This window comes from Pongo pygmaeus, chromosome 10, assembly GCF_028885625.2.
Source record: "Pongo pygmaeus isolate AG05252 chromosome 10, NHGRI_mPonPyg2-v2.0_pri, whole genome shotgun sequence".
Classification (NCBI taxonomy): Eukaryota; Metazoa; Chordata; class Mammalia; order Primates; family Hominidae; genus Pongo; species Pongo pygmaeus.
In genome coordinates this window covers 117,708,581-118,715,591 of record NC_072383.2, presented here as the reverse complement: position 1 = coordinate 118,715,591, position 1,007,011 = coordinate 117,708,581, and the positions used below count along the sequence as shown (strand labels likewise).

Below are 1,007,011 nucleotides of genomic sequence, written 5' to 3'. Positions count from 1 at the left end.
TCCAGCTGTGAGGAGCACCCTTTCTGCAGAAACTAAAATTGCCTTGCTGAGAAAACTTTCTGTCTAAATGCTGATTTTTCCTTGTGGTACCGAGGAACAAGCATTCTGTTTCTAAATAAACTTTTTACTTATAACGGGCAACATGGCAAGATCCTGTCTCTCCACCGGCTGGGTGGCTCATGCCTATAACCCCAGCACTTTGGGAGGCCAAAGTGGGAGGATCTTATAAGTCCAGGAGTTTGAGACTAGCCTGGACAACATGGCCAAAACCCCATCTCTACAAAAAATACAAAAAAATTAGCCAGACATGGTGGTGCATGCCTATAGCCCCAGCTACTCGGGAGGCTGAGATGGGAGGATCGGTTGAGCCTGGAAGATCAAGGCTGCAGTGAGCCCCGATCATACTATTGCACTCCAGCCTGGGTAACAGAGCAAGAACTTGTCAAAAAAAAAAAAAAAAGTTTCAGCTCTTTTTCCTTAATGCAGACATGCAGCCTATCTTTCAAAAAATGACTTTGTTTACCTTCCTTGAGCTCAATGGTCCTAATCTGTTCCACTTATCTGTTACTGTGAAAATGAACTGTTACAATACTAACTCCAGCCTCTGAATTTCCTTCCTAACAATGTTCCACTGCTGAACCTTACTAAGAAATGTTCACTTCTTACAGTAGGTTTAGCTCTAAGCACTGTCTTCCTGGGAGAACCAGCCCAACTTTGCAGAACTATTCAAAATAGTGGTTCTTAAACATTTTGGTCTCAAAATCTCATTACACTCTTGGGCCGGGTACGGTGGCTCATGCTTGTAATCCCAGCACTTTGGGAGGCCGAAGCAGGCAGATCACTTGAGGTCAGGAGTTGAAGACCAGCCTGGCCAACATAGCAAAACCCTGTCTCTACTAAAAATACAAAAATTAGCTGTGCATGGTGGCATGTGCCTGTAGTCCCGGCTACTCAGGAGGCTGAGGTGGGAGGATCGTTTGAACCTGGGAGGCGGAGGTTGCAGTGAGCCAAGGTCACGCCACTGCACTCCAGCCTGGGTGACAGAGTGAGACTCCATCTCCAAAAAAAAAGTTTTAAAATAATTAATTCATTTTAAATATTTATGATAAACTTATTATATGTAACTATAATGAATTTTTATGAACAGTAACTATATGGTCCTAAATGTAAAAAAAAACTAGTGAGAAGAATGGCATTATTCTTCATTTTTGTAAACCTCTGTAATGTATGGCTTAACAGTAGAAAAGTAAATTCTTGTATTTGGATATATCTGTAATGTATGATATTTTGAAATATATGAAGAAAATTTGGACTCACAAAGATATGTGGTTGGGAAAAGGAGGAATATTTTAGTAGCCTTTTCATTCTGGATATTTTTCTTTGATATTACACCCAAACTTGACAAGTTATAGTTTCTTTCTTTCTCTCTCTCTCTCTTTCTTTCTTGAGGCGGAGTCTCACTCTGTTGCCCAGGCTGGAGTGAGTGCAGTGGCGCAATCTTGGCTCACTGCAACCTCCACCTCCCAGGTTCAAGTGATTCTCCTGCCTCAGCCTCCCAAGTAGCTGGGACTACAGGCATGTGCCCCCACACTTGGCTAATTTTTGTATTTTTAGTAGAGACGGGGTTTCACTATGTTGGCCAGGCTGGTCTTGAACTCCTGACCTCAGGTGATCCGCCCACCTCAGCCTCCCAAAGTGCTGGGATTACAGGCATGAGCCACTGCACCCAGATGACAAGTTGTAATTTCTTAAAGTTTAGTTGCAATGTGAAATCTAAAACCATGTCAAGGAAATCCCATTGATCTATTTTTCACTTTGAATGGATTTTTTACATATGTATGATTGATTTATAACAGCATGTATTTTCATTTGGAAAATGTCTGAGTTATGCAGATCTTACAAATATTGTCACTTGTCATTACACAATATCAGCCTAATCACATTCATTAATATCACCACCATTGATCTCATCATAAAAGTCTTTAAGTATTGAGAAGCTATTAAGCTTGAGTTTTATCATTAGTAACAAATATTTTCAGTTGTTTTCCTTGAAGTAACAGACTTACTTCATTAATTCTTGAGAAAATGTCTGCCAAATACCCAAATCTGAATACCACAGTTTGTGTCATTCATTCAAGTAAAAACAGTGTTCCATGAAAAATGTGGCTAGTTAGTTCCCAACTCAAACGGAGGTATAAGTGCTTCACCTCAAGATAACCATCATACTTCAGTACACAGCAGAAGTGCTTTGTGGGTACTTCCCATTTCATCACATGAAATATTAAAAAGATGTGCATTCAAGGGTCTGGACTTAATAGAAGTACTGCTTCGTCAGGGACATTGGTTAATGAAACTAGCTTCTGTTTTTTCTATGAGCACATGAAAGTGAAGACTACCATGTGTACCAGCACAGCTGGGTAACACTGCCTTGACTCATGCTAAGGTATCAGTGGTGTTACCTATCATTGCCTTTGCACTGTCAGTGCAAATGTCAGCATAATTACAAACAAAAATAGTATTAGACAATTAGCATTATTGTGAAATTAGTTTGCTATTGTTAATAACATTAGAATGATAATCCTTACACTTACTATGAAAACAGTTCTTTTGTTGGTAGCCCTCTGAAAGACTCTAGGACCTTTAAGAGCTGTTGCACCACACTCTGGGAACTGCTGATTCAAGTCCATTAGGTCAGCCTTGAGGTAACAGAATGAATATATACCTGCCTACATGGAAATTAGTGCCAGGATTTAAAACTCATTAAAGACAAGTTGTGAAAACCGTCAGACTTCTGAGAAGCTTATTAAATTTATTCTTCATGCTAGAACAACAGCAGCTAAAATACATTTAGCACTGTGCTCCTTACATCCTTTATGTAACACTATCTCTTTTAATCTTCACAATAGCCCTATAATGGTAGTGTGTTACACCAATATATACTAGTACATGATACTATGATGCTAGTGTTTTAGACCTGTCTGTCTCTAATGGACTTGCTCTTAGTTTCTCTGCCGCACTTCACTTTTTATCACTTATGTATTCCTTTAAAATATATTTGCATTAGTGTTAGCTTTAGTGCCTGGATAGTCTGGTAAACTTGAGTATGACCACAGTTTACATACTTACATACTATGGGTGAATTTCCACATAAATGCTATTACATCACTAACCACAGTTTACATACTTAACATACTATGGGTGAATTTCCACATAAGTGCTATTACATCACTAAGGGCAAAACATGACATTTTTCCTTCTTAGAGATCCTAATATCTACAAATATGACAACACTCATCTGATTTCCCCAAGTTGTTTACTTTTATTAACATCTTGGTCCGTGAAAACTGGAAAGTGTAAAAGACAAAACATGTCCCGAAAATTTGTTTTTGAAAAGCCAAGTGCTGAAGAAACACGAGGAACTGGCAAAATGTGTGATAAAGCAGTTCTATGCTTGATATTTTCATTTAGCTATGATGTGTGTGTGTGTGTGTGTGTGTGCACGAGCAGATCACGTGTGTTTTAAGTTGTATATTTTGTCTATGAAACAGTCGTGGAAACATACAAGTCTTGGAAATTCATCAAATGTTACCCAAAGCACGTTATATTTTTTAGAGAGGAGTGATCTCAACATTTTGCAAAATGTGGCGTGTATACCCTTGGTGGTTCTCAAGTTGGTTTTTAGGGGAAAAATATTAACATCAGTGGCTGGTGCTCACGAGTGTCAGTCTTCAGCAGAGACCCTGCCCTGCCTGATGTCGGGAAGTTCCTTCTCTGCTACTCAGAAGGTAAATAGAAGCCTCATCTTGTCCCTACATGGATACACAGTGTGAGTTCCCAACTTCCTCTCCTCCAGCTTCTATCCTTTCCTACCAACATCCCTGCCCAACTTTTCCCTTCCAGGTGAGAACTCCCCTCTCCCAAGGATTTGCCTAATACCCCAGGTCTAGCTGCCCTGTTACCTCTGCCAGTTATTTTCTGACCACTGTCATTTCCAGCCTCTGACCCATTTTTCCTCCCATCTGGTTAGGCATCTTCAGTCTTTCCCCTTAATGATCATGAACCAGACTTCCTGGGCTGCATCTAGTTCTGCCACTTAGGAGTTGGATGACTTTGGATCTCTATGACTCAGTTTCTTCATTTATAAAATGGAGATAATGGTAGTACTTACCTGATAAGGTTGGTCTTAAGACAGAAAGATTTCAGATACGTACAGCTCTTAAAAATGAAGCCTGACAGGCCAGGTGTGGTGGCTCACTCCTGTAATCCCAACACTTTGAGAGGCCGAGGTGAGCGAATTGCTTGAGCCCAGGAGTTCAAGACCAGCCTGGGTAATGTGACAAAACCCTATCGCTACAAAAAAATAAAAAATAAATTAGCCAGGCATGGTGATGTGTGCCTTTCGTCTCAGCTACTGGAGAGGCTGAAGTGGGAGGATCACCTGAGCCCAGGAGGTTGAGGCTTTAGTGAGCTGTGCGCCACTGCACTCCAGCCTGGGTGACAGAGCAAGACCCTGTCTCCAATAATAATAATAATAATAATAATAATAATAAGAATAAGAAGAATAAGAAGAATAAGAAGAATAAGAAGAAGAAGAAGAAGAAGGAAGAAGAAGAAGAAGGAAGAAGAAGAAAGAAGAAGAAGAAGAAGAAGAAGAAGCAGAGAAGAAGAAGAAGAAGAAGAAGAAGAAGAAGAAGAAGAAGAAGAAGAAGAAGAAGAAGAAGAAGAAGAAGAAGAAGAAGAAGAAGAAGAAGAAGAAGAAGAAGAAGAAGAAGAAGAAGAAGAAGAAGAAGAAGAAAGAAGAAGAAGAAGAAGAAGAAGAAGAAGAAGAAGAAGAAGAAGAAGAAGAAGTAATGCTTACCTAATAAGGTCAGTCTTAAGACAAAAATATTTCAGATATGTAAAGCTTTTAAAATGGAGCCTGGCAGGCCAGGTGCAGTGGCTCACTCCTGTAATTTCAGCACTTTGGGAGGCTGAGGCTGGAAGATCGCTTGAGGCCAGGAGTTTGAGACCATCCTGAGCAACACAGAGAGATCCTCTGCCTCCCACCTATAGTCTTAGCTACTCCTGAGGCTGAGGCATGGAGTTTGAGGATGCAGCGAGGCGGTGAGCTACGATTATGCCACTGCACTCCAGCCTGGGTCTCAGAGCAAGACCCTGTCTCTAAAAACCAACCAACAAACAAACAATCTGGGCTTTCTGAATTAGATCTGTCATTAACCAGCTGTGCAGCTATGTACAATTGAACAAGGCATTTAATGTGCCTAGGCTTTGGCTTCCTTATCTGTATGGTATGAAGTTGGCCTGGTAATCACCCCTTTATGCTCCAAACCAGTAGTTCTCAACTGGGGGTGATTTTTTTTTTTTTAGACAGTGTCTCACTCTGTCACCCAGGCTGGAGTGCAGTGGCATGACCTTGGCTCACTGCAACCTCCAGCTCCTAGGTTCAAGCGATTCTCCTGCCTCAGCCTCTCTAGTAGCTGGGATTACAGGTACGTGCCACCATGCCCAGCTCATTTTTGTATTTTTAGTAGAGACAGGGTTTCACCATGTTGGCTAGGCTGGTCTCAAACTGCTGACCTCACATGATCCGCCTGCCTTGACTTCCCAAAGTGCTGGGATTACAAACATGAGCCACCGTGCTTGGTCTGGGGGTGATTTTGACCTCCTCCTAGGACCCTAGAGATATTGGGCAATGTCTGGAGACATTTTGGGTTGTCATAACTGGGAGGAAGGAGGTGTTATTGGCATCTAATGGATGGAGACTAGAGATGCTGCCAAACATATTTTAATGTCCAGGGCAGCCTATCTGGCCCCAAATGTCAATAGTGCTGAGTTGAGAAACCTAGTTTGAAATGACAGGCTTCAGGACAGGCGCAGTGGCTTATGCTTGTAATCCCAGCACTTTGGGAGGCTGAGGTGGGCAGATCACTTAAGGTCAGGAGTTTGAGACCAGCCTGGCCAACATGAAGAAACCCCATATCTACTAAAAATACAGAAATTAGCTGGCATGGTGGTATGCACCTGCAGTCTTAGCTACTTGGGAGGCTGAGGCAGGAGAATCATCTGAACCCGGTAGGTGGAAGTTGGCAGTGAGCCGAGGTTGGGCCACTGCACTCCAGCTTCGGTGACAAAGACTCTGTCTCAAAAAAAAAAAAAAAAAAAAGACAGAATGACAGACTTTGGCCGGGCGCGGTGGCTCACACCTATAATCCTAGCACTTTGGGAGGTTGAGGTGGGTGGATCACTTAAGCCCAGGAGTTCAAGACCAGCCTGGGCAACATGGTGAAACCCCATTTCTACAGAAAATCCAAAAATTAGTCAAGCACAGTGGCTCATGCCTATAGTCTCAGCTACTAGGGAGGCTGAGGTGGGAGGATCACATGAGTATGGGGAGGTCGACGCTGAAGTGAGCTGTGATCACACTACTGCACTTTAGCCTGGATGACAGAGCAAGACCCTGTCTCAAATAAATAAATAAAATAAAATAAAATGACAGGCTTCTACAACTTAACCATGACGTTTGTTGCCTGAAAAAGATATAAATGGGTTACACGCATGATGGGCTATGATGCGAGCCCAGGGGTGCTTTGGCTGCTTTTAGGGATTCTCTTCTGGAAAACCAGCCCATAACACAGCCATACATACCACTTAGGCAAATAAATAACCAAAAAGTTCTTCTGCTTTGAGGCAATTGCTCCCAACATTGACTAAATTGCTTTCTACTCTCCCCTACCCTCTTGTAATGATTTGGCTGTCACTGTTGCCCAAACTCATCAGAAAATGACTGCTTTATGCTCAGGTTGGCTATTTTTGGTTCTTCCAATGCCCACATCTAGAAAGATTTGTGGTTTCATTTTCTATGTGCTCATATTTTCCTGCTTCTTTTCAATGATCTTGGCTCTAAACACATTGTTGATGTGTTTTGCTACATATATCATTCATCTTGAGCTATTTTAAAATGTTTCCTAGTTTTATTTCATCTCAAGAATTTGCCAAACATTTGTTATATCTTGTTCCTTCCGCATTACAGTCTGGTTTAATCTGTTGGCAGGCAAGTTATTTATACCTATTGATACTGCTCATACTAACACTGTTTCTTAAGTGAATTTCCTCCCATTAGTGTTCTTTGTCAATTTCAGAGTATACTGATTATGGAAATTGTATATCATCCAGTTTCCAGGATAACTAAAAACTTTTGCTGGTGGGTAGGTAAAATGTCCCGTGAATCTATTTTCCATGGTTTGTGTTAGCATTGCTACTGCTACACTTCTCACTTTATGTAAAAAGCCTTTATGGGTTTCTTGGTGCCTTCCTATGATCAGAGGAATTGTCATCTTCTAAAGGGTCAAAATTTAATCACATCCTAGAAAATGTAGCTATGTTTGTGTGGGGGGCACATGTGTAGGTGTGGGATATATATGCATATTAAGTGTTCTGGGAAGATAGTTGGTGTAATGCAACTATCTTAATAGTTAATTTTCCCATTAAGTAATGTGTATATATATATATACATTTTATATACTTATATAAATATATATATTTTTTTTCTTTTCTTTTCTTTTTTCTTTTTTTTGAGATGGAGTCTTGTTCTTATTGTCCAGGCTGGAGGGCAGTGGCATGTTCTCAGCTCACTGCAACCTCCGCCTCCTGGGTTCAAGCGATTCTCCTGTCTCAGCCTCCCCAGTAGCTGGGATTACAGGTGCCCACCACCACACCTGGCTAATTTTTGTATTTTTAGTAGAGACGGGGTTTCGCCATGTTGGCCAGGCTGGTCTCGAACTCCTGACCTCAGGTAATCCACCTGCCTCGGCCTCCCAAAGTGTTGGGATTACAGGTGTGAGCCACCGTGCCTGGCCTTTTTTTTTTTTTTTTTTAGACGGAGTCTTGCTCTGTCACCCAGGCTGGAGTTCAGTGGCATGATCTCAGCTCACTGCAGCCTCTGCCTCCTGGGTTCAAGTAATTCTCCTGCCTCAGCCTCCCGAGTAGCTGGGACTACAGGTGTGTGCCACCACACCTGGCTAATTTTTTGTATTTTTAGTAGAGATGGGGTTTCACCATGTTGGCCAGAATGGTCTTGATCTCCTGACCTCGTGATCTGCCTGCCTCGGCCTCCCAAAGTGCTGGGATTACACGTGTGAGCCACCGCACCTGGCCTATACTTGTATTTTTTAGAGACAGGGTCTTGCTCTGTTGCCCAGGCTGGAGTGTAGTAGCATAATCGTAGTTCTCTGCAGCTGCGAACTCATTGGCTCAACCAATCCTCCTGCCTTAGCCTCCCAAGAAGCTGAACCTGCAGGCATGTGCCACCATGCCCAGTCAATTTTAAAATATTTTTTGTAGAGATAGGGTCTCACTATGTTGACCAGGCAGGTCCCAAACGACTGGCTTCAAGCAATCTTCCCACTTTGGCCTCCCAAAGTGCTGGGATTACAGGCATGAGTCACCATACCCAGCCAGCAAAATAATTTTTTAAAGTTTCTAAACTATAAGGAAATCTATTGAATTATATAGTTACCAAGGCTGTTGGCCAGTATTTATTGAGACACCATTGAAGGTTGGTGTGCATTTGGTATTATTATCTCATTATATGAGAATTTCAGGATTTTAGAAAATTTTAGAAAACATGCCGGGCATGGTGGCTCATGCCTGTAATCTCAGCACTTTGGGAGGCCAAGGCAGGCAGTTCACCTGAGGTCAGGAGTTCGAGACCAGCCTGGTCAACATGGTAAAACCTGTCTTTACAAAAAATACAAAAATTAGCCAAGCGTGGTGGCTCATGACTGTAGTCCCAGCTATTCGGGAGGCTGAGGCAGGAGAATCACTTGAGCCTGGGAGGCGGAGGTTGCAGTGAGCCGAGATCGTGCCACTGCATTCCTGCCTGGGTGACAAAGTGAGCCTCCATCTCAAAAAAAAAAAAAAAAAAAAAAAAAAAAAATTAGAAAACACGATTCTCATCTTCAAGGAGTATTCCATCAGTGTTTGTGTAAGAGTGTGGGCCGAGCGCGGTGGCTCACTTTGGGAGGCTGAGGCAGGCGGATCACGAAGTCAGGAGATTGAGACCATCCTGGCTAACATGGTGAAACCCTGTCTGTACTAAAAATACAAAACATTAGCCGGGCATAGTGGCACGCGCCTGTAGTCCCAGCTACTCAGGAGGCTGAGGCAGGAGAATTGCTTGAATCTGGGAGGCGGAGGTTGCAGTGAGCCAAGAATATGCCACTGCACTCCAGCCTGGGTGACAGAGCGAGACTCGGTCTCAAAAAAAAAAGAGTGTGGGCAAGATGGACATGGCCTCACCAAGGCATGTCCATAATTCACACCACAGGAAATTTAATATAGTGGTTAAGAACATGGTTTCTAGAGTAAGCTCTGGTTTCAAGTCAAGGCTCCCTCAGTCACTAGCCAAAGTAACCCTAGGAAAGTTAGTTAACCTTTCTATGCACTATGTAAGTAAATAATTTTGTCACTAGTGGGTCTTAAGGCCCAGCACAGTTCCTAACATATAATAAGAACTTGATACTTTTTTTTTGAGATAGAGTCTTACTCTTTCATCTAGGCTGGAGTGCAGTGGTGCAATCATTGTTCACTGCAACCTCTGCCTACCAGGCTCAAGCAATGCTCCCACCTCAGCCTCCTGAGTAGCTGGTACTAGAGACAGGTGCCATCACACCCAGCTAATTTTTGTATTTTTAGTAGAGATGGGGTTCACCATGTTGTCCAGGCTTGTAGGAACTTGATACATTTTTATAATGAATGAATAATGTGTCTAAAGCACTTAGTACATTGCTAAGACACAGTCAGAGTTTACTCAATAAGATGTTAAAGACAGAAAACCAACAAAAACTCTTGATCTCAGAATGCCAGATTTGTTACATATTAATATGGTCCACATGGTTTGTGTTAACCTCTATACTCATACAAAACATTTATCGCATAGAGGCTATTATGTGATAAGTTGGAGATTATGTGGGGAAACAAATATGTATACGCTGTGATCCTTACCCTCAAAATGTTTATAATTTAATAAACAATAGAAAACATAAACCAGAATTAGCTGGTCATGGTGGTGCACACCTGTAGTCCCTGCTACTTGGAGGCTGAGGCAGGAGGATTGCTTGAGCACTGGAGGCAAAGGCTGCAGTGAGCCGAGATCACACCACTGCACTCCAGAATGAGACCCTGTCTCAAAAAGAAAAAAGAAGAAGAAGAAGAAGAAAAAAACATAAACAGGAATGGGTGCAATGGTTCATGCTTGTAATCCCAGCACTTTGGGAGGCTGAGGCAGGAGGATTGCTTGAGCCCAGGAGTTCAAGACCAGTGTGGGCAAGAGGGCGAAACCCCGTGTATTATTTATTTATTTATCTGTTTATTTATTTTTTGAGAGAGTCTCACTCTGTCACCCAGGCTGGAGTGCAGTGGTGCAATCTTGGCTCACTTCAAACTCTACTTCCCAAGTTCAAGCCATTCTCTTGCCTCAACCTCCTTAGTAGCTGGGATTACAGGTGCATGCCACTACGCCCGACTAATTTTTATATTTTTAGGAGAGACAGAGTTTCACCATGCTGGTCTTGAACTCCCGACCTCAAGTGATCCACCTGCGTTGGCCTTCCGAAGTGCTGGGATTACAGGCATGAGCTGCCACGCCTGGCCTGTGAAACCCTGTCTCTACAAAAAATACAAAAATTAGTTGGGCATGGTGGCATGTGCCTGTAAGCTCAGCTATACAGGAGGCTGAGATGGGAGGAATGCTTGAGCCTGGGAGGTGGAGGTTGCTGTGAGCTGAGATCGTGCCACTGCAATCCAGCCTGGAAGACAGAGTGAGACCCTTTCTCAAAATAAATAAATAAATAAATAATAAAAAATTCAGAGAAGGGAGATAGTGCTAGATACAATGGGGAGCAACTGGACATGTTGAAACTGTGAGGAAATCTGAATAAATCTGTACTTCAGGAAGACTAACCTGGCACTGGTGTGAAAGATAGATTCAAGGTGAGAGTCAGGAGTCGGGGAGAACAATTACAACACTGCTGGAAGAATCTATATGGAAGTTCTGATGGAAATGGAAAACAGAGGTCAGAGATGTTATAAACAAGAGAAACAATTGCTAAATTTGGAGTCTGATCAGCTATTAGAGAGTGAGACTGAAGAAAAAGGAGGATTCAGAGATGCCTCTGAGGTTACCAGTGTGGACAACAAACAGAATGATGGTGTCTTGCCAGAAACAGGAAAACCGGAAAAATAGCAAGAATCAGATAATTAGGCCTGTTGATTTGGCTATGGCCAAGGACCTCTCACCTATATAGGGAAAAAAGGCAAGCGTGAAATGAATATACACAGCAATGATAAGAGTGAGTTTTTCGGACAGACACGGTGGCTCATGCCTGTAATCCCAGTACTTTGAGAAGCTGAGGTGGGAAGATCATTTGAGCCCAGGAGGTTGAGGCTGCAGTGAGCAGAGATTGCACCACTGCACTCCTGCCTGGGTGACAGAATGAGACCCTGTCTCTACAAAACAAACCAAACCAAACAAAAAAAGAGTGAGTTGATGACAAACGTATCAGTGGGATTGAAAATGCAAAGTTCTTCCTCATCCAGCAGAAAGCATCCTAGAGAAAACTACAATTGATGCAGGGGAAGAAATGAGAATACTTGACAGGAGGAGGAAGATCGTCCCCTGTGTTTGGAAAAGCATTGGGGTAGATATGGCAGTGGGACAGGGAACTAAACAGGGTTCCGTGCCTGTGGGTCAAGTGACCATTTCCCCATTTTCCCCAACTCCCATCTACAGCAAAGTGCATGACAGCCAACTTCCTCTTCCTGACAGCCAACTTCTCCCACCCACTCCCTATCTCATAAAGGAAGGGATTATGGAAAGAAGCAGGCCTTCCTGATGGGTTTAGAAAATAATTGCATAGAACAAAGCTATATGCATGTTTTAGTATGCATTTGCATTTACAGAAAATCAAAACTTTGAAAAGGCTTATATTCAAGAAGACATATGAAATCACCCAATTAAAAGAAAGATGGCAAAGACTCAAAAACTGATTATAGAATTTAATTTAAGAAAAATCAAGAAATACATCAAAGGTATAAATCTGCATTTCCCTGGGGTCTCGATTCAGTGATTCAGCTTCTTTTTAGTAAGTGGGTCAGAAAACTGCTAATCCTGTAATGATTTTGTTCAACTGCACCCAGCTGGTAGATGTATTTCTTGAAGATCTAAAAAAACAAGTATGTTAAAATTGTCAAAGTTAATGTCAACCCAATATCCAATTGCTTTGTTTATCAACCATGAAACTTGATTGAAAGTCTGTTCTTTTAATTGGCAAGTAGTAACAATGTTGTTTGTAGAGTATTTTTGAGATGCCATGTTCTGTGTTGCACATTTCTATGGTATAGCTGATACAATGACACCATAAATAGGGAGTCTCAGGCAGGGCATGGTGGCTGATGCCCATAATCCCAGCACTTTGGGAGGCTGAGGCGGGTGGATCACGAGGTCAGGAGTTGGACACCGACCTGGCCAATATGGTGAAACCCCGTCTCTAAAATACAAAAATTAGTTGAGTGTGGTGGCGCACGCCTGTAGTCCCTAGTCCCAGGTGCTTGGGAGACTGAGGAAGGAGAATCGCTTGAACCCGGGAGGCAGAGGTTGCAGTGAGCTGAGATCGCGCCACTGCACTCCAGCCTGGGTGACAGAATAAACTCCACCTCAAAAAAAAAAAAAAAAAAATACGGAGTCTCAGGCTGGATGAAATTCAACAGGACAAACCGGTTGCACTACAATATGAGGGCAAATATAGGAGCTGCTGTATTGGCCTTGTGAAAACAGCTCAGGTTTAAAAACAAAAAACAAAAGGCATAAGTCAACATAGAGAAGCTTTTTTTTTTTTTCCAAGACAGAGTCTTGCTCTGTCACCCAGGCTGGAGTGCAGTGGCCTGATCTCGGCTCACTGCAGCCTCTGCCTCCCAGGTTCAGTGATTCTCCTGCCTCAGCCTCCCGAGTAGCTGGGATTACAGGCGCGCACCACTATGTCCAGCTAATTTTTTTGTATTTTTGGTAGAGATGGGGTTTCACCATGTTGGCCAGGCTGGTTTCAAACTCCTGACCTCATGATCTGCCTGCCTCGAACTCCCAAAGTGCTGGAATTACAGGTGTGAGCCACTGCGCCTGGCCTTTTTTTTTCCCCCTTCTTTCCTTCCCTTACTTCCTTCTGGCCTTTTTTCCCCTTCCCTTCCCTCCCTCCCTCCCTCCCTCCCTCCCTCCCTTCCTCCCTTCCTCCCTTCCTTCATTCCTTTTTTTTTTGAGACGGAGTCTCACTCTGTTGCCCAGGCTGGAGTGCAATGGCGTGATCTTGGCTCACTACAACCTACGCCTCCTGGGTTCAAGCCGTTCTCCTGCCTCAGCCTCCTGAGTAGCTGGGATTACAGGTGTGTGCCACCATGCCCAGCTAATGTTTTTGTATTTTTAGTATAGACAGGGTTTCACCATGTTGATCAGGCTGGTCTTGAACTCCTGACCTCGTGATCCGCCCGCCTTGGCCTCCCAAAGTGCTGGGATTACAGGCACAAGCCACCGTGCCCAGCCCCTGTTTTTGTTTTTGAGATGAAGTCTCATTCTGTCACCCAGGCTGGAGTGCAGTAGCACAATCTCGACTCACTGAAGCCTCTGCCTCCCAGGTTCAAGCAATTCTCCTGCCTCAGTCTTCCCAGTAGCTGGGACTATAGGCATGTGCCACCATGCCCAGCTAATTTTTGTATTTTTGGCAGTGATGGGGTTTCACCATGTTGGCCAGGCTTGGTCTTGAACTCCTGAACTCAAGTGATCCACCTGCTCAGCCTCCCAAAGTGTTGGGATTACAGGCATGAGCCACCACACCTGGCCCCACCTTAACCATTTTTAAGTATAGTTCATTAGTTAGGGATATTCACATTGTTGTGCTACTGTCACCAAAATTCATACGCAGAACTCTTTTCATATTGCAAAACTGAAATTCTGACCGGGCACGGTGACTCACCCCTGTAATCCCAGCACTTTGGGAAGCTGAGGCGGTCGGATCATCTGAGGTCAGGAGTTCGTGACCAGCCTGGCCAACGTGGTGAAACCCTGTTTCTACTAAAAATACAAAAATTAGCCGGGCATGGTGGTGTGTGCCTGTAGTCTCAGCTGCTCGGGAGTCTGAGGCAGGAGAATCACCTGAACCCGGGAGGCGGAGGTTACAATGAGCTGAGATCGCTCCATTGCACTTCAGCCTGGGCAACAAGAGTGAAAGTCCATCTCAAAAAAAAAAAAAAACAAGCAAAAAACCTGAAATTCTGTCCCCATTAAACAATAACTCCCCTTTTCCTTTTCCCTCCAGCCCGGACAACCACCATTCTACTTTCTGTCTCTAGGAATTTGACTCTAGGTACTTCATATATAAATGGAATTATACAGTATTTGCCCTTTTGTGACTGGCTTATTTCAATTAGCAGAATGTCCTAGAAGTTCAACCATATTGCAGCATATGTCAGAATTTCCTTCCTTTTTAAGACTGAATAGTATTCCAGTGTATGTATATATCATAGTTTATCAGTTTGTCTGTCGATGAACACTTGGGTTGCTTCTTCTTTTTTTTGAGACAGAGTCTCACTCTGTCGCCCAGGCTGGAGTGCAGTGGCACAATATTGGCTCACTGCAAGCTCCACCTCACGGGTTCACGCCATTCTCCTGCCTCAGCCTCCCAAGTAGCTGGGACTACAGGCACCCACCACCACGCCTGGCTAATTTTTTTGTATTTTTAGTAGAGAGGGGGTTTCACAGTGTTAGCCAGGATGGTCTCGATCTCCTGACCTCGTGATCCGCCCACCTTGGGCTCCCAAAGTGCTGGAATTACAGGCATGAGCCACCCCGCCCGGCCACTTCTGCCTTTTGACTAGTGTGAATAATACAAATATGAACATGGGTGTTCAAATATCTCTTGAGTCCTGCTTTCTATTGGTTTCATACTCAGAAGTAGAATAGCCAGATCATATGGTCATTCTACTTTTTCTTTCTTTCTCTTTTGAGACAGGGTCTCACTCTGTCCCTCAGGCTGGACTGCAGTGATGAGATCATATCTCACTACAGCTTCTGCCTCCTAGACTTAAGTGATCCTCCCACCTCAGCCTCTTGAGTGGCTGGGACCACAGGCATGTGCTAGCAAATCAGATTTCTATTTTTTTTTTTTTGAGATGGAGTCTCACTCTGTTGCCCAGGCTGGAGTGCAGTGGCACAATCTTGGCTCACTGCAACCTCCACCTCCCGGGTTCAAGCAATTCTCCTGCCTCAGCCTCCCGAGTAGCTGGGATTACAGGTGCCACCAAACCCGGCTAATTTTTTTGGATTTTTATAGAGATGGGGTTTCACTATGTTGGCTAGGCGGGTCTCGAACTCCTGACCTCGTGATCCGCCTTCCTCAGCCTCCCAAAGTGCTGGGATTACAAGCGTGAACCACCATGCCTGGCCCCAAAATCAGATTTCTAAGACTTTCAGACCATGGCCAGGCACATAACAAGTACTATATAAATGTTGAATCTTGTTATTGATGACAAATTCTCCAAGGTATTATTACCTTATGAAATCTCTTAATAGGCAAAGTCTGACCTCATAGAGCACATAGGCAAGCTTCTTTTCTGTTGAAATCTTCATAATTCTTGTGTGTGTGTGTGTGTGTGTGTGTGTGTGTGTGTGTGTGTGGTGGGGGAATGACAGGGTCTCATCATGTAGCCCAGGGTGGCCTCAAACTCCTGGGCTCAAGCAGTCCTCCCACCTCAGGCTCCCAAGTAGCTGAGACTACGGGCACACCACCATGCCCAGCTTGCACAACTTTTTTTTTTCTTCTTCAACTTTTTTTTCTCTTCTTCTTTTAGACAGGGTCTCACTCTGTTGTCCAGGCTGAAGTGCAGTGGCACAAACATGGCTCACTGCAGCCTCAACCTCCTGGACTCAAGCAGTTCTCCTGCCTTGGCCTCCCAAATTGCTGGGATTTATAGGCATAAGCCACTGCACCTGGCCCCAGCTTGCATAACTCTTATTCTCAAAGTATAAATAAAATTGTGAAGGATTCATCTGGGCATGGTGGCTCATGCCTGTAATCCCAACACTTTGGGAGGCTGAGGCAGGTGGATCACCTGAGGTTAGGAGTTCGAGACCAGCCTGGCCAACATAGCAAAACCCCATCTCTACTAAAAATACAAAAATTAGCTGGGTGTGGTGGTGGGCACTTGTAGTCCCAGCTACTTGGGAGGCTGAGGCAGGAGAATCGCTTGAACCTGGGAGGCGGAGGTTGCCGTGAACTGAGATCATGTCACTGCACTCCAGCCTGGGTGACAGAGTGAGACTCCATCTCAAAAAAAAAAAAAAAATTATGAAAGATTTATTTTGGTTGTCTTCTCACCTCTTCTTTTGGTGCCTCTTCCCCTGCTTCCAAGCACCCCACACCCTCCAGATTTTCTACTATGGTGAGACAAATCACCCCCAACCCCAGGTAGTACCCTAAGATCCGGGCTTCCCACAATCCAGTAGAGTTACTGTTTGAGAAATTTATGATGTCAATAAAGACATTTATGATGTCAATATGAGAAATTTATTGATGTCAGTGCAGTCATTACTGATAACGGCTGTGGATTACATATGCATATGTTTTAACCTTCCTAGAAATTTATTGTCAACATCCAAAGCAAAGCTCTTAACTTGTAGAATTTAATTGACTGAGAGAGGCCAAAAGGGACAAAATTTTAGGTCATACGAGGCCTGTTTGTTGTCACTTTGTCTATTGTTTTCTCTACTGTCCCTTTTAAGAATTCTGGGCCAAGGCTGAGCATGGTGGCTCACACCTGTAATCCCAGCACTTTGGGAGGCCAAGGAGGGCGGATCACCTGAGGTCAGGAGTTCAAGACCAGCCTGGCCAACATGGTGAAATCCCGTCTCTACTAAAAATACAAAAATTAGCTGGGCGTGGTGGTGCATGCCTTTAATCCCAACTACTCGGGAGGCTGAGGCAGGAGAATCACTTGAACCCACCAGGCAGATGTTGCAGTGAGCTGGGATCTCGCCACTGCACTCCAGCCTGGGAGACAGAGGGAGACTCCGTCTCAAAAAAAAAAAAAAAATTATAGGCCAATGACAGAAAGAGAATTTTATGCCATTTTCAGGAGTTTGGGTGAGACTGGGGAAATTCTGGGGCTAAATTCGGGGATCAGGCATGGGTGATAACCACTATATAAGATATTTCAGGGCTTGGGGGGCAGAGAAATAATAACATGAAATGAAGCTGATCAAAGCCTGGGACAGGCACTGACTGTTTCTACTGGAGCAAAATTAGGCTTGGCCCAGGGGAACCGAAGCAGGGAGCTGGACTAGTCGCCATTTATTTTGTTACTTTCTAATTACGTGTTAATACATGACACCAAAACCAGCCAATTGTTCAGAGACTCACAAAATATGGCTAAAAATTGCTAAATGGAACTTACAAAGAAAATGTGAGTGAATAGGATTATCTAACCTGAGAGAAGTAATAACATACTCTGTTATTTTACAGAAGGTGGTGATCAATTACTCTTTTTTTTTTTTTTTTTTTTTGAGATGAAGTCTTGCTCTGTCGCCCAAACTGGAATGCAGTGGCCCAAGCTTGGCTCACTGCAACCTCCACCTCCTGGGTTCAAGCAATTTCCAGCTAATTTTTTGTATTTTTAGTAGAGACAGGGTTTCACCATATTGGCCAGGCAGGTCTCGAGCTCCTGACCTCAAGTGATCCACCCGCTTCAGCCTCCCAAAGTGCTAGGATTACAGGTGTGAGCCACCGTGCCCAGCCTCAATTACTCTTTAATTGCACTGAAGGATTTTATTAAATATCAAACAACACTCTCCGAAATGCTGGTTGCCAGACACTAGAATTATTATTTATTTTATTTTATTTATTTTTGAGACAGGGTCTCACTCTGTCATTCAGGCTGGAGTGCAGTGGCACAATCATGGTTCACCACAGCCTTGACCTCCCAGGCTCAGGTGATCCTCCCACCTCAGCCTCCTAAGAAGCTAGGACTACAGGTGCCCACCACCACGCCTGGCTAATTTTTGTATTTTTTGTAGAGACCAAGTTTCACCATGTTGCCCAGGCTGGTCTTGAACTACTGGGTTCAAGCGATCCACCTACCTTGGCATCCCAGAGTGCTGGGATTATAGGCATGAGCCACTGAGCCCAGTCCAGACACTAGAATTATTTACCGACTTTACAGGCTCTGGGCTGCTTTTAAAAATTGGGGAGGTAGGCTAGAATGCGGTTTAAATAGGATGGTTTGGGTGTGGTTCTGATGAACATCCAGATTTGAATAAGTGATACAGAAATGAGCTTATCATTCTATTATAATTAACCATAAAAGCAGAATTTAATCTGTGATGACTTAAGCTCGTCTGCTATATATTGGTAATTTATGTCAACCTGTAGTAACAATATTTACAGAAAGTTCTTGCCTTTAATTTAACACAGGTTATTACGGTAACTGGGCTTCTTTGAGATGTCTAAAAATAAATCTGGATAGTTTGTTTCACTGAGAGGAAGTTTTGAAAGTGAAAAGTGAAGGATACAATTTTATATCAAAGACAGCTGCAACTTCCATGATAAAAATTACTTTTCTTTTTATAGGAACGGAATTTGACTTAAAGGCTAAGTCTTCAGGACTCAAGGTGGGTTGTGGAATCTCATTAGACTCTTGTGTAATACAGGTTCCAAATTTGGTGTGACCACAAACTGTTACTATAGGAAACCAACCTTTGACAATTTCCTAAGGAAGAAAGGAGCTTTTTTGTTTGTTTGTTTGTTTTTGAGACAGGGTCTCACACTGTCGCCCAGCCTGTAGTACAGTGGTGAGATCACAGCTCACTGCAGCCTCAACCTCCCGGGCTCAAGCGCTCCTCCCACCTCGGCTTCCGAGTAGCTGGAGCTACAGGTGCGAGGGGAAGCTTTTCTATTTTGAAGCTACCTGGAGAAGAGTGAAGAGTACATTACTTGTATGGGCCCAGGCTGCCAAGCTCACTTGCTTTTTGTTCACTTTTCTCCTGAAGTTCTCCATGACTGGTACCCACTTTTGGGTGGTTGCAAATACAGGAATCAAAGGAGAAAGAGCAGAAAAATTCAGTGAGGAAATTGTTTGAGTAGGATGTCAAATCAGCAGCAACTGTCTCAGTAAGCTAGGAAGCTTTTACAAGATCAGAAACTCAGAAACCTAAATTTTTCAACCTGGCTTTTTTTTTTTCTTGCTTTTGCTATTTCATTTGTTTACTGGAATAGCTTCTTTTGAAAATGACAGATGATCTCACTTTTGCTAAAGGGAATGTTTTAAGTTTGTCCATGGTTAGGCCAATGTTGAAAGGGAGAACTGTGGAGAAAGTCAGAGATGTACTGGGTTTTCTTGTTTGTGTTCTATTATTATTTGCCAATTTCTTTTTCTTATTGAAATGAGCCTCAAGCAAATCATCTAAGGTATAGAACCATAATACAAAACTGAGAACAGGTACAGCGGCACATACACTTGCTCTCACAAAAGTGGATATCCCAAGAAGATAATTTTACCAAAGTTGGTATCCTACAGCTCACTAAAAATTGAAACCTAACAATGTAAACTTTAGGGTTGACTGATCTTTTCAGAACACATTCTTGAGAGGTCCAGCATAATCATCTAGTATCATTACAAACGCTGGTTAAAAATTAGTCTTTTACCAGCCTCAGCAACATGGCAAAACTCTGTCTCTACAAAAAATAGAAAAAATTAGCCAGGCATGCTGGTATGTGCCTGTAGTTCCAGCTACTTTGGGGACTGAGGTGGGAGGAGTGCTTGAGCTCAGGAGGTTGAGGCTGCAATGAGCTGTGTTCGTGCCACTGCACTCCAGCCTGGGCGGTAAAGTGAGACCCTGTCTCACAAAATAAATTTGTTTTTTAGCTGACTGGCTAAAAAAGCTGGTGGTTCACTGCTGTAATCCCAGCTACTTGGGAGGCTGAGGCAGGAGGATCACTTGAGGCCAGGAGTTTGAGACCATCCTGGGCAACATAATTAGACTCCTCATCTCAAAAAAAAAAAAAAAAAAAAAAAGGTAAAAAATAATTATCCGGGAGAACTGCCGTGCGCCTGTAGACCCAGCTACTCAGGAGGCTGAGGCAGGAGGATTACATTACCGCACCCTAGCCTGGATGACAGAGTGAGACCCTGTCTCTGAAAAAAATGAGTCTTTTGCGGTATGAAGATCTTTCTGTTATTTATTTTTTAGCCTTCTTCCCAACTACCCATGGTACAATTCTGCTATTTTAGGAATCATGAATACGATTTTGCCATTAATGTATTCAGTATCAATGATCCACTCGCACATAGCTCTGTGTGGGTGAATTTCCGAGTTAAGAATTTCCTTAAGAAAATGAATTCTAAGGTTTTAAGTTTACTTTAATCACTTTCCCATTCCAGCTGGCTACCTGCAGTGAAGTAAAGCTCAAAAGACCTGATGCCTCTTTCAACTTTTGGCTTGAGTCATGCCGATTAGGTTTAACCTTAACAAAAACAGAAGAAATAAACCCTGAAGTGTATGTGTTCTTCCAAATTTATAGATCCTAGACCAGAAGGCTGAGTTGTTTTTTAAAAATTCATAAGGAGCACACTTTTCATTTTTTTGCTGTTTGAAATCTGAGGCTGGCTGGGTGCAGTGGCTCATGCCTGTAATCCCAACACTTTGGGAGGCCAAGGCGAGTGGATCACTTGAGGTCAGGAGTTCGAAACCAGCCTGGCCAACATGGTAAAACCCCATCCCTACTAAAAATACAAAACTTAGCCAGGTGTGGTGGCGTGGGCCTGTAGTCCTGGCTACTTGGGGGATTGAGGCAGGAGAATCGCTTGAACCCGGGAGGCGGAGCTTGCAGTGACCGGAGATCATGCCACTGCATTCCAGCCTGGGTGACAGAGCAAAACTCTGTCTCAAAAAAAAAAAAAAAAAAAAAGAAAAGAAAAAATCTAAGGCATTGCTTAGCCTACATCTACAACTGGGCAACAAAATGATGTACCATTAGATTCTTGTCAAAATGTTCTTAACTCTGCCCAACCTCCCCACCCAGCGTTTTTCTCTCCCTTGCCAGCTCCTGCTTTTCCCTCATCACTCCAAAGATACCCTCATTGGCTTCAGTATGATTTAGTGAGCTGATATGTCTCTTTTAATGTCTTTGTTTTTTTTGAGATGGAGTCTTGCTCTGTCACCAGGCTGGAGTGCAGTGGTGCGATCTCAGCTCATTGCAACCTCCGACTCCCAGGTTCAAGCGATTCTCTTGCCTCAGCCTCCCGAGTAGCTGGGATTACAGGCATGTGCCACCACGCCCGGCTAATTTTTGTATTTTTAGGAGAGATGGAGTTTCACCACGTTGGCCATGATGGTCTCGATCTCCTGACCTTGTGATCTGCCTGCTTCGGCCTCCCACAGTGCTGGGATTACAGGCATGAGCCACCGAGCTTGGCCTTTATTTATTTATTTATTTATTTATTTATTTTGAGACAGGGTCTTGCTCTGTTGCCCAGGCTAGAGTGCAGTGGTGCAATCTCAGCTCACTGCAGCCTGAACCTCCCGGGCTCAAGCAATCCTCCCACTTCAGCCTTTCAAGTAGCTGAGACTACAGGCTCATGCCAACACGCCCAGCTAAGTTTTGTATTTTTTTGTAGAGATGGGGTTTCACTGTGTTGCCCAGACTCATCTTGAACTTCTGGGCTGAAGCGATCCACCAATCTTGGCCTCCCAAAGTGCTGGGATTACAGGTGCAAGCCACTGTGCTCGGCCTAATGTCTCATTTAATGAGCCTGTCTCTTAGCCTTATTTTCTTTCATCATAAAGGCTGTTTCTCAAAGTCCTGTTTGTGATTAACTAACCTTGGGAGTTGGGATAACAAAAGGTGAAGCAGTTTCCTGCAGCATGTGGGAAATTTCCTTTACGGATGGTTTCTTTTTCTTTGGTGGAAAAAACAGAAATTATTGGATGGCATATGATGGCTCAAAATTAATCATGAACCAGGTTTTATATTCATCAACCTCAGCCAACCAGAGTGTTCACTTTTTTTGTAGAGACACAGTCTTGTTATGTTGTCCAGGCTGGTTTTGAACTCCTGGCCTTAAGTGATCCTTTGGCCTCAGCCTCCCAAATTGCTGGGATTACAGGCATGAGCCATTGTGCCCGGCCCAGAGTGTTCTGATTTATCAGACTTGCCTCTCTATGGAGACAATAGACAGTTCATCCTCACCTCTATCTGGGCCTAAAAGAAATTAAGCCAATGGGAAATAAGCCCATCTTGGATAAAAACATTGTTGATACAGGCATATCCAAAAGAGTTGAAAGCAGGACCTGGAAGAGATATATACTCATGTTCATAGCAGCATTATTCACAGTAGCCAAAAGATGGAAGTGATCCAAGTGTCCCTCGATGGATAAGTGGATATACAAAATGGGGATATATATATATATATATATGTATATAAAATATTCCATCGTAAATATAAGGCAAATTTTAACAAGCTACAATATGCATGAAACTTCACATCATTATGCTGAGGAAATAAGCCATTCTCAGAAATATTACTATAGTAGGATTCCACTTACACGAGGTATGGAGAGTGGTCAAAATCATAGAAACAGAAAGTAGAATGGCGGTTGCAGGAGTCTGGGGGAAGGGAGAATGGGGAATTCTTGTTAATGGGTGTGGAGTTTCAGATTTGCAAGATGAAAGCACTCTGAAGACCTGCTTCATAGCAATGTGAATTCACATAACACCACTGAGCCGTACACTTACAGATGGTTAAGATGGGCTGGGCATGGTGGCTCACACCTGTAATCCTAGCACTTTGGGAGGTCGAGGTGGAAGGATTGCTTGAGCCCAGGAGTTCAAGACCAGCCTGAGCAACATAGTGAGACCCTGTCTCTACAAAAAATCCAAAAATTACCTGGGCGTGGTGGCTTGTGCCTGTAGTCCCAGCTACTTGGGAGGCTGAAGTGGGAGAATTGCTTGAGCCCGGGTGATTGAGGCTGCGATGAGCTGTGATCGTACCACTTCACTCCAGCCTGGGCAATAGGGGGAGACCCTGTCTCAAAAAAGTAAATAAGGCCGGGCACTGTGGCTCATGCCTGTAATTCCAGCACTTTGGGAGGCCAAGGCGGTTGGATCACTTGAGGTCAGGAGTTCAAGACCAGCCTGGCCAACATGGTGAAACCCCGTTTGGTGAAATCCCAGCTACTCAGGAGGCTGAGGTGGGAGAATCGCTTGAACTTGGGAGGCAGAGGTTGTAGTGAGCCAAGATCATGCCACTGCACCCCAGCCTGGGTGACAGAGCAAGACCCTATCTCAGAAAAAAAGTAAATACATTTTTAAAAATGATTAAGATGGTACATTTTATGTTATGTGTATTTTACCACAATAAAAAAGAAGTCTGGAAAGAGGAGTTGGTGAGGGACAACTCCGATGAGGAGCTGGAGAGGCAGAGAGACAAGAATTGAGTCGTGGACACAGATGGGGTTTATTGTGGTTGGCACCACTCCAATCTCCCCTTTAGGACTGAAGGACTTGTGCCCTAGCCTCTGGGAATGCTGCTGGCAGATGCCACAGTTGCCAGTCTCAGCTGTCAGTCCTTTCTGGAAATTGCCCTTGGCTGAAGAAAGGCATCACACCCAGCATCACATTCAATCTCCCATGGCAGCCTGTATTCAAGGAAAGGCTGATGAAGAGATAATCAAAGCTTGGTCCTCTTGTCCCAGCAGAGACAGCTCTGATAGATGAGCACAGCTTCAAAGCTCCCTGTGGCATCAGCTGAAATCTAGCTGTGATATATCCCAACTTCTCTTTCTGTCCAATCCTGCTTCCTTCACTTCCCCCACAGATGTTGATGCCGAGAATGCTCCCTAAAAAATGTCCTGTGTGTTAAGCTCTAGAGATGAGAGTCTGAATCATATCACCAGCTAAGACACTAAAGCCAGCAAAGGTAGTAGCTGAGGCTTGGGGAGGTATCTAGAATGGGTAGTGGAGGAAAGAGGATGAGTGTGAATTGCAACCTTGAGACCGATCGCAGTGGCAAAGGCTGTGCTTCATCCCAGTAATCGTCTTTCTCTGAGTTCTTCCTTAGGAAGAGGGGCCCATAGCCGGGCGTGGTGGCTCACGCCTGTAATCCCAGCACTTAGGGAGGCCAAGGCAGGTGGATCACTTGAGATCAGGAGTTCAAGACCAGCCTGGCCAACATGGTGAAACCTCACCTCTACTAAAAACACAAAAATTAGCCGGGCATGGTGGTGTACACCTATAGTCTCAGCTACTCAGGAGGCTGAGGCAGGAGAATCGCTTGAACCCGGGAAGCAGAGGTTGCAGTGAGCTGAGATTGTGCTACTGTACTCCAGCCCAGGTGACTGAGCGAGACTCTGTCTCAAAAAAAAAAAAAAAAAAGGAAGAAGGGCCCACTGGACCCATGGAAGGGAGGGGCTAGTCCCTGAAAGTATATGGAGACCTGGATCTGTGCACAGCAAGAGGTGGACTCTGGTAGACACAGACGTGGGCTACTCAAATCCTTTAAGGAGGAACTTGCCACCCAGCTGTGGGGATTGTGGTCAGGAGATGGCCTCCAGCTGGCAGCTCCTTTAGGGTCAGCCTCACTTAAGGTCAGGCCCTTCCTAGGACAGCCTGCATCTGGGCTGAAGGATGAGGGCATATAAAGAGATGGCTAGGCTGTGCGCAGTGGCTCATGCCTGTAATCCCAGCACTTTGGGAGGCCGAGGTGGGAAGATTGCTTGAGCCCAGGAGTTCAAAACCAGCTTGGGCAACATAATATCCTGTCACTACAAAAAATTTTAAAAATTAGCCGAGTGTAGAGGTGCATGCCTTAGTCCTAGCTACTCAAGAGGCTGAGGTGGGAGGATTGCTTGAACCCCAGAGTTCAAGGCTGCAGTGATCTGTGATCGTGCCACTGCATGCCAGCTTGGGCAACAGAGTGAACCCTGTTTCAGAAAAACAAAAAAGTTAAAAAAAAAAAAAAAAGAGAGAGAGAGAGATGGCTATCTTGGCCCAGGAGCTTCCTGCTGGGTTGACCAATACTCTGCTAGGCTTGCATTGCAGACTGACTTCTGCCTTTTTCCATTCTTTAAACAACTTGCCCCCCAAACTCCTTGTGAGTGTCTGTGTCCTGAGACGCCAACCTGCAACACAGGACAGATACTTTAGTTGTTTTTTTTTTTTGGTTTCGTTTTATTTTGTTTTGCATTACTATCTGAGCAAGCCAAGTTGGTATTCTTTTTTTTTTGAGACGGAGTCTCACTCTGTCACCCAGGCTGGAGTACAGTGGTATGATCTTGGCTCACTGCCACCTCTGCCTCCCGGGTTCTAGCAATTGTCCTGCCTCAGCCTCCCGAGTAGCTGGGATTACAGGCACACGCCGCCACACCTGGCTAATTTTTTGTATTTTACTAGAGACGGGGTTTCACCATGTTGCCCAGGCTGGTCTCGAACTCCTGAGCTCAGGTGATCCACCCACCTCGGCCTCCAAAGCAAGTTGGTATTCTTAACCTATCTCATTGTCTATCACACTGTAGGAGTTCAATAAATGTTGAATAAATAAATCAAATTCAAAAATATTTATTGAGTAACCACTATGTAAAAGGCCATATACTGGTTAAACAAAAAGAATAAGACATTCTATCTTCAATGGGTCTGGCTGTCTGATGCCCTCACAGCTTGCAATGTGGGGCCGTGAACATAGTGACAATGATGGGAGGGATGGAGACCATGTGTGGATCCAACAACATGGGTCCACCAAGGATGCTCTAGGTTTGCCATTGCTAAGTATCCAGCTGCTGGCAGGAGGGATCAATATGGTACCAGTCTTCAGAGAGATCAGCATGGCCACCAGGTGGTAGGTCCAGAACATCTGTCTGACCCCTCTCCCTTTGGAGAATTAGAAATTTATCCTTTTAAGCTTTAAATGTATCCTTTAAGCAGGTTTGCCTCCCCTTTCCAAGTGTCTCTACTAGCACCAGCATCTGGTGGTCTGCAGATGTCATATAGTGGCATACTATCTGTATTAGTCTGTTCTCATGCTACTAATAAAAACATACCCAACATTGGGTAATTTATAAACGAAAGAGGTTTAATGGACTCACAGTTCCACATGGCTGGGGAGGCCTCACAATCATGATGGAAGGCAAAGGAGGAGCAAAGTCACGTCTTACATGGTGGCAGGCAACAGAGAAAATGTGCAGGGGAACTCCCATTTATAAAACCATCAGATCAGCCAGGCGCGGTGGCTCATGCCTGTAATCACAGCACTTTGGGAAGCCGAGGTGGATGGATCACCTGAGGTCAGGAGTTCCAGATTAGCCTGGCCAACATGGAGAAACCCTGTCTCTACTAAAAATACACAATTAGCCGGGTGTGGTGGCACGTGCCTGTAATCCCAGCTACTCAGGAGGCTGAGGCAGGAGAATTACTTGAACCTGGGAGGTGGAAGTTGCAGTGAGCTGAGATCTCGCCACTGCACTCCAGACTGGACGACAGAGCAAGACGCTGTCTCAAAAAAAAAAAAAAAAAAAAAAAAAAACCAGGTGCAGTGGCTCATGCCTGGAATCCCAGCACTTTGGGAGGCTGAAGCAGGTGGATCACCTGAAGTCGGGAGTTCGAGACCGGCCTGACCAATATGGAGAAACCCCATCTCTACAAAAAATACAAAAAAAATTAGCCGGCTGGGAGTGGTGGCACATGCCTCTAATCCCAGCTATATGGGAGGCTGAGGCGGGAGAATCACTTGAACCCAGGAGGCGGAGGTTGCGGTGAGCCGAGATCGTGCCATTGCACTCCAGCCTGGGCAACAAGAGCGAAACTCCGTCTCAAAAAATAAAAATAAAAATGAAAAACAAACAAAAAAACAAAACCATCATATCTCATGAGACTTACTACCATGAGAACAGTGTGGGGGAAACTGCCCTCATGATTCAATTATTTCCACCTGCCCCCACCCTTGACACTTGGGGATTATTACAATTCAAGGTAAGATTTGGGTGGGAACACAGCCAAACCATATCACTATCACACACAATCTTGGAAACCAAGAGACCCCTTTTACAGCAAAGAAAGTGTGATGTGATGTGATAATGGGCCTATGGCCATGGGCTTCACTGGCCTTAACCATGTACCTATCACTCAGAAATAACTGGTCTGATAGAATAATGAGATGGCCTATTGTATTAACTGTATGTTTCCGATTTTTTTTTTTACAAGAGCACAAATCCACTTTTATTTATTTAGTTTTCATTAGTTTAAATATTTGAAGGGTACAGCATCACATGGATTCCATGTCCAGTGGCCTTAGCAGGAAGTTTGCTTTGGAATTTGGCACAAACCACGCCACTGTTTCCATAGGTCTGAGTTACCTTTCCCCAGATTACTCTGGTTTGGTTCGGTTTGCCACGAGGAGTCACTGTGTTATTCTTTGCTTTGTATAAATAAGCAGACCTCTTGCCCAAACAGAATTCAGTTTCATCTTGGGCATAAACATCTTCAATTTTAAGGACAGCTGTGTGCTCCCTTTGGTTCCAGAGACCCTGCTTATAGCCAGCAAAAATGGCCTTAGGACCACAGCCTTCCAGACATATTTGCCTTTTAGAAGTCCTGTTCCCAGGTGGGGCACGGTGGCTCATGCCTGTAACCCCAGCACTTTGGGAGGCCGAGGCGGGCAGATCACCTGAGGTCAGGAGTTCGAGACCAGCCTGACCAACATGGAGAAACCCTGTGTCTACTAAAAATACAAAAATTAGCTGAGCGTGGTGGTGCGCGCCTGTAGTCCCAGCTACTTGGGAGCCTGAGGCAGGAGAATCGCTTGAACCTGGAGAGGCGGAGGTTGCAGTGAGCTGAGATTGTGCCACTGCACTCCAGCCTGGGTGACAGAGTGAGACTGTCTCAAAAAAAAAAAAGATTGAGTCACTCTGGTTCAAATGCCTCTGACACTGGTGCTTCCCCTATATGGCCATGTCGCCACGTATGGCTGGTGTGCCCCCTCCTCTTGGGCATAGTGAGACACTATCTTTTCAATGTCAAATGCCTCCTATATTGGCCTCACCGTATCTGCATAATAATAAAATCTACATTTAATAGCATCTGTTGAAGGCCCAATTAATGTGCTGGAAAAGTATATCTTGAAGGATAGGTGCTATCTTTTTTTTTGACACAGAGTCTCACTCTGTCACCTAGGCTAGAGTACAGTGGTGGATCTTGGCTTACTGCAACCTCTGCCTCCTGGCCTCAAACGATTCTCATGCCTCAGCCTCCCGAGTAGCTGGGATTGCAGGCGTGCGCCACCATGCCCAGCTGATTTTTGTATTTTTAGTAAAGATGGGGTTTCACCATGTTGGCCAACCTGGTCTCAAACTCCTGGCCTCAAGTGATCTCCCTGCCTTGGCCTCCCAACGTGTTGGGATTACAGGTGTGAGCCAATGCACCCAGCTATGGGCTATCTTGAAGGATGTGGCTTATTCCTTGAGCTAACAAGTAATATACTGTACTGTGCCTCTCTAGTTAGTATATTGGGGTTGGGAAACAGGGGCTGACCTTTCTCACAATTGCACCCAGTGACCCACTTGCAGATTTTGTGCTTCTCATCCCTGTAACCTTGGGCTCTGTAGGGTAAGAGTTTCTAATTTCTGGAAGAACTCTCAGGCCTGAGGACACAGTAAGCATTCCACTGAATTGGATGCTGCGACTATATAGTACTTAGTTTGAATTCCTCGTATTATTGAAGTGACAAGCAGAGAAGGGAGTTACTGCACTGCCTGGGGTAATCATTTCTGATTGTTCTGGGGAATTAAGGTAGCTGCTTCACAACAGGGGCAGGAGACAAAATGTCTGGAACCCAGAAGATTCACTAGTGTATCATTTGATACTTTCATGCTTGGGATGACTGTTAGTGGGCAGTTATAACAACTGTGACCTCGCAAGTGTTCCTAAACACCTATACTCCTTGGGGATGAATGTCTGGGTAACCCCAATTGGGTCATGGAAGACAGAAATGATAAATTTCCATTATAAAACACTTTTGCAAAAATTATAGCAGTGAGAAAATTATGACAGTGAAAGAGATCTGATCTTACCAACCCCCATTTTGCCTTTAACCTCCGAACTGCCCTTAATCATTCCTGGGATTGGGTCAAGCTAACTTTGGGAGATATTTAGTTTATTGTTTACATGGCAATTGCTCTTCTCTCAAACTAAACCACTTTGTAAAGCTAATGAAAGACCACTGGAATAGGAGGATGAGGGGAGCCTGAATTCTGCCAAGATCTAGGTGTAAATGATTGCTGGCCGTTATTCCAGAAGTCACAAGATTTGCCACTTCCCCAATGATTCTTGCAGATAGCCTCACTATTGTGGAAACAGAGATCGGCCTTTTGAGATGTCTTTTCAGGTTTTTGCGTTTCTGGCAATGAATGGTTCACCCAGACCTGCCAACGGGTCATGCGGCCCCACCCAGAAGTGGACTCAGCATGCACGAGGACCATTTTCCACACCCCTATGATTGCATCCCCAACTAATCAGTAGCATCCATTCCCTGGCCAACCAAACTATCATTGAAAAACCTTAACCTCCAAATCTTTGGAGGGATTGATTTGAGTAATAAAACTCTAGTCTCTCATTCAGCTGGCTCTGTGCGAATTAAACCCTTTCTCTATTGCAATTCCCCTGTATTGATAAATTGGCTCTATTTGGGCAGAGGGTAAAATGAACCCATTGAGTGGTTACAATTGTGGCCCTAGAACTAGCTATAGCAGTAGAGACTGTGTATCAATTTCCTCTTGGTGCTATAACAAATGACCATAACTTAATGGCTTAAAACAATGCACATTAATTTTCTTCTAGTTCTATAGTCCAGAAGTTCAACATGGATTTCACTGGACTAAAATCAAGGTGCCATCAGGGCTGTATTTCTTTTTGGAGGCTCTAGTGGAGAATCTGTTTCCTTGCCTTTTCCAGCTTCTAAAGGCTGCCCCCATCCCTTGGCTAGTGGCCCCTTCTCCATCTGCAAAGCCAGCAATGTAGCATCACTCTGGCCCTTCTTCTGTTGTCATGTCTGTCTCTGAACACAGCTGGGAAAGGTTCTCTGATTTTAGGGACTAATGTGATTAGATTGGGCCCACCTGGATAATTCAGAATATTCTTCCCTGGGTGCAGTGGCTTATGCCTGTAATCTCAGCACTTTGGGAGGCCAAGGTGGGCAAATCGCCTGAGATCAGGAGTTCGAGACCAGCCTGACCAACATGGAGAAACCCTGTCTCTACTAAAAATACAAAATTAGCCAGGCGTGGTGGCACATGCCTGTAATCCCAGCAACTCAGGAGGCTGAGGCAGGAGAATCACTTGAACCCGGGAGGCAGAGGTTGCAGTGAGCTGAGATCGCACCAGTGCACTCCAGCCTGGCCAACAAGAGCGAGACTCTGTCAAAAAAAAAAAAAAAAAAAAGAAAAGAAAAAAAAGAAATCTTTCCAGATTCCTTTGATTATCTTCTTTCTTCTCTACTAGTCAGCACCCTACCCACACTGAATTACCTCTCTACTTCTGGATTTGTAATGCCACACCATTAGAATTTGCCAGCCTGGATGGCTGCAAGGTGCTAGGTTACACAACCAAAGAGTATAGGGGAGTTAGTTTCCCCAGGGATGAATCTTGGCCACTGAGAAATGGAAGATAGGAGAGAGCTAAGCAAATACATTCCTTCTCCTTTCTCACTTTTGAGGATCTGTTCCTAGATGTGGCTCCTCCTCGTGGTCTCTCTGGAAAAGACTATGCACCAAGCAAACAAGGCTGGTGAGTAATCTGCTGTGCAGGATTGGGATTGGTGGCCAGTACGGCAATATTATACAACCAACAGGCTCATGTGCCTGATGTACAGTAACATACCAATTACGCAGAGACAGTAGGGCTTGCAGCAGGGAAAGAGTGTAATGGTTGCAGGGCAGCCAACGAAGGAGATGAAAGGAGACACTCAGATCCATCTCTTCAAGGAGCTCTGGGCTGGGGTTTTTAAGGGGATCATGGAATTTGGGGTCATTGATCAGGGTAAGGGGGATAAAATCATCAGGACATGGAAACTGAATTCTTTTATGACTCAGTTCCACTGGGGTCCTTCAGTACAGCTGATGTCAGTAATTTCACTGGTATGCAGGACCTGAAAGAATATCTCAAAGGGAAAACTTAACATTTCACCGTGTTCAAGTTGTTACCTGTAGAGCAGTTAAGGGGAACTATAATTTTTTTTGTTTGTTTTGAGACAGAGTCTTGCCCTGTTGGCCAGGCTGGAGTGCAGTGGCATGATTTTGGCTCATTGCAACCTCTGCCTTCCGAGCTCAAGCAATTCTCCTGCTTCAGCCTCCCGAGTAGCTGGGATTACAGGTGTGCACCACCACTCCTGGCTAATTTTTTTATTTTTAGTAGAGACGGGATTTCACCATGTTGGCCAGGCTGGTCTCAAGATCCTGACCTCAGGTAATCCACTCACTTCGGCCTCCTAAAGTGCTAGGATTACAGGCATGAGTCACCATGCCCAGCCGGGAACTATATAATCTTTTAACTGGGTATATATGATTCTAGGACAATAGGAGACAAACAGCTATGAGGAAGCAGGTCAGAGACCAAGCTACCTAATGATTAGTGCTGAGTGTGCTGCAAGCTTGGTTTATTTTCATCTCTCCTTCTCTCTCCCTGATTAAATCTTTTTTTTTTTTTTTTTTTTTTTATTGAGACAGAGTCTCACTCTGTCGCCCAGGCTGGAGTGCAGTGGAGCAATCTCAGCTCACCGCAAGCTCCACCTCCCAGGTTCACGCCATTCTCCTGCCTCAGCCTCCCGCGTAGCTGGGACTACAGGCGCCCATCAGCACGCCCAGCTAATTTTTTTTCGTATTTTTAGTAGAGACAGGGCTATGTTAGCCAGGATGGTCTCGAACTCCTGAACTCGTGATCCGCCCGCCTCAGCCTCCGAAAGTTTTGGGATTACAGGTGGAGCCCCCGTGCCCGGCCTGATTAAATATTTTTTTTTGGAACAGGGTCCCCCTCCGTTACCCAGGCTGTAGTGCACCATCATGGCTTACTGCAGCCTTGACCTCCCAGGCTCAAGTGATCCTCCCACCTCAGCTTCCCAAGCAGCTGGGACTACAGGTGTGAGACACCATGCTCAACTAATTTTTTTATTTGTTGTAGAGATGGAGTCTCCCTATGTTGTCCAGGCTGGTTTTGAACTCTTGGGCTCAAGCAATTCTATGTTGACCTCCCAAAGTGCTGGGATTATAGGTGTGAGCCACTCCATCTGGTCCCTTGATTAATTTTATTACGTTCACAGGGAAAGTTTTGGAAACACATCTTTTTTTTTTTTTTTTTTTTTTTTGAGACAGAGTCTACCTCTGTCTCCCAGGCTGGAGTGCAGTGGCGCAATCTTGGCTCACTGCAACCTCTGCCTCCCGGGTTCAAGCAATTTTCCTGCCTCAGACTCCTGAGTAGCTGGGATTACAGGCATATGCCACCACACCCCGCTAATTTTTGTGTTATTAGTAGAGACAGGGTTTCACCATGTTGGTCAGGCTGGTTTCAAACTCCTGACCTGAAGTGATCCCTCTGCCTTGGCCTCCCAAAGTCCTGGGACTATAGGCATGAGCCACTGTGCCTGGCCAACACATCACATTGATTTGTATTTCACCTCACCTCTTTCCTCTTTTCTTCCTCATTCTCACCTCTGTAGGCTTTCAACTCCTAAATAAAGTGTTAGCACTTTAATCTTGTCTCAGGCTCTGTTTTCTAATCAGGCTAGCAAAATAGGTCCGAGAAAAATAATTATTTGAGTATGATAAAGGAAAGGTCTATAGTATTAGGCCTCTAGATGCTTAGAAAGAGGGTTGTAAGATTGTAGAGACCACTAAAAAGAAAGGTCCTAAAGACATACCTCTGTGACCTAACACTTCTGTTGAAGTATGCCTCCAGAGTGGAGGTGAAAATGGGGATGTGGCTCAGTCATATGTGACAGTGACACAGAGAAAAGTCAGGACAGTAGGAATTCAGAGCCTGGAGAGATAAGTTCCATGAAGCCTTCCCTCCTATAAGCTACAACTAGTTTTATTATTTTCTTTTTTTCCATCTATTCATCCATCCACTCATCCTTCCCTCCCTCCCTCCATCCCCTATTTGTTGGGATACCTTCTATGTGCTGGGCACCACACTAGGTTCTAAAGACACAGCATGGAAGGATAAATGATGATCCTTTTCTTCCTGGAGCTCACTGTTTAGCAGAGAAGACAGAAAGGATGCATCTAAATGAGAAGTGCAGGATGTAAGGGGAGAGTTTGTTTTAGAAGTTTTTGGTGCCAAGAAACAGATGGTCTCCTATTACTGTAAGGATATTAATGGAAATAAGGAAGGCAGGGATTTCAAAAGGCTGCCAGTCCTCATGGGAACTCAGGTAAAAGTGTGCAATTCAGCCTCCCTCAGTGTATCAAACCTGAATCCTGCTGGGTTTCTGAATGACTACATCCTGGGCAGGAACCATAAGGCCCTTCAGATCCAACACAGCTATCCCAGCTCTATTATTTCATAGATAAGCTACTGTAACAAACAGACTCCAAAATACAGGGGCTTAAACAAGTTAGAAATTTCTTTCTTTTTTATGTGCTAGTCCATAGATATGGTTCAAGGAGATTAGGCTGCTTTTATGGTTTGAATATTTGTTCTCTTCAAAACTCATGTTGAAATTGAATCCCCAAAGTGGCAGTATTGAGAGTCTTTAAGAGATTCTTATGTCAGATTAATCCTTTCACGGATTAATAAATTAATGGGTTAATGGGTTATCATGGGAGTGGAACTGATGACTTTATTTTTTATTATTATTATTATTATTATTATTATTATTGAGATGGAGTCTCACTCTGTCACCCAGGCTAGAGTGCAGTGGCACCATCTCGGCTCATTGCAACCTCTGCCTCTCGGGTTTAAGTGATTCTCCTGCCTCAGTCTCCTGAGTAGCTGGGATGACAGGCATGCGCCAACATGCCTGGCTAATTTTTTTTTCAGATGGAGTCTCGCTCTGTCGCCCAGGCTGGAGTGCAGTGTCGCTATCTCAGCTCACTGCAAGCTCCGCCTCCCGGGTTCACGCCATTCTCCCGCCTCAGCCTCTTGAGTAGCTGGGACTACAGGTGCCCACCACCATGCCCAGCTAATGTTTTTTGTATTTTTAGTAGAGACGGGGTTTTGCTGTGTTAGCCAGAATGGTCTTGATCTCCTGACCTTGTGATCCACCTGCCTCAGCCTCCCAAAGTGCTGGGATTACAGGCATGAGCCACCACGCCCAGCCTAATTTTTGTATTTTTACAAAATACAAAATTTCACCATGTTGGTCAGGCTGGTCTCGAACTCCTGACCTCGTGATCCGCCCACCTCGGCCTCCTAAAGTGCTGGGATTATAGGTGTGAGCCACCGCACCCGGCCTATTTATTTTATTATTATTATTTTTTGAGGTGGAGTTTCACTCTGGATTCATCCAGGCTGGAGTGCAGTGGGATGACTCTGCTCACCGCAACCTCTGCCTCCCAGGTTCAAGAGATTCTCCTACCTCAGCCTTCCAAGTAGCCGGGATTACAGGCACCCATCACCACGCCTTGCTGATTTTTTTTTGAGACGGAGTCTCGCTCTGTCGTCCAGGCTGGAGTGCAGTGGCGCGATCTCGGCTTACTGCAACCTCTGCCTCCCGGGTTCAAGTGATTCTCCTGCCTCAGGCTCCTTAGTAGCTGGGATTACAGGTGCGTGCCACCATGCCTGGCTAATTTTGTATTTTTAGTAGACACGGGGTTTCACCACGTTGGCCAGGCTGGTCTCGAACTCCTGACATCAGGTGATCTGCCTGCCTCGGCCTCCCAAAATGCTAGGATTACAGGTATGAGCCACTGCGCCTGGCCTGGTTTCTTCCTTTTCTAGGAAGGTTTAGTTGTCCACCTCTTCCTTTGCTTCCATAAAATGCCTCCAACATCCTTTCATTAACTTCCTCCTTCCCTTCCCTCCCTTCTTCCCTCCCCTTCTTATTCCTCTCCCCTCCCCTCCCCTTCCCTTCCTTCCTCCTCCCTTTCTTTCCTTATGCTAGCCATAGGACATTCCCATGACTTGCGATCAAAAACTTGCAAACAAAACATCGCACACAGCCAAGTTTAACCTTGAAAGAGGCACAAATGACAGCAACTCTTTTGGGAATATGTGTCATTTCTTCTGAGGCATCTATAAAAGCCATCACTTTCATCAGCAACAGGATTGAATGTGCTACCATGGTTTGTATTTTATTGTTGTTCTTGTTTTTAAAGAAACTATCCAAGGTCTATATTATGAATAAGCAAGAGAGGTATAGATTTATGCTGATAGCTCTCACCTCAATATTAGAAAGGCAGATTTTTTTTTTTTTTTTTGAGATACTGTCTCACTCTATCACTCAGGCTGGAGTGCAGTGGCGCTTTCTCGACTCACTGCAACCTCGGCCTCCCAGGTTCAAGTGATTACAGGTATGTGCCACCACATCCGCCTAATTTTTATATTTTTTAGTAAAGATGGGGTTTTGCCATGTTGCCCAGGCTGATCTTGAACTCCGAGCTCATGCAATCCACCCGCCTTGTCCTCCCAAAATGCTAGGATTACAGTTGTGAGCCACTGCTCATGACCAGAAAGGCATAATTTGAATACATTTGTACTATTGGGCTGGCCAAGAAAAAAGTGGCCAATGGAAATTTTATTTTACTCTTCTTTCCAATCTGATAAAGGAGAGAGCCTGGCGCAGTAGCTCATGCCTGTAATCCCAGCACTTTGGGAAGCCGAGGTGGGCGGATCTCTTGAGGTCAGGAGTTTGAGACCAGCCTGGCCAACATGGTGAAACCCTGTTTCTACTAAAAATACAAAAATTAGCCGGGTGTGGTGGCACATGCCTGTAATCCCAGCTACTCGGGAGGCTGAGGCAGGAGAATCACTTGAACCCTGGCGATGGAGGTTGCAGTGAGCCGAGATTGCACCACTGCACTCCAGCCTGGGCGACAGAGTGAGACTCCATCTCGAAAATAAAAATAAAAATGATAAAGTAGAGAGAGAGGGGAGAAAATGTAAAGGGCAAGCAAGAAAGACAAACGAGGAGAAACAGTCAGGCAATTTACAAATTGGATAATTCTTTTTTTTTTTCCTTTTTTTTTCAGATGGAGTTTCACTTTTGTTGCCCAGGCTGGAGTGCAATGGCGTGATCTCAGTTCATTGCAACCTCTGCCTCCCGAGTTCAAGCAATTCACCTGCCTCAGCCTCCTGAGTAGCTGGGATTATAGGTGCCTGCTACCATGCCCAGCTAATTTTTGTAGTTTTAGTAGAGACAGGGTTTCTCCATGTTGGTCAGGCTGGTCTCAGGTAATCCACCCGCCTCCTTGGCCTCCCAAAGTGCTGAGATTGCAGGCGTGAGCCACGGTGCCCGGCCAAAAATTGGATAATTATATTGAGATGTAGAAGCATCAAAAATGAGAAAATACTAAAGAGTTATTTCCAGGTAAACGGTCCTGACATTCAGGGAGCAGCCATCATTAAATGATATCCGAGTTAGCAGAGAGGTTTGAAAGATCAGCTAATAGGAGAGGTTTTGATAAGACTTAGAGAAACACTTCTTGACACCTGAGAGGTACGATTCAGTGCAATGAGAATACAGGGGCTGGTGTGGATCTTTCTCTGTTGGGAGTTGAGAGAAAAGGGCAAATTGCTCTTATTCATCCGGGATGGACCAGGTGAGCTCATCAGATACTTCAGAGTCTAATGAATTATCCTTGGGGTTCTTAAGATTTGACATCCCTAATCATTTTAACAGCTCTTTTTATATGTCTTACTACTAGCACGGTCCCTGTGTGTGAGCTCATTCCTCTTCTCTTATTCTGCAACTCTCTAGAGGCGAGGGCTGCAGGGAAACATGATATGTCACTTCTTGAGACACAGACCACTGGCTCCTTTTTTTTTTTTTTTTTTTGTAGAGACGGGGTCTCACCATGTTGCCCACGCTGGTCTCAACCTCTTGGGCTCAAATGATTCTCCTGCCTCAGCCTCCTGAGTAGCTGGGACTACAGGCGTGTACCACCACGCCTGGCTAATTTTTTTGGTAAGATGGAGTCTCCCTGTGTTGCCCAGCCTGGTCTTGAACCCCTGGGCTCCAGTGATCCTTCCACCTTGGCCTCCCAAAGTGCTGGGATTATAGGCGTGAGCCACTGCACCCGGTCCAGACCAGTAGCTTCTTGATGCTTCATGCCCTTCAAAAAAATGATTACAGAATCACAACCTGCTCAGAAGTGTGGCAAACCCAACAATCTGTCACCACAAACGTGCTAATCATGTGGAACAGTAGCAATCAGATTCATGGCTAGCTCCTATGAAATAGAAACGTGACACTTCAGTGGCTGCCAGGTGGTGCTTAAATAAACTGGGACACTTCACCTTGAAAGCTTTTGGCAAGTGCTGGGAAGTCAAAACAGAAATAAATGATTTAAAAAGCTATACACGTTGCATAGGAATAGTCAAGTCACATGTCCTGTAATGCCATAGCCTAGTGCTATTGAGCACGTGGATTGTGGCTACACTGTGACTGAGAAACTGAGGTTGGGATTTTATTTAAATTTTATTAATTTTAATTTTTATTTTTTTTTTATATATATATTTTGAGAAGGAGTCTCACTTTGTTGCCCCCAGGCTGGAGTGCAGTGGTGTGATCTCTGCTCACTGCAACCTCTGCCTCCTGGGTTCAAGCAATCCTCCCACCTCAGCCTCCTGAGTAGCTGGGATTACAGGCGCCTGCCACCATGCCCAGCTCATTTCTGTATGTTTAGTAGAGACGGGGTTTCAACATGTTGGCCAGGCTGGCCTTGAACTCCTGGCCTCAGGTGACTCGCCCACCTCGGCCTCCCAAAGTGCTGGGATTATAGGCGTGAACCACCAAGCCACCACACCCGGCCTATTTTTTATATTTTTTTAGAGATGGGGTCTCGCTCTGTCTCCCAGGCTGGACTGCAGTGGCGGATCAAGGCTCACTACAGCCTTGACGTCCCAGGCTCAAGTGATCCTCTGGCCTCAGCCTCCTGAGTAGCTGGGACTACAGGTATGCACCATCATGGCCAAGCTAATTTTGGAATTTTTTTTTGTAGAGAGAGGGTCTTACTAAGTTTCACAGGCTGGTCTTGAACTCCTGGGCTCCAGAGATCTTCCCACCTCAGGCTCCCAAAGTGCCGGGATTACAGGCCTGAGGCACATGCCTGGCCCAAAACAAACCATTATTTTATTTTATTTTAATTTTATTTTATATTTTATTTATTTTATTTTATTTTATTTAACTTTCTGAGACAGTCTCACTCTGTCACCCAGGCTGGAGTGCAGTAGTGCAATCATGGCTCACTGCAACCTCTGTCTCCTGGGTTCAAGCAATGCTGGTGCCTCAGCCTCTCAAGTAGCTGGGATTACAGGCACATGCCACCATACCTGGCTAATTTTTGTATTTTTAGTAGAGAAGGGGTTTTGCCATGTTGGCCAGGCTGGTCTCAAACCCCTGACCTCAAGTGATCTGCCCTCCTTGGCCTCCCACAATGTTGGGATTACAGGCGTGAGCCAGTACACCTGGCCACAAAATGAACCATTTTAAAATTAACAACTTTATGACATTTAGTACGTTCACAATGTCATGCAACCACCGCCTTTGTCTAGTTCCAAAACATTTTTATCACCCCAAAAGAAAACCCCATGCTCATTAAACAGTTGCTCCCCATTCTCCTCTCCTCCCAGCCCCTGGCAACCACCAATCTATATTTTGTCTCTATGGATTTACCTATTCTGGATATTTCATATAAATGAAATCATACAATATGTGGCATTTTGTGTCTGGCATCTTAGGCTTAGCATATTGTAATTGATTTCCATTTTAAATGACAAAACCTAGGCTGGGCGCAGTGGCTCACGCCTGAGGTCAGGAGTTTGAGACCAGCCTGCCAACATGATGAAACCCCGTCTCTACTAAAAATACAAAAATTAGCTGGGTGTGGTGGCATGTGCCTATAGTGCCAGCTACTTGGGAGGCTGAGACAAGAGAATGGCTTGAACCTAGGAGGCAGAGGTTGCAGTGAGCTGAGATCATGCCATTTCACTCCAGCCTGGGCAACAGAGTGAGAGTCTGTCTCAAACAAACAAACAACAAACAAACCAAAAAAACCACCAAGACTTATTTGGCTAAGTTTGAATGAGTGATTTTTGAGGACAGTGGGGTAGCTATCACTCAGATTAATTATCAGAACCATTCCTTATTGCCTAACCCATGCTTGAGTTTTATGTGATTATGGCTGTAAGTAAAAACTAAAGGAACTTTAGGGGTTATTTAATGAAAAGAGGATTGCTTAATGAAAACCACATTTTGGCCCCCAAGCAATGTTGTTCTGGCATCTTGTCCACATGGCAGAACACAGTATGGGTACCCTCTACTGAACATCACCATTGAATGTCATATAGCTTTGGCATCTTGGGCCAGTTAGTACCCAATAAAAGCCAACAGTGCCTGATAGCAAAGACGGTACCCAATGGTACGAGGTGCAGATGTTCTTTGGATAAAGTGGAAGTCAACTGAGATAGTCAAAACCAGCAGAAATAGGCCGGGCATGGTGGCTCACACCTGTAATCCCAGCACCATGGGAGGCTGAGGTGGGCAGATCACTTGAGATCAGGAGCTCGAGACCAGCCTGGTGAAACACTATCTCTACTAAAAATACAAAAATTAGCAGTGCATGGTGGCGGATTCCAGGAATCCCAGCTACTCTGGAAGCTGAGGCAGGAGAATCACTTGAACCTGGGAAGTGGAGGTTGCAGTGAGCCGAGATTGCACCACAGTACTCCAGCCTGGGTGACAAGAGTGAGACTCTGTCTCAAACAAAACAAAACAAAACAACCAAACAAAAAAACACCCAGCAAAAATAGCAGCATGCCTGGTTAATGTCGGTGTATCCAGAACAGGAGGAAAGGAGGAAAAACCCACAAACCTGCCGCTGACAAGACTCGTTTCTATGTGTGACCCTCTCCTGTGCATTCCTGGAAATTCTGACACGGAACAAACTTTGCAGGAGCTTGGAGTTCTACATTAAACAGCAGATGAAGGCATAGTGCATTGTCTTGGGTTGGGTTCCCCAAGAATCCTTGCCAAGACAATAATTCAATTACAGGTTGTTTATTTGGGAGGTGATCCCAGGCAACAACAGTGTGGGGACGGAGAAATGGAGACAGAGAAAGGAAGTCAGCCAATAAAAGGTGTGTTACCAAGCAGGTTACCACTGTGGGCAGCAGGAGCTCGGTCTCACTGGGGAGCCCTGGAAGACTGTATAGAACATGCCTCAGGGTTATCTCAATGGAGGATAAATACAGAACTGGGTTTTTTTTTTGTTTTTTTTGTTTTTTTTTTTTAGATATTTGAGACAGTGTCTGGCTCTGTCGCCCAGGCTGGAGTGCAATGGCACGATCTCAGCTCACTGCAACAATCTCAGCTCACTGCAACCTCCGCCTCCTGGGTTCAAGCAATTCTCCTGCCTCAGCCTCCTGAGTAGCTGGGATTAAAGGCGCACACCACCATGCCCAGCTAATTTTTGTAATTTTAGTAGAGACGGAGTTTCACCATGTTGTTCAGGCTGGTCTCAAACTCCTGACCTCAAGTGATCCACCCACCTTGGCCTCCCAAAGTGCTGGGATTACAGGCGTGAGCCACCGCGCCTGGCCAGGAGCTGGGGTATTTATCTAACAACTCCCATACCTCGCTGGGTGAGGGCTATTTCTAGGGACTTGAACGTTCTGGGACTTCTAGGCTATCCTGCTTGCAGACCAGGTGCGCATCCACAACCAGAACAAAGCTTTCATTCAGAGAGTCACGAGGAACATTCTTTGGCATTTAGAAATGAGTGTTGAGGGTCTCTGGGCAGGGCCCCAACAGCATCCACCACACCTGTGATTGCACCAGGCTATGAGCACAGAGGAATTGATCATATGTTTCCCTGTGTTAGTCTCATATCTGGCCCCATTTCAATCCTCAATCTTGTTTTGTTTTTCTTCTTCCTTCTCTCTTATGTATAATTTATGCTGTCTAGCTATGTTTTATGTATCCTTGTAAGCTGCCTTAAATCTTTTCTGGAACACAGCAGGGTATAAATAAATAAATACTAGTGAGGAGTAATATTTTACCTTTATTTTTGACCATTTCCCCCCATTCTGTGTCTTCTTGGAACAGACCCTTATTCATCTATGCCTAGCATTGTGTTGAGCAGATCAAAAGCGTCTGACTATTGTTCTGTAAAATAACAGGCAGCACAAAGATACACATAATCGTTTATAAACTGACTCTGTGACCAGACACAGATGCAGAGGCACAGTCCTCTCTGGCCTCTGACTTCTTAAACCCAGTGCCTAGAACAGTGTTTGCCACATAGTATAGGTGTCCAGAAAATATGTGTTGAATGAATTAATGAGACTTATAGGACCTACATTGTATTAGTCCATTTTCATACTGCTGTGAAGAAATGCCCAAGACTGGGTAATTTGTAAACAAAAAGAGGTTTAAATGGACTCACAGTTCCACATGGCTGGGGAGGCCTCGCAATCATGGCAGAAAGCGAAGGAGGAGCAAAGGCATGTCTTACATGACGGTCAGCAAGAGAGTGTGTGCAGGGCAACTGCCCTTTATAAATCCATCAGATTGGCTGGGTGCAGTGGCTCACACCTGTAATCCTAGCACTTTGAGAAGCCAAGGTGGGCAGATTGCCTGTGCTCAGGAGTTCGAGACCAGCCTGGGCAACATGGCAAAACCCCATCTCTACTAAAAATACAAAAAATTTGCGGGGTATGGTGGCACATGCCTGTAATCCCAGCTACTCGGGAGGTTGAGGCATGAGAATTGCTTGAGCCTGGGAGGTGGAGGTTGCAGCGAGCTAAGATTGCGCTACTGCACTCCAGCCTGGGTGATAAAATGAGACCGTGTATCAATCAATCAATAAATACATAAATAAAAATAATAAAACTATCAGATCTCATGAGACTTATTTACTATCATGAGAACAGCATGGGAAAAACCCGGCCCCATTATTCAATTACTTCTCACTGGGTCCCTCCCACGTCACATGGGGATTATGGGAGCTACAATTCAAGATGAGATGTGGGTGGGGACACAGCCAGACCATATCATACATACAGTAAGGCCTCCCTTAGACCACCAATTAGAAATCCATCAACATACTGGAATTGTGTTGCGTTTTTGTTTGTTTGTTTGATACAGGGTTTCACTCTATCACCCAGGCTGAAGGGTAGTGGCATGATCACAGCTCACTGCAGCCTTAACCTCCTGGGCTCAAGTGATCCTCCCACCTCAGCCTCCTGAGTAGCTGGGACAACAGGCACGTGCCACCACACTGAATTTTCTTTTTTTTTTTTTTGGTCAAGACAAGGTCTCACTACGTTGCCCAGGCTGGTCTCAAACTCCTTAGCTCAGATGATTCACCTGCCTTGGCCTCCCAAAGTGCTGGGACTATAAGCATGAGCCACCGTGCCTGGCCGGAATTGCATTTTTTGCAAGGTCAAGGTTGCCCTTGAAATTACTACCATGTGGATGTACTTAATTTCATGAGCACAAGCTGAAGGGTAGGGACTAAAGATAGATCTAGAGATGGTGCTTTAAAATGTATACCCAGCAGGCTACGTGCATCTAAGAACACCCAATGGCAATTCAGAGGCAGTCTGTTTATGAGCCTAATCTTTGCTTATAGATGTCCTGGCAAATTGTTCTTAATAACACCCCTATTGAGCAAAGAGTTACCAGCAATGCTGGAAAGTGAGCTCCCCAGGAATCTCATATGCTAGAAATTGAGGGATTGCTTTACATCCCATGAATCTCTGAGGAACATGTTCTATTTAACTCCCTGTTTCCCCATAGGCATGGTTTGGGGCTAGGTTCTCTAGAAGCACATGCTTACATGGAGTTTGGGGTACAAAATGCTCACTAGGAACCAATCAGGCCAGGTGCGGTGGCTCATGCCTGTAATCCCAGCACTTTTGGAGCCCAAAGGGGGCGGATCTTTTTTTTTTTTTTGAGACGGAGTTTCGCTCTTGTTGCCCAGGCTGGAGTGCAATGGTGCAATCTCTGCTCACCGCACCCTCTGCCTCCCGGGTTCAAGCAATTATCCTGCCTCAGCCTCCCGAGTAGCTGGGATTACAGGCATGCACCACCCTGCCTGGCTAATTTTGTATTTTTAATAGAGACGGGGTTTCTCCATGTTGGGGATGGATCTCTTGAGTCCAGGAGTTCAAGAGCAGTCTGGGCAACATGGTGAGACCCTGTCTCTGCAAAAAATACAAAAATTAGCCAGGCTTGGTGGTGTGCACCTGTAGTCCCAACTACTTGGGAGGCAGAAGTGGGAGGATCACCTGAGCCTGGCAGATCAAGGCTGCAGTGAGTTGAGATCCCACCACTGCACTCCCGATCTCAAAAATAAATAAGTAAATAAAGGAATCAGTCCCTGTGAAAAAAATGAGAAGCAGGATTGGGCAGAGAGAAATACCCAGCCACAGTGCAGGCTTGACCAAGCTTTGGCTAACCCAGAGGGGAGCTCCAGAGCAACACTTTGACACTGCCTGTCAAAGTGTTCCAAGTCAGGTGGAATGGGCGACCTTTATAAATGACTTTCCTGGCCAGGTGTGGTGGCTCACATCTGTAATCCCAGCACTTTGGAAGGTCAAGGTGGTTGGATCACTTGAGGTGAGGAGTTCGAGACCAGCCTGGCCAACATGGGCGAAACCCCGTCTCTACTAAAAATACAAAATTAGCCGCACGTCCCCTCCCCCTCCCCCTCCCCCTCCCCCTCCCCCTCCCCCTCCCCCCCCTTCGGTCTCCCTCTCCTTCTTTTTTCGGTCTCCCTCTGTTGCCGAAGCTGGACTGTACTGCGGTGATCTCGGTGATCTTGGCTCGCTGCAACCTCACTGCCTCGGGCTCCTGTGATTCTCCTGCCTTGGCCTGCCGAGTGCCTGGGATTGCAGGCGCGCGCCGCCACGCCTGAATGGTTTTTGTGTTTTTGGTGGAGACGGGGTTTCGCCCTGTTGACCGGGCTGGTCTCCAGCTCCTGGCCTCCAGTGATCTGCCCGCCTCGGCCTCCCGAGGTGCTGGGATTGCAGACGGAGTCTCGCTCACTCAGTGCTCAATGTTGCTCAGGCTGGAGTGCAGTGGCGTGATCTCAGCTCGCTACAACCTCCACCTCCCAACCGCCTGCCTTGGCCTCCTAAAGTGCTAAGATTACAGCCTCTGCCCCGCCGCAACCCCGCCTAGGAAGTGAGGAGCGTCTCTGCCTGGCCGCCCATCGTCTGGGATGTGAGGAGCCCCTCTGCCCGGCCGCCGCATCTGGGAGGTGAGGAGCGCCTCTGCCCCGCCGCCATCCCGTATAGGAAGTGAGGAGCGTCTCTGCCCGGCCGCCCCGTCTGGGAGGTGAGGAGCGTCTCTGCCCGGCCGCCCCGTCTGGGAGGTGAGGAGCGTCTCTGCCCGGCCGCCCCGTCTGGGAGGTGAGGAGCGTCTCTGCCCGGCCGCCCCGTCTGGGAGGTGAGGAGCGCCTCTGCCCGGCCGCCCCGTCTGGGAGGTGAGGAGCGTCTCTGCCCGGCCGCCCTGTCTGGGAGGTGAGGAGCCTCTACCTGGACGCCCATCGTCTGGGAGGTGAGGACCGCCTCTGCCCGGCCGCCCCCGTCTGGGAGGTGAGGAGCGCCTCTGCCCGGCCGCCCCGTCTGGGAGGAAGTGAGGAGCGCCTCTGCCCGGGCGGCCCCGTCTGGGAAGTGAGGAGCGCCTCTGCCCGGCCGCCCCGTCTGGGAGGTGAGGACCGCCTCTGCCCGGCCGCCCCGTCTGGGATGTGAGGACCGCCTCTGCCCGGCCGCCCCGTCTGGGAAGTGAGAAGCGCCTCTGCCCGGCCACCCCGTCTGGGAAGTGAGGAGCGCCTCTGCCTGGCCGCCCCGTCTGGGAAGTGAGGAGCGCCTCTGCCCGGCCGCCCCGTCTGGGAGGTGAGGAGCGCCTCTGCCCGGCTGCCCTGTCTGGGAGGTGAGGAGCGCCTCTGCCCGGCTGCCCTGTCTGGGAGGTGTACCCAACAGCTCCGAAGAGACAGCGACCATCGGGAGCGGGCCATGAGGACGATGGCGGTTTTGTTGAAAAGAAGGGAGGGAAGTGTGGGGAAAGGAAGGAGAGATCAGATTGTTGCTGTGTCTGTGTAGAAAGAGGTGGGCATAGGAGACTCCATTTTGTTCTGACTAGGAGAAATTCTTCTGCCTTGGGATGCTGTTGATCTATGGCCTTTCCCCCAGCCCCGTGCTCTCTGAAACATGTGCTGTGTCAACTCAGGGTTAAATGGATTGAGGGCGGTACAAGATGTGCTTTGTTAAACAGATGCTTGAAGGCAGCATGCTCTTTAAGAGTCATCACCACTCCCTAATCTCAAGTACCCAGGGGCACAAACACTGCAGAAGGCCGCAGGGTCCTCTGCCTAGGAAAACCAGAGACCTTTGTTCATGTGTTTATCTGCTGACCTCTCCACTATTATCCTATGACCCTCCCATATCCCCCTCTCCGAGAAACACCCAAGAATGATCAATAAATACTTAATTAAAAAAAAAAGAAAACTAAAAAAAAAATAAAATAAACTCCTTGTAAAGGTTATTAGTATGCAAAAAAAAAAAAAAAAAAAAAAAATTAGCCGCACGTGGTGGCGAGTGCCTGTAATCCCAGCTACTTGGGAGGCTGAGATAGGAGAATTGCTTGAATCTGGGACGCAGAGGTTGCAGTGAGCCGAGATTGCGCCACTGCATTCTAGCCTGGGTGACAGAGTGAGACTCCATCTCAAAAAACAAAAAACAAAACAAAACAAAACAAAACAAAACAGACTTTCCTTGCCCAGTCAACAGATGCAGGCTACCCCGGGAAGGGCATGGCCTTGGGCTGGGCAGGGCTGTACAGCTGAGGCTGACCTTGAAGGAGGTGACAGCTGCAGTCTGTCTGCTGACTGCACTCCTTGTAGTCCCTGGACAGCAAGTCCTCCCTTGAGGGGGCATGTGGGTGGCCCAGCTCTGTGGCCAACACAGGGATCACGTGGCAGTTGCCCACACTAACAGCTAGCTTGATAACACATTTTGTTTTTGTTTTTGAGACAGAGTTTCGCTCTTGTTGCCTAGGTTGGAGTGCAATGGTGCGATCTCAGCTCACCGCAACCTCCGCCTCCTGGGTTCAAGTGATTCTCCTGCCTTAGCCTCCTGAGTAGCTGGGATTACAGGCATGTGCCACCACACCCGGTTAATTTTTTTTGTTTTTAGTAGAGACGGTGTTTCTCCATGTTGGTCAGGCTGGTCTCAAACTCCCAACCTCAGGTGATCTGCCCGCCTCGGCCTACCAAAGTGCTGGGATTACAGGCGTGAGCTGGGATTACACTCTTACTGGCTGCCTTTCTTTCCTTATCTTATTTTCCTACTCCCCTACAAGGTGCTTCCTTCACTTCCCAAATAAACTAACCCAAATCCTTGTCTCAGGATCTGCTTCTGGGGGAGCTAAAACCAAGACATATCCAACTTGCCTTCAGAATCATGTTCCTAGGGGCAGGGCTGTTGGTTTCTGGTTTTGTAAATTTACTTTTCCTGAGTTGCATAGACTTAGGGTAACTTAAGTCCTGTTTTGCTCAACACAATTCCTGTTTAATATGTGGCCTTGGTATTCCATTCCCTAGATGTTCCCTTTTGTCTTAAGAGTATCCTGGTTTGGCTGGGCATGGTGGCTCATGCCTGTCATCCTATCACTTTGGGAGGCTGAGGCGGGCGGATCGCTTGAGCTCAGGAGTTCAAGACTAGCACGGGCAACATGGTAAAATCCTGTCTCTACAAAAAATACAAAAAAATTAGCCAGGCATGGTGGTGCATGCCTATGGTCCCAGCTACTTGGGAGGCTGAGGCAGGAGGATTGCTTGAGCCCAGGAGATTGAGGCTGCAGTAAGCCAAGATCATACCACTGCACTCCAGCCTGGGCAACATAGCAAGATGCTGTCTCAAAAAAAAAAAAAAAAAAAAGTATCCTGGTCTGGATGACACATTTTTTTTCCCCTTTCTTTCCACAGGTGTCGGTGGATGACACTTTTTTTTTTTTTAGACAGAGTTTTGCTCTTGTTGCCCAGGCTGGAGTGCAGTGGGGCAATCTCGGCTCACAGCAACCTCTGCCTCCCGGGTTCAAGCAATTCTCCTGCCTCAGCCTCCCAAGTAGTTGGGATTACAGGGGCCTGCCACCACTCCCGGCTAATTTTTGTATTTTTAGTAGAGACAGGGTTTCACCATGTTGGCCAGGCTGGTCTTGAACTCCTGACCTCAGGTGATCCATCTGCCTCAGCCTCCCAAAGTGGTGGGATTACAGGCATGAGCCACTGAGCCCGGCCCCGATAACACATTTTATAATCATCCTACAACTGTTTGAAGTGAGTGATCCTTGGTCAGATACATGGACAAGGAAAAGTGGTTAGTTTTGATTTGAATGCCATCAACTCACTGTTTACTTTGGGTGAATCATCCCATTTTAGAGCTGGAAGCAGCTTTCGGAACTGGCTATTCCATGGACTCTCCACCTTTTTTTCTGTTACGCTGCACATGGTCAGGCATTCATATGCATAACACTCCCAGGGGGAAGTCTCAATATGCCAGCTGTAACTCTGCTCCTTTTCCTCCCAGTAGGGAAAGCATATTAAATGCTGGCAAGAATTAGGTTGGTATAGGGATAATGTATTATTTAAAAATATATGAATCATCCTCCAGCTAATGGTACTTTAACCATTAGCATCAGATCACTCTTGGCACAGGTCATGACTGATTGAATTTGAGAACAGTTGATCTCTTCTCAAATCCTTGAATTACATAAAAAAAATCATCTAGCCTCGTGGTGTCTTCATTTTCTCACCTGGAAATGGGGATGGTAAAATATCCTCTGTCTGGTTGGGATGTGGTGGAAGGCAAATGAGATAATGATTGTAAAAGTCTGGGGAAGTATAAAACCTTAAAGGAATGGAGGCGGTGTGGTGGCTGTCTGGATATGCCATGAGGCAGCCGTATCTACTGAGTTTGCAAGTGTCATACCAGGATTTACACAGTAGGCTCGCAGGGGAATTGGATCCGTCTAGTTTGCACAGGGATTCTTTCCTCAAGATATTTACAAGTCAAAATTTTACCAGTATTCCTGGTCATTACATAAATTCTCTACATCTTTGTCAAGATGTGTTAGTCAATGGCCGAGTGCAGTGGCTCACGCCTGTAATCCCAGCACTTTGGGAGGCCGAGGCAGGTGGATCACGAGGTCAAGAGATCGAGACCATCCTGGCCAACATGGTGAAACCCAGTCTCTACTAAAAATACAAAAATTAGCTGGGCGTGGTGGCGCGTGCCTGTAGTCCCAGCTACTCTGGAGGCTGAGGCAGGAGAATTGCTTGAACCCGGGAGGCAGAGATTGCAGTGAGCCAAGATCGCACCACTGTACTCCAGCCTAGTGACAGAGCGAGACTCCGTCTCAAAAAAAAAAAAAAAGATGTGTTAGTCAGAACCCTACAGTTGCAAGATACAGAAATCCAATATAAATTAGCTTGAATAAAAAGTGAGAATTGGGGCCAGGTGCAGTGGCTCACGCCTGTGATCCCAGCACTTTGGGAGGCCGAGGGGGAGGACTGCTGGAGGAGTTTGAGACCAACCTGGGCAACGTAGCAAGACCCCATCTCTACAAAAATTTTTTTTAATTAGCTAGGCATGGTGGCATGCACTTGCAATCCTAGCCACTAAGGAAGCTAAGGTGGGAGGATCGCTTGAGCCCATGAGTTTGAGGCTGCAGTGAGCCATGATCGTGCCACTTCACTCCATCCTGGGTGACAGAGTGAGACCCTGTCTATTGACAAAAAAAGGAGGGGGGGTATTTATTGGCTCACATGAGGAAACTATGGGAATGTCCCGGTTGGAGCTAGCCACAGATGGCCAAACTCCAAACTTGAACATCACAAGGATTTTCTGTGCTGCTTACCCATCCTGCTGTCTGTATACTGGTTTCATTTTTCTTAGAACAACTTCTTTCTTAGGTGGGGGCACGGCTCTTGGATGCTGGGCTTCCATACTTACAGCCTTGTGACCAGGGAGAAAAGATACCCTTTTCTCCAACCCTGACCCCTCAGGTTAAACTAGAAGAACTCTAGAGAAGCACTCTGATTGGCTCATCTTTGAACCAATTACTGCAGTCTGAGCCAGGTGAGACTGATGCCCACACCTCAAATGAATTATCCAGTTCCTCATGTACGAAGCTACTTCGAGGACTGTTGGGAGCTGGCAGCCATCACATCTGTGTCTATCACTTGGGGAAACTACAGTCTTATACATCGTCAAACCTTTATTCCTAATGAATCTATTACACTTCCAGGGCTATAAATAATAAATTCTCTCCCATTCCTCCAATGCAAATATTTTGAATATTTTAATGATTGCTTTCCAAAGCCTACTTTCAAAATCATCCGTCTAAGATTTGTGCCAATATATACTCCCACAAACAGATGGTGGTGGGCATCCTTGAATTATAAGCTGTCATTGATCTATACTGGTGGTTCTCAACTGAGGATTTTGCCTCCCCAGGGGACAATGGCAATGACTGCACTTTTTTTTTTTTTTTGGCAGAGTCTCTCTCTGTCGCCCAGGCTGGAGTGCAATGGCGCAATCTCGGCTCACTGCAACCTCCACCTCCTGGGTTCAAGAGATTCTCATGCCTCAGTCTCCCAAGTAGCTGGGATTACAGGTGTGCACCACCACACCCAGCTCTTTTTTTTTCAGACAGAGTCTCACTCTGTCACCCAGGCTGGAGTGCAGTGGTGCGATCTCGCCTCACTGCAACCTCTGCCTCCCAGGTTCAAGTGATTCTTCTGCCTCAGCCTCCTGAGTAACTGGGATTGCATGCATGCACCATCATGCCCATCTAACTTTTGTATTTTTAGTAGAAGCGGGATTTTGCCATGTTAGCCAGGCTTGTCTTGAACTCCTGGCCTCAAGTGATCCACCCGCGTCAGCCTCCCAAAGTGTTGGGATTACAGGTGTAATCCCAGTTACTTGGGAGGCTGCGACAGGGGAATTGCTTGAATCCAGGAGGTGAAGTTTGCAGTGAGCCAGGATCGGGCTACTGCATTCCAGCCTGGGTGACAGAGCGAGACTCCGTCTCAAAAAAAGAAAATGCCTCATTATTGGTAAAGGAATATAAAAATGTAAGAAATTATTTATAGGTTGCCTGGTACAGAACTTTGAACACAGTAGGTGCCACATAATTGTTGGATAGAAGTTTTTCCTGTGAGAACTGCTCTAGTAACAGCCACCAGATGGCAGCAAAGAGTAAGTTTCCCCTCAGAAGTTCCCTCTGGTTAGCCCATGGGGTTTGAAAGGCGGAAGAAAATGGTTGATTTCTTTTCTTTGCATTTTTGTTGTTGTTGTTGTTATTGTTTGTTTGTTTTTGAGATAGAGTCTCGCTCTGTCGCCCAGGCTGGAGTACAATGGCACGATCTGGGCTCACTGCAACCTCCGCCTCCTGGGCTCAAGCAATTCTCCTGCCTCAGCCTCCCGAGTAGCTGGGATTATAGGTGCATGCCACCACGCCCAGCTATTTTGTATTTTTAGTAGAGATGGGTTTTCACCATGTTGACCAGGCTGGCCTCGAACTCCTGACCTCAAGAGATCCACCCGCCTTGGCCTCCCAAAGTACTGGGATTACAGGCGTAAGCCACTGTGCCCGGCCATAAATTTTTTGTAGAGAGGTGGTCTCCCTGTGTTGCTCAGGCTGGTCACAAACTCCTGGGCTCAAGTGATTTTCTTGCCTCGGCCTCCCAAAGGGCTGGAATTACAGGCGTGAGCCACCATGCCTGGCCCCTCCCTGATTGCTATCAAACTGATTCCCCATCGCTCATTCCTCCCCTCCTCCTGAACACTTCCCTACCTCAAACCCACTCATGTGTGTTTTTTTTTTCTTTCTCCCAATTTCTACCATGGGAATGATTTCTTTAAAATGCACTGAGGGGCAAATTGAAAGTGACAACAATCTTTGTGTTCAGAGCCTGAAGTTAATGTGTTCTGGCAATGGGGATTAAACCTGAGGAATTCACAAAACATGTTTCAGGCAAAATGAGTGAAAATGGATGAGGTGATGGGAAAGAACGAAAATATTTAAACAGATTACTTATGCTGTAAGTGCCTGTCCCAAGTGGGCCTTCCATCCACCCATCATCCATTCTGCAAATATTTATTCCTGACTTGGGAATACAGACACAGTCTTAATCCTCATGGAAAAAGGGAAGATAAATATTAGAGAAGTAATTAATTACACATGTGATGTAGGCTAGGATGGGGAGGGGACCAGGACCATGGTGACGTGTAATGCGGTGACCTAATTTTTGGAAAGAGTCAAGACAGGCCTCCCTGGGAAAGTGATGTTTAAGGTGAGACTCAAGTATGAGTAAGCGTTGGCAAAGAAGGAAGGGGAGGGAGTGGGCTAAGCCCTCTAGGCTGAGGGAACAGGGTACTTGAAGGTCCAATGATTTCCATGTAATTTTAGAGCACTCTGGTTGAGAAAATACATGACTAAAAGCTACCATGATTTAAGGACTCTTCAGATTCCTGTTTTATTATAACATCATCTACACACTTTGAAAAATACTTGGCTGGGTGCAGTGGCTCATGCATGTAATCACACTTCGGGAGGCCAAGGCTAGAGGACTGCTTCAGCCTAGGAGTTGGAGACCAGCCTGGGCAACATAGCAAGACCTTGTCTCTACTAAAAATAAAAAATTAGGCCGGGCGCGGTAGCTCATGCTTGTAATCCCAGCACTTTGGGAGGCTGAGGCGGGTGGATCACGAGGTCAGGAGATCGAGACCATCCTGGCTAACACGGTGAAACCCCATCTCTACTAAAAATACAAAAAATTAGCCGGGCATAGTGGCAGGCACCTGTAGTCCCAGCTACTTGGGAGGCTGAGGCAGGAGAATGGCGTGAACCGGGGAGGTGGAGCTTGCAGTGAGCCGAGATCCCGCCACTGCACTCTGGCCTGGGCGACACAGCAAGACTTCATCTCAATAAATAAATAAATAAATAAATAAATAAATAAAAAATTAGCCAGGTGTGATGACGTACTCTTGCAGTCCCAACTACTTGGGAGGCTGAGGTGGGAAGATCATTCATGCCCAGGAATTTGAGTTTGCAGTGAGCTGTGATCATGCTGCTGTACTCCAGCGTGGTCAACAGAGTGAGATCCTTTCTCAAAAAAAAAAAAAAAAGAAAGAAAGAAAAAAGAAAAACGTCTTATGTGGGTGTGCAGGAGGCAACATTTATTCAGTCCATAAATAAATGTGGTGATGGGTTGCATTGATTTCATAGAGTCTTTATGACTCTACAACCCCAGTCCATGGAATACATAGGACACAATCCCTGTCCTTAAGGGGCTGATAGTTTAGTTGGGACAATGGTTGCCCTTCCGTGCACTCCCTTTGTCTTAACACTTCAGGGCATCTCTTATGAAACATATGCATGTTTGGTCACGTTTTTCTTGGATCTGTCCCTATTCCTCTGATCACTCTCCATCACCTCATCTCCAACACTCATTAAACTAGAAGTTCCTAATTCAGATCCATGAACCCCCAAAAGGGGACAGTGGATAGAATTCAGACATCCAGGGCTGGACGCGGTGGCTCAAGCCTGTAATCCCAGCACTTTTGGAGGCCAAGGCGGGCGGATCACGAGGTCAGGAGATCAAGACCATCCGGAGCTTGCAGTGAGCCGAGATCGCGCCACTGCAATCCAGCCTGGGTGACGGAGTGAGACTCCATCTCAAAAAAAAAAAAAAATTCAGACATCCAAGAACGTGGATGGGGGGAAAATCACTTCTCTATTTCACCAAGTTCTCACTGAAAGACAGCATTTCTCCTTCCATTGTGAATGCAGACAACAAACCACGCCTGTGATTTTTTTTTTTTTTTGACACAGGGTCTTTCTCTGTTGCCCAGGCTGAAGTGCAGTGGTGTGATCATAGGTCACTGCAGCCTCCACCTCCCGGACTCAAGTGATCCTCCCACCTCAGCCTCCCGAGTAGCTCGGATCACAAGCACACACTACCACACCCAGCTAATGTTTTAACTTTTTGTAGAGACAGGGGTCTCACTATGTTGCCAGGGCTGGTCTGGAACTCCTGGCAGTGCCTGTGATTTTGTCACCAGTAGAAGTCACACATATTTGTACACTACATGTACAGCTGCTGCTGATGTCTCAGAATTAATGCTCATAGCTACTTTAAAATCAGCTGGGCGTCATGGCGGGTACCTGTAATCCCACCTACTCGGAGGCTGAGGCAGCAGAATCCATTGAACCCGGAGGTGGAGTGTATTAGACTGTTTTTATGCTGCTGATAAAGACATACCTGAAACTGGGAAGAAAAAGAGGTTTAATTGGGCTTACAGTTCCCCATGGCTGGGGAGGCCTCAGAATCATGGCGGGAGGCAAAAGGCACTTCTTACATGGCAGTGACAAGTGAAAAATAAGGAAGAAGCAAAAGCGGAAACCCCTGATAAACTCATTGGATCTCGTCAGACTTAGTCAGTATCACGAGAATAGCAGGGGAAAGACCAGCCCCCACGATTCAATTACCTCCTGGGTCTCTCCCACAGTTATATTCTGGGAGATATAATTCATGTTGAGATTTGGTTGGGGACACAGCCAAACCATGTCACGGAGGTTGCAGTGAGCTGAGATCGCACCACTGCACTCCAGCCTGGGTGGCAGAGTGAGACTGCGTCTCAAAAAAACAAAAACAAAAAACACACACAAAAAACCCATTATTCTGAGAAGAGTCCTTCAGCTTCACAGGGTTGCCAAAGGGAATTCACACATAGAAAATGCGAAAAAAAACCCTGCAAAACTGAAGAGTTCTTTGAGCTACACTTTAATTCGTCTCTCTTTGAGTGGACTCAAGGTCACATTATGACTTTTGTGGGCCTGAAGCACTTTTGTTGCCTGTACGAACCCATCTTCTGTAAAAGATACCAAAAATTATATTTTGGCCAGAAGAGGTGACTCACGCCTGTAATCCCAGCACTTTGAGAGGCCAAGGCAGGAGGATTGCTTGACCCCAGGAGTTCAAGACCAGCCTGGGCAGCATAGTGAGACCCTGTCTCTATTGTTTTAAATAAAAAATAAAAATAAATAAGCCAGGTGGGGTGGCTCATCCCTATAATCCCAGCACTTTGGGAAGTCGAGGTGGGCAGATCACTTGAGACCAGGAGTTGGAGACCAGCCTAGCCAACATGTTGAAACCCCGTCTCTGCTAAAAATATAAAAATTAGCCAGGTATGGTGGCGGGTGCCTGTAATCCCAGCTACTCAGGAGGCTAAGGCAGGAGAATCCCTTGAACCCAGAAGGCAGAGGCTTCAGTGAGCCAAGATTGCACCACTGCACTCTAGCCTGGGCAACAGAGCAAGACTCAATATCAAAAAAATTTTTTTTACATAATATTTTATGACTGCGTTGTAATCCAGACTGGATTCATTCTTCTTCTGTTTATTTGTTTTTTTTTCTGCTTTCAAAAGCAAAACATTTTTGTGCCAGGCACGGTGGCTCATGCCTGTAATCCCAGCACTCAAGGTGGGTAGGTCACTTCAGCCTAGGAATTTGAGACTAGCCTGGGCAACATAATGAGATCCTGTCTCTACAAAAAAATACAAAAATTAGCCAGGCATTGTGGGGCGCGCCTGTAATCCCAGCTCCTTGGGAGGCTGAGGTGGGAGGATTTCTTGAGCCCGGGAGGTTGAGGCTGCAGTGAGCCGTGATCTTGCCACTGTACTCCAGCCTGAGCAAGAGAGTGAGACCTTGTCTCAAAAAAAAAAAAAAAAAAAAAAGGACAGATTTCTGGGTCCCACTGCAGAGATGGGCTTTCCTCATTTACTATCAGATGGAGAGATCTGCAATCCAGGCTGCAGTGCCGTGGTGCAATCATGGCTTAATGTAACCTTGAACTCCTGCCTCAGCCTCCTGAGTAGCTGGAATCACAGGCAAGCACCACCACTCCTGGCTAATTTTTTATTTTTAGTAGAGATGAGGTCTCACTATGTTGCCCAGGCTGGTCTCGAACTTCTGGGCTCAAGTGATTCTCCCACCTTGGCCTCCCAAAGTGCTGGAGTTACAGATGTGAGCCACCAGGCCCAGCCTGGAATCTGCCTTTTAAGCCAGCATCAGGTAATTCTTTGTTAGGTCATTCTTGGACCATACGTTGAGAAACAGTGTAATACTGGCTAAATATAACGTGACATTCAATTTTCTTGCAGACCTGGCTGCAATGCACCTTTTAGACCTTTTTCTTGTCCCACACTATAATGACATCATACTACCCACTACCTCGTCCCTACTGTTTACCCCCCTCTATCTTTGCTCATTCTTCATGTCTAAAATGCCTTTGTTTTCCCTACCTAGTCAGAGCCCCTTATCTTTTGGGGATTTACTTTAAGGCTACTTACTTTTCAAATCCTTCTTTGACCCCTCCAGGTAGAATTAATCATTCTCTTCTCTATATTTTCATACTGCTGTGTACAAACATCCAGCATGAAAAATTTGTTACAGAGAGCAGTGGGTTGGATATGTTTTCTTTCTTTTTTTTTTTTTGAGATGAAATCTCACTCTGTCACCCAGGCTGGAGTGCAGTGGCATGATCATGACTCACTGAAGCCTCAAACTCCTGGGTTCAAGAGATCCTCCTGCTTCAGCCTCCTGAGTAGCTGGGACTACAGGTGTGTGCCACCACTCCCAGCAAATTAAAAACAATATTTTTTGTAGAGACAGGGTCTCACTATGTTGCCCAGGCTGGTCTTCAAATCCTGGGATCAAGCTATCCTCCCACCTCAGCCTCCCTAAGTACTAGAATTGCAGGCAGGAGCCACCACACCTGGCCAAGGGATATTTATTTATTTATTTATTTATTTATTCATTTGGAGATGGAGTCTCGCTCTGTCACCCAGGCTGGAATGCAATGATCTTGGGTCACTGCAACCTCAGCTTCCCAAATAGCTGGAACTATAGGCATGAGCCACCACACCCAGCTAATTTTTGTATTTTTAGTAGAGACAGGGTTTCTCCTTGTTGGTCAGGCTGGTCTCGAACTCCTGGCCTCAAGTGACCCGCCTGCTTTACCCTCCCCAAGCGCTGGGATTACAGGCATGAGCCACCGTGCCCAGCCTCAAGGGCTATTTAAAATATTTAACAACAGTTAGGCTCATTGACCAGACCCATGAGAACTTAGAAGATTAAGATACTCTTGTGCCTGGTTTGTGGGGAGAGTCCTTCCACGGGGGGACTGAGTAGTCCTGGCATGGAAGTGGATAGGGAAGAATAAGGTCTTGAAAGTAGCAGCTATTGGCCGGGTGCGGTGGCTCACGCCTGTAATCCCAGCACTTTGGGAGGCCGAGGCGGCCAGATCAGAGGTTGGGAGTTTGAATCCAGCCTGACCAACATGGAGAAACCCCGTTTCTACTAAAAATACAAAATTAGCTGGGCGTGGTGGCGCATGCCTGTAATCTCAGCTACTCGGGAGGCTGAGGCAGGATAATCACTTGAATCCGGGAGGAGGAGGTTGTGGTGAGCTGGGATCGCGCCATTGCACTCCAGCCTGGGAAACAAGAGCGAAACTCCGTCTCAAAAAAAAAAAAAAAAAAAGTAGCAGCTATTTATTAGTTGGTATGGAAGTATTCCTGCATTTTAACAATCATCAGTACAAACATACTGGGTGAATGTAGCCATTCATGTAGAAGCGTGTGTGTGTCCATTTGTGTGTGTGTCCTGCTAGGTTGAGAGCACGGGTAAGTGCAATCGTCCCATCCTCTTCATAGTCAATAGCTTCACCTAGCTCCCTCAATGTGTTTTGGCATGTCTGCAAAACTAATGGATTCAGATGCCAACTCCTTTTCCTCTCTGTTGCAACTATGACTCGGTACGTTAGAAAAACAAAAAACAAAAAACAAAACCTTAAAGTAACAGAAGAAGAGGGCAGGAGAATTATTTGGACTGGTCGTTTAAATGCGTATTCCAGAGCTTCTACCCCAAACCTACCAAATTCGACTCTCTGGGTGGGAACCAGAGCCTCGCATTAAAATTCCTCCAAAGGATTTGAATGCCTATTAAAGTTTTCACATTACAACTACCTAGAGAGTTTTAAAAAATACAGATTACTAGACCCCATTCAAACCACTTAAAGTAGAATCCTGTGAGTGTGGCTTAGGCATTTACAATTTTTTTTTTTTGAGACATGGTCTCAGTCTGTCACCCAGGTTGGAGTGCAGTGGCAATGATCTTGGCTCGCTGCAACCTCTCCCTCCAAGCCTCAAGTGATTCTCCCACCTCAGCCTCCCTAGTAGCTGGGACCACAGGTGCACACCTGTGTTGTATTTTTGGTAGAGATGGGGTTTCGCCATGTTGCCCAGGCTGGTCTCAAACTCCTGAGCTCAGGCGGTACACCCCCCTCGGCCTCCCAAAGTGCTGGGATCACAGGTGGGAGCCACCGCACCCAGCTGGCATGTATGTATTTGTTTGTTTGTTTGTTTGAGATGGAGATTTGCTCTCGTTGCTCAGGCTGGAGTGCAATGGCGTGATCTTGGCTCACTGCAACCTCCGCCTCCCAGGTTCAAGCGATTCTCATGCCTCAACCTCCTAAGTAGCTAGGATCACAGGTGTGTGCCACCAAGTCTGGCCAATTTTTGTGTTTTTAGTAGAGATGGGGTTTCACCATGTTGGTCAGGCTAGTCTCGAACTCCTGAGCTTAGGCGATACACCCGCCTTGACCTCCCAAAGTGCTGGGATCATAGGCAGGAGCCACCGCACCCAGCCGGCATCTACATTTTTAAAAACTTCCCTAGGTGATTCTAGTTTGCAGTCACATTTGAGAACTACTGGTTTAGGAAATTCTTAAACTGGTTAAACAGTCCCTTAACAATGGAGTAGAATGTTTACTGGAGTTAATAGGCAGTTTTCTCTCTGGAACCTGATCTCATATGTTGCTTTTTTATTGGGAAGGAGGAGAACTCATTCTTATTTTTACTGCTATCAGTAGGAAACTGCATAGCCAGTCAAGTCACGCATTTCTATTCTGTGCTAGGCACGATGATTATTAAGGTCTTGAGATTGTCTCGAGTGTTGGCAGAGCTGGAGTCTGCGACTTAACATTCAGTGACTTCATGTTAATCAGAAGGGCAGATGGCTCTGAGCCTTTCTGCAGGGCCTGATGTGCATGGACTGCTTTGCACAGTCCCCTTGTGAAATAATATACCTCTTCTCCTGCCCAGTTCATGAAAGAAAAACAAGGCACAGAAATTTAAGGGAGTTGCTCAAGGCTGCAAGTGCCATAGTGAAGGATAGTGTCTGATGTTAGGTTATACAACATGAAGTGGTGTGCTGATAAAATTCTAGGCAGCTGGGCATTCAGGATGGTATTTTGGATGACATAGTCTCTTGCTTTCACCTGTTATCTTTGCTCCCTTTCAACATTTTTATTATACAAGTTGAACTCATAGGCAAATTCATTACTTGTTTGTTGCCCACTTTGTTAACATAGACCCAATTTAAGGAGAATAGGTTAAGTTCTCACCATCAGAAGTAGAACTTGGAGGCTGGATGCGGTGGCTCATGCCTGTAATCCCAGCACTCTGGGAGGCCAAGGCGAGAGGATCACTTGAGGTCAGGAGTTCGAAACCAGCCTGACCAACATGGTGAAATCCCGTCTCTACTAGAAATACAAAAATTAACTGGTATGGTGGCAGCCACCTGTAATCCCAGCTACTCAGGAGGCTGAGGCAGGAGAATCGCTTGAACCCAGGAGGCGGAGCTTGCAGTGAGCCGAGAACATGCCATTGCACTGCAGGCTGGGTGACAGAGTGAGACTCCATCTCCAAAAAATAAAAATAAAATAAAAACATAATCAAGCTCACTGACAACTAGAGACATGAAGGCTAGGGGCAGTGGCTCAAAAAAAAAAATGAGGGCGATACCATAGAATATAACTTTTCACCTTTTAGATTAATGAATATTTAAAAAAATATATACTACCCAGTGTTGACAAAACAGTAGAGAAATAGGCACTGTCATACTCTTGGTGAAAGCGAAAGCTGGCACCTGCTTTGGGAGGACAATTTGGCAGTATCTAACAAAATTAAAAATATATTATTAAATGTGCATTTTATCAACTTATTAATTTTGTACCTAAAAATTTATAGATTTGCAAAGTATTCATAATTAAGTCAAAGGAGATATGCAATTTAAATTTTGATAGATATTGCCAGTTTTTTTTTTTTTGAGATGAAGTCTCACTCTGTTATTGAGGCTGGAGTGCAGTGGTGTGATCTCGGCTCACTGCAACCTCCATCTCCCAGGTTCAAGCAATTCTCCTGCCTCAGCCTCCCGAGTAGCTGGCACTACAGGTGTGTAGTGCCACCACCAGGCCTGGCTAATTTTTGTATTTTTAGTAGAGATGGAGTTTCACCATGTTGGCCAGGCTGGTCTTGAACTCCTGACCTCAGCTGATCTGCCTGCCTCGGTCTCCCAAAGTGCTGGGATTACAGGTGCGAGCCACCACGCCCAGCCAATATTGCCCAATTGATCATCTCCATATATATATTACCTACAAATATATATGAAGAAACACACACACACACACAGCACGTTACTATATGTGGGCACTGCTGTAAGCATTTTACAAGTTATATATATATGTTTAATATATGTGTGTATATATAGAGACTGAGAGCGCAAACATTTCGTCACTGTATGTAATATCAAAGAATTAGGAAATATGAATTTTTCATCAAGTTTCCAGTCATGGTGGTTCATATCCTGTAATTCCAGCACTTTGCAAGGCTGAGGCAGGAGGATCACTTGAGCTCAGGAGTTCGGGTCCAGATTGGCAACAAAGCAAGAGCCTGTCTCTATTTATAAAAAAAAAATAATAATAATAAAATATATTGCATACTTACATAACAGAACACCATACAGCCATAGAAAGATATTTACGATGTGTTGTTACATTAAATAATAAGTTGAACAATGTATTGTGTGATTTCCTTTGTGTATATAAAAGCCTAGAATATTCTGGAAAGATATACAATGCAAGAAACTTTTAGTGGTAGAAGTGTTATGAAGTTTTTTTTTCCTTTCTGCTCTTCTGTTATGTAATAATTTTTACCATGATATTTTTATATAATTTAAAAGTATTTAACTAGATTATAATATATAAACATTTTATAGAACAATATTAAATAAATAATAATATCCATGATATGCCACTAAGTGAAAAATTCTACTCTGAAACATTTTATATAATACAAATTCATTTTTAAGGCATTCATAGAAATAGACTGGACAGTACATGCATCAAAATATTTCACTGTTTGCAAGATTGGTGTTTCCTTTTGTGCTTGTCTCCATTTTCCAAATTTTCTGCAATGAGCTTGTGATTCTTCTGAAATTAGAAATTCTAAAAACTTACAATAAATGCTATTTTCTTCCTGAAATCACATCTACACATGACTACGAGGACATTGTGCATAGTTCCAATGTAGTATTGTGCAAAAATAATTTGGCCATTTGTACAATATTTTGCTAGGCATCTGCAGCGAGGTTGCAAAGCATATCAGCTGAAACAGTGACCCTGTGAGTCCTTTGTTAAAAATGGCACTTCCTCGCCACATGGCTGCCAGATGCACTTCATTTCTGGATCTATTGATTTCATGTGGAAAAAATTTCTGCTGCTGCAGAAATTGTTATCTTTAGTTTATAAAGAAGGTATTTTCCTCCCACAGAGCACAGTGTCAATACCTCAAAAGAGAAGCAGAGCCCCGAGCCCTTCATTCAACATACATTTATAGGGTGCAGATGTATGCTTCAGGCATTGTTCTAGGGGATTAGGTTCCAGGGATAAAGGAGACATATAAGGTCCCTCCTCTTAGGAAGATGACATTCTATAGGCGGTGAACAAGACTTCCTGGTTCATAGACAGCCGTCCTCTCACTGCATCTTTACATGGTGGAAGGGGCAAGGGAGCTCTGTGGGTTTGTTCCCCTCCCCTCCCCTCCCCTCCCCTCCACTCCCCTCTCTTCTTTTCTTTTCTTTTCTTTTTTTTGACGAAGTCTCGCTCTTGTCCCCAGGCGTCCCCAGGCTGGAGTGCAATGGTGCGATCTTGGCTCATTGCAACCTCCGCCTCCCAGATTCAAGTGATTCTTCTGCCTCAGCCTCCCAAGTAGCTGGGATTACAGGCTCATGCCACCCCTCCCCACCCCCACACCTGGCTAATTTTTGTATTTTTAGTAGAGACGGGGTTTCACCAAGTTGGCCAGGCTGGTCTGCAACTCCTGACCTCAAGTGATCCTCCTGCCTGGGCCTCCCAAAGTGCTGGGATTACAGGCATGAGCCACTGCACCCGGCCAGGGAGTCTCTTTTCTAAGGGCACTAATCCTAGGCTGGGCACAGTGGCTCACGCCTGTAATCCCAGCACTTTGGTAGGCTGAGATGGGTAGATCACTTGAGGTCAGGAATTGGAGACCAGCGTGGTCAACATGGTGAAACCCTGTCTCTACTAAAAATACAAAAAAAAAAAAAAAAAAAAAAAAAAAAAAAAATAGCCGGGCGTTGTCACGGGTGCCTGTAGTTCCAGCTACTTGGGAGGCTGAGGAGGAAGAATCGCCTGAACCGGGTAGGCAGAGGCTGCAGGGAGCCAAGATTGTGCCACAGCACTCCAGCCCGGGGCGACAGAGGTAGACTTGGTCTCAAAAAAAAAAAAAAAAGAAAAACCTCTTCGTGAGAGCTCCATCCTCTGACCTAGTCACCTCCAGAGACCCCACCTCCAAATACCATCCCATTGGGAATTAGGTTTCAACATATGGATTGAGGGGGATGCAGACCTTCAGCCTATAGCACAGAGAATGCTGAATCCCTTCTCTACAGTTCCTGATTCAGCAGGTTTGGGGTGGAGTCCAGTAAATTGCATTTCTAGCAAGTTCCTGGGTGCTGCTGCTGCTGCTAGTGCCAGTATAACACTTTGGGAATCACGACCTAGTCTACCCTTACCAATTCGGTATCACTCCAAGGGAATCAAAGCTTAGGCAAAGCTTGTTCCTTCCTTCATGCGCTCAGGTAATATTTATTTATTTATTATTTTTTAGACGGAGTCTTGCCCTGTCACCCAGGCTGGAGTGCAGTGGTGTGATCTCGGCTCACTGCAACCTCTACCTCCTGGGCTGAATTGATTCTCGTGCCTCAGCTTCCCAAGTAGCTGGAACTACAGGCACGTGCCACCACGCCGGCTAATTTTTGTAATTTTAGTAGAGACAGGGTTTTGCCATGTTGGCCAGGCTGATCTCGAACTCTTGAGCTCAAGCGATCCACCCGCCTTGGCCTCCCAAAGTGCTAGGATTACAGATGTGAGCCACTGTGCCCAGCCAAGGAAATCTTTATTTAAAGCCTGCTTTGTGCAAGGAACTATCCTAGGTGCTCCATAATCAGTGATAAAACAAAGTTCTTGCCCCCAGTCTTAGAGACTAGTGATTTGCTCGAGGTAGCACTAGCACTTGAATTTGCGGCTTCTTGCTCAAAATCCAGTACTCATTCCATTATGCAACAAGCAGCATTAACAAACACCTTGGTTGCTATTAATTACTCCCTTTGGAATCGCTTGAACTTGGGAGGTGGAGGTTGCTGTGAGCTGAGATTGCGCCGCTGCACTCCAGCCTGAGCAAGAGAGCGAGACTCTGTCTCAAAATAAATAAATAAATAAATACTCCCTTTGTTATCTTCTAAGTAGATGTCCTTGAAGGTGACCTCAGAGGTGGCGTGCAGGCATTTTCTTTGTAGATAGGTTTGCATTTGTAAGTTTGGAGAATAAAAGCTTCAGTGGGAGCAAGGAATGTGAGGGTCCCTCAGCACTGTGAAGAGGCAAGAGCAAAATGGAACTCTCCCTTCTGACAGCTGTGGGAGAGAAATGACTAAGAACAGAAGGAATGACTAAGGAGATGCTGAAGACACCATGATGCCCTACCCAGATCCCCCTTCAAGGATACAGGATTATTCTCCCAGATGCTGGGAATGTTGCAGGCTGGCAGCCTCCTCTGGGGACTGCCTTTGCTAAACAGAGTGGCTTCACTCAAGTTCACACCCCCTTCCTGGGAGGCCCACAACCAGTAATCAATGGGGGACATAAATCTCTCAGGTTCAAGCAATCCCCCTGCATCAGCCCCCCAAGTAGCTAGAACTACAGGCGTGTGCCACCAAGTCCAGCTAATTTTTGTACTTTTTTTTTGTAAAGATGTGGGTCTTTCCATCTTGTCCAGGCTGGTGTTGAACTCCTGAACTCAAGTGATCCACCCCCCGCAGCCTCCCAAAGTGCTGGGATTACAGGCGTGGGCCACCATGCCCAGCCTTCCAGAGCTTTTTGAGGGGTCATCTAAAGCCTTTGGCGCGGCTGCATCACAGCTCAACTTCCCCCTGTAAGTCCTGCTTCCTTCCTCAACCTTCCCAAGGACTGGGATTCCAGAGTACTCCCTAATAAACATCCTGCATGCTAATCTCCAACTCACGGTCAGCTTCGCAGGAGCCCAACCTGCAACAGGGATTTCAAGGTGTCTACGGTGGGTTGAGTAACCTCAACCTTCTCTTCCTTCCTTTCAAAAACTTCAGTGAAATTAACATCGCTCACTCACATTTTGTGACACAGTATTTGTAGTGGATTAAATAGTGTCCACCTGGAACTCCGAAATATGGCCTTATTTGGAAATAGGGTCTTGGTAGATGAAACTACCAAGGATCTCAAGGTGAAATTATGACAGAGTCTCACTCTTTCACCCAGGCTGGAAGGCAGGGGCACAATCATGGCTCACTGTAGCCTCAAACTCCCATGCTCAAGCAATCCTCCTGCCTCAGCCTCCTAAGCAGCTGGGACTACAGGCATGCACCACCATGCCTGGCTATTTTTTTTCCCTTTGTAGAGACAGGGTCTCAATATGTTGCCCAGACTGGTTTTGAACTCCTGGCCTCAAGTGGTCCTCCTGCCTCGGTCTCCCAAAATGCTGGGATTACAGATATGAGCCACCATGCCCGGCCCAGTATCTTATAAGGAGTGGAGAGACACACACAGATGATGAGCATGTGAAGACGTAAGGAGAGATTGAAATGATGCAGACACAAGTTAAGGAACAGCTAGCACCACCAGAAGCTGGAAAAGCCAAGTAACGATCCTCCCTTAGAGCCTTCAGAGGAAGCCTCCCCTGCTGATACCTTGATTTGGGACTTCCAGCCTCCAGAACTGTGAGAGAATAAAATTCCATTATTTCAGCTACCCAGCTTGTGCTACTTTGTTATGGCAGCCTCAGGAAATGAATACAGTATTTTATTTGGAAGCGCTTAAAGGGGAAAATGAGGTGACAGCTGACCATCATGCAAATGGAAATGCAATGCCCGTTGCACGTCATGTAGCAAGCATTCAAAAAGTGCTTGTTGAACTCAACTGAACTGAATGCTAATAAAGGGAAAAGCAAAGTTTATTGGAAGTTATCTTAGGATAGCTGCTTGATTTATTTTCTTTAGACCCTGGGCCTGTGGGCACCTGCTAATTTGCATACTTACTCATGGTATTTGATTCTATGCGTGGAACTGTGGAGGGAACAGTCTTCATTTTTGGACAATTTTAGTACTGCTTTAGAAGTCAGTCACTAATGAGGTCCCTGCACTGTATCACTATAATCCAAGTCCTGATCATTTAAACTAGATGTATAATTTAAAAATGCTCCTGGCCTTTTTTCCTCTGTTTTGGGCTGCTCCTCTTGGCTTCTGAGGAGCCCCCAGTTCTGTTTTTAGGTGTCTAGGTAGGTAAATAATACATGATTTACAAAGGCGATTTAAGAGCTCAGCAGAGCATCAAATGTGAGTGCCCTTGCTAGTTATTTGCTTTTTCTTTCTTATAATTAAAATTTTTAAATTTTCTTTTTTTTTTTTTTCTTGAGACAGAGTCTTGCTCTGTCGCCCAGGCTGGAGTACAGTGGTGCGATTATAGCTCACTGCAGCCTCGAACTCCTGGGTTTAGCTGATCCTCCCACTTCAGTCTCCCAAGTAACTGGAACTACAGGCATGCACCACCATTCCTGGCTGGTATTTTTATTTTTTGTAGAGACAAGGGTCTCACCATATTGCCCAGGCTGGTCTCGAACTCCTGGCCTCGAGTGATCCTCCTGCCTCACCCCCCCAAAGTGCTGGGATTACAGGTGTGAGCCACTGCCTTTGCTAGTTCTTATCTTGTCACTGTAGCTGATAAATCACCACCATAAGCCTCAAGTTGTCTTATCTATAAGATGGAGCTCTCATTGCTTTTTTTAAGTTACCAACAGCAGTAGAATAAAGTGAGTTATCTGATCAACTCCCACAAGCTGAGGTGTTCCTCAGGTCACATTTGGAGGTCCGAAATCACTTTTGAATCCTGCAGGTTGAGCCTCTGGATCAATATTGTGCAGAGGAGAGTTGCAGCTATCTTTTTTTTTTTTTTTTTTTTTGAGATGGAGTCTTGCTCTGTCGCCAGGCTGGAGTACAGGGGTGCGATCTCAGCTCACTGCAACCTCTGCCTCCCGGGTTCAAGCAATTCTCCTGCCTCAGACTCCTGAGTAGCTGGGATTACAGGTGCCTGCCACCACTCCTGGCTAATCTTTGTATTTTTACTAGAGATGAGGTTTCACTAAGTTGGCCAGGATGGACTCGATCTCCTGACCTCATGATCCACCTGCCTCGGCCTCCCAAAGTGCTGAGATTATAGGCGTGAGCCACCGCACCCGGCCGCAAGTTGTGTCTATCAATGGCCAGGGGTACAAAAAAAATGAGTTCTGAGCTTTATGTTCTTTTTTCTTTTCTTTTCTTTTTTTTTTTTTTTTGAGACAGGGTCTCAGTCTGTCACCTAGGCTGGAGTGCAGTGGCGTGATCACGGTTCACTGCAACCTCTGCCTCCTGGTCTCAAGTGATTCTCATGCCTCAGCCTTCCCAAGTAGCTGGGACTACCACGTCCAGCTAATTTTTTGTATTTTTATTAGAGATGGGGTTTTGATATGTTGGCCAGGCTAGTCTTGAACTCCTGGCCTCACGTGATCCGCCCACCTTAGCCTCCCCAGATGGGGAGATTACAGGTGTGAGCCACCAAGCTCAGCTCTGGCCTCTCCATTCTAACTTCCATAGTATTTGCGTCATCTTCACAGTCCACCCAGTGGTCTTATGGCTGCTCCAGATTTTACTTTCTTTTTCTTTTTTTTTTTTTTTTTTTTGAGATGGAGTCTCACTCTGTCACCCAGGCTGGAGTGCAGTGACCCAATCTCGGCTCACGTCAACCTCCGCCTCCCGGGTTCAAGCCATTCTGGTGTCTCAGTCTCCCGAGTAGCTGGGACTACATGCATGCACCACCACACCCAGCTAAGTTTTTGTATTTTTAGTGGAGACGGGGTTTCACCATGTTGGCCAGGCTGGTCTCGAACTCCTGACCTCAGGTGATCCGCCCACCTCTACCAGACTATCCAGCGGAAGAAATAATATATTTTCTGATATGTCTTATGTTAGTCCTAGGATTCACTCTCTCTTGTTGACCTGAATGCAGTCATTTGCTGATTCCTGAACCAATTGCTGTGGCCAGGAGACAAGAACTAGGGATCAGAAAGCTCTCAGAAGTAAACATCTCTCAGGCTTCCCTTTTTATTTTTATTTTATTTTATTATTATTATTATTTTGAGACAGAGTCTTGCTCTGTCACCCAGGCTGGAGTGCACTAATGCCATCTCGGCTCACCGCAACCTCTGCCCCCAAGGTTCAAGTGATTCTCCTGCCTCAGCCTCCCGAGTAGCTGGGATTACAGGCGTGTACCACCACACTCGGCTAATTTTTTGTATTTTAGTAGAGATGGGTTTTTACCATGTTGACCAGCCTGGTCTCAAACTCCTGACCTCAAATGATCTGCCCACCTTAGCCTCCCAAAATGCTGGGATTACAGAGGTGAGCCACTGCGCCTGGCCAGGTTCTTTTCTTAGATGCCACATCATCTCTCATCTCTATTCTCTCAGTATCTCTGCTCCTTCTTTCTGCATATCAACCATCTCTATTTTTCTCTGCATAGGGTGGAAGGTGACCATCCTCAGTCTTTGAGTTTCTGTGGCCTCATTCAAGGGATAGTATAGTCTGACAGATTCTCATGTTCTGATTTTAAATCCTGGGGGAAATAATCTGATTGGGATCAGTAGGATTAGTTTCTTTCTGTTTTCGAGACAGAGTCTTGCTCTGTCATCCAGGCTGGAGTGCAGTGGCATGATATCAGCCCACTGCAACTTCTGCCTTCCGGGTTCAAGCAATTCTCCTGCCTCAGCCTCCCTAGTAGCTGGGGTTACAGGAGTGCACCACCACGCCTGGATAATTTTTTGTATTTTTAGTGGAGGCATGGTTTCACCATGTTGGCCAGGCTGGTCTCAAACTCCTGACTCTGGTGATCTGACCGCTTCAGCCTCCCAAAGTTCTGGGATTACAGGCGTTTGTAATCCCACCGGTCAGTAGGATTAGTTTCAACTCTGGTCCCAACAAGTAGGGTCAAGGAGTTGGGATTACATTGTCCAGACATGGCCAAAAGGAGTCACCACGGGAGTTGGGAATGGGGACAAGACAGGTCTCAGGGACTTGGTGTTGTTCCCTTATCTCCAATGAGAAGAAGTAAATGTATACTCTGATATGACAAAATCTGAGAAAGGCCTTCCACTCAATAGCCCTGATACATGTATCAGTTAGGATATTTTGGTTGCAAGTAACACAGAAATCAACTCTGGCCAACTCAAACCAAACATTTCTACATATATGTATATGTATAAATATACACATGAACACTCTTACACACATATATGTATCTGGAATCCCAAGAGACAGTGTCTGATTGGAGTGGCCTGGGTCACACGATGTGCTAGATCATTATAATAATGGCTCTCTGCAGTGGCTCACGCACATAATCTCAGTACTTTGGGAGGCCGAGGCAGGAGGACTGCTTGAGCCCAAGAGTTCAAGACCAGCCTGGACAACATGGTGTAACCCGTTTCTACAAAAAATGCAAAAGTTGGCCAAGTGTGGTGGTGTGCACCTTTTAGTGCTGGATACCTGGGAGGCCAAGGTGGGAGGATCACCTGAGCCTGGGAGGTTGAGGCTGCAGTGAGCTTATGATTGCGTCAATGCACTGTAGTCTGGGAGACAGAGTGAGACCTTGCTCAAAAAGAAAAGTAAATAAATAATGGCCCTTGACCCACCCCTCTTTGCAATGTGATGTTGCTGTTCCTCCCTTCAAGAGGTAGACTCTATTTTTCTGCTCCCTTGAACTGAAATTGGCCTCATGGCTCACACTGACCAACAGAATGTGGCAGACTTGATGCTGTGTGAGCTTCAGAGCTCAGGTTTTAAGAAACTTTGCAGCTTCTGCCTGGCCTCCTGGGGGACGAGTGGTCAGAGGAAAACTGAGGCTCCTCAGGGAACACTAAGCACCCACTGCCAGATACTGAGGGAGGCTGTCTCGGATCTTCTAGCTCAGCCAAACTTCCGGTTGAATGTAGCCATGTGGATGAGCCCAGGCAAGATCAGCAGATTTGTCCAAATGGCCAACCCTAGAACCATAAGAAATTAATAATGATCATTTTAAGCCTCTGAGTTTGGTGTTGTTTGTTACACAGCATCAATAATTGGAACACACGCCCTTCCCCCTGGGCCTGGAGAGAAAGGATCTGCTAGGAGAAGCCTCTAGAAACCTCTTTTGGCTTCCACAGTGTGAGGGCTGCATACTTAGACTCTCTGCCCTGTGAATTTCCCACCGCCAGGGAGAAGCAGTTCTTCAAAATGCAAGCAGGGTGCTGTTTCGAAGAGAAAAATATATATACCTGGCAGCTCAAAAACAACAAATATCCACTCTATTTTGCTTTGAGCTTTTGTAAGCACAGCTGCATAAACACTCCAAATACCTATTACATGTTGTCTTAAACTCATACTTTCGAAAATAAATACCACCAGGATGGGCTGATTTGAATTAAATAGACAGAGACTACAGTTTGTACCATCTGCAGTCCCCCACTTCTCTTGGCCCAATTTGAGAACAAACACATACACACCGAACCACAAGAGAACGACTGATTTAGAACAAATTAAATAAAGTAACATGTAGGATGTCAACACCACGCGCTCCAAGACAGGGCCCAGCACACCTACTCTGAGTGTGGAAGACAGGCCAAACCATGTGCTAAACCACCAAGTACCCTCAGGTCAGAAGCAGGATTGGCAGCACTGCCACTTACCGAGTGAATTCAAACTCTGTGATTCTCATCCAGGGGTGATTTTGTTCCTGAGGGGACATTTGACAGTGTCTGAAGACATTTTTTTTTTTAAATTTTTTTGGAGACGGAGTCTTGTTCTGTCGCCCAGGCTGGAGTGCAATGGCATGATCTTGGCTCACTGCAACCTCTGCCTCCCGGGTTCAAGTGATTCTCCTGCCTCAGCCTCCCGAGTAGCTGGGGCTATGGGTGCCCGCCACCACACCCAACTAATTTTTGTATTTTTAGTAGAGGTGGAGTTTCACTGTGTTGGCCAGGCTGGTCTTGAACTCTTGACTTCAGGTGATCCGCCCACCTCAGCCTCCCAAAGTGCTGGGATTGCCGGCGTGAGCCACGGCGCCCAGCCTTAAGACAGTTTTGGTTGTCACAACTAGGCAGTGGGTGGGAGTGTTACTGGCATCTAGTGGGCTGAGGCCGGGAGGTTCCTCAATGTCCAGGGCATCCCCCCACAACAAGGAATTATCTGGCTTAAAATAGCAATGGTACTGAGGTTGAGAAACCCTGATTTAATAGAAATAGAATTTCCAGAGGGAACAAGAGTCATAACCACATCCCTGGATGTCAGAATAATCATGGATGAATACAAAGCCCTGTGATTCAACACAGCATTGTATATAACACCCTACCAGGCCCTAGAATCTTTCTGCCCACCAGCGATCCCACTCTTAGGTATTTACCCAAGAGAAGTAAAAACATACCTCCATACAAAGCTTTGTGCGTGAATGTTCATAGCAACATTATTCATAATAGCCCATATGTGGAAGCAACTCAAAATGTTTACTGTGTAAACAAAATGTGGTCTAGCCTTACTACTCAGCTATAAAAAGAAATGATGTACTGATATACGCTACAACGTGCCTGGGCCTCGAAAACGTTATGCTCAGTGAAAGGAGCCAGATGCAAAAGACCACATATTACATGATTGTTTTTATATGACATACCCAGGAAAAGCAAATTATAAAGACAGAAAGTAGAGTCGTGGTTGCCTGGAGCTGGCGGTGGAAATGGGGATTAATTGTAAATGGGCATAAGAGACCTTATTGGGGTGATAAAAATATTCTGGCCGGGTGTGGTGGTTCACGCCTGTAATCCCAGCACTTGGGAGGCTGAGGTGAGCAGATCACTTGAGGTCAGGAGCTCGAGATCAGCCTGGCCAATATGGTGAAACTTCGTCTGTACTAAAAATAGAAAAAATTAGCCAGGCATGGTGGCATGCACCTGTAGTCCCAGCTACTCGGGAGGCTGAGGCGTGAGAATCACTTGAACCTGGGAGGCGGAGGCTGCAGTGAGTGGAGATTGCACCGCTACACTCCAGCCTGGGAGACAGAGCAAGGTTCCGTCTCAAAAAAAAAAAAAAAAAAAAAAAAAAAATCTAAACCTGGTGATGATATGGTGATGATTGCATAACTCAGCAAACTTTCCAAAATGTATTAAACTGTACACTCAGGATGGCCAGTTAATCTCTTGGTGTTCTTAGCTGCATCATCTATAAAATGGAATATATAGTACTTACCTCACAAGACTGTTTTAAGAAATAAATAAAATTTATTTTCCAAATATAAACATAATGGTCAACCTTTTTCTTCTTCTTCTTCTTTTTTTTTTCCTAGAGACGGGGTCTTGCTATATTGCCCAGGCTGGTCTTGAACTCCTGAGCTCAAGTAATCTGCCTGCCTTGGCCTCCCAAAATGCTGAGATTACAGATGTGAGCTACTGTACCTGGCCTGGCCAATCCTTCTTGAATCTAAGTTTAAGTTGCATCAGAGATGCTCTCTTTCTACAATTTGCTGGGATCAGCAGGCAATACTCCTGGGTCCTATTATCATATGGATAGGAGTCATTTTTGCCCAAAGTTATGATTGGAATGGATTTGCTTCTATATACTTCAGCCAAAACAGAATTGAAAAAAAAAAAATAAAAAGGAGTTTTTGGGAGGTTATATTCTGTAACAAAAACCCTCTCTCTAAACAGACCCAACTGGTTTAGGTGACATTCTAGGAGTTGATTACTTCCTATAAGTGCCCCCTTGCATTTAAAGAATCTCTGCCATGTTCTACTGAGTATGGTAAGAAAGTTCTCTCAACTCTGTGTTGACAGAATTATTTGAGTAATTAGACACAGTTCTCAACACAGAAAGAATTGTGTCTAATTACTCAAATAATACATGCTCATTATTAAATAAATCAGGTGGGGCATGGAGGCTCATTCCTGTAATCCCAGCACTTTGGGAAGCCGAGGTGGGAGGACTGCTTGAGTCAAGAAGTTTGAGACAAGGCTGGGCAACATAGTGAGCCCTTTTTTTTTTTTTTTTTTTTGTTGGGGGTGGAGTCTTGCTCTGTCACCCAGGCTGGAGTGCACTGGTGCTATCTTGGCTCACTGCAAGCTCCACCTCCCGGGTTAGTGCCATTCTCCTGCCTCAGCCTCCCAAGTAGCTGGGACTACAGGCACCCGCCACCACACCCAGCTAATTTTTTGTATTTTTTAGTAGAGACAGGGTTTCACTGTGTTAGCCAGGATGGTCTCGATCTCCTGACCTCGTGATCCACCGGCCTCAGCCTCCCAAAGTGCTGGGATTACAGGCGTGAGCCACCGTGCCCGGCCTGAGTTACTTCTTAAACAATTACCAGCATACAACTGACTCACTCTGCAAGATGCACACCAAAGTCTTTTTTTCATTTCTGTAGAGAATGGGGTCTTGCTGTGTTGTCCAGGCTGGACTCAAACTCTGGGCTCAAGCTATCCTTTTGCCTCTGTGTCTCTAAGTGTTGGGATTACAAGTGTGAGCCAATGCACCCCGCCCAAAGTTTTTACCTAACAAATAGGTCCTGTTCTGCAGAAGTCAGTGCCAGGGTCTTGGGTTGGGAATAATTTTTGATGCCAAACTGAAATAATTGGAAGCATCAGAATGTAGTCTTAAAGAGTTTATTCAAGCAAAGAGCTGGGAATAGCCAATCTGGGAGACACAGACTCCAGAGAAATGAGATGAGAGTTCGGAAGTTGAAAGTTAAGTTCTTGGTTATAAGCAGAAAACAGAGTCTAGTAGAATGGTAACATTTTCTACATAAGCCTGGTTTATGAGTTACAACAATTTAATTAGTTACAGTTTGTTTTCTTTTCCTTAAGGCTTGTTTTCTTTTCTTTACAGCTGGCTTGAAATTCCTTTCCAATTTAAAAGAGTATATTTAGCATTCCATCTTAAGACAATGTGATAGCTATGAAATCTTTGTGTAAGAAAGGTAAGCAGGAAGTTAATCTATAATGAAAATCAACAGTAAAGAGGCAAAGGGTCTTCTCTGGTGCCCTTTAGTCATTTACAACATTTCACAAACAACATAGTTTAGGTAGATGGCTAATCTGGCTAGGCACCGGGGCGGGGTGCAGTGGTTCACACCTGTAATCCCAGCACTTTGGGAGGCCGAGGTGGGCAGATCACAAGGTCAAGAGATCAAGACCATCCTGGCCAACACGGTAAAACCCCATCTCTACAAAAGTTAGCTGGATGTGGTGGTGCGCACCTGTAGTCCCAGCTACTTGGGAGGCTGAGGCAGGAGAATCACTTGAATCCATGAAGCAGAGGTTGCAGTGAGCTGAGATTGCATCACTGCACTCCAGCCTGGTGACAGAGTGAGATTCTGTCTCAAAAACAAAACAAAAAGGCCGGGCCCGGTGGCTCATGCCTGTAATCCCAGCACTTTGGGAGGCCAAGGTGGGCAGATCATGAGGTTAGGCGATCTAGACCATCCTGGCTAACACGGTGAAACCCTGTCTCTACTAAAAATACAAAAAATTAGTTGGGCATGGTGGCAGGCGCCTGCAGTCCCAGCTACTCAGGAGGCTGAGGCAGGAGAATGGCATGAACCCGGGAGGCGGAGCTTGCAGTGAGCCGAGATCGTGCTACTGCACTCCAGCCTGGGTGACAAAGCGAGACTGTCTCAAAAAAAAAAAAAAAAAAAAAAAAAGAAAAAAAAAAACAAAACAAAAAAAACAACAACAAAAAAGGAAGATGGCTAATTTATAATCAGAGAAACAAAGGTTACAGCTGTCTAGGTTACAGCTGCCTATCACATGACTCAGTCCCCATAATCACATTCCTTTAAGGCTCAAAATAGAGTTTCAATGGCTTAGATTTTGAATTACTTATTTTTACATTTTGTATATAATGGATAGAGTGTAATCCTCATTTCTTTCCCATACCACAGTATGCATTTCACCCAAGATAACCACTGATACATTTTATATATATTTCCCTAATTTTTCCCAAGCATATGTCAATAGATCTTTATCTTATTTGTATGGGATGGCACTGTACATCCCATAAGATACCTTGGCATATGTATCTTAGATATTTTTCTTTGTACACACAGAGTCATTATTTATTTACTTATTGAGATAGAGTCTCGCTCTGTTGCCCAGGCTGGAGTACAGTGGCATGATCTTGGCCCAGTTATTATTATGATATTAGGAAAAGTTTTTTACTGTAAGGCAAATTTCTAGAGGAAGAATTGTTGGGACAAAAGGTTAAAACATTTCTTATTTTCATAGATGTTGCCAAATTCCTCTCCAAAAAGGTTTGTGCCGATTTCGGTTTCTACCAACAGTGTATGATAAGAATTAAAAAATATATATATTTTTTAGGCCAGGGGTAGTGGCTTAGCCTGTGATCCCAGCCTTTCGGGAAGCTAAAACAGAAGGATTGAGGCCAGGAGTTTGTGACAAGCCTGGACAACAAAGTGAGACCCCATCTCTGAAAAAATATTTTAAAAATGATTTTCTAGATAAGATTTAATGTTCTAATTGCTGTTGGCAACCATAGCTGAGACTTAGTAGTGATGATGATTGATTTCCTCATGAGCCTTTTCTTCTCTTTCCCTGGTACCTTTATTCACGTCATTATCTCTAAGTATATCCCACCAAGTCTTCCAGATTTATTACAAATACCACCTCTAGCCCAGTGGCTTTCAACTGGGGACAAATGGAAATATTTGAAGACCCCTTTGGTTGTCAGAACCAGAGGTAAAGGGTATTGCTGGCATCTAGTGGGTGGAGGCCAGGGATGTTGCTAAGCATTCCACAATGTGCAGGACAGCCCCACAAGAAAGAATTATGCAGCTCAAAATGTCAAAAGTGCTGAGGTTGAGAAACCCTGCTACAATTTTTTTTAAAAATAGAGATAGGACCTCGCTATGTTGCCCAGGCTAGTCTCAAGTTGATTTATCCTTTCTCTGCACACTTGATGCTTACTGTCCATTCTTCAGTTTTGGCACATAATAAATTGCTTTACATTATCGATCACTCTCTGTGTCAGTTGAGATTCTTTTGTTGGAAGTGATAGGAATTTCAACTTGAATACATTTAAACAGTAAATTGAGCTTATTGGCTCACATAACTGAGTTTCTGAGGTCATGCTGATTTCAAGTGAAGCTTGAGCCAATGACTCCAACGATGTCAGTGAGGACCCAGTTCTTTTTTTTTCCCATTAGTTGTGGTCAGTTTCATCCTAAAGTCCTCCTTTTCCACCTACTTGTGCTATGAGTCAAGCAGATCAAGTTTCATATCCTTATATTTTACTGTCCAGAGCTTCATAGTAGCCACTAGTCACACGTGGCTCTTGAGAAATCTGTTTAGGTCTGATTTGAGATGTGCTGTAGGTATAAAATACACATGTCAGATTTGAAAGACTCACTATGAAAAAAAAGAATGTAAAATATTGATTTTTTTCTACTATTGACACGCTGAAATGATACTATTTTGGTTATATTGGATTAAATAAAATATATTATTAAAATTAATTTCACCTTTTCCTTTTTAAAATGCAGTCAATAGAAAATTGAAATCTGAATATGAAGCTCACATTATATTTCTATTGGATAGCACTGGTGTAAGAGAAGAACCTCTTCTGAAATCTTCCTCAAGAGAGAGGAGACTTTTCTTTCCCAAAGACTACAGCAACCATCTCCTTACCTATCGTTGACTTTGGTTGGGTTTCTGCTTCAATTGTGAACCAGTCACCATAGGGAAAATGTATGGGATAAATTGATTGGCTGATGCTGGATACAGGCCCACCCCTGGAGGAGGAGTTGGATCAATATCACCTAGAGTTTATGACTGAGAAGATGAGGGCTGAGAAGATGAGGGAGGGACGGAGCGGGGTTTCACACAGGATTGTGCGGTGGCACAATCTCGGCTCACTGCAACCTCCACCTCCCGGGTTCAAGTGATTCTCCTGCCTCAGCCTCCTGAGTAGCTGGGATTACAAATGCGAGCCACCATGCCCGGCTAAGTTTTGTATTTTTAGTAGAGATGGGGTTTCACCATGTTGGCCAGGCTGGTCTTGAACTCCCGACCTCAGGCAATCTGCCCAACTCCGCCTCCCAAAGTGCTAGGATTACAGGCGTGAGCCACTGCACTGGGCCCACACAGGATATTTTGGATTCTGTTTCAGAAGCTAGGATAAGGGACGTCGACTCTGAGCTCTTAGCTTATGCTCTCAGTTGCAAGTAATTTATAAAAAAAAATTTGTTATTACACAAATGACATATGTGGATTATTTATAACTTTAAGAGCTGTCCACTGTGCCCTTTAGGTTGACAGTTCTCCCTTGGGTAAGACTTAAAGCAGTTTTCATCTGTATTGTATACATCTTGAGTACCATGCCTCATTATTCTTTGTGTCACAGTCCATGTCTGACACTGTGCTTTGACCCGTGGAGCCAATGAGCAGTAATGGTAATGACAGTGGCAATGGTGGGGACCTCCATGTACACAGTTACATTTCTAGAGATGGACGCACCTCCACTGGGAAGCATCCAAGCAATGCTCAGGGAGCTGGGCCCACCAGAGCAGCAGTGTGGATTCCTGGTATTTGGAGGGGAGGTAGACAAGGGAAGGAGAAAGAGGGAGCAGATAACAAAATACAATCATCCAAGATCGTCCTCAATTTGGGGTAAATGCCATACTGGAATTAAAGGATTCACGGCAGAGGATGGTCAGCCATGGGATGGAGATCTTGGTGTTTAAGCTAAAGTGATGTTAGCAACCAGTTTGGACAGTGTAGAGGACAGGCTGTAAGGTGGCCAAGGTGGTCCCCATAATCTTCATCTCCTGGTGTTCATATCCTGTGTGATCCCTTTGCCTTGAGTGTGGGCAGGACCTGTGATTTGCTTCTAACCAGGTGACTATGGCAAAGATGATGGGTTATCACGTTACATAAGATTGTCGTGTGTGTCTTGCTGAGAGACTCTCTCCCTTGCAAGCTGCCATCTTGTGAGCTGCTCTGTGGACAGGGCCACGGGGCAAGGGGAACTGGGAGTGGCCTCCACTGACAGTGAGTAGGAAGCTACAGCTATAGCTTTCAAGGAACTGAATGTTGCTGGCAATCATGTGGGCTTAAAAGCAGATTCTTCCCCAGTCAGACCTTGGTATGAGACCCCACTGCCCTGGCTGGGACTTTGATTGCAGCTTTGCAGAGCACCTACCTAGGCTGTGCCTGGACTCTAGACTCACAGAAGCTATGAGATAATAAATGCAGGTAGTTTTATGCTGCTAAGTTTTGGCAATATTGTTACATTGCAATAGGTAATGAATATAGATAGATCTGGCTGGGAGTGGCAGCTCATGCCTGTAATCCCAACACTTTGGGAGGCTGAGGTAAGAGGAGTGCTTGATCTCAGGAGTTCAAGACCAGCCGGGGCAACATAGCAAGACCCATCTCTTAAAAAAATTAAAAATTAGCCAGGCATGGTGGTATGCACCTGTAGTCCCAGCTACTCAAGAGGCTGAGGTGGGAGGATAACTTGAGCCTAGAAGCTCGAGGTTACAGTTAGCTATGATGATGCCACTGCACTCCAGGCTGGGAAACAGGATGAGGCCCTGTCTAAAAACAACAACAAACAGACAGACCTGAGTGATATGTTCATTTAATTTTCAGCAGGCATTCAGAGCAGCTTATAGGGTTGTTCTCATTTTATTGACTAGTATCAGTGAATAGAGAGACACTTTAGTAGCTTAGAAAACACAAGACTCTCTCCATACATTATTTTATGATGGATAGACCCCAATTTCTGTCATTGATTTGCTGCCATAAATATTTCCAAAAAATGTTCAATCTTAATGATTTCTTGTTCCTTGAAGAATCTTAGTTACACAGAGTGAAAAACTGGTGGAGAATCTTAGGTGAATTACCCTTTTGTTAGTGCTAGAATTAGTTTTTACTTGGCAAAGGAAAGGGAGCTCGAAATTGTGCTCTTGAAGGCACAAAACGTGGCTTTTCAAAGGCTGTTTTTTTAGACCCTGCTAATGGGGAACAGAGAGAAAACTGCCTTGGAAGGGCAATCATCTTCAAACCACACCACCCCGAAGGAGAAATTTCAGTTCTAAAAATACACTACCAAGCACTCCAATTGAAAGAGAAATGCCTAATGGTTGTGGAAAATCTTTATGCCCAGAGAAATTGGTCACATTAAGGTCCTGTCTTGCTTTTATCTGCTGTGAACACAATGTATGTTGATGCATCAACCCATTGTTTTCCCTTTTCAGGAGTTTCATCTTAGATAACAGCAAACTGTGGGAGTTCGCAAAATCAATTCATTGCTGTTCTCTTATTTCCTGTTTAGCATGTGCTAGAATCTGCCCTATCATCTAAGGTTCGCACATTCCTGTTTTTAAATTTTTAGAATTTATTTTGCCTTTTTGTTTTTGAGACAGGATCTCACCCTGTTGTCCAGGTTGGAGTGCAATGGTGCGATCTCGGCTCACTGCAACCTCCCCCTCCAAGGTTCAAGCGATTCTCCTGCCTCAGCTCCCCGAGTAGCCGGGATTACAGACACCCACCGGCATGCCCGGCAAATTTTTGTATTTTTGGTAGAGATGGGGTTTCACCACGTTGGCTAGGCTGTTCTCGAACTCCTGACCTCAGGTGATCGACCTGCCTTGTGCTCCCAAAGTGCTGGGATCACAGGCATGAACCACCACGCCTGGCCTATTTAACTTTGTTTTTGTTTTACAGGGAAGGTCTCGCTGTGTCACCCAGGCTGGGGTGCAGTGGCACGATCATAGCTCACTGCAGCCTTAAACTCCTGGGTTCATGCGCATATGATCCTCCCGCCTCAGCCTCATGAGTACCTGAGACTACAGGTGTGTACGACTATAGCTAGCTAATTAAAAATAATTTTTCTTTTTTTTGTAGAGATAGGGTCTTGCTATGTTGCTCAAGCTGGTCTCAAACTCCCTGGCTCAAGTGATCCTCCCGCCTGGGCTCCCCAAAGCACTGGGATTACAGGTGTGAGCCACTGCAGCCGGTCCATGTTTTTATGCCATGCAATAATGAATTCTTGAAGACCTCCATGATATAAGGTGCATGCCAAAGGAGTTTGATCCTTTTTCTTGCCTTTTGTGACAGAACAACTCTGGAGGAGGTAGCCAGGGCTCAAAAGCTGATAAAAAAGCTTCATGGACTCCATGTTCCAAAGAAAGAAGAAAATAACTGGAGTCCCCTCTTCTATTAAGAAGTAACCAAAAAGGCCGGGCACGGTGGCTCACGCCTATAATCCTAGCACTTTGGGAGGCCGAGGCGGGCAGACCACTTGAGGTCAGGAGTTCAAGACCAGCCTGGCCAACATGGCGAAACCCCGTCTCTACTAAAAATACAAAAAAATTAGCTGGGTGTGGTGGCATGCACCTGTAATCCCAGCTACTCGAGATGCTAGGCAGGAGAATCGCTTGAACCTAGGAGGTGGAGGTTACAGTGAGCCAAGATTGAGCCATTGCACACCAGCCTGGGCTACAGAGTGAGACTCGGTCTCAAAAAAAAAAAAAAAAAAATGTAACCAAACTACTTCGCTATCCACAGCCTCACTCTATCCCATCCTGCATCCCAGCCTGTGTATTGGGGGAGGGAAGGTATTAAACCGAACTGAGTTCTGCTCACCTGGCACGGTAAGGCCAGATATCCACATGGAGGTTTGCAGCAGGAGAAGGGAAGGTATTTATATGCAGGGTGCCAAGCAAGGAGAATCGGGCAGCTAATGCTTACATCCTGACCTGCCTGATGGCTTGCAAGTAAGGGTTTTTAAAAGCAGGGGTAAATTTTAAGAAAGCAGAGTTATAGGCAAAATTGTAAATCAATACATGGAGGGTACACCTTGGTTTTTGGCCTAAAAAGGCAGGATACCTTGAAGTGGGGCCCACAGGTTATAGGTGGATTCCAAGATTTTCTGATTTGCAGTTGGTTAAGGAAGAGAAGCTTTGTTTAAAAATTTGGGGTCAGCAGAAAAGAACGTTAGCTCCTGGCTTCCTCCAGACCCTTCAGGAAGAAATTTAGAACAGAGTTGTGGTCAGAGGTCGGTCATCAGTCTCCCCTCATCTGAGATCTGTGTGCCCCTGGATTCCATTTGGTAGGGGTCTGGGTTTTTGAAAAACAACTTAGGGATGTATTTATTTTTATTTTTATTTTTTTCTGTTTTTGTTTTTGTTTTTTTGAGACAGGGTCTCACTCTATGGGCCAGGCTAGAGTGCAGTGGCGTGATCTTGGTTCACTGCAACCTCTGCCACCGGGGTTCAAGTGATTCTCCTACCTCAGCCTCCTGAGTAGCTGGGATTACAAGAGTGAGCCACCATGCCCGGCTAATTTTGTATTTTTAGTAGAGACGAGTTTTCGCCATATTGGCCAGGCTGGTCTCGAACTCCTGACCTCAGGTGATCCACTCTCCTCAGCCTCCCAAAGTGCTGGGATTACAAGGGTGATCTAGAAACTTTTCTTTGAGATGGAGGGCGCCTGGCAGAAGTGAGAACCAAAGGCATCTCATTCCTAGGGCGGCCAGAGTGGCTGCCTACTTGGGCTGCAGAATTGTCGATGGACTCTCTGGGCTCACGGTGTTTTTCTTGTCTGTTCTCATGCATTTATTCTTCCTGAAGAATTTTATTTTCAGTTCTCATGTCTCTGCCATACCTCTCCCTGAAACCTTGAAGTTGGAATTCTTTTTATCTTTGTTTTTGAGACAGAATCTTGCTCTATCGCCCAGGTTGGAGTGCAATGGTGCTATCTCCGTTCATTCTCTCTGCCTCCCAGACTCAAGTGATTCTCCCACCTCAGCCACCCAAGTAGCTTGGACTATAGGTGTGGACCACCACACCTGGCTAATTTTTGTATTTTTTAGCAGAGATAGGGTTTCATCATGTTGGCCAGGCTGGCCATGAACTCCTGACCTCAAGTGATTCACCCACCTTGGCCTCCCAAAGTGCTGGGATTACAGACATGAGCCACCACGTCCAGCCTGGAATTTTTTTTGAATTGCATTTCAATTTTTTTTCTTTTTTTCTTTTTGAGATGGAATCTCGCTCTGTCACCCAGGCTGGAGTGCAGTGGCATGATCTCAGCTCATTGCAACCTCTGCCTCCCGGGTTCAAGCGATTCTCCTGCCTCAGCCTCCTGCATAGCTGGGATTATAGGCACACACCACCACTCCTGGCTAATTTTGTATTTTTATTAGAGACGGGGTTTCATCATGTTGGTCAGGCTGGTCTTGAACTCCTGACCCCAGGTGATCTGCCGACCTTGGCATCCCAAAGTGCTGGGATTACAGGCATGAGCGACTATGCCTGGCCACATTTCAATTTGAATTACATTTTATTTTTTCCCACTTTATTGAGCCATAATTAACATACAATAAAATGCACCATTTTAGGGCTATATTTAGATGAGTTTTGACAAATGTATACACCATGTCACCGCCAATGTAATTAAGCTATAGAACATTCTTGTTAGACCCCCAGAGATCCTTTTGCAATTAATCCTTACCTTCATCCCCAACTCTAGCTGCCGTCAGTTTTTCCCCTCTCTAGAATTTTATATAAATGCAATCATACAGCATGTATTCTTTTGTTGTTTGTTGTTTTTTTGAGACAGAGTCTCGCTTTGGTACCCAGGCTGGAGTGCAGTGGTGTGATCATAGCTTACTGCAACCTCAACTTCCCAGGCCCAAGTGATCCTCCTACCTCAGCCTCCCGACTAGCTAGGACTACAAGTGCATGCCACCATGCCCAGCTAATTTTTATTTTATTTTTTGTAGATACGGGGTTTCACAATATTGCCCATGCTAGTCTCAAACTCCCAGGCTCAAGCAATCCTCCTGCCTTGGCCTCCCAAAGTGGTGGGATTACAAGCATGAGCCACTGCCTTCAGTTTTGTGCTCTCTTCTGAATCTGGCTTCTTTCACTCTGCCTAATGGTTTTGAGATTCATTTATTTTCATTTATTGTATTGTTTGTATCAATAGTACATACCTTCTTTTTTTTTTTTTTTTTTTTTTTTTTAGACAGAGTCTCACTCTGTCACCCAGGCTGCAGTGCAGTGGCACCATCTCAGCTCACTGCAATCTGCACCTCCAGGGTTTATGTGATTCTTCTGCCTCAGCCTCCTGAGTAGCTGGGATTACAGGCATGCACCACCACGCCCAGCTAATTTTTGTATTTTTAGTAGAGATGGGGCTTCTCCATGTTGGCCAGACTGGTCTTGAACTCCTAATCTCGGGTGATCCGCCTGCCTTGGCCTCCCAAAGTGCTAGGATTACAGGCATGAGCCACCATGCCTGGTCGCACATACCTTCTTAATGTTGGGTAGAATTGCACTGTGTGGATAGACCACCATTTATTTATTCTGCTTTTCCTTTTTATGTTAAATTGGGAAGAAAATAATTCTTACAACATTGGCACTTCTTATTTAGGAACAGATCATCCCTGTCTTTTCTTACTCAGGCCTTGTTTTTAAGTCTGTGGTCAAGCTTTACAGTTTTCTTTATGAGCCCCCTTGCCCTTTTCTTATTGTGTTGATTTCTAGGAACTTGATAGTTTGTTGTTACCGGAAGAGAATAATTTCTCTTTAACATTAGCTCAATGGTTGTTGCTAGTATAATGGAAAGCTATTGATTTTGTGTGTATGTGCATTCATCTTATATTGGGCTATCATTTGGAATGCTTGGTCTACAAGTGCACGCCACCCCACCTGGCTAATTCTTAATTTTTTTGTAGAGAAGGTGGCAGGTGGGGAGATGGTCTCACTTTGTTGCACAGGCTGGTCTCCAACTCCTGGACTCAAGCTATCCTCCTGCCTCAGCCTCCCCGGGCTGTGATCTCCTTTTCTAAAAGTGATACTTACTCCTTTTTCTTATACGTGTAATATCTGAGGAAAGGGAGAAAAATGGGAGGGAGATGGTTGGGGTACAGGGGTAGAGAGACAGGGAGAGGAGGCGAAATGAGGCAGCTAGAACTCCTGATGTTGGGTGGGACAAGAATGAATTAAGTGGACTCCCTGGAGCTTAGCTGAGAGAAGGGTAATTGGAAAAGTCCAAGCAAGAGTCCATTTCCTATGTCAGAAAATTGTACAAGGTGTGGCCCTTTTCCTTTATTTCTAGTCTCTGCTCCAAGCATCAGAGGAGCTTTGAACGAAGGAGGGTGGGGCAGCATGTAAGAGCAGACCACTCCCCACAGATCATTCTTTCCCCCGACTCCAAAGCTGAGCTTATCGGGGAGGGGAGTAGGAGATGATGCATCAGACACACTATCAGAGCCTTTGGGGCTGGGGCAGTGACTCATGCCTGTAATCTCAGCACTTTGGGAGGTCAAGGCAGGAGGATCGCTTGAGCCCAGGAGTTCTAGATCAGCCTGGATAACAAAGTGAGATCCCATCTCTACAAAAAATATTTAAAAATTAGCTGGGAGTGGTGGCGTGTGCCTATAGTCCCAGCTACTCGGGAGGCTGAGAGGAGAGAATTGTTTGAACTTTGGGAGGTCGAGGCTGCAGTGAGCTGTGATCACACCACTGTATTCCAACTTGGGCAACAGAGCAAGATCATATCTCAAATAAAGGGGGTGGGGTGGGGGGACTTTGGGAAAACTGAGGACATGAAAGCCATGGGGTTTGCTAGGGATGTCTCTTAAGGGTGGAAAAGGAAGTTTCAATAGAGAGTGGTTGAAGGAAGAGACTGGAAAAATAATAAATCGAGGTTTTTTTGGGACATAATGTTTAACCAGTTGCTTTTACAATGTCAACTGTATTTCTATCATCCCTGTTTTAGGAAGGGTGCAATTAAGACCAGAGAAGACATTGTCATTTGGGGCAAAAGCCCATCTATCTCATCTTTGTAGAGACATCCCTCTCTGAGTCAGACTTGGATCTTGACTTTCATGGCACTACCAGATCAGCAGCACCAGATAAAGCATATCAAGGACCTTGTTACTAAGACAGGCACTAGTGAAAATGGGGGCTGCCCCTGCAGCTACTCTATTGGGCCACTAGATAGCGCTTCAGCTTCGAGGAGGTAAAATGCTAAACCAAGCAATGGTGCTTTAGATGGTTTAAAGATAAGGAAGCAACTAACGGAAGTAATTTCCAGGGCAGGACTCTAAAAAGCCTATTTGGAAGAGAAGTACAGGTGCTCATTAGGCAGTGTGGAATGAGTGTGATCTAGAAAATTGCTTGCATTCCATAGGAAAAATTTACATTGTTAAACAAGGAAATTAAAAAGACACAATGAAATGCCACTTCATCCCTATTAGGATGGCTATTATATATAATATAATATAGATATTAAATGGAAAAATGTATATTATTTATTTATAATATATAAGATATATAATTTATAATATTATATAATGTAATTATATTATATATTATTTATATTTATTGTTATATATATATTAAATGGAAAATAATTTAAATGTTGGTTAGAATGTGGAGAATTTGAAGCCCTGATTCATTGCTGGTGGGAATTTCAAATGGTGCAGCCACTTTGAGAAAGAGTTTGGTGGTTCTTCAAAAAGTGAAACAGAAGTGATGTATGATCCACTCCTACGTATGTAAATACACCCAAAAGACTGGAAAGCAGGGACTCAGACAGATATTTGTACACCAACATTCTTTCAAAAAACAGAAGCAACCCACGTGTTTATGAACAGATGAATGGATAAACAACATGTGGCATATACATGCAATGGAATATTATTCAGTCACACATGGAATGAAGTTCTAATATATGTTACAACATGGATGAACCTTGAAAACATGCTAAGTGAAATAAGCCAGGCACGAAAGGCTGCTGTATGATATCATTCCACTTATATGAGGTGCCTAAAATGGGCAAATTCATAGATACAGAAAGTAGAATAGAGGTTAAGAAAGCAGAGGCTGGGTGCGGTGGCTCACGACTGTAATCTCAGCACTTTGGGAGGCCGAGGCAGGCAGATCACTTGAGGTCAGGAGTTCGAGACCAGCCTGGCCAACATGGTGAAACCCCGTCTCTACTAAAAATACAAAAATTAGCCGGGGGTGCTGGTGCACGCCTATAATCCCAGCTACTTGGGAGGCTGAGGCAGGAGAATCACTTGAACCCAGGAGGCAGAGGTTGCAGTGAGCCAAGATTGTGACATTGCACTCCATCCTGGGTGACAGAGCAAGAGGGAGACTCAGTTTAAAAAACATACAACAATAACAACAACAACAACAACAAAACAACAGAAAGCAGAATGGATGTTGCCAAGGGAAAATGAAAAGATGTAGTTTAATAGGTACAAAGTTTGTCTGTGATGATGACGAAGTTCTGAAAATGGGCAGTGGTCACGATTCATTGCACAACATTATGAATGTAGTTAATGCTACTGAATTGTATGCTAAAGAATAGTTAAATAGGCCAGGCGCAGTGGCTCACGCCTGTAATCCCAGCACTTTGAGAGGCCCAGGCGGGCAGATCATCTGAAGTCAGAGTTCCAGACCAGCCTGGAGAAACTATGTCTATACAAAAAATACAAAAATTAGCCGGGCGTGGTGGCGTGCGCCTGTAATCCCAGCCACTCGGGAAGCTGAGGCAGGAGAATCGCTTGAACCCGGGAGGCGGAGGTTGCAGTGAGCCGAGATCGCGCTGCTGCACTCTAGCCTGGGCGATAGAGCAAGACTCTGTCTCAAAAATAAAAATAAAAAAATAAAGAACAGTTAAATGAAAAAATTATGCTGTGTATATTTTACCACAATAAAAATAAATAAATAGCAGGCCAACATGGTGAAACCCCGTCTCTACTGAAAAAAAAAAAAAAAAATACAGGTTGGGCACGGTGGCTCACGCCTGTAACCCCAGCACTTTGGGAAGCTGAGGCGGGCAGATCATGAGGTCAGGAGATCGAGACCATTCTGGCTAACATGGTGAAACCCTGTCTCTACTAAAAATACAAAAAATTAGCCGGGCGTGGTGGCGGGCACCTGCGTGCAGTCCCAGCTACTCGGGAGGCTGAGGCACGAGAATGGCGTGAACCCGGGAGGTGGAGCTTGCAGTGAGCCGAGATGGTGCCACTGCCCTCCAGCCTGGGCGATAGAGCGAGACTCCATCTCAAAACAACAACAACAACAACAACAAACAAACAAAAGACAAAAATTAGCCAGGTGTGGTGCCACATGCCTGCAATCCCAGCTACTTGGGAGGCTGAGGCAGGAGAATCACTTGAACCTGGGTGGTGGAGGTTGCAGTGAGCTGAGATTGCGCCGCTGCTCTCTCCAGCCTGGGCAACAAGTGAGACTCCATCTCTAAAAAAAAAAAAAGAAAAAATATTAATAAAGCTAAGCCCTCTGATATTTGTTCTTGGCTAAGAAAGCTGCTCCTGACATTTTATTAGCTAACTTGCAGTTGGATGTAAAAGCCTATAATCAAAATACACCAAGGTGGGCAGATTCCTTGAGCCAGGAGTTTGAGACCAGCCTGGGCAATATGGTGAAACTCCATCTCTACAAAAAGTACAAAATTTAGCCGGCCATGGTGGTGCATGCCTGTAGTTCAAGCTACTCGGGAGGCTGAGGCATGAGGATCACCTGAGCGTGGGAAGTCGAGGCTGCAGTAAACTGAGACTGTGCCACTGCATTCCTGCCTGGGTGACAGACTGAGACCCTGTCTTGAAAAACAAACGATCAAAACAATCAAAAACAAAGAGAAAAGAAATACAAATGGCTTTTAAATACATGAAAAGATGCTCAACTAAAACTATACTGAGATAGCATTTTTTTCATCTATCACATAGCATAGACAACACATTTAAATAACATGCTGCATCAGTAAAGATGAATAAAAGGCATCTTTGTACAACTCTAGTAGGGCAATAAACTAGTACTGCCCCTCTGGAGGGCATTTTCATCTACCAAACTATGCTGAAGAGAACATTTGACCCGGTGAAATTGCACTTAAAAATTTATCATACAGGGTCGAATGGTATTTCTAGTTCTAGATCCCTGAGGAATCACCACACTGACTTCCACAATGGTTGAACTAGTTTACAGTCCCACCAACAATGTAAAAGTGTTCCTATTTCTCCACATCCTCTCCAGCACCTGTTGTTTCCTGACTTTTTAAATACCATTCGACCCAGCCATCCCATTACTGGGTATATACCCAAAGGATTATAAATCATGTTGCTATAAAGACACATGCACACGTATGTTTATTGCGGCACTATTCACAATAGCAAAGACTTGGAACCAACCCAAATGTCCAACAATGATAGACTGGATTAAGAAAACGTGGCACATATACACCATGGAATACTATGCAGCCACAAAAAATTATGAGTTCATGTCCTTTGTAGGGACATGGATGAAGCTGGAAACCATTATTCTCAGCAAACTATCTCAAGGACAGAAAACCAAACACCGCGTGTTCTCACTCATAGGTGGGAATTGAACAATGAGAACACATGGACACAGGAAGGGGAACATCACACACCGGGGCCTGTTGTGGGGTGGGGGGAGGGGGGAGGGATAGCATTAGGAGATATACCTAATGCTAAATGACGAGTTAATGGGTGCAGCACACCAACATGGCACACGTATACATATGTAACAAACCTGCAAGTTGTGCACATGTACCCTAAAACTTAAAGTATAATAAAAAAAATTTATCATACAGATAAACTTGCACATATGAAACATATACATAAAAGTCACTCTTTGCAGCATTGTTTGATGTAGTGATACATTAGAGACAACCTAAATGTCCATCATTTGTAGGCTGATTAAATAAAGTTTGATACAACCATTCCATGGAATACTATGCAGCTATAAAAGATAAATAAATTGTAGCACTATCAGAGGCTGAGACAGGAGGATCGCTTGAGCCCGGGAGTTCAAGACTAGCCTGGGTAACATAGCAAGACCATGCCTCTACAAAAAAACACAAAAATTATTTGGTTGTGGTGGCAGGTGCCTGAAGTCCCAGCTACTCAGGAGGCTGAGGTGGGTGGATTGCCTGAGCCCAGGAGGTCGCAGTGAGCCATGATCATGCCTCTGCACTCCAGCCTGGGTGACAGAGAGAGACTCTGACCCCCCTGCCCCCACAAAAAAAGAAGGAAATAAAGCAGGAAGAAAGCTAGAAGCTCTTTATGTAGTAATAGAGTTGCTATATATATATATATATATATATTTTTTTTTTTTTTTTTTTTTGAGTCAGGGTCTCACTCTGTCGCCCAGATTGAAGTGCAATGGCATGATCATAGCTCACTGCAGACTCCAACTTTTGGCTCAAGTGATCCTCCTCCACCTCAGCCTCCTGAGTAGCTGGGTCTACAGGCGCACGCCACCATGCCTGGCTAATTTTTGCATTTTTAGTAGAGACAGGGTTTCACCATGTTGGCCAGACTGGTCTCAAACTCCTTGCCTCAAGTGATCCTCCTTGACCTCCCAAAGTACTTACAGATGTGAGTCATCATGCCCGGCCCAGATTGCCATATATATATATATATATTTTTTTTTTTTTTTTTTTTTGAGATAGAGTTTCTCTCTTGTCACTCAGGCTGGGGTGCAGTGGTGCAATCTCGGCTCACTGAAACTTCTGCCTCCTAGGTTCAAGTGATTCTCCTGCCTCAGCTTCCTGAGTAGCTGCGATTACAGGCGAAAACCAACATGCCTGGCTAATTTTTTGTATTTTTAGTAGAGACGGGCTTTCACCATGTTGGCCAGGCTGGTCTTGATCTCCTGACCTCAGGTGATCCACCCGCCTCGGCCTCCCAAAGTACTGGGATTATAGGCATGATCCACCGCAACCAGCCAAGGCTGCCATATTTTTAACTGCAAAAAGCAAATTGCAGAGGGGTACACATTATACTGTGTACTATAATTTGTAGTAAAAATGTATTGAAAACAGGAGGGGGGTGGTGGCTCACGACTATAATCCCAGCACTTTGGGAGGCCAACGCAGGAAGATCAATTGAGCCCAGGAGTTCGAGACCAGCCTGGGCAACATACTGAGACCTTATCTCTACAAAAATAAAAATAAAAAAATTAGCCTGGCATGGTGGTATGCACCTGTTAGTCCCAGCTACTTAGGAGGCTGAGGATCACTTGAGCCCAACAGGTTGAGGCTGCAGTGAGCCATGATTGCACCACTGCACTCCAGCTTGGGTGACAGAGTAAGACCCTGTCTCTTAAAAAATGTATTAAAAACACAATATATAAATATGTGCTTTTTACTTTTATTTTATTTATTTACTTAGAGACAGCATCTCACTCCGTTGCCTGAGCTGGAGTGCAGTGGCATGATCTGGGCTCACTGCAATCTCTGCTTCCCAGGTTCAAGCAATTCCCCTGCCTTAGCCTTCCAAGTAGCTGGGATTACAGGTGCCTGCCACTATGCCTGGCTAATTTTTGGGGGGAGATTTTTAGTAGAAACGGAGTCTCACCATGTTGGCCAGCTGGTCTCAAACTCCTGACCTTAAGTGATTCACCCACCTTGGCCTCCCAAAGTGCTGGGATTACAGGGGTGAGCCACTGCGCCTGGCTATAAACTTCTGGTTTAATGAGTGTTAGGGATGAGGTGATGGGGAGTGATCAGAGCAATAGAGACTGATCAAAGAAAGGCGTGACCAAACGTGCAAATGTTTCATAAGAGATGCCCTGAAGTGTTAAGACAAAGGGAGTGCATGGAGGGGCAACCATTGTCTTGACTAAACTATCAGCCCCTTGAGGACAGGGATTGTGTCCTATGTAATCCAGGGATTGGGGCTGTAGAGTCATAAGAACTCTATGAAATCGAGGCAAGTCATCACCAGCTATAGACTGAATAAGTGTTGCCTCCTGCATACACACATGAGAATTTTTCTTTCTTTTTTCCTTTTTTTTGAGAAAGGGTCTCATTCTGTTGCCTAGGCTGGAGTACAGTGGCACAATCACAGCTCATTGCAACCTCGAACTCCTGGGCTCAAGAGATCCTCCCATCTCAGCCTCCCAAGTAGCTGGTATTATAGGAGCACATCACCATGCCTGGCTAATTTTTTTTATTTTTAGTAGAGATGAGGTCTTGGTATGTTGCCCAGGCTGGTCTCAAACTCCTAGACTCAAGCAGTCCTCCCTCCTTGGCCTCTCAAATTGCTGGGATTACAGGTGTGAGACACTGCGCCTGGTCAAATATGTGATTTTTCTATGGAACATAATTCTGGGAGGAATCACATAAAAGTCACTCATGGATACCTCCATGAAGAGGAAATGGTAGTCTGGAGGGAGATATTCTCTTTGGATGTGCCTTTTGAGTTTGAACTATGTAAATGTACATTTTGCCCAAAAATAAGTAAATAAATGAAAAAGAAGATGACTAATCCCTAAACTTTTGCTGAAGTCTAGTTGCATGGAGTTAAGGTGAAAAGGCAAACAAGATATCTTAGATAGTAATGATTTTGACATTGGTAATGATACTAGTAGCCAATATTTATTCAATGCTTTCTGTATGCCAGGCCTTGATTATAAAATGCATTTTTACGTGATAGGCTGCAGAATAGTCCCTCAAAGGATGGCCATGTTCTAATCCCTGTAAATGTTACCTTATTTAGAAAAAGGCTCTTTGAATGGCCGGGCGTGGTGGCTTACGCCCATAATCCTAACTCTCTGAGAGGCCGAGCCGGGTGGATTGCCTGAGCTCAGGAGTCCAAGACCAATCTGGGCAACACGGTGAAACCCCGTCTCTACTAAAAAATACAAAAAATTAGCTGGGTGTGGTGGTGCGCGCCTGTAGTCCCACCTATTCAGGAGGCCGAGGCAGGAGAATGTCTTGAACCCAGGAAGTGGAAGTTGCAGTGAACCTTGATCGTGCCACTGCACTCCAGACTGGGTGACAGAGCCAGACTCCATCTCCAAAAAAAAAAAAAAGAAAGAAAAAAAAGAAAAAGGGTCTTTGAAGATGTGATTAAGGATCTTGAGATGGCCAAGTGCTGTGGCTCATGCCTGTAATCCCCGCACTGTGGGAGGCCAAGGCGGGTGGATCACCTAAGGTAAGGAGTTCGAGACAAGCCTAGCCAACATGGTGAAACCCTGTCTCTTTTAAAAATACAAAAATTAGCTGGGCATGGTGGCACGTGCCTGTAATCCCAGCTATTCAGGAGGCTGAGGCAGGAGAATGGCTTGAACCTGGGAGGCAGAGGTTACAATGAGCCGAGATCTTGCCACTGCATTCCAGCCTGGGCAATGAGCGAGACTCTGTCTCAAAAAAAAAAAAGGGTCTTGAGATGGAGAGATTGCTCTGGATTCTATCACGTATATATATATATATATATTTTTTTTTTTTTTTTTTTTTTTTGAGACAGAGCCTTACTCAGCCATCCAGGCAGGAGTGCAGTGGTTCAATCATGGCTCACTGCAGCCTCCACCTTCTGGGCTCAAGCAATCCTCCCACCTCGGCCTACTAAGTAGCTGGGACCACAGGCGTGCACCACCAAGCCCAGCTAATTTTTTGATTTTTTTGTAGACAAGGTCTCACTGTGTTGCCCAGGCTGGTCTCAAACTCCTGGGCTCAAGTGATCCTTCCAAAGTGCAGGATTAGAGGCGTGAACCACCGCGCCCAGTCACATATATTCTTTTAAGAGGGAGGCAGAGGGAGATTGGACAACATACAGAGAAGGTGACATGAAGACAGAGCAGAGGGAGACTTAAAGATGCTAGGCTTGAAGACTGGAGTGAAACGGCCACAAGCCAAGGAATGCTGGCAGCTACCAGGAGCTAAGTGAGGAAAGGCAAAGATTCTCCCGCTAGAGGCTCCCGAGGGAGTGTATCCCCTGCTGACACACTGATTTCAGCCCAGCAACAGTGATTTCATATTCCTAGCCTCTAGAACTGTGAGGGAATAAATTTCGTTTGCTTTTAGCCACGATGTTGCTGAAGATTTGTTATAGCAGCCATTAGAAGTGGACATGCATTTCAAAACCAAAGTATTCAACTAAGCCCTCATCTTCATCCCTCACTGTGTTCAGCACTTTAGGGACACTGCTTTCTTTCAATTTGATACTCAGGGCTCTCTTGCCTCTCCTCCTCCAGCTTTATTAAGGTATAATCAACAAATACACATTGTGTACATTTACAGTGTGCAACATGAGGTTTTGATATACATATACATGTGAAATGATTAAATCAAACAAATTAACATATTCATCACGTCGCCTTTATTTGTGGTGAGAACATTTAACATCTACTCTTTTTTTTTTTTTTGAGGCAGAGTCTTGCTCTGTCACCCAGGCTGGAGTGCGGTGGCATGATCTCAGCTCACTGCAACCTCCAACTCCCGGGTTCAAGCGATTCTCATGCCTCAGCCTCCCAAGTAGCTGGGATTACAGGTGCCCACCACCATGCCTGGCTCATTTTTGTATTTTTCGTAGAGATGGGGTTTCACCAGAATGGACCAGGCTGGTCTCAAACTCCTGCCCTCGGCCTCCCAAAGCGCTGGGATTACAGGCATGAGCCACCACACCTAGCCAATATCTACTTTTTTTAGCCAATTTCAAGCATACAGTACATTGTTATTAACTAGAGTCACCTAAAGTCACCATGCAGTACAATAGCTCTCCTGAATTGATTCATCCTATCAACTGAAACTTTGTACCTTTTGACCAACATCTTCCTGTCAGGGCTCCTTTTCACTGCTGGGTCTTTGAATGTGCTGTTCCCTCTGCCTGGAATATTTTCTCCCACTCTTTCGCTGGTTAACTCCCACCTTTCCTTCTGATATCAGCTCAGAGAGCACTTCCCCAGAAAAACTTTTACAGCTTCATTGCCTAGCTTCAGGTTTGTATACTTCCAGATGGACATTCTCTAAGATAAAGACCCCTGAAGAAACTCAGGTCGGAGGCAAATTATGTAACATATTTCTTACAACAGCCCGGGGAGGTAGGTGTTATGATCTTATTTTACAGATGACGAAATGGAGACAAAAAAGAGGTTACATAATTTGCCTACACATAGGTAATAAGGGGCATAGCTAGAAGTTAAACCCAGGTCTGCCAACTTCAGAGATGTGTGTGTGTGTGTATATAGGTGTGTATGTATATTGTGTGTCTGTGTGTATATATGTGTGTGTATGTATATATGTGTGTATATGTGTATATGTATATATGTACAGATATGTTTGTATGTATATATGTGTATATATGTATGTATATATTGTGTATGCATATGTATGTGTGTGTATATTTGTGTATATATGTGTGTATAAATATGTATGTGTGTATACACGTGTGTATGTATATACATATGTATATATGTATTTATGTGTATACATGTGTGTATATGTGTTTCTGTATGTGTATATGTGTTTCTGTATATGTATGTGTGTCTATGTGTGTATTATATATGGACATATATGTGTGCATATATGTGTGTATGTGTATGCATGTGTGCATGTGTGTATACATATGTGTATGTATATATGTGTGTATGTGTGTATATATGTGTGCAAGTATATGGCTATGTATGTATGTATGTGTGCATATGTATGTGTGTATATATGGGTGTGTATGTATAATAGGTGTGTATGTATGCACGTATATATCTTTGATTAGTTCTGCATCTCTGCATCTCTGGAGAATCCTGAATAATATAGTCTCAGTTTTTTTGTCATTTTAATTTCATTGCCTTTATGAAGTCATGATAATAGATGCTCTTTTAAAATTATTTGAACATTTAGAAATATTAAAATACATATTATTTTTAAATAAAATAAAATAATAGAACCAGGTGCTGTGACATGCATCTGTAGTCCCAGCTATTAGGGAGGCTGAGGCAGGAGGATTGCCCAGGGGTTCAAGGCTGCAGTGAGCTATGATCATTCCTGTGGATAGCCACCATACTCCAGCCTGGACAATATAGTGAGGCTCTGTCTTTAAATAAAACAGAATAAAATATTATACAACAAAAATATTATAAAATAACATTAAACATTTTAAAAAATATTCTTATTTTGCAACCTAAGTTGTTGAAATCCTGTGTCAGTCACACACACACACACACACACACACACACACACACACATACATTTGGAAATTTGATCATCTGTAAAGTCTCCTAGCCTAGCTTGGGAATCAGCTGGCTTAAACCTATTTCCTTGTGCTTCATTTTGGAGAACATCACGACTCCTTCAGTTTCTGTCCAGTTCTCCCGGGGTAGACCAGGGAATGGAAGTCAGGAGTTCAGAATTAAGGCTATGGAGGGCATATGCTGGCACTCTCCCTTTATGTAATACGTGGGAAGTAAAGGGCTGATGTGACAGCTTCGAAGAACTATGCAAGGAGATGCCACTTCCCACCCATTAGGACGCCTACTGCCAAACAGAAAACAACAAGTGTTGACGAGGATGTAGATAAATTGGAGCCCTGGTGCATTGCTGGGAATGTAAGATGATGCAGCTACTGTGGGAAACAGAATGGTGGTTCCTTAAATAACTCAAAATAGAATTTCCTTATGATCCAGCAATTCCACTTCTGGAGATATATCCAAAATAATTGAAATCAGAGATTCAAAAAGATATTTGTACATATTATTCACAATAGCCAAAAGGTAGAAGTAAACCCAAGTGCTCATCAACAGATGAATGGGGGCCAGGTACAGTGGCTCTTGCCTGTAATCCCAGCACTTTGGGAGGCCGAGGCAGATGGAGGACCTGAGGTCAGGAGTTCGAGATCAGCCTGGCCAACATGGCCAAACCCCATCTCTACTGAAAATACAAAAATTAGCCGGGCATGGTGGTGTGTGCCTGTAATCCCAGCTACTAGGGGGGCTGAGGCAGGAAGATTGCTTGGACCTGGGAGGCGGAGGTTGCCGTGAGCCGAGATTGTGCCATTGCACTCCAGCCTGGGCAATAGAGCAAGACTCCATCTCAAAAAAAAAAAAAAAAAAAAAAGAAAAAAAGATTAAGATGGGATGAGCGGGGTGGCTCACACTTGTAATCCCAGAACTTTGAGAGGCTGATGCCAGCAGATCACCTGAAGTTAGGAGTTCAAGGCCAGCCTGGCCAACATGGCAAAACCCCATCTCTACTAAAAATACAAAAATTAGCCAGATGTGGTGGCAGGCGCCTGTAATCCCAGCTACTTGGGAGGCTGAGGCAGGAGAATCACTTGAACCCAGGGTTAGAGGTTGCAGTGAGCCGAGATCTCACCATTGCACTCCAGCCTGGGCAACAAGAGTGAAACTCTGTCTCAAAAAAAAAAAAAAAAAAAAAAAAGAAAAGGGTTAAGATGGGCCAGGGCCAGGTACAGTGGCTCACACTTCTAATCCCAGAACTTTGGGAGGCCCAGGTCAGCAGATCACCTGAGGTCAGAAGTGCGAGACCAGCCTGGCCAACATGGTGAAACCCCCTCTCTACTGAAAATGCAAAAATTAGCCGGGCATGGTGGTGCAAGCCTGTAGTCCCAGCTACTCAGAAGGCTGAGGCAGGAGAATCGCTTGAACCTGGGAGTTGGAGGTTGCAGTGAGCTGCACCACTGCACTCCAGCCTGGGCAACAGAGTGAGACCCTGTCTCAAAAAAAAAAAAAAAATTAATTTAAGCAAAGGGCTATGCAAGCCCAGACAGTGTTTTTGCCGATATATACATGCCCCAAATAGAAATCTTTGGGTTCTATAGATCTTTCTCACACAGAAAGCTGAACTAATGCATCTTGGAGTCAACCTCTCCAAGTGTTTCACTTTATTAGAAATTGAAAAATAGAGAAAACATTACAAAAGCAGTCTAAAAGCAAAAGGAGTAGAAAAGTGCAACGCAATATTGTTTATCATGGAAAAGGCCAATCCAGTTAGTCTTAAAGAATGAGACTGCAAAGATAACTCTTTGTAATGGATAAGTGTTTAGTCATTAAAAAGAAATGTCTTTAAGGCTGGGCACGGTGGCTCACGCCTGTAATCCCAGCACTTTGGGAGGCTGAGGTGGGTGGATCACGAGGTCAGGAGATTGAGACCATCCTGGCTAACACGGTGAAACCTCATCTCTATTAAAAAATACAAAAAATTAGCCAGTTGTGGTGGCGGGCGCCTGTAGCCCCAGCTACTTGGGTGGCTGAGGCAGGAGAATGGTGTGAACCCGGGAGGCAGAGCTTGCAGTGAGCCGAGATCGTGCTACTGCACTCCAGCCTGGGCGACAGAGCGAGACTCCGTCTCAAAAAAAAAAAAAAAGGAAAGTCTTTGACCTCACCTACCTATTCTTGCCTGCACTAACTTTTCTTCAACCTTTCCGGTAGGCCCAATATTAGTGCTTCAAAGATGTCCACATTCCATTCCCTAGAACCCATGGGTGTGTTACCTTATAACAAAAGAGATTTTGCAAATGTGATTAAATTTAAAATCTTGAGATGGGGGAGTTATTCGGATTATCCAGATGAGATATAAGAGTCTTCATAAGAGGGAAGGAGGGACTGGGCACAGTGGCTCACGCCTTTAATCCCAGCACTTTGGGAAGCTGAGGCCGGTGGATTACTTGAGGTCAGGAGTTCCAGAGCAGCCTGGTCAATCATCTCTACTAAAAATACAAAAAATTAGCTGGGTGTGGTGACGCACACCTGTAATCACAGCTACTTGGGAGGCTGAGGCATAAGAATTGCTTGAACCCAGTAGCCAGAGGTTGCAGTGAGCTGACATAGTGTCACTGCACTCCAGCCTGGGTGACAGAGCGAGATTCTCAGAAAAAAATAAAAAAAATAAAAAATATTTTTAAGAAAGAAGAAAAGAGGAAGGCCAGAAAGATAAGGAAATAAGAATGTGACAAATAAAGGGGTCAGAAAGAGAGAGGGAATGGGAGAGAAGGAGAGAATCAAGATGCTCTATTTGCTACATTATTCGATTTGAAGATGGCAAACGAAGCCATGAATCAAAGAACGTAGGTGGCTTCTAAAAGCTGAAAAAGGCAAGGATAAGGATTTTCTCTCAGAGACTCCAATACTTTGATCTTAGTATGTGATACCTGTGTTGGTCTTTTGACCTCTAGCACCATAAGAGAAGAAATTTGTATTCTTATAGGCTGGGCATGGTGGCTCATGCCTGTAATCCCAGCACATTGGGAGGCCGAGGCAGGAGGATTAAATGAAGCCAGGAGTTCAAGATCAGCCTGGGAAACATAGCAAGACCCTGTCTCTAAGGGAGGAGACCACCCCTCATATTGTCTTATGCCCAATTTCTGCCTCCAAAGAAAGAAGAAGTAAAAACTAAAAGGCAGAAATGAAATCCACAGGCAGATAGCCCCGCATGCCCTGGGCCTAGTAGTTAAAAATCAACCCCTGATCTAACTGCTTGTGTTATCTATAGATTCCAGACATTGTATGGAAAAGCATCGTGAAAGTCCCTGTCCTGTTCTGTTCTGTTCTAATTACCAGTGCATGCAGCCACCAGCCACATATCTGCTTGTTCAATCGATCACAACCTTCTCACACAGACTCCCTTAGAGTTGGGAGCTCGGGAAGCTGGGCTTTTGAGACGCAAGTCTGCTGAAGCTCCTGGCAGAATAAAGCTCCTTCCTTCTTTAACCTGGTGTCTGAGGAGTTTTATCTATGCTCGTCCTGCTACATCTCTACAGGAAAAAAAATTAGCTAGGCATGGTGGCATGCACTATGATTTTGTCACTGCACTCCAGCCTCGGTGTCAATATGAGACCTTGTCTCAAAAAAAAAAAAAAAAAAACCAACAAGGCCATGTGCCATGGCTCATGCCTATAATCCCAGCACTTTGGGAGGCCGAGGCAGGCAGATCACCTGAGGTCAGGAGTTTGAGACCAGCTTGACCAATATGGAGAAACCCTGTCTCTACTAAAAATGCAAAATTGGCTGGGTGTGGTGACGCATGCCTGTAATCCCAGCTACTCGGGAGGATGGTGCAGGAGAATCGCTTGAACCCCGGAGGCAGAGGTGAGCCGACATTGTGCCATTCGTTGCACTCCAGCCTGGGTGACAAAAGTGAAACTCTGTCTCAAAAACAAAACAAACAAACAAACAAAAAACAGCAACAAAAAAACTGTGTTGTTTTAAGCCACTAAATGTGTGGTCATTTGTTACAGCAGCTATAGGAAGCAAATACACCCATCTCCTTACTGTTTCTTGAGTACATCAGCCTCCTTCCCACCTGTGACCTTTGTCCTTGCTGATCCCGCTCTACCCCAGTTACCTGCGTGGCTTTTTCCCACATTTGGGGTCTTTACTCCATCAAGCTGCTGCTGACCACTTTGTTTAAGATTGCAACCCTCCCCTGTACTCCAGGAGCCTTTCTCCTGGTTCATTTTTTCCCCTCATAACATATTTTACTTCTATTTAGTTTTTATTTTTGTTTTGCAACAGAGTCTCAGTCTGCCCCACATGCTGGAGTGCAGTGGTGCAACCTCAGCTCACTGCAACCTTCACCTCCCAGGCTCAAGCAATCCTCCCATCTCAGCCTCTCGAGTAGCTGGGACCACAGGTGCATGCCACCATGCCCAGGTAATTTTTTGTATATTTGGAAGAGATGGGGTTTCACCATGTTGCCCAGGCTGGTCTCGAACTCCTGACCTCAAGTGATCCACCCGCCTCAACCTCCCAAAATACTGAAATCACAGGCTGTCTTACTTCTTAATCTTGCTTGCTGTCTGTCTCCACCCACTGGAACATGAGCTCCACAGGCCAGGGATGTTTGTACAGTTTATCTCCTGCTGTCTTTCCAACACCAAAAAACAGTGTCAGCAAATAGTAGGTATCCAATAAATGTTTGTCGAGTGAGTGAATGGAGAAATGAATGATTGAAGTCTGACAAAGTCTTCCTATTCTTCCTACTAAATAAATAGTCCAGTTACTTTAATCCCTGTGTTTTCTATTCATCTCTCTCTCTTTTTTTTTTGTTTTTCTTTTTTTTGGGGGACGGAATCTCACTCTGTTGCCCAGGCTAGAGTGTAGTGGGGTGATCTTGGCTCAGGGCAACCTCTGCCTCCCAGATTCAAGCGGTTCTCCTGCCTCAGCCTCCTGAGTAGCTCGGATTACAAGTGCCCACCAACATGCCCAGCTAATTTTTGTATTTTTAGTGGAGACAGGGTTTCACCATGTTGGCCAGGCTGGTCTCAAGTGATCCGCCCCCCTTGGCTTCCCAAAGTGCTGGGATTACAGGTGTGAGCCACTGAGCCTGGCTTCTATTCATCTCTTGAAGGGCTTTTACTGATGTCTTCCCGTGTTTTTTTGTTCTTCCCCAGGATGACTGCTTCTAGATATTTATTCCATGTTCCGATTCAAACCTGTCAATAGTCACAAAATTCTTACATGAAAACTTAAAGCAGGGTGGCTTTTACACCTGACCTTTATATCTAGCACTTTATTGAATTATAGGTGCATTGATTCATTTATTCACACATTAATTCAGAGAATACAAATTTATTGAGAGACTACCAAAGGCCAGGCACTGTGTAAGATATTGAGGATTGTTGCCTGTACCAAGACAGGCATGATTCTTGCTCTTGGCGGGCGAGGTGGCTCATGGCTGTAATCCTAGCACTTCGGGAGAATGAGGTGGGAAGATCACTTGAGCTCAGGAGTTTGACACCAGCTTGGGCAACATAGTGAGATCCTGTCTCTTAAAAAAAAAAGAAAAGAAAAGAAAAAAGGATTCTCTCATGTAGCTTGAGTGTGTGGGCATAGGAGAGAGACTTAAAAAATAAATATTAGGTTGACAGGAAAGGTTAGGAGTCAATTATATTAATTAATTAATTAATGTATTTATTTTTGAGATGAAGTCTCACTCTGTCACCCAGGCTGGAGTGCAGTGGTACAATCTTGGCTTCCTGCAACCTCTGCCTCCTGGGTTCAAGTGATTCTCCTGCCTCAGCCTCCTGAGTAGCTGGGATTATAGGCGCCTGCTTCCACACACAGCTAATTTTTTTTTGGTATTTTAGTAAAGAGGGGGTTTCCCCATGTTGGCCAGGCTGGCCTTGAACTCCTCACCTCAAGCGATCCACTCGCCCTGGCCTCCTAAAGTGCTGGGATTACAAGCATGAGCCACCATGCCTGACTGAGAGTCAATTTTATTAAAAAGTTATTATTATATGCAGGCCTAAGATAAGCCCAGATGAAAGATATAGGGCATATATATATATATATATAAAATAAAAAACTTTTTTTTTTTTTTTAGACAGAATCTTGCTTTGTCACCCAGGCTGGAGTACAGCTCACTGCAGCCTCCACCTCTGGGTCTCAAGCAATAGTCTCACCTTAGCCCCACAAGCAGCTGGGACTACAGGCACACACCACCACATCTGGCTAAATTTTGTGTTTTTTTGTAGAGATGGGGTTTCACCATGTTGCCCAGGCTTATCTGAAGCTCCTTGCCTCAAGTGATCTGCCCACCTTGCCTTCCAAAGTGCTGAGATTACAGGTGTGAGGCACCGTGCCCACCCGATGTAGGGCATGTTTAATCATATTCGTAGGACAAGATATTTGGCTTATTGGAGCTTAGCCAAGGTATGAGACACAGTTTCCAATAAGTATATGCTTTGCATCAATTTTTGAGAGATTGACATTAATCTAGTCTCTTTCTAGTAGATTAGACATCAGTAACAATTATGTTAAGTATACAGAGCGGGGACCCGGATCACTGTATGAATTTGATGACTTTTTTTTAAACTATCCTTAGAGAATAGTTGGTGTGAATCAGGTGCCTGAGTTTCTTGCATTATAAATGGATTGGGAATTATAAAACACTCCTGAAGTCAGTGGGCTGAAGGATTAGAGGTGTGTTTTTATACCTTATAACATTTTGAAGAAACACAATTAACGAACATACTCAAGCACTGTAGAAAAATTGCCTAAATCAAATGGCAGGGAGGCTAATTACCATTTAATTGAGTTTTGAAAATTTAGCTTTTCTCATTAAAAGCTTTGTCTCAGGTCAAAGAGGGAAAAAACCATGGGAAATCATTTGTTCAAACTTGGAGAAAACACTGGGTAAGTGATGGGATCAGAATGAAAGTTCTAATAATCAGTTAAAATTGTCATAATATTTAAAAACTGGGCAATGTATTTTGGTTGTTTTGTGAGCTCTGCTGGCTTAATTAAAGTATATTTAATGAATTCATTGAGAATGTTCACATCATAGTTATAGCAGGTGCTTTTCAATCTAGGGTGATTTTGTTCTCCAGGGGATATTTGACAATGTCTACAGACATCTTCGGTTGCCATGGCTGGGGTGTGTGTGCTAGTGGCGGAGGCCAGGGATATTATAACGCACAGGACAGAGCCTCGACAACAAAGAATTATCTAGCCCCAAATATCAACAATCCCGGGACTGAGAAACCCTGAGTTAAAATGATGTTTCACATTTATATACTGGCTTTAGAAATTTTTTTACATTAAAAAAAATTGAGGCCAGGCACAGTGGTTCATGCCTGTAATCCCAATGTTCTGGGAGGCTGAGCTGGGAGGATTGCTTGAGGCCAGGAGTTCAAGACCAGCCTGGGCAACAAAGCAAGATCTTATCTCTACAAAAACAAACAAAGAAACTGGGTATAGTGGCATGCACCTGTAGTCTTAGCTATTTTGGAGGCCGAGGCGGGAAGATCACTTGAGCCCAGGAGTTCAAGGTCACAGTGAGCTATGATTGTGCCACTGCACTCCAGCCTGGGTGACAGAGTAAGGCCCCATTCCTAAAAATATGTTCAAAATTGAGATATAATTCACATACCACAAATTTTACTCTCGAAAAGTGTACAATTCAGTGAGTTTTAGTATATTTACAAAGTTGTGTAATCGTCACTACTATCTAATTCCAGAACATTTTTGTCACCCCAAAAAGAAACTCTGTACACACCTATTAGAATGGTCAAAATTCAGAACACTGACGATATCAAGTGCTGGCAAGGATGTGGAGCAACAGGAACTTTCATTCATTGATGGTAGGAATGCAAAATGGTACAGCCACTTTGGAAGACAGTTACATGTTTTCTTATAAAAAAAAAAAAAGTGCTGGGCACGGTGGCTCATGCCTGTAATCCCAGCACTTTGGGAGGCTGAGGCGGGCGGATCACGAGGTCAGGAGATTGAGACCATCCTGGCTAACACGGTGAAACCCCATCTCTACTAAAAATACAAAAAAATTAGCCAGGCGTGGTGGCGGGCGCCTGTAGTCCCAGATACTCCGGAGGCTGAGGCAAGAGAATGGCATGACCCTGGGAGGTGGAGCTTGCAGTGAGCTGAGATCGCGCCACTGCATTCCAGCCTGGGTGACAGAGCGAGACTCAGTCTCAAAAAAACAGAAAAAAAAAAGTAAACTATTCTTAAAATATAATCTAGCAATCACACTCCTTGGTATTTACCCAGAGGAAATGAAAACATGTCCACACAAAAACCTGCACACGGCTGTCTATAACCGCTTTATTCACAGCTGCCAAAACTTGTAAGAAACCAAGAGGTCCTTCAGCAGGTCATGAATAAATAAATTGTGGTATATCCAGACAAAGGAATGTTATTCAGTGTTAAAAAGAAACGAGGTATCAAGTCATGTAAAAAACACAGAGGAAACTTAAATGCGTATTCCTAAGTGAAAGACACCAATCTGAAAAGACTACATACTGATTCCAACTATATGACATTCTGGAAAAGGGAAAACTATGGAGACAGTAAAAATATCAGTGGTTGCCAGGGATTGGAGAAATGAAAGAATGAATAAATAGACAAAGCACAGAGGATTTTTAGGGCAGTGAAAAGACTTTGTATGATACTATATTGGTGGATACATGTCATTATACAACTGTTCAAACCCACAGAATGTATAATACCAAGAATGTAAACCATGGATTTTGAGTGATAATAATGTTTCTTCCTCTTTCTCTCCCTTCTTTCCCTTTCTCTCTTTTTTCTCTCTGTCTTCCTCTTTCTCCTTCTCTCTTTCTCCTTCTCTCTTTTCCTTCCTTCCTTCCTTCATTCCTTCCTTCCTCTTTCCTTTCTCCTTCCTTCCTTCCTTCCTTCCTTCCTTCCTTCCTTCTCTTTCCTTTCTTTTTTGATAGGCTCCTGCTCTGTTGCCCAGGTTGGAGTGCAGTGATGCAATCTTAGCTCACTGCAGTGTTGACCTCCCAGGCTCAAGTGGTCCTCCCATCTCAGCCACCAGAGAAGCTGGGACTACAGGTGTGTACCACCATGCCTCAGTTAATTAAAAAAATTTTTTTTGTAGAGACAGGGCCTTGCTATGTTGCCCAGGCTGGTTTTGAACTCCTGGGCTAAAGCAATCCTCCCACCTCAGCCTCCCAAATTGCTGGAAGATAATAATGTTTCATTCAATTAATCAATTGTAACAAATGTACCACCCTGGTAGAGGATAGTGATGATGGGGCAGGGTATGTATGTGTGGGGACAGGGGATGTAAGGGACATCTTTGTACCTTCCTCTCAATTTTGCTGTGAACCTAAAACTTCTCTAAAAAAATAAAATCTGAAAACAAAAACCACAGTGGATCCACTACATACCTATTGAAGTCGCTAAAATAAAATAAGCTGACAATACAAAAAAAAAGAAAGAAGGAAACTCTGTACCCAGTACCCATTAGTAAATCACTTCGTATTTGCCTATCTCCACAGCCCACTAATCTACCTTTCATCTCTATGGATTTACATACTCTTAGATATTTCATGTAAATGGAATCTTACAATATGTGGCCTTTTGCACCTGCATTCTTTCACTGAGCATAATGTTTTTGAGGCTCATCCACATCTTAGCATGTTTAAGTGGTTCATTCCTTTTTATGGTCAAATAATATTCCATTGCATGGTGATACCATCTTTTGTTTATCCATTCATCAGTTGACAGATATTTGGGTAGTTTCCACTTTGTGGCTATTGTGAATAGTGCTGTCAGGACCATTTGTATACAAGTTTTTGTGTGGATATATGTTTTTATTTCTTTTTTTTTTTTTGAGATGGAGTCTCGCTCTGTCGCCCAGGCTGGAGTGCAGTGGCGCGATCTCGTCTCACTGCAAGCTCCACCCCCCGGGTTCACGCCATTCTCCTGCCTCAGCCTCCGGAGTAGCTGGGACTACAGGCGCCCGCCATCACCTCCGGCTAATTTTTTGTATTTTTAGTAGAGACGGGGTTTCACCGTGTTAGCCAGGATGGTCTCCATCTCCTGACCTCGTGATCTGCCCGCCTCGGCCTCCCAAAGTGCTGGGATTACAGGCGTGAGCCACCGTGCCCGGCCATATTTTTTATTTCTTTTGGTTATATGCCTAGGGAGGAAATTGTTGGGTCATACTGTTGCTCTATGTTTAACTTTTTGAGGAACTGCCAAACTGTTTTCCAAAGTGGCTGCATCATTTTACATTCTCTCCAGCAGTTTAGGAGGGATCGATTTTCTTACACCCTCACCAATACTTGTTATTGTCTTTCTGTTTATTTATAACTATCCTAGGGGACATGAAGTGTTATTGTGATTTTGATTTGCATTTCCCTAATGACTAATGTTGTTGGGCATCTTTTCACGTGCTTTTTGGCTATTGGCATATGTTTTTTGGAGAATTGTCTCTTCAAATCTTTTGCTCGTTTTTAAATTGGGCTATTTGTTTTTTATTGTCAGACTGTAGGAATTCTTTATACATAATGGATGCTAGTTTCTCATTAGATATTTGATTTCCACATTTTTCTCCCAGTTTGTGAGTTGCTGGCTTTAGATTTTACAAAGCGTTTCACATCTCTTAGCTTTTAAATCTCCCTATAGCTAGGCATAAATTTAGGCTCAGAGGTTAAATGATGTGTGTAGAATCAGAAGTTTGTTCATATGTGATTTCGATAAACTTTTATTGACAGCCTGCAAAGTTGACTGTTGCTAGGCTAGAAAGATCAAGTGTCTAGAATTTGATTTCCATTTCAGTTAATTTTTTAATTTTTTAATTTTATTTTTTGAGACAGAGTCTCACTGTGTCACCCAGGCTGGAGTGCAATGGTGAGACCTTGGCTCACTGCAACCTCCACCTCCTGGGTTCAAATGATTCTCCTGCCTTAGCCTCCTGAGTAGCTGGGATTACAGGCATGTGCCACTCCGCCTGGCCGATTTTTTTGTATTTTTAGTAGAGACGGGGTTTCACCATGTTGGCCAGGTTGACCTTGAACTCCTGACCAACTTCAGGTGATCCTTATGCCTTGGCCTCCCAAAATGCCAGGATTACAGGTGTGAGCCACCATGCCCAGCCTCCATTTCTGTTCAAAACCTCAAATGGAACACCATTGGAATGAGAGAAAGTGAGGGGAAAGAAGAGAAAAGGACAGAAGAAAGAGGAGAGGAAATCAAGTTGTATGTCCTTTGCTTGTGTATAGTGCTTGGGAATCTCTTCCTTTTGTATACCCATCTTCACTTAAGGCTCCAAATATGAAAACACGAAACACTTATTTTAGAGTTCAGTCCTTACTTAAGCTGAGTATAACCCATACTCCCCAGTCTCCTTCTGTTAAATTACTTAGCCATCACCCTCTTTGGTTTCACCATGGTGGATCACAGAGCAAGGACTGGAAGGCCCATTCTGAGGTCTCCAGTTTGCATCTGAGCCAGTGTGAGAGTGGGTCCTCTCCATAGAGGCAGACTCTTATTAACAAAGACTGATAATAAAGCCACATTTTCAGTTTATTAAATTACAATGAAAAATACACTTTGACATTTGGTTAGTAGTATATTTGCCCTTTCTAGGCAAGTGGTTCATGACATTGGCTGCACATTGGGGTCACTTGGTGTATTAGTCTGTTTTCACACTGCTGATAAGGACATACCTGAGACTGGGCATTTACAAAAGAAAGAGGTTTAATGGACTTGCAGTTCCACATGGCTGGGGAAGCCTCACAATCATGGCAGAAGGCAAGGAGGAGCAACTCACATCTTATGTGGATGGCGGCAGACAAGAGAAGACGGCTTGTGCAGGGAATCTCCCCCTTATAAAACCATCAGATCTCATAAGACTTATTCTCTATCACGAGAACAGCACAGGAAAGACCTGCCACAATGATTCAATTACCTCCCACCAGGTCCCTCCCACAACACGTGGGAATTCAAGATGAGATTTGCATGGGACCACAGCCAAACCATATCACTTGGGGAGCTTGATCAACTCCCAATTCCTAGGCTTGATTCTGGAACAATGAAATGAGGATCCCCAAGGATGGGGCCCAGGTATCAATGTTATTTTAAAGCTTCACATTGATCTCTCAATGTGAATGCAAGGTTGTGAACCACTGCTTCAGGAATACTTGCACCATGAGAAGGTATAATAAGTGGTGTGTGTAGAATCAGAAGGCAATTCATATGTAAATTCAATACACTTCTATCGAGAGCCTACAAAGTTGATTGTTGGTAGGCTGGAAAGAACTAATTAAATTGTAATCAAATGGACATGGAGTTAGATTTCATCATTTAGTCCACAAATATTTATAAATATTATGTGCTAGGTCCTGGGATAAACATAAGTCAATACAATTTGGTGGTTGTCAAAATGGGCTTTAGAATGAAAGAACAAATTCAGGTCCTGGCGCCACTGTTTACTAGTGTGTGACTTAATTTCTCTAAGCCTGAATTTCTCTGCTGGTAAAATGGGGTTGCTAACAATAGTGCCTACTTCAGAGGCTTGCTTGAGAATTATGTCAAATGATGCAGTGTTTCCCAAATTTCAAGATTTGTTCTAAAGCTATACCCATGTGCAACCCGTACTATTGTTTACTTAATATTTCCTTTACTGGCTCATTTTTTCTTCTTAAATATTTCCTTTGGTCTCACTCCAAGTGGTATCATCTATAAAATACTTGGTTTGATGGGCTAGCTATAGTTTTTCTAACACATAGCAAAATATATAATTTAACAAATAAGTGACTTTTTTTGCCACTTGAAAGTGTTGCTCATACCAGTTGTGGGGACACATCTTTGGGAAACAGGGAATATCTGGGATATTTGCATCTGAGCCAGCGTGAGAGTGGCTCCTTTCCATAGGGGTGGATGCTAATAATAGTGCCTACTTCAGGGGCTATTGAAGGCTTGCACCTAGAAAGCACTCAGCTAATGATAATTATTCTTTTTTTTTTGACCGAGTCTCATTCTCTCACCCAGGCTGGAGTGCAGTGGCAAGTGAGATCTCGGCTCACTGCAACCTCCGCCTCCCACGTTCCAGTGATTCTCCTGCTTTACCCTCCTGAGTAGCTGGGATTACAGGCACTTGCCACCACGCCAGGCTAATTTGTGTTTTTAGTAGAGATGGGGTTTCACCACATTGGCCAGGCTGGTCTCAAATTTCTGACCTCAAGTGATCTGCCAATCTTGGCCTCCCAAAGTGTTGGGATTACAGGCATGAGCCATTGGGTCCGGCCAGTTATTTTCTTTATATAGAAGTTTCTGGGCTGGGTACAGTAGCTCACACCTGTAATCCCAACACTTTGGGAGGTCGGGGCAGCATAATTGCTTGAGTACAGGAATTTGAGATCAGCTTGGATAGCATAGGGAGATTCCCATCTCTACAAAACAAAACAAAACAAAACAAAAAAAACAGCCAGGCATGGTGGTATATGCTTGTGGTCCCAGCTACTGGAAGGGCTGAGGTGGGATGATCACTTGAGCCTGGAGAGGTGGAAGCTGCAGTAAGCCATGATTGTGCCACTGAACTCCAGCTTGGGTGACAGAGTGAGATTCTGTCTAAGAAAAAAAAAAAAAAAAAAAAGAGGTGCTTGATAAATAGTAGCTATCCATTATTGGCCCTGGGAACAAGAAGTAAGTTATACTTGGGGAAGGAAAAAAGAACAAATGTGTATTAAGCAAGCCTGTAGCTCTAATTATGTGGTGGTGTGCGTGTGTGTGTGTGTGTGTGTGTGAGTGAGAGAGAACACATCTCCAGTTCTGTCTACTGTAGAATTAGGAGAGTATAAAAAGGACTTTACATATATAAATAGAACATACACACATGCATGCACACATATACACACAATTTAATCATTATAAAACCACATCCATATTGTTGCTACCTAGGTTAAGAAATAGATCATAGCAGCACCCCAACACCCTGAAAGGCCTCCATCCCAACCCCAGGTAACTACTATTCTGACTGTTGCTTTCTTTATGGTTTTGTCATTACTTTAAACAATGGCAAAAACTGCAATGATTTGCATCAACCTAATACATCCCTCCTTAAACAATGTTTCTTTGTTTTGTCCTGTTTTGGAACTTATATGAATGGAATCATAATGGAATCATATGTTATTGTCTTGCTTCCTTCATTAGGCCTTGTTTTGAGACTCATTATGTCATTGTGGTTAGTTGCAGTTTATTCTTTTTCATTGCTTGTGAAAACACTGCAATATACAATTTTGTCTTTTCTACTGCTGATGGACATTTATATTGCTTCCAGTTTTTTGCCAACACTATTTTGTATTCTTATACACATCTCTTGGTGTACATAAGTAGGAGTTTCTCGCCGGTGCGGTGGCTCAGGCCTGTAATCTCAGCACTTTGGGAGGCTGAGGTGGGCAGATCATTGGAGGTCAGGAGTTCAAGACCAGCCTGGCCAACATGGTGAAACCCCATCTCTACTAAAAATACAAACAATTGGGCATGGTGGCATGTGCCTGTAATCCCAGTTACTTGGGAGGCTGAGACAAGAGAATAGCTTGAACCTGGGAGGTGGAGGTTGCAGTGAGGCGAGATCGTGCCATTGCACTCCAGCCAGGGAGACAGAGCAAGACTCCATCTCAAAATAAATAAGTAAATAGGAGTTTTTCTTAGGTAGAGAAACTACTCCTAGCAATAGTCATAGAATGCACAAATCTTCAATGTTAGCAAATAATGCCAAACTTTTTTTTCAAATTTCAAAGGGATTGTATCCATTTACACGCCTACGGGTACTGTACAAGTGTGTGTACCTCCACATCTTCGCAAACACTGTCACATCCTTTTTTTGTTGTTGTTCTCGAATTTGAGTGTTATTCTTTCTCATTGTGACTTTATTTTTCATATTTTCTGATTATGAACGAGGTTGACAACTTTCACACATTTGTTGGTCATCTGGATTTCCTTTTTGGTGAAGTGCCTGTTTAAGTATCTCGTCTATAATTTATTTTAAAGTGTCCTTTCAGACAGTCTCAATGACTTTCACCAACTCCTTGCAGGACAGTCAGCCCGGAGATAGAGTAATCAAGGTAGGTTGAAGTCAAGCTCAAAACATTCGCTGCCTCAGCTGTAGCAGAGGACCACTGGGCTGCCCCAGGTAACAAGTACTTCTACCTTAGCCACATGAGAGAGAAAGAAGACCAGACAGAGCAGCCTGGTTGCCTTCCTCCTCGCAGGTGGCCGAGAGCAGGGGACAGCGCCCTGGCGACCTCCTCAGGGATCCTAGATTAACAGTCGCTTCCTCAAACGCAGCATCCTGCGTAACCGCCAATTTCAAACTTCCAAGACCTGCCCTGCTGATTTTGCCCTTCCCTTTTTCCCATTGGTCGCGAGTCAAAGGGAGATGCAATTTGATTGGCTCTCCCCTTCACTTTCTTCCATGCCTTTAAGGACATGGGCGGGGCCTGGCTGAGGCGCCCATGTCTATCATAGGAGCGGACACGCTGATTGGTCCAGACACGGCTGAGACCCGCCCGCGCCGTTCCTCGGGTTCAAACGCGGCGGCGGGAGGCGCGGGGCGGAGCAGATCGGAGACCCGGGGCTCCGCAGAGCGTGAGTCTGATCCCCCAGACCCAATTCTACTGCACCCGGCTCTGCAAGGCCAGGGGAGGGCCGCCTCCACCCATACAAGTCCCGGGTTTCCCTCCCGCCGCGGGGAGGGCGGCGTTTCCACTCCCAGGGCTGCGGGAGGCCTGGAGGGTCTTCCCGGGCTGGCTGTGCGAGCGCCCACCTTCCTTGGGAGCCGAGGGGTCAGCCGAGTGGTGCTGGGGCAGGAGGCTTGCTCCTCCCCTAAACCAGGCGGAGTCCTGTGTCTCTTCAGCTCTGCCTCCTGTCAGCACTAACTGCATTATTCTGCCCAGTGTAGTCGGCCGGTTCCTTATTATCTGCATGAACTTAGCAATTTACTTAACCTCTCTGTTTCAGTGTCTTCATACCCCGTGCCCATCCCATCACCTCCTGATGCCCCCGCCTCTTTCTGCTCCAATCCCTCTGGCCTCGCTGTTGTTGGAGAGGCCAGGTCCTGCCTCAGTGCTTTTGGCTTGGCTGTTTCGTTTGCCACGGATATCTTTCTTTCCCCATTTATCAACATGGCTTGCTGGTCACTCGCTTCAGGTCTTCAAGTCTTGGGTCAAATGGTGGCTTCTCAGTGAAGTCTTATTTGACCACACTAAAAATTGCACCATCTCACCCCTATTGTCCTTTTCTTGCTCGATTTTGTTTTTACCCCATAGCACTTAACACCTTCCAACAAGCTATATAGTTTGCTTATTTCAGTCATTCATTTAATAACTATTCTCACCTATTTATGTGCCAGGCTATGTGTGCCCCCACTGCATGGGGGCAAACATCTCTGCCCTTGTGAAGCTTCCGTTCTAAGGGGGGAGATAATAAACACATTTATAAGTAAGAGAGTATGTCAGATAAGTGTATCATCTCCTGTTACAGTGAGTTAAAATCTGGTGTTTAATCTCCATGATTAGACTGAGCTTCCTAAAACTGGAGTGGTAGCTGATTTTCACCTCTTTGTCCCTGATATCTTGAGGGAGATCGGGATCTCTCAAGCCCTTCCTGCTCAAAACATAGGACACACTTGACTTTTCTGATATCCTTTCAGCACCAGTGGGGAGATGTTGAAGTTCAAATATGGAGCGCGGAATCCTTTGGATGCTGGTGCTGTTGAACCCATTGCCAGCCGGGCCTCCAGGCTGAATCTGTTCTTCCAGGTAACAGCCTACCCTGCCAACTTTGCTCACCTGTGTGTGTCCTTGGAATCTCCTTGTCACCCACCTTTGCTTTTATTTGTTTATTTATTTAGAGTCTCAGTCTCTCAGGCTGGAGTACAGTGGTGCAATCTCGGCTCACTGCAACCTCCGCCTCCTGGGTTCAAGCGATTCTCCTGCCTCAGCCTCCAGAGTAGCTGGGACTACAGGTGCCTGCCACCACACCCAGCTAAATTTTGTATTTTTTTTAGTAGAGACGGGGTTTCACCATGTTGGCCAGGCTAGGGTCAAACTCCTGACCTCAAGTGATCCACCTGCCTTGGCCTCCTAAGGTGCTGGGATTACAGGCATGAACCGTGCCCGGCTTGCTTTTGTTATAGGACCAAGGATAATATTTTAGGAGAAATTCTGTTTTGTTTTGTTTGAAACAAGGTCTTCTGTCAACTCTAGGCCTCTGCCACCATGCCCAGATAATTTTTAATTTTTTGTAGGGATGGGGTCTCACTGTGTTGCCCAGGCTGATATTGAACACCTGACTTCAAGTGAGCCTCCTGCCTTGGCCTCCCAAAGCACTGGGGTTATAGGTGTGAGCCACTGTACCTGGCCCTCTATTTGGAGTTTTATATGCACTGATTCTTTTGGAAAAAAGACACTGTGCAGAAGTGGATAGCTGAACTTGCCTTAGAAAGGAGATCTTTTCATATTTCTCACACTTTACACTTCTGTACTAAAGTTTGTTCATTGATTGATTGATTGACAGGGTCTTGCTCTGTGGCTCAGGCTGGAGTGCATTGGCACAATCATGGCTCATTGCAGCCTTGACCTCCTGGGCTCAAGCGATCCTCCCACTTCAGCTTCCCGAGTAGCTGGTACCACAGGTGTGTGCCACCACACCTGGCTAATTTTTGTATTTTTTGTAGAGATGAGGTTTCACCATGTTGCCCAGGCAGGTCTCGAATTCCTGGGCTCAAGTGAGCTACCTGTCACAGCCTCTGAAAGTGTTGGGCTTATAGGCGTAAGCCACCGTATCAGGGCAAGTTTGTCCTTTTATTGAAGAAAGAAAAATAAATGAACAAAGATGCTTTTTAAAACTACAATTTCTGTGGGTATAATCCTATTCATTTTCATTGCAGCTATGTTTATTTTTTAAGATTTTAAAAAAAGTTTTGATGAATACCACACCTGTTTAACCCTCATTCCTCTCAAGATACACATTTCCGTCACCCCAGATGTGTTAAAACTTAATGTCGTAAGATTACTTCCAAATAGATTTTTAATTCTTTTGTTTCTGATGTATATGGAACACTGGTGAAGTAGAAATCCTTGTTTGATTTATGTATTCGTAAGTCAGGGGGACAGTAGGGACCATAAAGATTTAGAATTGAATCCCAGACCCAGCACTAGTTAGCTGCGTTACTTTGGGTGAGTCAGTTACCTTTTCTGAGTCCATTTGCTATTCTTTAAAAGTTGTAGCCTGTAATCCCAGTGTTTTCGGAGGCTGACGCGGGTGGATTACTTGAGGTCACGAGTTCGAGACCAGCCTGGCCAACGTGGTGAAACCCCGTCTCTACTAAAAATATAGAAAATTAGCTGGGCGTGGTGGTGACATGCACCTGTAATCCCAGCTACTTGAAAGGCTGAAGCAGGAGAATCATTCGAACCTGGGAGGCGGAGGTTGCAGTGAGCCAAGATCATGCACTGCACTCCAGCCTGGGCGACAGAGTGGGTGAGACTCCATCTCAAAACAAAAGAAAACAAAAAAATAACATAGAGGTTGTAGTACCTAATCCACAGGGTTGTTGTGAGGATTAGATGAGATATTCCATATAAAGCACTTAGCACCTTGCCTGGCTCTTAGTAAACCGTTTATAAAAAAATGGTAATTATTGTTAATACTCAGCATAGAATATTATTAGTTATAATATTAATACTAAATTTCTGTTTCCTTAATAGTAATTATATTTAGGAAGGTAGTTATGTAGGATACCTGTAAGATGATGAACGATGACGTATTCTGATAACTTTTTTTTTTTTTCCAAAATATCAGTATTGGGTGTTTAAACAGATGAGAGTGGAAACAAATTGAAAGCTTAGGTTTTTCTGTGGGACCATCCCCATCAGCATTTTAAGTCTTGACATATTTTTCACAAATGAATAGTCTGTCTTTAACCTTAGATGGCTGGAGTGCTGCCACTTTTCAGCCCCTTTATCATGCTACTTCAAAATATCTCCAACTTGCTGGGTGTGGTGGCTCACGCCTGTAATCCTAGCACTTTGGGAGGCTGAGGTGGGCGGATTGCTTGAGGTCAGGAGTTCGAGACCAGCCCGGGCAACATGGTGAGACCCCCGTCTCTACTAAAAACATAAAAAATAGCTGGCTGTGATGGCGTGTGCCTGTAGTCCCAGCTACTCGGGAGGTTGAGGTGGGAGGATTGCTTGAGCCCCGGAGGCAGAGGTTGCAGTGAGCTAAGATCATGCCATTGCACTTCAGCACATCAGCCTGGGCGACAGAGCAAGACCCTGTATCTTAAAAAAAAAAAAAAAAAAAAAAAAAAAAAGGAAAAAAATTTTCCAACTTACTTATTAAGGGCTTATAATGTGCTGATTATGTAATAGTTACGGCTTCCAATGTGTCTGGCATAGAACTGGCATGTTTCTGAGTATCTCACTTCAGCCTCATGACAGAGGTAAGGACTGTTTTTTATTTAAATTTTAAATAGGAGGCAACAGGCCAGGTGTGGTGGCCCACACCTGTAATCCCAGTACTTTGGGAGACTGAGGCAGGTGGATTGTTTTGAGTCCAAGAGTTCAAGACTAGCTTGGGCAAAATGGTGAAACCCCGTCTCTACAAAAAATATAAATAATTAGTCAGGCATGGCGGTGTGTGCCTGTAGTCCCAGCTACCCAGGGGGCTGAGGTGGGGGCATCTCTGAGGCCTTGGAGGCAGAGGTTGCAGTGAGCTGAGATTGCAACACTGCACTCCAGCCTGGGCGACAGAACGAGGCCCTGTTTGTAAATAAATACATAAATAGGAGGCAACAGATATAGACAGATATGGAGGGAGGTAAGGCCTTGCCCAAGATCATACACGTTGGGTTTTGCAGATGAGGCCAAGATCAGACTCCATCTTTGGTTGGTCTGACTCCAAAGGCTCACCACATAGCCATTGGGCCACACCACCTGTGCACGTCAGAATTTATTAAGTATATCTTGTATTTAGTCATTATAACAGGAAGACTTATGGGTAAACCCTCAGTTCATCTCTTTTTAATGCTGAGTTCCCCCCTCCCAGTAAAGCTGTTATTGCAAGTGTAGTATATACCTATCATTTGCCTTGAGTGATCAGGTAAGGATGCTGTTTGTTCTTTTCCCATATAGTGCTGTTTGAATGAGGTTGAGATAACAGTAGCAATTTTGTTTTCCATTCAGGTGAGTATCTTAGACTGAGTGTCATTTTGTCTTTTTTACTTCTGCTCAACAGGATTTCCTGACATGTTCGAGGTCAGTGGTTGTCAGACATTCAGAGCTAGCAAAATTTCCCAAATTGCTGGGTAGACACAGGTTTTCCAACTTTTTATTTTGCCAAGTAAGGATATATTAAAAAAAACAAATAAAAAGAAAAACCTATTATTTTCTGGCCCTTTTATTTCATAAAGGGCATTTTAAGAAACAACAAGACAGGAAGAACATCATCTCAGAATAAAGGACCATTTTTAAATTTGAATATATTTAGTTTTATAAAAAAGATATCATGTGGTGATCATTTTTTCTCATTTCACTCCAGGCTGTTGAAAACTTTGTTAAGAACCAGTACTATATTTGGGAACTCCTGCTTTAGTTGATCTAAACTCTTGAAGAATAGAAGAAAAAGCGTTTTATTTTTCTGAGTTACTGGCAACTATTACTAAAGTGACAGATATGGTGTCCTTGAATGCAGTGCTTCCCAAACCTGATTGAGGTCTGACTCTCTTGGGGACCAGGGTCTCATTCTGTTGCCCAGGCTGGAGTGTGGCAGCACAATCTTGGCTCACTGCAGCCTTGACTTCTTGGGCTCAAGTGATCCTTCTACGTCAGTCTCACAAGTGGCTAGGACTACAGGACCATGCCACTACACCTGGCTAATTTTTTTTTTTGTTTGTTTGTAGAGATGAGATCTCGCTGTGTTGCCCTGGCTGGTCTTGAACTCCTGGGCTCAAGTGATCCTCCCACCTTGGTCTCCCAAAGTGCTAGTATTCCAGGTGTGAGCCACCTCGCCCTGCTGGGGAACTTGTTAATAAAACAGATTCTAGGCTACAATCTGGAAAATTCTAATTCATTTGGTTGTGGGGGAGGAGGGTATAGGACCAGAGAATGTGTTTGTTTGTTTGTTTTTTTTTCTTAAATTCTCTAGTGCTTTTGTGATTCAAATGCAGCCGGGTCTGTTTCTGTTATCAAGTGCTGTGTAACAAAGCACTCACAAAGTTTAAAGCAACAATGATTTATTTTTTCTTAGGATTCTGTGGGTTGGCTGGACTCAGCTAGGTGGTTCTGCTTCATCCTGTGATGTCAGCTGGGGTCACTCTTGGGGCTACATTCAGCTGGGATTCTGTCTGGGACTGGAACATGTGGGTGCTGACTGCTGGCTGGGGCACCTTAGTGTTTCTCACGTGGCCTCTCTTCTCCATGAGGTCTTTCAGTAGTGTAGCCCCGGACTCGTAACTTTTTTTTTTTTTAAGACAGAGTCTCGCCCTGTTGCCCAGGCTGGAGTGCAGTGGCACAATCTTTGCTCACTGCAACCTCCGCCTCCCGGGTTCAAGCAATTCTCCTGTCCCAGCCTCCCGAGTAGCTGGGATTACAGGCACGTGCTTCCACGCCTGGCTAATTTTTGCATTTTTAGTAGAGATGGGGTTTCACCGCATTGGTCAGGCTGGTCTCGAACTTCTAACCTCGTGATCCACCTGCCTCGGCCTCCCAAAGTGCTGGAATTACAGGCGTGAGCCACTGCACCTGGCCAACTCGTAACTTTTTTGTAAGTAATAAATATTTTAGACTTTGTGGGTCCTGTAGTCTCTGTTGCAACCACTCAACTTGGCCATGGTAGCACAAAAGCAGCTAAAGACAATGTGTAAATGATGGGTGTAGCTGTGTTCCTGTAAAACTTATAAAAAGTCTGTGGGCTGGATTTGGTCCAAGGGCTACAGATTGCACACCCCTGGTCTAGCCCAAGCATCTGTGCATGGTGGCTGGCTTCCCAAAAGTGGAAGCTGATAAGCTGCCAAGCAGCCTTTTTTTTTTTAATTTTTATTTTTTTTGAGAGGGAGTCTCGCTGTGTTGCCTAGGCTGGAGTGCAGTGGTGTGATCTCGGCTCACTGCAACCTCCACCTCCCGGGTTCAAGCAATTCTCATGCCTCAGCCTCCCAAGTAGCTGGGATTACAGGTGCCCACCACCACGCCTGGCTAATTTTTGTATTTTGGTAGAGACAGGGTTTCACCATGTTGGCCAGGCTGGTCTCAAACTCCTGACCTCGAGTGATCCACCCGTCTTGGCCTCCCAAAGTGCTGGGATTACAGACGTGAGCCACTGTGCCTGGCCGCTTGACAAGCTTCTTAAAGGCACTGTCCTGAACTGGCACAGTGTCACTTGTGTCACATTCTTTTGGTTGAAGAGAGTCTCAGAGATGGCACAGATTCAAAGGCAGGAGAAATAGACTCCAGCGCTTAAAGGAAGGAGTAGCATGTGCCTACAGAATTGGAGGAACTGTTGGAGGCCATCTTTGAAGAGAGACCACCACTATCCATGGCTTGGCACGTGGGAATCACTGCTCTATACCAGGGTTGCAGACTCATGTCCTTGGGGGCCGGGCAGTGAGTATAAATGAGTCAAGTGGGCCAGTTGGAAGATGGAGTCAGACCTGCAGTGAACTCCCGAACACATCTGCTACTGGGAGGGGCAGCATTACTCAGCTCCAGCTCAGCGTCATCAGGCAGGAAGGCGAGGCAGTGTTGCCGGATGTGCCAGTGTTTCAAAAGAAGCCAGAGACTCCATTTTAATTTTTTTGTATGGAATCTCCTGATTTTGAAATATTGGCAGATAATTCAAATTATCTTAAACACTACAGGCCAAACAAAACATATCTGTGGGCTAGAGACAGTCTGCCAGTTTGTAACTATTTCTCCAGATCATGAGTAAATTTGGCTTTATGATAGTCACTCTGTTCTCATTACTCTAGGTTGTTCAAATGAATTAAAAAAGCTGAAATTATATGAATAAACCCTTGGGCACACATGAAAGAAGTGGAAAAAGCATTGTTTCCTATTGTAGAAACATAGAAGCATGTCAGAGTCAGAGGATCCAGAGGAAATATTCTCACTAGCCTCAGACCCTCAGGAGTGAGGGAGCTTTTCTTGTTAGTGGCCACACTTGTGCAGTTTTCCTTCCCAGGTGCTGGTGAAAGAAACCCACAGTCTTGGAATCATGGAAGTGACACCATAATGACTGTCAGTTGACGTTGCTTTAAAGAATGAAGACACAGAATTGTGATGTTAGCGTGTCGTGAGCAGTTAGTTGAGTTGGTGGCTTGTAATTTACTGTGTGGATGTTATTGATCAAAGCTTTTCATTATTGACAGTGTCTCCATCTGCTGTTTGCTGTTTTTAGGGGAAACCACCCTTTATGACTCAACAGCAGATGTCTCCTCTTTCCCGAGAAGGGATATTAGATGCCCTCTTTGTTCTCTTTGAAGAATGCAGTCAGCCTGCTCTGATGAAGATTAAGCATGTGAGCAACTTTGTCCGGAAGTGTAAGTTTGGGGAACTTTTTCTTGAAAACCGTCCTAAGAGAGAAAACTAGAAAGATGCTTGAGGCAGAGTGAGTTATTGGTTGATAGTAGTCGGGAAGAACTCTGGTTCTATATAAGACAGATCCAGGTTCAAGTTCAGGCTGCACCTCTTATAGCTGGGAGACCAGGTGAGTTGGGCTTCTTGGTTGCAGGCGACAAACTCAATTCAAAGACTGAATTTAGGCCAGGTGCAATGGCTCATACCTATAATCTCAGCCCTTTGGGAAGCTGAGGTGGGTGAATCGCTTGAGCCCAGGAGTTCAAGACCAGCTTGGGCAACGTGGTGAAACCCCATCTCTACAAAAAATACAAAAATTAGCTGGGTAATGGTGGCTTGCACCTGTGGTCCCAGCCGCTCAGGAGGCTGAGGTGGGAGGATCACTGGAGCCTGGGAGGTTGAGGCTCAATGAGCCGTGATTGTGCCATTGCACTCCAATCTGGGTGACAGAGTGAGACCCTGTGTGAATAAAAGAGTGAATTTATTGGCTCATGAAACTGAGAAATCCAGGAATGAGTTAAGTGTTAGCTTTAGTCGTAGCTGGTTCCAGAGACCTCAATAATATCCCGTGGCCCTATCCTTATACTCACTCAGGACTGACTTTCTGTTAGGCAGAGTAGGCACGGTGCTTAGGATCTGTGATATTTAATTTTAATGAATTTAATTAGTTTTAATTAACTGAATTAAATTTTAATTTGTTTTAAAATTATAGGAAAAATGAATGTAATAATGTATAATGATTCTGGATTACATTCATCTTCATACCAATGTAGTCATAAAATATGATTTTTGTTTTTTTTGGAGACAGGGTCTTGTCCTATTACCCAGGCTGGAATGCAGTGGTATATCATGGCTCACTGCAGTTTCAACCTTCTCGGCTCAAGCAATCCTTACACCTCAGTGGCTGGGACTCCAGGCTCACACCACCATGCCCAGCTAATTTTTGCTTTTTTTTTCCTGTAGAGATAGGGTCTTACTGTGTTACCCAGGCTGGTCTCAAACTCCAGGCTTCAAGCAGTCTTCCTGCCTCAGCCTCCCAAAGCTTTGGGATTACAGGTGTGAGCCACCATGCCTGGCCCCATAAAATATAATGTTTGAATTCTTTTTTGTTTTTAATGGAGGAAGGGGCTGAGGATGAGGCTGTGTTGGGATTGAATGAGTTAATGCACAGACCAGACTTGTCATGTTGCCTGGCCCATAGGAGACAAGAACTGGTACCCGGTATTCATAACTGTGAACCTCAGCAACATTTAATATATTGTATATCTTCAAAATGTACTTGAGGTATTTGTTCATCATTCTGTTTTTGTTTGCATAAGCTCCCGCCTTCTTTTTGTGAATATTTAAATTTATAAGTAGGGAGTGAGAGGGGAAGGAAATTATGTGACGAGGCTAGCTTACTGAGCCATCTGCAGGCACCTTCATTAGTCTTGAGACTGTCCTCTGGTTACTTAACAGCAGTGAATTATCTAGAACCATTTAGTGATCAGAAGACTTGGTTTAGTGGAATGTAGATTTTTTTCTAATAGAACCCTCTTCCAGGGAAATGTTTCATATTTTTGAAGAGGTTTCCTGGGGAGTGGTTAAGAGGCCATGATTGAAAATGGGTGATTACATTAATATGTTTTCTTTTCCTCCCCTTTTTGAGTGTCTGTTTTGCAATGTAAGCTTTGTTTTTCCATGTGGAGAAGGGTCCATCAGCTGCTTCTGCCCAGGTTTTTTGAATCTTCCTATAGGGATGGAGATTTTCTTTGGGGACTGTTAGAGAAAATGGAATAGAGTGTAGCTCTGAAGGAGAAGGATGTCTCCAGCAGAAGTACCCCTAGCCTTGGGCCAAGGGAGGGAAGGGAAGGGAACGAGCATCTGGGAACCAGGGAAGGGATTTTTGTCTTTCTTAGTTACTCTTACATCCCCAGTGCCTAAAATAGTGTCTGGCATATGTTAAGTGCTTAATAAATACTTGTTGAATGAGTGTATTGCTCAGTGAACAAAATAAATGGCAAACATTAAGCACAGTATCAGATAATTTGTGTAAAAAATATACAGCAGTGTTATACTGAAACTTGCACAGAGGCCAGGTGCAGTGGTTCACGCCTGTAATCCAGCACTTTGGGAGGCCGAGGTGGGCTGATCTTTGAGCTCAGGAGTTCGAGACCAACCTGGGCAACAATGCTGAAACCCTGTCTATACAAAAAATACAAAAATTAGCCGGGGCATGGGGGCGCACGTCTGTGGTCCCAGCTGCTTGGGAGGCTGAGGCTGGAGAATTGCTTGAAGCTGGGAGGTGGAGGTTGCAGTGAGCCAAGATTGTGCCACTGCACCCCAGCCTGGGTGACAGTAAGACCCTGTCTCAAAACACAAAACAACACCCCCTTCAAAAAAAATCCAAAACCGCCACCACAACAAAAAAACTTATACAGAAAAGTGTTGATAATTGTCAAAATTGGGCTGTTATTGGCAATTTGACAGTAGCTGAATTTGAGCTATATTCACTGTAGATAAGATCTTCAATATATTTACAACTTTAGTACTAATGGGCAAATGATAACTTTTGAAAAGTTTTTTTTCTTTCTTATTGCAAACATAATACACAATACAATGTTAAATATAGAAGGTTAAACATGTATCTGAGTCTGTTCGGGCTGCAATAATAGATACCTTAGACTTGGCAATTTATAAACAATAGAAATTCATTGCTGACAGTTGTGAAGACTGGGAAGTCCAAGATCAAGGCGCCAGCGAATCTGGTATCTGGTGATGGCTCCCTGCTTCAAAGATGGCGCCTTCTTGCTGCATCTTCACCTGGCAGAAGGGGCAAACATGATTCCTTCAGCTTTTTTTTTTTTTAATGTTTAAAACTTTTGGTCTGGTGTGGTGGTGGCTCATGCCTGTAATCCCAGCACTTTGGGAGGCCGAGGCGGGCGGATCATGAGGTCAAGAGATCGAGACCATCCCGGCCAACATGGTGAAGCCCCGTCTCTTTACTAAAAATATAAAAATTAGCCAGGCATGGTGGCGTGCGCTTGTAGTCCCAGGTACTCAGGAGGCTGAGGCAGGAGAATTGCTTGAACCTGGGAGGCAGAGGTTGCAGTGAGCCAAGATTGCGCCACTACACTCCAGCCTGGCAACAGAGCAAGACTCCGTCTCAAAACAAACAAACAAACAAAAAAACAAAAAAAACTTTTATTTTAGGTTCATGGGTAAATGTACATGTTTGTTATGTAGGTAAACTTGGCTTGGGGTTTGTTATAGATTATTTCATCACCCAGGTACTAAGCCTAGTAACCAATAGTTAATTTTTCAGATTGTCTCCCTCCTCCCACCCTCTGTCCTCTAGTAGGCTCCAGTGTCTGTTGTTCCCTTCTTTGTGTCCTTGTGTTCTCATCCTTTAGCTCCCATTTATATGTGAGAACATGTGGTATTTGGTTTTCTGTTCCTGCATTAGTTTGCTAAGGATAATGTCAGCCTCCTTTTTTTTTTTTTTTTTTTTTTGATACAGAGTCTCGCTCTGTCACCCAGGCTGGAGTGCAGTGGTGCGATCTTGGCTCACTGCAACATCTGTCTCCCGGGTTCGAGTGATTCTCTTGCCTTAGCCTCCTCAGTAGCAGGGACTACGGGTGCGCACCACCACGCCAGGCTAATTTTTGTATTTTGGTAGAGATAGAGTTTCACCGTGCTGGCCATGCTGGTCTCCAACTCTTGACTTCATGATCCTCTGGTCTCATCTTCCCAAAGTGCTGGGATTACAGGTGTGAGTCACTGTGCCCGGCCCAATGTCAGCCTCTTTCTTAGGGAAGTAATTTTGATTTAATCACTTCCCTAAAAGTCCTACCTCGTTTTTGTGTTTGTTTGTTTGTTTTGTTTTGTTTTGTTTTGAGGCAGAGTCTTGCTCTGTTACCCAGGCTGGAATGCAGTAGTGCGATCTTGGCTCACTGCAACCTCTACCTCCTGAGTTCAAGCAATTCTCCTGCCTCAGCCTCCTGAGTAGCTGGGATTATAGGTGCCTGCCACCATGCCCGGCTAATTTTTTTGTATTTTTAGTAGAGTTGGGGTTTCACCATGTTGGCCAGGCTGGTCTTGAACTTCTGACCTCAAGTGATCTGCCCAAAATGCTGGGATTACAGGCGTGAGCCACTGTGGCCAGCCCCTGAAAGTCCTACCTCTTAATAGTATTACACTGGGGATTACATTTCAACATGAATTTTGTGGGGGCGAGGGGCACAAACATTTAGAATATAGCACATCACATACACAGTAAGAGAAAAATCCCTCAGAATCTTACCTGAGACAATCACTGCCAACAGATTGCTGTATAGTGTTCCAATTTTGTTTGTGTGTGTGTGTATGCCTTAAAAATATTTATTATGGAAATTTAAAAGCATACCTCAAGGTGGCCAGTTGTAGTGGCTCACGCCTGTAATCCTGGCATTTTGGGAGCCCGAGGCGGGTGTATTACTTGAAGTCAGGAGTTTGAGACCAGCCTGGCCAAAATAGTGAAACCAGTCTCCTAAAAATACAAAAATCAGCCGGGTATGGTGGGCACCTGTAGTTCCAGCTACTAGGGAGACCAAGGCATAAGAATTGCTTGAACCCTGGAGGCAGAGGTTGCAGTGAGCCAAGACCATGCCACTGCCCTCCAGCCAGGGTGACAGAGTGAGACTCCATCCCAGAAACAAACAAACCAACCAACAAACCAACCAACCAGAGAAAACTCCCTGCCTGTAAGGAATATGTGTTCTAATGGAGACTGAGCCATCTTGTTCTGTTTAACATGTACCTAATGTTCTTTTATATGGGCAGACTTGTAGGTTGTTTCAACTTTCCTGTTGATGAACCTTTAGGTGGTTTCTGATTATTTTTCTGTTACAACAGTTTTCATCATGCACATCTTTGTATGCATCTTTTTTGAGCACATGCGCAAGTATTTCTGTGGACAATGGATGATTCCTAGAAATTGAAAGGTTGGATTACTGTGTTCCGAAAAAGGAAGCAATACCCCCAGCTACGCTGGCTTTTGCTCTTGGGTCCAGATGATTATCTGACAAAGTTATTCTCTGATTGCATTTTGTTTTCTATTTTTTTTTTTTTTTTTGAGACGGAGTTTTGCTCTTGTTGCCCAGGTTGGAGTGCAATGGCGTGATCTCGGCTCACCGCAACCTCTGCCTCCCAGGTTCAAGCGATTCTCCTGCCTCAGCCTCCTAAGTAGCTGGCATTACAGACATGCGCCACCACACCTGGCTAATTTTTTGTATTTTTAGTAGAGACGGGATTTCTCCATGTTGGTCAGGCTGGACTTGAACCCTTGACCTCAGGTGATCCACCTGCTTCAGCCTCCCAAAGTGCTGGGATTACAGGCGTGAGCCACCGCGCCTGGCCCTCTGACTGCATTTTCACAGTGCTTTGGGTCCTTATCTCTACCTCAGTACCTCAATATTCAGTGCCCACTGGGCCCTTAGATACTGTAGCAAAAAGTGCACAGGGGTGAAGAGTGATGTGACGGATTTGGGGTCACAGAAGCAGCTGGTATAGGGAGAAGTTGTGAAGTTTTTTTTTGTTTTTTGTTTTTTTTTTTTGAGACAGAGTCTCACTGTTTCCCCCAGGCTGGAGTGCAGTGGCTCAATCTCGGCTCACCGCAACCTCTGTCTCCCTGGTTCAAGTGATTCTTATGCCTCAGCCTCCCGAGTAGCTGGGATTATAGGCATGTGTCACCATACCCAGCTAATTTTTGTGTTTTTAGTAGAGATGGGGTTTCACCATGTTGGCCAGGCTGGTCTTGAACTCCTGACCTCAGATGATCCGCCCACCTGGGCCTCCCAAAGTGCTGGGATTACAGGCCTGAGCCATTGTGCCCGGTCTTTTTTTTTTCTTTTAAACAATCATAGGCTTGAATGTAGCCTCTCTTCTGTTCACCTTAATAATCCAAAAGCCTTTAGGTAAAGAAATGGAGATTTGGAATGGCTTCTCAGAATTCCAAGATAGTATTGTCATGGTTTTGCCTGCAAAGCACCGTGGTCTGTCTCCTTGTGCAGTTGAGAAAGCTGGTGGTCGCCCGTGACAGACCCAGAGTTATTAAGTTGGACACTGCTTTAAGCAGCTTTGTAAACAATCCAAGGCATAATAGAGAATTAGGAGAGACTGGCTTTGTGTATGGGCAATAAAAAAATCAAGTTCAATCCGGCAAGTTTTTGGGGAATTATAATTCAAAACTCAAATACTTGATCTAGAAGAAACTTGGAAAGAGGGAAGACGGGCTTGTTACAGCATTGTCAGGACAAAAGGAAAATACCGTGCAGCTTTTAATTTTGCTTCTTCATGGTATTCCCCATGTAGGTGCCCTAGATTTGTTTTTTTACAGTGGTCATGACTTCATGCGGATCCACCCACCACTCTTGGCCTGGTTCCCCAAGGGACCAAGGGAAGGTGTATTCAGGATGATTGCTGAGGGGTGGGGTCTGTGGCTGAGAAGACTCTCAATACCGCAGCACTCATTATAAGCCTTTGACACAGCAGATTTCAACTCCACCCGCGCAACAAAGAAACAGGGTGGGCAAGAGCAGTTACAGTTGCAGGCTGAGTGCGATGGTTCATGCCTGTAATCCCAGTGCTTTGGGAAGCCAAGATGGGAGGATTGCTTGAGTCTAGGAGTTTGAGACCAGCCTGGGTGACATAATGAGACCCTACCTGTACAAAAAAATTTAAAAAATTAGCCAGATTGGTGGTGTGCACCTATAGTCCCAGCTACTCGGGAGAATGAGGTGGGTGAGGGTCCCTTGAGTCCAGGAGTTCGAGGCTGCAGTGAGTTATGATTCTATGATTTCACCACTGCATTCCAGCCTGGGTGACAGAGCAAGATCATGTTCTTTTTTTTTTTTGAGACGGAGTCTAACTCTGTCACCCAGGCTGAAGTGCAATGGTGCGATCTCCGCTCACTACAACCTGCACCTCCCAGGTTCAAGTGATTCTCTCCCTCAGCCTCCCGAGCAGCTGAGATTAAAAGCGGCCGCTCTTGTGCAGCTAATTTTTGTATTGTTAGTAGAGAAGGGGTTTCACCATGTTGGTCAGGCTGGTCTTGAACTCCTGACCTCAGGTGATCCACCCGCCTCGGCCTCCCAAAATGCTGGGATTACAGGCGTGAGCTACTGTGCCCAGCCATTTGTGTCTCTTAAAAAAAAAATAAGAAAATGAAAAAAATGACATTGGCCAATTCATTAAAATGCCACTCACTGACTGTGGTATGAAATGGCGTTCCCTTTGATGGACCGAGTCTGCCTCATTGTGTGAGCCACTTGCAGGGCTGAGTATGACTCTAGAATGTGGCTCCTAACCTTATCTGCTGCCCAGCCATTGAAATGGCCATCCCTTCCAGTTCCCAGAAGATTCCAGTGTGTGTTTGGGATTTTAAGACAGTCTCTTGGTCTTCAGTGTGGCATCTTTCTGCCGGATTCTCCAGGATAATTTTGATTATAAGCATTGCATTGCCCTTGGTGTGTAATGCCTGTGTATGATGCTGTTCCCATGTAACGTGCAAGATTAAATTTTTGGGTCAGCCACTGCTGCTCCCCTTCATTCCTGCAGGTCATTAGAGTCATCGCACATCTAGCGATGTCTCAGATCAGTGTATGTAGAGTGTTAATAAACATGTTAGATTCCAAATCTACTGTCCATTTAGTCCATACTTCATATGTTGAGGATCTCTGACTGAAAGATTAAACTTGGAAAAAGAATAAGACTGTATGGTAAGAAAACGATAGTTGCAAATCCATTTGGACAGGTAGTATGTCAGCCCTGCAGAGCAGATGTCAGAGCCCCATTTGGTTCTCTGAGTTCTAAGCCCTTCTGCCCACCACGCCATTTTTTTCTTTGAGATGGAGTCTCACTCTGTCACCCAGGCTGGAGTGCAGTGGCGCGATCTCAGCTCACTGCAAGCTCCGTCTCCCACGTTCACGCCATTCTCCTGCCTCAGCCTCCCAAGTAGCTGGGACTATAGGCCACCATGCCCAGCTAATTTTTTGTATTTTTTTAGTAGAGACGGGGTTTCACTGTGTTAGTCAGGATGGTCTGGATCTCCTGACCTCGTGATCCACCTGCCTCGGCCTCCCGAAGTGCTGGGATTACAGGCGTAAACTACTGCTCCCGGCCCCCACGCTTTTTTTTTTGGAGACAGAGTTTCACTCTGTCACCCAGATTGGAGTGCTGTGGCACAATCTCAGCTCATTGTGTCCTCTGCCTCCCAGGTTCAAGTGATTCTTGTGCCTCAGCCTCCCGAATAGGTGGAATTACAGGTGCCCACCACCACACCTGGCTAATTTTTGTATTTTTAGTAGAGATGGGGTTTCGCCATGTTGGCCAGGCTGGTCTCGATCTCCTGACCTCCAGTGATCCACTTGCCTAGGCCTCCCAAAGTGTTGGGATTACAGGCGTCAGCCACCATGCCTGGACCCCTCTGCCCCTTTAAGCACTGCCGCATATTAGATCTACGAAGCCTGTACTGATACAATCCAAGGGAGATGAACCTTGGGCTAGTGGGAAAAAACTAAGCACATGTAGTTAGAATGGAATGATCTGGAAACCAGGTCCCAAGTTGGTCTAAATTAGACTTATGTTGACTATGTCACACTGTAAACCAGTCTAAATGCTAATAAGCATGCTTGACCAAACACTGCCCTGCAGCCTTCAGAGAGGAAGAAGGAAAACATAATTTGTATCCTCTCTCCCTATTTTCTGAGTCTATGGGATTCAAATTGTAGCTGCCATGGAAACTGTACTTGGGAATTTCTGGAGCCCTTAATTTTAACTTAACATATAAAAACACTTTTGTACTGATTTTATAATTATTCATGATGGATGAGAAAGTGAATGTCTTTGACAGTGAGGGAAGCTATCCGAATGCTATTTTCTTTTTTTTTTCTTTCATAAAGATGCATATATTTGCATGCTTTATTTACCTGGGGCTAACTCTTGCATCTTTTGCAGATTCCGACACCATAGCTGAGTTACAGGAGCTCCAGCCTTCGGCAAAGGACTTCGAAGTCAGAAGTCTTGTAGGTTGTGGTCACTTTGCTGAAGTGCAGGTGGTAAGAGAGAAAGCAACCGGGGACATCTATGCTATGAAAGTGATGAAGAAGAAGGCTTTATTGGCCCAGGAGCAGGTAGGAGGATTTTAACATCATGCTTTTCCTCTTTCTGTACCGGAGCGTTCATTGCAAAGACGAAAATCTGCTGCACTGGCGTCTAGGATTGAGCACGTTTTCCTCTGTGACTCTATATTTAATTATGGTTGGGGCAAAAAGGTCTCTCATGTTCTTAGCTCATCTTCTTGAACTGATGTTGGCTAATTTTGACGGCTCACAAATTCCTCTTGATGTATCATGTTTCTATCGTTGTAATTTATTTCAGAACCAAGTTGGCCTTTTAACTAATAAATTTAGGAAGATCTTTTATGACCATTAGCTGGGGACTCAGGATATACATATGGTGGGGTGAATCAGATTGCTTTTGTACACGCTTTAGGTATTTGTGTTGTGGGCATACGGATTTGGTTTTAAAACAGGCCTTTGAAGAAATCAAATAAAATTCTTTGTTATGTGGCTAGGGAGTTGCTTGTTTGAGAGCAGGTAGAACGTTATCTTTTTCATTGTGGTATTTTTCTTTCTTTTAAACAAGGCTACTGTCTCTAGACATATTGATTCATTTGCTGTGTTTTAGAGAGATGGCCATCAGCCTTGGAATTCAGAGAGTAATTTATTACTTACAGACATTTTAGTGCACATGATATGTCTGATAATGTACCCAGCTCTGCAGGAAGCTTGCAAAAGGAATAGAAGTCCCATGGTTGCTATTTTCAGGGTTTAAAAACAACCTTGGAAAGTGGAGGAAAAATGCAAATGTATAAAGCAGGTGCTTACCAGCTAAAGTATCACAGAAGCGGGAGAGCAATTAGCAAATTAATTAACGATGATGTGAGGGGAGATGTTGTGGGTGAGCAAGGGACAGTTAGGGACAGTTCTCACTGATGGGGGGAAATGTAGGTTCTCGGCAGAGAGAAGTGATGAGAACATGTTGGGTAGAAGTGTGACATTCTGGAGTACTAGAATGCTATGCAAGTGTGTGTGTGTGGGTGTGTGTGTGTGTTCAGTGGTTCAGAACAGACTGGGAAATGGCGAAATGAGGACATTTGGGTGGGGAGGGGGAAATGGGTGGGAAACTCAAGAACCTTTTTTTAAAAAATTGTGGTAAAATATATATAACATAAAGTGTACCATTTTAACCATTTTTAAATGTGCAACTGAGTGGTATTCAGTGCATTCATGATGTTGTACAACCATGACTGCTATCCATTTCTAGAACTTTTCTATCATCCCAAACAGAAACTCTCTATCCATTATACAATACCTCCCCATTCCCCCAAGAACCAGTTTTTGAATTGCAGTTTACTTTGTGAGGCTGTTGGGGATTATTTAGGCCTCTGGAAGGAGGAGGTTGGGATCAGAGTCTGGCCCTGTGGACTTCAATGAGTTTGTGTGGCCTCCAACAGAGAAGCAGCGGAGGGCAGGAAGCTGCTTGTCAGAATCTGAGAGTGATGTGGCTTCTGTGTTTAGCAATAAAATGTGAGCAACATAATAGAAAAGAAAAGTGACAGGACATGGCAGATAATTTGGAAGAGAGGAGTGGAAGATGCTCACTCAGCCTCACAGCTCCTGAGAAAGAACTGTGTCTCATCAGTTCACACTACCTGAGCGTCTGTTGTATCTGGGGTGTTTCTAGGTCCTGGGGAAGAGGCATTACATGTAGTCCTGACCTTGTGATGCTTATGTTTTTGATGGGAAATAGTGCATGTAAAAAGAAAATAATCCAACAGACCACATGGCAGGCAAACAATAGAGATATTCAAATAGGTATGCCTTCCTCCAGGCGAATGGCCTGAAATGACCGTGTGGAAGTGTGGGCTGGGGGCTTATAAAATTATACACATACAGGCGCTAACTAAAGCCGCCTATTCATTCCTTAAGAGGATGCATAGAAAAGGAAAGTAGGGTCCTTAACTGAGCCATTTGGAATTTAAGGGCATGAGAGAAGCCAGCACAAGGAGTGAAGGAAAAGAAGTGCCCGAGAGGAGGGAGGGATGCTGTTCTGCAGACAAGGCCTGCCGCCTGGGAGAGGCCCGCACGCCCACCCAGGGTTCTCTGACAGCTGGAAGGGGTCCTCAGAGACTGTTTCTATTTTATTTATTTATTTATTTATTTTGAGACAGAGTCTCTGTCGCCCAGGCTGGAGTGCAGTGGCGCGATCTCGGCTCACTGCAAGCTCTGCCTCCCGGGTTCACACCATTCTCCTACCTCAGCCTCCCGAGTAGCTGGGACTACAGGCACCTGTGACCACGCCCGGCTAATTATTTTGTATTTTTAGGAGAGATAGGGTTTCACCTCATTAGCCAGGATGGTCTTGATCTCCTGACCTCTTGATTCGCCCACCTCAGCCTCCCAAAGTACTGAGATTACAGGCGTGAGCCACTGTGCCTGGCCAACTGTTTCTATTATTTTAGGGAGAGGGTCTCACTGTCATCTGTGCTGGAATGCAGTGATGCAGTCATAGCTCACTGCATCCTCAAACTCCTGGGCTTAAGCGACCCTCCCGCCTCAGCCTCTCATGTAGCTGGGACCATAGGCATGTGCTGCCACACCCAGTTCACTTTATTATTTATTTATTTATTTAGAGAATGAGTCTCATTCTGTTGCCCAGGCTAGAGTGCAGTGGCACGATCTCGGCTCACTGCAACCCCCGCCTCCCAGGTTCAAGCGATTCTCCTTGCTCAGCCTCCTGAGTAGCTGGGATTACAGGCACCTGCCACCACACCTGGCTAATTTTTGTATTTTTAGTGGAGAGGGGGTTTCACCATGTTGGTCAGGCTGGTCTCGAACTCCTGACCTTGTGATCTGCCTGCCTCAGCCTCCCAAAGTGCTGGGATTACAGGCGTGAGCTACCGTGCCCAGCCCACTTTATTATTTTAAAAACTTTTTTTATTTTTATTTTTTTGAGACAGAGTCCGCTGGAGTTCAGTGGCCAGATCTCACTCACTGGAACCTCTGCCTCCTGGGTTCAAGTGATTCTTGTGCTTCAGCCTCTCTAGTAGCTGGGACTACAGGCGGGTGCCACCATGCCTGGCTAATGTTTTTTGTATTTTTTTAGTAGAGACAGGGTTTTGCCATGTTGGCCAGGCTGGTCTTGAACTCCTGACCGCAAGTGATCTGCCCACTTCAGCCTCTCAAAGTACTGGGATTACAGGCGTGAGCCACTGTGCCTAGCCCCCAGCTAACTTTAAAAAAATATTTTGTGGGCCAGGCGCGGTGGCTCACGCCTGTAATCCCAGCACTTTGGGAGGCCAAGGGGGGCGGATCACTTGAGGTCGGGAGTTTGAGACCAGCCTGACCAACATGGAGAAACCCTGTCTCTACTAAAAATACAAAAAAGTAGCCGGGTGTGGTGGTACATGCCTGTAATCCCAGCTACTTGGGAGCTGAGGCAGGAGAATTGCTTGAATCTGGGAGGCAGAGGTTGCAGTGAGCTTAGATCACGCCACTGCACTCCAGCCTGGGCAACAAGAGCGAACCCTCCGTCTCAAAAAAAAAAAAAAATTATGTAGAGGTGGGAGCTCCCTATGTTGCCCAGGCTGGTCTTGAACTCCTGGCATCAAGTGATCCTTCCATCTCCCCCTCCCAAAGTGTTGGGATTACAGGCATGAGGCACCCCTCCTGGCTGAGACTGCTTATTTTATTTAATTTTTTTTGTTTTGAGACTGCTTATTTTAATGGAAGCTTCAGGGGTCAGACAGAGTCAGTGGTGAGCAAGCAAAGGTGTAGACTGTTCAGTTCAGCCTTCCTTGGACATCTTTTATGTGCCAGACAAAAGAAGGATCAGCATATCAGGTGCAGTAAATTATTGGGGTTAGGTTGGTGTTTCCCAAATGTGTTAGATTTATCCCTGGTAGTGTTAAATCTCATGATTTTAGGTAGTACATGGACAACCTATGTAAAAACATTTAATAGTTTAATGTTAACTAGCATATCAAAACCTGTGACTTTGCTCACGCCTGTAATCCTAGCACTTTGGGAGGCCAAGGCGGGAGGATGGTTTGGGCCCAGGAGTTTGAGGCCAGCCTAGGAAACATGGCGAAACCCTGTCTCTAAAACAAAACAAAACAAACAAACAAATAAACAAATCCCCTGTAACTTGTTCTAACAATAACCTAAACAATTTTTTTATTTAAAATTAAATAAAAAAAATTGAAACAGTAACCTTTTTTTTTTTTTTTTTTTTGAGATAGAGTCTTGCTTTGTCACCTAGTCTAGAGTGCAGTGGCACAATCTCTGCTCACTGCAACCTCTGCCTTCAAACAATTCTCCTGCCTCAGCCTTCTGAATAGGTGGGATTACAGGTGCACTCCACCATGCCCGGCTAATTTTTGTATTTTTAGTAGAGACGGGGTTTCACCATGTTGGCTAGGCTAGTCTTGAACTCCTGACCTCCAGTAATCCATGTGCCTCGGCCTCCCAAAGTGCTGGGATTACAGGCATGAGCCACCGTGCCTGGCCAACAATCACAAATTTATAGAAAAGTTGCAAGTACCATATAGTCAGGGTTCTTAAGAGAAATGGAACCAGTAGGAGGTAGATATATAACCATTTCCTAGGATTATAAGTTGACACATAAGACTAACCGTCACATACAGTATAAACAACTTTTTTTCTTGAACCATTTGATAGATACACACACAGTGAATATATACATAGAATATATATATACACACACACAGAATGTATATACACATAGAATATATATTGCATACAGAATATATATACACAGAAATATATATGTACACATGCATAGAATATATTTACATATATATGCATATATATAATTTATTTATTTTAAGCAGTTGATTTACACAGTTTTTGTTTTTGTTTTTTTTTTGAGACAGAGTCTTGCTCTGTCACCCAGGCTAGAGTACAGTGGTGAGATCTCAGCTCACTGCAACCTCCGCCTCCCGGGTTCCAGTGATTCTCCTGCCTCAGCCCCACAAGTAGCACGCCACCACGCCCAGCTAATTTTTGTATTTTTTTAGTAGAGACGAGGTTTCATCATGTTGGCCAGGCTGATCTTGAACTCCTGACCTCAAGTGATCCGCCTGCCTTGGCCTCCCAAAGTGCTGGGATTTCAGGCGTAAGCCACCACGCCTGGCTCCCATAATGTCTTTTAGAATAAAACGATCGAGTTGAGGATCACACGTGACACTTAATTGTCCTGTCTCTTTAGTCTCTTTCAGTCTGGAGCAGTTCTTTGATTTTTCCTGGACTCTCATGACCTCGACAATTCTGATGATTATAGGCCAGTTATTTTGTAAAATTTGAATTTGTCTGATGTTGCTCATGTTTAGATTCAGGGTCTTGATCTTTGGCCGGAATATCTCAGACAAGATGCTCTGTTCTTATTGCATCAGAGCAAGAGACTCTCCGTTTCAGTTGATCACATTTATGTTGATGCTCACTTTGATCACTTGATTAAGGTGGTGCCACTTACGCTTTTCTACTTGTGAGGTTACTCCTTCTTCCTTCGTAATTTTATTTTTCTTAGAGACAGGGTCTTGCTTGGTTGCCCAAGCTGGAGTGCAGTGGTGGGATCTTGGCTCACTGTAGCCTTGAACTCCTGGGCTCAAGTAATCCACCTGCCACAGCCTCCTGAGTAACTGGGACTGTAAGCGAACACCACCACACCCAGCTACTTTTTGTATTGTAGAGATGGGGTCTCACTATGTTGTCCAGGCTGGTCTGTAACTCCCGGCCTCAAGCAGTCTTCCTGCCTTGGCCTCCCAAAGTGCTGGGATTACAGGCATGAGCCACTGCACCCAGCCTCCTTTGTAATTAAAAAAGTATTTTATGGGGAGTTACTTTCAAATGATGGAAATATTTTATATCTATGTGGACTTGCATTTTCCTGTTTCAGTCAGTGAGTTATAATCCATTTCTGTCACTAGTTTTATACTTAAATTGTTCCCAACTGGCCACTGAGAACCTTTTTAGGTTAGCTTTTGTGTCCTTTTCACATGTCTCCAAGATTCATTGAATGCTTTCCTGCTTTCTGGTATAGCAAGATGTTCAGGTTCTTTTGGTACTTTTACTTTCTCTGCCCTGGCTCTGGCATCAGTCATTTCTCAGAGGAGCCCTGTTCCTTTCAGTGGACAATGGTGTTTAGAAGCCAAGATCTGGACATTGGGTGTTTTCATTGCTACCGGGGTGTCACTACTCCCAGACCCCTTTCAGTGGACAGCACTAAGCAGTACACATATGTATGTACAACATATCCACCTACACATGTGCGTGCACTCACACACACACATATACATTTACATCTATATTTGTGTATCCATGTCTATATATTGAAAACTGTGGCTGGGCACAGTGGCTCATGCCTTTAATCTCAGCATTTTGGGAGGCTGAGGCAAGAGAATCACCTGAAGCCAGGAGTTCAAGACCAGCTTGGGAAACATAGAGAGACACTGTCTCTACAAAAATAAAAAGGGAAAACCATGAGTTCACACCAGTGCCCCCAGTTCCAATCCAACTTCACAGGGTTCATTTTAGTTTTCACCCTTTCCATGTTTGTAATTCTCTTCTCTGACATTATACCCTTAATATGTTTACTTATTTTATGCATCTGTGTGCATCCAATCTACTGTCTTTGTTGGTATCCCACCTCCCCTTGGTGGGTCCAGATAATCTGATCTGGGTTGCCCTTTCACATGGATGTCTTCCTCACCCTGTGTGGGCCTGTGATACTGGGCTGCCCCCACACATGGGTGCTGCCCTCCTCACGTTGCTTGGGACTGGCACCGTGTCCTGGGCCACCATGACTCTTCTCAGAACCAGTGTGGATGCTTACCTTGTTCCACACCAGCAAATGGCTTTAGGACTGAATTGTTCAGGAAGAGAAGAGGAAGAGAAAAATATTTACATTTAAAGAAAGGGAGTTTAAAGAAATATATTAGGTAAAGAATTGAGCAGGTAATATACGGAGCTGGCAAAAATTGTGACCAAAGTAGGTGAATGATTGAGATTTATGCAATTCTGGGCTAAGTGACAGTCCCTTCCCTTTCCCTTCCCTTTCCCTTCCCTTTCCCTTCCCTTTCCCTTCCCTTTCCCTTCCCTTCCCCTTCCCTTCCCCTTCCCTTCCCTTCCCCTTCCCTTCCCCTTCCCTTCCCCTTCCCTTCCATTTCCTTCCCTTTCCCTTCCCTTTCCCTTCCCTTTCCCTTCCCTTTCCTTCCCTTTCCTTCCCTTTCCCTTCCCTTTCCCTTCCCTTTCCCGTCCCTTTCCCTTCCCCTTCCCTTCTCTTCCCTTTCCTTCCCTTTCCCTCTCCTTCCTTCCTTCCTTCCTTCCTTTTTCTTTTCCCTTCTTTCCTTTGCTTTTTTTTTTTTTTAAAGCTAAAAACATCAGTTTAGGCATAAAGGCAGAGGAAAAGGCTTCTTTTTCCTCTCACAGTTCTTTATAATTGTCTAAGCAGTTTCTTTTTTCCCTAGGTTTCATTTTTTGAGGAAGAGCGGAACATATTATCTCGAAGCACAAGCCCGTGGATCCCCCAATTACAGTATGCCTTTCAGGACAAAAATCACCTTTATCTGGTGAGTCTTTACATCTGTCTCTCTGGAATTAGCCTAGCACTCTGACACTCAGATACCTGTGGTAGAACTGAATGTGGTTCTTGCCCATGTGGTCTCATTCATTCAAAGACTTTCTTGCCTTACAGGTGTCTCCCTGGTTTCCTCATTATAAAGATCAAGGGCTAACCCATTTAGAAACAGCCTCATTGGGCTGGATGTGGTGGCTCACGACTGTAATCCCAGCACTTTGGGAGGCCGAGGCGGGCGGATCACGAGGTCGGGAGATCGAGACCATCCTGGCTAACATGGTGAAACCCCGTCTCTGCTAAAAATACAAAAAAATTAGCTGGGTGTGGTGTCGGGTGCCTGTAGTCCCAGCTACTCGGGAGGCTGAGGCAGGAGAATCGCTTGAACCTGGGAAGTGGATCTTGCAGTGAGCCGAGATTGCGCCACTGCACTCCAGCCTGGGCGACAGATCGAGACTCTGTCTCAAAAACAAAAACAAAAAAAGAAACAGCCTCATTGACTGTTGGATATAGTAGCTGTGGCTTTAAGGCAATAGTAGGAAATCATTTAGTGGGGAATAGTCTGTCATTATGTATAAGAGAATCTTGCTTTAATTTTTAAAAACTTCCTATATTAGCTTGCTTAGGATGAAAAAAATGATAATAATGCATGGTTGTTATAAGAAAATGCAAACACTGCAGACATGCATGAAGTTGAAGGTAAAGCCCTCCATTTTCTTTTCCTTTTCTTTTTTTTTTGAGACAGAGTCTCGCTTTGTCACCCAGGCTGGAGTGCGGTGGCACCATCTCGGCTCACTGCAATCTCTGCCTCCCAGGTTCAAGAGATTCTTCTGCTTCAGCTTCCCAAGTAGCTGGGATTACAGGCACATGTCACCACGCCCAACTAATTTTTGTATTTTTAGTAGACATGGGGTATTACCACGTTGGCCGGGCTGGCCTCAAACTCCTGACCTCAAATGATCCCCCTGCCTCGGCCTCCCAAATTGTTGGGATTACAGGAGTGAGCCACTGTGCCTGGCCCCTCCGTTCTATTTTCTAATCCTCCTCCATAGGGGAAGAAATGTTAAATGGTTACATAAGCTTTTCCTTTCTGACCCTTAACTGTGCTCTGTGTGAGCATGGTGGGGGATATTTCTTTCCTTTTCTTCTTTTTTTGAGACCAGGTCTCGCTTTGCCACCCAGGCTGGAGTTCAGTGGCATGAACATGGCTCACTGCGGCCTCGACTTCCTGGCCTCCGGCAGTCCTCCCACCTCAGCCTCCCGGGCGTACACCACTGCGCCTGGCTAATTTTTGTATTTTTAGTAGAGATGGGGTTTTGCCATGTTGCCCACTCTGGTTTCGAAGTCCTGAGCTCAAGTGATCTTCCTGCCTTGGCCTTCTAAAGTGCTGGGATTACAGGTGTGAGCCACTATGCCCAGCCCCAGTGGGGGATATTTCTATATCCTCATGTGTATAGTTTGCTTTATAAAAATGGTATGTTACTCTGTGCTTGGCTCTCCAGTTTGCTGTTGCCTTTCACCAGTGTATCCCAGACATCCTTTCTTCCTTGTCAGTAACGCAGGTCTACTTTATTCTTTGAGCAGTGGCGTAATTTTCCCTGATGTGTATATATCATAAATTAGAGAATGCTAAAATTCATTTTGGGGCCTTGTTTAGGTTCTTGAGGGATTAAATTCCTAAATTTAAAAAGTGTATCCTAGAAACAATTTTTGTTCCTGATTCAGCCCTTAAAAGAAGACTATCATGTTACCCTGAATGGAGATAAACAGGCTCACGTAAGAGAAAAGGGTAAGAGAGATGAACTCCCACTTATCTTAAACTTCTACTGGCCAGTTTTTGGGGAATTTGCTGCTTTTATTTCTGACCTAAAATAAATAAGTTTATTTGTCTTGGTTTCATATTAGTTGAGAACCCAGTGCCTGGAGAGAAGTTTTCCTTAGGACATTCACATACGAATCTATTGGCAGACTGGCTTTGACTGACCACACGTGTCTTCAGAACCAATGCCACAGCTCTTAGGTTTATGGCCTGAAACACCCTTTCCTTAAATATTGCCTTAGAAGCTTTCCTTCCTTGAGACATGGGGCATGGAACCCTCATCTTCACAGATGACCTTGGTGTGTTTCTAGGGTTGCTGGTGTTCCAGGACATTTGTTGCAGATGCAGTACTTACTTTGTGCTCTCTGCATCTTAAGCAGCTTCTCATGTTTAAATGTATTAACAGACTTTCAATTTTATTTTTTTTTTATTTTTGAGACGAAGTCTCAGTCTGTCACCCAGGCTGGTGTCACCCAGGCTGGAGTGCAATGGCTCAATCTCAGCTAACTGCAACCTCCACCTCCTGGGTTCAAGCGATTCTCTTGCCTCAGCCTCCCAAGTAGCTGGGATTACAGGTGCATGACACCACGCCCTGCTAATTTTTGTATTTTTAGTAGAGATGGGGTTTCGCCATGTTGGTGGGGCTGATCTCAAACTCCTGACCTCAGATGATCCGCCGGCCTCAGCCTCCCAAAGTGCTCGGATTACAGGCGTGAGCCACTGCCCCTTTTCTTTTCATTTTTTTTCTGAGATGGAGTCTCTCTGTCACCCAGGCTGGAGTACAGTCATGCAATCTCGGCTCACTGCAACCTCTGCCTCCTGGGTTCAAGTGATTCTCCTGTCTTAGCCTCCTGTGTAGCTGGGACTACAGGCGCATGCCACCATGCCCAGCTAATTTTTGTATTTTTAGTAGAGACGGGGTCTTGTCATGTGAGTTAGGCTGGTCTTGAACTCCTGACCTCAGGTGATCCACCCGTCTTGGCCTCCCAAAGTGCTGGGGTTATAGGCATGAGCCACCATGCCCAACCTCAGGCTTCTTTATTAAGAAGTTCGGGCTGGGCGCGGTGGCTCACGCCTGTAATCCCAGCACTTTGGGAGGCTGAGGTGGGGCAGATCACGAGGTCAGGAGATCGAGACCATCCTGGCTAACATGGTGAAACCTCGTCTCTACTAAAAATATAAAAAATTAGCTGGGCATGGTGGCAGGCGCCTGTAGTCCCAGCTACTCGGGAGGCTCAGGGAGGAGAATGGTGTGAACCCGGGAGGCGGAGCTTGCAGTGAGCCGAGATTGCGCCACTGCACTCCAGCCTGGGTGACAGAGCGAGGCTCCATCTCAAGAAAAAAAAAAAAGAAAAGAAGTTCCCTTGAAACAACAGGGCTTTTGTTTGTTTTGGTTCGTGTTTGTTTGTTATTGTTGTTTTAGATACGTATGTTTTTCTTTTTTTTTTTTTTAAGTGATGATGTCTCTGTTGCAGTGGCATGATCATAGCTCACTGTAACCTCAAATTGCAGGGCTCGAGTGATTCTCCTGCTTCACCTTCCTGATTAGCTGGGTCAACAGGTACAAACCACCATGCCTAGCTAATTTTTAAATTTTTTGGGGAGACTGGGGTCTCACTATGTTGCCTAGGCTGGTTTTGAACTCCTGGCCCCAAGTCATCCTCCTGCCTTGGCTTCCCAAATTGTTGGGATCACAGGCGTGAACCACCACACCCAGCCTGTTTTAGATATTTTAATTTGAGCTCTATGAGAGGTTTAGAACACTAGCTTGTGAAGATAAACTTCATTTTCAAGGCCACACATAATCTAAGCGGTCCTGGAATTAGGAAGGGCTTTGATTTTTTGGACCAAAGTTGAGAGTCCACAGTTTTCTGGTCTACCTTGCACTGCTCCGTAAACTCATATTTCTTTTCTCTGAGCTGAAGAGCTCCCCTTCTTGGTGTCTAGTCTCAGGCAGCTTATTCTTAAAAGTAAGCATTATTGAAATGCTTTGGGATTTTCACATCATCAAGGTCCATTTTAATAGAGGCATTGACAAATTTTGACTGTTCTGTGTAAAGGAACTTAGTTGAGGTTTTAGTGGTCCATGTGGCAGGCTACTGCTCAGTAGCTTCAGGGAAACCACTGCTTGCCTCCCCTGTGGCCAGTGAGGATGATCAGAGGAGTCCCAGCAGGAATGCCCAAATGTAGTTTTCTTACATGTTGTTGGGAGTGCTTTGTTTCATGTCTAAACGGTTCTCAAATCACATCTTCAGGAGGGTACTATCTGGGCACTTCGCTAATTTCTCACTTTGATGTCACCGTTCTTATTACCACCACCTAGTTTTGTCATAGTACAAATAACTTTCCTTTTTCTCTCTGTGTTTGTGTGTGTGTGTGTGTGTGTGTGTGTGTGTGTGTGTGTGTGTTTTGAGATGGAGTCTTGCCCTGTTGCCCAGGCTGTAGTGCAGTGGTTTGTTCTCGGCTCACTGCAACCTCCGCCTCCTGGGTTCTCCTGCCTCAGCCTCCCGAGTAGTTGGGATTACAGGCGCATGCCACCACGCCTGGCTCATTTTTGTATTTTTAGTAGAGCTGGGGTTTCACCGTGTTGGCCAGGCTGGTCTTGAACTCCTGATCTCAGGTGATCTGCCCGCCTTGACCTCCCAAAGTGCTGGGATTGCAGGCGTGAGCCACCGCGCCTGGCCTTTTTTCTCTTTTCTTTGAGACAGAGTCTTGCTCTGTTGCCCAGGCTGGAGTGCAGTGGCGGGATCTTGGCTCACTGCAGCCTCCACCTCCTAGGTTCAAGCAATTCTTCTGCCTCAGCCTCCTGAGTAGCTGGGATTACAGGTGCCCACCACCATGTCCGGCAAATTTTTGTATTTTTAGTAGAGACAGGGTTTCACCATGTTGGCCAGGCTGGTTTCTAACTCCTGACCCCAGGTGATCCGCCTGCCTCAGCCTCCCAGAGTGCTGGGATTACAGGCATGAGCCACCGCGCCTGGCCACCTTTGTCTTCTTAATTGTGGATTTAACTGCTGTGGACATCTGGTTAGGCATAGCCTTCCTGGAGTACCTTTTGGATTGGGACTGTCTGTGGGTTTCTGTGCTAGGACAGGCTCCCAGATGTAGGAGGCTTCCCCAGTGATCTCATCACTGGCATCGGCATCCTTAGCTTCTACTCAGCTTTCCCATCTGCCATCTTGCAAGATGGAAGGTTGTTTTGTTTTCGTTTTTGTTTTTTGTATTTTTTTTTTGAGATGGAGTCTCGCTCTGTTGCCAAGGCTGGAGTTCAGTGGCGCAGTCTTGGCTCAATGCAACCTCCACCTCCTGGGTTCAAGTGATTCTCCTGCCTCAGCCTCTGGAGTAGCTGGGATTACAGGCGCGTGCCACCACGTTCGTTTAATTTTTTATATTTTTAGTACAGACAGGGTTTCACCGTGTCAGCCAGGATGGTCTCGATCTTCTGACCTCATGATCCGCCTGCTTCGGCCTCCCAAAGTCCTGGGATTACAGGCATGAGCCACCTTGCCCAGTCTAGGAGGGTTCTTAATGCAGCTGTTTTTTGGAGTTCCGGTTGCCTCAGCATATTCCTACTTGGGTCGATGACATTTTTACTCCCTTGTTTTGTAGCTCAATTGGGTATTACTGATGGGATTTTGTAATTATTGATATTTTCTTGTCTCCATTTTCTTCTCAAGTTCTTTGTTGCTTTAGAGTAAAATGCTTGCTAAGGGTATAGTTTTCACATAAAAGCTCAAACTTAGCATGGAAATTAAGATATGATCATATGTCTGCCATCCCTTACCTGTAATTCTGAAATACCTAGAGTTCTGAATAACCTCAAATTCTTTTGTTACTTGTTTATCAGCAAAACCTGATTTGAACTCAGTTTTTGGCAAAACTTGATCCAAGCTCACTTAAGGCTCTTTTTAGTCTTTATTCATTTCCTTTAGTGTGACTTCCCATTTTGCTATAAAATTATGAGTGTGTTTGATTACAAGGTGATGTCCCAGACCCTACTGAGGGTGTTACATAATATAAGGCCGGGCATGGTGGCTCACACTTGTAATCCCAGCACTTTGGGAGGCTGAGGTGAGTGGATAACCTGAGTTCAGGAGTTCAAGCCCAGCCTGGCCAACATGGTGAAACCCCGTCTCTACTAAGAATACAAAAATTAGCCAGGCGTGATGGTGGGTGCCTGTAATCCCAGCTACTCCTTAGGCTGAGGCAGGAGAATCACCTGAACCCAGGAGGTAGAGGTTGCAGTGAGCCAAGGTCATGCCACTGCACTCCAGCCTGGGCGACAAAGCAAGAATCTGTCTCAAAAAAAAAAAAAAAAAAAAAGTGTATGTAGTATGTACCACTTTACCTTTACCTTTCTAAAATCTGAAAAATTCTGAATCTGGAAGCCCATTCTGCTTCAAGATAAAGGGATCCTAGATTTATATCGGTACCGTACAGTCCTGAAATTCCATCCTATCTATTGGCCACTTTTATATCAACAAACCTTTGAAGTTTGGGGAAACTTACATATCACGCTCCCTTGGCAGTTGAACATTAATTTTTTTTTTTTTTGAGATGGAGTCTCACTTTGCCCAGGCTGGAGTGTAGTGGCGCGTTCTCGGCTCACTGCAACCTCTGCCTCCCGGGTTCAAGCAATTCTCCTGCCTCAGCCTCCTGAGTAGCTGGGATTACAGGCATGCACCACCATGCCCGGCTAATTTTTGTCTTTTTAGTAGAGACAGGGTTTCACTATGTTGACCAGGCTGTTCTCGAACTCCTGACCTTGTGATCTGCCCTCCTCGGCCTCCCAAAGTGCTGGAATTACAGGCGTGAGCCACCACGCCTGGCCCTGAAGATACATTTTAAATCAATGAAAAAAACAACAGGATTCTACCTCCTATGGTATATGCCTCCTGGCTGTCTCTTCTCTCCAGTCTTGCCTCTGCTGTGTGGGTTTCAGGCATCCATCTTCTCTACCCTGAATTACTGTGATAACCTCTGAAGTATTCTCCCTGCCATCTGTCTGGCCCTTCTCCCAGGTCTTCCACATACTGCAGCCAAGTCAGCCCGCTGTTGAAACCCTTCAAGACTCCCTGCTGTCCTCTGGATGAAGTCCAGACTCTTCCACGTGACTTACCAGGCCTTTCTTGCACTTGCCCCCAGCCACTTACTATTTCTCTCTTTCTACCTTACATCCGTCCTGAACTTCCTTTGGTTCTTTGACCTTGCCTCTGACCTTTTTCCATGCTGTTCACTCTTTCCCTGTTCACCTTGCTAACTCCTCTTTCTCTTTCTGGGTTGGATCAGATTAAACTTCTTCCAGAAGCCCTTCCTAGACACTATACTTCTGGAATGGCGCCTTTCGACTGTACGCTCATTGCACCCTGTACTTCTCCTTCATGAGTGGCTGCTGGTCTGTCCCACTAGGTTACTTCATCCATAAAGGGAGAGTAGAGCTTTACCAAGTCAATGCTTAAGCAATATTTATTGGATGAATGTGTGATTAATTTCATAGAAATCTGATGTACATTCAAATTTACTTATTGTATTACAGAACTTGCATTATATTCTCAGCGGAGTTATTTTCTTTAACGTGTGTAATTCAAGATAGACTCAGTGGGATTTTCAAAATTTGGAATGCAATGCAAGGAAATTGAACTTGAGTTCTTTGTGTTTTGATGGTTAAAAATTTCCCATTTGTGGTGACATACCAGTGAATGTGGCTTATTGTTTTCTGGTGTATAGAAAATTGTCGCAAACTCTGTCATAATGTCTGGTTCTATATAACAAAGCTAGTCCTGTATTCTGCATGTGGCTCATGGAAACAGTGCTCTGTTGATCTGGTTCATGAAGAAATCTGTTGAATTCTGCATAACAGATGGCTTCATCAGTGTCCTTCCATGAAGGAGCTGATCTTCACAAAGAACACATAGTTTTGTATCCTACCACTTGCAGTATTTTTTTTTTTTTTTTTTTTGAGATGGAATCTCACTCTGTCACCCAGGCTGGAGTGCAGTGGCATGATCTCAGCTCAGTGCAACCTCTACCTCCTGGGTTCAATTGATTCTCCTGCCTCAGCCTCTTAAGTAGCTGGGATTACAGGTGCACGCCACCACGCCTGGCTAATTTTTGTACTTTTAGTAGAGACGGAGTTTCACCATATTGGTCAGGCTGGTCTCAAACTCTTGACCTCATGATCCGCCCGCCTTCGCGTCCCAAAGTGTTGGGATTACAGGCGTGAGTCACTGCGCCCTGCCAATATTGTTTTGTTTAAATTATTTGTGCTCATGTTTTTCCTACTGTGGTTTTCTTCAGATCACCCTTGCTCTGAGCCTGCAATTGACTCATGAACTTCTTTTCCATGTTCTAACCTTACAATGACTTCCTTGTGTTCACTCCAAATGTTTTTCCCTGGTTGCATGTAGAGATGTATTAGCTAAGGTACATGCTTAGCTGCTGTATCAAAGAGACCCTAATGTACAACCCAGGCTGCTAGAGCAGCTCTGCTGTATGTGTTAATTCAGGGACCCAGGTTCCTTCCATGTTGTGACTCCTCCCTTCCTTAGGATGTTGTCTTCTTTTACGTGGCTGAAGTTGGGCCATTTCATGTCTCTGTTCCAGCTGGCTGGTAGGAAAAAAGAACAGAAATTCAGAGTAAGCAAATTCTTTTTCTATAGATGGATGTGGAAGTTGCACACATCATTTCCTCTCACATTTTCTCGGCCAGAACGTAGTCATGTGACTGCACATCTAGCTGCTAAGGAGACTGGGAATTTACTGTCGGCTGTGTGGCCTCTGTCAAGCTAAAATTCTTATTACTGTGGAATAACGGAAGGATGGATTTGGGGGCACAATTAATAGTCTGTCACAGAGGCTAAAACAGCTGCTTTTGGCTGGGCACAGTGGCTCACACATGTAATTTCAGCACTTTGGGAGGCGAGGCAAGTGGATTACTTGAGATCAGGAGTTCGAGACCAGCCTGGCCAGCATGGTGAAACCCTGTCTCTACTAAAAATACAGAAATTAGCCGGGCATGGTGGTGGGCACCTGTAATCCAAGCTACTCCAGAGGTTGAAGCAGGAGAATTGCTTGAACCTAGAAGGCAGAGGTTGCAGTGAGCCAAGATGGAGCCACTGCACTCCAGCCTGGGCGACAGAGCAAGACTCCATCTCAAAAAAAATAAAGCTAAATAAACAGTTGCTTTTGTAGGTGATACAAGGTATGGCTAAGCTTTGAAGCCAGGCCTGTAATTTCACCTTCCATATTCTTACTCAAGGCATTATACTTCTGGATCTGAAACCACTGCTACTAGGATGCCCTGCTTGGGATGAGTTCTTTATATTTCTTATCTTGCTTTCAACCCACACCTGTGCAATTTTATGGGCAGTGTTTGTTTCCTATATAGGAACAATTTGAAAGTGGGCTGTTTCTAGGCTTTCATGAATAGCAGCCTATGCTGTCATTGGGAATCTGAAGGGAGTTAATGAACACAACTTTATTGTTTACTTCAGCGAAATGTGGCAGCTTATGATAGTTTTGACAGTGAGACATGTGCTGTTTTGATCTCTCAGCTAAGATTATCTGATTTTTCAGGCATGTCTCAAAACTCACCAGGCCTGTTCACATGCTGCTGCTTCTGAAGCCAGGGTTTGGAAACCAGGGGCCCATCAGAATGAGGCTGTGACTTAGAATATTGGTTCTTGTTTTATTACCATTCCTTGTTTGGTCTCTCCAGAGTCACTGGCCTTTTCGGCTTCAATTTTCTTATTGGTGAAATGAGATATTAATTCCTCTTATTGACTTCAATTCAATTGCTGAGTGTATTGTTGCCTTTGGGAGGTTCTTTGAGTTTTCTGTGCCTTTGAAATAGGTTTTTTTTTTTTTTTATTCTGGTGTTTTGAGGCATATTTCAAGTGAGTGCATTTACACTTTTACCATTTTAGGAGCCACAATTTAATTATGTTGTCCCAGCTTGCTTGGCCCCATCCCCAGAGTTTCTGATTCAGTAGGTCTGGGGTGGGGCCCAATAATTTGCATTTCTTCTTCTTTTTTCGAGACAGAGTCTTACTGTGTCATCCAAGCTGGAGTGCAGTGGCACGATCGTAGCTCACTGTAGCCTCAAACTCCCAGGCTCAAGCCATCCTCCCACCTCACCCTCCTGAGTAGCTGGGACTACAGGCATACACTACCATGCCCTGCCACCTTTTTAATTTTTTGTAAGGATGGGGGTCTCACTGTGTTGCTCAGGCTGGTCTTGAATTCCTGGGCTGAAGCGATCCTCCTGCTTCAGCCTCCCCAAATGCCGGCATTCCTGGCATGAGCCACTGCACTTGGCCAAGACTTTGCATTTCTAACTAGTTTCCAGGTAATGCTGCTGCTGGTGTAGGGACCTCATTTTGAGAACCATTGTCCTATAGCTGTAGCTATAGTTAGTTTCTGGTTATAGCTTCTTCCTTTTGTCCCTTCAGTAATAGTGTACACATCCGAAATCCCTGTCCTTGCTTTTTCAGGCCCAGGCATGGTATCTGGTCCCCTTCTGTTGCTAGCCCTGGGGTGCTTCATCATTCCAAGTTTATTTTTCTTCTCCTAACCTGAACCTTTGTAAATAGCCCCTTCCCTAATGAATGTCCTCAATTCCCTGGTTTGCGTGTCCTGTCTGTTTCTTGGCAAGACTCTGGATGATTCTGTACTCAATGAGGATTTTTCGCATAGATGGATGAAACAGGCTGGGTTTCATGTTTTCTAAGATAAAGGGGCTTCTCTCTTTTTCTCTTGGTCACTTTGACCAAGAAGAAAATAACAGAGTTTTTATTCTCAAGAAGAATAATATCGGGGCCACACTGCTCAGAGGCCACTCTGCTTTGAGGACCCCATCTCTCCTCCCTCATGCCAAAGATCAGGAACATTGGGCAGAGTGGATAATGATGCTGCCAGCGTCATTACATTTTCATGGCACTTTCAGTTGTGCTGAGCCTGCAAACATTTCAAGGAGACATTTCTAAGAGATGGCTAGCACAGCATGCCTCTAATGCCCTATGTGAATTGGAATAGAGTACTAAAGAACTGTTCAATATTCACCCCATCCCCGCATATGCAAGCATGCACGTGGGTTCATTGTATATGTGTGTGAGCACGTGTGCACACACACATTTGTCCTTCGTTTCAAATGCAACACAATGGATGGAAATTGCCTTCCTAGTACTGGGGTATGGATGCAAACACCAACAGAGAAGCAGCCGCTAATTCCAAACTGAACACATGTGAGATTTGCCCTTTAATTAGCATCTGCAGCTGCTGCCATCAGAAGGGTCTGTCTCTGTTGGCCTGAAAGTCTTTGCTTTAAAAGAGCAAGTCCATTATAGCTCCAAGCCAGGCTCGTCTGTCAGCTGCTGTGCTTTCTCTGCCATCAGCGGGGTTGCCACATTGTTTTGGGCTGTTTCACTCTAGGACTCTTTCCTCCTTCTGTGCCCCCAGCCTTTGATTACTATGCCTTGGTGATCCTCATTTGGGTGACCTGCAGCTGCTCATTGTGTGTGCAGGAGACATCTCCAGTCCTTGCAATGAGGGAAGATCATTGGCTTCAGTGCTGATGGACTGGTTATTTTCCAGCCCTTTGTTGTCAGTGATCTTGTCTTGATATGCAGAAAGGCTCCAGGTAGTCACTGAAAAAAATATAAGCAGCAGAGGTGATGGCTATATGAAAGCCATGTTTCATCAAGGGCATTACTGCTATGGAAACTTTTAATTCACTTGGAGTAGGGAGCCATATTGGTTCCACAGCCTCCTCAGCAGTGGGTCCCAACACAGTGCTAGGCTAGCTGCATCTGAATCACCCCAGTAGCTCCTTAAAACTGTAGATTCCTGGGTCCCACCCATGGAATGTGATCCATGAAGTCTGGGGTTATTCCCTGGAATCCTTTAAGCTCCCTAAGTGGTTGGGATGGGAAAGAGATATGCTTTACCTTACTATACTGCTTATTATTATTATTTTAAAATTCTTGCCGGGTGCAGTGGCTCACACCTGTAATCCCAGCACATTGGGAGACCGAGGCGGGTGGATCACTTGAGGTCAGGAGTTCGAGACCAGCCTGGCCAACATGATGAAATCCCGTCTCTACTAAAAATACAAAAATTAGCTGGGCATGGTGGCACGTGCCTGTAGTCCCAGCTACTCGGGAAGCTGAGGCAGGAGAATCGCTTGAACCCGGGAGGCAGAGGTTGCAGTGAGCCGAGATCATGGCACTGCACTCCAGTCTGAGCGACAGAGTGAGACTTCGTCTCAAAAAAAACCCAAAAAAACAAAACTATTTTTCATTATACCAGAACGTCAGCTGTATGGAGGCGGGGATTTTTTCTGTTTTATTCACTGCTGTTTCCCTAATATCTAGAATAGTGGCTGGCACGTGATAGGCACTCAAATATTGATTAAGATGAGTCTATTTTATTTTCTTTTAAATTTTTAATTTTTATTACAGGTGGGGTCTCACTTTGTTGCCCAAGCTGGCTCAAAACTCCTGGCCTCAAGCGATTGTACTGCCTCAGCCTCCCAAAGGGCTAGGATAGGCATGAGCCATCACGCCTGGCTTGTCTTATTTTTAACAAGCACTTCTCCTGGTGATTCTGATGGACAATCAGGCTTGGGAAGTTCTAACCTAGAGGACCTACAGTTGTCTTGGGGTAGAAGCCAAGGCTATCCTGGTTTTTAGAATCAGTGCCTTACTGGGCATCTCTGAAGAGTAAAAGTCAGGGACAGAGTTACATTTTTGGACAAAACCAGATGCTGTGAATGGACTCTCGGTCACAACCTGGGTGGCAACTTGGTCCTTAACTTCTTCATCATTTTCTGCTGACCCTGTTCTTTGGTTCACAGCAAGTCACCTGATAAGAAGACTCGAAGACTCCTAGTTTGTTATTTTAGATGATGCTTTTGGAACCTCTTGGTGCCATTTTAACAATCCAAACGTATTTTCTGAAAGCACTCAAGTCCTGGGTCTTTATTGTATCTTTAAGCTCTAACAGCATGATGATTGAATAAGCCTTGGTTGGCCACACACAAGCCATCTTCCCCATGGGCTCCATTCATACTAGAATGAGCAGCTATACCCTAGTAGTACAGTTTTGGGATATGGGTAACATCTTGGGATAGCCACATTTACTCAGTAAATGTCTGGATTATATTCTCCTAATGGTGCACTGTTGGAATTTTTGGTGTGGTAACCTGGAATAGTGTTGGTGGGTCAAGTTTGATTAGCATCTTTGATAAGGACCCGGTCTATTTAGAGGTTTGTCATGAGTGTGTCTGTTTTGGCCTCATGTTGTGAAGCATGCTGTGTAGCAGCTGTTGTAATTTTTGTTGCTTGTTTTCTCAATCAACCCTGGTTATGAAGAAATGGGAAGTTGTTGCACTCTTAGACTGATCTGATTTGGGAGGGGATTTTCAGTTCAGGAAGTTGGATCTTCTGAATGGAAGCAAAGAATACATGTCTTTTTGCCACTTTACAAGCTGGCTCTTGTTTTCTGAACTATTTTACTGGTCATTGCAAATAGAATGTCAGGAGTAGCTGCCAAATACTAAGTTGTGTTCAGTTTGTCAGTTCTTAAGAGTTGCCAGTGGCTGCTCTGCTATGCATATGACTTTCTCAGCCTTAAACTTACAAGCCATACTGTTTTTTTTCACATCTTTAATACAGCCATAGGAAATTTATAACTGTGGCGTGTCGTCATAAATATGCATTGTTCTTATTTTAAGACATTTCAGTACTAAAAGTATAAATACTTCTGTTATTATCTGTGACTTCTTTCCTTTTTCTTTTTTTGGATATTTAAGACCTTTTTAATGTCAATATATATTTAAAACAGACATATAAATTAGCATTCACCCACATACCCAGGGCTTATGGAGAACCAGGTTGGGATGAGTGGGTGAGCTACAGGCAGCCAGGTGGCTCCTGTGAGCTCCTCGAGGACTGGGGTGAGTAACTAATGTCTGCTAGGAACTTGGGGGAAAGAAAGTGTGTATGTTAGGTGCTGCCCCCTTCTAAGTGTTCCTCTTGTTCATAAATCTTTTTTTTTTTTTTTTTTATATGGAGTCTCGCTCTGTTGCCAGGCTGGAGTGCAGTGGCGTGATCTCAGCTCACTGCAACCTCTGCCTCCCAGGTTCAAGCGATTCTCCCGCGTCAGGCTGCAGAGTAGCTGGGACTACAGGCATGCACCACCATGCCCAGCTAATTTTTGTATTTTTAGTAAAGACGGGGTTTCACCATGTTGGCCAGGGTGGTCTCGATTTCTTGACCTCGTGATCCGCCCACCTCGGCCTCCCAAAGTGCTGGGATTACAGGCCTGAGCCACTGTGCCCAGCCCATGAATCAAATTTTTTTCAGCAATTGTTGTACAAATGGAACCTTACTCTTCAAATGCAATTGTCCAGTGTCTGGCTTAATGTCTGCTGTTGTCAGAAACTGTGCGAATGGAGTAGATTCCCAGGTTATAAGGAGCCCCCGGGGAGGATGCGCGAGTCACTGGCTTCTCCAGGGGTCTCTGGTTTGGGGTTGCCTTGGTGCCGGGCACACTTCCTGGAGATTTTACTGGACCAGCCTGAGGCCTTTGGGGCTCTGTGCAGATGCTCTACTTCTGACTTGTCTAGAGCTTTCTTCTAATTCTGGACTAAAAGCAAGCAGGAGTTTGGAGGATGATGGTGAGAATTCACATCCCCGAGTTGGCTTTTGGAATGCAGTAGTTTGTGAGATTTAGTGTTTTTTTAAAGAAGTATATTCAGATCTTGCCTTTTTCCCAGAAAGCATATGAGACAACTTCCAAGACATTTATAGCATGGCTAATAAAATGGGAAATCAGGGCGAAGGGCAGGAGAACTCAATAAGGGTTAACATGGCTACAGCGATTGTCTAAATGGGTTCTTTTTGCTGGCCAGAGCAGAAAGGATCATGCAGTAAATTGGAGGGGGGAAGGATGGGAATTGAATGGTAGGTGAAGACTTCATGTTGGTGCCAGGCACTGTGCCAGGCCCTCCGAGGACCTTGTCTTACTCAATCCTCACACAGTGCTGCAAGGGGATTAGTCTTATCCCTGTTTTAGAGAGGATGAAACTGAAAGGCAGAGAGGTGAAGTCACCAGCAGGAGGCTGAAGCCACCCAGGCTAACTGGCCTTATAGCCACCTAGGGACTCAGGAATATCACACCTGTTTATCATCAAAAGGAGAAAGGATTTCAGTTCCTTAGGGTAGAAGAGTTTCTTTTTGCTAATCAAACATTTTACTTGAGGCTTCATATTCTTCTTCAAGATTTTTTTCCTGTGTATGTACCAACACACGTAATAATTCCTTATTTATTACAAAAAAGGGGTTGTACTTTATTCTTTACAAGATTTCATTTTACATTGTTGTGGACAATTTTCCATGGCAGTATGAATAAATGGAATCTGTTTGTTTTTAATATCTTTGTCTTATCCCATTGTTTACATATGTCATATTTTAGCCAGTCTCTAACTGATGGATAGCTGAATGATTTCCATGTTTTTTTCCCCTGTTACAAACAATACTGCAAGGAATCTATTTATCTTTCTATTTATCTGCAAACTATTGTAAGTACCTGTAAAGTAAATTGTTAGAAGTGGAATTACTAGGTCAAAGGGGATATTTTCACATTTAAATTTTGAATAGAGGCTGTCAGTTGCCTTCCACACTGACTATAAAAGGAAAAGATTGTATCACATTTATTGCAAGCCTTCTGTATTCTGCTGGGTGCTGAGGGGAATACAGAAAGGATATAAGAGAGTGGTTGCCCTCTAGGAATATCCGTCTACACTGTACCTAATCCTAGGGAATGTCTGGGGTGTCAACTTGTGGGTGGGGAAGTGGGTGGATTTAATTCAACTTTTCAAGCTTGCCTTGCAAACACTGTGCATGGTGTCTGGGACTAGTCTTTCATTATATTGATTCCCCTGGGTAACAGATGTAATTTCCTTAGGGCAGGGACTTCATCCTACATGACTTACAGTGTGCCTTACACATCTTCTTTGCTTTGTGGAGACCTTGTTATTATAACACTTCAGGTGATATTTGAGGATCTAATTGAGGCATTCCCTATTTTTGGGTGTGTGAAGAATTAATAACTTTGGCATTCTATACAGGTCATGGAATATCAGCCTGGAGGGGACTTGCTGTCACTTTTGAATAGATATGAGGACCAGTTAGATGAAAACCTGATACAGTTTTACCTAGCTGAGCTGATTTTGGCTGTTCACAGCGTTCATCTGATGGGATACGTGCATCGGTAAGTGAGACTCTGGTAGCATTTTTATGCTGAGGATTTTCCTGTGTCGCATAAGAGTTCCTGCATGGAAATGAGCGGATGAATGATTTCAGGATCAAGATAACGCCCCATCCAATTTTTAGCCATTCTACCAATAACTGGCTGAAAGCAAACTTTCCAAAACGGAGGACATTTCAGCTCGCCTATCCAGCAGGGCAATAGATCTAGAATTGTAATGTGCTCAAGTTTGCTAGTAAGATCTATTAACGTAGCTAAATAAGACTGGGAACTCTTGCATGGGTTCTTTGGGTTATAAGATAGAAGAACTGAATTTGGAGAAGAACTGAATTTGGTTTGCAGAAGGAAATGTCATATCACATAGTAGTGTAAGACCATGGAGCTGTACTTCTCTAACTCTGCCCGTTAGAATTTACAATTTTTTTTTTTTTTTGAGACAGAGTCTAACTGTGTTGCCAGGCTGGAGTGCAGTGGCGCCATCTTGGCTCATGGCAACCTCCGCCTCCTGGGTTCAGGTGATTCTCCTGCCTCAGCCACCCAAGTAGCTGGGATTACAGGCACGCACCGCCATGCCCAGCTAATTTTTGTATTTTTAGTAGAGATGAGGTTTCACCAGGTTGGCCAGGATGGTCTCGATCTCCTGACCTCATGATCCACTCACCTTGGCCTCCCAAATTGCTGGGATTACAGGCATGAGCCACCATGCCTGGCCTACAAAATCCTCAGTTGATAAGTGGTTCTTCATGTCTTCATTCATCTGATGTTTTGTGTACATCTGAGAATGTTGTGGGAATACAATGATTGTTAGGCCAGGAATCACAAAATTTGAGATAGAGTCTCAGCTTTTCCATTGCCTAGCTACATGACCTTGGGAAAATTTCATAGCTCCATTTGGCCTTAGTTTTCCTCATGTGAAATGTGTGTCTCTAGGAGAAATAATCCATTGAATAATATGTGTTTCATTTCTCTTCCTTTTCTTTCTCTCCTATCCTTCTTTGCTCCCTCTCTCCCTCTTTCTCTTTCCCCCTCTCTCCCTCCCTCTCTCTCTTCCTTCCTTTCAGTTAAATTCGTTTTGCAAAATGTATGCTAATCATTTATATCTACCAATAGAGGAGGTCTATATAACAGAATACATAAACAAAGATTTTTGGCTCAATTGAGATTCTAGGTTAGCAGTTGCTTGCTGATTGGGATGGAGGAGGCAATTCATGGTCCTGATTTTCTTACAGAGACATCAAGCCTGAGAACATTCTCATTGACCGCACAGGACACATCAAGCTGGTGGATTTTGGATCCGCCGCGAAAATGAATTCAAACAAGATGGTAAAAAATGGAATAAGATAGCTTAATAGAGTTTATACTAAAAAGTATTCTTGGTCCTCCTAAGTTTGGGAAGTGTTGGGATAAAATGGTGAACAATGTTTTGGAGACTTTGGCAGTGTATGGAGGTGGGGACAGGGACACAGAACTATTTCCCAGACCGTGGCACCTTTTTATGTATAGTGCCTGTTAATACCCTCCAAGACATTTTTAGGAGCATTCTTATAGTTTGGTTAGAAATAAAGGAAAATGCTTATTTTGTTTCTCTCTTCATTTTCCTTGCCTGTTATAGACTGTCTTTTGTTATATTATGTTTTTTACTTTAAAATATTTCGATGAAATGGAAACTCCTGTATGTCAAATCCTCTATTTCCTATGCAGCAAAATTGAAATTAATCACTGGAGCATTTGAACCAAATATCCTTAAGTGTTAAGAACCAAGTGCTCAAAATATCATTTTTAAGTCTTGGATCTTTGGTAGAAATTAAACTGTATTCCACATGCTAAGTAGGACGGCAGGAGGGTAGCTACTGAGATCAAGAATGAGACTACTTTAGGAAAAAGATGACAAAGTAAAAAAAAGATTAGAGTTTAAAAATCTTCTAATAAAGTTGATATGTACTAAAATATGAATTTGGAAGTCAACTCCACAAAAAAGGATAGGTCTAAGAGAAAATCGACTTAGGTTTTAAGACTGATTTTACAACTGAGCCACTTGGTGACCTAGACAAATCCTTGGGAACTTGATCTTTTATACTTTCTCTAGAAAAAACTGATGCTAGTTAAAATGCATAATTTAAGAGGTTAGAGAAGCTTTTCTTCAAAGTGCCCCCCAAGTCTGAGAGTTAAATCCTTTATATAAAGGACAATATGTAAAATTTTCTTTTTTTTTTTTTGAGACGGAGTCTCGCTCTGTCCCCCAGGCTGGAGTGCAATGGCGCGATCTCGGCTCACTGCAAGCTCCGTCCCCCTGGGTGCACGCCATTCTCCTGCCTCAGCCTCCTGAGTAGCTGGGACTACAAGCGCCCGCCACCACACCCAGCTAATTTTTTGTATTTTTAGTAGAGACGGGGTTTCACCGTGTTAGCCAGGATGGTCTCCATCTCCTGACCTCGTGATCCGCCCGCCTTGGCCTCCCAAAGTGCTGGGATTACAGGCGTAAGCCACCGCGCCCGGCTCTTTTTTTCTTAAACTGCTTCCATAAAAGTGGATATTATTAGGTTGATGTTAAGAAAAGGCTTGGAGTTGCATTAAGTTTTTGCCCTCTAGCATCTGGCCTGTTTGTTCTGCAGACCTGAGACCTACTTGAGATAATTTTCTTGGTGTTCAGGCCCTTGGAAAAATAAGTTCCCTATGTTGTCCAGTGTCAAAGTTTCTCAGCCTCAGCACTATTCTTTTTTTCAGGTTATTTTCTTATAATCTGTTCACTTGATCATTACATTAAGAATTAGATTATATTGCTATAACTACAAAGCATTTTATGTTTTAAAAATTATGTACAGTTTAGAAACAGGCATGAAAACTTAGGTATTAAATATAGTGGAATAAAGCACAGAAAAAAAGTTAAAATAATGCAGTTTTATCACTTAGGATTAAACATTTATATGGGCCGGGTGCAGTGCCTCACACCTGTAATCCCAGCACGTTGGGAAGTCGAGGCGGGAGGATTGCTTGAGTTTGAGACCAGCCTGGGCAACAAAATGAGACCTAGTCTCTACAAAAAATCAAAAAATTAGCCAGACATGGTAGTACATGCTTGTAGCCCCAGCCACGTGGGAGGCCAAGACAGGAGGATTGCTGAAGCCGAGGAGGTTGAGGCTGCGATGAGCCCATGTTTGCACCATTGCATTCCAGCCTGGGTGACAGAACAAGACCCTGTCTTAAAACAAATTTATATGCTGCATTCGTGAAATTAAAAAAAAAATCATGGATTTAGAAATAAATTGAAGCATAGGTACATTGACAACGTAACCTCAGCACTACTGACATTTTGATCTGAATTAATTCTTTGTTGTGGGTGATGCGCTGTATAAGATGTTTAGCTGCATCCCTGACTCCTACCTCCTAGATGCCATTAGCACCCTCCCCTCCAGCTGCGATAACCAAAAATGTGTCTAGACATTGCCAGATGTGCCTGGGGTGGGAGGGTTGGGGGAAATGGGGTTTGAGAACCCTTAGTTGATCATGCCTGCAGTAGGTTGAGAAGCATCAGAAAGCTAATTAATTAGACAGGAATTTGTGTTTGCAGTAAGAAAACCTACTCAGCAAACTAATCAAGTTCCAAAGTTACTGCTTGGTAAATAAATAGGAATTAAGAATAAGACCCTATCTCTGTGTCTGGGGTCATTCTCTTCGGAGCTCTTGGTGGAGAGACAGGGTTCCCAGTTTCTATTTTTTAGTGCTTCAAACTGCCCTTTTCAGTTATAATTGTAACAACCTTCACTCCGGGTGGGGAGCCTCCCAGGTTTATTTACAACAAGGCTCAGTCTCTGATTATTTTGATCAAGGAGATATGACACTCAATACCACACACTTGAGAATATTTCCTCTCTTTTTCTCTTAAGCTTTTAGGGTTGGAACGTGACAAGCAGATAAGAAGGAATTTTTTGCATTAAGTGCAAAGTCCTTTTTGTTATAGAAGAGCAATAATCTGTACACTAGATCAAGTGTAGATATAAAATTATAATTTTTGGGGGTATATTTTTAATAGTGGTGTTGGGTTAAACATATTTCCTTTAAATGAAATGTCTGTAGGCCTAAAGTAGGTTCTAAATGTTGCCTGTACTCATAGTATACCATATAAAATATAATCCACATTTACTGGAACTACCGTATATTACTTACCCCAAATCAGTCAATCCCTTCCCTATCACCCCCACATAATATCTTTGTAGTTTGGATACCTGTGAATCTTAGATCTGTTCAGTTTTCCATTATCCATTGTCTTATTTCAAGTTTCTCATTCAGAATGTTGCTTTGGAGTATTTTCTGTTAGTAAACACAGGGCCTAGTGACTCTAAGACCTGCTGTGTGACTTAGGTCACCCACTTCACTTCATTAGAATCTCAAAGAATGGTGAACAGCTGAGTTCCAATGTGTCTCATTCGGCTCTCATGAAAACAGTTGTAAGGAGATTGTAGATAAACCACATTATATAGCATAGTAAGTGATAATCAACCCCATTTGGCAGTTGCAACCCCACAAGAGATAGCCCTTTTTAGATTTATGTAGGAGTGAAAAGCTTTATTTTCCACAAGAGGAACAACGTAGTAAGAACTCCTTTTCCCCCTGCTTCTGCAGGTATATACTTATGCCCTAGGCAACTTGATGGGTAAAGTTAGGTTTAAATAGTTTTATGTGTAAGCTCTTCTCTTCTCTTCTTTTCTTTCAAGACAGAGTCTTGCTCTGTCACCCAGGCTGGAGTGCAGTGGGTGACCTTGGCTCACTGCAACCTCTGCCTCCTGGGTTCAAGAGATTCTCCTGCCTCAGCTCCCCGAGTAGCTGGGATTACAGGTGCCCGCCACCATGCCTGGCTAATTTTTGTATTTTTAGTAGAGATGGGTTTCACCATGTTGAAGCGTTTTATGGAAAGGGGTTAGGAGGAGGAAGACATTGGTTTTCTTTCTTCCTCATCTGCTTTTTGTTAGTAAAAGAATCTGCTAAGCTAACTCTTCTTTCTCCCTCCCTCTCTCCCTCTTTCAGTTCTTCCCCCCTTTCCTTCCTTTCTTCCTTTCTTTTCCTTCTCCCCCTTTCTCCCAAAATATGGCAGACTCTTCTGTCCCCTAGTCATTCTCATATAGTCTTCTGAACTTGTTTTTTTTCTTCCCTGTTAATACAGTAAAAATTAACTAAGTTGGCCAGGAGTGGTGGCACATGCCTGTAATCCCAGCACTTTGGGAGGCTGAGGCGAGCAGATCACCTGAGGTCAGGAGTTTGAGACCAGCCTGGCCAACATGGTGAAACCCTGTCTCTACTAAAAAAAAATTTTAAAAATTAGCTGGGTATGGTGGTACGCATCTGTAGTCCCAGCTATTTGGGAGGCTGAGGCAGGAGAATTGCTTGAACCCAGGGGGTGGAGGTTGCAGTGAGCCACGATTGTGCCACTGCACTCTAGCCTGGGCGACAGAGCAACAGTCTTTTAAAAAAAAAAAAAAAAAAAAATTAACTAAGTTAAGTAGTACTTGGGCCCAATCAGATAGTGTTCTCCTGCAGGCAGGCTGGGCCCCTACTACAGGTTCGCTTTTAATATCTCACCCAGATTAGCTGGCTGAATTGCCACCAGAGGAGAGTGAAAGCATATTGCAAAATCATAATCAGGACATGTGAGATTACGTGTTGAACAGGTTTAATGTGCTTGGGGGTCAGTGACTAATGGGAACTTAGCAGTCATTAACTGTCATTAAAAACGTTTGTTAATTACTATTACACACTTAGAGATTTGTTAATTAACAAAGAGTAATGCCTTTGCTAATCACTATTATGCACTTAAGAGGAAGCCAGTGGGTATTTTTCCCTTCATAGCTTTCTACTACAAATTAATAAAATTTAGAAAATTAGAAAATGACTGTGCATAAATGTGTATAACCATGTATCTGTTAGAGGGCAAAAATTAGTTGGGGAATTATCTTTCTTTGATAAGTCTTATCATTAGTTTGCAAATGAGGCATTGGCAATTCATACTGTTTAGCTGGGTCATCCTGAGAAACACGTCCCAGTCAATTCTGTTTTTGCAACTCTTTGGTTGTGAACAAGTGACTGTGCCCTGTGAGCTGCAAATAAGGAGAACTGAATATTCCTCAACAGTCTGTGGCAATAAAACAAAATCCAGTAAATGCAAATGGTATGTATTCAACAATTGCGTAGTTAGGTCCTGCAAGGTAATTAGACATAAAGGATAAGTATTTAATCAACAATATAGTAGCATTTTCATTACCTAGTCAAATCAAGATGTTACAGTTTTCTTTCTCTTGTTTTGTTATTTAAAAAATACCTATTGCGGCCAGGCTCTGTGGCTCATCCTTGTAATCCCAGCACTTTGGAAGGCCGAGATGGGTGGATCACGAGGTCAAGAGATTGAGATCATCCTGGCCAAACATAGTGAAACCCCGTCTCTACTAAAAATACGAAAATTATCTGGGTGTGGTGGCACGCACCTGTAGTCCCAGCTACTTGAGAGGCTGAGGCAAGAGAATTGCTTGAACCTGGGAGGCGGAGGTTGCAGTGAGCTGAGATTGCACCACTGCACTCCAGCCTGGCGACAGAGCGAGACTCCATCTCGAAAAAAAAAAAAAAATCTATTGGTTATTGTCAGTGCATTTTAACAAAAACCCTTTAGTTTAATCCTAACCTGTGCTGAGCTCTTTAACATTTACATACATGTTAAAAAACAGACTCAGCCCAGATTTCCCAACATATTAAGGCTTCTCCTTGACTTAAGCTACTTTCAGTTCTTCAAGCTTAAGTCACCCTGTGGTTTTGTCTTAGGCCAAATATTTTCCCCTTTGTCTCCCCTTCTGTCCATCAAGCCAAGCTTGCCTGTGGGTTTTGGATGGTGTGACCATCTGACTTTCTTGAAGGGGCACTTACAGGGGAAGTTTTATTGCCCAAACCAGTGGACAATCCATGTCAGGAATGATTGTATCACACTGCTTTCTGGGTTTAGGGCTTGGAAAAACCTGTATCAGAGTGCAGGCCCGAGGGGTGAAAAGAGAGGAGAGGGAAGAATAGGTCTGTTTCATATAATGAGAAAGTCTCATGGCAGAGGAATGGATGAGATTCAAGTTACAGGCTGGAAGAGCTTCATCCAGAATCAGCCCTGGGGAGAGGAGACCTCATCATGTCCTCACTAAACATTCACTTTCCTCTCCACACTCAGTTAAAGCAAAGCAAATTTACTTTCTTGGTGTAAAGCCCAGCCTTCAAGGTATGTGGACTTACCCACAAAATCTCTTGGCTCACTCAGGGGCACTTACCATCGTTTAATGAGGAAAAAGTTCTTTTGTACCATGTAACTGCTGACCTGAGAGAAGCCCATTATGATATAGAGTTATAGGACAGCTGGTCAACAACACTATATAACTAAAATCAGAGCCTCTCTGTTTTGATGAGGAGAAAAGTTAGAGAAGGAATCTTTAGACTTCAAATTTCATGGCTCAGTAAAACATCAAAATAATTTTGAAGACCAAAAGGGTTGCCAGCTTACTAGGCTGCCTAGACAGGGGTGGGTATGAGGGGAAGAAAGCCTACTTCTTTTATCAACAGCATATCAAGAAACAAAGGACATTTAAACACTAAAAAAGTCAGAAAGACAAATTCTCAGAAAAAAAGGACAGTCCTTTAAATGGGTTACATTTAGCTTTATAAAATGCCCTTCTGTATTGTCCTAATCTTTGCCAAGGTCAGGTGCTTGGGTGCCATTGGATAATAAGCCCCTGGGTTTCTGAACAGTGGGGGAGGGAATCACAGGAACAAGGGTTAGGGGTGAGGAAAAGGAACTCATTAACCTTGGGCCCTGGGTGGAAGTTAATTATCATGTCTTGCCCTGTGGGTAGGTTGAAGTAGGAACGTTAATTCCAAAGGCAGTTTTCCAAATTTTTGAACTTGAGATTTGTAATATTATATTGTCAGTTAGCCACCAGTTTTCTTCTCTTCCCTTCTCTTCTCTTCTCTTTTCTTTTTTCTTTTATTTTCTTACAGTCTCGCTGTCACCCAGGCTGGAGTGTAATGGCACAATCTTGGCTCACTGCAACCTCCGCCTCCCAGGTTCAAGCGATTCTTGTGCCTCAGCCTCCCGAGTAGCTGGGACCACGGGTGTGCACCACCACGCCTGACTAATTTTTGTATTTTTAGTAGAGATGGGGCTTCACCATGTTGGCCATGCTGGTCTCAAACTCCTGGCCTCAAATGATCCACCCACTTTGGCCTCCCAAAGTGTTGGGATTACAGGCATGGGCCACTGCACCTGGCCAATTGCCAGTTTTCTAGTAATGGTTAGGTTGATCTTTTAGATTCATTTTTAGAGTTTATTATCATTTTGCTGTTATCATAAGAGAAGTTCTATCATATCAATAACTTGCATTAGGAAAGACATCTTCCATTCCCGGTATATCCAACTCTCATTCGTATAACTGAAGGGTGTGTGTATATCATCAACAACTCTTGCCCTTTTGCCCTTGGATTGCATTATATGCTGTGTGCTTTTTTTTTTTTAAATTAGTAAAGCGTTTTCATTTCCTGACAGTGTGCCACTTGACAGCTGGTTTAAGTGCCTGGGAGAATAGTAATCAGTGGCAAATCAGCTTGTGTCTGAAATGTGGCTGTTGGCAGTCTACTTGAGGATAATTGAAAGTTTGCTGTATTCGTTTTATTGATGGGATTCTAGGTGAATGCCAAACTCCCTATTGGGACCCCAGATTACATGGCTCCTGAAGTGCTGACTGTGATGAACGGGGACGGAAAAGGCACCTACGGCCTGGACTGTGACTGGTGGTCAGTGGGCGTGATTGCCTATGAGATGATTTATGGGAGATCCCCCTTCACAGAGGGAACCTCTGCCAGAACCTTCAATAACATCATGAATTTCCAGGTAAAGAGTCCTTAGAAGATTTTGATGTCATATTGAGAAATGTTATTTAAAAATTGTGTGAATGAGGCTGGGCGTGGTGGCTCATGCCTGTAATCCCAGCACTTTGGGAGGCCGAGGTGGGTGGATCACGAGGTCAGGAGATTGAGACCATCCTGGCTAAAACGGTGAAACCCCATCTCTACTAAAAAATACAAAAAAATTAGCCAATTGTGGTGGTGGGCGTCTGTAGTCCCAGCTACTCTGGAGGCTGAGGCAGGAGAATGGCATGAACCCGGGAGGCGGAGCTTGCAGTGAGCTAAGATTGCGCCACTGTACTCCAGCAGCCTGGGCAACAGAGTGAGACTCTGTCTAAAAAACAAAACAAAACAAAACAAAAAATTGTGTGAATGAATGTTTATAGAATGTTGTTTAAAAATTGTGTGCATGAATATTTTGTACGTATTGTGTGAATGAATATTTATAGAATGTTAGATGTTATTTAAAAATTGTGTGAATGAGTGTTTCAGCAGTGCTGGAAAATAATAATAGCAAATACTTATATGGCACTTAACTCTGTGCCAAAGGCTATTCTAAACATTTTATTAATTGTATTTCATGGAATCTCAGCTGCCAGTAATGATAAGACTACACCATTATTTTATGTACTGCTAAGAAAGAAAAACTGCTGCCAGTGAGTCTATGATATTTTTATTGATTATAAAATGCATCTTGATTTCAGTGCTGTTAACTGTGAATAACTGTGAGTCTTAGAATTGAGGAGATATAGTTTAGTCAGTTAGTTAATCTTCAAACAACCCTGTGAGGTAAGTATTATTATTTTCATTTATAGATGAGGAAACCAAAGCACTGATGGTGAAGTAACTGGCCCAAAATAACACAGGCAGTCTGGCCCTGAAGTCCATGCTCTTAATTTTTCGATATACTCCTTCTTAGTACTAACTGTTGAATATGGTATTAAAATTGAATGAGGAAATGAATTAGAAATACAATTACATATAGATATGTGTTTTACTATATATATATATACAGTAAAACTATTTTCTGATAACTGTACTTTCTACTACATTAAGCCTATTTTTTTTTTTTTTTGAGATGGAGTCTTGCTCTGTTACCCAGGCTGGAGTGCAGTGGCACAATATCGGCTCACTGCAACCCCTGCCTCCTGGGTTCAAGCGATTTTCCTGCCTCAGCCTCCTGAGTAGCTGGGATCACGGGTACCCACCACCATGCCTGGCTAATTTTTGTGTTTTTAGTAGAGATGGGGTTTCACCATGTTGGCTAGGCTGGTCTTGAACTCTTGATCTCAGGTGATCCACCTGCCTTGGCCTCCCAAAGTATTGGGATTACAGGCATGAGCCACTGTGCCTGGCCTGTGAAGCTCATTTCTTAAGGCTCTGATAAATGTATATTTTTTAGTTTCAACCAAAAGGAAAAGGAACGTATTTCCTAGGTTTTTGTATCTCACCTAATTTTCATCTTTCTGGAATGCTTAATACATATTTTTATGTACATACATTATTTGTTATTCTTGAGCCTCCTCTTGAGTGAAAATTTCCCCTTAGGTGACTCTTGGAGCTAATTTATTTCCTTCCCTTTAGCTCACTCACTCATTCAATCATTCAATAACGAGTGCATTATCATACCAGGCACTGTTAGGTACCAGGTTTACAGGGATGAGCAGAAGAAGCAGGCCCTCTCTGCCTTCTTCCTTTTTCATCACACTGAAATCACAGCGCATTGTGTATGTGCAAAAGTAGAGTGCAGAGGGAACATGCAGAAAGGAGTTATAGGATAGAAAAGGTAGCCAAGGAAAGCAGCGAGAACAGCGTGATTTGTTCAGGGAGCTTTAAATAGCTCATCATTGTTGGACAGCAAAGGGAGAGGTGGGGAGCGTGGCAAGATGAGATGGGAAGGGGAGCCGGGGTCAAGCCATGGAGGACGCTGAACCCCTGCAAAGGAACTAAGCCTATTGATGTGAACAGGCCACTTATTTTGGGAACATGCCTTTGGTCCAAAGGGAAGAGGGCATGAAACTTCCTTCTCTAAAAAACAACAAAAAAAGAAACTTGCATATATGAGAAATACTTTCTTCACTTTGGGGCATGAGAAACGGAATCCCTGCTAAGGAAATAATTCTCTTATTTTTTTTGGAACAGCGGTTTTTGAGGTTTCCAGATGACCCCAAAGTGAGCAGTGACTTTCTTGATCTGATTCAAAGCTTGTTGTGTGGCCAGAAAGAGAGACTGAAGTTTGAAGGTCTTTGCTGCCATCCTTTCTTCTCTAAAATCGACTGGAATAACATTCGTAACTGTAAGTAGGGCTGTTTTCCTTAATTTGGGATGTTGGGATTATGAAACACTCAAGAGAGATCTGAGATTATTCTGGCCCAAAGAAGCTTCTGTAAATTATATAAATAAAGGCTTTAATTATCTACAGGAGTAGTAAAGGCTAATGATATAGCTGTCTTTGAGTAATAATTCTGCTTTAAAATTGTTTGTGTAGAACTGGGTCATTTATCAAACTCCGTGTTTATGTGGCCTTTAGAATATTATCCCTCAGTAAGTTAGAGGCACAGATTCATGGAATTTGAAGGTTGTCACTTGGTTTGACACAGTTTCTTCCAAAAAAGTGGATCTAGGTATTTCATTCACATATCAGGAAAAAGACTCAGATTAGGCAACATGCCCAGGTTGTTCTGCTAATGGCTGAGTTTAAACAAAAACCATAAACACCTCCCTGTGTTTATTCATTTGTTTCTCTCGATAATATTTGTCTTTGCTCACAAGCATGTAAAACCTACAATGTATATGCACAGTAGATTCATTCATACATCACTTTTTATAATCAGTGCAAACTGAATGAATTCATTAAAAACAAAGACCTGGTTTATTATCAACAGAAACCACACAAAGCTCTTTTTTCTTTTACCAGTTGGTGGTCTTTTAAAAATCTTTTTAATTCTTGGATGTGTTGTTGATTGAATGTGTTCTACTGAATGATCAGCACGGATTAGAGCCAGTAGGAAAGCAGTTGTCCTGTTTGAGTATGTGTTTTGTTTTTGGTGATGGAGGGAGGTTGGGAAATGGAATCTGTTTCTAGGTGTCAAAACCAGGCTTCTGATTGGAGATGTGTTATAATTATAATTGCTTGCACCTTCAGCTAGGACATAGTATGGTAAAAAATCAGTATTGTCCAGTTGTAAACCATTTTGATGGTTTCTCTAACCTTCTGCTGAAATATTTAAGTAGGTCGCATTTCCATAAATCTTTCTTGGCAAATGTTTTTATTATTCAGGTGGCCACATTGCTTTATTTTTCTAAATAAATAGACATCTCCCCCCAAATCTCCAAGGTTCAGACATTTTAATCAGTAATATATTTTCAGGGCATTCTTCCTTTTATGCTTTTAGAAAGATGTAATAGACTTTCTTTTAGATGCTGTTCAAGTACTTAATCTTTTCTTGTCTTGCCCTTTTATCTCTGTAATCTTCTTGAATAAGCAGTTAATTTTTTTTATTCATGAACCTGCTGATCATGCCTAAGAATGTGTCTCCACTTAAGTAAGTCAGTGAATGGTGATTACCTGAGTAAAGTTAAAGTAGTCCCCCACTCTCCTATCTGTGGCGCATAGGTTCCAAGTCTCCCCGTGGATGTGTGAAACTGATGATAGTACTGAAACCCATCTACCTTTTTTCCTGTGCATACATACCTATGTTATATAAAGCTTAACTTATAAATTAGGTATAATATATTTGACTCCCAGCTCCCAGTGTAGTGGCTCTGAAGACTCACAAAATGTATTTGCTTTAAAAAATTCTTTTTTTTTTTTTGAGACGGAGTTTTGCTCTTGTTGCCCAGGCTGGAGTGCAGTGGTGCGATCTCTGCTCACTGCAACCTCCACCTCTTGGGTTCAAGCGATTCTCCTGCCTCAGCCTCCCAAGCAGCTGGGATTATAGGCATGCACCACCACGCCTGGCTAATTTTCTGTTTTTAGTAGAGACAGGGTTTCTCCATGTTGGTCAGGCTGGTCTTGAACTCCTGACCTCAGGTGATCTGCCTGCCTCGGCCTTCCAAAGTGCTGGGATTACAGGTGTGAGCCACCAGGCCTGGCCAAAAAATTCTTTTAATTTAAATATATCTTTATTTATTTACTTTTGAGACAGAGTCTCACTCTGTGGACCAGGCAGGAGTGCAGTGGCGTGATCACGGCTCACTGCATGCAGCCTTGACCTCCCACGCTCAAGCAGTCCTCCCATCTCAGCCTCCTAAGTAGCTAGGACCACAGGTGTGTGCCATCACACTGTGCTAATTTTTTTGTATTTGTAGAGATGCGGTTTCACCAGGTTGCCGAGGCTGGTCTTGAACTCCTGAGCTCAAGTGATCCTCCTGCTTTGGCCTCCCAAAATACTGGGATTACAGGCATGAGCCATTGCACCCAGCCCTAATTTTAATAAATCTTTTATTTTGGAATAATATTAGATTTATAGAAAAGTTGCAAAGGTAGTATGGAAGAGTTCCCACATACCTTTCACCCAGTTTTCCCCAACGTTAACTCTTTTTTATATTTATTTATTTATTTTTTGAGACACAGTCTCCCCGTCACCCAGGCTGGAGTGTGGTGGCACGATCTTGGCTCACTGCAACCTCCGCCTCCTGGGTTCAAGCGATTCTTCTGCCTTAGCCTCCGAGTAGCTGGGACCACAGGCGTGCACCACCATGCCCGGCTACTTTTTGTATTTTCAGTAGAGACAGGGTTTCACCATGTTGGTCAGGCTGATCTCAAGCTCCTGACCTCAGGTGATCCGCCTACCTCGGCCTCCCAAAGTGCTGGGATTACAGACGTGAGCCACCGCACCCAGCCCCCAGTGTTAACTCTTACATAACAGTGTCACTGTCAAACTAAGTGTTTGAAAAACTATTTGTCGAAACTAATATTGGTACATTACTGTTAACTACACTTCAGACTTTTTTTGGATTTTACCAATTCTCCCGCTCATGTCCCGTTTCTGTTCCAGGAATCAATCCATGGTACCATATTCCAGTTAGGGTATTTGTATTTGATGGGACTAGTCCTAGTTTAGATACTTAGTGTAGCTCAGCCAGCAGGTGGGATCTTCATGCCCACCGAGGATTGGTAGTGCGTTTTCCTGGTGGTTTTATGGCATTTCTGACTATGCAGAGAGGTGTGGTATTAACTTCAGTGTCTCCTAGCAAATTTTCCTATTTTTCACCAACCTCTGATCCCTGCTTTATTTGCAATCAACTCAGAGATTTGTGATTGAAAACATTGCTTGACTCCATGCTCTTTAAGCTATTTTCTAACTAGGTAACTGTAACATAAATTATGCTTTTATCTAGTCCTATTTTCCATAAACACATGTTGAGTGATTTTCATCAACCAAAATACTTCGAATCATTAAGTTTCCCAAGTTCATGGTTGCTGCTTAAATGCCTGGTGGTTCCAGGCTGTCGAATATTTCTGCCTTCTGCAATAAGAGATTGTCCCTTGTTAAAAGCAACATTAGCCTTTGTGCAGTTTCACCCCCAATTCTTCTTTTTCTTGTTGTAACCAATGAAAGGGAGTACTGCTTAACACAGCAGGTAATAATCTTCTAAAACTCATTATCTCAAGAGGTGGTCCTGGCAGGATATATAAATGCGATTTAAGAAAGGTCTTGGCAAATTTATGAATGACAGAACTGGGAGTGGCTACTGAGAAAAACTAGGATGCGCCTTTGCTTTGACACTTAGGTCGGGCGTAGCTTCTGTACGCTCCTGGGTCCTGCCTCTTGGGGTTGCTGCAGGCAGCACCCCATGAACCAGGCATCTGACCCAGTTCCAGGATACTTATTCTTCCAGCAAGTCGAACACTCTGTGATGAGTGACTGCCATGCTCATGGGTCACCAGGCTCTCATTATTCTGTTTCATTTCCAGCCTCCCACAAGATTGGTTTTTCAGCTGCTTATTTATTATTATCATTATTTCAAGGCTGCTTTCCAAGTTTCAGTGGGGGGTTTCCTAAGCGTACCAGCTGCGCTGGCTGTGCAGTTCCGGCGATGTTTCAGATGCTGGGCTGGATTCTGGCTGTACCCAGCCTGATCTTTCTGGGCTTCAGGAAAGCTGAAGCCAATCAGAGCTCCTCTTTCATGCCTTTGGGATTATGCTTACCTTGCCTGGCATCATGTACGTGCTCCCATCCATGGGAAAGTTTTGCTGTCTGGTACTGTCTTCTATCAACATCTTTTAAGATATCTTCCCCCAAGGCATCATGACGTCAACGGAACCAGCACACTTGTACCTTTTATCCAAGACTGCCATGTCTCAACAGTGAGAAATGCATAATGGAAGTGGTGATCACTTCCTAGGATTATTTCCTAAGATATTTATGGCTAATGCGCTAGAGAACTCGGATGGTCTGTTGTGTCTGACATGGGCTTTTTCTCTTGAGTTGTCTTTCTTTTGCTGTTCTCAGAAAGAAACAATTCTTGCCAAATGATCCTGATTTTTCAGGTCCTCAGCATTTGTTAGCAGAAAGTACATTTTGTTTCCATCCGGCAGTGACTCAGTGGTGGTCCCATGCTGATGAAACGCTGAGACAGTCTTCTTCCAAATAGGTATCATTTTGATTGTTGCTGCTTATTTGCTAACTGGCCCTCAGTAGTGACAGTGAAACCTCAAGTGTATAATATGGTTGCTCAATAATCCTGAGGGAAGACAGTCTTTGGTTTGGGGGCTAGGGATTCTGTGCCTACTTAGCTTCAGGTGAAAGTCTTACAGATTTTTGTGTGTAGAAATAAGCACCATGTACCTCCTTGGGTTTTTTTTTTTTTTTTTTTTCTCTAGTCCTTTAGTATGGTCAGCAATATTGTTTAGGGAGTACCTATTCTGTGCTAACCACTAGGCATTCAAGTATATTACACTATGCTCCTTCAAAACACTTCTGTCAAATGTAAGGATTATTATACCCATTTTACAGATGTGGATACCGTGGTAACTTGGCCAAGGTCATATGGCAAGTGAATAAGGGATTCTGGATTTGGGTGGAGGTCTATGTGATTCCAAAGCCCATGCTCTTTCTACAATACTATATATGCCTTTGCATAAGTTATTGTTATTAGTAATAATATTTGTGATGATGGCAAATAATAAACCATGTCACACTAGAGAGTGATTTAATCTCTAGATCTATTTAAGAACATTTGGAATTATTGGATTTTTTTTAAGTGATGGAGTCTTGCCATCTTTGCCCAGGCTGGTCTCAAACTTGTGGGCTCAAGGGATCATCCTCCCTCTGCCTCCCAAAGTGATGGGATTACAGGCATGAGCCACCATGCCCAGCCTAGAACTGCAGGAATTTTTGAATTGATGATTCATTCTGATATTTGAATTTCTACAGTATGTTAAGTGCAATGTCAGGTGCTGTGGCTCCATTGATGAACACATTTGGGTATGGCCCTACCTTCAATGAATTTAGAGTCTAACAGCCTAACTGGTCTTTTGCTTGAATAGAGCTGTAGTCCTGTTAAATTGCTGTACCTCCAAATGGTGCGAAGTTTAATGCTTCGTAGGCCTCACCTCACTAGTTTGCTGAACCACATGTGCTTGATTTTTTTTTTTTTGAGACGGGGTCTCACTCTTGTTACCCAGGCTGGAGTGCAGTGGCGTGATCTCGGCTTACTGCAAGCTCTGCCTCCCAGGTTCACGCCATTCTCCTGCCTCAGCCTCCCGAGTAGCTGGGACTACAGGTGCCCGCCACCACACCCGGCTAATTTTTTTGTATTTTTAGTAGAGACGGGGTTTTACCATGTTAGCCAGGATGGTCTCGATCTCCTGATCTCGTGATCCACCTGCCTCAGCCTCCCAAAGTGCTGGGATTACAGGCGTGAGCCACCGTGCCCAGCCTCACATGTGCTTGATTTTAAGCAAAATACAGACCAAAGGCTGTGACCTGGTGATCCCTTCCCCACGTGCAGCGTCCTGCTAACCTATAACTCTCCCCATGTCTCAGATCTAGCCTGGGAAAGGACAATGTTGGATCCATGGCCCACTTCTAATCTTGGGATTTCTAGTCTCAAGATGAATTGAGAAGACTCAGGATGTGTCCTGTTTTCTGTTTATTTAGAACAGGGTTTCTCAGCCTTGGCATTGTTGACATTTGGGGCCAGATAATTCTTTGCTGTGGGGGCTGTTGTGTGAATTGCAGGATGTTGAACAGCATCGCTGTCCTTTCTCCATGGATACCAGTAGCACCCTCCCCCTGCAGTTGCAACAACCAAAAATGACTCTAGACATTGCCCAGTCTCCCCTTGGGGGCTACAGTCACCTTCAGTTGAGAACCATTGATTTAGAAGAATTGGCCAGGTTATTATCAGGAGAGGGAACATCACAGTAATCTGAATCTCTCAATACTGCCACTGTAACTGTTAACGAACAGCAAAACTATTACGTGGAGGCAGTAGGACCTTGCTACTCAGAGTGTGGTCCCTGGACTGGCAGCATCGGCATCACCTAGGAGCTTGTTAGAGCTTCAGAGACTCAGGCCTTCTTAGTCAGAAGCTACATTTTAATAAGGATCCCCAGGGGATTTCTGTGCATATTAGAGTTGTGAAGCCCAGCAAGAGGAAGAAATTAGATGCTAGCCTCAGAGTTTCTTGCTCATCTTTGTGGGTCTTCCTCCTTTTGTCTTCGGGCTTGAGGTATGGGGAGGCCACTTTTTGGCTCAGGACTCCTATGGGTGAATGAGACTGCTTAGAACTGCTGGGTTTTTGGCCTTGCTTTGAGGAATTTAAAGCTTTTCTCTTAGACAGACATTACATCCTTCATATACTTCAAAATGGTGGTTTGACCTAATCTCTGCCTTCTGATAGCAAAAAGACATTTCCTTGACTCCCCGAACCCCACTTTACTGTTGTCCCATATTGGATTTTAATTAAGGATGGAATAAGTGTTCTTCACTAACGTGTTTATACATGTATGATATTACCATGCCATTTATTGAGTGCCTACTATGTGCCAGGAGCTCTGCAAAGTGCTTTATGCTTATTATTGTTCCATTTATTCTTCCCCAAACCTCTGTGAGGCAGGTCCTATCACTAGTCCACAATACAAATGAGGTCATGGAGCCCGAAGTTGGCAGTGGTAGGAATCAAACTCAGGTCTCCCTTACTCTAAATTCTCTTTGCCTTTGTTTTTTTGAAAAAGTGGTATAGCCCATAGCAGAAAATTCATATTATACAGAAGGTTATATGGTGAAAAATGCCTCCTTCCCACCCCACGCCCAACCCCTCTCCCTCAAGCAAACCACTATTGTCAGTTTCTCATAGAACTTTCCAGAATATTCTATGCTCCTATAACACTAGCACAGTCTATCCTCTTAACAACATCTTTATGCTGCCTCCCAAGAATTCAGTAATTTTTTTTTTTTTTTTGAGATGGAGTTTTGCTCTTGTTGCCCAGGCTGGAGTGCAATGGCGTGATCTCGGCTCATCGCAACCTCTGCCTCCCGCGTTCAAGTGATTCTCCTGCCTCAGCTTCCCGAGTAGCTGGGATTACAGACATGCGCCACTACGCTTGGCTGATTTTGTATTTTTAGTAGAGATGGGGTTTCTCCATGTTGGTCAGGCTGGTCTTGAACTCCCAACCTCAGGTAATCCGCCCACCTCAGCCTCCCAAAGTGTTGAGATTACAAGCATGAGCCACCGCACCTGGCCAAATTCAGTAATTTTTATTGGCAGATTATTTTCCTGCATCATTGAAATGAATGAAGCAATCTTTATACTTCATTCATTTAAGCATGGCCCTACCATGCTTATCCTTCGAATCTGCCACTCAGCCATTGGTTTCTGATAAGCAGTGTTCTTCTCAAATGAAAACCCCTTATGGCTTTTTTTTTTTTTTTTAACAAGGCCACAGCTAATATCATGGTTTTGACATTATTTTTTCATTTATTTTATTTAGTATCCTGCCTTTAGAATTGCATTACCTCAATGGCTTATGCATTTTGTGTGTGTGTGTGTGTGTGTGTGTGTATGTATGTGTATGTATGTGGTATGTGAGCACGCACGTACGTATTTGTTTTGGGCCTTTTTTTTTTTTTTTTTGAGACAGTCTTCCTCTGTCAGCCAGGCTGGAGTGCAGTGGCACGATCTCGGCTCACTGCAACCTCCACCTCCTGGGTTCAAGCAATTCTCCTGCCTCAGCCTCCTGAGTAGCTGGGATTACAGGCATGCGCCACCACGCCTGGCTAATTTTTTTGTATTTTTAGTAGAGACAGGGTTTCACCGTGTTGGCCAGGCTGGTCTTGAACTCCTGACCTCAGGTAATCCGCCCGCCTTGGCCTCCCAAAGTGCTGGGATTACAGGCGTGATGTTTTGGGCCTTTTAAAGTTCATCTTGTTTGTGTATTCATTTGTTTGGGGCCTTTTAAAGTTCTTCTTGTTTGGGGCTTCCTGTCATTTGAAGGGTTATCTGGTCATGTTTTGTTTTCTAAGCTAGTTCCATGAAGATGGTAGACATGCTTCTCTGTTAGGCTTGGTTGGCCCTTAAATGTGTCTTCCTTTTGGACACTCACTTACTTCAGGGGCAGGAGGAAGTGGGGAAGAGGAGTTGGGTCTGTTTGAAGTATCAGCGTGGATGGGAAGGGGAGCAAGAAGGATGGGATGGTAAAGTAGTGATGGTAGAAATTCAACTTACTAGACCAGGAGTGTGTGGGCGCCACCTACTAAAACGAAAAAGGAGTAATGAAGAGCTATAGTCAGTAGCTCTTATAATCTCTTATGGGATATGTAGGCAAATACTTATGTGTCTCTTGGGGGCTGTTCTGTTTTTAGAAGATAAATTATTGGTAAGAAAAAATAGGCCAAAAAGAGCTAAATGCTTATGAATTAGGATTATAGGATTTTCCCCTGTTAGTCTGAATTTAGAAGGTACTTCCAGAGATGTCAAAAATATGTAATATTCTACTTTATTCCAAGATAAATTGAGGGCAACTGACTCTAGAAATAATTGCAATATTAAAAATATAACAATGAATAAATAGAGAAATCTAGATGAAAGGAGTATGAGGATAGGGAAATAATGTCAGGGTTAAAAGTAAAAACAAGGAAGTTCCTGTTAAATTGCCAAAGGAAGAGTGATTTGGGACTCTCAGTCTCCCAGTGACCAAAGCAGAAAGGAGAATATGAACAGCTACAAGAGCCCCATTCCATTGAAAAAAAAGTCCAGAATGCTCTGCTCAGAGGAGACCCAATTTTCTGAATACTGAGCCCTGAGGAATTTCATCACTGGGTTTCCCATAAATGAGACCCCCCGTGACCTGGTGGGCCCCATCCCTTGGAAACATACCCTGGCATTTCCATAGGACTGCTTCCTTCCGGGCCTCTTAGTGCAAGCCAGCAGTGCAATGCCAAATCCAAGTTTGGTAAATCAATTCTAAGTGAGATAAATTAATGCCTTTTTTGGGGGAAGATGGGAAACAGAGTGGGTTTGTTGGAGAGCCCGTAAATTGGAGTCTTCAACCCTTAAATTCTCACTTGCAGGAAAACCTTTCACAACCAAGCAAACGTGGAAATGATTTGGCCAAAGATTCAAAATTATATTAAACATCTGGGACTATATTCAGCAGCCAACTTTCTAATCAATTCTATGAGAGTGGTGATTGCAGTTATGCTCATTTTATGAGGGTGAAGTTTGGATAGAACTAAAAAGGGCGGTTGGCAGGAATCAAAAGAGATGAAAGCCTCAGGACAAAGAGTTAGAGGCCCAGGTGGTTCATGACTGAGAGTTTGGAAATGATTTCTGGTGTCTCACTTCAGAGAAAATAAATATAGCCAACTCTGTTCATCCGTGGTGATGGAACATTCAACTACAGCATTGGCAGTTTGGGATCTAAGACCGCCCTTCCAGCACTTCAAAATTCTGACTTATAAAGGACACACACAAAGAACAGATAGCCAGATAGAGACCAAAATACCCACTTTATTCTTGGCAGGGCAAGCACCCAGTAAGCTCTGATGCAGGGCTCTGGTAAATTTGCCCATCCTACCAACAGAGAGGAATGGTGGCCTTCCCTCATGAACAGGGTGGGGGGCCTTGCCACAACAGGGGGCCTGATGGAAATAAGGAGGACAAGAGTGTTCGTTTGGTTGAGTGCCTGCTACGCCTATGCCTAGGCAGTAAAAGAGGAAGTTTTAAGTTTGGCCCTTACTTTCAAGACATAGTAATTCTGCCTTCTAGTAAAACATGGCCAAATAAATGTCTACTTTTCATGAGCCAGATAACCTCCTTCTTCCTTATCGGAGGAGTGAGTAGAAGGGTGAGACTAGCCGGGTGCGATGGCTCCAGCCTGGGTGAAAGAGCGAGACTGCATCTCAAAAAAAAAAAAAAAAAAAAAAATTAAGAATAAATCTTTTCACTGTTGGAGAAAAGTTTTGAGAGGCCGAGGTGAGAGGATCACTTGAGGCCAGGAGTTCAAGACTAGCCTGGGCAACATAGCAAGACCCCTGTCTCTACCAAAAAATAATAATAAAAAAAGCTAGCTGGGTATGGTGGTGTGCACCTGTAATCCCAGCTACTTGGGAGGCTGAGGTGGGAGGATTGCTTGAGCCCAGGAGTTCAAGCTTATAGTGAGCTATGATTGCACCCCTGCACTCCCTCCTGGGTATCAGAGTGAGACCCTATCTCTAAAAAAAAAAAAGTTGGAGAAAAGGATACTAAAGAGGTAAAAGGAAACTAAAGAGATCGGGAAGGCAGCAAAGAATGAATCTAGTCTGATGTGTTATTGGGTGTAGGTAATTCTTGGCGGAAGGTGCTGAAAGGGAAGGTTGCCTGGGCCTACAGCAAGCAGGTGATGAACTAGCTCCTTTGCTATTATTTAAATGTGTCCTGGTTGGGCCAGATGTGGTGGCTCACACCTGTAATCCCAGCACTTTGGGAGGCCAAGGCAGACAGATCACTTGAGGTCAGGAGTTCGAGACCAGCCTCGCCAACATGGTAAAACCCTGTCTCTACTAAAAATACAAAAAAAGTATCCAGGCATGGTGGCAGGTGCTTGTAATCCTAGCTACTTGGGAAGCTGAAGCATTAGAATTCCTCGAACCCGGGAGGCGGAGGTTGCAGTGAGCTGAGATCACGCCACTGCACCAACCTGGGCAAAAGAGCGAGACTGAGTCTCAAAAAAAAAAAAAAAAAAAATTCCTGGGGAATATCCACCAGAGTGAAAAACTGGGTATATCCAAATTCAGCTTTGCAAAGAAATGCACTCATGACTAGTTGCAATTTGAAACGTTCCTCTTCTGAGTATTTCTAGTCTATGTAGGTGTTTCACAGATTGCTGAGTACCTAGACTGAGAGGGAGAGAAAAAAACAAAGTAAAGCTAAAATGTTAAGAAGTCTGGTTAAAGTGCAATCCAGAAGTGAGGGAAAGCATCTCTAAAAGTATGAATCTTTGGGGAAACATAAGTTGATTACCAAAAACTTAATATTAAGCAGCCTCATAGGAACATGGCTTTTGGGTATGGCGAGAGCCAGCCTAGAGCTCACATCTCCATTGAAATCCACCACCAGAGAGGTTATCTGCTTAGTTGTTGGCAGCCAGACCCTGGCATTGTTTAGATTGATTGATGGAAGACTACTTTGGGAATGCTGGCTTCCTTATTCATTGACTTTAAAGACAGCATTGTAAAAATTGATCACCAGCCCAAATCAATGTTACTCTGAAGTATTTTTATGACTTTTTGGGGAGGCAAAGAGATGGGATAATTTTTAGTTTATTTAAGTCTGTTGCAAACTGGATCTCCTTTGTTTTCTTTCTGAACTACCTTTTTTGTTTTTTTGAGAGAGAATCTTGCTTTGTTACCCAGACTAGAATGAAGTGATGCAGTCACAGCTGACTGCAGCCTTGACCTCCCAGGCTCCGATGATCCTCCCATCTCAGTCTCCCCGGTAGCTGGGACTGCAGATGTGCATCACCACACGCGGCTAATTTTTTGTATTTTTTGTAGAGACAGGGTTTTGCCATGTTGCCCAGGCTGGTCTTGAACTCCTAGACTCAAGTGATCCACCTGCTTTGGCCTCCTAAAATGCTGGGATTACAAGTGTTAGCCACCAGGCCCGGTCTTGAACTTCGTATATACAGTGTGTTGTGTGGGCAAGTCATGCCTGACCACTTCCTAGTGGGAGGGGAGAAACTAGGGGGCTTGTCTGAGGCTTTAGGCAATGTAATCTGTTCTCTTGGGATCAATTACTTATGTATATTTAGTAGCCAGCTCTATTTGCTGATCCCCTAATCTGTTCTCTTCGTTCATTCCCATGAGACTTCGATATGGGATATCTTCCTCTTCTTCCCATTGCAGCCTTTTCTCTCAGAGTTGTTCCCATAAGAGCTCCTATCAAAATCTCTGCTCTAACATCTGTTGTCAGATTTTGCCACTTTTTTTTTTTTTTTTTTGAGATGATGGAATCTCACTCTGTTGCCCAGGCTGGAGGCAGTGCCACCATCTCGGCTCATTGCAACCTCTGTCTCCCAGGTTCAAGGGATTCTCCTGCCTCAGCCTCCCGAGTAGCTGAGATTACAGGAGCACCCCACCACTCCAGGCTAATTTTTGTATTTTCTTTTTAGTAGAGATGGGCTTTCACCATGTTGGCCAGGTTGGTCTCGAACTCCTGACCTTAAATGATCTGCCTGTCTCTGCCTCCCAAAGTGCTGGGATTACAGGTGTGAGCCACTATGCTCAGCCACATTTTGCCACTTCTTTCTATAACCTGAATGTGGAAAAACTTAAACTGTCTTTCCTCCACTCTCACACCGCAACTGTCAACACCATAGAAAACTTCTGTGACCAAATATGTGGTCACCACCAAGCAAGCAGTCAGTTCTTCAGTGGACACCACTAGGTGTCCTCCAGTTCAGTTCTGGCACTATCCGCCTGGAGATAGGGCTCAATCCCACAGGCGGAGGGCTCAGTCCCCAAGAACGTCCCCTCTTCAGGCACCAGTTGCAAGTCCAGGCCTCTGGAACTTCTCACTGACTGGCTTCAAATTGGGGTTCCTACAGCCCCCTCTTTGAGTTCAATTAATTGGCTAGAGCTGCTCACAGAACTTGGGAAAACCCATTTACTGGTTTATTCTGAAGGACATTGCAACGGATAAAGATGAAGAAATGCATAAGGCGAGGTGTGGGGGAAGGGTTGCGAGCTTCCACGCCCTCCCTGGTCGCCCTCCAGGAACCTCCATGTGTTCAGCTATCCGGAAGCTCTCCAAACCCTGTCCTCTTGGGGCCTTTCATGGAGACGCCATTGGATAGGCATGATCAACAACCATGTAGAAATGGGATTGCACGAAAAGGCTATGATCTAATCCTCATAGGCTGAGTGAGGAATCCCAGCAAGGCCTGTTTGTTCAGATCCTTCTTGGCCTCTCTGTAGCATTAATTCCTCCAGGTTATGGGGCAGGACCCCTTCTGAAATGGGGTCTTCTGACCTACAATCAGACAAGGCAGAGGAAATTTCTTTATGGCCAGCTCCAAGTCAGAAAGGTGGGGGAAGATTAGAGTCCTGCCTTGAGTAGATGAAAGGAGGGCAGGAGGAGGTCAGAGAGAGAGAGATTCTGTTTTTCAAGGCCTGCTTCTAAAGCCTAAAGCACCCCTAAATAACAAAAGATTGTAACAAGGACTATGGGAGTCATGAGCCAGGAACCGTGGACGAAAACCTATATATATATATATATATATATATCTCATAATATTTCAAACCTGTCTCCTGTTAATCCCATCCTCTGTTTCTGTTATCATTTGCTTAGTGTAGAATTTGCCATGTTGACTATTGTAGACTTGTCTTTTAGAGTTTCTAGCACTAGCCTCTTCCACCCATCACTATTGAAATGATTGTATCCGTCTCAGTACTGACACTAACCCAGCACTCTGGTTTTACATCTGTCAATCCACCAAGACTTCACTTTCACTTTCTTCCCGGCCTCATTATTCACTACGCTCTTGGGCCATTGCTCTGGCTTCTGGGGCTTTTCTAAAGTAGCACTTTTCCCCACTCCAGCCCATGAAGGTACCTTTTAACCAGCTCTTGAGATTAAATCCCCTCCGTGACACTTTCCTGCAGGAACTTGCAAAAAAGTACTGCATTCCCCACTGGCAAAACTTGCCATCAGCCAGTTTATGTATTCTCTGCTTTTCACACCCATATCTTGACCTCTAAGCAACACACATATTCTCCTCTTCATTTATTTCACAGTTCTGTCTTCATAACATTGATAAGTATGATCACATTAGTGCTCTACATTTTAAGCAACTGGAAGATAGCTATTTTTTTGGTACTCTTCCTTTAAATTTGAACATAGTGTCTAATTAGTCAATTAACATTTTTTTAAAAGGGTGAGAGACATCATGGTAGAGAGAAGGAAGTTGAACGTGTTTTTGGTTGAATATTAGCGTGTGCCCACTGTATTCTAGGCACAGTCCTGATGCATTATAGCATCACACAATAATTATTTATGTGCCTTCATCCTTTATGACACAGTGCTGGCTCTTATTCATCTCCCATTTCTGCAATCCATGGTGATGATTAAAAGTCTTAGGAGTTTTACTAGGCTCAGTATTTTTTTTTTTTTTTTAATATGCTAGTTCTTCATGAATACATTGGGTACTCTGAAGCATATCATTTCCTGGGTTTCCTGAAGTGGTATGTTGCGTGGAATGGCACGTTAGGTCTAAATAATTATCCCCCAGGTAAGGTTCTTGTTCTCTTAAAAAATAGATATTAAACATTAAATAAGGACAGCCAGGTATTGTTTGAGGTGTTAGTGGGCTATGCTAAAAAATTAAAGGTGGGAATGAGGCAGCTGGAGTTCAAAGGAGCATGTTAGAAGGAGTCCCAAGAGGACAAATCCATTTGGTTCTTCTTTCCTTGTTTTTTTCCGAATATTTTTGAGGATGATAATTTTTTCCCCCCAAAAGCTTTTAATGAATGTTAGGATTAAAAAAGAGAGAGAGAGAATTTATAGAAGAGAAATTAACTATAGCTCCTAAAATAGCTCTTTGTTTCTGAAAGCCTTGATTCTGCTATCTTATAACTGAAAAAAAAAAAAAAAAAAAAACAACCTCAAGAAGTTACTTGTATAGCCTCTGCCACTAAGGAGACTGTGTTCTGATGTTACCTCAAACAGGCTGATTTATTAAAATATTTAAAAATATATATGGAAATATGTTTTTCTATTTTTTTTTAGTGGCTTTTCCCAGTGAACAATAGGTCTTACTATATGATTTCTTATTTGTCATTAGTGAATGTGGTGGGTATGTGGCAGCGGGGGGAGCTGATGGTTTCATAATACTGTATCAGAAATGATTAGTGTAGGTACTTATTAACATATTTCTCAGACAGAACAATCTCGACTTTTAAAACCTCTTCATTTAATTCAAACATCAAGTACCCTGTTTGTGGCCTGTGTTATGTTAGGTGCTCTCTTTACAAGACCTATTTTCTTGCTATTTAATTATATGTTTGCTTAGCAAATATTTACTGTGCACCTACTAGGTACCTGGCACTGTGCTGTGTACTGAGGTGCCATGTGTACCTCCATCAACATAGACTCAAGATCAATATGATTTCAGTGAGCTAAAAATACCTTTATTGAAGCAAAAAAAAATCACATTTTGTAAGGATCAAAAAAGAGACGTTTTATATAAGGTACAAGAAATAGAAGAATTATATCCCCAAGATATATGTGATCACATACTTGTTAGTTTTTGGACGTGACCAGATTTTACACAATCCTTAAAAAATGCAGCATCCAGATTTTAAAGTAGTTCTCTAATCTCTCTTTCTGTGCCCCATTAGATGTATATTGGATCTTCTCATTCTGTCTTTGTCTTCTGACCGCTCATGTTTTCCATCTCTTTGTCTCTGTGTGTTGCATTGTACACAAATGCTTCTTGAACTGTGGTGTGCCCATGAATCACCTGGGGACCTTGTTACAACGTAGGTGCTGATTCCATGGGTATGGGGCAGGGCCTGAGATTCTTAGAGAATTAAATTCTAACCAGCTCCTGAGTGATGGTGATAATGCCTGTGTATAGACCATAGCTTAAGTATCAAGGTTCTATGTGATTCTCTCAGATCTAACTGCTAGTTCACTAAGTTTCTCTTCAGCTGTATCTAGTCTGCTATTTAACATATTCAGTGAATTTTTAACCTTAAATTCAAGAACAAGATTTTTTATTTCTGGAAGTTCGATTTGGTTCCTTTCAAATGTATCTGGTTCTTTTTCAGTGTCTTGTTCTTTGATAAGAATTTCTACTAATTTACCTTGATAATAAAAATTTATTTTATGGCTCATTTTAGATTGTTCTTTTATCTGCAGTTTTTGGAGGGCGAATTCTCCCATTTCCTGTGTCTGTTGTTGTACCCGTAAAGTGTAGTTGTTGATTTTTACTTTTTAATTGTGAATTTATTTCTGGTAGGGATTGGAAGGAGAGTGTTGGGGTGGGGAGAAAATCCTGTGTGCCCTGGGTTGCAAAAACGCCCCCACAAGTTGTTCTCCACTTGTATCTGCCAGTCTCCAAGGGCTCAGTGATCCTGGACCGGTATTCATGTTAATTTCTTGAATTGTAACAGGATACTGTAAATGTGGACACTCTACCTGAGGTTACTGCTTCTTCCTATCTGCTTTACTTCTTTCCCACTCAAGGGCCCTGGACAAGGGTAAACATCTCATCACTTTCTGGAGGGCAGAATATTTCCAGTTCCCCCACTTCTTTTTGGCTTAAGGCTGTGGCTTTTTCCTCTGCCTGAATGTGGCCCTAAGAAGCCCTTCTTTTCAAACTTTCCTGTTGTACTTGACCGACTAGCTGTCTAGAGGTTTATATCCCTAGCTTTTAATCTTTGCTGTGAATATCTTACCTGTTACCAGCTAGTATATTTCACATTGACTTCTCTTTCCTTTTTTATTGAGATGGAGTTTCGCTCTTGTTCCCCAGGCTGCAGTGCAATGGCACGATCTCGGCTTACTGCAACCTCCACCTCCCAGGTTCAAGCGATTCTCTTGCCTCAGCCTCCCAAGTAGCTGGGACTACAGGCATGCGCCACCACATCTGGCTAATTTTTTTGTATTTTTAGTAGAGATGGGGTTTTACCATGTTGGCCAGGCTGGCCTTGAACTCCTGACCTCAGGTGATCCACCTGCCTCATCCTCCCAAGGTGCTGGGATTACAGGCATGAGCCACTGTGCCTGGCCTACTTCTTCTTCCTTTTAACTTGAAGATTATCTGCCCCTTTTTCTAATCTCAACCACATTAAGCTGGTTTTGAGCATGGCAAGAGTTTTATAGATGAATCTTATTTTATAGTACGGGATTTCAAAATCATAATTATTTCACTGAGGATGGCTTTTACCCTCCATTAATTATACTTCTCACTCAGAAATGGAATTCTATTTTGGTCTCCTAAAGATAAATTAGTACATAGTGGAAAGGAATTAAAGTTCTACTAGGAATTAAATGATATGATTAACACAAACATCCACATGGATGTGTCTCTGCCCTGCGCAGGAAAGAAGAACATTCAGTACAGATTCTGCTTATGTCACTAGCCTTCAAGACCTGCAGGTTCTCTCCTAATCATGTGAGCAGTAGCAATAATAGCAGGTCATCTTTGTGGAGTGATTACTGTATGCTAAGAACTGTGCTAAACACTTTTATATGGATTATTTTATCTAAACCTTCTAATAGTCCATTGAAATAGATATTGCCATGTTGAAAACTGAGGTTCAGAGAGGTTAAGTGACTTACCCAGTGTCACAGAACTAGTAAGTGGTGGAGCTGGGATTTGAACTGAGATTCCAGAACAATTGCCATTAACCACTTTGCTTCCATATTAGTATCATCTGCAAATCTCTCTCCATAAATTTCCTCAGTCTTTATCTGAGTTTCCTTATTTCAGGAAGGAAAACTTCTCTTTTTGATCCTTATGAAATACAATTTCCATTAAAACTTTTTTTTTGGCTATTAAAAAATGTACTGGATAATTGAAATCAGATTGGATTTGAGCCTGTGTTGATGGAAGTACACATGGGATGTGGGCTGAAGCGTTCAATCTAATTTTTCTTTCCATCAGCTAATTTTTAAAGTATTAAGCAAGTAGATTCTGACACTAACAGGGAAGATTTAAATTCTCTTGAGAGGCTGGAGGTGTTAAATAATTTTCTGGTAGTGCACATTTTACATCTTAAATCTTCCTCACTCTCTCACCTCATCTCAATGTACCTGAAGCTCTGAGAATGTTCTTTTGTACTTCTCAGGAACAGCCAGACCTCTGGCTTCATCTCCTCTCCCCTCCACATCCCTTTCCTGTTCCAATTACTTCCCAGCGCCACTTGGATGTTGTTGTCATCGGGGAACTTTGGAAACAGCCAGATTTTTTTGGAGTCTGTAAGCAGAAAACAGACTGCTTGCTGCTCATATCTGGCACCCAGCTTTGTCCAGAAAACGAGGAGTTAAAAAGAAGTCTGGGCTGTGAAGGGCTGTGACAACTGTCCTAGGGGGAGCTCTAGCGAGCCCTGGCGGGCAGTGACTCATGCTGCTCTGTCACTGGGATCAGCACTGGCCCCTGGCACGCAGGCGGCAGCCAGGTGGGGTTACAGCCAGAGCACGCACGCATGCACGGAGCCGGGAGCATGCAGCCTGCACTGCGGGGGATGTGATGCTCTGCTCTCCAACTCGCCTGGCTGGCCCGCCACAGACGCCTCAGCTTGCAACCATGGTAACGCTTCTGGCTGGGGACACCCCTGGGAGCCCACCGCGATGGGCAGCCTCCTGGTGACTGATGGACGAGTGTCCACCTCCCTGACCGAGAGCGCTTAGTAGGTCGGCAGGAAGTGGAGAGGATGTAACACGCCCCCAGCCGGGAGTGAAGCCCTAAGGAGGTAGGAGCCGCATATGTCCATCCATGCATTCCCACCGTCAGCGCGCAGGGGTGCTGTAGATCACCGGTAGGAACTTTATTTGGCTGGTGCTTCATTATGCTGATTAAACTGCAGTGGATTTGATGGGCATGATTGCGCTGGGGAAGATGCATAATGAACTAAAAAAAAAAAAAAAAAAAAAGTGGTTAATAAGATCTCGGAGTCGACTTGTCCGGGTATGAATGAAGTAGACTGCAGTGGTATCCTAACAGGAGTTCCAGAACCTCACACATCCCTTTTCCTGGTCCTTCCTCTCATCCCGATTAATCCACGAAATATGGAAGTTCCATCTTATTTCAACGATTAGTGCTAATCATTAATAATTTAGACCTGTCTGGAGGAGGGAATCCGTAGGTTTAGGTCTCCTAGCATCCTGGCACTAGCCAGCAGCTGCTCTGTAGGAGCCTTCTGGAAACAGCAGGAAGGAGCGGCTTCCCCACGAGTTTCCCAAGTGCTTTCGTTGGCCCAAGTGCTTTCGTTGGCCCAGGTGACCTGTTTGAGTTTGCTCTTCAGTTTACCCCAGGCGGGAAGGCAGCCTGTCTGCGGGTTGGTGGCCATGTTGGCAGAGAAGGGGTTAATCTCTTGTTGCTGTAGGAGCTGAGGTTGCCAGCTAGATTGAAAGCAGGCGCTGCAGTGCCATCGCCAGCGCCGAAGGAGTAAGACGATCTTCTCCGCAACAGTGTTGAATCCGGCTGAAATTTTTTTCCTCCCCCCCTCCTTTCTTGTTTTTCTTTAACCAGCTCCTCCCCCCTTCGTTCCCACCCTCAAGTCTGACGATGACACCTCCAATTTTGATGAACCAGAGAAGAATTCGTGGGTTTCATCCTCTCCGTGCCAGCTGAGCCCCTCAGGTTTCTCGGGTGAAGAACTGCCGTTTGTGGGGTTTTCGTACAGCAAGGCACTGGGGATTCTTGGTAGATCTGAGTAAGTGAAAATTTGACTTTCTAAAGGGATCTGCATTGATGCAAGGCTTTTGGAGCCAAAGGTGGTGGTGGGGGGTGGGGGAATAGGTGGGGGAGTGCAGTGGAGGGAAGCTGCTAGTCGCCTGCGTTGGGAAAGCAGTCTACCTGTTAGGGCTTTGCGGGGGTAGCCAGTTAATATTCTCATTTTGCAGTGTGTAAGGTACCTGTTCCTGTTTGTGGTATGATAATTGTCAATTGGGTACTTTGGGTTAGTTTTCCAATCTTTGGTCTTCTTTAAAGGGGAGAGAGTGGGAGATTTCCAGCAGTGCAGATCCCCGGTCAAAGGAGAAATGTGCAGGAGTTAAGATGAGCTGCCCATCTATCTAACCATCTATGTATCTGTCTCTCAAGTGGGTGGATGGGGGTTGCTATCTTGGCGTATAAAGAATCCTAAAAACCTTGTCTCATAAGCTAGAGGTTTCCTGATGGGTTTAACTGAGCTGCAAGTGGCTGAACCAGAGCTCTAGCAGAGAGATGGTGCTCGGCTCCTCTCCAAGTATGCTGCAAGATCAGGGATCTGGCAGCTGAGCCTCTCTGAGCTGGTGGAGCGCTGGCGGCCAGAGAAAGCCCCGTTACTGTGAGCCACTAGGAGGGAGTGTGATGTAGCCGAGTCATTGATTCACAGAAACTGGGCTTCATAGGGGGAAAAAAACCAGGAGACTAGAAAATGGAAATATAAATATCACTGTAAACCTCTTGACCTGGTAGGTCTTTCTCCATTCTCATAAAAGCTATTGAAAAATGCATTAACATAGCACTTGGAATTAGAGGGTCCAGGCTTCCAGGAGCCTCCTGGAATTTCTGTAAAATACAGTAGCTTCTGTGGATGTGGGAGGTCAGTATCTTGCCTCATTCTCTCATGATACAATGACATTCTGTTTTCAGAGGAGTGAGTTCCCCAGAAGATCTTGGACTGATGGTGTTATTTGCTAGCCACCCTGGTCCCTGCACTTTCAGGTTCTCAGAGGGTAATGTTGGGTTAGTTGCTGCCCACTTAGGAGACGAGCAGAATTTGATATTCTTCTTGGCAGCATCTCTCCCTCTTTGTGGTATTTGTAGCTTAGATATCGATTTATAGGGATGTCATGTTAGTTCCTGGATGGTGTCTCCCCATGGGTGCTATTTTGACAGTAACGTTCCTGAAAAGATTTCAGAGTATTGTGGGGAATTGGGCATTTGATACGAAATAAGGTTGTGGGCTGTGATTGAATGTGAGAGAGGTTTTTATGTTGCAAGATGTTGAAGTGGTCTTTCTTGATCCCCTCTCTGGGGGCTGGGTTTCAAATTCGGGTTGGATTTTGGTAGTGTTAGATGTGCCTCTCTGTCTGATTTGCTCCACAACCCCAAAGCAATCTGGATGGTGGTGGGAGAGGCAGAGAGCTAACTAGCTGTTGAATGTGCCATCAGATGGGTTTGAAATGGCTCAGCAGGATTGGGAGGTTTTGCCATTGGCATCAAAGAGCAGGGCAGAAGAGGAGGCCTGATGTTGAAGGATGCATGGTTAGTGGGCAGCATAACCTTGACACACGCAGCACACTGAAGGTCACACATTGGACTGGAAGGACATGTGTGGAGAGTTCTAGTTCTGGTTAGCAGTGGGCTCGCTGGGTCAGAATGCAATCTTGCTTAGGGTGTTAGTCAGTGATCTGAAAGACCAGGGAGGATTCGAGGGAGTTAGATTTCAGGGGAAAAGGCAGAATGATATGGGAGATCTTAGGCATTGCAATTCATCTGAAGCAGTGTGTGATTAATTGCTTATTTTTCAGGAAGACTCGAATGACATCTTTCTGTTTCTCACAGAAAGCTCAGTTTAGGGAGCTCTCTGACAAGGACATCTCAGTATTAAGGCTGAGGCACTTGATAAATATTTGTTGATTTAATTTACTCATGATCCCTTCCTCCAGAAGTGTTTATATTGCTTATTGTATTTGAAGATGTGCTATCTCACCTCTGGTAGTTTAAACTATATCCTTAGAGCACAAAATGAGCTGCTGTTCCTGACCCAACAGAATGTTTAATAAGATTCTTATTTCAAAAAAGGTCCATGCAAATAAAACTGTGTATTTCTTATTTGGACGATGGCATCAGAGTATTCCTATCGTTGGGGAACTTTAACGTTTTTTCAAAGCTTGGCAACGGGGTTGGAATCAGAAAGATTTTCTTTCATCTTGTGTCTTGTTATGTGATGTTGCTATTGGACTTGGCTACTCTGCTGTAGGCAGCCCTGTGGGTGATACCTACAAGTATCATTTTAGAAATTCATCCACCTGTTGGATGTAGATGACCCTGGACATATCAGATTGTGATTAATTAGAAATCTAATTAAAGAGAGGCAGTGATGAAATTACTTAGCAGCTCCTGCAGTTTTATTGACAAAATTTACTTGGAGAGAGGGGGAGACATTTTCTGGGGGTACCACCTTTGCCGCCAGTGACCCTGTGTTTCTCCCTGAGTTTCTTTTTCTTTTCTCACCGTTTTCAGCATCACAGGTTTTTATTTACACACATTGCTTACCTGTGCTGTTACTCGTTCTTCACACCACTGAGGAAATTGCAGATGCTGCTGTACTGTGCTAGGTAAATTGACCTCAGATTTGTTACCAGTGAATTGAATAAAATGTTCGGAGGTGGAGCTGAATGAACGAGGAGTTTTTGTGGAGAAATTGGCAGTGAGAATGATTTAAATTCTGTGATAGCTCCTCGTTTTTTGGGATCCTTATTTTGGGACCCCAGACTATTTTTAAGCCATTGAGTGCATCATTATTTTAGGCTGAGCAAGAATCTTGATGACAGCGTTTCAATGGCTGAGGCGTAGTGGGAGTTCCTTGCAGCTTGAGTTGGTGGGAGCTGGAGAGTTTCTAGAGAACTAGGTTTGGTTGTCTTTGGGGTGGGGTTATGGTGAAGTTAGTCTTGGAGAGTGAGTAGCTGTCTGATGCTTCTTTTCCTTTTTAACCAGCAAGAACCCAAACCGAATCCCCAAGCTCTGAATGCCTGGCTGTTCCTCTGAGCCTTTCTTTGCTTGAACTTGACAATAGTAGGGTAGTAACAGAAAACAGCATGTTAAAGTTTTAAAAATAAAATAGATCTCAGCTCTTTTCCTTCCCGTTAGCAAGGGGTACATTTATTTAGGTTTTTCCTTCTAGATTGAGGCACTGTCTCATTTAAGTTCTTGGTGAAGCCGTGCATTTCTGCAAACCATAAGTATAAACTCTAGAACAGGGGTGTCCAATCTTTTGGCTTCCTTGGGCCACATTGGAAGAAGAAGAATTGTCTTGAGCCACACATAAAATACACTAACGATAGCCGATGGGCTAAAAAAAAAAAAAAAAAAAATCTCATAAAGTTTTAAGAAAGCTTACAAACTTGTAAGTTTTCAGCCACATTAAAAGCCATCCTGGGCTGCATGCAGCCCCTGGGGCCGTGGGTTGGACAAGCTTGCTGTGGAAGGTAAAAATCAGTTGGTTTTATGTTTTTGTTTTAAACATGCTGGTTGTATGCTTTTGGAAGAGTTGGAGAACACTGAGGGTAATGGGATCTTGATGGGGCTGGAATCTGTGGGAAGATGGTGTCTGGGTAGGCTGTTTTTAGGAAGGGGCGCTCTCTTCCTTTTGATTCAGGGATTTTTCCTTTCTTTTCGGGTGGTTCTGAAAACACAGCGATGGATCCAGCCATTCAGACACCATGGAGGAAGGAAGAGTGGCTGTTGCCATTGCTTCCCAAATTTTCGGGGAACCAGTTTTTGGTGCCTCTTGCTTGCTCTACTGGGGCTTCTCTGCATGTCAGTTTCTTCAACTGCGAAGTGGAAGGACAGCGATACTTTTCTTACAGGACTTTTGCGGGGTTGGATGAAATACGTAAAACACTTGGTCTAGTACCTGGCACATGGAAAAGCCTTGATAAATGTTCACTGTTGTTATTTTTGTTATTACTAATACACTAGTCCATGTATGTATAGTGTCCTCCTATACACACCAAGAGAATATGGAAAGGACTCAGCAATGATTAGGTAGTCCAAAGTCATACCAGATTGGAAACCAAGCTTCCCAGGCCCTGGGACTTTTCTGCTAGAGACACTTCATGGTTCTGACCAACTACAAAGGGTTAATATGCAGTTGCCAAATACCTGTTGGTAAAAGGTGGATGTTGGGGAGGAGTGGATTGGGGAACAGAATTAGAAGGTCCAGTCCCAGAATGGGTACCTTCCCATCAAGTTGAACAAGTCAAAGCAGGTTATGTTGAAACAACTGAGAGAAAGTAAAGCAAACACCGTTGCTGCAGAATATCATGGTACAAATTGGACATCTTTGGGAGTAAGCAGAGTAAGGCAAAATCCAGTGAGGGACACTTCATGGGTAATGCCATTTCACAGTTCTTGTTAAATTGCATTGCTGATCTTCCTTGGAATGTCTGTCCATTCCCCCAAGTAGACTGTGATCTCAAGGCAAGGCTGGGTCTTATTCATCCTGGTTTTCCTGGAGCAGTAAATACTTGTGCTGGGACTGGGCTTATAAGCATACTAATGGAAAGTAAAATATTTGGGTTGGCTTTTTAAAAAGACAGTGGATTTGGATCAGTGGAGAGGAAGGTAGAGGGAATTTCAGGTGGGCAGGGTGCTAACAACAGCCCATCCTTACAGGGCACCAACTACGTTCTAGGCTCTGTTCCAACCACTTTACACAGATTAATTCATTTAAATTCCACAACCAGCCCAAGAGGAAGGTGCCATTATTATTCTCATACATGTGAGGAAACTGAGGCGTGGGGAGATCAAACAACTTGCCTAAAGTTATGTAGCTTTGAGTGGCTTAGCTGAGATTTGAACCCTGTGGGTATAAACACCACAGACGGGAAATTTGTGTGGTGTACCCAGGTTCATGTGCTTGTCAGAAACGGAAGCCATTTGTAGAGAATCACGAATGATGAGGTTGGGGCAGGGTGTGATGGGAGCTGACAGGCAGGTCTAAATGCTGGGATTCATTTTCAGTCTCTGTGTTTATTGAGTAGGTAGACTGTATAGCTCTTGGATTTCTCAGATTTTTTCCTCTTTTCATTTAGAGACTCTTATCTGGTGTGTGTGTGCCCGCACACATACATAAACCCACGCGTATATACTCTTTCCCTGAATGTTCTTATTTGCTAAAGCTTAAGCTTGGCAAAGAGAGGAAACTGCACTGACCTTACTCTCCACCATATCTTCAGGCTGATCATACACAAGTTGCTTAATAAGCATTTGGTTAATCCATCTAAATCATTCTTATGGCCGCAACTCTCATTTTGTTGATGACTCTACTATCTATGTCTATTCACATCTACATTTTGTACTTTTGTTTGTCTCCCATCTGTCCTGGGATGGCTGATACCAGTGGAAGACAGCCTGAACTCTCCAATCAGTCCTGTTTCCTTTTTATGAAATACTTGGAGGTTGGAGGATCTTCCCTTAAAAAGTATTTTCCTTTCTACATCCAGCCAAAGGCTCTTGGTCCTTGTGCTTGCTACCTAGATCCCTATTGGAAAGAGTCTTGCCTGCAATTTGATTTTTTAAATAGCAGCAATAACAGAGTCTTCTCTGCTACATGAAGGCATGCATCTGCTGTATTTCCCAGACAAGTTCAAAAACCTTAACTAGCTTCTGCCCATGGTTATTGCTCTCAAGTGCCTTGTGTTGTTCCCATCCCTTCATTATCTGGATTAGATGTTTAACATTCGCCTCTGTATGTTGTGTTGGATTTTCTCCTCTCCTCTTGCTCATTCAATTTCTTCCTTCTCTTAGCCAAGCACAGCTTGTTCTCCTACTTGCCTTATTCTGTTCTCTATTTAGACTGTGCGTGCCTGCCTTGCAGCCCTGGCAGGACCATTCCACCGCCTTCTCATTTGTCTTAAAGATACCTTTAGGAAATCTAATCCAGACAATCCTAGCCCAGTCCTGAAGATTAGGCTCCAGAAGATCTGTCAAGTGTGTTTTTTGCTGGCCTACACATGCTAATTTGCATGGTTGCCTGGGATCCCTTAAGAAGACAGTCATTGACTAAATGGCGTTACATGTTCCCAAGCTCTGCGCCAGTCTGGCAACTCTTCCTTTGCCTACGTGAATTTCTCCCAGTTCTTTTTGCTTTGCTTGCTGTTCATCTCCTGACCTCTCTCCGACAAACTTCCTGAAAGAAGAGCCTGCACTCAACACCTCTTTTTTCCACCTCTTCAATAATACTGAAATGACTGTCTCAGAAGCCGTTGATTATACCTAACCACCAAATCTGGTGATTTCCGTCTCACCACTTGATACCATTAATACTACATTTCTTCAGGACAACCTTCTACTTTCTTCTCTTCTGTATTATGGACACTTGGTTTCCCTCCTACCTCTCTGAGTGTCATTCTCTCTCTTTTGTGGCTGCTATCAGGCTCTTGCAATGTACGTACCATCTCCTGAAGTTCCATCCTCAGTTATCTTTCTAGTTGGTTCTTGGTGATCTCATTCAGTTCCTTGACTTTAGTTCTCACCTCCCCATGGCCTGCTCCCATCGTACACTGTGTTCCTCATCACCAGGATGTTTTACCAGTTTCTCACCATCCCATCCTCTGTTCCCTTCCTACATAGACAGACCCACTCGCTCGCTCAGTAAGCCACTAGGTGCTAGTTTTGGCTTCCTCATTTTATGCAAGAAACTACCACCTTCCCTACCCTTCTAGGCAAGAAAGCTGAGTCATCGTAAATTCTTTTCTGCCTCCCCCGCCATCCCATCAGTTGCCAATTTCTCCAAGTGGTGCCTCTAGGATGACACTTGCATCCATGCCCATCTTTCTGTCCTCACTGACACCCATCATGGACTCTTGCTTGGACTATTGCAGTAGCCTCCTCACTGATTCCCTTGCCTCTGGTTTTCCTGGCTGTAATCCATTCTCCACAAAGGGTGGAATTCTTCCAAAGCATAGGTTGGATGATGTCATTCACCGGCTTACACCTTCACAGCATCCCAGTGTGCTCAGAATTAATGGCTGCTCCTGAACTTGGTATTCAGTCTTGGTATGCCAAGACCCCAGCCTGCCCGCTCATTTGTGTCTCCTTCTTGTCCCCTACTGAATCACTTCAATAGTGTTGTCTGGCCAAGCTGTTCAAGGCTCATTAAGGACAGGACCAGGTCTTCCTTCTTTTGCCTGAAACAGTGCCTTGCCCCTGGCAGGTCTTCAGTGAACATTTGTTGAATTGAATTAGACTAAAATGGCCAGGGATTATACCAATTCCTTCTGCACAGTGTAGACAACTGCTAATGGAACCTGTTTTCTGTAGAGCACTTCTTGTGTTCCCAGAACTATGTGAGTACTTTATGTGCATTATCTCATTAAATCCTCACGATCTCACTGTAACTCTACGAGGTAGCTGGTATTATCCCCATTTTACAAATGAAGACACGGATTCAGGAAGATTAGATTATTTTCCTGAGGTTCTGAAGGTAGAAACACATCTAAGACTTGGAGCAATATCTGGTTGCCTCTAGACCACTGTACTATCTACCCTGCCTCTAAGAGTCATGACTTTGCTAGGTTATGCAGGAGTTATGGACTTGTCTAATAATAAAGGTAAAATAATTGGTTTTACTGAGAATCTACTCTTCCAGGTACTATTCTGAGTGCCTGACAAGCATTCTCATGTAGCCCCAGCAATAACTCATTATTTTACAGGTAAAGAAAATGATGATCATGATGCTTGGGTTACTTCTTAGGTTCACTCAGCTCACACCTGGCAGAGGGTGGTCAACTTTTCCAAGTTTTAACTTATTTATTTATTTATTTTGAGACAGAATCTCTTTCTGTTGCCCACGCTGAAGTACGGTGACACAATCTCAGCTTATTGCAACCTCTGCCTCCCAGGTTCAAGCGATTCTTGTGCCTCAGCCTCCTGTGTAGCTGGGATTACAGGTACCTGCCACCACGCCCAGCTAATTTTGTTTTTGTATTTTTAGTAGAGGCTGGGTTTCACCAAGTTGGCCAGGCCTGTCTTGAACTCCTGACCTCAAGTGATCCGCCAGCCTCGGCCTCCCAAAGTGTTGTGATTACAGATGTGAGCCACCACGCCTGGCTCAACTTTTAACTTTAGAACTGATATAAATATGCCTATTTTTTTGGGACTGACTGTAGCATACCCATTCAAAGTCCAGGCTTTGGAATCAGACAGACGTGGGCTGAACTCTGGGTTTCATCCCTTGCTTGTTGTGTGAATGAGACATTTCACTGCTTTCAGCCTCAATTCCCTCATCTATGAAGTGGAAGGTGTAAGGTCGCCTATCTGATAGGTTTGCCATGGGGACATGAAGCGTACTTAGTGTTGGTGCCATGAGCAGAGTGAGTGTTCATTTCATATTCGTTAATGTTATTTAGGTCCGAGGACGGGTATGGGGTGCTTTTGACTCTCTTTTTCTCCCTGCTTCCACCTTATAAAGACATCTTGCTGGTTTCTGCCCATTGAGAGAATCCAGCTCCATGTGGGGGGCCTGACAGATGTCCTAATATCTCCATCCAATTTTGCACTCTGAATGGAGTCTGTGATGTATCACTTCAACCTGCACTTTCTATAAAATGCTCTCCAGGCTTCTGGTAGGATCCAGTGCCAGTGGGAAGTGTGCATGTTCCCAGCCTAGATGTCACATGCTCCCACCCACCCTGGAAGCACTTGGGTATCCCCTGGATGGGTAAGTCTGTGTGTCATTGTGACATTCCTGTCTCAGAACCAATGCTGGGCATCTCTACTGCAGGTGCTGGAAAGCTTTTTCATGCCAGCATACATGCAGCACACTTCTCATTTTGGATTCCTTTATCCCACGGTGACCTTTAAACTGGCTGCCTGGGGGCACAGAAGTACTGATACACCATTCATTTATTTATTCATTTATTCATTCATTCATTCATTCACTCAACAAATATATTGTTCTAGTCCTTAAGGCACAACTCTGAGCAAGACAGGTAAGGTCTTTACTCTCAAGAAGCTAGCATTTTGTGGGGAGAAACAAAGGAGAAATAACTACTGTGCACATGTGAGGCAATTGCAGATGGTGGTCTGCAGAATCGGGATTGAGACTGCCTGGGGGTGGCCACTTTAAACTGGGTCCCCAAGGAAAGGTTCTCTGAGCTGAGCATGATTATTTGTTCAAGAAGGTTGAGTTGCATCCCAAGGTGACACAGCTTTTAAGCCCACACTGAGCAGCTCTGAGGTCCTAGGGGCTGTTCGAGAACCTGGGATATAGCACTGACTATGAGACAAAAATCCCTGTCTTCATGGAGCTTACATGATGGGGGCAGATTCACATTCATTCATTGGTTCATTCATTAATTAATTCATTCAGCTATTTGAGAGCTTACTATGTGCCAAGCACTTTCTAGGCACTGGAGAAGTAACAGTGAATGCAAAGGAGCAAGCATCCCTGCCCACACAGAGTGCATTCTTCCAGAATGTCAATAAGGAGTCGGTTAGCAAAAATAAGTGGGAAGAGTATTCCAGAGAGAGGAAAAAAGGGCAAAGGCCCTGAGGCTGCCACTAACCTATGAGTGCTCAGTGAACAGAAGGCATGTTTGGGTAGGGGGAACTTAAGGATACACAAGGAACGTGGTCTGAGTTGAGGCCATCAGGGCCTTTAGGTGTGGACTTTGCTCTAAATTGCACTGAGTAGGAAGCTTTTGCAGGATTTTGAATAGGGACGTGGAATATCTGGGTCTTATTTCACAAAGTGTGCCTCTGACCATTGTGTGGAGGGTGGATAGTGAGGGACAAGAGTTGGATCCAGGGAGGTAAGTGTGGTTATTGCAGTCATCCAGGTGAGAGGCAATGAAATTAACCTGCAAAGTGAGGCACTGGCTTAGAGGTGGGAACTGAATTAAAAATCATGGGAGTAGCTATTCTTTTATTAATAGCATGATATTTGATAAATGATTCTGGAGCTACATATTAATCATTTCAAAGCAAGTGCTCTAATTTAACTAGAGACCACTGCTGGTTGTGTGTGTGAGTGCGTATGTGTGTATGTATATGAGTATGTGTGGTGTGTGTCAGTATGTGTGTGTGTGGTATATATATAAATATATATATTGTGTGTGGGGGGGTAGGGGGGTGCCCCAAAGCTGGACAGACTGACTGTCTTTAGGGGAATAGTGTTTTTGATATTTCCAGGTGTTCCTGATGGGCACCATTGTGTATTTTATTTTATTTTTATTTTATTTTTGAGACGGAATTTCACTTTGTTGCCAGGCTGGAGTGCAGTGGTGCAATCTTGGCTCACGACAACCTCCGCCTCCCAGGTTCAAGCAATTCTCCTGCCTCAGCCTCCCGAGTAGCTAGGACTACAGGCGTGTGCCACCACACCCGGCCACCATTGTGTATTTTAAAGTGTGCTTATAAAATTAGTTCAGAGGCCAGATGCGGTGGCCCACGCCTGTAATCCCAGCACTTTGGGAGGCCGAGGCGGGTGAATCACAAGGTCAGGAGACCGAGACCATCCTTGCCAACATGGTGAAACCCCGTCTCTACTAAATATACAAAAAAAATTACCTGGGTGTGGTGGCGCGTGCCTGTAGTCCCAACTACTCCGGAGGACGAGGCAGGAGAATTGCTTGAACCTGGGAGGTGGAGGTTGCAGTGAGCTGAGATAGCACCGTTGCACTCCAGCCTGGTGACAGAGCAAGACTCCATCTCTAAATAAATAAATAAATAAATAAAATAAGTTCACAAATTTCAGAATGCTCAATCTTAAAAGCCAGTATATTTTTGGAAACGGTATGCTGATGAGTTTTTTATTTTTTGCAGCATATTACATCTTGCAGTTGCATGTATTTTTAGTGCTGTTGGCCAGCACTAAAGGTGGTGCCCTCAGCTGAGCTAATTTTGAGTCCCCTCATTTTGGCATCAAGTATACCCATTCTTGGTTATCCCAAGAATATCTGGGATTTGTGATCTGTGTTATCTGTGGTTTGGTGGCGTATTTTGCAGGCATAGGGTCCTATTCCTAAGGGAATAAATGGATGGCTTGATGCTTAAGCATGAACTTAATCATCACAGTAGTGATTAGAGAGTATTCAACACATACACTTGCTTGTAGGAAGGAGTACACATTGTATTCTCTTTTGATATGCAATATTCTATTCATAGCCCTATTAAGTGATTTTTTTTTAACAAACTTATATGGATTATTTACAGGCACATCATCGGGAAAACTGCATTTTATAATTTTCACTTAAATGTTGAGGTTACATGTAAAGCAATTTTTAGGTCACATCTAATACATTTTAAGAAAACATGTTTTCCTGTTAATAGTGGTAATGACCAACCCTGCTCTTTCTTCTGTGTCATATACCATTATCCCTATTAATACACTTGGGCTTCTATAATTATAAAGCAGATGTGTATATCAGGGAGAGAGATGTTGATTTCAGAGTAAGTTTTTCTAGAAAATAGAAGCTGGAAAAAAAGGAAAACCCAAACTTGGCTTCGTGCTCGAAGAGACAGCACTGCTGTGTGTGGGCGGGTGGCTGCGTGCACCCGCTGCTCAGAAGTGCCTTTTCTCTCCATGGGGATAACTGGCTGTGTATCCGAGATGTGGCCAGGAGTAGGCAAGCAACGTGTGGGCAGGCTGCATGTTCTTTTATTAGCATCTTCATTGTACTGCATCTTGTCGAGCCCAGAGCATGAACTGGCCTGGGTTTCTGATATCTACCCTGCTTCCCACCTGATTACTCCCTGAACCCTAAAGTGAAGGAGGGAGAGTTGCTCTTGTGGGGTGAGCTTTCCCTAGGGTGGCTGTGAACCAACCTGGCATGTGGATGTCCTTGGGTATCCAGAGCTGTCCTGGACTCAGGCTTGGAGTCAGCTTCTTAGCACTGAATGCAGCCAGTCATGGATGGAGGTCACCATATCTCACACGTTCTGTTCTCCCTTTCCTCCATGACCTTGCAGCTCTGAGCCTCTGTAGCACTTTTCTTGAGTGTGTCCAAGGCCATCTAGCCAAGAAGTAGCAGAATTGGGATTTGAAGCCATGACTCTTCGGTGACAGAGCCTCAGCTTTGAACTGGGGTTCTACTGCCCGGCACCCCTGCACAAATCATGGTAACGTGGTAGGAGAACATAGAGGTATAGGGCAAGCCCCTCCTTAGTGCCATTAATAATACCCATCTTATAGGATTGCGGGGAGGACTCAGTGAAGTAACCCGTGAAGCACTAAACACGTGCCTGACACAGAGTATGTGCTCAATAAATGAGCTCTTGTACTGATGACAAAGGTCGTGGCATTAATTCTGTCTCCTAGATTGTTACTTCCTTGAGGACAGGAATTGTGGCTTCCTTAATAGCCTCTACAGCAGAGTTTCTCAAGTTGGCATTATTGACATTTTGGGCTGGATAATTCTTGTTGTGGGAGCTGTCCTGTGGATTGTAGGATGTTGAGCAGCATCTTTGGCCTCTACCCACTGCATATTAATAGCACCCCTAGTCATGAAAATAAAATGTCTAGACATTGCCAAATTGCCCCAGTTGAGAACCACTGGTCTGCAGGTATCTCTCATGGGGATCATAGGGCTTTTATATTCTCTTCTCTGTCTCTCTCTCTCTCCCTCTCTGGGTGTCTCTCTCTCTCTCTCACACACGCTCAGAGAAGGTCGTTAAAAAAAAATTTGTTGAAGTTTGAGAATTTTGAGAACAAAGGAAAAATTTTGGAAGGCATTTTAATGAACAGATAGACTCTGTCCCATTCCATGGTCAACAGAACTTCATAATTAGATAGTTTGTTTACTGCAACTCTGCACCCCATTGCCCATCATTTTGGAGTTCCAACCAGTTAGAGGATTTTTCTTGCAAACTTTCCTTAAAGCAGTGATAGTATCAGCTCTTTAAATAATACTATGCTTGATGAAGTGATACTTTTCGGGATAATTTGAGACCAGCAGACTTGTTGCTTGAAGAGGACAGGGCTATATTTGGTAATAATATATATGTGATAATATGTATGTAATATTATTATAATGTAATATACAATAATATTTGGTGTAACTGGTGGCTCTGAGGCCAGTCTTTGATCGAACCTCTCAAGCTATGATTTACATTATGGTCAATGTTAGCATAATGCAATTATCAGCAATCACTTGCTGTTGCTTTGAAAGTCAGAAGGATGGCTAATAAAAATCTTAGAAAAAGAAAACAGGCTGGGTGCTGTGGCTCATGCCTGTAATCCCAGCACTTTGGGAGGCTGAGGTGGGCGGATCACGAGGTCAGGAGATCGAGACCATCCTGGCCAACATGGTGAAACCCCATCTGTACTAGAATACCAAAAAAAAAAAAAAAAAAAAAAAAAATTAGCTGGGCGTGGTGGCGTGGGCCTGTAGTCCCAGCTACTCGGGAGCTGAGGCAGGGGAATTGCTTGAACCCAGGAAGTGGAGGTTGCAGTGAGCTGAGACTGTGCCACTGCACTCCAGCCTGGTGATGGAGTGAGACTCTGTCTCAAACAAAACAAAACGAAACAAAACAAAAAACAAAAAAAGAAAATCTTAGAAAAAGAAAATAAATTGTAATATTTCAGAATATTTGTTGGGGAGGATATATGTGCTCAAGAAATACATACTGAGAACTTAGCATTGATGCTAGAGATTGAATTGCCCCATGTCTACATGAAAAATGAATAGAATATAAACATTTTAAATTGAGCCATGTCTATCTGTATTATATTTCTTTTATAGAAATTCCTGGAAATGATATATTTTAACTGAATTATTAACACTGGGGACAATAGGCTTTAATCATTCAATCATTTAATCATTTAATACCTGTATGTTGTTTTGAAATTCATAGCCCACCACCATTAATTTCAAAATTGGGTTCTTACTCAAAGAGTGACGAAAAGGCACCAGTACCAAATGGTCTGGCCAAAATGCCACATGGAACTAAATGCTGGGGATGGTCATACAATGAGTTTTAAGTGGCTAGACCCTAAATCAGAAGCACTTTCTTCTAATTAGCACCATGGTTCTTAATCCTGTCTGTACATTACAATCACTCAGTGGCTTAATACAAATGTTGCTTCCCGGGGCCACACTCCACATCTTTCTGACTCTCTGAGTTAATTGGTCTGAATGGGGCCTATACATCAGGTGTTTTTTAAAAGGTCTCCAAGTGATTCTAATGTGTACCTGCATTGAGGACCAGGGAAGGTGTAGGAAGCCTGATAATCTTTTTTTTTTTTTTTCTTTTTTATTATTATTATTATTATTATTATTATTATTATACTTTAGGTTTTATGGTACATGTGCGCAATGTGCAGGTAAGTTACATAAGTATACATGTGCCATGCTGGTGCGCTGCACCCACTAACTCGTCATCTGGCATTAGGTATATCTCCCAGTGCTATCCCTCCCCCCTCCCCCCACCCCACAACAGTTCCCGAAGTGTGATGTTCCCCTTCCTCTGTCCATGTGTTCTCATTGTTCAATTCCCACCTATGAGTGAGAATATGCGGTGTTTGGTTTTTTGTTCTTGCGATAGTTTACTGAGAATGATGATTATGAGTTCATGTCCTTTGTAGGGACATGGATGAAATTGGAAGCCTGATAATCTTTACTCTCCAGCCTCATCCTCCAATCCCATGATTGTTTATGGGATTGTTGCTACACACCCAGCTTAGTCATAGCATTCTTACTCTAGCTTTTTTTTTTAGATGCAATTTTTATTTATTCTTGAAGAAAAAGATTTCTTTAGCACCTTTAGTCTGAAGAGCTCTTAATTGCTGTACTTAGAACTTCTAAACAGTGAGCATTTGTCAAACATAGACTAGCAGAATGAAGGGGTTGGACCTCGGGTGAGGAGGGCTGTCGCATGGTCTCCTTTGAGTGCCGGCAGGGTGGGGGCTGCACATCTCCTCGCTTCTGGGCCCATTGATAAGTGACCTAAAAGTGCCTTTCGTTTTTTTTTTTGGTGGGGGGTGAAAAAGCAATCTGTTTTGTACCCACAGCAGTGCACTTCAAACAGGAAGCTCCACTGGGGCCAGCCTTCTATGTGTCATTAAGTTTTTCACGCCACATCCTACCTATCATCATGCACCCATGTCATCGTTCTTTTAAAGGGTGCCAGTTTTTTGCTTAAGCACAAGGAGCTGTGACCTGTGTTGTCATCCCTGATGCATGTCACGCATGTGACTTCGTGACATGTGGGTGACTTTTGATCTCTGAAGGACCAGGGACCCAGTCTGTGGATCATCACTCTCTCCGTGGGTGGTTTGGGTCTTGTTCTCTATCCCACCCAGCCAGGTGCAATTAAGACTAAAGGAAATAGCAAAGGAATTTTGCTCAAGGCCATGCCAAGCATTTCATCTTATATGAAAAGGAAAAGAGAGAGCGTGAGTGTGTGTGTGTTGGCTAGATGTAGGTAGAAAACAGGCTGGTGAGAAGCGTAGAACTTGGTTAAAATTTCTAGCCAAAAGTAAGATTTTTAAAAAGAGTTATTTCTGGATCCAATCCCTGTTGCCCATTTCTATGAATAATCACCATTTGTTTTAATGTGAATAATAGCGCAGAGCAAATTCAGCCCCCTGAGTTTTACCATTTTAAGCAATTGCTTTAGGCCCGTGAGGCATGTACTATTTATGAAGTTGCATGGGTAGTAATGGAAAAAACAACAATGACAGTAGTAACAGGTGACATTTATCGAACAACTTGCATTGTGCCAGGCACTGTGCTGAGGGCATTACATGCATTATTTCATTTAATCCTTCCAAGAACTCTTTGAAGTAGGTTGGTAATTATGCCCATTTTACAATTGAGGAAACTGAGGTTCGGAGATGTCAAATAACTAGTCAGTGGTGGGGTCAGATTTTTCTTTTTTTAAAATTTATTTGCTTTTTTTTTTGAGACGGAGCCTCGCTCTGTTGCCCAGGCTGGAGTGCTGTGGTGCCATCTTGGCTCACTGCAAGCTCCACCTCCCGGGTTCACGCCATTCTCCTGCCTCAGCCTCCCGAGTAGCTGGGACTACAGGCGCCCGCCACCACGCCCGGCTAATTTTTTGTATTTTTAGTAGATACGGGGTTTCACCGTGTTAGCCAGGATGGTCTGGATCTCCTGACCTCGTGATCCGCTCGCCTCGGCCTCCCAAAGTGCTGGGATTACAGGCGTGAGCCACCGCGCCCGGCCTATTTGTTTTTTTTTTTTTTTAAGAGACAAGGTCTTGCTATGTTACCCAGACTGGAGTGCAGTGGTACAATCATAGCTCACCGTAGCCTTGAACTCCTGGGCTCAAGCGATCCTCCCACCCCAGCCTCCCACGTAGCTGGGACTAGAGGCATGAGCCACTATGCCCGACTCATTTTTAAACATTTTTTATAGAGATGGCTGGGTGTGGTACCTGTAATCCCAGCACTTTGGGAGGCTGAGGTGGGCGGATTGCTTGAGCCCAGGAGTTCGAGACCAGCCTGGGTAACATGGAGAAACCCCGTGTCTACAAAAAATAAAAAAATCAGCTGGGTGTGGTGGTGCGTGCCTATAGTTCCAGTTACTGGGGAGGCTGAGGTAGGAGAATCACTTGAGTCTGGGAAGTCGAGGCTGCAGTGACCTGGGACCACCGCACTCCAGCCTGGGCATCGGAGTGAGAATGTCTTTCAAAAAATAATTTATTTATTTATTTATTTTTAAAATAGAGACAGGGTATTGCTGTGTTGCCCAGGCCCGTCTTGAACTTCTGGCCTCAAGTGATCCTTCTGCCTCAGCCTCCCAAAGTGTTGAGATTATAGGCATGTGCCACTGTGCCCAGCCTGAGATTTTGAACAGAGGAGCATGACTCTGGGCGTTGACTCATTTGGCTATGAGTGTGGAAAGCTGTCACTGGAGTACAGCAAGTCAGCACTAGCAAGCCAGCCCTTGTCATTGCCAGGAGCTGCGGGGAGAGAGGTGTTTTGCATGGCTGCAGGGAACTGACCTCTTTTAGTCGGGGAAGTAGTTTGGGGCAGCAGAAAGCAGAACTTGCACCTGCTGGTAAGATCTGAGTGGTCACTGACAACCAGCTCCACAACCCCGTTACCAGGGCAACAAAGATGGGCCCGGGGGTAGTGGTGGGCTCTGCCACATCTCTCTGTGCATAAGAACCTTTGGCCACTGTTGCTCTGGCCTTGTCTTTCACCAATCCCAGTGTTCATATCCAGGGTACCAACCACTGAGGGCAGCTGTCCTGGAATCTCTCTCTCATCTCTGCCCATAATTAACTGCTTCTGGGCACAGTGCATGAGTTACATAGATGAGTGTGGGTAAGTTTGCCCTTTCTGTGGGGGGGAGCATCCTTTTGGTCCACTCTCAGGAGGGCATCCTATGTTATTTTTGTGATATTTTCCTAAGAGTTGTATAGCAAGTGCATCAAGCCAACTTGTCTACCCCAGCTCCCTCTTGAGACCAGCAGAAATCATTTATCAACTGGCAGTTTATGTAACCTGTCTGGGCCTCAATTTCCTCATACAAAATCAGGATAATAAATCGTATCTGCCTCATAGAGTTGCTGTGGGGAGTAAAGGGTTCAAATGTATCCGTCAGTGAAGGAAAAAAGAAAAAAAAACAAAAACAAAGAGTTCAAATATACCTAGCATTCAAACAGAACCAGGTATGTAGCCAGTGCCCAATAGGTGTATGAGTTTCCTATGGCCACTGTAACAAATGACCACAAACTTAGTGGCTTAAAACAACACACATTTATTATTTTACAGTTCTGGAGGTCAGAAGTCTAAGATGATGCCAGGCGTGGTGGCTCAAGCCTGTAATCCCAGCACTTTGGGAGGCTGAGATGGCAGGGTCACTTGAGGTCAGGAGTTCCAGACCAGCCTAGCCAACGTGGTGAAACCCCATCTCTACTAAAAATATAAAAAATTAGTCAGACACGGTCAAGAGCACCTGTAATCCCAACTACTCAGAAGGCTGAGGCAGGAGAATTGCTTGAACCCAGGAGGTGGAGGTTGCAGTCAGACGAGGTTGCACCACTGCACTCCAGCCTGGGCAGCAGAACGCGACCCTGTTTCCAAGAAAAAAAAAAAAAAGTCCGGGATGAGTTTTACTGGGCTGAGATCAGTGTAGACAAGGCTGCACTCTCTCTGGAGGCTCTAGGGCAGAATCTGTTTCCTTGCCTTTTCCAGCTTCTAGAGGTTGCCTGCATTCCTTGGCTTGTGGCCCCTTCCTCCGTGTTCAAAGCCATTGGTGTAACATCTTCAGGTCTCTGTGACTCCGATCCTTGCTTCCATCTTATAAGGATCCTTGTGATTTCATTGTACCCATCCAGATATCCCAGGAGAATCTTTCCATCCCAAGATCCATAACTTAAATCCCATCTGCAAAGTCCCTTTTGCCATGTGTGGTAATATATTCACAGCTTCCAGAGATTAGGACATGGGCATCTTTGGGAAATGGAAGGGGGCATTATTTGACCTAACATCAAGAGCATGAGATGTTTTTGTAAAATGAAACAAATGTTGCAGCTTCCTAATGCAGCTTCTTAGGCCCACCTGCAGGCCCCCTTGACGTTGGTTTTTCTCTACCTAGGTCTGTTGTGTCGGGTCTGGACTCCCCTGCCAAGACTAGCTCCATGGAAAAGAAACTTCTCATCAAAAGCAAAGAGCTACAAGACTCTCAGGACAAGTGTCACAAGGTATTTATTTCCGCAGCCGGCCTCCTTCCTTGCTCCAGGATCCTCCCGTCCGTATATGCCAAGGGATCTGCCCAGGGCCACTGCTGGCTCTGAGCCGCCTGATCCGTAGAGAGCGAGGCGCTCCTGTCCTCGCTGAAGTCGCGCCTCCAGCAGCTCAGAGGGAGATGAATTCGGGCCTTGCCGTTGCTGTAAATCCTTTAAATCTAAACCAGAGGAGGCCCTGGATTTAAACAGTCCGTTTCTCAGCATGACCCAGCCAGATGTCTGCTTCTTCCGGCAGGTGGCCTGGGTCCTCACCTGTGGCTGAGATACATCCCATCTGCTTTGAGTGATGCGAAGTCTCTCTTCGTAGTCTTTTAAAACTCCTGCTTATGTCACTGCGGCCACTGTGTTGATTACGCTCAACGTCTCTTAACATTCACTGTTCCTGCCCAGAGGCAACGCTCTGGAAACTAATAAGTCACTGCTTGCCTGGGACTCCTAAGAGTGCAGACGAATAAATATCTCCTTGCCCTGTCCTGGATTTGTCCTCTAGATCTTTGCAAGGAGATGGGGGGGGATCAAGATGGATTTGGGATAAAATTAAAGTGACGTCTGCAAAAACAAAACAAAAAAGCAAACAGGTGAAAAATGATGATTGTGGCTTCCTTGCTAACTGGGTTAGAGAAGTGATCAAGTGTGAACCGGGACTTGAATGAGAGGAGTGACTTAGCATTTGGTGACTGTCCTTAACGAAGAACTGTGCGCTCCTGGGCGAAGAAACAATGGTATTTCCATCGCAACTTAACTTTTGGCGAATTAGCCTTAGCCCAGACCACCACGTGGTTTCGGAGGCTACTTGAGATGTGATTGCTCCTAATGAACCTCCACGGGCCTTTTTAACCTGTCGATGTGTTTATTTCAGATGGAGCAGGAAATGACCCGGTTACATCGGAGAGTGTCAGAGGTGGAGGCTGTGCTTAGTCAGAAGGAGGTGGAGCTGAAGGCCTCTGAGACTCAGAGATCCCTCCTGGAGCAGGACCTTGCTACCTACATCACAGAATGCAGTGTGAGCCTTCCCTGAAGCCCCCTTCCCTTGGAGGTGGCACTTCCTGTTGTGTGTGTCTCGTCGTGTTTCGTGATGGCTCCATGAGGCACATCACAGCCAATGGCAGAGAGTGGAGAGAGGGAGAGCACAAAAGCAAGATCTGTGTTTTGCAGAGTAGTGAGAGCCAGGCGTAAGGTCCCCAAGAAATGATATTGGACTCATTTCCAGCAGAAAGTGCAGGTAGACAGTTGGTACCACGGAGTCTGGAGATGGGAGTAATGCATCTTTGCCGCAAGTTGCAAAAGATCTTAACATCTCCCATCCCAGCCTCTCTGGTCTGCGTTGTGTCTGACATGAGCAGCCTTGAGAACCAGACTCCCAGCTATGTACAAGAAAACTTACTTTCAATCTTCCTGACATCAAATTTTCCATTGGCCACACCAGTGTAGTGACAAGAAAATAGCCTTGAAAACCCAGACCCTCTGTCATTATTTACCATGTGACTTTCGTTTTTTCTTTCCTTCACAAGAGTAGACTGTCTTCTTCTCCATTGTCTTGTTAAATTTTTCATTCAGGTGTTTTTTTAATGTGCCCAATTAAACAGTCTTAAGAAGTTGAATCACACATTTCTAAAGTTTTTTTCACAAGGGAGAGGAAATCTATAGAACGTGGCTGATTAAGAATAACTGCTATGTTTCCATTCCAGACTTGGCTGCCTTTCAGTGGTGGGTGAAGTTATTCAGCTATGTATTTCAGATATAGATTTCAGTGCCATTGAAGCATTAAGGGATTCTTATGGATGAAAGGTGTCCAGGAAAAATAAGCCAGGAGGTAGAAATAGACCACTTGGAGTCTTAAATGACAACTGGGCAGAGGATATGAAGTCATTGCTACTTTGAAAGAGGCATATGTACTTTAGGGCCCACAGATAACTGTAGAAAACACTTTGTAGCCATCCACATGGTAGCTGTAATAGCTACTGGGTCTTAATAGGTTTTAGTCCTGAACATGCAAGTAAGTATCTCCTAGGACAGGTAGATGGTGGCAGGAGACAGGCTGATGCAGTTTCTGGCTGGATCCCTAAGGTCACCAGGTTGAGATGATGTTTCTTGAACCAAGAGGTTTTACAGGATGGAAACCGGAATCGGCAACCAACTGGAAGTTGTGAACTGTGGTCCGTCACTCGAAACCGTCCTGGTGTCTGCGAAGCAGCTTGCAGCTCTCTTAATGAGTCTTTTCAAACAAAGCAGGATCCACAGGGCATCCCTATTAAAATTTTTGCTTTCTGCAGAGCTTAAAGCGAAGTTTGGAGCAAGCACGGATGGAGGTGTCCCAGGAGGATGACAAAGCACTGCAGCTTCTCCATGATATCAGAGAGCAGAGCCGGAAGCTCCAAGAAATCAAAGAGCAGGTAGGCCTGCTTGCCTGGGAGCACAGCAGCATCTCGGCTCGCTTGGACCTCTAATTTCAGGAGAGGCATGTTTGAGAGAGAAGTAGGAAGAAAGGGAGAGAGAGAAAGGGTGGGGGCAGAGTGGAAGAGAGACAGGTATGTAGGTCATTCAGAAACTTTAGATTTCTCATAATTTATATACATCATAGAATGCTTGTTCCAGCTCCTTTTGAAGCTGATACCCCATAATGTCTGCTTTTAAAAATAAAGATGTAGATTTAGAGCAAGAGTGGGCAAACTTCAGCCTGTAGGGCAAAGCTGGTCCAACACCTATTTTCTATGGCCCACAAGCTAAGAATGGGGTTATGTTTTTAAACAGTTGGAAAAAAAAATCAAAAGAAAAACAATATTTCATGACATTTGAAATTTATATGAAATTCAAATTTCAGTCTCCGTAAATAAAGTTTTTTTTTGGAACACAGCCATGCTTGGTAATTTGCATATCGGCCCTGGCTGCTTTCGGGCTACAAAGTCAGAGGTGAGTGGTTGTTACAGAGACCATGTGGCCTGCAAAGCTGAAACTACTTACTATCTGGCTTTTTACAGCAAAAGTTTGCCAATCCCTGCTTTAGATGGTTAAAAACTATGAAATGTTTTAATAGCTTCTCAGATGCACTTTAAGTTTTTGAGTGAAGCCAGGCTAATTCATAGTTTTACTTACATAAAGAAATATTCTAGAAGAGAAGTTTGAACCATTCTGGTCAAGGTCAAGTCAGGATTAACACTGCCTATCTGAGTGCAGAAAGCTGTCCCCTGTGTTTTCAGAAAGGAGAATCGAGACCTTTAAAAAGCCCACTCTTTTTTTTTTTTCTTTCTAAATGGGTTTTCTTTCTAAATGGCTCATTTTTGTGTTGCCTCATTGTTTCCTTTTTAGCATGGATTTTTGTGTCTTTTGAAAAACTGTAAATAGAGACTTTAATGAAGAGATGGCAATGAGCAATTGGAGAGCTGAACTATCAGCTGCCAGGCAACTCTCATTCACTTCAGAAAATCTAATGGAAACATTGATAGAAATGAACATTTCTGTCTCTGGGTAGCACAAACTTAGCCATCTGGCTGGAGCTAATGCAAGAAACTTCTGCAAATAACTCTATCCATTAATTACTCTTTAAAAAAAGAATTACTGTCTTTGGAGTTTTGTTGGCATAATATATTTATCATCTGAATATTTTAAAGTTGTGATCGGTTAATATTCTGTTGCTTGATAAAGACATTATAAATAGATGTGTATAGGAAGGAAACCCTGTAAAGGATTATCAGATCTCTGAATAATGCAGTCTTAGAGGTTTTGAAGGCTGCACATCGGCTTTGAGGAATCTGCTTTGACAGTTGACTCATGCTCCTTTTATCAACATAGTTTTTCATCCTAAAAGTTTCAAGAGGTAGGAATCATTTTCTCCCATTCGTTTAACATACCTGGAAATTTACTTTTGGTGACATCCTGGGGAAATGAAAGCTGTGTTTGGCCACCAGAGGGAGCAGCTGGTGTCCATAGATTCCTTAGAAACCGAATTATCAGGACGTTTTGAAAAGGTGTATGTTGGTGGCCGAGTTCAAAGACATGTCTTTTATGATTCATACCACAGTTGGCATGCATGTGGAGTCTTAGATTTAATGACTGCTAAAAGTTCCATTGTGGGGAAGAAACGTGGTTTCAGATTTGATTTTTCATCGGAACAAGGATTTATTTTATGACTTTTGGTAAGTTTTGTGAGAGCAGGATGTTTGCAGACCGGGAGAAAGCTTTTAATGCTTGCAGCAAACTTTCAGTATTTGGTTTGTGGCATATTGATTTTTTCTAGACTTGGGATTTATTCCCTGATCTTTCTCTTAAAAATCTAACTTTCTATATGGCTCTTTTATTTTTTTGAGATGGAGTCTCGCTCTGTCACCCAGGCTGGAGTGCAGTGGTGCAGTTTCGGCTCACTGCAGCCTCCACCTCCTGGGTTCAAGTGATTCTCCTGCCTCAGCCTCCTGAGTAGCTGGGACTACAGGTGCAGGTCACCACGCCCGGCTAATTTTTGTATTTTTAGTAGAGACAGTGTTTCACCATGTTTGTCAGACTGGTCGCGAACTCCTGACCTCGTGATCTGCCCGCCTCAGCCTTCCAAAGTGCTGAGATTATAGGTGTGAGCCACTGCACCTGGCTGGCTCTTCATTTTTTTTTAAAAATATTTTACTTCCACCTAGCTACCCCCTCTAGAATATTTAGATTTGGTTTAAAAGAAAAACACCTCAAAGACTCATGTGAAATTTGATTCCTAGATCATTACTAGCAATTGCAGCTTCTTCCTTGCTCCCCTACTCAGGAAGGGAGACAAAAGTGTGGGTAACACAGAAGTCACTTGTGTTCCATGGTTTTTGAGTGAATTGGATCATACCTGATCCTTCCTCCCCACAAAATTCTGAAGCTCCATTCAGAAGACTTGCGTTAGGTGGGCCTTGAAACCTGTCTGCAGTTTCCCGTCCTGACCTGACTCACACCTACCAGTCTTTCATTCCATCCTGAGATACCACAGCTCTCTCTCAGCTGATCTTGCAAACAGACCCGAAGATCACCTCTCAGGTTTTTCCTGAAGCAGGGATTTGGTTAGCTGCTAGATTTATAGGATTTCCTTGAAGTATCCAGCACAATATCAAAGGATCCACAAATTAGTTAGAATTTTCTTTTGATGCTTATAGCAGACTGGGTGCCCTGAGAGCTTGGAGAGCTGACAGAGTGGTTGCCTGGTTCCTGCCTTCCTCCCTCTTATGTGCTGACAGCTCAGGGAAGAGAGATGTTGGGGGGAAGGAACAGACACTCTGTCCTCGCTCTTGACAAAACACAAATATTACATTCCCTTCTCGCCGACATAAATTCAAGAAAGAAAAGTGAGCTTGAGGACAAAAGATGCTCAAGATTTGGTGTCGATGCCTGTAGCCAGGACTGGCTTTCCCATTGGCTCTAGCAGGCATGGTATCTAGGGACCACTTTACTTTTTGGGTCTCACAAATGTTTTAATTTTTTCATCAGAAGAAAAAAGTTGGGCTTAGGTCAAAGACACTGTTTTCATAGATGATGTTAATATTTTTGTATTTATAGGAGCACAACTGTAAAATGTAATTTTTAATTTTAATTTTTATGGAGGAAGGCAAGACAGGCTCAGTGCTCACAGCTATGAAAGCCATAATATGGCTCTGGTTGAGGGGGTCCAGAAAAACCGATGTTCCATTTCACATACAGCTCATGTTCTGGCCTGTGAGTTAATTAATTAATTAATTTGAGATAGAGTCTTGCTCTGTCACCCAGACTGGAGGGCAGTGGCGTAATCTCAGCTCACTGCAACCTCTTCCTCCCAGGTTCAAGCAATTCTCCTGTCTCAGCCTTCCAAGTAGCTGGGATTACAGGTGCCCGCTACCACGCCTGGCTAATTTTTGTATATTTTGTAGAGATGGGGTTTCACTATGTTGGCCAGGCTGGTCTCGAACTCCTAACCTCAAGTGATCCGCCGCCTCGGGCTCCCAAAGTGCTGGGATTACAGGCGTGAACCACCGTGCCCGGCCTGCCCTGTGAGTTTAGATAATTGGGAGCAGGTTATAAAGACCTTTGGTTATATAATCCAGCATCGCCTGCTTAGTATGCATGACCCAGGAAACCTGTGTGCCCCATGATTCTGAGGATTGACCTTCAATAACAGTATGCTTTTGGGTAGGAGAGAGTGAAATGAGACCCGTGTTCCATTTTGGGCTGTTTTTTCCTTTCTCCTTTACAGATAATAGAGGGAGAGGTGTGCTTGCATGGAAACCATCCAATTTTCATAAGAGTAGCACATCCCCTTTAATATGCTCCGGGGGGGGGTCACCTGCTACAATGGGATAAAAGGTTTCCTTCATACCCTGTTATTCAAAAATTGCAATTTATCAGTTAAAAGAATATCCTTGCTCAATCGATTATTTCTTGGGAGAAATATTCAAATATTCCTCACCAATTATTTCTTGGGAGAATAGATCTCAGAGATGTTACTGAATATTGCGATTTTCAAAGACATTCTTGATTCAATTCCTTGTTCATTTCATTTTGTATCTCTCTTGTCCTCACCCCACAAGTCACCTTGGATTACATAAATGCTCATTCATAATCCTTATACTTAGCCTTGATTTTTGCTAACACAGAATATTTTTATACTTCATCCAAAAGTTTTCAAAATCACCGGCCATTTCTTCTGGTGAGCCCAGTTCTGAGAAACTTCAATGTAAATGCTTTGATTTTAGAAATGCATTTTGGAAAAGGTTGGGCTGTTTGGATCACTTAAAGGGTTTGCTCAAGGGAACAGGAGGGTTCTTTCCTTGGAATTTTTCTCACAAGTTATTTTGACCGAAGCCAGTGTTTTGTGACTCTTCCAGATTTCAGGGTGACTTGCATTGCAGGAGCGATGTTACGGTCATCATTCAGTTTTGGGCCCAGAAAAATTAATGGTGAGAAACTGACATGATGAGTTTCACCTTCCAGAATTCTTTCCACTGAGATTTTCAATTACCCTCTTGTGCTGTCTGAAAGGTTAATTTTAAAACTAGTACCATATCTAATTTGTGTTAGGAGCACATGATTTCTAAAGGACAAATCTATATAAATGATTACCCTTGGAGGAAAACTACACATAAGCAGTTTATCCTTGTTGTTTAAAGAACATCCCTTATGGCTCTCCTGTGTTAGGCCTTAAGGTTCTGTGTATATTGTATGGTGTGATTTGCATGTGTGTTCCCGGTGGTTTTGCTAATGACATATGCTCTACATTAAAACAGTGTTTTTTTTTTTTTTTTTTGAGACAGAGTCTTGCTCTGTCACCCAGGCTGGAGTGCAGTGGCGCGATCTCGGCTCACTGCAACCTCCACCTCTGGGGTCCAAGCGATTCTTCTGCCTCAGCCTCCTGAGTAGCTGGGATTACAGGTGTCCACCACCAAGCCTGGCTAATTTTTGTATTTTTAGTAGAGATGTGATTTCACCGTGTTGGCCATGCTGGTCTCGAATTCCTGACCTCGTGATCCGCCTGCCTCAGCCTCCCAAAGTTCTGGGATTACAGGCATGAGCCACCACACCCGGCCAAAACAGTTTTAAGGTTTAATATTTTTTTCTCCCTTATCTTCACCCCACACTTCTCACCTTTGCCTACTTGGTGCCTCATTCTGGGTCCATCTTTCTACTCCCCTCGTCTCTAGGTCTGTAGGTCTTTTTTTTTTTTTTTTTTTGAGACCGTGTCTTGCCCTGTCACCCAGGGTGGAGTGCAGTGGCATGATCTCGGCTCACTGCAACTTCTGCCTCCTGGGTTCAAGCGATTCTCCTGCCTCAGCCTCCCAAGTAGCTGGGACTATAGGCCCGCAACACCACACCCAGCTAATTTTTGTATTTTTAGTAGAGACAGTGTTTCACCATGTTGGCCAGGCTGGTCTTGAACTCCTGACCTCAGGTGATCCACCTGCCTTGGCCTCCCAAAGTGCTGGGATTACAGGCGTGAGCCACTGCACCCGGCCAGGTCTTTTCTTTGCCAATCTCTCTTCACTGTGCATCTTCCCTGTGTGGTTAACTCTTCCATCCTCACTACCTGTCTATTCTTTTCGGAGTTCTAAAGTTCTCTTTTATTCCATTGCCTGCTCTTTAGGAGTACCAGGCTCAAGTGGAAGAAATGAGGTTGATGATGAATCAGTTGGAAGAGGACCTTGTCTCAGCAAGAAGACGGAGTGATCTCTATGAATCTGAGCTGAGAGAGTCTCGGCTTGCTGCTGAAGAATTCAAGCGGAAAGCGACAGAATGTCAGCATAAACTGTTGAAGGTAGTCAGCCACCCTCCAAGAGGGTGCTTTTTGGGTAAAATCGTACATGATCTTAGCAAGAAAAAGGAGAACCTAGTTTAATGAGAAACAACCTAGTTTGAGAAATAGTAGGATACCTTGGAAAACTCTTGGTCTTTATTTACAGAAGATAACATTATTCTTATTTACTATTATTATCTTGGTCACAGAGACCAAGAAAGTAGTCTACACGACTTTTAGGTTGTTGAGATTTCCCAATATGTTGTATCTTTTTAATTACAGGCTAAGGATCAAGGGAAGCCTGAAGTGGGAGAATATGTGAAACTGGAGAAGGTATACTTTCCATGATTGGTTTTGCTATTAATATTTTGGGTAGATAACTTTTTTCATGTTATTATCAGTGGCCCATCATTGATGAAGAGTGTTCTTCATCAATGAATAGAGACCTCTCTTTGAGGCTTATTTTGATAGTCCACCTTTGGATGACCACATTTGACTTTATGGCTCTAAAAGAGGTAAAAGACAGCTCATTTTTGTCATGCCTGCCCACAGCAACAAACCCAGACACTTAGTAAAACATACATGAAAATTGTTATTGTCTTAAAGGACTGAGCGACTTTCTCTTTTTGCCATTTGTATGTTGCTGGTCCTACATCCATCATCAACATGGAGCTTTGCACTGGGACAAAGTCTTCCCTGAGAGGCCACTGTTCTTCTTCTCCCTTAGTAGGTTCTGGAAACCCAAAGAAAAAGACCCCATAGAAACCTCAAGAGAATAGGACTGCAATAAATGTAGCAAGATGTTAATGCCGATTTGCCTTTTGCTTTATTTCCTGGGATTTTAATTATAGATCAATGCTGAGCAGCAGCTCAAAATTCAGGAGCTCCAAGAGAAACTGGAGAAGGTAAGCCCAAGGTGATTTTTCAGGAACTTACCCCCCCCACCTCCTTTCCAAACATCTTTCTTTGCCTTGTCCCAGAGCACGAAAGATGAAAGAAACAGAATTAGTCACCCAGCGCTGAGGAAAATGAAGGGGGAGTGAGCGATTACCTGAAAATATCAGAGTTCTGAATATAGTTTTTCCTTTTGAGACATGTCAGCAGTGTTTATTTTTAAAAACCAAGCTGTGTGAGACTCTCAAGTAAAAGTTCTAATTATACTACGACAGAACCCAAGAGGCCTGCATCTCTTGCCTCAGGGGGCCTGGCACCTCATTTATGCACATTTGTAAGAGAAGCAGTTCCCCACCCAGACTGCTTTCCGCCAGCAGGAGGCCTGCCCTGCAGAATGGGGGAGGAGCCATGGGGTTGTCACGTGATTGGGAAGGGGCATGGGTTTGGTTTATAGCATCCTGCAAAGTTTGTGCTAATGGCCCTTTTATTTCATTGTTTAATTATTTAATTTTTTAAAAAAAATTTTTTGAGATGGAGTCTTGCTCTGTTGTCCAGGTTGGAGTGCAGTGGTGCGATCTTGGCTCACTGCAACCTCTGCCTCCTGGGTTCAAGCAATTCTGCCTCAACCCCTGGAATAGCTGGGATTATAGGCATGGGCCACCACGCCTGGCTAATTTTTGTATTTTTAATAGACACGGGGTTTCACCATGTTGGTCAGGCTGGTCTTGAACTCCTGACCTCAGGTGATCTGCATGCCTCGGCCTCCCAAAGTGCTGGGATTATAGGCGTGAGCCTCTGCACCTGGCCAACTTATTTAACTTTTTTGAGACAGAGTCTCACTCTGTCACCCAGGCTGGAGTGCAGGGCATGATCATGGCTCACTGCAGCCTTGACTTCACAGGCTCAGGTGATCCTCCCACCTCCGCCTCCTGAGTAGCTGGGACTACAGGTGTGCACTACTACACCCAGCTGATTTTCCGTATTTTCTGTAGAGATAGGATTTTGCCATGTTGCCCAGGCTGGTCTCAAATACCTGGACTCAAGAGAATCACCTGCCATTGCTTCCCAAGAAGCTGGGATTACAGGCATGAACCACTGTACCTGACCATTTTATCTTGTTTTTAAAATTTTTATTAATTGTTTCCCTAGCTTCATTAAGGTATAATTGGCAAATAATAATTGCATATACTTATAGTATGCAATGTGATGTACACACACACACACACACACACACACACACACACACACACACATCGTGAAATGATTAAGTCAAGCCAGCTAACAGATCTATCACCTCACATTCTTCTTATATTTTTTATGGTGAGAACATTTAAGAGCAATTTTCAAGCCCTTTCTTTAGTTGAACACTGAAAGTGCTTAATGGAAGGGCCAGAATGAATGTGGTTGTGGGACGTACCTTTGGCACTGAGAATGTTTTTGAATGTGTTTGCTGGCTTGGTTTAATAGAGCTCCTCCTCCTCCTCCTTCTTCTTTTTTAAAATTGTGGTAAAAAACCCACATAACATTAAATTACCATCTTCACCATTTTTAAGTGTACAGTTCAGTTGTGCTAAGTTTATTCCCATTACTGGGCAATGGATCTCTGGAACGTTTTCGTCTTGTTACACTGAAACTCTATAACCACCAAATACGAATTCCTCTCATCCCCCTACCTTTCTACTTTCCGTTTCTATGATTTTGACTACTTTGTGTACCTCATATAACTGGAATCATACAGTGTTTGTCCTTTTGTGACTGGCTTCTTTCATTTAGCGTAATGTCCTAAAGTTGCATTCATGTTGTCACATGTATCAGAATTTCCTTCCTTGTTAAGGTGGAATCATATTCCATTTTATAGATATACTGCATTTTACTTATCTACTATTTGCTCCCTGCTTCCTTATTCTTGAGCTCTGTAATGAAAGCCCTCATGGCCCTCTTTAGCTAAAAGCTCGTGAGAGGAAGCATGTCTCCATCTAGAACTCTGCTCTCCAATCAAAGTGTGAGGGAGCCACAAATATTACTCACAGATGTAATTTAAAATTTTCTAGTAGCCTCATTTAAAAACAGCAAACACAGGCCAGGCATGGTGGCTCACACCTGTAATCCCAGCAGTTTGGGAGGCTGAGGCGAACTCCTGAGGTCAGGAGTTCGAGACCAGCCTGACCAACATGGTGAAACCCTGTCTTTACTAAAAATACAAAATTAGCTGGACGTGGTGGCGCATGCCTGTAATCCTAGCTACTCGGGAGGCTGAGGCAGGAGAATCACTTGAACCTCGGGAGGTGGAGGTTGCAGTGAGCCGAGATTGCGCCATTGCACTCCAGCCTGGGCAACAAGAGCAAAACTCCGTCTCAAAAAAAAAAAGCGAAATAGGTGAAGTCATTTGAATGATATATTTGTTTTAACCCAGTATATCTCAATATTTCCCATAGGAAAATTAACAAATGAGATAATTAAAATAAGGAGAAAATTAATGCTTAGAGGCAAATACATTGATACCTGGGTAGATCAATCCATTTAGTTCTATTTCCATTCACTACGTTGCATTGAATCAAAGATGCTAATGATTGTCAGATACACCATTATCTTATATACCCCAAGAAAGAAAAATACATCAATTTTAATTGTAGGATGGATTTCAAATTCAGTGATGTTAAAAAAATTGCACCTTAGAATAATGAAATATAGAATTAAATGATTGTGTATTTGTTTTGACAAATGGTAAATTCAGTATTACCTGCTTTTTTTATTTAGGACACTGTCACTATCTTTTTTTTTTTTTTTTTTTTAGATTATACTTTAAGTTCTGGGATACATGTGCAGAACATACTGTCACCATCTTTTTATATGAATAAATTTGGCCACCTATCTCCTTTTCCTTCTCTCTTCTAGGCTGTAAAAGCCAGCACGGAGGCCACTGAGCTGCTGCAGAATATCCGCCAGGCAAAGGAGCGAGCCGAGCGGGAGCTGGAGAAGCTGCAGAACCGAGAGGATTCTTCTGAAGGCATCAGAAAGAAGCTGGTGGAAGCTGAGGTGAGCCGGGAACCTCCAGCCCAGGCCCCAGCGGCCTCGGCCTTTGGCTGTGCCCAGGGAAAGAAACTGCCAGACCATTACTTGCTTATGTTTGACCAACGCTGCTTTCCCTTCTGAAGATCCTTTGAAACCTGAGAGGCTGGGAATCATTTCCCCCCAGGGGAAAGAAAGATTTGTCATAGCAGCTTCAAGTAGAAAGATGTCTTCATAGAAGCTTTTTCTTTCTGTTTATTTTCCTCTGACCTACTCACTAATCTGGGAGAATTTTGATTTTTATAGGTTAACCGAAGCTCTATCACTGGGTTTTTCTTTCTCTTCCCTCTGTTTTTTCCTTGCCTTTCCCCTCCACGATATTAATAGCATATTAATTTTCAAGGCTTCACCTATTACCTGCGTGTCAATGACTCTCAGATCTATATTTTTGGGCCTCTTCTCTACTTCAAATTCTTTGTTGTTGTTGTTGTTGAAATCATTTGTATAATTTTACCAGAACCACATGAATGCCTTTTCATTGTAAAAAACTTAAAACAGTACAGAAGAATATAGGATAAAAAGCGATTCTTCTCCTTTACTCGTATCTGCCTCCTCTGCCCCTTGGTGTTTGTCCCACAGAAGGGGCGTGCCGTAGTCGATTTCGCCCTCCTCCTATTGCTGGGTCTTTTGCTTTTTCCTGTCACATTCTTGGTGTGAACCTCCTGGTACATGTCTCTTTCGGGCCATCCTCACCCACATTCATCTGCATTTCCCTCAGCTCCCCTAAATTCTAACTGAGTGTCTGAATGGTGCATCAGATTTAGAATGAGCTCAGTCTCTTCCCCGGCAAGCTGGTTTCCCTTGTCACTTTCCTCATGCCAGGCAGGGCCAACATCATTCATCTGGTCATTCCAGGCTTGAAACCTTGGTGTCATTTCGTTTTCTCTGGACCGCGCTATTCAGTGAGTCCCTCCATCCTGTAAATGCAGCCATACGTCTCCTGTTCATCTCCTGCTTCCCATTTCTGTAGCCCTCCTTGTAGTCCAAGCCCTCTCCTCTTGCTGAGCAAATCTAATAATTTCTTGGCCATCTGCCTCCAGCTTCTCCATCCTTCCAGCTAGTTCACACAGTGCAAGATTCATGGACCTCAAGGACCCGATTTCTCAGAATTCCCTGCCCCATCCCAAACCTTTCAGGGGTTCCATAATGCTCAGGTGCACCCCTGAGCCTGGTACCTGAAAGCCTCAACCTTTGACCTTTCTGCTTTTCACCTGCCCTTCCCCTTAACATGTGCTGTGCTGTAGCCATTCCAGGCTTCTCTTGGGGCCCATACTGGCTCTTGACTACTGCTGTGTTTCTGCTAGTGTGTCTCCTTTTGTCTGAAACATCTTCCCCCTCCTCTCCTGTCCTTCCTCCTGCAAAACACCATATACCACCCCCCTCCAGAGCTCACACCTCTTTGATGTCTCTGTTCAACTGTCCAATTAAAAGTCCTCTTTCCTGCCTGCAACCTCCTGCAGCACTTTGTCCCTCTTTGCTTTATGGTTCTTCCTCCTCTTAACCTATTTTATGATTATTTGTGTTTATCTTATCTCCTCCAAGGGCAGGAATGATGCCATCTTCCTCTGTATTTTCCGTGATGCCTAGGTGGCACTTTGCAGATAGTAGGTGCTTGGTAAATATTTGAATGAATGAATGCACTCTTGTAACCTACACAACTGAGTACCTGGATCATAGAGTCTTATTTTCTCAGCTGTTGCTTCGGGTGCCTGAGACTTTTCTTCCTGACTCGAGTGTATGCTTCTTGAGGGCTCTTTCCCTCGGTGCAGGTGTTATGCCCATAGCGGTTACTCCATTAAAACTTTCTGATTGATTCATGATCTACAGGAACGCCGCCATTCTCTGGAGAACAAGGTAAAGAGACTAGAGACCATGGAGCGTAGAGAAAACAGACTGAAGGATGACATCCAGACAAAATCCCAACAGATCCAGCAGATGGCTGATAAAATTCTGGTGAGCAGGAATGAAAGTCGCAAAGTTAAAAGATAACAGGTTAGAGTTTGCAAAGGGAAGGGGGTAAGAAGAAGAATTAACCGCCACAATAAGGGAGGTATGTCCAAGTAGATGAATTAAGTGAGGTGGTTTCAGCATATGCCACATCGTAGAGTAGTATGAATAACCAAATAACGGACATTTCAGCACTGGTAACAGATCCGTAAATATCATTTTTTACTCTGTTTGCTACAGCCTGGCTTTTTTTTTTTTTTAAGTAGAATGTGCATCTATCATTTTCAATACATTTTTTAAAGGCATGTTGACATACTTCTATCAGCAGAGCTTTGGATAGCTGTCAACTTTGCAATGCCAATTTAAAAAGCTGTAGGGGTTTAGACCTTTAAGACCGAAATTCAGATTCTTGCTTTTAGAGAAGAAAGCAATTAGTCATACAGAATTGTTTTGCTAGGAGTAGTATTTGTCATAGATCCATGTTCACCCACTCACTTTCTCTGCTACGGTTTGTTATTATTATTATTATTTTTTCAATTTCCTTAGATATAGCAGGTCTTTTTTTAGGGTCTGTAGTCATCCTGATTCTGTCTCAGGCTCTGATCACCAAATTAACTTGATCAAGGAAGGTTCGGGTGGTATTTGCAGATGTGTTGACGTTTTGCCCCTGCCAGGGTGGAAGACAGCACCTTTGAAGGGCTCTCCTTGGACCTCAGTCCCACAGCCAGAAATTTGACATCATATTTGAGACTCAAGGATGACTTGGAGTGCATTCCTATCCCACCTGGGGAGAGTCTCTGAAGTCATTGGTCATTCCTCTCCACCCTAAGGAGGCAAGGTGGTGAGCAGGGCACTTCATCTCTCTCTCTTCACATCACTTCTGGGAAATGAGTCACCAGCAACTATTGGAATTCCAGAGTGGCCAACTTATAGGTCTATACTTAATACCAGATCAAACTGTTTACAACTTTACATTTCTGTTTGTGTGTATTTATAAATATATGGATGTTCTCGAATCAACAGGTAAAAGAAAAATGGGTTAAATTGTTTTGCTAAGACACCCAGTCTTTGTATATATGTCTGCACACAAAGACAAATGTGACTGTTAGTCTGCCCTTTCTGTTCTCTTGTTCCGTCATCAAAGTTTCTCTTGGCTATTGTCAAGTGTTTGAATTTTATCATGAGTATAAAATTAGATCCCACTGCTGCTGTCCCTTGCTTGGTATAAACGAAGTGGTTAACTCTCTTGTGGTTGCAAAGTGTTTCTCTGTTTAATGGTGATGTGTTCATTCATTCATTCAACAAATATTTAATGAGCTTCTACTATGTGCCAGGCACTGTTCTAGGAGCTAGAAATTTAGCAGCAAACAACAGTATTTGCATAACAGGACTGAAGAGTTGATCCAATACATCTAGAAAATACCTGTTTAAAAAATGACAACAACAACAAAAAATGCCAAACCACCAAGGAGTCAGATGTTTAGAATATCTGCTCTTCCTAAGGTTCACTTACAATTAAAATGGAGGAGTAGAGAGTTCTGCATTCTTGGATTATGTGTTATAAACTCCCATTCACAAATAGACCAGAAATTTGGTCTTAAAGTTGTCAGTCTCAGATACCTGAGTTTTTTGATCTAATTTTAGATTCTGATTTCCATTCCTGTGCTATCTTATGAAGACCGAAACGGGGGGAAAAAAAAGGATGATTATCAAATGATTTCTAACATAAAGGAAAAATAAGCGGATTTCTTTGTCTGAGTGTATCTTGCCACCCGCCGGAGTACCTTTGTGGTTGTGACTTCATTTATTAGAAGGTGCCTTTTGCTCAAGAACCCTGTGCTTAGGCTGCAAAGTATCTAGTATGTGGGCAAAGAGTGGTCCTTAGTACCATTATGTAATGATGATGCCTGAACATAGATCGCCAAATGTCATTGGCTTTAAAATATTTGCTATTCTGATAAGAACTTTCAAAACAGATAATGGTACACTCAGTACAGTAGAGTCCCTGGCCTTAATAAAAGAAGTTACTGCAAGAGATCCTTTAGCCAAGTACATATAGAACCTTTTAAAATATGTTTTTATTAATCCTGTTTATTTTCAACTCTTCAGGATCACATCTGTTGAATTGCGGTAGATCTTGTGCATCTGGTCTTAAGATTGAACTTTAATTGCCCTCAAAGCAAAGCCAATGCTTGTAGACTTTAGAATTTCAAAAGCTTAATCACTAACATTTTAAATGTGTGTGAATCTCAAAGTACTTTTTCACTCCCATTTTATGAACATATCCTATATAATTTCCTCATTCTTCAAAACACTCATAATTGCTTCCACTTCAAAGAAAAATTTCATAATAGTATAAAGAGTTGAAAACTTGGAGTAATGACATGATATTAGTAATTAACTGATGGGTCCAGATTCATAAGAATTAATACAGATGCAGCTATCTGTGCATTTACAGAATGTTTTAGTGAATTGAATGCTGCCTTTTATAAGGTCACTTTATAAAACATTGGCAAATGAACTGCTGTAATTTTCAAGTGAATTACACTTTTGTTTAAAAGCTAGAAACTTGGCCAGGCATAGTGGCTCATGCATGTAATCCTAGCACTTTGGGAGGCTGAGGTGGGTGGATCACCTGAGGTCAGGAGTTTGAAACCAGCCTGACCGACATGGTGAAACCCCGCCTCTACTAAAAATACAAAAATTAGCTGGGCATGGTGGCGCATGCCTATAATTCCAGCTACTCGGGAGACTGAGACATGAGAATTGCTTGAACCCAGGAGGCGAAGGTTGCAGTGAGCCAAGATCGTGCCAGTGCACTCCAGCCTGGGCAACAAGAGCAAAACTACGTCTAAAAAAAAAAAAAAAAAAGCTGGAAACTTAACAATAAAAGAATTAAGAGGACATTAAATGTAGGGTATTTATATTACTCCAGATTCTCTTCTAATCTTTAATATGTCTGTACATTTTTATGTCATTATTATCAGTGTATTATATGTTTGTCTTTGTCCCCATTTGCATTGTATCATATGAACATTGTATCACATGCACATCTACAGATAGTCACATATGCCACTTACCAGTCAGTTAAAATCATCATTCAAAACTTGAAGTGCTTGGATCATAACATTAGTTTTCCTTTTTAGCTAGGGTTCTTGAGCAATAATTCTGTTAATGAGGAAAATACAAAGTATTTTTAAAAATCATAATCATATATTAAAATGACTTTTCTCATTTAAGGCTCAAGATAGTGGTCAGGGCTTTGTCATGTACTGAACTTTCCAATGTTGCCTTGTTACTCTTATTTCTCTATGCAAAGATGAAGAGCTGCCTTTGTTTGACCTGTCACACTGATGTATTTGTGGTCCCAGGCCTTACAGCCCACCAGCTATGTGTGTATGTGTGTGTGAATACTTGGACTTGGAAAACCCAGGGCCAAGGCACGGTGGTGGTTTCCTTCCCAAGAGCCTTAGGCTAGTAATGGAGGACCAGATGCCTGTTACCTGTGGTACCTGTACCAAAGTCATGTTTCCTGTGAATGTCTAACGTGCATTGGTGGTGTCCTGCCCTCTGCACACCTGACTGTCTTTTCTTTTGTGTCTAGGAGCTCGAAGAGAAACATCGGGAGGCCCAAGTCTCAGCCCAGCACCTAGAAGTGCACCTGAAACAGAAAGAGCAGCACTATGAGGAAAAGATTAAAGTAAAGACATTTTCTGATCTTCCCTGGCCTTGCTCCTATAGTACCATGTAGCTCCCATCTCTTCCTGGGCCCTTGTGGCCACTTCTTGCTGGACCAAAGTACTGTTTGGGGTGAATAATGTCCTTATTCCATGGTGAGAGATTTCAGGGTGTTACTTATGTGAGGGATTGGAAATCTGAAGTTCCAAAAAACTTTTTTTTTTTAAAATGTGGTCATCATTTATCTCAATTTCATCTTTAAATTGATTTTTTAAACTCATTGTCATTGAATCCGTGATCATTTCTATAATCCTTTTTCTTTTTTAATTTTTAATTTTTGTGGGTACATAGTAGGTGTATATATTTATGGGGTACATGAGATGTTTTGATACAGGCATGCAATGTGAAATAAGCACATCATAGAGAATTGGGTGTCCATCCCCTCAAGCATTTATCCTTTGAGTTACAAATAATCCAATTACATTCTTTAAGTTATTTTAAAATACACAATTAAGTTACTATTGACTATAGTCACCCTACTGTACTCTAAAATACTAGGTCTTGTTCATTCTATTTTTTTGCAGCCATTAGCCATCCCTACCTTCCCTACAACCCCTTCTACGCTTCCCAACCTCTGTTAACCATCCTTCTGTACTCTATGTCCATGAGTTTAATTAAGTTGATTTTTAGATCCCACAAATAAGTGAGAATATGTGATGTTTGTCCTTCTGTGCCTGGCTGATTTCAGTTAATATAATGATCGCCAGTGTCATCCATGTTGTTGCAAATGACTGGATCTCATTCCATTTTATGGTTGAATAGTACTCCATTGTTGTATCTGTACCACATTTTCTTTCTTTTTTTTTCCCTTCAACTTTTAAGTTCTGGGGTACATGTGCAGGATGTGCAGGTTTGTTACATAGGTAAACAACGTGTGCCATGGTGATTGGCTGCACAGATCAACCCATCACCTAGGTCTTAAGCCCAGCATGCATTAGCTATTCTTCCTGTCTTCCCCACCCCACCCCCGCTGACAGGGTTTGTGTTGTTCCCTGCCATGTGTCCATATACCACATTTTCTTTATCCCTTCATCCGCTGATGGACACTTGGGTCATTTCCAAATCTTAGCTATTGTAAATAGTACTGCAGCAAACATGGGAGTGCAGATATCTCTTTGATATACTGATTTCCTTTTCTTTCCTTTCCAGCAGTGGGATTGCTGGATCATGTGATAGCTCGATTTTTCTTTGGCTTTTTCTTTACAATTTTACTTTACCTTTAATTTTTCTGAGGGTTACTGTATTGTGTCTAAATGTGGATTTCTTGGCTAGGTGTGGTGGCTCATGCGTATAATCCTAGCACTTTGGGAGGCTGAGATGGGTGAATCACTTGAGTCTAGGAATTCAAGACTAGCCTAGGCAACTTGACGAGACCCCCACCTCTACAAAAAATACAAAAATTAGCTGGGTGTGGTGGCACACACCTGTTGTCTCAGCTACTCAGGAGGCTGGGATGGGAGAATTGCTTGAACCTGGGAGGTGGAGGTTGCAGTGAGCCGAGACTGCACCACTTCACTCCAGCCTGGGTGACAGAGAGAGACCCTGTCTCAAAAAAAAAAAAAAAAAAAAAAATTCCATTTCTTTTTACTTATCTTATCCTGCTTGAGATTTACTAGGCTAAATATATATATATTTATATATCTATTTATATATATTATATATATTTATATATTTTATATATTTATATATATATATTTTATATATTTTTATATATTATATATATTTTATATATTTTTATATATTATATATATTTTATATATATATATAAATATATATATATTTAGAGACATGGTCTTGCTCAGCGCAGTAGGCTCAAGTGATCTTCCCTCCTTAGCCACCCAAGTAGCTGGGACTGTAGGCACATGACACCATACCTGGCTATTTAAAAAATGTTTTTTGTAGAGATGGGGTCTCCCAGGCTTTAGAATAGATTCATATCTTTTTATTTATTCTAGAAAGTTAGTGGTCATTATATCTCAAATATTGTCTCTTCCCCCTTCTCTCTTTTCCTTTTAAGAATTTGACTGGGGCTGGGCGCGGTGGTTCACACCTGTAATCCCAGCACTTGGGTGGCAGAGGCGAGTGGATCACCTGAGGTCAGGAGTTCAAGACTAGCCTGGCCAACATGGTGAAACCCCGCCTCTACTAAAAATACAAAAAAATTAGCCAGGCGTGGTAGCGTGCACCTGTAGTCCCAGCTACTTGGGAGGCTGAGACACGAGAATCTCTTGAACCCAGTGAGCAGAGGTTGCAGTGAGCCAAGATTTCACCACTGCACTCCAGCCTAGGTGACAGAGTGAGACTCTGTCTCAAAAAAGAAAAAAATAAAAAAGAATTTGATTGGGCATCAGTTAGATCAGCTCCAATTTAGCCTTTTTAAATATTTTCTATTTCTTTGTTTCTTTGTGCTACATTTTGGGTAGGTTCTTCTGACATATTTTCCGATTTGCAAATTCTTTCTTAGCTGTGTCTAATCTGCTATCCCATTGAGTTTTTTTCTTTTCTTTCTTTTTTTTTTTCTTGAGACAGGACCTCACTCTGTCACCCAGGCTGGAGTGCAGTGGTGCAGTCATAGCTCACTGCAACCTGGGCTTAAGCAATTCTCCTACCTCAGCCTCCTGAGTAGCTGGGACTATAGGTGCATGCCACCACGCCTGGGTAATTTTTAAATTTTCTGTTGAGTTTTAATTTCGGTTGTTATATTTTTTACTTCTAGACATTCTATTTGGGTCATTCCCAAGTTTGCTAGATTATTTAAGACAATCATCTTCTGTTCTGTGCATTCATTTTCAAGCCTAACTTTTCTTTCTTTAAATGTATTGAGCATAGTTATTTTATCATCTGTACCTGACAACTCCACTATGTGAAGTATTTGAAGGTCTGTTTCTGCTCTGTTGTTTCTCTTGGTTCTTTGTCATGGTGACTGTTTTATTTTCCTTGGAGAATTATTAATGGAAATTCTTTGAGGCCTTGGATGAAATGTGTGCCCACCTTGGTGGGTGATCGGGGGCTTCATTTCTGCCTTTTCTTGACCACTGAGGCTATAAAAACTGAAACTCAGGTTAATTTGTTTCAGTAAAATATCTCAGGTTAAACCCTTCTTACCTCTCCCTTCTTCTGTTTTACTTAGTTTTTGGCAATTTCTTACTCTCTTGCCAACTTGTAGGTGCTTTTGGGAAAATGTTTTTTATATTTTATCTAGCATTTTACATCGTTTTCAAGAGAAGGGCTGGCCCGACATGTAGCCCACTATGCTATTAGAAATGGCTGCCGCTCTGTCAATTTCCTTTTAAAATCACATCACATTTTCATTATGATTTGGATCAAGCCTTTAATTCATTCTTATGTTCTTGAGAATCAGATGCTGTTTATTATATCTTGAATATTGTCGCTTCCCCTTTCCAACCAGACATTGAAGGGGGATTTCAATTTTTGTGATGATCTTGTTATTGATTTGGTTGGTATTCTCAAAGAGTTGAGTGGTCCTTTCTTGGAGAATCTAACATATGCATGCTCACACAGCATCATCACCATCACCACCCTGGCATCTTTTACTGCTGTTGTTATTTTTGGGTTGTTTTTCAGTAAAAGAAATATAGGAGGCCGGGCACGGTGGTTCACGTCTATGATTTCAGCACTTTGGGGGGGCCAAGGTGGGCAGATCGTTTGAGTCCAGGAATTCGAGACCAGTCTGTGTAACAAAGTGAGACACGCTTCTCATCTTGTCTACAAAAAATACAAAAATTAGCCAGGCAGGTGGCACACACCTGTAGTCCCAGCTACTTGGGAGGCTGAGGTGGGAGGATCGTTTGTGATCAGGAGGTTGAGGCTGCAGTGAGCCGTGGAAAGATATATGGGAAAACAACCCAGAAATGACCCAAAGTGTTTTCCTGTGACCCCTGGTACTTCAATTTTTAGAAAATTATGAGAATGTATACAGTAGTCCACTGGCACCTTTGCATGATGAAAGTAACCCTTTGTAAAACATATTCTATGATTTGGTGATTATATTGATGTTCCTATCAGAAGCCATATTCTATCTTAAATTGATTTAGATGTCTTTAGTGGAATTTCTTATTTAAAATAAACATTTTGTTCCCCTTCTCTCCCATACATCTTGTTCATCCTTCTGCCAGTTGAACCCTATGAAAGCTAAGAGAGATCCATATGTTCTTTTATTTATCTGTTTATTGTTTTGAGACAGGTTGTTGCTCCATCACCCAGGGTGGAATGTGGTAGGGTGATCATAGCTCAGTGAAGCTTCGAACTCCTGGGCTCAAGCAATCCTCCCATCTTATCCTCCTGAGTAGCTGGGATTACAGGTGCACAACACCGTGCCCAGCTAATTACTATTTTTTATACTTTTTGTGGAAATGGGGTCTTGCTATGTTGCCCAGGCTGGTCTCAAACTTCTGTCCCCAAGCGATCTCCACCCGTGTCAGCCTCCCAAAGTGCTGGAGTTACAGGCATGAGCCACCATGCCTGGCCTAATGCATACGTTCTTGATAGAGGCTTATCCCTTCTAGCTCATGCTTACCTCTTATCGGTATCCTTCTTGACCAAAGTTGAGGTCTTATTTTGAGCAGAGGCATCCTGAAAATGTATTTCATTGCTTTAGCACCTCATAAAAAATAAAGAGCATATGTGGTCTAGATATTATGTGGTCTCTGCTAACTTCTAGATGGAAAGAAATTTGTTTTATAGATCCCGAGGAATGTCAGGGAAAGATCTTTCTTCTCTACTGGAATCTTTATGAAACCATTTCTTTTTAGCCTGTTCTGCTTTGTGTTTCCTGTTCCAGCCTCTATCAGGCCATTTTAGTAATAATTATGATCATACCCTCGATTCTACCCTATTCTTGCTCGTAATTTTAGAATCATGCTCAGACATCCAAGAGAGTGGGCCATTTCTCATCCTTTTGAGCTGCTTCCGTTCTCTCATGACCCTGTTCCCACCTTTTGGTCCTTCTCTTCCAACTTCCATTCTATTTTTTTCATCAGTCTGTTCTAGTTTAAAGACCTCTTTGAAATCTGTTCTTTCCTTTCTTTCTCCTGTGGACTCCCTCCCCGCTGACTGGCTCTTTTTAGGGACGTTGTCCCCATGAGCTGTGACAGTCCTTTCACAATAGACATTGTGGGAAAGGCAGATTTTAGCCCTATCTGTGACCCCAGCTCTTTCAGCTTTATTCCCAGGATCCTGTTGTCCTCCTTGATGTCGTTGGTGTTCTTTGGAAAAGTAGAATGGAGCCTCTGTGGTGAGAAACGTAGGGTTGTGGTCAAAGGCTCGGGCATGTTATGATGTTGTCTTCTTTTTTCCTTCCTTTTTGCTTGTTGTTTTGGCAACTCATAGGGCTGTGTGTGCCCCAAAGAACATTAGATCAAGTTGGCGATTGGTGATACCATTACTGTTTTATGTTTCCTCTTGGGAACAGTAGGTGCTTACAGTGGCATTCTGAGCACTGAGAACACACGATCTCTCTTCCCCTGGGAAAGGTTTCTTTTCCCAGTGACTTTTTTTTTTTCTCCCCCTAGTTGTATCAGAGGAAAGAACCAGGGAAAGAGGCATTTTTTTCTTTCTTTTATGTTGTCTTTTTCATCTGTTGACCATCCACCTACGTTATCGGTGGCCAAAAGCCTCTTGTCCCTGGTTGTTTCTGAGTATCATCCTTGGTCACATAGACTTCCTCTGTCTTCGGCTTCTCTCCCTCTTGCACACAGCCCAGGAGTATCTAGAATTAATTTGTATAAATTAGGAGTGAGGAATATTCTGAAAACTACGGGTGCACTGGCGAAGAAAAAGTTGTCCCCAGGTAAAATTTGCAGATTATAAGAAATTTATTCTCTAGGTCCGGATCTAGAGCAATGTTGTTTCCTCGTCCCTTCTCATTCTGGAGTCTGCCTCATTTTGAATATATCTCTCTGGTCTTTGGGCTGCTGATTTTAAAATAAGTTCTTGGTTCAAGTCAACCTGTTACTTGCCATTGGATGGTAATATTTGACTTTTTAATCTTATCCTGATTGATAAGCGGACTCCCAGTTTTTGCCTTCTCTTTGCCCCAGAATTTGAAGACCTCGGGCCTCTCCCCTGCTTTTCTCCTCTTTCCTAGATTTTCTCAAGTGTCCCCGTTTAGTCTTGCCTCCTCAGGTTGGCTCCTGAGAACATTTGCTGCTGCTTTTGTTTTTGTAGGTGTTGGACAATCAGATAAAGAAAGACCTGGCCGACAAGGAGACGCTGGAGAACATGATGCAGAGACACGAAGAGGAGGCCCATGAGAAGGGCAAAATTCTCAGCGAACAGAAGGCGGTAGGTAGAAGGAGTTGCCAAGCCAGTGTTCAAAGGAGGGTTTTTGAAATATGCCAAGAATCACACCCCTGATAAGACTCTATTTCACCTGGTGAAATTCCTTCTGTCGAATCCTGTGGAGTTGTTGGTAATAGGATGCTTTCTCTGAAGCTGTTTCCTTTCCTAAAAGCAACTGAGGTGGTGGCTCTGGATGGCCATTTTTGTGTTTTTCAAGAACTCATGCTGTTCTGCTATCTGCTAAAATACTGTCCTTCTAAATGCCCCTGACAAATGGCCAGTGGCTCTTGGTCTTCCTGCTCCTTTTTTTTTTTTTGAGGTGGGGTTTTACTCTGAAGCCCAGGCTGCAATGTGGTAGTGCAGTCATGGCTCACTGCAGCCTCCAACTCCTGGGCTCAAGTGATCCTTCCACCTCAGCCTCCCAAGTAGCTGAGACTACAGATGCGTGCCCCCATGCTCACCTAATTTTTAAGTTTTCTGTAGAGACGAGATCTTGCTATGTTGCCCAGGCTGGTCTCAAACTTCTGGCCTCAAGCAATCCTCCCATCTTGGTCTCTCAAAGTGCTGGGATTACAGGCCACCACTCCTGGCCCTACACTTCTCTTCTTTTTACTTGCCTGTTTGTCTCTTTTCTAATCCACGTAGGCAGTTGTTTCAGAAACTTGTTGCCCCTAAGGTTTACCTGTGGTGCTTATTTATCTGCACCCCACCAAGACTTACCATATCAGAATCTCTTTTTTTTTTTTTTTTTTTTTTTGAGATGGAGTCTCACTCTGTCACCCAGGCTGGAGTTTAGTGGCATGATTTCAGCTCACTGCAACCCTCTGCCTCCCAGGTTCAAGTGATTTTCCTGCCTCAGCCTCCCGAGTAGCTGGGACTACAGGCATGTGCCACCGTGCCCGGCTAATTTTTGTATTTTTAGTAGAGACAGGGTTTCACTATGTTGGCCAGGCCAGTCTCAAACTCTTGACCTCAAGTGATCTGCCCACCTTGGCCTCCCAAAGTGCTGGGATTACAGGTACAAGCCACCACGCCCGACCCCACATCAGTATCTCTGAAGGGAGATCCTGGGAAATTAAATTTTTAGTACCCCCACACCCCAATTCTTATGATTTATTAAGTTGGGGAAACTTTGCTCTAGAGAAGCTGTCCCCAACCTTTTTAGCACCAGGGACCGGTTTTGTGGAAGACAATTTTTCCACAGGGGTGGGGGGATGGTTTTGAGATAAAACTGTACCACCTCAGACTATCAGGCATTAAGGCATTAGATTGTTTTTTTTTGTTTTGTTTTGTTTTTGAGATGGAGTCTTGCTCTGTCACACAGGCAGGAGTGCAGTGGTGCAATATCGGCTCACTGCAACCTCCACCTCCCGAGTTCAAGCGACTCTCCTGCCTCAGCCTCCTGAGTAGCTGGGATTACAGTCATGTGCCACTGCACCCGGCTAATTTTTGTATTTTTAGTAAAGACAGCATTTCTCCATGTTGGCCAGGCTGGTCTGGAATTCCTGACCTCAGGTGACCCACCTGCCTTGTCCTCCCAAATTGTTGGGATTACAGGCTAAGCCGCCGCGCCCGGCCCGCGGCATTCGATTCTCATTAGGAGCACGCAACCTCGATCCCTCGCTTGCGTCATGATGGGGTTCACACTCTGAGGAGAATCTAATGCCACTGATCCCACAGGAGGTAGAGCTCAGGCAGTAATGCTCGCTCGCTGGCCGCTTACCTCCTGCTGTGCGGCCTGGTTCATAACAGGTGGCAGACTGGTAATGGGGTACTGCTCTGTGGCCCCGGGGTTGGAGACCCCTGCTGTGGAGTCTAGAGCAATAGTGGCTGGGTGAGAAGGAATCACTCAGAAAATGACAGCCCTCGGGGTGGTGATAAATGCGAATGTGCAGATTTGAGTTAAGAGACTCTTGCAGGCCCAGGTCACATTGCAGATGAGATGGGGTTTAACAAGGCCTGATTACTCCCAGGATGTTAGGTTCTTGAATAGGTCCTTATGTCTGTTTTAAATGCAAGCCACTTAGCCAGTGTGGGGAGATTTCATCACTGAAAAAACAACCAAGTACCATCCATTTGAGTGGTACCATCTGTGATCCTCAGAGTACAGACTAGTTGAGTGCCTTGTTACCTCTAGCCAAATTGCCGTCATGTCAGATGAAACTTTTACCCTGGTCCGCACTGCCCCTATTACTCCTGTTCTGGTGTGTGAAGTTTCATAGGTGCCCTGTGTTTCAGATGATCAATGCTATGGATTCCAAGATCAGATCCCTGGAACAGAGGATTGTGGAACTGTCTGAAGCCAATAAACTTGCAGCAAATAGCAGTCTTTTTACCCAAAGGAACATGTAAGTATTCAAATTCTAACTGCCCTACATTATTACACTTTGGTCTCCTCTCCTGTGGCATAAACTCCCTTCTTCTGTCTGATGGAGCTGGAGTGGATTGAATGATTTCTGTAGCTCAGCCCAGCCCTCAGATACTTACGTCATTTTGCCCTGTCTTAAGTGGTCTCACTCTGCCACTTTTGAGTCGGATTTTCTTAAATGCCTTCAATTACCATCACATTACAGAGTGTTTTGCTCTCTCTAATGAGGCTATTTATAATTTGCTTGTGGAAAGCTGCAGTTCTTGTTCCCTAGACTTGCATCCTGTAATTAGTAAGAGGTGAAATTGTGTGTGCCCAGTTGGGCCATCCATTTAGTTGTCACTAGGTTAGACCCTAGGGAAGGAAGTTTGGGGTTCAGCAAGGGCTGTGTTCCAGGAGCACTTTGATCTGAATCTTTTCCCCCAGAGAATTACAATCTCCAGGATTTTTTTCCCCCTTAGGCTTCTCTCTTCGGAGATCTCCCAAAACAGTCCCATCTTCATCTAAACCAGCTTAGTAGGCTGTGTTTTGGGTCTTTGAGTCGTTCTAGGTTTTGATACTTCTAAGCAGTTTGCTGGAGAGGTGAGGGAGATCTACAGAGAACTAGAAGGAATACCATTCTTTCTCCTTGTTGTTCCTTTTTCTCCAGGGCCTGCCTTCATGAGTTACTGGGGTGCCCTTGTACAGTAATCTAAGGAGGCCCCCTTCTGTCCCTACACAGACTCAAAGAAGAAATAAACAGGCCTGTCAAAGGAGTGAAATGTTAGTATCTCTTGCATCCCCCTGGACCTTGCTTAATCCCATATGTGAGGGACTGACACTGAGTGGTGATGAGTAAATGGTCCCCATGTTCATCATGCTGGGATCATGCTTATGAGGCCAGATCAGGAGACAGCTAACCCAGGAATGGCCCTAGTCCACTTAGTGAGGAAACATGTCTAACTCTGTGTCCGTCTACCTTCTGTGGAAACGGGCTCAACCCTAATGAGACTGTGATTTTGTTTGGATCCTCCCACCACCCCCACCAGGAAGGCCCAAGAAGAGATGATTTCTGAACTCAGGCAACAGAAATTTTACCTGGAGACACAGGCTGGGAAGTTGGAGGCCCAGAACCGAAAGCTGGAGGAGCAGCTGGAGAAGATCAGCCACCAAGACCACAGTGACAAGAATCGGCTGCTGGAACTGGAAACAAGATTGCGGGAGGTGAGAGCGAGGAGTGATCTCCTGGGAGGATTTGCTGGGTGATTCGGGCTCTGAACAAGCCAGCTTTCGAGCACAAATCAATATCTATACAAGAGACATTGTGCTTGGTGGTTAAGGGGGCAGACTTGAGGCAGGAGAAAAGGGTCTGGAAGCAAGGAACCTAAGGCCAATTCATGCTGAATCAAGGAAAAACACCAAGGTTTAGGGGCAGGGAATCTGAGGCCCTTGTGCTAACCTCTTTTTTTTTTTTAGAGAGAGAGTCTTGCTCTGTCGTCCAGGCTGGAGTGCAGTGGTGCGATCTTGGTTCACTGCAGCCTCCGCCTCCCGGGTTCGAGTGATTCTCGTGCCTCAGCTTCTTGAGTAGCTGGGACTACAGGCTCTTGGCACCACACCCGGCCAATTTTTGTAGAGACAGGGTTTTGCCATGTTGGCCAGACTGGTCTTGAACTCCTGACCTCAAGTGATCCACCCGCCTCAGCTTCCCAAAGTGCTGGAGTTACAGGCATGAGCCACCATGCCCGGCCAATTTGTGCTAGCTTTCTAAAAGAGAAAACACCAGGGTCTGTGGGCAGGGAACCTAAGGCCCATTCCTGCTGACTTCCCAGAGCTGGATCGAAAGGAAAACACCTGGGGCTGGGGGCAGGGAACCTGAGGCCAATTAAGGTAAACTTCCTAAAGCTGAACCAAAAGGAAAATCCTCATCTTCCCACGTCCCAGTAGCGAAAGATGGAAGAGGCTACTCACTCTGCAATGCTCCAAAAGATGGAAGACTACTCTCCCTGCAACCCCCTCCCCCCACCTTCCACCATTGCTCAGATGGAAAGGGAGAGCACCTTGGATGGGCCGCGGGCCAAGGAGGGACTGTCCTTCATCTGCATAGGGCACCAGTTCACCTCAGCCTTTAATTAGCCACGGACCGAATCCTTTATTCAGATAAGGAGTAACCAATAGGAACCCCAAAAGGAGTACTTAAAACCCAGAAAACTTTGTAACTGGGCCCTTGAGCCACTTGCTGGGGCCACTCCCACTCTGCGGAGTGCTTTCTTGCTTTAATAGATCCCTGCTTTCGCTGCTTCATTCCTGTGTTTCGTTCCTTTGTTACTGTGTGCGTTTTGCCCAATTCTTTGTTTAAAATAGACAACTTAGACCCCAGGCCCTCCTTCTGGTAACAGACTGGGCCATTGGGATCTGGGTTAGAATTCCACCTCCACTCCTTACTGGTTTTATGACCTCTTACTAGTTTTGCAAGCCGCCTCATCTCTCTGCTGGGCTTCAGTTTCTTCATCTGTAAAATGTCAGTGATAATGTATCTCCTTTATAGGGTCCTGTGGGGTGTGTGTCAATTTGTACATCTGTCAAATGGGAGCAGAGCAATTCCTCCTTTATCAAGATGTAATGACAGCCCCGTGACCTAGTCAGAGCTTAGCCGTGGTGGCCCAGTGCCGGTGGCAGAGGTCTGTCTCATAATGACTGTGGGAGATTAAAAGACAAAACCAAATTTAGGTGTGATTGATGAAAGGTAGCTCTCTTCAAAAACACAAGGAAGCTGGGAAGAGTGGCCAGGTTTTGGGGAGGAAAATACAACAAATTGGGTTGTAGACATGTTGAGGTTGATTGAAGCCATAAGGTTACATTTATGTAGTCACTGTATATTTGTTAAATGCCTGCTGTGTGCCGATTTGTAGCCTGGGTCTACAGTGGTGACAAGACAGACCTGTTCCTGACATGAGGGCTTTTAGCCTAGCAGCAGGGTTCGCTGGCACCAGCAGAGGCACAACTGGAGTTCAGGATAGTGGTTGTTGGAAGCTGGACACTCAGGCTGGGAGGGAAGATACGGTGTCTCATGTAAAATAGTTGCTCCAATATTTGTGATGGAATTCTTCAAAAAGCAGATGATCTTTCTTAAGGAAGGTCTTGTTAAGCAGACAGCGGTCTGAGGTCTAAGCCTTGGGTAATACTCATGTTTATGCATGTCTTTATTTGTCCTGGAGTATTAAAATGAAGTCATTTCTCCAAGGGACAGTAACAATGTGTTATCTCATGTTTTTTAGGGGTTGTCAAGGTGTGGACTCCTCCATTAGGGTCACCTGGAGTGTCTGGTTTTATTTTTCATTTTTTCTAGCAATGGGGTCTTGCTGTGTTCCCCAGGCTGGTCTTGAGCTCCTGGCTTTATTTATTTATTTATTTTTCTTTTATTATTTCTTAGGTCAGGATTTCTCAGAAGGAGGACGTCTGGCTTTAAGCAGTCCTCCCTCCTTGGCCTCCAAAGTGCTAGGATTACAGGCATGAGCCTTAAGCCTTAGGCAATGGTTTAACTTTTATTATCCAGGCTATACTTTCACTCTTCTGTAAGTTTAACAGCAAGGTCACGGGAGACTCGCCCTTAAGTTTAAGTCTAAACAATCCAGATGGACTTCTCTAGCTTGGGGGCCTTGACTGGTTGTCTCTTGCCTTCCCTTTGCACAAATATTCCTCTTAGGAGCCTGCCCTGCTGCTGTAGCTCATCTGGGCTATTAAAGTGTCCCAGGGAAGCTGTTGTTTTTCACTTGAATCAGTAGAGCCAGCCCCTCAAGGATGGTAAGAGAAACTTCAAATGTTTCATGAGAGGTTCAGGCTCTATATTCTCCCTGGGAGTTTTGCAGTTTAGCTCTAAATATAACCAGATCAGTCCCTCTTCTTTTGGCCACATGCTGCTACTGAGATTGAGGGCAGAGGCCTCCACCTGGAGTTTGATCCGCCTTAAAGGACCTGGGCCTTCCCCCAACTTTGTGTGTGCAGCGTTAGCTCTTCTCTAGCCAGGTGTGTGGAGTCACAAAGATGGAGGCTCCTGGGTTCTTCCTTCATTGTATAGCATCCGGCTCCCGCTCCTCCCCTTGAGTCACTGTCACCTGCCTCTCTTGGTTTTGCCAAATGGCGTCAGAAGCATTTTCAGGCTTGCTAGTACAGGCCCACTCTGCTGTGACTGCTGGTGTTTTAGTAAGACAGAAGGGTACAGTGTTTACCCTGTACATGGTCAAGTGCAATGGTCAGGACACGTAGGGATGTTGCAGGAATACAGCAACATGTTACATGGACTCTTCAGCCAGACCTTCTGGGTTTGAATGCCAGTCCTGCCTTTTAAAAAGATTTTTATAGCTGTGTGACATTTGCTCAGTTACCTAATCTCTCAGTGCCACAGTTTGCTTATCTGTAAAATGGAGGTAATAGTAGTACCTCCCTCAGTGAGTTGTTCTGAAAATGAAATGAGTTAATTCAGGGCCCAGTGTGTTGTGAGGACCGTATTTGCTGCTGTGACATCGTCGTCATCACCATCATCACTAGAGAGAGATAATAGCCATGGCTTCAGCTGTCACTGATTTGTTAAGGTCTCCTGGATCCAGGTTGCCAATCCAGACCTTTCTTTTGAGTTTCTGACTCATTGTCTTACTAGTAGACTACTTATTAGTAGACATTAGACATCTCCACTTGGATGTCTCCCACAGGGCTCAAGTTCAACATGTTAAGACTGAATTTCTTATCTTTTGCCTCAGACTGGCCCTTTCTCTCCTATTCTGTCATAGCAATGGTCTATTTGTGTAATTCACCTGTCCAGAAATGTGGGAGTCATCTTTTTTTTTTTTTTTTTTTTTTGAGGCAGAGTCTCGCTCTGTCACCCAGGCTGGAGTACAATGGTGCAATCTTGGCCCACTGCAACCTCTGCCTGCCAGGTTCAAGTGATTCTCCTGCCTCAGCCTCCCGAGTAGCTGGGACTACAGGTGTGCGCCACCACACCCAGCTAATTTTTTGTTATTTTTAGTAGAGACGAGGTTTCACCATGCTGGCCAGACTGGTCTCGAGCTCCTGGCCTCGTGATCTGCCCACCTCGGCCTCCCAAAGTGCTGGGATTACAGGTGTGAGCCATTGCACCCGGCTGGGAGTCATCTTTGACTCCCTTATGTCCTTTGTTCTCTGCCCCACATCAAATTAACCACTAAATCCTGTTGGTTTTCCAGGTTACATGTTTTGCAAGTGTTTCTTCTCTTCACCCTATGGGCTTCGGGATGTGGGTGCCACCTTTCCTAGGGAGCCTTCTCTGACCCTCTGAAGCTGGGTTGGAGGTCTCCTTTTTATCCCATGGCTTTCAGGGCACAGCTCATCACAGTGTGTTCTTCTCGGCAGTCCCCTTAGACAGCGGGCTCTCTGAGGGCAGCAAGCATCTCTGAGTTGCTTGACATTGATCTTTAGGACCACACTATCCATGTTTGTCAGGTTGATAGATGTGTTGCGGTCTCCCTCGCCCCCATACCTTTGGATGTCTTGCTTCCCCTGCCTGGAATTTTCTTTCACCTCTTAACTGCTTGTTTGACTCCTGCATATTCTTCAACAGAATTTAACAGATCCAGAGTTAGCTCCTCTGCCCCCGTGCTGTATTCCTGCAACATCCCTACATGTCCTGACCGTCGCACTTGACCATGATATATGGTCATGGTTGGTTTTCATTTTTCTCCCCACTTGAAGGCAGAGACTGTCTTTCATCTCCATATTCCATTTTCCACAGAAATTGCTGAGTAAATTTTTGTTAAACGAATGATGAAAGATTGAATAGATAGGTGGATGGATGAGCAGATGGGGGCAAGAATGATTAACTTCTAATGTGACATTAAAGCGGATTACCTAATGAGGACACATCAGAGAAAGCGTGTTGAATATAAATAGAATTCAGTCTGTTGTTTTATTTACAATCAAATTGAAAAGATGTCCTTGTTACTAATATGATGTTATTTATATCTGCTTAGCTTTAAATGTTTTTCTAATAAGAGTAATGGTCATCATTTTCATTCGTGATTCTTGCTGTGTGGCTTTTCCTTTTAAAGTCTTCCCAGGCATTTGAATATATATAAGTAAGGGGTGGTTAGGAGATATAGCCCTTACCTGTTCTTACTCCTGTTGAATTCGGAGATGCATGGAAGTCAGGCCCATTTTGTTGCATTTTCCTCTCCTCTATCGAGTGCCGAGAAGGTGGTTCCAAGACCAGGTTTCAGCTGCAGGTTGAGTAGCAGGTCATGTCTTCACTTTCTCTTTTGTTCAGACCAAGCAAGGGTTTATCTCTCTCTCTCTCTCTCTCAGGTCAGTCTAGAGCACGAGGAGCAGAAACTGGAGCTCAAGCGCCAGCTCACAGAGCTACAGCTCTCCCTGCAGGAGCGCGAGTCACAGTTGACAGCCCTGCAGGCTGCACGGGCGGCCCTGGAGAGCCAGCTTCGCCAGGCGAAGACAGAGCTGGAAGAGACCACAGCAGAAGCCGAAGAGGAGATCCAGGCGCTCACGGTAGGTCTGGGGAGCAACATCTTCAGGTTGCTAAAGGCCTCAGCTAGGATGAGTGTGGAAATGGCACTGAGGATACTGGCTCACCCTTAGAAATTCCAGGAGGGAAAACATGATCCACAAAGATATTCAGTGGCCAGGAAATTGGCTTACATAGGCTGCTTCTTCATTGGAACTAGTAGATGAGCTTGGTTGGTTATATTCAAACTTTTCTTAGTATCTTGAAAAATTCCTCCTTTACTTATATATTTTCCTTCTTTTAAAAAAATCATCATTATATTTTAAAGTTTGGTTTCAGTTTGTTTAAAAGTTTGTTTACCTTGGCCTTCTATTTTAGTTTTCATTAATCATTTAAAATAATAATCTTATATCTTATAGTAGTTTTTCTACCATATTTTTACTTTTTGTTTTAGTTAACCTTACTCATGTTACTTCTTTTTTTTTTTTTTTCAAGCTGTTGATTCTGCTTCCTGTCTTTTGTATGCATCTGGTATGATCTGGATGGGAAAAATTCTACTGAATGAAAGATGCTTTCTCTAAAAGGGACCTGGCTTCCTTGTTCTTTCTGAGAGACTAGTTTACTTAGCTGGAGAGTATTGTCAGGAGGTAGAACTTGGAGCGGGGGTGTTACTGGATTTAAACCTTAGTTCTTTTTAGAAGTCTGAAATGGATTTTTTGTGGGGCCATTTTCCCCACATTTGATCATTCCCACAGAGACTGACCCAGAATAACAAAACTCACAAAAATCTGATATGTGAAATGCCAACTTAACTTGAAGGGGGAAATGCAACTGCCAAGTTGACTAGGGTACTCTGGGTGGCCAATCTTCACATTTTCTTTTTCCCATTCAGGGAAGTATACTTAGAAAGTCCCGTTAATCTTGGAAGGCTCCCTGGAGGACCTAGACTGTGAGCATAGAAGGCCAAATGAATTTCAGTGGCTGGTGTCAACCAAGCTCATACATTTCTCATAGTATCATACTGTACCTGCCAAGCAGACAGGCACACACCTGCCTGCTGGTCAGGGTGCCCTCTCCTGTGGGCCAGACACAATACAGCTTGATTGGGTTTAGTGTTTTTTTAATAAGCCACCTAAATAGGTACCTTATTCATTCTGACTCAACTTGGATGCTGTCCCCATTTCCGTCAGTGAACATCTCTAAACCTCTCTTTGATTGGGGTTACTTCCGTGGAATGAATGGCCGTGTACATTCATTGTTTACAATTTACCTAGATGTAATGCACATGTACATCTCTATATCTATATCTATCTATCTATCTATCTATCTATCTATCTATATCTATATATATTTAACGTAGTTGCATTCTTAGAAGTTATTGCCCATTGTTGAGTTTGGGGATCCCAGTATCTGAACCAAACTGGGAATGTGATCTGACAGTGCCAGGGTCTGTATAGGACCAGTCCAAGGTTTAGTGGCTTCCAGTATGTTTGTGCATCCTAGATTTTCTAGGACTTATACCAAGTTCAGATATTGACTGCACATTTAGGTTCCGTAGTCTCTATGAGAACACTCATTAAATGATGCCACATCATGCCCCAAAATTTGCTTTGGCAAAAAATAACCACAGTATGTCTTTGTGTATACTGTCTTGTTTCACAGTGGACTGAAAACTGCTTGGAAAGATGCAACACAGTAAAACAGAACAAAATAAGAAACAAAAGGCAAAGAGAAAATAAGTCTGTAGAAGAAAAAATGGAGCTAGGAATGAAGTTGATATATAAGAGTTCATGCCAAGAAGGCTTATAGACTTGCTGGAGTTGGGAGTTGGATGGGTGGAGAGAGAGAGAGAGAGACAGATAACATTTCTTAGCTTTTAAAGGGAGGCACCTAAATTTCAACCACTATTATATTTAACGCAATGTATATTAATATTTTCCTCCTGTACCTATACCCAACCTCTGAAAGAAAAAGAGACATCAGCAATTTAATCCATATTTAATAAGCCCTTGCTATGGGCCCAATGCTGTGTCTTTAGCTTTTTCTGCCCAGGGGATTGGTCTGTAATTCCTCAAATCTGTTTATTTCAGAGCAGCCGAGAAGGACACATTTATCTTGCTGCTCTGTTGGAACTGGGAAGGAGGGGTGACTGTGTATCTTATCCTGGCTCTGTTTGGAAGGAAGAGGGCATAAAATAGAGCACGTGTCACTGCTCTTTATCTATGGGGAAATTAGTCCTTTAAATCCTTTCTTGCTGCTGGTTGGAATGTGCTGTGTCTGATGGCTGCTGGAAGCTGAGCACAGCAGCAAGTCACGACTTAATTTAGTTAGATGAGATCACTGCCTCAAAGCATCTTCTTAAAAAAAAAAAAAATAAGGAAACAAACCTCCCTTGGTTTAGAAACTAGGGCTCTGTTGCTCTTGCAGATGAAGATGCTGTGGAAAAAACAGGGCTTCTTCAAATGATGGCAGAAGTGCCTTCCTCCAACAGCTGTTTGCAAACCCATCATACGGAAATCCAAACTCCATTTCCATTTGCTTCCGTTCAGTTTCAAGGCTGTGGGCTTTTCCTTCCCCCTTCTCTTGATTATGTTCCATAAACCTGGTTATGGACAGCATGTGTTTGTTGCCTGAATGGGTTAGTTGAATTTGTTCTGAAAAACATCTTTTCCAAGAAAAAGAGAAGATGGTCTCAAAATGCCATACTTTCCAACTTTCTCATTGTTTGAGACCCAAGTTGAGACCCTGCACAAGCATCAGTCAAATTAAATCAGCTGGATCTAAAATGATCACCTAGGAGATTTGTGAGTTTCACAGCAGGCTGTTTTACCAATAAAAGGGAATAGTCAAATGTGCTATTATTGTTTAATTGTAAGAGGCAGCCATCTCCTAGCCTGTGAAAGGGAGCAGTTACCTTGTTTGGCCTCCATCCCTGGGCCAAATTAGATGGAGCACAGTTAAATTAAAGCTCTCAATTGAAGGGTCTTGGCAGTGCAGCTGGGAGCCTTTGTTGCCATTTCTAATGCTTGCCTTTTCTCCACTTTCACTTCACCCATCCTATCAAATTTAAACAGAAACATGCTTTTAAGATACTTCCGTACTTATGCTGGAGAAGAGACATTTCAGCCTGAATTTGATATTTAAGACTCCATCTCAAGGGAGAGAATTTGAGTCTGCACACCTTATAGCACACGATGTGTGATGTGGTATAAGCATCACTCTGAAGAGGACCACCAGGCAAGAGGCGTGCTGTGTGCTCTGTGTACACCGGCCAGGCCTCACGAACACATTTTGTGTTTTTGCTCCTCTGTTCTTTTACTGATTCTGTCAAGTGACTAATGTTGAATAATCAAGAGTTGAAAGCTAGAGACACTAATGAAAGGAATCCTTCTCCCTGCATAACGTGATGGGATCCCAAAGTCATCCTCTTTGATTTGTTAAAATCATGAGTCAGTGCACGTTCTCATTCTTGTACATAAATATCAAGCTCTCTGTTTAATTAATTAGTAAGCCATCGGCATGATAGCCAAGTTGTGAAATCGGGGCACGTAAGGTGACATTCTTGCCTGGTGCCTGCCTTCACCCGGAAAGGGGGTGGGTGCACAGAAGCCTAAGCATTCTAGAATCCTGACCATGGATCCCAGAAGGTGGTCAGACATCTACATCTATACGCTTCTTTCCTTTCTTCAGTTCTGCAGATATTTTGCTCCCTCAAGGCTACATTGTAGTTTACGTTTCTTTCTTCTTCTTGTAACTTCCCTGAAAATTAAGGCATAAATACTTCCAAAAGAAAGTATCTCTCTGGTCTTAGGGGCAGACTGGCTACAGCCTGTCCGTCCACATTTTTGCCACCCAACTCCTAGGTTAGTGATTCCCAAAGTGGATCTGTGGACTCCTGGGTTTCCCAAGATCAGATGGTTTTTTTTCCTTGAGACAGGGTCTCACTCTGTCACCCTTCTCTTGATTATGTTCCAAGGCTGGTGCAATGTCAGCACACTGCAGCCTTGACTCCCAGACTCAAGAGTGATACTCCCACCTCAGCCTCCCAAGTAGCTGGGACTATAGGTGCACGCCACACACCCCGTTAACTTTTGTATTTTTTTGTGAAGAAGAGGTTTCACCGTGTTTCCCAGGCTGGTCTTGAGCTCTTGGCCTCAAGCAATTCGCCTGCCTTGGTCTCTCAAAGTGCTGGGATTACAGACATGAGCCATTATGCCTGGGTGTCAGACTGTTTTCATAACAATACTAAGATGTCATTTGACACTTTTCACTGTGTTAATATTTGCACTGATGGTGCAAAAGCAATGTTAGTGTTATTTTAAAAGAAATAAAAAATATAAAAAATAAATATTTGAAAAATATCTGTCTTAATTTTGTTTTTTTTTTTTTTTGAGACGGAGTCTCACTCTCTTGCCAGGCTGGAGTGCAGTGGCGTGATCTCAGCTCACTGCAACTTCCGCCTCCTGGGTTCAGGCGATTCTCCTGCCTCAGCCTCCCGAGTAGCTGGGACTACAGGTGCTCACCCACCACGCCCAGTTAATTTTTGTATTTTTAGTAGAGTCGGGGGTTTCACTATGTTGGCCAGGATGGTCTCGATCTCTTGACCTTGTGATCCACCCGCCTCTGCCTCCCAAAGTGCTAGGATTACAGGCTTGAGCCACTGCGCCCGGCCAAATATATATATATATTTTTTGAGATGGAGTCTCCCTCTGTTGTCCAGGAGGCTGGAGTGCAATGGCACGATCTCGGCTCACTGCAACCTCCACCTCCTGGGTTCAAGCGATTTTCCTGCCTCAGCCTCCTGAGTAGCTGGGATTACAGGCGTGCGCCACCACTCCCAGCTAATTTTTAAATTTTTAGTGGAGAAGGGGTTTCACCGTGTTGGTCAGGCTGGTCTCGAACTCCTGACCTTTTGATCCACCTGCTTCAGCCTCCCAAAGTGCTGGAATTACAGGCGTGAGCCACTGCGCCTGGCCATCTCAGTCTTAATTTCTAATGTTGCAAGTGTAGGTGGATACTACATAAACAAGAGCTCTTTGGGGTCCTCAGTAATTTTTAAGAATGTAGATATTTATTCTCTGTAGCACCTAATATCTAATTAACACTCACACATTTCGTTGAGCGCATCCAAAGCTTGTCTTATGTGTTTTGCTGTCTTTATGTGTATATTCTATTGCATGAGCTTTTGCCTTTTTGTGTATTTGTTTTATAACTTATTTCAAAAAAACATAAAACATATGACTTACCATTTTCTTACTGTGACTAGTTCAGTAGTTAAGTGCTTACAGTATGTCTAGCAACCACAACAGGGTCAGTTCTACATTTTGTGTTTATATTTCATAAACAGTAATAAATCAGAAGCCATAATGACTGTGGTTCATTATATTAACCTTCAGAGAGGATTGCTTGACATGATCCAAAGGCCCCATAATGGTTAATTTTAATGGAAATGGATCAGTATTAATTACTGAAATTTCGGACTCCAATGGGAGAGTTAAATGAGTTTTTAATGGTGCTGTGTTATTTGAAACTTTGCTGTTAATGAGAAAGTGGAATAGGGCTTCTGTCCCTGTGGATAAGCCAGTGAGCTTTTTTATGGTCACCACTTAACGCTTTGAAGGAGCTAACTCCACTCTCAGCTTCCTGTTTCTGTTTTTGAGAGATTTCACACCAAATGGTCATTTAGAGCAGAGACTGGCAAATTACAGGCCAAATTTTAGTCTGTCACTGTTTTCTGTAGATAAAGTTTTATTAGAACACATTGGAAACAAACATGTCCATTTGTTTACATATCGTTTGTGGCTGCTTTTCTCTAGAAGGGTAGAGTTAAGTAGTTCTAACCAAGACTGGATGCTCTGGAAATTTTAAGGAAATTTCCTTATCTGGCATTTTAAGGAAAAAATTTGCTGATTCCTGACCAAGAGTCTGTTAACATAAGGGCCTTATTCTTTCTCTAGGAAGAATCCTTGCCTTTGGTTTTTGGTGATCATGGAAGACACCAAAGGGGGTTGTGTGGTCCTTGGGTCTAGGCTGCTGCTTGGTCACAGATGAGATTTTGACATAGTGCTGATAGCCACAGTCTTACTTTGGATAAGCAGTATTCTTATCTTAACAAAGGAATAAATCTCTCATTATTGCTGGGCAAAAAGCAGGTAGATTTTTAGAAAAAAAATTAAGATCTGTTAAATTAGTCCATAGAATATAGGCTAGTTATTTAGGAAGTCAATTCTAAACAATAACTTTTTATTTATAAATCTGTGATTCTGTCTATGCAACTTTCTATTTTTTGGTATTTTATATATTTTTAAATTGATATATCACAGTCGTACATATTTTTGAGATACATGTGACATTTTGATACATGCCTACAATGCGTAATGATCAAATCAGGGTAATTGGGATATCCATCACCTCAAACATTTATCTTTTCTTTGTATCGGGAACATTATAATTCTCTTCTGGCTATTTTCAGCAACTAATCTATTTTTGGTTTGTTTTGTTTTACCATCTCTCCAGGGCTCTTCATTCATTTGTGTAGATCCAAATTTCTGGTTGCCATTTTCCATCTGTCGGAAGGACTTTCTGTAACATTTCTTATAGCACAGGTCTGCTGGTGTCAAATTCCTTCAACTTTTGTATGTTTGAAAAAGTTTTTATATTACCTTCATTTTTTAAGAGGTATTTTTGCTGGGTATAGAATTCTATGTGGACAGGTTGTTTTTTTTTTTTTTTTTTTTTTTTTTTTTGCTTGTTTCTTTTGTTTTTTATTTCAGCACTTTGAAGATATTGCTTTACTGTGTTGTAGCTTTTCATGCCCACTCCTTCTCCCCATCTTGGTGAGAAATCTGTCTTTCTTATTTTTGTTTCTCTTAATGAAACATGTATTTTTCTCCGGCTGTTTTTTTTTTTTTTTTTAAGATTTTCTTTTTATTATTGGATTTAAACAGTTTCATTATAGTGTGCTTTAGGGTAATTTTCTTCACATTTCTTATGCTTTGGACTTGTTGAATGTTTTGTATCTGTGGGTTTATGGCTTTCATCAACTTTGGAAAATTTGTGGCCATTATTTCTTGAAATATTTTTTCTGTCTCCTATACTCCTTCTGGGACTCTAATTGCATGTATGTTAGGCTACTTGAAGTTGTCCACAACTCCCTGATGCTCTGCATTTTTTGAAAATGCCTTTTTCTTTTCTCATTGTGTTTCATTTTGGTTTCTACTTCTTGTCTTCTACTTCTTTGTTTCTACTTGTCTTCAAGTTCACTAATCTTTTCTTCTAAAGTATCTAATCTGCCGTTATAAACTTACAATAGTATTTATGGAAAAATAGACATATTAGAAAAAACATCACAGCTCTAAAATTTTTGACTCAGTTATCTTATAGACTTTTTTTTTTTTTTTTTGTTTGAGACGGAGTCTCGCCCTGTCACCCAGGCTGGAGTGTGGCGATGTGATCTCGGCTCACTGCAAGCTCTGCCTCCCGGGTTCACACCATTCTCCTGCCTCAGCCTCCAGAGTAGCTGGGACTACAGGCACCTGCCACCACACCCGGCTAATTTTTTGTATTTTTTAGTAGAGACCATCCTGTTAACCAGGATGGTCTTAATCTCCTCACCTCGTGCTCTGCCCACCTCGGCTTCCCAAAGTGCTGGGATTACAGGCATGAGCCACTGCGCCTGGCCTCTTATGGACCTTCTTATGGAGACTTTTTTTTTTTAAAATAATTAAATAGAAGGATCACTCTTACATCTGCCCTAAACTGGGTTCTGGGTTCTTATTTGGGTTTTCACACATAAGCAAAGGGGACCATATCCACTTTGTCTATCAAGTGAAAAGTCCGTTAGGGCATCTTTGACTCCTCTTTCCTCTTGGCCACACATCTATCAGTAAGTCCTTTTCCTTATGTTTTCAAAGGAGATCTCAGTTTCATCCACTTTCTCTGTTTGGTTTGTTTGTTTGTTTGTTTTTGCCACCATCCTTCTCCAAGCCACCATCATCTCTCACTTGAATGACAGTAACAATACCTTCAGTGGTTTCCCTGCTACATTCTACCTTTGTTCTATTTTGATCCTCTTCTCCCTATAACATCTACAGTGATCTTAAAACAACAGTAAAATCCGTCACTTTCTTTCTTAAAATTTTCCATTGGTTTTCAATTAATTGAATTTTGAATGAAACCTAAATTCTTTACTGGACCTTCAAGATTCTTGGTCTCTGCCTTGGTCCCTATCATCATCTTGGGCTACTTTTTTTTCTTCCTTGCTGTGCTTTTTCAAAAGTTGACCACAACCCACAGAATACATTTTACTTGCAATCCAATAGAAGGGAGTATATATACTGTATTTCACTGTTTCTAAGCTATCTGAAATCAAGGTGCATATTACAGTCATATACAGACATAAACATGTCATAGTTTAACAGCACTTTTTCTTTCTTAATGTTACATAAAATAGTCATAGGTTTTACAATGGAAAGTACCTTAAATTTGATGAGTTATAGTATCTAAAGCAGAAGTTTCCTATAACAGACCTCATGTTTACTACTCAAGGCACATTCCAATGTTTTCAATTCTATCTTTTTTATTCTACTTCATTGGATACAACAAACCAAAAAACCCCACTTGTCATGCTTGCTATTGGGTCACAGCTTGCAGTTTGAAAAACTCTGCTCTAGCCACTCAGTTTTTTTGGTTGTTGTTGTTCATCAAATGCACCAGACCCTTTCCTGCCTCAGGGTCTTTGCAAATGCTGCTCCCTCTGACGTCTCCTGTCCATTGCATGGCTGGCTCCTCATCATCCTATAGGTTTCAACTTACATGCCACCTCCTCAGAGAAGCCCTCCTTGACCATCCCATCTAAGTAAGTTTCTACCTACCTTTCTTATTCTTTTTTTTTTTTTAAACTGGTCCCGATTTGTTTTCTTTATAACATTTGTCCCAATCTGTAATCACGCACTTATTCACTTCCAATCTTCCCTCACCAGAATGAAGGCGTGGGTCATGGATGCCTATATCCTTCCACGGTGTCAAGCATATAGTATGCACTAAAAAAGTCCTTGTCAACTGAAAAAATGCTGCTGGTTTAAGGCAGCTTTGTCCTGGAGAAAGCCTATATATATTTATTTCAAGGCCGATGTAGAGTTTTCTGAATGTCCGCAGCTTTTAATGAAAAAACAACACACACACAAAGTCCCTTTGTCTTGGCTATTGTCCTGTGTGTGTGTTTCTGTGTGTATGTGTGTGTCAGGGAGTAGGCTGGGGAGGAGTCAGTTGGAGGGAAGAGGGAAAATACTCATCTTTTCAGAATGGAAATAGGACAAATGAAGGAGAGTAAAAGTTCATCCTTTATTGCTTTTTTTCCCTTTTCTCCTAATAGTCTCTAGGTGTTAATATAAATGTTAAAAATATTTGTACAGGGTGTGCATGTGTGGTCTAAAGAGTTAATTGTTATTAACACAGCATTGTATATTCCTGTAACTTATTTCTGGTGTTGGGGATGATTTGATTAATTAGTTCTTTGAAAAACAGATGCTGGTGCCGCATTCTCGGCTTTCCAGGCAAATTGCTATTCTCTATATTTGACCCGTAGCATGTAGAATTGTATTCTACCCTATGAAAAATTTATAATCAACTTCTTACCTTTTAGGCACATAGAGATGAAATCCAGCGCAAATTTGATGCTCTTCGTAACAGCTGTACTGTGAGTATTAATTAACCAAAGACGATTAAAATAACATGAAACTAAAACAGAGAAGGAAAAGGGGACATCTCTTTAAAATATTGGTGACTGAGTTTTGATAAGAACTTGCAGCTTGAAGAAGATAATGCAATCAACCTTATTTGGAGTTTTTGAGCCCTAGATAACCTGTTTTTGGGGGTTCTTCCAGTTTTCAAAAACTGAAACCATTCTTCATGTTTGGGGGAAGAGGATAGTTGGAAGGGTCAAAATAATTCTCACTATTAGTGGAACAACTAATAGGTTTCAGCAGCCACAACAAAAATCCCAAGGCAGCTCCACCTCCTGCCCCAATGTAGAAGGTTCCATGGCTAGCCCAGGTCAGAGAGTCCCCTGTCACCAGGGCAGTTGTATCTGTGAGACTTCTCCAGATTGCTGCCCCTGCTGAGGAAAGACCAATGAGCTCTTCTCCTGGAGACCTAGAAATTGTAACTTTCTACCAGGCAAAATTTGGCTTTCTAACATGCAAATTCAAAATCTAGGACTCTTTGGGAGATGTTATTTATATTGAGAGAAGTAAATTCTATGAGTGGATAAGCATCTTCCATAGGTTATGTAATAGAGTAGGGTCAGTGGGAATTCAGTCTATTTTTGATCAGAGTGAAGCACTGAAATAGGCCCCTTTCAGAAGATGGGGATGTTCTCCTTATTCATGTGCCCTCTCTTTTCTTTGGCCTTTTTGTCACTTTATTACCTTCTTAGTCTTCAGTGATCTTGTCCTTGTTTGTATTATTTGCATTTGTGGATTTCCAGAGACACCTCCCAGCCTCCACACACGTACATATTTTATTTTCTTGTTATGAGCTCTTTCTTTCCTCTTTAGCTACTGTAAATGAAATATTAAGTCCTAATGGTATTTTTTTCTTAATTTAGGTATAAAATGTATCTAGTAAAGCACATAAAAATGTAGTAATTTTAAGTATACAGCTCAATAAAATTTTTACACAGATAGACAACTGGGTAACCCCAGTGTAGATCAAGACACAGAACTTTCTCAGTCCCCAAAGGCTCCCTCATGTCCCCTTCCCATCATCATCCTTCACCCAAAGGGTAACCACTATGCTGACCTCTGATAACCATAGTTTAGTCTTGCCTGTTCTTGAATGTCATATAAATGGAATCACAGAGGATGTCCTCTCTGGGGCTTAGCTTTTTTTTTTTTGCTTAAATGGTTTGTGAGGTTCCTCCATGTTGCTGTACCTATCAATAATTTTTTTTTTTTTATTACTGTGTGGTGTTTCTGGTGTATGAATAGAGCTATAGTTTGTTTATCCATTCTCCTTGTTGGTAGACGTTTGGATTGTTTCCATATCAAGCTGTTAGGAAACCCTGTTACACAAGGCCTTTGGCTGTGAGCACTTACGTCTGGTGAACATATCCCCAAGAATTACTATACTAGGTCATGAGATTTGCCTCTGTTTGACTTTAGTAGGGAACTGACAGACCAGTTTTTTGGTCTGTATTTCCTGATGTGATGGTAGATCGGGATGGGCCTGCCTTAAAATGTCTGTGGATTTCCTCCATCCCTCCTCCCTTCCTTGAGGAGTTGGGGGGTGACATTCTGGTAGTTTTCTGCCCTAGGATTTTAGTTTCTTGTTGTCTTCATTTCTTATTTTACACAAGAGTTATTTGCTTATATTACATACATGCGCGTGAATGATCACTGAATAAAATGTAGAGATCATTTTATGACTATGGAATTTTTTATATTACTATTTTTTCCTTATATAAGCTTGGATTTTAAAAAATGTGTGCATTAGTAATCCTGTTCCATTCATCTGGAGTTCTTTTTTCCTTTTTTAGTCTTTTGGCTTAAGAACTTTCTAAAAAACATTTTTTTTTACAGTTTTATTGAGGTATAATTGGTGTACTATAATCTGATGCATTTTAAAATGTGTATATAACTGTGAAACAGCAAAACAATCAAAATAATGAATTTTATTATTATTTTGGATAATAAGATTATCCAAATTTTATTCTTGAGCGATAAAAACAAAATATTTATTGTATTCATCACCCTCAAAAGTTTCCTTGTACCCCTTTGTAATTCATCTTGTCCCCCATTTTAAAAATTGGAAGTTTAGTTTTAGTGGAATACACTAGTATGTAGAATGCATTTGGTTACTTTCTCATGTAACTCTAATGCTCTCTAAATTTGCATTTTCTGGAATGGTGACTTCTAATCTTTGCTTCATTTACCTCTGTGTTCTGTGGCGAAGCCTATGGGGGCCTTCCCAAGTGTGTGTGTTTGAACCTGAGAGAGATGCCCTTCACCCACATTTCAGCCAGAGGAGCTGGGTAACTTAGTAGTCTAAGCCATGGGCTCTGGAATCAGATAGAGTTCAGATTATAAACTGGCCTCTTAGTAACCTATGTGTATTATCCTACTAAGCCTCTGTTTCTTTGTCTGTAAAATGGAGATAACATTGTATACCCTCAGTTCCAATCAATAAGCTCATTGATTGTAGGATGCATAATTTATTTAATAACTGCTCTTTGGGGGCTGGGTGAGGGAAGAGAGAGAGCTGCTGGTTCCAGTATACCACGTATCCACATTTCAGAAATAATACAACTTATGGAACACTGAGTCATGGGATTTGGTAGTAGTACCTCCCTCATAAGGTTGCTGCGAGAATTAAATGATATAACATGCAAACTGCTTGCACAGGGCCTGATCCATAGAAAGTACTAAACAACATTGGTTACTATTATTATTTTATTCTCCTGAGCTTATAATATACTCTTTTGTTTGGAAAATGGCTCTGCTGCTATTTTAAAAAGTTTGAAAACCACTACTTTAGAACAACATTTGGCCACAATAGTAGGTCTCAATTATACTTTTGCAAGTTCAAGACCGCTTTAAAGACACTTCAGAGGAGTGTGTTGGAGGTTCCTTTCTTTTTGGCATTGCCCAAGATTGTCTCCGCTAGGAAATGTCATCTTTGTCATTTAAAAATGAGTTATTATGGGAGTTCCCACAACTCCCATAATAACTCAATTGATAGGAGCTCTCTTCAGCTTTCAAAACGCTCATGCACAGTAAGATTTTCAAGCTCAGACCATTTCTATATTTTGAAGACATTTAAAAAGGATTTGATTCAATCTGGCACCTAAAACCCTACCTAAGTCTGTTTTAGAGGGGAGTTGGTGGGCAAACATATGACACAGTTTTAATTATGAATCAATCTGTCAGCTATAAGATTAAAAATAAATAATATGCAAATAGCTGCCTTCAGAAGAGAACCAGGCATTAAAATAGGATTTCAGTCCTGTGTCTGTTTAGCCTGATGCTCATTATCTGACTGGTTTCTTCGCCCCTAACATGCCATTGGACACTTACCTGGTATTTTTCGTCTCCTGGTCTCTCCTGGTCTTCCAGTTGGGTGTGAGGGGCTCACATCTTCTTCTCAGAACCATGATAGCATTGAAAAACAACAGATAAGCCCAAACAGAGTTCTTTTTTTTTTCTTTTTGACACTGAGAGTAGATCTTTTTTTTTTTCTGGAGATGGAGTTTCGCTCTTGTTGCCCAGGCTGGGGTGCAATGGCGTGATCTTGGCTCACCACAACCTCCACCTCCCGGGTTCAAGTGATTCTCCTGCCTCAGCCTCCTGGGTAGCTGGGATTATAGGCATGCGCCACCATGCCCAGCTAATTTTGTATTTTTAGTAGAGATGGGATTTCTCCATGTTGGTCAGGCTGGTCTTGAACTCTCAACCTCAGGTGATCTACCCGTCTCAGCCTCCCGAAGTGCTGGGATTACAGGTGTGAGCCACCACGTCCAGCTTAGATCTTTTTTTTATATCTTCTGTCTCTCATCTGTAAAAACAGCATATAAGAAAGCTCTGCTGGCCCCTGCGTTGTGAAGATATCTTGCTCATCTTTTTTTCACTGCTAAGATGGAATCAGCCTTTCAGTTTCTCTTTTTTACCCTCTATCTTTGGGGTTAACAGACTCATAGTAAACAAATCATTTGCCCTTGGTGGGTAGAGAATATACCCAGGACCGGAAAGTAGACCTAACAATTTTCCTTGCACATTCCCTGGATCAAAATCAAGAAGGATTGTCCTGAATGGTCAATATATCTTACCTCCATCATTTCAGTTTTCAAAGATCTGAATAAAAAAGTGAATAAACACTTCTATCCGTATTTTAGACAGGCAGTATAGTTCAGGGGGCAAGAATGTAGATTCTTGAGTTTTAGTGTTGAGTTCAAATTCTGGCTTTGTTATTTACTAACAGTGACCTTGGGCAAGTTACCTAGCATCTCTGTTGCTCCAATTTCCCCATCTATAAAATAGAAATAAAATAATACCTACTTCAAAGGACAGTAGTGAACATTGCCTGTTGTTATGCCTTTTTTTAAAAAAACCACAAAGACCATTAATGTACTGCCTATGTCATAAGTCAGTTTAATATCTGTAAACTCAGTAACGTATGTGTGTGTGTGTGGGTGTGTCCAACATTTAATATCATGACTCCAGCAACTTGAAACAAGGTCACAAGCTAAATGTGTTATGGCTTGGGTAGATAGAATATGTGTATAAAAAGTCCAAATCAATTAAAATGCCTTAAATCTCGGCATGGGTACTTTACAAAAACATGTGACACTTCTCTTGTCAAATGGGCAAAATAGAGATGATGACCAAATATAGAACCAGCAATCACAAACCAGAAATATAATCAGAGGCATGAGAACCCTTGAAAACTGGATGACAACAGGGAAATAGAAAGACCCTTCTTATTCCAATGGGCCCATCTCAATTGAGTGATACCAAATTGCCCTTTTTCAAGTGTTTCTTCTTTAGCATTTTATAATATAACTTTGGGAGAAAAAGAAGAGGTGGCAGAAATGGGCTACCATCACAAATGATAAATTGCATTTTTTTTTTGTGAATCAAAGAAAGCAGGTACCCAAAGTCTTAAGTACATCCTTGAATGGCAAGTAAATTATTTTGGCAATGATGTATTTTCATGTGAGCAGACTTTCTATAATCTAGTCTGTTTATTCCCCAAGAGGCTTTTTTTTTTTTTTTTTTGAGATGGAGTCTCTCTCTGTCACCCAGGCTGGAGTGCAGTGTATCAGTTGTGGCTCACTGCAAGCTCCGCCTCCCGGGTTCTCGCCATTCTCCTGCCTCAGCCTCCCGAGTAGCTGGGACTACAGGTGCCCGCCACCATGCTGGTTAATTTTTTGTATTTTTAGTAGAGACGGGGTTTCACCGTGTTAGCCAGGATGGTCTTGATCTCCTGACCTCGTGTTTACATGATACATTAAGGTCAAATAACATTCAAGAAAATTTAAAAAATTAAAAAGGTAAAAGCAGATGAGTAAATATAGTGTTCACTCCCATGTCACAGATGGAGAAACCAACCCAGCAAAGGTCAGATGGCTTATTTGGGATTCCAGAATCCATTTTATATCTTCCAAGCCAGCTCGCTTGTCTCATTTTTCTTTGGGAAAGAGGTAGGGGGAGGCATTAGTAGTTAAATGGAGACATTATGAAAAACATCTTAAGGAATGGGTTTACTATTTACAGGAAGGAGACTAGTTGAACTAGTGGGCATTGTTTATTCATTGTTTCTGGTTTTAGGAGATTTAACATGCCACAGAAAGGGAAAGGCAGGGACCCTGCAAGTCATAAATGTCTGTTAGGAATGACAAACGTACAGATTTTCCTTATTTGTCTTCCTTGATAAAGAAGGTATCTGAGCTAAGAACCTGACCAGATAACTTTTATTCCCCCTCTTGCAGCTGACAGTGTACCTCAAAATCGTACATTAGGAATTAATGTGGCTTTTGACATTAAAAAGAAAATTACTAGACCATTAGACCATACACTAAAAGGTTATCAGCTCAGTTAACAAAATGAAAAGTTGTATCTCCTCTGAGTACATTTGTGGACAAGTGTACTTAATTGATGTTCTTTAATTTCATGTGCCTGGCAAGATTTTTTTAAAAATTGATAATCAAAGAGGGTTAAAATAGGGAATTAGTCATGAAAGCAATGGCAACATTTCATAAATGAAATCGACTCTAGGTTTGAAAATTGGAAACAACTAATAACTGTAGGCTTAATGGCATTTCCTTTTAATTTCCTTCTTTTTGTTACATAAAATTTAATTTACTGCCTGTGTGCCTCAGTCCAACTATTATTAGAAAATTGCCCTTAAACTTCCAAAGTATTATACATAAAAGCTCTCTGCAAGCCGTAATACTAAATCTCAGCAAAGAGAATAGGAAAGCTAAATGTTCTGAAATTGAAGTCATTCTGCTACTGAGCAGGAGAGTAATTTAGCAAACCCTGATTAAATCTCTCTCAATAAAATAACAATTTCATATACATGGCTTCCCATTGTCTGATAGCTAACTGTATAGTAAAATCCATTAAAGTCATGCTATAGTACAGTGTATTGTATTTTCAGGGTTTTTCTGAGTTTCCCTGAAGTTTTTTTCCTTTGTTGTATGAAATTAAATTTATTGATTGTGATATTATTGAAATAACTCCTGGTGTCTTTCCCCGTCAGTCTTCCTTGATAAGAACTTCATTTTGCTTTCTAAGACTATGGCCATCTCCAATAATAAGGTCCTAGAGATAGTGTCATGGGCATTTTTAGCTTAATTAGTGGATGGTGATACCCGTCTGTTCTTAATTTGCATTTTCTTTCCACATTATATTATTTCCGTCAACTTGATCTCATTCGAAGTCGTCCGTTTCATGCAGTGATTACTTTTGATTGCTTTTGCCATATTTTTTAGATGTGTCCTGAGTTAGAGAGAAACTGAGTCTTTTTCTTCCACTGCTCATGTTTAGAGTTAAGTGGGTGGGCATAGGAGCTTGGACATGGCTCTCAAGGTCAGGTGGGCAAACTCATGAGTGGCACGTTGATTGCCAGTGTCATGTGGGTTCAGAAATCCATAGCCCTAGAAGCAATTTCTTATTTGAAATGAATGTGCTTGGCGTGTTACTGGATTCCTTTCCTCTTTTAGGTAATCACAGACCTGGAGGAGCAGCTAAACCAGCTGACCGAGGACAATGCTGAACTCAACAACCAAAACTTCTACTTGTCCAAACAACTCGATGAGGCTTCTGGCGCCAACGATGAGATTGTACAACTGCGAAGTGAAGTGGACCATCTCCGCCGGGAGATCACAGAACGAGAGATGCAGCTTACCAGCCAGAAGCAAGTAAGGAGGATTAACAAGGTCGTGAGATCCCTGGAGGACTTTTAGAAGGATTTTAGGAGGAGTGCTTGGTGCATTCTCCCAAGGGTTGCAACACTGAACCTCATACAGTAATTGGGCTCTTTTTAAAATCATGTCTTGTTTCCAAGTCTTTAGGGTTTTAAAAATGGCTTTTAAAAGTGTGTAGTTCTTATTAATTTTGATTTTAAAAAATAGGGCCAGTGTGGCAGCTCTTCCCTGTCATCCCAGTACTTTGGGAGGCCGAGGCAGAAGGATCACTTGAGCCCAGGAGTTCAGGATCAGTCTGGGCAATACAGTGAGACCCCATCTCTAAAAAAAAAATGAAAAAGATAAAAAATTAGCTGGGTTTGGTGGTGCATGCCAGTAGTTCCAGCTTTTCAGGAAGCTGAGGTGGGAGGAATGCTTGAACCCAGGAGCTCGAGGCTACAGTGAACTGTGATCATGCCACTGTACTCCAGCCTGGGTGACAGAGCTGGACCCTGTCTCGAAAAAATAAAGATAGATAAAAACAAAGTCAAATGCTTTGGGGGATCAATGTAAATGGCTTGATTTTAAGCTTGGTCACTTCCCCTGGCTTTGCTTTGGGTTCTGCCTCTAAGGAGGCTGCAGAACTGGCCCTTCATCCGTTCTTGCCTGGTCCCCTTGGGCTGCAGAAGAAAAAGACAAACTGCATTTCAAACTGTAGTTAGAAACCTGTGCTTTTCTGAAACTGACCCGACCAAAGTAATCTCCAGGAAATCCTTGTTTAAAGACAAGGCACAAATTAGTGCTACTGATTTGCAGACGATGGAGGCTCTGAAGACCACGTGCACCATGCTGGAGGAACAGGTCATGGATTTGGAGGCCCTAAACGATGAGCTGCTAGAAAAAGAGCGGCAGTGGGAGGCCTGGAGGAGTGTCCTGGGTGATGAGAAATCCCAGTTTGAGTGTCGGGTTCGAGAGCTGCAGAGGATGCTGGACACCGAGAAACAGAGCAGGTGGGGCTTTGTGTTTATGGAAAGCTCATGACAGGTGACTGCAGGAGGATTGGCCTGAGAGTTGTGGACAGGGTGATCAGCTCTCCCAGCTGAGACTGAGAAGTTTCCTGGGTCACAAGCCTCCTGGTGCTAAAAACCAGGAGACTCTTGGGCAAACCAGGTTAGGGTGGTCACCCTAGTTGTAAACGTAGATGGTGTGAGTTGGATTCTGTGGCTATGACTGGTATCTGTTTTCCCCATGCAGAGGCCTGGGCATCAGGGCAAATACCTCTGTTTTCTGTGCAGAAACACTCTCATGAGGTTTCTTGTCAGAGTGACCATAGCAAGACATAGCAAGACCGATTACCATTTTAATCCTGGTCTTCCCTCCACCCCGGGGTTCCTCAACCTTGGCACTATTGACATGTCAGGCTGGGTCATTCTTTGTTATGGGGGCTGTCTGTGCATTGTAGGGTGGGACAGCATCCCTAGTCTCTACTCACTAGATGCCACCAACAACCCCCTTCCCACGTTGTGACAACAAATATATCTCTAGACATTGCCCCCAATATCCCCTGTGTCTCCATTGTCCCCAGTTGAGAACCACTGCTGTACAAGAATAGTTTAGTGTTTTTTCTGTTTTTTTTTTTGTTTTTGGTGACAGAGTCTCTGTCACCCAGGCTGGAGTGCAGTGGCACCATCGCAGTTCACTGCAACCTCCACCTCCAGGGTGGGAGGGATTCTCCTTCTTCAGCCTCCCAAGTAGCTGGGAATACAGGTGCACGCCACTATGCTCGACTAATTTTTTTTTTGTATTTTTAGTAGAGACGGGGTTTCACCATGTTGGCCAGGCTGGTCTCAAACTCCTGACCTCAAGTGATCCACCTGCCTTGGTCTCCCAGAGTGCTGGGATTACAGGCGTGAGCCACCACGCCTGGCTGGTTTTTTTTTTTTTTCCTTTCTTAGTAGGAAATGATAATAATCAGTTCAGGCAGTATCGTTCTTCTGCTTTCTCACTTTTGTTTCCACAGTTCCCCTAGTATAGATTTCCCCTCCTGCGGGGCCACAGTGGCACAATGGCGTACTCCATAGCTCTAAGTGTTGCTGGTCACATTAAAGATGTCATAGACTGGAAGAGTTGTTATGACAGTTTTACACAGCTCATGGCAGAAAAGTGTTTTCTCTCTGACAAAATTGGTACGTGGTGACATTTCACAGATGGAAAGAAATGGTCTAGAAGGACGGGTGCCGCTTTCCAGTTTGTACAAAGGCACGATATGGGCTAGTGTGTGCCCCGTGACTTCCTGTCTGCACAGCTGAATTGGATCAATTTTTCATAAACTTGCTCATGTCACCTTCCTCTGAAACTTGCCTTCCTGTGATTCTCTGAACTCCTTAAGCAAGATTAGCTATCCATAGAAATATCGATCAATTCGAATTAGTCTGTATTACACTCACTTGGGTATCTCTCACATTTGCTTGGCCATAGTAGGCTCAACTAAATATGTCAGATGGATTATGCAAAATTCAGTTGAGCTCCAAAAGTTAGGAGGTAAAAGATGAAAACCCTTACATTTCAAAAGAAATGGTAGAAATAGTTCCTTTTTGTAGATCCTCCCAGCTTCCCCACTCAGGGTATTTGCTGATGTGAGGGACTGCTGTTTAAGTCTCCTATTCCAGCTTCCTTCTGAATCCTTAGACTCCCCCATCCTCATTGTAATTTCTGGTTGTTTTCCCGCAGACCCCTTCCCTCCCACCCTCAAGTCCAGCTCCTATCCTAGCTGTTTCTAGGGACCTATGGAGATCATTTTTGGGGTAGGATCTGGCTTCAGCATCAAGAAATACACGACCATACATGGAAGGTATAATTATGAACTGTTCTCAGGAAGACTAGCATTAGTCTGCTTTCATTTCATGTCTGCTTTCAGGGCAATTGTGGAAGATCGTGCCTTTCTTTTCCTTTTTTTTCTTTTTTCTGTTTTGGTATTATATGGGATACTGAGATGAGTAACATATAATTGTTAATCTTTGTCCTCAAGAGCCTAAGAGTCTACTGGAGGAGATATGGATTCAGATATTTAGGAGAGATGGGGAGGCCGAAGTGGGTGGATCACTTGAGGTCAGGAGTTTGAGACCAGCCTGACCAACATGGCGAAATCCTGTCTTTACAAAAAATACAAAAATTAGCCGGGTTTGGTGGCACGTGCCTGTAGTCTAAGCTACTTGGGAGGCTGAGGCAGGAGAATCGCTTGAATCTTGGAGGTGGAGGTTGCAGTGAGCTGAGATCGCGCCACTGAACTCCAGCCTGGGCGACAGAGTGGGACTCCATCTCAAAAAAAAAAAAAAAAAAAAAAAAAAAAAAAAAATATATATATATATATATATATATATATATAGGAGAGAAATACAGTTATGCTTTGGTTACAGAACAAGGTGAGGTTGCTCCTGAGAAGAGAAAGTGGAAATAGTTTTATGGAGATCATAGCATTTGAATTTATCCTTGAAGGCTGAGTAAGATTTGAGTTTGCAGAGTAGCAAAGGAGGGGATGGCCAGTGGAGGAGATTGTATAAGCCAAAGTGTGGAAGTAGGAAGCATGATACCTAAATGGGGAAAGGGAAGTGATTTTTTTTCCCATTTTGCTTCTGGTTTTTCTATTCTTTAGCATTATTTATGGAGACACTCATCAGATTCAAGTTTCACTTTTGTTTTTTCTTTCTTTTTTTTTTTGAGAATGGAGTCTTGCTTTGTTGCCCAGGCTGGAGTGCAGTGGTGCCATCTCGGCTCACTGCAACCTCCGCCTCCTGAGTTCAAGCGATTCTCCTGCCTCAGCCTCCTGAGTAGCTAGGATTACAGGCATGTGCCACTATGCCTGACTGATTTTTTGTATCTTTTTTAGAGACGGGGTTTCACCATTGTTGGCCAGGCTGGTCTCGAACTCTTGGCCTCAGGTGATCCGCCCACGTCAGCCTCCCAAAGTGTTGGGATTACAGGCGTGAGCCACCGCACCCAACCTCGTTTCAGTTTCTTGATGAGTACCCACAAACATTTAACTTTGTTTTTGTTTTGTTTTGAGATGGAGTCTTGCTCTATCGCCCAGGCTGGAGTGCGGTGGTGTGATCTCGGCTCACTGCAACTTCCACCTCCTGGGTTCAAGTGATTCTCCTGCCTCAGCCTCCTGAGTAGCTGGGATTAGGGGCGCACGCCACCACACCCAGCTAATTTTGTATTTTTAGTAAAGACGGGATTTCACCACGTTGGCCAGGCTGGTCTTGAACTCCTGACCTCAGGTAATCCACCCACCTTGGCCTCCCAAACTGCTGGGATTACAGGCGTGAGCCACCGCGCCTGGCCTGTTTTGTTTTTCCTTACCCAAGCCTAACATGGGTCAAATCTTTGCTTGGCAAGCTGTTGGAAAGGAAGACAGTTTGGAACTAAGAGTCAAGGTTGGGCATCTCTCTGGCCTGCAGCCTGTTTAGTTGCTCGTCAGGATTAGAGACGGACCAGCCTTCTTTCCGCAGGTCAGCTGTTGGGGGGCTACCAAAAGCTGACCTGTGTTTTTCTGGCAGGGCGAGAGCCGATCAGCGGATCACCGAGTCTCGCCAGGTGGTGGAGCTGGCAGTGAAGGAGCACAAGGCCGAGATTCTCGCTCTGCAGCAGGCTCTCAAAGAGCAGAAGCTGAAGGCCGAGAGCCTCTCTGACAAGGTCAGCGCCCACCCCTTCTGCTTTTTAGGAAAACATTTTCGTTTCCTTCTTTTAAAGGCACACTTGATAAAAATTCAAATGCAATCCATGGCAAACATATTTCATAAACATATGTTCATGCACTCCAAAAATGTCCCATGGTTTTGCCTTACCATGGGACATTTTTGGTTGGCAGTAGCGTGGGTGGGTGAGGTGGGTACCCAGTGATCACAGTCGGCCAGTGACTTTTTAAAATCTGTGTGTCTAGGCCCTTGAAGTTTGAATTTTGATCTGGGTGTTCTACTCTTTGGTTGTCTGGCATCTTATTTCCAGAAGGCTTGATGGATTGAATGCTGTGCATCTTTGGGAAGTTCTTGGTGGCAGTGACTAATGCTCATCCCATTGCTGCAGTAATAGGCGGCTCAGCTTCTCCGTGTTCCCAGTTCAGGGTCGTGATAGGGTCTGATGACGCATGCTGGTTCTCAGTATTTCACATCGGAAATACACGTGTTCCATCCATGTGCCTCTCCATATTACATTTATAGTCATAAACGATGTTTTGGAGATTTTAGCTAATAATCTTGAGAGAGATACAGAACAGGCACTTCAGTGTTACAGATCACCAAAGTGAGGATCAGAGGAATTTTATGTATGAACACACAGATGCATACATAGACACTCTTTTTCATGCACACACACACACACAAAATAAAATAACAATCTGATTTTATATTTTCTATAACTTTGTTATTTCATGATAGAAAAATAATTATTTGGGTCATTGTGGAAAATATAGAAACCACAGAAAAGTAAAGGAAATAATGGCTGGTCACCCATTCGCTGTTGTTTTATTGGTGTATTTATTTGCAGTGTCTGTGCTTATGTTTATGCATACACACATAGACATATGTATGTATTTTTATAAATTAGATTTTCATTATATATACAGCTTTACATGTTTTTATTAAAAATCATTTAACTGCAGGTTTTTTCTGAGTTGAATATTTTTTGAATATGTGATTCTAAAAAAAAATAAAGTGCATGGAAGTACCTGCTTTAATCATTATACTTGTATTGGAAATTTGAGCTTCCAGTATTTTGCCATATAAAGAACAATATGATAAACATGAATCTTTATGGACATCCGTGATTATTTTCTTACCAGATACTTATATTAATAGAAGTAGAATTATTAGATTTAAGGCCAGAGCTCTGTAGTCAGGAACACTCCTGAGTTCCCTGAAACTGGGTTACCATTTTTTTTAAGCCTGAGGAAACTAGATTTATTAGAGCTATGTGAGGCCTTTTATGTTTAATGTGAAAAATATTTTTTTCTAGTTGACTGTTCTTAAAATGTTAAGCAGCAAAGTCCTTCGTATCTTTTAAAGCTCCAGACTTTGCAATACCTTATTGTCTTGATCTTCTAATTGGGTTGAATTTCTTTCCCAAGCCTTTCTTATCAAACTTATAATCTGACAAAGCAGTCATTATTTGTGTACATGTCTAGTTATGGGCCTTTCTGACTTGATGTAAGATCCTTGAGAGCTTGGTTATCCTTTCATCCTAAAAGCTATAATGCAGGTAGTAAGCATTCAGCATATGATTATTTAATTAAATTCAGCCAAAGCATGTCAGATAAATAAGTCCTTGAGCAGTCATCCTCCTAGAACTTGTCACAGCCATCTTTAAGAGCCATCCCTTAGAAATAATTTCCATCCTCATATAATAACCTATGGAAGACTCACCAGTGACAGGGACTTCTGTATTTAGAAAAAAGCAACCTTTACGTTCTGACCTTTAGAACTCAATATTCTTTCTTCGTGAAGGTCCGTGGACATTCATAAACGTCAGCATCTAACATTCCTAAATGTGGCATTATGCCAATCTTTCCAAATGTCTAGCTCAATGACCTGGAGAAGAAGCACGCTATGCTTGAAATGAATGCCCGAAGCTTACAGCAGAAGCTGGAGACTGAACGAGAGCTCAAACAGAGGCTTCTGGAAGAGGTGAGTGTGAAACACCTGGGAGAAGGGCCAAGTGGATTTTTTTTTTTCTTTTAATAGGCTTTATTTTTTTGGAACAGCTTTAGGTTCACAGCAAAATTGAGCAGAAAGCACAGAGAGTTCCCACATACTCCCTGTCTCCTCCTCCCACAGTGTCCCCAACTATCAACACCCTGTACCAGAGTGTCCATTTGTTACAATCAATGGGCCTGCACTGACACATCGTCATCGCCCCAAATGCATAGTTTAAATTAGGTTTGCTCTTGGTGTTGTAGGTTCTGTGGGTTTTGACAAATGTGTAATGACAGTTGTCCACCTTTACCATATCATACAGGATAGTTTCACTGCCCTAAAAACCCTCTGTACTCTGCCTGTTCATCCCTCCCCACCCTCAACTCCTGGCAGCCACTGATCTTTTTGCTGTCTCCATAGTTTTCCCTTTTCCAGAATGTTGCATATCTGGAATCACACAGGATGTAGCCTTTCAGATCAGCTGCTTTCACTTAGTCATATGCATCCAGGTTTCCTCCATGTCTTTTCATGGCTGGTAGCTCATTTCTCTCTGGAGTCTTTTTTTTTTTTGGTGTTGCTCTGTTGCCCAGGCTAGAATGCAGTGGTGCAATTACTACTCACTGCAGCCTTGACTTCCTGGGTTCAGGTCATCCTCCCACCTCAGCCTCCTGAGTAGCCGGGACTACAGGTATATGCCACCATGCTCGACTAATTTTTGTATTGTTTTGTAGAGATGGGGTTTCCCCATGTTGCTCAGGCTGGCTGGTTTCAAACCCTTGGGCTCAAGTGATCTACCTGTCTTGGCCTCCCAAAGTGTTGGGGTTACAGGCATGAGTCCCCGTGCCCTGCCTGGACTTGTAAACAAATTTCTTTAAAAGATTTTTTTATTTCAATAGCTTTAGGGGTACAAGTGTTTTTTTGGTGACATGGGTGAATTGTGTGGTGGTGAAGTCTGGGCTTTTCGTGTACCTGTCACGCAAATAGTGTATATTGTACCCGATAGGTAATTTTTCATCCCTCACTCCCCTCCTCGCCTTCCCCCTTCTGAATCCGCAGTGTCTATTATACCACTTGTATGCCTTCATACTCATAGCTTAGCTCCCACTTGTAAGTGAGAACATGCAGTAGTTAGCTTTCCATTCCAGGTGGAATTTTGAAAGTGACAATTTGTCAGATCCACATTAGACATTTTGAAATTAGAATTTTAAAGTAAGAGTATGGGGGTCATATAATACTTGTCTTAAGGTATTTAACACATTAAAAGACTGTGTCATGAAGGCCAGAGGGTCTCTGTCATTTTTATCCTTCTATGTGATGCTTAATAGAGTGTCAAGCACATAGTAAGTGTGTGCCAAATAGAAGTTTATTAAATACATGGGTGAATGAATATTGAGTTAAATTGTTCTTTAGAGCTAATATCCAAAGTATATTAAGTTTCATGCCGATAGGACATCCATGCAAATTAGCTTCCTGCACAGGGCAGAATTTTATCAGATTATTCTGAGTACCAAATTTCATGAAGGTTTTTGAACATTGGGTAATTTAGTTAAAAATAATGTGTGCCCTGCTTTTGAAGCATAATAGACAAGCTCAGACTGATCTTCTAAACCCATCCCTTACGTGATGGCTGGTACCTTTTCACAGAACTCTGAGAATGGCTATTTAAATTTATGACTACCTCCCACTCCCCAACCAGAGCCCTCTGTGTTGAATCACTGATGATTCTGCTTTGTTCTTTAGGATTGACCTACAAGGACAAATGCACTTTATAATGAAAAATTGGACTCCAAAGAGTATTCTGTTTAACCCTTAGTGAGCCTGACCGTTTAATTAACCAGAATGCCCTGTTCTGGCTGATGAGTTTTTGTCACATGATACCCATAGCTCCTGAGGCACTTTGCTGATAGAAATAATATTGTTTTGCTGTTAAGTTTGAAAAGTATAGTGAAATTTTTGCGAGTGAGTATAAAATATTTTATTGAATGATACTTTAAAAAACATGGGTGGCTGAGGCGTGAGGATTGCTTGAGGCCGAGAGTTTGAGACCAATCTAGGCAACATAGTGAGACCCCATCTCTACAAAAAAAAAAAAAAAAAAAAAAAAAAAATTAGCCAAGTATGGTGGTGTGCACTTCTAGTCCCATCTACTCAGGAGGCTGAGGTGGGAGGATCACTTGAGCCCAGGTGTTTGAGGCTGCATTGAGCTCTGGTGGTACCACTGCACTATAGCCTGGGTGACAGAGTAAGAGCCTGTCTCAAAATAAAAATGAAAAATTAAAACGAAAAATATGGGTGGGAGTTTGGGAAAGTTCTAGAAATGGATGGTGGTGGTGGTGGTTACACAATAATATGAGTGTACTTAACGCCACTGAACTATACACTTAAAAATGGTTAAAATGGTAAATTTTATGTCATGTGTATTTTGCCTCTGTAAACAATTTAAAAAATAAAATTAATACTAAACACACACACATGTATATTTGGTGAACACACATAGAAATTCACCCTATGGCCTTAAGAACAACACTACAATGGAAATGTTAAATGTACCTCGTGGTCAAATAGAGAATTAGGGTCTTTTATCTGGAATGAATAGACAGTGTTCCCACTTTAGGCACATCCTGGAAACAGAAAGAACAGAAATAATCAATGCTCTTGCCTGTCCTATTTTCCTTCTGAGAGGGCGAGTTGGCCCTGACAGCCTAGTACTTTGGTCCAAGGTTATGTGGTGAGTCAGTGACGACTCTAGGAATAGAGTGCCGGGATCCCAATTCAGTTCCCTCCTTCTCACTTCTAACCTACATGAGAACATTTCCAGTTTCCCAGGATGTTCCTCACAGATTTTTGAGCACAGACATCTGGCTGACATTGAGCCGGAGGCAGATTTCAGCGACAGCTGAAACCATTCTGGGACAAAGAATGCTCTATTGTCCACATTGTGATAGGGCCTCCTGGTTGGTGTGTGCTGCATAAGCATATGTGCCCAAGGCTTCCACCTAAGTATCCTCTTCGTAGGTGCGGAGACTTTTATTTTTTATTTTTATTTTTATTTTTTGAGACAGAGTCTTGCTCTGTCGCCCAGGCTGGAGTGCAGTGGTGTGATCTTGGCTCACTGCAACCTCCACCTCTGAGGGTCAAGCAATTCTCCTGCCTCAGCCTCCCGAGTAGCTGAGATTACAGGTATACACCACCACTCCCGGCTAAATTTTTTTGTATTTTTAGTAGAGACGAGGTTTCACCATGTTGGCCCAGCTTGTCTCCAACTCCTGGCCTCAAATGATCCACCCACCTCAGCCTCCCAATGTGCTAGGATTATAGCATAAGCCACCATGCCTGGCCTATAAGGAGACTTTTAAATGGAGCCAGAATCAAAGTCTCAGAATTGAAAGAATTTTTATGTCATCCAGTCTGAATTTCCAGCACTATTCCCTTTATCCTTGCTCCTGACAAACTTTACTAATGGATCTTTCACATTTTTCCTCCCGGGCCCAAAATGGCTTCAGAAGCTTTCTCAACATGACACTTTTTTTTTTTTTTTTTTTTGAGACGTAGTCTCACTCTGTCGCTCAGGCTGGAGTGCAGTGATCTCGGCTCACTGCAAGCTCCGCCTCCTGGGTTCACGCCATTCTGCCTCAGCCTCCCGAGTAGCTGGGACTACAGGCGCCCGCTACCACGCCCGGCTAATTTTTTGTATTTTTAGTAGAGACAGGGTTTCACCATGTTGGCCAGGATGGTCTCGATCTCTTGACCTCGTGATCCACTCACCTCGACCTCCCAAAGTACTGGGATTACAGGCGTGAGCCACTGCACCTGGCCAACATGACACTTTATAGCCACTATCTGTTCATTGGAAGTAATATCAGTGATCAAAGTCCATTTGCTAGTCCTGGTCAAATTCATCTCTCATCCAAGGTAGAAGATCCCTTCCCCAACACTTCTCATAGGTAGGCCCTGTTGAACCTTGGCCTAAATACTTACAATGACTTTGGACATCTCAACCCATTTTTCAGCAACTCTCATTCTTAGAACATTCTTATTTTGAACGAAAAACCTTCCACTTTTACCCATTGGTTCTATTACGTTGAAACACATGAAATTAGAAAGTAGTCTGATATCTCCAACCAAAATGGGAGATTAATATTGATTAATAGTCAGATTACTTGATTAATAATTAAAATAACTAATGTTGAATTAGCACTTACCATGTGACTGACTCTCTGAGTACATGAATTAACTCTTACGGTCCTTGCAACGTTCCTGGGAGATAACTAGTTTTATTATCTCGATGACAGTCAACTAGATATCCAAATAGCTCTCCCACTCCAAATTGCCTTCTCTTTTATTTTTTCAAGTATTTTTGTAGAGACGGCGTCTCCCTATGTTGCCCTCAAACTCCTGGGCTCAAGAGATCCTCCTGCCTTGGCCTCCCAAAGTGCTGGGATTACAAGAGTGAGCCGCTGCACCCGGCCACCTTCTCTTTTTTAAGTGAAACATTTTAGATCCCCTCAAGCTTTGGATGTTCTTTTCTGGTAGATTTGTCTTTCCACAGAGAGTTTCTACAAGTCCATGTGGTCTGAATAGCACTGAATACATTGGGATCTTTCCATCTCCATACTGGGCTCTAAACCTCTGCCAATTACCTGTGCTCTTTGGGTAGTTTTGATCACATCATTGACACCATTGGTCTGTTAAATCGCTACCTACCCTTCCACAAGTTTGCTTTTTCTTAAAAACATCTTTATGTTCTAGATTTATTCCATTGACAGTTTAAAAAATACCACCCTACTGAAGTTTTTCTTGTTGGTCTTGATCCATTCTTCCAGCCCACTGGGGTTGTTTCATGCTCTTGTTCTATCATCCAGGCCCTTTCTTTTTCCTCCCAGTTTCCTGTCTTTTTCCTTACAGTTTCCTTGTGAAATTGTTGGATAGGTCTAAACACACAGCTAAGACCCCTCTTTCAGTCTAACACTGGCCCATGAATATACCTCTGTTTGCTTCTTTCTGGGAAGCAGGTAAATGCTTCTGAAAAACATTTCATAGAGTAGAAATGCCCCGCTTACTTTTTTTTTTTTTTTTTTTTTTATATAGGGAATAACCAGCCTATTTCTTGGAAAGCTAATGGACAGTTGATGCGTTTATTCTAGAAAAATATTTTGGGCTCGGCTGTCACCAAACAGATTCTCGTCCCCAGCACTTGTTTCTCTGGTTTCTGCCTAGTAATTAATGTTGTCCTAAAATAGTGGGAAGAAACTAAAGAGGGTAATTTGCAGAAGAAATCACTCATGCTGCGGAGGAGGGTATCTTAGCTGTTTCTTTCCTTTTTTCCTGTATTTTAGGGGGCTCTGTGGTTTGATTGAGAAATTCCAGATTATGTACACGGGCCAAATGATTTTTTTTTTAATTTTCGTTTTTATTTTTTTAGAGACAGGGTCTTGCTCTGTCACCCAGGCTGGAATGCAGTGGCATAATCATAGCTCATTGCCACTTCGAACTCATGGGCTCAAGCAATCCTCCCACCTCAGCCTCCCAGAGTCCTGGGATTTCAGGTGTGAGCCACTGTGCCCAGCCCCAAGTGATCTTTGGTTGGTAGCTCTTCCTTTGTGGCAGTACTGTTAGGGAAAGGCAGACAGGAGGATGAGAGGGAGCACCTTAACTGAATGGAGGGAAGAAAGAAGGACAAAGGAGATGGAGAGGACAAACATTCAATAAGCACCTACTGTATACTGGGCACTTTGTTCAATATGTCATCCAATGAGGCAAGCTAGTATGCCCACTTTCAGATGAAGAAACTGAGGCTCTGAGAGGTGATAAATACAGACTTTAACAGGTATCAGTGATATGATAAGTGTAAAAGTCAGGATTTAAACCAGGGTCTGTAAGAATCCAGCATCCGGGTCTTTCTACTGCAACACGATGCCTTAGGGAATCAGCTACCTGTTAAGAGGAAGGGTAGGTGAGGAATATAAATGGAAAGAAAAACAGAGGTAGAGAGAAGCAAAGAGACAGAGAGGCCAGGAAATGCTGAGATTATCAGTGGCTCTGGGCCTGCTGGGATGGAGGAGTTTGGGGGCTGCCATAGGCCTTTTGAAATTTCCAGTGATAATGTTTTATTGCTTTGAGTAGCTCTCTGTCCCTAAGTCTGCAGAGGACCCAGGCTACCAGGGAAGAGATTATTTGGGCCACAGTAAGTGTAGTTAAGCTATAATCCAGGGTTTGGATAAAATCAAGCACTATCTCATCAGGATGCCTGCTCTCTCCTGCTTTTTTAGAAATGGATGCGTTTTAGGAAAAAGAACCACAAAACCAGCGTCTTTATAGCCTGTCCTATTTTCTGGTTAACTTCCATTATAAAAATTGGAGCGAGATTTGCAGCACAAAACTATTTTCAATATACTTAATTGAATTTCTTTTCTGGGTTTTACCAACACTCTGTACTGTAACTGGGATCTTCTTCTTTTCCCCCGATGTTGTAGAAATATGTCTCATGATTGTGGTTATTCATGTACTTGTTGGGGTCTCTCACCCTGATGGGACCCTTATTAAGTAAGGGATGATGTGATTTCTCTTTGTGTATCCCACACTGCCTGCATGGAGTAATTTCTCATAGCAACAATTAAGATCTTGAAAACAGAAAATAAAGACACATTGGAACTTAGTTGTCATGGCACTGAGTCGAACTGCCTTAGATGTCGACTCGGATGGCTCATGCCATCCAAAATATCCTCACCTTAATGTACCAGAATATCCTCAATTGGAACTCTGTCTGGGAAGGCCATCCCTGCAGCCTGGACTTCCTGTGACGGTAGGGATCCTGGGACTTGTTGGCTGGCAGAGGTTTCTGTGCAAATTCATTTTAACTGTGCTTGCATCCTTTTGGAATAGATGACAATTGGTAATTCTGAATTGAGATGATTTCAAAAGCTGTACTTCTGGTGCCATGCCTGAAATTAGTTTGAAATAGGAACAGCAGGGGAACAAATTGTATTGTGTGCAGTATCAAGCATTTCCCTGGCCCTTCTCCCCACTAGCAAGCCAAATTACAGCAGCAGATGGACCTGCAGAAAAATCACATTTTCCGTCTGACTCAAGGACTGCAAGAAGCTCTAGATCGGGCTGATCTACTGAAGACAGAAAGAAGTGACCTGGAATATCAGCTGGAAAACATTCAGGTGAGGACTGGCAGAGGGAATCTGCTTAAAAATCGTCTGCACGGCTGGGCGCAGTGACTCATGCCTGTAATCCCAGCACTTTGTCAGCCTGGCCAACATGGTGAAACCCCATCTCTACTAAAAATACAAAAATTAGCCTGGTGTGGTGGTGGGTGCCTGTAGTCCCAGCTACTCGGGAGACTGAGGAAGGAGAATGGCTTGAACCCGGGAGGTGGAGGTTGCAGTGGGCCGAGATCATGCCACTGCACTCCAGCCCGGGCAACAGAGCAAGACTCTGTCTCAAGAAAATAAATAAATAAATAAATAAATAAATAAATAAAATGGTCTGCAGAGGCAAAGCATGATTGTATAGTCATCTGGTAAAATGGTCAGTATCTTTGTGCTGCATATTGTGTGTATTTTCCCCAAGATTTTATTTTCAAAGATTTCAAACATTCAGAGAAGTTGGAAGATTTCTATAGTGACTGTGACCTACAAGGAACCTGTTGCTATTTTTACTTTTTCACATATTTATCTATAAATACATCTTTTTTCTCTTTTGCAGTAAAATTGGGACTAAATAAATACTGACTCAGTACTGTTTGTGTTAGATTTTCATATGTTAGTATCCTAACAACTTCACTTTTTAGTTTCTTAAAGTACCAACTTTAAAAAAGTATGCTTCTGTCTGGGTTTGAGGTTAGTTTGTTTTCTTGAATTTTAGGTTCTCTATTCTCATGAAAAGGTGAAAATGGAAGGCACTATTTCTCAACAAACCAAACTCATTGATTTTCTGCAAGCCAAAATGGACCAACCTGCTAAAAAGAAAAAGGTGAGTCAAAGTGTTTGAAAATTGGGAATTGTCAGCTTCACTCATCATTCATGGCTCGGTGGACACCACTGTGATATATAATCATAGGAACATAGAAGAAAACAAAGTACACTTTTTTTTTTTGGTTTTATTTTGGGTTGAAAAACAGATTTTGAGATAATTATAATAGGTCTTACTGAAAGATATCAGTGATCAAGTCTAACAAACTACATTTTGTTTATGACCATTCAAATCATAGTATCTTTCTCTGTTAAAGAAGTAATCCCTCCCCAGCCCACACACATAGCAGCTGGGGCAGAGGGGGTGTATGCAGAGAGAAAGATTTATACCTAAGTCATGCATACATGACTCTAGAGGGAGTTAGCAAGTCACAAGTATGGGGCTTCAGCAGTTCAGGTCTCTCGTACCACACTCCAGAAAGGACTTTAACAGTGATCTAGTCCAGTCCTTTTGATTGGCTCACAAAGAGACTAGAACTCAGGGAGCTGGGGTGACCTGCCTAAAAGTGTCTGACTGGACACTTCTCCCCTCTGCCAAGTACTGAACATCTCTTTTAGATTGCAGGAGACAAATTACAAACTAGGGGCAGGGTTATACATAGTGCACATGAGAAGATTGTTTTTCATAAGCCTGATCTATACATGCTTTCCCAAACCACTAAAGCCTTCATACTAGGTTTGGCCAGGTGTTCTCAGTTCCAGAAAAGTCTTGAAGAAGCTTGCAGTTTCCTTCCAAATGCAGAAGCATACCATAGCGGCAGTGGCAGTGGTTTTGCAGGAGAGGCCTTGATAACTTAGAATACCTAGGAGGAAGGAGTGGAGGGCTGAAGTCGACAGTTGTCTCAATATTTCCGGTGCCATCTTTGCTGGCACCGGATGCCAGTAAGGGGATGAGCACAACATTCAGAAGCCGCCTCCCACTAGACGTTGGCTGCACGGGAAGGATTTTCTTGCATGCTGCGTGACTGTATATGGTTGTTATGCTTATGATATTTAATCTTTTTTATTTTAGCAGTGAACTGTTATCTGGTTATGTCACTTGATTTAGTTAGGGTGTTTCCATTGTTATTTTTTTTTAGTTACCTTTTTTTTTTAAGTTGCATTATTCTGTTTTCCTTTTTTTTCCATGTATAGTAAATATTTTCATTTGCATTTTTTTTTGAGTAAGCCCCTTGTTTTGACCTCATTTTAGCATTCCTTTTAAAATTTTGCTTCCTTTTACAAAACACTCATCTCTGTGTCTTGTAACTGAGCATCATGAGACATATTCCAAGGCAAGAGTGACCTCTGAACCATCTCTCCTGACTCCATACTCCATACTCTCCTGATTCCATTTTTTGAATGGGAAAGACTCAGGACATGACTCTCCTGTCTTGGCAATGCTAGAGGAAGAGGTGGTGGCCATTCAAGCATCTTTAATCCTCTTGGTGAAAACTTCCGCACCCCTATTTTTTTCAGCCGACTGGAACGGGCTGTGGCTCAGCCTACCCTTCCCCCCTTCACATGCCATTTTTACTAAATACACTTACAGTGAGTATGCTCCTGGCTTTTGTGGTTTGCTCCTCCTGAGTCAGATTTCCTTTAGCTAGTTTCAAGTGCCAGTTTCCAGGAGTTAGGAGATATCTCTGTTTCCATTGCTAGGGTTTATTTAGTCGACGGAAAGAGGACCCTGCTTTGCCCACACAGGTTCCTCTGCAGTACAATGAGCTGAAACTGGCCCTGGAGAAGGAGAAAGCTCGCTGTGCAGAGCTAGAGGAAGCCCTTCAGAAGACCCGCATCGAGCTCCGGTCCGCCCGGGAGGAAGGTAGGGGCTCACTCTCTCCAAAGTGCTCAAGGATGTGGAAAAGGCAGAGGATTGATCTCAGTGAGATCAGCCAAGACTAACTAGCTCAGTGTGTTTGTTGATGGCCCGTAGGCTTTCAGACCAGACATCTCATGTCTGAAAAACGTATGGCCCCTGTGTGTTGCCAAGTTGATGTGACGCATATTCTTTTGGTCTTGGGTCCTTGAAAGACAGCCCAGGGACAGTCCGCTTAGTTTGGTCCTCTAGGCGACCCAGCTAACCAAAAGGCATTGTCCTGGTCTCTCTGCAGCTGCCCACCGCAAAGCGACGGACCACCCACACCCATCCACGCCAGCCACCGCGAGGCAGCAGATCGCCATGTCCGCCATTGTGCGGTCACCAGAGCACCAGCCCAGTGCCATGAGCCTGCTGGCCCCGCCATCCAGCCGCAGAAAGGAGTCTTCAACTCCAGAGGGTACGTTGGAGTTGTATGGAAATTTCTTTTTAGTCGACTAAGACATGCAGGCATATGGTAAAAATTACAAGTAATATTAGGGGATAAAGATTAAGAAGTCAGTCTTGGCCGGGCGTGGTGGCTCACACCTGTAATCCCAGCACTTTGGGGGGCCGAGGTGGGCGGATTACATGAGGTTGGGTGTTCAAGACCAGCCCGACCAACATGGAGAAACCCTGTCTCTACTAAAAATGCAAAATTAGCTGGGCGTGGTGGTGGATGCCTGTAATCCCAGCTACTCGGGAGGCTGAGTTAGGAGAATCGCTTGAACCTGGGAGGCAGATGTTGCGGTAGCCGAGATTGCGCCATTGCACTCCAGCCTGGGCAATGAGTGAAACTCCGTCTCAAAAAAAAAAAAAAAGAAGTCAGTCTTCTGGCTCCCCATCCTCAGATCCCTTACCCAGAGTCAACCATTGCTTTCAGCCGCTGTATCCTTCCAGTGTTGGTTCATGTATGTGACCATTGTGTGATTATATTTAAAGAATATGAGAAAATAGGCTGGGCGTGGTGGCTCACGCCAGTAATCCCAGCACTTTCGGATGCTGAGGCAGGCGGATCACCTGAGGTCAGGAGTTTGAGACCAGCCTGGCCAACATGGTGAAACCTGGTTTCTATTAAAAATACAAAAATTAGCTGGGTGTGGTAGCACGCGCCTGAAGTCCCAGCTACTTGGGAGGCTAAGGCAGTAGAATCGTTTGAACCCAGGAGGTGGAGGTTGCAGTGAGCCGAGATCACCCCACTGCACTCCAGCCTGGGTGATAAAGCAAGACTCCATCTCAAAAAAAAAAAAAAAAAAGAAAAAGAAAAGAAAAAAGAATATGAAAAAATAAGCACGTTTCTCTCTCTCAGGCATTTTTTCTTTTATAAATATCATAGTGGTGGCTCATGCCTGTAATCCCAGCACTTTCGGAGGCTGAGGTGGGCAGATCACCTGAGGTCGGGAGTTCGAGACCAGCCTGACCAACATGGAGAAACCCTGTCTCTACTAAAAATACACAATTAGCCGGGCATGGTGGCGCATGCCTGTAATCCCAGTTACCTGGGAGGCTGAGGCAGGAGAACTGTTTGAACCTGGGAGGCAGAGGTTGCAGTGAGCCAAGATCAAGCCTTTGCACTCCAGTCTAGGCAACAAGACTGAAACTCTGTCTCAAAAACAAAAACAAGAAAAAATAAGCACATCTCTCAGGCGTTTTTTCTCTTATAAATATCATAGCACACTACAGTATATACTGCAAGACACCTTCATTTCATTAAAGTGCTATCTTAGAGGTTTCACATTAGTACATAAGGACCTACCCCATTCTTTCAGAGAACCACATAGTAGTCTGTGGTGTGAACATGCAATTCACCTGTTAAGCCAGGCTCCTGTCGATGGCCATTTAGGTTGTTTCCAATCCCCTGTTACTGTAAACACCTTGCAGAGGACATCCTGTGCCTCTGTGGGTGTTGTGCCTGGAGAAATTCCTGGGAAATGAATCATTGGGTTAAAGGTCATGTACATTTTGAGTGTTGGTAGTTTGTGCCAATGTATATTTCTACCAACAGTGTGAGGAGTTTTCTTGCTGGTCTCAAATGTACTCCGTTTACCTAGAGATTAAAAGGACTTAAGAAAAGGCCAAGGAAGCTGTTTGGAATGTCTTAGGAACACTAGGGTGGAGCTGTGGTTTAGCATCATGGCATTGCAATCAAACCTGTTTTGGTTGTAAACCAGATGGTGTTTTCTTGTTGCTGTTTTTCTTTAGCCTGAAGTCATTTTCTTCCTCCTGTGTTTATATAACTCCTTGAATCAAAGAGCTTTACTTTTTTTTTTTTGAGACAGAGTCTTACTCTGTTGCCCAGGCTTGGAGAGCAGTGGCATGATCTCAGCACACTGCAGCCTCTGCCTCCCAGGCTCAAGCGATTCTCATGCCTCAGCCTCCTGAGTAGCTGGGATTATAGTCATATGCCACCACACCCGGCTAATATTTTTGTGTTTTTAGTAGAGTCAGGGTTTCACCATGTCGGCCAGGCTGGTCTTGAACTCCTGACCTCAATTGATCTACCTGCCTTGGCCTCCCAAAGTGCTGGCATTACAGGTTTGAGCCACTGTGCCCAGCCAAAGAGCTGTACTCTTAAAGTCATTAAAATGGTGATGACAAGATAGAGGAAAGCATTGCCTCTGGCTGTGGTGTCCACTGAAACTTCCCTGAATAGTGATAATACTACAGTATATTGCTCCTTCGTGTATACTGCACCACACAGTTTCAAAGTGCATTCCTGTTATTTATTCCTTGCACCTTCCCAAGAAAGGAAGGGCGTGATGTTGTAAGGAGAGCCTACCATCATGTAGTCAGTCAATCTCCTACCAGTAACATGTTCTTAAACAAAGCCTGATTCCTAATCACTGGATAATGGAGATTTTAAGTTGAGTCTTATAAATCTAGATGCATCTGTTAGTGTTAATAGTTTCAAAATCTGTAACTAACCTGTTCTAATGGTTTTAACAGTTTTATTGAGATGTAATTTGCATACCGTACAGTTCACTCACTAAAAATGTACAATTCAATCTTTTTCAGTAAGTTTACAGGGTCATGTAACCCTTATCACATTCTAATTTATGAACAATTTTGGCACACCCCCCCCACCCAAAAAATACTCCATACACATTATCAGTCCCCTGCCATTCTCCTTCCACTCATGTTCCTCTTGGCAACCACCAATCTACTTTCTGTCTCTGTCGATCTCCTCTCTTAGACGTTTCATATAGATGAATCATACTGCGTGTGGCCTTTTGTGTCTGGCTTCTTTCATGGAATGTAATGTTTTCAAGGTTCACCCATGTTGTAGCATGTATCAGAACTTCATTCCTTTCATGGCTGAATAATACTCCATTTACACTGCTGATAAAGACATACCCAAGACTGAGTAATTTATAAAGAAAAGAGGTGTAATAGACTCACAGTTCCATGTGGCTGGGGAGGCCTCACAATCATGGTGGAAGGCAAAAGGCATGTCTCATATGGCAGCGGCAAAAGAGAATAAGAACCAAACGAGAGGGGTTTCCCTTTATAAAACTATCAGATCTTATTCACTACCACAAGGACAGTATGGGGGAAACCACCCGCATGATTCAGTTATCTCCTACCAGGTCCCTCCCAACACATGGGAATTATGGCAGCTGCAATTCAAGATGAGATTTGGGTGGGGACGCAGGCAAACCATATCACCATTGATGGACATTTGTGTTGTTTCCACTTTTTAGCTGTCATAAATTATGCTGCTGTGAACATTTATGTACAGATTTTTGTGGGTACATGTTTTCAGTCCCCTTGGATATATAAACAGGAGTGGAATTGCTGGGTCCTGGGGTAACTATGTTTAACCTTTTACGGAACTACCAGACTGAGTTCCAAAGTGGCTGCACCATTTTTACATTCTCATCAGGAATGTGTGAGGGTTCCAGTTTCTCCACATCCTCATCCACACTTATCTTCCTTTTTTTAGACTGTAGACATCCTAGTGGTTGTGAAGTGGTGTCTGCTTGGGGTTTTGATTCGCATCTCTCTAATGACTAATAATGTTGAGCATCTTTTCATGTGCTCGTTGGCCATTTATCCTCTTCGGGGAGGTGTCTATTTAAATTCTTGGCCCATTTTAAAATTGGGTTGTCTTTTTATTATTGAGTTGTAAGAGTTCTTTCTATATTCTAGATATGAGTCCCTTATCAGAGATTTGATTTGCAAGTATTTTTTCCCTTTCTGTGGGTTGTCTTTTCACTTTCCTGATGGGATCGTTTGCAGTACTCTAATGATTTTTTAAAACATTTTCCTCCAGAATTTAGTCGGCGTCTTAAGGAACGCATGCATCACAATATTCCTCACCGATTCAACGTAGGACTGAACATGCGAGCCACAAAGTGTGCTGTGTGTCTGGATACCGTGCACTTTGGACGCCAGGCATCCAAATGTCTCGGTAAGATCAGTAGTTGTGCATCTGTGCTGGGCACCTGTGCATCTCCAGCTAAAAAAGTCTATCAGGTGGAGGTGATTTTTTTCTAACTCATCATATAGTGCATTCATTTTTGAGCTTCTTATTTCAGTAGGAGGATGCTATTTTTCCCCTGTTGAAGCTGTGAGTTTATATATGTCTGCAGCTCATGACTCCAGCCTGCTGCTCAAAGTGCCTTAGGCTTTGCTAATTTCCAGCCCCTTTTTGTCAGGCTGGTCTCTCCCTACCTTTCCGCTGACTCCAACTGAAACATGCAAACGTGTTCTTTACACACCTGTTTGTGGGTGGCCTGGATTGAAGCCTGGAAAACTGGGTCAAGAGCACTTGGCACTTTTGTTTTCCGTTTCTGCAGGGGCCTGGCACCAGGGGAAGCTCAGGAGACTACCTGCAAGTCAGGGCCAGACTCTGGGCCTGGCTAGGGTAGAGAAGCCCAGGGGGGTTGGCTGGCAGAGGAAGGGAAGGGTCCGGGGTCGGCTGAGCATGCCCTCAGGTTGCTCACTGTTCTTCCCTAGAATGTCAGGTGATGTGTCACCCCAAGTGCTCCACGTGCTTGCCAGCCACCTGCGGCTTGCCTGCTGAATACGCCACACACTTCACCGAGGCCTTCTGCCGCGACAAAATGAACTCCCCAGGTCTCCAGACCAAGGAGCCCAGCAGCAGCTTGCACCTGGAAGGGTGGATGAAGGTGCCCAGGTAGCGTGGCAGGGTGGCTTGGGCTGGAGCAGGTGCTGGCACAAGCCACTTCTGTCCCTGATGTTTTCTAGGGAAGTGTCTTTTCTAGGAACTCTGCCACCCCCTCATCCTATCCTCCACCTGATGTTTCTTCTGAGTTCAGACATTTTTCTTTTCCATCTTTCTTTCCCCAGGAATAACAAACGAGGACAGCAAGGCTGGGACAGGAAGTACATTGTCCTGGAGGGATCAAAAGTCCTCATTTACGACAATGAAGCCAGAGAAGGTAAATTAATAATTCAGGGGGAAGGTCGTTGCACGTGGCTAACCCAGGTCTCCCCAGTGCTGGCGCGAAGGCTTTGTGTTTTGGACTGCCTTGCAAGCCTTCTACGCTTTTCCATTTTTGAAACTTACAAACCAAATGACTTCTCTAAAGGTTATTGGTGCGATACTCACATCTATAGGTCTCCCCCCTGAAGAACCCGCAGGGCGCTGCCCTGAAGATTCCACCTGCTAATACACCTTCCGAGAACTTCTGCCTCAGTCAACTAACCCATAAATCCGCATCGTCATCAGAAATTTGACTGTGCTACTCATCTGACACACTTTATTTTTTTTTTATCTTCCCTCTCTGCCTTCTCTGCACACCTCTGTCCCTTCCTTGTTCTCGTGCGCCTCTCTTTACACACGTACCCTGTCTCTTTCTCCCTTGCTGTCTCTCTCGCTCTCTCTTCTCCTCTCTTCTCCCCTTGTTCTTGTTCCTGTTCTTTTGTTTTTCTTTCTGCCCTTCCTCTTTGCACCAAGCTGGACAGAGGCCGGTGGAAGAATTTGAGCTGTGCCTTCCCGACGGGGATGTATCTATTCATGGTGCCGTTGGTGCTTCCGAACTCGCAAATACAGCCAAAGCAGGTGAGGAGGAGCCGGAGGAGCCCCGCCCTGGAGGTGGGCCGGGCTTGGCCAATCAGCAGGGACAGAAGGGGTGGTACAGGGAAGATTGGCTCTGCAAAGGAGGCCCATCTTCCTCCGCTCCCCGCCTTGGCGGTAACTGGGATTTGCGTGGTTTGGTGGGCATCTTTGATCTCTCAGGCCCGTCTCTCCCAGTGGGAATGGGGGAAATCCACACCCAATCCTGTGCTCTCTGTGAAATCTCCTAGATGTCCCATACATACTGAAGATGGAATCTCACCCGCACACCACCTGCTGGCCCGGGAGAACCCTCTACTTGCTAGCTCCCAGCTTCCCTGACAAACAGCGCTGGGTCACCGCCTTAGAATCAGTTGTCGCAGGTGGGAGAGTTTCTAGGGAAAAAGCAGAAGCCGATGCTGTGAGTATGAAAACGGGCCCTGGAGGTTGTCTTTGTAAAGGGGGCTGACTTGGTAACTGGTGTTAACGACGAGAATCCCATTGGCCATTTTGATTCCCCTCGGGCTCTCTTTCCGAGGGCTGATGGCTCTAGACTGTGTCACGGCCAGGAGTCTGGTGGTGATGAAGGCACAAGCACCAAGGTAGCTTGTGTGGCATCATGATCCATTTAGAATGTGGGAATCAGGGATGCTGTGGCTCATGCCTGTGGTCCCAGTGACCCAGGAGGCCAAGGCAGGAGGATCACTTGAGCCCAGGAGTTTGAAACCAGACTGGGCAAGATAGCAAGATCCCATCTCTTAAAAAAAGAAAAAGAAAGAAAGAAAGTTAGCCAGGTGTGGTGACATGCACCTGTAGTTCCAGCTAGTAGGGAGGCTGAGGCCGGCGGATCGCCCAGAAGTTTGAGGCTGCAGTGAACTACGATTGTGCCACTGTACTCCAGCCTGGGCAACAGAGCGAGGCATGGACTGTAAAAACAAAACAAAGGAAAAAGAATGGGGGAATCGGCATCAGTAGCCTACTCTGGTGGCATTGTAGACCTTGGTTGTGGCGATGCAACAGCAAATGTACTTATAAGGAAATCCTCTCTCCTGTTTACTCAAATGAGTTTGTCTGGTTTGAAGGCTTGAGTTAGAAGCACTTTGGCCACGAAGCAGCACAATAGGCTGCCGGCAGCTGCGTCCCCTCCAGGAAGGCTTTTCATAAGCATCTCAGTTGTTTTTGCAGTATTTGCTCTTTCGTAGGCAGGTTTGGAGTCCTACTTATCCTTAAGCTGTTAGAAACGTAGGTGTGCTGTGATTGGCATCACCCCACCTAAAATGTTCCAGGATACAAACAGTGCTCATTGCTCATTGACGTTTGCTCCAGCGAAGACCAAACAGCTCTTTTCAGACTCTTCACTCCTAATAAACACTTTATGTGTTAGCAGTTGGCAGTTTCTTAACCACAAGCCTCCTGAAAAGGGCTTTACTCAGTGGTTAGACCTGTTTAGATGACTTGTTGGTCATTACACATGTGAGCCTTTTACTGAAATCCTTGTTAATATGTGTACAATAGGCCCGCGACTGTGTTTCTTACGAGCTTCTGCCTGCCTGGGTTCAGGTAAAGAGATGCAGAGGCGTGCTGGCTCGCTGCTAACACGGCGCCTTTGCACTTCTGCTGCAGCCTTATGGGGGAAGGAGTCTTTCATGTGTCTTATTAACCCTGTGCAGGTGAAATCTCCTTAGCTTCAGCTTATTTCTTGTCACAGAATAGCTTTCCATGTCTACTATGCTCCCTTATTTCTGCATCCCAGCCAAGTTATAACTCAGATGCTAATTAACAGCTGCCCCAGAGATACCAATAGCACTCGCATTTTGCATTTGGAGCTCAGATCAAAATACCAGCTGAGCTAAGAGCATATGTGCGTTTCTGAGCATTTCCAGGAATAACTTGGCCTTAACCTTCTCTTGGTTTCTCTGGATGGTTTGGTCATAAACAGATCAGCCTCACGATGTCTTCTGTTTTTCTTTTCTTTCACCTATGAAAAGAAACTGCTTGGAAACTCCCTGCTGAAACTGGAAGGTGATGACCGTCTAGACATGAACTGCACATTGCCCTTCAGTGACCAGGTAATGCTTGCATGGGCATGGCCAGCTGGTGTCTAGTTACAGCCACACCCCATCAAGAAAGAAAGGGCTGTGGAGGCCTTGTTGCTCTTACTAGAGATTGTTCTGGTGACGTGACCGTGCTTATGTTCTGCCTTCGGACTTCTGCCCTTGCAGGTGGTGTTGGTGGGCACCGAGGAAGGTCTCTACGCCCTGAATGTCTTGAAAAACTCCCTAACCCATGTCCCAGGAATTGGAGCAGTCTTCCAAATTTATATTATCAAGGACCTGGAGAAGCTACTCATGATAGCAGGTGTGAGGCCAAGGACACGGTGTTTTTTCTTTACTTTCAAGGGAGCCAATATGTTGAAGCCACGTTTCATGCTCGTAAAACACAAAATAGTAGAGGGGAGCCATTGTAGCTCTTATCTCTGTGTCCCCATAGATGCCCAAGCCTCAGCTAATGGACCCCCTCTGTCCAGATTCAGTTCCCTTCCAGTATCCAGTTTAGCACAGTCTGACATTCCCAAAGAACATCCCACTGTTAGGCCAAGTGAAGAGTGCTAAGCCTCAAAGACTCTCTAAAGCCAAACCCTTTGTCCTGATTGCAACGAAACCACTGTGGGCCCTGACCTTCTGAGAGCTTGCTTGCTCTGTTAACTGTGTGATCTCTCTCAAGTCACCATTTGCTAATATTTTGTCATAATTTTTTTCTCTCTCTTCTTAACACACACACACACACACACACACACACACACACACACACACACACACACACACACTCTCTCTCTCTCTTTCCTGAACCATTTGAGAGTTAGTTGCAGGTATGACGCCAGGTTCTTCAGTATATCAACCTAAGGATTGAAGACATTCTGTTACATAACCAGGGCACAATTTATTTCTCTCTGTCTGTGTTAGTGACATTATTTTTAAAGGGGGAAAACAGTAATATATCGATTCAGTGTTTAAAACATCAACAGTTAGGTCTTGTTTCAGGCATGGCTGGATCCAGGGACTGACATACTATGGACAAGAACTGGCCTTTCTTAATCTCAGCTCTTTTTCCTCCGTATCTTCCTCTCTTCCTTATTTTATTCTTTAGAGCAGTTTTAGATTCACAGCAAAATTGAAAGGTACAGAGAGTTCCCGTATACCCCCGTTCTCATATATGCATAGCCTCCCCCACTAACAACATCCCCCACCAGAGTGATACGTTTGTTAGAGTCAGTGAACCTACATTGACACATTGACAGTGACACATCATTGTCACCCCATGTCTACAGTTTACATTATAGAGGTCTTTCTTGGTGGTATACATTCTATGGGTTTTGAAAAACATATAATGACATATATCCACACGTAGAGTATCATATAGAATAGTTTCACATACTATAATTTTTGCATTTAGGAAATTTACCCTTACTATAATACAAGTATCCACTATGCTGCCCATAGTTGGATTTTACCTGTGGCTTCTATAATGTCCCAGAATTTGCATTGCATTTAATCATGCCTCTCTAGTCTCCTTTAATCTGAACGGTTCCTCAGCCTTTTGTCTCTCCTGACATCCACATATTTGGATAGTCTAAGGCTGTTTTTTCATAGAATGCCCCCTCATTCCTCCCTCACACATTCGTTCTTTACTTTGCTGGGGAGCATGTTTGAAAGTACAGTTCACATTCTCCAATTTTATGTCTGCAGAATTCCACCCTCCTCAGAATCTTGACTAAAAGGCCAAATGTTATTGTCTTAGATTTAAATCATGGACCTGGGCCGGGCATGGTGGCTCACGCCTGTAATCCCAGCACTTTGGGAGGCTGAGGCGGGCAGATCACAAGGTCAGGAGTTCGAGACCAGCCTGACCAACATGGTGAAACCCCGTCTCTACTAAAAATACAAAAAAAAAAATTAGCCAGGCATGGTGGCATGCACCTGTAATCCCAGCTACTCAGGAGGCTGAGGCAGGAGAATCGCTTGAACCCAGGAGGCAGAGGTTTTAGTGAGCCGAGATTGCACCGTTGCACTCCAGTGTGGGCAACAGAGCAAGACTCTGTCTCAAAAATTAAAAAATAATAATAATAAATAAATCATGGACCTAAAATATGTTTATATGGATTTGTGGAAAACTCAGATCATCTGTGTGGCCTCTTGTGACTTTTACTTGTGACTAGAACTAGAACCACCGTCCCGTACCTTTACTTAACAGCTTCATGCTGACGAGAGGTTGTTCCTTTTCCTGTTCAGGAGAAGAGCGGGCACTGTGTCTTGTGGACGTGAAGAAAGTGAAACAGTCCCTGGCGCAGTCCCACCTGCCCGCCCAGCCCGACATCTCACCCAACATTTTTGAAGCTGTCAAGGGCTGCCACTTGTTTGGGGCAGGCAAGGTAAGCTCCCCTCAGAGTCCTAGCTGGTGGAATGTTCTGGAAATTGACACTACCTCTCTTCCCACAGAGCTCGTTGATTTCACCTTCAAGATAGTGTCAACTTAAATAACAAACAGAGAGGGGCTCTCTGAAAGAAAAGAGATTGATTTGGGAACAGGGCTTTGCAATGGGAATACACGTGCCATTGTAAACTATGTGGGTATCTAGGGAGATAAAGGAAGACAGAGGTTTGTAAGTGAGGATTCCATAATCTTTTTGAAATAATTATCCTTGGCTTCAAAGATTAATAACAAGACTGATGCTTGTCTAAGGTTGGACAGGTAGTCACTGGGCGGATGTCCTTGCAGAAGTATTTTTTGTGTAAGATTGCAGTGGCCTGGCTGGGCGCAGTGGCTCATGCCTGTAATCCCAGCACTTTGGGAGGCTGAGGCGGGTGGATCATGAGGTCAAGAGATCAAGACCATCCTGGCCAACATGGTGAAACCCCGCCTCTACTAAAAATACAAAAATTAGCTGGGCACGGTGGCGGGCGCCTGTAATCCCAGCTACTCGGGAGGCTGAGGGAGGAGAATGACTTGAACCCAGGAGGCGGAGGTTGCAGTGAGCTGAGATTGCGCCACCGCACTCCAGCCTGGTGACAGGGAAAAAAAAAAACAGGTTGCAATGGCCTTTGTGGTTTTTGTCGAGTCTCTTTTTTATCAGGCACACAAGTGTGAGAACCCTCTCTTCATGGCCTCCTCCTGCTCTAATGTCAGGGTTTTGTTAACATTGGCGACTCCATTTTGATTCTAACAACTTTCACAATTGTACATCCTCAAACTAGGTTAAATTTCTGTTGCCTCCTTTAGGCACGTGAAATAATTTGTGTAGCCATGAAATTTGTACAGGTTTTGAATCTAAAATAAATGTCTGAGAGCAAAACAGGAATAAAATTAACAAAACTAGAAGGATGATCCATAATTTAAAAATAAGTGTGTGTGCATGTGCATGTGTGTATCTGCTGTGTCTGTGAGAGAGAGACGAACCTTCAAAAAAATCTAATGTGGATCTCCACGTCTGAACTAGATGAAAGTATGTTTCATTACTAGAAATTTAAAAATTCAAATTTATGACATTTACATAACAAAGTCAGTTCATGAGAACTCAAGTTAATTCATTTGTAGCTTCTGGCATATTGAAAAGTGGCACATAAAATACCTTTGTTTGCTTCTTTAATCAAAAAGTCAAAAAATAACAGATGCTGGTGAGGTTGTGGAGAAAAAGGAACACTTATACACTGTTGGTGGGAGTATAAATTAGTTCAACCATTGTGGAAGACAGTGTGGGGATCTTCAAAGACCTAAAAGTGGAAATACCATTCAACCCAGCAATCCCATTACTGGGTATATACCCAAAGGAATATAAATCATTCTATTATAAAGTCACATGCGTGTGTTTGTTCATTGCAGCCTACTCCTAATAGCAAAGACATGGAATCAACCTAAATGCCCATCAATGGTAGACTGGATAAAGAAAATGTGGTACATATACACCATGGAATATTAATGCAGCTCTAAAAAAAGAATGAGATCATGTCCTCTGCAGGAACATGGATGGAGCTGTAGGCCATTATCTTAAGCAAACTAACGCAGGAACAGAAAAACAAATACCACATGTTTTCACTTATAAGTGGGAGCTGAATGATGAGAACACATGGACACATAGAGGGGAACAACACACACTGGGGCCCATCAGAGGGTGGAGGGTGGGAGGAGGGAGGGGATTGGGAAAAATAACTAATGGATACTAGGCTTAATACACAGGTGATGAAATAACCTGTACAACAAAACCCCCATGACATGAGTTTATTGATACAACAAACCTGCACATGTGCCTGTGAACTTAAAAGTTAAAGTAGAAAATAGTAAAAAAGAGTGTTTGTGGGTATATATACATGTACATGTATAACTTTAATTAAGTCTGAATCAGGTGTTTATAGACCCCCTGAGGCTACTGGCGTTCTGCTGTTGAAAACCATCGCATTTTGCCCCTCAGAAGAGAGCACACTGCACGTTTGTTCATTCAGCTGCTCAATCAACATTTTTTTTTTTTTTGACACAGAGTCTTGCTCTGTCACTCAGGCTGGAGCACAGCGGCACGATCTTGGCTCACTGTAGCCTCCGCCTCCCGGCTTTAAGCGATTTGCCCGCTTCAGCCTCCCAAGTAGCTGGGACTACAGGCATGCACCATCATGGCAGGCCAATTTTTGTATTTTTAGTAGAGACAGGGTTTGACCATGTTGGCCAGGCTAGTCTCGAACTCCTGGCCTCAAGTGATCCACCCACCTCGGCCTCCCAAAGTGCTGGGATTACATGGGATTACAGGCATGAGCCACTGCACCTGGCCAAATTTTTTTTTTTTTTTTTTGAGACAGAGTCTCACTCTGTCACCCAGGCTGGAATGCAGTGGTGTGATCTTGGCTCACTGCAGCCTCTGCCTCCCGGGTTCAAGTGATTCTCCTGCCTCAGCCTCCCGAGTAACTGGGATTACAGGCATGCACCACCATGCCCAGCTAACAAAAATTAGTTTTTTAAATTAGAAATTATTTTCATTCTAATATCTGAACTGTTCAAAAAATGTATGGAACATATACGTAAATCCTAAAGCCTAATAATGTCGTAAGCATCCACACACTCACTACTCAGTCCAAGAAATAGAACATTGCTAACAATTTCCCTTTTCTTGTGTGTTCCTCCCTCATCCTGGCCCATCTTCATTCACCCACTGTACCAGCTGCTGACCTTCATGCCAGGACTGATTTGAGCAGTAAGCCTCATTTGGTGAATGATAAACATCTGGTTGTAGCAGGAGATGTAAAAGGGTTTCAGCTGTTCTGGAAAAAAAGAGTTTTGATGTAGAACTCTGCACGTGTATGAGTTCTTAGCTAAGAACTTTTCCTTTTGGATTGAAATTTTCTCTAAATGTGGGCCGGGTGTGGTGGTTCACACTTGTAATCCCAGCACTTTGGGAGGCGGAGGCAGGTGGATCACTTGAGGCCAGGAGTTCGAGACCAGCCTGGCCAACATGGCAAAACCCCATCTGTACTTAAAATACAAAAATCGGCCAGGCATGGTGGTGCACGCCTGTAGTCCCAGCTACTTGGGAGGCTGAGGTGGGAGAATCGCTTGAAGCCAGGATGTGGAGGCTGCAGTGAGCCGAGATCATGCCACTGCACTCCAGCCTGGGCAACAGAGTGAGACTCTGTCTCAAAAAAAAAGAAATTTTCTCTAAATTCGTTTAGCAGTCTCTACCACCTTTCCTCTCCTCTCCCTCATTCTGTCTTCTCCCTCCTCACAAGGTAAGCTTGTCAAAAGATTCTGTCTCCAGCAGAAGGCACATGTGTGGGAAAGGTGTGTGGTGTCAGGTGCCTCCCTGAGGCCTTCTCCGGATCCCAGGTAAAGCCTTGGTTCTCGACCAGGGGTAATTCTGCCTTACCAGGGGACATTTGGTAATGGCTCGAGACATTTTTGATTGTCACAGATTGAAGTGCTGCAGGCATCTAGTGGGTCAAGGCCAGGGATACTGCTCATATCCTGCGATGCCCAGGACAGCCCTCCCCCCACCAAACAGAATGATCTGGTCTGAATCATCAATAGCGCTGAGCTTGAGAGCTTTTCCTAGTTTTGCCCCACAGCCGGTATCACACTGGTGACAGTCTTTTTCTTTTCTTGGTTGCTTTTCAGATTGAGAACGGGCTCTGCATCTGTGCAGCCATGCCCAGCAAAGTCGTCATTCTCCGCTACAACGAAAACCTCAGCAAATACTGCATCCGGAAAGTAAGTCCTGGGCCTTGCCTTGGTTGAATGTGGGAAAGCCGGTCCTGCTCTCTCAGCGAGCCAGTGTGGAAAGTGCACTGTCCTGGGATGCAGTCTGTACTGGGTTCCTTCCACCCCACCCGCCTTTAGCCTGGGGTGACCTCTGTCACGAGCGAGATCCTTCCTTTGTGGAGGATCTTCCAGGGCCACTAGTAGCTGCGGTTTCCCTCCTGCTTTTCTTCTCACATTTGCAAACTGCCTCCCCATTCAGCCCAGTGAATTCAGCCTTTTGTTAGAACAGAAAGTTGACTGATAGGAAAAACCAGTGGAAAAAAAAGGAGGGGCTCTTTCTAAGACGCTAGCAGTTCCAGGTAGCACTTATCAGAATCTTTCTCGAATTCTAGGAGTCTATTAATATAACCTTCTGGAATAACCAGTGCTAGCACTATTTTGGTATGTAATTAGGGAGCTGCTGCTTCTCGGAGCAGTGAGCTGTGATGATGACTGCAGTGTGGACGAGATGTGTGTTAGATCCTTAAATCTGCCTGGCTTCTGGAGAATGCTGTCTGATGTCCCTACCTAAGAGTGTCTCACTCCTCCTAAGCCTGATATATTTCTGGTGCTTTCATGATTAGTTTCAAAAATGAAATGAGGCCGGGCACGTTGGCTCACGCCTATAATCCCAGCACTTTGGGAGGCCGAGGAGGGTGGATCACTTGAGGTCAGGAGTTTGAGACCAGCCTGGCCAACATGGTGAAACCCTGTCTCTACTAAAAATACAAAAATTAGCCGGGCATGGTGGTGGGTGCTTGTTATCTCAGCTACTTGGGAGGCAGAGGCAGGAGAATTGCATAAACCTGGGAGGCGGAAGTTGCAGTGAACCGAGATTGCACTATTGCACTCCAGCCTGGGCAACAGAGGAAGACTCCATCTCAAAAAAAAAAAAAAAAAATGTGGAACGGGTACGGTGGCTCATGCCTGTAATCCTAGCACTTTGGGAGGCTGAGGTGGGCGGATCACAAGATCAGGAGATCGAGACCATCCTGGCTAACATGGTGAAACCTCGTCTCTACTAAAAATACAAAAAATTAGCCAGGCGTGGTGGCGGGTGCCTGTGGTCCCAGCTACTCGGGAGGCTGAGGCAGGAAAATGGCGTGAACCCGGGAGGCGGAACTTTCAGTGAGCCGAGGTCGTGGCACTGCACTCCAGCCTGGGCGACAGAGTGAGACTCTGTCTCAAAAAAAAAAAAAAAAGTGAAATGAAGGGTGAATAATATATAAGGGTCATTACATGTTAGAGAAACTGTTCCATTCTGGGCAGGGTGGTGTTAGTTTAGTTGGTGTATTCATTGAGTGCCCACCCTATCGGGGACTGAACTGGCTGTTTTACAAGCACGTTTCACCGCAGTTCTGAAAAGCAGAGACAGTTATTCCCAATTTTCAGGTAAGACAACTGAAGCTGGCAGAAAATCCTCAGCTACAAAGTTGAGACCAAAACTGAAGTTTGATTTTTTTTTCTACCATTTCACTATATCATACTTCCTCAAAGTTTTCCCATACTTAGTAGGTGACCAAGAAATATTCAGTGATGATGATAATGCTCACTAGAATTTGAACTGTTAGCTTCAGGAAAATTCTCAGAAATCACCGCTTCTTTATGATTCCCGGCCACACATTTTGAATAGGTGTGCCTGGTTTTTTGATGACATTAGGATTGGCCTAAAAACAACTAAAAATAATCAGGAAGCAGGTAATTAAGATGACAATAATGATGATCATGATGATGACTGCATAGGTAGTATAGGTTCAAACTAGAAACTTAGAAGCTAGCAAAAAGAAGGAAACCAAAACCATTGCTGCTGACCACCACTGTGAATAGTTGGTGTATTTTTCCTGTCTTTTTTTTCCCTTCTGATAAGAATGTTGTATTGTTCAAGTTCTGTCTCTTCATTGGAATGCTGTTTCTTTCTTTTCTTTCTTTTTTTTTTGAGATGGAGTTTTGTTCTTGTCGCCCAGGCTGTAATACAATGGCACGATCTCAGCCCACTGCAACCTCTGCCTCCCAGGTTTGAGCGATTCTCTTGCCTCAGCCTCCTGAGTAGCTGGGATCACAGGTGCACACCACCACACCTGGCTAATTTTTTGTATTTTTAGTAGAGACGAGGTTTCACCATGTTGGCCAGGCTGGTCTCGAACTCCTGACCTCAGGTGATCCACCCGCCTCAGCCCCCCAAAGTACTGGGATTACAGGTGTGAGCTACTGCGCCCAGCCTGGAATGGTGTTTCTGACCCTGCCTTTTTTTAGCTGCAGTTTGACCTTGTCTTCTTAGTTTTGGGTTGCATGGAACAATAGGAAGAGATAACAAATGGATCACTGTTCATCCTGAGAGGCATGAAAGGTGAATGGGGCGTGTGCAGTGACTCAAGCTTGTAATTCTGATGCTTTGGGAGGCTGAGGTGGGAGGATTGCTTGAGCTCAGGAGTTTGAGGCTGCAGTGAGCTATGATCGCACCACTGCACTGTAACCTAGGTGACAGAGTGAGACCTTGTCTCCAAAAAAAAAAAGATGAATGGCTTTCTATGACAACCTGAACAAGCTTGGTGACAGTGTTCTCCAGGGCTTGGCTAGATGCTGTAGGCAGAAGCAGAACAGCTGTGGACCTTGGCTGCCCTGTGTTACCTCTCTTGTCCTTCTCTTCTGCTCTCATGTCTCAGGAGATAGAGACCTCAGAGCCCTGCAGCTGTATCCACTTCACCAATTACAGTATCCTCATTGGAACCAATAAATTCTACGAAATCGACATGAAGCAGTACACGCTCGAGGGTAGGACCCGCCTCCTCTTACCCACCCACCCACCCACGGCTCAGGCCGCGCTGAGACTCAGAACTCACTCCTGAAGCCCCGCTTCTCGCCTGCCTTTACAGAATTCCTGGATAAGAATGACCATTCCTTGGCACCTGCTGTGTTTGCCGCCTCTTCCAACAGCTTCCCTGTCTCGATCGTGCAGGTGAACAGCGCAGGGCAGCGAGAGGAGTACTTGCTGTGTTTCCACGGTGAGTTGTGGCTGCGCCCACTGCCCTTTTGGGTCCTCATGGACACTAGGGACCCATGAGGGGTTAGAGGAAGGTACGTGGAGCTCTGGGGCAGGATAGGTTTGACTGTGGGGACAGAGAATGTCCTTCCAGCACCACCAAGTCCCCTTGGGGATGCTTCTCTCCATCACCAGATACTAGCGTGGTCTAACTCTATCACATTCTCTCCAAAGAGCAGGCAGTTTTTTCCTCATCCATCCCTTGCTCTTTCTTTCTCTCCCTTTCATTTCTCTTACTCTGTCCTCATTTCGTCCTCTGCTCTCCTCCCCTCCCCTCCCCTCCCTTCCCCTCCCATCCCATCCTTCTATCTGTCTTTTTCTTTGTTTCATTCTTTCTTTTCTTTCTTTCTTGGGTCCTCCCCTCCCCCTCCCCATCCCCTCCCCTCCCCTTCCCTTCTTTCCTGAGTCTTTCCGTCTTTCGCTGTCTATCCTCCTTCCTCCGGATCGCTTCATTCCCCTCTCTCTCTGTCTCTTTCTCTTTCCCTCTCCTCCTCTTATTCCTTTCCTTCTTTTCGCTTGAGTTCTCTTTCTTTAATAAAATTTAATAAATTAAAATAAATTAAATTTAAAAAGTCCCTCATTTTTAATAAAGCTGAGAGCTGGCTCAGCAGAGGGCCTCTTGGTTTTCACAGTCAGTCCCATCTGGCCAGGGGTCCCTGGGCTCTGCTCCTTATTCTTCCATCACCATGTGTGTCGCTGATGCCCCTGCTCTTGGCTGTGCTAATGCCTGTGTGCTCTTGACACCTTGCAGAATTTGGAGTGTTCGTGGATTCTTACGGAAGACGCAGCCGCACAGACGATCTCAAGTGGAGTCGCTTACCTTTGGCCTTTGGTACGTGAGGCTCAATGTGGGGGCTTCTCTTTTGCCAGCAGCTGATGTCCTGGAAAAGAATTGCAGCTGGGTGTGGTGGCTCACGCCTGTAATCCCGACACTTTGGGAGGCCGAGGCGGGTGGATCATGAGGTCAGGAGTTTGAGACCAGCCTGACCAACATGGTGAAACCCCGTGTCTACTAAAAATACAAAAATTAGCCGGGCGTGGTGGCGTGTGCCTGTAGTCCCAGCTACTCAGGAAGCTGAGGCAGGAGAATTGCTTGAACCCAGGAGGTGGAGGTTGCAGTGAGCCGAGATCACGCCACTGCACTCCAGCCTGGGTGACAAAGCAAGACTCTGTCCCAAAAAAAAACAAAAAAAAACCGCAATGCAAGTGGAAATTTTTTTTTTTGGCCTAAGCACTGTGCATGTGAATTCCATTAGATACCAAGTGCCATGTGTAACAGTCACCCGGAGAACTGTTCATGGAAAGATTCTGAGGCTTGATGAAGAGCTGCCTACGCCAGATTCACCAGCCCACAGTCCCAGCCCTGGGAAATATTTGCTAGGCTGTCATGATAGAAAGGAGCCCCATTCCCTGTGGATTTATTTCAGTCATTTCCAAAGGCTGCAGAGTGTCCCATGGCATAACTGAGCACCTGTTCACTTAACCAGTTCTAATTAGGCAAAGCATTAAGGCCATGCCTGTTTTGTTTGTAAGTGTAAACAACACTGCGATGAACATCCTTGTACTAATCTTTTTGTACTTGTTAGATAGCACCCCCTGATTATAAGCTCCTAAAAGTGGAACTGTTGGATCAAAGACTAAACACACACATACATACAAGTGTGTACATACGTATCTGTGTGAATGTTCTGAAATGCCGTCATGGCCCAGATACCCTTCGAGGCTATTTTGTTTCTCTCTTGCTGCATAACAAGCCATCTGAAAGCTTAGTGACTTCAAACAACAGCTTATCATTGGCCCCAACTCCGTGGCTTGACTGGACAGTTCTGCTTCATGTCGTATCAGCAGGGCCACTGGGACAACTAGAAAGCCCAAGACAGGCTCACAAACATGGCACGCAATGAGTGCTGGCCATAATGTGGGCGCTCAGCTGCAACTGGTGGCTGGAGGCCTTGTTGCTTTCCACGCTGGCTTCTTCCAAGAATATAGAAGCAGAAGCTGGCAAGCCTGCTCACTTCCACCACGATCTACTGGTTAGAGCAGACCGCAGAGTCAGCCCAGATTCAAGGCCAGGGAACTGCACCAGGGCACGCATACCAGAACCCATGACTTTAAAAGTCTAATACCAAGTCTTGCCACAAGGAATAATAGTGCTTTTTCCCTTTAAGGCAGAAAACATTTCCAGTCCTGTCTGCTCTAGTTTCAGTGACACTGTCATGCAGAGATAGAGTATTAAGAAGACCAGCAATGTCTAAATATCTGTGAACCCAGTCTTTTTTTTTAAATAGAACCCAGACTTTTTTTTTTTTTTTTTGAGTTGGATTTTCACTCTTGTTGCCCAGGCTGTAGTGCAATGGCGCAATCTCAGCTCACTGCAACCTCTACCTCCCAGGTTCAAGTGATTCTCCTGCCTCAGCCTCCCAAGTAGCTGGGATTACAGGCGCCTGTCACCACACCCGGGTAATTTTTTGTATTTTTAGTAGAGACAGGGTTTCACCATGTTGGCCAGGCTGGTCTCGAAATCCTGATCTCAGGTGATCCACCCGCCTTGGCCTCCCGAAGTGCTGGGATTACAGGCATGAGCCACCGCGCCCAGCCCGAACCCAGTCTTTTTTAAAATGGAATTCTTTGAAGATGTTTACAATCAGTTTTAAAAGGTATACAATGAAAAGTCTCACCCAGAGAGTCCATCTCCCAAATTCTCCATCCCTATTCCTCCAAAGAAAAAAAAGCTCCTATGAGTTTCTTGTCCTTCCAGTACTTTATGCAAATACTAGCACATAAAATATATATATTCTTTTTCCCAGCTTTTTAAAAATCAGTAAGGCAGAATACTTCCCACATGATTCTGAACCTTGCTTTTTGCACTGAGCAGTGTACCTTGGGCATTGTTTCATATCTGTACAAAGAGAGCCTTTTCATGCATGTTTACAGCTGCACAGAATTCCATAGATGTATTATAATTTTATTTATTTATTTTTTTGAGATGGAGTCTCCCTCTGTTGCCCAGGTCGGAGTGCAGTGGTGCCATCTCAGCTTACTGCAACCTCTGCCTCTTGGGTTCAAGTGATTCTCCCGCCTCAGCCTCCTGAGTAGCTGGGATTACAGGTGTACACCACCATGCCTGGCTAATTTTTGTATTTTTAGTAGAGATGGGGTTTCACCATGTTGGCCAGGCTGGTCTCGAACTCCTGACTTCAGGTGATCCACCCACCTTGGCCTCCCAAAGTGCTTGGTATTACAGGCGTGAACCACCACGCCCAGCCAGATGTATTATAATTTATTTAGCCAATCCCTACACTGTACACTTGAGTTGTTTTCCATCTTCTGCTGTAACAAACCACATGGCAGTGAATATCCTCGAACATGCATGACTATTCTGGTGCATAGATATGTATTTGTTGGGTGAGTTGCTTTACACAGGATTGCTGGGTCAAAGAATGCATTGCGGCCGGATTTTGATTTTCCCTCTTTTCACCATTCTTTGGCCCACACTGTGCCTGCATGGTGATCACACAGCCTACAGAGAACCCTATCTGTTTGTGACCCACTTCAACTCACTCGAAGTAATTGAGATCCAGGCACGCTCCTCGGCAGGGTAAGCATTGTCCTCTCATGCGTGGAAAACCTCAGCTGTTGGGGTAGGTGTTGGGGCCAGCCGCATGTTCCTTCCTAACCTGCCTAGCAATGGAGGTAGCCTGCAATGTAGGTAACTGGAACTCTGGGACTCTGCAGGACCCCTGCCCGAGCGTACCTGGACATCCCGAACCCGCGCTACCTGGGCCCTGCCATTTCCTCAGGAGCGATTTACTTGGCGTCCTCATACCAGGATAAATTAAGGGTCATTTGCTGCAAGGGAAACCTCGTGAAGGAGTCTGGCACTGAACACCACCGAGGCCCGTCCACCTCCCGCAGGTAACCAGCTTCTCCTCTTCCTCAGTACCAGGGGCAACGTGCTTTTCTGCAAGGCAAAAGGAAATGATACTAAACCAGTAGAATGTTTCCCAATCTTCATTTTGTTCTTGAGCTCAAACCACTCATTTGTTTGTGACCTGCGGCACTGAAATGACACAGACCTTTGTGAGCATCAGGAGAATTAGAAAATACCATATTGTAAAAGTCAGAGGGGAGAGGTCTGATCTTTCTCTCCTGGGTATTTTCATTGGCTTGGTGAGAAATGGAGCACAAATTAGGCATTTATTGCTTTAGCAGGTATTCTGCGGTCCTAGTTGTTGGGCTTGTGGGGGAGGGAGAATGGTGAATAAAGCAGATGTAGCCCCTCCCTGATGGCACTCACAGCCCAGTGCGAGAGATGCCGGCAATCAGAGATCAGGGCATGGAAGGATGAGGCCCTGATGGGGTGGTTTAAAGCCTGGACGTGGAGGTGAGGGAGGATTTCCCATCAGATATGAGGTGGGGGCAGGGGGACCAGTGAGGGGTGCTCAGGCAGGAGGGAAGGCAAGCCATGCCTGGAGGTCCAGAGGTGTGAGGTCGTGAGAGCAGGTCAGGGACTCCCGGCCAGCCTGGTGCCTTCCCTGGAATGCGAGACCTCCTGAACAGGATTGGACTCAAACAGCCATTGATAAAGAAGCAGTTAAATAAAGTACAGCCCTGGGAAGGAATGTCGTGCAGGCATCTGGGGAAAAATGAATGAAGAACTCACACTGACATGGAGCAATCGCCAAGACACATCAAGGTACAGGAGAGTATGCAGAATATGCTGCCACTTGTATTAAAAAGGAGGGAGGTGGTGCGGTGGCTCACGCCTGTAATCCCAGCACTTTGGGAGGCCAGGGCCGGCAGATCACTTGAGCCCAGGAGTTCAAGACCAGCCTGGGCAACGTGGTAAAACCCCGTCTCTACAAAAAATACAAAAATTAGCCAGGTGTGGTGGTGTGTGTCTATAGTCCCAGCTACTCTGGAGGCTGAGGTGGCGGGCACTGCTTGAGCCCGGGAGGCGGAGGTTGCCGTGAGCTGAGATCACGCCACTGTACTCCAGCCTGGGCACAGAGTGAGACCCTATCTCAAAACCAAAAAAGGATGGGAAGGGCACTTCCAGAATTTCAGAGTAAGGACCTCTGATAACCTGTTTCTCCATAAAAGCAACGGGACCACTGGCAATTATCAAAATCAACTTTTCAGAGCTCTGGAAATTAACCCTAGCCCTTTGAGTGGTCACTCTCGAGGCAGGGTCAAACCAAAAGAGTCAGGAAAACATGAGTATTTGGCACCTCTGCTTTTCCAGCAAGTTCCTGGGATCAAAAGCACATTGAACAAGCATGTTACAAAAAAAGGCCTCTTCTTAAAAGGCATTCTTTTTAAATTTTATTTTTTAAATTTTACTTCTTTTTGAATTGATAATCTAATCACAGGGCACAGAATTCAAAGGATAAGAAAGGTGTACAGTACAAAGCCTCTCTTCTGGGTCTCTCTTACCTCCTAACCCTCCTCATTCCCTCTCCCCAGGTCCCCACCTGGGAGGGAACCAATTTTTTGAAGTTTTTGTGTTTCTGTTTAGGGATCCTTTATGCCGATACAGCCAGCCCTCTCTATCTATAGGTTAATAACGCCTCTGTAGATTCAATAAACCATGGATTGAAAATATTTGAAAAAATAATTGTGTTTGTACTGCACATGTTCAGGCTTTTACAAATTGTCATTATTCCCTAAACAATACAGTATAACAGCTATTTACAGAGCATTTCCATCGTATTAGGTGTTATAAGTAATCTAGAGATGATTTAAAGTATACAACAGGATGTGTATAGGTTATATGCAAATACAGTCCCCCTACTTTTTTTTTTGGGACAGGGTCTCTGTCTTCTAAGCTGGAATGCAGTGGTACCAGCTCACTGCAGCCTCGACCTCCCTGGGCTCAGGTGATCCTCCCACCTCAGCCTGCTGAGTAGCTGGGATTACAGGTGTGCGCCACCACACCCGGCTAATTTTTGTATTTTTTTCCGAGATGGAGTTTTACTGTGTTGCCCAGGCTGGTCTCAAACTCCTGGGCTCAAGTGATCCGCCCGCCTTTGCCTCCCAAAGTGCTAGGTTTATAGGCATGAAGCACTGCATCTGGCCCTACACCATTTAATATAAGAGATGTGAGCATCCATAGATTTTGGTATCCACAGGAAGTCCTGGAAGCAGTCCCCCAGGCCACCAAGGGACAACTGTACAACCAAATGTACAGAGTCAGATCCACTACCCTGAGAATAGATCTTTTCCATGGAGTGTAGCTAGGCAGGTCAGATAGTGACAGTTTTCTGGGGATGGGGCTTTTTGGGGAGCTTCAATCCTGATCTGCTTCCTCCAGTGGCTACTAGACTGCTGGTTTTCACAGCTACTGTGGTTCCAAGGACATTGGTTTCAACTCTTCCGCAGATCTGGGGAGAGGGGAGTGGGTATGGGGCAAGTTAAAACGTCACAAACCATTCGGTTCTTGCTGAGATTCCTTTGTTTTTCTTGCATAAACACTCTTTGAATTGTTGCAGCCTTTTTTGCAACATGCTTGTTCAGTGTGGTTTTGATCCCAGGAACTTGCTGGAAAAGCAGAGGTGCCAAATACCCACGTGCTCCTGACTCTTTTGGTTTGACCCTGCCTCGAGAGTGGCCGCGCAAAGGGCTAGGGTTAATTTCCAGAGCTCTGAAAAGTTGATTTTGACAATTGCCAGTGATCTTGTTGCTTTTATGGAGAAACAGGTTGTCAGAAGTCCTTAGTCTGGCATTCTGGAAGTGCCCTTCCCCTCCTTGTTTTTTGTTTTTGTTTTTTTTTTTTGAGGTAGGGTCTTACTCTGTTGTCCAGGCTGGAGTACAGTGGTGTGATCTCGGCTCACTGCAACCTCCGCCTCCTGGGCTCAAGAGAGCCCCCGACTTCAGTCTCCCCATGAGTAGCTGGGACTACAGGCGCCCGCCACCACACCTGCCTAATTTTTCTATTTTTTGTAGAGACAGGGTTTTACCACATTGCCCAGGCTGGTCTTGAACTCCTGGGCTCAAGCAATTTGCCCGCCCTGGCCTCCCAAAGTGCTGGGATTACAGGTGTGGGCCACTGCACGCAACCACCCCTCCTTTTTTTTAATACAAGTGGCAGCATATTCTGCATACTCTCCTGTACCTTGATGTGTCTTGGCGATTGCTCCGTGTCAGTGTGAGAAGTAGTTCTTCATTCATTTCTCCCCAGATGCCTGCACAACCTTCCTTATCAGGGCTGTACCTTAATTCCTTTAACTGCTTCCTCATTCATGGCTGTTCGAGTTGTCTCCAGTCTGTTGCTGCAATAAATGACTTTCTCCTTACGTCATTTTACATGCTGAGGAATCTATCTGTAGGATAAATTCCTAGAAAAGGAATGAATGGGTGACGGCTGCTGTGCATTTGTAAATCTGAGGGACAGTGTGGAGTTTTCTGCCCTGGAGGCTCCTCCCATTTGCCATCCCACCAGCTGCATGTGGAAGTGGGACTGGCCTCGTCTTGACACAGTGCTAGGAGCTAGATCCAGCTCGAGGTGTAGGAAGTTTGAAACCTTGGCCTGCAAAGAAGGTCTGAGATTATTTAACCCAGGGAATAAATGACCTAAGATAATCTTCTGGATTATTATAAGGTGTGTCTACCTTATAAATAGTTATGTGGATTCCATACCATGTGCCTGACATAACATCTGTGGCTGGGGGTACAGAGATGTAGAAAGCATTGTTCTTATATTCCAGGGGCCCATAATTTGGTGGAAGAACCACAGCTAATATTACAAACTACCAAGATCTTCGGCAAGACTGTCCTAATGAATAGTCTCTCTTTTGTTGATGTATAGGAGTTAATTAATCTGAAATGTTTGGTTAGTGTGGTTTTAACCTGAGGAACTTGCTGAAAAACCAGAAGTGCCAATAATTAAATGCTCCTAACTCTTGGCTTGGCCCTGCTTCAAGAGTGACTGCTTAGGGCGCCACAGTCCTCCCCTGAAAATGTCTAGATCTTTTTTAAGTAGTTCCCAAGTCATGCCAGAAACACATTGAAATATTGTAATTAGATTTTTTTCCTCCGTTGCCTCACTAGATAGGTGGCCAGGCACCTTGCTTTTGAGATTATATAGTCTCTCAAAGGAGTTGCTTACTGTGCGATCAAAACAGTTCCAGTTCCTGAGAATGAGGGGCAGAAAAGTGTTTGCTTTCCTGTGGCATGTCTGGAAAATCAGTAGTTGGTTATCTCTTGGCTTACAGAACGATCTTTTGGTCGCTGACTTCTTTGGGCAGTTGAGAATGTAGAAGGTTGGCTTTCTGGGTCTGATTCACTGCAGGCTTCGTTGCCCTGCTCTGTTTAGCAGAGCAGGAAACGTAACTCCTTGCCAAAAAACCATAAAATTGATGTGGTAGATTATGGGTCATTAATGGATAAGGAGATGGAAGACTGCCACTTGGCTTGGAATGACGGGTGTGTTCCTTCCTCCCGTTAATCTCAGCTGACGTCCTGAATGGCCTTCCCTTGAGCAATCCTTCTTCCCCTGGGCAGTGAGCACCTTCTCATTTGTTTTATGATAGTTCCTTGTGGACACATCTTATCATTTCTTTTCCATTACAAGTAGGCTTAATGTAGTTCTCCTACTCGGAATTTAGTTTTTTATTTGTCTTCCAGATTTCAAAGCCATATGGCTACAGATGAATATAAACCTTGATTTCAAGATGTTGAAATCTGAGTTATCTTAAATCTTACTGCTGCAGAGACAGGGGTTCTGGCCTTCTGAGCATTTGTTGTCTGAATCTCCAAACGTTACAGTTGCATGGGAAAGCAAGAGCATGGCATGAAACTATTCACTATGAACTGAGCCCTTATGAAATTATCTCTGCACACCAACTTCTCTGTTATATTGTAGAGGAGGAATTGGCAAACTTTTTCTGCACAGGTTTAGATGGTAAATATTTTCGGCTTTGTGAGCCATATGGTCTCTGTCTCAGCTGCTCAACCCTGTTGTGGTCATGCGGAAGCAGCTGTAAGACAATGCATAACCAGACGGGCATGGCTTCATTCCAATAAAACTTTATTTATAAAAACAAGCATCTTCCAGATTTGGCCCTCAAGCCTGTTCTAGATTCTCTCCTTCCACAATAAGCACTGTCTTTGCTGTCGCTTCTCAGTTATGGACGTTGACAGAAGAGGTTCTGATACAGTTAGACCAATAACTGAAGAAAGAAATGAACAAGTTGATAAAATGATAGCCTCTTCCAATGAGAAGGATTTAAATAACAAGGATTAATATAGTCCTTTGGGAAAACAGTTTTCTTTTTTTAATTTTTAGTTTTAGTTTTTTAGAAGCGAGGTCTTGCCATATTGCCCGGGCTGGTCTCGAACTCCTGGGCTCAAGCAATTCTCCTTCCTTAGCCTTCCTAATAGCTAGGACTACAGGCATGCATCACTGTGCCCGGCTTTTTCAAATATTTTTGAAGAGCCTTCTTTAGGATCTCACTGCAAAAGTCCAATGTGTCCAACGTTGATGTCAGAGCATGTTAGCAACAATTTTGTGGAGACAATTAGCACAAAACAAATCATTCTGTGATTCGTACTTGGTTCATTTTTGGAATCAGCATGTAATTGCATTGTAATTTAAATACTAAAAATATCTAGCATAAAATAAGTTTATACTCCAAGATAAAGCCTCAATCAAACAAAATATGTTTTCAAGTAATATATTCACTATAATTTTTTTTCCCCCATTTTAAGTAAGGCCTTTTCCAAGCACAAATTATGCTGAGATAACAGGGACCCTAGTACTTTTAGAGCTGATCAAGGGTGGGAAAGAATTGACTCAGAAGGCCACATTTCAGTTCTCTCTGTGTTTCTAGGTCTTACTACATCTTCAGAAAGGGAGTTTGGCCCCTGGGTCTGCTGAAATCTTCATTTGAAATATCCAGGCTAGGAGTGGGTGGAGGATTGGGTTGGGGTGTACAAAAAGGCCCCAGTGTTGTCAACTGTTTGGTTACTAATTATCAACCTTTGAGGCCTGGGACGTTTTCTGAGCCCGCTCTACTGTTTTTGTCTGCCCTGCTTAGTTTCCTGACTCTATCAGGCCTGATCCCTACACCTCTCGGTCGTCTTATTGTCATGACTGAGAACCATCAACCTTCTGAGCATCTGCATTTGCATCAGGTGTCAGAGACTCTTGGAAAGCCACATGGGGGCAGAGGTGACCAAACACCAGGCCCAGGAGTGGGACAGACATGGCAGTTAACAGTGATCAGTACAGGGGTTCTCCAAACTGCTTCCTTGCACTGAGGGCCTTTGTGGGTCCCTGACTTCTGGGTCTTAGCAGGCTGACCTCCTAGTTGAAGAATTCCTTCTGTGCCTTCTAGGCTCTGGGAAATAGTAGGTCAGTAGGATATTATATGGGGCTTATGACATCAAACTGGTCTTTTTTTTTTTTTTTTTTTTTTTTTTTGAGACGGAGTCTCGCTCTTAGGCTGGAGTGCAGTGGTGCGATCTCTGCTCACTGCAACCTCCGCCTCCCTGGTTCAAGCAATTCTCCTGCCTCAGCCTCCTGAGTAGCTGGGACTACAGGCGCACACCAACACGCCCGACTAATTTTTGTATTTTTAGTAGAGACGGGGTTTCACCACGTTGGCCAGGCTGGCCTCGATCTCCTGACCTCGTGATCCACCTGCCTCGGCCTCCCAAAGTGCTGGGATTACAGGTGTGTGCCACTGCACCCGGCCTATCAAACTGGTCTTTATTGGAATCCCAGCTCTACCACTCATTAGCTCAGGCAAGTCACCTAACTCCTGTCTGTCCCCATTTTCTTGCCTGTACAGTGAGGGTCATGCTTGTGCATAGCTCAAGAGCTGCTGTGATGATTTAGTGAGATAATGAGAGATGGCAGGTGAAGAGCTTAGCACAGGCCTGGCACACAGTAGGTGCTCAGTAAATGAAAGCCTGTACTTAGGAAGGTGGATGGTCTTTTGTTGCCATCTTTGCTCTCTTCCCTGTCTTTGCTACCAAAATCAAATGCAGGCAAAGTCCAAAGAACTCCAGGTCTAATCTCTTGAAAAGCAGTGGTGAGGCTGGGTCAAGGAGGGGGGTTGCTCAGGTAAGAAGGAAAATACCCCTCTGGGGTTGTGGCCTCGCAGCTCCCTACGTTCCTCTTATGTCGCCAGCAGCCCCAACAAGCGAGGCCCGCCCACGTACAATGAGCACATCACCAAGCGCGTGGCCTCCAGCCCAGCGCCGCCCGAAGGCCCCAGCCACCCGCGAGAGCCAAGCACACCCCACCGCTACCGCGAGGGGCGGACCGAGCTGCGCAGGGACAAGTCTCCTGGCCGCCCCCTGGAGCGAGAGAAGTCCCCGGGCCGGATGCTCAGCACGCGGAGAGAGCGGTCCCCCGGAAGGCTGTTTGAAGACAGCAGCAGGGGCCGGCTGCCTGCGGGAGCCGTGAGGACCCCGCTGTCCCAGGTGAACAAGGTGAGGCAGCACTCCCAGGCCTGTGTGTCTGTTGCGGAGGCCAGGAGTGACTTGGGGAACTGGGGCCCCCACGGGGCCACTGTTGTATAAAAAAGGAACTCCATGACTGTAATTCGGACTTTGTGAGACACAGGAATTTAGGAAGAAAATGTACGTTAAGAAATAGCTTCCTGGCCGGGCGCGGTGGCTCACGCCTGCAATCCCAGCACTTTGGGAGGCTGAGACGGGTGGATCACGAGGTCAGGAGATCGAGACCATCCTGGCTAATGCGGTGAAACCCCGTCTCTACTAAAAAAATACAAAAAATTAGCTGGGCGTGGTGGCGGGCGCCTGTAGTCCCAGCTACTCGGGAGGCTGAGGCAGGAGAATGGCGTGAACCCGGGAGGTGGAGCTTGCAGTGAGCTGAGATCCCGCCAATGCTCTCCAGCCTGGGCGACAGAGCGAGACTCCGTCTCAAAAAAAAAAAAAAAAAAAAAAAGAGCTTCCTAAGCAAATGGATAACGTGTGTGTAATTAAAAAGGAAAATATGTATGTGTATAACTCATAATAGCCACCAAAAAATGTTTTCCCTTCTCGAGGCAAGTGGTAGCAGTTTCTAGAGATATTCTGTGCATACCAGCAAATATATATATGTGCTGTCCTTTTAAAACCCAAATGATAGCATCCTATCTGAAATGTTCCATGCTTTTTTCAAACATACATATAGATTCACACACATACACACATATGCTTTTTTTTTTTTTTTTTTGAGAGAGCTCTGTTACCCAGGCTGGAGTGCACTGGCGTGAGTATAGCTCAAGGCAGCCTCAAACTCCTGGGCTCAAGCGATCCTCTCACTTCAGCCTCCTGAGTAGCTGGGAATATGGGCTGTAGCTACCATGTCTGGCTAACTTTTTCCCCCACTTTTTGTTTGTTTGTTTGTTTTGTTTTGTTTTGTTTTAGAGACAGGGTCTTACTATGTTGCCCAGGCTGGAGTGCAGCGGTGTGATCATAGCTCACCACGGCCTTGAACTCCTGGGCACAAGTGATCCTCCAGCCTCAGCCTCCTGAATAGCTGCGACTACAGGCTCAAGCCACCATCTGTCTGATTCCCACCCCCCACCCCCGCCCTTTTTATTTTTTTTAGAGACAGAATGTCGCTGTGTTGCCCCGGCTGGTCTTGAACTCCTGGGCTCAAGCAGTCCTCCCACCTTGGCCTCCCAAAATGCTGGGATTACAGGCGTGAGTCACCACGCTCAGCCCACACATGTGTATATATAAATTGTTTTTCTGGAAGGCTACACAGAAAGTGTTCACAGTGGTTGCCTTCCAGAAGAACTTTGAACTTTTGGAAATGTTTAAATCATGTGCATGAATGATCTGTGTAATTTTTAGGTTTGCGATCGAGGAAAGGGATGGGTGTTGAAGACCAGGGGCTCCCCCAGGCAGAGCATGGCTCAAGTGCTTGGTGCCTCCTTAGCAGACTAAGCAGGTCAAGGAGCCACCTTTCTGCCATTTGGGGCTGATTTTCTGGCTGGCATTCTCCTTCTGATGCCACCTGCAGTTCACCTGCTGGTAAAGAAAGAAGGAAACACCATCCATATGGCTTCTTATCCCTCCCAATTGACCGATGAAACTGTGTATGTGCATGTGTGTGTGTAACATGCTTACAGCATCGCAGGTACACACACGGCTTTGGGATTTTCCAGTGAGTTTCACTCCCTGGCTTCCCCAGGCTCTGGAGCGGGTGCTGCCCTGCCGAGCACTCACTGCTAGCTGCTGAAGGGGATAGCCCAGGGGCTGCAGATTCCCATTTGCATCATGCAAGGTGAGCACAGCAACTTCTGGCCTCAGATGGCTAACACTCCTCCTCATTTCACTCCTAGGTCTGGGACCAGTCTTCAGTATAAATCTCAGCCAGAAAAACCAACTCCTCATCTTGATCTGCAGGAAAACACCAAACACACTATGGAACTCTGCTGATGGGGACCCAAGCGCCCACGTGCTCAGCCACCCTCTGGCTCAGCGGGGCCCAGACCCACCTCGGCACGGACACCCCTGTCTCCAGGAGGGGCAGGTGGCTGAGGCTCTTCGGAGCTGTCAGCGCCCGGTGCCTGCCCTGGGCACCTCCCTGCAGTCAGCTCTTTGCACTTTGTTACTCTTTCAAAGCATTCACAAACTTTTGTACCTAGCTCTAGCCTGTACCAGTTAGTTCATCAAAGGAAACCAACCGGGATGCTAACTACAACATGGTTAGAATCCTAATTAGCTACTTTAAGATCCTAGGATTGGTTGGTTTTTCTTTTTCTTCTTTGTTTCTTTCTTTCTTTTTTTTTAAGACAACAGAATTCTTAATAGATTTGAATAGCAACGTATTTCCTGTTGTAGTCATTTTTAGCTAGATCACATCATCAGGTCTTTGCTACCGAGGCGTAGTGTAGAAGAGTCCCGGTCAGTTGGCCAACCTCCCGCAGCCAAGTAGGTTCATCCTTGTTCCTGTTCATTCTCATAGATGGCCCTGCTTTCCCCAGGGTGACATCGTAGCCAAATGTTTACTGTTTTCATTGCCTTTTATGGCCTTGACGACTTCCCCTCCCACCAGCTGAGAATGTATGGAGGTCATCGGGGCCTCAGCTCGGAGGCAGTGACTTGGGGCCAAGGGACCTCGAGATGCTTTCCTTCCCCACCCCCCAGCGTCATCTCCCCAGCCTGCTGTTCCCGCTTTCCATATAGCTTTGGCCAGGAAAGCATGCAATAGACTTGCTCGGAGCCCAGCACTCCTGGGTCTCGGGGTTGGGGAGGGGACGGGGGCACCCACCTCCTTGTCTGTGACGGCGTGTTGTTCCCCACTCTGGGATGGGGAAGAGGCCCGTCGGGAGTTCTGCATGGCGGTTCACTGCATGTGCTGCCCCCTTGGGTTGCTCTGCCAATGTATTAATACCATCCCATAGCTCCTGCCAAATCGAGACCCTCTGACGACTTGCCGACTAACTGGCCACCACAAGCTGCAGTCTGTAGCACTGAACAAACAAAAAACAAAACGCTCAAGCCTTACGACCAGAGAAGGATTTCAGCAAACCACCACCTCCCACTCAGTGTCCCCTCCAAACTTCACACTTCCCTGCCTGCAGAGGATGACTCTGTTCACACCCAATCCGGCGCGGCTCTACCCCACGAAACTGTGACTTTCCAAATGAGCCTTTCCCTAGGGCTAGACCTAAGACCAGGAAGTTTGAGAAAGCAGCCGCAGCTCAACTCTTCCAGCTCCGCCAGGGTTGGGAAGTCCTTAGGTGCAGTGCGGCTCCCACTGGGTCTGCGGACCCTCCTATTAGAGTACGAAATTCCTGGCAACTGGTATAGAACCAACCTAGAGGCTTTGCAGTTGGCAAGCTAACTCGCGGCCTTATTTCTGCCTTTAATCTCCCACAAGGCATCTGTTGCTTTGGGTCCTCCACGACTCTTAGGCCCGCCTCAACAACCCAGGCACCTCCTAGGTAGGCTCAAAGGTAGACCCGTTTCCACCGCAGCAGGTGAACATGACCGTGTTTTCAACTGTGTCCACAGTTCAGATCCCTTTCCAGATTGCAACCTGGCCTGCATCCCAGCTCCTTCCTGCTCGTGTCTTAACCTAAGTGCTTTCTTGTTTGAAACGCCTACAAACCTCCATGTGGTAGCTCCTTTGGCACATGTCCTGCTGTGGCGTTTTATGTGTTGCTTGGAGTCTGTGGGGTCGTACTCCCTCCCCTCCCGTCCCCAGGGCAGATTTGATTGAATGTTTGCTGAAGTTTTTGTCTCTTGGTCCACAGTATTTGAAAAGGTCACTGAAAATTGGTCTTTCAGTCTTGGCATTTCATTTAGGATCTCCATGAGAAATGGGCTTGTTGAGCCCTGAAAATGTATATTGTGTGTCTCATCTGTGAACTGCTTTCTGCTATATAGAACTAGCTCAAAAGACTGTACATATTTACAAGAAACTTTATATTCGTAAAAAAAAAAAGAGGAAATTGAATTGGTTTCTACTTTTTTATTGTAAAAGGTGCATTTTTCAACACTTACTTTTGGTTTCAATGGTGGTAGTTGTGGACAGCCATCTTCACTGGAGGGTGGGGAGCCCCGTGTGACCACCAAGATGCCAGCAGGAAATACCGTAACACGAAATTGCTGTCAAAAGCTTATTAGCATCAATCAAGATTCTAGGTCTCCAAAAGTACAGGCTTTTTCTTCATTACCTTTTTTATTCAGAACGAGGAAGAGAACACAAGGAATGATTCAAGATCCACCTTGAGAGGAATGAACTTTGTTGTTGAACAATTAGTGAAATAAAGCAATGATCTAAACATGTGTGCTTTAGTGCAATGACCTCTTCTTTTTTTGAGAGACTGTGAAAGAAAAACTATCACCAGCGTGTCAGTGTAGGTGTATTATCATGGATGGGACCTTCTTTACGTTGTGGGGAGGGTTTTCCTCTGGAGTGGGATAGAGGAAGCCACGTGGTGGTTAGGGCACACTGCTATCCTGGAATTAAGCGATTGGTGACATTCTCTGCCAAGAGTGTGACTGTGGAAATTTGGTCAATACTTCCAGTGAACCATGAACTGGCTATTAAGGTCATTTTATAGGACTGCAGAGCTGGAAAGCTCTTCAAGCAGTCACACAGGCCATTTGGAAAGGATTACTCAAGAATGGATTACCCAGTTCTATAGTCGGCTAACCAGGAACAGGTCAGCTCAAGATTTCTTTCATCTATTAAAAGGCCAACTACAATTTAATAATGTAGATTTCTTTGTAGGGAAGAATTCAAATCAAAGGTAATTAAAAATGAAAATACTTCCATTTTTAACTAGATGAACTTTTACAGTCTGCAAGATAAATTTTTTCTCATTCTTTAGTTTGTTAGTATAAACTTGCTCGATCCAGACAAACAAGGGGTTTTGGCAAATGGTGATGTTTTTGTTTTCATGGTTCCTGTGGGTTGTAGTCTTTGAATTTTTATTTTCTAATGAAGTCGTCTGACCACAGTCAAAATTGGACTCGCAGAGTCGTATCTGTCATTCGTTGCTTGTGATGGGAACCACAGATGCAATTCTCTTCTTTTCGATGTTACTGTTGGGCGTGAAAATATGCCACAAGGTCATAGTTGTAAGAATGAAAATAATTCAGAAGATGAAGAAGTGCAATGTGGAAACTTTCTTTCCTCTGAGCATTAGAAAAACGTCTGTTAAATATCAACCAAGCATTTCAGTGATTGTCCAAGGATTGTGGGAGGTCACAGAAAACTTCCAAAGTTAAGTCAACATAGTTTGGTTTCAAAAGGAAGTGCCAAGGAAGAGTGTTTGAACCGTAAGGAATAGCCTGAAAGAAACAACCAATTCCACAGCCACACTGTAAAATGAGGTCTAACCCTTCGTGCTGGCCACTCCTGTTTCATAAGCACAAAATTAGATGTCATGTTTTCTGCACTTACAACTTAATTGTCACCAGACTAAAGAGGTTGATTGCATAGCAAATTCCATAACCATGGAACTTTAGGATTTGGAGGGTTAGGCCAAAAGAGAATTTGCTTAATAGGACTGTCTTCAGAATTGGACCTCTTGAATGTGATTTGCTATAGAAAGCATTCGTGGGGGCCAGCTCAGATTCCATTCTCAGAATACAGCGGTTACACTGGCTTGTTCCACTGGTTCTAAGCCATGGGGAGATTTTGCTTCCCTCCTCCCAGAGGACATTTGACAATGTCTGGAGACATTTTTGGTTGTCACAACTCGGGAGTACCACTGGTATCCAATGGGTGGAGGTCAGAGATGGTGCTCAACATCCTACAATGCAAAGGACAGCCCCCCACTGTAAAGCATTATCTGGCCCAAAGCTTCAATAGTGCCAAGGTTAAGAAATCTTGGTCTGTTCTAGTTTTAGTCCCATGTCTTCCTTGGCAATTTAAATACTGCTAATGATGTCTAAAGCATGTAGACTGTGGCTCTAGGCCTACAGTGTTATATGAGAAAAATAGTTTCTTATTTGCCCACTCAAATGCTGAAGCTGTTTCCCGAAGATGGGGAGGGTGGGGGTAGTGCAAATAGAGTCCAGTGTTGATCACTTTGTTTTCCCTTGAGTCTATTAATGATGAACGGAACTCTTTGCTCTAGAGAGATTGTTAGAGGTAGGTGAAGGAACCTTGAAAATGACTTTATTACTCTGCATAACTGAGGCTGTCTTTCAGAGAGCCACAAAAAAGGAAACAAAATCGACCAAGGGTATACACATCTTGGCCTGTTCTCACTGGCCATTGAGTATTTCAGATGGGATGGGTGAATTCACTCTAGGGGGAGGTAGCAGTAAGAGCTGGCATCCTCATCTGGGGAAAGGCCCTTTAGTTGTATGAAAGACAAGACAACAATGTAGTTGTGGGAGCCAACCCTGAGGGCAGAGCCCAGTGGCTCGTCCTAGAGTCGGTGGCTGGGGCCCCAGAGACGGGGCTCCGGCTGCTGCTCCAGCTTTTGGGATCTTCTCCAAATGTCTGACTCACTATAGTGACGATGACTCTTAGGAGGACCCTGTGGATGTTTTTACAATTAATAGGGATGACTGGGGTTTTAGAAGAAATGTATACGTATCTACAACTTCTGTGTTTTCTCCTGAAGAAAATTATAGTTGGCATACCAGGGCAAAAGGCTCTAGTTTGTTTCTCCACTAATTTGCTGGTCAAGAGAAGTGCTGAAGCTTTTATTCCTCAGAAACTTTATGATTTGATCAGTAGTCCATGTCTTGGGTCTTCATCAGTTCATTCAAACCATTTGTAAACATTGGTGGATGTCTTAGCCCATTTAGTGCTGCTTTAACAAAATACCTGAGAATGGGTAATTTATAAAGAACAAAAATTCATTTTCTCACAGTTCTGGAGGCTGGGAAGTCCAAGATTAAGGCATGGGCAGGTTTGCTTGTCTAGTGAGGGCTACTCTCTGCTTCCAAGATGGCGCCTTGTGCTTGGGTCCTCTGCAAGGGAGAAAAGCTGTATGTCCTCACGTGGCAGAAGGTGCCAGGGCACATGAGCTGAATGCTGCCTGAAGCCTCTTTGGTAAGAACCTCAATTTCATTCATGAGAGGAGGGGCTCTCATGACCTAATCTCTTCTTAAAGGCCCTATCTCTTAATACTATCACATTGGGGACTTTTGAATTTTGAAGGTGACACAATAGCAGAGGAGGATCAGATATGGGAAGTAAATGCTTAAAAGTGAAATAGTGCTCATACAAAAGGAACTGAATTAAAATGAAATTTTGTTCTTTCCTAGACTGGCTCGTTCAGTCTCTGACCTCAGCCATAGATCGTATCATGATGTTCCAGGTTTTTTCTCTCAGCCTTAGGAGCCTTGGAGATTTCCTAATTGAGCTAGTTGAGGTGCAGGCACAATTTTCTTGTCTGGCCTTAGCCCTGCAATACTGATTTACATTTTAGTAATTTTTAGACTTTAATTTGGCTCTATAAATTCATCTGTATAGCAGCTTCTAGAGGGAAAAAATATATCTTCACTGAAAAGCAATTTGAGTTAAGCTTTAACTAAGTCCTTACCCATAAAGGAAATGCTAATGAAGAAAGGATTACTTGGTCATAGGACACGATTTGACATATGGCTTTGCCCCTGCGATTTCGGCAAAACAAGGTCTTCTTTTCCACCTTTGTAAAATCACCATTAACCTTTAGCTTCTTGGTTATGGAGGCTTTCACTTGGTGGGCAGGCTTTCTGACTATAATGTGCTTTTTAAAGAAAATGAAATCCTTTGAATATGCACAGAGGTGTTGTCTCTGACCATGTCCTCTTGTTTTGTGTCTCCTCCATCTCAGCAGTGACCTCACCTGGAAGTCCCCTGTGGCTCCAGGGCTTGGAGGACTCATGGGGTGACTGGCTCCAGTAAACTAGTCTTATTTTACATAGCATTTTCAGCTTGGGTTTTCTGCACCAGTGGGTAGAGCTCATTAGCATGCTTTTCTGCTAAATTTAAAATGTTTCCTGATACCTGAGAAGAAAAGGCTTAAAGGGACACCCATAACCTTCCACCTTTTTGGAGGAGGGACATAGCCTCTTTTAGTGGATGAAAACAGCTCTGACTCCACAAATGTCCTATCTCACACGCCAGGGTCACGATTCCAGGCTGTCCCACGGGGCTTGTTTAGGCGCAAAAGGAAACAAACCCTCTGGCCTGGGGACACCACCAACTTGCCGAAGCCAGGAGCCTCTGCCATTACCCCTCTTCAGCTTTCCCTTGTGACTTGAGCTGTTCAGAGGGGCTGTTTTAGGGGTCCCTTAACAGGCTTCCAAACTGTGTGAATGGGTGAGTCACAGGAATGGTACTCAGGCCTGGGCAGCTGGAGTAGCCCTGTCTGCTCAGAGCTACAAGAATGGTACTGAAACGCAACTCTCGAAGAGTTCCAGTCTCTTCTCCAAGGGACTGAATAAAATCAGAGCTCCTCCAGGCAAATGTCCAATTATTTTTACAAAGTTTTATTGAAACTTGTACATCAAGGTGACAGTGATTCACTGTTTTGAAGACAGTAACAAAAAAGGGTACCCCCGAACTCAGGTATACCAAGTAAATACTGGAACCCAGGGAGCTCACTCCTCCCTCTCCCACCAGGAGCAAAGGGCTTAACAGGAGCTTCTGCTGACTCACAGGAACCTGGGCTAGTGGGCACATCTGTGGCGACTCCCGGGAAACTGAGCTGCGTTTAAAGAAGTCTGCTTTGGTCCAAAGGACATCTTCCTGACCCAAACTCAGAAGGCTGCTGTCAAGTTCTACATTCCTTTCAGAATAAGCAACAGCAACTGCTGTAGTCTTGCTAACTAGGGGCAGAGGTCCTGAGCAAGGTGCCACGGGACCTTGTAAAATCACAGTGTGATTTTATAGGGAGGAGGGTGGAGTGCCTCTCAAGTTTTCACGGTTAACACTGTCACCTATTATGACTGGAATAAAAAGCTGGACGACCTGCCAGCTAACTGGTCAGTCCTCAGGATCATCCAGCTGAATGGAGAAATCCAGCAGCAGGTTGAAAAGTCTGTTTTGAGAACAGATTATTGCTGAGCAGAGTTCATGTGACTTCTAGTCGTGGTGACTTAAAAAATGGCCTTAAGGCTGCAGAGCCAGCCACCTCTGCTTACAAAAAGAGTACTTAGTGCACGTTAACTGTAAGAAACAATTGTAAAACTTCATCTAGAAATCAGAAAGCTTCTAATTTCTATAGAAATGACACCTCCCTGGAGACGAGAGACAATCTATTGCTGATTTTGAAGGAGAGGTAAGACCAATGCTGTATTTAGTTCCACAGCCAGGCCTCAACAGGGACAAGGGGCTGGCCTTAAAAACACACAGATGACTGGAAATGATGTGTGGCCTCAGTCCCTGTTTCCCAGAATTTTACTGGCAAAGGAGTTAGCATTCATTTTTGGCTTAAGAATCGAGAATGTGGGTTTAGAACTGCACCCGGCCTCATGCACCGCGGGGCCAGGGCTGCAGATCCTCTGCCACCCCTCCCTCTTTTCTTGGACTTGATGAGTCCCCGAGGCTCAAAGCTATGGGGGTGCTAGGAGGACTGTCACAGACCGAGGCGCTACAGGAGCTGCTCTGCCTGGACAAACCTTCAAGCAGGACCAGGGCAGGTATGAAATGTCTTCTGAAGAGTGTGAAATGAGCAATGTACAGTCCATTCCCTCCTGGGGAAAGCATGCATGCGTGAAGCCTGGTGGTGCGCTGTCTCCTGGGCCACCGTCGGCCCCCAGCTCTTCATATGGGCTTGTATAACAAGGTGGTGACGTACTTCTTCTTGTACCGGTGGGTTGCGCTGAGCACCATCACTCCATCCTAAGGAACAAGGTGGAAATGATCAAAGGCTGGACTAAGGGGCTCAAGCCTCAGAGTATATGAGGATCATTAAGGGCTTCATAAAACCACAAATTCCCGGGCCATCTTCAGAACCTGAGCCTGATGGCCTGTGTCAGACCCTGGAAGCTGCCCTTTAAGTCAGTCCCGCCAGGTCATTCCACTGCTGGGGGTCCTCAGAGCACACACTGGGCAACACAGCTCTCACGGGGACAGACATGTCATTACCTTGATAGACAGCGCATATAGGTGGTTCAGCATGACGTGATTGGGCTCAGGAAGCAAAGCTGGATCACACTGTGAGGGAATGAAGGCAGCGGTGAGCATTTGGGATTTGGAAACCAAGATTCTCTCCTTTACTTCACAGCGCCAGATATCAAAGGACAGGAGGCAGCGCTCAGGCCGACCTCTCTTCCCAAATCAGGCAGCACAAGGGCTTGTCCAAGACCACAGGTGAGATTAAAGTCATGCCTTCTGACCAGAAGGGAGCTCCCTGCATGCCTGCTGGAGGCATCGGTGTGTGTCTCTGGCCAGGCATTTACCCCGGCCTCTTTCAAGTGTGGGCCACGGCCCTGTCCTCTTATGGAGGGAGGTGCAGGAAGAAAGCGGCTATTAAAAGCACTTTCAGAGAACACAGGAAGAGAACGTCTGCATAAACGCTCCTGAGCAATGGATTCGAAACTTGTATCTGTAAGACTCAATGAACCTGAAGAATGAAACAGATACCTGGGCAAGACACCACTACTCTGGAAAAGCTCCCACCGGGCTGGCACTCAGAGTTGCCCACCGCGCCTTCCTATGTTTTAAGAGAAGCCAGAAATCGGGATTTATTTTTTCATTGTATACCCCCAACTTTTATAAATGCAATTCAAATGGAAAAAGTGTAGAACAACTGCTGTAGGCTTAGATCCCAGAGGCTGGGCCAATCATTTTGTCAACAAATACTCAGCAAGCTCCCGCTGGGAGGCTATTCAGGGTGGCTGCTAAGAGCACCAACTACCAAGGATCTGGCACCAGCCAAGCCTGATGTGACTGCTGGCTCAGCCAGTTACTGTGTGAGCCTAAGAGGTGTTTTTAAAAAATTAATCAATTTCAAAGACAGATAAAATTATGTATATTTACCATGTACAATATGTTGTTTTGAAATATGGATACATTGTGGAATGGCTAAATCAAGCTCATTAACACACGCATAACATGCTTACCATTTTTTTTGTGGTGAGAACACTTAAAAGCTACTTCTAGTGCACTGCTGATGGGCATGTAAATTAGTACAACCATTATGGAAAATGGCATGAAGGTTCCTAAAAAATTACAACTAAAATTACCACATGATCTAGCAATCCCACTACAGGGTAGATACTCCAAGGAAATGAAATCAGCATGTCGAGATATCTGTACTCCCACGTTCACTGCAGCTCTATTCATAATAGCCAAGACATGGAATCAACGTAGGTGTCCACCAATGGATGAATGGATAAAGAAATGAGGTACCGATACACAATGGAGTACTACTGAGCCTTACAAAAGGAATCCTGTCATCTGTGACAGCATGGATAAACCTGGAGGACATTAAGTGAAATGAGCCAGGCACAGAAAGACAAATCCCATGTGATATCACTTATGTGGAATCCAAGAAAGTCGAACTCACAGAAGTAGAGAGTAGAGTGGTGGTTGCCAGCGGCTAGGAGTGGTGGGGGTAGGGAGATGCTGGTCAAAGAATACAACATTTCAGTTAGACAGGAGGAGTAAGTTCAAGAGATCGACTGTACAACACGGTGACTATTAATAACAATGTATTCTTGAAAATCTCTAAGAGAGTAGATTTTAAGTGTTCTCCCTACTTCTCTGTGCCTCAGTTTCCCCATCCCTAAAATGGGGGTAATAATAGCACCTACTTCACATGGTGGTTGTGAGGCTTGAATAAGAATACATGAAAAGCACCTAAGATTAGTGTGGGGCAAAATAAATGTTAACCCTTTAGTAGTGACAACTGTAACCACAGTTTACGTTAGAGCTTGGTGCTACTTTGGACAGAGGGGTCCTGACATTCTCATATTCCCAGCCCCCTGGGCCACTCTCAGCTGGTCTATTCCCAGCAGCAGTCTCCATCAGAGAAGATGGCTAGTGATGCCTCCCTTTTCTAGAAAAAACAAAACCTGGCCGGGCGCGGTGGCTCACGCCTGTAATCCCAGCACTTCAGGAGGCTGAGGCGGGTGGATCACGAGGTCAGGAGATCGAGACCATATTGGCTAACGTGATGAAACCCCATCTCTACTAAAAATACAAAAAATTAGCTGGGCGTGGTGGCGGGCACCTGCAGTCCCAGCTACTTGGGAGGCTGAGGCAGGAGAATGGTGTGAACCTGGGAGGCGGAGCTTGCAGTGAGCCGAGATCACACCACTGCACTCCAGCCTGGGTGACAGAGCGAGACTCCGTCTCCAAAAAAAAAAAAAAACCTTACTAGCTTAGGAGGGCACTGAAAGTCATCTTACCCACCAACCTTTGTAAAGTTAGAGCTAAGGGAAGCAGTGTCGACTAAGTTGCTTCTAAGGCAGAAACTATATGTCCTTGAAACTCTTTACCTGTGACCTATTTGAGACTGTTGCCAACTCAGTGCTGGAAAGATGGTGGGCCCTGCCAGCTGAGGCGTGCTGTCCTTACCACTGGCCTCTTCTGGACCTATACCAGGATGGCTACCCAGCTGCAGGGGCACTCCCAGCACAGGAGGTGACCTGAGAAAGGCGAGCCCTGTTGGAGTAGGGTAACAAGCACCGAGACCCTGTCCTGGCAGCCTGGCAGGGACCGCTGTAGGGACACCTGCATGTGTACACGTTCATTCCTCATCTCAGCACACATGCCCTCCACTTCAGGGTGGGGTGTTCAGTAGCAGCATGGTCACTTTAAGCACCTCATAAACAACGCCTCTTAAGAGGTGGCTTGGACCAAGCTGAATTCCTGGACTCCCAAGAATTATGGCTGTGCCACGCATCCCAGAGCTAGGTGGACTGGGCAGGCAATCCAGGTTAGATGGAACAGAAAACAGAATCACAACAGAACTGGCTGTTCTTCAGGATCCAGGAGGACACACACTTCTTTTCTGCATGTAATAATTTCCCGGAGGAGAAATGTGTGTTACCTAGATATCCCAAATTTTGATCCAGGAGTACTGATATTTCTAAAAGCAATTGAATGATTAAAACTAGATTCTAAAATGTGGGGACCAGAGCATGAGTTCTAATATGTAGCTTACTAAGAAGGGATGGTGATACAGTTTGTCATGAAACTTAAATTGAACAGGGCTCAGGCTGAGGCAGGCGTGAAGGACAAGGCAGAGAAGTGCAGAAAGGCTTTGCAAGACGAGGTGGCGGTGTCCACAATGGGAACCTCTTGCTATCAGCCCATCCCCACGGCACAGTTCACACTAGGGAGCGACACTGAGCTTGCTCATCAGCTGCTTTGCAAGAGGTGGACACAGGAAAGAAAGCAACTGAACATGACCCACGGAGGATGGTCCGGGCAGATGCCCACATACTTACGGAAATCCCCGTGTCCTTGTTCAGGATGACCTGGAGGAGATGTGGGGGGAGAATGGGGGGTGCGCGAAAGCGCTCTTCGGGTTTGCAGACGTAGGGCTCCTGATGGTAGGGTCCTGGGGGAGAACTGGACAGCTCTGTTGGGAGATGGTAACAGGACATTTACTTTGAAAATCAGGCATTCTAGGAGCAGCCTTACTTATGTTGTCATCATCTCATTTTCCTTGTCTCTTGTTCCCCCAATACAGATTTACATTCTCTTGAAGGATGCACTGGTTCCAAGAGTGCAGAACAGAGGAGAGGAGAAAACCCTTTTGGAATCTGGGTGACTAGCATACAACTCAGTAGTCAACTCAGATGCCCTGGTGGAAGACACGGCCCAGCCAGTGAGTCTGGGTCAGATCACAAGGAGGCTGTTCTTGATAACTTAATCCCACACGAACGGCAGAATAAGACTTCCTTCTCCCTTCAGGCTGGGCTGGCAAAACCACAAAGAAGCTGGAGGCTAAGTGAGGATTAAGTAGCTAAGTCCAAGTTATGGGCACCCCCAGCCGCAATACAAAAGAAGATAAGGCAGTCTGTTTACACAGAGGCAGTGGAGAAAACAGGCTAAACGAGGCACATTTCAAAATGGGGGGAAAACTGAAAGCCCAATATCTAAAGGCTCTTTAACTCCATTATACTCAAGTTTCTTCCAAACTCTTGCTTGAGTATCTGGATTATTCAGATACACTGAGAAGCTGCTACAAGAGCAGGATTTCATAATGCTAAAACACTGGATAGTGACGCTTGGCCAGCTAGAAGGTACCAAGCCATCATCCAAAGAACACGTGGGATGGTTCTGGTCGCCAGATCCCGGGGCTGGTCCAGCGAAAATCTGCTATGCCCCAGCTCTGCCAATTCCCTCAATGTCATTTTTTAGGGGACAAGCCCCGTTTATGTGACCCAACCATATCACAGCAAGAAACTGAGAAAAGCATGAAGTGCAGAAAACTGAGGCATAAGGAGTAAATAACATTTTAAGGAAGTAAGTGTCAAAACAAGTCTGTAGAGAACGTGGAATTAGCTTCTTATCAGTGAGGGGTCCGTTTTGTTTCCCTAGGTGGAAACTTGACTAAAAAGCTTGTAAGTGGCTTAAAATTACATCTATCAGTAAGTTATATATTTTGGAGGATATTTGGGCACACTTCCTCCATTCCCTGATTCTCAACTATCTGCAAAAATACTAGATGATATCTCTAAAAGACTAATTACCCAGATAAAAGCACACTGATTTTGGATTTCCAAGTCCTGCTCAACAAACTGTCAGCCACAGTGAGCCCATTTACCACTGTGATTTCTGAACTGGTAACAAGAAATCCTGGTGGCAGAACTTCCAGGCCCAACTAGACAATGATGAAGAACTGTCCTGTCAACGAACGGAATCTGTTTTCTTAGTGCACCAGATATTCTCCTGGGGCATCTTTCCACTGCCTCCCTCAGAGTCCAGGAATTGTTAAGCCCCCGCCTCCAAGAAGGGGAACACTTCAGATCGTAACCCTCTTCCCCCTGAACTGTACGAATCATGTTCCAGGTAGTTTCTTCCTGTGGGGCTTGGATAGAAAGCAATTTATTGAAACCTCGATGCCTGAAAGGCTCTTACAAGATGGAGAAGTTTTACTGGGTCTGTATTTCTGTACCAAATAGCTTCCCATCAAGGAGAGTTGCGCTGTGCAGGCTGTTTCCCGTGGGGAGCCACATCCTCCCCAAAGGGATTCTGACAAGGTGCTAATGTACCACACAAGTGACCGCTAAGGTCACTGAGGTGTCCATTTACACCTGTCAGGCTGAAATTCTTCAGGCACCACAAGTGGGATGAGACACAGGCTTCCCCAGTGCTGGGCTGTCACTGACTCAGTGCGACCCTCCAGGGCCTCTTCAGCCTTGCCCTTGGCACGAGATCAAGCTATGGTTCCATTTCTGCTGTCTGCATTCTGTGGCCAAGCAGACTTACTGAATACCTGAGATGACCAGAGAAATGACTTGTAGCTCCCCTGGGGCTACATTTCAACAACGTGACAGTTAGGAATTAAGTTCTGTGGCCCTTAAGCGGGGGCTATAAATGCCTATCTGACTGGGCAGCTTCAGCTCAAGAGAGGCAAGAGAAACAAGAGTATTGCTAGACTGTACAGCCCCCACCTGCACGCATGTGGTATAAAATAACTGTGTTCATACCAGACACATCGGAGCACTTTTGGGAATCCACCATTAAAGCATCAAATACTTCAAAGTCAGTTTTCTTCACTTGAATGATGTTGTTAACTGTGCCAAGCTGGCTGGTTACTATGGGCTGGGAAGAGACAGACAGGCAGAAATCATAACGTGGAAGGTCTGCGGAGTTATTCTTCAGAGGACTTGGAATTCCTGGCTGGAAGGCCTCATCTCCTGGCTAGCCACCCTGCTCATCTTGGTCAAGTATGCCAACTGTCTGACAGTTAGTGCTGCTATCCAGCTCTGCCACACACAGGGACTTTTACTAGCTGGGCAAAGGGACCTGGCGGCAATTTCTTGGGAAGGTGATTTGTTTGGAATGCGCGGGCACCCAGAGGACCAGAGGTGGGAGGAAGAGTACCTCGGAAGGGTCGTGGGTCCACTGACCATCCACAAAGAACTTGTACTGATGCTCTCCTTCCGGCAGATCCAGGATGGCTACAAAGTTATTGTGGCTGCGAGGAAAAAGGAAGCAGAGGATTTCAGTGGGGTAGGCTGCCCCCCGAGCTTACTTGCCAAACCAGCTACAGAACAAAACGTTTCCACATAAAACCATGAGTTCAGCTACAGGAGAACAAACATTTTTAGCCCATTCAGCATAATGATCTCAATCTGGAAAGGCTATAAGGAAGCAGCAGTGCGACATAGTTTCCTGAAAACTCACCTTGCTCAAATACCAGGAAACCACATCCCTAATGTTAAAAGGTCAACAGGCATTTGTGCTTCTCAAGCTCGCAAGGCTCCCGGATGCCAAGGAGGATGACAACACAAGATAAACAGCAAGCTGCCTCGTTTTACCCTTTGTCACTTTGCCTTGGGCAGGAGAAGGGATCAATTGAATAGGAAGCTCAAATGTTCTCTAAAGAAACTTGCCTAATGACTGAAAAACCAAACTCTGGAAGAGCCCTTTCATTGAGTTGTTTTGTCCCCTGACTTGAACTGACCTGTGACTGCTGTGCTGAGTGGCTCCTTCCTTCTCCAATGGAACCGCTGGAAAGCAGGCAGCCCCTGACACTTTCTCCCTCATTTTATCAAGAATACTCACTAAAGGTGTTCTCTCACTGACAACTTAAGACAGAAGTCCACGCTGGGGTTCCTGATAAAATGTCTTACTATAATCCTTGCTAATGACACCTACATAGTATGTATTTTTCTTTTCTTTTTGGAGACAAAGTCTTGCTCTGTTGCCCAAGCTAGAGTGCAGTGGTGCAACCACTGCTCACCACAGCATTGACCTCTCAGGCTCAAACAATCCTCCCATCTCAGCCTCCCAAGTAGCTGGGGCTACAGGTGTGCACCACCATGCCCAGCTAATTTTTAATTTTTTTGTAGAGATGGGGGTCTCACTATGTTGCCCAGGCTGGTCTTGAACTCCTAGCCTCAAGCAATCCTCCTGCCTCAGCCCCCAAAAGTGCTGAGATCATAGGCATGAGCCCCCATGCCCAGTCAACATGTACTTTTCAAACAAAGTATTACACAGAGTCAAAGTCAGATGAAACCTCAGAGATCATCTGGTCCAATATTCCATCTTTACAGAAAGGAACGCTGAGGCTCAGGTGTTAGGTGACTGACAGCATGGCCAATGTGGGCTCAAATGTGGGTTTCTAAGATTCAGCCCAGTGCCCCCTTACTGCATTAAGAATAGATTTTTGTGTTTCTGTGGAAAAGTCCTGACTGAACAGATAGCTGAGATCTGAAGTGAAAGATGTCTGTGACACAGAAATATTCTTTCTTCTGTACTCTAAACCTAGAGACCACTAAGGCTTAACATTTGAACCCTAAGACTTATTAAGCAAAATTATTTTTCCACTAGGCATCCATTTTATAGAAACATCCATTTTCTGTTCTCTCAGAGATGTTTTAGAAAGAAGAGAATTTATGTTAAGACAAATATGTGAACACTCCCCAGGCAATTACCTTCTGGTGAGGGGAAGTTTACTCCAGTTGTTGAAGGACCCAGATAAGTAAACTTCCTTTCCGCCCCCCGTCCATCGAAACACCGTTGGCCGAGCCTGGGCAGGAGCTTTATCATTCACTTCCAGATCACGCTGCCAGGCCAGGAATTCCTCCTTCTCTGGTGCCTGGAAGCAGAGCAGTTTACTCAGAAAGCCATAAGCGAGCTCCCTACAACAGACGATATTGACAATGCATTCTAAAGAGGCAGCTGTTACTATCTTGGTTCATGGTTAGGATCGGAAACTTACTAGTGGTGCCTCAGTTTCCCTGCCTGCAAAATAGAAATATATTTTTTAAGGTTGTGAAGACTGAGACAGTCCATGTAAGTGCTCTGCATAGTGTCTGACACAGTGAGTGCTAATTATTAGCTATTGTTGTCATTAAAGAAGTTGACATCAAAATTCTAGAAGAAGCTATAAAACACACTTGGAAGGGGCTACTACGAATCCAAGACTAGCTTAATGTCATGTTCCTCCCTTAAGCAAGATTTGAAGTACAGTCATGTGCATGATGTCTTAGTCAACGATGGACTGTGTATATGGTAGTCCCATAAGATTATACCATATTTTTATTGTATCTTTTCTATGTTTAGATATATTTAAATACACAAATCCTTAAATACACTTGTGGAATAAGTGTCTACAGTATTCACTAGAATAACATGCTGTACAGGTTTATAGCCCATGAGCAACAGGTTACACCACATAGACCAGGTGATACGGTTTGGCTCTGCGTCCCCACCCAAATCTCACCTTGAATTGTAATCCCCATAATCCCCACGTGTCAAGGGCAGGACCAGGTGGAGGTAATCGATCATGGGGGCGGTTCCCCCATGCTGTTCTCTGACAGTGAGTGAGTCTCATGAGATCTGATGGTTTTATAAGCGTCTGGCATTTCCCCTGCTTGCTCTCATTCTCTTCTGCTGCCCTGTGAAGAGGTGCCTTTTACCATGATTGTAAGTTTCCTAAGGCCTCCCCAGCCATGCGGAACTGAGTCAATTAAACCTCTTTTCTTTATAAATTACCCAGTCTCGGGTATTTCTACATAGTAGCATGAGAACAGACTAGCAGACTAGGTTTGTGTAAGTACACTCTATGATGTTCACACAATGATAAAATCACCTATGATGTATTTCTCAGAACATGTCCCTGTCATTAAGTGATGTATGACTGTACATGAAAATTTAAGAGGAACAATTCTAGAGCTGTCAACTTGAAAATGGGCAAATCCAGATTTTGAGGAAAGGAAAAACTACTCACAAAGTTCTGTCTAGGGACTGGGGAATAAAGCAAGTCAAAGACTGAACCCTCATTAGGTTAAATGATAACCTCCAGTGTGGTAAGCTCCGTATAACTGAGGTATTCCAGAATAAGAAATAAACTCATCCAACTCTATCTGGATGACATATGTAGTCATGCACCTTTTAGATTTTTTTCCCAGTCAGAAGCCAAAGACTTAAAAAGAGCAGGAGGTTCAGGCTGGAAAAGACTCTTCAGGGAGTTAAGCAGGCTTCTAGCACCTTCATTTCAAATACCGACCTCAGCTTATCCAAATGATGCCTGCATTCTTTGAATTCTAACAAGATCTACATATTAAATAACAGACTGGAATCACTTCACACTAAGGATAACTAATTATACCCAAAATAGCACCCTAGTGTAGCTAAAAGAATTCACGACTTTTTTGGTATCTGGGGATTTCAGTAACTTCTAATGAAGTGAGAATGGATGCTGCTTGAAATCATTCCCCATAGATTATGTGTGTGCTCAACATTTCCTGGAGGAGTTTTGGAATAGTAACAGAACAAGTACTTCTGAAGAAAGTAGTTTTGATTCTTTTGGTGTCTTAAATAGCCTTCTTGGGACCAGGGACCAAAATTACCTCCTGGGGAAAGGACATCAAGTCATTAGAGAAACATGATTCTAAAGTTCACTTTGCACACAGCTCTTCAAGAATGCAACAAATTCAGAAAGCAAGTTCAAACCACAGGTTGTAGGGGCACATAAAAGCAGGCTCTTTGTAGTTAGGCTCAAAACTAAGATCCAAAAGAAGGTGTGAGATGTGATCACCTCGCTCAACATGAGGACAAACACAGATGGAATGAGTTGCCAGGCAATTAAATGGATGATGATTAACATGAAATTGGATACTAACAGGGTATGTTGGGCAGAGGGCAGCTTTATCTTTCCTAAACCTACTTCGTTCCTTGAAACAATTAGTTCCTTTCGGACATAATACATAAATACTGGCTGCCAGAATCACTAAGTGTCCTTGGACTGAGCCCTGCGGCTGGAAATATCCACCATATGAAGGTGGTTAACAGGAGTGTGGTTGAAGCAGGAGTTAAGTCACCTGAGTTTTTGAATTTAAACAGGCTGCAGCAGGAAGAAAAACGTTTGCACTGGCCTGCTTAAGCGCGATTAGGTCATATTTAAACAACACTAGAAAGAAGTTCCGTAGCTGCTGGCTGCCTCCTTCAGACAGACCCTCACTGCCCACTGACCTCTAGAAGCCGAAAGACTTTTCTATGTACGCTTTAAAAAAAAAAAGCAGGGTGAGGCTGGGAGTGGTGGCTCATGCCTGTAATCGCAGCACTTTGGGCGGCCCAGGCGGGCGGATCGCTTGAGGTCAGGAGTTCAAGACCAACCTGGGCAGCATGGTGAAACCCCACCTCTCCCAAAAATACACAAAATTAGCTGGGCATGGTGGCGCACGCCTGTAGTCCCAGCTACTCGCGAGGCTGAGGCAGGATGGTTTGAGCCCGGGAGAGGAAGGTTGCAGTGCCCCGAGATTGTGCTACTGCCCTCTAGCCTGGGCAACAGAGCGAGACTCCATCTCAAAGAAGGAAAAAAAAAAAGTAGGGCGGGCGCGGTGGCTCACACCTGTAATCCCAGCACTTTGGGAGGCCGAGGTGGGTGGATCACGAGGTCAGGAGATCGAGACCGTCCTGGCTAACACGGTGAAACCCTGTCTCTACTAAAAATACAAAAAATTAACCGGGCGTGGTGGCGGGCGCCTGTAGTCCCAGCTACTCGGGAGGCTGAGGCAGGAGAATGGCGTGAACCCGGGAGGCGGAGCTTGCAGTGAGCCGAGATCGCGCCACTGCACTCCAGCCTGGGCGACAGAGCAAGACGCGGTCTCAAAAAAAAAAAAAAAAGTAGGCTGAACCGGCCAGCACCGTAGCTCACGCCTGCGATCCCAGCACTTTGGGAGGCCAAGGCATAAGGATTGCTTGAACCCGGGAGTTCGAGACCAGCCTGGAGAACATAGTGAGACCACCGTCTTTTTTATTTTTATTTATTTATTTTTTTGAGACCTAGTCTAGCTCTGTCGCCCAGGCTGGAGTGCAGTGGCGCGATCTCGGCTCACTGCAAGCTCCGTCTCCCGGGTTCACGCCATTCTCCTGCCTCAGCCTCCCGAGTAGCTGGGACTACAGGCGCCCGCCACGACGCCCGGCTAATCAGTGAGACCACCGTCTTTTAAAAAATAAGTAGGGTGAATCAAAAGTGTTGGGCAGAACTAAACACCTCTGGCAACTGCCGTCAGCTGTTCCGCTCTACTTTCAGCTTGTATATGTACCTGGTTTGCCTCCAAAATGGATAAATTCCCAAACTAACTTTTACAAAAGCTCCAGTTTGTGTAAAGGTGAGGGAATTTGTCTCAAAGCAGTGCAATTAATTACACCTAAGAGAAAAGCATAAGTTGGGGCTCAATTACTGTTAGCTCGACTCTGAATTAATTAAAAATTTGAAACTCTGTCCCAGAGCTGCTTTCTCCTTAATGATGTTAAACGAAGTGAGCGCCTCCTCCCTCAGGGTGACTTTCTCATATTGGTAATTAGACACAGGTCCTTGGACCGCTAAGAGGACTCTTACAGGACCATCTGGCTTTTAAGTGCACCGGGTAATGTGCCACCTCCCTCCCCGTTCTGATGTTTTTCGAAAGGATGTGACGGGAATCTAGTGGAGGATTCCTCTCCTCAACGTTAGTCAAGGGGAATCGTACTCCTCCACACCGCTCGCACCTTGATTTCCTCGGAGTGGAAGAGGTCGGCGTCTTCGGGGCTGTCCATCAGGATCTTGGGCCTGTCCCCGTCCTTGGTGCCCCCCGAGCTGTCCCTCCGGGGCGTCTTATGGCCACCATGCCGCTCCAGCGCGGCGCGCTCACTGCTGGTATTGCCCATGATGGGGGTCTGCGGGGACACAGGGAAGGCGGACGGAGCCTCACTGCAGGAAAGGGACCCTGGGCAAGGGACTCCCGGAACCGCGGGTCCCAAGGAGCCTGCGGAAGGAGTCGGAGCACCAGGATACCACGCCCCTCGGGCGAAGGTTCGGGCCAGGAGCCGGTTCTGGCCGAGTCGGCAGGGTTGCCGAGCTCTCGCAATCGCGCTTTACCTGCCCAGGCAAGCCGCGGCAAGAACGCAAGGGGCGCGAAGATAAACCGACACCTTCCCAACCGCTCCACCACCCCTCAGCGACTTCCGCTTCCGGCGACTCGGTAAGTCGGCCCGGCCTAGGGCGTGAAGGTGGCGGCGGCCGGCTAAACGCGCGAGGCTATCTCGATTCCATTTCCGCTTCCGGTCTTGAGCGGTGCGATAACAGGTGCCCGGGGGCTGTCTCTGCAGGCCTCAGAGCGCGCAGTCGCAGTCGGCAGCCGGCCCAGGTCCCGGCCCAGGACGAGGCGCTGCCGAGGGCCGGCAGGGGGCACCCCAGCGCGCGGGCAATCTGAGCCGTTCACGCGCTGGGCTGAATAATGCCATTTAGCTATCTTTGCCCACTTCTAGTTGATTCTACACTCTGCAGCCACAGTGATCTTTCTAAAATGCAAATCTGATTCAGAAACGCCTCTTCTTAAAGCCCTTTTAATGCACGTGTTCTCACGCTTTACAGTGCATTAGATTAACCTGGAGCGCTTGTTAAATGCATCCCCCACTGCAGACCTGCAGAATCATGATTTCTGAAGATTAGGGTCGGGGGTGCAGGCAGTCTTGCAGGTATTTGAGAAAACGGCAGACCATAAGATCTCTGGAAATTTCTTATGTCTAGTAGGTTGGGGGTTGTAAAATGCTGGAGTTATTCGTGTATTTTTATTGAGTGTGCAATCTTTTGATAGGTAATTTTGCGAGATATCTTGTAATCACTTCGGAAACATCCTTCTGCATAAGATGCATTAGCGTTTGTCATTTACTCTGGTCAGCGCTTCAACAAGAAGTGCATACAAATATGGTAGTAAAATATTCTCATCTTCTAACTGTCAGTCATTGTCATATTTTGTGGGTTTTTTGGTGTGTGAATATCTCAAAATACTTTGCATTTGCCGGGTCAGGTCATGCATTTCACCCACTGAACATTTATTTAGTACCTAAAAAAGTACCAGACATTGTGCTAAGGAAATGAGGAACACAAGATGACTAAGATAAGGTTTCCTGGGGGGAATTCGGCAGTATGCATCAAAATTTAAAAATGTACCTTCATTTTGACACACAATTTTACTCCTAGGAAACTTGTGCAGAAATATACACATGAAAATTATTTACAAGCATTATTTACAAAATGTTTACATGCAAAAATATATTCTAAGATGCACTTGTCAGCCCCCATACCCCCATATATTTTAATTTCTGAAATTGGATGCTTTTTACAATAATGGAACCTTATACTTGGTGAAATAAGGAAATGAAAAACTAAAAAATCCTAAAAGTTGTTCAGTAGGAGAATGGCAAAATGAACGGAGTACATTCATTTTGTAGAATACCAAGCAACTTTTAAAAAAGGGAGAAACAATTTTTAGGTCACTATGGGGAAGTGTCTATGATATTGCAAGGTCCGGAAGCAAGTGAGAGAACAAGTTCAAGGGCAGGAGCTCTGAATTCAGCCTGGCCGGGTTCAGATTCTGGCTTTACCATTTAGTAACTGTTACCTTAGTCTCTTCATTTGTGAAATGGGAATAAAAATAACACCTACTTTATAGGCTTGTTTTGTGAATTAATTGGAAATGCACATAAAAATGCTTAGCATAGGACTTGACTCGTAGTAAACAATAACTGTTAGCACTTTTATTAGCACTATTAGGCTTGCAAATGGAAAGTTCTGGAAGGGTATACAACACATTGTTAATAGTGGTCTTCCCTGGGGAGAGGAGGGAGATTGCAAATAGGAGCAGACAGAAAAGGGACTTTCACTTTTCATTTATATAGGTCTGTATTTGAAATTTTTTCTATTGCGAGGATGTACTACTTTTTAATTAAAAAAATAAGGTGTGGTTCCAGCCCCAAAGGAATTAATATAGTACAGACTGGCACAGACCCACAGAAAAGCAATAATATAGATAGGTAAGGGATTCTGTGGGAGCCCAGAAGGGACTTAAGCCAGGCCAGGAAAAGGGATGGGAGCCAGGAGGGTCTTCCTGGAGCTGATGACTGAGAATTTGAATGTATTCAATATAATCAGAAATGTTGAATGTGCTTGCTGAATTAAATAAGCTAAGATACTGTGAATGACCCAGGATATCTTCTTTGAGCTGCTTTTCTAATAGTGGCCCTGACTTGGTTACATAAGACAGTGGGGTGTTGAGTTTTGAAATCTCTCCCAAACAGCCGGAGAGATAAGAAAGAACACATGAGCTGTGGATTCTTTATCTGAGCTATGCAGATGCTTTGATGCCTGAAGAAAGTTTTAAGACATCTGCTCTAGCTTGAATAAGATAACAGTAAAAGCATGGGTGGCCCTTGATGACTAATACAATCAACAATATCCTGAGGATGCCGCCAACTGCTGACTGGAAAGTCTTACCACATTGTATCAAGATTTCATGACAAAGAAACTAACATTGGTATCTATCAGCTATTGACCCCATATTGAAAATCATGGATAGGGTAGACTCTCCAATTACAAGTGTCTACTCGGGTCCCAGCTGTGTCTCTCTCATGGGTCATTTTGTGTTACTTATCTATGTAACAATGGTCTGTGACTTTCCCAAGCATCAGAGCGTCTCATCTTTCTCTGATTCTCTGCTGATATGGATGTCAGACCATTCCATCTTGGGGGCTGGAGGTGTGCCAGAAAGTACAACTGTTAGCACATTGCTGTGTAAGAGGCATCATCTACTCACTCCTGTCTGTCTGGCACCAGGGCAAAGACAAATGACAAATACCCTAGATTCTCCCCCAAACAAACCAGGGCAATTTTAACACAGACACAGCCAGGAGCACCCCTCCCCCACCCCTGCAACCCTGCCTTCAAATTCACTCCAGCTCCAAGCACAAAAAGAAATAGGTTTTCAAGTCCTTAAAAGTCACCCAGAGTGAGATAAAATCTCATTTGTCCTTAAATTTATGATTAAAAGGGTTAAGGATAATGTTTTGGGGCCTCCTCCATAGGATGTATTAGAATCAGTGTAGCACTTCTGAACTGACCAACCCATTTGTTTTATATAAGGAAGAGTCTAAGGCCCAGAGATCAAACAGTTTTGCCTGAGGTCACTCAGATGGTCATAGGTCATACTGAGACTGAACTCTGGATCACCTGGCCACTCCCCACCACATCGTGGCCATGGCACCTCATCAAAAAGATCTTTGGTTCCCCAGCTGGCCTGTCTACAAACATTTGTACTGTTCTGAAGAACCCTCCCCATCAAAGAACAGCCAGGGCTCTGATCACAAATAACTCAATGGCAATATTGAGTGCCAATTATGAGCCAGGCACTGTTGTACACTCTTGGTTACAATAGTGAACAAAACCAAGTTCTTGCCCTCCAGTGGAAAGAGTCCACACACATATGCACATGTTGTGAGAACATGCAGTGTTCTCACTAAACATTGGTAGCTGGAGGAAGAAATTTCACATTTGGACTATGCTGTAGACTAAATTGTATCCCCCCAAAATTCATACATTGGCACTCCCACTCCCAATTTGATAATGTTTGGAGGTGTGGCCTTCAAGGGGTAATTAGGGTTAGATGAGCTCATGAGGGTGGGGCCCCCATGATGAGATCAGGGTGCTTACGGGAGGAAGAGATGCCGGAGAGCTTGCTCGCATGCTGTCTATCATGCCCATGCTCAATGGAAAGGCCATGTGATGACAAAGCAAGAAGGCGGCCATCTGCAACTCAGGGAAAGAGCCCTCACCACACATCAACCATCCTGGCACCCTGATTGTATCAGGCCATTCTTGTATTGCTATAAAGAAATATTTGAGGTTGAGAAAGTTATAAAGAAAAGAGGTTTACTTGGCTTATGGTTCTGCAGGCTGTACAGGAAGCATGGCTCTGGGTATCTGCTTGGTTTCTGGTGAGGCCTCAGGAAGCCAAGGGGGAGCCGACGTATTGATGTATCACATGGCAAGAGTGGGAGCAAGAAAAAAGTGGGAGGAGGTGCCGCACACTTTTAAACAACCAGATCTTGTGAGGGCAGCACCAAGACGATGGTGCTACACTATTCATGAGAAGTCCACCTCCATGATGCAGTCACTTCCCACCATGTTGGAGGCCTCACCTCCAATATGAGATTACATTTCAATGTAAGATTTAGGGGGAAAAGTATCCAAATTATATCACTGATATTAGACTTCCAGCTTTCAGACCTGGGAGAAATAAATCTCTGTTGTTTAAGCCAGTTGATGATTTGTTATAGCAGTCTGAGCTGACTAAGACAGACTCAAATGTGTGTGGGCTACTAGGATAGAATTACAAGCTTACTTTTAGGGCTTAACCAGATTTCCACCAGGCCTTCTGAATTTTGCCTAGCCAATGTAAGTAACACCGCCAATGTTTGAGAGACTTGTCCATCTTTTCTTGCTAGACATTCTTGTGTTCTCTTCTCACTGAGACGCGAATATTGTGACAGAGAGTCGTCAACATAGAAGTAAAAGAAGTTCATTCTACAGCATTTGGTCCACAACCTTAATTGGCAAATAGCCTCATTTTGTGACTTTTAGGTTGTCTGAGAAAATTGTGTTTCTTGACCTGGGTTGGTAGTTATTAACATGTTTGCCTTGTAGTAACTTACTAAGCCATACATTTCTTTTGTGTAGTTTCCTGTATCTTTATTTTATTTTCAATAAAGATTTTTTTAAATAAATAGCTTCACTTACAGGGTAAGCTGAGGCCTAGAAGGGAGAAGTGCCCAGTTCAAGGTAACACAATGTTCTTAATAAAGTTCACCTCAAGTCTATCCTCTTTTTTTTTTTTTTTTTTTTTTTTTTGCGATGGAGTTTCACTCTTTTCACTCAGGCTGGAGTGCAGTGGTGCGATCTCGGCTCACTGCAACCTCTGCCTCCTGGCTTCAAGCGATTCTTCTGCCTCAGCCTCCCAAGTAGCTGGGACCACAGGCGCACCCCACTACACCTGGCTACTTTTTGTATTTTTAGTAGAGACGGGTTTTCACCACGTTGGCCAGGCTGGTCTCAAACTCCTGACCTCAGGTGATCCACCCTCCTCGGCCTCCCAAAGTGCTGGGATTACAGGTGTGAGCCACTGCACCTGGCCTCTCTATCCTCTTTTAAGAGCTTTGAAGGAATGGAGGAGAAAAGGATGTACACTTTCTACCCCTTTTCTAGAGGACAACTGACAAACCAAAGCAGTATCCGGGCAAAGATCCAACGGAGGTGAAAACAATGAGAGGAAGTCTGTCTCTGTCTCATCTCTTTAAAATGTAAGCTCCCAGGGATTTGAAGATCAAAGTTTCATAATCACTTTAACATATGCTGTTGGGACCATCATACCCCATCTGCACGTGCCCTTCTGCGCATGCCCCAAACTTCCTAACTGTGAGCAGGGGCAACTCTGAGGGCCTTCTAGAGAAAGCTTGGTCGACACAAGTGGGAACCCAAGGGGACCAGAGCAGACACCCTGAGAGAAGCCCTCAGCCAACGACAGAGGAGCCAGTTCCCTTGCCCCTTGCATGTGCTAACTCTAATGAAGCAGCGTCGTTTTTCTGGGGTAATACCCGAGGTTCGATGTCTCATGCTAAGGAAATTGAAGACACGGACATGCAAGGAGTGGGTTTAAGAGTGGAAAGTTAAATAGACGAAAGAAAGAAGAGAGCTTCCTCATACAGAAGAAGGGGTCCTGAGTGGGTTTCCCTGGTTTGGGGCAAGGCGTGGTTGGTTTTATGGATGAGTGTGAGGAGACAGTGTATGATTTACATGGGGTGTAGTGGATTGGTTGGACCAGATGTGCCATTTACATAGCCCGTGAAGAGGCTGGCCATCCCAGTCTAATCTTTTATTATGCAAATGGGATTTTTAAAAACCTGGCTGGTGCCATGTTATCTGCATGCGTGGCAACAAAGAAAAGGGAAGAGGGAACCTCCATGTTGAATATACCTGGTTTCCAGCTATCTGTTTTCTATTGGCACAGCTGCTGGTATTTACCTATGCAAGCCTCTAGCTTGCTTATCTATGCTTGCAGCTTGATTTTTCAGGCTGCTTTTTGTTAAAAAAGAAATGATTTGGAGGCTGCTGTTTTATTAAAAGAAAAACCTTACTGAGGACTCTTTTACCCTCACTAACTGTCTAAATAATTTCTTTTTAGCTCTCGTATAACTAAGATATATTCCCTACAGTGTCTCAGAGGTCCCCAGTGGAAATGCACCCTAGATGTCCACGCAGTAACTGGATCAAGGAATTCATTGATTATCTTCCTTTCCTTTTCTTTATCTCTTTTTAGGAGTATCTTCCAAATAAATACTCAGAAACACCTCCGAAGATAAACTACTTGCATGAAAATCCTAGTTCAACCACATAGGTTACAGATGAGGAGGGACAATAGCTTGCTGAATTATATAAAAAGTTAGTGGTCATAGATCATAATTTGGATCTTGTGTCTTGGTTTCTGGTCCAGGGTACTGTGAGATTATCATTCTTCCTGATATGATGAACCATGGAGACTTCTAAAAAACAGAGATCAGCAGCATTATCATAATAGACAGAAGGTGGAAAGAATCCAAATGTCCACCAAGAGATGAGTTTGTAGGCTGGCACAGTGGCTCATACCTGTAATCCCAGCACTTCGGGAGGCCGACGTGGGTAGATCAACTTGGGGCCAGGAGTTCGAGACCGGCCTGGCTAAGATGGTGAAACTCTGTCGGTACTAAAAATACAAAAAATTAGCTGGTTGTAGTGGTGCACACCTGTAATCCCAGTTTATTGGGAGGCTGAGGTATGAGACTTGCTTCAGCCTGGGAGGCGAAGGTTGCAGTGAGCTGAGATTGTGCCACTTCACCCCAGCCTGGGCGACAGAGAAAGGCTCTGTAACAACAGCAACAATAACAAAATGAATGTATAAACAAATTGTGGTATGTTCATACAGTGGAATATTCTTCTATCACAAAAAGGAATAAAGTACCGTTACATGTTACAATGTGGATGACCTAAAAAATATTAACATTATGCTAAGTGAAATAAGCCAGACACAAAAGGTCATATATTGTATGATTCCATTTATATGAAATATACAGAATAGGTATATCCATGTCAATAGAAAGCAGATTGGTGGTGACCACGGGCTTGATGGAAGAGGGAATGAGGGCTTTCTTTTGGAATGATGACAATGTTTTAAGACTTGGCGTAGATGGTGGTTGCACAACATTGTGAATGTACTAAACGCCTATGAATTGTTCATTTAAAAATGTCTACTTTAAAATTAACATTTATGTTGTATGAATTTTACCTCAAAGAAAATAGGGTTGGTCCCAGAACAAATGGTAGAGGTGTACAGTTTATCATTTTTCCAATTTATTTTCTGCAACTGTCTTACAAAATAAACCTCTCTGCACCCTGTCCTTCCCTGTAAGTGTCTCATGACTCGTGTCATCTAGCCCATTAGAGCCTAACTAGTTCATGGCACTTGTTCTAGTTAACATTTATTTTTTTTCAGAGGTCTTCAGTTTTCTAACTGCGTTAATTCATTTATTTATCAATAATTTTTTTATGGCAAAAACTCCTATCCACCAGGCACTGTGGTAGACACTGGGGAGAGAATTGTGGGCAAAATCAAACCCAGGCTATGTCCTGAGAGTTTACGATCTAGTAGGGAAGAGAGACATTAGTCGAACAATCATCCAACAGTCTTCTGTGACAAACGCTAAGAAGGAGAAGCGTGACCTAGTGAGAAGGAGGTGACCAAGTCTTGAGGTCAGAGGAGGCTTGCTGAAGGAAATGACAATGAAGTTGAGATTTGAAGATTGTAGGTGTTAAAGTGAAAGTTGTTTATCAATCCTTATTATGCACCTGGCATTGTGTTTGATGTATGAACTCATGTAATGCCAACAACAGTCTTTTGAGGGATCTACTATTATTACCACTTGCATTTTTCAGGAGAAAATGAGGCTCAGAGAGATGAAGTGACTTGCTCGAGGTCACACAACTAGAAAGTCACGAAACCAGCATTCAAATGCAGGCAACCAGACAGATGTCAACATTTTAGGCACCACGGACAGATCATTGAGTGAGGGATGAAATCATTCTGGGTGGGCCAATGGATCGGGCTGATCTAGATTATAAGTATAAAGCTGGAATGGTCATTCAGAGAGGGAGATCAAACTAGGTGTTCAATTGTTTTAATATCTATTAAATTTTCTAGGCTAGATGCAGTGGCTCTCAGCAGCTTGGGAGGCAGAGGTGGGAGGATAGCTTGAGTCCAGGAATTTAAGACCAGCCTGAGCAACCTGGCGAGACCCCATCTTTATTATATTTAAAAAAATAAAAATTAAAAAAATAAAAAATTTTCTAACTACGAATCCATGTTTGTTTGTTTTTTTCTTTTCTTTTTTTTCAAAAGAGCATCAATTTCTCAACCATATTTCTTATTGTTACAAAACTCAATAAAAACCTGAAAGTTGGAAGCCATGACTTGCTTGGTGTAACGTACTAATCAAGAAGGTGGAATCAATTATTAAATAGTCAATAGGGTTAACAGCAATGACAGTGATCATGGCAGGCAATGCACCTAGCATCCCCTAGCTGGAAATAAAGAGCAACAAAGATTATTCCTATGGCCTTTCAAAAAATTAAATGTATGTATTTTAAAGTATGGATGATGAACATGGTTAAAAACTTCAAGCAGTATGGGAGGGGGTACAGAATCAAAAACAAAAGTCTCCCTCACACCTTCTCCTACATCATTAATTCCTTTCCCCTCAAATAACCTGTTGAGAGTTTCTTGTATACTTTTTGGGGGTATATTTTGTTATAATTATTATAATTATAATTTCCTATAATTATAACTATAGAAAAAGTACTTACATCGCTCTTCTTTAAAAATGGAAGCAATTAGTACTTTTTTCCTTAGCATATCTTTCCATATCAGCATATACAGCTCCACCTCATTTAAAAATTTTAATTAAAAAAATTTTTAAGTAAAAAAAAAATTTCTTAAAAGAGACAGGGTCTTGCTGTGCTGCCCAGGCTGGAGTGCAGTGGCTAGTCACCGGTGCAATCATGGCTCACTGTAGCCTCAAAGTCCTGGGCTCAAGTGATCCTCCTGCCTCAGCCTCCTGTGTAGCTGGGACTACAGGTGTGTGCCACCATGTCCTGCCACCTCAGTTTTGTAATGGCTGCAGATTTCATAACAAGAAGAGTTCCATGTATAGAGTGCTTACTGTACACCTGCCACTGTCCTAAGCACTTTCCTTGCTTTAAGCCATTTACTTCTTATAAAGCTTTAAGAGGTGCATTTTATCATTATCCCCACTTTACATAAGAAAAAACTAAGGCACAAGTGGAGAAGTAACTTGTCCAATGGCACAAAGCTAGTAAGTGGTGAAGCCAGGATTTAGATACAGGAAATTTAATTCTTGAGTCTATGCTGTTAGCCACCGTGCAAAACTACTGCTGCATAGATCTACTATATTGCAGTGGTCCCCAGTGTTTTTGGCACCAGGGACAGGTTTCGTGAAAGACAATTTTTCCAGGGACTAGGGTTGGGGGGATGGTTTTGAGATGATTCAAGCACATTATATTTATTGTGTACTTTCCTATTATTATTGCATTGTAATATATAATGAAATAATTATACAGCTCACCATTATGTAGAAACAGTGGGAGCCCTGAGCTTGTTTTCTGCAGCGAGATGGTTCCATCTAGGGGAGATGGGAGACAGTGACAGATCATCAGGCATTAGATTCTCATAAGCGCAGGCAACCTAGATCCCTCACATGTGCAGTTCACAGTACGGTTCGGGCTCCTGTGAGAATCTAATGCCGCCACTGATCTGACAGGAGGCAGAGCTCAGGCGGTAATGTGAGCGATGGGGAGCAGCTGTAAATACAGATGAAGCCTTACTTGCTCACCTACTGCTCACCTCCTGCTGTGCGGCCTGGTTCCTAATGGGCCATGGTACTGGTCCGTGGCCTGGAGGTTGGGGACTGCTGCCTTAATGTACTGAATCTATCATTTCCTTAATGTATTTTTTAAAATATCGTAGGATATACTGTTCTAGAATGTACCTGGGACTTTGGGTTTATTCATGTATGGTAAGGCCAATGGATCGGAAGACCATTGCCATTAAAAATATAGTTTTATTGCTCACAGTTCCTGATATGCTTTGGCTGTGTCCCCACCAAAATCTCATCTTGAACTGTAGGTCCCATAATTCCCATGTGTCGTGGGAGGAGTTTGGCGGGTGGGGGTGGGGGTCATTGAATCATGGAGCCGATTACCTCTAAGCTCTTCTCCTGATAGTGAGTGAGTTCTTATGAGATCTGATGGTTTTATAAGGGGCTTTTCCCCCTTTGCTTGGCACTTCTCTCTCCTGCCTCCTTGTGAAGAAGGATTTGTTTGCTTCTGCCGTGATTGTGTTTCCTGGGGCTTCCCAGCAATGGGGAACTGTGAGTCAATTAAACCCCTTTTCTTTATAAATTACCCAGTCTCAGGTATTTCTTCATAGCAGTGTGAGAACAGGCTAATACAGTTCCCAAGGGGCAGGAGCACACCATGCCATGCAGAACCACAGGAAAGAACTTTGAGGTTGGTCACAGCCAGAGAGGATGAGAAGAAAGCCTAGGAAAAAGCCTTTATTGTGGTTTTTGCCAGGAGGAATGGGCGAGGCAAAGTAAGCAGCTGAACAGGCTTAGGATTGGATAGTCTGAATAATTCAGGCCAGCTGTGGTCTATAGGGGTAGTCTCTAACTGTCTGACACCTTACCCTGGGATGATTAGGGCTTAGGATTGGATAGTCTGAATAATTCAGGCCAGCTGTGGGCTATAGGGGTAGTCCCTAACTGTCTGACCCCTGACTCTGGGATGATTAGGGCTTAGGATTGGCTAGTTTGAATAATTCAGGCCAGCTGTGGGCTATAGGGGTAGTCTAACTGTCTGATACCTGACCCTGGGATGATTAGGGCTTAGGATTGGCTAGTTTGAATAATTCAGGCCAGCTGTGGGCTATAGGGGTAGTCCCTAACTGTCTGACACCTGACCCTGGGATGATTAGGGCAGAGGAAACTTGCCTCTTGGAGTGGACAAGCCAGAGAGAGGAGGTGGTTCAGAGTATGGGCTCTGAATTGGTTGGACTGCATATTGCAGGAAGGTCATCTGCTATCTCTCGGAATGAGCTAACCCTGGGACAAACAGTCTCTTTCAGGTTGGTGAGTCCCCAAGATGTCAAGCCTCATAAGATATAGAAAATGAAAAATGTGATTAATACATATCCATAGCATAAACTTTATTATTTTATCCATTTTAAAGTGTACAGTTCAGTGACATTAAGTACATTTACATTGTTTTGTAGCCATCATCACCATCCATCCACAGAAGTTTTTTCATTTTGCAAAACTGATAGTTTATGCCCATTAAGCAGTAGCTCCTCATTCCATCTTACCCTTGACCCCAGCAACCACCATTTTACTTTCTGTCTGTATAAATTTTGCTACTGCAAGTATCTCAGATGTATGGAATCAAACAGTATTTGTCCTTCTGTAGCTGGCTTATTTCACTTAGCATAATGTCTTTGAGTTTCATCTATGTTGTAGCACGTATCAGAATTTCCTTTCTTTTTAAGGCTGAATCATATTTTATTGTATGTACACACTACAGCTTGTTTATCCATTCATCTATTGATGGACAGTTGGGTTGCTTCTACCTTTTGGCTATTGTGAATAATGCTTTTAAGAAAACAGGTGTACAAATATTTCTTCATGTCCCTTTGAATTCTTTTGGGTATACAGAAATGGAATTGCCAGATCCTATGGTAATTCTATTTTTAATTTTTGGGGAATTGCCATACTATTTTTCATAGCCACTGTACCATTTCCCATTAACAGTACACAAGAGTTCCAGTTTCTCCACATCCTCCTATATTTTCTTCAGAAATTGTATGATTTTAGGTTTTACATTTAGCTCTATGATCTATTTTGAATCAATTTTTATGTATGGTGTGAGCTATGGGTTGAAGTTCATCTGTGGGCATACGGATGTCCAATTATTCCAGCATCATTTGTTGAAAACACTATTCTTTCTCCATTGGATGACCTTTGCACCTTTGCCAAAAATCAATTTACAGCCAGGTGCTGTGGCTTATGCCTGTAATCCCAGCACTTTGGGAGGTCGAGGTGGGAGGATTGCTTGAGCCCAGGAGTTTGAGACCAGCCCTGAGCAACATAGTGAGACCCCATCTCTACAAAAAATAAAAAAATTAGCTGGACATGGTGGCATGCACCTATGACCCCAGCTACTTGGGAGGCTGAGGCAGGAGGATCATGTGAGCCCAGGTGGTTGAGGCTTCAGTGAGCCATGATTGCACTGCACTCCAGCTGGGAAGAGAGATGCCCTGTCTCAAAAAAAAAAAAAAAACAAAAAAAAAATCAATTGACTTAGTCTAGTGGTGGCTCATACTTGTTGTCCCAGCTACCTGAGAGGCTGAGGTGGGAGGATCACTTGAGGCCAGGAGTTCAGACCAGCCTGGGCAACATAGGGAGACTCTGTCTCAAAAACAAAACAAAACAAAACAAAACAAAAACAATTAACCATATATGTGTAGGTCTATTTGTGAAGTCTCTATTTTGTTCCATTGATCTATGTGTCTGTCTTATCAATACCACACTGTCTTTTTTTTTTTGAGACAGGGTCTCGCTCTGTCACCCATGCTGGAGTGCAGTGCATGATCATAGTTCACTGTAACCTTGAACTCCTAGGCTCTAGCCTCCTAAGTGGCTAAGGCTATATTCATGTACCACTATGTCTGGCTAATTAAAGAAAATTGTAGAGATGGAGTCTTGCTATGTTGCCTAGGCTGGTCTTAAACTCCTGGCCTCATATGATCCTCCCACCTCAGCCTCCCAAAGCTTATAGGTGTGAGCCACTGTGCCCAGCCTCACACTGTCTCAATTACTGTAATTTTATGGCAAGTCTTGAAATCAGGCAGTGTGACTTCTCCAACTTTGCTTTTCTTTGTCAATATTGTTTCAGCAATTCCAGTTCTTTTGCCTTTCTATATACATTTTAGACCCCACTTGTCAGTTTCTGCAAAAAGTCTTGCTGAGATTTTGATTAGACCATAGAATTATGGTCTTTAATATTAATTCACAAATTTAATATTCCTACTACTTTACATTTTTTTTCCTTTAAATACTAATTCCTATCTGGTTTCATTTCCCTTTAGGACAAAGGACTTCCTTTAGCATTTCTTGTAATGCAGATCTGCTGGCAACAAAGTCTCTAAGTTTTTAACTAAAAATATCTTTATTTTGCTTTCGTTGTTGAAGAATATTTTCACTAGAGCTTGACACCTTTTTTCTTTCAGCATTTTAAAGTTGTCATTCTACTCTATTCCATATTTGTTTCTGATGAGAAGCCAATTATCTTGATTCCAAGACTTGAAAAAAAAGAGAAGTCAATTATCATTTTTACCTTTGTTTCCATGTATGTGATGTATCATTTTTCCTTCTGGCTGCCTTTTAGATTTTTTTCTTTTTCCAGTAATTTGCCTAGGTGTGTTTTTCTTTGCATTTATCCTGAATGGGTTTTTTTTTCTAGCATCTTGGATATGTAGGTTGATATTTTTAATACCATTTGGAAACATTTAAATCAATTTTTCTTAAACAAACTTTTTAAATGCTCCATTCTTTCTCTCCTTTTATTTTTAGGACTCTAATTACATATATGGTAGAATGCTTGATACTTTTCTGCAAATCACTGAAGCTCTGCTTATTTTTTTCTTTAAATCTTTTTTCTTGCTGCTTCTTCAGTTTGGATAATTTTTATTTACCTGTCTTCAAGATCATTGTTCCTTTCTTCTGTATGTTTAATCCCATACAAATAATTTATTTCAGGATTTGTTTTCTTAGTTCTAGGATTTCCAGGGGTTTTTAAAAATTAAATTTTTTTTTTTTACATTCCATAGCTTCATGAAACTCACCACCTCTTCACCTATTATATTAATCTATTCCTTTAGATTCTTTAATATTTGCATTGGAGTTATTGTAAAATATTTGCCTACTTATTTCAACATCTGCATTGTCTTTGGGTCTGTTTCTATTAACTATTTTTTCTCTTGACTATCACAGTTTCCTGCTCATTCACATGTTTAGTGATTAAAATTTTTTTTTTTTTTTTTTTTTTTTTGAGATGGAGTCTTGCTCTGTCACCCAGGCTGGCGTGCAATGGTGTGATCTCGGCTCACTGCAACCTCTGCCTCCCGGGTTCACACCATTCTCCTGCCTCAGCCTCCCAAGCGGCTGGGACTACAGACACCCACCACCTTGCCTGGCTAATTTTTTGTACTTTTAATAGAGATGGGGTTTTTCTGTGTTAGCCAGATGGTCTCCATCTCCTGACCTCATGATCCGTCCACCTTGGCCTCCCAAAGTGCTGGGATTACAGGTGTGAGCCACCGCACCCAGCCAAGTGATTTTAAAACTTTATACTGTACATTGTGGATAACATAGCAGAGGCTCTGGATTCTATTATCTTTCTCAGAAAAGTGTTGAGTTTTGTTTTAACTGGTGAAATTACTAGTGACTCGTTCTTATGTTACGAAGGCATGGTTTGGGGCTTCTTTTGGGTGGGTCCATTTTGGTTTTGTGCCTTCTACATACTAGTTCTTGGATGTGGTCTTTCTGACTAATTTGTGACCCCTCTGGGTTTCAACAGAAAGATTGAGGAGTTTAAGCTCCTCTAATTTGGTAGAACTTGAGCTCCAAACTCTTCTTCCCCAGCACTGATCAGTGCAGGTCTTTGCATTCTCCTCCAGCCTTTTTGTTTTGTTTTGTTTTCTGTTGGGTTTCACAAATACAGTTTAAGAGTCAGCCAAGGATTTGAAGGGAGTTTATATTCAGATTTTTTAGGTCCCTTTTTTGTGGCTCTGTCATTTCTCGGATTTCTCTCAAATTCCAGCCACCATGGGGGCCCCAAACTCTAACCTGTGATTCTGCAGCCTAATAAGACTATTGCTTTCGACTTGAGCTCTGTTCTCTGTGTGCTATGCAGACTGGGTGACCCTTCAGAGGAAAAGCCGGGTAAATGTGGATGATTCCCATTTTATGAGGATTCTTACTGACCCTCCAGTTTTTAGTTGTTCTCAAGTGTCTTCAATTTGTAAAAATGTTTTGTTCAGAGTTTGTAGCTGTACTAGGCAGTGGAATTCGCCCAATATAAGTTACTCCTCCACTACTAAAATCCAGAAATCTAATTAGTTTCTATTGATGGACATTTTTGCTTCTCATTTTGAACTTTCACAAATAACACTGCTTTGGTATATCCATACAATGTGACTGATTCACATATCCTAGCTCACATATAGTTTTCTGAGTAAAATAGTGGGAATAACTTCTAATATGGAATCACTAGGTCCAAGGGTACATACCTTTACACTTTTGCTAGAAATTGTCAAATTTCTCTCCAAAAGTGTTGTGGCAATGATGTTTGTGATATCTGTTTCTCACATCCTCCTCAACACTAAGCATTATTAATTTTTAAGTTTTTTTGGTAGTCTGATTAATAAAAATTGTATGCCATTGGTTTCCTATGCTTTTGTTGATATATGAGCGAGGTGTACTAACTTTTCATTATTAGTCATTCTACTTATACTTTACTTGGGTACAGAAATTTTCACTTATTAGAATAAAAATTTCTAAGAGCTACTGTTTACTGAGCAATTCTTTTTTTTTTTTTTTTTTGAGACGGAGTCTCACTGTCGCCAGGCTGGAGTGCAGTGGCATGATCTCGGCTCACTGCAACCTCCGACCCCCTGGTTCAGGTGATTTTCCTGCCTCAGCCTCCCGAGTAGCTGGGATTACAGGCACGTGCCACCACATCCAGATAATTTTTTTTTTTTTTTTTTTTTATATTTAGTAGAGACGGGGTTTCACCATGTTGGCCAGGATGGTCTTGACCGCCTGACCTCATGATCCACCCACCTTGGCCTCCCAAAGTGCTGGGATTATAGGTGTGAGCCACCGCACCTGGCCTACTGAGCAATTCTTAAGGCAGGTCCTGACTGGACAATCCTACCCTTCTTGCTGCAGTATTTTTCGGAATGGGCACGTAACCCAGACTGGAGCACTGGGTTCAGGAATGGTTGTATGACCTAACTGTTATAGTGGGAATACAGTGGGGCTTTTGTCTGAAGGTTTAGGGTAGAGAGGCCTTCCTTCTCTCAGGACTTTGATGAGGAAGTTTGTAGCCTGAAGAGCTACTCCCATGAGAGAAGCCAGTTTGAGGTCAAAGAATACACAAAGGAGGACAAAGCTGAGAAAATCAAAGGGAAACAGAACCATAGCCTATTGAATTGGTGATATGCTGAATCAAACCAACCTTGAAGTTTGTCTTCTATCTGAAATTTTCCATTGTGAGAACTGGTAACTGCCCTTATTAAAGCCAGTTGGATTTTCTTTTGTTTACAACCCAAAGCATCCTAAATCATATACTCGGATGGACTCATATTCTTCAACAATAGAAATGTAGCTGGTTTTTCTTTCCTGTGTATATTAATTATTGTGCATAGAAAAGATATCTTAGACATTGAAGTGAGACCTCAGAGCTTCTTAAATATCGAATAAGCAGGCTGGGAGCAGTGGCTTGGGCCTGTAATCCCAGCACTTTAGGAGGTTAAAGTGGGGAGATCACTTGAGGTCAGGAGTTCAAGACCAGCCTGGCCAACATGGCAAAACCTGGTGGCTACTAAAAATACAAAAATTAGCCGGGCATGGTGGCTCATGCCTGTAATCCCAGCTACTGGGGAGGCTGAGGCAGGAGAATCACTTGAATCTGGGGGGTGAAGGTTGCAGTGAGCTGAGATTGTGCCACTGCACTCCAGCCTGAGCAACAGAGTGAGACTCCGTCTCAAAAACAACAACAACAACAACAAAATAAAATAAGCAATCCCAAAAGGAATGTGTCATAATTAATGCAAGTCTGCCGTAAAAGTCCATCTCACAGAAATTTATGTCAAGCTTGCAATGAATTAGGGACAATGGGTAATAGGCTATTAGGTCATTGCACGCTGTTGTGCATAGAAAGTAGTTCTGTTATTTTTGCTTAGTTATGAACTAAACTCAGAGTTAATCATTTATGGGAGTTAATTGAGTGTAATTATTAAGATCATGGATTTTAGAATCAAATGGCCCAACATTCAGCAGTTGTGTGACCTCGGACAAATTATTTAACTCTTCCATGACTCAGTTTCCTCAGATGCAAAGAGAAGTTAATGGTATTTATATCTAGGGTTGTTAATAATGATCAAATGAGAGATCATGTCAAGGGTTTAGCAGAATGCCTGGCAAATAGCAAGCCATAATGTTTGTTATTACAGATATCCACTCTTTTTTTTTTTTTTTTTTGAGACGGAGTCTTGCTCTATTGCCCAGGCTGGAGTGCAGTGGCGCGATCTCTGCTCACTGCAAACTCCGCCTCCCGGGTTCACGCCATTCTCCTGCCTCAGCCTCCTGAGTAGCTGGGAGTACAGGCGCCCGCCACCATGCCTGGCTAATTTTTTGTATTTTTAGTAGAGACGGGGTTTCACCATGTTAGCCAAGATGGTCTTGATCTCCTGACCTCGTGATCCGCCCGCCTTGGCCTCCCAAAGTGCTGGGATTACAGGCGTGAGCCACCGTGCCCGGCCCTTTTTTTTTTTTTTTTTTTAATAGTCAAACAACTACTTTGGGGCAGAAGAGCTAAGTTTAGAATTGTAGAATATAGAGACTGAAGAACAAGCCCCACTGAGCCAGTGTTGGCATTTGATGATCTTATCCACCTTGAATTTCTAAGGAACAGAGGTGTGACTAATTGAATCTACATCATTTTTGAAAAGTTCCAGATCAGAAATAAGTCTTAGAGTGAGATAGCCCAAAAATTACCATCAGAGATCAGCCAAAAATCTGGTTCCAAAGCAACAGTTGCTCAGTTTTTGTTTTACTGAAAGTTTATTACCCTAGACCATCTTGCTTCTTTGCTTCATCAAAGCTGTGCGATTTTCTTCCAGTTTGTTTCTGGATCCTACACTAACTCAGAGAGTATAAAAGGCAAAGAAATATGATATTTGTCAATTTGTTAGGGAACACTCTAAATTGTCTTTCTCCATTTTTCCCACTAGGGGGCATCCCAGGCACAAAGGAGGCTGGGGTTCCTTTGGGTCTCTATCTTTTCTTTTTCTCTTCTCCTTTTCTTTTTCTTTTTCGTTTCTTTTGCTTTTTGAGACAGAGTTTTGCTCTTGTGGCCCAGGCTGGAGTGCAGTGGCACGACCTCGGCTCACTGCAACCTCCGCCTCCTGGGTTCAGGCAATTCTCCTGCCGCAGCTTCTCGAGTAGCTGAGATTACAAGCATGCACCACCACGCTCGGCTAATTTTTGTATTTTTAGTAGACATGGGGTTTCGCCATGTTGGCCAGGCTGTTCTCGAAGTTCTGACCTCAGGTGATCCTCCTACCTCGGCCTCCCAAAGTGCTGGGATTACAGGCATGAGCCACCGCGCCCAGCCGGGTCTCTATCTTCTTGAAATTATTTTTTGGTGTAAGTCGATTTTCATTTCTTCCTTTTTCTAAACCATCACGATAAGGAATATGTGAGAAAGTTTTGAGACAGGATTTACAGCCAATACCTTGTTTAGCTTCATCTTGCTTTAAAATTCAAGTTTAAATCTTGTCAGATAACAATGTAAAAATAAAGCTATGATGATGGAGGAAGATTTGACTCAGTTTTCTTCTTCCATTTCTCTCTACCTTTACACCCTCATTCATTCATTCATTCATTCATTAAATAACTATTGGAAACTTATGTGCCAGCTACCAAGCTAGGGACCAGGAAGACAGAGGTGAACAAGATGAACATACTCCCTGCCCTCATGGGGGCTCATGATCTGCTGGGAAAGACAGATATTAAATGGTAATTGTGCAAACTGTATCTAACTACCATTGTGATATGACCTTGAGTGAAACCACGGGGAAGTGTGAGCGTGCAAGAGGGAGACCCTCATGTTCTTGAAACGTTGGCATATCAGAGAAGGCACCTCTGAACAAGAGGCACTTAATCTGAGACAAAGGAGTGGACATTAAGGAGGAAGGGCACATGGGGAAAAGAACCTTTCACTCATTCAACAGATAGCTATAGAGTATCTGCCATGGGCCAAGCCCTAGTCTAGATGCTGGGGACACATCAGTGAACAGAACGGACAAGGTCTCTGCCCTCACAAGGTCAACATCCTAGGGGGAGGAGATAGATAATAAAGAAGATAATAAATAAGTAAACAGTTAAATAAACAAAAATGTTGTTAGTGGTGGCAAACCCCATGGTGGAAGTAAAACAGGATGGTGTGATAGCAAGTGATGAGGGGTGGGGTGGCTGCCTTAGAGATGGGGGTTAGGTTGGTCCTCTCTGAGAAGCTGTGACCTGGGGCATGGGGAAGAAAGGACCAGCTATGTGAAAATCTGGAGAATGGTGTTGTGAATGGAGGAAACAGCACACATAAGGCCTTGAGACCAGAATGATCTTGTCATGTTTGGGGCCAGTGTGTGGCTGCAGCTGAGTAGAGTGGGGGTGAGGTAGAAGATGATATCTGAGAGGCAGCCAAAGGTCTGATCATGTAGGGCTTTGCGGGGCATCATTAAAAGTTTGGATTTTAAAACACCACATGTTCTCACTCATAAGTGGGAGTTGAACAATGAGAACACATGGACACAGGGAGGGGAACATCACACACTGGGGCCTGTCGGGGCGGTGGGGGGCAAAGGGAGGGAGAGCATTAGGATAAATACTTAATGCATGCAGGGCTTAAAACCTAGATGATAGGTTGATAGGTGAAGCAAACCACCATGGCACACATATACCTATGTAACAAACCTCCACGTTCTGCACATGTATCCCAGAACTTGAAGTTAAAAAATAAAAAAAGTTTGGATTTTAGTCCAGAAGAGTAGATGCTCCAGAATGAGCAGTCCTTTTGACACTGAAGAAGAGAACAGACTCGCTGGCACTAGAGCCCATATCTAGGGGACCATCAACTTGTTAATGTCCCTTGGTCTATTATTCTGAAGACAAAAAAAATGAAGAATAAACAAAGTTGTGGAAAATGTACTGATTTCACCTATCAAGCATGAAAGGGCAAAATTACAAGAACGGGTTCCTGATCACTGGTCAACGAGGGCAAATGCTTGTCTTAACTGCAAAAGAAACACCAACTCAACTAAAAAGCCTGCTTGTCGAGGCAAAGTAGCATTTTGTGATTGGGGGTTAAAGACTGACCTTCCAGCTTTTAATAATAAAGACCTTTTTAAGGACAGACAAAAAAAGTTTGGATTTTAAGGCTGGGTATAGTGGCTTACACCTACAATCCCAGCACTTTTGGAGGCAGAGGTGGGAGGATTGCTTGAGGCCAGAAGTTTGAGACTAGCCTGGGCCACATAGCAAGACTCCCATCTCTTCCAAAAAAAAAAAAAAGAAAGTTTGAATTTTAATTCTGTGGGTGGTCACTGGGTGTGTGGGTTGGGTTTCAGCAGAGGAATGATGTGATTAAGTCTAGGTTTTGAGATAACCCTGGCTGCTGTGTGTGTTTTTTAAGCGAATGGATGTGAAAGCAAGATGTAGTAGACAGAATAATGCTCGCCAAAAGATATCCCCATACAAACACCTGGAACTTGTGAATATGTTGGGTTACATGGTAAAGAGGAATTAAAGGAGCAGATGGAATTAAGGTTGCTAATCAGCTGACCTTAAAATAAGCAGATTATCCTGGATCATCCAGGTGGACCCAAAGTAATGACAAGAGTCCCTAAATGGGGAAGAGAGAGGAAAAGGAGTCAGAACAAAAGAGATGCAGTGTGAAAAAGGCATCTTAAGGGGAGGAGATAGATAATGAAGAAGATAATAAATAAGTAAATGGTGACTTTGCTGCCTTTGAAGATGGAAGGAGGCCCTGAGTCAAGGCATGTGGATAGCTTCTAGAAGGTGGAAAAGGCAAGAAAAGGGATTCTCTCTACGAGCTTCCAGAAAGGAATCCAACCCTGCCGCCATCTTGATTTTGGTCCAGCAAGACCCATTTTAGACTTCTGACCTCCAGAAATGCAAGATAATAAATTTGGGTTGTTTTAAGTCACTAAGTTTGTAATAGTTGTCATACCAGAGAGCCCTGTAAGAAAGCTACTGTAGGACTGGTGCAGTGGCTCATGCCTTTAATCTCAGCACTTTGGGAAGCCGAGGTGGGCAGATCACTTGAGGCCAGGAGTTCGAGACCAGCCCGGCCAACATGGCGAAACTCTGTATCTACTAAAAATACAAAAAATTAGCCGGGCATGGTGGTGCACGCCTGTAGTCCCAGCTACTTGGGAGGCTGAGGCAGAAGAATTGCTAGAACCTGGGAGGCGGAGATTGCAGTGAGCCAAGATCATGCCACTGTACTCCAGCCTGGGCAACAGAGCAAGACTCCATCTCAAGGAAAAAAAAAAGCTACTCTAATTGTTTAGATGAGCTTTGGTAATGGCTCAAGAAATATTTATTTATCTTCCCTTCTAGGCGTGCATTAGGTCCTCTTTCTTGGGGGTGATCAGGCCATTTCTATTTAGGCAGAATTTGACCTTTTATGAGTTCCTTCCAATACTTTCACTCCAACTAGTACAACTAGTACAACTAGTCCCCATGCATGGGATTCCACGTGACCTGGGGGAGTAAACACTTGGTCGCAGTGCCAGGAGCAGACAGCTTGGTGAACCAGTGTGGGTGCAAACTGGGAAAGTCTACACTGGGACAGGAAGGGAGATGAACACCATGACCGGGTCATTGCAGGTTTGACTGGGTGCTCACCCGAGGTTTGGAACAGGTACTTGAGATGAAACTCTCCGATGCCTCATGCAGGCAACGCACAGAGGCAAGTTTGTACTTCCCTCTCCTGACCCCTGATAAATAGATGTCTACTGGAATGAATGAATGAATGTATTGGAAAGGGAATTCCTTCTTTCTGTGGCTTCTCCAGCAAGTGTAAGTGATGCCTGAGTCGTCTTTATGCCTGCCTCTCTTTGTGCTTGTCCAAACCAGAATTCGAAGTGTCTTGGTGCAGGGACCTATTTTTATAGGGCAATTCCCCAGACTTAAATATTCAATATTCATGAGTATTTTTTAAGAATTGGTTGTAACACATGAGTATGAACGTTATCTTACAAGATTTTTTTCTTTTTTTCTTTTTTTTTTTTTTTGGTAATTGGTGGCCCAGAACTGTCTCTTATATTTAGAAGCCTGAATCTAGGGTTACGTATCAAGATACGTGCATCATGCTGTTTTGCTGAATGCAGCTGTCCTGCTGTAGGCCAAAGGTAATTTGCTGATCCAGGAGCTGAGGCCAGCGATTTTATGTCTGCATCTGTTTCTGCCTATAACTTGCGGGCAGAGACAGGGCAACTTCAAGAGCTGTAGCCCTATCAGCCTCAGCAATGCGAAGAATGGTAGGACAGGGACTGAGTCTTCCTTCCCTTCAGTACAGTCAGTGTGTTCTCCTGCAAAGTGACAGCATAATACTTTGTTCATGCCTCTGTCTGGGCACTCTCATGTTTCCTTCTCATTGTTTGTGTGTGTCTGTTCCCCCCACCTAGACTACTGCCACCTTCTCAGGGGTCTCTCTTAAACATACTGGAATTTCCAAAGACCAGTCCAGTTTCTGTGGTTGAGCAGGTGCCCTATAAATATTGGTCAGAGGCAGAGCTGGATGAGAGTGACAACACCATGGGGAAATTGTTTGAAAAGCTATGAGGAGGCTAGGCGCGGTGGCTCACGCTTGTAATCCCAGCACTTTGGGAGGCCGAGGTGTGTGGATCACCTGAGGTCAGGAGTTCGAGACCAGCCTGGCCAACATGGTGAAACCCCGTCTCTACTAAAAATACAAAAAAATTAGCCAGGCATGGTGGTGCACACCTGTAATCCCAACTACTTGGGAAGCTGAAGCAGGAGAATCGCTTGGATCCAGGAGGTGGAGGTTGCAGTGAGCAGAGATTGTGCCACTGCACTCCAGCCTGGGCAATAAGAGTGAAACTCCATCTCAAAAAAAAAAAAAAAAGGAAAAGCTATTACATTACTTTGCCCTGCATATGGAAGGTATAGTAAGAAGCAGCATGCTTAATGTGGACACTGTTTTTTTTTTGTTTTGTTTTGTTTTTTGCCTAGCAAATCTCTCTCCTTCTTCTGGTAAAAGCACTTTGGTTTTCCTTTGGGGAACCACCCTTCCCGCACCTTCAATCTATAAGGTTTGAGTGGAACTGACGTCACATTCAGTTCCAGTGATTGAATCCTGACTATCAAGCCTGGCCAATGAGGGCACCACACGCCCCTGGCCACAGCATCCATTTGTGTTTGTACAGTGGCCACACCTGCTTGTTAATGACTGGTATCCATCTTGATATGTTGGTTTCTGTTTTGCATCAATTGTTCATTATATTGAATTGAACCATTCCCCCCTGCCCCACCCAGTGGAGCTATTGGGGAGAAACGCTGTCTTTCCACAGGCATTGCTAAGCTGGTAGGAAAAGGTCCAAAGCTGTTGGCAGTCATCTTGTCTCTATTAAACTAAAATGAACTCAGCAAGTTGGGGCTGAGACATGGAAAGGGACATGTTCCCAAAAACCCTGCACACCAGGATCCAGCTGCTTCTGAAGCTGTCCCTGGAATTTTCTGTCTTGTGAGGGTAAACTCTACTTTTTTCTTCTCTATTTAGCCAGTTTTTGTAACTGGCTGATGAAGGAGTCTCTTGGTTGATAATACACCAATTCTTTTTTTTTGATACGGAATCTCACTCTGTTGCCCAGGCTGGAGTGCAGTGGCATGATCTCGGCTCACTGCAACCTCCGCCTCCCAGATTCAAGCGATTCTCCTGCCTCAGCCTCCCGAGTAGCTGGGACTACAGGCGCCTGCCACAACGCCCAGCTAATTTTTTGTATTTTTAGTAGAGACTGGATTTCACTGTGTTAGCCAGGATGGTCTCACTAGCCTGACCTTGTGATCCACCTGCCTCGGCCTCCCGAAGTGTTGGGAGTACAGGCGTGAGCCACCGTGCCTGGCCACCAATCCCTTTTTAAACTGTGTTTTTGCGAGTGGAGCAGGGGCAATCTTAGCTTTGGAGGAAGCTCTGGACAAGCCTATCATCCCAACAAAGACCATTTTGTCGTTCTTAGAGCTTAGGACCTGGGGGACGCCCAACAAAAATCAGTGGTCTCTTGACCCCAAGGAGCACACTTAATGAAAAGATTTTTCTTATTTTATTTTTTTACTTTAATGGGACCAACATTTTCAGTGCCTCATAGAGGCACATTTCTGGCCATAAATTAGTTCAGAGTGATGCCTCTCTAGCGCCACCTCTGGCCTCTCTGGGGTCTTCCCTGGGGACTGAGGCTGGACTAGATGAGCTTATTTTGGTTACGGAAATCTCTGGAAGGTGGGGAACCCCAAGAAAACACAATTCACACACTGTGGTACACAGGCTTACTTAAAACCATTTTTATTCTGCCTCTCAGCAACACTTTTCATCTGATATGGGTAAAAGACCAGGGATCCAAACACGCACAAACAAAAAACAGGGTGTCAGAAACAGAAATCAGGATCCAATCTATTGGAATGATGCTAGAATCTCTGTGTGCTGAGATTTCGTGTCCCTGATTCAACGTCCTCCTGGGACAAGTGCTGGCTCATCACAACATCCGGGTAAAATGACAGGTAGAATCTGATGTTCATCAGCATTTTTTTTTTTTTTTTTGCTAGGGTTCAGTATATGAAAAAATGCTGAAATTTGTATTGGTATAGTACTTAGAATTCTCCCTGCCAATGGTTAGTCACAACTACTACAACAATTAATTCTCATAACAGCACTGTGAGGTAAGTAGGCAGACATTCTTATCCCCATTTTGCAGGTGAAGGAATTTTAGGCACAGAGAGGCTAAGAAACTTGCCTAAAATCAGCTTTCATAGCTAGTTAGTGGCCAATAAAAACCCTGCAAAAACAAAAGGGCATTGGAACTCAGGTATTGACTCTCAGCCTCTTATTCATTCAATTAGAATAATCTGCCTTTCTTTTTTCTTTTTCTTTTGTTTTCTTTTCTTTTTTTTTTGAGATGGAATCTTGCTCTGTCACCCGGGCTGGAGTGTAGTGGCACAGTCTCAGCTCGCAGCAACCTCTGCCTTCCAGATTCAAGTAATTCTCCTGCCTCAGCCTCCCTAGTAGCTGGGATTATGGGCATGCACCACCATGCCCGGCTAATTTTTGTATTTTTAGTAGAGATGGAGTTTCACCATGTTGGTCAGGATGGTCTCCAACTCCTGACCTTAAGTGATCCGCCCACCTCAGCCTCTCAAATTGCTGGGATTACAGGCGTGAGCCACCACGCCCGGCCAGCATAATCTGCCTTTCTTTTGCTTCATTATCACCATGTTTCTGACATTAATTCTTTGAAGTGGCTTTTGCCACATATACATATCTGGTGTGTTAATTACTTGATATTTTCTTGAGTTCTCTTATTTTTCTTAATTTATTTGAACAGAAACAATATATCACATCCCCCACTGTGGGAAGCTGTAAATGGAAGGTAATAAATAAAATAAATACCATGACACAAAACAATATCATTAAATTCTATCTAGACAGAAGACTCTGAACCTGAGGCCTGCTCTTTCTTTGTTAAAAAGGGAAAAGAGCCATAGTGTCTGAAAGGTGTAAAGGACTTGCTAGCACTAAACAGAGACTTTTTCCTTGCTGTAATCAGGATGAAAAAAGAATAGAAAAGGGGAAACATTTTTTGTGATTTGGTATTACTTAATGTTGTTCCTAGAAACTACTTAAAAATTATCTTGTGTACCACCAGTGGCACACCCCTTGTGCTCTGTGAGACACTGGGTTCCTGTGTTCTGGCAGGCAGAGTAATGGCATCATTAAACCTGTACATTCACATCTAAAGGGTTTACATTTGACAGAAAAGAAATACAATGTGTGGCATTTCCAGGTGGCATCCAGGAGAATCAAAGATCTTGCCTGAGACTTGCTAGAGAAAGAGAGGAGAGAGAGTGAGAAATTGGAAAAAAAAAAAAAAAAGCACATTCTATAAATACAGCCAGTTTATTCCCAAAACTGGGATACAGGAAGTGCTCATGTACCTAGAATTGGCCACTAAGTCCATTCTCAGAGCCTGTTTGAGTGAAGAGTGAGGTTTTGGTCAAGTTGACCAACGTGGATGCAAGCAAGGGAGGGGGCCTATTTGGAAACCTAAGGATCAAGACAAAAGGCCATAAAAGCCCCTTCTTTGAGTGTTTGATGACCAGGTGGGTGAACTCTGGGCATGGGAGTGCTGACTCCCAGAGGAGGAATTACTGAAGGTTGTAAGAATAAAAGGAAAAGCAAATCCACAACTTGAACTCTACTAGACAATTTTAAACATGCTGCAAATGTTTGTGCTCAGCATCGTAAATACCAGCACCCGCTGCTCTTCCTAGAAACCTCCATCTCCCCCATATGGAGACCCCCTGGATCCCCTCAGTGAAAAGTTATGTGATTTCCTGAGGCTCGCCTCTGGAGGAGAGGAGTGGACACAACGGGATTCGCTAAACTGAGACAGTGAGACTTCATTTTTCTTTTTTCTGTTTTCTTTTCATTTTTACAAGTCAATGACTTTGGCTGATCCAGCTGTGCAGCTTGGATTGCCTAAATTTTGGACTTTTTTTTTTTCTCGTTCATTTGCCAGGGACCTGCCTCTGGAGAGTCCTGGAGGAAAAGATCTCACAGTCTGAAGTCAAGGATCCATTCCTTAGAAACTCCTTTGGGGTGTGTGTGGATGAGGTCCATCCTCCACGCTCACAGCCCGCTGACCGCTGGTTCCTCAGGCACTGTGTGGTACAGACAGAGAGAGAAAGAGAGAAAGACCATGGGCTGAGCTTCTGTGGTTGGCTTTCCCAGCTCGATGCCTTCCTTATTTGATGACGATGAATCTGGTTAAACACATGCTGAAACGTACCAGCCTGCGTGCACACTTTTGACTCTAAGCAGGGGCTTCCTTTTGAGAAACATATTCTATTTGTAAAACTTATTTTATCTTACATGTGGTACATGCAAAAAAACAAAAACAAAAACAGGCCGGGCATGGTGGCTCACGCCTATAATCCCAGCACTTTGGGAGGCCGAGGCGAGTGGATCACGAGGTCAGGAGATGGAGACCATCCTGGCTAACACGGTGAAACCCCATCTCTACTAAAAATACAAAAAAAATTAGCCGGGCGTGGTGGCGGGTGCCTGTAGTCCCAGCTACTCAGGAGGCTGAGGCAGGAGAATGGCGTGAACCCGGGAGGTGGAGCTTGCAGTGAGCCGAGATTGTGCCACTGCACTCCAGCCTGGGCGACTGAGCAAGACTCCATCTCAAAAAAACAAACAAACAAACAACAACAACAACAAACAAAATGCAGATATGGAAAAATGCCTCTTGAGCATTTCTGAACCTCACTCTCCTCCCTAAGGGTTAGTATAGTAGCACTGTTTTTAACCCTCACAGCCCTATGAGATAGGCACTGTTATTATCCCCATTTTATGCATGAGAAAACAGAGGCACAGACTGCTTAAAAGATATACCCAAGGGCACACAGCTACTTAGAGGAAGCACCTGGACTGGAACTCCAGCAGTTTAGCTTGTAAATAGGTCCTCTTTTTCTTTTTTTTTGAGATGGAGTCTCGCTCTGTTGCCCAGGCTGGAGTGCAGTGGCATGATCTCGGCTCACTGCGACCTCCGCCTCCTGGGTTCATGCCATTCTCCTGCCTCAGCTTCCCGAGTAGCTGGGACTACAGGCGCCTGCCACCACGCCTGGCTAATTTTTTTTTTTTTTTTTTGTATTTTTAGTAGAGACGGGGTTTCACCATATTAGCCCGGATGGTCTCGATCTCCTGACCTTGTGATCCACCCGCCTCAGCCTCCCAAAGTGCTGGGATTACAGGTGTGAGCCACCACACCTGGCCATAAATAGGCACTCTTAAGGGCCATGCTCTATTATTATGGGCAATAACAGAAACAAAAATGTCCCTGGAGTTCTCATGCCAGTAGGGGGGAAACAGACATAGATATATAATTTGTCAGGGAGTGGTAAGGAAGAGAAGTAAAACTGGATAAAGGGATAGTTTCTTTGCTAATGTAATATATGAACAAGTGCCAGAAGGAGAGATGGGAACCAGCTGTGTGGCTTTTAGAAGGAAGAGAGTTCCAGGCAGAGGGAACGGCAAGTGCAAAGGCCCTGAGGCAGGAATATGCTTGCATTGCTCAGAGAGAAGACTCTGATGTGGCTGAAGTGGAGGGAGTGAAAGGGAGAGAGAGGGGAGATGAGGATGTGGGATGGGAGATGAGGATGGGGAGGCGGCAGCCAGATCATGCAGGGCTTGTAAAGTCATAGTAAGAAGGATGTCTCCACCTGTATACCTTAAAAAAAAATAGAGACGGGATCTCAGTATATTGCCCAGGCTGGTCTTGAACTCCTGGGCTCAAGTGATCCTCCCACCTCGGCCTCCCAAAGTGCTGGGATTACAGGTATGAACCAGGGCACCTGGCCCTGTCTCCATGTTTAAACTGCAATGTGGCATCCCATCATATGAATACATCACTCCTAATTTAACCTGCCTACTGATGGACATTTAGGTTGTTTCAAGGTTTCTCCTATTGCAAACAAAGCTGCAATGAATATCGTTGCACGTCGGTGGTTCCCAACCCTGGCTGCACATTAGAGTTACCTAGAGAGCCCTACAGTCTACCAATTCCTGGCCCTATTACTGGAGATTCTAATTTAATTGGTCCAGGGTGGGCCCTGGGCATTGTTTTTAAAAATTTTTTATTTTAATTTTTTGAGACAGGGTCTTACTCTGTCACCCAGGCTGGAGTACAGTGGCACAATTATAGCGGACTGCAGCCTCGACCTCTTGGGCTCAAGCTGGCCTCACACCTGAGCCTCCCAAGTAGCTGGGACTACAGGTGCATGCCACCAAGCCCAGATATATATTTTTTTAATTTTTAGTAGAGATGAGATCTTGCTATGTTGCCCAGGCTGGCCTCCAACTCCTGAGCTCTAGTGATCCTCCTGTTTCTGCCTCCCAAAGTGCTGGGATTTCAGGCATGAACCACAGTGCCCAGTGGCATTGGCATATGTTTAAAGCTCCCCAGGTGATTCTAACACATAGCTAGGGTGAAGCATTACTGTGTTATGTGCATTTTTGTGCACCTGTCTCTAAGGTGGATACTGAGCAGTGGAATTGCTGGGTTGGTGGGTGCCTGGATTTTATATTAGATACATCCAAATTGACTTTCCAAAAGACTGTCCCGATTTTCTCTTTCACCACCAGTATAGTGTCCAATTTTTCACATCCTGGCCAACCTTGATATTACCCATCTTTTTAATTGTTGCAATCTGCCAGACAAAAATATGTAGGATTTTTGTTGTTGTTGCTTTAATTTGTGCTTTTTTGATTACCAGTGAGGTTGAACGTCTTTTTAATGTTCATTCTGATTTCTTCATCAATGTACTGCTAGCTTATATCCTTTTCAAAGCAAAAATCCTTGCATTGTTGCTGGCAACTTAGGTCTGATTTGTCTCTACTTGAACTTATCTGAACCAACAGAGAAAGACCCTTCTAACCTTCTAGAAACAGGTAATGATTCCCATTTTTCATTATGGAATCACAAAAATTCTCTGATCAAAACAATTCCCAGAAAGCCTTTCCCCAGCCAACAATATAGAAAAGAAGAGGGATTTGCTTTTAAGCTTTTGCAAAAAGGTCAAGTTCCTGCTTCATGTCCACCTTGATATGTATGTCTCCTTCCAATTCTGATGCAATTGAAGGATATTTTGAGACCAGGAAAGGATTCATTTCAATTTGCTTATGAGAGAGATGCTTTCCCAGTACAGAATGGGTCAAGATCTTCTAACTCTGTGCCTGCTAATGAGACACAGTCATGGGACCCTTACCCCTGTCTAGAGGTAAGTTTTTCCTTGATGAAAACCTTGGAGCACAAAGGCTGTTGTTGTTAAGAATGGCAAACAAGCATTTTTAACACACAGGTGTGTACCTGGCTGTTTATACCTCAACAAGACCACTCAGAGATGTACATTCAGGGGAGTTACATTGTATGTGCATTTACCATATGGCAGATCAACTATTTATGTTCCTCAAAAAGAAAAAAAGCAACAGTTTAAATAGATCTGGAGTTTCTGACTGCTGCCCTGCTCAATGATTATGAGCACGGATGGGGATGTCACATCTATTCGTTCTATGTGAGCCCAGAGTGTGGTTCCAGTGTTGAAACAGATGCCATGAACCCTAAACCCAGCCACATACTTCAGTGGGCTCTCAACCCAGGGAACATGAACCTCTTCCAACGCTGGAAACATTCACTGGGTATGCTGGGCTGATGAAGATACCATGTGTGAGTCTCAAATAGGGTGCCCTCCTTGGATACTTCCAAGATTAAGTTTGATTGTACTCAAAGCTCACCTTGTGCCCTGACATGAGAACCTTACTCCTGAGTAACGTGAAGCTCCACTGTATTAGCAGGGTCATCCGAGAATGTCATATTTGTCACAGAGGACATTTTTCTCATATCCAAACGTCATGGCCAACTGTTTCTGCTGCTAAGGACGTTCTGCCGAATTCCACAGAGCATCAGATAAGTGACCACGAGCCTAATCTCAAGGAGAGACGAAAAGAGCTGGGTGTGGTGGCTCAACCCTGTAATCCCAGCTAACTCAGGAGGCTGAGGTGGGAGGATCACTTGAGGCTGGGAGTTCAAGACCAGCCTGGGCAACATAATGAGACCCCTGTCTCAAAAACAAAAAACAAAAAATGAAAGGGAGGGAGGAAGAGAAAATTTGGGAGGTGTGTAAACTTTCCAGGGACGCAGCAATAACTGAAGCTTCTACCAGGTACCTTAGGTGTGATATTGTGATATAGTAAGAATAAGAAATATTTGATCCCTGCATCTGGTTGCTGAGACAGAGCTCCTAACACCCTTGTAGACTGGGTACTAGGAGAATTTTTTGTTTTGATGTTTTGTCTTTGACTCCAGTTTCTGACACAGAGCTCCCCAATTCCTTGGAATTTCCTGGGTGGTAGGACTATATTTGTTCTAATGAGGCAAAGCTTGGTGGTCTCCTGGATAGCCACAGGTTGGGGGTGGGTTGCCAGGGGAACCAGCCATGTAATTAGAAGGTTGGAACTTCCAGTCCCACCCCCTGGACTCCAGGGAGGAGAAATGGCCTGAAGGTTGAGTTTGAGTTGGGCACCAATGGCCAGTGCTGTAATTGATCATGCCTATGTAATGAAGCCCCCATGCAAACCCAAAAGGACAGGGTTGGGAGAGCTTCTAGATTGCTGAATGTGCGGTGGGACCTGGAAGGTGGCACACATGGAAACACCACGCCCCTTCCTATATACCTTGCCCTGTGCATCTCTTCCATCTGACTGTTCATCTGTATCCTTTGTAATATCCTTTGTAATAAATAGATAAACATAAGTAAGTGTTGCCTTGAGTTCTGTGAGCCACTTTAGCACGTTAATAGAAACTGAGAAGAGGGTCATGAAAACCTCCAACTAAAAGCCAGCCAGTCAGAAGCGCAGGTCACAACCTGGGGCTTGCAATTAGCATCTGAAATGGGAGGTAGTCTTGGGGGACCAAACCATTAACCTGTGGGATCTGACTCTAACTCCCAGTAGATGGTGTCATAATTGAGCTAAATTATAGAATACCCAGTTGGTAGTCACTGGACAATTGCTTGGTGTGCGGGGGAAACAAAACACACCTGGTCACAGCTGTGTGTCGTGTTGAGTGTGTAAGAGAAGAGAAACTGTTTATCTTTTATCTTAGGGATGCAAAAATGTCTTGTTTGTTGGCACATGTCCACACAAGCAAGAATGTTCTTCATTAAATGCAAGGCCCTAGGATAGTAGTTCTGCAACTTTAGAATATTTAGAATTATTTTTGGGGGAAGGTGACTTGTCATATTTCCAGGCTACTCAGGAAATGGGGTCCAGGAACTTGCATTTTTATAAACATCCCAGATGAATCTGTCATAGGTGGCTCTGAGATTTGTGCTTTGAGAAGCATCACTACAACAACCTAACCTTGCTTGAGTCCTCAAGGTATTAGCAGGAAGCAAAAGCCTGCAAATAGGTTGGTTTTGACTAGGGGTTTGAAATACTAGGATTGATAAATGGACAGCTACTATATTTAAACATTTCACCTGTGTGATTCATTTCTTCACTTTCCCTAGCAACTTGAGGGCAGAGAGTTTTCTGACTTTGAAAGACTGCAAGTTCATTATTCTGTCTGGACAAGAACAATTCCCTGCTGTCAATGCAGGATTCTATTCAAAATGGTTTAATATTTCAGTTGAATAATTCCCAGCTCTTAGGAATTTGATGTCATGAAACCTCATGTTTCATTGCCCCAGCCACCATGTGGCTTACGTAGATATCCTGTAAAATAGGATGAATGAGAGCTTTTTATGAGTTTGGGTAAAGACTATCATGATCTGAGACTATGCCTAGGAAGTAAACTACCCGGGATTTCAACCATTTGAGATTTCAATCTGTTCTCTAACACATTGGTTACAGCTTTCTTGATAAGGATAAAGAATGATAAAGACAGAGAATTTACAATTTTTAAAAGGCAGTAGTTTACTTCAGACGGGGTTTTTTTTTTTTTTTTTTTTTTTTGAGACAGGGTCTCACTCTGTTGCTCAGGCTAGAGTGCAGTGGTGTGATCACAGCTCACTGCAGCCTCAATCTCCTGGGCTCAAAAGATCCTCCTGCTTCCGCCTCCCAAATAGCTAGGATGACAGGTGTACACCACCAAACCCAGCTAATTTAAAATAAATATTTTTTGGAGCGACAGGGTCTTGCTATGTTACCCAGGCTGGTCCTAAACTCCTGGCCTCAAGAGATCCTCCCACCTCAGCCCAAGGTATTGGATTACAGGGGTGAGCCACCACACCCAGGCCCCAGACAGCATTTTGGAATGAATACATTCAGAAAACTCACAGATTCATGGGTTTTGGGCTCATCTTCAGGCTTCGACTCCTCTAATGTCAGATTTTTCCAGCCCCTCTATGGAAATAGATTGTTACAAAGGAGGCTCCCTGTGGGTAGACCTGCTAGGTGGCAACTTCATTCCCCTCCCTAGCATTGGGTTAGACATAGCAGATTAGGATGATGAGTTTGCTGTAAATGAAAACTGACCAGTCCATGAATGGCCACCATCCGCACGTTCTTCCTTGTGGACTTTGGTGGCAGGATATTTGCCAAGGTTTGGCAAAGACCGTTCTGCCCGCCACCTGCATCTGAATCCTCAGGTTGGGAGCAGGGGCAGCTGAAAGATGCAGATGTTCTTGAACCTCACTTCTGATTTAGCAGGTTGGAATTTTTTGAGGTGAGGCTCAGATGCTAACTTTTTTAAAACCTCTCCAGGTAACTGTTATGGAGTCTAAAGCTTGGGCACTTTTGCCTTAGAAGTTTCACATTGCCATTTAGTTACTCCCATAAATGAGGGCTGGGAGGTTTAATTTCAAAGGATTACTGAGAAATTGGCCATGTTACTTGGAAGAGAGAATTGATTTCATTCTCTAATGGCTAGTTCTTTTCTGCCTTGTTCCTTCTTTCTCTCTGTCTCTCTCTCTTTCTCTCTCTTGCCCATACATGCATATGACAAAGCCTTTAAATTTGAGTCTCTTTTAAAATTTATTTATTTATTTATTTTTTGAGACAGGATCTCACTCTGTCACGTAGGCTAGAGTGCGATGGTGTGACCATAGCTCACTGCAGCCTTGAATTCCTGGACTCAAGTGATCCTCTCATCTCAGCCTTCCAAATAGCTGGGAATACAGGTGTGTGCCACCATGCCCAGCTAATTAAAAAAATTTTTTTTTTTTTTTTTTAGAGTTGGGGTCTAGCTATGTTGCCCAGGCTGGTCAAGGAACTCCTGGCCTCAAGAGATCCTCCCATCTCTGCCTCCCAAAGTGCTAGGATTATAGTCATGAACCACTATGCCTGGCCTGTTTTCTTAAATAACAGAGGGAAAGGCATCTAGAAGGAATCTGACCTTACAGATGGGGAAATAATTCAATTATCATTTTATAGTTAGGGAAACTGAGGCACAGAGAGTTTAATAATTTGCCCAGATAGCCTGTGTGGTAGAAGTAGGATCTGAATCCTGATAAAGCTGGTATTAAATCATAGGCTCTAACCATTGTGAACAGTGCCTTTTAGGAAGAAGGAACAGAGAGGCAACTCCTTCTCATACCTTTTATTCCTAAGAAAGCTTCAATCACAAGCAGAGACATCAACACTTCATCCCCAGATAAAAACACTTATATTAAGGCTGGAGACAGTCTACATACGAATGCTTCTAGATCCTTTCCAACACTTCTTGGATGGAGTTGCCATGAGCAAACTGATCTTTCAAAGCAAACTGTCCACTAGAGACTGCAAAGTAGATAGTGTCTAGGCTGCAAATATTGTTTTTGTGTTTTAGTAATGTGCATTGCTCACCATGTGTTTTAGTAATGTGAATTGGTTGTCAACATCTAAAAATCAGGAGATTTTACATAAAATCCCAGATTTCCAACATCTCTTGAAAAATGAGCCCCATGAGGCCTGCATGCTAAGTGGTTACAATTGGAGCAGAGTGGTGGCTGCTTCCTTTAGACTGTGCTTTTGAAATTACCATGGTCCCCACCACTTCCTATTGTCCTATAACCAGGCTACCTCATGTATGTCCTTCCCCTGACTCCTGTACTCCTTTGATTTTGTGAACCTTGGCCCTGACTCATCACACATTTCTGTAGGATGAAACCTCACCATACCATTCCCCTGTAAATCAATCCTGGAGTTAGCCACAAAGCAAGTACCACTTACTGGCCTTTGTTACTGGGTGTACTAGCAGGAACATACTGACTTAGTGGCAGTGCGGAGTTTGGCTAAGAACACAGCCTGAAGAGCGACACTATCCTGGTTTTAAATCCTACCTTTTCCACTAACTAGCTTTGAGGCTTTGGGCAAGTCACTTTACCTCTCTGAGTCTCGGTTTCCTCATCTGCAAAATAGGGATAATAATACCTATCTACCTCTTTGGGTTGCTGTGAAGACTCAATGAGGATTAATTAATGTTAAGAGCTTAGAACAGTACCTGGCATATGTCAAGGTCTATGTTAGTGTCAGCTGCTATTATTATAACCCACTTAGCTCAAACACTAATCTAGGCAGTATGCATTTTCCCAAGTTCCCAGGAGTCAAGCCAAGGCTTGGTCTCATTCCCTTAGAACATTGTCCTTTGTTTGGCTTGTAAATATAAAGCCTTGAATTCTATTTAATGGCATCTTGAATTCTGAGGTCCTTTCCCAGTAACACTGATAATAATAGTAATAATGGGATTAATAAATGATTTACATTTTTGTGCACCCACTAAAGAACAGAGACACCAACCTACACATTCTGTGGGTCATCTAATTAACCTTTACGATAGCTTTATGAAATGGGTACTACTATTATTCTCATTTTACAGGTGAGGAAACTGAGGTTCAGGAATGTTAAACAATTGGCTGAAGGTCTCACAGTGAATAAGTGGTGACTGGGACCTGGGTCCAGGCAGTCTGGTGCCAAAACTGCACCATTAAACCCACACTCTGTGGCTCCCCTGCTCACAGGTTCATAAGCACCTTACATCTTCTCTTAAGAATATAGTCAGGTTCATTCACATGTATTATCCAACCATCTTCCTCTTCACAGGTCAACAAGCACCTTACACCTTCTCTTAAGAATATAGTCAGGTTCATTCACATGTATTATCCAACCATCTTCCTCTTCACAGGCCAACAAGCACCTTACACCTTCTCTTAAGAATATACTCAGGTTCATTCACATGTATTATCCAACCATCTTCCTCTTCACAGGCCAACGAGCACCTTACACATTCTCTTAAGAGTATAGTCAGGTTCATTCACATGTATTATCCAACCATCTTCCTCTTCACAGGCCAACATCAAATTTGCCATCCTGCAGGCAAGAAACCTTGAGTTTCCTTTCATATTTGGGTGTCCTTTTCTCTTTTCTTTGGCCAAAGCCGTTTAATTTTCTTTTGTGACACTTCCTGTTTTAACATCTTCCCCTCTACCCAGCTGCCACCGACTGTTCCTGGGTCTGCTTTGTCTGATAGGAAGTGGATCTACCATGACATCTGCTATCGTCTTGGTTGCCAAGGTTGGACTGGCTGAGCTGGAATGTCAAAAGAGATCTCCTTCGTTCCTCACCCATCTGGGTGAGCCTCCTTTGTCAACCAAGAGAAAGAGGTTGACCTCAGCTCAATGGGTGTAGGACTTTGGTCAAGGGTATAGGAGTAGCCATGCTGCTCTGGCAGAAAAGTGAAAGAATTTCTCAGCATTCTTATCTGTCTTACCAGAAATTACACAGCAAGACAGAGATGGATCTGGACTTGTCATTTCTGGGTCTGGGTTGCCTATCACGTGACCTTGGTGTCTGCCAAACCTCTGACGGAAAGTGTTATTGAGTCTAGCAGATGGAGCCCATCTGAGCTGGTTAGAGAAATTAGAATAAATTTGTCCCAGTCCAAAGGGACAACACATCAACAGCATTCATCTCTTTATGAGATGAGAGCTCCTTGTCAATACCAAAAATATGTGGTGACCCTTCTGCCCTTAAACTAAAACAGTTATGCTAGTTTGATGCAAGTAGGAGTTTATTTAGCAGATGATGTGCTAGGGCAGAGCAAATAGCAATCCTAAATATCCCATACTCTTCCACATTTCCTACCCTCTTACAGTTAGGTGGGATTACGTGACTGATTTCAGTCAATGTGAGCCTAAGCGACATTTGTCGCTAGGCAGTAAAAAGCCCATGTGGGATTCTCCAGTCTTCCTCTCCCCCGCCTTTGCCTGAGGACACCTCATGTTCTAGATCTGAAGTTGGCAAACTACAGCCCACAGACAGATGCCTGTTTTTGTAAATAAAGTTTTATTGGAACACAGCCACGCCTGTTCATTTCTATATTGTCTATGGCTGCTTTTGTGCTAAAATGGCAGTGCTAAGTAGCTGTGCCAGAGACCATGATCGGGACCATATGGCCTGCAAGGCTTAAAAGATTTACTATCTGGCCCTTTTCAGACAAAGTTTGTTGACTTCTGTTCTAGATAGAGCAGCTACAAGATGGTGGAGCTTTGTATAGTGTGGGACCCTGCATGACTGTGTGGAGGAGAGACCTTCCACTGACCTATATGATCCATATAATGGATCCATATTGTTGATCTGATCCAAAGAAGGATCCAAACCTTCTTTCTTTATAAATCACTCAATCGGAGGTATTTCTTTATAGCAATGCAGAATGGACTAACACACTACTTTTGTGCTACAAAGACTGAGTTGAGTAGTTGGGACTATGTCCCTCTGTCCAGAGGATGTAGGGTTTGTAAGGCCAAAAATATTAACTATTTGGTCATTTACCAAAGAAGTTCACCCACTCCTGCACTAGAAGATCCACACTGTTGATGTGTCCCTCTGGACTGGGACAAATTTATTCTGAGAAGAAAACATGAAAACCATTTGACTTGGGGTTGTTACTGGAGCATAACCTAATCTACCCTAACAGGTTCCAACGGGCATTCGAGAAAGGGCATTTGACATGAGGAGGGATTCAAAAAGCCTACTTACTTCCTTGTGAAGTGAACTGCACAAGAAATGCCGATGATGAGAAGGCCAATGATGATGGAGGCGATGGCTACCCACTTAGCATTCCGCCCAAGCCGCCTGGCTCCTTCGTAGTCTCCATCGTTGTAGCTGTTCAGAGACTGGGGGACACAAGGGAAGAGCTGGTGATGACAGATAACCCACAGGGAAAGGGATGGAGGTCCTCAGGCTGTCCTGATGAAAAGTCTCCAGGGCTCTCTGGAGACTCTGCTTACTTCACTGGCAGGCTGCTAAGCAAACAACATGGTCATCCCCTCTTTCAGGAATCCTTCCCTAAACTCTAAGGATGAGTTAACTGCCCCCTCTGTATTTCCCAATGACTTTTGTCTTAGCATTTACATAACAAGATTTTGTCTCTCCCACTAGCATGTAAGTGCAATGTGGGCAGGGGTCATCATCTGTCTGTTTTCTTTTCTTTTTTTTTTTTTGAGACAGAGTCTTGCTCTGTCACCCAGGCTGGAGTGCAGTGGCACAATCTTGACTCATGGCAACCTCCGCCTCCTGGGTTCAAACAATTCTCCTGCCTCAGCCTCCCAAGTAGCTGGGATTACAGGTACCTGCCACCAAGCCTGGCGAATTTTTGTATTTTTAGTAAAGACAGGGTTTTACCACATTAGCCAGGCTGGTCTGGAACTCCTGACCTCAAGTGATCCACCCACCTTAGTGTCCCAGAGTGCCGGGATTACAGGCATGAGCCACCACGCCTGGCCATCTGTCTTGTTTGGCATACCAGTGTCCAGTGCAATACTTGCCATGTAGAAGATGCTGGATAAGTATTTGTAGCATAAAAGGACAAATGAGTATGTCTATCTTGTTCACTAGAACAGGGGTTTCCAAATCATGGCTCATGGGCCAAATCCAGTCTGCTGCCTGTTTTTGTAAATAAAGCTTATTTGGAACATAGTCACACTCATTTGTTTACTATTGTCTGTGGCTATTTGATATAGTTTTGTTGTAGGGCAGGTAAGCCCCAGAATTGGGGCCTAGCCTGGGAAGTTTTTTGACCTCTCTCAGGAAAGAGTTTAAGAGTGAGCTGGTAGGCTGGGTGTGGTGGCTCACGCCTGTAATCCCAACACTTTGGGAGGATGAGACGGGCGGATCACGAGGTCAGGAGATCGAGACCAACCTGGCTAACACGGTGAAACCCCGTCTCTACTAAAAATACAAAAAAATTAGCTGGGCGTGGTGGCGGGCGCCTATAGTCCCAGCTACTCTGGAGGCTGAGGCAGGAGAATGGCGTGAACCTGGGAGGCGGAGGTTGCAGTAAGCCGAGATCGTGCCACTGCACTCCAGCCTGGGCGACTGAGCAAGACTCCATCTCAACAAAAAAAAAAAAAAAAAAAAAAAGTGAGCTGGTGGTAGAAGAAAGCAGCTTTAGGCCGGGTGTGGTGGCTCATGCCTCTAATCTCAGCACTTTGGGAGGTCAAGGCAGGTGGATCACCTGAGGTCAGGAGTTCGAGACCATCCTGCCCAACATGGTGAAACTGTCTCTACTAAAAATACAAAAAATTAGCTGGGCGTGATGGCAGGCACCTGTAATCCCAGCTACTCGGGAAGCTGAGGCAGGAGAATTGCTTGAACCTGGGAGGCAGAGGTTGCAGTGAGCCAAGATTTTTGCCATTGTACTCCAGCCTGGGCAACAAGAGTGAAACTCCGTCTCAAAAAAAAAAAAAAAAAAGAAAGCAGCTTGATTGAGGCAGCAGTGTTAGAGCCCTGGCTGAGTTACAGCTCCATGACTGCTCCTGCAGAGCAAGGCTACCGTGTAGGCAGCGTGTTGACAGCAGCAGCTCAGGGCAGTGCTGCAGTCAGATTTATACTCACTTTTAACTATATGTAAATTAAGGGGCAGGTTGTTAAGAAATTTTTAGATAAGGGGTGGTAACTTCTGGGTCATGGCCCTGAAAAGGGGTGACAACTTCCAGGTCATTGCCCTGGAAAGGGGTGGTAACTTCTGGGTGTTGCCATAGCAATGGTAAACTGTCATGGCACTGGTGAGCATGTCTTATGGAGAGGAGCTTTGAGTGCCTTTTCCCTGTTTCAGCCAGTCTTCAATCTGGTCTGGAGTCAAGTCCCGCCTCCTACCTCAGTTTGGATGTTTGTTCCCTCCAAATCTCATGTGGAAATGTGATCCCCAATGTTGGAGGTGGGGCCTGCTGGGAGATGTTGTGGTCAGGGGGCAGACCCTCATTAATGGCTTGGTGTCCTCCCTGCAGTAATGAATTCTCACTCTGTTAGTTCATGTGAGAGCTGGTTGTTTAAAAGAGCCTGGCATTGTTCTCTTGCTCTCTCTCTCTCTGTCTCGCCACATGACACAATTGTTTCCCCCTTGCTTTCCACGATGAGTAAAGGCTTCCTGAGTCCTCACCGGAAGAAGATACTGGTACCATGTTTGTTTAGCCTGCAGAACCATGCACCAAACAAACCTCCTTTCTTTATAAATCATTCAGTGTTAGGTATTTCTTTATAGCAGTGCAAAACGGACTGACACACTACTTTTGTGCTACAAAGACAGAGTTGAGTAGTTGGGACTTTGTCTCTCTGTCCAGAGAATGTAGGGCCTGTAAGGCCAACAATATTTACTATTTGGTCATTTACTAAAGAAGTTCGTCCACTCCTGCACTAGAAGATCAATCCATGAGGTCGGGGACCTTGGCTGAATTTTTTGTCTCCATGCCCAAGTCACGGCTGTCATTCCCAGCTGTTAAAATGTTGAAATACTCTGCACTCATTGATAAATAGCAGCTACTCTGAAGCTTGTCCACCTTCCCCAATATCCCAGCCATCCCACTTGCTCCTCTGCATTTTCCCCGGTTTCCCCATGATCCAGCAACTTAAGGGTTATTGGGCTCAGCAGAGCATCTTCTCTGATTCTGTGCTCATGCCCAACTTGTTAAATATTTAAATATCATCCTTGTTTCTAGTACTTAGAGTGGTGTCTGGCACATTGTTGGAGCTCAAGAAATATGTTATTGACTGAATGAAGTGCATGAATATTTCTGTTTCCCCACAGAATGTGAAGTTTTTGAGGGCATCTTTGAGGTCTGCAGGACATAGCACACTGCCAGGCGAAGAAGAGGTATTCAGAGACTGCTTGCTGCTGAAATGAAGGCCAGATACTGTTCTTCTCCCTTTAATAATAAGAGAATCTTGACCAAATGACATCATGTGCCTTCTGATAAAATACCCTAGCAAGGACATTTTACCCGTGTAATTTTCTTTTCTTTTCTTTTTTCTCTTCTCTTCTCTTCTCCCTTCTCCTTCTCCTCCTCCTCCTTCTATTTTTCTTTTTCCGGAGACAGAGTCTTGCTTTGCTGCCTAGGCTGGAGTGCAGTGACGTGATCTCAGCTCACTGCAACCTCTGCCTCCTGGGTTCAAGCCATTCTCCTGCCTCAGCTTCCTGAGTAGCTGAGACTAAAGGTGCCGGCCACCACGTGTGGCAAATTTTTGTATTTTTAGCAGAGAGAGTTTCACCATGTTGGCCAGGCTAGTCTCGAACTTCCAGCCTCAAGCAATCCACTTGCCTTGGCCTCTCAGAGTGTTGGGATTACAGGCATGAGCCACTGCACCTGGCCCTATGTAGTTTTCTCAATATACCTAGCTTTCTTTAATTAAGAGGGAATAATAGGGTAAATTCTATTTGAGCAACTTTCTGCAAGACAAATGGCTTGAAATTATTTTTAAAAAGTCAATGTCATGAAAGACATGCACACCCACCCACCCACACACATCAGGAGACTCTCCTAGATTAAAGAAAATGAGATGAACCTACAATTATATGCAATGTATGATCCTTAATCATGTCTAGGATTAATAAATAAGTAGCAATTACAGATGTTTTCGGGATAACTGGGGAAATTCGAGTGTAGAGTAAATGTTAGATAATAATAATGTTAAATTTCTTGAGTGTGATATTTGTATTTTAGTTACACAAGAGAATTTTTTTTTCTACAGAAGATACAGGCTGCATTATCTAGAACTGATATTATTGCAACCTGTACCTAAATTTTCAGCAAAATAAGAATAAAAATGGCAAAAAATGTTAACTATTGATGCATTTTGGTGATTATATAGGTCGTTGTGTTATTTGCTCACTTATATTTGAGGCCTGCAATTTTTCAAAATAAAAAGAACACACAGTTTTGAAAAATAAGCTCTCTTTATCATCCCATGGCTAAGAGTCACCCAACAGTTGTGCTGTAGTCCAAAGAAGACTGGAAATATGTGTTTAAAAGTTATGTATGTGCACACCTGTAGTCTAAGTTACTCGGGAGGCTGAGGTGGCAGGATCACCTGAGCCCACGAGTTTGAGGCTGCAGTGAGCTACGATCGTGCCACTGCACTCCAGCCTGGATGACAGAGTGAGACCTTGTATCAAAGAAAAAAAAAAAAAAAAAGAAGAAGAAGTTATGTACAGAAGGACTCCATCAGTGCTGTGAATTACAGATTTCACTGAGAACCTCTTCCTTGATTCTGAAATCACAGCACTTCAGTAATAATTGCTCCTTTTCCTGGACTATTAAGGGGGATTAGACATATGCAGACAATTACAAGCCAGAGAAATACCCAGTATACCACAGAGCTTTCTGCTTCCGGAACCTTCCATTAATTCTTGGATCTGGGCCACCTTAGTCAGCAACAGGTGGGAAGACTCAACAATGAAGAGGAATTGCTTTCAGGCCTCTTGTGTGAATGAGACAGCGAGAACTAAAAACAATGTTAGGGACTTCCAGCAAGGTGAATTCCCGAATTCTAAGTCATGAATTCTGGAGTTCTCCATCTTGGGTGTTCATTAGAACCACCTGGGTAGTAAAAAAAAAAAATACAGAGAACCAGGCTCTATCATGGAGAGATTCTGATTTAACTGATGTGGGGACCAGGTGGCACGTTTTTTGTGTGATTTTTTTGTTGTGGTAAAATATGCCTACAATTTAATCTTTTAACCATTTTTAAGTATACTGTTCAGTGGCATTACGTACATTTGCATTGCTGTGCAACCATGACCCACCATCTATCTCTGGAATTTTCATCTTCCCCAATGGAAACTCCATACCTGTAAAATACTCCCATTCATCCTCTCCCCAGCCCCTGACAACCACAATTCCTTCTGACTCTATAAATTTGACTATTCTGGGTACCTCATGCAAGTGAAATTATGCAGTATTTGTTTTTTGGGGGGACTGGATTCTTTTACTTACACATAATGATGTCTTTAAAGTTCATCCATGTTATAGCATGTGTCAGAATTTTTTCCCCTTTTAAGGATGAACAATACTCCATTGTAGGGATATATACAATATTCCATTGTAAGGATACATTGCATTTTGTTTATCCCTTCAGCTGTTGATAGATGCTTGAGTTGCTCTTGCATTATTATTATCATTAAATTTTTTTTTTTTTTGAGACGAGGTCTCATTCTGTCACCCAGGTTGGAGTGGAGTGGCACAATCTTGGCTCACTGTAGCCTCGACCTCCTGGGCTCAAGTAATCCTTCCACTGCAGCCTCCTGAGTAGCTGGGGCTACAGGTGCATACCACCACACCCAGCTAATTTTTGTTTTTTTGATTTTTGGTAGAGATGGGGTTTTGCCATGTTGCCCAGGCTGGTTTCAAACTCCTGACCTCAAGCAATCCACCTGCCAGAGCCTCCCAAAGTGCTGGGATTACAGGCATAAACCACCTTACCCAGCCTATTATTATAATTTTTAAGCTTCACAGGATTGAAAACTTCTGGTCTATGTAACTATCCTTAATGTCCTTCAAGGTCAAGATGCCCACCGTCTTTAAATTTATTCCAAGGAAGTATGTAATAGACCATGGGCTTGAAATTCAGAGATCTGAGTTCAAATTCCATGTCTTATCATCTGCAAGAGCTAAGGCAAGTTTTCAACTTTCCTGAGCCTTAGTGCCCTCATCTGTAAATCGGGGCAATAGTAATAGCGCCCACTTCACATTGAATTAATGTGTGTCAAGTGGTTGGTATTGGCTCAGCACGTAGTGTATGCTCAATAAATGTTAGCTTTTGCTGTGAATTGCCACTTCCTGCCTTGCTCTTATTCTAAATCTGCAATCTTTGGGGTGTACCAGAATCTTCTCTACCCTTGCTGGATCTTTGGGGAGAGTAATCTTTCCACCTCAGCCTCCTGAGTAGCTGGGACTACAGGTGCATACCACCACAACCAGCTAATTATTATTATTTTTTTTTGTATTTTTGGTGGAGATGGGGTTTTGCCATGTTGTCCAGGCTGGTTTCAAACTCCTGACCTCAAGCAATCCACCTGCCTCAGCCTCCCAAACTGCTGAGAAGCTGTTTTAGAGGCTTTACGATCAAAATCACTGCATAGAATATTAGAACCCTAAATTCTGAGCTCATAATCCAGTTTAGAATTATATAAGTTCATACCTTCCCAAACCGACCTATTGCGCTGCCTTGGAAAACACAGTTCTGAGATGATAGCTATGATGATGCATTCATGTTGCTGTAACCATAGGAAAAATAATGAAGTCCCCTCTCTTTTCTAAATGGCAACTCCTGGATGTTTGGATGAAAAAACAGTTTCATGTTCTCAGTAGCAGTGACCAAAAAAGTGGGAAGAACAGCCAGTCTGTCATGTAGAAGGGTACATCTATCACCTGTGCATTGCCCACGATCACAGGTGAAATGAGGGTCCCTGGCCATTTGAGTTGTTTGATACAAGGCAGAGAGGCTGTGCTTGGTGACATGGCTGAAGGGGATTTGGGTGCAAGCCACAGGTGAATCCTGCTCTGACTTCATCACCTGCTGCCACTCTGGCATCTTGTATGTGACCCTCCTCTCTTTGCAAACCACCATCTTTCCAGGGACATGTAAGGGAGACCTTGAGTGAATCTAGGAATGGGGCTGCTGTTGGCTTGAAAAACAGATGAAAAGCCTCTTTCAGTATTAAGTGTGGACTCTCCTCTCCCCACAGATCCTTTTCTGAATCCATTTTCTCCCCTGGTACTTGGGAAAAGAGCTGCCCACGGGTAGATCTGCTGGGTAGAAGTAAGAAGATGCGGGGAGGGACGAGAGTGGGAGACTTCAACTCTGAGATTTCATTGTGAAGGATTTCCATGGCTGGGGGGTCTCGTGCTTAAGGGTAGAGAACTAACAGTGAAGCAGAAAGAATTCTTTCCCTGCCTCCCCAACATGTCAGCTGTAATTCTTTTCCTCTTTTAATTGGAATTTTATACTGAGGTTCTCCTGGCAGATGTGACAGACTGAAGCGGTGGAAATGGATTTTAGAGAAAATGCATGGTTTATAAATCTTTTTCTGAAGAGCTTAGAATGTAAACTATTCCATCTGGTGTGGAAGAACTAGGAAGAAACGGGGCAGCTTTAGATACTCAAAATTTATATGATCTTATTTGTTCTTTTAAAAATTACTAATGCAATTTGTGAACATGTAAAACATTTGGATGCCACAGAAGCACATACAGTCAATAGTAAAGCTCTTTCCCTAATCTTATTTCTCAGAGATAACCCTTATTAGCAGTTTGGTGCATCTGATTCTAGATTTTTTCCCGCATGAATGATATGAAAAGAAAACTGACACTTTCTCCTGCTTCCATTATGACTAAGCACATCATGTATCATAGTCAGGAGAGAGAAACAGCAATTTTCACCCTGAGATAAACCAAGAATAATAGAGTCAGTCTGTCTAGTCCTGATCCCTCAAATATTAAAACCTTGAGTACTTCCCATAAATCTTGGCAAAGACAACTTCATCACTACCTTTTGCAATTATGATGTCTAAACACAGGTTACTTCCTTTGTGGATATTGTAATATCTTCAGAAAGATACTGTTTTGTTTTCCAGGAACAGATTAATATAAAACAACTCGGTCACCTTGGTAACTTTGCATCTGTTTTCTTTTAAATACTTGTGTTTTGCTTTGGCTAGCTGGTCTTTTTGAAGGTGGATTCTCTTGCATTTCTTTTGAAGTAAAATCTTTTCTTCTCTAAATGTTTTGGCCTTAAGTCTTTCTTTGACAAAACAACAATGATAACAGATAATATTTATGAGGCATTTAGTATATGCCAGACACTGTGTTAAATGTTTTTCAAAGATTATTGTATTGGTCCTCACAACACTATGAGCTAGGTGCTTTGTGGTTTCCATTTTACAGATGGGAAAACTGAGGCCCAAAGAAGTCAAAGCAGTTTGTCCATAGTCACATGGCTAGTTTGGTACAGTGATTGTACACACACACACACAGGCACAGACACACAGAAGTTTGTGTTTTTTTTTCTCTTTGTTCTAAGCATATGAATAGGCCAGGTGCAGTGGCTCATACCTGTAATCCCAGCACTATGGGAGGCTGAGGCAGGAGGATCACTTGAGTCCAGGAGTTCAAGACCAGCCTGGGCAACATAGCAAGACCCTTGTCTCTACAAAAAATTTTAAAAATTAGCTGGATGCCAGTTGCAGTGATACATGCCTGTAATCCTAACACTTTGGGAGGCCAAGGCAGGAGGATCACTTGAGTCCAGGAGTTCAAGACCAACCTGGGCAAGATAGGGAGACCCTCTATCTACAAAAAATTAGCTGGTGTGGTGGCACATGCTTGTAGTCCCAGCTACTTGGGGATGCTGAGGTGGGAGGATTGCTTGAGTTCCAGTGTTCAAGGCTGCAGTGAGCTATGATTGTGCCACTGCACTCCAGCCTGAGTCACAGAGCAAGACCCTGTTTCAGAAAAAAAAAAAAAAAGCCAGGTATGGTGGCATGTACCTGTAGTCCCAGCTACTCAGGAGGCTGAGGCGAGAGGATTGCTTGAGCGCAGGAGTTTGAGGTTACAGTGAGCTATGGTTGAGCCACTGCACTGTAGCCTGGGTGACAGAGCAAGACCCTGTATCTGAAAAAATAAAAAATATAAAAATACAAACAGTATCATACTACATGTGTTCTGCAATTTGCTTTTTTTCCACTTAATATGGGGTGGGCAACTTCCCAAGCTAGTGTGTCCAAGTCTATCTTATTCTTGTTTTCTTTCCCCCTTCGTGATTAAAATAATGAGTTATATTGATAGACTTCCTGATGTTACATCATCCTTGTATTCTTGGGGAAAGTCTTGATTTGTTATGGTGCAATCTTTTCTTTGTAACTTTTTATTTTCAAATAGCTTCAAACTTACAGAAACATTGCGAGTTCTATAAACATTGTGAGTATGGTTGTCTTATTCTTTTTAAGGGCTTCCTAGTAGTTCATTTAAATGGTCATGCCTCACTTATAACTATAACTATAGACATTTAGTTATTTAAAATTTGTTGAGATTGCATAATATGCTGCAGTGGACATTCTAATTCATACATTTTTGCATACGTTTAAGCCTCTGCTTTTGGTGAATTTCTAGGAATGGAATTGTTGTGTCAAAGGGTATATGGATTTACATTTGGAGAGATAGAGCCAAATTGCCCTGCAAAAATGTTATCCAAATCTATGCTTCCACTAATTGTATTTAAGTGCTCTTTCCCCGACATCATTGCCAATACTGTATATTATCAATCTATTGTTTCCCCATTCTGATGGGTGAAGAAGAATCTCAAGATAAGATTCCATTAATTAATGGTGAGGTTGAGCCATCTTTTCACACTTCAGATCTTAGCTCCAGTGTTATCTCCTCACAGAGGACTTTTCAGACCAGCTTATCTAAAACTGGCCAGCTCTCCCTAGTGACCCACACAGTGCCTGGAACATAGAAGGAGAGCAATAAGTGTGTGTTGAATTAACAAATGTGTGTATAAATGAATAGTTATTGATCCTATGTATTTCTTCTTGATGAGTTTTGTACCCATACCCTTTGTCTAGTTTTCTGTCAGTTTGTGTTTTCTTACTGAGCTGTGGGAAACTTTTACATATTATGGACCAGCACTGTGCAACAGAAATATAAGGGGAGACACACAGGTGATTTTAAATTTTCTAGTAACCATATCAAAAAAGTAAAAATAAGTAGGTGAAATTAACTTCAATAATATATATTTTATTCAATCCAACATGTCCAAAATATTATTCAAAGCTCTGGTACTAGCCATTTTTCAAGTGCTCCATAGTCAAATGTGGCTAGTGGCAATGTACTGAATAAGTGAATAATATTCCTTGATCTGTTACATATTTTGCAAGATTTTCTCCCACTTTCTCCTGGTCTGTCTTTAAAAAATATTTTAAAATATTATTATTATAGTGATATTATATTAATATAACTCCTGAGTGAATAGATTTGTACCAATGCCAGTGTTTCTTTTTTTTTTTTTCTTGAGACAGGATCTCGCTCTGTCACCCAGGCTGGAGTGTAATGGCATGATCTTGACTAACTGCAACCTCAACTTCCCTGGCTGAAGTGATCTTCCCACCTCAGCCTCCCAAGTATCTGGGACTACAGGTGAGTGCTACCACTACCAGGTAATTTTTGTATTTTTTGTAGAGATGAGGTTTTGCCATGTTGCCCAGGCTGGTCTTGAACTTCAGAGCTCAAATTATCTGCCTGCCTCGGCCTCCGAAACTGTTGGTATTACAGACATGAGCCACCATGCCTAGCCTACTCTTTTTTCGTATGTGTATGCTTCTATGGAATTTTGTCGCATTGTATTCATCCATTCTCATGCTGCTAATAAAGACATACTTGAGACCGGGCAATTTATAAAGGAAAGAGGTTTAATTGACTCACAGTTCAGCATGGCTGCGGAGGCCTCAGGAAACTTACAATTGTGGTGGAAAGGGAAGCAAATATGTCCTTCTTCACATGGCAGCAGGAGAGGGAAGAATGAGTGCTGAGTGAAGGAGGAATCCCCTTATAAAACCATCAGATCTTGTGAGAACTTACTCACTATCACATGAATAGCATGGGGGAAACTGGCCACATGATTCAGTTACTTCCTACCAGGTCCCTCCCATGATATGTGGGGATTATGAGAACTACAATTAAAGATGAGATTTGGGTGAGGACACTGACAAACCATATCATTGCACTCCTGGCCCCTCTCAAATCTCATGTCCTCACATTTCAAGACAAAATCATGCCTTTCCAACAGTCCCCCTAAGTCTCAGCTCATTCCAGCATTAACCCAAAAGTCCAAGTCCAAGGTCTCATCTGAGACAAGACAAGTCCCTTCTGCCTATGGTCTTGCAAAACCAAAAGCAAGTTAGTCACTTCCTAGATACAATGGGGGTACAGGCATTGGGCAAATACATCTGCTCCACAAGGAAGAAATTGGCCAAAACCAAGTGGCTACAGGCCCCGTGCAAGTCCAAAATCCAATAGGGCAGTCATTAAACCTTAAATTTCCAAAATGATCCCCTTTGACTCCATGTCTCACATCCAGGTCACACTGATGCAAGAGGTGGGTTCCCATGGCCTTGGACAACTCCACCACTGTGGCTTTGCAGGGTACAGCCCCCTTCCCTAGCTGCTTTCACAGGCTGGCATTGAGTGCCTGCGGCTTTTCCAGGTGCATGGTGCAAGCTGTTGATGGATCTACCATTCTGGGTTCTGGAGGACGGTGGCCCTCTTCTCACAGCTCCACTAGGCAGTGCCCCAGTGGGGACCTTGTGTGGAGGCTACTACTGCATATTTCCCTTCCATACTTCCCTAGCAGAGGTTTTCCATGAGGGCTCTGCCCCTGCAGCAAATTTCTGCCTGGACATCCAGGCATTTCCATACATCCTCTGAAATCTAGGTGGAGGTTCCCAAACCTCAGTTATTATCTTCTGCACACCCTCAGGACTAACACCACATGGAAGCTGGTAAGACTTGGGACTTGCACCCTCTGAGGCAATGGTCCAAGCTGTATCTTGGCTCCTTTTAGCCACGGTTGGGGCTGAAACAGCTGGGATGCAGGGCACCATGTCCAGAGGCTGCACACAGCAGGGGGGCCCTGGGCCTGACCCATGAAACAATTTTCCCTGCTAGGCCTCCAGGCCTGTGATGGGAGGGGCTGCCTTGAAGGTCTCTAACATGTCATGGAGACATTTTTCCCATTGTCTTGGTGATTAACATTTGATTTCTGCAGCTGGCTTGAATTTCTCCCCAGAAAATGGGGTTTCTTTCTTTCTTTCTTTTTTTTTTTTTTTGAGATGGAGTTTCGCTCTTGTTGCCCAGGTTGGAGTGCAATGGCATGATCTTGGTTCACTGCAACCTCCACCTCCCAGATTCAAGCAATTCTTCTGCCTCAGCCTCCTGAATAGCTGGGATTACAGGCATGCACCACCATGCCTAGCTAATTTTGTACTTTTAGTAGAGACAGGGTTTCTCTATTTTGGTCAGGCTGGTCTCGAACTCCTGACCTCAGGTAATCCGCCCGCCTTGGCCTCTCAGAGTGCTGGGATTACAGGCTTGAGCCACCACGCCTGGCCGGGGTTTTCTTTTCTATCACATCAACAGGCTGCAAATTTTTCAAACTTTTATGATCTGCTTCCTCTTGAGTGCTTTGCCATGTAGAAATTTCTTCTGCCAGATACCCTAAATCATCTGTCTCAAGTTCAATGTTCCATAGATCTCTGGGGCAGGGGCAAAATGTCACCAGTCTGTTTGCATAGCGAGAGTGACCTTTCCTCTAGTTCCCAACAAGTCCCTCATCTCCATCTGAGACCACCTTAGCCTGGACCTCATTGTCCATATTACTATCAGCTTTTTGGTCAAAGCCATTCAACAAGTCTCTAAGAAGTTCTAAACTTTCCCACATCTTCCTGTCTTCTGAGGCCTCCAAGTCTCTAGGAAGTTCCAAACTTTCCCACATTTTCTTGTCTTCTTCTGAGCCCTCCAAACTGTTCCAACCTCTGTCTGTTACCCAGTTCCAAAGTTGCTTCCACATTTTCTGGTATCTTTATAGCAGCTCCCGACTCTCCGCGGTACCAATTTACTGTAATTGTCTGTTCTCACACTGCTAATAAAGACATACCTGAGACCGGGTAATTTATAAAGGAAAGAGGTTTAATTGACTCACAGTTCCACAGGGCTGGGGAGGCCTCAGGAAACTTATAATCATGGCAGAAGGAGAAGTAAACATGTCCTTCTTCACGTGGTGGCAAGAGAGAAAAGGATGAGTGCCGAGCGAAGGGGGAAGCCCCTTACAGAACCATCAGATCTTATGAGAACTCACTCACTATCACAAGAACAGCATAGGGGAAACTGGCCCCATGATTCAATTACCTCCCACTGGGTTCCTCCCATGACACATGGGGATTATGGGAGCTACAATTCAAGATTGAGATTTGGGTGGGGAGACAGCCAAACAATATCACCCATGTAGATTTTAATAACCATGACTACAATCAGGAAACAGAAATGCTCCATCACCACAGAGAAATTCTCCCTGTGACTCCTTGTAAGTCGCACCTTTCCTCCAGGTCCATTGTCTGTTCACTTATATTTGTGGTGTTTGGACATTGCTGAGTTCTTTTCTAAGCTATAGAGCTCATAATTTCATAAACCAACCACCCGTATTTGAGGGTGCTAAGCAGCCAGTTGCTGTCTCTCTTCATCCTGCAAAGTATTTTAAAAAGAAGGGACTTTAGTTTCTTTCTGGTTTTAATTTTCCTCTGTTATCCAAATGGATCTTAGAGTATAGAACAAGAGCATAGTCTAATGTTCTAAGAATTCACGACACTTCACTCTTAGAATATAGAACACATGGGTTCTCATCACACATTTCATAAGGCATGCAGGAGTCTCTTCTCTTTGATCGGGGCCTAGGCTCATGTTGGCAAAACGGAATAACAGTGTTCAGGTCTTACCAGATGCCTTGAACCAGTGAAGTCCACAATTTGACAGAAGAGTGAGCAAGTTCCTCTCTCCTGTAGTAAACGCTAATGATCTCATGGTCACTGAAGCTGGTTATTTCAAACTTATTTATATACCCCTTCCCTGGATGGACACATGATACCTAAATACCCACAGAAGGAAAGTTGGGCAGAAGTCAGAAGTGACGGTGACCGTTTCTATGCTGAACCTCAAAAAGGTTGCTGTGGGGGACAGCAACAGTCATGAGGCTGTGCAGTGGAGACTCCCAGGCACCTGTCAGAAGGCACAGGCAACTCCTGGCATCCACACCTCAAAGAAAAAGAGTCCAGAGTAACCCTATAAATTTTGATAACTAGCACTGAATACCGGTAGGTCTAATGTTCTAAGAATTCATGACACTTCACACCAAACAGCAAAGCTACTCCACTGCCCTAAGCCAGGAAAATGTGGAAAGTACTTTGTCCTTTCCTTCTGGTCTTCAGATCAGAACTCTTGCTACATCCCACAGGATACCCTGGATGAGACAGCAGTACCTATGGGATTGCTGCCAGTGAAGACTGGAGATGAAATTCTCCAAAGTTATATTTTTATATCTCCCTGTATTCATGGTTCCCAGTTCTAGCTGCAACTTAGAATTACCTGGGGTGGGAAGCTGAAAAAATTCCTATACCCAGGTTCCTTCCCAAACCAACTGAATCAGGCTCTCTGGGGGTGGGACCCCAGCATCAGAATTTTTTTGAAAGCTTTTCAGGTTATTCTGAGTGCAGCTAGAATTGAGAACCACTGTCCTAGATAGACAGCCATTCATTAATTCATTCATTTAAAAACTACTTCTTGAGTATCACCTGTGTGCCTGGCACTGCTCCCTGCCCTCATGAGGCTTACTTTCTGGTGGAGATAAAAAATAAATAAACATGCAAATAAATAAGATGAATACAGAATATTATTAAGGCAAAGAAAGTGGGGTGGAGAGGGGAGTTTTTTTTTTTTAGCAGAAAGCAGGTAGACTGAGACCTGAAGGCTTGAGAAGAAGCCAGGCCTGCAGAGAGCAGTGGGGAGAGGATGCCTGCCAGGGAGGATGGCAAGTGTAAAGGTCTGGAGGGGGGAAAGAAGTTTTTTGTTGAAGGTTCCCCCAAAAATGCAGTGTGGCTGAGCTGTAGGAGTGAAAGAGAGAGGAGAGGGTACAAGAAAGGGAAGAAAAGAGAGGAGAGAGGAGAGAGAGATGCGATAAGGCCATAGGGGAAGCCAGGAGCTATATTAGTCATAATAATGAATCATCATATTAAAATAATAGCTAATATTTATTGAATATTTATTCTGTGCCAGGCCCTGGACTAACCACTATATGTGCATCATATAATCGATTCCTTACAATAACCCCCATGGGGATAGAAGTAATCTTATCCCCCATTTTACAGATGAGAAAACTGAGACTCAGAGAGAGGGACACCAATAGTCAAACTGTTTCTGTGTTCAAAAGCAACTTTCTAAGGGGACTACAAACGTAACCAAAAGTTAGTGCATCCATCCACAAAGCCCTTAGGATAACTATAGTGCATCCATCCACAAAGCCCTTAGGATAACTATTTTATTACGCCCAAAAGAAATTAAGAGCAAGATTTGATGCACTGTTTGATGCACAGCACCAGGTAGATGACTTGACTTAAATTTAATAAAAATTTGGTTACTGATAGAGAACATAGGGCAAGTATATCTAAGCTGTGCTACTAATTTCACTATCAAAAATTCATTTTCTTTGTTCTTGCCTCTCTCTCTCTCTCTCTCTGTTTCTCTTTGAGATGGAGTCTTCACTCTCTCACCCAGGCTGGAGTGCAGCGGTGCAATCTCGGCTCACTGAAGCCTCCGTCTCCCACGTTCAAGCGATTCTCCCACCTCAGCCTGCTGAGTAGCTGGGATTACAGATGCACGCTACCATAACCAGCTAATTTTTGTATTGTTATTAGAGATGGGCTTTCACATGTTGGCCAGGCTGGTCTTGAACTCCTGACCTCAGGTGATCCGCCTGCCTCAGCCTCCCAAAGTAATCCCTGCTGGGATTACTGGTGGGTAGATGGGATTGGAACATTGTGCTTCCTCAGCTCTAAAGCCTTCCATGGCTCCCTGTTTTCCTGGGAGAAGCTCACATTCTTCATTCTGCCCTTCCCAACCTGCAGGAGTGGCCCCTGCAGCCTCTCCTATCACGTTTGGAGCCTTTTCCCTTGCTTACTGTCTCCCCGTTGCCTGCCCCCATCTGTGTCCAGGTCATCTCCTCTCTACTTGTGGCCCTCCTCTCTCTCTGTCTCATGTGGCCAGCATCTGCTCATTCTGGTCTTGGCTGACCTGTTGGCACATTCAGGGCAGCCTTCTCAGGCCTCATCTCTTCATTTTTTATTTTTTGAGACAAGGTTTTACTCTGTTGTCCAGTGGTGCAATCATAGCTCACTGCAGCCTCAAACTCTTGGGCTCAAGCAATTCTCCAGCCTCAGCCTCCAGAGAAGCTGGAACCACAGGTGCATGCCACCACGCCCGACTAATTTTTTCATTTTCTGGTAGAGACAGGGTCTTGCTATGTTGCCCAGGCTGGTCTCACACTCTTGTGCTCAAGTGATCATCCTGCCTCAGCTTCCAAAAGTGCTGGGATTACAGGCATGAGCCACTGTACTCAGCCAGGTCCCTACATCTTAAGTAGGTCCTATGACCATAGTCAGTGGGTTCTGACTCAGCTCCTGATTTATTTCCTTGTGCTCTTGACGCGAGTCACAGTCATTTGATTCAGCGGCCTGTTGACTTTGGAGTGTTTGTTCTGCCACCTGACTGAGCTCCGTGAAGCCACAGACCATATCTCATTGTATTCATTGCTCCAGTGCCTAATGGAGAGTCTGACACCTAGCATTCCCTTAATATATATTCCTAATAAAAAAGAAAAAATTCATACAGCCAGGTTTTCATTTTCCAACCTGTAGCCCTGCTTTTTTTTTTTTTTTTTTTTTTTTTGAAACAGGCTTCTTAGGAATTTGCCCAAATATCTAGCCATTTGGACAGTTGATGATTACTGGTATGTAAAAAGAATGCTTGGTTGACCAAACAACTGAGGGGCTAGGGGAGGCATAGCATTAGGAGAAATACCTAATATAAATGACGAGTTGATGGGTGCAGCAAACCAACATGGCACATGTATACCTATATAACAAGCCTGCACGTTGTGCACATGTACCCTAGAACTTAAAGTATAATTAAAAAAAAAAACAAAAAAAAACCTTAGTTTTCCTTTTTTTTTTTTTTTTGAGACAGGGTCTCATTACATCACCTGGAATGCAGTGGTGCGATCACGGCTCACTGCAGCCTTGACCTCCTGTGCTCTAGTGATCCTCCCACCTTAGTCTCCTAAGTAGCTGGGACTACAGGCACATACCACTATGCCTGGCTAATTTTTTTTTTTTTTTTTTGAGATGGAGTCTCGCTCTGTCGCCCAGGCTGGAGTGCAGTGGCGCGATCTTGGCTCACTGCAACCTCCGTCCGCCTCCTGGTTCACGCCATTCTCCCGCCTCAGCCTCCCGTGTAGCTGGGACTACAGGTGCCCGCCACCACGGCCGGCTAATTTTGTTTCTGTATTTTTGGTAGAGACGGGTTTTCACCGTGTCAGCCAGGATGGTCTTGATCTCCTGACCGCGTGATCCGCCTGTCTCGGCCTCCCAAAGTGCTGGGATTATAGGCGTGAGCCACAGCGCCCGGCCAATTTTTTGTATTTTTTTGAAGATGGGGTTTCACCATGTTGCCCAGGCTGGTCTGGAACTCCTGAGCTCAAACAATCCACCTGCCTTGGCCTCCCAAATTGCTGGGATTACAGGTGTGAGCCACTGTACCTGGCCTCCTCATTTGTAAAATGGGGATAAGAATATCTATGCACACGGCTGGGCGCGGTGGCTCATGCCTGTAATCCCAGCACTTTGGGAGTCCGAGGTGGTGGAATCACAGGGTCAGGAGATTGAGACTATCCTGGCTAACAAGGTGAAACTTCATCTCTACTAAAAATGCAAAAAATTAGCTGGGCATGGTGGCACGTGCCTGTAGTCCCAGCTACTCAGGAGGATGATGCAGGAGAGTCACTTGAACCCGGGAGGCGGAGGTTGCAGTGAGCCAAGACCACACCACTGCACTCCAGCCTGGGTGACAGAGTGAGACTCTGTCTCAAACAAACAAACAAACAAACAAACAAAAAACAAAAAGAATATCTATGCACAGGTTGGTTGTGAGGCTTAAATGAGATGATGGCAGTAAAGGGGCCCGGCATTATCTCACTTAATTTTGAAAACTGAAAGAGAGGTTGGCATTAATATTCCCATTGTATAGGTGGGAAAACCTAGTCTCAGAGAAGCTAGGATAAGAGCAGAGCTGGGATTCAGACTTAGGAGTTGAGTTTAAAGCCTGGCCCAACATGATGTTTGCCTTTGAATCTGTACCCCCTCCCAGTGTTCATGTTGGGAGCCAAAGGAGAAGATACAAGCAAAAATGGAAAGCAGTCTTGTGAAAAACTCTGGGATATATAAACAGACCTCTCAAAAGAGGTTCACAAAGCAATGAAAGAAGCAAGGGCCAGAAAACCCACAAAAAGGAAAGAAAATATTTGCAATTCACATATCTGATGAAGTATTTGTATCTAGAATATATATATATATCTTAAACTCAACAATAAAAAGACAAACAACCCAGTTAAAGAGGGGCAAGGTCTCTGAACGGACATTTCTTTGAAGAAGATATACAAATTGCCAGTAAGCACAGGAAATGCTCAACATCATTAGTCACTAGGGAAATGCAAATCAAAACCTCAAAAAGATACCACTTTGCACCTACTGGGATAGCCACAGTAAAAAAGATAATAACATATGTTGTTGAGGAGATAGAGAAACTGGAACCCTTGTACAGGGCTGGTGGGATTGCAAAATTGTGTGGGTGCTTTGGAAATGGTCTAGCAGTTCCTCAACAAGTTAAACATATCATTATTGTACCACCCAACAATTCCACTCCTAGCTCTACACCAAAGAAAACTGAAAACATAAGTTCATACAAAAAAATTGTGCATGAATATTCATAGCGGCATATTTTTCAGAGCCAAAAAATGGAATCAATCCAATGTCCATCAATGAATGAATAGAAAAACACAATATAGAATATCCATATAACAGAATATTATTCAGCCTTAAAAAGAAGGAAGTACTGATTAATGCTACAACATGGATGAACCCTGAAAACAGGATGCTAAGTGAAAGAGGACATATATGAAAGATCACATATTGTATGATTCCATTTATAAGAAATATCCAGAATAGGTAAATCCATAGAGATAGACAGTAGATTGAGATTGCCAGAGGTTGCGGGGATGAGTAGTGACTGCTAGTGGGTTGTATTAGTCCATTCTCAAGCTCCTATAAAGAAATACCTGAGACTGATTAATTTATGAGAAAAGAGGTTTAATTGACTCACAGCTCCACATGGCTGGGGAAGCCTCAGGAAACTTACAATCATGGTGGAAAGCACCTCTTCACAGGACAGCAGGAGAGAGAATGAGTGCCGACTGAATTGGGGAAAAGCCCCTTATAAAACCGTCATATGTCGTGAGAACTCCCTCACTATCATGAGAACAGCATGGGGGAAACCACCCCCATGATTCAATTACCTCCCACCAGGTCCCTCCCATGACAGGTGGGGCTTATGGAAACTGCAATTCCAGATGAGATTTGGGTGAGGACACAGCTAAACCACAACATTCCATCCATGGCCCCTCCCAAATCTCATGTCCTCAGATTTCAAGACACAAAAATCATGCCCTTCCAACAGTCACCCAAAGTCTTAACTCATCCAGCATTAACCCCAAAGTCCAGATCCAAGTCTCATCGAAGACAAGGCCAGTCCCTTCTGCCTATGAGCCTGTAAAATCAAAAGCAAGTTAGTCACTTCCTAGATACAATGGGAGTACAGGCATTGGGTAAATACACCCATTCTAAATGGGAGAAATTGACCAAAACAAAGGATGCAAGTCCAAAATCCAATAGGGCAGTCATTAAACCTTAACGTTTCAAAATAATCTTCTTTGACTCCATGTCTCACATCCAGGTCACGCTGATGCAAGAGATGGGCTCCCATAGCCTTGGGCAGCTCTGCCTCTGTGGCTTTGCAGGGTATAGTCCCTGCCCTGGCTGCTTCCATGGCTGGTGTTGAGCGTCTGTGGGTTGCACCAAGTGCATGGTGCAAGCTATTGGTGGATCTACCATTCTGGGGTCTAGAGGATGGTGGACCTCTTCTCATATCTCCACTAGGCAGTGCCCCCATGGGGACTCTGACCCCAGATTTCCCTTCCACACTGCCCTAGCAGAGGTTCTTCATGAGGGCTCCACACCTGCAACAAACTTCTGCCTGGACATCCAGGCATTTCCATACATCCTCTGAAATCTAGGCAGAGGTTCCAAAACCTCAATTCTTGACTTCTGTGCACCCTCAGGCCCAACATGATGTGGGAGTCCCGAAGGCTTGAGGCTTGCATCCTCTTAAGCAATGGCCCAAGCTATACTTTGGCCCATTTTGGTCATGGCTGGAGCTGAAGCAGCTGGGATGCAGGGCATCATGTCTGAGGCTACACACAGCAGGGGGCCCTGGGCCCATAAAACCATTTTTCGCTCCTAGGCCTCCAAGCCTGTGATAAAAGGGGCTGCCTTGAAGGTCTCTGATAAGCCCTGGAGACATTTTGCCCATTGTCTTGGTGATTAACATTTGGCTCCTGGTTACTTATGCAAATTTTTGTAGCTGGCTTGAATCTCTCTCCAGAAAATAGCTTTCTCTTTTCTATTGCATTGCCGGGCTGCAAATTTTCCAAACTTTTATGCTCTACTTCCTTCTGAATGCTTTACTGCTTAGAAATTTCTTCTGCCAGATACCCTAAATCATTTGTTTCAAGTTCAATTTTCCACAGATCTCTAGGGCAGAGGTAAAATGCATCCAGTCTCTTTGCATAGCAAGAGTGATCTTTACTCCAGTTCCCAAAAAGTTCCTCATCTCCATCTGAGACCACCTCAGCCTGGACCTTATTGTTCATGTCACTATCAGCATTTTGGTCATTCAGCAAGTCTCTAGGAAGTTCCAAACTTCCCCACATTTTCCTGTCTTCTTCTGAGACCTCCAAACTGTTCCAACCTCTGCCTGTTACCCAGTTCCAAAGTCGCTTCCACATTTTCGCGTATCCTTATAGCAGCGCCCCACTCCCTCAGTACCAATTTTACTCTATTAATTCATTCTCATGCTGCTATGAAGGAATACCCAAGAAAGGCTGGCATTTATCTCCAGGGCTGCCATAGTGCTTGGCATATAGCAGGTATTCAAACATTTTTGAATGAATAAATGAATAAATGAATGTGGGAAAATGTCCCTCCCTGATTTCCACCCTTGAAGGATGGCAGTAGAAAGTTTCCCAGATGCTGTGGAACCTTCTCTGGGGACCAAGCACCCTACTGCACACTCAAGTGATGCTTCTTCATGTTGACTTTAAGCTCTTCTCCTTCATCTGAATTCCCTCTCCCAACTTTGCTCTTTAAATATAAGAGTCAACTGCCATCCCAACCAGCTTCTTAACCATGGTGGCAGGGGCTAGAGATGGCCATCATTGGAAGAGAAGGCTGGAGGCCCAGGCTTTCTCCATCTTTGCTCTTGCAGATTTCTATTTGCCACTCCCTCAGCCTCCTTCATTTTCCTTCTCATTGAAAATGAGCCTTGGACTTTGCTATAATCAAACATGAATGTGGGCAAGAAATTTGGGGGGATGTTTGAAGTGATGGAGACATTCTCACTGCTGTCTGCCATTTCCTCCTTTTGGTAGATACTTTCTACAGAATAGTGAGTAAAGGGAATCTTTTCAAGGGAAAAGATCATGGGCCACATATCTTTCAAAAACATAAAGAATTTATCTCAGGAGCATCAGGTGCCCTCTCTCTGGCTGGGAGATAGATCCAAAAAGTGGGCTTATATTAGAGTGAGCTTCTACTTGGGTAGAGAAAGAGCTACTTCTTACCATTTCAGGCTAAAAAACCCCACTGGAATTGGAACAAAACAAAAACAACAGCAAAACTTCTGTTAACTCTCCAAGCATTAACTTTGGGGCAGGAGTTGTGATAAGCTGTAGTTTCTCTGTCCTCAATGATCTTCAAGACTAGAATAAAATATCAGAATAAAAGCGTTTTTCTTAAGTTAACTAGAGAGCTGACCATTTCAGCTCTGGAATGATACATGATTTAGAGCAAGAATCACCTTTTGGGGTGGATAAGAATGCATCTAATTACCAGTTGGGCATGGTGGCTCACGCCTGTAATCCCCGCACTTTCAGAGGCCGAGTTGGGAGAATCTCCTGAGCTCAGGAGTTTGGAGACCAGCAAGAAATACAAAGATTAGTTGGGTGTGGTGATGCATGCCTGTAGTCCCAGCTACTTGGGGGCCTGAGGATGGGGCAGGAGGGTCGCTTGGGCCCGGGAGGTGGGGGCTGCAGTGAACCATGTTTGCACCACTGCACTTGAGCCTGGAAGCCAGGGTGACAAAGAGAGACTCTGTCTCAAAAAAAAAAAAAAAAAATTGCATCTAATTACTAACCTTGTTCTCCTTGTTGAATTCCTTTTTATCTTTAGAAAAATGCTCATTTCAGACTAGAAATGATGTCTACATACTTTTTACGGAAACTTTGGAAAATATTAAAACTTTTGATAGGAGTATTTGAAATGATAATAGGCAAGATTTGTCAAGAAGTTTGCATATATTATCCCATTTAATTCAGACCACAATCCCTTGCAGGTAGGTGATATTGTTTCCAATTTACAGATGAGGAAATAGAGACTCAGAGAGGTTAAATAATTCAATGAACGTCACCTAACAATAAACAGTAGTGCCAAGATTCAAACCCTGGTGGGTCTGATGATAGAGTTTGTGCTCTACATATTATAACTCTTTATACTGTAACTGTCCAGAATCCTGCTACTTAGAGGAAATCATTGTACAGTTTGAAATACTTTCCAGCCTTTTCTTCCCCCATGCACGTTCATGCTTTTGAGGGTAAATGTATGGGTATATGGCTACTTTTAATTGATAAAGAATGAAGGATCTCATTGCACAGACAATTTTGTATTTTGTCCTGTTTTTCCACTTGGCCCTTCACCCAAGCATTTCCCTGTATCATAAAAATTCTTCAAAAGCACTATCCTAACTGTGCTGTAACACTGTATGTTATAAATAGATGGATTATTATTTGGTTTGCCAATCTCCTATTTTGCAATCAATATTTATGTCTCTTTTACATTTATAGCAACAATAATGAATATTAAGCAGTTACTCTGTGCTAGGCACCATGCGTCATGTTTAGGAACTCATTTATAATTTATTTCATAACTAATGCTGGATGAACATCTAATATGTAAATACTATGCTCCATTTAGCTCATGGTTTTTCATTTTAATCTCTTGGTGAGGCTTTCTTTGTATAAACCTTGTGTGTTTCCTAAATTTTTTCGGGAACTTTAAATTTTGTTTGCTATTGCTAATGCCAATATTCTGATCTGTTGAGTTCAGTCGATACTGAAATCCTAATTTTAGAACATATTTTTTTAGAACACGTTTTTTTTCTTCAAACCATGTCTTCTAATTCTTCAAATTGTAGAACTTTTTTTTTTAGATCATGTTTTTTATTCTTCAAACCACATCTTCTCTCTTTCAAAACCATCCTCATTGTCTTCATTCCTTTATCTCTAGCACATATTTGGTTAGTGAGAAGTGAGTTTTCTCCCTTTCTCTGTCTCTGTCTCTGTTTCTTTCTTTCTCAGTGTCTCCTCCTTATACTCCCCTCCATCTGTAGACTTACATAAATTTCTGAACATAGTCTGATACTTTTTTCCAAGTGCAAGAAACTCTTTTTAAGTAGATCAATATTGTTTTAAATTCCAAACTCCTAGATAGCAGGCTCTTATCAAAATAGCTTGATGTATGTGGGCACTTAGTAAATATTTTTAGGAATAACATCTGAGTTTTTGGATGACTTTGGGATTTCTAGTTTAGATTTTGCTTGCTCCTGTTTCTACACCTAAAAGTCGTGCTGGGCATTCTGAGACTGGGCTTCCAGACTACAAGGTGCATTTCCTCTTCAGCATCGTTAATTCATTCATGCTTGTCTCTCTTCTTCTTGGGCTTTTGGGCTTTTTCTCTCCATAAATATTTTCAGGACAAGTGAGAATTGTCATTTTGGCTGCCTATCATTAGAGCCAAAAGCTAGGGAGGAATTCTGCCAGGCTTGATTGAGAGTATTGTATGATGCTTCTTATATGGATGGGGGTAAATCTGTTAAAAGAGAAAGCTTCCAGAACAACCAAAGCTGTTTCCTATCAAACAGGCAGGGCCAGACGTGGTGACTCACGCCTCTAATCCTAGCACTTCGGGAGGCTGAGTGGGGTAGATCCCTTGAGCACAGGGGATCAAGACCAGCCTGGGCAACATGGTGAACCATCTAGACAATAAATACAAAAAAGTTTAGCTGGGCATGGTGGTGTGCGCCTATAGTTCCAGCTGCCTGGGAGGCTGAACTGGGAGGATCGACTGAGCCTGGGGAGGTCAAGGCTGCAGTGACCTGTGGTTGTACCACTGCACTCCAGCCTGTGCAACAGAGTGAGACCCTGTCTCAAAAAAAAAAAAAAAAAAAAAAAAAGGAAAGGCATAGCTGTCTGATTATAATGCTTCATGGGGGTAAGGACTGTCATGGTTCATTTTGTTGGAGAGGCTTACCACATTTCTGAGCCTCAGTTTTCTTAAGGATAAATAAGGAGGAGAACTTTCTTATGTCCCTTGCTGGGATTTTTGCAAGGAACAAGTGAAATTGTGTCAATATGAAATGCTTTAAAAAGTAAAGACAAATGTATAAATGTTATAATAGTAATAGAAATACTAAACTACTATAAAAATTACCCACAGTAAAGAACAAATAAAGTTATCAAAAGAAGGAGTAAAATAGAGAAAGTCTCCTTTAGTTTGGGGAATAGAAGATATGATACAAAGGGTAAAGAAAACAGAAAGACAAGTTTCTGAATTTCACCCGTGGCAAAAAAAAGAGAGTGAGGGAAGAAGGAAATTAGCAAAAGTTTGGCTAGGAAGACACATTAAAAACACCTAACTTAGCCAGGCATGGTGGCTCATGCCTGTAATCCCAGCACTTTGGAGGCTGAGGTGGGAAGATCACTTGAGGCCAGGAGTTTGAGACCAGCTTGGGCAACACAGGGAGACCCTGTTTCTACAAAAAAATTAAAAAATTAGCCAGGTGTACTGGCTCATGTCTGTAATTCCAGCATTTTGGAGACTGAAGTGTGAGGATCGCTTGAGCCAGAGATTGAGGCTGCAGTGAGCCATGATTGCACTATTGCACTCCAGTCTGGGTGACAGAATAAGACCCTGTCTCAAAAACAAAAACAAAACAAAAAACAACAAAAACCAACCAAACCAAAAAACATGCAAGTTGGAAGAAAGGGGGAGAGGTGGGTCTACAATGCAAGAATGTTAAGGATGGAGTACCATGCGATCTTCCCATATTAATAGCAGCTGTACTCATTAAAGTGAGAATCAAGGTATTATTAACAACAGTATTTCCCAAAATGTGTGCTGTGGCATATTAGCCTTACGATCCAAGAATCTGGGAAAATGCTTAGTAAATGCCCCATACTATATTATTCCATTAAAGAGCCATAATGCACAGTGGTTTGCTAAAGGCTCCAAAAAGCTCCAAAGGAAAGAAAAGACTTAACTTTTGCTCAACTCAGCATTTGGTTTCTCAATTTAATCCTCTCCTGCACCTGTACCTTTTTTGGTAAAATTTGTTATCACCACACGCAACCAGTTTTCTGAGAAGCACCATTTTGGAAAGTCTGGCTTAATTCTTGAACTTGAAGACCTGGACATTCTCAAGTATGTTCAGGCTCATATTTTTGGATGAGGGGCTTTGAGCTGAAGAGTGTCCTGCCCTGAACTAACAAGCTGAGAATAAAGACAAATTTCCAAACGTGGACCCACTGGTCTGCAGTGTGAGCATACTGGTGAGCTCCGGACCACCTAGGAAAATTATCCTTGTGAACCAAGCCTTGGCCAACCTCTCAGTGACCCTTGGCATTTGCCTGAGTCTCCTGGATATTTTCCAAAAAAGGTTTTGGCAGGAATGCAGAACACAGTTGAGGAAGAGAAGCAAACCCTCAGAGATAAAGGTAGGAGCAGACTTTGGCCTATATAGTCATTCATTCATTAATTCATTTATTCATTCATCAAATGTTTGTTACATGTGGACTTTATGCTTGACATTGTGCTAGGTGCTGGGGCTAACAGTGTAATCTTAAGGGGCTCACATACACAAATCAGTGCAAGGAAGTAAAGATGATCCAAGAGGAAATCTGTTCAGAGTAAAGAGGGCACAACCTTGAGTGAAAGAGAGGAGGCAATCAAAAAAGGCTTCATGGAGGAGGTGATTTTCTAGCTGAGCCTTGAAAAAAGAGTCTGCATTTTAACAAGATCCTTAGGTGATTAAAGTTCTAGGATGTGAGTCCTACCTGGGCTCCCCTTGATGATTATTTGAAGGTATTCTTCAAAGTCATCATTGACATTCACACATAAGCCAGAAATAGTTTTCTTACTATTTAATGACAAGCTCTACCTCAACCACGGCCTTTTTGGCCAACTCATTTAATAGCTGCTGTCTCGTTATCTTATCTGCCACTCATCTGGGCAGATAATGACTTAGGAGGGGAGGTTCTATCTGAATTTCTTTCTTTTTACTTTTTTTGTTTGTTTGTTTTGAGACAGGGTCTCGTTCTGTTGCCCAGGCTAGAGTGTAGTGGCATGATCTCGGCTCCCTGCAACCTCTGCCTCCTGGGCTCAAGTGATTTTCCTGCCTCTGCCTTTTGGGTAGCTTGGATTACAGGCACTCACTACTGTGCCCAGCTAATTATTTGATTTTATTTTTATTTTTGTAGAGACGGGGTTTTATCATGTTGCCCAGGTTTGTCTCGAGCTTCTGCGCTCAGGTGGTCCACCCGCCTCAGCCTCCTAAAGTGCTGGGATTACAGGCGTGAGCTACCATGCCTGGCCCTCTTTTTACTTTTTATTATGGAAAGTTTTAAATGTATACACAGTTTGACAGGGTAATATAATAAATCCCCATGTTCCCATAAGCCAGCTTCCACTGTCATGCATTAGTGGCCAATCTTGTTTTATCTCTATCCCCACATATTATGTTATAACAAACCTAGCCATTACAGCATTTCATCAGTCAATTTAAATGGCTCTTAAAATGTATTTTTTAAAATTAGGAGCACACAGATTTACATCTTGAAATAGACATAGTCTGTACTGCTAATGTTCTGAAAGGACTCTAAAAACAGTTTAAATTCTAGGTTCCTAAATACCAAATGTCAGTGGCCACCAAGTGGCAAAACTTATGAAAGTAACTGATGAGGCAGGGCTGCTGGGGAAATGTGCATATTTGCAAAATCTATGGGTATCTGGAATGCGGCCTTCCCATGATGACACACTTCAGACAGGGTCTTCATCATCTGGAACCATCTGAATGCTCTTCAGAGCTTCAAGCAAGAAATTCACAAGAAATAATTCACAGGGGTCTGTTATTTTAATACCCCATTTCTCAGGTGACAATCTCAGCTGTGGAAAGAGCCAGAGAACACTGGGAGAAGTGACAGGGAGAGATCCAATGAATCAGCATTTGGTGCTCCAACTAGTGGGCAGCATCAAGCCCTCTGGATCAGTCGCCTGCACCAAGACCTGTTATTTCCAAGTTCACAGACACACGTGATCTTCCCCCTACACCTAGCTGAAGTCCACTTGAAGCAGTTTTGACGGGTGAGCAGTCAAAACTATGTTTCAAGCTCTGGTGGAGCTTGGGTCAGATGGAAAAAACACGTGGTTTGTTTTGTTTTTCATCCTGTGAGTATTTACTGACCACTGACCTTATCATCCACAGCAGGTATGGTCAGACTTGGGGCATGGCTGTGGCTTACAGTGCCAGCCCACAACCAGATAATGGGTTGTGACAAAGCCTTCAGGCCAACCATCCATTATCAACTGCATCTTCTGTGGGGGTGAGAGACTGGTTGCCTTGTTTTCAGGAGCATTCCTCTGTCTCTTTTCTATGTTGAATCCCTTTTCGGGATTCTGTGTCCTTTTCTTGACTTACTCCCTTCTTTTTGGGAGGCACATTCGCCCATGACTTTCTGAGAAAAGATGTATGCCAGGCAATTTATTTGAGATCTTAAATGTCTGGAAATGTCTTTATTCTTCTCTCTCCCTTGAATGATTATTTAGATGGGTCTAGAATTGAAGTTGCAAATAATTTTCTTTCAGGATTTTTGAAGTCATCTTTTCACTATTTTTTTTTTTTTTTGAGACGGAGTCTCACTCTGTCACCCAGGCTGGAGTGCAGTGGCGCTATCTTGGCTCACTGCAAGCTCTGCCTCTCGGGTTCACGCCATTCTCCTGCCTCAGCCTCCTGAGTAGCTGGGACTACAGGCGCCTGCCACCACACCTGGCTAATTTTCTTTTGCATTTTTAATAGAGACAGGGTTTCACTGTGTTAGCCAGGATGGTCTCAATCTCCTGACCTTGTGATCCGCCCGCCTCGGCCTCCCAAAGTGCTGGGATTACAGGCTTGAGCCACCGCGCCTGGCCTTCACTATTGTTTAGCCTCCAGCATTCCTGATCAGAATTCTGAAGCCATTGTTAATCCATATGTGGATTAATAATGTTTCCTTTCTTTCAAAGTTTACAGAATTGGAGAGAAATTTTACCCTTGAACCTCTGAAATTTCACCAAGATGTGCCTTGGTATGTCTTGCTTCATTCACTTTATTGAGTACTGGGGGATTCTTTTAATCTGGAAATTCATGCGTTCAGTTCTGGGAATTTTTTCTATATTACTTATTTGATAATTTCCTCTCTTTAATTCTCTTTGTTCTTTCCTTTTTGTGGAACTTTCCTTTTAGATGTTAGATTTCTAGGTATGAGTATCAAATTTTATTATGTATATTCTTGACTATTTTTATCTTTTTTGGAGAATATTTCCCTCCTTTATTTTTTATTGTGGTAAAATATGCATAACATAAAGTTTACCATTTTAACTATTTTTAAGTATACAGTTCAATGGCATTAAATACATTCACATTGTTGTACAACCATCACCACCATCCATTCCCAGAACTTTTCTATCTTCAGAATTGAAACTCCGTACCCATTAAACAGTAACTCCCCATTTCCCTCTCCCCATAGTCTCTGGCAACCACCATTCTACTTTCTGTCTTAAGAATTAGACCACTCTAGGTATTTCATATAAGTGGAATCATGTAATATTTGTCCTTTTGTGACTGGCTTCTTGTATTTAGCCTAGTATTTTCAAGGTTCATCCAGGTTGTAGCCCATGTCAGAATTTCCTTCCTTTTAAAGACTGAATAATATTCAATTTTATGTATATAACACATTTTGTTTACCTATTCATCCATTGATGGACACTTGGGTGACTTCCATATTTTCCATGTTTTTGATTTTTGCATTATTTCTTCAGCCTCCCTCAACATTAACGTGCAATCTTTCTCTATTTTTATTTCATTTTTTCAGCTTCAGCTCAAAGGAGCTTCTACTGTTTTTTTTTTTAAATCTATCCACATATTTTTTAATTCCCAAGAGCTCTGTTTTGCTTCTCTGGCTGTTTTTTTCAGCCTGTTCTTGTCTTGTGGACACAATATAGTTTCTTATTCTCTGGGGATGCTACTCACCTATTCTTGAAGTTTTCTTCTACATCTTGTATTATTTGTTACCTTATACTTCATTTTTTTTTTTTTGTAAACCGTAGGTCTTTTATTTCAGAAGAGTTTTTCATATGTCTGATAATCTTTAGTTGACTCATCATATTTGAAAGTGAGACACTGAAAAGCTGCTTGGAAGTTTTTTGCATGAGGATGGAGCTTGTTAATTGGGGGGTGGATTGCATCCTCTCTCTGGAGGACTCCTAAAGATTTTTACTTTTGGACTGGTCACATCCTTGGAGAGAAATTCTCCAATTTCTGTCCAGGAAACCAAGTTGGGGAAGGAGCTTCCTTGTTCAACATTGCAGCTTTCCATTAATCTCGTTTTCAGCTTGGCACCTAAACCCTTCTCTCAGCTATGCCTGGTGTCTAGAGTCATTCTGTTTAATCTTACCAGAGAGAAAATCTCTAATCTTCTGTCTGAGTTGGTGAGGAAGTGGGGGCCTGGCTGTGTGGGGTGGTAGGTGATCTCTGGCAGTTCCATGACTTCATAAACAGACTTTCAAAGATTTTCCCTACCCTTTATTCCTGACATCAAAGGCAGTATCTTCAGCTAGTACCTCCAATTTCTGAGCTTTCCTAGAGTTTTGCAGAGAAAATTGACTTTCTTCTTGTTGGCTACTATTTGTACAGGATTTAGATTTCAGTGTCATCTACTATGTAAAATTAGTTGATGCCCAACCAGCTATTTTCCATCGTCTAAGATTTTGTCACCATCTCATTTCTTCTTCTGTTTTCCTAATTTGTCCTTGAGTGTTTATATCCTTTTAAATTCATTTACTACGATTCTTTTTTAAATTCTGGGCACATAGTAGGTGTATACATTTACAGGGTACATGAGATGTTTTGATACAGGCATGCAATGTGAAATAAGCACATCATGGAGAATGGGGTATCCATCCTCTCAAGCATTTATCTTTTAGTTACAGACAATGCAATTACACTCTTTAAGTTATTTAAAAATTACAATTAAGTTATTATTGACTATAGTCACCCTGTTGTGCTACCAAATAGCACTTACTATTATTTTAAGTGGTCTTAGAAGGGGTGGGAGCAAAACAGATATGTTCAATATTTCACGATTAATCAGAAGTCCTCTTTGCTTATTTGTCTGTGTTTCAGTTTGGCATTAATATTTACCTTTATGCTGCAACAAATTTTTATTCCAGTGACATGTCTACTACTGGTCATTGTTTTTATTCTTATCAAATTTGCAAGTCTCAGTAAAAACAGAAAAACTGGGAAAGATAATGGCTTGTATCTCTAGAACAGACACATCTTCCATCATCTACATCACCATCATCAACATCAATACTTATTGAATTCTAGCTGTGTTCCAAGCAGTGACCTGAAAACTTTTAACTTTTATTATCTAATCTCCACAATTGCACTTGGGTAAATACTATCACAATCCCTATTTTACAAGGTGGAAAAACCAAGCTTCAGAAAGATCGAGGCACTTGCATAAAATCATAAGCACATCAAAGAAAAGGATTTGAACCTTAATGGTTGGTCTCTAGACAGGTTCTCTAGACAGGGATGTATGTAAGACATCTCAGGCAATGGTGTGCTTGAGAATCTCGACTAGGGGTTGCACCATTCCCCATGAAGGCATTTAGAAATGTGGGAGCATCTGTGGTGGTCTCAATGATTTTGGGGTGCTACTGGCATTTGGTGGAAAGACTCAAAGTACTACTGTCCTGCCATGCTATGAATTGTCCCCCAATGAAGAAAGGGCAAATCCCCACACACCTATTGGTAGGTGTGAGACAGACGTGCTAATGAAAAGCTTATAAGCCACCTAGTCAAAAGTCATTGGGTATTTTGTATCCATGATTAGAGTGACCAGTTGGTTCAGTTTTGCAAATGATTATATCATGATGTCATCAAGAACTGAGGGTTGGCACAAACTCGTCTTCTGAGTCAGGTAGCAAATTCCAGCTACAAAACCAATAGACAGTGAACTAACCCTAAATTTGCCAACACTCTTGCAACTTGCCTAGAGCCCCACTTCTTTGAGATCCAGGAGGGCAGAGACCTTGCTGATCTTATTTGCCACTTGATAGAGATAAAGGAATAGCTGGAATAGAGCCTGGCACATAATAGATGCTCAATAAGTACATGTTGAATAACAAATAAATATTCTTTCTCCAGGGTCGAGGGCCACATTAGGAAATTATACGGTTCTTTCACATGGAATAAACAGATAACCAGGGATGGGTGGGATCATGATGAATGAGGCCTGAAAGCCAACTTATGCTCCTCACCAAGCTATGTGCCCTGGTGGAGGGCTGTGTCTGCATGGAGAAAATGTGCCATATTCAAATTCACACAAAGATGCAATATGAGCTACCAGGAACCCAGTCTAGGGGGAAATTCTTGAGACATGCGTCCCTCAAATTGAGGTTAAGTATGCTTTCAATAAATAGACTTTCAATACGTAGAGGAAGAAACACTTCTGTGTCCCTGACAATGCTTGACCCATCAACATCCAATACCACACGACATGTTGGACTAGAGTTCGTTTGTAGTGTGCCACCTCCTAACCCCCAGGACCCCAGGACTCCCCTGGATCTACATGGGGTGGTAGAAAGAACACAGAAATCCACAACTCGACGAACACTCTTCTTGAATGTGTATTTTTCCGAAGTAGTTTTCTTTGCCAGCACCTACTCTAATTTGGTGATTTTATAGAAAGCTTCTCAGGCTTGGTGCAATAAATATTTAAGTAAGTATTGATTGTTTTGAGATTGTTGGCTCTTTTTTTTTTTTTTTTTTTTTTTTTTTTTTTTTACCATTCTGGAAACTAATTATTTTGAGCCTTGTCAATATGTTCCACACATCCATGTTTATATCAGTTTGCATCATCCTACAGTGCTTCTTCATTGGGATGGTCTTAGTATTGGGAATGTGTCCATTCTTCACTGGGGGACAGCCCCTAGCATGACAGACATTAGTACTTTGGCTCTTTCCACCAAATGCCAGTAACACCCCAAATCATTGAGAGCACCACAAATCATAAATTACAGAGAAGTGAGAGTTGAAAATAGCCACGACTGAACATCACAAGAGACCCTAGGGGAAGCAAACGCCTGGCAGAATTGGTCTCCCACCTTCCTACTGCACATCCTTCCTCTTCCTCTTTGTCCTTTGTCCTTTGGAGTCCTTGTGATGACACTGATCAAGCCCAGAGCTGCACTATATCAATGGGAAAAGACTTCCAGTGCAACAGGAAGGTTGTAGGACACACTGTTTAGAATTTGTTTTCATATGTAGCATGATATCTCCAGGTTCCAAATCTATACATCTGTCTGACAATTATTGCATGTACCTAGCATAGTGCTAAGAGCTAGAATGCTTTGTTTTGTTTCATCCTTACAACAGTTTTGCTCAACTTAAAACAGCTTTCACATTCCCATTTTATAGATGAAGAAACCAAGGGTTTAGAAAGGTACAAAACTTGGCCAGGCGCAGTGGCTCACCTATGTAATCCCAGCACTCTGGGAGGCTGAGGCGGGCAGATCACTTGAGGTCAGGAGTTTGAGATCAGCCTGGGCAATATGGTGAAACCCTGTCTCTACTAAAAATACAAAAATTAGTCGGGTGTGGTGGCCCGCGTCTGTAGTCCCAGCTGGTTGGGGTGGCTGGGGTGGAAGGATTGCTTGAACCCCGGAGGTGGAGGTTGCAGTGAGCCGAGATTGTGCCACTGCACTCCAGCCTGGGTGACAGAGCAAGATTCTGTCTCAAAAAAAAAAAAAAAAAAAGATACAAACTTGTCCACAGCAAACTGTCTCCAGTGGGGGAGGGAATGGGGAAAAGGGGATTAGAAAAGGAAGTCTCAATTCAAAGCATGTGCAGACCTCATCTCCCAGGGCATACCAAGCAGCATCATTAATATCTGACCTGTCACTACCAGCTGGAGTGCCAGCTCATTTCAGACCAACGAGGGGAAAAGCCTTTGCAGGCAGTTTTCTAAGTGGCACTGGGAAAGGAGTGAATTGGCTGCTTCATTAATAAACCAGGATAGAATGTGGGCACCAGTGCCAGCCAGACAGTCTGCTGCTGCCTGGAGAATTTGGCTGCAGCATCGTTTCCAGACTCTCGGCAAAAAAAGTCAAGACCGGATATATGGGGAGAGGAAGGAAGGGAGGAAATTGGCTGGTTGGTCGGAAGGAACCGGATGCGATGGCTTCCGGGCCTCCAGGATGGGAAAAAAAGGTTAATGATTCATCCACACCATTCATTCATGGATGCATTCATTTCATAATACTTATTAAGCATCTACGACGTGCCAGATTTTCTTCTAGATGCTGAAGATACAGGAACCAACAAATATTCCTGCCCTCATGGAGCTTATATTCTAATGAGAGGGACATAGACTGTAAACATACAAATAATTAAAATACTATATCAGATGGAGAGAAGTAATTTGGTCAAAAGGTAGCAGGGAAGGAAGAACAGAGCTTGCGCGGGGTGGGTGGGTGGGGGGTCCTGATTTTAAACAGTAATCACAGAAGGCCTCATGAAGTGACATTTGAGTAAAGATTTTGTAAAGATACCATGCTGGTCACTGTTCTAAGCACTTTACAATTATTATGTCATGAATGTTCCCAACAACCCCAAGAAACATGGCTATGATTATTCCGGTTTTACAAAGAGACTGAAGTTCAGAGATGCAGTGACTTCAGAGATCACACTGCTAGGAAGTGGGAGAATTGGGATTTGAATACAGACTTGTCTGAACTTCTGTGGCTGCGCGTTTTCATGTCGGTGCAGACGCCGTCCACAAACAGGGTTTGGGAAAGGGCAAGTTACGGGTGCAGATGGAGCCTTGCAGGTGCCCACGAATCGAATATGTTGCCACCACCCGTGGGCAAGTGTGGGCGGACTTGACGGGGGACGGGTGGCTCGCGATTTTCACCGCGCTGAATCAGGGCTCTGCGTCTGTGGCCGGGGAGTTCCGTGGCCCAGCTGCAGGTGAGGTGAGCCGGTGGGGGAGGGAGCGCAACTGCAAGGGTTGTCCCAGGACAGTGCCAGTACCAACCTCACCCCGCCGCCACCCCCGGGCCAGCTGCTGCAGTCAATAAGGCGAGGGCCTAGCAGGAGCTCGTCGCCCTCCTGGTGGGGTTCGCTCGGGTGTTCCTACCAGGGTTGAAGAGGGCTAGGGAGCTGAGCTCCGGAAGGGCGGACTAGAGGCCCCAGCGGCCACTCCTAGAGAGGCGGGCAGCTAGGGAGGCCTGAGCGCAGAGGGCGGGCGGAGCCGCACGTTGCGTGGAATCCCCTAGTTCATTCCTTGGAGAGCCCCGGGCGCAGGACAGAGCGGTGGAGGGGCGCCTGGGAGCCCTGGGGGACACCAAGAGAGGCGAGGTTAGGGCCAGTGCGCAGCAAACAGGGAGGAACTACGACGCGCCGGGTAGAAAGAGTAAGAGAGGCGCACCCACTTCGCCGGTGAGGGGGGCACACGGGGAGCCCAAGAAAGGCCTAAAGAGGTAGTGGGTGTGAGCCAGCCTCGGGCGCGTTAAAAAGGGGGCGCAGGAGGGAGGCAAGGAGAGGAAGTTGGGTGTAGGAAGAAGCGAGAGGAAACTGTTGCCTGGACAGAGCGTGCCGTGCCAAAACGAGGAAACGGGGTCAAGGAGGGGGCATCAGGAATCTCCTGGGGACCCCCTGGAGAGTGGCGGAAGCGGTGCCCTTGGGCGCAGCAAAGAGAGAAGGGAGCACAGGCTGAGATAGAGACAGTCCCGGGTGCTGGAGAGCAGGAGCCCCCGGTGCGGCAGGGAAAGGAACGTAGAGCCTGCGCGCTCGGGGAATGAGCTTACTGCCGCTCGCTAGGGTGGCGCGCATTGGAGCTCTAGAAAAGAGGGTTGAGAAGCCCCGGGCAAGCGCCTAGGAAGGTCAGAGAAGTCAGCGAAGTCCACGGAAGAACTTCCCCGGGTTGGAGAGGAAACGCACCCTGGGAGCTGGAAAGAAGAGGAAAGCTAGCCTAGGGGAAGCTTGATCAGGGCTCTGAGTACCACGAGGAGTGCAGAGGAGGTGCTGATGATTGCGGGGAGAGCTATGAGAGCCCGAGAAAGGTGAGGAGGAGGTGCGAGGACAAAGAACACCTAGCGCGGGCGGGGCCGTGAGGAAGGGAGCCGCAGAGAGCGCGCGGACTCCCCTGCAGGGGCTCAAAGCCGCCCGGGTCTCTCCTCCCAGGCTGCCTCTGGCCGTGATTCACTCACCATGATGGAAAAGACCAAAGCCACGATGTTGATGGGGTACGCAGGGCAAAAACACGAGACAATGGTGAGCCACAGGTAGTTCTTGGGCATGGGCACGTCCTCTTCGGTCTTGTCATCTTCAGTGTTGGCCTCGGGACTGCTGTCCAAAGCCCTCTTGAAGTCCGGGCTGGGGGCGTACTGAGACATGGGCGAGGCCGGCGGCGCGGGGAGGGTGGAGGAGCGCACGGTCTGTGTGGTCTGGGGCTCTGGCCGCCGGCTTGTGGCGAGGCTCTGAAAAGCCAGCGGCTCAGGGCTCAAGGGAGACGTGACCTCACCCCTTCTGCGTCCTCTGCCAGCACCCGCCCGGGCTCAGGGACCCGGGCCAAGAGCCTCCCCACAAGGAGGAAGGGAGGGAGAAAAGGAGTGAGGGGAGGCGGGGAGGACAGCGGGAGCGTCAGCCTGAGAAACAGGGAACAGGCAGATGAAGGCACCCCATTCCCTGAGATCGTCGGAGGGACGCACAGACTCACACTGAAAAGTCTGGAATAAAAGGAGGCTCAGGGAAGGAGGACGCAAAGGCCCATTAAGTTCCAAATTGGCCAGCCCATGGGCTGAAGATGACCAGCTCATTTTTAAAAGCCACTTAATTCTAATACATTTAGATGGGACAAGACCAACCCTATCCAGTTGGCAACAGATTCACTACTTCCTCTTGACTTCAACGTTTTACCTTAACTGTCTGGTGCCTGGGCATTTGATTTGTCTCCTATGCCTCAGACCTTGAACACTGAGCCCCAGGAATTTCTCCTCCCCCCGACCCCCTCCCCCAGGTGGGGTGGGAACCAGGTGCCCAGCTTTGGCCTCAAAGCTTTCCACATTCTGCTTGGGGCTCAAGAGACTGGAGTCCAGTATAGTCAGTCAGTGGGCACTGCCCGGTCCATGCCCGTCCAGGTGCCCTCCCCAGTGTGGAAACAAGGAACTCTTCTTTCCGCTTTTCCACTTGCAGGACCCCTGGGGAGAAATGCAGGTAGATCAGGCTGGCCTAGGCAACCTAGATGGATGAGTAGGTTGGGGAGAAGAACAAGGTATCCACTTTGGGGACTAGAGTGAGAAAGGCAATTGTATCAGTGTCTACGCTATTCATGAGAGGGCGTATGGACCAGAACTGAGGCTTGAATCCAGACAGAACTCAGAAATTGTCACTTCAGGAAAGCCCTGTCATCTTGCTAAGCCCCTATTTCTCCATCTGAAAAAGGAGAAATAATAATAGTCCCTGCTTCATAAAGTCATAGTGACTCTTCTATGAAATGGTACATTATCCAGGTCAATCCATGTGCTCAATAAATATTAGCTATTATTAGCATACTATTTCTCCTTATATTCTGAAACATATAGTGCATTATACAGTATCCTAAACCTGATATCCCTTGCAAATATTTCACCAAAAATCCAGGTATTCTGAGCTGCAGGACCACAAAGAAATGAAAATAATTTTATCATGCAGTGTCAAAAGCAATTGCTCACATCATCATACTCGAGACTATTAATCATCTTCTTGGCTTTCTCAGAATATAAGCTGATTGCCTGGAAGATTCTCACTTATCTCATGAGCCATACTTATTTTGCTATCTGCCTCCCTCATTGGACTGCGCACTCCCCGAGAGAAGGGGTCATCTGGCTCATCTTTGTGTCAGCATCTGGCACAGTTCCTGGTACAAGGGATATGCTTAGTATAGCTTGCTAGGTGAACACACAAAGATGAAATAGTACATTCTCCGCCATGCCTTCTTTCTCATTTCGATGGATTAATGAAATGGGAATAACTAAAAGATTAGATTTGTCTACTGAATTCTCAACGAAGTCTTTGCATTGGCTGTTCCCTCTGCCTTGGCTGCTTTTCCCTGGCTGTCACATGGCTCCTCCTTCTTTTTTTTTTACTTTGAGATGGAGTCTCACTCTGTCACCCAGGCTGGAGTGCAGTGGTGTGATCTCGGCTCACTGCAACCTCCACCTCCCGGGTTCAAGCAATTCTCTGCCTCAGCCTCCTGAGTAGCTGGGATTACAGGTGTCCGCCACCAAGCCCAGCTAATTTTTGTATTTTTAGTAGAGACGGGGTTTCACCATCTTGGCCAGGCTGCTCTTGAACTCCTGACCTCATGATCCACCTGCTTTGGCCTCCCAAAGTGCTGGGAGGCTCCTCCTTCTTATTCCTCAGGTGACAGGTCAAGTCACTTCCTCAAAGAGAGGTCTTCCTTGTAGATTATCTAGCATAGGTCTCCATCCTTATTTTATACTTGCCAGTTTATTATATTTTTTTGTGTGTAGTGTGTGTCACAATTGTAATTTATTTCTTGTTCACTATCTGTTCTTTCTCTAGACTATAACCTGTCCAACCTGTTCAGAACTATATTTCCAGCACTTAAGAATTGTGCTGGTGCATAGTAGGAATGCAAGAAATTTTTCTTGAATGAATTGACCAAAATTACCTGGATGTATTGAAAAAAATGATTTTCAGGTCTTGATCAAGACCTACTTGGATTAGAATTTCTCAGGTAGCACCCCAGAAATCTGTACCTTTTTTTTTTTTTTTTTGAGATGGAGTCTCGCTCTGTCACCCAGGCTGGAGTGCAGTGGCGTGATCTTGGCTCACTGCAAACTCTGCCTCCCAGGTTCACGCCATTCTCCTGCCTCAGCCTCCCGAGTAGCTGGGACTACAGGCACCCACCACCACGCCTGGCTAATTTTTTTGTATTTTTAGTGGAGATGGGGTTTCACTGTGTTAGCCAGGATGGTCTCCATCTCCTGACCTCGTGATCTGCCCGCCTCGGCCTCCCAAAGTGCTGGGATTATAAGCATGAGCCACCACGCCCGGCCAGAAATCTGTACGTTTAATGCCTGAGAAAACTGTATTTTTAGAATATTCCCTGATGATTATGATGCAACTGAGCAATTTCTCAGATCCCAGTTCTGCCTCTAATTCTTAGGGTACAGTCCAGGATCTTTAGCTTGGAGATCCTCTCAGGTGTCCCAAACTCAATGTGTCAAAGAGGAACTCATCTTCCCTAAGAACTTGCTTCTCAAGGCTTGGTCCTTGGTCAATGAACCCTGCTCACTTTTCCAATCTCTTCTGCCAAGTATCTCCTTTCTTATTTATTTATTTATTTATTTACTATTTATTTTTTAGAGACAGTCTTGCTCTGTCACTCAGGCTGGAGTGCAGTTGTGCAATCATAGCTCACTGCAGCCTCGAGCTCCTGGCCTCAAGCAATCCTCCTGCCTTGGCCTCCCAAAGTGCTGGGATTACAGGCATGCACCACCATGCCCAGAATTCTCTCCTTTCTTACTGCACTTCAGTTACATAGACATTTTCCCCCGTTTCTCCAACATACCTAACCTTTTCCCACCCAAAAGTCTCTGTACCTACTGTTCCTTACTCCTGGAATGCTTCCTCTCCTCTCTAATTATTGGTTCCTTCTCATCTTCCAGGACCCACTAACTCACATGTTACCGCCCGACAGAGGCCTTCCCTGACCATCATATCTAAAGTGGACCCCATCCTCTTATTCTCCATCCCATTATCTTGTTTATTTTCTATGTCAGACATGGTCTTTTTTATTTATTTGTCTTCTTATTTACTGTCTTTCCCACTAGAAAGGAAGCTCCACAAGGGGAGTTTTTTTTCCATTTTGCTTGCTATGTTATCCCAAACACCCAGAACTGTGCCTGCCCTTAGTAGGTGCTCAAAAGATAATTCATTCAATGAATAAATTGTGAATTTAGTTCTCCAAGTTAGGCACTTGGCAGCATTCTTCTTCTCTTTCCTTCAGCCTCTCCATGAACTATTCATCAAACTGTTGATCCATTCTCAAATGTGACTCTTCATTCCATGTCTTCTTTTTCCCATCCTCCTGGCCTTCCAATTCTGGCTCTTATTCACAATGAAAAAGTGCTCTCTGAACCATATTTGTGATCTGAGCCTAATTTATTTTAAAAATATTTTTATTTTTATTTTTCCCCCTTATTTTCACAGGTGTTGATGAGGCTAGTTAATTTCGTTGGTGCCAGTAGCTCAAGGTTTGGGTACCAAATGAAATTTTGCTTTTCAAAGTTTTGAATTATATTGTTCAATGTAACCCACTAGTGTCATCTAGGGAAAGCCAAAAGAAGGGATTGTTGACTCATTATAGACTGTTTCTTCTGCCAGGAAAACAACTGTTTAACATGAGCCGAGCACTCTAGAATTGACAAACATTGACCTAGCACCACTGTTGCACTAAGTCCATTCCCTGTGTGTATCATCTCATTTAATTCCTACAGCAAATTTTCTGAGGGAGGTGATGAGGTTTTCTTTTTCCCAAATAAGGAAACCTAGGAACAGATAGGTAAAGGGACTTGTGTAAAGTCTTCTGGCTAAGGGGAGGTGCCAGAATTTGAACTTGGTCTGAGATATTTGTTCAGCTGGCAGGTCCAGGCCAGAAAGTTAAATGGATATCTCTGAAGTTCATTGGAGTTATTATGCTCTGCTCAGGGAAGATGGATTAATAGCTTGTTGACTGGTCTAAGATGTAGCAGTGAAATTGCCATCACTTGAAACTTTTCAAATTAAATTGAAAAGAAAGTGCCTACACCAGAAAGTGTAATGTATATGGCGCTGATTCTTGAGGGATGCATTAGATCACTCAGTGGGGGTTTCCAGCTCTAATTTCCTGAGCTTCACTAATTTTCTCTTGAGAGGTCAGTTTATTGTTCTTGGATGAGCCCTACTGGCTGATGGCTTAATAATGTGGCAATACCTACCCTCTTTAAAATGAGGCAGAGGAGAAATCAACTTTCTAATAGCCAGCCTAGGAGAGGGGAAAAGCTTACTGTAGCTTTCTGGATTCTAGTGTAGCAACTTGCCTTTTTGATCTTTGAAACAAGTTTATTTCCAAATGTAAAAGTAATACGTATTTATTTAAGAAAATTGAGAAAATGAAGAAAAACATAAACAGAAAGAGGTATCATCCAAGTAACCACCACAAACAGAAGGAACTATTTCCTTCTGGTCTTCTTTCTATATGTATATATCATTTTCCACTAAAATGGAATTATATAGAGTTTTGTTTCCTCTTTTTCTCACTCAACATTATATGACAGTTAACATCCTTTGCAGATATTTTCATGGTCTGAGTAATTTCCCATTGATTAAATGAACTATTATTTATGTCACCATGACCTGATCACTAAGTATTGAAGTTATTTTTAGTGTTTCTACACTGTTATTTTAAAAATTGCTGTGATGAATCTCTTTTGTATCTGAGTGTCTGCATTCATGATCTTTTCTTTGTGAGTTGTGATCTTACAGGGTAGATATCAGTCTTTGAAAGAGCAGAGAAAAAATTCAGATTGGCTGGTTGAGAAGTTGTATTATAAGATATGCACGAAAGGTAAAATTAAAATTTAGGCCAAGGAAACAACCATAGATTCAATAGACTACAGACATGAGATGCTTCCTAAGAGATGAAATGAGATGGATTCAAAGAAGAACTTCCCAATGCCAAATGGATCCCTGAATTTATAACATTCAATGGCAATGGATTGGTGTTGAATCTATGAATGCGTGCTGGAAATCTATGCATTTGATCTTAGCTATGTCTAGGATTCCAAAATAAAAGTGGGCTGGGGTGGAGGGGTGGGGAGTGGGGGAAGGAGGGGGAGAGATAGATAGATAGAGATAGAGAGAGAGAGAGAGAGAGAGAGAGAGAGAAAGAGATTCTGCTGATCTGTGAGAATGTAAGAGAAAGAGTCCAGATCTTTAGGAAATGGTAAGAGGTCGAAAGCATTTGCTGCCAAATTTCGCATTAGTCTCAAGTGCCAGCCGTTAGTAGTCATAAAGTCATAAAGTAACTGCTGTGGTCTCAGGGGTTTGCTACAAAATAACAGTGTCTTTTTGGCTAATATTATTAGAAAACCATTTACCTTTCAACTTTCCAACAACTTTGGTCCTCTCTCTCTCTCACACACACACACACACACACACACAAACACACACAAAGGAAAAACAGAGGAGAGGAAGTATAGGGGGAAACAGATTCGGTTTCCTTCCTTCCTTCCTTCCTGCCTTCCTTTCTTTTTTTTTTGAGTCAGTGTTGCCCAGGCTGGAGTGCAGTGGTGTGATCTCGGCTCACCGCAGCCTCCTCCTCCCGGGTTCAAGTGATTCTCCTGCCTCAGCCTCCTGAGTATCTGGGATTACAGGCGCCTGCCACCATGCTCGGCTAATTTTTGTATTTTCAGTAGAGATGGGGTTCTACCATGTTGGCCAGGCTGGTCTTGAACTCCTGACTTCAGGTGATCCACCTGCCTTGGCCTACCAAAGTGTTGTGATTACAGGCATGAGCCACCATACCTGTTCTCGTTAATTTCTTAAGCTGTACCTTTTAATGAAACTACTTCTGGACAGAGGACCATATTAAATAAAACTCAGCCTTTCAGGCTTAAAATGCAATTCTTTCCCTATTTGTCCTTCATTGTACCAGATACTAAGAAAGCATCCACCTGTCACTCTTCTTGCTGAATTGATGATACAAAATGCTGCGTATTGGACCATACTCTGTAGCTCATGGATGAGCTGCTCATAATAATTAGCAAATATAGCAGTGGTAATGGAAATCAGAGGGAAACCACCCATACTTTAATATACTATCATTGACATTCCTTATACTCTCTTCTAGTCCTTGGATCCAGGTGCAATTTTCGTACACTTGTAATAAAAGTACACACACAATTTGGTATCTCAATTTTTTTAAAACTTAATGCTCTATACTAAACCCTTTGCAAATTGTGATTCTCTTTTTGATTGCTTTAAAAATTGATGATAATCATTTTTGATCGCTTTAAAAATTGTGTGATAATATGATTGTTTTCCTTTTGTTGGATACTTTTGGGGAATGTGTCATCTTTTGTATTAAAAATAAGAAAGCATGGCTGGGCACGGTTTTTCACGCCTGTAATCCCAGCACTTTGGGAGTCTGAGGTGGGAGGATTGCTTGAGCCCAGGAGTTTGCAACCAGCCTGAGCAACATGGCAAAACCCCATTTCTACAGAAAATACCAACAAAATTAACTGGGCTTGGTGGTGTGTGCCTATAGTCCTAGCCAGTCAGGAGGCTAAGGTGAGAGAATTGATTGTGTCCAGGAGGTTGAGGCTGCAGTGAGCCATGTTTGTGCCACTGCATTCTAGGCTGGGTGACAGAGTGAGACCTTGATACATACACACACACACACACACACACACACACACACACAGAGCAGGAATTTTAGAGAGGCTTCTAAGCCCTATTTCCTTTCTCTCTTCCCTCACCACCTACCCAGGAAAGTACTGTGGCCTCATCAGATGAAATGGAGACACTCAAAGCAAGTCTGTCTATGCTGGGAGGATGGGGGAGAGGTCTCAGGAAGCAGAATTAGTTCCAAAGACTCTGAACTCCAAACCACTTAGGGCTTGAAGGACTGAAAGTTGGGCAGGGAATCGCAACCAGAGTGATGGATGGTGGAGGCACTGGGAGTGGTGGATGAGCAGAGTTGGTCTGGAGAGGGTGCTCGGAAGACTGGGAGGGAGTAGACGAGAACTGCACTTTGGTGTGGCCTAGAGAGGGAGAACAGAGTTCCTGTTTGGAGCACGCTATTAGGTGCACCTAACTTAAGGAGAATAGATACTCTGGATTTTTTGTCAGCCTTTATCATACTTTATTAGTTACATGTTATTATTCATTAAAAAAATATTTATTTGGGGCCAGGCGCAGTGGCTCACGCCTGTAATCTCAGCACTTTGGGAGGCCGAGGCGGGTGGATCACGATGTCAGGAGTTCAAGACCAGCCTGGCCAATATGGTCTCTACTAAAAACTACAAAAATTATCCAGGCGTGGTGGCATGCGCCTGTAGTCCCAGCTACTCGGGAGGCTGAGGCAGGAGAATCGCTGGAACCCGGGAGGCAGAGGTTGCAGTAAGCTGAGATCGTGCCACTGCACTCCAGCCTGGGCAACAGAGCGAGACTCCATCTCAAAAAAACAAAAAACAAAAAACAAAAAACAACAAATGTATTTGGCTACCCTGTGTCAGGCAGTATTTGGGTTGGGTGCCAGAGATAGCGTGATAAGCAAGAAAGCCATGATTCCTACCCTTATGGACAAACAAATAAGATAATTTGTGATGAAGGAAATAAAATAGGATAATGGCCGGGTGTGGTGGTTCACGCCTGTAATCCCAGCACTTTGGGAGGCTGAGGCAGGCGGATCACGAGGTCAGGAGTTCGAGACCAGCCTGACCAACATGGTGAAACCCTGTCTCTACTAAAAATACAAAAATTATCCAGGCATGGTGGCATGTGCCTATAGTCCCAGCTACTCGGGAGGCTGAGGCAGAAGAATTGCTGGAACCTGGGAGGCAGAGGTTGCAGTGAGCCAAGATCATGCCATTGCACTGCAGCCTGGGTGACAGAGCAAAACTCTGTCTCAAAAAAAAAAAAAAAAAAAAGGACAATGTGATAGTGACTTGGGATGCCCAGGCAAGGGATGCTAGACAAATTCTGTTTAACCTGAGGGCTATGCTCCACCTTTCTCTACCTTGTCCTCTGCCCCAGAAGACCATCATGAATGTTCTACATCAAGGACCAGCAAATGATGGCCTGCTGCCTGTTTTTGTAAATAAAGTTTTATTGGAACACAGCCACACTCATTTATTTATGTGTGGTTTACACTATGATGGCAGAATTGAGTAGTTATGACAGACTGCATGACTTGAAAAGCTGAAAATACTTACTAGAAAACATTTGTCAACCCCTATTCTACATCAACAAGCTTTCTTGTCTTCTAGTGTCGGATGGGTTTGGCCAACACAGAGTCCTCGAGAATGGAGAAGAATGGAGGGAGGGTGGAGAGTGATGTCAGGGTGCTTTCCTCCTTGGCCCCCTCGTTTCTGAGTTGCCTTGAGCTGGGTGAATCACTGCGTTGAAGGCCACATGTCCTCTAAGGGCAGCTGTCTTCATAGAGCTCTCCTTTTGTGTTCCGGAATGCTCCTGCCCTCTTTGCTTCAGGCCTAACAGGGGTAACAGCCCCTTTCTTGCTCCTGGGGTGCTTCACTATCCCTTATGGTTCCTCACGTAGTCCTTCCTCTAACGTTCCTATTGTGAATGTGCTGACTGAATCCTGCTGGGTGCAGGACTGATTGAGAATGCCTCCTTGGGGATGTAATGTTTGAGCAGAGATCTGGTGACTAAGGAGAAGCCAGACATTTGAAGAGCTGAGGAAATAGCATTCCAGGCAATGGGAATGGGATGTGCAAAGGCTCTGGGGTGGAAAAGAACTCAGAGTGCTTAAGAAACAGAAAGAAAGCCATTGAGGGTAGGAGATAAGATAGAAGAGGTAAGTACAACCAGGCCATGTCAGGCCTTTCCAGCACCAGTAAAGAGTCTGGATTTTATTCTAAGAACAGGAAACATGGGAATATTTTCTTTTAATTTGTTTATTGAGAAAAATTTTTTTAGAGTCTCACTGTGTTGCTCAGGCTGGTCTTGAACTCTTGGCTTCAAGCAATCCTCCCAAATCAGCCTCCCAAGTAGCTGCGATTACAGGCATGTGCCATTGCACCTGCCCTTGAAGCATTTTAAACCAGATTTGGATGTGAGCTGATTAATGTTCTTTTTTGCTAATCAGTTGCATTAATCAATTGCCAGATATAGAGAGTAATTAAAACTGACCTCGGGAAATTTATGGGAAGGAAGCTTTATTTCATCAGCTCCTAGAAGAGTTAGACTACGAGGCACTGGGACAGGCAGGAATGAGACAGGACAGATGTGGGGACCTCACCATGAAAGTTCATCTCTTCTCATCTGGCTCCCAATCACTAACCTGTGTCTATGGATCAAACTCCAAACTCAAGTCTAGTGTCCCTTGGATTCCAATCAATTGGTAGTCAGCATGTGAAGTGAAGGGATCATCTATTCCTTGATTTGTTCACAAATGCTGTGTGAATGCATGCCTTGTACTAGGTGCTGGGGATGCATATGATGATGAACTAAACAAACCTTGCTCATGCTCTTTGTGGAGCTTATATTCTAGGGGTAAGTGAGTCCCTCCCTCAAAAAAAAAAAAAGCAAACAAAAATTAAGTTATTTCAAGATATACAAACAAGTAATTTCAAAATGCTTCTCAAGGGCGTGGCTTTTATCTGGTCACAGTTGTGTGTCCTAAGACTGAACAGTGCCTGGCACATAGTAGGTGTTCAACTAAGATTAGTGGACTGACAGCCTGAGACAGATGATAGTAGCAAGGTACTTAGATAGAATGGTAAGGGAAGACCTCACTAGGATGTTAACATTTAAGCAGAGATCTGTAGCATGAAAAGAAGAAGGCATGTGGAAAGTAGGGATTTAAGCCCATTAGGCAGGAGGAATAGAATGACCAGAGGCTTTGAAGTGAGAAAGTGCTTAATGACACATAAGACATGCACATATATCTTAGGCAAAGCAGAATTGATGTGAACTAGACATATCCCCTCCAATAAGGTGTAATTCCACAGGCATTTCTGGAAGTGGCTGTGGCATCCTTTACTTCAGAACCTCAAGTGGACTAACTGTAAAGTGAGTTGCCTTGTGAATGACTAAATTGCAGTAACCCTAAAAATGGGGCTTTCACAACGGATTTTAGTGCTTCAGAGTTGAAGAAGGTGAACGTTTTTTCTTCCCACACTCACTCTTATGGTTTCTGAAATATTTCAGAGCAAAAGCACCTAATCTTGGGGTCATATGAAGTCGAGGAACCCTTTTGGGCTGGATCTCTGCTATTCTGTAACCACAGGGAAGAGCGCAGTCTTTCATCCTTTCCGGCTGGCTTTGCTCTTTGGTTCCCTGAAGCCACTCCTTTCTGCCCTCTCTCTTTGCTTCTAATTTCTTACACCATCTTCCACTGGTCAAAATGATGATGGGCACTTTCCATAAAGCATCAACTTTCCTCTCAGAGCTTGTGCCTTATACACCTGTCATCTGCTCCTCTAAATACGACACCCAAATCTCTTTACCCCCTAATTGTTCTCTGACATTATTTGTGCATTGTCAAGGTTCACAACATGTAAATTTTGTTTTCTATGATATAGATAATGTAATTCTTTTGGGCTTTGTCCAAAGGTGGTATCACCAATGGATAGTTTCAACAGTGTTACCTAAGTATGATTTACTGCAGAATCAAGTAGCATGATTCAATTTATAGAGAAGGACCTAATCCTATTTCATTACAGTTGAGTCCTTTAGAGGAGAATATAATTAATAAAAATTGGGAGGAAGGATCATTGGGAGGGCAGAAGTGTATTAGTTCATTTTCATGCTGCTGATAAAGACATACCTGAGACTGGCTGATTTATAAAGAAAAATGGGTTTAATGGACTCACAGTTCCATGTGGCTGGAGAGGCCTCACAATCATGGCGGAAGGCAAAAGCCACATCTTACGTGGTGACACGCAAGACAGAATGAGAGCCAAGTAAGAGGGGAAACCCCTTATAAAGCCATCAGATCTTGTGAGACTTATTCACTACCACGAGAACATTATGGAGGAAACTGTCCCCATGATTCAGTTAACTCCCACCAGGTCCCTCCCACACACATGGGAATTATGGGAGCTACAATTCAAGATGAGATTTGAGTGGGGGCACAGCCAAACCATATCGAGAGGATACAGCGTATTGTAACCATATAGCTATTGTTATTTCTATTATATGCCATTCAATTTCATCAAGTTAATCTAGATTATTTGTAAATATATAATTTATCTATTTTGTTTTTAGAGTTCTCTAACATTGTGATCTAATTTAGACCATTTTTTCATGCCCACTGCATACGTGTCATCCTGAGACTTGATTTTATTGCACTCCTGTCCTAATTTCTATAGCTTTATTAAAAGCCTTGACATTTGATAGGACAAATCCAACCACGTGCTTTCTTTCTTCGTATCCTTTTGGCTATTCTTGGCCCTTTGTTCTTCTTTGTGACCTGCATTTTTTTTTTTTTTTTATCTCACGTGCAAAGGGCTAGTTAATGGTATTCCTCACTTCATTTTACATACTGTCATTGGTCCATTCAAGGCTCTGGCCTTGTTTTGCTTGATTCTTTTTATCCCCTCCATACCCCAATCTCAGGCACCCACTTAAATGTCTTTAGTGTATGTATCCAGATACATGTGTATCACAATACATTATTTTATGTGTATATGTGCTTAAATGATACAAACAATATTTTATAACAGAGACCATTGTTTCTTACCTTTTAAAAGCAATCTGATTTTCAGATGTATTTTTGCTGCTATATGTACATCTAGTTAATTCCTTTTAACAGTTGCATAGTATTTCAAAGCATGCATCTATTACAACTTACTGTTACATTTCTCCAGTAATGGACATCTAGTGGTCTTTAGCTCCCTACAGCACAAACATTGTTGCAATTCATTCTTATAAATGCCACGTTAGAGTTCTGTGTGAGAGTTTCTATAGAGTACATAAGTTCAGGGGCAGGGTTGCTAAGTCCTAGGGTATACACAGATTTTCTTTCACTAACTATTGCTGGATTGTTTTCTAGAATGACTGTACTTGTTTACATGCCCATCAGAATGCATGGAGATTCCTGTTATTAGCTTACTTTACAGCTTTTGCCAGTCTTATGGGAATAAATCGGTACCTAATTGTTTTAATTTGCATTTCTTTGATTACTAGTGAGATTGAACATTTATTCATTTACTTTTCAGCCATTCGGATTTCCGTATATGTAAATTCTCTGTCAATATATTCTTCTGAATTTTTCTATTTCTATTGGGGCTTTCTTCTTTTCTTGTTGATTTTGTTTCTTTTATTTTCTAGATGTTAATTTCTTGTTTTTTTAAATTTTTTTGTTATACTTTAAGTTCTGGGTTACATGTGCAGAATGTGCAGTTTTTTATATGTTGCAAATACCTTCTTTCAGGCTATCATTTATCTGTTAACTATGTGATATTTCTTTAAACAGGGAACCTTAATTTTGATGTACCACCGGTTTTCCACCTATGGTATAGGTTTTAAATTTTATTTAATAAGTCATTCTTCATTTAGAAGTCACAAAAATATTCTCTGACAATTGCTTCTATTAGATTTCTGGTTTCACATTTTACATTTACATCCTCAAGGAATTTGGAGCTCATCTTTGTAAAGATGTGAGTCAGGGATCCACTTTCAGTTTTGTTCAAACAATGAGTTATTAGGTTGGAACAAAAGTAATTGCAGTTTCGCATTACTTTCAATGGCAAAAACCACAATTACTTTTGAACCAACCTAATAGTTTCCTCCAAACCATCCATGATTATACATGGCTCTAGTAGCCACTTCCCACACCACTACTGCATGTTTTTTTTATTGCTATGCATTTGTATGATGTATTAATATCTGATAGGGTGAACCCTACTTTTCTTCTTCAACTTTTAAGTTTAGGGGTACATGTGCAGGATGTGCAGGTTTGTTACATAGGTAAACATGTGTCACGGTGGTTTGCTGTACAGATCAACCCATGGCCTAGGTATTAAGCCCAGTGTGTATTAGCTATTCTTCCTGATGCTCTCCCTCCCCCCACCCCAAAACCCCCACCCTCCCACCCCCACCTCTAGGCCCCAGTGTGTGTTGTTCCCCATTGCTTTTATTTAAAAAAACTAGCATAGACAATTCATATTGTCTTTAAATAAGTTTTGTGAAGCACAAACGTGTATTCCATGGATGGAAAAAAAATGGAAAAGTTATTAAGTCTTCCCAAATTTGTCTGTATTTATTCAAGGCTTCATCTATGTATTTCAATAATGTTTTATAATTTTCTTCATAATTATAGTCATTATAGTTTTTCTTGCTGTTTAAGTGGGATTTTTTTTTCTGTTACATTTTCTAACTGGTAGTTCTTAGAATGTAGAAATTATACTGATATTTGTATGTTGTTATTCTGGATACTCTTATTGGTTCTAACAGTTTGTCTATAGATTCTCTTACATTTTCTGTATAGCTAATCATATTGGTTGAAGAAGCTTCTTTTCCTATTCTTAAACATCGTTTATTCTTCTTAATTATAATTTTTATAATGTTAAGCAAATATTATTTTCTTGTTACTGACTTTAATGGGGATGCTTCTAGAGTTTCACCAGTAAATCTATTTGTGATAGATTTTTAAAGAAAATGTTAATTTACTTTTTAATTGAAGTTTTGTTATAATTTTAAAATATAGCTTTACATGAATATCATTCACATTTGGCCAGAATAGACATAAGTAAACCTAGGTGATTCAGAGTGAGGTCTTATAATCAGTTGTTGTAGTTGTTTTGGCTTTTTTAAAAATCATATTAAGAAAGTTTCCATTAGCTTATTAATGTAAAAATTATTTATAACTGTTGGATTTTGTTATCTTTTCTGCATGAGTTGAGAATTATTCTATTATTTGGTAATTATTTTTATCAGTTCTATTTTCTGTTCCTCTTTTTCTGGGTCTCTTATTAAATAAATTTTGAATCTGCTGGATTGTCTTTTGTGTCTCTTAGTGTTTATATTTTGCATGTCTTTTCCCCTTAGGTTCTTGACAATTTTCCAGGCTGTGTACCAAATTAAGAATGTAGGTAGTATAACTTTTAATTTTTTAGGGCTCCTTCCTATTTTCTGATAATGTCTTTTCAGTAGAGCTAATAATTGTCAACACTAATTATTATTTTAAAATGAATATCTTGGCCAGGCGCGGTGGCTCACGCCTGTAATCCCAGCACTTTGGGAGGCTGAGGCAGGCCGATCACGAGGTCAGGAGATCGAGACAATTCTGGCTAACATGGTGAAACCCCGTCTCTACTACAAATACAAAAAAATTAGCCAGGCATGGTGGCGGGCGCCTGTAGTCCCAGCTACTCGGGAGGCTGAGGCAGGAGAATGGCGTGAACCTGGGAGGTGGAGCTTGCAGTGAGCTGAGATCACACCACTGCACTCCAGCCTGGGCAACAGAATGACAGAATGAGACTCTGTCTCAAAAACAAAAACAAAAAGAATATCTTCTTGGATCTCTCTGAAGATACTACTAACTATAATTAAAAAAAATTTTCTTGGCTGGGTGTGGTGGCTCATGCCTGTAATCCCAGCACTTTGGGAGGGTGAGGTGAGATGATCACTTGATCCCAGGAGTTTAAGACCAGCTTGGGCAACATAGTGAGACCCCATCTCTACAAAAAAATTAAAAATTAGCTGGGCATGGTGGTGCAGCTGTAGTCCCAGCTACTTGGGAGGCTGAGATGGGAGGATCAGTTGAGCCCAGGAGGTCGAGGCTATCATGAGCCATGATTGAGCCACTGTACTCCAGCCTGGGCAGCAGGGTGAGACCCTGTCTCAAGGAAGAACATTATTTTTTTTCTTTTATATCTTCTCTTTTTTTGGTTGAAGTTCAGTTGTGTTATTTGTTCATCTTAGTTCACAAATGTCTGAGGATCCTTGGTTGTCCATTCATATTCATAGTGGAATTCATTGATTAATACTAGCAGCTATTGTGGATTTTCTCCATATTGTATAATAGTGTTTCCAGTATGACTTCTTCTTTGAATGGGGGGCCATTATCTTGTATAACCTTCACAGTAGCTACATTAGTTATCTATTGCTGCATAACCAATTATCCCCAAACTTAGCAGCTTGAAACATCAAATATGTATCATCTCACATGTAGGTAATATCTCATAGTTTCTGTGAGTCAGAAATCTGGGCACAGCTTAGATCGATATCTCTGACTCAGGATCTCTCACAAGGCTGGAGCTGCAGCCATTGCAAAGCTTGATTGGGTGGTGTGGGTGGCAGATCCATGTCCAAGCTTACTCACATAGCTATGGTTGGCCTCATGTTCTTGGTGACTTTTGGCTGGAGACTTTAATTCCTTGCTATGTGGGCCTCTATAAGGGTACTCACAGCATGGCAGCTTGTTTTTGCAGAACCAGAGCAGAGAGAAAGAGAGAGAGGGAGTGAAAGAGAGAGAGAGAGAGAGAGTCTTTTGCAACCTAATTTCAGAAGTGACATCCCATCATTATTGCTGTATTCTATTGGTTACAAGCAAATCAGTAAGTGCTAAGTCCAGCACACCCTCAAGGGGACTCAAGGGGAGGGGATTATGCAAGGGCATGAATGTCTGAAGGTGGGGATCACTGGGGCCATCTCAGTGGCTGTCCTATTACTAACTCCCAATGAGAAACTGGGGCTTACCAAGGTTAAATCACTTGCCTAATATCCAACAGCTAATGAATGGTGGAGCTGAGTCTCGGACCCAGGTGGATCTGTTCCAAAGTTTGCCCACTCAATCTCCATACCATGATTTTCCAAAGGGTAGATGCATCCCACTGATGGAATGTAAGACCACTTAAGGTGGTACAGAAAGTCTCAAGTTGGTGCAAATATACCTTTAGCCTTCCAACCTTCATTCATCTCCTTTTGATCAAGAGGGGGCTGGCGTGAGTCTCAAAGTCTTGGGAGACAATGTTACCTAGCTAGAATTTAATAACATGGATGTCTATTAATTGTGTTTACTTCCAGTTTTGTGAAGTAGAAGTGGCTTTAAACTAATGGCAGTGACATAAAATTTTCTCTTAAAATACAGTTTAAAAACACAAAATAGTTAAAGTAAAACCTTAACTAACAGAGATGGCACTCAGATGTGGAAAACACAGTGAAGGTGATCTATAGATTACTCAAGTTTGCAAAAGACTACCTAAATTATAACGCATCTATCCCGAAAAGAACCTTGTAGATAGTAATTCTTTTTGGTTCAATTTTATTTTTCCCCTTCATTTTATAAATGTGTAAAATGAAATCAAGAAAGGGTAAGTGACTTCCTTATGGGTACACAACCTCCATGATCACAGCCCAATTCCATGACTCGCTATTACTTCTATTATTTAACAAGTTGAAGCAATTTCTTTTTACTCTCCCTAGTCCCAACCCACTATTTCCCATTCACTTTCCCTCACACCCCATGATTTCCCATTCACTTTCCTCTAAATCAGGGTTTCTCCACCTCAAGACTGTTGACATTTGGGGGCAGGAGAATTATTTGTTGTGGGGGCCTGTCTTGTGCCTTGTAGAAGGCTGAGCGGCATTCCCGGCCTCTACCCACTTCATGCCAGTAGCACCCCCATCCTCAGTTGAGACAACCGAATATGTCTCCAGACATTGCCCAATATCCCCTAAGCGGGCAAAATCCCCCTTGTTGGGCATCACTGCTCTAAAGCAGCATTTTGTATTTCTGCAAGCTCTCAGGCGCCACTGGTCTGTGGACCACACTTTGAATAACTACTTTAAACTATACAACCTAAAAAGGTAACTGTTCCTGCCTTCCCTCCCCATTCCCCCATTTTTTGGAGACGGTGTATATCACAGTTGTAATGCAAAATAACACTCCAGTGCAATATTTGCTATGAATTAAATTCGGTTTCCTACGTGGAAGATGGGGATTCTAGCATTAAACTCTCAGAAGCAAATTGTTCCCGAAGGGTAGGGACCACACATAATCTAGTTTTATTTCCTATACCTGGTAAATTAGAAACCAACTGGACAAATTAAGAGGAAATGCTTATCAAAAACAATCATTTTGTTATTTGTGTTATTTGGAAAAAAAGATGACCCTAACCTACATATTTAGCAAGTGTGGTTTGGGAACAGTTTGAAGAATGAGCATGCTTGAAGTGAATGATTCCTAAATGTGTTGTGACGATCACACAGAGGCTGGGATGAGCTCAGACTCTTGCTCGGCAGCAGAATTAACCATTTTTAATTGCTTAAGAGAGCTTCCTGGGAGCGCTGCACATTAGCCAGGGATGGGAGGCAGATCCGTGTATAAGCAGGAAGGGTTGTAATGTCATCCTAAATGTCTTCAATTATACATGAAGGAGTGGGCTTTCTATCACAATCCAGCAAGAGAGCTCTTCTTGGGCTCCTAGGGAATTTTTGTGCATTAAGAATTAAAACTTTCCTGCATCTTTTTGGCCAAGGAAGGTTTGACATGATTTTGCTAAGGCATGATTCTTTCTCTTGTTCTTTTGTGAAAGATTGAAAGTGGGTTTTTAAAAGAGCCACGGATCCCAATATTTAACCTATTCTCCCTCTCATTTCTCTTTCTATCATAGTCAACTGCCTCTTTCTCCAGCCTCCCTTTTCACATCTCTGTTCTTTCTGTCTCTTTGATCTTTTTGCACAGTGAATCTAATGAGGGACAACACGTGTGTTTCTTTATGACTCGCACTCTGAGGTGCTGGGTTGGTTGGTTTGTGTTCCTTACAAAAACCAAAACAAAACATCAGTTTCAGGAAATAGGATGTGAAATTGTTTATAGTTATAAGAATTTTCAATCTTATGGCCTTGGATGACTTCCATTTCTTTTCAGGCAGCCCAAGTTTGAGAAGAGCACAGTTTAGGCAACGAAGAAAGAAGTTTCCAATATTAAGGCTAAAATTGGAATGTGATGAATTCCCGGTCTCTGAAAGTTTTTCTGAAGACATTGTGTAGGCTAGGGAGGTCGGGTTAGATGGGCCAGTGCTCTTCCTGGCTGCTCACCAAAGTCACCTGGGGGAGCTTTTCAAAAGGGGAAGACGTATTTTTAGCCCTGGGTTCTAATCCTAGGATCTTTGTTTATTAAAATCCTCCCTTGAGATTCAGATGGAGCCAACCTGGGTCTGGTCCCAAATGGCTTTTAGGAACAGTATCAGCAGAACTGTAAGTTACCTTAGAAAGGCCTGAGGACTCCCTGAGATCCTCCATGATTTTAGAAACTAACTTAGGTCAAAGGTCACATACTCATGTCTGGGATAATGGTAGCCGATATAGTACAGCCAAAAATGGCAGAGCACATGCCTGGATAAGTCAAATCCCTGTCCCCTTGCTTCTCATTTGGGTGACCTTAGACAAGTCAATCTGTGAGAGCCTCAGTTTTCTTGCCTATAAAATGGGGACAATAATGCCAACTCTAATGCAGTTGTTGTGATGATTAAAGGAGACAGTGCGTGTAAATTGCTTATCACAGTGCCTGGCATGTGATAAGTACTCAGTAAGTCTTAGTTGTTGGAGGCTTTAAAAGGACAAAGTGACTTTTATCAAGAGGATTTGAGGTGGTATGAGGTAAGCCAAAGCCATCGGGATGCTTCAAATTAGAGGGTGGAAACTTGAAAATAGTTGCTATCAAAATCTGAACTCATGAAAAGAATAATGGAGAAGGTGTTATGTGTTTACAAGAATGAACGCCCTTTCCTAATTCCCAAACACTTGGGAGAATTCAGCTTAAACCATGAGGCAGAAAATATTATTCTGGACACTTAGTGAACTTTTGATACTGGGAGACATACTGGTCTTTTTTTTTCTTCTGTTCCTCTAAATACCCTTGTTGCCACCACAGGGCCTTTGCATATGCTCTTTCCACCATCTGGAATGCGATCCTTCTGATCTTTATGTGGTTGGCTCCTTTTTGATATTCAGGCATCAGCTCCCATGTTGCCTGCTCAGCTAAGCCTCCTGTTAGCACATGAGCTAATGTAGCTACTAAGTCACTATCACATCATCTCCCTCCCAGGCACTTAATATTGTTTAAAATAATCTTTTCCAACTATTATCCTCCTCCTCATCAACAATCATCATCATCAGCATCACCATCATCATCATCATCATCATCATCATCATCATCATCACTACTATTAATTATTTACCCAGCATCTGTCTTCCTCACTAATATGTAAGCCTCACAAAGCAGAAACCTTCCTTTACTATTGTATCCAAGGAATTAGAACAGTGCCTGGCATGTAGTGAACACCCACTTAATATCAAGCAAATGAATGAGTGAATGAATAAAGTGACATATAAATGTCAAAGACATAATTGTTTATTAAGAAATCAGGGTGTCTAAAGACAAGCAGTCTTAGGACTTGAAGGAACCATTGAGATGATTAACCTCAAAGCATTCTTTTTTATAGGTAATGGCATTTTTTTTTTTTTTTTTTTGAGGCGGAGTCTTGCTCTGTCTCCCAGGCTGGAGTGCAGTGGCGCGATCTTGGCTCACTGCAAGTTCCGCCTCCCAGGTTCACGCCATTCCCCTGCCTCAGCCTCCTGAGTAGCTGGGACTACAGGCGCCCGCCACCACGCCTGGCTAATTTTTTTGTATTTTTAGTAGAGACGGGGTTTCACCGTGTTAGCCAGGATGGTCTTGATTTCCTGACCTCGTGATCCACCCGCCTCGGCCTCCCAAAGTGCTGGGATTACAGGCGTGAGCCACCATGCCCGGCCTATAGGTAATGGCATTTTTAGAGAATGGGGCCGGGTTTAGTATTCTGGTGTCCAGATTTGGGCAAGTATACATAGGAAGACAAGGGAACTACATATTTGAAATTAGGACTCTGGCCACAGTGGTTGTATTGACCTGGAAAAATTGAGAATAAATGGCCATAGGTTTTGGACCAGATAAACTCTCTTTCTACAACATATCCCGACAATAAAAGCCTTCCTTAGGGTGGTGGTTGTCTGTGTTTAAATGCCTTCTCTGACATTTAGGGATCAGTAAGGGTTAGTTTCAAAAGGTGACTGAATTTGACTGGGGGAGCCTCCTTGGCGCTTGGAGAGTTGACCTCAATGTTTAGTGCTAGAAGATTGAAGATATCAGAGCACTAGCAATAAGTAGATTGTATTAGCACTTAGCTTGGCTCCCTGGTGTCCCACTGGGAATGGCCATACCCTACACTTTGCTTCACTGGTTTAATGGGTGGAGTTCAGGACAATAAAAAAAGCCCACATATCCTCATCTCAGGCATCTGGGATTCACATCTCCTTTCACAAAAGACATGTTATAATGGAGGCTTCAACCATTCACTCATTCATTCATTTATTTAGCATATAGTCATCTAATGCCTATGTTATGGGCTGAACTTTGTCTCCTCAGAATTTATATGTAGGAGTCCTAGTCTCTGTATCCCAGAATGTGACTGTATATGGAGATAGGGCCCTTAAATAGGGAATTACATTCAAATGAGGTCAGTGGGATGGGCCCTAATCTATTGCTATGCTAGAACTTAAGTCTGCCATTTTATTATTTGTTTTGTTTTCTCTTCTCTTCCCTTCCTTCCTTCCTTCTTTCCTTCCTTCCTTCTTTCTTTCTTCCTTCCTCTCCTCTCCTCTCCTCTCCTTCCCTTTCCTTTCCTTCCCAGTCTTGCTCTTGTTCCCCAGGCTGGAGTGCGATGGCACGATTTTGGCTCATTGCAACCTCCGCCTCCCGGGTTCAAGCAATTCTCCTGCCTCAGCCCCCCGAGTAGCTGGGATTACAGGCGCCTGCCACCATGCCCGGCTAATTTTTGTATTTTTAGTAGAGATGGGGTTTTACCATGTTGACCAGGCTGGTCTAGAACTCCTGACCTCAGGTGATCCACCTGCCTCAGCCTCCCAAAGTGCTGGGATTACAGGCATGAGCCACTGCGCCCAGCCGCCTCTGTTTTTCTTTGCTTGCCTTTCTATAGGTTACTTGAATACTTTTTGAGATTCCATTTTGATTTATTTCTAGTATTTTTCAATATCTCTCTGTATAGTTTTTGTAGTGGTTTCTCTGGGTAGTGATGTACATGTATTATTAATATATAAATATGTATTATATATGTATATCTCCACACACATACATGCATATATTATAAATTACATATATATTTAGTATAAATTTTCTGATATAAAGGACGTGTAACATTCAACTTACAAATAATTAAAAATATACAATATTTTAGTAGTAAATTTCAAATACCTAGTTCTCACAGAATTCTTATTGAGTTTTGTCAAATTCTTGTATCTTTAGCCAACCTAGGGTTGCATTGATGAATGAGTATAGTTTTGACGTGAATGTTAGTTGATATTTTTGTTTAGGTTAATGAGAAAAGCAAAAATGAAACAATGAAGACATGGGAATTTCACTTATTTGTCAATGATATGAGCAACTTTTTTGCTAAGTTGGATAATAGTTTCAATACTGGAAGAGTATTTCTTCTTTTTTGTTATTCGTAATGTGATGACTCCTTTTAAGTTTAATCTACATTGTTAATATTTTATGTATCACTTTTAAAAGTCTAGATCTGGGTTGGCAAATTACAGCTGTGGGTCAAATCTGCCTGCACCCATTTGTTTACGTATTGTTTATGGCTGCTTTTGTACTGCAGTGGTAGAGTTGTATAGTTGTGACAGAGACTGTGTGGCTTACAAAACTGAAAATATGTATTGTCTGGCCCTTTACAGAAACAATTTGCTGGTCCCTGGCTTAGACAATCAACAAAACAGTTAATCAAGGTATTATTTGTAATGTTACCAATTTCTGTGGTGTAAATATTCTCACCAACCTGAGGTCACTAAGTGTGACGTTGGAAAGAGATGTAGAGTTAGCACACCATTATATAGTATTTCTATCATATATATGCTATAGACAGAAATAACCTCAAAGCATCAATAATAATAAAATATTGTAAAATAATTAGAAAACATTGAATTTTTATTATCTTTGTTTTATTTATTTATATATATATTTATTTATTTTTGAGTCAGAGTCTCACTCTGTTGCCCAGGCTAGAGTGCAGTGGCACAATCTTAGCTCACTGCAACCTCTGCCTCCTAGGCTCAAGTGATCCTCCCACCTCAGCTTCCTGAGTAGCTAGGATTACAGGTATGCGTCACCACACTTGGTTAATTTTTGTATTTTTAGTAGAGACAGAGTTTCACCATGTCAGCCAGGCTGGTCTAGAACACAAGCGATCCACCCACGTTGGCCTCCCAAGGTGCTGGGATTATAGGCGGGAGCCATAGTGCCTGGCCATCATCTTTGTTTTAAATATAACTTATTTAATTGTAAGTTCATGTAATCATTTTAAATAATGGCTACATTTAACAGGCAGTTCACAGAATTAATGTGAATTTAACAACTGGCTCCTCAGAAGTTGATATGAGCCAGCTCTGGCACATCACTGGGTTCAGTCTTCACGAGGATTGTCTTATTTCTGGTTTGCCCTCACTCTTGGCATATAGACCTTTTCAGTGAAAGGGACAGCCCTTTCATTGAAATTCAAGTGAAAGCCTGGGTGTGTTTTCCTGGGATATGGTTTGGCTCTGTGTCCCCACCCAAATCCCATCTTGAACTGTAATCCTCACGTGTGGAGGAGGGGAGGTGATTGGATCACAGGGCAGTTTAGCCCATGCTGTTCTTGTGATAGTGAGGAAGTTCTCACAAGATCTGATGGTTTTAAAAGCAGCAGTTTTTCCTGTGCTCTCACTTCTCTCTCCTGCTGCCACGTAAGATGTGCCTCTGCTTCTCCTTTACCTTCTACCATGATTGTAAGTTTCCTGAGGCTTCCCCAGTGACTTGGAACTGTGAGTCAATTAAGTCTCTTTCCTTTATAAATTACCCAGTCTTGGGTAGTTCTTTATAGCAGTGTGAAAACAGACTAATACAACTTGTGACCTTTCTCCTTGTTAGATCCTGAGCTCTTATTTTGCTTCTCCAGTCCCGTTGTGATGGTGGAAAGCTTTGCTAAACTTCTCAACCTCTTATTGTCCACTTTCTTCTCAGTTTCTTAGCTTGGTGCTATTGACAAATTGGCAGAAGATGGCATAGAATGCCAGACTAACCTCAGTGGGCTCAGAGAACTTTAACCTCTTAAGCCCTGGCTGCCTTGATATCTTTGCAATGCCTTCAGATAGATTTTGTGGGCATTTATTAATCTTTTCAAATTGCTTTTGCTGGGAACATTCTGATACAGGCTAGTTCATCAGAACCAGAAGTGAAGTCCCCTATTTATGATGTTGTATGTAGAAGTTTTTATATTGCCAAATATATCTGAGCACAGGACTCAGTTTTCCTTTATGATAACTTGTTTAGAAATCCTTTCTTAAACTCAAGGTCATTCATATTTTCTTCAAAAATTTAGACTTTTATTTTCACATTTAAGTCTTTTTTTTTTTTTTTTTTTTTGAGATGGAGTCTCATCACCCAGGCTGGAGTGCAGTCGTGTGATCTCGGCTCGCTACATCCTCCGCCTCCTGAGTTCAAGTGATTCTCCTGCCTCAGTCTCCCGAGTAGCTGGGATTACAGGCACACACCACCAAGCCCAGCTAATTTTTGTATTTTTAGTAGAGATGGGATTTGGCCATGCTGGCCAGGCTGGTCTTGAACTCCTGACCTCAAGTGATCCACCTGTCTCGGCCTCTCAAAATGCTGGGATTACAGGCATGAGCCACCATGCCTGGTCTCACATTTAAGTCTTTAATCCATTTGTAGCTGTTTTTTTAATAGTGTGAAGTAGAAATCAAATTAAAAAAATTTTTTTTTTTACAGATAGCTTATTGTCCTAGTGGTATTTATAGAGTAGGGGTATACTTTTCCTAGTGACCTATGATATTTCTTTTGTCATATGTCTAGTACTGTGTCTGCACTCTCTACTCTGTTTAATTAAACTATTTTTAATTTTTTTGCACCAATAAAGTACTATCTTAATTGCTATAGTTTTCTAACATAAGTCTTGATTTCTTTTTCTTTTCCAAAAAATGTCATGGCTGTCTTTGGCTTTTTTCTCTTTTGGAATTAGCTTTTCAAGTTTCACAAAAAACTTTATTAGAATTTCATTTGAAATTGCCTGAATATTTATATAATCAATTTGGGGAGAAATATCTTTCTTGATATAAATATATCTTAATGTCTTTCAAGGGAGTTGTATAGTTGTATAATTTTCCACTTGAGGCTCTCCTTATTTTTAAAATATCTGTATTTCTGCCTATCAGTTTATTTTGCCATCATCGTTGAGTATTTTATTTTATTATTTATTATTTTTTAAGAAGGAGTCTCGCTCTGTCACCCAGGCTGGAGTGCAGTGGCATGATCTCGGCTCACTGCAACCTCCGCCTCCTGGGTTCATGCCCAGCTAATTTTTGTATTTTTAGCAGAGATGCGGTTTCGCCGTGTTGGCCAGGCTGATCTCGAACTCCTGACCTCAAGTGATCCGCCCGCCTTGGCCTCCCAAAGTACTGGGATTACAGACATGAGCCGCTGTGCCTGGCCTGTTGAGTATTTTAAATGTTGAGTATTTTAAATGTTCTGTTTGTTGTTGATGCAGAGAAATACAGCTAAGTTTTATATCACTATTATATTCAATTACCTTGCTAAATTGTCTAATTTATTCTAATAATTTATAGAGTCTTTGCAGTTTCTATGTGAATAATCACATTCATTGCAAATAATTCATTTTGTTGCCATATTTTAATCATTTTACCTTGGTTTAATTCATCTCGTATTATTGCATTGGCTGGGGCATCCAGTACAATTTTGAATGGAAGAAGTGAGAATGAGCACTCTTCTTTTGTTCCCTCCTCTAAAGGGAATACTTCTAAATTTCACCTGCAATTATGATTTCTGTTACAGGCTTTAGGTAGATATATTTATCAAGTTAAATATTTTTTTCTCCTATTCCTAGTTTGCTAAGTGTTCTCTTTCTTTTAAAACAAATTATGAATGAATGTTGAATTCTATCCAATGCCTTTTCTTCATCCATTGACAAGATCATGTAGTTTTTTCCTTTGATCTGAAAATGTGACAGTTTACGTTAAAGGATTTTTAAAGGTCAAGCTAATCTTATGTTCCTGGTATAAGCCAAATTGGCCATGATGGATTTTATTGTATGATATAGTTTACGATATGATGTATGAATGATATATTTCATGAACATATAGCTAGGTTTTGCTTTCCGATATTTAGGATTTTTGCACATATATTTATTTGCAAGATTATCCTGTAACTTTCCGTTTTCATTTTCTGTCTGGTTTTGGTATCGAAATTATATTAGATTGACAGGTACATTTCCTCACAGTAATTCTTCAGAAGTGCTTGTATAAAATTGGAATTATCTGTTTCTTGAAAATTTGCTGTAAGTTTTTTACAATTCTAACTAGATCTTTTTCTTTCCTTTGAGGAAATATTTTAAATTACTGACAAATTTTTTTCGTTTTAGAACCATTCTTGTTTTCTATTTCTTTCTGAGCCAGTTTTGTAAAATATATAATTTTCCATATATAATTTTCCATGTAGTCTAAACTGTCAAATTTATTGTCATAAAGTTTTTCATAGTATTTCATTATCTTTTAAAATCTCTCTTTTAGGTATTTTTAGACATAGTCCCCATTTGTGCTTTTTCTCTTTTTACTAGATCAATCTCACCAGAGACCTGCATCTATTATTATTTTTTCTTGAAGAACCAACATTTGGTTTTTTAAAAAATCATTTCTCTTTTTTTATTAATATATATTATATATATATATATCTTTTTTTTTTTTTTTTTGGAGACAGAGTTTTTGCTCTTGTCGCCCAGGCTGGAGTGCAATGGCATGATCTTGGCTCACCACAACCTCTACCTCCCGGGTTCAAGTGATTCTCCTGACTCAGGCTCCCGAGTAGCTAGGATTACAGGTATGCACCACCATGCCTGGCCAATTTTTTTGTATTTTTAGTAGAGATGGAGTTTCACCAGGTGGGCCAGGTTGGTCTCAAACTCCTGATCTCAGGTGATCCACCTGCCTTGGCCTCCCAAAGTGCTGGGATTACAGGCATGAGCCTTTGCACCTGGCCTATTAACTTATATAGTTTTTACTATTACTATTGCCTTCCTTCTTTCTTTGAGCTTACTTTGTTATATTTATAACTTCCTAACCTGGATACTTAGTTCACTAATTTTTAGCCTTTATTTTTAATGTAAAAATTTCAGAATATACATTTTTTGAAGTACGTCACTAGGTGCATCCCATAAACTTTAATTTATAGCATTTTCATTATTTTCAATTGTAAGTATTTGTACATTTTCATTATGATTTTTCTTGGATTCATGTTATGTAGAAGCATGTTCTTCTTTTTAAAATTGAGAAGCACATTCTCTAAGGTCAACATTTTTTGTTTTCTTTTTGTTATCGACTCCATTATGTTGTGATCAGAGATCATAATCTATATGACATTGATTCTTTGAAAGTTGTTGAAACCCTTTACTGCCTGAAGTGTGGTCAATTTTTGTAACTGTTTCATATGTAATTGAGAAGAATGTGTGTTCTCTAATTGTTGGGTACTGGGTTCTGTATATATCTATTAAATCAAATTTTTAAATGGTGTTGTTCAAAGACTCAGTTACTGCAAGGTATGTGTTGAAATCTTCCATTTTGAACACCTGGATCCTGCTATGGCTGAAACATTTATCTTTGGATTTCCTTTTTTTCATTTGAGCCAATGAATTTTTGTTTTTTTGCTTGAGTGGGCTTGGATTGGGTTTTGTTCCACAAACCTAAATGGCTGTCAGTGGACAGTTGGGTTGCTTCTACCTTTTGGCTGTTGTGAATAATGCTATGAAAATAGGTATACAAGTCTCTTTTTGAGACCCTGCTTTCAACTCTCTTTTTAATGTTTTGAAGAACTTGCCATACTGTTTTCTGTAACAGCTACACTATTTTACATTCTCACCAATGGTGCACAAGGGTTCCAGTTTCTCCCTATCATCACTAATATTTGTTATTTTCAATTTCTTTTGACTATAGCCATCCTCATGGGTGTGAGGTGATATCTCATGTGGTCAACAAGTTTTTATCATGCTTCTGGCACTGTGCTAAGTGGATTACAGTACAGCAAACACACTTACAGAACTTGAAGCCGTGTGGGTATAAAATATACACACATACCGAATTACAGTTTTGCAAATTGCTCTAAGGGAGAACTTCTCCAAGGGAGAAGTTACAGGGAATGGGGTGGAGGGTGTGACTTACTCCTAGAGGAGGAGCATCTCTTAAAGAGAGACATGGTAGGCCGGGCTTGGTTGCTCACGCCTGTAATCTCAGCACTTTGGGAGGCTGAGGCAGGTGGATCATCTGAGGCTGGGAGTTCGAGACCAGCCTGGCCAACATGGAGAAACGCCATCTCTACTAAAAATACAAAATTAGCCATGCATGGTGGTGCGTGCCTATAATCCTAGCTACTCAGGAAGGCTGAGGCAGGAGAATCGCTTGAACCTGGGAGGCGGAGGTTGCAGTGAGCTGAGATCGTGACACTGCACTCCAGCCTGGGCAACAGAGTGAGACTCTGTCGCAAAAAAAAAAAAAAAAAAAAAAAAAAAAAAGGAGAGAGGGAGAGACATGGTAGCTCGCTCCCATGCATCCTCCTGGGATGTAGAACTTTTCATGCTCTTCCCTTAACAGCCTTCTGGGGAGGTGACCTTTTAGCTGCTAAGTTTTCGGAGGCCCACAGGTCCTTTCTTAGCACACAGTAGCCTTCAGGACTGGGGCTTGCCAAACATCTTCAGAAGTCCCCAAAGAGCTCTTACTCTGGCAAACAGTTTGCCGTCAATAAACAGGGCAGTGCTTCCTGCCCAAATGCCTGTTAAACTTGCCTCTCCGCCACAGTGAGTCACTCTTAGCAAAGGTTGCCTTGTTGGGCAGGATGGTCTGGTGACCCAAGGCCACTTGGTTTTCTGTGATCCCTTTTGCCAATTTGTGACCAGAAGTTAGATGGTCACTGGGGCGAGGGGAACTGGTGGTAAATGGAGTCACCAGAGGTGGCAGGATGGTCGCTATGTTTGGGTGCATTTTCCATTAATTCTGTCTAAATAGGTTTTTTAAAACATATATATATTTATTTATTTGTTTTTATTTTTTTGAGACAGAGTCTCACTCTGTCTCCAAGACTGGAGTGCAGTGGTGTGATCTCAGCTCACTGGAACCTCCACCTCCTGGGTTCAAGCTATTCTCCTGCCTCAGCCTCCTGAGTAGCTGGGATTACAGGTACGCACCACCATGTCTGGCTAATTTTTTTTTTTTTTTTTTTTTTGAGACGGAGTTTCGCTCTGTCGCCCAAACTTGAGTGCAGTGGCGCGATCTTGGCTCACTGCAAGCTCCACCTCCCGGGTTCACGCCATTCTCCTGCCTCAGCCTCCCAACTAGCTGGGACTACAGGTGCCCACCACCACGCCTGGCTAATTTTTTTGTATTTTTTAGTAGAGACGGGGTTTCACCGTGTTAGCCAGGATGGTCTCTATCTCCTGACCTCGTGATCCACCCGCCTCGGCCTCCCAAAGTGCTGGGATTACAGGTATGAGCCACCACACCCGGCCTAATTTTTGTATTTTTAGTAGAGACTGGGTTTCACCATGTTGGCCAGGCTGGTCTCCAACTCTGGACCTCAGGTGATCTGCCTGCCTCGGCCTCCCAAAGTGCTGGGGTTACAGGTGTGAGCCACTGTGCCCAGCCACTAAATAGTTTTTAAAATATATATAGAGAGAGTGGCAAGATTGGACCCAGTGATCCTTTCTTGCTTGGCATTTAAGGAGCTTGAGAGGAGGTGCCTAGGGCAGTCATTTTGACATTTTCTTTGAAGAGACAGGATGACACCACCCAGTTATGCTAAATTCTTGGAAAATTAGTGCAATACCCCTCTCTTCTTTCTCACTCAAGAAAGTCCAGAAGAAAGCCAAATTATGGGCTGGGTGCAGTGGCTCATGCCTGTAATCTCAGTGCTTTGGAAGGCTGAGGTGGGAGGATTGCTTGAGGCCAGGAGTTCAAGACCAGCCTGGGCAACATAGTCAGACCTCATCTCTACAAAAAACTTAAACAAATTAGCTGGGTATGGTGGCATCTGCCAGTAGCCCCAGCTACTTAGAAGGCTGAGGTGGGAGGATCACTTGAGCCCAGGAGTTCAGGGTTACAATGAGCTCTAATTGTGCCATTGCACTCCAGCCTGAGTGACAGAGCTCTAAAAAAAAATTCAAATTATAAGTGTAATATCATTATAGCAAAGCATACTTGGCATAGCACCTGGCACTTAGACCTGTGCTCAAGACCATAAGCTATTTTTATTTATTGTCATTATTATTATTATTATTTTTGAGATAGAGTCTTGCTCTGTTGCCCAGGCTGGAGTGCAGTGGTGCGATCTTGGCTCACTGCAATCTCTGCCTCCCTGATTCAAGTGATTCTCTGCCTCAGCCTCCCAAGTAGCTGGGATTACAGGCACCCGCCACCACGCCCAGATAATTTTTGTATTTTTAGTAGAGACGGGGTTTTGCCATGTTGGCCAGGCTGGTCTCGAACTCCTGACCTTAGGTGATCCACCCACCTCAGCCTCCTAAACTGCTGGGATTACAGGTGTGAATCACTGCGCCTGGCTTATTTTCAATTAATTATTATTATGTATGTTTTAGGCCTAACCTTCAACCAGGAGTAGCCAAACCACACCCCATGGTCCAAATCCATCCTGCCACCTGTTTTTGTATGACCTGAGAACTAAGAATAATTTTTGCATTTTTAAGTAGTTAAAAAAGAGAATAATAATCTCTGACATGTGAAAATTGTATGAAATTCAAATTGCAGTATCCTTAAATAAAGCTTAATTGGAACACAGCATGGCCTGTGATTGCTTTCACACCACCGTGGCCGAGTTCAGCAGAGACCATATGACCCACAAAGTCTCAAATATTTATTTTCTGTTTCTTTACAGAAAAGGTTTGCCAAAACTCTTACTAGACTGTCATATCCATTGGAATCCACAAGTACATACTTGTTGAATATTTGTTTTATCTGTGAGGTTCAAGACCATGTCCATCTTGCGCACCATTGTCTTTCTCTCTCTCTTTTTTTTTTTTTTTGAGACGGAGTTTTGCTCTTTCGCCCAGGCTGGAGTGCAGTGGGTGATCTCGGCTCATGCAACCTCTGCCTTCTAGTTTCAAGCAATTCTCCGGCCTCAGCCTCCGCAGTAGCTGGGATTACAGGCATCCACCACTACGCCCGGCTAATTTTTGTATTTTTAATAGAGATGGGGTTTCACCATGTTGGCCAGGCTGGTCTTGAACTCCTGACCTTGTGATCCACCCTCCTTGGCCTCCCAAAGTGCTGGGATTACAGGCATGAGCCATTGCACCTGGCCTCACCATTGTCTTTCTATTTCTGAATGCAGAATTGCATTCTCAGTCGTTTCTGTGGAGTTCATTGTAACCCAGATGTCTTGGGATTTTCCAGCTTTCATGGGTCATCTTCCATTACAGTTGTTACATAATTGTTTGAGCTCTGTTTTGTGTTGATCCAAAAAAATTGCAGTTTTGTACCAGGCAGTCCTCCCTGGGCATTTCTGGGGGTCCTTGAGGAATGCTTCCATGTTCCCACATCTGTTTTAAGAGTATTCCTCTGGAGCCTCCTCCTAAGTTCTCTGCTAGACATCTTTCATTGCCCTAATTAGCCCCACTTCTTTTACTGGAGACCTGGAGGTGAGAGCAGAAAAACGTCATAGGAAAACCTGGACCCTAAATCCCGGACTTCACATATTTTAGAGCTCATGCATCGTGCTCATGAGCACTCCAACTGGTGAACCTTTTTCTTCTTCCATGGTGTCGTGGGCTCATCCTGTTTCCCATGTCAGTGGTGTCTTTACTAGCTCTCCTCCAAATCCCAACTTCCACTTTGTTCCAGAGAGAGAGAAGGAGAAGCCTTTCCTCTCCATCACGCAAAGCATTCTTTAGAGAGATGCATTTCTTCCCTCCATGACCTTTTCAGAAGAGAAGATTGCAGTCAGGTGTGGTAGCTCATGCCTGTAACCCCAGCACTTTGGGAGGCTGAGGTAGGCCGATCGCTTGAGGTCAGGAGTTCAAGACCAGCCTGGCCAACGTGGTGAAACCCCATCTCTACTAAAAATACAAAAATTTAGCCAGGCATGATGGTGAGCACCTATAATCCTAGCTACTCAGGAGGCTGAGACACGAGACACACTTGAGCCGGGAAGTGGAGGTTGCAGTGAGCTGAGATTGCGCCACTGTACTTCAGCCTGGTTGACAGAGCGAGACTCCATCTCAAAAAAAAAAAAAAAGAGGAGATTGTTTACCCTTTGCTTAACTGAAATGCCTCCAGGAGTCCAAGAGTGTTCTCCCAAAACAAAACAGAAAATTTCCTTCCTCTTCTCTTCAGACCCACTGTGATGAGCTCAATCTCTGTCTGACGAGTAGCTAAAAAAAATGCTAGTGGCTTTAAAATACCTGTTTGTCCCCCACTTTGAGCCTATAAGATAGTAGAAAATATCAGAGTTCAGTTTCACAGCACAAATGAATAAATGAATGAACCTCCTCTATCTACATATATATATATGTATATGGTAAATACAATATTCTGTATTTACATTGTAAATACAATTTTATATAGCACATATATGTAGTATATAAATACATGTACTTTTCTCTATATAGCATATCATACAGTAAAATATTATAGGGTCAGGCACGGTGGCTCATGCCTGCAATCCCAGTGCTTTGGGAGGCCAAGGCAGGAGGATCGCTTGAGGCCTGAATTTCAAGACCAGCCTGGACAACATATGGAGACCCTGTCTCTACAAAGCATTTAAAAAAGTTAGCCAGACGTGGTGGTGCACACCTGTGGTCCTAGTTGCTTAGGAGACTGAGGCAAGAGGATTGCTTGAGCCCAGGAATTGGAGGCTGCAGTGAGCTATGATTGTGCCACTGTACTCCAGCCTGAATGACAGAGCGAAACTCTGTCTCAAAAAATAAATAAATAAATAAAATAATATATTAAATTACCTAAAAACATTGATACTTTATTATTAGTGGCTCATGTCTTTCTTCATAGGGATTCAGACCCAGCCTTGGTTAATCTCTGGTTAAGAGACGCTGGGCCTTACAGCCAGGTGCTGATGCCTGAAATTATGAGATGAATTTCTGATTCGGCTTCTTGGCTTCACTTGTACTTTTCCATGCCCAAGCCTGGTATCCTCCTCCAATGTTAGCCAGCTCTAGTGTTTAAAAATGATCTCCAAGTCCCCAGGACTGGGGGCAAGGGAGGTGAGAAGAGAGGATGGGACAAGCGTGGGCATTGATCGATGACCTCCTCTTCCTGGAAGAGTCTTCCAAGTATCTGCCCTACCGGTAGCAGGTTATTCTAGGCTCCTAAGTCTGTGGGGGTGCGATGGTGTTAATAACATCCTGTGCTGAGTGGGCACAGGTGGAGGAAGTGGATACCCAGGAAGCTGGAGGAAGGGAAGAGAGGCAGTGAGTGGGTTCACAGGCTGAGAAAAGCACTTTAATGTGCTAGTGGGGTCTGGTGTTAGAATCTGGCTTTGAGGTTCTTTTGGGGGTAACAGCTGTGATCAAAGAACCAGTGCCATTGTGATGGTGGTGAAAGTAATACCTGTTTATGTCTCTTTTTTTTGCTACTTTTTTTATGATGAAAGTCATAGATTCCTTTTTTACATTTAAAAAATATATGTAAGAGAATAAAAATGGATCCCATCGCTAAAAGATTTCATCAAAAAATATCCATGGAGCTTCACCTGTGGCTAGATTCCAGGTTCTGGGAATAGAGAGAGAACAAAACAGACACCCTCCCTCCTTCCTGGAATTTATGAACAGATGAACAAATGAATAAGATATTTTCAGATAGTGATAAAGGCAAGGAAGAAAATACAAGAGAACATACAAGTATCTTGGTGGGAAGTTAGTTTAGCAAGAGGTGATCATTGTTCACATTTGCGTGTGTGGTGTTGAAGGTCTTTCTTACCTTTAGTGTCTGTCCTTCTCTTTGCATTCTGATCTAATTATGCATCATCTATCTAAAAATGAGATCATGATGTACACTCTGTGTTGTAACCTTATTTTTTTTATTTACTTGGAAACATCTTTCTGTTTCATTTATTCATCGGCATCATTATTTTTACAGATGCAGAGCAATTCATCACATAGGCTATACCATACTTACATAACCAGTCTTTTATGATTGCACATAGGTTGCTTCCATTGTGTTGAAAAGATGATGTGTCTGGAAACTGTCCCTTTCCTTACATTGCCACTACCACCTCCCTGGCTTGGGAGGTGGCAGGTCCCTTGCTTGGACCATTGAAGTCGCATCTTAACTAGTTCTCTGGCTTCATTTTATACTCCTCTGCCGAGATTTTATATTTCTGGTCATGCCACTCTTTGGCTTCCAAACTATCATTGGCTCCCTACTGCCTACACAATGAAACCTAAACATCTTGGATTTATGATGGCTGGTTGTGCACTCGTAAAACTGGATGGCTTGAATAAGCATGTGAAAAGATGCTAAATACCCTTAGTCATTACAAAAAATGCAAACCGAAACCACAACTAGATACTACTTCACCTTTATTAGAATGGCTGTTAAAAGCAACAATAACAACAATGGAATATAACAAGTGTTGGCAAGGATGCAGAGAAATTGAAACCCTTGTACATTGCTGGTGGGAATGTAAAATGCTGCAGCCGCTACAGAAAACAATACGATGGTTCCTCAAAAAGCTAAACAGAATTACTATACAACCCAGCAATTTCACTTCTAGGTAGATAACCAAAAGAATTGAAAACAAGGACTTGAACAGATACTTGCTCATCAGTGTCCACTGCAGCATTAGTCACAATAGCTAAAAGGTGGAAACAAACCAAATGTCCATCCACCAATGAAACGATAAAGGGAATGTGGAATATTCATATGATAGGATATTATTTAGGTGTACAAAGGAATGAAGATACAGTACATCCCTCAACATGGATGAAACTTGAAGGCATTATGCTAAGTGATATAAGCCAAACACAAAATGATCAATGTTGTATAATTCCACTTACATGAAATATATAGATTGGGTAAATTTAAGGAGACAGAAAGTAGATTAGAGATTACCATGTTCCTGGGAATGGGGAGTTATTGCTTAATGGGTACAGAGTTTCTGTGAGGGTGATGGAAGAATTTTGGAAGATGGAAGAGTTTCAAGATAGTGATGATAGTTGTACAGCAATGTGAATGTAATTAATGCCATTGAATTGTCAACTTAAAAATGATTAAAATGGCAAATTTTATGTTATGTATATTTTAGTACAATTTTAAAAAAACCTGGATGATATGTCCATTCCTGCCTCCATGCCTTTGCTCACATGGCTTTGCTCTTGCTGGGGAACACTTTTCTTACGTTTTTCCTATTGAAATCTCATTCTGTTTTCAAGGCTGATTTCAAATAGGACCTCCTTCCTTGATGACTTTTCTAACTTATTGTCTCCCTGTGTGTTCTCAAACCAATGTGATCTTCCATTTGTTTGAGCTCTCAGACTATGCTCTATGTCCCTTTGGGGCTGTTTCTTTGCCTTCATCACTTACTAGGCTGTAAGTTCTTTGAGTACAGGGACATTGCCTTATTCATCTTTGCATTATTCATCCAACAAATATTTACTGAGGCCATACTATGTGGTAGCCTGGAATATAATGCCAGTACACTGTAAAAAGTCAATTAATGTTCAATTGAGTTGGCGTGCCATATGTGGTCTGGACCTCAAATTTTTGGAGGACTTTCAGAGTGTGTAACCTAAAGGAGGAGTCAGTTTTCCTCCCTACTTAATAGTCTTGTTGGCGCTCATTCTTGGAAGTAGTAGACTATGATAGGTAGTTTTCTCTTTCTTCTGGGAACATATATCATTCTTCTTTTTGGGAAATCATTTTCTTTCTTCTTCCCTGACTCCAACCCATGTGATTTGAGTGAACTGCCATGTTTTCACATGATCTTGCTCTCTTGGTTGCTGTTGATTGGTTCAAGGTGAACACCTGACCCAAGATGGACCAATCAGAGCTTTGCCCTAGGATTTTTGAAACCAGAACAGAGAGGAGAGCCTGGGGAGCTGAGAAGCCACATTGCCACCTGTGTTAGAAGCTGGCATGCAGCAGGATGTGGCTGCACAGAGAGAATAGAGGAGCAGAGAGAAAAAAACCCTGGTTCCAGTTGCATCAAAGATCCATCTGTATCTTTGTCCCTTTCAGAGCTTGATGTTTCAACACTTCATTGTATTCCTCAAGGCAACAAATTCCCCTTTAGTCTAAGTTAGTTTGAGTTTAGACTCTGTCACTTGCAACCAAATTGCTGCACCTCTCTGAGCCTCAGTTTCCTCATTATAAAGTATTGATAATGACCCCTTCCTCATATTTTAAAAATTTGATGCATATAAAATGCTTATGATGGTTCCTGGCACATAACACACACCCAATAAATGTTAACAATGATTACTATTTGAGTTAGCATTCATAGTGCCTGGAGACGATGTGAATGAGAACATAAGTCTATCAAATAAGAATAGAGATGGCTCTGATTTTTCTTTAAGCTCTATCCAAGACAGAAGGGCCATTTTTTTTTCATGACTTTAGTACCTCTTTGCTTTATGTCCTTGTAAGGCCCAGACATGCCTCCTTCATTGATGACAAGGAGTTCTCCCCACCGTTAGCCAGTTGTCATTAAGGTGTCTCCACTCCAATCTGAGACACAGATGAGCTTGTTCCATACTCTGAAAGGAGCCTCACCTCACTACATTCCCCTTTGGCTCCGGCTGATAGACACGCAGTACACAGTTCCAAGACTTAATTGCATTCTGCTTGTATGTTGCCAAACACTAAAACCTTGTTGTTGGAGTTAAGTGTTTTGGGAAATGGTCTGTAATATTTCACCAACCAAAACTTCAAAAAGTTGGAATTGCTGAATGAGCTGCCAGATCCGAACTTGATCTCCAGTTGGCCCACCTGTGCTCACTGGAGAGGACATGTTGAAACCTTCCCTGTGAGCTCTGTGAATTCGTTTAAGAACTATTCTGTCCCTGCAGTGGCATTGAGTGGCACACAGTAGACTCTCAATTGTGTATTTTAAATATATTATGCATTTTAAAGACACTAAAAGTATAATAACTTCAAATACTTAAATCATGGTTACACTGTGTCAGACACTCTTTCAAGCATCTACATATACTAATGCAGTGGTTCACGAACTCTCCTGCGCATTAGAATCACATGGGTAATTTAAAATAGTCCCGATGCTCAGGCCACACCTTACACCAATGAAATCAGACTCTCCTAAATTGAGAGTTTTAAACACTCCCCAGGTGACTCACATATGTAGTCAACTGTGAGAATCAGGGAATGAAATCATTTAATCTTCATAACACCTTATAAAGCAGGTGCTGCTACTACTCATGTTGCATAAGTGAGGAAACTCAGGCACAACAGACAGGTTAAGTAAGTGACTTGCCCAAGGTCACACAGCTGACAGATGTCAGAGCCAAGTGTTGAACCAGGCTGTGTGGTCCCAGAGTTCATGCCTTTAATCACCAAAACCTATAACCAGAGGCCCACATATTCTTTTTTTATTTGAAAAAATTTATCTTAAGAGTATTTGTTTACACACACACACACACACACACACACCACATTACATGTGTTTACGTTATACAGATTAATTGTATAATGAAAATCTGTGGCCCCATCAACCAAAGAACTAGGGCATTGCCAATAAGGCATACACCTGATGCTCTTTCCCAGTCCAGGGCCCCAGGTCCCCTCCACAGAGCTCATCGTTATCCTGAGTTTGGGAGTGTATCACTGCTTTGCATATATAAAGTCATACCTACACAGCATGTGTTTTACTCTTGCTTATTCATGTTTTATAAAAATGAGATCATGCTATTATATGTAGTCTTCTGGTTTTAATTTTTTTCCTACTATTTCCCAAATTTTTTTTTTAATTTTTATTTTAGGTTCGGGGTACATGTGCAGGTTTGTTGTACATTAATAGGTAAACTTGTGTCTTGGGGGTTTGTGGTACAGTTTATTTCATCACCCAGGTATTAAGTACCCAAATAGTTATTTTTTCTGCTCTTCTCCCTCCTCCTACCCTCCATCCTCAGGTAGGCTCCAGTGTCTGTGGTTCTCTTCTTCGTGTCTACGAGTTCTCGTCATTCAGCTCCCACTTATCAGTGAGAACATGCAGTATTTGGTTTTCTGTTTCTGTGTTAGTTTGCCAAGGATAATGAGCCTCTAGCTCCATCTATGTTCCTGGAAAACATGATCTCATTCTTTTTTATGACGGCATAGTATGCCATGGTGTATATGTACCACATTTTCTTTATCCAATCTGTCATTGAGAAGCCTGCATATTCTCTTATTCTTATTCTCTGTACCCATCCCACTGTCTAGTTCAAACTCCCATGCTCTCATAATGTCTCCTGGACATTTCAAAGTCTCCTCATTGGTCTTCTTTCTTGAGTCTCAGGCTAACTCAGCTCTGTCCAATGGAATTATAATGCGAGCCACATATGTAATTTTAAATTTTCCACTGGCCACATTAAACAAGTAAAAAGCAGGATAGATTAATTTTAATACCATCTTTTATTTAACCCAATATATTCCAAATATCCTTTTGACACATAATCAATATTAAACAATATTAACGAGATAGTCTACATTCCTTTTTTCATACTCAGTGTTCAAAGTCCCCTGTGTATTTTATACTTATAGTTGTTGAAAAATCACAAAATCTGTGCATTTAGATAAAGAGACTTTATTTTTTTAAAAAGGGTTACAGTCTACAAGGTGGCCATCCTGCAGGCTGGGAACCATACTTCTGGCCAAGGTCATTAGCAGGCATTTTGAAGGAGGAGGGGTTGGTTTTTTTTTGTTTTTTTTTTTGAGATGGAGTCTCGCTTTGTTGCCCAGGCTGAAGTGCAGTGGCGTGATCTCGGCTCACTGCAGGCTTCGCCTCCTGGGTTCATGCCGTTCTCCTGCCTCAGCCTCCCTAATAGCTGGGACTACAGGTGCCCGCCACCACGCCTGGCTAATTTTTGTATTTTTAGTAGAGACGGGGTTTCACCTTGTTGGCCAGGATGGCCTCGATCTCCTGACCTCGTGATCTGCCCACCTTGGCCTCCCAAAGTGCTGGGATTACAGGTGTGAGCCACTGGGCCCGGCCAGGAGGAGGAGGGGTTGGACAGGAATTTTAGCTCACTGGGGTGGCCAAGTATGCATATTCAATAGGTTATGAGAGGAGTTATGAATATTTATAAAGGCAGTTATGACACATGTATTGAACAAATATGCATGTGACATGTGACAGACATATCACCCCACTTTGGGGTGGGGCTTGATATTTAAATGTATTATAATTAGATCCTATGTGTCAAAAGGTCTTTTTAGAACAGAAGCACTCATGTGCACAGCCTCTGTAAACTGGCCAGAATCAGTCCATGGTCGGTGGTCTTTTTTATTAGGAGAAAGTTATTGAAATCAGTCTCTTGCCTAATCAAAGCTGTAGTTATGGCTGGTGGAAAGGGAACGGTGCGGAGGAGGATCAGTCAGTCAGTGTCTGGTGGTTGGTTCGTTGCAGTTGCTTTAACACTGCTTATCTCAAGGCCAGCACTTGTTTAGCTGCTAGAGAAAAAGAAAAACCTTGTGGCAGTTAGAGTATAGTTTATTCTTTAAGTGAAGGAGTGTGTGACTGAACCCTTTCCTGGCATGGCCTTAGGCCCTGTTTGTAACTTGGTATCTTATTGCTACAAAGAGTTCATTTTGTCGGTCTTGTGATCTCTATTTTAACATTAACGCTGGTCAGTTGTGTGTAAACTACACAAAAGAGGGGGTATAACGAGGTGTGTCAGACCTCTGGTTCTTGTCATGGTCATGAACTCAGTTTTTAAGGTTTTTCTGGGGGTCTCTTTGGCCAAAAGGGGGTTTGTTCTGTCAGTGGGGCCGGGGGCTTAAGATTTTATTTTTAGTTTACAGAGCACATCTCAATTTGGACTGGCCATGTGTCCAATGCTCAATAGCCACACGTGGCTAATGACCCTCATATTAGATGGTGCAGCTCTAACCCATTCCCCACTCTGCAGACAGAGCAAACTTTCTAAAATGTAAATATCACCAGTTTTCTCAACAATTTAGAACATATCCCTGGCTTCCTATTACTCTCAAGACAAATTCCTCAAGGTTCTTTGTGATTTATTTCCAACTCACCCTTCTAGGCTATTTTTCTGTAACTTCACATAGGGACCTTCCAGCCCTATCAAACTTCATTTTTCTCCCTGAATACATAATTGTTTTTCAGGTCACTGTGACTTTGCACAGGCGGTTTTCTCCACCTGAAAGGTCATTCCTGTTCTCTTGTTCTTTCCAGTTCTTCACCTACAACACTCCTTTTCCCCTCAAATGCCTTCTCATTTATTTAAAAAATCTTCGAGGATTCATCTGGGATGGATTAGTCCAACCCTCCTGTGCATTCATATGGAACCTTGAATACAGCTTTTATCATATTTGTTGGTAGCTGCCTATGTGCTCACATCTCTCACAAGGCCAAGTGCTTCACCAGAGCAAGGATCATGGCTTGTCTCCCTTTCTGCTCCCAGTACCTTTCTCTCTCAGTGCCTGTCAAATATTCGACACATAATATTAGACCCCATTCCCTCCATTCATTTGTAATACTTGCCTGGCCTTGGTTGAAATGTAGATTTGGGACCCTCATAATCTAGCTCTCTGATTTTACAGATGGGGAAACTGAAGCCCTAGAGGAAAAGAAGACTAAATGTATTACCATCTGACCCGCTTCCTGGCTAGCCTGTTCACCTATCTGCTGTTCTTCACTGGTGAGTTTTCTGCAAATGTAAAATGGCATTAAATTGAAGAAGACAGGAGGAGGCCAGTTGGCCTGCTTTATGCAATCAGTGGTTCATGAAATCATAAAGTGTAAACAAAATGTTTGTAAATGAGACCGCATTTCAGATGCCCTAGAGTTTCTAGACCTGTAATGCAATCCTCTTACAAGTTCTGGTATAATGAGAAAGGGGTGTTAAATTTATTGTCTTTGTAAATTTGTATCCCTTTCCTCCTCTATTGGAACTGCTTTACAAGTGAGATCCAGCTGCTGTTTTAGCAAACTTGGATGGCGATGTTTCTGTGTCACCCCAAGTAAAAATGGTTTGGGGTGGGTGATCTGTTTCTTTGATCCCTTGAAGCCTCAGCTCTCTTTTTTATCATGGGGTAGGGGCGGGGAGAAAGAGAGAGAAAGATTTAGAATGTGCTCAGAACAGCCAGTTTATGGGGTGAACTAAAGAACATTGCAGAGCATTATTTCATGCTCCTTGATTTAGACACTTGGCCACTTGACTCCCATTAAACTGGAAATTGCATGTTTAAAAAAACCTCTATGTAAAGTTAAGTTTTTTATGCACAAGTTAGGTGCACTGTTTCTCTTGGCAAACTCACTTTTGTTGGGAGAGAAGCTAGAGAACAAAGGAGGAGATAGAGGAGGGGTTAATTAGGATATCAGTTGCCTGGGGTCATTTAATGCAAGGGAAGATAACTAATCTTTCAGCATCTGAGAGCATCATCGGGGTACAGAGAGAGGAATGCCAATTCATAGGTACCCTTGATGCTCTAGAATTAATATTAGGAGATTTAAAGAAGAGGCATTGGAAGCTTATCAGAAGTAACACTGGGGATGAGAAGACAAGAATGCCACTATTATCCCTTCCACATTGTGGAATGCCCAACTTCTCCTGGGTTTCTTGGCTTGCCTGACACCAGACACGTGGTCTCTTTCTCAGTATAGACTGAATGAGGGTGCCAGGGTCAATCCACACCCAAACTACTCGTAAAACTTCAAATAGACTTTTGCTAACATAGCTATAAATATAAGTTCTAATATTTTTTTCTGCTCCCTAATGGATCATCTTGTGCAACCCTTCCACTTTGAAGACCATTGAGCTAGGAAATTTACTTACCCAGCGCCTCTTTTCACAGTGGTAGAGACATGAGGGTTGGCTCTGATAACAGTCCCCACCTTGCATTTGTTTCATGCTCTTTTAAATCCAAATTGGCACTTTCACACCTGCTGCAAAACGGAGTGATAAAACATCTGTGTTCTTAGTCTTTCCCTTTTCTCTTGATTGATGTTGTGAATTTAACTCAGGATTTCGTCTTAGCATTACCTGCATGACATATCCCATAGCAGTGCCTTTCTCTACGACCTCACTCGCCCTCTTAGAGGAAGAGGTGCCTAGAATTTGACTATGCTTATATACAGATATCTTTTCTTTCTCCTGCTGCATTAATTGGGAATCAGTTTGTTACAAGTGAAGGAAATCAAATTAAATCTGGCTTCCGCAGAAAGAGAAGCTGTTAGCCACCATAACCAAAAGTTCAAAGATCTGGCTAGAGAGCCAGGGGCCCGAATGATGTGACCAATATTTGATCTCTCTTTTGCTGCATTTCTTGGCTTTGTTTTCCTCCCTTTGTTGGCAGTTTCTCTCTGTGTGTTGGTTCCCAGAAGCAGTAGGCTTGTTTTATCCTTAGTGTCAACAGTTCCAGAAGAAAGAGGGCTTCTTGTTCTCTCTTCCAGTTCCAACAGAAGTTCGGGAATTGAGCTTTATTGGATTACTTTGGGTGTCCATCCTGAGCCATTTGCTATGATTAGGGAAATGTCATGCTTGCATTATCCAGGTCTTGGTCACATGCGCACACCTGGCACTGGATTGGAGCACTGCTCAGTCCACAATGAATGAGAGTCAGGAGGAAGGGATTGTTGCCTAAAGAAGAGGGAGTGGGTAGACACAAGCTACACATGTGTTCCACCTTTGAGTGAGGACTTTCCTTGACAGAGGCTCAACCACAGGGTTGGAACGATACAGTCCTTTGCCTGAATTACAGCTTTCATTTTGCTATGCAATTGTGATGCCAACTATCCGGAGGTAGGTCAAAACTTTCAGATTAAGGGTACACAAGAATGTCTTCAATTAAGACACCATTCATAGTGGTCCCAGGCCACCTATACTTCTGACCAGCTGGCTACAATTTGAGGGTTCCCACTAGCCCCTCTGGTCCATTAATTCACTATCATATATATCATACTTTGTTGAGTTCTTATCTGTTTATAAGACAGAACAACCCACAGAACTCAACAAAATATGATATAGATGGTTACAATTTTATTATAAAGGATATAAATCAAAAGATCCAAATTAAGAGTGACACAGAGTGAAGTCTGGGAGGGTCCAAGATGTGGCATTTCCATGTCTTCAGGATATCGATATATGATTATTGAATAGGGAAACTCACTGGAATGTTGGATGTTCAGAGTTTTTATTAGGGCTTCATCATGTAGACATGCTTGGTTGAATCAATGGCCATGTGATTGAACCCCACCTCCAACCCTCCTTCTGTCCCCAGCACACAGGAGGATGAAAAGATACAATGTGGTTCAAAACCCCAACCCTCTAATCACATTGTTGGTCTTTCTGGCATGACCAGCTTCCAGCCAAAAACTATCTAGGGACCCACTGTGGATCATCTCATTAGCATAAACTCAGGGGTGATCTGTGGGTCCCACCATGAATAACAAAGAAACTCTTCTCACTCAGGAACTTCTAAGGGTTTAGAGGCTCTCTCCCAGAAACTGTGGATAAAGACCAAACCAATTCCTTACGATACACCACTCCTCTGTGCTGGATCCCAACCTCTTCCCAGGCCTGGAAACTAACACTGTCCAAAATTCACTGTCTCCTCTGCTGCCACCACTTCTGGACCCAACACCAACTCTGGCTGAGGCTTTCAGCCTCTTCCTCCCTCAGCCCATCAGAGGTCGCCTTTGGGGTCTCCTCCTGAACCCTACTGTCCCCTATTCCAAGCCCTTCTTTCTTTTCCTTCCAAAGCTAGTGACTTTGGAAGAGTCCACCTCTCTGTGTCTCAGTTTCTTCATTGGTAAATGTAGGATGTGGATTGGTTGCAACTCAGCTGTTACTTCTTCCAGTAAGCCTTCTCTAGAGGACACTTTTGTTTTTTTGTGAGTAGCCTCTGAGTCCTTTTCCTTTTCTTGGGAAACTTTCACTCTATGAGATTAATATTTCTCCTATTATGAAAGTCAAAAAATCCAGATACTTGCTTTCTCAGCTTTTTTTGTCAGCTAGGATATGAGCATGTGACTTAGGTTTTGCAATCGGATTTTTATGTTTTCAGAGGCAGTAATGTAAAGACTCAGAGTTAAATTAGCCAGAATCAGATTCTACTGCTTGCATATAAAGACACTGGCTGATGTACCTTTTTTGACTTGCCAGACTATGTGCTCCATCTTTTTCTGCCATTGTTGTCATAGCTAAGGTGTATTGAGTCTTTACTGTAAGCTGGATGCTTTACACAGCCTATCTCACTGAATTTTTTTTTTTTTTTGAGATGGAGTCTCACTCTGTCATCCAGGCTGGAGTGCAGTGGCGTGATCTCAGCTCACTACAACCTCTGCCTCCCGGGTTCAAGCGATTCTTCTGCCTCAGCCTCCAGAGTAGCTGGGATAACAGGTGCCTGCCACCACTCCTGGCTAGTTTTTATATTTTTAGTAGAGAGGGGTTTCCCCATGTTGGCCAGGCTGGTGGTCTCGAACTCCTGACCTCAAGTGATCTGCCCACCTTGGCCTCCCATAGCGTTGGGATTACAGGCGTGAGCCACCAAGCCTGGCCCAGGCTATCTCATTGACTCTTTAGTGGTGTTCTCATTTTACAGATGAGATATATAGAAGTGAAGATACCTCTCAAGGTCATACAGCCAATGAGAACACAACTAGGATCTGAAATTTCTCAGTCTGACACCTGAACATTCTGTTTTAACCATCACATGATAACACCACTATTTAACCTTTGGAGGACACAGGCTCTCTTTATACCTCTGGCATCTCTCAAATAGCCTGGAGCATGGTAGGTACTCAATGTTATGCAAGCTCAGGTAGATGACAAGGTCTCACCTGGCTCAAACACTCTATGAGTTTCCTACGTCCACCCATCAAACTGCAGCCGTTCTTCTTTCAGCCCCCTTCTCCCACTTGTTACCTCCAGGACTTAGCATCTAATCAATATAAAGTATTCTTCACCTCCTTCCCACCCCTGTTCCCATGAACACCTTAAAATGGATGTTGAAAATCTTCCTCAGTCACCAGTTTTTCATTTTCACCCCTGTTCCTAGATTATTTTGACTTTGGGGATGAAGATGTCTCTGCCTCGTGAAGGGCTTTGTACTGTGTCATATGTTCTCTGCCTTACCCCCAGCTCCTTGGTGACCCCTGAGTTTCACATCTTTGGGAAGGTTTTAGCAGAGTTAATGTTGCCATTTGCAAGACACACTGCAGCCTTTTTGTGGAGTCCCAAATATAACAAATCTGGGTTCTCTTTGGCATGATGACATCTTGCTTGAAAGAGTCAAAGGCTTTCTCTGAGATTTGCAGACGAGGGAGTTATCATTCAAACAGCTATCAAAAGAGCAGATGTTAGTTAAGGGCGAGGCGTGAGAATGATATTGTTATTGGTTTATGCAACTGAGTATTTTCAGCTTCAAGTAGCAGAAAACCCAGACTCAACTGCTTTGGGCAATGAAGGTTGTATCAACTCACTTCAAAATGTTCCAATCAAGGTGATTCTCTTGAATCTACCCCTTGTTGGCAGCAACGTGCCTGCACAATTTAGTGAAGACATGATAACTTCTGGGAAAGGACTGTTTTCCTCTGTGCTCTTTTTTTTTTTTTTTTTGAGATGGAGTCTTGTTCTATCACCCAGGCTGAAGTGCAATGGCGTGATCTCGGTTCACTGCAACCTCCGCCTCCCGGGTTCAAGTGATTCTTCTGCCTCAGCCTCCCGAGTAGCTGGGATTACAGGCGCCCACCACCAAGCCCAGCTAATTTTTGTATTTTTAGTAGAGATGAGCTTTCACCAGGTTGACCAGGCTGGTCTCGAACTCCTGACCTCAGGTGATCCACCTGCCTTGGCCTCTCAAAGTGCTGGGATTAAGTGATTGCATGAGCCACCGTGCCCAACCTCCTCTGTGTTTGTTTTTAAGAAGAAACAAACCTTTCTCAGGAGCCTCCTCTTGCAAACCTGGGGTCACATGACCACCTATAAATCAACCCTAGCATGGGGAATGGAATTGCCGGTATAGATTTAGACCAATCAAGATTTATCCTGATTCACATGGGAAGGGGTAGACACTTGAACAAAATCAGGACTCCTAGCAAAAGAAGAATGGGAAATGGCTGTTGAATAGCATCCGTGGTGATAGATATAATCCCAAAAGGCAAGTGGGTGAGACTTTTCTTCAGAACATTAAAAGTGAATTGGGACAAAGGATGGGGGTATTTCTGGCTTAAGTCATGTGATGGAAGGGACTAGCTCTGTGATGTTTAATAGAAAACCTGCCCCAAGCTCTGAAAGTAGACTTTTTACTTTTAAAAGTCTAAGGTCAAAGGAATGCCTCAGCTCTATTCTCTCCAACCTATTGGGTCATTGAGGGAACTGTTTGTGCTGGCCTTGCCTTAGGACACTGAGCTGTGAGCTTATTTCTTATACTATCAGGCTCCACCTTTGCCAGGATGGGCAGTCTCACATCTAAGCCAGCCTCCTGGACATCTCTATTTCCTAGAAGGCAGTGGGGATCTGAGGAATCCTGATGAGTCTAACCCTGATGATGGCTTCTTTTAGTTTCTCTCAGTCATCCATCCGTCCATCCATCCATCCATCTGTCCACTCAAGTATTCATCCATTTATCCAGTCAACTGTTCATCCATCCATGCATCCATCCATCCATGCATCCATCCATCCATCCATCCATCCATCCATCCATCCATCCATCCATCCATCTATCCATCCATGAATCCATCCATGAATCCATCCATCCATCCATCCATCCATCCATTCAGTTGATGCCAGAAATGTTATGAGAAGTTCTGGGAATACAATAACAAATAAAGCAGATGTAGTCCTTGCCCTCATGAAGGCTAAATCTAGTTGGGAAGACAGGTAATAAGTAAACAAACAAAAAAAAAATTCAGAGCTATTTTGAGACTAGGCCAGAAAGGAATTTGTCCCCTCTCCACTTTTCACTAGTGTGGTTCCTTTGCCCCAGGGTAGTGTGGTGGAGAAAGCTACAGAGTTAAATAGCCAGATCCAAATCTCAAATTACTTGGTGTGTCATGTCTTCAAAATGTGGGTGAGATTTGCTTTGCACATCTCAGAGAATTGCTTTGAAGATCACATGGTGCTAATGGATGTGAACGCCCTTCAAAAATGTAAATGGTTTCTAAATTTTATTATCACTAAAGCTCGAGCTCTGATTCCCCCCCAAAAGATGACCAATTTGAACCCCAAAACAAGATCCTTTAAGTAGAGAGGCAGTGTAATGTGGTTAAAACAATATTGCAAAATTTCAAGACGACCACGATTTGAACTCTTGATTAATTGCTTGAAGGCGTGTGACTTGGGCAAGCCCCTTCACCTCCTTTAGCTTCAATTTTCTGTCATCTGTAAATGTGAATAAGCATAATAATGCTAGCTTCACAGGATAATTACAAGGAATCAACCAGCAAATGCATATGAATTACATAGTGCCTAGCATAAGGCACTTAGAAAAGTTTCATGTTTATTAAATTCTTACTCTACATTATCTTTATCTGACTTCCCTGGCTACCTCCAGATCCCAAAACAGAGGACACTCAACGTCAGCCATGCAGGTGAAGCTCAGGGACTGAAATGAGCAGTATTGGGTAAAGAGGAAGTGATGCAGGCATTGTTTTAACATTAGCTTGGGCTTTTATTTTGATATCATTCTTTACAATTGGTCATAGCTTTTGGTCCAGGTCCTCCCTTACCTGCGAACCTTTAAATGAAATGCCAAGGCAGGGTGGTGACAACAGTCTGGGTATTGGTTTTAATGCACTGGTGTGGACCTTCAGCCTCTTTCCTCCTTCATATACAGTAGGAAGATAGGAAGTGAAATGACCACCAACATAGCAAATTAATGCAGAAGTTTGTATACTAAGCTCACTATGTCTGTTAAAAAGAAAAAAGATTACCTACCCCAATTATGTAGCTTTGGGCAGGTTTCTCAACTTTCTACACACCAGTTTCCTCCACAACAAAGTGGGGGTCAGAGTGATATCTACCTCATAGAGCTGTTGTGAGGATAAACTATAATTGAATGCAAAGCACTTACAACAATGCGTGGTATACAGTAAGCACACAAGGAATGCTTCATTTTAGTTAATTAATTAAAAATGTTTTGCTTATACATGCAAAGAATATCCCTGGAAAGTAATACAAGTTACTGGATACAGTGTGAGTGCCTCTGTAAACCGGAATGGGGGTCTGAGAGTTGGAAGGGGAGGAATACTCACTACTTAGTGGATATCCTTTTGCACTGCTAGGATTTTTACCCTATGCATACATTCCTTTTCCACAAAAATGACAAAAACTATTCTGAGTAGTGCCAACCCCCCGTTCATCTACATATTTACCATATTACGTTCACCAGCCCTCCCTGTCTCTGTTTTTTGGGGAAGACTAGAACATTCCTCTTCACTCTTAAATTTATCCTCAAGCGGGGTCAGCAAAGATGACTGATGGCCCCAATCTGGTCTATGGTCTCTTTTTGTGTGACCTCTAATTTACAGTTAAAAGTTTAAAGGTGTAAAAAAACAGTTTTTACACCTTTAAAGGACTGTATAAATAAAAAGAACATGCAACAGATATTTTTTATCCAGTCCTTTACAGAAAAAAGCTTCTCTAGCGCACATGTAGTTTAAAAAGCTCTCATGTTAACCACTTAGATGGCTTGGTCAGAGCTGTGGGACAGTGACTCCTGGGGACCCAACACCTAGTAGGCGCTCAATTAAGATTATGATGGAGAGGCTAACAAGCAAAAAAATTTCTTCCCGTGGCTCTTCTCAGAACCTGGAAGCTGGGAGGCGATGTGTTGTCTTGTCCTGGTCCCCAATCTATTTTAGTAGTAAAAGGTCTTCCTTTGTTTGAGTAAACACTCTTTGTCTAAGCAGAAGAGGTCTTGTTGCTGCTGTTTAATACTTGCCTTCTTTTTTTTTTTGGCAAGAAAGTGACATTCTGCTGGAGGGCAGGGTGGGAGAGTAATACTAATAAAGGCCACTAGATGGAGGTACAGCTCTGAGAAACAGGCTCAGAAACTGCCAAGCGGGAGGGCGGAGTGAGTCTTGCAATTTCAGATTGCCCCTGATTGGGACAAACAGACTTCAATTTAGACTTGGCTCTGCCACTTACCTGCTATGTGACTATTGGACAATCTTAAGTCTCGATATCCTTCTTTGCAAAATGGGGATTATAATAATGCCCACCTCAGAGGGATGCTGTGAGCATCGAATAAGGTAATACTGGAGAAGGCACTCTGGAAACAGTGGAATACAGTACAAATGTGAGCTAATACAATTCATGAAAGCCTCCTCATTAGATGAGCTCAATTCCAAAAGTGCAATAACTCTCGTGACCTCCTTGTTTCATAGCAGAGGGGGCTGGAGGTCGGAGGGCAGGGATGGGGAGGGGGTTCATAATCAGCTGGACATGCGTACAAAACACTACTCAGAGCCTCTATTTCATCATCTGCAAAACAGGAAGGATATAAGAGCCCTTCTTTGCAGGCTTGTGAAGATGGAATGAGATCATATATGCCAAGCATTTTGCACGAGGTCTGGAACTAAGCAGCCCTTCAATAAATGTTATTAAAAAAAAAATTTTTTTTTTATTTCCTTTGAGCCAGAGTCTCACGCTGTCACTCAGGCTGGAGTGCAATGCCATGATTTCAGCTCACTGTAACCTCCACCTCCCGGGTTCAAGTGATTCTCCTGCCTCAGCCTCCTGAGTACCTGAGATTACAGGCATACACCACCACACCTGGCTAATTTTTGTATTTTTAATAGAGACTGGGTTTTACCATGTTGGTCAGGCTGGTCTTGAACTCCTGACATCAGGTGATCCACCCACCTTGGCCTCCCAAAATGCTGGGATCACAAGCTTGAGCCACTGCATCCAGTCAGTAAATGTTACTTTGTGAGTAGGCTTCTTGATGCTTTTTGTTATTCTGTCCTCAAGACCCCCTCTCTCCTCTCCTCTTCTTGCCTCTCTTCCCATTTCTTCCTTTGACTGTCTTGACCTATGGGATGTTGCTGCTATGTTTCTGTCTCCAGTGCAGCCTCCTTTCCTGAGTTATGCATCCCCCCACCAGGCTGTCCCTCAGGCATCTCCAACTTAATATGCTTAAAACATAACTCCTCACCTTCTCATTACGAATTTCTTTTCTTCCTGTTCTCCTGGTACATTTAAGGCATCACCTTCCACTCGTGATTCCTGATATTCCTGCCCTCCCACCCCTTACTTATAATCCATCACACCAAGTTCTGTTGATTCTTCTGTTTAAATATCTTTCCAATGAGTGTCTTCACCCCGTCTCCACCACCATTGTTCTCCCCACAATCATCGCCACAGCCTCATCTTAGCTCCTTGTTCCTTGTGAGTGCCATTTTTCTCCCTTGAAAGCAAATGCAATTATTCCCTTCCTCAAAATCCTTCCATGGATTCCTATTTCCAGGCAGATAAAGCCCAAACTTCCAACATGGCTTAGAAGGCATCTGAAAGATCTGGCTTCTACTTCCCTCCCCAACACCCCTCCTCCCTTTCTCTGTCCCGCACTCCCAATTCGAAATATGGCCCAGCTGGACTTATGTTTAGGTCCTCAAATGACAAATTAAGCTTCTTTTTTGCCTCTTGGCCTTTGCGCATGCTGTTCCTTTTGCCTGGAACATTCTTTCTTCCCTCCTTATCTGCCTGCCCATCTCTCTCTGGCTAACTCTAGCTCAACTTACAGGTATCAGTCACCTCTTCTCAAAAGCCTTCCTGACATCTCAGGTATGAGTTAGTGCTCCCCTCCCTCATGTCCACTGGTACCTTTTTGTGCTTGCTTTAATTTGGCACCATTGCACTGATTATCTTGTGTAATTAAATGTCAGCTGTGATGGTCACCTGACATTTGAGATATATATCAGTTTGGCTGGGTTCCTGTCCCATGTCTAGTGAGAAGCCAAATGTCCATTTAAGATTTCTATAAACCTAGAGAGCTCATGTAATAGTAGTCTCTCTAACTTTGACTTCCTGTTCCTACTATACTCTTTATTTTTGAGACAGGATCTAGCTCTGTTGCTCAGGCTGGGGTACAGTGGCATGATCACTGCTCACTGCAGTCTTGACCTCCTGGGCTCAAGGGATCCTCCTGCCTCAGCCTTCCGAATAGCTGGGACTACAGATGGTGCCACCAGCATTTTTTTTTTTTTTTTTTTTTTTTGAGACGGAGTCTCATTTTGTCGCCCAGGCCGGAGTACAGTGCTGCGATCTTGGCTCACTGCAACCTCTGCCTCCGGGTTCAAGCGATTCTCCTGCCTCAGCCTCCTGAGTAGCTGGGACTACAGGGACGTGCCACCATGCCTGGCTATTTATTTATATTTTTAGTAGAGACAGGGTTTCACCATATTGGCCAGGCTGGTCTCAAACTCCACCAGCTAATTTTAAGAACAATTATATTCTGTAGAAATGGGGTCTCACTATGTTGTCCAGGCTGGTGTTGAATTCCTGGCTTCAAAGGATTCTCTCAACTTGGCCTCCCAAAACACTGGCATTACAGGCCTGAGCCACCTTGCCAGGCCCTGAACTCTTTATTGTGTTGAGGGTCTGAGTACCTCAAGGCTCTTTTTTTTGCCCCCAAGCAGCCCAGATGTAGAACACAGTGCCTTTTCTTTATTTCTTCAAAACATTGCTCACAGAAGACAATTGGGTGTGTAACAGAAACTACTAAAGGTCTAGAGGGATGAAGAGGGTTGGTTTGCATTGTAGTTCTTAGGGATCCACCAGCCAGTCCTGCCCTGTTTTTTCCCCCTGATTGGTTTTCTCCTGAAGTCCGTTCTCACGTTCCTGTTACTCAGCTCCCTTTTCCTCCTCTACCTCCTTTGTCATTTTTCTTCTTCTTTATTGGCTGCTCCCTCTTTCTTCTCTGCTCCTCCCTCACTCAAATTCCTATTTAATACAGAGACCTGTAGGGTCTCTTAATTTTGTAGTTTCTCTGTGGAGTGTATCTTACCTTTGTACCCCAAATAGCTTTTCAAGGTTTACTGTTAAACATAGGGTATTTCTGTGGAGGGACATGGGATGTTACATAATGCCTCTGCCCTCCCTGCTGCATTTTATTGACTTCTCTGTTTTTATGTGAACTCCATGATCTCATCTTGGACCATGTGTCAAAAAAGAAGAAATTTAAAAAAATGACAAACTCCATGAGAACAGAGACCTTGTCTGCCTTGTTCATTGCTGTATCCTTAACACCGAGAACTTGGTTGGTGCATATTGGGCTCTCAATAAATATTCATTAAATGAATAAATGACTGAATAGGTGAATGGATGAGTGTGAGATTGCTTAGACTAAAGAATAATTCGAATTTAACTCTCCTTCCCACTTTTAGATTGCCAGATGGAGAGATTCAAGCCTAGTCTACATAAATGCTCTGATAATCCAGGCACAAAAGCAAATCAAGTCCAGTTGTCCAATTGTTAATTCAGTGTGGCCATCACTAAGGGAGTTAAAATGCCTACAGTTCCTATAACTTAGTGAGAATGTAGGTGAGCATAGGACCAATATGAGAGAAAAGGTTATGAGTCTACACACATTTTGAGATGACAGGAAGATAAGCTTCCTTCTATAACTAAGACCAACAGAAAATATACAAGGATTCAAGGCTAAAATTTTTTTGCTTACCATTGCCTTGTTGGGGAATGTGCCATCTGTCCATCCATCTATCCATCATCCATCCATCTATCCATCCATCCATCCACCATCCATTCATTCATCCATCCATCCATTCATCCAACCATGCAACCATCCAACCATGCAACTATGCAAACCATCCATCCATCCATCCATCCATCCATACATACATACATACATCTACCCACCCACCCATCCACCCATCTGCCCATACATCCACCCACCCACCCACCCAACCATCCATCCAAAGCAATATATATAATATTGAGAAATATGCTATAGCTTAATCAGTGTGAAATTAAGTTAATATCAGTGCCTACTTAACCAAGTTATCATGAGATTGAAATAATATTATCTAGGTAAAGCACTCAGCACTGGATCTATTGCATAACAGAAGCTCAATAAATGGTAACTGTTGTTATTAGGATCTAAATACCACATCTGAATTCCACGGCCCCAGCTCTTTCCCAGACAGACATCAAACATTCAGTTCAATTTTATTGTCCAGTATTTGAGGAAGGTAAATAGAGTGAAGGAATCTGAAGAGGAAGTAGGTACAGTCAGGCTGGATCATTGAAGAACAGAGACTGGTAGGTTGGGTCTGGGGTGTGGAATTGAGGGGAGGGCCACGTGGGACCATCCCCCTCTAAAAATGTTGCTGGAAGTCAGTCTCCAGATGACCCTACTGTAAAGGGTTATCCATAAAGAGCATCCATGAAGGTAGTCAGGAGGCAGGAACACAGGCAGGATACAGGAACATGATATAGGCAAACACTCCTCCACTGAGACAGCTGGTCAACCCAGGCCCAGCCTACTTCAGGGCACTGTAGGGCCCGATGGGTATGTTGATCCGGCTCTGCAGCCAGCTGATGTAATCTTCTTGAGGCATATGGATGATGTGTTCTCGCACAAACTGTGAGGCAGACACAGTGGCAATCTCAGAATTTGGTCTGAAAAGTAGACTCCACCTTCTCTCCCTCCCCTCAAGATCCTGGAAGATTTGTGATTGAGACTGGTGGCCCCAGGAATACCATTCAGGTATTCATAATCTTGGAGCATCAGATTGGGGTGGTCCTTTGGTGAAGAGGACCCCTTTCTAGCTTCCTGGCTCAGCAGGCTAATGTTAAGCCCCTTCTTGTTGCTATTGATGCAAGGAAATTTGGGGAGGACAGGAAGTCCCAGCTATCTGCATTTTTCTTTCTTTTCTACTCCTTAATATCTTTTCAAACATCATTTGTCTTTAAATGTTTTTGGTTTGTAAATCCCTTTCAGAATTGATGACAGCTATGGGCTTGCTTTCCTGGAAAGGGTTTAAGACACACAAAAGGAAGAGTTTCATGTAGACCCCCACATCCATGTTATTAGAAGTTCTGTGATGTTGGGTGGCTAGCAAGATGGCTGAATAGGAACAGCTCCAGTCTGCAGCTCCCAGCGAGATCAACACAGAAGGTGGGTGATTTCTGCATTTCCAACTGAGGTACCTGGCTTATCTCACTGAGACTGGTTAGACAGTGGGTGCGGCACAGAGGGCAAGCTGAAGCAGGGTGGGGCGTTGCCTCACCCAGGAAGCACAAGGGGTCAGATAATTCTCTCCCCTAGCCAAGGGAAGCCGTGAGGGACTGTGCTGTGAGGAACAGTGCATTCTGGCCCAGATACTACGCTTTTCCCATGGTCTCTGCAACCCGCAGACCAGGAGATTCCCTCGGGTGCCTACACAACCAGGACCCTGGGTTTTAAGCACAAAACTGGGTGGCCATTTGGGCAGACACCAAGCTAGCTGCAGGGGTTTTTTTCTTATACCCCAGTGGCACCTGGAATGCCAGTGAGAGAGAACTGCCACTCCTCTGGAAAGGGGGTTGAAGCCAGGGAGCCAAGTGGTCTAGCTCACTGGATCCCACTTCCACGGAGTCCAGCAAGCTAAGATCCACTGGCTTGAAATTCCCGCTACCAGCATAGCAGTCTGAAGTCGACCTGGGATGTTGGAGTTTGGTGGGGGGAGGGGCGTCCGCCATTATGGAGGTTTGGGTAGGCTGTTTTCCCCTCACAGTGTAAACAAAGCCACCGGAAAGTTCAAACTGGGCAGAGCCCACAGCAAAGCCACTGTAGCCAAACTGCCTCTCTAGATTCCTCCTTTCTGGGCAGGGCATCTCTGAAAGAAAGGCAGCAGCCCCAGTCAGGGATTTATAGATAAAACTCCCATCTCCCTGGGACAGAGCACCTGGGAGAAGGGGCGGTTGTGCGTGCAGCTTCAGCAGACTTAGATGTTCCTGCCTGCTGGCTCTGAAGAGAGCAGTGGATCTCCCAGCACAGCGCTCAGGCTCTGCTAAAGGACAGACTGCCTCAAGTGGGTCCCTGACCCCCATGTCTCCTGACTGGGAGATACCTCCCAGGAGGGGTCAACAGACACCTCATACAGGAGAGCTCTGGCTGACATTAGGCTGGTTTCCCTCTGGGATGAAGCTTCCAGAGGAAGGAACAGGCAGCAATCTTTGCTGTTCTGCAGCTTCCACTGGTGATTCCAGGCAAACAGGGTCTGGAGTGTGGACCTCTAGCAAACTCCAGCAGACCTACAGCAGAGGGGGCTGACTGTTAGAAGGAAAACTAACAAACAGAAAGAAATAGCATCAACATCAACAAAAAGGACATCCACACAAAAACCCCATTTGATGGTCACCAACATCAGAGACCAAAAGTAGATAAATCCTTGAAGATGAGGAAAAACCAGCACAAAAAGGCTGAAAATTCCCAAAACCAGAACGCTTCTTCTCCTCCAAAGGATCACAGCTCCTCACCAGCAAGGGAACAAAACTGGGTAGATAATGAGTTTGACAAATTGACAGAAGTAGGCTTTAGAAGATGGGTGATAACAAACTCCTCTGAGCTAAAGGAGCATGTTCTAACCCAATGCAAGGAAGCTAAGAACCTTTAAAAAAGGTTAGAGGAATTGCTAACCAGAATAACCAGTTTAGGAGTCTGTTCCAAGATGGCCTAATAGGAACAGCTCCAGTCTGCAGCTCCCAGCGTGATCGATGCAGAAGACAGGTGATTTCTGCATTTTCAACTGAGGTACCTGGTTCATCTCATTGAGACTGGTTGGAAAGTGGGTGCAGCCCATGGAGGGCAAGCCGAAACAGGGCAGGGCATCCCCTTACCCAGGAAGTGCAGGGGGTTGGGGGATTTCCCTTTTCTAGCCAAGGGAAGCTGGGACAGACTGTACCTGGAAAATCAGGAAACTTCCTCCCAAATACTGTGCTTTTCCAATGGTCTTAGCAAACAGCACACCAGGAGATTATATCCTGTGCCTGGCTCAGCAGTTCCCATGCCCATGGAGCATTGCTCACTGCTATCGCAGCAGTCTGAGATCGACCTGTGAGGCAGCAGCCTGGCAGGGGGAGGGGCATCCGCTGTTGCTGAGGCTTGAGTAGGTAAACAAAGTGGCCATGGAAGCTTGAACTGGGCGGAGTCCACCACAGCTCAGCAAGGCCTGTTGCCTCTGTAGATTCCACCTCTGGGGGCAGGGCATAGCTGAACAAAAGGCAGCAGAAACATCTGCAGACTTAAACGTCCCTGTCTGACAGCTCTGAAGAGTACTGGTTCTCCCAGCATAGTGTTTGAGCTCTGAGAACAGACAGACTGCCTCCTCAAGTGGGTCCCTGACCCCCATGTAGCTTAACTGGGAGATACCTCCCAGTAGGGGCCGACTGACACCTCATACAGGTGGGTGCCTATTTGGGACGAAGCTTCCAGAGGAAGGATCTAGCAGCAATATTTGCTGTTCTACAGCCTTCGCTGATGATACCCAGGCAAACAGGGTCTGGAGTGGACCTCCAGCAAACTCCAACAGACCTGCAGCTGAGAGACCTGACTGTGAGAAGGAAAACTAACAAACAGAAAGGAATAGCATCAACATCAACAAAAAGGACATCCACACCAAAACCTCATCTGTAGGTCACCAACAACAATGAACAAAGGTAGATAAAACCACAAAGGTGGGGAGAAACCAGAGCAGAAAAGCTGAAAATTCTAAAAACTGGAGCACCTCTTGTCCTCCAAAGGATCGCAACTCCTTGCCAGCAATGGAACAAAGCTGGATGGAGAATGACTTTGATGAGCTGACAGAAGTAGGCTTCAGAAGGTCGGTAATAACAAACTTCTCCAAGCTAAAGGAGGATGTTTGAACCCATTGCAAGGAAGCTAAAAACCTTGAAAAAAGATTAGACGAATGGTGAACTAGAATAAACAGTGAAGAGAAGACCTTAAATGACCTGATGGAGCTGAAAACCAAGGCAGAAGAACTACGTGAAGAATTCACAAGCTTCAATAGCCGATTCAATCAAGTGGAAGAAAGGGTATGAGTGGTTGAAGATCAAATTAATGAAATAAAGTGAGAAGAGAAGTTTAGAGAAAAAAGAGTAAAAAGAAATGAACAAAGCCTCTGAGAAATATGGGACTATGTGAAAAGACCAAAGATATGTTTGATTAGTGTACCTGAAAGTGATGGGGAGAATGGAAACAAGTTGGAAAACACTCTGCAGGATATTATCCAGGAGAACTTCCCCAACCTAGCAAGACAGGCCAACATTCAAATTCACAAAATACAGAGAACACCACAAAGATACTCCTTGAGAAGAGCAAGCCCATGACACTTAATTGTCAGATTCACCAAGGTTGAAATGAAGGAAAAAATGTTAAGGGCAGCCAGAAAGGTCAGGTTACCCACAAAGGGAAGCCCATCAGACTAATAGTGGATCTCTCAGCAGAAACTCTACAAGCCAGAAGAGAGTAGGGGCCAATATTCAACATTCTTAAAGAAAAGGATTTTCAACCCAGAATTTCATATCCAGCCAAACTAAGCTTCATAAGTGAAGGAGAAATAAAATCCTTTACAGACAAGCAAATGCTGAGAGGTTTTTGTCACCACCAGGCCTGCCTTACAACAGTGCCTGAAGGAAGCACTAAACATAAAAAGGAACAACCGGTACCAGCCACTGCAAAAACATGCCAGATTGTAAAGACCATCAATGCTAGGAAGAAACTGCATCAACTAACGGGCAAAATAACCAGCTAACATCATAATGACAGGATCAAATTCACGCATAGCAATATTAACCTTAAATGTAAATGGGCTAAATGCCCCAATTAAAAGACACAGACTGGCAAATTGGATAAAGAGTCAAGACCCATCACTATGCTGTTTTCAGGAGACCCATCTCACATGCAGAGACACACAAAGGCTCAAAATAAAGGGATGGAGGAAGATGTATCAAGCAAATGGAAAGCAAAAAAAGGAGGGGTTGCAATCCTAGTCTCTGATAAAACAGACTTTAAATCAACAAAGATCAAAAGAAACAAAGAAGGCCATTACATAATGGTAAAGGGATCAATTCAACAAGAAGAGCTAACTGTCTTAAATATAGATGCACCGAATACAGGAGCACCCAGATTCAAAAAGCAAGGCCTTAGAGACCTACAAAGAAACTTAGACTCCCACACAATAATAATGGGAGACTTTAACACCCCACTATCAATATCAGACAGATCAAGGAGACAGAAGTTTAACAAGGATATCCAGGACTGGGACTCAGCTCTGCACCAAGCAGACCTAATAGACATCTACAGAACTTTCCACCCCAAATCAACAGAATAGACATTCTTCTTAGCACCACATCGCACTTATTCCAAAACTGACCACATAGTTGGAAGTAAAGCACTCCTCAGAAAATGTAAAAGAACAGAAATCACAACAAACTGCCTGTCAGACCACAGTGCAATCAAATTAGAACTCAGGATTAAGAAACTCACTCAAAACTGCACAACTACATGGAAACTGAACATCTTGCTCCTGAATGACTACTGGGTACATAACGAAATGAAGGCAGAAATAAAGATGTTCTTTGAAACCAATGAAAACAAAGACACAACATACCAGAATCTCTGGGACACATTTAAAGCAGTGTGTAGAGGGAAATTTATAGCACTAAATGCCCACAAGAGAAAGCAGGAAAGATCTAAAATCAACACCCTAACATCACAATGAAAAGAACTAGAGAAGCAAGAGCAAACAAATTCAAAAGCTAGCAGAAGACAAACTAAGATTAGAGCAGAACTGAAGGAGATAGAGGCATAAAAAACCCTTCAAAAAATCAATGAATCCAGCAGCTGGTTTTTTGAAAAGATCAACAAAATTGATAGACCGCTAGCAAGACTACTAAAGAAGAAAAGAAAGAAGAATCAAATAGACGCAATAAAAAATGATAAGGGGAATGTCACCACCGATCTCACAGAAATACAAACTACCATCAGAGAATACTATAAACACCTCTACGCAAATAAACTAGAAGATCTAGAAGAAATGGATAAATTCCTGGGCACATACACCCTGTCAATAATAAACCAGGAAGAAATTGAATCTGAATAGACTGATAACGGGCTCTGAAATTGAGGCAGTAATTAATAGCCTACCAACCAAAAAAAGTCCAGGACCAGATGGATCCACAGCTGAATTCTACCAGAGGTATAAAGAGGAGCTGGTACCATTCCTTCTGAAACTATTCCAATCAATAGAAAAAGAGGGAATCCTCCCTAACTCATTTTATGAGGCCAACATCATCCTGATACCAAAGCCCGACAGAGACACAACAAAAAAAGAGAATTTTTAGACCAATATCTCTGATGAACATCGATGTGAAAGTCCTCAATAAAATACTGGCAAACCGAATCCAGCAACAAATCAAAAAGCTTATCCGCCACGATCAAGTCGGCTTCATCCCTGGGATGCAAGGCTGGTTCAACATATACAAATCAATAAACGTAATCCATCACATAAACAGCACCATCGACAAAAACCACATGATTATCTCAATAGATGCAGAAAAGGCCTTTGTCAAAATTCAACAGCCCTTCATGCTAAAAACTCTCAATAAACTATGTATTGATGGAATGTATCTCAAAATAATGAGAGCTATTTATGACAAACCCACAGCCAATATCATACTGAATGGGCAAAAACGGGAAGCATTCCCTTTGAAAACTGGCACAAGACAGGGATGTCCTCTCTCACCACTCCTATTCAACATACTGTTGGAAGTTCTGGCCAGGGCAATCAGGCAAGAGAAAGAAATAAAGGGTATTCAATTAGGAAAAGAGGAAGTCAAAATGTCCCTGTTTGCAGATGACATGATTGTATATTTAGAAAACCCCATTGTCTCAGCCCAAAATCTCCTTAAGCTGATTAGCAACTTCAGCAAAGTCTCGGGATACAAAATCAATGTGGAAAAATCACAAGCATTCCCATATGCCAATAACAGACAGAGAGCCAAATCATGAGTGAACTCCCATTCACAATTGCTACAAAGAGAATAAAATACCTAGGAAACCAACTTATAAGGGATGTGAAGGACCTATTTAAGGGGAACTACAAACCACTGCTCAACGAAATAAAAGAGGATACAAAGAAATGGAAGAACATTCCATGCTCATGGGTAGGAAGAATCAATATCGTGAAAATGGCCATACTGCCCAAGGTAATTTATAGATTCAATGCCATCCCCATCAAGCTACCAATGACTTTCTTCACAAAATTGGAAAAAACTACTTTAAAATTCATATGGAACCAAAAAAAAGCCCGCATTGTCAAGTCAATCCTAAGCCAAAAGAACAAAGCTGGAGGCATCACACTACCTGACTTCAAACTGTACTACAAGGCTACAGTAACCAAAACTGCATGGTACTGGTACCAAAACAGAATTATAGACCAATGGAACAGAACAGAGGCCTCAGAAAAAACACCACACATCTACAACGATCTGATCTTTGACAAACCTGACAAAAACAAGCAATGGGGAAAGGATTCCCTGTTTAATAAATGGTGATGGGAAAACTGGCTAGTCTAATGTAGAAAGCTGAAACTGGATCCCTTCCTTACAACTTATACAAAAATTAATTCAAGATGGATTAAAGACTTAAATGCTAGACCTAAAACCATAAAAACCCTAGAAGAAAACCTAGGCAGTACCATTCAGGACATAGGCATGGGCAAAGACTTCATGACTAAAACACCAAAAGCAATGACAACAAAAGCCAAAATAGACAAATGGGATCTGATTAAACTAAAGAACTTCTGCACAGCAAAAGAAACTATAATCATAGTGAACAGGCAACCTACAGAATGGGAGAAAATTTTTGCAATCTACCCATCTGCAAAGGGCTAATATCTAGAATCTACAAGGAACTTAAACAAATTTACAAGAAAAAAATAAACAACCCCATAAAAAAGTAGGTGAAGGATATGAATAGACACTTCTCAAAAGAAGACATTTATGCAGCCAACAAACAAATGAAAAAAAGCTCATCATCACTGGTCATTAGAGAATTGCAAATCAAAACCACAATGAGATAGCATCTCATGCTAGTTGGAATGGCGATCATTAAAAAGTCAGGAAACAACAAATGCTGGAGAGAATGTGGAGAAATAGGAATGCTTTTACACTGTTGATGGGAGTGTAAATTAGTTCAACCATTGTGGAAGACAGTGTGGTGATTCCTCAAGGATCTAGAACCAGAAATACCATTTGATCCAGCAATCCCATTACTGGATGTATACCCAAAGGATTATAAATCTTTCTGCTATAAAGACACATGCACACATACGTTTACTGCAGCATTATTCACAATAGCAAAGACTTGGAACCAACCCAAATGCCCATCAATTATACACTGGATAAAGAAAATGTTGCACATGTACACCATGGAATACTATGCAGCCATAAAAAAGGATGAGTTCATGTCCTTTGCAGGGACATAGATGAAGCTGGAAATCATCATTCTCAGCAAATTAACATAGGAACAGAAAACCAAACACATGTTCTCACTCATAAGTAGTGGGAGTTGAACAATGAGAACACATGGACACAGGAAGGGGAACATCACAAGCTGGGGCCTGTCAGGGGATGGGGGGCTAGGGGAGGGATAGCATTAGGAGAAATACCTAATGTAGATGACAGGTTGCTGGGTGCAGAAAACCACCATGACACATGTATACCTGTGTAACAAACCTTCATGTTATACACATGTATCCCAGAACTTAAAGTGTAATAATAATAATAATAATAATGATAATAATAATAATAATAAAAGTTCTGTGATGTTCTCACTAGGAAAAGAGCTTGCTTAATTGTATTAGTCAGGGCTGTGAACTCACCTCAAATAAAAGAGGAGCCCCTAGAACTCCCTCTTCTTACCCATGCAGGGACTAGCTTTTCCAAGTCCTCCATAACTTCAAGTGGAAGTTGGACCCCATAACTGGTAAGTAGAAGGTGGAAGTTGCCCTAGAGTTAGTTTTGGCCTAATCTGCTAGAATCTTTCCTGAAGGAGCCTCACAGGTCAGGGGGAGTAGAGTCTTGGCATTTGAATTTGCCTACAAGGTCATCCCCCTCCTTCCACTCCTAACCTTGCCCTCATTAACACACCCAGGTCATTCTGTGGAAGGGCCCACCTGGTATGGAAATGTCAAATGCTCCATAGCCTGTCAAAGCCTGGGAATTTGACCTTTTGAGTCACTTCTTTACCAGGAGGGAGGCATTGAAGGCCCTGTTAAAATGCACATATGCCATCTGATAAAATTAAAGAAGTGACTTCATTAACCTCTGCTAACACCTTACTATGGAGTCCTTGTATTGCTGATGCCTTTTGATAAAGCACCAGGAGCTTCTTCTGGTGATGATGGTGAATGACTACGGGAAGCTGTTTAGTGGCTCCTAAATTTTTATCTTGACCATCAAAGTTCTGCACAGACTGACCTCTCCAATCCCCTGGGAACTATGCACTCATTGCCTGCTTCCTTCCACACTCATTGACTGCCAGTGAGTTCTCCCAACAAGTCAAGTCATGTGCTGTTTTGGGATCTTTGCACACACCATCTTCTCTTCTTGATCTGCTCTTTCCCTTTCTCTTCATGGTGCCGTCTTCTCACGGTTCTGGTCTTGCCTTAAAAGTCACCTTCCCAGTTGCCTGAGTTAAGGTAGATCCCTTCTAACTTACTTACATATGGGGCTCCTCAAACTGTATTGTGCATACAAGACACCTGGAATCCCATTAAACTGTAAACTTAGAGTTGGCAGATTGACTTGAAACCTGCAATTCTGCATTTCTAACAAGCACCCAGGTGAGGTCCATGCTGCTGGTCCATGGACTACACTTTTAGTAGCAAGATAAAGGACTCCTTATTGCTGCCCATTTTTTATGCCACTCCAAAGCCTCTGAGTTTCCAGGGGGTACCATTTATATAGAATATAATGTCCCTTGCAGTTGGAGTTGGGCAACCAGGTAATGGGACAATCCCTCTATTATTAGAATATAAGCTCCATAAATGCAGGGGCCTTTGTGTCCCCAGCACTTAAACAGTGCCTGAATGTTGAGAGGTGATTGAATGAGGACACCTGAAACACTGTGGAGGGGAAGGAGGTAGTGTTTACCTCAATAGCCACAGCGATGTCAGGGGAGCACAGTTCCCAAATCCTCAGATCCTGCAGCACCTTCAGGAGGACATGGGGTCGAATCCGCAAGTCCAGGTTTTCTCCAAACTTCTGCAGTTTCACCAGGATCTTTTTGGCGGGGCGGAAGTTCTTTAGATCCTCTGGCAGTTTGGACAACAGATCAAAGTACCTTCAATTCCAAAAGGAGAGGACAAGTTAGGAAGCTGCTGGAAGATCTGAGCACCTCTGGCCATCTCCACTTTCTCTTTCTGCTCTCTGTGATGTCTCCAGGGCAGCAGGATTCTCTAGGGACCTTTCCTCTGTGACCCACAGATCAGGCACGTCTTTACTTTTAGGGGTAGAAAAAGATGGAGAATGACTTGCATTTCATTAAAAAATAAAACAAAGGTATGATTTCAAGGGATGTATTTGTAATTTTTCTATCAGATAATGTGAAATGTTAGAAGAAAGGAATGGACTTTGGGATCTGAAACTTCTCTTCTGAGGGTTAATCAGGTCGGAGTGGATGTACACACATCTGTGGGATGTCTACTAGGATGCAGGAGGCTCTCACACACAAGATGGTGTGTGTGTGTATTTTCTATCTCTTTGATTAATGAGCAAGGCTGGGTCAAAGCTTTGTGTATTTCAGTGTTATGTGAATGTGAGAGTAGTTTTGGAATCCATCCTTGAACAACCTACTTGGTCTAATCTACCTTAGGTCTACCCTAAGGAGATGGTTCAGATGTGATCAGGTCTTAAGGCTGGTAGCTCTCTCAAAAAAAAAAAAAAAAAACAACAACAAAAAAAACTCCCTCACCCCTTGCTATATATGTGCCCATTGTGGAAAATTTTGAAGATGAAATTGATTATCCATTATATATTTTGGTCTTCTCATACTGCTTTATATTCTAGGATATATATTTATTGTATTGATTCCTGTCTCCTTGTTTAGAATAAAGTCTTGTTGAGGAGAAGAGGAAACTTGTCTGAGTTATTCAGTATTCAGACTGCTAGAATACTGCCTAACTCATAGTAGGTGCTCAATAACTATAATTTGAAAGACTGAATGAGTAATTGGATGAATGAACAACTACAGCTCAGCATCATCCTTACTAGGCTGTGGTTTGTTTGACTTGATTTTAACGTTACTATGGAGGGCAATTACTTCCCCCATAATAATGACAGAAATTCCACCATTAGGTTTGTGGGCTGAATCTCACTGTGGGAGGACCAGCATTAATTTCCTTCTGTAATACCTTTATGTGAGTTAGTTCATAACACCCTTTCCTCCTCCTCCCGACTTCCCTCCCACAGAGGGAAGAGGGTTTGCAGAAGACCCTTTTCTCCCTTTCATAAGAGGGTCCTTCTTAGAAGACTCAAGTATCTTCAGGGCCAGACATTGCTTGTGAGAAAGTGATGTTCTGGGATGTGAGGAGGTGTAGAAGTTCCAACAACTCTGCAAAGACTCCAGGGACCTGCTTGTAAGTTCCTGTTTCACATTATAAAACTCATGGAAGGGATTCTGGGTATATTTTTTACTTTCTCATCTTACTCTTAAATCTTAATGTGTTCACCCTGCTAGGATGGGGTTTGGGACACCACAGTTCAGTAGATTCCAATTCTGTATTGCAAATGAGCATACAGACTGAGGTTAGACAGGAGTTTGAATCCTAAATTCACCAGTTAACTGATGGTGTGACCTTTGACAAGTGAATTTACCCCTCTGAGTCTCTGTTTCCTTGTTTGTGAAATGGGGGTTAATATGTATTATTTTGTTGGGGGGGATAAAATAGACAAGTTATGAAAATTGCTTATGTAGTGACTGCCATCCAGTAATCACTCAATTCATGTTGCTTTTTTTGTTGTTACTTATCATCACCCTTATGCTGTGGCACAGTGTTTCTAGGATATGACTTCTTGGTTTTGCATTTTTTAGGGATTACATTACTTGGGGGGATGCTGTGATCACCCCATAGACCTCAGAATCTGTAGAAATTTTCAGGTTGATATGCCTCATCTGCCTGTCCCACAGGGCCTGGCAAGGTTGTCCTTATTTGCAAGTCTGAATCAAAGAGCAGGTAAATACGGAGAACACAATGGGTCAGATTATCTGTGATTTCAGAAACCGGGAGTTTTGGGCTTGATTGTGCTCTGGATTTAGTGTGTCTGGGGGGTGGAGGATCCTATTGGTGGCCAATGACAGTTTTGGAGTAATGCCTCTCTATGCTTTGAAGGACGGTGGAATCAATACTGATCTTGTAATAACAACACCCTGTCCTCTTCCAGGGACCATCTTATTTGGTTCTTAGGATATTTACCAGTGGTCTGCAATTTCTTCTGCATCTCCTTTTACTACAGATATGTGATGTCTCATTTTTGCTATGTCCTTTTGAAAATTTGAGACAAGGACAAAAGCACGGAACTTCTGGATACCTCTCTCTTCTTGGCGCCTACAAGGTTGTATAAGAAAGAGAGAGAAGAATAAGATCCCCCCCTCCTATAATGATCTTAGCTGCTCTTTGAGATCTGACTTAAACACCTTTTCCTTCATGAGGCTTTTCTTAACCATGTCAGCTAGTCTTTAACTTAGGCTCTGGCTTTTGCCACAAGAGGATACAGCTCTCTCCAAGGTCCTGAAGCACTATTTTCCAGTTAAATCTAGTCACTTTTTATTAGCTTTCATTCTCTTCCTACTTCTGATTTTATTTACATAGCTTTTCAGTCTCTAATATGGGGAATAATAATGATTCCTATTTGTCAGAGGTGAGGATTAAATGATATAATGTGTGTAAAGTGTTGAGCTTCATGCCAGACACACAGTAGGTGTTAACTCGTGCTGGTTCCTCTCCTCCCCACTCCCCTTATCATTTTGTGCCTATGTTCTGTCTCTCCAATGAGACTTTATATTATAAATATCACCATGTCACCCCACTGCATACAGCTTTCAATGGCTTTTCAGTTTACTCAGAATAAATTCTTCTCCAAGACTCTAAATTATTCAGCCCCCACATTTTCCAGCTTTATCCTCATCCTTTCCATCCCTTCTCTTCCAGAATTTTATCCTTTTGGTCATGATCAAAGTCTCTGAGATAAAGCCCAACCTCCACAGGTGGGCTATCACAGCCTTTTATAATCTGGTTTGTCTAGCTCTCTGATCACCTTGCAAACACCCTATGCCCCAGCCACACCTGACTACTGGCAGTTCCCTGGCTCTCTGTGCTCCTCTGACTTCTGGGACCTAGCTGTTGCTTTTCCTTGAAACTCCCTTCCACCCTACTTTTCCAGCATGATTTTTTAAAAAATTATTTTAGATTTGGGGCTACATGTGAAGATTTGTTACATAGATAAACAGGTGTCACGGGGGTTTGTTGTATCTATTACCACATCACCCAGCTATTAAGCTCTGTACCCAATAGTTATTTTTTCTGCTCCTCCCCCTCCTCCCACCATCCCCCCTCAAAGTAGACTCCAGTGTCTGATGTTTCCTTCTTTGTGTTCATAAATTCTTATCATTTAGCTCCCACTTATAAGTGAGAACATGTGGTATTTGGTTTTCTGTTCCTGTGTTAGTTTGCTAGGATCATAGCCTTCAGCTCCATCTACATTCCCAAAAAATACACGATCTCATTCTTTTTTATGGCTGCATAATATTCCATGGTGTATATGTACCACAAATTTTTATCCAGTCTGTCATTGATGGGCATTTAGATTGATTCTGTGTCCTTGCTATTGTGAATAGTGCTGCAGTGAACATTCACATGCATGTGTCTTTATGGTAGAATGATTTATGTTCCTTTGGGTACTATATACCCAGTAATGGGATTGCTGGATTAAATGGTAGTTCTGCTTTTAGCTCTTTAAGGAATAGCCATCTGCTTTCCACAATGGTTGAACTAATTTACACTCCCACCAACAGTATGTAAGGATTCCTTTTTCTCCGTGACCTCACCAGCATATGTTATTTTTTGACTTTTTAATAATAGTCATTCTGACTGTTGTGAGATGGTATCTCGTTGTGGTTTTGACTTGCATTTCTCTAATGATCAGTGATGTTGAGCTTTTTAAAATATGCTTCTTGGCCACATGTATGCCTTCTTTTAAGAAAGTTTCTGTTCATGTCCTTTGCCCACATTTCAATGGGTTGTTTTTCCCTTGTAAATTTCTCTAAGTTCCTTATAGATGCTGGATATTAGACCTTTGTCAGATGCATAGTTTGCAAATATTTTCTCTCATTCTGTGGGGTGTCAGTTTACTCGGTTGATAGCATCTTTTGCTGGGCAGAAGCTCTTAAGTTCAATTAGATCCCATTTGTCAATTTTTGCTTTTGTTGCAATTGCTTTCGGTGTCTTTGTCATAAAATCTTTGCCCATTCCTAGGTCCAGGATGGTATTGCCTAGGTTGTCTTCCAGGGATTTTATAGTTTTGGGTTTTACATTTAAGTCTTTAATCCATCTTGAGTTGATTTTTATGTATGGTGTAAGGGAGGGGTCCAGCTTCAATCTTCTGCATATGGCTAGCCAGTTATCCCAGCACCATTTATTGAATAGAGAGTTTTTTCCCCATTGCTTGTTTTTGTCACCTGTGTCAAAGATCAGATGGCCATACATGTGCAGCCTTACTCTGGGCTCTCTGTTCTGTTCTATCAGTCTATGTGCCTGTTTTTGTACCAGTATCATGCTGTTTTGGTCACTGTCACCTTGTAGTATAGTTTGAGGTCAGGTGACGTGATTCCTCCAGTTTTGTTCTTTTTGCTTAAGATTGCCTTAGTTATTCAGGCTCTTTTTTGGTTCCATATAATTTTTAAAATAATTTTTTCTAGTTCTGTGAAGAATGTCATTTTGGTAGTTTGATAGGAATATAATTGAATCTATAAATTGCTTTGGGCAGTATAGCCATTTTAGTGATATTAATTCTTCCTACTCATGAGCATGGAATGTTTTTCCATTTGTTTGTGTCTTTGATTTCTTTGAGCAGTGTTTTGTAATTCTTATTGTAGAGATCTTTCACTTCCCTAGGTATTTTTGTGTGTATTTGTATTAGCTGATAGCAGTCTTTCCTTTCTATATTTAGTGCTCCTTTCAAGGTTTCTTGGAAGGCACGTTTGGTGGTGATTAAGTCCCTCAACATCTGCTTATCTGAAAAGGATCTTATTTCTCTTTCACATAGGAAGCTTAGTTTGTCTGGATATGAAATTCTTGGTTGAAGATTTTTTTCTTTAAGAATGTTGAATATAGCCCCCCAATCTCTTCTGGCTTATAGGGTTTCAGCTGAGAGGTCTGCTGTTAGCCACATGGGGATCCCTTTTTTGGTGACCTGCCCTTTCTCTCTAGCTGCCTTTAACATTCTTCATTTTGACCTGGGAAAATCTGATGATTATGTATCTTGGGGATGATCTTCTTGTGTAGAATCTTGCAGGAGTTGTCTGTATTTCCTGAATTTGACTATTGGCTTCTCTAGCAAGGTTGAAGAAGTTTTCATGGATGACATCCTGAAATATATTTTCCAAGTTGTTCAGCATGACTCTTTGAGTTTGAATTCTAGCTTTACTACTTAGCCATTGGAGAACCTTTGACAAGAGGCATCTCTGAGCTCACTTTTATCATCTACAAAATAAGTCTAGTGATAGCACCTACCTCATAGGATTGTTGTGAGCATTAAATGATACATAAATACAAAGCTCTTACATCCATGACTGGTACATAGTAAGTGCCCTGGGAATATCATCTATGTTTATTAAACTGAAAATATTGTTTCTAGCTGTGTGTGGTGGCTTATGCTTGCAAACCCAGCATTTTGGGAGGCCAAGGTGAGAGGACTGCTTGAGGCCAGGAGTTTGACATCAGCCTGGGAAATATAGCAAGACCCTATCTGTAAAAAAACCCCAAAAACCAAAAACCAAAAAACTTATCACTCGAGGCTGCAGTAAGGTATGATCATACCACCGAACTCCAGCCTGAGTAACAGAGCAAAACCCTGTCTCAAAAAAAAAAAAAAAAAAAAAAAAGAAAAGAAACTGCTGTTTCCTACAAGGAGACCATTCTGAGGGCTGTCCTGGGCCAGGTGGCGCATCCCTTTTGTGTTCAGGCTGCTTCCTCCCACAACCTCCAGACCCCTGTGTGCTAATTTCCTGTTTACTTTTCCATCTTCCCTACTGGACTGTTAGCTCCCAGAAGGAAAGGGCAAGGATTAGTCTTCTCCAAACCCTAGCCCCAGAGCATTCAGCCCATCAGTGCTGTGAGAATGAGAGTGCAACAGGCCATCATGCAAACTTTGTTGTATAGATGCATTCATCGGGATGGATGGTCTCTGGAGTCAAGGAGTAAGCTAGAAAGGGTGGAAGTTATTGGGTTGTCAGAACAGGGAAGAAAAACTTTCAGTGGCTTTCTGGTGCTCTTAAAATCAAATCCCACATCATAACTCTGGCATTTGTGGCTTGCATGATGCAGCCCTCATCTACCACTTGTCCATCCTCTTCAAATTCTCCATGTCCCTTCTGGACTTGGGACTTCGCATGCACTTTTCCTTCTACCTGGAATGTCATCCCATCTTCTCATCACACTGCTGGCTCTTCCTCATCCTTCAGGACTCATCTAAAAGTCACCTCCTCAGAGAGGTCTTCCCAGGTTTCCCAATCTAGATTAGGTACCTATGCTCTCTATCTGTCTGTCTCATAGCACCCTGTTCTCTTACTGTAGGACAATGATTAGAATTTGTACCTATATATTTATGGATGCAGTTATTTTGTTTCTGCCCATATTTTCCAGAAGACTGTGAGCTCCTTGAGGACAGAGAACAAGTTCTTCTTGTTTGTGATATAGCCCCAGCACCTGGCACCTGGCAGGCATATAGTAGGTACCCAGTGAATGCCGTTTGAATGAATGGATATATATGTGCGCTTACTTCATGAGGATTTCCATCTTGTCCTGCAGGCAGAAGCCAGCCTCCTGGGCTATGTTGTAAAACTTGGCCCTCATGGTGTTACACACCCCACTCTTGTAGTGGATGTTGATGTCACAGTTAGTGCGGCTGTGGACACAGATAAGAAGGGCTTGGGGAATGGAGCCCAGGGATGTCCCCTAGTAACCTGGGTCCCACTTTGGCCCCCCTTGGCCCCAAGGTGCTCTGCATGGGGGACTCCCTGTAGCCACCTGGGTTCTCTGCCCTCACCTGGAGCCTCCCTAAGCATCTCCCTGGATGTAGAAAGGACAGATCTTCCCAATAGCATCAGGATGGTCGTTTAGACCCTATTAAATGAGCCCACAGTGAGACAACTGGTCACTGGAGCCCAGCAAATGTTAAGGACGGGAGATGGAATTTGGAGCTGGGAGATTCAGGCTCAAAGTCCAGCTTCACCACTTCTTAGCTGTGTGGCCTCAGGCAAGACATTTCACGTAGCCAGGTTTCAGCCTGCTCCTTTGTAAGATGGGATAGTGCTCCTGCCTCATAGGATTGGTTTTGAGGAACAAGCAAGGTAATGAAGACAGAATGCTTTTCATGGTGCCTGGCACAGCGGAGGAGTTTCTTGCCATTGTCTGCATTGCTGCTCAGCTTCTTGACTTTGAGTCCCTAAACCTGGGGGATCCCTTGTCCTTCAGCATCATCTATGGCTTTAGGGAGTCTGGTCTGCATTGGGTCATTTCTACACCCCTGGGAAGATAGAGGGTGTGGTTACCACATTCCCTCTTGCGTGGCTCCTTCCATTGCCCTCCTGGCTTACTTTTTAGACTTCTTCTGGACTGGTTGGATGTGGCTTTCTGCACTTGTACTGCTGGATCTCTCACTGAAACACAAAAGGATGGTTTCAAGTTGCTCAGAGTCTGCTTTTCAAGAAAAGGGTGCCCCCAGTGCTCCATGGCACCTGCTAGCTTCCAGGATTCAGGCAGGGGAGGTGGTTCTAATCAAGGCACCAGTCACAGAACTCTATGAATTTCTTCCCACCTCTCTGCCTTTCCTCCTGCCATATCCCTGCCTGGAGGGTCATCTTTGTTTCTTTTCTACCTACTTAAATCCTACCCTGCCTTATGGTCCACAGCAAGTCCTGTATATCTGAACTCTCCTGTCTAAATTTGACCTTCCGCCTCTGCATATTGTCGGGATTACGTCTTTTCTGGATCTCAGTTTCATTTGTGTAAAACTGTTCTCTTTGTCTAGAGGGTGAATTGGCTTAGGACCTTTCCACACTCCTCTCCATGCCCAACACTTAACACTGGGCCAGGTGCAGTTTAGTGAAGCCCAACACCCATTTTACCCCTTGTCAGTCTGTGAGCAAGCAGCTCCCTTCTGGATGGTCAGTTTCCTCATCTGTGACCCATCGACTCATCATGCCATCCAACCATTTCTAGGTGTGGATGATTGAATCCTCGTATGGATACCTCCTCCTGTGACTCTGCCTGGGCAAGCTTCCTAGAGGGGGATGAAGAGCCCCTACCCCTGCCCACCACCCCCTTCATGCTTTTCTGCAGGATCCTTGTTTAGGGACTTGGGCTTTCAGCACCATTGTCTAGCACCTTCTCTCTGACCTGGTTTCCCCTTCTTTCTTTCAACTGCTTGGAAAACTGTCTGACCACTTTTTCTGTGGCTCTGAGGGAGGGAGTGGTAAGACTGTTTTCCTTTTTAATATGATGTGTGGGTAACTCTTTGCTTCTAGCCCTGTGGCATTTGGGACTTCTTTAGGCAGGCAGGCCTGGCCATTTTCCAGACCCCTCCCCATAGAAAAGGTCCTGGCCTTTGCTGGTTTCCCCAGAAGCTCACAGGACTAGACCTGGAGGTCTTAGGCCTAGTAGGCAAATCCTCATCCTACTTGGGTAAGAAGCAGGCCCCCATTAACAATATCCAGAAAGCCTTGATTTTGGATTCCAACCAGCTGCCCTAATCCCTGCAGATGAATCCTTTCGGGGAGCATGGTGGCCCTGACCTTCCTCCTGTAGATGGCTCTCTTCTTTTCAAGAGCTTTGACAGTGATTCAGGGAGGAGGTGGGAGGTAATGAAAGTGGTGTTATTAGGGAGTGATAAGCAAGAGACAGAAATAAGCAATAAAAAACGCTTCTGCCTGTCTCACTCTGTGCCCTCCACCTGGCCCTCTTTGAGTTTCAGCTGCGCTGGTCTTTGCTTGGTGCCCCTGAGCCTAAGCTTCCTCCTGCCCCAGGACCTTTGCACACACTATTCCCCCTGCTTGGAACAGCATTTGCACCTTTTCCACCTCATAGCCTAGTCAATTCTCCTTTGTCCTTAAGTTCTCAGCTTAAACATCAGACTCAGTGTTGGTTAGCACCCAACACCCCTACTTCTTTTTCAGAACACTTCACAGTCATGATGTTATGGCTAGCTGTAGGATTATCTGAGAAATGCTTGACTCTCCCATTAGATCAGCAATTCTTAAGCATGGGTAGAATTCAAGGGGTCCATGAATGCAGATGGGAAAAAAGTTGCATCTTTAGTTGAACTAACTTTCAACCAAAATGGAAATTGCACGTATTTGCCTATCACATTACAATTGTGAGAGATAATTTGAAAAATCATTTATACTCAACACTAATCCAAAATTACAGGAGTTAAGTCTTGTTATATAATGCATTGTGAAAGACACGCATAGATTACCATATTCCAAATTTGATTGTAATATAGCACTCTAGATTACTATAAATTTCTTAGCGATCTTTTGTACTGTATAGTATGCATTTAAAAACCTTTTTCTTAAAGGAGTCCATAGATTTTCTCAGACTACCGAGGAGTCTATGGCACATAAAAGGTTATAACCCCAGCCCAGACACAGAGATCCATGAAGGCAGGCTGTGTTTGTTTGTGTTTGTTTCATTTGCTACTGAATCCCCCAAACCTAGCACAGTTACTGGCACAGATGGGGAATCTAAGAATGTTCTCTAAATGGGCTGGGCTCATGCCTGTAATTCCAGCATTTAGAAGGCCAAGGGAGGCGGATCACTTGAGGTCAGGAGTTCGAGACCAGCCTGGCCAACATGGTGAAACCCTGTCACTACTAAAAATACAAAAATTAGCAGGGCATGGTGGTGCGTGCCTGTAATCCCAGCTGCTTGGGAGGCTGAGGCAGGAGAATCACTTGAACCCAAGAGGTGGAGGTTGCAGTCAGCTGAGATCACACCACTGCACTCCAGCCTGGGTGACAGAGTGAGACGCCATCTCAAAAAAAAAAAAAAAAAAAAAAGAATATTCTCTAAATGCACAAATAAATTGGGGTAAGATCTCCACCTCTTCCATTATAAATTACCCAAGTAGAGAGAAAGAGACATAGTCTTGTACCACATCCTCTCTACCTCACTTCTCCATGACTAGAATATTTTAACTTGATGGTATATAATTGCTGGGGAGAAATACCTGAATTCTCACGCCTGGCCCTGCAGTAAAGGGGCTTGTTTCTCGTGAGATAATAAGAAGGAAAAAGTTCCCTCTTTCCTGTCCCACTTTCCATGGTCTGGGGAGGAACGTCCTGCAGTGGCCGCTGTAAGTGTGGGCTGCCTTCGGAGGCACCTGCTGCAGGCTCCAGGCTTTCCTACCTTGATTTGCGAGTGGTCTGCATTTCCTTATAAGCAGAATTACTCTTGTTTTGTTTCAGCACTGACAAGATGCTGCAAGGCAAAATGAGTCCTTTAACAAGGCACTGAATTCATGAAGATTTTGTGCAGTAACTCTGTGTGGGAGGAGGGGGAATTCTCTTTCTAGAGCGAGAATCTTCAGACTCTACTGAGCACAGCACTCACCTGGAGAGTTTGCTAAGAATACAGATTCCCTGGCCACATTTCCTGGGACTTGAATACATTGGGCCTGGAGGGGGGCCCCAGAAGCTGCATTTAGATCACACACACACACACACACGCACTCTCTCTCTCTCTCCTAAAATTCCCCACCATACAGCAAAATACCATGAAATAATGCCCACCTGAAGTGCTTGTTAAAAAAATATAGCTACTGGCCAGGCGTCGTGGTTCACACCTGTGATCCCAGCACTTTGGGAGGCCAAGGCAAGCGGATCACTTGAGATCAGGAGTTCCAGACCAGCCTGGCCAACATTGCGAAACCCTGTATCTACTAAAGATACAAAAATTAGCTGAGTGTGGTGGTGCATGTCTGTAATCCCAGCTACTCAGGAGGCTGAGGTGGGAGAATTGCTTGAATCAGGGAGGCAGAGGTTGCGGTGATCCGAGATCGCACCGTTGCACTCCAGCCTGGGTAACAGAGCATGACTCTGTCAAAAAAAATTATTTATATATATATATATATATAAAACTTCCTCTGGATATTCTGATTCAGTGGGTTCTGGGATGAGGAGGCATAGAAATTTGTATTTTTCACAAGTACCCTTGTGTCATCAGGGACACTGCTACCAGATTTTAAGAAAAGCTGTATTTTTAGATGGCTAGGGGGCATCCTGGCCTTGAGGCTGGAGGCTGGATGTACTGGCTTGTAGGGATTTCTGCAGGCCCCTCAGTTCAATATCAGCCTTGATGGGAGCAGATTTGGGATCTAAAGTGAGAAAGGAATCCAGCTTCTAAAGTGAGGGGCAAAAGAGAATCTGCAGCTTTTCCAGCTTTTCCTAACCATCTCTCTGTAGCTCTGCATTGAAGCTTTAATGTCTGCTGCGTTAGCAAAAGATTAGGGAGATTTTTTTTCCCAGAGGAATTAATGAGGAAGGGAAACTTCAACACATTCTTGCTCTGTAACCATAGTTATTTTATCATTAAATTGAAAGCAGAGGCCATGTGATGGGTCTCATGAGAGCCGGGTTCTAGAGTGGTTTTGTCTTTGAAGACCTCATGGAAGTCACTGCTTGTTGCTCTTTGACATCCATGAGATGGGGTGAGGTGATGGTAATGGCGAATGTACCTGTCTCAGCAGGAGAAGATTCCGTGGGGCAACATGTGTGAGATAAAAGTAACAACTGTCCTCACCACCATCCCCACCACCAACCTCACTGCCATTTATTGAATACTTACTCTATGCCAGGCACATGCTAATATGTTAAATAAATGCATTATCTGATTAAGTGCTTAAAATGTTTCATTGAAGTAGATGTTATTTCCATAACATTAGTAATATTTTACAGGGATAATAGTATCTAATTCTCACTACAACCCTTTGGGATAGGCTGCTAATGAGCCTCGTTTTACAGAATGAGAATCAGACTCAGAGAGGTGAAGCAACTTGCCCAACATCACCCGGCAATTAGTCATGGCCATGGAGCCTGACCTTAGTTTGTCTGGTTCCAAAACCAAGCTTTGATGCGACACAATCTCATTTTATAGATGAGAAAACAGAGGTTCAGAGAAAGGCTAGATGACTTGTCCAAGGGCAACAGGTTTTGAATCCACATCAGTCTGACTCCAAAGCCCGTGCTTGTGCTGTGAGTTCTTACAAAGGAAGGAGGCTCATTGAGCTGATGCTTCATTATTATTGTCTGTCTCTAATGCTTATAAATCAGTCACAGCAGTGGGGCCCTTATGGGTCAATGTTGTCTCTGAGTGCCTCCAAGTGCCACCTTCCAGAGCAGCCCCAATGAGAGTCGAGGCAGCAGCCAGCGAATTCATCATTCACAAGCAGAGGCGAGGTGTGATGCATGTGAAAGTGCGCAGTGAACTGTAATTATGGTAATAACAATAACCAATAAGTCATAGTTGGCATCCCAGTGGGCTGAAGGCAATGATGAACCTCTTCTAGTGCCTCATTTATTTTCAGGAAGGAATTTGCTTACTCAAAGGAATCCACACTTGGGAAGGGAACTCTGGCTCTAGGCTGTGTGCTCTCTGGGGCTTTTAGAGGTCAGAAGTCTGTGGACGAGGCTTCCCACCAGAAAGAGGATGTCTTAGGTTCAAGTCTGATAGTACCTCCTTATGAGCTAATCATATTGGTTGCCAGCTTGAAACTTCAAAGGATTCCTGCTGCTCTTAGAATAAAAACCAGAATCCTTGAGTTTCATCCCTTTTTGGCTGCATTTCAGTTCCCTGAAGGTGTTGTGGTCCCTTTTGACCACGTTTGCACATGTGCTGCCTGTAATACTCTCTTCCCCACCTCCCTACCCGCCCATGCCAGCCTCATCAGGCTGGCTCATTTACGTGCTTTATCCAAATCTCAGCTTAAAGCTTCTTCCTTGAAGGAAACTTCTCTGATCCCCATCCCCAACCCAGACTAGGTTAAATGCCATTATTATTTGTTCTCACAGTTTTAAGCTTTCCTTTAATGGACACTTCTCACAATAATAATGAGTATATAGCCCATACACGTTCATAAGTATTCACTCAAAGGAGGAATGAATAACCAGAAGATTCCTGAGAGGTAGTGTGGCAGAATGGCAAAGAGAATGGTTTTTGAAATTAGAAATGTCTGGATTTGCCAGGTGTGGTGATTCACACCTGTAATCCCAGCATTTTGGGAGGCCGAGGAGGGAGGATCGCTTGAGCCAGGAGTTCAAGACCAGCCCGGGCAGTATAGCGAGACCCTGTCTCTACAAAATAATAATAATAAAAAAATTAGCCAGATGTGGTGGTGTGTGCCTGTAGTCCCAGCTACGTAGGAGGCTGAGTTGGGAGGATCACTTGAGCCCAGGAGTTGGAGGCTGCAGTGAGCTATGATTGTGCCACTGTACTTCAGCTTGGGCAACAGAGCGAGACCCTGTCTCAGAGACAAAAATGAATTGGTAAGAAAGATCTAAGGTCTAGATTAGAGGCATGGCCTTATCATTCACTAGCTGAGTGACCTTGAACTAGTCACATAGGCTCTCTGAGCCTCATTTCCTAATTTGTAAAATAAAGATAATAGTACCTACCTTGTAGAATTATTGTAAGAACTCAGAGAGGTGATACACATAAACAACACAGCTCAGTGCCTGTCACAGAGAAAATGCTCAACAGTTGGCAACTACTACTGTTAATGTGATTGCTATTATTCTAAGCTTTATTTGCCCCAGGAGTCAAGAGCACATACCTGGGTGCTTTTCTTTGCATCCCATTTTCTATTGTGACTGTCCTCCGGGCATCTTCCCGAACCATCTCCAGGAGCTTCTGCAGATCTGATGAGAATCTGAGAGGTCACTCTTGACCACCCCGAGACAGGATTGTGCAGGACAGGGTGCAGCCCCCAAACTGGGGTCACCTCTGCTCCTGAGGGTTGGGGATCTGGAGAGGGATTCCACTGGGGTCCAGAAGAGGTGGCTGATAGTGTTGGGCATGTTGCAAATCTGACCATGCCATGCCCCTGCTTAAAACCCATCAGTGGTTCTCTGTGTTATATTTGGCTAATGCCTGTAATGCCAGTACTTTGAGAGGTCAAGGCAGGTGGATCACTTGAGGCCAGGAGTTTGAAACCAGCCTGGCCAACATGGTGAAACCCTACCTCTACAAAAAATACAAAAATTAGCTGGGCGTGGTGGTGGATGTCTGTAATCTCAGCTTCTCGGGGGGCTGAGGCATGAAAATTGCTTGAACCTGAGAGGCAGAGGTTGCAGTGAGCTGAGATCGTGCCACTGCACTCCAGCCTGGGTGATACAGTTAGACTCTGAATCAAAATCATAACAATAATAATAAAATAAATAAAACATAAATACATTCTTTCAACACGGCCTGTGAGGCCTGCCAGGATCCAGCTGCTCTTTTTATCCCCGGTTTCATCTCCCTTCCCTTCCCCACCTTAAACTCTACTGCAGCCAGAGAGAACTGTTTCCACAGCTGAGAATAAATCATCTTGCTCAGGAAACCCTCTCTGATCTCCATAGGCCTGAATTTTTAAACCAGCAATCCACAGGCTGAATTCAGCTTACAAATGTGTTTTATTTGATTCCATGTGGATGCCAACCTTTTAACACTGGAAGATTTCACATGAAAATCCAGACCTCCAGCTTCCCTAGAAAGGAGTCCGAGATGGGACTACACTGCCCCCGATTCCTGCTGCATGCTGGACATGCCTTTAGATAGGCGAGTGCCCTCCAGCTCCCCACAGCTCCCACCACCCCTCCTTGTCTTGGTCTAACTTTTATTTTCATATTTAATATTGATTTTGGCCGGGCGCAGTGGCTCACACCTATAATCTCAGCACTTTGGGAGGCTGCGGTGGGAGGATTGCTTGAGTTCAGGAGTTCGAGGCCAGCCTGGACAACATGGAGAAACCACCATTCCTACTAAAACAAAAATATAAAAAAATTAGCTAGGCATGGTGGGGTGCACCTGTATTCCCAGCTACTCAGGAGGCTGAGGTGGGAGAATCACCTGAGCCTGGGAAGTCAAGGCTGCAGTGAGCCAAGTTCACACCACTGCATTCCAGCCTGGACAACAGAGTGAGACTCTGTCTCAGAAAAAAAGAATATTGTTGATTTTTGTATAGTATAGAAATATTTATTCATACCTGACTGTTATGGGTTGAATTGTGTGACCCTCTCTGCCAAGATATGCTGAAGTCCTAATCACCAGGACCTCAGTCGATGACCTTATTTGGAAATAGGGTCACTGCAGATGTAATGACCATTGTGTCATTTAACAATGGGGACCCATCTTGAGAAATGCATCATTAGGCGATTTTGTCATTGTGTGAACATTATAGAGTGCGCTCACACAAACCTAGATGGCATAGCTTACTATACACCTGGGCATAGCTTACTATATACCTGGTATATAGAGCTTATTGTTCCCAGGCCAAAAACCTGTACAGCATGTTACTGTACTGAATACTGAAGGCAATTATAACACAATGTTAAGTATTTGTGTATCTAGGGATAACAGAAAAGGTACAGCCAAAATAGGGTATAAGAGATAAAAAATAGTACACTTATATAGGGTACTTATCATAAATGGAGCTTCCAGGACTGAAAATTGCTCTAGGTGAGTCAGTGAGTGAGTGGTGAGTGAATTTGAAGGCCTAGGATATTACTGTGGACTTTATAAACACTGTACACTTAGGCTACACTAAATTTACTAAAAATATTTTTCTTCAATAATACATTAAACTTAGCTTACTGTACTTTTTTACTTTATAAGCTTTACATTTTTAAAATTTCTTGACTCTTGTAATAACACTTAGCATAAAACATTGTATATCTGTAAAAAATGTTTTCTTTTTTAATATCCTTATTCTATAAGCATTTTTCTATTTCAAAAAATTGTTTACTTTTAAAATATTTTTGTTAAAAACTAAGGGCAGATGTGGTGGCTCATGCCTATAATCCCAGCACTTTGGGAGGCTGAGGTGGGTGGATCACCTGATGATGGGAGTTCAAGATCAGCCTGGCCAACATGGTGAAACCTTGTCTCTACTAAAAATACAAAAAAAAAAAAAAAAATTAGCCAGATGTGGTGGCAGGTGCTTGTAATCCCAGCTGCTTGGGAGGCTGAGGCAGGACAATCACCTAAACCTGGGAGGTGGAGGTTGTAGTGAACCGAGATTGTGCCACTGCACTCCAGCCTGGGCAACATGAGCAAAACTTTGTCTCAGGAAAAAAAAAAAAAAAAGAAGAAAGAAAAGGAAACTAAGCCACAAATACACACATTAGCCTAGGCCTACACAGGGTCAGGATTATCAATATTGCTGTCCTTCACTTCTACATCTTGTCCCCTGTAAGGTCTTCAGAGGCAGTAACAAGTAACACACATGGAGCTGTCATCTCCCATGATAACAATGCCTTCTTCTGGCATATCTCCTGAAGGATCTACCTAGGGCTGTTTTACAATTCACTTTCTTTTTATAAGTAGAAGGAATACACTCTAAAATTACAATAGAAAATAAAGTGTAGTACTTATATAAACCAGTACCATAGTCATTTTATCATTATCAAATACAGTACTGTGTACTGTACATAATTGTGTTATACTTTTATATGCAGTATAAAATGCAGTAGGTTTATTGACACCAGCATCATTGCAGACCTGTGAGTAACATAGTGTGCTATGATATCATGATGGCTAAGATATATTAGGCAATAGGAATTTTTCAGCTTCACTCTAATCTTATGGGACCACTGTCGTATATGTGGTCCATTGTTGACTGAAACATTGTTATGTGACACGTGATTGTAGTTAAGTTAAGGTGACGTCATATTGGGTTATGATGAACCCTCTATCCAATGACTAGTGTCCTTATAAATAGGAAAGAGAGATATATAGGGAAAAGGTGGCTATGTGATGACAGGGGCTCTAGATTCAAGTGATGCATTTATGAACCAAGGAATGCCAAGGATTGCCAGCACTCACCAGAAAAGTCAACGAACTATTCTCTCCTATGGATTTTGGAAGATGCATGGCCCCATGGACATGTTGGTTTGGATGTTTAGTATCCAGAACTATGAGACAGTAAGTTTCTGTTGTCAGAAATTTTACAGCAGCTGTAGGAAACGAACACACTGACACTCCAAAAAGTTGGGAAATGAAATAGAGATGGATGCCTCAAGAAAAGTGGGAGAGTGGAAATGAATGGTCCTGTCTTATGTGGATACATATTTGCAAATCCCTGGATATCTCAATTCTTTCCACTCCCTAGCATGGAATCTGCTTTGATACAAAACCACGAGCTTTGGGACTGCTTTTTCCTAATGTTTGTAGCTGTCCACGCTGCTGAAACATCACAGTGTGAGGTTGTCCCTTGATGACTGTGACTACACCAGAATTTCTCCCCAGATTTATGAACAAGAAGAGGGAGGAAGGGACTTGGAGTGAGAAGAAGAGAAAATACACATACAGAGAGCCATTGGAGATCAGAGATATATCAAGAAATAAAAGAGAGGAGACTTTTGAGATGGTTTTTAAATAATTCCAGGAACTAAGAAGAAAACTACGACAGCCAACTACTGGAACTTGAGCAACCAAAGGGAGAGCCTTAAACACATATTCTTAGTGGTGCAACCTGATTGCATCTCAAAATGAACAAATATGCTAGATGGCTGTCTCCACTGGATAAAATAATTTTTGATTTTTATTTTCTGTCTTTGTGGGAAATATTGGTGGCTTGCACCATCTCAGAACAGAGAGCAGTGTGGCTAATGTTGGTTTCATGCACTTTTGATAGATCTATCACATTTTCCTCCCTCCTCTGGGGTTCTGGAAGAATGCTGTCTTCCCATCTCCATCCATTGCACCTGGTAGGGTGCCCACCTGTGGACTCCTGCAGCACATTGTCCTTCTGACCCCCATCACAGCATTGATTTCATGTGATAGCCATTTTCTGTTCACTTGCAGGTCTTCTCCTCAGGCTGTGAGTTCCTTGACATCAGGGGCCACATTTTATTTGTCTTTTTATTGATAGCACCTGGCAGCATGCTTAGCACATGGGGCCTCAGTCAATAGTTGCTAAACGTAAAAGCGAACAACTAGGGAGGAAATAGAGGGAAGGATTTGGGACTATGAGTTAGATTTGGATATTGATGAATGATGACAATACCAGTGCAGACACCTCATTCCTTAGTGGATACCTGCAGTTGGCTCAAGCTCAGGTGTCAAAAGCCATACCTGGAAGGGAGGCGTGAAGCCCAGTGCTTCCCAAGACCATTTGTGTGTTGTATACATCCAGCTTTGCATATTAACACAATTACTGGATGCTAGGGAAAGAATGCCTTTCCTTAGTGACTTTGGAGCCATCTAGGCTGTGATAAATGTCAGCATTAAGCCATTTTCTACTCCAGCTCTCAATTTGTGGACATGATTCCATTTAACCTGAACTTGACCTTTATTTTTGTCTTGTCATGCCCACCTTCCCTAGAGCCACAGATCCTAGAATGCTTGGAGTGTGTCCAGAAGCCTATTAGCAAGGGAGCTGTGATTGGTTCTCCTAGTTTCTTCCCTTCTCTTTGGAACCAAGCAGCAACATCTGACTGTTCCACCACTCCTACCCCCAACTCATAAGCAAACCAGCCTAAGGGTGGGTGGATATGGGTATCAGCAAACGACCACAGTGATCTGGCACATCAAGCAGTCCTTCTAGAGCACCAAATGTCAAATTATATCCCCAGAGAAAAAAATCCTGACTTCCTTTCTCCATCTTCCATGCCCAGCCTGTCTAAGAATCTCACCCTTGAATGCCTAAATCCATTTCTTCTTTTTGGGGAGGGGGAATAGAGGGGGTCTTTTTGTTGTATGGGGCTAGTTTGAAGGGAAACATGAGATGGCATAGGACTCATATTTTTGAGTTGTTATTTAAGTGAGTTTCTCCTCTAATAGTTCCAAGACTCAGAGCTTCAAGACCAGCAGGAGGAATAGCCTGGGCTTTTGTTTCTTGGGAATCTCCCTGCCATTGATTTGGGGAGGGTATCATTCCACAGAGAGGCTGCAACCTGCTGTCTCCAGTGATTTGCATCCACAAAGACTTCATTATTCACAAGCCTTGGAAATTAGACCTTGGTCAAATAGTATGTCTCTTAGAATAGGACTCATGAATTCAGAATCAATGTGAGGAGGTTTTAGAAGGCAAGAGAGGCTGGGAAATTAATCTACTTTTGTCAAGGCTGTGACAAATTGGATGGAGGTTAAGGTATAAATGGAGGTTAAGGTATAAAAAGGTTTGGGAGGCTAAAGTAGCAAACTTTTCCTCCCAGAGGAAATTCATTTTTTTTTCAGTCATTTTTGTGTTCTTACTGTGTGCTAGGATGAAGGTAAATAAGATGTTACTGTTGCATACTTGTGGGGAGCTCACATTCCTTTTCCCCTTCTTTCTTAGTAATTGAACTGTGATTCTTTCTATGTATATAAGGGGAAGCATTTGCTAGCTCATTTTTTCAACATCCTTTGCAGCTGGGCATGGCCCTGTGACTAAGTTCTGGGCAATGAGATTTTAGTAGAAGTGTGGTATGGGGCTCCTGAGAGGATTGCTTAAGCTCAGCTGGGAATGGGCACTTTCGTACTTTGCTTGCTTCCTTTTTCTTCCATCCTAGAATGTGAGTGTGATGGCTAGAATTCTGGCAGCCATGGTGGATTATGAAGTGATGTTAAGAATGACACAGAAGAAAGAGGGGGAAGTAGGATCCCTGATGATCTACGGAAGCCACCTTACCAGCCCTGGACTGATCTTTAATCTGTACAAAAAATAAGCTTTTATCTTTTTTTAAGCCACTGTTTTTTAGGTCTCTGTACTGAGCCATAAGAAGGTCCTACTGGATACAGTGAGATGCATTTTAAGTTAAAATTAATAATTCAATAGAAGCAAATACAAACTACTAAGAGACAAGAGAAGAGGAAACCTGGGTGAATCAGAGAAGGCTTCACAGAGGAGGGAACACTTGAACTGGGTCTTGAAGGTTCAGCAGGAGTCCACCAGACTGAAGGGTCAAAGATGAACAGGCATTTCAAGTAGAGAAAGTCATACAAGAGTGTGCATTGTTTAAAAAGAAGAAAGTGTTTTGATGAGGTTGGAGTGCCCCACTTAAGGTGTGAACTAGCAAGAGCTGACCTGGGCAGCCTGGGGCAAGATCAGAGGTAATGTATTAGAGAAAAGGCAGAGTCATTGAAAGATGTTGAGCTAGAGAGAACTATATAAGATTTTTCATTTAGAAAGTACCTTCTGACTCAACATGGAGAAAAGTAAGTGGGTAAATGCAGGACAAGAAGCAGGGAAACTAGTTAGGAGGTTGTTGTTGTTTTCTAAGTGAGAAGTGAAGTGATTCTAGACCAGAGGCCCAAAACTCAGGTGGCCTTCAGGGGACAGGTACCAAAAATGAGTTACACAAGTTGATGTAAAAAAAAATCAATTTGCTCTCTTGGTCCATCGTTTATTTTTTATTTTTTCCTGAAGACTTGGGTAAAGCAGAGCAATCAAGTTTGACTTGAGGGCCAGATTTCCTGGGTTCAAATTATGCCTTCATGACTCATTAGCTTTGTGACTTAGGGCAAATAACTTAACCTCTCTGTGCCCCAATGTTCTCATCAGCAGAATAGGCATGAAGAAGTTCTTGTGAGGGTTAAATGAATTAATGTACATACAAAGGAGCTGATACAAAAATACTTTTAAGTGTTAGTTATAGTTTTATCATCACCATCATCATCATCATCATCATCATCATTCTAAAGAAAACAATAGGGCAAAATGTGATAATAAATGGTCACACACTCAGCCAACCAGAGCAATGAGTGGGGCAATAGGGAGTGATGAAGACTGTGGAAAACTGGAGAACACAAACCCCACTTAAAGGGACCAAGCTCCAGTTGATTGTTGTCATTCAGGGTTGCAGGCCCACTGTTACCACAAGGAGTAATTTATTTTATTTGTAGAGATGGAGTCTGGCTATGTCAGTCAGGCTAATTTCGAACTCCCGGCCTCAAGTGATCCTCTTGCCTTGACCTCTCAAAGTGCCAGGATTACGAGTGTGAGCTGCCATATCTGGCCAAGAGTATTTTGTTTGTAAAAAGTCAGATGTTTTAGGTAAAACATCTTAATCTTTAAAAGTCACAGCTACTTTTCAAAAAAACACAAATTTTTGTGTATGCTAAACAAAACGTAAGTGTCAGGATCTCCGTATGTGCCCCTAGTTTTCTATCTTCAAGACAAAAGCAATAGGTGTGAATAGGGTGGGGTTTGAGGGAGTTTTAGGAGACAGCACTGATCAGAGCAGGTGAGTGATTGGATGTGAGAGGAAGGTGGCCACTGGGGACAGGCCTGCGGTGTTGCAGGTGCCTAGAGAGATGCTCCATTTACCCCTCCCCTCATTGCAAAGTCTCCTTCCTCTGCTACTCCCTTCTGCCACCAGCGCCAGTGTTCTGTTTGCCCCGGGAGAACCATGTGCAAGCTCTGGGACTGGGGTGGGGCCTTGAAGCTGGGCTATTGCTCTACTCTTCTTATTTAAGAGCAAAGCTTTTAGAGTTGAAAAAAAAAATGAAGACATAGATATAACACCAGATACCACAAAAACACCTTGGAAAAGTAAATCAGGTCTAGTCCCTCCTGTACTGAAAACTTTCCAGATACTTCCTCTTGCAGCTGGAATAATTCTGAAGTCTTACTTGCTCCACAAAGGCCCTGCATGCTCTGGCCCCTGTCTCCCTCCCCAGCTTCAGGTCTTCAGGTCTTAGTTCAAACATCAGACCTGAGAGAAGCTCCCTTGATCACCCTTGCTAATTTAACTCCATGCCCACCAATAGTCTCTCTCTATCCCAGCATTCTGTTTTGTTCTCTTCCAAGCTCATACTATATGCAACTGCCTTGCTAGTTACAACTTCCTTTTTTTTTTTTTTTGAGACGGAGTCTTGCTTTGTTGCCAGGCTGGAGTGCAGTGGTGTGATTTCAGCTCACTACAACCTCTGCCTCCAGGGTTCAAGTGATTCTCCTGCCTCAGCCTCCTGAGTAGCTGGGACTACAGGCACATGCCACCACGCCCAGCTAATTTTTGTATTTTTAGTAGAGACGGGATTTCACCATGTTGGCCAGGATGGTCTCGATCTCTTGACCTTGTGATATGCCCACCTCAGACTCCCAAAGTGCTGGGATTACAGTCATGAGCCGCCATGCCATGCCATGACTTTCTTTTTTATTACTTTATTTTTATAGACATGGTCTCACTCCGTTGTCCAGGCTGGCGTGCAGTGGCACAACCATAGTTCACTGCAATCTTGAAATCCTGGACTCAAGTGATGCCCCTACCTCAGCCTGCCAAGTAGCTAGGAATACAGGCATGTGCCACCATGCCTGGCTAATTTTTAAAATTTTCCGTGTAGAGATGGGGTCTCACTATTTTGCCCAGACTGGTCTCAAATTCCTGGACTCAAGCCATCCTCCTGCCTTGGCCTCCCAAAATATTGGAATGACAGGCATGAGCCACTGTACCCAGCCTAGGGATTTCTTATTTATCATTAGTCTCTTCTAAAATGTAAGTTTGGGAAGGGCAGGTACTCAAGTAACTCAGTTTTGGGCGCACAGTAGGTGCTCAAAAAGTATGTGTTAAATGAAAGAAGAATCAAGAAATCCGTAAGTGGCCAGGAAGCTGAGGTGGGAGGGTTGTTTGAGCCCAGGAGTTTGAGGCTACAGTGAGCCATGATTGTGCCACTGCATTCCAGCCTGGGCAACAGAGTGAGACCCTGTCTCTAGAAAAAAAAAAAAAGAAATATATGAGAATCGCGTATCTGCTGATGGTCTATCTTAGTTTCTTCCCATTTCAGATACTACTTCTTCTGTTCAGAAAACAGCTTTTCGGGGCTTGGGACCTTTCCCAGCCCCCTGTTGACAGGCAGGGGCAGTGGGGATTTTTCCTGTTGGCAGTCATTACTCTGAACCCTGACCACCCAGTGGACTTTTGCACTTCTGCTCACTTCCATCTTTGACCATCAGGGCGCCACACAGATTCTTGGTTTGCCTTGACCTCCTTTTTTGCTTCCTTGAATCTCTGCGACACACAATCCTTGTCACTCAGCCCAGCCTCGGCTGCCACAGGCATTCCAGATGGTGTGAGAGAGAACACTGGCCACCAGTGTTGTCTCAGTTCTGTCTCTGGACACCACTGAGGGGACACAGCAGATGGGGAGAAAGCAGGAAGATGTCCCATGCATCAGAGTCAAGAATTTTGTGGTGGGCCATTCCTCCTTCATGTCCCTGTCTTACCCTCTCTTCTTTCTACCTTCTCCATCTTTCTGTATGAATCCTTCTGGATCCTTCTCTTGCTTTTCCTATCTCCTTTTACTATACAGGCTCAAGCCAGAAAGTTCTAAAAATGAATGTTTTATATGACTTATGGAATCCAGTCATGATTCTATCTAGTAGAGGTCCACAGCACCCCACTCAAAATATTGTGCAAAATTGTGTATATGTGTGTGTTTGAATTTTTTTCTTGTGTGAGGGCTCATAGCTTTCAATGAATTTCCCTATTTTCCTTCCCTTCCCCCTTCCCCCTTCCCTTCTTCTCTTCTTTTCTCTTTTTGAGATGGGGTCTTGCACCATTGCCCAGGCTGGAGTGAAGAAGCAAATCACAGCTCACATCAGCCCCTACCTCCTAGGCTCAAGTGATCCTCCAACCTCAGCCTCCTGAGTAGTTGGAACCATAGGCACACACCTCTATGCATGGCTAATTTTTTTTTTTTTGAGAGACGAAGTTTCACCACGTTGCCCAAGCTGATCTCAAACTCCTGAACTCAAGCAATCTGCCCACCTCCGTTTCCCTAAGTTCTGGGATTACAGACATGAGCCACCATGCCTGGCCTAATTGCGTATTTTTTAAGGGGCTTGTCTCCCTCATATTTTGAGCCACTGAAAAGACTTTTTCAGGGTGAAGATCACAGAGTGATGCAACTTCCATCTATAAAATGTTCAGAGAAGACAAATCAGTAGAGACAGAAAGCAAGTTCGTGGTTGCCTGGGGGCTCTGGGTAAGAAGGGCAGAAGGTTTTCTTTCGGGTGGTTGGAAATGTTCTGAAATTAGATTGTGGTGATGGTTACACAACTCCAAGTTTACTAAAAGTCACTGAATTGCACATTTAAAATAAGCGAATTTTATGGTATGTAAATTATATCTCAATAAAGCTGTTTAAAAAAGTAGACACCGAATTTCAAAGACTTAGTATAAAAGAGGATATAAAATAGCTCATTAATAATTTTTACATTGGTTACACATTGAAATGATAATGTTCTGTATAAACTGGGCTAAATTTAAAAAAATGCTTTTTTTTGAGATGGAGTCTTCCTCTGTGGCCCAGGCTGGAGTGCAGTGGCATGATCTCGGCTCACTGCAATCTCCGCCTCCCAGGTTAAAGTGATTCTCCTGCCTCAGCCTTCCAGGTAGCTTGGATTACAGGTATGTGCCATCATGCCCAGCTGATTTTTGTATTTGCGGTAGAGACGGTTTCACCATGTTGGCCAGGCTGGTCTCAAACTCCTGACCTCAAATAATCTGCCTGCCTCAGCTTCCCAAAGTGCTGGGATTACAGGCATGAGCCACAGTGCCTGGCCTAAATAAAAATATTTTTAAAATTAGAAAAGGGCAGTTGGTGACCACAGGCTGTCTCTGTAGGAGAAATGGCTTAGGGCAACCCAAGTTATTGAGTATATTTCTGATCTCCACTGGGGAAAACAAAGAGGTCCAAGGAAATTGAACAAGGATGCGAGATCCCCTGTCACCTTTAAATGAGTGGAGGTGGACTTGAGGCAGGAGCATTTCCTGATGTCTGGCTTAAAGGCAAAAGGTCAGGGTAGATGAGTCAGATCTCAGGTAGGACTTACTCATATACAGAGGTTCTTCATCTGGCTTGGTTGAAGATGACTCATTGTCCTCAATGTCCTTGCTGCTGGTCACCTGGGTGTTCACACTCGGGGGCTCATCTGAGCCAGGGTTCACAGAGATCATGCTGCTCTGGGGAGAGGACCCCCCACTGGCCCGACTCAGACTGAGTGTGGAGCCTCGCCGGCTTGGTTTGCGGTTGGTGACTCGCATTGTGGGAATTTTGAATTTCTTGGTCTAAAGGAAAGAGAAGAAAGAGAGGTTTCAGGAAGAAGGGGGAAAAAGATGGAAGAAAGAAAGAAAGGAGGGAAGGAGGGAGGTGGGGAGGGACAGCAGACAAAAGCAAAGCCTGGGTGTGACTGTGAATTCCTTCTGGCTCTTTCCAAACACCATGAGATATATTCTGGATCTGGAGTGACCTTTTGTCACAAATCGAGATAATGTTAAAATGTGTATTATTTGAAGCAAATGTGGCGGAGTATATTCTATTGAACAAGCTCATGGTTGCCCAAGAAGTCACCATAGGAAGCCAAACGTGTTTTCCATGATGATGTCAAGGCCCAGAACAGGTTTTGACTTTTCTTTTGTAATAACTATTGGAGTTGATTTTCAAACTGTATATGAGGATGGGTCTAATTTTTTAACCACATCTTGGTTATGGCTCCAAATTCCATGTATACACTTCCTAGTACCCCAGTTGACACCTGGGCCTCAAAGAATAATTTGTAATCATGGAGGTTTTCTAAAGAACACAAATATGGAAATTCTAGGCCTGACATTTAGGATGTGAGTGGGAGGAAGCAGATTTGTCTGGTGCAGTGGCATTCTTGGGGGAGGAGAATTGGATGATAAGTTCTGGAAGGAATTGAGAGGTAGGTAGGGAAAGTCCTGTGGATTTTTAGAAGGAAAGGAGTAAGAAAGAGTACATACATACTGTCTGTGTGTGTGTCTGTGTGTGCCTTCCTGTGAGATTGGTGTCACTTCAGAATGCACTGTTTGGGGTTATGTCCTCGTCTAACTCATGATCCAAGTTTCAGCGAGGCTTCCTAACCTCCTCAAGGTCACAGGAAGAAAATAGCAGAACCAGAATTCAGACCTAAGTCAGGTTAATGCCAAAGCTCATTACTATGCCTGGCTTCAAAATACTTCAAAAGCTTTTTCTCAGTGGCATCGAAAATGCCCTTTATCCCGTGCTAATGATTCTTTATGACATTTAAAATGCCAGGTTTACACGGGGGAAGAATAGGCCCTCAGATGCCCCAGAGAAAGAGCTCAACACAGAGTGGGCTATAGTTTATATTCACTTAATAGAAATAATTTTATCTGAGCACATTTACAATGAAAGCTCTTGATGGGTAGACTGGTGTTTTCTTTAGATGAAACTCATAGTGTTTGATACCCTGGGAAAGGTGATAGGGAGAAGAGACAGCATTGAAGACCACACCAACAGTTGATATACATTGCACAGGGTGAAGAGAATTGTATTCAGCAGAATTCATTTCAGGGAGTCCACCGTGTATGATCAGAAGCAATATTTTGAATGGCTACCTTGTAAGGCACTGAATATGGGTGGAACCTTCTTGCACTAGAAGAGGGGAGGGATTTCTTGGTTGCACAGGAGAGGGAGAAGGTTGGGGAAGAGGAGGGAGAGGCTGTGGGCCTTAACATATGATCTCTCCTGGTGCCTGCCTCATCTTTCTCAAATTTTCAGTGAAATTCTATACAAATGACAGAATGCTTCAGGATATGATAGACTGGAGAAATGGAATTTGAACTGGATTTAACCAGATCTTCAAGAGGCCATGCAAGTTACAAAATGACTCATCAAGAAAACCAAGCACCCAAAACAGGCATGTCCTTTCCTTTGATAAATTAGGAGCTCAGTACAATGATCCCGTTGTCCTGACACTGCAACTGGTCAAGAGCTTCCAAAACTGACAGAAGGTCCCTCTACTCTTTGTCATTCTGGGGAGAGATGATATCAGAGCTCAGGGATGAAACATGTAGAAGTTGCCTCTTTCCATTTTATCTAGAACAATATGAATTCCTGACTCTAGAAACCAGGCTCTTCAGATCAACGTAATTTTTTTATTTTTATTTTTATTTGACAGGGTCTCACTCTGTTGCACAGGCTGGAGTGCAGTGGCGCAATCTTGGCTCACTGCAACCTCTGCCTCCCAGGTTTGAGCTATTCTCCTGCCTCAGCCTCCCAAGTAGCTGGTATTACAGGTGCCCACCACCATGCCTGGCCAATTTGTTGTTGTTGTTGTTAATTTTGGTAGAGATGGGGTTTCACCATGTTGCCCAGGCTGGTCTTGAACTCCTGAGCTCAAGCAATCTGCCCGCCTTGGTCTCCCAAAGTGCTGGGATTATAGGTGGAAGCCACTGTGCCTAGTAAGATCAATGTAATTTTTGAAGGGTGGACAGATGGTGGCATGAGGCAGCTTGGAATCTTGCAGTGAGCACTGGAGTCAGTCAGGGGACCTCAGGGGGCCTTGAATACGTCACTCTGCCCTGCCTCGGTTTCCTCATTTATAAAACCTAGGGGGATAGCCTGGGACAATCTCAGAAGAGCTTTCCATATCCAGGGGTGTCTTCCTTGAGCTAGGATTTTATCTTATGCTCCCAAAGTTGCCATTAATTAAAATTTAATTAACCATCCTAGCCAGGAAATCCAAAGTGAAGGGTTGACACTTGTGATTAATTGAAACTGGCAGAAAAATAAAATGTAGGGGGAAGATGTGACAGGCACTGGCTTGCCTTTTATTGAACTGAACCTCTCTGAATTGACTTAAATCCCTAAATGCTGCTTCTCTATTTTTTATATTTCACTCAGCAGTGCTGTTAACCAGTTGCTATGTTCCATCTCAGTAGGGATTGATTTTTGGCAACAGAGGAAAAGAATTTACTGAAAGGTTCCTTACACTTTCTATGAAGTAGGGGTTGCAGACTGGTGGCCCATGGGGAGACATGTTTAGCTACCCAGGATTTTACAAATTGGGAGACTTTTATAGAAAAATGTAAGTTTTTTGTTTCTTTTGAAAATGATAAGCTCTGGGCTACCATTCTCATAAGGTAAAACGAGCTAAAGCTGCACAGAAGTTCTTCCCTTTAGCTGTGCAGGAGTGCTCCAGTTTGCCACAGACCCCACCACTCCCTACTGTATCACACTCAGCCTGATCTTGTCTTTTATTACTAACACAATTTGTCTGGCCCCTATGAACACTGCCTAGACATACAGAAGAGTATCAGGGGAAAGGAAGAGTATTGTGGGAGCTGGTTGGATTCCCTCCTTCAAAGTCCTCATTTTATAGGTAGACAAACTGGGGCCCAGGATAGGAGAAAGGACTTGTCTGAGGTCACACAGTGAACCGAGTCACCATGGCTGAGCCAGGTCTCCTGGAGCCTAATTGAGTTCTCCCCCAGGCCCAGAGCGGAACGTGCTGCAGCCCAGAATTTGACCCACAGACTTGAATTCAGTTTTGCAAGAGTTCAAGCACAGCTATTAATTCTCCCCCTCCCGTCCTCCAATTTTAGTGGTGAATATCCCTGAAGGATTTTTTTTAAAGGTTTGTAGCTCCCACTGCTTTTTCTGTGCATTTCTGAAGACAGATGCACACTGTATCTCCATAGCAACTTTCTGCCATAAAAACCAAGGCTCTTCTTAAATCTAGGAGCACCCTGATGAAAGAGTAAGAAAATGGTGAAATTCTTCATGAGGGCAACTATAATCATGGGGTCAGGAAGACCAGGCTTTGGATGTTTATATGTTTAATAAACATATTGATGTTTATATGTTTAATAAACTATGTTTAATAAACAGACCCAGAATTAACTTCGGGCTCTGCCATTACCCAGCTGGGTAACCTTACATAAGTCACTTAACCTCTCTGAGCCCCCAAATTCCTCCTCTCTCACCTGGGGGTAAGAATGGTGCCCCATAGGGTTATTAAGAGGGCATAACTGGATAATATTCCTACAGAAGCGTCCTTAGCACAGAACCTAGCCCATTTACAATTATGTTGAACAGAGGCCTCTAAAATTTACATAACAGTAATGCTAAGCATTCTCACATTTTCAAAGTGTGTTTGCCTTATATTTATTTCCTGGGATTCTTCACTAAAGTTGTGAGGTAGGCAGGAAAGGGCATTATATCCATTTCATGGGTTAGGGGACAGGTTCAGCAAACACTCTAGTTGTGTGCTCTATTACCTTTATCTATCTCAATATTACTTTTTGCCATTATTATTATTATGATTATTAGGCTTGTTTATTGAGTAGATGAGTTTGGGAGGTCCTGGATTAGGAATACTTTGGGTAAAAAGAATCTGTATCTTGGTATCCTCTTAATAACTGCACATTCTAGTTTGTAGAAAATCTTGTCTGTTGAATCACTCACTTTGTCTTTTCTTTTTCTTAGAGACAGGATCTCACTCTCTTGCCCAGGTGGGAGGCTGGAGTGCAGTGGTGGGATCATAGCTCACTGCAGCCTCCAATTCCTGGGCTTAAATGATCCTCTCACTTCAGTCTCCCGAATACCTGGGACTACAGGCGCACACCACTATGCCCAGCTAATTTTTAATTTTTTTTGTCAAGACAGGGTCTTGCTATGTTGCTCAGGCTGGTCTCAAACTCCTGGGCTCAAGCGATCCTCCTGCCTTGGCCTCCCAATCCTTTGGGATTACAAGCATGAGCTAGTGTGCCTGGCTTTTATTTTCTGACTGGGTTAAAGGGTGGGGGCAGGGAGCGGGGGCAGGGAGGAAGCGAGGGAGGGAGGGAGAAGGAGAAAGAAATGACTGTTATTGATTTAGAAGATAGAATGAGGTGAGTCCATTTCCTTCTGGTGACATCTTGTTAAGCAGCTGCTTAGCACCCGCTCCTGTCCCCATTACGTAGCGTCCAGCCAAAAGTCATTTCTCCTATAATCCCTAGATAACTGTTTTAATTAAAATTTACAAAAACCATCCAACAGCCTGTGGCTCTGACTTCCCTTCACTCCGAGAACCAACTAGGAAAAAAATATTCCCATCAGAGTAAAGACTGGCAAAAATACTCCTCAACACAAGCTGGGACCTAGGAGCAAAAGGGTCGAGTCGCGTGTGGTTGGTTACCTTTGGCGCTGTGATGAAATGCTCCCATTTCTGTCCCATGGACTTGTCCTTATTGATTTTTTTAATGGTGCTCTTGCTTCCACCCGGGTCCCTGAGTGAGAAACAGCTTAATGAGTTTTCCGTTTCCAGAGCCTTGGTTTATTACAAGTTCTTTTAAGAAATGCAATAAATAGAGGAGGAATGGTGGCTGGGCTCTGTTAGGATTTCCGCCCCCACTCCTGTACTTGTGAAGAAATGGGAGGGATAGTTCTCCATAGCTGGCTCTTTTGAGTGAAATCGAGGTTTGGAGAGACTTTTGCTTACTGGGTGGAGGAGGGAGGTGGTATATATTTGCATGTTTTTTGCATCTATTTGTATTTTAGACTCGGTCCTCTCCTAGAATCCTGGGCAGGTCTGCGATTACTCCTGGGGGGTGAATTGAAAAGCATGTTCATTTCTGAATCTTTGCTTTTTCTGTTGCCCAAGGGGTCCACCATCAGGGACATTTCTGAGAGACACACAGAGAATATTACTGGGTGGGATTGAGGGTGGGGCTGATGGGGGTGGATTGCACAATGAAAATCACTGATTGGAGGTTGACTGGGCAAAAGTTCTCTATGATGCTATGTGCAGCACCTTTCTGTGCCTTCTCGCTGTATCATCTCAATCACTATAACCTTGTGATGTAGTCATTGTCATCCCATTTTCAGATGAGAAAACAGACTAAGGGAGTTTAAGTCACTTACTTACAGTGAAACGAATGAAGCTAAAGCTTCAGGGCTCCTCACTTGTGTGGGTCCCTCTTCCAGGATCCTGTACCTAATTTTGTATTTTTTTTTTTCTTAAAGTGCCCTCTCCCCAGTTAAATAAGCTTCAGGCTCCACAAAATCTGGATCATCCTCTCATGGGTTGGGAATTTTCTGGATAGGACACTGAAGCCCAGTAGGTTCTGTTGGTGACACACCCATAATCCCTTGTATGAAATCTGTGGGACCAGATGTGTTGCTAAATTAATAATTTTGGCATTTTGGAAAGGAAACATGCTGCATATACTACATGTTAACATAATCCCTCTGAGGGGGCTAAGGGGACAGCATCCTGTAACCAAATACATGAATATTTCTGCAATGAAACACATGGATATTTACACTAGGTGGGGGAAATAAAGACCAAAAGTAGCTTCAAGTCAAATTTTGCTGCCAACTTTGATTGTTTCATGTCAGATTTTGCAGCCAAATGAGTTATGAAAAACTGAGTTTTCAGAGCTTCTGGATTTTGGACTTGTGGCTATGGGGCAGTGGGTCTTTACTGATAAGAAAGCAGGGAGTCTCAACGTGTGATCTCTAAACTACCTTTACATATCCATTGATCGACTGATTGGTCTATCAATCTCTCTGTCCATATGTATCTTTTCATCCATCCATCCATCCACCTATCTCTCTCTTTATCCCCTTTTTCTTTGCAGAAAGAATTTTATATCACAAGGATCCTTTTAATTATTTGTCTAGCTCTCACCTAGCAGAGAGCAGGAAACAGAGGAAGACGAGCTGGGCTCATGCCTGTAATCCCAGCACTTTGGGAGGCCGAGGCAGGCGGATCAACTGAGGTGAGGAGTTTGAGACCAGCCTGGCCAACGTGGTGAAACCCTGTCTCTACTAAAAATACAAAAAAATTAGCCAGGTGTGGTGGCGCACGTCTGTAATCCCAGCTGCTCCGGAGGCTGAGGCAGCAGAATCGCTTGAACCTGGGAGGCGGAGGTTGCAGTGAGCCGAGATCGCACCATTGCACTCCAGCCTGGGGGACAAGAGTGAAACTCCGTCTCAAAAAAAAAAAAAAAAAAGAAAAAGAAAAAGAAAAAAAAAGAGGATGAACAGAACTGCTTTGGTTTAGAGAAACAATGACAGGGGTCTAGGCTTGTTAGGGGCTGCTGAGTGCTGGTAATTGTGGGTAGAAGGGAGGTGCTTAGATATAGAAGGCAAAAGATGATCAAGATAAACCTAACATAAGGCTGACTTCTCATGGCATGGAGATCTGAGTAGCAGAATCAAAGCCTTTTCCCAGTCCAAATAAGGAGTTGGGGGTGTCCTGTCTTCACCAGTGGGACTTTGCTGAAGACCTACCAGCGAACAGCCACCACACAAGAAATGCACACAGACCCAAAGTGGAAGTCAGGCTGGTGAGGTGGGGTGAGAATGTGCCTCTAAGCTTTTTGTAAGACTTTATGTTTGATTACACAATAAAAAGCCCTCCGAATAATTAACAGTGAAGCTCATTTAAGTTGATTCTGCCTGCCTCTCCCCCGAGTAACCAAATTAGGGGATATTTAAAATCCAGCCAGAGGAAGGAGCAATTCTTCAGTCCTATAAACAATATTTAAACTAGCAGTGCTTTTGAAGTTTGATTTAAGGTTCACCCACTGGAAGCTTTAGTGTTTTTTTTTCACTTTGGAGCGTTTCTTTCAAGACCACAGGGCTTTTTGCATTTCCCTTTGCTAACGCAGCCCCTGCTGAGCCTCCAGCCTTCTTCTTGAAGTTCAAAAGCAACCCCCTTTCCCCTTTTAAAATTAAATCTGGTCCCAGCAAAGCTTTCAAAATCTAAAATATTCAGGTCCAGTTGGGAAGATGGAAGTTTTCTACTAATGCTGACTTCCAAGATGACCTGAAATCTATTGCGACTTCAAGCAGCAGGCTAAATGAGTTCAAAATGCAGCAAGATTCCCACAGACCTTAAAAAGCTCGGAGCCCTTGCTCTTGCAAACCCATTGATAAAGAAAAGCCCTGCTTAGACAGAATCGGTCTTTCTGATGTTTCATTTTCAGTAGCGAATAACCCAAAAAGGAAGATCAATAGGGGAAGGAAGAAAAAAATAAAACCACCTAAGCTGCATCATCCATTGCATACCTTGTGGAGAAGGGCAAAGCGGGTTGGTGGTCCTTCCCCCTGGCCTGGTGGGGTAAGCATTAGTGCCATCCACCAAATAGTTCTAGGCCTTCTCTGCTCTCTGAAGGCAAGTGTAGCACTGTGACTTGCTTTGTTCAAAAATACATGAGTGAAAGTGACATGTGGGACTTTGGGTAGATGATTTAATAGCCAGTCCTGAAGTCATCAGATTCCTTTTTCTGCCTTGTTGATGGTGGAAGCTTCTATCAGTATGAGTCCCTGAGTAACTACAGAGAGTAGAGCCTCACTGTTGGACTTGAAAGGTGAGCCAAGGAACAAGCTTCTTTTGCCTTAAACTGCTGAGATTTGGGGGTTGTTCATTATGGCAGCCTAACTTACTTAGCTCACCCATTTAATATCCTTGTGATTTACTGTCTGTGTGACCTCGGGCAAGTCTCCGAGTATCAAGGCCAGAAAAGTGTTATCTTACTGGTTAAGAGTGAATTTAACAATAGGTTGGACCAGCTGTTCGAGTCCTCTGTCTTCCCCACTGCTTCCTACATGTGTGACTTGGTATAAGTAATTTAGTCTCTCTGAGCCTCACTGTTCTCACCTGTAAAATGGGGGAATAATAGCAGCTATGACAAAGGATTGCTGTGAAGATGAAAAGAAATGGGGCTTATTAAGGGCTTCATGGGTGCTGTGTACAGAGAGCTGAATACAGTTCAGCTATTAACAACAGTAACCTTCTCTTTTCAACAGAGATTTACTGTGGCTTAGAGGAGGAGCTGATGGTGGACAACAGGGTACTAGGGCAGATCCTTGGGGGAGATGTAGCTATAACTTTCAGACCATAATTTCCCCCTGCTGAAGCTTCCTAAGGGATCCTATTTGCCCGAAATCAAGGGAATAGGGCGCTGAGCACTGTCAAATCTCTTTTAACTATATCCGCCAAGCACATTTTGTTCCAGGCAGTCACTTGAAGATGTCTATCCACAGTGGCAATTCAGAGCAATTTTCTCAAATACTTCATGCTCTCTTTCTGAACTCCCATCTGGGGTAAAACATCTGCTTCCCAGGGTGGAAAGCTGTAGGCTAGGTTAGGACGTGCTCATGTGTCCATGACGGAGGGGAAGAGCTGCTGATTCTGCACCAGGGAGGGGGCAGAGGTCAAAGCTCTGGGGACTTCCTGGACCAGGTGGTTCCATCCTACCTCCTGAGTGATGATCTGCCACATTCTCCCTGCCACATCCTCCTGCCACATTCTCCCGCTCCATAGAGATGTCCACTGGAGTACCACAGTGGAGGAGCCATGTGATTAAATCAGTGCAAAGAGGGACTTCACTCACATGTCACCGTTTGAGTCTTTCCTTGATGATCCCGTTTAAAACTCCTCTGCCCATCACTAGCACATCACCCATCAATTTCTTCATGACACTTTGCTATCTCAAAGTATCTTGATTATTGCATGTTTATCATCTGTTGCTTCCCTTACCCCCTGTAGAATGGAGGCTCCTGAGAGCCAGGGTGTTGTCTGTTTTCTTCACGGCAGTATTCCCACTACTGCCTGGTAAAGGCAGGTTTGAGGAAAATGAGATTTTCTTGGTTGTGGGGGGAGGAGTACCACAAGACAAGTGGAAACTAATTTAAATATAAACAATTTAAATTTTAAAAATGCTATTATGAGTGTTGCTCAGAATGATTGTGACAGTATTTCCTGGAAGCAAAAACTTGGAAAAGGCTTAAAGGTCTTGGAATATTGGTTAAATATGTTTCAGTACATTCGTATGCTGATAAACTCCACAGCAGAGGTTCAGATCTGGAGAGATGCTTCTTATATACTAAGGCAAACAGCAAAAATTTAGTTTCAAAACAGTATGTGCAAAATGGCACTTGAAATTATTTATAAAAGAAAATTGCAGTTTATATGTGATAACATCTCGGTAAGTTGAGTTCCTTTTGTATCCTGGGGCCTCCCAGAAAGTACCACATTGTAATAAGATCTTCTTTTCTTGGAGGCGGGGTATCAGATTATTCTCTAAATTGATTAAAGACTTTAGGATTTACCTACAGAGAAACAACCATTTGGGGGTGAAGCACCCATACTTTGCAGCAAGGTTACCTGGGTTCAAATCCTGCCTTACCTTTTGCTAGCTATGCAACTTTGAGCAAATTAATTTTCTATGCCTCAGTTTCCTTATTGGTAAGTTGGAATGAGGCTTAAATGAGGTAACACACCCAGAGCAGTGCTTGACATAGAAAGCACTCATGTGCCAGCCATTTTCATCATTAAACAGTAGATGGATTTTGATGTTTGTGTCATATTTGAGATGGAGTTTTGCTCTTGTTGCCCAGGCTGGAGTGCAATGGCGTGATCTTGGCTCACTGCAACCTCCACCTCCCAGGTTCAAGTGATTCTCTTGCCTTAGCCTTCCCAAGTAGCTGGGATTATAGGCATGCGCCACCAAGCCTGGCTAATTTTGTATTTTTAGTAGAGATGGGGTTTCTCCGTGTGGGTCAGGCTGGTCTTGAACTCCTGTCCTCAGGTGATCCACCCACCTCGGCCTCCCAAAGTGCTGGGATTACAGGCGTAAGCCACTGTGCCTGGCTGATGTTTGTGTCATATTTGAAACCTCAAAGTGTGGTTGGTTGCCTTTTACTCATATGTGTGTTTCTAAAGGAAGGATGGATTTTTTGTGCCTGGACAGCCCAGCCCTTGAATGTCTGGCGTCTCTTAAGAGTAAGGATTACAAGAGTCAGGATTATAAGAATCAGGATTGTAAACGTAGGGATTACACCCACTTGGTCTCCCCACTAAACAGTGGGCCCAGTGGTGTCTCTCTGGACAGCCTGAAGCAATAAGACGTAGACAACTGTACTGCCCCTGTGGTACCAGGGGAGAGCACAGGACTCTGCGGACTCGAGCCTGTTGGAACAACTCCTTTGAGGTGTGTGCTGTACCTGCTGGAAGGTTAGTAGGTAACTCTTCACTCCCTTCTTTGGCCAGGGGTCTGGCCTGTTTCTTTCCCACTGTAACTAGGGAAGATGGCTACAGGGGTAGGGGAGGCAGCATTAGAGCTTGTCAAATTTCCCCACACCTGATGTCTGTGACTGTAAAAGTCTACTCACTTCTAGGTAGGTCTTCTGGTTGGTTCTTGGAAATTTGGTCTCTAATAAGAATAAAATCAATACAGGTTCACAACCACTTAACCAATTAAAAAATCCAAAGAGTCTTTAAACCAAAACAATTTAAATAGCTTATTTGGTAGCAAAGCATGACAAAAACTGATGGGAGGCTGTTAGTGGCCTTTTTTTGACCTTTGTTATGCACTTAAGAAAAATATTCACTTATTTGTTTTCTGCAGAAATATTGTGTTTGATGACAGGTCTCTCTGGGAGTGTGATGTTCTATATGGCACATGTATCATATTTCCTTTTAAAATGCAAAACAAAACAAAACAAAAAAACCATCAGAATTCTGAAATGCAGTTGGCCCTAAGGGTTTGAATAAATACTTATGGGCATTCATGAAAAAAATCAGATCCTACTTTGCCTAAAAAGAGGCTTATATCTCTTGGAGAAACGTAATTGGCACATTCATTATTGAAGGGTTGGTTTCAATTTCTATTGTGGACCCGATCATCTTGTCAATTGAAATAAACTCTCTTGTTAGCAGTGGAATTAACAAGCATGCTGAGAAATGATAATGATAATGTGTTTAAATTGCCACATGATGAAATTGGGAAGTTGAGGAGTTTTTGTTTTTCTCAATAAAGCAGAGACTCAGATGCAACTCATAATGACACCCTAAAATCTGTCATCTGTCCATTCACCCAACCATCCACCAATCCATCCAAATATGAGATCATCCTGCAACTAACAAAGATTGTTCTTCTGCTTGCAGCACAGTAACTGCCAGTTAGTGAAATTTTGCTGCCTGTAGAAAGCCCTCATTGAGGTATCGAACCACCCCGATTTTCTTGCTATAAAATCCATAAGGGGGAGGAATTGGGTCTACAGCTGTCATTATGCCTAATCGAAATGGAGCCTCTGGGATCTACAGGTCCCCAAGGATGGATATCTCCTTTTGGAAAATGCATGGTGGATGTCAGGGCTCAGGGTTTCAGTGTCAAAATGCTTTAGTAATAGGAGATACTGGTTGCTTGATGATGGAGACTCAGAAAAGCACAGTCAGGAGAACTGGAGATTTGGTATTACCTTCTTGGGCTCATTACCTGGGTTGTTCATCTTTGCAGCTAGGTTTTGGGAGACATTGTGTAGCCTTTTTTCCCTGTTTGCATACTTGTCTGTTCACCCAGTGAACATAGATCTCACCTGTTGGTAAAATTCTGCTCAGAAGTTCCTTTCTTTCCTAGCCTTCAGTCTCAATGGTACTGATAATCATACACCTAACTTCTCTTTAAAATAGGGATTTTTACCTTTTATAGCTCTTATGTAATGAACATTCATTGCATTCCCAGATATTAGGCTAAATGCTCTATGGACTTGATTTTGCTTAATTCTTACAATAACTTCTGAGGCAGGAACACATTTAACAGATGAAGAAACAGAGGGCCAGAGATGTCAAGTGACTTGCCCAAGGTCACACAGCTATTAAGTGGCAGAGCTTTGACTCATCTGGGTTCATCTGATGCTAAACCCTTTGCTCTTAATCACTCTAATCCCTCTGGGTTTAAAAAAATGCACTTGAAGATTTGGGGAAATTCACACTGCTGCATAAGGGTGAAACGTCATAAATAGGGATTAAGTGTTGAAGAGAAGAGCTCTTTCTGCTTTCTTATAACTAAAAAGGTGTTTTCTTATACTTTATAGGGAACTTAAACTGCCCCCCAGATTCATAATTTTTAAAAATGAATCCCAAACAGTGGTGTGCTGGAGCTGGCTCATACTGGCTCACAAGAACGGATTCTGTACATCTCTTCCCAACTCCAAGTTCAGTGACATCATGTTGGTAAGATTGAAATCAGCCACACTGGGAGTATTTACACCATGGAAATTGGCATTGTCACAAATCGTGGTTCTTCACCTCCTAGAGAACTGGTCGTTAAAACATTTACCAGCATTGTCATTGACCCTAACCTAAAATGCCCACCAGGAAGAAATGGTCAACTAGAAAAAACAAACCCCAACAAGTACTGTGACTTCCTATGTTAATCTTCCTGGAGTGCATTTTTTACCTCAGGTGGCTAGGTCTGGTTCAGATTCTGATTTTATAGAGCTGGGCATCCTCAGAGCACTGATAGAATTCTGCCACTACAAGTCATGGTAGAACATCTGCTACTCTCAATGTGACCACTGTGTCTTTTTACTGCAGTTAACAATTTTTGGTCACGTTCTGAGCACATTTCTAAAACCAACCAAAGGAAAGAAACATGGCCCTTTTTCTCTTCTCAATCCAAATTCTACATGATGTTCTTTTCTCAGTTTTGGAGAATGGGTGCCCACATGTAGGAGGCAAAATGTTGGTGGTTTGCTTAGGGAGATGAAATGCTGTCAGGAGCCCTCTGGCTCAGAGGCCTTTTTCTTAGAATGTAAGCAATCAAGTAAGGCAAAAAAAAAGATATTGCTTTTACCTAGTGATTCTCATTCCCGGAATGCAGCTTACAGAAACACTTGCAACTGGGCATAAAAGATATGTGTAAGGGATTGGGCACAGTGGCTCATGCCTGTAATCCTAGCACTTTGGGAGGCCGAGGTGGGCGGATCACGAGGTCAGGAGATGGAGAACATCCTGGCTAACATGGTGAAACCCTGTCTCCACTAAAAATACAAAAAATTAGCCGGGCATGGTGGCAGGCACCTGTAGTCCCAGCTACTCAGGAGGCTGAGGCAGGAGAATGGCGTGAACCCAGGAGGTGGAGGTTGCAGTGAGCTGAGATCGCGCCACTGTACTCCAGCCTGGGCAACAGAGCAAGACTTCATCTCAAAAACAAAAACAAAAACATAAACAAACAAACAAAAAGATATGTGTAAGGATATTCCACGCAGTACTACTTGAAATGTCAAAAATTTGGAAATGACCTCAGTGTCTGTTAATAAAGAAATGGTGTATACTCCATCCATACAATAGAGTATTCTGCTGCCGTTGAAAGAATGTGTAAACCTGTGTATACCATCATGGAAAGATGCCCATGAGTTATTGTAAAAGGGGAAAAATCATGTAGAGAACAATATGCAGATATGATCCTATTTCTGTTAAAAAATGTAACTGTATATGTTTATAAAAGGAAGGCATTAGAAAGATTTGGAAGGACATATCATAGACTTTTAAAAGGAGTTTTCTTTAAGAAGGGGATTTCAGGGAGGGAATAAAGGCTTTCATACTTTATATACTTATACATTTTTTGAAAGATTTCCATAAGCATAAATTGTATTCGCTTATTACTTGAGCAGTTTTATTTTAGAGAAAAATAAGTAGCCTGTAATCCCAGCTACTTGGGATGCTGAGGCAGGAGGATTGCTTGAGGCCATGAGCTAGACACTAGCCTGGGCAACATAGCAAGACACTATCTCTAAAAAACTTAAAAAACAATTAGCCAGGTATGATGGCAGGTGTGGTGGCATTCACCTGTAGTACTAGCTATCTGGGAGGCTGAGGCAGGAGAATTGCTTGAGCCCAGGAGTTCAAGGCTGTGGTGAGCCATGATTGTGCCACTGTACTGTAGCCTGGGCAACAGAGCAAGACCCTCATCTCTTTAAAATAAAAAAAAGAAGGCATGAAAAATGTTTTAAGACTATGGTTTTCAAAGAAATTCTGGAAGCCAAAAAGACATTTTGGAAATAAGTAGGCTGCCATGGTGGGGATAGAAGTAAGTTGGAGGGGTCCCAGGTCTCCCAGGCTCCCAAACCTCTTGCTTCATGAAGAAGTTCCATTTAGAAAAGTCTGTTTTGGCCCGGCGCGATGGCTTATGCCTGTAATCCCAGCACTTTGGGAGGCCCAGGTGGGCGGATCACGAGGTCAGGAGATCGAGACCATCCTGGCTAACACGATGAAACCCCATCTCTACTAAAAATACAAAAAATTAGCCGGGTATGGTGGTGGGCACCTGTAGTCCCAGCTACTCTGGAGGCTGAGGCAGGAGAATGACGTGAACCCGGGAGGTGGAGCTTGCAGTGAGCCGAGATCGTGCCACTGCACTCCAGCCTGGGCGACAGAGCGAGACTCCGTCTCAAAAAAAAAAAAAAAAAAAAGTCTGTTTTACATTATAGGGGCTTCTATTTTTTAAAAAAATGAGTGTCTGCTGCTTAAAAATAATTTAAGGTTAGCTTCTCTGGGTCCTGGTGTAAGAGATGACTTGGGGGTGGAGGAGATCTAGGGGATGGGTAATAAATGTCTTCAAGAGGAAGGAGTTAATTAAGACTTAACGTTTGGCCAGGCGCGGTGGCTCATGCCTGTAATCCCAATATTTTGGGAGGCCGAGGCAGGCGGATCACGAGGTCAAGAGATTGAGACCATCCTGGACAACATGGTGAAACTCCATCTCTACTAAAAATACAAAAATTAGCTGGGCATGGTGGTGTGTGCCTGTAGTCCCAGCTACTCGGGAGGCTGAGAAAGGAGAATCGCTTGAACCCGGGAGACGGAGGTTGCAGTGAGCCGAGATTGTGTCACTGCACTCTGGCCTGGCGACAGAGCAAGACTCTGTCTAAAAACAAAGACTCAGGTTTTGGGAAGAGGAAGAGTGGATCTGCCTGGGAGGCAGGACTATGAGACGGCATGGGTTAGCACCGGGGGTGGGGAACTGTTTTATTTAACTCAGCCTGTGATTTTCATAGTGAAAATCTGATTCTGCAAGTCAGGGTTCTTTACTTTTGTTTGTCCTCTTCTTGCAAACAACCTGACTCTTCTTAAAGAACAAACGCCTTTACATGCCTGTCTGTTTTTTGTTCTGCCCTGTGTGTACAATGCTGTTCCTGCAACAGTGGCCTCCAAGGTTTTGCGTGAGCTCTCTCCTCTGGTGGGGACACCTAACGCTTCTCTTGACCTAGACAACATGTTCTGGAGCTTCTCCCTGTACAAACCCAGCTGCTCCAGGGAACCGAATACCAAATATTCCCTTGGGTCCAAGTGGAGAAGTAGCCACCAATGTATATTAAGCAACAAAAAGATCAAAACAAAACAAAACACAACCTTGAAAGAAAGGATAAAAACACAAACAAAAAGAAAAGAAAGATTAAAAGGGAGGAAAAGGAGGAGGAAAAGGAAGAAGAATAAAGAATAGTGTTAGGGAGACACAGTCCAAGAAGAGAGTTGGAGAGCAGTCGAGCTGTGGATCCAGTGATGTGCTTCCACAGCTTGCCGATTTCTGTGGTGTAAATACTCCCATGTGGCTGGCTGATTTCAAGCTACCCACGTGATGTCAGTGAATGTGGAGTTGGGAAGAGATGTGGGAAGGAGATGCACACAACCGGCTCCCACGAATCTGCATCAGCTGTCTCTAGTTCTCCACTGTTCAGATCCCACAGAGCACATAGAAGAGCTCCTAAAACAGCCCACCCACCAAAAACAGCAAAGGGAGTAGAAGAACATACAGGAATCTCTTCCCCACTGCCCAGCCTACTGCTGGGCTTCAACTAAGACAAGTTGAAGGGCTGAGGCGTACTTTGGGTTCCAGCAGGTGATCACAGGCTTCATGGTGTGGTGGGTATGGTCGATAGTCAGGGCCTCCAGAAGCCAGTGGAGAGCACAGAGCTGGCGGAAGAGGGGCTCGCTGCAAAGACAGAGAGAGGGAACACAGTGGGATCCTGTTAGAACAACTTTCTTCACAAAAATAGTCACAGAAATGTTAGTGGTACTTGCTCCCAGTGAGGGAACGGGCACCATGCTCCAGGCATGCGTATTTTGCGTATATCATCTCATTTGGCCTTAGCAATGGGCGCATGAGATATCCTTTAGCCCATTTTACAGATGAGGAATCAGAGGCTCACAGGACTTAAGGAAATTGTGCCAGGTCACCAGGCCAGTAGGTGGTAGAGCCCATTTGAAATGAGATTATCCAATGCCAGTTACTGAGAATTTGTGTATATAGCAGGGAGAGAAACAAGGAGGGGTCCCCCAGCTGGAAGTCTTGACTCAGGCAAATGAGAGGCTTCAAGGAAATCAGCATCCTATGTATGTCCAATTGTTAATCTGATAAAAGTACAATAAATAAACTAAGAGTGTGTAAAAAGTCTGGAAACACAGGGAAACTAGTGTATTAATTGTTCTTCCCCACCCCGAGATTAAAAATTGGATGCATTGCTTTACATTTATGAGTCCTTTGCCTGAAAATGTAGCTGGGTTTTGAAGAAAAACACAAAGAGCCTATTACTTGGAAATGTTCACTAAAACACTGTTTAAAAATATGTCTCAGGCTGGGAATGATGGCGCATGCATGTAATCCCAACACTTTGAGAGCCTGAGGCGGGTGGGTTGCTTGAGCTCAGGAGTTCAAGACCAGCCTACAAAAAATACAAAAATGAGCTGGGTGTGGTGGCATGCACCTGTGATCCCTGCTACTCGGGAGGCTGGGGTAAGAGGATTGCTTGAGCCAGGGAGGTCAAGGCTGTAGTGAGCCAAGGTCATGCCACTGCATGCCAGTCTGGGTGACAGAGTGAGACTGTCTTAAACAACAACAACCACATATGTCTCACCTACATTTTCTGATTTTTTGGACACTTTGTATTAAACACCTACAAGGAGGCAGGTTTTGAAGGGGGCACTCTTTATACACATTATTTAATTCTTCCAACAATCTGCTGAAGTATGAATTATTATGCACATTTTAGAGAAGGGGAAACCGAGGCTCAGAGAGGTGCAATCACTTTGCTTAAGGTCACAGAGCTTGTTGGTGACTGAGATGGTTCTCAGTACCTCATTTAAAGCTCACAACGAGGCTGGGCATGGTGGCTCACTCTTGTGATCCCAGTACTTTGGGGAGCTGAGGTGGGCGGATTACTAGGTCAGGAGTTCAAGACCAGCCTGGCCAACATGGTGAAACCCCTGTCTCTATTAAAAATAAAATTAGTTGTGTGTGGTGGCAGGCCCCTGTAATCCCAGCTACTCGGGAGGCTAAGGCAGGAGAATTGCTTGAGCCTGGGAGGCGGAGGTGGCAGTGAGCCGAGATCATGCCACTGCACTCCAGCCTGGGTGACAGAGCAAGACTTCATCTCGGAAAAAAAAAAAAAAAAACTCACAACAACCCTTTAGGTAATATACCGCTCCTCCCTCCTCTTTACAATGGGGGATGGGAGGCTCAGAGAGGGGCAATGAGTGACTTGAGGTCACACTGCTAGGATTAGTGAGAATTTGGACCAGTGTCAATTTAACTCCATGTCTGTGCTCTCACGGGCCTGGGCTCTGAGGAGGTGCTGATGAAGCTGATGCAGTGGTCACCCCAAGAGCGAGGTCAGGAGAGGGTTAACCTGCTGCCTGCCTTTTTCCTGGAAACAAGGTGGAGTCCTGGCCAGCCACCCCCCTCCCCGCAAGATTTCTCCTCTTACACTAATGGGCCAGATGCCTCCATTAAGAACCTGTGTAATTGCTCTTCTCTGAAACTGCATCCTACCCTCATCAACACTCCCCAGGGTTCCTAGGCGTGTTGTTTTCAGGGGCAGGAAGGTATCTCTACTCTCTGTTTCCAGGAAGGCACCACTTCAGAAGGTGATACCCAATCCCTGGGATCAAGTGTGGAGCTGGCCCAGGGTTATCCCGGCTAATCCCTTGAGAGGCATGCATTTGCTTAGCTTGAAGGGGAACAGCCCTGCCCTACCCCATCCCCTCACCTCCGTGTACTAGGGTGGCTGTATCCACCAGGTCTTTGGAAAACTACTGTGAGAAACTCTCTTTCCTTTCTTCCCTGGAGTCTTTTCCTTCTACAGATTATTTACTAAGCGCCTACTATTCCTTTACTTCTAATTTAAAGGACTTGTAAGCCCACAGCTTTTTCAACTTTTTTATTAAATAAAACTTTTGTTTAAGAGACAGGCTCTCATTCTGTCACCAGGCTGCAGCCTCCAACTCCTGGGCTCAAGTGATCCTCCTGCCTCAGTTTCCAGAGTAGCTGGGACTACAGACATGCATCACCATGCCCAGCTAATTTTTATTTATTTTTTTGTAGAGATGGGGTCTTCCTATGTTGCCTAGGCTAGTGTCAAACTCCTGGCCTCCAGCGGTCCTCCTGCCTTGGCCTCCCAAAGCTCTGGGATTATAGGTATGAGCTATTGCACCTGACCCCTTTTCAGTTATTGTCTCTTTCTTCTCTCATAACACCTTCTTGGGCCCTACAGGTGGCAGCATTTTGGTAGGTCTGGGCACATAGGCCATGTCCAGCATTTAGCAATAGCAGCAGCTAGCTGTGCCACATGCCTGGCACTGGGCCATGAGCACCTCACTATACCCTCCCCATAACCCTAGGAGGTTGCGAGAGGCTGGGGGAGAGGCCTATGGGTTCTTCTGTTTTGCACCTTGGAGCCCCTGCAGGCCTGGGCTTTGGGATATGTGGGGTGGGGAGGGAAATGAGCAAAGGAAGTGAATTGGTGAGATGGGGTCTGCTTGGTCACAAGGTGGTGGAGGCGATGTGGGGCATGTGAGCATCAGATTCATTTCTGCAGATGACAACAACAGATGCAAACCTGACCCTCTCCCTCTCTTGCTTAAAATCTTCAAACTTCCTAAATAATTTGTAATTGGCTGAATTGTGGACATACCAGATTCATTTGTTGAAGTTCTAAACCCTGTACCTCAGAGTGTGACTGTGTTCGGAGATGGGACCTTTAAAGAGTGGATTCACTTAAAAATGAAGCCATTATCGTGGTCCCTAATCTAATCTGACTGGTGTCCTTATAAGAGGAGGAAATTTGGACACCCAAAGAGATGCCAGGGCTTCAAGCACTGAGAAAAAGACCATGTGAGGACACAGAGAAGACAGGGAGAGAGCGATCTTCCAACCTCGACAGGTTTGGGAGAAACCAACCCTGACAGCACCTTGATCTTGGGTTTTCAGCCTCCAGAACTGTGAGGAAATACATTTCTGTTCTTTAAGCCACACAGTCTAGTAGTTTACCATGGCAGCCCCAGCAAACTAATGCACTGACACACATGAGGCCCCGTCCGCCTCTCCAGCCTGGAATTGTCCTGTCTGTTCCTTGTGCTACCACCTGCGGCCTGGGAAAAATCCGCTCAGTCACTCAAGCTCACCATGCTCGCTCTTTGCACCATCCATGTTAAACTTCTAGCTTTGCCATCTACTGGCCCTGTGGCCTTGGCCAAATTACTTAACTTCTTTGAGCCTCAGTTTTCTTATCTGTAAAATGGTGGTAATTGCAGTACCTCTCTTAAAAGGTGAGAGTGAGGGTGAGGTGACTTAGTGACTTAGTGAGGTGCTTAGCACTGTTCCCTGCTCCTGATAAATATTCCTGCTCCTCTTCCTTGTTGACTCTTAGTGATTGGGCTTCAGCTCTCATCTCCATCCGGAAGCCTTCCTTGATTGCTGTAGGTCTGGGCTGGGCTCACTCTAAGGAGGTTCTAAAGCATCCCCATCCCTACAATGTGTCCTTCCTGTCCTCACCTTTGGGTTCCTGCTCTGCTGTAACTACCTGTTTACTTGACTTTCCAGCCCTTGAGCCTACAACCTACAGAGTCTTGTCCGCCACAGGGTGCTCTGTGCTCTGCACAGGGTCGGCTCAATAGATTTTCAGTTACTGATGGAAAATGGTGGGAATGAATTGGTTCAGATCTGATATTTTTCTGAACTGATAACTTGAGCACAGTTCTTTTTAAAAATTTTTTTTGAGACAGGGTCTCACTCTGTTGCCCAGGATGGAGTGCAGTGGCGTGATCTTGGCTCACTGCAGCCTCTGCCTCCTGGGCACAAGCGATCCTCCTACTTCAGTCTTCTGAGTAGCTGGGACTACAGGCATGTGACACCTGCCCAGATAGTTTTTGTATTTTGTAGAGATGGGGTTTTGCCATGTTGCCCAGGCTGGTCTCAAACTCCTGGGCTCAAGCGATCCACCTGCCTCAGTTTCCCAAAGTGCTGGGATTACAGACATGAGCCATTGCACCTGTACTTGAGCACAATTCTTATACACAGAACCATTGAGATAATAAAGAGTAGCAACAAAAACAACAACAACAGAACAACAAAGTAATAGTAATGGTAAATACTTCCCATAAGAGTACTTACTCTATGCCAGACACTGTTCTAAGTGCCCAATATCCATTAACTAAGTTCATTCTTATAAAATTCTGTGAATAAGGTACTATTATAATGCCCGTTTTCAGATGAGGAAACTGAAGCATAAAGGGCCATGTGACTTGTCCAAGGTCACAAAAGACAGCAAATGGCAGAGTTGGAATGTGAGCCCAGGCAGTCTGTCTTCCGAATTCATGCTCTTAATGAAAATGTGGATGTTGTCTCTTGTTACAGGGTAGAGCCTCCCTTTTCATCAGAATAGGGTTTCATCTGATAGATCTGGTCCTTTTTCTCTGTTTATAAAAAGTGCCCTAAACCTGATGATTGCTCTTCTAATCTGCAGTGAAACAAACTTAAAAAAAAAAGTCCCCAGAAGCATGCTTGATAGAAATCGGTCTTTTCGCATAATGATCATGTGTCAGGTCATAGCATAGTATCTTGGATTTTGTCAAATTAGAAGAGAGAACATTTATTGTTTTAAATGCAGGGAATAAGAGGTGAAAATGATGAACAGGGATACACAAAGCCTGCTTCTGAAGTCCCTGAGCTCAGAACTCCGGGCGAGTGCCAGCGGTCAGCACACCTGAATAGCTCACTCTATTAAAACTGCTGTACCAACCAGAATCCCAGTGGGCATAAACATTCTGAGAAGAAAGCATTTTTTTTTCTTTTACAAGAGAAATTGGAAAATGCATTCAAAGCCATTCCAAGCACCCCGTGCTGATTGCCAAGGGCAAATCTGGACACAGGTTGCACGCATTGCACTTGCTGCCCAATCACTCATTAAAGGCTGTGGGGCACAGCCCAGTCATCTAAGAGGGAAAAATGAGGGGCTGCTTCTCATTCCTAGAGACCACTCCCTTCCCTTTTTAAAGATAAAGGTCAGTCTCTTGTTACATGATTGAATTGATCCCTACACAGTCGATTTGGAATTATCAGCCACTTTTGGGATCGATCACACAGGGATTGAAGGGACTGACCAGGCTCTGATCTGCATTGGCTGATGCGACAACTGAAAATTCAGGAATTACCAGGCAGGGCCAGCCCTGGTGCCTTTTAGTAGACTGATTACAACAATTCCATCCCTCTCTGCTTTGCACACTTTGGGATGTGACTTTGCTGCTTCCCCCCATCAAGAAGGGAAGTCTTTCCCCATACTCCTTGTATCTAGGCTGGCCTGGTGACTTGCTTTGGCCAGTGGAATGTGGTGAGAGGGTAACTGTGTTCACTCTGAGCCTAGTTCACAGATGGAAAATGCAATAATCATCACCAGCACCATCATCATCACCGTCATTGCCCTCAAGGGGCTTTGGGTACTTAGGATCTTGTTCTTGGAACTCTTTCTGCTTGCCATGTGAACAAGTCTGAGTTTGCTTGCTGGGTATTGAGAGACATTCAGCATCTCACCCATGTCACCCTGGCCACCAACCAACCAACCAAGAGACTTGTGAATGAGGCCATTTGAGATCAGCCAACCTCCAGCTCACCCATCAGCTGGGTGTACACACATAAGCACATCCAGCCAAGATAAGCTGAGCCAGCCTGACCAGCAGAACCACCCTGCTGACATGTAGACTTAGGAGCAATACTAAATCGTTGTTTTAAGCCACTCCATGTTGAGGTGATCTGTAATACAGACATAGCTTACTAATAAAGTCATCAAATGCAGCCAGAGCCTTTGAACAGCTGAGGATAAGAAAAGGCAGCCTTCAGTGCTGGATAGGGACTACAGAAAACTACAGCCTGTGGGCCTGTCACTTTGGTTTTGTAAATAAAACTTTATTGGAACATAGCCACATCCGTTGTTGTAGTTTTCATGTTGCAACAGCAAAGTTAAGTGGTTGCAAGGGAGACCACCTGGTCAGCAAAGCCTAAAATTTTTACTGTCTGGCCCTTTAAGGAAAAGTTTGCTGACCCCTGGTCCAATACAAATATGAACGACATCCACTGTGATAATAATAATAATAATAGTAATAGCCTATGTAACAAACCTGGTATAAAGATCTGACTTAGCTGTCAGGAGATCAAGATTCCTGTTGTGAATTTGCAATTGCAAAAATATGGAACCAACCCAAATGATCATCAATCAATGAGTGGATAAAGAAGCTGTGACATATATATATATATATATATATATATATATATATATATATATATATATATGATGGAATACTACTCATCCATAAAAAGGAGTGAATTAATGGTATTTGCAGCAATTTGGATGAGGTCGAAGACTATTATTCTAAGTGAAGTAACTCAGGAATGGAAAACCAAACATAGTATGTTCTCACTCATAAGTAGGGCTAAGGTATGATGATGCAAAGGCATAAGAATGACACAGGGGACTTTGGGGACTCAAGGGGAAAGGGTGGGAAGGAGGTGAGGGATAAAAGACTACAAATTGGGTGCAGTGTATATGGCCCAGGTGATGGGTGCACCAAATCTCACAAATCACCACTAAAGAACTTATGTAACCAAACACCACCTGTTCCCCAATAACCTATGCAAATAAAAAATTAAAAAAAAAAAGATTCCTGTTGTGAGACTTTTGGCAGTTTCTTCCCCCTTTCTGGGCTTTAGTTTTCCCATCTGACATTGACAGAAGATGGGTAAGAAACTCTCTCCATCACTTCATAGCTGATTTAAGTAAGCCTCAATGGCTCAGACCAAATAAATTGTGGATGGGGCTCAGGAATATGCATTCTTGGAAACATTTCCTCCCTGCTCTCCCCCACCCCCAGATGATTCAGATGCAAGTGAAAGCCCACTGGTTCTATACCAACTGGTTTCAGAAGTCTTGTCCATGGAAGAGATGGGCAGAAGTGCAAGTGTATTCAAGAGACATCATGAGAAATTGCAAGGCCTATTTTTGCAAGGAGATGCTTTAAGAACATCAAGCTTAGGCTGCTGGCTGGAATATTATAATCATAATACCAATCAAAGAGAGGTAGGGGGGCATTGGGATGGGATGGAGTGGGATAGGGCTCATTAATGACTGAAATATTAGGGAGGGATAAGGATGTGTCCAACACAATGTGATGATGATAATGGTGATGATGATGGTGATGATGATGGTGATGATGATGATGGTGATGATGATGATGGTGATGATGATGGTGATGATGATGATGGTGGTAAGGATGATGGTGATGATGATGATGGTGTTAGTGATGGTTTTTGCATCTTCCATTCATGAATTAAGTACTCTTATTAGTGATTTTCTTTTGTTTGCCATCTTATCCTATGATTTCACTCTTGCATTCTTTTACTCTTCATGTATAGGAAACTTGGCTTGCCAAATATATTATGAACTCCTTAAAGACAAGGCTGTGGGATATATGTTCTGTGTAGCATGTGGTGATGAAAGTTTGGGCTTTGCAGTCAGACCGACCTGACTCAGCAACACACTGACCTCTGTGACCCTGAATAGGTGAGTATATGTCTCTGAGCTTCTGCTTTCCCATCTGCAGAGAGGGAATAATGATACACCTATGCAACAGGGAGGCTGAGAGGACTGAGTGAGATAATGCTACAGAGTGATGAGGAGTGGCCATTATCACTGTGAACACTGTAGGAGCCTAATAAATATTTGACAAATGAGTAGACAGAGAAGTCTGGAATCATTGTATCACAGCTCTAAATGAATCCATTGCCCTAAAGCAGTGGTTCTTAATGTGGAGTGTGTGTGTGTGTTTGTGTGTGTTTGTATGATGTGGGGTGGGGGCTCATGCACTTTTGCTCCCAGGGGACATTTGGCAATGTCTGGAGACATTTTTGGTTGTCAACACTGGTATCTAGTGGGTAGAGGCCATGGATGCAGCTAAACATCCTACAATACACAGGACAGCCTTTCACAACAAAGAATTAATTATTTCTCTCAAAATGTCAGCGGTGTCAAGGCTGAAAAACCCTGCCCTAAAGTCAAAAGCATGTATCCCTGTGCCTGAAATCTTCCAGCTGAAAAGTGCTAACTGGTGAGAAAGAAAAAGTTGGGCTTGAGATTTGGAACAGACACAAGGGGAACAAGATGTCAAGACTTTAGAAAGCAAGAGTGTCCTTTGGAAGGTTGATTAGTTCCCATTGCACCATGCAATGATGAGTTCATGCCTCGGGTCAGAAAACTGGAGGGGCTTCTCTGGGAAACAGCTCCTTGAGTCTTGGGGAAAACGTGCCCCTGAGCACAGGCTGAGATGTTCTCGCACACACTCGATGAGGGCTGTAGACAGATTTTATCAGGCTTTGCAAACTATTTGACATTAGAGCGTCTGGCTTGGCAAGAAATGAAATGACTCAGTCCCAGCTGATTTGCCACTTAGCTGTAAACCACTGTGTCTACTTTCTGTTATTTTTATATGCCAAATAGCTTTGCCAGCTCCAGGCTCCATGTCCCTTTCAAGAGGACAAAGGAACAGCTACTGACATGACAGCTCGTTGAGTCATTTCAGTTTGGCTTCAATTTATAAGCTAGCAAAGCAAATGAGCCGGAGGTGAGACTACTTACACGTGAGCCTCGGGTAGCGAGGGAGAAATGATGCAGCTGTGGATGGGAGTGAATGGGCGACGCGTGACTCTAGCTCCCAGCGTCTTCAGCTTCTCATCATCATATGTGCTGAAGGACAAGCAGACAGAGAAACAACGTGAACAATGAGCAGTAGCTTTGAACACCTTCTTCTCTTGCCACGGTCTATTTGGCAGATATGACTGGGCCCTTACTATGTATCAGGCAAATAATTTCTGCTGGAGGGATGAGGGTGTCAGATGCAGTTCCTTAACAGAGCATATAAAAGTCCCTGCCCTCGGTCGGGTGCGGTGGCTCATGCCTGTAATCCCAGCACTTTGGGAGGCCGAGGCAGGTGGATCACAAGGTCAGGAGGATCAAGACCATCCTGGCTATCACGGTGAAACTCTGTCTGTACTAAAAATACAGAAACAGCTGGGCGTGGTGGCACGTGCCTGTAGTCCCAGCTACTCGGGAGGCTGAGGCAGGAGAATCTCTTGAACCCGGGAGGCGGAGGTTGCAGTGAGCTGAGATCGTGCCATTGCACTCCAGCCTGGATGACAGAGCGAGACTCCATCTCAGAAAAAAAAAAAAAGTCCCTGACTCGTGGAGTATATAATTTGCTAGAAGAGCCAAGAGAATAAACAAGATAAATCATGCGGTATACTAGTATATTATACTAGGTTTGGAAATGTTTGCTTCAAGGGCCAGACAAGGTATACTTTCAGCTGTGTTCTGGAAACAGCAATTTAATACCATATTTAGGTATTTTTTCTTTCACCATTACAGCAGAGCAAATCATTTCCATTATAGAAAATAGGATTTTTTTTTTTTGGAGGGGGGGTTGTTGTCATGCTTGAGTCATATGATATATATAGTTTGTTTGTTTGAGACAGAATCTCACTGTCACCCAGGCTGGAGTCTAGTGGCGTGATCTTGGCTCACTGCAACCTCTGCCTCCTAGGTTCAAGCAATTCTCATGCCTCAGCCTCCCGAGTAGCTGGGATTACAGGCATGTGCCACCATGCCTGGCTACTTTTTTGTATTTTAAGTAGAGATGGGGTTTTGCTATGTTGGCCAGGCTGGTCTTGAACTCCTGTCCTCAAGTGATCCACCTGCCTTGGCCTCCCAAAGTGCTGGGATTACAGGCGTGAGACATCGCACCTGGCTGTAGGGTATATATATTTTTGTCCATGGCCAAATTCAGCCCACAAACATATTTTAACTAATCCACTCTCTTTTTCTCTCTCTTTCTCTCTCTCTCTCTCTCTCTCTCTCTCTCTCTGTGTGTGTGTGTAATTGAATCAGTTGTCTGTATTTTAAAATTGGGAGATGTCACATAAAAATGACAAAACTTTGGCCTTCAAAAAATTGAAAGCTGTGGCCACTCGGGGCCTGTGTTTCTACACAAGAATGATGGGCCACAGACTGCTTTGAATGAGGTGTGTGCTTCTTCAGTTACCCCAAACACAAGCATCCCTGTTCTCACTCTCTGCCTTTCTTTCTAATTCAGGCCATCTGCCTGTTACCTGAAGGCCTTTTAGTTTCTGAGCTTCAGTGTAAGTACTTTCATTGATTGGATCATTGACAGGTTCCCTGATTCACTCATTTCTACCAATAATTATTGAACCTCTTCTCTGAACTGGGGGCTGCCAATACAGCAATGTATGAAACAGATGCAGCCTCTCCTCTTCCGAAGCTGAGTCTAGTGGGGGAGATGGGTACAACCAAACACACAGTTGTGATAAGTGTTCCAAGAGAAAGTGCTTTAATAGCTTAGAATAGTAAATTTGACTGAAATGGAAGCCAGGGAATACTGTACTTCCTTGAGGAAGTTGTGGAAATTTCAAAACATGTCCCCCAAATTCTTTGAATCTTCTCCAATCGAGAGGTAGGTGTATGTTCATTTGGCTCTGTGACCAGCTGACCTAATAGAATATGTCAGAAGTCATGTGATTCCGGGCACCAGGAACTGGCAACCTCTCCTTCCTGTGTCCTGGGATGCTCACTCAGCATTCAGCTGCCATGCTGTGGGGAAGCTGGCAGCCTGTAAGGAGGCCCACAGGGAAAGGAACCAAGCTCACGTACTGACAGCCAAATACAACTTGCCACCCATGTGAGTGAGCTGTCTTGGAAATGGGTCCTTTGAGCTGCCCCTCTGAGCCTTACTCAAATTGCAGATTTATGAGAGAAAGAAGTTCTGATTATCTTGAGTTAATAAGTTTTAGAGTGGGTGTTCATGGCAATAGTAACTGTAGCAGAAGTAAATATTGAGCTGAAATCTGAAGGTTGAATGGAAATTAACTGGGTAAATGGAGGAGGGAAAGACCTTCCAGCCAGAGGGAACAGCATGTGTAAAGACTCTGTAGAGGAGGCCATGTCATGAGTAAGAAAGTAGGAGAGTGTGGCTGGAGTAGAGGGAGTAAAAGGAGGCTATGAGCTGGGGCTGGAGAGGCAAGCCACAGGCTAGACCATCCAGGGCCTTTGAACCCCTGCTCAGACTTTTGTGTTTACCCTGTGAGGAATGGCAACCATGGAGGGTGTTAGGCTGTGTGCAATTTCTATTTTGAAAAGATCACTTAGCTTGGGGCTTAGTGTGGGGAATGGGATGCAGGGGGCCAGTGGAGATGATGCTGGGACACAAGTTAGGGGTTTACCTTCCTCCTGGGAATTTGAAGATAATTCTGGAATCACAGAGCTAACAAGAATTAGGACCAGAATCTAGGTCCTCCAATGTTCACTTCCACTGACTCTTTATTCAACCCTAGAGCTGAGAAAACCGCAAGCAAATACCTTGCTGTGACCTTTTCTTACTGGCTCAACCATGCTTCCAGTGGTTTAGGATATGTGGAAATTAACCCAGCTTTTACATCCCTAATCTCTGGTTTTATGTCTTCTCTCAACCACAATAATAAAACAAATTTTACCCGTCACTTTTTTTTCCACCTTTTCAGCTGAATCTGCAGCTGAAAAATGAGGTCACTGAGCACAGTGGGAAAGACTGCTTGCAGGCAGAAATCTTTGGGGATGTGCTTGATTTTTTTTTTCCCTGCAAAGTTTGTCAGACTTAAAATTTTTGTCTAAAAGAATGTATTCTATGGTCTTAGATCCAGAGAGGAGAAAATAATTCCTTTCGCTTTTGTGATGCACAAGATCAAATACTTTGTTTAAAAATTATTTATAAATGAAACTTGTATTTTTTATACTTTTGTGATTGGAATTTTATCCATAGAAGCATTGCTGTTAGATGTGAGATGCTTTTCAGCTTTCATGGAAATTAAGATTTTTAGCCATACATTTAAGGATTTTAGGTAACTGAGGCTCAGAGAGCTCAAACTCACTTTATTACATCATAATAGGAACAATTACTGAGCATGTCTTATGCGTAGACTCTAGGCTATGTATCATTTCATCTAATCCTCATAATAAGCTTGGGAGTTTGGTACCATTTATTTATGTACGTGAAGAAAAGGAGACTCAGAGAGGTACAGGGATTTGTTCAAAGTTAAACAGTTGTATGGGGGAAGTCCTAACTGGTTCCAAGGCTTGTGTACTTCACCACCATTACCCTGTCTGGGTGTAGACAATCTCCTAATGCTGTTTTATAACACCCTGCCACCCGTGCATTTGATGGCTACATTGCCATAATGACTTCCAGTTTTATTTTAATAACCAGCCTTGTATAGCTCATAGAACCTACCAGATAAGACATAACCAGACCAAAGTCTACAAGAGGAGCGATCTCATGCATATTTAAACTTATTAAACTTTAAATAAATCATGTCTCACACACTGAAACATGGATTGGAGAGGGGAGAATTGCGTTCTACGACCATGGATAAAAAACTCCATCCAAACAAGTGGAACATTACACCTGAGCCATTTAAACAGGCGCAGGCGTGTCTTTCATAGACACCCTCTTTCCCCAGTGCTTTTTGGGTTTGCCTGTCAATCTGAGCATAGCTCCTGAAAAAAGAGCCCTGAGTTCATGCCTTCTCTTTATTCCAGGGAAAGGCTGCCAGTACTGTCACTAGGAGTATCAGAATCTATGGGTGCCATTGAGTTTGGTCAGGAAGGCACAATTTGTGGGGATCCCAGGGTCTACACCAATGAGGAGTCAAAGAGGAGACCCTTTCCACAATATTTTGGGATCCCAACAGCCGTGATTCTGGGGGAGGTGACTGGAAATATACCAACTCCATGAGGTCTTGCAGCCTAGGTTCTCATCCATCACCTGGAACCCTGGGCTTTAAAGAGGTCCTGTTCTCCTCTGACTCGATACCCCAGGCCTCACAGACAAGAACCCTTGTTCTACTTGAAAAAATTGTATATATTTTTCTTTTTTTTCCTTAAAGAGAGATGGAGTCTCTCTATGTTGCCCAAGCTGGTCTTGAACTCCTGGGCTCAGGTGATCTTCCTGCTTCAGCCTCCCTAAGTGCTGGGATTACAGGTGTGAGCCACCACACCTGGCCTGAAGAAAAAATTTATTAAGGTGAAAGTCACAGAACATAAAATTAACTGTTTTAAGGAGTAGAATGTAGTGGTATTTAGTACATTGCACCATGTTGTACAACCATCACCTCTTGTTACAAAACATTTTCATCACTCCCAAAAGGGGACTCCACACCCATGTGGTCACTTCCCATTCCCCCTGCCCCCAGCCTCTGGCAACCACCCATCTGCTTTCTCTCTAGGATGAACCTCAAATGCACTATAAGTGAAAGAAGTCAGACACAGAAGAGTCACATATTATATGATTCCATTGACAGGACCCTTGTTTATAAGAAGCACATATTCACATTCTGTAAATTAACATTCTGAAGAACAGAATTTGGGAAATGGTGCAGAGGAAAGTGGGTATCTGTCATGGCTTCCATTTCATTTTCAGCAAATGACCTGGCAGTTTGGATTCCTGAAGGCAGCCTTAGCATAACGGCTCTCAACCGTGGCTTCACACTGGACTCACTTAGGGGAACTTAAAAAAATTCTATGAATATCCAGGCCAGCATCTATTCCTTTTTATATTATGGCCGTTCTTTGCAGGAGTAAGGTGGTATTGCGTTGTGGTTTTGATTTGCATTTCCCTGATAATTAGCGATGTTGAGCACTTTTTTTTGGGAATGTAAACTAGTACAACCACTGTGGAAAACAGTATGGAGTTTCCTTAAAGAACTAAAAGTAGAACTATCATTTGATCCAGCAATCCCACTACTCGGTATCTACTCAGAGGAAAAGAAGTCATTGTCTGAAAAAGATACTTGCACGTGCATGTTTATAGCAGCACAATTCACAATTGCAAAAATATGGAACCAGTCCAAATGCCCATCAATCAATGGGTGGATAAAGAAAATGTGGTATGTATATACATATATATATATACACCATGGAATACTACTCAGCCATAAAAAGAAACAAAATAATGGCATTTTCAGCAATCTGGATGGAGTTGGAGACCATTATTCTAAGTGAAGTAACTCAGGAATGGAAAACCAAACATCGTATATTCTCATTTATAAGTGGGAGTTAAGCTATGAGGATGCAAAGGCGTAAGAATGATATAATGGACTCTGGGGACTCCTGGGGGAAGGGTGGGAGGAGGGTGAGGGATAAAAGACTGCACATTGGATACAGTGCACACTGCTCAGGTGATGGGTGCACCATAATCTCCAAAATCACCACTGGAGAACTTATTCATGTAAACCAAACACCACCTGTTCCCCAAAAACTATTGAAATAAAAATTTAATCTATGAGCAGCTAATGTACATTAGAGAGCCTAATGTAACTGACCTGGACAGTGGTGTTTTTAAAAACTTGCCAGATGATTCTAATGTGTAGCTAGGGTTGCAGCAGCTGCTCTCACAGGAGAGTGGCTTCAGCTGCAGGCCATTTTTCTAGCCTGCATTTCCTCCCTGGCTGCCTTGGCATTTCTCTTTTATCCTTGGTTTGTGCCTCATTCAGTCTGCACAAGCTCAAAGTATCCCAGGATTTTGTCCATGCCAAATGGTGCAGTTGATGGATTTTGGTGCCACTGAGTTTGGGACTCAGAGCTGCTTTCTAACTACTGACCTTGGGGGAGATTAGTTAACTTCTAAGCCTCATTTCTCCATCTCTAAAATGGGGCCAATGATAGCACCTATCTCAGGAATGTTTTGAAATTTAGCCGAATAGGTGTGCGTAAAGCACACAGTAAACATCATCATCATGGTTGTATTTATTGTTATTGTGGTTATTACTATTATTATATGCATGGGCATTTCATAATGGACCAGTCTGTTGATAGTCCTTTTCCAACCAGGAGAAAGTCCTTTACAAATAAAGGAGGCCGTGCACGGTGGCTCACGCTTGTAATCCCAGCACTTTGGGAATCTCAGGTGGGCAGATCACAAGGTCAGCAGTTCGAGACCAGCCTGGCCAACACAGTGAAACCCTGTCTCTATTAAAAATACAAAAAAATTAGCCAGGCATGGTGGTGGGCACCTGTAATCCCAGCTACTTGGGAGGCTGAGGCAGGAGAATCGCTTGAACCTGGGAGGCAGAGGTTGCAGTGAGCCAAGATCGTGCCGCTGCACTCCAGCCTGGACAACAGAGCAAGATTCCATCTCAAAAAAAAAAAAAAAAAAAAAGGAGGCATTTTTTATGCACCTGCTTTCTGTGGACAATGAGCCAGGCCCTGGGGCTGCCAATGAAGGTATGGAACAGAGATACTGATGTGGACTAAAACTAGCATGTAAACACGTATTATGGGGACCTGGAGTACAAATGGGTGCAGGAGGTGGTTGGACTGAAATCCGGGAAGTATTGGGAGAGGGCAGCATTTAAGCTGGGTGGTTATGATAAGTGGAAGATATTCCAGCGAATACCAGAAAGTGAGGCTATCAAGGTTAGTTGGACCACACTAAAGAAGGTGTTAGATGCCAGGCTGAGAAGGGGCACCTGCTCTGAGATAGCTGCCCTTGCTTGACCTTACCAGGCAGGGTTCACTCTCAGTGGTTGTTCCCAAAACCTTCAGTGCCACAGCTACTGCACCCACTTACCTCAATAAGGTGTCCCCATAGTGGATTTCTGAGATCTTTTCGGCTGGCTGGAATTTATTTCTTTCCTCCTCTTTCAGTTTCTGAAGTTGTTGTTGCTTCTTTTTCTTTGCAGTCTCTTCCCTCAGAATAGCAAAATATCCACGGCCTGTCTTCACAGACTGGATCAAAAAGCTGGAGACATGCAGGGAGGAAGAGGGAGAGAGGGAGGAAAGTGGGAGTGGGGAGAGAGAGAAGGAAAGAGAAGGAGAGAAAGAAAAAGACAGAAAGAGAGGAAAGAGAAAAGAGAGATAAAGAGGGATAGAGAGAAAGAAACAGGGAGAAATAGAGAAAGAGAGAGAGTGAGAGAGGGAGAGGAAGGGAAAGACAGAGAGGGAGGGAGGGAGGAGAGGGAGACACAAATTTAAAAAAAAGATGAGTTGACTCTTATTGTCTTGGGACCAATAATCTCTGAGTGTGCCCTCGTGCCTGCAGGGCAAGAGCCTTCCCGTAGATTTCTAGACTCAGCCAGACCTGAGTTTGAATTCTGGATCCACCTTGTACTAAAGACCTTGGCCAAATCCTTGAATCTCTCTGAGCCTCATTTCCTTCATCATCCCATCACTCAACAAATATTTATGGAGTGCCCACTTACAGCACCAGGCACTCTGCTAGGTGCTATGGAGTGAACATAACAATTCACAGCCCGCAGGATCGGATACCATCATGCGTGGGAAGGGGTCAGCAGTGAAGTGTCTGGCACAGAAGAGGGGCTCCTCCATGAAAATCAATGGCATAGCAGGCACTAAAGGGCCTAGGCTCCTGGCTAAGGCTGCCCTCTCTTTGATTTGCCTAAATGCTCACATCTGTGAGCATGACTGCTACAGAAGTTCAAGTACTAATGTGCGTGTTCTTGCTGTGTCAAGTAACATATCTTGGGATTTCATTATTCTTTTCATACCAATTCAACCACTATTTCCTAATCAGATGTCTTGATGCTGGCTTGATGTGAAAGCATTCTCAGTCCATACCTCCCTGCGCTTTGCCAGTCTTCACCTTGGGGTTGGAGTTAGCAGCCCTGTGGCAGAGAAGGAGTGATGCAGAAGTGTCTACATGTTTCTTTCTGTCTGTCTGCCCACTTTGTTCCTAGATGTAAATGTTGGTTCTCAAATTCAGTTTTATTTGTTCTCCAAATTCCTAATAAGCAACCATCAATTTTATCTGTTCTCCAAATTCCTAGTAAGCAACCAACGTGTGTTGGGTATTGTACTGACTGTTGGGGATACCGTGATGAACAAGACATTGGGTCCCTCAGGGTTCATGGTTCAATACGGGAGAGAGAGAGAGAGATACATGAAGTCAATAATAGCACAGGGTAACGGGAGAGGCATGACTCTGGGCTTTGGGGGAAGGGGGCACCTAACTGAGACTAGGGGGATGCTGGAGACCTCTTCCTGGAGAAAGTAGTATTTTCTTTCCCTCTTTGAAGGTGGCCTCTTCCTCTCCTCTGGTGTCTCTCTTGTGCTCAGTTTTGCATGGGAATATTCCCAGCCAGCTGTCATGGCCAGACTCATATGATTAGTTGACCCCTGCTTATTTGCTAAGACGAGTTAAGGTGTTATTAAGGGCATTTCATTTCATTGGGGGACTCTTATAAATGTCCATTGGGAATATGCTGGGAGGTGGGAGGTGGGGATTTTCCAGCATTTTTCAAATCACATCACACGGGTGGCAGCTAAGTGATAACATTTCATGCATTCATTCCTCTGGCTGACCTTGGCTGAGAACCTGCTATTCCTGGGACCAGTTCAGGGGACTGGGGCTGCACAAAGCAATAAGATAAAACATTTGCCCCCCAAGGAGTTCACAGTGTAATGGAGGAAGAACACCCACAAACAGATACTCTCAATCTAATGTACCAAAGGGCTATAGGAACCTAGAGAAATCTTGGAAGGCTTTCTGGAGGAGGTAGTATTTAGGCTAAGTAGGAATTCACCAGTAGAACAAAGTGGGACATGGCATACCAGTGGATGGAATATCAGGTGTAAATGCAAAAAGGTGAGTCTGATGATGGCCTTTTTAGGGAGCTATAGCTATTTTTAAAACACTGGAGCACAGAAGAGTGGCTAGAGCTAAAGCTAACAGTGCAGGCAGGAAACATGGCACAGGGCCTTGGGTTCTTAAGTGAGCCTGGATTTGGGAATTGCTTGGACTGTACGTAAAAATGCTTCAGGAATCTGCAAATGTCTGAGTTTTCATTAACAGCTTTTAAAGCTATTAACAACACCCACAACACAAAACATCCTGTTATATACCAGATCAATTCATTTTGTACATTTCTATTGCATCGGCCTGCGTTCCCCAATTCTGAAAGGCCCATTTTTTCACATCTCAACATCCTTGACGTGAAACTGTATCTTACAATCATTGGCCATTCACAATCACTACCAGCTACGTGGCAGTTGCTTTGCAGTTGTTGTGGCCTCTATAGGTTTAAATTTGGTTGTTACCCCTGGTAGCCTGACTGCACAATTGCCCCTGCTGGGCAATAAATCACTGGACCAGGAGTTTGAAGTCTGAAAAGTCTTTTTCTTTGACATATTCTTATAAAATCAAGAAAGTAGGCTTGGTGCGGTGGCTCATGCCTGTAATCTCAGCACTTTGGGAGGCCAGGGCGGGTGGATCACTTGAGGTTAGGAGTTCGAGACCAGCCTGGCCAACATGATGAAACCCCATCTCTACTGAAAATACAAAAATTAGCCAGGGTGGTGGCGGGTGCCTATAATCCCAGCTACTCGGGAGGCTGAGGGAGAATCACTTGAACCCGGGAGGCAGAGGTTGCAGGGAGGTGGAGGTTGCAGTTAGCCGAGATCACACCACTGCACTCCCGCCTGAGTGACAGAGCGAGACTCCATCTTAAAAAATTTTTTGAAAAAGCAAGAAAGTGCCATTATAAAAACTTTCAGACTTGGGTCCGCAGCTGGGAAGAAATCTTGGAGACAATAGAGGAGCATCCTCTTAAGAAATGTTCCATAGGACATTGTTGACTCTGAGTGGAAGAATGATTCTGAAGAGTTGGGTTTTGAATGTGAAGAAGTTTGAGGAATACCTTAACCAATGTATTTTACCTGTGTTTTCCTTTTGGTTTGACCAGAATATAAGAATATAAATGGAATATTAAAAAATTATTTAAGTAGGTAAAAAAGGAGCTTTTCTTAAAAATTGGGAAATAATATATATATTTTTTAATTTAAAAAAAATTTTAATTTTTGTAGAGATGGGGGTCTCACTATGTTGCCCAAGCTGGTCTCACATTCCTGGCCTCAATTGATCCTCTTTCCTCAGCCTCCCAAAACGCTGGGATCACAAGCATGAGCCACTGCACTGGCCTAAAATATTTTTACAAAATAAAAATTCTAAGTGATAAGAAAGAACCATCTTATTTTAATTGGCAGTTTTTATTTTGTTATGTTAAATTTTTTAAATAAAAAATTCTTTTCGTTGTTTAATTTTTTTTTAAGTGGCATATCTTAGATTTGATGGTGGTTTAGACTCAATAAAATGCAGTATTTTTGCTCTTTATGAATGTGCTCCTGGAAGATTACCACTGAACGTTTTCTAAATTTAAATCCTGCTTCTCAGCTCATGTAAAATTTTTTGAATGTTTATGCCACATGTCATATATCCATCCCAGACAGTCAGTTGCCGGCAAGGATCAGTCATATCTGCTCAGCTCATGTTCTTGTCATTGCAAAATAATCTCTCAGTTTCCTTATGTATAAAATTGTGCAAAAGCAAATGAGTGGGTAACCTGTTATCACTTAGTAATGCCATATTGTCAGTTATAGGTGCCTTTGCCTGGCTTTTTTTTTTTAAATTTTTATTTTTTGAGACAGAGTCTGGCTCTATCACCCAGGCTGGAGTGTAGTGGTACGATCTCGGCTTACTGCAACCTCCACCTCCTGGGTTCAAGCAATTCTCCTGCCTCAGCCTCCCGAGTAGCTGGGATTACAGGCATGTGCCACCATGCCCAGCTAATTTATTTATTTATTTATTTTATTTTTATTTTTAGTAGAGACGAGGTTTCACTATATTGGCTAGGCTGGTCTCGAACTCCTGATCTTATGATCCACCCGCCTCAGCCTCCCAAAGTGCTGGGATTACAGGCGTGAGCCACCGTGCCTGGCTGCCTGGCTTTTATATTTAAGTTTAGGAATGTGAGCAGTTAATATGAGGTGGAATTCATGTTTGAAACAAAAATATGCTTCCATTTTGCTTTTGAGCTTCTGAATCAGTGAGGGTCCTGAAGCTGCAAGGGAACTTGATAAAAAGAAAACCGTTAGCATTTACAACCTCTTAACTTCACACATGAGGATTTTTCTCTGTGTAGCACAAGCAAAGCAAATGCAGAGATAACCTGGGAGGTGAGACTGATGTGACAGCAACTGCTTTTCATTGTCGTGCTAGTTTACAGAGATGGGATGGACTCTGTTTCAGTCTGCTTTGGCTGCTGTTGCAAAAATACCATAGACTGGGTGGCTTAAACAACAGAAATTTATTTCTCACAGTTCTGGAGGCTGGAAGCCCAAGATCAGGGTGCCAGCATGATTGGGTTCTGGTGAGGTCCCTCTTCCAGGTTGGAGATTGCCATTTTCTCACTGAAGCCTCACATGGAGGGAAGAGAGCTAGAGAACTCTCCAGAGTCTCTTTTATAGGGGCACTAATCACGTTCACGAAGGTGCAGGCTAATCACCTCCCAAAGGCCTCAACTCCTAATATCATATTGGGAGGTGGGTAAGGATTTCAACATATGAATAGATGCAGGGCAGGCATGCCCAAAATTGGGGCTTAGCCTGGGATGGTGCTTGGCTTCACCCATGAAAGAATCAAGGGTGAGCTGGTGGTAGAAGAAAACAGCTTTATTGAAGAGGTGGTGTTACTGCTCCATGACTGCACCTGCAGAGCAGGGCCACCCCACAGGCAGTGTGCTGAGAGCAGCAGCTCAGGGCAGTTTTGCAGTCATATTTATACCCACTTTTAATTACATGTAGGATAAGCGGTAGTTTATGCAGAAATTTCTAGGGAAAAGGTGGTAACTTTTGGGTCATTGTGTCATTGCCATAGAAAGGGGCAGTCACTCCCAGGGTGTTGCCATGGCAATGGTGAACTGATGGATGTATCTTATGGAAAGGTGCTTCTGCCCTGTCCCTGTTTTAGCTAGTCCTTACTTTGGTCCGGTGTCCAAGACCCACCTCTGGTATTGAGTCCCACCTCCTACCTCAACACAATGCACACACCAAGAGAATATGAAATGGGTTATTAGTCACATAACTAGATTTTCTGGGGAGAGCAGGGAAGTCTCCCAAGCAGGTCTTGAAACTGCCTGAGAGAGCAGGAAGGGGCCAGTGGCTTGGGGTTTTATGGTGGTTAGGGGGTGAGGTAGTGATTCCACATTTGGGGATGATTTGAACTTCCCACCAGCATCAAAGGAGGGTGCACCTGGGCTTTCTTATCAACTTGCCCAGATATAGGACAGAAGGGAATGGTGTGGGGGGTGAGGATGGAGTGTTGGAGCTTGAAATCCATCATTAGTCAAATATCAAGAATGGAGTCAGATTCTTTATTACATGGATTAATCCCAATTTCCAATTTGTGTGTTTGCCTAAATAACTGTGCCATTATCAACCATTCAGTGAAAACATTCAACAAATATTTGGTGAATGCTTATTATGTACCAAGCACTATGTGTTGAGGATGCAGCAGTAAACAAAATAGCTGCAGAGTTCTGGCCCTCATGAAGCTCGTATTCCAGAGGGTGGAGACAGATTCAAAACTAAGAAGTAAATGGTACCCAAAATGCCAACTGCTATGGAGGAACAGAGCAGGCAAGTGGAAAGAGTGACTGCCAGGGATGAGGGGTGTCAGTGCATTTAGAAAAAGATGGTCAGTGAAACCCTCACTCAGAAGGTGATGTTTGCAGAAAGATGTGAAGGAGGTAAGGGAGTAAACCACGCAGATACTTGTGGGGGGAAGAGTATTCCAGTAGCGGGAACAGCATGTGCAAAGGTCTGAGCAAGTACAGTTTTAAACTAAGAAAAGTTTAGTTTCCATTGAATAAAATGTCATATGACATCATATAATACGATGTGTGCTACCAAAATATTGGCTTTGCATGTTTTAGAAATTGGTGTTGTTGATGGAAATAAAACCAAACTCTGTAAAATATTCCAAAGAGGTTTATGCCAATATGAGTGGCCACGGTCTGGAGAAAACACGAGCCCAAGGAGCCTTGAGTAAGTGGCCCAGAGGCAGTCAGAATGCAGCTCTGTTTTACATATTTTTTTTTTTTTTTTGAGATGAAGTCTCACTCTGTCACCGAGGCTGGAGTGCGGTGGCACCGTGTCAGCTCACACTAACCTCCATCTCCTGGGTTCAAGCAATTCTCCTGCCTCAGCCTCCTGAGTAGCTGGGATTACAGGTGCCCACCACCAGGCCTGGCTAGTTTTTATATTTTTAGTAGAGACGGGGTTTCACCATGTTAGCAAGGCTGGTCTTGAACTCCTGACCTAAGGTGATCCACCTGCCTCGGCCTCCCAGAGTGCTGGGATTACAGGTGTGAGCCACCTCGCCCGGTCTGTTTTATACATTTTAGAGAAGTAGAAGTTACAGTCAAAGTCATAAATCAATACATAGAGGTTTTACATTGGTTTCGCCCAAAAAAAGGTGGGATATCTTGAAGCTGAGGCTTATAGGTCATAGGTGGGTTCAGAGATTTATTTTTTTTATTTTTATTTTTTTGAGATGGAGTCTCACTCTGTCGCCCAGGCTGGAGTGCAGTGGCGCGATCTAGGCTCACGGCAACCTCCGCCTCCCGGATTCCACGCCATTCTCCTGCCTCAGCCTCCTGACTAGCTGGGACTACAGGCGCCCACCACGACGCCTGGCTAATTTTTTGTTAATTTTTTTTGTATTTTTAGTAGAGACGGGGTTTCACCATGTTAGCCAGGATGGTCTTGATCTCCTGACCTCGTGATCCACCCGCCTTGGCCTCCCAAAGTGCTGGGATTACAGGCATGAGCCACCATGCCTGGCCCAGAGATTTATTTAATTCGTAATTGGTTAAAGGAGCAAGAACTTTATTCAAACACTTGGAATCAGCAGAAAGGAAAGTTGAAGTTCCTGGGGGTTGGACTTTGATGTATGAATTTGGGGAGGACACAATTGAATCCATAGCACACACATTTCAGGATCCAGTAGGTTGCAGTTTCTGCACATCATCATATAATATTTTGCCAGAGTTGGGTTGCAAGAGCAAGACATAATACATTGGATTGGAGTGACCTGTAGTTCTGCATGACTTAATCCTTGTCCAGTGTAGCTTTAGGTCTTGCTTGTAATTTGGTATCTTATTGTCACAAACAGTTTCATCAGTCTTCTGATCTCTATTTTAACATTAATGCTGGGCAGCTGTTGTGGCTAAATTCCAAAAGGGACAGAGTATAATGAGGTGTGTCTGACCTCCCATCTTGTAATGGCCAAGAAGTCAGTTTTTAAGGTTTTTCTGGGGTTCCCTTGGCCAAGAGGGGGTCTACTCAGCTGGTTGGAGGGGGCTTAGGATTTTATTTTAGTTTACAGTGTTCTACTTAAGACTTCTGTTTGACAGAAAGGTTCTTCTCTGGAAAAGGAAGGAAGGAAAGATGGAAAGGAGGGAGGGAGGAAGAAGAAAGGGGAGGGAAGGAAGGAGGAAGGAAGGGAAAAAGGGAGGGAGGGAAGAAAAAAGGAAGGATGAAGGAAAGAGGAAGTAAGGAAGGGAGGGAGGAAAAAAGAAAGGAAGAGAGGAAAGAAGGAAAGGTGGGCTGTGTCCTAAACTGGAAAGGTAGGGAGAATCAGGTAACAGTGATGGTCTGGCCACCTGCCTCTCGAATCCTTTACTCCAGGGTCCTACTCCAGGAGGCCATAGACTTTACCATTCGAATTAAGAAGCTCATTTCTTTTTTTTTTTTTTTTTTTGAGATGGAGCCTCTCTCTGTCACCCAGGCTGGAGTGCAGTGGCGCGATCTCTGCTCACTGCAAGCTCCGCCTCCCAGGTTCACGCCATTCTTCTGCCTCAGCCTCCTGAGTATCTGGGACTACAGGCGCCCGCCACGACACCTGGCTAATTTTTTGTATTTTTAGTAGAGATGGGGTTTCACTATCTTAGCTAGGATGGTCTTGATCTCCTGACCTCGTGATCCACCCACCTCGGCCTCCCAAAGTGCTACGATTACAGACGTGAGCCACCATGCCCGGCCAAGAAGCTCATTTCTAATAACTCAGTCTAGCATCTTCACGTGCAGGGCCATAGGAACAGAGCTGTAGAGGTCCCTCTCTGCCACTGGACTTCAATGAGACTTCTCAAGTGTTTCCAGTGTACACTTGAGATGCTGCAAAGCATTCACATAAGAGCCCTTTTTAGGGTGAACTAGGCACTGTTGGGATTTCGCGTCTGTGGTAGACCTTAGTGCTTCTTACCAGCAGTTTTGTGCCTCACTCTCCTAATCTCTCCATTCTTGGGCACATGTGTTAATGTATTTGTCCTCACAATGACTCTATGTTATAGGTGCTATTATTATCACTTCCATTTGAAGATAAGGAAACTGTGGTCAGGAAAGACAAGGTCACAGAGCTGGAAAGAAGCAGAGCTGAGGTCCGAACCCAAGTGGTGAGTTCACTGTAGAGCCCAGCTGTGCACTGCGCTGGTTGGTAGATGGTCAGGATGTTTCTGGATGTGGCTGGTCATCCTGTCCATTTGGAAGTCCCACCAGCATGGGCCTTGATCTTGAAGTTTCCATGAGCCACTGGGTCAAGGACTAACTTGGATGGTTTCTCACTGACTGGTAGGTGCCAGGGATTTGCTGTTGTCCAGATTCTCTCATGGATTGGAAGGCTGTCAGAGTGACCTGTTGGATCCTGAGACAGACTGTGGTCTGTAGGGGCAGAGAACAGAACAGGCACTGAGGCTAGGCATGGTGGCTCATGCCTGTAATCCTAGCACTTTGGGAGGCCAAGGCAGGTGGATCACTTGAAGTCAGGAGTTTGAGACCAGCCTGGCCAACATGGCGAAACCCTGTCTCTACTAAAAATACAAATATTAGCTGGGCGTGGTGGCAAGCGCCTGTAGTACCAGCTACTCAGGAGGCTGAGGCACGAGAATCACTTGAACCTGGGAGGCGGAGGTTGTAGAGAGCTGACATTGCGTCACTGCACTACAGCCTGGGCAACAGAGCAAGACTCTGCCTCAAAAATAAATAAATAAATAAATAAAGTTAGTTGGACATGGCAGCATATGCCAATGGTCCCAGCTACTTGAAAGGCTGAGGCAGGAGGATCACTTAAGCCCAGGAGTTTGAGGATGCAGTAAGCTATGACCATGCCATTGCATTCCAGTCTGGGTGACAGTGAAATCCTGTCTCTAAAAAAATTCTCAGTCTTTACCTCTGCATCTCAGTCATTTACTTTTTTGTAGTAATTAACGAGTTGGTAAGAGATTTTTTTCAACTTATTCATGCTCTTATTCTAAAAAGAATTAGAAACAAAAAAAATTTTTTTAAGTGAGACAGGCAGAAGGCAGAAAAAACAGAAAACAAAATCAGGTAAGACACGTAACAAAACCCATGCCACATAATCTGGTGTATCAGTTTGGCCCTGAGCATCCTAGTGGCTGAGGCAAAGAGGGAAACACAATCCTAATGTGATTCCTAATGGCTGAAGATTTTTAAAAAGCTGTTTAGTTGATGCTGGGCTGTGCCTGGTGCTGCAACTAGGAAGAGACTTCTTTCAAGGAGCTGTACAGGGAGCATACTGTAAAAAGCCAAGTCTGTAGCAAACCCCTAGATACAAATAGAGTGATAAATGCTTGTCTTATCAATTAACTCCACAGAAAGAGACAGGGCAGTCACTGTTGGACAGTTAGAGAAACCTAGCAAGCAAATTTTCTGGTGGAATTTCAGCCCCTCTTCAGGCAAGGCAGTCAGATGTCCAGCTGCCAGATCTTCTGGAAAGGCCCGAGTGACAGATGAATGTGGTTAGGGGGAGGGTCTGGGCCTTCATGTCAGACACACCAGTCTATTCTGGGAACTTCAGGCTGCAGGATGTTCATTCAACGAGCTTGGGAAGTGCTCCCTTGATACCGCGGAGGCCCATTTAAAAACGCTTAATATTTTAGCAAATTCTCATTTAATTCCCTGTGTGTTCCCTACATTTTCTTCATCATTATTGCCGATTACCAGGCTATTTGTGTGAAGGGAGCTATTTGCAGGGAAGAGCAGTTTTCGCCTTTAAATCCACTCACCCGGTGCCTCCTGCTCACTGCTTTGTGCGATGTAAAACTCCCCTGACTAACATCACAAGAGGAACGATGGGGAGTAAAATAATTAACTGCATCAGGCAAGCGGAGGAAAAAGCGGATTATAAAATGGAAAGTTTTCTCTATTCAATACAATTTCTTCTCAATCAGTGCATGGGAGAGGGTGGGTTGTTATTATTAAGGGACATATGTTCTCTGTATGGGAGTCTGTGTGTGCGCTGATGAGAGGATGCTTACTGCAGCAACAGAGGATTCTCAGCAGGGCTCGGCCAAGACAGCCCAAAGAGACAGAAGGAAGGAAGCCTAGGTTCCATTTCTAAGCACCTTTGGACTTGAGGAGCAGTGTGGGCGACGGGAAGGTGTTAGAGGGGACTGCGTCCGGATAGACTCTACTTTTTCACTCCCTTAGGGTGGTTTTAAACCTCTCTGAATCACAACCCCTTCATCTTCAAATGGGGAAAATATTAGTTCCTCCCTCAAAGGGCTATTGGGAGGATTAAATGAGACAGTAAAGATAATGAGTTTACTGTAGTGCCTAGTACATAGGGCTCCATAATGGAAAGTGGTTGTTATTATCGTCAACTTGCTTAACAGTCCTGAGAGGTTGGAGTGATTTACAGATGAGAAAACAGAGAAAAGGTTAGGTAAATGATGGTCATAACACCTGGAATGTGGCCAAGCAGAGATTGGAAGCCAGTAGGGTTGATTCCAGAATTTCTCTCTCTCTAATTGCATGCTCCAAGCATAGGTATGTTCAGTAGAAAGCTTTAAGGCTTAAGTTTATGTACCTCTGGGCTGTTTGTTTTGCAGATTTCATCTCTAGGTCTGTAGAATAGAAAAAAATGGCTTACCTTTTCCCCCTTTAGACCATGTTTTTACCCAATCCAAAGCACCATCTGTGGCAGATTAGGTCATTATTGAGCAAATACTCTCTTCCTCTCCCATCCCCTACATTCAGGGTTGGGATGTATTTTCTCAGTGTCCAGAATTTGGACTTGGACATGTGTCTCCTTTGGTCGATGGGATATTAGCAGATATGAATTGAATGAACACATAAAATGAGCTTTCTCAGCTGGGTCCATGTGAACAAAATCCACGATGGACCCAGAAGAGTGAGAAAGACATGGAACAGAGCTTTCTGAACCCAGCAATTCTAGCCTAGCTCAGCGAAGGCTGGAGCAAGAAAGAAATATGTGTTGAAAGTCATTGAATTTGGGGGCAGCTTGTTACACAGCATCATGACGAAAATAGCTGACTGGTGCATCATCCATCGTAAAATGCGCCATTATTTTATGAACCACAAAGAAGAAAACACAAAAACACATGTCAATTAAATTAAGACATGATTGTACATTGCATTCCAATGTACAGTTCAGAGATGATAAAATGTGCAAAAAATGTGCTTCTTAGACATGATAAAACATAGTATTAAGAAAGAAGTTGCCTCAGACCTGAGAAAGATGGCCTGGAGTAGGACCTGGAGCATGATGTAATTAACAGCTCCTTCTGAGAAGTATCGAGCAAATGTGATAAAATATCTGAGCAATTTTCTGATATTCTCTGTGAGATTAAGAGTCTTTTCTGGAGCATTGGATTTACCCGTGGTGCTGGCCCGACAGACTTACAACAAGGCTATTAACTTTTAACTAACCACTCCTACTTCAGGTGATGCTATCTAGTTCCTTACAAATCAAAGTGTGGTCCAGCAGCATCAGCATCATGTGAGAGCTTGTTATGTAATTGCCCCATGGATTCCTCTTACCCACTGCACAGATAAAGCCACTTTACTGAGATAGCATTATTGCAATAGAGAAAAAGTTGTATAAATGCAGAGTCAGCTAAGTGGAAGGACAGCACAGTAATTTATTATTACTCAAATCAGCCTCCCTGAAAATTCAGAGTCTAAGATTTCTTAATGATAGCTTGGTGGGCAGGGGCTTAAGAATGGGGAATGCTAATTGGTTGGGTTCAAGATGAAACCATAGAGAGTTGAAGCTTATCTTCTTGCACTGAGTCAGTTCCTGGTTGGGGGGCACAAGACCAGATGAGCCAGTTTACTGGTCTGGGTAGTGCAAGCAGGGCCATCAGAATGCAGGGTCTGTAAAATACCTTGAACACCTGTCTTAGGTTTTACAATAGAGTTATTATCTATGGGAGCAATGGGGGGCAGTTAGGAATCTTGTGGCCTCTGGCTGTATGACTCCGGAGCCATAATTTCTAATCTCGTGGCTAATTTGCTCATTTTCCAAATCATCTTTGTTTTAAAGTTAAACTAAATTCCTACTATGGTTACTTAGATCCATCCCCAGGAATGAACAAGGGCATCTTGGAGGTTAGAAGCAAGATGGAATCAGTTAGGTCAGATTTCTTTTATTGTCATAATTTTCCTATGTCAGATTTTTCTCACTGTCATGATTTTTGCAAAGGTGGTTTGGGTTAGAATTGCAGAATCTTGGGCCCCACCCCAGACCTCTTGAATCTGAATCTGCATTTTAACAGGATCCTCGGGTAATTCATGTACACATTGAAGTTTGAGATGCACTTGTCTGGATACCTTTTCCCCCCTATTGAAAGGAACTCTTTCCAGAAAAAAAATCTTCCAATTGGCTTTACTAGAAGGCTAGTCCACTTCCTGCAAGTCTGAACTAAAACTCTGCCACATGCTAGCAATCAATTAATCTCAGAAGTTCTCTAAGAATCTCTCGGCCGGGCGTGGTGGTTCACGCCTCTAATCCCAACACTTTGGGAGGCCGAGGGAGGTGGATTACCTGAGGTCAGGAATTCGAGACCAGCCTGACCAACATGGTGAAACTCTGTCTCTACTAAAAATACAAAAAATTAGCCAGGCATGGTGGTGGGCACCTTTAATTCCAGCTACTTGAGGGGCTGAGGCAAGAGAATTGCTTGAACCCAGGAGGTGGAGGTTACTGTGAGCCGAGATCATGCCATTGCACTCCAGCCTGGGTGACAGAGTGAGACTCCTTCTCAAAAAAAAAAAAAAAAAATCTTTCTATTGGACATTCTTATCTTGAGGGCACTCTGCCTGAATACATCTCCCATGGCCTGAATCGGCTTCCCTCCCAAGGGCCCTAAAAAAAGCTAGGATTGAACATCACCTAAAACAGACCTTCCCAGCCCTCTTCTCACGAATCTCACAAGAAGCTGCAGAGTATTGAAGATTTGGGAGGCGATGAGGGAAACTCATCTTCAACCTTTCTATTATGGGGGTCATGGGATTAACTACCACAAATCACTGTGTTAAAAACTAACAGCACAGATGTACTTAAAAAAAAATAAAAATAAAAAAAACTTTTAATGGTATTATGGCTCTACATCCAGCTGGTTTTCACTTACATTTTCCAGCTCTGCCTACAAGAAATATGGGGCTATAAAGCCAAGAGTGCTTTGATGGGAAAGGCAGAATGATATTAAGATGAACAAACACTCTTGGCAATCCGATTTCAGGGATGTCCTGCTCTTGCAGAAGGGAATTGCCTACATGGGAAATTTTCACTTAACAAATTTTACTGTTTTCAAATAATAGCAAATAAATCAGTTTATTCCCAATTGGTTGAGGCTGGAGACTTGGGGAGCCCACTTCATCTGGCTGGCTCAGGCCTTGCTATAGCAAATAAATCAGTTTATTCCCAATTGGTTGAGGCTGGAGACTTGGGGAGCCCACTTCATCTGGCTGGCTCAGGCCTTGCTCTGTCAGCCCACCCAGACATTGATTTCGGAGGAAGAGAGGGCAAAAATGATGGAATGAAGGGATCTAAAACACCATCCTTAAGTTCTTGAATTTTCAGGCAACCCATAGAGGCAAATTAATAACGCAGCCCCAGTTCAAAAGCACCAAGCAAATATTTTGCATTTAAATTCCTGCATTAGAATGCCCTGTTTATACAATAACTTAATAAATCTAGCCTGGCTGCCAAATTGACAAGAAGGTGAGAATCATTCATTAAAATGCAAATGCAATTGAGATGAAATTTGGAATACATTTATTACAGTAACTGAACTTCAGTCAACTGTAGTCACAACACAGATTTTGAACTGCCTTTCAGACAAAAGGATGTGTTGTATTATTCTCCCCCCGCCCACCACCAAGTTAATATCTTTGTCAGCATGCAAATTAAAGCTATTTCCTGAGTGCTAATGATTTGCAATGGAGGATTTCACTCTTCTTTATAGGACAAGATTGCCAGAGATAAAGGTCAACTACATACACAAAAGATTGCTCTGGTAGCATATTGTGTATACAGCAAATTGATTGCAAACATATTCTGAGTGCTTATTGCAACCACATTCTTATTAAATCACATCCAAACATCTCCTTGCCATCCCTGGGTCATTTGCTAATTGTAATGCCCAACAATGGGAAATTTGCTGAGTCAGGATGTCACCTCTCAGATCAAGTTTCAGACGGATTTGTCTCCTTTCTGAATGACTCAGCCCAAAGAGAAAGACCCATTAATGGGTTCTTTTTGATCATAAATTGGATGGAAGAAAGATGCTACTGGGACTTTTATAATGGCTCAGAAAATTTGACTCTCAGTGGAGGAGAAGTTCCTTTAGTTGCTTCAGTTTTATTCTCTCCGGCACTTTTGCAAAATTCTTGGGTCTGAGCAAAGTGCACACATGCACCTAGCAGACTTCCGTTTGAATTGGAAGAACCTACAGTGTTTCTTTGGCGAAGGGTAAGTGTGCTGTTTAGAAATCACTCTAGGGTGGCAAAAACGAGTTTGTTCCAAATGTAGAACAGAAAGATTGCTTGTGTCAGAGGTGTATAAACCAGAGCAACTCCATCTTGAATGGGGCTAGGTAAAATGATGCTGAGACCTACTGGGCTGCATTCCCAGATGGTTAAAGCATTCTAAGTCACTGGATGAGATAGGAGGTAGGCACAAAATACAGGTCATAAAGACCTTGCTGATAAAACAGTTTGCAGTAAAGAAGCCAGCTAAATCTCACCAAAACCAAGATGGCGACAAGAGTGACCTCTGGTCGTCCTCACTGCTACACTCCCATCAGCGCCATGACAGTTTACCAATGCCATGGCAATGTCAGGAAGTTACCCTACATGGTCTGAAAAGGGGAGGCATCAATAATCCACCCCTTCTTTAGCATATCATCAGGAAATAACCATAAAAATGGGCAACCATTAGCCCTTGGGGCTTTACTTTTATTCCTTTACTTTATTAATAAACTTGCTTTCACTTTATGCTATGGACTTGCCCTGAATTCTTTCTTGTGCAAGATCCAAGAACCCTCTCTTGGGGTCTGGATCGGGACCGCTTTCATGTAACATCTTTCTAGTGACCATGAAGGGAATATAGTGCAGAAACCCCCAGGAAGTGTTGGGGTCCTGTAACACTTGTGTCTTTTGACCCCTTTCATATCCAGTTAATTGATCATGAAGTGATGTCAACTCTATTTTCTGAATATTAGTTGACTCTCTTCCTTAACCTAGCCAGAAACCATCATTTACTTTAGGTAGTTTCCCACCAAGTCTTTTCCTTCCTATTGGCCACCTGGCTGCCCCAGGGCTTTTTTGAAAAGGCAAATCTCATCATTCCTATCTTAATGCTCAAAATCCTCTAATGGCTTCCTACTGTTCACAGGGTGAAGTCCTGAGTCCTTCCTTCTCCTAGCAATGTCCTCTAAGATCTGGGATTTATCTCTAACCATTCACCCTGCCATTCCTTTGCATCTCTCTACCCCCTTGAAATTGCACATGCTTTTTCTTTCTTTCTTTTCTTTTTTTCTTTCTTTCTCTTTCTCTCTCTCCCTCCCTCCCTCCCCTCCCTCCTTCCTTCCTCCCTTCCTTTCTCTCTCTCTTTCTTTCTTTTTCTTTTTCTTTCTTTCCTTCTTTTCTTTCTCTCTTTCTCTCTCTCTTTCTTTCCTCCTTCCTTCCTCCCTCCTTCTCTCTTTCTTTCCTTTCTTTTCCTTCCTTTCCTCCCTCTCTTTTCCTTTCTTCCTTTCTTCCTTCCCTTCTTCTTCTTCTTCTCCTTCCTCCTCTTCTTCTTCATTTTTCTTCTTCTTTTTCTTTCTTTCGCTCTTTCTTTCTTTTCTTTCCTTCTTTCTTTCTTTTTCAGAGACAAGGTCTTGCTCTGTTGTCCATACTGGAGTGCAGTGGTGCCATCATAGCTCACTGCAGCCTCAAACTCCTGAGCTCAAGTGATCCTCCTTCCTTGGCCTCCCAAAAATTTAGGATTATAAGCATGAACCACTGTGCCCCGCCTGCACATGCTTTTCTTTCTCTCTGCAGCATCTTCTCCATTGTCTTCACTTGGCTTGATTTCTATTTGTCCTTCAAGGTTTGGGTAAAACTATCAACTGTTGGTCATTCAATACCTCTTCTCCTCTCCTCTCAGTTCCAGGCTAGGTCAAGTGCACCCACAGTTTCTTGTACCTATGTACTTCCTATTATTGCACTCAGCACACTACATGGTGATTGCTGATTGAGTTTTCTGCCTTTCCTACTGTCTGTGGGCCTCTTGAAGTAAGACTCTGGCATGTAGAAGGCTATCAGCGCTTGGTTTTCCTTCCCTACTTCTCTCTATTGCTCCCAATGACAGAAAGTGCCAGTTGCCTACCAAGTATCAACTTGTCTAGCTTCTTTAGTAATAGACCACATTATCTTGGGCATCAATATGCCTAGATTAACAACCAGCAGAGCAAAGCAAAATCAAACAACCACCACCACAAACAAAAACTATATTTCCCAGCTGCCTTTCCAGATAGGCTAGGCCAATGAGGTACAAGTGGAAGTCATTTAAAGAGGCTTCTGGGAAAATTCTTTAAAGGAAATTGGCAAGCTGGGTAACATATGCCCGTTAGCCCCTTTTTCAGTTCCTTCCTGTTGCCTGAAGCTTGGCTATAATGGTTGCTGCTCCAGCAGCCATTTTCTGAGCATGAGGAATTCTGGCAGATGGAAGCAAATATGGAGGACGGTGGATAAAACCTAGAAGGAACCCAGGTACTGGATAAACAGAAAGCTGCCGTACCAGTGCTAGATCACCTTCGTCCAAATGTAAACCCTTTTTATGAGAGGGAGGTAATTCTTTATTTTGTTTAAGCCGTAGTGATTTCAGGGCTCTGCTACCATGCAGCAGAATACAGTTCCAAGAGACAATATCTCTTTCTCTGCTTCTTTCTTTTTTCTTGACCAAACTATCACAATTCACACATTTAAAATGCTATTGTCCTTGCTAAATCAATGGCCATGGACCAGAAAAGGATATTGGGAGAGGCTGGTTCAGATAATTGGATAGTAACAAGGAAACTTAGAAACGTGAAACTCTGTCAAGAGAATTTGGCCTGGGAGAGTCTCCACTAAGGGTGTCCAGGGCAGCTGGTAAATAGGCAACAGGTGAGTCTGAGCCTGTAAGAAATGAGGGCTGGGACAGGAGGGGGTGGTTGCAGTTAGAGAGAAACAGGAGGTTTCTCTCTATAGTGATGGCTTGAGTGAGGCACTGAGCTAAGCACTTTATATGCATTATCTCATCAAACTCTCACAACATCCTATGAAGTAAGTACTATTATCCCCGTATTGCTGATGAGGAAACTAAGGCTCAAAGAAGTCAAATAGTCTGACCATAGGGTTAGTAAGAGGTGGCACTGGAATTTAAACACAGGCAGGCTAATTCCAAAGTATTACATGAGAAAAATACACTGGTTTTGGAAATGGTCTGTTCTAGGTTTAACTGGCCATGTTCCTTATCACTCAATGTCTGTGAATCATCTTACCTCTTTGAGATGCCCTTTCCTCACCTTTAAAATTTGGATACATTAATACCCATCCTGGGACATTGTTGGAAATCATATATGAGAGGTAATTAGTGTGGTGCCTAGCACACTGGAGCTGTTCAATACATGGTAACATCATCATTTTTTTCTTCTTATTTTTCATAATCATCATCATCATCATCATAACAATCATCAAATTATCATCCTTGACTTCTCCTTCTCCTTCTTCCCCTTTCCCTTCTCCTCCTCCTCCTTCTCTTCCTCTTCCTTCTCCTCCTCCTCCCCTCCTCTTCCCTCTCCTCTTTCGCATTCTTCTTTTTTCTTCTTCATTGTAGTCATCACCGTGAATGCCTTCTGGTACAACTTTCTTGCTTTGCACACGACCAGGATGGTGGTTTGGCTGTAAGCCCCACAGGCTTCTGGGAAGTGGCACTTAGTTCAAGTGGTGAGCCTAGGAGGTTCTCTTCTCTGGGGGTGATGGGAAGAACAGTCTAATTAGATTACAATTATTTGGGGATTTAGTAAATTGCATTATGAAGTAATTCACAAAAGTCTGTGAGTCCACTGTGCCTAGTGGTGGTAGGACAAATGCTTGCTTATCATGTAAGTAATGAAATGTATTAAGCTAAGGGGCCCAGGAATTAACCTCTGCTTTGCTGGATAAGAAATGACATGCAGAGACCTTCTAATTATTTTAAATGGTTTTCTTTTCTTAATTCTTCTTTGATTTAATCTCTATCTCAGATCTTCATTAAAGAAAATGACTATGGAAGAAAAGGAGGAGGAGGGAAGAGGGGAGGACAAAGAAATGGAAAGAAGTATCTGAAGATCCCATATCACAGCCTGTGAATACACAGGATGTTTCACAGGAAGACATTGCTGATAACAGTAAATTACAGTCAAATCCAAGGGTTTAGGCTAAAGTGGGATATACATTAATGTCAGTTAAAAAGCCAAGTTCTGGCCGGGTGTGGTGGCTCATGCCTGTAATCCCAAAACTTTGGGAGGCTGAGGTGGACACATTGCCTGAGGTCAGGAGTTTGAGACCAGTCTGGCCAACATGGTGAAACCCCGTCTCTACTAAAAATACAAAATAAAATTAGCTGGGCATGGTGATGCGCACCTGTAATCCCAGCTACTCTGAAGGCTGAGGCAGGAGAATTGCTTGAACCAGGGAGGTGGAGGTTGCAGTGAGCCAAGATCACGTCACTGGACTCCAGCCTGGGTGACAGAGTGAGGGTCCATCTCAAAAAAAAAAAAAAAAAAAAAGCCAAATTCTAACTCTAACTCTACCAAAAAATTGCTGTGGGATTTAGACAGATTCATGAACCACTCTGTTCTCTTTTCTAGAAATGAATAACTATTACCACTACCATCTCCACCATCACCACTACTATTGCCATTTCCACCACCATCATCACAACTAGAATATGACTCATTACTGTGTGCCAGTAACTGTGAGAAAGCTTTGCAACTACTGATTTCTTTAACTTCTGAAAACAATCCTTCAAGGCAACCCTCAGTAGTGTTGCTAGCCTCATTTCATTGTGTGGAAACTGAAATGCCAAGAGGTTCAGTGACTTGATCAATGCAAAGGTACCCAGTCTGGGTGGAGTGGAGTCTGGGTGGTGGTTCTTGGGCTTGAGCCTGTCTCGCTCAGCCATTCTTCAAGACAATATTGTTTTATCTGAGTAGTTGTGAAAGACAAAAAAATCAGAAAATAGATGCAAAAGCAGTTTGGAAGGTCTTAAAACATGCCATGCAAAGAGAAAGCACAATTCTAAACAGGATATTCAAAACTGCTTTACAAAGAGGGAGGACTGGTTCTTTTCACCTAATCACATTATTGCTAATTGTCAGGGCCACAATTAGAAAAGCAAGCCCTCTCATCAGTGTAGGATATGCCCATAGATGAGTAGGTGATGAGTGAAATTAAGATGCAAAAAAGCTATATCTCTATGCAAAGCAGCTTCAGAGTTTTGGCTAAACGAATCTCTAGAAATTAAATTCCTTGGAGGCAGACACCATACTCATTCTTCCACCCCTCTCCTCATCCCTTTGGCACATCGTGGGGACCTAATGTTATTTTTGATCAAATGGCTAGTTGATTCAGTGAAGAAGAAAAGATGATGTTGGTAATTTGATCTCTTGGTGAGGACCAGTTCTATTCTTATCTATCTCTAAACTTAGGGACCAACATCTTCAGGCAACATTTCTCATGATTCACAAATGTACTCTCAGTAAGTATTTATCTAATCTAAATCTCTTCACTGCTTGCCAATCCCATTTCCATGTGTTCTGCCTAGTTTTGAATGCAATTCATTTAATTCCTTCCTTCCTGATATCTTTATTGGACACTGACTATGTAAAAGGTGCTGTGCCATGCTGAGGAAAGATACAAAAATTGAGAGGATTTGGACTTTGCCACCAAAGAATCTACATTCTAGATGGCATTTGAGGCCCAGAGACTTCCACTCCTGATGTCCATGGCTTGGCATTAGGGTTTATTTTTCTGACCTGAGTCAGAAGATAGACTGAGCATTTTGGAATGAAAAGACCCTTGGGGAAAGCCCCAAGCCCCCATTTTGCAGATGGGGAAACTGAGGCCCAGAGAGGAGACGTATCACATGACAAATTACAGGCAGACCTAGGACAATAATGGTGCAGGGGTTGGGGTGGGGCTGGATGGGGGTCTCTGGATTCCCAGTACAAGGCACTTTGTTCTAAACCCCCTATCACCCTACACACCACTCAAGGAACTGAACAGCATGATATGTTTAGCTGGGGCTTTGGAGTTCAAAACTCTTGGCAGCGTAATGACCAAAATGTTTTTTGCTCTTCCACCTTGCACCAATTATCTCCCTAAAGGTGCAGATGTACATCTTGTGAAAAAATGCATTCCTGTTTTAAGTCCTTCAATGGTTCCCTTCCCTTCATGTTGGCTGGACCTTCCTTTGTTCCAGGACTCTGCCCCCCATGGGGCTGAGTAACAAAAGTTTTCAATTCAGGTTGCCTTGCTCAAAAATCAAGCTGTCATCAACTCTCCCCTGCATAAGGGCCACTCCCTCTTAACTGGTCTCCCTGCCTCAGACCTCTTTCTCCCAATGATGCTTCCCTATATCGTACACACCCTTTCCAGACTCTGCAGTCCAGCCTGCGGGGCTCTGTGAGAGCTGGATTTGTCTTAACCTCTCTTTCTCTCTCTCTTTTTTTTTTTTTTTTTTTTGAGATGGAGTCTTGCTCTGTTGCCAGGCTGGAGTGCAGTCGCGTGATCTCAGCTCACCGCAACCTCTGCCTCCCGGGTTCAAGTGATTCTCCTGCTTCAGCCTCCCGAGTAGCTGGGACTACAGGCATGCACCACCAAGCCTAGCTAATTTTTGTATTTTTAGTAGAGACGGGGTTTCACCATGTTGCCCAAGATGGTCTCCATCTCTTGACCTTGTGATCCGCCCGCCTCAGCCTCCCAAAGTGCTGGGATTACAGGTGTGAGGCACCATGCCTGGCCTCTCATCTCTTTAAACTCCTGATGCTCTAGCAATACCAGTTATTCCGCTGCACAGCCATGCTCTTCTTCATCTCAGTGCCTTTGCTTGTCCTGCCTAGAATGCTCTGCTCTTCTCCACCTGGCAAACTTCTACTCATCCTTTATTTTTAAATTTTTAAAAAAATTTTTAATGGATTTAGGGGGTAGAAGTGTCATTTTGTTTCGTGGGTGTATTGCATATATATCCATGAAGTCTGGGCTTTTAATGTAGCCATCACTGAATAGTGCACATTGTACCCAGTAATTTCTCATCCCTAGCCCTCTTCCCACCCTCCCACCCTTCCTGGTCTCCAATGTCCATTATTCTGCTCTCTATGTACATATGTGCATATTATTTAGCTTAATATAAATAAGAACACGCAATAATTCACTTTCTGTTTCTGAGTTATTTCACTTAAAAGATAATGGCCTCCAGTTCCATTCATGTTGCTGCAAAAGACATGATTCCATTCTTTTTTATGGCTAAGTAGTATACCATGTTTTCTTGGTCCAGTCATCTGTTGATGGACACTAGGTTGATTCTTTGACTTTGCTATTGGGAATAGTGCTGCAATAAACATACGAGTGCAGGTACCTTTTTAAAATAATGGTTTATTTTTCTTTGGGTGTATACCCAGTAGTGGGATTGCTGGATTGAATGGTAGATCTATTTTTAGTTCTTCCCAACTCATCCTTTCGAACTTGATTAGGTATGAGCCTTACCTGCCCACCTCTGCCACCAGAAGTTACTTCTGCTTTTCCCGGGCTAGGTTAGACACCCCTGGTCTCTCCCATGAACCTGCTGATTGACCTGTCTGGCCATGCACTCTCCCCTCCCACACCTACCACTAGACTGAGATCCTTAAATGCAGGGCAATTTCTCAGTCTTTCCTGCGTCCTCAGAACCTGGCACAGTGACTAGCACATAGAGACTACTTAAAGAATGTCTATTGCACGAATAACTAAACCAGTTGAAATTCTTGAATTTAATGCTAATTAAATACACGCCCTTTTTTTGGCATGTAATAATGGCACCTTCTTACACTGATGTGGTACATTCACATTTTCTTTGGATGGAGCAGGTTATAGAACCGTATGTGCAGAAGCTGAGTGATCCAAACAGGATAGAGATAAATGGATGCCTTTGAAATATATATATTTTTTCCAACTGGGAACTAGAATATAGCTGTGTTCTGGAAGAAGTGATCAAATGAAACAAGCTCCCTACATGCCTCTCAGGAAAGTTATTTCTTTCGTTTGTAATGCAGTCTCTGACCTACCTTATGCCACATGACTAGGAGTGGTGTTTAAACCCCCCAAAGGGAAGGCAGATCTGGCATTTAATATCAAGTTACACAAGTGTGCACATGTTGTGCTTTGATTGACGGTAGAATCTCATGGACTTGGCAAGCTTTTGTGACCTGTTCACATATACACACATACACACAGACCCTCAGGTCACACAGCATCCTGCCTGCCCCCCAAAAAGTCACCCCATACCTTGGGAACACAGTGACAGCAACCTAAAATGGCCAGTGGATTAGAGGATGCTGCCCAGGCTGCAATCCCCACTGCCTGACTTCTATGTGGTTAAAAGGTGCCTTGGCTCAGGGCTTCTGTTTAATTAATGTGAGTCAGCATTTGTGTAACGCCGTGTAAGAGGACTGCATTTCTTCTGGAAGAAGAGGGATAGAAACCTGCCAAGTGTCAACAAACAGTTCTATATGCATCCCAATTAGGGTGATTTCTGGAAGGCAGCAAAAGCCCACCACAGCTCTGGTTTCTAGGCAACTGCTATTAGGAGTTCTGAACCTCACTGGAAAGAGAATATTGCCAAGTCTGCCTTGTTAAGGAACCTAATGCGCCTCTTCCTGTCCCCCTCCCCTCCCCACCCCCATTCTTGTCTATTTACCCCATCATATTTAGAAGCAAATTATGTCTTGGAGGGGTGTAGAATAAGCTAAATATCTTCGAGGGCAAAAGCCCTGGGGAAAGCTCAGGCTTGGAAAGTCATGCTCTTGATAGTTACTGTTTCTAGCTTACTCTCTGTGTGTCAGGCAGGTCTCTGAAGCCTCACATGGGTTACATCATTTAATTCCTACAAGAGCCCTACAGGTAGATACTATCATTTCAAAGATGGAGAAACTGAGACTAATGGATTGAAGCCACTTGCCCAAAGTCACACTATGAGAAGGTGGCAATGCCAGGATTTGGATTCTTGTCTGTCTGAATCCTGGAGTCATCGCCTCTTTAAAATAAATTTAATTGTATTTAAGATATATCACTTGATGATTTCATATGTGTATACATTGTGACATTATCACCACAATCAAGATAATTACTATATCTATCACCTCTCATTGTTACCTTTTTTTTTTTTTTTTTTTTTTTTGTGGTGATAAGAGCATATAGGATCTACCTGCTAAGCAAATGTCAAGTATACAGTAGAGTATTGTTACTACAGGCACCATGCTGTACATTAGAGCTCCAGAACTTACTCATCTTGCATAAGTGAAAATGTGTGCCCTTGACAAACACGTCCCCATTCCTCTCCATCCCTCCCCCACCCCACCCCTGGCAACCATTCTTATACTCTCTGCCTCGATGAGTTTGCCGGTTTGCCTCTATTAGACTCAGTGGCCACTTTCTTTTCTTTCTTTCTTTTTTTTTTTTCTTTTTTTTGAGACAGAGTTTCACTCTTGTTGCCCAGGCTGGAGTGCAATGGTGCGATCTCGGCTCACCGCAACCTCCGCCTCCCGGGTTCAAGCAATTCTCAGGAGTCAGTTTCTTAGCCACTGTGCCTTCCTGCCACCTGTCAGCACCCAGGCAGCTACCCTACATGAGAAAACAGAAGCAAAGTATTGTGCATAGCGGTGGTTCAGCAGTCAGTTTTCAGTTCTGAGATAAACCAGTTCAATATGTTTTTTTCGAGAATGCAAGCTCCACCCTGCCATCCCTGTTATTACCTATTGTGCTTAATGCCTAAATGGAATGGGAGGGATTGCTCTTATGGACCTGCCATTGTGGATATAGAAAAATGCATTAGCAGGGAGAGAGGCTTTTTCCAGGGCACACCAACAATTTCCAAATCACCCCCTGGTTTATAATTTCAGGACAAACAGCAGACAATGGAATAAGGCACAAGACCACCAGCCTGTGATGGTTCAATCAGTGTTCTTCTGCCTGATTGATGGCAGGGACTGCTCGCTGGAGACCCACAACTCCTTAGGAATTCACAATGGCTCCTTCACTAAGCATCAGTACAAGGTGAAGTGGGAGGGGTCTGAGGCGCAATGCAGTTGCAAGGTGTTGTCAAAGCTTCCCTTTTGAGTTTACAACCTGAGTCTTGCCTGTCACCGTGCAAAGAGGGCTTTTGATTGCCTCCTGGACATGGGGTGGTTACCTGACACTCGTCCTTGCTGCGATATATTCAGAGGGATCCCAGCAGATGTAAAACCTCCTTCCAGGACCACGGGCCAGCTCTCTTCCCTTATTCCAGAGTTTGCTGAGCTGTGTCAGTATGAAAGCTATTCCCTTAACTGCCTGATCCCCAGGATTAAGCTATCATCTCTCATCTTCTTCTCACATTTGAGATGACCTTACATCAATCCTAGCCCAGTGCCTGACTCACAGCAGGAGCTTAGTAGAAGGCACCCAGCCTTCCAGGTCCTTGCCTGTGATCATGTGCAGATTGCTTTCTCTGTCTGGGATATCTCCACCAACTCCCTGTGACTTTTTAAAAATCTGATTATTACCTATTATCTTTTCTAGACCAAAAATATCCAAAGGGTACAAATTAAAAAAAAAAAAAAACATCTTACAGGGGCCATGCAGGTAAAAGGTAAATGAGCCCAAACACACACATCCACACAGGCACACACAGCTTTTAAAGCTGTATCTAGTGATCCATCATAGACACTCTGACTCACAATTTGGCCTGTGATTCATTCTCTGTCTCCCGCCCTCCCTCTCCCTTTTTTTCTTCCTGTATCCTTCCTTCCATATCCTTCTGTGACCCCCCCCAACCCAGCACTTTAAGCTTTTATTTTTATCTTTGTATAACTAGCAATAAAGGGCTGTTCAGTTGTACGGCCCCAGGGGCACCATTGACATTGTACTCTACAAATTGTGGCGACATTCACCCTTGAGCATATATTGTGAATGACGCCCCCTGGTATTGTGCAAAAGGGCAGTCTTGCCCTGAACATATACTGCTCCCATCTCCACCCAATCCTTGTGCTTGTGTCATAGTAGACCTTCAGGAAAGGTTCATGAGATTTAGGAATTGCTTTTCAGTTAATGTGCATTTTGAGCTGTCTGAGCAAGGATAGAGATTCAGATTGCTGTTTTAACTAGTTGTTTAGATATGGCTTTATTTAATGGACTCCTATATAAGCTTTTTTTTTTGAGACTGTCTTGCAAAACAATGCTCTATTTGGTTTCTTTAACTTTGCACCCATATTCTGCCAGGAAACACTATTTATTTATTTATTATTTTTAAGTTTTTCCATAAGTTATTAGGGTACAGGTGGTGTTTGGTTACATGAGTAAGTTCTTTAGTGGTGATCTGTGAGATTTTGGTGCATCCATCACCTAAGCAGTATACACTGCACCATATTTGTAGTCTTTTTTTCCTCACCCCCTCTCCCCATCCCTCCAAGTCCCCAAAGTCCATTGTATCATTCTTATGCCTTTGCGTCCTCATAGCTTAGCTTGAGAACATACGATATTTGGTTTTCCATTCCTGAGTTACTCCACTTAGAAGAATAGTCACAAATCTCATCCAGGTTGCTGCAAATGCCATTAATTTATTCCTTTTTATGGCTGAGTAGTATTCCAGGAAACACTCTTTCGAAGCTAATCCAACCCTGAATAATTTCTAAAGCTTAACACATAGTCATAGGTGCTGAAGGGTCAGGCCATTCACTTTTAAAAAATGGGACACAGAAGGCAGGATGACATCAGAATTTCCTGACCCCCAAACTCTGTCTGCCTCAGATGCAACCTAAGGGAACTTGTTGAAGAATTGTTCTCAACACTTTGCAGGCTGTTTGATTTGGTTGTCCTGCATTTTTTTTTTTTTTTTTTAGCTCAGGGCAGAAAAATGCTTCTCAGAGCATTTCTTTTTTTTTTTTTTTTTTTTTTTTTGAGATGGAGTCTTGCTCTGTCACTCAGGCTGGAGTGCAGTGGTGTGATCTCAGCTCACTGCGACCTCTGTCTCCCGGGTTCAAGCGATTCTCCCACCTCAGCCTCCCGAGTAGCTGGGACTACAGGCATGTGCCACCATACCCGGCTAATTTTTGTATTTTTAGTGGAGACGGGGTTTCACCATGTTGACCAGGCTGGTCTCAAACTCCTGGACTCAAGTGATCCACCTGCCTTGGCCTCCCAAATTGCTGGGATTAGAGGCGTGAGCCACCGCGCCTGGCCTCAGGGCATTCTTATTGACTTTATTCTCGTTTTCATGGGAAATTTGGGGAAGATAAAGTTCAGGTATATTTTTAAGGGATCTTACTATTCCAGTTGTATGGTAAAGTGCAGCTGTGGTGAGGTTGAGGGTATTTTCACTTTGGGGAAACATTGCCTTCCCCATCACTGTTCATCTATTAAAATGCTTTATGTGCTATATCTGGGCACCTAATAGAAAAAAAAAAAAGCCATTTTGCTCTTCCTGTAAGTTTTTCAGCAAGAAAGGGCCAGAAAATCTCTGGTTAGGCATTAGAGTAACTTCCCTTAGATCGAGCAGGGATAAGGTATCCTGTAGCTCCTAAAGGTAGCCTCCTCCCTTGTCCAGGTAGCCTGGTTGTCTGGGGGAAGGTATTTAATCAAACGCTCTGGTTTCTGAGAGTGATGATGGTGCGGATCAGCGAGATGTCAGAGAAGAGTGGCCAGCGTGGTCTCTAAGACCTTGGAGGACCTGTTTTTGTACAGCGCCACCTTGTGGCAGTGAGAAGCAATGGCAGTGGAGGACCCAGCGCCAACTTTCTGTGGGATAACAAAATTCAGCTTGTTAGACAATTCAAGGGAAAGATGAGGCTCCTAGAGGGAGACTCTAGACTTCCCATGAATAATTCACGTAATGGCCTATGGCTAACTGGAAAAATAAAAGAAGCAAGACTTGAATTTGTAGCTCAGTTCATATTACAAAAGAAATGGCCCTTATGATATTCTTATTCACTTTTCTCCCAGTGACGAGACTGTGAGAAAGGAAAGGAATTAACTCTTATCTAGCCTTTTCTCTTCCCATTGATTCAAGCCATTGGCTCTACTTCCAATAAATAGTAATAAGAAGAACTCTGATGATGACAAGAGCCAACACGTACTGTGACAACTCTATTCTAAACGCTTTCATTGTGTTAACGAACGTTATCCTGAAAACGATGTCTGAAAAGTATCTAGCTGTTTGTCTTTCAAGGCAAAGAACAAACTGTAGAACCTTAAGTTTCTTAGCTGTATGCTTTCTGGCATCTGATTTTCCCATCAGACAGGAATGAGACAACTTTGGGTCCCTGCACAGATAGTAAGAAAATCTCACCTGCAGAGTGGACAGAGTCCTGATGGCATAGTTAAGCAGCTGGAATTGAGGTGTAAACACCAGCCTTCAGAGATACCGTCTGTTCTTGGTGTATGTGTGTGTGTATGTGTGCCTGTGTGTAACACTTATGTCATCTATGTGCCAGGTATGTGCATCTTAACTCATTTAATTCACAACCCTGTGAGGCAGACTTTATTATTATCCCCATTTCATAGATGAGGGCAGTGAGACTCAGAGAGATTAGGTAACTCATCCATATTCAAAAAGCTAGTAGGTGGTAGAGCCAGGATTCATGCTGGCTCCAAAAGCCATGATTTGTTCTATTGCCCATGAATACATGAGATCAGGTAGGTGAGTGGGAAGCTGGTTTTAAAGACAGTTTTTGTTTTCCTACACTTTGGAATAGAGCCGTGAGGAAATTAATACCTGTTGAAATATATTTGTAAGCAATAATTTGGGAACAACGGGGTTTAAACTGCCTGCTGTTTTATTGTTATTATTATCATGACTTTGAACACTTGTAGGTTATGGGTTGGAAAAGTGACAGACACATCCCTTTCCCCACAGTGGGCTGCAAGGCCATTTCCCATCTAGCATCCCAGTTGTTACTCCTGAGAACTATACAGGTGTTCTGAGGTTAGCTTGGTGAGCTTGTGAGATTTCTGGCTTTTTAATATAACTTTATTTTATTTTACTTTTAAGCAAAATCATGACTGCAAAATATCAGTTAATATGACAGAGAAGACCCAGACAAAGAAGTATTCAAAGGCTACAGTCTTTTCAGGAAAAATAGAAGTTTCCACCTGCATTGAAAAAGGCAAATAGGTTGGAGACATTGGCAATTAGCTCAATGGAGTAAAAATCATCAGAACAATCATTAATGAAGGTGCTGGTATTAAAGAAAAGGCTGAGCCTAGGATGTTACTGAGTAGGACAAAGACTTTACGTAAGGAATCCTACAGGTAGAAAGTGATATTCCTGATGCACGCTGGCACTGTCTGTGTGGCTCAGATGGGCATTGCCAGTAAATTTAGGGGGAGAGTTACTTTCATGAACACTGTCTCTTTTCATTTTGCTTTCTATAAACTGCTTACTTGCTGCTGATGACTATGCTAAAGTCAGAAGAGCAAAAAGTCATGTCTGAAGTACTTTCAACCTCTTTACACCGTATTTCTGGCTTTTCTTTCATTTCTTTTGAGAAAAGTTTATTTTGTTTTAGGCATTTATGAAGTTGTCAGCAATGGAAGCACTGTGTAAATTTAGACAACTTCAGTTAAGTATTGAGAGTCTTAAAGCTGCGTGCTTTAAAATTTAAACTGATTAGATATATAATGCTACATTCTTACAATGAAATAGGATGCATCCATGCAAAGATAGCTATTATGTTTGCGTGGATATTGGATAGTAAAGAACTTTTTTAGATATAATAATGTTATTGTGGTTGTAGTTTTAAACAGTCCTTATCTTCTCTAAATAGTTGTTTAAAATATTTACAGATAAAATGATATAATGCTTCAAAATAATGAGAGAGAAGATAATGCATAAATGAAATCAGATTGGCTATGATATGATTATTGATCTGAGCAATGGGTGCATAGGAGTTTGTTATATTATTCTTTTTCATAGAGATGTGGTTTTGCCATGTTGCCCAGGCTGGTCTCGAACTTCTGGGCTCAAGTGATCCACCCCCCTCTGCCTCCCAAACTGCTGGGATTACAGGTGTGAGCCACTGCACCTGGCCCATTTGTTATATTATTGTCTGTCTTCATAGATATTTGAACATTTTTATAATAAAAAGTTGAAAGAAATGAAGTCACACATAGCTGTACATTTATTGAGGTTGTGAAAGATGCTCATAATCTTTTGCTAAATAAGAAAGCAAGTAGTCTATATGGAATGATTTTTTTTCTGTAAAAAATACACATGGATCCATGAATGCGTAGAAAATTGTTGAAAGTTGAGATGCCAAAATAGGGGCTATTCCTGCATGGGGTAATTATGGAGAGTTTTGTTACTTATTTATACATATTAATCGATATTTTCTAGCTTTTCTAGATTGTATCATTTGTACATTTTAAACTTAAAAAAAACTGGGCTTGGGAAACTGGCAGTATCTTCTAAAGCTGAGCATATGCAAACTCTATGAGTCAATTATTTCACTTTTAGGTATATTCTGAAAAGAAGTATGTACATATGTTCAGCAAAAGAAAGTATGAGTGTTCATAGCAGCTTTATTCATAATGGCTTTAAAGTGGAAACGACCCAAATGTCCATCAATACTAGAATGGATAAGTTGTGCTATCCTCACGCAATAGATACTACGCAGACACTGAGAGAGAACAGACTCCAAGTAATAGAGACAATATGGATAAATCTCAGAAAGACAATATTGAGTGAAAGAAACCAGGTACAATAAGAGTGCTAACTGAATAATTCCATTGATTTAAAGCTCAAGACAAGAGGAACAAATCTAAATGTTAGAAGTCAGGAGAGTGATTTTCTTTGGGGTGTTAGAGACTGGAAGGGGACATGAGGAGGTTGCCTGGGAGGCTTTGGTAATGTTCCTTCTCCTGACGCTGATGTGGGTTACATGGGTGTGTTTGTTTCATGAAAATTTATTGGGCTGGATGCTGAACGATTTGTGTGCTTTCCTGCGTTATGTTATATTTCAATTAAAAGTTCAAAAAAATTATAGAGCTTATTGCGTGTAGTGTCCACTCTAAGTGGTGAACTGATGCTTTACCATGCAAGCCTGTGGTTACATCCATTAGTGTAACGGCTTGTTCAACAATCCCAACAGGAAGAGATTTAAAATTAAATATGGAAATCCTGGATGAACAGCTGCATTTGCACAGCCTCCGCTTATGAACATCCTGACTCCCCCTGCCCCGTATCATGTTTGCTCCAGCTGTCCCTAAAATATGGACCTCCAAGTTTTGGAATATGGGGTATCTGGTGAATACACTGGATCTGGTGCTGAGCTCTGCCCGTAGCCCCACAGCTGGGGTCAGGGAGAAATTCATCAGATCATGATCATATTGTAAAATAGTTGCAGCCACTCAGGGAACATGAATGATGTAATACACGCAGCCATCATTTACCAAGCGCTTACCGTGTGTCAGGCATTGTTCCAAGTGCTTTGCATGTATTAGCTTATTTAATCCTCATCACAGCCTTGGGAGAGAGAGTACTTTGCAGTCTCCACTGTGGAGATCAGAGAAATTAGGCAGCTTTTTCATCACTGTGTCTCAGTGTGGTACACCTCTAAAGGGCAGTCCAGCTTCAGAGATGCCCTTGGGATTGGCCAAGGTCTCTTTGCGGCTCCATCACAATTCACCTTCTCCTTCTGCCCCACTCTGTATTCCCACTCCCTCACAGGTGTCGATCCTGAGACTACTTCCCGGTTAAACCCCTGCACACAAACTTCCATCTCAGATGCCGTTTCTCTGGGAACCCATCCTACAACACGTACTAAATGTCAATGGATTTTATATCCAGATTTTATTTTATTTTATTTTATATTTATTTATTTATTTATTTATTTATTTATTTTGAGATGGAGTCTCGCTCTGTCGCCCAGGCTGGAGTGCAGTGGCGCGATCTCAGCTCATTGCAAGCTCCGTCTCCTGGGTTCACGCCATTCTCCTGCCTCAGCCTCCCAAGTAGCTGGGACTACAGGCGCCCGCCACCATGCCCCGCTAAGTATTTGTATTTTTAGTAGATACCGGGTTTCACCGTGTTAGGCAGGATGGTCTCGATCTCCTGACCTCGCGATCCACCCGCCTCGGCCTCCCAAAGTGCTGGGATTACAGACGTGAGCCACCATGCCTGGTTGGATTTTATTTTTTATTTTAATTTTACTTTAAGTTCTGGGTTACATGTGCAGAACGTGCAGGTTTGTTGCATAGGTATACATGTGCCATGGTGGTTTGCTGCACCTATCAACCCATCATCTAGGTTTTAAGTCCCGCATGTGTTAGGTATTTGTCCTAATGCTCTCCATCCCCCGGCCCCCCACCCCCCGACAGGCTCCGGTGTGTGATGTTCCCCTCCCTGTGTTCATGTGTTCTCATTGTTCAACTCCCACTTATGAGTGAGAACATGCGGTGTTTGGCTTTCTGTTCCTGTGTTAGTTTGCTGAGAATGATGGCTTCCAGCTTCATCCATGTCCCTGTAGTTATTTTTCCCTCATTGGGAGAATCATCCAAGGTGTCTAGTTGGCTATATGGCCAGAAATGGAGGTCATGCCTTAATGACTAGGAAATGCTGGACTACCTATATTTAAGTAGGCTTCTTTGCTATTGGACTTTACTGAGCTTGAAAACATCACTGTGCACTAAGAGTCTCTGGGATGGGGTGCAGTTCACAGCGTTTCTTAAACATCTGTGACAACAGAACACTTTTCTTCACGGTGCATTTTGTAGGATGAGTGCCCTGCTCAGTACACACTGGGAAACTTTGAGCAAGATGACCTGTTTGCTTACGGAGCTAAAATCTAATTGGTCTCTTTAAATCGTTGGCTCTCTCTGTTCATGACTTGGGAGAACAGAGGTCAGCATTGTTGCAACAATATTGAAAATGATAGAAGAGGGATAATTGCCATTCGCTGTCAGCATTTTATCTCCTGAAATTTCCTTTCTGACTGTAGCTGATCTGGACTCTCCCACTGGTAAATTAAGGATATAAATGAATCAAATTCTGACCTGGGTACCCCCTTCTCCCCTCCAGGTCTAGGGGAGTTACATATAGTGTGGCGTCTACTTTGGATAACACACACACTCTCTCTCTCACATGTGTGTGTGTGTGCATGCATGTGCACACACACACAAGTTTGATTAACAATAAATTCACCTAAGGACCCATGTAGCTAAGTGTTTCCTAGGGCAATGCAGGGACTGAGCTAACTCTTTTTTTTTGCCCAGAAAAGGGATGTATATACTGTTTGTACTCTACAGAGTAAGACCTCATCCTGCATCTTCAATGATGAGGAGCATGTATTCCCATGGTCCAGGACCATGGAAGCCTAGAGAGCAGAAGATGCTGGAGTGATGTCCTCTAGTTAATTAAAGATAAGTGGAGCTGCTGGGGTCTGAATTCCTTGGCCTCATCTCTGTTCTCCAGGCATTGTAGGATCTAAGAAAGGGAAGCAGAACGGGGGTTTTTATGTACATCATCTCATTCTGCCATTCATACACAAAAATCCCTGTAGGAAGGCACAGTCCCATCCAAAGAGGAGAAACTGAGGCTCAGAGAGGTGAAATGACCAGCCCAGGCACCCAGCTGACAGGAGTCTGGTTGGGTCTCTCTGTCTGCATAGCTCATGTTCTTTGTTGCCACCCATGAATATTTTCAGATACTGTCAAGACAGCTAGCATAAAAAAGACAGTGACTTCCTTTTATTGGTCTAGTCATATATTCTTCATCCATATTGTTCTCAAAAGTCCCAATAGTAGTGTGGAATAGATCTTGTTCTCTCTGTCTCCCATACCATAGATAAAGTAACTGAGGTCTAGAGAAGTGAATTCGTTTGTGTACAGCCACCCAGCTAATAACTGCTAGAGTTAGGATTTGAACCCACAGCTGACTCCAATGCCAGAAGATTTTTGACTATGCTCTGTGAACCTGCCAAGCCTGGCTATAAAACTGAGCACATTGCTTGTCATCTGGAAAAGAATTTTGGAAAACAAAGTTTTGTGCAAAGCCCCGTGTAACAAAAGGTTCAGAAGTTCAAAATATTTTTGATGGTTAAATTTGAAAGCATGGTCCTCTAGTTAAATTCTCTTTTACTGGGGTCTTCCAGGGCAGACTTTGACACAAGGAAAGGAATAAAAAAGATATTTACCCTCAGGAGAGAGTAGTGTAAGAAAAGCAGAGAAAAAAACTCACCCTAAAACTATGGTTAACTACAGGTGTCAAAGATACATGAAGATACCAGAAACAGAGAAAAACGGGTAGGGCCTCTGGGTCACATCCAAGATGATGAAACCACAATGAACTTGAGACAGGTCCCTCCAACCCATAGCAGCAACCTACCCGTGGGGTGTGCAGTTGTGTTTACCAGTTCTGGGCTAAGAACATGAGGTCAAGTGTTTGTCCTTATGGGACAAACTAGTGACTCGTTAATGGCCACTTGCTGTCTGCAGGGTGTGAGGGAGATGTGACGCAAGAGGACTAAGGTCTTCTTTGAATGATTCACAAGATACATTTCAGAAGCCTTAACCATGCCTGCTTCCAAGATATTGAACAACATATAAATCCATGATCTTAAACAATCCTGGGGCTTTGAGGCAAGGTCTCAAGTCTAGGGGAGGGAACGGTGGGAAGAACCAGGGTTGAACTTCTAAATGAAGTTCTGGGCTACTGGCTATGGATGTGCGGATCCTGAGTGTTGAACAATGAGATGCAGAAGTGACCAAGAGCAGTCAGTAAATGCCTGAGATCAATAATAATTTTTCCAACTACTTAAATTCACTTAAAAGCAGCCTCATTCATAAAGGGATTTGGGTGAGGTCTGCTCCTCCTGCTGGTCCCTCATACTCCAAGCCTCAATTTGAGTTAATAAGATGCCATTATAGATATCAAAGTTTCCTTTTGAGATTTCTAATTTAGAGATGACAAACAAATTAAATCCCATGTAACCATTCCACTCCATGGTGGTAGCTGCCTGGAATGCTAGGCTGAGGTTTTTAGAAAATCTGGGTTCGAATAAAAGAGTGCTGTGATCCATTAGTGATATCTGCCCTGGGAACAGGAGAGAGAAGTGGGGTACATGTGCCACATAACTGTCATCCAACTTGCATTGTTTCAACGCAATTATTAGTTTTATCCCTTCTTATTTCAAAAAAAGTTAGGAGAAGCTCGCCCTACTTGCCAGCCAAGACACAAACCATATCTCAAAGTGACCATGATTAACACTATTAAACACTATTAATGCAAAAGGAAGCCCAAGAAATAGGGCTGGTGGGATGATAAAAGTACCACATGTCCTCTTGATTTCTCTGCACTTTATGAAGAAGGAAATCATTTTTGTTGGGCTCCTTGGTTGGCAAACTAGCCTACCGGAGAGGTGATTATTTTAAGAGTACATACTGGCATCATAAGGGATATGAAAGGTCTCATGGAAATCCAAGATCAGAAATTCACAGAGAGAAGAACTGGAGATTTTCTACAGAATATAGCTCCAGGGACCTGAGTAATGCAGTTAAAAGTATTGGCATCACTTGGCCTGGCACAGTGGCTCATGCCTGTAATCCCAGCACTCCGGGAGGCCAAGGCAGGCAGATCACCTGAGTTCAGGAGTTCAAGACCAGCCTGGCGATGGTGAAACCCCGTCTTTACTAAAAATACAAAAAATTAGCTGGGCAAGGTGATGCACGCCTGTAATCCCAGCTACTCGGGAGGCTGAGGCAGCAGAATCGCTTGAACCTGGGAGGCAGAGGTTGCAGTGAGCCGAGATCACGCCATTGCACTCCAGCCTGGGCAACAAGAGAGAAACTCTGTCTCAAAAAAAAAAAAAAAAAGTATTGGCACCACTCAAGGGGACTCGCTTGCTTCCCTTTGCTTGCTTTGTTCTCTAATTTCCTAGTTGGCTTCTTCTCTATCTTTCCTTAATTTAAAGCATCTGCTCACCTATAGTCATTGTTCCCTGGAACCTCTGGCTCCAAACAGCTCGCCATGGACCCTCTGGCCTCCCTTTCTCTTAGTGTTTCAACCTCTGTGCCCACTGCTGTCTGCTTAAATGATGTGCTTTCCACTTTACACTTCCAAGAGTGAGACTCTGATTTGTACAGATTATCTAATGATGCTAGCTCATGTCTCCAAGGCCAGTGCAGAATTAGCTGTATGATTGTGGTAGACTGAAAAAATGGCCCTAAATCTCCGTCATTTGTAGTGTGACTTTGCAGCTGTTCCCATTGAGAAGTAGAATCTATTTTTCCACCTTTAACTTGGTCTGGATTTGTGACTTGCTTTGGCCACAAGAATATGGCAGAAGTGATGTTTTGCCAGTTCCTAGCTTAAAGCTCAAGAAGCCTCACATACTTTCATTCTTTCTTAGGACCACAAGTCCTAGCTGACCTACTTGAGAGCAAGAGACCATGTTGTTATGCCCAAGACTATCCTAGACCTGCCTAGAGCCAGCTGACCTCCAAATATACGAGAGAATCCAGCCAAGATCAGCAAAACCACCTCCCTGACCCTCAGCTGATTACAGGTGCACAAGGGAGCCCATCTGAGGCTGAAGAACCTCCCAGTGGAACCATAGCCTCATAATCACTAATAAATGCTCATTGTTTTAAGTTACTGAGTTTTGGGGGTAGTTTGTTATGCAGCAATAGCTGACGGATACAATGACTTTGAGTAGATCTCTGAACTTCTCTGAATCTTAGTTTTCTCATTTGAGGAATTAATCAACAAGACTTTCCCTGCCTGCCTCAGGGAAGATTGCAAGATGCTATGTAAACATAAACTTCAGAATATTTACTTAGTGCCCACTCTATGCCAAGCACTGAGCTAGACCCTGGGGATTTGCAAGACTGGTTAATTCTTTTGTAGGGCAATATTACTGCCTCCTCCTTCCAGCCATAGACCAGTCATCGATAAGTCAAAGTGGACACTCCTATTTGAATGGCAGTGGAAAAGGGAGAAGTTATCAGGCTCACCTGGAAGGCCTAAAGCAATGGGCTAGATATCTTATCTCTTGATTAACCCAAAAATTAATTTATAAGCCCCCTCACTTATTCACTTTCCCTACTAAGTTAATAAGCCTTCCCCCTTATTTCAACTGATAAATTCTAGAGATGGACAAGATAATTAATTCATCCCATCAATAAACACTTTCTTGGGACCATGACAGTGGACATGACATGGTGCCTACTATGAGATTGCTCACATGCTAGTGTGAGAGATGGAAACAGGTCATTGTAGAATGTGGATGCACAATGCAGCCTTTTCCTTAGGCTCCCACATCCAATCCATTAGCCAGTCCTGTGGCTCTACCTCCAAAGGAATCCTGAATCCATCCACTTCTCCCCAGTTCACTGCCGTTTCCCTCATTGAAGCCATTGTCATCTTTCACCATAGCCTCTATGTAGTGGATGGGATGCTCTTTTAAAAAATCAGGTTATACCCATCTCTTGCTCAGAATGCTCCTATGGTTCTTGTGGCACTTAGACTCAAACCCATACTTTTCATCACAGCCTACAAGGCAGCGTGTGGGCCAGCTCTTACCCAACTCTTCAATTTTATCTCTTGTCTCTCTTATCCTCTCTCACTCTGCTCTGGCCACCCAGCTCACCTCAGTTCTTCCAGCATTTCCAGCTTGTTCTGACTTTGGTACCCATTCGTTTGTTGTTCTCTGAAATATGCCACCTTTCACCCTGCTATGTCTTTATTGGGATGGTTCTTTCTCACCATTCAGGTATTGGGCCCAGGGTTCCCTTTATAAACAACTCTTGTCTGACGGCTGTAGCTAAAGCAGCAGCTTCTTCATCACCACTATACATCACCTGGTTTTAGATCCCCACCTTCAAATTCTGCTTATTTACTTGTTAATTTGATTGTTGTTTTTACCTCATTATAATGCAAGTCATCATCTCTTATTCATCAAAGACAGAAGTCTTGCCTGTTTTGTTCTTCTCCAATATATACAGCAATGCCTGGTGTACACCTGGTGATACCTCATACTCAATAAATATTTGTCAAAAAAATGAATGAGTACAGAGGGCTAAAAAAGTACCAAGAAGAAGTGCCTAACCCCCCCGCCAAAAAAAAAGAATAGCTTCTTTCTCTGCCCCAAATTCCACCTTTGTTATTTCTAATTACTTTGCTTCAGCTGTCTACCAAACACAGCTGGAAAGCAAAGTCTCAGACCTTGTAAACACGTGCATCACCTGGACCCTGCTGGGGGTAGGGGAGAGTGGATAATTCATCATTGTTTATTTGCAATTGCCTGGACCTAACTAAACTTTGCCAGTCACGGCTTCATGTTCAACATTGCAGTTGTTTTCATTGCAGAGATGTTTCTTTTCCTTAAAACATTCACAATAAAAAGCGCTGGCACCTCTGCAGGAAGGTATGTCATCACGCTTCAAGAGTCAGCTAAGAACTGGGTACATGCAAAGAGACCCTGATTGTCAACTTCCGCTAGAAATTCGGCAAGTTTGTGCCTAGGGTGCTGCTTAGTGCCACTGAACATCTGACGGAACAGGCGAGGAGGAAAGCAGTTAGAATCTTATTCCTTTTAGCATCAGGTTAAATTGGCCATGAAACCAGGGATAGTGCCATTGAATTACAAGAGGGCTAAAATATTACATGAAAATCTAGGAGACAGTAAAGTAGTTTGGCTCAAGGTGAGCTAGTCTCTAACAGGAGGGGAAACAAAGTTAAACAATGGATGGAAAAGTCAACATCATCTTTGTTAACAATTCGTCTCATTTAATACTGGGATATGGGGTCAGGGAGTTTGCGCCACTTGGAGAGATGACTTCCCTTGGAAAACATGGTGTTTCCTTCTGAAGGGGAATCCTGATTCCTTCCTTAATGTTGGTGGGATCCAGAAGTGTGGCCAGATGGAACATCTCATTGTCATTTCTTTCTTGTTTGCTTGTGGCTCTTCTGTCTGGTCTTTTCCCCATCCTCCTTTGCGTCCAGCAGTGGGACAGGCTAAGCGTGTCCGAGGAGAACGTTAAATCTCAGCTTTAATGTTTAATGCGTCTGTTGGGAGTGACAGACTCAGCTGCCAACTGAAAAGTGGCAGAACAACTGTTGCCTGTATCACCTTTTATTACTAATTAATCCCCTCTATTCTACGGGTTAGTGGGAGGTGGAACCTTTGTTGTTCTTGGGGCATGTCCCCCGTGGTGTGCTGGTGAATGTTTAACAACCAGCTCTCTGTCGGGGGAAGTGAGCCCTGATTTCTAGTATTTGCTGATTTCCATGGTGCAAATATTGTCACCATGGTGCAGATATTCCCACCAGTTGCTTTCGAGCTACCAAAGTGGTGACGTCAGTGAACACAGAGCTGGGAAAAGATTTGTTGTAGCACTCCTTATATACTATTTCCACCACATAGATACTACAACCATTGATAGCCTCTAGAGCATAGATATTAGCAAACTGTATAAAACAATTAGGAAGAGATGAGTTCTAAGTATTTATTACCTGTGCTTTAATAGAATTTATTTAATTGTAAATTCATGTAATTAATTTCTAATAATAGCTGTGTTTAATGATCGGTTTGCAATTATAGATATACATTTATATAATTAATCTTTAACAATAGCTGTGTTTAATAATTGGTTCAATAATTTTCCACTGAAAATTTAGCAGTGGGCTCTAGTTACAGACTGGCACACCGCTATTTTGTCGCCCTCCTTAGGCTGAGTTAAGTCTAGGTCAAGGCATCTATTGGCATCTATCTCATCAACAGCCATTTGTCTATAATGTACAGATTCTTGTGGAGACCCTCATTCCTCAGGCTCTAGAGATTCTGATATGTCTTTGCATCTGGTGCTCTTGGATGGCCTCATCTACCTGGAGGCTGATAATATTCAGCTAGTAACAACTAACATGGTCATAATGGTTGGGTATGGCCAGTGTCTGTTATGACTGATTGGTGCCCATGAAATTCTGTATTTGGAACCTCTCTTCTGATCGAATGTCCCTGCTGCACCATTCCTTGTGAAGCCTGGAACATCCTCTGGGCAAAGCTGTGGAACAGAGTGCAATTCTCTTTTGGGAGGCTCATCCCCCGCCATGCCATCTTCTTTCTCAGCTGCCTGCCACAGCTGCTGTCCCTACTCAGCTGGCTCTTGGCTTCTTGATCCTACGTGTCACCAGTCCCTGGGGCTCCAAGTTTCCCAAGGCATCAGCCTCAAAAGCCCTCTAACTTGGGTTCAAACACTGTAGATGAAATTGTCATTGCAAAATTGTAACAGACAATGAAAGATATCTGACGTAACCAACTCCATCTTGCTTCTAACCTCTAAGCTGTCCTTGTTCATTCCTGGGCATAAGCTGAACTAACTTTGGAGGAACTTAGTTTATGGTTTAAAAACAAAGGGCCGGGCGTGGTGGCTTACACCTGTAATCCCAGCACTTTGGGAGGCCGAGGTGGGCGGATCACGAGGTCAGGAGATTGAGACCATCCTGGCTAACATGGTGAAACCCCATCTCGACTAAAAATACAAAAAAATTAGCCAGGCATGGTGGCGGGCGCCTGTAGTCCCAGCTACTCAGGAGGCTGAGGCAGGAGAATGGTGTGAACCCAGGAGGCGGAGGTTGCAGTAAGCTAAGACTGTGCCACTGCACTCCAGCCTGGGTGACAGAGCGAGACTCAAAAAAACAAACAAACAAACAAAAAAACAAAACCACACACACAGAAAAACAAAAAACAATGACGATAACAGCCCTCTCTCAAAACAAACCTCCTTTTTGCCTGGGGACTAGATTGCCTTTGTAGGACTAAAAAATTAGCCAGAAGATTAGAAATTATGGTTTAGGAGTCATGCAGCTGGAGACTACAAGATTCTGACCCTCCCTAAACTGTTCCTAAGATCAGTGCTTGAGATATTTTGCAGACCCTGTACTTGATGGATCAGCTGGCACTACACAGATGGATAAACTGGCTCATCTAATCTTGTGCTCCCCACCCAAGAACTGACTCAGCATGAGAATAGCTTCAATTCCCTATGATTTCATCTCTGACCCAACCAATCAGCACTCCTGACTCACTGGCCTTCCTCCACCCTCCAAATTATCCTTAAAAACTCTGACTCCCTTATGCTCGGGGATACTGATTTTAGTAGTAATAAAACTTTAATCTCTCACACAGTTGCCTCTGCGTGAATTACTCTTTCTCTATTGCAATTCCCCTGTCTTGATAAATTGGCTCTGTCTAGGCAGCAGGCAAGGTGAACCCACTGGGCAGTTACAAATTCGGGTAAGGTGAATCCACTGGGCAGTTACAGAGAGGCCAGTATGTCTGAAACTAACAGAGGATCCTTGTGGCTCTAAGCCCTCAATTTGGAGATCCAAGTTCAAATGCTGCCTCTGAGCTCAGCTCTGCAAAGGAATATGAGACTGAGCCCCGCTGGCCTCTTTGAGCTGGATCATTCTCTGTAGGAACATCCCAGCATTGACTCTTATGTATTAGTCTGCTGGAGCTGCCCTAACAGAATACAACACCCTGAGCAGCTTAAACAACAGACATTTATTTTCTCACAGTTCTAGAGGCTGGAAGCTGAAGGTGCAGGTGCCAGCAGCGTCGGTTTCTCCTGAGGTCTCTCTCCTAGGCTTGCAAACAGCTGCCTTCCTGCTGTGTCATGTGACTTTTTTTTTTTTTTTTTTTTTTTTTTTTGGAGACAGAGTCTTGCTCTGTTGCCCGGGCTGGGGTGCAGTGGCGCGATCTCGGCTCAAAGCAAGCTCTGCCTCCCGGGTTCACGCCATTCTCCTGCCTCAGCCTCCCGAGTAGCTGGGACTACAGGCACCCGCCACCATGCCTGGCTAATTTTTGTATACTTTTAGTAGACACACGGTTGCACTATGTTAGCCAGGATGGTCTCGATCTCCTGACCTTGTGATCCGCCTGCCTCAGCCTCCCAAAGTGCTGGGATTATAGGCTTGAGCCACCGCGCCTGGCCTCATGTGACATTTTCTCTGTGTGCTTATGCCTGATGTCGCTTCCTCTTTCACCAATCACATTGGATTAAGGCTCCACCCTTTGACTTCCTTTAGCCTTACTTGTTTCTTTAATGGTTGTATCTCCAAAAAAATTACATTGGGGCTTAGGGTTTCAACATATTAATGTGTGTGTGTGTGTGCGTGTGTGTGTGTGTGTGTGGCAGGGGCACAATTTAGTCCATGACAATTACTGGGCACTTGAAATGTTACTGGTCCAAATTGACATGTGTTCTAAGTATGAAATACCTCCCAGATCTTTCATCATTCATTATTTTTCATCCCTCCATTACTTTTCATCATGTATTAAAAAACGTAATGAAAAGCATCTCATCAATATATTTTTAATACTGATTACATGTTGAATGATAATATTTTGGAGGTACTGAGTTAAAAATATTATTAGAATTACTTTCACCTGTTTCTATTTACTTTTTCTAGTGTGGCTACTCAGAAGCTTAAAATTACACACAAGGCTCAAATTATTTTTCACTAGACAGTGTCTAGAGACCCTCCAATAGCTGACACAGCCACCCCCTGCAGTCAGTGGGGCCCTCTCTTCACCTCTCCCCTAGGCCCTTTAACTCCTTTCCCTTCCCCCACCTTCCAGGAGTCCTCTTGGGCTCAGTCATCAGTTCCATGAAGTTGTGCTGCTGGATGGGGCAGGGTGGAGATTCTGGTAGTGGTGGAGAAGGGTGGCTTTCAGAAGATGGAGGTGAAGGGAGAGGGTGTCTCACTTTGCCTCTCACTGCATCTGGCTCAGAGTGGGAGATGTCTAAGATCAATAGAACTTCCCCACTGCCTAGATTACCCCTCTCAGCACACGTCTTATGTATTTTGTGCTAAAAGAGTCTTCATCTCTTACCCTGTCTTGAGTTGCTTTACCAAAAGTCTCATTTTAGGATCCTACCTTGGGATGTTCCAGGTCTCAGGAAACAGTTAAGGGGTAAGGGAAAAAAATTCCATCTCACCAGACAGAGATGGCCGAAACATGGTCCTGGCCCTTGATCATCAGGGAGGGAAGGAATGGAGAAGTGAGGAGAGGAAAGATAGGAACAGCCCTGTATTCAAGGCCATATGAGGGACACTTTATCTGCTTTATTTCCCTCAGTTCTTCTAACAACCTCCTATTATTCTTATTTTACAGATAGGGAAAAAGAGGCCCGGAGAGTTTAAATAACTCCTCCAGCATTCCAGCTAGCAGGTAACAGGACCAGAATTTGAGAATGACTCTGACTCCACGGTATCATCATGTGTGTCTGGAGTAAAAAAGGGAAGGTTTTCTGGAGCATGGGGGAAGTCTCTTGAGTTGGATTCAGGTCCAGGAAGAAAAGCAGAGGGAATTCTAGACAGGCGGCTGGAGGCCGGCATGGCATGGGTACTCCCTGGAAAGTCCAACCGAGAAAGCAATCCTGCCCTCTGCTCCTCCCAGGGTTACCCTCCTGTAAGTCTTCTGCTCAGTGTTCAGAATTGGGGGATGCTGGGACTGGGCAAGGACTTGTAGGCAACACCCCATAGCCTGCTCATGGCTGTTGGGTTGTCTATACATCATTCCCTGCTGGGCTCACTCACCGGCTTCGTATAAGGTCCTTTTTGAGGTTTATTATTTCCTTGTCCATATACTTGATGCTCTTCATTGGCTTGTCTGGGACCTGATGAGAAGACAAGGGGTGAAAATAAAAGGAGTGTTAATACAATGCTTCCAAATGGAGATAGGCATAAGAGGCTCATGGGTTTATCTGAGATGTATGGCTAGGTATACGGGGTCCTGGGCAGCACAGAGTCTACTTTGACATCAAAGAGGGGGCTGCTGTGTGACACAGTGGACATGGTAAGGGCTTTGGAGACAGGTGGACCTGAGCCCTGACCCTGGTTCTGTCTGGTGACCAGCTGTGTGACCTTGAACAAATTACTCAACCTCTCTGAAGAATTTAGGCTTCAATTTCTTCAGTAGAATGGGGAATAACTCCTACTCTGTTTTGAGGATTAAATTAATTGCTAAATTCCTCACTGATAGCAAGCATTAGATAAATGGAAGCTACTACTATTAGCATTACACTTTAGAGCAAAAAATTAGGCATTAAAAATAATTATTATTGGTGGTTTTAGCAGCTGATTTGGAGAGCTGAATCTTGTCAATGTAAAGATGCAAATGTACTCCCCCTTTCTTCCTGCTCCCATAGCGGAGGTTTATGAATGAATTATCCAGATAATTGTTCATGGGTTTTTCTTTCTTCCTATTAATTTGCCTTGTCTATACCTAGGGGAAACCTCACATTACTCAGAAGTTGATACATGCTCAATATAAAGAAGAGAGATAAATTAACTATATTATATTTTTATTTATTTTTTATTTTTTTAGAGACAGGATCATACTGTCACTGATGCTGGAGTGCAGCTCACTGCAGCCTCGAGCTCCTCGACCCAAGTGATCCTCTTGCTTCAGTCTCCCGAGTAAGGCTAGGATTACAGGTTCAAGCCATCATACTTGGCAAATTATATTTTAGTATAAAAGTTATTTTTCTCAACCCACAGTTTGGAGAAACAATAATCAGAATATTACCTGGATTATCTTGTCTTGAAATTTTCCTGCACCTTAGGATTTTTTTTTAAATAAAAAAATACTTAGAAATTATGGGAAAATGGGCACTCTCAAATAAATCTGGTAAATACTTTGTGCTGGCATTTCAGAAGGGCAATTCTCAATGCATACCAGATGCTTTAGAAATGAGCATGTCCTTAGATCCAACAACTCTGCTGTCAAGAATCCTAAGGAAATATCCTTTCATGGACATAGAGATTCATCAACAAAACTGTTCACCAGCATGCTGCTTGTAATAGCAAACTATTGGAAAACAACTTTACATCTCACAATAGAAGACAGGTTAAATAATTATGATGCATCTACACAATGGAATACTATGCAGCAATTAAGTATAATGGCAACATAATGTAAGTATGTTTATTGATATATAAAGATATTTGACTTTTTTGAGTCAAAAGACATGTTATAAAGTAATATTTATAGCATGATTCTATTTTGATTTTTGAAAAATGATCTATGTGGATATACACATATCAAAGATATAAAATGACATAGCTCCAAAATGCAGTGATTTTCTCTGGGAGTGAGATTATGGCAGGTTTTATTTCTTTTTCTTAGCTGATGTGCATTTCCTATAACTTTGCAATAAATATTAATTAGTTACATAATGAAAGAGAAAAGATTTAAAAAGTAAATGGCAAAGTGAAATTTGACAAAGGCTGGTTGGTAGTACTGTACTGAGAGTGTTTTTTGAAGGCAGGGTGAGAACAGGTTGGCTGCTCACTAACAGAAATCCCAATATTGATGTGTGGGAGGAGGCAAAGTGTTTTCTCTGCAGTCACCATCAATGAAATTGGGCTATGGTGCCTACTGCTATGGGGCTTTGAAGTGTAAAGTGAAAGTTGAGAAGCATAGTTGTTTCAAAGTTGAATGATGCTTGTGGGAGAGTTGGATGGGAGGTAGAGTGGGAGATGAAGTGGAGGAAGGAACTGCTTCTGTCCTGCTTGATTCCATTTTTCTCCTGGGTTGGCCAATACATGTTCCCATGTAAGGCAGCACAGATGAAGGGTGAAGAGTCTATGGCAATTCTACAAAGTATTTGTAACTGCAGCTATTACTTGCCCACTTGACAAAGTGGGGCCAGGCGCGGTGGCTCATGTCCGTAATCCTAGGATTTTGGGAGGTTGAGGCGGGAGGATGGCTTGAGCTCAGGAATTTGAGACCAGACTGGGCAACATGACAAAACCCTGTCTCTACAAAAAATACAAAAAAATTAGCCAAGCATATGTGGTGCATGCCTGTAATCCCAGCTGCTCAGGAAGCTGAGGTAGGAGGATCGCTTGAGCCCAAGAGGTCAAGGCTGCTGTGACCTGAGATCGTGCCACTGCAGTCCAGCCTGGGTGACAGACCGAGACCTTGTCTCAAAAAAAAAAAATAAATAAATAAATAAAATAAAATAAAAATAAAAAGAAAAGAAAAGAAAAGAAAAAAAAGCAAAATATAAAGGATGCAAAACAAAACAAAACATATGGATGGCTTTGAATCAGGCCAATTGGATAGGAAACAATGAAATCATTTAAAAACTGTCTCTTTGGCTATTCTTAGTAATGAATTACAGGTACTTTATCTTGCTCATTTCAGTATACCAGGGGGCCTCAACCTCTTGGCTGGAAATTGATGGCAGACCCATCAGTGTTCATCTTGAGGGATGGGTGAAGTGGGTGGAGAGACCACTCTCTGACGAGGCATGTAAGGAACTCCAGGAGTACTTTCCCAAGCTTTTGCATAATGAACATTTGTTTGTCTCACACATCCAACATCTGTTCACCCTCCCTGTTGATACCAGTTAGTTCCCTGGTTAGGCGCTTTGCCTTTCCTTCACTCGGCACTTGTGTCTTGGGAGATGCTCATGGTACCAGCAGCAGGGGAGGCCCTGAATGACTGAAGCCAAACAGCACAAACTATCCCCTGTCAAAGTGGTTGGTTTATGGATGGTCATGTGGTCCAGTCTGGGCAAATGAGATGCAAGCATTTTCTAGGGGCTTCTGGGAAGCACAGGCAGAGATGTTCTCTTTCCTTACTAACTAGAAATGGGGAAGCAGATAGACCCTGGGAGTTGCTCACAGCCATTTTGTGCCCATGAGGGTAGCCAGCCTTGGGCAAAGATGATATGGAGGAAAGGCAGAGAAGAGAGTCAGAGAAAAACTCGTCCCACGGTGCCTTGTTGAACTGATCAAGCTTCACTGGAATCTTGACTTTTCATGAACATTTCCTTTATTATTTATGATAGCTTAAATTAGGTTTTCTGTTACCTGCAGCCACAAAATTCTATCTGAAATACGCCCCTCTCTTGGGAGTGGCAAAAGAGCTAAGAGACTGAGACTTCTTTTAATTTAGTTCTTCCTTTCCCAACACTGCTTTTGAGGTATCAAGATCAGATGACCCCCATTCTGGTGTATTTTACAGTGAAAGCAATGAGATTGGCCATGTTGAGATCAAATATTTGAAAACGAGGTTGCCTGTCTTTCTAATCCCACTTATTTTGGAGAACCTCATTATATATTTCCTGCAGGCCCAAAGTAACTTTCCAAAAAGATGCTATGAACTAAGCATATTTATAAATGAAGGAAAAATAAGCACATCAGAAATTTTCCTGCCAGATAATTTGAAAACACATGATTGAAACCCTGTTTTATGCCACGGTCATGTCTTTACCATTCTCCTAAACATCTTAAATTTCACCTTCTTCATGAAACAACTATGATAATGTCCAACATTCAAGCATTTTTTTTTCAAATGTCACCTAATGATAGTTGCCTGTGCACCAGGAATTCACATCATTGTGTAAGAGTGGATTTGTATTGACTGGGATTGGTACTGAATTGTGTCCTCAACTTGACACCGACTTTAGCAGCATGAGATCCACGCACCCCCAAGCCTCACAACTATGTCAGCATTTCAATGGATTCTCAGGAAACCATTTTTTCAAAGTATAATTTTATAATTATAAAGGTAAATTTATGATTATAACTTTATAATTATAGTTTTGTTTAATTAAAATTATAATAAGCCAGCAGAAATAACTAGTTCTCAGGACATTTACAAACATCATTTGATATTAAGTGAAAAATAATAAGTTAAATTAAAAGTTAATAAGTTAAATAAGTTAAATAGTAGATTAAAAAGTTTATAAAACATTCAAAAATCACTCTCTCTACAACCTTTCTAGAGGGCAATTTAGACATATGTGTGACAAGCTTTAGAAATACATATCCTCTTGCCCCAGCCAAGGAAATTATGTCGCCAGGATGAAGAGATTTATCCCTGAGGAAGTTTATCACAACATTGTGAATAATAGTGAAAAATACCTAAATGTCCCACCATAGGCATTGTGGGGATAAATCATGGTCTATCCAGACAGTGGTATGTGATGCATTTGAGTCTTGGTGCTACCACTTAGTGCTGCTATGGCTGTTTATTTACTAATGTGGAAAGGTGGTAATGGAATGTAATTTCAGATGAAAATGCATGCTACAAAAAGTAAAGATAGTAGATCATAGAGAAGCTCTAAGATTTATGCTTATAAAATCTGTAGAAATTTCCAGAAATGTATGTGATCTGATACAAATTAGGTTTTAAAATATTGACATATGACAAGGCATATATGTACTAATATAACAAGCTGGAAGTAAATACAATAAATTGTTAATAGAGATGTTATCTCAGGGCATTTGAATTATAGGCAATTAAACAATAATTTTTTGTTTTGGTTATCTTTTTTCCTAATTTTTCTACAACTCACATAGATTAATTTTAATAAAATAATAGTGTTTTTCATGTTTGTAAAGCAATTTTGACTAATTCTCTCAAGGCAGGCAAAGTAGAAATATTAATGCCAATTTAAATTGAGTCATCTAAGAGTCTGGAATGATGTAAGCTAATAGTTTATTTTAACATACTGGATCAGGCAGGGTCTAGGCAGGAAATCAGAGCTCATGACAGGTAGTTCAACAAAGGGAATTTAGCACAGGGGAGCGGTTACAAAGTTGCTGGAAGAGCTCAAAAGTCACATAAGGAATGATGAGGCAAGCTAGAGATTAGCAAAAGGAAACCTCTACCATCTCCAGGGCTGGAGGAATTAAGGGAGGAAGAGGTGGCCTTCAGAAGCCCTGGAATAGGGCCACTTGGCATAAGCTAGACTCATGGAGGAGATGTAGTTTTAGCTAGAGGTGCCACCATAAGCCGAATGAGAGAAGGGATGAAATGCCCTGGCTTCTGTTTAACTCTCACCCTTCAGTTCCTGATGGTGCCTGCTATTGGCTGAACCTACTTGGAAGCCAGCTGCAAGGGCCCCTGGGAAATGTAGTTTGCAAGGATCAGCCCCCAGTGGGAGCAGGAAATGGAAATGAGAGTGAAAGCAAGTAATTATGGGTACAACTTATGCAAATGTCTTGGCCCCAGGCCACTTTGGGACTATAAAGCAGGTCCTCCCCTTAATTTAATCAAGGATCCCTTTACAGATGATAACCTTGGATACTCCTTTTGATCTTATGCCTGAGGTTCCCAGAGTTTTCCATGGCTAAAATGCATATCCAGAATTGTGGTCATGCCCCTCGCCCCCCCAAAAATTATCAAAAATCACGATTCTAGGGTATTTAGAACCCTCCTACTTCTCCAAATTTCTCCAGATCTTTGTAGATCAACTCCCTTCCCATCAAAACTTACTGCTCTACTTCCCACACTGTTAGGTCTTTATACTCCTTACTGACTCATATGTCTCCCTACCCAGGTAACATATTTGTAATACAATCTCACATTTAATATTTTAATCTGGTTTTGACATTAATGAACATTGTATTATGTTGTGTTGGTGCAAAAGTAATTGAGGTTTTTGCCATTGAAATTCACTTGCCATTGAATGGATGCCAAAAATTCATTTGCCATTAAAATGGCAAAAACCGTAATTAGTTTTGCACCAACCTAATAGAAAATCAGGAAAAGATAAAAAATTAGGAGAAAATAAACACCAAGCAAAACCCCATCACCATCTGATACGGTTTGGATCTGTGTCTCCACCCAAATCTCATGTTGAAATGTAATTCCTAATGCTGGAGGTGGGTCCTTGTGGGAGGTGATTGGATCATGGGGGTGGTTTCTCATGGTTTAACACCATGCACCCTTGGTGCTGTCCTTTCAATAGTGATTTTTTGTGAGATCTGGTTGTTTAAAAGTTTGTGGCACCTCCCCATCTCCCTCTTGGTCCCGCTCCTGCCATGTAAGACGCCTGCTCACACTTTGCCTTCTGCCATGAGTAAAAGCTCCCTGAGGCCTCCCCAGGACCAGATGCCAGCATCATGCTTCCTGTACAGCCTGCAAAACTGTGAGCCAATTAAACCTCTTTTCTGTATAAATTGCCCAGTCTCAGGTATTTCTTTGGAGCAGTGTGAAAATGGACTAATACACCGTCTCTGCAGATATCCTTTGTTTTGTGCTCTGTAATGACTCCCAGCCCGGTTGCATAAAAGCCATCTTGGGGACAGCTGATTTTGATTTTCTGTCTTTGCTTCCCTTGGATGTGCCACTGGCTTCAGAGCTTTCAGTGTTTCCATTGTTCTGCAGAGCATCGGTGATGACTCCGTTCTTTGTTTCCTAGAAAACAAAGTCAAGTCTGCCCTGCCCACCTTTCCTACAGCGTGTGTGAACAGCATCCTTTCTCTTATTGACCCAATGAGGTTTTGAGAGCAAGATCGTCAGAAACACCATGTGATGTCGTGTGATGTACCAGGTTAAAAGGTGGTAAATGGAGGTGGTGGTCTGGGAGGGGTGGAGCACGCACGGACTCACAGTGGCCTCTTAGATAGGGATGGTTTTTTTGGCAGGTATACTCACATTTAATATTCATGTGCTGGGGCTGTTTAAATAATAACATCCGGAAGTGATGTGGTTTAACCTCACAGCTGAGAAGTGAAGTGTGGCAGGAATGGATGGAAAGACGTTTGTTGTCAGAAAGAACTATGTTTGATTCCTGGCCCTGTCACTCAGGAGTTTAGTGATCTTGAGTGAGGTACCTTTACTCCCCAATCTCAGTTTCCCCGTCTGTGAAATGGAACTAATGCCAATCCTACCAGAACTAATGCCAATCCCCATCTGTGAAATGGAACTAATGCCAATCTCGTATGTGCTCTGCACTGTCCCAAGTGCGTTCTTATATGAAATAGATGAGTCCATTGAGTCCTTGCCATATTATTATTCCCATTCTATAGGACAGCAAGTGGAGGCTTAAAAAGGTGAAACTGACTTGCTATTAAGTGGCAAAGCCTGGATTTGAACTCATGTTCAAGTGACATTGAAGCCTGTGTTCTTATTCACTACTCCATTCTGCATCCCCATCCCACCTTGCCCTATTTTGCATAGTGGGAACTACCTGAGGGGTAGCGATTGCTAGCTATTGACTTACAGATACTACCTCCAAAACTCTTCCACTGAATTTTGTTAGATTTCATCATAAAGAATTTAATATGGCAGAAAATCAGAATGATTTGTAGAAGGTCACGGCCGGAAAGCCAATTTTCTAAATATCTGTTGTTCTCTGTGTTTTATGAAAGAATGTTCTGAACTCATCTTTGTTATTCCTTAAAATATGATCTACTTCCTAGAATAAGATTAAGATGGAAATGAATTCCTGTTAAATGTGCCCGGGCTGATACAGACATCAGGGAAACAGCTGGGATGCTCCGTCGAGGGGTGAGGGGGAAGGGAGACTAAGAAGACAGCATTGAGAAGCAAGCACGCTGATTAACAAATTTCAGACTCATTATGGAGAAGCTGTAAAGAACAGAGTAGGCGGGATCATGGCAGGAGTACACACATGAACCCGGAGACCTTAGCTTGCACACGGATGTTTAAGTTTTTGGTGGTTTTAATATTTTATTTTTTATTTTTGTGGGTACATAATAAGTGCATATATTTACGGAATACATGAGATGTTTTGATACAGGCATGTAATGTGAAATAAGCACATCATGGAGAATGGGGCATCCATCCCCTCAAGCATTTATCCTTTGAGTTACAAACAATCCAATTATACTCTTAGTTATTTAAAAAGTAAGTTATTATTGACTATAGTCAACCTGTTGTACTATCAAATAGCAGGTCTTAATTATTCTTTCTATTTTTTTTGTACCCATTAACCATTCCCACCCTCTGCCCCCCATCCCCCACTATCCTTCCCAGCCTCTAATAACCATCCTTCTACTCTCTATGTCCATTAGTTCAATTGTTTTGATTTTTAGATCCCACAAATAAGTGAGAACATGGAGAACATGTGATGTTTGTCTTTCTGTGTCTGGCTTGTTTCACTTAACACACTTAACATAATGATCTCCAGTTCCATCCATATTGTTGCAAATAACTGGATCTCACTCTTTTTTTGTAGCTGAATAATACTCCATTTTGGTGGTTTTATATGGTGATGATAGGCAGTTCCTTTTGGGGAGAGTGAGGTGTTTTTTTTGTCATAAGAATGTAAGATGTGTACCTACCGACATAGAGATACCCAGAATTAGTGACCTCATCCACACACAGATCCTTCAAACTGAAATAGGAAATATACTATAGAATTACTTAACAGGCTGGGCACGGTGGCTCATGCCTGTAATCCCAGCACTTTGGGAGGCCGAGGCGGGTGGATCACAAGGTCAGGAGTTCGAGACCATCCCGGCTAACACAGTGAAACCCTATCTCTATTAAAAATACAAAAAATTACCTGGGTGTGGTGGTGGGTGCCTGTAGTCCCAGCTACTTGGGAGGCTGAGGCAGGAGAATGTCACGAACCCGGGAGGCGGAGGTTGCAGTGAGCCGAGATCGTGCCACTGCACTCCAGCCTGGGGCAACAGAGCAAGACTCTGTCTCCTAAAAAAAAAAAAAAAAAAAAAAAAGAATTCTTTAACAGCTCTCCTTGTTGAAGACAGGTTGCATCTTTTATAGGATATTTTGATTCAACCTCCTTTCCCCCCATCTTCTTATTGACCCAGGAGAAAAAGAAGTTGGGGGTCTGTGGATTGTCAGGGAGAGGTGGTGGAAGAAGAGACTGTCATCTGGGGAGACGAGCAAGTCCTCTACTGAGAACTTAGGGGAGACAAAGCAGCAGGAGTCCTCTGAGAAGAAGAGGAGAAGGAACAATTGTCCCTGGGAAGGAAGCTTCTGATACTCAGCACCTGGTACAGGGCCTGGCTCTGCATTCTTTCTGTCATTGCTGAATGAATGAGAAGATGAAAGCATCACAGTCTCAACGTTTAACCCCACAGGTTAATGATTCGTTACAAAGGAAACGAGGTACCCATGTAATGGTGAGGTCTGGCGGACACCACTTTAACCATCATGGCTATGCTTAGCATCACCAATGACAGGACAAACACTTATCAGGTGAACCTGAAGTGATGTGCTGGGAAGGGCACAGCATCGCCTACATGGTTACGTCACCTACATACATGTCCTGCCCAGAGGTCCAATCTGAATCTAATCATGAGAAAGCAATCAGAAAAATAAAAAATGAAGGCCATTTTACAAAATAGGTGACCTGGACTCTTAAAAGATGTCAATGTCTGTGTCCGTTGGGGCCTCTGGGAAGCAGACACGGAGAAAGGAGTACAAAATGCTCATTGCGGGTAAGCCCATGAAAGAGAAAAGGAGGAAGTGAGATTTGGCAGGGGAGCCCTAGACCATGATGCAGATCTGACAGAGTCCAGCCAATGCAACAGGGAGATCCAGAGCAAAGATTGCTTGATTGAGCCCAAGCACAAGGCAGAAATGGCCAGTGCCACTGATGGGGAATTTCTGGGGAAGCTTCTGACTTCCGCTGCATGAAAGCTGCTGTGGATGCTGGCAGTGTCAACAGCTGGAGACTCTCAGCTACCTGTGCCGCCTGCTGGCAAGTTCTTTCTTGGAGAGAAATCCAAGGGATACACCTCTTTGTCTTCTAACAATGTCATAAAAGAGGAAGAAGGCAGAAGATCTGTTTCTTTAGGACACCAAGGGGACACAACAACTAAATGCAATGCATGGTCCCTTGATTGAATGCTGGACTGGAGACAAGGCTATAAAGGGCATGACTGGGATAACTAGGGACATCTGCACATGAAATTTATGTTAGATAATAGCATTGGGGCTCATGCCTGTAATCCCAGCACTTTGGGAGGTTGAGGTGGGTGGATCACCTGAGGTCAGGAGTTGGAGACCAGCCTGACCAACATGGTGAAATCCCGTCTCTATTGAAAATACAAAAATTAGCTGGGTGTGGTGATGTGCACCTGTAGTCCCAGCTACTCAGGAGGCTGAGGCAGGAGAATCACTTGAACCCAGGAGGCAGAGGCTGTAGTGAACCGAGATTGCGCCACTGCACTCCAGCCTGGAGAACAGAGTGAGACCCCATCACAAAAAAAAAAAGAAAGAAAGAAAAGGAAAAAGAAAGAAAAAGATAATAGCATTGGGTTAATGTGAAATTTCTGTGTTAACTGTATTGTGACTATGGAGAATGTCCTTCGGTAATACATGCTGAAGTGTTTAGGTGTGAAGTGTCTGCAGCTGACTTTCAAAGGGCTCAGCTTAAAAAATTGTAAATATACATACATATTATATATATAGTACATACATACATATATATACACATGTATGCATACATCATATGAAAAATATGGCAACATGTTAAAAACATGGCAAAAAGATAACATTGTGAATTTAAGTTAAGGGTATTTGACTGCCTATTGTACTATTTTTGCAAACTTTCCGTAGGTTTGAAATCTTCTACAATCTTTTACAAGTTGGGGAAAAAATATGAAGTGACTGAAACCCCAGTTTCAGGTTTTCCTTTGCTGCAATTAATTTGCTTGGGTCTTCCGTAAATGTCAAGTGAAGCAGGACTGCCTTATGGAAGCTGTGCTTTGGGAATAAAGGAAGGGTCTTGGCTTCTTGCTGACATTCAGGGTGGGAGCTTGGATGAAGTTGGGAAATAAAGGTAGGACCCATGCCCCTGAGGCTGGAGAAATTGTGGCCCAGCAGAGCCTACAAGTCACCACCTGTCATACAGTTTTTTTGGCTGATTTGTTTGTTTTGGCTAAGTGTTGAGGCCCTGGCTATGTCAGTCCCTCTTCTTGAGGACTTAATTAAGGTCACACTTTAACCATTTCCTTTACTGGGCTCTCTGGGGCCACTATGACCTGCTCAGGACCAGGTACTAGTTAAATAACTAGGGAGACAGAGCCTGATTGTATCTAATAGAGCAGAAGTAACTCCATAAAAGGAAATTGGGTGCTCTAGGAAGGAGGATTGTATGCCTGTCAGCCAAAAACCAATAAAAGAGATAAAGTAAGAGAAAAAGGAAAAAGAGGGGTAGAAAGAAAAATCTTGCTGATGTATTCCAAAAAGTAAAGATGAACCATTTCCTCCTCCAGGCAACATCCCAGGCTGGTTCACAAGATCTCTCTTCCTCAGGATGACTTAAGTTTGGGACCAAATCGCTATTTGTTGTGGGGGATTTTCTTGTACATCATACAATGTAGCATCTCTCCTGCAAGTTACAACAATCAAAATGTCTCCAGACATTGCCAAGTATCCTCTGGGAAGCAGAATCACCCTCAATTGAGAACACTACTGAGTTAAACTTTGATGAGGGGAGGGGTGGGAATGTCCTTTTTTTTTTTTTTTTTTGAGGTGGAGTTTCGCTCTTTTTGCCCAGGCTGGAGTGCAATGGTGCGATCTTGGCTCACTGTAACCTCTGCCTCCAGGTTTAAGCAATTCTCCTGCCTCAGCCTCCCAAGTAGCTAGGATTACAGGCATGTGCCACCACGCCCGACTAATTTTGTATTTTTTGTATAGATGGGGTTTCACCATGTTGGTCAGGCTGGTCTCAAACTCCTGACCTCAGGTGATCTGCCCATCTCGGCCTCCCAAAGTGCTGGGATTACAGGCATGAGCCATGTCTACCGGCTGGGAATCTCTTTATAAAGACTCCATTCTAAATCCTGGCCCAACCCTTGATTTGTGGGGAAATTTTTGAAAAAACTCAGGGCACCTGAAAGAAAAAGATAAACAGCAAAATAAGCATTCTATTTAATGCCATGCAATTTATCTGTTCTTCAGTCCTGCTTCAGGCTGGAGCCCTCTTCCCACCTAGAGAGTTGTTTTGAAGTAAAAAAAAAATCTATTGAGCTGTGTGAGGAAAGTTGTAATCAGCAGGGATTTTTTCCCCCTTCCTAAAGATTCCGATTTTTGTGTGTAAGTTCTATTTGTTCTTTGTGTAGGGGCCTCAGTAATAAAGAACTTCATTTTCTACCCTCGATGGCCATTTTGAACGTAGCTGGATATTCCTCACTGGAGTGTGTTTGTGAATGAGACCTCACTGTTTGTCCCACAGCAGACACTACCTTATTATTATTATTATTAATATTATTATTATTATTATTATTAATATTATTATTATTATTATTATTATTTTGAGGCAGGGTCTCGCTGTTGTTGCCCAGGCTGGAATGCAATGGCGTGATCTTGGCTCACTGTAACCTCCGCCCCCTGGGTTCAAGCAATTCTCCTGCCTCAGCCTCCTGAGTAGCTGGGATTACAGGCATGCAACACCTCGCCTGGCTAATTTGTATTTTTAGTAGAGATGGGGTTTCTCCATGTTGGTCAGACTGGTCTCGAACTCCTGACCTCAGGTGATCTGCCCGCCTCGGCCTCCCAGAATGCCGGGATTACAGGCATGAGCCCCCACGCCTGGCCAACACTGCCTTATTTAATCCTCACGCCAACCCTATGAGGAATCCTTATTCCTGTTTTCCTGGAAAGGAAACCCAGTATCTGAGAGGTTAAGTCAATTATTCAAGGTCACAGAGATAGGACATGGGAGAGCTCAGCATCCTCCAATCCTTGATACCCTCCCCCACCCTTATCTAATCCAGGGATCAGCAAACTACAGCCTGCAGCTGGCTTTTGTATATTACAGTTTTATTGGGCACAGTCACACCCATGTGCTTATTATTGTCTGTGGATGTTTTCCTGTTATAACAGCGAAGTTTAGTAGTTATTTCAGAGGCTGCACAGCCTGCACAGCCTAGAATGTTTACTATCTGGCCCTTTCCAGAAAAAGTTTACTAAGCCCTGAGCTAATTTACCAAGTCATTGACTTTGCTTCCTAGAGAGCTCTCCAATCTCTTCTCTCCATTGTCTTCCCACCAGTGTCATTCCCACGCTGCTGCAAGCCACCTGGACAACAGACACAGCCTCCAATGACCTCTCTCCTCCATTCTTGTTTTCCTTGTCCATTGTCCACATAGCCGACCCTTCCAAAATGCACACCCAATCCCATGACTCCATTGCCTAAAATTTTCCTTATTGTTTTTAGACTAAAGTCCAAAATCCTTGCTGGGAACTACATAGCTCTGTGTGATCTAGCTCCTGCCTTCAGTGTGATCTTGCATTGCTCCCCTGTCCTGATCTCTATGGTCTAGCCAGTGAGCCTCCCTTAAGTGTCTTGCTCATTCTGATCACAGGGTCTTTGTACCTGCTGCTCTCTTTTCCTGAGATGCTTTTGTGCTATCCCTTCCCTTTCAATTTGTTAACTGTGGTTTATCCTTTAACTCTTTGCTGGGATGCATTCCTTGCTCTCTCTAAGCCTGGCAGGCTGTCATATAAGGATGCACAGGTTGGACAATGCACAGCTCTGAAGAGATACACTATTTGCATTTTAGTCTAAGTGAATGGAATCTCCCTTTAATCAGTGAGTGGAAAGCAAGGTGAGTCTAAGTCACCGAAATTGACAAATTATTGAAGAATTGCTACACATCAGCACTCTGCTAAGCATTTTGCATTATCAATCTCATTTACTTCTTCCAACAAACCAATGAGATGGTTATTAAAAAATAACTGTCCCTTTTACAGAAGGAGAAATGGAAGAATAGATGAAGTTGTTCAAGGTTACACAATTGGTCAGTGGCCAGAACCAGGACGGGAACCCTGGTCTTCCCGCATTTAAAACTAGGTTTCAGGCCAGGTGTGGTGGCTCATGCCTGTAATCCTAGCACTTTGGGAGGGCAAGATGGGAGGATCAGTTGAGGCCAGGCGTTTGAGACCAGCCTGGGCAACATAGTGAGACCTCCCTCTCTACAAAAAACAAAACAATTAGCTGGACATGGTGGCATGCACCTGTAGCCCTTGCTACTCAGGAGGCCGAGGCAGGAGGATCACTTAAGCCCGAGAGTTTGAGGTTGTGGTGAGCTATGATTGCACCATTGCACTCCAGCCTGGGCAACAGAGTAAAACCCTGTCTCTAAAAACAAAACAAAATGAAATAAAAACAAAAACCAAAACAAGACAAAAAACTTGAGTCCTCAGCCATTAAGCCTCCCTGAAAATTCAGTCTTCCCATCCTTTGAACTGGAAGGAAAGAGAACATTATTCCACTGTTTTGTTTCTTAAATCCTCCCTGTTTTTAAAGAAGGGTTCACTGAGAAGGAAGGTGAGTATGAAGAGGGTTGAGGGAGACACACAGTGAGGATGAATGGCTCCAGCTAATAAAGACAAGAGTGGCTGGGCGTGGTGGCTCACACCTGTAATCCCAGCACTTTGGGAGGCTGAGACGGGCAGATCTCTTGAGGTCAGGAGTTAGAGACCGGCTTGGCCAACACGGTGAAATCTCGTCTCTTCTACAAAGAAAAAAAGTAGCTGGGTGTGGCGGTGCCTGCCTGTAATCCCAGCTATTGGGAGGCTGAGGGAGAAGAATCGCTTGAACCCAGGAGGCGGGGGTTGCGGTTAGCCAAGATCGCACCACTGCACTCCAGCCTGGGTGACAGAGCGAGATACCATCTAAAAAGAAGCAAACCAGAGTGATAGACAGTGCAGGGTTAGGAGGGGGCCTGGGAGAAGAGGTGAGGGAGGGGGAAACTGATATCCAGAAAAGAACCCACAAGCTGCTAAAGTACTGTATTATTGTTTTTTCCTGTGTGAGGTGCGATGTAACCTTCTCCCTCTCTTCTGTGAACCCTTCAGTAAAATCCCCGTTATGTACTGGCACATACGGAGTGGGGACTGAGCTTTGAGGGGCTTGATGAGCCAGGCCCCAAGGTGGGCTGGGGGAGCAGAGGTGGACAAGGGACGGATTCAGGAGAAAAGAATGCGGAGTCGGAATCCCCTCTCCATGCACCACACCTGCGTGACCCCAGGAAAGTCATCTCTTGTGTACCTCCGGGCTCCCACCTGGCACCGCCTAATCTTCATGCAAGGGCCGCGAGGATGCTGAGAGGCCCGCTTGGTACACAGGGCTTTGTGAACCAAAACAAGCCAAGGAAATGTCACTATTACTCTCACTATACCAGGAGTACCTGTAGTTTATACACATTGAATCAATTATGAGCTATGAATGAAAAATATAACTTGCGTGAGATTACGAAAATGTTCCCCCCACAACGCCTTAAGGGCCGAGCAAGACTATCAGTGACCCGATGGTCAGCAAAAGTAGCGATGCAGCGATATAACAGTAGGTGGCGCTAGATGCCATAGCTTTCAATCAAGTCCTGGTTTCTTTCAATCTCTTCCTCTGCCTCCCTCTTCTCTGACTTGATTGAAATTGGAAATTGGCTGCCAGCATCAATGAGCCCCCAGCAGCCCTGGGACTGAGCTGGCATGCCAACAGCCAATGTGTTATCCACCCAGTTAAAAAAATTAATCAAATGCATTAATCTCATAAGCTCTTTTGAAAGACTAGGTATGAGGGGCCAGCAGTTCAGCTGTCAGGCCCTGGGAGCTAATGGGAATCTGTAGGATGGGCTAGGGGCTGCTGTTCAAAGTCCTGGAGGAGCTTCAGGAAACAGGAACCCCGGGATGTGACAACCACTCTATTCTGTATCGTGAACCTTGCAAATGGCGTGTCTGGAAATGTGGGAAGCTTGAGATGGCAAATGGGCTCCAATCTGAGCGCCAGCTTCAATCTACCCATGAGTAGTCATTCTGTCTGGAGTGTCCTCCAGTCCAGTCTTATCAGAAGAAATATCTGTGATTGATTAGCAATGTCTGCCACAGACTCAGTAAGGAACAGCAGCAGCAGCATCAATGATGCCCCATTGCCATTCCTGCATGGGGGGGCTTTACCTGTCTTTTCTCATTAAATATTCACAGCCACTCCAAAAGTTGGTAGTGTGATTATTATTATCTCTATTTTCTGATTAAGAGAACCGAGACCCAGAGAAGTTAAATAACTTGCCAGAGGTCACCCAGCGAGCGAGTGAGGGCTAGAACCAGAAGTTCAAACGTATCCTATTGGCTGCAGGGCTCCCATTATTGCATATTACACCACAGTTTACTTCCTTTCTTGGAAATGAAAAAATTTATTTGGCAATTCATCCTGGATAAATGAAACAAAGAGTGACCTAAGAAAGTATCCTTTCACATTGCCAATGTCCTGATAAGAAGAATGTGTGTTGGTAGTTAAGCCCCCATGTGGCTTCCATCCGTTTTCTCTCTCCCTGGAAGAAGATAAAGTTGACATCTCTGCAACAATCAAGTGAACCCCCTGAAGGTCCAAAGAAACACAGCCTCCCATTGGCTAATAACTTTTAACCTCATTTTTTTTTTTTTTTTTTTTTTTTTAATGTGAAGAGCAGAAGCAGAGCTGAGCTTAAGCCACTGGTGAAAGAGAAAAGAGCCAAGATTCAGGAGAGCTGGTCAGGGCTGGATGAGGCTTGACTCTTGGGCTGAGCTTTAGTGTGACACCACGGATGCTGGGATATGAATTCTACGATGCTGTCCCCTGGATGCCATTCGATGGAAATTTACATGGATTACCTTTTGAGGCTCAGTGAGGGGCAAGAGCAGCTCACTTATTTCTTAAATATCTGTTAGGATTTAGAAGATGTCTGAGGATATGGTGCTGAACAAGGGGCCATCCTTTCCTCAGGGATCTGGTGGTCTAGTAAGAGACACTTAACTACAATATAGGAATGTGCAGGCACCAAACACTGTGGGGGCTGGAAGGGTTGTTGGCAGCGATTCAGACTGTGCTGAACACAAAACTTGGGGGAAAGGGTGTGTCGGGGCTCAGAACATGATACCCCAAAACATGGTGCCTTGGCATGCTAAGTATTTTGGATGGAAGGAGATAGGGAGAGGCTCAGACACAAGGTCTCTCTGACTTTCTTTCCATCTCTCCTCTTTCTCTCCTGAGAAGGTCACAGAAGCTGGAATTTCTCACCCCCAAGGTGAGAACCAGCTCCTTCTGGTTCCTTCTGTCTGAAACACCTATAGGGCAGAAAAAGTAAAACCATTTACCTCACCTATCACAAGGGTCTTGGATGACATCCCCATAACAAAAGACATATTAATGAGAGAAAAGCATAACAATTTTTTTTTTTTTGAGATGGAGTCTCACTCTGTCGCCCAGGCTGGAATCCAGTGGTGTGATCTCGGCTCACTGCAGCCTCTGCCTCCTGGGTTCAGAACATGAACGAGGCTTCTCGCCCACAAGGTGGCTCATAGAAACTAGAACTTCGCTCTCCCAAAGCAAGCCATAAAACCTAGAAAGGCTACTGTCTGGCCTCCTCACTTCCACCCTGATGGTTCTATGTGACATGTTTCTGGTCCCATACCTGGGGGAACAAATGTCTTACAGAGACACAGAAAAGTATCTGAACAAACAGGCCTTCCTAAGCGCACCTCCCCTTAGGTTTACTACCTTTAGATCACACCCCTTTTTGTCTAATCATGTTTCTCTACCACTATCCACTCTTCTCATCAGACTTAGCATAGAAACACACAGATTTCCCTAGGTCTTTGGGTCTCCATTTCTGAAGGCTCTCATGTTATGTAAAACTTTGGTTAAAAAAATAAATGCGGCTAGGTGCAGTGCTTCACGCCAGTAATCCCAGCACTTTGGGAGGATGAGGTGAGCGGATCACTTGAGGCCAGCCTGGCCAACATGGCAAAACCCTGTCTCTACTAAAAAAAATACAAAAATTAGCTGAGTGTAGTGGTGCGCACCTGTAGTCCCAGCTACTCAGGAGGCTGAGGCAGGAGAATCGCTTGAACCCGGGAGGCGGAGGCTGCAGTGAGCCGAGATCACGCCACTGCACTGCAGCCTGAGTGACAGAGCGAGACTCCGTCTCAAAAAAAATTGTTATGCTTTTCTCTCATTAATATGTCTTTTGTTATGGGGATGTCATCCAAGAACTGTGATGGGTGAGGTAAAGGATTTTACTTTTTCTGCCCTATAGGTGTCTCAGGCAGAAGGAACCAGGAGCTGGAATGGTTGGAATGCAGGGTATGGGATGTGTGTGTGTGCCTGTGTGTATGTGCCTGTGAGTGTGTGTGTGTGTGTGTGTGTGTGTGTTTATCAGGGTGTGGTGATGAAGGTTTTCCTCATGTCACCAGGCAGAAGAGAACATTCCCAAAGCTGGTAATGCTGTTGAGAAGCCATTTCAGCAAAATCAGCTTAGGGGTGAGGGCCCAGTGAAGGACTGAAGATGAAGCATTGAGTTTTCTGTCATTTCATTTTTTATTACTTTAGTTTTTTTAAAGCAAGTAGTATTTTCAAATGGTTTAAAAAACGTATCAAAAGGTATGTCACTTTTTAAAATGTATGACTTCCCCCTTGTCCTCAAACCATTCATTTCCCTCCCCAGAAATGACTAGTGTTATCAAGTTCTTGTGTATCCTTCGAGAGAGATTTGGAAACCACACACACACACACAGACACACACACACACACACGAACTCTTTCCAACACTAGCATCTACCTTTCACACAAATACACATGGTAGCACTGTTTGTGCCCTGATTTCCCCTGACATAACAATGTATCTTGGAGAGTGTCAGGGTATTGAGTATCGTGGGACTATAAGGAGGCTGGAGCAGGTTGATGCTAAACTCTTGAGTCTTTGGAGCTGAATCTGGAACAAGAGTGGTGGCTAAGAGGCTGTCATTAATGCATGGATTGGAGCTCTGAGAAGAGGATGGAATTGGAAGTTAAGGTAAGGAGTGTTGAATTAACTGTCAGAGAGGGAGGTGGGGAAAGGGGGCAGAGAGAGAGAAAGAGTGAGAGGGAGACACACAGAGAGAGGCAGACAGACAGAGACAGAGAGGGGGGCCTTGGAGGGAGGAGGGGAGAAGAGGATACTAAGATTATGAAGATTAGAAAGCCAAAGACTGACACAGGGGGAAATTATCAAGGAACACAGAGGACCAAGAAGATACAGAAAAGCCTGCCTGTTTCAGTAAATAAAGTTTTATTAGAACACAGAAAATGAATATTGAGTGAAATCCCAGTCTTCTATGTTTGCAAAATCTCAAATCATTTATCTTTTTGCATTTCTTAATTGTTTGTTGGTGTGAGGGCTGGAGCACATTTTGGGGACAATAAAGATGTCATTCATTAAGGGCTTGCTGCTGCCTAGTAGCCGCAATGCCTCCTCTTCTTCACTGCAAGGGAGACCTTCAGTAGATAACCAGGCAACTTCCCAAGGTGTTATAGAAGTTCTTTTTGGCTGTCACAACTTGCTGGGGGTGGGGGGGTGGTGCATCTGGTAAGTAGATGCCCATGATGCTGCTAAACATCCTACAATATACAGGACAGTCCTTCTTCCCCCACAAAGCTGTATCAGCTCCAAACTGTCAAGAGTGCTGAGGTTGAGCAACACTGTTGCTAAGACAAGTGCTGTGTTTTAATTTCGCCTGGAGATCCCGGGGCACCCAGCACCTCGGTTGGTGATGATCAGGATCTAGGTTTTGCTTTCCCCTACACCAGAGTCTGTGGTAGGCAGCCTCGTAAGATATCCTCCATGATCCCCGCTTCCTGGTACTCACACTCTTGTGTAATCCCCTTCCCTGGAGGTTGGGCTGAACCTAGTAACTCACTTCTAATGACTAGAATATGGCAAAAGTGATGCAATGTCTCTTCTGAGATGAGGTTACAGGATAAACATGGCTTCTCTCTTGGGCAGCTGCTCTTGATCTGGGGAAAACCAGCTTCTAAGTTGTGAGCTTCTCTTTGGGAGAGGTCTTCTCCTTGAGAGAGGTCTTCTCTTTGGGAGAGGTCCACATAGCAAGAAACTTATTAGGTTGGTGCCAATGTCATTGCGGTTATTGCTATTACTCTTTTTTTTTTTTTTGAGACGGAGTCTCGCTTTTTCGCCCAGGCTGGAGGGCAGTGGCCTGATCTCGGCTCACTGCAAGCTCCGCCTCCCAGGTTCACGCCATTCTCCTGCCTCAGCCTCCCAAGTAGCTGGGACTACAGGCGCCCGCCACCAAACCCGGCTAATTTTTTGTATTTTTTTTAGTAGAGAGGGGGTTTCACCGTGTTAGCCAGGATGGTCTCGATCTCCTGACCTCGTGATCCACCTGCCTTGGCCTCCCAAAGTGCTGAGATTACAGGTGTGAGCCACTGCGCCCGGCCCTTGCTATTACTTTTAAATGGCAGAAACCACAACTACGTTTGCACCAGCCTATTACATCTCTAGCCTATAGCCAGAAAGCACCTGATACCAGCCAATAGCCAAGTGTGTGAGCTCAGGAGTGAGCCGTCTCCCTGTTGAGTCTTGAAATAACTGTAGGCCCAGCTACCATCTTCAGTGTGGCCTCAGGAGATCCTGAACCAGAGGCTCCCAGCTAAGCCATGCCTAGATTCCCGACCCACAGAGATAGTGAGATAATCAATGTTTGTTGCCTTAGGCTGCTAAGGTTTAGAGTAATTTGTCACATAGAAATATGTAACTGAAATACAGCTATACAGGAATAAACTCCCCACAAGAAACAGTTGATGATTTGGGTTACATAAACTCATTTACTTTCTCTTGAGGGGCTAGTCACAAAATTAATAGCTCTTCTTTGACTATATCAGTCTCCCCTATTGGCAAGAAAAATGCATTGGTCTGTTTCAGGGTGTGAGCCATTATCTAGCTCCTATATGCATTAAAAAAAACCTTTTTATTTTTAATAAAATAAAGCACAGAAAACCTTTTTATTTTTAATTTAATTTAATTTTTTGTCTATGGCCTGGGCATGACTTGGTTGTAAACAAGATCATTCCATAACTGAACTACCACTGGAGACAGCAGATTGTAGTATTGAAAAGCACAGACATAATCAGACAGACTTGGTTTTAAATCCCAGCTCTGCCATTTGCTAACTGTTAGTTTGGGCAAGAGCCGTAAGAAATACACCTTCTAGAGTGCCCATTTTATAGGTTAAAAAAAAGTCACTACCAAGGCATGGAGGGGCAGAGTGACTGCATGTAACTAGAGAGTCAGGAAATGAACCCAGTGGTGATCATTAAGTAAAGAAACTACTGGGTCGTTTGCAAGGTAAGCAAGTAGGACAACAATCTCGGGCTTTCTTAATTGGTACATATGCATGCATGTGTGCTTGGATAGATACAACATATTTTTAGTAATTAATTAATTTATTTTTGAGACAGGGTCTTTCTCTGTCACCCAGACTGGAGTGCAGTGGCATGATCATAGCTCACTGCAGTCTCGAACTCTCGGGTTCAAGTGATCCTCCTTCCTGAGGCTCCCAAGTAGCTGGGACCACAGGCATGTGCCACCATGCCTGGCTAATTAAATTTCTTTCTTTTCTTTCTTTTTTTTTTTTTGTAGAGGTGAGTTGTCACTATGTTGCTGAGGCTGATGTTGAACTCCTAGCCTCAAGTAATCGTCCCACCTTGGCCTCCCAAAGTGCTGGGATTATAGGTGTGAGCCACAGTGCCTGGCCAGATACATCATCTTATAATTTTAATTTTCCCACTGCACTTGGTCACCTGGCTTCTAGTGTTGTTATGCTCCATTTACGTACACACACCCTACCTGGATGGTGTGTGTACCATCCAGGCAATGACATTCATGCCAAAGGCAGTCAGAATATACCCCTCTATGGCCCTGGATGTCCCCTCGGTGTTCTCTGCTGACCCCACTGGCATTGTGGTGACTGTTCTGGCACCTCTCATGACAAGAAGATATTTGTCCTTAGCTGTCCTTAAAGTGGTATTTCCAGGCAGTGTGTTATGAACATTGAATGCTGTAAAGACTCACTGCTGATGAAGGAACTTTACAAACATGAAACCAAAATGCAGCCGTGATGCCTGTCACCATCTCTCAGTCCCTGGAGGAAGTACAGAAACCCTAGTGTATTGCATCCTCTGGTGCTCCGGCTTCAGCCTGAGGATCAGTGGGGGTATGTAGGTAAGTGGGTGAAGCTGGAGCACCAAGACTTGGCTTATATTCATGAAGTAAAAAGAGAACCAAGCAGCTCCAATTTAAAACCTTTTTTTTTTTTTTTTGCTATATTCAGCTTACCTTTTTATTATGTTTTGTATTCATATTTTAAACATATTCAAAACCACTGATTTAAGCAGCTATTCCTCTTACATTGTAAATGCTGTTTTCTCTCTCCTCCTCTGGATTCTAGCGTTGCAATGTATGCGAGGAGTATGACCTTGTCACATTGTGTTTTTGGTTTCAGGCACAATGCCAAACAAAGAGTGGCTTCTTGGTAGTTATTTGTTCAGTGAGTGGATGAAGGGATGAAAATAAAACTTCAATATGTGTTGATTTTTCAACTTTTAGACAACTCAGAGACAAAGCCTGGGAAACTGAATTATGGGTATGGAACGTGAATGCTATTGATCTTGACAATGTAAAAATAGTAGTAAAGATGCAAGGGGAGCTGATGAGACCCTCATCTCTTCTGCAAAGTAAGGAGTCAAAGACACTCTCTAGGGTGAATGAGGCAAGAAGACCCCAACTCTCTCTCTCTCTCTCTCTATATATATATATATATTATTTTTATTTTTATTTTTATTTTTTTTGAGACAGAGTTTCCCTCTTGTTGCTAAGGCTGGAGTGCAATGGCACAATTTCTGCTCACCACAATCTCCACCTCCCGGGTGGAGTGCAATGGCGCAATCTCGGCTCACTGAAACCTCCGTCTCTGAGGTTCAAGCTATTCTCCTACCTCAGCCTCCTGAGTAGCTGGGATTACAGGCATGTGCCACCACTCCCAGCTAATTTTGTATTTTTAGTAGAGGCAGAGTTTCTCTATGTTGGTCAGGCTGGTCTCAAACTCCCGATTTCAGGTGATCCACCTGCCTCGGCCTCCCAAAGTGCTGGGATTACAGGCGTGAGCCACCACACTAGGCCTCATCTATATTTTTAAATCACAGAATTAACCACTAGGGGAGCTGAAGGTAAGGCTACTTTTGGAGGGTGGGAGTTAGGGGTGGGGAGTGGTGTGGGGAAGCGGGAACTAGATCCTCATCTTTCACAGAAGAAAATTATTCAAGTCTTAAATGCATAAACTAAGAAATACAGGTAAAACTTATATAATTTAGAGGCACAGGTCATTGGAAGAAGTAGCAAAAAGTGTTAGACATGGCTGCCCTGAGGGATGGCATCAAAGATGAGAAGAGGGCAGGGAAGAGGGACTCCTGCTTTACAGCAGAAGATTTTTGATGATATTTGTTTTTTTTTTTTAAATCTGAGAATGTTTTACATTAATTTTCTAAGAACTAAGAGAGTTTGAGAGCCCTAGTTGGAGTTAAAATACAGAGCCCTACTTTGTTCCTGTGAAAATCAACAAGCACAACAAGCCTTGTAATATCCATGTTCATTCCAGAGTCAAGACAAAATTAATTTGGAAAAGAAAATACAGCCGGGGAACAGAGTTAGCAACCTCAGGAAGTTCAGGGAAATGTAACTGAGTAAGAATTATCTCCTTAATTATTTTGACCAAATCAATAACAACGCTGGATGAGAAACCACAGTTGCCACCAATGAGAATCAAGTCGCTGAGAAACTAATTGGGGTTCAGGTTTGTTTGAAAGCAAAACACCTTCCTCTTCATCGTTAGCAAACACGGTTCCAGGGGGTGTGCGCGGAGACAGGAGAAGACTGCAGTTTGCAGCCTGGGGTGGAGAAATGAGCTGAACTTGCTTATTATTTTCAAACATGAAAGCCTGAATAAAGGAGCTCCTTTCTCCAAAGAGGCGCAAGCATGGATGCCCTTGATGATGTCAAATGCTCATTTTCATGCTTTCCTGGGGTTAATCAGAGACCCAAGCAGGTTCATCATGCAAATTAGAAGGAGGTGAGCCAAACGCCACAAAGGTAGGTGCAGGAGCGTTTTTGTTTGCAGAGCACAAGCTTTTTGTGGGAACTGCAAAGATTTCTTTCAAACCATCTCCATGTGCCTTTGGGGAGGGAGTGGTGAGGATCTTTGTCTCTAAGGGGCCCTGCTGGGCACGACCTTCTAGATCTCTCATGGTTTTGGAGCTGGGTTAAGATCTTATCTAGAGCTGAGATTCAAGAGTGCCCTATCTGCCTAACTTCCGACAGACCTACCTGTCTTCATCCCTGTTGGGGTCTCTTGGCAACTAACCAGGACCTTCTCAAGTCCATCTCACACTTGGTGCCTTGCTCCTTGCTCTTCTGACCTGTGGACTTGTCAATAAATCATCCTCACTGTCCAGATATTTCTCCATTCAAAAAGGTCTTCCTGAGCCCCTCTGGGGGTCCCAGCTCAGAGCTAGGAAACACACACCCACCCCAAAACTCCCTCTCAGAGTCTCATTGATGGCAGGGTGGTGGGGGGGAGGTAGGCAGATAATTAAGCAGTTATAATACCATATGATGTAGCTGTGGTGGGAGTGAGGGAGCTGGGGGTGTGAGCAAACAACTGACCCAGCAAGGGTAGAGGGACAGTCAGAAGGATAAACAAAACGACTTTTTTTTTTTTTTTTGGAGACAGAATCTCACTCTGTCAACCAGGCTGGAGTGCAGTGGCGTGATCTCGGCTCACTGCAACCTCAGCCTCCCGGGTTCAAGTGATTCTCCTGCCTCAGCCTCCCAAGTAGCTGAGATTACAGGCATGTGCAACCATGCCCAGCTAACTTTTTTGTATTTTTAGTAGAGACAGTTTCGCCATGTTGGCCAGGCTGTTCTAGAGCTCCTGACCTCAAGTGATCTGCCCACCTCGGCCTCCAAAAGTGCTGGGATTCTAGGCATGAGCCCCCGTGCCCGGCCTAAAGAAAATGACTTCTAAGTCTGAGTACAGTTCTGAAGGATGAGGAATGATTAGTATGTGAGGTGATGGATATGTTAATTAGCTTGATTCAATCATCCCACAATGTATACATACATCAAAACATCACGTTGTATGCCATAAATATATACATTTTTTCATTTTTCAATTGAAAAAATAAAAGAAGAGGAAGGAAGAAGATGTGCCAGGCAGAGGGGACAGCATTTGCAAAGATCGGGATGGAGGTAAGTGAGAACTTGATAGTGAAGGTGGCTCAGTCCAGCTGGAGCATAGCAATAGGGTTGGTGGAGGGGAGGGGGGAGGGGTGAGGAACGAGGGAGCGGTAGAAATGGCCAAATCATGAACGTGACAGCAGCTGGGATCTGGGATTTTATGCAGAGGGCACAGGGGGAAGATGGGGCTGAGGGGTTTGAGTGTGGCTGCTGGGACTCTCCCCAAGCCACTGTGATTGGGAGTGGGACACCAATTTGTAGCTGGGTGATTAAAGCCCAATGTTATGCTCTTAGACTGCAAGCCCAGGAAATTTGCAACTTGATGATTAAAGCTCGACGTTATGCTCTTAGACTCCAAGCCCAGGAAATCTGCAGACTGGCAGCTAGACTGTACTAGTTTCCTCCCAGGCATAGATGCCCCAGTCAACTCCCCATGGGAGCCTTCCTCTCTCACCTTCCATCCATGTGGCTTCAGAGGTGAACACGGGACGCAGGCCCAGCCAATCAAAATATTCCATCTCCCTGGCTGCAGGGAGGATCTTATTTTCTCATGAGTCTGAGACCCAAAGAAAAACCAAGGTATTTAGTCTCAGGACATTTGCTGCTGCTCTTGGGAAAGAGAAGATCTCTTTCTGCTGGGGTTGCTCCCGTGGAAGAATGTGAGCCTAGAGCTCTTGGCAACTATCTTGGCCATCAACTTGGTAAAGCCTGCCTGAGAATGAAGGCAACACAGAAGAAAGAAGAGTATGTATCTGGAGATAATGTTTGAACACTTGGAACTCATTATTCCTAAAGCTAGGTTTATTTGTGGACTTTTTGTTAATCTTAATTAGTTTTCTCTTTTGCTTAGGCCACATTGAATTGGCGTTTTCTATCATTTGCAACTAGCAGGATCTTGATTTGACCATAATTTTGTTAGCATATTGCAAATATTTTTGTCAAGACAACCCCAAACTACACCCCTGGAGAGTTACACTAGTTCTCTGTGGCTAAACCAAAATCCATGGGAGATCTTTCATTTAAAAATTATCAGAGATCATCAGCATTGAGAGATTACCCAACACGACACCTCCATCACATGACAGACACACTAAAAACAGCTGCCATTTACCTACTAAGTGTCTTACTAAGTGCATACTATGTGCTACCCACTTAGTTTTACACATATTCCATTTACCCTTGCAATATATTTTGTGGGATAGGACTGCTATTGTCTCCATTTTACAGATGAGAAAACAGGTCCAGAGAGGTTAATTTCCAGTTACATGACAGAGTAAGGAACAGAGGTGGGGTTCAAACACAAACTGCACTTTGGCTCCAAAGCTTGTACTCTCTCTGCTTCACCAACAGATGTGCAATCCAAGACTCAGAGAAGCTGGAGAATTTTCCTAACATCATACAGCAAAGGAATGGAAGACTCAGGACAAGAATACATGATCCTCTCCTTCCAACATGTCACCCAGCAGGTGCAATAAATCAAAGGACAGGGTATGGGATTTGGAGTCATACAGACCTGAGTTCACCAGCCAGGGTCTTTGGCAGATAAGATTACTCTTTGAGCCTCAGTTTCCTTGTGTGCAAGGTGAGAATAATCACAGAGCCTACTTCATAGGCTTGTGATGGAGAATCAACACAACATCACATGCAGGCCCAGCCAATCAGAATATTCCACCTCCCTGGCTGCAGGGAGGATCTTATTTTTTCATGAGTCTGAGGAAGGAACATGAGGCTGCACCTCCTGTGATGGAGGTGATGTGTGTATAAAGTTCTTAGGACAGAGCCAGGTTTATGGGGGCTCTCAATAAATGTTAATTGTGAATGTAATTGTTACAATTAATAAGCTGTGCTGTTAATGAAGGTATAAAATGCAGGTGATCTGCCATATGACCACAGGCTAGTTGCTGAATTACAGCGGCCATTGGTCCCACTGGTAAAATAGGGTTATTATCTGCCTTTTGCTCATGACACCAGGGCGTTACAAGAATTAATTAGCAGCTTTACAATGTACTGTGCAGTTTGATGCTCTATAAACAGAGAAATGTGATGGTTGAATATTTATATGATATCCATTATTGAGGATATCTTGAATTGGTTTACTGATGTTAAAATAAATTCAACCTTCCAAAAGTGGATAAATCTATCTGAGTCAAACAAAAGAAGATGGCTTTTATTATCTGCCAACACCTTAGAAACCCACAACAACTGGACATCTGGACATCCATAGGCTGAGCTCAATGCCCGTGTCTTGAACGTAGAAAGAGATGCTGAGATTGTCGGGCTGTCTCTTCCTCTAGATCTGAGCTCCTTTGGGGCTAAGATTGCGTCTTGTCTTGCAGTAGATCCCCAGCCTTGAGTACAGGATTTGATACGCGGCAAGTGCTGGATAAATGCTTGATGAATGAAAGGATGGATGGATGGACAGATGGATGGACAGTTGGATGGATGAATGGGATCCTGAACCTCTTGGTGATAGGAGATTAGATGGGTCTGGTCTCAAATGATTGTGCCAAAGTAGATGGGGAGTCACATCAGGTATTGGGAGAGAAAACCTCTCAGGCAGTGTGGTAAATCGGAAGGACACTTGACATCACACAGACCTGGGTAACCAGCTCTGTGACCATGGGCCTTGGACCAAGCCCCTCTTTCTTCATCTGAGAATGTTGATAATGTCTTTGAGCTGAAAGTAACAGGAAACTCCACTCACTGTTGCTTACACATAAGGAAATTTATTACTCATGTAAGAAGAAGTACAGAGTAGGATTTGGGATTTCAGGGTTGACTTTGAAGGTCTGTCATGTCACTGAGCTCTGCACAGAGTGAATTGCCCACAGAATCAGCTTGATCTTTAGACACCTTCCCCTCATGGTTGTAAAGCGGCTTCTGGCAGCAACCAGGGTCAAGGCTTCTTTCCCGAACCCATTAGCCCAAATGGGCTCCAGGATGGCCATCATTCGAACCAGTTGTTGGCTAAGCAAATAAGATAGCTATGACTGGCCAAGTCCAGTGCTGCTCAAGCCGTGGTCCATGAACCAACGCCAGCAGCATCACTTGGGAGCTTATTACGCCTGCAAATTCATGGACTACATTCTGACCAGGTGAATCAGAACCTCTGGTGTGGACCAAGGAATCTCCACTTTCAGGCATTCCTATGGCTGTTAAAGTCTGAGAACCACTGGATTAAACTCAACTGGGAGGGGAGGGACAACTACAAAATACAGGTGATAATGCCAACTTTAGAGCGTTGCTAAGAAAACAAATAATATCACATATGTGAAAGACCATCACACAGTAGTTGCTTAAACATGTTGGTTTCCTTCATTTCTTTCCCTTTTTAGTGATATTGAAATATTTACTCTTCTCCATCAATTAGCTTCCTCCACCCAGTGCTAAATATCCTCATGCTGCTCTGACCTATGGAAACCAACCAGGCTGGGTGCGGTGGCTCACGCCTGTAATCCCAGCACTTTGGGAGGCTGAGGTGGGTGGATCACGAGGTCAGGAGATTGAGACCATCCTGGCTAATATGGTGAAACCCCGTCTCTACTAAAAATACAAAAAAATTAGCCAGGCGTGGTGGCGGGCGCCTGTAGTCCCAGCTACTCGGGAGGCTGAGGCAGGAGAATGGCGTGAACCCGGGAGGCAGAGGTTGCAGTGATCTGAGATCGTGCCACTGCACTCCAGCCTGGGTGACAGAGCGAGACTCCGTCTCAAAAAAAAAAAAAAAAAAAGGAAACCAACCTGTAGGCTAATTTATACTAAGGTGGGAGTGACACATGGCATTGCTAGCTTAGTAGCATTTTCACCTTGAAAATGTAGAGCATGGAGTGCACGATACTTAATCTAAAAGGCTGCTTGGCAAGTGGTGTAATATTAGGCATGTAGCAAGTTTTGGTGTGTAGGGGTATGTTTTAGTGTGGACTATGCTGCTCCATCCTCAGATCATACCCTATAGGTAATTTCCTACTCTGGCCACACTGAAGGGACTAGTTGGCTAAGCTGGATGCCCAGTGCAGCCACATGAACACAGGGTGTGATGTGGGAGGGCTGAGGTTAGCCAGGCTGATGGCATCACATACATCCTCCTTCCCTTCCCCCCTGTCTTCAGAGCCCTGTTGGGGACTGTTAGGGAGAATGTAGCCCCTCTTGAGGCTTTGATCTTTGGCTCTGCAAGTTCCAGATTCCCTTTGAAGTATAATTATAATTAAAAGGAAAATCGCAAGCAGACACCAGATGAGGTCTACACCCAACATGCGCTGTTGGCAGAGTTTCCTAAGTCAACAGCTGGCCCGCATGTCAGGCTCAAAGAAAAAAAGAAATTGGCCACTCATTTGAAGGAACTTTATTCTGAATGAGCTGGAACTGTAAAGGTCCCTTAATCCCTGGAGAAAAGAACAGATGGGAGGGCAAAGGAAATGTTGGCAGTGAGATGATGATTAATTAAGTTGGATCCCAGGTCCCTCTTTCAACAGGAGAATGCCCATCTGGGTCCTGGGTGCATCTCCTTTTGAGCACCCCATGAACTAAGAGAGTGACCCCAGTTTGTCATCCAGGCTTCCAGAGCTGGTTCTTTATCCTAAGCTAGGGACACAAAGACTTCTTCCTTGGGGTCAAGATAAATTGGGGCCTCTTGAATTGATGAAATATTCATACCCCACTGCCCTTCATCCTATATATTTTTTTCTCCATAGTTTTTGTTTGTTTGAAAAACTTCCTTTGGCATTGCATGGCCCTAAATTGCAGGTCAGTGTCATCACTGTGTGACTCTGGGCAAGTTAGAACCTCCCCATGCATCAATTTCCTCATCTATAAAAAGGAGACATTCATAATATTGCCTTTTTTTTTTCAGAGATATGAGAATTACAGCTAATAAATTCTAGGTACCTCGCATAGTACCTGGCATTTAGTGTGTGCTTAATAAATGTTGTCTATTAAGACAATTCCAGGCTCTGCCAATAAACGCCTTAGCTCTTGAAGGCCTAAACTAAACCTTACTACAAAGAGTCAGTATGCATTAAACAATCTTAAGACTATAAAGGGATCCTCAAGACAGATTATCTAATTGTAAAATGCTAGTTTCACCACTTAATAGTGTCCATGACCACTTTTATCAGTGAAAAGTGAACAATTTGATTTTTTTAAAGGAATGGAGTCTTGCTCTGCTGCCCAGGATAGAGGGCAGTGGTGCTGAGAGGTGACAACATGCTAGCAGCCCTCGCTCTCGGTGCCTCCTCAGCCTTGGTGCCCACTCTGGCCTCGCTTGAGGAGCCCTTCAGCCTGAGCTGCACTGTTGGAGCCCCTCTCAGGGCTGGCTGAGGCCAGAGCTGGCTCCCTCTGCTTGCGGGGAGGCGTGAAGGGAGAGGTGCGGGTGGGAACCGAGGCTGCGTGCGGTGCTTGTGGGCCAGCACGAGTTCCGGGTGGGCACGAGCTCGGAGGGCCATGCACTAGGAGCGGCTGGCTGGTGCCGGTGCCTGGCAGTGATAGGCTTAGCATCCGAGCCAGGAGCTGCAGAGGGTGCAACGGGTCCCCCAGCACTGCTGGCCTGCCCGCACCGCACTCAAATTCTCGCCAGGCCTCAGCCACTTCCCCGCAGGGCAGGTCTCGGACCTGCAGCCTGCCATGCCCGAGCCCCCGACTTCCTCACCCCCCCCACCACCCCCTTCCTCCCCCCCTTCCTCCCAATCCGCTTCCTCCCACACCCCCCCGCCGCCCCCTTCCTCCCACCCCCCAACGCTGCCCCCTTCCTTCCTCCCCGCCCTGCCCCCTTCCTCCCTGCCCCACTTTCTGACCTCCGCCCCCCACGTCCCCTTCCCCCACCTCCCCTCCCCGCCACCCCCCTCCCCCTTCCTTCCCCACCCTGCCCCCCGCCCCCCGCCCCCCGCCCCAGCCTCCCTGACCGGCGCCGCCCCCTGCTCCGTGGTGCCCGGTCCCATTGACAGCCCAAGGGCTGAGGAGTGCAGGCGGCGGGGTGGGACTGGCAGCAGCTCCACCCCTGCCCCACTCGCGGGATCCACCAGGCGAAGCCAGCTGGGCTCCTGAGTTGAGTGGGGACTTGGAGAACTTTTATGTCTAGCTGGAAGATTGTATATGCAACAATCAGCACTCTGTGTCTAGCTTGGGGTTCATGGATGCACCAATCAGCACTCTGTATCTAGCTAATCTGGTGAAGACTTGGAGAACTTTTATGTCTAGCTAGAGGATTGCAAATGCACCAATCAGCACTCTGTGTCTAGCTCAGGGATTGTAAACGCACCAATCAGCACTCTATCAAAATGGACCAATCAGCTCTCTGTAAAACGGACCAATCAGCTCTCTGTGAAATGGGCCAATCAGCAGGGTGTGGGTGGGGCCAGATAAGGGTATAAAAGCAGGCTGCGGGAGCCAGTAGAGGCAGTCCGTTCAGGTCGGTTTTCGCATGAGGGAATCTTTGTTCTTTTCCTCTTGGCAATAAATCTTGCTGCTGCTCACTCTTTGGGTTTGCTCCACCTTTATGAGCTGTAACACCATGAAGGTCTGCAGCTTCACTCCTGAAGCCAGCAAGAGCGTGAACCCACAGGGAGGAATGAACTACTCCAGACGTGCTGCCTTTAAGAGCTGTAACACTCGCTGTGAAGGTCTGCAGCTTCACTGCTGAAGCCAGCAAGACCACGGACCTACTAGAAGGAGGAAACTCTGGACACATCTGAACATCTGAAGGAACAAACTCCGGACACACCATCTTTAAGAACTGTAACACTCACTGCGAGGGTCCGCGGCTTCATTCCTGAAGTCAGTGAGAGCAAGAATCCACCAATTCTGGACACAGTATTATCACAGCTTACTGCAGCCTGGAGCTCCTGGCCTCAAGTGATTCTACCCCCTCAGCATCTTGAGTAGCTAGGACCACAGGCAGACACCAGACACCTGACTAATTATTTAAATTTTTTTGTAGAGACTGGGTCTTGCTATGTTGTATAGGCTGGTCTTGAACTCTTGGCCTCAAGTGATCCTCCTGCCTTGGCCTCTCAAAGTGCTGGGATTACAGGCATCAGCTCCTGTATCTGGCCCAATTTGATCTTTGAGGTTTTTTCCTATGGCACTCACTGTGTCATTATGACCTCCTTTCTGGAAAAGGGCCCACACCAAAGCCCTTGGTGTGATAGTGGGTCCCTGTTCCACTTCTGCGTCCATGACCCATTCCCTCTCTGTGGGGCTGGCTTTCTGGCTGGTCTCCTAGGTTCCCACTGCCACTCTCACCTCTATACAATCTGGAGTGGGTGGAATGGTGTCCTCCTGAAACTCACATCCACCCAGAATGGGACCTTATATGTTACCTTTGCAGATGTAATTAGTCAAGATAAAGTCATACTAACTTAGGCCCTAAGTCCAATGGCTGGTGTCTTTATAAGAAAAGGAGAGGATAAGGCCAGGTGTGGTGGCTCACGCTTGTAGTCCCAGCATTTTAGGAGGCTGAGGCGGGGGAATCACTTGAGGTCAGGAGTTCGATACCAGCCTGGCCAACATGGTGAGACTCAGTCTCTACTAAAAATACAAAAATTAGCCAGGTGAGGTGGTGGGCGCCTGTAATCCCAGCTACTTGGGAGAGGCAGAGGAATCCTAGCTACTTGGGGGAGGCAGAGGAATCGCTTGAACCCGGGAGGCAGAGGTTGCAGTGAGCTGAGATCGAGCCACTGCACTTCAGCCTGGGCAACAGAGCGAGACTCCGTCTAAAAAAAAAAATGAAAAGGATGCATGATGGAGGAGAATGCCATGTGAAGATGGAAGTGGAGACTGGAGTGGTGAGGCTACAAGCCAACAAACACCAAGGATTGCAGGAGCCACCAGAAGCTGGGAGAGAGGCATGGAACATGAGAGCTTCCAGAAGGAACTAACCCTACTGACATCTTGGTTTTGGACTTCTCACCTCCTGAGCTGGGAGAGAATAAATGCCTGTTGTTTTGAGCCACCCATTTGTGATCATTGGTTATGGCAGCCCTAAAAACTAATGTACCATCTTTCTGTAGAGTGAAACTCATTACCGTGCTGATATGGTTTGGGTCTTTGTCCCTGCCCAAATTTCATGTCAAATTGTAATCCTCAATGTTGGTGGGTCCTAGTGGGAGGTGATTGATTCACGAGGGTGGATTTCCCCTTTGGTGCCGTTCTCGTGACAGTTACTGCAAGATCTGGTCTTTTAAGAGTGTGTGGCACTTCCCCTCTTTCTCTCTCTTCCCCCTTTGGTAAGACAGGCCTGGTTCCCCTTTGCCTTCTGCCATGGTTATAAGTTTCCTGAGGCCTCCACAGAAGCCAGCATCATGCTTTCTGTACAGCCTGTGGAACTGTGAGCCAGGTAAACCTCCTTTCTTTGTAAATTACCCAGTCTCAGGTATTTCTTTATAGTGGTGCAAGAATGCACTAGTACACATGTTCTTGCTCAAGACCCTTCAGTGGCTTCCATGGATCACAAAGGAAAGCCTCAATTCTTCAGGGTGTTCTATAGAGTCATTCATGACTTTGCATCTGTTGGTTGCATCTCTGCCCAGATACACTCTTTTCTGCAGCCACTCTGAATTCTTCTGAAACACGCGGAACTCCTGGAAACCCATTATACCTTCTGTAGGTAATGCTGTTTCTTTCTTCTCTTACTTGGAAAACTACTCATCCTTCAAGATCCAACTTAAGTATCATCACCATTATGAAGCCTTCATAAGCACCCCCTTCTTCAGTTCTCCCTCCACTGGCTGAGTTAGTCATGCTTCTCTGTGTTTCCAGAGCATATTGATCAAGTCTCTCTTCTTGGAACACTGAGCTCATGCACTAAAGTTACTTGTTTTATGCATCTGCCCCTATTCAGGTAGGGGTCTGATCCTGAGATCAGAGTTGACCTTGTAAGGGATCAATGAGTATTTGTCGCTTGACTAAATGAAAGTTGGAGGAAAATGACATTATTTAACAGGAGATGCAACAGCTGGAAGGTGGCAAGGACAAAAAGGACATGAAGGACAAAGATATTCAATTTTCCCATTCAGTCTTGGGGAGACCAGTCGCCCATATGGTCGTGCATGCCATGCCTCAGTCACCCATGAGAATTACTGTTTTCTGTGCATTCACGGGGGTGTTCATTCTGGTAGTAACTAGAAAGTGCAACTGTGCTTTTAGGGGATGCCTGGGGGGCAGTGAGAGGTCTCCTTGGGCTTTGCCAGAGGCGCGGAGTATGTCCCTGCCTGGACTACCACATGGTGGGTGGACGCTAAGCATGTAGATCCCTTGAAGCATGAAATTACCCCCCGTTTCCTTTGTAACAGGTAGAAGGAACTAGGGAAAATGCTTTTAAGAAGAAAAAGGAGAGACGTTGGGGAGACAAGAGACAATAATGCAGATTTTAGTATCAGACAGACATAGGTTTCAAATCCTCAAGCTTCTGCTTCCCAGTGGAGTGACCTTGGACAAGTCCTTTATCTTCTCTGAGCCTCTGTGTTCTCATTTCTACCATGGTGAAGGTGCTTATAACAATACTTGCTTTGCGGTACAGTTGTAACAATTAAACTTAGTGAACACAGGATGCCTGGCATGTAGCAAGCTATTGGTAAATGGAATCTGTCATTTTTTATCTAGCATGATGATTATTAGTTCCACAAATATTTTCTGGGGGCCTATTAAGGGCCTGTCATAGTTCCAGCATCTTGAGACTCTAAAATGCTTAAGCTTAAGATGATCAGGGCTGTTAAACACTGTTTTACAACACCAAAGATGGCGTGTGTAAGTGCTCACTTCCTGAAGGTGCTGGTTAAAGTCTGATGGCTTCATTGTAGCCCTGTTGCACCAGAAGAGGTCATCTGACCTTGTGTCATTTATTAAATGAATCCTCATTTCCTTGCTCTATCCCCTCACTGAAAATGTCACACAAAAGCAGGAAGCTCCAGACTGATATTTCTTTCCTCTTGAAGCCTATCCAGGTGTGGGCACGAGTTGCCACTTTGAAGGCTCTTTTCTAAACCAGTGGGAGAAAATTTCATTTGCAAAGCTTTCCCTGTGTCTTGCTCTCCAAGGGCGAGTTGATTAAGCGTGTTTGTCTGCATTTATTCCATGTACATTTCAAAAGTTGTTTACTGCAGCTACATTTTAAAAATATAAACATGCTCCCTGTTTAATGCAGGTACAAATCTCCAGGATGTGCATCTTTGAGCCTAGGGCGTAGGTGGAGATGCAGAAAAAATAAATACTATTCAGGAGCAGCGAAAGCAAAACAAGGAATCATTTGTGAAAGAGAGAATGACTGCAGGAAGTATAAAATCAGAAATATGCTTTGGAACTCTTGGATGCTATTGTGAAATGCATTTTCCCCCTCCTCCCTTTCCAAGGAAAACTTAAACCATATTTTCTGCACGATGAAATCTTTGAAATGGCCCGAATCTCATTTTAACAAAAACACATGATTGAGTTTGTCTAATTAGACAATGTATGGTGAGTACCTGGCAACCCTCAGAATTCTTTCTTTTTTGTGACAGGATCTTGCTCTGTCACCCAGGCTGGAGTGCAGTGGTGCAATTACATCTCACTGCAGCCTCAACCTCATGGGCTCAAGTGATTCTCTCACCTCAGCCTCCTAAGTGACTGGAACCATAGGCGTGTGCCACCATGACTGTCTGATATTTTTAAGTTTTTGTATTTTTGTAGTGATGGATTCTTGCCATGTTGCCCAGGGTGGTCTCAAACTCCTTGTTTCAAGCAGTCCTCCTGCTTTGGCTTCTCAAAGTGCTGGGATTACAGGCGTAAGCCACAGCACCTGGCCACAAAACTGTTATATAGCACTTGCACCTCACAAACACGAGACCCAGGGTCAGGATGTTCAACCTGGTTTCATTTAGGAGGCAAAGTCCTCTGTTCTCCAGAGAGAGGTTTTGTACAAACATGTGGTTCATGCATTGCTATGGTTGAGCATCAACTAGCATGGCTGATTGCAGCCTATGGCATTCCCTGATTGATTGATTGATTCATCCCGTAAGTATTTATTGAGCACCACTTTGTGCTAGGCCTTATGCTATGGTGTTTGGTAGTGGGGATAACAATGATCCTAACAGTCATTTTATTGAGTGCTTATTATGCACCCTGTGTTGGGTAAGAACTTGGCATGGCATCTCTCATTTGATCTCCACCACAACTCTACTAGGCAAATGTTACTATTATTATCACCATTTTACAGATGAGAAAACCAGCCAGGACTAATTCAGCCATAATTCCAAACTCTCAGGAAGAACCTTATTGGCCTAGCTTGGGTTAAGTGTCCACTTCTCCTCACAGCAGAGGTGAAGAGAGTGGAGCTGTGTCACTTAGTTCAAAGCTGTCACAGTCCAACAGGAGGCAGTTCTTAGAGAAACAGGGTCTCTGTGAGTAGCTGCCTTCTTCCATGTCTGCTGGGCTGCAGTGGGTGGATTGGGGGAAGGTGAAGTGATGGATATCCTAGACCAGTGATATCCTAGGTCTTGGGACCACTGCACTGGGAGGTCTCACAGCATCTCCTACATCTGAACTCCACAGGACACCCCTTTCTCTAGAATAAATCCCCCTCTCTTGATCTCTGAAAGGGTTTATGTTACTTATGATTGAGGGGGCCTGAGTTAGCTGGTCTTGTAATCACAGATTGCTGAATACTTCCAGAGCCCTGTCCTGGGTTTTGGCCCCTGACCTCTGCAATATTGCACGCCGAATTTCACAGTGAAGCAAAGCAGTAGAATGCACAGCTGTCTCGAGCACTCAGACATGCCACACAACTCACTGGTATGCTGCGGGACCCCACTGCAGAAAGCTTCCAGAAGGTGGCCACTTCAGACCAAGCATTTTTGCAGGGCTCAGAAGGAAGAAAAAGATACTGGACCTTCGCTAATCCTAATACAGAAAAGCCCTGTCAACCTACACAACAAAATTCTTTTAGCTTTCTCTAGGGGTACCAACAACAACAGTAATAACAGCGCTAACGATAGCTCTTATTTGCTAGGTGCCAGATGCCGCAGCATCACATGACATGCACATTACTCTGCAGCATCCACATTACATGCAATTTTCTGTTTGACATTCACAACAGCCCTTTCCAGTAGAGGTTATTATTGTGCAGAGGCAGAAACTGAGGCCCAAGAGGGCCAAGTAACTTGCCCAAAGGCACATGGCTATGAGGTATGAGTGGTGACTCTCCAATCCAGATCAGTCTGAGGCTAGAGCCCAAGTTCTAACATTATATCCATGCCTAAGATATTAAGGCATTGTCTGGTATTTCAGCAATTTGATGGTTATTGTTGAAGTCCTCAGGATCTGCAGCTCAGAATGTCCTCTATAAGTCCTGAAAGCACCCAGACATGGATGTCATTTTAAGAAAAGATACACACACACATACACATAGCCACATACTTGGAAAAAGAAGTCACACTGGCATGAATGGTGACAGTAGGTGCTGCTGGTGCTACTGTGGCTTAGAGGAGCTCAGAATAGCCACAGAGACATGTGGGTAACAGTCCATTTTCTGATGCTTCTTGAATTTGGTTCATCTCAGCATCCTCAAATCCTCCCCTCACATTTTATAAAAAGTAAAGTCAGGCAGAACTGGGTGCTTCATTGAGGAACGTGGTTAAGACCTAATCCAAAATGAGAAATGGCATCACACAAAATCCTGAATGTGTATTGAGGTCTGACTAGTTGGCCTGAGGTTAAACAGCAGGAAATTAAGCCAAGTGGCATGGCTGCCCCGCCTGGAAGCACTGCTGCTTTTTAGAACTTTTGTAAAACTAAATGTCAATGAGGGCAAAAGGAATGAGCTCTTTAAAAATAAATGCACCTGCCACTGTTCTTGCTTAAGATCATCTAACTCCTTGCTACTCAAAGTGTGGCTTGGGAACTAGAAGCATCTGTGTCACCCGGGGGCTTGTCAGAAAAGCAAGTCTCAGCCCTACTCTGAGCTGCTGAATTCAAATCTGCATTTCCACAAGGATCTCCAAGTGATTCCTCTTGCAGATTAGAATTTGAGAAGCAGAGAGCTTCTTTCGGTCATCAAAGAACTCATCTTGGCATCATTATACTGAAAGAATGGCCACTGGATTCTCTGAGGGGTCCATCCACATTCATTCATTTGTCCATTCATTCATTCATTCATTCATTCATTCACCCATTCACCGATTCATCTATTTAAAAAATATATTGATTATCCACTAAATGTCAGGCACTGGGGCTATGACTGTAAACAGGAGAGACGTGATGTGTAGAATGGTGGGAGAGAAAGACATTAAACAAACATTTATTTAGTTATTACAGTAAGTAGCAGGATAGATAAATTTAGTAAGCACAACAAACACAGTGTTATAGGGCCCTGATCTGCTTACTGACAGGGAGCACCTGCAGGGAGGATTAGGGAAGGTGTCTTTGGGGAAGTGGTATCTAAACAGACCCAAAGAAGGACAAAAGTGTGTTTATTAAGGGAATGTTCTGGGCAGCAGGAATAGCTTGTGCAAATGCCTGGAGGCGGGAAGATGCGAGGTATATTGAAGCCTTGTCCTTTATGATTTGAGAATGGCATTATGGTAGCATTACATGTATTAGTGAGATGTTAGGAGCCTTTCCCCCTTTAGGAGAGATATTTGATGACCTATTTATTTTATATATGAAAATATGCATCATTACAGACTAAACAGACATATTTCCCTCTGGAGAAAGTCTACTTCTTTCATGTGGCCACACACCGACCAGGAGTCAGGGTGTTTTCCTTGATGCAGAGAAGAGAAAGTCATCTTTGTCTTCCATTTGCATTTTCCATTTAGTTTTCAATTCATCAGCCACTAATGGTAATGTGTGCAAAGCCACTACCCAAATGAATGGCAAGCTTGCTCTGTGTATGTGTGTGTGTGTGCATGCGTGTGTGTTGGTGGTGATTTGTGGAAGTGATGGGAGGTGGGTAGGGGGGCTAACCCTAAAGATGCCTTGGGTCTGGGGCTCAGGGGCTAAGACTCACCATGATCTACAATCCCCTGCCGTTTCCCACTCTACTTGCTTTTTTTCTAAGCCTGTCTAGTATGTTACAGCTTTGTGAGCACATGTAGTGTAGAGTTGGGAGGTGATACTGGGAAACCTCCATAGGAGAGTGGGACAAGGAGAGGAAAGTGTGTTAATGAGCAAGCAGTGACCACTGTGGGCAACTTGGGGCTCCACCCTGCTGGCACCACAGGGGAATGATATAGAGTTGGAGTCAGCAAACTTGTCTAGAAAGGGCCACACCATAAATACTAGGCTTTTGGGCGTATACAGTCTCTTGTACAACTCTGCCCTTGTAGTATGAAGGCAACTGTAGGCCATATGTAAAGAAATGGGCGTGGCTGTGTTCCAGTATAACTTTATTTATAAAAACAAGTGGTGGGCCAGATTTGGCTGGTGAACTGTAGTTTGTTGACTGTTGATATGGAAGATGTCTCAGAGTTGTTGCATCTGAAGGCGAGGCAACTGAGGTACTTATCTGTTATCATTTGTCTGCCATTGGTAGAGGGATGCTCCTTAAGGCATTGCCTTCTTGTCCCTTCTGAACTGCCCCAGACCACAGACAGAGAGCCACAGGTGCTACTGTGGGAAGCCATGATTGTGCATGAGCATGGGAAGAGCCAAGACGGGGGACTATTTTACAATGAGTGAAATAAGTCTCAGAGAGGGCAAATGATGGTATGAGGTCACAAGAAAGGTAGTGGTCATGATCAAAACAGAGCTGATCCCTATGCTGTTTTTACATGGTGACACTCTAAAAGTAGGAAATTTTATGCAGTGTTTTCCAATTGCATTTTAACATCTGTCTAGGAACTTTTGTTCTGAAGCACGCCATTTAGAAAGCATGTCACCATAACCTATTCCATGAAATGGATTTTCTTCTGCTCCCCAAACGGTTATAGAAGCACTTGAGAATCAAAGTAAGAAAAAAGATACATAATCTAAGTGTTTATTCTTAAGAACCTTTTAAAATGTCTTGATTATATGTGTTTCCAAGATGTACATGTAGAAACTTTGCAAATCAATGAAAAGGCAGCAAACTACCCAGTAGAAAATAGGGCAAATAATACAAATAAGGTAATTCTCCAAAGAGAAAATATAAATAAACAATGAATATCAGGTAAGTACAAGAAAACAACATGTCCTCTTTGCCCATCACACTGGCAGAAACTTAAACGCCTTATTAAAGGGTGGATGAAGATGTGAAGTAACTGGTGCTTGGATATTCAAGGAGGCTGTGATTTGGTACAAATTTTCTGGAGGTTTATTTGATTAATAAAATCTGTTTCCTCTCAGTTTCTTCTTCCAAGAACAAGAGAAGGAATCACAATTGGTCCATGACAGTCATGGTCATCTCATTCCTCTTGCCAGTGGCAGGTGTATGTGTGAGTTTGCAGCTTAATCCTCCCCAAGGGGATCCAAGGACTGCTGAAGAGGCATGTCTGCACATGTCACCTAGAACATCTCCAGCCATCATGTGATCCCTGGGGGAGGCATTCCCAACTCTCTGAGAGAAGCACACCAGAAAGATGGAAAGAAAGTGTCTGGCTCCAGGATGATGACATGGAGCCACTGAATTAACCGTCTTTGTGCTGCTCTAACCTTCAGAGTTCACCTTAACATGAGAAAATAAAACCCTTATTGCTTAGCCACTGGTTATCTTCTTTTATTTGCAGCCAAAAGTATCTTAACTGATATAATTATCTCTCCCATATAGAAATAGGGGCTTATATGTCCAAATAGGCAATGTACAAGTATTTTATTATAGCATTGCATGTAATCATGAGACATTAAGAGTAACCTGAAATGTGCATCAGAGGGGACCTAGGGAAATAAACTGTGATTCAGTAACACTGGAATTTGAGGCAGCCGTTAAAAGCAATTAGGTAAATTTTTATGTGCTGATCCCAACATCTCCAAGATCGCTAAGACATTTAAGTTTTAAGAAGTTGTGAAATAAATACATACGGTATAATCCCATTTATGAAAAACAAAATAATCCTTAAAATGTGTAAGATTCATATATATCTACACATTCATACCTATAGAAAAAGGGGGTGGCAGGAATCACATCATATACATAAAAGCATTTACCTCTGGAGCTGGGAGATGGGCAGGGGGTGAGAGTTAAGAGAAACTTGTGCTTTTTTATGTATGGCATTTGTCCTTTTAGCAACACAAATGAGTGAATTTAGGGCTTTGTCATAAAAAGATAATGTTTGGAAAATAGCCCACATGCTTATTATAGAAAAATCTACCAAATACTAGAATGCACAGATGTAAGTTTTGTTCAAAACCTCTGCAAGACAGAGGTTTGTTGTTGTTGTTGTTTAGAAAAACACAATATTTCAGGTTTCCTGGGGGCAAAGAGGAACTTCTCTTCAGATCCTCAAATGATTTTCATGTGTGTGGCACAATTACTCGGGCAGAGTTCAGTGTTTTTAATCAAAAGCTACTTGTCAAGTAGGCAATGTCACTTTGCCTAGCCTGCGTAAACAAAGCTTTGTGAGGACTGGGTTTGGAAAGTGGAAGAGCTGAAACATTTAAATTGGAGTGTGTGTGTGTGTGAGAGAGAGAGAGAGAGACGGGGAGGGAGGGAGAGAGAGAGAGAGAGTTGAGGGGGAAGAGGGGAGGAGGATGGAGTGCTCTGTGTGATGTACACGATTCTGGAGAATTCTCCATAGAAATATCCACTCTGTGTTTTCCAGCACCGGCTCTGCTCCCAACCACTTGGAACCATAAGAATTTGACCTTCCAAAGGAGAGAGGCTTCCTCGCAATGCTTGGTTGGTAATGACTGAGTTGTAGGCACGGACTGTTTCGTAATTGCCTTCCGGTTGTCTCCTACATTTTTCTGAGTTGGGTACCATTAGTCTCAAGGCTCCTGTCATGTGGCCATTAGATCATTGTTTTCTCTGACAGCGTCATTTCTGCAAAACCCTGGAGAGAAAATACTACACATTTTCCAGGACTAGAATGCTGCCACCTGGTCATTATGCCCAGCAGCCCTCAGACGGCTACCCCTAAAGATGTGCACCTTTAGGGCGACCGCACCGTGGCTCCCCAGACTAAACAGCTCACTGTTACTGGTTCGTTTTTTTTTTTTTTTAGAGTGGAATTACCCTGGTCAGCAAGCACCCTCTAGCACTAATTTAGGAGACTGAGTCTGACAAATGGGTGTAAAGAAAAGAAGAATGGCAGGAAAAATAGTGGTTTTCAGAAATCAAAAAGGATGCTTCTCTAAGGGTATCACTTATTTTTCCCTCCACCCCTGCAACCTACCCAGGGCAAGAGCAGAAGAAAAATTTTTCCAATAGGGTCTAATTGTTGTCTGAAATAAATGAGAACAGAGAGGTTTGAGGACTGCTGAACATGGACAGATGAGGTGGGAGGAATGGTCTTCATGACTGATTTCCAACAGCCGAGCTGCAAGGCTGAATAAAGAGGATGCCAGTGAGTCCTTAACAAAACAGCAAAAAACCAAGGCTTGCCACCTTCAGGGATCATAATTTATTCATTCAACAAATAAATGGTTGAATGGTTAGTGGTTGCTCTGTGCTGGACATTCTTCTAGGAGCTGGGGACACAGCAATGAACCAAGCAACGTCTCTATATCTTAACTGGGCTCTGAGTAGGAAAGAGATGGTGTACTCAAATTGGGAATTGGAGGAGGAGTTGAATAAAGGGACTATTTGCACAGACTGTTTGCATAGATCCCCCTACAAGGGATGGTGCAGTCCCCTGGGGCTAGCAACAGCAGGGAGCTGTTACCACCCTGAAGGGGCACAGAGGGGGAGCAGCAACTGGCAGTGAAGAGGTTAGTGGTAGGGAGAGGCTGTGTGACAGGAGCCAGGACCAGAGAATCACAAACAACCAAGTCCATGTAGCAAAAATGAGACTGGGAACAGAGACTCCAACCTTTCTATCCCCCTGCCCTTTTGTATTAGTCTGTTTTCAGGCTATTGATAAAGACATACCTGAAACTAGGTAATTTATTTTTTTAAAAAAGAGGTTTAATGGACTCATAGTTCCACATGGCTGGGCCTCACAATCATGGTGGAAGGCAAAAGGCACATCTCACGTGGCAGCAGGCAAGAGAGAATGTGAGCCAAGTGAAAGGGGAAACCCTTTATAAAACCATCAGATCTCGTGAGATTTATTCACTACCACAAGAACAGTATGGGGGAAACTGCCCCCATGATTCAATTATCTTCCATCAAGTCTCTCCCACCACATATGGGAATTACGGGAGCTACAATTCAAGATGAGATGTGGGTGGGGACACAGCCAAACCATATCACCTTTGATCTCCTAGCAGTGCTTTCTATTGGCTGAATCCAACTGGAGGCTGGAGACCAAGGGAGGTCATTAAGTTGTCATTCTCCTGGGGCACAGAGCAGGGAGGAGAAGGGTGGCAAGTGGTTCTGGAGAGGCAAATGGTATATTTCCAGCACAGTCCTTGTCCTCAAGGAGTCAATATTCTACCTATGGGACACAGACCATAAACAAATAAGCCCATAGCTCTACAATACAATATTGCCAGGACTTCATTAATCTAAGCAGCACCTCTGTGCAAATTAGAAAAAGCCACCCTCTCTCCAAGTGGATGCAGCCCCGTGCCAGGCACATGGTTTAGCCAGTGAAGCAAGGGCTGGATATCAGCACCCCCCACTCAATGTTTGGTCAGGAGCTTGTGCAGAACTCAACCCACAAAACACAATATCCTTCATGGCCAAGTGGTCAAGGTGTCATAAAGAAAATTGAGAATCCACGACTTGGAATGAGCTGGTGACAGGTGATGCACAGAAATAGCTTTTCTAGGGCATTAGTCTTGGTCATACCAGTGACATGGTGACATGCTACAAACACAGGGTCATTAAGGGGCCCCAAGGATGTCCAACAAGTTGCTCTCCCAGGACCAGCCCCTTGCAGCTCTCTGCAGACTTCGCAGGTAGGCAGAAGCCAGGATGGGTCCCTTGTAAAGTTAGCCACCAGTGGGAGCTGCCCGGAGCTTGCAGGGAATGGCAGGTCTGTCTTCTCCCAGCTCCGGCTCCCTGAACTGTGATGAGCAATTTGTCTTTCAGCCTTGATCTGCTGTCAGTGGGGCTGACACTGACTCCAAGTATTAATTTCTTCTTGAGCTGTCTTACATTGCAGTCGACAGAGGGAAACGAAAAATGAAGTAGATTTGCCAGATACAGAAACTCATCACCCAGCTGCCTTTATTAGGGGTGAAGCTGCAGGGAGGAAGAAGGCCTGAGCTGTGCTCCTCTTCTTTTCTTAAGAAGCAGATGCCAAACCCCTAATGAAGCATCTTTCATTTCGCAGCCCTGTGCTTTGACACCTTTCTGCCTTCACTCTCCCTTGGCTGCACAATATCTTAGCTCTGTCTCTCTCTCTTTTTTTTTTTTTTTGAGATGGAGTCTTGCTCTGTCCCCTAGGCTGGAGTGCAGTGGCACGATGTCAGCTCACTGCATGCTCCACCTCCTGGGTCACGACCATTCTCCTGCCTCAGCCTCCCAAGTAGTTGGGACTACAGGCGCCTGCCACCATGCCCGGCTAATTTTTTGTATTTTTAATAGAGATGGGGTTTCACTGTGTTAGCCAGGATGGTCTCGATCTCCTGACCTCGTGATCCGCCCGCCTCGGCCTCCCAAAGTGCTGGGATTACAGGCGTGAGCCACCGCGCCCAGCCTAGCTCTGTCTTTTTAAAGTGGCTAGGCAGAGATATTACAAAGAAACCCATGGACACCCCAAGTCTTTTCATCAGCTTATAACACGCTCACCCATCTCATGAATATGCCCTCTTGAAGGTCTCTTGTGTTGTCTAGATTGCGTTTTATTCAGGGATCTGTGGTGAACAGAAACAAACAGGTTCATTCAGCTCAAGTTTTTAAAAATGTAGGAAATCTCATGGTATCCAATGACAGGACGGCTCAGCTACTTGCTGTGTCTCTTGAGCTCTCAAAAGGCATGAATGCTCAGATATGCTATTCTCTGCACACTCGTTTCTTTATTCTTTCTCTCTTTGTCCTGGCTCCTTCTGCTCTCCCACAGAGCCCATCATAGCTGCCCCAACCCTAGAGTTTATGGGGCCCTCATCTCCATACTCTGTGGCTATCTGGATCCGTCTTTCAGTGTCTAAAGTCCAAGTTCCAGATAAGGAAATCTGATTGGTTCAGCTTGTATCAGGTGTTTCCCTTTGGTCCAATCATCTGTAGCCTGGAGGGTGGGACCATGTGGTCGGTATAGCTTCCTGTCTCTGAAATAGGAAATATGGGTGGGGCCAGAAGACTTCTCTAGAACATCCAGAAAGAGATGCTATAGAAGCAAAAGCAGATCTGGATAATATATTTTAAATTTTATTTTTGTAGAGATAGAAGCTTACTATGTTGCCCAGGTTGGTCTTGAACTCCTGGGCTCAAGCAATTCTCCCGCCTTGGCTTCCCAAAGTGCTGGGATTATAGGTGTGGGCCACTGAGCCCAGCCCAGATCTGGATTTAAATCTCTATTCATCCAATCACTTCCAGACCTTTGATCAATTATTTAATTTCTTCAATTAATTTAATTTCCAGTGCAGTGGCCACCCAGGGTTATGCCTGCAAGACCAGCTTCAAGAACATGGCTAACAGGCAAGCACAAAGAGGTTCTGCCATCAGTAGATCTCCAATTACCCTGGGTCCGCTGCGTTTTCAGCACCTCATCTCTTTGGGAGCAAAGGAGAGAAGTAAAGCTTTGTATTCACATTGAGCGTGTTGGGATGGATGGGTGGTGAGATAGTCGCAGCTTGGTGGCCCGGCATGTGTGGGAAAGCATTAAACATAATCACATCACTATTGTGTAGAATGCGTCCATGGCCTCCCCTCACAGTTAGGCTCAAGGTCAAAATTCCTCATAACAGACTTCAAAGACTTCATGAATCAGCCTAAGTGTACATCTCCATCCTCATCTCCCAGTGTGCCCCATTACACTTTGCTCATTCATTCATTCATTCATTCCCACTGTTCTGAATGCCTATGATGGGCGAGCCCAGTAGTACAGGCCATACTGGGCCTCCTTGAGCTCCTGCTGTCTCATGCCTCAGGGCCTTCACAGATGCTCTTCCCCCTGTCATGAACACTTTTCCCTCCACTGCTTCATCAGTTAGGTGCTCCCACAGAACTTTGTACTGTGTTCCCCTTCTGTGTCAGGACTTATTGGGATGAAGACAGAGGGCAGAAATGGTGCCCATCTTGCTTCCCTGTACCCACAGTGACCAGTGTGCTGGCTGTCACACAGCCAAGCATCAGGCCAAGTCTGCTGAATGGATTAATGTCAAAAAAAGGGCTGAAAGACATATCTCTGCCTCATGGTAAAATGCTAAAGACTGCTATGAAGTTCATTTGCAGGTTTTGAGAAAATTTTAATTACTGAACATTGACAAGGGAAAGAGTTTTTGTGGCTAAAAGTTTTGTGGCTAAAGCACATGAAAACCAGCTTCATGTTTGTGGAAGGAGAAGAGAGGTACGCATTTGCCTGGACGGGGTCAAGTAGGGTTTCTCCCTGGCTCTGCCCCTGCCCCGCCTTATCTCTCTCTCTCAAGCACTAACAATAAAGATAGGAAGGTCATGAGAAGGTGTCAGATGCCTGCAAAGAGCCAGCCTGCTTTGTGCTCACTTACTGCACGTTCTTCTGACTTTAGAAAACAAGACTTTTCCTTAAAGGTCTCTGGTTGTAGCACAGGCACCTCCCCGTGTCACCTGCTTCAACTTTCCACTGTAGATCTTAGGGTCTGAGATAAGAAATCCTTCTCATGAGCTTGGAGCACTGACTTTGGGGCCACAGATCTAAGAGTCCAGACTCCACTGCTTGCTAGCCAGGAGACCTTGAGTGACTTTGACTGTCTGAGCTCCAGCTTCCTCATCCTTAGAATGGGGTGGCAATAGCAGGTACCACTGGGGTTGTCATAAAGTGTAAGTGAGAGAATGCATGGGAAGCTGTCAGTTTGGTGCCTGGTGCACAGGAAGGCCACAGTAGGGAGCTGTGATTACTGCCACTGAGTCTGAGTATCAGGATATCACACTGAGGATCTGGTTTTCCAAAGGACAAAGATAGGGAGCTAGAGATGGTAATTCCAGAGATTTAAGGCACAGAAACAAATTATCCTGCCACTTTTGCTTGGCAACCACAGATTCCAATTCCTCCTGTATAGGGAGAACAGCTTCAACTGGAGAAATGTTGACACACCAAGGACAGAATTCGACTTGCAAGGTCATCATGGCTCAGTTCATCATAAAGACCCTAAGCCCATGACAATTAATGGAGATCTTGAGCCAAAGGCAAACCAAGAATAGAAACTGGAAACCTTGCGCACTGAGTAGTTTTGGCCCAATATGAGAATATCGTAGGAAATACACTTAATTTAAATATGGTGGTGGTCGTGGGGAGGAAGAAACAAAAGTCCCTGTTAATTCAAATGAAGTGTTTCACTGATTGCCGTAACAAAGTGCCTTACCGAGTGGTGACCTCCCTGTCACTGGGCATATTCAGGTAAAGTCTGCCTGATCTAGGGTATATCTGTGTTCCGGACGCGTTGGTCATTCACAAACCACCTTCAGGATATTTGCCATCTCTCTACACTACTTTTATTATAATTTACTTAATATTTGTCTCTAAGTCAGCTCATTTTAGAAACGTGATAAAAAGTAAACTTACTACTATCACTGTAGGAAGAAAGCCATTCCTGCATGTCACAAATAGAAAGTAACATAAAAGTAAATACAATAAAAACAAAACAAGCTATTCAATTACAGCTAGGTACTAATCTTCACAAGGCTCTGAGCCTGAGGCCTGCCCTTTTTGTTAAAAGGGAGAGCAACAAGTCCTTAGAGAGGCGTTAAAGATTGAATAGCACTAAATTGAGACTTTCTCCTTTGCATAATAAAAAAGGACAAAAGAGAATTTAAAAACAAGTACCTTTTCTGCTATGCGATTTCATGTTAACGTCTATGTAACACTGAAAAATCATTTCACCATCTCTGTTAGTAACTGCCCCATCCTCAGAGAAACTCCTGAGAGAAGAATTCTAGCACCAAATCTGAGGTTGGGTAAGAGAAGATCTAAAATCCCTTCCAACTCTGAGATATTATGACATCAGGTTCTCACTATACTTTCTTGATATTCATTTCCCACCAAATGCTGGCAAATGCTTAACAATCTGCTCTCCAGGGGAGAAGGAAAGGCCCTGATTTACAATGTTTGCCAATTCCCATGGTGTAAATATTCCCATCATGGCTGATTTTACTCTACCAATATGAGATCACTAACTTCCGACCAAGAATTGGAAGGAGATGAATACGATAGGTTCAGTATGAGCTGCTTCTAGCACACATGACTGTTCCCACCCAACTGTGGTTATCCTCTTAAGAATATAAAACAAAACTGCATCCAAGGGATTCATATCTAATACTGGAAAATCTTGAAAAAGCCTCTGAGACATTTGGCCATCTCCTAGATAATGTGTGTGTGAGGGATGAACTAGAAGACTTCTTGCAGTCCTGCTCCACAATCTGATTCCATTTGTGCCCATTTCAGAGATAGAGGCATTGAGATACTTTCTTGCCTGCACCCCCACACAAACACTTTAGTAACCACAGAGTTGGGCTTGACCTTCAATTGTCCACTGTACACATCTGTATGTATATGCACATCTATATTTAATTAACATCTGCATTTCACCTGCTGGGTATTATCAATGGTGGCTTTGCTTTATATCCAAGCAGGGTGTTCAGGCTTCTGCTTACTTAACTTTTAAATCATGGCCAAAGGGCTACCCTACCTCCAGTAGCTTCCCTGGATCAGTTCAAACCAGTCATCACCTTTCCATATTTAGCACCTCCCGCACATCAATTACCATCTGCAGGTGCATTACTGTGTATGACTATGGCAATTAAGTCTTCATCTGATCTGTTTGCACATTTCACCATACATACTTTCAAGAAAGCCCTGGGTCTAAGTAACATTGCATTGAGACCCATTATGTGCCAGGCATTAAATGATTATTAGAGTGTCTATTTCAGAGTTGCTGTGAGGATTAGATAAGAAGTTTACACACCTCTGCCATGCCATGGCATGCTTCCTTTTTGTTCCTGTAACCCAACAAAGTGCAGAACAGTGTTGTGGACCTCGTGGGTCCCCAGTCAACATTCATGGATGGCAGTAAGGCTGCCCATGACTCCAGATGCAAGCCCTGGCTGGTCTTCAGTGCAGTCCAGCCCTTTCAACATCTCCTGGGTGTCCAGGCCACAAAACATTTGAGTGTCCTCCACCTGGAAAATGATATTCTATATATCATCACTTAAGCTTAATTGTGAGTGGTTTGGAGGACACCCCACATTGGGTGATTTTATACATGGTTATTATGTTGGCATATGTGTTTCATAATCTGTGGCCATCCGCAGCAACAATTATTTTTAGCTTCCTAGCAAAGGTCTGGCATGAGCTCCTGGTGTTTTCTTTTTTTCTTCTCCTCTTCAATGCTGGAATTGGCCTCTGTCTGGTACAACCAAGCCAGGCTGAGCTGGGGGCTTCCAGAATGAGTGGAGAACTGCTGAATAAAGCTGTCATCTGATGACCTTGCCCTCTTGTCCCAGACCCACCAGAATGTGTTGGCCCTGGGCTGAGCATTGATTGTTATCAACATCTTAGACAGGTGGCTTACCCACCATGTACAGAGGGAAGATTCGTCTATGGGTCTGGCTCTCTGACATGTCCAACAGGTTCACTGCCTGCTGTCTTGACAAGCCTGTGTCAATCTTGGCCTGTGCATAGGGCTTTGCCTGTGATACTATATAAGCTTGTGCCTTGAGGATCTTTGCAAAAACAAAAACAAAAACAGTTTCAGCAATCCACTTACAACTGTTGGAGGGACAGCAAATTTCAGCTGTGTCTGGGAAGGCAGGTGCCATGTTTGTTAAGAGCATGGACAGACCTGGGTTCCAATCCTATCCCTGATGCTTATTAGCTCTATGACCAGTTACCTAATTTTCTTGAGCCTCAGTCTGTGGACCTGCAAAAATGGGACCAATTACACTGGCCCTCATGATGTTGCTGTAAAGATTAATTGAGGTTCTTGGTATAGTGCTGATACAGGAGCTAGAAATAAATTATTTAGTGAGGGTAAGAGAGTCCTTGGTAAGGTTTCCCTTTTAATAAAAGACAGCCCCCAAATCATTTCCTTTCTAACAAAGAGAAGCCTGTAAAATCAAGCTGCAGACATAGAAAGGCAAGCTAGAAGCTTGCACGGGTGAATGCCAGCAGCTGTGTCAATAGGAAAAGACTACCTGAGGGCCAGGCATGTTCAACATGGCAGCTCCATCTTCCCTTTTCTTTGTCAACCACGTGTACAGTAAGGAACAGACAACATGGCACCCGCCAGGTAGAGAACCCATCTGCTAGTAAGAGATTAGTGTGGGATGGCCAGCTTATTTGCATACTATGCAAACGTCATACCTGGTCTGACTGATCTCTCAGGCTCTATGTGAATCAGACACCGCCTCCTCAAGCTCTTCTATAAAACCCCGTGCATTTCACCATGGAGCTGGAAGTCCCACTCGGGAGCTCCTTTCTCTCTGCAAGAGAGAGAGCGATTCTCTTTTCTCTTTCTTTCACTTATGAAACCTCTGCTCTTAAACTCACTCTTGTGTGTCTACGTCCTCAATTTCTCTGGCGTGAGATGGCGAACCTCGAGTATTTACCCCAGACAACGATGCCACGTCTGTGCCTGGCATACTGCAAGCACTTCCTTATGCTCCTTGGCAAAGGGTTTAAGAGCCTGTGTTCACACAGTGGTTAAATTTGGTGTAGAAAAAAATGTGTAGAGGTAAAATGAAAAGACTTTGAAACCAAATTTTCCTGGGTTTGATTCCAAATTTTTTCATTTGCTAGTTGTGCGTAGAAGTAGGGATATGGAAGGACTCACACTAAATAGTTAATAACTATTTTGTAACTAACTATTTTGTTAGTTATTAAGTATGTAGTTATTAAATATTTAGTTAGTTTAATTAATAACTATATAGTGACCAGTTATTACTTCTGGAGTAAAACTGGTTTGAGATGATGGCGAATGATACTTTTAACCTTATTTATAATATTGTAACTGTTTACAGAGTTAATGTAGTGATGTTATTACTTGTGCATGTAAACACTGAGAATAAAAAGAAAACAGAACTGATTATTTGAATTTACCAGATTTCTGTGGTCACAGAGACAAGGCTTTACGACAATTGGAAGATATTTCTTATTTTACTTCTCCGTCTCTTGAGACTTGGGTTGGAATTTTTTCTTTCTTCCTTTGTCTTTTTTTTTTCCTTTTTCTTTTTTTTTTTTGAGATGGAGTGTTGCTCTGTCGCCCAGACAGGAGAGCAGTTGCACGATCTCAGCTCGCTGCAACCTCCGCCTCCCAAGCTCAAGTGATTCTCATACTTCAGCCTCCCAAGTAGCTGGGATTACAGGCATGTGCCACCACACTCAGCTAATTTTTGCATTTTTAGTAGAGATGGGATTTCACCATGTTGGCCAGGCTGGTCTCGAACTCCTGGCCTCAAGTAATCTGCCCGCATTGGCCTCCCAAAGTGCCGGGTTTACAGGTGTGAGCCACTGTGTCTGGCCTGAGTTGGAATATTGAGGGCTTAGTCTCCATCCACATTGTCTAGTGGAAGCTTGCAAATACTATCCAGCCCAGAGAAAGACAAGGCCTTTCTCTAGCCCTAAATCCCTGCAGCTACAGAATATCCCCCAATATTCCAAAATGGGTAAATGACCCCAGCCCCAAATACTTATACCATTGCCTATAAAGTAGCCACACTGTTGGAAATATATAGGGGCACACTGTTTAAAGGATATAGGAGCCTAAGGGAGGTTTGGGAATGAACCAGACGAAGCCAGCATCCTGAGATTACCACTGTGTACTTAGGACCATCCCCTGAGTTTTATTTTATTTTATATTTTATTTTATTTTTTTGAGACAAAGTCTTACTCTGTTGACCATCCTGGAGTGCTGTGGCTCAATTTTGGCTCACTGCAACCTCCATTTCCTAGGTTCAAGTGATCCTCCCACCTCAGCTTCCCAAGTAGCTGGGACTACAGGTGCGTGCCACCATGCCTGGCAAATTTTTGTATTTTTTGTAGAGACGGGGTTTCACCATGTTTCCCAGGCTGGTTTCAAACTCCTGGACTCAAGCGATCTGCCCGCCTCCGCTTCCCAAAGTGCTGCGATTACAGGCATGAGCCACCGCCCTCAGCCCTGTTTCTTCATTCTGGTTAATTGGAGACCTGCAGGTATTCCTGGAAAGGTAGGACAGGAGGGATCAAAGTGATCAAAGAAGAGCCTTGCAGTGTAAGGCAGTTTTTGGCAAACCCCAATCTTCAGCTCAGAGGAGTGCCTCTGCTGTTCCAATTGAGTGGGCTAAGCTTCACTGGGGTATTAGCAAGTGGGTTTTTCTGAAGGTGGCCATGCTTTCTTTGTTATTAATGAAATACAAGAAGAAAACGTGTCCAACACACAAATCCAGATGGGCGTGGGTGTGCGGGCTCTCTTCCAACAGCCACATTTCTTGGTATAATGTGACCTTTCTGTCTGATTACCACTCTGCTCTTTTCACCAGAGTAAAGTCAGGAGAGGAGGTCTTTTAAAGAGACAACGGGCAAGTTGATTAGGTGGCTCCACATTTGTCAGACTTTATACTAAGAGCTTCAAGGGAGGGGCTGGTTGTTGCAGGAGGAAGCTGAGGACTTGATTCATTTTGAAAACTGTCCCCAGGGCCTTCTGGCTCACCCACTTCCCCACATTGCATCCTGCATGCATCAGAAACACATGAAATTTTCATGACATCCAAGCCACTTCCCTCCACGGCTCTATTTCTGTTCATTCTGCTGAAAACTGTCTTTGTCATATACAGGGAGAAGTTTAGGTGGAGGAAGGACTCTGGTCTCTCAGTCCCTGAATCCACACCCCATTATTTTGATTGATTAAATAAAACACAGCCATCAGTGAGCTATTCATAGACAGATAGTTGGGAGGAGGGGCTCATGGACACATTTTATTTGTATGGGGACATGCTCTGATGGGTCAGTAGCTAGGGTGGAGGGATGTGGCCCAGCAAAGACAGCTCAGAGGGATCTTTCAAGTCCAGTGCGGAGAAAGCAATGGTATACTAGCTGGTGAGAGTGATTGTGTGAGAGCTGATTGTATGCATCTGCTTCCCAATTCTTTGTTCAGTGATCGATAGCTTGAAATTGGCCACAGTGGGAATATTTACACCATGGAAATTGGCAAACAAACATTACAAATTAGGGTTTTTTGCTTGCTTGTTTGTTTTTTCCAGAAAGCTGGTTGTTAAACATTTACCAGCACATCACTGGGGCAAAAGTTTCTGTCCATATAGATACATTCTTAAGACACGTTGTCCCTAAACCCCACTGTCAGAGGTGCTGGAACCAGAGCGACTCTATGTTGAATAGGGACTGGGTAAAATGAGGCTGAGACCAACTGGGCTGCATTCCCAGGAGGTTAGGCATTCCTAGTCACAGAATGAGATACGCAGTTGGCAGGACTGGTATCACAAGATATGGGTCACAAAGACCCTGCTGATAAAACAGGATGCGGTAAAGAAGCCAGCCAAAACCCACCAAAACCAAGATGGCAATGAAAGTAACCTCTAGTCGTCCTCACTGCTCATTTTATGTTAATTATAATGCATTAGCATGCTAAGAGACACTCCCACCAGTGCCAGAACAGTTTACAAATGCCAAGGCAACAACCAGAAATGACCCTTATATGGTCTAAAAGGAGGAGGAACCCTCAGTTCTGGGAATTTCCTGCCCCTTTCCCAGAAAACTCATGAAAAATCCACCCCTTGTTTAGCATATAATCAAGAACTAACTATAAATACACTCAGTTAAGCAGCCCATGCCGCTGCTCTGTCTATGGAGTAGCCATTCTTTTGTTTTTTCACTTCTCTAATAAACTTGGTTTCACTTTACTCTATGGACTTGCGCTGAATTCTTTCTTATGTGCAGTCCAAGAATCCTCTCTTGGGATCTCGATCAAGACCCCTTTCCAGGAACACCACCACCCCTCTATAGCATCTCTCATCATACCCTTTCCCGTCCAGATTGTAAGTATCTATGTATTTGTCTTTATTATTTCTATAAGGTTTCCTTTCCTAGCTCCATACTTACTACCTCTGAAGTTGAGCAAGTCAGTTAACTTCTCTGTGCCTTAGTTTTCTCGTCTGTAAAAAGGAGGAGATTAATAGCATTGACCCTTATAGGTAGTTTCTTCATGGCTGCCATGGAGGAGTGGTGTAATACATTATATTTAATATTTTAATCTATTTAATCCTCACAATAACCCAGTGACAAAGATATTATTATCCATATAAGGACGAGAAGGCCCTCAGATCTTAAGTCTCTAGATGAAAGTCTAACAGCCATTAGTGGCAGAGCTGGGATTAGAACCCAGAGCTTTTGGAATTTCAAAGTCTGTGTATCTAACCAGCACAGAAAACTGCCTCTTCAGCATAGGTTTTCTCCCTCTGGCAAGTTGGCTTCCTACTACTCAGCCCCTGGGCAAGAGCTGGTGTTCTGTCAGGAGCAGAAAAAAAAAAAAAGATAAAGTTCTCTTCATTTCCTTCAAAGAAACCTTTCTCGCCTCAAAGAGAGAGTGAGAAAGGAATTGGCTTAAGTTCATTTGAAATTCCAGGTTCATTATCCACGTACTTAAAGCCTGTCTAGATGACAAATGAAACGTGAAAAATGTAGTTAATCATCCACATGTTTGGTCTCTGCCATGTCAGAACTGGTGTATTTTAGAAACATCTGGATGGCTAGAAAAGAGGCTAAGCCAAGCTTCTATTAATGAGAACTTGTGGAAATGAAGGGGGACGCCCCCCATCTCATTTTACAGGTAAGGGAACTGAGGATCCCCAGAGAGAAAGTATCTTGCCTAAGTTTGCACAGATTTTAGGTGGCAAAACTAAAGCATCAACTTTCACCAGTGCAGTTTCAAGTCCACCACGCTGCTCCTCTTTGCTGAAATTGCTCACCACAGTGCCAGACATGGTCCCACACTCAGAGGCAGGTATTAAGTGGTTTGGCAGCAAGCTTCTATTGACAGTGCCTCAATTGTGATAAGCAGGGTTGGACTGATGAAAACCCCTATTTGCAAATGAGGAAACTGAGGCTCAGAGAGGTTAAGTAACTGGCTCAGAGTCACATAGCTGCCGGTGGGTTTTAGAGTGATTGGAGCCAGCTTTTCTTTAGGTCAATCAGTGTTCTCTTAAGCACCAGCAAAAGAATCACAGATTATTTATTGAGTAAATGCTATGTGCTAGTCATGTTATGACGGTAAGGGAATTGGAGTTATATTCTGAGCTCTCCATTTAGCATCAGGAAGTTAAAGTTGCTCCAGGGTTAGATCCAGGTCAGCCACCTTGACTGCATTTCAGTACTTTGTAAAGGAGACGCCACCCACTCTGCAGCTTAAACCTGATATTTCCCCCTCCTCCTGATTCCACGTTTTCCAAAATTCAAACTTTCACTTACAATCATCATAATCTATTGTGGTACTCATGCACTGCCACTTTTACTATTAATATTTTTCTTTACAGTAACGTTAAACAAAAAACCTTAAGTATCTACTTTAGTTCTCTCCTAAGCAATAATATCCACGACATTATGCTTTTGAAAGGGCTTGTTAGAGATTTCCTAATGCACTATTGAAATTAACACATCATAAACAATGAAGAGTAAAAGTGGCTGTCCATTTAAAATTACCCTGCGTGTCACCATGGCGTGTGTAGCAACCTCTAAGGCCCAGGCATTGTGGCTTGTTTAGTAGGTTGTGCAACCATCTCTAGGGCACAGGTGTTGTGTGAAATCTATGTCATGCCTGCTGATAAGGCGGGGGGACTCAAGCACCAAGATATCTCTCTGAGTGGGGATTCGTAGGTGGAGGCTGAATACTGAAGCATTTTCCAGAAGCAGCTTTGGACTACGGCACTGCCTGACTTCCATAATGGGGGGGGGGAGGGATTCTTTATGTGTCAATCAAGTCTCTGAGATTTTGCCCAGTGATTGTCTCTGTCTTGATTTATGTTACCCTGGGACCCTGGGAGGCCCTGCTATGGGAGGGTGGTTCCTAGTTACCAGGGTTCTGTGCATCAGCTCTAAACCTCACAGTCTCTTGAAAGATTGACATTATGCCCCAGTTTTGCAGATGAGAGCTCAGAGAGGCAAAGTGGCACAGCCATTAAGTAGAGGAGCCTAGCTTCAAGCCCAGGCTAGCCTAACTCTTAAAGATCATGCTTACCTGCCATTCTTATTTTTCATTTTTGAGACACAGTCTTGCTCTGTCACCCAGGCTGGAGTGCGGTGGTACGATCTCAGCTCACTGCAACCTCTGCCTCCTGGGCTTAAGCAATTCTCCTGCCTCAGCCTCCTGAGTAGCTGGGAATTCAGGCACGATCCACCACACCCGGCTAATTTTTTTGTATTTTTAGTAGAGATGGGGTTTCACCATGTTGGGCCAGCTGGTCTCAAACTCCTGACATCAAGTGATCCACCCGCCTTGGCCTCCCGAAGTGCTGGGATTACAGGGGTGATCCACTGCGCCCGGCCTAAGATCATGCTTACCTGCCATTCTAACCTCTGTCCTAATGCCACCTCCCACCTGGGATCACCAGATTGAGAGAGTCCTTGGGTGGGATCATCACAGAGACTCAGCACAAGCCCCTTTTAATAATGGATGTAGGCTGTAGTGGATGGGCTGTTCCCAGAGCCAGGGAGGGGAATTCCTGGCCAGGCTCTGCAGGAAGAATTCCAAGCTGGTTTGTTTCTTGAAGCCTGGAGAAAAGCCTATTCCTAAAGAAATGAACAACTCTGGGGTTAGGAAACACAGCTGCCTGAAGAACTGGATGGATGCTGTGGTTTGTTTTAGAAAATTGAAACAGCAACTTGGGAGCGCTTCTGAGATCCCACCAATGGGAAAACTTCAGGCTCAGAAAAAAGAAGTGTCTTCACCAAGATTTGATGGCCTTTAAGCGGTAGACATGGGATTCTAACCCAGCTCTGACTATAAGGGTAGTTGTTTTTTTCTGACACAAAGCAGACTGAGTCATTCATTCACGCATTTATTTCATTTCACTCATTCATTCCACAACTATTTATTGAGCCACTGCTCTATCCAGGCCTTGGGAATAGGTTGGGAACTATGAGATTTGGGCTCTGGAGAAAAATCCCTGGAATTTTCTGGCTTTAAGCCCTTCCTCCCCTCTCTCCTATTGGACATGGGTACCACTTGGGGTGGGGGCAGTGTCTTGCATTTTTTATTAATTATTTCAAGTATCTATTTTGCTGATGGAGACACAGTGTCATGATCTGATCTTGTTCTCCTATAGAAGGAATCAAGTCCCTAGTGATGGTGGTTTAATGAAGAAACACAAAGCTGTCTCAAGAAATGGAATCAGGTAGAGAGAACCAACCCATCCAATCGCTGAGGCAGTAGGGTCCAGGGCCCAGGGTGATTAAAAAGCTACTATTTTATTTTATTTTTTAAAATAGAGATAGTGTCTCACTTTGTCACCCAGGCTGGAGTGCAGTGCTATGGTCATGGCTCACTGCAGCCTCAACCTCCTGGGCTCAAAGGATCCTCTCACCTCAGCCTCTTAAGTGCCTGGGACTACAGGGGTGTGCCACTATACCTGGCTAAGTTTTTTGAAAATATTTTGTAAAGATGGGGTCTCACTATGTTGCCCAGGCTGGTCTCAAACTCCTTGGCTCAAGTGATCCTCCTGCCTCAGCTTCCCAAATTGTTGAGATTACAGGCATGAGCCACCTGCCTCATATTCTAAACCAAACTGTTGAAGAGTAAGTGTTTTTGATGAATGCCCCCACCACTTCCAGGCTTAAATTATTACTGAACTTCTGCATTTCAGCCTTCAAGGCCTAGGTTGTTGGTGAGATGTCAGAGCTGTTCCTGAGATGAGCAGGGAGGAGTGGACTGCTCCATCCACGTGACCCCTTCACATAGACTTCAGGCCCTCAAGTACAGTTTTAAAGAGCTGTGTTGAAAATAACCTTCTCTCATCCATCCATACCTGTGATGTGTGTTTGGGATTGTTGCCTTGCAAATGAGGTATAAGGTGTCACCTTTGCGAGGCACTTCTTTTCTCAACTCGACATGATATTCTGGATCTATTCCCAAGCCTAAGTGAGCACAGCAATTCATTATCATGACAACCTAAGCCATAGTCCCAGATGTGGAATGCACCACGGGGCGCGCTGTCTGCCTGACATTTGGCAACTTTGCCAATAACTTAACAATAGTGCATGATTATATTTGATACACTTTCCTTAATTCATTATGGATTCTGTGGGTTGGAGAGAAATTGAACTTTAAAAGTGGATTGTGTTGTTTGGAATTGTCTAAGTGCAGGGTTGGGCTTATGGGACTGAATCAGGCATTGGACAGGTTCAGGCACGTTGGAACACGTTAAGTGACCACCTTTCCTGAAGTGGCCTCAAAGCTGGTCTGGCCTGGTCTCTTCTTGTGTTTGATAAGGAGGTATACGTCCTTATCCCCAAGCTGAAATTACTCATTTGTATTTCCTGCCTGGGTCTTGAAGACTTTTACATTTGAAATCCCTGATTTTCGGTGGTGGATTGAAAGGCAAAATTCTGAATAATTGAGGCACTTACTGATGCCCTTGGCAACCGTCTGAACCCCCATTTCACCACATTCATTCATTCAACAACCATTTACGGGCACCTGCTCCATGCCAGGCCCTGTGCTAGGTACTGGGAGGCAGCAGGCAATAGTAATTAACAAACACAACATATGGGATGCTGCTTTAACACATTAACCTCCTAACAACCCCATGAGCTAATTACATCCTCCTAATACCCTCCTAACAATCCCACGAGCTAAGTACTATTATTTTCTCCATTTGTAGATGGAGACTGTGGGGCTCAGAGAGGCAAAGTAACTTGCCTATGGTTGCACAGCTAGTGAGCAAGTCCATGTTCTTAACTACTATGCATCACTGTTTCTCTGGCAAGATGATTTCCAGGGAGCTTACATTAGCTTTCAAGGATTCACTGGGCTTTAAAGTTCTGCAGCCCTCTGAATCTCTGGCACTCTGCAGATTTAAGAAATTTAATGCAATACAAGTGTTTTTTCTAACCCAATAAAACTAGAAAGCTTCCCCCATCCCCCAAGAATGCTGTTTGTCAGCTCTCCACTTGCAGTGTTCACCCTTTTCTGGGCTGAAAGGGGAGACTTCCTTGGAGACGAGCTTGGTGCTTTGTGCATTGTAAATCTTTTTAAAACCTACATTGTGAGCGTCTTTCTCTCCAAATATGGCTACTTCTCAGGCCTGGATTTAGCATTCATTCCTCCAGCACAGGCAAGGAAGGCCTCGTATAAGGTCATGCTTGTGTTATTTTCTTCTCTTGTACCAGCTTGCACGCCTGCTTTTACCTCCTGTATCCCTAGTTCTGCAGCCTTGAGTTCTACCAGCTGAGACCTCACTGTGTGGTTGGATATTGAGACTCTTATCTTTCCACAATTCTTCCTCTGTCACCAAAGAGAATAGGCATTGTCTCTCCCCACCCACTCCTCTTTCTTCATCCTCTCTAGATGTTAGTTCAGAAAAACAAGAGGAAAGGGGAAAAAGAACTACGAAACGATCAGGTTATCACCAGCATAGAAAGACAAATAATTAGCACCAAATAAATTTGGGGTATTACAAATAAAGTGGTGACTAAGTGGAGGTTGGCCTGAACCGAAGCACAGAGATGCAACCGGGCCACGTTAATTATGAGCAGGGATTGTCATGGAAACCCCCAAGGTGGGCACATTTATGAACTTGTGTTAATTACATGGAAATAGCTGCACTGCAAAATGGTGCCGAGGGCAAAAGGGCATGTATTTGAAAGTTGAGGCCACTGGTACAACCTTTAGAAGCTGCTGATGACAAACCCAATTTCAGATGGTTTCCCCCATGGTTGCAAATTCTCAGCTTAGAAGTCGGAAGGCGTAATTCATTATTGTGAGGCCGAGAGTACCGCCCTGTGTCCCCCTGACCACTCCAGTCCCTCTCCAGCAAGCTCCTTGGACTTTCACACGATCCAGCAACAAAACGGTTAATGGTGGGTCCGGCGTCCTACCCATACTGATTGCTAAACATTTTAATATCATTTACTATCATTCTCAGCTAATATTTATTAGACAAGAAAAATGAGGTTTGGGCCAGTAGCTCAAGGTTGTACAGCTATAAAATGGCAGCTCTGGGGCTTGAACCCAGGAATTCTTGCATCAGAGCCATCTTCTTTTCCTCATTCTCCTCCCCCTCCTCCTCCTCCTCTTCCTCCTCCTCCTGCCCCTCCCCTTCTTCTCCTCCTCCCCCTCCTCCTCCTTCTTCTTTTCTTCTTCTCTCTCCTTCTTCCTTCTTCCTTCTTTCCTCCTCCTCCTCCCCCCTTCCTCCTCCTCCCCCCTTCCTCCTCCTCTCCCTCCTCCTTCTTCTTGTTCTTTTTTTCTTCAGAAAAAACAGATTTATTGACATATAATTCACACACAATACAACTCACCCATTTAAAGTGTACAGTTCAACAGTTTTTAATAGACTCACAGATATGTGCAACCATCACCATGATCAATTTTAGAACCTTTTCATCAACTCAAAAAAAAAACCCCTTTATATATTACCCCATTATCCTCCCAGGCTTCTGAGCCCCTGGAAACCCCAAACCTACTTTCTGTCTCTATAGATTTCCCTGGTTTGTACTTTCATAAAAATGGATCATGTCATATGGATCCTTTTGTGACCAGCTTCTTTCATTTTGCATAACATTTTCAAGGTTCTTCCATATTGCAGGTTGTATTAGTATTTCATTCCTTCTCATGGCTGAATAATATTCCACTGTATGGATAGGCTATATCTTGTTTATCTGTTTGTCACTTCATGGACTTTTGGGCAGGGCTGTTATGTTCACCTCTACATTGTACTAAGCTTACCCAAGGTCACAGCTAAGGGCAAACCTGGGACTCAGACCTCCATAACTCAGGCACACAAACACTAAAATAGATATCTCATTCTATACTTTAAAATAAATATGTGAAGATCCTATAATATTTCAAATGCAGAGTTTGGGGGACTTGGAGGATATAGGAGGTGGAATTATCATGTAGGGAAGGAAAGCTATGAGTGACTTTGAAGGAACAAGAAAAGGAGACTCGAGGGCTCTTTCTGGAGAGGGTTTAACTTACTTCAGAGGGTAGGACTATAGCCCTCCATGACCTTGCACAAGTCCTCTTAATCTCTCTGTGCCTCAGTTTTTTTGTCTGTAAAATGCAGGAAATAATCATACCTACTTTTTAGGATTGTTTGAAGGCTGAGTTAATCTGTGGAAAAGTGGTTAGAATTGTGTCTGGCACATAGCGAGTACGATATAAATGTTTTCAGGCCAGGTGTGGTGGCTCACGCCTGTAATCCCAGCACTTTGGGAGGCCGGGATGGGTGGATCACTTGAGGTCAGGAGTTTGAGAACAGCCTGGCCAACATGGTGAAACCTCGCCTGTACTAAAAATACAAAAATTAGCCAGGCATGGTGGCAGGTGCCTGTAATCCCAGCTACTCGGGAGGGTGAGGCAGGAGAATCGCTTGAACTCGGGAGGTGGAGGTTGCAGTGAGCCGAGACTGTGCCACTGCACTCCAGCCTGGGCAACAGAGCGAGGCTCTGTCACAACAACAACAACAACAACAACAACAACAAACCCTAAGTGTTTTCTGTTCCTTCTGTTCTTACCTAGGAGGTGTCCTCCGGCTTGTCTTGATCCCACGGGTACATGGGGTGGGTCCCTGAAGGCTGTACTCATTCTAAGAGACCCTCACTGTTTCACTGCCCTTGCCCTGGATCTCAGTTTCCTCATCCATTAAACCAGGAGAACAGGCACATGCCATCTAAGCATGTTAAGACTCTCTCTTTCTACTTGATTTTCTCATGAAGCCCCACACCCCCACCCAGGGCACAGTTTTCTGTGTGTGTGTGAAAGTGGGGTTTCTCAGGCCCTCCAGTCAGAGAGTCAGTCATCCTGTGCCCTATCCCATCTCTACCTTGCTCCTCCTTCAGGAGAAGTGTGGATTCAGGAGAGAGCAAAGGTTAAAATCAAGGGCTTTGGTGGAAAGCAGAAGAGTCTCCTAAACATGAGTTTTGAAGACAGACAGAGCTGGGCTCGAATCCTGCTATGACCACTAATACGGTCACCTGGGACATGTTATCTCATCTCCTTGACTCTGATTCCTCATTCATAAAATGGAGCTTAGTATACCCCTCACAGGTGTTCTGAGGATTAAATGGAATATTTTTAAGAAATGTCTATCGCAACATCTACGTCACTGTGTAGATCTTCAGTGATGTACTAATTGGAGTTTTCTTATCTCTAAAATGGGGACAAATCATCTACCCTATGGTTGTTTGAGGGTGAAATGAGGGAGTTCATGTGAAGCATCTTAGCGCAGTGTGTGTATGTGTGTATATCTATCTGTCTATTTATATAGTTAGCTCTAGATATATCTCAATACATCTTTATTCTTATTATTACTGCGAGGCCAGGACTCCAGGTGGGAAGCCTGGATGTTTTCAACATTGTGATCTTGGCCCCATTGCCCTTTTACTTATTAAGCAGATCATGGTCCCCACAATTTGTGAGTTTACTGGAGAGAAACTGTCCTGATCTCCATAGGCTGTTAGGCGCCTGCATGTGCGTCTCCTATCAAAGAGAGCTTCTGCTGGTATTCTAATCACATTCCTCCGTTAATATCACATATTTCTATGTAAAAGGAAACAAATTACATGCAGACAACACCAAATATGAAAGCTTGCAGCAACACTTTCATTGTTCAGGCAGCGTTCTTTGTGCACTGCTTCTGAGAATATAAAGTTAATTGGCAGTTCTATTTATCTTGCTTTGGTTAACTGATAGATCCCTTTGCCCTTTAGTCAGTAAACACCTCTTGGTATTTCTCGGATCTTGCTTTCTTTTAGCCCTTGCCTTTGACCACAAAACAAAACAAAACACACACACACACAAAAGTCTACATTTGTATAATGTGACAATTTCAGGGTAGACTGCATAGGATTTAATAAATTCGTCAGTCATCAGCGTCTTTATTTTTAATTTAAACAATGAACTAAATACAAATGAGGAAACACAGACAATATGCTAAAGGATTTCCTTTCCTTGGATATTTATTCATTCAATAAATAGAACTTTTTTTAGTGTTCATTACTGCCAGGAACATGTTGATCCTTCTTGAATCTGTCCCTTTTGTTCCATCTCCTTTGCAATCAGTCTAACCAGGGTTGGTCTCAGGACAGGGAGGAAGCATGAGTTTTGAGGCCAGAGAGAGCTGGGTTCGAATCCTGCTATGACCACTAATGCTGTCACCTGGGACACGTTGTCTCATTTCCTTGAATCTGATTCATCGTTCATAAAATGGAGCTTAGTATACTTCTCACAGGTGTTCTGAGGATTAAATGGAACAATATTTTTAAGAAATGTCTATCACAACGTCTGCCTCACTGTGTAGATGTTCGGTGATGTACTAATTTCCATCTGCCTTCCATGTCCACTGAGTTTTCTATACACCTCAGAGCCTATCTCAATCTTCACATCATTCACTCCCAGTCATCCTTGTCATCCTTGGCTCTCATTTCAAATGCTTTTTCAGGGAACTTTTCCTGAATCCCTGGACAAAACGAGGTCTTCTGCTGTTTGCTCCTGTGACAACTTGTGCTTGCCTTTCTGTAACACTCATCATGCTTGAGGTTGTCCAAAGGGAGATCGCCCGGTGGATCTCCTCTGTGCTCTGTTACTAGTGGAGTCTGTGCTCTGTTACCAGTGTGGGCATCAATTATAAGATGCACTGGCAAATTACTTTTATCTTCTCAGATTTTTAAAAGAAAAACTGGAACTGACCCAACTGTGCATCAACAGGTGAATGGATAAACTCTGTTATATTCATATGATTCATATTATTATTCAGTAATGAAAGCGAGCAGGCCACTGATACATCCAACAACATGATGAGTCTCAAAAACATGTTGGATGAAAGAAGCTAGACACAGAAGAGCATATACTATGTGATTCAATTTATAGGAAATTAGAAAACAGAAAAAAAGAAATTAACTTATAGCGATAGAGTATAGATGAGGGGTTGCCTGGGTTTTAGGGTAGGAGGAGGAGATTGACTTCAAATGGGTATGAGAGGTCTTTTGGGGACTATAAAAATGCTCTATATCTTGATTAGGATGGTGGTTACGTGGGTGCATACAATTGTCAAATCTCATTGAATTGTAGACTTAAAATGTGTGCATTTGATTGTATGTAAATTACACCTCAAAAAGTTGATTAAAAATAAATGAGTACATCAAAGTCAAAACAAAGAAGGAAGGAAGGAGAGAAGAAGGAAGGGAAGCAAATATCTTAGCTCGAAACTGCTCCAAATTAAAGCTTGTTTTCAATTTCTGAGTAGGTAGTGGCAGTTAGTGAAAGCCTATTGTTTTCATTGCAACAACAAGATTACAAGGATCATATTTTCAAAGGCACTGGAGAACCATGGAAGCAAAAGAAGAACTAAAATTTCAGAGAGTGAAGAGTGCTGCTTAGAAATTATGAAAGACATAAAACAACAGAATGACATATTTAAAGTGCTAAAAAATGAAAACCCCAAACCCCAACCAACCAACCAAACACCAAAACCCAAGAACCTGCTCACCTACAATTCTGTCTCCAATAAAAGTATTTTTCAAAAATGGTAGCAAAATAAAGGTATTTTTACACCTACAAAAGCTCAGGAAATTCCTCACCACCAGCACCTCTGTACTACAAGAAATACTAAAGCAGCTCTCCAGGCTGCAGGAAGGCAATCCCAGATGGAAACAGGTACCCACAGAGTAGAACAAAGAGACCAGATGGAGCAAATGTATGAATGCCTGGACAGAATACTGACTGTTTAAAACACTGTTAATAGCTGTGTCTTGTGGCTTTCTAATAAATATAGTAAAAAAGCTCCAACTATAATGAAGAGAATGGATAAATCTGACTTTGTTAAATTTAAGAATTTCTGCTTTTAGAAGGCACCATTAAAGGAATAAAAAGGCACTTTGTGAATACACACACACACACACACACACACACACACACAGGACTCATACCTAGACTATATAAAGAACTCTTACAAATCAATAATAAAGGACAAAATTTTGCAAAGACAGAAGACTCAAAGAGGCATTCAAAAAAGAGGAATCCAAATGATCCGTAACAACATGAAAAGTTGTTCAACGTCATTACTCATCAGGAAAATTCAGGTTAAAAGCACAATGAGGTATAATTACACACTCACCAGAGAGGCTAAAATAAGGAAGACTAAATTTTGATGAGGATATGGAGAAACTGGAGCTCTCATACATGGCTGACACCTTGGAATGCTGGAATCCTGCCAATTTCTTTCTTTTTTATTTTTATTTTTGAGACGGAGACTGGCTGTCTCGCCCAGGCTGGGGTGCAGTGGCGCAGTCTCAGCTCACTGCAACCTCTGCCTTCTGCATTCAAGTGATTCTCCTGCCCCAGCCTCCCGAGTAGCTGGGATTACAGGTGTGTGCCACCATAACTGCTAATTTTTATATTTTTAGTAGAGATGGGGTTTTGCCATGTTGGCCAAGCTGGTCTCAAACTCCTGGCCTCAAGTGATCTGCCCACCTAGGCCTCCCAAAGTGCTGGGATTATAAGCCTGAGCCACCTTGTGGGCCAGTTTCTGATTAAACTAAACATGTTCCTATTCTGTGACCCAGCTAAGAAAATCTAGTGCATATGTTCACCCAAAAGACATGTAGAAGAATGTCCAAGAAGATTTGCTCATAATAGTCCTAAATAGGAAACACTCCATATGTCTATCAATGAGAAGGTAAAGAAATAAATTATGGTATATTCATACAAGAAAATACTATTTACCAATGAAAAATAATAAACTACTGATACATGCAACACTGTGGATTAAATCACCCAGATGTAATTGTGAGCAAAAGAAGCCAGAGGTAAAAAAGAATATACTCTATGATTTCATGACATGAAGATCAAGAATGGACACAACTCATCTATTGTAAGTTAGAATACTGGTTACCTCTGTGGTGGGTGTAGTATTTATTTATTTATTTATTTATTTCAGGGAGAAGTGGGTGCAGTATTGATTAGGAAGAGATGAGAGAATCTTCTGGAATGTTTTATATATTTATTAAGGTCATGGTTAACAGGTATATAGATATGTAAAATTTAATTGAGCTGTAACTTAAGTTTTAAACATTTTATGGCATGTAATTTATACCTCAAATTTAAAATGGGCTGAGTGTCCCCTAAGCCCCTTCTCATGCGTCCTAGGATCAACCTCCAAGTCTTAAATAAAAACAAATTATAAATACATACAAGTAGGTAAATAGATAGACATAGACACAGCTATAGATATAAGATAGATGTTTAAATAAAAATGGGATTAGAATTCTGGCCACAATACATATGTGTTTATCCAGGACTATCTTAATTTATATGTATTTTTCTAGGATAACTGATGATGCACCTCATTTTACTCTGAAAAGTGTCCAAGTTAGGAAATAAATTATATGGCCATGCTCATTATACTGTACATATAATAATCACTGCCTTCATTAAACTATGCACAATGGCCATCTTTCCATGTTTATATGTATGGACTTAACCTTGTTCATTTTAGTGGCTGCATAATATTCCACAGTATGCATGGACATGACTTATTATTTGATTCTCTTATTGGTGCACATTTTGGGCTGTTGCCAGTTTTTTGAAAATATGATTAATGCTGATGGAATAGACACTAACTGTTTTTGTCTTGTCAACAGTTGGGCTGCCTTCTTTTGATCAAAGCACCTGGATTTTCATCTCAGGACTTATCCCTTCTCCATCCTCAGTACATGTTGCTCAAATGTGGGTAATCCTGGTCTCTGGGCTCCAAGTGAATAACTCAGGGGTGATTCTCTTGGGACCCTTGATGTTTCTTTACGGAAAGAGAAGCTTTTTTTTTTTCCCTGCTGTTCCTAAGCCAGAAGAATTTAAACCTGGAGCTGCTGGTGGCCATTTTGACACTCAATAAAGAGCTCTTGCCTGAGAATGAAACCATCGCAAATGGAAATAGAAACAATGAATATAGGCAGATTCTTGATGACTTTGTCTAAACTCTTGAATCTAGCTATGCCTGAAACCTTAGAGTTTCTGTAATGTGAACCTCTGATTCCAGTATTTTTTGCTTGTGTAAATTTGACAGGGTTTTCTGTTACTTGCAACTAAAAGATTTTTGATAAAATAGACCTGTGATAAGCATCTATCTATATATTTAAAAATATATGTATAAGTACTCAATATTCTCAATATTTATTCTTGAGGACAGTACTTATTAGGAATATTTCCATGCAATCAACACCTAAAAGTGAAATGACTACATAAAGGGTCTTGGTGTATTTAAAACCATGTTCCAATAATGTACAGATTTTCACTCTCACCTACACCAGTGCTTGTTTCCCCACATCTGGAAGTAGATCTGAGATGTGTATAACAACGGAAAAATGAACAAGAGACTTGAACTGGCATTTCATGAAAGAATATATCCAAATGGCCAATAAACCTATCAAAACATGCTCAACCTCATTAGGCATTAAGGAAATGCAAATTAAAGCATTTCCACAATATGATACTACTAAGCACCCACCAGAATAGCTGACATTAAAAACACTCACAATACCAAGATTGTTGAGGATGTGTGGCAACTGAAAATTTCCTTCACTGCTGGTGGTAGTATAAATTGAACCACCCCTATGGATAACTGTTTGGCAGCATATAAAGCTTATAAGGCTGAACATATGCATTTCCTCTGGCCAGCAATTCCACTCATGGGAAATCTACATTTATTCACCAAAAGGCATTGTACAAAAAACATTCATAGCATTTTGTAATAGCTCCACTCCCATCTTCTCCCTGAAAAAAAACACAACCCAAAAGTCCTTCAAGAAGTAAACAGATAAATAAATTGTGGTACATTCATATTGTAGAATACTATATAGCAGCGATAATGAACAAATGACAGTTATGCACAAAAATATAAGTGAATCCCATAAACATAACATTGTGCAAATGAATCCAGATCCAAAAGAGTATACCCCATATTATTCATTTATACTATATTCAAGAAACAGGCAAAAATAATTGACGGTGATAGAGGTCAGGATGGTGGTTACCATTGGGGAGAAGGAGGACCATGTCTGGGAGGATGTTTGAGGGGGTTTTTTGGGTTCTGGTTGTCTTAGTCTGTTTTGTGCTGCTATAACAGACTACTTGAGACTGGGTAATTTATAATGAACAGAAATATATTGGCTCAAAATGGAGACTGGGAAGTCCAAGATTGAGGGGCTGGCACCTTGCGGGAACCTTCTTGCTGTGTCATCCCATGGTGGAAGGTGGAAGGGCAAGAGAGGGGTGAGAAAGGACAAAACTCACCCTTTTATAATAGCAATAATCCCATCCATGAGGGTGGAGCCTTCCTGGTCTAATCACGTTATAGGGAACTAGAGGTCATTATAGTAAGTGAAATAAGCCAGCCACAGGAAGACAAATATTGCATGTAATCACCTGACATGGTTTGGATCTGTGTCCCACCCAAATCTCATGTCGAATTGTAATCCCCAGTGTTGGAGGTGGGGCCTGGTGGGAGGTGATTGGATTGTGGAGTTGGATCCTCCATGAACGGTCTAGCACCATCCCTCTTGGTACTGTCCTCATGATAGTGAGTTCTCATGAGATCTGGTTGTTTAGAAGTGTGTAGCTCGCCTTGCCCCCCACTTTCTTTTGTTCTTGCTCCTGCTGTGTAAGACATGCCTGCTTCCTCTTCACCTTAACCATGATTGTAAGTTTCCTGAGGTCTCCCCAGAAGCTGAGCAGATGCCAGCATAATGCTTCCTGCACAGCTTGCAGAACCATGAGCCAATTAAACCACTTTCCTTTGTAAATTATTCAGTCTCAGGTATTTCTTTATGGCAATGTGAGAAAGGACTAATATATCTATCAAACATATTTGGGATCTAAAAAAGCTGATCTCGGCCAGGCACGGTGGCTCACCCCTGTAATCCCAGCACTTTGGGAGGCCGAGGTGGGTGGATCACCTGAGGTCGGGAGTTCGAGACCAGCCTGACCAACATGGAGAAAAGCCATATCTACTAAAAATACAAAATTAGCCAGGCGTGGTGGCACATGCCTGTAATCCCAGCTACTTGGGAGGCTGAGGCAGGAGAATCACTTAAACTTGAGAGGCGGAGGTTGCAGTGAGCCAATATCATGCTATTGCACTCCAGCCTGGGCAACAAGAGTGAAACTCCATCTCAAAAAAAAAAAAAAAAAAAAAAAAAGCTGATCTCTTGAAGTAGAGACTAGAATGATAGCAGAGCCTGGGAAAGATATGGGTGTGGGTGTTGGGAATGGAGAGAGTTTGGTGAATGGTGATAAACATATAGTTAGATGGAAGAAATAAGTTCTAATGTTGGATAGCAGAGTAGTGTAATAATAGTTATCAACAATGTATTGTACACTTAAAAATAGCTTGAAGTGAGGACTTGAAATGTTCTCAAAACAGAAATGATAAATGGTCCTAGTGACAGGTATCCCAAATACCCTCACTTGATCATTACACGTACTATGCATGTAACAAAATATCACCAGTACCCATCGACATATTTACAAATATTACATTTCAATAAAAAAGACCCCCATTTCTTAATAGTGCTACAATGGCAATTAAATTTCAACATGAGTTTTGGAGAGGACAAAGGTTGAAAAAACAGCACTGGTAATGGTCCGTATCTTGATTTTGGTGAAGAGGTTGCATGGATCTTTTCACTGTGTAAAAACTTATGAAACTATGTACTTATATTTGTGTGCTTTTCTCTATGTATGTTATACTTTAATAAAATTGTTTTTTAAAGCATTTGGGTGAGAATAAAATAATTTAGAAAAATTCTACTAGTGGAAAAGAACTTCAGAACACAGAGAGAAATGCAAGACATTGCAAAATTGGTCCTGATGCAAGATGCTGCAATGATGAAAGGCCAATTTTTCAGGCCTTTGTTGCAAACCTGAAGTGAAACATCTGATATATTTCTCATTTGCATTGCTAGGAATTTTATCTTTGGACAAACACAGGAATAAAGTGAAAAATGGACCAAGAGCCAATAAAGGAAGAAAACTGGATGGAAACTTTGGGGAAAGTTCACCGCAGTGCCTGTATCTGGGGACTGATATTGTATTGGGAAAGAGATAATTCTGGTCATATTCTGCACTAGATTTTGGAGGGAAATGGTCTGAACAATCTCATAAAAGATTGACATGAGTTCTTTGCTAAAGTCTCTAGAAAGAAACATGGCATTAGATGGGTAAGGAACTCTAGAAAATGAAATAAATATGAATGAATGAATGAATATGAATATAAATGAAATGAATGAAATAAAATGAAATGGATAACTATGTATCATTCTAATAACAAAGCAAAAGGTGCAGTACCTAGGGAACCTTGATTTCCACAGCACACCTCATCTCAGATATTCAAAGAGATTTCACTGAAGATGGCTGGTTCCAGGAGTAAATGGCCCTCTAGAATATTCCAGAATTATCCAGAAAATCTAAAGTTAAGAATGAGTGGAAACTTAAAAAGAACAATACATTTTAAATAGAGTTTGTACTGTTTAGAGCAAGTAGCTGTACAAGGAGATAATAGGTCCACTATTTGGGGAAGATGTTGCATTAATTTGTTCAACAAATATTTATTATGTTTTTTTCCATGGGGCTTAACTGGTACTGAGGTAGGAGGCAGGACTTGACTGAGGAGGTGGGACTTGGACGCTGGACTAAATTGAGGACTAGCTAAAACAGGGACAAGGCGGAAGCAGTTTTTTCTGAGCCACGTCCACCAGCATGCCATGTCAGCTTTCCATTGCCATGGCAACAACTGGAAGTTACCCTTTCCATGGCAACAACCCAACAACCTGGAAATTACCACCCTTTTTCTAGAAAATTCCACATATTCTGCCCCTTAATTTGCATATAATTAAAAATGGGTATAAATGTGACTGCAGAACTGCCTCTGAGCTGCTACTCATGGCACACTGCCTATGGGGCAGCCCTACTCTGCAAGGAGCAGCAATTCTGCTGCTGCTGTACACTGACACTTCAATAAAAATTGTTGTCTAACATTACCGGCTTGACCTTGAATTCTTTCCTGGGCAAAGCCAAGAACCCTCCCGGGCTAAGCCTCAATTTTGAGGCTCGTCTGCCCTGCGTCAGTACATAGTAGGTGTGCTGCAAATAGTTTTTGAATAAATGAATGAATTCAAAGATCATTAATGGCTATTCCTGCTCTGATGAATCTGCTGTTGGTGGTGACACAGACGTATCAGCAGTTGCATGATGAAGGCTATGACTGTGGAGCCCCACAGAGTTAGGGAGGAAGAAAACAAGGAGAGAGATAGAGAAAGCTTCTTAAAGGGAGGAACTTCCTAATCTGTCTGGTTTTAATGAGCTCTAAGTATGTGCCTGAACCCAGGCCAACAATTTTACCAACAAATAGGAAGACAATATAGAAGATCAGACCACCTATTAGTACTCTGCCCACCTCAGGCCAGCCCTCTCTCAGGGAGACCAAGTTACCCTGGTTACCCAAGTTTCAAGACTTTTAAAAGTAGGCACTGTCTTTATCTCCATGTTGTGAACAAGGAAACTGAGGCTTGGCATGAGAGGTGATTTGTTCAAGGGTCATACAGCAAGGAAATAGCAGAGCCGTGGCTCATACTGTGCCAGATAGCCAGAAACATTACATATCCTCCCATTTTGGATAGGAAGCTGGTTAGATGCCCTGCAAGGATACTCTATGACTCTGTGGCTCTAGATGATGAGGCCCCATCTTCAGAACTGGGACAATCTATTGGTTTGGATTGTTCTGCCTCTTTAACCCAAGAAGAGATTTCTTTGGCTTGGTCTCTGTTGGCCTGAATTCTACTGCTACTTGAACACAAAGACAGTGTCTGAGTGCTCTGTGACCCTGGTTGAAGCAGCAGCAAAGGCTGAGAACCAGCCTTTGCAAAATGAAGAAATTATTTGTAAAAACATTTTGTGGTCTACATTAATGAGCAGTAACTTGATATCAAGATCTTTATCCAAACAAACCCACATCCATTTGCCTGGAGCCCCGTGCACTGTGCTGTAGCTGGAAAGAAAGTCTTCCTGTTTCTTTGTTAAAGCAGAAAGGTGAACCTTCAGAAAATGGCGATTTATGCTGAAAAACCCTGACAGACTCTTAACTGAAACTGTATGAATTGTGGTCCTGTCATTTACAGCTGGAGACACCCTGATGATTTTCTGCTTTTGGTTTAAAACATTACCTAAGCCACTCTGTTATCAATCTTACCTAATGATCTATTTACCTAAAGTACACAATTACAGACAGACACCCATTACAATCCAGGCAGACGAAAGCACATTAATGAAACAAGGAGTCTGTGGGATTGGATTGCCTAGCAATTGGTCTGAAAGTCTGCTTACCTTGATGTCCAAATGAACAGGCTGTCTAGGGTTTTTCTGTTCACTTTTTAAACAGATAAAATTGTTACAATTATTTAAAAAGCTAAAAGGAAGCATAGGAAGAACTAAGAAATATTGTTAGGTGTCATGATGGAGGGTAGACAGAGAAAGAGAGAGAGAAGTAGGGAAGAAAGGAAAGAGGAAGGAGAGAGACAAGAGAAAGAGAGAGAGAGAATGAGAGCAAGCGAGCGAGCAGGGAGAGAGCAGATAGCTAGAAAGAGGGTGAGAGAGAGTGAGAAAGAAAGAGGAGAGAGAGTGAGAGAGCAGGGAGAGAGAGAGCAGATAGCGAGGAAGAGGGTGAGCACCACACCCAGCTGATTTTTTGTATTTTTAGTAGAGGCGGGGTTTCACAATGTTGGCCAGGCTGGTCTCGAACTCCTTACCTCAGGTGATCCACTCGCCTTGGCATATCAAAGTGCTGGGATTACAGGCATAAGCCACTGCACCCAGCCACACCCCTTTTTCTCACCCTCTAGGAGTGGTGGTGGGCACCTGTAATCCCAGTTACTTGGGAGGCTGAGGCCGGAGAATCGCTTGAACCCCGGAGGCAGAGGTTGCAGTAAGCTGAGATCGCGCCTCTGCACTCCAGCCTGGGTAAAAAGAGTGAAACTCCGTCTCAAAAAAAAAAGAAGAAAAAGGAGGAGAGAGGGGAGAGAGAAGGAGAGAAATATAGAGAGACAAAGAATGAGAGACAGAGCAAGAGTGAAATACAGACAGAGAGAGAGAGACAGAGACAGAGAGAGATAGACAGAGAGTGAGAGAGAGAGAGAGAGAGACAGAGATTTTGAGAGATTTGTTTAATGCACAGTTTCCAAACCTTTGATGAAATAAAAACTGCTTTCTGGGGAGTGACATTATTTGATTTCCTTTGGATCTGGGTTGGCTACTTAGGGGCCATCTGACCTCTGATCAACATCCGCAGCCATTTCATGAAGTCCCCTATCATGGATTAAGGTCCTTTAAGTGCTGAAAGAGGCTATCTTCCTTCACAGGCAGACAAGAAACAGTGGAATCTGGCTTCCTGTCAAGTCAATTTGCAGGAGGACCATGTTCTTATATCAAAAAAAAAAAAAAAAAAAAAAAAAGGAGGAAAGGGACACTTTGTTTTGTGAGTGACCCTGAGACAGCTGCATCTGATGTGAACAGTGTCATAACCCCCTCACCCCCACTCCACCCTCTCAAATGCTCCTGTAACTTCTCCTGAGCTTAAGAGTCTTTGGTAGCAAGGAGGGCTCATACAGGCTGTATGAGCATCATCTGGAAGTGAATTTATTTATTTATTTTTTACTTTTAATTTTAATTTTAATTATTGAGACAGAGTCTCAGTCTGTCACCCAGGCTGGAGTACAGTGGTGCAATCTCGGCTCACTATAACCTCCGCCTCCCTGGTTCAAGTGATTCTCCTGTCTCAGCCTCCCAAGTAGCTTAGATCACAGGTACCCACCACCACAACATCCGGCTAATTTTTGTATTTTTAGTAGAGACGGGGTTTCACCATGTTGGCCAGGCTGGTCTCGAATTCCTGACCTTCAGTGATCCACCTGTTTCGGCCTCCCAAAGTGCTGGGATTACAGGTATGAGCCACCATGTCTGGCTGGGAAGCGAATTTTGAGAAACTTGAGAATGAAGACAAGACTCCATCCCAGCAATTATTAGCAGCTCTGGTCATCCTGCAGGGGAAATGTTGGGACTTTTGGGCCAGACTGGGCTGGTTTTCAGGGTTAGCTTCTCCATCCATTAGCAGTGCAACATCTTATAAGTATATTTAAATTCTGAGCCTTGGTTTTCTTATCTGTAAAAAGGAGGTGATAACACCTTCCTCACAAAGTTGTCCTCAGGTTACAAAACACTGTTTGTAAATCACCTGGCATACACAGAACCCTTAGTAAACGGTAGGATAACAGGATAGACTAACAGGGAGGATAGTGATATGGTTTGAACCCATGTCCTCATTCAAATCTCAGGTCGAATTGTAATCCCCAGTGTTGGAGATGGGGTCTGGTAGGAGGCGACTGGATAATGTGGGTGGATTTCCCCCTTGCTGTTCTCACAATAGTGAATGAATTCTCATGATCTCTAGTTGTTTTGAAAGTGTGTAGCTCTTTCCCTCTTCACTTTCTTTCTCTCCTGCTGGCCATGTGAAGATGTGCTTGCTTCCCCTTTGCCCTTTTGCCGTGATTGTAAGTTTCCTGAGGCCTCCCCAACCATGCTTCCTGAGAGTCAATTAAACCTCTTTTCTTCATAAATTAATCTCAGGTGTTCTTTATAGCAGTATGAGAACTGACTGATACAGAAAATTGATACTGGGAATGAGGCATTGCTATAAAGATACCTGAAAATGTGGAGGTGACTTTGGAACTGGGTAATAGGCGGAGTTTGGAACAGTTTGGAGGGCTCAGAACAAGACAGAAAGATGAGGGAAAGTTTGGAACTTCCTAGAGACTTGCCGAATGGTTTTGACCAAAACGCTGATAGTAATATGGACAATGAAGTCCAGGCTGAGGCGGTCTCAGATGAAAATAAGGAACTTACTGGGAACTGGAGTAAAGGTCACTCTTGCTATGCTTTAGCAAAGAGTGGTTCCTTCATGAATGGTTTAGCTCTAACTTCTTGGTGCTGTTCTCACAATAAAGTTCTTACAAGATCTGGTTATTTAAAAGTCTGTAGCACCTCCCCCTCTCTCTCTGGGTCTTGCTCCTGCCATGTAAGGCTTTTACTCCCGCTTTGCCTTCCACCATGAGTAAAAGCTTCCTGAGGCCTCTCCAGAAGCAGATGCTGCCATGTTTCCTGTGCAGCCTGCAGAGCCAAGAGCCAATTAAACCTCTTGTCTTTATAAGTTACCCAGTCTCAGGTTTTTTTTTTTATAGCAATGTGAGAATGGACTAATACAGATAATATAGACTGAGGGCTCAATATAGGCATCAGACACCAAGTAAAAGTGAGAAAGACCACCCTGAAGGCATCTTCAAGGTAGCTATGGGAGAATGGATCTCTCAATTCTTACCCATTTTGAGAATACAAAACTAGAGAGTGGAAAGGGAGAGAGGCACTTGTGAAGCAATTTCATCAACAGCTTCTGTGATGCTTTGAATCCTGACCCCAAAGGGAAGAGGATGCTTTATCCTTCACCTCAAAATGAATGAGGGAGAGGCCACCATTGGGATTGCTCAAGAGTTGAAGATGAGATCCCTGCAGCTGGAGACCGGCGGGCTGGTCTCTGACACCCTCCTGGAAAATCCAGAGAACAGAGGCAGGCTAGGAAGTGCTTCTGGGGCAAGGAAGGTAGAGAGATGGAGGATAGCTGCTGTGTAAGGAAGTGGTGCTTGTCTTCAGTGGTATGTCAGGGGTGTATGAAACCTGGGGATCAGATGTGACACCAAAGGCAGAAACAGCAACCTGGGATCCTGCCCATAATGACTCCCACCAGTAATGCAGGACATTCCAATATCATGAGTCTGAATGGGGTAGACTTCTGAAAAACTAGGATCTGAGGGGAGTGCACAGCTGGTAGAAAATATGTTGAGAGAGGGAACCAGAGCACTGTAGTAGAGAAGTTTGAAAAAGCCAACAAAATTACCTTCAGAATGAGCCAATTTTAGGCATCTGCTGGACCCAGAAAGAATAGAACCATTTTATGGCAGTGCTGATAAGAGCTTTCCCATGTTTCCTATTTTCTTTTCCAGCTAATACAGTTAGAAAACAAAGGAGAGGCTGGGCATGGTCGCTCACATCTGTAATCCCAGCACTTTGGGAGGCTGAGGCAGGCAGATCACTTGAGGTAAGGAGTTTGAGACCAGCCTGGCAAACATGGAAAAATGCTGTCTCTACTAAAAATACAGCATGGTGAAACTGTGTGTCTACTAAAAATACAAAAAAATTAGCTGGTTGTTGTGGTATGCGCCTATAGTCCCAGCTACTTGGGAGGCTGAGGCGAAAGAAATGGTTGAACCCAGGAGGCGGTGGTTGCAGTGAGCCAAGATCATGCTACTGCACTCCAGCCTCGGTGACAGAGTGAGACTCTGTCTCAATAAATAAATAAATAAATAAATAAATAAATAAATAATAAATAAATAAAGCAAAGAAGAGCTGGGGATCTCCCTGGTTCAAGATAGGGGCACGCCCCACATCTCCCTCCTGGGTGGCCTGCCTGAAACCATCCTTAATAGGGAAGAGAACAGGACCACTCTTCTCCTTGAGGGAAGGTTGAAATGTTGCTTAGTATCTTATGTCAATGCTTTTGGTTTTTGAATTGTGGCTGTGTTTTGTGACTTAAAGAGACTACTGGAGTAGCTGTCACCCAAGGGTGAGCAGAAAAGGCACTGGGTACACCATTTTTATGCAGACTCCAGAGAAGAGTTTCCTGCACTGAAAATATCTGAAGGGAGTAATGAGAGGCAAAGATAAAGTTGTGTTGATTAGATAATCCCAGGCTTCATTCAATGAACAGGGTATATTCGTGATTACTGACATTACAAAAGATGGGATGGAGACTTCGTGGGGTTCCTGGAGAGGATGGAGTGGATTGACAGTCCTGTGGAATGTCTGTCCATTGTCAACTTCAGGGACTACTGGGGTGAATAGGGTGTCCTTGAAACAGGCCCTGGGCCAGGCGCAGTGGCTCACGCCTATAATCCAAGCACTTTGGGAGGCTGAGATGTGCGGATCATCTGAGGTCAGGAGTTTGAGACCAGCCTGGCCAACATGGTGAAACCCTGTCCCTACTAAAAATACAAAAAAATTAGGTGGTACACATCTGTAATCCCAGCTATTCAGGAGGCTGAGACATGAGAATTGCTTGAACCTGGGAGGCAAAAGTCGCAGTGAGCCCAATTGCGCCACTGCACTCTAGCCTGGGCAACAGAGAGAGACTCTGTCTCAAAAAAAAAAAAAAAAAGGAACACACCCTGGACCTTGGCCTTGGTGGGTGAAGAGAAGCCAGAAGTGAACAGTTATAAGATGCAGTCAATGTTTTTTCTATCTCCCAAAGCTTCTCAAAGTGGGTGGTTTTCCTTCCTTCTGCTCTTCTTTTGAGAGTGGGGGCATATTTTATCTCAACCCACCCACCCCCAGGGAAAAGTCAAGTTTACGTTGTTGAGAAATACAGCATAATGATTAAAAATGATGGATGGTCCACTAACCAGCAGCTGTATGACCCTTGTTGACAGGCTTCCTCATCTGTAAAACGGAATTAATAATGCCTGCCTCTTAGCACTGTAGAGTGCATGGAATTGCATAACTCACATAAGGGGTTTGCATGGCACAAGGCACACAATTAAGTACTCAGCCAATAACATCAGTTACTTCTATTATCATGATCATGGCTATATAATGTACCATTTACTTATTCTTAAAACATCGACATCATTTTTAACCTCATGGAGAATACAAAAACATACCTCCAGGACGACCTTGAGAGAATGATGATTCATCAGGAGGAGATTTCTTTTCTCAATACTATGCCATCTTTTTCTGGACAAAAGGGCCAATGTGGCATCACATACACCAGAACATGAAGATGGCTGAGATGTGCATAAAACATCAAGAGCATTGAAAAATGTCAATCGCAAATCAACCTTAGCTATTATTTTGGACTCAGTCCTTATGAACATTATCTTGAAGCTTCACAAGATTCAATTACAGGTGAGAGCTTTCAGCATCAGAGAAGTGAAATGGGTAGTGTAAGGTCACAGAGGAGGCAAACAGTATCAGAATTGGGACTCAAAACCCAGAATGAGCCCATGACCCACGTGCTAACTCAATTAGCTCTGGCTAGAGTTCGTCTGTTTAGTGAAGGAAACTCAGATGTGCTTTTACTGGGGCAATTTAAATCCTGAACCATAGAACACAAGGAAAAGGGGACTGGGAGGGCTGTTTTTTGGTTGCGGCAGGAAGTGAAAAGGTGAGGAGGCTAGCTAGGGTTAAAGAAGCATCCAAATTGCTTACTCTGGTTCTAAAAGACCCTGCGGAATGCTGTCACCATTCTCACATTCCCTGTGAGAATGCCATATTCACGGTGTCTCAAATTCTTTGGTACCTGCCAACAAGCATTGCTTCCTGAGTTTTGAGGAGCCTCTTTTAAGAGATCTAAAAATATCACAGAAGCAGCTTGATTAGCAGAGGATGGGATCAGCTAATAAGTAATAGCAACACAGGCGACAGTCATGTGCTAATTGCCTTTTGGGCATTTTCTTCAAGGACTCTTAGAAGTGCAACATTTTAGTCATGTTATCCTTTTGGCTGCCTTTTCCTGAATGCATAAAAATGATCAATATAAGAATCATCATCTCTGGAAACGTCAGTATTTAAATGTTTTAATTCTTGATATTTGGGAGCCATTGGCTTCGATTTTGAAGGAGAATATTAAGAGATAACATTTTGTGAGCACTGACTACGTGCCTGGGGCTGTCCCTGATCCTCCCAACAACCCGATGAGGCAGGAACTGTTATTATTTTTGTATGGAGGACAGGGAAACTGAGGCACAGAGAGTAACTTGCCCAAGGTTACATAGCAAGTATTAGAATGGTATTCATATATATGGAGCACCCAGCATGTACTGGGAATATAGTAATAAATCATTCATAGGCCTTGTCCAAATGGAATTTCCAGTTGCCTAAGGAATGTTTTGCCTCACTATGTGGAGCTATCCTTTGTCCTGAGAAGAGAGACTAGCGAATATTGAACATTTTGCCAGTGTCAGCCCCTGTGCTAGGCTCCAGGATAGAATCATGAACAACACATGGTGTCATCTTCCTCAAGGAGCTACAAGTCTAGTGGTGAGATCAGAAAAATAAACAGGCAATTATGATACAGAATTTTTTTGGAGAAAATAAAAATTTCAGTGGGTCAGAGCTTGGATTCAGAGTGAATCCATTTAACTTGATATTTACTCAAAGTATTCAACCCAATTAAGCTGTTTACTATTATCAACATTTCAGCCACACACACCCCAGAGCCTCATCTCTCATTAGTTGGGTTTGTCTTCCTCTCCTTTTTTTCTAGCAGGTCTTGGCAGTAATATTGACCCAGTATCAAAATATACCTTTCTTAGAAATGTGACTCTAATTAGAAATGGCTTATAAATCTTCATTGAAATGAACATTATTTAGAAAGATGAGTCTAGGCCAGGCACCGTGGCTTATGCCTGTAATCCCAGCACTTTGAGAGGCTGAGGTGGGTGGATCACAAGGTCAGGAGTTCGAGAACAGCTTGACCAACATGGTAAAACCCTATCTCTACTAAAAATACAAAAATTAGCCGGGCATGGTGGGGCGCACCTGTAGCCCCAGCTACTCAGGAGGCTGAGGCAGGAGAATCGCTTGAACCCAGAAGGCAGAGGCTGCAGTGAGCCCAGATCACGCCACTGCATTCCAGCCTTGGTGACAGAGCAAGACTCCGTCTCAAAAAAAATAAAGAAAGAAAGATGAGTCTAAGCCACATACAGGCTTTTTCCCCTCTTCTTCTCATCCTTAGCTGTGTTTTTTTCTGGCAGAAACCTGCTAGCATATTTTAGCAAAAGCTCAAGAAAATGCAAATATCTTTGTCTGTGGTCACGGGCACAGTCACATTCTTGTTTGCATTGCCTACAGCTAAAAATGGCACTTTCCCCTTTCTTCCAGAGACTTTTTAAATATATTCTTTAAAAATTGCACCAATAGATGCCCCTTTTAGAGAGATACTTGCCCCTTCTTACTGCAACCTACCAGGCTCATCTTAAGAGCACAGGCTTTCTGTAGTTATTTGGTTCTGGATTCAAATCCTAACTCCATCACCTGCTTCTCTGGTGTCTCTGGACAGGTTGCAAAACTTCTTCAAGCCTCAGTTTCCTCATCTCTACAAGTAGAGGTTAGATGTTATGATAGCACCTGCCACACTGGATTGAAGAGTTCATTTTAATAATATAGGCAAAGAAATTGGTGCAAAATAGATGCCCAGTAAGTGGTAGCCATTTTTTTTTCCACATGCCATCAAGGGAGCCTAGCAATTTCCAGGTTAAGATTCCCTGTTTCTTCAGATGAAGACAAAGAAATCAAAGAGGTTAAGTGATTTGTCCAAAGTCATGCAGCCAGGCCAGGTGCAGTGGCTCACACCTGTAATCTCAGCACTTTGGGAGGCCGAGGTGGGTAGATCTCTTGAACCCAGGAGTTCGGGACCAGCCTGGGCAATATGGCAAAACCCCATCTCTACTAAAAATACAAAAAAAAAAAAAATTCAACTGGGCATGGTGGCATGTGCCTATAATCCCAGCTATTTGGGAGGCTGAGAAAAGAATCCCTTGAACCTGGGGGGTGGAGATTGAATTGAGCTGAGATCGTGCCACTGCACTGCAGCCAGGGTGACAGAGTGAGACTGTCTCAAAACAAATAAACAAACAAAAAAACAACAAAAAACAAACAAACAAAAACAAAAGTCATACAGCCAGATAGTGAGAGAGCTGGGAACCAGGCCTCTTAATTCCAGGTAAGGGCTATGCCTGCCCCACCACCATTCAAATTTCTGGAAAGGTATTGCCATGAAAAACCATAAGGATTTGGCTGTTTGAGGGGAGGTCTTGAGAGGCAGCTCCGTTTCTATGTCCCATCTAAACTGACTGTTTGAGGAGAGGTCTTGAGAGGTACCTCCCTTTCTATGTCCCATCTAAACTGCAGGCCCCATTTTCTGTCTCTCTCTCTTTTTTTTTTTTTTGAGATGGAGTCTCACTCTGTCACCCAGGCTGGAGTACAGTGGCACGATCTGGGCTCACTGCAACCTCCGCCTCCCGGGTTCAAGCGATTCTCTTGCCTCAGCCTCCTAAGTAGCTGGGATTACAGGCGCATGCCACCATGCCTGGCTAATTTTTGTATTTTTAGTAAAGACAGGGTTTCACCATTTTGATCAGGCTGGTCTCGAACTCCTGACCTCATGATCCGCCTGCCTTGGCTTCCCAAAGTGCTGGGATTACAGGCATGAGCCACCGTGCCCAGCCTCCTTTTTCTGTCTTAAGCAGGGTTGGTTTGGCTTTAATGTTATGCTTATGAGACAAGAGAGCACTAGAAAGATCCTACTCATCTAAGTCTTAATTGTACATCTACCATGTGGCAGGTCCTGTGGGATACCAAAATGGTAGCAACAAAAAAGCTACCATGTTTCGTGCTCTGGAGGAGCTTACAGTTTCCTAGGGAAGACAGTATTACAAAGGGGAATTTTATGGTGCAAAAGAAGCATGTGACCTGGATGGGGAGGTGGTGGCCAGGGAAGGTTTGTCAAAAGAAATGACATTTAAGCTGACATTGAAAGAAGTAGGAAAGATTGTGTGTGTGTGTGTGTGTGTGTGTGTGTGTGTGTGAGAGAGAGAGAGAGAGAGAGAATGTTCTAAGAGGAGGAAGAAGATATAAGGCAGAAATTCCAAAACTAGTGTGGCTCCTTAGTGGTGACCAAATGAAGAAGGATGAGGCTGAAGAACCTGCCATGAGCCAGATCGTGCAGAGACTTTTAAACTTCATTAAAGATATTCGTCTTCATTTTGAGGACAATAGAGGGTCATTGAATTGTTTTAACAAGGGGAATGACAGTATCACACTTGCACTGAAAGACAATGGGTCAGATGGAAGGTAAAAAGTACAGTTATGGGGCCAATGAGACGGTCCAGGCAAGAAATAATGGTGCTATGGACCAGGTAGTAACCTTGGGGAAGGAGGCAGCATCCACTGAACACCCACCCTATGGTAGTTAATTGGACATAAGGGGTGATGAAGAGGCAGAGGTCATAGATGAAGCTTGGGTTTCTACTTGAACAACTGGGTACATGACGGCATCATGTATTTAGATGGGGAAGGTTTTACCATCAGATAGGCATTTGACTGGGGAAGGGCAGTCAAGACTTTAGTATCCTTCTGCTGGTGATTCTCAACCGTGGATGGTCTTGCCCCCGAGGACATCTGGCAATATTGAGATGTTTTTAGTTGTCACCATGGGGAGGCTGCAACTGTCATCTAATAGGGAGAGGCCAGGAATGCTGCTTCACACCCTGCAATGCAAGACAGCCTATCTGGCCTCAAATGTTCAATAGTGCCAAATTTGAAAAACTCTGCTGAAACGTAAAGCCTGGAGAGGAGTAACACACTAGATATTTCCAATTATTTAAAGCTTTAGTGGGAGTTCATGGGGCAAAGTCCTCCCTAATTTGACAACCCTTTGGGACAGAAACTTGGGTAACTTTGTGTATGGAGAGGGAGAATATGAAAAGAGTGATCTGCTGGAGCTCTGTGAGGGAGCATTTTGTCAGACAGGATACCAAGAAAGAACATGTTTTTTGCAGGAGAATGGTAATACGCCCCCTCCCTTCCTCCCTGATGTATTAGAAAATGAGTTCTAGGTTTGGCTCAGTGTCTAGTACCACCCAAGTCTATATCCAGCCAATGTTCAAGATTCAGATGGCTTCACTGCACCTGTCTTTCCATGATAGAACTTGTTTCTACCTCAAGCTTATATATGTGTGTATATATATATAGTTTGCCTTTCTTTTGGTACTTGTTATTCACTATCTTGATTCATAGTTATTTATAAATGTTCTTTCCAACAGCACTGTGGGTTCCTTGGGAGAAGACCACAAGTCTGCTGCATTTTAGCGCCCTCAAAACATCTGTCACAAGGTAGGTGCTCAATATATACCTCAAAAGATGACCCTGATCATGTACCAGGCTGCAATGGGGGATAGTCTCTGTCTGTTCTGCCCCTGATCTACAACCCATTACGAAACCCCTGACAATGCTGAACCTATCCCAGAATCTGTCCCAGTTGTATAATCTCCCCGCTTTGTGAAATCCAGAAACCCCGAGGCATTTCCAAGCTTGCAAGCCGATTGCCAGACGTGGCTAATTTTCAAGTTATTAAATAAAACTACCAATTGCATAAATTCCAATTTAGGCAGAAATACATTAGATCAAAATTGAGGCCCGCAAGAAATTTTCTCAGCAGAGTTTGAAAACAGGAATTTAGAAGGGAGAATGCCACCATCTCATGATAGAAGGTATCCCATTATGATGATTATGATTTTGAATTTAGCTGTCAGAAATATCTCTGAGAAAAAATATGTTGGTTTATTCAGTCCAAGAAAGGTTTAATTGGCTTCTGTCAGATTTTATGTAAGTGCTATTTGCCACTGAACCCCATATGAATTTTTGCAGCTTTTGAATTTAACAGCTGATGGCTGAGTCTTTGGAGGCTGTGGGGATGTTGAAAGGAAGTCAAGAATAAGTTTCTTTCCACAGTTGTGCAAAGGCTTATCTAACCAGAATTTCCTTAAGCCTCACCAAACAGTGGAAACAGATGGGGGTCACAGGAATAAAGATGGCACACATTCCATTTGTTTAGATCCATGCTCGTGTTATTCTCCCTACATTTTTCAGAGTGTCCAGAGTGTCCCATTTGATTTTCTTTATTCACTTCTGTGTCCCCACCACCTATAACCATGCTTGGCATATCCTTGGAACTCAGTACATGTTAGCTGAGTGAATAAATGTTCCCACTGGGAGAACTCTACTTTTTCCCTCACCCCCGCAGCTCTTTGATGGGTACTACTATGGACAAGTGCCCTTGAGATTCCTAAGCAGTTGTTGTGTAGGGTAGGGGATAGGGATGACTCTCTTTTTTGGGTTACCCTCTGTCAATGCATGGCTTGGGATCCCTATTATTTGAGTTTTTGTGAAATCATTTGTGCAAGTCACTGCTGAATAGTCAATCCAGTACTCATCTTCAATATCACCATCGCTTCCTTGCTCCTGCTTTCTATACTCATGTTAGATGCATACTTTCCCAGCCATTCTTACTGCTAGAAAAGAGAGGTGACACTGTTCTGGAAAATTAGAAATAGAGAAAATAGGTTCTTGGAAAGCTTCTGTTTCCCTCATAAAAGGGACAAACACAGCTTTTCCTCTCTGCTTTTTCCTCTTTCTGCTGGAATATGGATGTGATGTCTGGACCTGGGACAGCCATTTTGCAACCATGAGGGAAAGGGCCTTGCCAGCCTGAGGCTAGTGAGCTCTCGAGCCAATGCCAACAGCTCTCCACCTCCAGACTTCTCACATGAGAAAAATAAATTCCTATTTGTTTACTTCGCTGCTTTTCAGTTTTTCTCTTACTTGCAGCCAAAAACAACCCTAATCGATATATGGTGTTGTCCCTTTATTTTTCCTCACTACCCTTTTGCTCTCTATGGGATTAAAAGATGAATAATGGAACTGAGCTGAGAGGTAAATCCAAAGAACTCAAACCATGCTCAGGAGCACCCATTTCTCTACAACTAACACATTGCATCTCTCATGCAAATATATTCTCATACCAACTCTAAAAATATCTTTAGACCTGCTTCTTCCCTTCTACCCTTAAGCTGGGGTCTGGCCTCATTAATGATGGACCTCACTATGTGACTTTACAGTTAATACTCAGTTTCCTCTAGACTTCATCTCTGGGTTGGCCATATCTTCAAAACAGTCATGGTAGCACTCATGTCCAAGCAGAGAAGGGAGAGGAGCACAAGTAACAATAATGACCATGTCACCACTTAGTGGAGGCTAACTGGTATCATGCTCAGTATTTCACATGCATTATTTTATTTAATCCTTCCAAAACATCTATGCCATAGATCTTATTGTTCTTCAACCCCATTTACCAGAAACTCACACTAGAGTGTCAAAAAGAGGATTTGAACCCACCTTTGCCTGACTTCAAAGGCAGAGCTTCTAACTAATTACAAAGCTTATTATCCCATCAACAAGACTCTTGGATCATTTCTTCACTCCTCCCACACCCTCCCCTCCCCCTGCAGAGCAGCTGCCTGTTTGCAGATGGGACAAATAGCCTGCTTCATTTTGTCCAGCATGAAGAGTGCCGATCGCTCTTCCCGTGTCAGGAGGTAATGAACACACTCCTTCCCTGCATCCTGATTTATCATGGAAAGGAGCCGACTGTCACATGCCCATGCAATTAGACACAGCAAGATTCGCTAAGGCAAGCATTGCCTGTCCAAAGCATTAGGCCATAAAGATAACAAAACAAAACAAAAAACCAAACAAACCACCTAAACAAAAAACACAAATTCTGCAATTTATCTCACGCAGTAGCAATGGAGCTAGAAGAACCCCTTGGAGAGAGAAGAATCCCTTCTCCCTCATTGCTCTTTTCCTGGCTTAAGTCATGAGTGATATAAAAATGGAGGTACAGCCAGCTGAGATTCTTTACAATTGAATCTTAAGTGGTTGTTAGATATTTTATTTTGTTTTATTTTTTCAGGGTAATCAGTGATTCCATGCAGGGGGCGTGGTCTCAGTGATTAGAGGCCAGAGACATCACTAAGCGCTGACGTCACCTTTAACAAAAACCAGTGACTCACTACAGCCCGCCATTTATCTCTTCAGGTCACAATTTCTTCTATTTGGACAAGGAGGAAAATCGTTTTATGTTTGCCGTGGAAACGTATTGTGCTGGGAGTCCAGGTTTCTCTTGTTGGGGAAAATGTTTCTCAAATATATTGGTTCTCCTTTTCCGACTCCAGGCAGCCCAGCTGGGTGTATGCTGGATTGGGCTTCCAAGGCTGTCTCTGGAGACATCCATCCTCATCACCTGGTGGTGGGGGGCAGGGGTGGGGCGGCAGGAAGGATGGAGACCGTCAGGCCCAGGTCTTTTCCATACCTGGGTTTGCCCCCTTCTTCAGGTACCTGCCAACTTACCTCTCAGCTGAGAATTAGACCCTGGGGATCTTCAAGCCCCAGTCTACCTAGGTACTAAAGCTTATTAACAATACCTCTATTATAGAGTTGTTGAAAGGATTAAACAAGGCTGTAATGGTGGCTACCATTTAATGGTATTTACTCTAAGCCAGGTTTTGTTCTAACAACATTACCCACATTAAGTCATCTAATTCCCACAACACCCCTTTGATGGGGAAGCATTTTTACATGTATTTCATCTATTCTAAGATGCACATTTTCTTTCTGCATTTTAATACCTCTGAAACTGGGACACATAATTGAAACAGGTGATAGTTTAATTTGTTGAGTTTTCTTTTTTAGCAGCACAAGAAAATGGTGATGCATCTGGAAATAGAAAGCTTCTTGGATTAGATAAAACGTGCTTGTTTCACAGAGCAGCAAACTGAGGCACAGAGAGGAATTGAGTAACCCAAGATCACACAACCTAGTAAGTGGCAGTGTTGGGGTTCGAACCCACAGAGGTTGCCAAATAATCTACTCTTTTACTGATTGGTTGATTTACTGAGACAGGATCTCGCTCTGTCACCCCGGCTGGAGTATAGTGGCACAATCACAGCTCAGTGCAGCCTTGACCTCCTGGGCTCAAGCAAGCCTCCTGCCTCAGCCTCCCAAGAAGCTGGGACCATAGGCATATGCCACCCCACCTGGCTAGTTTTTTTGTTTTTTTTTGTTTTTTTTACTTTTTGTGGAGATGGGGTCTCACTATAGTGCCCAGGCTTATCTCAAACTCCTGGGCTCAAGTGATCCTCCTGCCTCAGCCCCCCAAAGTGTTGAGATTATAGGCGTGAGTCACTGCGCCTGGCAGAATCTGCTCCTTTAATCACTAAAAGCTAGGATATGAGCAAGGCACCCAGAATGGTTCCTGGAAGTTTCAGGATCTGCCCAAATTAGGGATGCTGATTTTCTCTCTGGGTCTTTAATGACAACGAGGTGGAAATTTCAGGCACTAAGAGACAGAGCTTGTATAAAGGATTGCAAACCTTTACAGTTTTTGCCAAATGCTACTTTTGAGTTCTCATTCTAGAACATAAAGGGGGATGTTCTAAGTACCTCTCTTTTCGGTCTTTTCCAAGGCAGAAATCGTGGGTCCGTGGTAATCCTATACACAATCTGCTTCTCCCTCCCCCATGTCTGATCCCATTAGACTTTTTCTGCTTCCTTGGGAAACAAAAGGAAAAGGGACTCCCTAGGCAGATTAGGGAACCCAACATAAGGGCAAGCTAGATGGTTTCTTTAACAAAAGACTTTCAAACAGAGGATTTGCATATGTTATTTATATTCTCTCAGTTAAAAAAAAAACACAAAAAACAAACCATGAAGAGCCTGTACAAGGCAGTTGCCAGTGGAACATTCATTAGGATATAGCAATCTCCAACCCTGTGAGAAAGGAAAACGGCCAGTTCAGAGGGCTTGAGACCCTTTTGAGGTTTTTTCCAACAGTCATTCATTATGCTAGTATGCAGGGAACTCTTAATATTACCACGCAGCCAGTGTGGCCATACCTTCCCCCAGGAGAGGCCACTCCTCATATTCCTCCTCATTGGACACTTACCAGGCCACCTGGCATTTTGTGATTCTACTTTTAGGTGTCATTCCCTTTCCTCCTCCAAACAAACCTGGAAGCTATTTGAAGCCAATGATTGTGTCTTACACCTTATTTTTGTAGCCCCTGTGGTGCTGGGCACATTGAACAGAACAACCATTCATCACAGCTTGACTAGAATGGTGAGATGGAGAGGACTTGTGCTCAGAGCCAGACAGATATGAATTCAAATTCCAGTTCTGTTCCTTGCCCGTTGGGTGCCCTTGGGTAAGGGACCTGTCCTCTCTGAGCCTCAGTGTTGCCATCTCATGAAGAGGTAACAGTTCATAGCTTGAAGGATTGTAGAAGGTTCTGAAAATATCACACTTAAGCATTTTTTGAGTTCAATACGTGGCACATGATGCATGCATACTCAATACATGCCAACTATCATCATGATCATGATCATGACTGCAATTATTATCCGTTTGATTTACCCCAGACATCAATCCTAATCTCTACATATTTCCTTGTGGCTTGTCACTTTCTATTGATCCTAGATTAGGTTAATTAATGCTTTACTATAGCTCTAAAACCTTGAAATTCCTAAGGGCATGATCTTTTGAATGTGAGCTAGGAACCCCCTGGGGTCTTCATTATTTCCTAGAAAGTAGAGAGGGGTGCAGAAGGATTTCAATGAGGCTTTTGGGCCAGAAGTCTTGGTCTATCCAACAGTTCCCTGGAAGCCTTCTTCTCATTGCTTGACCTCCCTGAGTCCCACTACCCTCCTCCCAAGAAAGAGATGATCATTTCATCTTCTACGTCTTCCTCCACTCTCTACATCTCTCTATGGTAGGATGAAAAACTCTATTGCATTTATTTGAGTACATGGCTTGTTTCTTCCCAAAATCCAACATGCAGACACACACACACACAAATACACACACACACACGCATGAATCTAAATTAGCTGTCCCTTTTCTTTGCTCCCACAACACCCTCTGATACTTCCTCAACACATCATTAATCAACCTGCATTATAACAATGTTTCTTATCTCTTTTACTCCCCATCCCAAGCATACACACTATAGATTGTGAGATTCTTCAAAGCGAGTCTCATTTTTAACTAGAGCAAGTGTTTAGCACCTAACAGGGGTTCAATAAATCTTTACTAAATAAATGAAATAACAATAGAACTGAAACCTAAAGTGTGCTTACTATATGTCAGGAACTGTGCTCGTAGCTTTTGGTGTACTTTATTAACTAATTTAATGCTCACAGCAATCCCATGAGGAAGCTATGACATTCCCGTTTTGCAGATGGCAGCACTGAAGCAGAGCAGTTCCGCAGCTTGCCCAAGGCCACAGGGCTGCGAAGAGGCAGATCCAAACCCAGGGTGATTCTGTCTGCTGCTCCTGCTCTGATGCTCACCCTCACTATTGAAGTGTTCATTTCCCTCTTCATTCTTTCCCTCATTCATTCTCCCACCGCTATTCTGGGAAGTTCAGTCCCAGAGGGGGCTGCTCTGGATTGAATATCCTTCTATGTGGTATTTTGAGATGAAAGGAGACAGAAAAAGGCTGTATCTTGCAGAGTGGTCTTGCTAAGAGGGCTGAGTAATAAGGAGTGCACAGAGATAGGTTAAGCCTTAGAGAAGAGCAGCTTGGGAACATTTTAGACCACATGGAGAGCCCTTGTGAGTTTTAAGCTCTCCTTCATGGACTGACCGCCTGCCAGGCCCTCCTTCCTGGGGCATGACTGTGAGCCACAAATGTGCCTTGTGGATGCACCAGAGTGGACCAGCATTGCTGACCTTGGCCAATCCATGCAAAGTGGGGTTTGAGGATACAATAACAAATGCACACTTACAGTTGTGCTCATCCAGTTATGATCATTTAAAAACAGGAACCATTAACTCCAGTCATTCAGTACGTATCAATTTTTGTTTTTCAAATCAACAACACTGTTTCATGTCCCATAAACACATTATCCAGCGTTAACATCACAGTGGACAATTTTCATAGCTTATTCCGTTTAGTCCTCACACTGCTTCTGCCTAGTTGATGTCCTGTTCTAAATTCATAGACACAAGGAAATAAAGCCTCAGAGATGCTAAGCAATTAACCTGTCTAAAGTCACACAGCTTGTGCGTGGCAAACCTAGCCTTTGAACCCCAAAAGTTGACCCTCTGCAGCCTCTCCATAGAGAGAGGGGATATGCCTGTTTCTGGAGACCAGCAGATCTCTGAGAGTAAATTCTGCAGACGGCAAACCTACAATTCATCTTAATTTTTTTCTGATGTTCTACAGTGTCACTGCTGATTTATTCCATCATTTTGGAATTACGGGCTAATAGGATGGCCCAGCTCACTGCTCTGGTTCGCGTTTTCATTCTTTAAGAGAAACCAACCATTGATAGCAACAGGGATGTGTCTCGACAATTTAATTACACCATGACTCTCCTCTCTCTCCCTCTCCCTTGTTGGTTTCGAGGCTAATTCCTATTTCATTTGTTCTCGAAAACATGATTGGTTTCAGCAGAGGGGAGACTTACCTGCCTTAGGTTCTCCGAGGCACAAAAGGGCCGGACAGCCCCCGCGTTGGGGGAACTCTGAAGCTTCTTGGTGGCTGGAACCTTGGTCATCTTAAAAATCCTTCAGGTTTTGGCCTGTGCCCCCAAGGCAAGGATTTTTCCAGAATCTTCTACTTCAGTAGTCACTGGTATGAGAGGTTTCGGCAACTTCTCCCTGATCCCCCAGTCCCAATTACACGAATTCCAAAGCGGTTTCCTTCTGAGGAGTAATGAGAAAGCACCTGGGTCTCCCACAGACCACAGACGGGATAAGGAAGTCCGGGTAGGGCAGAATCAGGCGAGCCTGGAATTATTTACTTTTTGAAAGGTTATAAACTTCTGTAAGCTTCCTTCTCTTCGGAAGGGATATCTTTCTCTTCTATAAGCAAAATAAAATATGAACTAAAAAATAAATAAAATTCCAGTGACAAAGTGTGAGAGGGGTCCCATGGAGGGGCTCCCAGATCCCCATCCTCCAAGAGCGGCCGAGAACTAAGGCGGCCCCAACGAGGGGTTTATCGCACTGCGGGGAAAGTAGGCAACTGCTAACCCCTGGGCGGGGTGGGGGTGGGGGAACCTGGTTGCTTGGCAACGGGACGCCGAGGAGGGCTTCCTCATTGGCTGGAATTGGTGGGGGCGGGGTCGTGGGGGGTCGTGAACTCTCCCAGGTTGCTGGGACGCTGCCTCAGAGCAGCCGGCTGCCACCGGAGCTGCATTCTCTAAACAAATTGGTTTCTGTTTTTAGGCCTGAGGACCATACCCTTTCTCTCTGCCTAACTACAAGCGACTCCTTCCTTTCAAACTCTGCTCTGTCCTGCTGCTAACCCACTAGTAATTTTTTGTGCCTTGGGGTGGGTGGCCTGTAGTCCTGCAATTCTTAACCTGAGATGCCTGTTTCTCCCGTTTTTCCACCTGACAAACTCCTGCTCATCCTTCAAAGCCCTTCATTTCATAAAATGAAATATTGTTATTCCATTTATTTAGCAAAGATTTATTGACTCTGCTAAAATAAAATAAAATAAAGTAAAAATGAAATTAAAAAAAATGAGACCTTCAGGACTTCACAATCTATACTGTGTATGTTTGGGATGGGGAGCAAAAGATAAGAAACATTGTTATAAGGCAGGATGATTTATGATGTGCTGGGGAAGTATCATAGGGTATTGTGGGAGCAAAGAAAAGGGACAGCTGTATATAGATATAGATATATGCACACACATACATATACACATATATAAATATACATATATAGACATGTATATATGTATGTATATACGTATTTGTGTGTGTGGGCATGTGTGCATATGACATTTATTGAGTGCTTAGGATGTGCTAGACACTGTTCTAAGTGTCACGTATTGACTCAATCCATACAGCACCTCTTTAAAGAAGGTGTTTTTTACCCCATTTTACAGCCTAAGCAACTGAAGCACAGAGACATTAAATGACAAGTTTAAAGTCACACGTGTGCTGCAGCTGAAATTCAAAGCCAGAACTGTTTGAGTCTACAGAGCAAGCTTTTAACCACTTAGATGCCTAACTTTGCTGAGTTTGGCTTCTATGTCTTTAAAATGGGGATAATAGCTTTGCCACAGGTTGTTAAGAATTGAAGTGGATGATGCATATGAAGGCTGAGCCCATGGGGAGTCCTAGCTAAGTGGTACTATTATTATTCCCTGACATCACTTTCCGAAGAAGAATCAGGCATTCTCACCGTGCTGGGTTCATTTCACAGTAGATGTTAGTACTAACTGATATTTATTGATCACTTGCTCTGTGCTAGGTACTGTACTAAGCACTTTGCATACACTAATTCATTTAATCCTTCCAATAACCCTACAGGGTAGGTTCCCAGCCTGCAGCAGATTTATTTCGTATGTTTGGATTTGAATGCCTTATCCTTGGCATTGTTTCACACTGGTTCGATCTGATTCATGTTTTATCCCACAACCTTGAGCTGCTGGGGATAATGATATCATTATGGCTGCATCTTCTTTGTTTCTTTTTTCTTTCTTTCTTTCTTTTTTTTCTTCTTCTTCTTCTTCTTTTTTTTTTTTTTTTGAGGCAGAGTCTTGCTGTGTTGCCCAGGCTGGAGTGCAGTGGCGTGATCTCGGCTCACTGCAACCTCCGCCTCCCGGATTCAAGCGATTCTCCTGCATCAGCCTTCTGAGTAGCTGGGATTACAGGGGCATGCCACCAGGCAGGCCAGGCTAATTTTTGTATTTTTAGTAGAGACAGGTTTCACCATATTGGTCAGGTTGGTCTCAAACTCCTGAACTCAAGTTATCTGCTGGCATTACAGGTGTGAGCCATGGCGCCCAGCTCTTCTTCTCTTTAGAAGGCATCTACTACAAGATGACACTCTACAGAATGCAAAATACCTAGCTATGTAACTCTAGATGCTGATGCCTGAAAGTCATTATTTTCTCATCATTGCCTAAAGACTGACCCTGACCTTCCCTTTCACAGGAAGTTTTGGTTGTCCGGCTTCCTTTGTGGGCAGCATTAAGCAATCGGCAGACACTTTAAGAATGAAGCAGATAAAGGGAATCATGTTTGGGAGATAGGGCTGGGGATGAGGGGATGATAAAACAAAGCAGGATGGGAAATGTTCAGCCCTGAGCAGAGCAGACAAAAGCTGTCTTCATATGGTTTTGTAGAACAGGCTTGGCAAAGAGGAACTCAACTAGTTCTGTATTAGCTCAAAGAATAGGAGGAGGTTTGGGCTCAATAGGAAGAAATGTGTACACAGCAGAATGTAATTTTAAAAGGTATGACCTCTGGAGTCCAACTGAATTAGCCACTGAGCAGCTTCAGTGATAATAATTCTCATAGGACTGTGATGAAAACCAAATGGGATAACTCATGCAAAGCACAATGCCTAGCACAGAAGTGCTCAATAAACATTAGCCATTATTTCCTTTGTTGTTTTTATAATACTCACCTGTCAGAGCCATGTAAGAACTGGAAATAGGAAGGGCTCCAGAACTGAAAAGACATGCGTTCAATTCCTGGCTCTGCCATTTGTTACCAGTAAGACCTGGGTCAAGTTCACTTCTCCAAGCTTCAATTTTTCACGTATATAAAACTCATGTGTAGTGAATGGTTATGCCTGTTTTACACCTGCTACCAGGATGATGAAGCAAAATAACGAATTTCCTTTCTCTGTCTAGGAAGGGGTATATTCCTTAGAGAGGGAGCGAACTACCCAGCACTAGAGGTGTTCAACTAAATGCTATATGGCTTCTTGGATTTTTGACCACTTGGGGGTGAGGGGGTGTCAGACTAGATGATATTTAAGGCTCTTTCCAAACCGAGATTGAGAGACTATATGGAGTACTAGTTGAGCTGGTGTCTAAATCCCAACTCAGCCATTTACCAGCTGTGTGACTTTAACTAAGTAACTTATCTGCTCAAAGCTTTAGTTTTCTCATTACAGAGTGAAGATAATAGTACATTTGTGAAAATGATATCATGTACATAAAACATTTAGTACAGTTGGCACATAATACATGCTCAATAAATGCTAGCTGTTGTTTTTTTTAATCGTATGGACAAAAATATTTTCTAGAATGATTTAGTGCTTTTTGGGGCCAACTAGAGTTAGTAAGAAAAGCTCTTTGGTCTTATGGCATCTCCCAATCTAGCTCTAGCTGGGTGGAGAAGAATCTCTCTCTCTCTCTCTCTCTGTCTCGCACACACACACACACACACACACACACACACACTGAAACAGTATATAAGGTGTTAATTGGGATCCTCCAAGAAGATGCCAGAATGAGATTAGATGTGCTAGGGATTTATAGAGGAAAATGGTTGTGAAGGATAAAGGGGAAGGAAGAAGGAGTACATAAGGAGAGTCTGTTGAAGAGGAGAAGGAAGAAAGGATTGGATAGGAAAAGCCATGCAACTGAGACACAGCTCTGAGAAAGTCTCAGCTAGGCTGACAGGGAGACCCTGAGCCAAAGTTGCCCAATGGATGAATCTCCCATTGCACAGGAAAGTCCTGGTTCTAGGACCCCTATTCTGTGATTAGGAACCCAGCTGTTCCTCAGTGATTATCTAGGAACAGCTGGGTGTAGGATGTACACAGTAGATTCAAAATGCAGCATCTGTCAGTCAACTATGCTCCCTGCAGCCTTCTCTTGGTGAGGCATCTCAGCTGCAGACCTCCATGGCCCTACCAAGTCATCTTTTAAGCTGCACAGATTCACTTTAGAATGCATGCCCAAGGAACAGTCCCTCCATCCTGGCTCCTGTGGACATCCTTTCCTGACAGAAAACTTAGAAAAGGGAAATTAGTGGGACCAACTATAGTCTCCATCATTGCAACTGGCATTGGGGGCTGAAATTGGTGTTTGTTCTTTTCCTTCTTCACTATACATTCTAAATTCCCCCTCACGCTTAGCGCTTCCCTTTCTAGGTCTAGGCTTTGGTAGTGGAGTGACCAAAATCTTTATTCCTGAGAATTCTGAGCCTTTAAGTAAATCTAGTCTCCTCATTGTCTCAGGGTTGCTGCATGTAACCATTCCTAGTTAAAACTGACCAAGAGAGTACTTATTAGGAGGCACCCAGGTGGATCACTCGGTTTCCGTATATGTTCCTTCCTGACCCTATCTGTATAATCACTGATCAGGGTCAATTGTCCTTGCTAAAATTGTGACTCCTCTTCTCACCTGCTGGTTCCTGGTGTCTGGTGGCAGCTGTAGCTAAGAGTTAATACAATCTGTGCTGTGTCCCCTGGCAAGAGTGTACCCACTTTGGGAACCTGGACCTCTCATCCTGCATAGCCCAGAGTTGCAGAAATGGAAAGAACACACTCTCTCAGTGTCTCATGGGGCATGAGGGCAGTGGGAACCACTCCTGCTTCCATTGATTGGCTCCTGGATCTCTGGGGTTCCCGGATCTTGGTTCCCATTGGGAACACAAAGTTGTATAGAAATCTGATTTGATGCATATGCTTCAAACTATAGGATAGCCCATTCTTGCTTCAATAGACTGATCTAGAACTCTGTGACACCAGCTGCTTCTGGGTGGGGTGGTATGTGATACTGCTGGATCCCACGACCACTGTGAAGGTGGTTTCTAGTTCCTAGAGTTTCCACGGGCATAGAGGGGCAGTGATGGTGGCAGACATTGTCAGAACCCAGCCCATGCTACCTTGACACTCACAGTTCCTAAGGACAGCTCCTTGCTGCCATTTTGCCTGAGATCTTCCTCTCTGGCTACAGCAGAAGTTCCCAAACTTTTGTGGCTCTTGGTACCCTTTACTTCCCAGTAATTTTTTTCACGCCACCTCTAAGCTAAAAGAAACATGTTGAGAATCCCATTTATGAAGTCCTTAGGCCTGCACAACTTAGTATTTACATCCTAATCACATGAAAACTAACACATAGAAATGGAAAGAAAATAGTATTTGTATTTGATTCTTCCACTTTTAGTATATGTGCTGCTGAAGTGAGCACAGTATTTGCTTCTTAAATAGCCACCATTGCTTACCAGTGGGGCATGTGCCCCTAGTGGCCACTGTGCAGCTTCTCAAACCTTGGAATCATTTTGGACACTATCACCTTCATTTTCTGTATGACGTTAATTTTTGTGCAGTTCTCACTTTTTATCACAGCAACTGCCCCAAATCCAGCTTTTTCAAAGATATTTCATGAAAGGAATGTCGTGGAATCTACGGTTGAAACTGAGTGTACTAGTCAGCTCAGGCTGCAGTAACAAAGCACTGCAGATGGGGAGGCTTAAACAACGGGCATTTATTTTCTCACAGTTTTGTGGCAGAAGTTTGGGATCAAGGTATCAGCAGGCTTGGTTCCTTCTCAGGCCTCTCTCCTTGGCTTGCAGACGGCAGCCTTCTCCCTGCGTCTTCACATGGTCTTTTCTCCGCACCCTTCTGTGTCCAAATCTCCCCTTCTTCTAAGGACCCCAGTCCTGATCAAGAGAGTACTTACTAGGAAGCACCCAAGTGGATCACTCAGGTTCCATATGTGTTCCTCCCTGCTCCTATCTGTGTATCTGCTGATCAGGGTCAATTGTCCTTGCCAAAATTGTGATTCCTCTTCTCACCTGCTGGTTCCTGGACACAAGGAGCTCAAAGTGTCTGGTGGCAGCTGTAGCTAAGAGTTAATACAATCCATGCTGTGTCCCCTGGCAAGAGTGTACCCACTTTGGGAACCTGGACCTCTCACCCTGCAGAGCCCAGATGAGGGCCAACTTCATGACCTTGTTTTAATGTCATGACATCTGTGAAGACCCTGTCTCCAAATAAGGCCACCTTCTGAGGTATTACGGGTTAGAACTTCAACACATAAATCTTAGAGGGGCACAGTGTAGCCCTCAGCACTGAACTATGTGTCACTAGTAGTTCGTATGGCATTCAATAGATGTTGTTGTTTTTCCCTTAAAAATTAAAAATACCCGTAGCCTCTTCTGTGAATTTGCTGTGGCACTCTGGGGCACATTGGTACACAGTTTGGGAACCACAGGGCTATAGGAATGCATTCTGCCTTTTTTTTTTTTTTTTAATGGAGTCTTGCTGTGTCACCCAAGCTGGAGTGCAGTGGCACCATCTTGGCTCACTGCAACCTCCGCCTCCCGGGTTCAAGTGATTCTCCTGCCTTAGCCTCCCGAGTAGCTGGGACTACAGGCATATGCCACCACACCTGGCTAATTTTCTGTATTTTTAGTAGAGACGGGGTTTCACCGTGTTAGCCAAGATGGTCTCGATCTCCTGACCTTGTGATCCGCCCGCCTTGGCCTCCCAAAGTGCTGGGATTACAGGCGTGAGCCACCGCGCCTGGTCCATTCTGCCTTTGAGCAGAGCAGGCTAGAAGTGCAAGATGTTAACACCCATAGGAATAGCCATAAAGCAAAGACTAATGGGAATTAGTGGATACTCTGCCTCCTCACCCCTTGGGTACCACAAGTCTGGAGTATGGTCTATACTGCCCCCAGTGGTCCCCTGCAGGACTGACTTATAGGAAACACCACTGCCTACGGTTACTGCCTGCTCCACCCAAACAACCCACACTGGCTTTTTTCCTTTTCCTGTCTCATTTTCCCACTCCCCTTCTGGTACTTCCTGGATAGCCTCCCAATAAACTACTTATATCCAAGCTGTTTCCCTGGGTCTGCTCCTGGGGAACCTACCTAGGTTAGTGTTGACTGAAATAATCCGGGGAGGTCAGACTTGAATCAGGCTGTGACACTGAGCCATAGCGCGTTGTCAGGACACCTGAATTTTTTCCTCTCCCTCATCTCATTACATGGGGTTCCTACCTCCTTTGATCACCTCGTCCCATAATCTCCTTCTTACCATTGCTCTCAAGTTTATCATAAAGAGTTTCTTGATATCCTCCACCTCCCTTAAACACGGAGAGGCCAACATGTTTTCAGATACGTAAATACATCCCCAACGGTGAAATATTTGACAACCGAGATATGAAGTGATTGTTTAATGCTTAATTCCTGATTGATTTATGCAAAATATTAACTGAAGGACGTGAAGCGACAGGCATTCTCTCCTCCCGATTTGCCAAAAAGAAAAGTATCCGAACGGATTAAAAATAGACATATCAAGCAGAAGAAAAATTTTGGAATGTGTCAGACGCCAGCTGGGGTAGCCGAAGAGAAAGCTTGAAATCTGGTAAACACTTGAATTTCAGTTAGTAATACATATGTTTGGCATTAAAAACCTATTGGAAAAGTCATCATTTTTGGAATATCTTTAATATGCTTTTTTTTGTGTGTTGCATCTAGCACCCAGAAAACTCCTTCTGGGTATTTTTACTGAAATGTCAGCACTGGATTTACAAATTATGGGGCCCAGGGAAAGAGTAAAACTTGGGGCTCCCTTGACACCTGGTAGCTGGCAATCTGTTGAAGAATTGTTTCCAGGTTGAAATACCACTGGATAATGTGTGTATGTACCACCTCGTGGATTCCTGTCCTTCATTAGATTAAAGAATTACCGCATGCTATAGTGCCCTTGTGGGGTCTATGGCCCCACATCCCATTCCTACTCTATCCTCCAAACCACAGCCCCAGGCGAGAGGTGAATTTGGATCTTTGAGAACGAAGAGAAGAAAATGTAAAGTTAATCTGCCTCTACTCTCGTTTCTTTTTAACTTTGGTATGTCCGGTGTATTAGTCATTTCTCACACTGCTATAAAGAAATACCTGAGACTGGGTAATTTATATTAAAAATAAGAAGAAGTTTATTTAATTGCCTCACAGTTCTGCAGTCTGTACAGGAAGCTTGGCAGCATCTGCTTCTGGGGAGGCCTCAGGAAGCTTTTACTCATGGTGGAAGGCAAAGTGGGAGTGGGTGTCTTATATGGTGGGAGCAGGACCAAGGTGGGGGGTGGTGCCACACACCTTTAAACAACCAGGTCTCATGAGAACTCACTATTGCTATGTGATGACAGCACCAAGAAGGAATGGTGTTAAACCATGAAAAACCTCCCCTGTGATCCAATCACCTCCCACCAGGCCCCACCTCCAACAGTGTTTTGGACATGAGATGTGGGCAAGGACACAGATCCAAACCACATCACCTGGCCTAGTAGCAGAGGAAGAAGTGTGGCCCCAGGAATATTCTTAGAGAATATGGAGTCCTACTGGAGTCCTAGGATGGGATCCAAGCTACCTCCATGAGTGATGTTTTCCATTTGTATATGTTTCATGCCACAGTGTCCTGGGAGGTAGGCCAGATTGGATTTATGGAACTATTAATCCCATTTCACAAATGTAGACATTGAAGCAAGCTCTGGCATGTAGTAATTTGTTAATAGTGGAGGTTGTCTAAGAACCTGTTTTTTCAATTCCAAACTTAGTGATTTATTTCAGCACTCTGTCACACTGTCTTAATGTTCTTTTACTTAAAGGTAAGTGTGTATTTGTGTGTGTGTGTGTGTTGTTCAGCAGAACAACCTGAGGTTACTCCTGCAAGTAACCAAGAAGCAAAGACAATTGGGATTTCCAAGCCATCTGGAAGATGGTCTTCTACAGCTTTCTGGAGGAAGTCTTGACTTCAACATCCAAATAAGACACCTCAAGCCCCAGTCCCAGGTAGGAAGGCACCTCCCTCCAAGTATTCCCATGAATTTCCAAGTAGCTCACAATTTCTTGTTCAGTATACCCTCCAGCCAGTTTCCTAACTGCATAGGTAGAATGATATCACCCTGAAAAAGATATGTTTGAGTCTTCAGCCCCAGGATCTGTGCATGCGACCTTATTTGGAAATAGGACTTTTGCAGATGATCCAGTTAAGATGACGTTATCCTGGATTAAGATGGCCCCCAGCCCAGTGACTTATGGCTTTATAAGGAGAGGGAAATTTAGATATAGAGACAGAAGACACACAAGGAGAATGACAAGCGATGATGGAGGCAGAGATTAGAGTGATACATCTACAAGCCAACAAACAAACAAATAAAACAACACTAACAAAAAACAGTAACAGGCTGGGCACAGTGGCTCACACCTGTAATTCCAGCACTTTGGGAGGCCAAGATGAGCAGATCACTTGAGGTCAGGAGTTTGAGACCAGCCTGGCCAACATGGTGAAACCCCATCTCTACTAAAAACACAAAAATTAGCTGGGCGTGGTGGTGTGTGCCTGTAGTCCCAGCTACTCAGTAGAGTGAGGTGTGAGTAATCGCCTGAAACTGGGAGGCAGAGATTGCAGTGAGCTGAGATTGCGTCACTGCACTCCAACCTGGGCGACAGAGCGAGATTCTGTCTCAAAAAAAAAAAAAATAATAAATAATAAGCAAACAAACAAACGAACAAAAAACAATAACAAAACCTCACCAAAGATTGCCAAGAAATACCAAAAGCAAGGAAGAGGCAAAGGAATCCTTCCCTAGAGCCTTCAGAGAGAAAGTATGGCCCTGCTGATGTCTTGATTTTGGATTTCTAGCTTCAGAACCGAGACAAGAAATAGCTGTTGTTTTAATCCACATCGTTTGTGCCAATTTGTTACAACAGCTCCAAGAAACTAATACACCACCCCTCTTGGCTGCAGCTTCATTTCCCTGTCCACCCCAATTTATTTGTGCCCTCAAAATGCTATTTTCCAAAGGCGGTGTACAGTAGGACTTTAGTGGAGGTTTGGGATAACAGAGGAAAACTGCAGCACAGCTCTGCAGAGTCAGTAACTTAAAATTAGATATTAGGCATCACTGGATTTTCAATGACATAAAAATAAAGTTCCTGGGGGAGTCTAACACACAGGTAGGGGTAAGCATCTTTATCAAACATGCTGTTTGTAACCTGCTTTTTCACAGAATAAGATATAAACACCTTCCATTTCTATAGATGTATTTTACATTTGGCTCTTAAATGAATGCTTGCTAGAATGGAGTTCCAGTTTATGACTGTCTGACAGCTTGTTCAACCGGCTCCTTATTACTGGACAGGAAATGGTGTGTTTTTATCCCGACTCTACAACTGGGCAGTATCTTGAAGGTATGGTGATATTTTGTTGGTTTTGGAGCCTTGAGCTAGACTTTAGCTCAATGTCTACACCTGTGGACATTGTGGGTGCCTAGTGCCAGCACATATAGGCAAGACCTCATGTAGTTGTCATTGACCACTTTTGCTCTTCAGAATCTACACTTCCACTGGGGAACTGGTCCCATTCTACTCCTATCCTGGGATTCTTGTGAGGTTCACAGGAATGAGCTCATCACCTAAGCCCATAGACTAGAAAACCCTATTTCCTCCTGACGACAGTGACTGGATCAGGAGTAAGAATGTCACCCAAATTGGTTCTATCAGAATTGTCTTCCAGAGTACTTTTTTGTCAGACATTCAAGGAAAGGGGACTTCCTTTCAGGTCATGGAACTAGAAAGATACGCTCTGCCTGAGGGCATTCTGTGTGTGTGCCACAAAGAGAAGCCTTTCTGTTAGAGAGAAAGCAGATTGAAGAGAGAGATTGAATTCTAATGAAATGTGTTTGTGTGCCTGAATCCAGGTGGGCTTGCGGCTAGTGCTATCCCCAAATTCTATTTATGTGAGTCCACCAACGCCATTTTGTTATTGTTGAAGCTGTGGTTGGTTTTACTGTCCTCCTTCAATTGATTTGAGTTGAAATTTTTGTCATCTGCATTGGAAACAGTTGACTAGCTTAACTCTTTTCTACCCAGTTTCCCGCCCCAGACTCTGAAAATCCTATTTGGGATTTAAAAATAGACGCTCACATAAGAGGTAGGCCACCTTGACTGTAGAATCAAGAAAGCTAGACTTGAGGGTGTGCGTGCATTAGGCTGAAAGGCACTATGGGTGTGGGGAGGAAAAGCCTGGGATTTAAGCCAAACAGAATTGAATTCAAATTCTGCTTTTTCATCACATATGTTGTCCCTGTTACCTTGGGTAAATTTCTTAACTTATACAAGCTTCAATCTCTCCATTATGAAGACTAAAAATCAAAATTTCCACCAAACTTGTAGGGCCACTGGGGGGTTAAATGACATAATTATCTATCTATCTGTCCGTATACCTGTCTCTATCATCTACATATATTAGATATAAAACATATATTAAAACATAGATTAGGTATAAAATATGTTAATACATGTATTAGGTACAAAACATAACATAAAATTGGTACAAATAAATCGTAGCTATCATTATTAGTTTCCAAGTCCTTTGTCCTCCGGAAATGCCTCCCTTCCTCCTTCCCTCCCTTCCTTCTTTCCTTCCAGTTAGAATCCACTGATGGGCTCTACTCTAAGAATGAAGGTGAACAGGGAATAGACCAGCCTTTGCAAAGACTAAAACTCAACTTTAATTCAACTCAATCCCTGACTAAATTAAGGTGATCCTCTCTTCCATAACTGACTGTCAGAAATCAAAATTATTCCTCTATGAAAGGTGATAATACTATTCAGAGCTTCAAAACAAATATATACATTTTTTCATGCACATTATCTGGCAGTCAGTAAAAAATTACCAGTATGCTAGGAGATAGGCCCAGATAACAGAAAACCAAGAGCAATAAGAAACAATAGAAACAAACCCCCAAAGATCCAGCTATTAGAGTTACCAGACACAGACTTTAAAATAACTGGGACTAACATATTCAAGAAAATAGATATTTCTACATCATCAAGTTCATTAATCTTTTCCTCTTTAATATTTATCAATCCCATTCAGTGTATTTTTATCTCAGATGCTGTAGTTTTCTCTCTAGAGGTGCAATTTGAGTCTTCTTTTTATCTTGTATGACTCTACTTACATGTTCAATCTTTCTTCTAGCTACTTAATAGTTTTAATGTACTCATCTATTAACAGCTGTCATTTCAGAGTCAGTTTTCATTGTTTGACTTTTATATTATTATGGATTATATTTTCCTAATTTTTTTGTATGCCTGGTAATTTTTTATCATATGCCAGACATTGAAACTTTTACCTTGTTAGGTGCTGGATATTTTTGTATGCTTATGAGCTTTATTCTGGGACATAGTTAAGTTTGATCCTTTCAAGTCTTGCTTTTAAGCCCTTTTAGGCAGATTTAATTTAGGACTCATCTTGCCCCGTTATTGAGACAAACATTTACGATGCCTCGTAAGTTGTGAGCTTTTCCAGTCTGGAGAGCTGGAACAGACACTCCTCCTGGCCCTACATGAGATCTGGATATTGCTTTCTGTAATCTCTTTGGATGGCTCTTCTGTGGCCGCCGTTAGTTTGTTCACATGCATGTGCTAGTCAGTACTTAGCTGGAGACTCAAGAGGAACCTTCTGAGGATTGCCTTTTGCTGTGCAGCCCTATCCTCTTTAGTACTTTTTCCTGCGAATTCTAGAGGTCTTGGCCTCCCTGAACTGCCAGCTTCATCTCCTCAGCCCAGAGACTGTCGTTCTCTCTTCCTGCGCTGCAGTCTGGAAACCCTCCAGCCTGTAAACCAGAGAAACTGCAGGGCTCGCTGCGCTTGTTTGTTTTCTGTCTCTCAGAGATTACTGTCCTTCACTGGCTGATGTCCGATGCCTTAAAAACTCCTTTTTTTTTTTTTTTTTTTTTTTTTGAGACAGAGTCTCAATTTATTGCCCAGGCTGAAGTGCAGTGGTGCAATATTGGCTCACTGCAACCTCTGCCTCCTGGGTCCAAGCGATTCTCCTGCCTCAGGCTCCTGGGTAGCTGGGATTACAGGTGTACACCACCACACCCAGCTAATTTTTGTATTTTCAGTAGAGATGGGGTTTCACCATGTTGATCAGACTGGTCTCAAACTCTTGACCTCAGGTGATCCACCTGCCACAGCCTCCCAAGGTGCTGGGATTACAGGTATGAGCCACCATGCCTGGCTAAAAACTCTTATTTAATATAAATATTGTTTGTTTTTTAGTATTTTGGATAGAAGGATACATTCAATCTCTATTACTCCATCCAGGCCAGAAAGTCTGTAATTATATAGCGTACTAACTAAAGTTATGTACTCAGTAGATAGATGTAACATTATATTAAACCAAGAAGAAAAGAGAATAGATATGATCTTTGGGAAAGGGGGAGATGGTAACTGAGAGGGGGGACCCTGGGAGTGTCTGTGCTGCTGATAATGTTCTGTCTCTTGCTTGGGGTGGTGATTCTATGAGTGTGTTCATTTTGTGAATATTAAATGTTGTAGATTCTGATTTGTGTACTTTTCTGTACATATGTATGTGACACTTTAATAATTAAGTTTATTTTAAAATACATTAAAGCTATAAAAATAAAACAAATGGCAACATTTGTTATTGAGGGCAAATCTTAAGATTTATACCAGGATCCAGTATCCCGCGGGCTTTGGATTCCAGTCTGCTTGAATCAAATGCTGGGTTTAAATCCTGCATGTACGTTTACTACATATATAACCTTGAGCCCTTTCATCACCTTGCTGAACCTCAGTTCCCTCTTCTCATAAATGGATATAATGGTATTACCTATCCCACAGCCTGGATGTGAGGACCAAATGAGATATTTTATGTAAAAATACGCCTGGCACTTAGTAGGTTGTGAAAAAGTACTCCTTCCAACTTGAAATATCCATTAATAGGGAACTGGTTAAATAGATTATGTTATAGTCTTACAACAGAATACCACTCAGTTGTTAAAATTATCATGAAGTCATGCTCTATGTATGGCTATGAGATGATATAGATGTCAGTCAGGGCACCAGAAAGAGACATAGGAGTCATAAGGAAACAATTGAAGAGAGTTTAAGTGGTGGGTTACTTACAAATGTGTAGGCAGAATGAACAGATTGGGCAGTATTTCAAGGCTGGCAACAATGGGAAGCTGTTACCAACCCTAGACCTGAAGGGACAAAGGAAAGGAAGAGTTAGCAGATGAGAACCTGTAGAATAAAGCTGCCAATGGAAGCAGGAGACTTCTGAAGAGGAAGCAGCCATCCATGACCACCTGGCAGGGAGGGAGAAGAAATCCACAGCCCAGGCTCACTTTTCTCCTGACTTCTTGTCTATTGTGAGTTCCTTCCCTTGCCAATGGGCCTCCAATCATCAAGGCCCAACTAGATGCCACAGGGCAAGGGATTCCAGTGACAAAGTCCATACAGGTCAGCCTCCAGAAACACAGAGCAAGGTGGAGAAAAGTGGGAGTGGATTGGGCAGAAGTTGTGCAAATAGGTATGCAAAAAGTATTCAGCACAATCTGCAAGATGTATTAAGTTTTTCTTAAAAGAGGATATAAACAGGCCAGGTGCAGTGGCTCATGCCTGTAATCCCAGCACTTTGGGAAGTCAAGGTGGGTGGATCACCTGAGGTCAGGAGTTTGAGATGAGCCTGGCCAACATGGTGAAATCCTGTCTCCACTAAAAATACAAAAATTAGCCAGGCATGGTGGTGGGCACCTATAATTCCAGCTACTTGGGCGGCTGAGGTAGGAGAATGGCTGGAACCCAGGGGGCAGAGGTTGCAGTGAGCCGAGATCCCACCACTGCACTCCAGCCTGGGCAAAAGAGTGAAACTCTGTCTCAAAAAAAAAAAAAGATATAAATAAAGTATATCATACATTAACATTAGAGAGAGAGAGAGATCGATCTCGAAGGATAGAAGGATACACAAGAAATTGTACCAGTGGTTAAAGTGGGGAACAGGCGCACTGAGGAAGGATGAGGAATAGGAGGGTATGTCTGTCAGGGCCCCATCAGGACACAAATAGCAGACTCATATTAAGATGATATGAGGAGGGATCATTTACACAAGTATGGGTGCAGTGGAACACAGGAGACAGTGAAGTAACCCAGGGATAGAATCAGTGAAGCTGTGGCCATTCCTAATCCTCATGGGACAAGGAGAGGGAGTGGTTACCAGCACCATGCAGGAGAAAGAGCATGTGAGGGCTCCTGGAGAGAAGCAGTAATCTCTAGTTGAAGGATTCAGCTGGTCTGAGGCAACCCTGCAGAAAGAATGCCAGAGAAATAAATGCCCAGGACACATCCTGATCCTTTCCTCTAATCTCCTGCCAGTGCCTCCTATTGACTCAACCCACACAGAAGCCAGGGGGCATGTGAGCCTGGTTGATGCCATAGAGGTCGAAAGTAGATCTGGGAGCAAGTGGAAAATGTCTAGCATAGAATGTAACTTACTTTAAACTAGTTGCCTTTCATACTGTTTGATTTTTTTTCTAACTCACGTGTGTGCATTATTTTAAAAATACTCAAATAAAAATAAATGTCAGTTCTATTCATTTTGCACACAGAAGCAAAGAGAAAACTGTTATCCTCAGAGATGAAGAGGTAAGAACAAATGACTTAGTCCAGGCACAAAGCTTGGTCACAACCGTTTCTTCCCCAGAGGGCCGAGTGTTCTAGGTGAGGCTGCTGTATTGATCACCAAGACAAGTTTGGAATGTTTACATTTGTGTGTTTCTGTCCCAAATGCATCTCTTTTCTGTGATACTTTTCTTCCTGCTCTTCTGAAAACATGACAGGCAAGAATTTAGTTTATGATGATTGGTTTCTTTTTATCTCTCTCCCTTCTTTCTCTCTCCCTCCTATTTTTTCCTTCTAATTTATTTTTATAACTTACGATTTTGAACTCACAATTGGATGAACTATTGGGGTAGCAACACTTTCACTTTTACCTTACTTCAGGCATCATTGTTGAGATAATCTGGATGGGGTGGTGCCATTTTTCAACTTCCTGACAATATCTTCCTTGGAGTGCCTCTCTCTGCCCCCTCTTTTTGTTCATCCTCTGTCGCTGTCTGGATTCTGCTCAAGGACAGTCTCAGAGGCACACCACTGTTTCCAGCCTAGCTGTCGCCAGACTTGGGGCACTTGAGTAGAAACTGTCTTTCTCTGAGCTTCAGTGACACTTCTTTCTCAATAAATTATGCTCTTTCAAACAGATGTTGAGGAATATGACATTTGGAATATATAATAGTACATTGTCACACATACCTTCATCAGATAGTAGCTAAAGGGAGAAAAGGAACACACTGATGTGGAAAATCAGTGCAAAGGATTTGCATATCCTCTTACCCCGCCCTCCCCACTCAGCTCCACCCAGCCTTTCTTTCCTTTCACTGTGTTTTCTGAATTTTCCTTTTTTTTCTTTTCTTTCTTTTTTTTGAGATGAAGTCTCACTCTGCCACCCAGGCGGGAGTGCAATGGTGTGATCTCAGCTCACTGCAACCTCCTCCTTCCCCTGGTTCAAGTGATTCTCTTGCCTCACTCTCCTGAATAGCTGGGATTACAGGCACCCACCATCATGCCCAGCTAATTTTTTGTATTTTTGTGGAGATGGGGTTTTGCCATGTTGGCCAGGCTGGTCTTGAACTCCTGACTTCAGATGATCCGCCCATCTTGGCCTCCTAAAGTGTAGGGATTACAGGTGTGAGCCACCGCACCCAGCCCGTTTTCTGAATTTTCAAGAGTTGTTTGCAAACTTCTTTCTCCTACTGAAGAATCTTGGAATTAAAACAAAACACACTTTTCCCCTTGTTACTTTTAAAATAACACTTGTTTGTCGTGAGAAATGTAGAAAATACAAAGAGTTAACAAAAGAGAAAAATAAAAGTAAAAAACATCTAGAAATTGGCACTGTTAATATTTGTGTATATTTCTTTCAGATGCTCTTGTTAGATGGTTTTTAGAAGTGTAGTCATGCGCTGCAAATGATGTTTCATCCATAAGAAACCATATATTCCACAGTGGTCTCCTAAGATTAGAATGAAGCTGAAAAATTCCTATCACCTAGTGATGTCATCAAATGTTTCCGCACAAGGCATTGCTCACATGTTTGTGGTGATGTTGGTGTAAACAATATCATTGCCATTCATATAAAATATAGTACATACAACTATGTACAGTACATAATACTTGATAATGGTAATAAATGACTACATTACTGGTTTATATGCTTACTATAATATATTTTATTATTAAAAAAAGTTACCTGTAAAACAGCCTCAGGCAGGTCTTTCAGGAGGTATCCAGAATAAGGCATTGTCATCACAAGAGATGACAGCTCCATGCATGTCATTGCCCCTGAAGACCTCCCAATGGGATGAGATGTGGAGGTGGGAGACAGTGATGTTGAGGAGCCTGACCCCGTGTAGGCCTAGCCTAATGTGTGTGTTTGTATCTTAGTTTTTAATGAAAAAGGTTTAAAAAGTAGGCCGGGTGCAGTGGCTCACGCCTGCAATCCCAGCACTTTGGGAGGCCAAGGCAGGTGGATCACGAGGTCAGGAGATCAAGATCATCCTGGCTAACACGGTGAAACCCTGTCTCTACTAAAAATAAAAAAAATTAGCCAGGCGTGGTGGCACACGCCTGTAATCTCAGCTGCTTGGGAGACTGAGGCAGGAGAATAGCTTGAACTCAGGAGGCAGAGGTTGCAGTGAGCCGAGATCACGCCATTGCACTCCAGCCTGAGCGACAGAGTGAGACTCCATCTCAAAAAAAAAAAAAAAGGTTTAAAAAGTAAAAATAAAAATTTTTAAGCATAAAAAAGCCTATAGTATAAGGATATAAAGAAAGTAATATTTTTATATAGCAAGATATGTTGTACAGAGGTAAAAGGTATTTATTTTAAGCTAAATGTTATTACAAGAGTGAAAAAATTAAAAAAATTAATAGCTTATAAAGTTAAAAAGTTACAATAAGCTAAAACTAATTTATTATTGAAGAAAAAATAAGCACACAGTGTTTATAAACTTTTAGTAGCATATACGAATGTCCTAGGCCTTCACATTCACTCACCACTCACTGACTCACCCAGAGCAACTCTAGTCCTGCAAGTTCCATACATGGTAAGTATCCTATACAGGTGTCCCATTTTTATGTTTTATACCATATTTTCTATGTGTAGATACACAAATACCATTGTGTTCCAATTGCCTATAGTATCTAGTACAATAACATGCTGTACGCAGGTTTGTAGCCCAGGAGTAATGGGCTGTGCTATATATTCTGTATGGAGTGGCCTATATGCATTTAGGCTTATGTCAGTACACTCTATGATGTTCACACAATGATTAAATTACGTAAGGACACATTTCCCAGAATGCGTTCCTGTCATTAAACAATGCGTGACTAAATACTTATTTTTCAAAATGAAAACAAGCTTTAAATGTTTTTTGACTGTAGAAGTAAAATATGTCTTTAAAAAAATCAGATTGGCAAGGTGCAGTGGCTCACACCTGTAATCCCAGCACTTTGGGAGGCTGAGGCAAGTGGATCACGTGAGCTCACAAGTTTGAGACCATCCTGGGTAACATGGCGAAACCCCGCCATCTTTACAAAAAAAACAATTAGATAACCCCAAAAATATTCATACGAAAAGGAAAAATGCCATAATTCCCCTCCTCCTGAAGGCATAATAATTTAGCTTTTTGTTATATATAATTCCATTTTTTTTCAGGTATTTCTATATCTAATGTATAGCTTAGCCTTTCTGTTTTTTTTTTTTTTAAACAAAACTTGCATCACATTAAGTATATTACTCTTTAACTTAATGACATCTTTCCCTCAGTGAGTGCTGATTTACCCCACTGGCTTTCAAAATTGTTGTACACACTGTGAGAAATACATTTTAAACTATGATCCAGTACAGTGCATGTACAGTGCATATATATTTATAACCAAAATAAAAGTTTCACGAACCAATTCTCACTTCCATTATATATGATATACTCTGTTATTTTCTATTTATTCTCTTTCATTTAAAAAAAATGCTGGTTATGACCCAGTAAATTGATTTCAAGACCCATTAATGGATTGTGACTTGCATTTTGGAAAACATTCTCCTATATCACAATTTTAATGGCTTTATTATATTTTGAACTCCAGAGTTTTGAAGTTGTATGGAGTCATAGAGGAGGTCTTGTCCAGGCCTCTTCATTTTATATGCAGAGAAGTGAAAATTTAACTTTAGCAATAGCTGGTATGGGAATTGCCTGCAGCGAGGGCATTTTCTTTGTTTAGGGAAATACCTTCATAAATGCTTATTGAAAGGGGTGCTGCTGAGGAGGGAGTAATTGAACTAAGCTATACAAGGAATAAACAGGAATTTGGAATAGACAGCACTGAGCCAAGTAGCACAGGGGGAGGACAGAACCTGAGTTAACAAGACAAAGCACTTTAGAAACAAGAATATGTAATATTGAATTTATATTATTTGCTGTGCTGTAAATGTATCTGTCCACTGAATTTTCAGTAGTTTACAGTAAGGTTTAACATTTAGTGAGGTCTCTTTCAGGAGCAAGTGATAGAAAAACAACTCAAATTGGATTAAGAACAAATAAGTTAGGAATGTTTGTTTGCTTGTGAAATTGAGTACAACAGGGATGACTGGATCCAGGGCCCTAATTAATGGCATAGAAACTTAGTGTCCCTCATCACAGCACTATTCACAGTAGCAAAGATAAGGAATCAACCCAGGTGCCCATCAGTGGTAGACTGGATAAAGAAAATGTGGTACATATACACCATGGGATACTATACAGCCATAAAAAAGAAGAAAATCATGTCCTTTGCAGCAACATGGATGCAGCTGGAGGCCACTATCCAATGCAAATTAACACAGGAACAGAAAACCGAATGTCTCATGTTCTCACATATAAGTGGGAGTAAACTGTTGGATACACATGGACATAAAGATGGCAACAATAGACATTGGGGACTATTAGGTGGGGGAGGGAGAAAGAGGGGCAAGGATTGAAAAACTAGCTATTGGGTACTATGCTCAGTACCTGGCGATGGGATCAATGGTACCCCAAACCTCAGCATCATGCAATATACCCACGTGACAAACCTGCACATGTGTCCCTGAATCTAAAAGTTAAAATTATTTAAAAATAAATAAATAAACAAAATACACACACTAAAAAGAAACTTTATGTCTCTTTATACAGCTTCTTTTTCTTCTTCTTCTTCTTTTTTTTTTTTTTTTTTGAGACCATCTAACTCTGTTGCCCAGGCTGGAGTACAGTGGAGCGATCTTGGCTCACTGCAACCTCTGCCTCCTGGGTTCAAGCGATTCTCGTGCCTCAGCCTCCTGTGTAACTGGGATTCCAGGCATGCGCCACCACGTCCAGCTAATTTTTCTTTTTTTTAGTAGAGACGGGGTTTTGCCATGTTGGCCACGCTGGTCACCAACTCCCGACCTCAGTTGATCCACACGGCTCGGCCTCTCAAAGTGCTAGGATTATAGGTGTTAGCCACCATGTCCGGCCACTTTATATATCTTCTATTTTGACTTCGCTTTGTACCAGTAGTAATTGTCATTTGATTGCCTAGGATCACATGACTATCTTTGAGCCAATCATTGTGGCCAGGGGGATGGAATGCACTGATTGGCCAGGAGTGTATCATGTGTTCACCTTTGGAATTAACCATGGGGTCACCTCCACCTGCACTTGGATTGAAGTGGACAAGGAAGGAGTGGTTACTGGAAAAGTGGGTTCACATAAGGAGACTCAATGGTGGGCAGCACGCACAGTATGTGACCACAACATGCTCATTCACACAGATACCTCATGCGAGTGGTTAGCTTGGTGGAGATTAAGAAAGAAACTGGATTCCTCCTCTGCCTTCCCCAATGCAGAATCGGACCCCACGGGTGAGACAGAAAGATGATCCCTAAATAGAAGTAAGACCAAAAGAAAAGCTGTAAAGCTGGGAGTGCACAGAACTCTTGCCGAAGGTGCCAGATTTTCTATGATTTATATGAAGCGTATCTATCCATTTTATCTAGATCTTAAGGGAAAGAGGATCCCTGTGGCTATCTGGGCTGCATAAATGGGTGAACCGAGGCCTAAAGAGGTTCTGAGCTCTGCCTATAGTCACACAGCTAGTTATTATCAGAGCCAGGACTGAACACCATATCTTGCCCAGGTCTCAGCAGTTTTTTCTGCCTGGCTCAGGTAGCATTCCCTTTCTTCTGCCGTTTCTGTGAAACCTGGAAACATCCAAAGTGTTCTTTCCCTGAACTTGCCCTTGCAAGCCCTTCGTCCTATCCATGGGGCTTCCTGGGAGCTCTGCATGGAGCCAGAAGGAGGAGCTTACATGGGCATGGAGGGATCAGACTCCAGCCTCTTTAGGAGACTAGAATCTCAGGTGTCTGCAAGAGAAGCCCAGAATGCAGCAAGAGAAGAAAACCCAAGGGCGAGAACAGCAGAATAAGAAGGAACAATTTGAGAGAGAATAAACAGCTAAGAAAACGGATGGGTATTTATTGCTGAGTTCCTACTTACCAGGCTTTTGCATATTTTATTTAATCTTTACAAAAATTTTAGTTTCAGGGAACACAAAGTAGCTCAGTGAGGGGAAAGAAAGGGAGTTGGAGGTGAAAGTGGGAATTGGCAGAGGCCGTGCTGTGAAGGGCCTTGAATCTGGCTGAATGAGTGAGTGAATGAACAAATGAATGGAGCTAACACCTTGTGAAAGTTGTCAGAATCAACAGGGAGTCACTAGTGTTAAGAAAATCCTGACAGACAGAGCCCAGGAAGGCCATGAAGAGAGAGTTCTCAAGTGTGTATGCCAGATAACAAAAACCACAACCTCATACAAAAGCCACTGCAACCTTACATAAAAAATATTTTGAACCTTACATAAAAAAATATTTTGAAAGGACATCTGCTCAGCCATTACCTGTCCAACCTTGGACTTTGTAGCCAAAGACAATTATTTCTTTTTTCTCTTTCTCTCTTTCTGTCTTTCTTTCTTTCTTTCTTTCTTTCTTTCTTTCTTTCTTTCTTTCTTTCTTTCTTTCTTTCTTTCCTTCCTTCCTTCCTTCCTTCCTTCCTTCCTTCCTTCCTTCCTTCTTTCTTTCTTTCTTTCTTTCTCTCTGTCTCTTTCTTTCTTTCTCTCTCTCTCCCCTCCCTCCCTCCCTCCCTCCTTCCTTCCTTCCTTCCTTCCCTCCTTCCCTCCTCTCTCTCTCTCTCTTTCTTTTTTTTTGGCAAGATCTCACTCTATCACCCAGGTTGGAGTGCAGTGACACAATCACAGCTCACTGTAGCTTCAACCTCCCTAGCTTAAGTGATCCTTCCACCTCAGCCTCCCTAGTAGCTGGGACTACAGGCACACACCACCATGTCTGGCTAATTTTTGTATTTTTTTTTTTTGAAGAGATGGGGTTTTGCCATGTTGCCCAGGCTGATCTCGAACTCCTGGGTTGAAATGATCCTCCCACCTAGGCCTCCCAGAATGCTGGGATTATAGGCAAAAACCACCACACTGGCCAAGGATAATTATTTCTAAACAGTTATGTGATCCTCTTCATTTTTTTTTCCTTTAAAAAGCCTTTCTCTTCTTTTACCTCCCTGAATATGCACATAGTTTACTATGATATATGTATTCCCTTTGCTGTGCTATATTCCCAAGTAAACATCTTTTCTTTTAGAGAGCCTCTTTCTGTTTGTTATTTAGTTTGACAACTTGTATTCAGTTGCTCAGGCTGCTGCAACAAGGTACCACTAACTAGGTAGCTTAAACAACAGAAATGTGTTGTCTTACAGTTCTGGAGGCCAGAAATCCAAGATTAAGGTGTTGGCAGGTTTGGTTTCTTTTGAGGACTGAGAGGGAAGGATTTGTTCCAAGCCTTTCTCCTTGCATCTGGGGATTTGCTGGCAATCTCTGGTGTACCTTGACTTGTAAAAGCACAAACCCAATCTCTGCCTTCTCTTTTTATGGTGTCTTTCCAGTGGGTGTGTCTGTTTAAATTTCCCCTTTTTAGAAGGACACCGTCATATTGATTGAGGTCCCCACTCCACTCTAGTGCGACCTCATCTTAACTATTTAATCTGTGACCATCCTATTTCCAAAATAGCTCACGTTCTGAGTTACTGTGGGTTAAGACTTTAACATATGGATTTTGAGAGAGGACAGAATTCAACCCATAACAACACCTAAGTGAAATCTTGAGAAAAGCTGAGTTAAGCAAAATTCAACAGATTTCTTTACTTCAGGGCCTCTGTGGCAGTTTTACCATTTGGCTACAAATCTGTTACACTCTTCCGATTGAGAGATGGGGTCTCTGTCCCCTCCCTTGAACCTGGGGCTGATAGAATATGGTGGAAATGAGGCTATGTGACTTTTAAGGCAGGGTCCTAAAAGGCCATTCCACTTCTGCCTTGTTTGCTGGAACATTGAGCTGTCATATGAGAGATTTGAATACCAAGAGGCCATCCCCCTGAGAGGCACATGTAAAGTCTCTAGCCTGCAGTCCCAGCTAAGCCCAGCCTTTCAGTATCCTGCCAAATTGCCAGACGGGTTAGTTAAAAAGCTACCTAGCTGAGCCAGGTGCGGTGGCTCACGCCTGTAATTCCATCACTTTGGGAGGCCAAGGTGGGAAGATCACTTGAGGTCAGCAGTTCGAGACCAGCCTGGCCAACATGGTGAAACCTTGTCTCTACTAAAAACACAAAAATTAGCCGGACATGGTGGTGGTGCCTGTAATCCCAGCTACTCAGGAGGCTGAGGCAGGGGAATCGCTTGAACCCGGGAGGCGGAGGTTGCAGTGAGCAGAGATGGTATCATGCACTCCAGCCTGGGTGAAAAGAAAAAAAAAAAAGCTACCTAGCCAAGCATGATGGCTCACGCCTGTAATCACAGCACCTTGGGAGGCTGAGGTGGGAGGATCGCTTGAGCTCAGGAGTTTGAGACCAGCCTGAACAACATGGCGAATCTCTGTCTCTACAAAAAATACAAAAATTAGCCAAGCATCATGGTATGTGTCTGTAATCCCAGCTACTCTGGAGGCTGAGGTGGGAGGATCACTGGAGCCCAGGGAGGTTGAGGCTGCAGTGAGCTGTGATCACTCCGTTGCACTCCAGCCTGGGTAACAGAGTGAGACCCTGCCTGAAAAAATAAATAAAAAATAAATAAAAATTAAAAATAAACAAGTTATAATACCAGCGAATTGAACCCTTCAGCCCAGCCTTTCTAGACCTAGCCATTTGAGGCTTCCCAGTTGAAATTCCAGATATCCTAGAGCAAAGGCAAGAGGTCCCCACAGTGCCTTCCTTGAGTCCTGAGGCACAGAATTAATGAACATCATAAAATGATGTTGTTTTAAGCCACTAAGTTAAGGCTGTCAATTTATCAGGGTTCGCCAGAGAAGCAGACCAATAGAATATCATCTATATCTGTATCTATATCTATATAAATTATAGATCTGTATATATAGATCTATAGATCTATACATAATTTGATATAGGTCTATAGATATCAATCTATGTATAATTTGATATAGAGCTATATCAAATTCTGTCTATATATAGAATCTCTACAGGATATACATATTCAATAGAATATATGTATCTCCTATTGGTCTTTTTCTTTGCAGAATCCCTTCCACCCCACCATATAGAAAGATTTATTTTAAGGAACTGGCTCACGCAATTCTGGAGGCTGGCAGTAGCTCTAGTCTGAAGGCAGACTGCAGGCAGAATTCCCTCTTCTTCCGGAGAGGTCAGTCTTTTTCCTCTGTAGGCCTTCAACTGATTGGATAAGGCCCACTCACATTATGGAGAATAATCTACTTTACTCAAAGTCTACAGATTTAAGTGTTAACCTCATCTAAAAAGACACCTGAGAGCAGCATCTAGACTAATGTTTGACCAAATATCTGAGTACCACGGTCTAGCCAAGTTGACATGAAATTAACCCTTGCAGGCTGGTTGGTTATGCAGTAGCAGGTAACCAAGACAGCTTCTCACAGCCGCTGTGTGTGTCATGACTTTCTAAGTGGCTAGTAATATGCCTCATTTTCCAATTCTATTTGGAATTGAAATGAGGAGAAAGGGAGGTGGGAGATCCTCATCTCCTTTTCTCCCCATCCCCTGCTTTTTTAATACAGAGAACTTTTGGGTTTGGTGTTCTGCAGAACACCTCTTAAGAAGCTCGGGCCCAGGGTTGGAGTCACACACAACCAAGTCTAACTCTTGAGGGTACCAACTCCTAGCTATGTGACCTGGTGCTATTTATGTCGACTCTCTGAGCCTCAATATCCGCATGTGTATCGTAAAGTAATCATACTGGGCTCAGTGATGTTGCAAGGTACAAATTAATTGAGCCATGGAGAGGACTCAGTCCAGTACCTGGGCAAGTGGTTTTTATTCTTATTTTATTTATTTATTTGTTTATTATTATTATTATTATTTACCAGTAGACCTCAAATTTTACCCATCTGTGGTGCTGCTCTCTCTCTCTTTTTTTCTTTTTCTTATTTTTCTTTTTTGAGAAAAAGTCTGGCTCGGTTGCCCAGGCTAGAGTGCAGTGGCTCACTGCAACCTCTGCCTCCTGGGCTCAAGCCATCCTCCTACCTCAGCCTCCCTAGTAGCTGGGATTATAGGCATGCACCACCACACCTGGCTAATTTTTGTATTTTTTGGAGAGATGGGGTTTCGCCATGTTGCCTAAGCTGGTCTCAAACTCCTGAGCTCAGGCGATTCCCCTGCCTTCGCCTTCCATAATGCTGGGATTACAGGCGTGAGCCACAGCGCCTGGCCTGCTCTCTCTTTTAAGACCTTAATTGTGATGTTCAGGCTCCCATCCCACTCGATTTCCACAAGATTCTCTCCATTCCCCTTTCCCTTTCTTCCTTGTCTTTTGCTTTTTTTGTTTTGTTCTGGTTTTCGTTTTTTCCTCCTTTTCACTTTCCTTTATACGACCAGGTTTCCCTCGCTGGGGAGCACGGGCATGCTCCGCAGATCCATCTTGCCTGTCACTGTAGCCAGCTGCGCTCTCTGGACCACTGCCTCACATTTCCCACGAGGTGTGGCTCTCTCCCTGCTTCAGCTCCCCTCCTTCTGCCTCTAGCTGCTGCTGCTCCGCCAGGTGCACCTTCCCCTTCCCTCGGATCCAGAACAGACCCTCTCCTCATTGTCTACAGCACCAGCAAAGAACAGGCCGCAGCTTTTATGCTGAGTCTACTGAAAGTTCCGGGATGATAGAAGGGAAGGAGGCATGAAGTGCTGCTCCCAACTACTCCTGGAGGCAATGTGCTCAGAGCCCAGGGCCCTCGCTGGACACACACGTTCACAGAGCATGCGCCTGGGTGGTCAGGGCAATGAATTTCGTGGAGCCCATGCCCACCACGGCCCAGTCGAAGGCCTGTCCAGTCGAAGGTCTGCCTCTCTGCAGCCTCATTGTCTGACCTCATTCCAGAATGCCGGCAGTGGCAGTGGAAATTTCCACTCCCTTCAGGAAAAATCTGGCCCTATTGTCAGGGGGTGTGCTGCCCTGGGGCCCTTTGTATTAGTCAGGGTTTTTCAGAGAAACAGAAGATATGCAGTCTCTCTCTCTCTCCTCTCTCTCTCTCTCTCTCTCTCTCTCTGTGTGTGTGTGTGTGTGTGTGTGTGTGTGTATCTCCCTATGTAGATTTATAATAAGCAATTGGCTTACATGATTATGAAGCTGAGAAGTCCAGACTCAGAAAAACTGATGGTATAATCCTATAGTTCCAGTCTGAGTCCAAAGGCCTGAGTACCAGGAGAGCTGATGGTTTAAGTTCCAATCTACATCCCAGTTTGAAGGCAGAAGAAAACTGATGTCCCAGCTTAGAGACAATCAGGGAGGGAGAGAAAGAGAGAGAGAGAGAGAATTCTTTCTTTCTCAGCCTTTTCTTTTTTAAAAAACTTTGTATTTATTTATTTATTTATTTGAGATGGGGTCTCACTTTGTTGCCCAGGGAGAGTGCAGTGACACAATCATGGCTCACTGCAGCCTCTACCTCCCTGGCTTAAGTGATCCTCCTGCCTCAGCTTACCAAGTAGCTGGGACTACAGGTGCAATCACCACGCTTGGCTGATTTTAAAATTTTTTTGTAGAGACAAGGTCTCTTTATGATGCCCACATTGATCTCAAGTTTCTGAGCTCAAGTTATCCTCCCACCTCAGCCTTCCAAAGTTTTGGGATTACAGGTGTGAGCCACCACACTGGGCCTCAGCGTTTTATTCTATTCAGGCCTTCAGTGGATTAGAGAAAGTCCACCCACATTGGGGAGGGCTTTCTTACTCAGTCTGCTGATTCAAATGTTAAGCTCATTCAGAAACACTCTCACAGACACACCCAGCAATAATGTTCAACCAAATATCTGGGCACCTTGTGGCCCAGTTAAACTGACACAGGAAATTAACCATCACAGCCTCATTTGTAGTCTGAGCCCAGCTTCCCATCACTGGCACATGGCTCACTCCTTCTTTTTTTTTTTAGAGTCACCCCCACTTTCTTTTCCTCCAAGAGTCATTTTCTGACTCCTTCACCCTTGCTAAAAAATGTCATCTCCAAAGTGCTCATTCCCATGTAACTGCCACCACCCGACCCTGCTATTTTCTTTTTTGTTTGTTTGAGATGGAGAGTCTCACTCTGTCACCCAGGCTGGAGTGCAGTGGCGCCATCTCGGCTCACTGCAACCTCCGACTCCTGGGTTCAAGCGATTCTCCTGCCTCAGCCTCCTGAGTAGCTGGGATTACAGGACCCTACCACCATGCCTGGCTAATTTTTTTTTGTATTTTTAGTAGAGAAGAGGTTTCACCATGTTGGCCAGGCTGGTCTCGAACTCCTCATCTCAAGTGATCCACCCCCTTGGGCATCCCAAAGTGCTGGGATTATAGGCATGAGCCACCATGCCTGGCCCCCAACCCTGCTATTTTCTTCATGCCACTTAGTACAATCTGGAATGCTCTTGCTTATTTTTCCTGTTTATCATCTGTGTTCCCAACTAAAATATAAGTTCTGTGAGGACAGGGGTCTTGTCTATTTTGTTCTTCACTGCGTCTTCTCGTGCCTCAGTGATGGCACAAAGTGGGTTTCAATAAACATTTTTTTTTTTTTTTTGCCAGCTTGGGCAACATGGCGAAACCCCGTCTCTACAAAAAATACAAAAATTAGTTGGGCATGGTGGCACGCTCCTGTAGTCCCAGCTATTCAGGAGGCTGAGGCAGGAGTATCACCTGAGCCTGGGAGCTTGAGGCTGCAGTGAGCAATGATCGCACCACTATGCTCCAGACTGGGTAACAGAGCAAGACCCTGTCTCAGATAAATAAATAAATAAATAAATACATTTTTTAATGAATGAATGAATGAACATGGATTCTTATCGTTCAATTTCGTAGCTTCGTGTGAACTTGCCATTTAACCTCCTCCTCTCCCTAATCCAAGAGACTTCAGCAAAGTGCACAGACATGTCTTGGATGAATGGATTCTTTTTCTGGGTGGCAGTTACAGGAAAGGGCTGAATATCATATCCAAATCAATGGTGATTAACAGAGAAAACCCACATGGAAACAGGAGCCTGTAACCAGGAGGAACCATGGTGGCATAACCCCCCAAGGATTTACAGGAATCCCGGTAGAGCTTTGGAATCTCCTAGAGCATGGAGTGAGGCTTGAGCCGGCTCTCGGGGAACCTGAACACTTCACCTCACTTCTTCCTCAAAGGATGCCGTATTATGTTGGGCTGCTTGGGTAACAAAATACCACAACTGGATAGCTTATGCAACAGAAACTTACTGTCTCACAGTTCTGGAGGCTTGGAGTCCTAGATCAAGGTGTTAGTAGGGTTGGTTCCTTCTGAGAGCTGTGAGGGACTAACCTGTTTCAGGCTTGTCTACTTGGCTTGTAGAAGGCCATCGTCATGTTCACATGACATTTTCCCTGTATGCATATCTGTGTTCAAATACCCCCTTCTTAAACAGACACCAGTCATATTGGATTAGGACCTATTCTAATGACCTTATTTTAACTCTATTATCTTCTTTTTTTTTTTGAAACAGAGTCTCATTCTGGTGCCCAGGCTGGAGTGCAGTGGCACAATCTTGGATCACTGCAGCCTATACCTCCCGGGTTCAAGTGATCCTCCTGCCTCAGCCTCCCAAATACCTGGGATTACAGGCATGCGCCACCACGCCCAGCTAATTTTTGTGTTTTGAGTAGAGATGGAGTTTTGCTATGCTGGCCAGGCTGGTCTCGAACTCCTGAGCTCAAGAGGTCTGCCTGCCTCAGCCTCCCAAAGTGCTGAGATAATAGATGTGAGCCACCACGCCAGGACTTAACTTGATTCTCTCTTTAAAGACCTAAAGGTCACTGTATTTGTCAGAGTTCTTCAGAGAGACAGAACCAATAGGATGGATGGATGGATAGACAGATAGATAGATAGATAGATAGATAGATGAGAGGGAACTTACTAGGGGAATTGGCTCACACAATCATGGAGACTGAGAGGTCTTACGACAGGCTGTCTGCAAGCTGGAGACCCTGGGATTCTGGTAGCATGGCTCAGTCCAAGTCTGAAAGCCTCAGAACCAGGGAAGCCGATTATGTGACTCAGAGTCTGAGGTCAAAGGCTTGAGAACCTGGGGTCTGAGGGGAGAGGTGCTGGTTTAAGTCCCGGAGTCCAAAGGCTGGGGAACTTAGAGTTGCCCAAAGACAGGAGAAAAGGAGTGGATCTAAGTCCAGCAGACAGATAAACATATTTGCCTTTCTCTGGTTTTGTTCTCTCTGGGCCCCTAGCAGATTGGATGGTGCCTGCCCACACTGAGGATGGCTCTTCCCCATCTAGTTCCCACTGACTCGCATGCTAATTTCCTCTGGAAATATCTCTACAGACATACCCCAAAATAATGCTTCACCAGGTTTCTAGTTACTCCTTAATGCAGCCAAGTTGACCCCTGTGGTGTTATGATATGTACTGGTTTTCGTCCATGGTTCCTGGCTCATAACTCCCACAGCCCTTGTTACAGGCTGTTTTAAGAATGGTGGGTGTCGGCCTCATGGGTAGCCTTGTGGGTGGGCCTCTGACTTTCTCCTGTCCTCTTTTCACTCTAATATTCCCCCACCTTTCTGACTGTGGATCTTAAGACCCTCCCACTAGAGGGTCCCACCCTATATCCTAGGGGAAGGAATGGTGATATCATGAAGCTTCCAGAAAACCGAAGAAGGACAGGGTTTGGGGAGCTTCCAGATAGTTGAACATGTGAAAAGAAAATATCTTGGGCCCCCCCAAAACCACTAAGCTAAAGGGAAAAGTCAAGCTGGGAACTGCTTACAGCAAACCTGCCTCCCGTTCTATTCAAACCTTCTGCTCACTGAAATAAATATGTATCTGATGGCCTCCTTTGGAGAGGCTCATCAGAAACCTAAAAGAATGTGACCATTTGTCTCTTATCTACCTATGATCTGGAAGCCCCCTCCCCACTTCGAGTTGTTCCACCTTTCCAGAAGGAAGCAGTGTTCATCTTACGACATATGTTGATTGATATTTCATGTCTCCCTAAAATGTATAAACCAAACTGTGCTCTGACCACCTTGGACACGTGTTGTCAGGACCTCCTGAGGCTGTGTCACAAGCGCGAGTCCTCAACCTTGGCAAAATAAACTTTCTAAATTAACTGACACCTGTCTCAAAGTTTCGGGGTTCACAAACACATGGAGGCTTACAGAGGGTGGTGCCCAGAGGGCATGGAAGCTCTGTACCCTTACCCCTACCTTGCCGTATACAGCTCTTCATCTGAATCCTTTGCAATATTCTTTATAATAAATTGGTAAATGTAAGTAAGTGTTTCCTTGAGTTTTGTGAGACACTCCAGCAGATTAAACAAATCCAAAGTGGGGATTGGGGGAACCCCAACTTGAAGCCAGTCTGCCAGAAGTTCCAAACTTGTAACTGGTGTGTGTGTGTAGAAAGGCAGTCTTGGGGACTGAGCCCTCAACCTGTGGGATATGATACTATCTCCAGGTAGATGGTGTCAGAACTGAATTAGAGGACACCCAGCTGGTGTCCGCTGCTTGGTATGTGGGGAAACCGCCCCCCACATTTGGTTACAGAAGCCTTCTGTGTTGATGATTGTTGTAGTGTGAGAGTAGAGGAAAAACACAGTTTGAGGAGAGTTTTCCCCTACACATCACCTAAAATTAACCGTCACAGTCACACTGTGAAGTACTGTGGGTTACGATTTCAAGCTATACATTTAGGGGGAGAAAACAATTTAACCCCTAACAGATGCTAAAATGGCCACTTCCAAGATGCTCCAGGAACAGTGTGGGGTGTCCTGTAACCCCTAACCCAGAGGAATACTATGATGGATAGATAAAAGCAAAGTATTTCATTGCCTTTATCTGCTCAGTATCCGTCTCCCTTTTCTTGGGTATACACCCTGACTTTTCTTTGAGGACTCACCCCATGATGCCCTTAGCCCATGTGGTTCAGATAGAATTGGTCCCACCGCAGATACAAGATAGGGTATGCTTGCTGGGCACGGTGGCTCATGCCTGTAATCCCAGCACTTTGGGAGGCCTAGGGGGCGGATCACTTGAGGTCAGGAGATCCAGACCAATCTGGCCAACTTGGTGAGACTCTGTCTTTACTAAAAATACAAAAACATTAGCCGGGGTGATGGTGCAGGCACCTGTAATCGCAGCTACTCAGGAGGCTGAGATGGGAGGATCACTTGAACCCTGGAGGTGGAGGTTGCAGTGAGCCATGATCCTGCCACTGCACTCCTGCCTTGGTGACAGAACAGGACTCCATCTCAAAAAAAAAAAAAAAAAAAAAAAAAAAAAAAAAAATTGGGCATATGACCCAGGTCTAGCCAATCAGCATATTTCATCCTCCAGCCACAGTGATTGGTTCCCTCTGGGCACATGACTAAAGCTGAGCCAATGAGACTTAATTCTAGGAGCTGATAGGTTGGAAGCTTAGGAGGGCCGGGGACCATTTTTCCCATGAGAAAGAAGCCAGCAACCTAGAGGCAAACAGGTGAGAGATGTAGAGAGAGACCGAGCCCACTGGCATGGTTATAGCCCCTGAATTGAGCTGTGCCTGAAGGTAACTTTAATGGTGGACTTTTCAGTTACGATACACAGTCCCTTTTTGGTTTAATGCCAGTTCGATGTGGGGTTAAGTGATTTGTAACCCAAAGTGTTCTAATCAATGTAATTGTGCCTCTTCCTCCCTCCTGTTTGTGTACCTCGGTCATTCCAGGAAGCCTCCAGTGGGAAAACTTCACCAAGGAAAAGAAAATTTCTTTCAGCTTTCCTGCATTGTCTCAAAAGAGCCCGTTTTAAAGCCCCAGCGGAGATGCCTGTAATTGGCCAATGAGAGCCAGCAGCCGGGTTGGGGCTGCGTGCCAATAACTAATTCAAGCAGACAAAACTCTCGGGGTTTTATAATTATGTGAAAAGACCTAAGATTTCTGTAAGCCAGGGGTCAGCAAATTAAAATTCTCCCAGGAGCTAAGGGCTTCTGAATGCCTGTTTCTGATAATCTTGTTTACGTCCTGGGGTAAATAAATCTGTCTTTTGTTCTATGTTATTCAACTCTCAGCACTGTTTGTAATTAAAGGGGTGGAGGGTGGAGAAATGAGTGAGTTCTTTAATGGGCTCTGTTCTGGGTCACACGGAGTAAGAAAGAAAAGGCCCTCATGAGCAGGGGTTGGGGTGGCCTGCTCTGCCCTGGGAAATGGTGATAAAACACTGGGCAGCTGTTGATCAAGTGCCAAAGGGGAGGAAATCCATCATCATTAGCGTAATCAATGAGCACAGGGTGAGCCCCGACTGCCTTGTGCTAGGGTTCCCCTGAGATATGGAAAGAAGCAGACGGAATGTCTGGTTTCAGAAGTTACCTCATGTCAAGAATCTCCAGGCAGAAGGGTCACTCACCCTCTCCTTTCCCTCACCTGCGACTCTAGGGGTTGAGGAGAGGACAAAATAGAGCAAACAGAATCCTTCCAGATGGTCAGATAATCCTGGCTTATAACAGGGTATGATAGAATTAGGTTAATGAACACAGAACACAAATAATAACAATAACAGATACCACAGCTAACACATGTTGAGCCAGGCACTGTGTTAAGTGCAATATATACATGATTTCTTTCTTTCTTTTTTTTTTTTTTTTTGACAGGGTCTCACTCTGTTGCCTAGGCTGCAGTACAGTGGCAAGATCTCGGCTCACTGCAACCTTCGCCTCCCGGGTTCAAGCTATTCTCCTGCTTCAGCCTTTTGAGTATTGGGACTACAGGCACATGCTACCATGCCCAGCTAATTTTTGTATTTTTAGTAGAGACAGGTTTTCACCATGTTGGCCAGGCTGGTCTCGAACTCATGGCCTCAAGTGATCCACCCACTTTGGCCTCCCAAAGTGCTGGGGTTATGGGTGTGAGCCACCACGCCTGGCCTATACATGATTTCTTTTAATACTCTCAAGAATTGCTTGTTACAGGCACAGTAGCCTGAATTTTATGGTTGAAGAAATGGACAGAAGTTAAAGTTAAGCAACTTTCCAGAGGCCCCCCCGGTGGGTAAGTGATGAAGCCGGCCCTCATATCCGAGTTCCTGATTACAAAACTGCACTGCCGTCAACTGCATCGTGCCACCTGCATCGTGCCTCCTGCAGCTTTCCTCTGCCCTTTGTAGCTTTTCTACTCTTCCACCTAGTCTTGTCTCGCTGAGTCTCAGGGTTTTTTTTTTTTTTTTTTTTTTTTTTTTTTAATTTGTAAAATGGGGATAACAACACTTTTTTTGTAGCAGGGTGCTTGGATGCCAACAACAGAAATAGACTTTGGTTAATGTAAGCAAAAATAGAATGTAGAAATGAGCCATCAAGCCATGAAAAGATGTGGAGGAAACTTAATGAAATGCACATTGCTAAGAGGAAGAAACCAACTGAAAAGGCCACACATGGTATGATTTCAGTGATGTGACATTTTGCAAAAGGCAAAACGATGGGGACAGTAAAAGGATTAGGGGTTGCCAGGTGTTAGGGCGGAGGAAGGGATGAGTAGGTGGGATTTACAGGGCAGCAAAACGACTCTGCATGGGACTGTACTGGTGGGCACATGTTATTACGGACTTTGAGTGATGATGTGTCAATGTAGGTTCATCAGTTGTAACAAATGGACCACTCTGGTGGGGGATGTTGACAGTGGGGGATGTTGACAGTGGGGGAGGATGTTGGGGGAAGGAGATATATGGGAAATCTGTATCTTCCTCTCAATTTTGTTGTGAATTTAAAAGTCTATTTTTTAGAAATGAAATATATTGAAAGGATCATGGGGAGCTCACGGATTTCTAGCCTCTTTTGCTCCTGTGGAGGGAGACAGGTCCAGCTCCTACCAAGAACTGCCCAGCGGGGGATTTTCCTCCTACAGAGGAAGGGTGTTCAGATGCTGAGTACCCAAAAATATCCCCCCAACCCCATCCCAATAAGGTTTTGTGGTGATGGATGTTTTCAGCACCAGACCTGACACACAGTAAAAGCCCAGTAAATGGTAATTATTCTTATTCTTATTAATAATAATATCCAGGAAGAGGCTGCTCAGCCTGTCTCCATGCCTGTGGTATAAATTCTAGGCCACTCTTCCTGTGGGATGATTTAGACTTCCTTTATGAACAGAGGCACAAACTAAGCCAACATACCCTCGGGACGGAAGGATGCTGGCATGTCTGCAGATTGGTCACTAAAGCGTGTCCTAAATTGCGAAGAAATCAAAACAGATTGCATCTAATTTCTCACTGTTCCAAGCAAGAAATTACCTTTTTAAGTGGAACACCATGACTTTCAAGCTGTTTGCAAACACAGTTTTTTTTTTGTTTTTTTTTTTGGAGTGTTCTGTCTTGGGCTTGGGTTGGCTTTCTTAAGTGGATTGTTTGTTTCTATGGGGTTAACTGGGTTTTCAGAGAGAAGAGGCACAAGAATCCACTTCTCTCACTTCTTCAAGCTGTTAGGAGCCTGGTGGGTCTCATTTCTCTTACAGGTTGTTGAGTGGGTTATGATAGGCAAAACATAGGCTTTGGAGCCACACAGACCTGGGTTCGAATCCTGACTCTACTGTTTGCTGCTGTACAGTAGTTCCCCCTTATTTGCGGTTTTACTTTTCCCAGTTTCAGTTACCTGTGGTCTGCTGCTGTCTGAACAGAGATGACTACAGTACAGTGAGATATTTAGAAGAGAGATAGACCACATTCATATAACTTATTGCAGTACATTGTTATAATTGTTCTATTTTATTGTTAGTTACTGTGCCTAATTTATAAATTAAACTTTATCATAGGTTTGTATTATAGGAAAAAATATGTATATATGTAGGGTTCAGTATTATCCATGGTTTCAGGCATCTACTGGGGATTCAGAATAAGGAGAGACTCCTGTAAAGCCTTGGGTATTCACTTGGCCTCTGTGAGCTCTGTTTTCTCATCTTAAAAATGGGATAATCATTATTTACATGCTAGGGACTTCAGTGTCTTGCAGTAGCTGTTGCTTTTTCCTTCGGCTAATGCTAGCCTGCATGACACCATGTTATGAATTAGAACAATTCTAGCAGATGTACCTGGGGCCAGAGTTTATGACTTGCTCCGTAAGCAGGGCACAGGCAGGATTTTTATCCCTTCCTTATCCACTCAGCTGGTGGTGCCCTTGTGCAGCATGCAACCTGCACAACTCTTCATAGTGGCCCTGATTTTTAACTGACTGTTAAGCTTTTTAAACCTTTCTTTTATTGGTAGACACAGACCCCTTGGCCAAAAAAGATGGGAATATAGCTGAATTCTGACGAAATTATGTGACAATAAACAGTGACTGGCCCAAAGAATGGCCATATGACCCAAACAGTCCAATCACAGTTTTCACCTGGGACTGATAAACACGTGTTGGGAAAAGTTAGCACTCTATGCACTGGGAAAACAGCAACCGTGTTCCTCTTCATATGGGAGAGGCCTGTTTATAGTATGAGTGTCTTAATCTGTTTTGTGTTGCTATAACAATACCACAGACCAGGTAATTTATAAAGAAAAGAAATGTATTTCTTACAGTTCTGGAGGTTGAGAAGTCCAAAGTAGTGGGGCCTACATCTGGCAAGGGCCTTTGTGCTGTGTCATCCCATGAAAGAAGGGTAATTAAGTGCAAGAGCAAGAGGGACTGGAACTTACCACTCGGCCGGGCACAGTGGCTCACGCCTGTAATCACAGCACTTTGGGAGGCCGAGGCGGGCAGATCACGAAGTCAAGAGATCGAGACCATCCTGGCCAACATGGTGAAACCCTGTCTCTACTAAAAATACAAAAATTAGCTGGGTGTGGTGGCGCTCGCCTGTAGTCCCACTACTTGGGAGGCTGAGGCAGGAGAATCACTTGAACCTGGAAGGCAGAGGTTGCAGTGAGCTGAGATTGCGCCACTGCACTCCAGCCTGGCAATAGAGTGAGACTCCGTCACAAGAAAGAAAAACAAAAACAAACAAACCCAAAAAACAAAGCCACTCTTGAAATAACAACCTTAATCCATTCATGAGGCCAGAGCCCTCATGACCCAATTACCTCTTATTAGGCCCCACCTCCCAATATTGTTGCATTTGAGATCAAGTTTCTAACACATGAACTTTGGGAGACACCTTCAAACCATAGCAAAGATGAAATGAGAGATCAACATGCAAATACAAACAGATAAGATAAAGAGAAGTCGTTTCTGGAACCCGTCACTGATGTCAGTCCTAAAGCTCTTCCTGTGATTTTAAGCTCTAACTCAGTTCTCCTCTCAGTTACATTAGCCCAAACATACCCTTTTTGCTTGAGCTAGTGTGAGTTGGCTGTCTGACACTTGTAACCAAAACTGTCCTGATAACTGGGGAGTTGCTAAAAGATGTATTAGGTGTGGAAAATCCTTTGCTCAAAGTGGCACTCCAATACAAAAAAAAATAACGGGGCCTGGTGGCAGGTGCCTGTAATCCAGGCTACTTGGGAGGCTGAGGCAGGAGAATCACTTGAACCCAGGAGGCGGAGGTTGCAGTGAGCCGAGATCATACTACTGCACTCCAGCCTGGGATGACACAGCAAGACTCCATCTCAAAAAAATGAAAAATAAAAAAGAAATCAAAGTGGCACTCCACAAATAATAGCTGTATTATTGCCACACTGTACCACGTGGGAGTCCTACCAGTTTGCTTCTTTGGAGTGAAAGGAGGACGTGTTTTATTAGAGTTGGGATATCAGATATGCCAGTAGCCCTTGATTTCATGCCATGGCGGACATCAGTAATCCATTAGCAGAAAACATTAATTCATAAAGGCTATGGTGTATGGTGTTTTGTTTTTTGTTTTTTTTTTCTGAGACTGAGTCTTGCTCTGTGGCCCAGGCTGGAGTGCAGTGGGGCAATCTCGGCTCACTGCAACCTCTGCCTCCCGATTCAAGCGATTCTCCTGCCTCAGCCTCCCGAGTAGCTGGGATTACAGGCACCCGCCACCACGCCCGGCTGATTTTTGTATTTTTAGTAAAGACAGGATTTCACCATGTTGGCCAGGCTGGTCTTGAACTCCTGACCTTAAGTGATCCACCCGCCTCGGCCTCCCAAAGTGCTGGGATTACAGGTGAGCCACCGTGCCTGGCAGGTGTTTTTAAATTCTTGCCATTTGATTGTTTTTGCTCTACCTGGGAATGGTCTCAGGGTCCTTCCTACTAAGTGCTACAGGCAGTTGCTACTAATCATTTGGAAATGAAATAGGAGATGAAACCAGACATTTTGATTTCCAGCAGTATTTGACAAAATCCATTGCAGTCTATTTTTTAAGCCTCTAACTCATGGAAGCATGCCTACAGAGGTAAGACAATGTTGCTTTAAATTAATGCCAGAAGATAAGGTACTCAGAATAGCACCACAGCAGCCTAAATGGCTAATGAAGTTTGGCAGAAGGTTTTTATGAGCGTGTGTAGAGCATCTGGGTCAAACAGCAAGCAAATTCCCAAAGACACAAGAAAAGATTAGCTGGGCTCCACCATCGTATCTGGAATGAAGCTCATTTCCTTGTAATCTTTTGGGGCTGGGGAGAGGGTCTTGGTGAATATTCCATCCAGAGGAACACTTTCTGGTGGAATAGAAAAAGAAGAAAATAAATTTGAACTAAAAGGAAAGTGTAAAAAATTTCAAAAGTAACACAAAAATGAAGAATGAACACAAAGCTTTAAAAAAGCCTTCCTAATTAATTAGGTTTTCCCATTTTCATTTCCCAGAGGTAATCTATAGTGGGATATGTGTCTTTCAAGATCTCAGTGCCACAAATAGTACATGCTCAACATAGAAAAATCAGAAAATTCAGATAAGCAAACGGAAAGATAAAGTCCCACAGCTCAGAGATAACCAGGGAGAACATGCTGATGTATTTCCTTTCTGCTGTGTGCGCGTTTGTATGTGTGCACGTGTGTGTGTGTGTATATTTTCAGAAGAAATATTTATTCAATGCCTGTCGTCATGTGACCAGCCTTCTGGGAAAAAAGGGTGAGCAAAATCCAACCTTGGCTGCTAGGTCTCACTGTCTGGTTGTTGCAAACAGTTGTGGCCTTTTCACCATTCCAGTGTCTGCTCGGCTTTGTTTTTCCAATGGAACAGTGAGGATGGCATAGGAGGCTCCTAAGAGGGATGCATCATCTCCAGTGTGCACATTTCCTATGCACAAAGTCCTGTGTAAAGTGCCCACAAGAACTCTAGGATATAGTTCCTATTGTACAGATGAGGAGACTGAGGCTCCGGGAGGTGAAGTCACTTGCCCAAGGTCACCTAGCTCATAAGGGGCAGGGCTACCATGCTGGTTTTCCTGCCATAGCCCTCTTAGGAATAGGCCAACCCATGTCCACAGAGAAGTGGGGTGAGCTCACAGTTGCAGATGGTGGGAGGGATGGCATAGCACAGGGGTTCAGAAAAAGCCTTCAGAGTTTGATAAATCTGGATTTGAATCTTGACTCTGCCACTTCTAAGTCCTGAACCTCATTTAGCTCATCTGTGAAATGGGGGATCATTAACCTATTTACCTCATAGAGTGAAGGTTAAATGGACTCGTGTGTGTGAAATGCCTATAAGAGCTCATGACAAGGTAATTGCTCAGTAAGTATTACTGGCTGTTGTCACCATGACTGTTTCTGGAAAACCATGATTTAGGGAGACTTATATCTTCCTGGTGGGATTAGGTGACACCTGCTCCCCCCAGGGACTATGGCTCTGTTTCTGTTTCTGATTGACTTGGGCACGGGTTGCTGGCACCATTGTTCCTGGAACTTTGGAAAAAAACAAAAGTTGCTCCATAACCCCACAGGCTTCTTTTGTTGCTGTGACAATGGAACTGGAGAGGAGGTGGGACTATGGGGACAATTTCCCTGAGGAACATCCTAGGTGGGCCTGACCCACTTGCTTCCTTGGCATGCTAAGCACCTTCTGAATTCCAAAACTCTCCTGCGTTCTGGCTTTGTGCTCTGTTCACCCCTTTACCCTTTGTCTGAAATTCTTTTCCTCTCTTCTCTCTGCTTACCTGATTGGAACCCTTCTGGTGCCTGGCACAGAGCCTAACACTCAGTCGGTGATGGTTGAAGATTGAATTAATGATGGAAACATTAAAGGCCTGGCAGATAGAGTGAGCTGGGGAATGTCGAGGAAGGCACTTCTCTGGGTCTCAGTTACCATCTCTGTATAAAAAGCATAATAATAATACCAACCTCTTGGGTTATTGGGAGGATTAAATATATACTCTATGTAAGGCGCCTAGCACAGTGCTCAGTAAGTGATATCTGCAATGGTTGTTCCCGCTCACCTCCCCTTTTTCCTTTTTTGGGGACTTTCCACACCAGAAATCCAGTTTTCCATGTGTGGTCACTTGATGGAGTCAGACAAGAGAAAGATACTCTTTTCGGTTCTGATTCCTGCCCCAGTCCTGATGCCTAGGGCATGATATTTAGACACCTCCACTTGCAGCTTCTTCACCGTCACAGTCCTGTCTTGCTTCCTTTCAGCCTTGTCTCTAACCACGGCCACTCACAAACCCTGCGACGGGTCCCTCCATTCCCCCCGAAACACTCTCCTCTCTCCTGTGTCTTCTATAGCTTATAGAGTTCCAAAACGGTTAAACAGTAAGAACACAGCAGGACCCCGTAGCTACGCTGGGTGGGGCATTTGATCAGAATTCATGAAAAGTGTCCTAGAGTTGGTTCCTTTTGCCCAGCAGAGCAAATCTGATCAAGCTCAGCCTGGACATAATGTTGGCCAGCAGCTGGGAAGGACAGACCCACTGATTTCCTCCCCGGGTAGAGTGGGGATGGATGAAAGTGGCCACGTAAGTAAGCTGAGTTTTCTAGCCACCCATCCATCTTCAGAGCATTCCTATGTGTGAGGATAGTGTTTTTAGATCACTTTACAGATCCATTTTACAGGTTGAGCAACTGAATCTCAGATAAATTACTGAGTAGAAAACTGATTTGGAGGAAACTGGCATGAAACGAAAGGGGCAGCTATTCTCTTTGACGTTTTGGAAATGTGTGAAAATGCTACACTTGCCCCATTGGGAACTGGGATGCCAAATTTGATTTCAGATACAAAGCTCACATGTCACGCAAGATTACCTTTCTCAGGACCCACTGGGGGCAGAACTAGAGCATGAGGAGACAGCAGAAAGGACAAGAAAGGAATCTTCTTATCCGATAATGAAAAAGTATTTTCAGCTCTGACTATGTTTACAGACTGTGTAACTAAGGATTTGTGCCAAAATTCGGAGGTGTCTTCAGTATATAAATGATCTGGCAATGTTTGCAGTAAATTCTGTAAGAGAACCAGAGCCGTCTGAACATAACTGAGGAATTGAGAGGATGTCAAAGGAAAATAATGATGATGATGATGGTGATAATTACTATTTTTCCGGGGGCCAGTTATCATAATCAGCATATTTAATTTAAATGTAGTTCTGCTTCTCCAAAACTTGAAGGTAGATATTTTTATTTCCATGTTTCAGATGAGAAAATTGAACTTCAGAGAGGTGAAGCGACCTGCCTGAGGTCACGTAGCTAGTAAGCGACGGAGCTGCAATTCAAACCCTAACTTGTATGAGCTTAAAGCCCACTCACCTTCTGTTATATTACCTAGGCCTTGGATTAGGTCCTAGGGATTCAAAGATGAGTTGAGACACAGTCCTTGCTCTCAAGGAGCTCTGTGTTTTACAGAAAAAGGAGCTAGCTCAGCTAAAGAGTTCCCTGTTGAAATGTGAATCAGGTATAAATAAAACAGCTCATCTCCATTACCCTTCGGTAAAGAAAGAAACCAGTGAATGCATAGGTTGTGTGTGAATATCCCTTCGTCTTAGTTCTGATTTTATTTTTTTTGGCATCTGCATGAGGCGTTCCAGGGCACTTTCCCTAAACCCCAAAGGAACAGAAGTTCTACCTGTGTCTGTACTGTGCCTGGGACCTGAGCTCTGGGTGAGCAGTCCTCTTTGCATTATGATGCTGGTGCAGGCAGCAGACAGTCTTCACTCCCACCCCAACTTCCCTTCCCAACCCACCCTGATGTTTAGCTTCAGAAAGACAAATTAGCAAATCTCCCTCTCGAATTGCTGTCCAACAGGGACAAGAAAGATGCTCGCCCAGGAGCCAGCATCGTGATCACAACATATGCAGTTTTCCTGTGGCTGATGACCCAGCAGTGGTGGTGTGGAGGGGCCCCTCATGCTCCACTCTGGTATGTAGACCTTGCTCTCAGCCACTCATTTTCTCCTCCTGAACTGTCCAGCTCAGGGCTGATAATCAAGTGCAACCCCCTTGGCATTTAGCTCTGAAAGTCTGGTTTAACCTTCACCTGCACAACAGCTCATAATAACAAGAGCAACCACTTGTTGAGTGTCTTTTGAAGGCTTTCCATATACAATGCTTATTGTACGCTTTCTCTAAATAGCCCGTTTATTGAAAGAGCAAGGCTGTGGGATACAATCATAAAGCTACTTTTGTTGCCCCCTCCCCTATTGTTGTGTAATCTCAGGACCGGTCCTCTCTGCCTCTGAATGAATGTCAGCCAGGCCCCTTTGCTACAAATTTGTTATGTGTAGGTAATAAAAATGTCATTGGCATCTGCGGTCCCCCAAACCGCTTTAGTTCAGTGATTAATGTGTCCAGTCCAGTACAGGGTCACGCCTCTGACTTCATTTTCTCAGACTTGCTTCAGGCAGAAGCTGCAGTGGGAAATGGGAACCGTCAGCTTCGTGAGTTTTCTCTAAAAGAGTGGTAATTTTACCCTCTAATCTCTTCCCCAGCCAGGCTGCCCTTGCCCGTTTAAGGTTGGTAAGGGCACAGTGGGAAGAGACAAGAGGTAGAAAAAGGTCTCGCTTAACTGGGACTGCTGCTGTGAGCTGGGTCCTACAGTATGCCAGTCTTTCATGGGGAGTTCGTGTGAACTTTGAAACTCTGTCTCCATTGGCTTGGAAACACAAGATCTTCGTAGGCATTAGAAAAAAGGGATCAGACACAGCCTCATGTATGCTCAGCTTGGCAAATGGATGCTGTCTTCTGCAAGTTAGAAAAAGCCTTTCCCGGCCGGGCGCTGTGGCTCACGCCTGTAATCCCAGCACTTTGGGAGGCCGAGGCAGGCGGATCATGAGGTCAGGAGATTGAGACCATCCTGGCTAACACGGTGAAACCCCGTCTCTACTAAAAATACAAAAAATTAGCTGGGCGCGGTGGCGGGAGCCTGCAGTCCCAGCTACTTGGGAGGCTGAGGCAGGAGAATGGGGTGAACCCGGGAGGCAGAGCTTGCAGTGAGCCGAGACCGCGCCATTGCACTCCAGCCTGGGCGACAGAGCGAGACTGCATCTCAAAAAAAAAAAAAAAAAGCCTTTCTCTAGGTTTCTGCAAGCCCACGTGGGTATGTACATCCTAAGAGCAGAACATGGCTGGATGTCTGCAACACTCTTGAGTGAGAGCTTTTGTTCAGTGCACTGAGGACACGTTCATCTTCAGGGACCCTGTATGCACATCTCTTACCTGTAGTTCTCCGGCACTGGAGCTGCACAAGCTTCACATTCCAACTGTCCAGTCACGCATGACATCCCCTCTGGCCTTAGTCCTTCATGGCCCACCTGCACAGAGGCTCATCATACCTGAGAAGATCAGGCAAAACATCTTTCAAATATCCCTAGGTCAGCTTGCTTGTACATGCTCTCTCTCTATCCCCTGCCCCCCATGGAAAACACTGGTCTTTGCTGGAAGTGCAGCTGCTTGCCAAATTGAAGCCCTCTTCAGCTATCCCTGGGCCCCTTCGATTTCTCAGGTATGAGTCAGACTCCAGTCCGCAGGGTTCCCCAATCATTAGGGGACAGAAATCAAGCTCTCCAGGGCCTCTCTGCAAAGCCCCTTTCATTAGGCTTCAGGTGGGAGGAGTGCACCCCTTCTCTCCCCTGAGAGATGACAGTTGGCTTTTCTGCATTAATATGGTGCCTGCTGATGGGGCAGTGACCACTTCTACTGCTGGTATTAAAATGGGACACATTGTCTCAGTTTGGACTGGGTCCTGTAAGACAGCCATCCCCAGGCTTTTTGGCACCAGGGACTGGTTTTGTAGAAGGCAATTTTTCCACAGATCAGGTCAGGGGGTGGTTTTGGGATGATTCAAGCACATTACATTTATCGTGCACTTTATTTCTATTATTACATTTTAATATATAATGAAATTATTATATGACTCACCATAATGTAGAGTCTGTGGGAGCCCTGAGTTTGTTTTCCTGCAACTAGACGGTCTGATCTGGGGGTGATGGGAGACAGTGACAGATCATCCGGCACTAGATTCTCATAAGGAGCACACAACCTAGATCCCTTGCATGTGCAGTTCACAGTAGGGTTTGTGCTTCTATGAGAATCTAGTGCTGCTGCTGATCTGACAGGAGGTGGAGCTCAGGCAGTAATGAGAGGGATGCAGAGCAGCTGTAGATACAGATGAAGCTTTGCTCACTCTCCGCCTGCCCACCTCCTGCTGTGTGGCCCTGTTCCTAACAGGCCATGGACCATTACCAGACTGTGGCCTAGGGCTTGGGGACCCCGCTCTAAGAAAGCCAAGAACAAAACAGTAAATGCCAACTCACCCAATGCTCCAGAGTGAGGTCCAAGACTCTCAACATGACCAGCAAAGGAGGTGGCCAGAACTTGTTTCATGTCCCTTTAGCCTTTCCTCTAATTTGGGGGCATAAGAGCGTTCATGTTGAAGTGTGGAGAGGGGAAGAAATTGGAAGGGAGATTTTTTAGGTAGAATTGATGGAGTTCTGTGACATGTTCTCTCCCAAAACTGGCAGTAGAAGTGGTTAGTGCCCCATCAGAATTTATCATAGCAACCCTGAAAGGCCAAATGCCATCTCTCAGTATTGTCATCTCTGTGCTTGGGGGCTTTCTCTGAAGATGAGGAAGACTGGTCTGCCCATTCCCAAGGAGACCAGAAGTGCCAGGGAATTAACATCTTCCGGGAGAAGCCATCAGCCAGTGACTGATGGGAGTTGGTATATAAAGCTCCGAGATCCCTCACTGCTGAGTTGGAAGCACATTGAGGCATGTATTCTGCATGGTTTCCCAGAGTTCCTAGGAAGTTATTTTTGATGCCCACCAAAATGGTAGTTGGCTTAATTTTAAAAACCTTTTATAGGTTTTTTTCTCTTCCCTGACTCTTTTCCCCCATGATATGGTTTGGCTCTGTGTCCCCACCCAGATCTCATCTTGAATTGTACTCTCATAACTCCCATGTGTTGTGGGAGGGTCCTGGTGGGAGATCATTGAATCACAGGGACAGTTTTCCCCATACTGTTCTCATGGTACGGAATAAGTCTCATGAGATCTGATGGTTTTATAAGGGGTTTCTGCTTTCGGTTCTGCCTCATTTTCTCTTGCTGCCACTATGTAAGAAGTGCCTTTTGCCTTCCTCCATGATTGTGAGGCCTCCCCAGGACGTGGAACTATGAGTCCATTAAACCTATTTTTCTTCCCGGTCTCGGGTATGTCTTTATCAGCAGTGTGAAAACAGACTAACACATCCCACTCCCCGCCCAAATAAAGTACTTGTACTCAAATCCTGATCTCAGGATCCCTGATATGGTCTGCCTGTGTCCCCACCCAAATCTCATCTTGAATTGTAATTCCCATAATCCCCACATGTCATGGGAGGGAACTGGTGGGAGGTAATTGCATCATGGGGTGGTTACCCTCATACTGTTCTCATGACAGTGAGTGAGTTCTCACAAGATCTGATGGTTTTATAAGGAGCTTCCCCCTTTGCATGACACTCACCTCTCTTACCTGCTGCCGTGTAAGACATGCCTGTTTCACCTTCTGCCATGATTGTAAGTTCCCTGAGGCTTTTCCAGCCATGAGGGACTGTGAGTCAATTAAACCTCTTTCAGTTATAAATTACCCAGTCTTGGGCATTTCTTCATAGCAGTGTGAGAATGGATGAATACAATCCCTTTCTGGTGGAACTCAAACTAAGACAAAGCCCTGTTATTCAGATAATACCTTTATTCCTAGCACATCGCTAATCCTTTCCTAACTTTGCAAGATGGGTTTCTTTTTTTCTCCAATGAGGAAGCAGAAGATCCATATGACTCCAAAAATATGCTCTTTTCCTCACACCACTCTGCTCCCTAGCAGTTGTAAGCCATTCCCTCCAGCCAGCAGAATACAATTCTTTAATTGGCCACCCATAGCCTCTGTTTAATCTAGCACTTTCTTGATGTTCAGAACCTTGGTTCTGAATAATTTACTCAATGCTATTCCTCACTGTCCCCTGCATCCTGCTTTTAATACCCCCAGCATCTAGTTTCTGTTAGCCCTCTGGATGCAACGCTGGATGCTGTCTCCCTGGCCCTTGACTTTGACTCACCATCCAGCTCCATTGCCCTAGACTTGTCTTGAGAAATACTCTTCCTAGTTGGACTGAGTTCCAGGACTCCTGGTCTTGGTACTATCCACTATGGATGATGTTCTGCTTGGTTCATATCATGGCTGTCCCTCTATGCGCTAACAATTCCTATCCTCAGCTGGAGCAAAATGAATTTTTATCCATTGCTTAAAATTTGAAAGCACATCCAGGAAGTTGGGCATACTAGCTGAGCAAGCCGAGTGCCTATCAGGAGAACTTGGACACCACTGCTGGGAATTGGCTAAGTGGGAAGATTTTAATTGTTCCCAGGCTTGTCGCATCCACGTAATTTTCTCTAACGAGCACACACAAAGCAACAAGAAGAGGTGCGGGATTGGATGGCAATTCAATGCCTCATAATGCCAGATGAATTGCAGCGCCTGCTCCATAGTATTGCACTTGCCGATGTCTGGGAGACAGTCTCCATGGATGCTAATTGAATTACGCTGAAACATAGAAGGAAATTGTCAGCCAAATTGCTGCCACGCTGCCGAGCTGTACCTCGCTCATGCCCCCTGTGCTGTTTCCTGCTGATTCAGCAGCACACGGCAGCTTGTCTAGTTTGGGAATGACCAGGGGCTGTGTTCCACTTGGTATGGTTCTTCAGGCAGACTTCCCATCTTAGACCTCCAAATAGAGAAACAATTCCTTATTACACTTTTCCTTTCCTCCTTTCACTCTGGCAACACCTCTTGTTATTTATTCATCATCAACAACAAAAATATATGATAAGCTTAAGAGAACTATATTGTTCAACTAGTAAATCTTGATTGAGCATCAGTTAAAGACTGAGAACACAGCAGGGAACAAAAATGGGCATAAATCCATGACTTTAGGAGTTTACGGTCCTGTCTCACTTTCCAACGAGGGAAGATTATTGGGTCAGTTTCAAGGCTTTCTTTGCTTTCTAGAATCTGGATAGTGGATAAATGTGAAAACTCAAAAGAGATAGAAAGGCTCAGTAGATTCATAGGAGAAATTGCTGCATGGGAAGAGAAGACTAGGGAACACAAGTCAGGGGTTACGGCTGGGTTTGGAGATTTTAGGGAGTTTATAAAAGAGAAGAGAAGAATGTAGTGGAGCGTTTTGTGGGGAACACAATGAGAAGAAGGAAGTGCATTTTAAGCTTTGCTCTGTTGTGTGAGTGGAATGCCTCTGTGCTCTGTGATATTTTTTAAGAGACTTCAGTAATTGCAGTTTTTTTTTTTTTTTTTTTTTTTTAGATGGAGTCTCACTCTGTTGTCCAGGCTGGAGTGCAGTGGTGCAGTCTTGGCTCACTGCATCCTCCACCTCCTGAGTTCAAGTGATTCTCCTACCTCAGCCTCCTGAGTAGCTGGCATTACAGGCGCGCACCAGCATGGCCAGCTAATTTTTGTATTTTTAGTAGAGATGAGGTTTCACCATGTTGGTCAGGCTGGTCTTGAACTCCTGGTCTCGTGATCCACCCACCTCAGCCTCCCAAAGTGCTGGGATTACAGGCATGAGCCACCGCGCCTGGCTGTAATTGCAGTTTTAAACTTGCTTAAAAAAAAAATCAGGCAAAAAATATTTATTGAATGCCTACTATGTTCCAGGTATAAGATAGATGCAATCTTTTCCTTATCTGGCATGTCGTTCCAAGTGAAAGAGGACTGAATACTTGATAGGTACACATATGAGAAGGATGGAACTTCATCTAGGGAGGCCGAGAAGCCTTCGCTGAGCAAATGAGATTTCTGTTGAACTCTGAAGGATTAGGAGTTTGTCAGGCAAAGAGACGCGGGTGGGGAGTACGGACAGTTTCAGACACAAATAATGGCTTTTGAGAGGGATTCATGGAATGAAAGAATCCAGTTTATTGGCCAAAGCTGTCCCATCAAAAGCAACAATGCTGCGAACTTCTCCACCAGACTCTTCTCAATATCTAGTTTCTAGTTTCAATGAAATTGAATATTCTCGGGTGAGTTCCTGCAATGTGGGCCTGAATCTGTCTTGCTCCCAACCTCTGCAGCTGATTCTACCCCTGCCACTATTGCCAAGAAAACAAGTTGAGATAAAGCTGATGGTAGATGGGGCAGCGGGCGGAAATTGCTTTTCAGACTGACTGTCTGGCTGCCATAATGGATGTTTCTTTAAATAAGATTCTGTGCTATGGTGGCTTCAAGGCTTTATATTTATTAGGCACCTACTGTGTACCCAGTTCTGTGTCAAGTCCCAGGAAACAAAAATGAATAGAAGACGTGGTTTGGTTCTTGCTAACTTCTGTCACAACTGTAAAAAAGGCTTTCACAGTGTCTTAATGTCCTAAGACTATGACAATGTTACTTGGTAGGTGATTTCCAGAGCCGCTTGGAGAGGTCAGACAGACCTGAGTTGGAATATAGGTTCTACCCAATAATAGCTGTGTGACTTTAGGCGAGTTAATTCTCCTGTGCTTAAGTTTTTCATCTGTTAAAATGAGGAATATAACACCCACCCGAAAGGACTGTAGTGAGGCTTAGAGATAGCCTGTGTGTCACTCACCTGGTGAATAAGCGGGACTCTGTTGAGTGTGAGAAGACACCCTCACTGTTTTCTCCACTGTCCATTGGCAAGGCCTTGATGAGTTGAAGCTTTCTCTGCCCGTGGGTAAAATTTTGAGCAGCCTCCATCACTTTGCTGGTTATTCCTGGATAATAAAATGTCTTGAAGTCATTTTTCTCACAGAACAGTTCTGTGTCAGTAATTAAAATGCCTGCTCTTAAGTAATGGTTAAAACTCCGAGTTTCATTTAAAGTTAAAGCTTCTTTCAAACAAACCAACTGTTTTTTTTTTAAAGACATTTCTGAAATAATTGGAGAAATTTGAACAGTAACTGAATAGTAGATGAAATTAAGGTATTCTTAATTGAGTAATGGTACATATGATATGTGGATATTTACACTGAATTACTAAGGATGAAGTAAGGTGGTGTCTGAGATTTGCTTTTCAATAACTAGTGGTTTGAGGGTAAAGGGTTGGGGTATAAGTGAAACAAGAACGATCATGTTTATTTTATTATTTTTTTGTTTTCCTATCCCCTACTTTTATAAATGCTTGAAAACTTATATAATAAAAGTTTGAAAAGGATTTTAAAGCATCTTTCCTAAACAACCTTATATAACTGGCATGTTGTATAGCACATAAGTCTAGTGGGTATTGTTTATATAATATACATTGTCAATCTATGTATTTATTATAACAGTTCTTTGACCGATGGCAGTGGTGTGTTGCTTTAATAAAATCAGCATATTTATTATATTGGTAGATGAACTTCTGTGATAACCCCCTAATTATCTTCTCCTTCTGGTATTCACATCCTGTGTAATCACAACCCCTTGGGGCTGGACCTAGTGACTTTGTTCTGATGAATAGAATACAGTAAAAATGATGGAATGTCACTTCCAATATTAGATTATTAAAGACTATCTTTTGTCTGGCACTACCTCTCTCCAGCTTTTCTCTCTTGCTTATTCTGAAAAAACAAGCTGCCTTGTTGTGAGTTACTCTGTGGAGAGACCCACATATTAAGGAACTGAGAGCATGACCAATGGCCAACAGCCCTGGAGTGATTGAATGTTTCCAAAAACCACTCACATGAGCTTGGAAGAGGATTATTCCCCGTTCAAACCTTCAATTGAGACTGCAGCCCTGCCATACCTTGATTGCAACCTGGTGAGAGATCCTGAGCCAGTGGACTCAGCTCAGCTGTGCCTGGATTCCCGACCCACAGAAACTGTCAGATAATAACTGTTTTAAACTACCAAGTTTTGGGGAAATTTGTTATGCAGTAATAGACAACAAATAGATTATATAATGACAAACTTCAGATAAATGGAGGTACAGTTCTTGGAGGGGACACTTTTTTTTCTAGTTCAAACAAAGAAGTAGTATCAGTGTGGGTTAGCAGTAGCCTTGGTCACCCCTCTCTCAGCTCAGATGTTGGGGAAGGGGTTTGTGGTTGGCTTCCCTAGGTCCTCACCTTTTCTCTGATTGCTAGCCAAAGGCCCAAGGGAGCAGAGGGAGGAGAGGTGAGGGCAGATAATGGCTCTCTTGACCAGTAGTGTCACAGTTTGGCATTGGTGCTCTCTGCCTGGCAGGTATTTAAAGTTCCTTCAGGTTTGGCAAGTGATAAAAGCTGAGTCAATTCTTTGAGGTGTATTGTGGATTCTTTGAGGTCCCTGTTAGTGGCGTCCATGCTGCACAGTCCCTCAATTGTTCACCTGAGAACTGTGTTCAGGTGGGGATTCTTCAGTTCCCTTCTTGTGGTGCCTCTTTCCCAGATCCCATGCCAGGTGGTAGCTGTGAGTACCTCTTTCTACTCCTTTCGGGTGAGATGCTTCTAAGACATCTCCATTCCAGTTTGTGCACATCTGCCTGACTCATGGGAAGCTCATGCATCCTTGGCACCTGGATCAGGGTAAGTCCTGCTTCTAGTGCTATCCTCAATCCTCATCCTGAGATCTTGATAGACTCCAGCCATGGTCTGACTAATCTATACATTTTTCAGGTCTCAATCAGATGCCAGTCTCCCCAGACTTCAGGGGATTCACAGCAAACTAGAGATATTTCCTGTAAGTTCCTCTCACCAGGCAAGGCTGTGGTCAGGAGTCATTGCCTCTCTCCTCTTCCAAGGGGACTGAGACTAACTTCGTACTGGACTACTTTCTCCAGAAAAATCCTCTCACCAGTTTCCAACTTCAGTCTTTTCAGAGATGGCCGTTGGACCAAGAGTCAGAAAACTATTCCCATTTAGACCCTTTGCAAGGTTGGAAATGTCAGGTATTTGAACATTTCATTTTGTTTTTGGCCCGTGGAGCCTCAGCTGAAACCAAGACCCAAATATTCCATTTTAGCATCCTGTTATATGCATACAGTTGCTGTTCAATCCGTGGTGCTTTGTAACTTTTACATTGTTGTGGGAGATTTACTGCATTGATGGAGCTCATCGATGGTATCCACACTCTTTGCCATGGCTTGTTAGCCCCTCTCATCAAGGGTTGAAGTCTATTTCCCAATCCTTGGATTTGGGCTAGTCTTGTGATTGCTTTGACCAACAGAATGTGGCAGAAGGAACATTATACCTTTTCTGAGCCTGGGAACAAGAGACCCTGAATGATTTTGGCCTGTCTCTTGGAGTTCTATTGCTGTTCTGTGAATAAGCCCGTGGGTGGAATGACAGACCACGTGAATAAGAGCAGAATCAGCTCAGTTGTCCCAGATATGCGAGAAAGCCCCACCAAGATCGGCAGAGCCACCTAGCCTGACCACAGAGACATATGCAAACCCCACCAAGCTCAGCTCAGATGATCAGAACTGCCCAGCTGACCCACTGACTTGCGAGTGAAAATAATCGATGGTTACCGTATGCTGCTGAGGCTTTGTGGTTGTTTGTTATGCAGCATTATGGTAACTGATACATTGTACTGGGTAGCTAATGAGGGAGTGTTTTTTGAGCAGAGGACGCTCTCAAATATCAGGTGACAAAGCTGACTCCTGGCTTGGCCTTGTCATCCATGCACATCCCTTCCGGAGGAAGACTGTTTTTCTTTTCCTTAGGCACCCTCAGCTTCAGCCTGGATAGATTCCTCCTGGGCTTGTCAAAACTTTCCAGAATGCAGTACAGCAAACAGGGATTCCTCTGGCAGCTTGTTAGGATAATTGAAATGTGGGTGGAAGCTCATTAAACTCCCCTTTGTCAACATTCTTCCTTCCAGGCCTGGAGAAGCTGTGAGTTCTGTCACATCCCATTAGCACTGTGTCTGGGTGGTTTCCACACCTTTCCAAGCAAATCAAACACACAGGGTCCACATTCAAGGGAGAAATAAATTTACTCCCATGGAGAGGGGTGTGTTTACGGAAATGTAAAGACATGTGCACATCAGGCTGGGGTGGATGATGAGAAAGAGAATGGGAAGATCTAAGAATGCTTTGGAAGTATAATATATACAGTAGCTTGCTGCTCCATGTATTAAAAATCAAGCATTTGAAGTCTGTTCTGAACATCCTCAAGTTCCCTTCTATTCCTATCTCAGCGGGCCCCCTACAAAACGCTATCTTTATGGAAAAGATTTTGGAGTCAAAAAGACTTTTGTTCAAATCCCAACTGGGCCCTAGAAATAATACTACTAATAATGTTAACTTGTATTGAGCATGTTTTGTTTGCCAGGCTCTGTGCTGTGAGTTTTATATAGAAAAAAATCTGATTTAATCCTAGACAGGAAGCTCCCTAAGATCAGGGGTGATGCTTGTTTTTTTTATTTTTAATTTTCGAGACAAGGTTTTGTTCTGTTGCCCAGACTGGATTGCAGCAGTGTGATCATGGCTCACTGCAGCCTTGACCTCCGAGGCTCAAGCGATCCTCCTGCATTAGCCTCTCGAGTAGCTGAGATTAGAGGTGTGTGCCACCACACCTGGCTACTTTTTTTTATTGTTTATTTTATTTATTTATTTATTTATTTATTTATTTATTTTTGAGATGGAGTTTCACTCTTGTTGCCCTGGCTGGAGTGCAGTGGTGTGATTTCGGCTCACCACAACCTCCGCCTCCTGGGTGCGAGCGATTCTCCTGCCTCAGGCTCCCAAGTAGCTGGGATTACAGGCGTGCACCACCATGTCCAGCTAATTTTGTATTTTTAGTACAGATGGAGTTTCTCCATGTTGGTCAGGCTGGTCTCAAACTCCCGACCTCTGGTGATCCACCCGCCTCAGCCTCCCAAATTGCTGAGATTACAGGCGTGAGCCACCACGCCCAGCCACCTGGCTAATTTTTTATATTTTATGGAGATGGGGCTTCACTATGTTGCCCAGGCTGTTCTCAAACTCCTGGGCTCAAGTGATCCTCCCACTTTGGCTTCCCAAAGTGCTGGGATTACAGGGATGAGCCACCATGTCTGGCCATGATGCCCATTTTGGCTTCCAGTATAGATCCAGTATATAGCACAATTTTTTGCATTAGATGTTCAATAAATGTTTAGTGAACAAATGAATGAATGACAGTCCTGTGAGGTGGAGCTAACTACTCTTCAAGATAAAGAAACAGAGGTTCTGTAACTGACCTACCTTTCCACAGCTAGTGAGTGGCAGGAGGGGCTTTAAGCCAAAAATGCTGTTTTCAGGTGCCATTATTTCATTTAGTCCTCCGAGTGTCTCTAGGATTCCTGGAAAATGGGAATACTAACAATACCTATCTCACAGGGCTGTTGTGACAATCACATAAGTCAGGGAAGTAAACATATAAGAGATTACCTGGCACACAATAATAGCACACATGCTGGCTTTGTTTATCTTATGTTTGTTTGTGTCTTTGTTTCCTAATAAAGTGGGTGGAGGGGGAGAGTAGTGAAAAAGGGACCGTGGAGGCCTCATGGTGCATGGAACCGAAACAATATGAGTTCAAATCTTGACTCTGCCACGTAATTGTTGCACCACGTGTTTAGAGCCATGTACAATTAACGTTGTCATATTTACCATGTAATATTCTTCTATCACTGGACTGTGACTTCAGATAGTGTGGGCATGGGGACGAAACCAACTTATCATTAAATGCTTTTCTATCAACAAACACCATATGCTTGTGCAAATCAATCAACAATTGGTTTAAAAATTTTAATAACACAAAACCTACCTCATAGGATTGTTTTCAAGACACAATTAATGCTCAATGAAGTGTAGCACTTGGTAAGTGCTTAATAATAATAGCTAATAATTAGAGCTTACTGAGCAGATGCCATGGGCCAGCGCTTTCCACATAATATCTCATCTGGTGTTCTTATCAACCCTATGAGGCAGGTACTGTTAATTGCTCCATTTTACAGTTGGGGAAACTGAGGCACAGAGGTTAAGCAACTTGTCTAAGGTCAAACATCTAGTAGAAAAGGCGAATTTCACATAAGACTGAGCACATTCTCTAGAGGAGGAGAGGAAGGGCAGAACATAAGGACACTTGGATTGAGCTGAAACAAAACTCCTGTCCTTTGTAAACCCAATTTTGGGTGATTTCCAGTTTGAGGGGTATGTGGCATTTCCTGATATGTATAAGAAGCTACTTCTGCAGCCCATGGGTTACAAGGTCACTTTTAAATGGGTTGTTTTGATGACCTTCAGTGCAGAGGAAATGGTACATCTATAACATTGTCTTTAAAGGGGCATTGTGTTTTAGCAACTACAGGAAGAAAATTACCTGAGGATAATTGTTGAAAATAATTGTGCTCTGATGGACTAAATCTGGGATTGGCTAGTCATCACATTAGTCAACCCTGTTCTGTTGGTTTTAACAGGCTGAAATTCCTTTAGAAGGATTTCAGCAAAGATCGACATGTTTGATTAGCAATGTCTGCTTGGGTGAGGGAAGGATGACAGAGGCATGTGTGACATGAATTATTGACCCTGCCTTATTTATATGCTTTGAAGAGTTACTCTGGGAGGGCAACCACACTTCCCTTTGTCAAAGTTTTTGGGGTGCACCTCATGGGTGTCTCTATAAATCATGCACAATTACACATTTGAACAAAGAAGTGTTGCTGTGTCATTTGTCATTGAACCTCTACTGTGTGACCAGACCTTTCTCCAGATTCTCCAGTAATTATCCAGGAGAAGAAACAAAGGCTCAGAGAGGTGAACTAATTTGCTCAAGGCTGCACAGCACCTAGTGTAATGTCTGACATGTAGTAGGCAACTAATAAGTTATGTGTTAATTGATTAGATAGTTAAGATCTACTGTGATTCAAGCCTAGGTTTTAAGCTTTGAGATGAATGCCTATTCTATGGCTCAGTTGCTGCCTCTGGAGAGGGCCTCATTCTGTGCTAGGTGCCCTGCTGCATACAGAAATAAGTAGTGATCTGAAAGCTCAAGAAATCTATAATCTTATTTCCTCCCTCTCCTCTTTATCAACCCTCAGAAAGATTCCAAATCTTCTGGAAAGAGAAAGAAAGGGTCACTGCATTTTATTTGGTTACAGAGCACTAAATGGCAAATTGCCTTTATGTTTTGAATTGCTGGCACCATCAGATTCATTATGAATACAACTGCATCTTTTTGGGGTAATAGTCATTTTTATGTTGCTGATATAGAAAAAGGAAATATGGCCCAGACAGCAGTCTGACGAAGGGCTCAGTAGCAGTCCTGAGGCTCATGGCGCCTAGAGAAAGCCACTGAGTCTCTCTGGACCTGTTTCCTCCTTAAGAAATTATGTTCGATCTGTCTCTTGGTAACCACAGCAGGGGACAGTTAAGGAAACCTAATAAAAAGTCTCAAGGCAAACCTAAAGTTCTGTGCAAAACAAAATAATGAGAATACTGCATGAGAAATTTGCTTTGTGTTAGCAATAAGTCCCTTCTGTTTGTTCAGCCCTTAAAGCCCTCTCAAATCTAGTGTCTCATGTGATCATCACAATAAACCTGGAGGCTGGTGAGCTGGTAGTAGCAGGGTCTCAGGGAAGTGAAGTGACTTGCCAAAAATCACACAGGCTAAAGAGGAGCAGAGCCAGACCACCCGGTACAGATCTAGCTGGGTCCCAGTTGCATCATTGACTAACTATGCTGAGGAGAAAGAAGGTTAGAAGCCCCTCCTAACAAAGAAAATGTTTGTTGAATGAATGCAAGTGACTGGGTAAGATGGTGAGTGAATAAACTCCCGTATTCGTTTCCAGGAGTGATTTTACTGAGAGTGTCAAGAGTCTTAAAAATGTAAATTTTTTCTGATCCCATTCTTTCCCCTTCTTAAGAATTTATCCCAAGGAAATAATCAGATAAGATGTAAAGATGTGGTATCTAGGCATTCATATTATTATTTATGAAAGCCAAAAGAATTGTATATAATCTAAATATCCAGCAGTAGGACACTGGTTTAAATAAATGAATAGATAAATAAATAAATTATGACATTCCTGCATTCTGGGCATTAAAACAGTATCTTTGATGAATACAAAGAAAAATGTGCTTAGCTACAGGGGTGTTTATTGCAGCTTTCTTTACAAGAGCAAAAAGAATATAAACCTAAATATCCAACAACAAAGGTTTGGATTTGTAAATACACCAGAATACTATAGAGTTTCTTTTTATTTTTTTGGGGGGGCCGGATTTTCACTCTTGTGGCCCAAGCTGGAGTGCAATGGCACGATCTTGGCTCACTGTAACCTCCACCTCCCGGGTTCAAGAGATTCTCCTGCCTTGGCCTCCCAAGTAGCTGGGATTACAGGCATGCGCCACCATGCCTCGCTAATTTTTTTGTATTTAGTAGAGACGGGGTTTCGCCGTGTTGGCCAGGATGGTCTCGAACTCCTGACTTCAAATGATCTGCCTACCTCAGCCTCCCAAAGTGCTGGGATTACAGGTGTGAGCCACCGCGCCCAGCCAGGATTTCTTAAAGCAATGATGTAGCTGCATATTTATACACAGGAAAAAATTCACAATGCAAATTAAGTGGGTGAAGTAAGGAAGAGAATATGTGTAACATGATATCTCTCACTCTGTATATCTGCAAGGATATATTGGAAAATGTTAACAGGGATTATCTTTGGATGATAGGGGTATATTTTTAAACAATGATAATTAGAATAATTCTTATTATAGGTGTTACTATTCATTGTGCTCTATGAGCTCTGTATGTGTCTGTGCTAGGCTCACAGACTTGCACCCATTCTGAACACAGTGCAGTTCCATGAGGCAGGTATTACTGCATGATTAGGACTTCAAGCATGGGGTTGACCTGGAAAGAACGATGGCGGAAACAGGAAGGTGCATAACTTTGATAAATACCCACTCTGTGCCAGACACTTAATGGACATCATCACACTGAATCTTGCACTAATTATTCAGAAAAAAATTACCTCCCATTCATACGTGTGAAAATTGGAGCTCAGAGAGGTTGAACAACTTGCTCAAGGCCACCCAGCTTGCAAGTGGGACATGTCTGATTCCAAAATGCACATACACTCCACCTTGCTCTATTGCCAGGAGTTTCTACTTCTCATAAGCAACGAAGCCATGGCCAAACCCACCGACAAGCAAAGATTGCAGGAGTTTTGAGGGGCTTTTTATCATCTAGTCCAGCCTAACCTTACAGTGAAGTTGGAGGCAGAGTCCCGGACCTTGTTAGCCTTGCTCCAAGCTCTGCTTCTGTCCTGTGGGATAGTAGTGATCCCCATCCCTGCCTCTGACTTTGGAAATAGATACATGGAAGTCATACCAACTTTACATAGCAGTGAAACTGACTCTAGACCTCCATTTTGCAAGTCGCTTCCCCTCCTGATGTCTCAGTTTCCTTGCCCACAAAGTGGAGTTAATAGTAACACCCACCTTTATGGGGTTTTCAAAGGTTAGAAATAATATTTGCAAAACACTTGGCACAGAGTAGGCACTCATCATTTAAAGAGGGTTTCTTCTGTTTTGTTTACTCATCCTGAAAATACAGGAGTGATAACATGAAGGGAATGTATACTCTTAGTGAAGCAAGTGACACAGGCTAGGCCAATATGCATGCATTTTGGAGCCCCAAGGAAAAGCGCTTCAGGTTTTCTCTGTCAAATTAAAATCAGTTCCACCTTAAAATTCCCCTCTGCAAACATTTGGAAAGATGGTATTTAATTGATCATAACATCCTCAGACTCTCAGGCAGGCTCTTTCCTCCTCTTGCTCATCACCGCTGATTACTCAAGGTATTTTTAGGTAAACAGAAAATGGCTCCTGCATAATTAGACCCATCCACCTCCATACTCCCTGCTCTTTCTTTGCTTCTAGCCTCTTGGAGCCGCCCAGCAACCTCTGAGGCTAATCAGCTGAAGGTCTATGCATCTGCTGAGCTCTGAAGGTTCAAGAGGGCTGTAGAGGGGCCACAGACACTGACTGCAGAGGCTGTCATCTGGGGCCGTAAAGGCTGCTGAGAAAAACACATAGAGAAAAACACATAGCCCTGCAACTCCGATTTTTCCCTCTTGGTTCCCTCCAGTACATCCCCCTGTTCCCAGTGCCCTGTGCTACCTGTTGCACACATCAGGGAGACATTCTTTTTCCAAACTTAGCAGCCTTGTCTCCCATCCCTGACTTTCTGTTAGCTAACTCCAGACAAGAAAGGGTTAATCTTAAAATAACCAAATCTCTGTATATGGATGACATCTATGTAATGTGTGCCTTCCATGGTAGCTTCCTGGGTATATGCAGGACTAGAATTCTTCATTTCCATCTTGTTCTTCCTGCACACCCTCCACCCCCTGACCCTGATAGACTACATTATAGCTCTCAATGACATCACTGAAGGCAGGGAGTGTATAGTATCATATTGTCTTCTCATCCCCCATGTTTGGCATAGTTCTGAGAGTTAGTAGGTGCTCTGTTTGGGAACTTCAGGTTCAGCTGAGAAGGCATGGGAATGCTGAGAAATAAGTCCACAGAGGTAAGTAAAGTTAGAGCGTTGAAAGGTTTGGACTTTATCTTATAGGCACTGAGGAGTTTTAAGGGTGTAATAATCAGTTTTGTGTTTCAGGAAGCTCACTTTGGCTGCCAAGTGGAGAGCAGACAAAGGGGAACAGGAAGACTATTAGAAGGCTGTTAAAATAATTCCAGAGACCTGCAGCCTAAACTAGGGGGTGGGAGCTTTCCTTCATCCCCCCAAGGTTTTTGCAGCCACATGTGCCTACTCCAGGCAGATGCTGTTGGGAGGTGCAGTTGGTACTCAACCCGCACTCCCTAGGCCTCAATTGTCTGCCGCAGTTCTTGGATGCTCTGATCACTTCCAGTACGCTGTGATGCTTTCCAGTGTCTCTCAGCCCAAGGGTGTCCATGGGCCATGGTACTGTGCTTGGTACCTCTCAGAGCAGGTAGGAGGCACCGGAGGAGTGACACTTCATGAGTGTTCCTCAACCCGTGAGGACAAATACCCCAGCTTCCTTGATCCTTGGAGGGACAATTCTGAAGCATATTCTACATTGTCTACTAGAAGTATCCTGAAGGATTAAACCCCAACAGTCCATGGAGAGTGACCAGCTCATTAAGATATCCTGGATTGCCATCTTCCCTTCTCTGTCTGACTTCCCCACTCCTTCACAGTGCCTCCTGGGATCACTCCCCAAAAAATTTTTGAACCCAAATCCTTGTCTCAGAGTCTGTCTTGAAAGGAACCCGAACTAAGACAGTAGCATTTTACTATAATTTCATATTACATGGATAAATGGATAAATACGCATAAGTTGTCCGGGTGTGGTGGCTCACGCCTGTAATCCCAGCACTTTGGGAGGCTGAGGCAGGCGGATCATGAGGTCAGGAGATCGAGACTATCCTGGCTAACACAGGTGAAACCCCGTCTCTACTAAAAACACAAAAAAATTAGTCCCAGCTACTCGAGAGGCTGAGGCAGGAGAATGGCGCAAACCCGGGAGGCGGAGCTTGCAGTGAGCCGAGATCGTGCCACTGCACTCCAGCCTGGGTGACAGAGTGAGACTCCGTCTCAAAAAAAGAAAAAAAAAATACACACACATTTTCATTCATTCATTCATTGATGCTATCCCTTTTACTTGACTTTTTAACATCAATGATTCCTTTAAGAATGGCACATTTGCTTTCTGGGGCACTAAGTCCTACTCAAACTTATTCAGGCACAGCATTTAGTCAGTGACACTATTGCCATGCATGGACCCCAAATATCAAAATGAGGCATGGAAATGCACCTGGTTTTAAATGTCCAAAGTCAAGGTGCAAGGGGTTATGAGAAAATGGAATGCCCACTTCAGCAGGTGCCACCTATGGGCTCTGCTCAGTAATATTAAGACAGGACCCAGCAGTGGGCAAATGTAAGGGACCTATTGAAGGTGCTATCACTTAAGCTTCCTTTGCCTGGGAGAGTGTACATGAATTGTCTAAAAAGAGTAAACTATATGGCTGGTGGAGCGTTCATATTGTTTCTTTTTTAGAAAATATTCTGGTCTCAGAAAAAAAAAAGTGACTTCAAATTACCTCAACTGTAGCGGCAAAGGACCACTCTGTATTTAAAGTTTATTGTGAAAATTTGGAGAGCTGGGATAGGAACCTGCCAGCCATGAGTAAGCCCATGGTTTTTGACCAGGGGTGACTTTGCTTCCAGGGGACACTTGACTATGTCTAGAGAAATTTCTGGTTGTTACAACTTGTGTGTGGGGGGTGTGTTACTGGCATCTCATGAGTAGAGGCCAGGGATGCTGCTCAACATCCACAGATGAGCTAGATTAGCTCGTCTCAAAGGTCAGTAGTGTTGAGATTGAGAAACCCTGCTTTAGAGGAATCACTTATCCTAGCTTCTATTTTTCCCCCTAGTCTTGGGGAGGGAAGGACCTGAATCATGGGGCATATCTGGGGATTCCAGCATGGGGCAATAGAGGATGGTATAAATCCCTGTGCCTGCCTTTGCTTGGGGGTAAAGTGGTAGTGGTGAAACGGGAAAAGTTCCCTTATCCCCCTCTCAGGGTGTGCGATGGGGTTGTGGCTCGCTTCTTCAGTGCCCCACAGCTTAAACCCCTAGAGGGAGCATGCAGATGAGCAGGTCATGGGGAGTGCAGGCTCTGACCCCAGAGCAGCATCTAAGGTTGAATGTTTACAGCTCCCGGAGCCCCAGTGGGCATGTGGTACGGTGTACTCTTTCAGCGTAGCCGTCCATAGGTGGCTTGTGTTAATCAGCTCAATTAGACCCTCTGCCTTATCACAAGGACAGAGGGCTTTCTTTATCTTAGGTTCTTGCCCCAGTGTCCTGGAAAAATCAAATCACACGTGGGCTTGGATGATGGGTGCAAGGTTTTATTGGGTGAAGGTAGCTCTCAGCAGATGAATGGAGAGCCAGCAGCGGGTGGTGTGGAAAGGTGGTCTTCCCCTGGTGTCAGAATGCTCAGCAACTGGACTCCCCTCCGACCGCCCCCAACTGAATTCTGCATTGTCCCACCGTAGATGGCCTGCCAGCATCTACTGGTGTCTGCTGGTGTGTGCTTCTGCCAGTGTGTTCCTCTCGACCTCCAGCTATTTGTGTCTGTGTCTGCTAGGGCCTCGGGGTTTTTATAGGCACAGGATGGGGTGTTTGGCAGGTTAGAGTGGTCTTGGAAGATGCACCATTTGTGCGCGAAAACAGGAGTGCTTGTCTTCACCTAGGTCCGTGGGCACAGGCCCAAGGGTGAATCCTTTGCCAGGGACCCTGCCCTTTTTTACCCAACACTTCCCTGCCCCAACTCCCATATCAGTGGTGGGAACACAGGGCCATTGGCATTGCTAAGGGCCTTATTTCAAATTGGTCTCAACAATGGGATGGTTTAAAAGCAACCAAAGCTTACTTAAAAAGGAAAGTTGATATCATTACCATAAATAAAAAAAAACCCAGAGTCACTCGCCTTAATTAGAAGGTAATCACAAAATAAATCCAATGAAAGTAGTAAAATATTATTGAATACAGGGGAGTTGAGCAGGCTGGAAATCAGGAAGCCTTAGGAGAGTCCCATTATCTCTCCAGGCTTCGATTTGCTCAGCTATCAAATGAGATTTGGTTAAAATAGTGTTTCTCAAAGAGTGGTAAGGGCAGTACATTTTGTGCAAAGGAGGTAATTTGTGGTTGTGTGCGGAGGCAGCATCAAATAACAATGAAATACTTGGTGAGAAATGGATGCCTTTTTTCAATTTTCTTTTAGTCCCTCCAAACATAACAAGGAGAAAGTCTCAGTTGGGGTGCTAACATGTCTTTAACACCTTTTGGACACTTGCTAATTTCCCTGTTGGCAAAAGACAGAGCAGTCCACAGGGTCAGGGTATTTGTCAGGTCACCATTCTCAGTATTTAGTAACATTCTATAATTTCATTGTACTTATTTTATGATTGCCTTCTATTCATGTAAAGTGGTACTAGTTTTCCATTTTAGTGGTATTATAGAAATTTTGTCTTGAAATACATCTATGTAAGTTCTGTAAGTGAATCAATTTAATAATATTAAATAAAAATGGACAAGTACTATGTAAAATTGGTAAAGATTATGACATTAGCGGATATTATAATGCAAGGAGGTCAGGTTGTCCTTCTTCCAGGGATAACCTTAAAATCACTGTACTTTTCTTTTACTTGCAAAGTTAATAATTTGCAAATAAATTGCAAATATCTATGCTTTAAATATTACCTTAAAATTACACAGGACTCTCTTAAAGTGAGCCAGTTGACATGTCTAAATGCTTCCAGCTCTATTAACCACTCATCCCTACTCTGACTCATTTTACAGTGTCTTTTGTGAGAAGCACTATATCTACACCTAACTCAGTACTTGATACAAAGTAGGCACTCAATAGGTGCTTGTTGAAGAAATATATGCAGCCAAGTAATAAAAAAGGAAGTTTTCAGTTGCTGTTGACAGAAAATCCAACTCAGACTGGCTTAACAACAACAAAAAGACAGAGAAATGTTTAGAGGTAAGGGGGGTTGTAGCATTGGTCCAGAGGTGTATGATATGATCTTGGCTGTGACTTCATTTCTCTAGTCTTCTCAGATCTGCCATTCTTTGTGTTCTTGTCCTCTGGGGGAGATTTGCATCATGGTAGAAAAAATAGCTGCTGAGATCTCATTCTCAGACACCACAAATCCAGGGGAAGAGAGCATCTTGTCTCCAATATTCCAAGGAATTGTTTTGAGATTCACTCCAATTGGACCATTTTGGGTCACATGTCAACCCCAGAACCAATCACTGAGGCCAGAGGGATGAAACCCGTTGATTGGTTTCTCCTGGGTCACACGTCCCATGCCTGCATCCAGGGACGGTACCATCTTCCCCAGAGTAACAGGAGTTCTCAGATGGGAATTGAGAGCTGTTAGGAAAGTTAAGTTAGGAGGGGAGGGAATAGATGCTAGAAAGCATGAACACATGATAGATGCCCACTGCATCCATGAATGACAGTTGACATTGATAGAGGCCATGCTGGTTCATGAACCATTTGTTATTTTCCAGGATGAGATGAGAAGAGTGATTGAGGGTAAGCATTTAGAAACTTTGTGAGAAGTTCAATGTTTGTACAACATCCAAGCGTGTGATGAGTGGACTCATCTTGTTGAACAGGGTTTAGACCACAAGCATTGGCTTATGAAGCATGGGAAAAAATTAGTCTTTCATAATAGATAATTTGAGAAGTGCAGGTGTAGAAGCTGCGTCTTGCAGCTTGTCCGCTGTTAGAAAATTGGTTTCCATGTTCAGCTGGAATGGGGATAAGGTGTGTCTGGTTGAAAGGAGAGCTGAAAATAGTAATAATAGCTACATTGGTGAGAAATTGATCATTTCAATTACAAATGGAAATCACCATAGCCCTCCCATCCAGTCTCTCTGCACAAAGATTAAAAGTGAAGGCTTTGGAATAAGAGAGACTCAGGTTCAAACCTTACTTCCAACATTTTCTAGCTGTGCCATAAAGTACTAGGATAAAGTACTAGGAGTGTTGGAGCCTCAGTTTTCTCCTCTGTAAAATGGAACTAACACTCAGGTTGCTGTACAGACTAGTGCCTGATTAGTGGTCACTCTTTCGTAGGAACTTTCTTGAGCTGTAGATAGAGGTAAGGGAGATGATATCACTCCTGTTTTATGATTAAAGAATAGAAGAACTGAGAGGCTGTTTGTTCCTAATAATCTATTTTCCATTCACTTTTTTTTTTTGAGACAGTGTCTCGCTCTGTCACCCAAGGTTGGAGTGCAGTGGTGTGATCAGGGCTTACTGCAGCCTTGGCCTCTGAGGCTCAGGTGATCCTCCCACCTCAGCCTCCCAATTAGCTGGAATCACAGGTGCCTGCCACCATGCCTGGCTAATTTTTTAATTTTTTTGTAGAGATGGGGCTTCACCATGTTGCCCAGGCTGCTCTCAAACCCCTGAGCTCAAGCAATCCACCGTCCTCGGCCTCCCAAAGTGTTGGAATTACAGGCGTGAACCACTGTGCCCTGCCTCCACTCACTTTTATCTTAGGCTTTTGTGATTGGGATGTAGATAGAAAGTCTGAACTAAATTCCTTCGATTTATGCATGACTACTGGGTTCATTGAGAAATTTGGGTGTGAATTGGCCTGATATCAAGATATTATGAGCATCCTGATTTATCTGGAGATGCTTCCAAACACTAACAGGTGATTATTACAGATCGCAAGATGCCAAGTAACTATAAGAAGAAGAAAACATATAAGGATTGAGAATGACAGGGGTGAAGTCTACATTTGTAGGCCTCTTGTCTCTTCTGATAATGCCTTTACTACTTATTATGGAATGTGGGTTGCTGTCATGACAAAAGAGGTAATGGGGATTGTGCAAAGTGAGCTTGTAGATTAAGCTTCACAAAACTTGGTTTAAGTTTCTTCCTGGGAGTTTAGCTTGAAACATCTCATTGACAGTTGTCCTGGTAGCAGAGATTTTCCTGAGGGCTATAGAGATTTTAAAAGTTTTTGCTACCAGGATTGCCCTTTGTCCTTAATATCCATACCTGGTGAGAATAGGTCCCGATTCTTCTGAAACTGATTATTATTTCCTTGGGACTAATATTTCAAAGAACATTCCATGGTCAGGCCTGAAATCACTGCAGGGAGCATTATAGAGAAAGACTAAGAGCTACTCCTGGAACCAGGGGTGATATAGTTTGGCTGTGTCCACCCCAAATCTCATCTTGAATTCCCATGTGTTGTGGGAGGGACCCAGTGGGAGATAATTGAATCATGGGGGCACATCTTTCCCATGCTGTTCTTGTGACAGTGAATAAGTCTCATGAGATCTGGTGGTTTTATAAAGGGGAGTTTCCCTGCACAAGCTCTCTTTTTTTGCCTCCTGCCATCCATGTAAGACATGACTTGCTTCTCCTTGCTTTCCACCATGATTGTGAGGCCTCCCCAGCCATGTGGAACTGTAAGTCCATTAAACCTGTTTCTTTTATAAATTGCCCAGTCTCAGGTATGTCTTTATCAGCAGCATGAAAATGGACTAATACAAGGGGTAACTGAAGAATAAAAGTCACCGCAGTCTTGTGTTCCAACCAGAGATACTCCTCTCATATGCAAAGGCAAGAGGTCAAAAAGGGCTTTCTTTTTCTTTTCTTTTCTTTTTTTTTTTTTGAGACAGGGTCTCACTCTGTTGCCCAGGCTGGACTGCAGTGGCATGATCATGGCTCACTGCAGCCTTGACCCCCTGGTCTCAGGTGATCCTCCCACCTTAGCCTACTGAAGTGCTGGGATTACAGGCATGAGCACCATGGCTGGCCAAAATGGGCTTCCTTTTTGATGGAGTGATCTGCTGTCAGAGATCTACTTTAAAATACTCTCAAGAGTGGGATACTGACAAAGCAAGCTTGGCCAAATGTGATGGGTACATGAGACTATGCTTTTTTGTGTTTGAGATTTTCATAAATACAAAGTTAGAAAATAGGCTACAGAGTTTCAATTTTCCATTGTATAAACAACACAGCATTAAATATCAGTCATTTAGTAAATAATTGTGGAGAATCAACTATATACTCTTTGGTGCTGACCTTTGGGTGACCCACGAAAGAAGATGGGACAGATTCCTATCTAGTCACCCTTAATTAAGAGATCCATTGGTTGAAGTATCCTGCTTGTAGGTAAAACATTCCAATTAGCTTTCTAGTTTTTAAATCTATTCATATGTCTGGACATATTAGGACTGGACAAGACTTAAGTAAAAATTATAACATGAAAATACAGATACCAAAGTTAACAAACAGAAATGAGAAACTTGGAGAAAGCAGAGATGACATAGGAACAGAAAATAAAGTAAAATAGAGACAAAAGAAATACTTAATATCCTTGGAGAGTTAAGAGAAGATATTACATCCATGAAATAAGAAAAGAATATCACCAAAAGGGACAATGAGAGTTAAGAATGAGTTACTGAAATAATTTAAAAGAACATGAGTGTTTGTTTTACTATAAATAATTCAGGTTACATATTTGTTCTGTGCACTTTTCTATATGTATGTTTACAAGCTACAATGATTAAAAGTAGAATAAAATGAATTATACTGCTAAAAAAATCAATAGAAAGGTTGCAAAGTTGAAGAAATCTCCCATAAAGTAGAACAAAAAATGAAGAGCTGGAAAATAAAAGGGAAGAAGTAAGAAAATTAGAAACTTAGTCTGAGATTCAAAACAGGAATAAGTGAGTCATAGAGTTAGAAAACAGAAAAAAAAAGTGGAGAGAATGAGATAATCAAAGTACAAGAGAATATCCAAGAACTACAGCATATGAGACTACAGATTAGGAGGGTGTATTGAGTAATCTGCATCCTAAAAGGGAAAAAATATCCGCACAAAGGCACAACATTATGATACTGTTAAAACGGAGGGGATAAAAGGAAAATCTTAAAAGTGACTAGAGGCCAGGCATGGTGGCACATGCCTATAATCTCAGCACTTTGGGAGGCTGAAGCAAGAGGATTGCATGAGGCCAGGAGTATGGGACAAGCCTGGGCAGCATAGTGAGACCCCCATCTCTATAAAAAATTAAAAATTAGCCAGTTGTGGTGGCTTGCACCTGTAGTCCCAGTTTCTCAGGAGGCTAAGGCAGAGGATTGCTTGAGCCCAGGAAGTTGAGGCTGTAGTGAGCCATTATCATGTCACTGCACTTCAGCCTGGGTGACAGAATGAGACCCTGTCTCAAAAAGAAACAAAAAAAAAGGTGACCAGAAATGAAATTTTAAAATAGCGTAGGTCATGTACATTGTGTTAGTCTATTCTCACACTGCTATAAAGAACTACCTCAGACTGGGTAATTTGTGAAGAAAAGAGGTTTAATTGACTCACAGTTCCACAGGCTGTACAGGAAGCATGATTGGAGAGGCTTCAGGAACTTACAATCATGGCAAATGGGCAAAGGGGAAGCAAGCACATGTTCACATGGCCAGCAGGAGAGAGAGAAAGTGAAGCGGGGAAGTGCTACACACTTTCAAAACAACCAGATCTCATGAGAACTCATTCACTATTGTGAGAACAGCAAGGGGGAAATCTGCCCACATGATCCAATCACCTCCCACCAAGTCCTTCCCCCAACATTGGGGATTACAATTCAACATGAGATTTGGGTGGGAACACAGAGACAAATCATATCATTCTGCCCCTGGCCCCTCCCAAATCAGTCTCCTGCCCTTCTCATATTTTAAAACACAGTCATGCTTTCCCAACAGTCCCCCAAAGTCTTAACTCATTTCAGCATTAGGTCAAATGTCCTAGTCCAAAGTCTCATCTGAGACAAGGCAAGTCCCTTCTACTTCTGAGCCTATAAAATCAAAAACAAGTTAGTTACTTCCAAGATACAATAGAGGTACAGGGATTGAATGAATACTCCTGTTCCAAAGGGAGTAGTTGGCCAAAACCAAGCAGCTACAGGCCCCATGCAAGTCCAAAACGCAGCAGGGCTGTCATTAAGCCTCAAAGCTCTGAAATCATCTCCTTTGACTTTGTGTCTCACATCCAGGGCATGCTGATGCAAGGGGTGGACTCCCAAGGCCCTGGGCAGCTCTGCCCTGTGGCTCTGCAGGGTGCAACCCCCGTGGCTGCTTTCATGGGCTGGCATTGAGTACCTGTGGCTTTAACAGGTACACAGTGCAAGCTGTTGGTGAATCTACCATTCCGAGGTCTGAAGGATGGTGACCCTCTTTCTATAGCTCCACTAGACAGTGCCCCAGTAAGGACTCTAAGGACTCTGTGTGGGTGCTCCAACCCCACATTTCCCCACTGCGCTGCCCTAGTAGATGTTCTCCATGAAGTCTCTGCCCCTGCAGCAGACTTCTGCCTGAACATCCAGGCATTTCTATACATCCTCTGAAATCTAGGCAGTGTCTCCCAAGCCTCAACTCTTGCCTTCTGTGCACCTGCAGGCCCAACACCACACGGAAGCTGCCAAGGCTTGGGGCTTGCACCCTCTGAAGCAACGGCCTGAGCTGTACCTTGGCTCCTTTTAGCCACAGCTGGAGCTGGAGCAGCTGGGATGCAGAGCATCCTGACCTGAGGCAGCACAGAGCAGAGGGGCCCTGAGCCCAGCCCACAAAGCTATTTTTCCCTCCTAGGCCTCCAGGCCTGTGACAGGAGGGGCTGCCATGAAGGTCTCTGAAAGGCCTTGTTGGCATTTTCCTCATTGTCTTGGCTATTAACATTTGGCTTCTCTTTACTTATGCAAATTTATGCAGCTTGAACTCCTCCCCAGAAAATGGTTTTTTCTTTTCTACCACATGGTCAGGCTGCAAATTTGCCAAACTCTTATGTTCTTCTTCACATTTAAATATAAGTTCCAATTTCAGACCATCTCTTTGTGAACACACATGAGCATATGCTATTAGAAGCAGCAAGCACATGGCCAGCAGGAGAGAGAGGAAGTGAAGGGGGGAAGAGCTACACACTTTCCAAACAACCAGATCTCATGATAACTCACTATCATGAGAACAGCAAGGGGGAAATCTGCCCCCATGATCACTTCCCATCAGGTCCTGCCCCCAACATTGGTAATTAGAATTCAACATGAGACTTGGGGGGGGACACAGAGCCAAACCATATCACCTTGGTATGTGAGAATAAAAATTTTACTGGCATCAGTAATATTCAAAGATTGAAGTAAATGCATCAATACTTTCAGAACTCATAGTAAATGTTATTTTCAATGTTCAATTATATATCTAGGGAAACTCGAGTTCAAAGATGGAAGAAGGATATTTTCAGATCTGCAAAGTATCCAATATTTCCTAAGTACCTTTCTCAAAATGTGGCTAAAGGAAGTGTTCCAGGAAAACAAGTGGAAAATCCAAAAAAGTGACAGGATATTTGGATAGGAGATCCAGGAGAGAAGTGAAAGCCTCAGGACAATTACAAAGGAAAATCCCAAGACAATAGTCATGCTTCAGGCCTTAAATGAAACCAGTTTATTTTGAAGCAGGAGAATGGAGAGTCCAGGAAAAGAGAAGGAGAGCAAGAGGAACAGGGGACATTGAGGAGAAGGAGGAAGAGGAGGACAAAGGAAAAAAGAAAAGGAAAGAAGAAGAATGAAGAAAGAAAGACAAAGAGGTAGGGAGGATGTGAGAAGGGGAGGAAGAGAGAAGGGGATGGGGCAGGGTGAAAAGGAAGGAAGGATGGCAAGAAGGAAGGGAGGGACGAAAGTAGGAGATGGTAGATTTTATGATGCTTTTGAGCAGGTGGAAAAATAGTATTAAGATTTTTGCATTGTAGATTTTAGGAGTAACTAATAATAAGTACATAGTAAATAAAAGCAAGAGGAAACTATTATTATTGTTTTAGATTCAGAGAGTACATGTGCAGGTTTGTTACATGAGTATATTGTGCAATGCTAAAGTTTGGGCTTCTAATGATCCCAGCATCCACGTAGTGAACATAGTTCCCAATAGGTAGTATTTTTGACCCTTGCCTCCCTCTCTGCCTCCCCACTTTTGGCATCCCCAGGGTTTATTGTTCCAATCTTTGTGTCTGTGTGTACCCAATGTGTAGCTCCCATTTTTAAGTGAGAACATGTGGCATTTGGTTTTCTGTTCTTCTGTGAATTTGCTTAGGACAATGGCCTCCAGCTGTACCCATGCTGCTGCAAACGACATGATTTCATTCTTTTTTTTATGGCTGCATAATATTCCATGGTGTAGATGTGCCACATTTTCTTTATTCAATCTATCATTGATGGGCACCTGGATTGATTCCATGTCTTTGCTATTGTGAATAGTGCCATGATAAACATATGGGTACAAGTGTCTTTTTGGTAGAATAGTTTATTTTCCTTTGGGTATATACTCAGTAATGGGATTGCTGGGTTGAATGGTAATTCTATTTTTAGCCCTTTGAGAACTCTCCAACTGCTTTCCACAGTGGTTGAACTAATTTGCATTCTCAACAACATGTATAAGCCTTCTCTTTTCTCTGCAACCTCATCAACATCTGTTATTTTTTTAGTTTTTGATGCTAGCCATTCTGACTGGCATGAGATGGTATCTTGTTGTGGTTTTGAGGCAATTATTATCACTAGAAAAAATAAACAAAGACAAGAAAAGACATGTAATCATAGTACAATACTTACCTAAGGAATTAACATTATTTACTTGATTCTAATAATAACAGTATTTACTAGTTTAAACAAAAATTGAGATATTATGAGGAAGAATTTGGGGTGGGGGAGAGAAAGAGAGAGTTAGATTATGTGAGTGAGGGGTCATAATGTAAAATAATTAAAATTTTTCTTCCATAGAAAAATAGAAAATATAATAGATGATGCTTACAGTTGATAACTCGATAAATAGTAGTATCAGTGTGTTACTTAAAATGTGGAAATGAATACCAGAAAAGGTAGCCTAAAATACTGAATGTGGTTGCCTCTGTGGAGCAAGATTAGGGACTGATGTTGCATAAGGACATACATGAGATTGCTGAAATTTTGCTATACTTTTTTTTTCTTTGAGACAGAGTCATGCTCGGTCACCAGGCTGGAGTGCAGTGGCGCAATCTCAGCTCACTGCAAGCTCCGCCTCCCAAGTTCAAGCGATTCTCCTGCCTCAGCCTCCTGAGTAGCTGGGACTACAGGCGTGCACCAACACATCCAGCTAATTTTTGTATTTTCAGTAGAGACGGGGTTTCACCATGTTGGCCAGGATGGTCTCGATCTCTTGACCTCATGTTCTGCCCACCTCGGCCTCCCAAAGTGCTGGGATTACAGGTGTGAGCCACCGCACCCAGCCTGTTATAAGTTTTATAACAAAATTGCAGTCAGTCTAGACAAAAGCTTGCCCCATTACTCCTTTCTTCCCTCCTTCCTACCTTTTCTCCCCACTTCCCAGAGGAACTTGATTAATCCATTAGGTTTCACCTCTCTTTAACTTCCTGATTAGTTACATTTATAAACTCCATTTGTTTTTGCTTTCTCATCAAGCCAAACCAACACCCTCAGACAAAAAAATACACGTACATAGCTTCTCACTATGTACATGTATTAGTCTTGTTAAAATCAAATTATTTAAAAGTTTAAATATCCTACATCACAGACTACAGGGAGAAAATGGAAGCAAGGAAATATCTTGAGTATTTCACTTTGCTGATAAAAACATATGATCCCTTAGCTTCAGCTTTTACTTTTTTGTTGTACTTTGTAGCTTTGTTACTCAACTAGGAGATGGAAATTACAGAATTTATTAATCTGCTTCATTAACAGGCTTGGTATTTTGCCACTTTGGCCAAATTTGGGATCCTGCCATCACTGAGTTTTCTCTCTTTCTGTTAAAGCTTCTCTTCCATTCGCAAAGATACCTGCAATGTGAAAAGGGGGAGTTGAAATTCTAGTCATGTTTCTCCTCGGTTCAGTCTGATTTTCAGAAATTGCAGTAAATCAGTGTCACTGAAAATTGGCCTTTTTTTTTTTTTCTGGGGGTGTTGGTTTGGCTTGATGAGAAAGCAAAAACAAATGGAGTTTATAAATGTAACTAATCAGGAAGTTAAACAGAGTTAAACCTAATGGATTAATCAAGTTCCTCTGGGAAGTGGAGAGAAAAGGTGGGAGGGAGGGAAGAAAGGAGTAATGGGGCAGGTTTTTGTCTAGGCTGATTGAATAAGCCCTTCCGTGGAGTCAGCTCTGAGCGTCTGGGTTTTTTTTGTTCCCTCTCTCTTCCTGTCTATCCTTTCTTGTGAGGGCATGGAGAGCCACCCAAAAGTAGCAACCTGCTGTGCTGAGTGGAGAGAAGGTACCAGCTGCTAGAAGACTTTGGCTTTGATTTCTACTCTGCCTCTTACTATAGTTGTGCAACCTTAGAGAAGTGCCTTTACTCTTTGAGCTGATGTCATGCCCATCTATAAAACTGGGGTGAAGATTCCAATTTTCCAACATTCTAAAGCTTTTAAAGGCCAACAGAGATCATATTGCAGAATGCAGAGCTGGAGGTGGAGATGGAGAGGGAAGATTGGCCAGCACCTGCAAAGGCCTTGAAGTGAGATGGGCAAAGGCGATAGTGAGTTTAGATGAAACGGATAATCTGGGGTCAAAATAATGAAAATCAGTGTAGTTCACATTAGGGATTTTCATCTTTATCTTGAGAGCTGTAAGAAGACCTTGAACTATTTTAAAAATGACAAAGAGGCTTGAGATCATCAGGTTTGTGTTTTGAGATCATTCTTGTGAAGAAAAGTTCCGGGGTTCCATGTGTCCTTTGTATCTTGGTGGCTCTCACATCTTTAGCTCTGGCTCACACCTTTATTCCAAGTTTCATACATGTTTATTCAACTTTCTATAGGACAACTCTCACGAATGTTTCCAAGCACTCAAACCCAGCATGTATCAAACTGAACTCTTGATCTTCCTCCCCAAACCTGACTCTCCTCCACTGTCCCCTCCACACTGTATTTCTTTTAAATGGAAACTGTAGCAGAAACTGCTAGTTGCCTCTTCCTTCTCCTTAGTAATAGAATCTTGGGCAATATGCCTAGCAAAACACTATGTTTCTACATTTCCCAGACTGTCCCACAGCCGAAAGTGACTGCGTTCTAGCTGATGAGATGTAAGTGGAAGCTTTGCTTCCAGGAAAGCTTTTTAAAGGAGCTCCATTTTGCACTTCCACTTATTCTCTTTCTTATACCCTGAAACATAGGTGTGATGGCTGGAACTCCTGCAGGCACCTTGGACCCTGAGGATAGAACAAATGTGGCAGAGTGGTTAATAGATAGAACCAAGTATTGAAGAGCTTCTAAACAGGCTTGGACTATCTACCGTCAGATGACTTTCACCTGAGGAAAAACAAATTCTTCTTGCTGTTTAAGTCATTATAATTGGATTTCTTGTTCCTCACAGCTGAAATGAATCCTAAGTGATAGGATTCTGGGAATCCTCCCCTAAATCTACTCTTACATAAAGTTCTGCATTCTGGCTATCTCTTCAGTACATCTCCTTCTTTTATCCTTGTCTGAGCCACATCATCTTTTGCTGGGGTGATTATAACAACCTCCTTACTGTCCTTCAGCTTTCAAGCCCCTCCCCACCAATGCCCACGCTCAAAGAATTTCTACCTTTTAGGTAAAAAGACATTCTAGAACTCAATTATGACTCTGTTACTTCTAGGGGAATCATGGAATTATGGGCACTGAAAATGTAGAGCTTACAGGGCCCTTAAAAGTCATTTAATTTTGAATTTGTTACTTGTTGGTTTGGCTTGATTAAAAAAAAAAAGCAAATGGAGTTTTCCATGGGCCTCTTGTGATTGTATATAAATTATTCAATATATAAAATACAGAAGGCTGTGCACAGTGGCTCACACATGTAAGCCTAGCACTTTCAGAGGCTGAGGTGGGAGGATCGCTTGAAGTCAGGAGTTCAAGACCAGCCTGGCCAACATGGTGAAATCCCGTCTCTACTAAATATACAAAAATTAGCTGGGAGTGGTGGTGGGTGCCTGTAATCCCAGGTCCTCAGGAAGCTGAGGCAGGAGAATCACTTGAACCCAGGAGGTGGAGATTGCAGTGAGCTGAGATTGTGGCACTGCACTCTAGCCTGGTCCACAGAGCGAGACTCTGTCCCAAAAATATATATCTATATCTATAGATATAGATTATATAGAGAAATGGACCTCTCTGGAGAAGATGCAGAGTTTTCAGCAGATTCTCACAGGCATTCAACAAAAATTAAGAATCTGGCAAGTCTATCCTCCTCATTTTATAGATGGGGAAACTGAGGCACACAGCAGTTAAGTGACATGTCCAAGGTCACAAAGAGACTCAGTGGCAGAGCTGGAACACAGACTAGTGCTCTCTTCTCCCAAAAGTGCGGCCAACTGACAGTTAAGGCAGATGCTGAGACTTCATATTTCTCTCCTTGAGGACTGAGTGTCTGTTTTCACTCAGTCTACTCTGACTGGACTGTCACTGATGAGGACTGGAATGTAATTAGTACCAGTGAATACCAAAAGCCTTAAGAGAGTTATTAATTGTGTACATTTCTGTTTACAGGAGAATAATACTGTTAGCTTCATTAAGCACCATTATCAATGCATGATCTAATAGTTTCAACATAATGAAACTGATACATTTCAGAGGAATGGAAGGAAATATTACACATCTGTAAACTGGATTATTCTGAGCTAGGAAGCCTTTGAGGTGGTGATAATAATTGTTCTGATAATCCTGTGATTTACAGTTTACATGTCTGTGAAGGTTGAATCAACTCCATCTTGGATGCTAATCTGCCATGTTAGCTTCTGATTAACCCGTTCTGAGAAGGCCTCTGAGATTTCCAGTTTATCTGTTGTTCATTGTGTAAGAGGACTGTACTTCCCGCAAATCCTGCCCTCAGGGCAATTTCCTACCTATTCTCTGTGAAACGTGTGTGCCTCTCCCCTAGAGTATATAATCTCTGGGTCTGGAGGCTATTGGTGCTGCAGGGATCCACCATCTTGTCTTGCCACCACCCAAGACACAGGCATGGTTTCTGTTCCTAAGCCCCTATTAAATATTTCTTCCTAAGGAACTGGATTTGTCAGCTTCCTCAGACTTTGGGGTAGGTTTGCGTAGGCCTGCCCAGGGCAAAACAGTATTATCTTCACATACCTTATTATCTTATTTTATTCTTCCGGAAGTTTGGAGAGGGCAGAGAAAACGGTGTACTAGTTAGGAATATTTTGGTTGCAAGCAACAGAAAAATTCAACCTAAAATAGTAAGGAAAAAAGAAATGGGGAGAGGGGTCAATGAGAAGATTGTTGGCTCACATAACTGAATTGCCCTGTAATATTCTGATTCAGGAATGGTTTGATCTGGGGGTTCATGCTACCATTAAGGCTCTGGCTTTGTTCCTGGATGATTCTTTCTGCTGCCTCGTTGGCTTCCTCTTCAGGTTGACTCTTCCATAGTACAATATTTCTGGCCTCTTATTCTCATAGCCTCACATCACACTGTGCAAAAAGCAGACAGATGCTTCTGGTAGGTCTTTTGGAACATAGAGCACTTGTCTGTCCCAGAAACCTCAGAAAACCTTTTCACATGTCACATTAGTGTGAACTAGGTCAGATGCCCCTCCTTCAACCAAACTGCAGTGAACAAGGGATAGTAGGCACTTATTGGCTTAAGCCAATCCAGACCTGCTCTAGAGCTGGGGGTGAGATCAATCTCAGTGAAAACAACAGAGCTGAAGATGGTGAGTAGTTACCTACAGAACCTATATCAAATCCTTAATTAATGTAGTTACCTACGGAAAATGTAAGTGCATGGTAGGAAGCGGGGAAATGATCTGGGGGAACAACCCAATATTCCATCACACGGTGGTTCAAAAAGGTTAAGAGACATGTCAAAGTCACACGAATTATGACTGGTGGGATGAAAATATATATTTTTTGTCTCAAATCTTCTACCATAAACATGAGCCTTCCTTAGAAAACTGAAGGATTTTCCCACCATCCTCATACTTATCTACCATCTCTGTTCTTAGGAAAGCACTGGAAAACCCCTGGTATCATTCTGAGCCAGGAAATTCCTGTCCATGCCTACTGAAGACACAGAGCCCAAATTCCAGATAGTAGAGAAAGTGAGACTTGTTGACATTGTCCTTTATGCATAGAAATTCCCTCCAAGGCTGGGCATCGTGGCTCACACCTGTAATCCCAGCACTTTGGGAGGCCAAGGTGGGCGGATCCCTTGAGCTCAAGAGTTCAGGACCACCCTGGCCAACATGACAAAATCCTGTCTCTACAAAAATTAGCCAGGTGCAGTGGTGTGTGCCTGTAGTCCCAGCTACTTGGGAGGCTGACGTGGGAGAATCATTGAGTTTGGGAGGCAGAGGTTGCAGTGAGCTGAGATTGCGCCCATTGCAGCCTGCCTGGGCTGCAGGAGTGAAAACCTGTCTCAAAAAGAAAAAAAGAAATTCCCTCTAATGTTGTCACAGGAAGTAGCTTGACAGAAGCAAGTCTCAGTTATTTTTTCACAGATCCACACCCTTCCAAGTCAAGTTGAGATTTAAAGTAGGCAAGTCCATTCCTCACATCACAAATCAAATCACCATGACGATGACCTCCCCAATCATGCTGCTTTCCCCAAGATTCCAATTCACTTTAATAAGAATCATCTCCTACTATGATGCCTGGCCAACAGTACCTCTAGCTACCATGTCTTGAGTTCCTCTGAGCTATGGGCCATGTACCAAAGTTCTTCCAACAATTTAAGCCAGGAATTGCCCTCACTGTTTCCCAGGTGATGAGAGCCTCTGAGAGGTGAGATTCCACATCCCAAGTTGCACAGCTTGGGAGACAGTGTCAGGACAGTATTGCCTGTGCTGAAGTCTAGCTCCCCAGCTAGACTGAAGCTTTGTGAGGATTTTATTCATTTCAAGTCTGGGTCTCCTGGGGCAACCAGATTGTGACCTTGCTGTGAGATTGTTGTCAAAACAAGAGCGATCATTTATTGAGAACTTAGCGGGTGTGAAGCCTTGTGCTAAAAGGATTTTATGTGCTTCAGGTGATTTAATTATTTTTCCCAGCCACTCCATGAGGTAGGTAATATGAGTATCTCTATTTTATGAATGAGGATACTGACTCAGAAAACTACAGTCGCTCCTCCAAAAATCACTCAACTGGCAAATGTTGCAGGTGGGATTTCAGTCCACGTCTGTGATTCTCACCTGTCATGCTGCTAAGCTAACCGCGTGCCCAATGCAAGAAGAACACACCTTGGTTGGACGCATGTGGAAGCATGGGGAAGACAGTAGTTTGCACCATTCTCTGCTGCCTGGATTTGACAGCAGAACTCCCTTTCCTGTCGCCTGTCACTCATATCCAGGAATGAAAGCCTTGATTGAAAGGCTTGTCCAACAATACAGCTTTAACAGGGCCACCTGCTCAGGACACAGTAAGTAGCGACAGGAAACATCTGCTTTGGAAATGCCAGTGCTTCTGTTGATTGAAATGTACACACAGGAAAGCCATCTTCCAGTCCGGGGGAAATTCTGAGCTGAAGAGATTGTGGTATTGTTGGCCACACCAAGAAAAGCTGGAAATGGGAGAACTCTTGGGTGGCAGAGGAGCAGATCCCAGGCCAGCGGGGGTCCTCTTGGTAATAATAACAATTGCCGATAAATATTGTTTCACGAAAAAGCTTGGAAGGACCTCTGGGGTGTTGTTTCAAATGGGTAATTGAATTCCCCGCTGGGAGGGAACAAGGATGGCTTGGTTCACCCCACTTTGGGGAGTGGTATCAATGTAAATTTAATGTGGAAATGCGAAACCCACAAGGCATTTTTGTTTTCGTGGTGTTTTCTTTTTTTTTTTTTTTTTTTTTTTTTTTTGCCACAGAGTCTTGCTCTGTTGCCCAGGCTGGAGTGCAGTGGCTCGATCTTGGCTCACTGTAACCTCTGCTTCCTGTGCTCAAGTGATTCTGCCTCAGCCTCCTGAGTAGCTGGGATTACAGGTGTGCACCACCACGCTTGGCTAATTTTTGTATTTTTAGTATAGACGAGGTTTCACCATGTTGGCCAGGCTGGTCTTGAACTCCTGGTCTCAAGTGATCTACCTACCTCGGCCTCCCAAAGTGCTGGGATGACAGGCATGAGCCAGGGCGCCCAGCCCCACAGGGCATTTTCATTTGTGTGTGTGCATGCAGATGTGCAGATGTATGTGTTCATATCAGAAAGACTGCTCATTTAATGTACGAATTTATCACACGATTCCCTGAAGCCCTGATTTCCACCCCAGGTAGTTCAAATAGAATTTGAGTTACAAAATCCATTTAGGTTGATTTATCTATAAGCTTTCCATAATATACATACTGGGTGAACTTAGGCCTTCTTCCCTCCCCTTCTCCCTCCTTTTCTTTCTTTTCCTGTATCTTTTCTTTCCTCCTTTCTTCCATTCTATTATTAAATAAACTTTAGTTGAGCTACAGTGCTGGGTACCAGGTACACAAAGATAGATAAGAAACGTCTGGAGGTGAGCTGGCATCTACAACAGTGGTTTTCAAATAGGAGTGATTTCCTTTTACCCCTAAGGGGACACTGGGCAATGTCTGGAGACATGTTTGGTTGTCACAAGAGGAGTAGGTGCTGCTGGCATTTAGTGGGTGGAGGTCAGTGAATTAGTCTGTTCTCACACTGCTAATAAAGACATACCTGGGACTGGGTAATTTATAAATGGAATAAGTTTAATTAACTGACAGTTCCACATGGCTGGGGAGGCCTCACAATCATGGTAGAAGGCGAAGGGGAAGCAAGACACGTCTTACATGGTGGCAGACAAGAGAGCATGTGCAGGGGAACTGCCCTTTGTAAAACCATCAGATCTTGTGAGACTTATTCACTATCACAAGAACAGCACAGGAAAGACAGGCCGTCCCTATGATTTAATTACCTCCCACTGGGTCCCTCCCACAACACGTGGGAATTATGGGAGCCACAGTTCAAGATGAGATTTAGGCGGGGACACAGCCAAACCGTATCAGTCAGGGATGCTTCTCAGCATCCTGCAGTGTCCAGGACAGTCCCACCACTCGCTACAAAGAGTTATCTGGCCTACAATGCCAGTAAATGTTGAGGAGGAGAAATCTGATCTCGAATATGGTAGAAAGAATTGGACTTAACTGGATTTGGTTCTGGCTCTCTTTGTCTCAGGCAGAAGACCTCGAGTAAGTCCCTCAATCTTTCTGAGTCTCAGTTTTCCATCTGTGAGAAGGGACAAAGAATGATTACTGTTTCATAATGATGGAAAGAAGTTTGGGCATAAATCATGCCATTTAGTACCTGGTGGATATTCAAAACACCATAGCCATTGGGCTTATCTAAGCTTAGGCTTCTAGGGTCTAAAAGCTACCACTGGGTTCTCCTGAAGATAAATTCCAAATAAATTTTTCTTATTCTAAGAGGAAGCCCGAAGATAATCTCATACCCTCTTCCCTTCCTGGCATCATCACAACCTGTAGCTATAGATTTATTTGTGCATTTAATGAATGCCTCTCTCCCTGATCTACCATAGACCATAAGGTCTTTGAGGGCAGGGGCTGTGTCTTCTGTTGTCCCTTGCTATATTCCCAGCACCCAGCACAGTGCCTAGCCATAGTATCAGCTCGAGATAATTGAAGCCAGACTGCCTGAGTTGAAATCTTAGCTTCTTTCACTCACTAGCTGGGTGACCTCAGGCAAGTTACTCCAATTTTCTGTGTCTCATTTTCTTCATCGACAAAGTGGGGAATATTATGTACTGCAAAAGGTTGTGGTGCGAGCAAAATAAGCTGCTATATGTCTGGAGTCTGGCACCCAGTATGTGCTTATAAGGGTTAGCTATTATTATTGGCATTATTCCTTTATTATTTTTACTTTAATTACTGAATACCGCTCTGCTGCAGGATGCCAGCACAAGGGGATGGGCCTGTCTTTGCCTTTGGGGAGAATCATTTCTGCGAATTATTTGGAGAAAGATCCGAGTTTGCAGAGAAGCTGGCCATTCATCTAAGCAGAAAAGTAGAAGTCAAAGCGATTTCTTGGAGGAGACTCATGGGGGCCTCCTGGGTCACCACACAGCCATCTTTCTCACCTGGAAGAAATAGGAATTGATTTGAAGCTTGTCCCATCTGAAAAGGTTTGTCGGGAGCCAGAACCAGCGCATGTTGTCAAGGACGCTTTTGGTCTTTGGTCCGGAGAGGAAGTGATTCATGATGATTTGCTCTTCCAGGGAGTCAGGGAGACCCAGTGGAGATGCAGGCTGGGGTCCCAGGGGCCTGCTGGGTCAGATTGTTTCCCTGCGCAGCAGGAAGGGTGGAGAATCAAGGAGCCAGTAGGAGCTGATGAATGAGGATAGGAGACCCAGGGAGAGCCAAAGTGGGGAGTCAGCAGTGTTGGGAATAAAGTGCAAGGAATGAGAGAGGATCAGAGAGAGGTTTATTTCTTTATTTTATATTTGTATTATTTTTGAGACAGACCCTCACTCTGTCACCCAGGCTGGAGTGCAGTGGTGCCATCTCAGTTCACTGCAACCTCTGCCTCCCAGGCTCAAGTGATTCTCCTGCCTCAGCCTCCCAAGTAGCTGGGATTACAGGTGTGCACTGCTATGCCCAGCTAATTTTTGTATTTTGGATAGAGCTGGCGTTTCACCATGTTGGCCAGGCTGGTCTTGAACTCCTGGCCTCAAGTGATCCACCTGCCTTGGCCTCCCAAAGTGCTGGGGTTACAGGTGTGAACCACTGTGCCCTGCCTCTGACACAGAGAGGTTTAGAGCTAAGAAGATCAAAAGCAACAACAGCAATAGCAACCATAATGACAGCTACCACCAATAGAGCTCTGCTGTGGAAGACGTATTTGTGTCCTCCCCAAATCCATATGTTGAAATCCTAACCCCCAAGGTGATGGTATCAGCAGGCAGAACTTTTGAGAGGTGATTAGGTTATGAGAGCAGGACCTTCATGAATGGGATTAGTGCCCTTATAAAAGAGCCCAAGAGAGGTCCCTTGCCCCCTTCTGCCATGTGAGGACCCAGCAAGAAGATGGCTGTCCATCTATGAACCAGAAGTGGGCCCTCACCTGACACCGAATCTACCAATGCCCTGATTTAGACTTTCCAGCCTCCAAAACTGTGAGCCTGAATAGACTAAGAAAAGTGCCTACTATGTGCCGGATACTTTATACACCAAAGCCCATTTAGTGCTGATTGTGACCCTCTGAGGCAGCATGACCCATGCATGTCAGGCCTCATCAACCTGTGGATGCTTTAAGAAAAAAAAGGTTGTGGCGGGCTTCGGTGGCTCACGCCTGTAATCCCAGCACTTTGGGAGGCTGAGGTGGGCCAGTCATGTGGGCCCAGGAGTTTAAGACCAGCCTGGCCAGCATGGTGAAACCTCATCTCTACAAAAAAATACAAAAATTAGCCAGGTGTGGTGGCGCATGCCTGTGGTCCCAGCTACTTGGGAGGATAAAGTGGGAGTATCACTTGAGGCTAAGAGGTTGAGGCCCTGATTGCAGCATTGTACTCCAGCCTGGGCAACAGAGTGAGACCTTGTCTCAAAAAAAATAAATGAGTACAAAATAAAAAAGGGTCGGGCCGGGCGCGGTGGCTCGTGCCTGTAATCCCAGCACTTTGGGAGGCCGAGGAGGGTGGATCACAATGCCAAGAGATTGAGACCATCCTGGCCAACATGGTGAAACTCTGTCTCTACAAAAAAAAAAAAAAAAAAAAAAAAAAATTAGCTGGGCGTGATGGCACATGCCTGTAGTCCCAGCTACTCGGGAGACTAAGGCAGAAGAATCGCTTGAACCGGGGAGGCGGAGGTTGCAGTGAGCCAAAATCGTGCCATTGCACTCCAGCCTGGGCAACAAGAGTGAAACTCTGTCTAAATAAATAAATAAACAAATTTATAAATAAATAAGAAAGGGTCACACTGCCTATATTCATTAATTCAGTCATTGGACAAATATTTTTTGAATGGAACATCTGACATCTGGCAGGCACTATTCTAGGCACCAGGGATGTTGCAGAAAAGGAGACAGACTACGAGTCCATACTCCCTGCCTTCATGCAGCTGACATGCTAGTGGGCTGTGGGTAGGACAACAACAAATTAACACTATGTCTGGGATGTCCGACGGGGAGGAGTGCTATGTGGAAAGCACAGAATGGGGATGGCAAGTGCAGGGTAGAGTGAGGTTGCAACTTTGAGAAATATGGTCAAGAAAAGTCTCCCTGGGTCGGGTGTGGTGGCTCATGCCTGTAATCCCACCTCTTAGGGAGGCAGAGGCTGGAGGATAGCTTGAGCCCACGAGTTCGAGACCAACCTGAGCAATATGGCAAGACCCTGTTCTCCACAAAAGAGGGGGAGAAAAAAAGACAAGTCTCCCCGAAGAGGTAACATTTGAGCAAAGATCTGAAAAAGGCAGAAAGTGAGCCATCTGCATGTTCTGGAGAAAAGTACAATCGCAAGAGATAGCAGCTAGTGCCAAGGCCCTGGGGCAGGAGCATGTCTGCTATGTTTGGGGAAACAAGGAGGCCGGTGTGCAGCAGCAGAGGGAACAAGGCAGGAGAGTAATTGGAGGTGGGACAGAGAGGCAGGAGAGTAATTGGAGGTGAGATGGCGAAGGTCCAGGGTATTGAGTCCTGTGGGCCTATGGCCATCATAAGGAGTCAGCTTTGATTCTGAATGTGGATTCACTGTAGAATCTTGAGCAGGGAAGTGATGTGATCTGACTTAGGTTTTAATCATCTCTGTGGCTGCTGTGTTGAAAACAGTTTGTGAGGGGCAAGAGAGATGTTAGGAAGCTCCTGCAAGGATCCAGGTGAGAGACGATGGCAGCTCAGACCAGGTAGTGAGAGTGGGGCTGGTGAGAAGTAGTGGATTCTGTATCCAGGGTGGGTTGGCCTGAGTCTCAACCTGATTATGCAGGAAGGAAAGCTCCCATCCTGCTGCATCCATGTTCCCTCCAGCTCTCACCCGTGCCCAGAAGCCTGAAAGGCAGGTGCATTCACTCACAGCGTCCGGCTATCCTGTTCTCCTCTTCTGGATCCACATGTCTTCAACCAGTAAAGCCACTTGGAGTGATGACACTGTCACCACTGAGCTCATTGTGATAACACCAATGTCCATGCCAGGAAGCTACCTCCTGGTGCTTCAGAGCTTCTGGTCTTGGGGCTGCCAGGATGGCACTGTGCCCGTGCATGGTGAGAAGAAAGGCTACTCCTTCTCTGGACCATACTTTGCTACCTGGGTCCCAAGTCTATCCTGCTTGTGCCCCACACAGCTCAAAGACTTTCATGAGCATTTCCATCAGCTTCTGATCCTCACTCCCTCTTGCCATAGGAGCTCACTCCAACCTCAGTTTCCTTGGGGGACCAGACCCCTGGCCATCTTCTTCCTCCTCCGTATTAAACCTCATCCTGCTTCCCAGGCTGTAAAACGAAAAATGTCCAGAGACAGCCCTGAGGGTGTGCGTGCGTGTGTGAGAGTGTGTGTGCACGAGCGTGTGTGAGTGTGTGTGTGTGATGCTGAAGGAAGCAGGTGTGAGGGTGTGAAGGGAACCAGCTTAGGTTGATCTTATCACCCCAGTTTTCCTGGTGAATCAATGGAAACTCCGAAAGGTTAAGTGATTTGTCCAAGGCCATCTCTTTTGCATTAAAATCCCCTAGTAGTCTGTTTTCTTCTACAATGTGAAGACCCCAGGCCCTTTCCACCTTTTTTAAAATACAAAATGATTTGATATTGAAACAAAAATTTCAAAATTGGAATATTTGTATTAAAAATCTTGGATCTACAGTGGCTGTATCTGTAGTAGCAAATCAAGCAGTCATTCAACAAACATTTATTGAGTGACTAATAGATATCAGGCCAAGAAGCTCAAGTAAGCGTAAGCAGGTAAGTCCTATTTCACTTTGGCTATTTGGAGAGAATTCTAGACTACTGCTTAAGAGGAAGGAACAGAACCAGAAATGGGACTTAATCCTCACCTCATTGGTGTGCATGGTAGAATCATAGCAGGAAGGCACTGTTGCAAGGTCAGGCAAAGTGGGTTCAAATCTCATGTTCACCAGTGACAACCTGGGTGACCCCTAGAACCTCAGGTCCCTTTAGCACTGGACAGATGCGGCCAGGGTTTGACACAGGGTAAACACTTGACAGATGATCGCTACCATTGCTGGGCAGGCAACGGAGCTTGAATACAGACAGAAACAAACTGGAAAATTCTGCCCTGAGTCCTTTTTGTCTGCAGTGTCAGTTTTGGGAGAGAAAAGAAACTTGTAAGTATCTGGATAAGAAATAGCCATTGGTCCCCAAAGAGTTAACAGAGTTCCTCAAATCACCTGCTTCCTTCAGCTTGCCAAAGCTTCTCCAATTGTAGGAAGGTAAAAGCTTTCATGTTTGCCAAAGACTTGCAATTTCATTTTTCCATGGCTTCCAACAAGGACAAAACCTGCTCTTCACCCTCAATGCCTATGGATGATGAAGTCTAACACTGTAGATAGTTTTCTGGGTGATTAGATAGATCATGTTTTCCAAAATAAGGAATTGAGATCCATGGTATGGGTAGGGAGAGGGGGGTGTTGGTGGGTATGTTAGATGAGAGGGTAAAATAATATTTGAAATCCTGGGAAACTGGGGAGGAATATTTGGTCACCAGCCTTTTGTCCACTTATTAGATTGCCTAGAAATTTGGAGATCTTGGTCCATTATCCCAATAGACTGTAAGCTCTATTGAAGGTGAGGATCATGCCTCGGAAACTTTTCCCCATAGGACTTTGGAAATAGTAAGAAGCTTTATACAGGGGGCAGATTGCTGTTAATACTAACAGCTAATGTTTACTGAGTACTTGCCCTATCCTAGGAACCACAATAAGTGTTTCATAGTTACCTTAGTACATTCTCAAAAGAAAAAACAACAACTATTAATAGACAACTGTGCTATTATTATCTATCTATTCTTTTAAGATTTTTATTACCGTTGTACAGAAGATAAAATTGAGGCTCAAAGACATTGAATAATAAGCCCAAAATCACAGAGCTCATCTTTTCTTCTTTAAGACAGGATCTTGCTCTGTTGCCTAGGCTGGAGTGTAGTGGTGCGATCTTGGCTAACAGAGCCTAGATCTCCTGGGCTCGTGTAATCTTCCCTCCTTGGCCTCCCAAGTAGCCGGGACTACAGGCATGCACCACTATGCCTGGCTAATTAAAGAAAAATTTTTTTTGTAGCGACAGGGTCTTCCTACGTTTCTCAGGCTGGTCTTGAACTCCTGGACTCCAGCGTTCGTTAGGCCTCAGCCTCCGAAAGTGCTAGGATTACAGGCGTGAGCCACTGCACCCAGCCTCACAGAGCTCCTAAATTATAAGAGTGGGGATTTGAACCCAGGTATGTAAGATTTCATTCGCTACACTGACCTCAGAATCAATTAGGTTTGGGTCAAAACTTCAGCCTTTTCTAACCAGCTGTGTGACCTTGAGCAAGTCACTTACCCTTTCTGAGCCCTAGTCCTCTCATCTTTGAAACAAGAGTAAGGAGAAAACTCTCATAGAGTTGTTGTGAGATTGAAAAAGAATTATAAAAAGTGCCTGGCATTGTGTGAGCAACTGCGAAATATGAGATCCCTTCTAACGCTTAATAAAAGTTTATTGAAAGAGTAAAAAATTTCCCTCCCTCTCGGCCTGCAGAGGGTTAACTTAGAACCTCAGGGTGTCAGCATTTCTTTGATCTTGGCACTAATTATGTACAGAAATTATTTTGCCTCTGACACATATAATGAAAACGATTGTACAGAAATGGAATTTATCGTGCTATATGTTACGGAGGCTTTTTTTAAGACTACCTCAATTTCCCCCACTTTTCTTTTATTCCCCCCCTCTTCTTGCCAGATAATCAAATACAAAAGTTATATTAACCTCCAAACCACTTCAATTAAAATGCTCATCCAAAATTTGAAAACAATTAAAAAACCCATTATCTCAGATTTAACGTTCTCTGATTTTGTGTCTATTTTCTGCTGCAGCATAAATGGCAGGTAACATTATCACAGTAGGTGCCTTCTAGAAAGCAATGTCTCATTCTCTGCCCGTCGGTCCCGCGGCTGCTCTCTCGGCACCGGCCTTATTAAAAATCCACACACCCTGGTGTACTTTTGTCATGTCCAAATGCACTGAAATAATTGATTGTTTTAATGAGCTCTCCATCTGTCTCATTTTCTTCTGTCTTTCTCTACTCAGTAACTGGTTTTAGTGAGAGAAAAGAACAGACTCCACTCTTGGGAGGTCACAGATTGAAAGAGGGGAGGATCTCTGGCTTGGATCTGCTGCCCAGGGGTTCTGCATTCCCTGGTGAAATTAGAAATGATTTTCCCAGGCTGGGCATGGTGGCTCATGCCTGTAATACCAGCATTTTGGGTGGCCAAGGCAGATGGATCATTTGAGGTCAGGAGTTCGAGACCAGCCTGGCCAACATGGTGAAAACCCGTCTCTACTGAAAATACAAAAATTAGCCATGAGTGGTGGCACGCCCCTGTAGTACCAGCTACTCAGGAGGCTGAGGCAGGAGAATCGCTTGAACCCAGGAGGCGGAGGTTGCAGTGAGCTGAGATCATGCCACTGCACTCCAGCCTGGGCAACAGAGTGAGACTCCATCTCAAAAAAAAAAAAAAAAAAAAAGAAATGATTTTCCCAAAGAAGAGAATGCAGGGAAAAGTGTTAGGTGCTGTGGTGGCTGCAAGGAGCACAGGTCCCTCAACTTAGCCCAAGAGAAAGATAACTCTCTAGTCACTCCTTGAGACAGAAGGAGGACACCTAGCCACTTCAGTTTGGGTCAACAAACAGGTATTGAGTGCCTACTGTATACCAGACATATAGCAGACAGTAGAAATGTGGTCTCCAATGTCTGGCAGAATCAATAAACAAACTCCTTGGGTCAGACACCTTCACATGCTACTGGTAGGAATATAAATTTTTACAGCTTTCCTGGAGCGTAATTGAACAATATGTATAAGAGATTTAAGAGATGTGCATGCCCATTGACCCAACAATTGGCCTTCTAATAATTTATGATAAGGGGATAATCACTTATGTGTGCAAAGATTTAGCTGCAGCTGTGTTCATTGCAACATTATTTACAAAAGCAAAGAAAAAATCATTGAAAAACCTAATTGTTCAATGACAAGGAATTACATAAATTCATGATGACATATCCTTAGGATGGAATACTAGAAAATCATTTAAAAGAATATTAGAAGAGAATATTTATTGACATGGGGAACAGTTAATTATACATTTTTTTTTTTTTGAGGTGGAGTCTCGCCCTGTTGCCCAGGCTAGAGTGCAGTGGCACGATCTCGGCTCACTGCAACTTCCGTCTCCTGGGTTCAAGCGATTCTCCTGCCTCAGTCTCAGTGAGTAGCTAGGATTACAAGTGCCTGCCACCATGCCCAGCTAATTTTTGTATTTTCAGTGGAGGCGAGGTTTCACCATGTTGGTCAGGCTGGTCTTGAACTCCCAACTTCAAGTGATCCTACCACTTTGGCCTCCTAAAGTGGTGGGAAATGATACATTGTTAAGTTATAGTAAACAAATAAAATGTCTAATAAATAGTATGATCTAAATTTTCTGGAAAAAAAATGTCTGCAATTGCATGGAAAAAAGGTGGGAAGGAAATGCACTATTCTGGGAAGATGAGAATTTGTGTTACATTTAGATTCTTTTCTGGGGTTCTTCTGATTTTTTTTTCCCATTGATAATGTGTTACTTGTTATTTTCAAAACAGAAAAAGCTGTTTTGAAAAGAGATAGCTGTGAACAGGAGCCAGAAATGAAATGGAAACTGTTGGGAATTAAGCAGGCTTGGGGACTAGCTGGGCTCTAGCCTGGCATATTTCCTCTGTGGGTTCATTCTACTCTCTCTACTTACTGGGTGTGTTAGGCCATTCTTGTGTTGCTATAAAGAAATACCTGAATCTGAGTAACTTATAAAGAAAAGAGGTTTAATTGGCTCACAGTTCTGCAGGCTGTACATACGGGAAGCATGGCTGGCATCTGCTCAGCTTTTGGGTGACCTCAGGAAGCTTACAATCATGGCAGAAGGTGAAGGGGGAGCTTATGTGTCACGTGGTGAGAGCAGGAGCAAGAGAACAAGGGGAGGTGCCACACACTTTTCAACAACCAGATCTCACAAGAACTCACTCACTATTGCAAAGAAGGCACCAAGAGCATGGTGTTAAAAGTCCACCCCCATGATCCACTCACCCCCCACCAGGCCACACCTCCAACACTGGGGATTACCTTTCAATCTGAGATTTGGGGGCACAAACATCCAAACCCTTTCATTGTTTACCCATGGTTCTGCTGCCTCCAAACCTCTGCCTGCTTCTGGTCTATCAGAGCCTCTCCAGCCAGAAGTCAACCTCATGACTTTGCTACTTCAGTGCCAAAGTGTGACTATTTTGGTCTCCGGGTATATTTAGTTCTCTGGATATACTATACGTAGTCCAAATTTCCAGAAGAGAGAGACTCCTCTCTTCTTTACCAGGCCAAGGCCTATGTCACTGACTGGATCAGACCTGATCTGCTGGCTCATATCTAATCAGGTGTGGTCCAGTCAGCAGTGGGCCAGAGTCAAGGGTTACTGGGCTCATATCTTAACCAGGGCATGGAGATGGGGCATTTCCCTTTAGGATGCTGTGTGGTTGGACAGTCCCGGTGATAGACATCTTCAGCACAACAGTCCAATCAAATAATTTAAATAATTCAGGGCCCAACTATCTGCATGGAAACCAGATCCCAAGTCTTTGTTCTCAGCTTTGATCAACTAAATTAAGCCACTGTTGATTCTTACTGATTTTGGGGCTGACATCACAGCTCACACAATTTTGGGGGACAGGGTATTAGGCCTATCCAACTCAAATATATAACGAATCTAAGTTTTATTAGGGTTATAGATGCAGACAAGGCAAAATCAAAGTTAGATCCTTGTCAAAAGTGTTGGATCAGTATAGCACAGCATGTTAATGATAATAACAGCTATCATTTTTCATACAACAGTATGTAATTTACTACCTTCCAGGCACTGAGCTTCACAGGTATCATTCTAGTGACTCCTCAAACAATCTCGTTATCAGTTAGGTACGGTTATAATTAATTCCCATCTCATAGATAAGGAAACTGAACATCAGGGAATTTAAGTAACTTTTTCCCAGGTCACACATGACTAGAAGCTCACTGGGTTAGAATTCAAACCCAAGCCTTTTGTAATTCCAGATTCTGTGGGCTTTACCACTTCTCAATACCACCCAAATACTTTCTGTCCAAACCCCTTATTTTGGAATAATTAAAAAGAATTACCATCACTTCTGGCCATTCTCTGGCATTTTATCTAGAGCAGGATAAGACTCTGGCTCAATCTTTCCCAGGCCAGACAGGTTATGTGACTATAATAATTGGAATGTTTTTGCTAGCAACAATGGGAATCCCAACACAAACTGGGAATATGTTAGTTCAACAATTGAACAAACTTCTGCTTCTCACGAGAAGGGAGTAGCAGGAATGAGATTTTTTTTACCTCCTGCTTAAAACAACCAAAAAATAGATACAATGTATGATGCAATGGTTTTTAAACTTTGGATCTTAGGAAACAGAGGACAGTTAACTTTGAAAGACAGGAAACAAAGTGAGCCCTGGGTTTGTTCCAGCATACTGCTTTGAGAGATTTTCCACGCTGCAGCCTAAAGAGGAGGATTCGAGGAGACTCCCTAAATTAAGGAGACAGAAGTGAAAGTTTGGGGAGGCTAAAGGTGTCTGGAGGACCCAGATTGGAATAGTGGAGAGAAGAGAGTTGCATAGAGGGAGAAAGCCAAAGATTGGCCAAAGAGTATCCTTGGATTTTCAAGATACGAGGGATCAGCCTGCACATTTGAGGAAATGACCCAAGTTTGGGGAAAGAATTATCAGAAAGGATTAGAAATAACAGTGTTGGCATTTACATAGGACCAAGAACAGTGTCTGTTCCCATTTGCCAGACTGGAAAACTTCATGGATCTCAGGACATTGAATAGACTACAGACGGGACTTACTCATTGGTGGGGAATAATTATCCCTAGATTGAACACTAAACAACTCTTAAAAGGGATTCCCACAGTTAACAATATACTTAATGGTAAAAACTAGATACTGTCTCCTAAGATCAGAATAAGACAAGGATGTACTACCACGTCTTCTATTTAACAATATGCTGGAGGTCCTCGCTGGTGAAATAAGGCAAGACAAAGAAACAAAAGGCATCCAGATTGGAAAGTAAAACTATCTTTATTTGCAGACAGCATGATTATCTATATAGAAAATCCTATGTAATCTACATAAAACTACCATATCTAATTAATGAGTTTAGCAAAGTTGCAGGACACAATATCAATATACAAAAATCAATTTTATTTCTATACACTAGCAACAAACAATAGGAAATTGAAATTTAAAATACCCTTTACCAACAAATTCAATACTTAGGGATAAATCTGACCAAAAAAGGTGAAAGAACTATACATTGAAAGCTACAAAACATTTAAAGAAAAAATTAAAGAAGACTTAAATAAATGGAGAAATATATCATGTTCATAGGTGAGAAGCCTCAATTTTGATAAGATGTCTGTTCTCCCCAAATTGATCTATGCAATCCCAATCAAAATCCCAGTTGGCTTTATTTTTGGTAGAAATTGTCAAACTGATTCTAAAATTCATATGAAATGCAAAGTATCTACAATGGCCACAACAACTTTGATAAAGAAGAATCAAGTTCAAGACTCTTACAGTTATAGTAACCAAATAGTATGGCATTGGCAAAAAAAAAAAAAAAAATAGACCAACATATTCATCACTGATGGGACAGAATAGAGTCCAGAAATACACAAATGCATATATAAACAATTGAGTCTTGACAAAGGTGTAAAGATAATTCAGTGGTAAAAGGAAGTCCTCTCATCAAATGGTGCTGGAAGAATTAGATATCTAGATGCCAAAAAAACCACCCCAAAAAACAAAACAGCACTTGGATCATACCTTGTATGAAATGCAAATTTAACTCAAAATGGATCATAGATCTAAATGCAAAACTTAAAACTATAAAATTCCTAGAATAGTAGTTCTTAATGGGGGCAATTTAATACCCCCTACCCCACAACCCAGGAAATATGTGGCAATGTCTAGAGATATTTTTGGTTGTCATAAGTGGAGGGGGCATGCTATAGGCATCTAGTGGGTAGAGGCCAGAGGCACTGCTAAACATTTTATAATGTATATAAAGACCCCCACAGCAAAGAATTATCTAAAATAATGTGTCAAGAGTACCAAGGTTGAGAAACTCTGTTCTAGAAAAAAATATAGAAGAAAACTTTTGTGATCTTGGTATAGGCAAACATTTCTTAGATCTGACACCAAAAGTACAATCTATAAAAGAACAAATTGACAAATTAAACTTCATTAAAATTAAAGCTTTTTGCTCTTCAAAGACATTGTGAAGAAAATGAAAAGACAAGCCAAGGGCTGGAAGACAATATTTGCAAATCGTACATCTGACAAAGGATCTGTATCTAGAATATGTAAAGAACTCTCAAAACTCAATAATAAGTAAATAAATAACCCAGTTAAAAACTGGGCAAGACATTTGAACAGATAATTCACCAAAGAAGCTATAAAGATGACAAATAAGCACATCAAAATGTGCTCGATCTCCTTAGTCGTTAGGAAAATGCAAACTAAAACAACAATGAGATACCACTACACACCTATTTTAGAATTGCTAAAATTAAAAGGACTTATCATATTGAGTGTTGATAAGGATGTGGAAGAACTGAAACTCTTTTTTCTTTTTTTGAGACGGCCTCACTCTCTCGCCCAGGCTGGAGTGCAATGGCATGATCACAGCTCACTGGAGCCTCAACGTCCCAGGCTCAAGCCATCCTCCCACCTCAGCCTCCTGAGTAGCTGAAACTAGAGGCATGCACCACTGCACCAGGCTAATTTCTTTTCTTTTAATTTTTAGTAGAGATGAGGTTTCACCATGTTTCCCAGGCCACTCTTGAACTTCTGGGCTCATGCAATCTGCCCGCCTTGGCCTCTCAAAGTGCTGGGATTACAGGCATAAGCCACTGTGCCTGGCTGGAAGAAATGACACTCTTACATCCTGCTGGTAGAAATGTAATACTGTAGAACTATTTTGGAAACCAGTTTGACATTTCTTTAAAAAAGTAAACTTGACCAGGTTCAGTGGTTCATGCCGGTAATCCCAGCACTTTGGGAGGCCAAGGCGGGCAGATCGCCTGAGGTCAGGAGTTTGAGACCAGCCTGGCCAACGTGATGAAACACTGCCTCTACTAAAAATACATAAATTAGCCGGGTATGGTAGCATGCACCTGTAATCCCAGCTACTTGGGAGGCTGAGGCAGGAGAATAGCTTGAACCTCAGAGACAGAGGTTTCAGTGAGCCGAGATTGCGCCATTGCACTCCAGCCTGGGCAACAGAGCAAGGTTCTGTCTCAAAAAAAAAAAAAAAAAAAAATGTAAACTATATCTGCCATCAGATTCATCTTGTCCGCTCCTCGGTATATACCAAGGAGAAATAAAAGCATGTGTTCCTATAAAGACTTGCACACAATGCTTATAGCAGCCTTGTTTGTAATAGCCCCAAACTGGAAACAATCCAAATGTCCATCAACAGGTGAATGGATAAACAAACTGATATATCCCTCTGATGGAATACTACTTAACAATAGAAATGAATGAACTGTTGATACACATAACATGGATGCATCTCAAAATAATTATGCCGAATGAGAGAAGTCAGACAAAAAAAAAGGTATATACTGTATGATTCCATTGATATGAAATTCTAGAAATGAAAACATCCACAGTGACAGAAATCAGATTGCCCAAGGCAGGGGTTGAGAGAGAAGGATTAAAAGAGGCAGGAGGAAACTCAGAAGGTGACGGATATGTTCTTTATCTTGATCGTGGAGATAGTTTTACTGGTGTATACATATGTCAAAACATCAAGTTGCACACTTTAAGTCTATGCTGTTTGTTTCATATTATACCTCAATAAAGCTCTTACATTTTTTTTTAAATGAAAAAGTTGGAATACACAGATTTTTCAAAGTTAAAGTGTCATGAGAGTAATCCTGGCTTCAAGCATGTCTGAGAAAAAAGAGGTCAAATGATATGTTGGTGTGCAACTTCTCTTTCTCCGATTGTGGAGCTCTCCTCCTGTGATCAATGGCGCTGCCTCGACTCCTGAATTTCTTTTTCTTTTCTTTTCTTTCTTTTTTTTTTTTTTTGAGATGGAGTCTCCCTCTGGAGTGCAGTGGCGAGATCTCGTCTCACTGCAACTTCCGCCTCCCGGGTTCAAGCGATTCTCCTGCCTCAGCCTCTGGAGTAGCTGGGACTACAGGTGCCCGCCACCAAGCCCTGCTAATTGCTAATTTTTATATTTTTAATAGAGGGGAGGTTCACCATATTAGCCAGGCTGGTTTCGAACTCCTGACCTCAAGTGATCCGCCTGCCTCGGCCTCTCAAAGTGCTGAGATTACAGGCGTGAAGCGCCCTGCCCGGCGACTCCTGAATTTCATCCTTCCAGGTTCAAATCCAGAGAAAAGATAGGAGCATCTTTTCCCCAATGCGCCTCTTAAAACTCTGCATTCTCTCTGACTGAATCAGCTTAGGTTATGTGTCTGTGAATGCACCAATGGCTGCACCTAGGGCACTGTGATGCTCTGATTGGCTCAGGCCTGGGTATGAGGACTGAGAGCAGGAAAGGAGCAGATTCCTAAACAAAAATCCAGAAGGGTATTGGATACTGTCGCAACTGTGAACATGCACCTCTCAGATCTCTGCTGCAGGGAGCATGATGGATCTAGGGCTTCAGCTGCTGTGCTCTGAAATCCATCATTGCATTTATGCAATGGCCACACGTCCCCCTGGGGCTGCTTCCAGCCGGTGGCTGAGTGCAACAGGAATACTAAGGCAGTCCCATTCAGGAGAGACACGACTCCCCTAACAGGTGACTTTGGCTCAAGGACTCCCTATTGGCCTTGCTGAACAACCTTGCATTGCAGTCCAAGATGCCTCTACCCACTCTTCTTTCTCGCTCTCTACCCCTCACTTGGGATTAGAACTGCATCGGTGTGGTGAATGTCCCAGCTCCCCTCTCCCCCTGGCTCCCTTCCCATTTTCCCTCACAGGCATTTTCCCCTAATAAACTTCTTGCATGTTTAACCTCATTTGGGCATCTGCCTCTTGGAAGACCCAAATTAACACAAATACTGGAAAGGCAACTAGCAAATCTTTCACTCTCATCAAAAGTTTTAGCGTTTGCCAAATAAGTTCTTACCCCATATCTTATTTGACTTGTGGCTTTGGTTAGAGGAACTTCTGGGGATGAAAGCCTTGAAGTTGATATAATAATGTTGACTTATTGGTTAATAACCCTGCCTTCTGTTTGCCAAGCACTCAATGACTTACAAAGCACTTTGAGGTACATAACTTCAGCTGGTCTTCACAAAAACTCAGTGAGGCAGGTGGAGCTATTTTTTGATGTCAGTCGTAAAGAGACTGAGATTCAGAGAGGTTAAAATAAATTCTTTAAAATCCCCAGATTCATGTCACTGCTGTGCCTAAAATTTTTTCAGTGGCTTTCCATTTCCTTCAAGATAAAGACCAAACCATTAATGTAACAGGAAAGGGACCTATGGTTTGGCCCTGGAAATACTGAGCTACGTTCAACGTTCTGATAAGGCCACGCACTATTTGGCCTCAAAGGCTTTGCATATGCTTTTCCCACTTCCTGAAACACCCTTTCCATACTCTCTTCTGGACATCAACCACTCACTCCTTCTGCTCTCCTCCTGTAAGAAGCTATTCTTTAAGATTGAGTCACGTGCTTCTTTGAGCCCCCAACCCCCTATTCTTACCCATTTCATAGCACATTGCAAACTATATTGTAATTTATACCGTAACTGCTTGTCCTCACAACAACCCGTGAAGTAAGAAAGATTCTCATCTGTTTCCAGATGAGGAAACAGAATTAGGAAAGTGGAGTGTATTAGTCAGAATGCTCCAGAGAAACATAACCAAGTGAGAGAAAAGATTTATTAATTTATTACAAAGAAGTGGCTCCCATGATTATGGAGGTGGAGAAGTCCCAAGATCTTGGCAAGCTGGAGACCCAAGAGAGTGGAAGCATAGTTCCAGTCTGAGTCCAAATGTTTGAGAACCAGGAGGGCTGTTGGAGTAAGTTCTAGTCTGGAAGCCAGCATGCTTGAGACACAAGAAGAGCCTACGTTTCAGTTTAAGTTCAAAGCCAGAAAAGATGGATAGCCCAGCTCAAGCAGTCATGGAGAAGTTCCCTCTTACTCAGCCTTTTTGTTCTATTCAGGTCCTCAGTTTTTGGATTGGGTTGGATTGGATTGGTCCAATTGATTGGATAAGACTTGCCCATATTAGAGAGTGTACTCTACTCAATCTACCAATGAAAATGTTAATCTCAGGCAGGGCACAGTGGCTCACGCCTGTAATCCCAGCACTTTGGGAGGCCAGGGCGGGCAGATTGCTTGATTTCAGGAATTTGAGACTAGCCTGGGCAACATGGTGAAACCCTGTCTCTACTAAAATACAAAAATTAGCTGGGTATGGTGGCATGTGCCTATAATCCCAGCTACTCGGGAGGCTGAGGCATGGGAATTGCTTGAACCCAGGAGGCAGAGGTTGCAGTGAGCCGAGATCACGACACTGCACTCCAGCCTGAGTGACCGAGCAAGAGTCCATCTCAAAAAATAAAATAAAAATAAATAAATAAATAAAATGTTAATCTTATCCAGAAATAATCTTCACAGGCCCATTGAGAATATTAGGCCAAATGTCTGGGTACCCGATGGACCAGTCAAGTTGACACACAAAATTACCCATCACATGGATTAACTACCCAAGATTGCATGACAGCATTTGCAGCTAGGCTAGAGAATAAACTCTGTCTCTGAAGCCCGTTTTACACAGCCATGTCACTGTCTTTATGGACAGGGCAGCTAAGGGGGTGGTGGCACCTGCATATGCATCAGGAGTTTCTGTACTTCTTGAGGACATTTGATGTGTCAGGCTCTATGTTTGGCATTTTATTTGCATCCCTATGACTCTGTATTGTCATAATCTCCAGGCATATGAACATTTGTTGAGTGCAGAAATCCCCATTTGCTAGAGAGGATAACCTCCTTATTAAGGATTATTACGGATTTATTATTATGGATTTGAACCCAGAACTATCTGACTCCACAGCCAGGACTCCTTACATAGCATTGCCCTTCTCAAAAAGGACAGTTTTGTTGTCCCAACCTCTTTATCACTCTCCAGAAACATGCCTTCCTGGAGCTTGACTCTAGTCCTCTAGTGGGCTGTGGGCTGGGCAGGACCTGGGAGCAGGCTGAGAAATCTAGAATCTCAGCTCCCCCAGGAGCACTCCTGGCAAGGAGGCATCGTCCCCTTGCCAGAGCAGACTTGCCCAGCTTAGCAAGCTCTCCAGGGCGCTGCTGAGCAGACCCTGGGTCCAGGAGCCCAGCCAAGCACCTTGTAGGTCTGCTGGCCTCTGATCTAGCCGCTTCTACTGCAGTGTCTCCAGATGTACAGGGGTTTGCTGGGCCTGCGGTTCTAAGTAATAGCTTTGTTGAGGGGATTTGTGTTTTTTCTCTTCCTTTCTCTCTTTAAATCTTAGCAGCATCTGCTCCTCCATCCGTGGCAGGTTCCAAGTGTCTCAGACAGACGTCAATATTGACAGAAGAGGCCCCTGGGCCCAGCAGGGTATGCGGTTTCAGAAGAGTAGCTGAACAAGCTCATTAGGGGGGCTTCTTGGCACCCTTTGGCAGCCCCAATTACTTGGTTCTGAGCAACGTGAATATTGATCAGTGGGATGAGGGGGCTCATCTGGGTTAGGATTTTTTTCTTTTTCAGAGGAAGTATAGAGGAGGGTTTTAAGGTCACAGGTTCTGGAGTCAGAAAGGTCTGGCTTCCCATTCTGCGTCTGCCCTTGGCTACCTATGTGACCTTGGGAAAGGGTACTCACCATGTTGAACCTCAGTTTCCTTATCTGTAAAATGGACATCATGATACTATGTACTACAAAAGCTTGCTGTTGAGAATCACACAACTTAATGCATTTAGCACAGGGCCAGGCACACAGCAAGTGCTCAGTAAATGCACCAGTCCCTGTTGTCTCGTCAGGAAATGGCCACATCCAGAGGAACTGGTCTCTTTCCTAAGACTGAGGAAGCCTTTCCCAAAAAGCTCCCGGCAGAGTTGGGTGACATGTTCACTCCTAAGTCAATCGATGGCTAGGGGACTAGAACTGTTACTGTCCTGGGTCCGTGTTTCATTAGCCAGAATTAGGTCATGTGACCAGCTCCTGGTTGGCATTAAATCAAAGATTATCAAGCATGAGAAGAAACAGGAAAACATGACTCCTAAGGAGGAGTAAAATCAATCCAATGAAACCAGCCTAGAACAGACACAGATGTTAGAATTAACTGACAAGGACATTAAAACAGTTATTCTAACCGTATTCCATAGGTTTAAAAAAATGTTCTGTAGAACTATAGAAGACATAAAAAATACCCAATTGAACTTCTAGAGATGAAGACTACAATGTGTGAGATGAAAACTACACAGAAGTGTATTAACAGAAGATTAGATATTCCAAAGAAAAAATGAGTAAACTCAAAGACTTAGTAATAGAAACTATCCAAAGTGTAACACACAAAGAAAGCATATTTTTTAAATGAACAGAGCATCAATGAGATGTGGGACAACTTTAAGCAGTCTATTAATAATATATGTGTAATTGAAGTCACCAAGGGAGAGGAGACAGACTTGGGATCAAAAAAATATTTAGCTGGGCACAGTGGTTCATGCCTGTAATCTCAGCACTTTGGGAGGCCAAGGCAGGAGGATGGCTTGAGACCAGGAGTTTGAGACCAGCAGTTTGAGACCAGCCTGGGTGACATAGCAAGATGAGACCTCATCTCTACAAAAACTTTTTTTTTAATTAGACAGGTGTGGTGGCACACGCCTGTAGTCCCAGTTACTCAGGATGCTGAGGTGGGAGGATCACTTGAGCCCAGGAGGTTGAGACTGCAGTGAGCTATGATTGCACTACTGTACTCCAGCCTGGTGACAGAGCAAGACCCAAGACCCTGTAAAAAAAAAAAAAAAAAATTAAAGAAAGAATGGCTAGAATGGCTGAAAATTTCCATATTAGATAAAAATCTTGGGCATCAGGTAGAGCCTGGTTTAAGCCCTGGCTATGCCATTTACCACCTCTGTAAACTTGGGGACATTACTCACCTGCTCTGGTCTTTATTGGTAAATCAGGGAAAACAACACTAACATCATAGGATTACTGTGAGGAGATGCTACTTATAAAGAACTTGGCACAGTGTCTGTTGCATGGTGAGCCCCGATACAGGTCTGCTGTTATTTTTATTAGAGTCTTTTCCAGCTTTGGCTTTCTGTGGTTTGCAGAGATTCTAATGTTCACCCTTTGGTTTGTTAAATAATCACTAACCTTTATCGAGTGCTTATAGTACCCCAGATTCTGTGCTAATTCTTTATTTGTATTAGCTTATTAAGTCCTTAAACCAACCCTTTGAGGAATGTATAACATTTTATACCTCTCCCTATTTTATAGATGAGAAAACTGAGGCACATAGGGTTAAGTAGATTGTCCAAGGTCACTGCTGATAACTGCAGCACTGGGATTTGAAGCACTGAGCTCTGCTGACTCCTGAGAAGGTATCTGATTATATCTAGTTCAGTCTCATTGTTTTATAGCTCATGAAGCTGAGGCCAAGAGAGACTGAGGGTTTCGCAGAGAGATTACACAGCAGGTCAGTGGCAGAGCCAGGACTAGAACCTGATGCCGAGCTCTTTTCATTCTCCTACAGCACACCTCTAACAGCTGAGATTTCCAAGGCTTTTTGGCCAATGTGTTTGTCAACATCTGCAACAAATTTCCAGAACTCAGGCCAGAGCCCTGGGCAAAGCCTCCTTTTTTGTCTCTTCTTTTTATCTCCCGGTGCAGGTGAGCAGCTTGCTTCAGTCCTGTTCTCTTCAGCCAGCTTCTAAGAACTCTGATGGAATTATTCATGCAAACATCTTACTCCCAGGGCCATTGGAATTCAAAGGAGCTGCTGGGAACAGACAATGCTTAACCCAAAGGGGTGAATTTCTAGTGGCAGGATTTGCTACATTTGTACTGGAAATGTTTTCTGGTGGCAGTGGAATCTCACTGGCACCCCTAAAGCACACTAACCATTTTTTCCTCTTGCATTTATTCATTCGTTATTTGATCAACTTGCTGAACCAGGGAACTTGCTTGGTGATAGCAATACAAAAGCAAAAATGGGTAAGGCATTGTCCCTGCCCTTGGGGAAGACATAGAAGTGAATGGATGACTACAATTTGCTGTGGTAAGTCTTATGACACAGGCATGGAATAGAATGCATATCTCACTACCTGGGCCCATCAGGGCAGGCTTCCTGGAGGAGGTGACATGAGTTGAGTTTTGAAAGACTAACACCATGTCACCTCTTTCCACTAGAAGGTGAGCTCCACGAGAGTAGAGGGTTTGTGTGTTTCATTTACCACTGGATTCCCAGTTGTCAGAACAATGCCAAGCATTGTAGGTGCTCAATAAATATTTACTGAATGAATGCATAGAAAAAAAAAGATCCAGGAAGGGGTTCCAGGCAGAAGGAACAGCATGTGCAAAGGCATAGAGGAGCAAAAAGACACGGCACATTTGAGAACTGTGGCTTTAGCATAGGGTACATGGTGGGTGATAAATGAGCCAAGGCTGAGGATAAGAACATGAAAGTCCTTCCTTGAGCCATAGGCTTAGTTTGGACGTGGCTCCAATAGCAATGGGAAATTATACACAGGTTTCAAGCAGAGTCATGGCATGAGTAGCTTTGTGCTTTAAGAAGATTATCCTGTCTGTTACATGGACAAGAAAATGGGGGTGAGCGAGAGACGAGGGGCTGTGTGCCTACAGCATCAGTTCAACTAGTTTGTACAAGGACCCCTAGCAAGAAAGCCAGGCTTGACTGAGGGGGCACAGGGTGGGGTAGCTATGGAGGCTTGAGGGAAATCTGTCCCCTGATTCATCGTCCCTGGCCTCCTGCTGGTAGGCATGTGGTCATGCAGAAAGCCCATTACCATCTCACCAGGAGAAGATTTCCCTTGTTAAAATTCTGGGCCATGGTGTCTTGTATTAAAGCTGATATTAAGCCATAAAATGTAATATGTTATGACACCATAAAATGCAATGTAATTGCTATAAAACCATAAAATGTAATGTAACAGGCGCAACGTCCATTATGCAGCATCACAGTCTAAAACAGTTAGCTTCCGCTCTGCGTTTAGACAAACAAACAATTCCTATTCATTGCTACCTCTGGAGAAAGGTATAGGAAAATCATCCTGGATGAGCATGAATTGTAACACAAACAGCCAGGGAGGATGCAGTGTGGTGTGGAGGAACTGCCCCGGGCTTTGTAGTTAGATAGAACCCATGCTCCAATTCTGATGCAATGATGTCTAGATCGGATTCCCAAACGACAGAGCCAAAGACAAGGATTCAGACTAGATTGCTCCTGAAATCCCATTAGTCTAACTCCTCTTTCTGCCTGAACGTATTTCTCTCACCTTCTCCTGGAAGGTAAGAACTGGTGGGCTCTTATGCCTCCACATCAGTGAGACATTAGCCCAGGGTGTCTCCTGCGAAGGGGTGTGAACTTCCAGGTGACTGTAAGCAAGGCGTGCAGGTGTGACCTGTTAGCAGCCTCCATTTGCAGTGGTTAGGTGACAGGTGCACTTGCTAAGAGAGTGAGGGTGAGAAAGGGGTGGCACCAAGAGCATCTGCAACAAATAACTTAAAGCTGTGTCACTGTAGCCAAAGGACTTTCCCCTCTAAGCCTGAATGTTCTCATTATAAATGCAGATAATGCTACCTATAAGATGTTTATATAAATTAAATGAGATCAAAATCTACAGAAAACACTTGAATATACAGATATTTTCTTATAAATGTATTCACACACAGCATTGCACACATACTCAATGTATTAAAAAATGACAGAATATATATATATATATATGCTATAGGAAACACCAGTGCATATGTGTACAGAATTAAACTTGCATATAGAAATGAAGATGCATATAAATGTGTATATAGAAATTATGTTGGGCATATAATAAAGCTGTACTAACCAAATAATATAACTCGAGGCAGAGAAAGAGGCCGGGACTCCCCTGGCTTGTCATGCTAACAGCATGGCTGAGTGGTGGGCTCAGTCATATTGAATTTTCTCCATCCAGAAGCCAAGCTAAAGGCAGCATGTGGTGAGTCGCAAGCACTTGTGAGCAGTGCCAGAGACAATGTGCAGGTGTGTAGTGAGGGACCAATGTCATCTGCTACAGGGAGAAGAGAGGGACACTGAGTGAGCGAGAGAGAGAGCTGAGCGAGAGAGCACTAAGATGGTTATGGGGAACTGATGAGTCTAGAATAAAGGTCTCACGCCTTTAAGAGAGCTGGGGAACAAGCTAAACAAAGGAGAGTAGCCACTCCCATCTCCCTACCCTGGGGAGACTGTACAAGTGGAAATGCATGGCTTGAACTTAAGGAAAAAGACCATTGCACATATTAATTTGGATTCAGAACATGTGCGCAACTAACTCAAGGGAAGACATTTCGATCAAATACTGTATATCCCTCTTTTTGGACTCTTAATAGTATAATATGATGATGCCAGTTTTGTCACTTAGGATTATATTCTGCTGCAAGTTACAGAGACACAGAAATATGGGCTAGCACAAGTAGTTTATTCTTTTCCATGACAAAGAAGCCAGAGGTAGAACAGTTCAAACTCAAAGTTCTAGAACGGACAGAAAGGAATGTAAATGAGGGGACTGGGTGGGGGTGGGAAGCAGAGGGCACAAGTCCCATGAAAAGGGTACATCAGTTCTCCATCTTTACACAGTTATTGCCATGGGGAAAGTCAGCTCCATGTTGCTTGAGCTATTGATTTTTTTTGAGACAGGGTCTTGCTCTGTCACTGAAGCTGGAGTCCAGTGGTGCAATCATGACTCACTGCAACCTCCGCCTGCCAGTCTCAAGCTATTCTCCCACCTCATCCCCCTGAGTAGCTGATACTACAGGTGTGTGCCACCCCACCCAGTTAATTTTTGTATCTTTTGTAGAGACGGGGTCTCACCATATTGCCCAGGTTTCTCTCGAACTCCTGGACTCAAGCGATCCACCCACCTCAGCCTCCCAAAGTGCTGGAACTACAGGTGTGAGCCACCGCACCTGGCCCAATTTTATAAAGAAAAGTTTAAAACCTGGATTTTGTATGTGAAATTTGACTTCTAAATGTTACAACTAATTCAAAAATTTAAAAGCCCTCTGGACCAAGGATAACCTATAAGTAGGACATATTTGATCCAGGGCTGCCAATATGAGATCCACTGACAGTTCTTATGACAGCTGATCTCGTAAGAACTATAGAAATGCCTAGGTGTGCACACATGCGCATAGACCACTAGGCAAGTACATCAATGTTGTGGTTGAGTGCAGGGCATTCTTATGGAGCTATTTCCAAGTGGTGGGTGCATTCTCAATTCTGGGAATTCAACAGTGAACAATCATGTTAATTTGCGAGTTGAGTTGAAATCCTGTCCTTTGGGAGGTTTTAGGCTGTTTATCAGGTCAAAGAAGCAGAACCAGTATGAGTGATATAAGGGGTTTATGATAGGGCTGGGCTTTACGTGACTGTGCCAGTCGGTGGTGCTGCTTATGTAAGCCTATTGCCCTGCATTGGATGCTGAACCTGCATTCAGCAGGGCTGTGCATTGGTAAGTGATTATGGACATGAAATGGGAGAGAGCAAGAACAACATGGAACCCATGAAGATGAGCTGGAACACACCAAGGAAAACTGGAACCTGCCTCTGTTCCTCCCTGGGACCTGTCAGTCTCTTGGTGCCTCCAGACTTCTAATCTTAGTGATGCCATGAGCTTTGGAAGGACCATGGAGCTGCACCCAAATCTGGCACAGACATTAGAAAAAGTAAAAGAGGAGATCGGCAAGAGGTGGAGGAGCCCCAGCCCTGCCTGCTGTCTGCAATCTCCCAACAAGATGAGCCATCAAATCCATGACAATGAGTGTGAGATGCAGCAGAGCCTCAGCTCACATTGACCCCTGGAGCATAAACAAAACTGCTGCTTCACACCCACTTTCCAAAGCTCACCCAAGTTGGTTGGCCCACTTTAACACAGAACACTGCAGGAAAGGGAATTTGGGGACATGCTTTCAATTTAACTAAGATGACACAATGCAAGGCCACTGTGGCCAAAGAAGACACAGTGAACTAGGGAGTGGCAGTACAGTTGGTGGGAGTTCCAAACGGGGAAGAGAGGCACTGGTGGGTGCTTACCCAGCAGGAACAGTTACCATCTAGGGGCTCAGGCCAGAAGAAGTGATGGCCATGCTGAGGGGTGAAGGGGGGGTTCGTCAGGTGAGGTGAGTGTGGAAGGAGGAAAGAAAATAGTGTGTGGAAGTGACAGGGCAGGGAGGGGAGAGGAAGACGGGGGAGGAAGAGGAAGAAGAAGGAGTAGAAGGAGGAGGATGAGGAGGAGGAGGTAGAGGAGGGAAAGGGATAGAGAGGAGGAAGAAGAAGAAAGAAGGAGGAAGAAGGAGGAGGAGAATGAGAAGAAGAAGGAAGATGACAAGGAGAAGGGGGGAGGAGGGAGGAGGGAGGAGGGAGAGGCAGGTGAGATAAAGCAACAGAGCTAACGGAGTCAAAGAAAAATGCAAAGACAGTGTCAGAGGGAGGGACAGAGTGATTGGAGAGAAGTAAGGAATTTCAGAAGAGCCTATGTTTAGAAGATAGAATGGTGTGAGATGGGCTAGAGAAATAAGCAGGGAACAGTGAAATATGAACACACACCCACAGAGAACGAGATCAACACCCTGACATTAACATATATAGACAATCCAGACTTGCATGCACTTAACAATTCATCGAGTCAACACACAATATGCATACACATCTATCCATACAGGGACACAAGAAACCACATATAATTAATTCTTCACTGATTCTCCCTGACTCCCTCCACACCCCAGGGAGGCAGCAGAAGTGGTTAATTCTGATCAGATCACCTGAGCAGGGCCTTGGAGGACATTCTCCAAGATCCCATGAAGCTTTGTCCCCATGCACTTCTTTGGTGGTGTGAACACTCAGCTGGCCACAGCTATCCCATGAGTAGGTAGCCCTATTAGATGTCTCATCTTGTTCAGGGGAGAAATATGACCCCTTCTGTCATGGGGGCAAAGCCTGACTGTGCCACACCTGGGCTTGGCTTCTCAGGTCCTCCAGAGGAGACCTTGTTTCTGATGCATTTTACAAGCCGCTTCATAGTGTTACTAATGAATAGGACAGACCGTAAAAGCAGGGAGGAAATGAGCCAGCATAACGTTCCCACTGTGAATTTTGGTGAGAAACCCAAAGAATCAACCAGTGGAAAGGACACAGAACCGCGGTCTTGGGAAGTGTTGTTGAAGGCTGGGGTTTGAAGGCAGAAAAGAACAGAATGGACAACTAGGGACCTTCCAGCATGACTCAGCTGTCTGTGTGTCTGCATGTGCCTGAGTGTGTGTCTTTAAGAAGGAACCGTGTGGATGCATATATAGGGTGCCTGTCGTATAAATATTTGGGTCTGAGTAAATGGGAGAAGGCATCATCTAAAACCCCAGGAGCAAATGCTAAGGTTTGGTCAGGTTAGAGGAAAATATGTTTCCCCTCCTTCTCCACTTCTACTTCTTGAGAGTATTTTTAGGAAAGGAGGAAGTGCTGAAAAGCTTACTGTAAAGCAAATGAGAGGAAAACTGTTGATATCAAAGTTTCTGCTATTAGGTGGGACAGATGTAATTGAGGTTTTTGCCATTACTTTCAATAATTATTCGTGTCAAGATGTTCACCTGGGTTAGATGCACCACCAAATCTTTTGAGTAATGCAAAGGAAGTTCCTGGAGTTTGTCTGTGATACAGATTCAGAAAATATTCATTTGCTTAATAAAATGAAAGAAAATTTTGCGGATGTCCCCAGGCCCTGGGACGTTGGAGAAATACACGTATCAGAGAAGTAAAAGACAGTCTGAAAAATTCCCTGCAGGGTTTGGTTAAAGAGCTTTAAGGATAGAGGCGATGAGTATTACATTGTAGGTTGTTTCCTTTCTACACTGTGCTATAATTCACTTCTGATGTTGCTAAACCTTCCATAAAATTCTGTGTATTAGTTGAGGTAAAGGTTAAGCTGCTGTAACAAAGAATGCCAAAATACAGTGTATTATAGAAGACAGATATTTATTTCTTATTCATGAGATGGTCCTGAGGTGAACAGCCTAGGAGTATATTAGACTTTGCTCCACACCTTCACACAGGGACGCAGCTTCCTTCCGTTGTCCTCATCGGCATGATTCAGCTACATCCAGGCACATTCCTGTGCCTTTGTATAAACGAGCAGGGGGCGAAAGAACACGACCTACCATTTTTTTCAAGCAAGTGAGGCAGTGTTGCACACGTCTCTTTTGTTTATATTCCATTGGTTAGAACTTAGTCACATGATTCGACCTTGCCCCAGGGGAGGCTGGGAAATGTAGTCCCCTGTTGAGCAGCAACGGTTCACTTATTGCTATGGAAGAAAGAGAGAATGGAATTTGCTGGAAAACTGGTGGTTTTTATTGTGGTCTTGGACCTAGTCTCTCACGTGGATTATTGTAATAATCTGTCAATTGTACCCTTGCTCTAATCCAGCGATATCCAACCTTTTGGCTTCCCTGAGCCACATTGGAAGAAGAGGAATTGTCTTGGGCCACACAATATAAAATATGCTAACACTAACGATAGCTGATGAGCAAAAAAAAGAAAGAAAAAGAAAAAAGAAAAAAAAATCCAAAGAAAATCTCACAATGTTTTAAGGAAGTTTATGAATTTGTGTTGGGCTGCATTCAAAGCTGTCCTGGGCTGCATGTGGCCCACAGGCTGCGGGTTGGACAAACTTGCAGTCTAATCAGTGTATTTTGAAAACAATACTGCTGCTAAAATGTGATTCTCTCCTCAGAACTCCCCAATGGCCTCTGGTGTGCTCTTGGAGTAAAAGCCAATGTCTTTGGAACTGCTTATCAAGCCCCACATGATGCCACCCTCCACCCAGTTCTAATCTCATCCCCTCCCACTCACCTCCTTGCTCATTCCCTCCAGCCACACTGTCTTGTTTGCCTTCTTCAAACATGTCAGGCATCTGCCTACCTCAGGGCTTTTGCACTGTTGAACCTTCTTCCTGAAGCACTCTTTCTCGGTTAGCCATCATTTCCTCACCTCCTTCAAGTCTTTATTCAAATGCCACCTTCTCATCCAGGTCTTCTCTGACCCCAACCATTTAAAAAGGCAACTCCACCCCCTGATACTCTCTAACTTCCTTCCCCTGATTTTTCTCCATAGTACATATTACCAACATATATACATATACATAGGTATACATGTTTATATATGTATACATGTTTATACATGTATGTAATTTTGATGTAATAATTAGTAGTCAATAAAATACATCAGATATTCAACGCTTTATTATAATATAGACTTTGTGTTAGATGATTTTGCCCCACTATAGGCTAAGTAAATGTTCATTAAATTTAGGCTAGGCTAAGCTAGGATGTTCAGTAAGTTAGGTTTATTTATGCGGGTTTTTTTTGTTTTGAGATGGAGTCTCCCTCTTGTTGCCCAGGTTGCAGTGCAGTGACTCGATCTCAACTCACTGCAACCTCCGCCTCCTGGGGTCAAGCGATTCTCCTGCCTCAGCCCCCCAAGTAGCTGGGATTACAGGCAACCGCCACCACGCCTGCTTAATTTTTGTATTTTTAGTAGAGATGAGGTTTCACCATGTTGGCCAGGCTGGTCTCGAATTCCTGACCTCAGGTTATCTGCCAGCCTTGGCCTCCCAAAGTGCTGGGATTACAGGCATGAGCCACTGTACCCAGCCTATTTATGTGTTTTTGACTTACAATATTTTCAACTTATGATGGATTTATGGTAAATCAAGGAGCATCTGTGTATATGTGTGTGTGCCTGGGTGCGTGTGTGTGTATGTGTATATGACTTATTGTCCTTCTCCTCCATTAGAGGGTAAGCTTCATGAAAGCAGGGGTTTCTGTTGGATCCATGTGCGTGCACATGCGTACACGTGTATGGGACATATATGTGTATGTACACAAACTGTTAATCTCCTAATGACAGTAGTCTGTCATATATAATTATATATCAAGCAAAGATTATAATAAAGCACACAGGAGAAAGTTATGGAATTTTATCTCTGAAGTTTGTTTTTTTAGCATGGTAATGTATTACATTTAATTAATAAAACATCAAATGTATGACTCAAGAACACAAATACTGTGGAGATAGAGGTAAATCAGCCATCCAGCAGTTGGTAGTAAAAGGCAAAGGAGAATATGGAGTCATTATGCCCTGGATAAGTGCTACAATAGAGATAACTAGAAGAGAAGATGGCAACAATGATATATCCGGTAGATAATTGGAAACTGGAGGTGAGAGTCAGTGGCTAGAGATAAATATGTGGGAGTCATCGGGTTATAGGTGATATTTTGAGGAAATAAGAATGAGTGAACTCTGTGATGAATACCCAGTAAATACTGAATCTTGTGTTAGCTGACTGCAAATGCCTGGTATTTCAGACACTAGATTATCTGTGATTATAAAAAGAAGTTTCTCCCCCAGCAAACCCGTATATGCAAATATTGTAGATGTGTATTTTATTTTTAACGTATGCTTTCTTAGTTTTTTGTGCATTAATAAGTATTAAAAGATAAGAGATAGTGCTAATGACAAACTCTGTCCTCGGCCCAAAAAGGGATGCAGAATGAATAAACAGACTCAAATCTCTGGGGCTCACTTTTTGGTAGAGGAAGACAGGCAATAAAATACACGAAAAAATAGTAAATAAGATCATTTCAGAAGGTGATACATGCTATATGGACAGTATCTTGGCATGAGTCATTGATGAATGATGTTGGGGGATGGGGACTTCTTTAGATGGAGTTTTCAGGAACAGCCTCTCGGAAGAGGTTGCATTTGAGTGGAGACTTGAGTACACAAAGGAGCCAGCTGTGCAAAGTGCTGGGAACATAGTATTTCAGATGGAGGAAATAGCAGGTGCAAAGTCCCCGAGGCATCAATGGGATTGGGGTATTCAAGGAACTGAAAGAAAAGCAGGAAGTCTCAAACACAGAGAGCAGCAGTGACTGTAGTAGAGATGAGGGTGAGAAGAAGGCAGGGACCAGGTCATTGAGAGCTTCCCTGTCCCCTTCAGTAGCCATTAATCATGTGTGGCCATCAAGCTCTTAAAATGCATCGAGTCCCGGGTGGGCACGGTGGCTCATGCCTGTAATCCCAGCAGTTTGGGAGGCCGAGGTGGGCAGATCACCTGAGGTCAGGAGTTGGAGACCAGCCTGACAAACATGGAGAAACCCCGTTTCAACTAAAAATACAAAATTAGCTGGGTGTGGTGGTGTGCACCTGTAATCCCAGCTACTCAGGAGGCTGAGGCAGGAGAATCGCTTGAATCCGGGAGGCAGAGGTTGCAGTGAGCTGAGATTACGCCACTGCACTCTAGCTTGGGCGACAGAATGAGACTCTGTCTCAAAAAAAAAAAAAAAAAAAATGCATGGAGTCCCAGTTGAGATGTGCTGTAATTGTAAATATGCACCAGATTGCACAGACCTAGAATGAAAAATAAAGAATGTAAAAGATTCATGTTTTATATTGAACACATTTTAAAATGATAATATGTTTGATTTTGGGGTTAAACAAAATATATATTCTATATTCTGTATTATATATTATAATATATTATATATAATATAATATATAATATAGAATATATTATATAATATATAAATAAATATTATATATTATATAATATATTATATAATATATAATATTTATATTATATATTATATAATATATAATATATAATATATATTATATATAAATAATATATATAATTTATATATTAAATAAATATATATTTATAATATATATAATTTATATATTATAAATATATATTTATATATTAAATAAAACATATTATTGAAGTTAATTTCATCTGATTTTTTTTTTTTACTTTCTAAATGTGCTACCTACCTATGTGTATTGCTATTAGGCAGCCTTGACCTGGAGCCCTACAATCCTCATGAGCAGTCTGAATTTTATTCCAAGTGCAGTAGGAAGCCATCAGATGATTTTAAATGGAGAAGTAAGACACTTGGATCTGTGCCTAAAAGAATCACTCTGCTGTTGGGTTCCTGAGAAGCAGACTCTGAGATAGAGATCATTTTGTGGGAAGCTTATTGGGAGGTGCTCTTGGGATCCACACTTGTAGAAAGTAAGTGAAAGAAGCAGCATTGAGCAGAAGGAAGTCGGGCTGTGATGCATTGCAAGGAAGGGCTCAGCCAATGCCACGGGGAAGTTGGAGCCTGGGATGGCCCTTCAGAGTTATCCCAAATTAAGCAAGGAGGCTGGGCCTTTCTGATTCTGCAGTGACCAGTCTGTCTACAACCTGTCTTGGAAAGAGAACGTGACCTTGGAAAGGGCAGCTTGAGAAATAAGTTATTCATGCTTGAAGGAAGATTTGGTCAATGCATCCATCATCCACTACTGGTGTCATTCTATGAATTAAGGAAGGAGGAGCTCAGAGTGGAAGCAGAGAGACAAGTTAGAAAGATCTAGCAAGGGATGACCCTCAAGGTTGGGGGACCTTAGTGGGCAAAGGTACAGAGGTGGGATTACACAAGTAATCGTGAGAGAATATGGAGAGCCAGGCTTCACTGGAGGGAGATGAGTGCGAATGAGGGCTTAGGGGTTTTGCTGTTAGTTGGAGACAAGGTGCGCTACTCAGGGAATGGAAGCCTCTTTGCTCCCCACACTTCAGGACTGGCTCTTTAAGATCCAAAGGAGAAGCCAACCAAATGAAAGCATTCTTGGCAACCAGGTATTCCTGACCAGTCCCCGGCTCTCTGACAAGCTGTGTCACAATATTGATCCAGTGATTAAATTTCATGCTGAACTGACTCAAGTCCTAAATAACGTCCCTGTTAGACAGCTACTGTCTGAGAGGCTGACGCCACATGCCTGGTGGTTCATTCGTGCCTCAAGAGGCAGACGAGAGCCAAGGAAGTAAAAGGAGGTTATGGTTTCTGCACTTTGTGTCCTGCAAGAGGGGCTCTTGCTTGGGTAACAAAAAAGGCACTGGATTGAGGCTTCAAAAACTGAGCTTCCAGACATGAGTAGCAGTCACTTTGTGACTATGGGCAAGGTATTTCCTTGCTGAGCCTTTGCCACCCCAAACACAAGCCAGTTTGGCAGCAAGGAGGGGTGGACTCGATGGTCCTTGAAGATTCACAACAGCTGCTCTTTATGGAGGGCTTCTGATGGCTAAGCACTCTACATGAATTATCTCCTTTAATTCCTACCAGAATCCTTTGAGGTGAGCATTATTATGCCCATTTTATAACTCAGGAAATTGAGCCTCAGAGAGGTTAAGTAACTTGCTCCAGATAACACAGCTACTAAATGTTGGAAGCATTTAAATGCCAGCAGTGGAGACCACAGTATTTTAGATTTCTTATATTTATTAACCGTACAACTTGGGGGAAGATTATTTATCCGTAGTCATATACAGTTAGATCTGCAACCCCAGCAGAGTCAATCTGACTCCCAGCCTCTCTCCTAACCTCTGGCTGTCTTGTTCTTGGGCTGGAATGGAGTGTGAGGCTCTGTAGAATTGACTTTGGCATTATCTCAAGAGAACCAGAGTTTGGGGCAGGCGTAGGGGAATGAGACTTGATCCTGACAAGACTGCAACGGCTTTATTGACAAATCTCATCCTGGCAAAAAGCCAGATCTCATCCTGCCTCAGGGGCCTTTCAGCCTCCACTCCTTGCATTCTCTGCAGCAGAGACAGCCAGGCCTGGGGCTCAGACACGCAGCCAAGGCAAATGCCATCTCCTCCTTTCCAGCACAGCGAGGTATGGTGGGCAGCAGAGGAGCATCCCTGAGCACCTTCTCACCTGCTGTGGGAAATGAAACAAACATAAGAAGCCAAGTGGTTGCGTGTGAACCTGGCTGGGGTTCCAGTGTTGGTCAGGGTGCAGGAAGAAAGGCACTGGTGCTTTATGTGGGTAGTGGAAATCCATACCTCTTTGCAGGAAAATTTGTGTATTTTTACTGAGTCTCTTAAAAATGTGCATGCCTTGTTGAGGATGCTCTCACTTAATTAAATAGGAATATATTTGCATGGAAACAAGACTAGAAGTTTCACCACTAAATAGTGATTGTTTCTGTGCAGTGGTTTTTAGAAGATATATGTCCATATATATTTTTTAAGTTCCTATTTATATGATGTATATATTTGTATTTAATGAATAGACCATTTTTGAGCAGTTTTAGGTTTATGAAAAACTTGAGCGGCAAATACAGAGCTCCCACTCCCCATCCCAAACCCCTCCATGCAGTTTCCCCACACATTAACGTGGTACATTTATTACAATGGATGAATCAACATTGGGACATTATTATCAACTAAAGCCTGTAGTTTACATTCGGATTCACTCTCAGAGTTATACACTCTATGGGTTTGGACAAATGTGTAAGGATGTGTATCCCCATTATAGCATCATACAAAGTAGTTTCATTGCCCTAAAAATCCTAGTCATGAATTATTTGCCTACACCAATATCCAGAAGAGTTTTTCCGATGTTATCTTCTAGAGTTTTTATAGTTTCAGGTCTTAGATTTAAGTCTTTGATACACCATGGAATACTACTTAGCCATATAAAGGAAAAAGAATGTCTTTTGTAGCAACTTAGATGGAGCTGGAGACCATTATCCTAAGTGAAGTAGAAAAGCAAACACCAAATGTTCTCACTTATAAGTGGAAGCTAAGCTATGAGGATGCAAAGTCATACAGAATGATATAATGGACCTTGGGGACTCAGGGAAGGGAGAGGAGGGTGAGGGATAAAAGACCACCTATTGGGTACAGTTCACACTGTTTGGGTGTTGGGTGGACTAAAATCTCAGAAATTGCCACTAAAGAACTCGCCATGTAACCAAAAACCACCTGTACCCTCAAAAACTATTGAAATAAAATAAAACAAGAAAAAACATCCTCTGTGCTCTACTTATTCATCCCTTTCTCCCTGCAACCCCTGGCAACCCCTGATCATTTTATTGTCCCCATAGTTTTGTCTTTTCCAGAATGTCATGTATTATAATTAGAATCATGTAACCTTTTCAGATTGGCTCCTTTCTCTTAGCAATATAGATTTAAGGTTACTGCATGTATTTTTATGGCTCAATAACTCATTTCTTTTTAGCCCTGAATAATATTCCATTGTCTGGATGTACCACAACTTACTTATCCATTCACCTGTTAAAGGAAATCTTAATTGCTTCTAACTTTTGGCAGTTATATACTGTCTCTCACTAAGTTTTCCTCCAGAATTAAAACAGATGGCTGTTCCTTGGGTTTGTGTTTAGGCATCATGTTGAGTTATATCTATTGTGTGCTCTCTCTCTCGCTCTGTCTCTCATCTGTCTATCTAAATATTTATATGTAGGCTGGGCATGGCAGCTCACACCTGTAATACCAGCACTTTGGGAGACCTAGGTGGGAGGATAGCCTAAGCCTAGGAGTTCAAGACCAGCCTGGGAAACATAATGAGACTCTCAACTTAAAAAAGTAAAAATTAGCTGGGCACAGTGGCACGTGCCTGGAGTCCCAGTTAATCGGGAGGCTGAGGAAGGAGGATTGCTTGAGCCCAGGAGATTGAGGCTGCAGTGAGCCGTGATCGTACCACTGCATCTCAGTCTGGGTGACAGAGTGAGACCCTATCTCTAAAAAAAATGAAAATAAATAAATAGTTATATGTAACTGTATCTTTAAATTCTAGAACCACTCTCAATGTGGCCGAGATGCCCTCTCTTTGCAAGTGGGAAATGGCATCAGCTGAGAGTTGGACAGACGTATTTGTCCTATCTCATGCCTGTCATGGGACACACATTTACCAAGTGGAAGAAGGAAGCATAATTGCCCACATATTTGTACTGAAATTCCTCTCTTTTTTATCTTAACTTTTTGAAGCTTCCCTAATGACATTTCATCAATTTTAATATGCACAATTTTTCTAATTTTCATATCCCTGAAATTGAGATGTATTTTACAATTTGCTATCAGCCAGCCAGCAGGCATGATATAGTTTCATTCCCTGAGCCCAAGCAAACTTGGTCCTAGCTGCTCACATTGTCTTCACTTCAACTGAGTTATGCACATTACAAGTACTTCACATGTTGATTTTAATTGCCACTTAAAATGTCTCCAAAAAGATTACATTGATATGATGTGGCACTGAAATGGAAAGCTTGTGTATATACAGAAAGGCCCCCAAACAGAGCAGTGGTGTGGAAATTTGATATTAGTGAATCACATTCTTGTGTTTGGGGAAATGACTCCAGTTTCATATTTTCCTGCAAAGCAACAATCAAATCTTTGCTGAACCCCTAAAAAGGAAGAAACCACAAGTAGATGAAGCTGTGTTACATTATGTCACTGAAATATGTGCAAAAGGGTTTCTTTTTATACACCGAGCCAGGCAACTAGAGGCAATCCCTTAGAATAGATGAAAAGAATTTCAAATAAGGAATGCTGTGATCAATCAATGTGTGGCATTGGACTATAAGGCGTTGGGTCATAGTTTAATTGAAAGAGCTTTTAATTTTCTTTCTTAATTTTACATAAAATAATAGTATATCTTAAAGTTGTTGATGTTTTACATTTAGCGAGACAGTTGAACTCAAATTAGTTAAATATATGCAATGCAACTCCAATTTAATGATCAATTAACTCTCACAGTATAATGTTGATGTGTCATTAATATGGTTTGGCTGTGTCCTCACCCAAATCTCATCTTGAATTGTAGCTCCCATAATCCCCACGTGTCGTGGGAGGGACCCAGTGGGAAGTAATTGAATCATGGGGGCAGGTTTTCCTGTGCTGTTCTCGTGATAGTGAATAAGTCTCATGAGATCTGATGGTTTTATAAAGGGCAGTTCCCCTGCACACGCTCTCTTGCCTGCCACCATGTAAGACATGCGTCTGCTCCTCCTTTGTCTTCCACCATGATTGTGAGGCCTCCCCAGCCACATGGAACTGTGAGTCCATTAAACCTCCTTTCCTTTATAAATTACCCAGTCTCGGGTATGTCTTTATTAGCATCGTGATAACAGACTAATACAGTTATTATGTTTTTAAAAACTTCTGACTTTTCAGAGATGTTTCGCAACAATGAAAAAGGAAAGGGAGGAATGAAAACTCTCCAGTTTGATATATATATATGTGTATATATATATATTTTATGGGCATGCAAAAATACAGTACCAGCAAAACTATGTATATCTATTTATTTTTAAATACTACTTCTAGGAATTTATCTTAAGAAAGAAAGCATGAATGAGCACAGATATTTAGCTGCCAGGATGCTTATCTCAGCTTGTTTTATAAGAATGAAAACTTAGAAACAATCTAAAGGTGCATCAATAGAACTGTTCTTAAATAAATTATAAGACATCCATACAACAGAATTTACTAGTAGGCAGCCATTAAACATTAACTCAATCCATATTTATTAGCAAGGAAAGACACTCATGATATGTACTAATAAAGAGGAGGAAATACACCAAGTTTGATACCATTTCTGTAAAATAATATTAAAAAATACTCTCTATATGTTGGTGCATGTGAAAGTTGATGGGAAGAAAGCAATGAAAATGTAATAGTTACAGCTTTCTCTGAAAGGAGGGAGTGTGAATGATTTTCATTTTCTTCTGGGTTTTCAGGTTTTCCTGTAACAAAATGTTTTATGTAGTTAAAAATAATAGAATTAAAGAAGGGAAAAAAAGGAATTGATATAGATCCTGTCAGAAAAAATGGGAAAAAGATGGCAGTGTAGGCTTCCTCTGTGGTATTTCTTCAGATGTCCACAGCCTCCTACTCCAGTAATGATTTTGTCTGTGGAAAAAAAAAAAATCCTAATCACACTACTAATAAAAATCTTGTGCTGGCAAATATTTTTAGTACAATAAACTGAGACAGCAGTAAGGCTCTGGTGTCTGTTTGCATTTGTGTGGGAAGTCAGGGAGGGTTTTGGCAAGTTTGTAAATATTTGCTGCTTGGGTGAATCGTTCTTTTGCCTTTACTGTCTCTCCCCTTTAGGAGTGAGGAGGCTTTTGTTTTCGCCGCTAGCACTTTCTCTCTCAGTGGGGTGTGGATAGTAGAATTCAGAGCACGGAGGTGGGGGTAACTGGAAATGACCCTGACTGAGTGTTTGTGTCCCACAAAAATTCAACTGCTAATGTGGCTGTATTTGGAGATGGGACCTCTAAGGAAGTAATTAAGATTAGATGAAGTCATAAGCATGAGGCCCTGATCCAATGGGATTAGTAGGCTTATAAGAAGAGAATCTCTCTCTCTCTCTCTCTCTCCCTCTCAGAGCAAGAAGGTGGCTGTCTGCAAGCCAGGAAGGGAGCCCTCACCAGAAGCTGAATTTACCAGTACCTCGATCTTGGACTTTCAGCTCCAGAAATGTGAGAAAATAAATTTCAGTTGTGTTTAAACCAAACCATTTGGAGTATTTTGTTATGGCAGCCAGAGCTGACTAATACAGACTCCCTCCATAATGAGGGGCTCTGAGCTTTCCACCTGCTACACAACAATGGGAAGCCTCCCTTATGTGTTTTCTGACCTGAAGAAAGGAATCAGATGGACCTGGGTTGAAATCCTACCTCTGTTGCTGCCTGGCTGTGTGATCTTGGAAAGCCCCTTCACATCTCTGAGCCTCAGTTTTCTCATCTTTTCAGTAGTGGTAACAGTTGCCTATTTCCCTCCTCAGGACATGGTGAGAATTTAATGAAGTAATGCATCTGCACACAACCTGACTGATCATTCCCCCGCTTAAAAATCTCTTTGGATGAGGCCACATTACATAGATGAAAGAATGCCTGCAAAGGGCCTGGTGCACAGTGGGGGCTCACCATAGATCAGTTTTCTCATTTCTAAGGATTCATTCATTCATTTGTTGCGGGAAGTCAGGGACCCCGAACGGAGGGACCGGCTGAAGCCATGGCAGAAGAACATAAATTGTGAAGATTTCATGGACATTTATTAGTTCCCCAAATTAATACTTTTATAATTTCTTACACCTGTCTTTACTACAATCTCTGAACATAAATTGTAAAGATTTAATGGACACTCATCACTTCCCCAATCAATACTCTTGTGATTTCCTATGCCTGTCTTTACTTTAATCTCTTAATCCCATCATCTTCATAAGCTGAGGATGACCCTGTGATAATTGCATTAACTGCACAAATTGTTTAAACAATATGAAATCTGGGCACCTTGAAAAAAGAACAGGATAACAGCAATGTTCAGGGAACAAGGGAGATAACCTTAAAATCTAGCTGCCTGTGGGCCAGGCAGAACAGAGCCATATTTCTCTTCTTTCAAAAGCAAATAGGAGAAATATTGCTGAATTATTTTTCTCAGCAAAGAACATCCCTGAGAAAGAGAACATGTCCCTAAGGGGAGGCCTCTGAAATGGCCGCTTTGGAGGCGGCTGTCTTTTACGATTGTAGATAAGGGATGAAATAAGCCCCGGTCTCCCGTAGCACTCCCAGGCTTATTAGAACAAGGAAATTCCCGCCTAATAAATTTTGGTCAGACCGGTTGTCTGCACTCAAACCTTGTCTCCTGATAAGATGTTATCAATGACAATGCATGCCCAAAACTTCATTAGCAATTTTAATTTCGCCCTGGTCCTGTGGTCCTGTGGTCCTGTGATCTCGCCCTGTCTCCATTTGCCTTGTGATATTCTATTACCTTGTGAAGCATGTGAGCTCTGTGACCCACACCCTATTCGTATACTCCCTCCCCTTTTGAAAATCACTAATAAAAACTTGCTGGTTTTGCGGCTTGGGGGACATCACAGAACCTGCCGACATGTGATGTCTGCCCCGGACACCCAGCTTTAAAATTTCTCTCTTCTGTACTCTTTCCCTTTATTTCTCAGACCGGCTGACACTTAGGGAAAATAGAAAAGAACCTACGTGAAATATCGGGGGTGAATTTCCCCCGATATTCATTCATTTATTCATTACTCATCAAATAATTGTCTTTTAGTGCCTCAATTTTCTCATCTGTCAAATGGGGGCACTAACAGATATTTGATTGAACCACAGGAAATTGTCAATATTGGACTGTTTTAACCTACAAAAAATGGCAGTTTCATAGAGTGTGACCTAATACCACCTGGGTATTGTGATAATGATTAAAAGAGTTAAGCTTTATGAGTTCAGATCTATAAAATGTTTAGCACATGGTGACAGTGCAAAAAAAAAAAAAAAAAAAAAAACATGAACCCAAATGATGGCTTTAATAACAATGATGGCAATGATGCTGCTGCCGATGACACTTACTGTATACAAGTTCTGAGCTATTCCCCACAAGTATGATGGGGACAGAGTGCCATTTTATTCTTCAAGAAACTTACAGTCTAAAGGGCCAGGTGCAGTGGATCATGCCTGTTAATCCCAGCACTTTGGGAGGCCAAGGAGGGCACACCACTTGAGGTCGGGAATTCGAGACCAGCCTGGACAACATGTGAAACCTTTTTCTACAAAAAATACAAAAATTAGCCTGGCATTGTGGTGCACGCCTATAATTCCAGCTACTCAGGAGGCTGAGGCACAAGAATTGCTTGAACCCAGGAGGTGGAGATTGCAGTGAGCTGAGACTGTACCACTGCACCCCAGCCTGGGCAACAGAGAGAGACTCTGTCTAAAAAAAAAAAAGAAAGAAAGAAAGAAAGAAAAGAAAAAAAAAAGAAAAGAAAGAAAGAAAAAAAAAGAAACTTACGGACTAGTAAGGGAGGGAAGTAGGTGTGGATAATCCAGTGACAGGTGCATTGATGGTTATGCAGTCTGTCTTGGGAGCCCTGGGTATTAGAGGAGACAGCTAGAAGAAGCAGAGTGCTAAAGGTAGGAGCACTGGCCACCTGAAGAAAAGTGAGGACAGGCCATAATGTTACAGGCAGAAAGAAGCACACGTATGAACAGCTGCAAGACAGAGCATCAGATGTCTCCTAGGTAACCCATGTCTGTTGTGGCTGTCTCTCTCTGAGGTGCTGTTCTCACCTGGCTCAAAGACAGAGGTCATCATTCCTGAATCATAGTCCAGGATGTTCGACCCTCAACCCCTGTGTGCCCCTCTGAGCCCCACCTTGATTCCTTGCCCGAATCTCCCTCTCAGTTCCAAGCGCATTCCTGCAAATGTGATTGAGAATTCTTTGCTAACACTCCTTGCCTGTGGTGTCATCTTGTTCCTGCCACCCTACTTCTAAGCTCACACCAGCCTGTCTTCCTCTTGCCTCATAAGGACTATCATAGGGTTTGTGTGGCTGTGTCACTCAATGAACAAGTATGTTCATGTATTCCCTATCAGAAACTGTGTCTTTTCCTCCATTATACCCCCAGCAACTTGCAAAGTGCCTGGCACGTAGGAAGTACTCCTTAAATGTCTGTTGCAGAATGAATAAATGAATGAAGATGAATGAGCAACATATATTGAGGGCCTGGCATGTAACAACCCCAGACTCTCGGACCTATTGAAATAATCTAATCTAGTAATTCTCAAACGTATTGATCTCTGGACACTTTAGACTCTTAAAAATTACTGAAGACCCCAAATAATGTGTTTGTATAGATATAGCTATCATTATTTACTACTTTAGAAATTAAAACTGACACATTTTTAAAATATTTATTTATAAATCCATTTAAAAACAATAGGCAACCCATGTGATGTTAACAAAAATATCATATTTTTATGAAAAATAACTATATCTTCCAAAAAACTGAGAAGAAGTACATTGCTTTACATTTTTGCAAATCCCTCAGATGTTCAACATTCAATGATGACTGGATTCTCATTGCTGCTCCTGCCTTCATTCTATTGTAATATCACCGGTCATGCTGACTGTGCAAAATTCTTCTGTCTACTCATGAGAGTATGAGAGTGAAAAAGGCAAATAGCACCTTAGTAGTGTTACAAAAAATAGTTTTGATCTCGTGGACCCCCTGAAAGTGTAGTGGGAGCCCTCTGGAAGCCTCTAATCTCTCTTTGAGAAGGATGGATCTAGTCTGCCTTTACCATTTTAAATTTTACAGAGAAGGAAACCAAAGACTAGAGACATGAAGGGATTTCCCTAAAACTAGAAGCAAATTTCTCTGATACAACAATAATGACAATGAGAGCTATCATGCATTGAGCTCTTACTATGTGCCAGGCACTGTGCTCAGCACTTTAAGTGCCAATCTCATGAAATCCTTGATGCAATTCTCTAGAGTTGGAACTATTTTCACCTTGGTTTACAGAAGAAACTAAAGCCCAGAGAGGTTATGTCAGTTACCTAAGATCACACAGCCGGTCAGCAGCAGAAATAGGATTCAGACTCAGTTACATGTTTGAGTTTTGGCTCTTAGTCGATGATCCACATTCCTGGAGCATAAATACATACTTGAGGGCTAGGTGCGGTGGCTCACGCCTGTAATCCCAGCACTTTGGGAGGCTGAGATGGGTGGATCATTTGAGGTCAGGAGTTTGAGACTAACCTGGTCAACATGGTGAAACCCCATCTCTACTAAAAACACAAAAAGTTAGCTGGGCATGGTGGCGGGTGCTTGTAATTCCAGCTACTCAGAAGGCTGAGGCAGGAAAATGGCTTGAACCCGGGAGGCAGAGGTTGCAGTAAGCTGAGATAGCACCACTGCACTCCAGCCTGGGCAACAGAGTAACATTCCGTCTCAAAAAGAAAAAATACATACTTGTATGTGGAAGCTAATAAAGAGGACAGGGTCCTCTTAAAATGTGGGTGGCCTTCAGTGCCCAGAGAGAGTAGGGGTGCTCCAGAGAGTTGGAGTAGAGCTGGAGGGTTAGGGCTTTGGCCGAAGTTGAGCGCAAAGGAAGTTGGAGGTGAATCTTTGTGGACCTCCCCGCAGACCTCACAGGGGGCACTCTGTTTGTCTGCCCCAGCAGTTCACAGTCAATTTGGCCAATTTATCAAAAATCAACTCCATGATCAGCAGTTCCCTAAAATAATCAAGATGCTTGAAATCAATCGATCCAATCGGTCAAATTTGCCAGTTTTCCAAAAGCGTATTTTAAGGAAAACTCTTATCAAATATAATTACTGAAGACGAACATCCTGCTCTTGAACATAGTCAATGACTGCATTCTCATAATACGCTCTTTTAATCAGTTCAATGGTAATTCTCAGTGAATTTATGCTTCTTGAATACTCTTATCCAAAAATGTAGCCAGGATATTTTAATTATATTCAAGACTCTGTTTAAGATATTCAATAATCTATTCTCCATTAGAAGATAGTCATAAGAAAGCTAAACAGCCCCCATGATATTTAGTGTTAGACAAATTAAGCTTAAAATGCTGCTGAGAAGGATATGTTCTCTGAATATGTTCAAGACTAATATATTAAGAAGACCGTATTAATATTCATTGAATATATTCAGGAAGGCTAGTCTTCAAGAACATTTTTGGCAAATTCAGAAATTGGTGGACTGGTGGTCTGTCTGGCTTTCGGCCAGTCTGAGGACAGGCATCCTGCAATCACCGTGGGAATCATGAGATGACAACCCTATTCAAAGGCTATGAGTTGCGTTTGAAGCCTCGGAGGATAAGAAAGCACTGTTGTGTCCCCAAACACCATTTTGACCCTTTGGGCACCTTCATGAGAGGAAACAAAAAAAGCAGAAAAGGGAGAGAGGGGTTCATGTTGCCTGCCACTCACTGCCATGTCCCAAAGACACTGTGAGCATTATCTCCCCTAGTCAACCCGAGGTGTTGGTAATGAAAATTACCCCTTTACTAGTGAGGATGCTGAGGTTTGGATAGGTGAAGTGACTTGCCTAAGATCCTCTAGTTAGTTGAGGGCAGAGTGGGGATTTGCACTCAGGCAGGGTTGGAAATTGCACTCAGGCAGGGTAACGATTTGGACTCTGACAGAGTGGAGATGTGAACTCAGGCAGAGTGGAGATTTGCATTCAGGCAGAGTAGACATTTGAACTCAGAGTGGAGATTTCAACCCAGGCAGAGTGGAGATTTCAACCCAGGCAGAGTGGAGAGTTGAACTCAGGCCGAGTGGAGATTTGAACTCAGGCAGAGTGGAGATTTCAACCCAGGCAGAGTGGAGATTTGAATTCAGGCTGAGTGTAGATTTGAACTCAAGCAGAGTGGAGATTTGTGCTAAGGCCAAGTGGGGATTTGGACTCAGATAGAGTGGGGATTTGCATTCAGGTAGAGTAGATATTTGAACCAGGGAGAGTAGAGATTTGAACTCAGGCAGAGTGAGGATTTGAACTCAGGTGGAGTGGGATTTGCATTCAGGTAGAGTAGATATTTGAACTCAGGTGGAATGGGATTTGCATTCAGGTAGAGTAGATACTTGAACTCAGGTGGAGTGGGATTTGCATTCAGGTAAAGTAGATATTTGAACTCAGGCAGAGTAGAGATTTGAACTCAGGCAGAGTGAGGATTTGAACTCTGGCATATGAACTTCACCGAATCAATGAGAAAAGAAATGAAAGGTGAGGTGGTGCCCTGTTTGTGGGAACTGAATGGATGAGGGCTGGATGTGAAGGAGCCTGGGGGAGCTCTAAGGGGCTTGACAGGATTTCCATTTGGACATTAGAGGAACCAGGCGATGCAGTGGGAGGCAATTGTGAGTCAAAAGCACAGGCCCCTTTCTTTTTTCTGTGCCTCATAGAAACAAACACAATAGAAATCCTGATGACCTACCCGCCTATTTACTTGTTCTCTTATCACATGTTTGCTTAAGCTTAGATCCAGTTGTATTATGTTCCCTGAAACATAAAATAAATAAATAAATTAAAAATAAGCATGAAGAACTGTGGAAGAACAAGGCTGGCCACTGGTGTAGATGTTTGCACCGTTTCCCTGCAGCAACTTTATACAGGTTCCAAAGTATTTATTTCATTCTTTCTTTTGAGAAAAAAACCCTTTTATTTTGTTGTTTATTATTCAATTAAGATAACCCCACATGCACCTTGCTGATAAATTAGAAAATTATAGATAAGCTAAACTAATGAAATAAAAATCACCAATACATCTGCTCTCCCTTACTCCAAAAAAAAAATCATTGTTAATATTGGGTATATTTCTTTCCAGCACTTTCATTCTTACGCAATTTTTAAATGGTATCCTATTGTGCCTGCTATTTTGTAAGCTGATCCTTTCAATGTATTGTGATGATATAAATAAAGACAATTTCACAACTTGATTTTTACAACTGCAGATTTCTGATTGTTGGTTATTCATTTCTTGTTTTCAAAGAGGTGAGAGGTGGAGAAGTGTTTTGTGGCTGACTGGGCCATTGACTATAGGGCCAGGGGTCTTTCCACAGGATGTAGGAGGGCTTGGAATAACTTGGAAACTTTCTGATGGAAAACATTTTGGGACTTCAAAATAACACCCCTCTATCGGCCAAGTGCCCTCCTTTGTCACATGGGTCATTTTAACAGTTGAATGAAAGAAGTATGCTAATGCCTAGACAGCATCTCCTTCTCCTCCTTCACTCCATTTATCTAACACATGTCTCCATAGACACCGGGAGTGTTCTGCCAACCCCTCCCAAAGATAAAAGATTTTTGATAGCTTTACTTCCCAAGACAATAATTTTTGGGCAGGGCACAGCAGAACTTGGTGGGACATTGTGACCAGGTTCCTCTGAATGGCAAGAACTTGGTTCCTAAGTTCCTGAGCTTCAACTTTCTTTATCTCCCCAAGGGCTGGGCTTTTCCAGTTCCAGTTCCTTCTCTCCCACCTCCCACTGGTCTCCTTCCACTATCCTCTGTTGTTTCCTTTTGGGAGTCTAACCAGTGAGAGGAGGCTTGGAGTGGTGGTGGTTACCACTGCTGGTGATAGTGGGAAGTTGGGGAAGTTCTTGGAAGTTAAGCTCTGACCTGGAGCTGGACCACCTCTCTTAGATATCACTCAGTGTTTGGGAATCATTGTAAAGAATAGACAACCTCAAAGGAGTCATTTTCCTATGCAGCAGAGACTCAACATTTTAGCCAGTTAGTGAGATAATGTATATTTTTAAAAATCACAATGCCTGGCACATAGTAAGCACTCAATACACGCTACTTATGATGATGATGATGGTTATTATTATTATCTTAAAAGGCATAGAAAGCATCAGGCCCCTGAATCAGGGGAACTGTGGGAAGTTTAAGATGAACACAGCTCTTGGAAGGAGATCCTCTCCCCACTCCCGCCACCCATGCCCTGGAACCAGCCGCGGGCAGAGTGCATGCTGAGGAGTATTTTCATAGCCCCTCACAGCCTGAAGACATCCAGCGTGTCGCCAAGCAGATAAATGCACTCGTCGTCTGCTGCTGAAATTGGCACGTCCAGTGTAGAGCTTCGATGATTTATTTACCAGTGACAGTTCTGCTCTGGGGTGGAAGTGCCCTGGTTTGCTGAGTGGTTCATTCATTTATCTTGGTTGACAACACAGGCCTGTGGGATCCCCATCCCAGCTCCCACCCATGCCTTCTCCTTTTGCATCCTGCTGCTCACACTGAGGGCACAGGCATGAGGGTTGGTGTCGTGTTTACCTTCCTGCCTACAGAAGCACCATCTTGGGTCTGCTTTGGGTGGGGAGGTCCTTGGGTGTGGTCATGGAGGTGGGGGACATACATAGCATTAGAGAAACCATATTCCTATGATCATCCCTTTTCAAGATGCCATCAGAGTCAGATTGCTATGGACTCAGATGCTGTCTCTGCTGTTTATTAGCTGTGCAGCCTCAAGTCAGTGGCCTGACCTCTCTGAGCCCCAGGTTCTCCAACATCTGTTATGAGGGAATAATAATAATACCTATTCCCTGCTTTCTTGTGAGGGGAGATATGGAAAGCACCTGGCACCTAGAAAAGTGAGCCTGACATATGTACAAAGCTCTTAATAAAAGGTGGTTATTTTTCATAGCTTCATTCTTATTATTCTCCTGGGTACAGCACTGTTCCCCGGTGAAGAAGGAGTTTGCTCTCAGGCTTATGAAATACCAGAGCTGGACTCAACTTACAGAAAAAGCCCTAGGCCGGACACAGTGGCTCACGCCTGTAATCCCAGCACTTTAGGAGGCCGAGGCAGACGGATCACGAGGTCAGGAGATTGAGATCATCCTGGCTAACACAGTGAAAACCCTTCTCTACTGACTAAAAATACAAAAAATTAGCCAGGCGTGGTGGTGGGCACCTGTAGTCCCAGCTACTCGGGAGGCTGAGGCAGGAGAATGGCATGAACACGGGAGGCAGAGCTTGCAGTGAGCTGAGATCTCGCCACTGGACTCCAGCCTGGGTGACAGAGCGAGACTGCATCTCAAAAAAAGAAAGATCCCAGAAGCTGTGTTGAAGCTCAGACTCCCCCACGCTTAACACACTGTGATGTCAGGACAAGTTACTTCACCTTTCTGAGCCTCAGTCTCCTCATCTGTAAAATGGCAATAATGAAACGAGATACATTATGGAAAGTATCTGACATCACGGGTACTCGATGAAGATCAGTTTTCCTCCACACTCTCTTACTTGCATAATACCTTATGACGTATGAAGGGTGGTAACATTCATTATCTAACACGATTCCCACCCTAACACCCACTGCTCCAGGGACAGATTGTAATCCCTAATTCACAGATACAGGGGCCCAGAGAAGCGCAGCAACTGAGTGAAAACATTTATTCACTCAACAAATATTTCTACTGAGTGCCTCCTGGATATTAGCCATTGTCTTCAGTGCTTCAGACACATTGATGAATGGAACAGGTGAAAAAATCCCTGCCCTTGTAGAACTTACATTCTAGAAGTGGAGGGAGATAATAAACAATGGAAGTTATGAATAGATAAATTATAGAATATGTCAGAAAGTGGCAAGTGCTGTGAAAAAAAACAGATCTGATAAGGGAGATCAGAAATAATAAAGGGGAACAGCTACAGTTTCAAATGGGGTGTTCAGGCTGAGACTCACTGAGATGATATTTGAGCAAATATTTGACGGAAATGAGGGGCTCAGCCACGCAGATGTCTTGAGGAAGAGCATATGCAGGATGTTCAAAGGCCCTGGGGTGGTGGTGTGCCAGGGGCATTCATGGAGCAGCAAGGAGTGGAGTGGGGATGGGGAGGGGAGGAAAGCGATGAGGCTGAAGGGGCACAAAGGGAACAGGGTGTACATGCAAGTGTGTTTGCATGTGTGTGTGCGTGCATGTGTGTGTGTGCCTGTGTATGTGTATGCGTGTGTGTGTGTATGTGTGTAGGGAGAATCCTTTAGGGCTTTGTAGCCATGATAAGGACTATGGATTTTGCTGAATAGAGGAGCCTTAAGAGGCTTTGATCTGAGTCATATTTGAACTGAGTAATATTTTACCAAGGTCAATCCAGCTTTAGTGTTCAAATTGACTGCAGGGTATACATCGACAGATACGTGTATGCACAGCATGTCATATCCATACAATGTCATATCCATACAATGTGGAATATTACTCAGTCATAAAAAGAAATGATGTTTCAATATATGCCGTGCATATATTGAATATTTTTTATTGTATAAAATATTACTGTGGAATATTACTCAGTCATAAAAAGAAATGATGTTTCAATATATGCTACACCATGGAAGAACCTTGAAAACATTCAGCTAAGTGAAAGAAGCCTGACACAAAAGAACAAATATGGTATGATTTCACTGATATGAAATGTCTAGAGTAAGCAAATTTAGAGACACAAAGTAGATTAGAAGTTCCCAGGGGCTGGGTGCAGAGAGAAATGAGGAAGTTGTTGCTCAATGCTTACAGAGTTTTTTTTTTTTTTGGACGATGAAAAGTTTGGAACATAGTGGTGGTGGTTGCACAGCATTTTGAATGTAATTAATGCCACTGAGTTGTTCGCTTCTGAAAATTATTTAAATGGTATATTGCATGTTACGTATTTTACTACAATAAAAATTTAAAAAAAAAATTGGCCAGGCATGGTGGCTTATGCCTGTAATCCCAGCACTGTGGGAAGCCGAGGAGGGCAGATCACTTGAGGCTGGGAGTTCAAGACCAGCCTGACCAACATGGTGAAACCCCATCTCTACTAAAAATACAAAACAATTATCTGGGTGCAGTGGCCCATGTCTGTAGTCCCCGCTACTCAGGAGGTTTAGACATGAGAATCACTTGAGCCTGCAAGGCAGAGGCTGTAGTGAGCTGAGACTGCACTACTGCCCTTCAGCCTGGGTGACAGAGCGAGATTCTGTCTCAGAAAAAAAATGGACTGTAGGGACAAGTGTGGAAACAACCTTTGCTGTAACATAGGCTTGGATGAAGGTGGAGGCAGGGGAGGTGGTGAGAAGTGTTTGGACACTGGATACATTTGGCGGCGAAGGATTTCCTGATGAATTGTATGCAGAGTTAGTAATTCTTGGGGCAAGACATAAAACGTGGGTCTCTTGAACCCTCCCCCGTACCCCAGGATGGACAATGAGTGTTTTGTGATGACTGCAGGTCACAAGCCTCCCCATGTTTCCAGCCTCTGTTGTCCTTGCCAGGACTGGGTTTTGGATTCCTCTGGCTCATCAGGGGCACACGGTGCTAATTCCACAGAGGGGGCATTCTGGGCTGGAGCCCTTGAACGTCAGCCACGGTCCTGGGCTTGCACCAATCCTGCCTGGGCAGCTCCTCTGTTTGTTGCATCACTCTGGTTGCCTGGGAGATGAATTCCCAGGTCAGGAGCCCGGATTAGGGCTGGGTGGAGCAAGATGGAGCAGATGAGCTCATGAACAACACTGTTGCTGTTTGCACCGTGGACCTTAGTAACCTGCCAGAGAGAGACGGGCTCAGATCTTGCTCCTCCTGCATTCAGGCACCATGGACAGAGGAGGTCCTGGAGGGACCAGCATGGGTTTTAGGCTCAGTCAGCTCTAGGTTCAAACCCCAGCTCTACTTTCTAATTCCTGTGTGACCCTGAGCATATGGCTTTCCTTTTCTGATCCTCCGTTTTCTTAAATTGAGATAATACCATCCATCCACCTCCTTGACTTGTTGTAAGGGTTAAGTAATAAATGGATGACTGGATTTTGTAAAGTGACAATTGCTGGACAACAGGAGGACTCATATGACAGAGGATGGTATTGGCAGATACAGACCAGAGAGTATGGACAGCACCTTGGTGACAGGCTGACAAGGAGAGAAGTCTAGAAGAGTTCTGGGGTTTCTGCAGGGAAGGTGTTAGTGCTGAGTACTAACTTGGGGGAAGGAAGGGAACGGAGCAGTTTGAAGGGAGAGATAGTGGATTCTCCTTTGGAGATGTGCAGTTTGAGAATCCTGTGAGTGGTGATGTCTAGGAGCCACCTGAAGCCTCAGAGAGCTGATCTGGAAGGGACTTGCGTGTGTTAGCTTAGAGAAGGCTACGGAATGTGTGGGATACTCCCAGGAAAATGCACGGGGGCCTTAGGAGGGGACTCCAGGACAACTGCATTTACGGGACGCTTCTAGGAAGGGAACTCTGCAAAGGAGAATGGGGGTTGGGGGAAGAGGGGGAGAGGCAAGAGCACTTGGCCAGGGTCACAGAAGGAGTTAGTAGTTTGGCTGGTTTAGAACTCAGGTGTCACTTTACAGGTAGCATGGGAGATACTATGCTGCCCAGCCTGACATCTCCCTCTCTCTCATTCCCTCTCTCCTAGTGTACTTACTATAACATAGCAGCTGGTATTCTTTATTTTTAAGTCAAAGAAACAGACTTTACATAATTTGGGGAGAAAGGGATGTGGGATAGTTCATTTAATTGAAAAGAAAAGTTGAACACGATTTAGATGTCAGGAAGTGGGGATCCAGAGCAAGGAAAATGGACATCTCAGGGCACTGTCTCTGGAATGAATCAGCTTCAACTATTTCCCATCCTCAAGTGTCTCTGCATGAGGTTCAAATTCCCATGAGACAGGCTCTGCTTGGCTTAGCTTGGGCCATGTGCCCACCCCTAGTGAAGGAAGGTTGAAGTCCTTTGATGGACATTCCCAGTGAATCTGCACAAAGTGGTGAGAAAGATGTCCCAAAGAGGTATTGAGGGACTATGACCAGAGTAAAGACACATAAATACTGCCAGGCAGAAGCCACAGGTGTCTATCCCCCACACTCCACCCCAGGCCTGTAAAGGGCTCTCTGGAGCCTTCAAAACTGGGTTAGAGGGCATTCCCTGGAGGAGGTAAGACCTGAACATAGATAAATGTGATTGGCCAACCTGATTAATTCATCACTACCCACTTATACCTGGCAGGATCCCCAAGGAATGCAACAGAAGGTGGAACAGGGTAGCTTTAATGAGAGGGAAAAGAGAGGAAAAAAAGGCCTTAGCCATTTAGACTAATTAGAGATGAGGGAGGGGTGGGGAAAGGTAGGTCTGTGCTGCCAAAGTGCTTTTTATTTGCCAGCAATTGCTCTAAGTATTTTACATATCTTAATTCATTTATTCCTTTCCGCAACTCTACAAGGTACTCCATCATCACTCCTATGCTATTGCCAAGGAGCCTGAGGCACAAAGAAGTTTAGAAATCTGCTCAGGGTCACCCAGCTAACAAATGATAGCACAGAATTCAAACTAGGGCCTTCTTGCTCTGGAGTGTGTATGGATAACCTCACACGGCTACACCAATGCCATGTTCTAGGACAGGAAATAAAATTTGCATCAGCTGATATATTAAATCAAAGATTTCCTTATGAGAATCTCTTAGACCTAACAGCTAGGTTTACTTTTGTTGTTTGAAATGCAATCCATTCTCTATGAAGAATATTTGAAAAACACAGAAAAGCACTGCTCCTAGTTCGGGCTGTTATAATAAAGCACCACAGACTGGGTGGTTTATAAACAGTAGAAATATATTCCTTACTGTTCTGGAGGCTGGAAGCCCACGGCCAGGCTGCCAGCATGGTCGGGCCCTCTTCAGGTTGCACACCACCAGCTTCTTTTTGTGCCCTCACATGGGAGAAAGAGGATGAGCGTGCTCTCTGGGGCCCTCTTTATAAAGGCGCTAATCCCATTCATGAAGGCTCCATTCTTATGGCCTAATCACCTCCCAAAGACCCAACTCCTAAAACGATCACATTGGGAGTTAGGATTTCAACATGTGATTTTTGGTGGGACACAAAACACACAGTCCATAACAAGCACAAAGGAAAAAGTAATGTGAACACTCAACTTCTTTAAAGAAATAGTGGATTTTAAAACAAAATAGAAAGCAAAATTGTATTTATTTTAAGTTTTAAAATTTTTTTAGAAACGGAGTCTTGCTTTGTCGTCTAGGCTGGAGTGCAGTGGCACGAACTCGGCTCACTGCAACCTCTGCCTCCTGAGTTCAGGTGATTCTCCTGCCTCAGCCTCCCAAGTAGCTGGGATTACAGGCACCTGCCACCACGCCTGGCTAATTATTATTATTTTGACACAGAGTCTCACTCTGTCACCCAGGCTGGAGTGCAGTGGCATGATCTCGGCTCAGTGCAAACTCTGCCACCCAGATTCAAGGGATTCTCCTGCCTCAGCCTCCTGAGTAGCTGGGATTATAGGCACCCACCACCGCGCCGCGTTAATTTTTGTATTTTTAGCAGAGACAGGGTTTCACCATCTTGGCCAGGCTGGTCTTAAACTCCTGACCTCATGATCCACCTGCCTTGACCTCCCAAAGTGCTGGGATTACAGGTGTGAGCCACCGCACCTGGCTAATTTTTGTGTTTTTAGTAGAGACGAGGTTTCACCATGTTTGCCAGGCTGGTCTCGAACTCCCGACCTTATTTGATTTGCCCGCCTCGGCCTCCCAAAGTGCTGGAATTACAGGCATCAGCCACCATACTCGGCCAAGAAATAGTGGTATTTTAAAACAAAATAGAAATACAAAGTTATATTTATTTATTTTAAATGGAATATCATACATACTGATTATTTGAGGCTGGCTCTTCCCATATGTTATTTCTGTGACAATAAATCATCTTCAGGAGCATGATATTTAGTGGTTGCATACTGTTTCAGCCATTTGTCCAACTGATGCTCTGCAATTGAACCACTTCTGACTTCTACTTATTCATGCGTATAAAAGCAGCAGACACGGCAGCCCGCATCCCCCAGCTCCCTTTTACTGTTTCTGTATATGCCTCCCCTGGCCTCTGGGTGCTTTTGTTTCCATGAGTTTGCACCTGTGACTCTTCTGTGGAGGACTTCCCTAGGGCTACTAGAGCTATTTTAGGCACAGGGTCAAAGGACGTGATGTTTATGTCCTGACTGGGAGTTTACAGCCCCAATTCCACCCCAGGGCAGCAGATATTAGACAATGGGTGTTGGGTGCAGAAGCATTAAAGCCCAGCTCTCTTGCCTTAGGTTGGAACAAATTCACATCCACTCTAGGGTTTCTTTATAGTGGTGCTGTCCAAAAGCATATAGCAGGAGTAATGCTATGCCACTTTCGAGGATAGATCACAAAAGACACATTGGGCTTCTGCCTCATTCTCTGTTGGCTCACTTGCTCTAAGGGAGGTCAGCTGCCATATCATGAGGATTCTAACACATCCCCTTGGAGAGGCCCACGTGGTAAGGAACTGAGGCCTCCAGCCAACAGCCACAAGAGTGAGCTTAAAGGCAGACCCTCCAGCCCTGGTCTAGCCTTCAGATGGCTGCAGTCCCTGCTAACATCTTGACTGCAATCTCATTTAAACCAGGCTCATCCAGCTGAGCCTCAGCTGAATTCCTGAACCTCAGAAACTGCAGTCATAACTGTTTACTGTTTCAAGTCACTAAATTTTAGGGTAATCACTTATACAATGACAGCTACCGGCTGTATCTTCCTCTTGGAGGTTCACAATGCACATCACCAGACTAAAGAGGAGTATTTAACTTTGTCTAACCTAGCACCTCCCAAACTTATTTGACTGCGGAACTCTTCCCATCTCCTTTTCTGCTGATAGAATCCACTCTAGGAACTGCTGATCTAGCATGAAATCTTGGACACAGCCAGAAAGTTTCCATTTCTGTCCCTTCTGCGAAGACATTCTTTGTTCTCCAACAACTGCGTCTGTGCTGGCTTAGATCTGAGGTGTGCATGTGCCTGTGTGTGTGTGTGTGTGTGTGTGTGTGTGTGCATACATGCCTGCCTATTGGCAGTAAGCTCTGTCATCGTGTCTGCTGTGGATTTTGTAAGCTGTCACTGTCAGATCCAGAACAAGCTGGTGTGTCATGCAGGCACAGAAAAAATGAAACTGTCCCATATCAGGTCACTAGGCAACGTTTCCAAGACAGCTGGTCCTTGTCATTCCTCTGCTCTCTCTGCTTCTCTCAGCTGCTGGGATGGTGATAATAACTAAGCAATAGCCCTGTTTATTTTACAAACTTGCGATCATCCCAGCAATTCTTTGGGGGATATTAAACGTGATTATTAATTATTCCCATTTTACGGATAAAGAAACTGAAGCTCTGAGTGAGAATTAAGGGTTTCGTTTGTTTTAAAAAACACACACCTACTAAATCCATGCATTATCATTCCCTCTGCCAGAAATGCTTAACCCTTCTTTTCACCCTCCCCGCTCCCTGGCCTAGCTAACACATTGGTCTGGAACAAGCCTGCTATAGTTTAAAACTGGCTCATCACTTCCAGGCTGTGGGATCTTGGGCACATTTCTGGATCAACTGCCTTCCAGGGTTGATTACAGATTAAATGAGTGTGAAGAGCATAGACAGTGCCTTGAAGCTAATAACATTCAATAACACTATTATTAATACTCCCCCTTCAGGTTTCAACTGGACATCATTTCTTCCATTTCTTCCTAGAAGCCCCCAGTAACTACCGCATCCAGGCTGGGTGCAGGCAGAGGCCCATGTGTGTGTGTTCCCCAAGGCCCAGTGCTATAGCTGCCACATAGTAGGCCTGTGTGTGTGTGTGTGTGTGTGTGTGTGTGTGTGTGTGTGTGTGTGTTCGTGTGATATTCAAAATCTTTAACTGGAGGACACAGCACTGATTTTTCAGAACAGCCACTGGTCCAAAGGCCTCCTGCTGAAGAGATATTAACACTTCAGCTGCTGATTCTTAGAGGGAGTTGGAGGTGATGGGGGCGGTGGCTATATTTGAAATTGTAGCCAGGCACGGTGACTCATGCCTGTAATCCCAGCACTTTGGGAGGTCAAGGTCAAGGTGGGTGGATCACCTGAGGTCAGGAGTTCGAGACCAGCCTGACCAATATGATGAAACCCTGTCTCTACTAAAAATACCAAAATTTGCCGGGTGTGGTGGCGAGCATCTGTAGTCCCTGTTACTCAGGAGGCTAAGGCAGGTGAATTGCTTGAACCTGGCAGGTGGAGGTTGCAGTGAGCCGAGATGGCACCACTGCACTGTAGCCTGGGTGACAGAGTGAGGTTGTCTCAAAAAAAAAGGAAAAAAATGGAATTGTAGGTATTATCATTATTCGGGTGTGGACAACAGAATAGGAGAAGATTGCCATTGAAAACATAGCTTGTTATACTCAAAGATTCTAAGAAGTGGGGGCACCCCACGCCATGGGGAGCCACAAAGGGAAACTCCAGGGTCCCTCAGGAGGCAGAGGGAGTAAGAAGAAAATGTGAGCAAGAGCCTTTGTTATGGCTTCTGCAGGAAGGAAAGGGTGAAGCAGGTCATGCAGGTTTTGAATTGGCTCGTTTGAATAATTGCAGCAGGCTCTGGGACATAGGGGCTGTCTCTGCTTCTCTGGTTCCTGGCCCTGGGTGATTAGGGCAGGTGGAGACTGACCCAAGGGCTGAAAAGCACAATAAAGGAGGTGGTTGGGGATCTGGGTTCTGGAGGGTTTGGTTTACATATGAAAAATGTGCTCCTCTCCCAGATAGTCCTTTTCTATCTCCAGAAATTGGCTGGCCCTGGGACAGGCAGTCCCTCCAGGGTCAGCCAGGATCCAAATGCCAAATCATCAGAATAAGAAAACATGCTTAACACAGGCCAGGACCCTGGGGGTCCTGAGAGGCTCAGGCAGTGCTATTCACCAAGCGGTAATGAGGTATTTCATTATTTGAACACTGGCATACTGTACCTGGGCATACCAGTTGAATTTAGTGCCAAGCACAAGTGTTCAGTAAATATACATCGAATTGCTGAGTTGGGTAGTGAGACTTGGAGTCTCTCTTTCCCCGCCCCCCATATCCAAGTCATCCTTAGATAATGGCAATGGCAATGCCCTTCCACATGGCTGCCCTTCCTCCTTCCCGAGGGAGCCACCAGGTAACCCACATCTGCTTATACCTGGGAGGCCTTCCAGCTATGGGACAGGTAGGTTTGCTCAGCCAGCCTTCAGGAACCTGAGAGCTGGGCCCACAGCAGGCCTTGAGATTCCCACTGCTTCTAACAACTCCTGGGCCCAGAACATTGGGTGGGAGGGGACCTCCAGGCAGCCCCACATCCTGCCAGCTCCAGGTGTTGGCTCATTTAAGAGACAGTACTGATTTTCACTTTATGATGCACTACCTGTGAAGCAATGGAGGGAGGGGTTGGAGGAGAAGCCAGCCACTGATTCCTGGAATTTATTTTGAGACACATTAATTTGTTTCTTCCCTTCAAGGTCAAATCAAGTCATCTCTATACATCACCATTGGCAGCCAGCTGGCTAGAAGGCAGTTGGGAGGAGGTGGAGGTGTGCTGCGGATAAAGCTCTGTCAGAGCTGGGTCAAGGCAGGGGGCTGCAAGAAGGTTCTGGGCATCTCCTCTCCCAGTATCATCAAAGTGAGAGCTCAGGAACAACACTTCTCTGTCATTTGATTGGAGATCTCCAGTGAAGGGTCAGGTCATCTATTTTGGTGCCAAGTCTTGTGTCTTTGAGCTTGAACCTCTCAGAATGGAAATGAGCCAGGTTTCTGGGTTTTGAAATCATGCCTTTATCCTAATTTCCCAGGGTGACCCACACTCACCATTTATTCGTTCATCCATCCATTTAATAAATATTTATTGTTTCTGATGTGCCAAGCATTACATTTAGCATAAAAGACAGTAGCGGACAAGACAGAAAAATAAAATGCCTACTCTTTTGGAGCTTCCGTTCCAGGGTGTATCTATGTAAGTGATGGGTGTTGAGGGTAGCTTACATTTTAATAGGCACGTGTGTTTCCAACCAAGCAAGCACAATTGTCAGAAGTGCTTTGATGGAAATAAAGCAGTGTGATCTATGTAATAGTCAGTGATTGGAGGTGGTGATTGTGAGGCCTCTCACAATATTGTGAGACTTGAGCAAGCAGGGGTAGGGTGGGGAGGGGAGATGTGAGGAAATTAGGATAGGAAGAAGGCAGCCAAAGAGCTGGGGGCCGAGTGTTCACAACCTAAGGAGAGGAGAATGCAAAGGCCCTGGGGTGAGAAGGACCATGGTGTCTGAGGAGCAGAAAGGTGGCCAAGAGATGAAGTTGGAGACCGGACAGGGGCCAGATCATGTGGGACTTTGAAGGCAGTAGAACGGAGTTTGGATTTTATTTGTTCAATCAATCCATTCATGTATCCATCTGGCAAGTATGAAATGCTTCCTCTGCACCAGGCACTGTGTTATGAGTTAGGGATACTGGAAAGAAGCACCAACGTGTGTTCTCTGTCTGTAGTCTACCACGGGAACTGTCTGGGTATCTGGGAAAAATCATACTCTTTTGAGATATTTAAATAAAAATGACTCATACTCCTGTCAAGTACCCTCTCCAAGAGCCTCTCAGGAGACCATTCTTGTGGTTCTGTCTCCAAGTTCCTGCCCATGAAGAATTCTCTCCATTTACCTTGCTCTGGACTATCCTTGACCTTGATCCATCCTCACCCACCAAGACCACTCATACAAAGCACCTAAGGGTGTGTAAGACTTCCCTAAAAGTTGTACTGGCATATGAGTTTTATACCACAATGGAAAGAATTTAAAATTAAATATTGTGCACCATATTTTAGTTTCTGATTCCCCCCACCACCTGGCCTTCCTCACTGATCACCTCTCACTGAAACTGCCTTTGCAAAATTATAACTGAGGAAATTGTGACAGTGAAAGAAATCAGACCTAACCGACTCTATCTTGCTTCTAACCCTAAAGCTGCCCTTGTTCATTCATGGGTGTAGGCCGAACTAACTTTGGGAAGGAATTCAGTACATGGTTTGACTCTGAAACAAAATTGACAACAGCCCTTTCCTGAAAAGACCCCCTTCTTGCTTGGGGACCAGTCTGCCTTTGTAGGACTAACAAATTAGCTACAAGATGAGAAATTACAGTTTAGGGTCATGCAGCCTCTGGTTCCAAGAGTCTGAACCTCCCCAAATTGCTCCTGGGGATAACATCACTATTGTAAAACCTAAGATCAGTGCTTGAGATATTTTGCAGACCTTGCCCTTGATGGATCAGCTGACACCACCCAGATGGTAATCTGGCCCAACCAGTTCTGCCATCCCACCCAGGAACAGAAGACATTAAGAAAACCACGGCTGGGTGCGGTGGCTCTCGCCTATAATCCTAGCACTTTAGGAGGCCAAGGCGGGTGGATCACAAGGTCAGGAGTTAAAGACCAGCCTGGCCACCATGGTGAAACCCTGCCTCTACTAAAAATACAAAAATTAGCTGGGCGCAGTGGCAGGCGCCTGTAATCCCAGCTACTCAGGAGGCTGAGGCAGGAGAATCACTTGAACCTGGGGGGCGGAAGTTGCAGTGTGCCTGCACTCCAGCCTGGGTGACAGAGAGAGGGTCCTTCTAAAAAAAGAAAGAAAGAAAGAAAGGAAAGAAGGAAGGAAGGAAGAAAGGAAGGGAGGGAGAGAGGAAGGAAGGAGGCAGGAAGGAAGGAAAGAAGGAAGGAAAGAAAACCTCACTTCGACGCCCTCTGATTCCATTTCCAACCTGACCAATTAGTACTCCCCGCTTCCCAAGTCCCTACCCACCAAACTATCTTTAAAAACTCTGATCTTCGAATGCTCAGAGAGACTGATTTGAGTTCTCCTGCACAGCCGGCTCTGCGTGAATTACTCTTTCACTATCGCAATTCCCGTCTTGATAAATCAGCTGTATCTAGGCAGCAGGCAAGGTGAACCCATTGGGTGGTTACATCACTACAGTTCAGCCATCCAACACGTTGCCAGGCCCCCTTGCTTTAGAGCCCTTGCTCACTTGCTTGGGCGGACCTGTGTGGTTCTCCATGCCCTTGGCTAGGGAACCCTCTCATGGATGGGCTTCTACTCTACCTGCTTGGAGTCTCACCATTCAGTGGCCTAGAACTAGAGAACTTGGAAATGACAATCTTACTTTCCTCCTCTCACCAGGCTCTTAAAGTGGGAAGAAACAGTATCTAACACCCAGCCCAGTGCCTTGCACATGGTAGGTGTCCAGTAAATGTTTGTTGAACAAATATCAGATGGGTAAGGATTTTCCCCTAGGCTTGAAATGATTCCTCCTCCCTTCCTTGAAAGCAGAGTAGCTAGGATCAGTTTTGATTTTTGTTATTGTTATTATTTATCTGCTACACAAATACCTAGGCTGTTACAATATGATGTGTTGTGTTGGGATAAGAGTAAGTGAGAGGGGGCTCTGGCCAGCCTGGTAGGAGGCCCAGCAGAGACTCCAAAGAATTAGCCAATGAAGAGGGTGGGACAGTAATCCTTGGAAGAGAGAGAGTAGTGTATTCAAAGTCCTGGTAGCAAGAAAGGGCCTGTCTGGTGGGAAGAACAGAGGGAAGTTAGGTGGGGCAGGAGGGAGAGAGTGGGGATTTGGGCTGTAGTGGAAAAAGGTCACCCAGGGACGGATCCAGCAGCCTAATAAGTCTTGCAAAGAAGTCTGCACTCAATCTTGTAAACAATGGGGAACCATGAAAGGATTTTAAAAGGAACATGCCTTTTGCCTTGGCTCACGTGTTTTCTTCTGCCTGTGAGGCACCTCCCTGCCCCAAACCCTGCTTGCTCAAGTCCTATAACTGTGCCTGATCCTCAAGCCTGCCACGAGTGAACCCTCCTCTAAGAAGACACCCCTGATCCCCCTGCGCTTCGCAAAGCCCCAATCTGAAACACCTCTCTTCTCTTCCCATAATTTGGATGGACTCAAGGCACACATCTTTTGCTTTGTTAGGAGAAAGTCAGAACAGAATAATAGTGAAGAGTGAAGGTCCTGAAGTCGGGCTGCCTGGGCCAGTTGCTTATCAGGTATATGATTTGGGGCAGGGCACTTTTGCTTATCTGAAAAATGGAGATAAACGCTGGACCTATCTCAGCTGGGCGCAGTGGCTCACGCCTGTAATCCCAGCACTTTGGGAGGCCAAGGCGAGTGGATCACTTGAGGTCAGGAGTTACAGACCAGCCTGGCCAATATGGTGAAAATGTTGTTTCTACTAAAAATATAAAAATTAGCTAGGCGTGGTGGGGCACCTGTAATCCCAGCTACTGGGGAGGCTGAGGCATGAGAATCACTTGAACCTGGGAGGTGGAGGGTGCAGTGAGCTAAGATCGTGCCGCTGCCCTCCAGCCTGGGTGACACAGTGAGACTCCCTCTAAAAAAAAAAAAAAAAAAAAAAAATAGAGAGGGAGAAAAGAAAAGAAAATTGGAACTACCTCGTATGATTGTAGTGCAATTAAATATACATAAAGCACCCAGCATGGTGTCTGCACAAATCAAAGATTAGTGAGGGCCATTATTTATTTGCCTGTCTCTGTTACTGAACTGAGAGCGCTTTGCAGGCTGGGATTGCGACTCACGGTTTGCTATGCCCTTGGCTCCTAGTACAGGCCCCAGCACAGTGGGTGTTCAGTCGCTGATTTTGCTGTCTTTTGGGGGTTTGGAGGTGTCCTTGAGAAGCAGCCCAGTAGCTCCTTATTGACCTTCCAAAATAAAACATATAAGTTCAAGTTTTGCTGTCATCACATGACTTACCCAAGCCACTTCTCTCTTGGCCTCAAGCTTTTTCATTGCAAAAATAACAACATCTACTTCCTAGGATGTTGTGGGATTAAATGGGATTGGCTGCAGGGATGGAGCATGTGACTCAGGCCTGGCCAATCAAAGCACTGATTTCTTGACCTACGCTTGGCTCCGGGATGATCATATGATCAGGCTGGTCCACTAAGAATGACTCTGGAATAAGTAGCAGGGCACTGTGGCTCACGCCTGTAATCCCAGCACTTTGGGAGGCTGAGGCAGGTGGATCACTTGAGGTCAGGAGTTCCAGACCAGCCTAGCCAACATGGTGAAACCCTGTCTCTACTAAAAATGCAAAAATTAGCTGGGCGTGGTATTGGGCGCTTGTAGTCCCAGCTACTCAGGAGGCTGAGGCAGGAGAATCAATCGCTTAAATATGGGAGGCAGAGCTTTCGGTGAACTAGAGATAGCTCCACTGCACTCCAGCCTGGGCGACAAAATGTGAGACTCTGTCTAAAAAAAAAAAAAGTAAAAAAAGAATGACTATCCAAAATGGCAGACGCTGTGGGAGAAGACTGGCTTTTCTCCCTCAGGACTGGAATGTGGATTGTGGAGCTGTAGTGACTGCAGCTACCTTGTGGCCCCGATGAGAGGACATGGGGCATGGAGGGCTGAGAGCGTGGGAAGCGGGGGCAACAGGGACAGTGGGAATGAAGCCATTATTGCAGGGCCATGTCAGATGGAGGGAAACAATTCTGTTGATAGCATTAGTGCCCCGAATCCAGCTCTCCCAGCAAGCAGCTCTTATCCCAGACTTCTCAGCTATGTGCACCAATAAATACCACTTTTGGCTTAAATTAGTTTGAGTTGGGACTCCTGGCACTTACCACGGCAGCCCTTCTCTCTCCCACCCTACAGTCAGGGATCTGTGTTCCCAGCAGCATCCAAACCCGTGGCAGCCACAGCACTGTTAACTACCCTCAGAGCTGCTAGGCCTCTTTCCTCCTTCCTAACAGAACCTTGTTTTGTTCAGGCAGCAATGTTCCTGGCCTCAGAAGATGTTGATCCAAGCCTGTCATGACCATCCTTTTCCCTTTTGGCAGAAATTGGTCTCAGGGTAGGCATGTGACCCACTTTTGGCCAATGAGATCGAAAAAGAAGTCTGCTAGGAGCTTCTGGACGATATCCTGCTCACTGATAAATGAAGCTAGGTGATAATACCTTTTTATGACTTCCTTCTATTCCCATACATTGTCATATGAGGATGAGATGCCTGGAGCTGCTGCAGCCATCTTGCAACCATGAGGATAGGCTATGATTATGTACACTTGTCAGAGATGGCAGAGAAAAAAATGGAAATGTCCTGGGCTCTTGGTGGCATAACAGCTGAAAAAAAAACTGTGTATCTACTTACCTCTAAACTTTTTGTGAAGTTAGAAAACAGCTATTTATATCATTTAAGCCACTATTCACCCGGCAACATTATTTTTTTTTTTCCTTTTTTACGATAATGTCAAGTTTAATCTGCCAAATATACAAGTTGAACTTGTGGAGCATGTTTTGCCTGGGTGCCCCACAGTAAACAGAGGTTTCCTGAAATGATCAATGGGTAGGGTTAAAAATGGGCACTGGCCCTAGCCAGGTGGGTAGGAACCGGGCAGGGAAGGGCAGAGAGGCGAGGCCTCGATCAGACAGGACTGACCAGGGACAAGCCATAACCCTCGAGGACCCAGGGGCACAGGCTCCCAGATGACAGCCCCTCTCTGAATGAGCACCCAGGCAACACAGTCCGGGGCTGGGGGTAGCAAACCTGTCAGCAGCTGCTTCCTGGGACAACCACTCCCTTACATGCTATCTACCAGACAAATGAAAGCTCTTCTTACCCCATCTCCCAGGCACCCCCCCAGCAAGGGCTCTGAATTCTAAAAACAGCGAAAACATTCAAATGGTTACATATGAAATGCTGTCCTGCATCTTTCTGTCTCAAAGATAGCAGCTGCCCCTCCCCCAGCCCCTCCCACCCACATATCCCCCAAACAATTTCCGTGCCAAGATGAAGAGGAGGCCCCAGGCCATGGAGGGCTCCTGGCCATGAGGGGCTGTTGCAGCGGCGCCAGGGCACAGGGCGGGCGAGACACAGCAGAGGTCCTGGCAGCGCGGCCCAGGTCCCCGGCATCTCCTCCCATGGGTTGTGGTTACTTATTCAGGGAGAGCGACTGCTTTCGTTTTCCTGACAATGTGGCACATCTTTTGTTTTCCTTTCCTCTTCCTTCTTCCAGGCAGTCTCCTCCCGCTGTTTCCGGATGATGGCCAGCCGGGCCAGGTCAGCCTTGGCTTGCTCTGTCTTCCCGGTCAAGTGCATTTTCATGTAACGCTCTTTTGCCTTCTGCTTCTCAATCTCTTCTCGTTCTCTCCTCAAAAGCTCCTTTGGCCCATCCAGATCCAGTTGTATGAACTTTTTGGTTGTCTGTGCCACCCGGTTGGGGTTCTCGATGTTGATGAGCCCTTCAATGCCTTTGTGCTTTTGCTGGTAGTCATCTTCTTCATCCTCACTCTCATCTGAGTCTAGAGATTTCTTCTCCTTTTTGGGGTCACCTGCAGCCGCATCTCCACCTTCTTTTTGCTCCTCTTCTTCCCTGGCCTTCTGCTTCTCAGCCTGCAGCTGCACGTCGATCTCCTCAGGGCTCGTATACTGCCTCGCCCGGCCTTTGTGGCCTCCCTTTCTCCCTCCTTTAGGCATCGCAGCTCCGCGCAATATTACTTTAAGCCACAGCGTTGCTAACTGATGTTGTATATCTAGGTGGTATTATATTTAGTTCCTCATTAAAAGAACCACACAAGGCTAAGAACGTCAGCTCCTTTATTATTATTATTATTATTATTATTATTATTCACTGTTATTTCCCCCTAAACAACAGCATAACTCAAATAACAATGACACACACATCCCGCCCATATACACAATACCACTAGCCTATCTGTCAGGCTATCTGGCCTTTGCTTGGTTCCTGATGGAGCTGTCTGGAGACAGCTCCCTCTGTAAAAATCCCGACTTAAACATAGGGGACAGAAGAAAGGGGGGACCTAGGCCAGATCATAAACTGACAGGCTCCCAGAGTCCTTAGGGTGTGCTAACTTGGAAACCTTGGGAACGTGCTGGAAACATCTGGGCAGAGGGCAGAAGGCACTGTTTGTTTTTATGTGGTTGATGGATAAATTCCATATGGGGATATAAGACCTGTATATCACCCTTTGTAGGCCAGGCATGTGGAAGCACAGTGGGGTTAGCTACTGGGTTTCATTAACCAAACCATGCGGCATGGTTTGGGAGCCGTGGGAATTAGGAGCCCAGAGTAGGAATCTGGGTGATGGGGGAGGTCCCCAGAGAAAAGTAACCCTTGCATTCACTGCAAGTAAGATACAACGTGAAATGTTAAGTCCCCTTTTATGTGTTTTGCAACTATAGAATGTGCAACATTTTCATCAAGATAGAAAAGGTAAAGAAAGCAAAACTAGTATTTTGGCCTAACGCAACCAAGCATGATTTGCCAATTGTGCTATCTTGTGGAGAAATCTACCACTACACTATCCAGGGAATCTGTGGTCAGTCCCCACCCCCGCACCCCCTAACATTTTACTTGCACTAAATCTGAGTTCAGCTAAAGTAATGCATCCTGGAATCAGAGAAGCCCTAGGGTTGGGGACAAAACAAGGATGGGCCAGTACTGGCATCTCAGGTACAGGTGACTTCCTGGCTGTCCTGGGGAAGCTCGTTGTTGAAACTGCTCTCTCCAAATGTTGAGTAAGGAGGGACCTGGGGAGCTTCGATGATCAGCAGACCCTCTGGGGAAAGTGAGGCAAATACTGTCACAGGATCCACCTCTGCAGGAAGCCTAGGAGAAACACACGATTTTATTCATTTATTGTTGTTAATATTGCTTAAACATTCTTTTATTCACTTGAGAGGAAATATTTTTGATAAGAGCTTAGGCTTTGGGGACATACAATGTTGGGTTTGAATCCTGGCTCTACCCCTTTCTAGCTGTGTGGTCTTGGGAAGATTATTCAATTGCTCTGAGCTTGTTTTCTCATCTGCAAAATGAGGATAATAATACTGAACTTGTAGAGTATTTGAACTTCAGAGTCTGAGTATGCTTTGCAAATGGTAAAATGCTGTTTGAACAGTAGTTCTTAACTTAAAAGAGAGCTGTGGCCCACATATTTGGTCCCAGGTTGAAGTCATCACCTTAATACCCACTACTGACCAAAATTACTAGCAGAAATGGCACCACTACCATCCCTTTATAGAGCGCAAGTAAGGTGTTGTGCATAGCAGGCAACACATTTTCATCTGACATGTGCTTGCTGGAGAGTGTTTCACTACAAAATGCATTAATAGTGATGCAAGCACTAGGTACCTTGGCAGATAAAAGGGGCCAAGCTGGCCACATGTAGATTTCAGATGGCAACATACTCTATGGTATTCAAAATAAGCCTTGATTTTGTTCATACCCTAAGTATCTCTGATGTAGTTTGGCTGTGTCCACCCAGATCTCATCTTGAATTGTAGCTCCCATAATTTCCATATGTTGTGGGAGGGACCTGATGGGAGATAATTGAATCATGGGTAGGGGGCAGTTTCCTCCATACTGTTCTCATGGTAGGGAATAAGTCTCACGAGATCTGACAGTTTTATAAGATTTTTTGCTTGGTTCTCATTTTCTCTCTTGTCTGCTGCCATATAAGATGTGTCTTTCACCTTCTGCCATGATTGTGAGGCCTCCCCAGCCACGTGGAACTGTGAGTCCATTAAACCTCTTTTTTTTATATCAGTTACATAGTCTCAGGTATGTCTTTATCAGCAGTGTGAAAACAGACTAATACAATCACTTAGCAGATCATTACTATCTTGTTCTTCCTTTTTTTTTTTTTTGAGACAGAGTCTCACTCTGTCACCCAGGCTGGAGTGCAGGGGCGTGATCTTGGCTCACTGCAAGTTCCGCCTCCCATGTTCAAGCAATTCTCCTGCCTCAGCCTCCTGAGTAGTATGGATTACAGACGCCCACCATCACGCCTGGCTAATTTTTGTATTTTTAGTAGAGATGGGGTTTCACCATGTTGGCCAGGCTGGTCTCGAACTCCTGACCTTGTGATCCACCCACCTCAGCCTCCCAAAGTGCTGAGTTAACAGGCATGAGCCACTGAGCCCAGCCAATTATCTTGTTCTTAAAACTCAATTATAGACAATACCTGGTTGGAGTATTATAAGAGGATGATTAAGAGGTAAGAATTAATATGCCCATTCTACAGATCACTAAACAGAGACTTGGGGGAAATCAAATGACAAGCTCAACAAGTGAGAAAGCATCGAAGATGGAATTTCTAAACCTAAATCTGGTCCAAGTTCTAATAAGGTATTTTTATGATTTTTGGATTGCTTTGGGTGAATGAGACTATTGAGAATTTGGTTTCTTCAACAAACTATTAAAACTGTGAGGACATATTAGTGATCTCATTGGGGTGCCATTTTTTTTTTTAGTCATGAAATCCACGACCTTCTCAGTACTTTCTACGTGCCAGGTACTTTAGCTGAATCATATCATTTTGGTGTTAACAATAATCCCGCCAGGCAGATTCCATTGCTATCCCCATCTTACAGATGAGGAAATTGATGCTCAGAGAAGTGAACTGCTTTGCCCAAGGTCGCTCAGCTGGCAAATGGCAGATAGGAAATGGAATTGGAATCTTGGTCTCCAAACTCAGAGTATCTGACCGTGATGCTCTCCTGCCTCCCCCAGCACCAGACATTCGAAAGAAGGACTATGGCAGGAAGGACCGGAACTTCAATCATAATCTTTCCACTGGTCCATGCTGGCTGTGCCTATTGTAAATACAAAGGTCTTGATAAAAGAACCAAGGCATGAGGTAAGCCCATTCCTGATCATAGGCAGGACTCCTTCTGGAGGGGCTGGGGAGTTTTTTTTTTTTCTTTCTTTCTTTTTTTGTGGGTACAACAACCTGTAGCCACATGAACCATATCTACCCAGGAGATTCCTTGCCAAATTGGAACCATGGAGATGAACAAGGGTGCTTCTGGGAAGCCCATTTGGAAGAAAAAGAGGGAACTAGAAAGCTGCCAAGTCAAGCTTTTGAAGCGGAGACAAAGTCAAAAGTTTAGACCTCCCTCTCAATGCTGGGGATGGGCTGACTGTCTAACCATGTGCACATCAACCCAGTGTACACCAGGTACAGTGTGACAGGGTGGCTATGGCCTAAAGCATGGGTTTTGCAGGCAGGCCGACCTGCATTCAAACTCTGACTCTTCCTGACCACACAACCTGGGGCTGGTGATCTTGCCTCTTTGAACCTGTTCCTTTGCAGAAAAAAGGGGGCAATAATAGTACCCACTTCTTAGGGTGGAGTGAGAATTACGTTGCAGTCTTTGGCCTTACATGTTGGCATCTTGACAGCAAGATGGAGTATCATACAAATTGCAGGATCATTGAACTACAGAGTATCAGGGCCCCAAAGGATCTTCCTGATTGTCCATGACAATGCTCTCATATTACTTATGGGGAAACTGAAACTCAGAGAGATAGACAAGTCCAAGGTCCTTAACCAGGTAACTTGTATGTCGAACCCATTTGGTGGGAAAGTAATTCCTCTTCAATTCTCTTTCAATGCTTCTACTTACAACTGAAGGAATGTCTCTGCTAAATACTAATATGCCTTTAACACCTTCAGCCTCTATCACTTGCTACCTTCCCTTTTTAACAATGAGAGAGCTGAGGCCCTTAGGCAGGCAATATTATCTAGTTAGAATTTAACCACAGTTTGCTTTCATTGGATTTATTTCATGATTGCCTTCCTCAGTGAACATTTTAGTGATGAGAATTTAACTTTATCAAAAATGAGATGACCTAAAAGGAAAAAAAAAAACCTTTAGTAAATCATGGTAATGTAAGCATATAAGGCAAAAAATAGTGAAGATGGGATGTGAATGACGGTATTGCAAATGACTGTAATTTGGTTTCCCCTAACCAAATAGGAAGATCACGGACTTTGAAAGCTGAGACCCAAGACCTCAGTCCAAATGGGGCTTTTCACACAGAGATGGATGTATTGGGATGAATTTCCTTGCCATCGTTAAGGCAAATAGCTGCAGCATCCTGCCTGGGTGGAAATCTCCAAGGATCTCAGCCTGGCTGAAGGAATCTCCCTGTCCTCTAATGACTGGAGGTTTCCCTGGGAGAGGAGGCAACGAGGCCTCCTGAAATTGGTTCAGAGGCGTCCCAGACTCCAGTTCGACTCCTTGGTGTCTAGAATCTGGGCAGAGCCAGGAGCTCCCAGGAGTCCCAGCTGCTGGAGTGTGAGTCCAGCCTTGTGAAGCCTTTTCATAATATTAATTCCCATGGACCAAGCCCTGAGTCTGTATTCCATGCTTAATGCGTTATACACATCCTCTCACTCCCATCACAACCCCTCCATGCAGGGATGCGGGAATGGAAGGTCAGAGCAGTTAAGCAAGTTGCCCCAAGTTACCCACTCACTTTCTCATGGAGCCAGGACTCCCTGCACCTGGAGCTGAGATTCAAAATATTTAACAACTGGTGCAGCTGGGCACTGACCATTCAGAAGGGATGGGTGCATGTCATAGTGATGGAGGAGGGTCCTGGAACCCTTTAGTTGTTGGAAGGTGGAGAGGTTTAGAGGGTCCTGGGGAAGGATCAGAGTGACTGGGGTTGGCTAGGGAGGGCTCAGGCAATAGCTAGCCAATATTCAGGGGTCCCCATCCCCCGAATCATGGACCGGCACCCATCTGTGGCCTGTTAGGAACCTGGCCTCACATCAGGAGGTGAGCAGCAGTTCAGCCAGCATTACTGCCTGAGCTCCGCCTCCGGTCAGATCAGCAGTGGCATTAGATTCTCATAGGAGCTTGAACCCAATTGTGAACTGTGCATGCCAGGGATCTGGGTTGCACGCTTCTTATAAGAATCTAATGCCCGATGATCTGAGGTGGAACAGTTTCATTCCCCAGTCCATGGAAAAATTGCCTTCTACGAAACTGGTCCCTGGTGCCAAAAAGGTTGGGGACTGCTGAATATTTTAACAACTAGCCCAGCTCAGCAGCTGAGCACCAGCCTGGAGCAATTTCAGGCATTTCTCATCAGGTTACTTCCAGCAAGCTATCTCCCCTAAGGCCTTGGAGCATGTGAAATACACACACACACACACACACACACACACACACACACCCCTTTTAAGATGATTAATTCACTTCTTTCTTACTCAGTCCCTTTTACAGCTATGCCCTGCTTGTGACTCCACCCTGAGACCTCATTTGAGCCTTGACATCAGCTTCCCCCCACCCCCTGCCTTCCTTCCTCTCCCTCAGCGATGTTTAATCTGCTTGCTATACCAGGGAGAGGTGTGGGGCACGGAGATGCCAGGCAAGCCAGCGAACACGAAGAACAAATGGTTTGGCGTTTGCCTTATCAGGAAGTGTCCACAGGCTTCCAAGAACTGCAGAGGCTCTGGGAGCGCCAGGGACATACACGTGGGGGAAGAGACAGGAATGTAGAATCCCAAAGCTGGAAGAAGCCTCAGAATTCAGCTAGTGTGATCTCTCCATACACAGAATTTCTTTGCAAAGGCTGATGGAAAAGTTAAGAGTCAACAATAACAATAGTAATAATGAACTGCCACTTATGAGGACCTACGCTGGGCCGTGACCTCATGTCACTTTCAGCTAGGAACTCTGCAAGGCTGGAATCAGCATCCCTTTCACAGATGAGGAAACAGCATTCCTTGCTCAAGGACTGAGCGTGGAACTCAGAGGTCAGGGATCTATTCTGGGCCCTTCTAAATTCTAGTTGTAAAGACCTTGGGTATGTCCTTTCACCTGCGGGAGGCTTAGTTTCCCCGTATTGCAAGGAGGGTCATGTCTCTTCTCTCCGATGCACTCTTTTGCTGCAAAGGCTAAATGCAACGATGGCTTGGAATAGAGTTTAGGGGCCAGGTGCAGTGGCTCACACCTGTAATCCCAGCACTTTGGGAGGCAGAGGCGGGCAGATCACTTGAAGTCAGGAGATCAAGACCAGGCTGGCCAAACATGGTGAAACCCCGTCTCTACTAAAAATACAAAAATTAGCCAGGCATAGTGGCGTGCACCTGTAATCCCAGCTACTTGGGAGGTTGAGGCAGGAGAATTGCTTGAACCCAGGAGGTGGAGATTGCAGTGAGTTGAGATCGTGCCGCTGCACTCCAGCTTGGGCAACAGAGTGAGACTCCATCTCAAAAAAAAAAAAAAAAAAAAAAAAAAAAAAAAAAAAAAAAAAGAGGGAGACAGAGAGAGTTTAGGGGCCAGAAATGCACATAGTGGAGTGACGCTGATTGCTGATTAGAGAGAAGGTATATATGAAGCACCTGGCAGTTGTTTAAATGCAGCCATCATGACCACACTGTGCAACTCTTCTCCCTGTAGGTACTGCCAATTAGGAACTCATGGTGGCTTTGGTTCATGGCCTCAGCCTGATCGTCTTTTGCTGCTCTCATGGTTCCCCCAGGCTCCCTTTCCCTGTTAATCATGAATCCCCTCTACTCCCTCCCCTCAGCAAAATAGCTCTTCCTCTGTCCCAGTGTCTCAGCCTCCAAACCTCTCTAGGTAGTATGCAGTGCTCTCAGGACACTTTCCAACTTCATTTTTGTGGATGCTCTAGAGAAGGTGCTCATTCTCCTGGCAGGGCAGAGGCTGAGCAAGCAGCCTGCAAGATATTCTGCTGGGGCATTTGGGGAATCGGGGGATGGTCTTTCTGGATGGTGACAGGAGTCCTCCCTCAGCTATGCTCCGTGGGTAGGGGCTATGTGATTGTGGACAAGTCATTGTCTTGCTTACCCTCAGATGCTTAGTCTATAAAAGGGGGTTGTTCCCCGGGTGCAGTGGCTCAAGCCGCTGATCCCAGCACTTTGAGAGGCAGGGAATTGAACCCTCACACCTAACGAGGAGAAAATGTCCCAGCAGACCTGTAATAGGGTCCCAGAAGGGGGAGCACATAGATTGCATCATCTCATCTGCTCGGTGCCCTGTGAGGTGGGTATTAAAAACCCCATTTTATTTATTTATTTATCTTGAGACTGAGTCTCGCTCTGTCACCCAGTCTGGAGTGCAGTGGTGTGATCCCGGCTCACTGCAACCTCCACCTCCTGGGTTCAAGCGATCCGTGTGCCTCAACCTCCCGAGTAGTTGGGATTACAGGCATGTGCCACCATGTCCACCAATCACCCAACTACTCGGGAGGTTGAGGCACACGGATCGCTTGAACCCAGGAGGTGGAGGTTGCAGTGAGCCGGGATCACACCACTGCACTCCAGACTGGGTGACAGAGCGAGACTCAGTCTCAAGATAAATAAATAAATAAAATGGGGTTTTTAATACCCACCTCACAGGGCACCGAGCAGATGAGATGATGCAATCTATGTGCTCCCCCTTCTGGGACCCTATTACAGGTCTGCTGGGACATTTTCTCCTCGTTAGGTGTGAGGGTTTAAGGAGGTGTCTTAAAAGAGAGATGCCCAAGAGGGAGAGACCCTGGACCATGGGTCCCAGGTGTGCCCCCTCCTCCACTCCCACCCTGAGCTCCATGACTCCAGGTTACTTACTGGATTTTCTTTGTGAAGTTCTTAGAAACGATGCCACCTTCTTGCTGTTTCTCTTCGTGTTTGCCTGGAAGGAAGAGAAGTGTGGCGTGTCAGCATCTATGTTCCTTGGGCATCCTTCAGGACTGAGGCTTGGGTTCAAATCCTAGCCCTGGACCTGCCTTGCTGTGTGGCTTAGGCCTACCCTAGAGACTCCAGTTATCTAATCCTCAAGGACCTTGTCTGCCATACAGACCCACTTAAGTCCACTTCCAAGGCTGGCTATGAAGGTGAAATAAGATAATTGATGGAAAGGAGGTGTAGACCATGGTTTGTAGGTAATTAAGGGTTAGTCTGAGGAAATCGCAGAAACTGGGCCATGTGTTGTACCAAATCTTCCAAGTCTCCCACCTGACTCCTTTTCTCTAACCTGCCAGTAGAACCCTGGGGCTGACATCCCAGACTGGGTGGCAGGCTTGAAGCGAGATCACGTGCTAAGGGCGACTCTGCCATGTAGCTTGCTTTATAGCTAACAGAGTGCTTTCCTAACTCTGAGCCCAGACGTCATTTTCCCTTTGTTTCCGACATGGAAACTGAGGCCTGGTAATGGATCCAGGGTCGCCCAGCAGGTCCCTGGTGGCTCTGAGCTTTGAATCAGCTCTCTCTGAGTCTAGGCCAAGTTCTAGGGCCTGATGCCTCTCTGCTCTTGAATTTCTGTCTGTTCCAGCTCCCGCTTAGCTCTGTAAGCCACATTATCTGTACCCAGTAGTGAAAACACAGCCTGGAAAAAGAATGCTTCAATCTGCCAAAAACACCCAGCTTTTCCTAAGGGCACTGTGGATGTGAAATTCCACCAGCCCTCTTGCCTCTTAACGTGTGGTAAGAGAGGGCTTCCCAACCCCCTTAGGGAGGAAAAAGATGAAATTACAAGACTTGGGCCTAAACTGGTTTTGATCTTGTAATGTATATAGCACATTCTGATTCTCTTGGCCTCTCCTCATTCTTTTTTTCTTTAATAGAGAGAGTGTCTGTAGTTTCTCTTTAAACAAACAAGATTAGTACAACAGTGGGGCCATTCGGCTGTTACTTTTCACTCCTCATTTGTGGGGCCACCTTCTGGAGGCAAGAACTCTCATTTACACAGGGAGGTGCTTCTGAGGGGCCTTGAAATCTAGAATGTAAATAACTTTGTTGAATATAGCAGTCCAGATTTTTTTAAATTGACAACTTAGAGCTAATTACTTTTAATTATTTCTTCGTTAATAGCTTTTTTTGTGCTTTAAGATAGTGCATGTGTATGTTAGAAAATGCAGAAAATAGGCCAAGCATAGTGGCTCACTCCTATAATGTCTGCACTTTGGGAGACTGAGACAGGAGGATCACTCGAGGCCAGGAGTTTGAGACCAGCCTGGACAACATAGAGAGGCGCTGTTTCTAAAAAATAATAATAATAGGCAGGGCGTGGTGACTTATGCCTGTAATCTCAGCACTTTGGGAGGCCGAGGCAGGCGGATCACAAGGTCAAGAGATTGAGACCGTCCTGGCCCACATGGTGAAACTCCGTCTCCACTAAAAATACAAAAATTAGCTGGACGTGGTGGCACGTGCCTATAGTCCCAGCTACTTGGGAGGCTGAGGCAGGAGAATTGCTTGAACCTGGGAGGCAGAGGTTGCAGTGAGGCGAGATCGTGCCACTGCGCTCCAGCCAGGCAAAAGGGTGACACTCTGTCTCAAAATAATAATAACAATTACTATTATTATTATTATCCAGGTGTGATGGTGCGTGCCTGTAGTCCCAGCTATTTGGGAGGCTGAGGTGGGAAGATTGCTTGAGCCCAGGAGTTTGAGGTTACAGTAAGCTATAATGCACCACTGCACTCCAGCCTGGGCAACAGAGTGAGATCAGGTCTCTAAATTTAAAAACAACAACAACAATAACAAAAGAAAAAATTTAAAAAAAAAGAAAAAAGCCATCAAAACTACCCATAATCCTGTCACCCCAAGGAAGCTACTAATAATATCTTTTATATGTTCTGACTTTTCTATGTTTCTCAGAAATGTGTAAATGTTACATAGTATCCATGTATATCAGTATTCTATCAAATGGGATAGTTCTCTGCATTATGTTTGGAACTTATTTTTCTCTCTTGCTAACACATTATAATTACTTTTCCATATTACCAAATATTGTTTGACAGCATAATTTTTAATGGCTGCAGTGTTCTATTGAGGAATAAGTAAGAGCTAATTTAACCAATCCCCTACTTTGGGACGCTGAAGAGTTTCCAACATTGGAGAGAACTTCATGGTCCTGAACATTCTTGTAGCTGGAACTTCACACCAGGCCCTATGACTTCTTTAGGATTAACTGAGGACTAATGCAACTTCCAGAATTTCTAAGGCTTAATCTATATTGCTAAATTGCTCTCAGGAAAAGAAATTTATTTTAAACTGGAGTGTCTGGCTAACCAGAACATGCTATCCTGTGAATGTGTGGCCACTTAAAGAGTCTCCTGGGCTGCCAACTCCGTGACCACCAACTGCCTGGCTCTAGCACAGGCCTGTGCCCAGAAGAGCACTGTCTGTTCTTTGGTACCCTCCTCATAGCCAGGGTGCCGGGAGACCTGCTTCCCCTGGGGACAGGCCAGTGCCTCTGACTCAGCCCTTTTGCATCCTAGAATCCTTCTGCATGCTGGTATCCTGGGAATAAAAACTGATAATATAAATAATAATAGCAAAGTAATATAGTGCTTCCTTGGTGTCAGCCACTGTTCTAAGCACCTTATCTATATCAACTCTTTTAATTTTTGCAACAACCTTAAATAATAATAGTAAAGTAATAATATAAGCAGGTATTTTCATTATTATCATTTTGTAGATAGGAAACCTGAAGTTCAGAAAGGTTAAGTGCTGTACCCAAGTTCACACAGCTTGGAAGTGACTGGTGCAAAGATTCAAAAGCAGGCAGACAGATTCTGGAATATTGTTTTGGACTTAAGTCTCTACTCTGACATTTCCTGGCACATCTCTAAGTTTCTCTGAGCCTCAGTTTATTCTTCTCTGAAACGGGAATGATGACACCTATCTTACTGGGTTACTGTAGGAAGCAAATGAAAGCGAGTCCCAGAATGGCTTTGGAAGTTGTAAAAGTATCATATGAAGGTAAACACTTGTGGTTTATTTTGATGTTTGAGGAAAAGACTGCTCCTCAGAAACTAGGTGCCTCTGTCTGCTCTGAAAATAGGGTATTGGGGTGAGGGAAGTGAGGATCTCTGAGGAGGGAAATCTCCAAAATTTCCAAAAGAGGGGCCTGGAGGTGGGGTTAACCTCGTTTAAAGAGAGTATTGCTAGGAGGATCATCTTGAAACTCAATTTGCTTATCATTTGCCTACTTAGATTGGGGCAGCTTAAGGATTATGAGTGATTTTTAATTTCTTATTTTGCTTTCCTAACTACATATTCTATCATGAAGACATTTTATTTTTGTAAACTGAAAAAAGTAATTATTATGATTTTTAGAAATACATCCAGAGGCTAGGAGACGTCAGAGACCACTTGCAGACATGCTTTTTCCAACATGCCTCAGAGAAATGTAGGTGGAACACTACTGGCCCAGCTAAAGAAAGAAAGTGCTGTTTCCAGGGAAGGCAGAGGCCCTGGGACTAAGGAGAAGGGGTGGAAATAAGGCCTTGGGGCTTTCCAGTCTCTATCTTAGCCAGGGTCTGGCCCAGTGGCCCATGAAGGGAACATTTCTTGGCTGGTGGTTGCAGGATGGGGGCAGGGGAATCTGAGGCTTGCTGGAAATTGTCTAGTCCAGCATTTTCCAAACGCTTCCTTGAATGAGACACTCATACGTGGTCAGATAAGATAAGGCTGCCTCTTAGAGATTCATAAACTACATTAGTGACTTAAAGGCTCTGATAAGTCCTGCAGTGAGAAGACCTGTTTATAATTTTGTTTTTATTGGTACCATACAAGATCTTGAACTCTCCTGCTGTTTCTAGATGCCTAGTAACAGCTTGTGGAGGAACAGATTTGTCATTTTGTGGTATAGGGTGGGAAACTGGATCTGACTTCCAATTTCCCTTGAAAATTGCTTTTTATTTATTTTTATTTATTTATTTATTTTTTTTGAGACAGAATTTCTTTCTTGTTGCCCAGGCTGGAATGCAGTGGCACAGTCTCAGCTCACTACAACCTCCACCTCCCGGGTTCAAGCGATTCTTCTGCCTCAGACTCCTGAGTAGCTGGGATTACAGGCGCTCGCCACCACGCCTGGCTAATTTTTGTATTTTTAGTAGAACGGGGTTTCACCATGTTGACCAGACTGGTCTCAGACTCCTGACCTTAAGTGATCCTCCCGCCTTGGTCTCCCAAAATGCTGGGATTACAGGCATGAACCACCGCACCCAGCCCGAAAGTTGCTTCTTAAATAGAGCTCCTGATATCAATTTTATTTTTAAACCCCTTTTATGAAAGCCCTTGTATGGACTCTCAGGGAATTTGGATTTTGTCTAGCCGATGTCACAAATTGCACATCTGAAAAGCTTTGTCTTTGTCTTATTTAAGCTCCCAATGACCCCATTTTACAGACGTGGAAATTGAGACTGCATGACTCACCCAAAGCCTCTGGATTAGTAAGATACTTAGCTGAGATCTCAACATGGGCTGCCAGACCCCACCTGTTATGAAGCACCTACAAAAGAGGGTGGTGAAAAGCACTCCAGGCTGGACAGAGGGTCTCCTAGAGGGGCCACAGGGTGGGGTACACCCTTGGACTTGGGCTGGAAGCATCTAAGACTCTAATTAAAACAAGGACAGAAGGAATGGTGATAATCGTTCTGTTTACAGAGTGCCAGGCAAACACTATTATTAGCTCCATTTTATAGACACTCTGCATATATTATCATAGATAGTCTGCATATGTTTAATCTTTCCTATACTCTTGCAGGACAGATATTATTAGGTCCCCATTCTGCAAATAGGAGAAATGAGGCTCAGAGGGATGAAAAGACTTTCTCGTCCACATCCACCATGCTAGTGAACAGTAGTGCTGGGATCTGAACCCAGGTTTCAAAAAGCATCTATTATTCATTATTTATTGGGGCCTTCCTGGATGCCTGGCACTATAACAACAACGATGGCAATAATAATACTAATTCCTTGTGTTCCAGGTCATAGAAATGTGAAAGGAAAATAAATCTTGGGGCCCCCAAATCACTAAGCTAAAGGGAAAAGTCAAGCTGGGAACTGTTTAGGGCCAACCTACCCCCCATTCTATTCAAAGTCAGCCCTCTGCTCACTGACATAGATGCATATCTGCTTGCCTCCTTTGGAAAGGCTAATCAGAAACTCAAAAGAATGTGACCATTTGTCTCTCACCTACCTGTGACCTGGAAAACCCCTCCCTGCTTCAAGTCTTCCTGCCTTTGCTTCAAGTTGTCCTGCCTTTCTAGATCGAACCAATGTACTTCTTACATATATTGATTGATGTCTCATGTCTCTCTAAACTGTATAAAATTAAGCTGTGCCCAGACCACCTTGGGCATGTGACAGGAGGACTTCCTGAGGCTGTGTCATTGGAGTGTCCTCAACTATGGCAAAATAAACTTCCTAAATGAACTGAGACCTGTCTCAGATTTTCTGGGTTCACAGGTATGTCCACATTTTACAGCATCACCTCACTTAAAACAACAATCCTTATGGTATAACCATTTGAACCCAAATTTCCAGATGAGGGAACAAAACAGAAGCACAAAGTGAAGTAATTTGCACATCCTGCTGGTTAGAGTTGGAGCCAGTTTCGGAACTCCTGCCCTGCTCCCCAGCCAACTCAGAAATCTGGCTGACCCTGTCATCAGCACGTGGCCCCAGCGTGTCTCCCGGCCCACCACACCCGCTGGAGCCTCTGATGTTTATAATGCTACCATGACTGGCTTGAAACTCCCCCTGAACGCTGCTGGGGCTTGTTCCTGCCCAGCCTGTGTTTGCAATGGCTTTGACTGATTTTCTGGAAGGCAAGCCTCTGCCGGGAACACATTCTTTTTAATGGAGCGTTAATCAGGAGGGAAGGAAAAGAAAGATGTTTCTACTGCCCAGCTTAACAGGGGCTGAGCTTCCTGTCTTCTCTCATTTTTGCCCCCTAGTATGTTTATTTCTCCCAGGGTGGGATGCGGCAGTGAGAGCCTTAGGCCTAAAGCTGTGGATAGGCCCAGTCCCTACTCCACTCCTATTGCTGACTCATGGCATGACTGTGAACGAGTCCCACCTAGGCCTCAATCTCCTCAGCTGCGAGATGGGCCTAGACACCCGTGCTACTCTGGACTGGACTGAGGATGATTTTGGAGAAGAAATACAAGAATGTCAGCCCAGCCTGTGACACCTAGTAGGTGCTCAGTAAATCATCACTTCTTCTTTCTGGCCTCCTAATTCCCAGACAGCCTGGGTCTGAATCCTTGGTGACCTTGAACAAGTTACTTTAATCTCTCCGTGCCTCAGTTTCCTCATCTGAAAAAAAGAAGATAAACAGTACCCACCTCCTCTGGTTGTGGTATTAGCTGAGATATTATAGGCAACAGCAGTTAGCAAAGTGCTGAGCGAATAGTTAGCACTCAGAGTTACCAGTTAGTGTTATTACAATTACTGGTAAGCCTCAGTTTCCCTGTCTAGGACAAGGAGAGGTGTTTCACCGGAAACCAGTTGCGGTTATTAACACTATCATTGTTCAGCCTTAACGTGCACTTCTAGACTCTGTGTTATGACGCTGGAGTGCACAAAATCCCGTTTCTTCTTTGTTTTTTAATTCTTTGATATCTGCTTAACCTGTTCTTTATATTAAATGCCCTCTGTCAAAATATCCAACGTGGTTTCTATTTTCCTGTCTGTACCCTGATTGATCAGCACCCAGAGGCCCCAATAGCTGAGTCAGGCAGGTTAAGATCTCTGCTGGGAGCTGGGAGAGAAGTTTTCCATAAAGATAACTTTGCGGGCTGCATTCCTGAGCCCTGAGGTCACCTGTGTCACACTGTCCCAGCGTCTGCTCTCAGGAAACTTTCTCCTGGCTATTCCCAGGGCCGAGGCCCACACCCCCGCCCCCGCATTCCCTCTCCCTCCTGCCCCTGACTTACCAGACACCTCCACGTATCCATCTTTGGTCTTCACCATCAACTCCTCTGGCTTGAAGCTGTGCACATTCACACACACTTTCCAGGGCTCCCCAGGGAAGGGTGGGGGGGTCCTGCCCTCGGCAGGCACCCCAAATCTGGCGGTGGCAGTGGGGCCCCGGGGCACCATGCCTGACCTTAGGGTGCCTGGCCAGGCGGAGGAGAGACGAGGCAGAGCCCAGTCGGGCCAAGAGGCCGTCAAGTCGTCTGGGAAGGGGTCCATGCCAAAGCCATCATCCAGCAGGCGAGAGGAGAGGGGAGAGTCCCGGAAGGGGTCTCGGCGCAGGCGGCTTGGGTAGTGGCAGGAGAAGGGCATCTGACCGTCAGCCATGCTGGCTGCTGAGCTCAGAGGGAAACAGAGGCTCAGAGAGACAGAACCACCTGCCCAAGGTCACACAACAAGGTGGTGTGGCTGGGCTAGCTTATTCTTCAGCTTCCGAAAATGCTGCTTTTCTGCAGGGAGAAGCAGAACCAACCACTGCCAGGGACGGTTGTGTCCCCTCGGCTGGGGTCCTAGCCCCCAAAGGTAACCCCCGGGCAGGTCCAGCAGAATCCCAGAGGGTCCCCGTCCGCACTGCCTCACGACAGACCGGCAAGCCACCGTCCTCCCAGGCTGCCCAGGCTGGCAGCCAGAGCCGCTGAGGTCTAGAGCGGAGCCAGGAGCTTCATAAACCCAGGGCACGCGCGCCTAGAAACTTCTTCTGGCTCCTCCTGGGCTGCAAGCCTTCTATTTATTTGCTGCTGGAGGCTGGAGGCGGGTTTTGCAAGTGTCTCCTGTCACAGGAATATTCGGAGGTGATGAACCAGCCCCGGAGAATCCGCGGAGAGAACAGCTGGGCTGTGGGGGGAGCTGGGAGGGGCCTCGTCCAAGTTCAGCCGGCCTCTCCGGACACTCTCTCCTCCCCTGGCCACTCCGCTCAGCTCCGCCCTCCGCTTGCTCCGGGAGCTGGAGCCACCCTCCCCGAGCAGGGCACTAAGGCCTGGCTATTAATAACCCCGAGCCTGGCTGAGGGCTCAGGTCACCCTCTGGAAATACCTTCCCCAGAGCGTGTGGTATCCTGCCTTTCCCCTGGGGACCTGCAGAAAGGGAAGAGAGAGACATGAGCCCAGTGGATTTGAACGATGGCCCTGGGTTGCAACCCCCACTTACAAGGTGGCCAAGCTCCTAGAGCCTCAATGCCCTCTGGGGAGAGTGGTAAAGGAAAAAAAAATGTTTTTAATGTGTATGTATATATTCATATGACGCTTGTTAAAGTATGACAAGCAAGACTTTACTGGGCAGGGAAACTTTCTCCATAGATGTAGGGACCCCTGCAATGGAATTTTGCAGTGAGGGAGAAAGATTAGACTTGATTCCCAGTGGGTCATGGGTAAGTGTGAATTTGTAGCCAAGAAGCAGGTGGGGGGTCAGCAAATAGAAATTTACTAGGTGGAAAGTTCAGGGGTCAGAGGGATTCAGGCTCAGCTAACCTAAGAGGATACTTGCTTAAGACAGGCCAGGGTGCTCAGACATCACTTGGGGGACTGTGGAGGATGAGGAAACTAATCAGATATCGAGGGTGATCAGAAATCGAAGATGGGTGATTGCTGCTAAACAGACTTAGCAGAGTTCATGCCAAAACTGAATTTTTCTGTCTTTTTTTTTTTTTTTTTTTTGAGACCGAGTCTCACTCTGTCCCCCAGGCTAGAGCGCAGTTGCGCCGTCTCCGCTCACTGCAACCTCCGCCTCCCAGGTTCAAGCGATTCTCCTGCCTCAGCCTCCCGAGTAGCTGGGATTACAGGCGCCCACCATCGTGCCCGGCTAATTTTTGTATTTTTTAGTAGAGTTGGGTTTCACCATCTTGGCCAGGCTGGTCTTGAACTCCTGACCTCATGATCCACCTGCATCCACCTCTCAAAGTGCTGGGATTACAGGCGTGAGCCATCTCGCCTGGCCCAAAACTGAATTTTTATAAGGAACCTCACAGATGGGTTTAGGAGAAGATTCAGAAATCTGATTAATGTTTGGTCAAGCAAAGCATCTTTATAGGCAGTAGCATTATTCCCAGGCACCTCCAGGTTGTTAGTTTTCCTCCTTATAAATGGACATAACAGTAGCCAACTCACAGATGTACCATGAGGAATACATGAGGTAATTCTCTTTCTCTTTGTATTTTCAATTTCGAGTTATCAATTACATAATGTTTGCTATATGCCAGGCCCCGCTCTGTGGGCTTTATAAATATGAATTCATTTAATCCTCACCAGCAATCCTGTGAGGTAAGAGTACCAGTATTATCCCATTTTAAAGATGAGAAAACTGCCATAGGAGTGTTCATGAATAGTAGCTTCTATTATTATTATGACTGTTAACACTGATAATTATTGAAAGGTGTTATACTCAAGCAGGATGTCTGGTCTGAAACTCAAAGCCCCAAATCTAGACTTTCCTGCTCTTCCCATGGAGCTGGAAGAATGAATTTACAAATCCTCCTTTGGCCTGGAGGCCTCTTCGGCTTGGGTTCTAATCTTTGATCTGTCCGCAACAGGCAGACAATTTTAGGCATGTCGTTTTCCCTCCGTGGGCTTGCGGGTCTCAGCCCTGCCTTCTTCATGAGATGAGGGTAAATTGAGGATATTAAGGAATTCAGTGAGTCATAGGTTGAGAAATTGTTTTGATATTAAACAGTGAGTGCATGAGGCAGTTTGCTAAAAATAATAATATGGAGAAAAACAATCACTGTCGCCCATTGCCTCCTGTGCATCTGCTTTTAGAGTTAGTACATTTCAGACATTACTGGGTTAAATCCTGACTCGATAGTTAAACGTCACTATTATCATCACCCCCATTTTGCAGGTGAAAAAACAGAGGCACAGAGGCTTGGCCCTTGCACACAGATATGGAGTGGCAGAGCCTGGGTGGGAACCTGGATTGTTCTGAATCCCGGATCTGTGCTTCCGACAGAGAGAGATCCCTGCCCTCCTCCCCAGCTGAGAAAGAATGGTGGGGACCCCACGGCATGACATATCCCGAGTGACCGGGCCCCCACTGGATGTGGGGTGAGATCATCAGACTGGAAGCTTCGGGCTGACGTCATGGCTGGGCACAGAAGCCTCAGCTCTCTCTGTAATTACAGCTGGGCGGGGCCGGCTGAGTTGGAAACCAGTTGTGGGGAGAATCACTGCATGCCGCATGACACACCGGAGAAACCTGGCCCTGCCTGGGACCTGGGCAGGGGCTGGGGTGAAGTTTCTGAGTGGGTGGGACAGGGTGGAATGAGTTTGTGTGTGGATTTGAGTGGGTGCAGGAGTGAGTGTGTGTTTATGCGCCGATGGGGCTGTGTTTGTTTATTGGCGAGTCTGCTGGTGGGTATGTTCAGGAAGAAACTCCCCTCCTTTTCCCTTCCCAGGCCATCCCCAAACCTCCAGAGGACCCCTCTGCCTCAAACGAGGCTCACTTGGGACCAGGGGACCTGGAAAAAGGGGAAGCCTAGCGAAGGAGCAGGGAACTGAACTGTGATGACCTAATCCACCTTCTCATTTCAAGGATGAGGGGGAGGAAAGGGAGGATGCAAAGATAGAAAATAGAAATAACAATCACTAGCATTTATGGGGCACTTGCCCCGTTCCAGCTTCTGTTCTGAGCACTTTAAATGTATGTGCCTAAACTCTTTTACTTCTCCCCACAATCCTATTAGGAAGGATTTTTTTTTTCATTTATTTATTTTGAGATGGAGTTTCACTCTTGTTGCCCAGGCTGGAGTGCAGTGGCATGATCTTGGCTCACTGCAACCTCTGCCTCCCGGGTTCAAGTGATTCTCATGCCTCAGCCTCCAGAGTAGCTGGAATTACAGGCACCTGCCACCATGCCTGGCTAATTTTTGTATTTTTAGTAGAGACGGGTTTTCACCATGTTTGTCAGGCTGGTCTCGAACTCCTGACCTCAGGAGATCCACCCACCTCAGCCTCCCAAAGTGCTGGGATTACAGGCATGAGCCACCATGCCCGTCAGGAAGGATGTTTTATTAAACTCATTTTAGAGATGAGGAAACTGAGGCACAGAGAGATTACCTGACACGCCTATGTCAGTGGCAGAGCTGGGATTCGAACCCGGGCAGTTTGGTTCTTGTCTCATCTGCTACACTGCCTCTGAAGTCAAAGTCATGGCTCACATTTATTGAACACTAACCATGTACCTGGCCCTGTGGTCAACAGTTTTATCCATGACCTCATGGAATCCTCGTGGTTCAGAGAGGTCAAGCCACCTGCCCTGGACCACACAGCTGACCAAGGATTGGAATCCAAGCCAGGGGGCACTTGGGAGTGCACGGTAATAACCACTATGGGACAATATTGGCCCAGCCTTGCCCAGCGATCCTTCCACACTGCCTGGTGTCCTGTTCCCCCTTGGGCTCTCATTGCATTTCTGGATCCGGCCAGCCCTTCGTTTCAGGAAGCTGAGGAGGGAGGCAGCTGCTCCTGCTAACTTGGCCACCTGGTGAGAAGTCAGCTAACACATGAGGAAAGTGGTCACTAAACCCCATGGGCTGTCACCAATCAGGTGAAAATATGGCGCCAGGCTCAGGGGAGGCCCGGGAGAAGAAGGGGCCTCCAAGCTGGTTCCGCCCGGGAAGAAGAGACCTTAGAGGGGACTGTGGTGCAGGGGAAGGATGTTAGATCCTGGAAACCAGAGCAACGTTTCTCTTGGCTGCCACCTTCGTAGAGCTTTCGTACGGGGCATACCACTATTAATTCTCAAAACAGCCCAGGAGGTGGGTAAGATCACACTGCATGCCTGAAACTGGGGCCCAGCCGGTGGGGACATGGTGGTCTGAAGCCACACATGTAGTGCTGGGACCAAGTAGGACAAAGACATAGCTGCCAGATTCTGTGCCTTTTCTTTTCAATGTAGTAAGAAACAAAAGTTCCCACCCTCCCCTAGGGGATTCCCAGCCCCCAGCCCCTCCCCAAGGTCTGAAGACCCATCTCAGTGTTAGTTCTTTTGGGTGGCCCTGGATCCCAGCACATCCTCCAGAAAATAGGAAGTAAGCATGCTCATGCCTTTTTATTTCTTTCGTTTCTCAGACCCCCCTACAATGACACTAATGGAATTCCCAGCACACTCGGCTCCATGAAAGCAGGACCCTTGGGAATCCTGTTCATAGTGGCATCCCCAGCGCCTAGAGGGTGCCTGCTGCACTGTAGAAGCCCAGCATATCTTGGATGAGTAGAAGATGTCGTATCAGCAACCCTGGGTCTGAATTGCCTAGCTCCCACTGGGTAGACTCTACTTGCAGTAACAACATCAGAATATTAACCAATTTCTGCAGTCCATAGAAGGTGCCGGGCACCAAGGCTTCCCAAGCATGCTCTTTATAATTTTCATTACAGCCCCCTGGAGGTTTTATACTATCATTATTCCCTTTTTACAGATGAGGAAACTGAGGCAAAAGACATGAGGTGACCTGCCTGAGGCCACCAGCTTATGGATTCTGAACCCAGATCTGTCTGAACTTTAAGCCCAGGCCTCTTTTCTCTGCCACACACCCCAGCAAGAATGAATCAGTAAACAAAATAAAACCAACAGCCTGCATTGGGTCTCTCCCTAAATGAGCCTATGCCCTCACAATCCTGGGAAAGTAACACTTATTTATTGGAGCTCTAGCTTTCTTCTATTATTTTCTCCAAAATTCTTTCCAGGAATTGCTTTCCCTGACCACCTCTGCAAATAATAATGATAGTGGTAGTAATAATAATAATAAGTGCATATTTAACATTTAGTACCAATTGTAAGTGCTTTGCATACATCAAATTATTTAATTCTCACCTGAATTGCTCTAAGGTAGGTATTATTATCCCCATTCACAGATGACAACATCAAGGCACAGAATGGTTAAATAACTTGCCCAAGGTCACAAAGCTACTAAGTGGCAAAGCTGGGATTCACGTCTAGGCAATCCGGCTCCAGAGTCTGTTGTGAATAACGACTACAAAATGACAGTAATGATACCCATCATTATTGGAGAACTATCATGTCCCAAGCTCTGCTAAATGCCCTGTATGTTGTGCCTCTTTTAATCGTCATAACAACCCTTGGAGGTAGAAGTCCTATTGTTAACCACATTTTACAGTTGAACAGTCTAAGGCACAGGGTCAGATCTGGGATGACTGGCTGCAAAGCCTGTACCTTCAGCAGCCCAGGGAGCCTGTGCCACCTGACCCCTGGTGTATGCCCAGCCAGAGCACTGGCCTTCCAAACCCAGCTCTACCGGCAGAACACAGCTGAACTTCAGGTCACTGGACCACCTCTTCCCCCACCTTCTTGCTGGGCTTCTCTCTCTGAAACCTTCTTCAGCCCTTCCAAACTTTCTCAGCAGAACAAATGACACCAGGAACACGCTGACATTTGGGAGAGTGACGATTGCCTGGGAGGAGCTATCGTGCATCGAGCAAAGGATCCTTACATGTTACTAATGTGAAAGCCACTTGGAGCTAGGGCAGGGGTGGGGGCCCCACAAGCTAAACGGGAGCTTCTCTCTGCTGCAGGTGCCGCCAACAGAAGGGAGTCAGGGCTCAGCTATGGGATGGAGAGGATCATCCTGTCCTCTTTCCACCCACCCTCAAGGAGGGACATCCCCAGCCGGGCTCTCAGGGGCTCTATTTCTTATACCTGAGCCTAAATCAAGGCCTCTGAGATCTTTCATGGTCCAAATACTTATTCCGGGTTCAGGGAACCAATATCTCAACTAACCAGAATTTTCAGGAAGTGACCGGGCTGCTATTTCCCACTTAAGAAAGACAGTAAAACATAGTTGGTAGGAACTCAAACAGATGTGGATTTGAATCCCATTAGCTCTGCTGCTCTGGGCAAGGAACTTAGTCTCTCTGAACCTCTGTCTTTTCATCTGTAAAATGGAGATGTCTTGTCATCTGTAAAATGGAGATGATCTCAAGACCTATCTCCCTGAGTAATTGTCAGCATAGATTATCAGGGGAAATGGTCTGGGAGGTGGGCATGCCCTCAATCACATTGGACCTTGCAGACTCCATTAACAGACTTTGTCCTGAGCACATTGAAGAACCATTGAACTCTTTGGAGGAGGAGAGTGCTGTGATGAGAACTGAATTCCAGGAAAATCATCGTCTGCTTTTGGAGAAGATCTTATGGGGGCTTTAGGGAGACCAGCTAAGAGGCTGTTGTAGTGGTCCCAGTGAAATGGCAACTTTGGCTGGGTTGTTGGCTGAGGAGCGGTAAAGCGTGGATAAAATCATGATCTATTAAAGAAGCAGGAGGATTTTGACTGCTGATTGCGATGAGAGGGGAAGAGAAGTTTGCATCAAATGCATGTCTCGGTTTTCAGACCTTTCAATGGGGTGAATGGTGGTGCCACTCAGTGAACGTGAGGAGGAGCAGATGCGGGGAGTGGGTGACACAGTCTGTTCATTTACTCACGGATTCATTCATTCCATAATTCATTCCATTGTTACGTTCTCACTTGGAAAGCACTAGCCGAGGGGCTAGAGATGAAGCAGTAAATGAGGCAAAAGTCCCTGCTTTCCTGTGTATCAATAAACAGATTTTGAAAGGAAAATAAATCTCAGGGCCCCCAAATCACTAAGCTAAAGGGAAAAGTCAAGCTGTGAACAGCTGAGGGCAAACCTGCCTTCCATTCTATTCAAAGTCACCCCTCTGCTCACTGAGATATATGCATATCTGATTGCTCCTTTGGAGAGGCTAATCAGAAACTGGAAAGAATGCAACCATTTGTCTCTTACTTACGTATGACCTGGAAGCCCTTGCCCCGCTTCGAGTTGTCCCGCCTTCTCCTCTGGTTGTCCCACCTTTCCGGACTGAACCAAAGTACATCTTACACATATTGATTGACGTCTCCTGTCTCCCTAAAATGTATAAAACCAAGCTGTGCCCCTACCACCTTGGGCACATGTCCGTCTGAAGCTGTATCACAGGTGTGTCCTCAATCTTGGTAAAATAAACTTTCTAAATTAACTGAGACATGTCTCAGATTTTTGGGGTTCACAAAATAAATAAACAATAGAAAGAATTTCAGATACCATCAGTGGCATGTGAACCAGAGCAACTCCACGATGAATGGGGCCTGGGTAAAATAAGGCTGAGACCTGCTGGGCTGCATTCCCAGTAAGTTAGGCATTCTGTCACAGGATGAGGTAGGAGGTTGGCACGAGGTACAGGTCACAAAGACCTTGGGTCACAAGGTCTTTGAGATGAGATAGGAGATCGGCACAAGATACAGGTCACAAAGTTCCAGGTTGCTGTAAAGAAGCCAGCTAAAACCCACCAGAATCAAGATGGCAATGAGAGTGACCTCTGGTCATCACAGCTCATTATTCTCTAAGTATAATGCATTAGCATGCTAAAAGACACTCCCACGAGCGCCATCACACTTTACAGATGCCATGGCAATGTAAGGAAGTTATATTTACACCTACATGGTCTAAAGAAGGGAGGAAACCTCAGTTCCAGAAATTGCCCTCCCCCCCACTTCCGGGAAAACTCATGAATAATCTACCCCTTGTTTGGCATATAATTAAGAAATAACCACAAAAATGGGCAACCAGCAGCCCTCAGGGCTGCTCTGCCTATGGAGTAGCCATTCTTTTATCCCTTTACTTTTTTTTTTTTTTGAGGCGTAGTCTCGCTCTGTTGCCCAGGCTGGAGTGCAGTGGCGCTATCTCGGCTCACTGCAAGCTCCGCCTCCCGAGTTCACGCCATTCTCCTGCCTCAGCCTCCCGAGTAGCTGGGACTACAGGCGCCTGCCACCACGCCTGGCTAATTTTTTGTATTTTTAGTCGAGACGGGGTTTCACCTTGTTAGCCAGAATGGTCTGGATCTCCTGACCTTGTTATCCACCCTCCTGGGCCTCCCAAAGTGCTGGGATTACAGGCGTGAGCCACCATGACCGGCCCCTTTACTTTCTTAATAAACTTGCTTTTGCTTCATTGTATGGACTCTCCTGGAATTCTTTCTTGTGTGAGATCCAAGAACCCTCTCTTGGGATCTGGATCAGGACCCATTTCTGGTGACAATACTGCAAAATTTTATGAAGAAAAAAGGAAGGCTCCTGGTTACCTTTCTCATTGGATTTCCTGCTAATACCCACTCCTTGGTCATGGGCTTCAATCATAGGGTCCCCATTTCTGACCCTCAGATGGAAGAGTCGAGCATGTTCCTGCCTGAGGGTCTTCCTGCCTGCTGTTTCCACAGACTGGAACACTCTTCCCCCTCCATAAGGCAGGTCTCTTCATTCATTTGTGTCTCTACTTAAATTTCAACTGCTCAGAGAAATCTTCTCTAACCACTTAATAAGTCACACTCTCACATTAGCTGGTTTACTTTTCTTCACAGCACTTGCCATTAACTGATAGTTACATTTTACATCTCTAGTTATTTGTTTCTCTGCTTCCTCCATGAGAATGTAAGCTCTATGCGGGCAGAGGGCAGGGACTTGTGTCTGACTGTTCATGGCTGTATCATTGCCACCTAGAGCAGTACCTGACCCATAGTCAGGATTCAATGCAATGGGTGGTTTGAGGTTGTAACTAGTGCTATTTGCCAAACATTTCTGGTTTCTCTTCCTCCTCCTGCTTTCTGGGCACCTGTGAGGTTGCAATGCGCTTCCTGATGCCACCGTGGTTGGAAGGAGCCATATAACTGGTTGTGGCCAATGAGTTGTGTGCAGAAGTGATGTCTGTCATTGCCAGTTCAAAGCACCTTGGGAGCCCGTGGGAGCCTCTTGGCTCTGTGTAGGCAGGACCCTTGGGTGAGTTCTTTTTCCCTCCACCCTATGATCATCAGCATCACAGTTGTCAACATTAGTAACAAGTAGACTGACCCTGCTGGCCCACAATGGACATGGGTGAGAAAGAAGTCTTTGCTCTTTTGAGGCATTGAAATTTTGGACTTATTTGTTATTGCAGCATAACCTGACTTATTCTGATGGAGAGTCTTCCTAATTCTGTAATTTTGTAGTTGTTGGTATTGCTTTAAAAGAACTTTCCCAGTACTAAAATTATATTAAGGGGTAAATCATTCTGCCTCCTCTGTCTAGAGCCTGGCTGGGAAAGTGGTACATGTTCCTCTCCATTTGGAGCATTTATGAAGAATTCCAACATGAGCCCCTTATACAGAGGGTGGCTCTGAGATCTTTGCAAAAGGGAGAGCTGGAAGGTCTGTAATCTTGAGGCCCCTTTCCCAGATACCTCTGCAGTCAGAGCAGAATCTGGTTTGACCAGTTGGTGACTTTGCTGCCAGACAACTGCTTTGAAAACAGCTTTTTCTAGGTCTGGGAGTGACAGCTCTTAGGAGCGTTCAGCTGAGAGCATTCTCAAAGTTTGTTCTGGGAGCAGGAGGAAGACTGGAGGAGCTGGGGAGGATGTATAGAGATGGAGAAGGAGAGGTGAACAAGATATTCCTTCTGGGGACTATCTTAGCTTCACCCTGAATTTGAGTTGTGAGTAGCTTTAGCTGTGAACAACAGACAGTCAAAATAACAGTGGCTGAAACAAGAGAATAAATTTATTTCTTCTTAACGTTGAAGTCCAGAGAGATTCTGTCTGAGGCTAATATGTGTCCCTGCTCTACCATGTCCTTAAGCTGGAGACCCCTTGTATCTTAGTGCTTTATCCATATGGACTCTATTCCCAAAGCCACCTCATGAATCAGGGAATCACATGCATTCCAGCAATAATGTCCACATTCCAGCCAGCAAGAAAAACGAAGGGATGAAGAAGGAAAAAGCACATGACAAATCTCTTTCATAAAAATTTCTGGACACTACCACCAAGAATTCTGTCTATAGCTCAGACATCTTGCAGCTATGGCCACCCCTAGCTGCAAAGGAGGCTGGGAGATGCAGTCTTTATTCTGGGTGGCTATAATCCCAGTTATAAATTGGGGTTTTTTATTACTATGGATGAAGGGGGAATGGCTATTGGGAGGCAGCTAGAAACACCACCACATCTGGAGAGAATGAAGATGGGTTTTGCAGAAGCATCCTGACGGTTTCATTGAGTTGAATCCCTTGGAAAGCTGGTGGAAATATATACCTCCTCTGCACTGAAATGCTGATATTTTAATACAGAAAACTTGGCTTGGAATTTCAAATGATTCACAGGCTCTACAAAGCCCAAGCGCAGGAGGGCATGGTTTTCTTTAGATTAAGATACCTTGATCTAGAAATAGGTTTTGAGGTGAGAGAGACTGAAGGGAAAAATCAAATCCTCTCTCTCTCTCTCTCTCGGGGTGTGTGTATGTGTGTACATCTATTCCAACCCCTTTCCATTTGGCAATATGACTATTTGATGTGATTTGTGTTATTTTGGTTTTCAATTTGAGAGTGTATTAAGGGACACGGTGTTATACCTTCAGAAAACATTTGACAAGTTTCCATGGCAAAGGGGGAAGAAAAAAGACCAAAAGAAAAATTTCCATGAGTCATCTGGCTATAGGTTGGCCATAGCTATACAATGGTGGAGTGACAGTGTTCCAAGGGAGTGGTAAACCTGTTTTGTAAACCCACTATGGGTGGAAAGGCCTGAACAGTGCCCCAGTGTCTTTCCACTGATGGATTCATGCTAGAGCAACTTGGGTGGAAGATGTTGATGAAAGATCAGGGTGGGGATCTACATAGGGAGATTGCCAAGTTCTCCAGAGGCTTTAGATCCTTCTGAGAGGAAGAGATCCTTATGGAGGGTGGCAGGTGGGAGTGCCACTCTTGAGAATCTGGTGATGTCGGTGATGAAAGGTAGGAAGAGACACTGTTCTATCTTTTGCCAAGGTGACCTGAAATCCTCCCAGAAATTATCATGAGCTTACACAGGCAACTGAGTATCTACCCCCACTCCCCACCCTTTTTTTTTTTTGAGATGGAGTTTTGCTCTTGTTGCCCAGGCTGGAGTGCCATGGCACGATCGGCTCACTGCAACCTCTGCCTCCCGGGTTCAAGCGATTCTCCTGCCTCAGCCTCCCGAGTAGCTGGGATTACAGGCATGTGCCACCATGCCCGGCTAATTTTGTATTTTTAGTACAGATGGGGTTTTTCCATGTTGGTCAGGCTGGTCTCGAACTCCCGACCTCAGGTGATCCGCCCACCTTGGCCTCCCAAAGTGCTGGGATTACAGGCGTGAGCTACCGCGCCCACCCCCCACCGCCTTTTTTTAAAAAATGATCAGTAACAATGGAACTAACACTCAGACACTTTGCTAAGTCCTTTCCAGGCACCACCTCTACCAGTCTTCACAGCAGTCTTATAAGAAAGATTGATCCTTTTACTATTCCCATTGGAAAGATAAGGAACCTGAGGCTCAGAGAGGTTAGGTCACTGACACATAGACACACAGTGAGGAAGTAGCAGAGTTAGGCTCCAATCCAGGTCTGTCTGATTCACAAGTCCTTGCTTTCAGCCACTGCCTTTTAAAAATTGTGCCATTTTCTCATCTAAGGGTATATATCCAGTGCTTCGAACAATGCTGGACAAACAGTATGTGCTCATGTCTACCCTACCAAGCGTGCCGCCTTCTCTCATTCCCAGGGTGGGAAGAGAATGTGTATGAGAGATCCTTAGAGTCCCTGTGTGGGACATGTCACAGCCTTGCCATAGTCCTCCTAGTACCACTCCCTGTCCCCGACATAAGCTAAAAATTAACCAGCTTAGGAATGAATGGGTATTGGAAGGGAGTGGAGCTGGCACTCCAGGCAAATTCAATCATTTGACAGCTGGCCACGTGCTGCTGGGCATACAGAGATGAATGAGGTGGACAAGACTCCTGTCCTCATGGAGATGGGCAGTAAACAAGTAAGCAAACTGGTTATAGGTGGTAATAAGCCTCATGGAAGGAATAGGCCGGGGAGGTGGGGGAGGCAGGTGGGTGTCATTGACTCTGGCCCTGTACACATTCAATTGCCCCTGTCTGAGATGTGTCCCTTCCTTCCTCTTTCTTTCTTTCTTTCTTTCTTTTTCTTCCTTCCTTCCTTCCTTCCTTTCTTTCTTTCTTTCTTTTCTTTTCTTTCTTCTTTCTTTCTTTCTCTTTCTTTTTCTTCCTTCCTTCCTTCCTTCTTTCTTTTTTTTGACTCTTTTTTTTTTTTTTACATAGTGTTTCTCTATCACCCAGGGTGGAGTGCAGCGGCGCTATCTCAGCTCACTGCAATCTCTTTCTTCCAGGTTCAAGCAAGTCTCCTGCCTCAGCCTCTGGAGTAGCTGGGATTACAGGTATGCACAACCACGCCCAGATAATTTTTGTATTTTTAGTAGAGATGGGATTTCAACATGTTGGCCAGGCTAATCTTGAACTCCTGACCTCAAGTGATCCCTCCGCCTCAGCCTCCCAAAGAGATGGGATTACAGGCGTGAGCCACTGCCTGGCCCTTTCCCTCCTCCTTTTTAACCCTTCTTTTGCTTGACCAACACCTACTCATCTCCCAGGATCAACCTAGAGGTCAGTTTTTTTCTGTGATGCCTTCTTTGACCCCACAAGGCTGTTTCACGTGCCTCTTTGGACTCACTTTTATCCTAGCATCCAGCCGTTACCACTTACTATCTGTATGCCCTGGGGAAAACTGTCTGTGCCTCAGTTTCTGCATCTGCAAAATAGGCATCAAAAATTGTATCTATCTACCTTATAAGGATGTCTTGCAGTGAATATATAATTTATGTTCATGTATGTGAAGCACTTAGAAGCATGCTTAGCGCATAGCAGGCTCTATATGTGTTGGGTACTTTTTGTGCCAGTTTTATTGTCCCCTTTATGATATCTAGTAGCACACCTACGACACCAGACCTGGATGGCATTTCAGGTGCCATCTAATTCAGTGACTCTCAATCCTGGCTTCATATCAGAATGCTCTAGGGAGCCTTTTAGAAACATCATTGTCACCCTCAGAGATTCTTATTATTTGGGGTGGGGTGGAACTCCAGCATATGTGGTTTTGTAAAGTTCACAGATGATTTTAATGTCTGGCCAGGGTTGTGGACCACCAGTCTAGTGCATTCCCTTTTAACAGGTAGAGTAACTAGGTCCTAGAGAGGGGCTTGAGTTACTTAGGGCCATGCAGCAAGTCTTAGTCCCTGCCTCTCGGGATGATTTGTTTTCTCATGTTCCTCCCGCCCCTCTGCTTATGCCTTTGCTTTCACCCCATGGAAGGGCTGTGTGTGTCCCCAGGGCTGCCCAGGCGGGGGTGTTGAATGCGTGCCACCTCCGCTCCATCGTTGGGCAGCTGTTAATCTGGCCTGAGAGAGAGACATCTCCAGAAGGATGTCTCTCTCCTCTGCAGCCTAGACACCTGGCCTGGGAGAAGTGCCTGTTGAGAGCAATTGCTGGAGAAACAAACACATGGATTCCGATAACTGGGGGCTGGAGCAGGAGACAGAAAGGTGAAGGCATCCTCCAGTCTCCTGGCAGCCACAATTTATGGGAAGAAGTTCCCAGGGGCCCTTAAGGATGGCTACCTCTGAGTTGATGGAGATCCCCCCCTCAGGGGGTAAAGAGGTATAGCAGAAATGGCCCTGGAGCCCACAGACCTAAGTTTAAATATCTGCTAGCTATGTGGTCTTCCCTCCATAAGCCTCAATTTTGTCCTCTGTCAAATGGGGCTAAATGATGTTGTTATGAGAATGAAATAAGTTTATGTACCCCCAAACAATTAAAAGTAAAAAATTTAGGTAACCCCCCCCAAAGGAGGTAAGTTAATGCATGCAAAGGGCGTGGCAGGTGATAACTGATCCATAAATGTTTATTATTATTAATTACCATTATTTATTGATGGAACCTCAGAGGAGGACACTGGTTGTTGCTTTGTCCAAACCTATTTGGGAAGAAAGAAATCAGTGTGTTTGGGGGGACTTGGGGAGGGTGGTATATAGTCATGGATTTACTCAAAGGAGGTTATCCCATCCAATGACTCCTAAGGGAAATTTCTGCTGGGCAGGATACAAGGGGAGCAGTGGCAGTGACCTGTTTTCTTTGATCTTTCTCCCCAGTTGATAATCAACTCAATTGTGGACTGTGTGTGCGTGTGTGTGTGTGTGTGTGTGTGCGCGCGTGTGATTTTTTGGACCCACATAGTGTTTGAAAAAACAATAAGTTATAAATATTTTAAAATCAGATTTTAAAATGGAAAAATTCAGGCTTTCTTGAAAATGGGAAGATTTGGCAACCCTGAGCTGAGATTTCTATCTGGCATTGGTCTATTAAGTTCTCCAGTTCCCCACAGTTCTAACCTTGTCTGCTTCACTCACCTGCCAGTCCCTGGGCCGGGGGGGGGTGGGGGGGTGGGGGGGGGGTGTTTTCAGCCCCTGCTCTGGAGGGAAAGAAACAATTTAATTCCACACTGAGGACATTTCCACAAGGCCTTGCAGGGCTCCTGCAGATCCAAGTTGGCTACTTTGGGCTATCTACTTAATCTTCACCACCATAGCTCAGTCTCAGTTTAGGAAATAGTCATGTTGCTCATTAACAGTCACTGACTACTTTTGGTGCCTCATTGTTTTTTAAAGCCACCATCTCATTTAGTTCTCACAGCAGCCCAGGGAGGTGGCTGTTGCTATCCCATTTTACAGATGAGCAAACCAACCAAGCACCAACAAGGTATATAGTGCTTTCCCAATACCACCTAGCTGGTAATGGCAGGGTCTAGATTTGAATCTATGTCTTTGGACTCCAAAATCTTTGTCTTTCCTCCCAACCATGAAGAAGATCTCAGAAAAAAAGAGTTCCACCAAAGAACTCTGGTTACTCATTACACATACTGGAGTGCTACAGAGCAGAGAAGTTGACAACCTGGGCTTTGGAGTTAGCCTGCCTGGATATTATCATCAATTCTGGATTCTGTGGTCCCTGGGCAAGTGACTTTGCTTTTCTTGTTTTCTTTTTATTTTTTTGAGATGTGTTGTCTGTCTGTGGCCCAGGCTGGAGTGCAGTGGCATGAACTCAGCTCACTGCAACCTCTGCCTCCCGGCTTTAAGTGATTCTTGTATCTCAGCCCCCTGAGTAGCTGGGACTACAGGTGCCCACCACCATGCCCAGCTAATTTTTGTATTTTTAGTAGGGGTTTAGATGGGGTTTCACCAGGTTGGCCAGGCTGGTCTCAAACTCCTGACCTCAGGTAATCTGCCCACCTCAGCCTCCCAAAGTGCTGGGACTACAGGCATGAGACACTGTGCCTGGGTGACTTTACTTTTCTAAGCCTCAGTTTCCTTATTTGTAAGAAGAAGTTCCTAATATCTACTTCATAGGGTTGGTTGTTGCTGAAGACTAAGATAATACATATAAAATGCTTCCAAAAAGGTTGCCTAAGGCGGCACTCCATAGCTGCTACTAACACACACACACATACACACACACACACACACACACACATATATATATAAAATACATATATATTTGGTATATATGCTGTATATATAACCAAAAACCCAAAATACATACAGGGTTTGTTTGGAAGATTAAAGATGTGAGCTGAGCAGTGTGAACATGTATGACACGCAGCAGGTGCTACTTAAGTCTCTCTAGCTCCTTGTCTCCTTCCCCACTTTTTAATTCTGAGTACCCCATATAAACAGAGAACACTGAGCCATATATGAGAACACCATACCATGGGACCTTTAATTAGAACAGAGACATGTTTCGTACAGGCTGAAAAACCAGAAACCCCGGGAAGGTTATGCTTAGCTTTGGAGACCAGAAATCAAGCAAGCCATGGCTGCCGTGTCACTGGGCAGAGGACAGGGTCCCAGGATGCTGGAGGACACAGCAGCTTCTTTCCATCTGATGTGGATGCTCCAGGCAGAGGCTATCTGATCAGGCTGAGCTGGGCTCATGATGAGTTCTCGGGTTGGGAATTTTCCAGAGGAGATTCGCAGCCCCCAATGCAGAGAAATGGCCTTGGGGTGCACCACGTCCCCTTGGCCAATGTGGTGGATTATGCTAGGTCCTTGGCCAATCATTGCTTGAGGAAATAGCTAAGAATTGGGAGAAAAAAAATACAGTGCAGAGAGAAGTTCTTATAGCACAGGACCCCGGAGAAAAAACTACCAAGGGAACGTTGGACATTGAGTCAAGCCAATCTGAGCTCAAGGGAGCTTGGGCATGTCACCTCCCCCTCCTGGGCCTCAGTTTTCTCCTCTGAAAAGTGGCAATATGACCTATGTCACTGGGTTATTTGAATGATTGTACAAAAATATAGCCTGACAATGAACAGTGGTTAAATCCAGAGCAGGGTAAGGTAAGCCCATCTTGGTCTCTCCCGTGATGACTTTGGACCACGGGGCTTGGAGAGAAATTCAAACTAAATACAGAGGGCTTTAACCCAGGATACAAGAGTTATCAAGGTGACAGCAACTTGAGGTCTCCCATATATGACTGTGGGACTCAGCGACTGTGACCTCACTCTGCAAGTGAAGTCCAGGCCCTACTTTTTTGTTTCCTTCCTTGGCCGACACCCTTTAATCTACAGTCGGCAGAAGACACAAGCGACAATATATCCAACAGTATGGAGTCCATAGCATCAGGGCTTGAGCCCCCATTTCCCACGTCTTGCAGATAATATATAGGACAAGCCCCATTTTACAGATGACAAGACTGAGGCTAGAGACCCATTCCATTTCATTCAGACTGATACACAGGCCAGAGAAACACATAGGAATACCATTGCAGTCTTTTTGGCTTGGCTCATTAGAAGATGAGGCATAGCTTTCCTTGGCCAGAAAAAAAAAGAGTTTACAATTTTTCTTTCTTTCTTTCTTTTTTCAAGGAGTTGTGACTTTTTAATAGAAGTTGGTTCATGTGTAGGCATTTTATTCTTCAATTAATTTCCATCTAAATGAGGTTTTCCCAGAGATAACCAGTGTTTTAGTTCCATTTGAGTCTAATTTGTATGACTGAAGCCTCCATTTCTGCCAATTTCAATTTGCTTGGTGATTCTAGCACTCATTACCTGGGCAGTAATGCCCTCGCTGCAGACAGCAGCACCTGGAGCTGGGAGATGGACCAATTCTCAATAGCAATTCAGGGAAAGAGGTGGTCCTTCTCTTTTCCCAATATTACTCAATAAATAGGAAATAAATTATTAAATAAGCCATGTTCTGATGGGGTTCCCCCATCACGGTATTTACAATGCAAAACAACAGCCATCAAAAGAACTAAAAAAACACACACAAAAACTTCAACTCCAAAAACAACAACCACAGATAGAGGAGAGATGAAGTTTGTGTCAGTATCATTGGCTCATTGGTGCAGAAGTGAGAAGAGCGAGATTTCAATAAAGCATTGCTCAATGACATTGAATCTAGCATAAGTTTCTCAGCTGGACTGGGTTGGCCAGTGCGGGAGGAGGCATGTTTGGAGGAATCCTGTTTTTTGACTGTTTTACTATGAGACAAAATTTTCTGTTCAGCTAAAGGGGAAAGCGGGGCAAGACACATGCGCATGAGACCATTTTGAACATTTGTGAAAAAGAAGAGGGGAAAAGAAAACAACAGAAGAAAAGATGAAAGTTGGACTGGAGAAGGAAAACAATGTGCTTTCTTTGCCTTTGAGAGCACTCTGAATTTTGGCCTCTCCAAGTAAACCCTTTTGCAAAAGAGGATGGGTCTGAGCAAATGAAGTGATGGGGTTCTCTGAGACTGAGACCTTTGTTCTAACATCTTAATTTTATTCTGCTTCTGAAAGATCAGCTGTCCTTCAAAGAAGGGAAGGGATGCAGATAGGAATATGGTCAAACCTCAATGAACCAGAATGTTACTAATTGGGGGCTTTGAGTTACTTAGCCTTGCTAATTAACTGAAGGGAGATCAAATCTTGCTTTTTGTTTTTACTTTCATGATGGAGAACCTCCTAAAAATGTTTGAGGCTCTTTTCCTTTTCCCTCTGAGTCTGAGTGAAGCTCCCTCTGTCTTTGGTGACACTCTCAGGCCTCAGGCCAACATTTTGAATTTTTATCTCACAAATCCCTCCACTTAACAGAGGTGGGAACTTTGCCCTAGGGAAAGGGAGCAATGTATCCAGTTTCTGTCATCCAGTGCACTTCCATAGCGGGCAGGTCAAAGGCTTGGGATGCATGGTGCTTGACCTCAAGCCACATCCCCCTCCCATTTTGGATGTTGGTTTTTGAGATAAATCCTCACGAGGAGCAGCATCCTGGTGATCTGTCATATTCCTTGGAAGCAGAAGGTAATGAGGGTGAAATGGGCGTAGGAACAGCAATACCAGGAATGGGAGGTTCTGGTTAATCAAGGTTACCAGTGCCTCAACAAGCACATTGTTTTTGGATAGAAAAAAAGGAAATGTAAAAGAATGTAGAGAAATACACAGAGAGAGAGAGAGAGAGAGAGAGGCAGAGATTTCCCCGAAGCAGGCATTTAAGCAGCCTTCTTGTAAACTTCCCCCAGGAAAGGGGCACTCCCTTGCTTTGGGTTAGGGCTGGATAGTCACATTGCCAGGGAAACAACCAGGGATGTTGCAAAAGTCTCACCAAACCCAAAGCTGGACCAGACAAGCTGGCAATTGCAAGGCAGTGGACAGTGACTTTGGAAAGGGCAAGAGCTGTCTCTGGCCAGCAGCCAGAAGACACTGCCAGTTGGTCAGATAAGCAGGACTGATGACCTTTGGATCCTGGGCCCTTCCAGGATGGGTTTGGAAATGACCTTCTTGGCGGGGTCCTGTGGAACATCTGGCTGCTCCTTCCACCTTTTTTTTTTTCTTTTTTCCTAATTTCAGAAATAGCTTTGTGCTTTCCCCTGATGGAACAGCAAGAGATCATAGATAAAAGCTTTTGCTTTTGGCTTGGTGGTTCTCAAGCAAGATGGCTGATGCCTCTTCCCAAGGTAGCCTTCAGATCTCGGGGGACAGAGAGAAATTAGGTACTGTGGAGTGGAAGCACGTGTAACATACATGAAACCAACTAGGTGTGCTCAGAGAAGCTAGGGAGTGATCCTGCTATGTGCCTTGGAGTGAGGGTGAGATCAAGGTGCATCTTCCCTCAGTCAACTCAATTCCTGCCTCCATTCTCATGGTGTAAGTACCTTGTCAACCCCAAGTGCAATTCCAGTACTAAACCAGACATCATTTTCATCCACTATGGCCCTCAAAATACAAGGCAACTACTTCAGTAAGTACTCAACTGAAGCCTCATCACTCTGCTAGGAGATAGCACATCTGTCTCCAATCTGGTGCCTCCCTAAGGGACGTTCACAAGGGATATCGACTTTGCGCAGCCTTGGCCCCATTTGCCAACTTTCGACTCCAACCCCCACCTAAGTTGCAACTCCACTGTGTCAATTTATCACCGTAGCTCATAAGCCTCTGGGCTGTTTATATCTTTTTGATACCCCTGTGAGGTTCCTGGGGGACAAGAGGCTGGGGCACAGGCCTGACCCTCCTGGACACTGGGTTAAGTGATGAATTTTGGGACTGATGTGCCTCCTTCTGGGCCAACTCCAGGGTGTTCCAGGCTTAGAGCCTTCAGGGAGAAGGCCAATAGCCCACTCACCTTTGGCTCTCAAATCCCATCCATAAAAACAGCAGGAAAAAAAAGGAGATGCACAAAAATAATTTAGGAGATCCCCCAACACACACACACACACACACACACACACACACGTACACACACACACAAAACCTCTGTATAAATAAATAATTCAATACTGCTAATGGCAAGAAAGAGAGACAGTCATCACATAAATAAATAAATAAACAGATAAATAAATAAAATAAATAAAAAGGTTTGCTAGGAGCCCCAGGCAAAATGGTCCCCTAGAGTTGTCTTGATGAAGGCAGTCCGAACATGAGGCTCTGATGCCTCTCACAGCTGTCCTGCTAAGAAGGTTTTTGGTGGCTCTGGGAAGCCTTTGTCTCCATGGAGGGAGACTGAAGTCCAGTCTGGGTTCCTGGGCAGGGACAAGGGTTATTTACAGTGGCTGTACTTGCCCTCCCTGGGGCACCTGCCCCTGTCCGGGGCACCTGCCCCTGTCCCAGGCACCTGCCATCTGGCCTTCTGCAGTGACAGCACTGGCATCCATTAGTCTTTGCGGGCAGGGCTTAGGTCTGGGCCAGAGGCCCGGTATGGGGAGGCCAGGTCGTCCACTGCTGCCCAGGGCCCTCGCTCCTCTCTTCCAATGGAGGAAGGGCTGTCGTGGTGGTGGTTGCACGGCAGTCTCTAGCCCCATGGGTTGATAGGATGGGAGGGATTGGGTAGGAAGACGTCACTGCTTCCAAGAAAAAGGACTATTTTCCAAATGTTTTCCCTGGGGTGGGAGGGATAAAGAATGTTTGGCCCTAGCTTCCCCATAACCCAAAATATCCAAAAGCTGGGACCGGTCCTCTCTCCCTCACTCCCTCTGTGTGCCGTCCTGCTGCTGTTGCCACCACAAACTTGAAACTCACCCACAAGCCTCCGGAAAGCCAGTCAGCTGGTGAGGGGGATGCCCAAGAGTTTATTTTAAGGATCTTATTCCTCACCTCCCTGTTCTTAGCGCCTTCTGTGGATGAAGCAGCTGGTGGTATTTGTGTATCAGAGATCAGCTTACTCTCTCTGCCCAGCCCCAGCCAGGGGGGACTTGGGGTGAGGGCAAAAATAAAGGTGGGTCTTTCCCAAGCTGACAAGAAACCTCAGAAGCCAGCAGGAGCCCAAGACATGGCACATCCAAGCCCCTCTCCCCTGCACTCTGGATTCGGGTCTTTTCCCCCAAACATGAGCCGCTGTGCCCCATCCTGGCAAAATTCCTGAGAGGCAAGGGGAGTGGCTTAAGCTGAAGGGTGGGTGGGTAGGTGCCAGGCTGCACTGGGTGGCATCCAGGGCATGGCAGCCTGGGCAGAGGGGAGGGGGCTGGCAGGCGCCATCCGGAGGGTAAGGCCAGACTGGCTGGCGCTGGGGCCTGGCAACTGGCCATGGCACTGGGGAATGTTCAGCAGATGGTCCCGTGGAATTAAGTTGGTGCCAGCTAGTGGGGCTGAGGCATATTTGGGAAGTGGGGCTGGAGACCAACCTGTCCTGACTCTTCCGCTATCTCCTTTCTTGTGAGGTTGCAGGGCCCCTGTGAATGGCCAAGAGGTGTTTTGTGCCAGCCATGCAGTGGCCTCTCCACAGCTGGGATCTGCTGGGCTCTGTCCCCTTACCATGCTGAGATATTGGGAGCAGCAGCTGAACCCTTCCTTTTTTCTATCTATCATCTTAACCAACTCCTATCTCCTGACACCTCCCACCAAGTCAAATGTCCATGTCTGGTATTCAAGGATATCCCTTCTTCTAGGACCCACGTGTCTTCCAACCTTTGCTTGGGCCTGTTTGAGGAAGTTAAAGGCCTGACCCCCTTATCTTGAACCTGAACTGCCATTGGTCTCCTCTTTCACCTCTCTCAGACATGGGGGTCCATCCACGTGCAGCCATGAAGTTGGACTAGGGGAGCATCCGGGGAGGTAGGGAGAATTACCACGGGCCTCCTGTGAGCAGTGGAGGAGAAGAACTGTCTCCACATTTTCCTGGCCAGGGCTCAATTTTTGAGTCACAGACCCATTGCTTCTCACAAAACCTTGAGGTTTTCTTTTCTTTTTTCTTTTTTTGTGCCACAAGATGATGGTTCTTTCCATATGCCCAGGCCTGCGCTGGGCCTCAGGATGATGCTGGTAGAGGCTCCTAGCAGGTTGATCTAGAGAATGAAGCTCCCTTACCCTCTTCTTCTCTTCCCCTAGGCAAGCAGGAAGGACAAGGCATAGGAGCCCTCACTATCTGTCACCAAGGAGAAGGCGGGGAGGGCAGGTGGTTGGGGGAGGCTGGCAGCGCGAAGGGGCCCCCACGGGAAGCTGGCTCAGGGGCACTTAGCGCCTCGTGCTGGAGTAGCTGTCTGCTGAGCTGTAGCTCCGGCTCTGGCTCCTGCTCCGGCTCCGGCTCCGGCTCCTGCTCCGGCTCCGGCTCCGGCTCCGGCTGCGGGAGCCCAGGCTAGGGCTGCGGGAGCTAGAGCTGCTGCTCGTGCGGGTCCGGCTCCGGCTCCGGCTCCGGCTCCGGCTCCGACTCCGACTCCGGGAGTAGCTGCGGCTGGCCGAGCGGCTACTGCTGCTGCTGTACCAGGAGGAGGTGCTGCTGAGGCTGCCGGATGAAGAGGGGCTGGGCCGATAGTAGGGGATGGGGCGTTTCCGGGCACTGCAGAGACCAGAGAGAGGAGGGATGAGGGCCGGTCCCTCCGTGCCTCCCCTCAGCGAGCCCCAATCTTGTCCCAAGGGAAACCAATATCCTCCCTTTTCCCAGTCCCTTAGGAAAAAATACTCCCTTTCCATTTCTCTTGCAGTCCTGAGAACACATCAAAGTAAAAGTCTTAGCTTAGTGCTAATATGTCTTGAAAAATGATTATCTCACTTTTTTCTTCTCCCCATGAAGCAAGCCTGGAGCTCAGAGCCTCCAGCTTGCAACAGAATCTACATCTAAACTTTAATCATAGTTTTGTTTTTCTATTTTTACTTTTACTAGAACCATCTATTTATGGCAAAAGAGGCTAATTTTCCATTTACTGTACTGTGTCAAGTTTCCTTTAGAAATAAATGTATGAACCTTTGAAAAGGGTCATATCTATTTAAAGAAAACTAAGAATAGTACAGTTGATAAACAGACAAGGCATATGTGGTCAAGATACTGGTGAATGACTAAAGATTGGGAAACACTGAATGGGTTAATCAAGATGAATTATTTGAGATTGACTAAAGAAACTAGACAGCTGTTTGGAAATGCCACTTTCCATCTTAGCTTTCCTCTAAGTTGACCCCAAAGATAATAATAATACCAACAACTTCTATTTTGTGCTTATTATCCTGGCCACTTAATAGCTGTGTGATGTTGGATCAAGGGAGTGGGTTTAGAAATTACGCTAGGAATTATGTTGTATTATATTGTATTATATTAATTACATTTTTTCAGACAGGGTCTCGCTCTGTCACCCAGGTTGGAATGCAGTGGTGTGATCTCAGCTCACTGCAACCTCCACCCCACTCCGGGCTCAAATGATCCTCCCACCTCAGCCTCCCAAGTAGATGGGACCACAGGTGCACACCACCATGCCTGGCTAGTGTTTCGTATTTTTGGTAGAGACAGGGTCTTGCCATATTGCCTAGGCGGATCTCAAACTCCTGAGATCCAGCAATCCGCCCGCCTGGGCCTCCCAAGGGTTTAGGAATTCTTTACAAGCTGAGGCAGGGTGCCCTGTGGGATATTTGAGAAGGGGACTCCATCACCCCAGTCTTGCTATCTGGGACACACATTCTTTTTCCTCCTCCAGGTCATCTCCAGGGAGAATCCCTGATTCCTCAGTCCAGTGTCTGGACTGAGTGGCAGATGCCTGGGAGGCCAGTAGGAAGAGCCCAACCCAATCTTAGGGCAGCATTCAATCATTCTCCCAGCTTTCAAGGCCTGAGAAATTTGCTTGCACTCAGACCTCTCTGCTAGAGCTTTTCTATTCTGAAGCCTTACCTGTTCCAGGAAAGGTATCCACCTATTTTGACCATTCAATCAACAATGGCACATTGTGTGCTCTGCATTTAAGTTTACAAAGCATGTTCACATCTTTTTGCCCCTTTTCATTTCATCCTCATACTTCTGGGAGTTATTTCTTCCAATATCTCATGGGTGAGAAAACTGAGGCTCAGGAAGGTAAGAGCCTTTCCTAGGTCACCTGCAAAGTGGCACATCCAGGATTCCAATCCACATCCAGTGCTCTCCGGCTTATCCACCGTGGCTCCCTCTAGGTCCCTTTGGGAACTAAGCAATCCTGTTTGTCCTCTCCACACTTGGTTCAAGGTATAATTACATATAGGTTTATTTAAGCCTGACAGCTGAGTGTACAGGTCTGAGGGTAGAGGTCTGTCTCCACTGCTCGGGATCCACCACCAGGCCAAGATCCTGCCCCACTGCTTTGGCCTCCATTCCCTGGCCTGACGCCACTCTCTCCCCCAGCTCCACCTTCCCGGCCCCAGCTCCACCCTCAGGCTTTGGCCACACCCCCAGGCCACACCCGATTCTTCAGGCTGGCCCCACCCCCTTCTTGCACGCCCTGCTGATTGAGCTGGGAGACTCAGTCCCACGGCTTTGAACAGACGCGCAATTTCAATGATGTTGGGGTTGGGGGGACCATAAGCTCGCACAATCCTGAATCCCAGCCCCAAGGAGGCCTAGGGAGAGCCCAAGGCTGGAATGAGTAAGAATGGGAGTGGGAACGAGGGTGAAGGTGGGTCCCCCTTGCCCCCTGGCCTCACCTGGTTATCCTCCGGGCCTCCAGGTGGCTCGGGGAGTCTCTCCGGCGCTTTCTCATGGGCGAGTAGGACCGACGTCTCCGCCGCGCTCGCTCGCGCTCCCGCTGCTGCGAGTCCTTCTCACTGTATTTGGGATCCCGCTCCCTGAAGGGGCACGGGGGGTTACTGGGGAGCTGGGGCTGGGCTGGATTTTCTGCATGAGCGCGTGGGAGAGGGACACTCCCTTTCTTTCCCACCCCACTGGGTCAGGGGATGGGGTCTGCACGTTGCCGCAAGGGAGACCGGAGGGAGGATGAAGGGGCTGCGGGAAGAGTCTGCGAGGGTTGTTAGTACCGTAGGGGTGGGGGCTGGGCTTGTGCAGGGGTGTCAGCATTTGCAAATGGGCATCACAGCAGGGCAGGTGCTGCAGGGGTGAGGACGTGAATGTTACGCAGGCCCTGGTGCGTGGGTAAGAACTGGGGGTTCTGAATATGGGGATGGTCGGTAGAGGCTGAGGGCTGGGGATGTGAGTTCTGGGGTATGTCTGTGGGAGTGTTTGGGCTGGAGACATTAGGAAACAAGGGTATATTTGGTGCCTCGCTGCCACTCCTGATTGGACAAAGGGAACTGTAAGAATGCTGAGTCAGGGTCAGACCTACGAAGAAGGCCCGAGAACGGGGAGGCGGGGCCAGAGAGGAGGATCAGAGCAAAGGGGTGGGGCCTAGGACGGGCCTAGTTTGAGGGGCGGGGCCAGCGCCTCCGGGAGGGGCCAGTACCTGCTGGGGCTGTAGCGGGAGTAGCTAGGGCTGCGGCGGGACCGAGAGCTTCTGCTGGGTGGGCTCCTCTTGCCAGACTTGGAGGAATAGCTGGGAGAGCGGGAGTAGGACCTGGGGGAGAGGTAACAGCCTCTGAGGAGCCTGCTGAGTATCCGCCTGGGTTATCCAAGACGGCTTGCGCTTTATTCAGTGGGTCCCTGGGCAGTGACCTTTTTCTTTCTGGAAGCCAGGCAGAGGAACTAGGCCCCAATCAAAGAATGAAAGCCCCTCCCCACCGGGTGGTTAATAATAATACCAACAACTTCTATTTTGTGCCTACTATCCTGGCCACTTACTAGCTGTGTGACCTTGGCAGATGATTTTGTTTCTCTGGGCCGTTTTCTTGTCTATAAAATGCAGGTAATAATAGTCCTTACCCCAGACAATTGTAAATTGAATGAGTGAATTCGGGTAAATCACATAGCATATTGGCACCTATGCTAAGTACCAATTAGACAGGACATAGGCAATGTTAGCTATGACTATGACATATTTTATTATGTGCCAGACACTGAACCAGTGCTTTGTGTGTATTATTTAATCCTCAACATATCTTAGGGTTAAGTACTATTATCAATTTGATTTTATAGATGGGGAAACAGAGGTACAGAGAGATGATGCACTTCGCTAAACACAGCTAGTAAGAGATGTGAACCCAGGTCTGTTTGCTTCTAAGCCAAATTTAATTCACGTCTGTTTGGTTTCAAAGTGCTCTTGATTTTTGTAGACTATATTGTTGTGTATCTAAGTGACTAATCCTTATGCTCCTCCCAGTCTTCTTTGCTTTCTGTTGATGCCTCCCACTTTTAGAGAACAGGGGCAGGAATAGCTCTTCCATTCTCAGTGCCCTTGGCAGTGTCCAGCTATGGTCCTTGGAAAAATGTGCTTTTGCCAACTTATGCTTTGGCTATGCATTGAGAAATATAACAAAGAGTCAAGATGAAACCTGTTTTTGGACAGTTTGAAAGGATATTATCAGAATTTCCATTCACTGCACCATATAGAGTCCCTTTTCTGTGGAGCCATCTGAGTCATTTTTCATAGAATTAAAAACCTGAAATAGCTGCTCTTCTGAGCAACTGGTTCAATTCTTATTTTTTTTGTTAATAATATAGTAAATGATGGAGTAATTTTCCTCTTTGCTTTGTCTGTCAGGGAGCTCAGACGTCATATTTGCAGCTTACCTCCATAGCAACTTTACAGAATGGTAGGACGTGCTTTTGGGACTGTTTCCTGACTTAATTTTATATTTCTTTCCTTAATTTTTCTTTTAGCCTGATTTGCTCTTCTATTTATGTCACTCTATCATGTTGAATATTTTCATCAGTTGCCTTGTCTTATTTTTTGGAATGGACCAGTCTTGAGATGACCAGCTAAATAAGCAATGGTTTTTTGATTGTATATTTGCAAAAGAGGAACAGTCAGGCTCCTATTGGGAATTTCTTTTTGCAGAGGAAAGCTGGACTCCCTGAATTTATGGGTTGATTCATTTGGTTAGAATCTTCCAATTTCTGAGATTTCATGTCTCATTCTGCTACATTATTATTCTACATGAGGCAATCAAGCAATTACCAATAGCTATTGAAACTGGGTAGCAGAATGCAAAAATGGCCATAATTTTTCTTCTCCCAGTGTCCACATCCCCTGCAATGTGACTTTGCAGCTCCTTTCACTGAGAGGAATACCCTTGAATCTGTACTGGTCTTGTGACTTGCTGTGGCTAATAGAATAGCAGAAGGGATGCTAATCATTTCCAAGCCTAGAAGCCTTGCACAGTACTGTGCTCTCTCTTGGAATTCTGCCATCACCATGTGAACAAACCAAGACAGGCCTGCTGGAGGAGGAGAGACCTCATGGAGTAGAGATGAGTCAGCTGGGGTCTTTCAAACTCTTCAGCCCCCAGCCAACCCACCAGTCAATCAAAGGTGTATGAGTGAGCCCAGTGAGATCAGAAGAACCACCCAGCTGAGCCCAGCCCAATTGCTGATCCACAGGATCAGGAACTGAGTAGCACTTGTTTTAATGATGCTAAGTTTGGGGATAATTTTCTATGCAGAAGTTAATTGATACACATTAGCTCATTCTCATGCCAATAGCAGCAATAATAACTGATATTCATTATGTTCTGTGTACTGTTCTAAGTGCCTTATAGTCCTCAGAACAATCCTTTCTGGTAAGAATTGCTATTTTTTCATATTGCAGATGGGAAAACTGAGGTTCGGAGAAATTAACTGACTTTCCCAAGGCCACCAGCTAGAAATGGGCAAAACAAGTATTCAAACCTAAGTCCGTCTGACTTCTTTCCCCCATGGGTCAAAGGACATCTGCAATTAACTAATTTCCTAAGGAGAAACGTGCTTCAGAGCAAAGGTCAAAACCACACTCACCTTTTTTCAGAAGAGGTGGATCGGCTTTGGGTGTACCTTGGGGAAGCCCTGGGATTTGGGGATCGGGATGAGTGACTGGAGGATCGGGTGCTGGCATAGGAGGAGCTGCGGGAGCACCCTTTCATGGGTGAGCTCCGGGCTGTGGATGGGACCAAACTGGATTTCTTCACTTCGGCACATTCCAGACACGGTGACTGAAATCCCCTGCGGGTGGGAAAATGTCCATGAGCACCGACTGCCTGCTACTCTGGGAGCATCTTGCATGAATACCTCTCTATCTTGGCCTAGGCTGTGGTGCTCTCATAGAACCCTCTTTGCGCCTTTTCCCATCCTATTCCCTCTGGAAAGACTTCCCAGCCCACATATGTTAGAGGAGTAGAGACAGAAGATACCTTAAAAGTAGACAATTCAGGTTAGCATTTCCTCAAGTGTGAAACACATACCGCTGGGGCCACAGTGGAGTATTTTAGGATGTCATCAGGCATGGACATGATGGTAAGTAACATCAAATTACATGGTGAGAAATTTATTCCCCGTCTAGTCTTTTTCTGTCCTTCTGATTACATTAATGAGAAAGCCCCCATTGGGTGCTAGTTGGTTTGTAACACCTCTCTAACACTTTGTAATCTCTGTAAGAGAGAGGAGCACACCTCAGACTCAGCCTTGGGTAGGCAACTGCAACTAGTAGTATTAAATCCATTGTTTTAATCATATGTATTTTTATAGGTACCTTTTATTTAGGACATGTGATTCTTTTTTTGAGACAGAGTCTCACTCTGTCACCCAGGCTGTAGTGTAGTGGCGTGATCTTGGCTGACTGCAACCTCCGCCTTCTGGGGTCAAGCAATTCTCCTGCCTCAGCCTCCCGAGTAGCTGAGATTACAGGTGCATGCTGCCACACCTAGCCAATTTTTGTATTTTTAGTAGAGATGGGGTTTCACCATGTTGGCCAGACTGGTCTCAAACTCCTGACCTCAAATGATCCACCAGCCTTGGCTTCCCAAAGTGTTGGGATTATAGACATGACCCCCTGTGCCCAGGCAAGAACATTTGATTGTAATTTTCTATTTCAGATAGTACTGTAATTTTCCTTTTACTTATATATTAAAAAATGAGTTTATTAAAGTAAACAGGAATATCAGTAGTACATGGATATGGTAAAAATCAAGATGACCTGTTGTTGGTTTAGGTTTGGGAAATTTTGATGTAACCCATTTTGCAGATGGAGGAATTGAGACCTCCCAAAAGACAGAGGCTTCAGGATTATCAGAAGGCTAGGGTGCTGTCTTCTGTACTCCCACCCTGCTTAGGGCCAGGCTGACCTCCGTTAGGTGCTCAGTGAAGGCGTATTTATTTGGATTGGGCCAAGAATCAAGTTCAAATCACATTATAATATGGTTTTCAAGGCTCACGATGGCCTGGCCCCTGCTCACACCTCTGATCTCAGGTCTTGACTCTTTCCTCTCCTGACTCCAGCTATCATAGACTACTTATTCCTCCTGAAATATCCCTATTCTCTTCCTTGTCTCCAGGCCTCAGAACATTCTGGCTGTCTGCAAACCCTCTCCATTCCCTCTTCATCTGGCAACTCCTACTTATGATTCTGGCTTTAGCTTGACCTCACCCTTTCTGGAAAACCTTCCTTGACACCGCCTGTCCCCTGTCTGGGTTGGGTGACCTCCAGTGTGTTACCACAGACCCTAGTTCTATGTTTCGCCTATCCCTATATGGCTTACTTAGTCTTATACTTGTAGGCTGTCTCTTCTGTCCCAGATATTGAGCTCCCTGGAGACAGCTCCCTGGGGACCTTTTCAATGTTCTGAGAATTTCACAAGCATCATTTCATTCCCAACAACCTTCTGAAGCCAACATCATTATTTATTTATTTTTTGAGACAGTCTCGCTCTGTCACAAGGCTGGAGTGCAGTGACGTGATCTTGGCTGACTGCAACCTCCGCCTCTCAGGTTCAAGTGATTCTCCTGCCTCAGCCTCCTGAGTGGCTGGGACTGCAGGTGCACACCACCACACTCAGCTAGTTTTTGTATTTTTAGTAGAAATGGCGTTTCACCATGTTGGCCAGGATGGCTTTGATCTTTTGACTTTGTGATCCGCCCGCCTCGGCCTCCCAAAGTGCCGGGATTACAGGCGTGAGCCACTGCGCCCAGCCGCCAATGCTATTATTACCCCCAGATTTACCGAGAAGTCTCAGAAGGGTTTGTTGTTTGCTCAAAACCACCCAGAGCCCCAAACCCTGATCTGTGCAGCTCCAGAGCCCCCACCCCTCCCACCTCACCAGCTCCCTACCTTCAGTGTCTATGGTTCCTTTGATTTAGAGCTGATGTCTCTTCCACTCAGCCCATATTTATTGAGCCCTCTCTGCTCATAAGTGGCATGACATAAATAGCCATGGACTCAACCATCATTTATATTTCAAAGTGAAAGGTTGGGTCTAAATTACTTAATTTGGCTGTCCATGGAGATCAAATTAAACAGGTAACTGCTAGATGTCTCTCAGGCTTTAGTTCCTGTTTGGGGGACATATTTGTATTTGAATTCTGGTGCTGCCACTTATTAACTGAGTTTCTCAACCACTCTGAGCCTCAGTTTCCCCATCAGGTAAAAAAGGGTTACAAATAGTACTATCCTATAAAGGTTTTGAGGAGCTCAGGAAGATTATTTCTGGAAAGCATTTGGCAGTGTACCTAGCATGTGATTTGGGCTCAACGAATATGAACTGCCGTTATTATTGTTGTTGTTATTGCTATTTCAATTTTTCCTGCATAATAGCACTGCAGTATATCAGTAAACATGTGTCCTCCTCCTCCCTTCTGGGAACTTCACTGCCTGTTCTTGGAGACACTGAAATTTGCTCTGGCCCAGCTCAGGTTCTCAGCCAAGCTTGGGTGTGAGCTGAGGCCAGGGATGACCTGGGGCAGGCAAACGGGAAGGCAGTTCTGCACGTGGATGTCAAGCTGTTTGTCCAGGACTGAAGTGGGGTATGTGTTAGGGACAAAGAGTGCTCTGTCTTTGAAGAAGCTGTTAGCTGCTTCAGTGCTAAGGCATTAGTCATCTTTTGAAAATTTTGGCTACATGAAACAAAGGCAAACTCCCACCCTCAGAAGTAGAAAAACCTCACTGTTAGCATGACAGAGGGTACCAGCAAAGCTTTTCCACCCATCCCGCACCTGTGCATCTGCCTCATTAATTATAAGCTCCTGAGAAAAAGGACTGTTCCATTTTTATATCCCCAGCACCAGGCTGAGTGTCTGGCAGAGAGGACTTGCCTGATAAACAAGTTGAGGAATAAACAACAGAATGAATGGTACAGACTAAGTGATCAGAAAATTTTAGTAGCTATTATGATGACAGTACCCTCAGTGATTAGCATTTTGTTGTGATTTCTTGAGTGAGAGAGTAAGCGGATGACGAAGTAGAATTACAACTGGCTCATATGCAACTGTATGGAAGAGTTTTCTGCAGGAAAACTGCATCTAGTGAGTGTATTAAGATGGGTAAAAAAATGGAGAAGTCTCAATGTTCTCTGATATGTTGATAAATTATACTATGGTATATCTGTATCTATAATTAATAAACTTTATTTTTTAGAGCAGTTTTAGTTTCATAGCACAATTGAATGGAAAGCACAGGGAGCTCCCATATACTTCTTGCTGCTACACACGCACAGCCTTATTCCCCACTATCAGCATCCTCCACCAGCGTGGTCCATTTGCTACAATCGATGAACCTCCATTGACACATCATTATCACCCAGGGTCTATAGTTTACATCAGAGTACCCTCTTGGTGTTATACATTCTATGGATTTGGACAAATGTATAATGACAGTTATCCACTACTGTAGTATCACACAGAGTAATTCCATTGCTGTGCTCTGCCTATTCATCCCTCTGTCCCCTCACCCTCTGGCAACCACTTATCTTTTTACTTTCTCCATAGTTTTACCTTTTCCAGAATGCCATACAGTTGGAACCATGCAGTGTGTGACCTTTTCACATTGGCTTCTTTCACTTAGTAATATGCATTTACATTTCCTCCATGTCTTTTCATAGCATGGTACCTCATATCTTCTGAGCACCGAATAGCATTCCATTGTCTGGACATATCACAATTTACGTATTCATTCACATACTGAAGGATATTCTGGTTGCTTCCAAGTTTTAGCAATTACGAATAAATATGTTGTAACATCCAAGTGCAGGTTTTTATGTAGAGATAAGTTTTCAATTCATTTGGGTAAATACTGTGATATGTTCTTAAATGACAGTGACTTACAATTAATTTAATGTTAGACTTTCTTTCATTTTTTTTTTCTTTTGAGATGGAGTTTCACTCTTGTTGCCCAGGCTGGAGTGCAATGGTACAATCTCGGCTCACTGCCACCTCCGCCTCCAGGGTTCAAGCAATTTTCCTGCCTCAGCCTCCCGAGTAGCTGGGATTACAGGCATGTGCCACCACACCCGGCTAATTTTGTATTTTTAGTAGAGACAGGGTTTATCCATGTTGGTCACGCCAGTCTCGAACTCCCGACCTCAGGTGATCCACCTACCTCGGCCTCCCAAAGTGCTGGGATTACAGGTGTGAGCCACCACTCCCGGCCAATGTTAGACTTCCTTCTAAGATTATTGGTAAAATTGTCATCTGTTTTTTTGCCTGCCTAGCTTCCATCTCTCCTGATACCAATAACCTGGCTTTTCCTGTAGAGGAATGTGGGAAGGTTCAACTCATTAGCCCTAGTGATGGCATGTGACACATTCTGGCCAAGAGCATAGCATCCCCTGGAACAGAGATGGGCTGATGACCTAAGCTGGGCCAAACAGAACCAATGAACACCTGCCTTGGTGTTTGGCTGAAATCTTTGAGAAAGAAGCATTGTTCTCCTGTTGGCTGGCTAAACCAATAGAATGTTAGCTGCTTGGCATATTTGACAATGCTTTGGGAGGATCTGCTTGAGAATAAGGCCAGTAGAATGAGGAAGCAGAATAAGAGATGTAATGAGAAAGACGGATTTCCAGCAACATATTTTTGAACCCCTGAATCCAGCTGTACCTGAAGCTAGTGCCACTAGCGTTTTAAAACAATTAAGCCAGTCTGAGTTGAGTTTCATCTCTCTTACAAATAAAATAATCTTGGGGGTGGGGTGGGGGAGGCTGGGATGAGAGCATGAGAAGGTGGAGCTAAAGTGGGAGACCCTCTACCCCCAACCCTGTGTGGTGCACTGACCTTGACTCTCTGCCCCTGCTGGTGGGGGAGAGATTTTCCAACATGGCCCCCTTGTTCTGGGGTGAGGAGGTGGTGAAGGAGTTCCCTGAATCAGAGGTGTTGCCACTGTTGAGCTCCCGGCTCTTGCTCAAGCCCCCACTGGGGCTCCCCTTCTCCTGGCCCCGAGACCTGGCTGAGCTGGTTTGCGTGGAGGGTGGCGAGGACGTGTCATTTCCTGAGTCGTACTCCTGGGAACGTCCTCGCGAGGTGGTGAGCGGGCTGGCTGTTTTGGTAAAGAGGTCAGCAGCAGACCCCGACCCAGTGATCTGAAAGCAAAAAGACCCGTTGGACCCTGCTGAGCGCTGGGCCCATGGGCTGTTTCTAAATAACCAAGAAATGTTTATCGTCATGATGCACTGTAACGAAAGGAAAGAGAGAGAGAGGAGAAGAAAGAAGAGACGCCAAAAAACAAAAGCACAAATTCCTGAAGGAATACCACAGAAAGGAGATTTTTTTTTTACCCCCTGCTAGGATAACTGGAAGATTTAGGTATCATGCAGAGAAAAAGCATGCGATTCAGATTAAACAAAAGAAAAAGGAAATTATACAAAATTTAATTTCTAATGAATTAAACAAAAGAGTCAACTCAATAGAAAGGGGGTGTAAACACCCTTAACTCAACCTAAAACAATAATAAAAAATAAAGGAAGGGAAAGGGGAAAAAGAAATGGAACTATGGGCCTGAAAAAATATATCTTGGAAATTAAAAATAAAAGCAGATAAAGCCAAAATTTTAAACTTCAACCAAATCCTCAATTAATTTAACAAATTTTGAAAAGAAAAAGTTGCCTGAATAGAACCCTAAACAAATATCACATGGGGAAAAGAAATGAAATAAAGATGAGAGTTTGTTTTTGTTTTTTTAAATATAAAGTCAAGGTCGCAAACTGACATTTTAGCAGTTTTCAACTAAAGGGGAAAAGAAAGGAGGGGACAAAAAAAATGGAAGTTAAATAGTCTGACCAAAAATAAACGAAAAAAAGGGTCTCTATAGATATTTGTGTGTGTCCTTTTCCCCTTGTAGAAGGTAGCTAAGGCTCTTGAGTGGCTTCTAATAAATTCTCTCATGTCTTTGCGGATTATATCCACTTACCAAGCAAGAACTCCTCCTTTAGTAGGTAGGTAAGGTGTAAGAGAAAGGGAAGAGCGGGCAACGTGAGTCCATCATTAGAGTCGCAATTGACAAGAAAAAACACACACCTTTCTGCACATCCTCAAACTTGGCCCTGAACTTTGAGTTTTGGTTTTTTAAGTGCCCTTGACAGGTGGGGGCATCAATTCTGTTTTGGTTTTGTCATAAAGGGGACCTAACCTAGCCAACCTAATCAATCCCTTAGGGCCCAAGTTGGAGCAGGAAACCCCTTGTGGAATATGCCAATGGCAGCTAGAGTATTGCATCCACTACGTAGGTGTGAATATCGAGGGGGCACGAGGGAGGGAGGATGTGCTTGCAACAGAGGGCTTTGGAAGGGGCTTAGAGATTGGGCTTTGGGGTGACTGGGAATAAAGAGGGGCCCCCAGAACCCTGTCTAGGGCTGATCTAGGACCAATGAAGGAGTAAAGGAGGTGATGGAAAGCCAGCACTTGGAAAGGTGGGCATGCGTTTAGAAGCAGGATGGCGGGGGGTTTCTTTAAATATTCAGACCTGTTGTGGCTGGGATGACATAGTAAGTTTGATGCTGGCCTCTTCCAGCAGTACCACTCTTAGCTGTGGATGGGAGGGACCCCTGTCCTGGGCCTTCTCCAGAGATAACCATCCCTATGGGATGAGAAATCTGGGGGACCAAGAAGGCACCCCCTTAAGACTACTGCCTGCCTCAACCACTCTCTGGGTACCTGAGATCCCAGAATTCTCTGTTTAAATGACTCCTATGCCCCTTTCCAGGTCTCTGTAGACCTCATCCATGGATCCATTCTCTTGTAGGTAGACCATGCTTCAAGTGTCCACACTCCTAGGTCCAAGGGTAGCTATTTGGACAGAACTTGGATGTTCAGGCTGAAGGGTCTATATGCATGTGTGTAAGCCCCATCATGGTGTTGGATGTGCCAGATGAAGGGAGAGAAAGGGATGGTTCCAGGGCCAGATTCTCCCCCCACTGCCATGTCATATCCTGGCACTCTGAAATGGTCCAAGATTCTAAATTCATAACTAACTTTCAGATCATTTTGAAGGTATATTGACCAAGATAAGAGAACATATTAAGTTTGCTGACTTATTTATAAACATTTAGACCTCTAATTTGTGGGCCTTCTTCTATACCTTTGCTCTGACCCCACAAATGTTAGGGCAGGCTTCACCATAAAGAGCCTACTCTTTCCCCCAACTTTATCTCGTGCATCTTGGCCCTAAAGGAGGGGGGGACTTCTACTTCTGGAATTTCTTAAGAACCATTTCTGCCTTCTCAGCAATTGGTCATGAGGATGAGACACAGACACATTGGAACTGTGAGAATAGCATAACTCCAGCGCTCAGGATGTCAGCTCCTGGGGCCGGGGAGGCAGGAATTCCTTTGTAGATTCTCCCAGGAGGCTTTGCACACAGGCAAGGTGATAGACTAGCTTTAGCAAGTTCTGTCCAGCAAAGCTGCCACTTTACCTGCATGGCACCCTGGATAGCTTTGCTTTGGGAGAAGGGACCTCAAAATAAGGTTGCTCTGGTGGAGTTTTCTAGAGTGAGACTTTTAAAACAATAATGTAAAGGCTCTGTTCCCATTCAGTCCTCCTATTTATTTGTCTTCTTGTTTTGCATTTTAGATGCCACATCTTTCTCAACTCTGGAGTTCAATGGTAACATATGTATCTCCACCACCTCTGTCAGGAATGTATCATGCCAGGCAACTAGACCCTGAGATCTGCGATCTCTGGCTTGGGCTTGGTACAAGGATGGGATCATGGAATCTTTGCCCCAGAGCTGGTGAATGGTTGGTAGCCAGTGTATTACAAGTGAATCCAGCAAGCCCGTCTTGGAGGGAGCTAGGCTGGAAGAACTCAAGGACAGGGGCCTGTGAGTACAGTAATTTTCATTATCTTGTGGTTTGCTACCTGGAGGCTGCCAGGCTGGGCCTTTCTCTCCCAAGTACTTGTTCCTAGTCTTGACTACGAATTTCATTTTTCCTGGTGCACCATGGATCCCCATAGGCAAGGATTTCTTGAATGTGAGGCCCCTCTGGGCTAGTGGATATAGAAGGGGATCTGGCCTTGTTCATCTTCTCAGCCCAACGCTCTGAGCTCACAGGGATACTTTCAGAGTATCACCAACTGGCTCTGACTTACCCACATGTAACTTGTGTGGTCAGAACTGAGAAATCTACAAGGCATTATGCTTTTCCATCATCACCAGAAAACAGGGATAAAGGCACTATTGAAATGTTCTCATTGGGTTAAATTTGGTGCCTGAAAATACCAACCTCTCCTGCGTGTTTAAAAGTCCCATTTCTTTGAATGGATCTAAACTCTTAGACATGGATGACAGTGTTTTTTACACCCCGGTCCTGCCTACTTCACAAATAGCATCTCTTCCACACCATCCCACCCCGGTCCCCATACCTTAAGCTGACTGATTCAGATTCGAGTTTTCTTGGTTCTGCCATCCCATCTTGTTCTAACCCCAGGCCATTTGCACATGCCATTTCCTCTGCCCAGAATAATCCTCTCTTCCCCACTTCACATGGCTAAATTTATTCATCCTCCAGGTGTCCTATCACCTCTTCTAGAAAGCCTTCTCTCATCCTCCAGACCAGGATAGCACAATACACTGTACTTCATTCATTCACTGAATCTTGAATTCACTCACTCATTCAAAAACGAGTGTCATTTGTTTGCCACAGCCCTGTTCCTCAGTAGAGTAGTTGTTTATTTTATTGGCCATCTCTCTGACTGGGTTTGGAGCTTGCTGAGGGCAGGGCCATGACTGGTTCAATGTTGCACCCCAGCATTCACCAATGCCTGGCACAGAGTAGGCACTCAGTAAATTTTGCCTAATGAACAAGTTTGCTCTCCGGTCCCTTGGAAGCCTCTGTGGGCCTGCCTGACTTCATTTATTGTAGAGACAACTGGGTGATCGGGCCCAGGTGGGATCCAGCTGGGTATCTGCCAGCTTTGGGAATTTGAGAAGAAACCAGCCTTCATCACACTGAGAATCGTGCTAGGAAACTTGGAGACCGCTGGCTGAAGCTTGGGGTCTCAAGACCAGCTCGGTTGGGTGTGTGAGCTCGAGAGAACCTCTAGAATCAAATATTTATTTTTATTGATATATAATAGATGTATATATTTTTGGAATATATGTGATATTTTGATACATTCACATAATGTGTAATGATCAGATCAGGGTAATAGAGATAGACATCCATCACCTTAAACATTTATCTTTTCTTTATGCTGGGAGCATTCAAATTATTCTCTTCTAAGACCGAGCACGGTGGCTTATGCCTGTAATCCCAACACTCTGGGAGGCCGAAGTGGGTGAATTACTTGAGGTCAGGAGTTCGAGACCAGGCTGGCCAACATGGCGAAACCCTGTCTCTACCAAAAGCTACAAAAATTAGCCGGGTGTGGTGGCATGTGCCTGTAGTCCTAGCTACTTGGGAGGCTGAGGTAGGAGAGTTGCTTGAATCTGGGAGGTGGAGGCTACAGTGAACCAAGATCACACCACTGTACTCCAGCCTGAGCCAAAAAAAAATTATTCTCTTCTAGTTACTTTGAAATATACAATAGATTATTGTTTACTACAGCCACTCTACTGTGCTACAGAACAGAAGGTCTTAGAAGAAAGTTTGAGGTCCAGGCCCCTGGCAGAGAGAAAGAAAGCCCTCTGTTCTTTCTCTCATTCCCCCGATACCCCTCAGACCCAGGACCCTGCGAGAAAGCACCCAGAGGCTCTGCACAGATTCTCAACAGCATAAGCTGCAGGCTTCAGGTGAGAAATTTCAGACCTGCAAAACCTTTCATATGAAACAAGCTGTGCTGGGTCTTCTTACTTCTTATTCCACTCTCTGCTACTATGGGCGCTCAGGTTCAAAGATGGACTGAGTACAGTCATTTGCATGCAGCAAGGCTGCCAGCCTGCATAGTTACTTTGTTCCTATTAGGAAAAGGTACTCCTATAGAGAATGGAATGATGGTTACTAGAGACTGGGAAGGGTAGTGGGAAGTAGAGTATAAAGTAGGCATGGTTACTGGGTACAAAAATGCAATTAGAGAGAATAAATGAGATCTAGTATTTGGTAGCACATCAGGACGACTATAGTTAACAATAAATTTTTTTTTTTTTTTTTGAGACAGAGTCTCGCTCTGTCGCCCAGGCTGGAGTGCAATGGCATGATCTTGGCTCACTGCAGCCTTCACCTCCTGGGTTCAAGCAATTCTCCTGCTTCAGCCTCCCAGGTAGCTGGGATTATGGGTGCCTGCCACCACGCCCAGGTAATTTTTTTTGTATTTTTAGTAGAGACAGGGTTTTGCCATGTTGGCCAGGCTGGTCTCAAACTCCTGATCTCAGGTGATCTGTTCTGCCTCAGCCTCCCAAAGTGCTGGGATTACAGGCGTGAGCCACTGCACCCGGCAGAATTAGCAATAATTTATCTTATATTTTAAAATAACTAAAAGAGTGTAATTGGAATGTTTCTAACACAAAGAAATGACACGTGCTTGAGGTGACGGATGCGCAATTACCCTGATTTGATCCTTACACAGTGTATGCCTGTATCGAAACATCACATATACCCTGTAAATATATACAACTATTAAGTAGCCATAATAATTAAATTTTTTAAAGGAAAAAAAAAGGTGCTCCTTATGGGTCAAGAATTAGAAAAAGGTGCCTTTTCTGGCCAGACAGATTAGAAAAGAGATAGTATACCTTTTTCTGGGCTGAAGCAGTCCTGCATCTGTATTCACAGCTTAGTAAATGGAGGGCGGTGGGGGTTTGATCTGCCAGTTGCTCTCCATGCTGGTCACCCTCTCAAAGGGGACAACCAGCATGACTTCATGTCCCTAGCGGGTACATCTGGAGTGAGTAAATCGTCTCACTCCATCTGGCCTGTTTAGAAGATTCCTCTGGCAGAGAGGAGGTGGTAACCTGAAGACGTTCATTCTTGCTTCCTTTCAGCTGAACTCTACTTGGTATTGTCTTTACAAGTCTTAATGTGCTCTGTTTATCCTTCCAGATGGTAGGAGCATTTTCACAAAGTCATCATCGGAGATGTTCAGATAGTTTAATGGTCTCCTAAACCCCAGACTCCACCTTCTGCAGAGCTCTCCATTCACTCCACACGAAGAGGAGGAAGGAAGACACAATTGAGGGAAGCCCAAGACAGGATGGGAGAGGTCTGACCGTGGAAGTGCAGAGGAGACATTAGAGTTGTGAGCATCTGATGGGCTGACAAAGGGGCCTCCCATGGTCTTGCCTTTGCCCTTCCATCCGTGGGTATTGCCTTCCTAGTCAGCTACTCTCTCTGGCACATAAGGTGCAAACAGTCACCCCCCTCTGACATTGTTACAACAGGATGGTTCTCCTTTGCTTCTCTTTGCCTCCTTATTTATATAATAGGCCTCTCATAATTCATCTTTGAAGAGCTCCTCTTCATGCATTGGGAGTTTCTCTCTGAGCATGCAACTGCTCTTTGTCCCCAAGACACTTGCTAGCAAGAGCCACTCCAGATCCTCTGTCATCTGGTAATAATGCCCTCCAGGTACCCAGGACCCCCTTGTAAGAGCTGGAACCCTCACACCAGGGTTCTCTTCTTTGGTCCAATTTTACCTCTTCTTCCATCTCAGCCCTCACCCTCCATGATGTCTACATAAAAGCCTACTTTCGGGGTATGGCATGAAAATCCAGCTTCCACAAGATCTACTTAATGACCAAATGAAATAATGCCTGTCTAATCTGGATTCTTAGAAATCGAGATGGAAAATGAGTGCTAATAATTTGAGAGGGGAAGGAACCTCTGTAGTGGAGTGTGGAAATGATGTAGAGGACAGAGGGAGACAATAAAAGATGCATTATCAAACCAGCTATTACAGTGCGCAGCGGATGCTTAATCTCGGTGAGGACACCCTGGGAACCAGTGTAGAACATGCACCCCAGAATTAACTTCAACCAAGGAGTGAGGGAGCTGGGATATTTATACACCAGTTCCCCATCACTTACAGGTTGAAGGCTGAACACTGGAGCATCAATTCTCTAGTATGTCCAGACTGCCAAACAGGCAGAGAAAATAGGTTTTGGCAGCAGAGAGTACCATCTGGAAGCTGGAAGTCAGCCATGCACCCCGAAGTGCAGAGGGTGAGGATCTATATATGGACACTATCTGCTTCAATACCCCAGGTCAACACTGGAAAACCGGTGAGCCGAGTTATGCTTTGTTTCAGACATGGTTTCGTTAGCTCCCTTAGTATGTCAGGAAGTAAACTGGAATTAACTGCCAACGTTGGTAGAATGGGGAGGTTTCACATAACAACCCCATTTCCAGTTTCTGTTGAAAAATAAGATCTGGCAACACTGGGCCCAAATCCCTGCCTGGCAAGAATCAGCTGAGAGCATTTACAGCTGCCCCTTTTAGATGGGGCATGAGCTCTCCTGACCCCAAACCCCACGAGATCATTGTTACTCATATCTATTAGCTGGCCACCAAGACATCTAAGTTGGAGACCCTCTGTTCTAAAAGTTTGTTGCTACTCTGATCCCTCTGTAAGTAACATAAACCTGGTACATCTTGTATGTTTCATCTCTTCCTTCCAGATCTGTGAAGTGTATTGCTCCATCTCTCCCATCTCGACCTGTTTAATCCCTCTTGGACTTTTGTCAATGAAAGGAACCAGGAGACTGGATCCATTAAACCATATCCAGACCTCAGAGTTATTATAAACTGTTTCTCTCTGGGTCAGGGTAGTCAATCTCAGATTTTTTAAATTTAATTTTTAAAATTTTAAATACAAAATGCTTTTCATGAACTCAAGGCCATTGGGGGGAAGTGAGCAACTATTTCTCTTTTTACTCCCTCAACCCCCTCCAATGTGAAGCTCCAGTATCTCCTCTCTCTCTCTCTCTCTCTCTCTCCAAATCTCGCCTCATCTCCTTGTTCCTTAATATACTCAGTGTTCACATTCAGGTTTTTCTAATAAGTAATTAAATCCCCCCACCACGAACTCCAGCTCCCTGGCGTTTCACTGGGAGTCTCTCTCAGCCCTCCAGGGAAGCCGGCACTGTTATTTATTGTTTTTGTTTCAAATCATTATTTAATCAAGAACGGGGAAAAAAGGCAACCTCTCACTTACACTTCAAAATTTAATTTCAGCTGAATTCTAAGATCAAGAGGCAGCACGGCCTAATAGGTTACAAAAATACAATCAAGAAGAGAATTCCAATGAAACTGAACAAGTCCATTTACTGAGCTTCAAATGGCCCCGTAGAGACAGACAGCTATAAATTTTTTTTTCTTCCCTGCCATATGGGGGACTGGAAATTCTCATGTGAATATGGAGCTGTATGGCAGAGCTTTTAGCTAGAGGGTTCTGGTTATTCCTTAAAAAAAAAAAAAGCTTTTGTTTCACAAAGACATTAAGTTTGTTTTCCTTTCTGTTGTTCATCTTCCTTAGTGCACTAATTAGGAAGACAGCAAAAGAATGGATTCATTGACCTGGTGGAGTTCATTTGGGAGGAGGAGGAGATGGAGAAAGAGAAGGGAGATGTGCCAGGCATTGTGGGAAGATGACAAAGTCCTTTAGGGCTGGGGCTATCCCATGGGGCTGTGCACCGCATTGAACCTTTGGTAGGCAGAGGTGGTCTGGCCAACTTATTCTTTTCCTTAAGCAGGAGCCAGAGGGAACGACAGCTTCAGGCTCACCCTTTCTTTGAAGCCTCTCCTGAGGACCCCCTGCCCACCTGTTCTCAGAAATCCCCACCAGGACCCAGTTAGACACATTTTCACCAGCCCAAATTGAAACAAGAAAAAATAAGTTCAATGTAATTAGTTTTTCATTCTGCTAAATACTTTCGATTTAAAGACTTATTTTTTCTTCCAAGGTCATGTCTTTCCTACTTCTTCTGGTGGTAAAATCTCCCTTTAGTGATAGAAAATGGTGGTTTTCTTTTTTTCTGTTCTTCCTTAGCAAAAGTAAAAGTTGGCAATGCTATGTCACCTCCCATTAAACAAAACAAAACAAAACAAACAAAAACCAATGGCCCAGAAAATCCCCAAATCTCATTTCATCCACCTTCTGTACTTTGGTTCCTCTCTTCTCTCAACTATGATGATGGTATTGAATGTTGGATGTTGAGTCTCCCAGTTGAGCAAGAGCTCAAAGGCTTTGCGGAATGTGCAAGCGCCTGGACTAGGGGTCGGAAGGCCTGGGCCATCCAGATTCTCCCTCAGCCCTATTTTCCCTATCTACAAAGTGGGAAGCATATTCCCATCTCGCCTTTCCCCTGGGGTTGTTGTGAATTTCACCTGAGATCTTGGATGGATTCAGCTTTTTGAGGCTAGAGATACTCTGAGAACATCATATCTGGGTTTATTTGAGATAAGTTTAGTAAAGTTGCTATGATGACAAAAAATATTATGGCAACTAGGATCCATTGAGGGTTATGTCCCAAGCATTGGGATAAATTTTTTCACACAGAGCATAAGCTACATGAGGGCAGGAGAGTAGATGCTTAATGCTTATTTTTGAAATGAGTGGATACCTTATCTTATTCCATCCTCATAACAATCCTATAAGTAGGTATGATTATTATTAGCCCAAAGCATAGATAAGGATATGAGGCCCAAAGATGTGAAATGGCACAGAGGAGGTCATGTAATTAAATATGTGGACTCTGAGGTCAGACTCCCTAGATTCAAACCCTAGCTTCTCTGTTGAATAGCTGCCTTTTACTTATTTTTTCTTGGCTGGGGTTTCCTTATCATAAAGTGGAGATATTCATGGAAGCTCCATTGAAAAGCTATTATAAAAATAAATGCAATGATGATGATACATGTAAAGAATTGGCCTAGCACCTGGTGCATAGTAGGTGCTCAGTAAACACCTGGTGCATGGCAGGTGCTCAACAGGCATTAGTTATTGCTGTCACCCAGGGTCTCACAGGGAGAGATCAAGAACTCCAGGGTGCCCAGATCCACTCCAAAGCTCATGTCTTAATCATATTGCCTCTTTCAGTTTACAAATTTCATGAGAACCTCTTTTATGGACTATGAGTTCTGCTTTTATTATTATTGTTTTTGGTTTTGACATTTGTACAGGTTTTCGTTGACAGGGATTAGCAACTATTGGCCCAGGCTGGAGGCAAGAAGACGAAACAAGAAACCTGCCATTATCTTTGGCTCAGCTCCAGTCTTGATCAGCCTCCTTCTAGATTTCCTCTCTGGTTATGATAGACTTGATAGAGAGCCCCATATCACAGGGAAAGGGCTTGGCTAATCCTTGGAGCCATGAGCCTCTCCATCATCCAATCCACCTTCCCATCATCCAGCCCACCCTCCATGCCAGCTATCAGGGTAAGCTTTCAAGGCACAAACCACAACTCATAACAGTTCCCCTTTCTCCCAATTTGGTTACATTCCTAGGTACCAACACCTCACGGCCTATTTTCCCATCTTCGAAATGGTGATAATAATTGCATCTACTTCAAATAACTGTTTTAGGTACCAAATGAGGCAAAAATTATGTAAAGTATGTGACAGTGCCTGACACATAGTGGTGCTTTCCCCTCCTTCTATCTATCAACCATTGCAACCCAATGAACTCCTATGCATCCTTCAAAGCCTAGCTCAAATGATCCTTTATTGGTAAAGCCTTCTCAGACATCAAGACAACATTGTCTGGCCCTTACTCTGTGCTTCCATAACACACTGTAGTTGCTTTCATCACTGCCAGAAGTGACATTCACAATATTCAATAAGTAGTTCATTGTGGGTACTGCCCCACCACAAAGGAAGCTGGCTTTGACACTGAAGGGAAGTAAGTGTCACTTTTCTGTTTCAGGATTTTGAGAAGATCCAGAAAGTGCCAAGGGAGAAAAGGGATGGCTAGGTTGACTGGGGTTGGGTGAGGTAATGGCAGGGCCTATTTACCAACTGGCATGAAAGTACTAGAATATTTTAACAACTGGAGAAGGTACTGGTGCTCCTGACTCAATCCCAGCTGTGATTACAAAATGATCACACTATATTGCAGCATTCTTCTGACTACTAGACTGTGAGCCCCTGGAGTTCAGGAAGAGTGTTTTTGTTTTTTTTTTGTTTTTTTGTTTTTGTTTTTTTAACAATCTCTCTGCCTCCCCAGTGCCTTGAACAGAGATGGTGGAGTGAAGATAAGGACCATGTGTGAGATAAACTGTCTTGGGATCTTCTATTTGGATTTGGGTGCTGACCAAGCAAGAGAGCCTGAGGTTACCTTTGGCTCACCAACTAAGATTTTCATTAAGAACCAACCCCCCGATTTGTATATTCATATATGTAAATAATCCCCTTGATATTATGCAACTGTCCTTGAGTTTTTAAAAGAGCTGTGCATGTGAAATATCTGTAATCAAATATGGCATAGAAAATCCTTCATGCTTGGGCTCCTCTTTACCTCCAGAGCCCATATCTTGCCGTGGAATTTTATCTCAACCCTCAACTCTAGTCTTTATTTTCCCCCTTCATTGGCTCACCCTTAGCTTTTCAGGTAATTGTAACCTTCTCTGCCCAACCCTAATCCTAATCCCAGTCCCCTCCCCTGTCTGCTAACCTTGTACCCCAACTAAGCATCTGAGCACCAATTGTTGTGCATTGCCTTTAACTGTTTTTAACTTGTCTGTCTCCCTTCATTAGAAGGCACAGGCTATTTCCTTCTTAGTAATTGGATCCTGAGATAAGTCAGAGCCTGACCCTTTGTAGATGCTCCATAGGTGTTTGTAGACTTAAATGAATCATCAGACAGGTGATTCAATGAAAATGACTCTGCTGTTAGCTTTAACGGAGAGAAAAACTTGGGGCCAGGACACTTGGAAAATCTTTGATCCAATCTGGAAACTTCTTTCATCTCTGCTTTTGTAATAGAGAAGATGAGAAAGGGCCATGCATGAGGAGCACTCAAAGAACCAGATCTGGGGCCATGTGATTCTTCCAGGAGCCAGGCAACCTTTGGGGCAGACTAGCCATGTGGGCTGCAGCTACCATTTAGGATGGAAAGAAATTGGTCTGGGAAGCAGGGGCCTTGGCTCTAGTCCCAGCCCAGCCTATGCCTGGAACAATACTACTATTACTACTACTACTCCACTGCTATTACCACTGCTACTACTATTGTGGCTGCTACTATCACCACTACTATTACCACCACTACTATCACCACTGCTATCACCACCACTACTATCACCACCGCTATCACCACCACTACTATCACCACCGCTATCACCACCACTGCTATCACCACCGCTATCACCACCACTGCTATCACCACCGCTATCACCACCACTGCTATCACCACCGCTATCACCACCACTACTATCACCACCGCTATCACCACCACTGCTATCACCACCGCTATCACCACCACTGCTATCACCACCGCTATCACCACCACTGCTATCACCACCGCTATCACCACCACTGCTATCACCACCGCTATCACCACCACTGCTATCACCACCGCTATCACCACCACTGCTATCACCACCGCTATCACCACCACTGCTATCACCACCGCTATCACCACCACTGCTATTCCCACCACTACTATCACCACTGCTATTCCCACCACTACTATCACCACTGCCATTACCACCACTACTATCACCACTGCTATCACCACTATTACTTCTACTGCTGTTACTATCACAAGCAGTAAGCATTATGCAGCATTTACTTCTGGCCTGTTATACTCTAAAACTTTTACTTACATTGTGTCATTGAATTCTCATAACAATCTTATGAGGTAGGTCTTATTGCTATCCTTGTTTTGCAGTTTTTGAGGAAACTGAGACACAGAAACTTGCTCAAGGAGTCACAGCTGGTAAGTGAAGAGCCAGGATCTGGAATGTTGTCATCATATTATTTGTCAAGTTTTGCACCTGTATCAAGTACTGGGCTCAACAGCTGCCTTTTGAAGAAGAGACTGTTATTATCTATATTATTATTATTACTATTATTATTTTTTACAGATGAGAAAACTACAGCTCAGAAACATTTAAGTAATTACTACTATCTCAGGGACATGATGTGACCACAAACTAATAATTCCATGTTTTTAAACAACTCTGCCTTGCCATGGCCCATGGAAATCATTTCCCTTCTGTGAATCTCAGTTTCCTTTCTTAGTAATCAGAGCATTAGGCTAGCTGAGCTCTTAAGGCCTCTCTTATAGGTACAGGTGAACTCTGGCTTTTAGCTCTTTTGATAGGGCCAGGCTCATGAAGAACAGTGAGGCATTGTACCTCAAAGCCATTAAGAACCCATGTGTTTTAGGAAAGCAAACTACCAATAGCCAATCTGGTAACCTCCCCAGCTTGTGTGGGAGGACAGACCCAGCTTTTTGTAACATCTTGACAGACATGTCTTGTTGGAAAACCATCCCAGACATGTAAGAAAGTATAAGCCAGTTGCTTCCAATGGCACTTTTTAGCTAGGGTCAATTGGGACCTCCAGATGGACCACCACAAATACCATGACCAGAGCGATTAGGCATCCTTTACTAACTTAAAAACATTCCTCTACCTCTTAATGCTCATATTTCAAATTTATCTTTACCTTTGCCACAATCCTCCTGGGAGACAAGCGGGATAATCATGCCCATTTCTCAGGTGAGAAAGCTGAGGTTGAGAGGGGTAAAATGACAAGTCCGGCCAAAACAAGACTCAAATCTAGGCCTCTAGACTTTCTATCTTGCTGGGAAGACCCCTTTTTAGGATATTTGTGTGAGAGAGAGTATGCAGGTGGGCATTTGCCATCTGCAAGGACTCAGTAACCACAGATATCTCTACCAAGAAGGAGTCTGGGGACAGTTGCAGATGGTTCCAGGTAGGCAGAGGATTTGGGTAAAATTAGACCTTGGTTATGCTGGGTGCCTTGACTGGTAAAGAAGATTCCTGGAATGCACTGCAGATAATTATTGTGTCAACTAGGCCCAACTGTTGTCATTGCTTTCCCTTTCTTGACATCCCCACAAGCACCTCTGAACTTTTCCTTGCTTCCACCTCATCCTTCCTTAGGGACCATCTACCTGAAATTTTCAAGTTCACATGTAGCTAGAGAAGACAGTCCCTTTCACAGCTGTCTGCTGCAATTGTAGACCCTATCAATGTTGACTCTCTTCCTGTTCGTCTGTCTCTTTAGAGTCTACAAAAGGCCTTCACATACTTTATCTTATTGGATATTCCCAACAATTCCATACGGAAGTGGTATTTACTTCAAGTTTACCAATGAGAAAATGGAGATTAAGTAATTTGCCCAAAGCCACACAGCTAGGAAGTGGCCAAGCTAGGACTGAATTCAGATCCATTTCTAAGTCTCTTGCTAATGGTGTCAAACTGTGTGAAGTCAAATTCCAGCTTGTCCTTGTTGACTTGGGGCAGCACTGCTTAATTCTATTCAATGCTGGGTTGCTAAATTGGATTAACTCTTGCCTTGCTCTGGGGCTTTACCCCAGCCCTTAACCTCTCTAAGCCTTGATTCTTCTTTCCCATCTGTAGAAGAGACTAGTGAGAACAGCTGTGCCCTCAACTCCCAAGACCTTGTGTGGCTACATGAGAGGATGCAGGTCAAGAGCTATGACCTCCTTGGAAGAAAATTCTCATATAAATTCAAGGTCATGTTTTTAGGTGAAATGAAATCCCAGCTGCCAACCAATGCTGCCAGCCAGCTGGCATAAAAGATGCAGACTTCATGTAAAAGCTGGAGTGCCTCTGTTATGTCAAAGAGCCCTTCTTTTCCTTTCTCTCCCAAAAATAAACAAACAACAAAAAATCCTCCTATGGTATCTTAAACATGTCTTCCTGCAGATATCACTCTGGAGACAAGTATTTATTTGTCAACATTCCCCGGATAAAAAGACTGGGTATTTAGTTTTTTTCCCCCTGCCCCCCAAAATCCCCAAGCGAGTGTTGCCAAAGTCTGGTGAATGATCATTTGGTTCATCATTAATGAGGTCTGGAGCCAGTGGGATATTTTGTCAGAAATTGAATTAAAGTGTATCATACACTGCCCTGAACTTGTGCCTCCACATCCCCCAAGTGTCATGGCCAAGGCTGGCAGAGGAGGCTGTGAAGAATACTTACTACACCCCTGGCTGACAGGTAGCCAAGCATCTGGAGGGGTTGACTGGGCGGGCGACTGGACTGGGCCTCAGGGCTGTCCTTGCAGAGGGTCTTGGAGCAGCGGCGGGAGTGCCTTCGGCGGGACTTCTGCCCTTCCTCAGGGGACCGGGCGCGGTGCCTGGGGATGGGGGAGAGAGACCTGAGGGTCTTTTGAAGGGGAGCATGGTAGGGAGATGGATGCAGGACCAACAGGATCTGAGGATGATAAAGTGTGTTGGGGGTGTTTGTATATGTTCATATGTGATTTTGTTCCTAGGTAAGTCTGCATGTGTGTGTATGAAAGCTGGACTGTGTGTATACCCATTTATTCATTCATTCATCCATTTAACCATCCATTCATCCATGTAACCATCCATCCATCCATCCATCCATCCATCCATCCATCCATCCATCCATCCAACCATTTAGCCATCCATTTGTCTAAGCAACCATCTATTCATCCATCTAACTAACCATCTCTCAATCATCCATCCACCAATCCAACCAATCATGTATCCATCCATCCCTCCATCTAACCATCCATCCATCCTTTCATTTGTCTAAGAAACCATCTATCCATCCATCTAACCATCCATCCATCCATCCATCCATCCATCCATCCATCTGTCTAAGGAACCATCTATCCATCCATCTAACCATCCACCCAACCATCCATTCATTCATCTATCCATCCATCCATCCATCCATCCATCCATCTGTCTAAGCAACCATCTATCCATCCATCTAACCATCCACCCAACCATCCATTCATTCATCTATCCATCCATCCATCCATCCATCTGTCTAAGCAACCATCTATCCATCATCTACCCATCCATTCATTCATCTATCCATCCATCCATCCATTCATCCATCCATCCATATAACTATTCATCTATTCATCCATCCATCCATATAACTATTCATCTATTCATCCATCCATCCAATCATCCAACCATCCATCCATCCATCTATCCATCCATCCATCCATCCATCCATCCATCCATCCATCTATCCTTCCTTCCATCTGTTCATCCATCCAACTAACCATCTAACCATCCATCCATCCATCCATCCATCCATCCATCCATCCATCCATTTATCCATCTAACCATTCAGCCATTCATCCATCCATCTATCTAACCAACTGTCTATTCATCCATTCATCTACCTATCTGTCCATCTATTCATTCCTTTATTTATTCATTCTCTTACTTGTTCATTTGACAAATACTACTTCATGTACCTGGAACTGCTTTGGGGTCTGAGGATGCAGCTTTAAAAACAGAAAAGGTCCCCATCCAGATTCAGTTATTCAGTTTAACGTCACTTGTGTGCCTCTCTGATTGTCTGTCATGTGACTATGTGTATGTCTGGGTGTGTCCATCTGTGTTTCCATGTGTTTGTCTATAAATGTAACTGTGTATAACTGTGTGTCTTTGTGTATGTGACTTTGCCATCTGTGAAATAAAGACATCCTGTTGACTGTCACCCAAAACTTTAGTGAAAAAAAATGGCTGACAAAAATGACAGAGATGCCTTCTGCAAGTTTGTCACGTCTAGATCTGGCTGCTTGGTCTGCAGTAAAAACCAAAGGCATGTCTGACTTCTTAGAAAGGGCATGCTCAGACTCTGTATATCTCATTAGTTCTCTGAGCCACGGAAGTAATAAAAATAGCACATTATGGATTTGCACGGTATGTATAAACAAACCTCTCTTGAAGCACTTTCACAGTTTTCCCTAGAACTTGAAGACATAGACAGGGCAAGGTATTACTTTCCCATTTTACAGATGAGGGAGCCGAAGCTCAGAGATGTTTAGGGATCTGCCTGAGGTCAAACAGCCTGAAAGTGGCAGAGCAAGGGCCAGGGCAGTTTTTTGCCACTCTAGGAACTAGCGCCTGGGATTCGTGCCCTGGAGTGCCCCTGACTGCTCTGTGGCTTGAAAATCACATTTCTACTGAATGTGTAACCTGTGTGCCAGCTCTCAGTTTGCTTCCATTTCTGCTAGGAAGCTCCTCAGCTTAGTAGGCACTGGGAGCTCAGATGCCAACACCATCAGGAGGAGATGGGACAGCAGAGGAGGCCTGGGGTAGTATTTGTGATGTTAACCATTTATTTAACAGGTAAGTTGCTAGAGCCTTGTATGATTCTCTGGCCCAGGCCAGTAGGGCTTAGCTGCCGAGAGATAATTCAGCCTGGGGTATAGGTGAAGTGCCCAGGCTGAGTCACACCAACCTGGTGCCTATTCCAGCTCTGCCAGACACTTCTAGCTCTGTGACCTCGCTCAGATCCCTTTGCCCACCAAAAGGCAGTTGTCTCTGCTGTAACAGATCAGAGATGTGGTTTAGCTCATTTGGCCAACATTCTCCAGAAAAGGGCCACCAGGAGTCCACCTGGGGTTGAACAAACATTGTTGTCACTCCCTGATACCATAGGGAAGTTTCAGGTGTCTCTGTAAGAGGGTGTTAGAAAGAACCTATTATAGGCTTTGGGCTGGTGATAGGTGGTTTGGGCAGCATTTACAGATCTGGAGCTTTGTTCTGAATTGGATGCTGCCAGGAAGTGGGGGTAATTCTGACTGGGTGTCTTCATCAATCTTATCTAGAAAGAGGGAGGACTAGACCGAGGCTAAGCCTGACTGCCGAGGAAGCAGCAGTCACTCATATTAGGCAGGGTAGAGAGATGCTTGGTCACTTTTGTGTTTTGCGGTGTTCTCATCTGTGCTCAGACTTGATTACAGAGGGGGCTTAATTTTGTCTTGAGCAATCAGGGCTGCAGAGTGGCCTTGTTGGATGGTGATATTCTTGGAAATTATTGATGTTCAGCAGAAACACCAAGGCCTAATTGTGATAGTAGGTACCAAGGGCCTCTTCCTCAAATGCTTCCCACACATCACCTGGGGAGATTTAAAAATCTCACTGTTCTGGTCTCATCTCATCTGGATTAAATCAGAATGTTTAGAGGGTGGGATCCAGGCATTGGCATCTTTTATAACTTCCCAAGTGATTGAAAAGGGCAGCCGAAGTAGAGAAGCACCGGCATAGCACATAGTGTTATCAGAATGATGAGAGAGAAAATGTATTGAAAATCTTAGCACAGTGTCTGACACGGAGCAGGATTTGGGTAACTATTCCTCTCCTGCCTCCTCTTTCTCCTTCTCCCCCTTCTACCTTCTCCTTCTCCCTTTTTCTTTCTTTCTTTTCTTTTCTTTTTTTTTTTTTGAGACAAACTTTCACTTTTGTCACCCAGGCTGGAGTGCAATGGTGCAATCTCAGTTCACTGCAACCTCCATCTCCTGAGTTCAAGTGATTCTCCTGCCTCAGCCTCCCGAGTAGCTGGGATTACAGGCGCCCACCACCACACCTGGCTAATTTTTGTATTTTTAATAAAGACGAGGTTTCACTATGTTGGCCAGGGTGATCACTAACTCCTGACCTCAGGTGATCCACCCGCCTTGGCCCCCCAAAGTGCTGAGATTACAGGTGTGAGCCATTGCACCCGGTCCCTCCTCCCTTTTCCTATAGACATTCTGCTTTATTTGGGAAAAGTGGGGCCAGGGCAATGAAATTTTAAAATCTACCCTGGTGATGTGAACGGAGAGTCAAGTGTGAGATGCATTTGAGAAAGAAAAAAGCAGCCCCTCACATCTGGAAGCTGGAGGTCTCAGTGTCCCCATTGAACGTCAACAATTCCAAACACCAACAAAGCCCCAGTTCTTATTCTTGCTCTTCTCCTTCCCTTCCTCCTTCTTCTCATCAACAAGATGCCTTCTCAGGTTGGGACAACCAATGTATTAGCATAGAGAGAGTCCAGGTTAGGAGAAAACTGACTTGAAAAGGCATTAGAGTGAACTTTCTACTTTGCAGTGTTTGGTTTTACATAGTTTGCTTAGCTTCTCTGTGCTTAGAGTGGTCCCTTAGTGAAGTCTAGAGCCACGTTCCCTGATTTCAATCCTAACTGTCACTTAGTTGCTAAGAGACTAGCAAATTCCTTAACCCCCCATGCCTCAGTTTTCTCATATTTAAAATGGGGATAACAATAATGCCCACTTCTTATGGTTGTAGAGAGGATCCTGCAAGTGGATGTACAAAGAGCAGCTAGGGCCGGGCGCGGTGGCTCACGCCTGTAATTCTAACACTTTGGGAGGCCAAGACCGTTGGATCACTTGAGGTCAGGAGTTTGAGACTAGCCTGGCCAACATCGTGAAACCCTGTCTCTACTACAAATACAGAAATTAGCCAGGTGTGGTGGTGGGCGCCTGTAGTCCCAGCTGCTCCAGAGGCTGAGGCAGGAGAATCGCTTGAACCCAGGAGGTGGAGGTTGCAGTGAGCCAAGATCGCCCCACTGTACTCCAGACTGGGCTATAGGGTGAGACTCTGTCTCAAAAAAAAAAAAAAAAAAAAAAAAACAGCTAGTATGGTGTTGTCATTCCTATAAGTGATGGCAGCAAGACCTTTTGGTCTCCAGCCCTTTCTCTTGTTTTTGTTTTTGTTTTGAGATGGAGTCTTGCTCTGTCACCCAGGCTGGAGTGCAATGGCGTGATCTCCACTCACTGCAACCACCATCTCCCGGGTTCAAGTGATTCTCCTGCCTCAGCCTCCAGAGCAGCTGGAATTAAAGGCGCCCACCACTACGCCCATCTAATTTTTTGTATTTTTAGTAGAGACAGGGTTTCACCATATTGGCCAGGCTGGTCTTGAACTCCTGATCTCGTAATTTGCCTACCTCGGCCTCCCAAAGTGCTAGGATTACAGGCGTGAGCCACCGCACCCGGGCTCTCCAGCCCTTTCTCTACAGGGAAGTGGTGCCAGCTGCTGAGTCTGAGGAAGGGGGCCAAACCCTGTGCTGGAAGTGTGGAGGCGAAGCTAGTGTTAACAGTGTCTTAGCCTGGGCTCCGCTGTGGCTGACAGAAGAGGATCCCGGGGCGAGGGGTTACCTGCTCTCATAGCTTGAGGGGCGGGACTCCGAGCTCTGGGACCGCGAGGGGCAGCGGTGATGGCGGTGGCGGTGAGACTTTCGGGGGCGGCTTCGAGATCTTGGGGGGATGAGAAGGAACGAGTCAGAGGAGAGGAGAGAGAGAGAGTAAAAAAGGGAGAGAGAGAGATTTGATCTTGTGACACCCATTTTTCCTTTGCATTTGTCACCATCCCTCCCGAAGTTCTCCATCTCCCTCAACCCCATGTGTTAGTCCAGCTTCCTGCCTGGGTATTGGGTAGAGGGTTCCGTAACCAATAGTACTGAACACGGGTGAGCAGAAAGGGGTCCTCTGGAGGGAGTGTGGATGACTCAGGGCCCTCCCCGCTCCCCAGATGACACCCTAGGCAGAAAGTCACTTGCCCATGTCTCCTCTGCATCACTCAAGGCAGGCGCCTCAATGTCACAGAGCTTCAGGGGCCATTCGGGGAGCATAAATATGTGAATCAGCCAAGCACTAACACAATATCAACCAGAAGCCCGAGTTAAAACAGAAGGAGCTGCTTTGCCTCCAGAATATTTGTGTGGTGATCCTCTAATTTTTCAAGTGAGTGTGGAAATACCGATTTTTAGGTAAAATATTCTTATTTTAAATAGAAGCTGATTTTTTTTTAAAGGCACCTTTTTGGGCAAATGAAACACATTTGCAGAGTAAATCAGGCCTTTGGGCTGCCAATTTACAACCTCAGACCTGGAAAATTAAGTCCAGGTTCTTAGCATGGAGTCAAAAGCCTTTCAGGATGGGCTACAAACCTCATTAAAAACAAAAATTAGAACAACACCAATTACTACCACTACCACTAACAATGGTGTTACTACAGGTTACTTCAGCTATTTCTAAGTCGTAATAATTCAGAAATAGTAGTGGCAGCAGCAGTGGTAATTGAGGATATATAAAGGATGTCAATGGTTTGGGCCAAACGTGAAAGCCAGCGGGAGTTAGAGATGATTCTGTTGGGAGGTAACTTGGTTATCTCAACAAAGGACTCAGGGATTCTTCAACGTAATCATCAGACTATATCCCTTCCCTGCTTAACACTTTCCCATTGCTCTCATATCGAGTCCAAACTCTGATCCTGAACCTCAGGCAGCTTCAGGAGCTAGCCCTTCCCTAGTTCTCTGGCCTCACTGCTTGTCTTCTACTGCCCTGGCCTGGTGGGCTAAAGCAGCTCTGAACTGTGTGTATGCTGGCTCACACATTTCCCAGTTCATGATGTCTTAGGGATGATAATGACAACAATGGTGATGATGACAGGTAATCCACGTCTAATATATACTTCATGCCAGGCACTGTATTCTAAGCATTTTTCTTAAAGGGATTCATCTATTCTTCATAACAACCTATGAAGTAGGTTCTCTTATTATTCCCATCTTACAGATGAAGAAACTGAGGCACAGAGCGTTTAAACCACCTGCTTAACTTGCAGCCTAGAATGGTTACTTCCCATCCTCACCTGCGGCTTAGACGCTGCCTCCGGCGGGAGACCACCAAGCCCTTTTCCCAGTGCCTGTGTTCCCAGAATGCCCAGGGTTTCATCTGCTGTGCTGTGACCAGCCCTGCATCTGGCTCCTGTGAGCTCTTCAAGGCCAGGACAGTGTCTGGCTCATCTGTGTCCTTGGGCCCAGCACAAGGCCAGTCACATAGTAGGGCCTCATTAAGGGATGTTGAATGAAAGGAGGCCAACTCACTCCAGCAGCCACTTGCCTGGAAGCAGCCCTGACCGTGGACTTGGTAAGAATAAGCCATCGTTTATCTTGAATCCTCAAGATTCCTAGCCTTATTCTTCTTGTTTTTTCTCTCTTGCCTCTTGTCTTTTGGCTTGCACAAGCTTTCTGACACCCTGTTAGCAATTTCTGGGGCTCATCCAGCTCTTGCTACCGGGGAGGGTGGCCACCTTGCTGCCCTTACGCAGGCAGTCCTTATCTCAGTGATGGTCCTTCCTAGCGCTGTTGAGGTCTGGGCCTACCCCCTGGCTCTGTGGCTGCCTACCCTGGGGCCCCACTGGTCAAGTGACACCGAGATTGCTGAGAACGTGTACTCTATCTGTGCGTAGTGTGAAAGCACATTCAATACATGTGGCCAATAATTGTCTCTTGACTTGAGCTGAACAAATTTGATAAGGAAGTTCTTCGATCAGCTAACTCAAGGCTCTACTGCTTTCTTCTGGAGCATTCCCCAGGCCTCTGTGGTGGTGGCTGAAATGCCCTCCTTTGTCCTGACCTTGGGTGAAAAGACCGTTTAGGGCAGCAAAGCTGGGCACCCTCCCTCTGCCTCCCTGCCTCCTCTTTTTCCTCCTTGGCAGTCGACTACCTCTCATCTTATTGTCTTTGATCCTCTCTTTAGAAGCTTCTTGGCAGGAGATAAAATATTAGTTGATTGGAAAACACACGCACTAACACTTGCAGGATATAAAGTAGGTAGGTTGTAACCAAATTTACTTTTAATTTGGCTGGGAACTGAACTCCACAGGCAGCAGTGGCTGATTTGAATTTCTACTACCAGCTATAAACTGTGAAACAGCTGGGGCCCCAAGACTGGAGCTAGGAGCTTCACTGACATCTCCACACTGTAAATCCAACAGTCAGCACATGAATTCATACACATGCTCACACACGTGCACCCATGTGATCACACCCCCATGACCACCCATGCACAGGTAAAAACCACCATACAACCCCTGTGCACAAAATATACACAGGTACTTACACAGTGCACACACACAGTGCATAGAATTTAGTGTGCCCTGTGTATGCCATTCACGTTCATGCTCACACAAGCACAGACACACAAATGCATTGGTGTAGGCACAAATATAGACCACACAATGTTCCCATATTGTATACATTTGTACACACAGTGTACAAAAATGTAAAAATGTACAGACATCTACAATGCACACACTAGATATATACAAACTATGTATAAATATACACACAAGGTATACTCACAAGGGACACGCCAGGCATACACATTCACCCTTTCATGCAACATAAACAAGCGTGCATACACATACACATCATATACACACGACCCGGTGCACTCATACATAACTAAACCTACAACACACGCAGTTATGCCTTTCTGTCCCTCCCTCTCCCCTTCCTTCCTTCCTTCCTTCCTTCATTCCTTCCTGCCTGCCTTCCTTCCTTCCTGCCTTCCTGCCTTCCTCTCACCCGCTCACCTTCTCCTCCCTTTCCCTGTTTATTGCAACTCTAAGACTCTGGCTTTTAAGAAGCCAAATGCCCCAACTCCTCAAACTGATGAGTGCATTCCAGGTAGCATCTACTTACTGTTTCTTGTGCCTCTTCTCATCTCTTCTTTTGCTTTTTGGGCTAGAGGAGCTAAACAAGAAATGGTCAATTAATTGAAAGATGCAAAATTCTAGTTAAAGATAAACAAGTAGTTAAAATGCTTAACACACAGTGTGAGATCCAGGCAGTTTTGGAATGGACACCGATCATTGCCTCAGACTGGAAAATTCACTGCCAACATTTTCATGCACCTTGAAGCTAGCCACAGGATCTATCTTCATGTTGAGACTCACCCCAGGCAGTGGGAGAGCCCAGGACCTTGCTGACAGATCCAAATTCAACTGGACCCAAGATCCACCTCTGCTTCTTAGCTGCTGTGTGACATCAGGGTAGTTACCCGTCCCTCTAAAACCTGGTTTCTTCAACCGTGAAATGGGGCCATTACTCAAGCTGCAGAGCTGAGTGGACAGATGACATTGGCAACCAATATCTACTTATTAAGTGAATAAATGACAGGGCTTTGCATTTTGCAAATTGCTGTAGATGTGGTTATTGTTATTTAAGAAGCCATCATCACTCTCCTTATCCTCTGTATACAGATTTGGTTTTGAATTTCGGCTCCGATACCTTCTGGTTCTATCTGTGGGCATTCCTGTTACATTCTCTCTTAATCTCAGTTTCCTCATCTGTAAAATGGGAACAATAAACATATCCACTGTGCAAGGTTGTGGTAGGGATTAATGAGCATTAAATACATCTATACATGGAAGAGACTTAGCTCAGGATCCAGTTTGGAGTGAGGACCCCATAAGTAATAACTATTTGTGTTCACCTGATGTGTCCAGTATACGAGGACTTGGCCCTGTTCCTTGGCCAGATCTGGGAAGGTTTTGGTGGCGTGATAGGACTGATGTTTCCCTATGTGCCCCAGTTCAAGATTCCAACCAGTGGCAGGGGTAACAAGACATTCTGGGGTCGAGACATTGATAGGGCTGGTCCAAGAGCAACCACCTGGCCTGATGGAGTCAAAAGCTGGCTTGGAACGCTCAGAAAAAGCAGCCCAGACCTTCATTTTGGAGGAAACTGAGGCCCAGGAAGACAAAGGGGTCATGCCTAAGAGCACAGATAGAAACTGAGGGCTGACCTAGAAGCTGCCCAAAGCTGGCTGAGAAAGCAGAAAGTTGAACATTCAGTTAGAGAACAAGAGTCTTACCTGTGCCTTCTCTTCTTGGAGAATGACCTGAAAAGAAAGAAAGAAAAAAAATGAAAAAAAATGAAAGAAAAAAAGGCAGAGAGAGAGAGAGGGAGAGAGAGAGAGATGGAGAGAGGGAGAGAAGGAAAGAAAGGAGGAAGGAAGAAAGGGAGGGAGGGAGAAGGAAGGGAGGGAGGGGAGAAAGTAAATATAAGTGAGTTTGAAAGTTTTTTTTTCCTGGTATGAAGGTATCAGTGTGTTTGTGATCACGCTACAGGGGGTCAGGACACCTAACTAATCCTCCTCCTCTCTTAGATTTCAGAGACTATGAAAATTGTATGGGAGACACTGGTTTGATTCAGAATTTCCAGATCAAAGCCTACCAGTACTTCAATGTTCCCCCCAAAATGTCAGTAAATCTGTCCTGGATGAGGCTGGATGAGGAAAATGTAAGAGAGAGTCTTCTGCCTTTCCCCTCCTCCATTCTCCATCTCATCTTCTCTCTCCCTTGTTGTCCATTCCTCCTCCTCCTCATCCTCATCATCACCGTCATCATCATGAGACAGCCAGCTTCCACATGTGGAACTCTTACTGTGTGCCAGGTTCTGTACTTAGCACCTGTCACACACAGTCTCATTCAATCTTCCCCAAGCCCTGTGGAGCACTATTAACAACCATTTTACAAAGACACTGACGATCAGAGAAGTTGATTAAGTTGCTCAAACAGCATCACCCATGTAGCTTCTTCTCATTCTTCAGTGCTCCAGTTGGAGGCCGTCTTCGCCTTGTAACATTTTCTGAGTCCCTCAGGCTGGTTGGGTGCCTCCCGTCTACTCCCCCAAGCTCTGGGTGAGCCTCTGAGCTTATCATCGTCAGGGTACAGACTTCTCCATATTAGAATGACCGATTTTCCCCACTAGAATGTGAGAAATTGGAGGGCAGGGACTGGGTTTTGGTTTCTTTTCTGGGACTCAGATGGGTGTTCAATAAATAGATGTGAAAAATAATTTTTTTAATTTTAATTTTTATTCTAAGTTCTGGGGTACATATGCAGGATGTACTGGTTTGTTACATGTATATGTGTGCCATGGTGGTTTGCTGCACCTATCGACCCATCACTTAGGTATTAAGCGCAGCATGCATTAGCTAGAAAAATGAAAAATTTTTAAAAACTCGGAAGCCTTGCTGAGGAGAGACAAAAAAAAAACAAAACAAAAATCTCAGTGCTTTCGCTACCCCTAGGTCCCATCTCCAAAAGTGTCAGCTATTATTAACCAAACATTTCAAGAGCTTGGAGAGGCTGGACCAGGAGTAGGATGGTGCTCGGGAGGTCAGGGTTTGGGAAGGAACAGCAACAGAATTTCCCCTCCTAATCATCTCCCTCATATGAACCCCTTACTCTGTAAAGCTCTAAGACCTGGGCTGACCAGGCAGGAAAAGCCTGTTTCTGACTGTCTGTCAGTGTCTTTCTCATGAGAATGAACCTGTGAGTGAGAAGCCCCCTGGCTTCCAGAGCCCAAATATGGGAAAGTTGTTCTCTCTTCCCCCAGTGAACCCCCAAATTGGGAGGAGCTGCTCAGCAAAGGAAGGAGATAAGGTGGCCGTCTAGAATCATAAGTGTGGGCCATTGCTGCTACAAAGGACTCTATGATGGGAAAGATTTCTGACACCAAATTAACAACATTTCACTAATTAGTTTGCCCATGCCTTATAGTAAACACAAACTCAGATAACATCAGTCAGGAAGTCTGGGCAGGTGGTTGACACAACCAGTGAGAGCAAACTGAGTTTGAGGCCATTCTAGCAACCAGCACTGAGATGTGGTCACATCCCCGGATTGGGAAAAGCCACACTGGTGCAACTTTGAACTGGACTTGAGATACAGGGGGAAACCCCAAACAACCTCTTACCTCTCATTCATTCTGTTGTTAATTGCACAAGTAATCTACAATTGATGTAGGAAAATTGGATGATATGGATAAGCAAAAGTAAAATATAAATCACTCTTTTCCCACTATCTGCAGCTCACTATAGCAAATAACTTGTATAGGGAGCTTCAAACTTTCTGCCTCCAGGGGCCAAGCAGGCTTTGTAAGTGGGCAGAGCAGGCTGGACAGGTCCTAAGGCCAACTGGAGCACAGGTACCCACTCTGTCTAAATGCATGGCAACTCCTTAGCTCCAGGGGATGGCTGCTCGTGGGAAAATAAGCCCAGAGAAGACAGACCTTCTGACTCTACAGAGGAACTAGAAAACTGAATTTCTGTATTGCAGAATCTTCCAATTATAAAATGTTGGTTTGGGCCATAAACCACAAACCTGAGCCCTCTGTTGTATATCCTTGTTTGTTTGTTTGTTTTTTAGACAGAGTCTCACTCTGCCGCCAGGCTGGAGTGCCGTGGAGTGATCTCGGCTCACTGCAACCTCTGACTACCCGGTTCAAGTGATTCTCCTGCTTCAGCCTCCCAAATAGCTGGGATTACAGGTACATGCCACCACACCCGGCTAATTTTTGTATTTTTAGTAGAGACTGGGTTTCACCATGTTGGCCGGGATGGTCTCGACCTCCTGACCTCGTGATCTGCCCGCCTTGGTCTCCCAAAGTGCCAGGACTACAGTATCCTTTTAGTCTTTTCCTTCCCCTGTAAACATACACCTGTGTGTGTGTGTGTGTGTGCACAGTGAACACCAGGAACATGGGCCCAGTTCATAATGTGCTGTAACTACCGTCCCTGCATCCTCATGCACCAGCATGGGCAATCTCAGCACAGCTGTGTTTTTCAACATGATCTCATTCTCTAGCATGCAATGGACTGACAAGAGGGGCCTTTCCTTGGGAATTTGGAACAAGGAACAAAACAGAGAGATTCAGTGTCTCCTTATAACTTGGCCTGCAACATGGAGAGATGGGGCAGGGTGCAGCCATGTCCCTCATGGGGACCAGGAGACAGTGGGCACTTCAGGTCCCAAGTGGGTCCTATCAGCTTTCCAGTCCTTGTTCCAGCCCCTTGCTCAGGCCTGGCTGATCCCTGAGTCACTCCTGCTTCTTTATAATCAAGTCCTCCTCTGGCCTCAGTTAGCACGTGTGGACCTCTAGTCTTCGCAGCCACAGTCCCAGCTTACACAAGACACAAATATGTAAAAAGACGTAGATAATTATTTTACGTAAATGACATGATATGCTTCAAGATGACCTTTTGGTGCCATCAACTGTCCTCCCCACCCCACCTGGGGAGGTCTTGTTTGCAGAGAAAAAGGACAATACCTGCGTCGCTTATGTTTCTTGGAACCTTTCTTCTTCTTTTTCTTGGCAGGCGATGGGCTATAGGATGAGGACCTGCCAGGGCCAAGAAGACACACTTCAGAAGGAGGCTCTTAAAGGCCACGGTTGGTTTCAAAAAGAACCTTGCCCAGTCCTTATACAAGGTTTTAGCTCTTGCAGGAACACACATCAAGGATAATATCCATGCTGATACTAGCTTGCATTTGTAAGCAATTTTTAATTACTCACAAATTTAATTTTACTTTTCATTTGCTTTTAATTTTTAACAAGTTAATGTAAACCATTACCTTGTGTTTTGTAAGCATTATCTCATTCAATCCTTCCACACACTTCTTAGGTAGATACAATTGCTACCCTCCCTTTTCAGACAAAGAAAATGAAGTTCAGAGAGGTGAAGTGACCAGCCCAAAGACACACAGCTAGGAAGTAGATGAGCTGGGATCCCACTGGTTTTTGCTCTCAGTCACCATAGCACCTCACAGCTGCCTGCCTGGTCAAGCTGGAAAGGCTTCCTTCTGTCTGTTGTTCTCCCTTCAAGCTGCAACCCTCCTCTCAAAGTCTCAGGGTTTCTCCTTTGCCCCATCCTTTGTCTCTCTTGTAAGACTGAGCCCCTGAAGGATATCTTGCCAGGCTGCGGCTGCATGGATAGTGCCATCAAAGTGTTACCTGAGAAACAGAGCTACTCTGAGTCCATGGTGATGACTCAAGACTGAGGCTCAGGTGACCTAAGTTCCAATCTTGACTCTACTACCAACTCGCAGAGCCACCTTGGGCATGTCAAGGCTCATCTCTAAGTCTCTTATTTCCCTGCTGACAAAAGACCAGGGTTGAAACAGATGAGAGGTTACAAATTTAATGCTAACAGAGACCTCTCAGGTACATGAATGGATGAAACAGGCTGGGTGGAAGACAGTAGGGAGTAGTGGGGACTGTGGGGAACCAAACCAGAGAGGTTCTGGCTGGAGGGGGGTCTGCTTCTCAGATTAGCCGAAGATCCTGTGTAGGAATGCAGGTCTGGGCTTCTACAGCACCTGCCTTTTCTAAAGGAGCCTCCAAAACTCCACACTTTCGTATGAAATCTCCCAATTTGGAAATGTTGACCACCAATTAAAAAAAAAGTCAAATCACTTTGCAGGTCAAACAAAACATGTCTGCAGAAGGGAATGGCTGAGAAACAATTCAGCCTTCAAGGAATCATAACATTTGTCCCCAGACACATGCTCAGTGAACATTCATTGGATGAACGAGTCAATTAGTGAATCTTAATATCTGAGGTTTCCTTTTTTAGAGTATTCTCTGGCCCACCCCCCAAATTAGGAAATCCAAAGCACTTGCCCCAATTTCATCTCCTACCCTACAATGGCTAGGACTCAGAGTCTTCACCCATATTTCCCCCTGGCTCCTCTTTGAGCCTGTCCTTTTAGAATGAGGCTAAGGGGTGTCTGTGAAACAAGGTTCCAGAAAACCTGGAGTTGAAGCCCGTCATCAGATGCTGCTCTCTTCTGCCCCCTACAGGTTTCTATAAATACTGCCTCAGAAGTTTGCTGTGATTCTCAGTTGGCAGCCTTAAGGGTTAAGCCTGCCCCTCTGGAGTTGGCACATTAGAGATGCTTTTAGTCTAGTTAGTGGCAGCCTACAAGCAAATCTGGAAATCATTTTAAATATAAAAAAATTTTAGAGGAATTGGACATAGAAAAAATGCATAAGATACCAAAGAGTCAATAGCTGGCAAACAAACACCACCCCCCTCCTCCAAAACCCACCTATTATCCTAGACATTTAACTAGCTAGGTGGGTGTAGTAGAACCAACTGAGGACCTGGCATCAAGCCCCTGTAGATCCTGTCACTCCCTCTGTGAGCCTTTATTTTCTCATCTCTAAAATGGGGATAATAATGCTTTCCTGGTAGACAATGGTCAGGGATAAAAGAGATAATGAAGATCACAGTGCCTAGTGTAGTCCTCTGCATCTAGTAAGCTCTCAAAAAATAATTCAATATTCATGCTAAAGACTATGCTTCCGGCCAGGCGCGGTGGTTCACGCTTGTAATCCCAGCACTTTGGAAGGCCAAGGCAGGCGGATCACAAGGTCAGGAGATCGAGCTCATCCTGGCTAACACAGTGAAATCCCCTCTCTACTAAAAATACAAAAAAATTAGCCAGGCATGGTGGCGGGCGCTTATAGTCGCAGCTACTCGGGAGGCTGAGGCAGGAGAATGGAGTGAACCCGGGAGGCGGAGCTTGCAGTGAGCCAAGATCATGCCAGTGCCCTCCAGCCTGGGTGACAGAGCGAGACTCCGTCTCAAAAAAAAAAAAAGACTATGCTTCCTATTAATTAGTCATTTACTATGTGCCAGGTACTGTGACAGCCGCTTCCACATTAATTTTTCATGTAATTTTCATGAAATCTCAAAAGGTAGATATTATCACCATTTTGGAGAAGTATAATAAAAACAGGAACAGAGATGTAAAGTGACTTGCCCAAGGTCACACAGCTAGTTAAGCATCAGAGAGGGGATTTGAACCCAAGAGGGAGCCACTGTCTGACTTTGAAACCCATATTTTGTCCCTGCCTGCATCCTACAGGTTTTATCTCCCTCTTGGTGCTCTTACCTCCTTCTCTTCTTCCGAGTGGATTTCTTCTTTTTCTTCTTTCCCCTGGAGGAAGGTGGTGGTGTCAAGTCTTTGTCATGAGAGGCACTGTGAGGAGCAAAGAGAGGAGCATTAGATAACTCATGGTTCCCCAACTCCCCAACCAGAGCTGGTGTAGCCAGGGAAGGACCCAGGTCCTTGGATGATCAAGGACCCATAGCCAGTGCCTCATTACCACCTCATGGCTGATTGGGTCACACTTCAGACTAAGTACTAAATAAGGACTTAATGCCGAACTAATGAGACAGACGTTGTATGTTACCCAAACACCAACTGATTATTAAAAACAGAGTTATAGAGGTTAACTACTCCTTAATAGATTTATTATTGAATTTGCAAATGGCTTGCCTTGGTAAATAAATCACTTTTTAAATAATTCATCAGCCGTTCAGCCCCCTCCCTCCCCAATATATCGTGTCCGTAGTTCCTGCTGGAAATTTAATAGGAGGCGGAAGGTATGTTAAGTAGCAGCTGATTATTAAAAGTATATTTGCCAAGGTCTAATGTAACGAGATACGTATCTTATATTGCCTCGCAGAACCTCAAAAACCTCCACTCTTCAAGAATAATTATTTCCTGTTCAATTAAATTCAAATGCTGAGGCTGCAGTTAAATGAAGTCAAGTTATCTTCTTTTATAATTGGGGCAGGCTCCAGGGATTTTTTTAAAAACACTATCCCATGGCAAAGGAAGATGGTTTTAGATGAAAAACTGCTTGGGAATTGGAACATGCCAACCTAGTGGAACCTCACGGGGAAAACATAATCTTACTACTAATATTATTGTCATTATTTTAGCAGTGACACAACTAGCATTTATGTGCTTGTTATGTGCCAAGTTTTTTATATATTAGGATACAAACACTTTGAGAATGGTATGACTTTTACTGTCTTGAGGCTCGGAAAGGTTAATTAGCTTGCTGATGGCTAGACAATTAGAATGTGTCCAGGCTAGGATTTGAATCAAGGCTTGTGTGATTCCTACCCTGAGATTTTCCCCACAAAACCAGCTGCCTTCTCAAACTTGTTGGTGTGGCCAATCATCTGGAAATTACCCAACTTTTTATAGAATATCATAAAGTACTGCTGTATTTAATTCCATTTTAAGAATCTGGATCATTGTGATTAGTAGAAAGAATGACAAAATGGTTAGAATATATGTCAGGGTCTCTATCTCCAGCAAATAAGAATCACATAGCTATATTTATAATATTTTCAAGAGAGCCACTTTTTAAAAATTATCAGATGTCATTTTATTTAAACAGCTGGAAGAGAGACTATTTATCTTATTGAGCTTTTCTACTAATTTGCTTTCCTGAATGTGGAACTTTTGATGTGCTATGGTTTTTTTTTAAATTTTAATTTTAAATTTGTACATTCCGGGCTACATTTGCAGGATGTGCAGGTTTGTTACATAGATAAATGAGTGCCATGGTGGTTTGCTGCACCTATCAACCCATCACCTAGGCATTAAGCCCAGCATGCATTTGCTGTTTTCCCTAATGCTCTTCCTCAGCCTCCACTCTCCCCCAACAGGCCCCAGTGTGTGATGTTCCCCTTCCTGTGTCCATGTGTTCTCAATGTTTACCTCCCACTTATAAGTGAGATCATGCAGTGTTTGGTTTTCTGTTCTTGCATTGGTTTGCAGAGGATAATAGCTTCCAGCTTCATCCTTGTGCCTACAAAGGACATGATCTTGTTCATAGTATGGAATACTGCATAGTATTCCATGGTATATGTGTACCACATTTTCTTTATCCAGCCTATCATTGATGGGCATTTGGGTTCATTTCATGTCTTTGCTATTGTGAACAGTGCTGCAATGAACATATGCATGCATGTATCTTTATAATAGAATGACATATATTCCTTTGGGTATATACCCAGTAATGGGATTGCTGGGTCAAATGGTATTTCTGGTTCTAGGTCTTTGAGGAACCACCATCTTCCACAATGGTTGAACTAATTTACATTCCCACTAATAGTGTAAAAGCATTCCTATTTCTGTACAACCTTGCCAGCATCTGTTGTTTCTTGACTTTTTAATAATTGCCATTCTGACTGGCGTGAGATGGCATCTCATTGTGGTTTTGATTTGCATTTCTAAGAGGGTCCCTTTTAGTAGGTTAAAAATAAGTATCACAGGAATTAAGTACCTAACTACTTAACTACACTTATATGTTATAAAGCACAAGGCACAGTATGCATGTCCAGGAAGCAAACAGGATGCTTGTGTAAACAGGATGGGCTACTTCCAAATTCTTTTTTTTTTGAGACAGAGTTTCACTCTCTTGCCTAGGCTGGAGTGCAGTGGCATGATCTCAGCTCACTGCAACCTCCATCTCCTGGATTCAAGCGATTCTCCTGCCTCAGCCTTTCTAGTAGCTGGGACTACAGGCTTCCGCCACCAAGCCAGGCTAATTTTTGTATTTTTAAAGTAGAGACAGGGTTTCACCATGTTGGCCAGGCTACTCTCGAACTCCTGACCCCAGGTGATCCACCTGCTTTGGCCTCCCACAGTGCTGGGATTACAGGCATGAGCCACGGTGCCTGGCCACCAAATTATTTCCTTAAAGAGTGCTTGTCACAGGGCAAAAGCCTAATCAATATTTGTTGAGTGACCAAAAGAGAGAACAAACGAATGAAATAATTGAGCTTCTTGTTAAATCATCTTGTTTCATAGAAACACTTCCCAGTCCAACAGCTACTGGGAATTTGAGTGGGGAAAAAATGAAAGGAGAAAAACTTGAGAGAAAAAAAAAATCTTTTAGAGTGTGTCTTACAAAATGAGGAAAGAGCCTATTGTTTCAGTCAGCTATAACTTCTGGAATCCCAGGGTCCCGGGGAAGGATGATTTGAGAACTTCATCCTTGATTTGCATTTAAGTAATGGGGTAAAACTCAGAAAGCCCTTGAATTTGGAGACATTTGAGGTGTGTGAGATGGGGATCATCAACTCCCTCAATAAATCCCAAACGCCTTTACCCAGGTAGGTCTACATTTCTTCTACCCCCTATTTTTCCCTACACTAGTTCTACATGTACCATCAGAGAGGGTCAGGAGGGAGCAGAACAGTTGTTAAGTATACCCTGGTTACAGGTGCAGGGGTTAAGTACATAATGCTTGTGTATGCTGTAGTTACATATGCATGGCTAAATACAGTGATGAAATATATGACAGTTCAATAAGTATCAGTTGAGTATGCAGTGGTTACATGTGCAGCAGTTAAGTCTGTAGTGGTTAAACAAGTGGTAGTTAAGCACACCTTGGGGAAGTAGCAGAGGTTAACTATTCAGTGGTTAAGTGCTCAGCAGCTATGTACACAGTAGTTAAACATGCATCAATTAAATATGCAGTGGTGAGGAGGTTCCAAGATGGCCGAATAGGAAGAGCTCCAGTCTACAGCTCCCAGCGTGAGTGATGCAGAAGACGGGTGATTTCTGCATTTCCAACTAAGGTACTGGGTTCATCTCACAGGGGCTTGTCAGACAGTGGGTGCAGCCCATGGAGCATGAGCCAAAGCAGGGCGGGGCATCGCCTCACCTGGGAAGTGCAAGGGGTCAGGGAATTCCCTTTCCTAGCCAAGGGAAGCCGTGACAGAGGGTACCTGGAAAATCGGAACACTCCCACCCTAATATTGCACCTCTCCAATGGTCTTAGCAAATGGCACACCAGGAGATTATATCCTGCATGTGGCTTGGAGGGTCCCATGCCCACGGAGCCTCACTCACTGCAAGCACAGCAGTCTGAGATCGAACTGCAAGGCAGCAGCGAGGCTGGGGGAGGGGCATCCGCCATTGCTGAGGCTTGAGTAGGTAAACAAAGTGGTCAGGAAGCTCAAACTAGGTGGAGCCCACTGCAGCTCAAGGAGGCCTGCCTTCCTCTGTAGACTCCACCTCTGAGGGCAGGGCATAGCTGAACAAAAGGCAGCAGAAACTTCTGCAGACTTAAACGTCCCTGTCTGACAGTTTTGAAGAGAGTAGTGGTTCTCCCAGCACAGAGTTTGAGATCTGCGAACGGACAGACTGCCTCCTCAAGTGGGTCCCTGACCCCCAAGTAGCCTAACTGGGAGGCACCTCCCAGTAGGGGCTGACTGACACCTCATATGGCCAGGTACCCCTCTGAGACGAAGCTTCCAGAGGAAGGATCAGGCAGCAACATTTGCCATTCTGCGATATTTGCTGTTCTGCAGCCTCCGCTGGTGATACTCAGGCAAACAGTGTCTGGAGTGGACCTCCAGCAAACTCCAACAGACCTGCAGCTGAGGGTCCTGACTGTTAGAAGGAAAACTAACAAACAGAAAGGACATCCACACCAAAACCCCATCTGTACATCACCATCATCAAAGACCACAGGTTGATAAAACCACAAAGATGGGGAGAAACCAGAGCAGAAAAGCTAAAATTCTAAAAATCAGAGTGCCTCTTCTCCTCCAAGGGAATGCAGCTCCTTGCCAACAATGGAACAAAGCTGGACGGAGAATGACTTTGACGAGTTGAGGGAAGAAGCCTTCAGATGATCGGTGATTACAAACTTCTCTGCACTAAAGGAGGATGTTTGAACCCATCATAAAGAAGCTAAAAACCTTGAAAAAAGATTAGACGAATGGCTAACTAGAATAAACAGTGTAGAGAAGACCTTAAATGACCTGATAGAGCTGAAAACCATGGCACGTGAACTACATGATGCATGCACAAGCTTCAGTAGCCAATCCAATCAAGTGGAAGAAGGGGTATCAGTGATTGAAGATCAAATGAATGAAATGAAGTGAGAAGAGAAGTTTAGAGAAAAAAGAGTAAAAAGAAATGAACAAAGCCTCCAAGAAATATGGGACTATGTGAAAAGACCAAATCTATGTCTGATTGGTGTACCTGAAAGTGACAGGGAGAATGGAACCAAGTTGGAAAACACTCTTCAGGATATTATCCAGAACTTCCCCAACCTAGCAAGGCAGGCCAACATTCAAATTCAGGAAATACAGAGAATGCCACAAAGATACTCCTCGAGAAGAACAACTCCAAGACACATAACTGTCAGATTCACCAAAGTTGAAATGAAGGAAAAAATGTTAAGGGCAGCCAGAGAGAAAGGTCGGGTTACCCGCAAAGGGAAGCCCATCAGACTAACAGCTGATCTCTTGGCAGAAACTCTACAAGCCAGAAGAGAGTGGGGACCAATATTCAACATTCTTAAAGAAAAGAATTTTCAACCCAGAATTTCATATCCAGCCAAACTAGGCTTCATAAGTGAAGGAGAAATAAAATCCTCTACATACAAGCAAATGCTGAGAGACTTTGTCACCACCAGGCCTGCCTTACAAGAGCTCCTGAAGGAAGCACTAAACATGAAAAGGAACAACTGGTACCAGCCACTGCAAAAACATGCCAAATTGTAAAGACTGTCGATGCTAGGAAGAAACTGCATCAACTAATGAGCAAAATAACCAGCTAACATCATAATGACAGGATCAAATTCACACATAGCAATATTAACCTTAAAATGTAAATGGGCTAAATGCTCCAATTAAAAGACACAGACTGGCAAATTGGATAAAGAGTCAAGACCCACCAATGTGCTGTATTCAAGAGACCCATCTCACCTGCAGAGACACACATAGGCTCAAAATAAAGGGATGGAGGAAGATCTACCAAGCAAATGGAAAACAAAAAAAAAGCAGGGGTTGCAATCCTAGTCTCTGATAAAACAGACTCTAAACCAACAAAGATCAAAAAAGACAAAGAAGGCCATTACATAATGGTAAAGGGATCAATTCAACAAGAAGAGCTAACTATCCTAAGTATATATGCACCCAATACAGGAGCACCCAGATTCAAAAAGCAAGTCCTTAGAGACATACAATGAGACTTAGACTCCCACACAATAATAATGGGAGACTATAACACCCCACTGTCAACATTAGACAGATCAATGAGACAGAAAGTTAACAAGGATATCCAGGAATTGAACTCAGCTCTGCACCAAGCAGACCTAATAGACATCTACAGAACTCTCCACCCCAAATCAAGAGAATATACATTCTTCTCAGCACCACATCGCACTTATTCCAAAATTGACCACATAGTTGGAAGTAAAGCACTCCTCAGCAAATGTAAAAGAACAGAAATCACAGCAAACTGTCTCTCAGACCACAGTGCAATCAAATTAGAACTCAGGATTAAGAGACACACTCAAAACTGCACAACTACATGGAAACTGAACAACCTGCTCCTGAATGACTACTGGGTACATAACAAAATGAAGGCAGAAATAAAGATGTTCTTTGAAACTGATGAGAACAAAGACACAACATACTGGAATCTCTGGGACACATTTAAAGCAGTGTGTAGAGGGAAATTTATAGTACTAAATGCCCACAATAGAAAGCAGGAAAGATCTAAAATTGACACCCTAACATCACAATTAAAAGAACTAGAGAAGCAAGAGCAAACACATTCAAAAGCTAGGAGAAGGCAAGAAATAACTAAGATCAGAGCAGAACTGAAGGAGATACACAAAAAACCCTTCAAAAAAATCAATGAACCCAGGAGCTGGTTTTTTGAAAAGATCAACAAAATTGATAGACCACTAGCAAGACTAATATAGAAGAAAAGAAAGAAGAATCAAATACACGCAATAAAAAATGATAAAGGGGATATCACCACTGATCCCACAGAAATACAAACTACCATCAGAGAATACTATAAACACTCCACACAAATAAACTAGAAAATCTAGAAGAAATGGATAAATTCCTCAACACATACACCCTCCCAAGACTAAACCAAGAAGAAGTTGAATCCCTAAATAGACCAATAACAGGATCTGAAATTGAGGCAATAATTAATAACCTAGCAACCAAAAAAAGTCCAGGACCAGATGGATTCACAGCCAAATTCTACTAGAGGTACAAGGAGGAGCTGGTACCATTCCTTCTGAAACTATTCCAATCAATAGAAAAAGAGGGAATCCTCCCTAACTCATTTTATGAGGCCAGCATCATCCTGATACCAAAGCCTGGCAGAGACACAACAAAAAAAGAGAATTTTAGACCCAATATCCCTGATGAACATTGATACGAAAATCCTCAATAAAATACTGGCAAACCATTATTTTAAATCCAGCAGCACATCATAAAGCTTATCCACCATGATCAAGTTGGCTTCATCCCTGGGATGCAAGGCTGGTTCGACATAAGAAAATCAATAAATGTAATCCATCATATAAACAGAACAAAAGACAAAAACCACATGATTATCTCAATAGATGCAGAAAAGACCTTTGACAAAATTCAACCACCCTTCATGCTAAAAACTCTCAATAAACTAGGTATGGATGGGACATATCTCAAAATAATGAGAGCTATTTATGACAAACCCACAGCCAATATTATACTGAATGGGCAAAAACTGGAAGCATTCCCTTTGAAAACTGGCACAAGACAGGGATGCCCTCTCTCACCACTCCTATTCAACATACTGTTGCAAGTTCTGGTCAGGGCAATCAGGCAGGAGAAAGAAAGAAAGGGTATTCAATAAGGAAAAGAGGAAATCAAAATGTCCCTGTTTGCAGATGACATGATTGTCTATTTATAAAACCCCATTGTCTCAGCTCAAAATCTCCTTAAGCTGATAAGCAAGTTCAGCAAAGTCTCGGGATACAAAATCAATGTGCAAAAATCACAAGCATTCTTACACAACAATAACAGACAAACAGAGGGCCAAATCATGAGTGAACTCTCATTCACAATTGCTTCAAAGAGAATAAAATATCTAGGAATCCAACTTACAAGGGATGTGAAGGACCTCTTCAAGGAGAACTACAAAACACTGCTCAACGAAATAAAAGAGGACACAAACAAATGGAAGAACATTCCATGCTCATGGATAGGAAGAATCAATATCATGAAAATGGCCATACTGCCCAAGGTAGTTTATAGATTCAATGCCATCCCCATCAAGCTACCAATGACTTTCTCCACAGAATTGGAAAAAACTACTTTAAAGTTCATATGGAACCAAAAAAGAGCCCGTGTTGCCAAGACAATCCTAAGCCAAAAGAACAAAGCTGGAGGCATCACGCTACCTGACTTCAAACTATACTACAAGGCTACAGTAACCAAAACAGCATGGTACTGGTACCAAAACAGGGATATAGACCAATGGAACAGAACAGAGCCCTCAGAAATAACGCTGCGTATCTACAACAATCTGATCTTTGACAAACCTGACAAAAACAAGAAATGGGGAATGGATTCCCTATTTAATAAGTGGTGCTGGGAAAACTGGCTAGCCATATGTAGAAAGCTGAAACTGGATCCCTTCCTTACACCTTATACAAAAATTAATTCAAGATGGATTAAAGACTTAAATGTTAGACTTAAAACCATAAAGAACGTAGGCAATACCATTCAGGACATAGGCATGGGCAAGGACTTCATGACTAAAACACCAAAAGCAATGACAACAAAAGCCAAAATTGACAAATGGGATCTAATTAAACTAAAGAGCTTCTGCACAGCAAAAGAAACTACCATCAGAGTGAACAGGCAACATACAGAATGGGAGAAAATTTTTACAATCTACCTATCTGACAAAGGGCTAATATCCAGAATCTACAAAGAACTTAAACAAATTTACAGGAAAAAATCAAACAACCCCATCAAAAAGCGGGCAAAAGATATGAACAGACACTTCTCAAAAGAAGACATTTATGCAGCCAACAGACACATGAAAAAATGCTCATCATCACAGGCCATCAGAGAAATGCAAATCAAAACCACAATGAGATACCATCTCACACCAGTTAGAATGGCAATCATTAAGAAGTCAGGAAACAACAGATGCTGGAGAGGATGTGGAGAAATAGGAACACTTTTACACTGTTGGTGGGACTGTAAACTAGTTCATCCATTGTGGAAGACAGTGTGATGATTCCTCAAGGATCTAAAACTAGAAATACCATTTGACGCAGCCATCCCATTACTGGGTGTATAACCAAAGGATTATAAATCATGCTGCTATAAAGACACATGCACATGTATGTTTATTGCGGCAATATTCACAATAGCAAAGACTTGGAACCAACTCAAATGTCCATCAATGATAGACTGGATTAGGAAAATGTGGCACATATACACCATGGAATACTATGCAGCCATGAAAAAGGATGAGTTCATGTCCTTTGTAAGGACATGGATGAAGCTGGAAACCATCATTCTGAACAAACTATTGCAAGGACAGAAAACCAAACACCGCATGTTCTCACTCATAGGTGGGAATTGAACAATGAGAACACTTGGACACAGGATGGGGAACATCACACACTGGGGTCTGTTGTGGGGGTGGGGGGAGGGGGGAGGGATTGCATTAGGAGATATGCCTAATGTAAATGATGAGTTAATGGGTGTAGCACACCAACATGGCACATGTATACATATGTAACAAACCTGCATGTTGTGCACATGTACCCTAGAACTTAAAGTATAATAAAAAAAAATTTTTTAAAAAGCAGTGGTTAAGTATGCAGTGGTTCCAACACAGTGGTTACATATGCAGAGGTTACATATGCAGTAAAGTATGCAGCAGTAAGGAATGCTGGTCCAGAAGCTGACAAACTTAGATTTAAAATCTAGCTCTCTTACTTCCAACAGGGCTCAGAGACCTGTCTGAGTCTCATCTTGATCATCAACAAGATGGGAAGAAACATGGTACCTGTGTCCTAAGTTTCCTTCCAGGAATAAAGGAGCTGACTTAGGTAATGTGCCCTGGTCTGGCATAGAGTAAGAGGACAGTATAAGGGATTTCTGTTATTATAATTATAATTAATTATTAAATAATAAATATATAATATAATTATGATTACTTTTATTATCACTGTTATTATTATTATCATCATTATTGTGGTTTTGTCACATCAGAGGGTCAGTCACAGATAGAAGGGAGTGAGAGGCCCAGATGCTGTACACTAGAGTACAACACCTCTACAATAGAGATGCTGTATGACATGGCATCATTTTTTCAGATTTTCATGACCAGAATCTTCTCTTCTGGCTTCATGAAACTCTCACTAACATATCTTAGGATTTCCTCTGCTCTAGTCTCACTGCCACGATCTGTACATGCCTAGTCTAACTTAATCCTCATCCTGACCTTGAGAATTACATCTCAACATTCCCATTTTACAGCTGTGAACACTGAGGCCCATGGAGGAAAAGAAACTTGCCCAAGGTTGCTCAGTTCATAAGTGACAGGGTCGAGATTTGTACACTCAAATTCCATCTAGGAGACAATATTTTTTATTTTTTATTTTGAGACGGAGTCTCACTCTGTCACCCAGGCTGGAGTGCAGTGGTGCGATCTCGGCTAACTGCAACCTCCTCCTCCTGGGTACAAGCAATTCTTCTGCCTCAGCCTCCAGAGTGCTGGGATTACAGGTGTGCACCACCACACCTGGCTAATTTTTGTATTTTTAGCAGAGACAGGGGTTTCACCATGTTGGCCAGGCTGGTCTCCAACTCCTGACCTCAAGTGATCCTCCCACCTCAGCCTTCCAAAGTGTTGGGATTACAGGCGTGAGCCAGCATGCCTGGCCCAATGTTTTAAAAGTAGGGAAATTCCCTTCCTTCTCGCTTCTCTCTTTATCTCCCTCTGCCTGTCATGGAAACAACTTTCTTCCTGTTTCCTGGGGAGAACTCTCCAGACATGAGGTTGAACTTCACTTCTCCAAGTTGATAGGGCTTAACTGTTTCTCTCTCTTTGAAATTGCAGCGTAACTAAAGCCTGTAGCTGAGAGGGCGGCCTAGGTGGTGGGGTAGACTTCATTTTTGAAAATTACTCCACTTAACTCCTACTTATAAGAATTTATGAACACAAAGAAGGAAACAACTTGACGAGAGAGGGTGGATGGAGGGAGAGGAGCAGAAAAGATAACTATTGGGTAATGGGTTTGATACTTGGGTGATAAAATAATATATACAACAAATCCCTATGACACGTGTGTTTACCTACACAACAAACATTCACATGTAGCCCCAAACCTAAAATAAAAGTTAAAAAAAATAATGAAATAAAAATTAAAAAGAAAAAAAATGACTCCAGTTTCCCAAGCCACTTCTCCAAAATTCAGTGATCACATCTTCTAGAAATAGATTTCCCAGAGGCCAAAGATGGGCCAGACTTTATAAGCATATGATGAAAATAGGAGGCAGGGGATAATTTTTTTTTGTTTTTCAGTAGCATCCATAGGATAATGGAGTGGGTTTTAGTATAGGATTTAAGATCAGAGAGACTGGAGTTCAAAACTTCACTCTGCCACTTACTGGCTGTCATATTCTGGGGAACTCACTTTACCTCCCCCAGCTTCAGTAAAATGCTGAGTATACAGTATTTTTATGGAGTATGTGTATACAGTGCTCTCTGCATATGTATGCTAGTACAGTGCCCATCACACAGTGGGTGCTCAAAAAGTACTGGTTAAATAACTGAGTAAAAGAAAAAATACAGAGACCTGAAACTCCTGAGACAGGTCTGGGCTGAAACTATGATTTGGGAGTCAGTGGCTCATAGAGCCATTAAAATGGAAAGGAACCCTATCATTTAAGGTAGGGCTTGCTGAACTGCAGCCAGTGGGCCAATTTAGCCTGCCTTCTGCTTTTATAAATACAATTTTATTGGAACACAGATATGCTTTTTGTTTGCATAATGCCTATGGCTGTTTTTGCACTGCAATGGCAGAGTTGAGTAGTTGTGACAGAAACCACTGGGTCTACAAACTTAAAATATTTATGATTTGTTCCTCTATGGTAAATATTTACTAACCCCTGATTTAAGGGTTTGAAAGAGGAACTTGCATAAGAGAGAGGCGAGCCATGGCCAGAGAGGCAGACTTTATTTCTGTATCTTCAACTTGGACGTCTCCATTGGATCTCACCTGTGTCCTCTGGTGGCACCCAGTTCCCGACAGGTCTTGTCTCTCTCCCAGCTGTTGGTGCCCAAGGGCTCGGTGGCCAGGTGCTGACCCAGCTTTTCTGAGGGTCCATCCTGAGCTGGGACAACGGGGCTATTCTGGGGCTCTGTCCTACAGAGGAAGAAATAAGGACACAAAAGTGTTAGAATATACAGAGACACTTAATGTTCATTAAATATTCATAGAATTCCTAGTATTTCCCAGCTTCCCTTACAGTTAGGTTGAGCCCATGAGATTATCTTTGGCCAATGGTCTCTAAGCAGGAGGGAACACAGGTAATTTCCAGTTCAAGGCAATCAAGATCCGTGTACCTTCTCCAGCTCCCCCTTCCTCTGTCATCGTGACTTTAGAGTCCACACATTCTGAAAGGTGAAACTATTTGATGGAGGAAAGATGCCTTCACCACATCAGACTTTGCAAGAGAGAAATAACTGAAATTAGGTTAAACCACTTTGATGTAGGTTTATTTGTCACAGCAGCATAGTTATTCTATTTGGACTAAATCACAGAGAGATGCGGAAACCAGCATTTCATTTCCATTCTCAAGACATAATGGGAGGCCAAAGCATGATAGGATTAGTGTAAATCCCCCTTTGCCATTTCTATTCCATTTCTCTGCCTTATTTCTGTATGGACTACATATATGTAGATTCAAATAGTCTTAGCTATTTAGTAGCTATAGTATCTGGGACCAGTCACAACATCTCTGAGTTGCAGTTTCTTCAGTTATAAAATAGTGAATAGTATCAATACATGTATTTCTGAGCTATTGTGAAGATAAAATGAGATAAAATATACAAGCAGAAAGTCTCAAAAATGTCAGTTTTCTTTGGTTTTACTTCCTTGTAAACCAAATCTCCAATCTGATGTCCTTAATTGGTATGAGCCATCCACTTGGGACAGCAGTTCCCATGAAGGCCTGCAATCCTGAAGCCCCCAATTCTGCCACTGACGCAGGCTGCAGAGAATACTGAGGAGTCGCCTATGAGTCCCCCCTCTTTATGGGAGTTCCTGAGAGGGCAAAAAGGTTGCCTGGTTACTCAGCTTTTGAAGAGACTGTCACTCAAGTTCCTGGCTCTTAACTAGGAAGAGTCAGGAGTTTGAGAGTCACAGGCGTATTTGGTGACACGCAGAGAGCATCCCTCCCTGCTCACCCTGCCTTCAGACCCCATGTCAAGCATTAATCAAAGGCATTAGCATGTCTCATGCACCAGGCTCCTGCATCCGTGCATCCAGATTGGTTTTATGACTCAGGATGAATGCATCTGATAAGCCCCCTGCTCCTTAGGGCTTCTAAGAGAGCAAGTCAAGCCCGGTCAATATTGAAGGAAGGGCAGCAAAACACATCCATCTCTGTCAGCCACTTATGAGTGCATCTTTAGAAGCAGAGCTGGTAGATACTGCAAGCCTTGGAGGGATGGAGATTCTAAATAGGGCTTCTCAGCCCTTCTCACTGCCAACTCTGTGCTTCCAGAACTCCCTTCCATCCTGCTCAGCCTCAGTTTTCCCTAAACCTCCCTGCTATGGGGGTTACCTTTCCATGCCTTTACTTCTGCCCATTTATCTCTGAGGAATGCTGCCCTGTCTGCTGTCTGACAACAAAGCTTCTATTTTCTGTCTAACACCCAGCAAGGCTTGCCTCTTCCCATACTTGTCCTGGCCTAGGGTAACCTGTATTCATTAACTTCAATTTACAGAGTGCCTACATTATATCCAGGTCAGTTTTAGGTGTGGAGACACAGTGAACAAGACAGAGATGTCTCCTGTGATGACGGAATGTTTACATTCTAGATGGAGGAATAGATACATAAGCAAGTGAAAATAGGGCTTGTTGAATGGTAACACATTTTTTTTTTTTGAGACAGTCTCACTGTGTTGTCCAGGATGGAGTACAGTGACACAATCACAGCTCACTGCAGCCTTGAACTCCCTGGCTCAAGTGATCCTCTGACCTCAACCTCCCAAGTAGCTGGGACCACAGGCACACACCACCACACCCAGATTTTTTTTTTTTTTTTTTTTTTGTAGAGACAGGGTCCCACTGTATTGTTCAAACTGGTCTTGAACTCCTGGGCTCAAGCAATCCTCCTGACTTGGCCTCCCAAAGTGCTGGGATTACAGGTGTGAGCCACCATTTTCAGCTGAATGGTAATAAATTTTGGTGTGACTAAAGCAGCATACAGAGCTAAGAAATGGGAGGAGTAGCTGCTACTTTGTATATAATAATCAGAGAAGTCCTTCCTGAGGAGTAACAAGGGAGTGGAGACTTGAAGGATTCAGGACTAATCTTAAAGTTAGGGTGGTTTAGAATGTGTTCTTAGATTCTTTGACATTCTTGTCATCAAAAGATCAAAAGATGGAACTTAATTTATCTCCCTTTGAATATCAGATGGGCTTAGTGACTCACATTTAATGAAAAGAATGTAGTAGAAGTAATAATGTATGATCTTTAAGACTTGGTCACAAAAGGTAGCTTCTGCCTTCCTCTCTTGGGTTGATGATTCTGGTGGAAGCCATGTTGTGAGGACACTCAAGCAGCCATATGGAGAGGCCTATGTGAGGACGAACTGAGGCCTCCTGCCAACAGTCAGCACCAACTTGTTAGCCCTATGAGTGAGCCACCTTGGAAGTGGATTCTTCAGCTCCAGTCAAGCCTTATGATGAGACTGCAAACCTGGCTGACATCTGACCACAGCTTCATGAGAGATGATGAGTTAGAACCACTCAGCCAAATTCCTGAGTCACAGAAACTATGAAGCATAATAACTGCTTGTTGTTGCTTTCAGCCAAAAGATTTGGAATAATTTGTTACACAGTTACATATAGCTTCTACACAGGTATCTGCTGGAAGTGAGAAGTGTGCCCTAGGCAGAAGGAATAGCAAGTTCAAAAATTGTTAACATATTATAAGGAAGAGCTGCCGGGCACAGTCGCTCATGCCTGTAATCCCAGCACTTTGGGAGGCCGAAGCAAGTGGATAACTTGCGATCAGGAGTTTGAGACCAGCCTGGCCAATATGGCAGAACCCTGTCTCTACTAAAAATAAAAGAATTAGCTGGTGTGGTGGTGCACGTCTATAATCCCAGCTACTCAGGAGGCTGAGGCGGGAGAATCGCTTGAACCCAGGAAGCAGAGGTTGCAGTGAGCTGAGATCATGCCACTGCACTCCAGCCTGGGTGACAGAATGAGACTCTGTCTATAACAATAGTAATAATAATAATAATAAGGAACAGCAAGCAAGGGCTAGAATGGCAAGAGGTGAGATCAGAGATCAGGTCATGAGAAGATCTTTGGGGCTCTCTGTAGCTGAGATGGGAGAAGAGTCTTTAGAACAGGAGTGATAGGGTCTGGATTACCTTTGAGAATGATCACTCTAGTGGTTGAGGGACACAAGGCTGAAGGGAGAAAAGAGCAGAGATGGGGAAATGGTTGCAATAGTCCAAGCTCCAATCAGTGTAGTAGCAATGGAGTGGGGGATAAGATGTGGTCTGATTCTAACAAATTTTGAAAGTAGTACTGACATGATTTACTGCTGGCTAAATGTGAGAAGTAATAGAGTAAGACAGGAGGAGGAGTCAAGGATGACTCCAAGGTTTTGAGCCTGAGCAACTGCAAGGACGGCATCAACATTGAGGAGATGGAGAAGGTAGAGTAGGGAGCAAGCTTTGGGAAGATCTATCCCCTTTTCTAGGATGTGGTATGCCTTTGCTCCCTTGCCAGCAACTCTTAATAATATGTTGCTGTCATTTAATTGTCTTCTATCAAATTGGACTATGAGCTCCCTGCGAGCAAGACTGTGTCTTTCTGCCCCAGAGCCTGCTGCTTAGTGAACGTCAGGCAATATTTTTTCAATGAATCAATAAAAGCGGTAATGAATTGGCCAAAGAGAACATTGTTTCAAAAAGTTAGAAAGTGCTTTTGAGATGCTTTGGACTAATTTCCTGATGTTATAGTTGGTGGGAATGGAATCTTAGAAAGGGTCAATAACTCAGCCAATGCCTCAGTCTACTCAGACTGCTCAATCCATGTCTTCTCTGTTCAACCTCATATTTCTTTTAGAAAAGATCAGTGAGCTTATTGATTTGTGTGTATTGTCCAGCAAAGCGTTGACACATAAGATATTTCACTTCCAAGGTGGCTTGCTCATATGGCTGGCAAGCTGGTGCTGGCTGTTGGCAGAAGGCCTTAGTTCTTCACATGGGCCTCTCCATATGGCTGCTTGAGTATCCTCGCAACATGGCGACTGGCTTCCCCGAAAATGATCAATCCAGGAGAGCAAGGCAGAAGCTGCCCCTTGTAACCAATTCTTGCAAGTCACACATTATTACTATGTCAAGGTGGAGACACACAAGAATATAATTCTGAACTCTCTGGGGCATTGTAGAAAATAAATAGATACCACAAGCAATCCCATGATAGGCAAAAGCTGAGAGCTGCGAGGAATTTGGCAGTGAATAAACACATAGTGAATGTGCTGGCATTGGGTGGGAAGTCTCAGTGACTTGTCTAATGGAGAGAGTAAAGGCGTGAGTTATCTGAAGTACAGGGGAAGCTGGTGGATGCTACTGCCAGAGCCCTGGGGCGTAAGGCTTAGGGTGAGGACAGTGCCTCATCCATCATTGTCAGCAACAGGGGTCAGGAATCAGATATGGGGAAATCTTGAAGATGATTTGGTGAGGAAAGACACAATGGAGTTGCAGGAATTTATGTAACTTTATACCCTCCGATGTGGTAGATTTTTATTTTTCTCCAATAGTACTGATTTCACCTTCCTGGTGTTGGGTACCCCACCTGGAATTTTGCAATAAAACCAACAGAAATAAAATGAATTCTGCCAGGCAGAGAGGAAATGCTGAGGGGAGGAAGAAGGAAACCCTCTGTAATATACCATAACATTAAAAGTCTTTTTTTCAAGATGTTCCAACAGGCTGCTTCTCAGCTTTCTTAAAACTTAAAGAGACTCAGACAGCATGTAGCTGAGGGTTTTCCATGACTGGCACAGTATCAGAGGCCTTTAAGGAGCTTTTAAAAATACAGATTCCTAGGTCCCATCCTAGCTGTGGTAAATCAGAGTCTCTAAGGGGTGAAACCCAGGAATCTGCATCTTAAAGACACATCGCAGGCAATTCAGCCTCCTATTGGATCAGGAATAAAATCCAAATTGACTGTCCAGACTAAAACACTTGGCACGATCTGGTCTGTGACCCTGCTTTCAATCCCTCTCCTACCCATCTCCTGCTCCTGTTTGTATCTCACTCTGTTCTAGCCACATGACATCATTGCTTCTCCTCAAATGCTCAGGGCCTTTGTGCTTTCTGTTCCCTCCACCTGGTATGCTGTTCCTCCAGCTCTTTGCATGACCATCTCCTTCTTTCCATTCAAAAGTCACCTTTTCAGAGAGGCCCTCCCTGACTCCCTTGCTCTCTGCTCCACCTGTGATGGGAATCACGGTAGCCTGCGCTGTCTTTCTTCACCGAGTTTGTTACTGTTTGAAATGATTATTTTGTGTCTATTTGCCAAATGATTGTCTTCTGGACTAAAAAGTAAGCTTTATGAGAGGGAACTCATCTCTTTCCTCACCACTGAATCCCCAGAGATACAGTGCCTGACATCGTGTAGCTTCCTGCTCAATGAACATTCATTGAATGAACAAATGAATAAATGGATGGGTGAACAAATGAATTGTGATTACCGATCTCATGTGGGAACCACAGATCGGATCTTAACTCTCCTTACAAATAAAGAAGCAGAGGTACAAATAAAGAGTCTGAGGTCACTCAACGCTGCAGTGGAATCAGGCTTCAGCCACAGCCCCCAGCCCTCCACAGCCCCACCCATCTCCCTTCCCTGCCTCCAGCCTTGCATCTTTGAGGTCCTTATGAAAAATTCTGTGTTCCATCTTTGCTGAGAAGTACTGGCAGTTGCCTCATTTTCCTTCTATATCGCATTTAAAAAATACTTAAAAGAGGCCGAAATCTTTGGGGACAGCTAAAACAGTGGAGTAAAGGGCCGGCACACTCCACTTCACAGAAGGAGGGAGGGAGCCACGAGTGCCGAATTCCTCAAGGCCTCCCGGAGGCTCTGTTCCTGCTAATCAGAGACCTGGAGCTTAGATGCTGTCTCTGTAGTCATGGCAACCGGCAGATTCCAAGGCTCTGATAAGAGTCAGGGCTGAACTTTTCTGCAAAACTCCTCAAGAGGCCTGGCTCCCTAGCTGCTTCCCTGCTTCCCATCAAAGCTCTTGCTCACTGAGCTGATCAGCTAGCTGCTCCCAACAAAGTGCTCATTTGGCCCAGCATTGGGTGCAGATCCTCATGCCCCAAGCACTAGATTGAGTTAAACACTGTTTGGGGAATCAGAGACCAACAATGGTGGAGCGGGAAGAACCCCAGATCCAGCTCAGCTCTGTACAGAGTGCAGAAACGAGGCCCAAGAGGCAAGAGGACTTGCCCAAGGCAAATAGTGACTCATATCATAGCTCTGGCTAGTAGAGTTGCCACCTTTTGACTCCCAGCCCAGTGTTCTCTCCACATCACTTGATCATCACAGCAGCTAGTATTTATCAAGCACCTCCTGCACACCAGACACTGAGCTAACTAAGCACTTCTCACTCATCTTCTCATTGAAGTTTTCAAAGAAACCCATGAGCCAGCATTACCATCCCTACTGTGAAGAACAAACTGAGACCCTGAGATATTAACTGGCAAGAACATCAGCAGCTGTCCTGCCTGTTTATAAGAATCAGCTGAGACGCCGGGTGTGGTGGCTCACGCCTGTAATCCCAGCACTTTGTGAGGCTGAGGCGGGCGGATCACGAGGTCAGGAAGATTAAGACCATCCTGGCTAACACAGTGAAACCCCGTCACTACCAAAAATACAAAAAAAAAAAAAAAATTAGCTGGGCATGGTGGCGGGCATCTGTAGTCCCAGCTACTTGGGAGGCTGAGGCAGGAGAATGGCATGAACCTGGGAGGCAGAGCTTGCAGTGAGCCGAGATTGCGCCACTGCACTCCAGCCTGGGCCATAGAGCAAGACTCCATAAAAACAAAACAAAACAAAACAAAACAAAAAATCAACTGAGAACAAAAAGGAGAAGACTCTGGAAAACATTTTGGTTTTTTTTTTTTTGAGACCGAGGCTCAATCTATCGCCCAGGCTGGAGTGCAGTGGCATGATCTCGGCTCACGGTAACATCCGCCTCCAGGGTTCAAGTGATTCTCCTGCTTCAGCTTCCTGAGTAGCTGGGATTACAGGCACCCGCCACCATGCTTGGCTAATTTCTGTATTTTCAGTAGAAAACATTTTGAAAATATAGGAAAGGATAAGTGGAGGTACAGGGGGAATCTTGGTAATTACATTGTAACATAGGACTGGTCTTATGTGTTTGAAGAGGCTCTGTATCTCAAGGTTTGGCCTGAATCTTATATTCCACAAACAGAAATGGCAGTTGGCCAGGAGATTGGAGACATCTCTGACATTTATTGCCTCCATTCCACAAATAGCTCTTTCTGTGTATAGAGGAGTTACTAATCCAGTGTCTCAGTTGATTCCTATAACCCACATGTTCACCATGTGCAGTAGCAGCATGGTGAACCTCCTTCCCTTGCATAGCTGAAGGCACTGAAACCTGGAGAGGCAAAAGTACTTGCTTCCATCCAGGGCTCATAGCCCAGGTACTTGTTCTACCCATGCATCCAGGGCTGCGAATGGTCCATCCTTGTTCCCACACTTGCCAGACACGCACACTCTGCCTGTTTTGATAGAGAATGTAGGCCTAAACTCTCGTGCTTAAATGCTCACCAGAAAGCCCAAGAGTTATCATGGGGCTGACCTAGCCCAGAGACAAGATGAAGTTGGCCAATTTGTGCCTTGGCTCCTGGGACCTCAGTCTGGGCTGTGTTAATAATGTCCTGGCCTGAGATCTTGGCATTCCGAGTCGTTTTCAAGGTGAATCCAGTTCATTAAGCCTGGATGGGGGTAATCTTCAGGACCTGTGACCCTTTGAGCTTTGCCATTGTGGCTGGAAAAAGCAATAGAGCTTAGAGGAAAACTGGGGATTGCACAGCACTGCTGTGGGAGACATCATTTGGATACAGGGGCAGTAATGTTCATTTTAGTAGAAATTGAATAAAAAATGAAAGGAAGTTTTATGAGGCTGTCATTTATCTCATTATTTCATTCATTACTGAACAGTTGTTTACTGAACACCTACTTAGAATCAGATTTCAAGAACCCAAAAGTAACCAAGAAGTTGTTTCTGCCCTGCAGGATTTCTCACTCTGGAAGGGGAGACAGATCCCTAAACCGGGAATTACAATGTGGTATATAATAAGTTCTCTGATAGAGAGAGGCTTAGAGGGGCTGTGGACCCACAGAGAGGGCACCTAACCCCGCCTGGGGAATGTGGGCAGGAGGTCACGGAATGTGTTTCTAGCAGATGAATAGAAATTGGTCAGGAAAGTGGAGCAGAAAGGAGGAAGAGCAAGTGCAAAGGTCCAGCACCAAGACACAGCAGTGGACCTTCGTGTGACTGCAGGGGATGCAGTAAGTTAGAACAGACAGTGAAGGTGGAAGGTGGGAGGCAAGACTTGAGTCTAGGAAGGAAGAAAGGGGCTGGATTCTTCACGGCCATGTAGACAGGTGCTTTTCAAGCCTTCATAAGCATGGGTCACCTGGGGATCTTGTCAGACTGCAGATGCTGATTCTTCAGTAGGTCTGGGGGAGGGCCTGAGTTTCTGCATTTCTAACCAATTCCCAGGTGAGGCTGCTCCTCCAGGAACCACACTCTGAGTAGCCATGTTGTACATTCTACCAGGAATTTGAACTTGATCCTGATGGATGAGCAGCATAGACAAGCACAGCTCCCCACCACTCCCTCTCCACAGGCAACGGATGAGAATGGCTTAGTCCAGTTCTCAGGGCTGACAGCAAGTGTGTAAGAGTGTGGACATGTGTGAGTGTGTGTGCTTATGAGTGTGTGGTAAACACTCTTATGTATCAATAATTTGCGTGGTTCTCAAGTTCAGGTCAAAGGACAAAAGAATCATGTGGAGAAAAATCAGCTCGGCATTTCTTGCCCAACTCAGCCAAGCAGGTCAGGCACCCAACCTGAGCGGGTTTTGAACTCATCACAGAACACATCCATCCACTGCCCTCCAATCAAACCCACATCCACCCAGTCATTTCTCCCTCCACAGGCTGGCCTGTCGATTGCCTATTTGCTTCATGAGAGATAAAACTGCTGAGAAGTGGACTGGATTCGATTGTTGAGACTGCCTAAAATACAGGCTGCCTCCAACTAGGGAAGGGACTGAATTCCAAAATGTCATAGTTTTCCACTTGAGCAGGGTGTTCAAAAGGTAATTAGGTGATGCTGGGAAAGTGCATGGGACCTGGAGTCCTGCTGACCTGGGTTCAAGTCCTGATTCTGCTAAGTTGTGTCACCATGGGCAAGAATAACATCTCTTCTTCCAGCCCAGGGTCCCCTGGGGATCAGCTGCAATTGCAGACACAGTTAGGATTTCTCTGGGGAGGGCGAGTTGCTAATTACTTTTCTTGCCATGGGAGGGACAGGACAAGTGAGTCCCTTTTGGGGATCATCACAGCCACTATTAGAAGAAAGTCTAAGCAAGCAAGAGGGAACTGGGAAGTGGAAAGAAGCCCTCAGCTTAAGCGGAAACCCCCAACCCAGGAAAGGAGGAGCCTTAGTACAAGATCTAGGAGAGTGTAAACTGCTCCCAAGAGGTGCTTCCAAGGACCGTTCACTTATTCTTCATTCAACAAATATTTATTGAGCATCTATTATGTGCAGGCACTGGGAACAAGATAGAGAAAAAAAACCTTGCTTAGTGGAGCTTGCATTGTACCGCAATGGGTGGAGGTAGGAAGAGAGCAGAAAATAAACATAATTAAGTGGTAAATATTAGAAGGTAATAAGTGCTAGGGGGGAGATGGAATACTACTGGGAGGGGCTAGCAATTTTAAACTGGGTAATCAGAGAAGCCTTCATTGAGAAGGTGAGATTTGAGCAAAGACTTGAAAGTGATGAGGGAGTGAGCCTTGAGCATGCTCAGGAGAACATAACAGGCAGAGTGCAGCCAGTGCAAAGGCCCTGAGGCAGGAACATATGGAGTGCAGTGTAGAATTAGCAGTGGGGCTGGAGCTGAGGGAGCAAGGGGGAGATTAGTAGGAGGTAAAGTCAGAGAGGTAATGAGGGATCAGGTATAAGAATCTGGTGGGCTTTCACAGGGACTTGGCTCTTTCCTCTAGGTGAGATGAGATGCCATTGAAGACTTCATTGGATAGATATGTTCTGACTTAGGGTTTAAAGGATCCCTCTGGCATCTTGCTGAGCATATGTGGCCAGGGATCTGGAATAGATATGGAAAACCAGTGAAGAAATGACTACAATAATCCATATGAAGAAGATGGTGGCTGGGGTTAGTGTTTTTTCTGCAGTAGTGGTGAGAGGTGGCCAGATTATGGACTTGTATTGAAGGTAGAATCAACAGAGTTTTTGCATGGATTGGCTATAGAATGTGAAAGAGAGGGGCCAAGGATGACTCCAAGGTTTTAGGTCTGAGCAACTGGGAGGATCTTGCTGCCAATCACTGAGCTGGAACAACTGCAGACGGGGAAGCATGTTTTGGAAGAGTCTTCTAAAGCTCAGTTTTTGAGATGCCAATTAGATTTTGAGATGTCAATTAGACATCTATGTTGAGATGGCAGGTGGGCAAGTGGGTACATGAGCCTGGAGTTCAGAGAAGAGATCAGAGCTAGGGAAATGCGTTTGAGAGATGATAGCATTTGGACAGTGTTTAAAGCCAGGAGACTGGATCTTCTGGGAGTAATATGGAACACCAGGCTAGTAACTAACTAGATTAAGGGTGAAAGTTGAGGAGGGAGGTAAGCTCCAGTGGCATTCTACCAGTGGGGTTTTAAATAACAAGATGGCTCAATAGAAGTGCCCCAGCCTGGTGGACTGGCTCTTAAAATATAAAGTGACTGACAGCTCCAAGTTATTTATTTAGACACAGTGATTAATTTATTGTTTGTGCATTTATTCATCCAGTCATTCCTCAGCTATTCATTCACTCACTCATCTGCTGAGCATCATTTTACTCCTGAGGAGGGTTGTTTCAAGATGATCCAAACATAAGCCTCTCCCTCAAGTGCACAGTCCAGAGGAAGGGATGCAGCAGGTACATTAGAAACTCTTATATAGGGGTATGGGGTGGAAGTGGCTGAGAAAGGAGACATCCTGACTGGGGAAAGGCATGTGTGCTCAGAGGATACAAGGCAAGCTGCACAGAGGGGACAGAGTTACTAACCAGGGAGAGTTGGGAGTGCATAGTGAGTAGACCCATCGGATAGACTCTGCCTGACCACTCACCAGTCGGGTGACCTTGGGCAAGTCTTTTCACCTCCCTGGTGAAACCACAAGTTGCAATCACTTTACAAGGTTGCTGCAAGAATGAAATGAGATGATGCATGTCCAGCACTTAGACAGTATCTGGCACATGGTGGTACTTTGAATATCAGCCACATTTTCAAGGAACAGACGACACTGGTCTCCAGCCTCACTTGCAAAGCTTGCCTCTGGGGACCCACTCACTGTGACTCTGATTACCTTTCCTCAAACAGCCAAGGCAACGGATTCTGGGAAGGAGAGGGACGGGAGGTTGAAGTGCCCTTGAGGGTCCCAGGAGATCCTCCTACACTGAGGCCTTGGCTTCCTATCACCAAGCTGAGTGGCTACTTCAGAACCTAGAAATGCTGCTGGAACCTAGAAATGCTACAGGAACCCAATTCCTGCTGAGTTCAGGCTTCTCTCTCTACAGTCCAGGGATAAATTTGTCTCTCCCTCCACTGCAGGGTCACTCACAGGATCCTGTCATCAGCTAGAACTGCAGACAGGGGGCTTGTGAGAGGATGGCTCAGTTAGGACTTGCCGCTCTGCAGACACACACACACTCACGCCAGAGGCTGAGGCTTGGGAGAAAATTCCTAACAAGCAGAGAGTAAGCCGCTGCTGAAATCTGCAGAGAGGACAGACCAGACAAGCCACAAATCTCCATGGCAGGCTGTGAGCTCCTGCGATCTGGGCTCGTTAGTTTTAAAATAACACAGCAAGAAGTGAGATAAAGGGCTTCAGTGGGAGAAGCTGTCAGACACCTTGCTTCACACTGTCGGGGCCACCAGAGGGGTCTCCTTGTCTCTCCTCCTGGGTTACAGAAACTGAGATTGCCAGCTTGGTCAGTTGCATTGTTGCCAGATCAGAGTGAGAACTTGTCAGAGCTGGACCAGCCCTTGGGGAGCATTGAGGCCAAGCCTGGAGAAACTGAGGTCCAGTAGGGGCGAGTGCTACACTCAAGGACACTTGGTGAGTTAGGGGCTAAGAAAGGACCATCAGCTCTGTTTGTCTGCAGCACAGTGGATGCTGTTGGTCAGATCCTAGATCTCTTTCCAGATAAGTGGGAATGTTGGCTGCAAATGCCTCAGGGATGCCCCTTCCAGAAGATTTTGCCCACTCCTGGTGGGATGTGGGGAGGGAGGCCCATAGCCAATGACTAGCTGACATAGGAGTACAAAAGACCTGCCCCCTTGCCTCAAGGTCAGACCAATTCTACGGTGGAATCCACATTCCAGAGCTCCCCTTAGGATCAGGCTGAGGCTTGAGTCCAGTTGAAACTACATCTTTTCTTAGCTTTCTTCCCCTGTCCTATCCTGCTTCCTCACTCCCTTTCTCCTCTCTCAGTAAGTCACATGCACCCAGACCCCTATCTCAGGCTTTCTTTCTTGTGAATTCCATCTAAGACATAGGCCCACACCATGTTTTCCTCTATCAAACTATTAATACTAAATGCAAAATAATGGTTAAGTATTTAACCATCATTTGCAGAAGACAGATGAAGTGACTCGCCCAAGATCACAGCTTGAAAACAGCAGAATCAACATCAACATTTCAGCTCAAGTCTGCCTGATTCCTAAGCTTCCGGGGTCTCCTAGTTATTCGGTCCCTGCCCCTTGTCAACAGAGAAACCAGATTGTATTGACTGGAGTCAAATAGACCTGGGTTTAAATCTGCTTTGCTGCTTCCTGGCTGTGTGACCCACAGGAAGTTCTTTAATATTATCAAGACTTAGTTTTCCCATCTGAGAATGGGAAATGTTATCAGAGATGTTAATATTACCTGCTTCATAAGGCAGTTATAAAATGCATATTTCCCAGTTGCCTAATAAATGCTCAATATATGTTTGATGATGATGATGGTGATGGCGATGATGGTGATAATGTTACTGATGATGATAGCCATGGTGATAATGGCGAGGATGATGATGATGATAATGAGGATGACGGCAGGATGAATAGAGAGGGTGGTCTATACCAACTCCACCAATCAGCACAAAGTTCTCAGAAGACTCCAACTCTGCAGCTCCAGCATCAATCATCAGCAAGCTCTCAAATCCACCCTTTCCATTCACCCTTCTTTAGGCTTATTCCATAGGCTCCATCCTTTGTCATTATCATTCTTCTCTGACAAAGGATTCTCCGTGGGAGAGAGGGAGCTCTGGAGAGAGGAGATGTCTGGCTTTATGCAAAAGTGGCCATTTCTCAATGCCAACCCAGGCATCCAGCTGTTCCCACCTGTAGGAAATGCCTCCTCCACAGTGATTCTGAATAAGGAGTTGATAGGAAATGTCTGTCCTTCTGTTGGGACTTTTATCTGCCTTTTAAAAGTCAAACCCATTACCTCAGGATTGTGGGTTTATTAGAGAGCTTTATCTTTATTAGGCAGTCAGCTTCATGATTATCTCCTACCAATTGGTGGGTTCCCCGTGGCTCCAAAAGGACTTGGGGTGGTGCGGTGGGTTGTGGCAAAAACAGACTAGGTCATCTTAGCACAGCACCCTCCCGACCACATGGGCAGAGGGTCTGTGCTAAGATGGGCTCTCATATGGGCTTCCTTTAAACTGCATGGCTTCTCTGTTGACGAGGGGCAGGGACTGCACAACTAGGAGACACCAGGGGCTTGGGAATCAGGCAGACTCGAGCTGAAAAGCCGATCCTACTGTTTTCAAGCTGTGATCCCGGGCGAGTCACTTCATCTCTCTTCTGCAAAACTGGGATAACGATAGTGTCCAGCTCATGGAGATGACGCACGCAAAGTGCTTAACACCATTCCTTGTGCAGAGTAAGCACTTAATCAATGTTAACTGTCACTGTAATTGTAATTATTCATTGTAAATAGTCTTTGGGACCTAGTCTTCCAACCTCTCTGGCTTTGTTCAAGCTGATCCCTCTGCCCCAGAGTGACTTCTCTACCCTTGTCTGTCAGGAGAAGCCTCACTCATCCTTCATATCTCAGCTGAACTATCCCAACCTCCTTTTGTGGCCCCCCACTTATTACCCACCCCCGCGCCCCCCAAAAGGAATCAATTCTTTACTGCACTGTGTTCCAGCATCTCTTTGTGAATCCCTCCAAGACATCACTGGTGGCCTTGGGCAAAGTCCTTCAACTATTTAAGCGTCGGTTTTCTCATTTTAAAGATGAGGATGATAATACCTTATGTATTGCAGTAGCTATGGGAAATATACATTAAACTAAGCACAATGTTTTATTATTATAATTATCATTGCAATTATTATTGAAAGAGGCTCAGTAACTTCAATATAAGAAATAATTTCTGCTTGGTGAGGAGCCCTGTGGATTATTCTTTCCCAATCATCGTTGAGGGGGTGCATGACTTTTAATTTGCCTGGAATCCTTTGTGGAACCTGAAGTCAGGGGACTGGCCCCAGTGACCTCTGATGAAGCTGTCCAATTCCAGGACTTTTGTAAGTCAGATTCTTCTCTAGATGGAAGTCATCCCCATCATTTTATCTCCTTCTGAATATTGTGGGGCAGCACAGTAGGGCCCAGAACCTACCAATGTGGCCCATAAGCCCCCAAATTAAGGATGAGAGCTGTCATCTCCAAACACAGCAATTACATTCAAAGGCTGAAGCATGGGTCTACCAACTTCTCCAACTCATTGTGTCAGAGTAAAGGGACCTCACATTTATTGAGCACCTAGTATGTACTAAGCACCTCATCAGACAATTAAAACCCATTATTTCATTTAAGTCCGATAGTAAACTCTTGAGATGGGTATTGTAAGGGTCGTTTTTAGATAAGAAAACAGACTCAGAGAGGTACAGTGGCTTGCCTGAGGACACACAGTGAGCAAGTGAGGGAGCCCAGTGTTCTCAAGGAATGGTGGCGGGGTGTACCTGATCTCCAAACTGAGCATGGCCCCCACTCCAGACAGACCTATGTCTACACAGTTTGTGATGTAATTATATCTCTTTCCACTGCGGATCATGTCTCTGCATCCCCCATGCTGACTGCTATTCCATCTTCTCCCTATTTCCTCTCCTATGCCCAGTTCCCTGGCTGCTGTCTGCACAGTCTATAGACTGAGACACTCAATCAATCAGCCAGCTTGCTCCGACAGCTAAAAAACACCCCGTCGACCAATATTCCCACCAGCGCCTTTCTGGGAACCATGAAACCTCACTAATTTGGAATTTGCAATGATTTCTGACACAGAACGTTCATTTCTCATTCCAATAAAAAAAAAATGTCTGAATGAAATGTCATTACATGGACTTCTGGGAGCTTCTGAGCCAGGCCCTGGCAGGCAAAAGGCCCTATTTCCACTCCTTTCCTCCTTGTTCCTTCTCCTGGCTTCTTTCACCTGCATCTATCTCTATGGTTGGATTTTATGACTGACAGCACCACTGTCAATGCTGATATTACCACTAGTTACAGTGGATATTCGTGGAGCACCAGCTATGTGCTGGGTACTGTTCTAAGTGCTTTGCATATGTTTGACCTTGTCATTCTCATGACAATTATTAGAGGCTGGTACAATGATCAATCCTGTTTTACCAATGAAGAAACTGAGGTCATAGGAGATCCCATTAAAAGGTGGTAGAGATGGTATTTGAACCCAGACGATCTGACTCCAGAGTCCATGGTTTTAACCCTTTCACCATAGTACACCTCTTGGGCTGGACACCATGGGAACCACACGTAGATCCTCCAGCCCCAGCACTGCCTCCCACCTTGGGCCTCTGAGAGCATCACATAATGGGTCAAGAAATCTTTGTGTCCTTCTACAGCTGTGAGATTGGTGTTTAGAGTCGGGGTTTGGAACTCTACCTCCAGACTTCAGTCACAATGGACACTGCTGAGTGAGCTCCTTCAAAAGAAATCAGTGGCAAGGACTTTGAGAAGGATCTTTTCTAGGCTCAAAACTCTGGGGGTATTGGTTGCCCTTAGGGATCAACCATCTAGCCAAAGCTCTGGCTTCTTCCTACAGCTATTTTAATCTATATGGCTGATACAGATAAGAAACACACAACCCGAAAGCTATGCACTAGCTCACTCCCCCTTCCCCATGAAGGGGCTCTGCTGCATCTTTCTGCATAAGCCCAGAGTGCACTTGCTTCTGTGGATGTACACTATGGCATCCTCCTTTTCAGGGAGGGAAACATCAACCACTCTGGTTGCTCTAGAGTATAGTTTGAGTAGAAAAGCATAACATTCAGAAAAATTCATGGCTATGGCTTGGTTCCACCAGTTACCTATTTGTCTGGTGGGGTGAAGACAGTCTTGTTTCCCTGTACAAATATTTCTCAGCTCCTGGTGGTGGAACCTGTGGCTGAGACAAAGGTTGGGAACAGGATGGAAGCAAAGCACTTCACATGAGTCAGACATCTCTCAGCCACAATGAAACTGCCTCTCTAGGAAGTGCATATTCATAGCCATATTTTTACTTGCACCCAACTAAGAATATCCAAATAAGTATATAGGATGTATCCTTATATGTGTGTGTGTATGAGGGAGGTGGAGCCTGGACCCAGATGTTTTCAATATCCAGATGTGTCATACAGGCAGGTTAGCTACGTTGAGGGTGGCCATGTAATCCATTGTTTAAACTGGGATGCTTTGGAGAACAAAAAGGTGTTAACAATAAGTGCCTAGGTGTTTGGCCCTCCTGGTCATCTCTTTTTCCTAAAGAGGTTTGAGTGTTCTTTCTACCTCTCCACATGAAAGTCCCACAGGCACCTCAAACTTAGTGTGACCAAACATCAACGTGTCACCTCCCTTACAAAGTGTTCTCTAGCTCTACCGGCTCCCTACTCATCCAAGCAGCAGCCTGGCCACCACCCTCCATCCTCTTTCTCTCACTTTCTTGCCCATTCTGACTCCAAACCATCTCAGCCCCTATCTCCATTGCCACCTCCTGGTCCAAGCTACCACTGTCTCTCACCCAGACAACTGCAGCAGCCTCCAGAACAGCTTTTAGCTTTCACCCTGACCCTGGCCAGCCTGATGTCCATGCAGGAGGCAAAGCTGTCTTTCCAAAATGCAGATCGGATCATGTTACTCTCTTGTGCAGAGCCCCCAAAAGCAGGTCCAAACTTCTCAACATGGTTCTCATGCATCTTCAATTTCTGGCCCCACCTACTTCTCTAGGTTTGTCATTCTCAGCTGCTTCTCACTCACCATGCTCAAACCATCTGAAGGCCTTGCAGTACTCTGAAAAGCCCCAGCATCTTGGCTGTCTTTGTTCTTTCTGCTAGATGCAGCAGAGCATGAAACTCAAGGGCATGGCCTGGAGCCAGACTGCTGGGTTCAAACCCCGGTGCTGCCACTCTGTGACCTTGAGCAACTGACTACCTCTCTGGGTTTCAGGTCGTCATATGTAAGATGAGGGTAATAATAGTACCTACCTCACAGGTACTATTGCAAGGATTAATGGTGAAAATATGTAAAGCTGTTGGAATAGTGCCTGAAATAGTAAGTGCTCTGTGTTTGCTAATTAAAAAATGGCATTGGCCAGGCTCAGTGGCTCACGCCTGTAATCCCAGCACTTTGGGAGGCCAAGGCAGGTGGATCGCCTGAGGTCAGGAGTTTGAGACCAGCCTGGCCAACACGGTGAAACCTCATCTCTACTAAAAATACAAAAATTAGCCCGGCGTGGTGGCAGGCAGCTGTAATCCCAGCTACTCGGGAGGCTGAGACAGGAGAATTGCTTGAACCCAGGAGGCAAAAGTTGCAGTGAGCCAAGATGATACCACTGCATTCCAGCCTGGGCAACAAAGAGCAAAATTCTGTCTCAAATAAATAAATAAATAAATATTTTTTAAAACTGGCATCATTCACCTTGCCTCCTTCCACCTGATCATCTCCTGTCCATTTTTCAGATTTCAATTCAGATGTCACCTCTTTCAGGAAGCCTCCCCTGACCATTCGGCCTGTTGTGTCCCTTCTTTGTGTGCACAATTCCCCTCCATTGCAATTCTCTATTTTCTCCCACCAGACTATGAGAATTTTCAGGCATAGCCTGAGACTTCTGCTCCATTTTATCCTCAGCACCTAAGAAAATGATGGGCCCTCCATCCGTCTTCAGTAAACATTGGTTGAATGAGAGAACCAACTAGAGAAATAGCCCAATCAAGCCAGCAAGGGAGAGGTTAACTAAGGGGGCAGGCAGCAGATGGCAGTGTATCTCACTATCAATGTAGCTACACATAGTCCACTGGAGGCAATTCCTGAATCTCAGTACACTGGGATCTGTAATACATATTTCTTCAAGATAGGCAGGTACTGAAGGGCAGATGGGTTTCCCCAGAGGATGCTGCACACAGAAATAGTGCATGACTCTAGTCCTCATATCCTGCTGTTATGTCCAGTTGTTTGCCTGCCTTCGCCTCCCACCTTCCAGAAGAGGTAGCTCCTCAGTTCGAGGGTGCAGAGGACAATAGAATCCCTCTGTTTGGTGTTCAGGAGTTCCCTTCCCCTGCTCTCTTCCCTCTCCTCTCCTCCAATATTCACCTTCTACAGCAGTCAGACTCTCTGAACTCAGAGGGCTGGGTTCAAATTCCAGCTGTGCCACAGACTTGCTATGCGACCTCAGGCAAATGAATTTCCCTCTCTTGCCTCAGTTCCTGCACCTGTAAAATGGGAAGTGTAATAGCGCTTGCTTTGTAGGGCCATAGTGAGGATTCAATGAGGTGATGCACTTTGTAATGTGCATGGCTTATGGCAATAGCTCAGTGATGCTTTGCAGGACATAAAAAATAATAATCCCAAATTCTATGTCTTGTCTGTGCTGTTCTGCCCACTTCGAATGCTTTCTCCCTATGTCTCTGCATGGCCAAGTCTTATTGATTGGATCTCCTCTGTGTATTTAGATGCCCAGCTGCTGTTATCTCCTCTAGCACAAATCCAAGCTCACTGTACGCACTGTTCTGGGCAGTTGCACTGTCAGCTCAGCTCTGAGTGCAATAGTTCTGAGTCCATTTTCCAAAGCACCAGCTGACCAGCAAATGTCCCTGGCCATCTTGGGAATGGGACCATTCCCTTATATGCAGCAATAGACATAAGAATTCTGGGGCAAGTAATTTATTTGTGACATGATCCTAGGATGCTCTGGTAAGGACATTGGGAAGGGAAACAGGGAAGAAAGCCAGTTGCCGCTGCAGGTGACTGGAGCTTAATATCTCTGGGGAATCCTGGGAAACTGTGTAGGCTATAGACTTCAGAGTTCTTCCACCTAAGCACCAGGGAGCTGGGATATTTATCCACCGGCTCCCATCAGTCATTGGTTGAAGGCTGCTCCAAAGAGACATTAATTCCTGCCTTGTGTATGGCAGAAATCAGGGAAGGCTTCCTGGAAGAAGTGATGCCTATATTAAAATCTGAAAAATGGACAGGAGGTTATCAAGCTGAATGAGGCAAAATGAAAATGCTCCATGACCAGAGTAGACTCAGGTAAGGAGTCGCAGGTCCCACGAGTTAGAAGTCAAGCTGGTGTGCTCAGAAATGGTGGGTGGTCTGGGGGGAAATGGTCAGGTCAGTGACAACATTGGCTACTTTGGCTGTGCCTAGGAACTCAGTAGGATCTGAAGGGCTGCAGCACATGGCTGTGCTCCAGAAAAAAGATCAACTGCCCAACTGCCCTGGAGCTTTCACAAGGGGGTCCTGAATTCAAGGAAACACCAGACTTCACTCCCCTTATCAAATCCTCCTCTCCTTCCCCACTTTCCTTCCTATGTTCTTTCTCTCCTTCCTCAGATCTTTCTTGAGCTTCTGCTCTGCTAAGCAGTCTTAGGGCATAAAGATCAGGCAGAATGCTAAAGTCCCCAAGTCCAAACCCTTCTCTATATAAGGCTCAGAGAAAGGAACTGACCTGCTCTGGGTCATATAGCCAGTGAGTGGCAAAGTAGCAAACAGACCCCTGCTTTTCTGACATCTTGTGCTTCGGGCTACACTGGAGGGCTCTTCTGGAAACTCTGTCACTGCTCACTCTGCCAGAACTGCTTCCCCTGGCTGGAGGCCCGGGGTGGGGCTGGCTCCAGGATGAGGAAGTCAAACGGGGCTGCTGGGTGCAGGGCTGGCAGCAAGTGAAGCCTTCATCTCATCACAGAGCCCGCAGGGCTGAATACCAGCTAGGCTGGCTTGGCTCAGCATTCAAATGCATCCTTATGCGCTGCAACAGTCTGAGGAAGAAAATAGGATTTTGCCTTTTGTTGCAATTTAAAAGAAGGGGGGGAAATCACGAGCACGTTCTCCTTCTCGCTAGAGAGCAGCCCATTTGAGATCAATCAAATGTTTTCTGCCAAAGCCCCTACAGGTCCACATTTTCCCAAATTACACTGGCTGAAAGGAAGATGGGAGATGCTAAGAAAGAAATGATGAGGCCAGTGTGGTGGAGGCGGGGATGGGGGGTGGCTTTCCATCTAATGGAAGAGGAGGAGAGACAGAGGCTGGACAGGGTGTGGGACTTCTCTTTGCGGAGGGTCTTGACTCATGTTCAAAGGAGCGGCTGAGCCCTTTAGAGGCCCCTGCTGGGAGTTCAGCCCACTCTCTATAACTCCTACCGAATAATGAGGCTGATCCTGGGACCCACAAGTCCGAGCCAGGAATGCTACAAACTCGAGAAACAATCTCTCCCTACAGAACAACCCCGTGGCTGTCAGCCACAGTGTGGCATGCTGATCCGTCATGATCAACCGTAAGCTCTGTCATGGCTTTGCTACTAATGATTATTAAAGACTAAAGCTTAAGAATGGTTTCCAATTAAAGTAAAGGTATAAATACACGAATCTTCATCATCTCCGTTAATGGCAGCTCCTGTTAGCTGTTCTGGTGGTAACCTTGGCATTGTCCTTGGCTTCTCTCTTTCAGACCCCAGTTCTGACCTATCAGCAAATCTAGATGCTAACTTCAAAGTACATTCAGAATCCAATCACTTCTCTCCTGTACATGGCTAGCGCCCTGGTCCAAGCCCTCATCATCTTGCACCTACATTATTACAAAGGCCTCCTAATAGGTCTCCCTGCTTCTTGCCTTCTTGCATCCTGTTCCCCAGAAGGCGGCTGGCGGGATCCTACTAAAATTAAGCCACATCATGGTTATGCTCCAGTCAAAGCCCTCTGATCACTTCCCTAAAGCCAAAGTAACTGCAAGGTCTACACAGTCCGGCCCCTGTTACCACTCTGACCTCACTTCCTGCTCCTTTCCCCTTGTTCTCTCCACTCTGGTCCCTCAGGTCTGTTTGCTGTTCCCTGATGCACCAGTTACATTCCTGCCTCAGGAGCTTTGCACCGGCTGTTCCCACTGCCTAGAACACTCTTTCTCCAAATAGCTACAACTTCCTTCCTTATTTTCTTCAAGTCTTTGCTCAAATATCACCTTCTTAGTGATACATCTTCCCTGACAACCCTATACAAACGTAATTTAAAATGGTACTCCCTCCCCATTGTATGTTTCTCTCCTTCTGCTTTATTTCTGTCTATAGTATTTATTACCCTGTAATATAATATAATCATTTACATATTTATGCTGTTTATTGGACGAGCCCCTTACTCCCACTAGAATCTAAGTTTCATTAGGGTAGGGGTTTTTGGTCTGTTTCATTCACAGCTATTTCTCGGATCTTTGAATAATGCCTGGTATACAGTAAAGGCTCAATTAATGTTTGTTAAATGAACAAGCAAATGGATACCAAATTCCTTCTATGACAAAGCTCCTTACCCTCAGTTGTGTTCTGTTATGCTTTCTTAAACAGGAAAGAAAGGTGCGGATTGGGGCTTGTGTGCTCAGAATTTTAACATCATGTGATCTTGGGTTTATGCATGGGGCTACGTTATGTATGTAAATATCACCTGTTATACGTCTGGACTCTTGAAAAAACAAGATTGAGGACTAACGAATGAGTAGATTTAGGGCACTTCACAGCCTTTGTTGCTGTGTGGCTTTGAAGCTGTTGCCTGCTCTCTCTCTGAGAGATAGCTGAGGAATAATGCAATGGTAATTGCTCCCAGAAAGACTTTGGTTGAGGTCCTGGCTCTGCCACCCCTAGCTGAGTGATTTTGACTAAGGAACTTAACTTCAGAAACTTCTGTTTTTCCCACGTGCAACATGGGAAGAAGGAGCCACATGGTGGGAGAGATGACACACGTGAGTGTGAGCTTTGGAATTAACATCAGGACTTGAGTCGAGCCACTTACTATCTGTGAGTTTTTGATTCATAACCTTAAATGTTTATAACCTAAGACCATTATTGTGAGAATTAAAAGAGTTATCACATAGACAATGGTGTGAAAATAATAACAGGTAATACCTTAGTACTTATATTCTAGTCATTGTTCTAAGTGCAATATATATGTTAATTATATAATTATATTATACATAATTTAGTGTTCACCACAATGCTATGAAGACAATATTTTTTCTCCTATTTTAAAGATGAGGAAACTGAGGCACAGTGTGGTTAAGGAATTCACCTGAGTTCACACAGCAAAGCCAGGTTTCAAAGATGTAAAACCAACCCTTCCTCCTTCCTCCCTAAGTAGAACCACCGAGGTCCCAGAGACCCCGACACCTATCATACCAGCTAACAAAGGTTAGGGGTTAAGACAGGATGACACCCCACGTTTTCCAGGTATGGATGTACATCTTTAAGAATCAGACTTCTCCTGAGCATTTGAGTGGAGAAGGGCACCAGGTAGCTGAATTCGGGTTGATTAAATCAAGGAGAAAATCAATTAAATTTAAATAAAGAAAAAGATTGGAAATCAGGCACAATGCCTTCTTAATTACAATGCCTAATCACTGGCTGAAAAAAAAAATAACTTCAGAACATTTCATTTCATATACGGCCTTGTGTATCTGAAATGAGAGGCTTCTAATGAAATGCACGTTACCCCACTTGACTAGTAATTGACTAGGCGATCCCAACAGTTTCATGGGTGGAAAGAATCGGGCATAATAGCCAGCACTTTTTAAGGATGTGACAACATAGGATGCTTTGGGGGTTTACAGAGTGCTAGCTGACCCCCAAGGTCCTCTTTCCTTTGCAGTACAACTCACAACTCTCCTGACAAAGTGTGCGATCACAGGGCAAGGCTAAGTGTGCAATGCAGCAGGTGAACATGATTAAATGGCTTTTCTCTGCAGTTTAGAGTCATTGCAAACACACGAGGCTGGGGAAGATCACCAGCAATCAGAGACCGAATGCCTCAAAGAAATTGCTCTGACAAGTATCCCTGCTATTCAGATCTTGGACTGTAGCCTTCTAATTGGTCTCTCTGTCTCCCATCTCTCTCCTGCCAATCTTTCTTGTCCACTGCAGCTAGGACCGTCTTTATAAAGCATACCTCACTGAGTCACTTTCATGATTAAAATCCTTTGGATTCCTCTTGAGATTAGAACAGTTCAGACTCCCGACTGTGGCTCAGGAGGCCAGACACGATCCAGTCTCAGCCCATCATTTCTGAAGTTCTTGTTTCCTCCTTCTGTATCCTTGGTTCCAAGAATACCAACCTGATGGTGCCACCCCAAACCTTTCTTGCTGTCATGATTTCATGTCTTCACATATGAAGTTCCCTCCACCTGCAACACCTTTCTCTCCCATCCCTAACTCACTCACACCTGCATCACATCCTCCTGGACCACCCCCTCACCTGGCTGGGTGTGCAGCCCCTCTCCTGTGCTTTTGGTCTGTTTTGTCCACAGAATCTAACACAGCATCTAGCCCAGAGTGTGTCCTTAAAGATGCGCTTTATTTTTCACCTTTTTATTTTTTATTTTTTTGATACAAGTCTTGCTCTGTTGCCCTGGCTGGAGTGCAGTGGTGTCATAACTCAATGCAACCTCAAACACCTGGGCTTGAGTGATCCTCCTGCCTCAGCCTCCTGAGTAGCTGGGACTACAGGCACATGCCACTACACTTGACTAATTTTTGAATTTTAAATTTTTTTGTAGAGACGGGGTCACATTACATTGCCCAGGCTTGCCTCAAACTTCTGGGCTCAAGCAATCCTCCTGCCTTGGCCTCCCAAAGTGCTGGGATTACGGGCATGAGCCATCATGCCCAGCTTAAAGGCTTTGTGGAATGAATGACTGTAGATTTGCCAGTGATACTGGATGACATATAGCCTCCCCCTTGCAAGATGAGGCATCAGCAACACCATCTTTCTCTCAGGATGCTTTCTTGCCTTTTTGACTATGAATGAGTGTGATTAGGCTTGCTCTCTCCTTATTCTGGCCCTTTAAGGATAAGTGCAGCAGAGACTAGGGCTCTTAGAAATGAATACTATTGATTCAGTTGTCCAGTCATTCAGACATCCTGCCCCCATTAATTGTGCACCTGTAATTGCCCAGCATCAAACTGGGCACCTGAGCTTCAGGAAGCTGACTAAGGTGGTATCTCTGCCCCATGATAAGTTATAGCTCAGTATACGACTAGTGGGCAAATGGATGCTAATAATACCAGGACATAAGGGATGAATAGAGTCCCTCAATGATTCCTTTTATAGAGGAGGGGGCTGAGGCTATATGCTATGGTTTTCCCAAAGTCATGAAAATGATATCCAGTAGACATGTGAATAATGTACATCCCACCTGCCACCCCTCAAGCTGCTTATGTTGTCTTTGGGTAGGGGAGGGTCTTCAGAACCACCAATAGGCAGACCCAGTGAGTAAGACCTCAGCTGGATATGCCTGGATGCATTTGAGCATGGTTGAGGCTAGGATTTGAGCTAGTGAGAGGCAAAGTGACTCCATGAAGCGAAGATTGAGAGATCAAGAACCCTATACATTGGGCATCTGGAAAAGGTCCACTTTATAGTGTTGGGGAGAGAGAAAGTTCCCCTAAAATCAATCTTATTGTCTGTAGTTTATGGAAGGTAATTGTAGGACCACTCATTAAATTCAATTCTTCATTTGTTCATTCATTGAACAAATATTTATGGGATAGCTACTGTGTGCCAGATAGGGTACTAAGAGCTTTGTAGACATTTTCTCACTTAATACATAACCCTTGAATTAAAGTTGATTTTAAGATATTATTATAATTGCTACCATGTTGCAGATGCGGAACCAGAAGTCAGAAAGGAAAATAACTTGCCCAGCTAGTTATAATTAATAATAATGATAATAGTTGACATTTGTGGGTCATTTATTACATGCCCGGCACTGTGCTAAGCTAATATGACAAATTTAATCCTCTCGGTGAAGTTATGAGGTAGGTACCATTAATATCCCGCTTTACAGATGAGATGATTGATGTTCAAAAAGATAAAATAACTTGCCCAAGGTCAACAGCTGGTACGTGATGGAGCCAGAATCGTAAGTGTGTTAATTCCAAGTCTAGTATTTCTCAGTGTGGCCCATGGATCACTTATTTCAAAATCACCTAGGACAGTTGTGTGAAATGAAAACTGCTGGGCCCACATCAGACCCCAGGATTTGAAGGCAAGGCACAGGAATATGCATTTATATAACGTTCCCAGGTGATTCTTACACTTTCTAAAGTTTGAGAATTTTATTGCCATTCTGTAGGTAGGGACCCAGCAGCTTTCAAACATAAAAGAAATATCCCATTTGACTTTATCACTCAGCTGATTTGGAAAAGCATACTGAAAGGAAGAAAATCAGTGAAACTCTCTCTCGGTCTCAGGAGAACTGCAAGAGATATACAACAAAGACTCCAAAGGCATTTTGATGCCAGTACTCCAGCAGATGTGTTTACGCAAGTCAGTTTGATTACAGGTGCTAAAAATACCCCCTTTAAATTTAGGAGCCCAGAACATTTCCCAGTGCTTTACCAAAAAGCAGTTTTTAAAAATTCTTAATTCATTCCTAACCCCCACCTCCTACAAGTTATTAGTATTGATGCTGGAGCCCCAGAGTTTGCTATCGAGAATTATAATGGCAAATCATGGAGACATTTTCTCTGATTACAGAGATTCTGTGTGTTTGGCTTCCACCTCCCTGAGAGCGGTTCCTCTGAATCAGCAAAGTGCCAGCTGTACTCTTACACTTCCTTGGGGTGGTTGAATTTCAGATCTCGACAACTTCCCAAAATAAATTTTCTATTCAGTGTGACCAGCCCTTACTTATTTCTCCTCAAACGCTTTTATTACATTTCTTACTTTACAACTTTGATATCATTTTAATACATGAGAAGTTCAAAGACTTAATTTGCAGATGAGGAAACTGAAGTAGAGAGAGGAGAATAACTTGCCTGAAGTGACAAAGCCATGTGAACAGCAGGGAGGAGCCCAGGCATCCTGTGTCTGAATGCAGGGTTCTCCTGATACCACGCTTCCATCTCCTGGAATTCTGATCCCCATCACCTATTAGCTTACAAGTTTAGGCAAATAACCCTCTCAAAGCCTTTTTTTTCATCTGTAAAGTGGGTATAACAATACTGTCCACTTCAAAGGGTGATTGTGAGAATTAAATGAGTTAATCCATGCAAAATGCTAAGCACAGTGGCTGGTATATAGTAAACCCTCAATAAATGGCAGCTGTCATTGTCATCACTGTCTTTATCATCATCACTGCCATCATCATCATCATTATTCCCATTGTCATCATCATCATTCATTGTCACTATCCTCATCACCATTGTTATCGTCACCATCATTATTATCATTACCATTACTACCATCACCATCAGCACTACCATCATCACCATCACCACCATCATCATCATCACCACCATCACCACCATCATCAGCACCATCATCACCATCACCATCATCACCATCATCATTACCACCATCATCATCACCATCACCACCATCATCAACATCATCATCACCATCAGCACCATCACCATCATCACCATTATCATCACCATCATCATCACCATCATTGCTACCATCATCATCATCATCATTACCATCATCATCATCACCATCATCACCATTGTCAACATCATCATCATCATCACCATCACCATCATCACCATTATCATCACCATCATCATCACCATCATCACTACCATCATCACCATCATCATTACCACCCTCATCATCACCATCACCACCATCATCAACATCATCATCATCACCATCATCACCATCATCATCACCATCATCATCACCATCATCATCACCATCATCGCTACCATCATCATCACCATCACCATCATCATCACCATCACCACCATCATCATCACCATCACCAGCATCATCAACATCATCATCACCATCATCACCATCATCATCACCATCATTGCTACCATCATCGCCATCATCATTACCACCATCATCATCACCGTCACCACCAACATCATCATCACCATCAGCACCATCCTCATCATCACCATCATCACCATCATCATCACCATCATCGTCATTACCGTCATTGTCACCATCATTATTATCATCATCATCACCCTCACCATCATTACCATCATAATCGTCATCATCATCATCCAGTCCAGATCCCATGCTGATGCAATAAGTAGTTATTAATATCAGAAAATTATTAATTTTTTTACCTTGCTTATTTTTTTAAATAAGAAGAAACAATATCTGGCACATTGTTTCAGAATATTTGTTAGATGTTTTGTGAATTAATAAGAAAGATCCAAAATGATGAACCTCATTCCAAGTTTTGAACCAGTTGACATTTATTTCAATTGGAGCTTAGGGATGGCGACCACTGGTTTTTTGACTTTCACCTGAGCCATCAGACCTTACAGAAGGGACACTGGCCTCTATCACTGCTTATCCATCAGGGCTCACTCAAATCCCCGCTCCCTTGGAGTCCTCAACCCCACCTTCTGTGAGTGTCTTCCACATTGTTTGGCCTCATAGATTTTCTCTTCCATCTCACAGGAATTCATTTTTCTCACCAAGAAATGTGAGGTACAAGAAAGTGTCTAATATATCATGAGGGCAAGGACTGCAACTTGCCTTGTAGTTAGTGTGTCATATGTATGTGATGGGGTGAATTCATTGGCTTATTTGTAGGGTTGTGTAGAGCTTTTAGATAATCTCCTAAGCCCCTAGACCAGTGGCTTCTATAAGAATCACAGGGTCGGGGGTGTGGTGGTTTAAAAAATGTCATTGTGTAGGCTGTCTTTGATCGATGTCATCTCAGATTAACAAAACAGAATCCCTAGGGCAGGGGATAAGGTGCTGGTACTTTTTAAAAGCATCTCCTTTCTCCCAACAATTTATTCTAATATAGAGCCAGAGGTGATACCTATTCTTTTACTCTTCATATGTATATGTGATTTTCAAGCCCACCTGACTGGAAGCCCATTGGGTACAGGTCATATATTTGTCTTTGCATCTGTAGCCTTACCACAAGGCTTATAGGCGCTTAATAAACATTTATTAAGTTGGGCAATAATCTTTTATACTAAACACCATGACCCTCATTGGCTCAAAAGTTGGTGCTTCTGCCCCGTTTAACCTCTCAGAGTCTCAGTTGCTGTCTGTACACTGAAAAGAACATCTATTATTTGGAGCTATTTATGGTAAGCATTGAATGAGATAATGTGGGTAAAGGGGCCTGCATGGGGACAGGAACATCAGAAATACCCAGTAAATGTGATTTTTTTTTCACCGTTTCCCTTTCCTAAGTCCATTGGCAAGCATTCAGAGGAAGGGAAGATAAGAAAGTGTACCAAGCCTAAGCAGGAGATTTTCATAATATCTGAAACTGCCATCCCCTTGCCATCACCACCACCACCATCGGCAACAGCATTATTAATAATGAGCTCAAACTCTGTGCCAGGCTCTTTTAAAAACACTTTGCATATATTATCTTATTTAAGTCAATGGCAACCCTATCAGGTAGGTATTATAATGCAGTTTTCAAATGAGTAGTAGAGGCTCTGGCTGGGTACAGTGACTCTTGCCTATAATCCCAGCACTTTGGGAGGCCAAGGCAGTAGAGTTTCTTGAGCCCAAGAGTTAAAAACCAGCCTGGAAAACATAGCGAGACCTATGACTATTTATCTATTAAAGATTAAAAAATTAGCAGGGCATAGAGGGTATGCCTGTGGTCTCAGCTACTCTGGAGGCTGAGGTGGGAGGCTTGCTTGAGTCCAGGAGTTCAAGGCTGCAGTAAGCTATGATAGTGCCACTATACTCCAGCCTGAGCAACAGAGTGAGACTTTGTTTCAAAAAAGAGAGAGAGGCTGGGCACCATGGCTCGGGCCTGGAATCCCAGAACTTTGGGAAGCCGAGGTGGGTAGATCACTTGAAGTAAGGAGTTAGAGACTAGGCTGGCCAACATGGCTAAACCTCATCTCTACTAAAAATACAAAAATTATCTAGGCATGGCAGGTGCCTGTAATCCCAGCTACTCGGGAGGCTCAGACAGAAGAATCGCTTGAATCCAGGAGGCGGAGGTTGCAGTGAGCCATGATCTTGCCACTGCACTGCACTCCAGCCTGGGCAACAGAGTGAGACTCTGTCTCAAACAAACAAACAAACAAAAACAAAAAAAAAAAAAAAGAAAAAGAGGAGAGAGAGAGAAATAGAGACTCCGAAAAGTTATGTGACTTGTTCAAGGTCACACAGCAAGTAAGTAGTAGTGCCAGGATCAAACCCAATATTCTTAACCACTTGCCTCATATGCATCACTACACTTCCCTGCTTTCCCCCAGACCAGGCAATTCATTTGGCAATCTAGTTCCCAGACTCAATTATTTCCTTGGAGTGTCACATTTTTTTTTCCTTTTCATGTGTTACACATGCCTCTTGTCTTGCCTGCTCACTCAGATCACCCAGTAGTGGACAACTTGGCTGTTAGCTGTTGGCCCTATCTCATTTCTCTGTTCTCTTTTGGAGGCAATGATGATTGTGAGCACTTTTGAATTCACCTGAGCTAAATTCAGAACAGAGCTTTGACAGACTGTGTGACCTTTGGACAGACAACTTAAAGTATTGAGCCCCAGTTATTCCTTCTGTACAATGGGGGTAGGAATCATGGCCAACTCACAGGGCAATTGTGAGAATTCATGCATGTGAAGTGCCTGGAATCTCAGGGAGGCTCAAAAACAAGCTAGTTAGTAGTGGTAGCCACAGAAGTTGTTCCTATTTGGAGAAGATAGCCTATCTGCCCAGAGGCCAGCCACCTGCCTATAACCAGAGCAGATTGGCTGGCTGGCTAGGACCTGGTAGTGTCCGACATCTCTGTTCAATTACCTCCATCTGCGGGTAAAACAGCCCCTGCGTAATGGACTGATTAATCTCCTTATCGCACAGAGCACACAGTGTAATTACATCAGAGAATTTAGATCCCCAAGCGCAACATCAATCAACTCAGAGAGAGCAGCTTCACCCTCCCTTCCCTAACAGCCTGGAGAAAAAAATAGATCTTCCCTTCCTGCTCCCTTTCCTCATCCTTCCCTCAAATGAGAGATCAGGACTAATAGTGCCTGGGCAAATGGCTGCCTGGGGAGCAGGTAGGGAAGGAAAGAGAGAGAAGGGACTATTTTTAGGTCAACCACCTCCCAGGTTCTATGACAGCTGCCACACCCCCTTACCCTTAAAAGTCTTGTTTCTACTTGAGTTTGGAGTGAATAAGTAGGGGGAAAGGAATCCCATTTATTAAAATAGGATGGCCAGACAGAACAGCAATACCCAATACTCACAGTCATCTTTCACTGAATTCTTACTATTGTGTCTGCAAAGGCATTATCTCCTTTTGCCCTCATGACAACCCTATGAGGAAGGTAGTACTATTATTAGTACCTATTATACAGATGAAGAAACTGAGCTTTGGAGAAGCTGACAACGTCCCAGTTGCTAAGTGGCAGAGGCAATGATCAAATGCTGCAGAGCTTTACTCTGAAACATGAGCTCGTATTTCTCACCTAAGACTCAGCCATTCACTTATCAAATAATTCATGAACAGGGACTGTGTGCCAGACACTGGCTAGGTGCCAGGAATGCAAAGTCCTAAACACATGCAGCCCACCCTCAGAGAGTTCAAAGTCTGATGGCGCAGATGTGTGCCAAGACCTTTGTTGAAAAGTAGCAACAGTGCTACTTTTCACATGGCATGATGCATGCGGCATGATGCATCTCACAGCTGCCATGCTGTGCAAAAGAAGCCACACATAGGAGGTGGGATTCCATTTTTGCGAAGCTCTAAAACAGGCAACAGTCATTAGTTCTGGGGACTAGGGACTGATTAAGGAGAGGCCTGAAGGAATTCTTTTAGGTGACAAAGTGTCTTATGTCTTAATGGAGAGTGAGTTCCAGGGGCTTGCATTTGTGCAAACTCATGGTATTGGTATTGTATACTTATTTTATCGTATGTAAATTCCCCCTAAAATGTTGCAAAAAAATTAGAGAGCAAACAGAAATTACAATGATGGCAGCTGTTTACTGTGTGCTTCATATGTGCTGAGTTGTTACAAGCATAGACAGATTTGATTCTCACAACCACATTATTGGGGCTCTGAGAGGGTAAGCAACTTGCCCAAGATCGCACAGCTAGAAAAGGCCAAAGATAAGATTCCAACACACATCTGTGTCTTACACGAAAATCTGTGCTCCCAACAACTGCTGTATCCTGCCTCCCATTTTTTATTGTTCTCATACTAAGATTCATTTGTATTAATTTATTTATCTCTCAGGCATTCAACGTTTGGTTGTGATGGGCACTAGGGCTACGTTTGGAATCATATGATTGAAACGTACCCCAGACTTTGAGCTAAAGAAGCTACCAGGCTTGTGGGAGGACAAACATGTAAGTGATTGATCATATCACAGTGTAATATGACCTGCCATGGAAAACCTGAGTCCTAGGGAGGACATACCTAAGCCCCCGTGGGAGAGATCATACCCAAGCATCCAGCTTCATCAGCTCATAGCCAGTCCTGGTACCTCCCCACTCTGTTTAATCTCTGAGCCTCAGAGGCAGTGGAGTAAAGAGGGGGCAGATCTGGCATTTCTGAAATCAGGCCAGTGAGGACAAGTCCCAGGACCCTCACCACGAAGTCTGCTGTCATCTGGTTTTCATTCCAGGTGTCAGGGAGGCATGGCCCAGTCAGACTCCAGGGGAATAGTGGAATGGTCGACTTTGGACCATAAAACGGGATGAACTGAATAGATATGAAAGCAGCAGTTTCTCAGTCCATTCTATCTTTTATGAAGCCAGGAAAATGGTTTCTCATGCTGGTTTGGTGACCAACCACTTGTATGTGACCTAGGACATATCATGCCACCTTCTTGGCCCTTAGTTTTCCTATTTATAGACTTGGTGGTCGCCTAAAACCTCCCCATATTAGACAGATAAAAATAGAGCTCTTCTGTGTGCGGCAGTGGGTGGTAATTTGGAGATCTGGGCACTCATCCTTCTCTTTGCTCCTCAAGGCAAAAGTTGAAATAGCTCCACAGAATATAGTTTGGAAACTGTGGACATGGGTGAACTCTAAGATGCCCCTACTCTAAAATCCGGGGATCTATAACTTAGAGGGCTGTGATCTGTGGTCTGTCCTGTTCACAACTGAATCCCTCATGCTTAGAACAGTGCTTGGCCCAATAAATAGACATTAAATGAATGTATGCTTGAAAAGCCTATTCATTTAGTGGACAGGTAGAAAGTGGCTAGATTTTTTTTTCTCCCCCGTGTGAAGAAGCTTCTGGAAGGAAGGTGGCCGCAGACACATTTGCTTATACTGTAGAGTACTTTTCATAAACTCCAATTCATTGCCAACATTTCAAAATCAGGTACTTCATGCACAAATTTTAATTTTAAGAAGGATCAAGATTGGAAGCAAGGGACCTACATTCCTCTCCCAAGGCAACCATCAGCTGGATCTGGTTAGCAGTGCCCCCGGCCCCTAACACCTCCCCACAATTCACAACTCACGTTAGTCCCCACCTGGCTCACTCTACCCATTTATGGTATCTATACAACCCTGGTAGGTATTTAATTTTTAGATTCCCTGGTTTAAAGGCTAGTTTCTTCTGTTATCCTCCAAAGTGTTGGAAATGCACAGAGCTAGCCATGCCTGGGTCTACGCTTGCCATAAGCCATAGCTTAAGTGATAGTGGGTAACCTGATGGTGGTTTTCTGATTCCAGGCACCATCTAAGAAATAAGGTGGCCTCCATGAAACTGGCCCAGAAAATGGAAAAATTCATTCTTTTCTCTTACTTTCAGCCAAGAAGCAAGAGCATGGATTTACATCTCATTGGCTGCGGGTGCTCCAGGAATTTCTCACACAGGTTAGCACCCACATCCTCTAGTGGCTTGTAGGGAGGATGCACCCAGACACCCATTTTCTCCTTTTGTACACAGGGGTCTTTGTTCCCAGGTTCTAAAATGTTGGCTCAGCTCCAGTCAGATTTAGAGAGTGCCATGCAGCTGATGCTGTGGCCTCCAGCTGCTAGGATTATATTTTAATCATCTAAATCCATGGCCTCCCAATGTGTGTCCACACCCCGTGCTGGTCGAGCTACTTCAGAATCACGGAAGGCACTTCCCATAAATATGAATTCCTTGGCCCCACCCTTGGGGATTCTGATCTAATCGGTCATCGTGAAGGAGGGGTGGACTCCCGCATCTGTATTTATAAAAAGGTCTCCCGGCGGTTCTCATGCCCAGCCAGGGGTGGGAACCAGCGGTAACAGGCTAAACCACTCACTTTGTTCCACCGTTTGCTTTCCATTCCCTTAAATGTTGACTTTACTATTTGGGGCTCCCCCGTTTCTATTTTTGCCTTACCTTGAACTTCCTTCAAGGATATCTCCCTAAGCCTGATGGCTTTTTCCTTAATTCTCTCCCTCAGCCACCTTGAATTAGATCTGTGGGCTTAGTGCAGAATCCCAAATTCCCTGTTCCCTGGAGCTACACAGGCAGGAAAAAGGACACCCCAGAACAGTATCTTTGGGGAATGGGTTTAAAATAAGAATGAGATAAACCCCAAATCATCACTCGTCGCCCTTCGCTCGCGACACCTCATGTAGGGATTCCTCCCAGACTCCAGACCTTCTTGTTTCTTTCTCCTTGCCATCCCCCTCCTCTCTGTTTCTAAGCCTCACCTTCCTTTTAAAATCAATTAATGGGAACAAGTGTGGTTTTATCTCTTGGCTTTGGAAATCCATCACCTGTTTCTGACACCTTGATGGAGGGTGTTGGAAAGAATGAGTCTTGAGCAGGAGCGATAGAAGCTCTGTGGCATGCCAGTGTGGATTCCCGTGCCCAGGGGTCTGCGTCATGGGAGATAAATATCTAAAACTCCCCAAGCCATGGAAACAGTGGCTCTTCAAGGTGATTTTGCATATGCACAGAAGGAGAAGAAAGTGGAGTTTGGATGAGGCGCCCACACCCTCACTGCAGCTGCCCAGCTCTTCTCTTTGCTTGCTGAAGGGACCAAGTCAGAAAGAGAGAGAGGAGAAAGAAATTAGGCTGGTGGCAGAAGCAGTCTGCCCAAAGACTGCCTTGGCTCCCTTTTTGTCCTGCAGCTGCCAGGCTGGGTCACAATAGTGATGATGATGGCTATGACAGTGATGACAGCTAACAGGTGTTCAGTGACTGCCTCGTGCTGGCTCCAGCTGAACATGGTTCTATGTGCTCTCCACGCATTTAAGTCTCACAACAGCTATGACACAGGCCCTAGGTTACCACTGCTATTACAGATGAGAAAAATGAAGCATAGGGAAGGTCAGAAACTTGTCCAAGCTCACAAAGCCAAGACGAGAAGGGGCCAGATAATTCTCAGTCTGAATCTGAAGCCTGGTATTTAAACACCAGGTCATGCTGCCACGGTCCTGGGCTCTGTCCCCACTTGGACATTCCTAGTGGACTTGCATTCTGTGAACATCTGCTAGGTAAGGTGTGTGCCACCAACCATTTGAAGATCTTGCAATATAGATGGGGAGGCCAGATTTAATAAAAATGAATCATTAGCCCTAACGTGCCAGCCATAGTGCTAAGAGCTTTACGTGCATTATCTAATTATTTTACAGATAAGGAAACTGAGGTTCAGACAGATTAAATCACATGCCCAAGGCCACATAATGTGTAGGTGGAGGAGCTGGGATTCCATTCCAGGCTTGTTGACCTCTTTTTTTTTTTTTTTTTTTGAGATGAAATCTTGTTATGTCGCCCAGGCTGGAGTGCAGTGGCTTGATCTTGCCTCACTGCAACCTCCACCTCCCGGGTTCAAGTGATTCTCCTGCCTGAACCTCCCGAGTAGCTGGGATTACAGGCACGCACCACTGTACCTGGCTAATTTTTTGTATTTTTAGTAAAGACGGGATTTCACCATGTTGGCCAGGCTGGTCTTGAACTCCTGACCTCAGGTAATCTGCCCACCTTGGCCTCCCAAAGTGCTAGGATTACAGGCATGAGCCACTGCACCCTGCCAAGGCTTACTGACTTTTAGAGCCCAAGATCTGACCTGATAGACTTATGAAAAGATAACCAACCATACTAGGGTTGTTAACAATAAGAAACATGATAAGAAGCAATGGGCTCCCAGGTCTTATTTGCAGAAATGCTTATTGAGCACTTACTTTGTGTCAGACATGGTGCTAGGCACTGGGGATATGATGTTAGGAAAAACAGATATGGTTTCTGCCCTCGTAAAAGTTTTAATTTGATGGAGATATACAAGGTGCATGATTATACCAAAAAAAATGAAGCAAAGTGGATAATTTGGGGTGGACATGCAAAAGCGGTGACTGGAGCAGAAAGGAGTGAGTGAGTGACAGAATTGTGAGAAGAGACTAGAAGGGCAGAGTCTGGAGGCCATGCATAGGTGATTAGACTTTACCTGAGAGAAGCAGGGAGCCATTGATGGTTATTAGGCAGGAGAGTGAAATACTGAGGTCCACTCTTTGGAAAGAGTCCTGGCTTTAGTAAATTTATGGATAGAATGAATGGATGTGTGTGTGCACATAAGAATCATGTGGGGGAGGGGGAGCTAGAGCCAGTAGCAGGAAGACAGGTAGAAGGCTTTTGCAGGAATTCATCATCGTGACAAGAGATGATGGTGGATTTACAAAAGAGGGAGGAACTATGTAACTCATTCTCCAGCACAAGTTCCCTTCCTAACTCCAGGCAATGCTTCTGGTAACAAGGAACATCAGGTGAAGGGCTGTAGATGATTTAGTATAAATGCATCCTTGCAACCTAAGGAAGCAACATTTCTAGACTAGAGCAGTGGTTGTCAAACTGGAATGTGCATCAGAAACGCCTAGAGGACTTGTTATATGGCACAGATTGCCCAGCCCCACTTCCGAAGTTTCTGATTTGGTATGTCTGGGCTGGGAACCAAGGATTCACATTTCTAATAAGCTCCCAAATGATGCTGATTCTGCTGACATGGGGGCCACATTTTCAGACCCAGTAGTGTAGAGTAAAACATACTCAATTTGCAACCACATTCACTGAGAGCTGAATCCAGTTTCTTTCCCTCTTTTAGCTGGGCAGAATTAGATGACCTCATTCAGGTTTTTTCTTTCCATCTATAAATGGGATGGTAATGTCAACACTGTGAGTTTGTTGTGTATTTACAGTAAATCAAGTATAAGGTTTATTACAGTACTTGGCACATAGAAGAAGCTCAATAAATAATAGCTATTGTTATGATTACCCAGAGAAAAAGTTTAAACCAGCACTTGGCCAATGACACATTAGGACTGAGACCAAAAATGATATCTTCAATGAGCACACAAAGCCTGAAACCAGTAAAGTGACAAGTAGCTAATACTGGTGAATAATAATAAAAATTCTATAAGGCATATTGAGGGGTTACTCTTTGTCAGGAGAGACTTCAAAGGCAGACAGGAATTGAAGACTATTTTTTTCATGGCTGCTAAATCAGCTTGTCTATTTATTCTTCTATTAAGTGGAAAATACCTTCATTAATTCACCCACTTACCATTTTTTCATCTATCCACTCACCCACCCACCCATCCACCCATCCACCCATTTATGCATCCATCCATCCACTCATCCATCTATCTGTCCATCCATCCATCCATCCATGCATCCATTCAACCACTCACCCATGGATTATTTTATTTTATTTTATTTTATTTTATTTTATTTTATTTTATTTTATTTTATTTTGAGATGGAGTCTTGCTCTGTTGCCCAAGCTGGAGTGCAGTGGCACAATCTTGGCTCACTGCAACCTCTGCTTCCCTGCAACCTCCTCCTTCCAGGTTCAAGCGATTCTCCTGCTTCAGTCTCCTAAGTAGCTGGGACTACAGGCACGTGCCACCACGCCTGGCTAATTTTTGTATTTTTAGTAGAGACGGGGTTTCACTATGTTGGCCAGGCTGGTCTCAAATGCCTGACCTTGTGAACTTCCCGCTTCAGCCTCCCAAAGTGCTGGGATTACAAGCATGAACCACTGCGCCTGGCCACCCATGGATTTTTTTAAACTCCTACTCTGGGCTGTCAACCGTGTTAGGTCCTATATAGTTCAATGGAAACAACCCTTAGTCAAGTGGGCCTGGTATTCAAATTGGCTGATATTTCCCTGTTTCAGTCAGGGGATCTTACTCATTTGGAGCTGTCTACATTTTTGATGGAGGGCAGTGGTCAACTCAGAACAGTGTGTTCCCAACCAGTGTGAGAACCAAAGGAGACAGGAGATTTAGAATTGAGGCTCTGGAGCTGGACAGATCTGAGGTAGGTTCTTGATTGCTGGTCCTACCCCTTATTAGCTGGGTGGCTAAGTAACCTACTTCTGTGAGCCTCAATTTTCTTCTCTAGAAAATGAGAATGTTAATAGTACCCACCTCATTGAAGTGGTTGTGAGGTAATACATAACATATGTAAAGAGGTTAACGTGATTCCTAGTATATGTTAGTTAAATGCTAAGCAAATCATAACTCATATTGTTATCAGTAAAGCAGGGGAATTAAGGATTGATGGGGGCAGTTTGCTCAGATCAATGTCTTCATTATCAACTGAAGCTGAACTTTGCTTGTGTTTTTTCCTGAAAACGCACATCCAAAAAAATGCTAGAGAAAACCATTTTTCCCCCTTTTCCACAAATTTATGCCAGGTAAATTGGTGTCTGGTTTGAGGAGCAAGGAAGAGAAGCACTTATCAATATAAGACATTTATAAAGCACTTTCTGCATTTCAAACTATGTTTATATCTTTTCTCTCAGTTTATCCCAACAAACCCCTAAGCTTTAAATAAGCAAGGTTTTTCTTAGCCTCATTTTGGAAAGAAGGAAATGAGGAAGTTAAGTGGATTGCCTAAGGTCACACAGCAGGTTAACAGAGGAGTTATAGCTAGTTTTCTGAGATGTTCTTTCCACTACACCACATGCCAACCTAAGTTCAAGTTTTTGGTTTTCCTCTTTTAATAAACAGGAAACCAGAGGACTTTGGCTGACTCCTCTGGCTTTTCATACTCCAATGCCGTCACTAAAAAAAATTATATGTGTGCATTTTTTGGCTATTGTAAATTATTAATGACAATCTCTTTAGTGTGTCAATTTCATTCCTTTATTTGAAACATTCCTTTTGACATTGGCAACAGCACTGAAATAAATAGTTTATTTGCCAATAACCTAGCTTGTTAAATTTTAATCAAATAGAGTCTTGTAGGCACGTAGTTACCAGGATATACCCCTTGGGAATGAGAAAGATCACTTTAGAAATGAATTAATAATGGGGCTTTTGGAAGCCAAAATGAAATGGCCAATGAAGCCTTGATGCGGATTATTCCTATTTGAGTTGTAAATCAATGGAGTTGCTCTCACCCTGCTCCCATTACAATTTTCTTGTTAATTATTTTCAGAAGATAACAAGATCAACCAGATGTGGGGGTATTTTTTGCTTCTTGTTTTCTTTTTGAAAGTATGAGCTCTTCTTATGTTGTTAGTATATAGCCCAGGATCATGGTATGTTAAAGCCTGGGGCTCTTACATGGGTTTAGGAATGGAGATGAGAGGCTCCACCAATCTCAATTTCCCCATCTCTCTCTGTTTCTGTCTCTCCCATCTTCATTCACAAGAGAATAGGATACCATATTTTGTGTTTGATGATATTCCTTACTCATTATCAGAGGATGAAACTACTGAATTGTTTCTATTAGTGGGAAGGGTTTTACTCTTACTCATAAGATTCACTCTTTCAGTCTTACTCATAATATTTCCCAGAGACCAATGTCTAGCATTTGTAAAATTGTTGTGTGGTAGTTATTAAGGCTGTTAATTAATACCTTGGTTCTTCTTCCAGGCACATAATAGGATTGCATTTACTCTTCCCCTTGAATTTAGGTACCATGGTGCCATGGCTTTCTTTGACAAGTGAAGTGTGGATGTAATTGATGTGTGAAAATTCTGGCTAGAAGCTTTAAGGCAGGAGTGATTCGCCTTTTCCCCCTTTCCTCTGCCTTAGTAACTACAGACATTCTAGATGATTCATTCAGTTTTGGCTCTTGAGAGAGGAAAACATGGAGCAGGGTCTCTGGTCAGCCCATGACAAACATGTAGTATAAGCATGAAAAGGAACCTTTGTTGTTTTAAACCCCTGACATCTTGGGGCTGGTTGTTACTATAGCACAACCAAGCCTATCCTTACTAATACATGCACAATAAAGTCTCATGCATACATGGCCATCGGAGTCATGTGCATTGATAACCATGACATTAAATCTGGAACTTACTAATTATTTGGGGAAAGAGACTGTGGCTTGTTCATCTTTGAACATCTATTGCCTAGCAGAGTGCCAAGTATTTAGTAGATACCAGTAATGTTTTCTAAATGAATTATTTAGAAATATGACACGTAAACCATTGAAGTTAAATGGCTGAGATGATAATGATCATGAGGATGACAAAAACAACCTTATTCATGACACTGGCATCTATTGAAGGCTTACTATGTGCCTAGCACTTTGATAAATAAGTTGACAAACAATACCTTATTCAGTCCGCACAGTAACCCCATAAGGTAATATTAATGTTGCCCTAATTTTGCATATGAGAAACTAAAGCCATGAATCAGCTAGGCCCATTGCCTAGGGCCACTAATAAGTGGCAGAGCCAGGATTCAAATCCAGGTATGGCTGTGCACTGCATAAAACTCTTTCAGTTAATGGCAAGCTGTACATAGATGGTGTTCCCATGCGATTATAATGTAGATGAAAAATTCTTATCGTCTAGTGATGTCTTGATATCCTAAGCCTGTATAGGCTTAGGCTAAAGTATGTGTTTGTGTCTTAGTTTTTAAGACAGTTTGAAAGTTTAAAACAGTTTAAAGGTTTAAACTGTTTAAACTGAAAAAAGTTTAATAAGTAAAAAAAAATTTTTTTAATCAAAAAAAGCTAGTAGAATAAGGATATAAAGATAATTTTTTTTGTACAGCTGCACAGTGTGTTTGCATTTAAGTGCTACTGTAAAATAATCAAAAGCTTAAATAAATGAAAAAGTTTATACAGTCCAAAAAGCACAAGTAAGCTAAGGTTAATCTATTATTGAAGAAAGAAATTTATTTAAAAAATAAATTGGGGGGGAGGAGCCAAGATGGCCGAATAGGAACAGCTCCGGTCTACAGCTCCCAGCGCGAGCGACGCAGAAGACGGGTGATTTCTGCATTTCCATCTGAGGTACCGTGTTCATCTCACTAGGGAGTGCCAGACAGTGGGCGCAGGTCAGTGGGTGAGCGCACCGTGCGCCAGCCGAAGCAGGGGCGAGGCATTGCCTCACTCGGGAAGCGCAAGGGGTCAGGGAGTTCCCCTTCCAGGGGTGACAGACGGCACCTGGAAAATCGGGCCACTCCCACCCGAATACTGTGCTTTTCCGACGGGCTTAGGAAACGGTGCCCCAGGAGAGTATAGCCCGCACCTGGCTCAGAGGGTCCTACGCCCACGGAGTCTCCCTGATTGCTAGCACAGCAGTCTGAGATCAAACAGCAAGTCGGCAGCGAGGCTGGGGGAGGGGTGCCCGCCATTGCCCAGGCTCGCTTAGGTAAACAAAGCAGCCTGGAAGCTTGAACTGGGTGGAGCCCACCACAGCTCAAGGAGGCCTGCTGCCTCTGTAGGCTCCACCTCTGGGGGCAGGACACAGACAAACAAAAAGACAGCAGTAACCTCTGCAGACTTAAATGTCCCTGTCTGACAGCTGTGAGGAGAGCAGTGGTTCTCCCAGCACGCAGCTGGAGATCTGAGAACGGGCTGACTGCCTCCTCAAGTGGGTCCCTGACCCCTGACCCCCGAGCAGCCTAACTGGGAGGCACCCCCCAGCAGGGGCAGACTGACACCTCACACGGCCGGCCAGGTACTCCAACAGACCTGCAGCTGAGGGTTCTGTCTGTTAGAAGGAAAACTAACAGAAAGGACATCCACACCAAAAACCCATCTGTACATCACCATCATCAAAGACCAAAAGTAGATAAAACCACAAAGATGGGGAAAAAACAGAGCAGAAAAACTGGAAACTCTAAAAACCAGAGTACCTCTCCTCCTCCAAAGGAACGCAGTTCCTCACCAGCAACGGAACAAAGCTGGACGGAGAATGACTTTGACGAGCTGAGAGAAGAAGGCTTCAGACGATCAAATTACTCCGAGCTACGGGAGGATATTCAAACCAAAGGCAAAGAAGTTGAAAACTTTGAAAAAAATTTAGAAGAATGTATAACTAGAATAACCAATACAGAGAAGTGCTTAAAGGAGCTGATGGAGCTGAAAACCAAGGCTCGAGAACTACGTGAAGAATGCAGAAGCCTCAGGAGCCGATGCGATCAAATGGAAGAAAGGGTATCAGCCCTGGAAGATGAAATGAATGAAATGAAGCGAGAAGGGAAGTTTAGAGAAAAAAGAATAAAAAGAAATGAGCAAAGCCTCCAAGAAATGTGGGACTATGTGAAAAGACCAAATCTACGTCTGATTGGTGTACCTGAAAGTGATGGGGAGAATGGAAACAAGTTGGAAAACACTCTGCAGGATATTATCCAGGAGAACTTCCCCAATCTAGCAAGGCAGGCCAACATTCAGATTCAGGAAATACAGAGAACGCCACAAAGATACTCCTCGAGAAGAGCAACTCCAAGACACATAATTGTCAGATTCACCAAAGTTGAAATGAAGGAAAAAATGTTAAGGGCAGCCAGAGAGAAAGGTCGGGTTACCATCAAAGGGAAGCCCATCAGACTAACAGCGGATCTCTCGGCAGAAACCCTACAAGCCAGAAGAGAGTGGGGGCCAATATTCAACATTCTTAAAGAAAAGAATTTTCAACCCAGAATTTCATATCCTGCCAAACTAAGCTTCATAAGTGAAGGAGAAATAAAATACTTTACAGACAAGCAAATGCTGAGAGATTTTGTCACCACCAGGCCTGCCCTAAAAGAGCTCCTGAAGGAAGCGCTAAACATGGAAAGGCACAACCGGTACCAGCCACTGCAAAATCATACCGAAATGTAAAGACCATCGAGACTAGGAAGAGACTGCATCAACTAACGAGCAAAATATCCAGCTAACATCATAATGACAGGATCAAATTCACACATAACAATATTAACTTTAAATGTAAATGGACTAAATGCTCCAATTAAAAGACACAGACTGGCAAACTGGATAAAGACTCAAGACCCATCAGTGTGCTGTATTCAGGAAACCCATCTCACGTGCAGAGACACACATAGGCTCAAAATAAAAGGATGGAGGAAGATCTACCAAGCAAATGGAAAACAAAAAAAGGCAGGGGTTGCAATCCTAGTCTCTGATAAAACAGACTTTAAACCAACAAAGATCAAAAGAGACAAAGAAGGCCATTACATAATGGTAAAGGGATTAATTCAACAAGAAGAGCTAACTATCCTAAATATATATGCACCCAATACAGGAGCACCCAGATTCATAAAGCAAGTCCTGAGTGACCTACAAAGAGACTTAGACTCCCACACATTAATAATGGGAGACTTTAATACCCCACTATCAACATTAGACAGATCAACGAGACAGAAAGTCAACAAGGATACCCAGGAATTGAACTCAGCTCTGCACCAAGCGGACCTAATAGACATCTACAGAACTCTCCACCCCAAATCAACAGAATATACATTTTTTTCAGCACCACACCACACCTATTCCAAAATTGACCATATACTTGGAAGTAAAGCTCTCCTCAATAAATGTAAAAGAACAGAAATTGTAACAAACTGTCTCTCAGATCACAGTGCAATCAAGCTAGAACTCAGGATTAAGAATCTCACTCAAAACCGCTCAACTACGTGGAAACTGAACAACCTGCTCCTGAATGACTACTGGGTACATAACGAAATGAAGGCAGAAATAAAGATGTTCTTTGAAACCAACGAGAACCAAGACACAACATACCAGAATCTCTGGGATGCATTCAAAGCAGTGTGTAGAGGGAAATTTATAGCACTAAATGCCCACAAGAGAAAGCAGGAAAGATCCAAAATTGACACCCTAACATCACAATTAAAAGAACTAGAAAAGCAAGAGCAAACACATTCAAAAGCTAGCAGAAGGCAAGAAATAACTAAAATCAGAGCAGAACTGAAGGAAATAGAGACACAAAAAACCCTTCAAAAAATAAATGAATCCAGGAGCTGGTTTTTTGAAAGGATCAACAAAATTGATAGACCGCTAGCAAGATTAATAAAGAAAAAAAGAGAGAAGAATCAAATAGATGCAATAAAAAATGATAAAGGGGATATCACCACCGATCCCACAGAAATACAAACTACCATCAGAGAATATTACAAACACCTCTACGCAAATAAACTAGAAAATCTAGAAGAAATGGATAAATTCCTCAACACATACACCCTCCCAAGACTAAACCAGGAAGAAGTTGAATCTCTGAATAGACCAATAACAGGAGCTGAAATTGTGGCAATAATCAATAGCTTACCAACCAAAAAAAGTCCAGGACCAGATGGATTCACAGCCGAATTCTACCAGAGGTACAAGGAGGAACTGGTACCATTCCTTCTGAAACTATTCCAATCAATAGAAAAAGAGGGAATCCTCCCTAACTCATTTTATGAGGCCAGCATCATCCTGATACCAAAGCCTGGCAGAGACACAACAAAAAAAGAGAATTTTAGACCAATATCCTTGATGAACATTGATGCAAAAATCCTCAATAAAATACTGGCAAACAGAATCCAGCAGCACATCAAAAAGCTTATCCACCATGATCAAGTGGGCTTCATCCCTGGGATGCAAGGCTGGTTCAATATACGCAAATCAATAAATGTAATCCAGCATATAAACAGAACGAAAGACAAAAACCACATGATTATCTCAATAGATGCAGAAAAGGCCTTTGACAAAATTCAACAACCCTTCATGCTAAAAACTCTCAATAAATTAGGAATTGATGGGACGTATCTCAAAATAATAAGAGCTATTTATGACAAACCCACAGCCAATATCATACTGAATGGGCAAAAACTGGAAGCATTCCCTTTGAAAACTGGCACAAGACAGGGATGCCCTCTCTCACCACTTCTATTCAACATAGTGTTGGAAGTTCTGGCCAGGGCAATTAGGCAGGAGAAGGAAATCAAGGGTATTCAATTAGGAAAAGAGGAAGTCAAATTGTCCCTGTTTGCAGATGACATGATAGTATATCTAGAAAACCCCATTGTCTCAGCCCAAAATCTCCTTAAGCTGATAAGCAACTTCAGCAAAGTCTCAGGATACAAAATCAATGTGCAAAAATCACAAGCATTCTTATACATCAATAACAGACAAACAGAGAGCCAAATCATGAGTGAACTCCCATTCACAATTGCTTCAAAGAAAATAAAATACCTAGGAATCCAACTTACAAGGGATGTGAAAGACCTCTTCAAGGAGAACTACAAACCACTGCTCAGGGAAATAAAAGAGGATACAAACAAATGGAAGAACATTCCATGCTCATGGGTAGGAAGAATCAATATCATGAAAATGGCCATCCTTCCCAAGGTAATTTACAGATTCAATGCCATCCCCATCAAGCTACCAATGACTTTCTTCACAGAATTGGAAAAAACTACTTTAAAGTTCATATGGAACCAAAAAAGAGCCCGCATCGCCAAGTCAATCCTAAGCCAAAAGAACAAAGCTGGAGGCATCACACTACCTGACTTCAAACTATACTACAAGGCTACAGTAACCAAAACAGCATGGTACTGGTACCAAAACAGAGATATAGATCAATGGAACAGAACAGAGCCGTCAGAAATAATGCCACATATCTACAAGTATCTGATCTTTGACAAACCTGACAAAAACAAGAAATGGGGAAAGGATTCCCTATTTAATAAATGGTGCTGGGAAAACTGGCTAGCCATATGTAGAAAGCTGAAACTGGATCCCTTCCTTACACCTTATACAAAAATCAATTCAAGATGGATTAAAGACTTAAATGTTAGACCTAAAACCATAAAAACCCTAGAAGAAAACCTAGGCATTACCATTCAGGACATAGGCATGGGCAAGGACTTCATGTCTAAAACACCAAAAGCAATGGCAACAAAAGCCAAAATTGACAAATGGGATCTAATTAAACTAAAGAGCTTCTGCACAGCAAAAGAAACTACCATCAGAGTGAACAGGCAACCTACAAAATGGGAGAAAATTTTCGCAACCTACTCATCTGACAAAGGGCTAATATCCAGAATCTACAATGAACTCCAACAAATTTACAAGAAAAAAACAAACAACCCCATCAAAAAGTGGGCGAAGGACATGAACAGACACTTCTCAAAAGAAGACATTTATGCAGCCAAAAAACACATGAAAAAATGCTCACCATCACTGGCCATCAGAGAAATGCAAATCAAAACCACAATGAGATACCATCTCACACCAGTTAGAATGGCAATCATTAAAAAGTCGGGAAACAACAGGTGCTGGAGAGGATGTGGAGAAATAGGAACACTTTTACACTGTTGGTGGGACTGTAAACTAGTTCAACCCTTGTGGAAGTCAGTGTGGCGATTCCTCAGGGATCTAGAACTAGAAATTCCATTCGACCCAGCCATCCCATTACTGGGTATATACCCAAAGGACTATAAATCATGCTGCTATAAAGACACATGCACACGTATGTTTATTGCGGCATTATTCACAATAGCAAAGACTTGGAACCAACCCAAATGTCCAACAATGATAGACTGGATTAAGAAAATGTGGCACATATACACCATGGAATACTATGCAGCCATAAAAAATGATGAGTTCACGTCCTTTGTAGGGACATGGATGAAATTGGAAATCATCATTCTCAGTAAACTATCGCAAGAACAAAAAACCAAACACCGCATATTCTCACTCATAGGTGGGAATTAAACAATGAGAACACATGGACACAGGAAGGGGAACATCACACTCTGGGGTCTGTTGTGGGGTGGGGGGAGGGGGGAGGGATAGCACTGGGAGATATACCTAATGCTAGATGACGAGTTGGTGGGTGCAGCGCACCAGCATGGCACATGTATACATATGTAACTTACCTGCACATTGTGCACATGTACCATAAAACCTAAAGTATAATCATAATAATAATAAAAGAAAAAAAAAAACAACAACAAAAAAAAAAAAAAAAAAAAAGAAAGCCTCAGTTTTAAAAAAAAAAAATAAAATAAAAAAATAAATTGAGTGTAGCTTAAGTTTACAGTGTTTATCAAGTCTACAGTAGTGTACAGTAATGTCCTAGTTCTTCACATTCACTCACCATTCTCTCCCTGGCTCACCAGGAGCAACTCCCAGCCCTGAAAGCTCCAGTAAGTGCCCTATACAGATAAACCATTTTTAAAATATTTTATACTGTATTTTAATGTACCTTTTCTGCATTTAGATATGCTTATATACACAAACACCATTGTGTTACAATTGCCTACAGAATTCAGTATAGTAACATGCTGTGCAGGTTGGTAGCCTAGGTGCAGCAAGCTATACCATACAGCCTAGGTGTGAAGTAGGCTATCCCATCTAGATTGGTGTAAGTACACTCTATGATGTTTGCATAACAATGCATACTTCAGAATGTATTCCCATTTATAAGTGACGCATGACTGCATATCTATCCATAGATTTTCAATGGAGGTGGGATATTTTTTCCCTCTGGGGACATTTAAAAATGTCTGGAGACACTTTTGGTTGTCACAACTGGGGAAATACAATAAGAATCTAGTGTGCAGAGGGAAGCTGCAAGTGTCTTATCATGCACAGAGCAGTCACCCAAATAATTATCCAGCCCCATATGTCAATAATGCCAAGAAATTCTGGTATATCCTATCAGACTTTTAACTACTAAGTTATAGGACACATCTATCTTTTCAGAAATGAGGGGGACAAAAGCTTCTAGCTTCCTGCCTCAACCTCTTGGAAGATTGTTTGGAAATAAGTAAATGTGTTTCAAGATTGATCACATTATAAAATATAGATTTACACAAAACTTTTCAATAGCACACATTCCGTAAAAGTGAGAGACACCTGAAAAGTAATGTAACTAGTAGGTTCAATAGGCAAGGACGGCTGCAACAGCCAGGTAGTGCTTTCATGGTTGGATTCACTGCAGCCTGTTATTTAATCAGCGGTCGCTGTCCCTGGTGCTGAACCGCCGTCAGGCTCTAGGAAACATGAATCAGCAAAGCCCCTGGATTTGAGCGGAAGTTCTGCCAACACACCCAAGTGCACACGCAGGGCTACACCTTTTTTTCTTTTCTAACCACATCTCAAGGACACTCTGCCCCCACCGTTGGAACAAGATAATTAACATGCGGGAAACATTGCTATTTTTGAGTCCATCTTGAAGAATTTTCGGTCTGGGGCTTGACAGGGTGGCTATTGTTTTCCTTCCATTATTCATTCCTTCAACCTTCAAGGACTTTTCTGCTGCTGAGTACACAGCCTTGTCACACATGCTGTTGCATGTGCACATGCGCACACATGCACACACACACACACACACACATTCCATACTAAGAGTTGCATGGAGGGAGTAGGCATGCTCAGATGAGAACAGAAAGTGACACTCCAGTGTCCTACAGGAGGAGGTGGGGAAGGGACATGGTAGCGTTTAGGGCTCCATTCTTAAAGCAAACTAGTCAGTGACCAGGATTTAATTGGCAAGTAGGGATTGTGTTCCTCCTTTCATCTCACACTATGAGTTAGGTTGATAAGATGTTTGATAAGAGCGGGTGTGAGCTGATCTCATCCCAGAAGCTGTCTTCAGAGGTCATTATGTCCTTTGGGAATTGGAAAGCCTGGAATGTAAAATACAGAGGATCCAGCATATGAGAGAAATTTTCCAGGGCTAAAGATAGAATGAGAAGCTGAGTGTTACACGGTTGAAGTCCTGGGCCTCATTCTTTTGTTCTTTTGGGCCATACTTGGGAGGGGGTCTTGTGAAAGAAATTATAGATAATAGACAAACTCTACTAATTCCTACAGAACACTCAGAGACCTGACTCCCATAAGGAACACTTAAGATACTGAAAGCCCTCAGTGCATTTGGGTAAATGGATGAGGGTGTAAATGAGTGTGAATGTGTACATGCATGGGTGTTAATGTACACACAGGTAGTTATCATGTCATGTAAATGTGTGGGAACGCTCACATGGATACATGTGAAAATGCCCATCCATGTTCAACAGTGTGGGATAGGAGTGGCATATCAATAGACATTTCCACTTTGGATCCATGGCTTTCCTGGACACTTTATTTTATTTTCTCCTATTTTGTTCATCTGTCCACTGAAATGAGTAATTCCAAGGAGAAGAGTTTGTGCATCGTATATTAATATGCAGGTATTTTCAGGTAATTGTTTTCTCAGATATCATTTTGCTCTTCCTGGATACCCATTAGTTCATGAAATATCAAAGCTGAAAGAGCCTCTAATCACTTCATTTTATAGAGGGAGACACTGAGATCTGGAAAAATGGGTTAAATCTACACAAAGTCAGGGCAGTGCCTAGTCCAGACTTTCAACTTCCACCCTAGGGCTTTCACTCTACTAATCATGGTTCCTCAGCATACAGAAGATTGGATTGACATGAAGCAGAGAACTGGCTGATGAACCAGTCAACACAAATCTTCCACTGACCCCCAACATGGAGGGACTCTGCACCCTCTCTCCTTTCCCCAGAGATTCTGGACATTTCAGTCGTGAGATCTGGTTTGCTTGAGGGATAGATAGTCCTGGGCTAACAGGATATGACTTGGTAATGGGTAAAAATTTCTTGGTAGAAAGATATAGAAGAGTAGTCAAGAGCCAGGATAGCAGCCGCATGAGATGTGGAGAAGATGCAACTGCCTAAAACCTTCTGTGGCTCCCACTGCCTTTAAGATAAGATCATGTCCCTTATGTTGCACAGCAGAATCCGATCCCTTTCCACCTCCCCAGCTTCCACTCTCTCAATTCTCAACTTTCACCCTACACTGTAGCCAGGGAGACATTTCCCTAATGTGGGCCAGGCCCTCTTTCACATCACTCTTGGCACATAGTGGGGACACATGCACTGCTCCTCTCTTCTTTCCTGGCCATGGCCAATGATTGCATATGCCTTAAGTTTTATCCTAATCAGCACTTCCTCTGTAAGCTTCCTCTGGCTCCCCAAGTCGTTGATAAATGTGTCTCTTCTGTAACCCCACTACATAGAGAGAAACAAACAGGTATGTTATTAACTGGTATCTGTATCTGGTTGGCACAGCACCTGTCACACATACAAAATGAACAAATGAACAAATGAATGAATAAATGAATGAATGAATGAATAAAAACAGCATTCTGAGCCTTTTCAACATAGTTGTCAAGGGGTTGAATGTAAAGTAGAAAGGGACAGGGTGGGTAAGGAAGGGGATATTTAATTGGTAGAATCAATATTTCTTTCTTTCTTTTTTTTTTTTTTTTGAGACGGAGTCTCGCTCTCTTGCCCAGGCTGAAGTGCAGTGGCGCGATCTCGGTCACTGCAAGCTCCACCTCCCGGGTTCACGCCATTCTCCTGCCTCAGCCTCCCGAGTAGCTGGGACTACAGGCACCTGCCACCATGCCCAGCTAATTTTTTTGTATTTTTAGTAGAGATGGGGTTTCATCGTGTTAGCCAGGATGGTCTCGATCTCCTGACCTCGTGATCCGCCCGTCTCGGCCTCCCAAAGTGCTGGGATTACAGGCGTGAGCCATCGCACCCGGCCGAATCAATATTTCTTAAGCCAAGACCTAGGGCTGAGGACTGCTCTGGAGGCCCTGAATTGCTGCTCTGTTGTTCACAGACCTTGAGCTTGCTGGGCACAGAGGAGGGCTGGGCGGAGGTGTCTCCAGCTAAATAGCTGCAATCTAAGGAGAGGTAATTGCAGGATTTGAAGGCAACTTTTTCTGTCTGGCTCTGCTGGGGGTGGAATGGTGATCACAGACCTCTTCAGTTCAGGACTCACACACACCATTGCAAGATGGGGTGGATGGCACCAAATATAGCTGCTATCGGCAGGGGAAGCCTTAGAGAGAAGGCAAAACATGTTAAGAGAACAATGGCTCTGAAAGAAAAAGGGAGGAGAAAGAGGAAGAGAGGCAGGGGAATGGAGCTGCAGTGTATCACCTAGGGAGACCAGACAGTAACTGGCTTGTCTCCACTCAAGGAAGCATCAAAAGAAGTGGGGAGGGGGGAAAGATTTCTGATAGTAGCTGACACTTCTAAGGAATGCTCATGTCATTTTCATTAGAAATATTTTATAATATGCTAGACCCTGTACCATAGAAGGGCTATAGGAAGAGCAAGGTGACCAATAGATTGTGAACTTGGACTTTTGACTCAAAGTACGTGAATTCCATTTCTAGCTTTGCCACCTTTGGGCTGAGTAATATGAGAAAGCTATTTAACCTCTTCAAGCCTCAGTCTACCTTTCTGTAAAATGGGGACAACTCCCATACCAGTCTCAGGGAATATCTATCTCATTGCTATAAGGCACTGAATACAGTGTCTGGGGCACAATACGAACTCAGTAAAGATTGACTAATTATTGTTAATCTTTACTATTTGTTAACAACATGTTAATCCTTTTTATTTATTAATGACTTCATTAATACTTAGTATTATTAGTGTTAAATGTTATTATTTGTTTATGTGTTTTAGTATGTCCCACAATGTATAATACCTAGTAGATATAGAATAAATTTCATACAAATAAATGAATGAACAAATGAGTAAATCAAGAAAAGATTTATTATATGCCCAGTGCTTGCAATGAGGCAGTTACATGCTTTGCACCTACTGTTCCCTCTTCTGGGAACTCCCTTCCCCATCTTCTTTCCCAGTGATTTTTTAAATCTGTAGGTCAAGAATCAGCCCAAAGAGTCTATTTTCCAGGAGATGTCCTTCCTGGCATCCCTTGGGGAAGATCATGGTTTTGTGCCTTTGTTCGGAAAGCAGCTGTGAGGGATAGAAAAAACCCTGGACCAATGGCAATTACCAAAAAGTCCAGAAACAACAGATGTTGACAAGGTTGCAGAGAAAAAGGAACACTTTTACACTGTTGATAAGAGTGTAAATTAGTTCAGCCATTGTGGAAGACAGTATGGTGATTCCTCAAAGATCTAGAAACGGAAATACCATTTGGCCTAGCAATCCTATTACTGGGTATATAGCCAAAGGAATATAAATCATTCTGTTATAAAGATGCATGCACACGTATGTTCACTGCAGCACTGTTCACAATAGCAAAGACATGGAACGAATCCAAATGCCCATCAATGATAGACTGGGTAAAGAAAATGTGGTATATATACACCCTGGAATACTATGTAGCCATAAAATGGAACAAGATAATGTCTTTTGCAGGGACACGGTTGGAGCTGGAAGCTGTTATCCTTAGCAAATTAATGCAGGAACAGAAAACCAAACACCGCATGTTCTCACTTCTAAGTGGGAGCTAAATGATGACAACACATGGACACAGGGAGGGGAACAACACATGGTGGGGCCTGTCAGGGGGCTGGGAGAGGGAGAGCATCAGGAAGAATAGCTAGTGGATGCTGAGCGCTGGGGTTAATACCTAGGTGATGAGTTGATCTTTGTAGCAAACCACCATGGCACACATTCACCTATGTAATAAACCTGCACATCCTGCACATGTATTACAAAACTTAAAATAAAAATTGAAGAAAAAACCCAACTATTTCTTTCTTCACCTAATTAAAAAAAGAAAGAATAAAAACCATGGACCAAGTGTCTGAGGATGTGGGTTTCATTTCTTTTATGTTCTTAGCCTTGAGGTGATCTAGGAAAATCCCTGGATATTCTGTGCCTATATCTTATCATCTGTTGAATGGGAGCGATGTCGCTTACCAAATAACATTGTTGCAAACCTATCTCTCCTTCCTTCAAAAATATTTACTGCCAGAAAGATTCCAAGATTTAGGTACTGTAGTGGGCTCTGCAGAAACTTAATGAACAAGACAGGTAGGTCTCTACTATAATGGAGCTCACAATTTAGCATGGGAGACAGACATTAAATAAATAAGTGTTCTGGGAAAAAATATGTGTAATTATATTTGTGACATATACAACAAAGGAAGAAGCGTTGAGCAACTGGGACGGAATTGCTTGAAATCTGAATGGCAAGAAAAAATAGCCATGCATGCAAAAGAGGGCTGAGTGAGAACAAGTGAGGCCGAGAGAACAGCATGTGCAAAGGCCCTGAGGCGGGACAGGTAGCTTAGTGGGTTTGAAAAACTGAAAAGAGGTAAGAAAGACTTGAGAAAAATGGGAAAGGAGAACAGAGGCAGAAGATAAGATCAGAGAGGTGGGCAGGCACCAGGTGTTGAATGCCTTGCAGGTCACAGCAAAGAGATTCCAAGTGAGACAGAAATGTGAGCTCTCTTAATCAATGGTAAAACTTCACCGGAATGTTACGTAAGACCATCACGATGGACCTGTCACTAATCTTTTGGTTTCTCCATCAGCAAAGTGAGATAACATCATCTTTCCTGCCTCCCCAGCCACCCAGGTAAAATGATGAGGTGACATCTCCTTGTAGCTGACATCAAATGACATCTCTACATGATAGAATAGCATACTTAAGCCTCGTTGTGGCTGCACGAGGCACTGTGGTCCTGGAGATGCCAGAACTTAGACAAAGCTGAGCTATTATCAAAGGGGAGGGAGCATCATGCAGGCTGTTTTGGAGCCAGGATGTACATGGCTATTCTGGGCCTTGTGGGAGGGAGGCTGAGAGGGGGGCTGGCCGGAAGAGCAGAGTTATTTCAAGACATTGCAGCAGGCAATTGTAGCCAGGGTGTACAGAGCAAATCTGGAGAGACTGGAGGGGCCCAGAGACCCTGCAATTGGTGGAAGCTACAGATGTCCCTACATGGCCCCAGAAGAGATTTGGTTCTATTGTTAGGCAGTACAGCATGGGTTCTGGAAGCAGAAAGGGCAGGCACCTATGCCTGCTCTGTGACCTTGGGCAGATGCCCACTACATGTATTAGCTCCTTGTATCCTCTCAACAACTTTATGACATAACTTCTGTGTTGCTCCCATTCCACAGGTGAGGAAACTGAAGTTCAGAGAGGTTAAGTGACTTGCCATGGTCCTGCTGCTATTTGAGGCAGAATCAGGATTTGAACTCAGCTTTCCAGAGCTAATTGTCCTGTGTTATTCTCTCTCCTTCTTACTACTCATGACAGAACAGGGTCATCTGACAGCTAAATGAGGTGGCATATAAAAATATCCAGCACAGTGCTTGGCACATAGCATGCCCTCTTTGAAACTGCTATTGAGTCCATACCAAATGTGTGGCATTTCAATCTTGCGGGGAGGAATAAAGGCAGGTCTTCAAAATCCAGCAGAGGCTGACTAAATTGGGATTTTGAGAGTGGTACTTGCCACTTGGAAAAAAACCCTGAACTAAAATATGTTTCTTATGGAAACCCTGGAGGGGAAAAAAAGCCACAATGTTAATTACAATTGTAAATAACATCATTGCATGTGCTTTTTAGAATAGTCTTGTGAGGCATGTGCGGAAGGAGTTACTGGCCCCATGTAGCAACTGAAGACACTGAGACCCACTAGAGTTTATTGGGTTGTCTGTCACAGTGCAAACCAGTAGGAGAGAAGTGACGAAACTCCAGTCTGTTCCCTCCTGTGTAGCCCATGAATCTTCTCAATGAAGATTAAAAATAAGATTTCATAGAGGGCATAAATTTCCCTGCTGAGCATCCACTCTCTCTTGTTATGACGAGCAGCAGATTCTTCTCTGAGGGACCAGCCCCTTCTCTACTTTTAGTCTATCTGATGCAAACAGAGGTGGCTTCACCCTAGCTCCAGAGAGGGGGCATGACCCACCCTGGTCATTTTAAGCATCACATGCCCCTGGCCGCAGTAGTTGGTTCAGAGATGAGCACCTATCAAAGCCAGGACAAGCAGAGCCAGCGAGACTCAATTCTGGAACTTGTGTTGAAACCATTAGGAAGAAACTGTCCTTTGCTAGAGGTTGCTAAAAAAGGATAAAAGTGTGGCGCTCTGGTAGCACTCTTGCCACCCCAAGGGACAGCTGCATAAGAATGGAATCAACTCCATGGAGAACAGTGTCAAGAAATGAATACAGGGATGATATTGCTCAAGCTCCTGGATCTATCTGGAACTGAAGCCATTCAACTTTTCATGTATGAGAGCCAGTACATCCCCTTTATTATTGGATCCAGCTTTGTGTGGCTTATATCCCTTGTATGTAAAGGACTCCTAACTAATACAATCACCCTCGTCATCAACAACAAAACTTTGCTGTAGGTCCACAAAATGTAGGAAAGTCTGGTTTCTGAGAATGGTTAAGTGCATGCACACTGGAATTAGGCTGACTGAATTTGAGGTCTGCCTTTTCCACTTTCTAGTTGTTTGATTTTGGTAAGTTACCCTACTTCCCTGTGCCTCATCTGTGAAGTGGGATAATAATATTCCCCACCTCACTGAATCACTGAGGATGTTAAATGAGATAATATACATAGATAAGGATTATAACAGCATCTGGCACAGTGAGTGCTCAAAAAGTGTTACTGTTACATGGATGGATAAATAAAATGTGGTACGTATACACAAAGGAATACTATTAAGCCATAAAAAGAATGAGATCCTATCATTTGCAACAACATAAATGGAACTGGAGATCATTACGTTAAGTGAAATAAGCCAGGCACAGAAAGACAAACTGCATGTTCTCACTTGTTTGTGGGATCTAAAAATAAACACAATTGAACTCATGGACATAGACAGTAGAAGGATGGTTACCAGCAGATGGGAAAGGTAGTGGGGAGGTTGGTAGGAGGGAGGTGGGGATGGTTTATGGGTAAAAAAATAGAAAGAATGAATAAGGTCTACTATTTAACAGCACAATATAGCCAATATTAACCTAATGGTAGCTTTTAAAATAAAAGAGTATAATTGGATTGTTTGTAACACAAAGCATAAATGCTTAAGGGGATGGATACTGCATTCTCCATGATGTGATAATTACGCTTTGCATGCCTGTATCAAAATATCTCATAAACATATACTCCTATTACATACCCACAAAATTAAAAAAAAAAAAAAAACTACTGTTGGGATTTTGCTCACAAGGAAGGTTGTTTTACCCCAAACGTGGGACCCTTAGAGATGCCATGTGTACAAATTGATATGTTAGTCACAAAATACGCACAGCGGGTGTTTCCACTTGTTGAGTCCCTACTATGTGCTTTATGTAATTATTTCACATTGACTATGTGAGAAGATAGGAAATTTATTATCTGCATTTAATTGACACCAAAACAGATTCAGAGATTCACAAGCCTTTCTCGAGGCAACACAGTGCATGATGGAGCTGGCTCTTCACCCAGGTTTCCTTCCTCCTAAGCCACATCCCCCACAGAATGTTTCTTAAGCCTCAGCTGCCCACACAAGACCAACAATGATGGCTGTCCATTTACGCATGTGTTTCCTATACTATTATTTGCTTATTATTATTTTTGCAGTTGGCTTACTTTTTAACTTAATATATGTAATTAAAAAGGAAACTTCATGTTACAATTGTAAATGGAAAATAAGTGTCCTGTTTGTAAATAGAAGAAGGCCTTAAAATAGATACAAATGATAACAAGAGAACATTATTAAATTCCAGCTATACACTGCTACTCGCCCCAGGCTCTGAGCCTGACACCTGCTCCTTCTTTTGTTAAAAAAAAGGGAAGATTAGCAAGTGTTGAGAGGTGTTAAAAACACAGTAGCCCCAAACCGAGACAACTCTCTGACAATTGGAAGGAGAGAAAGTGAATTGAAAGCACAATCACTTTCTCACCATGAGATTCCATGAAACTTCATTCTGTTTCTATGCAGCCGCCTGAAATTTCTCAGGCAAATAATAATTTGGGTACAGAAATTTGAAAAACATAGCACTCCAATCTCCAATTTATTTATTACCAAAGGACCTTCCTTTCCTATGCCACACCACGTTCTCTCTGTCTCTCAACAGTTAAACATCGTAGGCCGGGTGCGGTGGCTCACGCCTGTAATCCCAGCACTTTGGGAGGCCGAGGCGGGCGGATCACGAGGTCAGGAGATCGAGACCATTCTAGCTAACACGGTGAAACCACGTCTGTACTAAACATACAAAAAATTAGTCCAGCGTGGTGGCGGGCGCCTGTAGTCCCAGCTCCTCTGGAGGCTGAGGCAGGAGAATGGTGTGAACCCGGGAGGCGGAGCTTGCGGTGAGCCGAGATCGCGCTACTGCACTCCAGCCTGGGAGACAGAGCGAGACTCTGTCTCAAAAAGAAAAATAAACAAACAAAACAACAACAACAACAACAACAAAGCAGTTAAACATCCTAGGTAATCTCTACGCCGGTACTTGGTTGGAATTAAACTAAGCTATAAAAGAAAGTTTACAGTTTATACATGTCTTTCCCAGGTGAGTCTTGGAAACACCAAATTGCATGTTGACATATCCACCCACCCAGTTATCACCAGACAGACATACATGAAAACTAAGGGTCCTTAACAGTGGAAACTCACTACCTGTCCCTCTCTTTCGTATGAGCCAGCACCCATCACTGCTACATGGGAACAGTCCACACCCACAAGAGCAGCCACAGTTGCCACGGTGATTATTCTAAACACAGCAGGTGATGTAATTCCCCTTGGGAGTGTGGCATCAAGCAGATGAATTGGGCGCATTGCATCTGATTCAGCCTCTTGAGGAGAAAGACTTCACACTGATCCAAATAGACTCCCGAGAGGCAGAAAGAGGAAAATGATAAATAAATGCCAGCCAAGCTCTAAAATGGTACACTCTAGCTGTGTGGCCATGAGTAAGTCATTTAGCTCAAATCCAGACACTCTAAATGTTTCTCACCAAATACCAAAACTTGCCCATGGTTACCTAGATAGTAATAGAAGTGCAGATGGGCCCAGAAGACAGAAAGATTGTTTGATATTACCTACCGTGTCTGATGATGCTGTAAAGCAGCATTTACCAAAATGTGCTCCACCAAACATCGGTTGTACCATACGTTAATCGTTGCTTGCTCCTCTCTAACGGAGTGGGGATGGGATTGTGTACTCAAATGAGATTAAGAAACAAGAGATTAAACAAAAGAACCAGACTTTGTTGCTGCAGGACTTATCAGTGCCTTTAATATGTTCAATGCTACATGAAGGCCAAGGAAGGAAAAGTATTGTGTAGTCTGTCCTAGAAATTTGGGGTCATGGAATTTTCTTTTGTAGTCTAGTGGGTACTTTGAGAAATACAGCCCCATGGAGTAATCTTAGAGTACTTTCAATAAAAGAAGATTCATTCCCTCCACTTTCAGAAACCTCTAATATTTGAAAAAATTCTTCCTTAACTAAGACAAAAAGCAGCTTCCCTGTAACTTGCACACTTGAGTTCCATTTCAGTGCTCTCTAAGACACATCTCTGAGCCTTGCTTTTTTCCCCCAGTAGAGTAGGAGTTTACTTTTCTCCCAGTGTTGGGAGGATTACATTGGATGGCTCAACTTTGTGAACTGTTGAGTGTTGTAAATATGTGAGCTGTCACCCACACAATAGCATCACAATCTTATGTAAATACAAATTTCTTCAGGTGGAAATCTTTGGGTTCTCCTGGAAGCTGATAATCTACAACATGGTTTTCCAACCATGACACTATTGGGGGGTCTGTCCTCTGCACTGTAGATGTTTAGTAGCATCCCTAGCTTCTATGCAGCAGACACCAGTAGGAATCCCTCAGTTGTGACAACCAAAAACACCTCCAACCACTACCAAATTCTCTTGGAGGAAAAAATTGCTCCTGGTTGAGAACAACTGTTCTGGCTCTGCAACCTTTCTATGATGACAGAGATGGTCTACATCTTGTATCTCTCTGTCCAATATGGGAGCCACAGGTGGCTACTGAGCACTTGGGATGTGGCTAGGGTGACTTAGAAAATTAATTTTTAATTTTAATAATAAATTAATATTAAATAAATAATACATTTAATAATAAACTTTTAATTTATAAATAGCCACAGATGGCTAGTGGATACCATATTGGACAGCACAGTTCTAGATAACATAGCTTGAGGTCCATCTATTCAGTCAACAAATATTTGTTGAATACCTATTAGGTGCCAACCAAGATGTCACACACTGGATATATAGTGGAAAATGGCAGACATGGCTCTTGTTCTCACCGAACTGTTAGACACTAACAAGTAAGCTAGGATACAAGGCAATGTGTGCTTTGAGCTTTCATGACAAAAGATACCTCCCCTAAAGGCCTGTCACTCTGCTGCAAGTTCCACCATATGCACCCCATTGAACTGCAAGGTCTTTAAAAGTCACACATATTACCTCAAGAGGAAAATTTATGAACACCCACTGATGCATAAGGATGAATTTGTTTTGTGATTAGCTGTGCTGAGCAAAATCCCCAAGAGCCCCTTGAAAGCAGAGCTCTGTCTTGTTCATCATTATCATCACTAGAACATGGCACATGTAGGTGATCACAACTACTTCTTGAAAGGAGATCAAACAAATCCAGAACAGATCCAGAACTCTGTTAAAAATGGTGAAGGTGCTGAAAACCATGTCATGCCAAGGACAAGTGAACATCCTTGCTGTTCTTTCTCAGTACCTGGCACAGAGTATGTGCTTAATAAATAATTGTTGACTAAAGATTGTGGGAGAGGGTTGCTGTCACAATCCTGGAGGTATTGCTCAGGTATGAAGAGTGCACGATTGGCCCAGACAAGAGAGCTCCTAGATGAAGCATAAAGATAATAATGACAATAATAATTAGATTACTACTTGTTTGAGGCTGAATTGTGTCTCTCCAAAATTCATATATTGAAGTCCTAACCCTCAGTACCTCAGAATGTGATTGCATTTGAAAATAGGACCTTTTAAAATGTGATTGCATTTGAAAATAGAACCTTTTAAAAGGTAATTAAGGTATAATGAGGTCCTATGGGTGGGCCCTAATCCAGTAGGAGATTAGCACACAGATATGTATAAAAAGAAGATGATGTAAAGACCTAGAGTGAGGCAGCCATCTGTAAGCCAAAGAGAGAGACCTCAGAAGAAACCAAACATGCTGACACCTTGATCTTGAACTTCCAGCCTTCAAAACAATGAGAAAATAAATTATTACTGTTTAAGACACTCAGTCTGTGGCATTTTGTCATGGTAGTTCTAGAAAACTGATACACTACTGATCAGACTCTGTATTAAGAGCTCCACATGCATTATCTTGTTAAATTCGTACCCTAGTTCCCTTAAAGCTACTCTCTGCCCCATAGCCAGAGCGATCCTTTCAAATGGAAGTCAGATCATGTCAGTCCTCTTCTCAAACCGAGGCTTCCTATTTCGCTCAAATGATAAAGCCAAGTCCTGCTAATAACGAAAAAATTGCCATACAAATTGGCTTTCTGTTATTTCTCTAATTTCATTTTATCACTTTCTTCTTCTCTCAAATTGCTCCAATGACACTGGCCAAGTGTACACCCACCACCAGCTTTTGTATGTGCCTGGGATGCACTTCGCCCAGATGTCCCCTGGATTGTTTCCACACTTCTTTTGACTCTTTGCTCAAGTGTGACTTCATCAGTGAGATTCTTAAACGCCAGATGTAAAAAAAACCTGGGACCCCTACCCAATGCCAGGCTTTCCCTATCTCCCTTACCATGTGTCATTTTTCTCCTTCACACTGTGTATTTACTTGTGTATCTGTTTATAGTCTGTCTTCTTCCACAAAAATTTAAGCTTCATAAGGGCAAAGGCTTTCCTGTATTTATTGCTACATCTCTAGCACCTAGAACAGTGTCTGGCACACAGTAGGTATCCAATAAAGATGTCTTGAATGAATGAATCTGTCCTCACAACTTCTTGATGCAATTGCTGTTATTATTATTATTGAGACAGAGTCTCACTCTGTTGCCCAGGCTGGAGCACAGTGGTGTGATCTCAGCTCACTGCAGCCTCTGCCTCCTGGGTTCAAGTGATTCTCCTGCCTCAGCCTCCTGAGTACTTGGACTATAGGCAAGTGCTACCATGCCAGACTAATTTTTGTATTTTTAGTAGAGAAAGGGTTTCTCCATGTTGGCCAGGCTGGTCTCGAACTCCTGACCTCAAGTGATCAGCCCGCCTTGGCCTCCCAAAATGCTGGGATTACAGGCCACTGCACCCAGCCTGCAATTGTTATTATCCTTATTTTACAGGTAAGGAGACCAAGGCTCAGAGAATTCAAACGTCCAGGTGTAAATAAAGAATGGGAGCTGGTGGCAGGATTTGAACCCGGTTTTCCCTGCCTCAGGTTCCCCATGCTCTTAAACACTAGGAGGGACTTGGAAAACTCTATCCCAGGCAAGTGATGAGAATATCTCCCAGAGCTCACAATTCATGTTTATTCTTAGTGTGTTATCTAGCTCCTTCACCTCCATCACATGGGCTGGCTAAATATGTCTTGATGATTTGATTTTAGGAAAAAGAAGAAAGGTAAAGGTCACTGGGAATTATTTCCCTTCATTTGCACTCATGGGCTCACCCCTCATTTGGGACTGGGTTAGGGAGACCCAGAGCTGGGTCTTGGCTTTACTGCCCTCTCCAGCTGTGGTCTGGGGCAAGCTGCATTATCATCCTGAGATCCAGTGTCCCCACTGTAAAACAGGGGTTCTAATTCTTGTTTCACAGGGTTTGTAAAACAGGGGTTCTAATTCTTGTTTCACAGGGTTGCAGTGGGGGCAACATAAAAGAATATTTGAGACAGGGAGACTCTGAAAACTGCAAAGTAACATGCACACAGAAGGCAGAATTATATCTCAAGATCTAGAGTTGCAACACTTGTCTATTATAAGAACTGCTAGCACCAATTGTGTATTGTAGCAGGTTGCATTATGGTTCTCTGTTCTGCTTCCTTGTCATGTGTCTTCCATGCCCTTTGTCATATGACTTTGCAGTTCTTCCTACTAGGGGTGGGCTTATTTGTCCACCTATCAGTATTGGGGTTGATCATGTGACCTGCTCCAGCCAATGGAGTAGGGAAAGAATGACAGTGTACCAGCTCCAGGCTTAGGCCTTAAGAAAGATTGTGTTTTCCCACTTGCCTCTCTTGCGCTTCTACCATCACGTTGGAACTTGTCCAGGTGACCAGTGGTCCAAGGAAATGAGTGCATGTGAAACAGATCTAAATCCAAGCCCAGCTGGGCTCAGCCTTGGTAAACTAACTGCAGTTGCACAAGTGAGAATAAATGATTAATGTTTCAACTCACAAATGCGAGCTTAACTATGAGGACACAAAGGGATAAGAATGATACAATGGACTTTGGGGACTTGGGGAAAAAGGGTGGGAGGAGGGTGAGGGATAAAAGACTACACATTGGGTACAGTGTACACTGCTCCAGTGATGGGTGCACCAAAATCTCGGAAATCACTACTAAAGAACTTATTCATGTAACCAAACACCACCTGTTTCCCAAAAACCTATTGAAATTAAAAAAAAATTTAAAAGTTAATAATAAAAGAAACGATTAATCTTTTAAAACATTGAGTTTGGATGTGGTTTGTTACACAGCATTGTTGTGGCATTAGCTGACAAATGTACATGCTTGTTAAGTGTCACTTTATGCTCATTATCTTATAAAATTTGTGGTAAATTTCATTATTATTTCTATTCTAAAGATAAGGAAACTGAGCATAGTTTCAGAGATTTTCCCAAGATTATCCAACAAAGAAATGGTGTAGCTAAGCCATAAAACATTGAACTGTGTGAAGACAGAGTCCACACATTGTTGTTTTTTTTTTTTTTTTGAGACGGAATCTTGCCCTGTCACCCAGGCTAGAGTGCAGTGGCGCGATCTTGGCTCACTGCAAGCTCTGCCTCCTGGGTTCACACCATTCTCCTGCCTCAGCCTCCCGAGTAGCTGGGACTACAGGTGTCTGCCACAATGCTTGGCTAATTTTTTTGTATTTTTAGTAGAGACGGAGTTTCACCAGAGTCCACACATTTTTATGTTCCAGAGTGTGCTGCTTCCTTACACCTGTGAAATAGAAGACCAAATTGTATCCAGGTAATTCAGGCTAAATAAGGGCCATATCATCAGTGTTCAAGATATTTCAGAGAGATTGGATAATGGAGAGCTCACCGTGGTGAAATTAAAAGCAAACATACAAACACAAAACAGCAACACAGAGGCCTGGAAAGACCTGGGTTCTGATTCTGGTTTTGCTGCCAACTGTGTGTCCTTAGTTAAACGCTCTCCCTTCTCTGGGCATTTTTGTTGATGTTGAACTGTGAATCATGTATAAAAATTATTTACGAGATGTCTCCATTAAGCTCTAGATGTTTCTTTCACAGGTTGTCTCATTTAATCCATACAAAATCCTTCCAGGGCCCGCTAACAACCCAAAATGCAGAGATGTTAAGGTTAGATAGTTGGAATCCAAACCCAGACTGCCAGACTTATTTCAGAGCTCCAGGGTCCCTTCTAGCTCCCGGATTCCCTGGGTGAGTTTCAGTGTGGATAGAGGCCAAGAGATCTCTTTTTCTTGGCTGAGGTCAGACTTGGACTTTCCTCCTCCTGCACCCAGGGGCCCATTGCAAAAGCTCTTTGATGAGGGTGAAGACAGGACCACTGCTCCCCTTCACTCTGCTCAGTCCCAGGCTGAGAAGAGATCAAGAGGTTCTGAAAACCAGCCCTGGGATATAATGGTGCCCAAAGCATGCCTCCTTTCCCCATCGGTGGGTCGCTGGGATTGTTAATAATAATTATTATTATTTTTAATTTTATCATTATTTTGAGATGGAGTCTCGCTCTGTCACCAGGCTGGAGCACAGTGGAGCAATCTTGGTTCACTGCAACCTCCGCCTCCCGGGTTCAAGTGATTCCCCTGCCTCAGCCTCCTGAGTAGCTGGGACTACAAGCACACACCACCACACCTGGCTAATTTTTTGTATTTTAGTACAGATGGGGTTTTACCATATTGACCAGGCTGGTCTCGAACTCCTGACCTCAGGTGATCCGCCCACCTTGGCCTCCCAAAGTGCTGGGATTACAGGCTTGAGCCACCATGCCTGGCCTAATTATTTTCTTTTTAAAAATAATTAGTCCCAATCAAGGCAGAAGCTCTTCAGAATTACAGCTCATTAGCTGTGCCATGCATCTTACGATTCCATAAAAAGTCACACGGTGCTGATGAAAATTACAAGTCCCTGGAATCAGCATTAGAGACAAATCTAGCCAGGGTTCCCAACCGATCACCACCAGCCACATGGAGTTGGCTTCTGTAATCACAGATGGAGAAGCAGGGTGTGTCTGTGTGTGTGTGTCGGGGAGGGGAAGGTGAGGGGGAAGGGGAATGTAGGGCGTAGGGGGCAGAGACAAAGCCCTGGGAGTTCCTAAGTCTTGATTATAACACACTCTGCCTTTTTTCCTTATGGAAGGGAGGCATTTTCATCAAAGATACGGTTAAAATTTAAGTCAGAAGGAACAAGACATGTGGTGCTGGCTGTGGGGAAGGGGCGGGGGTGGGTCTTCCTCTTTGGAAAGTGTGGCAATGTGGAAAGATTTCTGAACAGGGATTCTGGAGTCTTGGGAAGGCTTGAGCCTGCAAGCAGATCTGAGTTCAAATCCCAGCTTTGCACTAACTGCATGTGACCTTGGGTGTGTCCACCTTTTGCATCTCAGTCCCCAAATCCATATAGCTGAGCCCAGCGATGATACTAACAACAAGAGCTACCGTGCATCTAACACCTGCTATGAGTCAGACCCTGTTCTAAGTACTTGTATTAATTGATTCTTGTGAACAATCCAATGAGGTAGGAGTTAGCTTCATTCCCATTTCACAGTTGAAGAAACTGAGGCACAGCAAGGTAATTAACTTGTTCAAGGTCACTCAGTGGCAGAGCTGGGAACCAAACCCAGGCATTCTGATGCATAGAGTTCATATTCATACCCACTATGCCCCCATTGCCTTTCTCAAATTTTAGCTGAGGAGAACCCCCCTCCAACTCTGCTGGGGGTCTCAGGTGCCTTCTTCTATTAATAGTAAAAATCATAATATATCAAGCACTTTGTATGTGCCACACTTTTTTTTCTAGATATTTTCCATATATTTTTATCTCCCTGGTTCCTCCCAGCAGCCCTATGACCTAGGAATTGTCTCAATCTACATTTCGCAGAAAGTGATGCTCAGGGAGGCTAAAGGACTTAGCCAAGTCTACACAGTTGGGTCTGTTTGGGTCTAAAGCTTGTGCCCATAACCATGGCATGGCACTGTACCAACAGCTTGCTGTGGGGGCTCTGGGAGGCAAGACATGTGGCTTAGGAAGCTCTGCTTCTGACTCCATTCTCCTCCCTGGAGTCCTGTCTCCCCATCTGTGAAAGCAAGAGGATTAGCTTTAATAAAAACTCTGGGCCTGTGCAGCTCTGAAATGCTACTGTCTGTACCTTTCCAAGCCTGCCCTCCTCATCTCCCAAGGTACCCACCAGGAACTGCATCTAAGGGAAGGGGCTGCATCTAAGGGCCACCGCTGTCACCAGAGGGTTTGGGGAGGGACTAGCACCACCGACATAGAAAGTCTTCCTGGGTTGGAAAATAGCCTGGAGGGTGGCTGGGTCCTGGTGCCACCCTAGTGTTAGAAGTACAGGAAATAGGCCGGGCACAGTGGCTCATGCCTGTAATCCCAGCACTTTGGGAGGCTGAGGCGGGTGGATCACCTGAGGTCAGGAGTTCGAGACCAGCCTGACCAACATGGAGAAACCCCGTCTCTACTAAAAATACAAAATTAGCTGGGTGTGATGGTGGGCAGCTGTAATCCCAGCTACTTGGGAGGTTGAGGCAGGAGAATTACTTGAAAACTGGAAGGTGGAGGTGGTGGTGAGCTGAGATTGCACCATTACACTCCAGCCTGGGCAACAAGAGCAAAACTCCGTCTCAAAAAACAAAGAACAATAAACAAAAAACAAAAAACAAAAGTCCAGGGAATGTCCAGCCAATGGGTCCTCAAGGGCATCAGGAGATGCCCAAGACGTGTGTGTGTGTATGTGTGTGTGTGTGTGTGTATGTGTGTGAATGTGTGTGTATGCGTGCATGTGTATGTGTTTGCAACTCACTGTTCCCCTATGCCCTTTTCTTCTCTCGCCATGCCTCTTCTTTTTTCTTGGTCCTTTCTTTGTTTTTGTCTCTCATTGTCTCTCCACATCTATTGCTCTGTGCCCCGCTGACTTCTTGGTCTCCCATGACTTCCTAAACTTCTTTTTGCTGTATGTATGTATTTATTTATTTTTCAATTTCATTTTATTTTATTAAGTTCTGGGATACATGTGCAGGATGTGCAGGTTTGTTACATAGGTAAATGTGTGCCATGGTGGTTTGCTGCAAAGATCAACTCATCGCCTAGGTATTAAGCCCCACATGCATTAGCTATTTATCCTGATGCTCTCCCTCCCCCACCCCAACAGGCCCCAGGTGTATGTTGTTCCCCTCCTTGTGTCCAGGTGTTCTAATTGTTCAGCTCCCACTTAGAAGTGAGAACATGAGGTGTTTAGTTTTCTGTTCTTGCGCGAGTTTGCTGAGGATAATGGCTCCCAGCTCCATCCATGGCCCTGCAAAAGACATGATCTCATTCCTTTTTATGGCTGCATAGTGTTCTATGGTGTATATGTACCACATTTGCTTTATCCAGTCTATCATTGATGGGCATTCGGGTTCATTCCATGTCTTTGCTATTGTGAATAGTGCTGCAATGAACATACACATGCATGTATCTTTATAATAGAATGATTTATATCCCTCTGGATATATACCCAGTAATGAGATTGCTGGGTCAAATGGTATTTCTGTCTCTAGATCTTTGAGGAATCGCCACACTGTCTCCTACAATGATGGAACTAATTTACACTCCCACCAACAGCGTAAAAGCGTTTCTATTTCTCCGCAGCCTTGCCAGCCTCTTTGCTGTATTTATACTTTCCCTCATCTCTCTTGATCTCTCCTGGCCCTTGCTTTCCCTTTCATACCTCTCATAGTCACTCTATCACATGCCCCCATCTCTGGCTCTCTTTGTTTCTTATCTTCTTTCTCTCCTCATTTCTTTCTCTTCTCTTCTCTGCCTCCATTTCCAATCTCCCCTCCACCACTCTCAGTTCCTTCCTCTCTCTTCCTGCCCTTCTTTCCTCTTCTCCTTTCTTTTCTCTTCCTTTCCCTCTCCTCCTCTCATCCCCTCTTGCTCTCTCCTCTTTTCACCTTGTCTTTCATCTTCCATTGTCTACCACCCCCTCTTCCTCTCAGATCTGACTTTTGCTGCTGCTTGTGTAAGGCCGGCAGTGTCCTTGGTGGATGGTGGATCACACACATCAGAAGTTTGAATCAAATCAAACTGCAACTGAATTACACTAGTAAACCAATTAAATACCATTCAAAAAGTAATTTCCATAGCATCTCTCCTATTTATTGCAAGTCTTGTTTCTCTGTCGCTGCCTCTCCGTTCCTTCCACATGTCTCTTCTTTCTCCTCTTTTTCTTTCTTGTCCACCCTCTGACCCCTCCTCCTTTCCTCTCCCACCACGCCTGCTTGCAGCTCTCTTTAGCCCACCAACCTCACTGTACAACCTGCTTCCTCAACCTGGGATTCAAACTGCATCATAGGGCAGTTAGTCAGATGAAAAGACCACTGACCTGGGAGTCAGGAGACTTGAGTTCTTGTTCTTAGTTCTGCCACTGACTGCGTGTTCTTGGGAAAGTCTTGGAGTCTTTCTAAGACTCTTGTCATTTGCCAAATGAAGGCATTGGACTGAGTGATTTCCAAGGTCACTCTTAGCTCGTGAAGTTGGCTCCATGACCACAAATGACATTAAAGTTTCCAAGAGATACAGGGTCCTGAAAAGATTTGTTACCAACCTCTCTCCACTGCCTTAAAGCAAGGCCCCTGGTAGGACCAAGCCATGCTGAGAAGATTGAGCTCAGATTGCTATTTGTAGACAGTAGGCATTCTCCCGCTTTCACTGAGAATGCTCATCACCCTCTGACCACCATCCAGAGCATCTAATCACTTCTGTCCCACTGTTCCCTCTCTAAAAATAGGAGTGTCAACACTACCTGATTTCCAATCAAGAATCAAGTGGGACACTGATTGTTCTCCATTTGTACCCATTCCACAGCAGATCTCTCTAAAAATACAAAGGCATCCTACAAAAGCTAAAGAAATCAGAGATCTTAGTCTGGAAACAGGCTTCACCTTATCACCTGACTCTGCTTTTCAACACAGAGTGCAACTTTGAAATGTCCATGGGATCCCTATTGCAGGGCTGTCATTTAAACCTGTAGGGTTCATCGTGTTATTCCTGAAATTGAAATGTCATTGATATTATGTAAGTTATGTAAAAAATAATTTATATGGGTAAGTTGTGAAAAGTACTTTCCTACTCACCATTTCACTGGATCTTCAGAATATCTCTGTAAGATTAATCAAGACATATTATCCTCATTGGACAAATGAGGAAACTGAGGCATCCACAAGTTAAGGGGTCCAATCAAAATCATATTAATTTAGAGGTGTGACTCCAACCTACCATCTAATTAGACCCACGTGCAACTGGATTTTAATCATAGCTCTGCACTTATTAGCTGGGTGTCTTAGGCAAATGGCTTGACCTCTCTGTGCCTCGGTTTCCTCATTTGAAGGGGTAATATGAGTACCTTTCATAGAATTATTAACAATCAAATAAGCTTATATATGTAAGAAACTTAACATGATGCCTGGATATAACGAGTAGTCAATAAAGTAGTCAACCACCAGGCATGGTGACTCATGCCTGTAATCCTAGCACTTTGGGAGGCTGAGGCGAGTGGATCACTTGAGGTCAGGAGTTCAAGACCGGCCCGGCCAACATAGTGAAACCTCACCTTTACTTAAAAAAAATACAAAAATTAGCCGAGCATTGTGGCACTTGCCTGTAATCCCAGCTTCTCAGGAGGCTGAGGCAGGAGAATTGCTTGAACCCGGGAGGAAGAAGTTGCAGTGAGCTGAGATCATGCCATGCACTCCAGCCTGGGCAACAGAGTGAGTGAGACTCCATCCCCCCAAAATAAAAATAAAAATAAAGGGTAGCTCATTTGATCCAACAATCCCACTACTGGGTATCTACCCTGCAGAAAAGAAGTCAGTATTCTAAAAAGATATTTGTACATGCGTGTTTATAGCAGCACAATTCACAATTGCAAAATCATAGAACCAACCCAAATGCTCATCAATCAAGTCAACGAATGGATAAAGAAACTGTGGTATATATACACAATGGAATACTACTCAGCCATAAAAAGGAATGAATTAACAGCATTTGCAATGACCTGGATGAGACTGGAGACTATTATTCTAAGTGAAGTAACTCAGGAATAGAAAACCAAATATCATATGTTTTCACTGATATGTGGGAGCTAAGCTATGAGGATGCAAAGGCATAAGAATGATACAATGGACTTTGGGGACTTGGGGGGAAGAGTGGAAGGGAGACAAGGGATAGCAGACAACAAATATGGTGCAGTGTATACTGCTCGGGTGATGGGTGCACCAGGATCTCACAAATCACTGCTAAAGAACTTACTCATGTAACCAAATACCACCTGTACCCCAATAAATTATGGAAAGATAAAAAAAAAAATAAAAGGTAGCTGCTATTATTATTGTTGTTCTTATTGTTATTAATGTTGGGACAGGTGCCTTTTTTTCTCCTTTCCTCATATACATGTCTTGTCCCTTAGGGGAGGTGACTTCTATCCACTCTTTCTCCATATTGGGAAAGTTACATGTAACTAACATTTCTGATCTTCTGCCCTCCCCATATTCACGCCCCTCTATGTGAAAGTTGGCATCCAAGTAGTCAGAGAATGGAAATAATTGAGACAGGTTTTATTGGTGTGTGGGGCAATGCGTGTGTTTCACCTGCTGTCTCCTGCCCTGGTGTATGGCTGGCTGAGAAAAGCTCTCTCTCTTTCTCTCCAGCCACATCTGCAAATGTGGGTCTCAGGTTTCAGGATTTAGCTGAGGTATCAAAGGCAAATGTCCCCATTCAGCCTCAGAACCAGGTCACATTTTCTACTGCAGCCTTCTTAAGTTCAGTGCTGGATATTTATGATAATACTTTGTGGTTTTTGTTTGGTTATTAATCTGCCATGTGGTTTATATACCACCTTCGTAAGGTGTCCAACAATCTTAGTTTATCTAAGACTGAGGGGCATCCTGGGATGTGGAACTTTCAGTGCCGAAACTGGGGAAGTCCTACACCAACAGGGATCAGGTGGTCACCCTGCATATTGGTTCAAACTTTGAAGTGATGAGTGATTTACTAAACTCCTTAAACAAACAAATAATAACAGTATAGAAATAGTAATACTAGTGGAAAAATGTGAAAATAATAGGACATTTGAAATACCCAGGAAAAAATAGAGAAGAAAACAGTTGATGTCACCTATAATTCCATCACTCAGGGACCACCCCAGCCAGGCCCTCCAGGAGACACCCTTGCGTGTACTCAAGAGCACGCCATTTACATAGGCTGTCACATACGTGGTGCTTTCTTGGTGTGCTGCACAGTGTGTCAACCCTGACTGCAACATCACCGAGCTTGGCTTGTGATCTTTTCCCCTATGAAAGCAGGGGTAAGCCCTATGGCAGGACATGGGGTGTTGGTGCCCCAGTTTGGTGATGAGAGCTGATTTGATCCAACTCTTAGCATATTCCAAAAAGTAAGAGCTGAGATGATGCTTGTTGTGTTTGAACCCAGTCCCATCCCAGATTTTCTTTATTTCTTCAGCTCCCTGTTCAGTACCCTTGCATTTTGAGCATTGAAATGTGGAGCTGAAGTAGACAAGATCTGCTCTTAGTAGGTGGTGTTCCACCTCAAGGGATCAGCTGGACCTCTTCAGGCCAGTTCAGCTCCTCAATTGCACCCCTCTGGCTTCCATAATAACAGTACATTTTTTGGAGGATGAGGGACGGTGAGGGAGGATCATAATGGCTTTCTACACATCACTGATAATATGTTGGATCTAACTGGGCAGCAGGAATACCACCAGCAAATTCCTGAGGAGAGAACCCCCTTGTAGCAATAGCACCCCATGAAGACATGAAAATGAAGAGGAAACATGAAAAAACGTGGAGCATGAATCCAGAACACTTGATACTGTCTGATAAGAAGGAGACAAAAGAGCACACAGAAATGATGAAGCAAACTTTGCTGAGTTGAGAAAAACTATCTGTAAGTCAAACAGAGGTAGCAAGTTCCAGGAACAAATAATGAGAAAAGACAAACACCTAGAAATCTTGGTAAAAGTTTTTAATTTCAAGGATGAAGAATCAAGTGTATTAGCAAGGCAGAGGAGGATTACTTATCTGTTCTGCCACTGGACTGTCAACACAAAGAAGGCAGAGGCAGTGCCTACTTGATCTTTGCTGTGTCCCCAGCACCTAGCAAAGTGCATGGCCCGTAGTAGTTGCTCAATAAGTGTTTGTTGAATGACTAAATAAATAGATATAATAGCATTATTAATCCCTACCCAAGTTAGTCATTCCTATAGTATTTCAGCCACCATCATACTTCATTGACCTGCTGGCTCAGCAGAGAATATTACTATCCTCATTTTACAGTTGAGGAAACTGAAATTCAGCAAGGCGATGCTATTATTCAAATTTACGTATCCAGCAATCAATGGAATTAGAATGAGAACCCAGATATTTCAAGTCCTAGATCTGGGCTCTGGCCTTGACTGCTTAGAAGCAGCCCAAATACATTTCCATGCCTTCCTTCCTCTTCTCTTCAGCGAATGTTCGGCTTCAGTTCCACCAGATGCCCAGCAACACATATATATAAGCCAGCTGTCCCCATAGTGATCACAGTCTGGGAGGCCTAATAGACACCCACAGGGTACACATATAAATAAATCAGCCATGTTGACCCACAAAGAAATTCCACATGATAACCTGGCCCTTGGCAATGAAATCTTGATTCACACAGATCTATTTTCCTTGGTGGATAATTTTTCATCCAGACTATAATGTGATGGGGAGGCTTACAGGCATCCATAAAAAATTCAACAGAAATCCAATCCTCATTCTGAAGGGCTGGTGACACCCTGTCTCTCCCCCTGCCTCCCAGCCTCCCCACCAGCTCCAGCCACAAGGCCCCGCAATCTGTTTGCATTCTGGACTGGAAAATCTATTTTCTGATGACGATCCTTAACTCCTGGGGCATTTTCCCCCTCACAAGGTATGGTATTTTGCAGTCTGGGTGTCATTTATTCCGGTAGATCTCTCTCTCTTTCTCCCACGGACTCCCTATCCCCCAAACCCCCATCACCATTTGAGCAAAACAGACAAAACCAAGACCCACCCATCCAAGAAATGGGGGGAACCACGCCCAGGAAAAAGGGTGGAACTATTTATTGTTTTCACCAGCAGGGGGCGTGGACCTCTCTTGGTCTTGTGTTTGATACCGCCTCTTGTTTCCACCACAATCCATTTCTAAGACCTTTCGGGAATGGGACAGAAATTTCTTTGGGTGTCCTCTTTTCCCAGAAGCGTGAGTGGCTGAAACGAAGAGAATGGACAAGGAGCCCACGCGGAAGAGCACCCTTAACATCATCATATCCCTGAAGCACGAGTTGGGGTGGTGGGACTGCCCTAGAAACCCTGCACACAGCTGGCTTGAGCAGTGGGTACTTTCGTAAGGCACATATGGGCAGCACAGAACACTTGGCAGGACTGTTTTCCTTTCTGTCCAGGGTCTTCTTTCTTTCCTTGTCTTTTCTGCACTCACTGCATCTTTTCCCCTTTCCTTCTCCCTTAAACCTGGACCATTATTCCCTGGGACATTATTTGAAATCTAACTGGCAAGCAAGAACTCCTCAGGGATGTCATCCATCTCCCTCCACTGGTGGTCCTCAAACTGCCACTGACATGATGAGCAAAATACACACACTGAGGGAAACCTGTCTTATTCCTTTATTCAACCTCAAGACACTCTGTTTTTGCTGGAAGCTGAGGAAAGGAAACTCTCACAGCCAAAGAAAGACCCATTGGAAAATAGCAGCAGGATATGGGGTTGTCAGAGTGAGTGTGGAAGGAGGCCCAAGCTCAGCTGCAAGCCACTGTATGCTCAGAACGATGGGCCTGGAAGCAAATGGTAGACACCCTGGCTGAGCCTTACAAACACCTGCCTGGAAGCCAGGGCGGGCTATCAAAGACATTGAGATCAAATTTTGGAATCCACCGGTATCTTTGGAAAGCAAAGCGGAGACAATGGCCACACCAAGTGGAGCCTGTGGCACTGGTTCATAGAGTACTTGAAGTGTGAAGATGTGGGACACTGCTGAGATTTTGCTGACTGAAGTCTGACACCACTTCTAGCTTCCCCACAAACAAGAAAAAGAAATTTTTCCATAAAGGCAAAACTCCTTGTAAAAGATATTGTTGGCTCTGTCTATCTCTCTTATCTCTCCAAGCACCTGACTCTTTGAAAAGGAAAAGGAAAATGACAATAATAATTTTCCCTTTTCCCTTCATGTGGCCTGAAATATCCAATCAGAGATCAACTAAGCCCCTCTTAGAACATATGTAGGCCTCCAATTTATTAGAAGCAAAGACTTCACTCTGTAAGTCAGGGGCCAGCAGGTAAAGACATTTAGCCATATGAAAAGACTCAAAGTACAGAAGAAGGGGATAAAGAAGGAGACTCAACAATATAGAGTTACTACAAGCAGAAAGGTTTAGAAATGTTCTGATAAGATGGAAACAGGGCATCACATCTTTGTAACCAGAGGGGATAATCAGAGAGGGGCACCTATTAAATCTGGAAAATGCCAAGGAAATGAAAAACAACTTGACCCAATTAAAAATAAAATTGTAATTGAAGCATGAAACAGTAGATCGAAAATGATAAAGGATCAATTTTTAAAAAATTAAGGTAAGGTTAAGAAAACTTAGAAACATGGAGATGAAAAAGGAAAAATAAAAGATACAGAGCATGGATTCACAACATCCAAAATTGTAGAAAGGGAAGGAGAGGCAACACTACCAAGAAGTAGTGAAGAACACTTTGCTTGGCTGAATAATTACTTCTATCTGCAAACTAAATGCACCTACTAAGTTCAAGGAAAAAATGGTGAGAAGCAACAAACACTTGAACACATTGGTCAAACTTTTTCAGTTTCAATAACAAGCAATTCTACCAGCAAAGCAGGGGAGAATTACTACTGCTAAGAAACAGAAAACTAGGCAGGCCCCAAATTTCTTCTCTACAATACAAACATTGCAGTTTTCAGGGGAAAAAAATTGTCCCAAGAATTATACAGTTAATGAAGGTAAAATTCCAGTTGAAGAGGAGAAAAGCCACATTTTTTTTAAATGCAAGGATTAATTTTTTAATTTATACACTCTGAAAAAAATTATTCAAGAATATACTGTGGCCGAGTAAGAAATTAGTCAAAATAAAGGATTATATAGTTCATATAGTGAGAGACAGGGAATGAAGTAAAATTCAAAGAAGCCTGGAAATTTTGCCTCATAAAGCAAGATGTTATATTGGTTATGACTGTGATTGTAAAGGGCTAAATTTCAGTGCTAACCACCCAAATTCTCAGTTGTGAGTAAAAAATAAAAATCCAAGTCTATTATTTGATTTTTATAAGGGATGCACCTTAAAAATGACAAAAAAATCATTAGGAATAAAAGTATGGCTAGATTTATCAGACACACCAAAAGAACCAGGGACGAAAGTGTCCACAAACAAATAATTCAAGGCAAGAGAAAACAATATTCAGAGAGGGTGTTTTGCAGGGGCAGCAGATTTAAGCCATAAGGAAGATGCAATACTGTAGACATTTCTGTATTGAATGGCACAGCTTCAAAAGGTATAAAGGAGAAACTACGAAAAATAAAAATACAAGGAGAAACAGCCAAATCATAATTTTATTAGACTACTTTAACATTCTTCAATAAACCAAGTAGGTAAAATTAGTGAGTTTGAGTAATACGCATGCATTAGATTTTAGACTGCTGAAGAATGAACATGATTCTTGAACACTAAACAAACAAATCCCCAAACTTAGAAATTCTGCAACTGTGATGGAGACTGGGATGCCCCACCCAGACTCATCTTCAACAAGGAAGAGTGGATCCTCCCAGCCACTGAGAGTCCTTCCAGCAGACACACTCAGCTGTCAGTCCTCTCCAGAGTCTGTTCCCACTGAAGAGCCCAAAGCCATGTCCCCTTCCTGGGGAGCCTGTTTTCAATGATTGGTGTGGGGAATAAAGCCATGTCCTCTTGTTCTCAGCTCCAGACAACTTGAAAAGATCCTTCAGAGCTCTCTGTGGGGTGGGCTGAGTCCTCCACTGAGACCTCTTTGCAGCTCAACTTCTCCCTCTGCCCAGGCCTACTCCCTTTCCTTTCTTTCCACAAGTGTCGCTTGACCCCAAGGCCCCTTGCTCCTAAGTCCCCTGCATGCTAATTTCCATCTTAGACCCTACTGTCCAGACAACCCAACCTGTGAAACAAACTAATGTAAGAGTTGTTTCCAAAATACTTAAGCAAAAACACCAGAAGGATATATATGAATGTATGTGTTTCTCCTATATAGTTACTAGAACAAGACTGAAAACTTTAACTGTAGCCAACTTTGAACATATTGACATTGGGAAAATTACATATCAAGTTTATTAATATATGCTGCTAATTCTGTACTCAGTAGAAAATTCGTAGTGTTAAATACTTTTTTATTATAAAAGAAAGAATGAAAAATCAATAAACCAAGAAAAATCAATCCAGTAAGGTGGAGAAAGAAACACAAAACATGTCTAAGAAGGTGAGAAAAGTAATTTTTTTTTTTTTTTTTTGAGATGGAGTCTCATTCTGTCACCAGGCTGGAGTGCAGTGGAATATTCTCTGCTCACTGCAACCTCCGCCTCTTGGGTTCAAGCAATTCTCCTGCCTCAGCCCCTGGAGTAGCTGGGACTATAGGCGCACACCATCACACCCAGCTAATTTTTGTATTTTCAGTAGAGACAGGATTCCACCATCTGGGCCAGGATGGCCTCGATCTCTTGACCTCGTAATCTGCCCACCTCGGTCTCCCTAAGTGCTGGGATTTACAGGTGTGAGCCACCGCACCCGGCCGAGAAAAATATTTTTTAGAGATGTACTCTGAGGTGTGTAGGGGTGAAATAACATAATCTCTAGGGTTTCATTTAAAACATTTCAGCAAATAATACAAAGAAAAGAGAAAAAGATGAAGCAAATGTGGCAAAATTTTGGTATTTGTTGTATATTGCTCATGGATCTGTAAGGAAGCATACATTATATTATTTGCCCTAATTTTTAGTGTGAACATTTTCATAAAAAAATTAAAACAAAGGAGGAAGGAACAATAAAAATAAGTGAAGACATTAATGAAGTTTTTAAAAATTGAAAGCTAATGAGATGGATATATACATATAAAAACTGGATCTTGAAAAAAATCAACAATAAAATAGGTGATTCATCATATCTAACCAAGGATAAAGCAGGAACAAAGAATACATATCATTAGGAATATAATTATAGATCAAAAGTCAGATTTAAATATTATGGGACTATTATAACTTTTAGCTGATAAATTTTAAATTCTCAACAAAATGGACAATTTGCAGGGGAAACATAAATTACCATATTAACATAAGAGACAGAAAATTGGTGAGACTACTAATGATAAAGAATCTGAAGGATTGTTACATGGTTAACTCTGTTAAAAGTCTTGGGCCTTGGCCACTCTAGAGTAAGATCTTTCCAACCTCCAAGAACCAGCAATATCATACTTCATAAATTATATCAAGACATAGAGAAAGGAGAAAGCTTCCCAAAGTATTTGAGATTGGCATAACCCTAATCTTGATAAATAAGCAATCAATCTCACTTTAAATACAAATGTCAAAATTATTAATAAACTATTACCAAATGGAAAACAGAAGTTTTTAAAGAAAGAAATGGGCCACAACCAATGAGATTTATTCCAAAAAGTCAAATAAGAAAAAATATTGAGATCATTTAAATTAATACTCTCCTCTCCAAAGTCAATACTCATTACAGATGCATTTGAAATGTCTCTGCACAAAAAATAAATTTGATCAAGAATATATATTACATAGAACACCATGCTTAGTGGTGAAACACTGGGGACATTCTTGAAAAAGACACTCACTACTGTCTTTTTTATTTTACAATTTCCCTCAGAAGTTCTAATTAATGCAGAAAACTGAAATAACAAGATTGGTATTTCCACACACCATCCTTCCCTTCCATACCAACAAGAGAGATTCTAATAACCCTTCTTGGGAGGGGACCCCTCATTCCCAGTCAGGATACACACACACTATGAGATATCATTATACCATCACTCATTGCTCAGGTGAGAAGAGTGAGGAAAAGATGAACTGTGGATTAAAGAGTTAAAGATAAATAATTAAACAACAAAATTACTAATTACTATCAAAAATGAACTTTAGATAGTAATCTATCTAATTTGGGGGTGATGGGCTTTTTAGGAAAAAAAGCAAAAGAAGAAATTACAAAGTAAAATATTGCTGGGTTTGACCATTTAAAAATTAAATATTTTTGTAAATTTTACAACCAAGACTTTAAAGCAAATGGTAAAATAAGAAAAAATATCTAAGACATGCATTAAAGACAAATGGTTAATAAAATCTTTATTCTATTAAAACTTTGAACAGCTCTTTTTAAATGGGCAAAAATTATGAATTAGCAATTTGCAAAGGAAGAAATAAATGAGCTCTCAAAGAAATGCAAATAAAAACAGGATATCATGGTTTTCCTATCAAACTGAAAAGACTTTAAAAATGATGACACTTTAGGCAGCTAGGTTTTTTCATGTACTCCTAGAGGGAAGACTAACTTATGTGGCTATCCCAGGGGTCAATTTATCAGTAAATCTCAAAACCCTAAAAATGTTCACATCATTTTGTCTAGCAATTCCACTTCTAGAATGTAGTAGGCACACTCCAAGATGATCCCTAATAATCCCTTCTTTCTGGTGTTCACATTCTTATACAATCCCCTCCTCTTGAGTGTGGGCAAGACCTAGAGCTTCCTTTTAACCAATAGAATACGGCAAGGGTGATGGTCTATCATGTCTTAGTTAAGTTACATAAGATTGCAACATTCATCTTACTATCTGACTCTTTCCATTGCTAGCTTTAATGAAGACAGCTGCCATTCTGTGAGCTGTTCTATGAAGGAGCCCATTTGGCAAGGAACTGGGGGAGGTCTCAGATTAACAGCCAGCAGGAAACTGAATCCTGCTAATAACCACCTGAATGAACTTGAAAGCAGACCCTTCCCCAGTTGAGTCTTCAGATGAGACCCAGTGCTCACCTGCACCTAGGTTGCAGCCCTAAGAGAAACCTTGAAGCAGAGGAACCGGCTTAACCTGATCCATGGAAACTGTAAAATAAAATGTGTGTTGTTTAAACTGCTAAATTTATGCAAACTTATTACCCAGCAGTACATATCCAGTGTATAAGGTTTTACCAGAAGAAAATAATCATGGATGTGTGCAAAGATCTAAACACAAAGACGTTCACTGCAAATTTTTTAATAATTGAGAACATTTGGAAACAGCATAAATGTCAATGAATATAAGGCTGGAGAAATCAATTATAATATAGGTGAACCATATGAAATCATTTTTGCAGGTTAAAAAAGGTCAAATAGCACTAATTTTATGTGTTTCAACCTAATGCATTCATATGATATGGAGATGAAAATAGTATTTATGAAAAATACAATATGGGGGAACATCATAAAATTTCATGATATATTGTTAAGTGAGAAAAATTGTTTATAAAACAATGAAAATATGATTGTAATTTTGCAAGAGAGATACACAGATATGCATAGAGAAAAAGAATGCAGATATACCAATAAAAAGTGAATAATGTTTACCTTCAAATTACAGAATTTGGGGTGATTTTTGTATTATTTTTTTCTGTACTTCCGACAATGACATTTTTTTTTGTAGTCAAAAAGCAAGATTAATTAATACAAGTCAACAATGGAATAAATTCCTAAGCCAGAACTAAACTCTCTGTTTAGAACACTGTCCCTTGTTGCTCACAAATCACTCTGCCTGATTTCCTGGGCTTACAGAATCCCTGACAGTGTGTTTAGAGGTGCCCTGTGATATCATCAACAGCTCTACCGGATTACTTCTCTGCCTTACGGAAATCTGTTATCCTCCCTTGTGGGGAGGTTCTTCCCATCCTGTGTCATACCCTTGGTTCTTTGAGTTGCTCTCTCCAAATCCCTTGGTTCCTGACATTTCATAATGCTGGGCAGTAGAGGGAATTTTGAGGAAAACAGGTGCACTGAAAGAATGTGGAAAATCGCTATGCATTTTTCTCTCGCATTTCAGTTACCTCTGCCCTTCTGTTGCTGTTCCGTTTCATCTGTTACCCAGCTAATAACCCTATTAGAAAGCTGAAATGTTCCCCAGCTTGGTCAAGAATGGCTGATGGATTTTCTCTCTCAGACTCCAGAAATGCCTTGGGACAGCTGCATGGGTCCCCAGGGATGGGCCATTAGCTGGAAGGTCAGCCTCACAGAGAAACCTATTCCCCTACATTAGAATTCGCTCCTACCAGATTTACCTGGTGCTGTCTGCCTACTGTGTCTCTGACCATGCCATGTCTGCATTTAATCCAAGGCTCCCATTACCTGGAGGAGAAGGGGATCTGTGTGATGTGATTTTGGCATATTTGGCAAGTTCCATCACCATCAAAACATGTTTTATCACTGCAGGAAGAAACAAATGTGTAGGAGAAGAGTGAGTTGGTGACTCTCTACATTTTCTTTCACTGAGAAAGGTCTTAAAATACTTCAACTTCAAAGCTAAGTCTAGATTGTAACAAGATGGATTTAGGCCAACCAGAAAGGCAAGGATCACTTCTGTTTGACTCCCCAGGCATCTATGACAGTCCCTGGCACAGAGAGGGCTCCTAATGACTGGTTGTTGTATGCCTCAGTGGTTGTTGAATGACTCATTGGTTGTCGAATGGATGACATGAAAAATTTCTAGCACATTATTAGCTTGGAATTTTCACCTATTCGTCCAACTTCTTATCTTGGCAATCACACAGCACAAACCTTCTCTCCTCTGTTTGCTCACATGCTTGCATCTTCATGTCTTCATCAGGGCTTAGCATACCCAGCGCCTTCAATCACTCTTAGAATAGTATCATTTTCTGCTCAGTGACAAAGGAGAAATCACTGTCCTTGTCCTTTGCTTTGATTAAGGAAATTAGAGTGGGAATAAAGGAGCAGGTTCTGGTGGGAGTATATGTAAGCCATGCTCCTCCTTCTTCCTTGAGGGAATGGGGATGGTGTAATGCCTACCCATCCCTCTCATGAAAAAAGATATTGTAAGTTATTTCTCACCTTTGCATATGGGGCACAGTATTTTCCCACCTGTGTACTTTTTGCAGTGGTGGCCTTCTTCATTGTCCCTTTCTGTCTGTAAGATCCCTGCTATTTTCCTGCTCCCTTTTATGGAGCAATCCTCACTGTGTGTCCTCACCATAATCCCTCCTGCTACGTAGAAACCCCAGGCAAAATGTCTATCAGCTATAACTTGGCAAGTCCAGTGTTTCTCTCATCTTGCCTATAGCCTGGGATCACTGATTCAAATTTATTTTCCTTCAAGGGCTTTTCTTCCAAAAAGCCTCTCCTGCATGTGCAGCCCACTGTTGCCTCTCCTCCCGAATTTGTGGTGCATTTATATCTGGGGACAGCATGGTACAATAAACACAGCATAGACTTTGGAACCAGGGTGACCCAGGTTCAAATCCTGGCTCTGGAATTTGTCCATTGTAGGTATGTACAGATGAGTTGCTGTATTAGTCCCTTTTCATGCTGCTGATAAAGATATACCTGAGACTGAGAAATTCACAAAAGAAAGAGGTTTAATGCACTCAAGTTCCGTGTGGCTGGGGAGGCCTCATAATCATGGCAGAAGGCGAAAGGCATGTCTCACATGGTGGCAGACAAGAGAAGAGAACTTGTGCAGGGGAACTGCCCTTTATAAAACCATCAGATCTCGTGAGGCTTATTCACTATCATGAGACTAGCACAGAAAGACCTGCCCCCATGATTCAATTACCTCCCACCAGGTCCCTCCCACAACACATGGGAATTGTGGGAGCTGCAATTCAAGATGAGATTTGGGTGGGGACACAGTCAAACCATATCAGCTGCCTACGCTAAGCCACTTTTCACATCTGTTCAATGGGGGTAGTCACCCTTCCTTCACAGAGTTATTTTAAGGCAGTGGCTCTCAAAATTTGATTCCCAGAACAAATATCACCTGAGAACTTGTTAGAAATGCAAATCCTAAGACCACCACCCCTAATCTGCTGGAAACTCTAGGGGTGGTGCCCAGCAATCTGTGCTTTAACAAGCCCTCCAGGTAATTCCGATTCATGCTGAAGTTTGAGACCCACTAAGGATTAGCAACAACACGTGCAAAGCACCTGCATGCATATGTTTAAGAATCTTTGCTATTATTATCCTGTGCATACTCCACTCGGGTTGATGCTGTCTTGCATTAATTAATCTCTATATAGGGATGCAAAAGAACATAGTGGTTATAAAAGTACAGGCCCCGAAGTCAGACTCAGACTGCTCTAAATTCCATTTATACCAGCTTTGTGGTCTCAGGAGGGTTCATATCCTTTCTGTGTCTACATACCTGTAATATGGAGACAGGGATCATAATAATAAATACTCTGTTGTTTGTTGTGGGGAGTAAAGCCTAATAAGGCATGTAGAATACTTGCCCACTGTCTAGTGTATAATAAGTGCCCCCCCAAGTCCAATTGTGTTCATCTCACCTCAGTTATATCATAAACTCTTCATAAGCAGGGCTGATATGTAGCTCATTTGCATCATGCAGGGTATACAGCACAGGCACAATGAATGCTTGTAGATCTGACTCTCATTGTGCCATATATTAATATCTTATACGATAAGATTACTAGCATTCTCATGGTCAGGTGACTTGAGTTGACATCACGAAGGAAAATTGCCATTGAAAAAGGGACGTGATATTTCAGGAAGACTAGGATTTTGTCCCTCCGCTGCCACCTACCCATTCTGTGACTTTAAGATTCCATTTCTTTGTCTATAAAACAGGGGTGATACTTTATATGAGTTTAGAAACAGAAAGCCCTAACTCACATTGGTGCAAACCATAGAGAAATACAGGATCTTAATTCCCAGGAGTCTGGTTGGGTGGGTGGGTGGTCCAGTGTTGGTTTAGTTGGTGCTCCATCATGTCATTTGGGGCCCATCCTTTTTTCTCTCCTGTTCTTGATGGAGAGCTGTGCTCTCAGCTGCTCCCCTCAGGATTCCAAGATGCCAGGCAGTCCCAGACATCACGCCCAGACATCAGCGTCCAGAGGAATAAAGGAAGCATCTAAATGTGACTCCTTCTTGAGAAGGAGAAATTTTTCCCCAAAGCCTCTTGAGCAGACTTCTCCCATTCCTAAAACATTTGCAGGTATGAGAATGGGATTACCATGATTAGTTTACACTGATCACCCAAGGTGTTGTGGATAAACTGGGGGTTCTCCAATGCTATGCCTAGAACAAAATTTAAAGGATCATTGTGGGCCCAGCAAAGTGGCTCATGCCTGTAATCCCAGCACTTTGGGAGGCTGAGGTGGGTGGATCACTTGAGGTCAGCCTGGCTAACCTCTGTCTAACCTCTGTTGAAACGCTGTCTCTACGAAAAATACAAAAATTAGCCAGGTGAGGTGGTGCACGCTGGTAATCCCAGCTACTCGAGAGGCTGAGGCACGAGAATCACTTGAACCTGGGAGGCGGAGGTTGTGGTGAGCCAAGGTCGCGCCATTGCACTCTAGCTTGGGCAACGGAGCGAGAGTCCATCTCAAAAATAAATAAATAAATAAAAATTAAAATTAAAAACATTAATTTAGAAAAAGGATCATTGTGGTGATAAAATGAGATCATTGTACATACACTGTGTCTAGCACACAAGTGACACTTATAGATGTGGCCCTCATCCTCTGTTACTTCCTCTTTGAGTCCTTTTTCTTACCGCTCACATACAGGAACCAAGTTCTGTGCATTTTGCCTCCTTAATATAACTTCAAATTGTCCATTTCTCTATGTGATCCTGTCACCTTCCAAGTCTAGGTCAACATTATCTCTTTCCTGAACCTCTCCAGAAGCTCCACCTCACATTTCTTTTTTAATTTCATTATTGAACTCTTCCTACTTATCTCCTCCACAGCCACAGAGTGATTTTTTTCATGACATAAATTGCTAAAATCTTCTGTGGCTTCTCATTCTCTCTAGAATAAAACCAAACCCAGATGTGGTGGCCATGAGAATCTACCGCCCGGATCTTCAACCACAGAGGGCACCAGGACCTCCCATGTGGAGCCCTGACCTTGTGGAAGATCAAACCTCCCACAGGTTGCTTCCAGCCAATGGCTCAGTGGCTGCGACTCTAAGGCAGGGACACATAGGACTCCACTGATGGCCGGCTTTGGTTTAAGGGCTTCCAAAGTGCCTTGCCAAACCTTTCTCAAACTGCACAGCAGGCTAAGATGCTTTTGCCCAATCTTTCTTTCTCCCCCTTTTCCTTGGCTCAAGGTCTGATCATTTGCATGGAGGTCGGATGCTTTCTAAGCCTCCCTCTCCATTTCTCCTTTGGGCAGTTTCCCTAGTAAAATCCGTATATGAGACTGGCACGGTGGCTCATGCCTGTGATCCCAGCACTTTGGAAGGCTAAGGCAGGAGGGTCATCTGAGGTCGGGAGATTGAGACCATCCTGACCAACATGGAGAAACCCTGTCTCTACTAAAAATACAAAATTAGCTGGTCACGGTGGCACATGCCTGTAATCCCAGCTACTCGGGAGGCTGAGGCAGGAGAATCGCTTGAACCCAGGAGGCGGAGGTTGAGGTGAGCCAAGATCATGCCATTGCCCTCCAGCCTGGGCAACAAGAGCGAAACTCAGTCTCACACACACAAAAAAAAAAAAAAAAAAAAAAAAATCCATATATGAGCAGTCTTGTCTTGACACCCACATCTAAGCAGGCCTGGATTAACAAACCTCCATGATCTGGACTCTGCCTGACTGTCCAGCCTCATGTCCCATGCATACTCCTTGCACCATATACTCCAACCACCCTGAAATGCAGACAGCCTCCCCTTACATACTGGTGTTTGCGCTGCCGGATCCTCTGCCCCAATACCATTGCCCCCTACACTTCATGTTTGGCTAACATCTCAATGTAAATGTTCTTTCTCCTGGAATTGTTTATTCTCCCTTTCCCTACACACAAATACACACACACACACCCTAACACACACCCACCAGGGTTACGTGTCTCTGCACTGAATGCCCAGAACACTCTTCCAACCTCCATCAAAGCACCCATCCATCTATGCTGCAATTTCTGACTTGAGTGCTTCCCCACATAGAATGAGGCTCTATGTACGGCAGCACCGTATCCTCTCACTCCCCATTTGTCCAATCCCCAGAACAGGCCCTGGCACACAGTGAGTGCTTATGGCCCGATGGTCTCCTTCTCCTCCTATTGTCACCATACATGGCTAGGGAGACACAGAGAATCCTTGTTTTTCAGGATAGAGTGTCCTGAAAAACACTCATGTTACACTCACTCCCAGCATCAGCCTGGGTTGGACATAAACGGATTGGAAAAGATCCTAAGGCACTAATATCAAGCTTAGAGGCCTGGCTAGCCTGGCCATCCTTGGGTTTAGACAGGAGCAGTTCTCAGCCCCAGGGAAGCTGAGTTTAAATGCACGTCAGTCATGCTCTGGAGAAACCTGGATTAAAAGATCAAAGCTGACAAGCTGCCTGTTAGACGAGGGGGCACACAGGACATACAGGAGATATGTTGAGTAGAACAGACACAGAGAATGGGCTTATGAGGAGCAGGGCTTCTATGTGTGTGTGTTGATGGGTTACACAAAGGCGCCCAGCCAAGGGGGCTTGCAGGGGCTGAAACCCAGCCCATATTCCCTCTGCCACCCTGCGTGCCCTGCAATGAGACTGCATCAGCTAGAATTCAACAACACAGAAAGTGCACCTTTGGTAACTACACAGAGATATGCTGCAAGGTAGCAGTGAGCTTGGGTGAGGACAGGCTGGACTCGGGAAAAACTTGGAGCTGGGGATCAGCAGAGTTTGAGTTCTGGCCCTTGTCAGCCTCAACATGTTGGATGACTTTGGGCAGAGCACCTCCTTCTTGGGGCTTCAGGTACAATTTTTGAGCCCCCATGATGGGCCAGGAGCTGGGTTTAGACACGGCATATATAGCTGAGGACAAGAGAGAAAGTCAAAGTCCTCTTGAAATACATGAATAGATGGGGAAAGCAGGCATTCAACAAATAATCACATAAATAAATAAAAATAAATGTGATAGGTAACATGCAGAAAAGCCAAGAGTACAATGAGAGAGAATTACAGGAAGGGTTTCATCTGCAAGAAGAGAGTCTTGTTAAGGTCAAAGCATGAGAAGGAGTTAATTAAAATGCGGGGTGTAGGGGAAGGGATAAGTAAGATATTTGGCTGAGGAACAGCATTTATCTATTGGAATATGTATTGAGCACCTATTATGTGTTGGGTCTGAAACAATGAAGACAAAGAAAGGGCTCATTGAGGCAGGAACAATGAAATGGGAGGAAAATGGGATGAGTTTATGTAGAACGTGGAGGCAGTGACCAGATCATTCAAGACCTTGGATAGCAAGATAAGAATTTGGAGTTTTCTCCTGAGAGTAATGAAAAGATGTTGGAAAGTTTTAAGCAGCTGTGTGACATAATCTGGTTTGTATGTTGGGAAGGTCACACTGGCTGCTTTCGGGAGACCAGAGCCTGATGGTAAGGACTGCTCAAGCTCTGCTGGCCTAGGACACAACTAACAGCCCTTAGCCATGTGACTGGAGACCTGCAACCTCTTTCTTTATCATTTGGCTCTTGATAGGGATCAAAGGAATTGCTGTGTCTTTTGGGAGCTTGGCTTCCATAGTCACCCTTACCTAAGGGAAACTGGGTTGAGGAGGAAGAAAGGATAAACAGAACTAACTGTCCCACTCAGGTACTAAGCTGTTCCCAGTGCTCACCTCTATGCAAAATCACCCAGTTTCATCTCCATTTTGTAACCTAGGGATTAGTTCATGGTTTCTAATTTGTCACTGAGACACACCATTATCCACCCAGCAGATACTTTCTTCTGCAAGGCGAGCAAGGAATTGCTAACCACTATCCTGCTCCTGTTCAAACGTGTGGATTGGGGGAAAAAGACAGTGTACCTCATCAGAGGAGACTGAGCTCTCCCTCAGCCCCAGAGAATGAACTGATGGAAGCCAACCATGGAAAGTAAATTCTCCTTACCATGACGGGTATAGGTAAAAGTATGGAGTATAATTCTGGGGGGCTTCAAGAGAGGGCTTTGTTTGTTCTCAAAAAGACACAAAAAGAGATGCTCTGCTCATTGTGTCTGCATGCAATGGATGGAGACACTGCAGCCCTCTTGCACTGGTGAGGGGAAACATCATTAACACCCTGAGAATGGCAGAGCCAAACCTGAAGTCTAGTTGAGTTGCTGAATTAACCAACCCTGCCTCTGGACTTCTATGAAGTAGGAGAATGCATTTCCCTGATTATTATGTCTTCTGGAAACTGCAGCTGAAAATACTTCAATCGATAAAGGTTCTCTGAGCCTCAGTTTGAGACATATGTGACCATGCTCAGTTTGAGATATATGTGACCATGTGACAAAACTTCACAATCCCTCTGCAAATGTTAGATAAGATATGGCTAGAAACTCAGCTCCAGGGTACATGAAATCTATGTCTAGTAAAGCTTCCTTCCTTCACATCAGGTAGACAGTCAGCTAATGTTGCAGTCAGGAAGTTCTTCTTGGCATCTGGCTTACATTTCTATTGCTGCTTTGGGGACGATCTCCCTGTGAAGGAAGGCTGGTGGAGACCATCTCTTTGCCTTAAATCACTACCTAGAATTTTGGCCCCACCGGGTAATAACCATGGTTGTGACTGAATCCTTAGCATCTAGACCAGTGCTCAGCAGATAGTGGGTCTTGACAAAGGGTTTTTGTTTGTTTGAAGTAACCAAAAAATGTGAAATCATCGGAGTCAAGTGTAGGCTTGTCTATCAGAGAAAGAAAATAAGCATTCTCCTCTTTCTTTTTTTGTTAATTTAATTTTACTTTAAGTTCCAGGATACGTGCAGAATGTGCAGGTTTGTTACACAGGTAAACATGCGCCATGGTGGTTTGCTGCAACTATCAACCCATCACCTAGGTATTAAGCCCCACATGCATTAACTATTTATCCTGATGCTTTGCCCTCCCCCCGCCCCCAGCAGGCCCCAATGTGTGTTGTTCCCCTCCCTGCGTCAAGGATCTAGAACAAGAAATACCATTTGACCCTGCAATCCCATTACTGGGTATATACCCAAAGGAATATAAATCATTCTATTATAAAGTTACATGCACACGTATGTTTATTGCAGCACTATTCACAATAGCAAAGACATGGAATCAACCCAAATGCCCATCGATGATAGACTAGATAAAGAAAATGTGATACATATACACCATGGAATACTATGCAGCCACAAAAAGGAACGAGATCATGTCCTTGGCAGAGACATGGATGAAGCTGGAAGCCTCATCCTAAGCAAGCATTCTTCTCTTTCGATGAAGTCGCAAGCACATCTATTTCTGCTAACTTTAGTTCAGGGGTGGGGTCCCCAGTGGGAGGGGACAAAAGTTGGAATCTTCAGCCGTCTATGAGAAGGCACCTCCTCAAAATTCATATCTGGCAATAATGACCACTGGGGGTAGTTGGTGCACACTCATGTGCACACAGACATCTTGGGTCCTTGGAAAGTTCTAGTCTGCTCAAGTTCCTGCCTGCCTATCTGACTCAAGGAGTCCTATGTGTTCTTATTCTCTGAACCCCTACCCTGATGAAAGCACAGCCTTCCATAGCTTCAAGTCAGCTAATCTCTTCTGTTAGTCATTCTGCCTCTTTTCCATATGGTTTTATCTTCTGCCTTGAACTACAGGTTCCATCTCTTCTGAGACACTATGACCATAGGATCACTTCCTTTTTTTCTTAAGTAAACTTTTAAATAAACTAGAATATACTTACAGAAGAGTGTCCAAATGATCAAGGTAGAACTCCAACAATTTCTACCAGATTGCAAAACAGAATATTCCCAATCTCCAGAAGCACCCCCTCACTCTTCTCACACTCACTTCCAGTGATTCTCTCACCTCCTTTCCCTGACTTACCTGACGTCTAGATGAGTTTTGTCTGGGTTTTGAGGAAACTAAAGCTCAGAAAGAGGAATCACAGGTAAAGTCACCCAGAGAACCAGCAGAACACAGCGCCTCCTCCCCACCGTCTCTAGGAATCACTTTCCCGCTGCCTCTACAGCGCCCTCTACGGGCGAGAAGGCATCTCCTTTTCCTGTCTACCCATTAGGGCTATTCTCTGGTTGGAAGAGAACACCCTCTCCCAGCTTTCTTTGTAAAAGCCCTTCTTATTCTGGGTTCCAAATAAAATCCTCTTTATTTCCCCAGCTCTTTCCTTTCTGTGATTTTGATATAAAACCTCTCGCCAGCTCCTCTTGCAATTACCACGGAAAGAAATCTCATCTATTTTGAGCGATTCATTTGCGCTTTCACACCGGGCCTGTCTTTAACACACGTGAATGATCCTCTTCAGGACAGCCTGCTGGCTCTGAGCTACACCTTTTCAATGCCACTAGCTCCGACTCACTCCCCCTCCATCAGGACTCTTATCCTTTTCATGATTTCATTCCTTGCGCTGTTTGAAATGGATCATTCTACCCAGACAGTTACTGATAAGACGAATAGCTCCTCCCTGCCCGGGGCCACTGGGTTTACCAACACTTGGATGTAAGCATCTTCTACAAGGATTTAATTTAGATATTTAGACAACAGATTTTTATCTACCATACTGGTCGTATTGCCTTTTAGTACGGTGAACATAATCAATGGGCTATTTAATGAGGAGGCAGGTGAGAGGGTCTGTGTATGTTGGGTACGGGGAAATAAAATAGCAAGGACAAATAACACACTTTGCAACCTTGAGAGTGTGACTTCCCCCCTCTGGGCTTCAGGGTCCCATCAGTATGATAAAGGGGATGTGAACTAAGTCAGAGAGGGGGGAACTTTTGGGGGACCCATGCAGCACCACCACCCTGGTGGTGCAATTTTTGATCCGCACGAGGATGCCCTGTTGAGAAGGAAAGTGAGGGCTGGAGTTTACCCTACTCCATTGACCACACTGTGCCACCCAGAGAAAACAACTCCCTTCCCTAATTCATACAAAGGTGCTGTACGGTTAAGCAGCAGCCTGAATGCTGTTGCATGTGTGTGATTTTTTTTTTTTTTTTTTTTTTTTTTTTGGTGGCAGCGGGGGGAGCTGTCCAGAGCTTTCCAGCTTCTCAAAGCATCTGAGTCCCCATGAAGGCTTCAAAGCCAGTAGTTTATGAGATCTCTCAGGCTTCCCTGCCACTCTGTAAGTTTTCTTGGTGTTTCCTTTCCCTTCAAACATCCTCCTTCTACCTTTCAAGTGATCAATAACCACAGAGCCCTACTCCTCAAATAAAATAGCAGGAAAGGGGATGTTGGGCTGGGCAACGGTTTCATTTCTCAGAGAAGCAGTTTAATCCCAGGGAGCCTGTGGCAGGATGTTCATGAGCAGAGAAGGGAGTTCTTATGAAGGGTGGTGTAGGTTAGGGTAACAAGATAATAAACTATGTAATTTCGGAAGGTAACAGGGTGCATGAACAGTTGCCAACAGAGAAGGCAAGGAACTGCTGTTGTCTGAGGTGTCAGGCTGAGAGCAAAAAATTAAAACAAACACAGCTGGAGTGAGTGGGTGGAGGGGAAATGCTAGGGGGGGAATTCAAGTCCTGGAAAGCTTCAGGGAGTTACTAAAATCCCCTTTCTACCCATGTTGACTGGAGGAAATGAGGCAGCAGGCTCAGATTTGTAGGCAGCCCCCATCTGCCGAACACCCATTATTTCAACCCAGGGATGGTTGACGTGTCTTTGATTAGGATTTGATTGTTCACATTGCACAAAGGATTTGGGGCTCAACTTTTTAAAGCCTCCATTAAATATTTAAGTAGCTGGCCCCCAGAGCATTTGAATTAGAATTTGATTTATGTCACATTGATTTACACATCACCTTTACCGATCAGATCCTCTCTGCAGGGAAGGTGGCATTGTGGCAAGGAGATTCAGTCTGTCAGCTTTGGGGAGCGGACCAGGAAGGTTATGAAGGGTTGGGGACCATACCTGTCATTCTGGGGCAGTTCAATTCTGGGCAAGTTCCCTGTGATAAATCTCTTTCTTTTCACTTGGGCTTCATTAAGTTTGAGATTTTTGCAACCAAATCATTCTCAAGGAGACACAAATTTCAGCCACTCCTGGGGGTGAGTGATTGCAGATTTGATTCCCTAGAATTTTCAATGGGGTCTTTATGATTCCTACGGTACTTGACAGTAGGGATACCCTACTTTTTAAAAAACTGAGGATACAAAATTTCTAACTTACAACAAAACAAATTAGGTAGAGTAATTCTTTCCATTACTCTAGAGTACCAGGCATTGGATTCTTTCTCAATACGAGTGGCCACCCAGCATTCTCAATTAAATCCATTTCTTCCTGTTCTTTTTCTTCAGGTATCTGAACAAATGCTTTTCTCTCTACTTCTCTCTTTTCTCTTTTTCTTGTAATAATTGCAATAGCTGTAATGTTTTGAACTCATACTACATCCTAACATTGAAACTGTGACCCAAAGAGTTAAAGAAACCAATGACTAACAAAAAAATTCTTGAGTTTGCAAGATGACAGTTAAGAAAAGGAACAACTTGCTGAAACACTGAAACTTCCTTTGTTAATGAGATTAAAAAAAAAATGGCTGAAGTCAGTTGGAACCAAGATGGCCGACTGGAGTCCATGCTGAATTTCCTCAGCATGTTTCATACTAACTCCCCTCAAATTTGCACACAGAATCCATGAAATAGCACACAGAGATAACTGTGCATGCCCAAGGACTTTCCAAAACACCCCTTTTCTTCCACCAATCACTTACTAGTTTCAGAATCTATCCTCATAGCCTTTTCTAATGCAAATATTGCCTTAAAGCCAGCACAGAGAGACAGATTTGAGTTTGACTCCTGTCTCCTTGGGAGTTGACTTTCAATGTAAAGCTTTTCTTTTCTCAAAAACCCAGTGTCATAGTACTGGCTCATAGCACATGGGGGCAGTGAGCCCCTTTTGCTTGACAACAACTCTGTGTTGAGCCTTTTATTGACATTGTTTTATTTAATATTCACAATGATCCTGCTAAATTATTCTGCCTCACTTTAGTGATGAGGAAGTTGGGGTTCAGATGGGTTAACTAACCTGCCCAAGTCAACATATCCCATATGTGGCAGAGTCAGGATTGAACTCAGGTCAGCCTGAATTTAGAAGATGGGCAGCGTGGAGCTACCAGCATGCGGGTGGGTGGGAGCAGATAAGCTGAGAGGAGTGAGGCAGAATGAGTTCACTGTGGTGTAATGAGCCTGTAGAAGGTTCAAAGTGAGTGAAGGAGGGTCTCTGCTAGAGAGAAGATGAGACGGACCCCTCCCCAAAGGATGCCACGAAACTTCACTCTCGATTGCCCCCACAATGGACTCCACTCTTTGTTTGTTATTCCTCTTCTAGTCCCCAAGATACTAGTCTTCCACTTTCATCTGCATAGCCGCACCCACCCATGTCTCCTCCCCTGCTCCCACTCCTGCCACCCCCTTACACTCTTCCCCAGCCTCCTCCTACTTCCCATCTTCCTCAGCCCAGGGAAGGCAGCAGCCATCTGCCTGCTTAGTATATGCTGAGTCCTCAGCCCAGACACACAAGCCCACAGTCTTGAGGGGGCTTAGTCAAAGCTCCACAGGTAAATATCCAGAAAGAAGGAAATGCCTAGTCCAAGGAAACGGGATGCTGAAGTGCCTTTCCAGGCATAGCATCGGGGAATTTTAGAACTGGAAGAAATTATAAAGGTGTGTCAGTTTCAAGATGGGAACAGTAAAGTCCAAAAAGGGAGAGTGACTTTTCTACCACCATGCACTTGATGGGTTTCATTCATTCACTCATCCAAGGAAGACTTATCAATCAGCTACCCTGTGCCAATCATAGAAGCTGGAGATTAAAAATGGAATAAAACAACCTCAGGGGATTTATAGACTAGGCTGTGGTGATATGAACTCCATCTTAAAAAGTCTTATAATCCATGCGGATATTAAAGTTTGCTGTTTATTTACAAGCATGATAGTACTTTTCATATTCCAGACCCCATAGTATTTACAAATATCATCTCATTTAATTATCACAACAATCCTATGAAGTAGGTAGTATTTAATCTCCATTCTACAGATGAGAAAACTGAGGTGCAGAAACATGAAGTGACTGGACTAAGGGTGCACAACCAGGAACTGGCAGAGCTGGGGTTCAGAGTCAGCCTGCCTTGTCTGCAGTATGCTACCCTGTCTTTCTCAAGAACTTCCATAGCATGATATTGTAAAGGAAAAATGAAAACTACCAATAAGCCCCTCAAAACATAGTAAAAGAGGTAAAAATACAAACAAACAATGCAAAGTCAGAATTAAGAAAAAGTAAATGGCACTCAGTAGCCAAGGTGATGGAGGAGAACATGGAACAGGGATCTTCAAGGTCTAACCTTTCCCAGGTGACAAGTGTTGAACCATAAATTTGTATTGGAGTCTCCTGGTAGACAAAGGGAAAATACAAAGTCTATGTTATATGGTTTTCATAATTCTTGATTAGAAATTGGGCTGGGGAAGTGCAGCAGTCTATTTTTTCTTTTTCTTTTTCTTTTTTTTTTTTTTAATTACATCGTATTGAATTCTGAACTCTGGAGGGCAAAAACCACACCTTGCTCATTTCCAGGAAGAGTCCCCCTCATAGAGCGTGATGTGAAAGGTGGTTACTGAATGGGGCTGGGGGGAGTGTGTTCATTTCCTAGGACTGCCATAATAAGGTACCACATGCTGAGTGGCTTAAAACAACTGACATACATTCTCTCACAGTTATGGAGGCTAGAAATCCAAAATCAAGGTGTTGTTAGGACCACGCTTCCCCCAAAGACTCTAGAAAAAGATTCTGCTTTGCTTCTTTCAGCTTCTGGTGGCTCTGGCATTCCTAGGTTTGTGGCAGCATCATTCCAACCTCTGCCTTCACCTTCATCTTCCCTCTTCATCTTTGTCTTCTCCTCTCATCATAAGGATACCAGTTGTATTGGATTAAGTGCTAGTGTGACCTCATCTTAACTAATGACATCCACAGTGATGCTGTTTCCAAATAAGATTGCATTCAGAGGTTCTTGGTGGGCATGAATATGCAGGGCGTGTATTTACATGGTCTGATGACCACTACAGGTCATCAGAGATGGCCTTTCCAAGAACACAATAATTGTGCTGAAATATGAAGAACGAAGAGGACTTGACCATGCACAAATCAGGGGGAAGGACAGTCCAGGGTGAAGTGCGATGACTCTAAGCCTGGGATAAGGATAATATGTCTGAGGAATTTGCGTATTGTTTGTTATAGCAAAAATCCTGAAAACAACCTGATTACAAATCAATAGGATATTGATTAAATAAATGATGCATCTATACAATCAAATACGATGCAGCCATTAAAAAAATAACAGGGTAATTCTAAATGCAGTCATATATTTTAAAAATTCAAAATACAAAGTTAAGAAGAAAAGGCAACAGCATGTAGACGGGTGAGTGAGGGCCAAAGGAGGAAGGAAAGTGGGGGCTGGGGCTTTGACAGGAGCTTGGGGTTTTATTCAGAGCACATCAGCACAGGCTTTGAGCAGAGGAGTGATGTGGAACTGGTTTGGTTTATAATTGATCACTGTAGCTATTGCATGCAGTACAGCTTGGAGGGTAGTAAGCAATGTCAATAGCAGTGGGGTTTATGAAAGATGGTCCCTGTTAGTCTGGTTGAAGAGGTGATGGCTGCTCTGACTAGTTCACTAGCACTGGAGATGGAGAAAAAGGGATTCTGGCTTTATTTATAAGTGATAGACCTGCTGGCAGATTGATTATATTCTGGGGAGGCAGAGGAGGATGCTGGACTCCTCAGTGTTATACTGTCTCTATATCTACCTGCGGCTGCCATTTTTCACTCAACAAACACCTTGGTCAACTTCTCATATCCACACCTATAGTTCAGCCTCATTCATTTTGACTGCTTCATTGCATTCCATCTTATTGGCAGATCACAATCTAGTATTTATTAATTCCCCTTTTGTTGGATACTTAAGTTGTTTCTAATTTCTCACAGTTACAGCAATCCTGCCATAAACATCAATCCAATCACTCAATTCTTCCACAAATTTCTTGAACAGCATTTGGGCACATGTGAGGGTTTCTCCAAGCTAGAAGGGGTGTATTTGGGTTGCAGGGTACTATCGCTTTAACAGAATTGTATGTAATCATAAGATAGTCCCATGGTTTCAGTGGCCAGGGATGAGCTAGTCTCTTATGAAGCAGAAAAAACCATCCCTTCCCAACCCTCTGAAGCTAAACAGCCCCAGGGGAGCCCACTGTACCTCCCTTCTCACCTTCTCACTTCCTGTGCCTTCCTAAATTTAAAAATTTCAGGGTTCCTGTAGGCCATATGCTACCTTGTGTCTAGTCTTTAAAAACATGGAGTGGCACTTTGGGAATGGGGATCAGGTTGCCAACTGCAGCTTGGATCTGGGAAATAGCCCAAGCCTCCTTGCAGACAGTTTTTCTTTCCTCTAATACCTGCCTTCCTTTGAACCCAGGTCCAGCAGGAGAAGAGATTAGAGCATCATACCTGTTCTGACTCATAGCTCTCCATCTGTTACAGCAAGACATTCTTGGTAGAGGGGTGGGGGATGGGGATGGGGGAAGGAGATAAAATCCTATTTTAGTTCCTATCCCTTCTCCAAAAGCTACCTATAATTTTTTTTGTCTGTTGTAAATCTCTGTACTCATCGGAAACAAACAGAAAGTTTGAGGCAACGCATATGACAGAAGAATAATTCCTTTAATATGCAAAGAGCTCTTACAAATTAAAAAAAAAGAATAATCAAATTCTATTAAATGGATGAAAGACATGAAAAGGTAATCATAGCAAAATATAAGATTATCAACAAACTTGCAAAGACATGTGCCCTCACTCATTAAAGAAAGGAAGAAAAACAAGTACACACTACTTTCTAACTCTCAGAATGGATAGATGAAAGAGCTTGATAATTCTCCAACTTATCAAGTAATGATCAAGTAATGGTCAAATAAAATGATTCTTACACCCCGGGTTGGGAAGAAGGGGAGGGTAGCATGCACACTTTGGGGTGGGCAATGAGACAGTGTCATTTTCTGGAAATTTCTAACAATTCTGTTTCTAGGAATTTATAGTATAGATATACCCTCCAAGGTGGGCCAAAATAAATGTACCAAAATGTTTACTGTAGTATTGTTTGTTACAGCAAAAATACTGAAAACAACCTGATTATAAATCAATAGGATATTGATTAAATAAATGATACATCTATACAATCAAATACAATGCAGCCATTAAAAAAAAAGGGTAGTTCTAAATGCAGTCATATATTTTAAAAATCCAAAATACAAAGTTAAGAAGAAAAGGCAAGTTTCCCAGCATAATACATTGTATTTTCATATAAAATATTTCTGGAAGAATACATTAGAAAGCACAATAGTAGTTGTGTGTAAAAGAAAGGAGTACAAAGTTAAGATGAAGGAAATTTTGGGGTTTTTTTATACTTCTGCAGTACTTTTTATAAACCATTGTCATGTGTAACTTTTATGATTAAAACTCATTTACAAAATATTTAGAAGAAAGCAGATCATTCAGTACTGAACTTAAAATCTGAAAATCATACCATTTGAATCTTAACCCTGGTTCATGTTCTGTTTTGGCTGTGTTACACTGGGTTAATTGCTCAGCCTCTCTGGGCCTGATTTTCTCATCACTGAACTGGAAATGCTACAGATTTGTTGTTGTTGACGTTCTTTATGCTACAGGAGGGGCAAAATGGTACAGAAAGGAAACAGCCTGATTGACTCCAAAATTTTGTTTGTTACTCATGTGCAAACATTGATCTAGTATTCTTGAAGATCATGTCACTTAACTTAGTTAAGTAAACAACAATGATGTTTCCCCACTGTGAAGGCATATCTGGAGATGCTAGAGGGTGATCCAGCATTCACCTTTCCTTCTGCTAATTCCACCTGTGGCCTAGTGTGTGCTGAGAGTAAATAGCATTACCTCCCAGGTTGATGTAAAGCACCTGGTGAAATTTTTCTTTGGCGCCTTCCCTAAGGTTTAGAAGGTAATTGGGTCTGTCTATGTCTTGGGTAGGAGTCAATGAAGATGTAGTAAATATCAACAGAGAAAATCACCAAACAGAGGAGTATCAATAGGGACAAGAAAAGCAGAAATGCACAAGTGAGAAGTATCTGACCACATAAAAATAAAGGAACATTGTACGGTCTTTGCAGAGAAATATCAAAGAATCATGGGTTAAAGAACAAGGATAGAGCCCACATGTGGCTGAAGGAAGAAGTTGGCTCAGAGAGCAGGAGTGCCCTTGAAGAAAGAGAGCGGGACTCAGTGGCTGACAAAGATCATCTTGGGGGAGTCTGTTAGTTGAGAAAGAAAAGAACAGACAGGTAGAAGAATGAGAACAACAAGAGAAAACTGTGCTCTTATAATTGTTATAAATTTGCCTACAATTCCAAAGTGGGGAAAGGCTGAGTATGGGGGCAGGGAATGTGGCCAGGAGAGAAGAATTCACAGAGTTCACAGAAAGCTTTGTCTCTGAGGAATGTTGCTAAGTCAGGGGATATCCTCTCGGGAGATATATCATGGCAACCTTGATGAAAAAGACACCCAGGTGAGTCCAGTTCAGATGTCAGGTCATGATGCAGCATTTCCATCCCCCCATGGGCAGGACTCATTCATCTCTATCTTAAGGAAGTGGCCCTTGGTCAGCAAATTATAAACCCTTGCTGCATGAATGAATGAATGGTGCCCTTTCACTTCAGGGCAGACATCTGAATTCCCAGACGATGATCCCAGGGAGGTGAAAAAGAAAAACTCTGGTCCTCTTTTTCCATGTAAAAACTATTGATTTATATCAGGACACTGTCTAATATACAATTTACAAACATTGTCACCAAGAGCATTATGGCAACCATTTACTGAGCACTTAACTAGATATCAGGACAGTGCTAAATGCTTGCAGATGTTACCTTACTTAATCCTCAAATTCAACCTATGAGGTGGACACTACCATCATCCCCATTTTACAGGTGAGCTTAGAGCTGAGGAAGGCAAAGTGGCCTGCCCAATGTTGCCCAGCTGGGATTGGCAACCAGGTCTTCCAATTCCAAGGCTCAAGCTATGTGCTGTAAGATGCCCACAACTGACACTCGGCAATGGCACTAGTCTCCCTATTTTATAGAAGGGACAGACTCAGGGAGCTTAGCACTGTCAGACTCCAATCACATGCTCCTCCTTTCACTGTGCAGCTCTGCCACACCCCAAACCCATGGGAAGGCAGGAGACACAAACCAATGTGGCTTTTATTTTATTTTTTTAATTTCCAAAGTCTTAAACATCTCTTGATTTGCAAACATTGTCTTAATGGTCCTGAGGTTTTCAGCATTTCAGATTTTTCTGACTAGGTCATCTAGGGGTAGATGGAAATGTATCTCTAGATGAGTGATTCTCAACTAGTGGCAACTTTGCTCCCCAGGGGACATTTGGCAAGGTCTAGAGACATGTTTGATTGTTACAGCCCAAAGGGAGAGTGGTGCTAATGACATCTAGTGGGTAGAGGCCAGAGATGATGCTAAACATCCTGCAGTGCACAGGACATTTCCCCAAAAGGAAGTATTATCTGGCTGGCCCTAAATGTCAGTAGTGCCAAGGTTGAAAAACCTGACTATAGAAATCTAATCTTCTTCATAGGACTTTGTTTATTTGTTTTTTGCCATGTATGTGTCTTCCACCTACTCTTCCTTTTTTTTCAAATTCTTGTTTATATACATAACTAACACAGGAGGAAAGCTTGTGAATGATGAAAACATTTTTTATTAAATATGTAGTCACAGAGATAAAGCTAAAATATCCCCCTCTTCTTCGTACGTGATGCTGTCATTGACAGTTTGGTGTACATCCTTTGAAGCATTTTTCTACACATATATATTTATATAGAGTACATAGTGTTCTTTTGTATATATAGATGCTTTTTTTCTACATATATTATATAAAATAACATTACAACTTGTGTGTCATCCCACAGTTTGCTTTTTCCTGTCACAGTTTCTTAGAGATCTATGTCAATACACATGAATTTACTACATTTTTTCAGCTGTTGTATTGTATTCCATAATTATGCATATTTCATAATTTATTTAGCCATTTTCCTAATTAAGAGCTTCTGGGCTGTTTGCAGATTCTTCTTGATAACAAACATGGCTGCAATAAACACTCTTGAACTCACCTCCGTTTTCCTTTAGTATTGACATCAAGAGCTGGTCATGGAGTAGGCAGATTTTTAAAAATTTTTGATAAATGCTGAAATATCATATTCCCAAAAGGCTGCAACAGTTTACACTCCCAACAGCAATATATGAGTGTACGTATTCCCAGATATTTTCGCCAAAATGTGATATTACCACACTGTTTTTAGTTTTAATCGATCTGGAGGGTACAAAATGTCTAGTTTAAACCCTGATTGAACAAAGAGAACTCTCAAAGTGAACAAACCCCTTGTTGGCCTCCCATGTAAGGGCCGGCACTTTTCATCTTCAACCACTTAATATATGTGGGGTTCACAATGATTCATCTCAGAAAATTTTTTCTGAGGCTGGGCACAGTGGTTCATGCCTGTACTCCTCGCACTCTGGGAGGCTGAGGCAGGCGGATTACTTGAGGCCAGGAGTTCACAACCAGCCTGGCCAACATGGCGAAACCCCGTCTCTACTAAAGATACAAAAATTAGCCGGGCATGGTGGTGGGCGCTTGTAGTCCCGGCTACTCGGGAGGCTGAGGCCGGAGAATTGCTTGTACCTGGGAGGCAGAGGTTGCAGAGAGCCAAGATCGCACCACTACACTCCAGCCTGGGTGACAGAGCGAGACTCGGTCTCAGGAAAGAAAATATTTTCTGAGAGCCTACTATGTGCCAAGCACTGAGCTTCCCACACAAAGAAAATACACTCCTGTTGGTAAACACTCATAGAATATTATGGGATCCAGTTACAGCAGTAAAGAACATCAGCTAGGGAATTAAGGAAGAAAGGAGAAAAATTGTTCTGACAGGAGTCGAAGGGGGAACATCTGAAAAAGTTGCTTGAAGCAATTGATATTTGGGCCCTAAGCACAACACCCTTTTTGTAGTTAGTTGGTTCCCTTGTTTATTGTCTGCACTCCCACCCCACATCATATGTTCTCTTGTACCCCTGACTCCTAACGCAGTGCCTGTATACAGCAGGCACTCAGTGGACATTTGCTGTTTGAATGAATGATATTAACTGATTTGGCAACCCAGTGAGTAGGTATTGCTGTGATTTCCATTTTGCACAGAAGAACTCCAATCCTCAGAGAGGTGAAGTAGTTGGCCCAAGGTCACACAGCTGGCAAGAAGCAAAACTAAATTAGACCCAGATGTGCAGAGTTCAAAGCCTTGCTCTTGATGCCAAGCTTTTAGAAGGCAACTCTGATGGCTGAGGCAGAGAAAGTCATGTGGGGTAACCCCAGTCAGAAAAGGAGAAGAAAGTGGTCATTTTCCCAAGTCTTGTCTTCAGCCCCTCGGTGGGAGAGATCTGGCCCTCTGAGACAGGGAGCAGAGGTGAACCTCTACCATCTCTTCCCCATCGGCTTGTGCATCCCATCCCTTTCTTGCCCCGGATTCTCTACTTCAATTGTCTTTCTCTCCCCTACTCTCCTCCCTCTTCCCGATCTCATCCAGTCCCCGGGGTCTGCCAAAGATGCCATTCGGTGGGATAATTAAAGTTCCCCTCCTGTTAGCATCTTGCTCCTTGCTCCGGAGCCCTCCCAGCAGCTGTTCAGCTGCAGCAGGCCTGGGAGGGCCGCACAAAAGCTTTGCTAATGATTGTGTCTACAAGCTGCGTGTGCGAGTGAGTGTGTGTATGTATGTGTGTGCGCGTGTGTGTAGACCGCCAGCGTGTGACCGGTCTTACCCCACCCCTTTGGGCGGGGGGCCACGGATTCATTACAGATTTCCCTCGGTGGCAATGAGAGGAGGGAGGCGAAGGGGACCAGATGGCAGACAGGCGGGTGGCGGTCGGCCCTGCCTCCTCCTCCTCTCACCAAGCAGATGCCCTAGGAACAAGGGCCCCAGGCAGAGGCAGGATTAGAGGGGGAAACTCCGTATCAATTAGTGTCAAAGGCCGGAGAGCTGGTGGGGGAAGGGGCGGTCCGTTGGCTCTGGCTGGTGGGGGAGGGGAAAGACAGCACTGATGAGGAAGGGGTTTCAAGGCCAGGCCTGTGCCCATCAGGAGACAAACATGCGTTCTCACTGGGAGCTGGAGGTGAGGAAAAGAATCACCTTCAGAAATAATCAAAGGCAGTAGCCTACTTTCACAGATGGGTAAACTGAGGCATGGTGAGGAGACTTGCTAAGGACTGGGGCTACTACTACCTTTAGAGCTCTAACATGATTGGGTGTTACATAACATTAGATAAGAGCAGAGATCAGAAAATATGAATAGATATTAGATAACATTAATCTTTTTTTTTTTTTTTATTTTTTTTGAGACAGGATCTCACTGTGGCTGGAGTGCAGTGGTGCAATCTCAGTTCACTGTAGCCTCGATTTCCTGGATTCAGCCTCCCAAGTTGCTGGGACTACAGGCATGCACCACCACATCTGGCTAATTTTTGTATTTTTTGTAGAGATGAGGCTTTTGTCATGTCTTGAACTCCTGGGCTCAAGCAATCTGCCCACCTCAGCCTCCCAAAGTGCTGGGATTACAGGCATGAGCCACTGCTCCAGGCCTATTCATATTCTTATAATACCAAAACTTCTAGCAGCAATGAAAGAGTATTAGCCTCACCACTGAGCACCCACTATGTGCCACATACCTGGACAATTTCTTCTCTAACAAATCCCCTTAATGGCCTGACAAGTTAGATCTTAATAGCCTCATTTTATGGAAGAAGAAATTGAGGCTCCAGAGAGGCCTCCCCACTAGAGAGGGGAGTCAGGCTACCCAAAAGCACACAGCCAATCAAGATGGGGCTCATATTCAAACCCAGAACTGAGCCAAACAGCCACCAAAAAACAACACTCATCTGAGCCCCTCTTGGAGTGGGATTGGTCCGTATTGCTTTACAGGAGGAGTGCTGCTAAACCCTCACTCCCTCTAACCAAAAAAGAGAACCATATTTCAAGTCCCAAGACCAAAATTCAAGTTCCGATTGTTATTTCTAAGCTGTGTGACCTTGGGCAAGTCACTGAACCTCTCTGAGTTTGTTTCCTTATTCTCTAATGGTGTCAGCCAACAACAGCATGTGGGTCAATTTCTTTTGATAGATGCTTATAATAGAACATTATACAGGCATTAAAAATGATGAGATGGATGGATATTTACATGGCAAGGTACTCAGACTGTATTGCTAAATTTGTTAAAAAGTCTGGAATAAAAAAAACATGTCCAACTTTATCTCATATTGGTAAAGGGGAAGAGACGGAGAGAGACGAGAAAAAAGAGAGATAAAATAAGAGTAAGTTAATGAGTCTAGAAGGATAAACTCCAAAATATTTATGTTGGTTATCCTGCTCAGTAATATTTTATTTTTTGTACATCAGTATTTACAAAACTTGGTATTAATACAAGTGATGAATATTAAAAGGATATTCTCCCCTCAATCTTGCCCAGCTCTGAGTGTCATGAGGTTTCAGAATTTGACTCTGCACACTTAAATTGCAGTCCATGTTCAATGGATGGTTCGTGTCTTCAGAGAGGGCTGGGAAGTGATAAGATGTGGGCCAGGGTCTAGTCTACAGCTCAGTTAGGCCAGAGTCAAAAAGAACCAGCAGCTAAGGGGCTGCTGGGGAGGGAAGGGTTAATGTGCAAATCCATAAAGCTGACCCTGAGGTGGCCCACTTAGGAGACCATCTGCCAGCAGGCCCGCAGCTGCCAATCCCAAGCAGGCCCTGCCTTCTCACAGGCTCCTCCCAGCCCACACAGCTCGGAGCAGCCCAGATGCCTCTGCCTGGGCCTCGGTCTCCAGCCAGAGGAGATCAGCCTGGGAGATTCAACCCACCTCCATGCCCATCTCCAGCAGGAGCATTGGCATTTCAGGCAATAGAAGTTGCAAACTCTTTCTTGCTTATGGTCGCATTTGACCAATAGAATCAATGGTGGTATTTCCCATTGCATAGCAGAGGAAATTGAGTCTTGCAGAAGCTCTATGACCTGGCCAAAGACACAAATTCTCCTTGGGAGACAGCCCAGGCTCCTGAAGGAAGCAGCAAACCCCCATGTCCTGATATTCTCCCACAGGCAGTAACTTCTCCAAGAGAAATTGAGGAGCCAGGAGGGATCCCATATTGCAGAGCCCATCCCCAAGAGCTCAGGGCAATGGGGTGGAGTGGGGAGTGGGGAGCAGAAGGGCACCATCTGGGAGTCCAGGAAGCTGGGTTCAAATCCTGGCTCTATCTCCCACTCTACCTCATCTCCTGGTCTGCCTAAAAGGTTTCATAGGGTCTTTTCAACTTTTCCATGGTGGAAAATACAAGATCACTGACCACTTCCTGACCCCAGGAAAAGAAGGAGTAGTCGCTCCCTAGTGTCTCTTCTCACACACCATTGCCTCACACCCTAGCATCAGATCCTGGTAGACCAAAAGAGGGGAGAGAAAGAGTTAAGTTGAGAGCAGATGGAAAAGGGACAGAATCCTCCCTGGAAACTGCCCAAATGTCAGACAGAGCAGCTCAGGACTGGCGGCCAAAGGAGGCAGAGAGAGAACGGAAAGCTCCCAGAACAGATGGGCCAGCCAGGGCACAAGGGGGATGCAATGGGCGTCATAATCATAACATCTCAAATTCCTCTGGTGCATTCCTGTTTTCAAATCTCATTCAAATCCATTATCTTATTGGAATCTTACAGCTTCCTGGAAAATAGATGGCCAGGGGCTGTGAGACCCATCTGGCAATATGTGGTAACTAAACTCAGAGAGGTTAAGAGCTTTGCCCAAGGTCACACAGCTTGTTTGTTGTCAGAACAGTCAAAAAGGAAATCAGATCTCCCAAATCCTAATTCAACCATCAATGGATGTGGGGATTGTATTCCCCCATTTTCCATCCCGAGACCTTGAAATGATGACATTAGTGATAAGTAACAACAGTAACATCAGTAACAATAATGCAAACATGTATTGATTGATTACTCTGTGATAGGCACTGCTTTAAGCAATTAATGCATATAATTTCATTTAATTCCCACTTGGACCCTGGATGAGGTAGGTTTCACTGTTAGCTCTAATTTACAGAAGGAGACTGAAGCCCACGTGACTGCTGAAGGACACAGTTATAAAACAGTGGACAGAGATGTAAATATACACCTCCCTATCCCTTCTCCACCACACCAGTGGTTTCTAGCAGTGGTGCACATTAGGATCACTTGGGAGCGCTTAAGAAAATCCCAATGTCCAGTTCTCTTCCCAAATTAATAAAATAAGAATGTCTGGAGGTGGGGCCCAGGTGTCAGTACTTTTTAAAGATTCCCAGTTGATTCCAATGAGCCTCCAAGTTTGAGAACCACTGCACCACACACTCCTCAAAGACTGTTCCATTTATCGTCTCAGAGGAGCTGTGGGACAGCTGAGTTTCCCTCAGTTTCCCTGTCTATAACATGGGGCCCCTTCCATTTTGACAGACTAGAATCCATCCTCTCCAGGGTTGGGATAGGAAAGCGTTAATCCCTGAATGCTTTGAGCTGAGAGCTCCAAAAGCAGTCTGTTCCTGACTGTCCCTTCTCCTCCTTTCCCCCAGAGTCAGCCAGAGTTTAGGGGCCTACAGTGAGCCTGTTGTAAAAGTTTTATTATGTTTATTTCAAATAGGTTTTTTTTTTGCTATCAGAAACACCGAAATCTGAAGCCACAGGAACTGTGATGCTGCTAGCAGCCTGTTTTAATCTTCTCTGGATGAACCAGTTGGGTGCCCCTGAAATACAGTGAAATAATAGTGGAGCGGGGAGCCTCGGGTTCTGCCAAGGGAACAAAGGAAAATGGATCCTGGAAGAAGGGTCTGTGGTTTGGTGGCAATGGGGAGATTTTTATTTTTCAGACACTGGACATCGTCTTCGCTTCTGCCTTTAAAATCATTCCCCACTTCTTCCTCGGCAGGAAGTAAAGTGCCTTCTCAGTGCTTGTCCTCTTTTCTGAGTCTGGGGGAGCCGAGAGGAGAGAAAAGGAGTCTTAGCTATCAGCCGGGCTGACTTGTTGAATGGGCTGCCATACTCTGGTCAATTACCTTGCCTGTAAAAGAAGGGGGTTGGAGCCCTGATTCTGACCCACCCTTTGCTAGCAGGAGGCTAGGTCTCTCAATCCATCTGTGAGCTGCAGGATGGAAAATGGAGGAATCCAAATGAATGGAGAAATCTGAACAAAACTAGGCCTCCTCGCAAGCTCTCTGCTGTAGGCTCCCCTCCCCCTCTCAGGAGCAGCTGCCTTCAGAAGCCACTGTACATTCCTAAACCCCTTGGACCTTGCAGTCCTAGTCTTCAAATGTTTGGAAGACAAACAGAAGACTTCCAGGATTGTGAAGTCTAGGAATCAGATGTTCTAATGAACAATATCCCACAGGATGCAAGGAGCAGAATGGTTGTGACCCTAAAGGGATCAGGAGATGACAAACCTTGGATCTGGGGAATATATAAACCATGAATCTCATGGTCTCAGAATCTTAGAACCAGGGTCATAGCCAGGTGTGTGGGACCTGCAGCTTACACAATTTTGGAGGCCTCTTTAAGAAAAAGAAGATCAAATTTTCAAAAAGAGTTTGGTACCAAGGTGGATATTTAGAATAAGGTGATAATAACATGACTGGTTTTTAAAAGCTGAGGAAAACCACAAACATCCAAAATCCAGACTAGAACATAATTTTTATTAATTAAATAACTGATCAATTAACAATTCATTAATAATTAACAGCCTGAAACATCTCTATCATACTCTATTCCCTGTACTTTTTGCCTGCATATTCTGATCATCTCTTCATATGACAATTTAGTAATATCATCTATAGAGAGAAGAAAAGAATAATTCAATTTTCTCTATGATGGTTTGCTTAAGAGAACTTTGGGGGAAAAAGAGGCCATGAAGATAAGAGGTCTAAGGCTTTCACTGAGATACGAAGGTGGAGGAGATACATGGAAAGGACTGACCTCAAGCCACTGCAGCAAGCCCTTGGGGAACTGGGGGTGACAAGACCTTCCAGTGTCCCTCTGATCTTTCTGCTGCCCATTGGGAGGGTTTCCTTCTGAAGCTGATCTGGGTGTGGTATCTTAGCCACGTGTAGTTATCTCTATCTGGCAGGTGCCTCATTTCCAGTTGGTGACCTCCCCTCGGAACCTCTACCAGCTCTCCTGCTTAACAATCTCAAATCCTTGGAGGAAAGCAAGGAGGGGAAATAGGAACTGAAAACATGTATAAAATTGCCCTCATTTTTGACAGCAATCTACGCAGTTGCTGACTTCAATCTTTTATAGCATGTCCCTGAGAGAATAAAAAATCAAGGATGCTACAGAGCCCTGGGGGCTGGGGCTCAGGATATGCCGGAAACTGTGAAGGCTCACAGCTATTCAGTTTGGGTCTTAGATTGGATGACGCTGGTGGTGGGGGATGGGGTGGGGGTAGAGAGAGCACAGTCCAAATGGCTGGGTTAAATCTACTTGCCCCTGGTCTTTGAACATAGGTTGCAGCCCAAGCCTAGCCATCTTCCCATATGCCCTTCCTTGATGGGACCTAGAGGTAGCTACATAGAGATAACTGGTAGCAGTGTGGTATGGTGACTGTGAGCACAGGGTGTTGGATTCAAACCCCTGCTTTATCCCTTACTAGCTGTGGGACCTTGAATGAGAGTTGTCACCCCTCTGAGCTCCAGGTTTCTCAACTGTAAAATAAGGATAATGAAAATATGCGCGCCTTAAAGAGTGGTTGTGAGGTTGAAGCAATTTCATTCAAATGCAATGTTCAGCAGCCTGGTGTAAACACTGGCCTTGGTGTAGATGCCCAATAGATGCTGGGTGTTACTGTGATCCTTCCTGTCCAGCATGGCCTTTGTCACCACCAGAGCCCAGTGAGAGTCACTCTTCTCCATACTTAGCCCCAGGGAAGGGCTGATATTGGCTCTCCTAGTATCATATGCTAGTCCTGCACCAAACACGGTACCTAGGGTAACTGAGAACTGTAATGGTGTCTATTGTGGTCCTAAGTTGGATGGAGATAAGGCTGTATCAGACAGGAAAAACTTTCTGGAGAGAACTAAATAAAAATATTATAGTTCCTTATATCTACCATCTTACTTGTTTGCCCCACAAATGGGAAATAAACACTTCAAATCAATTAGATTTTCATCCTGTCCCAAATGTCCAACCAGACCCCAGGTTTCTGACAACCCCAGTGCCATTTCTCAGAATCCCCAAGAATTTGGAGAGAATGAATCCATCCCACACCCTCACTCTGTTCCTTGAGCGGAGGGACCGTATCTGGCTCATCTTCATATACCAAGTGCCTAGCACTATGATAAGCCCATAGAACACGTTCAGTAGATACATTAACTCAGTGTGCAAATGAATAAATGGGATACCAGTTTGCAAGGGAAAAAAACCATCAGAGCAGATAACTCCTCAAAGATCAAAGAGAAAGTTGAAATTCTTTTTTTTTTTTTTTTTTTTTTGCTTCTTTTCTTTTCATAATCAGCATCTAATGAGGACTAACAGCATGGCAGGCAACTGGGCTAAGCACTTCATCTATCGTCATGTTTAATCCCTCAGGGCCACATTGAAAGCTGTATTTCACATAGGCAGTGTGGTCTAATGGGTAAGAACAGAGGCTATAGAATCAGACCTGGAATCAGAATCAGAATAGATCATGGCTCCAGCATTTTCTAGCTGTGTGATTTTTTTTTTTTTTTTTGAGACATGTTCTCACTCTGTCATCCAGGCTGGAGTGGAGTGCTGTGATCACAGCTCACTGCAACCTCCACCTCCCAGGATCGAGGGATCCTCCTATCTTAGCCTCCCAAGTAGGTGGGACTACAGACATGAGCCATCACACCTGGTTAATTTTTGTTTATTTCATAGAGGAGGGGTTTTGTCATGTTGCCCAGGCTGGTTTCAAACTCCTGGGCTCAAGTGATCTGCCTGCCTCGCCCTCCCAAAGTGCTGGGATTATAGGCATAAGCCACCACTCCCACCTAGCTGTGTGATGTCGATCAAGTTACTTTCTCTCATGGGGGTTTTCCTTATCTATAATATAGAAATAACAATACATACATGACAGGGTTCATATATGAAACATAGTAAGGCTTGGGAAAATTTAACATAGTGCCTGGTCCATAGTAATTGTTCAACAAATAGTAACTGTTATTTTTCCTGCCCTCTTCCACTCATACAGAGAAAGAACTGATCAGAGAAGCCTGAGATGCTCACCTTAATATGTGTTTCCTGGTCTGAAAGGCAATTCCTATCTTGAGAGAGGTTGGTACTAAGCTTCCTTCACTTCCCACTCAGACGTACTACGAGACTGCCCTTGCCAGTTATCTTAGCACCCAGGGGACCTTGTGACAAGCTTTTACCAATGAAATTTAAAAAGGAATGTTGAGTCACTTCCAGCAGAGACAGTCAAGAGTAGGTGGGGCCTCTCCAACGTTGTTCACTTTCCTCATCTTCCAGCTGCACCACCACGTCACATAACTTTGAAGTCATGCCATAAGGGTGGGTCCCTGTATGCCACGAGAAGCAAAGCTCTCCTTCAACCAACATAGGAAGGACTAAGACAAGAGCAAGAAATGAATGTAACAGTGAAGCCACTGAGATCCCAGAGCGCGTCTGTTTTAGCTGATAATCTTGCCTACGCTAACTATGCCACCTTCATTTAATGGCCTTTTTGTAACAATCCAAGATGGCGCTATTGTGCTTATTCTTTGAGCCCAAATGGTGTGTGCAACCAAGAGACACTTCCTCATGGCCAGAGACCACTTTCCTTGGCAGAAAAATGGTGCTGGTCTGAGAGATTCATAGGAAAGAGGATAGGAAATGAAAGAAAATCCTCACCTGCCTCCCAGGTTCCCCCATTGGCCAAATGATCCCATGACCATGAACAGTGATAAGCTTCCATTTAGGTTAGGCTCTGGCAAAATGCCTCCTTTTCTAGCTGTTTCTTGAGAAAACTCAGAACGAATATAATTATAGCCTAAGGACAGGGCTGTGCGTGGCTGGATGACTTGAACTCACAAAATCTATGTTCCAATGGTAAATATATTTTCTCTGTCCTTTTGGCCTCTCTTTTCCCAGAGATGCCTCTTGCACCTGGAAATAGTTTAAACCAATTCTGACTAAAGCTCTGGTCTGACCTTGCCTAAATGGAGACCAAGAACACTGAGGTCTTTAGTACAGGGCCAGTCACAAGAAACACAGGGTTCACTGGGGTCAAATGTATTGGAAAGTTCGCGGGTCCTTGGTCTGAGTCCTTTCTTTTCCAGTGACTGGGAGTGCAAATGGGATGCTAAGAATAAACTTGTGTTATGCCTCAGTTACACAGGACTAGGCTTATTTTAGCCAGTCACCTTGTTCACTTCAGCAAGAGAAGTATTTGCTCACTCCTGTAAAATGACTCCGAGGTGTGTGGCTGGGCAGCTACAGCATATTGCACTTCTTTGATGTGTGAGGTGTGCCGGGCTCTTTTCCCATTTATCATCTTCAATGGTCACAGGCCTTGGGAAAAAGTTATTTCTCCCATTTTATAGATGACAAAATTGAGGCTTGGGAAAGTGAAATATAGTGTAGTACAGGGGTACTGTACAAAGTAGCATATTGTGTAGTGCGTTCTGTACAAAATACAAGGTATCATGTGTCATAATACAGTACAAAGTACAGTGCAGAGCAGTAAGTACCTCCCCAGCTCCTGGCATTATTTTTGATGTGTCAAAGGATGTGAACAAAACATAGTACTTCTTCTACTTAGTGCCTAGTATTAGAGCACCACTCTAAGGCACAAATATATATAAAGTGTTTGGGAAATTTAAAACACCGTATACATGCAAAGTATTAACAAGTTAATTAGTTGATTGACACAGAGGTAGCATAGGATAGAGGTTAAGACTGTGGGCTCTGGAATCAGATGGGACTGGGTTTGATAAAGTTTTGACCTCTCTGAGCTTCAATTTCCTCAGCTGCAAAATAGCTATAAGAATATTCCCTGTCTTACAGGGCATTATAAGGCTTTAATAAGTTACAGTATACGAAATGCTTAGTGTAATGCCTAACATACACTGTTGTTACTCTTGTTATTATAAATAACTCTGTTAGTTTTAGTTGTTTCATCTATGAAATGGAAAAAAATAATTCTTCCAATCTCACAGTGATTTCGTAATTTGAGACTCTTTAAAATGCAATATGCCAACGCTGCAGATAAGATAAATCACCCTCAAACTTAACACAGCAGGGACACAGCTGGGAAAAGACGTGGCAGAATAAGATTGGGCTCCCTGAGGCCGCCCCTCCCTGCTGCCTTCCCCCCCTGCCATGACATTCAGGTGCCCCTGGCAAGACAAAGCTGGCGTTGTCCTGACTCTGAGTTCCAGAGCCCTAGCAGCAGATCCGGCTCCTGCAGCCTCCCAGCACACTGCTGGCAGAACACATGGCCAGAAATAGCTCCCCAGGTGCAGGACTCTCCCTCCTGGATTTGCCTGATGGTATCATGAAATGTACCTGCATAGCCTGGTATCCTGGGAATCAGCAGTGTGGAGGCTGGGTCCTTGGACCCCTCACATCCTTCCAGATAGGATAAAGAATACCTTTGTCCTGTCTTCACCAAGATTGTCTTCATTTTGTCTTCCTGATCCCACCCAGTAACCAACTCCTCTATCACTCACTCTTGGATTATACAAATATTTATTGTGTACTTAGTCATGCCCAACCTTAAACTCGACACTTTCCCATTATATGCATAAAAAAATCTCTTTACACCCCGAACCACTGTCTTGCGCAGTGCCTGTTCACAGTTCTACGTAAATAAGAATTGGGCATCACCTGTGTCCAGAGCCCTGTGCTAGTCTCTGGGAATAGAGAGATAAATAAGACAAAGCCCTCTGGCCAAATATATACATTCGAATACCAATTAACAGGTTCTGGAATTGTTTCTCTATTGACATTTCTATTGATCAACCTAATCGTTTATGTATTTCACAGTAATTATCATAGCTGGTTAGCCATGGACCAGCTTTTTTAGCCTTGGGCAAGTAACTTCACCTTTCTGACATTCTGTTTTCTCCTTTGCAAAATGTGTTAGGAGAGGGAATCCAGTGATAACATTAAATGAAATAATGAATGTGATGAGCATGGCACCAACAGCGTAGTAAATGTTCAATAGTTAGCACTTGATCTGATTCTTCCAAAAGCTGTAGCATCCCCTTCCAGGTGGGGGAAAGATAAATACATAGTATGCATGCTACAACCTCCATTTCCTGCAAGGATGACAGACATTACTAATTGATCCAAGCACTCTTTGCTACTGTTCTCAGATATAGCCCTAGAGTCCATCTCAACACAGTGCTCCAGACCACCACTACCAATTGGTTAGAGATGTTGACACTCTCTGTGATTTTTTTTTTTTTTTTTGCCATATTGCTCTTATCCACTCAGTTGCACAGTTCTGGAGCTTGGATGGCACTCTAAGAAATATCTCTTTCCTTTCTGAACATTTTTCTTGGGTGTTGAATGTAGCCTCCTCAGAGACCAAGCTACATGACCCTTAGACCCAGATGTATGCAAATAATGGCCATTAAATATAGATCCTGATTGATGTGCTTCTGACCAGCAAACTTGGCTCCCATTCTACTGACTTGCTGAACAATCTTGGGCAAGTCAATTTTCCTTAGGGAACAATTTTGATACATATTTTTTCGACACAGGTAGTGTGTCAGTAGGATGTGGTAGTTAAAAACTTGACAATTAGTGCCTTACAAGCTTGAGTTTGAAACCTGGATCCACTTCCTAGCTGTGTCATCTTGAAGAAGGCACATAGTGTCCCCATACTTCAGCTTCCCTCTCTGTAAACTGGAGATAATGACAGTATCCACCTCAAATCTTAAGCCCTTAAAGGAGATGTTGCGTGTGCAATGGACAATATTTTGAGATATTGATCCATGTGGATTTTTTTCCCTCTCCCGATATTTTCCCCTGTTCTTTTTTACCATTTAAGCAGGCCATGGGTTCTACTCTTATTGCCTCAGGGAGGCGTGTGTCAGGCTGAAAACAGAAAGAATATGAGAGTGTTTTCGCGTTTGCTTTTTGGAAAAGTCAAAGCCCTTAGGGAAAGGGATTTATGGACTCAGAAGAGAATCATGAAGAAACGCAAAAGAAGAAAGATTTCTCCAGAACAGAAAAAGATTGCCTCCAGGCTGGGGAGAAGGGAGAGAGAGACAGAGAGATCCCTAAGACCAGAAAGGTGCCACGTGGCAGGGATGATGGATGTGTCCACAGTAACGTGTGTGGACTAATGGCCAATAGCCAGAGCTCTGCCAAGTTGGGCAGCCCTGGGTAAATAAAACAACCTCAATGGGCTTGTGTTCTCCTTTACGTTACAAGGCTCTTTTCAATCACTCCACAAGTGAGTATAAGGAAGTGGAAATCCTTACCAAATTGGTGCTTAGAGAATGTTTACCCCACTCCTCCCAACACCTTCCTCATTACCAGCGACTCAGTTCATGCCCCTCTGGGGTGCCATCTTTGAGTTGAGCTGTGGTCAATAGCACGTATGGTTAACTAATATCTCTTGTTTCCTTGTCTTGAAGGGTTTTTCCTCTTCATGGATAACCTTCTTGCTGAGAAGACACTTCCTGGCTGGTTGATTCTTCTGAGTGATTGCCCAGTGCAGGCTGGGACCATAGCTACTCCACCACTGCCTCATTCAGCCCCATGAGGTCCGCCTCATCTCTGTGCAGAACCTTCCTCCTCTATCTGAACCAAGTCTTGGAATGGACTTCCACTGAAGTAATCACCTAGAAACTCAGAAGCAGGAAAACAGTTGGGCCTCACAAGTGATATTTTTTGCTCCATACCTTGACTCTGGGAAAAGTTTTATGAAAGAGAAAACTGTGGAAGCAAGCATGCCTGGGCTAACTCTGGCCCTTACCAAGTGATAACCTTGACCAAGTTGCTTAGACTCTCTGAGTCTCACATCTACCATCCATAAAATGGAGACAATGATACCTATTACACAGAGTTGGGTGAGGATTCAGTGAAATCTGTCTATAAATTGCCTAACACAGAGCTTAGTTTAGGAATCAAAGTAATTACACAGCATTTGTATTAACTTGTATGTCCTTGGGCAAGTCACTTTACCTGCCTTGGCCTTAATTTTCTTTTTGATACTATTAACTCCTGCCCTGCTTTCTAGTCACTAGTTATTCATAAACATGTCTCCCATACTAAAATGTAAGCAATTTGAGAATAGAGAAAATTTTATTTTTTGTTTTTTTGCATATGTGAAATCTTTTTGCATATGTGAAAAAGGGTCATAGCATTTGTTGTGATCCTTTGTTTCTGATATGAACGAATATGCATAATTATTTAAATATGCACAGCAAAAGACCTCAGAGAAGAAAAACAAACCCAAGATGCCTGTGGTTCTTTGGACCCACAATGTTTTATAGGTGTTTTGGAGAGAACTAGGACTGGAAGATCAGGTTTAACTTTATCCCTGTGTGGTCTTGAAAAAAATAATTTGAGCTGGTAGTTAGTTCCCACTGTCAGTTGAATGAAATAAATAAATCTCACTTTACCATAAATGTGGGGAAATGGTGAAGAAAGGCACAAATTAGATACTCCATAAATGTTGGTTAGATGCAGAGGTGGATGGATGGGTAGATGGACAGGTAGATCAATGGGAAAAGAAAAAAGAAAATAGTTGTAGAATGGATGAATAGAGAAACTGTTGGAAAATGGATGGATGGGTGAATTAAATAATAAATGCATCAATTGTTGCTTGACTGACAAATGGATAAAGGGTGAACGGATCAATGAATAGGTGGTGGTGGATAAATAAATGGATGCAGGAATAGATGATGAGTAAATGCATGATAAATGGATGGGTGGATGGATAGATGCGTGAATCAAGTTCTCAGCAAGCATACAGTATTGTGCATCTGAAGAATAACCATGATTGCATAATGGCTGCACCTAACTGGGTCAGCTTGGGGTAAGCATTGCAATTAGAAGTCCCAAATTTCTCACTCAAGAAAGACTTATTCTCCTTGTCTGTTTCTCATTCCTAGGGAACCTTGTTTCCAGAAAGGGTTCTACATTAATGTAGCATCAAACTGGCAAGTCCCAAAATAGAACTATGGGGCAATGCAGGTGGACAGATATCCTGAGCCACATTCGCTCTGATGCACCACTGTGGCACTGGGATGGAGCAGAATGGAGCCACATATTGGAAGATGTAAACAGCTGGTCAAGAACTTCCTAGTTTCCATATGGTGCTCCTAAGTTTTCTCATCTTTCCTTATCTCAGGAGATTGGGAGAACAGGTGTTCCCAATAAGAGTTAGTGAGAGTTAGCAGCACAGGATTCAAATTCTGGCTCTGACATTACCTAGCTGTGTAAGTTAGACAAATCACTTACCTCTCTGATCCTTAATTTTCTCATCTACAAAATGGAAATTGTAACAGTATCTACCTCAAAAAGCAGTTGAGCAGATTAAGTGACATATTGCAGATAAAGCACTTTTCTCAGTGCTGGGTGTATAGTAAGTAGTCAGAAACTATTATTAGTAACTATTATTAAACCTTTTGACAGATGAAGAAGTTTTAAAATTGACATTTATGAGGTCACAGAGGCAGAGAAGTGAATCTAGGGGTAAGGAGACCTGGATTCCCATTCACTGTATGACTTTGGGCAAATGTCTTTCCCTCTCTGAGGCTTACTTTCTCCATCTGCATAATAGAGAATGGAACCCATGAACTGTGAGGTTTAGCATTCTTGATCAGGGATATAATCCCAGTGTCTTTTCTCACTCCACCACCACCATCAAACTGACTCGCTTTTGAACATAAGCCTGAATGGCCAAAGGCAACCATTGCAAATACTCAGTCATACCAGGAATCAGCAACCACTCGAGTTAAGGATTTTTGTACCCATATTACAGATGAGGGCACTGAGGCTCAGGGTAGTGAGGGGATTTGCGGAAGGTCGCACAGCTACTAGGTGGTAGAGTAGAATTCAAGCCCAAGCACATTAACTGCAAAGCCAGAACTCTTCTAACTATACAACACCCCTTCCTTGGCATGCGTCATAACTAACATTTGCTTGGTGACTGGGAGTTGATGCTTTCCTTAGGTTGGAGGATTGGAGGGGTGGGAACGCAGAGCACACTATTTTCCAGGGAGAGGAAAGACAAAAGGCTTTTAAGAACTGGAGTAGGGATAGTAAACATCAGGGTGGCTGAAATGGCATCTTGCCCAAGTCACAAGCTGGGAGTCTCTGTGGTGGAAGCCTCAGCCTGAGCTTCCCTGGAAAACATTAAAAGCATCTAGGAGCACTTAGACCACAGCCTCTAGCTCCTGCATTCAAACCATCACGTGGGGACAGTTTGAGAGTTGATTTGTTAAAAGGACATAAATGCTATAGAGCCAAGGTGGAACAGCCAGTGTTCTGGGGTGTGGATAGGAGTGGTCAGTGGAAAGCAATCGTTTTTATTTTTTATTTATTTTTACTAATTTTTTTGGAGTTGGGGTCTTGCTATGTTGCCCAGGCTGGAATGCAGTAGCTATTCACAGGCGCAATCCCACTACTGATCAGCATGGGAGTTTAGATCTGTTCTGCTTCTGACCTAGGCCGGTTTACCCTCCCTTAGGCAACCTGGTGGTTCCCAGCTCCTGGGAGGTCACCATATTGATGCCAAACTTAGTGCAGACAACGCATTGGCATAGCACACTTCAGCCCAGAACTCCTGGGCTTAAGGGATGGATCCTCCTTCATCAACCTCTTGAGTAGCTGGGGCTGCAGGCATGTGTTATAGCACCCAGCAGAAAGCAATCATGTTAGTTTTTCTCTTTCCAAAAACCCACAAGTGCCCTACAATGAACCCATTGTCAATGGCATTGATTGCTTGTGAGACTTTAGGCAAGTGACTTGACTACTGTGTGCCAGATTCCTTCTGTAAAATGAACAGTTAGGGAGGGTTGGGCTACAGCAATCTTGAGGCCACCCCTACTTCTTCTGGTTGTCAAGGTGTCTTTTCTTTGGGGGCCATATATAACCAGGACCCACCATGGAAAGAAGGTTTCCTGACCAGCATGCACTCTTCCCACTGCAGTTTGGGGCCTGTTCCCCTTCAATATGGTCCCTGCCATAATGGGGTACATGGTGTTTCTTCCTAAGGCTACTGATCTCTGGGTTCCCCTTTCAATTTTGGGGGCCCACTCCAATCCCTCCATGCCCCCAAGGCCATTAAGAGGAATGTCATTCTAAGAGACTCTCCATGCAGGAAAAAGATACAGTATATACAGAGCAGTTGAAGAAGGCATGATGCTGGCACACTCTGTGGGTGAACAGAAATGACAGGGATTGAATGGGAATGCTTAGGCAGTGCAGCCTGGGTCAGTGATTAGAGACGGTCACACCATTCCCACCCTTGCCTGGTGATCCCTGCTCAGTGAACAACCTCTTTGGGGTCAGAAATCTTTCCCCACAGTGGCATGAGGGCATTGAACTTGGAGTCAAGAGATCTGGAGCTTATTCCAGGTCTTTATAAGACCTTGAGCCTCAGTTTCTTCATCTTTAAAATGGACATAACACTGGTACTTACTGTGGTGAGGATCAAACAAGATCAATAGTAACAGTTTAACAGTGACGATAATAATGATATACCATTATTTCATGATGTGACTTTAGGAAAATCATTTCACATCTCTTAGCCTCATTGGTCCGTTTGTAAAATGTGAATACATTGATTTTTCTGTCTTCTTTCCCTAAGGAATTCTGAGCAGTGTGGTGTCTTGGGACTGGGTGCCAAGCAGCCCATATTTTAGCTACAGCTTTGGCACTAATTTTCTGATGCAATATGGAATGCCATGTGCTCTTTCTGTGCCTCAGTCTCCCCATCTATCAAATGAAGAGGCTATATTTGAGTTCTGAAGGTCCCCCTGGCTGCCCTCTCATCCTGACGGTAGACTAAGTGCCACAGTGAGGCAATGAGGATTTATAAAGAACTGACCATTGAAAGGTGCTATAATGATGATGGCCTCTCATTCCTGCAGCAAACAACCATCCATATGATAAATCCTGCACCACTGCTCAGATGCCTGCCCCTTTTGGATGTGGGTTGGGTCCCAGAATCACCTGCCTGTGGACAGGAGGCTGGGGCAAAACACTGGCCAAACAAAAGCCCCTTATTAGCTGGAAGCTCTGAAATCTGATTCCAGAAACACCCAGAGCTGCTCACCTGCTCTGCTAGGCACAGGCTGGGTGCAGATGGACATCTTGTCAGGATCCCCAGACGAGTGGGTGGGCAGCAGGTGCCACAGGAGACCCTGAGGGGGAGGGATGTCATGTCTCACAGCGTGGGTGGGGTCACCAGAGAGAACCAGTGTCTGCTCACCTGGTTGCAGCAGAGAAGTTCAAACAAGAGCCCTGACGTTGGGCAAACATCACTTCTCTGAACCCAGAGCTCACCTACAGGCTACAGACCTTAGGCAAATCTCTCTCTTTTTGCAGGCTTCAGTGTCTCTTTCTGCTAAAAGAGGAGCTGAATTAGATCAATGGACCCCAAAGTTTCTTTTATCTCATATCTCTCTCAGTGAGAAATGCTGAGAACAAAACCCCAATATATGTGTATTTATTTACAAATTATACATTCGTACTATGGTTCCAATATGTTAAGCACGTTATCAAACTATCCCTCAGCCCTCCACGTGTAAAATGAGATCAGGTGATCCCTAAGGTCCTGTTAGCTCTACGATTCTAATACACCTCTGTAGGTCTCTGAGTTTTCTCATCTGTACAGTGTGCTTATGGTTGTATTGTCCTCATTAACAATTTATTCAACAAATATTTAAAGATGACCAACCTTGAGCCACTGTACTAGGTGCTGGGATACCGCAAAGAATGAGACAGGCATGGTCCCCATCCCCAGTGGTTCAAACAATTCTCCTATGAATCAGAGGAAATAACATTACTGGTTTTGAATATTGGCAATTCCATATGGTTCAGACTATTAGGTGTGAAAGTGATTCGATGAGGGGAAAGTGCTACAGTTCATGCATTCTACCAACATGTGTTTGGTCCCTGCCATGTATCTGGGGAAAGAGATTCATTCAACGAGGAGCTCATAGTCACAGTCCCTCTCCTCATGAGGCGAGGAGAGGTATGCTTTAGCCAATGATCGCCCAAATCCATATACAATTACAAACGTGTTGAAAACAGTGATAAGAAAGTAATGTCTGTAATGAGGGGTATGACTTAGTCTGCAGCATTGTGGAAGGATCCCCAAGGAAACAGCATTTGCTCTGAGCTCTGGAAAGCGGAGTAGGCATAAATCAGGCACCAGGGGAGATGAAGAGCTTTCCTAGAAGCATGTGCAAAGGATCTGTGGCAGGAAGGAGCCTGGGAAATGTGAGTAACTAAAAGGAATAAGATGCAACTAAGCAGAGGAAGTGAGAGGTGGCGTTTTAGAAATGGTCTCAGGGAGGTGGGCAGGAACTGGACCATGAAGAGGCTAGAGGCCATGGCAGCAAGCTGGCTCTGTATACTTCAAAAAAACATGGGGCCAGGCATGGTGGCTCACGCCTGTAATCCCAGTACTTTGGAAGGCTGAGGAGGGTGGATCATCTGAGGTCAGGAGTTCAAGACCAGCCTGGCCAACATGGTGAAACCCTGTCTCTACTAAAAAAATACAAAAATTAGCTCAGTGCAGTGGTGGGCGCCTGTAATCCCAGCTACTTGGGAGGCTGAGGCAGGAGAATTCCTTGAGCCCGGGAGGCGGAGGTTGCAGTGAGCTGAGTTCGCACCACTGCACTCCAGCCTGGGCGACAGAGCGAGACTCCGTCTCAAAACAAAAGCAAAAACAAAAACAAACCAAAAAAACACAAACAAGAGAAAGTGATAGAGGGCTTTAGATGGAGGGAGAGAGGGCTTACATGGTCTGATGTGCTTTTCAAAGAGGTTCTTCTGGGTCTATGTGGATAATGGATAAGAGGGGCAAGGAGAGAGGAAAGCAATATTGCTGCGAGTGGTATGAAGTGGGATTATAACAATGGCAATCACCTAAACTGATTGAACATAAAACAAGATGAGCAAAACAAAACAAAAACACCCCCAATCTTAAAACCCAAACCAGAGTGACAGGAAGTCCAGCCAGGAGAGAAGAATATACTGGCAATCAGACAGACCCGAATTCAGCTCCTGCTTTCATCACTTACACATCGTGTGATTGTGGGCACACACTGAATTAAGATGATGTAGAGACAAAGCCGAACCAAATAAGACAATGCCGAACCATGAAACAGTCATTAAGCAATTCACATCTACGTGTGTCTGTTCAAAACAAATAGTAAGATCCTCTGGATGCAAAGGTTTCTCATCTAGAGACTCCCCTGGTTGCTGGATTCCCAGGGCTTACCTCTCCTCTCTGATATCATTTTTTTCCTCCTCTGCAAAGTGTCTTATCCTATAAACATGCTGATTGAGAGCTCTGGGTTATCATTCCAATTCTGACTCTTATCAGCCATGCGTCTGTGAGCAGATCATTTCTACTCTCAGAGCCTCCGTTTTCTCATCTGTAAAATAGGGTCTTGAAGCCACCTCTCTTCTGGAATTATTATAAGGATAGAATTGGATAAGAGATGAAATGTGTTCAGCACAGGGCAAGGCACATAGTAACACAAGGCTCTTAGCACACACATTCCCACCGCAAGTGAGCGCGCACACACACCGTGAAGATGCACGCTTCAGGCCCAAATGGCACCTCTCTTTCTGCAGAAGTGGCAACTGTCTTCTAAATTCCTGCTCAGCTGCCTAAGCTTAACTTTTAATGAAGCCAGAGAACAGTGATCTGTTGGTGTTTGTACTCAGCAAAGCTGTCTGACAGCGGCATCTAAGCTCTGGGAATCTAGCAACCAGGGGATTCTCCAGATGAGAAATATTTGCGTCCAGAGGATCTTAATATTTGTTTTGAACAGACACATGTAGACATGAATTACTTAATGACTGTTTTAGGGTTCGCCATTGTTCCTGTATTTGGTTTGGCTTTTTCTCTATGACATCTTAATTCAGTGTTTTATTTCACAGAGCTCCACACACAGGCTGTAGCATATGGGAGCTCCCTCAGCAAAATTTCAAATGGTGTGGAGGGCTGGAAGGTGTGGGGGGACAGGTGCCGGGAGAGATACACAGAGGGAGAGAGAGAGAAAGAGCGGACTGTAGCTTCAAGAGTGTGCAGTGGAGGGGGCTACTGGGTGCAAGGGATAGCCTAGGTTTGCATGCATGAATATGAGAGACCAAACCCTTGCACTGTGGAAACAAAATCTATCACTGCTATTTGGAAGTCTAAATAGCATCTTTAAAGTTTCCTGATCTGATTGTGCACAATCAAAGAGACTGTAAATTTCATGATTGTCCATAACACATGGAGGGGCCCAGCCAATCTTCTGATATTGCTGTTCAAAGTCATCACTGGCTGCATGAGAGTCAGGAAAGAGGGGTCAACAGAAGCAGATTAGATCTGGAACTCTGCCTGAGAAGGCAAGAACCCCCCTGGGACCGCCTCCTGCCCCCAGCCTAGGACCTAGGAATTTCCTGAACTGGCTTACAAGGCCCCACTTGATTGGTTTTCTGCCTGCATCCTGGGAATCATCTTCTGTCACTCTCCCATTCACTCACTCTGCTCTAGCCACACCGACCTCCTTGCTATTTCTCAAATACACCAAGCATCCTTCTACCTCAGGGCCTTTGCACTTGCTGTTCCCTCTGCCTCAAACAGTTTTCTCTCACTTATCCTCACAGCTCACCTCTCCCTTCATTCAGGGATCATGCTGTCCAACAAAGCAGCTCATTCCCTCACCCTCTGTTCCTTTCCTTGGCTTTATTGTTCTTTACAGAACGCATTACCATCAGCTCTCATTTATTTATTTGGTTTTTCATTCATTGTCTTTCTCCTCCATGGGAACAGGGAGTTCCTGTGTTCATTCACTGTTACGTTGAGTAGTGGTTCAATAAAAATGTTGAATGACTGAATAAATGAATGAAAGTACAACTTAATTTTTTTTTAGCCAACGTGCAGCTTCTTCCACTTTGTGTATTCATTCCCCTGTGATTAATTTTATCTTCCACATTTGCAGGCTCGCTATAATCCCCCCATCACTGGTGGTTGTTCATGGAATGCAGACTGGATTTCCTATTAGCCAGAGCTGGTCCGTGAAGGACAAGAAGCCTAATAGCTCACACCAGAGACTGCATCCTTGAGCTGGAAAATGTATATTATATGAGCAGCTCCCTTCCACGGCTCCCCTCGACTAGCATTGACTATTCCCCAGCAGTTAATATTCCCCTCAGAGAGTTTAGCCTGCTTTTTCTCCTAGAAAAAGAAATGGTCTTCGGGACCCTGCTGGGGGCAAAGTTCTCATTTTCTCTGATCATTCCTTGTATTTGTAGATAATGTTGATGAAATAGAAGAATCATCCCCATTTTGCAGATCAGATAACTAAGAATAACTGTGTGACTATAAGCAAGGGACTTCATGCTTCATTAAGGGTCTCTCCCTTCACTGGTTTTTTTTTTACATTCCTGTCTTTATTTCTCCCTACATTATCGTACTTAAGACAATAATATGTTTTACAGTTTCAAAGAGCTAGAAGGAAAATACTGAATGTTTCCAATAAAAGAAATTATAAATGTTTGAGATGATGGATATGTTAATTACATGATCTGATCACTGTACATTATACGTATCACAACATCACTATTACCCCCAAATATGTACAGTTATGTGAAAACAAATTTTAAAAATTAAAAAGACTATCTGCCTTATGAAATATGTACTTATGTTGTGTCTACCTTTGCTACTAAACTCTGAGGCCCTCACAAGAGGACATTCAACTTTTTTCTCCCCAATGGGCCTGGCAAATAGTAATGAAAAAACCTATCATTTATTATTTATAGCAAGAGCCGACACTGATGGAGCCCTGACTGGGTGCCAAATAGCACTTTCCATAAATTAGTTCATCCAGTCCTCACAGCAGCTCCTGGAGGGAGCTGCTATTATTAGCCCCATTTTATGGATGAGAAAACTGAGATTGAGAAGGTCAAGCTGCTTGCCAAGTCTCATAGCCCGTAAGCATTTGCAACCAATAAAATAAAACACTTCCTTTGATTAGTGTGCCCTTGGGGTCTGTCAAATGTTTTAAACAGCTCTACTGATCTCCAGTGGCTCTTCAGAGAACACCAAAGCCACATTTAAAAGTGAATACAGAGCATTGGGGTGGCTCAGGAGTCCAGTCCACAGAACCCAAGCATCACTACTGAACAAGCGCAGCCCAGGTAGTAAGGGGCTTTAGCAGCCTCCCTCTCTGCATCTCATTGGGTAGCCCCTGGCATAGTACACAAGAGCATCTGCTTTATGGAGATCTGGGTTTGTACCAGGCACAGTGCCATGCTCTTTATATAAATTATCTCATTCACTCCTCACTACAACTCCAGCAGAGGAGTATTTCACAGATGGGGAGGCTGAGGCACAAGGAGGTGAAGTGACTAGCAGGTCCTGCAGCTTGCACGTAACAAAGAAAGATTTGAGCCTGGATAGATTTGACTTCAGAGCTCAAACTCTTCATCATTCTACTCCTCTACCTCAGAAATATTCTCTCACACTTCAGCGAAAGTCTTAGGAACAAGCAATTTAAGAGCTCTAGTTTTGCTAAGCCCCTGTGAATTCTTCCACTTCACAGGAAGGTAAATCCAGCCACTCTGAAAAAAAAAAAAGATTTTTTTTTTTTTTAAATGTATTGCGCTTCCGCAGCACGCCTGAAGTGTTCATGGAGAAGAAGGCACATGACCCAGGCTTCCTTCCCTATTAAAGGAGTTAGGGTTTTAGGGATGTTCCCTTTTTTTGGTGGCCTGGAGCAGGGGTGGAGGTAATGGAGACTCACAGGCCTGGAAAGCGTATCCAAGTGGCATTTAGTCCAACCTCCTGCCCCCATACTGGCTAACATGTCTACTTGCCAAACCAGGCAGATGTCTCTATCTAGGGAACCTCATTCTGACACCAGGGAGAGTCGAATCTATTTGCAGTGTGTGTGTCTTTCAAGTTGCATTGATCAGAAGCCTCAGCCTCTCAGAATTGGAGGTGGGGTGGGGAGAGAGCTAATCTGTTGCTGGGTTTGAACCATGCACATTCATCTAATTAATGCATCCAACATTCGCTGAACATCTACCACATCCTGGTTCTCTAAGATAGCACGTTTGCCGGGTGAACACAGCAGAATGTCAGAAATGACCCCTGCAACCAACCCCTGTATCCCATTCAACAAATTTCGCCTTTCAAAAGGAGAAAGATTTGACCCACACAATAACGCTCCCTTCCCAGAGAAAAACGCTCATTCACCGCCAGGGCAAGCATTTTCTGTGACCCTCAGTACATTGGCTCTTAACCACAGGCTGCTGTCAGAAAATCGCCTCTCAACAGCCCCTCACCCGGCTCCTGGTGGTCAAGTCAGCACAAACATGCTAACTGATCTCTTGGCACCGAGGGGAGTCTTGAATTAAATGGTTCAAAGGCATTTTTTTTTTCTGCCTTACAATTTCCCTTTGTGCAGTAAAATCTCCAATAGTTCGGAATTTATGGCCTTTTGGACAGGGCCTGGGCTGAAGTCTGCTTCTGGTCCATTCTGCATAGAAAGGATTTTTGAAGAAAATTAATAGCTTGCTAAAAGAATTGTAAGGAAAATGCGTATTCTATTTAAGGGGATATCTTTTCTAGCCCTTTACTAATACTCATGCATCCATAAACAACTGATATGCTCATTTCAAATGATTTTTACATGTTCATTAAGCCTTTAGCTGCTACTATTTGTCGATATGGTGATATGAAATCATATTGTGGCTTGATCTAGCCTTAAGCACTAGGTTTTCACCGAGCTGAAACTTCTTAGACACAAACTTTTCTAGGCTAAGAAATTAAGAAAGAGAATTAAGTTAATGCCAGGCAAAATGACTACCCTTCTTGGGTGGGGATAAAAGGGAGGTGGCTCTCTACACTTTAGAGATTCACATATCTTATCAATTCATGCTTGTTCCCTTCCTGCTGGTAGATAAAATTTGACAAGGACCACTCTACATTCTGGTTTGCCTGGGATTATCTCTGTTAGATCTTCCATCCTAGAATAATTACTAATGACACCCTCTTTCATTCTTAAAGACATTTTGATATAAACTATAAATCACATAGTCACTGTAGATTTGATGAAACCGTGGGATTAAAATTGTGATTTTTCAAGGAGTTTGAGCTTTCTTTAGACTGACAGTACCTGGTCTTCTCTATACAAACCAACAGAATGCTCCATGGAAATGTTATACCAATCAATTCTGAATCCAGATAATTATTTATTATCCCCAACACCCTAACTGAAACAGTCAGATCAGAAAGCAGCTAACCTCTTCTCAGAGATGAGGATTATGGGACCACTTTCTACCCTGCCTCATGTGTGTTAACTTCATCTGAATGTAGTTGTCCATCAGGAGTTGAAATCCCAGTAAAAATGGTCAGCATTACTTGGGGGAGAAATGGGTAGGCATGGAGAACACAATGATGAGGAGTTGTTGCTTTCCTTTTGGCCACTCTACGCTTTGTTCCAGAGTCAACGTCTACTAAACAACACCATGCACCACACATAGGGGTAGAGCTTTTACCTAACTCAATACTTACAACCTGTTATCTGAGGGGTTACTGTTATTATTTCTATTTTCAAGCTCAGTGTGGTAAAACCACTTGTTCAGGATACATAGCTAGTAAATGATAGAAACAGGACAGGAATCCAGGTTGTCTCATGCTCAAGTCTGAGCTCTTAACCACTATGATATACTGCTTCCCACTCTGCTATACTGTTCTGACATTTGAGGCAGACATCTGGTTGCAATTTGATACGTTATAAAGCTATTGCTTCATCAAGTATGCCTCACAGAGGGGGAGAGGAGAAAGAGAGACTAAGCAGGGGGTTGCTTAGATTGCAGTTGCATGATGTATGCATATTGCTATAAAATATAAAATCAATGAATTGAATATGTGTTTCTATCCTGGTACTAAATTACCTTCAGAGATAGACTTAAAGTATCCTGAGGAAGTTTATTCGGGGGGTGGCCTTCATCTATAAACAAATATTAAGTGTGACACCAACAAGACTGACTAGTGGTTCCTCCACTCACTCCCTACCATCCCCCTGCAGACTGCTACATGTGCTGGTCCACCAACTGTGATCTGGGCTTGACTCATGGAACTAAACAACATTTCTGATGAGACCAAGTCCCCAGATTGCCTCTAGAGGAAGCCACCCAAACCCAGCTGATATTGTGCCAGTGCCTCTGTCTTCTTTCCTCTTGAGAACTCAGCTTTGGAAACATGGTACTTTCACCCTTAAGTAAGTGTAGAATGTTGAAAAGGAAGTGGAAATTGAATGTCATTGGATGTGGCTGGCTTGGGTGAGAATGGGAATGATTCAGGTTTTATCCAGTCTGTTAAAAGACAACTCCAATCCAACCTTTCCTGAGGACTTGGAAACAAATGTTCCCTTCTCACTCTCTACCCCAAACCAGGAGTAACAGTTATGAAACTGGAATCTGTTCTACAGAGGGGCCACGCCTATTACAGAAGTATTACACAGGATTCTCCTAGCGTGACATAAATCCAGGGCTTATGGTTCAGGCTTTCACCCCAGGGGTTGTTTCTAGGGCAAAGGAGACCCATGACATTAAAAGGCACCAAGAGTGAAATGATACTGGTTGCAGAGGGGGAGTGGAGTATTATAAAAGTCTCAGAAGGATTACATTAGAATTAGCAAAAAGCTGCAGAAAGCATGAGGGTTGAAAGACCTTGCAGGTCATTCATGTGATTGCAAATATGACCAAGAAAAGGGTAGGACAGTAACAGACAGACAGACAAAAGTGGAAAGTACCAAGCAAGGCGGACATTAGGTGTGCTTTCCTGAATCAAAACACCACCAAGAATCCGCTTTCCTCTCCCTGCACTCCTAAAATAGATGGAAGACTCTGGACTAAATGCCATACTTCTAGTTTCCTGTGAAATTTCCTCTAGTTCCTTCTACAAGGGCATTTTCTTTGGCCAGTGCAGCACCTGATTAGCCAACAGTAGGTACGTTCCAAAGGTGGAATAGATAGCAGAAACCCAGGAAGATAAAAACCACTGATGTCAAAACTCTATACAAAGAACCTCTTTCGAAGCAGAGAAGCATCAGCTTTTAATGGCATTTGGTATTATTGTTCCCCTTCTCCAGCCTGTGTCAGTGGGTGGATGGGTGTCCCCTCCTTCCCGTCTGCAAGCACTGGCTGGTGCTGCTTCAGCTTGAAGCCTGCTACACCCTACTGGCCTGTTGTGTTGCTTGTCCACCCATTCCTAAAATGGGACACCCATTTCTCTAAAGACCTGTATGATCCTCAATAAGACAGTGAAGAGGAAAACTTCTCCAGTCTGGCTTTGATTCTTCAGACATAATTCCCCATACGTCTTCCACCTCACACTCACTGGAAAGTTCAGAATCAGTTGTGCCAGAACAGACGTTCAGTCTGTCCGAAGCACTTTTGCAGACATGTTTTCAATCTGCTCCCTAATGCAGACTGCCAGGATTAATAAATCCTCCAAGTGGTCCCCCTGGTCCACTTCTTTCTTTTCTCCTACTAAACCACTCATCCAACACCAGGAAAGATGAGTTTTCATACTACGTTGATTTTCCCTGACAGAGGGCACAGCCTTCTTCCCTTCATTCTTAAACTCCTCTAAATTGAATGATTTATGAAAAGAATTTGATTTTTCTCTGTCTTGGAATGCTTCCATTTTCCCCCAACCTCCTCTCCCTCTCACCCCACCTCCTGTTCCCCTGTTTCTTTCATTTCTTCCCTTATTCTTCCTTCCATTGGCACCATGTCTACCACTATCCAAGGATCCGTTCTCATCCCAGAGTTCAAAGCAATCAGATTCTTTTTGAAAAAAACAAACAAACAAAATAAAACTCTTCCAAGATCATCTTCACGATCTTGGAAGGCTCCTCCCTGACTCCTGAGCTCAGTCTTGGTTTTGTATGCTGGGGAGGAGAGAATTCAGCAGCAGCGGCAGCAGCCGCCAGAAAGGCGTGGAGGAGGGTGCTGTTTTGGGTGTATTTGAGGGAACAGCATATGGGCTTTTGTCAAAAATGTTCAAAGCTCGCTAGTTTCCGAGCCGAGGATGGAAATGTGTGCTATCTCTGAACGCTGCTTGAGCTGGCTCAATTCTCCTTTTCTGGTACAACAGCCCCCAAACATCTCAAATCCACCATTCCTTGGCCCACCTGCCCTCTGGACTCTGTCACACTAAGAAAAGTTTTTCAGTCAAGTCGTGCCCCACCTGCACCGCCCACCCTCAGGTAGCAAAACCTCTTGAATAGAAGCTACGGGGGTCCAATGAGCGTTGCTTTCCCCAAAGAATTCCTGTCCCTTCTCACCATCTTCCACCTCACACAAGCAATGAGTTCCCATGTTTCAGCGGGAGCCGCCAAGTAGTGACGGGAAAAGACAGGCGCCCTGGCCTGGCTGCCTGCATCCACCCCTCCGGGCTCTGGGGCACAGGCCAGAAAGGAGAACCTTCAGGATCCCCCCTTCTAAGAAGGAGATCATTACCTTGGCAGCGGCTTGCGGGCCGTGATACTGGCGACAATGATGCTCTCGGGACGGGGGGTGGCCACCGCTTTGAAGGTTCCTCGCCAGAACTTCTCAAAAAGCTGCTTCTCGCCTTGCTGAACGCTCGCCATCGCCAACCCAAAGGGGCCGGGGTGCCCGGGGCGCTGTCCAAAGTGCTGAAACGTGGATTCCAAACGGGGGCGACACCCAGCTCCGGGCTCTGTCCGGGTGAAACCCAGAGAGGGGTGGGGTGGGAGAGATCGGAGTTCAGGGCGGGGGATGGGACGCCCCAGCCCGGGCAGGCAGCAGAGAAAGGAGGCTCGTCCGCCGGGCTTTCTTCGCCCTTCTGGGTCGGCTCCAGGCTGCGTTCTGAGCTGGCTGAGCCTCTGCGCCCCAAGAAGAGAAGGGAGGGCTGGCTTTCTGGGCAGCACCAGGAGAGAAGAGGCGACGGGGTCGGATGTGTGTGCCTGCGCGTGTGAGCTCCGGCGCGCCCGGGTTTTGTCTCTCGCACAATGTGACGTTGGAAGAGGAGGCTGGTCGCGCGAGCTGCACTTTCCTCCCCCCTCTCCGTCTCTCCTCCTCCCCACCAACCCCCTCCTCCTCAGGCTCAGCCTCCTGCCTCCATCTGCATAACAAAAGCCCGCAGGTCTTGGGAGGAGAAAGGGCGGGGCGTGCGCCTGTCACCAGGGCCCCGCGGCGACGGAGTTGCAGCGCTGATCCCTCTGAGAAGCCATCCTGGCACCCCAATCTGCGCCAGGCAGGAGATACTGCTTCCCAGGCCCCTCTCCTCTCCCATCATCGCTGGCCTTACTCAGCCCTTTCTTGGGTGCCCCCTTGGGGCCAGGCCACCTTTCTTTCCAGCCCCTTCACAAGTCTTGTAGCTGATCTTCTGCGGGGGTGGGGAGTGGGGGGGCGTAAAAAACTTAATCTATCCACCCAGCCGGCCTCCCCCAGACCCTCACTTTTGGGAGAGACGGTCTAGGCCGGTACAGAGGGTCCCCTGGGTTCCTCTTTGCGCCAGGGGTTAGCGAGGTCTCCACCACCCAGAAAGTGCCATTTGATCGACAATCCCTCACCAATTCGGCTTCTCGCCATCTGCCGAGCCGGGCCCCCGCCCGCCGAGGGGCGCAGCGTTACATCTGTGCATGCGGAGCTGTCAAGGGTATCTCTTTTGTGTCTCACAGCCGGCCTGCCCAGCGTCCCTGCCGCCAACCCCGTCCAAAGGAAAGAGTTCCCCTCCCACCCCACCCCACCCCCATCCACTCCTGGGGAATCCGCCTGCAGCCACTTTTCCTAATGCCGCTAGTCTCGGGAAAGGAGTAGGTTTTGGAAAAGAAAGCGCTTAGTGGGAGGGTTGGAGAGGAAAATCTCGAGGATTAGCAGGGGGATAGTTACTTTTCGGTCTTCTCCCCATCTTCTTACCGCCTCGCAGTTCAATCGTAATCCCAAGCAAGTGGAGGTTTAGAATCCCAAATCAACCCCAGACACAGAGGATCTGGTTAGAATGACTCTTGTTTTCCCCAGGGTTTTCGTTACAAAAAAAAAAAGGAGATCGTGGCGGGACCCCTCAGCCCTTGCCTTCCTGGAAGCCTTTTAATCTTAGCAGAGTTGCTACTCCCCCATCTCCCACCTAACACCCCCCCTTCCCCCCAACCCCGCTTCCACTTTGTAGGCTGTAAATTCCTGGAAGGAGGCCTCACTCAGTCTTAAAGGCCTCCAAGCACCTGGTGCTGAGTGCCAGTCACAGCGAGAATAAACTCCTGCTCTTTGCTAATGCAGATAGCAATGGGGACCCAATGAGGGCGCGGTAGGGCGGGGGGTCGGGAGAACAATGGGAACTCCAGAAATTCTCTGAAGGGGAACAGGAGGTAACTAGGAGGTGAAGAGGAAGAGGCCAACAGAGAGGATAAGATGGGGCAGGAGAAGAAAGAACCTTGGAGTAAATGAGTACCCATCCCAAAGGGTACCTACGTTTGAAGCGTGTGTGTTCGACCTGCCTGCGTCCGCTTATTTGAGTGCCTGAAAGCGCTACCCGCTCTGCAGTGACCCCTTCTGGTAAACAACGAGAGGTGCATTTGCTGGCTTCTTATGTGGGTTGCCGGGGGAGAGGGTCCAGAGGTGGGGTCAGGCCTGGGAAGGTTAGAGGTGAAGCAAAGTGGAGACTAGCTAACCCCTTCCCTTCCTCTCCGTCTTACCTTGTGCCCCAAATCCCCCATTCCCCGATTGGGCTAGACCCCCATTTCCCACCCAGAAGTTGGTATCATTGTAAATGCAATCTAGAGCTGGCTTCTTAAGTAGTAGCCTGGTATCTTTAAAACTAACCTTAGTCATGACATTTAGGGTATGAACTGAGTCACTTGCAGGAGAGAGGTAGGTGGGATCCTACTCCCACAAGATCAATCAACATCTTCCAGTTGTGTGCCTGCTCCTAATCCCTAAAATGTTGATAGAGCTCCCATATGCAAAAACATTGCCTTTTTACACTATAGTAGCCAGGTGAGGTGGGAGAGAAAGCTGATCTTATTCTATTTATTTATCTTATTTCAATAGATTTAAGGGTGCAAGTGTTTTTTGGTTACATGGATGAATT

At 43.8% G+C, this 1,007,011-nt stretch overlaps 7 protein-coding genes, 3 long non-coding RNA genes and 1 pseudogene across 25 annotated transcripts; 4 read left to right on the top strand and 7 right to left on the bottom strand.

Moving 5' to 3' along the window:
- Nucleotides 1-27,325: 27,325 nt before the first annotated feature.
- Nucleotides 27,326-27,659, bottom strand: LOC129010552 (large ribosomal subunit protein eL33-like; annotated as a pseudogene).
- An 81,724-nt stretch (nucleotides 27,660-109,383) lies between these two features.
- Nucleotides 109,384-299,221, top strand: CIT (citron rho-interacting serine/threonine kinase). Of its 11 annotated transcripts, none has more exons than XM_063646778.1 (49): nucleotides 109,384-109,468; nucleotides 110,532-110,640; nucleotides 117,275-117,416; nucleotides 126,427-126,602; nucleotides 134,021-134,122; nucleotides 150,075-150,217; nucleotides 151,444-151,537; nucleotides 158,916-159,119; nucleotides 161,276-161,429; nucleotides 180,822-181,005; nucleotides 199,574-199,679; nucleotides 200,584-200,727; nucleotides 201,998-202,117; nucleotides 207,793-207,963; nucleotides 208,225-208,275; nucleotides 208,794-208,847; nucleotides 211,732-211,872; nucleotides 213,733-213,858; nucleotides 217,457-217,552; nucleotides 223,777-223,893; nucleotides 226,129-226,238; nucleotides 227,287-227,461; nucleotides 232,568-232,765; nucleotides 242,365-242,418; nucleotides 249,442-249,639; nucleotides 250,441-250,634; nucleotides 254,181-254,316; nucleotides 256,197-256,301; nucleotides 263,339-263,479; nucleotides 264,183-264,290; nucleotides 265,976-266,093; nucleotides 266,383-266,547; nucleotides 270,400-270,537; nucleotides 271,086-271,266; nucleotides 271,440-271,531; nucleotides 272,050-272,154; nucleotides 272,400-272,569; nucleotides 273,664-273,708; nucleotides 274,137-274,217; nucleotides 274,371-274,506; nucleotides 276,438-276,577; nucleotides 280,300-280,392; nucleotides 283,086-283,194; nucleotides 283,296-283,424; nucleotides 284,214-284,294; nucleotides 286,982-287,060; nucleotides 287,198-287,377; nucleotides 294,601-294,901; nucleotides 296,767-299,221. In XM_063646778.1, exons 2-49 carry the CDS (start codon nucleotides 110,545-110,547, stop codon nucleotides 296,788-296,790), a joined length of 6,207 nt encoding a protein of 2,068 aa, XP_063502848.1. In that variant the 5' UTR covers nucleotides 109,384-109,468; nucleotides 110,532-110,544; the 3' UTR covers nucleotides 296,791-299,221. The 11 variants fall into 11 exon arrangements, with proteins under 11 accessions (XP_063502848.1, XP_054299415.1, XP_054299414.1 ...); XM_054443440.2 differs by having other exon boundaries at nucleotides 294,598-294,901; XM_054443439.2 differs by having other exon boundaries at nucleotides 265,931-266,093.
- A 4,134-nt stretch (nucleotides 299,222-303,355) lies between these two features.
- Nucleotides 303,356-317,126, bottom strand: PRKAB1 (protein kinase AMP-activated non-catalytic subunit beta 1). 2 transcript variants are annotated; one of them, XM_063646767.1, is made up of 7 exons: nucleotides 316,515-317,126; nucleotides 312,452-312,615; nucleotides 310,896-310,989; nucleotides 310,499-310,613; nucleotides 308,288-308,421; nucleotides 304,977-305,045; nucleotides 303,356-304,730 (listed from the first exon to the last, which is right to left on the bottom strand). In XM_063646767.1, the coding sequence occupies exons 1-7, from the start codon at nucleotides 316,671-316,673 to the stop codon at nucleotides 304,653-304,655; spliced, it is 813 nt and encodes a 270-aa protein (XP_063502837.1). In that variant the 5' UTR covers nucleotides 316,674-317,126; the 3' UTR covers nucleotides 303,356-304,652. The 2 variants fall into 2 exon arrangements, with proteins under 2 accessions (XP_063502837.1, XP_063502838.1); XM_063646768.1 differs by lacking the exon at nucleotides 303,356-304,730 and having other exon boundaries at nucleotides 304,997-305,544; nucleotides 316,515-317,062.
- On the top strand, nucleotides 316,791-595,530 carry LOC134737627 (uncharacterized). Its single transcript, XR_010122715.1, has 4 exons — nucleotides 316,791-316,987; nucleotides 430,863-430,960; nucleotides 581,240-581,355; nucleotides 595,189-595,530. It is a non-coding gene; the product is annotated as an uncharacterized LOC134737627 (long non-coding RNA).
- Nucleotides 341,364-390,755, bottom strand: TMEM233 (transmembrane protein 233). 2 transcript variants are annotated; one of them, XM_054443575.1, is made up of 3 exons: nucleotides 390,482-390,755; nucleotides 354,616-354,752; nucleotides 341,364-343,760 (listed from the first exon to the last, which is right to left on the bottom strand). In XM_054443575.1, the coding sequence occupies exons 1-3, from the start codon at nucleotides 390,665-390,667 to the stop codon at nucleotides 343,754-343,756; spliced, it is 330 nt and encodes a 109-aa protein (XP_054299550.1). In that variant the 5' UTR covers nucleotides 390,668-390,755; the 3' UTR covers nucleotides 341,364-343,753. The 2 variants fall into 2 exon arrangements, with proteins under 2 accessions (XP_054299550.1, XP_054299549.1); XM_054443574.1 differs by lacking the exon at nucleotides 354,616-354,752 and having other exon boundaries at nucleotides 341,408-343,760.
- On the bottom strand, nucleotides 443,427-646,028 carry CCDC60 (coiled-coil domain containing 60). 4 transcript variants are annotated; one of them, XM_054443570.1, is made up of 14 exons: nucleotides 645,442-646,028; nucleotides 554,636-554,715; nucleotides 511,259-511,429; nucleotides 504,226-504,333; nucleotides 495,153-495,260; nucleotides 483,671-483,761; nucleotides 478,562-478,796; nucleotides 467,378-467,462; nucleotides 463,957-464,028; nucleotides 461,145-461,207; nucleotides 460,328-460,453; nucleotides 455,746-455,877; nucleotides 453,425-453,614; nucleotides 443,427-443,865 (listed from the first exon to the last, which is right to left on the bottom strand). In XM_054443570.1, exons 1-14 carry the CDS (start codon nucleotides 645,529-645,531, stop codon nucleotides 443,764-443,766), a joined length of 1,653 nt encoding a protein of 550 aa, XP_054299545.1. In that variant the 5' UTR covers nucleotides 645,532-646,028; the 3' UTR covers nucleotides 443,427-443,763. The 4 variants fall into 4 exon arrangements, with proteins under 4 accessions (XP_054299545.1, XP_054299547.1, XP_054299546.1 ...); XM_054443572.1 differs by lacking the exon at nucleotides 460,328-460,453 and having other exon boundaries at nucleotides 443,432-443,865; XM_054443571.1 differs by lacking the exon at nucleotides 495,153-495,260 and having other exon boundaries at nucleotides 443,432-443,865.
- Nucleotides 646,029-677,621: 31,593 nt separating this feature from the next.
- LOC129010839 (uncharacterized) lies at nucleotides 677,622-696,963 on the top strand. The gene is made up of 4 exons (XR_008493066.1): nucleotides 677,622-677,667; nucleotides 678,814-679,210; nucleotides 695,053-696,016; nucleotides 696,107-696,963. It is a non-coding gene; the product is annotated as an uncharacterized LOC129010839 (long non-coding RNA).
- Nucleotides 696,964-785,253: 88,290 nt separating this feature from the next.
- On the bottom strand, nucleotides 785,254-785,957 carry LOC129010027 (28 kDa heat- and acid-stable phosphoprotein-like). Its single transcript, XM_054443709.2, has one exon. The coding sequence runs from the start codon at nucleotides 785,951-785,953 to the stop codon at nucleotides 785,417-785,419; it is 537 nt and encodes a 178-aa protein (XP_054299684.1). The 5' UTR covers nucleotides 785,954-785,957; the 3' UTR covers nucleotides 785,254-785,416.
- A 99-nt stretch (nucleotides 785,958-786,056) lies between these two features.
- Nucleotides 786,057-801,936, bottom strand: HSPB8 (heat shock protein family B (small) member 8). Its single transcript, XM_054443708.2, has 3 exons — nucleotides 800,976-801,936; nucleotides 793,873-793,936; nucleotides 786,057-787,106 (listed from the first exon to the last, which is right to left on the bottom strand). Exons 1-3 carry the CDS (start codon nucleotides 801,340-801,342, stop codon nucleotides 786,947-786,949), a joined length of 591 nt encoding a protein of 196 aa, XP_054299683.1. The 5' UTR covers nucleotides 801,343-801,936; the 3' UTR covers nucleotides 786,057-786,946.
- A 2,220-nt stretch (nucleotides 801,937-804,156) lies between these two features.
- On the top strand, nucleotides 804,157-806,571 carry LOC129010025 (uncharacterized). Its single transcript, XR_008492909.1, has 2 exons — nucleotides 804,157-804,234; nucleotides 806,076-806,571. It is a non-coding gene; the product is annotated as an uncharacterized LOC129010025 (long non-coding RNA).
- Nucleotides 806,572-817,610: 11,039 nt separating this feature from the next.
- Nucleotides 817,611-1,004,971, bottom strand: SRRM4 (serine/arginine repetitive matrix 4). The gene is made up of 13 exons (XM_054443707.2): nucleotides 1,004,422-1,004,971; nucleotides 877,259-877,405; nucleotides 865,294-865,380; nucleotides 862,664-862,735; nucleotides 859,422-859,448; nucleotides 858,248-858,298; nucleotides 854,919-855,017; nucleotides 849,962-850,118; nucleotides 834,676-834,980; nucleotides 829,435-829,638; nucleotides 827,009-827,119; nucleotides 826,257-826,397; nucleotides 817,611-824,157 (listed from the first exon to the last, which is right to left on the bottom strand). The coding sequence occupies exons 1-13, from the start codon at nucleotides 1,004,550-1,004,552 to the stop codon at nucleotides 823,836-823,838; spliced, it is 1,854 nt and encodes a 617-aa protein (XP_054299682.1). The 5' UTR covers nucleotides 1,004,553-1,004,971; the 3' UTR covers nucleotides 817,611-823,835.
- Between the last annotated feature and the right edge of the window lie 2,040 nt (nucleotides 1,004,972-1,007,011).

What these genes read in the sequence shown, in the direction of transcription:
- PRKAB1 (XM_063646767.1), bottom strand. Translation starts at nt 316,673, where the DNA reads ATGGGCAATACCAGCAGTGAGCGCGCCGCGCTGGAGCGGCATGGTGGC. An exon ending in GGACCCACGACCCTTCCGAG is followed by an intron (nt 310,614 to 310,895) that starts GTACTCTTCCTC and finishes GTCTCTTCCCAG; the next exon opens with CCCATAGTAACCAGCCAGCT. An exon ending in ACAAGGACACGGGGATTTCC is followed by an intron (nt 305,046 to 308,287) that starts GTAAGTATGTGG and finishes ATTCCCTCACAG; the next exon opens with TGTGATCCAGCTTTGCTTCC.
- TMEM233 (XM_054443574.1), bottom strand. Translation starts at nt 390,667, where the DNA reads ATGTCTCAGTACGCCCCCAGCCCGGACTTCAAGAGGGCTTTGGACAGC. An exon ending in CTTTGGTCTTTTCCATCATG is followed by an intron (nt 343,761 to 390,481) that starts GTGAGTGAATCA and finishes TGTACCACACAG; the next exon opens with TGCCTGAGGAACCAGCGGTC.
- LOC129010027 (XM_054443709.2), bottom strand. Translation starts at nt 785,953, where the DNA reads ATGCCTAAAGGAGGGAGAAAGGGAGGCCACAAAGGCCGGGCGAGGCAG.
- CIT (XM_054443436.2), top strand. Translation starts at nt 110,545, where the DNA reads ATGTTGAAGTTCAAATATGGAGCGCGGAATCCTTTGGATGCTGGTGCT. An exon ending in ACAAAAATCACCTTTATCTG is followed by an intron (nt 134,123 to 150,074) that starts GTGAGTCTTTAC and finishes CATTCTATACAG; the next exon opens with GTCATGGAATATCAGCCTGG. An exon ending in GGGATTCTTGGTAGATCTGA is followed by an intron (nt 181,006 to 199,573) that starts GTAAGTGAAAAT and finishes TTCTCTACCTAG; the next exon opens with GTCTGTTGTGTCGGGTCTGG.
- HSPB8 (XM_054443708.2), bottom strand. Translation starts at nt 801,342, where the DNA reads ATGGCTGACGGTCAGATGCCCTTCTCCTGCCACTACCCAAGCCGCCTG. An exon ending in TGGATACGTGGAGGTGTCTG is followed by an intron (nt 793,937 to 800,975) that starts GTAAGTCAGGGG and finishes TCTTCCTTCCAG; the next exon opens with GCAAACACGAAGAGAAACAG. An exon ending in AACTTCACAAAGAAAATCCA is followed by an intron (nt 787,107 to 793,872) that starts GTAAGTAACCTG and finishes TGTTTCTCCTAG; the next exon opens with GCTTCCTGCAGAGGTGGATC.
- SRRM4 (XM_054443707.2), bottom strand. Translation starts at nt 1,004,552, where the DNA reads ATGGCGAGCGTTCAGCAAGGCGAGAAGCAGCTTTTTGAGAAGTTCTGG. An exon ending in ACCTGTCAGCCAGGGGTGTA is followed by an intron (nt 834,981 to 849,961) that starts GTAAGTATTCTT and finishes TTTTGCTTTCAG; the next exon opens with ATCACTGGGTCGGGGTCTGC. An exon ending in TCCACCTCTTCTGAAAAAAG is followed by an intron (nt 827,120 to 829,434) that starts GTGAGTGTGGTT and finishes CCTCTCCCCCAG; the next exon opens with GTCCTACTCCCGCTCTCCCA.
- CCDC60 (XM_054443570.1), bottom strand. Translation starts at nt 645,531, where the DNA reads ATGACCAAGGTTCCAGCCACCAAGAAGCTTCAGAGTTCCCCCAACGCG. An exon ending in TATGGGGACACCTTATTGAG is followed by an intron (nt 504,334 to 511,258) that starts GTAAGTGGGTGC and finishes CTTGTCCTTCAG; the next exon opens with CACATATGATGATGAGAAGC. An exon ending in ATCACCTGCTGGAACCCAAA is followed by an intron (nt 483,762 to 495,152) that starts GTACGCCTCAGC and finishes TTTCTCACTCAG; the next exon opens with GGACCCGGGTGGAAGCAAGA.